Source organism: Pleurodeles waltl, chromosome 9, assembly GCF_031143425.1.
Source record: "Pleurodeles waltl isolate 20211129_DDA chromosome 9, aPleWal1.hap1.20221129, whole genome shotgun sequence".
In the NCBI taxonomy this organism is placed as follows: Eukaryota; Metazoa; Chordata; class Amphibia; order Caudata; family Salamandridae; genus Pleurodeles; species Pleurodeles waltl.
In genome coordinates, this window is record NC_090448.1 from 1,085,833,336 (window position 1) to 1,086,831,249 (window position 997,914).

At 46.0% G+C, this 997,914-nt stretch overlaps 1 protein-coding gene and 1 long non-coding RNA gene across 5 annotated transcripts; one reads left to right on the top strand and one right to left on the bottom strand.

The window, feature by feature from the left end:
* Positions 1 to 167,003: 167,003 nt before the first annotated feature.
* MGA (MAX dimerization protein MGA) lies at positions 167,004 to 949,202 on the top strand. 4 transcript variants are annotated; one of them, XM_069208766.1, is made up of 25 exons: positions 167,004 to 167,183; positions 220,911 to 222,055; positions 283,977 to 284,913; positions 316,310 to 316,397; positions 331,990 to 332,085; positions 396,896 to 397,012; positions 407,377 to 407,481; positions 461,386 to 462,020; positions 503,716 to 504,076; positions 522,334 to 522,533; positions 566,550 to 566,702; positions 601,979 to 602,048; positions 627,286 to 627,785; positions 699,233 to 699,503; positions 714,495 to 715,184; positions 728,053 to 728,355; positions 767,590 to 769,205; positions 800,245 to 800,366; positions 803,286 to 803,322; positions 820,533 to 820,712; positions 855,961 to 856,072; positions 884,489 to 884,728; positions 923,528 to 923,707; positions 936,489 to 936,632; positions 946,603 to 949,202. In XM_069208766.1, the coding sequence occupies exons 2-25, from the start codon at positions 220,959 to 220,961 to the stop codon at positions 947,832 to 947,834; spliced, it is 9,486 nt and encodes a 3,161-aa protein (XP_069064867.1). In that variant the 5' UTR covers positions 167,004 to 167,183; positions 220,911 to 220,958; the 3' UTR covers positions 947,835 to 949,202. The 4 variants fall into 4 exon arrangements, with proteins under 4 accessions (XP_069064867.1, XP_069064866.1, XP_069064864.1 ...); XM_069208763.1 differs by having other exon boundaries at positions 167,108 to 167,187; XM_069208764.1 differs by lacking the exon at positions 167,004 to 167,183 and adding an exon at positions 218,019 to 218,307.
* Positions 820,462 to 973,549, bottom strand: LOC138260350 (uncharacterized). The gene is made up of 3 exons (XR_011198840.1): positions 973,511 to 973,549; positions 958,046 to 958,081; positions 820,462 to 820,543 (listed from the first exon to the last, which is right to left on the bottom strand). It is a non-coding gene; the product is annotated as an uncharacterized lncRNA (long non-coding RNA).
* Between the last annotated feature and the right edge of the window lie 24,365 nt (positions 973,550 to 997,914).

The following is a 997,914-nucleotide window of genomic DNA, read 5'->3' on the forward strand; positions in this document are numbered from 1 at the left end:
GGGTGTAGAAAGGGAGTTGCAACACACTAATGCATTCCTGGAGGGCATTCATTCTGGTCAGGCTGCCCATCATCGAACCCTGCAATCTCTGGCCTCAGCACTGATGGCAGCCATTGTCCCTGTCTCTAGCCTCCCCCCTCCAACTTCCTCCACCCAGACCCAATCCCCTGTACCTCTGCCTATCCCAAGCACACCATCAGACCAGCCTGCACACATGTCAACACACAAGGGAAGTCCAGGCAAACATGCACCACACATCCCACAGGCACTCACCCAAGCATCACCCACATACAGACACAGCAACATCCACTGCCTCCACTGAGTCGCCCTCCTCGTCGTCTCCCTCCTCCCTCCCAGTGTCGTCTACACTCTCACCTGCATGCACTACCACTACAGCCACTAGGACTCGCACCAGCACACCCACCACCACACCCCGCTCACCTGCACTCACCACCCCCACTACCATTTACACGTCCCCTGTGTCCTCTCCCAGTGTGTCTGTGACGCCACCTCCCAAAGTACACAAACGCGGGCACACACACACCCAACATCCATCCACCTCACGACAGCCTCCAGAACATGCACCTGCACCCAAATCATCAAAAGTTACACCTCCTACAACCACCTCCTCTTCCTCCACTCCCAGACCCCCTCCAGCTACCCGTACCAGTGTTCCTAAGAAACTTTTCCTGAGCAACGTTGACCTCTTTCCCACCACCGCCCCCTCCAATTCATAGGTCCCGTACTAGCACCTCAGCCAAAACATATCCGGTACCAGTGGTGCCTGTTAGAGGTATGTGGAGTGCACCGGGCACCAGGGCAGCCAGTGTGACACGGAGCCAAAGCACAGCCAGCCCCCCCCCCCCTGTGAAGCACCAGAAGTTGGACAGTGCCTGACGGGATAGGGGAAAGACTCCAGCCGGCAAAGCCGCTCACAAGGGTCCCGGGGGGAGTGTCGAGTCAGCTGTGACTCCTCCCAAGGTGGGAAAGGGGCAGAAGAAAGCGCCAAAGCCTGGGAAGAGCAGCACAGCGGGGAAGGCCGCCATCATCCCCGCAGCCCAGGAGGCCACCGCCAGCCCAATCGCCAGTGGCCAGGAGGCCACCGCCAGAGCCAGTGCCCAGGAGGGCATCCCATCGTCACTGGTCAGGAGACCACCGCCAGAGTCAGCGCCCAGGAGGGCAGTCCCATCGTCAGTGGCCAGGAGGCCATCGCCAGAGTCAGTGCCCAGGAGGGCCCCAGCAGCCACAGCCCCGCTGGGCAATGAGGGACCGCCATGGCAAACACTGCTGCACAGGTCAGAGACAGGCAAAGTCAAGCACCGCTGAACAGGGCAAGCACAGCTGAACAGGGCAAAGACCGCCATGGCAAGCACCGCTGAACAGGTCAGAAACTGCAAAGTTCAGCACCGCTGAACAGGGCAAAGACCGCCATGGCAAGCACCACTGAACAGGGCAAGCACCGCTGAACAGGGCAAAGACCGCCATGACAAGCACCGCTGAACAGGGCAAGCACCGCTGAATAGGGCAAGCACCGCCAACTCAAGCACCGCTAGGCCATGTGCGGCTGGGGCAGTGACGGAACTGGGACCGTCACGGGGAGAGTGATGCACTCTGGGCACCAGTCGCCCTCCAGAACCAGTGGAGAACAGCATCCACTACCTCAATCCTTAACAGGATGAAGCACTCTGGGCACCAGTCCCCCTCCAGAACCAGTGGAGACATCCATCCACTACCTCTGTCCTACACAGGATGAAGCACTCTGGGCACCAGCCCCCCTCCAGAACCAGTGGAGACATCCATCCACTACCTCTGTCCTACACAGGATGAAGCACTCTGGGCACCAGTCCCCCTCCAGAACCAGTGGAGACATCCATCCACTACCTCAGTCCTTAACAGGATGAAGCACTCTGGGCACCAGTCCCCCTCCAGAACCAGTGGAGACTGTTATCCACTTGAGAGACTGTGGCTTTGCACTCCCCAGGATGGTACAGTGGGCAACCCACCCACTGCAGAGACTTGAGAGACTGTGGCTTTGCACTCCCCAGGATGGTACAGTGGGCAACCCACCCACTGCAGAGACTTGAGAGACTGTGGCTTTGCACTCCCCAGGATGGAACAGTGGGCAAACCACCCACTGTAGAGACTTGAGAGACTGTGGCTTTGCACTCCCCAGGATGGTACAGTGGGCAACCCACCCACTGCAGAGACTTGAGAGACTGTTGCTTTGCACTCCCCATGATGGTACAGTGGGCAACCCACCCACTGCAGAGACTTGAGAGACTGTTGCTTTGCATTCCCCAGGATGGAACAGTGGGCAAATCACCCACTGTAGAGACTTGAGAGACTGTGGCTTTGCACTCCCCAGGATAAAGCAGTGGGCAAACCACCCACTGTAGAAACGTGAGAGACTGTGGCTTTGACCTCCCCAGGATTTTAAAGTGGGCAACTCACCCACTGCAGAGACTTGAGAGACTGTGGCTTTGCACTCCCCAGGATGGTACAATGGGCAACCCACCCACTGCAGAGACTTGAGAGACTGTGGCTTTGCACTCGCCAGGATACATCAATGGGCATGGATCCCCCTCGTGGATCTGGCGTGGTGCTGTCATCCGGCTGAGGTGCCCCCCCTTCCCTTCCCCCCGAGGTGCCTGCTGTATTTCGATCTGATGCCCCTGCAGTGTTCTCTCCGTTTTGCTCACGTATCTTGTGTGGGCCTCGCCCATGCATTTTGGGCCCAGTGGTCCACGGACATTGAATGGTGCATACCTGCACTACTAATCGTGATGTAAAATTTGTTGAATGTGTATATATATCTGTATATATTAGCTTACTGTATTTTGATACATTACAATGGTTGCACTCATTTCGTTTTGTCTTTTCTTTCTTCCAGGGGGTGTTGGGGTTGTTACTGTTATGTTTGGATATGCATTGGTGTGTGTGTTGTGGTGGGTGAGGGTCGGGTGGGGGTGGGGGTGTTCCGTGTGTGTGTCCCTGACTTTTGCCTCCCCCATCCCCTATGTCGAAGGTGCAGTACTCACCGTTGTCTTCAGTGCCGGCGTTGATGATGATCGTACAGAAGCAGGAAGACTATCGCAGGGAGTATTTGGAGTTCCTGCTCCATGGTGCCCTCCTTCCTCGTGGAGTGTGTAGAGCTGAGCGTTTTCCCATTGAAATGGCTGTTTCCGCTGTGTTTTTATCCACGGTGAATCCGCCCCGGAAAAGGTGGCGGATTGGTAGGTTGTGATACTGTAGGCGGTACTTTGTCTCCCGCCTGTCTGTTGGCGGTGACTGCCGCGCTGCTTGTCTGTACCGCCGTGGCGGTCGGAGTGTTAAAGTGGCTGTCATTGTTGGCGGTTTCCGCCACTGTCATAATTCCCTTTTTTTCCCTCCGGCCTGTTTGCGGTCTTACCGCCGCTTTAACACCATCCGCCAGGGTTGTAATGACCCCCTTTATCTTTTTGATTTTACAGAGAGACCTTAACTCTGACATGCTAAGATGTAGGTAAGGGGTGAGGTTGAGTTCCATCACATTCTCTTCTGTAGTAGACATTTTGTTTCTAAAAGCTGGAATACTTTTTAAGAATCTAAAACTATCTCTAGAACTTAATTCAAACTTTTACAAAACTTTTAAACTCTAAAAGAAATGCTAACAGGGACTAACACAAGGCACTAGCAGGACTTTTAAAAATTTTAGAAAAATAACTCAAATTTCAAAAATCAGTTTCTAATGACAATTTTTGGAATTTAGTTGTGCGATCAGGTATTGGCTGAGTAGTCCAGCAAATGCAAAGACTTGTACCCCACAGCTGATCCACCAATGTAGGAAGTTGGCTCTGTATGTACTATTTCAAAGTAAGAAATAGCATGCACAGAGTCCAAGGGTTCCCCTTAGAGGTAAGATGGTGGCAAAAAGAGATAATTCTAATGCTCTATTTTGTGGTAGTGTGATCGAGCAGTAGGCTTATCAAAGGGTAGTGTTAAGCATTTGTTGTACACACACAGGCAATAAATGAGGAACACACACTCAAAGACAATTCCAGGCCAATAGGTTTTTATATAGAAAAATATATTTTCTTAGTTTATTTTAAGAACCACAAGTTCAAGATTTACAATCAATACTTCAAATGAAAGGAACTTCACTCAGGTATCATAGGAACTTTGAATCAGCAAAATAGCCAAAGGCAAGCCCGTCTGCACCCGTCCCCGCCTGGCCCGTGCCCAGCGCCACGACCCCTGGTCCTCAGCACTCCCAAACCCCGCTGCACCGCTACGACCCCACCACCCTCCACGCCCTCAACCCAGGGCGCTCCAGCACCTGCTTCCAAGCTAACCCGAAACATACCCATGGACCTTTCGCATGTCACACCTGCAAACGTATCTTCCACCACAAAACTACCACGACCACCAGCCCACGCGCCATCAACCACCTCAAATGCATCCTGGTCAACGCTCGATCCGTCCACAAGCACGCCGTTGAACTCTGGGACCTCCTGGACTCCACAGCACCAGATGTCGCCTTCATCACGGAGACCTGGATGAACGCCTCTTTGGCCCCCGACATCGCCATAGCCATCCCCGAAGGCTACAAGATTTCCAGGAAAGACCGCTCCAACCAAGTAGGAGGAGGAATCGCCATCGTCTTCAAAGACTCCATCAGCATCACCACCTCCACCGAAGACACCCCCCTCGCCGCCGAGCACCTGCACTTCCAGATCCGCACTGACCCCAGGATCACCCTCAGAGGATCACTCATCTACCGCCCCCCCGGACCGCGCGCCCTCTTCAGCGACTCCATCACCGACTTCATCTCCCCCGCACGCCCTCGCCTCGCCAGACTACATCCTCCTCGGCGACCTCAACTTCCATCTAGAACAGAACAACGACCCCAACACCACCGCCCTGCTCGACAACCTCGCCAACCTCGGCCTCAAGCAACTGGTGAACACCCCCACCCACATCGCCGGACACATGCTTGACCCCATCTTCTCCGCCAGCAAACACGTTTCCTTCAGCCACGCCTCCGCTCTACACTGGACCGACCACAGGTGTGTCCACTTCACCTTCCGATGCGAGACCCGCCACCTCCGCACTCAACCCATCGCTCGTCGACAGTGGAACAAAATCCCCGAAGAACAGCTTTTCTCCACGCTCATCGACAACCAACCTACCTTCACCGCCGACCCCAACGACGCAGCCCTCAGCCTCACGAACTGGATCACCAACTGCGCAGACAACCTTGCTCCCCTCAGACGCCTTCCAAGACAGGCCAACACCAAAAAACCTCTCTGGTTCTCTGACACCCTTAAGGAATCAAAGAAAACCTGTCGCGCCCTCGAGAAAGCCTGGCGTAAGGACCACACCGCTGACAACATGACCTCCCTCAAGAACGCTACCTGCGAACACCACCACCTGATCCGCGCAGCCAAAAGGAATTTCTTCACTGATAGACTGGACAAAAACAGCCACAACAGCAGAGAACTCTTCAGCATCGTAAAAGAGTTCTCCAACCCCAACACCAACGCCAATGCCATCACGCCCTCACAAGACCTGTGCAACTCCCTCGCCACCTTCTTCCATCGTAAGATTACCGACCTACACTACAGCTTCGGACACCAGACCCAGCCAACCAACACTGAACCCACACCCCCAGCCATCACCCTCAACGCCTGGACCCACATCAACACAGAAGAAACCAAAACCACCATGAACTCAATCCACTCGGACGCCCCCTCGGACCCCTGCCCACACTTCATCTTCAATAAAGCCGACGACATCATCGCCCGCACCTCCAGACCATCATCAACTCCTCTTTTTCGTCTGCTACCTTCCCAGAAAGCTGGAAACACGCCGAAGTCAACGCCCTACTAAAGAAACCTACGGCTGACCCAAGCGACCTGAAGAACTTCCGCCCCATCTCGCTCCTCCCCTTCCCTGCCAAAGTCATAGAGAAGACCGTCAACAAGCAGCTTACCAACTTCCTTGAAGACAACAACCTTCTCGACCCCTCACAATCCGGATTCCGAGCCAACCACAGCACTGAAACCGCCCTCATCTCAGTCACAGACGACATCAGCACCCTGATGGACAATGGTGAAACAGTCGCCCTCATCCTCCTCGACCTCTCGGCTGCCTTCGACACCGTCTGTCACCGCACCCTAATAACCCACCTCCGCTCCACCGGGATCCAAGGCCAGGCCCTGGACTGGATCACCTCCTTCCTCTCCAACCGCTCTCAAAGAGTCTACCTCCCACCTTTTCGCTCAGACCCCACCGAGATCATCTGCGGCGTCCCTCAAGGCTCCTCGCTCAGCCCGACACTCTTCAATGTCTACATGAGCCCCCTCGCCGACATCGTATGCAAGCACAGCATCATCATCACCTCCTACGCTGACGACACTCAACTTATACTCTCCCTCACAAAGGACCCCACCAGCGCAAAGACCAACCTGCAAGATGGTATGAAGGACGTCGCAGACTGGATGAGGCTCAGCCGTCTGAAACTGAACTCAGACAAAACGGAAGTCCTCATCCTCGGCAACACCCCGACCGCCTGGGACGACTCCTGGTGGCCCACGGCCCTTGGCACCGCACCGACCCCCTCAGACCACGCTCGCAACCTCGGCTTCATCTTGGACCCTCTTCTCACCATGACCAAGCAAGTCAACGCCGTGTCCTCCTCCTGCTTCCTCACCCTCTGCATGCTCCGTAAGATCTTCCGCTGGATCCCCGCTGACACCAGAAAGACCGTGACCCACGCCCTCGTCACTAGCCGCCTGGACTACGGCAACACCCTTTATGCTAGGACCACCGCAAAACTCCAGAAACGTCTGCAACGTATTCAAAACGCCTCCGCCCGCCTCATCCTCGACATACCCCGCAACAGCCACATCTCCGCCCACCTGAGACAGCTGCATTGGCTTCCTGTCAGCAAAAGGATCACCTTCCGACTTCTCACCCACGCACACAAAGCCCTCCACAACAAGGGACCAGAATACCTCAACCGACGCCTCAGCTTCTACGCCCCCACCCGTCTTCTCCGCTCCACCAGCCTCGCTCTCGCCGCCGTCCCCCGCATCCGCCGCTCCACAGCGGGTGGGAGGTCCTTCTCCTACCTGGCGGCCAAGACTTGGAACACCCTCCCCACCACCCAGGACCACCCAGGACCACTCCATATTCCGGAGACTCCTCAAGACCTGGCTCTTTGAGCAGCAGTAAACCCCTTCCCCCTAGCGCCTTGAGGCCCGCACGGGTGAGTAGTGCGCTTTATAAATGTTAATGATTTGATTTGATTTGATTTTGGTAAAAATGGCAATAAGCTATTTTAAAACTAGACACAGTGCAAATTTCAACAGTTCCTGGGGGAGGTAATTATTTGTTAGTTTTGCAGGTAAGTAAACCACCTACAGGGTTCAAAGTTGGGTCCAAAGTAGTCCACCGTTGGGGGATCAGGACAACCCCAAAGTTACCACACCAGCAGCTCAGGGCCAGTCAGGTGCAGATTTCAAAGTGGTTCCCAAAACGCATACGCTTCAATGGAGAAGGGGGTGCCCCGGTTCCAGTCTGCCAGCAGGTAAGTACCCGCAACTTCGGAGGGCAGACCAGGGGGGTTTTGTAGGGCATCGGGGGGGACACAAGTCAGCACAGAAAGTACACCCTCAGCGGCACGGGGGCGGCCGGGTGCAGAGTGCAATCAGGCGTCAGGTTTACAATAGGTTTCAATGGGAGACCCAGGGGTCTCTTCAGCGAAGCAGGCAGGCAAGGGGGGGGCTCCTCGGTGTAGCCACCACCTGGGCAAGGGAGAGGGCCACCTGGGGGTCGCTCCTGCACTGGAGGTCGGATCCTTCAGGTCCTGGGGGCTGTGGGTGCAGTGTCTTTACCAGGCGTTGGGTTCTTGGAAGCAGGCAGTCGCTGTCAGGGGGAGACTCGGGATTCCCTCTGCAGGCGTCACTGTGGTGGATCGGGGGGGGTCAACTCTGGCTACCCACAGGATCGCAGTCGCCGGGGAGTCCTCCCTGTAGTGTTGTTCCTCCGCACGTCGAGACGGGGGCGTCGGGTGCAGAGTGGAAAGTCTCACGCTTCCAGCAAAAAACGTGGAGTCCTTTTAAAGTTGTTTCTTTGTTGCAAGTTTTGGTTTCTTTGGAACAGGGCCAATGTCCTCTGCAGTTCTTGGTCCTTTTAGATGCAGGGTAGTCCTCTGAGGCTTCAGAGGTCGCTGGACCCTGGGTGATGCGTCGCTGTTGCAGTTTTTCTCGAAGTGGGGAGACAGGCCGGTAGGGCTGGGGCCAAAGCAGTTGGTGTCTCCGTCTTCTCTGCAGGGCTTCATGTCAGCAGTCCTTCGTCATCTTCAGGTTGCAGGAATCTGTTTTCCTAGGTTCTGGGGCCCCTAAATACTCAATTTAGGGGTGTGTTTAGGTCTGTGGGGTTAGTAGCCAATGGATACTAGCCCTGAAGGTGGCTACACCCTCTTTGTGCCTCCTCCCTGAGGAGAGGGGGGCACATCCCTAATCCTATTGGGGGAATCCTCCATCTGCAAGATGGAGGATTTCTAAAAGTCAGAGTCACCTCAGCTCAGGACACCTTAGAGTTTGTCCTGACTGGCCAGTAACTCCTCCTTGTTTTTCTCATTATCTCCTCCGTCCTTGCCGCCAAAAGTGGGGCTGTGGCCGGAGGGGGCGGGCTTCTCCACTAGCTGGGATGCCCTGTGGCACTGTAACAAAGGGGGTGAGCCTTTGAGGCTCACCACCAGGTGTTACAGTTCCTGCAGAGGGAGGTGAGAAGCACCTCCACCCACTACAGGCTTTGTTACTAGCCACAGAGTGACAAAGGCACTCTCCCCATGTGGCCAGCAACATGTCTGGTGTGTGGCAGGCTGGCAAAACTAGTCAGTCCACACTGGAAGTCGGGTAGGTTTTCAGGGGGCATATCTAAGATGCCCTCTGGGGTGTATTTCACAATAAAATGTACACTGGCATCAGTGTGCATTTATTGTGCTGAGAAGTTTGATACCAAACTTCCCAGTTTTCTGCGTAGCCATTATGGTGCTGTGGAGCTCGTGTATGACAGACTCCCAGACCATATACTCTTATGGCTACCCTGCACTTACAATGTCTAAGGTTTTACTTAGACACTGTAGGGGCATAGTGCTCATGCACTTATGCCCTCACCTATGGTATAGTCCACCCTGCCTTAGGGCTGTAAGGCCTGCTAGAGGGGTGACTTATCTATGCCATGGGCAGTGTGAGGTTGGCATGGCACCCTGAGGGGAGTGCCATGTCGACTTAGTCATTCTTCTCCCCACCAGCACACACAAGCTGGTAAGCAGTGTGTCTGTGCTGAGTGAGGGGTCCCCAGGGTGGCATAAGACATGCTGTAGCCCATCAGGGCCCTTGGTACCAGGGGTACCAGTTACAAGGGACTTACCTAGATGCCAGGGTGTGCCAATTGTGGAGACAAAGGTACAGTTTAGGGAAAGAACACTGGTGCTGTGGCCTGGTTAGCAGGCCTCAGCACACTTTAAAATCATAACTTGGCATCAGCAAAGGCAAAAAGTCAAGGGGTAACCATGCCAAGGAGGCATTTCCTTACACAACCCCCTCCCCAAACGAAAGAGGATGAGACTAACCTTTCCCAAGAGAGTCTTCATTTTCTAAGTGGAAGAACCTGGAAAAGCCATCTGCATTGGCATGGGCATTCCCAGGTTTGTGTTCCACTATAAAGTCCATTTCCTTCAGGAAGATGGACCACCTCAACAGTTTTGGATTTTCACCTTTCATTTGCATTAGCCATCTGAGAGTTCTGTGGTCAGATGGAACTACAAAGTGAGTACCAAAGAGGTATGGTCTCAGCTTCTTCAGGGACCAAACCACAGCAAAGCCCTCCCTCTCAATGGCACTCCAACGCTGCTCCCTGGGGAGTAACCTCTTGCTCATGAAAGCAACAGGCTGGTCAAGGCCATCATCATTTTCTTAGGACAAAACTGCCCCTATCCCATGTTCAGAGGCATCAGTCTGCACCATGAACTGCTTGGAGTAATCTGGAGCTTTTAGAACTGGTGCTGTGCACATAGCTTGTTTCAGGGTGTCAAAGGCCTGTTGGCATTCTACAGTCCAGTTTACCTTCTTGGGCATTTTCTTGGAGGTAAGGTCTGTGAGGGGTGTCACTATTAATCCATATCCCTTCACAAACCTCCTGTAGTACCCAGTCAAGCCAAGGAATGCCTTGACTTGAGTCTGGGTTTTTGGAGCTACCCAGCCCAGAATAGTCTGGATCTTGGGTTGGAGTGGCTGAACTTGGCCTCCACCTACAAGGTGTCCCAAGTAAACCACAGTTCCCTGCCCTATCTTACATTTGGATGCCTTGATAGAGAGGCCTGCTGCTTGCAGGGCCTTCAAAACCTTCTTCAGGTGGACCAGGTGATCCTGCCAGCTGGAGCTAAAGACAGCAATATCGTCAAGATAAGCTGCACTAAAGGACTCCAAGCCAGCAAGGACTTGATTCACCAACCTTTGGAAGGTGGCAGGGGCATTCTTTAAACCAAAGGGCATAACAGTAAACTGATAGTGCCCATCAGGTGTGGAGAATGCTGTCTTTTCCTTTGCTCCTGGTGTCATTTTGATTTGCCAGTACCCTGCTGCCAAGTCAAAGGTACTTAAGTATCTGGCAGCACCTAGTTTGTCAATTAATTAATCTGCCCTTGGAATGGGATGGGCATCTGTCTTGGTGACAGAATTAAGTCCTCTGTAGTCCACACAAAACCTCATCTCTCTCTTTCCATCCTTGGTGTGAGGTTTGGGGACTAGGACCACTGGGCTAGCCCAGGGGATGTCAGAGTGCTCAATGACTCCCAATTCCAGCATCTTGTGGACTTCCACGTTGATGCTTTCCTTAACTTGGTCAGGCTGTCTGAAAATGTTGTTCTTGACAGGCATGCTGTCTCCTGTGTCCACATCATGGCTACACAGGTGTGTCTGACCAGGGGTTAGGGAAAAGAGCTCAGCAAACTGTTGTAAGACTTTCCTACAGTCAGATTGCTGTTGGTCAGAGAGGGTGTCTGAATAGATCACTCCATCTACTGAGCCACCTTTAGGGTCTGTGGAGAGGAGATCAGGGAGAGGTTCACTCTCAGCTTCCTGGTCCTCATCTGTTACCATCAACAGATTCACATCTGTCCTGTCATGAAAGAGTTTAAGGCGGTTCACATGGATAACCGTTTTGGGGGTCCTGCTAGTGCCTAGGTCTACCAGGTAGGGGACCTGACTCTTTCTTTCTAGCACTGGGAAAGGGCCACTCCATCTGTCCTGAAGTGCCCTGGGAGCCACAGGCTCCAGAACCCAGACTTTCTGCTCTGGCTGAAACCATAGCAGCCTTTTGGTCATACCACATCTTCTGGAGTTGTTGGCTGGCCTCACGGTTTTGGCTTGCCTTTTCCATGTACTCTGCCATCCTGGAACGTAGGCCTAGTACATAGTCCACAATATCTTGTTTAGGCTCATGAAGAGGTCTATCCCAGCCTTCTTTTACAAGAGCTAGTGGTCCGCTGACAGGATGGCCAAACAGAAGTTCAAAGGGGGAAAACCCTACTCCCTTCAGAGGCACCTCTCTGTAGGCGAAAAGCAGACATGGCAAGAGGACATCCCATCTCCTTTTGAGCTTTTCAGGGAGCCCCATGATCATGCCTTTCAATGGCTTGTTAAATCTTTTATAAAGACCATTGGTTTGTGGATGGTATGGTGTGGTGAATTTGTAAGTCACCCCACACTCATTCCACATATGCTTCAGGTATGCTGACATGAAATTGGTACCCCTGTCAGACACCACCTCCTTCGGAAATCCCACTCTGGTAAAGATACCAATGAGTGCTTTAGCTACTGCAGGGGCAGTAGTGGACCTAAGGGGAATTGCTTCAGGGTACCTAGTGGCATGATCCACTACCACTAGGATATACTGGTTCCCTGAGGCTGTGGGAGGTTCAAGTGGACCCACTATGTCCACACCCACTCTTTCAAAGGGGACCCCCACCACTGGAAGTGGAATGAGGGGGGCCTTTGGGTGTCCACCTGTCTTACCACTGGCTTGACAGGTGGCACAGGGGACACAAAACTCCTTTACTTTCTGGGACATGTTGGGCCAATAGAAATGGTTAACTAACCTTTCCCAAGTCTTGGTTTGTCCCAAATGCCCAGCAAGTGGAATATCATGAGCTAAGGTTAAAATGAACTTCCTAAACTCCTGAGGCACTAGCACTCTCCTAGTGGCACCAGGTTTGGGATCTCTTGACTCAGTGTAGAGGAGTCCATCTTCCCAATAGACTCTGTGTTCCAGTGATTTTTCCTTTGGTCTCTTCAGCAGCTTGCTGCCTAAGGCCTTCAAGAGAGGGGCATGTTTCTTGCCCCTTACACAACTGTTCCCTTTTGGGTCCCCCTGGGCCTAACAGTTCAACCTGATAAGGTTCTAACTCCATAGGCTCAGTTCCCTCAGAGGGCAGAACTTGTTCCTGGCAAGAGAGGTTCCCTTTCTTTTGTTGTGTTGAAGCTGGTTCCCCAGTCTTCTTTCCTTTCCTCTTGGAGGGTTGGGCCATTTTTCCATGCTCCAACACCACTTTTTCACCCTGAGCCTTGCACTCTGCCCTTGTCTTGACACACACCAGTTCAGGGATACCCAGCATGTCTGCATGGGTTTTGAGTTCTACCTCAGCCCATGCTGAGGACTCCAGGTCATTTCCAAGCAAACAGTCTACAGGGATATTTGAGGAGACCACCACCTGTTTCAGGCCATTGACCCCTCCCCACTCTAAAGTTACCACAGCCATGGGATGTACTTTAGTCTGATTGTCAGCGTTGGTGACTGGATAAGTTTGTCCAGCCAGGTATTGACCAGGGGAAACCAGTTTCTCTGTCACCATGGTGACACTGACACCTGTATCCCTCAGGCCTTCTACACTAATCCCATTAATTAAGAGTTGCTGCCTGTATTTTTGCATATTTTTGCAGTCTTTGTGACCTCTTTCTTTTGGTCACCCCCTGTGGAAGTCTTGGTCACCCTAGTCTTGACCCAATGGTCCGCCTTCTTTCCCAATTCTTGGGGAGAAATTGGTCCTAGGTCTACCAGATGCTGATGCAGTTTATCATTGAAACAATTACTTAACAGGTGTTCTTTCACAAATAAATTGTACAGCCCATCATAATCATTTACAACACTGCCATGAATCCAACCATCCAGTGTTTTGACTGAGAAGTCAACAAAATCAACCCAGGTCTGGCTCGAGGATTTTTGAGCTCCCCTGAACCTAATCCTGTACTCCTCAGTTGAGAATCCAAAGCCCTCAATCAGGGTAGCCTTCATGAGGTCATAGGATTCTGCATCTTTTCCAGAGAGTGTGAGGAGTCTATCCCTACACTTTCCAGTGAACATTTCTCAAAGGAGAGCACCCCAGTGAGATTTGTTTACTTTTCTGGTTGCACAAGCCCTCTCAAAAGCTGTGAACCACTTGGTGATGTCATCGCCATCTTCATCTTTAGTTACAATCCCTTTAGGGATTTTTAGCATGTCAGGAGAATCTCTGACCCTATTTATGTTGCTGCCACCATTGATGGGACCTAAGCCCATCTCTTGTCTTTCCTTTCCATGGCTAGGATCTGTCTTTCCAAAGCCAACCTTTTGGCCAACCTGGCTAGCAGGAGGTCATCTACATTGAGGCTTTCCTCAATGCTTCCAGAGTTGCTGGACTCTCCTGTGAGAGAAGCAGCATCTCTGAATATCACATTTGGAGTCAGGGTTGGAAGAACCCTGGTCTCCCTGTCTAGGGTTGGAGGTGGGAGTTCCTCCTACTCACTAGTGTCCCCCTCTGTGAAGGCATCATCAGAGGGGTTGTTTTTAGCAAACTCTGCCAAGAGCTCCTAGAGCTGTACTTTGGTAGGGTTTGAACCAGTCTTTGTCTTTTTAATTTTACAGAGAGTCCTTAACTCTGACATCCTAAGATGCAGGTAAGGGGTGAGGTTGAGTTCCATCACATTCTCTTCTGTAGTAGACATTTTGTTTCTAAAAGTTGGAATACTTTTTAAGAATCTAAAACTATCTCTAGAACTTAATTCAAACTTTTACAAAACTTTTAAACTCTAAAAGAAATGCTATCAGGGACTAACACAAGGCCCTAGCAGGACTTTTAAAAATTTAGAAAAATAACTCAAATTTCAAAAATCAGTCTCTAATGACAATTTGTGGAATTTAGTCATGTGATCAGGTATTGGCTGAGTAGTCAGCGGTGGGGTACAAAGTCTTGTACCCCACCGCTGATCCACCAATGTAGGAAGTTGGCTCTGTATGTACTATTTCAAAGTAAGAAATAGCATGCACAGAGTCCAAGGGTTCCCCTTAGAGGTAAGATAATGGCAAAAAGAGATAATTCTAATGCTCTATTTTGTAGTAGTGTGGTCGTGCAGTAGGCTTATCAGAGGGTAGTGTTAAGCATTTGTTGTACACACACAGGCAATAAATGAGGAACACACACTCAAAGACAATTCCAGGCCAATAGGTTTTTATATAGAAAAATATATTTTCTTAGTTTATTTTAAGAACCACAGGTTCAGGATTTACAATCAATACTTCAAATGAAAGATACTTCACTCAGGTATCATAGGAACTTTGAATCAGCAAAATAGCATGTACAGTTTTGGCAAAAATGGCAATAAGCTATTTTAAAACTAGACACTGCAAATTTCAACAGTTCCTGGGGGAGGTAAGTATTTGTTAGTTTTGCAGGTAAGTAAACCACCTACAGGGTTCAAAGTTGGGTCCAAAGTAGCCCACCGTTGGGGGTTCAGGGCAACCCCAAAGTTACCACACCAGCAGCTCAGGGCCGGTCAAGTGCAGAGGTCAAAGTGGTGGCCAAAACGCATAGGCTTCAATGGAGAAGGGGGTGCCCCGGTTCCAGTCTGCCAGCAGGTAAGTACCCACGACTTCGGAAGGCAGACCAGGGGTTTTTTGTAGGGCACCGGGGGGGGGACACAAGTTAGCATAGAAAGTACACCCTCAGCGGCACGGGGCGGCCAGGTGCAGAGTTCAAACAGGCGTCGGGTTTGCAATAGGTTTCAATGGGAGACCCAGGGGTCTCTTCAGCGAAGCAGGCAGGCAAGGGGGGGGCTCCTCGGGGTAGCCACCACCTGGGAAAGGGAGAGGGCCAACTGGGGGTCGCTCCTGCACTGGAGGTCGGATCCTTCAGGTCCTGGGGGCTGCGGGTGCAGTGTCTTTACCAGGCGTTGGGTTCTTGGAAGCAGGCAGTCGCGGTCAGGGGGAGCCTCGGGATTCCCTCTGCAGGCGTCGCTGTGGGGGCTCAGGGGCTCAACTCTGGCTACTCACGGGCTCGCAGTCCCCGGGGAGTCCTCCCTGTAGTGTTGTTTCTCCGCAGGTCGAGCCGGGGGCGTCGGGTGCAGAGTGGAAAGTCTCACGCTTCCGGCGGGAAACGTGGAGTCCTTTTAAAGTTGTTTCTTTGTTGCAAGTTTTGGTTTCTTTGGAACAGGGCCGCTGTCCTCAGGAGTCCTTGGTCCTTTTAGATGAAAGGTAGTCCTCTGAGGCTTCAGAGGTAGCTGGACCCTGGGGGATGCGTCGCTGTTGCAGTTTTTCTCAAAGTAGGGAGACAGGCCGGTAGGACTGGGGCCAAAGCAGTTGGTGTCTCCGTCTTCTCTGCAGGGCTTCAGGTCAGCAGTCCCTCTTCGTCTTCAGGTTGCAGGAATGTGTTGTCCTAGGTTCTGGGGGCCCCTAAATACTCAATTTAGGGGTGTGTTTAGGTCTAGGGGGTTAGTAGCCAATGGCTACTAGCCATGAGGGTGGCTACACCCTCTTTGTGCCTCCTCCCTGAGGGGAGGGGGGCACATCCCTAATCCTATTGGGGGAATCCTCCATCTGCAAGATGGAGGATTTCTAAAAGTCAGAGTCACCTCAGCTCAGGACACCTTAGGGGTTGTCCTGACTGGCCAGTGACTCCTCCTTGTTTTTCTCATTATCTCCTCCGGCCTTGCCGCCAAAAGTGGGGCTGTGGCCGGAGGGGGCGGGCATCTCCACTAGCTGGGGAGCCCTGTGGCGCTGTAACAAAGGGGGTGAGCCTTTGAGGCTCACCGCCAGGTGTTACAGTTCCTGCAGGGGGAGGTGAGAAGCACCTCCACCCAGTACAGGCTTTGTTACTAGCCACAGAGTGACAAAGGCACTCTCCCCATGTGGCCAGCAACATGTCTGGTGTGTGGCAGGCTGGCAAAACTAGTCAGCCCACACTGGAAGTCGGGTATGTTTTCAGGGGGCATCTCTAAGATGCCCTCTGGGGTGTATTTCACAATAAAATGTACACTGGCATCAGTGTGCATTTATTGTGCTGAGAAGTTTGATACCAAACTTCCCAGTTTTCAGTGTAGCCATTATGGTGCTGTGGAGTTCGTGTATGACAGACTCCCAGACCATATACTCTTATGGCTACCCTGCACTTACAATGTTTAAGGTTTTGCTTAGACACTGTAGGGGCATAGTGCTCATGCACTTATGCCCTCACCTATGGTATAGTGCACCCTGCCTTAGGGCTGTAAGGCCTGCTAGAGGGGTGACTTATCTATGCCATGGGCAGTGTGAGGTTGGCATGGCACCCTGAGGGGAGTGCCATGTCGACTTAGTCATTTTGCTCCCCACCAGCATACACAAGCTGGTAAGCAGTGTGTCTGTGCTGAGTGAGGGGTCCCCAGGGTGGCATAAGACATGCTGCAGTCCTTAGAGACCTTCCCTGACATCAGGGCCCTTGGTACCAGGGGTACCAGTTACAAGGGACTTACCTGGATGCCAGGGTGTGCCAACTGTGGGAACAAAGGTACCATTTTAGGGAAAGAACACTGGTGCAGGGGCCTGGTTAGCAGGCCTCAGCGCACTTTCAAATCATAACTTGGGATCAGTAAAGGCAAAAAGTCAGGGGGTAACCATGCCAAGGAGGCATTTCCTTACAACGGTGTTAACGGAAATTCAATATAAATCACAAACATTCCAGCAATGTCTGAAATGGGTACAACAAACGTGCCTTTTCCTCGAGAAATCTACTTTTTCGTATTATTTATTCAACATGAACTCGGCAATTTATCTGTTAACGCGTATATACTTTTATTGCTCTAATCCCTTTCCATGATCCTAATTTTTCGACTCCTAACTGTGCCCTATTGGGTTTTGGAACTCTGATTTCTGTTTCCCCACTCAGATCTCCGTAGCAGGTGCATAAATCACTGAACAATATTCCAGTCTGATTCATCATGCACTCCAACTCTGACACACTGTTCGGCTGCACACGCTTACTACCGCAAAATGAGAAGGGCTTCACTTTTTAAAACACATTTTTAGGTTTTTTTAACGTCCTGCAGTGCATAGATAAACAAGGGGAAATTCTGGATGCACACTTAGGATTCTCTGTTTACAAAGTCATCACATCGAGAACCATTAAATGGCGTATTAACAGCTGTTGTTTACAAATCTTAGACAAGCCAGAGCTGTGTTATGAAGTGCCGTATTAAGAAGAAGAGGTATTAGTTAATCAGCCCGATCTAGTCCGTATTTTATAGCCACTTAAGAATTCCTTCAAATGTGTTTCATTGCAAATCGAAGGCATTTCATATTTTTATGATATACGCCATATTTCCCATGGTCTTCAGTCCACGAAAATTTTAAGTAGCAATGCTATCCCATTTGCAACTAGTGTAAAATGGTGAGCGATTAAAAGGATTACAATATTGCAGTGAGTGGACAGAGTCCTGTTAGGACACCAATAACTGAAGTCTTGCTGGAACTACCCTGCGGCTGTTGGAATGTACAATATTTCTCTCCCGGTGCGAATCATGGCGATGAAGCAAGAATCCTATTATTGATAGCGCTGTACGGAGCTCTTAATCACATGTACATGCACATATTAGTGATATATTTAAGTACAATGTAGTATGTACTGACAGGCTATAATTCACTCTTAACTTTTAACATAGGCTCTTCTGCTGTCATCTCCGCCAGCAGTGGCATGGCAACAGTACCATCGCCCTAGTGTCAGCAAGGAGAATTGATGCCACTATACTTTGGTTAGTTAGTGCAAATTGCTGTAATTGGGAAGCAAAGAGCTCCTCTCTCCCTTTGTGGCACTACACTTGCTGCACTAGCCATAGCCGCACCCCTGAGTGCTATTGTTTCATTCCTCATTTTCCTCTTTTTTATCACACTGACTAACAAGCACATGTAAATACGTATGCTTCGCTTAAAAACTGTTTGATAAAGTAACTTAATAAAGTAATTTCAAATTACAGTATGTTTACCGTTTTTCTATAAATGTACACATATAATAAAATTCACACATTTGTACTAAGACAAAGACAGATTACCCATTTTGGGGTTTGTTGTTTATGAACTGCACTGTACCAAAAAAGGTATATTACCTAAAAAAACACAAGAAAAGGAAGGCTGTTTCCAACTGGACTACGCTTGTGGATTTAATCCTAAACCAAGTTCTTGTCAATGTTGCGGGAATCAAAGAAACAATCAAAAAATGCCTTGGTTGCATTGCGTCATAATCTCAAAAGAAGTGACCACTGCTGGAACCTATGTGAATTGAGACAACCAGAGATTAAGTTGAAATGGACAGATTTATCGGTTTGTGGGTAAACCTTTCCAAGCAATCTTAATAAGGGAGTACAGGTTGCAGTTTGATAACCGTTAGTATGCAGAATGGGCTCAAAGGTGCCCGAAGCACAATCACAAGCAAGGTGAGAGTCTTTCTGCCTTCTGACAAACCACAAAACTAAGAATAAACACTCACATGTATCTGACCAAGGACTGCAGTGCCATGCAAGTGATCTATATTGAAGTGCGGTCACATACATCCATTCACTCAGAAGACATTAAGGCCCTCATTACAACATTGGTGGTAAATGCCGCTAACCGCCGTGCCGACGCCACCAACATACCGTGTCCACGGCGGAAATCCGCTACGGGTATTATGACCCACACTGAGAAATCCTCCACAATACAGACACCCACACAAGTGCGCCACACCAAAGGTCAGTGATAAATTGGCGGAACCAAAACCCACAGCGTCACGCCAACAGGAATATGCCCACACTATGACAACCCACGAATCAACGCAGCGGTCATTCAAACGTGGTAACCCAATGGCGGTACACACTGCTGTGCTCAAAATACATACACACTTACAAAACACAACAACATTGGACAATTCAAAATACACACACCTGACACACATACACACATACACACACCACACCCACACACTCACAACACTATAAAACACACACCCACATTACCCACAACCCCTTACAGCGAACATTTTTGAAGAAGCAGAGAGAGCGAAAAGAAAAGACAACACCAGCATCCAGAGGCACACAACACCATCCACGCACAAAACACCACACACCCAAAAACATCACCTCACACATCACATCTAACATCACCTCACACATCACTCACACCACATCATGGCACCTCAAAGACACCCCAGGTTTTCTGAGGAGGAGCTCAGGGTCATGGTGGAGGAAATCATCTGGGTAGAGCCACAGCTATTCGGATCACAGGTGCAGCAGACATCCATTGCAAGAAAAATGGAGCTATGGCGGAGAATTGTCAACAGGGTCAATGCAGTGGGACAGCATCCAAGAACACGGGATGACATCAGGAAGAGGTGGAACGACCCACACGAGGAAGGTACGTTCCGTGGTATCCAGACACCAGGTAGCCGTACAGAGGACTGGCAGTGGACCCCCACCTCCTCCCCCACAAGTAACAACATGGCAGGAGCATGTCTTGGCAATTATGCATCCTAGGGCCTCGCAGGAGTAGCAGGAGGACTGGACTCTGGTAAGTCATATCTTTACTATTATATCCCCCCCACCCTACCTGCATGCCATCACTAACTCCTACCCTCACCCCCAACACTCCAACACCTCTCATATACCCCACCATCACAACCCACCCATCCCAATGCCAAGCCCTGCATGCAACAACAAAGCATGGACACCCATCACAGACCTGCATGGACACCCATCACCAAAGCATGTCCAAGAGAGAGACTCACCCAGGGCACACAATCACCACTCACACAAGGGCCAAGGCGATAGTGCAATCACAATCATAGAGGAAAACACACCCATTGCACAAGATGGCACACACAGATATAATAACAACTCATTTACACCCCAACAGGACCCCTACCCAATGACACCGGACAGGAGGTGCCAGCCATATCAAGTCCCCCCACAGAAGAGGCCCACAGTGATGACAGCAGCTCTGCACGCCTGGATCAAGATGACCAGCCCGGCCCATCAGGGACCTCTGGACAGTCGGTTCCCCTGCCACAGTCCCAAGCCACCACAGAACCTCTCCTCTCAGGAAACACCACCACAGTACCCACCCAGAGGGCCCATGCCACTGTCCCCAGGACACGTCAATCAGCAGTGTGTCCACCACTACAGGGACCCCAGGCAAACCACTAACCCAAGACAATCAGGGATCTGGGGTCAGTGGCAGTGGGCACACGGTTCAGGGGACAGAGGCACAGGACAACAGGGAAGCTGGGAGGCCTGCTGTGCGACAGGGGGAGGACAGGCCAAGGGAACCCACTCTCCACTAGGCACTCTCCAGCATCATGGGCGCATACCACCATTCCCAGGAGACCATGGGCACAGTACTGGTCAAGTTTCAGGAGACCCAGCGGCTGCAGGAGGGACACTACATGGGGATCAGGGAGGACTTGAAGTCCACTAACACCACCCTGGTCACCATTGCAGGGGTGCTGGAAGACATGGCCAACACCATGAGGGAGACAGTGGCATACCACCGGGACTCTGACACTAGCCCAACCGATGAACAGTCTTCCACGTCTGCTGGCGCTAGTGGACAGGAGGCCCCGCCACAGGACCAACAGGCCACTAGCACCCCACCCCCCCTGCAGAAGGAAAACCACCCTGCAAACGGTCCCTGCGATCCAGGCAGAAGACAGAGAACAATGCCAAGACCCCCTCCAGGAAATAAGACTCTCCTGAATATCACCCTCCTGTCCCACTCTGTCACCTTGTCCATCCTTGAACTGGCATTGCTCCCCTTTCTATGCCCCATTGGACAATGCACCTGTGATACCAGGAGACTGGACTCTACTACGGACCTTCCTCCACCATCACCCCAGCCCCTTCCACACACTCCTATACACATTAGCCCATAAATAAACACCCTTGAATCACAAACCAATCTGGAGTCAGTATGTTCTTTCACAATTGTATAATTACAACATCATCGACTAATATCAATGTAAATGTTAATTTGCTCATACCATTGTATGACAGTTGTTGGGCAGCAGTAAATATAGCAGAAGGCAGAATGAGGTACCCAGATCTGTGAAATGGAAAGCTAAAGTGAACTGTCAGTGTCCATAGACAGAGGTTAAGAGGCTGACTTATACAACGTCCTACAGTAGTCAGATATGAGAGGAGCAGTGCTAGTCTCTTACCTGTGTGTCACTGGAGGTACTGCATGATGATGTTAGTTTGGTTGTCAATATCTTCTTCCTCTGCCTCCCTTCCTCGCTGTCCACAGGCTCCACAATGCTGTTCAGCATGGCCCAAAAACATTGGCAAAGCTAGTAGGTCCCAAAGGCGAGACCTATTGACTTAGCCAATGCTTGTTATATTACATGTTCTTGGCCTTTCTGTGAAAAGCGGTGTGTTTGTGATGTGCCCTAACAGCGGATCCTGTTAACTGTATAATTTTTAGGTCATGCTAATATCTTGTGCCATCAAAAAGAAGTACAGAGTTTGGTCTTTGGACCTGTTGCCTTCAGCATTGCCTTTCATTTGTGTTCCATGGTTTGCAATTGAGTTCCTGACATTGTGAATTTGGGGCTCACCTATGGGGGAGAGGGAGAGTTCATGAGATAGGACATAATCCAGTTGTCATTATTTGTTTTCTTTGTCCCCCTGCTCTTCCATCTTTCCCCTTTCTTGGGGTCCACTTTGGCCCCATGTTGTCTTATGAGCTGTGCTACTTGAGGCAGTGGCCTAACTGCTTTAAATAACCTGCTATTATATATGAGCTACCCTGGGGACGTGGCAGTGAATATAAGTAGAGCACCTCTTCTTGATGTTGTTTTCCATTTGCCGTTGTGTAATAAACAGGTTTAAACCTAACAAAGGACAAAAATGAGGGAAAAGTGTGAATAGTTATTCAGTGCCTGATGCTCTCCACAACAACAGCTACCCAGCTCCCATCAGCAAGAACAGCCACCAAGCAGGCTAGCTGGTACACTGAAGACCTCAGAACCAGTGGCGTAACATAAGCCCCCATAGTGTGAGGGAGCCCCAAGCTCCAGGGGGCCCCTCAGCAAAAGTAGTAAGCGGTGGGCCATGGAGGGGGGCCCCCTTCATGTACTTTGCATGGCCCCCCCTAAGTTTCGTTCCACCACTACTCAGTACCACTAAACAACACTGTAAACAACTGGAAAGGAGAAGGCACACCAGTAAGCATATGAACGAGACCTCCTTCAAGATAACCCTCAACCTCTACCACAGAAGGTTGAGAGAATCAAAGAAAAAGGCATTAGCCTCAAGCAGTGAATCAAGCTCCAATAACAGCAAATAACTCTTCAACATTGTCAAACAATTCTCCAAGCTCTCAGCTGCAACAAACAACATTATCCCCAACAGGAACTCTGTGACAACTTTGTAAACTTCTTCAATGACAAGATCGCCAACATCTACATAAATTTCAAACCCCAGCCCAGAGCCACTGATTTCTTCAAGCAACACAACAACCCCACTATTACAACAGACATCCAACTAACCAAATGCCGCCAGCTCGACACACAGGACACCACCTCCATCATGAACTTGGTCCACTCAGGGACCCCATCCGACCCATACCCTCACCACATCTTCAGCCTAGGCGAAGCCAGAATCAGTCATGTACTCACCACTTTGTTCAACACCTCCAGAGCATCCAAGAACAGACATCCAAAAACTTTGAACTGATACACTCCCAGGACAGATATGCTGAGGTTAACAGTGCACACAATGATGACATTTCAATTGTTAACTTGTCTAACTATGTTCTATCCAGTGAGCAAATAAAAATATTAAGCAAAGGTCTTGGATTTTGTTTGGCTAGTCATTGCAATATGGCCCAAGTACAGACTGATCTGTACAAATTTTCAAGGCAACTGAAGTTGAAAAAGTATTTTGCAGAAAAAGACAAGTATGTATATCAAGGAGGATTAGAGACATCACCTAGTACATATACTATAAAAGACATTGAGGATATTCAAGTTCTACTCTCACTCAGAAATATGGACAATGAGACTGGGGATACATCACAAGTCTTAAGTGATTTAAATATTAGACAGGATTTGTCACTGAACAGTGGGTTCAACCCGAAATCTATTTTCACACCTTTGTTGGCTAGTGATAACACCATAGACACCTTTCAAAGGTTGGTTGTGGAGGATTTGAACAAACTTGAAAAAAGATCGATGAGGGTAGATCACATATCTCCTTTAGCATAAGCAAGAATGAAAAAATGGCCTTAAAAAATCTGAGTGATAACCGGGACATAATAATAAAGGAAGCAGACAAGGGAGGAAATATAGTCATTCTCAATAGATTAGACTATATTAATGAAATCAACCGACAACTGACCGACAAAACATCATATATAGAACTGAAGGCCAATCCCTTGTCCAGAATTGTACAGGACTTAGAGACATTACTACACAACTGGTTAGAACAATGCTTAATTTCTGATGCAGAATATAAATACATCTTCAATGCGTATCCCAAGGCACCATGCATATACATACTTCCTAAAATCCATAAACACAAGACAGCACCACCAGGAAGACCTATCATATCAGGTTTAGATTTGCTCACTGAGACATTATCAAAGTACATTGACAGCTTTCTACAACCATTTGTCAAGAATCTCCCTTCATACCTGCAAGACACACGTGATGTTCTGGCAAAACTAGAAGACATCGCATGGTCTACAGAAATAACTTGGGTATCCTTGGATGTTAGCTCCCTCTATACCTGTATACCGAAGAATAGGGGCCTGGAAGCTATTTGTCATTTTTTGGCAAATAGATCGGCCTCTTATTTGGAACACATTAACATGATAGTAGACATGATTCGGTTCATACTTGAAAATAATGTGTTCTTTCATGAAGGTAAATGGTATAGGCAGGCACAGGGGGTGGCGATGGGCTCACGCTTCTCGCCCTCTTATGCAAACCTACACATGGGACTTTTCGAAAAAGTACATCTGTGGTTAAACGGTCCTTCTGATTTGACGGAGCATATATTCTTTTGGGGAAGGTACATTGATGATGCACTCATGATCTGGACTGGTGACGAACCACAATTGGTTAAACTTATTCATCATATCAACAACAATGATTTCAATATCAAACTGACATATGAACACAGTAAAGATCGGATCAATTTCCTAGATCTGGAAATATTTGTAGAGAACAACCGCGTACATTCTAATTTACATCGGAAATCGACTGCTTGCAATGCCTTGCTACATGCCAACAGTTCCCACCCTCCTACACAAATCAATGCCATTCCTTTCGGGGAAATGGTTTGAATAAAGAGGAATTGTAGCAACAACAGCCTCTGTGAGGTAGAATTGAACAAACGAGAAAATAGATTTATTCAGAGAGGCTACTCTAGACAAATCTTGAAGAGTGCAAGAAAAAAACTGAACAAGCTGTCAAGATCATCACTTTTGATAAATAGGGGAAAAAAGAATACCATATCCAAAAGATCGATATCATTCTGCACCTCTTTTAGTCAATACAGCCAATACATTTATAAGATTTTGCTTAAACACTGGAATGTACTACATACCGATAACACTTTGAAACATATGTTATCCACCAAGCCTCAAATGGTACATAAAAAAGGTACCACCATTAAAGATCTAGTATGTAAGAGTTTTTTACCACCACTTAAGGACAAATCATTAACCTGGTTACCTGAAAAACCTAGGGGCTTCTTTAATTGCAGCAGATGTAACATATGCCATTTGGCGTTATACAAGACTTTTACTTTTCACTTCAATGGCAGTAAAATATATAAGATCCAAGATTTTATTAACTACAATACTAGATATGTGGTTTATGTTTTGATATGTGAATGTACCAAGATTTATGTAGGGAGTACTATCCGACCCTTAAAGGAGAGGATCCAAGAACATGTTCGGGCCTTGAGAAATAATGATGCATTTTCTCCAGTAGTACGTCATGTGATAAAGAAACATTCTACAATGGAGATCCCTATGTTAAAGTATATGGGCTTCAGCCAGACAAGAGCACATCCGAGAGGGGGTAATTGTGAGCTAGAACTTAGAAGAAATGAGTCAAAATGGATACTAAGATTGAAAAGTATACAACTGGGCATGAATTTAGATCATGAAATGCACTATTTTTTATGACTCTACATGTTCCGACAGAAAGTTATGTCATTAAGAAATGTCAATGCTCTCTAATGGTACTCAATGTTGTCATTACGCTAGTGGAGCAAGAATTGAGGAAATTAATCACATGATGAAGCATGGTTCACTAATGGTTTGCATGATACGTGGTCACACTCACCAATTAATACACCAGTAACATAACTGCCCCAGGTACTAACTGCATCTCACACTAAGTCCACTGGTAGTAAGACAATATTGGTAGGACCTACAAAACAACGTTCCTAGATAAAGTCCAAGATAATAAACTAAGCATGAACATTCAAGCATTCTCAGTCATCGATTATAGTGGTATACCTTTCGGACATACCCGGTGGTGGCTTGGACAACTGAGGACATTAATTAATGAATCAGGGAGAGGGTGATGCCATAACCGATTTTGGCAGAGTTTATATCGTGTCATATCTAGTAGTAGGCTCACACATACTAGTTTTGGCTCTTTTAATCTGGCAGATAACCATTTTAAGATGGTGCTCTAAATAATAAATATGACTCTGTAAAAAAATTGTGTTTGGATATGGTCTAATAATCTGTCATCCATTTAAAATTAGATTGATTGCATTTTTGCAAATAGGATGGGTTGTTCTTCGGAAATTTGGAGCCAAGTGCATCTCTGAATACACTGCGGGTTCCCGCAAGATGGCGCCCAGAATCGCACATAACTTGTACGTACAAACGCGGGTGCGAGTTCCAATATTAGATTGTTTTTTGATAACAACGTGCACATCAAACGGTGTTATTGACGGAAAGACTTAGACCACTTTGGGACGCTATGTAGTGATAATTGGACCGTGTTACTTTGGTTGTTCTTTATAACCGGTACTACCGATTGAGACAATGTGTAATTTAAAGATGGCGATTAACGTCACAGCCACGTTGAGACAGCATTTCGGGGGAATTACGAAATAGGAAATAAGTATCAAATGATGAGCCCTACTTCTCTTTTCCCTTTGTTTACAAACTATATTAGTGGGAATTTGGAGGCAGTTGGTTTCGCGGTGTGGACACGGAAAGACGCTTTTCTACGATGGGGTGGCCGTTAATAAGGTAGGAGTTTAACATACAGCGGTCAAAGGGATATGAGGTTTCTCAGCATGGACGTGTCCATGGAACATTAGACATGTCGGCTAATTTGGATCGCGTAGGTATTTGGAATTAGTGGGGACTTTCTCATCATGTTACTTTTTTTCTTTTATGGCAATGCAGTAACAATGCTGCTGCAAATGTTATCAAACCTTTCCATTTCTAAATTTGTTACAGACTAAACAGTGACTGGATTTCTGAGCAATCTCTAGAAATTGCAGGTCATTATTGCCATGCCAATTAAATGCACTCCACTCGGAATCTTTCCACTGGAGAGAAATGAGCACAGGTTGGTTGAACTTCTATGTGGACTTTCTTAGTCAAGCATTGTGGGTGTTTTGATTAGATATGGGACATTGCCTCTGTTATTGTACAGATGTACAGTGCCCCTGCACCCCACTGGACAACTATAGCGTGAACAGCTCATATCAAACACAAGAGGACGAGGTACAGAATTTTATAATACCTTCCCCTCACTGGGGTGGCAACAAAAATACGATCACAGATGACACTAGTGACTATTTTGACTCTCCGACCACTCAGATACTTTTTCTTTTTCACTCCCTTTGGTGATATAACTAGTACTAACCTGCATGGAATGAATATGTGTGTTGTTTATGTGTATGATAACTAAAATTGTACAGAATTTCTCCTGAATGACAATATTAGAGATACTACTGGGTTAGTTATTGTAGGCTGGTTTCCACATGTCTTTAGGTTACACAGATTTCATGGGATGTCTGTGAGACTTTGGTGTAGTGGTTCTTTGTTCACAATGTTTATAGCTTTTAGAATCTGACACACTTGTGGTGATTTTTATGAAGTTTTGTCTGATAATATGTCTTCAGAGTATTATAGACAATAGTTGTAATACTAATGGGATATTAAGTTGCATTAAGGGTTTTTATAATTTGTTTTGTCAGCCTTGAGAAAGTCGCTTACAGGGACGAAACACGTGTCGGCTGAATCTGGTTCGGAATTTGCAGTCGATTTTTTCGTATTGGATATTAAGAACCTGCATTGCCTCAAGTCAATATATTGGACAGTATACACCCGTGCCACGGACTAACTGGACCTGGGTGCTCTGACTTTGAGTCTTTGGAGATCAATTGTCTTTCACTTAATTAGATGAGTTGTGTCAAATTTGTATTATCTATGTTTGTAATTTAACAGTGTTATGTTATTCATGTTTTTTTGTGTTGTAGTTATAATTATTAGTTTTATTTGTATGTACACATGTGTGTTATATGGGTACTTTCTTTTGTATTAAATGTAAAATTTGAACAGTGTAGTCTTGGAGCCATTACACATAAGTGTTATTTACTTGAATTATACTACAGGTATTTATAGAAGCTTTAATAGAACTAAAGGATCCAGGGATTCAACTAGTATTTGAAGTAAACAATTTTTAGTGTGCTCCATTCTCTTTTTTTCATTATTGTTCAACACCTCAACTGCCACCGCCACCTTTCCTGAGGACTAGAAACACGCACAAGTCAACGCCCTACTAAATAAACCATCGGCAGGCCGTGGCAAACTCAACAAATATTAACAATCTCCCTGCTCCATTCCCAACCAAAGTATTATAAAAAGCCATCAACCAACTCTCCTCACATCTGGAAAGTGACCACCTACTGGACTCCTCACAATCCAGATTCCACAGCAACCACAGCGTAGAGACAGCCCTCATTACGGCTACCGACAACATCAGAGCCCTATTTGAAGGAGGACAGACTGCGGCTTTGATCCTCCTAGACCTCTCGGTAACCTCTGATACGATCTCTCAACACACACTCATCACATGGCTTCACAACATGGGCATCCAAGGAGCCACTCTCAGATGGATTGCCTCTTTCCTCACCAGAAGAATGCAAAAAGTCTGCCTTCCACACTTCACCTCTGAAACCAAGGAAATCATCTGTGTAATACCAAAGGGTCCTCATTCTGCCCCCACCCTCTTCCACAATTATATGACACCTCTGGTCAGCATCATCAAGACCCACGGACTCAACATCACATCCTATGCCTACAACACACAACTTATACTCTCCTTCTCCGAAGACACCACCAACACCAAGGCCAACTTCCACAACTGCATGACAGACTTCGCCAACTGGATGAAGGAGAACTGCCTGAAGCTCAACCCGGATAAGACAGAGGTCCTGATCTGCAGAAGCAAAAGTTCCCTGTGGGATGCATCCTAGTGGCCCTCAGAACTCTGGCCTACTCCTACCCTTCTGACCAAACTAGGAACCTAGGTATCATTCTGGACAACAAGCTAACCATGATAACTCAGGTCAACTTCACCTCCTCCTCCTGCTTCTTCATCATTCATATGCTTCGTAAGATATTCAAATGCCCAAAGCTCAAGTCGCACCATCATCCAAGCCCTCATCTCCAGCCGACTGGACTATAGCAAAGAGCTACACACAGGTAACACAGAACACCTCCTCCTTTGACTACAGACCATGCAGAAAGAAGCAGCCAGGCTCATCCTGGATCTCCCTATACGAACCCACATCACCCCCTACCTCAGAGAACTTCACTGACTCCCTGTACAGAAAAGATGCCAGTTCAAGCCCCTGGCCCACGCATACAAGGCCCTACACAACTGTGGGCATGCCTGAACTTCCATCAGTCCACCAGATACCTCTGCTCCCTTTTCGCCAACCCTCTTCCCCTGCATTCGATGTAACAGATGCAGAGTTTGCTCCTTCTACTACCTAGCAGTAAAGACATGGAACGAGCTACCCTTTCATCTCCGGACCTCCCCATCTCTTCCAGAGTTCTGAAAGTCCCTGAAGACCTAGGTATTTGGCTAATCAACTGGACCCTGCCAGTGCCTGGATACCCTCATAGGTGACCAGTAGCACTCTACAAGTCTGCTGATTGATTGTCAATTTATACACAATAGTTTAAACAAGCAATGCCAATAGCTCTTGCCGATGTGAGATCTATTGGCTTTGTCAATGTTTTTTAGCTATGTTGCACAGCAATGCGACTGCTGTACAACAAAACTGAAAGTAAAGGAAAAAATGCTATGACATGGCCAGCGCTGACCATGTCATAGCGTTCTTATTTTTTCACTTTCAGCCATGCCGCGATGCTAGCGATGCTGTACAACATGACTAAAACACTGACAAAGCCAATAGATCTCGAAATGGCAAGACCTACTTCCTGTGCCAATATGTGTTGGTTTTGTGGAGGCAGACATGAATAGGAGCGATCCAAATGTAGAATATGTATCCAGCAGCAAAACAGAGCATCTGTCTTTGTAATTGTTTGGCTCCCGGGCATGGTAAGGCAAAATGAAAAAAAGGAATAATGATACAATATGCTGTGCAAGAATTGGTTCAATTTGTATGTTTTGTCTATACACGTTTTAAATCCATTCACATACACGCTCTCAATGAGCAGCTACACAGAGTCCCATTTCCGGCATACGACTTCCTTGAACTACTGAGAAATTAAGTTTATTTAAGGATGTGTGCGGTCAGGTGACAGGTGCGAATGATGTGGGCAAGCCTATTTCATATTCTAATAAAACTTAAATACAGCACTGCTTGCCTGCCTCTTTCTGTGCTCAACGTGGGTCTCCTAGTGGTCATTGGAGGAATCGCTTTACACGCAGCACCAGTAAGTAAACCCTTTTCATGGTGGTCTTTGTAGTAAACTCTTTGAAGTAAAACAACAAGGATAATCTTCAGGAAAGATTTATTGAAACGCCTCATCCAAACACCCCAACAGTTTCAACTGTCACCCTTGGAATTACTTGACCAGGACTCATCTTAACATTCCAGAAGGGTATCACTAGTCACAGGAATTCCAAGAGCTTGCAGGATACCACCGTCGTCCATCATTAGCAAACACATCATCGAGGTCCTATCACTGTCATATTCTGCTGATAAAAAAGACTTATTTGAGTAGTCACATTTTTTTCGTTGCTGCATCTTGCGGTCAATCACTGCCATTAAACGTGCACTGCCCCATATTACTGCATGCATGCGTAATAAACTTAGCACAATTACAAGTTGATATTTTTATGAAAATACAAGCAACTGTGCCCGCAGTGAATTCTATCCATCTGTTATATGGAAAACAAGGCAAATGTAGGCAGGCTATACCATATTCCAAGACTGAAAATATTTCATCTCTCCATCAACCCTTTGCATCCTGATGCATTCCCTTGACAACCCTCCTGCACCCCTCCCACCTACCACTACAGAGAACCCAGGAACTGAGTCTGGAATAGAACAGTGGTACACCATAAACCTCTACAGAACTGTTCTCGTCCTAGACCATCAATGCTTTGTTAGGTTCGCAGCAGTGACGGGGTGTGCAGCGCTAGGCAGGAGTGTAGTTTCAACTGGTGCAGCAGATGCAGTGGCACCAGGGCATGAGGATCCACTGAATCCTAATTATTGATGTATTTCCCAGTTCAACCAGCAGCCAGATGGGAAGTTTCCTTCCTTCATACATGCCAACATTTTAGAACAGGAAAGCAGGAGATGAAAAAAAAATAATCAGGAAAATGTATTTTCCCCATTCACTTCTATTGAAGAAGAGGTAATTTCAGAGGTGACACAATCAAAACGAAGCCATTTTTGGCTTAAGAAATCGTGAGTCTCCTGCCTGAATTGGGTCTATTGGCATGTATGTTCCTTGTTCTAAGGGCCATGACACACTGGCTACGTCACTGATGCTAGGTGCTCCAATGGGTCTGCAGCACTGCTGTGTGTAGTGTTAGGTCAGCACGCGTTGCCGAGCAAACTAGTGTTACGCTAGGGGTACTGTTTCCAGGCTCAGGTTAAAGTTGGTGGACAGTATTACATTATGAGTAAACCTTAAGAAACCGTATGAGGTGAGACTGAGTTCACAATGGAAAACGTTTGATATCAAAAAGGAGAACAGCTGAAAAGTACTCCAGCAGAGCATCATGGACCACCAAAGAGTAACCAAAGGAGTGGCTGTTCCCCATCTGCAAGACCATTAAGATCAATAGAATTGACACTGATTTTCTAGAATGCAACAGATTGGTCTGGAAAAGGCCCAGAGTCTTAGAGATTACTTGTATTTGTGGTTAGTGCTCCAGGGCGGTTCATGGAAAGCATTGCTATACAAAGAGTAGATCGGGTGTCAAATATCGGATCTCCGACCTTGACTTGGAAATAACATTTATTTCCTTTGTATGTACAAATTTGTGAAACTTAACTGGACAAGGCCAACTCACCTCTAAGGAGGGAGGGGAAGGGCACTAGAGTTCTAGTGTCTGTTTGCTCATTAGGAGCACAAAATAGAAACCACAAGGACCTTGTGATGAGACCTTAGGTCATAGGAAAGGTTGCACTTCCTTTTTCTTCTCTTTCCAGGCATTTGGGTGGGCTGATGCTGGAGGGTCAAACACCGCCCTAACACCCTTCACCGGCCTGAAAGCAATCAGAACTCTTGAGGGGGGATCCATGCGTTGGTGGCAACTTATACCCTCACCTTTGCTCTTGACAGTGACTGCTACTGTTTCTTGCACATCAGACAGTGTACTGTCTGCAGGGAGGTACAAACCACCATTGGGGCCACTCAGGAACCTGGAAAGTAAATGCCCGAGCAGAACCGGTAACCCCGGTCTCCTGTGGCTCAAACACCCCCTTTAGCAGTCAAAAACACTAACAGCAAGTGTGGGAACAATGGCTATATCATTGTTGACCCTGAATGTCAGAAGCATGAAGGATCAGGTTAGATGGGTAGGTACATTATGCTTCCAGACCACCCTGAACCTAGACATCTGCTTTCTGCAGCAATTTAGGATTCCATACTCCAGTCAGACAGCCAATTAAAGTGGCAATGGATGCACAGTCTATCGTTCTGGTTCGGAGGAAACAAGAGCAAGTCATCAGGAGTTGCCATTCTGACCAAGGGAAAGCATTTCACAACCGAGAAGGTTACAGAGAAGGTCAACGGCGGAGTGCTGGTCGTGGATGGCTCATGGTCTGGCGAGCAAGTAAGGCTAATCTGTGTGTATGCCCCGCTGGAGAGGAATGAACAGCTCAAGATGTTCCAAGTCCTTAGACTGCAGCTCGTGACCTCTAGGACCATTCTGATAGGTGGTGATTTCAAGTGCACGATAGAGGAGGGTGGAGGCACTGGGTCAGACTCTGTAAAGATGGGTGTGACATCTAGGCTGTTGGCCGAGATGGTAGGTGAGGCATACCTGCAGAACGTCATCAGGGGCATTAGGTGAATGCCAGGAATTTTTCCTGGATTTGTCCTGATGGTTCCTTGCCTTTCGCAGATTGACTTCCTTTTCACTTTTCCCAATGGTGAAGTCTGGGCGAAGCTCCATGATTGCCGTCCACTTCTCTGATCACGGAGCAGTCTGTTTTGAGGGGGATCTTACAGGAAAGTTCTCCGCTGGCCCCAGTTCCTGGAAGCTCAACTGCTCCCTGCTGGAAAACAAGGAGTTAGTGACAAACTTCAAAGTCACGTATGTAAAGGGAAGGGACATGAAGGATAAGTTACTTACCTGTAAATCCTAGTTCTCTTCCAGGGGTATCCTCATCAAAGTCATAAACATTGAATATTCCCGCCCTTGTGCGGGGACCCCGGAGCATATATAAAATATATACACATTATACATGTGTAACAAACAGTCATGCAGGCTATCATGTTAAAAACAGGCTAAAATGCTTTATTTCTATGAAGTTTTTTTTTTTTTTTGTTTTAAATACTACAATAGAGCATAAATAAGTACCCAAGCTCCTAAAACTAGGCTTGGGGAAGTAAGAAGTAGCAAACTCTAGTGAAAAAATAGAGAAAACTGCATTGAAAAACAATGAAGCATTCTTAGCCAATAGGCTGCATGCAGGTTAACACAGGAGAACCATAAAAACTTTGGCACTGTGCCTTTAAGACCCTGAGCACCTCCAGTATCCCACCATGCCTCAGGGGTGAAGGAAAGGTGACAGTTGGTTCACAGTTAGGTCAGTTCTTTTTACGGTGACAATTTGTATAATTGAATCAAAATACTGTCTGTCCTGCACTTCCAGTAGACGTGTGTCCGGGGAGGAGGGTGGGTTGTTTATGACTTTGATGAGGATACCCCTGGAAGAGAACTAGGATTTACAGGTAAGTAACTTATCCTTCTCTTCCAGGGGATCCTCATCAATAGTCATAAACATTGAATAGATTAGCAAGCCCATCCCTAAACCCAGCGGACTGTCCGATAGAAGTGCAGGAATAGACATGACTTACGCAAATAAATTCCTTAGAGAGGCCTGCCCCACTTGGGCATCCGCTCTTGCATCTGAGTCTAAACAATAATGTCTTGTAAAAGTATGTACAGACTTCCATGTAGCAGCCTTACAAATCTCAGATATAGGAACATTGTTCAGGAGAGCAGCTGTAGCCGCTTTTCCCCTTGTGGAATGCGCTCTAGGCCGGGCTAGCAATTGTTTATTAGCTAGCTGGTAAGTATTAACAATACAAGAGACTATCCATCTTGATATTGTTCGCTTAGATGCTGCTTCTCCTGTCCTTAAATGACCATAGTTCACAAACAAGCGGTTAGAATTTCTAATCGATTTTGTCTTGTCCAGATAAAATTTCAGCACTCTTTTCAAGTCTAATGAGTGCAATGCTTTCTCAGCCGGAGTTTCCGGATCGGGAAAGAACGTCGGTAAAGTTATGGTCTGATTAATATGGAATTCTGACACCACCTTCGGAAGGAAAGATGGGTGAGTTCGCAGAACTACTCTATTGTCATGAAAAACCGTGTACGGTTCTTTTGCAGACAAGGCCTGGATCTCACTGACCCTCCTCGCTGAAGTAATGGCCACCAGAAAAGCCGTTTTCCACGTAAGGTGTTGTAAGGAAGCCTTATGGATAGGCTCGAAAGGAGGGCCCATAAGTTTTGCTAGGACTATGTTCAATTCCCACGGAGGAGAAGGCCTCCGAATTGGCGGAAAAACTTTCTTCAAACCTTCTAAGAAATCCTTGACTACAGGTTTCGTAAAGAAGGATTCCTGAGAAGGTGACTTGCGATAGGCAGTAATAGCAGACAAATGTACCTTAATAGATGATACCTGCAGACCGGAATTCGCTAGGTGAAGCAAATAGGACAGTATGACGTCCTCCTGCGCCCGTATGGGATTATGGCCTTGCTGACAGCACCATATGTAGAATCTCTTCCACTTAAAAGCGTAGGAACGCCGCGTGGAAGGCCGTTTGGACTCTTTCAAAATGTTCATGCACTCCTGCGAGAGTCCTAGGTGCCCATACTGCAGGAATTCAGGAGCCATGCTGTTAAGCTCAGAGAGGGTAGGTTGGGATGCAGAATCCTGCCCTCCATTCTGCTCAGAAGATCCGGTCTGCACGGCAACCTCCTGTGAGGTTTTTCCGACAGGTTGAGGAGATCCGTGTACCAGAATTGCCGAGGCCATTGTGGCGCTATAAGAATCATTCTGGTCCTGGATCCGTAAAGTTTGCCGATCACTGCCGGAATGAGGGGAATCGGAGGAAAAGCGTAAAGAAATGTCCCTGACCAGTCGATCAACAGGGCATTCCCTCGAGATCCTGGACGGTAGAACCTGGATGCGAAGTCTGGGCATTTCCTGTTTACATCGTCTGCGAAGAGGTCCAGTTGAGGCCGACCCCATTGCGCGAAGATGTATTCTGCGACTTCGTCGTGCAGGACCCAATCGTGAACGTCCTCCAGGTGTCTGCTTAGAAAGTCTGCTTCTACGTTCTGCTGACCTGGCAGGTGAACTGCTGTGATTGACATTCCTCTGGCCAGGAGCCAATGCCATATCGCTTGGGACTCTCGTGAAAGGGGTAGGGATCTCGTTCCCCCTTGTTTGTTCAAGTAATACATCGTGGTTGTATTGTCCGTCTGTATCAATAGAGTTTTCCCCTGAATTAGCGGTGTGAAAGACTTGAGAGCCAGATGGACCGCTCTGAGTTCTAGCAGATTGATGTGGTACTGCTTCTCCTTGTCTGACCACAGACCCTGCGCTTGAAAAGGACCCAGATGAGCCCCCCATCCCTGAAGAGACGCATCCGTTACCAGAGTGTCGGATGGAAGTACCTGGTGAAACGGAGCGCCCACTGATAGGTGAGGTCTGTGCATCCACCATCTCAATGACTGCAGTGCTACCTCCGGTAGCTGCATTGTGTCTTCCCAGCGACCTGTTCTTTGGCTCCAATTGGCCTCCAATGCCTCTTGGAGGGGTCTCATGTGGAGTCTGGCATTTGGGACAATAAAGATGCACGATGCCATGGAGCCCAGTAGTGATGTCACTTGACGTGCCGTAGGTGCGCTGGCTCTCAACAGGTCCTGGCACTTCATGTTTATTGAGGACAGTCGTTCCTCCGAAGGATACACTTTTTGTAGTTTTGTGTTTATGATAGCTCCTAGGTAGTGAAGACTCTGCGTTGGAGTCAAGGTTGACTTCTGGTAATTGACCTGAAGACCTAGAGCTTCGCAAACTCCTAGTACAATGTCCCGATGGCTTCTCGCCTGCTCCGGAGAAGAAGCCTTTAGTAGCCAGTCGTCTAGGTATGGATATATGTATATCCTTTGTCTTCGTAGATGCGCTGCCACCACTGCCATACATTTCGAGAAAACTCTTGGAGCAGATTTCAGGCCAAAGGGTAGAACCCTGAACTGGTAATGCTGTAACGCTACTCGAAAGCGCAGGAATTTTCGATGCTTTGGAGCTATTGGGATGTGGAAATACGCATCCTGCAGGTCGATGGAGCACATCCAGTCTCCCTGATGCAGTTGAGGGAAAATTTGATGAAGCGCTAGCATTCTGAACTTCTGTTTTCTTATGTATTTGTTCAGCAGTCTTAGATCCAGGATTGGCCTGAAAACTCCCTGTTGACCCTTCTTTGTTACTAGAAAGTAACGGGAGTAGACCCCCTTTCCTCTGTGGGCAGGTGGAACCCTTTCTATGGCATTCTTTCTTAGGAGGGCGAGAGCCTCCTTGCGTAGCAAGGTGAGATGAGCCGGATTGTGTTTGGTTGGTGGCAAGTGTGGTGGAGGCTGCTTGAAAAGAAGAGAATAGCCATGTTCGACAATATTGAGCACCCATTTGTCTCTTGTGATAGAGTGCCACTCGTGAAGATGAGCAATAATACTTCCCCCCACCGGAGTGGTGTACAGTGTCGAGGGAAGCGAGACTTCATTGTTTAGTGGGTGCTTTTGGAGTGGACTGTTGAGGTCTGCTTGACCCTCGCTCCCTTGTGTTTCTTCGCTGAAACAGAGGGCGCCCCTGTCGTTGCTGAGACCTTTGCGACCAATGAGGGGTTTGAACCCTCTGTTGGAAAGGGCGTCTATCGTACGGTCTGTACCTCCGCCTGAAATCTTTCCTTCTTTCGAGGCCTACCGCCTTCATGGTATCCACCTCGGTCTTCATGCGGGCCATCTCTTCGTCTGCATGGGCACCGAATAGAGAATTCCCGGCAAATGGGAGATTCAGGATACGTTGTTGTGCCTCCTGTTTCAAGCCAGTGAGCCTCAGCCAGGAAGATCTCCTCGCACAGATACCATGTGCGTACCCATGAGCCGCCAAATCCGCCCCATCCGCTGCCGCGCTGATAACTTGGTTAGATACCAGGCATCCTTCCTGTAGAATCTCTTGGAAATCTTGCCTGTCTTCTCTGGGCAGTTTTTCCGTAAATCTACTGAGGGAATCCCACAGAGAACGATCGTACCTGCCCAGGAGCGCAGACGCACTAGAGACCTTCATTGCTGAAGCCGCTGTCCCGCACATCTTTCTTCCCAGAGAGTCTAAATGCCTGCTCTCTTTATCCGGGGGTACTGTGGATGAAGATGCCACCGAGTGGGTCTTTCGGGCCGCAGCTATGATCACTGAGTCAGGTGGCGGATCCTTCCTAAGGAATAAAGGGTCTTGCTCTGGAGCCTTGTACTTTTTAAGAATCCGAGCCGGGGCAGACTTAAGCGAGGCTGGGGCCAGAAAAGTGTCCATGGTCGGCTGCAACAAACCAGGCACTAGAGGCAGCAACTTTTTCGACGCTGACCTCTGTTGTAGTGTCTCAAATATGATTGATGAGGAGGTAGATGGTTCTGGAACCTCTATATTGAGTTTCTGTGCTCCTCTTAGTAACACCTCGTTGAAAGTGTTTATGTCATCCACTGGTGAGACTCTAGCAGGTGGTGAATCTGTAAGAGTAGGTGAGTAACGCCTGACAGAAGAACTTGATGAAGACCAAGAGGGCGATCTTCTTGAGCGCGACCTGGATCTCCGTTGAGAGCGAGATCTGCTGCGGGACGCTGTAGCCGAGCGCCTAGTCCTCGCGGTCGGCTGTCGAGGAGCTGAACGAGCCCGTTCTGCCCCGGCTGTCGGCGATGGCGTTCTTGGCGGGGAGGCAGTGGGTGAATACATTCGCGAATATTGCGAATCTGGGGAGGCCGCTGGTCTGTTGAGGCTCTCCAGCCATCTCGGAGATAGGTTGATGGGCGAGACATGCCCAGGAGATGCTCTTGACCGAGAAGAGTCGCTCTGTATGGAGACCACTGGAGACTGAACCTTGTCTGGCGAGGGGCGATGTTCTGCTCCCTGTTGGACAGGTAAGACCTGCTTCGACGTCGATGTCTGTTTCGACGTCGAAGGACGCCCAGTCGGTTGGTCCTGCCTCGACGTTGATTGCCTCGACGTTGAGTGCCTTGACGTCGAACGGCGTTCCTTGGACCTCGACCTGCTCGCCGTCGTGTGCCTCGACGTGGAGCGATGGGAGGTTGACGGCGGATGTTTGCCGTGCCGTCGTGGAGATCTCGACGTCGTGTGTCCTGACGTCGGGGGGCGCACAGCCTTTGACGGCGACCGGGCATGCCGGCGGTGGCTCGACGTCGATCGGCGGGCTGCCGTCGACGGAGACCTGCCCCTGCTCTGATGTTCCCTCGACGCCGTTCCCTTCGACGTCGGGTGCGTCGCCGTCGACGGCGATCTATGCCGGTGGGACGGTGGTAGCGACGACGTCGACGGTGAACAAGCAGGTATTTTCCTACCTGTCGACGTCGACCGGGCCATTCTCTCCTGAGAATGGCCTTCTGGATGCCTGGGGAGCGAGGAGGACGATGTTCTTTTCCTCTCCTGAAGCCCATGAAGTCGGATCTTCTCTATGTCTTTTAGAGTCCTCCTAGACATGTTCTTACAGTACTGACAAGTGTCAGGGCAGTGACTCTGAGGCAGGCACACTATGCACAGAGAGTGGGGATCTGACTGGGCCTTCTTCTTCCCACAAGCAGGGCATTTGACAAAAAGAGAAGGCATTTTTCTGTCAGAAAAAACCTTCCCAGCTCAGACAAAGATGTTATTTGTCGAGTGAAAAATGAAAAACGCTTTTTTAAAGAATTTTTCTGAGGAAAACTCAGAAAAACTGAGAGCTCAATGCTCCAGGATCCTCTCAGAAGGAGCCGGAAAAAAGAACTGACCTAACTGTGAACCAACTGTCACCTTTCCTTCACCCCTGAGGCATGGTGGGATACTGGAGGTGCTCAGGGTCTTAAAGGCACAGTGCCAAAGTTTTTATGGTTCTCCTGTGTTAACCTGCATGCAGCCTATTGGCTAAGAATGCTTCATTGTTTTTCAATGCAGTTTTCTCTATTTTTTCACTAGAGTTTGCTACTTCTTACTTCCCCAAGCCTAGTTTTAGGAGCTTGGGTACTTATTTATGCTCTATTGTAGTATTTAAAAAAAAAAAAAAAAAAAACTTCATAGAAATAAAGCATTTTAGCCTGTTTTTAACATGATAGCCTGCATGACTGTTTGTTACACATGTATAATGTGTATATATTTTATATATGCTCCGGGGTCCCCGCACAAGGGCGGGAATATTCAATGTTTATGACTATTGATGAGGATCCCCTGGAAGAGAAAGACCTCTTTCACTCGACTGGCGAGTGGTGGGAATGGGTAAAGGTCAAGTTCCAGAGGTTCTTCCAGGATGCAAGAAGAGCTGATGCACAGGATAAGAAGAGTGAGTTCAGGAGGCTGCAGAGCAAACTGCAGTAACTGTCCAAACTCAAGATCAGGGGATGGGATATGGGAGATGACCTGGGTGCAACTCTAAATGGGTTTGCAGAGTACTTCAAGAAAAAAATCCAGGAAAATCATCTTCCGGACCAGACCCAAGAATCTTGAGAAAGATGATAAATGCAACTCGTTCTCCTTTAGAAAACCTCACTCAGCCCATTCCCCATTGGTGGACCTTCAGGACTCGAAAATCCTCCAAAGTGGGAAAGAGCAAGTCATGAGAGTCATGACCGACCTTTACGGTGAGCTTTACTCACTGAAGCTGTAAGAGGAAGCCCATGCAGATAGTGTCCTAGAGGGCATCTCAAAGACACTGAGTTCAGAAGAGAAAGAGGGCCTGAATGTACCGTTTAATCCTGCACTTGGCCACTTTGACCTCCAAGAGAGGCAAGACGATGGGCGGTGACTGTGGGACCTGATCTGCCCAGACTTGCTGGGCCTTTACAAGGAAATGGTAGTCAAGGGCAATATGCCCCAATCCCTCCATGAATGCATAATAACGCTTTAGTATAAGCAGAAGAGAGAGACAGATGATCTTAAGAATTGGAGACCAATCTTGCTTCTTAATGTGGACTAAAAAATCCTAGCGAAGTTAATGGCCTACTGTCTGAAGAAGATAATAGCAAAGATAGTTCACCCTGACCAGTCCTGCAGGATACTGGGCTGACAGCTCCCGGACCATCTGGTTTGGGACAAGATTGAGAACGTCAAGACATGAAGAGTTCACGTAGCCTTGGTCAGTCTACACCAGGAGAAAGCGCTCACCTCAAGGCACTTGGACTATGCAACTTTATTGCGTCATGATGACCACAATGTATAGCGATATCTCTAGTCCAGTATTGGTTAACGAGCACACAACCAACCCCTTTCCTGTCCTATTAGGTGTTAGGCAGGGCTATCCCCTCTTCTGGACATTTGTTTTATAGCCTTCCTCACTGAACACAGCAGACAGACCAGGAACATCAGAGACATAACAGTACCATGCAGCAACGGGAAGGGTAAATTGAAATGCTCTCTCTACATGGACAATATCCCTGTCTTCTGTGCGAAAGGAATTGGAAAAGACATGCATTGAGTTTGGAAAGGCATCATGAGCCAAGATCAACAGTGACAAGTCGGAAATGCTGCTTTTTGGCAACAGGACCCCTACCTGAGACCCACTGCCATTTCCTATCAAGCAGGATTTCATGAATATCCTTGAAGTCTGGCAAGGTGGGAACGGTGCAGCAGAGAAGACATGGGACAAGCTACTGGGGAGGGCCAAACAGAAGCTGGAACTCTGGAGCCTTCGTAAGCTGACCATCAAATGGAAGACTTTGGCCCTGCGGAACAAGACCTTGCTAGTGCTGCAATGTGGTCAGTGCAACCTCGAACGGCCAAGGCTGTCACAAGAATGAGATTCTACTTCATCTGTAACTCCAACAAGGACAGAGTGAAGAGGGAAGTGATGTTCAAGACCCATGACAAGGGTGGCAAAGGAGTGCAGACATTGTCACTATCTTCAGGGGAATTTTTGTGTGCCAATGTGTGAAGAGCACCCTGAGGAGTGAAGACAAAGGTAACACCGGCTAGATGACTGCAGGCTTCTTTCTGTTACCAAAGTGGAGGCGCCACTGGGCTACTGGGCAGAGTGGGTGAGCGTCACCCCCTACGGCTGGGATAACCAGTGGTTCTACAAAGAAATGGAGAGGTTTGTCAAGGAGATTGGTCTGAAGGTTGCTGCCACAAACCAGTGGACTATGGAGATTGTCCAGCAACATATCCATGCAAGAGACATCAATGAACAAATAGGCACCTTTCCTCTGCAACAGCTGACCATATGTGGAAGAACACTGCCTCCAAATGCTTGACCAACCAGCACAAGGACATCACCTGGCTAGCCATCCAAGGAGGTCTGCTAGTGTGAGCCTTCATGCACGCAAGAGTTCTCAGCTGTTTCAGGTCCTGCCCGAGAGGATGCATCGCAGACGAGATGTCTTAACACCTCTTCTGGGAATGCGCATATACCCATGACCTTCTGAGGGCAGTAAGCACGGGACTTGGGGCCCTGATACCCATGACAGGCGTAACCGCAAACTGTATGTATTGTTTGTGTCTATGGACGCACCCAATCAGAGACATCCAGAAGTGCTGGAGGCTCCTATGCTGTTTTAAAGATGATCCCCAGCCTCCTGAGTGACTACATGGTAATCGATGGATTGGATGAAGATAGTAATGAACATGTCTGAGGATTCAAGGGGATCCCCCTGCCCTGCTGTGGGGGCGGAAGGGTGCTCGGAGGGATTGTAACCCTGTTTTCTTTTTCTCTCTTTACTCCAGGAAACATGCAGTGATCGGGCAGAGGAGCAGAAAGCTGAAAGCAGGTGAAGTAAATGCACTTTTTGACTAACATGACTTTTTCCCTTTACAGATAAAAGATCAAAGTGCTAGCGTGTACACATGTTGTAAAGTTTGTGACCTACAACTTACGAGTAAGAGATTTTTGTGAAATGTGACAATTGTATGCATCTGAACTGAAAACAAATTCCAGAAAAAAAACAAAAAAAAAACTGCAAGATGCTGCATCAGGGCATCATAAGCAATGTCAACCACATTCACTGAATGTTGTGATGGAGCTAAGTTGCTGCACATCACAACTGTGCTGTTAGGTGACCACCACAGGGATGTGCACAAGTCTATTTTATATACTAATGTTTCTGGAAATTAAATGCAGCACTCCACACCTGCCTCAGTGCTCAGCATGGGTCAACACCGGTCACTGAAGGAAGCGATCTGCACTGAGTATCAGTGAGCAAACTCTTTTCATGATGGGCTTCCATCATTAGCACAAACGAACGAGTTACTTACCTTCGGTAACGACTTTTCTGGTGGATACATTAGCTACCTGTGGATTCCTCACCTGATGAATACTCCCATGGCGCCAGCATCCGACGGAAATCCTCTTACCAGTCTCTGCACGTCGACGAGGACGTCACTCTAGCCCACGCGACGCCGTCTGACGTCATACAGGCAATAAGAAGTCCTCGCCGACGTGCCGATGACAGTACCAACATTTTTTACGTGCATGAGAATAATAATAATAACCCAATGCAATGAAAGAGCAAAGCAACATCTCTTAATATTGTAAATCACACAACATTGCAATAAAATAGCTGTAGATTTAATATAACCTTTTTCTTTTTTTTTTTTTTTTTTTTTAAACAAATAAATATATTTATACATACGAATCATGTATATACCCAATATATATATAGATTTATATATAAATATACACATATATACAAATATCATACATGCAAAATGTATTGCAACTTTGAAGACCAAAAGGAGCACACTCAAGGATTGCTTGGAGAGACCAAAAAGGCAACGGGGAGGCGGGTGGGACCGTGAGGAATCCACAGGTAGCTAATGTATCCACCAGAAAAGTCGTTACCGAAGGTAAGTAACTCGTTCTTCTGATGGATACAACTACCTGTGGATTCCTCACCTGATGAATAGAGTCCCAAAGCAGTACCACGCCCGGCGGTGGGTGCCTAAATGGTCAAACCAAGAAATCCTGCAGCACTGACCGTGCAAAATGACCGTCCCTTCTGACCTCAGAGTCCAAACAGTAATATTTCACAAAAGTGTGAAGGGACGACCAAGTTGCGGCCTTGCAGATGTCAACCACAGGAACACCCCTGGCCAAGGCCGAAGAGGCCGACTTAGCTCTGGTGGAGTGAGCTCTAATGCCCTCAGGCGGATCCTTCTTTGCCAAAGAGTAACAGATTTTAATGCAAAGAACAACCCACCTGGAGAGTGTTCTCTTGTGGACTGCCTTTCCTCTCCTCTTGCCCACGTATCCGACAAACAGCTGATCCTCCAGCCTGATATCCTTCATTCTGTCGATATAGAAGCTCAACGCCCTTTTTGGGTCCAGGCGATGTAGTCTTTCTTCCTCCTTTGAAGGATGAGGCGGAGGATAAAACGTGGACAAAGTGATTGTCTGAGCCAAATGGAAGGGTGAAACAACCTTCGGAAGGAAAGCAGCCTTGGTCCTCAACACCACCTTATCCCCATAAAACGTTATATAAGGGGGTTTAACCGATAAGGCCTGCAACTCACTCACTCTCCTTGCAGATGTTATAGCTACCAGGAATACTGTTTTAATAACCAAATACCTTAAGGGGCAAGAATGCATAGGCTCAAAAGGGGACCCCATAAGGAAAGTCAGGACCAAAGACAAATCCCATTGAGGCATAACGAATGGTTTTGGAGGATATTGATTCAGAAGACCTTTCAAGAATCTGAGAACAATAGGGGATTTAAATAACGATGGTTGGTCTGGAAGACAAATGAAGGCTGACAAGGCCGACAAATAACCCTTAATGGTAGCTACTGCACAACCTTTCTGCGCTAGAGACAGTGCAAAAGACAAAACATGTGACAGATGAGCATGTAAGGGATCAATCTGTCTCTCTCCACACCACATAACAAAATTAGACCACCTATTAGCGTAGATAGATTTAGTGGAGTGTCGCCTGGCCGCTAAGATAACATCCACTACATCAGGTGGGAGAGAGAAGGAACTCAGGTTGCCCCGTTCAATCTCCAAGCATGTAGGTGCAGACTCTGGAGGTTGGGGTGTAAAACCTGCCCCTGCGACTGCGAGAGGAGGTCTGCCCTGAGAGGGAGACGGAGCGGAGGGCACAGTGAGAGTTGGAGAAGGTCGGAGTACCATACCCTCCTTGGCCAATCCGGAGCTATTAAGATGACTTGGGCCCGGTCTTGGCGTATTTTCCTCAACACTCGAGGAATCAAGGGTATGGGGGGAAACGCGTAAAGCAACTGGTCGCACCAGGTTATCTGAAACGCGTCCCCCAACGCTCCCTGCATCGGATACTGGAGGCTGCAGAATAACGGGCAATGCGCGTTCTCCCGAGTGGCAAACAGATCTATCCGAGGAAACCCCCACATCTGGAAGATTAAACAGACTTGATCTGGATGGAGACGCCACTCGTGGTCTGCCGAGAATTGGCGACTGAGACTGTCCGCACGTACATTCAAGACCCCGGCCAGATGATTTGCCACCAAGCAAATCTGATGGTCCTTTGCCCAGGACCATAGCCGAAGAGCTTCTCTGCAGAGAAGGTACGACCCTACTCCTCCCTGTTTGTTTATGTACCACATCGTGGTAGTATTGTCCGTCAGGACCTGTACCGACTGACCACGAAGGGATGGGAGGAAGGCCTTGAGAGCCAAACGTACAGCCCGTAACTCCAACAGATTGATATGAAACACCTGTTCCTCTGGAGACCAAAGCCCTTTGATCTCCAGATCCACCAGATGAGCTCCCCATCCTAGGGTGGAGGCATCCGTTATTACCGTGGCCACTGGTGGCGACTGCGCGAACGGCTTCCCCTGTGAAAGATTGTTGCCCGCAATCCACCACTTCAATTCCACAGCAGCATCTCTGGAGATCTTGACAGTACCTTCTAAATCTCCCTTGTGTTGAGACCACTGCCTTCGGAGGCACCACTGAAGAGCCCTCATGTGCCAGCGAGCATGCGTGACCAACAGAATGCAGGAGGCGAACAGACCGAGCAGACGAAGGACCTTGAGGACTGGAACTACCGCTCCATTTCGAAACATTGGAACCAATTCCTGAATATCTTGAATCCGCTGAGGCGGAGGAAAGGCTCGACTCAATGTTGTATCCAGTACTGCCCCTATGAACAGGAGGCGCTGAGAGGGCTCCAGGTGAGATTTGGGCACGTTCACCGAAAAGCCCAGGTCGAACAACAACTGGGTTGTTGACTGCAGATGATGCGACACAAGCTCCGGGGACTTGGCTTTGATCAACCAGTCGTCCAAGTAAGGGAATACTGCTATCCCCTTCCTTCTGAGCTCCGCCGCAACCACTGACATCACCTTTGTGAAGACTCGAGGTGCTGAAGTAAGACCAAACGGGAGGACCGCAAACTGATAGTGCTGCGACCCTACCACAAACCGGAGATACTTCCTGTGCGACTTGAGTATCGGGATATGAAAGTAAGCATCCTGCAAGTCGACAGACACCATCCAATCTTCCTTGTTCAACGCCAAAAGCACCTGTGCTAGGGTCAGCATCTTGAACTTTTCCTGTTTGAGGAACCAATTCAAGATCCTCAGATCCAGGATTGGTCTCAACTGACCATCCTTTTTGGGAATCAGGAAGTATCTTGAGTAACAACCTCGACCCTTTTCCTGCTCTGGGACCAACTCTACCGCGCCCTTTGAAAGGAGGACTTGAACCTCCTGTTCTAGCAACAGGAGGTGTTCTTCTGAACAATAAGATGGGCGGGGCGGGATGAGGTGCGGGAACTCCCGAAAGGGAAGGGCGTAGCCTTTTCCCACAATGCCGAGAACCCAAGTGTCCGTTGTGATAGACTTCCACTTGTGGAGAAAACGCTGTAATCTGCCCCCTACAGGAGAGGAGTGAGTGGGAAACGGTGGAAGCCTAAGGCTGCTTCCCCTGCTGCACCCCTCCAGAGGACGAGGAAGAGGCAGAGTGCTGTTGAGAGGCTCCTCTGGTACGGACCCCACCCCTCCCCCTCCCTCTAAATGACCTATAGGGGAGGGAAGAGGCGGGTTGCTGGAACCTCCCCCGAAAGGAAGAGGAATAAGAGCCACGCCCAAATCCCCGAAACCTCCTGAAAATTCTAGAAGAGGCAGAGGAAGAAGGAGCTTGCAGTCCTAACGATTTGGCTGTGGCTCTGCTCTCCTTAAATCGTTCCAAGGCTGAATCTGCCTTGGCTCCAAACAGTCTGTCCCCATCAAACGGGAGGTCCAGCAGGGTCGACTGCACATCCGCAGAGAACCCTGAGTTTCGGAGCCAGGCCTGTCTTCTTGCCACCACAGCCGTGCCCATCGCCCTGGCCACCGAGTCGGTCGTGTCCAGCCCAGACTGGATAATCTGGGTCGCGGCAGCCTGGGCGTCCGAGACCACATCCAAAAGACCCTGGGGAAGCTCCGTGAATGAAGACGAAATATCATCCATCAGCGCATGGATGTACCTCCCCAGAATGCACGTGGCGTTGGTGGCCTTCAACGCCAAACTGCATGACGAAAATATTTTCTTGGACTGCGCATCCAGTTTCTTGGAGTCTCTGTCTCCAGGCACCGTCGGGAAGGAACCAGGCGCTGACTTTGAGGAACAGGAGGCTTGCACCACCAAGCTCTCCGGCGTAGGGTGTCTAGAGAGAAAGCCAGGGTCAGATGGTGCAGCTCGATACCTCCTGGCCACAGCCCTATGAACGGCCGAGGAAGACACCGGCTTCTTCCACACCTCCAACACCGGATCCAGCAAAGCCTCATTAAATGGCAAGAGAGGCTCAGCTGCAGCAGAGGCCGGATGCAATACCTCTGTCAGCAAATTCTGCTTTGCCTCTGCCACCGGCAAAGGCAGGTCCAAAAAGCTCGCTGCCTTCCTCACCACAGCATGAAAGGAAGCAGCCTCCTCCGTATATTCCCCTGGAGATGAAAGGTCCCACTCAGGGGAAGTGTCCAGCCCACTGGCTGTATCCAGACCATGCAGTCCGTCTCCAGAGTCCTCAATCTCTCCCTCCTCTAGGACTCGCTGGTACTCTTGCTCTTCTAAAAGACGGAGAGCACGCCTCCTCGAATGAAGTCTCTCCTCGATACGCGGAGTCGACATGGCCTCCGCCGACGTCGAAGAACGGCGCCGATCTCCAGAAGCATCTGACGCCGCGTCCGGCGCCACAGGCAGCTTCGGCGCCGAGGCAGGAGCCGGAGGACGAGGTCTTGGAGCCGATGGACCAACCGGAGTCACAGGGCAAAATCCTGACTTCGACGGAGGGGCAACCTCCGGGGCCGAAACATCCGAAGCCACCGGAGCGGCCACCGACGCCGGCACCGGCGCCGAGCCCACATTCCCAAAAGGGAGAAAGGGCATAAAGGGTGCCGGCCGAAGAGGCGCAGGATCACCCAACGAAAAGGCCAAGGGCCCCGAAGGACCAGCCGGAGCAGCTCCTGGAGCCATCTGCTGAAAGATGGTATACATCGCATTAAGAAACGCGGTACTATCGGCTCCAGGAGTGGGAAAAGCCGGATACTGGGGTGCCTGGATCGAGGGCGACCCCGACGCCGGCCTCGACGTCTGCGACGCCGGAGAAAACACAAGAGGCTGCACCACCTCAATCACTGACGCCTGACCAGGTGAAGTCGGTGACGCCGGAGAGGGCAACGGCGTCGATGGATGCGGCGTGACCGTGGGGCTGACCTCCCAAGTCCTCCGACGCCGAGCCGAAGGTGACCTCGAACGAGACTCCTTGCTGGAGTGACGTCGTGAGTCTCTACGGCGCCGGGAGTCTCGATGACGCCGGTGAGACCTTGGCGAAGAAGACTTCTTATGATGTTTCTCCTTCTTCTTTGACTTTGCCATAAATAACTTGGCCTCGCGCTCTTTGAGGGCCTTCGGATTCATGTGTTGACATGAATCGCAAGTCGAGACGTCGTGGTCGGAGCTCAAACACCATAGACAGTCGGAGTGAGGATCTGTAACTGACATCTTGCCCCCACACTCTCGACAGGGCTTGAAACCCGACTTCCTCTGAGACATTGTTACCGCAGAGAAGACTACGCAGCAGACAATACACTGTAACCACGAAGGTAACAGTAACTCCCTCGAAGATAACCGTTTCGAATGCACGGAAAAAAGGGAACTGTCATCGGCACGTCGGCGAGGACTTCTTATTGCCTGTATGACGTCAGACGGCGTCGCGTGGGCTAGAGTGACGTCCTCGTCGACGTGCAGAGACTGGTAAGAGGATTTCCGTCGGATGCTGGCGCCATGGGAGTATTCATCAGGTGAGGAATCCACAGGTAGTTGTATCCATCAGAAGTCATTGAGGTTCAATCACAGTCATATTCTGCTGAATAAAAAGGACTCTTTTGGGTAGTCACTTTTTTCTCTTTGCGGGTGCTTAAAAGTGCTGATTCCAAAGACATTTAAAGCATGACGGTGCGTGAATCCAAAGAACTGAACTCAAAATCGTCTCAAAGCCATTTGAAGCAAGTGAGTTGGGTAAAATGAAACCAGATGCCACTGACCAATAAAAGCAAGAGAAAGAATAGTGACTATTCAGGATACCAATGGTAAGTAATGGCTGGGCTCTAAGCCCTGTTTTGGATTTTTTTTAAAGAACAAGAGACTCACAAGAAACAGTGCATCAAGCTCTGTCAGGCAAGACCAGAAAAGAGGGTTTGAGGCACTCTAGGTAAATGACAAAAACACTATTACTGATTATAATTTGTTTAACTCCTCTGACAATTATTTAAAAGTTAAATCAAATTGTTGTTTATGCAATATCATTGATATACACTCAAATTACCACAATTAATTACTAAACATGAATCTCATTACAAATACAATTGTGTGTATATATATATATATATATATATATATATATATGTATATATATATATATATATATATGTATATATATATATATATATGTATATAAAAAAAGTTCAGAACAAAGATTGCTCGATGCACTCCAGGAAAGTTCATACAATTTTTTTTCAATATTGGTTCATCACATTCACCGCCACCGACACGTTTCGACTACCAAGTCCTGCTCACAGTTAGTGAGTGCGTTTTTTATGTCTCCTATTTATATTATCCCACAAGTGCTATTAGTACAAAAACAATTTACATCAGAGATTCGATTTGCGATTTGCATGCATTGTGGGTATACACAGGTGTTATAAAGCACGGCATAGTACAATATTAGACAATACACCTAACTGCCATTGGTGAGTGAAGGCGTATGCAAGAACATTATCTCACATTGTTTCAAAGTACTGAAAATATTAGATACTTTATTGAATTGAAATGAAGGAGAGAGTAGCGAGACGCATGCAGAGAGCAGAAGCTCTATTTAATAAAGAAACAATCACAACAGAGAGTGAGAAAAATAAATCTATTGGGAGTAATGGAGGAGAGAATCTAAAACAATTATATATCCAATTGGAATGGCTGTTGAGAGAAATAACAAAGAGCTGGGAGAACATTGAAATATATAGAAGATACTGAATCAGAAATGTTGGAAGAACGGGGGGCAATAGTATGGAATGTTCTAAAAACATGATGTACACTATTATAAAATACGCTAAAAAAGACATTGAAGAGATTCAAGAGAGAAAGAGGAGAAGATTTTGTCATTTATACAAGAAGAGGAAAGCAATAAATTAAGGAATGAAATGGAGGCAAATCTGGATAAACATGAAAATAAGTGCAGGAACGAAAACAAAAAGTTTAAAAGAGATGAGATAAACTATAACACAGGCAGGATTCTCACATTTGCAAAGAGATTTGATATTTTAAAGCAACAGTTTAAAATTGGTCAAATTGTGATGGAGGAATCTCCTAACACATCATTAAGTGGATCTGAAACAGATGTGAGCGAGGGTGAAGGGTGAGCTGCGCCAATTAGGATAACAACGTTTTTAGACAAAATTAACCCCTTCGGTGCCATGCCTTTTCCCCCTCCTGTGCCAGGCCTTTTTTTGGCTATTTGGGGCAGTTCGAGCTTAGGCCCTCATAACTTTTTGTCCACATAGGCCAGCCAAGCCAAATTTGCGTCCTTTTTTTCCAACATCCTAGGAATTCTAGAGGCACCCAGACTTTGTGGGTTCCCCTGAAGGAGGCCAAGAAATTAGCCAAAATACAGTGAAAATTTCGTTTTTTTCAAACAAATGGGACAAAGTGGCTGTGGAAGAAGGATTGTGTTTTTTTCCCTGAAAATGGCATCAACTAAGGGTTTGCGGTGCTAAAATCACCAGCTTCCCGGCTTTCAGGAACAGGCAGACTTGAATCAGAAAACCCAATTGTTCAACACAAATTTGGCATTTTACTGGGACATACCCATTTTTACGATTGTTTGTACTTTCAGCCTCCTTCCAGTCAGTGACAGAAATGGGCATGAAACCAATGCTGGATCCCAGAAACCTAAACATTTCTGGAAAGTAGACAACATTCTGAATTCAGCAAGGGGTAATTTGTGTAGATCCAACAAGGGTTTCCTACTGAAAATTACAACTGAAAAAAAATATATTGAAATTGAGGTAAAAAAACAGCAATTTTTCTCTACGTTTTACTCTGTAACTTTTTCCTGCAATGTCAGATTTTTAAAAGGGCTTGTAGGTTCATCAAGAACCCTAGGTACCCAGAGCCAATAAATGAGCTGCACCCTGCAGTGCGTTTTCATTCTATACCGGGTATACAGCAATTTATTTGCTAAAATATAAAGAGTGAAAAATAGCTATCAAGAAAACCTTTGTATTTCCAAAATGGGCACAAGATAAGGTGTTGAGGAGCAGTGGTTATTTGCACATCTCTGAATTCCGGGGTGACCATAATAGCATGTGAATTACAGGGCATTTCTCAAATAGACGTCTTTTTTAAACACTCTCTTATATTTGGAAGGAAAAAATGTAGAGAAAGGCAAGGGGCAATAACACTTGTTTTGCTATTCTATGTTCCCCCAAGTCTCCTGATAAAAATGATACCTCACTTGTGTGGGTAGGCCTAGCGCCCGCGACAGGAAGTGCCTCAAAACACAACGTGGGCATATCACATTTTTTGACAGAAAACAGAGGTGTTTTTTGCAAAGTGCCTACCTGTAGATTTTGGCCTCTAGCTCAGCCGGCACCTAGGGAAACCTACCAAGCCTGTGCATTTGTGAAAGCTAGAGACCTAGGGGAATCCAAGATAGGGTGACTTGTGGGGCTCTGACCAGGTTCTGTTACCCAGAATCTTTTGCAAACCTCAAAATTTGGCTAAAAAAACATGTTTTCCTCACATTTCGGTGACAGAAAGTTCTGGAATCTGAGAGGAGCCACAAATTTCCTTCCGCCCAGCCTTCCCCCAAGTCTCCCGATACAAATGATACCTCACTTGTGTGGGTAGGCCTAGCGCCCGCGATAGGAAATGCCCCAAAACACAACTTAGATAGACACACCACAATTTTTGACAGTAAACAAAGGTTTTTTTTGTAAAGTGCCTACCTGTAGATTTTGGGCTCTAGCTCAGCCGGCACCTAGGGAAACCTACCAAACCTGTGCATTTTATAAAACTAGAGACCTAGGGGAATTCAAGATGGGGTGACTTGTGGGGCTTTGACCAGGTTCTGTTACCCAGAATCCTTTGCAAACCTCAAAATTTGGCTAAAAAAACACATTTTCCTCACATTTAGGTGACAGAAAGTTCTGGAATCTGAGAGGAGCCACAAATGTCCTTCCACCCAGCGTTCCCCCAAGTCTCCCAATAAAAATGATACCTCACTTGTGTGGGTAGGCCTAGCGCCACCGACAGGAAATGCCCCAGAACACAACGTGGACAGATCACATTTTTTTTAAGAAAACAGAGGTGTTTTTTGCAAAGTGCCTACCTGTAGATTTTGGCCTCTAGCTCAGCCGGCACCTAGAGAAACTTACCAAACCTGTGCATTTTTGAAAACTAGAGACCTAGGGGAATCCAAGATGGGGTGACTTGTGGGGCTCTGACCAGGTTCTATTACCCAGAATCCTTTGCAAACCTCACAATTTGGCTAAAAAACATGTTTTCCTCACATTTCGGTGACAGAAAGTTCTGGAATCTGAGAGGAGCCACAAATTTCCTTCCACCCAGTGTTCCCCCAAGTCTCCCGATAAAAATGATATCTCACTTGTGTGGGTAGGCCTAGCGACAGCGACAGGAAATGCCCCAGTACACCACGTGGACACATCACAATTTTTGACAGTAAACAAAGGTTTTTTTTGTAAAGTGCCTACCTGTAGATTTTGGGCTCTAGCTCAGCCGGCACCTAGGGAAACCTACCAAACCTGTGCATTTTATAAAACTAGAGACCTAGGGGAATTCAAGATGGGGTGACTTGTGGGGCTTTGACCAGGTTCTGTTACCCAGAATCCTTTGCAAACCTCAAAATTTGGCTAAAAAAACACATTTTCCTCACATTTAGGTGACAGAAAGTTCTGGAATCTGAGAGGAGCCACAAATGTCCTTCCACCCAGCGTTCCCCCAAGTCTCCCAATAAAAATGATACCTCACTTGTGTGGGTAGGCCTAGCGCCACCGACAGGAAATGCCCCAGAACACAACGTGGACAGATCACATTTTTTTTAAGAAAACAGAGGTGTTTTTTGCAAAGTGCCTACCTGTAGATTTTGGCCTCTAGCTCAGCCGGCACCTAGAGAAACTTACCAAACCTGTGCATTTTTGAAAACTAGAGACCTAGGGGAATCCAAGATGGGGTGACTTGTGGGGCTCTGACCAGGTTCTATTACCCAGAATCCTTTGCAAACCTCACAATTTGGCTAAAAAACATGTTTTCCTCACATTTCGGTGACAGAAAGTTCTGGAATCTGAGAGGAGCCACAAATTTCCTTCCACCCAGTGTTCCCCCAAGTCTCCCGATAAAAATGATATCTCACTTGTGTGGGTAGGCCTAGCGACAGCGACAGGAAATGCCCCAGTACACCACGTGGACACATCACAATTTTTGACAGAAAACAGAGGTGTTTTTTGCAAAGTGCCTACCTGTAGATTTTGGCCTCTAGCTCAGCTGGAACCTAGGGAAACCTACCAAACCTGTGCATTTTTGAAAACTAGAGACCTAGGGGAATCCAAGATGAGGTGACTTGTGGGGCTTTGACCAGGTTCTGTTACCCAGAAAGCTTTGCAAACCTCAAAATTTGGCTAAAAAAACAAATTTTCCTCATATTTCGATGACAGAAAGTTCTGGAATCTGAGAGGAGCCACAAATTTCCTTCCACCCAGCGTTCCCCCCAGTCTCCCGATAAAAATGATACCTCACTTGTGTGGGTAGGCCTAGCGCCCGTGACAGGAAATGCCCCAAAACACAACGTGGACACATCACATTTTTTGACAGAAAACAGAGGTGTTTTTTGCAAAGTGCCTACCTGTAGATTTTGACCTCTAGCTCAGCTGGCACCTAGGGAAACCTACCAAACGAACGAGTTACTTACCTTCGGTAACGACTTTTCTGGTGGATACATTAGCTACCTGTGGATTCCTCACCTAATGAATACTCCCATGGCGCCAGCATTCGACGGAAATCTTCTTACTAGTCTCTGCACGTCGACGAGGACGTCACTCTAGCCCATGCGACGCCGTCTGACGTCATACAGGCAATAAGAGGTCCTCGACGACGTGCGGACGTCAGTACCAATCATTTTTTTACGTGCATGAGAACAACCAGGCAATGCAATGAAAGAGCAAGGCAACATCCCATTACATTGTAAAAATACACAACATTGCATGAATAACTGTAAATCTTTTTTATATATATATATATAACTCTCTCTTTTTAAAAAAATATATATATACACATCAAGTATATACACAAAGATATATACATATATACATATATAAATATATTATACACAACATCTATTGCACCCTCGAAGACCAAGAGGAGCGCACTCAAGGATTACTTGGTAAGACCAGAAAGGCAACGGGGAGGCGGGTGGGACCGTGAGGAATCCACAGGTAGCTAATGTATCCACCAGAAAAGTCGTTACCGAAGGTAAGTAACTCGTTCTTCTGATGGATACAACTACCTGTGGATTCCTCACCTAATGAATAGAGTCCCAAAGCAGTGCCACTCCCGGCGGTGGGTGCCGAAATGGTCAAACCAAGAAATCCTGCAGCACTGACCGTGCAAAATGGCCGTCCCTTCTAACCTCAGAATCCAAACAGTAATGTTTTGCAAAAGTGTGAAGGGACGACCAAGTTGCGGCCTTGCAGATGTCGACCACAGGAACACCTCTGGCCAAGGCCGAAGTGGCCGACTTAGCTCTGGTGGAATGAGCTCTAATGCCCTCAGGAGGATCCTTCTTTGCCAAAGAGTAACAGATTTGAATGCAAAGAACAACCCACCTGGATAGTGTTCTCTTGTGGACTGCCTTTCCTCTCCTCTTGCCCACGTATCCAATAAACAGCTGATCCTCCAGCCTGAAATCCTTTATTCTATCAATAAAGAAGCTCAACGCCCTCTTTGGGTCCAGACGGTGCAGTCTTTCTTCCTCTTTGGAAGGATGAGGCGGAGGATAGAACGTGGACAAAGTAATTGCCTGAGCCAAATGGAAGGGTGAAACAACCTTCGGGAGGAAAGCAGCCTTGGTCCTCAACACCACCTTATCCCCATAAAAAGTTGTATAAGGGGGCTTTACTGATAAGGCCTGCAACTCACTCACTCTCCTTGCTGATGTTATAGCTATCAGGAAGACTGTTTTTAAAACCAAATACCTTAAGGGGCAAGAATGCATAGGTTCAAAAGGGGACCCCATAAGGAAAGTCAGGACCAAGGACAAATCCCATTGCGGCATAACGAATGGCTTTGGAGGATATTTATTTAGAAGACCTTTCAAGAATCTGATAACAATAGGGGATTTAAATAAAGATGGTTGGTCTGGAAGACATATGAAGGCTGACAAGGCCGATAAATAACCCTTAATGGTAGCCACTGCACAACCTTTCTGCGCTAGAGACAGAGCAAAAGACAAAACGTCCGATAGATGAGCATGCAAAGGATCAATCTGCCTCTCTCCACACCACGCAACAAATTTAGACCATCTATTAGCGTAGATAGATTTAGTGGAGTGTCGCCTGGCCGCTAATATAACATCCACTACCTCAGGTGGGAGAGAGAAGGAACTCAGGTTGCCCCGTTCAATCTCCAGGCATGTAGGTGCAGACCCTGGAGGTTGGGGTGTAGAACCTGCCCCTGCGACTGCGAGAGGAGGTCTGCCCTGAAAGGGAGACGGAGCGGAGGGCACATTGAGAGTTGGAGAAGGTCGGAGTACCATACCCTCCTTGGCCAATCCGGAGCTATTAGGATGACTAGAGCCCGGTCCTGGCGAATCTTCCTCAATACTCGAGGAATCAAGGGTATGGGAGGAAACGCGTAAAGCAACTGGCCGCACCAGGTTATTTGAAACGCGTCCCCCAACGCTCCCTGCACCGGATACTGGAGGCTGCAGAATAACGGACAATGCGCGTTCTCTCGAGTGGCAAACAGATCTACCCGAGGAAACCCCCACCTCTGGAAGATTAAACGGACTTGATCTGGATGGAGACGCCACTCGTGGTCTGCCGAGAATTGGCGACTGAGACTGTCCGCACGCACGTTCAAGACTCCGGCCAGATGGTTTGCTATCAAGCAAATCTGATGGTCCTTTGCCCAGGACCATAGTCGAAGAGCTTCTCTGCAGAGAAGGTACGACCCCACTCCTCCCTGCTTGTTTATGTACCACATCGTGGTAGTATTGTCCGTTAGGACCTGTACCGACTGACCACGAAGGGAAGGGAGGAAGGCCTTGAGAGCCAGACGTACAGCCCGTAACTCTAACAGATTGATGTGAAACATCTGTTCCTCTGGAGGCCAAAGACCTTTGATCTCCAGATCCCCCAGATGAGCTCCCCACCCTAGAGTGGAAGCATCCGTTATGACTGTGGCCACTGGTGGCGACTGCTGGAACGGCTTTCCTTGTGAAAGAGTGTTGCTTGCAATCCACCACTTCAAATCCACAGCAGCATCTCTGGAGATCTTGACAGTACTCTCTAGATCCCCTTTGTGTTGAGACCACTGCCTTCGGAGGCACCACTGAAGAGCCCTCATGTGCCAGCGAGCATGCGTGACCAACAGAATGCAGGAGGCAAACAGACCGAGCAGACGAAGGACCTTGAGGACTGGAACTACTGCTCCATTTCGAAACATTGGAACCAAATCCTGAATATCTTGAATCCGCTGAGGCGGAGGAAAGGCCCGACCCAATGTTGTATCCAGTACTGCCCCTATGAACAGGAGGCGCTGAGAGGGCTCTAAGTGAGATTTGGGCTCGTTCACCGAAAAACCCAGGTCGAACAACAACTGGGTTGTTGACTGCAGATGATGCGACACAAGCTCCGGGGACTTGGCTTTGATCAACCAGTCGTCCAAGTAAGGGAATACTGCTATCCCCTTCCTTCTGAGCTCTGCCGCAACCACCGACATCACCTTCGTGAAGACTCGAGGTGCTGAAGTAAGACCAAACGGAAGGACCGCAAACTGATAGTGCTGCGATCCCACCACAAACCGGAGATACTTCCTGTGTGACTTGAGTATCGGAATATGAAAGTAAGCATCCTGCAAGTCGACAGACACCATCCAGTCTTCCTTGTTCAACGCCAAGAGCACCTGTGCCAGGGTCAGCATCTTGAACTTTTCCTGCTTGAGGAACCAATTCAAGATCCTCAGGTCCAGGATTGGTCTCAAACGACCATCCTTCTTGGGAATCAGGAAATACCTTGAGTAACATCCTCGACCCCTTTCCTGCTCTGGGACCAACTCCACCGCGCCCTTTGAAAGGAGGGCTTGTACCTCCTGTTCTAGCAACCGGAGGTGTTCTTCTGAACAATAAGGACGGGGCGGGATGAGGGGAGGGAACTCCCGAAAGGGAAGGGTGTAGCCTTTTCCCACAATACTGAGAACCCAAGTGTCCGTTGTAACAGTCTTCCATTTGGTGAGAAAATGCTGTAATCTTCCCCCTACAGGAGAGGAGTGAGTGGGAAATGGTGGAAGCCTAAGGCTGCTTCCCCTGCTGCACCCCGCCAGAGGATGAGGAAGAGGCAGAGTGCTGCTGAGAGGCTCCTCTGGTGCGGACCCTACCTCTCCCCCTAAAAGATCTATAGGGATGGGAAGAGGCAGGTTGCTGATATCTTCCCCGAAAGGAAGAGGAGGAAGAGCCACGCCCAAATCCACGAAACCTCCTGAAAAATCTGGAAGAGGCCGTGGAAGAAGGAGCTTGGAGCCCTAACGACTTAGCCGTGGCCCTGCTTTCCTTAAAACGTTCCAAGGCCGAATCAGCCTTGGCTCCAAACAGTTTGTCCCCATCAAACGGGAGATCCAACAATGTGGACTGTACATCCGCAGAAAAGCCAGAGTTACGGAGCCAGGCCTGTCTCCTTGCCACCACAGTTGTGCCCATTGCTCTGGCTACCGAGTCGGTGGTATCCAGTCCCGTCTGGATAATCTGGGTCGCAGCAGCCTGGGCATTTGAAACAAGATCCAAAAGACCCTGGGGAAGCTCTGTAAATGATGAAGAAATGTCATCCATCAGAGCATGAATATACCTCCCCAGGATACAGGTTGCATTGGTGGCTTTTAACGCCAGACTGCAGGACGAAAAAATCTTCTTCGAGTGCGCCTCTAGTTTCTTAGAATCTCTGTCCCCAGGCACCGTCGGGAAAGAACCAGGCGCTGACCTGGATGAACAGGAGGCCTGCACCACCAAGCTCTCCGGCGTAGGGTGCCTAGACAGAAAACCAGGGTCAGTCGGAGCCGCCCGATACCTCCTGGCCACGGCTCTGTGAACTGCTGGGGAAGATGCCGGCCTCTTCCACACCTCTAACACCGGATCCAGCAGAGCGTCATTAAATGGCAAAAGAGGCTCCGCCGCAGCTGAGGCCGGATGTAGCACCTCTGTTAAAAGGTTTTGTTTAGCCTCCACCACCGGCAAAGGCAGGTCCAAAAAACTAGCTGCCTTCCATACCACTGCATGAAAGGAAGCAGCCTCCTCAGTGTATTCTCCCGGGGACGAAAGATCCCACTCAGGGGAAGTGTCCAGCCCACTGGCCGACTCCAGACCACGCAGCCCATCACCCGAGTCCTCTAGCTCTCCTTCCTCCAGGGCTCGTTGGTACTCCTGCTCCTCTAATACACGGAGAGCACGTCTCCTCGAATGAAGTCGTTGTTCAATACGCGGAGTCGACAATGCCTCCGCTGAAGTCGAAGATCGGCGCCGATCTTCAGAAGCCACCGACGCCGCGACTGGCGCCACAGGTAACTTCGGCGCCGACGAAAGAGGAGCTGAAGCAGATGGACTCACCGGAGTCACAGGCCGAAATCCCGACGTCGACGGGATGGAAATCCCCGGGGCCAATCCTTCTGAAGCCACCGGAGCGGCCACCGGCGCCGACACTGGCGCCGAGCCCACGTTCCCAAAAGGGAGAAAGGGCATAAAGGGTGCCGGCCGAAGAGGCGCAGGATCACCCAATGAAAAGGCCAAAGGCCCAGCCGGAGCACCCCCTGGAGCCATCTGTTGGAAAGATGGCATACATCGCATTCAAGAATGCGGAACTATCGGCTCCAGGGGTGGGAAAAGCCGGATACTGGGGTGCCTGTCTCGGAGGCGACCCCGACGCCAGCCTCGACGTCTGCAACACCGGAGAAAACACCTGAGGCTCCAAAACCTCAATCACCGACGCCTGTCCAGGTGAAGTTGGAGGCGCCGGAGAGGGCAACGGCGTCGAAGGATGCGGCGTAACCGTGGGACTGATCTCCCATGTCCTTCGGCGCCGATCCGAAGACCTGGAACGAGTCTCCTTCGAATGACGCCGAGATTCTCTACGGCGCCGGGAGTCTCGATGACGCCGATGTCTTGGAGAAGAAGACTTCTTGTGATGCTTCTCCTTCGATTTCGCCATAAACAGCTTCGCCTCACGTTCTTTGAGGGCCTTTGGATTCATGTGCTGGCATGAATCACAAGTCGAGACGTCATGGTCGGAGCTCAAACACCAAAGGCAATCGGAATGAGGATCCGTCACCGACATCTTGCCTCCACACTCACGACAAGGCTTGAATCCAGACTTTCTCTGCGACATTATTACCACAGCGAAAGACTACGCAGCAAAAATACACTGTAACCACAAAAGTAACAGTTGCTCCCTCGAAGATAACCGTTTCGAATGCACGGAAAAAAGGGAACTGACGTCCGCACGTCGTCGAGGACCTCTTATTGCCTGTATGACGTCAGACGGCGTCGCGTGGGCTAGAGTGACGTCCTCGTCGACGTGCAGAGACTAGTAAGAAGATTTCCGTCGAATGCTGGCGCCATGGGAGTATTCATTAGGTGAGGAATCCACAGGTAGTTGTATCCATCAGAAATAGATATTTCATTAAGTTTACGGAAGTCAATACAAAACCTGACGGACCCGTCAGGTTTCGGTACCAGGACTACTGAGGAGCACCAAGGGCTGTTAGAGGGTTCCACCACTCCCAGGGCTAACATTTTCTGTATCTCGTCTTCTATGATCTGCTTCCTTGCCTCAGGAATACGGTAGGGTCGCAATCTGACTATTTTACCTGGGGTTGTTCGTATTTTATGACAGATTAAGGAGGTTTTTCCGGGCGTCTCAGCAAAGACATGTTGAAACTGACTCAATAGGAAATATAACTGCTCTTTCTCTGAACTTGTCAACAAACTATTGACAGAGGGCATTTTCTCAATATTTTTCTTGTCCTTAGGGAAGAACTCTATGTTCAATTCCTTACTGGGATATAAAAACCGACCCATCTCTACTGAGTTGTCTACGTCCTCTGCAACTTCCCATTTCTTTAAGAGATTCACATGATAAATCTGTTTTTTTTTAGGATTGGCATTTAGTTCTATGAGATAAGTGACAGGGGAGATTGCTCGAATAACCCGATATGGACCCTGCCATCTCGCGAGAAGTTTATGCTCAGACGTGGGACGCATTATTAATACTTGGTCGTCTGGGTGAAAAGTCCGCAACTTACTCCCTCTGTCATAATAATGTTTTTGTATCTCTTGGGGCTGTTCCATATTTTGTCGTACCTCTTCCCATAGCCCTTGTAAATGGGACTTCAAGTTGTGGACATATTCCAACAACGGCCTTCCTGCTCCCTCAGCTTCCTCCTCCCATGTTTCTACAGCCATATCTAAAAGGGAACGGGGTTGCCGTCCGAACACTAGTTCGAATGGGCTATGTCCCGTTGAGGCCTGTTCATGGGTTCTGATAGCGTACAGCACTAAGGGTAATTTTTGATCCCAGTCTCTGCCTGAGTCCTTGACTATTTTCTTTAATAGTGTTTTGATGGTTCGATTGTAGCGCTCCACCAATCCATCCGTCTGTGGATGATAAACTGAGGTTTTTATTTGGGAAATTCCCAATACCCTACATACTTGTTTCATGAGATTCGACATGAATGGGGTCCCTTGGTCAGTGAGTATCTCTCGGGGGAACCCTATTCGAGCGAACACCGTTATCATTGCTTGTGCAACTGTTTTTGTTGTCATACTTGTCAGCGGGACGGCTTCGGGGTACCGGGTAGCATAGTCTACGATAACCAATATATAGGTATGACCTTTAGAGGAAGGTACTAAGGGCCCAATTAAATCCATCCCCACCCTGCTGAATGGAATGTCTATGATGGGAAGGGGCAGAAGGGGCGCTCTCTTGGGCCTACCTGGTTCTGTAAGCTGACACCTGGGACATTGGGAGCAATATCTCCTAATGTGTGCAAAAACTCCTGGCCAATAGAATCGTCTGAGGAGATACTCCTCAGTTTTTTCTCTCCCAAAATGTCCCCCCCCTGGTTGGTTGTGTGCTAGAGTAAGGACTTGGTTCCTATAGGGTTCAGGTACTATTAACTGATGTTTGCGTTCCCCTGCTCGGGTAGTGGTAACCCTATAGAGGAGGTTTCTTTTAACCAGGAAGTAGGGACCCACCTCATCAGTTTCTTCGGTTTTTGCAGAGCTCCAGGCCTGAGTAAGGGTAGGGTCTTCTCTCCGTTGGTGATGGAAACTTATGGGTGCTTCATGCATCTCTGCTATAAGTCCTTGGGATTGCTCCTGCTCTTTATGAGTCCGGAACTGTACTCTCTCATCCCGCTTTTCTCGGCGGGAAAGTTTTCTGCGGGTCAGAGGACATTCAATGGGGCTTCCCGAAAAAGGAGCCTCAACCCACCACTCCTGGGGAGCTTTTGGATTTCGAATATGATCCAAGAGCTCGTGGAAATGGTCATAGTCGGTACCAACGATACATTCCTCAATGAGTTGGGACATAACTCCCATAGGAAGCAAATCCCTGTAGTCTCCCCACTCTAATTCGACTACTTTCAGGGGGTATTGCTCTTTATCGCCATGAATACAGCAAATATTGACCCACTGACTGGTTTCCCGATCTATAGGGCCTATTAAGTCTTCGCGAACAACGGATTGGCTGCAACCCGAATCGATGAGAGCACATAAGGACCGTCCATTAATTTTTAGGGTTTGCTTAAATTTAATGTCTCCCCCTCCTGTACAAAGTACTCGCCGTCTGGTCACTCCTATCTCCATCGGTTCGCCTCCTTCTATTTTCCGGGGACATATGCGAGCTATATGACCCCACTCTCCGCAGTTAAAACATTGTGATCCCTGTAGGGGAGGACCTTCTCCGAGTCTTCGGGAACCGGGTCTTCTAGAGGAAATCTCGGTGAGGGTTTGGGGTTGGGTATAACGGGTTTTATGTTGGGTCTGGACTGTATACCTCTCACATCGGTGGACCGATGGTATGCACAGGCTAAGTCAACGGCCATGTCTGTATCTACCTTTGGGTGTTGTCTTATCCAGTTTTTTGTCGGAGTAGGTAAAGAGTCCAAGTATTGCTCGAGGACAATTGTCTGTATGACCTCCTCCCGGCTGTTCCCGATAGGTCCCAACCATTTCAGGGCTAAATCTTTAACACGGAAGTAAAAGGTTCGGGGGTCCTCATTTTGTCCCCACTTCACTTTACGGAATTTCACTCGATAGTACTCTGTATCGTGTCCCACCCGTTCTAGTATGCTGTTCTTTATGTCTTTGTAGGGGGTTGTTCCCTCGGAATTCGCTGCTTGATACGCGGCTTGCAAGAGTCCGGTGAGCAATGGCGCGATGTATTGTCCCCATCTTTCTTCCGGCCATTGGGCAGAAGAAGCCACTCTTTCAAAGTTAGCAAAGAAGGAGTCCGGGTCTTCTCCCTCCTGATATTTTTGTAACACCGAACTGGGGACATTTGGGTGGACTTTGCTGGCGGCTATTGTCTCTGTTAATTTTTTCATTGCCGATTCATGTACCAGTTGGTTGTTCGCTAGTATAGTGGCTTGACTTTTCAAGGCAGACTGTAAGGCCTCCCTGTCTTCTTTCGCCTCTCGTTGGTGGGCTTCCCATACCAACTGCAAGTGGCGCTGGCCTTCCGCCAGTTGTTTAATCATGTCCTCTAGGGAGGGACTTTCACTCATTGTTTATACCGTTCGGTAGCCTTGGGCCTTTTTTAGATCCCACTTCTGACACCACTGTGGCAGGCGGAACGGTATAAAAGAAACGGAGAAAGGTTATGGTGATCAGGTAAGTGGTTTATTTAAGAGTTTGGCTTTTAATTTTTTCTTTCCTTCTGTTTACAGGGTTTTAGGGTCTCTGGACGGCTTCTTCTAATCTTCTCATTAGGTCTTATTCTTCTTTCTTCTTTGTCTCTTAGGTTGGTGGCTCCTCTGTCTCCCGTATAGCTCCAGCGGGGTTTTACCGGGAAAAGAAGGAAAACGCTAAGGTAAGTGGGGAATTCCGTCTGGGTTTGGGTTTTTTAAAACTAAAGGGGAAGGGGAGAAGGGGTGGGGTTGTGCTGGTAGCGTGTTGGGGCAACGTAAACAATAGCCTTAAGGTGCACGTGTTATGTGATTCCCTTGTGCCTATGTACGTGCTCTCCAATGTCCCTTCCCAGCCCTCCCTCACTCTTTTCCAGGTCCCTTCCCCAGTGCCCTCTTAAGCTGTGTATTCCCTCTTGTGTCCCACAAAGACCGTACCTTAGCAAGCTACGACCCTCCTGGGTCGTGGCCGGCTCCTGGGCGTTCTGTCAGCTGATCTCCTCCCTCGACAGTCTCCTTTTCCTCTGATTCGTCCTTGGTCAGGGTTTCGGCTCCGCTCGTCAGTTCCTCTGTTCGGGTTCCAGTTTTCGGCCTCTCTCCTCTCGCTCCTTCTCCTTCCCCGATATCGCGGCCACTCCCCTTTTTCACCGCCGTGGCCCGGAAGCCCTCTTGTGTTTCCCCGGCAACCAGGCAACGCTGTCCTCGGTCCGGGAGCGTTCCCACGGAAACGTGGGAACGCGGAAGTGACGTGTCGGGACTACCCGACACGTCGGTGTCCGCCAGTGCCGAGGATGTGTTCGGGTCTGCCCGATCACACTCCTGTTCTAACAACAGGAGAAGGTCTTCTGAACAAAAGGAAAGACGGGGAGGGAAGGGAGAAGGAATCTCCCAAAAGGGAAGGGCATATCTTTTCCTCGCAACACTGATGACCCAGGAGTCTGCTGTGATCGACTCCCACATGGGAAGAAAAAGAGACAACCTTCCCCATACAGGAGATACATGGGATGCAATGGTTAGAGGACTAGGGTTGCTTCCCCTGTTGCACCACCCCTGAGGAAGAGGAAGAGGCAGGGTGTTGCTGTTGGGTGGCCCCTTTAGTGCGGACTCTACCCCGCCCCCTGAAAGATCTGTAAGGGAGACTTGAGTGCTGCTGGCCTGTCTGCTGCGATCTTCCACGAAAGGACGCCCCTCGTCCAAACACCCTAAAACGTCTAAATGACCTAAAAGGGGTCGAAGCAGCTTGCAGGCCCAAGGACTTCGCCGTTGCCCTACACTCTTTGAAGCACTCCAACGCAGAGTCAGCCTTAGTGCCAAATAACTTATCGCCATCAAAGGGTAAGTCTAACAGAGTGGGTTGGACATCTGAAGAGAACTCAGACGTACATAACCAAGCATGACGTCTGGTAGCCATGGATGTTCCCATGGCTCTAGCAACTGAATCCGTGGTGTCCAGTCCTGATTGTATGACTTGTGTCGCTGCAGCCTTGGCATCCGTAACGAGTCCTTCCAAGTCCTGGGGCATATCAGGCAACGCAGCTTTAGCTGCATCCATAACAGCATGAATGTATCTACCCAGGATACACGTGGCATTTGCTGACTTAAGCGCCATGCTGCAGGACAAGAAAACCTTCTTTTCAGATTGCTCCATCCTTTTGGACTCCCTATCAGATGGCACACCAGGGAAGGAGCCAGGAGCTGACGGCGATGAATAAGACGCCTGTACCACCAGACTCTCCGGAGAAGGGTGTTTCGAAACGAACCCAGGGTCCCCTGGAGCTGATCTATATCTTCTGGCCACCGACCTATTCACCGCTGATGAAGAAACAGGCTTTCTCCATACCTCGACAATGGGATCCATGAGAGCTTCATTAAAAGGCAGCAATGGATCCGCAACAGCAGTGGCAGGATGTAGCACCTCCGTTAGGATATTTGTCTTGACCTGGGCAACAGGAAGCAGGAGATCTAAGAAATCAGCAGCCTTTCTTATCACAGAATGAAACGAGGCTGCCTCCTCAGTAAACTCCCCTGGTGAGGCTAAATCCCATTCCGGGGAAGTATCCAGCCCACTGGCAGTGTCTAACCCCTGAAAATCACCCAGGGGCTCCACAATCTCCCCTTCCTCAAGGAGCTGGATCCATTGGCGCCGTGGACAGCCGATCTCTACCAACCGACGCCATCCGGCTTCGGTACGAATCCAGCTGGATAGACTCCGGCGTCGAAGGCCTTTCCACTGATGTTGACGGCTGCACAGCCGGCACTGGCGCAGGACTAGCGTCCCCTGCCGGACAGAATGGCATGAACGGCGTCGGTCTATAAGGAGCCAGAGTGCCTAAATTAAATGCCAAGGGACCAGTGGGGCCAGCCAGCGCACCACCTCCCGGTGCCATGCTCTGAAACATGGCAAACATGTCATTAAGGAATGTCGCTGGATCCAATCCCGAAGTAGGGAAGACAGGATAGTCCTGTGGAGCCGGATCCTGGAATTGGCTTCACGCTCCTTAAGAGCCTTGGGATTCATTTTCTGGATGTCGTGGTTCGAGCTTAGACACCAGAGGCAGTCATTATGCGGATCAGTAACTGACATCCGACCTCCGCATTCTCTGCAAGGCTTGAACACTGACTTCTTCGGAGCAGACATTTCCGAAAACACAAAGTATCCCTTTCAACAGCAATCGACACAAGAGCTGGAGAAATAACCGTTATTGAAGGCACGGGAAAAAGGGAACTGACGTCAGCACGCCAGCGGGGACCTCTTATTACCACAATGACGTCAGACAGAGCCGCGTGGAGTCGGGCAATTGTGACGTCCTCGCCGACGTGCAGAGCCGGAAAGAAGTTTCCGTCGAATGCTGCTCATTGGGAGAATTCATTAGGTGAGAAAGCCACAGGTAGTTGTATCCATCAGAAATGTATGAATTGAGTGGAAGTATGTTTTCTATATTCATGAATTACTAGGATTCCAGAGATTAACAAAGTATTGCGACCAGTGGAATAATTCTTCATTACATGCATATATTATTTTTTCCTAAAATTGTTTTGGTTAGTATTGGATTTCATTAATTGCTTTAAGAATCATAATAGTATTGCTGTAAAACATGTTTTGATTAACCAAAATATTTATGCTTATGGCCGTGAGGGTGCACCACTTCAACTTGACAAAGGCTACAGGTTAGCAAAACACATCATTCCTTTTTTTTGCACAAATAAACTGGTGTGCATAAATTCAGTGTGCCACCTTCCTTTTTCCCCACAGGGATTTGGATTTGTTCTGATTAATGATAGAGGCCGCAATCCATTGCTGGTACCTATATCGATAAGCGGGGACAGCAGTGTACTTGGGGCATTTTGGAACTGATGTACATATCCATAGAAAAAGCATTTTTTCACTTGCCTATATCTTTGGCGCCATTTGACAAATCTTCACTAAATTTTCCAAAAAAGTGTGCCAGTGAGTCTTTCTCTACATGGAAAGTTTCAGGGTGATCCGGCAAGTGGGGGCCGAGAAGAAGGGGGGGTCAAAAAAGGTGTGTTTCCCATGTTAATTCTCATAGGAGTTGTGAACACAACTACAGACCGAACTGCTGGACAGAATTACACCACATTTGGCAGAAAGTTAGCTTTTGGTCTGAAAATTACGCTTTTTGGTGTAAATCCGTTAAGTAGTTTGGGAGACATTAAAGGAAATCCAAACTTGTATCTGGGCGGAGCCTAAGCACAGATCTCAAGGTGAGATCTGATTTGCTGTCAGCACTTTAACCAGGAAGTGCTGGCAACAATCTTGGGAACAATATACATTATAACACCCATTGAAATGCATTGTAGTAACATAAAACATAACATAACATGCATATTTGTAAAGCGCACGTTCACCCGCAGGCATCTTGGCGCTGAATAACAGATGTTTATTGTTACCCAACTCAATGGTACTCATTTTATCGACCTCAGAATTTTGGATGAAAGGCTGAGTGAACCTGCCAGGATTTGAACCTGTGACCATGAGGTCAAACACAGGCCCCTACAGCGGACGCATTAGTCCACTAAGCCACCAGACCCGGCAGGTTATCAGGGTGATAAAGAGGAGAACGTATAAAGGGTGATAACAAATTTTAGTTAAAATATAAATCATTTGTTCATGGTACCATACTAATTTTAGGAATTGTGGTGTGCTCTAAGGTGATTTTACCCTGCTGGGATTTTATGAATCATGCCTGAGAGAAACCTGTTTTCTCATGATTTTTCCATAGAGGTGATGAAAGATGCTCCAGAAGTTAAAATGAGAGCATATTTTCTGTAAATTCACACTATCTTCCTCAGCCATATGAGAATAAAGTCTGACATTCTCAGTAAAACGTACTTTTCAATAGGAGCAGGCTGTCAGTTGGTTCCCTTTTGCAATACTGCAGCCCCCGAGAGTGTTCTAAAGAACAACTAGAGAGCTAACAGTCTTACTGATGACAAAAGTGTGGCACCCTGAAACCATCATGATTGAGTCAAGCCGGTAAAATGTAAAACATTTAATTTAGGAAGGGACAAAATGGAGGCAGTTCATTTTGTTATAGAAATTATGGTTAGTGCTGTAGGGGAAACAGCCTTTACAACGAAGGCTGAAACCTGCATGCCATTACCACACAGGCTGAACCACGCATGCAACATTACTACGGATTCCATTACCATGCATGCCTTTACAAAGAAGAAAAAAGGTTAACCTTTAACCTTTGTTTTTCAGTGAATATATACGTATTCACTGAAAAAACAAAGGTTACAGGGACATTATAGTTAGGCTCACATTTGAAATGTACATAACCATAGAAATTCAGGTATAATAGTTATATACATATTCACTGCAAAAACAGGTTTCAGGGACATTATAGTTAGGCTCAGATTTCACACACATAAAACCATAGAAATTCAGCTGTTATATTTACCAGAGCTAACTATGACTTACGCCCTGGCACGAACGGCTTATGACCTCACATATTACATCACTCATGACATGGTCAGTGACATCACTGATGACATTTCAAGGTGTGAGAAGTAGCGCCCTTCGCTACCTGGCCTCCTTGATGTGAAAGAGGTGTGCTGTTGCCTGGGATGCAGATTGAAGATGTCTGGTGGGTTGGTAGAAAATGAGGTACACTGGACCAGTGTTGTGAAGCGCTTTGTAGGCATGGGTAAGTAGTATGAACTTACATCTTTCCTGGACTGGGAGCCAGTGGACACTGTTGAGGTGTGGCGAGATGTGGTTATTTCGTAAGATGTATAGTCTGGCCATGGCATTCTTGGTGGCTTGGAGCTCACATGGAACACGGGCTGAGATTCCAAAGTAGAGGGTGTTACCGTAGTTAAGTCGACTTGTGATAGGAGCCTGGGTGACTGTTCGTCTGGTGGGATTCACTTGAAAATCTTGTTTAGCAATCTTCTACGGTGACCTGTATCTGAGGGCATTGGCAGCCTAAAAAGCAACTGAATGCATGGGTGGTGCTTATATGGCACTCCACTTGTCAGTTCCAGAGTGGAACAACGTCGGCAAAGAACAACACAAACCCACCTATTGGTGTGAAGGAGTACTGCTTTAAAAGTTTCCGGGTCCAGTCTGATGCCTGGGGAATTTTCACAAGGTGAAGAATCGTGGTTAGACAGAGTATCCGCCAGAAAGATTGTTATCAAAGGTAAGTAACCTGATGTTTAAGATGACAAGGATGCTTTCCATTTCTCATGTAAGTTAATATCCAAAGTGCAAAAAAATGCTTATTCTCTTTTAAAGGTGTAGCTATCAAATTATTTCCACAATTAAATCCCTTACAATACATTTTTGTATTCTGCTCCAACACATGCTTCCAAGTGAAAACTATCTTAAATGTTTTCTCAAGGCCTGGTGTTAGAAATGGGGTTTCTATTTGGCAGTGGTTTACACAATGTCCAAGAAGGGACCCTCACTCTAGTCAAGGTAAGGGAGTCACACAGCTAAGAAAACTCCTGCTCACCCCTTTGGTAGCTTGGCACGAGCAGTTGGGCTTATCTCTGGGGCACGTGTTTGTACACACACACACACACACACACACAGTAACAAAGTGAAAACACCACAAAAGTACTCCACACTAGTTTAGAACAATAGCCAATAATTATCTGAGTTAAACAAGACCAAAACGACAAAAATTCGAAATACACACGCAAAGATATCAATTTTAAAAATATTAAAAGTGTCTTAATCCAGAGGAATAAATGGTTGTCTCTATTTATCACACAGTACCTGGGATACGTCAAAAACAAAGATGATGCGGGCCCCAGAGGAGATGAGGCACCGGAAAACAAAGCGATGCACCGGTTCCTTACTACACAGGGGAGGTGATGCGTCAGTTCCTTACTGACAGGGGAGGTGTTGCGTTGATTTTCTCCTCACAGGAGAAGCCATGTGTCAGTTCCTTACTGGCAGTGGTGTGATGCGTTGGTTCTCTCCCCGCAGGAGAGATGATGCGTTGGGTTCCAGTCACACAGCCTCGGTTCCTTGCTGCAGCGTGGGGTTGATGCAAAAATGACGCCCAGGGAGGATGTGTTGTAAAATCCAGGCCCACGGGGATGATATAGCAGCAATGGAACAGGTGTTGCATTGGTCCTACAGGTGCTTTATTGATCCTTCCACCGCAAGGCAAGCAATGCGTCAATTCTTCTGCTGCAAGCCCAGCAATGCGTGGATTTTCAGCCGCTGCGATCCAATGCGTGTACTTTCTTCCTCAGGACACAAGCTTCGACTTCCAAGGGCCCAGGCACCGGATTTAGGAGTCCAGGCACTGACAGATGAAGTCTTTGATGTCCCTGAGACTTCTTAACAGAAGGCAAGCTCAGTTCAAGCCCTAAGATAACCTTGGAAAGCAAAATGTAGAAAGCAAAGTCCAATCCTTTCACTCCCAAGACTGAGGCAGCAAGCAGCAGGCCATCGGAACAAAGCAACAGGCACAGTGGAAGTTCCTCCTTCAGCATCCAGTTCTTCTTCCTGGCAGAATGTCCTCAGACCAAAAGTGTTCTGAAGTTGTGGTCTCAGAGGCCCAATACTTATACTCAATGCTGCCTTTAAAGTAGACAAACTTCAAAGGAAAGTCTTTGTAGTGCACAAGACGCTGCCTTTCCTGCCCTGGCCCCAGACACACTCCAAGGGGATGGAGACTGCTTTGTGTAAGGACAGGCACAGCCCTATTCAGGTGCAAGTATCAGCTCCTCCGTCCACTTTAGCCCAGTAAGACCCATCAGGATATACAGGGCACACCTCAGCTCTCTTTGTGTGACTGCCTGGAGTGAATTCACAAACAGCCCAACTGTCATCCTGATCCAGACATGTATTACTCAGCCAGCCAGAGGCAATGAATGGTTAAACAAGAAAATGCCCACTTTCTAAAAGTTGCATTTTCAAACTTATAACTTAAAAACCAACTTCAGTAAAGAATTAATTTTTAGATTGTGAGTCCAGAAATCCCAAACTCTATACCTCTATCTGCTCCCAATGGGAAATTACACTCAAACGATATTTCAAGGCAATCCCCATGTCAACCTATGGAGAGAAAGGCCTTGCGGTGGTGATGTCCAAATGTAGTAGTAGTATTTCGCTATCAGGACATGTGAAACACACCAGTACATGTCCTACCTTCTAAATACAGTGCACCCTGCCCATAGAGCCGTCTTAGGCTTACTTTAAGGGTTACTTACATGTAGTAAAAGGGAAGGTTTGGGCCTGGCAAGTGGGTGCACTTACCAGGTCAAAATGGCAGTTTAAAACTGCACACACAAACACTGCAGTGGCAGGTCTGAGACAAGTTTACAGGGCTACTCGGGTGAGTGGCACAATCAGCGCTGCAGGCCAGCTAGTAGCAATTGATTTACAGGCCCTGGGCACACATGGTGCACTATACTGGGGACTTACTGGTAAATCATATATGCCCATCATGGATAAACCAATCGCCAATACCATTTACGCAGAGAGCACCTGCACTTTAGCACTGATCAGCAGTGGTAAAGTGCCCAGAGTCCTAAAGCCAAAAGAAACAGGTCAGAAAAGATAAGAGGAAGAAAGTAAAAGGTTCGGAGATAAACCTGCAAAAAGAGACAGGTCCAATACCTGATGATATGGTCTTTGCTGCAAAAAATGCCTAGCTCGGACAGTCTGAACCACAAGAAAACTTTACTTAATAACTCAAAATGGCCACCAAAATTCTCAACCATTGTGAGTACAGTAGATTCATGTGACATGTGATGCATAGTGTGTTCTCTGAGACAGAAAGCATTTCTCCAAGCGGCACCAACATTCAAGGAGAACTGCCAGCCTTTCCTTCCCCACATTTAACTTAGCAGCAAAGTATTGTGCTTGTGCCAAGGTGATAGATCATGACAGAGGGAGATCTAAATCTTCGCCCCGGGGGCGTGGCCAAGATGGCGGTGGACTAGGTGGTGCTTTACACTCTTCTGCCACCCAGGCTTTTAATCGCAACGTTTAGCGGTGCTCCGAGTCCATGACTGACATCAGCTTCACCAGCCCCGAGTGTGGATACAGCTCATAAGCAGCGGGGATGTCCCTGTAGGAGTACGGCACCTTGGGCCAGATGTAGGAAAGCTTTAGCGACTCGCAAACGGTGAAAAACGCCCTTTGCGAGTCGCTAAAGCCCATCTAGTATGTCGGAACCGACTCGCAAAATGCATTTCAGAGTCGCAAATAGGAAGGGGTGTTCCCTTCCTATTTGCGAGTCGCACTGGTACGCAATTCCATTTGCGACTGCGAAAATCGCCGTTTGCGAGGCGCAAAAGCCTCTTTGCTATTCAGAAATGCATATTACGAGTCGGGACCGACTCGCAATATGCATTTCAGAATCGCAAATAGGAAGGGGTGTTCCCTTCCTATTAGCGATTCGGAGTGGAATGCAATTCCATTTGCGACCGCATATGCGGTCGCAAATGGAGTCGCAGTTACCATCCACTTGAAGTGGATGGTAACCCACTCGCAAATTGGAAGGGGTCCCCATGGGACCTGTAGGAAAGTACCATCTTGCCTGGCATGTTACCCCCATTTTTCACTGTATATATGTTGTTTTAGTTGTATGTGTCACTGGGACCCTGGTAACCCAGGGCCCCAGTGCTCATAAGTGTGCCTGAATGTGTTACCTGTGTAGTGACTAACTGTCTCACTGAGGCTCTGCTAATCAGAACCTCAGTGGTTATGCTCTCTCATTTCTTTCCAAATTGTCACTAACAGGCTAGTGACCATTTTTACCAATTTACATTGGCTTACTGGAACACCCTTATAATTCCCTAGTATATGGTACTGAGGTACCCAGGGTATTGGGGTTCCAGGAGATCCCTATGGGCTGCAGCATTTCTTTTGCCACCCATAGGGAGCTCTGACAATTCTTACACAGGCCTGCCACTGCAGCCTGAGTGAAATAACGTCCACGTTATTTCACAGCCATTTTACACTGCACTTAAGTAACTTATAAGTCACCTATATGTCTAACCTTTACCTGGTAAAGTTTAGGTGCAAAGTTACTTAGTGTGAGGGCACCCTGGCACTAGCCAAGGTGCCCCCACATTGTTCAGAGCCAATTCCCTGAACTTTGTGAGTGCGGGGACACCATTACACGCGTGCACTACATATAGGTCACTACCTATATGTAGCTTCACAATGGTAACTCCGAATATGGCCATGTAACATGTCTATGATCATGGAATTGCCCCCTCTATGCCATCCTGGCATAGTTGGCACAATCCCATGATCCCAGTGGTCTGTAGCACAGACCCTGGTACTGCCAAACTGCCCTTCCTGGGGTTTCACTACAGCTGCTGCCAACCCCTCAGACAGGCATCTGCCCTCCTGGGGTCCAGCCAGGCCTGGCCCAGGATGGCAGAACAAAGAACTTCCTCTGAGAGAGGGTGTGACACCCTCTCCCTTTGGAAAATGGTGTGAAGGCAGGGGAGGAGTAGCCTCCCCCAGCCTCTGGAAATGCTTTCTTGGGCACAGATGTGCCCAATTCTGCATAAGCCAGTCTACACCGGTTCAGGGACCCCTTAGCCCCTGCTCTGGCGCAAAACTGGACAAAGGAAAGGGGAGTGACCACTCCCCTGACCTGCACCTCCCCTGGGAGGTGTCCAGAGCTCCTCCAGTGTGCTCCAGACCTCTGCCATCTTGGAAACAGAGGTGCTGCTGGCACACTGGACTGCTCTGAGTGGCCAGTGCCACCAGGTGACGTCAGAGACTCCTGCTGATAGGCTCCTTCAGGTGTTAGTAGCCTATCCTCTCTCCTAGGTAGCCAAACCCTCTTTTCTGGCTATTTAGGGTCTCTGTCTCTGGGGAAACTTTAGATAACGAATGCAAGAGCTCATCCGAGTTCCTCTGCATCTCTCTCTTCACCTTCTGATAAGGAATCGACTGCTGACCGCGCTGGAAGCCTGCAAACCTGCAACATAGTAGCAAAGACGACTACTGCAACTCTGTAACGCTGATCCTGCCGCCTTCTCGACTGTTTTCCTGCTTGTGCATGCTGTGGGGGTAGTCTGCCTCCTCTCTGCACCAGAAGCTCCGAAGAAATCTCCTGTGGGTCGACGGAATCTTCCCCCTGCAACCGCAGGCACCAAAAAGCTGCATTACCTGTCCCTTGGGTCTCCTCTCAGCACGACGAGCGAGGTCCCTCGAATCCAGCGACTCTGTCCAAGTGACCCCCACAGTCCAGTGACTCTTCAGCCCAAGTTTGGTGGAGGTAAGTCCTTGCCTCACCTCGCTGGGCTGCATTGCTGGGAACCGCGACTTTGCAGCTACTCCAGCCCCTGTGCACTTCCGGCGGAAATCCTTTGTGCACAGCCAAGCCTGGGTCCACGGCACTCTAACCTGCATTGCACGACTTTCTAAGTTGGTCTCCGGCGACGTGGGACTCCTTTGTGCAACTTCGGCGAGCACCGTTTCACGCATCCTCGTAGTGCCTGTTTCTGGCACTTCTCCGGGTGCTACCTGCTTCAGTGAGGGCTCTTTGTCTTGCTCGACGTCCCCTCTCTCTTCAGGTCCAATTTGCGACCTCCTGGTCCCTCCTGGGCCCCAGCAGCGTCCAAAAACACCAAACGCACGATTTGCGACTAGCAAGGCTTGTTGGCATCCTTCCGGCGGGAAAACACTTCTGCACGACTCTCCAAGGCGAGAGGGATCCGTCCACCAAAGGGGAAGTCTCTAGCCCTTTTCGTTCCTGCAGAAACCTCAGCTTCTTCTGTCCAGTAGAAGCTTCTTTGCACCCGCAGCTGGCATTTCCTGGGCATCTGCCCATCTCCGACTTGCTTGTGACTTTTGGACTTGGTCCCCTTGTTCCACAGGTACCCTAGATTGGAAATCCACAGTTGTTGCATTGCTGGTTTGTGTCTTTCCTGCATTATTCCTCTAACACGACTTCTTTGTCTTTTGGGGAACTTTAGTGCACTTTGCACTCACTTTTCAGGGTCTTGGGAGGGTTATTTTTCTAACTCTCACTATTTTCTAATAGTCCCAGCGACCCTCTACAAGGTCACATAGGTTTGGGGTCCATTCATGGTTCGCATTCCACTTTTGGAGTATATGGTTTGTGTTGCCCCTATCCCTATGTTTCCCCATTGCATCCTATTGTAACTATACATTGTTTGCACTGTTTTCTAAGACTATACTGCATATTTTTGCTATTGTGTATATATATCTTGTGTATATTTCCTATCCTCTCACTGAGGGTACACTCTAAGATACTTTGGCATATTGTCATAAAAATAAAGTACCTTTATTTTTAGTATAACTGTGTATTGTGTTTTCTTATGATATTGTGCATATGACACTAGGTGGTACTGTAGTAGCTTCACACGTCTCCTAGTTCAGCCTAAGCTGCTCTGCTAAGCTACCATTATCTATCAGCCTAAGCTGCTAGACACCCTATACACTAATAAGGGATAACTGGGCCTGGTGCAAGGTGCAAGTACCCCTTGGTACTCACTACAAGCCAGTCCAGCCTCCTACAGGACCCCTTCCACTTTGTGAATGGACCCACAAATATTTTTTCAGGGCAGGGAGTGGTCCAAGGGACCACTCCCTGCCCTGAAAAAATACCGAAACTAAAGGTTTCGTTTTTTTTTTTAAGTGCAGCTCGTTTTCCTTTAAGGAAAACGGGCTACACTTAAAAAAAAAAAAAAACTGCTTTATTGAAAGCAGTCACGAACATGGAGGTCTGCTGACGAAAGCAGGCCTCCATGTTTGCGAGTGCCTAGACTCGCTATGGGGCCGCAATTAGCGACCCACCTCATGAATATTAATGAGGTGGGTCATTGCGACCCCATAGCGAGTCGCAGTCGGTGTCTGAGACACCGTACTGCATTCCAATTTGCGAGTTGCAAATTGCGAGTCGCAGGGACTCGCAATTTGCAAGTCGCAAATTAGCATTTTGCTACATCTGGCCCCCAGTCTCTAACTTGCAGACCCTTTTGCAGCTTGAAACAGAGGGGACCTCAGATTCTAGCCAGGCCCGGGTGACCCAGGCATCCCTAGCCTCCCTTTTTGACTCGCTAAATATCGATATCCAAGACCTTGAAAAGGATCTCCCCAGGACTGTGAAATCTACGACACGACTTGTCCTCTGTGGGAAAGCGTGTCTCCATCCTGATGGATAATAATACCATGAGAGGTGAGGAAGTGGAAATGCTGATCCAAGAGATCATCAGTCTTCACAAACAACACAACGGCCTCAGAGCCCAAGTGGAAGACCCCAAAAATAGGTCACGCTGCAACATCATTAACCTTAGAGGGGTCCCCATTGGCATGGAGGACGCAGACATCCGGGGATACAACCAGGCTCTATTCCGCTCTATCCTGGAATGGGAGAAAAATGCTTACGGCTGGATAGAGTACACCGGGTAGGTTCGACCCTTGGGCCCCAACACCAAAGCACTGGATATCCTAGCCTGTGTGCACGGAATCCAAATCAAAAAAGACATTCTAAGGAAAGCCTGAGCCAAATAACCTATCAGCTTCTGCTGTAACACCATCGGACTTTTTCAAGATATTTCACTTCTCATCCTTCAGCACTTTAGGGAGTTTAAACCAATCACTGACTTTCTGCGCTCAAAGGAGGTGTTCTACGGTTGGGGGCACCTCTTCAGACTGGTCAGGATCAGCTCTACCAACTCAAAACACTCAAGATTGCCGGCCATGTTCTCGACCTGTCAGATAAACCATATGTGGACTTTATTACCACCGTCAATGCGGAGGTAACATCAAACACATTTTACAGATCTCAGAAAGAAGCTCTTCACCTCTTTATCAATGCCAATAAGGTGTTTGATGGAGTCCATTGGCCCTACCTGTTCGAGACCCTGGGGCGCATCGGTTTTGGTGATAAATTCCGTAGATGGGTCCATTGTATCTACAGTGCTTCTAGGGCATCAGTGAGAGTTAACTGGGTGTTGTCCCAGCTCTTTCCCTATGCAAAGGGGAACACAACAGGGATGCTTCCACTCCCCCCTCCTTTTCGCCTTATACATGGAACCCCGAGCCCAAAGGATACGGTCCAACCCAGCCATCTTGGGAATACAGTTAGGCGGAGACCACCATCTCATCAGCCTCTATGCCAGCGACATGATTCTAGCCATCACTGACCCAATGTCATCTCTCTCTGCCCTTGTGAGGGAACCCCAAACTTCTGTGAATATATCCGGTCTTAAAGTAAACATGCAAAAGTCCCAGATCTTAAACCTCTCTGTAACGCCACCTCATGAAGCTCATCTCCGCTCACTGTTTCCTTTTGAATGGGTGAAAGATTATATACCCTAACCTGGGATCAAAGTAGCACTCTCATCCTAAAATCATTACACTCAACTATGCCACACTTAATACACAAATATTAGCTGACCTAAACACTTGGTGCAGCCTTTGCCTTCAATGGCTGGGCAGAATAGTGGCTATTAAAATGACAATCAAGCTACACGTTCTTTACCTCTTTCAGGCCTTTCCACTGACTCCACCGAAACATCCCTTGTGGTCCCTGCAATTAGAACTCAACAAGCTTATCTGGGATGGGAAGAAACCCTGCCTTCACAAACACCTACTATGTTGTCTGACGAAGGAAGATGGACTCGCAGTGCCCTTTCTAAAGCACTACTACCAGACGAATCAGCTCTGCTTTCTAATAGAGTGGAGCTGACCGCTTTCTGAGAACACTGGTGCTTTATGGACCAGACCATCGCAGGCTCTCATATATGGAAAAAAAAACGGCTCCCCGTAAGCACTAGGCTTAGGGTCTATATTCCTGGGCGATGACTAGTTCAGTCTTCTGAGTATGGGATGCTGCAGCGACCAAAGCTGACTTGATCTCTTTTCTGTCCCCTATGACGCCAACCCTATCTAACCCGGATTTCACTCTGGGGATGCAACAAGACAGGTTTCAGTGCTGGCAGGAGGGTGGGTGCAAACGCATGGGATGTCTGTTTGATCTCCAAGGGATTATTTAATTTGAACACCTAAAATCTGATTATGGCCTGGAAGAAGCAGAAAATATCCAATACTTCAAGGTACAACACTGTGTGATGCAGCTCTCTACTAAGCAACTTGCAGGGAGGCCCCTTATGCCCCTCAAAAAATGGGTACTCCGTAAACAATAGGACAAGCGACTCATTACTAAGCTTTACACCATGCTGGGTAAGGGGTTATTACCTACCACAACTGCAGGACACACTAGATGAGAAGCTGAACTTGGAGGGCTCTTTCTGACATTTGGTGGGAAGACATCTATTAGAGTCTGGCACACGGAACACAACATGGCAAGCACCAAAATGGCATACAAAATAATGTTAAACTGGTACCGGACCCCAGTACTGCTCCAGGCATGAAACCCTGAAAGCTTGAAAGAGTGCTAGAGGGATTGCGGGAGTACAGGAACCTTGCTACATCTAAGTCACTGTCCGAAACTAGGCCACTACTGAGAACATATACTAAATGACACAGATCGTTCCTCTAACACCACAGTCCTGAGGTTCCGGGCTTACACCATTTTGGGGCGTCCTAATACCCTGACATACCCGCATTGCTCTACAAGAGTGAAACATATAACCTAAACACTGGGGGCAGCCCACCAGGTTATTCTCTCCCTATAGGCCACCAATAGGATCCCTGACTACACCGCTTGGCTTGACAAATTATGGTTCATATTGGGAATAAAAAACTATCCCAACCTGTTGATCAACAGGGCGACTCTTACCCTGACATGTGGGCACCATTCATTCATATACTCTCATTCCAATTCAACAAATTAACCTACCCGGCCTACCATAAACTGCTCTGCCTGCTCCCAGTAACCGTGCCCACTGATAGTTCAGCCGCAACCTAATACTGCAGGCTAATACATACTCCTAAATATCCACCACTTGCCTTGACATGCTTCCACCATATACCACTTAGATATATCTTATGAAGGAATTTGGGGGGAGGGAGGTTGTTTGTTTTGGTTACTAGTGCTCAACTTTCTCAAAATTGCCCCATGCAACACTGCTGGCCCCAGGGTTGTGGGCGGACAGTTGTGTTAAATGAGATCTGAATGTTGTAATTGACGCTGCCAGGCTCCTGGGTTGTAGGCGATCAGCTGTGTATGTTTACGAATTGGTGTGGCTTTGGAACAGAATTGATCCGTAAATCTTCCTCATACTTTTACGTTTTTATTGGTGAATTGGGCCCTATGCTGGGGAGGCCCAATCTGTATACATATCTAGCATTAGACATCACTACAATTTAAAAAATGTTAATTTTGCTGCTATTAGTGGCATGCAACATAGAGGTCAAAATTAAAATCTCAGGGAAAAAAATAATTTCATTCCAAGATAAAGTCAAAGACTGGACACTCAGAAAGTCTACAGAGTCCCTTTCATGACTGCCCAAGAATAAGACAACTTCTCCCACTAATCACTGTGCCACCCTGATCAGAACAGTTTAAGTAAAAGGTGTTAAATGTGTCCCTAAGAGGGTTCCAAATAGGGGGAAAACACAACAAAGGGTAAAATATGTCCTTGGAAATCTTATAGCTCTTGATTGAAGATCAGTTAACCAGCAAGGCACCAAAAGTCTCCTCACATTAAAAAGGTAAAAGTAACAAAGCATAATATCTAGAAGATGAATCCAGAAGATCCAAACAGCTCAAAGCAAAATTAAGGGACAAGAATAGTAGCAAAAAAAGTCAAGACCGTATGAAAAATAAGGGAATTAATACATTGCAAAGCATCTTTCTCTTGTAATTGCCTCCTTACAAATACTTCAAACAGGTAAAGACATCCTATGGACAGAGCTTCATATTGGAAATGCTATTTAAAAGGTTTGTCCATGCCCATATTCTGGAACTCATGCAATCTGCATCATGCAGAATTCTGCAGTGCCACTATCAGCCTTTACGTTCTCCACTCCAAGTAGGTAATGGAACTCATCTAGGGTCTGAGCATGAGTGCAGAGACGCCATAACAATCCAAATGGCAAAGATTCCCAGCCATAAGCTGACGGGCATCATATAAAGTACTGTCAGGTATTAAGTTGAACTTTCCTTCTTTCTCTGAATGTGAAACGTCTGTGGTAAGCTCATTCTGCGCAACTCGATTCATTGCACAATCCTCCAGCTGTTGAAGGTCCTGCGGCGGTCGGTGTTAAAGCGGCGGTAAGACCACCAACAGGCCGGCGGTAAAAAAAATGGAATCACGACCATGGCGGAAACCGCCAATATAGACAGCCACTTTAACACTCCGACCGCCACGGCGGTAGAAACAAACACTGCGGCGGTGACCGCCAACAGACAAGCGGAAGACAATGTACCGCCCACACTATTATGAGAGGCCAATCTGCCACCTTTTCTGGGGCGGAACCAACGCGAACAAAAACACAGCGGAAACAGGACTTGGAAGGGAAAACACTCACCTCTCCAAACCCCACGAGGAACCAGGACGCCATGGAGCCAGAACTCCAAATACTCCCTGCGATGGTATTCCTGCTCCTCTACCAGGAGCACGAAAGACAGTGGCGACAACCACAGTAAGTACTGCACCTACAACACAGGGGAGGGAAAAGAGAGTGACACACACACGCAACACGCAACACCCCCACCCTCGCCCACAACAACATACACACAAATACATGCTGCAACATTACATTTACACCCCCTTCAAGAACGCAAGGACAAAAGGAAATGAGTTGAACGATTGTAATAAATAAAAATCCATTAGTCAAAACTTTAAATACAGTATATACAATTATGTACACCAACTACACAAGTTCGGATAGCGCACCAATTACAGACCGTGGACCACTGGGCCCAAAATGCATGGGCGAGGCCCACACTCGATATCAGACTTCAAACGGAGAGAACACTGCAGGGGCATCAGATCGAAATGAAACAGGCACCTCAGGGGGAAGGAAAGAGGAGGCACCTCAGCCGGATGAGTGCACGACGCCACTGCTCCACGAGGGGGCTCCATGCCCACTGCTTTATCCTGGGGAGGGCAAAGCCACAGTCTCACAAGTCTCTCAAGTGGGTGGGTTGCCCACTGCTGTATCCTGGGGAGTGCAAAGCCACAGTCTCTCAAGTCTTTACAGTGGGTGGTTTGCACACTGCTTTATCCTGGGGAGTGCAAAGCCACAGTCTCACAAGTCTTTACAGTGGGTGGGTTGCCCACTGCTGTATCCTGGGGAGTGCAAAGCCACAGTCTCACAAGTCTTTACAGTGGGTGGGTTGCCCACTGCTTTATCCTGGGGAGTGCAAAGCCACAGTCTCACAAGTCTTTACAGTGGGTGGTTTGCCCACTGCTGTATCCTGGGGAGTGCAAAGCCACAGTCTCACAAGTCTCTCAAGTGGGTGGGTTGCCCACTGCTTTATCCTGGGGAGTGCAAAGCCACAGTCTTACAAGTCTTTACAGTGGGTGGGTTGCCCACTGCTTTATCCTGGGGAGTGCAAAGCCACAGTCTCACAAGTCTCTTAAGTTGATGGGTTGCCCACTGCTGTATCCTGGGGAGTGCAAAGCCACAGTCTCTCAAGTCTTTACAGTGGGTGGGTTGCCCACTGCTTTATCCTGGGGAGTGCAAAGCCACAGTCTCACAAGTCTTTACAGTGGGTGGGTTGCCCACTGCTTTATCCTGGGGAGTGCAAAGCCACAGTCTCACAAGTCTCTCAAGTGGGTGGGTTGCCCACTGCTTTATCCTGGGTAGTGCAAAGCCACAGTCTCTCAAGTGGATAACAGTCTCCACTGGTTCTGGAGGGGGCTTTGTGCCCAGAGTGCTTCATCCTGCCAAGGACTGAGGTAGTTGATGTGATACTCCACTGGTTCTGGAGGGGGCTTTGTGCCCAGAGTGCTTCATCCTGCAAAGGACTGAGGTAGTTGATGTAATACTCCACTGGTTCTGGAGGGGGCTTTGTGCCCAGAGTGCTTCATGTAGTGGATGTGATACTCCACAGGTTCTGGAGGGGGCTTTGTGCTCAGAGTGCTTCATCCTGCCAAGGACTGAGGTAGTGGATGTGATACTCCACTGACGGTGGTGCAGCATGCAAGCTGCCCAGGCTCCTAGAACTGACCACCAGCCTCGTACGATTGACCACTGGGGATGGCAGCCATGTCTGCGGTGGTGCCACTGGCTCAGGATGTCGCAGGCTGCTGGAGGCGGTGTCAGTGGCATCGGTGCTGGAGGCGGGCTCACTGGCATCGGTGCTTGCGGCGGACTCTGTGGCATCGGTGCTGGCGGCGGGCTCTGTGGCATCGGTGCTGGCGGCGGGCTCTGTGGCATTGGTGCTGGTGACGGTCTTTGTGGCGGCGGTGCTGGTCTATGTGGCGGCGGTGCTGGTGGCGGGCTCAGTGACTGCGGTGCTGGTGGCGGGCTCAGTGACTGCGGTGCTGGTGGCGGTGCTGGTGGCGGTCTTGTCCGCCGTGCAGGTTGGCGTCGACGTGGACCTGCCCTTGATTTTCTGGCCCTTCCCCACCTTGGATGGTGGCGCAGCTGTCTTGCCACTATCCACTTTTGTTTTGCCTGAGCCCTTGATGGCAGGTGTTTTCGCCTTCTCCCTTTGGGATGTGGGCAACTTTTTTACTTTTGGAGGTGGCGGAATGTCCTTGCCCTCGCTCTGTGGAACACTGGCAGCCCTCATGCTTGGCGCACTCCAAAAGCCCGCAGTTGCTGGCACCACTGTGCCCGGTGATGTGGTGGCTGAGGTGCTGGGTTGGGACCTGGAAAGGCGGGCTCTAGGGGACGGACGGGGGGAGGTGTAGGGAAGAGGTCAATATTAGACAGGAAAAGCTTTTTAGAAACACTGGGACGGGCAGATGGAGGGGGTTTCGGAGTGGAGGAAGAGGTAGTGGTTGTAGGAGGTGTACGTTTGCTGACTTTGGGTGAAGGTGCATGGGTTGGAGGCTGTTGTGAGGTGGATGGCTGTTGGGTGGGTGTGTGGCTGCGTTTGTATACTTTGGGAGGAGGGCTCACAGACACACTGGTAGAGGACACGGGATGTGTGAATGGTAGTGGGGGTGGTGAGTGCACATGAGCGGTGTGTGGTGATGGGCGTGCTGGTGATGGAGGTAGTGGCTGAAGACGTAGTGCATGCAGGTGTGAGTGGGGACGAGACAGGGAGAGAGGAGGGAGACGTGGAGGAGGGGGACACAGTGGAGGCAGTGGATGTTGGTATGTGTGCATGGGTATGATGCTTGTGTGAGTGCCTGTGGGATGTGTGGTGCTTATGTTTGCCAGAGCCACCCTTGTGTGTTGAGGTGTGTGCATGCTGGTCTGATGGTGTGCTTGGGATAGGCTGAGGTACAGGGGATTGGGTCTGGGTGGAGGAGGTTGGAGGGGGGAGGCTGGACACAGGGACAATGGCTGCCATCAGTGCTGAGGCCAGAGCCTGAAATGCTCTCTGTTGGGCTGCCTGGCCAGAATGAATGCCCTCCAGGTATGCATTTGTTTGTTGCAACTGCCTCTCTACACCCTGGATGGCATTCAGAATGGTAGACTGCCCAACAGTGAGGGATCTCAGGAGGTCAATAGCCTTCTCACTAAGGGCAGCAGGGCTGACTGGGGCAGGGCCTGAGGAGCCTGGGGCAAAGGAGATGCCCACCCTCCTGGGTGAGCGGCCACAGGACACACGCTGAGGGGCTGCTGGGAGGGTGGTGCTGGTAGGGGGGGTGGCGGCTGTACCTGTTGATGCAGGGGGCACAGAGGGGCCCGCCACCGCAAGGTAAGCTCCCATCAGAGGAAGAGTCGCTGTCGCTGATGTCACTTCCGGTCCCGCCGTGGAGCTCCCCTCGCCCTCCGTCCCACTGGTGGCTCCAGACTCCGTTGTCTCGCCCTCCAGGGCCTAGTGGGATGCAGCTCCCTCCTGCTCCGGTGCCACTGCTCCTCTGCCTGATGATGCTAATGCATACAAGAACAGGTAGACCACAAAAAGGGGGGGGGGGAAGACAGAAGAAAGACATGTTCAGTGCATGCAATACCACTACCGTTGTCGGACACTACAGACACAGCTGCCCTCTACACAACGCCATGCACTTAGAGTTCCCTAGTTGATCACAGGGACAAGGGGTACAAGGCCTATGCCCTATTGCTGCACACATGGAAGTCACAGGAGCCTGACTAGGTGTAGGTAGCTCTTACCACTGGTGGGGTTGGGGTGCCACATAGCCTGCCTCACGAAGGGACCTTACCTACAAAACTCACCCTGGCCTAGGGGAACCCACAGCCCACCTCCCCCACCCAGACACCTCTTAATGCGTGCAGAGTCAGATGGATGTGACTGTACTCACCCCCTTGTGGCTGCTGTGATGCCCTCTAGGGCCCATCCAACTCCGGATAGGTCACTGCCAGGATCCGGAACATCAGGGGGGCATGTTGCGACGGGCACCCCTCCCACGTTGGGAGGCCATCCCCAGCTGGGCCTCCGCCGTCTTCTTGCCCCAGCAGCGAATGTCCTCCCATCTTTTACGGCAGTGGGTGCTCTGTCTGTGGTGGACCCCCAGGGTCCGGACGTCCTTGGCGATGGCACGCAAAATATCCTTCTGGTGGGCGCTGACCTAGAGGAATAGTACAGGGGAAAAAGGAAATTCTTTAACCGTCCGGACCGTCACAGTCATTGACCCATGCTCCCACCCTTGCCCTGACGCACATACACTCACCGTCCGCTCATGCAGGCCTCAGTCCCCCCCGCATGCTCACAGTGAACTCACCTGTTTGTCTGGAGGACCGTAGAGTAGCGTGTACTGGGGAAGGACCCCTTCCACCTACTTCTCCAACTCCTCCGAAGTGAAGGCAGGGGCCCTTTCCCCAGACACATGAGCCATCGTCGCTTCCAGACTGAGGTCACAGCAGCACTTGCAGTGTAGGTCCTCTCCTGTCGAAGGTCAGGTATCAAGTGAGTGAACAGACAGAAAATGGTGGTCACGTCCGCGGCGGTGCGTACCGCCACCGCCGGCGTACATCGTCATTGGGTCCTCGAACCTATAGGGTCCAATGTGAACCAATGCAGGATTGCGCCACGGTCTTCGAAAGCCTACCGCGACGGTGTACAACGCCAGCGCAGTTAACTCATATCCCCTTGTCCCACCTTACAGGTCAGACAGCCGCCATTTAAGGGGGCCACATGGCATACATTTTAAATGCGTCACACCTATCTAGGCCTTGCATACACACAGTGACAGGCACATTGCAGATTGACAAATGTGTGCAATAAACAGTTTTTTAATACCTCAGTGTTGGCTGACTCTCTGCTCGCTGTTCTCGTCCATAGGGCACGTCCGCTGGGGCAGGTGAGGAGATGGCAGCATCCCCCGGTGTACAGACCGCTGGTGGACCTGTCGACAATGGAAGAGAGACACGTAATAGTCACCTACAGACTTGATTGTGCAACAATCCATGAACTGTGTGCCCAGTTGGTGCCAGACCTGATGTCAGCTACCGCCATCCCACAGGAATCCCCCCTCTAGTGCAGGTCCTGTCAGTACTCCATTTCCTGGCAAGTGGGTCTTTTCAAACTACATTGGCCATTGCATCAGGGATGTCCCAGCCTATGTTCTCAAACGTGTTGTCCAGAGTGTTGTCTGCCCTGCTGAAACACATGTGCAGCTACATCGTTTTCCCTCAGGTGGAGGATTTGCCCACAGTGAAAGGTGACTTCTATGCCCTGGGACATATCCCCAACATCATAGGTGCCATTGATGGGGGGGGTTGTAAAATGGGCAGGGGTGATGGTGGAGGATTGTCCATGGCAGAGTCCAGTCTATGTGTTTCACAGGTGCATTGTCCAAAGGGGCATAGGAAGTGGAGCAAGGGCAATTGATGGATGGACAGGGTGACGAAGTGGGACAGAAGGATGACATTCAGGGTGGTCTCATTTCCTGGCCGGGGTCTTGACATTGTTCTCTGTCTTTGTCCTGGATCTCAGGAACCGTTTGCGGGGTGGTTCTCCATCTGCAGGGGGTGGGGTGCTGGTGTCGTGGTCTTGTGGCGGTGCCTCCTGTCCACTAGCGCCGTCAGAGGTGGTGGGCTGTTCATCATCCAGGCTAGTGTCAGGGGCCCCTTGTTGAGCCACAGTGTCCCTCCTGGTGTTCACAAGGTCCTTCAGCACCCCTACAATGGTGACCAGGGTGGTGTTGATGGACTTAAGTTCCTCCCTGATCACCAAATACTGTTCCTCCTGCAGCCGCTGGGTCTCCTGAAGCTTAGCCAGTATTGTTGCCATCGTCTCCTGGGAATGATGGTACGCTCCCATGATGTTTGAGAGGGCCTCGTGGAGAGTGGGTTCCCTTGGTCTGCCCTCCCCCTGTCGCACAGCTGTCCTCCCAGTTCCCCTGTTATCCTGAGCCTCTGTCCCCTGAACCGTGTGCCCACTGCCACTGCCCCTGGTCCAATTCTCCTGCTACTCCCGCGAGGCCCTCAGAATGCAGTATAGCCAAGACCTGCTCCTCCCATGTTGTTAATTGCGGGGGAGGAGGTGGGGGTCCGCTGCCAGTCCTCTGAACTGCAATCTGGTGTCTTGAGACCACGGAATGCACCTTCCCCCATAGGTCATTCCACCTCTTCCTGATGTCATCCCGTGTTCTTGGGCGCTGTCCCACTGCGTTGACCCTGTCTACGATTCTGCGCCATAGTACCATATTCCTAGCTATGGAGGTGTGCTGCACCTGTGATCCGAATAGCTGTGGCTCTACCCGGACGATTTCCTCCACCATGACCCTGAGCTCCTCCTCAGAGAACCTGGGGTGTCTTTGCGGTGCCATGGTGTGGTGTGGGTGATGTGTAGGGTGGTGTGTGTTGTGATGTGTGAAGGGATGTGTTTGTGTGTGTTGTCTGAGGTGCGTGGATGTTGTGTGAGTGATGATGTTGTGTGCCTGTGGATGCTAGTACTGTTGATGGTGGTGTCTCTCTCTGTGCTTCTTTCTCAATTTTTGTCGTAGGGGTTTGTGGGTGATGTGGGTGTGTGTTTTATATTGGATTGGGTGTGTGGGAGTAGTGTGTGTATGTGTATCAGGTGTGTGTATTTTGAAGTGTTCAATGTGGTTGTGTTTTGTAAATGTGTGTGTATTTTGAGCGCGGCGGTGTGTACCGCAAATGGAATACCGTGGTTGAAAGACCGCTGCGTGGATTCGTGGGTCGTGATAGTGTGGGCGTATTCCTGTTGGCGTGCCAGTGTCAGTTTTGTTATCGCCAGTTTATCACTGACCTTTGGTGTGGCGGACTTGTGTGGGTGTCTGGATTTTGGCGGATTCCGGCATGTGGGTCGTAATAGCTGTAGCGGAATTCCGCCGCCGCAGCGGTGTGTTGGCGGTCTTCTGCACCATGGTAAGCGGCATTTACCGCCAATGTTGTAATGAGGGCCAGAGTCTTGGAATCATATACAAGCAGGTAGGGCTTTGGTATCACATTTCAAGGGATCCAGCCCCAGAGATGGGATTCAAGGGAGTATCTAATTCTCTGAAAAATCCTCCCAACACATCAATTGCCTTAACGCTTCTAGCCAGACCATTGCTATCATGAGCCCTACCCAGCTGGTCATCTCATTGTATCATCCTGCTTCAGATGGACATCACTTCAACAATATGCCATATTAACAAGTTGGGGTGGAGGACCAGCTCAAGAATCTGACAGCCCTGGCTAAGGATCTCTGGAACTACTGCAAGGTCTGGAATGTGGTGTTTAACCTAAACTAGCTCATATCCCAATTGGATTGCCTTTCCCCAGAACCGTCTCTTCCTGTTAACTTTCATCCAGGGAATATGAAAACTCATTAGGACTATGATAACAGAGGTTCTCTCTCTTATCCTTGAGGTGAAGATTGAATGAAGATGCAAATAGAGTTTCTTTACATATAAGAGAGAGGCACTTTGCAAATAATGCCAATAATGTAATCAGTCAATTTAATCCTTTTTGTTTTTCCTAAGGCCTGGTCTTATGGATTTCTGTACACAAACACCATCCAAACATCTTTCTAAAAAAAAATCACATCGCAAGCACAGCCATCGTGGTTTAATTCCAAGGAAAACTGAACTTCCCCAGGGCTGTTAAAATACAATGATAACACTACATTAAAATCAAGAACATTATTTCCACATTTATAGACATCCTGTAAATCCTAAAAGGTGACGTTAGATATACATGCTTCCATAAAATGTTCTACATCACTATTACCTAATACAAATCTATTTGCCATATACCAAAACTGTGAAACATCTCACTTTGTCGTCTAATAGATTACTCAACATAGCAGTATAAGAGAGAGGAGGAATTTGAAATGTTCTCCTAATATTTACTTTTCAGCCAACATGCAGCATATTAAAACTAAGGCATCATAAACCCTACAACACAGTAATAACCAAGTGCGTAACAGAACACATACAATAAATCCTATCTAACTCTGGTCTCAATATTCATTATTGACACCACAGTCAATATACCTCCATGAAAGTTGTAGTATTCAAATAACTAATTAAGTTTTTATATATTTTTTTTAATTTTCAACTAGAATATAATAAAAAAAAATTAAAATACATGTTTATTCCTATGTCCAAAAATGAAAAACTTCTGTTTAACATAGTAACACTTACTTTAATTGTTAGTGTTTCTTGTATATCCCCTAAATTGGTTATTCCCATAACTCAAAATATGTATTTCAATGTGATGGGCACGTATCCCAAAGATGTGCCAAAGAAATGTATTTAGAGATTGCCAAGTGTTGTGCATAAGGCTTTAGGAAGACAGCCACGATCATCAAGCTCTAGTTACACCATCTGATGATGCTAACTAGTTTTCCAATACTGTCATGCAATACAAACGGTGCCTGATATTGGCACAAGGGCATGAAAACGTGTTACATTAGCACCAGATTGCATTATTCGAGATCATATTCATCAGATGTATTTTTTGTAGGCATGGGGAGATTAATGCCTTCATTATGACTTCAGCGGACAGAAAAGCCCGTCCACGAAGTTCTGATGGGGAGGTTGCCGCCATTGTGGCTGCCTCCTCGCTGGGGCCATTACGAGTTTCCTATTGGTGTCAGCAGGCGGAAACTCAGTTTTCGCCCACTGGCCCAGCAGGAAACGGCCTACAGCATCGTCGCTGGCTTGTAATAGAGCCGCCAGCAATGCTGTAGTGCGTATAGTGCACCATCACCTGACACAATCTTCACTGACTGTTAAGCAGACAGTGAATATTGCGACATGGCTGGCCAGGGGGGCCCCTGCACTGCCCATGCCAAATGCATGGGCAGTGCTAGGGCCCCCCTAGGGCACCCAGCACCCTTGTCTCCACCAGCCTTTTCATATCAGGTACCGCCATAAAACCACTGGTGGAGAAGTGGGTCGTAGTCCCCGGGGCAGCACTGCTTGCAGTGCTGCTCTGGCGGATTAGGACAGACAGCACTACCAGACTGTCGTGGAGCCGAAAACTGGCGGTCTGACCGCGACCCTGGTGGTCATTAGACTGCCAGGGTCCTAATAAGGCCCTAAGTGATTTGCCCGGGAACACAGGATGTTGAGCCAATTAAGGGACTCAAACCTGGTTCCCCAATTCAAAGTTGGTTGCACTGACCGTTAAGCTACATTTCCACTATCCATAATGTGAACATATATATTTATAAACTATTAATTGTATAGTATGAAATAATGGCAGACTAAATTATGTAGTGAGACATTTACAATTTATGAGCTGGTAGAGAGCAGTAAAGCGCCTAAGCTGGTTATTTCAAGATGGCTCGATATTGTAACTCCATTTGGACAGCAATGCGAGCACAGCTGGCTTAGCACAATTTGAAAAGAATTGAAATTATTAGGACAACTGGAGGAATAAAATAAAAGTCAAATGAGCTACAATGTTGAATGTGATATACACAAGCTTGTTATAAACACTCTGTATATAATAAAATGTATATAGTTGGTAGGAAGTTTTTTTTAATAACTGTGAATCAATTGGACATAGTTTTTTGTGTATAAATCATAAAAATGGGAATTGATTTTGGTATTTTAGGCTATGACTCAAATCTGATGAATGGACTAATTTAAATAACATTAGTGGGGGATATAATAAATGAAATTCATTAAATTGTATGCATTTGCAGATCTATTTAGTTACACAATTTGGAAAACTACTGCATCAATTATATGATCTATTATCCTGATCAAGGCATAAAATTGGATATTGCTGAAACTATGAGATCATAATCTATATTTAAGACATTGACTGAAAGATGAAGAACTCTTGGAAATAAGTATTATGGAACCTCTGGCAGGTTAAATGAAGAACCACAGTATTCTGTAGAGATGCCCCCCTCGTCAAGCATCATTAAGACATATTGAGGGCATGAGAGTTTGCTTGGAAATACATTTTTATCTGGTGTAAGGGTAGATATTTTGATATAGATTTGTCTAAGTATTTTTGAATTTTGATTTAAATTATTTGGATATCAAGTACTTAACTGAATACATCAAGTGTGTGATTAACCATGGGTCATATCATATATATTGTATTTGACCAGGCCAATGTACTTTAACTTGATTTAAGCCAACCCCATACATAACTATTTTATCTCCTTTCCACTAATAACAGTGTGATCCTACAACTTATTTTTGAGGCCAGGGAGGTTAATTAGCCATCTGAGTACGGTTTCCCGGTTATACTCAGATTCCCGCATTTCCTATGACTGTGCAGCACCTGGTGACCATTTATAGCTGGTCATGGCTCTACAATACCCTCGCATCTTATATTTATTTCTCTGATCAGTACTGTAGCCCAGCTATAAACATCTTCCTTGCTTCTACTTCTTCTCCTACTTTCTGGGCCTGCAAATTGAACTATTCCTTCACCAGGACTTTATCAAACCATCACACAAAACCGTATAGGCATGTGTGTATGTATGTTTGTGTATATACATATATATGTGTATGTTATTCTATGCTTAACATGTTCATATGTCATTGCATAGCTCCTAGATAAGTTGCTCTATTACATACTTATGAATCCCTGCTCTCATTTGTATATCACCCTGATCAAATGTTTTATTATCATAAGCATTTCACTATTCAAAATTGAGGAAAGATAAATAAATGTTTGACAAGTGCACTTATTAATTAACTTCAAATATCACAAATCTTGAAAGTCCTTGTTTACACAATACTACTTTTCTTCTCATGTTATTGTACACATTAGTATATTCCTTGGACATATATTCCCTTACTATTTATTTACATATCTATTTATTTATTACTCTAGTCCTACTGTATTATAGAAAAATTAAATACAAATAAATAAAATGAAATCTATAAATGAAATTCAAATTATAAATGAGTTAAAGTAAAAAATAAAATAATAATGAATAAATTAAATAACAATTAGTATAAAAATGATTCAAAAACAAATTATATATACATAAAATTATAATAAATAAAAATATAAATGTACTCTCTTGTAAGCTTTACTCTATCTCCCATCACCCTATGTCATGTCTCTATCAATCTATCCTCCATCCCCACTCTGACTCATCCCAAACCCATTCTACTTCTTTCATCTCAAAATTAACCCCGCCTAAGCTCTTCCCTCCTCTTCAACATCTAGCTCACCCCAAAACTCAGTTTACTACCATGCTCTCCCAAACAACCCTACTAAATTCTCCCTCATTTATCTCACCTTTGACTCATCCAAAAAACCTCCTGCTACTATGATCTCCCTAACCCTTTCCACAGACTCTTCCCTCCTCCCTCTCTCCTTTACTCATCCCAAGCCTCATCCTATTACTATGCACTCCCAGTTAACACTTCTGGATTCTTCCCTCCTCTATCCCTCCCTTACTCTAGCCACTTCAACTAACAAACTCACATACCCTCTGCTCAAATTAACTCATAATACTAAAACTGTACTCATATTTCCCTATACTAATCCACCACTAATTCCTTGTGAGCTCCGAAGTAGCGTGCTACTCACCGAAAAGCGCTTCAACGCCTCATCTGGGGTAGTAAGTGCTATATAAATACTATTACAATTACTATTACAATTCTGCCTTCTGCAACATGGCTATCATCCTTTCTCCTCATGGTTGTGCCACCTTTGTGGGCTATGGATCAGGTAATTTCTTATACTCCCTTTTAACATTCTATTGACAGTCACTGCTGGTAGTTTCAAACTGTACAATCTATGCCAAATCTACCCCATACCTAAGGGAAAGTTCAAAACCTCCAACTGCAAGCACCATGTGTCTAACCTCTTCGAAGGGAGAGCACTCCTAGGAAGGGGCTGGGCACCATGGGGCCTTGTACAGTTTACACTGTTCCACTAACCTTTGAAGTCACATAAGTGGAGAAAGTAAACTGTTTGTTCCATGCACGTTTTATCCCTTTGGTTTCTTGGATGTGCCTTGTCCGTTGAATGGATATATCAGGTTACCATACTGAAGTAGGCGAGGAGAGCGCAGTGAGATTGCATATGTATTTATTGTGAATAAAAAAAGTTAAATATACCACGGTCCCCAAGTGCGACCGGGCACGGCTGCCAGACACGCCACCGTCGAAGCCCGTTTGAAACGCGCCCCGTCTGCCGCCTAGTAAAAGCACGGAAACTTGGTCGCAAGGCAGCTATGCCACTCGCGAGTACCAGGTACAACATTGAGGTTTTTTTTTTTTTTTTTTTTTGCTGTACCATCACAACCCCCCCAAAAAAACAAAAAAAATATACAAATACTAACAACTTTTTATAAAGCCTATAGATAATCATTATCGTTGACACCGTTTTCATAGTAATTACACATTGCCTTATTGACACAGTTTCCAGGGCAATTTTCATACTCTATTACTCCTGCGCACAACCGGACCCTCACCACCACTTACATTCAAGTCCGACTGTTTCACCAAACCACCCCCACTTTCGTTCGGGTGCGATTGCTTCACCAAATCACGCCTGCTCACACCCTGAGGATCCCATTTCCCTTTCAGTTTGACCACCTTGGATTTGTTCCACCACTTATTGCCCTGAACCCTTACAGGATTGCCCAAAACCAGTTCGACCCTAACCGGTTCAGAAAATTTGGCATTACCTGTCTTAACAAAAGTAGGCAGTTTTACAGCTACCCAATCACCTTCTGCAATAGGTGACTCTTTAGCCCCTTTCTTACTGTGAAAGTATCTCTTTTGTGTAGCCTGCTTGTTTTCCACATTAGCCTTGATAAAGTCAGTCCGATCTCCCACCAGCATTTGTTCGAAAAACTTGGACATGCACCCTGGTTTGATTTGAGTATTAGGCTTTCTCCCTTTCAAAGCTTCAAAAGGAGATACCCCCATGGTGGAATGAGGAGTTGTTCCGTAAAACCAAAGCATTGCCTGAACCGACGCCTGCACATCACACCCACTCTTCAATGCCCACCTGATACAGTCTCCCAAAACACGGATGAATCTCTCCACCAAACCATTTGTTTGGGTTGATAAAGTGAACACCTCAAATGTTTAACTGCACCTTGCTTCAAAAATGCTTTGAACTCCTCAGACACAAATTGAACACCATTATCCGAAATGACTTCCTCCGGAAACCCCTCATTCATAAACACTTCCCTTAAGAAAGTCACAAGAGCCTTAGCATTTGGCTCCTGTACAAATTTGACATAAGGCTATTTCGAGAAATAGTCAACCACTACGTATGCATACCGTAGCTTGCAATTGAGCGAGTAAAAAGGTCCTACCATATCGACACCCAATTTGCACCAGGGACCTCCAGGACAACCAATAGGCATAAGGGGTGGTGTCATAGGTTTCAAACTCTTGTCGGAGTTGGAACAAACGGCACAATTCCTTACTAATTGTTCGATTTCACTGTCCATGCATAGCCACCAAAAGCTGTCTCTTACTCGTCTTTTGGTCAAAGTGGCCCCCAAATGACCTTCATGCGCCTTCTTCAGTAATGAACTCCTTAACACCTCCAGCGGAATGAGTTTATCATTCCTCAAGAGAATGCCCTCCTCAATTGTTAGCTCACCTGAAACTTTCCAAATTGGCTGAACCGCCACCGTCAAATCCCTCTCATATGGCCAGCCCTCAACTATAAACCTCATTACCGTGCACAGGTCATTGTCCTCAGCCAACTCTCCTTCCACTCTGACTCAGAACACACGCACACCTGATCAACCTAAACAGCTGCAATCATACAACATTCATCGCCCACAATTTCATCAGACGCCGGGCTAATCTGACTGGGAAATCTCGAAAGATAATCAGCTCTTACATTCCTTCCCCGGGTATATGCATGACTTCAAAATCATATTGCATCAACCTCGCTACTAATCTAGAAATCCTGGGTGTACCTGTTTTGTCGTTGGTCCCCTTCAAGATTGAAACTAGGGTCTTATGATCTGTTTTCAATACAAAATGCCTCCCCAACACGTAACTTCAGAATTTTTCAATGGCCCAAACACAGGCCAGCAGCTCTTTTTCGATGACCGAATAATGCTCTTCTGGTGTTCTTAATACTCTAGACGCAAAACCAATGTTGTTTTCAACACTTTCAATCATTTAAGTCAACACCGCCCCCAGTCCAACATTGCTATCATCAACCGTTAGACAGCATTGGAATCGTTGATCATACAGTTTCAGCACTTTGGCTTGAGTCAACTGGATTTTAATATCCTCAAACGCTTTTTCACATTCTGAACCCCACTCAAAACTGGTCTTATCTTTCAATAAATTGGACAAGACTCTCACCCGACTAGCATACTCCGGTATAAACCGAGAGTTAAACTCACACATACCTAAAAATGCTTTCACACCAGCCTTGTCGGTGGGCGGGGGAGCTGCTTTGATAGCATCAATCAAACCGGGTTTTGGGCTAAACCCCTCCTGACTTATCACATGACCCAAGTACTCAACCGACGACTTCATGAACTGGCACTTTTCTCTCCTAAGAACAATGCCACGAGCCATGAATTTCTGCAACACTTGTCTTAGAATCTTGTTATGCACCTGCTGATCAGGCGCGTGAATTAGTACGTCGTCCTGAAAGACCACCACATTGAAAATCCCCTTTAACAGTGTACAAATAATTCTTTGAAACACCGAGGCTGCAGATGCCAGCCCAAACGGCATGCAGCAGAATTGGAAAACACCAAAAGGCGCGACGAATGCTGTTAAGTACCTGGACTCTGGATCAAGTTCCAACTGATGATACGCACTAGCCAAATATAACTTTGTAAAGATCTTCGCACCTTTAATGGTAGACAACATTTCATTAATATTAGGTAGGGGATGTGAGTCCACCCATATTTCTCTGTTGAGTGCTCTCAAGTCCACGCAAATTCTCAATTCCCCATTCTTTTTCCCAGCTACTACTAATGGAGAAAGCCACAAAGAGGATTCAATAGGTTCTATAATCCCTTACTTCTGTAAACTTTCCAGTTCTTTCTCCAAATCTTCTCTCATGCTAAAGGGCACAGACCTCATTTTATGTTTGACTGGGGCAGAATTCACTTTTATTTTATGTTTAAAACCTTTAAAATTCCCCAATTCACCTGAAAAAACTTTAGGGAATTCATTGAGAAGGCCTTCAATCTCCTCCGTTTCTCTAAGCACTGCAACCTGTTCAGAAGTACCTGGCCGCAACACCATTCCAAACAGGCCCTGATGGAACCAACCTAAAATGTTCAACCCTCTTGCCCCTACATAGATCGTCCCATGCATGCGTCTGCCCTTTAACTCAAGAATGTCGTCAAAAAAACCTTGAAGTTCAATCTTCCTCCCTTCATAGGACACTGGAGCCCTGTCTGGCGGCTCAAGGGCACGCTCTCCCCAATTCTGCTTGAACAAGTCTAGGGTAATCATGGTGATCCTAGCCCCTGAGTCTACCAGCAAACGCAATGACTTGTCTCCAACTCTTATGCACACATACAGATCCACACAATTATCTGGATCACCAGACTTAACCGCTCCATCATCAATGAACTAAAACCATATCCTGAACCTCTCCCATGAGGTGCTCTACCGCTTCTTCATTCGCTTCCATCACCGTAATGACAGACTCTCGTTTTTCACCTTGACACACTTTGGCAAAATGCCTAACCTTGCCACAGCTCCTGCATTGGACATTCAATGGTGGGCAACTCCTAAATCCTTTTTGATGCATCATATTACCACATATAAAACAAACATTTCTTTGTTTGAAAAAAACATTGGAATTGGCAAGCTTATTGTTTTTCTGTCCACTTGATTTGACCACAGTCCTTTTATCATCTTTATTAATGACAGCGTTAACTCTGCTAGTTGTCGCCATTTCTATTTCCGTGGAGGACTTGATAGAAGATTCATCATTATCGTTTCCACCAACGTTGGATTGTCCAGCGACAACAATTTCTGTCTGATAGATTTATCTGTCTCTTGACAAATAAATTGGTCTCTGATGAGTTGATCACCCAGCGCTCCAAACTGATATCCCGCAGCCAGAAGGCGCAACGCTGAAATATAAGTGTCTACATCTTCACTGGAGCGTTGTTCTCTTTTAAAAAACTTGTGCCTAGCCACCACCAAGCTGGGAGGTGCATCAAATCTGTTGCTCATTTTCTTCACCGCAATCTCATACTCATCCATTTCACCATCATCTACTTGTAAGTCTGGTAGGTGCTTGAAAATAGCTCTCCCTTTGAAGCCAATGGAATGGAGAAGAAGTCATTTTTTCCGTTCTGGCCTGTACCGTGCTGCTCCTATCGCCCCTAAATACGTTTCAAAAGCATCATACCATTGCCTCCAACTTATAGGTGGTTCACCAGGGCTCTCTAGAAATGGCGGTGGAGGCAGAACCGATTGCATGATGCAACCCCACAAAGAGGAAAAAAACAAAAAATATATTATTGACACACAAACGTATTTAGGACAAATAAAAACAAAAATCTCTAAAACAGAAAACAAAAATGTAGCATTCTTTCTCTTTATAACTTTCGTTTGTTCACCAAAAATATCTGTAGACCAATGAGTCTTAAATGCTTCCCAGCAGGTTGCACAGTTAGATGAATAGTGCCTTAAATCTGTTCTTCGTTGTCTGTCCGCATACACTGGGAAATCTAGAGTTTTGTCCGTAAAGTGGTTGCAGAACTAGAGAATTGAAAACCTGCAGAGCAGTTCCATACCTCGGTTTTTGTGTAGCCCTTCGATCTCCTTTGCTTGCGATGAGGTGATATTTTACATCCGGTGGAAGTAACACCGGAGATCAACACCACACCCCTGAGGTGCTGTGACAGGATTTTCCAAATGTGACTGGAAACGCCTGTCGTGCCTTGTGCAGGACGAGATAATCGTCGATCCTGCCTCCAACGAAGAGGACGCTGCAGGAGATGTCGTCTTCAGCCGCTTCTGGGCTGCTGCGTGGGCCTGCTGCGCTTGGAGACCATGATCCTCGTAGCCAGAATGAAGTAGGCGATGAGAGCGTGGTGAGATTGCATATGTATTTATTGTGAATAAAAAAAGTTAAATATGCCACGGTCTCCAAGCGCGACCGGGCACGGCTGCCAGACACGCAACTGTCGAAGTCTGCTTGAAACGTGCCCTGTCTGCCGCCTAGTAACAGCACGGAAACCTTGACACGAGGCAGCTACGCTACTCGCGAGTACCAGGTACAACACATACCATTATGAGTATGTTGATTGATTAGGTGCCCACTAGTCCTGTTCACAACACAATTTTTATCATTGGTATTGAGACGCATTTTACTCATTCCTTCAACACCAGTGAGCACAATCATATACAAACAGAGCTAGAAGCTCTACACTTTCTGTTCCTTTTCCCCAAGACTCAGGATGCCTATATCTTATTTGGCCCAACCGAACCCCGGGAAGATGGTATGATGGGAGCTTGATTTTCCGAAACAAGAGCTGCTGAGATGGGAATGTTCCCATGAATGGTGATACAGATATGCACTCTTGCCCCAGGGAGAACAGCTTAGGTTAGTTTGTATCTTGATATTTCTGGCCCAGCACACGATCATCTTGTGTGCATGTGAGGCCTAGGCTGTGTAACTGACAATGAGACCCAGGGCCCGGAGGGGCGCCCCAAACACACTCTCTAGTTTCTAGTTAAAATAGGATTATCACCATATCTAAGTTCACATACACCAAGCAACGGTGGCACCATCCGTTTTTTGTGATTGATAATGCTAAAAAGATATTTTTCCTATTAGGTATGGGTGTCGCGCCTACAGGTTCAACTCAAAGACTCAGCTTAACGCCCATACCCTGTGCTGACATCTCCTTGTGCATGTCATGTTCATGTTGTATGTATAACTACTGGTAGCAGGACACCAAGCTTATTGTGAGTGTATGGTCACAGAGCTCAATGGGATCCATTTCGGATACCCGTGGTAAAAATAAAAGAAAATGAATCTGGGGGTTGTGGTATAGCCTCACCAGACAGTGATAGTGTATTGTTCACATTCCAGAATGGAAGGCAGGGTACCAGCCTTAGAAATTGAAGTGTTTGACGATGCAGAAGGGGCTGTTTTAGAAACGCAGCAGTGGGCTTCATGTTGCAGGTATTGGTCGGTGGGAGGGAGGTCTCTTGCATTGTACAGAAGGAATCTTCTAAGCAGGACTTACCCTCTTGTTTCAAGCCACAGTGCTACATGATAAGGCTGATAACAGCAAGGCACAGAGCATTCACACTTCATTGTGTTTATGTTTTGAGTGCTCCAGTTTGGAGATAGAATTGTAACTGCTGGTTGTGAGAGCTATGACCTTATACAAAGACTGCCTCTGCTATGCCGGAGGAGAAGGTACATTTGAAAGGGAACCGCTTCAAAATGTTTCTAAAATAACAACAGTGGGATCAACATCCTCTATCTGGAAAACACACTATCCTACCTTATTCCAGATCCAATTTTCCATGACCAAGTGAGGCAGTGCTCTCAAGAGTACTCCAAGAACTACTTAAATGCAGGGCTGGTGTCCTTTCTAGCCAGTCTCCAAGAGATGAGGGGACATCACCTGAAGTCTCTGCCATTTTTCTGGAAGGCTAGTGGGTCTGACTGGTGCCTAGAGGCATTTTGCCTGCTGACAGATGGGAAGGAATGCCTGAAGAGGAGAAGCCAGCCATTGTGCCCATGTGGGACAGCCTAGAAGAGCCAAATTAATCCACGGAAAATAACTAGCGCTGACCTGAGTCTTAAGAGTGCGTCTCCAGTCCACTTGCAAGTTTTCTGACCAAGCTTGGTATGCCTGCAGCGGTAAGATCTTGAGAGCATTATCATCAGAGTGACTGCAACACTGCTGACTTTTGCTAACTCTGCTAGAGGGCCTGCAACCGCCAATGGTGGTGACCTCCTTGGGCTTGGACCACCTTGGTCTATGCTGCTGTTTTGCCAAAGATTCCACATTCTAACAGCAGGAGAAGGAGGCAGGGCAGCCCGTATGTGCCACTGCTTTGTGTACACACCAGGAAAAAGGGGTGGGACTGTCTGCTTGTGGAGAAAGCAAGGGAGAGAATAGCCTCGGAAAGAGAGAAGCTCAGGAGTGCAGCAGAAAAGGCTGTATTCGGAAAGGCAATTTTCCCAAGCTCTGTAGAAGAATGCAGAGAATATAAAAGAGCTTTTGCAAATGTTTGTAAAAGGCACACGTTTTGCACTGGTTTGTGAGATTTCCAGTTTGCTTGGATTGCACAAATCTTGAATGATATTCCTAAATCAGCTGCTCTAATGAATCACTTATCATTTGAAGAGATGGTTGTCACTGGAAGAATGCCTGTGGCTGATATGAATTATGGGTGAATGAAGGAAGCTCTGATCAGATGGGTTAGGAAGAAGCTAGCTCAATACCTTCAGTTCAGGGAAAGCAAGAGAGTAGTGGTATTCCATTTGAGACCTGGATCCTTGGTGTGTTGTATGACTGGAATGAGTGGGTGAAAGGGATGGAACAGTGGGATTATCATGCCCTTAACTAATTGATGGTGAAGGAGTGACTAGGAGAGGAGTGCTCTAACCCACTTAAGCAATACCAGTCTGATTTGACCGAGAGGAATCCAGAGAAGCTTGCGGTGTTGACTGACAAGTGATTAGATGACAGGGCTAATAAGGGGATGGGACCACACATTTCTAAGCAAAGGGGAGGGAGAGAAGTACTTAGTTTGAAACTTGAGAGGAAGGGCCAAAGTAATTCCAGAACACCCAGGACTAGACACAGGCCAAAACAGAATTAGATGCCTAGTTTGAAGCAAAAGGAAAAGTGAGGGAAGCAAGTGTGCTCTGCGTGAAGTGTGGTGACTTTTTGCAGGTGCCACAAGGAGGGGCTTTATAAGAGAAACTACATAGTGAAAGATTGTGTACCCACCACTCCTATGATCAACAATGTGTTACCTGTGGGAGCAGGGAACTGAGAGGACCCAATTGCACTGAACCAAGTAGCTGTGGACATTTGAGAGAGGAATCCTGATGCCCTGTAGGACATTCACCCATCAGGGAAGATTCTAAGAAAGTACAGGCTATGATGCCCATCACCCCTGCTCAAGGAGGATGAAGTCCCTTGTAGGAAAATGGCTCCTTGTTGCAGTTACCCCCCCCCCCCCACGTTTTGCCTGATATTGATGTTTACTTGACTGAGAGCTAACCAGGCCCAAGCACAAGTGTTCTTTCACTACAAATGTTCCATTGTTTCCACAAATGGCACACCCCTGGCACACAGATAAGTCCTTTGTAAAAGGTAGCAGTGGTATCAAGGGCCCTGTGACCAGGGAAGGTCCTTAAGGGCTGCAGCATGTGTTGTGCCACCCTACGTGACCCCTCATATAACAAATGCACACTGCCATTGCAGATTGTGTGTGTTGGTGGGGAGAAAAGGGCAAAGTCGACATGGTACCCCCTCAGGGTGAGTCACCCCACTAGCAGGCCTAAAAGCCCTAAGGCAGGGTGCACTATACCACAGGTGAGGGCATAGTTGCTTGAGCCATATGCCCCTACAGTGTCTAAGTCCATTCTTAGACACTGTAAATACAGTGTAGCCATATTAAGTTTATGGTCTGGGAGTCTGTCAAAACAAACTCCACAGTTCCATAATGGCTACACTGAACACTGAGAAGTTTGGTATCAAACTTCTCAGAATAATAAACCCACACTGATACCAGATCTGGATTTATTTAAAAAATGCACACAGAGGGCATCTTAGAGATGCCCCCTGTATTTTACCCAATCCTTCAGTGCAGGACAGACTGGTCTGTGCCAGCCTGCCACTGAGAGACGAGTTTCTGACCCCGGGGGTGAGAGCCTTTGTGCTCTTTTGGGCCAGAAACAGAGCCTGCACTGGGTAGAGGTGCTCCCCCCCCTGCAGGAACTGTAACACCTAGCAGTGAGCCTCAAAGGCTCAGGCATGTGTTACAATGCCCCAGGGCACTCCAGCTAGTGGAGATGCCCGCCCCCCAGACACAGACCCCACTTTTGGTGGCAAGTTCGGGGAGATAATGAGAAAAACAAGGAGTCACCCCTGAGCCAGGTCCACCCCGAAGGTGACTAGAGCTGGTGTGACCCCTTCCTTGGAAAATTCTCCAACTTGTTTTGGAGGATTTAGCCCAGTAGGGATAGGGACGTGCTCCCCTCCCAAAAGGGGGGAAGCACGTGGAGGGTGTAGCCACCCTCAAGGACAGTAGCCATTGGCTACTACCCTGTGACACTAACACACCCCTAAATTCAGTATTTAGGGGCGACCCTGAACCCAGGATTTTAGACTTCTGCCGACTTACAAAGAAGAATGACTGCCTAGCTGAAAAACCCCACAGAGAAGAAGGAAGGCGACAACTGCTTTGGCCCCAGAACTACCGGCCTGTCTCCAACTTTAGAGAACCTGCACCAGCGACGTATCCTATTGGCCAAGCAACCTCTACCGACTCAGAGGACTGCCCTGCACCTAAGAAGGATCAATAATTCCCATGGACAGCGGACCTGTCCAACCAAGAAAGAAGAAACCATCTTTAAAGGGACTCACTCCAGAAGCATGAGTCCCCACCACTCTGCACCCGACGCCCCTGGCTCGTGTCCAGAGAAACCAATGACCCAGAGAAGATCCCCCGGCGACTCTGACGATGTGTCCACCCTGGGCTGACCTCTCTGCACCCCTACGACGACGCCTGCAGAGGGAATCCCGAGGACCCTCCTGAGCGCCACTGCCTGGGATGAAGATATCCGACACCTGGAGAAGCACTGCACCCGCAGCCCCCAGGCCTGTGAGAAACCGGCCACAGGTGCAGAAGTGACCAGCAGGCGGCCCTCAACCTTGCCCAGATGGTGGCTGAACCGAGAAGCACCCCTGTGCCCTGCCTGCAACGTCTGAGTGAACCCTGGGTCCCTCCATTGAATCCTATTGCAAACCTGATGCCCTGTTTGCCCACTGCACCAGGCCGCCCCTGTGCCATTGAAGGAGTGTTTTGTGTGCCAACCTGGGACCCCCCAGTGCTCTACTAAACACCCCTGGTCTGCCCCCAAGGGCGAGGGTGCTTACCTGTCAGCAGACCGGAACAGGAGCACCCCATCTCCATAGGCACCCATGTTATTTTGGCTCCTCTTTGACCTCTGCACCTGACCGGCCCTGTGTTGCTGGTGCTGGGTGTTTGGGGTTGACTTGAATCCCCAACGGTGGGCTACCTATGCCCCGGAGACTGAACTTGTAAGTGCTTTACTTACCATATTAACCAAACTGTACTTACCTCCCCAGAAACTGTTGAATTTTGCACAGAGTCCACTTTTAAAATAGCTTATTGCCATTTTATGAAAAACTGTGTATATTACTGTTTTGGTTCAAAGTTCTAAGTATATCTATTCTAATTACCTTACATTTAATGTACTCACCTGCAATTTGCATCCTGTGGTTCTAAAAATAAATTAAGAAAATAATATTTTTCTATATAAAAATCTATTGGCCTGGGGTTAAGTCATGGAGTGTGTGTTCTCATTTATTGCTTGAGTGTGTACAACAAATTCTTAACACTACCCTCTGATAAGCCTAACTGCTTGACCACATTACCACAAACAGAGCATTAGTATTATCTATTATTGCCTCTATCAAGCCTCCTGGGGAACCCCTGGACTCTGTGCACACTATGGGCCTGATTACAACTTTGGAGGAGGTGTTAATCCGTCCCAAAAGTGACGGTAAAGTGACGGATATACCACCAGCCGTATTACGAGTTCCATAGGATATTATGGACTCGTAATACGGCTGGTGGTATATCCGTCACTTTACCGTCACTTTTGGGACGGATTAACACCTCCTCCAAAGTTGTAATCAGGCCCTATATCTCATTTTGATATAGTATATACAGAGCCAGCTTCCTACACCCCTCAATAGGACCATGTGAGTATGGGTTACCGCCAGAGTTGCAAGGTTTGTTAGCAGCTCGAAAATCTACCTTGCAGCACATCCACCAGTTACAAGTTGACTGCCTTATGTTTGTGAAACTTCAGAAGGTAGTCCATAAACAAGTCAGCAAGGGAGTGATTAAAAAGCATTATGTTGACTTGGCTAGTGGAAGCTATTAAAACAAGTACCTAAATTCAGACCCAGAGGCTAGGAGGAGGTGAGTGTCTCCTCTAATGAACAGGAATTTCCAATTACCAGTAGATTATGAAGTTCAGTTAGCAGCATTCTTGAGCATCAAAAGACCGAGGACCAGTTGGATCCTTTGTTTTACTGGCAGGAATAAACAGGATCTGTTCAACTTGAGTGGTAAGAAGATATATGAGACCACAGTGCTATTGGTGATCTTTAGGCAGGTGGCCATTGACATAGTTGGGCCGCTTAGCCCACCACCACCCTAGCATCTAAAATAAAAGTACATCTTAGTTGTGGTGGATCAGCCATCAAAGACATAGGGACGGCACCTCTGTGTAGTGCAACAACTAAGGTAGTTACGAAGGCTCTCTTAAGAGATCTTTTCACAAGTTGGATTTCCGAAGATAGTGATCTCTGACAGAGAAACAAGTTTCATCTCCTCTTATATAAGAGACATGCTAGGAAAGTTGTGTGACCACTTCTCCGCTGTATGTCCCCTGCAGAGTACTGATTTGGTGAAGCCCTTTAACAGGCGCCATAAGAACATGGTAAGAACTCTACCAGAACAACAGGTTACTTAACTTTTGTAACGCATTATCTAGTAGAGATCTAGCAGCAGATTCCTTACCTTTAGAATTTCCTGGTGTAAGCTTGGAATCTGGAACTTTTGCAGAGTGATACCCTTGTGCGTGCCATAGGGTGGCGTAGTTCGGATCCACGTGGCGTCGTTGGAGCCGTCTGTGACGTCACAGTCGCCTATAAAGGAACCACCCAGGCGTGTGTACGTCAGATCTTTTTCCACAAACTTATACGCCAGAAGGCCAGAGCAATGGAAAGATCTAACAGTTTGTCTGTGCCAAGAAATTAGGGCCCTGAAAGGGACAATCCGCAGAGCAGGAGGCATGGGTGGGTGTAAGGAATCTGCAGCAAGATAGAGTCTCTACCAGATAATGCATTTCCGAAGGTTAATAATTTGTTCATCTGATAGAGACTTCTAGCTGCAGAGTCCTTACCTTTAGAATAGATACCAAAGCCATAACCTCCTGGCGGTGGGCTGTTGACAGATCTTCTCACAATAAAAAGTCTTGCAGGACTGAACAGGAAAAGTGCCTGTCTCTGGCACCTGACTGTCCAGACAGTAATGTCTTGCAAACGTGTGCAAGGACGCCCACGTCGCTGCCTGACAGATATCCAGGACTGGAACACCTTGTGCTAACGCAGTGGTAGCAGCCCTGCCCGTGGTTTAATGAGCTCTCAAGCCTTCAGGAGGCTGTGTCTTGGCCAGAGCGTGACAGATCTTAATGCAGAAAATGACCCAGCGCGAATTGGTTTGCTTCTGCACTGCCCGACCTTTCTGTGCTCTCACGTACCCCACAAAGAGTTGGCCATCTACCCAGAATTATTTTGTGCGTTTGAGGTGAAAGACAATGCTCTTTTTGGGTCCAGCCGGTGGAGTCGTTCTTATTCTTTAGAGAGATGCGGTAGAGCAAACAAGGTGGGCAGGGTGATGTTCTGACCTAGGTGAAATGGGGTCACCACCTTGGGGAGGAAAGAGGCGCAAGTTCTAATTACTACCTTGTTCGGGAACATGATGAGGTACGGCAGCTTAGATGAGAGATCTTCCATCTCACTTACCCTCGTGGCAGATGTTATTGCCACTAAGAAGGCTGTCTTGATGGTGAGCAGCCGGGGGGAACAGTTATGTAAGGGCTCAAAGGGAGCACACATGAGAAATGTGAGGACCATATTTAAGTCCCATTGGGGCAAAACAAAGGGCATAGGAGGATAGCCCTCTGAGAAATTTATGTACAATAGGTCATTTGAATAATGAAGGCTGATCAGGCAGCCGAAGGAACGTCGATAATGTAGAAAGATACCCTTTGAGAGTGCCCAAAGCAGATCCCTGCTGGGCAAGGGACAAGACAAAGAGACAAATGTCAGAGAGAGAAGCAGAAAGATGATCAATAGATCTTTCTGTACTATAATATAAAAAGCATTTCCAATGGCAGGCATTTACCGTCTTGGTTGGAGGGACACCTGGCTGCCAGAATAACCTTACAGACTTCAGGAGAGAGGTTGAAGCCTCTCAATATCCATGCATGAAGGTGCAGAGTTGACAGGTTCGAGTGGAGAACCTTCACCTGCTGCTGCAACAGAAGATCTTCCTGAAGGGGCAGCCTTATCGGAGGATTGATGCACATTTTCAGAAGCTCAGGATACCAAACTCTCCCTGCCCAGTCCAAAGCCACCAGCATCAGCTGTTCTTCTGAGGGAGGCATTGGGGGAGGAAAAGACTGGAAGGAGAGGGAATAGCCCTTCTGTATGATCTGCAAGAGCCATTTGTCTAATGTTAAGGACCGCCAGTGAGGGAGATGAAATTGAATCTTCCCTCCAACTGGACGTACTTGTCTTGCAGAATCATACTAGGAGGGCTTGAACGCTGTGGAGGTGGCGGGGGCTGGGTGGTGGACAACTTCTGGCCAGACCTTCTGGGTCTGAAGGCACCTTGACCTCGTCCCCACACAGGATGCTGACCTCGTGGAGGATGGTGGCTGGTCTGTGGATGAAGTGGTACCCCACCCCTTCCGAAGCCTCTAAAGGGGCGGTGGACAGACTGTTGGTGAGGGGTCGCCGAGAGGCCCAAGGACTTGGCCATAGTCTTGGAGTCATTGAAGCACTCCAGTGCAGAGTCTGCCTTTTCCCCAAAAAGGCGGATGCCGTAGAAGGACATGTCCATAAGATTTGCCTGGAAATCCCCGAAAAGCCAGAGGTACGTAGCCAGGAGTGGCATCGAAGGGTCACTGTAGAGGAAATCTCCCTGCCCAGTAAGTCCGTCATGTTCAAACCACACGTGATGGCAAACTTGGCTGCACCTCTCCCAGCTTTTTCTGCCTGTGAAAGAGTGGCTTGCACGTCCTCCATGACTTGAGGCAACATCTGTGCCACTGTATCAATAGCCCAATAGGCTTGAGGTGTTTACCCACCTCAGTGCCATTGTGGAGGAAGAAAATATCTCTTGGTCCAGCCTCTTGGATCCCCCATTCCGGAGGGTGGACGGGACAGTACCATGGGAAGTGGGGGCCTGGACCATAAAGCTCTTTGGTGTGTTGTGTGAGGAAGCTAAGGTCGCCCGCAGTTGGGCCATGGCAGGGGCAAATTGTCCTTTTTACAGGCTCCCCGTGCTGGGCTGGTACCACATTCCCAGCAGGACATCAGTGAGGGCCTCATTAAAGGGCAACATTGGTTCCGATGACGAAGTCCCCGGCTGAAGCACCCCTGTCAAGATGTTAGTCTTGACCTGCACTGAGGGAAGCCCAAGGTCCAGGACCTCAGCTGCCCTTGTACCACCATTGCATATGATGCACCTTCCTCCGAAGCCACTGTAGGAGGTGAGAGCATGCTAGTATCTGGAGGTGTCCAGTCCACTGGCCTCACTAGCTCTTCATACCAGTCAATAGGCTGTAAATGGCACGCTAGACGGTCCTGATACCTCTCCCCCTCCTCACCAGAGCCTGGCTGTTCGTAAAAATGCTCAGGCAATGATCCGGCACCTGTGGGCGCAATTGGTGCCAGAATCAGCGCTGTGCAATGCCGTTCCAGCTCCGGTTCATTGGTTATTACAACAGGGCTCGCGCCACAGGTGGGCGCTGGTGGCGCCAGTAGTGTTGACTTCGGAAGTGACGCAGAAGGAGGTCGACTGTGTAGGCCCAGCGTTGTTCCCGATCTGATATTGGATCCAACAGACTCCACTGGCGCTGCGGCCACCAGCATGGAACCTAATGGGGCATCTGCGGACCCGGTGGGCCAGTCCATTCAAATATGAGACGCATGGCCCCGTAAAACTCTATGAGCTGAGCGGGGGTCGCTCCGGCTCCCGGAAAGGCTCGGAGTCTGCCCTGGCAACGGTTCCGTGGAACTGTGCCTGGAACGTCGACGTCCCCAACTCGTCTCGTCAGCTGATGGACGAGGTGAAGTCGAAGTTCGAGTAGACTTCTTCTTATTTTGTGCCGCTTCCCGAGTGCCCAGAGGACCTCGAATGGGATAGGACTTAGGGCTTCTGGAGCGGTCCCACAACCTAGTCTCGACCAGGACAGTAACCACCAAGGAGTCACGCCAGCCGACGTCGACTGCTGTGCCGTCCTGAGCTTCACAGTCCGCGCCCTCACAGCTTTCGGAGCAAAGGCCCGGAAGTCCGAGCACGACTTCGAGTCGTGGTCTCGGTTTAGGCACCAGAGACATACCTGGTGGAGGTGTGTCACTGACATGGTGCAGTGGCAGGTGCCACACGGCTTGAAGCCTGTCTTCCTAGAAGCTATTCCTGCACAGACGCAAAAAAGTCTTGACAAAAAAGGTCAAAAAAGACCTGTCAAAAACAGACAGAAGGTAGTTTGATTCCGGATCTGCACTTTAACCGGCAGGGAAGGAAAAGAACTGACGTACGCAGGCCTGGGTGGTGCCTTTATAGGAGAATGTGGCGTCACAGACGGCTCCAACGCCACCGAAATCACTCAGATCCGAACGACGGCACCCAACTGCACGCGCAAGGGTATTGCTCTGCAATAGTTCCGGATTCCAAGCTGATGCCAGGAAATTCTAAAGGTGATGAATCTACAGCTAGAAGTCTCTTCCAGATAATCTCAAGCAGAAGTGAGATCTTCTCTTGCCATTTTATATTATGTGTATTTGTAAAGCGCACTATCACCAGCAAGGGTACCTGCTTGTTCACTGTTATACCTGGCATCTTTTGGCATGTTTCCCTTGTTTTTTTGCCTACTGACCTCCTGTTTGTATGGTATGCTGGTCTCTGTTTTTGCTGGTTTATTGTTTCTGTGCACTTTACCACTGCTGATCAGTTTCTAAAGTGCAAGCGCTCCCTATGTAAGTTGTATTGGTGATTGGTTTATCCATGAATGGCATATCAGATTTACTAATAAGTCCCTAGTAAAGAGTACTATGTACGCCTGCAGCACTGTTTGTGCCACCCACATGAGTAGCCCTGTAAACATTTCTCAGAACTGCCACTGCAGTGTCTGTCTATGCAGTCTTGCACTACCAATTCGACCTGGCAAGTGTACCCACTTGCCAGGCCCAAACATTCCCTTTTACTACATGTAAGGCACCCCAAAGGAAGGCCCTTGGGCAGGGTGCAGTGTATGTTAAAGGTAGGACATGTACTGATGTGTTTTATATGTCCTGATAGTGAAATACTGCCAAATTCAGTTTTCACTGTTGCAAGGCCTATCTCTCTCATAGGTCAACATTTAGGACTGTCTTTAAATATATTTTGAGTGCAGTTGCCCATTGGGAGCAGATAGAGATTTGGAGTTTGGGCTCTCTGAACTCACTATTTAAAAATACACCTTTTGGTAAAGTTGGTTTTTAGATTGTCAGTTTGAAAATGGCACTTTTAGAAAGTAGGCATTTTCTTGCTTAAAAACCATTCTGTGCCTCTGCCTGCTTGTGTATTCCACATCTGTGTCAGACTGGCACTTGGGCTGTTGCGAATTCTCTCTAGACAGTGACACAAAGGGAGCTGGGGTGTAGCCTGCATATCCTGATGAGTCTCCTGGGCTAGAGTGGGGAGGGAGAAGCTGACTCCTCCACCTGAAAGGCCTCTGCCTGTCTTCACGCAATACAGTTTCCGACCCCCTGGAGTGTGTCTGGAGCCTGGCCTGGGTAAGGCAGGATCTTGTCAACAACAGAGACTTTCCTTTGAAGTTTGCCTACTTCAAAGCTAGAAAAGGGTGTATGTAGCAGAACCAAAACCCCAGACTTTTAGAACTCTTCTGGATCAAAAGGAACTTCTGCCAAGGAGAAGAGCTGAAGGATGAGTACTGCCTCTTTGTAGTGTGTGCTTTGCTGGGTTGGCCTGCAGTTGCTGCTTCTGCCTTAAAGAGGACAAAGATTGGACTTTGCTGTGTATCCTGCTTGTGAAGCTTCTCTAAGGTCTTGAAGTAGAGCTTGTCTCCTGTTGGAAGTCTCATGGATATCAAAGACTTCAGCTTTATCTGCCTACAGCACTGGGTACTGTGTGTTTTGTGTGACGCCATCACCGAGCCGCTGCTCGCACCTGTAACCTGTGGGCCTACCACTCCGCATCGCCTTGCTCACACAGCAGGCTTGGCAGCCCCAATGACGCCGCTCCACACTGACATCCACGCCGCTGCCTGCACCGTGACCTGGAGCCACCGCACGTCACACCACCCCACAGCCCTAGTCTCACTGATGCCGCAGGACACCATCACCGAGCCACTGCCTGCATGTGACCTGTGGGCACCACATGTCGCATCGTCCCGCTTCGCACCACAGCCCCAATGCCATCAACGGCAGCGCTCCTTACTTTGTCAACAGCCTGGAGTTCAATCTGCAACACATGTGACATCAAGGGCCCGACGACCCCGGCACCGACCTCCGTAGCCAACGCCACACGCCGGATCTCATTGTGAGGATCAAAACGTCCTACATTACCAAGGTACTATTTGCAGGTCTTCCCGACACCACTGCTGGCTTGTGACGACGCGGCTGGCCTGACTGTTGGATTTGTTGCTCACGACGCCGGGAAAGCCCCAGACAGAACTATTTACTTCAATGAACTGTATTTTTAAGTCAATTCTTGCATAATGTATATCTCTATTACTGTGTGTTGGATTTTTCTCATTTTGGTCTGGTTTTACATAGATAAATATTTACTATTTTTCTAAAAATGGTATGGTGTCCTTTTGTAGTGTTTTCACTGTGTTACTGTGTGTTATGTGCAAATGCTTTACACACTGCTTCTGAGATAAGCCTGACTGCTCCTGCCAAGCTACCAAGTGGGTGAGCAGGCATTATCTGAGCTGGATATCTCTCTTATCCTGAATAGAGTGAGAGTCCCTAATTAGACAGGGTGCAAACCGACTGCCAACTATAGACCCCATTTCTAACATTCACCTGCAGAGAAAGACCACAAAGGTGAGTGGAGTTAAGTCCATATAAAAAACTGTTTCAGCATCTAATTTGTGGTCCACTCGTCCTAGTTGTAGAGGGCTGGAAAGAAACTCCTGAATCATCCATGCAGGATGTGACTGACTGTGATTGGCCTCAGGAAGCTGATAATGCAGTACAAGGTTCAGACAAATAAAAATATGTGGGCTAACCAAGAGCTGGAGGAGCAGTATGGCTAGAAACAATGCTGACTGGCTACTAGGAGTCAGAAGGTGTTGGTGGTGAAGCAAATTTGTCCCTGAGCTTTGGAGGATATGAGGTGTGGGCATAGAAGCTAGTGCAGGTTTCTAATGAGAACTGCCTGGCAGACACTAGTGCCCTAGAGGATCCCAGGAAGGCTATCTATGTGAATCAACTGAAGACATACCTCTGGAGTGACATTACATTGAACATATTGGCTACGTCAGAGGAGGCTGAAGACAGTTAGCCTCTCCTGTCCTGATGCACAATGATGAGGAGGATGGCTTTGTGGAAGGGGTGAAACTTGCCCTTAACCTGATGTCAGACTTTGTTCGGGGGACTACAGGATATGCAGGGGCCACTAGGCCTAAACTGTTGGTGTTTGTGTTATCTGCCTTGGATAACTTAGAGACCGTTCTACTATGGTTCTGAAAATTGGGCCAAGTACAAATCCTTAAGCATTTGACTCTCAGTAGTAGTAGCAGGCAGTCACTGCCTTCTCAGGGAGGTAACGTGCTAAAGCTCAGAACTCAACAAGCATCTAGAAGCACAACAACTGATTGTCCAACTCAGTTCTTTACTTTATAACAATACTCTATTACACAAAAAATACCAGGGCTCGAAAAATCCACTCGGCCACTCGCATTGGCCAGTCTTATTTGATCAGGTCGAGCTATTTTTAATACTTACTTGTCCCTTCTGGCGAGTTGACACTGAACAGGTGTTCTGTTCAGTTGAAAAGTGGAGGGGCAAAAAAAGATGCCTTTAAATCTTGTTCTTATGTCACATTTGCCCTGCGGTCACAGACAGAGGTCAATGGTCAGTTTTTCTTACAATTAATTTTCCTTCTGACTGCAGAGTTCCAGGACTTTGTTAGGTGAACTGTGTGACCTGCTGCTTAGAATGTAAAATAAAAGTATATGGGGTGCCAGGTTTTTCCTAACACACAACATTTAAATAACTAAGTCAACTATGCAAACATTTCAAAATATATTTCAGTAGTTGTGAAAGCACTTCTTTTATATTTCTGTGTGATGAAAAAATATTTTAGTAGGGTGAAAACAAATCAGAATACTTTACATGTTGCTGTGCAAAGGATATATTTTCTGAAACCCAATTTTCACAGATTATTAATACACTATATAGTTTTATCGGTAAAGCTGTAGTTAGCGGACAGGTTTTTTTATATTTCTTGGAAAGTTACTGTGTGTAGAAGACAATATGTTACCACATCATGCTTTAGTAATATATTTATTAAAATTGAGTGTTTAAACAAAATGACAAACATTCCTGCCCTGATGGCAATGTTGTTAGTAAACTAAAAGAAGTCCTAGGTTATGTGGGCTAGACCTCATGGGTATTTGAGCTAGATTCTTGTGATGCATGGAGCAAGCTTTAGTCTACTTAATCAAACAAAAGAGATTTTTTTGTATTGCAGAAATGCTACGCTCACGTATTTGAACGTACAATCATATGTGAGAATTCAAGATAAAGGCGACTGTGACCGGGTCCCGTGTGGAAGGAATACTCAAACGCGCTGTTCCGGTGTACAAGTGTTTTATTAGATTAAGGTGATATTTGGTGAGTTACGGTGCAGGTATGTTTTAAGGTTTTCTTCTTTGGGCGGTGGGCGAACTGGCGGTTTCTGTGGTGCTAGTTTTTTCACTTGTCTTTCTCTTTTGTTTCCTTGGCGTACAGGTGTCCCCGGGAAGTACATGTGGAGAGAACAGAGGAAATATGCTAAGTGGTCAGGTCGCTTTTGGATTTTGATTTTTCTTTTATCTTTTCTATTCTCTTCCTGTCTTTCTCTTTCTGACCAAGGTCTATTTTATATCTGTCTCTCTTCTGTTTTCTGCCTCTTCTATGCGCTGTCCTGGAATGGTCCTTGTGGTCTTCTTATAGTGCTTAGTGTCTCTTTCCCTTCTCTTTGTGCCTCTGCGATTTTAGGTGCAGTGCCTTTAAAGTGCAATTGTCTAAACAAAAGTGCTTTATGGTGCTCAATTGGTGGTGTGTCGGTTTTCTTTCCCCTCCCCCTCTTTCCTCCTTTCCGTGCCCGTTTTGTTCCTTTTTCCAGTTATTCCCTTCCTTCCTCCCCCTCCTTTTCCCCCATACAGTTCTCTCTCACTCTCTCTCTCTCTCGTTTTCTCACAGGTATGTGATCCCACGCATCTGGAGTTGCCACGCTTCTCCAGAAGCGTGGCGGGCGGTAGCGTTTCGTCCTCCCGGTTGCGTGTCTCAGCGGAACCCGTCAGATGCCTCCGGTTGGTTTTTCGAGTAGCAGTTGGGAGTCACTGTGTCCCGGGTCTCGAGGCGCCACCACTCTCCCTCTCCTTCGTCCTGCGGATGAGCGATTCCTTCTCCTCTTGTGGTCGAGGTTCTTCCTCCTCCTCCCGTGGTCGTTCGTTCGTTTCCTTCAAACCGTTGACACCCACGAGTGCTGCCAGTGGCAGTTTTGACCTCTCAGCGGCCCGCCATTCATGACCATCCCACCAAGCACGGGACGGGAGGTGGGTCAGACAACGAGCACCAGGGGCAGAGTCAGCACAGGTCCTGGATGTGTGCGGGCGATCGCAATCCAGCCCGTCACACACACTCCCCCTAGAGAGTGGCCTGTCGAGACACTGAGAGGCAGGATACCGGGACAGAAAATCCGCAGTCACCATTTGGCTACCCGGGAGATGCTGGATCTGAAACGAAAAAGGTTGTAAGGAAAGGAACCAGCGCAGAACACGGGAATTGGTGTCCTTATTGAGGGCGAACCAGGTGAGAGGAGCATGATCGGTAACCAGGGTAAATGTTCTGCCAGACAGATAATACCTAAGTGATTCAATAGCCCACTTAGGGGGTCATTTTGACCCTGGCGGTCCGAGACCGCCAGGGCTAAAATGACGGAAGCACCGCCAACAGGCTGGCGGTGCTTCCTGCCCTATTACGACCACCGCGGTCGCACCGCCGGGGCGAGCGGTTTCCTGCCGTTTTAGCCCCAGCGGTGATAATCCGCCAGGGCAGCGCTGCAAGCAGCGCTGCCCTGGGGATTATGACACCCCTACCGCCAGCCTGTTTCTGGCGGTTTGCACCGCCAGGAAGAGGCTGGCGGTAAGGGGTGTCCTGGGGCCCCTGCACTGCCCATGCCACTGGCATGGGCAGTGCAGGGGCCCCCTAACAGGGCCTTGGCCAGCTTTTCACTGTCTGCACAGCAGACAGTGAAAAGCGCGACGGGTGCAACTGCACCCGTCGCACGGCCGCAACACCGCCGGCTCCATTAGGAGCCGGCTCCTATGTTGCGGCCTCATCCCCGCCGGGCCGGCGGGCACAAACTTGGTTTGCGCCCGCCGACCCAGTGGGGATGTCGTAATGGGGGCCGCAGGAGTGCGGCCGCACTGCGGTTACGGTTTGGCGGGCGGCGGTAGCCGCCCACCAAGGTCGTAATGACCCCCTTAATGGCCAAACACTCCTTCTCTATAGCTGGATAATGCCGTTCACGCGGAAGAAGTTTCCGGCTGATGTACAAAAGGGGGTGAAGAGAGCCATCTTCCTGCGGTTGCGATAGCACCGCCCCAAGGCCCACCTCAGAGGCATCGGTCAATAGTACAAAGGGTTTAGCTAAATCAGGACAACAGAGGACTGGTGCAGAAGTGAGAGCGGTCTTGAGTTTGTCAAAGCTACATAACTCAGAGACTGAAGGAGGACCAAGAGTATTGTGACACGTGTTTCGCAACAAGTTAGAAAGGGGTTCAGCGATCGTGGAAAAATGGGGAATAAAGCGTCTGTAATAGCCAACAAGACCCAAAAATGCCCTGATATCTTTTTTCTTTTTAGGATAGGACATCTGGGAAATAGCCTTGAGTTTCTCTACTTGGGGCCTAATCTTACCACCTCCTACAATGTAGCCCAGATATTTAATACTAGTTTGTCCAAGCCGACATTTTTCTGGATTGGCAGTTAACTGAGCTTTCCTAAGGGCACCTAAAACGGCCTCTAGGTGGGATATATGGTCCGCCCATGTTTTGCTATAGATAATGATGTCATCAAGATAGGCCGCTGCATACTGCCTGTATGGTTGTAAAATTTAATCCATGAGTCTTTGGAAGGTGGCAGGGGCCCCGTGCAGCCCAAACGGTAGGACAGTGAAGTGGTACAAGCCCGAAGGGGTGGCAAAGGCTGTTTTTTCTTTATCCTCCTCCCTCAAGGGTATTTGCCAATAACCCTTCGTGAGATCTAGCGTGGTTACATATCTGGCTTGACCCAATCTTTCAACCAGCTCGTCAATTCTAGGCATGGGATAGGCATCAAAGTATGTTAAATTATTGACAGCCCTATAATCAACACAAAATCGGGTGCTGCCGTCGGGCTTGGGAACTAATACGACCGGTGAGCACCAAGGGCTGGTTGAGGGCTCTATAATACCGGCTGCTAACATGGCTTGGACTTCATTTTCTATAATTTTCTGTTTGGCTTCGGGGATACGGTAAGGTCTCTGTCGGGATACCGTATTTTCTTTGAGGCGAATGGGATGCTCGATTAAGGAGGTTCTTCCCGGATATTTAGAAAACACATCTTGGTTTTGGATCACCAGGTGATGTAACTGGCTTAGGTACGGCCGTGTAAGGTTGGGATTGATCCAGGGTTTTCCTGGGTTGGATACATTGTGGTGTGAAAGTATCGGATAAGGGATGTCCTCATTTACATCAGAGGTGACATAATGGATGGCTTGTCCACCAGTGGGTTCTACCCATTTCTTAAGAAGGTTGATATGGTATATCTGTTCTCTTCCGCCACTTTGGGGCATGGCTAACCTATAAGTGGTGGGGTTTATTTGGGCAATTACTTCAAAGGGACCCTGCCATCGAGCCAATAATTTGTTTTCAGTGCTAGGGAGTAAGACCAATGCTTTATCTCCTACAGTTAATGTCCGATTAGCACTGTGGGTGTCATATATTTGCTTTTGCTTGCGCTGGGCTTCACGCAAAGCAGTGTGGGCTTCTTCCCATACTGTATGGAGGTTTTCTAGCAAATCTCGGGTGTAGGTTAACAAATCTTTGATCTCTTCTTCGGTGTCTTCCCACTGTTCTGATAACATATCTAGCAACGTACGAGGCTGTCGGCCGAACAACATTTCAAAAGGGCTATGACTTAAAGAGGATTGCATGTGGGTACGGATAGCGTATAGAACCAGAGGAAGTTTCTTCTCCCAATCCTTACCCGCCTCAGATACACTTTTCCGTAAGAGAGACTTAATGGTTTTGTTGTATCTTTCCATTAGTCCGTCTGTTTGGGGGTGGTATACTGAAGTACGGATTTGTTTCACCCCTAGCAATCGACAAACTTCAGTCATCAGTCTGGACATAAAAGGAGTCCCCTGATCCGTTAATATTTCATTCGGGAATCTCACCCTCGAGGAAAAAACTCTATCATTGCCTGGGCAACCGCTTTCGTATGCATACTGGGGAGGGCAATGGCTTCTGGATACCGCGTGGCATAATCCACTAATACTAATACATATTGTCTACCGCGGGTAGAAGGGGTGAGAGGACCAATGATATCCATTCCAACTCCAGTAAAGGGAATATCGATAACTGGGAGTGGTTGTAAGGGAGCGGGTCTTGTATTAGAGGGATTGTATAGCTGGCATTTGGTACATTCGGAGCAATGTCTACGAATCTCTCCATAAACCCCTGGCCAATAGAACCGTCTAGGTATGGCTTCCTCCGTTTTCTCTCTTCCTAGGTGTCCTTCCCCGTTATCCCCATGTGCTAACTGTAACACCTGTTGGCGGTGGCTTCTGGGGACCACTAATTGCAGGTAATTTCCACTTGAGTTGGTGGGTTTCCTATATAATAGATTATTTTGTATCAGGAATCTGGGACCTACCCCTTGTGCTGCCTGTTGCCATGCATGTTTCAACGTAGGGTCTTCATTCTGACTCCGTCGGAAGTCCCCTGTGACCGTGCAAACTTTTCCAGCGTTTATAAGTTTATCTGGGGAGGAGTTATTCTGCCCATAAGAACACCGTTGCTCCCTTTTTTGTCTCCTAATGAGGGTATTTCGTACGGGTTTGAGCTCCTCTATAACCACTCCACTGGGCGCCTCTTTCCACCAGTCCCTAAACAAGTGCTCTTGTCCAGCCTTCTCTAATAAAGAAGGAAAACCCTCATAGTCGGTCCCTAGTATAATGTCTTCCTCTAATTTAGAGAGTACCCCGACCTGTAAATTCTCAGTTTGGTCCCTCCATCTCAACCATATAGTGGCAAGGGGGTAGTATCGTCGATCACTGTGTGCACAGGCGATGAGGACTTGAGTTTCTGTATCTTCCTGGTCTGGTAGTACTAGATTCCCCCTTATAACACTCTGGCTGCAACCTGAATCAATTAGAGCTATTCTTTCTTTACCATTGACAATGATGGGGAGGGTATATTTGGGTTTTTCACCTCCAGTCCAAAATACTCTCCCTTTTGTCAGACCTATCTCCATGGTTTCTTCTGCATCTTTTCTTTGAGGGCAATACCTGGCAATGTGGCCCCATTCAGAGCAGTTGTAACATTGAGGACCTGTGCCGGGGTATCCGGAAGCGACCGGGCCCATAGGTTGAGCACGGTCAGGGCCATGGATCGACAGTGGTCGATGTGTGACAGTTCCAGATACACCTGGTCAGATAGGAGGGGGAGGAGCTCTTCTTCTGGTAGCACTGAAGTCCGAACCCCTATGATAAGCACAGGCTAGATCCACAGCCGTTTCATTAGTGAGACCGGGATGTTGCCGTACCCAGTTGCGAGTAGTAGATGGTAAGGCATCCAGGTATTGCTCTAAGACTATAATATCAAACATTTCTTCCCTGGATTTTTCTGAGGGATGTAACCATCTGCCAGCTGCGTGTTGAACTCTGTAGTATAAAGTGCAGGGGTTCTCCTGGTGCTGCCATTTCGTTTGTCTGAATCTGGTGTGGTAGCTTTCACTATCTAAGCCCACTCTTTCTAAAATGGTTTTCTTGATTTCTCTATAAGGAAGAGTCCCACACGGATTAATCGCTTGGTAAGCAGACTGCAGGTGACCAGTGAGAAGAGGGGCGATATACTGGCCCCATTTATCCTCGGGCCAATTAGCTGTGCTGGCTACCCTCTCAAAGTTTGTGAAGAATGAGTTGGGATCTTCCTGCTCCTGATAACGCTGCAACACTCTGCTCAGTACATTAGGGTGTACTTTAGTACGGGCGATAGTGTCGGTAAGTTTTCCCAATGCGGTTTCATGCACCAGCTGGTTGTTGGCCATAATCGTGGCCTGACTTTTAAGAGCAGTTTGTAATGCCTCCCGCTCCTCTTTAGCTTCTTTCATTTGTTGTTCCCATATCAACTGTAGATGGCGTTGTCCTTCAGCTAATTGAGCAATTACATCGGCCATGGTTGCCTTTTCTTCCATGGTGAGGATTCTACAGAAATTCCACTTCTGACACCACTTATGACCGGGTCCCGTGTGGAAGAAATACTCAAACGTGCTGTTCCGGTGTACCAGTGTTTTATTAGATTAAGGTGATATTTGGTGAGTTACGGTGCAGGTATGTTTTAAGGTTTTCTTCTTTGGGCGGTGGGCGAACTGGCGGTTTCTGTGGTGGTAGTTTTTTCACTCGTCTTTCTCTTTTGTTTCCTTGGCGTACAGGTGTCCCCGGGAAGTACATGTGGAGAGAACAGAGGAAATATGGTAAGTGGTCAGGTCGCTTTTGGATTTTGATCTTTCTTTTATCTTTTCAATTCTCTTCCTGTCTTTCTCTTTCTGACCAAGGTCTATTTTATATCTGTCTCTCTTTGGTTTTCTGCCTCTTCTATGTGCTGTCCTGGAATGGTCCTTGTGGTATTCTTATAGTGCTTAGTGTCTCTTTCCCTTCTCTTTGTGCCTCTGCGATTTTAGGTGCAGGGCCTTTAAAGTGCAATGGTCTAAACAAAAATGCTTTATGGTGCTCAATTGGTGGTGTGTCAGTTTTTTTCCCCTCCCCCTCTTTCCTCCTTTCCGTGCCCGTTTTGTTCCTTTTTCCCGTTATTCCCTTCCTTCCTTCCCCTCCTTTTTCCCCATACAGTTCTCTCTCACTCTCTCTCGTTTTCTCACAGGTATGTGATCCCACGCACCTGGAGTTGCCACTCTTCTCCAGAAGTGTGGCGGGCGGTAGCGTTTCGTCCTCCCGGTTACCTGTCTCAGCGGAACCCGTCAGATGCCTTCAGTTGGTTTTTCGAGTAGCAGTTGGGAGTCACTGTGTCCCTGGTCTCGAGGCGCCACCACTCTCCCTCTCCTTCGTCCTGCGGATGAGCGATTTCCTTCTCCTCTTGTGGTCGGGGTTCTTCTTCCTCCTCCTGTGGTCGTTTGTTCATTTCCTTCAAACCATTGACACCCGCGAGTGCTGCCAGTGGCGGTTTTGACCTCTCAGCGGCCTGCCATTCATGACCATCCCACCAATCACGGGACGGGAGGCGGGTCAGACAACGAGCACCAGGGGCAGAGTCAGCACAAGTCCTGGATGTGTGCGGGCGATCGCAATCCAGCCCGTCACAGCGACTCTGTAAACTATTTGCCTAGGATCACAAAATTTGAGACCCGTTTACAGGTCAAGTACATTACAGTTAGGTCGGGTAGATTATTAAAGTTACTCGACCTGTAGGTCTAGTAAAATTTTTATGATTTTTCGAGCCCTGCATAATAAACATGTCACAATTAAGTGAACTGAGTTCTGAGACTACTGTACCTCAATCAGCTATTCACTCCTTCTGTAAACTAGGCTGTTTTCTCCTCTGGGTAAGAATGTCTCAATTAGCATGAATTAAGGTTCAGGAGTAGATTAGCCTCCGCCCCCCCCAAGTATGTTTAGTGTGCTCAGTTTATCACGGTTCTCATTAGTCTTTTGTATCTCACTTTGATGCAGGTCTCTGAAGTGCATAGCTGAGGCCTGCAGTCACTCTTTAACAATGTGTAGTCTTCTTACAAGTTTGGGAGAAAGTGTGCTTCCCAATCAGATAGGAATGCTTTAGCTTTGGTAAGGCCATAGTGTGGGGTGGCAACAGGAGCCGATGCTGAAGGCTGTTATGACAGGAATTTCAAGGAGCCTTAAGTCATGGTGGCTCCACAGCGCGGGTCTGGTCACGCTTGGCATCTTGTCCGCTGCTGGGTATTGGCTGTGGTGTGCAAGTGGGCAGTACCAGTCTCTGGACCACAGTAGCAAGATATGAGCCGCAGGTACACTTCTTGGTCCTTGGACATGGGATGAGCAATGCTTTCACTTCTCTGGTCACGGCGGCATCAGATGAGCTGAGGCTGCACTTCTTGATCACAGTGGCACAAACAGCTGTGATTTCTGACCACTACCCGTACAGTGTGATGCCCACCAACACTTTGGGCATGCAGACTGCTCTTTCCGCCTTTCCTCTGACATCACCAGTACCAGGGTCTTGCTGCTTATGGCTCTTCCTAGACAGTTACACCTCCTGCGGGGTTGGCAGTCTCTTTCCCACTCTCTGCAGGCAAATTGACTTCTAGGCACCTTATTTCAGATGAACAGCTCTCTCCATCAAGGCAAGGCGTCAGGTGTTGTACCCCCCTCAGGAAGTTGGGATTCTGGCAGACACAGCTCTGGTTGCACAGCAGTCCCCTAGGTATTCTGTGTAACACTCAATCCCCTTGGTCATAGAGAACTTGGAACTGTAACAGTAGTTCCCACTTTTATAAAGTACAAATAGACAAGAGTTATGGATCCACTGCCTGCACTTCCTGAACTGGTTATGGTTGTTTATGTTTCAAGTATGCTTTCCAAGCTGCTCCCCAAGCACACTTTTAATGTTGAGTGATGTTCCTCACAGCAGGGTAGTCTTCAGCCGGTGACACCCACATGAGAGGCACAAAGGGGAATGAGCATTCTGTACTTGGTTGTCATTGGGCACCTTGCAGTTACCATCTCTGGTTGCACAGCAGTCCTCCAAGTATTCCTTGGTCATAAAGAACTTGGAACTGGAACAACAAGTGAATCAGTGGCTCCAACTTTTGTAAAGTAAAAACAGATAAGAGATATGGATCCACTATCTGTACTTTTCAGAACTGGTTTATGGTGGTTTTCCTTTCAAGTGTCCTTCCAAGGCTGCTCTCGAGGCACACCTTGAATGTTAAAGTGATGTGCTCACAGCAGGGTACTTTTCAGTACTCAGAACACCCACAGTAGAGGCACAAAGATTAGTGTGAGGCTAGGGTCAAAATCAAAATCTCTTTTCCCACTGACCACATGGTTGACACCTGTCTGTGTGCATGACATAGACACAGGAGACAGTTTGCCAGCTTGCAAAAAAACATATGTCAGACCAGGACAAGGAGTGATTCAAAACAGATCCCGCTAAAATTTTGAAACTGGGACGATTTAGAATTCCATTGGTCCATAGGCTAGCCCAGCACTATTGGCTCCTAAGCAAGGGCCAAATGCCTGCTGGAGGTCTCTCAATGAAGTGGACAAGACATATACAATCAGATTACTAAGATTATAAACTAGAGAACAGGATGGGTGTTGTAAGCTTCTTGAGCATGGGAATTATTGCCCCTGTTGCATAACTGTTCAGTTCTGAGTCTCTAGTCCTACACTACATCCCTGAAAAGCTATCGATACATCAGCTTTGCTATCCTGAGAATCAACTGCAGAAAGGGTTACTTGGTGCCTAGTTTGCGGCGCCATAGTATATCAGACTCCAGGACATCAGAGGTAGAAGGCCTCAACCTCTATGTCTGAGGCCAATAGCCTCTGCTTGTCCCATTTCTCCAACAGAAACATGCAAACTCCCACTACTTAGCAGCTTGTTTTGGGACTCGCTTAGCACTCAATTATGATCCCTCAGCCATCTGCAGATTTTGCAAAGACATGAATGGATTGGCTTTGCGGTATATTACACCATCCAACTGGCTGTCATCAGCCTACATCTAGTATGACTCAGTTACCCTCTCTAGCTGGAACTTATTTCTACTAGTAGGTGAACAGGGCAGTCTTGCTGGGCACCACAGCTCAGTTGTCTGGATCAGGAGGATACAGTTAAGAAGTGTATAATGAATTAAATGTTAATGGTTGAATGTGTAATCAAGGACTGTGCTTTGTTACAGAGCTTGACGGGGTTCAATATACTCCAACTGGCTTAAAAAAATGCAGACTTCATTCAATTCCCATATATACATAGAATTTAACAAAAGGTTATTTAGCTTGTGCACTATTATGTGAGGACAGTGATTGTGAACTTCACACTGCACAAAACGTTTTGTTTGAAAACAGAAGCAAACATGCAAACCTGTCATCTGTGCAGTCAATGGGGGTGACATACAATAACAATTTATAGGATTAATTTGAGTTTCTTACAGTAGCAGATCAGAGCAAATGGTATTATTCTGCATAATGTTAATGAAAAGGGAAGATTGGTAGGGAAAGGAGATTTTTCTCCTTCAATTTAAAATCCATGATCAACCAAGGCACTTTAATGATTCTTTCTAAGATCCTAAATTAACTACATAGTCAGATAGAGGATTTATATTAATTTGTATTTGTGGGAATTGATTTGGGAAATATTTACTATACCTTTATAAATATCGCTCAATTGTTGTTAGAAAGTTTAATGTTCGGAGACTGCGGGTCAGATAAAGGCGATTCTTCTACTTAAGTGCAAAGCATAAAACCGAATTGTGGGAGGCATGAATAGTAAAATACACACAAGAGGAACGCAGTACAGACCCAGGACTGACGTTCATTCTTCTAAGCTGCTCCCACTGATACGAGTAGACCATGCATACATTCTGAAAAGGTGGCAAGCACAGATCTAGAACATTATGCACTCTGCTACAAAGGGTGAGTGCACATTTCAAACCAAACAGCTGTATATCTTCACATATTACTCCACTTGAATAAAGCGCCATTCGGCCAAAAACAATGATCCTCCTCACAATTTACACGCGAGGGTAAGGGGCTGCGTCGGACTAGCGAGGATGATCTTATCTTCTGATGCTCTAGTCATCTCCCCGCAACGTGGGACCTGGAATTGAACTTCAATCGAGTTTTGGGCTGAGCACCCCCTCGACGGCTGAACCCTGTGTCAATGAAGGACTTTCGATCCGCGATATCCTTTCAACGCACTCAGTCAGACACAAGGCGGGGCCGACAAGCTCGAGGTCTGCGATCACGCGACAGCCCTCGCATCAGCCAATCACGTGGCCGCCCAGACAGCCACGCGAGAGGATTCGTGAGCTAGAGGAGGGCGCGTGGGACACCTGCGCAAACGGTTTACGCTCGAGACGAAATTCCAGAAGAGGAAACGACGTTTTCTGCAGGAACATTCGAGGAGTATGTGAGTCCGTGCAGCATTCTAACGAATGGTCGGCGCCAGTGCCTAACTTTTCACATCTGCTGTGATGCGCTCGTCTACCGCGCTGCGGTACTCTTTAGCAGATCAGAAAATATCAAAATAATAGTCAATAATGTAATGTGGTAACGGCCTTCCAAGGCTAAGTTGACCACGCACCTCGGTACTTGTACTTCCATTTTTCCAATTCGAAGTGAACCATGTTTGGTTATTGTCACATGACGCCTAACTAGCCAGTGATGGTTCCCGCCACTCGCTCAAGATGGTTAAACCTCGCTGGTTCTCCTTTATAAGTCACTATCGATAAAGAGTATTGGCGGACAATTTTCCCCTGCTCCTCCCATACCAATGTATTAATTTATGCTCTTAGTTTTCGTATTCTTCGGGTTAATAAAATGGCCGCGGAAAGCCGACGCGCGATGGTTGCGGAGACGTCACTTGAATCGGGAGAGCGTGATTGTCACGTGATTGTCAAGGCAAAGCTGAGCGCGCGGATGCCGCCTGCTGCACGCACCCTTTTGGCATTCGCATATCAGATGCCCGCATTGTTTGGTGACCTAAACAGTAGTGCCACCAAAGGTTATTTTATTAAGTGGTAAGCAAAAGTCTCCTTTCACCTATGGGAGTCTCTCTTAACCACGTGTTAGCGTTTGGGAATGGTAAATGGTGGGATTATAAAACAAAAAAAACTAAAAGCGAATATCATGGTCGTCTAATTCTCTCTAGCTAAATAATCTAATTAATTATATCCTGTAGAACAGGTGGGTTATAATAATGTGTTTTTTCCTTTCTGTTGTCTGTTGGAGGGGCTGAAAAGGCAAGTGGACATGTTACTGTATGTGTTATGATTATATCCTTTTTCGCATGACATCGTCGGACCTTGATCGTCCGTCTAGTTTGCCAGGATATTGTATTGTATTGTAATAGTATTTATATAGCGCTTACTATCCCTGACGAGGCGTCAAAGTGCTTTTCGCCAAGTAGCACGCTACTCTGGGACCCAACAAGAAATAGTGATGGATTAGTATCCGGAAATATGAGTACAGTTTTAGTATTATTATGAGTTAATTTGAGCCGCGGATATGGGAGTTTGTTAGGTAGATTGACTGGAGAAATGGAGGGGTGGAGGAGGAAATAATCCAGAAGTGTTAATTGGGAGTATATGGTAAAAGGATTTAGGCTTGGGATCAGTAAAGGAGGATGGAGGCGGGAAGAGTCCGTGGAAGGGGTTAGGGAGATCATAGTAGCAGGGTGAGATAAATGAGGGCAAATTTAGTAGGGTTGTTTGGGAGGTCATGGTAGTAAAGAACAAGTTACTTACCTTCGGCAACGCTTTTTCTGGTGGATACACTAGCTACCTGTGGATTCCTCACCTTATGAATTCGTCCCTGCGTCAGCATCCGACGGAAAGTCTTCTTCCTAGCTGTCCACGTCGACGAGGACATCATAATGGCACGGCTCCACGTGACTCCGTCTGACGTCAACGTGCCAATAAGAGGTCCTCGTCGGCATACTGACGTCAGTTTCACCTCATTTTTTTCGTGCCTTTGCGGCGAACAGGTGAGAACCGACCCATCAAAAACCATAAAATTATATATATATATATATATATACAAACACAAAAACCTTGTCCATTGAACCCATATATTTACATAGTTACCTTAAATACATGTATATACAAATATATATAGAAACATTTTTCCAAGTACTGCAAGATAACCGTGAAATCAGGCAGGCAACGGGGAGGCGGGAGGGACCGTGAGGAATCCACAGGTAGCTAGTGTATCCACCAGAAAAAGCGTTACTGAAGGTAAGTAACTTGTTCTTCTGATGGATACAACTACCTGTGGATTCCTCACCTTATGAATAGAGTCCCAAGCAGTACCGCACTCGGTGGTGGGTGCCCGCCTGATTACACCAAGAAATCTTGCAGTACCGAACGAGCAAAATGACTGTCCCTCCTCACTTCAGAGTCTAGACAATAATGTTTTACGAAGGTATGGAGGGACGCCCAAGTTGCCGCTTTGCATATATCTACTAACGGAACTCCTCTCGCTAGGGTCGAGGATGCAGACTTAGCCCTAGTAGAATGGGCCCTGATACCTTCAGGAGGGACTTTTTTCGCCAGAGAGTAACAAATCTTAATACACAAGATGACCCACCTGGAGAGTGTTCGTTTCTGGACCGCTCTGCCCTTTCGCTGTCCAACATACCCAACGAACAATTGATCATCCAGGCGAAAGTCTTTAGTCCTCTCCAGGTAGAAACTCGGCGCCCTCTTAGGGTCCAACCTATGGAGCCTCTCTTCATCTTTAGAAGGGTGAGGAGGAGGGTAGAACGAGGGTAGGGTAATAGACTGCCCTATATGAAAAGGTGTGACAACTTTCGGCAGAAAAGCAGCCCTGGTTTTCAGTACCACTTTATCAGGGAAAAACATGGTAAATGGGGGTTTAACGGAAAGGGCTTGAAGCTCCCCAACTATCCTAGCAGATGTGATTGCAATTAAGAAAACAGTCTTTAAGACCAAATATCTCAACGGACATGAATGCATGGGCTCGAAAGGCGAACCCATCAAGAACGTCAATACAAGATTCAAGTCCCACTGAGGCATGTGAAAGGGCGTAGGAGGAAACTTATTCACTAAACCTTTAAGAAACCTATTTACAATTGGAGACTTAACCAAAGAAGGGTGGTCCGGAAGGCAAAGAAACGACGACAGAGCCGCCAAATAGCCCTTAACCGTAGCTACCGTACAGCCTTTCCTTGCCAAACTAAGAGCAAACAAAAGAATATCTGAAAGGTGGGCCTTCAAGGGATCTTTTTGATTCTCTCCACACCAAACCACAAATTTTGCCCACCTGCTGGCATAAATGGATTTAGTGGAGTGTCACCTGGATGTTAGAATAACATCCACTACATCCGGTGGGAGAGAAAACGAACTCAGGTTGCCCCGTTCAATCTCCAGGCATGAAGGTGCAGGCTCTGGAGGTGGGGGTGTAGAACCTGCCCCTGCGACTGTGAGAGGAGGTCTGCCCTGAGCGGGAGACAGAGCGGAGGGCACTGAGAGAGTTGAAGCAGGTCTGTATACCAAACCCTTCTCGGCCAGTCCGGAGCCACCAAGATGACTTGGGCCCGGTCTTAACGAACCTTCCTCAGAACCCGAGGAATCAAGGGTATGGGGGGAAACGTGTAAAGCAACTGGCCGCTCCAGGACATCTGAAACGCATCCCCCATTGCTCCTTGCAACGGATACGGGAGGCTGCAGAACAACGGGCAATGCGCGTTCTCCCGAGTGGCGAATAAATCCACCTGAGGAGTACCCCACATCCCGAAGATGTTGAGGACCAGGTCTGGATGGAGACGCCACTCGTGATCTATTGAGAAGTGACGACTGAGACCGTCCGCATGTACATTCAGAACTCCGTCCAAATGATTCGCTATCAAGCAAATCTGATGGTCCTGAGCCCAGGACCAGAGCCGCAGAGCTTCTCTGCAGAGAAGGTACGACCCTACTCCTCCCTGCTTGTTTATATACCACATCGCGGTAGTGTTGTCTGTCAGGACCTGAACTGACTGACCGCGAAGGGAAGGGAGAAAGGCCTTGAGCGCCAAACGTACTGCCCGGAATTCCAACAGATTGATATGCAACATCTGTTCCGCTGGAGACCAATAACCCTTGATCTCCAGGTCCCCCAGATGAGCTCCCCACCCTAGAGTGTAAGCATCCGATATCACTGTGGCCACCAGAGGTGGCAGTGAAAACGGTTTTCCTTGGGAAAGGTTGCCGTCCTCTGCCAATCAATGAAGATCCGCTTCAGCGTCCTTGGAGATCTTTATTGAATCCCTTAGATCTCCTTTGTGCTGGAACCACTGCCTGCGGAGGCACCACTGAAGGGCCCTCATATGCCAGCGAGCGTGAGTGACCAACAGAATGCAAGAAGCAAACAGACCTAGCAGGCGTAAGACCTTGAGGACTGGAACTACCGCTCAATTCTGAAATATTGGAATCAGCGCCTGAATGTCCCGAACCCGCTGAGGCCGGGGGTAGGCCCGAAACATTGTTGTGTCCTGTACTGCCCCTATGAACAGGAGGCGTTGAGAGGGCTCCAGGTGAGATTTGGGCACATTTACAGAAAAACTCAGATCGAACAACAACTGGGTTGTCATTTGCAGATGAGACAACACAAGCTCTGGAGACTTGGCTTTGATTAACCAATCGTCCAGGTAGGGAAAAACCGCTACTTCCCTCCTTCTGAGATGTGCTGCAACAACTGACATCACCTTCGTGAAAACCCGAGGTGCTGAAGTAAGTCCAAACAGAAGGACCGCAAACTGGTAGTGTTGCGTTCCGACCTCAAACCGGAGATACTTCCTGTGCGACTTGATTATCGGAACATGAAAGTACGCCTCCTGCAAGTCGACAGACACCATCCAGTCTCCTTCGTTCAAGGCCAATAGTACCTGCGCTAGGGTCAGCATTTTGAATTTTTCCTGCTTGAGGAACAAATTCAAAATCCTCAAGTCTAGGATCGGCCGTAAACGACCGTCCACTTTGGGAATCAGGAAATATCTTGCATAACACCCCTGACCCCTTTCCTGCAACGGCACCAACTCTATAGCGCCCTTTGCCAACATGGTGACAACCTCCTGTTGCAACAACAGAAGATGGTCTTCTGAACAAAAGGAGGGACGGGGAGGAAAGGGAGGAGGGAACTCCTGAAAGGGGAGAGCATAGCCTTTTTCCACAATACTTAACACCCACAAGTCTGTTGTAATTGACTTCCATTTTTGCAGAAAAAGACTCAATCTTCCCCCTACAGGAGAAGTATGGATGATAAAGTGGGTAAAACTAGGGCTGCTTCTGTTGTCCACCAGAGGAGGATGAAGAAGATGAGAGCTGCTGGGCTGGACCCCTAGCTCTACCACTACCCCGCCCTCTAAAGGCACGATAGGGGGGATTGGCAGGTTGCTGGGCGTAAGACTGCGACCTCCGAAAGGCAGAGCCTCCAGTGAACCCCCAAAACCTGCGAAAAGGTCAATAAGGCGTTGTAGCAGAGGTCTGTAAGCCCAGGGACTTAGCTATCGCCCGACAGTCCTTAAACCGTTCAAGGGCAGAGTCCGCCTTGTCCCCAAACAACTTTTCCCCATCAAATGGAAGATCCATTAAGGTGGATTGAACATCTGAAGAAAATCCAGAGGACCTTAACCAGGCATGCCTCCTAGTAGCCACAGATGTTCCCATGGCCCTGGCTATGGAATCCGAGGTATCCAGGCCAGATTGTATAATCTGCTGTGCAGCAGCCTGCGCATCCATAAAGAGGGATCCAAACGATTTCTGCATCTCCTGTTGCAGTTCCTTTGCCATTTCTTTAGCGGAGTCCATAAGGGCGTGGACGTATCTGCCCAGCATGCAGGTAGAATTAGTAGCCTTAAGCGCCATACTACAAGATGAAAAGATCTTCTTTGAAGACTGCTCCATCCTCTTGGACTCCCTATCAGTTGGGACTCCAGGGAATGTCCCAGGAGCAGACTTCGCAGAACATGACGCCTGGACTACTAAACTTTCCGGAGTTGGATGTCGTGATAGAAAAACTGGATCTCCTGGTGCACCCCTATGCCTCCTCGCCTCTGCCCTGTTCACAGCAGGAGTTGTTACTGGCTTCTTCCGTAAGTCCAAAATAGGCTCAGTTAAAGCCTCATTGAAAGGCAGCAAAGGGTCAACACTGGACGAAGAGGGATGTAGTACCTCTGTGAGCAGGTTAGTTTTCACCTCCGCCACTGACAAAGGCAAATCCAGGTACTCAGCTGCCTTCCTCACCACTGTATGGAAGGAAGCGGCCTCTTCAGTAAACTCCCCCAGAGACACAATGTCCCACTCCGGGGAACTATCCAGACCACTTGCAGTGGCAAGACCCTGGAACTCATCTGAAGGCTCAATCTTGCCTTCCTCCAGCTGTCTATATTCCTCCGCTTCCAAAAGTCTCAATGCCTTTCTCCGAGATCGAAGATGTCTCTAGGACCGGCGTCGATAAAGGGTCCATCGACGCCGACAACTTCGAATCCTGAAATGGTCCCGGAAGAGATGGATGACTCCTAGACTCACCCGACGCCGGCGCCGACACAGAGTCGAACGATGACCTTCTCGGAGTTGGTTGGCAGGAAGGTGATGGAGCCGGTCTGGATGGGGACATCAACGACGTCGGATGGCGCGGAGAAGGAGTCGGTTGACGTGAAGGAGGATCCACCGTCACAAGTGGAGGACTCCTGCCAGGGGATACCCTCGGCGCCGAAGCGCCAGTCTCTGAAGGGCAGAAGGGCATGAATGGAGCCGCCTTGTACGGCGCCGGCGAGCCCAAATTAAACGCCAATGGCCCCGTGGGACCCGCCGGTGCACCAGCAGGGGCCATGGATTGGAACACGGCATACATTGCATTAAAAAATGCAGCCGGATCCGTCCCTGGAGCCGGGAAAGCCGGGTACTGTTGAGCAGATGTCTGCTGTACATCAGGCTCCCTCGACGCCGGTGAAAACTGAGGGCTACGATGAACGACCTCAAAAACAGATGGCGCCGGCGACAACTCTGGACTCTCAGGCTGAGGCGTGACAGTAGGACTCATCTCCCATGTCTTCTGGCGTTGAGAAGATCGAGACCTCGACCTCGATCCGCTCCGAACGGCATCGAGAGTCATGACGGCGCCGAGAGTCATGATGACGCCTCTTCTTATGCCTTTTGGGAGAAGCATGGGAGGAATCCTTTTTATGGCCCTTCTTCTTCGCTTTTGGCAAGAAGAGCTTCGCCTCACGCTCCTTCAGAGCTTTTGGATTCATGCTCTGGCACGAAGAGCATCCTTCTACATCATGCTCCGAACTAAGGCACCAAATACAGTCCGAATGGGGGTCGGCCACTGACATCAGACCCCCGCATTCTCTACACGGCTTGAAACCGGACTTTTTTGGAGGCGACATTGTAACCACCAAAAAGCGCTACAGTTATCAACGAGCCAGGAAGAAAAACCGTTGGCGTCGAAGGCACAGAAAAAAGGAAAACTGACATCAGTACGCCGACGAGGACCTCTTATTGGCACGTTGACGTCAGACGGAGTCACGTGGAGCCGTGCCATTATGACGTCCTCGTCGACGTGGACAGCTCGGAAGAAGACTTTCCGTCGGATGCTGGCGCAAGGACGAATTCATAAGGTGAGGAATCCGCAGGTAGTTGTATCCATCAGAAGTGAGGTTTGGTGAGTTAGATGTGGAACCGGAGGGAAGAGCTTAGGCAGAGTTATTTAGGAGATGAAAGTAGTAGAATGGATTTGGGATGAGTCAGAGTGCGAATGGAGGATAGATTGATAGAGACATGACATATGATGATGGGTAGATAAGTGTGATATAAGATGGGAGCAGGGATTCATAGATATCTAGTATATAACAACCCACCCAGGAGCTATGCAATGACCCACAAACATGCCAAGCACAGAATATATATGTAGTGCTCTCAAGGCAGGGGAGATGTGTGCTTGTGCTTGAGATATGATTGATCCTTGGGGGACCCCTGCTTTTGTGAGGTAGGTTTTGGACGAGAATGGGGGTGAGTAGATGATATTAGATCTTTTTTGAAGATAGGAAGTAATCCAGTCGAAAGCAGTCCCTTTTATGCCGGCTTCGTTGAGTCTTTGAATTAGGGTGTCATGGTCAACCGTATCAAAGGCAGCCGAGAGGTCCAAGAGAAGTAGTGCAGCAACTCCATTGCGGTCGACTGTGTTTTTAAGATAATCCCAGATTGCTATAAGTGCCGATTCAGTGCCTCTTCCTGGGCGGAATCCAGTTTGTAAGTCTGAAAGTATAGAATTGTCTTCAATGAATTGTGACATCTGGGCGAATGCTGCTCTTTCTAACAGTTTGACCAGGAAAGGTCCATTTGTGATTGGTCTGTAGTTGTTGGGGTCCTGCGGGTCTAGGTTTGCTTTCTTTAATAACGGTTGTATGTATGCCTTTTTCAGGTCGGCAGGAAAAGTTCCTGTAGCTAAAAAGCTGTTGATGATTCTTCTTACAGGTGTGGCAGCAGAAGTAGATAAAATAATGTTCTTGAAGATTTGTGACGGACAAGGGTCAGAAGGGCAACCAGAAGGCCTGCTTGCTTTGACCAAATCCATAAATTCACCCTGGGATATTTGTTGGAAGGACTGTAGAGGCTGGGTTGGTTTATTTTAAGAGGGTATTTTAGGAAAGGGGTTGGTGCCTTGGTTGTGTAATAAGTTGCCAGTTTGTTTGTGAAATCTTGAGTAGTGGGATGACTTCCTTCCATGCATGTAGGTTTTCGAAATTCATTGAGAATTTAATACAATTCCTTGGTTGTAGATTTAGCATTTTAAATTCTGTCTGAGTAGTACCTTTTTTTTTTTGCTTTTTTATATTCTGTTAAGTTTGTGTAGCTGCAGTTTGTCTTGACTATTTTTTGTTTTGAGCCAGGTCCGCTGCAACTTTCTTATTTGTTGCTTTATCTTTGTAAGTTCTGTGTGTCTCCAAGGTGTTGGTTTTCTTTTGTCGTGTTTAGTTTTTCTGAGTGGTATTAGGATATCAAACGCTTCCTGTAGCCACTCAAAGTTTTGGAACAGAATTAATTGTATCTAGATCTGTGTTGGCTGTTAGTTGTGTTTCTAAGTTATCCAAATTCAGTTTGCTCCATGGTCGATAGGTGCATGTATGTAAGTAGTTGTGGGGTGTGTTGATTTGTGGAGTTTTATGTCGGAAAGTTATCAAATGATGGTCAGACAATGTGATTGACGTGATGCTATGAACGGTAACTAGTTTAGGCTTAGCAAAAATGACATCTAGGATGAGTCCAGCGATGTGTGTGGGATTGTGTACCATCTGATGTAGGTTCAATGTGACTAGGCCAGTGGTGATAGCTTTTGGATGGGGCATATTGGGTTTGTCAAACCAAATGTTTAGCTCACCAAGAATGCATAGGTTGGAGTATAGTGTAATAAGGTTTGAGACTGTATCTAGAAAAGTATCTGGAAATGTCGAGTTGTTAGGTGGAGGTCTGTAAAGGAGGAGAAAGTAACTGGAGGAAGTTTGAGTAGGGTGGCATCTGGTGAGGAGGCCTTCACAACCTTGTATGGAAATGTTGTCTGTTTTATTGCCTGTTTGAATATAATAGCTAGTCCACCTCCTCTCTTGTCTATACGGTTTTGTGTGATGGTTTGAAAGCCCGGAGGATGGGCTTCGTGCATCACTGGGGCCATGTCATCTCCCAACCAAGATTCTGTTATGAATAGTAAGTCAAGTTGTGTGTCTGTGAGCAGGTCGTAAATGTGGTGCTTGTTTTTTTAGAGTGATCGCGCATTTATGATCTGGCAGTTTAGAAAAGGTGTGTTAGTGGCAGTGTTGTTTTGCTTAGGAGAAGGGTAAGCAGTATAATTTGAGCTTGAAGCAGGAGTGTTGTTAGTTGTGATAACTGTGTAAGGCTTACAATAGTCTTGCTTTTCAATATAGTGTTCCTCTTCCAGCAGGTTAAGGAGTCATTGTGTTGGGTCTGTGTGTGTGGGTGATGGACTTGGTGGCTGAGAGAGACATGAAGAGTGTACTGTTTTTAGTAGGGTAGTCTTATTATGTGACAGACTAGGGGATGCGAGGTTGTTAAGAGTGGCATGTTGTTTATTTTGTTTGCGTCTGTTTAGTGTGGATGGAGTATGGGTTGGGGTGGTGGAGGAGCATGTGGATCATGATGGAAGGCTCTAAATTGTGCAATGGAGGGGAGGCGAGTGAATGAAAGTTGCTGGGTTGGGGTGCTTGTGGTAGGTGTTTGTGAAGAGTGAGAAAGTAGGGATAAAGATAGGACGGGACTTTTATTCTTTGTGTAGTCCTGAGGATGGGAGTGGGTGTGACGATAAGTATAATGAAAGTTTGTGTTAATTTGATGTGCTGATGTGTGAAGAGAATCATTTCACAAGGTCAGCTCCGCTTTATTATTCAATATTTCACGGCACAAGTGTTTTTAAGGAGGTTCACAAATGAAAACTAAACACTTCATCAATGGCTTTGGCGTGCAGCTGTGCTCAAGCTGGCGACCAATCTCCCAGTCATGTCAGGCCAGCCCCTCTGCAAGCACTATGGTGTGTTCCAAATACCTATTTTAATTATCGAAACATCTCCAGAGCCTGCCTGAAAGGGAAAGTAGCGAATATCTGGACAAGGAGTCAAGGCGTTATTTGAAAGGTCTGGCACAGCACAGTCCCCCAGCGCAACTCCTAGGGCAGTTAGGCCCAACTTTGTTACTTTTGCAGACTTATTTGATGAAGTACCCTTTCTGCACCTTCAAACTTGAAACATGCAATGCCATAAAAGGTGAATTGAGTTTATTCATTTACTATGACACGAGCCAAAAAATAGTGCAAATCATGTGCTTCCTTTTGAACAGGACCGTTCATAAGTTGGATGTCTTCATTTAGAGTTGCCAATGTTTTTTCCCCTTTTTAAAGAGCAAAACAAGTTACATTTCGTTTCCTAATTTTTCGCCAAATAAAAACATTTTCTGTACTATGGACAGCTCATTTTTGCACCATCCTGCATCAAACAGACAGCACAAGTGCCGTAGTGCAGCTGCCCTGCAGGGCTACATTAAAGAAAATTGCTACAAGTGCCGTTATCCTTTCCTGGGACTTCTTTTGCCAGCCAACTGCTTCACCAGAATTTGGAAAGGAGCTAAATTCCCAGCGAATCACTATGCCATAGACCATTTGAAGCAACAGAGAGTGTCAGTAGACTCTGGGTGTGCATATAAAATTCTTATAATGAGGAGATTGGTCTCTTACCACATTCAGGCTTTAAAAGTGCCAACTACATTTCCAGATTTCAGCCTTGGGCCAATTGGCAATGAGGAAGGTTGAGGTTCGCAGGAATATCCCTTGAGGCTCCCCAAGAGTGTAGGGGGGAGAAGGAAGGGATGTCAGCTTATTATGGGCATCTTTAACGGATGACCAGGAGAGTTTCCTGTAACTTCTGTCTTGGAGAAGGCTCTCAGGCATATACCTATGTAACACTCCCTGGCTCAACTTGAGCAAGGGCATAATCACTCTGGAAAGGAGTTTACAGCCTTTTACCAATTGGCCTAGAAGAATGTTGAGGTTCACAGGTTAACGTCCCTTAAGGGCCCCCGAGAATGTAGGAAGGAGAAAGGAAGGGGCGCCAGCTTATTATGGACCCCCTTAATGGATGATCAATAGAGAGCCTAGCAGTTTCTGTCTGGCAAAAGGCTCTCAAGAATGCACTTATTTAAACACCCCTTGGCTCAGCCTGAGTGAGCGCATGGGCACTCTGGAATGTCCAGTGGACTCTTTTATATATTACAAGTGTTGGTATATGAATGTGTGTATATGTGGATGTATATATATATATACATATATATATAGGTATGTATTTATAGGTATGTATTTGTATATGTGCATATGTGTGTAATATAGATATATATATATATATATATGTGTGTGTGTGCTATAACAGGCACTCTTTAGAAGAAGGTTTGTATTAATGAAGGATTCCATCGCTGTTCTTTTTTGCACTAGGTCAAGTCAGATACCTTTCTTAACTTCGTGTTTGTTGACTTCAAGCACTGTCAATGACTTTGAATAGGTGTGTGGTAAACTTTTGCAATACAGCAAGTGTAATTTGGTAACTGCAGTGTCATGCTCCTACCATGTGACAGACTTTCCTTCCAAAACATTGTACGGTCAGAGTGACCAGTTGCTCAAAGTACTTCAGATGGATGGTGGTTCCCTGTCTCATTTATTCTGTTCATGACAACATGTTATCCTTTATCCTGCCCCTCGATGGGCTATATGGTGTGAAGGAATTCAAAACGATATTGCTATCCTATTAATTAGGAAGAATTGGGGGGGGGGGCACCAAAAGGAGGCTATTATGAATGGTGAGTTCCACGGGTGTCACATTGCAAAACCCTGCAGATATGTCAGGCAGCATCCCCCTGCCCCCATATAAGTCAACACCACAGGCAGGCTGCTCACCAAATAACTTTCCACCCTTCCTTAATATTGTATGGCAATAACCCAGATAGACAGAAAGGATTAGTTACTTACCTGTAAATCCTAGTTCTCTTCCAGGGGTATCCTCATCAAAGTCATAAACATTGAATATTCCCGCCCTTGTGCGGGGACCCCGGAGCATATATATATAAAATACATACATATTATCATGTGTAAAACAGCAATGCAGGCTATAATCATAAATAGGCTAAAATGCTTTATTTCTATGCAAGTTTTTTTTTTTTTTTTTTTTTATATTATATTATAAAATCACCATAGATCATAAATATCTACCTAAGCCCCAAAAACTGGACTTAGGGAAGTAAACAGCAGTAAATAGCAGAGAAAAATAGAAAAAAACCACATTGAAAAACAATGAAGCATTCTTAGCCAATAGGCTGCATGCAGGTTAACACAGGAGAACCATAAAAACTTTGTCACCGTGCCTTTAAGACCCTGAGCACCTCCAGTATCCCACCATGCCTCAGGGGTGAAGGGAAGGTGACAGTTGGTTCACAGTTAGGTCAGTACTTTTTTACGGTGACAATCTGTGTAACTGATCAGAAAGATAATCTGTCCTGCACTTCTAGGAGACTTAAGTCCGGGGAGGAGGGTGGGTTGTTTATGACTTTGATGAGGATACCCCTGGAAGAGAACTAGGATTTACAGGTAAGTAACTAATCCTTCTCTTCCAGGGGATCCTCATCAATAGTCATAAACATTGAATAGATTAGCAAGCCCATCCCTAAACTCTGCGGACTGTCCGAAAAAAGTGCAGGAAAGAATACGTATTCATGCAAATAGATTTCTAAGAGAGGCCTGCCCCACCTGGGCATCCGCTCTTGCATCCGAGTCTAAACAGTAATGCTTAGTAAAGGTGTGCACAGACTTCCATGTAGCAGCCTTACAAATCTCGGAAATTGGTACATTGTTAAGGAGGGCAGCAGTAGCCGCTTTTCCCCTTGTGGAATGCGCTTTTGGCCTAGCCAGTAATTGCTTATTAGCCAGTTGGTAAGTGTTAACAATACAAGACACAATCCATCTTGATATAGTTCGTTTAGACGCTGCCTCCCCTGTTCTTAAATGACCATAATTCAGAAACAAATGGTTAGAATGTCTAATCGGTTTTGTTTTGTCCAAATAGAATTTCAGCACTCTTTTTAAGTCTAAAGAATGCAATGCTTTCTCAGCCGGAGTCTCCGGATTGGGAAAGAAAATCGGTAAAGATATAGTCTGATTGATATGGAATTCTGACACCACCTTCGGAAGGAAAGATGGGTGAGTTCGCAGAACCACTCTATTATCGTGAAAAACCGTGTACGGTTCTCTACAAGACAGAGCCTGAATTTCGCTGACCCTCCTCGCTGAAGTAATGGCCACCAAAAAAGCCGTCTTCCACGTAAGGTGCTGTAAAGAGGCCTTGTGGATAGGTTCAAAGGGAGGGCCCATAAGTTTTGACAGGACTACATTCAGTTCCCATGGAGGAGAAGGTCTCCGAATGGGAGGAAAAACCTTTTTCAAGCCTTCTAAAAAATCCTTGACTACAGGTATCGTAAAGAAGGATTCCTGAGAAGGCGACTTACGATACGCTGTAATTGCAGATAAATGAACCTTAATAGAAGATACCTGCAGACCAGACTTCGCCAGATGAAGTAAATAGGATAGTATGACGTCCTCCTGAGCTCGTATGGGATTTATACCTTGTTGAGAGCACCAGATGTAAAATCTCTTCCACTTAAAAGCGTAAGAACGCCGCGTGGAAGGTCGTTTTGACTCTTTCAAGATGCTCATGCACTCCTGTGAGAGCCCTAGGTGCCCATACTGTAGGAATTCAGGAGCCATGCTGTCAAGCTCAGAGAGGGAAGGTTGGGATGTAGGATTCTGCCTTCCATCCTGCTCAGGAGATCCGGTCTGCACGGCAACCTCCTGTGAGGTCTTTCCGATAAGTTGAGTAGGTCCGTGTACCAGAATTGGCGGGGCCATTGTGGCGCTATCAGAATCATTCTGGTTCTGGATTTGTAAAATTTGTTGATTACTGCCGGTATGAGGGGAATCGGTGGAAAGGCGTAGAGAAATGTCCCTGACCAGTTGATCAACAGGGCATTCCCTTGAGATCCCGGACGGCAGAACCTGGACGCGAAGTCTGGGCATTTTTTGTTTGTTTCGTCTGCAAAGAGATCCAACTGAGGTCGACCCCATTGACCGAAGATGTCCTCGACGACTTCGTCGTGTAGCACCCAGTCGTGCGCGTCTTCCAGATGTCTGCTCAGGAAATCTGCCTCTACGTTTTGCTGACCTGGCAGGTGTACCGCTGTGATAGACATTCCCCTGGCCAGGAGCCAATGCCATATCGTTTGGGATTCTCGAGACAGAGGTAGTGATCTTGTTCCCCCCTGTTTGTTCAGGTAATACATTGTGGTTGTATTGTCTGTCTGAACTAGGATAGATTTCCCCTGAACCAATGGAGAGAAAGATTTGAGAGCCAGATGGACTGCTCTGAGTTCCAGTAGATTTATGTGATAGTTCTTTTCCTTGTCGGACCACAGACCCTGAGCTTGGAAGGAACCCAGATGAGCACCCCAACCCTGAAGAGACGCATCCGTCACCAGAGTGTCGACTGGAATTGTCTGGTGAAACGGAGAACCTATCGACAGGTGAGGTCTGTGCATCCACCATTGTAGTGATTGAAAAGCCACTGTTGGTAGTCGAACTCTGTCCTCCCAGTGACCAGTCTTTTGGCTCCAATTGTTCTCTAATGCCTCCTGAAGGGGCCTCATGCGTAGCCTGGCATTCGGGACAATGAAGATGCATGAAGCCATGGAGCCCAGAAGCGATGTCACCTGACGAGCTGTAGGTGCATCGGCTGTTAATAGATGTTGACACTTCCTGTGGATTGATAAAAGTCGTTCCTCCGAAGGATACACTCTTTGGAGCTCTGTGTTTAGTATCGCTCCCAGGAAGCGGAGGTTTTGTGTTGGAATCAAGGTTGACTTGTCGTGGTTGATTTGAAGACCTAGAGACTCGAAAGTTCTTAGAACGATATCTCGATGTTTTCTCGCCTGATCCGGAGATGAGGCCTTCACTAGCCAGTCGTCCAGGTAGGGATAGACGAATATTTTTTGTCTTCGAAGGTGTGCCGCTACCACTGCTACACATTTTGAAAAGACTCGGGGTGCAGACTTCAGGCCGAATGGAAGGACTCTGAATTGGTAGTGCTGTGACGCTATCTGGAAACGTAAAAATTTCCGATGTTTGGTTGCTATTGGGATGTGAAAATATGCATCCTGTAGATCGATGGAGCACATCCAGTCTCCCTGATGCAGTTGCGGGACAATCTGGTGAAGGGCTAGCATCCTGAACTTTTGTTTTCTTATGTACTTGTTCAGGAGCCGTAAGTCCAGAATTGGTCTGAAGAGGCCCTGTTGACCTTTTTTCGCCACCAGAAAGTAACGGGAGTACACCCCTTTTCCTTTTTGTGCCGGAGGAACCTTTTCTACAGCTTTCTTTTGTAGGAGTGCGAGAACTTCCTTGCGTAGCAGGCTGAGATGAGAAGGAAAACACCTTGCTGGCGGCAAGTGTGGAGGAGGTTTTTTGAAAAGAAGAGAATAGCCATGTTCGACAATATTGAGCACCCATTTGTCTTTTGTGATTGAGTGCCACTCGCGAAGATGATGCGTAACACTTCCCCCCACCGGAGTGGTGCACAGTGCTGAGGGAAGCAATGCCTCATTGCTTTGATGGCGTCTTTGCTGTAGACTGTTGAGGTCTACTTGACCCTCTGTCTCTTGTGGGTCTACGTGCCTGAAACAGGGGACGTCCCTGTCGTTGTTGTGGCCTTTGAGACCAGTGAGGGGTTTGAACCCTCTGCTGGAATGGTCGTCTGTCATACGGCCTGTACCTCCGCCTGAAGTCTTTTTTACGTTCCAGGCCCACTGCCCTCATCGTGTCGACTTCCGTTTTCATTCGGGCCATCTCTTCATCCGCGTGGGTACCGAACAACGAACTCCCGCTGAATGGGAGGTTCAAAATGCGCTGCTGTGCTTCCTGCTTCAGACCCGTGAGCCGTAGCCAGGAAGACCTCCTAGCGCAGATTCCGTGCGCATACCCATGCGCAGCCAAATCCGCCCCGTCCGCCGCCGCGCTGATGACCTGGTTAGATACTAGGCCCCCTTCCTGCAAGATTTCCTGGAAGTCCTGTCTATCTTCCCTGGGCAACTTTTCTGTAAATCTGTGGAGTGAGTCCCACAGAGAGCGGTCATATCTGCCCAGAAGTGCTGAGGCGCTGGAGACCTTCATAGCAGATGCCGCCGTACCGCACATCTTTCTCCCCAGAGAGTCTAGGTGTCTGCTCTCCTTATCCGGGGGGACTGTGGAAGATGATGCCACAGAGTGTGTTTTTCTGGCTGCGGCTAAGATCACAGAGTCCGGTGGCGGATCCTTCCGCAGGAATAAAGGATCTTGTTCCGGAGCTTTGTATTTCTTTTGAATCCTAGCAGGGGCAGACTTGAGAGTGGCTGGAGACAGAAAAGTGTCCATAGTCGGTTGCAGCAAACCCGGTACTAGTGGCAGCAGTTTTCTCGAGACTGATCTGTGTTGTAGGGTCTCAAAGATAACTGAGGATGAGGTGGCCGGTTCTGGTACCTCAATATTTAGCTTCTGCGCTCCCCTTAGAAGAACCTCATTAAAAGTGGTGATATCATCCACCGGGGAAATCCTAGCAGGTGGAGAATCTGTGAGTGTGGGGGAGTAGCGCCCCACAGACGATCCTGAAGAAGACCAAGAAGGTGATCTTCTGCGTGGTGTTCGTGACCTGGTTCTCCTTCGGGAACGGGACCTGCTCCGAGAGGCTGTAGCGGAGTGTGCAGGTCTTGTGGTCGGCTGACGAGAAGCAGAACGAGCCCGTCCTGCTCTAGCTGTAGGCGATGGCGTTCTCGGTAATGAGGCAGTAGGAGAATACATCCTCGAGTATTGTGAATCCGGGGATGCTGTGATGGGAGAAACATGCCCCGATGCTCTGGAATGGGATGATGCACTCCTTATAGAGACCACCGGTGAGGGAGCTTTGTCCGCTGGCTCCACTGCCTGTGACACCGCTGAAGGTTGTGTCGACGTCGATTGTATCCTCGACGTCGAAGGTTGCGCTGGCTGGTCTGCTCTCGACGTCGAATGTCCTGACGTCGGAGGTCTTGCCGTCGAGCGTCTTGACGCCGATCGCCTATCACGGGACCTGGACCTACTCGCCGTCGTGTGTCTCGACGTTGAGTGGCGAGTGGTCGACGGCGGATGTTCATGCCGTCGAGGTGTTTTTGGTGTCGTGTCCTTCGACGCCAAGGGGTGAGACGTTCTCAACGGCGAACGGGAGCGCCGGAGATGACTCGACGCCGAACGGCGGCCTGCCGTCGACGGAGATGTACCCCTGTGTCCATGCTTCGACGTTTTGTCCCTCGACGTCGGTCTGGTCGCCGTCGACGGCGATCTATGCCGGTGAGACGGTGGTGCCGATGACGTCGATGGAGAACAAACAGGTACAATCCTACCTGTCGACGTCGAACGGGCCATTCCTTCTGCTGTAGGTCTGGGAAGTGAAGAGGATGTTGACTTTTTCCTCTCCTGAAGCCCATGTAGCCTGATCTTCTCTCTGTCTTTGAGAGTCCTCCTTGACATGTTCTTACAATACTTGCAGGTGTCAGGACAGTGACTCTGTGGCAGGCAGACAATACACAGAGAGTGTGGGTCTGACTGGGCTTTCTTCTTCCCACAAGAGGGACATTTTACAAAAAGAGAAGGCATTTTTCTGTCAGAAAAAACCTTCCTAGCTCAGACAAAGATATTACTTGTCGAGTGAAAAGTGAAAAACGCTTTTTTTAAAGAATTTTTCTGAGGAAAACTCAGAAAAACTGAGAGCTCAATGCTCCAGGATCCTCTCAGAAGAAGCCGGAAAAAAGAACTGACCTAACTGTGAACCAACTGTCACCTTCCCTTCACCCCTGAGGCATGGTGGGATACTGGAGGTGCTCAGGGTCTTAAAGGCACGGTGCCAAAGTTTTTATGGTTCTCCTGTGTTAACCTGCATGCAGCCTATTGGCTAAGAATGCTTCATTGTTTTTCAATGTGGTTTTTTTCTATTTTTCTCTGCTATTTACTGCTGTTTACTTCCCTAAGTCCAGTTTTTGGGGCTTAGGTAGATATTTATGATCTATGGTGATTTTATAATATAATATAAAAAAAATAAATAAAAAAAACTTGCATAGAAATAAAGCATTTTAGCCTATTTATGATTATAGCCTGCATTGCTGTTTTACACATGATAATATGTATGTATTTTATATATATATGCTCCGGGGTCCCCGCACAAGGGCGGGAATATTCAATGTTTATGACTATTGATGAGGATCCCCTGGAAGAGAAGGGGGGTCAGTAAAGGAAAAACAGGCTTCAAAGGGCACTATGTGCACCTTAACATAAAGTGGATACAATGGATGCACATCAGTAATGACTTGTATTCTGTCTCTATCAGTTTTTTCCATTTAGTCACATGGCTTACGCCAGTGCTTGGATCCTCGGGAGTGCAAGGTCAACATGCTCAGCACCTGTTTATCAGACAGGCATGTTATCAGGAGAATCTTAGTTGAAGCTTCGAGGAGAATGCCACTTTGGGCTGAAAGGTGTCTGGGCTTGGTTTTTGTGGAAACCCATGTCAGCCTGAAGGATAGTCTGGAGGCGGGACTGATCGTCTGAAGAGCCTGAATGAATTGGATTAATTAGGCATCTTGACCAAGCAACAGTTGCTAAAACACAGGTTGTAAAAGTTGGTTTAGTGTGGTGCCTCCAGGTAAGTTGTTCTTCACATAGATAGGGCGACAAGCGGTCCATGAAGAAATCGGTGTAACTTGTTATGTTTGACATTGTTTACAATATACAGCAACATACAGGAATGTGGGAGAGGGCGGCTGGTCGGGAAACCATCCAGGCCTGTGGCGAAGGAGGAGTCATGTTTGGCCATAAAAACAGGGAGACAACCTTGGCTTCAAGGATAGAAGTGCAGGCGAATTCAGGATGGAATCAGTTTTTAAGCCTTTAACTGAAGCCAGGGCAGGGGTCTGCGGTCTTTAGTGAAAGGCTGAGGACGTCCGCTACCGCGATTGTCCATAGCTGACCAGGGTACTCCATTACATGGCCCTGGGGATACTGGGGGATGGTGAGCTGCGCCAGCGGAACAAGATATGGCCCGGTTGACAAGGCCCATCTCCCAATGGGTGCCAGCGGGAGTCCCATTTATTGGGTTCCTCTGGCATGGTTGCTTGGGGGACCAGCTGTCATGCTGGCCCAAGCTCCCTCTGTCTTGAGGGGACAAGTGAGTTCACCTTGTAAAGGACAGCTTATTGAGGGACCAGCAGGGTTTCATCCTGGGTCCAAGTCAATGCGATCAGTCAATGCCACAAGGGGCCTGGGTAGTGGTCAACCATGATTCCTCATGTATTTGGTATTTGCTAAAAGTGTTCATATATTAGTATTGAATATTTGTTAGGAATTTCATGTATTAGTTATGTACATGTGATAACTACAATGCTATTCTGTACATAATGTACCTTAACATGAGAAAAGAAAATTTGTTGTGTTTATGAGATGTAATAAATACGACCGGAGAATGTTTTATTCTCTAACGCTCAAACATTCAAAAGGTGATGTGAGGAATGCTTGCAGTTTGTCTACCCACTGGCAATGGCTCGGGGTACATTCCAGCTCATTGTTATTTTGCTCACCATGCCACCTCAGTTGACGGCAGCTTTAATATCCATGCAACAGTATAGATTAACAGTATCCTCCATCGATTTACAGTCCAAGATCCACTAGGCTAGAGTCCATAGCTGAGTGACTTTCTCTAAATCTACCATGTTCTATCAGGATAATGTTATGTTCTTCTATCCAGTCATTCAACGGCTGAAATGCAATCGTAGAAGAATTTAGCCCAGATAATATTAAAACTGATTAGTCTATATTTTTTTGGCGCAGGCCTGATTAATCTATACTTTTATTAAAAGCCAGATTACCTCTTTAGAAGGCTACTTTGATCACAGCACTCTTCTAAGAGGCAGGAAAGTTGCCTGCTTTTGAAATTTATGTGAAAAGAGGATATGAGAGTCAGCTACCATTCAATATTGTGTTTTATTATTACTGCTGGAATAGTGTCTGTGTCATTTGCTCTAATGAGATTTAATTTCTTGACAGTGTTTTCCATTGTGGTAATGGAGAAAAGATTGACTAATAAGTAATTTCTAAGATATATATATATATACTGATTGACTGTAATCCAATATGTTATCAAAGGTCATCCAAATAACTTGCCCAGTCCTCTTCAGAAACCATGTTTAGTAAAAAATAATAGGTGCCTATCAATAGAAGCATTTTCTAACAAGGTTACAAACTGTATTTGAGTTTTTGCAAGTATAGAGCAACCATTAGTTCACAACATTTATGGAGAGAAATGTTCTTTGTATCTAGTGAAAACTGCTCATATAAGCTGTGTTAGGAAATGTAATCCTGTTTTAATGTCACTCTCTTTTTTTTCCATTTGGTCTCAGCTTATTTTTTGTTAACTGACAAGCTCAGTCAAACCAATTATTCACAGAGGAGGATTTTAAATGGGTTACAATGTGGAGACGAGTATCCCTATTAAGCAATCAATCATAGCATTTGTAAAGCGCAGCACTATCACCCGTAAGGGTATCTGGGCGCTGAGGTTGCTATGTCTCAGTCGAAAAGCCACGTCTTGAGTCTCCTTCTGAAGTCCACCAGGGAGGGTGCTGTTCAGATGTGGAGAGGCAGGCTGTTCCAGGACTTGGCTGCTGTGTAGGAGAAGAAGCAGCCTCTGCTGCAGCTGCAATATATGCAGGTGTGTGTGTATGCAAGGTTTAATAAGACAGAGATTAGCTGTCCTGCTGGGACGTAGAAGCGCAGTCTGTGGTTGATGTAGGACAGTCCTAGGTCGTGGAGAGCCCTGTATACGAGTGGGAGGATTTTGAATTGACATCTCTTCTGGACAGGGAGTCATTGGAGGTTCCTGAGGTGTGGGGTGATGCTTCAGCAATTGGGGAGGTTGAGGATGAGTCTGGTTGCGGTGTTCTGTAGAGTCTGGAGTCTTAAGTATCTGAGAGGACACTCTCACATAGAGAGCATTGCCATAGTCGGGGCGGCTGGTGACCAGGGAGTGCTTGACTATCTTTCTGGTGTCTGTAGGGATCCATTTGAAAATTTGGTGGAGCATACGAAGGACAAAGAAGCAGGCGGAGGCAACTGAGTTTACCTGTCAGTTGACTAATCATTGGCAGTCTAGGATGAGGCAGAGGTTTCGTGCATGGCCAGATGGAGAGGACGTTGGTTCAAGTTCTGCTGGCCACCAGCTGTGGTTCCATACGGAGGTGTTCTTCCTGAAGATCGGGACTTCTGTTTTTGTTGGTATTCAGTTTGAGGCAGCTGTTTTTTATCCATGTTGGTACGTTGGTGTAGGAATTTGACTCTGTATATACTATCTCAAAGCGAGAGAGAGTGTGCGCAGAGTCCAAGGGCTCCCCCCCAGAGGCCGACAGTGGCAAAATCAGACAACACCAATGCTCCACTCTGTGGCAACACGGCCGAGCAGCAGGCCCACCAGAGGGCAGTGCCAAGCACCCATTGCACACACACAGGCAACACACGAGGAACACACGCTCAAGGAGTTAACTCAGGGCCAATAGGTTTTACATAGAAAAATATCCTTCCCCAATCCATTCCAGAAACACAAGAATCAAGAACTGAGGTCAGCACATAAAATGCAAGGTACTTCACACAGGTAAGTATAGAACCCTGATCCAAAACAGTAGTACACGCAGTCCTAGCCAAAATGGCAACAACCAATTCTAAAAGTGGACACTGCAAAAATCAACAGTTCCTACGGGAGGAAAGTTTGGCTAGGTTTCTCAGGCAAGCAAAGCACCCGCACAGTCAGTCCCCCAGGCACAGGCATCCCACCGCTAGGGGCCCAAGGCAACCTCAAAGCCACTGCACCAGCAACACAGGGCCAGCCAGGTGCAGAGGTCAAAGGAGGGCCCAAAACACACAGGCACGCATGGAGAACAGGGGCGCCCCGGCTCCAGTCCGCCAGCAGGCAAGCACCCGCGTCCCCGGGGAGCAGACCAGGGGGGCCCTAAAGAGCACCGGGGACACACACACACAAGCACATAAAACACACTCCCAGCGACCTTCATAAATTCATACATGGGACTTGGGCCTACTTCCAAGTCATCCTCTAAAACTTGTAGGATTTGTGTTATCGTTTTGGAATCATTTTATAATTCATTGCCTTCTTCCAGTATCGCAGTATATGTGGATGCCGTAGCAAATTGGTGTTTCTTTAAGTTTTTCATACGTCTCCATCATTTTTGGAAAGCTAGTCTGTTGCAATATTTCAAGTTGAACTTTGGGGTCTTGTTTATGGAATGTTTCTATTGTTATAGCGAAGAGTCATATATTTACTGAATCCTTCCAAGAAAAAAAAATTCTGTTCATTTTCTGCTATGCAGAAGGGCATGGTATCGCACATCATCAAAGTCACGATTGCATGCTTTCTTCAAACACGACCCGTTATGCTCCCTTTCTTGCATTAGAATAGTGTATTTATACACACAGGTTGGGAACAACCAACATGCATATCATAGTCTGGAAGGATAGATACATGATATTCCTGTCTGGAATGCATAATTGCAGATCCCGTTTCTGATCCCCCAGTGTTAGTAGTCAACTTCAATGTCCTAAGTGTCATCTCCAGGTGAGGATTTGTCACTTTCCTCCTTATTTCTGTATCCAAGACAAGTACCCAGTTCTTAAGGAACACTTTGTCATCCTGAAGTCCCATGACACTATCAGTTCGCATGGGTCATATTTCCTTAGGAAACTAGTATTAACAAGTACTGCCTCCCTGAGACATGGAGAAGCTTTTAAAACCACAAATCTTTGCTCCCCACGGCAAAATCATTATGCTTAAGTTGGAGAAAGAAAAGGTAAAGCAGTCACTCATGGTTCAGAGCGAAAACCAATTGGATCAAGAAATCAATCTGGGATATATGCACAACTATCGATAAACACAGTTTCCAAAAATATGATTTTAAACATGGTACATCTTACCAGAGTATTGAAGCCTGCAAACCACCCAGAAATCAAGATCATTCCCTCCCTTCTATTGAGGCTGGCTCATTTTTGTTACTTTCTTGCTCAGAATATTCCTCCCTATCAAGGGCCAACCCAGCACATGTTTTTTTATCTACAGTTTCAGCACGCAATAGAATTTTTGGTTAGGTTAGAGTCGCGTTTCAGCAAACAAGGCAGGTGTTGTGTTGAAATTAAGGAATAGTTGAGTTAATCTTATCTATACCCACATTCATGTCAGTGTGACAAGTTTGCAACCCACTTTTCAGTGCTTTAAAAACGGATTCATAAGTTGGTATAGCAACTTTGCACTTGGATCTCTCAAAGCTTGGGTGCCTATCTGCTTTTGCACATTTGAATCAACAAATGCTTTGTTGTTTGTGACAGGCATGATGAGGTCTTTTCTCACCCGAGCTGAAACATGAGTAAATTATATTAATCCTGCTATTTACTGAGCAGGCCTTTCTGCTCTGGGAGCCCAGGGATAGTCTGGTTGAGAGTTTTAGTTCATTACTTGCTAGACTTCGTTATTGCTTGGCTGTTTATATTCCTGCTTTGTCTTCTTTGCCCTGACTCTTGTTAGTCCCTGATAGAAGGTATATCACTAAAAGAAGTTTTGAACTTGTGGTGGTACTGGATGAACAATTTGGGCATGTTTGTTGTTTCAGCTTCTGTTGCAGACCTAAATATCAAGAAACACAATATTGACAGAACCTGTTTAGTCTGAGCTCTCAAAAGAAAAGTATGTCTCAACGTCCTTAAAGTCTTTGAAGTCCTGTGGTTTGCAGGTGGCAACAAATGTATCAATCTCAAGCTCAACTAGGAGTGAAGATGGCAACTATTTTGTTTCTTAGAACAACTTTGTACAAAGAAACAAGTGTTGACCATTCTGTAGTAAATTGGCTAGGAGCTGCTATAGGGTGACCTGGTGTGGGGGAGGTTGAAGTGTGATCACTCAGGTGAATAACAAGGTTCTGCACACTATCCATTTGAACTTTGGAGTCATATCTGGGCTCACACCTGTCAAATATCTACATAATACGCTTTTGAGAGTAAAAGATGAAAAATACCCCATTTTAAGGCAATGTGTGGCATGTCAGATGCCAACCACACATAAAGAGTTGACACAAACTTCCTTTTTCCCAGATACCGCTCTACCTCTCCAAAACCCTCTTGTATGGCCCACCCCCGGACATTTACCCTCTCAAACACACATCTTCCCCTCTACACGTGTAAACCGTGAGTCGTACACCATGCTTAATTGGCTTGTAGAATATTAATGCTATGTAATTCATAAATACAAGAAGTATAATGACTTGTCTACAAAAGTTGTGCAGCACCCATTCTACTGGATTCCGGATGTAATGGGTAAGGAATGCTGGTCTGTATATATATATATATATATATGTGTGTGTGTGTGTGTGGTGGGGAATGGTGGTAGGGGTGAAAATGCCTGTGCTGGAGGTGTGTTGTGAGCAGCAGTGGAGATGGCAGACAGAGAGGCTGAGTGGGTCCTGTGGATCGGTGTTTGCCAAACCACATAGCTGCATGACAGAGCAGAGAGAAAAGCTTCTACTTGTGTATGCACAGCCTAGCACTGAATGTGGGAGAGGAGAGAATGGCCTTATTTTTCCAATCCTAGGCTGGCAGGAGGAGTATGTCTTCAATGTGGTAGCCTAACCTGCAGTACGTAGATTTTTTTCGCTTTCAGATGACAGATTGTAACTAAGGCTCAGACTACGAACAGTTGTGGGACAGGTAATAGGGAATTAGGGCAAAATTCTTAGACAGAACACTAATTAATGCTTTGAACATATGCTCAGCCAAGGAACACTGAGACATACACAGGAGCTACATCTCAGAAGGTCTATGAAATAAGGAATGGACAGGAGTTAAACGTTTACATAATAGAGCATGACCTGCAGAGTATGTGCCAACATTAAAGCAGAGACTGATTAGTATGAAACACAATAATACATGCCAGATATAGAAGCTCACAGAGACAGAGCACTGATTAATCTGGACAGAATAAAGTAAGATTTATGATGCCAGTCACAGACTGCAGAATTGAGTGGATATGGCTCTGAGCAGAGATATCAGTGGGAGCCACTTTGAAATTACACTACAGTTTGTGGCGGGGGTGATGTGGAGATAGCCTGGCAGGAATGCTGGTCTGGGCCTAATGGCTCACTGCATTAAAAGAACCAGGCAAAAAACAAGGTTCAAGATTACTTACAGCAGCTTTCCCTTACTATCAGCATGCCATCTGGGTAGCTTAGATACTCTCACCAGTTAATATTGCCATGACTCCCAAAAGAGCACAAAAGCTGACTGATGATGAGCTTAATGCCTGTCTTGTGGACTTTAACAAAGAACCCATTAAGACACTAGTGGCTGGACTCAATCAGCTTCTCCCAGACATTATTAAAGAGATTTCAGATATTGAGAAAAACATGTGAAACCATTCACACATGTATAGATGCACTGAATCATTGGGGCAGCCGATGATTGACAATGAGCAACGTGCCACAGTATGTTGTTGCTGGAAGCACAGACAATGCATTTGTTTGACAAATGTAAAGCCTTGGAATACGGGAAGCTGCCTTTACAACGTGGCCAGAACCACGCAATACTATTACCACGCATCCTTTAGAACAAATGCATCTTTACCAAAAATGTCTTAACAATAAAAACGTTATCACAAATATGCTTTTACCACACATTTCTTTATAACTAAAGTGTATGTATTTCGCAGGTAAGCATATTTTTTTAATATATATATATATATATATACTGTATATATACATATATATATATATATACACGCACACATTTGTGTATATGCATACATATGTGTGTATATATAAATATAATAGTGTTTGTGGTGGGTAAGAGTTTTTGAGTGGCAGGGGTATTTTTGGGGTTTAGGGTGGGTAGGGGTTTTTGGGTGGCAATGGCATTTTAGGATTTAGGGTAGGTATGGGTTTTTGAGTGGTAAGGGTATTTTAGGGTGGTTGTGGGTTTTTGGGTGGCGAGTATTTTTAGGGTGGGTATGGGTTTTTGGGCGGCAAGGTCCTTTTTAGGGTTTAGGGTGGGTAAGGGTTTTTGGGTGTCAAGGGTTATGTTTGGGTATGTTAAGGTTTTTTGGGTGTCAAGGTTATTTGAAGGGTTTAGGGTGGTTGGGTTTTTTGGTGGCAAGGGTATTTGAAGGGTTTAGGGTGGGTGTGGGTTATTTTCAGATGGCAAGGGTATATTTAGGGTGGGTATGGGTTTAAGGGTTGTAGGTTACGAAGGTAGGATCTATATATATTTATATATGCACACACATGTATGCATGTTATATATATATATAATGTGGATATATGATTAAATATACACACAAATGTGTGTGTGTGTATTTATATAAATATATATATATATATATATTACGGTGGGCGGAACTTGCAGAGTTTGACTTCGCGGATTTACCAAAAAACTCTGTGGGATTCCATAGAGCTCGACAAGGGTCGGAATTCCGGTCTGCCGACCGCCGTACACCTTTTGTTATATTTGCCCTATTGTCCTCTCTCAGTTTGGAGGTTTTATTGTGCCCAGAATGAAGCTTAGGCATGTTATTAACTCAAGGCTGTAGGAAAGTAGCCTCTTTCTAGCCTTGTTACCCCCACTTTTGGCCTATTTGTGAGTATTTGTCAGGGTGTTTTCACTGTCTCACTGGGATCCTGCTAGCCAGGGCCCAGTGCTCATAGTGAAAACCTTATGTTGTAAGTGTGGTTGTTATGTGTCACTGGGATCCTGCTAGCCAGGACCCCAGTGCTCATAAGGTTGTGGCCTATATGTGTTCCCTGTGTGATGCCTAACTGTCTCACTGAGGCTCTGCTAACCAGAACCTCAGTGGTTATGCTCTCTCTGCTTTCCAAATTTGTAACTAACAGCCTAGTGACTAAATTTACCAATTCACATTGGCATACTGGTACCCCCAAATAATTCCCTTGTATATGGTACTGAGGTACCCAGGGTATTGGGGCTCCAGGAGATCCCTATGGGCTGCAGCATTTCTTTTGCCACCCATAGGGAGCTCTGACAATTCTTACACAGGCCTGCCACTGCAGCCTGCGTGAAATAACGTCCACGTTATTTCAGAGCCATTTACCACTGCACATAAGTAACTTATAAGTCACCTATATGTCTAACCTTCACCTGGTGAAGGTTGGGTGCAAAGTTAGTTAGTGTGTGGGCACCCTGGCACTAGCCAAGGTGCCCCCACATCGTTCAGGGCAAATTCCCCGGACTTTGTGAGTGCGGGGACACCATTACACGCGTGCACTTTACATAGGTCACTACCTATGTATAGCATCACAATGGTAACTCCGAACATGGCCATGTAACATGTCTAAGATCATGGAATTCTCACCCCAATACCATTCTGGTGTTGGGGGGACAATTCCATGATCCCCCGGGTCTCTAGCACAGAACCCGGGTGCTGCCAAACTGCCTTTCAGGGTTTGCACTGCAGCTGCTGCTGCTGCAACCCCTCTGACAGGTTTCTGCCCCCCTGGGGTCTGGGCAGCCCCAGCCCAGGAAGGCAGAACAAAGGATTTCCTCTGAGAGAGGGTGTGACACCCTCTCCCTTTGAATATAGGTGTGATGGGCTGGGGAACAGTAGCCTCCCCCAGCCTCCGGAAATGCTTTGATGGACACAGATGGTGCCCATCTCTGCATAAGCCAGTCTACACCGGTTCAGGGATCCCCCAGCCCTGCTCTGGCGCGAAACTGGACAAAGGAAAGGGGAGTGACCACTCCCCTGACCAGTACTTCCCAGGGGAGGTGCCCAGAGCTCCTCCAGTGTGTCCCAGACCTCTGCCATCTTGAAAACAGAGGTGTTTGGGGCACACTGGACTGCTCTGAGTGGCCAGTGCCAGCAGGTGACATCAGAGGCTCCTTCTGATAGGCTCTTACCTCTCTTGGTAGCCAATCCTCCTTCCTTGGTAGCCAAACCTCCTTTTCTGTCTATTTAGGGTCTCTGCTTTGGGTAATTCTTCAGATAACGAATGCAAAAGCTCACCAGAGTTGCTCTGCATCTCCCTCTTCACCTTCTACCAAAGGATTGACCGCTGACTGCTCAGGACCCCTGCAAAACCGCAACAAAGTAGCCAGACGACTACCAGCAACATTGTAGTGCCTCATCCTGCTGGCTTTCTCAACTGTTTCCAGGTGGTGCATGCTCTGGGGGTAGCCTGCCTTCAACCTGCACCAGGAGCTCTGAAGAAATCTCCTGTGGGTCGACGGAATCTTCCCCCTGCTAACGCAGGCACCAAAAGACTGCAAAACTGGTCCTCTGGGTCACCTCTCATCCTGACGAGCGTGGTCCCTGGAACTCAGCAACTCTGTCCAAGTGACTCCCACAGTCCAGTGACTCTTCAGTCCAAGTTTGGTAGAGGTAAGTCCTTGCCTCCCCATGCTAGACTGCATTGCTGGGTACCGCATGATTTGCAGCTGCTCCGGCTCCTGTGCACTCTTCCAGGATTTCCTTCGTGCACAGCCAAGCCTGGGTCCCCGGCACTCCTTCCTGCAGTGCACAACCTTCTGAGTTGTCCTCCAGCGTTGTGGGACTCCCTTTTGTGAGTTCGCGTGGACTCCGGTTCACTCTCATTCCAAGTGCCTGTTCAGGTACTTTTGCGGGTGCTGCCTGCTTCGGTGAGGGCTCCCTGAGTTGCTGGGCACCCCCTCTGTCTCCTCCTCCAAATGGTGACATCCTGGTCCCTCCTGGGACACAGCAGCACCCAAAAACCTCTACGGCGACCCTTGCAGCTAGCAAGGCTTGTTTGCGGTCTTTCTGCGTGGGAACACCTCTGCAAGCTTCATCGTGATGTGGGACATCCGTCTTCCAAAGGAGAAGTTCCTAGTCCTCTTCTTTCTTGCAGAACTCCAAGCTTCTTCCAACAGGTGGCAGCTTCCTTGCACCCTCAGCTGGCATTTCCTGGACTCCTGCCCACTCTCGACACTATGGCGACTATTGGACTTGGTCCCCTTGTCTTACAGGTACTCATTTACGGAAATCCACTGTTGTTGCATTGCTGGTGTTTGTTCTTCCTGCAGAATCCCCCTATCACGACTTCTGTGCTCTCTGGGGGTAGTAGGTGCACTTTACACCTACCTTTCAGGGTGGGCTATTTTTCTAACCGTCTCTGTTTTCTTACAGTCCCAGCGACCCTCTAAAAGCTCACATAGGTTTGGGGTCCATTTGTGGTTCGCATTCCACTTTTGGAGTATATGGCTTGTGTTGCCCCTATACCTATGTGCTTCTATTGCAATCTATTGTAATTCTACACTGTTTGCATAATTTTTCTTGCTATTACTTACCTAATTTTGGTTTGTGTACATATATCTTGTGTATATAACTTATCCTCATACTGAGGGTACTCACTGAGATACTTTTGGCATATTGTCATAAAAATAAAGTACCTTTATTTTTAGTAACTCTGTGTATTGTGTTTTCTTATGATATTGTGCATATGACACCAGTGGTATAGTAGGAGCTTTACAAGTCTCCTAGTTCAGCCTAAGCTGCTTTGCCATAGCTACCTTCTATCAGCCTAAGCTGCTAGAAACACCTCTTCTACACTAATAAGGGGTAACTGTGTCGAAGTAAGCCTCAGCAAGGCCTACTAGTGCAAGGGGTTTGCCCTTCTCTGCACAAAGTCCTCAGACCATGTAGGAAGAAGTTGGCACAGAAACTGAAATAAAAGACAAAGTTTATTAAACCTCATGAGGTGGTACTACAGTTCAAACAGCACCCTTCAGTAATGTTTGATGTAGCACACTGAACTAAGAGAGCATGGTCCTTTTATACCCTCGCAGGGGCTAAAAGAAGGTGGTAGTTTGGGCTGGACTGTTCCCATGAGGAACAGGGTCAAGACTGATTTGCATATGGCTGGGTCCAAACTGGGGTGGCACGGTGAGCAAAAGAACGATGGATTAAACCCAGATCTGTGACTGGGGTGGGTGTTTGCATTGTTCAGCACTCCGTCCATCATCCTTTTGTGTTGCTAAAGTTGCCCTAAGTGGGAAGGGTATGCCCAGACGTGGGTCCCTTGCTCACTGTGCCACTGGATTCAAGCTAGCCTGGCTGATGAAAGGTGATACCCTGAAACCGGTCCCAGGATGCTTGTTTCTGGTCCAGGGAGGACCTGGCCTGGCAGTTTGGGCTGGACTGTTCCCATGAGGAACAGGGTCAAGACTGATTTGCATATGGCTCGGTCCAAACTGGGGTGGCACGTTGAACAAAAGAACGATGGATTAAACCCAGATCTGTGACTGCGGGTGAGTGTTTGCATTGTTCAGCACTCCGTCCATCATCCTTTTGTGTTGCTAAAGTTGCCCTAAGTGGGAAGGGTATGCCCAGACGTGGGTCCCTTGCTCACTGTGCCACTGGATTCAAGCTAGCCTGGCTGATGAAGGGTGATACCCTGAAACCGGTCCCAGGATGCTTGTTTCTGGTCCAGGGAGGACCTGGCCTGGCAGTTTGGGCTGGACTGTTCCCATGAGGAACAGGGTCAAGACTGATTTGCATATGGCTGGGTCCAAACGAACGAGTTACTTACCTTCGGTAACGACTTTTCTGGTGGATACATTAGCTACCTGTGGATTCCTCACCTCATGAATACTCCCATGGCGCCAGCATTCGACGGAAATCTTCTTACTAGTCTCTGCACGTCGACGAGGACGTCACTGTCGCCCACGCGACGCCGTCTGACGTCATACAGGCAATAAGAGGTCCTCGACGACGTGCGGACGTCAGTACCAATCATTTTTTACGTGCATGAGAACAACCAGGCAATGCAATGAAAGAGCAAGGCAACATCCATTATATTGTAAAAATACACCACATTGTATGAATAACTGTAAATCTTTTTATGTACATATATATATATATATATATATAAAACTCTCTCTTTTAAAATATATACACACACCAAGTATATACACAAAGATATATACATATATACATATATATATATAAATATATTATATATACATCTATTGCACCCTCAAAGACCAAGAGGAGCGCACTCAAGGATTACTTGGTAAGACCAGAAAGGCAACGGGGAGGCGGGTGGGACCGTGAGGAATCCACAGGTAGCTAATGTATCCACCAGAAAAGTCGTTACCGAAGGTAAGTAACTCGTTCTTCTGATGGATACAACTACCTGTGGATTCCTCACCTCATGAATAGAGTCCCAAAGCAGTACCACGCCCGGCGGTGGGTGCCTAAATGGTCAAACCAAGAAATCCTGCAGCACTGACCGTGCAAAATGGCCGTCCCTTCTAACCTCAGAATCCAAACAGTAATGTTTTGCAAAAGTGTGAAGGGACGACCAAGTTGCGGCCTTGCAGATGTCGACCACAGGAACACCTCTGGCCAAGGCCGAAGTGGCCGACTTAGCTCTGGTGGAATGAGCTCTAATGCCCTCAGGAGGCTCCTTCTTTGCCAAAGAGTAACATATTTTAATGCAAAGAACAACCCACCTGGATAGTGTTCTCTTGTGGACTGCCTTTCCTCTCCTCTTGCCCACGTATCCAATAAACAGCTGATCCTCCAGCCTGAAATCCTTTGTTCTATCGATAAAGAAGCTCAACGCTCTCTTTGGGTCCAGACGGTGCAGTCTTTCTTCCTCTTTGGAAGGATGAGGCGGAGGATAGAACGTGGACAAAGTAATTGCCTGAGCCAAATGGAAGGGTGAAACAACCTTCGGGAGGAAAGCAGCCTTGGTCCTCAACACCACCTTATCCCCATAAAAAGTTGTATAAGGGGGTTTTACTGATAAGGCCTGCAACTCACTCACTCTCCTTGCTGATGTTATAGCTATCAGGAAGACTGTTTTTAAAACCAAATACCTCAAGGGGCAAGAATGCATAGGTTCAAAAGGGGACCCCATAAGGAAAGTCAGGACCAAGGACAAATCCCATTGCGGCATAACGAATGGCTTTGGAGGATATTGATTTAGAAGACCTTTCAAGAATCTGATAACAATAGGGGATTTAAATAAAGATGGTTGGTCTGGAAGACATAAGAAGGCTGACAAGGCCGATAAATAACCTTTAATGGTAGCCACTGCACAACCTTTCTGCGCCAGAGATAGAGCAAAAGACAAAACGTCCGATAGATGAGCATGCAAAGGATCAATCTGCCCCTCTCCACACCACGCAACAAATTTAGACCACCTATTAGCGTAGATAGATTTAGTGGAGTGTCGCCTGGCCGCTAATATAACATCCACTACCTCAGGCGGGAGAGAGAAGGAACTCAGGTTGCCCCGTTCAATCTCCAGGCATGTAGGTGCAGACTCTGGAGGTTGGGGTGTAGAACCTGCCCCTGCGACTGCGAGAGGAGGTCTGCCCTGAAAGGGAGATGGAGCGGCGGGCACATTGAGAGTTGGAGAAGGTCGGAGTACCACACCCTCCTTGGCCAATCCGGAGCTATTAAGATTACTAGAGCCCGGTCTTGGCGAATCTTCCTCAATACTCGAGGAATCAAGGGTATGGGAGGAAACGCGTAAAGCAACTGGCCGCACCAGGTCATTTGAAACGCGTCCCCCAACGCTTCCTGCATCGGATACTGAAGGCTGCAGAACAACGGACAATGCGCGTTCTCTCGAGTGGCGAACAGATCTACCCGAGGAAACCCCCACCTCTGGAAGATCAAACGGACTTGATCTGGATGGAGACGCCACTCGTGGTCTGCCGAGAAGTGGCGACTGAGACTGTCCGCACGCACGTTCAAAACTCCGGCCAGATGGTTTGCTATCAAGCAAATCCGATGGTCCTTTGCCCAGGACCATAGTCGAAGAGCTTCTCTGCAGAGAAGGTACGACCCCACTCCTCCCTGCTTGTTTATGTACCACATCGTGGTAGTATTGTCCGTTAGGACCTGTACCGACTGACCACGAAGGGAAGGGAGGAAGGCCTTGAGAGCCAGACGTACAGCCCGTAATTCTAACAGATTGATGTGAAAAATCTGTTCCTCTAGAGACCAAAGACCTTTGATCTCCAGATCCCCCAGATGAGCTCCCCACCCTAGAGTGGAAGCATCCGTTATGACTGTGGCCACTGGTGGTGACTGCTGGAACGGCTTTCCTTGCGAAAGATTGTTGCTTACAATCCACCACTTCAAATCCACAGCAGCATCTCTGGAGATCTTGACAGTACCCTCTAGATCCCCTCTGTGTTGAGACCACTGCCTTCGGAGGCACCACTGAAGAGCCCTCATGTGCCAGCGAGCATGCGTGACCAACAGAATGCAGGAGGCAAAAAGACCGAGCAGACGAAGGACCTTGAGGACTGGAACTACCGCTCCATTTCGAAACATTGGAACCAAATCCTGAATATCTTGAATCCGCTGAGGCGGAGGAAAGGCCCGACCCAATGTTGTATCCAGTACTGCCCCTATGAACAGGAGGCGCTGAGAGGGCTCTAGGTGAGATTTGGGCTCGTTCACCGAAAAACCCAGGTCGAACAACAACTGGGTTGTTGACTGCAGATGACGCAACACAAGCTCCGGGGACTTGGCTTTCATCAACCAGTCGTCCAAGTAAGGGAATACTGCTATCCCCTTCCTTCTGAGCTCTGCCGCAACCACCGACATCACCTTCGTGAAGACTCGAGGTGCTGAAGTAAGACCAAACGGAAGGACCGCAAACTGATAATGTTGCGATCCCACCACAAACCGGAGATACTTCCTGTGTGACTTGAGTATCGGGATATGAAAGTAAGCATCCTGCAAGTCGACAGACACCATCCAGTCTTCCATGTTCAACGCCAAAAGCACCTGTGCTAGGGTCAGCATCTTGAACTTTTCCTGCTTGAGGAACCAATTCAAGATCCTCAGGTCCAGAATTGGTCTCAAACGACCATCCTTCTTGGGAATCAGGAAATACCTTGAGTAAACTCCTTGACCCCTTTCCTGCTCCGGGACCAACTCCACCGCGCCCTTTAAAAGGAGGACTTCTACCTCCTGTTCTAGCAACAGGAGGTGTTCTTGTGAACAATACGAAGGGCGGGGCGGGATGAGGGGCGGAAACTCCCGAAAAGGAAGGGTGTAGCCTTTTCCCACAACACTGAGAACCCAATTGTCCGACGTAACAGTCTCCCATTTGGTGAGAAAATGCTGTAATCTTCCCCCTACAGGAGAGGCGTGAGTTGGAAATGGTGGAAGCCTAAGGCTGCTTCCCCTGCTGCACCCCGCCAGAGGATGAGGAAGAGGCAGAGTGCTGCTGAGAGGCTCCTCTGGTGCGGACCCTACCTCTCCCCCTGAAAGATCTATAGGGATGGGAAGAGGCAGGTTGCTGATATCTTCCCCGAAAGGAAGAGGAGGAAGAGCCACGCCCAAATCCACGAAACCTCCTGAAGAATCTGGAAGAGGCCGTGGAAGAAGGAGCTTGGAGCCCTAACGACTTAGCCGTGGCCCTGCTTTCCTTAAAACGTTCCAAGGCCGAATCAGCCTTAGCCCCAAACAGTTTGTCCCCATCAAACGGGAGATCCAACAATGTGGACTGTACATCAGCCGAAAAGCCCGAGTTACGGAGCCAGGCCTGTCTCCTTGCCACCACAGTTGTGCCCATTGCTCTGGCTACCGAGTCGGTGGTATCCAGTCCCGTCTGGATAATTTGGGTCGCAGCAGCCTAGGCATTTGAGACAAGATCCAAAAGACCCTGGGGAAGCTCTGTAAACGAAGAGGAGATGTCATCCATCAGAGCATGAATATACCTCCCCAGGATACAGGTTGCATTGGTGGCTTTTAACGCCAGACTGCAGGACGAAAAAATCTTCTTCGACTGCGCCTCTAGCTTCTTTGAATCTCTGTCCCCAGGCACCGTCGGAAAAGAACCAGGCGCTGACTTGGACGAACAGGAGGCCTGCACCACCAAGCTCTCCGGCGTAGGGTGCCTGGACAGAAAACCAGGGTCAGTTGGAGCCGCCCGATACCTCCTGGCCGCGGCTCTGTGAACTGCTGGGGAAGATGCCGGCCTCTTCCACACCTCTAAAACCGGATCCAGCAGAGCGTCATTAAAAGGTAACAGAGGCTCCGCCGCGGCTGAGGCCGGATGTAACACCTCTGTCAAAAGGTTTTGTTTCGCCTCCACTACCGGCAAAGGCAGGTCCAAAAAACTAGCTGCCTTCCGTACCACTGCATGAAAGGAAGCAGCCTCCTCAGTATATTCCCCCGGGGACGAAAGGTCCCACTCAGGGGAAGTGTCCAGCCCACTGGCCGACTCCAGTCCACGCAGCCCATCACCCGAGTCCTCTAGCTCTCCTTCCTCTAGGGCTCGTTGGTACTCCTGCTCTTCTAGTACCCGGAGAGCACGTCTCCTTGAATGCAGTCGTTGCTCAATCCGCGGAGTCGACAATGCCTCCGCCGAAGTCGGAGATCGGCGCCGATCTTCCGAAGCCACCGACGCCGCATCCGGCGCCACAGGTAACTTCGGCGCCGACTGAAGAGCAGTTGAAACGGATGGGCCCACCGGAGTCACAGGCCGAAATCTCGACGTCGACGGGATGGAAATCCCTGGGGCCAATCCTTCCGAAGCCACCGGAGCGGCCACCGGCGCCGACACTGGCGCCGAGCCCACGTTCCCAAACGGGAGAAAAGGCATAAAGGGTGCCGGCCGAAGAGGCGCAGGATCACCCAAAGAAAAGGCCAAAGGCCCAGCCGGAGCACCCCCTGGAGCCATCTGTTGGAAGATGGCATACATCGCATTCAAGAATGCGGAACTATCGGCTCCAGGGGTGGGAAAAGCCGGATACTGGGGTGCCTGTCTCGGAGGCGACCCCGACGCCGGCCTCGGCGTCTGCGCCGGAGAAAACACTTGAGGCTCCAATACCTCAATCACCGACGCCTGTCCAGGTGAAGTTGGAGACGCCGGAGAAGGCAACGGCGTCGAAGGATGCGGCGTAACCGTGGGGCTGACTTCCCATGTTCTTCGGCGCCGATCCGGAGACCTGGAACGAGCCTCCCTTGAATGACGCTGAGATTCTCTACGGCGCCGGGAGTCTCGATGACGCCGATGTCTTGGAGAAGACTTCTTGTGATGCTTCTCCTTTGACTTGGCCATAAACAGCTTCGCCTCACGTTCTTTAAGAGCCTTTGGATTCATGTGCTGACATGAATCACAAGTCGAGACGTCGTGGTCGGAGCTCAAACACCAAAGGCAATCGGAATGAGGATCCGTCACCGACATCTTGCCTCCACACTCACGACAAGGCTTAAATCCAGACTTTCTCTGCGACATTATTTCCACAGCGAAAGACTACGCAGCAAGATATACACTGTAACCGCAAGAGTAACAGTTGCTCCCTCGAAGATAACCGTTTCGAATGCACGGAAAAAAGGGAACTGACGTCCGCACGTCGTCGAGGACCTCTTATTGCCTGTATGACGTCAGATGGCGTCGCGTGGGCGACAGTGACGTCCTCGTCGACGTGCAGAGACTAGTAAGAAGATTTCCGTCGAATGCTGGCGCCATGGGAGTATTCATGAGGTGAGGAATCCACAGGTAGTTGTATCCATCAGAATGGGGTGGCACGGTAAGCAAAAGAACGATGGATTAAACCCAGATCTGTGACTGGGGGTGAGTGTTTGCATTGTTCAGCACTCCGTCCATCATCCTTTTGTGTTGCTAAAGTTGCCCTAAGTGGGAAGGGTATGCCCAGACGTGGGTCCCTGGCTCACTGTGCCACTGGATTCAAGCTAGCCTGGCTGATGAAGGGTGAAACCCTGAAACCGGTATCAGGATGCTTGTTTCTGGTCCAGGGAGGACCTGGCCTGGCAGTTTGAGCTGGACTGTTCCCATGAGGAACAGGGTCAAGACTGATTTGCATATGGCTGGGTCCAAACTGGGGTGGCACGGTGAGCAAAAGAACGATGGATTAAACCCAGATCTGTGACTGGGGGTGAGTGTTTGCATTGTCAGCACTCCGTCCATTATCCTTTTGTGTTGCTAAGTACTTGTAACTACTTACCACTTTGTCATTGTGTACTTTTCATAAGAGAATAATATACAAAACAGTTCAGCGTATGTACACCTAACCAAAAAGTTTTGCTTTTCTCCTCTTAAACTTTTTACAAAGTTCTGAAAAGTTTTCTAAAACTTCTAAAAGGTTTCAAAAGTTAGAAAAAGTGTTTTCTCTGTTCTTTAAAAGGTTCTGAAACTTTTTGTTCCTTCTCACTGTCTCTAAACCTCCTGTTATCATGTCTGTGGTAGATTCTACTCTTAAAATGGTCAATACAACTTATGACGATTTGAATTACAAGAGCCTAAGAAGTCTCTGCTTAGATAGAGGTTTAGTGATAGGAAAGAACCCTACAAAAGAGTTTCTATTTAACATGCTTATTTTAAATGATGAGTCCCAAGCAGGCACATCAGATGAGAGGTTAATAGAAGGTTCCCATTCTGACTCAGGGGAGCACCTTGAGGAGGGTGCTGAACAGGATCTGCCCCCTAGCAGAACACCTAGTAATGTTGGTAGTAATAGAGGTTCCCATCACAGTAGGGAAGTCTTTATTTCTAGAGGCCAAGTTGCTAGGGTCCAGTCAGTTAGGGACAGATCCCCCTCTGTTGTTTCAAATTTGTCATCTGTGTCTAAGCATTCCCAACCCACCCACCCTGAGGATACCTTGTTAGAAAGGGAACTCAAGAAGTTGAGGGTTGAAGAGAGCAGACTGAAGATTAAACAGCAACAGCTGGCCTTAGATAGGGAATCCCTAGACCTGGAGAAGGAAAGACAGAGATTGGGGTTTGGACCCTATGGTGGCAGCAGCAGTATTCCTGATAGTAATCCTGTTAGACAGCATGATTCCAGGAATCTGCACAAGATAGTCCCCCCCCCTTACAAGGAGGGGGATGACATCAACAAGTGGTTTGCTGCACTTGAGAGGGCCTGTATGGTAAGGGGGGGTCCCTCAAAGGCAGTGGCTGCTATTTTGTGGCTATCTTTCACTGGAAAGGGTTGGGATAGGCTCTTTACTGTTAGAGAAAGTGAAGCTAACAATTTTGCAGTTTTGAAAGATGCACTCTTGGATGGATTTGGCTTAACCACTGAACAATACAAGATTAAGTTCAGAGACACCAGAAAAGAGTCCTCTCAAGACTGGACAGACTTTGTGGACTGTTCAGTGAAGGCCTTGGAGGGGTGGTTACATGGCAGTAAAGTATCTGACTATGAACGCCTATATAATCTTATTCTGAAAGAGCATATTCTGAATAACTGTATGTCTGACTTGTTACACCAATATCTTGTGGACTCAGATCTGACCTCTCCCCAAGAATTGGGAAAGAAGGCAGACAAATGGGTCAGAACAAGAGTGAACAGAAAAGTTCATACAGGAGGTGACAAGGATGGCAAGAAGAAAGATGGTGAGAAATCTCAGGATGAGCATGGGGATAAGGGTAAAACCAAAGATCCTTCTTCAAATCCTAAACACTCTTCAGGGGGTGGGGATAAATCAAATTCTTCCTCTTCTTCACAACATACACACATTAAAAAGCCTTGGTGCTATGTGTGTAAAAATAAAGGCCATTGGCAAGGGGATAAGTCCTGTCCAGGTAAACCCCCTGAGCCAACCACCACTAATACATCAAACTCTAGTGCCCCTAGCAGTAGTGGTAATAGTGGTGGGACTGCTGGCAACAGTCAAAGTAAGGGTGTAGTTGGGTTCACTTATGGGTCCATCATAGAAACTGGGGTAGTCAGTCCCAAAACAGTTTCTGTCACACCTAGTGGCATTGGCCTTGCCACACTGGCTGCTTGTCCCCTTACAATGGATAAGTACAGGCAGACAGTTTCAATAAATGGTGTTGAGGCCCAGGCCTACAGGGACACAGGTGCCAGTATCACTTTGGTGACTAAAAACCTAGTGTCTCCTGAACAACACATCATTGGACAACAGTACAAGATTATTGATGTCCATAACTCCACTAAGTTTCTTCCCTTAGCTATAGTTCAGCTTAGTTGGGGTGGAGTTACTGGCCCTAAGCAGGTGGTAGTATCACCTAGCTTACCTGTAGACTGTCTCTTAGGTAATGACCTAGAGACCTCAGGTTGGGCTGAGGTAGACTTTAATACCCATGCAGCCATGCTGGGTATCCCTGAGGAATTGCTTCCTCTCATTTCAGCTGAAATGAAAAAGCAAAGGAGAGGAACAGGCCTGAAAACTCAGGATCCTTCTCCAACAACAGGTAAAAAGGGCATCACAGTATCCCCTACCCACCCAGCCATCCAGGATACCATTCCTGTGGTAGGAGAAACCTCTCCTGAGGTGGCACCTGTACCAAGGGAACCATCAGCTGGCACAGCTGAACTCCCTGAGGTAAAAGTACCTCTCTGTGGGATAACTAATATTGGTGAGGAAAAGAGCACCATTTTAGTTAACATGGAGCATCCCTCCAACCCTCCCAGAGAAACTTTAGTGCAGAAACCCTGCACTGCCTCAAAACACTTAGGACAACAGCCCTGCCCTAGTGTGGAGATCATAGGACAGCAGCCCTGCCCTGCTCCAACTCAAGAGAAACAGCATCCCTGTTCTCTCTTACAGCCTTATGGAAAATGTTTTTGCCCAGCTATGGCTTTACTGAGACAGCATCCCTGTCTGGCATTCTCATCACTTGAAATAGGTCCAGTGGACAATTCCTACTGCTCTAAACTAAAACTTACTGATAGGAACTCTGAGAATATATCTTCACATTGTTGGCTAGCTAAAAAACTTCAAACAGCGTGGTTTACATCCCCACAGGGAAGTAACCAGATAGTGGATGATAAAGGGAGTAACCAGTCTATTGCAGAGCTACTCTCCACTTGTCACCACTTAGACAATAAATACTCAACTGGCCAAAGTTAGCCTTATTGTCCTTCGTTTGGGGGGGGGGGGGGTTGTGTTGGTAAAGTAGCCTCATTCTAGCCTTGTTACCCCCACTTTTGGCCTGTTTGTGAGTATATGTCAGGGTGTTTTCACTGTCTCACTGGGATCCTGCTAGCCAGGGCCCAGTGCTCATAGTGAAAACCCTATGTTGTAAGTGTGGTTGTTATGTGTCACTGGCATCCTGCTAGCCAGGACCCCAGTGCTCATAAGGTTGTGGCCTATATGTGTTTGCTGTGTGATGCCTAACTGTCTCACTGAGGCTCAGATAACCAGAACCTCAGTGATTATGCTATCTCTGCTTTCCAAATTTGTCACTAACAGGCTAGTGACTAAATTTACCAATTCACATTGGCATACTGGTACCCCCCATATAATTCCCTTGTATATGGTACTGAGGTACCCAGGGTATTGGGGTTCTAGGAGATCCCTATGGGCAGCAGCATTTCTTTTGCCACCCATAGGGAGCTCTGACACGTCTTACACAGGCCTGCCACTGCAGTCTGCGTGAAATAACGTCCATGTTATTTCACAGCCATTTACCACTGCACATAAGTAACTTTTAAGACACCTATATGTCTAACCTTCACCTGGTGAAGGTTGGGTGCAAAGTTACTTAGTGTGTGGGCACCCTGGCACTAGCCAAGGTGCCCCCAAATCGTTCAGGGCAAATTCCCAGGACTTTGTGAGTGCGGGGACACCATTACACGCGTGCACTATACATAGGTCACTACCTATGTATAGCGTCACAATGGTAACTCTGAACATGGCCATGTAACATGTCTAAGATCATGGAATTGTCACCCCAATACCATTCTAGCACAGAACCCGGGTACTGCCAAACTGCCTTTTCAGGGTTTACACTGCAGCTGCTGCCAACCCCTCAGACAGGTTTCTGCCCCCCTGGGGTCTGGGCAGCCCCAGCCCAGGAAGGCAGAACAAAGGATTTCCTCTGAGACACCCTCTCCCTTTGGAAATAGGTGTGATGGGCTGGGGAGGAGTAGCCTCCCCCAGCCTCTGGAAATGCTTTGATGGGCACAGATGGTGCCCATCTCTGCATAAGCCAGTCTACACCGGTTCAGGGATCCACCCAGCCCTGCTCTGGCGCGAAACTGGACAAAGGAAAGGGGAGTGACCACTCCCCTGACCAGTACCTCCCAGGGGAGGTGCCCAGAGCTCCAGTGTGTCCCAGACCTCTGCCATCTTGAAAACAGAGGTGTTGAGGGCACACTGGACTGCTCTGAGTGGCCAGTGCCAGCAAGTGATGTCAGAGGCTCCTTCTGATAGGCTGTTACCTCTCCTGGTAGCCAATTCTCCTTCCTTGGTAGCCAAACCTCCTTTTCTGGCTATTTAGGGTCTCTGCTTTGGGGAATTCTTCATATAACGAATGCAAGAGCTCACCAGAGTTCCTCTGCATCTCCCTCTTCACCTTCTACCAAAGGATCGACCGCTGACTGCTCAGGACGCCTGCAAAACCGCAACAAAGTAGCCAGACGACTACCAGCAACATTGTAGTGCCTCATCCTGCCGGCTTTCTCGACTGTTTCCAGGTGGTGCATGCTCTGGGGGTAGCCTGCCTTCACCCTGCACCAGGAGCGCTGAAGAAATCTCCTGTGGGTCGACGGAATCTTCCCCCTGCTAACGCAGGCACCAAAAGACTGCAACACTCGTCCTCTGGGTCCCCTCTCATCCTGACGAGCGTAGTCCCTGGAACTCAGCAACTCTGTCCAAGTGACTCCCACAGTCCAGTGACTCTTCAGTCCAAGTTTGGTGGAGGTAAGTCCTTGCCTCCCCACGCTAGACTGCATTGCTGGGTACCGTGTGATTTGCAGCTGCTCCGGCTCCTGTGCACTCTTCCAGGATTTCCTTCGTGCACAGCCAAGCCTGGGTCCCTGGCACTCCTTCCTGCAGTGCACAACCTTCTGAGTTGTCCTCCAGCGTCGTGGGACTCCCTTTTGTGACTTCGCGTGGACTCCGGTTCACTTTCCTTCCAAGTGCCTGTTCAGGTACTTTTGCGGGTGCTGCCTGCTTCGGTGAGGGCTCCCTGAGTTGCTAGGCGCCCCCTCTGTCTTCTCCTCCTCCAAATGGCAACATCCTGGTCCCTCCTGGGCCACAGCAGCACCCAAAAACCTCTACCGCGACCCTTGCAGCTAGCAAGGCTTGTTTGCGGTCTTTCTGCGTGGGAACACCTCTACAAGCTTCATCGTGACGTGGGACATCCGTCTTCCAAAAGAGAAGTTCCTAGTCCTCTTCTTTCTTGCAGAACTCCAAGCTTCTTCCAACAGGTGGCAGCTTCCTTGCACCCTCAGCTGGCATTTCCTGGGCTCCTGCCCACTCTCGACACTATGGCGACTATTGGACTTGGTCCCCTTGTCTTACAGGTACTCAGGTCCGGAAATCCACTGTTGTTGCATTGCTGGTGTTTGTTCTTCCTGCAGAATCCCCCTATCACGACTTCTGTGCTCTCTGAGGTTAGTAGGTGCACTTTACACCTACCTTTCAGGGTCTTGGGGTGGGCTATTTTTCTAACCTTCACTGTTTTCTTACAGTCCCAGTGACCCTCTACAAGCTCACATAGGTTTGGGGTCCATTTGTGGTTCGCATTCCACTTTTGGAGTACATGGTTTGTGTTGCCCCTATACCTATGTGCTTCTGTTGCAATCTATTGTAATTCTACACTGTTTGCATTACTTTTCTTGCTATTACTTACCTAATTTTGGTTTGTGTACATATATCTTGTGTATATAACTTATCCTCATACTGAGGGTACTCACTGAGATACTTTTGGCATATTGTCATAACAATAAAGTACCTTTATTTTTAGTAACTCTGTGTATTGTGTTTTCTTATATTGTGCATATGACACCAGTGGTATAGTAGGAGCTTTACATGTCTCCTCCTTCAGCCTAAGCTGCTAGAAACACCTCTTCTACACTAATAAGGGATAACTGAACCTGGCACAAGGTGTAAGTACCTCTGGTACCCACTACAAGCCAGGCCAGCCTCCTACAAAGGCCACATGTATCCTGCTTGTGGAGGTTGTTAGACAAGCATTGGTGCTGTCTTTATGGACCTGTTTTTGCATACATATACATTATATATAGAACCATATTTTCTGAAGAATTATTCCAAATGTCTTTGCAAAGACATTCATGGATTGGCTTTGCGGTATATTGCACCATCCAACTGGAGCCTACATCTAGTATGACTCAGTTTCCCTCTCTAGCTGCAACTTATATCTACTAACTAGTGGGTGAACAGTGAAGTCTTGCTGAGCACCACAGCTCAGTTGTCTGGATCAGGAGGATACAGTTAAGAAGTGTATAATGAATTAAATGTTAATGGTTGAATGTGTAATCAAGGACTGTGGTTTGTTACAGAGCTTGACGGGGTTCAATATACTCCAACTGGCTTAAAAAAGTGCAGACTTCATTCATTTTCCATATATACATAGTATTTAACAAAAGGTTCTTTAGCTTGTGCACTATTATTTGAAGACAGTGATTGTGAACTTCACACTGCCCAACACGTTTTGTTTGAAAACAGAAGCAAACATGCAAACCTGTCATCTGGCTGTCAATGGGGGTGACGTACAATAACAATTTATAGGATTAATTTGAGTTTCTTATAGTAGCAGATCAGAGCAAAAGGTATTATTCTGCATAATGTTAATGAAAAGAAAAGGGAAGATTGGTAGGGAAAGGAGATTTTTCTCCTTCAATTTAAAAGCCTTGATCAACCAAGGCACTTTAATGATTATTTACTAAGATCCTAAATTAACTATACATAGTAAGATAGAGGATTTATGTTAATTTATATTTGGGGGCAATGGATTTGGGAAATATTCACTATAACTTTATAAATATCGCTCAATTGTTAGAACGTTCAATGATCGGAGACTGCGGGTCAGATAAAGGCGATTGGTCTACTTAAGTGCAAAGCATAAAACCGAATTGTGGGAGGCATGAATAGTAAAATACACCGAAAAAGTAACGAAATTTTCGGTCCCCGCATCTGCTTTCGCAGTACAGACCCAGGACTGACGTTCATTCTTCTAAGCTGCTCCCACTGATACGAGTAGACCATGCATAAATTCTGAAAAAGGTGGTAAGCACACATCTAGTACATTATGCACTCTGCTACAAAGGGTGAGTCCACATTTCAAACCAAACAGCTGTATATCTTCAACATATTACTCCACTTGAATAAAACGCCAATCGCCCAAAAACAATGATCCTCCTCACAATTTGCACGCGAGGGTAAGGGGCTGCGTCGGCTAGCCAGGAAGATCTTATCTTCTGATGCTTTAGTTATCTCCCCGCAACATGGGACTGGAATTGAACTTCAATCGAGTTTTGGGCTGAGCACCCCCTCGACGGCTGAACCCTATGTCAACGAAGGACTTTCGATCCGCGATATCCTTTCAACGCACTCAGTCAGACACAAGGCGGGGCCGACAAGCTCGAGGTCTGCGATCACGCGACAGCCCTCGCATCAGCCAATCACGTGGCCGCCCAGACAGCCACGCGAGGGGATTCGTGAGCTAGAGGAGGGCGCGTGGGACACCTGCGCAAACGGTTTACGCTCGAGACGAAATTCGAGAAGAGGAAACGACGTTTTCTGCAGGAACATTCGAGGAGTATGTGAGTCCGTTCTAACGAATGGTCGGCGCCAGTGCCTAACTTTTCACATCTGCGGTGATGCGCTCGTCTACCGCGCTGCGGTACTCTTTAGCAGATCAGAAAATGTCAAAATAATAGTCAATAATGTAATGTGGTAACGGGCTTCCAAGGCTAAGTTGACCACGCACCTCGGCATTTGTACTTCCATTTTTCCAATTCGAAGTGAACCATGTGTAAACTATTTGGTTATTGTCACATGACGCCTAACTAGCCAATGATGGTTCCCTCCACTCGCTCATGATGGTTGAACATCGCTGATTCTCCTTTATAAGTCACTATCGATAAAGAGTATTGGCGGACAATTTTTCCTTGCTCCTCCCATACCAATGTATTCGTGTTAATAAAATGGCAGCGGAAAGCCGACGCGCGATGTCTGGTTGCGGAGACGTCACTTGAATCGGTAGAGCGTGATTGTCACGTGATTGTCACGGCAAAGCTGAGCGCGCGGATGCCGCCTGCTGCCCGCACCCTTTTGGCATATCAGATGCCCGCATTGTTTGGTGACCTAAACAGTAGTGCCACCAAAGGTTATTTTATTAAGTGGTAAGCCAAAGTCTCCTTTCACTTGTGGGAGTCTCTCTTTACCACGTGTTAGCGTTTGGGAATGGTAAATGGTGAGATTATATAAAAAAAAAAACTAAAAGCGAAGATCATGGTCGTCTAAGTCTCTCCGGCTAAATAATCTAATTAATTATATCCTGTAGAACAGATGGTTTATAATAATGTGGCTTTTCCTTCCCGTGGTCTGTTGGAGGGGCTGTAAAGGCAAGTGGACATGTTACTGTATGTGTTATGATTATATCCTTTTCGCACGACATCGTCGGACCTTGATGGTCCGTCTAGTTTGCCAGGATATAATTCTAGACCTTCATAAATTCATACATGGGACTTGGGCCTACTTCCAAGTCATGCTCTAAAACTTGTAGGATTTGTGTTACCCTTTTGGGATCATTTTATAATTCATTGCCTTCTTCCAGTACCTCAGTATATGTGGAGGCCGTAGCAAATTGGTGTTTCTTTAAGTTTTTCATACGTCTCCATCATTTTTGGAAAGCTAGTCTGTTGCAATATTTCAAGTTGAACTTTGGGGTCTTGTTTATGGAATGTTTCTATTGTTACAGCGAAGAATCATATATTTACTGAATCCTTCCAAGAAATATCCCCACCTATTTGTTCAGTGGTCAACATCACTATGCCTTTAATTTTCTGTTCATTTTCTGCTGTGCAGAAGGGCATGGTATCGCACGTCATCAAAGTCATGATTGCATGCTTTCTTCAAACACGACCCGTTATGGTCCCTTTCTTGCATTAGAATAGTGTATTTATACACACAGGTTGGGAACAACCGACATGCTTATCATAGTCTGGAAGGATAGATACATGATATTCCTGTCTGGAATGCATCATTGCAGATCCCGTTTCTGATCCCCCAGTGTTAGTATTCAACTTCAATGTCCTAAGTGTCATCTCCAGGTGAGTATTTGTCACTTTCCTCCTTATTTCTGTATCCAAGACAGGTACCCATTTCTTAAGGAACACTTTGTCATCCTGAAGTCCAATGACACTATCAGTTCGCATGGGTCACATTTACTTAGGAAACTAGTATTATCAAGTACTGCCTCCCTGAGACATGGAGAAGCTTTTAAAACCACACATCTTTGCTCCCCATGGCAGAAATCAATATGCTTAAGTTGGAGAAAGAAAAGGGAAAGCAGTCACTAATGGTTCAGAGCGAAAACCAATTGGATCAAGAAATCAATCGGGGATATATGCACAACTATCGATAAACACAGTTTCCAAAAACATGATTCTAAACATCGTACATCTTACCAGAGTATTGAAGCCTGCAAACCACCCAGAAATCAAGATCATTCCCTCCCTTCTATTGAGGCTGGCTCATTTTTGTTACTTTCTTGCTCAGAATATTCCTCACTATCAAGGGCCAACCCAGCACATGTTTTTTTATCTACAGTTCAGCATGCAGTATAATTTTTGGCTAGGTTAGAGTCACGTTTCAGCAAACAAGGAAGGTGTTGTGTTGAAATTAAGGTATAGTTGAGTTAATCTTATCTATACCCACATTCATGTCAGAGTGACAAGTTTGCAACCCACTTTTCAGTGCTTTAAAAACGGATTCATAAGTTGGTATAGCAACTTTGCACTTGGATGTCTCAAAGCTTGGATGCCTATCTGCTTTTGCACATTTGAATCAACAAATGCTTTGTTGTTTGTGCCAGGCATGATGAGGTCTTTTCTCACCCGAGCTGAAACATGAGTAAATTATATTAATCCTGCTATTTACTGAGCAGGCCTTTCTGCTCTGGGAGCCCAGGGATAGTCTTGTTCAGAGTTTTAGTTCATTACTTGCTAGACTTCGTTATTGCTTGGCTGTTTATATTCCTGCTTTGTCTTCTTTGCCCTGACTCTTGCTAAACCCAGGTAGAAGGTCTATCACTTAAATAAGTTTTAAACTTGTGGTGGGACAGGATGAACAATTTGGGCATGTTTGTTGTTTCAGCTTCTGTTGCAGACCTAGATATCAAGAAACACAATATTGACAGAACCTGTTTAGTCTGAGCCCTCAAAAGTAAAGTATGTCTCAACGTCCTTATAGTCTTTGAAATCCTGTGGTTTGCAGGTGGCAACAAATGTATCAATCTCAAGCCTAACTGGGAGTGAAGATGGCAACTATTTTGTTTCTTAGAACAACATTATACAAAGAAACAAGTATTAACCATTCTGTAGTAAATTGGCTAGGAGCTGCTAGATGGTTACCTGGTGTGGGGGAGGTTAAAGTGTGATCACTCAGGCGAATAACAAGGTTCTGCACACTATCCATTTGAACTTTGGAGTCATATCTGGGCTCACACCTGATCTACATAATACGCTTTTGAGAGTAAAAGAAGAAAAATACCCCATTTTAAGGCAATATGTGGCATGTCAGATGCCGACCACACATAAAGAGTTGACACAAACTTCCTTTTTCCCAGATGCCGCTCTACCACTCCAAAACCCTCTTGTATGGCCCACCCCCGGACATTTACCCTCTCAAACACACAGCTTCCCCTCTACATGTGTAAACCGTGAGTCGTACACCATGCTTAATTGGCTTGTAGAGTATTAATGCTATGTAATTCATAAATACAAGAAGTATAATGACTTGTCTACAAAAGTTGTGCAGCACCCATTCTACTGGATTTTGGATTTAATGGGTGAGGAATGCTGGTCTGTATATATGTGTGTGTGGTGGGGAATGGGGGTAGGGGTAGGGGTGAAAATGCCTGTGCTGGAGGTGTGTTGTGAGCAGCAGTGGACATGGCGGACGGAGAGGCTGAGTGGGTCCTGTGGATCGATGTTTGCCAAACCACATAGATGCATGACAGAGCAGAGAGAAAATCTAGCACTTGTGTTATGAGAGCATGGCCTTATTTTTCCAATCCTAGGCTGGCAGGAGGAGTATGTCTTCAATGTGGTAGCCTAACCTGCAGTACATAGATTTTTTTCGCTTTCAGATGACAGAACGTAACTAAGGCTCAGACTACGAGCAGTTGTGGGACAGGTAGTAGGGAATTAGGGCAAAATTCTTACACAGAACAGTAATTAGTGCTTTGAACATATGCTCAGCCAAAGAACACTGAGACATGCACAGGAGCTACATCTCAGAAGGTCTATGGAATAAGGAATGGATGGGAGTTAAACGTTTACATTACAGAACATGACCTGCAGAGTATGTGCCAACATTAAAGCAGAGACTGATTAGTATGAAACACAATAATACATGCCAGATATGGAAGCTCACAGAGACAGAGCACTGATTAATTGGGACAGAATAAAGTAAGATTTATGATACCATTCACAGACTGCAGAATTGAGTGGATATGGCTCTGAGCGGAGATGTCACTGGGAGCCACTTTGAAATTACACTACAGTTTGTGGCGGGGGTGATGTGGAGATAGCCTGGCAGAAATGCTGGTCTGGGCCTCATGACTCACTGCATTAAAAGAACCAGGCAAAAAACAAGGTTCAAGATTACTTACAGCAGCTTTCCCTTACTATCAGCATGCCATCTGGGTAGCTTAGGTACTCTCACCAGTTAATATTGCTATGACTCCCAAAAGAGCACAAAAGCTGACTGACGATGAGCTTAATGCCTGTCTGGTGGACTTTAACAAAGAACCCATTAAGACACTAGTGGCTGGACTCAATCAGCTTCTCCCAGACATTATTAAAGAGATTTCAGATATTGAGAAAAACACGTGAAACCGTTCACACATGTATAGATGCACTGAATCATTGGGGCAGCCCATGATTGACAATGAGCAACGTGCCACAGTATGTTGTTGCTGGAAGCACAGACAATGCATTTGTTTGACAAATGTGAAGCCTTGGAATACGGTAAGCCGCCTTTACAACGTGGCCAGAACCACGCAATACTGTTACCACGCATCCATTAGAACGAATGCATCTTTACCACAGATGTCTTAACAATAAAAACTTTATCGCAAATATGCTTTTACCCACATTTCTTTATAACTAAAGTGTAAGTATTTCGCAGGTAAGTATATATATATATATATATATATATATATATATATACACATACACACACACACACACATTTGTGTATGTGCATACATATGTGTGTATATATAAATATATTAGTGTTTGTGGTGGGTAAGAGTTTTTGAGTGGCAGGGGTATTTTTGTGGTTTAGTGTGGGTAGGGGTTTTTGGGTGGCAATGACATTTTAGGATTTAGGGTAGGTATGGGTTTTTGAGTGGTAAGGGTATTTTAGGGTGGTTGTGGGTTTTTGGGTGGTGAGTATTTTTAGGATGGGTATGGGTTTTTGGGTGGCAAGGTCATTTTTAGGGTTTAGGGTGGGTAAGGGTTTTTGGGTTTCAAGGGTATGTTTGGGTATGTTAAGGTTTTTTGGGTGTCAAGGTTATTTGAAGGGTTTAGGGTGGTTGGGTTTTTTGGTGGCATGGGTATTTGAAGGGTTTAGGGTGGGTGTGGTTTTCTTCGGGTGGCAAGGGTATATTTAGGGTGGGTATGGGTTTAAGGGTTGTGGGTTAAGAAGGTAGGATCTATATATATTTAAATATGCACACACATGTATGCATGTTATAGATATATATAATGTTTATATATGTATAAATATACACACAAATGTTATGTGTGTATGCGTGTATATATATATATATATAAATATATTACTGTGGGCGGAACTTGCAGAATTTGACTTCGTGGAGTTACCAAAAAACTCTGTGGGATTCCACCGAGCTCGACAAGGATCGGAATTCCGGTCTGCCGACCGCCGTAAACCATTTGTTATATTTAGCCTATTGTCCTCTCTGAGTTTGGAGGTTTTATTGTGCCCAGAATGAAGCTTAGGCATGTTATTAACTCAAGGCCACATGTATACTGCTCGTGGAGGTTGTTAGACAAGCATTGGTGCTGTCTTTATGGACCTGTTTTTGCATACATATACATTATATATAGAACCATATTTTCTGAAGAATTATACCAAATGCATTTGCTTGCAAAAATGTTAGCAGACTACAGTAAAATAAAGACACCGCCCAAAATGATTACTTAGAGCGGTGATTTTGCCATTTTATTAACCTTTAATTGTGTTCGGTAGCCTGTGGGCATGTTGACACAAAGACCTACTGACTGAAACTAACCTAAACTTCACAAAGAAACAGTGCCATTGTATTCATTCAATTCCCGACTGAATTGAAGAATAGAATGCCTCCTACCTGCTCCACCATTTCCATTGTGATTAATGCTGCAAATTTCTCTGAAACGTTTTTTTCCCACTGAAATCCGTGTTCTAGTGGTACACCCTTAACAGGTGTCACTTGTCCTGTAATAACGCCAGGTACGGCCAGAGCTAGGTGAACACCCGGGTTATTGCATCCAGTCATATTGGAGGAAACGTATTGAAGCTATGGGGGGCAAGCGTGATGACCTTGAGTTGGTTGCGCACTGCAAACTCTTATCTTGGGATTTGGTGTAAGATTTCTCCATATTCATTAGCCTGTAACACAGCAGATGATTGGATTGGTGAAATGCTGCCCCGTTGTTCACTGGTTGCGGGGGCCCAGGAAGTGCACATGATGTGGCTCTGCACAGAAAGAATTTGCCCGCCAGTCTCCCGTATCCTGGTTGGTGGCAGGTCTCTGGAGTGGAATAAGTGGTTTTGCCTGGCAGTTTCACAGTGGCCCACAAGCATGCTGACATGATTTCCTGTTGCCTCATGCAGTGATGCAGTCATCACCTCATAGCATGTCAGTCATGATGCTTGTTTTGTTAATCAACACCAATTAGTGTGATGTTGTGCATGTAAAGTAACTCAGCACCTGACAAACTGAAGGCTCGGCTGAAGAAAGAATGCCTCGCAAGGCAGCATTTTCTTCAGAGGGGCCCACAGAATTGCTGTTCATTCGGCAATGTAATTGCAGTGCAGTGTTTCCAAGCTGCATCTCAGTAACTGCAGAATAGGATAAAAGGGGAAGTGTGGGTTAAGGAACAGGAAATGCTCTTTGCTATTAAATCATCAAGCTTGAGCAATGGCAATGCAAATTTTACCTGTTTTTTCATTGCGAAGCTTAAGGAAAATCATGTCTTTTTAGCGGTGGGCGGTAAACTCCATCATGCAGCGGATGGTGGAATATTTGCTAACCCTCGCTCTCCAAATGGAGTGTGGAGTGGAAAAACTCAGCAAACTCCGACGATGTAGCGGAGTATGCCGCCCACCCTTAATATATATAGGGTTCATACTTGTAAAAGTTTTACCACACATGCCCCTGCATACATTGCTTTACAATAGATAAGTATTGTACAGGTAAGCAAATACCCGTATATGTAAAAATACTTACATATTGGGTTTTGCTTACCTGTAAAATACTTATATATGGGGTTTTGCTTACCTGTAAAATACTTATATTTTCCTGTAAAGGCGTATGCGTGGTAACATTTTTCGTTGTAATGGATGTGTTGAAAAGGCATTTGTGGTAATGCCATGCATGATTCCGTCATACGACCTTGAAGAACAGATCTCAAAGAGACTATTTAAGGATCTCAAAGGAGGCAGTAAAAATACCCCTATTCTTCAGTGAGTGCGAGATCTCTTTTAAGTCCTCAATGAAAATTCATTGTTGGGTATAGAAATGAAAGGGCTCACAGATTTGGGAAACGCCCAAGTAAATCAGTCAAAAGGCTTAAAGATGTACTTATTAAAATATCCTCCTATGTGCTTATGGAAACATGTAGAAAAGAGGATAATGGTCACAATAATTTTCTCTATCTGAATAGCAATGTGGCTGTATATCATGACCAATAAGCAGCTGAGATGAAGTCCATTCCCCCCCATGCATTTTAATCTCCACTAGCACAAACCTTGGTAGCAATGGCTTTACCTGAAAGAGCTACAGTTCCAGATAGGTGGTAAAGAAGTCACTATCGTCGCTGCAGAGGAAAGAAATGCTAAAGCTGAAATGAAGAAGTCTTTAATTAATGGAAGAGTCAGTCATGGGGACTCTCCAGTACCATTTATGCTTCTCACGCCGCAGCTTTGGAGTCGCTGTGCGTTAGCATAGAAAATCTGCTTGAACTTGATAGTGAATAACAATGATCCCAACAAAAATGTATTTTAAAACACAAAGGACCTTGAGAAATGCAGCTCTATCAGGAAGATTTCAGACTGCATGCCAGTTATTAACAACAGTTGTTTGGTGTCCTTCCTTTCTCACAGTGTCTGGTTACACTTTAAACAAACCATTATTCACTGACTTTAAAAAGACAATGGGGAGTTTGTAGTATTTATAACTAATCTCTTGAGAACATCTGTGCAGCTTACTTACCGGCTCCTAGGCCCTGGTGACAGTTAACAAAACCAAGTGAGAGATAAATGCTTTACTTTAGTGAGCAGGAATGGAAGTATTCTGCAGTCAAAGCTTTTCCTTAGACACACAGTTCACCTAACCTTTCCATGAACCCAGCTGCACACAGCTAAACTAGATAAACATGTTTGTCCCAGTAATAAGTTAATGTAAAGGATACAGAAGAGAGTGGAAAAAAAGGAGAATCTCAATCCTCTCTTTGAATGTCCATTTTACATGGGCATACACTCTGACTCTATCTGCATAATTTTATGCTGACCGGGGTTTATCTGGGACACCATAGCTTTACTCACAGTAACACGGGGCTTAAGGCAACATGATGAGTAACAGGCGGGTAATATATTTATGAGAATACATACTGTTACCAGTATTGCCAAGCAAATAAATAGTCCTTTCAATAAACATGAATCCAAGGACCCAAAGAGGAGCCCAAATCATCCCAGAAAGTTCTTTTGGTTGCGTTGTGCGCTTGATGTCCAATATCATGCAGATTTTCCAATGCTTAATACACCCTTGATCCATTATCTCGAATGTAAAGGCAACAATCTGTTTTAATCATTCTACAGACTCCACCCTCCTGAGCTAATATCATGTCTAAAACCAACCCGTTTTGTAGAACCACTTTCCTCATAGCAGCCATTTCTATCATTCGGTTTCCCAGTGCTGCTGAGGTTTCATTTATATTTGCCTCATGCAATCTCCCCAATTGCCTTATTTGTCCTGAATTAAGGGCTACTCTCAGTATCAGTATTATCCCTTTTCCTATGTCTCTGGCCTCTTGAGCTGCTGTACCCGCCTGGCCTAATTTTCTCTTCCCCCAAGTATGGAATTGGGGTTTACCAATGTGTGTGTTCTTAAGTGTTTTTTGTTGTTGTGTTGTATGGTAGGGAGTACCCATCCTGTGTAACTCGAGCCTCACCAATCCTTTGGCAACTAAGTGTATGCTCTTTCCCCACATTTCAAATATGCTTTTTTATCAGTTACATGAGATAGCCTAATGAAGATGTTTCTTAGTTAAAGTACTGTTCACATTCTTCTTCTCTTCTTTAGTCCACTAAAAAGATTAATTCTGCCATAATCCAAGAGGCACCTGGACAGGAGGGGCTGTACTATTCCATATTAAGGCCCTCATTATGAACATCGTGGCGTTGCGTTGCAGTCTTCTGTTGACCGCCAGCACTGATCTCAGTGGTCTTTACCGCTGAGATCATAATGAGGGCCTAAATCCAGAAATTAGGTACAATGTGTTATATTTATTATTTAGGGTTCTTTTTCCTTATTTCCTGACATAGCCATTTTATACAGTGAGAAGGTATAGCAACCTATTATATTCTGATCATTTTATTGTGGATGGTCTAATTCTTATCTGCTCTGTCCCAAAAGTAAGGGTCTTAAAAAAAGACCAAAATGCACAACGTGCTGTATTAGGCATATGTAACAAATGGGGATCCTTTTTCACCTCAGCAGGCATTTGCATACATATCCATTTATTTCTTTATGGTATGCATTCATCATGTGTATCAAATGTATTAGTACAAATCTATCACCAGGGCAAAAATTGTTACAAATGTAACTTCCTGTTTACCAGTGGAGTCATTATTTCACATATCACAATTGCAAAATAAAATAACACCAAACAGAGCAGAACAACAGTAAGCATAACAAGAGAAGGGAAACTGAAATGTAATAGTTTCTTTTTGAACTCCCTTGTATGTCTCTGTATAATTGTATATCATTGTCTTCAATACTGTTTGTTGGTTTGTTTTTTATTTTTCACCTACAATTAAGTCACCATGCTTCATTTTAGCACAGCTAGAGTTCAAGAATCCTCTTTCACCCCAAAGCCTACCAGAATCATGCGTAACCCCAAAAGCATATTGGCATTCAGTGTATATGTTCTTTATCAAGTCTGCACTTAATTCACATGCTCTGGTGAGGGCTATTATTTCTGCCACTTTGGCTGACATTTGTGGTATTAGTCTTGTCTCTACTAATATTTGCAATGCAGTTATAGCATAAGGTTCTCTAGTTTCTCCTGTGGGGAGTTTAAAACATGACCCATAAATCTGCACCTCTTTCAGTACAAGCTTTGTCTGACATATCAATTTTGCCTTTAGTTTGTTATTCTGTCACCAAAATAAAATCATGCAAGTCTGCCATTTGATCTTCCACAGGCAAAGGCATCTGTTTGGCTGGGTTTAAAGAAGTATAACGATGTAAAGTAATATTGTCAGCCAACAATGGAATCAGTTTGTAGCTAGTCAGTCTTGCATTAGTTAAATGCTACATATGTTTTTTTATTCTGCAGTGTAGTAACAGAATGAGGAACATATACATTCAATGTATTTCCCAAAACCAAACATTCATTTTGTTCTTCCAAAACTGCAGTTGCTGCCCTCAGACATTGGGGAAGTGCTGTGGCTACGGAGTTTAACATTGCAGACAGATATGCACAAGATCTCTTAAGACCCCCCATGTTTCTGTGTGAGTACTGCAAGGGTTTGCCCTTCCTGCTTGTGTAAAAAGGTGGAACTCTTAATGTAATCTGGAATCCTCAATGTCGGAGGTTCATGGAGACCCTTTTCAAGAGTATGAAAACTTTCCTGATGTATCTGAATCCAGGGTCCGTTACATCCTTGTGCATCAAGTCTTATAACAGTTTGGAATGAGGGAAAAATGGTAACCACTGCCTGCAATTCCCTGCCATTCCTAGCAATGAAGATACTTTGGGGGTCATTCTGGGCCACCGACCACGGGAGCACCGCCAACAGGCTGGCGGTGCTCCCACGAGCATTCTGACCGCGGTGGTTCAGCCGCGGTCAGAAGCGGCAAGTCGGCGGGCTCCCGCCGACTTACCGCTGCTCGGGGGAATCCTTCATGGCGGCGGAGCGCGCTCCGCCGCCATGAGGATTCTGACCCCCCCTACCGCCATCCTGTTCATGGCGGGAAAGCCGCCATGAACAGGATGGCGGTAGGGGGGGTCGCGGGGCCCCTGGGGGCCCCTGCCGTGCCCATGCCAATGCCATGCCATGCCCGTAAGAGGGCCCCGCAAAGTATTTCAGTGTCTGCCTTGCAGACACTGAAATACGCGACGGGTGCCACTGCACCCGTCGCACCTTCCCACTCCGCCGGCTCGATTACGAGCCGGCATCCTCGTGGGAAGGGAGTTTTTCCCTGGGCTTGCGGGCGGTCTTTTGGAGACCGCCCGCCAGCCCAGGGAAAAACTCATAATACCCTCCGCGGTCTTCTGACCGCGGAGCGGTATAATGGGGGCGGAATTCTGGCGGGCAGCCTCCGCCGCCCGCCAGAATCAGAATCACCCCCTTTATGTTGTGTTGTTGGAGCAGGGTGTTGCATTATTGCACGATTATGGTTTGGTGATATTCTCCTCTCCTCTTTAGAAATCACTTGGAGTCTACAAAACTGTTATTTCTTTGGGGATGCCTTGTGACCTTGAGATGCTAAGAAGTTAAGCAAATTTACAGTGGCCCACGTACACTGTTCTTCCATATCAGCTGCTATAAGAAGATCGTCTAAATATTGGATAGATGCCACCCCAGATTCCAAAGCATGTTGAAGAAGGTCTGCCTTGATTATTTGTAAATATATGGAAGGAGATTCTGTATACCCTTGAGGACTCCATGTCCAGAAAAAATTGCGTCTCCTGAAGGCAAAGGAAAATAAAAATGTACTATCTGGGTGTAGGGGAAGGGAGAAGAATGCATTTGTCAAATCCATGACTGAAAAATAAGTGGCTTAAGGGGTTCTGATGGTAAGAATCGTAGTGGGGTTTGGCTCCACAGTAAATCTGGGCTGTACTATCTTGTTAATCTTACAGATGTCTTGCACGAGATGCCACTCAGGCTTTGAGGGGTCCTTACTCCGTTTGTGCAAAGGGAGAATTGGGGAATTACAAACACTCCTCTTTGTTTCCACCAGGACTCCCTTCTTAAGCAGTGCTGATATTATTTCCTGCACACCCATCTCTCCCTCCCATGAAATATGGTATGGTGGAGCTCGGTGTAGTACAACATTTTCTTCAAAATAACCTCAATAGGCTCAACAGTCAGTGTTGTTCTCACATCGGTTTTGATTAAATGCCAGACATCCACTGTTACATTGTTTCGCACAGTAGCAGATAAATAATCCATAACACCATGATGTACACACGTTTGTTTGATATATAAATGGATATTCATCACTTTAGTAAAAGAAAACACTATCAAGTGTACATTTTATGACAGCATTCATCTTTTTCAGTAAATCAAGATCCAACAAATAAAAGGTATTTTTGTCAGAAACAGCAAAAGAGTGATTGTCCGTGGTTGGACCAATGATAAATGTCACTGTTTGACTAATAGGGCCTGTAATGGCAACATTTGAAAATGGAGGTGTTGGTCATCCCGAGAGGGGTAAATGGGGAACAGTATTAGCTGATACTGTGGAGCAAGTGGCACCAGTATATGAGGAACCTAACATCTTTACCATAAACCTCTCCTTGAACATAGGGACCCTTCTGGTCAGCTGACAATCCAGGCCCCATTACTCCTGTTTCCCCTCTGGGGCACCCCTATGCTTCAAAGTAATCTTCACTATAAGTGTCTTAGGCCATCATTTGATGTGTGGTCTGCTGTTGTCAATGGTCAAAATAGTTCCTGTTTATTTAACCCGATGGAGGCCCTGAACAGGAAGCGGGGAATGAATTGGATTGATGTTATAGTGGGAGGTTCATACAAGATTGGGAATTATTGGAGTTAAAGGGGCATTCATTTTTCCAGTGTACATTAGCACCACACATATGACATCCTTGCTCTGACTGCGGGTGGGAGGGGGTCCCCCTGCACTTCTTCTTCATCCCCTGAAGCCTCTACCTCTCTGGGTCTGTGTACTGCTCTATCCCTTATTAGTGGGTTTAAACTGCTGTAACTGTTAAACCAACTTGGTTTTAGTATCTCTTTGTTGCTTCTCTTGTTGGTCCCTCATTTGTTGCTGGAACTCACAGCAATACTGTGCATTAGCCAATATCTTATCAAGTGATTCCACTGACCAGCAAGGAATAACTTCTGGAGGTGTTTCAGTCATTGGGTAATGGTGGCAAACAAGATACAGCGGACTGTAATCCTTGTACAAATGCATTCATTAGGGCAGAAGTAGAACCAAGATCATCCCATTTTGGGCTTTAAAAGCCTATCTCATTGTCTCATAATAGCACTGAGCAGATTCAGCCTTTTTTGAACTACCTGAAATATTTGATTCCAGTCAGTATGTTTACGAGGTACCAATTAATTGAGGCTTTCTAGATCTCTTTGTGCCAAGTCCAAAGTGTCATAGGAAGGCAACTATTGTCATCTGTTTGGCTCTTCCTTTGGTCTCTGCACTTTTGAGCAGTTTTAACCTTAGCTCACATTTCTGAAGGTATAATTATGGAAAACATAATATCAAGGTCTTTCCAGGTCAGATTTAATCATTTCAGTACCTGTTCTACCTTCAAATACCATGTGCCAGGGCTCTCTGGTAAATTAGGAAAATCTTTAGTAAAAGTCTAAAACTCCATCTTGGTCTGTGGGGTATGAACATAATGAAACTTCTCAGTTACTGTTCCTGGGACTTCCCTCATAGGAAGAACCATAGGGGTACTGTCAGGCTCTAAAACTATTAGTGGACAAATTGCTTTTGTAGAAGTCCCATCCCTAGACAGTGAGTTGTCTGTAACTATCTAAGCTGTACCATGCTCGATTTTGCATCTTCAGTCTATTTTCATTTTGTTGTCTTTTATCTTCCTTTTATCTCTTGTTCCCATTTGTCCGCTTGATCCCTCCATTCCTGTATCTTTGGGTACCATTCATCACATCTAACCAACTCCAAGCGTCTTCCCTGTCCCATTCTCCTTTACCCAGGTCCATGCATTCATTCACATGGTGGTACTAATCGCATTTTTATCACTAAAGTGCCGCTGAGTGAAGAAAAGAGCATCAGTATGTGTTTGATATCCCAAATCTTCCATCTTTTACACCACCTCATTCACTGCTCTTTCCTCCAATACAAGTAGTACTGAATCATCTCTACTTCGCAGAAAATGTCAGGTTAACTCCCTCCATCTCTAAATCTCTTGGGGTGTCGTTCTTTGACCTATACTACTTGCTTATTTCCAGATCCTACCTTTACCTTTCTTCCTTTTGACAACGTTCTCTGTCCCTTCATCATCTGCCTTAGTCTCACTGTAGAGAGGAGACCTTCTATCCAAAAGTCTCTCTATTATTACATCTGCCTCCTCCTCCTGTTGTGATGCCAAAGGTTGTGCCACAGAAGCCTTAATTTCTGCCAAAGCGTCTTCACCTCAGTATTCCTTACTCTTCTGCATGCTCTTGGCCTGTCTTAATTCCTGTAACTCCTGCTTCAGTGTATTAAGTAATGTGCCCTTCACCTGTTTGGCACACTTCAGTTGTCTCCCATTTATTCAAACAATCAAACTGTACCAATCTAATCTAATCTTCTTTTCCAATCTTTTTTCACTATGCAGTGTCTTAAATACTGTATTTTAGCTAAGTCATTGGTTCTATCCTAGGAGAATTGCAAATAAATATTGTCCTTAATAGAGTCATGCTATTGAATAAAAAATAAACTGTTGCTGGAGAAACCTTTGACATTATTTCATGGGCTGGAGAGCCTTCGAGTGGCGAAGGCTGACTCTGGTACAGCCTATTACATTTGCAAAATGTTTGGATCATTATTAAAATTGACTGTAGGCACTCCAAAAATATCCTAACAAACCCTGGGAACTTCAAATAGCCCCCGGAGGAGGGCCCATCCTCCTGAATTGAGGAAGAACCAGCTTCCCCGGGGAAACCAAAATCCTTTTGCTCCCTTTATCAATGCTTCTCTGTCTCCTTTATCTTGTTTGCCTCCATTACCCAATGACTGACTTCTCAAATATTCTTTGCGGTGAAGTATGGGTCACTCACCTTGCGTCAAGGTCACATAGCTGGTCCCCCACATATGCTGAATCAAGAAACCAGTTGTTGAGGTGCGCACTTTGAGATACATTGGCGTACACGCTGGCCCTGTCACTTCAGTACTGAGAACTGACTGGAATGTCCTTTGTTTATCCCCATATGGGCCAATTGTTAAAGCTGAAATGAAGAAGTTATTAAATAACGGAGAAGAAGTCATGGGTAATCTCCAGTATTATTTATTCGGCTTCACGCTGCGGCAGTGGAGTCTCTGAATTTTTGCACAGAGAGTCTGCTTAATGTTACAAATTACTCAGCTTATATACATTTGTAGTCACTTAGGAAATAGTGAAAAACAGATCTCAACAGAATTATCATAAAACACAAAGGTCCTTGAGAAATGCAGCTGTAGCAGGAAGATTTCAGACAGCTTGCCACTTATTGTTAACAATTATTTATTGGTTCCCTTCCTTTCTCACAGTGTCAGGGTATGTTTTAAACAAACCGTTATTCACTGACTTTGACACAGCGGGGGGTTTGTAGTATTAATAAGTAATTCTATGAGAACATTTGTGGTCCTGGTGACCGTTTACAAAACCAAGTGAGAGATAAATATTCTTTCCTTAATTGATCTTTAAATGGGAAAAAAAAAACATTCTACAGTCAAAGCTTTTCCATAAGCACATACTTCAACTAACTTTTCCCTGAACCCAGCTGCACTTAGCTAAACATGTTTGCCCTGGATATATGTACAGGATACAGAAATAGAAAAAAAATATTAAAAGGATGGTCTCTCAAAAGGACATATTGAAATTGATAGAGAAGAAGAGAGTGCTGAAGAAACATGCGTCATACAAGAAGAGGCCCCCAGAGCTCCTGGAAAGTGGCCAGGAAGAAGGGAGCAAAGGAGAGGCCTTTATGTGGTTTGTTGAGGTTTAGTGAGCAAAGAAGGCACTGGAGTTCAGGCAGGATGTTAATATAGGATTTCTGAGGTTCACTGAAGTCTTTGTTTTGATTAGCACCACCTTGTTCTGATTGTATGTCACTTTTTGTTGTGCATATAAGTTCCCACTTGCAGAGATCATAGAAGTTTTGCATTCACTCTACTCACTTATGCAGATGATTAAATTTTCCAGGACTTTGCCAAGAAGGCCTCATAGCTGAAACTCTGTCTTTCTGCAGTGATGAATTTGATGAGCCTTAATTGCTTAAATTTCAGTGGGGATAAGACAGAGGTGATGATAGTGAGGAACCGACAAAGGATCTGGTCCACCGCTTGGTGGCCTGACTCATTGAATGCTTTCCTTCACCTCAAGCGAAAAATGTAGGAGTTTGGATGGACCAACATCTCACTTTTGACCACCAAGTCATGGCTTTTTCAGCCAGGTGTTTCCGAACTTTTAAGATGTTTGAAGAAAAGATTACAGTTTCTACCCTCCACAGCCCAGAAAATCGTTGTTAAGGCCATGATAATGTCCTGCATAGACCACAACAACGTACTTTACCTTGGCCTCTCCCATAAGTTCTTAAAGCCTACAGGTGATCCAAAACTCATCAGCTTGCCTGCTGATAAATATTCCCAGACACCCGTGTGTCACTACAGGTCTTAGCAACATTGGCTGCTAGTTAGTAAGCAATTACAATTTAAAGCCATGTGTTATGTTTACAGGGCCTTTTCTAACATTGACCCTTGTTACCTTCACAGTTTGATAAGGCCCTAAATTCTGTCATAAACTCTTTGTTCATCTGACTTTTTTTTTTGGGCCGTGATTCCACAGATCAACAAAGCGAGATAAGGGGACGATCCTTCAGATATCTTGCCCCTAAAATCTGGAACAGTTTGCCTCTTAAATTATGGTGGAGCCTATCAGAAGGGGTCTTTAGAAGATATGTCAAAACATGGAACTTCTAAATTCGCCATCCTGTCTGGAAGTAGCCCTCGAAGGGACGGAATGTTAGTGCTGGGACGCCTCTTATGAAGCAGCCATGCACTTTACAAATCCCATAAGCACAAACAAAAACATCATGATAAAAGAATGCTGCTCTGTGCCATGTTTTGAAGCTACAATCATTAGAATATAGTGCAATATTCGGGTCTGGCCAAGTGAAGGAGAGGAGTGAGTTGGGAGCAACTTACATATTAATCTTGCTGTAGATATATAAGGAGTCCAAGGTGTAGTAATTGGAACTTCAAATGCCATTGACCCTGATGCCAGATTTGGGAGTCTTGTGGGAATGTTTCTGACACGTTTAAGTTATGCTTCTGACATTTTTAATATCGTTTTGCAGTGGTTCTTTCAAGACTGTCAGGTCGACTGATTGGATTGTGGACAAAAAAGTCAGGGCTTGCCTTTGATATGAGACATATATAAAAACCTAGTTGACTGGAGACCACGGTGTTCGTTTTCAGGGTAGACAGAAGGATTGCCACCTGGCTAGCCCTAAGGAAACCGGTTCTTGTAGAAATGATATAATTTACCCTCAAATCACCACAGAAATCTTTCTGCAGGTGGACCCAGTAACTACACTCACTCAGTAAAATGTGGGGTGATTTGAACACATTTTCCAAGATGGCTGTTAGCTCCTGGCCCGCACTGACAAAAATGGACAGTAGTGAGTAGAGGGCATCACAAAGCATCACACTTCAGAGGTTCAGCGTCTCTAAATTCAAGGAACGTTAGCCAGTCAAATGAGCTAAATGCTGGCAAGACATAAATTATAAGCTCTGTTGTAATAAAGAAAATGCACTTGACCGTACATGAACAGCTTGTCTATCTTATACAAATTATAGCTTCCACCATGAGCAAGCAGACCGGAATAACCATATGGATTAACAAACAGAAGAACCCAGGTAGTAGTTGAGACATAGGTAGATCCCTTGGGCAGGAATGTTATAATCATATTTGATATCCAGTGGAGGAAGCTCGTGCTATCTAATGTATACAAGCAGATCCGAACTTGTTGGCATTCCTTACACATCTGTCTGAATTTGTGGAAGGAGGAATAATTCTGGGCAATGACTTCAAAATAGTGTGGGAAGGCAAACTAGGCAGGATCAGGAATTTGCATGAGAATGTCAAGGCCAGGGGAGATAGCAACAGATTAAAAATGAGATGCCTAACCTGGAGTTGATGGACAACTGTAAGAAATGTCATGGCAACAAAAGGAAATAAATACACTTTTTCTTGTATGGTCACAGAACACACACAAAAATACTTAAATGTTTGTGACAGTGCGAGCTAGAGGAGGTACATATTGGGCTTTAATAGTCATGGATCAGGCATATATAAGGCATTAAAAATAAGGGCTGTGGTTCCTTTTGATATAGAGAGGCTCTTAACCCTTTGGAAACATACTGAAAGTGGGTGCAGTGTGAAACACAAAGCAAAAGCTTTGCTACAGAAGATAGCGAGTAAAATCAATGTCTTGAAAATACAAAAGACAGAGTTTCTAGCTGTCAGGCTTTAAAAATAGGCAACAATTGAGCTCAAATTTAAGAAATTAAGGCTCATAAATGGAAATTGGTATACGCAGAAAAAGTGTAATCACGTTTACATAGCACTACAAGAAATGAAACAGCAAAGGGCCAGAGTACAGGAAAGGCGTCTCAGAGTACTAGCATAATGTTTGACTGCCCACCACTCAAGATGGGCTGCAGGATCTGAATACCTCCATTGAGGAGGCTGAAGTGAAAGCTGCAATCAAGGGGCTGAGTTTATTTATGCCGCAGGCCTAGAATGGCTTATTTTCTTAACGAGTTACATCACAATAAAACCATTAAACCGTTACTAGTTGTCAGGCTGTTAATTTGTCCCCAGTTAGACCAGCGACCATAAGGAAAAAGGATGAAACGTGCAGAACAGAACAAACTGTACTCATTCCCTCATCCCCCAATCGAACCATATGTTCAAGACGTGTATACCTGAATCTTACAGCCCCCACATTTTTATAGGCTCATGTGTTGGTGGGCAGATGCAATGCATATATGGGAAATAATACGTTAAAAATATTGCCATATTTCCTGCCTCAAATCTTGGCAGATTTATTCAACGCTTTTAAGAAGGGTACTGGAGCTATAGTGTCCATAACAGAAGCCAATGGAAGAGTAAAACAGAAACCCCGGGAAGACCTCCAAACACTGAGCCTCTTCTGCCCAACACATTGATAACTACAGGTGCCTAATTGCTTACAAAATTCCGACCATTTGTGTACATAAATTGCTCTCCTCAGGATAGATATGAGCAGTTTTGGTTTGTGCTGGGTGCAGGAGATACTAAAACCCAGTCTTATAATTGAAAAGGTACAAAGGAAATACATGCCTGCACAAGTATGGCTATTAGGTGCAGAGAAAGAATTTGACAGGTTGAGTTGTGTGTTTACACCTATACTGTTGCACAGGATGGGGATTGACATAATAACATTGAAAAATTGGATATTGGTGAATTACTTAGTCCTAAATCCATGATACTGTGAAATGTGGAAAAAATTGATGTGTTCCAGCTTGAAAGTGGTAGAAAGTCAGGGGTCCACACATTCTTTTTTTTTGTTATTTTTATTTGTATTTTGATTGATACGGATGTAAAAATAAGAGCATTTTACAATATATCAGGCAAATCGCCCCTAAACAATAGGTAAAACATTATAACCAATAACCCATACTATTAACATTCATCCACCTCCCCCCACCATCACCGTCCTCTGACACCCCGATAGCAGCCTGCATGCCCCAGAGCAAATTAACAGACAAAACATAGTCAGTGGCATCAATACATCCCACAGCAAATTAGTGACAGCTCTCTCTGCCCTCTTGGCTCTGACTGGCGCTCTGCCCCCGCAGCTCCAGGGAGTAGTGTCACATCCATCCTCCCCACACTTCATGAACTTTTTGGGGGCTCCCCCTGTTTGCATCTGTGACTTTTTCTGCGACCAGCCACATATTCATGCCCCCTTTTCACTCCCTGATCACTAGGCTGTCACTTAACCCCAATATCGGACTATGGGCCAGATGTATCAAGAATGCCTTTTGCGAGTCGGAAATAGCGATTTTTAAGAAATCGCTATTTCTGATTCGCAAAATGCAATGTATCACATTTGCTATTCGGTAATAGCGATTTCTTAAAAATCGCAAATGTTATTACCGTATCGCAAATTGCGAAACCGGCCCCATTCGCACTTATGGGCCTGTAGGCCCATATTTGCGAATTTTTTGCATTTCCAAAATTGCGATTTCTTAACTGGAAATCGCAATTTTGGAAATGCAAAACCCCAGGGTGCTGGGGGCCTAAAGCCCTCTCTGCTGCACCCCAACATTTTTGGGGGGGACATGTGAGGTGAACACATGCCAAAAGGGCACGTATGCTTTACATGTACAATTTAAAAATGCATTTTAAATGCATTTTTACATTTTGCACATGGTTACCACCATGTTCAACTTGGTGCTAATTAGCGATTCCTAAATGCCAAAATCGCATTTAGGAATGGCTTCATACATGTGCTAAGAAATCGCAAATAAGGAATCCTTATTTGCGATTTCTAATTTAGAGAGTCGCAATTTGCGACTCTCTAAACAGGGTCGCAATTTTAAGGAATCACTATTTTAGCGATTCCTTAAAATTGCATTCGGAATGTATTTCATACATTCTGAACTGGCTTTTTGGATTCGCAAAACGGGCATTCGCACCGTTTGCGAATGCAAAAAACCTTGATACATCTGGCCCTATATCCCTCTTGGTCACTACTAGCCCTAGGCCACAAAACAACAACTTAGCCCTCAGCAGGTCAACATTGTTGGGATCCCCAAAAGAATAAATTTAGGGTCCGATGGAATTGATTTCGTAAGAACTTTGAGCACCACTACCCAACAGGCCTGGATCAATGGGCAACTCCAAATAGTGTGAAAAAAGAAACCCTATCTCTCATGACATCTCAAACAGTGTGAGTCTTGTGCCTACCCCGTTGCATTCAGTTTCTGCCTATTATAATGCACCCTGTGGAGGACTTTGAATTGTATTAAGCTTTGTGTCGGTTTCATTGCAAACTCCCTCTGGAGCATCTGAGCCGCCTCCCAGTCTACATCCTCCAGGTCTCCCAGGTCTTCGATCCATTTTCCATTGTAGTTAAAGTAGAGTATCAGGCATGTTATTTTTGAGGGTTTTGTAAGTGAAGGAATTCACACCCTTCTCCAATTCCTCTATCAGCAGACGGCCTTCCAGCTGGGCAAATTCTGGTACTCCCTCCCCGGGTATCGTCGGCATGTGTAGCATGCAATACCTGTGCATATTTCGAAAATTGATTGCCATTCATACCATATTCACACTGTAATGAGGAAAAGGGCATTAAACATCCCCACCACCTCTCAACCCTCCCTTCCGTCCAGCATTTCTCCAACCTTAAAGATCCTGAGAAGATCCCAGGCCTCAGTCCCCCCAATAGATTTCCTAGCTCAGGGAGCCATGTCCCTTCCTATAAGGGTTCGCCCATGGCACTTGAGCGGCTTGTAGAAGACACTGCGACCCCTTTCCCCAATAGAGATAATGTAGGCAGGACTTCACCCATTGCGCCCTTTCGAGCCGAAAGGTTGAATGGTTCCCTGTGGCAAACAACCAGTCATTGACATTGATCAGATGGGCTGTCCAATAAATAAGCCTCTAGGTCCGGGAGGGCCAGATCGCTATTGTAGGGGGTTGCGCTGTAGAGTTTTCAGGGCAATTCTGAGGTGTTTCCCATCCCACAGGTTGCCGTCCAATTTAGTAAAGACCTCCGGAGGGATCTGATAGAATGTGTTCTGCAACTCATATAACCGCTTTGGAAGCGAGATCATCTTGAACATAGCTACGCGACCCATAAGTGTGAGGGGCAGTCTTCTCTACCTCTCCATCTCTTCCTAGCATGTTCTCGCCACCCGCCCCAAGTTGCACGCCAAGCATTGATCCTGCCGCAGAGTCATGAAGATACCAAGGTATGTAAAGCCTTCCTCTGCTCGGATCAGGTGACGAGGGAGCAGGGACTTGTCAACCCCTTCCTATGTAAGGTGTAGCACTGACTTGCCCCAGTTTATACAATAGCCAGAATTGCTGCCAAGTGAAATATGAGAGGAAGGGACATGGATGGCTATGTTAGGTTTAGAAGGATATTGTTTGCCTCGAGTGAAACGTTCCCTTCGTCTCCGACCTTCGAAACCCACAGACTTCAGGGTGGCTCTAAACAATACAGGCCAGTGATTCTATGGTAAGGGCAAACAAGAGGGAGGGCAGGGGGCGACCCTGTCTTGTAACCATGCAGATGGGTAAGTCAGGTGGTAATTTTCTATTGACTCGGACTTTCACCACTGGTGTTTGGTAGAGCAGCTTCACCCATTTTCGATATTGAGGAATGTAGGAGGCTGGCTCCGTTTATGGAGTACACCTATGGGGTAGCACCCTATACTCGGTCCCACCAACCCTTAGTTGTAGATAGTGTTTAGGTGTCCAGATAGCAAGCGCTCTATAGGGGTAGCTGTGGTGAGCAGCTAAAGCTTTATCTAGGAGGCGTGTAAAGCACTTGCAATACCACAATAGTCAGTCAGTAACTGTACACAGGAAAGAACCACAGGTGTTGCAGAAATAAAGGTTTCTTTATTACAACACTAAAGACTATACTAATGTTGGTATATCTCCACTTGGAGATATCTATACACAAAATATACACTTAGAAACAATCAGAAATATCATAGAAATACATGGGGACCCATGGGGGGACCAAACCATATACTAAGAAAGTGGTATAACAATGGAAGTGCCCAACCAAGGTAAGTGTGTTAGGATCCCAGGGGCTGGGGGAGTGAGAAAATACCAGAGATAAGTAACTGTAATCAAAAAGGCGCTTGGGTGCAGAGTTGTTATCGAGCCTGGTGTCCCGTAGGCTAACACAGGACCGTATTGGTTGGATTTTTATTGATTCAGGAACCTTCCCAGTGGACCCTGAAGAAACCAGTTGGCACAGAAAAGGTTGGAGAATGCCCCCACCCGAGGATACCCAGGAGACTGGAGTACCTACACCAGGGAGCCTAGGTGCACAGGGATGAAGTGACACCAGAAACCCTCATTGGAGTCAATGGAAGCCTCGGTTGTCCACCTGCTGTCGCAACCTGTAGACCTGGTTGGTGGAACTCAAAGGTGGATTCCGAACTAGATGAACCTGAAAAAGAAGGGGACAGTGTCCAGACCACTCCGAGATATCCAGGCGGTGCAGGTAGGCAATGCCCACCCTATTGGAGGTGAAGTTCCTGCAGGACGGTGAAGGAAGAAGTCCAGCTTTGGAGTCTAGGAGGATGCTGGAGATCCTTGGAGTCACCCAGAAGCTGTCCCAAGTCGGTCTTCGGAGTGCAGGAGGGTCAGTGACCAGCAGGGTCTCCAACAAGCCTTGATAAATGCAAGGTAAGTTGTAGGTTTTTGAGGACCAACAAGGTCCTAGTGACTCGACCTTTGGAAGAGTCAGGGCAGGCCTTCAGCAGGAAGTAAAGCCAGCTGGAGTCAATGGAGCCCCTACAAGTTACCCACTGGCAGCAGGCACATGGTGTCAAAGGGTGACCTCAACAGCACAACAAAACGGGAGTCCCACGTCGCAGGAGTTGCAGAATGGAAGCTGATCTTGGCAGAGTGCTTCGAGGCTGGGGCTTCTTGGAGCCTGAAGATCTCCTTGGAGAAAGAGCAAACAAGCGTTGGCAAGAGCAACAGTCTGGGTGCACAGGGGTTCCGTTCCAGTGGCTGCAGCAGGTGTCCCCAGTCTCCCAAGTAGATCAGAAGACAAGGGGGACCCAAAGAAGACTACTGAACCACCACCTATGTTGCAGAGCCTTTCGATGTCCGTGGGACAGCAGGATCCACCAGCCGGTCGTCATTGTCTTGAAGTGCCTGCAGATGCAGGTGAGTGACTCCTTCACTACAAGGGATATCTCTTCTTGCTTCTTGGATGCAGAGTCCTTGTGACGTGGAGGATGCACAGCTACGGATGTTGCAGAAATCTTGCAGGAGAAACAAAGTTGCACTGAGAGCCCACCGAACTGGATACGGTCTTGTTTCAGTTCCAAAGCAGACCAGCAGCCGTTCTGGAGACCAGGAGCAGACGAGTCTTGCAGAGTTCCTGGTGTAGAGTCTTGCTCCATGAATCTGATGACCCACCCTTGGGGAAGCCCTTTAAATAACCCTAAAATGAGGTTGGTCACTCTCTGCGGTGACCTACCTATCAGAGGGGGTCAAGGACGTAATCTGCCTGGCCTAACCAGTCAGATGCTCCCAGGGGCCTCTGCCTACTTTGTTTCCAGGATGGCAGAATCAACCGGCCACCTGGCAGAGCTCTGTGGTGAGGAGAGGGGGATGATGCACTGTGTGGGCCCGCACTCTCCTCAAGGCTGTCCCTGCTCCTGCTCTCTTGGTGCTTGAACTACCCACTGATCACCTTGCAGCATGGGTACTCCTTTGCAACATTCTCAGGGGCCAGAGGGCTGTCACTGATGCAGTCACTAATGCACTGGCTTCCTTCAGCCAGCGACCAAAATGTTGGAGGAGCCCAAGTCGCCCAGTCGCACTATCCACACTTCTCCCTAAGTTGACCCAAAAGGAGAGCATTCCTGTATCTCCACTCCTCGTTCTCTCAGTCCATCGGGTCCAAAGCAGCGCTACCCTCCCTCCAAGCAGCTAGTAATGGTCAGACCAACTTCTGCACTGCTTAGTGTTCAGTGCACCTACAGCAGTCATTGCAGTTCGGCTTGCTTATGACACCGCCATCGCTACCATCCAGTTCCCACTGCCACCTCCATTCACAGAGCACTGCACACCGCTCCAAGAATGCCTTATCCACCTTGGCCGTGTTTGATACTGCTCGTGCCACACCACCCTTCTGCATTGTGCTCTGCCTAATACTCTGCAAAAAAGGATGGGTGGTCCAGTAGCTGGCAAGCTGGGAGACAGGTATGGGAGGCCCGCTCACCATCAGCAGCATGGCACCATCTTTATGAAACTCAAGAGGCCTTTGAAGCCTTTTTCTGGTTCTCGGGCTGGTAGTCAATCAGAGGCTGAGGAGGAGAATGCGAAACAAAGAGTTGTGACTCGAAGTCCTTAGAGCGAGGAGTTGCTTCTGGCTGATGCTTCTGTTACCCTATTAAAATCAGTATTCCAGGGAGATATGGCTGGACAAGCTGGAAGACAAAGTGATTCCAGTGTTTCTGCCTCACTCACCGTTGGTCAGGTGGAGGAGCTTCTGTTGCAGATGTTTTGATGATGGCACTTTAGATCCGCACTGGTCAGAGGAAGAGCTGTTATAGGACCCAGAAGGAGTACAGCTCAAAACTGACAAGCAAAGAACTTTGAAATCCACCTGAACAGTGCTCAGAACCTTGAAATTTGGGATGAAGGACCTGGACAGTGCTATTCAGCAGGCACATACGTTTTTGTTTATGGAGGTCGAGGGTCTCAATATCCACAGGCTATTCTGCTATATGTAGGCAATGCCATCCTACATCAGCTTATCCACCATGCCGCCTGCCTAGTGCCCCATTTAGGGCACCTGGCATTGAATTCTTCATAAAGTCTGAGTTCGCCAAGAAACAGTGGCCCATAGATGGCAGTTACGTGAGCCTATTCCAAATGTACAGGGGACTGGGGCAACTGTGTTTTTGCTTGAACCTGCTATATTGAAGATTAGCTATCAGGGTAGGAATCATTTTTGTAGTAAAGTGGCCTAGGCTAAGTGCTTGATGGATCAGTGGTCAAAGACAACCCCATTGAGAGGGGATGGTATGATCAGTAAAGAGCCAGTCTGAGCGAATTTTGCGTTTGTATTTATTGTGGCTCACTGGATGGGCTGGGGGGATCCCATCATATCAACAGCTGATGCTATTGGTGAATGGGACGGGGGAAGGCATACTGATCATCCAAAGCCAAAATATGTTTGGATTGGTGGGAGGTTGCTCTGAAAATCCTGGTTTCTCTTGAGAACCCACGATAGGCAAGGTAGTGGTTGGGTTGGTGGGCGAGTTAATTAGGGAGGAGGGTGGGGACTGCACTGCTCAGGAAATGTTGGTGATGGCTTTGTCATGTTCTTTCTTTTAGTGATGGACTGGGGTGTAGCAGAAAGAAAAAAATAGAAAGTATCACATACGAGCAAATTGTTCAGTGTCATGCAGAATGTGGTGCTTATAATGTTTAATAATGACGTGTAGTAGTGATAGTCGGGCTCTGCATTCACTTAGTTGGAATATTAATAGTTTAAGAATGGCTGCCAAGTGTCAACATGTGGAGGAGGAACTCCTGCTACTTAAAACATCTGCTTTGCCTCCAAGAAACTTGCGTATCTCTGAAATAGATTACAATTCTGACTCTTCAGGGCTACAGTCTACTGGCAGTTACAGGTGGGGATGATTCTTGGCGGGGTGGCTCTACTAGCCAGGGATCAAGGGTTGGAAGGCGTATAAGTTTAAGTCGGACCAACTTGGCATATGGGTCATTGTTGACGTAGCAAGGGATCATTTTCGATTGAGGCTCTGAAGTGTATGCACCCATTAAAGATTATCCTTTTCTTTTTAATTTTCTACTAGCTGATCTGAGTCAATGGCATTGCTCGGCATTCCCCTGCTTGTTATCTGCACCAATTTTAATTGATCATTAGTTCTACAAATTGGAACCACATCTGGCTTATTGGCCGAAGTGCACATGAAAAAAATGTCAAGCAGCTCTGAGAAAGCTTATTCAATCTCATGCACTTACTGATGTGTGGCAGGCCAGTCGTGGGTAGACACTTGGCTTTACATCCTACTCGGCATCACCTAAGGCCCTATCTAGGATTGATCTTTGCAAGCTGCACTATCGTTCCCTTTCTTTCAATTAAATTAAACCTGCATATTATTTCTGACCATAATCCTCTTTCTTTGCTCATATCATTAAGCTCTAATACGGTTACTGCCTTTCCTTCAGGATGATCCTTTGAACGTAAATTGTTGTTGGAAGAGCAATACTTGACACGTATGACGACCACACCGAAGATTATTTTTCACAAACCCAAAATTCGGCCTCTCCTACAATAGTATGGGACACAATGAAAGCAGTTGTCAATAGCCAGACCCACAGCTACACCATTCAACGCGATAAAAGGAATAGAGCCATGACACAGCAGGCCTGTGAGTATCGTCTGTTTTTGGAATTACAGTATTCTACAAAATTGGTTGGTGGCTTTCGTTGGGACTCTGAAAAAAGTTTGGAGCAACTCATTGTTACTCTAATGAGATTACAGAAGGAGGTCTGCATTAGGGTTTATAAGCGATGGCGTACAAAACAGGCTTTTTGTTTCGAGAACAGCAAAGAGGTGGGAGGTCTCCTTTCTTTTCAAATGAGAGATAAACAATCTAAGAATGTGATTACCAGCATTCGTGAATCACCATGCCGGGTGCGGTGTGGCCCTGCTGCTATCATATCTGTCTTTTGGTAATTCTATGCAGCACTCTATTATGAAGAGAGACCCTCATCGTTAGAAACTATTGTTGAGTATATGGAGGCGATAAGCCTTCTTTCTTTAATGTCCATTCAAAACCAGATATTAAGCGTCCTCTATTACACATACAGAAATCAGAAAAGCATTGACTGAATTGGCCTCAGATAAAGCATTGGGCAGGATTCCATTCCTCTTACATTTTATAAAACGTTTGCTGATATTCTTGTCCCTAGATTTGAAGCGCTGGTTATGTCTCCAGCTTTCTCACAATCGATACCTGCGTCTTGGGGAAGGCATATATCACGATCTTTTTAAAGAAGGGCAACGACCCACTGAATTGCGGGTCGCATCGCCCTATATCTTTATTGAACAAAGACACTAAAATTTACACTTGTGTCTTGGCTAATCACTTATCCTATGTCATCAGTATATTAGTTGATGACAAGTAGCACAGGTTCATGCCAGGATGAGATACTACAGCTCATGTTATTACAATTTCTGTTCTGGACTTTGCAGAAACCAAAGGGAAGCCCACAGGACTGGTTTCACTTGACACCGAGAAGGCATTTGATAGGTTGGCATGTTTTTTTTTTGGGATGGTCTTGGCTAAAATGGAGCTGGGACAAATGCGTATATGTGTGCGGTTAAAATTCTTTATACTTTTTAATCCACCTGTATTGTCAGCATGGGCTAATGTCAGACAGCATTATGCTTCAGCAGGGTACCTGGCAGGGTATCCCCTTCCCTTTCTATTATTTGCACTACTCTTGGATCCTTTTATCCAGAGACTGAAGCTTCTGGATACTGTACCTCCACTGTGCTTGAAACAGTTTATGGGAAAGGTTATGGTTTATGCTGATGATATTGTCAGCTTGTCATCATATACCACTTAAGCAGTTACCGGTTTTGAGTCTACTGCCGCTGATTTTGGTACAGTCTCTGGTTATAAACTAAATATCGGTAAAACCCAAATTATAACCAGAACCAGCTCCACCGTCGGCCCTGGAGTTTACTGCCATGGAAGGAAGCTACTTATTTTGGTGTTTGTATTTCTCCAAGCTCAGAGAGTGTGGTTGAGCGAAATTATGTGCATCTATACCACAAATCTACGATACTCGTTTGTAAATGGGATAAGCTTTGGCTAGGGCCGATTGGCCACTGTAAACTATTAAAATGGTCATTTTGCCTCTGTTTTTGTACCTCTTTCATCCAATACCATTATATTACCATAAGAATTTTTTTAAAGGGTTGAGCCTAACTGGCAAGGATTGATTTGGGGGTACAAAAAAAACCCACTACGCCATATGGTATTTGCAGCTTTCTTGTGATATGAACAGCATGGCACTTCTGTCATTGTGGCTGTATTTCCTTTTTTCATTTGGATTTCGACTCTTGGCAGTCAAGGGGAAGGTCAAATCACAGTTATCTTCCATATTTCCGGAATACCAGGGGTTCAGATATGCATCACCAGCAATGCTGGGTTTGATTGACATTAGATGTACCAAGTTTGAGACGCTGGTGGTCTATCACAAGGTTTAGGACCCACTTAGGACACACTGCAGTATTTCTGTTTTCAATCAGTTCACTTCCCTGGAGTGCTACTGTAACTTACCATTGTCATTGCAAGAAGGCTATTTACAGTTCTGGCACCATATTGATAATAACTGAGCCAACTAATCTCTAATGGTATATTTTGCTCTTTCAAGACACTTCAGGGCCTACATGGCACACATCGGCAGGGTTTTTTTTTTTAAAGATATCTTCCGCTCTCTGGGATTTTGTCGCCCACTTGCCAGCTCTGGATATTGCTATGTACCCTAATCCATTTTTGAAGCAGTTCTATCGTCTGCCTAAACTTTAATCTGTTAGTATTTTGTATAACACTCTCACCTCCTCTGGGTCCACTACACAACACTTACAACAGCCAGCATTGAGGTGGATGAAGAATTTAGGCTTCCCCGAGACTGAAAGGGATTCCGGGCTAGTGTTCAGCTGGTTCAGGGCTCACTCAATGTGTCTCAATTGAAAGCTAATTTTTTAAAGCCATTATTCGATGTATACTACACCCCTGATTGTTCAAAATGGGCATTCGACCATCTTCCACTGTTTTAGGTTTTAGACACCAGGGACAGACGCTGTATTTTTATCACATGTCCTTCCTTCTCTTCATTTTGGGCTTCAGTATTTTATAGGCTAAGTAATCTCTGACAGGGGGAAGAATTTATAATGATTCCAATCTTATCAGGCCTGGTTATTCAACCTCCATTCCACATAATCTGGCATGGATTTATTTTTACGCGGTCACAGTGGCTAGATTGTGGATCTTTATGGCATGGCTGCAGTGTGAACCCCCCTGATCCTAGGGCCTGCTGGCTTGAGTTTATCTTTGTCTGTAGTTTGGTATTCATTATTATTCATTGAAATCCCAAAAGACATAAATTGAAAAAACTGGGGGCTCCAGTAAGGGAAGGGTTTGCTCTCAGTATGCCTGACTACCTTTCTGAGACCTTAAATAACTTAGATATTGTATAATCTTTAGATGGTTGTTATATGACATTGTCCTTCATTTGGTATGTACTTAAATATGATTTTGGTTTATATTCCAATGTAATTTTATTACATTTTGCGCTTACTGTATATTCTTTTGATAACTTTTCAATTAAAAACAGGAAGATTTCCATCTTCAGCAAGTTCAGCCTCTGGTGGTTGAATGACACCCAAGCTTATGTGCTCTTTAAATTTTGAACTACAGCAAATATGTCTTCTAGATATAAAACTTAAATATACAGCTGTGTATCACCCTCATGAAAATGGTAGGCGAGGTTCAAGTGTGTTAGGATTGTGGTCAGAGGATCCATGTACAGGTTTAATAAAAAATTGGAGATAGTATGGATCCTTGAGGTACCCCTTAGACAATGAGAGCCCAATTTAATAGGGTCCTATTCAGTTTACTTTTTTGAGTCCAATTGTAGAGATATAAGGGAAATCACCTATGGACTGCACAATTTAGCCTCATTCTCTCCTTGACAGTGTTTAAAATGATTTTGTGACTGAATGGAATGCTGCAGATAAGTCAAGGAGTTTGAATAGGCAAAAATCTCTTCTGTCCATAGTGCTATCCACGATCTGTAAAACGTTGTTTCTGTACTCCAGCCAGGTGTCAAACCTGATTAAAAATGTTCTAGTTGAGCTGAAACGCGGCTTTCCAGAACTTGCAGTAGGAAAAGGAGATTAGTCGCCGGTTGGAAGCTTCAAGTAATCTAGGTCAGCTCCTGTTCTGTTTTTCAAGAGTGGGGTAACTGGTCCTGTATTCAGAAAGTTCGGAGTTCTCCTTGATCAACGGCATGTGGCTAGTCCGTATTTAGCTATTGTCTTGATTTCATTTACTTCTCTGAAGTTGTTCCAGGTTGCATTTTTCTCTGGGGTAAAAAAGAGAGTTTGGCTGTCTGCTGAGTTTTTTGCTGCATCAGATTGATCTTTTAATCTTCTCTGCAGGGCAATCATCTCCTGATATCTTTCCATTGATGTATTGGTGCCAGATTTAGTTGTTGACCGCTTAGTTATTGGTGTGAAGTAGTTTTCTGGGGAAGCTTCTCATTTGGTCTTATTTTACCTCAAAGATGTTGCTTTTATACCTTCTCCTTTCATTACAAAGTAAAGGCAGACTCTGGTTGAGGAATTTTGTCTCCACATTTTTTCCACTAATCTGAGATGTCTTCTCCCTTTGTTTAGATCCTTATCTTATCATTGAGAGACATTGCTTTTTTGCCTCATACTTTCAGAGATGCCATTTCACTCACTACAACAAACCCTTCACCAGTAAAATGGATGATCAAGTTGTTTGCTGATTACACCTTGTTCGGGGGTTGAAGTGGTGACACAGTTCTGGAAGGAAGCTCATTGATGTATATTTGTCTTGTGTCTCAGCTCTGTAGTTTTGTTCTTCAAATGTGGCCTTTGATAAGAGCTCATTCTGTGGTGAGCTGGCAAAGGATGAGATAGTGGTCGGGACAGTTGACTGGGAGGATGGAGTCAATCAATAGGATCCCTTCTTATGCAGTCAGAAGATAAAGAGGTGATACTTTTAAATGGGTCAGACTTGTACAGAGTTGTGTCATATCATTGTTACTTAAAAAGGAATTCATTTGGGCTACCCGAGAGTTCATAGGAATATCCCAGTGTAAGCCCCTTATGAAAATGTCATTGTTATACATGAGGGCTTGTTTGGCGATTAATTGCATCATTAAATCAAAACTGGTTGTCTCCTGGGGGGTGGTTTATATAAAAAAAAAAATAAAAAAAAAAAAAAAAAAGGATTGTGAAGGGGTTTGATTCTGCAATATGGCGATCAGCTTCAAGGAATTCGAATGCTGAGTAATTCTCAACTTTGAAACATGTGAGTTCGGTGTAGTTTTTGTGCATTACTGTGACTCCCCTCTTCTGGAATGGTTCCCTTGATCTAGTTTTTTTTATCACAAAGTTAGAAGGGACCCGAATGTCGGTCAGAGGAGCAAATGAGTAATTTAGCTAGGTCTCTATGAGGAATTATATGTCATTTCTGTAAGTTTGGATAGCCTCTGAATCTCTATACTGTGTTTCGCAGTACGATGGTGGTTATATAACATGCACCTCATGTTGGTTTTTATAGACACCATGGTTTGTACAGAGGGAATTGATAGCGAAATTAGATTGTTGAGGTTTGATATTTTTCGGGACCTAGATGTGTAGGTGTCCTGAGATAGGTGAGCCATATTAGTTAAGTTGTAAGCTTTCAGTGGAAAATCAGTGACTTATTCTGAGCAATAAGTGTGAGCTCTTTTTTTGGGTAGTGTTCTTTGTTGTTCTTGGGGATTGATGCTCAGGGTGGCTGTGTATTTTATTCTTGGGACAGGGCGACATGAGATGGGTAAGGAGCTTTTCAGTTTTTGTTTGATCTTGCGAGGATTGTGGATTAAAAATTTTAAGATAGGGATGTAAGCTAGTTTAGTCCCGATGTTAAGGATAGATGAATGTAGATGAACTGTATCATGATAGAAACACTAAGGGGGTCATTACAACATTGGCGGTAAAAGGCGCTTACCGCCGTGCAGAAGACCGCCAACACACCGCCGCGACGGCGGGATTCCGCCACAGCTATTATGACCCACATCTCGGAATCCGCTGAAATTCAGACACCCACACAAGTCCGCCACAACAAAGGTCAGTGTTAAACTGGTGAAAACAAAACCTCCACCTCCACGCCAACAGAAACACGCCCATGCTATTATGACCCACGAATCCACGCAGCGGTCTTTCAGCCGCGGTATTCCATTGGCGGTACACACCGCCGCGCTCAAAATACACATACATATCCAAAACACCGCCACATTGGACAATTCGAAATACACACACCTGATACACATACACACACCACTCCCACACACCCAACACAATATAAAACACACACCCACATCACCCACAAACCCCTACGACCAAAAAATAGAGACGAAGGCCAGAGAGAGAGCACAGAATAGACAACCCCACCACACAGAGGCACACAACACCCTCACCCACACAACATCCACGCAAAAAACACCACACACCACTATACATCACCACACTCATCAACACATACACCACCCCACACATCACCTACACCACCCCATGTCACGCCAAAGACACCCCCGGTTTTCCGAGGAGGAGCTCAGGGTCATGGTGGAGGCAATCCTACGGGTAGAGCCACAGCTATTTGGCTCACAGGTGCAGCACACATCCATAGCCAGGAAGATGAAGCTATGGCGCAGAATCGCCGACAGGGTCAACGCTGTGGGACAGCATCCAAGAAATCGGGAGGACATCAGGAAGAGGTGGAACGACCTACGGGGGAAGGTGCGTTCAGCGGTCTCCAGGCACAACATCGCGGTTCAGCGGACTGGCGGCGGACCACCACCTCCTCCCCCACAACTAACAACATGGGAGGAGCAAGTCTTGACCATCATGCATCCAGAGGGCCTCGGAGGAGTCGGTGGAGGAATGGACACTGGTAAGTAAAATCTTAACTATCAGATCCCCCACCCTACCTGCATGCCATCACACCCCCCCCACCCTCACACCATCCCCTATCACTCCAACTCCTCACTAATGTACTAATAACACAAACCACACATCCCAACACCAAGCCCTGCATGACATAACAAAGTATGGACACCCATCACCAAAGCATGCTCACTGCACATACCCAGTACACCCCCCCAACCATCATCACACAAGCCCCCCCACAGGAATGCTTGCACTGGTGTACACAGTGAGCCACCCATTGCACACCATGACACACACACATGCAATAATCATGCACTTATGCCCCTGCAGGATCACGAAGGACCGTCACCACACCAGAGGGTCCAGACAACTCCACTCCTCCCACAGAAGAGGCCCACAGTGACGATAGCAGCTCTGCCCTACTGGATCCTGATGACCAGCCCGGACCATCGTGGGCCTCGGGACAGTCGGTTCCCCTTGCACAGGCACAGCCCAACACTGACCTTCCACCCTCTGGTAACACCAGCACAGCACCCACCCAGCGGGCCCATACCTCCCTACCCAGGACACGTCAATCAGCTGTGTGTCCACCACTACAGGGAACCCAGGATAACCCACCACCCCAACAACAACAGGGACCTGGGGGCAGTGGTAGTGGGCACACGGTCCAGGGGACGGAGGCACTGGAACACAGGGGAACGGGGAGGGCTGCTGTGCGACAGGGGGCGGACAGGCCAAGGGAACCCACTCTCCACGAGGCCCTATCCTCCATCATGGGAGCATACCACCACTCCCAGGAGACGATGGCTCTGGTCCTGGCCAAGTTTCAGGACACCCAGCGCCTGCAGGAGGAACAGTATTTGGGGTTCAGGGAGGAGCTCAGGACCATCAGCTCCGCCCTGGGCACCATTGTAGGGGTGCTGAAGGACATACAGCAGACCTTGAGGGACATTGTGGCACTCCAAGGGGCCCCTGACACTAGCATGGACGATGAACTGCCCACCACCTCCGCTGGCGCTAGTGGACAGGACGCCCCACCACAGGACCAGCACCCCACCCCCTGCAGACGGACAACCACCACGCAAGCAGTCACTGAGATCCAGGAACAGGACAGAGCAAGATGGCAAGACCCCCGCCAGGAAATGAGACCACCCTGATTGTCCTCCCACTGTCCCACATTGTTACCCTGTCCATACTTTAACTGCCCCAGCTCCACTTCCTTTGCCCATATGGCCAGTGCACCTGTGTGACCAATGGACTGGACTCTGCCATGGACATTCCTCCACCGTCCCCCATCACCATAGTACAACACACCTCCATTTTTTAGCACTTCAATAAACACCCTTGAACCACAAAAAAATCTGGAGTCAGTCTGTGATTTGGTAATATGTATTATCAATGACAGTGTCAAAATGTGTTTCTAGTTGTAAAGCCAACATACCTATGCCCCACATCACAAGTCCTTGAAGGATGCAAGCAGATAACACACGTTGGGAACCACACCTGTGAAACCGTAATGGAAAGGTACAACTCAATTACCAAATAATGCAATGAAATTTCACACAGGATAGAGGAAGACGTGTGGCAGTGAATGTAATGTTAAAAATGAAAATGTTCTCACCTGTGTGTCACTGGAAATATTGCTGTATGACTGACTCCCTGTTGTCGTTGTCTTCTTCTTCAGCTTCCTCCTCATCACTGTCCACAGGCTCCACAGCTGCCACAACACCGTCATCTGGACCATCCTCCTGCAGAAAAGGCACCTGGCGTTGCAAAGCAAGATTGTGAAGCATCGAGCAGGCGATGATGATATGGCACACCTTCTTCGGTGAGTAGAATAGGGAACCACCTGTCATATGGAGGCACCTGAACCTGGCCTTCAGGAGGCCAAAGGTGCGTTCGATCACCCTCCTAGTCCGCCCATGGGCCTCACTGTAGCGTTCCTCTGCCCTGGTCCTGGGATTCCTCACTGGGGTCAGTAGCCAGGACAGGTTGGGGTAACCAGAGTCCCCTAATAGCCACAAACTGTGCCTCTGGAGTTGACCCATCATATAAGGGACGCTGCTATTCCGCAGATGTAGGCGTCATGCACTGAGCCAGGGAACATAGCATTTACCTGGGAGATGTACTGGTCTGCCAAACATACCATCTGTACATTCATGGAATGATAACTCTTCCGGTTCCTGTACACCTGTTCACTCCTGTGGGGGGGGGGACCAGAGCCACATGGGTCCCATCAATGGCACCTATGATGTTGGGGATATGTCCAAGGGCATAGAAGTCACCTTTCACTGTAGCCAAATCCTCCACCTCAGGGAAAATGATGTATCTCCTTACGTGTTTCAGCAGGGCAGCCAACACTCTGGACAACACGTTGGAAAACATAGGCTGGGACATCCCTGATGCCATGGCCACTGTTGTCTGAAAAGACCCACTTGCAAGGAAATGGAGCACTGACAGCACCTGAACGTCCAGGGGGATTCCTGTGGGATGGCGGATTGGTGACATCAGGTCAGGCTCCAACTGGGCACATAGTTCCTGGATAGTGGCACGGTCAAACCTGTAGGTGATGATTAAATGTTGCTCCTCCATTGTCAACAGGTCCACCAGCGGTCGGTACACTTGAAGATTCCGCCATCTTCTCAATTGTCCCTGCTGACGGTGCCTAGGAAGGACAACAGCGACCACTGAGTCAACAAATTTCCAGGTATGTACCCACAGATACACAGAACACGACACCAAACACAAAACCATTTCTGTATGTGTGTTGAGTGTAGGCCTAGCTATGTGTGATGCAGAAATAAATGAAGCCATGTGGGCCCCTGAAATGGCGGCTGCCTGACCTCTAAACTGGGACAATGGGATGTGAGGTATCTGCGCTGGCGTTGCACACCGTCGCGGTAGGCGGTGGTAGACCGCGGCGCAATGCAGCATTGGTTAACATTGGACCCTATGGGTCCCAGGAGCCAATGAACTAGTGCGCCGGCGTTGATGATACGCACTGCCGTGGACGTCACCGCCATTTTCCAACTATTCAATCACTCGATACCTGACCTTCGACAGGAGAGGACCTACACTGCAAGTGCTGCTGTGACCTCGGTCTGGAAGCGACGATGGCTGCTGCGTCTGGGGAAAGGGCCCCTGCCTTCACTGCTCAGGAGTTGGAGAAACTAGTAGACGGGGTCCTCCCCCAGTACACGCTACTCTATGGTCCTCCAGACCAACAGGTAAGTACACAGGGAGCACGTTGTATGGGCTAGGCCTGGGTGGAGAGGGCTGGTTGTAAGAGGGAAGGGGGCAGAGTTCAGGGAACATGAATGCATGTGAATGCCAGTGCCACATGGCAAGGGTAGGGAGGGGGGACACTTACATCGACGGTGCAGTTGGTAATGACTTCTCTTCTTCCCTTGTGCATGTCATGTAGGTCAGCGCTCACCAGAAGGAGGACATTTGGCGTGCCATCGCCAAGGAAGTCCGGACCCTGGGGGCCCACCAGAGACGGGGCACCCACTGCCGTAATAATGGGAGGACATTTGCCGCTGTAGCAAGAAGACAGCGGAGGCTCAGCTGGGGATGGCCTCGCACCATGACCCCCCTGATGTTCCGGATCCTGGCAGTGGCCTACCCTGAGTTGGATGGGCGCTTGAGGGCATCACAGCAGACACAAGGGGGTGAGTACACTCTCATTCTGGGGACTTTGCGCGCAGTTGAGGGGTCTAGGTGTGGGAGGAGGGCTGTGGGTTTCCCTAGGCCAGGGCGACTTCCATAGGCTAGGCCCCTCCATAATGCAGGCCATGGGCCACTACACCCCACCGCAGGAGAGTGCCAAGTACAGGTATAGATGCCCCTGTGGCATCCATGTGTGCAGATGGCCACCATAGCCATGTAGTCCAGATCCCAGGAATTGCATCTGTAGAGGGCAGGAGCACGGCGTAGTGCATGGGGCTGCTGTGTCTGTATTGTCCGCCAACGGTAGCGGTATGCCATGCACTCAACCTGTCTTTCTTCTGTCGATTCCCCCCCCCCCCCCTTTTCTGCTCTCCCTGTTCTTTTGTGCATTAGCATCATCAGGCGGAGGTACAGTGGCACCGGAGCACGAGGGAGCTGCATCCCTCATGGCCATGGAGGGCCACACAACGGACTCAGAATGCACCAGTGGGACTGAGGGCGAGGGGAGCTTCACATCAGCCACCGGATCACCAACCAGCGACACGGACTCGTCCGCCGATGGGAGCTCCCTTGTGGTGGCGGCACCGTCTGTGCCCCCCACTTCTACAGGTACAGCCGCCACCTCCACGACCAGCAGCCCCTCAGCCTTCGCCCCGTGCCCGCTCACCCAGGAGGGTGGGCATCACCTTCGCCCCAGGCACCTCAGGCCCTGCCCCAGTCACCCCTGCTGCCCTCAGTGAGGAGGCCATTGACCTCCTCAGGTCACTCACTGTTGGGCAGTCTACCATTGTGAATGCCATCCAGGGTGTAGAAAGGCAGTTGCAACATGGTAATGCATTCCTGGAGGGCATTCATTCTGGTCAGGCTGCCCTTCAGCGAACCCTGCAATCTCTGGCCTCAGCACTGATGGCAGCCATTGCCCCTGTGTCTAGCCTCCCCCCTCCATCTCCCTCCACCCAGACCCAATCCCCTGTACCCCAGCCCATCCCAAGCACACCATCAGACCAGCATGCACACACCTCAACACACAAAAGTGGCTCTGGCAAACATAGGCATCACACATCCCACAGGCACTCACACAAGCATCACCCACATACAGACACAGCAACATCCACTGCCTCCACTGTGTCCCCCTCCTCATCGTCTCCCTCCTCCCTCCCAGTGTCGTCTACACTCTCACCTGCATGCACTACATCTACAGGCACTAGGACTCGCACCAGAACACCCAGCACCACACCCCGCTCACCTGCACTCACCACCCCACTACCATTTACACGTCCCCTGTGTCCTCTCCCAGTGTGTCTGTGACGCCCCCTCCCAAAGTACACAAACGCGGGCACCCACACACCCAACATTCATCCACCTCACGACAGCCTCCAGTACCTGCACCCAAAACACCTAAAGTGACACCTCCTACAACCACCTCCTCTTCCTCCACTCCCAGACCCCCTCCAGCTACCCATCCCAGTGTTCGTCAGAAACTGTCCCTCTGTAAAGTTGACCTTTTTGACCCCCCCCTCCACTTCATCAGTCCCGTCGTAGCGCCTCAGCCAAAAAGCCTCCAGTACCAGTGGTGCGTGTTCAAGGTGTGTGGAGTGCACTGGCCACCAGGGCAGGCAGTGTGACACGGAGCCAAGGCACTGCCAGTTCACCCCCTGTAAAGGCTCTGAAGTTGGAAAGTGGCCGACGGGACCGGCTGAAGACTCCTGGAGGTAAAACTACTCACAGGGGTCCCAGGGGGATTTCAGAGTCAGCTGTGACTCCTCCAAAGGTGGGGAAGGGCCAGAAGAAGTCTGCACAGCCTGGTGTGACCATCACGGCGGAGAAGGGCGGCATCCTTCCCGGCGGCCGGGACGCCCCCGCCAGCACCGTCGTCACTGGTCAGGAGACCACCGCCAGAGTCATTGCCCAGGAGGGCCCAAGTATCGTCGCTGGTCAGGAGACCACCGCCAGAGTCGTTGCCCAGGAGGGCCCAAGTATCGTCACTGGTCAGGAGACCACCGCCAAAGTCATTGCCCAGGAGGGCACAAGTATCGTCACTGGTCAGGAGACCACCGCCAGAGACATTGCCCAGGAGGGCACAAGTATCGTCACTGGTCAGGAGACCACCGCCAGAGTCATTGCCCAGGAGGGCCCCGGCAGCCACAGCCCCGCAGGGCAATGAGGGACCGTCATGCCACACACCAATGCACAGGTCAGAGCCCACCATGGCAAAGCACCGCTGAACAGTCCAGAGCCCGCCATGGCAAAGCACCACTGAACAGTCCAGAGCCCGCCATGGCAAAGCACCACTGAATAGTCCAGAGACCGCCATGGCGAATCACCGCTGAACAGGGCATGCACTGCTGATCAGGGCAAGCACCGCTGAAATGTCCAGAGCCCGCCATGGCAAAGCACCGCTGAACAGTCCAGAGACCGCCATGGCGAATCACCGCTGAACAGGGCATGCACCGCTGAACAGGGCAAGCACCGCTGAAAAGTCCATAGCCCGCCATGGCAAAGCACCGCTGAACAGTCCAGAGACCGCCATGACGAATCACCGCTGAACAGGGCAAGCACCGCAGAAGAAGGAAAAAGACCGCCACATCAGGCATCGTTATCCCATGTGCAGCTGGGACTGTGACGGGACAGGAACAGTCACGGGGAGACTAATCGAGTCGGGGCACCAGTCACCCTCCAGAACCAGTGGAGACTGTTATCCACTTGAGAGACTGTGGCTTTGCACTCCCCAGGATGGTACAGTGGGCAACCCACCCACTGTAGAGACTTGTGAGACTGTGGCTTTGCACTCGCCAGGATGGAACAGTGGGCAACCCACCCACTGTAGAGACTTGTGAGACTGTGGCTTTGCACTCCCCAGGATACATCAATGGGCATGGAGCCCCGTCGTGGATGTGGCGTGGTGCTGTAATCCTGCTGAGGTGCCCCCCCCCCCTTCCCTTCCCCCTGAGGTGCTAGTTGTTTTTTCTCTGATGCCCCGGCAGTGTTCTCTCCGTTTGTGGACAGGTATCTTGTGTGGGCCCCGCCCATGCATTTTTGGCCTAGTGGTGCACAGACATTAAGATGTGCGTATCTGCACTACTTCTCGTACTGTATATACCTTTGTATGAGTTTATATCTATCTGTATATATTTGACACATGTACTTTGATACATTACAATGTTTGAACTGATTTTGTTTTGTGTTTGCATTCTTCCGGGGGGGTTGTGGGTTGTTACTGTGATGTTTGTAAATGCATTGGTGTGTGTGTTGTAATATGCAAGGGTGGGGGTGTTGCTTGTGTGTGTTCCTGACTTTTGCCTCTCCCCTCCCCTATGTCGTAGGTGCAGTACTCACTGTTGTCTTCGCCGGCACTGGACTTCGTAGATGAGTAGGAAGAGAAGGGCAGGTAGGATTTGTAATTCCGGCTCCCTGGTGTCCTCCTTCCTCGTGGGATGTGGTAAGGTGAGCGTTTTCCCATTGCAGAAACTGTTTCTGCCATGTTTTTATCCACGGTGAATCCGCCCCGGAAAAGGTGACGGATTGGTGTGTTGTAATACTGTGGGCGGTACATTGTCTTCCGCCTGTCTGTTGGCGGTGACCGCTGCGCTGCTTGTCTGTACCGCCGTGGCGGTCGGAGTGTTAAAGTGGCTGTCTATGTTGGTGGTTTCCGCCACAATCATAATTCCCTTTTTTTTTACCGCCGGCCTGTTTGCGGTATTACCGCACCTTTAACACCGTCCGCCAGGGTTGTAATGACCCCCTAAGTTGCATGGGGGCTGAGGGGTGGGTATTAACAGGGTCTAGTAGTCCTTTTTTATTGTACTGGATTACTGTATTGTACTGGTGTGATTGTGTTGATGATAGGTTAGGTTTTTGACACAGTTAGTTAAACATGAGTGACCGAAGAGCCCGGAAGGATGACCATTCCAATTTTTGCTGTCTTGAGTTCTGGGCAGGCAACGGGTGATTGTTGATAAATGCATGTAGATGTACATATCTTATAACAAATCATTACTAGAATATTGTGGATGAGGGAGGGGTGTGCTACATTGCTTATTAGGGGTATGTGTTAGAATCCTGGAGGAAGAGGTTTACGGGGGAAGAAGAGCCAGTTACAGCATTGTGGGCGCTAGAGTGTATCTGATGTGTTATGGCAGAGTTCAACGAACTGGGCAAATATCAGGCAGAGAGGTAATTCGGCTAGGGAAGATGACACTAGTTTGTGTACCTGGGGGAGGAATTAAGGAATTTGGAGGGGAATCCCTTGGTGTGGATTGGGTTAGTGGTGCTTGTCAAGAGTTCTTTGTAGTGGCGAATGGGATGTTGAACATTCCCATGTTGGTGTCCAAGACTTGGAACGTAATATTGCTATTACTGAAAATGGACATTGACACTTCAGCTTTGAAGTTGAAGTTAGAAGCTATACAGGATTTTGATGGAGCTTGTCACGCACATATGACTGATGAAGAGGTCTTTCCAACAGGTGAGAGAAGAAAATCAGATTTGTCTTCAAGCACCTTTTTTTCGTACAAAAATATTGGCAGGGGATACTGTTTCAGGAATTTATTTTATTAGTCTGTGTGTGTGTGGGGGGGGGTTATTCGTGATATTATTTGAGAGATTGGGGTAGACAGTCTTGAAGGAATTTTAGCCCTTTTTGTAGACTGTTGATTAGGGTGGACATGTTTGAAGTTGCCATCTTCTAGGGAGTGAGGATGTAATTGGAAGGTTTGGCAGATGTAAGTGCCCCTGAGGGGGAATATAGGGTCAGCCATGTTCGGGCCCGTGGTTAGCAAAGGGAACAATTGTAGACCTCCCAGGGTTTTGCAGCGAGTTGGGAGTGGGCTAGTAAAGTTTGTAGATGCCATTTGAAAAGTAAGATGCAGATATACGTTTGCTAGCCTGCGAAATGTATGTTCTCAGATAAATATCAGTAAATACTCTACACATATCCACTGAAGGTACTAACATTATCAGGAGCTGGGAGGCTTCACAAGTGACATCACTACTATGGATATATAGACTGTGAGGCCGTGAGAAAGGAAAGAGTTTTGAATTTGGTGCTTAAAGCCAGCCAAGGCAGGCATGGTTTTACTTTCTCTTCAATGTGGGTGATTTAAAATGAGGGTCAAGGTGGCAGCCCCAATGACAGGGTGGAAAGTCTCTCTTCAGTTTTAATTTTCAAGGGCATGATGAATAGGATTCCCTTCAGTTTTAAATATCCATTTTGAATACACCCACTGTTATTTTGCCAATTGAGATTGATTTCACCATGATGGGAGTCTCTCTTCAGTTTCCATTATATTTAGATAATGGCACTTGGAATACAATTGGAGAAAACGACCACCGCTTGTTGCTTGTGTTTGCTAAGGACTGTGCCTTTTGTGAATGGCAAAAAGTGAGATCCTCAGGGAAAATGGCTAAGAGAGTGGAGGAAATTATATTTTTCTTGGATGAACAGAATATTTGTGCTTAAAGTGATATCCTTCTCCAGCAGGTTATTGCAAAATTCTCTCAAGGTACATTGCTCAATCAATAGAACACTGTGTGAACGCTTTAACATGCTTTTATAAGATGCAATAAGGTTTGTGTTAAAAAAGTGATATCCTATTCCAACTCTTATTCAAACTCTGTGGCTATTCAGAAGCAGGAACTAACAGTCTTTCAAAGCAGGACCCATAAAATTATCTGGGGAGGTGAGCAGCTGGAAATTGTGAAAAGTCCAGATGAGCAGACCCATTAAAATATTACTTAATTACTTAAATGTACTCCGTTTACATTTATTGAGTGAGTGGACCCGTATGGAATTAAAAAGAAAAAAAAAGGATCCACATGGATCATAAAGTCACTATATGTGTGCTCTTTGGAATATCTGATTGTGTGCAGACATGATAGTGCTCGGAAAACTGTGTTAGCTAGGTCACAGGCTTTGCATACTTTCTCTGGCAATGTAGCAACTGCTATGAGGTTGTAGAGAGGTAGTTGGCATCTATAGATTAAAATCCTGTAATGTTAGTAAAGGCATAATCTCGCCCCCATAAAATAATCAGTGTAAAGACATCTGGACAAAAGTGGCTGTATGACTTGCAATAGGAAGCGGCTTTAGACAGAAAAAACTGAGCAAAGCAATGGGATAGATTATGAGATGACATATTATGATGTACAATTAATTGCAAAACATCAAAAGTCACTCTAATGTGACTTTTTCAATTTCATCCCCCTTGAAAAGGCTGCAGAAAATGTTTCCAAAACAGACAAAATATTGGAGATGTAATGCAAATGGCTTATTTTTACAAATGTGATAAGTTCAGTGGTCTAATTAACCATTATGAGGACCGAGTTTGAGTGCTAACAAAAGAAATGGCAGATTATGCTATAACAGTTGGAAACAGGAGTTATCATATTGCGGTTGAAAGATGCCAAGTGCCAGGACGTGACTAGCATAAATAATTGATTGCTATATCACCACTTTTCAGGATTGGCCAAATCTCCAATTAGATAAGACTGGAAGAAGTAAACGATCCAACTACACTGGTTTCATAAACTTTGATAAAACCTGTTGCTGGAGAAGCTAACCCATAACATCAGTATGAAGAAAAACAGAAATGTGACATTGTTTTTCTTATGGCTTTCTTTATCATACAAGAAGCAATATTTTACTGACTTGCCCACCAAAACGAAATGCTATATACCTGGACTGGGCTAGGTTATAAACCAGAAATGTGACATTGTTTTTCTAATTGCTTTTCTTTATTGTACAATAAGTGATATTGTACTGACTTTCCCACCAAAACTAAATGCTAAATACCTGGACTGGGCTAAATACCTTGACTAGGGCTGGGTTTGCTGTTGACTCCACCAGAAGCTGACAAAGACATCCGAGAGGCCTTACATGTTGTATTTTGTGACCTCATCTGAGGGATAGTTGGAAGGATTGCACAACTACAATTTCATAACCAAAGCAATCCACACATTGACACAAGTTCCTGAGTGCCTACCAAGTGGCTAGGTCACTCCTCTGTTAAATGAACTGGATGCAGACCACAGAGGCCTTAGTAACTTTAGCAGGGTATCAAAACGTATTTTATTTCAGATGTCAAAGAAAGCTGCATTGAAAAGGAGTTGAAAAGCGCCATTGTGGAATACTGCTTAATCGATTTAATCCTTTTAGGATTCAGAACCTGCTTCAACATAGGAGATTGCGACCGACAAACAAACAATGTTGTAGTATGCATAGTGGGCAGTAGCAAATCCTGCCTCCTAACAGCTGTATTCAGCATTGTCAATCATGAGATACACTTCTTAGATGGTTCTATTCTTGCCTCAGTATCTGAATGCAGCATGTCAAACTCTCCAACTCCTTGACTCTCCAAGAAGGAATCCCTCAGGGCTCCATTCTATCCCCAACATTGTTGAGCATATTTAGAACTTCTCTCATACCTCCGGAGACAGTTCAGTGTTTCTTTTTAGATATACACTGTTGACATTCATGTATTCCTTAATGTCTCTTCTCCGGAGGACACAGAGATTCTAGAAACGAAAACAAGGATACTTCCAAAAATAGGTGTCTATACAGCACTTCATTCTAAATCCCAAGACAACTGAGTACCTACTGTTGTCACCACCGTACAGCACTGTGCAAACCTGGATTAAAGCAATAAATCGGCATAGCTAGAAATCATCCATTGGCAAAAACAAGAGAGAATCTAGGTTTTACCCTAAACAAACTTGAACTTGCACACACACTAACACTTTAACCAAGGGTGTCCAACATCAAATCAGACTAATGATGAATCAACTCTGTCAACCCTACAAAAGACTTTAAAACAGTTGTCCAGACACTGGTACTCTTAAGACAAAATTATGGAAACTCCCTACCAACCTTGTCCAAAATCCATCTGGTGCCATTAAAAGCCATACTTCGTGGAGCAACTCATGTAATATTTGGTACCAGATGATCAGACTGCATCAATCCAATACTGTTTGCCACAGAATGGCTTACCATTGATGTCAGAACCATATCTAAGCTGGCCCCTATTGTTCATAAGGTCATTCATGGGAATATTATCAACCCCTTTACCCGAAAACTAGTCATCTGAAGTGGCTAATGCACACTCCGAAGTGGGAAATCTCTTCCTCTGGAACACCCTTCTTTTCAAATTAAAACACTGTGAAGCTGCTCTTTTCTGCAAATGCCACTGGAATATGGAACTCTGTCTATCCAGCTGCAAGTATTAATATTTGCTAACTTTATGAAAAGTCTCAAGGAACTACTTTTCCACAAGCATTTCCAATTACAGAAAGAGTTACCTCTACAGATACTTAAAGACCCAGGATCGGGCAGTCAAATTATCCCTTTAGTGGGAATAAGGTAGACCTCTGCCCTGCATTCTTATCTCTACAAAATTGAGTTTATCTCTAAATCCATATTGTTGCGAAGAAACCAAGCTAAATCCAACACCCCTTCTCTGCTTCTCATCTTGTACCTTGGGGATGCTCCCATTTTTATAATGTATTTTAGAAATAGTGTAAGACCAGCATCTACTTGAGTTAAACACACACTTGCCAATCTTTATCTCGCTTGCAGTATTTTGACAGCATCTTGGCATAACATAATCTGAATCATTCGTATTTGATTAAGACAGTATCTTGGATACACAGAGCAACTGCACCCATGAAACTATCTTCCTCTGTCCAGTGCCTATTTCTTTCTAATGCAGCTGCATTCCAGCTGACTATTCACAGCTTTCATTGCAAGGAGAGTGATTCATCACACCCTCTCACCCAGGTGGTTATAACTCTTTAGCAAGCCATTAACAAGTTTAACAGATTGAATTATCTTCATTATGTGCAAACTTAAGTGATCACAAATGATTGAAGTCTGCATCCTTAAACTGGCAGGAGGCTGCTTTTAGCATTTTCTTTGGCAGAGTAGACCTCAAGTGTGGCCTACTTTCATGCAGCTTCACTCCCTTCTCTCTAATACTTTTCCTGTTGAACCCCAATGATTTTATTGAGCTTGCCAAGAAATAAATTAAATGATATGTTTCTGTCTCTAGACTCTGCATCGTCTATCATTATATGAATTTGATTTTTCAAACAATGCGAAGAGGGCAGTGTCTTATGAGCATAAGGTCCTCAAGTGAGTGTCGTTAAATTCTTCTTTAGAAATACATGATTTATTTACTAGTATATGTTTTGTATTAATCTTAACAGAATTACATTACTTTGTGTGAGTTGCCCCATTCATTTTTATTATTAATACACTGTTGGCATCATGTTGTTCAGTGCTTCTTTTTAATGCCATTGAAAGTCCCTCTATTTACTCAGTATTTCAGATCTTTACTTTGTTATTTTGGAACAGTATAGTTGATTAAATTAGCTTTGTTAATATCCATCCTATGAAATGCAAATATCGTGGAAAACTCCTAGAGCTGTAACTAGTTGTGTAAGCTATCTATTTTTCCTGGGCCTTGGGGTTAGGTAGTGAGTTTTCTTTGTTATCCTGCTCTTCAGGCCTAACTGTTGTTTTCTTCTTTTATATATTTTACTTTAAATATATTATTCATCCCCCAGGAATGAATCCACCTTTGTCATATCTGAGTCAGTTTTCTGTCACTGTTTAATGCTGAATAAATGTCAGCTTATTCCATCGTAACTGTGGTCTATTTTCAAGTGCTGGATGTTGTTCGGCATTTGTTAGGAATAATTTGTGCACAGCATTATCTGTGTTTTCACGTTCAAACAATATTGTTATATAATTTAGGACCTAAGAGTCCTAAATTATTTTTGTTCCCTACTCCCGTTATAACTTTCTGCTTTGTACAAGAATTGTCTTTATATGTGCTTCACCAATTCTGCTCCTTGTTGTAGTTCTTTCAGCTCTTCCTTTATTCCTGTTTGTGCAGAGAACATCTTGCCTACATTGTGATGTGTTGCAAGAGCCCATAATTCTTTTTAAAATATCCAGTATGTGTTTGTTATCCAATACAGTTTATTTCATTTAATTTAAAATCAATAATGATAATAGACCAAGAGATTCCAATAACGGATAGTGATGTATTTTTGCCCATTGTTTGCTTACGTCTAGTTCAGATGTTTTTCTAACTGCCTTCCTACCAATCTGTGGTAGAGGATGAGATCTTAATGCCTGCTACTTCTAGTGTTGGATATAGTCATTTCAGGACAAGGGCATATTTGATTTGCTTAGAATTGTTGTTGACTTTTGCCTCTATATTCAACTTTAGCTTGAATCAAATGACTTTCTCGGCTGTGAGATAGTGTAAAATCTTGTTGTACCACCAGTAGTTCATCCTTTAATTGGGTGAACATAACACTCAATCGGTACCACACATTTTCATTTATTTATTTTTTACCTCAGCCGTCATCAGTTTGGTGTTCTAGTTCAAGTCCAGTGCTTCATCATTAATGGATGTGAAACAGTGCTGTGAACTAATACTGCTCATATCCATTTTGCTACCCATTTTACTAGGGAACGTATTTTTGCTCCTTTGCCTTTGGTGGTGTTTGAACACTTTGAGATTGACTTCTAGACCCAGCAGTGGCAGTGAAAGGTTGACATGGCCCTAGTACAAGCTAGGCTATAGGCCCCAGACTGCTTTTTATGTAGTGAAATACATCAGTTATCAGGATTCAGGGCCGTTCACCCTGGTGCTGCTGCATTGGTAGCACAATGGATAGCTACGCCCTTGCCTCTTAGTGGTAGCAGGAACAGTAGTTGATTCTGTTTATTAACCTGTATTTTCTACATTAATATTTGGTGTCACTAACTATTCCTGGCTGCTCAAAAATCATTGTTTCGCATTTTCCCATACTGATCTTCATAATTGCTTCTCAGTTCATAGCCTGTGAGTTGATCAATGTTATCATTTATTACTTCCGGTGTAATTATATGTTGCTTTTTATTGATGTGCTTTCCTTGATTAACATATTGTGTGGTTACATTTTTCTCATAGAATTTTTAAAGGGGGATGTTCCAGCTAACACATTTTTAAGGCATTGAATTGCCACAAAACAATATCCCAGCATTGTCCAGTTATTTTATCTTATTTTATTTTTAGCTCCGGCATTAGTCAAAACCTTTCAGTTTTGCTAAAGCCATATGTATTATATACTGAGAGAAGTTTTCAGCCAACCATCTTCATTCATTGGTGCAATGTGTTATTCACATTTTTCTTCTGCCCAATACAGCTTGGGCTAGGAGGACAGCATACTTGAGGCACTGGCTAACTTCACTGTGAGTAATAGCATTCTAATCTTTCACATTGAGCACCTACACATACAAAGTAGCGACCTTCAGTGCCAGAGATTACAGTGGCAATGTGGGCATTTTGAGACCAAAGAGTTGTTTTCTAAAGCAATGTCCTATTTAATCTATTGGCAAGGGACATGCAGCTTCCACAGCAATATTGTTTAAAAAGATAAATGAATAAATAAACATTGGCAAAGCCAAAAGTATGGCAGCGTACATCAGCCCTATTGGCTTTGCCAAGTTCCCCATGAAATGTCTGTCACATTTTTCTAAGTTTAAAAGTTGAAAATGAACACCTGACAGCAGCCGACGTTATTCCTTCTTGCTATTCTCTGATACATGTTAAGGCATTTTACTTGGTTACTTTATCTGTGCCCCACTTGAAATGTGTCAGAGAAAAGGTAGGAGGCTGAAAGATGGTGGCTACCAAATGTTAACTTTCAGCTGTTAGACGTTTAATATCCCACGATGCCTGCTGTCCAGTTTGACCTGTCGGTGACATGATTATCAAGCTGATGCATTGTCACACTGTACATATTATTTAAATTGGTCATACAGCGTGGATGGATAATCAAATAGTTGCCTGCGTGGATGTTACAATTCCCAAGCAGTTCCTCGGCTCTTCTTTGTCACTCTATCAAAGCCTCGTGTAGCTTTCATTTATAGTATTCTTACTATCAATGCATTGATTTAGGCAGTACAGTTTTTTTTAGTCTTGCCTGATTAAAGGCATTTGGTGTCTTCAGCACATCCAAACTCTGTAACGAGAGCTTTACTCCTCCTTTATTTTTAGCTTAGCAACCCAATATAATAACCATAAGCAAAGAAACAGAGTACGTTTCCCATGATTTTTTAAAAAGCTAGTAATCCAGTCCACCACTGGACGTGATCCATCATATATGCAGACATCATCAAGGAAAGTCACTTCCTCTTTCTTCGCTGGTAAGCAGCCACATAAGTGCCTTTCCTTGATTGTCTATTATTATTTGTAGTATTGCATTAATTGTATCGTATTACAGGTTGTGCTGCTCATTTGATAATTAGAGTAAGTTACATGCAGGCATGCTGCAGCCCCTCCACATCTCCCTCTCCTCCCCAGCTCCGGGCGTGCTCGCTCTGTTTCACCAAGGTGCGCGCTGGTGAGGAATGCAGCCTGCTGCTTTCGGAACTGTGTTGAAGCTTCAGACCTTCTCGTCTGGGTTGGAGCTCCCTGTTCCTCAGACTGGATCCCAGTGGCAAAGGTAGCTTAGTACACACACACACTCTTCTCTACTGCAGCTGTGCTTTCTGCTTTTAGTCAAGTCAGACAAGCAGCGCTGCCCTGACAGGCTCTCAGGGAACCTGTCAGTCTGGCCTGGGTGGCCTTTATGACGTGGCGACAGCGAGTGACAAGTTTTGTTATCAACTGTTGCTATGTCATAGAAGTTAGTTATGAGACTTAGAAACTGAAATAAAACAGAGACTTGCTGTGAAAGCCATACATACCAAGAAAATAATAAACTAGGTTTTATAAAGGGGTTGTATCATCCATGTATTATAATAACCTAAGAATGAACTTGGTGGTGTGGGTGCTGCACTCTACTCTATCGACTTATGTTTTATATATTTTTTAATAGAACGTTAAAAAAATAGGTTTCTGTTGTTCTATTCGTATGTCTTAATTCACAATCAACAAAATTGCGTTCAATTTTTCTGTGCTATTTACACGTCGTATGTAGACGGCTGAACAAGATTTCGATAGACTGCGAATGTACTTAGAAGCTATACGGATAGGCACTTGCTGCTTTTGTGAACGAGGTTTACAGTGCTTGGATGAAATATCGGGATTGGAGGGGGTGGGTTTAAGCGGGCTCGAGGAAGCCTGTCTTTAAGTTCCATTTATCTATGTAACGCTAGTGTTGCCTTTGTTTTGCGGTCTTGTGCTATAAAGCGTAATTTGTTCAAAATTAGTCATCTGCGTTTATATTGAAGAAATTTGCGAAATGAATTGCGGTTCTGCGTTGTACTCTTTTTCTCTCAGTAGCTCGGAATGGGGTATTTTCGGTAGCTTTGCACAGCTGAGTTTAGGTGTTTCGGGGGCAGAGGCGCGCAGGTTAATGAGAATTGTCCGTGGCCAGGTCAAGCGCTTCAGGCCAGCAGAGTGCAGTGCGCCCCTTGCACACCGAGATGCTCCTCTTCCAGTGGCGCTGCGACCTAGCTACAGAGGACCACTGCTGAGCACGCGATCGAAAAACTGAACGCGCCAGAGGCCTCGGCCAGTCTCGTGTCCCTCTAACGGCACCGTGTTCCGGACGAAGGATTGGTGTTTCCCAAAGCGTTCCTGACAGTTGTTCGATTTGATAATAAAAAAAATAACTCGTAGTCACCATCCAGTCCAGCGGCTCGGGGTCAGCCACGCCGGACCCCTACCGTATACTCCCCGGGCGGAATAGCACGTGACTCGCGGGTTCGGCCCACACACGGGTGGGCGGAACTTTGCGGCGGCGGCGGCGTCACCTGAGTGCCGCGACTCTGCCGCGCCTGCGCGGGTGACGTAGGGCCCTATGCGCACGCATATTTTTCTCGGCTCCTCGGCACACTCTCCACCCTGAGAGCGGAAGGCGGAAACCGCCGAAGCGCGAGGGCGAGCGTGGCAAGATTCCACGCACGACATGAGCTCCACCTTTGCACCACGGAGCGCCAGCGGCGTCTTGTCTGTATCATTCGCTGGGATGAACAGCGTCCCGTATGCGGGCCGCGTGCGCGGACTTCACGCCTCCCAGCTCTCCGCGACGGAAGAGGCGTGAACGGGAAGTCGCAGGGCGCTTAGAGCCCAAGGCACGCGGTGAGGCTGCAAGCGCCGACGACCTACGTGTCAGTGTTTGCGCGCTTACTGTAGGTGCCACCTGGGGACCGTCATGTGTGAGGGCGTGTAGGCGTCCAACAAACGACGGACCAAGTCCTAGAAAACTGCTTGGAGCCTTGTGTGACCTTTACTACCAAGAAGACCCTTGGTAGTAAATGATAGGAGCACGCGTGGACTCCCAGGTGTTGGTGGCAGTGCACCTCCCAGTATGTTAGACCAGCGTTTGCCCATCTCTTTATTAACATTCATCCCAACCAAAGCAACATTATTTTATGCTCTTCCATATGGTTCAAGTGTAGGTTTGCCACCTTTCGCAGAGGAAGATCCTGGTCAATTGTTCACGTTTCAAAAGTTCTGAAAATGCGTGGACATGATACTTGAGTAGAACGTTTTATAAAAACATTTGTTTTATATTTAACATGGCTCCTTTCCATGTTTGTTTACTTTGATTATCCACCAGGAATGGTTAAGACCGCTCTAGAACACATTTAAAGTTTGTTGTTATTATATTTATTGTTTAGCTTATGTACTGATGGAGAAAAAATACTAACTTGGTTTCCCTATTTTTGTACAGGCCGGCACAAAGGGTAAAAAAAAAAAAAAAAAAAAAACACAGTCGGCAACCCTAGCCAAGAGCTTATGGGTTGAAAGATATTTAACTGCAAAGAGAACCTGATGACAGTGTCTACTATTAGGAGTGAAACCATGGTCTGCGAACTAGACCATTGCAGTTTGAAGGAATAGAAAGTAAGGACTTGTAATTATGATGAAGTGTACCATTGCTAACGCAGGGGTGTGGAATCACTGTTGCCCAAAAGACATTGGGGTCACAGACAGATATTATGGTCACTTTATTCACAGGAAATGTAGGCCAAAGCCCCTGCCTCCACAAATCTTTGGCAGCTAAAAGTACCACGTTGTGGACCTGTAGAAGAGTATTGTCAGCCTCAAATGCGAGGTTTGTATCCACGTGTGCTGCTTGAAGCTTGTGTAAATTATATGGCTTAATAATGGGAAGCATTTGTTATTAGGGCGAGCATTCATATGGAATTTAGTGAGTTGTGAGCTTAACTTTCATTACTGACAGCAGTTCCAGGGTAAAAATATGTAAGCATGTTCACAATATGTAACAATTTGAAGCTCTCTCCAATGCTTTCAGAATGGTCATTCGTTATATGGCATCCTGTCTTTACACTCTATACCCACATCTCTGAAGATTCCTTCCGCCACTAATAAAGTGAAGATTTATCCTCCCATCTATCAGTTTCCATAGAGTTGCAAATATACTGTTCATGCCGGATATTTTGAAGTGGCACTTTTCAATTTACGGAAATACTTGGAGGCAGAATATTCAAATATGTTTACATTCCTGCCCAAACTATGAAGCAAAGATATATCCTTTGGCTGCAGTCAATGATTGTTTTCCATCAACAGAGGCAAGCCAGCCTTTCTAAGTTCTTTTATACCTTTCAGTGGTCTAAATTTCTCTGCAAAATAATACCTTGCATATTTAAGTGCCCTGTGGATTGGCTGTGTTAAACATGTGTTGGACCCTGAGTTGCAGATGTCTTGCTCATTGAGAAGAGAAGAGTTTGATTTACCTACTAGTTCTGAAGTTGCCCTTAAAACTGCATTAATACTTCACAGCAGTACGTGGGTAGGACAGAGATGGCAATGAGCCGATGTTTTACGTTCTGTAAACTTGACACTTCTTTTAGTAAAAGGTGATCCCACCTCCAATTTTGCTCCGATTTTTGGGCCCTGCTCTTTTTGTAGGCCAGTCAAGAACAGGGAATGGATACATGTATGGACTAATGAGCTGCTCCGATAATAACCATACATATGATGTTGCTCTTTCCCTTCACCACAAGGTCCCCAGTAATCTTAGCAGGAATGTTTTCCCTTATCTTTCTTGTTTCTAGAATTAATCATAATTTCCTCGTCAACATTTTCTCTCGAGGTGGATCTCTGTGTTTTGCCAAGACTAGTTTATTGCCTTTCTCTGTAAGAAGCACTGTTAGGTTGCCTGATGCAGATTGCTAGTCGTTGAGTTTCAAAACCTTGTTGGTATTTGGATAAATGCCATGATCCGTATCTATCTGCCTCACTGTTTCATTCATTCCAAAGGTGGCAATTAGCGGTATGTGGATTTCAAAATCACATTTGTTGCAACATCATCTGCCTTGAGATGTTCCTACTGTTGTAAATGAGCATCTTGCAAGGACAGAATCTTGTTTCACTGTTCTCTTTGGCTGTCATGGAGACGAGACCTTTGGGATTAGCAGAGGTCCATTATACCAATAGAGGAAGGTCCAGTTATTACACACAGACTCAGTCACATATGAATATCCTCACTTATGCTGAATCCACATTTACTATTTGTGTTGATGTTTGCGTTGTACTTGTATGTCTTAAGAGAATCACTCAGAACGAAGCCTTGAAAACTGAATTGGGCCCAACATGATAATGGTTGGGTTATTGGGAAATTTCTTCTAAACCTCGAGATTCTAGAATTGAAATAACAAGTTGGGGTGGCTTATTTTATATTTTCTTCGTTAATAGGTTTACTTCTTTCATTGCAGAATGTTGAAGATCAAGGGGGCTGCAAATGCAGCTTGTTTACAAGTAATATGACTGAGAAAAAGCCTGTGGCCACCATGGAAAAATCACAGACTATGTTGGGAAAAAAAGACAACGCTCCATCTGGAGCATCAGCTGCACTTTTTGTCCTCCTTCAACAACCACAGGGAAATGACAAATCAGGACCAGGGATCTTAGGGTCCGATCAAGATGCGGGTTCCAGTTCTACTGATGCACCAGCCATTACATCGGTCCCATCTGCCCCTAAATCCAAGGCCTGCCTTGCAGCCGACTGTAAAATTGGAGACATTACTGTTGTCCTGGATAACAACACTATGTGGAATGAATTCTATCGCCGTAGCACAGAGATGATTCTCACTAAACAGGGTAGACGTATGTTTCCATACTGTCGATACTGGATCACTGGCTTGGACCCAAATTTAAAGTACATACTTGTCATGGATATTGTCCCTGTGGATAATCAAAGATATAAGTGGAATGGTCGCTGGTGGGAGCCTAGTGGGAAAGCGGAACCTCATGTTTTGGGAAGAGTATTCATTCACCCAGAATCTCCCTCTACTGGCCAATATTGGATGCATCAACCAGTCTCCTTTTATAAGCTTAAGCTTACCAACAATTATCTTGATCAGGAAGGTCACATAATTCTTCATTCAATGCACCGATATCTGCCACGGCTTCATTTGGTGCCAGCAGACCGAGCGACTGAAGTTATCCAGCTAAATGGTCCTGATGTTCACACCTTTACTTTTCCTCAGACAGAGTTCTTTGCTGTTACAGCCTACCAAAATATTCAAATTACACAGCTTAAGATAGACTACAACCCTTTTGCTAAAGGGTTCCGGGAAGATGCACTTGTTACAAAACCATTCAAGGATGTACTTGCCAGAGTGAGGTCAGACTTGGAAGTTGCAAGTGATTCCACTTTATCTAGTACTCATCGACAAGTGGAAAATCACGGCACAAACAGCTTGAAGAAGGATGAGGGTTCCTTGGTTGGTTCTCATGAGAAGTTGGATAGTGACATTGAGAAAAACTCCTTTAATGCTGAGCGAGATTTCTTGACTTTGATAAATACAGGTGTTGCAGTTGAAGATGTGAAAAGGTTGAAGCAAGAGAATTTGGACAGGTAAGCAACATGTTTAATTGTGACATTTTAACGTGATGAAACTACAGATAAAGAAAATTTGCAAGGGTACAAATTTAAACTGTTTGTGCATGTAGAGTTTTAAGTGGTACACTTTTTTTTCCTTATCAATAGTTTATTTAAACGTTTGTTCTCATTTATTTTTATATATGTATATATACATATATATGTTTATGTGTGTATAATCAACTGTTTGAGAATAAATGAGGACTGAGATGGATACATGTTAGTTATTAATTTGTAACTTTAAAGAAAAAAAGGTGGAAGAGTTTTGAGAGTTCATTAATCACCTTGCAGGTTATAATCACAGCCTAGAAAGAAATTTTGTAGCAGTGACAATTAAGTAAACTCACATAAAAGTTAAAATCACTGAACTTTTTTGCAATTCCCGGGTCTCTGGTCTGTAACTTTTGTCGCACGTTTTCTGTGGTATTTATTTTAACTTGAAACTCTAGTCTGTCTCAGTTGCCCAAATGTTACAATTTTTTGAGTGACTTTATTTGTAACAGGGATAATAACAGCAATGATTCAGGCCTTTAATCAACTCTCAGGTGGGCTAGGTGTGATAAGCTTTGAATATATGGTCAAAATGCCCAACTCTACAGCGGCCAGTCCATTTGGGCTGAGGGGCCACGTACCCCCTACCTTTTTTTTCTGACGTGAAGTGTATCTGTCAGGCTGAACAAAAATCAGCCTGACAGATACTCTTCTGGTTCAGGTCAGGCAGCCAGGAGTTAGACATGTGCTAAATGCGCATACCCCTTGCTGCCTGAGCTGAACTTTGCTGGGCTGAAGAAGTCACAGCCCTGTGGTCGTGACCTCTGCAGCCTAGGAAAGGCACCTCCAGGCCACTCCCATCATGATTAGGGGAAATGCCACTAATAGCTCCGGACCTGGACGCTTTAGTTTTAAGCCCTGAAGCGCCCAGAGCCCAGTGTCAATCAGTGATACCTCTTCACTTAGTGTGGGAGTGTCAGCAGTCTCACTGACCCCATCCCACTCTGACGAGTTGGGACTGCTGCTTTTCCTCATTGTCTGACCTTAGGCTAGCCAATGAAGGAAGGCAGCAGTCCCAACCCTTCTGGGTCCTCTGAGGCTTCCGTGTCAGAGCTGCTGAGGTAAGTTTAACATTTTTTTTAAATGTTTTGTGCGTGTATGAATGTGAGTATTCGTTAGTGAGTGTTGTGAATGGGTGTGTGAGTGCATGTGTGAATGAATGGGTGTGAGTGTGGTGCATGTGTGCGTTGTAACCTACCACCTCCCCCACTCCCTCCCTCTTAAAATTACCGATGGCCATTGGCCCAACTATAACCAAGTTCATACACCAGATGTCATATTTTGATTCCACTGTTCTTCCTGTGCAGCCCTCCACTTACGCCACTATTCTGAACTGACCATTTATTGATTAAGTTGTCCTTCAGTCTGCCATCTCATTCAAGTAGGTTGGGATCTATCTCGGAAGCGCTTTCTTTCATGAAAAATGAAATGCTTGATATGGGTGATGCTAGTGATCTCTTCAAATCAAACAAACTCTTACTCACTCTCCTGTCGGCCCTACCTCAGGCTATTAACTAACTGCCTTCAGCGTTGATGACATCCTCAAGCGGCACCAAACCACAAATTATCTAGTTCACTCTGGAATGTCGAGCTTAAAGCCTGAAAGTTAGAAAACAAGCAGCATTAGATAAAATAGTGTGCAAGAAATTGTCACATGGGCTCTCATTATCCTAATGAGGCTGCTGGATTTGGGCGGTAGCATCACTGAATTGTGGGGAGCTGAGTCCAGTCCCATACCATGCAACAAATGTTGGGCTAGTCCATATCTGGCCAGCTAGCAGCGCCTCAGATCTCATCCTTTTCTCTCAGTTACATTAGTCTCACACATGCAAAGACAAACAAAAGCAGAAAATTGTATAATAGGATTTATTGAATCAGCTGTGTCTTAGATAAAGTGGCATGAAATGCAATAATTAGAATAATGAAACATAATAGAAGCAAAATTGTGACAAGAAAAGTGACACAGGAAAAGTCCCACCATACTGTCACTATGTGTAATATGTGCAATTCCTACTTAAGCTATGTTAGAGCACAGCATGATAAGCCCTATTCCACCCTTCAGGATTTTCCCCTGGAAAGACATCATCTCCCATACCTGAGCAAGGAAGCCTTTTGTCTAAAGAGAAACCATCCCCATGTAGGTCAGGGAACCGGTAGTCTCAGCAAGCAGCTGTAGCAAAGTCAATCAGCATGCGGTTGTGATCATCTGGCTGGAATCTCCATGTAACGTGCACGGAACAGAGAGGTGTTTTTATAATAAAACAACTGATGTTCTGAGAAAAAATCCTGGTTAGGGACATGTGTGTTTCTGTGAATGTTAGAGACGCAGTTTACCTCTTGTGCCAGCAACCATATCTTGCTGCAGCCTTGAGGAAAGCACAAAGTGAAAAGAATGTCTTGGTAAAAAATGCAATGCTTTCCTAGGCGAAAGAACAGCTAGATAAAGAAAATAACAACTGTGGCCGATTCTGAAATAATAAAATCAAGAAGAGTAAAATGTTACTGGGCTAAAAGGTACAAGCAGCAGGCCTAGTTGCTAAGGCAATCACGGAATGAAAGCTCATACCTTTTGATCCTCCTCTGATAACCATTTCAGAGCTCTCACTGGTGAGTATAAGTAAACTTGCCGTATCTCAGTTCAATAATCCATGCCCTGTAATTGCCTTTTAAAGGCTTTTTCCCAGTCATTGAATACATTGTTGCTGACGGGGCAGATGCAAAAACAACTGAAAGGAGTGTGGATCGTTTTATTTTAAAAATTCGAGTTGTACTTGACTGGTCACATAACTCAGTGTCGTACTTGTAACATCATAGCTTCCAAAACGTCTGTCAAATCTTATTCTTTCAGTCATAGACCTGATTTCCCTCTCCCCCCCGCCAACTTGACTAATGTTTCTATGTGTTTTTGTTGGGCTCGTGACTCTTTTTTTTTTTGTTTTTTTTTTTCCCCTGTTTTTTTGTTCCTTTCATGTGCTCCTAACCTCAAGATGCCTCGGTGAATATATGCTTAATTATTATTATTAATATATATATATATATATATATATATATGTATGTATATATGTATATATATATATATAGAAGACATAGGCTCTAGATTTTTTTAAAGAAAATGTTTACATTTTGTTATGGAATAAGTGGTGGGCATTCACCAATTTTCTTAGGGTTACTGAACTATCCAAAGCAGACAGGGCACCCAGATTGTACATGTTACAAATAATCTTTTTAACACAATCCCTTTGTTTTGTGTCCCTTAGCTTTGTCTTCTGAACGCTACGGCTCCTGGTTGCTGAAATGGCAATCTTCTACAGCTCTTTGTTTAAAATCATTCTAGTGTATCCCAATAATGTAGATTTTCCTAGTAAATTTTGAAGGAAAGTCTTAATTGTATTAAAGACACAGAGGTGACTATTATGCTTCTCTAATCTAGCAATTTTAATATAGCAGCAACCAAGGAAAACTAAAAACTACAGCTCCCCAAAGACCAGAAACCAAGTAGCCAGTGGGAGTAAACAGAAGATATCAAACAATAAAACAACAGTATGCATTATATATTGTCCATTGACTGTGAACAGCTCCTCTGTTCTTAAGTGAGAAGTCATTAATATTGTGAAAATAAAGGAAAAATGGGAAATATAATAAAACATGCAGCAGAGAAAGTCAGCATTTCTTTGCAAATGTCCACGAAAAGTAATCCCACATGAGACTGGGGACATCGGCGTTGAGTGGTCTAAATGATGCTGAATGAGGAAAACCAAACTGGTTCGCTGGATTAGAGATTCCATGATTAAGAGGCGGATGGTAATGCTGGAGCAGCTGGAGAAAAAGAAGGGTAAAACATGACGTTTGTATAATACGAGGTGAGGCAATACTCCCCTCCCTGTCTTTAATAAAATTAAGACTTTTCTTCATTATTAACTATGAAAATGTACATTTTGTTGCAAGACCTGGGGCTCATATTATGCTTGTTTAAAGCAAATCAGTAGGCAACCAAAGAAGTTGTGTGTACTTGTTTACAATAGAAAGTACGAATCACATTATTGTTAGACCAGTCAGCCGATCTCAGAATGTCCTCCATGCAGGAGCCAGCCCAGAAGCCTTTGGAAGCCATAGCACCCCTGGAAGTATGAGCTCCAAAAATGGAAGCATCAGTACCTTCAAGGGACATAACCCACCTGACCCAACAAGCTAGAGTAGGAGAAGAAACCCAATGATATGGTTTATGAAAGATATGAGAAGTTGGGAGTGAGGGGGGACGTTCTGAGGTCAGCATTTTGAGTTCATTAACTTTGAGGCATTGCACAACATAAATGTTGGGTTGATCTGAAAAATATGGATAAAAACAGAGGTTAGGTTAAGGTTAGTCCTTGTCCTTTTGCGAACATAAAAGAAAACCCCTGTAGGAGTGAATTGACGTGAAGTAATGTCCAGAGCTTTGACGTAAGAAATACGTTTTTATAGATATAAGACAAAACATTGTGAGTTTGGCAGATAACATTTTTAGTGGCAGGTCAACATAGTCAGGCCAAGAAATTAACAACTTTAAAACAACGTTCACATTTCATAGTTTACTATATTTTGGAGTAGGAAGATTGCAAACCTTTACTCCCTTTACTAGACGACAGATAAGAGGATGTTCTCCCACTGGTTTGCCATTGGTGAAGGGATGATTCATGGAGATAGCTGATCTCTGCAGGTTTATGGCATAATAAAACTTACCTGAGCTATCCTTAATTAACAATCAATGTTATATCCACTGAAAAGGGATCAACAGATTTTCCCATTCCCCAACTTGTCCAAAGAGACCAGACTGACTTGTAAGATTTCGTAGTAGCTGGAGCCCACGACTTATCGATAAACCTTGCAGCTTCAGTCAAACTTACAGTGCAAGGCTGTGAGTTCCTGATATTTTCCAAGCTGAAAGTGTGAGAGTTCTGCCTAGGACCAGATTGTGAGGACGACTGAGTGAGTTCAGAAGAAGATTTTGAAAATTTGGGATGAGAACTCGGTAATCTACTGTAAATTCCAGAAGAGGAAGAAACCAGACCTGAGATTGCCAAAACGGCACTACTAGGACTAAGGAAGCTGATTGCCGTCTGGTTTGAGCTAGGACCCTGTTGATAATGAGAACCGTGGGAAATGCATAATTTGTGAATTGGGTCCAGTCTTGAGAGAAGGCATCTGTCGCCATAGTTAATGGATATGGATGTCTCCTGAAAAATCGGGGAAGATGGGCATTGAGTCTGGAAGCAAATAAATCTATATGGAAAGGACATCATATGTGAGAAAGAGAGTTGAAAACTGATTTATGAATTCTCCAGTCCCTTGAGTCTCATAAGTGGCGGTAGTGCAGTCTGCTATGGTTTTGAGATTTCCTGGCAAGTATTCTGCTCGTACTGATATCTTGTTGAGAAGGCAATACTCCTAAAACCTTTTGCCAATTCTGCTAAAGGCTTTGATCTGGTACCTCCTAGGTGATTTATGTATTGGACCGCTGAAACATTGTCCATGTGAAGAAATATGGAACATTGCACTCAGTTCTTTGCCAGGCTTTTTATTACAAAGGAGCCCACAAGCATCTCTAAACAAGTATTATGCAGTTTGGACTCCTGAAGACTATCTTCCTCCAGTCGATATTGAACCACATCTGGTGCTCCATCCTTTCTGTCTTGCATTTGATTCTATTGCAAGGTCTGGGGCTGATACAAATATAGTACTGCTGTTCCAAGCATCTAAATGGTCTATCCACCATTGGAGCTCTAACTGAGCTTCTGGGTCTAAAGAAATTATATCTGAGTAAGCTAGTCCTTTACGTAAATGACATACATTTTTAGGCTTTGGAGTGCTCGATAGTGAAGAGGGCCTGGAAAGATTGAATGTATGGAAGATGATAAAGACCGACTATTCTTGTGAGAGATCTCTGGGAAATGCAAGAACTTTGAAGAGTTTGAAGACTCTCTGACTTTCTGGCTTTGACCTTTGTTGAAGGAAGGTTTCATGTGTGGTGCTTTAAAAGTTGATTAGGAAACCTGTACATTCGTATTTGATTGGATGGAGTCAGAATCAACTTTTCTTTGTTGATAAGAAATCTCAAATCTGAAAGAAGGGAACAAGTGATTAGTAGATGTTCCTGTAGGGACAGACTGTTTTGACACATAAAGAGAATGTTGTATAGATAACTAGACCTGTGGAAGGCAACCACTCATTTCATGATCTTTGTAAAGCACCATGATGCTGAAGAGAGACCAAACTGAAGGGAGGAAAAGTGTTAAGTAAAAGGTGACCATTGAAACTGGTGTAATTTTCAGGAGTTGTGGTGTATAAGAATTGTTATGTATGTGTAGGAAGTTGGCTATGTATGCACTATTTCAAAGTAAGGAATAGTATGCACAGAGTCCAAGGGTTCCCCTTAGAGGTAAGATAGTGGCAAAAAGAGATAATACTAATGCTCTATTTTGTGGTATTGTGGTCGAGCAGTAGGCTTATCAAAGGAGTAGTGTTAAGCATTTGTTGTACATACACACAGGCAATAAATGAGGAACACACACTCAGAGACAAATCCAGGCCAATAGGTTTTGTTATAGAAAAATATCTTTTCTTAGTTTATTTTAAGAACCACAGGTTCAAATTCTACATGTAATATCTCATTTGAAAGGTATTGCAGGTAAGTACTTTAGGAACTTTGAATAATCACAATAGCATATATACTTTTTACATAAAACATATATAGCTATTTCAAAAGTGGACACAGTGCAATTTTCAACAGTTCCTGGGGGAGGTAAAGTAATGTTAGTTCTTGCAGGTAAGTAAACCACCTACGGGGTTCAAATTGGGGTCCAAGGTAGTCCACCGTTGGGGGTTCAGAGCAACCCCAAAGTCACCACACCAGCAGCTCAGGGCCGGTCAGGTGCAGAGTTCAAAGTGGTGCCCAAAACACATAGGCTTCAATGGAGAAGGGGGTGCCCCGGTTCCAGTCTGCCAGCAGGTAAGTACCCGCGTCTTCGGAGGGCAGACCAGGGGGGTTTTGTAGGGCACCGGGGGGGACACAAGTCCACACAGAAAGTACACCCTCGGCAACGCGGGGGCGGCCGGGTGCAGTGTGCAAACAAGCGTCGGGTTTGTAATAGGAATGAATGGGAGACCAAGGGGTCTCTTCAGCGGTGCAGGCAGGCAAGGGGGGGGCTCCTCGGGGTAGCCACCACCTGGGCAAGGGAGAGGGCCTCCTGGAGGTCACTCCTGCACTGGAGTTCCGATCCTTCAGGTGCTGGGGGCTGCGGGTGCAGGGTCTTTTCCAGCCGTCTGGATTTTAGAGTCAGGCAGTCGGTCGCTGTGGGGGCTCAGGGGGCACAACTTTGGTTACTCACAGTCTTGGAGTTGCCTGGGGGTCCTCCCTGTAGCGTCGTTTCTTCACCAGTCGAGTCGGGGGTCACCGGGTGCAGTGTTGCAAGTCTCACGCTTCTTGCGGGGATTGCAGGGGTCTTTAAATCTGCTCCTCTGGAAACAAAGTTGCAGTCTTTGTTGAACAGTGCGCTGTCCTCTGGAGTTTCTTGGTATTTTGGAAGCAATGCAGTCCTCTGAGGATTCAGAGGTCGCTGGTCCTTGGGAAAGCGTCGCTGGAGCAGTTTTATTCAGAAGGAGGGAGACAGGCAGGTAGGTAGGGATGGGGCCAAAGCAGTTGGTGTCCTCTTCTTCTCTGCAGGGGTTTTTCAGCTCAGCAGTCCTCTTCTTCGTAAGTTGCAGGAATCTAAATTCTTAGGTTCAGGGAAGCCCTTAAATACTAAATATTAGGGCGTTTAGGTCTGGGGGATTAGTAGCCAATGGCTACTAGCCCTGAGGGTGGGTACACCCTCTTTGTGCCTCCTCCCAAGGGGAGGGGGTCACATTCCTATCCCTATTGGGGGAATCCTCCATCTGCAAGATGGAGGATTTCTAAAAGTTAGAGTCACTTCAGCTCAGGACACCTTAGGGGCTGTCCTGACTGGCCAGTGACTCCTCCTTGTTATTCTCATTATTTCCTCCGGCCTTGCCGCCAAAAGTGGGGCCGTGGCCGGAGGGGGCGGGCAACTCCACTAGCTGGAGTGCCCTGCGGTGCTGGAAGAAAGGGGGTGAGCCTTTGAGGCTCACCGCCAGGTGTTACAGCTCCTGCCTGGGGGAGGTGATCGCATCTCCACCCAGTGCAGGCTTTGTTACTGGCCACAGAGTGACAAAGGCACTCTCCCCATGTGGCCAGCAACATGTCTCGAGTGTGTCAGGCTGCTAGAACCAGTCAGCCTACACGGGTAGTTGGTTAAGGTTTCAGGGGGCACCTCTAAGGTGCCCTCTGGGGTGTATTTTACAATAAAATGTACACTGGCATCAGTGTGCATTTATTGTGCTGAGAAGTTTGATACCAAACTTCCCAGTTTTCAGTGTAGCCACTATGGTGCTGTGGAGTTCGTGTTTGACAGACTCCCAGACCATATACTCTTATGGCTACCCTGCACTTACAATGTCTAAGGTTTGGCTTAGACACTGTAGGGGCACAGTGCTCATGCACTGGTGCCCTCACCTATGGTATAGTGCACCCTGCCTTAGGGCTGTAAGGCTTACTAGAGGGGTGACTTATCTATACTACATAGGCAGTGTGAGGTTGGCATGGCACCATGAGGGGAGTGCCATGTCGACTTACTCGTTTTGTCCTCACCAGCACACACAAGCTGGCAAGCAGTGTGTCTGTGCTGAGTTAGGGGTCCCCAGGGTGGCATAAGATATACTGCAGCCCTTAGAGACCTTCCCTGGCATCAGGGCCCTTGGTACCAGGGGTACCAGTTACAAGGGACTTACCTGGATGCCAGGGTGTGCCAATTGTGGAATCAAAAGTACAGGTTAGGGAAAGAACACTGGTGCTGGGGCCTGGTTAGCCGGCCTCAGCACACTTTCAATTCAAAACATAGCATCAGCAAAGGCAAAAAGTCAGGGGGTAACCATGCCAACGAGGCATTTCCTTACAGTATGCATCCTGCAGATCTAGCCTGACCATCCAATTGTTGACGAGAGTCTCTGAGATGAAGGATTCTCTCCATTTTAAAGTGACGGTCCACCACAAATTGATTGAAAAGTTCAAGATAGATGACAGGTCTCATCTTGTTTTTTCTTCTTTTGAACTAGAAAAATGGAAATGAAGAAACCTGAGGGATCAGGAAGACAATGTTGGATGGCCCGTTTTTGAAGTAATGATTACATTTCCTGAAATATTAGATAGGACGTATCAACGGAAAACTTTATATGATGCAGAAACTTTTTTGAAAAGGCTTTTCATAAAGCTCCATAGCATAACCTTGAACCTTTTTAATATCCAAGGATCTGACGTTATACTTTGCCATTTTGTGAGGAAATGTAAAAGACGACCACCCACAGGAAGAAAAGGAAGTAGTAGAACTTACCTGGTTAAGCAGTGTCTTGAGTTTTTCTGCTCTCTGCCTCTGAAACCTCTGGCTGTATGCGGATAGAATTGTGGTTTAAAGTTTTGGTACTACTTGTTGTTGTAGGACCCTTTGTAGCCTTGGTTTCCGTAATTACGACTGGTAAAGCAGTTCCTTCCACTACCGGCCCATGCACAATCCCATTGGGTGAAGGTTTTCTTTAAAGATGGTTGAGTTTTGTCAATTGACATGAAGGTAATAATGTACTTGCTCAGTTCTTTGTAAAAGAGTCCCCAAAGAGTAAACCCTCAGCTTTGGAACCTGGGTACATAGGAGTGAGGCTTTCAAGTTTTTGATCAAGTTTTAGTGGTAGACCTTTCCTTTGTTCATGAGTTACTGCTGAATTTGCATTACCCAGAACGCGAAATGTTCTTTTTATCCAAAGGGATAGTTCTTATGGATCTAACGTCTAATTATCTGGTTTGGCCACTTCAGCCATGTCAAAAATGCGAGTGAGGGGTACCACGATATCCAATAGTTTGTCTTGATATGTGGACCAGGCTTTATCCGCCCCTTTTTCTAGGGTCCTTTCCAGATTTTGTGAAAAAGGTAAATAAAGTAGGGTCTTTGTAGGTGTGGAGGAAATGTTAGATGGCAGAAGGGGTCTTGGGCATTTAGATTTTAGTTTTGCCCTGGTATGCTTCTCTTAAAGGTGATCCTAACCTAGAGAATCTGCTACATGATCCAGAAGGATGCATTCCGTAGAATTTGGGTGATATAAAAGAGTAGGATTGAACATGGGCATTCCCTCAGCATCAGAAATATAATTTTTGGTAGTGAGTCTATGGATTTTATTTTCGATTATTATATATATATATTTTGATAGGAAGCGAATATTCAATAACAATAGGAATATCCTGATCATCATCTGTATCATTATTGCCCAAACCGTCATCAGTGTCCAAAATATGATACATAACTGTTTTAGTTGGTTACCTCATTAGTATGTAATGGTTTTGCTTTGCACTAAGACAGTGACTTCCTGGACCCCTCCTTGATAAGAGGCCTGGGAGGAGCAATATCCTCATCCTTGTGTGAGGGAACCTCACTGTTTCCAAGTGCATTATGTTTTGTGGGAATAGACTGCACCTTCTTAGATAATTTGGATGAAGTTGGTAACTGACTCTTTCTGCCCCCCCCGCAGAGTGGGCCATACATGTTTTATTCATCACAGAATTCTCAATATTTTTTGGGCGTTTTATTGATAGTCTGAAACAGCTTGCTCCACTGATGAATGTATAAAAACATTTGAGTTCTTAAAGGATTCCCCTACATCATCGTTATTTTCTGAAATTGGAGGACTATCAATTTCCATTATAAATTATCTCTAAATGTGTAGCAGAAAGAAAAAACAGGAATTTAGGGGTTAATAGAAAAAATGGGTGTGTAATGTGTAATAAATGATGGGCCCTCCCAGGAGGCATGGATAAGGTAGAAGCTGCTGTTACTGAGTGAAGCAGAAGGAGAAAGGCTGCACCCGTGGGGAGTGGCTTCAGACCTTGAGAACGTGCTACTACACTTGGTCTGGAATTCAGTTGAAAAGTGGAGGGGCAATAAAAGATGCCTTTAAATCTTGTTCTTATGTCACATTTGCTCTGTGTTCACAGACAAAGGTCAAAAGTCAGTTTTTCTTACAAATAATTTTCCTTCTGACTGCAGAGTTCCAGGACTTTGGAAGGTGAACTATGTGACCTGCTGCTTAGAATATAAAATGAAATAGGGTGTCAGGTTTTTCGTAACATGCAACATTTACATGGCTAAGTCAACTGTGCAAACATTTCAAAATATAATTCGCTAGTTGTAAAAGCCCTTTTTTATATTTCTGTGTGATGAAAAAATATGATGGGATGAACACAAATCAGAATACTTTACATGTTGATGTGCAAAGGATATGTTTTCTGAAACCCAATTTTCATACATTGTTAATACACTATATAGTTTTATCAGTAAAGCTGCAAGTTAGTGGAGAGGTGTTTGGACATTTCTTGAAAAGTTACTGTGTGTAGATAACAATATACCACATCATAGTTTAGTAATATATTTATTGAAATTGAGTGTTTAAACTGAGAAATACTAATGCCCTGATAGGTTATGTGGGCTAGACCTCATGGGTATTTGGGCTAGATTCTTATGATGCATGCAGCATTGTAATATCATTTCAGTTGGCCTGCCTAGCCCTAAACCCCCCCTTTGGGTCAATTATATGGTTACACTGCATAACTTTTTCCATTTGTTTTTTTTATGGGGTTATGCTCTTTAGGAGCTAACAATACATTTACATGACCATTTCCTTACAAATGATATTTTTGTTATAGTGCCCTCTTGGGGCTGTTTTGAGCATTACAGTCTAATGCCAAAAGTTTATTTCTAATAAAGGTTTACATGATAATTTAAGATGTTTTAATATTCTCTCCTTATTACAATTATGACCATGATTCAGGCCAACTCAACATCCTTATTACACCATGACTGTTTGAACACTCGATATGTTTCTGGTGACCCTTCTTGTTTCTCCTCTGTGGCTGTCTGGTATCTTTTTTTCGGGGGAATTTTGGTAGCCAGCCTTCCAGCAACTCTGATGGTTGGGTGGTGAAAGTGGTTTTCTTATGGAATTAGCATGGCAGATTTAAATTATGATGCTAAATGGCAACACTCATTTTTTTTTGTTGCAGATAGAGGATGAGGCAAATAGAAGTGCTTTAGTTATATGCAAGGCCACTGAAACTGTATGACAGGAAAAGATGAAATTATGAGGCAGGTTTGACCAATTTATGTGGCAAGTAAAGTTCAGTTATAAATTTGCAATGCCAGTAGCTCTAACACAAGCAAATGCGAGACCTATTACATTGCAAATGCTTGTTTTACAGTTGTAGGCTTGATGCATGCTACAATTTTTCAGTGTCTTCAGGTATTGTGTTATATGTGGCTTTTTATTTTGTTTCAGAACAAAAGAAATGAAACACTTATTGAACTTCTTTGTCCTAGCACTAATTTAAAGGTAAACTTAAAATAAACTTGGACATGTCTCACTAGAATGTCAGCAGTACAAGACCTACTGATAATCAAAGAAGGGAAGGGTAGCAGTATATACAAGGCATGGGCGCAGTAACATGGTTTGGAGCCTTTTTTAGGGTCGAGCCTGCGCTAGCATGCGTATCGCTTTGCGAGATGCTGTAGTAGTTAGAAAAGTGCTCAGAGCCCCGTCCATGTCACGTCAGTGTCTTTCATTGGTTCGTGGTCTTGCATTTTAAAATATGCTTGCTTTCATTAGTGGAAGGCATGCATATGTCATGCCTTTTCCGGTGGTTAGCCCTCCTCGAGCGCAGCGACAAAGTACTGAAAACCTACGAGGCTTGCTGTTTTCCGTCCGGTTTGTGGACTACTTTTTCTCTTTTTTTCGCAGCGAAATCTCGCTTGGCAGAAGTCAAGCGCTTTGCATGACATTGACCCTGTTACATAGTTAATTGCACTTTTGCCAGTTATCTAGATAATTGCACTTTTGCCGTTAGGTTTCACTACGAGTGAACTGTAGCAGCACAATTGCGCTCTTTTTTCCATTTAATGAGGCAAGAAAAGTCCGGTTGAGAGTTTACAACTGCTAATATCTCTAAGTCGGAGAAATGCGAGACCCGTTGCATTGCAAATGCTTATTTTTCTTTCCTTTTGGGTTGGTGCTCTGCCTTGTTAAGAGACAAAAAGGACAAAGCCATTGAACTCAAAACTCCTAAAATACTCAAGTTAAAACACTGCTTCTTTTCATTTCACCCCCCCCCCCCTCAGATTCCCCATAAATAAATAGTAGAGAAACATCTTTAATGCTTTAATTAACTCGTGCATGTGGAGGCATGCATGAAACATTTTTATTTTCAAGCAGAGTATCTTTTGGCAAGTCATTGATGGTTCAGGTTTACCAATACTTAAAATTTAAGAATATGTTCATACTAGACGAATTGGGAATAAAATGAGCTGAAATTGCTAGCGAGCTTTGGAAACTGTGAAAAGCTTGATGTGATTTTGGATATCATCTGTATACAAGTGAGCAATGCTGTGTTGGGCATTTATGATATTATAACACGCCCTGTATGATTTGAGGAGTATTAGCCTTTAGGAACTCTTCATTCGGATGGAGTTATTATTATATATTTTTTTTTTGACAGCCAACTATCTAGATTCACAAGTTGTGCCTCATGGAAGCTGGTAAATCTGCGAAATATTCTAGTAGGCTACAAGAAGTGAAGGGATGTCAATATTGTTCCTCATGTCTGATAATGTGAGAAAGATTCTGTGCTAGTAGGCTGTCCGTTCAAGGCATGTCCAGGCACAATGTATATATTCAGCATTTCCTTGGATGCACAGACTGCAGTCTGAGTCCACTTCCAGCCAAAGGATTATAATTTCGTTAGGTTGCAACATACCCTCTGCAGAGATATGTAATGAGATAGCCTATTTCTGCTTTTCAATGAGATGTTTTTATTCTATGAGCAGAATTATCACTGCTGTGCATTGGATGGTATCCTCTCCAAATTTGCATTCTGTGGACCTCTGGAAGTCTTCATATGCACTGCTATATGTATATTACAGAGGTGACGCTGCTTTAATTACGGTTGAGTCCATTGTAAAGACATTTTTGTTCTCTTTATAACTTGGGCGTTGTAAACCGAACCAGCATGACATTTTCTAAAAACAAAAGTTCATCCAATTTGGGTTTCTATGGCAAGTTTTATTAAGGTCCCTCGAGCGGGCCCCTTAAAATAGAATTAATCGATTGTACTATATATATATATATATATATATATATTATTTGCTCCACTTTCTTTCTGGTATTCTCTGTTTTTACGTCTTGCAGCCAAGAACTTTTGATTTTATAAAAAAAATTGTGTATAGCATAGCTACATATAGGGCCTTTTAACTAGTCCTGTTCAGGCATTGTTTTGTTGTGGTATTCATATTTTTTGTCTGCCTACTAAAGCATACAGCATCGGCTAACCTTACTGTGAGTGATGGAGTTCTGCCCTTAAGACCAAAAGTAAAATACTTTGCTTTTAAACATTTTTTTTATGCTGGCAAAGGACTGGAAGCGCTCTCAGAAAAAGGTTTTACATAATCAATGACCGCACAAAACGGGCATTGAAAAAGCAAAAAGGCTATGCCTATTGTTTCATCTTGTGTGAATCATCTTTGAACAAATTACTCTTGCTGGCATTGATAGCATTTTGGCGGTGATTTTAGAGGAAGCCGTTTGGATAAGGGATTGCCATAATTTTCATTCTGGTAAGAATCTCAATAGCAGTCATTGCCATGGGTTCTTGGCATAACTATTTGTTTAAAAAAACCTGGATTGATACTAAGTTTTGTGTGGGTGTGCAGGAGTTAATTAAATATTAAATTGGAATCCTTCTATTTCCCTGCTTTCTTTAACATGGTTACCTGTAATTAGGCTTAGAGACGCTTCCTTTTTTGGTCAGATGGGCTTGGGACATGTCATTCATCTAAAGAATGCCTAAGGGACAACTGACCAAGGCCCGTGATGAATATTGTTCTGATGGTCATTGCGACATCTGTCCAAGACTAGACTTTGCCTACTACCTCCTGCTCTTGGTCCAGATGGTTGTTTCTGGATTTTTACATCCTCAGTTAATGATGCAACTTAGACAAGTCTGGACTTCACACAAACACTGACATTTTGGGTAACACATATCCTTATTGCTTATGTTACATCTATTAGTAGGTTTTTATAGTGTACCTGATTTAGGGGAAAAACTCGCCCAAACATGATTTCTACAATTTAATGTTTGCCCTTTCATGTAGTTCACTCCATTATTAAGGGTTTCAGTCGGTCTTGTGCACAAAAAAAGTTTGCCTCTTATCTACCTGACCTTGTGAGCTAAGCAACGAAGTTGCATGTATTGCTGCCCCATTATTTTAGATGGTTGCTCACACTAGAAGAGCATTGTTACTGTCTAAAGAACAACACAACTGCATGGTATGAGTATCATCTGCTGCAGTCATCGTTGCCCTACTACTCTGCAGTCCGAGTGCTAGCACCAGATAGGATCCAAATTCGAACCACTCCTCCGTATGTAACACATTATATTAACACTCCCATGGGCTTGTTTAGGTAAGGCCTTGGTATCATAGTTTTGTAATCATTGTATTCCACACCCATCATTAAAACAAACAGTTTATAGCGGTGTGGAAATGGACCATTCACTAAAATAAGCTATAACTTGGCAATTACAAGATAGGGCATGACCTTTACTCAATAAATATAAACTTGCACGTTCTCTTTGCTTGTCACAAGGGACACTTATTTTGTTTACTCTTTTAAGAAAATACCTTTCTAGTGGCAAACCTTCTTGGTTTTGGCTTCCAAGAATTGGATGAACTTCCCTTCAAGATCAAATTGATAAACTCTCACTTCTTTTATAGGAAAAACTCAAAAAACGTACCTCTTCTCATCCTAATTTCCTTTCACATTCTCCTCTCTTAGAGACCAGCACTGGGAGACCTTTGAGTAAAAGTAGTGCTTAACCAGTAACTCAGAGTTAACATCTGACATTTCATTGCACATAATCAAAGTGGCTCTTTTTGCAAAAAAACAATTAGTTAAGAACCAGTTGCAGTACACAATGCCCATAAAGCCCATATGGCAAGAGTCCCAGTGGTATTATAAGCTCCTCGCCCAAATTCATGTTAAAGTTGTTTTGGAACAACCTGTTAAAACATATTTGTGACTTGGCCTTTTTCCTAAGATGCTTGGATTGTGAATGGTTTGTGATGAATGTCAAGTAATGTTGATGAGAAGGTTGAGCAGGTGTCAAAATGAAATTGTCTCTCATGCCGTTCAATAGTATAAGCTCCAAAGCTGTGTTGCCGAATGCACCTGTTCTTGTCCATGCCTTTTTTCTTTTAAATATTTTTTTATTATCATTTGCAAGAGTTTTTACAGATTACATTGTACATCATTCCAGGGAAGCAGTCAGAAATATAGTATTTGTAGCTGTTAAATTGACAGTAATAAATTACATTTTACATCATGCATATAGAATTGCGTAGACAAAGTGATACAAGTTTTATAAGTCTGTGAGTCTATGCGTATCAAGCTTACATGGTATAAAACGTTTGATCATCCTGTTCTTTCGTTTATTTATTTTACATTTTTAACTTTAATTTTTAACTTTAACTGTTATCTTAACTTGGCATCACTATTCTGTAGGGGGTCATTGACAGCTGCACAATAATTAATGACTTTATCTAATTGTACCTCTTGGGGCTATATAGCATATGTTTATTTTGGGGCTCCTATAATGTCGTTCCGATCGGTTGTTCATGCTTTGGTAATATTATGGTACTTGGGGGGACATCTTGGTTTCAGGTTTTCATTATACCCTGCCCTTGCCATTAAGCATAGACATTACTGTATAGTGATCTGAATCCCTTCTGTTCTACATATTGTTACAAAGTTATCTAATAATTCATCCCATTCCTCAGCCAAGGGGTAACTTCTCAATCCCCTACTCTCTTCTCTTTTAAGGGCTATACTTTCTGCCTTTCCCCAGTCCATCACCTCTGTACACCATTGCGTCACTTGGGGGGCCGCCTTGGCTTTCCAGCGCTTAGTTAGTAGGCGTTTCGCCAGGATGAGTGCTAAGTTTGTTAGACGTAAAAGTGCTTTTCCTTTCCTCGGGTGTGGGAGTAATCCTAGCACACAAGCTTCCATAGTCTGGCATATAGTGTTCCCTGCTATTTTCTCCAGTATTGTTTTCACCCCATTCCAGTATTGTGCAATGGTAGGGTGGCTCCAAAGCATGTGCATTAACTCTGCCTCCTCGGCGCCACATCTAGGGCATCTTGATGGTGTTTCGGGGTACAACAGACGTAGTTTGTGTGGTGTTAGGTATGCCCTATGCAGTATGGCATACTGTACAAATTTGAATCTAGTGTTGCGTGGTATTTGACTAGGATATTTTATTATTGCCTCCCAGTCATCTTCAGATAGCTCTTTGCCAATGTCTGTCTCCCATTTAGTTTTTAGTTGTGTCAGGGGTAATGGCAAATGACTCCTTAGCCCGCGATAGAGACATTTAATTAGGTGTTTTCCATGCCCTATTGTGTATATAACACTCACAAGCTCATGTGTAGGGGGTTCTATACCGTCTTGGGTCCAGTATTTCTTAATATAGTGTAGTATGGTGGCACGCAGAAGGAACCGCGACAAAGTCAGGTTGTGCTCATGTGTGAAGTCTGTGTGCACTAGTAAGTGATGATCTTTAAACAGTGATCCAACCGTCTCTATGCCCTCTTGTTACCATTTTTGTATTTGACGTTGAGTCAGTGCGCCTGTATTTACTGGTAGTCCTAATAGTGGAATGTTGGGGGAGTACGGGATTGTTTTAGTTGTGTATTTGCGTGATAGTTTCCAGTATTGTAAGGCTACTCGTAGTAAAAGTGGTATTTTCTTTGGAGTTTGAGAGCCGGGTCATAGCAAGGAGTGTATGCTACCTTTATCCAACATTGTTTGGGTGTACTCTATTTCTTGCAGGTTTCGTCCGGCCAACAAATATGCTAGCCACTGTAATTGGCTTGCTACACAGTAGGCTTTTAAAGTCTGGTGCACCCATGCCTCCCTGACCCACCGGCATCCGCAGTTTAGTTAGTCCAATACGGCGTCTTCCCCCTCCCCAGATTAGTTCAAGTAACATCGAGTTGAGTGCCTTGAAATATATCTCTAGAAATCTCACTGGTAAATTCATAAAGTAATATAGCAAGCGGGGCAACATCAACATCTTGGCCAGAGCTAGTCTACCTGCAATTGATATTAGTAGAGATGTCCAAAACTGGATCTGCGAACTGAGTGAAGCCATCGCTTTTTGTAGGTTGCCTTCTACGAGATCAGTTGGAGTACAATAAATTTGTATACCGGGGTATCGAAATGTGTTCGTAGCCATTTGTTATTATCACCGAATGGCACTGTGCTTCTCGGGTCTGGACCAGAAAGGGAAAACGCTATTGACTTTTCGAAGTTTATGGCTAGCCCTGATAGTGGTGTAAATTTTTGAAATATTTGTGCCATGGAGTCCAGGGTTTGCCCCAGATCTTTTACGTATAAAATTATGTCAGCATATAGTGATATTGTGTGTTTTGTTCTAGGCGTGTCTTTTCCCCAGTCTATGCTACCTTGTCGTAGTTGGTGGGCTAATGGCTCTATTGCCAGGACAAACAGTAAGGGGGAGAATGGGCAACCTTGCCTGGTACCTCTGTGTACGTGGTAGGCATCCGAGCTGTTCTGCCCTGTGCGTGCCCTTGCTGTCGGCAGAGTATATAACAGCTGAACCCAGCATGTGTAGTCGTGCGGGATTCCGAACTTCTCCAGTACTTTTAACATATATTCCCAACTCTGGGAATCGAATGCCTGCCTAAGGTCTAGTGAGAGGCAAACCCACGTGTGGGTATCGTCCCCTGGCAGCATCCATCACATGGTACAGTCGGCGGATGTTTAGGGAAGTGTTTCGGGACGGAACGAATCCGCACTGATCTGTGTGTATTAGGCTATCAATAAAATTAAGTAGTCTTTGCGCTAATATTTTTGCCAGTATTTTATATTCTGTATTTAGTAAAGACGGGTCTATAGGATGAAATGGCTGTAGTGGCTTTTCCCGGTTTTAATAGTGAGGAAACTATTGCTTGTTTGGTTGTATCTGGGAGAGCTCCATGTTGTAATGAGGCATAGTATAATTTTTCTAACTGTGGGGCAAGTTGTGAGCAGTATAGGGAGTAAAATTCAGTCCGTCCGAACCTGGTGTTTTGTTCCGTGCCATGTTTTTAATATTCTCCCGTATCTCGCCTTGTGTTAACAGCGCGCTCAATTGTAGTTTGGCCTCTTCGGTGAGTGTTGGTAGTGTAATGTCAACTAGAAAGGAGTCGATCTCGGCTTGATTTATTACTGGGGGGGGGCTGAGTACAGTGTTGTGTAATAGTCGCGGAATGCTGCGTTTATCCCCAGCTGCGTGGTTATTTTGTCCAGTTGTGGTGTGATAATGTGGAGAATGGGGGTGGGGGAGGGCTCTACTTTTATTAGGCGTGCCAGTAGTGTTCCTGCTTTGTCCCCTTCACTATGAGTGCGTTCTCTATATGTAGCATAGTCTATTTTTCGTAGTATTTCAATGAGTTCTGTATGTTCGGCCCTTGCTTCCTGTAGTTGTTGAGTTTAGGAGGGTTGTAGTATTGTTTCTTTTTCTAGTGCGTGTAGTTTGTTCTCTACCTGCACTAGCTCCCTAGTTAATACTTTACGCACTCCTGATGTTGCTCCCATCACTGCTCCTCTTATTGCCATCTTGAATGCTTCCCATTCTAGCAGTGTGGAGGATGTTGAGCCGGTGTTATCGCCCAAAAAATTTGTGATCCTTTTGGGATATTTCATCTTTTAGAATAACATCTTCTAATATTGATGGTTGTAGACGCCATGTGGGGATCGGTGTAGACTGTCGGCCCCATAATAGTGTAATCTCCAAGGGATTATGGTCCGATAATGTTTTCCCCAGGTATGTGACCTGTGATATGTGATGCAGTACATGCAACGCGGTCAAGTCTCATGTGCACTTAGTGCGGGTGTGAGTAAAAGGAGTACTCTCTCATACCCACGTTTCTAGCTTGCCAAATATCTGTTAGTGACCAACCCTGTAGCCAATTGCGCAATGCGTCTGCCTGTCGCTGTGCGCTAGTACCTGCCCGGGTAGTGTCTAGTACTGCGTTAAAGTCTCCGCCTATTATCTATGAAATGTGTGCCCACTTTAGTAGCACTTTCGATAAGCGTTCCAAGAAGGCGTCTTGGGCAGTATTTTGGGCGTATATACTCCCCAATATTATGGGTTTTCCATCTAGATTGCCTATGATCAGTGTATAGCGGCCTTCATCATCTATTTTAGTCTGTAGGACTTCAAAGGGTACCCCAGCCCGTATCCATACCACGCTCCTCTTGCGAACGAAGGGTATGATGTATGTAGGAGTTGTCCTCACCATTTTTTACGGAGTTTTGCCGCCTCGTGGGTAGTGAGTGAGTCTTGTAAGTAGGCTATGTGTATTTTCCGGCGATTTAATTGAGCCAGTATTCTGTGTCGTTTTTGGATAGACCCCATTCCCCGCACATTCCAAGTGACAATATTATATTCACGTAACAAAGCCATACTGAGGTATTGATATAATCAACACTTTTGCAGCCAATGTTAGCTCTTGCCCCTCTTGCTGTAGTATGCATGACATATGAGGTGATGCTGACCCTATAAACCTGCTAGTAACATTTCTTATTGAACTGAATACTAAGCGAAGCCTAAACTGGCTTTGCCAAACTGTTGTGCAATACAAAACCATTATAATTGAGACTAACTGAGAACCATATAAAGAGCCTTCATACTGGGGTTATATCAGCTGTACAGTCAGTAGTTCACGCCCGTGGCCCACGGGTTACTTTATATATAGCTAGAATCGCGGTACTCAACCGCCCGGGCCAGCCATATGGGAGGGGAGAAGCGGACTCCACAGAGGATGGGTGCATAGCGCTTGCTGAGGTAGTGCGTTTTCCTTTTAGAGGTCTCGGGCTGACTGTGGTGTGACAGCGGGGAACAGCGCCAAGCTTCCCTCCGAATTAGATGCCGCTGTACTGTCTATGGATGAGAGAGCTCTATGTGGGGAGGAGTCTTCCCTGTAATGAATATGCCGACTGTAATGTATCGGTCCGGCCTTCCAGAACGTGCAACAGCGTCGGGCCAGTCTTTTTTCGAGCTGACTGCGTCTTGCCGCGCCTGTCTTTGCATGACTGATGAGTCTGCCTCGGGGGAAGGGCGGCACTATGCTCTCCAGACCCAGAGTGAGGGAAGGTCACATCCAGAGTCTGGTGTTTCGAAGAAATGTGTTTTCTGATTAAATGTAACACGCAGCCTGGCCGGGAATAAAAGTGCATATGTTATCCCTTCAGCTCGTAGTCTCTTTTTCACTACTTGGAAGGAGTCTTTGACCATTAATGTGTAGTCAGGATATAGAGAGATTTAGGCATTGTCTACAGTGATGGGGTCTAGATTTCTCACTGCTTGTAGTATAGTGTCATGGTCTCTGTAGTTTAGTATCCGGGCTATCAATGGGCGTGCTGTTGCTCCCGGTGGGGGTCTCCTCCCTGGTATGCGGTGCGCTCTTTCCACTGCAAAGTGCGCTGATAGTCTGTCCGCCATTATTTGTTTTAGCCAGTCTTCTAAATATTGCGTGGGATTTCTTCCCTCTTTTCCTTCCGGGATACCAATTATGCGAACGTTATTGCGCCGGGACCGCCCCTCCGCATCTTCGACTCGTTCCTGCAGGGCCTTTACTTGTTGGATGTGTTCTATGGCATTTTTGTTTTCTTTGTGGGTCGGAGAATCTCGGCGACATTAGATTCAGTTTGTTTCATTCTGTCCGATAATTTTTTCTGGTCATCTTTCAGGATGTTTAACTGAGTGGTAATGGAACCTAGTTTTTTTCTCTATCGCTTGCCGTGAATCTTTGATTTATTGAAAAATAACATCTAGCTTGTCCATTTGACTGGGTGGCGTTGTCTGCACTGAATCTTCGGGGGTTGGCATCTCCATGCCTTCGGAGTGTTTGCCTTTTGTTCGGCCCATTATTATGATTCTCTGTGGTGATTGTTGCGCAGAGGGATGGTCTGGACTCTAGACAGGCACCGGTCAATAACACTGTTCTGCCCAAGTCAGGATCCAGGGCCTTCCTATCTCCAAACGACGCAGTTCTCCCTCCCGGGTCCAAATGGTATTTGAGCGTTCTATGGAAATCTCAGTTTCGGCACCGTAGCACTCAGCAAGCACCAGTCTTTTCCAGCAAGTTCTCCCTCATAGGGGGGGCCAACGGGGTCCACAAACGCAGTTCCAATACCTCCCCACAAGACAGGTCGTTGATAGCCACGCAGTATCTTCTCTGCTACTCAGGGGACGCCGCTGTGCCTTCGCAGTCCAGGGTACACTGCGGGTGCAGCCTGTCTCGGGATTGTCTTTCCTCCTATCACCCTCTAGGTCGTGCCCTCCGCGATCCCTCTACGGAGGATACTGGGGAGGGGTGCGGGGGGGGGGAGGGGGATTAGTCCAGGCGCGCCGCACCGGCCCGGCTCTCATTTTCAGCTCCAACTCTGGCCGTGCCCCCCCACTCACCGCAGCGCGACTCGGCCAGCCGCCGTCTCAGTTTTTTTTTTGCCCGCCGCGTCACAGGCCCCGGCCTTCGGTGGAGTCCAGCGGCACATCTCCGCATTCAACGGAGCGCGCAGACAGCTTTCCGGAGGTGCCTCCTCTCCCTCGTGTAACGAATGGTCCGTTTTTATTGTGCAGCCCAGCTTTGGCACAAATTTAATTGTTTAGGCGGGCCCGAGACGGGAGCCCCGCGACTAGACGACCGCCATCTTAGGCAGTTCGTCCATGCCTTCTTTGATGTGTTTGGTTCTGTTAGTTTCTTGGGGCCAATTTCCAGAACATTTCACATTTCCAACTTTATCTTGGGGATGCAGTAATAGTTCCTCTGGTGAGCACACAGAATATATCCTGATATATTTAGTCAGAACCTAGAGACCTTTATGTTTTCAGGTGGAATTTACAGCTGCAAAAAAAGTCTATGGTGAGCAGTTTGGAGAAAAGGTGGGAGTACTGGTATTCTCTCACCGAAATGCAACCCTGAATGTACACTTAAACAGGTTATTCTAAAAAAGGTTGTGATAAGTGCATTTAGGATCTTGCAGTGGCCTAAATATCAGTGTATTTTTAGGAGATGTAGGGGAAAATGTTTCTTCAGTGTACACCGTGTTTTGCACGTAGAGTAGTAAAAGGGAAGGAAATGTGTTAAATGTTTTATATATGAGATGTACAGATTTTTTGACCACGGACGGTGAGCAAGACTGCCCAAGGTTGGGTACAAACCAGGCTTAGCAAGCAAAAATGGTTTCACCATCAAGTGGGCTAAGGTGGACAAGGTGAACTTCCTTCCCGGTGTTCTTAACAGTAGGCAGGCAGAGGTGGTTGTATGCCTGGATCTGGAGGCAGAGTCATCGCAAATTATGGCTACTTTATTGGATATTTTGGCAAGCATAAAACAAGCCCTGGCTTTAGAAATCCTCTCCACAAACTTGCTTGCCCTGGCAGAGTTGCACTTGGCCTTGCGCACTAACCCGAGAGAGGGAAACACTAATGCAAGAGGTCAGTATACAAAGAGATAGAGACCTCATTAAAGGGCAGTATACAAAAGGGCACAGGTGGGTAGGATAAAGGAAGCAAAGAAGAGTGCATGGGAGGCTATTAGGACAGCTAGCGTGGACATAAAAGGTGTTAAATGTCCTGTATTTCATGGAAACCACTGACACCACTACAGATGTAGACATCCAGGACTCAAGATGGATTGAACACTTTCCCAGGTATACTGGAGCAACTTAGGCATCACTGAAGCAGACGCCTCAACCAAACCAGACGGAGATTCTACCCCTTTAGTCTATGACCTAGTAGAGGTGCACAGGGCTCTAGGGGAATGTGGAAGTGAAAAGACACCTGGCCCTGATGGGGCACCTGTTGACGTTTTCTTAGGCTGTCAGGCTGTGTGGGGCTCAATGTTTTTAATTGTATTTTGAGGGTTGGCCCTCTAACTACGTGGAAAAAGTCAATCATAGTCCATATTGCTAAAAAGGGGGAGAAGTCCCACCCGTACGAATTAGACCCATAATCCTACAGCATTCTGCTGCTAAAGTAATGAGTCGGATCCTGCTGCACAGATTGGAGGATTGGGCAGGTGCAAATAATAGCCTAGCAGACACCCCATATGGTTTCAAGAAGTGGTTAGGCACCATTGACCAATACCGTTAGCTGAGTATGGTATTAGGCAAGTATGTTTTCACTAAGAAGGGTTCTTGCTTCTTGGCATTTATGGACTTCAAGGCTGCGTTTGTTTGTTTCTCACACTCAAAACTTTGGGTAGTTATGTCTAGATGGCCATAGAGGATGGCATTATCACCCTTAGCTGTACTCTTAAGGCGAGCTCATGTGTGCGGTCTATGGTACGAAGCGTCAAGGTACAGAAATATTTAAGATTAAACACAGAGTTATGCCAAGAGTACTTTCTTGTCCCCTTCCTTTTTTCATTGTATACTTGTATGGAAATGGCTCCCTGTTGCTGTTACCCCCCCACTTTTTGCCTGATACTGATGCTGACTTGACTGAGAAGTGTGCTGGGACCCTGCTAACCAGGCCCCAGCACCAGTGTTCTTTCACCTAAAATGTACCATTGTTTCCACAGTTGGCACACCCCTGGCACACAGATAAGTCCCTTGTAAAAGGTACCAGTGGAACCAAGGGCCCTGTGACCAGGGAAGGTACCTAAGGGCTGTAGCATATGTTGTGCCACTCTAAGGGACCCCTCACCTAACTCATGCACACTGCCATTGTAGATTGTGTGTGTTGGTAAGGAGAAAAAGGCAAAGTCGACATGGCATCCCCCTCAGGGTGCCATGCACACAAAATACTGCCTGTGGCATAGGTAAGTCACCCCTCTAGCAGGCCTTACAGCCCTAAGGCAGGGTGCACTATACCACAGGTGAGGGCATAGCTGCATGAGCAATATGCCCCTACAGTGGCTAAGTCTATTCTTAGACATTGTAAGTACAGTGTGGCCATATTAAGTATATGGTCTGGGAGTTTGTCAAAAACACACTCCACAGTTCCATAATGGCTACACGGAATACTGGGAAGTTTGGTATCAAACTTCTCAGAATAATAAACCCACACTGATGCCAGTGTTGGATTTATAAAAAAAATGCACACAGAGGGCATCTCTAAGATGCCCCCTGTATTTTACCCAATCCTTCAGTGCAGGACTGACTGGTCTGTGCCAGCCTGCTGCTGAGAGACGAGTTTCTGACCCCCTGGGGTGAGAGCCTTTGTGCTCCCTGAGGCCAGAAACCAAAGCCTGCACTGGGTGGAGATGCTTAGCACCTCCCCACTGCAGGAACTGTAACACCTAGCAGTGAGCCTCAAAGGCTCAAGCTTCGTGTTACAATGCCCCAGGGCACTCCAGCTAGTGGAGATGCCCTCCCCCTGGACACAGCCCCCACTTTTGGCAGCAAGTCCAGAGGAGATAATGAGAAAAACAAGGAGTCACCCACCAGTCAGGACAGCCCCTAAGGTACCCTGAGCTGAGGTGACCCCTGCCTTTAGAAATCCTCCATCTTGATTTTGGAGGATTCCCCCAATAGGATTAGGGATGTGCCCCCCTCCCCTCAGGGCGGAGGCACAAAAAGGTTGTAGCCACCCTCTAGGACAGTAGCCATTGGCTACTGCCCTCCCAGACCTAAGCACACCCCTAAAATCTAGTATTTAGGGGCACCCAAGAACCCAGGAAAGCAGATTCCTGCAACCTGAAGAAACAAGGAGGACTGCTGACCTACAAGCCTGCAGAGAAGGAGGAAGACGACAACCGCTTTGTCCCCAGCCCTACCGGCCTGTCTCAAGCTTCGAAAACTGCTACAGCGACGCATCTGACAGGTACCAGTGACCTCTGAAGCTTCGGAGGACTGCCCTGGACTAAAGGACCAAGAAACACCCATGAACAGCGGCCCTGTTCAAAACCAGCTACTTCTTTGCAACAAAGAAGCAACTTTCAAAGACTGCACGTTTCCCACCGGAAGCGTGAGACTTCACACTCTGCACCCGACGCCCCCGGCTCGAGATCCAGAGAACAAACACCTCAGGGAGGACTCCCCGGCGACTGCGAGCCCGTGAGTAACCAGAGACGACCCCTTGAGCCTCCACAGGGACGCCTGCAGAGAGAATCCAGAGGCTCCCCCTGACCGCGACTGCCTGTAACAAGGGACCCGACGCCTGGAACCAACACTGCACCCGCAGCCCCCAGGGCCTGAAGGAACCGAACCTCAGCGCAGGAGTGACTCCCCAGGCGACCCTCTGCCTTGCCCAGGTGGTGGCTGTCCCGAGAAGCCCCCCCTGTGCCTGCCTGCACCGCTAGAGTGACCCCCGGGTCCCTCCATTGAAACCTACCTGAAACCTGACGCCTGCTTTGCACACTGCACCCGATCGCACCTGTGCCACTGAGTGTGTTTTGTGTGCCTACTTGTCATTCCCTCCCCCCCCCCCCCCCCCCCCCCCCCAGTGCTCTACAAAAAACCCCTGGTCTGCTCCCCGAGGACGCAGATACTTACCTGCTGGCAGACTGGAACCGGAGCACCCCTGTTCTCCATAGGCGCCTATGTGTTTTGGGTACCTCTTTGACCTCTGCACCTGACCGGCCCTGAGCTGCTGGTGTGGTAACTTTGGGGTTGCCTTGAACCCCCAACGATGGGCTGCCTATGCACCAGAACTGAGACTTGTAAGTGTTTTACTTACCTCCTAATCTAACCTTTACTTACCTCCCCCAGGAACTGTTGATGTTTGCAGTGTCCACTTTGAAAATTGTTTATTGCCATTTTTACAAAGACCGTATGTGATATTGCTTTCATTCAAAGTTCCTAAAGTATCTAAGTGAAGTACCTTACATTTAAAGTATTAACTGTAAATCTTGAACCTGTGGTTCTTAAAATAAACTAAGAAAATATATTTTTCAATATAAAAACCTTTTGGCCTGGAATTGTCTTTGAGTGTGTGTTCCTCATTTATTGCCTGTGTGTGTACAACAAATGCTTAACACTACCCTCTGATAAGCCTACTGCTCAACCACACTACCCAAAATAGAGCATTAGAATTATCTGCTTTTGCCACTCTTACCTCTGCGGGGAACCCTTGGACTCTGTGCACACTATTTCTTACTCTGAAATAATTTATGCAGAGCCAACTTCCTACAATACTGATAGTTGAATCGGCTCTTAAAGGAAGAGCCAAGGATACTCCTTCGTTGGAAGACGTCCTCTCCCAATACTCCTCCATGCAGATGACGCAGTATTAGGGACGAGAACTGGACGGGCATTGCACAGGCTAATTGAGGATTATACCACCTTCATGCAGGAGCTAGATGTACAGGCTAATGAAAGCAAAACCTTTACCATGATATGTGGGAGCAGACCAAAGCAGCATCCAGCATTAATGAGTTTGTGGGGTGAGGCTCCCTCTTTTTCCTACCTGGGCATTCTCTTGGACACCAAATATTCATGGAAGGTGATGGTGTCTAATAGAGTGGCAATGCTGGAAAAGGCAATTTGGGGCTTGCACAGTTTTAGTAAAAATATTGGTTCCTAACCTGTGCGAGAACTCTTGACTATTTAGCAAAGTCTGTGTCAATAACTACATATGAGGCAGGCATATGGTGCATAGCCGATATTAGTGGGATTCAGCTAGTCGAGAATGCTTTCCTTAAAACACTTCTAACAGTCCCGCATAGCTGTCCAAATGCTATCTGCCAGAATGAGTTAGGAATCCCCTATATCACCGACAAAATAAAATTAGCCCCACTCCTGCCCTAGCACTAGATCTGGTCTCGGGAGAATGCACTTTTATACCGATTGGTGCTAGAGGATTGCCTGAAACTACATGCAGCTCTCTACATACCCTAGTTTGCATTTGTTAAATTGACTTTGGAGGAAATTGGGCTTTATTTATTTACCTCCCCATTCTCATGTCTGGGCTGAAGTAAGACTAAGCTGAAGCAGACTTTTAAAATAAATTTGCAGTAACCTCTGATAACTTAGGTAGAATTGCAGACTTGCGTGAGGCAACACTATCAGCCTTCTAGAACCAGCAACATTGCTTTGTTCTTAGTAGATTCCATTTTAACTACTTACCTCTTGTAGTGGGTTATCACCAAACTGGCATTCTCTGAATGAATGAGCTAGGTCCATGTGATGGAATATCCAGTCAGTGTAATTTGCACAATGTGTTGTCCTGCTCGTTTTATGAGGCTCCCAGGAAAAACCTTATTTTACCACTTCTTACATTTTTTAAGTTCAGACAGTGCAGACCTGCAAGACCTGCTGTTCCTGAAAGAACTTGATGGCCCTCTGGTTTGTTACTCTATGGCGCTCTTCATATGGCAGTGTTTAAAGCTAAGGAGATGTGCATTATTTTGATGGGAGGCTTCATGGCACTGCAGCTGTACTTTCAATGCATGACACTTTACTGAAATATTTAGCACTTTGTTGTAAAGTTTTTTCCGGTTCTCAATAATTTAGGTGCAATATTCTCATTGAGATAGGTCTCAATAATATAGGTGCAATATTCTGGTGCAATTGTATTTTTAATGCACAACACTCTATTGAACTGTTTAGCACTTAATTGTAAAGTCTTTCCTGTTATTGCGGGTTCAATAACAAAGACAGGTGTAATATTCAGCAGGGCAGAATGATAGTAATATATGACTCGAAATTTTAATACAGGGTGTTAGATGAAATAAAGCTTTCAGTTAATTATTGTAGTTTACAGGGAGTGCAGAATTATTAGGCAAATGAGTATTTTGACCACATCATCCTCTTTATGCATGTTGTCTTACTCCAAGCTGTATAGGCTCGAAAGCCTACTACCAATTAAGCATATTAGGTGATGTGCATCTCTGTAATGAGAAGGGGTGTGGTCTAATGACATCAACACCCTATATCAGGTGTGCATAATTATTAGGCAACTTCCTTTCCTTTGGCAAAATGGGTCAAAAGAAGGACTTGACAGGCTCAGAAAAGTCAAAAATAGTGAGATATCTTGCAGAGGGATGCAGCACTCTTAAAATTGCAAAGCTTCTGAAGCGTGATCATCGAACAATCAAGCGTTTCATTCAAAATAGTCAACAGGGTCGCAAGAAGCGTGTGGAAAAACCAAGGTGCAAAATAACTGCCCATGAACTGAGAAAAGTCAAGCGTGCAGCTGCCACTATGCCACTTGCCACCAGTTTGGCCATATTTCAGAGCTGCAACATCACTGGAGTGCCCAAAAGCACAAGGTGTGCAATACTCAGAGACATGGCCAAGGTAAGAAAGGCTGAAAGACGACCACCACTGAACAAGACACACAAGCTGAAACGTCAAGACTGGGCCAAGAAATATCTCAAGACTGATTTTTCTAAGGTTTTATGGACTGATGAAATGAGAGTGAGTCTTGATGGGCCAGATGGATGGGCCCGTGGCTGGATTGGTAAAGGGCAGAGAGCTCCAGTCCGACTCAGACGCCAGCAAGGTGGAGGTGGAGTACTGGTTTGGGCTTGTATCATCAAAGATGAGCTTGTGGGGCCTTTTCGGGTTGAGGATGGAGTCAAGCTCAACTCCCAGTCCTACTGCCAGTTCCTGGAAGACACCTTCTTCAAGCAGTGGTACAGGAAGAAGTCTGCATCCTTCAAGAAAAACATGATTTTCATGCAGGACAATGCTCCATCACACGCGTCCAAGTACTCCACAGCGTGGCCTGCAAGAAAGGGTATAAAAGAAGGAAATCTAATGACATGGCCTCCTTGTTCACCTGATCTGAACCCCATTGAGAACCTGTGGTCCATCATCAAATGTGAGATTTACAAGGAGGGAAAACAGTACACCTCTCTGAACAGTGTCTGGGAGGCTGTGGTTGCTGCTGCACGCAATGTTGATGGTGAACAGATCAAAACACTGACAGAATCCATGGATGGCAGGCTTTTGAGTGTCCTTGCAAAGAAAGGTGGCTATATTGGTCACTGATTTGTTTTTGTTTTGTTTTTGAATGTCAGAAATGTATATTTGTGAATGTTGAGATGTTATATTGGTTTCACTGGTAATAATTAATAATTGAAATGGGTATATATTTTTTTTTGTTAAGTTGCCTAATAATTATGCACAGTAATAGTCACCTGCACACACAGATATCCCCCTAACATAGCTAAAACTAAAAACAAACTAAAAACTACTTCCAAAAATATTCAGCTTTGATATTAATTAGTTTTTTGGGTTCATTGAGAACATGGTTGTTGTTCAATAATAAAATTAATCCTCAAAAAAACAACTTGCCTAATAATTCTGCACTCCCTGTATATCTGTAATTTATGGGGATAGGGCACCTGATGACGTGAATGTATCACAGTGTAAGATTGCTTTTTTATCTGTGCTTTTATGCTATGGAAGCGTAGCAAAAAAAGTTTTATTGACTTGACTACGGGCACTGCATGTATGACGTTAAAGAAGCTTATATCCGGAAAACTAAGATTTTCATAGATTTCTGTCTGTACTCCAAGGGATCCTAGCCTGCAGCTGTTAACATTTAAACAAATTGTGAACATTACGAGTAGACTACTAGAGTCGATGTCCAGTAAGCACGATTGTTTACTATATACACACTCAGTGGTGCGAAGCTGCAATCTGTAGCTTGAGGGTTACGTCTTTAGTTTTGCGGAACACAAGGGGTTCTTATGCAGAGTTCACCATTATTAAATAGTATCAATATGTGCAGTATGTACGAAATGTGGTAGGCACGGAAGGACACACTGGTCTGTGCCTGATAGGTTCAGACACAATGTTTAGGGGCTTTTGAGGTACGTTTATTAGAATTTAGATTCTCAACGCGAAGGTTGGAGTGAGTAGCATCATTTCATCCACTAAAGTCCTCATTGCTTTGAACTGTTGAGCTGTATTTGGAGTAGATAGGCTTTTGGTGGTTTCATTGAGTTCTAATAAAGGCTGCCCGAGGAAATCAGTGGGAAGGAAATACAACAGCCTTTGGTACTGCTGAAAATCAGACCTCAGATGATTCTTGAGAAAGTGATGTTAAAGTATGCCATTGTGCAACTTATCACAACCAGGGCACTTTTTACAATCAGCCCTCCAATTATTAAAGGCACCATGTGACAATTATACTGTCAAGTCACGAATCTTGTTCTTTCACACCCTGTACTCTTCTAGCCATGTCAAATTATTTTTTTCACTATGCCCCGCCCAGTATCCTTGCCCTTCGGACCTGCCCGCCACTTCTGCACTCCTTTTCCTCAATCTGGGTGCCTATTCTGGCCACAAGCACCTTCTTCAGCACAACTTCATCCATGCCTTGTTACCACACTATGCACCTTCATCCACGCACTCTGAGCCATGGTCTGCACAACATCAGCCGTTTCCATTTTTAGGGTCGAGCTCGTAAGCCCTCTGGAACCTGTTGTAATTTCTCTGTGGGCTCTTAACCCCACCCATTCTTGCTATTCATTCTTTGTTGTGCTTGTCTTAAATGCTTCATTTTTATTAGTGCATTTCGTGAAATGTCCCTCCTTTTGTGTGCTGAGCTCCCTCCCCTGGCGTATTAACTAAATGAACATTCCAGAACATTTTTGTTGGCCACCACACTAGGTCACGCTTCCTCCTGTTACAGCGTGTGATTGCCCCTCCTCCGGTTTCAGTTAGCGTTTCATCACAGCCAGGATCCTTTCTAGATATTCAGGTTGGGAGCTAAAAACTCTCACGAGCGTGGTGGCAGTGATGCTTTGAATCGGCTTGCTTCTGTTAACTGTTTTACACTTAATTTTCAATGTATGTGGCAAGAAAAGTCCAGTTAGGAATTTACAACGCCAGTTGCTCTAACTCGAGCAAATGCGAGACCCATTCCATTGCAAATGCTTGTTGAACTTGCAGAGGTGTGGGAGAAAAGTGCATCAGAGGAGAAACTGGTCACAAAAGGAGGAAAAGAGGCTGGGGGTGTGTGGGATGCACATATTGCAAGAAACCAGCATTTGGTTTGTTACTATTTCTGTGTATCATAGCATCTGGAGGGTGCAGGCCTTTTATGACTGAGTCTACGCAGAGAAGTGATTAGAGGAGCACTGCATGGGTTGTTCAAGTATGGTAAATACCGGAATGGAGAAAGAACATGACGTGGAAAACTACCAGTAATAAAAGTAGAAGTGCAAGGCTGAATGAAGAGCACACTGAAGCGCAGGACAGTTCCCATCATTCTTCTTCATTATAGCAGATGTTGAATTGCCAGCTTACTCAGTATCTACCCTCTCTCCTCTGTGGCTTTGTTTTGGCATTACATTAATAAACTTAAGTTAAACATCTTTGTCAGACATATACGCCAGATTTCGACTATGCATCAAAACATTGTTCATGTATACCCACGTTTTTAGGGTCGGGCGCAAAGCACACTGTACCTGATGTAATCTCTTTGGGCTTGTAATCGCACCATGTCACTACCATCAGTTTGGTTGGTTTGTGGGCTTGCCTTCCAGAATTCGCTTGATTTCATTAGTGAAAGGCAAGCATACGTCATGCCTTTTCCGGTGTTTAGCCCTCCTCAAGCGCACTGACCAACTACTGAAAACATACAAGGCTTGATATTTTCCGTATTGTTTCTGGACTACTTTTTCTATTTATTTCACAGCGTGATCTCGCTGGGAAGTAGTCAAGCGCTTTGCAACATTGACCCTGTTGCATGGACATTTGCACTTTTGCCAGTTACGCAGATAATTGCACTTTTGCTGATACGTTTCACTGCAAGCAAACTTCTGTTTCCTTTTGTGTGTCTGCTTTGTGCTATTGGTGGTCATCGCTTATGTGTAACTCTTACTTTCTGATGGATACAACTACCTGTGGATTCCTCACCTAATGATTCCTCACCTAATGAATACTCCCATGGCGCCAGCATTCGATGGAAATCTTCTTCCTAGTCTCTGCACGTCGACGAGGACGTCACTCTAGCCCACGCGACGCCGTCTGACGTCATACAGGCAATAAGAGGTCCTCGACGACGTGCCGACGTCAGTTCCCTTTTTTCCGTGCATTCGAAACGGTTATCTTCGAGGGAGCAACTGTTACTTTTGTGGTTACAGTGTATTTTTTGCTGCGTAGTCCTTCTCTGCAGTAATAATGTTGCAGAGAAAGTCGGGTTTCAAGCTTTGTCGAGAGTTTGGGGGCAAGATGTCCGTTACAGATCCTCACTCCGACTGCCTTTGGTGTTTGAGCTCCGACCACGACGTCTCAACTTGCGATTCATGCCAGCACATGAATCCGAAGGCCATCAAGGAACGTGAGGCTAAGTTGTTTATGGCAAAGTCGAAGAAAGAAAAGCATCACAAGAAGTCTTCTTCGCCAAGGCATCGGCGTCATCGAGACTCCCGGCGCCGTAAAGATTCACGGCGCCATTAAAGCAAGGAGACTCGTTCCAGGTCGCCTTCGGATCGGCACCGGAGGACTTGGGAGGTCAGTCCCACGGTCACGCCGCATCCGTCGACGCCGTTGCCCTCTCCGGCGTCACCGACTTCACCTGGGCAGGCGTCGGTGATTGAGGTGATGCAGCCTCTTGTGTTGTCTCCGGCGTCGCAGACGTCTAGGCCGGCGTCGGGGTCGCCTTCGATACAGGCACCCCAGTATCCGGCTTTTCCCACCCCTGGAGCCGATAGTACCGCATTCCTAAATGCGATTTATACCATCTTCCAACAGATGGCTCCAGGGGGTGCTCCGGCTGGTCCTTTGGCCTTTTCATTGGGTGATCCTGCGCCTCTACGGCCGGCACCCTTTATGCCCTTTCTCCCTTTTGGGAACGTGGGCTCGGTGCCGGTGGCCGCTCCGGTGGCTTCAGAGGGGTTGGCCCCGGAGATTTCCATCCCGTCGACGTCGGGATTTCGTCCTGTGACTCCGGTGGGTCCATCTGCTACAAGTTCTCTTCGTCCTGCTCTTTCATCGGCGTCGAAGTTGCCTGTGGCGCCGGACGCGGCGTCGGTTGCTTCTGGGGATCGGCGCCGATCTTTGACTTCGGCGGAGGCCATGTCGACTCCCCGTATCGAGCAGAGGCTACATTCGAGGAGACGGGCTCTTCGTCTATTGGAAGAGCAGGAGTACCAACGAGTCCTGGAGGAAGGAGAACTGGAGGACTCTGGTGATGGACTGCATGGTCTGGATACAGCCAGTGGGCTGGACACTTCCCCTGAGTGGGATCTTTCGTCTCCAGGGGAATATACGGAGGAGGCGGCTTCCTTTCACGCTGTAGTACGGAAGGCAGCTAACTTTCTGGACCTGCCTTTGCCGGTGGCAGAGGCGAAGCAGAATCTTCTAACGGAGGTGCTACATCTGGCCTCTGCTGCAGCGGAGCCTCTCTTGCCGTTTAATGAGGCTTTGCTTGATCCGGTGCTAGAGGTGTGGAAGAGGCCAGTATCTTCCTCAGCGGTTCATAGGGCTGTGGCCAGGAGGTATCGAGCTGCGCCATCTGACCCTGGCTTTCTTTCTAGACACCCTACACCGGAGAGCTTGGTGGTGCAAGCCTCCTGTTCATCAAAATCAGCGCCTGGATCTTTCCCGACAGTGCGTGGAGACAGGGACTCGAAAAAGCTGGATGCGCAGTCCAAGAAAATGTTTTCATCCTGCAGTCTGGCGTTGAAGGCCACCAACGCAACTTGCGTTCTGGGGAGATACATCCATGCTCTTATGGATGACATTTCGTCATCATTTACGGAGCTTCCCCAGGGTCTTTTGGATGTTGTTTCGGACGCCCAGGCTGCCGCGACCCAGATTATTCAGTCTGGGCTGGACACGACCGACTCGGTGGCTAGGGCAATTGGCACGGCTGTGGTGGCAAGGAGACAGGCCTGGCTCCGTAATTCGGGGTTTTCTGCGGATGTGCAGTCAACCCTATTGGACCTCCCGTTTGATGGGGACAAACTGTTTGGGGCCAAGGCAGATTCGGCCTTTGAGCGATTTAAGGAGAGCAGGGCCACAGCCAAATCGTCAGGGCTCCAAGCTCCTTCTTCCTCTGCCTCTTCCAGATTTTTCAGGAGGTTTCGTGGATTTGGGCGTGGCTCTTCCTCCTCTTCCTTTCGGGGGAGATTCCAGCAACCTGCCTCTTCCCATCCCTATAGATCTTTTAGAGGGAGAGGTAGGGCCCGCACCAGAGGAGCCTCTCAGCAGCACTCTGCCTCTTCCTCGTCCTCTGGAGGGGTGCAGCAGGGAAAGCAGCCTTAGGCTTCCACCATTTCCCACTCACTCCTCTCCTGTAGGGGGAAGATTACGGCATTTTCTCTCCGCAAGTGGAAGACTATTACAACAGACACTTGGTTCTCAGTATTGTGGGAAAAGGCTACACCCTTCCCTTTCGGGAGTTCCCGCCCCCCATCCCGCCTCGCCCATCTTATTGTTCAGAAGAAGACCTCTTGTTGTTAGAACAGGAGGTACAAGTCCTCCTTTCAAAGGGTGCGGTGGAGTTGGTCCCAGAGCAGGAAAGGGGTCGAGGTTGTTACTCAAGGTATTTCCTGATTCCCAAGAAGGATGGTCGGTTGAGACCAATCCTGGATCTGAGGATCTTGAATTGGTTTCTCAAACAGGAAAAGTTCAAGATGCTGACCCTAGCTCAGGTGCTTTTGGCGTTGAACAAGGAAGATTGGATGCTGTCTGTCGACTTGCAGGATGCTTACTTTCATATCCCGATACTCAAGTCACACAGGAAGTATCTCCGGTTTGTGGTAGGATCGCAGCACTATCAGTTTGCGGTCCTTCCGTTTGGTCTTACTTCAGCACCTCGAGTCTTCACGAAGGTGATGTCGGTGGTTGCGGCATAGCTCAGAAGGAAGGGGATAGCAGTATTCCCTTACTTGGACGACTGGTTGATCAAAGCCAAGTCTCCGGAGCTTGTGTTGCATCATCTGCAGTCAACGACTCAGTTGTTGTTCGACCTGGGCTTTTCGGTGAACGAGCCCAAATCTCACCTGGAGCCCTCTCAGCGCCTCCTGTTCATAGGGGCAGTACTGGATACAACATCGAGTCGAGCCTTTCCTCTGCCTCAGCGGATTCAAGATATTCAGGAATTGGTTCCAATGTTTCGAAGTGGAGCGGTAGTTCCAGTCCTCAAGGTCCTTCGTCTGCTCGGTCTGTTTGCCTCCTGCATTCTGTTGGTCACGCATGCTCGCTGGCGCATGAGGGCTCTTCAGTGGTGCCTCCGAAGGCAGTGGTCTCAACACAAAGGAGATCTAGAAGGTGCTGTCAAGATCTCCAGAGATGCTGCTGTGGACTTGAAGTGGTGGATTGCGAGCAACAATCTTTCACAAGGAAAGCAGTTCGCGCAGTCGCCACCAGTGGCCACGGTCATAACGGATGCTTCCACTCTAGGGTGGGGAGCTCATCTGGGGCATCTGGAGATCAAAGGCCTTTGGTCTCCAGAGGAACAGATGTTTCATATCAATCTGTTAGAGTTACGGGCTGTACGTCTGGCTCTCAAGGCCTTCCTCCCTTCCCTTCGTGGTCAGTCGGTACAGGTCCTGACGGACAATACTACCACGATGTGGTACATAAACAAACAGGGAGGAGTAGGGTCGTACCTTCTCTGCAGAGAAGCTCTTCGACTATGGTCCTGGGCAAAGGACCATCAGATTTGCTTGGTAGCAAATCATTTGGCCGGGGTCTTGAATGTACGTGCGGACGGTCTCAGTCGCCAGTTCTCGGCAGACCACGAGTGGCGTCTCCATCCAGATCAAGCCCGTTTGATCTTCCAAAGGTGGGGGTTTCCTCGGGTAGATCTGTTTGCCACTCTGGAGAACGCGCATTGTCCGTTATTCTGCAGCCTCCAGTATCCGATGCAGGGAGCGTTGGGGGACGCGTTTCAAATAACCTGGTGCGGCCAGTTGCTTTACGCGTTTCCTCCCATACCCTTGATTCCTCGAGTATTGAGGAAGATTCGCCAAGACCGGGCGCTAGTCATCTTAATAGCTCCGGATTGGCCAAGGAGGGTGTGGTACTCCGACCTTCTCCAACTCTCAATGTGCCCTCCGCTCCGTCTCCCTTTCAGGGCAGACCTCCTCTCGCAGTCGCAGGGGCAGGTTTTACACCCCAACCTCCAGAGTCTGCACCTACATGCCTGGAGATTGAATGGGGCAACCTGAGTTCCTTCTCTCTTCCGCCTGATGTAGTGGATGTTATATTAGCGGCCAGGCGACACTCCACTAAATCTATCTACGCTAATGGGTGGTCTAAATTTGTTGCGTGGTGTGGAGAGAGGCAGATTGATCCCTTACATGCTCATCTATCGGACGTTTTGTCTTTTGCTCTGTCTCAAGTGCAGAAAGGTTGTGCAGTGGCTACCATTAAGGGTTATTTGTCGGCCTTGTCAGCCTTCATTTGTCTTCCAGACCAACCATCGTTATTTAAATCCCCTATTGTTATCAGATTCTTGAAAGGTCTTCTAAATAAATATCCTCCAAAACCATTCGTTATGCCGCAATGGGATTTGTCCTTGGTCCTGACTTTCCTTATGGGGTCCCCTTTTGAGCCTATGCATTCTTGCCCCTTAAGGTATTTGGTTATAAAAACAGTTTTCCTGGTAGCTATAACATCTGCAAGGAGAGTGAGTGAGTTGCAGGCCTTATCGGTAAAGCCCCCTTATACAACTTTTTATGGGGATAAGGTGGTGTTGAGGACCAAGGCTGCTTTCCTCTCGAAGGTTGTTTCACCGTTCCATTTGGCTCAGACAATTACTTTGTCCACGTTCTATCCTCCGCCTCATCCTTCTAAAGAGGAAGAAAGACTGCACCGTCTGGACCAAAAGAGGGCGTTGAGCTTCTTTATTGATAGAACAAAGGATTTCAGGCTGGAGGATCAGCTGTTCATCGGGTACGTGGGCAAGAGGAGAGGAAAGGCAGTCCACAAGAGAACACTCTCCAGGTGGGTTGTTCTTTGCATTAAAATCTGTTACTCTTTGGCAAAGAAGGATCCTCCTGAGGGCATTAGAGTTCATTCCACCAGAGCTAAGTCGGCCACTTCGGCCTTGGCCAGAGGTGTTCCTGTGGTCGACACCTGCAAGGCCGCAACTTGGTCGTCCCTTCACACTTTTGCGAAACATTACTGTTTGGACTCTGAGGTCAGAAGGGACGGCCATTTTGCACGGTCAGTGCTGCAGGATTTCTTGGTTTGACCATTTAGGCACCCACCACCGGGCGTGGTACTGCTTTGGGACTCTATTCATTAGGTGAGGAATCCACAGGTAGTTGTATCCATCAGAAGAACGAGTTACTTACCTTCGGTAACGACTTTTCTGGTGGATACATTAGCTACCTGTGGATTCCTCACGGTTCCACCCGCCTCCCCATTGCCTTTCTGGTCTTACCAAGTAATCCTTGAGTGCGCTCCTCTTGGTCTTCAAGGTTGCAATAGATGTTGTATATATGGATACGTGTGTATATTTATCTGTATATATATATGTATATATCTTTGTGTATATACATGATTTGCATATATTTGTTCGTTTAAAAAAAAAAAAAAGAGTTATATTAAATTTACAGCTATTCATTGCAATATTGTGTATTTTACAAGGTTATGGGATGTTGCCTTGCTCTTTCATTGCATTGGGTTGTTCTCATGCACGTAAAAAATGTTGGTACTGACGTCGGCACGTCGTTGAGGACCTCTTATTGCCTGTATGACGTCAGACGGCGTTGCGTGGGCTAGAGTGACGTCCTCGTCGACGTGCAGAGACTAGGAAGAAGATTTCCGTCGAATGCTGTCGCCATGGGAGTATTCATTAGGTGAGGAATCATTAGGTGAGGAATCCACAGGTAGCTAATGTATCCACCAGAAAAGTCGTTACCGAAGGTAAGTAACTCGTTCTTTCGGTTTATGTGGCAAGAAAAGTCGGGTTAGTTAGTGAAACTGGTTTACTTTTCATTTTCAATTTATGTGGCAGGACAAGTAGGCCCAACCCTAACCCCTGCAGCGCAGATTGTTTGGCAGCCACTTTCCAGTCATACAGTATAGATTTTTGCTAGAAGATAAGCCTCTAATTTAAACAAGGTTTGTAACATTACGTTTAAGTTATATATGTGTTTCAATACTGCACCGCCTTTGTTATTATGGTGAGCTCTCTAAGGACTCCCTGATAATGCGCAAATACTTGCATAAGCAAGGAAATACGTTTTCAGATTGCTTTAGAAATAAAATGTACACGAAAACAAAAAAATACATTTTGCAACTTCAGATACTATTTCTCTGAAGCATCATTTAGTAAAACATGTTTGATGTACCCTGATATTTGCAAAAAAGATTACTAGAGAATAATTGTAATTCTGTTATTTGCACACATGAAAATTAATTAGGAAACTCATTCTTGAAATAAAGAATATTTACGACTATCAGAGTAGATGCTGGACTGGGAACCATACTCATAGCAAACATTTGTGAGCTCATTTTTGCTATATACACATGCATGTGTTTAGGTTCCAAAATGTTTCCAGCCTTTCTAGTGTGGTAAGAAATTGGAAATGAGTTGAGAATGCTTAAACATGTTAATTTGTGGGTATTCGGATTTTTCGATTTTTCCAGTGGATTCCACTCCTCAAATTACCGCTTCCTGCCTACTTCCAGCCCCTTTTTGGAGAATTATGGAACGGTGGGAAGGTCAGACCCTTGCTAGAATAATCATCATGATACTATGTAACCTTGATATATAACCACAGAGGCTATTATCTGTGATCTGATGAAATGAGAATGGGTGTCGTAATTTGTCACCTCACTGTATGGCACCAAAATGAACATGTAGGGTTTTTTCACAGGACAAGTAGATATTTATTTAAATTCCACACCCCTGAGGTGCACCACAAAGATGTGCACATTTTGTTATCATTTGTGACTTTGCTTAGTACTTTTCATAACACATTTATGAGCCAATACCCTGTTCTTTTTGTACAATCTCTACTGCATTAACCCTTTTAAATGCCATTTATACTCTGTTTTTGTATGTCTCTTCTACAAACTACTTCTAGCTTTCTTTTTGTCAGAGAAATGTTGAGGACAGTACCAATCCTTTGAGTGGGCTTTTCGGTCAGCCTGTTGATTACCATTATTTGACTTTGTCATTCATTTACTTATTCATTCAGTGGTTTTCGATTCTCTTCCTATGTTTAACCCTCCCAAGGAGCATAGCTTCTTTGCCATCCTTTTAATTTGTTGATTTGTAGTTTCCTGTAAATAAGACCTGGAAGGATACTTGTTTAATTTCAGCAATCCACACACTGCAGCTCATGTGTTTTCTTGCTCCTCCCTCGTGTGTGAGCATCCTGCAAATATCTGCCCTCAGTGTTCTATCCATGTTGTTCCCTGACCAAGTTCGTCCCATTTCCTATCTTCCTTTTTTTGGAGAGTCCAGCACCTCCGATTTACTACTGGGTGCGGTGCCTCCTTTTTTTTAATGCACTTTGCGCAGAACAGCATTTGCAAAAAGCATTGATAAAGCTAAAAGGTTTGCCTGTGTTTGTTAATAATGTTTCCAAATCTAGATCCTTACCGTTAGACATTAGATAATTTAATTGGCCTAATTTTGGAGAAGGACCTTGAATAGCGACCAGTACTATTGAGTTCCTCTGCTGGCACATTTAATGGCAGTTTGCGCTCAACATTCTTATCATTGCTTTTTCATTGCGGATTTCAAGGCCATTTTTTCTAGTCTTTAACCAAGAAATTCATCAGTCTATGGTACCTTCACCGTAGCCGTTTAGTGTTTTCCTTCTATGTCTCAGATTTTGCCAATAACTTGCAGTTGGTAATCTGAGTCGGGCATGTGCTGTCCCGACCTCGACGGTGGACTGCACATTCACTCACTTTCATAAATACCCAGGGCTATGCCTGTGGATTACTTGTTTGTTCTATAGAAGGACTCGATTGCTACAGACTACCAATATCAAGGGATATGCCAGTACAAAAATATCTCAGTCCTCTTCTTGATGATATGCTGGTGCATTTCTTGAAGAAAAGAGGAGTATAATAAAGGCACATTCTTTCCCATTGAAACTCCATATGTCCTTTGTACAGTTTTCTTCTGATGTTTCTTTCGCTCTTTGACTTACTTCAGTTTTTTCACTGTGTCGCATCTCTTCTAGTTTTTTTTCTTGGTGTGTTTTGGTAACGTTTTGCTTCTCTTAAAAGTGATAATTCCAAAGCGCATTCAGTGCACACTCGAACAACAACATCAATGTCTTTCAAATCTTTACAAAACATTTAAGGCTTGGTGGGGAGATGCTGGCCATAGCATGTGATTTAAAAAAAAAACTGATGTCGTCTCTCTGGCTGAAATAATGACTTATTATGTGAAATAAGCAGGTTGGTTATTTTTCTAAGATCTAACGAAATTTATTGCAACCTATATGCTTATGTGACTTCACAATAAACTGATGTTCCCTGCAAACAGTGTAGTTGGGGAGTGTATTAGACTTTAATACGTGATCTTTTTGATATAATAATTTATTCAGTTGTATTTTTCTTTATTCAGTGGAGGCTAAAACATATGCAAGTATTGGCAAAGCCGATAGGATTGGTTATTTTATAAGTCAAAAGACAGTCACTGTCTTGCGAGTTTTAGTTGTGTGAGTGGATAAAAGCGGGTCATTATCAAGTTGCATGGATTGGGGAATGCACCGATGAATGAGTTGGTGATTGACTGGGTACACACACAGTGCAGGAATGGTTCAGTGAGTGAATTAATGATTTGAGTGAGTGAAAGGATCAAAGATCGAGTGCATGGATTGATGCAGATTGACACCAGTCTTTGGAGGCCTGAGGCCTCATGTAGCAGTCATAGAGGATGTTCACATATCACTCATTAAGTCTTGGGGTGTGAAATTTGTAATTTCTTATTGCATAATAACGCAAACTTTTGGAAACATTCAAATTACATGAAATGGATATCTGGCATTCGAGCTATGTTTTAGGGCAAAATGCGCCCATGTGTCCATTTTGGATGTGAAAATGCGTTCAACGCTAAAAAAAAAAAAAAACACATGAATGCATGTTCTACAAATAACAGGCGCTCCCCTTCTGGTTATGTGCAATATTCTCATTCTCCCGTAAAAGGATTTTTCTCCTATCTTTAATTTCACAAACAGACGGAATGGCATAATTTATGGAATTTTGCAAAAGTGGGGAAACGTAACACCTAATTGCCTAATTCTTTGTAAAAAAAAACAACAACAAAAACAGTTTTTTAAATTAACCTAAATAGTAGTTTTAACTTTACCAAACCGTAGTGCAAAGAACCAAGTGTGTGAAATAATTGACTTTAAAATGCTGAATTGCTGTCTTCCAGCATCTCATTGGTTCACATTATACCAATGACTTTTAATTACCTTCAGATTATCTTATTTTATGTGGTTACTTTACACAAACGATGGGCATCACTTATGCCACTCAACAGCTGCAAATGTAATTGTGAATCCCAAACCGTGTCAAATTTATTGTCTAATGATGGCCCTTGGGCATGAAAGTACTGCTGCATCTTACATACAACACTGCATTAGATAAGTGAATGGAATACATTTCATATTGTGCTTGCTTTTTTAAGCAGTTTATCAAAAACCTTATAATTAAATGTTTGTTGAAGATTATAGAGTACGAGTTCAGAAATTTAGGTGAAATATTTATATGAACATTCACAGTGGGGTTTCAATATTTGAAAGGCCAAGTAGAAAAGCAGTGTTTACTGACCACGTTTAGGCATCAAGGATACCTCCTGCTTATATTAGGAAGAAAAACACCTTTCTTAAGGAGGTGGATTTTCAAGGATATTTTTTTGACCTGTAGAAAAACATTTCAGGAAAATTAAATGAAACCCATTAGACAACAGCATCTCAATTGAACTAGCAGAGCACAGTCTACCCACAAAGAAAACCTAGATGAGCATGCTATAAAGTCCTCTATGGTTGATGCTGAGAAGTCGAAGCACCACATGGTAGGCCCAACCTTTCTATTTGTATTGTCTTACTTGTGTGGGGTTTTATTGGTTAATATATGATAAACCTATTGAGCTAAAAGACTTATTTATCCACCTGTATGTATTTTTAAAGTTTTATTTTAAAATTTTATGAAACAGTGAGTAGCCCCCCCGTGATTTCAGGTTGACAAACACCACAGAGTAGTATGCTTGCACATAGTAGCATATTGTGGTTTTAAATATGTCCTGCTTTCCTCTTTAGCAACAGGATGGTCTCTTTTAAGGGCTGATTTCTATACCAATATCTTTTTGCCACAAAACTGAAATCAGATGAGTCTGCTTTTAGTAGTCTGGATACCGAAATCAGATAAACGCCCATGCAACAATTAAAATGTATCTCCTCAACGTTCATGTAATTCATACATCCAAAGGCCCTCAGAATTCCATGCTAGAGATGAATTGTGGTACACTCGAACTCGTCTCTGACCATGGTTCCTATGAAGAAGCATTTGTGTTCAGTCCGTCGAAACAGCCCATCTGTCATTTCCCTCCCACAGACTTGGCTGCACAGTACACACATGCTTACTGCTGAACCTCATACAGTTTCACTCACCTACTTACTGAAAGTGCTGTAAGCTTTCCTGAAATAGCAGGGTACTGGTCTCTGTTCACCATATATGTGAAATTGCTAGCATTAAATGAGACAGACAACCATAGAGCCGGGAGTGAGATATCATTCTGGATCTTGGTTTCACTTTAATGCCTATTGCATGTCTAAATACCTTTGGCTATAACATCCTTAGAGATCCTAGTGGACTAACCTGGAAAACCCTCCCGCGTAAGGGTCATTATTGGAGTTGACGGTTGGTGGGGTGTCTACCTTTGCGGGAACCTATATGTTAGAAAGGTGAAATTTGGGTCAGGGTGATAAAAGTGAATTCTAAAGCTCCTCTTGTTCCATAAGCAATTCCAATACTATGCATGTACTGTTATCCAAGTCTGAAATGGCCAATAAACTAAGTATTTAATTACATTCTTGCATGAGTGATCCTTCAAGAAGCCAGCGTTGTTGGGAGCAGGGCAGCACCACACGCTGCTTACAAATCCAAATTTGACTCCTTGCAGCTAATAAAGTAATCTTGGCACTCTGCGGGGAAACTTGCAGTGAAGATGTTTATTGACAAAGGACTTTCATTGTGTTTCGCTTTTACCACGACATTGTTTGTCAGAAACACATGCAACATATACTTGTTTGTCGAGATCATGATGAGAATAAACTTAATCTGCTTTTTACATGTAATATGAGTAAAACTCAGTTGGATTTCCTGGGTGTTAGAATTCTGGTACAACATTCTACGCTGGTAACAATGGTTGTTTAGGAAATCCACATCAGGGAATAGCACAATGCCAAAAGCTTTCATTCTGTAGCCCTGAAACAGAGTATCCCATACGGAGAATTAAGGACGAGGCACATTTGCAGCACCCGGTCCCAATTTGAAATCTCACAAAAGGAGATGATAGCTAGGCTACAAACTAGAGGGTATTCTGAAACAACCTTACCCGTAGCCAAATCAAGAGTCCAAAGACATGAGGGTAGAAATCCTCGTTGGATCCATCAAAAAGGAGGTTGATAAAATAATGAAGGGAGCCAACACTGTAAGGTTTATTACATCATACAATTATAGACATCCATAGCTTAGGAGAGCATTAGTCAAGTACTGGTATTCAATTAAAAATGACCCAGTATTTGGAAGGGATCATCACTTGTAGACCACAGATTACTTTCAAGAAAGCCAGGTCCGTGAGAGATTACTTGGTGAGAAGTGAAGTGACTGCTAGGAAGCACACAAACTTAAAGCTATGCCAGGTTTTCACAGATGCCTCATCTAAGGTGTGTGAGAACAGTAGAAACATGACAGAGATTTAGGCATCTTTCGGTAGAACAATTAGGATAAGGAAGTCTTTGAACTGCAAAATTGAATTTGCAGTTTCTTTTATCCTGCCCCTGCCCAAAGATGTAAATTGGGAATGCGATTCTCCTGGTGCACAAGCGCATACTTCAACATCTTAGAGCAATACAAAACAATGATGATACTTATCCAGTTGCTTGAATGATAGAATTATTTCACCAGTCAATGCATATTGTAACTGATTTATACATGTAATAATACGTTTGATATTTATCGAGCCACATTTATTGATGACCCCGCCTTTAGTATTGGAGTTTTTGTCTGTTTTCTCTGTTGACTAAAATTAACACTATTGAGTTTGTTTATATGTTGCATGTGTTTCTGAAAAACAATGTTGTGACAAAGGCGCAGAGCACTCTGAAACGTGTTGACAGTCCTTTGCCAATAAACACCCCCCATGGGACGAAAAATTGCCCTTTTTTTAATATAGTTAGTTATCTCAAGTAACTAACTCGTGCTCTAAGGTACCTATATCTTGCGTCCCGCTATGCACTTTTTTTTTGTCAGCATTTTTACTGCAAATATTGTATTGATATTATCAATAATGTTATCAACGATGTCATGAGTGCCGTAATTTGTGTGGTAATTAGCAGTGCATGGCAAAAGGCGCAATTTATAGTTACCTTAAGGCCAAGTTATGGTTACTTGAGATAATTCTAACTGTAACAGGTGAACTTCAATGGTTTTGTATGTTGAAAATGTGATCATAACTATAACATCCCTATAACCTTCATTTTTTTTTAACTGAATTTCTCTGGGTTTTTCTATTCTATTTTCTAACTATATTCCTCTGATGTTTTTTTTTTTTTTTTTTTCAGTGAATTTCTTTTTAAAAACATTTTTTGACATAAATTAATTTTCATTACTATACTTTAATCCAACCACCGCCACACATGGCCTTCGGCCGTGCGCAGTGGTGTTGGCTGCAGGGTGTGGTCTGCAGCCAGAGCCCGTGGCCAGCCCCCTAACCACCCAACCTCATGCTGCGCACAGCCTTTGGCCATGGGCAGTGGGAGTTGGCCACAGGTTTGCACGGCACCCATTCCCTAGCTGATTTTGGCCCCAGGGATCTTGTCCCCCTGTGGCCCGACCTTCTAAAATTAATTTTTTTGGTGGGAAGGGGGGGGGGAGGAGGATCATGCGGCCCCTCTATCCTGACCGATTTCGACCCTGCGGACCCAGGGAAATGACACAGACATGCATGCAATTGAACCCTCAACCTTCAGTGTACAGGTCTGAGACCTTAACCACTACACCAAAAGTGGTTCCTTAGCATGTGGTGTCCAGACTTAGCTATGACATTGAACCCAAAGATTTTGAGTGGAAAAATACTTAAATGTTGCAGCACTAGGAATGAGTAACAGTCAGAACACTGAAAAATAAACAATCACACTGTCATGAGATACAATGATTTGAACTTTCAGCCTACTGAGTGACATTCCAAGGACTTTACCATTAGGCCAGAAGTGACCATTGTCTGCTGTCCATCAAAACATAACTAAAACATTCTTACCAAACATCTTGCTAGTCTGACTATGAAGTCATTGTATCGAGAGACCATTGAAATACCAATTTCTTTCTCCCTTGCCCATCCCATTATGGGATGTAAGAGAGAGTGACAGTGTGGTGGGGGAGCCTCAAAGCCCCCACAATCCCAGCCGGCTTCCCACGTCCTGCTGAGCCGGCATTGCTCCCACAAGCAGGAAGCTGTTTTAAATAGTAGCTCCCTGCTTGCGGGAGCAATATTTTCATCTGTTTCATTGCACCCATATTTATATGCAGGGAAACAGATGAATACTCAAGAGGCAAACAGCTGTGTCCTGGGGGGTGGGCACCCTGGAACATAGCAGGAACTGGACCTGGGGTGTGGGGGACCCCAGATCCATTATTGGCTTTTCAAGGGGGGCTGCTTGGCCCCGCCAACGTTTCATTTAGCCCCTGGGAGGTGGTGGTCCCCGGGGGTCCAAAACAGACTCCGTATCTTATTTAAATTTAGCCCCAGGGAGGTGGTGGTGCCTGGGGCTGCGACCCACCCCCTGCATTTCTTTATATATTCTACTCTGGGAAAGTGGGAGGCCATGCGGCCCGACCTTTATATACTTGTTAGCCCTGGGAAGTTGGTGGTCCCTGGGGCTTTGGGGGAAGAGGGGGCACATCCCCTGCATTTAACTAGATATAAAACCCAGGGAGGTGCCTCCCAGGGGCCTCATTTAAACACGTGTTTTATATCTTTATATTAAAAAAAATTTCAATTTTCATAGTATCTGCCACAACTCCTGCTGACATATTTAAAAAAAATTTTTTTTGCTCTTGTAAAGAGTTCCCTACTCTGGCCCATTTTCTTTTTTTCTTTTTTTAATCTTTCTTTTTGGGACACTGCTGAAGCAGAGTCCCAACATTGCTACCAACAATTCCTTGTTGAAGTGTTGGCAGCAAATCAGATCTCAGCAGGAGGGTTTGCGGAGCCTTCGCGCCCCTATATCTACAAACTTGTTTTTTCTTCAATTTCTCAAAAACTGCTAAACGGATTTACACCGAATAACAAAAATGGCGCTTTCTGGACCAAGAGCTACCTTTCTGCCAGATTTGGTGTCATTCCGTTCTGTGGTTCGGGCGGTGTTCCTGCTCAAAACCCCCATGGAAAAATGCATGGGGATAAAGCATTCTGGGATCGCCCCTTTTTATAGGCCCTTGCTTGACAGATCTCCCAAAACTTTCCAGACAGCAGCTGAAGTGAGAGTTGTATTTGTTCGGAAAAGTTCGTGAAGATTCATCCAATGGCGCCAAAGTTATTTTTTGTTTGCTAATAACTCTGTCGCAGTTTTACAAATCTTACCAAGCTTTCCAAAAAAAAGTTCATCCACCTCTTTTCCTTTCTGGAAAGTATCAAGGTGATCCGTCAAGCGAGAGATGGAAAAAAGGGGGCTGTCAAAACAGGAAATCCCCATGTAATTTCTATAGACCTTTTTGGGAAGCATTATGGCAGAAACTATTGAATGGAATTACCCCAAATTTGGCATTAGCTAGATCTTAGTACAGAAGCCTGCACTTTGCCACTTGGTGTAAATCCCTTCAGTAGTTTTGAAGATATTAAGCTCCAAAAATATTTGTTAATCTGGATGTTTGGGTTCGAGGGACTCTGGCGAGAGTCCCTCCAACCCAATTTTAAAAAATAGAGCCTTCTGATTGGCCCAGGAGCTTATAATTTTTTTTAGCTTAAGCCATCTTGCTTCTGTGAGAGCACAGGTTTGATTGGCTGTCTGCAACAAAAGGAAAAACATTGGTAGCACCCCTTACAGGACCTCAAGAATTTGTTCCTCGTCCTGAGGTTAGGTGAAAGAAATAACAGAAGAGTCATGTTGGGAAAACCTACTGGACTCCTGATAGACTTTAGTGATTCCTGCGAGATCTAGATATTGGCGAAGGGGTTGCTCCATCACAACTGTGACAGGTATCCGGTTCACCAAAATCGAAATCCCATAATATCCTATGGGACTTAGATTTCGGCAGTCAGGATAGCCGTCACCGTTTTGACGGAGCAACCCCTCCACCAACATCTAAATACCGCCCTGATTTACCAAATAAAACACCCATCGTTTTTTACATTTCTTTATTAATTGGGGAGGCGGGGGAGATGCGGACCCTCTTTCTGAGCCAGAAATGGGCTTCAGGGACTCATCCCCATGGCCAAATTAATGAAAAGGGGGAAGAGCGCATGGACCCCCTCCCCGAGTCTTAGAAGGCCCTGGGGACCCCAGTCCCAGGGACTGTCTCTTAAACTGTGTTATGGGGAGCCGACCGCTAGGACACATTAGTTCTCTCAAAGGGGATTTCCATGTGTCATGCATCTGGCCATTCATCAACAAGGTCAAGACACTCCCACCACTGATCGTGACAAAGATCAAGATCGCGTTCCTACCGAAGGTACCACGGAGATTCCTCATCGTCTACCAGAGGCTATTTACGCACACTATCAGACTTACCTCAAACTCTTATCTCACCAGTGAACGATATCAACACCTTTCAGGAAGTTCTAGTTCGAATAGCAGCAAAACTTATGGCTGTTCGAACTCCATCCACTTCAGTCATATTCGAGACTCTCCAGCAGCACACATACCTTTGCTACCACTAGTGCCAGGTCTTCTGGAACCCGCAATGGAAGTCTTCCTTACGTCAGATGCGACTAAGTCTGCACCTTCCAGACTACAAACAAAGTATCGTCCTCCGGAACAAGACCCTTTATTTCTTTGTTACTCAACTTTTTGTTTCAGATTTTCCACTCCACCGCCAAGGTTAGCCACTTCTTATCTCGACCTTCTAAAAGCGGAAGTCACCATCTTGCTGGAAAAGAAAGTGGTAGAACCTGTTCCCCTCAACCAGCGGTGAAAAGACATTTACTCAAGGTACTTCCTCATCCCAGAAAAGGACAAATAAGAGTTCAGACCCATTCTAGTCCTAAAGGTTGCTAACAAATGGATCAGAAAGGAAAAGTTCAGGATGCTGGCCTTACACCAGATATATCTGCAGATTGACCAGGGGGACTGGCCTTGCTCAGTCGACCTACATGATGTGTACTTTCATATCCCCATCGCGAAAAAGCACAGACCTCAAAAAATCATAAAAATGTTACTAGACCTGCAGATTGAGTAGCTTGAATAATCTACCTGACTTAACTATAAAACGGGTCTCAAATTGTGTGATCCTAGGCAAATATTGTATTTTACAGTCAGTCGCCTTTTTCTTAATTTTCAGATATGAGTGCACCTTCAAGTCTGGGAGTTCAGCATTTCTGCTGTAAAATAATCCTCTTTTGTTTGATTCAATACACTAAATGTTTGCTCCATGTATAATAAATCTAGCCCACATATGTGGTACACATGATCCATGCATGACTTGCCTCTGAGTTTACTATTAGCTTTGCCATCAGGGTAGGAGTTTTTCTCAGTTTATATTTAAACACTCACTTTAAAAAACATATATTACTTAAGCATGATGTAGTAGCGCACTGTCATTTGCAGACAGTAAGTTTCCAAGAAATGTCCAAAAACCTTGCCACTAACGTGCAGCTTAACTAATAAAACTATATAGTGTCTTAACAATAATCTGTGAAAATTGGGGTTCAGAAAACATTTGTCAATTGCACATCACCAAGAAAAGTGTTCTGACTTTTTTTCATCCTAATAAAATATTTTTTTCATCACACAGAAGTACAAAAAATGGTCTTTTGCAACTACTGAAATATGTTTTCAATTGTTTGTAAAGTTGATTCAGTTATATAAATGTTGTGTGTTAGGAAAAACCTGATGCCAAAAGCCTTTCGTTTCACATAGGTCAGACAGTTCAGCTTACAAAATCCTTTTCCACTTGCTAGAAGGGTCCGAGTGAAATCGAAAATAAAACTAATAAAATAAAACTCATCATAGCGAATGGTAGATTTTTCTAGCCCTGAAGCATCAGAAGTTTTGAATTTGTTGTAGCACAACAACACTTCCAATACGCTGTCCTACCGTTTGGTCTCTAGTCAACACCCAGAACTTTCTCCAAGTGCATGCCTGTGGGGGCAGTACATCTTCAGAGGCACCGGATCTTTGTCTACCCATATCTGGACGACTGACTAATCAAGAAATCCACCTTTCCAGAAGCCCAGCTGCACAAATGGACATGCAATCTCCTTTATCGGCCAGGGCTTCATGACGACTTTCTCAAGTCCACGACAACACCAGTCCAGAAGTTGCACTACCTAGAAGCTACAGTAGACATGCTGCAGGGAAAAGTGTTTCCTTCGGAGGAATGACTCTTATTTAGTCTCCAGAATTGTTGTGCGCTCAAAACTATGCATCGCCCAACAGTGCGCACAGTCTCCTCACTTCTAGGCTCCATGGCTACCTGCATCTTTCTGACTCAAAACGCTCGCCTCCACACGTGTCCTGTCCAGTGCCTGGAGAACCAATGGAATCAACTGTAGGGAAACTGGGAAGATAGGATCATTCTATCCACCCACTCAATCAGATCCCTAAGTTGGTGGTGCTCCAACCAATCTCTTACCAGGGATACCATTTTGTCCACAGGCTCCATGACAGACCATCGTGATGGATGCCTCCCTCTTCTGATGGGGAGCTCATATGAATCACCTACAAATACAAGGCCTCTCGTCTCAGAGGGAGATGTCATACCACAATCTCCTTGAGCTCCGTGTGGTGCACCTAGCTCTGAAGGCGTTTCTCCCGTCGTTCAACACTGACACCCTGCTTGTCCAGACAGACAGTAGAACCACCATGTACTACCTGAACAAGCAGGTGGGAACTAAATCCAGAGTCTTGTCTCAGGAGGCCCAGACGATATGTCACTGGCTCCTTGCCAGGAATTTGAAGATGCTCGCAACTTACCTTCCAGGTGTTCAGAATGTCCAACCGGATGCTCTCTGCAGGGTTCTCGGCGAGAACCACAAGTGTGTACTGAACAAAGGCATCATTCAAGATATCTTCCGTTTGTGGGGCACACCTTCTATCGACCTCTTTGCTACAGTGGAAAACAGAAAATGCCTTGGCTTTGTTACACCTGGCTAAATCTGGTCTGCAATTCTCTTCTATTAAAGTCCATCTGGCAGCTCTGACTGCATACAGAAAAAGTCCTTCGCAAACCTCTTTCTTTAGGATAGCAGTCAAAAAAGATTTCCTAGAGGGGTTAAAGGTTTTTCCTCCAGTTAAGCATCCTTCTCTGCCATGGGAGCTTAATGTGGTCCTTTCACGCCCCATGCAACAACCATTTGAGTCCATAGACAAGGCATCTCTCCAACACCTCACTTACAAAACTGCTTTCCTTGTGGCAATTAAATCAACATCCAGGGTTAACGAGATTCAGGCTCTCTGTGCTCACGAACCTTACACAGTATTCCACTCCTCCAAAGTAGTGATACGATCACATCCTAAATTCCTGCCCAAGGTTCTCTCGGCTTTCATGTTAACCTGTCGATTTCCTTGCCAACTTTCTTTCAAAGCCCATCGACTGTAGCTGAGTGGGCTCTCCACTCTCTATGTTTAAAGAGGGTTTTAAAATTCTACTTAGATAAAACCAAATCTATTTGAAAATCTCAACAATTGTTAATATTGGGCCAGCTTGCTCCGGTCTGGCCACCTCCAATCAATCAATCTCTAGGGGGATTGTCTCCTGTGTTCTATTTTGTTACCAACTAGCTAACAAAACCCTAGCTGACAGACCAAGAGCACTCTCTACAAGAGGCAAGTCTGCCACAACTGCCTTGATGAAGAATGTTCCCTTAGTAGATATCTACAGTGCTGTGACCTGGAGGTCTGTCCACACGTTCGCTAAGCATTACTGTATTGACTCTGTTTCGAGGACAAATGCTCAAGTAGGACAGGCTTCTCTTTGGCATCTCTTTGCTTGATAGCGCATTTCATTATTGTCATGTCTACTCCCCCTCTGACTATGGGATGGGCTTTGCTATTCTATTCTATGCTTATGATTATACATGGAAATCCCCTAAGAGAAAAGGAATCGTTTCTTACCTGTAACTCCAGTTCTCTCGTAGGGGTATTTCCATGATAGTCGTAAGCAACCCTCCTTCCTCCCCAGTGGAGTAGACAAAATAATGTTCGATGGCATGTTTAGCTGCAGATACACATGCTGTGCACATCCCACCATCTGGTGTTGGGCTCAGAGTGTTACAAGTTGTTTTTCTTCGAAGAAGTCTTTTCGAGTCACGAGACCGAGGGACTCCTCCCATTTCGACTCCATTGCGCATGGGCGTCGACTCCATCTTAGATTGTTTTTTTTCCGCCATCGGGTTCGGACGTGTTCCTTTTCGCTCCGTGTTTCGGGTCAGAAAGTTAGTTAGAATCTCGGAACAATCGTCAGTATTGTTTGCGTTCGGTATCGGGTTAGTCACAACAGATCGACACCGACTTTTGAAGAGCTCCGGTGGCCCTTTGGGGTTTTTTCGATTCCCCCGTCGGGGCCTGGTCGGCCCGGCCACGTGTCTCTTCAAGGCTGATGGAACAGACCCCATTCCGCTTCTGCCCAAAATGCCATAACAAGTATACATATACAGATCAGCATCTGGTCTGTAACTTGTGTTTGTCGCCGGAACACAAGGAAGATACTTGTGAAGCCTGTCGAGCGTTTCGGTCCAGGAAGACACTAAGAGACCGAAGAGCAAGGAGACTGCAAATGGCGTCGGCGCCGACAGGACAAGAGCTTTTCGAAGAGGAGGAAGAAACCTTCTCCATCCATGAATCGGACTCGGATGAGATCGACCCAGAGGAAACGCCGAAAACCGTGAGTAAGACGTCGAAACACAAAGCTCACGAAAAAACCACTAAAGCCCAGGGGATGCCACCGCCAACAGGCCATGGCTTAACCCGAAAAATAGGTGACCGATCATCGGCACCGAAAAAGGGCACGCTGGGGGCGAAGTCATCCGACTCCAGTCGAGATACCGCCACACAGCAATCTCGGGCTCGAGATAGTGGCTCCGAGCAGGTTCGGCACCGAGATAGCAGCACCGAAAGGGGTCGACACCGAGAGACCACGATGCCGAAAGTAAAGAAGGTTTCGTCGGAACCGAAAAAACCAGCCGAAAAGGTTTCGATACCGAAACATCCGGCCTCGGAACCGAAAACAAGTTCCTACACTGAGGAACAAGGACTGTCCACACAAATGAAGACACATAGAATTGGACAGGAATTAGAAACAATAGAGCCAGACTATACACAAAGAAGGCTCCATATCTAAAAAGAAACAGGGAAGATCAGTAGTCTCCCTCCGATTAAAATGAAACGCAAGCTTGCCTTTCAAGAAAAAGACAAGCAGCCACAGGCAAAGGTGGCTAAACAAGTAACCCTGTCACCATCTCCACAATGCTCTCCGCAACCATCACCGGTAGCCGCTCCACCAATGATGCAATCCCCAACTCATACAGGAATGAGTCAAGATGACCCTGACGCATGGGACCTTTATGACGCACCAGTGTCAGATAATAGTCCTGAATGTTATCCAGCTAGACCGTCGCCACCAGAGGATAGTACAGCCTACGCACAGGTGGTGTCGAGAGCAGCGGCATTTCATAATGTCAGCCTGCATGCTGAGCCCATAGAAGACGACTTTCTTTTTAACACACTGTCGTCCACACACAGCCACTATCAAAGTCTTCCTATGCTACCCGGAATGCTAAAACACTCCAAACAAGTGTTTGAAGAGCCTGTAAAAGGAAGGGCCATTACTCCAAGAGTGGAGAAAAAATATAAACCGCCACCAACAGACCCCGTGTACATCACACAACAGCTAACACCGGACTCAGTTGTAGTAGGGGCAGCGTGCAAAAGAGCGAACTCACATACTTCAGGAGATGCACCACCTCCAGATAAAGAAAGTAGAAAATTCGACGCAGCAGGCAAAAGGGTGGCGGCACAGGCAGCAAACCAGTGGCGTATTGCCAATTCACAGGCTTTGTTGGCCAATACGATAGGGCCCATTGGGACAAAATGCAACACTTTATAGAACATTTGCCCAAGGAGTTCCAAAAGAGAGCGCAGCAGGTAGTAGAAGAAGGACAAAGTATCTCCAACAATCAGATACTATCAGCAATGGATGCTGCAGACACAGCTGCTAGAACTGTCAACACAGCAGTAACAATAAGGAGACATGCATGGCTGCGTACATCAGGATTTAAACCAGAAATACAGCAAGCTGTGCTGAATATGCCATTCAACGGAGAGCAGTTGTTTGGGCCGGAGGTGGACACTGCGATCGAAAAACTTAAAAAAAGACACTGACACGGCCAAAGCCATGGGCGCACTCTACTCCCCACAGGGCAGAGGCAAATTTCGAAAAACACAGTTTAGAGGGGGGTTTCGAGGACAAAACACAGAACCCACAACCTCACAAACAAGACCCACTTACCAGAGCCAGTATCAGCGGGGAAGTTTTCGGGGACAATATAGAGGGGGACAATTCCAAAAGAATAGAGTAAAGTTCCAAAGTCCCAAAACTCCTCAAAACAAGCAGTGACTTCCAAGTCACACATTCCCAACACATAACATTTGTGGGGGGGAGACTAACCAAATTTTACAAACATTGGGAAGAAATAACAACAGACACTTTGATCCTAGCAATTATCCAGCATGGTTTTTGCATAGAATTTCTCAAATTCCCTCCAAATGTCCCACCGAAAACACACAATATGTCAAAACAACATATAGATCTCCTAGGACTAGAGGTTCAGGCATTGCTACTAAAAGAAGCAATAGAATTAGTACCAAAACACCAGAAAGGAACAGGAGTTTACTCTCTGTACTTTGTCATACCCAAAAAAGACAAAACTGTGAGACCTATATTAGATCTCCGAACATTAAATACCTACATCAAATCAGATCACTTTCACATGGTGACACTACAAGACGTAATCCCACTACTCAAACAACAAGACTACATGACAACACTAGACCTAAAGGATGCATATTTCCATATACCGATACATCCTTCACACAGAAAGTACTTAAGGTTTGTATTCCAAGGGATACATTACCAATTTAAAGTGTTGCCATTCGGAATAACAACTGCGCCAAGAGTTTTTACAAAGTGCCTGGCAGTCCTGGCTGCACATATCAGAAGGCAGCAAATACATGTGTTCCTGTACCTAGACGATTGGTTAATCAAAACCAACACGCTAGAAAAGTGTTCACAACACACAAAGTATGTCATAGAAACCCTCCACAAACTAGGTTTCTCAATCAACTACACAAAGTCACACCTTATACCGTGTCAAACACAGCAATACTTAGGGGCGACAATCAACACAGCAAAAGGGATTGCCACTCCAAGTCCACAAAGGGTTCAGGCATTTCACAATGTAATACAGGCCATGTATCCAAAACAAAAAATACAAGTCAAAAAGGTGATGAAACTCCTAGGCATGATGTCCTCATGCATAGCCATTGTCCCAAACGCAAGATTGCACATGCGGCCCTTACAACAGTGCCTAGCATCATAGTGGTCACAGGCACAGGGTCAACTTCTAGATCTGGTGTTGGTAGACCGCCAAACATACACCTCGCTTCAATGGTGGAACAGTATAAATTTAAACAAAGGGCAGCCTTTCCAAGACCCAGTGCCACAATATGTAATAACGACAGATGCCTCCATGATAGGGTGGGAAGCACACCTCAATCAATACAGCATCCAAGGACAATGGGACACTCACCAAAAACAGTTTCACATAAATCACTTAGAACTATTGGCAGTATTTCTAGCGCTGAAAGCATTTCAACCCATAATAAGCCACAAACACATTCTTGTGAAGACAGACAACATGACAACGATGTATTGCCTAAACAAACAGGGAGGGACACACTCAACACAGTTGTGTCTCCTGGCACAGAGAATATGGCATTGGGCGATTCACAACCACATTCGTCTAATAGCCCAATTTATTCCAGGAATTCAGAATCAGTTAGCAGACAATCTCTCTCGGGATCACCAACCGATCCACTAATGGGAGATTCACCCCCAAATACTGAATACTTACTTCCAGAGTTGGGGAACACCACAAATAGATCTATTTGCAACAAAGGAAAACGCAAAATGCCAAAACTTCGCATCCAGGTACCCACAAGATCAGTCTCAGGGCAATGCGTTATGGATGAGCTGGTCAGGGATATTTGCTTACGCTTTTCCCCCTCTCCCACTCCTTCCATATCTAGTAAACAAGTTGAGTCAAAACAAACTCAAACTCATACTAATAGCGCCAACATGGGCAAGACAACCTTGGTACACAACACTACTAGACCTCTCAGTAGTGCCTCATGTCAAACTACCAAACATACCAGATCTGTTAACGCAACACAAACAACAGATCAGACACCCAAATCCAGCATCGCTGAATCTAGCAATCTGGCTCCTGAAGTCCTAGAGTTCAGACACTTAGACCTTACACATGAATGAATGGAGGTCATAAAACAAGCTAGGAAACCTACCACTAGACATTGCTATGCAAATAAGTGGAAAAGGTTTGTTTATTACTGCCATAATAATCAAATTCAACCCTTACACGCATCTGCCAAAGACATCGTAGGATACTTACTACATTTGCAAAAGTCAAAGCTAGCTTTTTCTTCCATTAAGTTACATCTTACAGCAATTTCAGCTTACCTGCAAATTACGCACTCAACTTCTCTATTTAGGATACCAGTCATAAAAGCATTTATGGAAGGCCTAAAGAGAATTATACCACCAAGAACACCACCAGTTCCTTCATGGAACCTCAACATTGTCTTAACACGACTCATGGGTCCACCTTTTGAGCCCATGCACTCTTGTGAAATGCAATACTTAACATGGAAAGTTGCATTTTTTATTGCCATCACATCTTTAAGAAGAGTTAGTGAGATTCAAGCATTTACCATACAAGAACTATTTATTCAAATACTCAAGCATAAAATAGTTCTACGGACAAATCCTAAATTTTTACCAAAAGTCATATCACCGTTCCACTTAAATCGAACAGTAGAATTACCAGTGTTCTTCCCACAGCCAGACTCTGTAGCTGAAAGAGCACTACATACATTAGACATCAAAAGAGCGTTAATGTACTACATTGACAGAACAAAACTAATTCGGAAAACAAAACAATTATTGCTTTCTAAAAACCTCATACAGGAAATCCAATTTCTAAATAAGGCATTGCTAGATGGATAGTTAAGTGCATTCAAACCTGTTATCTTAAAGCAAAAAGAGAACTGCCTATTACACCAAAGGCACACTCAACTAGAAAAAAGTGCTACCATGGCCTTTCTAGGAAATATTCCAATGACCGAAATATGTAAGGCAGCTACATGGTCTACTCCTCATACATTTACCAAACACTACTGTGTAAATGTACTAACGGCACAACAAGCCACAGTAGGCCAAGCAGTACTACGAACATTGTTTCAAACAACTCCTACAGGCTGAACCACCGCTTTTGGGGAGATAACTGCTTACTAGTCTATGCACAGCATGTGTATCTGCAGCTACACATGCCATTGAACGGAAAATGTCACTTACCCAGTGTACATCTGTTCGTGGCATTAGTCGCTGCAGATTCACATGCGCCCACCCGGGAGCCTGTAGCCGTTTAGAAGTTGATCTTGAACACCTGTATATTTGTAAATATATTACTTTAAACTACATTATGTACATTACTCCATTGCATGGGCACTATTACTAGCATACACAACTCCTACCTCACCCTCTGCGGGAGAAAACAATCTAAGATGGAGTCGACACCCATGCGCAATGGAGTCGAAATGGGAGGAGTTCCTCGGTCTCGTCACTCGAAAAGACTTCTTCGAAGAAAAACAACTTGTAACACTCCGAGCCCATCACCAGATGGCGGGATGTGCACAGCATGTGAATCTGCAGCGACTAATGCCACGAACAGATGTACACTGGGTAAGTGACACTTTCCATATATATATATATATATATATATATATATATATATATATATATATATATATATATATATATATATATATATATATATATATATTCCATTTGCATGGACATCTCTTTTCTTTATACTCTATCACTCCTACCTTACCCTCTGCGGGAGAACAATCCAACATGGAGTCGATCCCCATGTGCAATGGAGCCGAAGAGGAGGAGTCACTCGTCCCGTGACTCGAAAACACTTCTTCGAAGAAAAACAACTTGTAACACTCCGAGCCCAACACTAGATGGCAGACGTATGCACAGCATGTGAATCTGCAGCGGAACATGCAACGAACAGATGTACACTGGCTAAGTGACATTTTCCATATATATATTATACCAAATCCTTTTGTTCAAGGAAAACCGGAGACGCAATCGTGCTGCAGTGTATTTATTGAACCTTGTTCACAGGAAACTGTTTCCTGTGAACAAGGTTCAATAAATATACAGCAGCACAATGGCGTCCCGGCTTTTCCTTGAACAAAAGGAATTGGTATAATATATTAGGAGTTTCCGGAATCTGATATATATATATATATATATATGACGATACCCTTTCAGGCATAGCGTGCCTTATAATATATATGTATGTGTGTGTGTATGTATATATATATATATATCAAGAATCTCCCATGTAATTCCCAGGCTTAGTTTTACTTACTGTGGAGCACCCTGCTAGAAAAACAGACATTTGAGGGAACACATTGAGAGTGTCTGTGGTGTTGTAGGGTGCTCCATAAAAAGGAGATGCTCTCCACCTAAACCTGGGAACTACCCAGATGTTTTCTCCTTCCTTTTTGCATAAACATATATATATTTCATATTCCAATTAGCTTTGGCTGCAGACTACTGTTCAATGCACCAATGGAGAAACGGCTCTAGGTGTGGTTCATGCGATTTTATTTATTTTCTTAATTATGAGTGCGTGACTGTAGTTGATGCTTGTCCTCCCTGTCTTTTCACATGGACTATAGTCCTCCATGTGCAAAACAGCATTGCAGATGGGGTTCAGTGAAATCGCCATCTTAGATTAACTGAGCAGTACAGCCAATATGTGCGGAATGTGTATTTACAGAACATCCTCTCCACTTTCTTTTTGTGCATTCTGCACGGACAAGTTCCCACTATTCAAATTATCAGTGTTCTTTGCAACATCATTCCCCTGCTTCTCCCTCGCAGTTGTTTCAAAATCCAACCAGTTGTCCTGGTAATCTGGTGGTTGGTGTTCATTTATCAGAATACATCTACAGCTCCTGAATATGATCAAGTGAACAATATTAACTACATCTTTTTATATAAGCTCTTAAAAGGTCTAACTGTTGAAATCAACTATTTTTATAATTTCTGTTTTATTCATTTTGTCTAAAATGTGCAGATTCCCCCTTCACAATCTACGTAAATTCAAGTTCCAAAGATTTCCATTTCTTTCAGGCTATGTGAAGTACATGTGTGAGCATTCCCACCACATTCTCTGTAAGGTACCAGTTCCACAGATTCATATTTAATTAAACTTGTAATGTTCAAATGTAGAGATTTCCATTTCACAGTCTCATGTCAATTTTCATAAACTAGACTACAGCGAGCCAAACTCGATCTCATGTTGTCAGTACCTTACTACTATACTTTTGTTATACCAAATTGGGCTTGTATTTATCGCTGTTCAGCTTATTTATCCTTAGTACCTATAAGCACTCTAAATATGTATGCATCAATGTTCGAGAGATTCTGAAAGTGCTGTAAGTTTTAACTCCCTCCTTCGCAAGGCACTGCTAATTACCCCTCATATTAAATAACTGATGACACCTTCTATGTCATCATTGATAATATCACTGCTACAATAGCAGTGAAATTATTGATGAGAAAACTGTGCATGGCAGGGGGGCAAGTTATCGTTACCTTAGAGTACTAATTAAAGTTACGTGAGATAACTAGAACTAATGAATTTCTGCGTGTTTTGTGTTTCATTTTAAAACATAATTTGTCATTGAAATGTCCCCTTAACTATAACGTCCTTTTAACCTTTGGTTTGTTAAGTGAATATATGTGTGTATGTACACACACACACATACATACATATAGATTTCTATCTAAAAGTGAATACCTGGCACCCTTCCACTCTCGACTCACTTCCTTCAGTAGCCTTTTTCTTCACCAAAATAAGATGCTGTGTCCGGGGTCCTTGCACTTTTCACACTTCCCAATTCGTTTTTCCTGCCTCTCCTAGCCTTGGTCACTGTTTTGCCCTTTCTCTGCTACTGTAAACATAGAGCTTGGTCTCCTATCAATTGATTGGCAGTACAGATCTTTAGAAACACACTAGTCCACCACTTCCTTCTGGTCTGCAGGAAACCAAGGGAAGCAATAAGATTGTGGGCCTTCGTCATAATATTCGCTGTCTCCTTCAGGTCAGTGAGCCCTTGATGAACGCTGTAACTCGTTTCGCCCCAAACACTGCTTCAGAACCCTATTTTTCACTGCTCTGATTTAAAAGCCAAAAGACAGGATTTACATCTTACATTGTTGATAAAGGATGGCTATGTAAGCTGTACACAACGTGCACAGTAAGAACGTTTCCATTTTCTAATAGCAGTTGAGTAATAATTTTACAATCTTTCTGTGATGATAAAATTAGAAAAAGTTTATCTTTCGTGCATAGCTGCTTTTATTATACAAAATGTTTCTTGAAGGGGATCTTTCCCCTATCACTTGTGTCTTACAGTTTTGTTTATTTCTGTGTCTGTAAATCAGTTCTATTTTAGTGTAGAGGCTCTCTTCTTTCTCGAGGTCCGTCTTGTGTTTGCAGTAACATATTTATCAGAACACCCTAATTAGTTATTGCTGAACTGCTGTATCTTGTTTATATTTTAATTCCATACTTCCACAGTATAACCAAGTCACGCACTGTTTTCTGTGAATGGACTATTGATGCATTGGTATTGCTGTCCACAGGAATGTTTTCATCGTAAGCCTTGCTGGCCTCTCACTGTTTCCATATATGTTCCCAGTTTGTTTGAGTTGTCATTGATTCTGGATGTAATGATTAGTCTCCTATCCCTATATTTACATTAGCTGTCCATTACTTCAGACTCAAAGTTGGACACCTTTTACCTGATAGTTATGTGACTATTGGAAGTGATGTTCAGTGTGTGAGTTTAGCCTTGCAGCCCTAGATCTGATTAAACCGGATGATGTGCCTCTTTTACTCCAAGTAAGCATATTCAGACAACAGGGGTATCACTGTAAAATACAGATTTGATAAATGGTTGTTTTGACCACTGTGTCCCACAGTTGTTTCTTATGTTTTTGTCTGCAGCACTCAGTCCAGCGGGGTTGTTAACTGCACTCGTACAACATCACCGCTTGAATCAAGTGGACCAACTGATGTGGTAATCAAAGAAGAGCTAGTGGATGACTATGACTATGATAAAACTTCGGGCACAGTTGGGGTTGTTGTGAAGGAGGAGAATTCAGAGGAAGAATATACAGATGAGTATTCCAATAGTGATGAGAGCTATCCCATATTAGAAAGACAGCTAATGAAACAGTCTGCAATGGACAGAGCATCTCGTAAAGGACCCTGCAAAAGGACCCTAAAAAGTTCATCTGAGGTATCCAAAGCTAAAATATTAAAATTGGAATGTGGGAAGATGCCCGTCATGGATGTGGAAACGTGTAATAATAAAACAGATGTATCAAAGGCAGTATCACTGGAAGAGGACATTGTTTTGACTGGGAAAGAAGACAAATTGCTTGACAAAGAAACACATTTGTCTGCCTCTGTAGAAGAGAGTTTAATCTCAAGTATCAACTCCAGTGAATCAAAAGGATCAGAAAGTATAGAACATAAAGCAAAATCAAAACGCTCCATGCCCACTAAGGCAGTAGGAAATAATAGTGAATCCTCCCGAGACTTTGGCAAGCCTGAAACACCCATCCTTTTTCCTAGGGACTCAGCAGATAGCCCACTCTTGGCCAAGGTTACAAAAAAAAGGAAATCTACTCCTACTCTAAAATATCAAGAATCCCTAGACTGTGCAGTAGATGAACTCACCCCACCAGTGTCCCCAGTTAAAAGAGGAAGGCCTCGAAAAACAAAATTTAACAAAGTTGGCCGCCAACCAAAGAAAAGTTTTGGAAAACACTTGGACCAAATCCAGGAAGCCATTCCGGCAAAGAATAGTGCATTCTCAAATGCAAATCTAGATCTCGAAGACGTGGATGGAGTACTGTTTGTTTCTTTTGTATCAAAGGTAGGTCTTTTTTCATTAAGCCTCCCCCCCCCCTGCTTTTTTTTAAATGGAAAGTGCACGCACAGTTTAGGTCACATTTCTTTTATTTGTGGTTGGTGTTTTGTTAGGTCACCTAGAAACCACAAATGTTATTTACTTTAGTAAATGTTTTGACTTGCTGATTTCCGTTTTCCTTGAAAGAAAACATTTTAGGTAACACGAACTCTTTAATTGTTTAAAAGAAGAAAAAGTCAGTAATGTCAAGATTTTTGCATCTGGAAGTTTATTCCTTAACCTCTTAGCTGCCGGGCTCCTCCCCCCCCCCCAGTGCTGAGCCCTTTTGTGGCTATTTGGGGTAATTCGCGCTTAGGCCTTCATAACATTTTGTCCACATAAGCTATCCATGCCTAATTTGCGTCCTTTTTTTCCAACATCCTAGGGATTCTAAAGGTACCCAGAGTTTGTGGTTTCCCCTGGAGGAGACCAAGAAATTAGCCAAAATAGAGCAAAAATGACGTTTTAAAAAAAATAATTGGGAAAAAAAGGCTGCAGAAGAAGGCTTGTGGTTTTTTCCCCTGAAAATGGCATCAACAAAGGGTTTGCGGTGCTAAAATCACCAGCTTCCCAGCTTTCAGGAAAAGGCAGACTTGAATCAGAAAACCAAATTTTTCAACACAATTTTGGCATTTTTCTGAGACATACCACATTTTTACGATTTTTTGTGCTTTCAGCCTCCTTCCAGTTAGTGACAGAAATGGGTGTGAAACCAATGCTGGATCCCGAAAAGCTCAATATTTTTGAAAAATAAACCAAATTCTGAATTCAGCAAAGGTTCATTTGTGTAGATCCTACAAGGTTTTCCTACAGTTGAAATAAAAAAATATTGAAATTGAGCTGAAAACAACAGCCATTTTTCTTTATGTTTTACTCTAGTTTTTTCCTGCGATGTCAGATTTTTTAAAGCAATATACCGTTATGTCTTCTGGACTCTTTCTAGTTGCGGGGATGTATAGGGCTTGTAGGTTCATCAAGAACTCTAGGTACCCAGAGCCAATAAATGACCTGCACCCTGCAGTGGGTTTTCATTCTATGCCGGGTATACAGCAATTCATTTGCTAAAATATAAAGAGTAAAAAATAGCTATCAAGAAAACCTTAGTATTTCCAAAATGGGCACAAGATAAGGTGTTGAGAAGCAGTGGTTATTTGCACATCTCTGAATTCCGGGGTGCCCATACTAGCATGTGAATTACAGGGCTTTCTCAAATAGACCTCGTTTTTACACACACCCTTATATTTGGAAGGAAAAAATGTAGAGAATGACAAGGGGCAATAACACTTGTTTTGCTATTCTATGTTCCCCCAAGCCTCCCGATAAAAATGATACCTCACTTGTGTGGGTAGGCCTAGTGCCCGCAACAGGATATGCCCCAAAACACAACGTGGACACATCACAGAAAACAGCTGTTTTTTTGCAAAGTGCCTACCTGTAGATTTTGCCCTCTAGCTCAGCCGGCACCTAGGGAAACCTACCAAACCTGTGCATTTCTGAAAACTAGAGACCTAGGGGAATCCAAGATGGGGTGACTTGTGTGGCTCTGACCACGTTCTGTTACCCAGAATCCTTTGCAAACCTCAAAATTTGGCTAAAAAAACACATGTTCCTCACATTTCTGTGGCAGAAAGTTCTGGAATCTGAGAGGAGCCACAAATTTCCTTCCACCCAGCGTTCCCCCCAAGTCTCCCGATAAAAATGATACCTCACTTGTGTGGGTAGGCCTAGCGCCCGCGACAGGAAACGCCCCAAAGCGCAACGTGGATACATCCAATTTTTTGAAAGAAAACAGAGGTGTTTTTTGCAAAGTGCCTACCTGTAGATTTTGGTCTATAGCTCAGCCGGCACCTAGGGAAACCTACCGAACCTGTGCATTTCTGAAAACTAAAGACCTAGGGGAATCCAAGATGGGGGTGACTTGTGGGGCTCGGTCCAGGTTCTGTTACCCAGAATCCTTTGCAAACCTCAGAATTTGGCTAAAAAAAACACATGTTCCTCACATTTCTGTGGCAGAAAGTTCTGGAATCTGAGAGGAGCCAAAAATTTCCTTCCACCCAGCGTTCCCCCAAGTCTCCCGATACAAATGATACCTCACTTGTGTGGGTAGGCCTAGCGGCCGCGACAGGAGACGCCCCAAAACACAACATGGACACATCACATTTTTGCATTGAAAACAGTGCCTACCTGTAGATTTTGGCCTCTAGCTCAGCCGGCACCTAGGGAAACCTAGCAAACCTGTGCATTTTTGAAAACTAGAGACCTAGGGGAATCCAAGATGGGGTGACTTGCGGGGCTCTGACCAGGTTCTGTTACCCAGAATCCTTTGCAAACCACAAATTTTGGCTAAACAAATGCATTTTCTACACATTTCGGTGACAGAAAGTTCTGGAATCTGAGAGGAGCCACAAATTTCCTTCCACCCAGCGTTCCCCCAAGTCTCCCGATAAAAATGATACCTCACTTGTGTGGGTGGGCCAGGTGCCTGCAACAGAATAAGGCCCACAACTTGTAGAGATAGAGGGGATAGCACCGCGAGTTTATAAGGACATATTCGTTTATACATCTTTAGACTGACTCTGCTTTGGGGACCCACATAAGTGAGGTGTCATTTTACTTAGGAGACTGAGGGGAACACTGGGGAGTAGGAATTATGTGCTGGAGTGGTGATCCTACGAAGAAAAGCCAGGAAAATATGCTTTTTTAAGCAAATTTTGAGGTTTACAGAGGAATCTGGGTAAGAAAATGTTGGGGGATCCACGCAAGGCACACCTCCCTGGACTCCTTGGCGTGTCTAGTTTAAAAAAATGTCTGGGTTTGGTAGGTTTCCCTAGATGAAGGCCGCACCCAGGACCAAAAACATAGGTGCCCCTCCCCCCCAAACACAGGTAGTTTTGTAATATATCATTTTGATGTGTCCACGTACGTCCGTGATGTGCCAAACACAAAAATTGGGAAAAGAAACACACTTAGGTTATGTGAAAAAGACCCCTCACCCACCGACCAAGTTGGTGGCATGCTTCATCATCGGGGTCCCACCTGAGGCACCTAGCGTGTCACAGGTGTGCTGCGACGCCGGATTACAGCGGAGCAGGTTTTGTCATTTTTACCACACATACTGGTTGGATTTGGCACGAGGGTGAGTGATGGTTCAGTGGATCAAATTTTACTAACAAGAGCTTTCACAAAAATGAAATGCACTGTTAATAACTGAAAGGCAAAAAACTGAACCAATGACTCACAGCTCGTGAGCTGTGAAGCCGCGACAAGGCACCAACCGCTTTACAGTCCATTCACACAACTTTCATACATGACACACACAAGACCATTCACACCGCCAGCCACGGGCCCAGCACATTACAACACTCACATCGACAGACAGCGCCACTCAAGAGCCCATCACTTACATACGCCCACATGCCTGATACAACAATCACACCAGCTGATGGGAGTGTGTGGACTGGTGTTTGGCTGGCAGTGTGTTGCAGTAGCCAACAGCAAGTCAATATGTACACTCTCAGCCAAGCCCCACTCCACACACAATGGCATCATTTTTTTTTTTTTTTTTAAACAGAGGAACCCCTAACTAAGTAGAAAAAATTACAAAACTACAAACACAAAAACTCTAGTACATGACAGAAATGCTAACCATGAAACTGAACACATGAAAATACAAAACAGACATGAGTTTACACTCATGGTTGTTCCCAGAAATTCTTCTGGGTGTGGTAATTCTTAAAATAACCACCCACACACAGCCCAGGCTTTGAAGGACAATCTGGGCAGTACATTCGAGTCTCCCTCCGGATACCTCTTCGAAAACACACTCTACATTTCTTAGCTGGAAAGTCTTTTTTGGGTGTGGGAGGAATGTGCTCAGCAAAGTGGCGATCTTTCAATCTAGCCACATCCTCCACCACTGCTTCTCTAGGAACTCTGGTCTGTTCCACCACAATAAGGCTCTCTATCACTGACTCCTGAAATTTCACAAATGTCATCTTTGACTCTGGAGACCTATCCCTAAACACAATAAAAGCATTGAAGGTTGCTAAGTGGAAGAGGTGAATTGCTAACTTCTTATACCAAACGTAAGACTTACGAATAGCAGTATAAGGTTCCAACCTCTGGTCAACTCTATCTACACCTCCCATGTGCTTATTATAATCTATAATGCACACAGGTTTGCGCACTTCAGCAACCTGGCCCCAAACAGTCACGGGGGAAGTACTCTCATCATGGATGGTACTTAGCATGTAGACATCCCTCTTGTCTGAAAATTTCAAAGCTAGCAGCTCCTCATTCCGCAAGGCACAGCACTGTCCCCTCTCAAGTTTTTTACAGACAAGCTCCCTTGGATAGCCTTTCCGGTTAGAACGGATTGTGCCACAAGCAACTGTGTCCACTCTAAACAATTCCTTGAACAACTGCACACCAGTGTAAAAGTTATCTACATACAAATGGTGACCTTTGTTGAACAGTCGTCTACCAAGATCCCACACAATTTTCTCAGTAACTCCAAAAGTGGGAGGACAACCAGGGGGGTCAATATTGGAATCCCTACCAGTGTACACACGGAAACTATACACATATCCTGTCCTACTTTCAGACAGCATATACAATTTAATTCCATATCGTGCCCTTTTGCTAGGAATGTACTGCCTAAAAACCAAACGACCCTTGAAGAGGATCAAAGACTCATCCACACTTATCTCTTTGCCTGGAACATAGACCTCCGAAAACCGATCTACAAAATGATCAAGGACAGGCCTAATCTTAAAAAGACGGTCAGAATCTGGGTGATCTCGTGGCAAGGCTAATGCATTGTCAACAAAATGCAGCATCCTAAGAAGAAGCAAATACCGATTACGACTCATGGTCGCAGGAAATATAGCTGTTGCCATCAAGGGACTAGTAGACCAATAAGAAGCCAGTGACTGCTTCCTTATCAACCCCATCAAAAAAGTCAAACCCAAAAACTTTATCTCCTCCAAATTTGTGGGAATCCACTGGGCAGCTCTAGAGTGTGGCCTAAGTCTAGCAGCGTTGTCCCTCAAATGCTGCTCTGCATACAAATTAGTCTGCTCAACAATCTCTTCCAAAAACATATCATCCATGAATAACTCAAAGAAATTGATAGGCAAAAAGTTCTCTGTATTGGCGTTACACCCCGGGAGACCAGTAAAGGCAGGCAACTCTTGCTGCTCCATGTTTGGGGCAACCCAGACATCAGGTCTTATAACGGGAAACCTTTCAGCCCCAGGTTGCTGCACTATTGGCACATCAGTGTCCTCCTCTAAAACAGGCCCTTCATCTGCACTGAGTGTGGCTTCATCATCAGAAGATTCCCCTCCAACAGAAACATCACTGCCAGAATCTCGGACTTCCTCCTCTGCCTCAGATGCAGAGTCCGTCTCATAATCATGATCAGACTGTGACTCAAAAAGCACACCAACCACCTGCTTGAGCGGTCATCCTGCGGCTAGCCATGATCTCTCCTGCTAAAATTAACTGGACAAATTCACCACCAACAACCAGCACTGTGTAAGACAAGTAACAAAGTGTAGCTTTGTTAGTAAGTGTTATAAACTCAAAAACTATACCGCTCACTTGCCTGAAAAAGCTTGATTCACCAGCAACTACTCTGAACAGACACAGCAATCGCCAATGATATCCCACTAAAAAGAAAGAAAGAAAGGCAAATTAGAAATAAGACAAACAATTGTGCACAAATCTAAGGACAATTTTACACACAATCCTGCATTTAGTACACCCCCTACAAACATGTCATTCATGCATGGCAACACTACTCCTTTAGAGTAAATTGTTTTTACTTACCTAAAACATGCAACTGTGCAAACTGCAGGTCAACCACCACCAAAACCGCAAGGAGCCACAGCAAATAAAGCAAAAGCTTTGAACTAGAGCAAAAAGGAGGAAAACATTTTTTTATCACAAATGCAAATACTTCATCAATTGACAAACACCCCACCATCAAACATTTAGAAATTGGTGCCTAAGTGGATTCTGCCATAGGGGCAGATGGGCCTACTAAAACAATAGGCCTGTCTGCCCCAAGGAGGCCAGAAAATACCTTTAGTAGTGTGTCCCCATGGAGAGCGACCCTTGCCAAAGGGGACAGCCCTCAAACAAAAAAAAACAAAAAAAACACACACAACACTATCCCTGGTGCCTAAGTGGCTTCTGCCCCCCTTGGGGGCAGATGGACCTAAAAAAATAGGCCGATCTGCCCCCAAGGGGTGCAGAAAAGGCCAACAGTTCTATGCCCTCTTGGGGGAGGGGGGGCACCCCTTGCCCAAGGGGGCACCCCCCCCCACATAAATACACAAATAAATAAATATCCCTGGTTATCCAGTGTTTTCTGCCCCCCTTGGGGGCTGATCTGCCTAAAAAGTAGGCCAATCTTCCCCCAGGGGGGCAGAAATGGCCGTAAATAATTGCCCCCTAAAGGGGAGCGACCTTTGCCCAAGGGGCCGCTCCCCGCAAGCTAGAAACTCACACAAAGTAAAAGAAATAAAAATCCCTGGTGTCTAGTGGGCATTCCTGCTGCGCAGCAGGAATGCTCAAAGAGACACCGGGTGAAAGGAAAAGTCTTTCCTTTCCCCCTGTGCCTCTTTGGCCCAAACCCCCCACCCACCGGGAAGAGGAACCCACCTCTTCTCCTCTCGCCGCACAGGAAGCAAATGGCTTCCTGTGCGGCGAGAACCCCATAATGAAGTCAGCGCGCGATCGCGCGCTGACGTCATTATGGGTGGTGGGGGGGTTGGGGGTGGAAGGGGAAGGGCTTCCCCTTCCATCCCTGACTTTGGGGGGGTGGGGGGAAGCACACAGAGGGAGCGAGAGCGCTCCCTCTGGGCTGTGTGCCGAGGACATAATGGTTACGTCCTCGGCACAGCAGCACTGTGCCGCAGGACGTAACCATTACGTCTGCGGCACAGAACGGGTTAATGACAGCCATCTGTAGAGCAGTCAGAATTTTTTCTGCGGGTGCAGAGCATTGTTCTGCATTGGAATATAAATGTGATTTATATGCTATGTGAACTGTCGCCCTGATTAACGGTGACTTAGGTGAACCCAATGGCATCAGCAATTATTCTGATGACCAAATTTTGCTTCTAGCATATCTTGCTTCAGTCCTTTAAGGATGTGCATGGGTTCAACTGTCCAGTGTCTGTTTGAGAAATCTGGGCGAATTAAATCATATAGTGGCTTGATGCGTTGTGCATATTCTGGAATGTAAGTTCTGCCACAGTTAAAGTAACCAAGTAAAGACTGTAGTTTAGTGATAGTGTTTGGTGGTTGGAGTTGAGCACATTTTTCTAAAAAGTGGGGGGCTACACTCTTGCCCTCTTTTGATATGCAAGGTTGTTTTGGATTTTTTTTATGCACTATGTTGTTAATTAGTGCGGTGTTGTGTGAATTTTGTATTGCTGGCACATAGGGAAACCTACCAAACCTGTACATTTTTGAAAACTAGAGACCTAGGGGAATCCAAGATGGGGTGACTCGCGGGGCTCTGACCAGGTTCTGTTACCCAGAATCCTTTGCAAACCTCAAAAAGTGGCTAAAAAAACAAGTGTTCGATGGCATCTGTCGCTGTAGATACACATGGTCTGCATAGCTCGCCATCTGGTGTTGGGTCGGAGTGTCACAAGTTGTTTTTCTTCGAAGAAGTGTTTTCGAGTCACTGGACCGAGTGACTCCTCCTTCTGTGCTCATTGCGCATGGGCGTCGACTCCATCTTCGATTGTTTTCTTTCCGCCATCGGGTTCGGACGTGTTCCTGTCGCTCCGAGTTTCGGAACGGAAAGATAGCTGAAAACGGAAGATTTTCGACGGTATCGTTGCGATCCGGTTCGAGATAAACACATACGACAACGCATTGAACATCGAAGCGCTTCGGTGCCCTTCGGGGTAGATTTCGGCACACCGTCGGGGCCTAGTCGGCCCGACCGCGTGGAGAACAACGCCGATGGAACGGACCCCGTTTCGATTCTGCCCTGAATGCCACAACAAATATCCATATACGGACCAACACTCGGTCTGTAACCTGTGCCTGTCACCCGAGCACAGCGAAGAATCCTGTGAGGCCTGTCGGGCGTTCCGGTCCCGAAAAACTCTGCGCGACCGTCGAGCGAGAAGACTGCAGATGGCGTCCACGCCAAAGGAGCATCGACAGTTCGAGACAGAAGAGGAACAGGAGGAATCCTTTTCCATCCAGGATTCAGACTCCGACGAACTCGACAATACAAAAACTGTGAGTAAGACGTCGAGATCAGAAATTAAAAAAGGCAAAAAGGCCCAGGGGACGCCACTGCCAACCGGCCATGGCTCAACCCAAATTCACGGTGACCAACAATCGGCACCGAAAAAGGCCCATTCAGTGTCGAGATCGTCCGACTCCGGTCGAGACACCGGCACGCAGCCTCCTCGGGACCGAGAGAGTGCTAAAGAGAAGCATCGACACCGAGAGTTCGGTGTCGACACGGATCGACGCCGAGACAGTGGCGCCGAAGACCATAGAGGCCAAGATTTTTCGGCACAAAAGAAGAGGAAGGTTACCTCGGAGCCGAAAAAACAAACAACAGGGTTTTCGGAGCCGAAAAAAGCACCAACAGACCCAGTTTCAGGCTCCTATACTGAAGAACTTTCTATGTCTTCACAAATGAAAAGACACAGATTCGAACAGGAACTGCAACCCACTGAAGTGGATCACACGCAAAAGCGTATCTTTATTCAGCAGGGGACAGGGAAGATCAGTACCCTTCCACCTGTCAAAAGAAAGAGAACACTTCAGTTTGTAGCACGAGAGGCTCCTCAGCAACAAACAGCAAAGACGGTAACACCTCCTCCCTCGCCTCCACCTGTAACTCCGGCTTCGCCAACTTACACCCCGTCACATTCGCCAGCTCACACCGCCATGAGCCACGACGACCAAGATCAAGACGCGTGGGACTTGTACGATGCACCAGTGTCTGATAACAGCCCAGACACATACCCAACTAGGCCATCACCACCTGAGGACAGCACAGCCTATTCACAAGTGGTGGCTAGAGCAGCTCAGTTCCATAATGTGGAACTACACTCTGAACAAGTAGAGGATGACTTTTTATTTAACACCCTCTCCTCCACCCACAGCTCCTACCAAAGCCTGCCTATGCTCCCAGGCATGCTACGCCATGCAAAGGAGATCTTCAAGGAGCCAGTTAAAAGTAGGGCAGTAACGCCTAGAGTGGACAAAAAGTATAAGGCGCCTCCTACGGACCCTGTATTCATCACCTCTCAGCTGCCACCAGATTCTGTGGTGGTAGGGGCTGCCAGAAAACGGGCAAATTCACACACTTCTGGGGATGCACCTCCCCCAGATAAAGAAAGCAGAAAGTTCGATGCAGCCGGGAAGAGGGTCGCTGTCCAGGCAGCAAACCAGTGGCGCATCGCAAACTCACAAGCGCTGCTAGCGCGATACGACAGAGCCCACTGGGATGAGATGCAGCATCTCATTGAACATCTCCCAAAAGATCTACAAAAAAGAGCAAAACAGGTTGTTGAAGAGGGGCAAAACATTTCCAACAATCAAATACGCTCCTCTATGGATGCAGCAGACACAGCCGCAAGGACCATTAATACGTCGGTTACCATCCGTAGGCACGCATGGCTCAGAACGTCTGGATTCAAGCCAGAAATTCAGCAGGCAGTACTTAACATGCCAGTAAACGAAAAACTTCTGTTCGGTCCGGAGGTCGACACAGCCATAGAAAAGCTCAAAAAGGACACTGACACTGCCAAGGCCATGGGCGCACTCTACTCCCCGCAGAGCAGAGGATCTTATACCACCTTCCGCAAAACACCTTTTAGAGGAGGGTTTCGGGGTCAGGCCACACAAGCCAGTACCTCACAGTCCGCACCGTCCACCTACCAGGGACAGTACAGGGGAGGCTTTCGGGGCCAGTATAGAGGAGGGCAATTCCCTAGGAATAGAGGAAGATTTCAAAGCCCCAAAACCACTACCAACAAGCAGTGACTCACACGTCACTCACCCCCCCCCCACACAACACCAGTGGGGGGAAGGATAGGTCAATATTACGAAGCATGGGAGGAAATAACTACAGACACATGGGTCCTAGCAATTATCCAACATGGTTATTGCATAGAATTCCTGCAATTCCCTCCAGACATACCACCAAAATCACAAAATTTATCAAAACACCATTCACAGCTTCTAGAGATAGAAGTTCAAGCACTACTGCAAAAAAATGCAATAGAATTAGTACCAAGCACACAAATAAACACAGGAGTTTATTCACTGTACTTCTTGATACCAAAAAAGGACAAAACACTGAGACCAATTCTAGACCTCAGAGTAGTAAACACATTCATCAAATCAGACCACTTTCACATGGTCACACTACAAGAAGTGTTACCATTGCTCAAAAAACACAACTACATGACAACCCTAGACCTCAAGGACGCATATTTCCATATACCAATACATCAATCACACAGAAAATATTTAAGGTTTGTATTCAAAGGAATACATTACCAATTCAAAGTATTGCCTTTCGGTTTAACAACCGCTCCAAGGGTATTCACAAAATGCCTAGCAGTAGTCGCTGCACACATCAGAAGGCAGCAAATACATGTATTCCCGTATATAGACGACTGGCTAATCAAAACCAGTTCGCTCACACAATGCTCAAACCACACAAATCAAGTCATACAAACCCTCTACAAACTAGGGTTCACCGTCAACTTTGCAAAATCCAACATTCAGCCAAGCAAAGTACAGCAATATCTAGGAGCCATAATAGACACGACAAAAGGAGTAGCAACGCCAACTCCACAAAGAATTCACAATTTCAACAGAGTCATTCAACACATGTCTCCAAATCAAACAATACAAGCAAGAACAATACTACAGCTCCTAGGCATGATGTCATCATGCATAGCCATTGTCCCAAACGCAAGACTGCACATGAGGCCCTTAAAACAGTGCCTAGCCTCACAGTGGTCTCAAGCACAGGGTCACCTTCTAGATCTGGTGTTAATAGACCGCCAAACTTACCTCTCGCTTCTATGGTGGAACAGTATAAATTTAAACAAAGGGCGGCCTTTCCAAGACCCAGTGCCACAGTGCGTAATAACAACAGATGCTTCCATGACAGGGTGGGGAGCACATCTCAATCAACACAACATAAGAGGACAATGGAACATACATCAAACAAAACTGCATATAAATCATCTAGAATTATTAGCAGTTTTTCAAGCACTAAAAGCTTTCCAACCAATCATAACCCACAAATACATCCTTGTCAAAACAGACAACATGACAACGATGTATTATCTAAACAAACAAGGAGGAACACATTCAACGCAGTTAAGCTTATTAGCTCAAAACATATGGAAGTGGGCAATCCACCATCAAATTCGCCTCATAGCACAGTTTATTCCAGGGATCCAGAATCAACTGGCAGACAATCTCTCTCGAGATCGCCAGCAAGTCCACGAATGGGAAATCCACCCACAAATTCTGAACACCTACTTCACACTCTGGGAAACACCTCAAATAGACTTATTTGCAACAAAAGAGAACGCAAAATGCCAAAACTTCGCGTCCAGATACCCACACAAGCAATCCCAAGGCAATGCCCTATGGATGAACTGGTCAGGAATATTTGCTTACGCTTTTCCTCCTCTCCCTCTCCTCCCTTATCTAGTAAACAAATTGAGTCAAAACAAACTCAAACTCATTTTAATAGCACCAACGTGGGCAAGACAACCCTGGTACACAACACTGCTAGATCTTTCTGTAGTACCCCACATCAAACTGCCGAACAAACCAGATCTGTTAACGCAACACAACCAACAGATCAGACACCCAGATCCAGCATCGCTGAATCTAGCAATCTGGCTCCTGAAATCCTAGAATTCGGACACTTACAACTTAGCCAAGAGTGTATGGAGGTCATAAAGCAGGCCAGAAGGCCATCCACTAGACACTGCTACGCAAGTAAGTGGAAAAGATTTGTTTGTTACTGCCATCATAATCAGATACAACCACTAGACGCAACTCCGAAACATATAGTAAATTACTTGCTCCATTTACAAAAAGCAAAGCTAGCCTTCTCTTCTATTAAAATACACCTTGCAGCAATATCTGCATACCTGCAGACTACCTATTCAACTTCCTTGTATAGGATACCAGTCATCAAAGCATTCATAGAAGGTCTTAAAAGAATTATACCGCCAAGAACACCACCTGTTCCTTCATGGAACCTAAACGTGGTCCTAACAAGACTCATGGGCCCACCTTTCGAACCCATGCACTCTTGCGGAATACAATTCCTAACCTGGAAAGTTGCCTTTCTCATCGCCATTACATCTCTGAGAAGAGTAAGTGAAATTCAAGCGTTCACAACACAGGAACCTTTTATACAAATACATAAAAATAAGGTCGTCCTACGACCTAATTCAACATTTTTACCAAAAGTTATTTCACCGTTCCATCTAAATCAAACGGTAGAACTACCAGTTTTTTTCCCACAGCCAGATTCTGTGGCTGAAAGAGCACTACATACATTAAATGTCAAAAGAGCATTAATGTACTACATTGACAGAACAAAGAACATCAGAAAGACTAAACAGCTATTTATTGCATTCCAAAAACCTCATGCAGGTAACCCAATATCAAAACAAGGTATAGCCAGATGGATTGTTAAATGCATCCAAATCTGCTACCTTAAAGCAAAAAGACAACTGCCCATTACTCCCAGGGCACATTCAACAAGGAAAAAAGGTGCTTCAATGGCCTTTTTAGGAAACATCCCAATGCATGAAATATGTAAGGCAGCCACATGGTCTACGCCTCACACATTCACCAAACACTACTGTATAGATGTGCTATCCGCACAACAAGCTGCAGTAGGTCAAGCTGTATTAAGAACTCTATTTCAGACAACTTCTACTCCTACAGGCTAAACCACTGCTTATGGGGAAATAACTGCTTACTAGTCTATGCAGACCATGTGTATCTACAGCGACAGATGCCATCGAACTGAAAATGTCACTTACCCAGTGTACATCTGTTCGTGGCATCAGTCGCTGAGATTCACATGGGCCCACCCACCTCCCCGGAAGCCTGTAGCAGTTCAGAAGTTACCTTCAATTTTGTACATTTGTATATATATTATTTAAACCTTTAATAGGTACATACTTACACATTTCATTGCGCGGGCACTATTACTATAGTACAACTCCTACCTCACCCTCTGCGGGGAAAACAATCGAAGATGGAGTCGACGCCCATGCGCAATGAGCACAGAAGGAGGAGTCACTCGGTCCAGTGACTCGAAAACACTTCTTCGAAGAAAAACAACTTGTAACACTCCGACCCAACACCAGATGGCGAGCTATGCAGACCATGTGAATCTCAGCGACTGATGCCACGAACAGATGTACACTGGGTAAGTGACATTTTCATTTCCTCACATTTCGGTGACAGAAAGTTCTGGAATCTGAGAGGAGCCTCAAATTTCCTTCCACCCAGCGTCCCCCCAAGTCTCCCGATAAAAATGATACCTCACTTGTGTGGGTAGGCCTAGTGCCCGCGACAGGAAATGCCCCAAAACACAACGTGGACACATCACAGAAAACAGAGCTGTTTTTTGCAAAGTGCCTACCTGTAGATTTTGGCCTCTAGCTCAGCCGGAACCTAGGGAAACCTACCAAACCTGTACATTTTTGAAAACTAGAGACCTAGGGGAATCCAAGATGGGGTGACTCGCGGGGCTCTGACCAGGTTCTGTTACCCAGAATCCTTTGCAAACCTCAAAAAGTGGCTAAAAAAACAAGTTTTCCTCACATTTCGGTGACAGAAAGTTCTGGAATCTGAGAGGAGCCTCAAATTTCCTTCCACCCAGCGTCCCCCCAAGTCTCCCGATAAAAATGATACCTCACTTGTGTGGGTAGGCCTAGCGCCCGCGACAGGAAATGCCCCAAAACACAACGTGGACACATCACAGAAAACAGAGCTGTTTTTTGCAAAGTGCCTACCTGTAGATTTTGGCCTCTAGCTCAGCCGGCACCTAGGGAAACCTACCAAACCTGTGCATTTCTGAAAACTAGAGACTTAGGGGAATCCAAGGAGGGGTGACTTGCGGGGCTCGGACCAGGTTCTGTTACCCAGAATCCTTTGCAAACCTCAAAAAGTGGCTAAAAAAACAAGTTTTCCTCACATTTCGGTGACAGAAAGTTCTGGAATCTGAGAGGAGCCACAAATTTCCTTCCACCCAGCGTTCCCCCAAGCCTCCCGATAAAAATGATACCTCACTTGTGTGGTTAGGCCTGGTGCCTGCGACAGGAATAGATCACACAACGGTCAATGTTGTTCCTTACGTGAGGCAGCTGTTGACCCTGGGGTGATCCATTCCTGACACAGACACTAGGTGTAGGCACTCAAGTGGGGTAGTGTTTTTATCAGGACAGGTGAGGAGTCACTGGGTGGTAGGAATGTTGTGGATCCCAGCATATTCCTGTAGTTTGTGTGACAGAAATGCGAGAAAAATTGAGTTTTTTTTCAACATTTCAGCTTTGCAGGGTATTCTGGGTAAGAAAACTTTGGGGAAGCCACACAAGTCACACCTCTGTGGACTCCCCCGAATGTCTAGTTTCCAGAAATGTTTGGGTTTAGTGTGTTTCTCTATATGGCCGCCGAATCCAGGACCAAAAACACAGGTGCCTGCCTTACAAAACCAGTTTGTTTTGCCATGGATAATTTTGATGTCTCCACAATATGATTTGGGTGGTGGAATTTGGGGCTGAACTAAATTGGGGAGCTCCCAAGAGAGCACTCTCTCTCTGCTTGCCGCCGCATTCACCTGCTCTCTGGGTTGGCCTAACCCACTATTACCCAGTTGCACAAACAGCTTGCGAAGGGACAGCAGGACTGTCCTCATCACCTCCCTCATAATGTACTGGAAGAGGAGTTATCGAATGGGACTCCTCTGACTGAAAAATCACTCCCAGAGTCTGCGCCATTGTCCTATCCCTCAGATGCTGTCTCAGTATCTGATGTCTCAGTCTCTGATCCTATGTCAGAGCGGTCCTCTATAACCCGAGTGCAGGCAGCAGTCATCCATCAAGATGCCATCTCTGCTATTGGCTAAACTGTTGCTCTAAAACACTAGCCTACGTAGACAGTCACAAAATCGATGGTGTGTGAGATACGTGCAACAGTAGAGGCCACCTTACCTGCGCTTCTTCCCTCAATCAGCACGTACTTTCAAGACACTCAAAAAACACCTTGTCACATACCATTCGTCACAGTCTTTAGCACCTCCTGCGCCCAGTCCAACAATCATTATTGGTGCTCCCACTCCCTCCTCCTCGGATTCCCTCATTACCACCCAGCAAAAGTGCCCTTCATCTCTCCATAGACTTTGCTAATGTACTCAGCTATTTACATAAAATACAGATTTGCTCTTTGCAGTAGGCATATAAACCTTCTGCGCTTCTTTATGGCACTAAAACTTCCACTAGACAAGTCGGACCCTTTTCCCCCCAGGGAAACCACACACATATTGACAAAAGTGATATATATATGACAGCCAATCACATGAAACTCAACTCAAGCAAAACCGACATAATCCTCTTTGGCCCACACAAAAACACCTGGGACCCCTCATGGTGGCCCACCACGCTAGGCCCTGCACCCACCCCCGCCAACCACGCACGCAACCTCAGCATCATCCTAGACTCCTCCCTCTCGATGACCCAACAAATCAACGCTCTCACCTCCTCATGCTTCAACACACTCCGTATACTGAAAAACATTCAAATGGATCCCCACAGAGACCAGAAAAACTGTCACGCACACATCAGCAGCAGGCTTGATTACGGAAACGCCCTCTACGCCGGCACCACTCTAAAACTCAAGCGCAAACTACACGCATCTAGAACTCAGCAGCACGACTCATCCTCGACCTCCGCCGACACGAACACATCTCTCCACACCTCAAATCCCTCCACTGGCTCCCCATTGACAAAAGGATCACCTTCAAGATCCTCATCCTCGCACACAAATCACTCCACAACACAGGCCCTGCCTACCTCAACGAGAGTCACCTTCCACACCCCCACACGAAACGTCCGCTCAGCTGACCTCTCTCTCGCCTCTGTCCCCCGCATCAAACACACCACCACCGGGGGCAGATCCTTCTCCTACCTTGCACCCAAAACCTGGAACGCCCTCACAACCCACCTTCGCAAGACCCAAAACCTACTTCTTTTCAGGAAGGGCCTCAAAACCTGGCTTTTCGAACAGTGAAACTCCCAGCCCCTTTCCCCCCCCCCACCCCCCCCCCCCCCCCCCCCCCCCCCCCAAAGCGCCTTGAGACCCTCACAGGTGAGTAGAACACTTTATAAATCTCTTTGGTATATATAGATCTACCTCTATATATCTATAGATATATCCATGTACATAGATATGTCTATCTACATAGATATAAATATAGGTTCGATGGCATATGTTGCTGCAGATACACATGTTTAGCACAGTCCGCTGCCTGGTGTTGTGCTCGGAGTATTACAAGTTGTTTTTCTTCGAAGAAGTCTTTTTTGGTCACAGGACCGAAGGACTCCTCCTTCTTCGGCTCCATTGCGCATGGGCGTCGACTCCATCTTAGATTGTTTTTTTCCACTGTCGGGTTCGGACGTATTCCTTTTCGCTCCGTGTTTCGGTTCGGAAAGTTAGTCAGAATCTCGGAAGAAAGCGTCGGTATTGTTCCGTTCGGTATCGGGATAGTTAGGTACATCGACACCGATCATCGGAAGACTTTGGGGTAGTTTCGATCCCCCATCGGGGCCTGGTCGGCCCGACCGCGTGCGACATCGAAGCCGATGGAACGGACCCCGTTTCGTTTCTGCCCAAAATGTCACAGTAAGTATCCTTATACAGATCAGCACTTGGTCTGTAACTTGTGCTTGTCCCCCGAGCACAAGGAGGATACCTGTGAGGCCTGTCGAGCCTTCCGGTCCAGAAAAACACTCCGGGACCGAAGAGCCAGGCGTCTTCAAATGGCTTCTACGCCGACAAAACAACGTTTCGACGAGGAAGAGGAAACATTCTCGGTTCCGGAATCAGAATCCGGAGACTCCGACGTCGAAGAACAGCTACAAACAGTGAGTAAGACGTCGAAAACAACACATAAGAAGATTGACAAGGCCCAGGGGACGCCACTGCCAACAGGCCATGGCTCGACCCATAAAACCGGCGAGCCGTCGAAGGCGCCGAAAAAGGGCACGCCCATAGCGAAGACACCCGACTCCGGTCGAGGGACCGCCATGGAGCAACCTCGGAGCCGAGATAGCGGCGCCGAGAGGCAAAAGCAAGATGCCGGCACCGAAAAACATCGGTATCGAGACACACTGCCGAAAGCCACAAAAATCCTGTCGGCGCCGAAGCCGAAAAAAGATGTCTCGGCGCCGAAAAGTTCCACACCTTCATCCTACACAGAGGAACAAGGAATAAGTGGCCAGATGCACAGATTTGGACAAGAGCTCCAAAGTGTAGAATCGGACTACACACAAAAGAGACTGTACATCCAGCAAGACACAGGGAAGATATCAACCCTTCCCCAAATAATGAGGAAAAGAAGGATCGGACTTCCAAAGGATGACGCACAACCACAAGCCAAAGTGGTTAAAAAAGTCACGCCTCCGCCCTCTCCACCACAGGCATCGCCGGCACAAACACCGCCACAAATGCACTCACCAGCGCAAACTACAATAAGTCATGACGATCAGGATCAAGACGCTTGGGACCTGTATGACACCCCAGTGCCGGACAATGATCCCGATTCATACCCCACAAAGCCGTCACCGCCAGAGGACAGTACTTCATACTCGCAACTGGTGGCTAGGGCAGCAGAATTCCACAATGTCCAACTGCATTCCGATCCTATAGAGGATGATTTTTTATTTAACACCCTCTCGGCTACACACAGCCAATATCAATGTCTCCCAATGCTACCAGGGATGTTACGGCACGCAAAACACATTTTTGAAGAGCCCGTAAAATCAAGAGCCATCACCCCAAGGGTGGATAAGAAATACAAACCACCACCCACAGACCCAGTGTTTATTACTTCGCAGTTACCACCTGACTCCGTGGTAGTAGGGGCAGCTCGCAAGAGAGCAAATTCCCATACATCTGGCGACGCCCCACCTCCGGACAAAGAAAGCCGAAAATTTGATGCGGCAGGAAAGAGTAGCATCACAGGCAGCCAACCAGTGGCGCATCGCAAATTCACAAGCGTTGCTGGCCAGATATGACCGCGCACACTGGGACGAGATGCAACTTCTCGTAGACCATCTTCCCCAGGAATACCAAAAAAGGGCGCAGCAAATAGTTGAAGAGGGACAAACGATCTCAAACAATCAAATCCGCTCTTCACTGGACGCAGCCGATACTGCAGCAAGAACAGTCAACACTGCTGTCACCATAAGGAGACACGCTTGGCTACGCACTTCAGGCTTCAAACCTGAAATCCAGCAGGCTGTCCTTAATATGCCCTTCAACGAGAAACAACTTTTTGGCCCTGAAGTGGACACAGCCATTGAAAAACTTAAAAAGGACACAGACACAGCCAAAGCCATGGGCGCACTCTGCTCCCTGCAGAGCAGAGGCTCTTTTAGAAAAACTCCATTTAGAGGGGGGTTTCGTGGCCAACCCACAGACACCACCAGCCAACAAACAAGAACCACACCATATCAGGGTTCATTCCAAAGGGGAGGTTTCAGGGGATATAGAGGGGGTCAATTCCCAAGGAGTAGGTGAAGATTCCAAACTCCAAAAACACCTCCACCTAAACAGTGACTTTCAAGTCACACAACCCCTTCACTCAACACCAGTGGGGGGAAGACTAAGCCAATTCTACCAATCTTGGCAACAGATTACAACAGACAATTGGGTATTAGCAATAATCCAACATGGCTATTGCATAGAATTCCACACATTCCCACCAAACATCCCTCCAAAAACACGCAAAATGTCACCACAACATTTAGAACTTTTAGGACTAGAAGTTCAAGCACTACTGCAAAAGGATGCAATAGAGCTAGTACCAGTACAACAAAAAAACACAGGAGTTTACTCCCTGTACTTTCTAATTCCAAAAAAAGACAAAACATTAAGACCAATATTAGATCTCAGGACACTAAATACCTACATCATATCAGACCACTTCCACATGGTCACACTACAAGACATCATTCCACTGCTCAAACAGCAAGATTACATGACCACATTAGACCTAAAAGATGCGTACTTTCATATACCGATACACCCTTCTCACAGAAAGTACCTAAGGTTCGTATTCAAAGGAATACATTACCAATTCAAGGTGTTGCCATTCGGAATAACAACTGCACCAAGAGTGTTCACAAAATGTCTAGCAGTAGTAGCAGCACATATCAGAAGACAACAGATACACGTGTTTCCCTACCTGGACGATTGGCTAATCAAGACCAATACAGTAAAGAAGTGCACAAACGACACCACATATGTCATACAAACCCTTCACAAACTGGGTTTCTCCATCAACTATACAAAATCACACCTCGAACCGTGTCAGACACAACAATATCTAGGAGCAACCATCAACACATCAAAAGGAATTGCCACTCCAAGTCCACAAAGAGTGCAAGCATTCCACAAAGTAATAAGTGCTATGTTTCCAAACCAAAAAATACAAGCAAAATTGGTGCTAAAACTTCTAGGCATGATGTCATCATGCATAGCCATTGTCCCAAACGCAAGACTACACATGCGACCCTTACAACAGTGCCTAGCATCACAATGGTCACAGGCACAGGGTCAACTTCAAGATCTGGTGTTGGTAGACCGCCAAACATACCTCTCGCTTCTATGGTGGAACAGCAACAATTTAAACAAAGGGCGGACATTTCAGGACCCAGTGCCTCAATACGTTATAACAACAGATGCTTCCATGACAGGGTGGGGAGCACACCTCAATCACCACAGCATTCAAGGACAATGGGATGTACACCAAACAAAATTTCATATCAATTACCTAGAACTGTTAGCAGTATTTCTAGCGTTAAAAGCCTTTCAACCCATAATAACACACAAATACATTCTTGTCAAAACAGACAACATGACAACAATGTATTATTTAAACAAACAAGGAGGAACACACTCAACACAATTGTGCCTCCTAACACAAAAAATATGGCAGTGGGCGATTCACAACAACATTCGCCTAATAGCACAATTTATTCCAGGGATCCAAAACCAACTAGCAGACAACCTTTCGCGAGACCACCAACAAGTCCACGAATGGGAAATTCACCCCCAAATTCTGAACAAATACTTTCAAATTTGGGGAACACCCCAGATAGATTTGTTTGCAACAAAAGAAAACGCAAAATGCCAAAACTTCGCATCCAGGTACCCACACCGCGAATCACAAGGCAATGCTCTATGGATGAGTTGGTCAGGGATATTTGCATACGCTTTTCCCCCTCTCCCTCTCCTTCCATATCTAGTAAACAAGTTGAGTGAAAACCAACTCAAACTCATACTAATAGCACCCACATGGGCAAGACAACCTTGGTACACAACTCTACTAGACCTTTCACTAGTACCGCATGTCAAACTACCCAACAGACCAGATCTGTTAACACAACACAAACAACAGATCAGGCATCCAAACCCAGCATCATTGAATCTAGCAATTTGGCTCCTGAAATCCTAGAATTCGGACACTTAGACCTCACACAAGAATGTATGGAGGTCATAAAACAAGCTAGAAAAGCTTCCACTAGACACTGCTATGCATCTAAGTGGAAAAGATTTGTTTGCTACTGCCATACCAATCAAATCCAACCATTGCATGCCTCTACAAAGGACATAGTGGGATACTTACTACATTTGCAAAAAGCAAACCTCGCTTTTTCATCTATAAAAATACACCTCGCAGCAATATCTGCTTACCTACAAACTACTCATTCATCGTCTCTATTTAGAATACCAGTTATTAAAGCATTCATGGAAGGGCTAAAAAGAATTATACCACCAAGAACACCACCAGTTCCTTCATGGAACCTTAACATCGTCTTAACAAGACTCATGGGTCCACCTTTTGAACCCATGCATTCCTGTGAAATGCAATATCTAACGTGGAAAGTCGCATTTCTCATTGCAATCACATCCCTCAGAAGAGTAAGTGAAATACAGGCATTTACCATACAAGAACCATTTATTCAAATACACAAAAATAAAATAGTTCTAAGAACAAATCCAAAATTTCTACCAAAAGTCATCTCACCATTCCATTTAAATCAAACAGTAGAATTACCAGTGTTCTTCCCACAGCCAGATTCCGTGGCTGAAAGGGCACTACATACATTAGACATCAAAAGAGCACTAATGTACTACATTGACAGAACAAAGCTAATCAGGAAAACAAAACAACTGTTCATAGCTTTTCAAAAACCACACATAGGAAATCCAATCTCTAAACAAGGCATTGCTAGATGGATAGTCAGATGTATTCAAACATGCTATCTTAAAGCCAAGAGAGAATTGCCTATTACACCAAAGGCACACTCAACCAGAAAGAAAGGTGCTACAATGGCCTTTCTAGGAAACATTCCTATGAGCGAAATATGTAAGGCTGCAACCTGGTCTACGCCTCATACATTTACTAAACACTACTGTGTAGACGTACTAAATGCACAACAAGCTACAGTGGGCCAAGCTGTACTAAGACATTATTCCAAACTACTTCAACTCCTACAGGCTAAACCACCGCTTTTAGGGGAGGTAACTGCTTTATAGTCTATGCTAAACATGTGTATCTGCAGCAACATATGCCATCGAACTGAAAATGTCACTTACCCAGTGTACATCTGTTCGTGGCATTAGTCGCTGCAGATTCACATGTGCCCTCCCGCCTCCCCGGGAAGCCTGTAGCCGTTTAGAAGTAAATCTTAAATCTTAAACATTTGTACATTTGTAAATAATTATTATAAACCTTTTATGTACATACGTATTCACTCCATTGCATGGGCACTATTTATAGCAAACAACTCCATCCTCACCCTCTGCGGGGAAAACAATCTAAGATGGAGTCGACGCCCATGCGCAATGGAGCCGAAGAAGGAGGAGTCCTTCGGTCCCGTGACCAAAAAAGACTTCTTCGAAGAAAAACAACTTGTAATACTCCGAGCCCAACACCAGGCAGCGGACTGTGCTAAACATGTGAATCTGCAGCGACTAATGCCACGAACAGATGTACACTGGGTAAGTGACATTTTCAATCTATATATAGATCTATTTTTTTTAGTTGTTGTATGGTTTCCTTGGGGGCCAAAATGGCCCCCAGGGAAACCCTACAACATCTAAAAAAAAAAATTGCCCCCACAGGGGGTCACCCTGCCCACGGGCGACCCCCTGTCATTTTATTTATTTTTTATTTTTATTTTTTTGAAAAAAAAACAATCCCCCCCCCCCCCAGGGGGCACCTACCTTTTAAAAAAAATTAATTATGCCCCCGGGGGGGGGGCCGCCCCCCCAAAGTGAAATCCCTGGCGTCTAGTGGTGTTTCCTGGCCCCCGATCGCAGCTGTGCTGCGATCGGGGGCCAGGAAACACTTTGAGATGGCCTCGTAAGAAAGGGGAGAGTCTCCCCTTTCTTACGAGGCCTTTTCAAAGTGTTTCCTGGCCCCCCGATCGCAGCACAGCTGCGATCGGGGGGCCAGGAAACCTGAAAGTGTTTCCTGGCCCCCGATCGCAGCACAGCTGCGACCGGGGGCCAGGAAACACTTTCAGGAAGGCCTCGTAAGAAAGGGGAGTGTCTCCCCTTTCTTACAAGGCCTTCCTGAAAGTGTTTCCTGGCCCCCGATCGCAGCTGTGCTGCGATCGGGGGCCAGGAAACACTTTCAGGAAGGCCTTGTAAGAAAGGGGAGACACTCCCCTTTCTTACGAGGCCTTCCCGAACGTGGGAAAGGCCGTTTTCCCCATCAAAGCAGGAAGCGGCCGCAAGGCTGCTTCCTGCTTTGATGGGGAAAACACCTTTGCAACGGCGCGCTGACGTCACAAAGGGGCGGGTGGGGGGGCGGGGGGAGACACGGAAGCTTCCGTGTCTCCCGGGGGGGGGGGTTTAAAAAAATAAATAAATCCTCGGGTGCGACGCACCCGAGGATTTATTGATACCCTTCCTGGTGTCGGCCACTGGTCGTGACCCGCACCAGGGAGGGTGTGTGGGCGTCGGCCAGTGGCCGACGCCCGCAACGAAGAGGTTATGCTCCTGTCACCCATAAGTGAGAGGGGGACATGATATGCCTACCTATGTACATCACTTGATTATGACGATGATAATGATTCCTTCACAGAGTGGCACTGATAATGAACAATTAAAACATTTCTCTAACTATAAACATGGCAGCCATTTTTAAATGGGCTACAACAGCACAAGCTAAGTAGGTGGCTGGCGCGCAGGCCTGCAAGCCTGCAAGCCAGAAGGTAAAGCTAACCTCCTGAATCACAATAAAACTAACAGGATTCACTACACCATCGACAACTCACCGATCAGGAATAGCAGCTACATCTGGAGGGACTCTTTCCCAAATGGGGGAAAACGTGACTTGATCTTTTCACCAGTCCTGAGTAGGTGCAGTGTCCGAACTTATGCGCGTTGAAGTCTCCTAGGAGGCTTTCGCTCTAAGATGCTTTCTGCTTTTCCGCTGATATCTCTGCTTTCCAGAGTTCCAAAGAAGTTCAGGACAGACTAGTCCCAAGTTATCATAGTGGCCCCAGAGTGGGCATGGAGAGCGTGGTATCCAGAACTCCTAGGCATACGCATATGCCTTCTGATCAAGCTGTCTCTTCAGGAGGATCGCCTGTTGCATCAGCAGGACTGGGTCCTGCATCCAAACATGGGCATTTTCCACCTCCATCCTTGGAGATTGAGCAGCGGTATTTGATCACTTTTTGTCTTTTTCCTGAAGCTGTTGATGTCATCTTGACAGCCAGGCATCCCTCAGCTAAATCTGTATACACCACCTGTTGTGTCTGGCTTGTACGCTAGCTAGCACAGTGACCAACTTCATGCTAAACTGTTTACAGTGTTTTTCTTCGTGTTGTCACTAGCCCAGCAATTACTTTCATCGGGCCCTCTTAAAGTATATGTTCGATGGCATCTGTCGCTGTAGATACGCATGTTTTGCAATAGCTCGCCATCTGGTGTTGGGCCGGAGTGTTACAAGTTGTTTTTCTTCGAAGAAGTCTTTCGAGTCACGGGACCGAGTGACTCCTCCTTTTGTGTCCATTGCGCATGGGCGTCGACTCTATCCTCGATTGTTTTTTTTCCGCCATCGGGTTCGGACGTGTTCCTGTCGCTCCGAGTTTCGGAACGGAAAGATAGCTAAATTCGGAAGATTTTCGTCGGTATTGTTGCGTTGACCGACCGTCGGCACCGAAAAAGGCCCAAACAGTGCCGAGACAGTCCGACTCCGGTCGAGACACCGGTACGCAGCCTTCTCGGGACCGAGAAAGTGCTGGAGACAAGCATCGACACCGAGATAGCGGTGTAGACACGGCTCGACGCCGAGACAGCGGCACCGACGAAGATCGACGCCGAGAGGTTTCGGCGCCGAAAAAAAGAAAAGTCAGCTCGGAGCCGAAAAAAGATGCAGACAGGGTTTCGGTGCCAAAACAACCTGCAACCGACCCAGTTTCAGGCTCTTATACAGAGGAGCATTCACTAACCTCCCAAATGCGAAAGCATAGGTTCGAGGAAGAGCTGCAATCTACCGATGTAGACCATACGCAAAAGCGTATCTTCATACAGGAGGGAACAGGGAAAATAAGCACCCTTCCCCCTATTAGAAGAAAGAGAAGACTGGAGTTCCAAACTGAACAAACACCACAAACAAAGGTGGTGAAAAAGGTTACTCCACCACCCTCTCCTCCACCTGTAATTCACGTCTCACCAGCACAAACTCCATCACATTCCCCAGCTCACACCACCATGAGCCAGGGTGACCAGGATCAGGACGCATGGGACTTATACGACGCCCCAGTGTCAGATAACAGCCCGGAGGCATACCCTACGAAGCCATCTCCACCAGAAGACAGCACTGCGTATTCTCAAGTGGTGGCTAGAGCAGCACAATTTCACAATGTAAGCCTCCACTCAGAACAGGTCGAGGATGACTTTTTATTCAACACACTCTCCTCCACCCACAGCTCCTACCAAAGCCTGCCTATGCTCCCTGGTATGCTCCGGCACGCAAAAGAAATTTTTAAGGAGCCGGTCAAAAGTAGGGCAATCACACCAAGAGTGGAAAAAAAGTATAAGGCGCCCCCTACAGACCCTGTTTTCATCACTGCACAGCTGCCACCAGATTCCGTCGTTGTAGGAGCAGCTAGGAAAAGGGCCAACTCCCACACATCTGGGGATGCACCACCCCCGGATAAGGAAAGCCGCAAGTTCGATGCAGCTGGAAAGAGAGTCGCAGCACAGGCTGCAAACCAGTGGCGCATCGCCAACTCTCAAGCACTACTTGCGCGCTATGACAGAGCCCATTGGGATGAGATGCAACACCTCATTGAACATCTACCCAAAGACCTACAAAAAAGGGCAAAGCAAGTGGTTGAGGAAGGTCAAAACATTTCAAACAACCAGATACGCTCCTCCATGGACGCAGCAGACACAGCTGCAAGGACAATTAATACATCCGTGACCATCAGAAGGCATGCATGGCTACGAACGTCTGGGTTTAAACCAGAGATACAGCAGGCAGTTCTCAATATGCCTTTCAATGAAAAAGAACTGTTCGGTCCAGAAGTGGACACAGCGATAGAAAAACTTAAAAAGGACACGGACACTGCTAAAGCAATGGGCGCACTCTACTCCTCGCAGAGCAGAGGAAACTACGGCACCTTCCGCAAGACACCCTTTAGAGGGGGGTTTCGGGGTCAGGCCACACAAGCCAGCACCTCACAGGCAACACCGTCCAGTTACCAGGGACAGTACAGGGGAGGCTTTCGGGGCCAATACAGAGGAGGGCAATTCCCTAGGAATAGGGGAAAATTTCAAAGCCCCAAAACCCCTGCAACTAAGCAGTGACTCACATGTCACTCATCCCCTCCACACAACACCAGTGGGGGGAAGAATAGGTCATTATTACAAAGCATGGCAGGAAATCACTACAGACACTTGGGTTCTAGCAATTATCCAACATGGTTATTGCATAGAATTTCTACAATTCCCTCCAAACATACCACCAAGAGCACAAAATTTATCACAACATCATTCCGAGCTCCTGGAGACAGAAGTTCAAGCACTATTGCAAAAGAATGCAATCGAATTAGTACCAAACACACAAATAAACACAGGAGTTTATTCACTGTACTTCTTAATACCAAAGAAGGACAAGACGCTAAGACCAATCCTAGACCTCAGGATAGTAAACACATACATCAAATCAGACCACTTTCACATGGTCACACTACAAGAAGTGCTACCATTGCTCAAACTACACGACTACATGACAACCTTAGACCTCAAAGACGCGTATTTCCATATACCAATACATCCATCGCACAGGAAATACCCAAGGTTTGTATTCAAAGGAATACATTACCAATTCAAAGTATTGCCTTTCGGTTTAACAACAGCACCAAGAGTCTTTACAAAATGTCTAGCAGTAGTCGCTGCACACATCAGAAGGCAGCAAATACATGTATTCCCGTATCTAGACGACTGGCTAATCAAGACCCATTCGTTATCAAAGTGCTCACACCACACAAATCAAATCATACAAACCCTCTACAAACTGGGGTTCACCGTCAACTTCGCAAAATCAAACATCCTGCCGTGCAAAGTACAACAGTACCTAGGAGCCATAATAAACACAACAAAAGGAGTAGCCACTCCAAGTCCACAAAGAATTCAAAACTTCAACATCATACAACGCATGTATCCAACACAAAAGATACAAGCAAAGATGATATTACAACTCCTAGGCATGATGTCTTCATGCATAGCCATTGTCCTGAACGCAAGACTGCACATGAGGCCCTTACAACAGTGCCTAGCATCACAATGTTCACAAGCACAGGGTCACCTTCTAGATCTGGTGTTAATAGACCGCCAAACTTACCTCTCGCTTCTATGGTGGGACAATATAAATTTAAACAAAGGGCGGCCTTTCCAAGACCCAGTGCCACAATACGTAATAACAGATGCTTCCATGACAGGGTGGGGAGCACACCTCGATCAACACAGCATACAAGGACAATGGAACGTACATCAAACAAAACTGCATATAAATCACCTAGAACTGCTAGCAGTTTTTCAAGCACTAAAGGCTTTCCAACCAATAATAGTTCACAAATACATTCTCGTCAAAACAGACAACATGACAACAATGTATTATCTAAACAAGCAAGGGGAGACACACTCAACGCAGTTGAGCCGGTTGGCACAAAAGATATGGCATTGGGCAATTCACAACCAAATTCGCCTAATAGCACAGTTTATCCCAGGGATTCAGAATCAACTCGCAGACAATCTCTCTCGAGATCACCAACAGGTCCACGAATGGGAAATTCACCCCCAAACTCTGAACACTTACTTCAAGCTCTGGGGAACACCTCAGATAGACTTGTTTGCGACAAAAGAGAACGCAAAATGCCAAAACTTCGCATCCAGATACCCACACAGGCAGTCCCAGGGCAATGCCCTATGGATGAACTGGTCAGGGATATTTGCCTACGCTTTTCCTCCTCCTCCTCTCCCTCTCCTTCCTTATCTGGTAAACAAACTCAGTCAAAACAAACTCAAACTCATATTAATAGCACCAACTTGGGCAAGGCAACCCTGGTACACAACGCTGCTAGACCTATCAGTAGTACCACACATCAAACTGCCCAACAGACCGGATCTGTTAACTCAACACAACCAACAGATCAGGCACCCAGATCCAGCATCGCTGAATCTAGCAATCTGGCTCCTGAAATCCTAGAATTCGGACACTTACAACTTACACAAGAGTGTATGGAAGTCATAAAGCAAGCTAGAAGGCCATCCACCAGGCACTGCTATGCATGTAAATGGAAGAGGTTTGTTTGCTACTGCCATATTAATCAAATCCAACCATTACACGGAACTCCAAAAGATGTAGTGGGTTACTTGCTTCACTTACAAAAATCTAACCTAGCTTTCTCTTCCATTAAAATACACCTTGCAGCAATATCTGCATACCTGCAGACTACCTATTCAACTTCCCTTTATAGGATACCAGTCATTAAAGCATTCATGGAGGGCCTTAAAAGAATTATTCCACCAAGAACACCACCTGTTCCTTTATGGAACCTAAATGTTGTCCTAACTAGACTTATGGGTCCACCTTTTGAACCCATGCACTCCTGCGAAATACAGTTCCTAACCTGGAAGGTTGCATTCCTCATCGCCATTACTTCCCTAAGAAGAGTAAGCGAGATTCAGGCGTTTACAATACAAGAACCTTTTATACAACTACACAAGAATAAGGACTAATCCTAAATTTTTACCAAAGGTTATTTCACCGTTCCATCTAAATCAAACAGTGGAACTTCCAGTGTTCTTCCCACAGCCAGATTCCGTAGCTGAGAGGGCACTACATACATTAGATGTCAAAAGAGCATTAATGTATTACATTGACAGAACTAAAAACATCAGAAAGACTAAACAACTATTTATTGCATTCCAAAAACCTCATGCAGGAAACCCAATATCAAAACAAGGTATAGCCAGATGGATAGTTAAATGCATCCAAATCTGCTACCTTAAAGCTAAACGACAGCTGCCCATTACACCAAGGGAACACTCAACCAGAAAGAAAGGTGCTACCATGGCCTTTCTAGGAAACATCCCAATGCAAGAAATATGTAAGGCAGCCACATGGTCTACGCCTCACACATTCACCAAGCACTACTGTGTAGACGTGTTATCCGCACAACAAGCCACAGTAGGGCAAGCCGTATTAAGAACATTGTTTCAGACTACTTCCACTCCTACAGGCTGAGCCACCGCTTTTGGGGAGATAACTGCTTACTAGTCTATGCAAAACATGCGTATCTACAGCGACAGATGCCATCGAACTGAAAATGTCACTTACCCAGTGTACATCTGTTCGTGGCATCAGTCGCTGTAGATTCGCATGTGCCCACCCGCCTCCCCGGGAGCCTGTAGCAGTTCGGAAGTTACCTTCAACTATTTGTATATATATCATTTCAACCTTATATAGGTACATACTTAGTCACTCCATTGCATGGGCACTATTACTACAATACAACTCCTACCTCACCCTCTGCGGGGAAAAACAATCGAGGATAGAGTCGACGCCCATGCGCAATGGACACAAAAGGAGGAGTCACTCGGTCCCGTGACTCGAAAGACTTCTTCGAAGAAAAACAACTTGTAACACTCCGGCCCAACACCAGATGGCGAGCGATTGCAAAACATGCGAATCTACAGCGACTGATGCCACGAAAAGATGTACACTGGGTAAGTGACATTTTCATTCTGGCCCTTTCTCCCACAGGTGTCCTTCTCGGTCACTTACCTCAAAACAGCATTTCCCATTGCCATATCAATGGCACAATGGTTGGGCGATCAACAAGCCCTCTCCACCAACCCACCTTTCACTGCCTTCTACGCAGAAAAGCTAATTCAATGGACTCAAGCCTCCTTCTTCTAAGGTAGTGACTTCATTTCATGTTGCACTGTACAGTGAACATCACCATTCCGGCATTCTTTGCTCCACCTCAGTCCTCCAAGGAGGAGGAGAGAATCCATTGATTAGATGCGAAAAGGGCAATTTTTTAAAAGTGTAGATTATATTAGAGAACGGTGCGTGGATGATCAATCCTTCATTGGATTCGCTGGAGCAAAAAAAAAAAATGGCAAGGCTGTGCAATATTTGACCATCTTTTGCTGGGTCGTGCTCTGCATTATCTGTCATGCATTGGCCAAAAAAGCAACCCCCAGAGGGCTTACGGGCTCACTCTTCTGGCGCCAAGGCTGCTATTACTGCGTTGGCAGTTGGGGTGCCTGTCCTTGACATTTGCCAGGCTGTGATGTGGATATCCCTCCATATGTTCACAAAGTACTGTTATCTAGACAATTGGGCTTGTCGAGAAGAGAACGTTAGCCTTTTGGTCCTACTTGACTTTTCGATTTTATCTGTTCAATAGGTGTGGAATCTGCAGTTAGAAGTCTCCTAGCAGAACCTGTTATTTACCTTCAGTAACACTGTTTCTGGTAGAGACTATTGTTTAGCTGCAGATTCCTCACCAACCCTCCCTACCTTTCGATTCTGTGAACTGGGCTGTACTCATTTAAAATGGTCACAATTAGAGATTTGGGCACTAGTAACTATAAATCTGAAGTTTATATTCTACATCTCTGGGCACACAGTTTAGAAAGCATCTGCTGTCCACACGCATGGGTGGCACCTACATTGGTCCCGCGGGTCACTTCAGGAGCGATCTGGTATAGGCACAAAGCTGTTTGTCGCCAGATGTCGGCATGCAGGACTACTACTTATGATTTTCTGGATCCAGTCTGACACATGGAAAGTGTTCAAAAAGTAAGGAATCTGTGGTTAGATAGTCTCTACCAGAAATAGCGTTACTTAAGACGAGTAATTTGTTGATTTTGCTTCTCTCTGGCAATAGAAATAATCTCCAGCACAGGGCCTGATGCCAAGAGTGTTGCTCTCCACCCTGTTACTTTTCCTACTTTTTTCCCTGCCTGCTTTCGGCCCCTTTGGAATGGCAGGTTAGTAGTTACTGTCCACTCTCTAAAGGAAGGGCAGAATAACTGTTTGGGTACAAGTAATTTCATCAGGTGGGGTAAAGGGGGGGGGTGTTGGGGTATACACTGGATGCCTCAATGGGACTGGGCCCCCCCCCCTTTTTTTACACGGCTATTTTTTTTTTTAGTTTTTCTTTTTTCTTTTTAAGAATTGAGATTACACATTTTCACAAGCTCTTTGATCTTAGTATTTATGTAAAATGTTTTTGTGCTCTCATTTCATTCATAATAGTGACATGTCTTCTATACTGTGGTATCTTATTTTAGTGTTTGTCTGAGTTAGCCTGTTTGTAAACTTTGCACCGTGTTAGACTACATTATACACACCTCCGAATTTAGAACATAGGAGCACTATGTGCATTTCTCTCATATGACAGATATTGAATTGCACAGCCATTCTAATGTGTGTTTAGGTTGACCTTCTTAAATCCGATTTCCAAGAACCTTAAGTTTTTTTCTTTTCAAGGAAGCTCTTGACATACACACAGTGGACGTACCAGTGGTAGGAAAAGGACTTCAAAGCGCTCTGATGTCCTCAGCGTTTGAAAAAACAGGTATTTCTACAATATTATTTAATTAGAGAGGTGATAGAATTGCAATAGAAGGCAAACCCGTAGAATTGACCTTATTGCTATTGACTCGTATATGCTTAATCTCACCTTGGCATTAAATAGTAAAATATTTGCATTATTTAAGTGCCCAGTATTGATAATTTGGCATCTTATGATTTCTCCAAATAAACAGTGAATTAAAGAGATAAGGGGTAAAACTGGTGAACATGAAATAGATCTCATAAATTGTTGGGCTCAGAACATAATAACTTGTTTTTCTTTAAAACAAAATCTTTCATTTTCAAGGTGACTTGTGATACCGTCCCTGAAATTCACAATGCACAAGGACACACGGTGCACCTCAGATAGTTTTCTTTTCCACCATCAGTTTATATGTGTCCTCAAGACAATGTTCGTCTGTGTGTGAAAATCATAATACTTTGATGCCGAAAGATTGGAGTGTGAGGAACTATAAATTTTTGAAAAAGATGCCAACAGAGACTGTGTCAATGCTGAAAAAATCCCGAAGGTTTTATGAGAATAACTCTCTTCTGTACTGGGGGAGGACATGAAGTACCACTGTAAAATCTGTCCATCCTGTAATTCCCTTGGTTGAACCAACATGGCATAGGCAAGAGTCTTGAGTCCACTTAGGCAGCTATTGCAGTCAAAAGGGAAACGCCCTGAAGGCCGACTCCGGAACAACGAAGTCGTGGGCAACGAAAGCGGAACTACGCTTTCCTTAACCACGACTTCGTTGTTTTGTGCCTTAACCACACATGTGCTGAACAACGCACATGCGTGGTTAAGGCACAAACAAGGGAGTCGGCTGAGGACGACGATGCAATGAGTCAGGTAAGGGGGGGAGTTTTAGGGGGGGGGTGGGGGGTTGGGGTATTTTTCGTTTTAGGGGTGGGGAGTCGGGGTTTTAGGGGCGGGGTGGGGTGTCGGGTATTTTTTGCTTTAGGGGCGGGGTGGGGGGTTGGGGTTTTAGGGGTGGGGTATCTTTCGTTTTAGGGGCGGGGTGGGGGGGTTTGGGTTTCAGTTTTACGGGCGGGGTGGTGGGTCGGGTATTTTTTGTTTTAGGGGCAGGGGGTTGGGGTGCGGGTGTTGGGGTTTTAGTTTTAGGGGCGGGGTATTTTTCGTTTTAGGGGCGGGGGTTGTGGGTTGGGTCAGGTAAGAGGGGCGGGGGTGGGAGGTCGGGTATTTTTAATTTTAGGGGCGGGGGGTTGGGGTTTTAGTTTTAGGGGCAGGGGTGGGGGGGTCAGGCAAGGTAAGAGGGGTGGGGGGTCAAGTCCAATTGACACCGTAAAGTGTCTTTGGTGCCGGAAGCACCTCTGATCTGTCAGCCCTGACCTCCATGTTATAAGGGTACTCTAAAACTCCTAAACGAAACAAGATTAAAGCTCGGCTCCCTTTAATTCCCATTACACTAGCACCTCCTTCAGAAGATTGTGAACAGCCTGATACTAAACGATGCACAGTGTACATTAGGGCTCTAAACTGGGCACATACTAGCACAACCCTCCTTCCTCTACTGAAGATGCACCAAGGAAAAAAGAAGCTAACATCTGAGGAGTAAGTTTCAGAGGAATTATGGGCGTAGCTCATTCCAGAGAAGAACAAACCCAGCACTGTGTTGCACACCCCTCCTCCATGTTTGTCAGCACACATTCATGCAGTTTCAGGGGGAGACCAAGACCCACACAAATGACCAGAAAATCAGGATATAGACAACCCAGATTACCAGTTTTACATATGATAAAATTATAGGGTAGATCCTAATGTTGACAGTGCGTAGAGCTATATCCTCTAAATGCCTCACTGTAATATGACACCTTGGGCTATCACTACATCATTGCCATAGCAACATCACCTTATAAAGTGGCCATGCTCTAAAGCCAACTTTTAAGGACCCTTTTAAATCTAGGGTGCTCACCCCCAGGGTTCAAAAAAATATTGAGCTGTCCTGTAGAAATTGTTTTTTTTATTATGGGACATGTGCAGCCAGACTCTTGTAGTGCATGTAATTGAGCACTTATGCATGGCACTGGAGGTACATCTCCTTTAGGCAAGGAAAGCAAGAAAATTGATGCTGCATGTAATAAGTTACATTAGAAGGCCCCACACAATAGTGTATAGCTAACTCTGAGGCCCTCTCCGCCAGATGCAACAGGCTGCAGTGGAGTGAAATCGTGGAACCCTCCTTGACACCTACAAAAGACATAGCGACATTGTGGAGAAGGGAAAAGCGTTTCTAATACAAATAGTCAATATGCTTTACATGGAGTGGATATTGCCTTATGGCAAACTAACACCGTATCTTTCTCAGATGAGACGCCTGCTTAAGCCTATTGGTTTGTCCTGAGATTGAGAACATATGTGCGTTTAGGTTGATGAAATACTAGAAAAAATTAAAGAAGTACACAAACACAGCTGCAGTGACAAATCTTACCCTCTGCTCAGGAGATGCTTTCTATCATCACTCAATGATACTGCATCAAATTCCACACAACACCGCCAGATATAGACCTGCACTCATACAGAATGACTCCAGACTATCACATCCTTCTGTTAGACAAAGTCTAAGTGTTTGAAAAAGGACCCATTGGAATGCTGTAGGACAATCGGACAGTCAAAGGAGTAAACTTGCTGCACTTTCCTATTCCATTACAAAATAGAATTTTTCCAATTCTCTACATCAGAGCATCGAATTGGGTACATCTTCTCATTTGAAAATGATAAAACTCCAGGATGTGCTCCCCCTTCTCCAGCAAAGGTATTACATGGCAACCCTCAACATCAATGACGCAAATTTCCACATCCTTATCTATCCTGCTCACTGTCAGCATATTCGGCATCACACCTGTTACAAAGGTCTTTTCCAGTGTCTGCTGGTCGTTGCGGCACGTGTAAGGTATAGTGCCATGAAAGTTCTCCAATTTCGAGATAATCAACTGATGAAGGAGAAAGGCAGGCTTCAGTCCTTGCTTACACTCAGTAGACGCTTGTAATCCTTCATCAGCTAGGTCTGATCGTAAATGTGAAAAATCAAACCTCAGGCTATGTGAACGTTTCCAGGAAGAGCACTTAGTGAAGTCATAGCAAACCCTGTTCCGATCTGGTGAACACCAAGGCCTTCCACAGGCTACTTGCTCAGACTTTGCAACCTGTGACAATGAGGGTGAATTTCCTAGGAATTATGGCTCCTTGCATGACTTCTTTGCCGTATAGCAGGCTGCAAAAGTGCCTTCTTCAACAGTGTCTTTTGCAGACAGTGGTCACAAGTAACTCAAAGTTTGAGAGCTCTAGAATTGGTGGAGTTCAGTGTTCAGCACATCCTGAAATGGTGGTATACAAAGAACCTGTTACTGGGAAAATCGTTTCTTGAATCTCGGCCTGAAGTATGCATCAGTATTAATGCCTCCCTGAAGGATTGAGATGCTCCCATGTCACACCCTAGAGCCCAAGGTTGTTGGTCTAGGCAACAAGGTCTCCTCCACGTCCTTATCCTGCAGCTTCTAGATATGCAGTTAGCTCCCAGGATTACTTATCGCAGATTTGTCACAAAGTACTGCTAATTAACACAGACAACATGATGCCAGTAAATTATAAACCCAAATGGGCAAGGGGGGGGGGGATGCAATTGATGCACTTTTCACAGGTTGCACTACTGATATAGCATTGGGCTTATACATTTGTCAAGTCTTATCTACTGGGGCAATGTCTCTCATGGGTAGAGACACCAACTTTGCAGAACTCCTCAACAGAAGTCCTCAGCAAACACATGAATGAGAGACATGCACACAGGTGCCACAACACTACTTCTGCCATTGGGACACACCATCTGTTGACCCTTCACATACAATATTGCAAAATGGCAAAGCTGCGCGTCCAGTTACTTTCAACCACAGTCCATAGGCAGTGCCCTATTGATGAGCTGATCAGGAATATTTGCATATGTTTTCTCCTGCTAGCACTGATCCCTTATTTGATCAGAAAATGGAGCATGTACCTATGATACACATATTAATCACCCCCCAATGCTGGTTACTCTAAGGTCATTTGCTCCATCCACAAATTCACAGAATCTAGTAATTTGGCACCTTAATTCTTATACTTTAAATCTTTACAGCTTCCAGAGCAGTGCATACAAATGCTAAAACCAGCCTGAAAATAATTTATGTTCTGGTATGAACAACCAGCCCTTCCGAGCCAAAGTCATTGCACTTCCAAATGTCTGGTCTTGCCTACATTTCCATTAGCCTACATTTGGCTGCAGTTGCTGCTTGCCTCAAACAGCTAGTTCTCGTCTGTTTTTAAGATATGTCAGTATGGTATTTGTGGAAGAGCTAAAAAAATAATTCCCTCTAGGGTGCCACCTATTCCTTAATGGAACCTCAACATTGTCCTAACAAGATTATTATGGCCTCCATTTGAACCCCTAAGTTCTAGGCGTGTGTGGCTGCAGACACTCATACTTAGTATAATCCCACCATGTAGTGATGAGTTCAAATGTGTGCAAGTTGTCTTTTTTCAAATAAATTCTTTAGAGTCACGGGGCATAGTGAGTCCTCCTCTTGCTAGCAATGCGCATGATCATCGACTCCATTGTTAGATTGGTTTCTTCCACGTAGGGTTTAGATTGTTTTCTTCCATGTAGGTTTTGGACGTGTGCTCCTCCTGCTCAGTTTCATTGTTGGTTTTCCTTTGATACAGTCGGTATTGTTACTTCAGTATTGGAGCTTTCATAGATTCACAAGCTTGAATCATTCCCCGTCATCGAGATGGGAGTCCCCGGTACCTTAGAAAAGACAATATCCCCACAGACATAACAGCAATAACTTACAGCTCTACTTTTAGTAATCTATCCAAGTCCTTATGTAAAAAAGGACCAAAATGCAGCATTAACCAATCAGATAACCCCACCCTCTAGAACCCTCCTGAGAGAAGCTTCAGTACCTCAGATTTTCTGCTGCACGTTATGCTAGGGAGTCTCCTCTGAGCTCTGCTCATTTTGTTCCTTTTGAAGTAGATTTGCTACTACATCTGTTTTTTTTCTTTATTATTGAGTGTTTCTCATTCACACTTAAAATTTCTGGAGCCTGACGTTACCAGCATAATGTCTGACAGAGAGAGGAAAGGTCTCTTCAGAGCCTGCAATACCTGTGGAAAGAAAAGGCTCCAGTCTGAGGATCCACATAGAGACTATATATATTGCCTCTATCCTGAACATTCTGCTGCTGAATGCAAGGTATGTCATACCTTTTCCTCAAAAACTTTAAAGGAGAGAGGGAAAACTGCTTACATGGCTCCAAAAGCTTAAAACAAGGAAGAACCCTGTCTCAGATTCTGACAGCGAAGAATCTTCCTGGTCTTCTAAGAAATCCCGCAAGAGACAAAGATCACCTCACTCTGAAAAGGGTTCAGGACAACCCTCAAAAACTTTTTTAAAAGACCTCACAGGGGTCTGGTGAAGGCCGCAGTCTATCAACATCACCTCATGCACGGAAATCTTCCTCAAAGTCTAAACATCGGCCTTCAGCTTCAAAGGAGGTGTCTAAACCTTCTTCAGAGCCTTTCAAACCTCCACCGAAAGTTGTTACTACTTTCAGAAAGCCTTCTTCTGCCCCGGATGACAGACTGTCAATGACTACTCTACCGTCGACGAAGTCATCGTCGTCGACGAGAACATATACGGCGGCTGCATCAACGATGACAACGGCGACGGTTACCAGCCTCTTGACTGTTGCTTCCTGCTCATCGACGACGTCTACGTCGACGGTAACTAAACCCAGACCGTCGGCGTTGAAGATAAAGATGTCATTGACGTCGTCTGATTCCGACACCGACGACACTATTGTCCATACCGTCGACGACCAGGATTCCAATGACGATGGCATCGTTGGCAACCCCGTCAACGTCGACCATAGGCGGGACCTCGCAGATAGATACGACTTCGTCGACGGCACTGTCTTCAACACCGTCGACGAGGAGAAAAATTCAGGCCTTGACTGGAAAAGGGGATATAACTCCGCATGCCACATCCCCACGTAAGGTCACACCTTGACTTCCGGCCCATCTACTGGAGGAGGATTCTGATGGGCCATTTGGCACAGCCTGTAGTCCTTCCCAGCTCCTCGTTAAGTGTCAGGAAGCTGAAGAGTAATATTACCAGCAGTATTATTCTCCTCAAGGAGACCAACCAGGTTGGCCAGAGGATATGGTCTGTATGCCAAGTTCCCTTATCTCTGATCTGCAGCTTACGTTGTCAGACTACAAGAAAAGGTTTCCGTCGACACCACAGTCACAAACACCCCAGTACCAAAGCCTATGTTGTTGCCTAGATCAGCGAGTTGTACTCTGCAGAGAACCTTCATGCAGGTTACTGACTCCTCGGATGAGGAGAGGGAAGAAGGGGAGCTTCAGGACACGCATTCTGATTTGGACTACTATATATTGCCAACCCCTTCATCTCCATTGCATACTCCGGTGGACTAACCCCCAGCAGACATTCCATAATCTGCTTGAAAGAGCAGCAAAAAGATTTGCGCTGGCCATGCCATCTAAGCAGTTGGACTGCTTTCTATACAATTTCAAGGAGCCCTTTCAAAAGAGTATACGCCCCATACCCATAGTAGGTTACATCTGGGAGGAAGGCCTAAAGGTAATGAAAAACCCAGCTACTGTGACCGGGGTCTTACAAAGGTTAGACAAAAAGTATAAGGCTCCAGAAGACACTCCAACTTGTCTTATTGGTCACCCGAAGCCAGACTCGGTCATTACCCAGGCAGCGCAGAGGCGTTCAATTTCAGCACCCCCAGCCAAGGAAGGTAGAAGACTTGACAACATTGGGAAGCGTTTTTCCTCTATGTACGGGCTTATAGTGAGAGCAGCGACCTCGTTGGCTATTTTGGGCAGATACGACTGGCAACTATGGTCTGATATTGCTCCATATCTGGACCACCTTACAGAAGATTCTAAGGCGGAAGTGAAGAAACTCCTGTCGGAGGGGGAGCGCACCTCGGCTGAGGTTATCAATTGTGCAATGGATATTGCTACCATTGCTTTTCGACAGTTAGCAGGTGGGGAGGTGCTCCGACGGCAAGGATGGCTTAAGGCAACTTCCTTTAGACTGGAAAAACAAAATAAAATATAAGACCTCCTGTTTGATGGGGAGGCTCTTTTCAGCAAACACGTGGATGAAGCCTTGCAAGCGATAAAAACTGATACAGACACCACCAGATCATTGGGGATCCTACAATTCAAAAAATTGCCTTTTCGAGTCTCCAGCGGTCGAGGAGTCCCATCATATAGAGGGAGTTTTCAAAACTTTCACTATCCCTCCTATGCGACTCAGCAGTTCCGACCGCAAGCTTTCCTCCCCAGAATAAAACACTCTGCGGTTCTCGTAAGAATAGACAATATGACAACGATGCATTACTTGAACAAGTAGGTAGGAACGAAGTCTCTTCTATCTCGAGAATCTCAAAATATTTGGAATTGGACTATTCGAAACGGGATCAGTTTACGAGCAGACCACCTGCGAGGAAGGCAGATCGAGACAGCAGAGACCCTCAGCAGACTAACATCCTCCGGTCACGAATGGGAGCCGAAGCCAGAAATTCTCAACCAAGTTTTCAAGAGGTGGGGAAAGCCCAACCTGGATCTCGTCGCAACTCCGCAGAACACCAAATGCTGTTTTTATGCAAGTTGGGTTCACCATCCGGGCTTGTGGGGGAATGCCTTTTCAATAGCATGGTATGGAATATTTGCCTACGCTTTTCCGCCCATTCCCCTGATTTCAAGAGTGCTCCCAAAAATCAAGAGAACATTGCAGACTGATCCTGATAGCTCTGTATTGGCCTCGCCAGCATTGGTCTTCAGAGCTGCTCCTGTTCTCAGAGACAGACCGCATTCCCCTGACAGTCTCACCGCAGCTCCTGACAAGGAACAAGGGTCAAGTTTTGCATCGGGACCCCAAATCACTAAAGTTATCAGCTTGGTTCCTGAACACAATGAGTTTGCCCATTTAAACATTCACCCCGTATGTAGGAAAATACTTGCAAAGGCCAGAGCGGATAGCACAAACAAATCATACTCTCTGAAATGGAAAAGGTTTTGTTTATGGCGTCAGAAAGAACAGATTGATCCATTCTTGTCGCCGCCAGAGCAGATATTGCCCTATCTCCTCCATCTGGCGTCAATCGGGTTGGCTCATGCATCCATCAGAGTGCATTTAGCAGCTATATCTCGTTTCAGAAGTTCGCCGACATTGCCATCTTTATGGTCCTCTAGGTTGGTAAAACAGTTCCTAAAAGGACTCTTGAGTTTTTCCACCAGTAAGACCTCCTCCACCCTCCTGGCAGCTCAACACGGTTCTATCGCACCTTATGAGGCATCCATTTGAACCCATTCACAAAGCGGAATTGAAGTACTTATCGTGGAAAGTAGCTCTTCTGGTGGTCCTTACTTCCACTAGACGCATCAGCGAAATCCAGGCTCTAACCCTGCACAAGCTTTTCCTTCACTTTAGGCATGATAGAGTGATACTTCGTACAAACCCAAAATTTGTTCCAAAAGTTCCATCAGACTTTCATATTAACGAATCTTTGATCTTTAAGTCTTTTTTTCCAAATCCGTCATCTCCAGCAGAAAGGGCTCTTTGTTTGTTGGACATTCAAAGGAATATAAAATTTTATTTGGAGAGGACCGAGCATTTTCGCAAGACTACACAGTTATTTCTCGCTTATAGTGCCCTGCGAAGGGGCCAAGCCCTTTCGAAACAGAGTATAGCATGGTGGATAGTAGCTGCTATAAAGTTTTGTCACCAAGCAGCTGGTAAGCCTTTACATTCCTCAGTAAGGGCACATTCCACAAGATTTGTCTCAGCATAGATGGCAATGTTCACAGGTGTGCCCCTAAAACACATTTGCAGAGCGGCCTGGAGAAGTGCCCACACGTTTACAAGGCACTACTGTCTGGATGCCATACCTCAAGGAGATGTAGCGGTAGGGCAAGCGGTCCTGCGACATCTGTTCCAGTAACGGTAAGCTAACTTTTCCTCCCTCCATCCCTCTTTTCTTGTACGCACATTGCATATTAAAATTGTTGTGCCTTGTATGTGGACTTAGTTGTTTAAGTACATGAATGTTTCTGTTCATAAGTAACTGCATCTTTACAGGTTAGAATACTAAATTATTCCTTTTCGGTTAAAGCAGCTATCTGTTAACAATTCCAACAATTTATTATCAGTGAAGTGTGCTGCAAATACTGCTTTATAGTTTGATTCAAGCATGTGAATCTATGAAAGTTCCAATACTGGAGTAAGAAAATAAGTTACTTACCTTTAACTATAGTTCTCCAGTATTGGAATCTTTCATAGATTCACATGCGACCCACTCACCTTCCAGGGGAAGCTCACCTTATTACTTTCTCGACCAACTTTTACAATACGCACTAGTGCTTAGAAAATCTGAGGTACTGGAGCTTCTCTCAGGAGGGTTCTGGAGAGTGGGGATATCTGATTGGTTAATGCTGCAGTTTGGTCCTTCTTTACATAAGGACTTGGATAGATTACTAAAAGTAGGGCTGTAAGTTATTGCTGTTATGTCTTTGGGGACATTGTCTTTTCTACGGTACCGGGGATGCCCATCTCGACAACGGGGAATGATTTAAGCATTTGAATCTATGAAAGATTCCAATACTGAAGAACTATAGTTACAGGTAAGTAACTGATTTCCTTCTCGATCGTGGCTTAATCCCTATCTCCCAGTTATAACATCAACCTCAAATTCATCAGGGGATTCACATTTGGCCGCTGCCCTCTCTGGCCTTCAAGGTACAATTTCTCATCGACGTTCACTCCAAGAGATGTCCACTTGGTGATGGACTGGATGTCTTTTCGTTTTTGCCCGTCTTGCCACGCCAAGTTCCCACCCATGCCGACTTGTGCTTGGCCTCCAAACACAAGGAGACAACCTGGGAGGCATGTAAGCCTTTTTGATTGAAAAAGTCACTCTGAGATAGAAGAGCCATAAGACTCTAAATTTCTCGACGCAGTTCTGAAGACACTCCGGACCTCTTCATTTCGGAAGACCCAGAACCCGAAGTTGGAGACCAACCACCGCCCGCTGATGAAGGCAACCTTTCACCTGATGAGTGCTCGGGTTCCATATGGAAATGCATGACATCACTGAGTACTCACTAATGTGAGTACTGTACCACCTCCACATCCACCCCAACCACAGCAAACGTTGACAAACTCTACTACCCTCACACCAAAAAGTACAGACTGTTGTTGGGCCACCTCTGCCTTCGAGCCATGGTCACTGCCGACTGGCTGATTTGGACATACCCAGCCTCAGCACCAAAAAACCAGCACATTGTCTACCCCAAGCGTGGCACTTCAGCTGCATGCCGACCTTCAGTGCCGATTCGGAGCCGAAACGAAATTCCATCCTGGCGCTGAAAAAAAATCAGCTTTGCAACATACTGTTGACCAAACCTGCGTTGGAGCTGAAATCTCTGCCTGATGCTAAACACTCGGTGTAAACAGTGCAGTGGTGCTTGAGAAACTTCACCAGGAGGAGGAAAAATCATCTAATGATTCATCCAGATAAACAGATGTATCATCACCATGCCCTCTCATTTAGGAGCACATCCTGCAAAAAAAACAGCTGTCTTCTGAGGAGGATCTGCCCCCACCAATAAAGATGAAAAAGGAGGATAAGGCAACTAGCCCACTGGCACACCTGTTCACCACCATCAGAGCCTGCTGTGCACACCCCATCATCACAACTCTTACATAGTCATATTACTGAGTCACCTGAAGGTTCTCTACATTCCTACATGGGATGGTGGGGGATGCAGTCCTGTACTCAAACCCACCTCAGAACGACCCGTAAGACTCTTATGACGTACTACAACAGAAAAGTATTCCTACACCTGCCAGCTGGTCACAATATTGACCGTTTAATAATTCTTATTCCCTTATCATAAGTTTTTTTTATTTTTTATTTTTTTTACTGACCCTCACCCACTCTTAATAGTGTCATGCTTCATCATCGGGTCCACTTTGGCACCAGCAAGCCAAGGTGGGCTCGACCGACTTGCAAGAGCATTTAATGAAGATCCTACAGGGGTATAAAGGTAACCTTACTGGTCACTAAGGTATCCTTTTATTCGCAGTGCCAGTAGGTACGGTTAAAATAAAAAACCAGGGGGATCTTTAGGTACGTTATGGTCCTATAATCCTAATCTAAATAGATGTATTACGCATGTGTTGACATGTTTGAGCCACCCCTGCAACGGCCTAAGAGGTCCCGGGCTTTCTTTAGAACTGAAATGTAATGCTGTCCCCCCCGAATGGTAGTCAAACAAACATCATAAACAATATTCTGTGATATTGCATGCAAGGTAAGTTACCTTACCTCACCTGCCATTAAAAATGAAGCTCGTTTTGGATAACCATATTACTTCTCGACCCACAATTCCTCTCACTCCAGGCTCCCGCCGCCATTTGCGCAAAATTTCGTCAGGAGCCTGAAGTGAGGAATTGTAGGTATTAGCCGCAGCGCAGTCCCCTTGACGAATGTTTGACTACAGGGGCATGCTCCCTACTCCTCCGAAGAAGTAAGGTGGTTACCCAAAACGGGACCGCATACGTGCTTCATTTTTAATGACAGTTGTGTCCACTTGAATCTGGCCACCCCAAGGACGTTCCAGTCCGGAAGTGTGACACGCCTCCTACATAGCTAACTTTTCCACCTTTCCAGAAGCCAGATGGGCCCTGAGGCAGGGGGGTTGGCATCTTCCTCTAAGTAAGGGCAGTTCTGTGTATCAATGGCGTGGGCTTCTTTGAAGCACCTGCCTTGGAATGCAGGTCATCCTGTGGGGATGGGTGGGTAACACCCCAGCCCGGACAGGCTTTTGTTTCTGACCTCTCCAGAGCAGAGGCTGTCCCTCTGGGAGGTCAGATTCTTGTCTGTTGGTGGAAGGCTGGCCAGAACTGGTCAGTGAGCTTGCTAGCAGTTGGTAGGTTTTTCAGGGCGCCCCTAAAGTGCCCTATAGGTGCATGTATTAATAGATCCATCACTGTAATCATTGAGGGTTAATTATTACGAGATGTTTGATACCAAACATACCTAGGTTCAGAGAAGCCATCGTGTAGCTGGGTAACTTGTAGGAGCCGTGTCCAGCACATGTATTTAAAATGGCATCCCTGTACACTTACTATGTCTAAGAATCGAAATCGAAATACTAGGGTCATATTTGCTCATGTATATATGCCCTCACTTGTAATATAATGCATCCTGCCTTAGGGCTGATAGCCTACTGTAGGGGTGACTTACAGATATAATACGCAGTGTTTTATGGGTGTGTGCCATGTCGTTTTTTCAATTTTGGGAGTACCTTGTCATGCAGCCTGCAATGGCAGTCTGCATAAAGTTGGTGCTGGGTCTCTGAGTAGCACAAGTTGTGCTACAGCTCTGAGGGGCCCTCTTCAGTACCCATGCCCTAGGTACCAGAGGTACCATTACTAGGGACATAAGGGGGAAGCTGAGGATCAAGTGACCAGGTGTGTTGTTTTAGGGAAGGAACACTGGCATTGGGGACCTGGTTAGGAGGACCCCAGTGCATTTGAGTCAAACTTGCATCTAAAAACGAGGCAAAAAGTGGTGGGGGTACTGCAACCAGGATGCAGGTCCCTACACCGGCCCACCTATCCTTTCCATTCTGCGAAGTGATTTCTATGGACAGGGACTCCCTTTCAGTGCCCACATTTTGACGCATCAACGGTCAGTGGTCTTCATGGCTCTGCGCTTTTGGCATGGAAAGTCACGAAAAGAAACTGACATCAGCACGCTGGGGTGGGGCTTCTAAAGGACCCACAATGTCATATCCGGTGCGGATGATGCCAGCAGCGGATGCAGAGCCGATTGATGTCACCTAACGGCACACAGGGGTACTGGTTTAAGAAAAATCTCCAGATCCAAACTGACACTTGGGGGAAATTCCAAGGTAAGTATTATGCAACTAGATATTGTCTCTACCAGATAAATTGTTACCAAAGGTAAGTAACTTGTCCCAATGGTTAGGGAGTGCTCTCACTGGATCTCACAGTCCAAGGTCTTTGGACTCCTGATCAGAGACATCTTCATATCCATCACCAGACGTTTCTAGGTGTTAATCTAGCGCTCAAAGCCTCCTTTCCTCACCTGATTGGCAAGGTAGTCCTCATAAAGACAGACAACATGACTGCAATGTCTTATCTCCAAAACCATGGGCGCAGCAGATCCCCTCAGCTATCCCATCTAACCCAGAATATCTATAGGAGGGCTATCTCCGACAATATTCGTGTGTTAGCTGAGCACCTTCCTGGAGTGGACAACAACTTTGCAGATCTGCTCAGCAGGAGCAGTCAACCCTGTCCACAAGTTGGATCTCCACCCTCAGGTCCTCCTCCCATACTTCCAGCACTATGGTCAATCACAAATAGACCTCTTTGCCCCAGCAGAAAATGCAAAATACCAAAATTTGCCTCTAGGTTCCCACGCTCACAGTCCATGGGCAACACACTATGGATGAGTTGGCAAGGTCCTATTCACTTCAGCTTTTCCACCTCTCCCACTACTTCTGTTTGTGGTTTGCAATCTTGGGCAGACATCCCTCACCCTGATTCTTGTGGCTTCCACATGGGCCAGGAAACTGTGGGTCACCGCAATTATGAAACTCACAGTAGTTCCCTATGAGGTACTTCCGAACAGGCAGGACCTTCTCACGCAGAACCATTAAGAAATCAGACATCCGGACTCCCAAGTCCCTCAAGCTAGCAATCTGGCTCCTTAAGTCCTAGAGTTTGGTTATTTAAACCACAACCCTGTGTGGACATTGTTAAAGAAGCATGCAGGCCAACCACTTGTGTGGATTTGCCCACTATTGCCATTCCAAGCAAATTGATTCCTCGCAGCCCAATGTTCAGGATATTATGTTATCTTTTTCACTTGTACACCTGCAGTCTAGCCTTTACACCTATAAGATTATACCTAACAGCAGTAGCCGCATATCTGGAAGACAGACAATATATATATCATTATTTAGGATCCCAGTTGTTAAAGCCTTTTTAGAAAGTCTTAAATGGGTCATTCCTCCTAGGGTGCCACCAGCTCAAACTTGGAATCTTAATATTGTATTGACAAGATTAATGGGCCCTTCATTTGAACCCCTCCACTCCTGCCCCCTCCAATTCTTACGCTGGAAAGTATAATTTCTTGTGGTGCTTAGAAGAACCATTCTTCTAACTACATAAAGACAGGGTAGTATTACGTCACAGTCCTAAATTTCTTCCTAAGGTAGTATCTCAATTTCATCTCAACCCATTGAACTACTAGTATTTTTCCTGCAACCTGACTCAGTTGCAGAAAGGGCTCTATTCATCGTAGACATCTGAGTGCTCATGTACTGTATTGATAGAACTAAGATGTGTAGAAAGGGGTTTGAAGTCAGGAATTTGATTTCACTCTTCCAGAATTCTAATTATGATTCTGTTGGTTGATTGCTCTTTGTTTCATAAATAGTATTTGTGGTTGTGATTTGTTGAATGAGGTTATGTGTTTGGACAGTTAAGAAATGCTGAGGGCTAGTTGATCATATGTCTCAATATGTATAAAAAAAAAAAAAAAAAGAAAGACTATGTTAAGAGGATGTGCTTTTAGTTTTTACATTATTGCACTTCCCTTCATGTTCTAATCTTAAACATTCATTGACAAAGATAGCCCATCTCGCTTTGGCCATGTTTGCTGCTAGCCTTGGCCCTTCCAATGGTTGTAGATTAGTGGCACAAGTATTGGCCAAGCCAGTAGCCGGAAGGCCATCTCTGAACATTATTTTGAATCCTTTCAGATGGTCACCACTGTGTCTCTACAAAACATGGCTGCCACTATAAAACAGTATATCAGTAGTATTGTCTGTAGAAGGGAGTGATTTTTAAGCTGTTGTCTGCATTATGCGGCTAACTATGTGTAGTATCTAGAATTAGTGTATTCAAGTTTTGGTTACCATTCATGAGAAGAAAATTAATTAACCAAGAGGCAAGTGCAAAACTCTGCAGAATGGTTTGGAGCTGTCATTATTATTAGGAAACCCATACTTGGCAGTGTCCTTTAAATATTTTTTGTATTTTATGGGTCACTATGAAATATGGATTTTTATACCACTGGATTTTGTTCAGTAACATCACTCAAACATGTACTATATAATACCTAACTGATAACATTGTTATATAGTACTACATTGCGATTTAAAGGGTATAGTGAAGTCATAAACCATGAGGCCTTAGGCCGAGATAGCAATAGCTGACCACATTACTTATTGCTGATTATGTATTTTTATGTTTCATGATTTTTAATTAATGTTAGTACTATCTGGGAAATATTTCAGTGATGACCTATTTTCTGTGAAACATGAGCATGCATGGACTCACCACAAAGGCTTACTTATGCAGTCTGAAATGTCTACAATTTCAAAATCTGGTGTAATGGATAATGCTGGCTTTGTTTGTTTTTCACTGTTTTTGGTAATATTCTTGGAGCAGATGATGGAAGGAAAATCGTTCATTTGGAGAAACAGCTCTTGGAAGACCTAAAGTCCCTAAGACATAAACAGGTGATCCATCCTGCTCTGCAGGAAGGTAAGTTAAAATAAGTTTTAACTGATAATCAGTTGTTTTTTTATATTGCATTGAAGCCACTTATTGCTGCTGTACATCAATAAAACATTTTGTTTGGACTAATTATCCTGCATATGTGGTTTGGCTGGAAATAGTGTCTTGTTTATAAGAATTAAAAACATAAAACATGGGTGTAGTCAGAGTGATTCATGATGACCTCGAAACAAAACCTATGCTACATACTGTGGAAGCACCACCCTTTGATTGCTTTTCAGGCCATTTCCATTGGGAAGATAGTGAGGGTGCGAGATGTCTGGGTTGGGGGTAAAGGGATGACGACCAGTGCTACTACTGAGACATCAGATTTATATCTAGGGAGAAAGGGAATATGAGTTATAAACAAAACAAAGTGTCCTGGTCAGTTTGCACATACTCAACCTTCATGCAGTGTGTCTTGGGTCCTGTCATGGTGTGTTAAGCGAAGAATTTGCAAATATACTGTACATGCCAATTCGCGGAACTCATCCGAGAGATAGTGAATGCAGGGTCCCCATGTTTGTTGAACAATGGCAAGGCATGCATTGCTACTGCTGTCATCTTCTCTGTCCTAAGTAGGTTCAGTAGTTGTGAAGACAATCTGTGAAAGTTGAAATCATTTCCGAGCCCCACTGAGAAAGTAGGAGCTGCTTGGCAGCCCCCAATGCCAGTGGATAGCACAGCCTTTGGGAGATTTTAGAGGATAGGTTAGTGAGTTTGAGGTCCTGATAGGACATAACTGGGGAATCTAGGAATTTCTGTGTTGTATAGTTCGTCTACTAATATTTCCTGCCAAGAAGAGCTAATTTTAGGACGGTGCCATAGGATATGAGTAAGAGTGCCCGTCTGTCTGCATTGCCGCCAGAATGTGTCATCTCCACCCATGTTCCAGTGTGCTTTTCTTCCTGTAGTGTAATACCCGTAATGGGCTATTTTAAGGAGCATTTCTTTATTGGACGTACTTGTGCTGATGTCCAAGCACGATGAAGTATATTGTGCCACTCTGTCTGTGAAAGTGCGTTCACACTTCACCTCCCATCAATGTTGTGCAGTTGTTATAGGTAGTTGTGGTTTTGTGACAAGTAAAGCGTATATGTTGGAGAGGATGTGTTTGTTTGAAGCGTGGGTGAGAAGCCACTTCTCAAACCGAGTGAGGGGGGGGGTCTACTGGCATGAGGGCGGATCGATGACCGGGACACCCAGTGTCGGACAGCTATGTATTGCCAATGTGCCATTGAGGGGAGTCCGTAGACTGTCTGAAGCTGGGAGAATTCCATGAGGCCGTCAGTGTTGAAAAGATCTTTTATCCTTTTACAGTTAGTCCCTGCCAGGTACGGAAGAAGGCTGAGGCAGAGCAAGGGGACTGGGGGGGGGGAGGGGGGGGGGGGGAAGGTGATTCTGGGTTCCTTAGCATTGGTATCTGAGGGGAGATAGGAGTGGAGAGACCCTTCTGTGTTGCACCTTGTCCCACATCCCCATGGTGGTGCGTACTATAGGGGAACTGTATACTCCAGGCAAACCGTGTGCTTTCAGTAGCCATGGAACTTTACAGATGTATATACCAGCCACTGCTTGGCCAATAAAACACCAATGTTTTTCAGTACTTGTGCGGGACCTCTCCACCATGTAGCGCAGTTGTGCTGCATGGTAGTAACTCATTAATTGGGGGACTCCCAGGCATCCCTCCGCCTGAGGCAGAAAAGCCTGTACCATCCTTGCTTTCTTACTGTCCCAAAGGAACTCCCATGTAAGATTCTGCATTTTGACTAGTATCTAAGGGGGTGTTGGGAGCAGCAGTGTCTGCATGATGTATAACAGTAGGGAGGAGTGTCATCTTGAGCTCTGCCAATCGGCCCAACCAAGCAACCAAGAGAGTCCACCTCCGTTCCAGTTAGCCATATCGGATCGGGCAGTCGACATGAGCTCAGCATAGTTGTGTGCCGCCTGCAAGGGGGGTTTCCTTGCCATGCCACTCCTGTTTGCACCCAGCCATATGCAAATCAGTCTCTTAACCCTGTTCCCCTATTTCCCATGGGAACAGTCCAGCCTGAACTGCCAGGCCAGGTCCTCCCTTAACCAAAAACAAGCATCTTGGGACCGGTTTCAGTGTAACACCCTTTCTTTCAGTGTATTCCTAGATAAGCTCAACTTTGTGCATCAGAAGAGTTCTTGGTTTCAAGTTAAAGTATTACTTTTTGAGAGGGGAGAGAAGGAGAAGAAAAAGGTACAGAGAAGGGTGATAGCATGGGAAGGAAATGCAGTAATATCTGCCCCAGTTTTGGGTAATCAGCATTACAACAATCCAGGACGGGGTGACTTGTGGAGCGCTCACTGTGTTCTGTCACCCAAAATCCTTTGCAAACCTCAAAATCTGGCTAAAAAAACACTTTTTCCTCACATTTCGGTGCTACAGAGTTCTGGAATCTGAGGGGAGCTGCAGGCTTCCTTCCACCCAGCATTCCCCCACATCTCCTGGAAACAAATGGTACCTCCCTTGTGTGGGTAGGCCTAGTGCCCGCGACAGGGAAGGGTCTAAAACACAAAATGGACACATCAAAATTATCTATTTAAAAGCAACCTAGTTTTGCAAGGGGGACACCTAAGTTTTTGGTGCTCGGCTTGGCAGCCAACCAGGGAAACCTACCAAACCAAGACATTTCTGAAAATTAGACGCTAGAGGGAGTCAAGGGAGTTGTGACTGCTGTGGATCCCACAGTGTTTTCTTCTGCAAACCTCAAATTTAGCAAACAAATCATTTTTCTTTCTTCACATTTCTGTGTGGTATCACCACACCAGCAAAATTGTCCTACCACCCAGCGTTTCCCTCGGTCTCCTGATAAAAATGATACCTCACTTGCATACGTGGGCCAAGTGCCTGTGACAGGGAAGGGCCAAAAACATGTCAAGATTGAGGGGGAACCCAAGTGGGTCCAAAAGGGCAATTTAGGAGGTGGGGGGACGTTTTTAGGCTGACAAGTGGGGCAGATTTGTTTTCTGTATAACCGTAACAATGCTGGGTGAAAGGAAGTTTGTGGATTCCTGCAGATTCCAGAAGGTTCCATCACAAAAATGAAGGGAAATGCATGATTTCCAGCAAAGTTGGAGGTTTGCAGGGCATTGTGTGTAAGAAATGGTGCAGGGTGCATGTGAAGCACACCACCCTGGACTCACCCAGATGTCCCCCAGTGGGCAGAACAACTTTGTCCCCGTCTATTTGGGGTGGGGGTATGCCCCCCCACCCGCTTTAAAAAAAAAAAGAAAAAAACATTGTTCGCTGGTGTCTACTGGGCTTTCTGCCCCCCTTTTGGGGCAGATGCGCCTTACAAAAATAGGTTGATCTGCCCCCTGGGAGGCAGAAATAGCCATCAGTAATGTGCCCCTGTGGGGAGCTACCCTTGCCCAAGGGCCCCCCCACCCCACCCGAAACAAAAAACACACACATCGATCCCTGGTGCCTAAGTGGTTTGTGCCCCTGTTGGGGGCAGATTAGCCTAATAAAAATAGGCTGATCTGTCCAGGGGAGGGGGGGGAATGGCCAACAGTAGTGTCCCCCATGAAGAGCGACCCTTGCGCAATGGGCTGCCCATCCCCCCCAAACAAAACAGACACACAACGATCCCTGGGGCCCAGTGCTTTAAATGGGCCGGTACTCTCCGGTACTGAGTACCGGCACGTTTTTAGTTTGAGAGGGAGAGTACCGGCACATCTCGAGAAAAACGTAATACTTTTAATTGGAGAGTACCGGCACTTCTCAGAAACAAGCAGGTACTCTATTACAGAGTACCTGCACTTCTATTTTTCCATTTAAAGCACTGCTGGGGCCTAAGTGGTTTCTGCTACCCTGGGGCACATGGGCCTAATAAAATAGGCCGATCTGCCCCCTGGCAATGGCAGAAATAGGCATCAGCAGTGTGCCTCCATGGGGAATGACCCTTGCCCAAGGGACCGCACCTCCACACAAACACACACACAACAATACTTGGTACCTAAGTGGTTTCTGCCCCCCTTGACGGCAGATTGGCCTAATAAAAATAGGCTGCTCTGCCCCCAAGGGGAACAGAAATGGCCTAAAATAAAATGCTTCCCTTGTGAGCGACCCTTGCCTTAGGGGCTGCTCTCTGTATGTAAAATTTGTTTAAATAAATAAATCCCTGGTGTCTAGTAGTTTCTGCCTCCCCCTTCGGGGCAGATTTGCCTCATAAAAATGGCTGATCTGTCCCCAAGGGGGGCAGAAATGGCCTAAAATAAAATGCTCTCCTTGTGAGCGACCCTTGCCTTAGAGGCTGCTCTCTGTATGTAAAATTTGTTTAAATAAATAAATCCCTGCTGTCTAGTAGTTTCTGCCTCCCCCTTCGGGGCAGATTCGCCTCATAAAAATGGCCGATCTGTCCCCAAGGGGGGCAGAAATGACCTAAAACAACACCCCTCGTCATGCAGCGACCCATGCCTAATGGGCTGCTACTCTTCTGTAAAAGATAAAATAAAATAAAAATACTCCCTCGTTTCTAGCAGTTTCTGCCCCCAAGGGTGGCAGAAATGGCCTAAATTTTAATACCCCCTACCTGGGACCGCTGCCCTTATTTTATTGAAGAAAAAAACCCAAAAAAAACTCCATGATGTCTAGTGGGCATTGCCGCAGCACGCTCACTATGCTGCAGGAATGCTCAAAGAGACATGAAAGGAAAAGCCTTTTCTTTCATACCTCTCTGAATCCGTTCAAGTTTTGCTGCCTGTTACATTAGTATAGTGCTTTCCATACTACTAGTTGCTGAAATTGCACAGTGCATTTCCCTTTGATTGAGCTGAGCCACCAATAGGTGCCTCCCTTCTCTGCTCTCTTGCAATGTCATAACTTCAGTTTCACAAAAGGCACATTCAGAGACTGTAAACTGTACCACATTCAGGACTGTTTTGGCTGCTTCTAACTTGTGCTGCAGAATTAGAATTAGGATTTGTGCCCTGTAACTTAAACTGTCTGATTTCCTGCTCATTTTTTACTGTTGTTCTGCAACAGCTTTTTTAGATTTTGAAGAGTCTTTCATCAATTAACCCTTCAACATTCTATTCCTCACAGCCCACAATTTGTGTGGTGGCAAAAGAGCTAACATTTCTTTATATACAGTAATGTAGGTCCTTCGAGAGTTTTCTTTTCTTCCGATGACCTGTACTTTGTCACTTTCATATGCCGTAGTGCAGAAGATGTAGGTAATAAGTGCAAAGTCAGAGATAGGTGGATCAAAGCATAGTTGTAAGGAAATGCCTCCTTGGCATGGTTACCCCCGACTTTTTGCCTTTGCTGATGCTAAGTTTTGATTTGAAAGTGTGCTGAGGCCTGCTAACCAGTCCCCAGCACCAGTGTTCTTTCCCTAACCGGTACTTTTGTTTACATAATTGGCACACCCTGGCATCCAGGTAAGTCCCTTGTAACTGGTACCCATGGTACCAAGGGCCCTGATGCCAGGGAAGGTCTCTAAGGGATGCAGCATGTCTTATGCCACCCTGGGGACCCCTCACTCAGCACAGACACACTGCTTGCAAGCTTGTGTGTGCTGGTGAGGACAAAACGAGTAAGTCGACATGGCACTCCCCTCAGGGTGCCATGCCAACCTCACCCTGCCTATGCAGTATAGATAAGTCACCCCTCTAGCAGGCCTTACAGCCCTAAGGCAGGGTGCACTATACCATAGGTGAGGGCACCAGTGCATGAGCACTGTGCCCCTACAGTGTCTAAGCAAAACCTTAGACATTGTAAGTGCAGGGTAGCCATAAGAGTATATGGTCTGGGAGTCTGTCAAACACGAACTCCACAGCACCATAATGGCTACACTGAAAACTGGGAAGTTTGGTATCAAACTTCTCAGCACAATAAATGCACACTGATTCCAGTGTACATTTTATTGTAACATACACCCGAGAGGGCACCTTAGAGGTGCCCCCTGAAACCTTAACCAACTACCCGTGTAAGCTGACTGGTTCTAGGAGCCTGCCACACTCGAGACATGTTGCTGGCCACATGGAGAGAGTGCCTTTGTCACTCTGTGGCTAGTAACAAAGCCTTTACTGGAAGGCTCACCCCCTTTGTTACAGCACCACAGGACACTCCAGCTAGTGGAGTTGCCCGCCCCCCTCCTGCCACGGCCCCACTTTTGGCGGCAAGGCCGGAGGAGATAATGAGAATAACAAGGAGAGGTCACTGGCCAGTCAGGACAGCCCCTAAGGTGTCCTGAGCTGAGGTGACTCTAATTTTTTGAAATCCTCCATCTTGCAGATGAAGGATTCCCCCAATAGGGATAGGAATGTGACCCCCTCCCCTTGGGAGGAGGCACAAAGAGGGTGTACCCACCCTCCGGGCTAGTAGCTATTGGCTACTAACCCCCCAGACCTAAACACGCCCTTAAATTTAGTATTTAAGGGCTCCCCAGAACCTAGAAACTCAGATTCCTGCAACCTAAGAAGAAGAGGACTGCTGAGCTGAAAAACCCTGCAGAGAAGACGGAGACACCAACTGCTTTGGCCCCAGCTCTACCGGCCTGTCTCCCCCCCTTCTAAAGACACTGCTCCAGCGACGCTTTCCCCAGGGACCAGCAACCTCTGAATCCTCAGAGGACTGCCCTGCTCTAGAAGGACCAAGAACTCCCGAGGACAGCGGCCCTGTTCACCAAAGACTGCAACTTTGAAACAAAGAAGCAACTTTAAAACAACTTGCATTTCCCGCCGGAAGTGTGAGACTTGCTACTCTGCACCCGACGCCCCCGGCTCGACTTGTAGAGAACAATCACTTCAGGGAGGACTCCCCGGCGACTACGAGACCGTGAGTAGCCAGAGTTGCCCCCCCTGAGCCCCCACAGCGACGCCTGCAGAGGGAATCCCGAGGCTCCCCCTGACCGCGACTGCCTGTTCCTCAGATCCCGACGCCTGGTAAACACTCTGCACCCGCAGCCCCCAGGACCTGGAGGATCCGAACTCCAGTGCAGGAGTGACCCCCAGGCGGCCCTCTCCTATGCCCAGGTGGTGGCTACCCCGAGGAGCCCCCCCTTGCCTGCCTGCATCGCTGAAGAGACCCCTTGGTCTCCCATTGATTCCTATTACAAACCCGATGCTTGTTTGCACACTGCACCCGGCCGCCCCCGTGCTGCTGAGGGTGTACTTTCTGTGTGGACTTTTCCCCCCCCCTCCCCCCCCCCCTGTGCCCTACAAAACCCCCCTGGTCTGCCCTCCGAAGACGCGGGTACTTACCTGCTGGCAGACTGGAACCGGGACACCCCCTTCTCCATTGAAGCCTATGCGTTTTGGGCACCACTTTGACCTCTGCACCTGACCGGCCCTGAGCTGCTGGTGTGGTAACTTTGGGGTCGCTCTGAACCCCCAACGGTGGGCTACCTTGGACCCAAACTTGAACCCCGTAGGTGGTTTACTTACCTGCAAAAACTAACAAACTCTTACTCCCCCCAGGAACTGTTGAAAATTGCACTAAGTGTCTAGTTTTAAAATAGCTATATGTGATTTATGTGAAAAGTGTATATGCTAGTTTGCTACTTCAAAGTTCCTAAAGTACCTACCTGCAATACCTTTCATTTAAAGTATTACATGTAAAATTTGAACCTGTGGTTCTTAAAATAAACTAAGAAAATATATTTTTCTATACAAAAACCTATTGGCCTGGAATTGTCTTTGAGTGTGTGTTCCTCATTTATTGCCTGTGTGTGTACAACAAATGCTTAACACTACTCCTTTGATAAGCTTACTGCTCGACCACACTACCACAAAATAGAGCATTAGTATTATCTCTTTTTGCCACTATCTTACCTCTAAGGGGAACCCTTGGACTCTGTGCATACTATTCCTTACTTTGAAATAGTGCATACAGAGCCAACTTCCTACAATGGTCTTGCAGCCTCTGCTTCAAGAATACCACAACTTTGAACATCAGACACTACAGATCATTATAATAAATAAAATGCCAATTGTTTACTAATTTTGCCACGTGCGCAGATAGAAAGGTGAGGTCACAATCAGCTGCATGATCAGGCACCAAATATGCATCTCTGTAGGAAGCTGGCTTTTTATATAGTGGACCAAAATGAGGTTCACTGTGTAAAGAGTCCAAGCAATCTCCAGAGGTATCACAGAGGCACAAAATACATTCAAAATGCTCTTTGTTTGAGTAGTGTGGTCGGCAGGTGAAACATAAAAGTAGCATACAGGCAAAGGAGTTCTGTCTGGCATAGTTGGAGGATACACCAAACCTATTGAAACCATGGTATTCATAGTTCTCTTTTGCAGAGAAGTAGAGACCCCCAGTCCTACTCTTCTAAATCTAATGATGCAGTAAGCAGTTGATAAGGATGTCAACTGTGAGTAATTTCCTTACAGTAACATTTCTTGCAGCAGATTTGAGTTTCCAAGGGTACTACTTTGAGTCAGCTGTACGACTACTATCTACAGAGCTCACCAAGTTTCTCCTAAGCCTTGAAAATTCTGATGCGGATATGAGCATCTCCTGCAGCAGCATATTATCTGCATGTTTGTTTAGGAAATGTAACATTTCCTCCTGTTTTAATTCATGGGTAAAACAACTCACGTTGAGTGAGACAGTAGTTGAAAGTTTCTTTGGGACTTTATCATATTTTGTAATTCTACCATTCAGTCTTACTCTCAAAAAACGTGTGTGTCTCATCCTATGTAGCCCTGGTATGTGGCTAATTAGTTAGGGCAGTGGGATGTGTGAAAATAATTTTGAGTTAGCATTTAAAACTAGGTCTGGTACTAAGCGAAAAATGGGGTTGACCTCGTAGGCATCCCATGTGCCCGTTATAAGTCAGTATCTGTTTCTCAACAATAACTCAGGAATACTGAATACACATAGGTCACTCTGCAAGAAAGGTTATGCACAAAAATGTACAAGACTACTGTGAGTTATGTAAAGTGTGAGAGTAGCCTGGGCGTTTTGTGGGTGTCTGAGAAAGGGTGCTGCACCCTTATTCCGAGAGGGGGAGGAAATATGCGTAAGGTGTGGAAGGGAGGTTGTGGGAAAGGGAAATAAAAAGACAAGCTACTGCAAGAGACATGTAAGAGAAAAGGACATGTAACAAGAGTAGCCCTATTGTCTCAACCCATATATCAATCAATCAATCAATTATTTATAGAGTGCAGCTTGCTATCTGCGAGGGTATCCAGGCGCTTGAAGTAGGACTCATTGGAAATGCCAGGTTTTGAGCCCTTTCCTGAAAATGGTCTACTAGGGGGCAGTGACGAGGTGGAGGGGGAGTGTGTTCCAGGCCTTGGCGGGGAGAAAGAGCAACCTCTGTTGCGGCAGCGGCTAGTGCGAGGGATCTGTGCCAGGGCCTGATGTGCGGAGCAGAGGTTTCTGCTAGGGTGGTGGAAATTCAGGTGCTGGATGAGGTATGTGGATCCTTGTTCATGGAGGACTTTGTAGGCATCGGTGAGGAGCTTAACGTGGCACCTCTTTTGGAACGGGAGCCAGTGGAGGTCTTTTAGGTGGTGGGAGATGTGGGCTCTCTTGGGCAGATCGACAACCAATCTGGCAGCAGAGTTCTGTATTGTTTGAAGCCTTTTACATGAGTTTGGCGTTGGTGCCTGCATAGAGTGTGTTTGCCGTAATCGAGCTAGCTGGTAATGATAGCATGACTATCTTTCTTATGTTGATAGGGAGAAAGTTAAAAATCTTTCTGAGCATATGAAGTGTGTGGAAGCAGGCTAAGGTAAAGAATGGTACAAGCTTCTATGCCTATGTTGGAAGGAGATTGGTATAGTCTCCAGATTTGAGAGGATGTGAGGAGATTTAAGTGGGAGGTGTGAAAATAATTTTGAGTTGGCATTTAAAACTAGGTCTGGTACTAAGCGAAAAATGGGGTTGACCTCGTAGGCATCCCATGTGCCCGTTATAAGTCAGTATCTGTTTCTCAACAATAACTCAGGAATACTGAATACACATATGTCACTCTGCAAGAAATATATTTATCCTGCTGTACCTGTGCTGTGATAATTCAGTAATCAACTAGTAACTGTTTCAAACAGTACCTAAATGGTCAACAGTTCATTAGTTCAGTTACATCGCCTTTCCATTATGCTTGCATGTAGTCAGGTGCCCAACATTCTTGAATTATCAGTAATCTGTCAGTGTCCCCACTGGCATCCATTTGTATACTTGAGAAGGAACCTAGATTTGTCACTGTAATTTCTCCACAATTCTTTTAAGACTTGAGTGATAAAGGGAGCTGTCTCAATCCGGCCCAGTTTTGGAGGGCTGTGTCGAGTTTCTGGGCCAATAACTGTTGCATCTGTGTGAGAGACCTCCTTGACTATTTGTTCCAAGGCATCATGATAATTTAACAAATGCCCTGATTGACCACACTCGGATTGCACATTTACCTCTGAGTTGGTACTAAAATGGTACTAAAATAAGAGTTGTTTCCCGCAGACCAAATTTTATATTGAAATTGTGCAAGTGAGGGCGTAGTGCAAGAAAGTGTATGTTCCACAAGGAAAAATGGGTGGTCTAGTGCACCCCTTTAGGTCGTCTATTATACTGTGGCTCTGCACTGTTGCCACTTCTGCTGGCGACCTGGGTGGTTTTACAGGTGTGTAGGTCTGCTCTTGCGGCATATGGGATGGTACAGTAAGCTAACCGAACAGACTCGCCTTTGGATTTCCACGGCTCTGGCTCAGGTGACCAGTATCGAGGGCTTCCGGAAATTAAATCTCATCTGTATTTCTACTTTAAAGACTTGATGACAGGACTGGTTCTGAAATCTTTCAAAACCTTACAACAAGAATGTGAACTCTACCACAGCCAGTTCTACCGCTACCTACAACTTAGGCACTATTTGAGCCCCCACATCTCAGAACTGGTGGAATTCCCAGAAGTCAATTCCCTTGAGGCGAAGCTGTCTCATGGATGCTGTGGAGGTCCTTTGGGTGGCAGAGGTCTGCCGTGTGCTGATAAGACGTATGCCGGACTTGTTCGAGACTCTCCACGCCGCCTTGGTGTGGGACTTGGGCCCGCTCACAGACGAGGAGTGGGCAGAAACCAAAGCTGCCCATGACACTCTGCAATCTCATCCAAGCTTAGATTAGGGAAACTGAAATTCCTTCATAGGGTCTAATTTAGTAGACCGAGGCTGTGGAAAATGGGAGTCATTGCTTCTCCTGACCACCTCCGTTGTTTGGCAACCATAGACAACTTGCTGCACACAATCTGGAGCATCTGTAGAATAGTTTCATTCTGGAGACAGGAATAGTCACAAACTGACGTTGCTTTGGCTGAGGCTTACTTTGGCAAAATGAGATATTGCCATACATTGGAAAAAAAAGGCTCCCCCTTAATTATGGAATGGAGAAGGGCAATCGATTTCTGTATGAGCATTGAGACGTCCATATATGATGCTAGAGACTGCCCCCAAAAATACATTAAAATGTGGGGTTTATGGGGAAGTACCAGGACATCAGTTTCGTCCTTAGAGAAAATCATGCCGAGATAGTCGATGCTCAAGTACATACATATGAGGGTTAGCCACATATGGCCTTGTCAAGTTGCACAGATGTTAGACACTGCCTAGGGAACATACAGATAACACTGGGTATTGAATAGGGATGGCAGGGCTGAGGGTGCGGGGCAGAAGTTGTGTGACTCTGTTTCTGCTGTATTTGTTTTACTTTTGTTCCTAATGGTTACAGTCAGTGTAACTTGTAAAGAGAAACTCAATAAAAGGTGTTATTAAAAAAAGGATCTCTTATCGTTTTAGTTTTATTAGAGAACTTTGCTTAGAGGTGGGCCACATGACCCGAAAGATCAAAAAATCCTCTTCTGTTTTGCTGCCATCAAGAGTTTCTGCACATCCTGTTAACAAAGAAGGCTACAACTATAAGGTGTATTTGTCATCCTATCTCTGTCCTTGTGATCCTATCTGATGTTCCCTGTAAATCATGAGGCATTCAAAGAAAGTGATGCATGAGAAGTAACCGATCACTTGTGAAACTCGTGGTGTAATCTTTCTTGGACTTTTCTGGAACACAGTGCAATCAGAGATTGTATCGTTGGGCCCTGTCTTCTAAATGAGTCTTTTCTGTCTTTGCTGTATATGTTGGACCCCCATTGGAGATCTCTTCAACTTAGCCACTAGCATCTATCATCTATTTTCCAGCGCATCCTGGCTACAATTGATAGAGGAGAGGTTAATGGAAATGAATCAGGTTTCCATAGAGTAATCTGCAACAGTGGACTCTATTTTGGCTATAGATTGGCAAGTGGTCACAAGTTATTTGAAGATTGTTTTCTTTTCATCCAAAGATGGGGTGGAGTCTTGTTTAGTTGCAGTATTTATTACCGAAAGAACCTCTGTAAACAAGGGCTGTCTGACTGGCTGTGTGGATGACATTCTGCAGAAGAGCTGGATTTCTAAATCTCAGACATATATGTCTGTGAGGTCACCATGCCTGAGAATGAATATGAACTAGTTTTATGGCATTGTAGGAAGCAGAGTGAAAACTGGGGAATACTCATTCCAAAAGGGGCCCCACTGTAAGAACATGCATGGCACTCGATATCCTATTATCACTTTAAGGTCCGTCGTATAAAGTCCGCTATCTGAAATACAGGTACACAGCTTCACACCTTGCTTAGTGGTGCACAGGAACAGCACAGCCACCATGGGCTCTTAAGAGTGAAGCTTCGAAGCACCATGGACCCGACTATAAAAGATGGTGCCTCAACTCCATTCTAGTCACTCAAGTGGCACACCATTCGAGTGGGTGGGGCTGACAGATAAGAAACAGGCCTTCTTGCCAAGGTGTCTGCTTCCTGAACGAAATGCAAATGTGCACAGCTGGTAAATCTGCAAATGTAAAGGGGCTTTGAAACCTGTATTGGCTTTAATTGATGAAGTCACTTGAAGCTTTCTTACGGCAAATATATTTTCTTTTCGAGGGATGTTATAAGGTTTTCTTATCTGAGCTGTGGAGTCGGTGCTTTTAATGAATTGTTTTAAAAAATGTTTGCACTAGATATAATCTGTATGTTACTAAAATCTGTGCTTTAGAGGCACTTTTTATCTTTACCCTAAATTTATATGCGCATTTTGTGGTAGTCTATATTATGCTGTGTGTAATGCATGTTTAAAATAATGACTTACACATTCACAGGGCTTCCAGGGACCTCGGAACCTCATAGTATTAACAAGCATTGACAAAGCCAAATAGTGGCATGCAGTAGACTGACATACTGTAGATTGGACTGGTGTAGAGTGCATTAATGTAGAGTGTTGCAGGACATAGTGGTGAAGAATGAAGTGGCATTGAGTACAGTGGCATAGAATTCACCACTGTGCAATGCAGCTTCGTAGAATGCATAGGCATAGTTTAAAGTGGTGCATAGTAGAGTGCAGTGGTGCAAAATATAGTGGCAGAGAGTGCAGTGTTGTAGAGTGACAGTGCAGGGGTGCAAAGTGCAGAAGCGTAGACTGCAGAGTAGCCTCGTGATGGCCCCTTGTTCCCCTCAGTTTGCTTTTCACCCCTTTCGTGGCTAAGGAGGGGGCACTCAGCCACATCTGTTCCTATCCAGCCACCATGCTGCGCATGCTTGCCAGCCTCTTTGTGGCCGAGGACATTGGATCTAACCCCCACCTCCCCAACCCACTCTCCAAACTGCCTTCAAACCTTCCTAGTCTAAATCTTCCCCACAACCAGGGACCAGTCGGAGGTAGGATTTGCCATCACCTGCTCCGCTGGCAATCCATTACACCATTACATCAGAGATGGGTTTTGCAGATAATCTGAAGGAGCTACTCCCTCACCTTGGAGATTACCCAGTCATCCATGCCATCATCCTATGATCAGATGACGGAGGATTACTTGGCACTTCTCCGAGAGAAAGTTACTGCTCTTTGTCAAGAAAGCCATAGAGAGGGTTCCTGTGCACGAAGTAGGTTGTGACTGCTATTCCCACTACTTTCTGGTACCTAAAAAGGACAAGGGCCTCTGCCCTATCCTAGACCTTTGGTCCCTCAATCTCTTCCTCAGGAAGGGGAAGTTCAAAATGCTCACTGTGGCTCAGGTTCTTTCTGCCCTGGATCCAGGAGATTAGATGATAGCGATTTAGAGGATCTTATTTCCCTATTCCTGTCCTGCCTGCCCACAGATGTTACTTGTGGTTCATGGTAGGCCACAAGCACTTTCAGTTCATTGTGCTCCCCTTTGGCCATATCAACATCCCTCGGTGTTCACCAAGGTGATGGCGGTGGTCGCAGCTCATCTGCGCAGGTCAGGGGTTTCAGTCTTCCCCTACCTCGACGAATGGCTGTTGAAGGCGGGCTTGTCTCCCATCTCCAGTCTACGGCGGACTTCCTGCATTCGCTGGGTTCACTTTAAATGTGCCAAAGTCATGCCTGACTCCCTCTCAGATGCTCCCTTTCATCGGAGCTGTGCCGGACACAGTGCAGTTTCTGGCTTATCCTCCCGGGCGGCGAGGCCAGGATATTCAGGCTATGATACCGATGTCTTAACCTCTATCCTGGAATTGAGTGAGAACGACTGAGGCTGCTGGGACTCAAGGCCTTCTGCATCCTGCTGGTGACACATGCCAGATGGCATATGCAGGCTTTGCGATGGGACCTGAAGTTCCAGTGGGCGCAGCATCAGGGGAAGATCTCTGACATAGTCCAGATCATGGAGTGAGGTGCGTGAGATAGTGGTTTTTAACAAACTGCGATTGGGTCAGAGGCAGATCCCTCTCCCTTCCCCAAACACAGCTGACACTAGTGACAGATGTGTTGCTCCTGGGCTGGGGCATCCATCGGGTAGAAGCAGAGATGAGAGGCATCTGATCTCCAGCAGAGTCCGGACTCCACATGAACCTGTTGGAGCTTCGGGTGATTAGGCTAGCATTGAAAAAATGTCTTCCCTCTCTCGAGGGGAAGGTAGTGCAGGTGTTATCGGACAACAACACTGTCATGCGATACTGCAACAGGTGGGGTGGGGTGGGATTGTGGATCAGCTCTGCGCCCCTGGACACAGCTGGAACAACAGGGTATATCCCTTGTGGTTCAACAGCTGGCGCACTTTCTGAATGCTTGAGCAGACAAACTCAGCAGACAATGCTTAGTGATCACGAACCGCATCTCCATCTGAAGGTGGTGCAAGGTCTCTTACAGCAGTGGGGAGGGCCTTGGTTACATCTGTTCGCTTCCGCACAGAACATGCAGTGTCAGCAGTATTCCACATTGGAGTTTCCAAGGCAGCGATCGCTCTGGCATTCTTTTCGTCTTTAGTGGAACTCAAGCCTCCTGTACACCTTTCCGCCCATACCACCTCTGCCCAGAGGTATCAAGAACGACTAGGCCCAATTCATTCTTGTGGCTCTGGACTGGGCACAGAGAGTCTGGTATCCTGAGCTATAGAGCATGGCCATTGGTCCTCCAATCAGACTGCCCCTTAGAGAAGATCTTCTGTTGCAGCAGCAGGGGAGAGTTCTCCGCCCGAACCTATCCAGCCTCCGCCTTCTTTTGTGGAGATTGGGTGGCGACAGTTGACAGCTTTTGACTGTCTGCCTGAAGTCTGTGAAGTAATCTTGGCAGCCAGGCGTCCCTCCACCAAAATGGTATATGCCTGTTGTTGGAATAAATTTGTGGTATGCTTCAGAGACAAGTCTGTTGACCCCCCTCTCACTGAGGTCCTGTTGTTGATCCTTTCTCTGGCCCAGCAGGGCTCTGCCATGGGCACTCTAAAAGGTTATGTTCGATGGCATCTGTCGCTGTAGATACGCATGTTTTGCATAGCTCGCCATCTGGTGTTGGGCCGGAGTGTTACAAGTTGTTTTTCTTAGAAGAAGTCTTTCGAGTCACGGGACCGAGTGACTCCTCCTTTTGTCTCCATTGCGCATGGGCGTCGACTCCATCTTCGATTGTTTTTTTTCCGCCATCTGGTTCGGACGTGTTCCTGTCGCTCCGAGTTTCGGAACGGAAAGATAGCTAATTTCGGAAGATTTTCGTCGGTATTGTTGCGTTCGGGATCGGCGTAGTTCGATTCAACACCGCATCGAAGATCGAAGAGCTCCGGTGCCCTTCGGGGTAGTTTTTCGATCCCCCGTCGGGGCCTGGTCGGCCCGACCGCGTGCAGAAGAACGCCGATGGAACGGACCCCGTTCCGTTTCTGTCGCAAATGCCACAATAAATACCCCTATACAGACCAACACTTGGTCTGTAACCTGTGCCTGTCACCTGAGCACAGTGAAGACACTTGCGAGGCCTGTCGTGCGTTCCGGTCCCGAAAAACACTCAGAGACCGTCGAGCCAGAAGACTTCAGATGGCGTCCGCGCCGACAGCCCACCGGGAGTTCGAGGAACAAGAAGAGGAGGGAACCTTTTCGATCCAAGAATCGGACTCCGAAGGATTCGACGATACACTAACCGTGAGTAAGACGTCGAAAGCCACTCAGAAGAAGATTTACAAGGCCCAGGGGACGCCACTGCCACCAGGCCATGGCTCGACCCATAAATTCGGTGACCGACCGTCGGCACCGAAAAAGGCCCAAACAGTGCCGAGATCGTCCGACTCCGGTCGAGACACCGGCACGCAGCCTTCTCGGGACCGAGAAAGTGCTGGAGACAAGCATCGACACCGAGATACCGGTGTAGACACGGCTCGACGCCGAGACAGCTGCACCGAAGAAGATCGACGCCGAGAGGTTTCGGCCCCGAAAAAGAAAAAAGTCACCTCGGAGCCGAAAAAAGATGCAGACAGGGTTTCGGTGCCAAAACAAACTGCAACCGACCCAGTTTCAGGCTCTTATACAGAAGAGCACTCGCTAACCTCCCAAATGCAAAAGCATAGGTTTGAGGAAGAGCTACACTCAACTGATGTAGACCATACGCAAAAGCGTATTTTCATTCAGCAGGGGACAGGAAAAATAAGCACCCTTCCCCCTATTAGAAGAAAGAGAAGATTGGAGTTCCAAACTGAACAGACACCACAAACAAAAGTGGTGAAAAAAGTTACCCCACCACCCTCTCCTCCAGTGATTAACGTCTCACCAGCACAAACTCCATCACATTCCCCAGCTCACACCACCATGAGCCAGGGTGACCAAGATCAAGACGCATGGGACTTATACGACGCCCCAGTGTCAGATAACAGTCCGGAGGCATACCCTACGAAGCCATCTCCACCAGAGGACAGCACTGCGTATTCTCAAGTGGTGGCTAGAGCAGCACAATTTCACAATGTAAGCCTCCACTCAGAACAGGTCGAGGATGACTTTTTATTCAACACACTCTCCTCCACCCACAGCTCCTACCAAAGCCTGCCTATGCTCCCTGGTATGCTCCGGCACGCAAAATAAATCTTCAAGGAGCCGGTCAAAAGCAGGGCAATCACACCAAGAGTGGAAAAAAAGTACAAGGCGCCTCCTACAGACCCGGCTTTCATCACTACACAGCTGCCACCAGACTCTGTCGTTGTAGGAGCAGCTAGGAAAAGGGCCAACTCCCACACATCTGGAGATGCACCACCCCCAGATAAAGAAAGCCGCAAGTTCGATGCAGCTGGTAAGAGAGTCACAGCACAAGCTGCAAACCAGTGGCGCATCGCTAACTCCCAGGCACTACTTGCGCGCTATGACAGAGCCCATTGGGATGAGATGCAACATCTCATTGACCATCTGCCCAAGGACCTACAAAATAGGGCAAAACAAGTGGTTGAGGAGGGACAGACCATTTCCAACAATCAAATCCACTCCTCCATGGACGCGGCAGATACAGCTGCATGGACAATTAATACATCTGTAACTATCAGAAGGCATGCATGGCTCCGAACGTCTGGATTTAAACCAGAGATTCAGCAAGCAGTTCTCAATATGCCTTTTAATGAAAAAGAACTGTTCGGTCCAGAAGTGGACACAGTGATTGAGAAGCTCAAAAAAGACACTGACACTGCTAAAGCCATGGGCGCACTCTACTCCCCGCAGAGCAGAGGGAATTACAGCACATTCCGTAAAACACCCTTTAGAGGGGGGTTTCGGGGTCCGAGCACACAAGCCAGCACCTCACAGGCAACACAGTCCAGTTACCAGGGACAGTACAGAGGAGGTTTTCGGGGACAATATAGAGGAGGGCAATTCCCTAGGAATAGAGGAAAATTTCAAAGCCCCAAAACCCCTACTACTAAGCAGTGACTCACATGTCACTCATCCCCTCCACACAACACCAGTGGGGGGAAGAATAAGTCATTATTACAAAGCATGGGAGGAAATCACTACAGACACTTGGGTTCTAGCAATTATCCAACATGGTTATTGCATAGAATTTCTACAATTCCCTCCAAACATACCACCAAAAGCACAAAATTTGACAAAACATCATTCCAATCTCCTGGAGATAGAAGTGCAGGCACTATTGCAAAAGAATGCAATCAAATTAGTGCCAAACACACAAATAAACACAGGGGTTTACTCACTGTACTTTCTGATACCAAAGAAGGACAAAACGCTGAGACCAATCCTAGACCTCAGAATAGTGAACACATTCATCAAATCAGACCATTTTCACATGGTCACACTACAAGAAGTATTACCATTGCTAAAACTACACGACTACATGTCAACTTTAGACCTCAAGGACGCGTATTTCCATATACCAATACACCCATCGCACAGGAAATACCTAAGGTTTGTATTCAAAGGAATACATTACCAATTCAAGGTACTGCCTTTCGGATTAACAACCGCACCAAGAGTCTTTACCAAATGTCTAGCGGTAGTCGCTGCACACATCAGAAGGCAGCAAATACATGTGTTCCCATATCTAGACGACTGGCTAATCAAGGCCCATTCGTTAATAGAGTGCTCAAATCACACAAATCAGATCATACAAACCCTCTTCAAACTAGGGTTCACCGTCAACTTCACAAAATCCAACATTCTGCCGTGCAAGGTACAACAATACCTAGGAGCCATAATAGACACAACAAAAGGAGTAGCCACTCCAAGTCCCCAAAGAATTCAAAATTTCAACACCATCATACAACGCATGTATCCAACACAAAAGATACAAGCAAAGATGGTATTACAACTCTTAGGCATGATGTCTTCATGCATAGCCATTGTCCCAAACGCAAGACTGCACATGAGGCCCTTACAACAGTGCCTAGCGTCACAGTGGTCTCAAGCACAGGGTCATCTTCTAGATCTGGTGTTAATAGACCGCCAAACTTACCTCTCGCTTCTGTGGTGGAACAACATAAATTTAAACAAAGGGCGGCCTTTCCAAGACCCAGTGCCACAATACGTAATAACAACAGATGCTTCCATGACAGGGTGGGGCGCACACCTCGATCACCACAGCATACAAGGACAATGGAACGTACATCAAACAAGACTGCATATAAATCACCTAGAACTTCTAGCAGTTTTTCAAGCACTAAAAGCTTTCCAACCAATAATAGTTCACAAATACATTCTCGTCAAGACAGACAACATGAAAACAATGTATTATCTAAACAAGCAAGGGGGGACGCACTCCACGCAGTTAAGCCTGCTAGCACAAAAAATTTGGCGTTGGGCAATTCACAACCAAATTCGCCTAATAGCACAATTTATACCAGGGATCCAAAATCAACTCGCAGACAATCTCTCTCGAGATCACCAACAGGTCCACGAATGGGAAATTCACCCCCAAATTCTGAACACCTATTTCAAACTCTGGGGAACACCTCAAATAGACTTGTTTGCGACGAAGGAGAACGCAAAATGCCAAAACTTCGCATCCAGATACCCACACAAACAGTCCCAAGGCAATGCCCTATGGATGAACTGGTCAGGGATATTTGCTTACGCTTTTCCTCCTCTCCCTCTCCTTCCTTACCTGGTAAACAAACTCAGTCAAAACAAACTCAAACTCATATTAATAGCACCAACTTGGGCAAGGCAACCCTGGTACACAACGCTGCTAGACCTATCAGTAGTACCCCACATCAAATTGCCCAACAGGCCAGATCTGTTGACACAACACCACCAAAAGATCAGACACCCAGATCCAGCATCGCTGAATCTAGCAATCTGGCTCCTGAAATCTTAGAATTCGGGCACTTACAACTTACCCAAGAATGTATGGAAGTCATAAAGCAAGCCAGAAGGCCATCCACCAGGCACTGCTATGCAAGTAAATGGAAGAGGTTTGTTTGCTACTGTCATATTAATCAAATACAACCATTACACACAACTCCAGAACATGTAGTGGGCTACTTGCTTCACTTACAAAAATCTAACCTGGCTTTCTCTTCCATTAAAATACACCTTGCAGCAATATCTGCATACCTGCAGACTACCTATTCAACTTCCCTATATAAGATACCAGTCATTAAAGCATTCATGGAGGGCCTTAGGAGAATTATACCACCAAGAACACCACCTGTTCCTTCATGGAACCTAAATGTTGTCCTAACTAGACTTATGGGTCCACCTTTTGAACCCATGCACTCCTGCGAAATACAGTTCCTAACCTGGAAGGTTGCATTTCACATCGCCATTACTTCCCTAAGAAGAGTAAGCGAGATTCAGGCGTTTACAATACAAGAACCTTTTATACAACTACACAAAAATAAGGTCGTCCTAAGGACTAATCCCAAATTTTTGCCTAAGGTTATTTCACTGTTCCATCTAAATCAAACAGTGGAACTTCCAGTGTTCTTTCCACAGCCAGATACCGTAGCTGAAAGGGCACTACATACATTAGATGTCAAAAGAGCATTGATGTATTACATTGACAGAACAAAGAACATCAGAAAGACAAAACAACTATTTATTGCATTTCAAAAACCTCATGCAGGAAACCCAATATCAAAACAAGGTATAGCCAGATGGATAGTTAAATGCATCCAAATCTGCTACCTTAAAGCTAAACGACAGCTGCCCATTACACCAAGGGCACACTCAACCAGAAAGAAAGGTGCTACCATGGCCTTTCTAGGAAACATCCCAATGCAAGAAATATGTAAGGCAGCCACATGGTCTACGCCTCACACATTCACAAAGCACTACTGTGTAGACGTGTTATCCGCACAACAAGCCACAGTAGGTCAAGCCGTATTAAGAACATTATTTCAAACTACTTCCACTCCTACAGGCTGAGCCACCGCTTTTGGGGAGATAACTGCTTACTAGTCTATGCAAAACATGCGTATCTACAGCGACAGATGCCATCGAACTGAAAATGTCACTTACCCAGTGTACATCTGTTCGTGGCATCAGTCGCAGTAGATTCGCATGTGCCCACCCGCCTCCCCGGGAGCCTGTAGCAGTTCGGAAGTTACCTTCAACTATCTGTATATATATCATCTCAACCTTAAATAGGTACATACTTAGTCAATCCATTGCATGGGCACTATTACTACAATTCAACTCCTACCTCACCCTCTGCGGGGGAAAAACAATCGAAGATGGTGTCGACGCCCATGCGCAATGGAGACAAAAGGAGGAGTCACTCGGTCCCGTGACTCGAAAGACTTCTTCGAAGAAAAACAACTTGTAACACTCCGGCCCAACACCAGATGGCGAGCTATGCAAAACATGCGAATCTACTGCGACTGATGCCACGAACAGATGTACACTGGGTAAGTGACATTTTCATTATCTGCTGTCTCTGAGTTTTTGAGGTTACCTGAGCAACCTTCTTTAAGTCTCCTATTGTTAGTAGGTTCCTTAAGGGCCTTACCCGTATGTTTCCCCCATCCCCATTTATTATGCCACTGTGGGATTTGAATGTGGTTCTGGCATTCCTAATGTGCACTCCTTTTGAGGCTCTCCACAGGTGTCCTCTCAGGACTCCTACATTAAAAACAGCCCTCGTTCTAGTCATTACATCTGCCTGCAGGGTAAGTGAGCTGCAGGCTTTGATACCTAAGCCGCTTTATCTTTTTGTCTATCCTGAAAAAGTGGTGCTTCACACTAGGGGTTCCTTTTTGCTAAAAGTGGTCACATGCTGTCATGTAGGCCAAACCATCACCTTGCCTACTTTTTATGCACCCCCACATCCTCCTAAGGAAGAGGAGAGACTCCACCACCTGGACCCAAAAAGAGCATTGACGTTCTACCTTAATCGTACAGCAGAGTTCCACGTGGATGTTCAGCTCTTTGTCGGTTGTGGGTCGGGCAGCGCATGAGCGAACCATCTCCTGATGGGTCGTACTCTGCATTAAAATCTGCTCTGCACTGGCCAAGAAGCAACCATCTGATGTAGGGGAGTGTCATCTTTCTAGCATAATTACCCCCACTTTCTGTTGCCTGATGTCAGTGTGTTTAGATTGTAGTTCACTGGGATCCTGCTAATCAGGACCCCAGTGTTTGTACTCTCTCCTCTAAATATGGTTGCTAGTAAACTGTATACCCACAGTTGGCATACTAGTGCACCTATGCAAGTCCCTAGTATATAGTACCTAGGTACCCAGAGCATTGGTACACCATGGGTCCCCCATGGGCTGCAGCAGGTTTTGTGCGACCCATGGGAGCCCATTCAAAATGTGTCGGCAGGCTGCCACTACAGCCTGCGTGAAATGGTGCATGCACCCTTTCACCACTGAACCTGGTCACTGCACTATAAGTCACTCATCAGGGAAGGCCCTTCAGCCCAAGGGCAGAGTGCATGTCCCTAGGTGTGAAGGTACCCCTGCATGAGCAGAGTCCCCCTACAGACCCCAGGCCATTTTCTGGACTCTCAAGTGTTGGTATGTAGTGAACACTGGTCAACACGAGTGGTCCAGCTACATAATAGCTTCTCCGAACCTAGGCATGTTTGGTATGAAACATGTTGGAATCGTGCATCTACACCGATTCCAGTGTTAGTTGTATGATCCCTTGTACTCCAGAGGTTCCTTAGAGGATCCCCCAGTTCTGTCTGTGCAGCCTTACGGGGTCTGGGTGCCAGCCCGCACTACTGCTCACCCCAGAAATTGTTCTGTCCTCCTGCTGGTGAGACTGGCTCAGGCCAGAGAGGCAGAACAAAGGATTTCCTGCAAGGAAGAGGTGTGACCTCCTCCCCCTGTGTATTAGGTGTCTAAGGGCTGGAGTGGTCTCAGAGCCCCACTAGACTGCTTTGTATGGCACATTTGGTGACCTCCTTGCATAATACAGTTCAGGAGCCCTTTGTTCCCACTCTAGTGCAAAACTACACAAAGGACAAGGGAGTGACCACCCCTAGGGTGGTGCACAGAGCTCTGCCAGGTGGCCACTTGATTCTGCTATCTTGGAAACAAGACGGGTAGAGGCCCCTGCCAGCATCTGACATGTTAGGCCAGGCTAGTTTAGGATGATGTCCCGGACCCCCTTTGATAGAAAAGCTACTTTAGAGAGTGATTAATCCCTTTTTGTAGTTACTTAAGGACTCCCCCATGGGTGGGTCCTCAAAGACATCTGCTCCTGGCCTCTGGAACCGCTGCAGGTCTGCTTTGGAACCGAAACACAGCTGCTTCTGGTGGGGAGGCTCCCATTGCAACATTGTTTCTCCGGATCCTGCAAGAATTCTGCAACATCCAAGGTTGTGCATCCTTCAGGGTCACAAGAACTCAGTGTGCACCTTGGAGCACAAAGGAATGTCCCTTGAAGTGAACGAGTCAATTTTCTGCAACATAGGCACCTCAAGACAACGACGACAAGCTGGTGGGGTCTGCTGTTCCATGAACTTTGCTTCAAGTCTGTGGCTTCCTCTGTGTCCTGCTTGTCTTCTGTACATCTTGGGAGACTGTGGGCCCCAGTTCCTACCACTGGACTGGAACCCCTGTGTACCCCGACTGTTGCACTTGCCAAGGCTTGTTGACTCTTTCTCCAGGAGATCTTCATGCGCCGGCCTCCAGCACTCTGCAACTCGAAGATCAGCCCCTGTCCTGCAACTCGCGCGACGTGGGACTTATATGTTTTGTTGTGCTGGTGAGGCCTCCTTGTGACTCCCTGTATCCATCGCCTATGGGTCACTCGTTGGGGCTCCAACGACTTCTGCTGGCCTTCCTGCATGCTGAAGGCCAGCTTGACTCCCCTTCAAGAGTAGTCTCCTGGGCCTTGCTGGTCCCCAAAACTCTGCAAATACGTCTTGAGCTCCTGGTTATATTTCCCAGTGCTTGTTGGTGACCTGGCTGGTAACTGACCTTCCTACAATCCAGCGACTGTTGAGGGACAGCTGGTAGGTGACTCCTGGGATCTGCAGCTGGACTTCTTCTTTCATTGACTTGCAGGTACTTCGCCTTAAGGAGGGGGTGCATTGCCACCTGCACCACCTAGGCATCTCCAAGGGTGCTAGAATCTGTCCCCTTCCTTTTCAGGTCCTCTACGTCTGGAATCCGTCCTTGCAGCTGGATAATGAAAGGCTTCCACTGACTTCAGAGAGAGTCTCTTCTCTCTGCATCTGGGTCCCTGGTGTAGATACTCCTGTCTTCTGGGTATCCTGAGGTAGGGGCACTCTCCAACCTTTCTCTTGTCCACTTGGAAGGGTCCTAAATCACAAGGACTCCAACCACTACTCCCTGTGTTAGCCTATGGGACGACTGGGTGGGTAACCACCTTGCACCTGGTTTCTGGGGGCACTTACCATACTTACCTATGGTGTTTCTATCTACCCCTAACTAACTACCACACTTACCTTGGTTGGGCTCACTATGTCACATTTCACTTCCTTAGTATATGGTTTGGCCTTCCTACAGGGCCCTGTATATTTTATGGTATTTCTGTTGGTTATTTTGTATATATATTGTGTGTAGATATCTCCGAAGGGAGATACACCAATTCAAATCTAGTAGTAGTGCTGTAATAAAGTATCAATTATTTTTTCAACACTTGTGGTTCTTTCTTGTGAGTTACTTTCTGACTACTATGGTTTGTCAAGCAGGAGTGGCTCCTCAATGAGGGCGGAGGAGCATCACACCATACCACCCCCCAGCAGCAACCGCTGCAAAATCCTTTCACAAGGAAGGGACAAACTGTTTATTGCCCCTTCCTTGTGAAAGGGGCGCGCCATAGACTGTGACAAGCAGGGTGGTGTGCTCTGTGCACTCCCCTCAATGCGCATGTGTGTTTGGCTGGCCAAACACACATGCGTAGAGGGCTTTCTATTCCCCAGCAACACTGTTGCTGTGCTGGAGATAGCCTGCACAGGCTCCCAGTCTGCCTGGGAGCGCTGTGGCTGGGTGCTCCCAGCCAATCATGAGCAGCATCAGGATTGGCTGCAGGGCAGGCTGGGACCCTTTGCCTGCAAGAAGAGGTGAGGAGTAGTGCGGTTCCCCAGGCGGTGGCGGCTGGGGCCCAGGCATATATATTTTAAAAAATTTCTTAATATCCCCCGCCTCCCTAACATCGTGGGTCGCGATTGATGGCAGGTGCTTTACATTTCTTTTGAATATGCTTAAGGTGGTCGTCTCAGCTACACCTAGTGAGCTATTGCCATCTGGACATCTATTCACTATCACTAAGGGTTGCCTGGACTCATTATAGGGTGCCACACCATGGGTGTACACCATAAACTGAGCCAGCCTCCTACACCTGAATGTTTGTGTACTCATTCTACTAGAGCTACAGTTGTAGTAAGGAGTTGACCCTAGTGAAGATTGTAGTCTGCTACAAGGGTTTGGAAATCAAGTAACTCACGCGCCAAAAACAATTCCCCCAATTTTAAGATGCCTACAGCATGCCACCAACAGAGTTGCCCTGAGCGCAGCGTCCTGTACGAAGGCCTATCAAAAGTAGTGCAGGAGTGTGTGGTTTCTTTGTGTAATAAGTTTACAGGTTCTAGGAATGCAAGAGAAGGCTGTGCAGGATAACCCCGGGTGGTGTTAGGTAAAATGGTCAGTAGGAAACAATGAGTAGTTCAGTAAACCCTCCTTAAAGTTCTAAAGGCTAAACTCCATCTCATGCCAGGGGGTGACCAGATGGCCAGCGAGCCACCCATTGGAGCTGTGCAGCTAAATAATAGCATTCTAAGTCCGGAAGGGCTAATCCATGTGTCACAGGTAGCATTAGAGTGGAAAGAGCTACCCGACAGCACCCCCAGCAACGATATCAGATGTGGGGCGTGTCTGAAGAAGGAATGAGGGATAAGCAGGGGAAGGGTTGCAAAATAATACAATAATTGGGGAAGCACACGATCTTCACTAGTGCCACGTGGCCTATTACTGAAAGCGGAAGAGAAGATCAAAAAGGGGCTTGGAGGGACCATGCTGCTCTGCTCAGATTTCCCTTGTGCAGATCAGTGGGGAAATGGTAGATATTAATCCATAGGTATCGAAAGGTAACTGATTCCCAGTTCAATCTGAAGTCTGATTATATAATGAGAAAAATACTACCATATGTTAAAGAAACTCTAGTTACATTTTAAAGCCTTTCTTTTGTTCTTACATTTTGTTTGTGCAATTTACAATCCAAATATTTTGACGATTCTGCGTGTATTTTGACACTTAAGGATAAGCCAGGTCACTGATTTGGGCTTGGCTCAATTACAAAACAATTTAAAGACATTGACAGGGTGGGCAGTTGCCAAGTACAACCTTACAAGGGGTCTGGCCTCTGCTGTTCATTCACAAGCATGAACAGCAGATCATTGCACTAAAAGATTGTGCCAGGGTGGGTGGATGCTGCTTGTCTAACCACTTGATAATGCCTCCTCTGTATTACTCCTCTCTGCTGAGACATCTCCCAGGTATGCAATGCTATTCAATATTCTTGGTGGACCCATCTTGTCTGATTTTATTAATTGTCCAACCTTATTCTCCTCTTCCTTATTTATCCAGTTCTTAGCAGCAACCCTTTGTGTTGCTGTGGATCTTCCATCTCATCTCTATTTCATGCTTCCCTTTTATTTTCTTTGATTGGTAGATGGGCTCTCAGGTCTTGAGATAAATATAGAGTCCTGGACGTAGACTAGTGCACTGGGACCACAGAAAAGTTGTGGATACCTCACATCCTGACATTAGGTATAAGACTGTCTCCCACACCATCTGATCAACCTCATTAACATTTTTTAGGTTTAAAGTGCACTTGAGGCTGAAGTAAGCCAGATGTTTTTGTTCAACTTGTTTAAGCTTGCATAAGGTTACTGAGCTTAATGTTTCCCAAACTGTTTGCCTTTTGTTTTAAAATGTTCAGAAACATAATCCTAATGGTGCTGTTGCTTTCTCTCTAAGAAAGATTGGGTAGATTTGGGTATTGCTGATGGCCTTCAACCCATACTGAAGACCATAAATTCACTACTGAACAAGCGCGTAATGTGCCACCTGAATGTAGCAAACCAAGAGGCAATTAAAAAAAGACCATAGTAAATAAGTAGTGCTATGTAGAAGGTAGTGAATAAATACACGGATAACATAGTGGGGTTTCGCCTCTCCTTGGATGTGGCTTTAAAACTGATGTTTGTTCTTGAATTTTTGTCCTGGATTTTGACCGTTTGTTCTGAATTTTTTTACAGTCTTGTCCACAATTTGCTTCCATACCAGGTGGTCATCCTACATTGCCAAGGTCAATGTAGCTTGTCATACGCAGTGCAACTCAAACGATACTGAATCATTGTGAAGGATAGCTCGTACCTTCTGCGGCTGCCCTTTTTAATCCTCCACAGTCGGTTTCTCGTCTTTCAAGGAATGTGCATTAAGCCATCTTCGATTTCTCCCGCCAACAGGTGTCTAATCTCATACATATTTTTGGTCTGTGCACGCTACATGCTTCTGCCCCCTGTCTGCAGTTAGAGCCCAATTTCGTTAATTCCCCAGAACTGTATTTATTAAGGGTCACAGTAACAGCACCCCTGCAGAGCATCCAGAAAGAGCGGTCCTCCAACCCACAGTGTAATACCTTTAATTCGCAGGTAAGCAAGTCCCCTGATGTTTAATCCCGCATAGTAGGACTACATTGAAGGAGTTTAGTGATACTGAAAGTCTTACGCTTTTGCAAAAGTAGCAAGCTTCAAATAAAACAAAGTTTGTATAAATTGCGACTTTAATGATGTATTTTTGACTGAAATTATTTTTTGAAATTCTGCTTGTGCTTGCTATTTGTTTACTTATAGGACATTTTTGTTTTATTTCTTGTTTAACAATAGTTTTAGATAACTCGTTAACTATCCACAAGATAATGGAGCCTTGTTATTTGATTCTTCAAATGAGTGTTCGGTGACCTATGAAATTGAGCTTTGTGGTTCATCTTTTACTTGACATTGGCTTTAACCTCATTCCAATTTAATATTCTTAGCACACGTGAGTTAGGGTCAATACCCACGTTAAAACATATATTAAACATTTTCGGTCAAATTTAGCCATGCTTCTGGCGTTTTGCCTTTCTTCATTTTGTTATTGATACCAGAATAATCTGTTTTCAGGCAGCGGGTTAGTAGCAGTTTTGTACATTTTCCATAAGTGCATGCACACATACTTGGATTGCTCTTAAACATGGAACCTGTACTTCTATACAAATGCTTGTCTTGGCAAGATAAGGATGCACAATATCTATTTGATTATTTCGGCTTCAGTCATATGTATTGTTTTTCACACATCATTGATTTGCTACCTTGTGAAAAGAGGGGAGAGAAAAACATCTTGGCTATCTCCCATTGTGCTTGCTTGTAGAAAAGCATCCTTTTTGACGTGGTTAGCCTCCACTTTGTGCCTGGTTTCTGATCTGGCTTTGATTTTTAGTGCACTTGGTTCTTGCTAAATAGGTCCCTAGTGCCAGATCTCTTTCCCCAAAACTGCACAGTTGTTTTGCACAATTGGCAAAGTCTTTAGCTACCACTACAGGGAGTGCAGAATTATTAGGCAAGTTGTATTTTTGAGGATTAATTTTATTATTGAACAACAACCATGTTCTCAATGAACCCAAAAAACTCATTAATATCAAAACTGAATATTTTTGGAAGTAGTTTTTAGTTTGTTTTTAGTTTTAGCTATGTTAGGGGGATATCTGTGTGTGCAGGTGACTATCACTGTGCATAATTATTAGGCAACTTAACAAAAAAAAATATATACCCATTTCAATTATTTATCATTACCAGTGAAACCAATATAACATCTCAACATTCACAAATATACATTTCTGACATTCAAAAACAAAACAAAAACAAATCAGTGACCAATATAGCCACCTTTCTTTGCAAGGACACTCAAAAGCCTGCCATCCATGGATTCTGTCAGTGTTTTGATCTGTTCACCATCAACATTGCGTGCAGCAGCAACCACAGCCTCCCAGACACTGTTCAGAGAGGTGTACTGTTTTCCCTCCTTGTAAATCTCACATTTGATGATGGACCACAGGTTCTCAATGGGGTTCAGATCAGGTGAACAAGGAGGCCATGTCATTAGATTTCCTTCTTTTATACCCTTTCTTGCCAGCCACGCTGTGGAGTACTTGGACGCGTGTGATGGAGCATTGTCCTGCATGAAAATCTTGTTTTTCTTGAAGGATGCAGACTTCTTCCTGTACCACTGCTTGAAGAAGGTGTCTTCCAGGAACTGGCAGTAGGACTGGGAGTTGAGCTTGACTCCATCCTCAACCCGAAAAGGCCCCACAAGCTCATCTTTGATGATACCAGCCCAAACCAGTACTCCACCTCCACCTTGCTGGCGTCTGAGTCGGACTGGAGCTCTCTGCCCTTTACCAATCCAGCCACGGGCCCATCCATCTGGCCCATCAAGACTCACTCTCATTTCATCAGTCCATAAAACCTTAGAAAAATCAGTCTTGAGATATTTCTTGGCCCAGTCTTGACGTTTCAGCTTGTGTGTCTTGTTCAGTGGTGGTCGTCTTTCAGCCTTTCTTACCTTGGCCATGTCTCTGAGTATTGCACACCTTGTGCTTTTGGGCACTCCAGTGATGTTGCAGCTCTGAAATATGGCCAAACTGGTGGCAAGTGGCATCGTGGCAGCTGCACGCTTGACTTTTCTCAGTTCATGGGCAGTTATTTTGCACCTTGGTTTTTCCACACGCTTCTTGCGACCCTGTTGACTATTTTGAATGAAACGCTTGATTGTTCGATGCTCACGCTTCAGAAGCTTTGCAATTTTAAGAGTGCTGCATCCCTCTGCAAGATATCTCACTATTTTTGACTTTTCTGAGCCTGTCAAGTCCTTCTTTTGACCCATTTTGCCAAAGGAAAGGAAGTTGCCTAATAATTATGCACACCTGATATAGGGTGTTGATGTCATTAGACCACACCCCTTCTCATTACAGAGATGCACATCACCTAATATGCTTAATTGGTAGTAGGCTTTCGAGCCTATACAGCTTGGAGTAAGACAACATGCATAAAGAGGATGATGTGGTCAAAATACTAATTTGCCTAATAATTCTGCACTCCCTGTATAAGTCCCTAGTAAATAGTACCCTTGGTGAATGGGGTACTAAGGAGCTTCAAGAAATCCAGGAAGTCTGCCTGCCTTCTCAAAAGCATCTGACTCCCGTGAGCAGTTGACATGCCCAGCAACAAAGTATCTGACATGGAATATGCAGCCTGAAAACCCGACACTGAAGTGACCTCTGCACTGGACGACCTTGACCTGGTGAGAAGCCCACCAGCAGTGCCTACAGGGCTCCCCAACTCTCTTGAGCCTGAGTCCACCAGAGTGTCACCCCTCCTGGATTCATCCAAGTTGTCTGCAGCCCCTGCATGCAGGGCCCCTCTCCCACAGCCTGGTGGTGAGAGAAAACCAGACACCTGCAGCAACTACTGCACCCGTGACCCCTGACCCCAGCTGAGGTGGGTCATCTGTACTAAAGATGCCCCCCAGCGACTGAGAGCTCGAGTCCACCATAGGTCTCCCCCACGACACCTGCAGCATCAACTCACAGGACCCCCTGATCACGAGTGGTCCCAGACAAGAAAACCCAACACCAAAAGACACCCCAGCAACCGTTGCCCCTGGGTATGAAGAAGAGGCCTAAAGGTACACCTACGTTCCCGAGCGTCCCAAGTCTACTACGTACCTATTTGTTGTCCCTGACTGGCTTTCCAGCCAGAGCCTGCAGCCCGTTTGTCATGGGGTCAGTCTCCCATAGGAAACCATTGGGCACTCAACACCTTACTACACCTCTGCACTTGGCCACGCCAGTAACAACCAGTGTGACCTGTGGGTGTGGTTCTGATCAGTGCCCAGTACTTGAGATTGGCTTCGTAAGTCGTTGTTAATGACCTATGTTTTATGAACATTGTTTTTTTCACCATAGTGTAACATTGGGATAACTTTGAAACTTGCAGTGTATATTTTTGAAACTGCAATGTATTTCTGCTTGACAGTCTACTTACCTGATTACGTAGTTCTTGGGTTTAAAACATATATAAAATGAATGGTTATTTTTCTAAATTGATCTCGGATTTATTCTTTGAGTGTGCATCTTATTTAGTGCCTCTGAGTACAGCAAATCCTTAGCACAACCCTCCGATAAGCCTAATTGCTCGCCCACACTACAGTAAATGGGGCACTAGTCCTATTTACTTTAGTCTCTGCAATACCAATTGGGGATCCACTAGACTCTCTGAACGTTCTACTTCATTTAAGTGCACTATACAGAGAGCCTGCTTCCTACACCACTCATCTCATCCAGCAACTTTTCTCTCACTACAGGTCATTGGTAAGCTCTCTGTCCTAAACTCTGCACTTACCCCTTCCGTTGCTAAAACCTGGGAGCCCGAAATCTGTAGTAGGAAATGTTTTGCTGCAAGCTTCAAGTGTGATATTAGTTTTACTTTCCTCCAGTGTAATGGGTAGATCCCAGAAATAAACCACTGGGATCTCCTGGTAGCTGACACAGATATCTTTGATTGTCTCTAGAACTTTGCCCAGAAGTTCAGGATCTTTGGGCAGAACCTTAAGACTTTCCAATCAAACTGCATTCTTGCCAGCAGTGTTCTGTTCTATTTGTGTCTTATGCAGTTTGTTTGAACCTAGAGTACCATATGTATAAGATCTTGAGCAGAGTTTTCTTCCCCCGGTGCGGGTTGCAAAATTATCTGATCATATTACAATATCTTCCCACTTGGCCGTGTCCAGCTGGATTCCTAGCTTCTTTTCTCATACCCTGGGAAAGGGGAGTTTTTCTTTGGCTTCTTGCTTGATGAACAGTTGCTTAATGGTGGATAACAGCATTTTTTAACCCCTTCGCTGCCAGGCCTTTTCCCCTCCTGTGCCAAGCCTTTTTTTTTGGGCTATTTGGGGCAGTTCGTGCTTAGGCCCTCATAACTTTTTCTCCACATAAGCTACCCATGCCAAATTTGCGTCCTTTTTTTTCCAACATCCTAGGGATTCTAGAGGTACCCAGACTTTGTGGGTTCCCCTGAAGGAGACCAAGAAATTACCCAAAATACAGCTAACATTTCGTTTTTTTCAAACAAATGGGAAAAAAGGGATGCAGAAGAAGGCTTATGGTTTTTCCCTGAAAATGGCATCAACAAAGGGTTTACGGTGCTAAAATCACCATCTTCCCAGCTTTCAGGAACAGGCATACTTAAATCACAAAACCCCATTTCAACACAATTTTGGCATTTTACTGGGACATACCCCATTTTTACTATTTTTTGTGCTTTCAGGCTCCTTCCAGTTAGTGACAGAAATGGGTGTGAAACCAATGTTGGATCCCACAAACCTAAACATTTCTGAAAAGTAGACAAAATTCTGAATTCAGCAAGGGGTCATTGTGTAGATCCTACAAGGGTTTCCTACAGAAAATAACAGCTGAAATAAAAAAATATTGAAATTGAGGTGAAAAAAACAGCCATTTTTCTCCAGGTTTTACTCTGTAACTTTTTCCTGCAATGTCAGATTTCCAAAAGCAATATACTGTTACGTCTGCTGGACTCTTCCGGTTGCGGGGATATATTGGGCTTGTGGGTTCATCAAGAACTCTAGGTACCCAGAGCCAATAAAGGAGTTGCACCTTTCAACGGGTTTTCATTGTATACCGAGCACACAGCAATTAATTTTGCGAAATATAAAACGTGAGAAAACCTTTGTATTTCCAAAATGGGCACAAGATAAGGTGTTGAGAAGCAGTGGTTATTTGCACAGCTCTGAATTCCGGGGTTCCCATACTAGCATGTGAATTATAGGGCATTTCTCAAATAGACGTCTATTTTTACACACTGTCTTACATTTGGAAGGAAAAAATGTAGAGAAAGACAAGGGGCAATAACACTTGTTTTGCTACTCTGTGGTCCCCCAAGTCTCCCGCTAAAATTGGTACCTCACTTACGTGGGTAGGCCTAATGCTCGCAACAGGAAACGCAACATGGACACATCACATTTTTACACTGAAATCTGAAGTGTTTCTTGCAAAGTGCCTAGCTATAGATTTTGGCCTCTAGCTCAGCAGGCACCTAGGGAAACCTACCAAACCTGCACATTTTTTAAAACTAGACACCTAGGGGAATCCAAAATGGGGTGACTTGTGGGGCTCTCCCCAGGTTCTGTTACCCAGAATCCTTTGCAAACCTTAAAATTTGGCCAAGAAAACACTTTTTCCTCACATTTCGGTGACAGAATGTTCTGCAATCTGAGAGGAGCCTCAAATTTCCTTCCACCCAGCGTTCCCCCAAGTCTCCCGATAAAAATGGTACCTCACTTGTGAGGGTAGGCCTAGCGCCCGTGACAGGATATGCCCCAAAACACAACGTGGACACATCACATTTTCCCAAAGAAAACAGATCTTTTTTTTTTTTTTTTTGCAAAGTGCCTAGCTGTGGATTTTGGCCTCTAGCTCAGCCAGCACCTAGGAAAACCTACCAAACTTGTGCATTTTTGAAAACTAGACACCTAGGGGAATCCAATATGGGGTGACTTGTGGGGCTCTCCCTAGGTTCTGTTTCCCAGAATCCTTTGGAAACCTCATAATTTGGCCAAAAAAACACTTTTTCCTCACATTTCGGTGACAAAAAAGTTCTGGAATCTGAGAGGAGCCACAAATTTCTTTCCACCCAGCGTTCCCCCAAGTCTCCAGATAAAAATGGTACCTCACTTGTGTAGGTGGGCCAAGTGCTTGTGACAGGGAAGAGCCAACAACATGTCGAAATTGAGGGGGAACCAAAGCAGGTCCAAAAGGGCAGTTTGAAAAAAAATAACATTTTTAGGCTGACAAGTGCAGCAGAATTTTTATCAGTATAGATGAGACAATGCTGGATGGTAGGATTTTTGTGGATTCCGGCAGCTTCCGGAAGGTCCCATCACAAAAATGTGGGAAAAATGTGTGATTTCCAGCAAAGTTCGAGGTTTGCAGGGCATTGTGGGTAAGAAAATGGTGCGGGGTGCCTGTGAAGCACACCACCCTGGAATCACCCAGATGTTTAGTTTTCAGATGTGTCTAGGTCTCGTGGATTTTTCTACATGGCAGAGTCCCAAAGTCCACAAAGTGTAGCCCTCACCATTCCAAGTGGGATGATTTTGAGAGTTAGCCAAGCTGTCATGGCCCAAATGTAAAACGAAAACCTAAAATAATCAAATGTCCTCTTGCTTGCCGTGGGATAAGATGTTTTAGTGTGCGAGGGAGAGCTGAAATACTGTTACTCCCTTCAGTTGGGGTGGGGGCATAACCAGGCCCATACTGGTTGGTAGCCATCACCCCACTATTTTTTTTTTCTAAAATTCCCTGGCATCTAGTAGACTTTCTGCGTCCCCCCCCCCCCCCCCCCAGGGTGTGCATCAACTTTGTATGGCCATACCCCCACCCACCATACCCCCACCCTTTTATTTTGAAAATGCTTTTTTCTCTGGTGGGCTTTCTGTCCCCCTTGGGGACAGATGGTCCTTCCACAAATAAGCCAATCTGCCCCAAGGGGGCAGATATGGCCAACAGTAATGTGCCCCCATGGGTAGTGACCCTTGCCCAAGGGGAACAACCCTTGCCTAAAGGGTCATTTCCCTTGTGTGAAATTGACGCAAAAAAATAAAGATCCCTGGTGTATAGTGGTTTCTGCCCCCCTTGGGGGCAGATTGGCGTAGCAAAAATCCAAAGGGGGCAGAAATGGCCTAAATACAATTCCCCACCCTCCACCCGCCCAAGGGAAGCGACCCTTGCCTAAGGGGTCACTCCCCATCTGTAAAACAACAAAAAAAAAATCCCTGGTGCCTAGTGGTTTCTGCCCCCCTTGGGGGCAGATTGGCCTCATAAAAATAGGCCAATCTGCCCCCAAGGGGGGCAGAAATGGCCTAAATATAATTTGCCCCACAGGGTAGCGACCCTTGCCTAAGGGGTCGCTCCCCTTGCGCGAAATTCGCGTTTAAAAAAAACTCCCTGGTGTCTAGTGGTTTCTGCCCCCCTTGGGGGCAGATTGGCCTCATAAAAATAGGCCAAGAAATGGCCTAAATATAATTTGCCCCCTAGGGGAGCGACCCTTGCCTAAGGGGTCGCTCCCCACCTCTAAAAAGAAAAAAAAAACGATCCCTGGCGCCTAGAGGTTTCTGCCCCCACCCAATTTTATGGGGGTTCAGAAAAGGCCTTGAAAAAAAAAATGCCCCCCTGGGGAGCGACCCTTGCCCAAGGGGTCGCTCCCCTCATGCCAATTCCGTTATATAAAGAAATCCCTGGTGTCTAGTGGGCATTTAAAAAGCCAGATTGCTTTACGATACGGCTTTTGAAATGCTCTTAGAGACTTCAAAGGGAAGGAAATTCATTTCCTTCCCTATGAAGCCTCTCGGGCCCCCATCACATGATTGGAAGAGCAATGCAAAAGCATTTCTCTTGCGCGATGGAAGGGGACATCTGTGACGTCAAGGGGGTGGGAGGTTCGGGGGTGGAAGGGGAAGGGCTTCCCCTTCTATCACTGCCTTTGGGGGGGGTGGGAGGGAAGACCACAGAGGGAGCGCTAGCACTCACTCTGAGCTCTGTGCCCAGGACGTAATGGTTACGTCCTGGGCACACGAGCACTGTGCTGCAGGATGTAACCGTTACGTCCACGGCACAGAACCGGTTAATGTTTTCCTTTATTGGGTATTGCTGAGTTGGGGTCAGCCTCCTGGTCCCCGTCAAACTGAGCAAAGGGTGAATGACAGTGTTTTAACATTATTCCTCTAATCTGAAATCTGGTTTTGCTTGTAAAAAGGATTTCACTAATTCCCTTTAGGAACATACTCTTAATCATTTCACCTCTGCCTTTTTTTAACGTGTTGAAGCTTTTGATATGCCTGGTTAATAGGGACAAAAATGTTGTTAGCTTTTCCGACTGCCTCCTTGGTCCATGTCCTTGTTGCCTGTGAAATTCAGGAAGTGTAAAGTTGTGCCAGTGTGTAGCTGAGATTCCAGAATGTTGACTGGTAGCTTCACAACAATGTTAAGCAGTGAGATTGGGCCATAGAAGGTGCAATCTAAGGGCGATTTGTTTAATTTAAGAATGAGCTTAAGTTTCTAATATTGTCTTGGTTAGAGTCCCCATGTCCTTGATTCCCTTAAGGACCTCCATAAGCTTTCTCTGAAACAAAGTTCCAAAAGTTTTGTAGAAGTTTAAGAAGCCATCGGGCCCAGGTGATAAGCAGGGTTGAGTTTTTTTTTTTTCTTTTTTGGGAAAGAACTTCCCCTTTCATTATGTGTGCACCATTTTAATCCGTGGATTCTTGCGCAAGACTTTCTTCCTGTGGAGTGGTTTCTCTCTTGTAGAGCTAGGTGTGGAATTCTCAATATTTATTTTCTAGGCCTATCTTACATCACCTTCTGTTTTTTTTTTTAAAGTTCTATTACATAGCCTCCCTGCAGGCCACAACTCTTACCCCATCCTCCGAACCAGGAGCGATGGCTTCTGCAGCACTGCCGCTGGCTCTTCTTGACCCTCAGTAAAGAACCTGTCATAGGGAATATGTGCAGCAGCAGTCTTGAAGGAGAGTGTGAGAACAGGCACACCCCTAGTACTGCTTTCAGTACTCCGCCTCATTCACTGAACCTGGCCGAGGGAGTCACTGTTGGGGTTAGCATCTCCTATTCAGGTAAGATTTAATTGTCTTCCCTAACATTCCATATACTTGGGATCATGATGCTTTCTGGTTCAAATCGGACAAGAACATTTTTAGTTCAGCTTGATTTTACTGTATTTTACTAGAGAGAGTGCCTTTAACAACCAGCATATCCTGAGGCAGATTGGCTATAGACTATTAGAACATTCCACCCACTGCGGGTATATTGAATGATCTAAATTTAAAAGGGCAAAACAGAACAACAAACATTGGAATGTTTAGAGCAGAAAGCTTATTCCAGCCAGTATAAGCCCAGAGCCAATGCATTGCCTTCAATGGTGATCCCAGCATTCCAATGTTTTAATATGATATGCATTGCACATACATTCCACTGGTGATTCCCCTAATCACTCAGCAGTACTTGTCCACTTTGGGTTATCCCTCCCAAACATACATAGTTGGAAGTATGTTTAAAGTGTGAGCTACAAAGAAAGCATTTGATACTGTACATCAGGGCTGGAGTTATGCTTTTCTCATGTTGCTGCCTACCGCTGTTGCGTAAATTATGTTTTTGATTTGTAACAGTGTGTGGGAGATCGCATTGCATAACATTTCTATTTGGACTCTAAATCATTTCATGTATTGTTTGCTATCAGAGGTGCAGAGGATGTAGTCGGTTATTTGTTATATGATGAGTGGTGCGCAGGTCAGACAGCAGCCAGGCATTTAGAGTGCTTTGGAATTCAAGTTGAATGTGGACATATCTGAATCTTGCTGGTATATTCTTCCTGAATTTAGCAGTCTATACATTAAAGGTACTCTGATGCAAAACTTTCTGAATCTGGTAATGGTCAGGGCTGTTTGCCTATCTTGATATTGAGGGTGCACATTGAGCAGTCATGATGGGGGTATTTTTCCCGATCTGTTTCTTTCTGTACTGTTGTTGGAGCATGACTGTACACAGGTATACGCCACACCACAAAATGTGTTTAGGGATGTTTCCCCCGTCACTGCACACCCCTCCTGATATTGCTGAATCCTACGGTTGGAGATGATTTTTGGGTAAGTCTCATAGAGGGCTGATGGTATACTACACTTTAGTGTTTGGGCCCATGACCACTCACAGCAGGAAATGTGAGAAAGTAATGCGGAATATACATTTAAATGCTACTGAATGAGCTGATCACCAAACTATCCTGTACAGTGCTGGATGCATCAGTATCCCAAATGACCTATCACTTAAGCGGAGGGCAAGGCAGAAGAATGTCTCAAATGCCATAGCCTATGTAAATAAAAACAACCCTTCAGTCACATAGAACCTGCTGAACTACAGGAGGTGTACTTGATGGGTACTTCTCTTTTCCACAGAGAAGAGGGGCCATTTTAGAGACAGCTTGACAAAGAGTGGTGTCAACAAGTCAGTCAAGTAGAAACTCCCGACCTAAAGGAAAAATACTTATTTGAGTCCTCTCATGTTCTACAAGATGGGTGGGAATAGGTCTTACAGTAGAAAAGTAAAACCTCGTGTTGATCTAACCTTATTTAAAACTTGAAAAAAGTTCAAAATGCTATTTTGAGGAACGATTGAAAAATAATATTCATAATTGTAATAAGAACTGAAATAAAAGGAACCTTTGGCATGTGATCATTTGTCATGATGTCACTGTGAAAATGACGTAGACCATCTCTTACATGGTTTGTATACATAGAGCTTGAAAAAGAAAGTTATTTTGGCACCATGAGAGAAAAGGTTGCGATCTGATCCACCATGATTTCCCTGAGAAGTCATTGTCATGTGCCAGGTTGTCACAAATCATCCCTCCTCTTTTGGACGGAAACAGATTAGTCCGACAGTTGTCACATGGTGTGGGATTGTTCCCCACAATTTAGGTGATGCTTCTGCCCAAATCCAGCGGCCTCATTAGTATGAGAGCCAACGCGACATGGCGCTGCCAGCGTTTGGTTAGGCATTGATTTTTGGATCCTCCTGAGTATCTCTGTTGCGCTCCTTGCTAAAGGCACCTCCGTACTAAATACGGAGACGTCTGTGGTATTCAGGACTTCTTCCTCAGCTAAGTAGGTAGTACGTATCTGATACTGTAGGTTGTTCAAACTTGAACCTTAAAAGGATTATTCCCTATATGGTGTCCTTATCTCTGAAAAGGGATATCTACTATGGAGAACCCTCAACGGTTAGTAATTGCAGTAAACATATGACCTCTCCTAGCCTCTCAATCACTAGCTATTTACCTTACAGCACGGGGGGTCCTGTAACATTTGTAGTTGAGGCTCATCCAGCCTATAGAACAGAAACATTCTATTCGTGGGTCAACTTTCCAGCAGTCGATGGGAACACTAATACATTTCATCATTCCACACCTGCCAACATACCTGCACAATACTGAGCATATGGATACTTAGAGATACCTCTATCTTATCAAGACCGTAACTGGCTTGATGGTGCCCTTCCCTACACAATACTACACGTTAGGGCAGGTCCTTTAAGAAATGTTGGTCCTACCTGGCCTTTATTGGCCACATATACACATCATCCTGATGCAGCCACCTTGGCGATAGCTGAGGTTCACCACTTATATATAGACTGTTAGTACAGTTTGTAATTGTAGGAGGCTGGCCTGGCTTGTAGTGGGTACCAAGGGGTACTTACACTCTGTACCAGGTCCAGTTATCCCTTATTAGTGTAGAAGAGGTGTTTCTAGCAGCTTAGGCTGGTAGAAGGTAGCTATATCTGAGCAGCTTAGGCTGAACTAGGAGACATGCAAAGCTCCTACTATACCACTGGTGTCATATGCACAATATCATAAGAAAACACAATACACAGATATACTAAAAATAAAGGTACTTTATTTTTATGACAATATGCCAGAAGTATCTCAGTGAGTACCCTCAGTATGAGGATAGCAAATATACACAAGATATATGTACACAATACCAAAAATATGCAGTAATAGCAAAAGGAAGTAATGCAAGCAATGTATAGTCACAATAGATTGCAATAGGAGCACATAGGTACAGGGGAATGCGAATAACGTATGGACCCCAAACCTATGTGAGCTTGTAGAGGGTCGCTGGGACTGTAAGAAAACAGTGAGGGTTAGAAAAATAGCCCAGCCCAGGACCCTGAAAAGTAGGTGTAAAGTGCACCTATATTCCCCAGAGAGCACAGAAGTTGTGATAGGGGAATTCTGCAAGGAAGACCAACACCAGCAATGCAACCAAAGTGGATTTCCGGACGAGAGTACCTGTGGAACAAGGGGACCAAGTCCAAGAGTCGCGACAAAGTTGAGATTGGGCAGATGCCCAGGAAATGCCAGCTGAGGGTGCAAAGAAGCTGCCACCGGATTTTAGAAGCTGTGGATTCTGCAAGAACGAAGAGGACTAGGAACTTCCCCTTTGGAGGATGGATGTCCCACGTCGTGAAGGAGCTTGCAGAGGTGTTCCCACGCAGAAAGACCGCAAACAAGCCTTGCTAGCTGCAAGGGTCGCAGTTAGGGTTTTTGGATGCTGCTGTGGCCCAGGAGGGACGAGGATGTCGCCAATTGCGTGAGGAGACAGAGGGGGCGCCCAGCAAGACAGGGAGCCCTCACAGAAGCAGGCAGCACCCGCAGAAGTGCCGGAACAGGCACTACGAAGAGGAGTGAACCGGAGCTCACCCGAAGTCACAAAAGGAGATCCCACGACGCCGGAGGACAACTCAGGAGGTTGTGCACTGCAGGTTAGAGTGCCGGGGACCCAGGCTTGGCTGTGCACACAGGAAATCCTGGAAGAGTGCACAGGAGCCGGAGCAGCTGCAAATCACGCGGTACCCAGCAATGCAGTCTAGCATGGGGAGGCAAGGACTTACCTCCACCAAACTTGGACTGAAGAGTCACTGGACTGTCGGAGTCACTTGGACAGAGTTGCTGAGTTCCAGGGACCACGCTCGTCGTGATGAGAGGGGACCCAGAGGACCGGTGATGAAGTTCTTTTGGTGCCTGCGGTTGCAGGGGGAGGATTCCGTCGTCCCACAGGAGATTTCTTCGGAGCTTCTAGTGCAGAGAGGAGGCAGACTATCCCCACAGCATGCACCACCAGGAAAACAGTTGAGAAGGCGGCAGGATCAGTGATACAAGGTTGCAGTAGTCGTCTTTGCTACTTTGTTGCGGTTTTGCAGGCGTCCTGAGCCGTCAGCGGTCGATTCCTTGGCAGAAGGTGAAGAGAGAGATGCAGAGGTACTCTAATGAGCTCTTGCATTCGTTATCTAAAGAATTCCCCAAAGCAGAGACCCTAAATAGCCAGAAAAGGAGGTTTGGCTACCTAGGAAGGAGGATAGTCTAGCAACACAGGTAAGAGCCTATCAGAAGGAGTCTCTGACGTCACCTGCTGGCACTGGCCACTCAGAGCAGTCCAGTGTGCCAGCAGCACCTCTGTTTCCAAGATGGCAGAGGTCTGGAGCACACTGGAGGAGCTCTGGGCACCTCCCCTGGGAGGTGCAGGTCAGGGGAGTGGTCACTCCCCTTTCCTTTGTCCAGTTTCGTGCCAGAGCAGGGCTGGGGGATCCCTGAACCAGTGTAGACTGGCTTATGCAGAGATGGGCACCATCTGTGCCCATCAAAGCATTTCCAGAGGCTGGGGGAGGCTACTCCTCCCCAGCCCTGACACCTTTTTCCAAAGGGAGAGGGTGTAACACCCTCTCTCTGAGAAAGTCCTTTGTTCTGCCTTCCTGGGCCAAGCCTGGCTGAACCCCAGGAGGGCAGAAACCTGTCTGAGGGGTTGGCAGCAGCAGCAGCTGCAGTGAAACCCCGGGAAAGGTAGTTTGGCAGTACCCGGGTCTGTGCTAGAGACTCGGGGGATCATTGAATTGTCTCCCCAATGCCAGAATGGCATTGGGGTGACAATCCCATGATCTTAGACATGTTACATGGCCATGTTCGGAGTTACTATTGTGACGCTATACATAGGTAGTGACCTATGTATAGTGCACGGGTGTAATGGTGTCCCTGCACTCTCAAAGTCCGGGGAATTTGCCCTGAATGATGTGGGGGCACCTTGGCTAGTGCCAGGGTGCCCACACACTAAGTAATTTAGCACCCAACCTTTACCAGGTAAAGGTTAGACATATAGGTGACTTATAAGTTACTTAAGTGCAGTGGTAAATGGCTGTGAAATAATGTGGACGTTATTTCACTCAGGCTGCAGTGGCAGGCCTGTGTAAGAATGGTCAGAGCTCCCTATGGGTGGCAAAAGAAATGCTGCAGCCCCTAGGGATCTCCTGGAACCCCAATACCCTGGGTACCTCAGTACCATATACTAGAGAATTATAAGGGTGTTCCAGTATGCCAATGTGAATTGGTAAAATTGGTCACTAGCCTGTTAGTGACAATGTGGAAAGCAAAGAGAGAGCATAACCACTGAGGTTCTGGTTAGCAGAGCCTCAGTGATACAGTCATCACACAGGGAACACATACAGGGCACACTTATGAGCACTGGGGCCCTGGCTGGCAGGGTCCCAGTGACACATACACTAAAACAACATATATACAGTGAAATATGGGGGTAACATGCCAGGCAAGATGGTACTTCCCTACAGTAATGCTCCGATGCAACCACATGCAGTTACAGGTATTAACCCTGCGTCTGTACATTCGATCATGGGTAAAGTACCCACCAAATGGGAAGGGATTGGTTAACTCAAAAAATAAATGTGCTGGAAGCAGTCTTTCCTGGGACCTCAAGATAAATATAGAATTTGCAATATGTGCTTGCTATTTAGGATAGTTGGCACAGTAGATAACTGCAATACCTGGGGTATGGTATTTGCCACGCTATATACTACCGCACACAGTATCCCAACAGTTGCAAAAACAGATTCAAGATGAATGCATGGCTGCCCCGGCCCTGGATTAGGGGATTCAATTAATGGGAATTTTGCCACTGTATCTTCAATAATATTAAGCAACCTTAAAGGGGAAGCAGTAGCACTAGCAGTGCAAACGTGGCAGCGGGATGTTCCTGTACAGGATCAAGAACTTGAGCTGCCAAAGATTATTGCCTGCTCAAGGTCGAGATAGTTTGGGAGCCAGACCTATTAAACCACAATTACAGGGTAAATCCAATAAGGATTCTACCAAGCAGGCACCTGAGGGTTCTAAAAAACGCTGCAATAAACAAAAATAAACACTTAAAAAAGAAATGGGATAATCTCCGCATTCGGAGTCCCCTTCAAAACCGCTATAATCTTAGAAATAGAGGTAGTATATACAAACGCCTGATGGATATCAATATACTGATACATGCCAATCTCATGCCTTTCAGGACTCACTGGATAAACGCAGTGAGAGAGGTGGGCGGTCAGAACAGCAAACTGAGTGTGAAACTGAGAAAGGAGTCACAACTCTCGTCAGACGTTTCTGTTAAGAAAGAAGAAAAACTTCTCCAACAAAAACCTCAACTCAATAAGAAAAAAGTGGCAGCGATTTCTATACGAAATGCCACTCAGGATGAGAGCTTTACTGAAGAACAGGAAGTGGGCATCTGCCCTGCTAGACAGCGTGGCAGGGGGTCACAATAGTTTGTGGAATCTTCAAGCGCATCTGGAGGTGAAAGCAAGTAATGACTTTTTACAAGCCAAGACTGCAGACATGCACGTCTCCACATGCGATAGGGTGTACAAACTAAAAATATAATTAGAAGGAGACAATGAGCACAGAATAGACGCTATCTTTTTGGGATTGCGTAGTTACCATTTATGATATTTTATTGTCCAAAAAGGATTAGCCACCAGAATTTGTCCGTAATCTCCCATATCGGGAAGAGGTAAGAACCCTCTTTCTCGCCCCTTTTTCAGAGAGAGCTCGAGGCTGCTGGCACCATTGATTAAGGCATTGGCGCAGTCACCTGCGTTATATCACAACCATATATGTTGGGATAACGATTCTTCCTACCATATAATGCCAGTTAGATCCCAACCACAACCTCAACTCCAATATCCAATAAAGCATGGACGTAGAGCACCTGTGAGGGAAATACACACACAGCTAGAGTACCAGGGCGTAATTGAACCCTGTGCTCATGAACAACCATCTGCAAAACCAGACCATTTATATAGAATAGTCTTACACTACAAACATTTAAATAGCCGCACACAAACATTTGCCATTTGAAATGCACAGAGTACAGCACTTATTAACAATATAGTGCACAAAAAATACAAAACAACCTTGGATATTTCCAATGATTTTTTCTGACAAAACATAGTGCCTGAAAGTAGAGATTTAGCAAGTTTTAGTGCTTAAGGCTTATAGAAACATGACCATGAGGCATTGTCCTATGTAGATGACATCTACCTTCCAGACGAGGATCTCGTTCAACTTGTAAGACAGGTAAACTGCATTTTTGTGGGATTTGCCGAATTGGACTACAAATTTAATTGAAAAACAAAACAAAATAGCCTTCTTTACTGTCCTCTTTCTGGGATATGAACTGTCAGATGAAGGCAAGAGCCTAGTGCCCCAATTTTTAGAAAGATGCACTCAATTGCAACCACCCAACACTATCAAAAAGCTCCAGTCATTGTTGGGCTTTTTAAACTTTGGCAGAACCTACCTACATTCCTGATTATGCACAATGCATTAAACCATTGTACGACTTTTAAAGTAAATATTGGACAGTCGAACACACATGCACTCTCAGAGCATTGCAACAAGACATGCTTGCAGTTAAACACCTGCACACGAAAATAACAAAACAAATGTGGTCATCAGGGTAATTGCTGGTGCCATTAGTTTCACCTATGTAACGTTCAATGATGGTGATACCGTCCCTGTTGCATACAAATCACATTTGCATTCCACAGCTGACCAATGCTTTGCCCCCACTGAAAAAAAAATCTGACTGCTGTTCAGATGGCTGCCATTAAAGAGAGACCTCTGGCCCAGATGAAACGCATCATTATCATATCTCCGATCCCAGCCATTGAGGCTGTCACCAAAGTCAGCATTCCCAATGCCAAGGCACTACATCCATGTTGAATTCAATGGGCAATATCTTTGACGGTCACTGATGTTGATTGTTTTTGACCCAAAATTACAAACTCAAGAATTTCTCCAATATGAACTTGAATACCCAGCTCCAGCAATTACACTGCCTATTGAACAATATCTAACAATTATGTACATTGATGGCTCAGCCCAACCTGCAGTAGGCACTAAACCTTAATACTCAGCCGCCTGTGCGGTTGTGAGTGGTTATATGTAGGATGGTGAATTGCATCCAAAGCACACCTACACGTAAGCACACCTAGACCTTAAGGGACTGCACTGCACAATTAGCAGACCTCACAGCTCTGTTGATGGCACTGGAACACACAGATCCTGGACAATTAACACTAATCATTTGTGATTGTATTACTGTGTCCAGTCCTTCAATGAATACCTGCATTACTGGTTGCCTGAATGGGTTCAGAGATTCAAAAGGCAACACCATCAAACACAAACTACTGCAGGGGAAAGTAGCGTATCTTAAAGAAATGCTACTCAATGTCCATGTAGTTCATACATTGGGACATAAACGTGTTGGAATACACGTTACTGGCAATACTTTGGCTGATGAAGCGGCCAAGTCAGCAGGAGCTACTGCTTCTGTTGCTGCAATAACTCATTCATGGACGAGATTGGATGATGAAACACTGGCTGCTATGAAAACTTCGGCTGGAGTCAAGCCCATGCCAAAGGCATATCCTGCCAAATATTCCTACCGCATATCTATCCTCCATACTACCCTAGTAGCAATACCAGGATTCGGTGATTGTGTGATCCCCAACCAAGACCAAAAACCTGAGTTCATTAAAGCAGAGCGCATCAGAGAGTTGCTTCTGCCCATGCTAGTGTGGCGGCTACTACTTCACTGCTACAAGCACGTTATTGGTGGCCAGGTCTATACAAACAAACCAAGCAATATGTCCTTTGCTGCAACAGCTGTCAGCAAATAAAAGGGTCCACCATCAAATGCCCACCCCAGACAACCCTCTTTAATTTCCAACAAACCTCTACAATGTGTGTACCTGGATCATTTTGGTCCCCTGACACCTGATGGTGCATACAAATACATCTTAGTCCCTGTTGACTCATGCTCTGGATTTGTGTGGGTATGGCCACAACGCTTGGCTGACGCTCAAACTGTTATTAAAGATTTGTAGGACTTTATCAGCACAAATGCAGTTGCGGCTTTCTACTTGGACCAGGGCCCTGCTTTCGCCTCAAGGGCATTCAGAACCACCATGGCTTTGTTAGGGGTCTAACTGTATTATTCATCTCTGTATCATCCCGAGGGAAACTGTGTCTTGAAGCAAAGAAACCAGAACTTTTAAAGCAATCCTTAACAGCTGCAGCATTAGACATGGGTCGTAGTTGGCTTAATCACCTGTATGGAGTTCAGAGAGCACTTCATAATCTGCTCAGAAGGTCCCTGGGAGGGCGTACCCCATATGAATGCCTGTTCTGAACACAAATGTATGTTCCAGATCTTGATGGTCATGGCACGGAGGCGGCAGATAAATCTTTTGACATAAATGAACATGTCACTGTCTTGCAGGACTTACAACAGTTCTGAGACAACAGCACATCTGTCATTGACACCTGCTTGGGAATAAGGGATGCACCATTAACACCAACTGGCTGGATTCCAAAAGTTGGGCATCTAGTGCATGAAATGATTGCTGTGAGAAAGTAGTTTGGTCATTGCTATCGTGCACAGTTCCAGTTCTGGGAATACACAGCACTAGAACTGTTGATCTACCACTGCTGCCTGGTTCTAAAGAAGACCGCTTTGTCTCCATCAAGAACATCAAGCTACACCATATGGCCAATCCTGCACAGCAGACCTATAGGGCTCCTGTGTAGTACCCGACTCCCTCTCACTACAGTCCAGAATGATCCTCTTCATGTTTTGAGGAGCAATGCTGACACCTGTCAGAGCTTGGGTAGCGTAGAAAATGATCTTTCATTAGTCCCTTTAACCTATTCTGTGACAACGTCAACAATATTGAATGACTTTACTCAAATTCATCTCAAACGGATGGCATAGTCTACTATGAACCACCAAGGGATACTTCTGCTAGTTCTCCTCTTCCAAACATGGCTCCACTTTTTGCACAAACTGCTTCTGGATATTTTGTCAGTTACTCTTTTTCCGACTCACCTGCTCCTTCTGCAATAAGACTGTCAAGAGCACTTAAGCTGATAAATTGGCTCAAAATTAACTATTTCATTCTTATATGGAACTGTCTGTGACTCCTATTTAACTGTACTTGCCTTCCTTCTTTGGATTGGGTTTGTCATTGTCTTTTTCTTATTAAACATGTTCATTACTTTCCTGAACGCTCTATAGTCAAACTGGTGTATAAGGTCCTAGAACCACATTTTTCCTCCCATAAGGTCCACAGAGACTTGTTCCTAGTGAACATTTCAGCTATACCAATTCCTGATGGGATTGTTTGGGATAAAGTATCTTTTGATATATATGGCCCAACAGTGGTTATTCACATTCCATATGTATTTAAACTGTCAATAAATGATGTAATAACAGCTGGAGTTGTTGCTGCTGATTGGGATGCAAACACAGTTGATTGTATGTTATCTGAATTAGAATATTTTAAGGTATTTGAAATTGAAGATGTTTATCAATGAAAAAAATATTATGGAAATATGTTCTGTTATAGGTATTATGGACATTTATTACATTCACAAAACAAGTACCCCAAAGTATATTTTTTATTTATACTCAATGGGAACATTGTCCAACTCCCCTGATGGGGAGTTTGAAAACATACTCTGAAATTTTGCTTATTTTTCTGGGCACAATGTTAAAAATGCTGAGTCGTATTATTTTAAATTGTCAGAGAGTGCAATGCAACATATCTGATACTAAATTGATGTATTGTATGGGGAACTAAAAATGGGCAAATCAGGGGAAAGGAAGCTTTATTTAGAGCATGCCTGATACCTATTCAAATGATATTTTTAAATGAAGCTGTAAAACAGACAAGTTGGTTGGGTTTGGCAAAAATTAAGGATTTGAATGCATCTAGTATCCCTCCCCCCTAAATTTTTGAAATTGCAAAAATACATTAATGCAACTAAAGATCAGCTCGAAGGGTAGGTCTAGAATGGATCATTTAACACATCACTTTCATGTCCCGGCAGGTGGTATTTGTGGCCGGTGGACACAAATTGTTGTCATGCATGTTTTGTTAACTCCACAGGGGGTTTTAGAACAAATAGACCAGACCCTCGCTATGTATCATCGGAACATTTGGGTAAAGTAACAACATACTATGTAGGGAAATTATGCCAGCAATGGTTAAAAAGTTCCTCACTAGATGCTATTAAAGAACACCTCAGTCTCCTGTCTATTAATAGACTTGCATGATTTCCTGTTAGGGCCCAAAAGACAACGTGAAAAGCACTTCTTATATGCAGTTTATAATGAAATTTGGGAGCTTTCTCAACAAGAAGCTGCTGCCCGGTTAAGGCAAATAGATCAGTAAAACTTACAGAAAGCTTTGGCCGTTGTAGATAATGTGAATAACACCTTGTCCGATCGCATATACACTTTAAACAACACCGTTTCATCTGCAATAGACATTGTACAAAGTGACATAATGTTCAGAGTCAACTAAGGTCCATTATGCAGCTGGATTGGACACTACAGATACTGAAATCTGATCACATCCCCTATCAGCTCGAGGGATAGTTTTTCTGCATTTAATTTAACGCAACAGAAACCATGTCTAAAAAGGAAGCAACATATGTTGTGTTAAACATCGAGAAATTAGAAAAATTGCCTTTTACTGTGGCTGAAATACCATCTGAGGAATAGTTAATTCATGGGGTTATCAATCTGCCTATTTCATCACTGCAATTTACGTCCTGTTTGAAATACATTTCAGTCGGCAGATATGAATGGTTAGGAGCTAGTTACATTCATGAGGTGTAGGAGCTTCCCTTTTCGCACAAAGGTCTCAATGGCATGAAAAAGGTTTTTCTTAGCAGCAGTGAATGCAATACTTTTGTTAGCCATTCGATGGTTTGTAGGCAGCTGTCCTTGCACGGGTCATGTAATGCTTCAGCAGCAAATTTATCTTGCTATCTGAAGGGAGTTCCAGTCCCCTTGATTAGACGTGCGTTCCAGGCGTTCTCTACTGGAAGCTGTGTGCGTCTTAACAGTGAGAGCTGTTGTGGAATGCGAGCCGGAATTGGTTACATCATTTCGGTCTCCAAAATTGTCACCTGTTGCGGGAATGTCCTTTTTACCACAATACAGCAGACAAAAGTAGCAGGTATTTGGCCTCATATTGCTACTTCAAACGTGAATTTTGGCAAGTTGAGTAGACTAAAGGCTTTATTGTTTCAAAAACATGTGGTGCTGACATCTGCACGCAAGACCTATGCGCTCAAAGTGGCGATGTCATCTGCAGAAATACAGTCCCTTTTAAATACAAACTTTCCGAGACACTTTGGTGAGCACATGGGACTAATTTTTAATGCGTCTAGGACTACTAGAATTGTGCATTTCTTTAAGGCTGTTGGTTCTGGTTTCATTAACACCTTCTCTGTTTGGCTTAATACCTTCAGCCACACACTTGATGTTTAGAGTATTTTCTGAGGATTTCCGATTACTTTGGCTATAATAACTGGCATCTTTTTGTTTTGTATTTGCAATGGCTGTCCCATTGCAACAAGGAGGTCTGAAAGCGCTTCCACTGGCGCATCTGTGTCAACTCGCATGATACAGTATTTTGGAGCACCACTCCTGGAAGAACTGGAGTGCAACTGGTCTCTGTCAGTCAGACCGGTTTTGGATTGTGTGCAGCCTGTGTTTCGATGCCTCTGGTGCCTTTTTGAGTGTGCCCTGAAAGATTGGCTTTCTATGCAGCGCTTACTTTTATTGGACACTGATCTGTTGATGTTCTCGTTGAGGGCTCATTACCAGACATGCGCATTGAGGGTGTGTTTGCTACGGGAAGCCGTGTATGAGTTGCCCTTTGTGGATCATGCAGCTCTTGGCTCGACATCGGGCACAACACGGAATGCTGCTGCCTCAGCTGGAGCTCAGGCTTTAGAACATGAGTGCTCTTTGATTTCCCTTGGGACTGAATTGGTTACACTACCACCTGCCGAAGTGGAACATTTCCTTGATTCAGTTGTCCCGGCTGTAATTGGAGATTTTAAAAATTACATTAATTTTTGATTTTCGCTTCATTGACGACACTGCTAAACTTCTAAATTTACCCTTTTTTAACATTTCACATGCTCAAGTGTGTTTTAGCTTGTCACAATTGACGTTTATGTATATATGTTTTAAAGCATTTGTAAGGAAATGCCTCCTTGGCATGGTTGCCCCCTGACTTTTTGCCTTTGCTGATGCTATGTTTACAATTGAAAGTGTGCTGAGGCCTGCTAACCAGGCCCCAGCACCAGTGTTCTTTCCCTAACCTGTACTTTTGTATCCACCATTGGCAGACCCTGGCATCCAGATAAGTCCCTTGTAACTGGTACTTCTAGTACCAAGGGCCCTGATGCCAAGGAAGGTCTCTAAGGGATGCAGCATGTCTTATGCCACCCTGGAGACCTCTCACTCAGCACAGACACACTGCTTGCCAGCTTGTGTGTGCTAGTGAGGACAAAACGAGTAAGTCGACATGGCACTCCCCTCAGGGTGCCATGCCAGCCTCTCACTGCCTATGCAGTATAGGTAAGACACCCCTCTAGCAGGCCTTACAGCCCTAAGGCAGGGTGCACTATACCATAGGTGAGGGTACCAGTGCATGAGCATGGTACCCCTACAGTGTCTAAACAAAACCTTAGACATTGTAAGTGCAGGGTAGCCATAAGAGTATATGGTCTGGGAGTCTGTCAAACACGAACTCCACAGCACCATAATGGCTACACTGAAAACTGGGAAGTTTGGTATCAAACTTCTCAGCACAATAAATGCACACTGATGCCAGTGTACATTTTATTGTAAAATACACCACAGAGGGCACCTTAGAGGTGCCCCCTGAAACTTAACCGACTGTCTGTGTAGGCTGACTAGTTCCAGCAGCCTGCCACACCAGAGACATGTTGCTGGCCCCATGGGGAGAGTGCCTTTGTCACTCTGAGGCCAGTAACAAAGCCTGCACTGGGTGGAGATGCTAACACCTCCCCCAGGCAGGAGCTGTGACACCTGGCGGTGAGCCTCAAAGGCTCACCCCTTTGTCACAGCCCAGCAGGGCACTCCAGCTTAGTGGAGTTGCCCGCCCCCTCCGGCCACGGCCCCCACTTTTGGCGGCAAGGCTGGAGGGAACAAAGAAAGCAACAAGGAGGAGTCACTGGCCAGTCAGGACAGCCCCTAAGGTGTCCTGAGCTGAGGTGACTCTGACTTTTAGAAATCCTCCATCTTGCAGATGGAGGATTCCCCCAATAGGGTTAGGATTGTGACCCCCTCCCCTTGGGAGGAGGCACAAAGAGGGTGTACCCACCCTCAGGGCTAGTAGCCATTGGCTACTAACCCCCCAGACCTAAACACGCCCTTAAATTTAGTATTTAAGGGCTACCCTGAACCCTAGAAAATCAGATTCCTGCAACAAGAAGAAGGACTGCCCAGCTGAAAACCCCTGCAGCGGAAGACCAGAAGACGACAACTGCCTTGGCTCCAGAAACTCACCGGCCTGTCTCCTGCCTTCCAAAGATCCTGCTCCAGCGACGCCTTCCGAAGGGACCAGCGACCTCGACATCCTCTGAGGACTGCCCCTGCTTCGAAAAGACAAGAAACTCCCGAGGACAGCGGACCTGCTCCAAGAAAAGCTGCAACTTTGTTTCCAGCAACTTTAAAGATCCCTGCAAGCTCCCCGCAAGAAGCGTGAGACTTGCAACACTGCACCCGGCGACCCCGACTCGACTGGTGGCGATCCAACACCTCAGGAGGGACCCCAGGACTACTCTGATACTGTGAGTACCAAAACCTGTCCCCCCTGAGCCCCCACAGCGCCGCCTGCAGAGGGAATCCCGAGGCTTCCCCTGACCGCGACTCTTTTGAACCTCAAGTCCCGACACCTGGGAGAGACCCTGCACCCGCAGCCCCCAGGACCTGAAGGACCGGACTTTCACTGGAGAAGTGACCCCCAGGAGTCCCTCTCCCTTGCCCAAGTGGAGGTTTCCCCGAGGAATCCCCCCCTTGCCTGCCTGCAGCGCTGAAGAGATCCCGAGATCTCTCATAGACTAACATTGCGAACCCGACGCTTGTTTCTACACTGCACCCGGCCGCCCCCGCGCCGCTGAGGGTGAAATTTCTGTGTGGACTTGTGTCCCCCCCGGTGCCCTACAAAACCCCCCTGGTCTGCCCTCCGAAGACGCGGGTACTTACCTGCAAGCAGACCGGAACCGGGGCACCCCCTTCTCTCCATTCTAGCCTATGTGTTTTGGGCACCACTTTGGACTCTGCACCTGACCGGCCCTGAGCTGCTGGTGTGGTGACTTTGGGGTTGCTCTGAACCCCCAACGGTGGGCTACCTTGGACCAAGAACTGAGCCCTGTAAGTGTCTTACTTACCTGGTTAATCTAACAAATACTTACCTCCCCTAGGAACTGTGAAAATTGCACTAAGTGTCCACTTTTAAAACAGCTATTTGTCAATAACTTGAAAAGTATACATGCAATTTTGATGATTTGAAGTTCCTAAAGTACTTACCTGCAATACCTTTCGAATGAGATATTACATGTAGAATTTGAACCTGTGGTTCTTAAAATAAACTAAGAAAAGATATTTTTCTATATAAAAACCTATTGGCTGGATTTGTCTCTGAGTGTGTGTACCTCATTTATTGTCTTGTGTATGTACAACAAATGCTTAACACTACTCCTTGGATAAGCCTACTGCTCGACCACACTACCACAAAATAGAGCATTAGTATTATCTATTTTTACCACTATTTTACCTCTAAGGGGAACCCTTGGACTCTGTGCATGCTATTCCTTACTTTGAAATAGCACATACAGAGCCAACTTCCTACATTGGTGGATCAGCGGTGGGGTACAAGACTTTGCATTTGCTGGACTACTCAGCCAATACCTGATCACACGACAAATTCCAAAATTGTCATTAGAAATTGATTTTTGCAATTTGAAAAGTTTTCTAAATTCTTAAAAGACCTGCTAGGGCCTTGTGTTAGATCCTGTTTAGCATTTCTTTTTAGAGTTTAAAAGTTTGTAAAAGTTTGAATTAGATTCTAGAACCAGTTTTAGTTTCTTAAAAAGTATTCCAACTTTTAGAAGCATAATGTCTAGCACAGATGTGAATGTGGTGGAACTCGACACCACACCTTACCTCCATCTACAGATGAGAGAGCTAAGGTCACTCTGTAAACTAAAGAAAATAGCAATGGGCCCCAAACCTACCAAAGTACAGCTCCAGGAGCTTTTGGCAGAGTTTGAAAAGGCCAACCCCTCTGAGGATGGCAACTCAGAGGATGAAGATAGTGACTTGGAGGGAAATTCCCCCCCTCCAGTCCTACTTAGGGAGAGCAGGGCTTCTCAAGCCCTGACTCCACAAATAATAGTCAGAGATGCTGGTTCCCTCACAGGAGGGACCAACAACTCTGAAATCACTGAGGATAACTCCAGTGAAGAGGACATCCAGTTAGCCAGGATGGCCAAAAGATTGGCTTTGGAAAGACAGATCCTAGCCATAGAGAGGGAAAGACAAGAGATGGGCCTAGGACCCATCAATGGTGGCAGCAATATAAATAGGGTCAGAGATTCTCCTGACATGTTGAAAATCCCTAAAGGGATTGTAACTAAATATGAAGATGGTGATGACATCACCAAATGGTTCACAGCTTTTGAGAGGGCTTGTGTAACCAGAAAAGTGAACAGATCTCACTGGGGTGCTCTCCTTTGGGAAATGTTCACAGGAAAGTGTAGGGATAGACTCCTCACACTCTCTGGACAAGATGCAGAATCTTATGACCTCATGAAGGGTACCCTGATTGAGGGCTTTGGGTTCTCCACTGAGGAGTACAGGATTAGGTTCAGGGGGGCTCAAAAATCCTCGAGCCAGACCTGGGTTGACTTTGTTGACTACTCAGTGAAAACACTAGATGGTTGGATTCAAGGCAGTGGTGTAAGTAATTATGATGGGCTGTACAATTTATTTGTGAAAGAACACCTGTTAAGTAATTGCTTCAATGATAAACTGCATCAGCATCTGGTAGACCTAGGACCAATTTCTCCCCAAGAATTGGGAAAGAAGGCGGACCATTGGGTCAAGACAAGGGTGTCCAAGACTTCAACAGGGGGTGACCAAAAGAAAGGGGTCACAAAGACTCCCCAGCAGAAGGGTGATGAGACAACCAAAACTAAAAATAGTAAAGAGTCTTCTACAGGCCCCCAAAAACCTGCACAGGAGGGTGGGCCCAGAGCCTCTTCACAAAACAATGGGTACAAGGGTAAAAACTTTGATCCCAAAAAGGCCTGGTGTCATAGCTGTAAACAGCATGGACACCAAACTGGAGACAAGGCCTGTCCCAAGAAAGGTTCCACTCCAAACTCCCATCCAGGTAACACTGGTATGGCTAGTCTCCAAGTGGGATCAACAGTGTGCCCAGAGCAAATCAGGGTCCACACTGAAGCTACTCTAGTTTCTGAGGGTGGGGTGGATTTAGCCACACTAGCTGTCTGGCCGCCTAACATGCAAAAATACAGACAGCAACTCTTAATTAATGGGACTAGAATAGAGGGCCTGAGGGATACAGGTGCCAGTGTCACCATGGTGACAGAGAAACTGGTTTCCCCTGGCCAATACCTGACTGGAAAAACTTACACAGTCACCAACGCTGACAATCAGAGAAAAGTACATCCCATGGCAATGGTTACTTTAGAATGGGGAGGGGTCAATGGCCTGAAACAGGTGGTGGTCTCCTCAAATATCCCAGTGGACTGTCTGCTTGGAAATGACCTGGAGTCCTCAGCATGGGCTGAGGTAGAGCTAAAAACCCATGCAGCAATGCTGGGTATCCCTGAACTGGTGTGTGTGAAAACCAGAGCACAATGCAAGGCACAGGGTGAACAAGTAGAGCTGGAGTCTGGAAGAATGGCCCAGCCTACCAAGAGAAAAGGAAAGTCAGTTGGGAAACCAACTGCAACACAGCAAAAGAAAGGGAACCTCTCTTCTCAGGAAGAAGTTCTGCCCTCTGAGGGAACTGAGCCTTTGGAGCTTGAACCTTATCAGGTTGAGCTCTTAGGCCCAGGGGGACCCTCCAGGGAAGAGCTGTGTAAGGGACAAGAAACCTGTCCCTCTCTTGAAGGCCTTAGGCAGCAAGCTGCTGAAGAGTCCAAAGGCAAGAAAAATGGAACACATAGGGTCTATTGGGAAGATGGACTCCTGTACTCTGAGGCCAGAGACCCCAAACCTGGTGCCACTAGGAGAGTGGTAGTGCCTCAGCTGTTCAGGAAGTTCATCCTAACATTGGCCCATGACATTCCCCTTGCTGGACATTTGGGACAAACCAAGACGTGGGAGAGGTTAGTCAACCACTTCTACTGGCCCAATATGTCCAACATGGTTAAGGAGTTTTGCCTCTCCTGCCCCACCTGTCAAGCCAGTGGTAAGACAGGTGGGCATCCAAAGGCCCCCCTCATTCCACTTCCAGTGGTGGGGGTGCCCTTTGAAAGAGTGGGTGTGGACATAGTTGGTCCACTGGAACCTCCCACAGCCTCAGGAAATATGTATATCCTGGTAGTAGTGGATCATGCTACCAGGTATCCTGAAGCTATTCCCCTTAGGTCGACTACTGCCCCTGCAGTAGCCAAGGCCCTCATTGGTATCTTTACCAGAGTGGGTTTCCCTAAGGAGGTGGTGTCTGACAGAGGTACCAACTTCATGTCAGCATACCTAAAGCACATGTGGAATGAGTGTGGAGTGACTTATAAATTCACTACACCTTACCATCCACAAACTAATGGCTTAGTTGAGAGATTCAACAAGACATTAAAAGGCATGATCATGGGGCTCCCAGAAAAACTCAAAAGGAGATGGGATGTCCTCCTGCCATGTCTGCTTTTCGCTTACAGGGAGGTACCACAGAAGGGAGTAGGGTTCTCACCCTTTGAACTTCTGTTTGGTCATCCTGTAAGGGGACCACTTGCCCTTGTTAAAGAAGGCTGGGAGAGACCTCTCCATGAGCCTAAACAGGACATAGTGGACTATGTACTTGGCCTTCGCTCTAGAATGGCAGAGTACATGGAAAAGGCAACCAAAAACCTTGAGGCCAGCCAACAGCTCCAGAAGTTTTGGTATGACCAAAAGGCTGCACTGGTTGAGTTCCAACCAGGGCAGAAAGTCTGGGTTCTGGAGCCTGTGGCTCCCAGGGCACTCCAGGACAAATGGAGTGGCCCTTACCCAGTACTAGAGAGGAAGAGTCAGGTCACCTACTTGGTGGACCTGGGCACAAGCAGGAGCCCCAAGAGGGTGATCCATGTGAACCGCCTTAAGCTCTTCCATGACAGGGCTGATGTGAATCTGTTAATGGTAACAGATGAGGATCAGGAGGCAGAGAGTGAACCTCTCCCTGATCTTCTGTCATCAGACCCAAAAGATGGCACAGTAGATGGAGTGATCTACTCAGACACCCTCTCTGGCCAACAGCAGGCTGATTGTAGGAGAGTCCTACAACAGTTTCCTGAACTTTTCTCCCTAACCCCTGGTCAGACCCACCTGTGTACCCATGATGTGGACACAGGAGACAGCATGCCTGTCAAGAACAAAATCTTCAGACAGTCTGACCATGTTAAGGAAAGCATCAAGGTGGAAGTCCACAAGATGCTGGAATTGGGAGTGATTGAGCGCTCTGACAGCCCCTGGGCTAGCCCAGTGGTCTTAGTCCCCAAACCTCACACCACAGATGGAAAGAAAGAGATGAGGTTTTGTGTGGACTACAGAGGGCTCAATTCTGTCACCAAGACAGATGCTCATCCAATTCCAAGAGCTGATGAGCTCATTGATAAATTAGGTGCTGCCAAATTTCTAAGTACCTTTGACTTGACAGCAGGGTACTGGCAAATAAAAATGGCACCTGGAGCAAAAGAAAAGACAGCATTCTCCACACCTGATGGGCATTATCAGTTTACTGTTATGCCCTTTGGTTTAAAGAATGCCCCTGCCACCTTCCAAAGGTTGGTGAATCAAGTCCTTGCTGGCTTGGAGTCCTTTAGCACAGCTTATCTTGATGATATTGCTGTCTTTAGCTCCACCTGGCAGGATCACCTGGTCCACCTGAGGAAGGTTTTGAAGGCTCTGCAATCTGCAGGCCTCTCTATCAAGGCATCCAAATGCCAGATAGGGCAGGGAACTGTGGTTTACTTGGGACACCTTGTAGGTGGAGGCCAAGTTCAGCCACTCCAACCCAAGATCCAGACTATTCTGGACTGGGTAGCTCCAAAAACCCAGACTCAAGTCAGGGCATTCCTTGGCTTGACTGGGTACTACAGGAGGTTTGTGAAGGGATATGGATCCATTGTGACAGCCCTCACTGAACTCACCTCCAAGAAAATGCCCAAGAAAGTAAACTGGACTGTGGACTGCCAACAGGCCTTTGACACCCTGAAACAGGCAATGTGCACAGCACCAGTTCTCAAAGCTCCAGATTATTCTAAGCAGTTCATTGTGCAGACTGATGCCTCTGAACATGGGATAGGGGCAGTTTTGTCCCAAACAAATGATGATGGCCTTGACCAGCCTGTTGCTTTCATTAGCAGGAGGTTACTCCCCAGGGAGCAGCGTTGGAGTGCCATTGAGAGGGAGGCCTTTGCTGTGGTTTGGTCCCTGAAGAAGCTGAGACCATACCTCTTTGGGACTCACTTCCTAGTTCAAACTGACCACAGACCTCTCAAATGGCTGATGCAAATGAAAGGTGAAAATCCTAAACTGTTGAGGTGGTCCATCTCCCTACAGGGAATGGACTTTATAGTGGAACACAGACCTGGGACTGCCCATGCCAATGCAGATGGCCTTTCCAGGTTCTTCCACTTAGAAAATGAAGACTCTCTTGGGAAAGGTTAGTCTCATCCTCTTTCGTTTGGGGGGGGGTTGTGTAAGGAAATGCCTCCTTGGCATGGTTGCCCCCTGACTTTTTGCCTTTGCTGATGCTATGTTTACAATTGAAAGTGTGCTGAGGCCTGCTAACCAGGCCCCAGCACCAGTGTTCTTTCCCTAACCTGTACTTTTGTATCCACCATTGGCAGACCCTGGCATCCAGATAAGTCCCTTGTAACTGGTACTTCTAGTACCAAGGGCCCTGATGCCAAGGAAGGTCTCTAAGGGATGCAGCATGTCTTATGCCACCCTGGAGACCTCTCACTCAGCACAGACACACTGCTTGCCAGCTTGTGTGTGCTAGTGAGGACAAAACGAGTAAGTCGACATGGCACTCCCCTCAGGGTGCCATGCCAGCCTCTCACTGCCTATGCAGTATAGGTAAGACACCCCTCTAGCAGGCCTTACAGCCCTAAGGCAGGGTGCACTATACCATAGGTGAGGGTACCAGTGCATGAGCATGGTACCCCTACAGTGTCTAAACAAAACCTTAGACATTGTAAGTGCAGGGTAGCCATAAGAGTATATGGTCTGGGAGTCTGTCAAACACGAACTCCACAGCACCATAATGGCTACACTGAAAACTGGGAAGTTTGGTATCAAACTTCTCAGCACAATAAATGCACACTGATGCCAGTGTACATTTTATTGTAAAATACACCACAGAGGGCACCTTAGAGGTGCCCCCTGAAACTTAACCGACTGTCTGTGTAGGCTGACTAGTTCCAGCAGCCTGCCACACCAGAGACATGTTGCTGGCCCCATGGGGAGAGTGCCTTTGTCACTCTGAGGCCAGTAACAAAGCCTGCACTGGGTGGAGATGCTAACACCTCCCCCAGGCAGGAGCTGTGACACCTGGCGGTGAGCCTCAAAGGCTCACCCCTTTGTCACAGCCCAGCAGGGCACTCCAGCTTAGTGGAGTTGCCCGCCCCCTCCGGCCACGGCCCCCACTTTTGGCGGCAAGGCTGGAGGGAACAAAGAAAGCAACAAGGAGGAGTCACTGGCCAGTCAGGACAGCCCCTAAGGTGTCCTGAGCTGAGGTGACTCTGACTTTTAGAAATCCTCCATCTTGCAGATGGAGGATTCCCCCAATAGGGTTAGGATTGTGACCCCCTCCCCTTGGGAGGAGGCACAAAGAGGGTGTACCCACCCTCAGGGCTAGTAGCCATTGGCTACTAACCCCCCAGACCTAAACACGCCCTTAAATTTAGTATTTAAGGGCTACCCTGAACCCTAGAAAATCAGATTCCTGCAACAAGAAGAAGGACTGCCCAGCTGAAAACCCCTGCAGCGGAAGACCAGAAGACGACAACTGCCTTGGCTCCAGAAACTCACCGGCCTGTCTCCTGCCTTCCAAAGATCCTGCTCCAGCGACGCCTTCCGAAGGGACCAGCGACCTCGACATCCTCTGAGGACTGCCCCTGCTTCGAAAAGACAAGAAACTCCCGAGGACAGCGGACCTGCTCCAAGAAAAGCTGCAACTTTGTTTCCAGCAACTTTAAAGATCCCTGCAAGCTCCCCGCAAGAAGCGTGAGACTTGCAACACTGCACCCGGCGACCCCGACTCGACTGGTGGCGATCCAACACCTCAGGAGGGACCCCAGGACTACTCTGATACTGTGAGTACCAAAACCTGTCCCCCCTGAGCCCCCACAGCGCCGCCTGCAGAGGGAATCCCGAGGCTTCCCCTGACCGCGACTCTTTTGAACCTCAAGTCCCGACACCTGGGAGAGACCCTGCACCCGCAGCCCCCAGGACCTGAAGGACCGGACTTTCACTGGAGAAGTGACCCCCAGGAGTCCCTCTCCCTTGCCCAAGTGGAGGTTTCCCCGAGGAATCCCCCCCTTGCCTGCCTGCAGCGCTGAAGAGATCCCGAGATCTCTCATAGACTAACATTGCGAACCCGACGCTTGTTTCTACACTGCACCCGGCCGCCCCCGCGCCGCTGAGGGTGAAATTTCTGTGTGGACTTGTGTCCCCCCCGGTGCCCTACAAAACCCCCCTGGTCTGCCCTCCGAAGACGCGGGTACTTACCTGCAAGCAGACCGGAACCGGGGCACCCCCTTCTCTCCATTCTAGCCTATGTGTTTTGGGCACCACTTTGGACTCTGCACCTGACCGGCCCTGAGCTGCTGGTGTGGTGACTTTGGGGTTGCTCTGAACCCCCAACGGTGGGCTACCTTGGACCAAGAACTGAGCCCTGTAAGTGTCTTACTTACCTGGTTAATCTAACAAATACTTACCTCCCCTAGGAACTGTGAAAATTGCACTAAGTGTCCACTTTTAAAACAGCTATTTGTCAATAACTTGAAAAGTATACATGCAATTTTGATGATTTGAAGTTCCTAAAGTACTTACCTGCAATACCTTTCGAATGAGATATTACATGTAGAATTTGAACCTGTGGTTCTTAAAATAAACTAAGAAAAGATATTTTTCTATATAAAAACCTATTGGCTGGATTTGTCTCTGAGTGTGTGTACCTCATTTATTGTCTTGTGTATGTACAACAAATGCTTAACACTACTCCTTGGATAAGCCTACTGCTCGACCACACTACCACAAAATAGAGCATTAGTATTATCTATTTTTACCACTATTTTACCTCTAAGGGGAACCCTTGGACTCTGTGCATGCTATTCCTTACTTTGAAATAGCACATACAGAGCCAACTTCCTACAGCATTGCATTTTAGTTGCTTTTTAATTAGGAACTAGGTTGCTTTACCACTTCTGAACCGACAAGGGGAGGGTGTTGTAGAGCTATTTTAGAGATGTCTCTGGGCACGTTATTTTAGCACCGAGGCCTGCTGCTTGTGCCCTTTAGCTCAGTGACATTTTATTTTGCTTCATTTTATTATTTCAGGATCGGCCACATTCATGGTGGTGGTTTATTTTCTTTATCTAGTTGTTCTTTTGCCTAGGAAAGCATTACATTTCTTAGCACAACATTCTTTTCACTTTGTGCTTTCCTCAAGGCTGCAACGAGTTAGGATTGTCGGCACAAGTGATACACTGCATCTCTAACTTTCACAGAAACATACGGATCTTCATGTAGGAACATTTTCTCAGAACATCAGATGTTTTATTATAAAAACACTTCCCTGCCCCATGCAGGTTAGAGTGAGGTTCCAGCCAGATGACCATGACTACATGCTGTCTGACTTTGTTACAGCTGCTTGCTGAGATCACCGGTTACCTGGCCTACATGGGGATGGTGTCTCTATAGATAACAGGCACCTTCACCACTGTCATATTCAGGCCTGTAGGATGATGTCTTCCCAGGGGGTAATCCTGAAGGGCGGATTAGGGCTTATCCTGCTGTGCTCTAACATAGGTTAGGTAGGAATCACATATATCGTGCATAGTGACAGTGTGATGGGACTTTTCCTGTGTTTCACTTTCCTTGACACCATTTTGCTTCTAGTATGTTTCATCATTCTAATTATTGCATTTCATGCCATTCTATCTAGGATGCAGCTGATTCAATAAATCTTATTGAACCGTTTCCTGCCTCTGTCTTCGCATGTGTGAGACTAATGTAACTGTGAGAAAAGGATGAGATCTGATCCACAACAATTTCCCTGAGAAGTCATTGTCATGGGCCTGGTTTCCACAAATAATGCCTGCGTTTGGGCGGAGAGGAGGTGCTGGTAGCTGGCCCGAAACGGATTAGGCCGACAGTTGTCCCATGGTGTGGGATTGGACACATTTCCCCACAATTCAGGGGATGCTGCCGCCCAAATCCAACAGCCTCATTAGTATAGTGAGAGCCAACGCTAAATGATTAGGATGATAAAAAATGCAATTTAAATGTAAGTTTGTGTAAATGAATCATAGTAAAGGGAACACACCCACTAAATGTATTCGTAAAAGGAACGGATAGCTACTACTCAAAGAGAAAGGATGAGTAATCTTTATAATGTAATGCATCTAGCACCTTGCTTGATAAGGGGGGACCCTTTATTGATAAAATCTACGTTAACTCTGATTGCCAAATATTTGCTTTTACTTGAAATCCCATCTCTAAATCCCCTCTTCTTTTTCAGCTCCATGGATAAATCTGGCCAAGCATCAGCAGCTTTCCATGGTTTCCGACCTAGAAGCTATCCACAGGGACGTTCTCTTTAGTAGTGGGCTGAATTTTTAATACCACCGGCGGGATTCGAGTAATTTCGGAACTCCTCATTACTCATGTAACACAGAATTATTAACTAATTCTGCCACTGAAATTTAATCAGCACCATTTGATTTTAATAGGGCTGGAAGAGAGAACAGTCCCTCTATGTTTAAAAACCACTGCAGTTTAAACTTTAATCTGAAGTGATTTTTAGACTTAGAGAGACTGCTTGCTCTTCCAGCCCTACCACTGCAGTGCAGTGTATACCCCTGGGTGCCCTTACATAAGCAGGTAAGGACATAGAGAAGTACACACTGGAGTGAATTGCCCCCAGTTCCCTTACCTATTTATGTAAGGCACCGTGGCTTATGCACTGCACAGGAACGGGAAATCACCCAACTTCTCGACACATCACAATCTAGATTCCGTGAGAACCACTGCCTCAAGAACGTGCTAATCACTGCCACAGATGACATTCGATCTCTCCTCGACTGCGGAGAAAGCTTGGCCCTGATCCTCCTCGACCTCTCAGCTGCATTTGACACAGTCTCTCACCACACCCTCAGCTATAGGCTCCACACACTTGGCATACAGCAAATTCTCCTCAAACAGATCACCTCTTTTTTTCCCCTCAGGGTGCACACAGACCATCCGAGTGCCTTCCATCTCCTCTTCACCCAAGGAGATGACCTTTGGTGTACACCAAGAATCCTCCCTCAGCCCCACCCTGTTCAACATTTACATGACCCTCCTCGCAAACGTCATCAGATCCCACGGCCTCAACATAATCTCCTACGCTGACGACACTCAACTCATCTTCTCTTTCACTAAGGACCCAAACAGCGCTAAAACCAACTTCTGCAGCACCATGACAGATGTAACCAAATGGAGGAGGGACAGCTGCCTCAAGCCTAAATCCGACAAACAGAAGCATTTGTCTTCGGTAAGTACCCCTGCATATTGGACCACAGCTGGTGGCCAGCAGAACTCGGACCATCTGCCACACCAACAGACCACACTCGCAACCTCAGCATCATCCTGGACAGCCAGCTGACATTGAAACACCAAATCAAAGCAGTGCTTACACACCCTCTGCGTGCTCCACAGAATATTTAATTGGATCCCCATAAACACCAGAAAGAATATCACACAGGCCCTTGTCTTTAGCCGCCTAGACTACTGCAACGCTCTCTACACCGGACTCCTCCCAAACTCCTCAAGAGACTCCAGACCATAGTGAACACCGCAGCCAGACTCATCCTGGACCTCCCCAAACAGACTTGCATCACCCCCAACCTGAGACCTCCACTTATTCTCCATCCAGTAGAGATGTCAGTTCAAGATCCTCACACACACACCTATAAAGCACTACACAATCAAGGACCATCTTACATCAACCAATGATTGAACTTCCACCTGCCCTCTGCCTCATTCGCCTCGCACATGCCCCTCGCATCTATCGCAGCAGTAGCGGAGGCCACTCATTCTCCTTTATCGCTGCCAAGAACTGGAGCTCCCTAACCCTCCACTTTTGAACAACACCCTCTCTGGCAGAGTTCTGGAAAAGCTCAAGACCTGGCTTTTTGACTGAGTCTTGGCACCTAAGCACCCAGAGACCCGTAGGGGTGACAACACGTGCTCTACAACTACCAGCTGAGTGCACTGCATACCCCTTGGTGCCCTTACGTGTATAAGGGCAGTGATGAGTATGCAATGCACATTGCAGTGCCCACTTTGTTCCTTGGTGGAATTCCGCTGAATTGTAATAGAATTTCAAGGCCCCTTATCCTCTTCAAGATTTTGTCTTGATTTAAGCAAAAATGAAGAGATTCCCGGTAGTCGGCATCTGAGCTTAGTGGTCTGTGATAGACTTCATTTTGTCTTAATTCTGACTTTGAACAGGTCTCTGGAGAAATGGCACAATAATAATGTCCTCTAATGGTTGCCTCTTTAACAACAGAGGAAGTCAGGAAAGTGTCTGGTATAACTGTGTAAAAGTTTGAGTAAGTACCTAGAGCATGGATCTCCAACCTTTTCTGTATTACTTATGTTCAGTAAAAATCTTCTAAGTTAAGTAATAGTATTAGAGGTATAATTGTGATCACAGGCAAGATTACATTGGTGGTGACACCATTCAAGGCTGTCAGCAATGATCACCTGAACGCACCAGACAGGGTTACCAGTAGTAATGTAAAATGTGTCATGCCTCTACATAAGTCCTAGCCTGGTACCAATGTAACAAGACTCCCCAACGCCCCATTATTTATCGCTCAAATATTAACTTTATATATACTGTGAATTTGTAATACATATTTACGTGGTGAATGGTATATTGACACTGAAATATTTGTTTGTCCTTACCCAACTCAGTATGGAATGTTTGTATTGGAAATTCAACTGAAGTTCAATCATTTTTCCTCAGACACTGATTTAGATTTCCTGAAAATACACACCTTTACATCTAAAGAACATGCTTTTCAGTGTTGGTATATTGTTATTATTTGGCCAAGAAAAAGGTTCTAATTTGTTATTATGGTTTGCATACTGGAGAGCTGCTCAGGCTGCTCAGCTCACATAACCCTGACCTAGGATATTGTTTCTTCATTTAAACATATTGATTCTATTTACAGTTTTCTTTTCTCTTTTTTAGTGGGGTTAAAATTGGGTGTCGTAGACCCAACCATGAGCATTGACTTACGGTATTTGGGTGTGCAGCTGCCTCTTCCCTACTTCAGCACTTCTGGCCTAGAGGATGACAGTGTACCAGGTGAGTTTTAATTCATGCTGCTTCCTCAGCATTTATTTTGTTAAAAATAGAGTTCTTAGGACATAAGTTGTATTTAAAACGTCCCAACCATGACACACATAAGTGGTGCGAGCATCTAAGGTCCTCCTTTATACTCTTATGGAGAAAGAGGGCCAGATTGGTACTCAGTCATATTTCCAGGTGATTTGGAATGTGTCATGCTAATCTCAATGTGTTTACTCTCAATGTTTAGAGTGTTTATTATATAAGCATTCTTAGGTTATCTTTTGAATTTTTGTGAACATTAGTCAGATACTGTTTGACCATTAAAAAGAAAAAACATATTCTGTTTGCAAAGCCCTGTATCACTAGCAGTCACAAACAGTAACCATTCTAGAATGCTGCTTTGGTTGATGGCGTGGTCTTGGATTTTGACATCATTCACTGATATGTCTTTTAAGCCTTTCACTGTTTGAATGTTTGCACTCCTCTGTGCCACGTATTTTTGTTTTTAAATGCCATTTGGTTATTTAAGTGCATGCAAGTTTTTGGTCTCTTTGTGCACCGCTACATACTATGTTTTTATCTGAAACATTCAGGTCTGTGTATTGGTGTGAACCCCACATCAATATCTCATAGCTTTCTGAAGATACAATGAAAATGTGAAGATACTTTCACTTTTTAAACAGTTTGCTAAACATTTTTTTGAATTTTTCATAGAGACAAACATTTATCCTGAAACTATAGCCAGGGTAATGTTGCCCTGACTGTCAGAGGTCTGGAAATGCAATTTTTCAACATGAAACAATGGCAGTTAAAAAACATCAAGCAGAGTATTATCATCGCCAGCCCATTGATAGCCCAGTATTTATTAGTTAGCGTATAGCACTTATAATGGTTCCTGTTGATAACAGCATTATCAGAAAGCGGTGTCAAATGATGTCTAGCCAGGTTATAAAAGCAAAGCTTAGATAAAAGACAGAGAAGAAGTTCCTACACCGTTTCAAACTTTTTGGGACAGCCTGTGCCCCCACGAGAACTTCATTCATCAGTGCTCGGATTCTCAGCCCTCCCACTTCTTCTGGCCGTATTACAGCGCACCACCATAAATCTCCAATCACATATGCTTAACATGATACACTCCCTATAGTCCAGTGCTTGCTCTGTAATTGTGGCCAATCTCATCCCAGAATGGGTGTATTTTGAGGTATGTTTAAATTATTTGCCAATTGTCCACAACATGTCCACTTTCCTTCACACATAACCCTCTGTCAGCCCTGACAAATTAGAACCGTCCTGTTAGAGTTTAGTGTAACTAGTATCATATTTTGATCTGTACTAATCTAAACCAAGACCTTAATGCTTCCATTCAGAATCCTCCCTTGCTTTCAAATTTGCAGCCCTTCTTGATCTTACGTGGTCTAGCATGGACTTTATTAATCAGCATTCTATGAATCAGAGGAGTGTTTCTTTTTTTTAATAGTGCCTCACACAGAAGTTTATGTTCCAAAAGGCGACTTAGGGTAGTACTGTGTCCCTTATTACAGCCCTATAGCTTGTCCAGATTGTGGATATGTGAGAAGCTCAGAATTGACAAGCTCAATCCCTGGTTTTCCATTTCCTAAATAGCGATTTCTTAGAAAGAAATCGCTATTTTAGAAATGCAAAACTGGCTTATTGACTCAAATGCAATTTTTGTAGGAATCACTATTAGGAAATCGGTACCATGGTACAAAGCATTTCTCAAGTAGCGATTTCTATGCAGTCGCTTTTTAAGAAATGCAAAATTGCATTTTCGTACATCTGGCCCAAGGCTTCTTCATCGAAGTGTCCCATTGCTAAGACTCCACTCCAGTGAAAACGGTGCAAGTGGTAAAATTAATAGCATGATGTGAAAAAACTATTTTTTTCCTGTTTTCATAAGGAAGGTTTGATTGGGGGCGTGTCCATTTTTTAGAGGCAGGGAGTTCCAGAAGTTAGAATCCAGATATCTAAAGGAGCCACCTCCAAGTCTGACTTTTTTAAATTTAGGAACCACATCTAACCTGGCAGCAGATGATTGTTAATTTCTAGCTGGACCATTGGATTTGATCAGAGATTGAAGGTGCTGCGGACCAACATTTGATAAAGCGTTATAGCAATAACAAAGAGCTTCAAAGGCAATTCTCTGCTTATTAGGGAGCCAGTGCAGTTTATTCAGGCCAGTTCCTGTATGAGCAGATCTGGGAAGTTTCAGCAACAGACGTGCAGCAGAATTTTGAATGTGTTGAGGTCTGATGAGTTGCGATTGAAAAAGGACATGGTAAAGGGCAGTGCAGTAGTCTAACCTGGAGGTCGACCAAAACATGAAAAACTGTTATCTTGGCTGACATGATTAAAAATATCTCAAACCTTTTTCTGGCTAGAGAGTTTACTTGATTGTCAAATGGAAACTTGTGATCTAGCCAGATACCAAGATTTTTTACTTTTTGCTTTGGTAATGGTAGAGGACGCAGACTGGCAGGCCACCATACAGTGCACCAGATGTCAGGCTGATTACTCAGGGTCATCACCTCAGTCGTCTCAACATTTAACTTTAGGTAGTTGTTGTCCTTCCAAGTTGCTACTTCCAAAAGGCACAAACACAAATGGGAAGTGGTGTTACTATTTTGAGAAAGAGTGATGATCGACTGTGTATCGTCTGCATACAAAATGAGGGTAAAGTCAAAATGTTCAATAACATCAGCCAAAGGGCGGACGTAGATGTTAGAGAGTTGGGTTCAGGGAAGATCCCTGAGGCACTCCTTGACACGATGCAAGGGATTTTGAGTGAAATGGGTTTTGAGAAACCTGGAGGGTTCGACCTTGCAGTAAAGAGGCGAATCAGAGCATAGCCTCATTTCCAGTACCACCTTTCCGCATTCTTTTTAACAGAGTAATATGAGGTGCCATGTCAAAAACAGCACTGAGATCTACCATTATAACTGCACTGAATCACACAAATACAACTTGCAGCGCACTGTTTCAGTAACTAGCAACAAAGCACATGCGGTACTATAGGATGGACGAAAGCTCAACTGAGTACTGTGAAGCAGATCACTGGTTTCTAAAAAATAAAATAAAAAAAAGGAAAGTTTTTTTCACATGTTTCTTAGGGATCTTGGAGAAGAAAGGTAAAAGAGAAATTGGTCGACAACTCTCCGCTCTTTAAGGATCAAGCAGAGGTTTCTTTAATAATGGAATTACCGTTGCATGTTTTCTACTCTAGGGAACACAGCCGGAGGCTAAAGAGCGATTCCAAAGGTTGCTCAGAACAGGATAGGCCACTCTAGAACCAGCTGTAAAATAGGAGATACTGGATCTAAGGGAGGGCCAGATTTCATAGACGAACATAGCAAAGTCGTATAAACCATTTCTTTGTCATCGAATTTCAGGAGCCTAGAAGTGTCATCTGCAGAATTGAACCAAACACTCAAACGTGGAGAGTCTTGCTTTGGCAGGAAGTGAGACATAAATGTTTGTCTACTTTCGAAGATAAAAAGGAAGCAAAATCAATGCATCTTTCAACCGAGGGCGAGATGGTGGAAGAAACTGATGAGAGTAAGGCTAATCAGTTAACTATAGAGAAGATCTCTCTAGAGGTATAGGTGGCTGGATGTATTTTGGTTGCATAAAAAATCTGTACGTAATTGCTTAATAAAATGCTGGTAGTTTTTTAAGGCTGCTAGTCTACTTTGTGAAGTGGTTCATAAGATTTACGTCAAAGATGTTCAAGGTGTTTGCATTTCTGGTTCATTGCAGATGGATCTTTATTAAGCTTGCAGGCTGAGGGCCTTTGCCTACGAGAAACCTACTTCGTAAGGCAGGCAATCTGGTCTGTGGCCCCTCTGATCCACTTGTCCATTCTTTTTATTGGCCTTAAACACATTGCTATCTAGGATGGGGATGCTATTTTCAAGCGCTTGGCAAAAGCTTGCAGTGGTAAGTTTAGCCCCCAGACTCTTATCGACCAAACTGATATAGGGTCAGAGCCGCCAACACTTCTGAACTTTATCGAGGTGGGAATAGCAAAATGGTCAGACCAACTAAAGGAAAGTGGATTAAAGATAAGATTAGAAAATACTGGATCAAGAGTGTGTCCAGACCTATGTATGGGATCTTGTACTTGTTGAATAAGTTGCAGGCTCTCTGGGACCCCTAACTAAGTTTTTAATGCTGGGCAAAATGACCTACTAGTGTAAAGTTAGTGATGTAGTAGTAGAGGAGATGATAGTATCCGATAAAGAGGTTAGAGGAGTAGGCTATGCACATGGAGAGCGATAGTTCAATGCCCTTGACAGTGTAAAGTTTTCTTGTAAATGCCAGGAAAAAGAAAGATGCTTTGCAGCTGTCAATCGTTAGCTCAGGAAAAAATACAATGTAACCCCGTCAGAAAAATCACTGCGATCCCTCCTCCACTTTGGGCAACTCTATCCTGGATTGCAACTGAAAACAAACTGGAGTCCAGCAACTCCCCTCCCTGCTGGAAGGCTTACCTGGAACCAAATACAATACAACTAAATAAAAGGGGGAATGGTAACACATACAAGTATTAAAACAATGGGCAGCCCCTTCCAAGATGTATCCCAGAAATCAGTGGAGCCAGGCACCTTAGCAGAGCACTTGCTGCATAAAAAGAAATAAAAAGCTACAATTTAGCATCGTGAAGGCACTCCTCACAGGAGCACAATTGAGCGTGGATGCCCACTTCCATAACATTTTTTTTCCCAATACATGGTAAATCCAGTTAGTAACATACTGCTTCAGAGGCTTAACTTACATTGTATTCCCCTGGTCCCCCTGACTGTAGAGACACCCACTGAGTTTGAGAAGGGATCTAGACACCTAAATATGTGTTATTTTAAGTAAACATTTACCTTTTCTGTACTAACACACAATTTTGGTGAAAAAGGTATTTGGTCATTTTGACATTTTTCTGTCAAAATGATGTAATTTAATTCCTGTCCCTCACATTAGGGCCACCAACGCATATGAAATCCTGAATGTCAGTAGATGTCTGAGAGCACTATGGGGGTGGGACATTTACTGTTCATAGCAAAATCTATACCTTTCATCACAGAAATGTGAGGGAGTACTGTTTTCTTGAATAAAAATTTGACCAAAGTTTGATGTTAGCAGATCATGCTGGATATAAAAATTAGTGGCATCAATACAAGCCAAAGCTCTCCGGCCCAAGTACCGCAGTTATCCATGCTCCAAAAATCAGCCATTTCTTGTCCAACATGATAGGCACACCCACACTTAAGAGTTATGGTTGTAATTGAGAGAGATGTACAAATGCAGTACAGCATGACATTTGTTTCTTTCAATTTTGTCTTCCTGTTGTCAGTGTCTGAAAAACTTTATCAAACCACTTCTTCAGAATTAACCTCGTTTTATGAGTGATCCAGATATTTGAGTGGTTCAAGTGACATCCTATCCCTAAACGCAGATTTTGCAACATTAAAAAGAATAAATAGGTTTCAATCACTCCCAATTTGTGCTCTTTACAGTGATTGCATGGTTAGCACTCAATGGAAAAGAAACCATCATAAACCATGTTGGATATGGGAATTGTGCCTTTTGAACACTCTACATGCATTATAAAGTGAGACATTGCTTAGATTGTTTTTGGCTAAAAAAAAAACCCTAACCAATATCTGGCACAAGGACATATATCTCCATCAACTTGCTATGCTGCTCTTGGACATAGAGGCATTGTATGATGAAGGATCTGAGTAAAATTGAATCAGGAAGTGGACATTTTCAAAGACGGGACAAGGATCCATCATAGCCCCCCACCCCCGTTCTAATTCCTACCACCTGTCTTATTTGTTATGTTTGTGGTAGTGGGAGGGAATGGGCTGCTCCTTCCACCGTCTCTCCCACCTACCTCCCTCCCCACCTTCAGAAAAAGTGCATCAGTTCAGTGGGTGTAGTGACGAAGGAGCTGCCCTTGGCCTCTTTCGTTGCTCTGCCCACCTGTTGAGTTCTTAGAAGGTACTTGAAGGCCCAGACAATCTCTTCTAGGGCCTTCTAATATACATGTGATGTCAGTCATTATCTCAAAGGCTTATCAATGAGGAGTCCCAGAAGTTAGCTCTGGGTCGCCGGTGCCAAGAAAGGATCAGACCCTAAAGCTGACTTCCAGGCCATGAGGTCATATCGTACATGTAAGGAAATGCCTCCTTGGCATGGTTACCCCCTGACTTTTTGCCTTTGCTGATGCTAAGTTATGATTTGAAAGTTTGCTGGGACCCTGCTAACCATGCCCCAGCACCAGTGTTCTTTCCCTAAACTGTACCTTTGTCTCCACAATTGGCACAACCCTGGCACTCAGGTAAGTCCCTTGTAACTGGTACCAAGGGCCATGATGCCAGGGAAGGTCTCTAAGGGCTGCAGCATGTCTTATGCCACCCTGGGGACCCCTCACTCAGCACAGACACACTGCTTGCCAGCTTGTGTGTGCTATTGGGGAGAAAATGACTAAGTCGACATGACACTCCCCTCAGAGTGCCATGCCAATCTCACACTGCCTGTGGCATAGGTAAGTCACCCCTCTAGCAGGCCTTACAGCCCTAAGGCAAGGTGCACTATACCACAGGTGAGGGCATATGTGCATGAGCACTATGCCCCTACAGTGTCTAAGCAAAACCTCATCAAACAACAACAGAAAGGAGGGGCACGTGCGGGAGGTTTGGAGAACAAACTCCTGTTACTGTGTATATGACTCCCAATAGTAATCAAATCAAAAAGATATACATAGTTCCAAAAAGGTGTCTCTTTCAAAATTGTAGAAAAAGTGGATCACTTAAGCTTGATGTTTTCCCCGATGGAGCCCATCCTTTAGTATATGGAGGGTTCCTGTCAATCAGATATTCCCTATTATGGATCTCTAATTGTTTAAGGATTAGGTACGTGTCATGGTCCTGATGAATCCCACTAGATCATTTTTGACTGACTAGCGAGAAACATGTTGACCTATCATTCGAAGTAACGCAGGGGATCCTGTGTCTACTTACACTATACTCCCAATTGAGAGACTTAGGGGGTTATTACGACTTTCGAGGAGGTGTTAATCCGTCCCAAAAGTGACGGTAAAGTGACGGATATACCACCCGCCGTATTACGAGTCCATTATATCCTATGGAACTCGTAATACGGCTGGTGGCATATCCGTCACTTTACTGTCACTTTTGGGACGGATTAACACCTCCTCCAAAGTTGTAATAACCCCCTTAGTGATTATTATTTATAATTTCTGTTCTGCTTGGGAGTTTAGACTTCGTTTTATTATCTCCCCCTATACTGTTTTTAATCATGTCCGAGGTTTAATATCCCAATAAATTGCATTTTACCTCTAGTCATTTTTAAACTACCTCTATACCAATCCTAGATTAGTGTTTTCTTGACCGGTTGTTTATTATTTGCAAAAGATCTCTGGCAAAGAGCCCCCTCGTGGGGCCCGTCAGGCATTGCAGTGCCGGCCTGACGAAGAGCATAGCCCTATGATGAAGCATGTCACTGGAAAGTGAGTGAGGGCTCTTGCTTCAAACCAATTGGTTTTCCAGCAATCTGAATATAGAACAATAATTTTGAAAGAAACACCTTTTTGGAACTGTGTATTTCTTTTTGATTTCATAAGCAAAACCTTAGACATTGTAAGTGCAGGGTAGCCATGAGAGTATATGGTCTGGGAGTCTGTCAAACACGAACTCCACAGCACCATAATGGCTACACTGAAAACTGGGAAGTTTGGTATCAAACTTCTCAGCACAATAAATGCACACTGATGCCAGTGTGCACTTTATTGTAAAATACACCTAGAGGGCATCTTAGAGATGCCCCCTGAAAACATACCCGACTTCCAGTGTGGGCTGACTAGTTTTTGCCAGCCTGCCACACACCAGACATGTTGCTGGCCACATGGGGAAGAGTGCCTGTGTCACTCTGTGGCCAGGAACAAAGCCTGTACTGGGTGGAGGTGCTTCTCACCTCCCCCTGTAGGAACTGTAACACCTGGCGGCTCACCCCCTTTGTTACAGCGCCACAGGGCATCCCAGCTAGTGGAGATGCCCGTCCCTCTGGCCTCTGCCCCCTCTCTTGGCGGCAAGGCTGGAGGAGATAATGAGAAAAACAAGGAGTCGTCACTAGCCAGTCAGGACAGCCCCTAGGGTGTCCTGGGCTGAGGTGACTCTTATTTTTAGAAATCCTCCATCTTGTAGAAGGAGGATTCCCCCAATAGGATTAGGGATGTTTCCCCCTCCCCACAGGGAGGAGGCACAAAGAGGGTGTTGCAACCCTCAAGAACAGTAGCCATTGGCTACTGCCCTCCCAGACCTAAACACACCCCTAAATTCAGTATTTAGGGGCTCCCAGAACCGAGGAAGCTATATAAAGACGAAGAAGGACTGCTGACCTTAAGCCCTGCAGTGAAGACGGAGACGACAACTGATTTGGCCCCAGCCCCCCGGCCTATCTCCCTACTTTGAAGAAAACTGCAACAGTGACGCATCCATCAGGGTCCAGCGACCTCTGAAGCCTCAGAGGACTACCCTGCATCTAAAGGACCAAGAAGCTCCTGAGAACAGCAGCCCTGTTCAAGAAGCTGCAACTTTCTGCAACAAAGAAGCAACTTTAAAGACCACACATTTCCTGCCTGAAGCGTGAGACTTTCCAGTCTGCACCCGACGCCCCCGGCTCGACCTGTGGAAAACTAACACTGCAGGGAGGACTCCCCGGCGACTGCGAGCTCGTGAGTAGCCAGAGTTGACCCCCCCCCTGAGCTCCCCCTGAACGCGCATTCCTGTAACAAGGCCTGGAACCAGCACTGCACCTTCAGCCCCCAGGACCTGAAGGAACCGAACTCCAGTGCAGGAGCGACCCCCAGGCGACCCTCTGCCTAGCCTAGGTGGTGGCTACCCCGAGGAGCCCCCCCTGTGCCTGCCTGCATCGTTGAAGAGACCCCCAGGTCTCTCCATTGATTCCTATCTGAAACCTGACGCCTGTTTGCACTCTGCACCCGGACGCCCTGTGCCGCTGAGGGTGTACTTTCTGTGCCTGGTTGTGCCCCCCCCGGTGCCCTACAAAACCCCCCTGGTCTGCCCTCCGAGGACGCGGGTACTTACCTGCTGGCAGACTGGAAACGGGGCACCCCTATTTCCATTGAAGCCTATGTGTTTTGGGCACCACTTTGACCTCTGCACCTCACCTGCCCTGAGCTGCTGGTGTGGTAACTTTGGGGTTGCCTTTAACCCCCAACCGTGGGCTACCTTGGACCCAACTTTGAACCCTGTAAGTGTTTTACTTACCTGTGAACTCAACAATTAGTTACCTCCCCCAGGAACTGTTGATTTTTGTACTGGGTCCACTTTTAAAATAGCTTATTGCCATTTTTGTCACAACTGCACATGCTATTGTGATTATTCAAAGTTCCTAGAATACCTGAGTGAAATACCTTTCATTTAAAGTATTACTTGTAAATTTTGAACCTGTGGCTCTTAAAATAAACTAGGAAAATATATTTTTCTATATAAAAACCTATTAGCCTGGAGTAAATCTTTGAGTGTGTGTTCCTCATTTATTGCCTGTGTGTGTACAACAAATGCTGAACACTACCCTCCGATAAGCCTACTGCTCGACCACACTACCACAAAATAGCGCATTAGAATTATCTCTTTTTGCCACTGTCTTACCTCCAAGGGGAACCCTTGGACTCTGTGCACACTATTTCTTACTTTGAAATAGTATATACAGAGCCAACTTCCTACAGTACAAATTATGTTTTCCCCTTTATTATTGTGCCACTTGACACAAACCTAGTCAACAGATGGCAGAATAACTCGCAACCTGTGAATTTATTACAGATTCCTGGCTGCTAAACTATTATTTCAGGTAAATAGTTGATTTATATTTCATGCAGATAACTTTTCTTTCATCCTTTCTACACCCAATTTTGAGAAAGTATGTGCCTTTCTTTGCCTCTTATGCTAGACTATAACAGATCAAAATAACTGCTGTCATGATATTCTCATATTTCTCTTTTATGTCCTTTCTCTCAGTGTACCCTTAGGGTTTGTTGGTCCTTCTTGGTGTTAGGGTTTGTTCCTGGGAGGACCATTTGAGGAGCTGATTTTTGAGGGGAGGAATACCTCATTCCTAATATTAATTCTTCCTTTGAATGTTTCACTACACAGATTCTTTCTACACATATGTCTTTTTTGCTTCTTTCCCACTTGTAACTTCTAGAACCCCATTTTCTTGTATTGTCTCGATAGATTTGTTACTTCAATCAGATGATGATTACGTGCTGGTGATTGAAACTTCTTACGTTTAAGTGAATAACTTGATATTTCTTCTGCTCTTAGATCCTGGACAATCATTTATTTCTAGGACTGGAAAAACCACGGACTTCACAAAGATAAAGGGGTGGCGGGATAAGTTTTCAACAAATACCTCATCCAACAGTGAAGGTAACATATGAGAATATTTTAATGCTCAAGAATGTTTTATTGGCAGCATAATTTCAACACGTTCAGTAGTAAAATGCACACCTGAATCATATTAAAATTGTGCTTGTTTATAGGGATGTTAATAATGTAGTTTGCTTTGAAAGCTGCGCACCAGCTTTAATGTCTGTACAATTTGATATAGTGGCTAATGGTTACTAGCTGCCTCTGAAAGTCTTTTGTATGATTGCCCCTACAATGTTGTAGTCTTCAAAATAGCTTTCGGCTTAAAGCAGGAGCACCTAGAGAAAGAAGTTACTTATCTTTGGTATCACACTTTCTGGTGGAGGCTTTATCTAACTGCAGATTCTTCACCTGCAGAGAGACCAAAATGGATCTGGATGTTTTTCTACACAGAGCTCTGGTGAGTTGTCCCATTGCACTCCATGGCAGTTGCATCCACCTCTAGAAGGAATGACACAACGCCTTACAACCCCTAACCTTTGTACCCCCAGATGTGGAGTAACTGATGGATTGGGATATTGCCAGTGTGCAGTCTCTAGGTTGGAACCTTATAATCTGCCCAAAGGTCCCCTCCGTCAAACAGAAAAATGTGGGAGTGTAGGAAAATGGCTCCTTGTTGCAGTTACCGCCCCACTTTTTGCCTGATATTGATGCTGACTTGACTGAGAAGTGTGCTTGGATCCTGAAAACCAGTGCCCACCACTAGTGTTCTTTCACTAAAATTGTACCATTGTTTCCACAATTGGCACACCCCTAGCACACAGTTAAGTCCCTTGTAAAGGATACCAGTGGTACCAAGGGCCCTGTGACCATGGAAGGTCCCTAAGGGCTGCAGCATGTGTTGTGCCACCCTAAGGGACCCCTCACCTAACATATGCCCACTGCCATTGCAGATTGTGTGTGTTGGTGGGGAGAAAAAGGCAAAGTCGACATGGCATCCCCCTCAGGGTGCCATGCCCACAAAACACTGCCTGTGGCATAGGTAAGTCACCCCTCTAGCAGGCCTTAAATCCCTAAGGCAGGGTGCACTATACCACAGGTGAGGGCATAGCTGCATGAGCAATATGCCCCTCCAGTGTCTAAGTCCATTCTGAGACATTGTAAGTACAGTGTGGCCATATTAAGTATATGGTCTGGGAGTTTGTCAAAAACGAACTCCACAGTTCCATAATGGCTACACTGAACACTGGGAAGTTTGGTATCAAACATCTCAGAATAATAAACCCACACTGATGCCAGTGTTGGATTTATTAAACAAATGCACACAGAGGGCACCTTAGAAATGCCCCCTGTATTTTACCCAATCCTTTAGTGCAGGACTGACTGGTCTCTGCCAGCCTGCCACTGAGAGATGAGTTTCTGGCCCCCTGGGGTGAGAGCCTTTGTGCTGTCTGTGGCCAGAAAGAAAGCCTGCACTGGAGGAGGAGGTGCTTCACACCTCCCCCCTGCAGGAACGGTAACACCTGGCAGTGAGCCTTAAAGGCTCAGGCTTCGTGTTACAATGCCCCAGGGCACTCCAGCTAGTAGAGATGCCCACACCCCCCGGACACAGCTTCCACTTTTGGTGGCAAGCCCGGGGAGATAATGAGAAAAACAAGGAGGAGTCCCCCCAAACCCCCTCAGCCAGGTTCAACCCCCACGGTGACCAGAGCTGAAGTGACCCCCAACAACCCCACCCCCCCCCCCCCCCCACCCACACCCCCCAGAAAATCCTCCATCTTGGTTTGGAGGATTTAGTCCAATAGGGATGTACTCTCCTCCCCAAAGGGAGGAGGATGTAGCCACCCTCCGGGACAGTAGCCATTGACTACTGCCCTTTAGCCCTAACATACCCCTAAATGTAATATTTAGGGGCGACCCTGAACCCAGGAAATTAGATTCCTGACGACCTATCAAGAAGGACTGCTGACCTGAAAACCCCGCAGAGAAGAAGGAAGACAACAACTGCTTTAGCCCCAGCCCTACCCGCCTGTCTCCTGATTCAAAGAACCTACACCAGCGATGCATCCTGGGGGCCCAGCGACCTCTTCTGACTTAGAGGACTGCCCTGCAACTCCAAAGGACCAAGAAACTCCCATGGACAGCGGCTCTGTCCAAAGCAACAAGAAGAATCCATCTTTAAAGGGACTCTCACCTCAATCTAGAAGCGTGAGTCCCCACCACTCTGCACCTGACGCCACTGGCCCTTGTCCAGAGAAAACAACACCCCAGAGAGGACCCCAAGGTGACTCCAACGACGTGTCCACCCTGAGCCAACCTCCCTGCACCCTCACAACGACGCCTGCAGAGAGAATTCAGAGTACCCCTCTGACCGCGACTGCCCAGTAACAAAGAACCTGCTGCCTGGAAGAAGCACTGCACCCGCAGCCCCAAGGCCTGTGAAGAACCAACCACTGGTGCAGCAGTGACCAACAGGCGGCCCTCACCCTTGCCCAGTCGGCAGCTGGCCCGAGAATCCCCCCTGTGCCCTGCCTGCATTGTCAGAGTGACCACGGGTCCCTCTATTGATTTCAATACAAAACCCGATGCCTTGTTTGCACACTGCATCTGGCCGCCCCTGTGCCGCTGAGGGTGAATTTCGTATGCCTGCTTGGGACCACACCCAGTGCTCTACAAAACCTCCCTTCTCTGCTCCCTGAGGACGCAGGTACTTACGTTCTAGCAGACTGGAACCGGAGCACCCCTAGTCTCCATAGGTGCCTATGTTATTTGGGCCCCTCTTTGACCTCTGCACCTGTCCGGCCCTTTGTTGCTCGTACTGGGTGTTTGGGGTTGACTTGAACCCCCAACGGTGGGCGGCCTATGCCCCGGAAATGTAACTTGTAAGTGCTTTACTTACCGTATTAATCAACTTGTACTTACCTCCCCGAGGAACTGTTGAATTTTGCACTGTCCACTTTTAAAATAGCTTATTGCTATTTTATACCAAACTGTGTCCATTACTGTTTTGGTTCAAAGTCCTATCTATTCCTATGCAAAGTACCTTACATTTGCAAACCTGCAATTTGAATCTTGTGGTTCTAAAATAAATTAAGAAAATATTTTTCTATATAAAACCTATTGGCCTGGAGTTAAGTCATTGAGTGTGTGTTCTCATGTATTGCCTGTGTATGTACAACAAATGCTTAACACTACCCTCTGATAAGCCTAAGTGCTTGATCGCACTGCCACAAATAGAGCATTAGTATTATCTTTTATTGCCACTATCAATGTCTAAGGGGAACCCCTGGACTCCGTGCACACTCTCTCACTTTGAGATAGTATATACAGAGCCAGCTTCCTACAGGTAGGATGGAGGGGAATATGTGGTTAGAGTATCCAACAGAAAGAATGTTACTGAAATAACCTTTTCTTTTAATGGATAATTCTAACTACAGATTCCTCACCTTATGAATCAGTATGAAGGTGGTACCCTCACAAAGGTGTTGGGTTTGCAAAATGGACTTTACACCAGGAAGTCCTCTAGGATTAAATAGTTGACTTTCCCTCCTTGAGGGCCTAAAAATCACTAGAGTGGTGCCTGATGAAGAAATGTACAAAGGCTGTGTAGAAGCTTAGCAGATGTCCAGTAACAGAATATCTCTAGCCAGGGCAGTAGTTGTAGCTTTTGTCCCGGTAAAGCGTGCTTGAAGGGCCTCAGAAGGATAATTTTTGCTCAGAGCAGTGGTTCCCAACCTTTGACTTCTCTGGACCCCCACTTTATCATTACTGGAGCCTTGGGACCCCCTCCGCCCCCACCCCCGAATCTTTATTGGATTCCGGGGACACCCCTCCCCCCCCATAGTCATTACTGAAAGCTGGGTACCTAATCTTTTAATATTGTTTAATTTTTTCTAAGCAGTCATGGACCCCCTGAGAAGGGTTCGCGCACCCCCAAGGTTCCCTGGACCAAAGGTTTGGAACCATGGGCTCAGAGCATAGCACTGCTTATTTTAAAAGACATCTGGCTTGAAATGGTCAGTTTTTGAACTGCATCTCCTTTCCCTACACTGGTGAACCTGACAAAGAGTTGATTTCTCATCCAGAACTCCGAAGTCTTATCAAGGTAGAAATTAAGAAGCGTCTGGCAGAATTCTGCTGGGGTTAGCCTCTCCTGCTTCTTTTGAGGACATGGTGTATACAACCCAGTAAGAAACACGAGGGATAGTCCCTCTTGAAAAGGCAGCACTGGTTATTTCTGAAGCACCGGCTTGTCAATTAAAAATATATTATACAGTGGCTGACATCCATCGTTATTTTGCGCATCATGCCACCTCAGTTTGGACCCAGCGATATCCGAATCAGTCTGGACTCTGCTCCAGTGGGAATAGTCTAGCCTGATTTTCCAGGCCAAGCCCTCCCTGACCCAGAACACAAGCAACCTATGGCTGGTTTCACCCTGGTTAGGGCTCATCGGCCAGGTATGGCTTGGTTTAAGTGTGTGCACTGAACCCACATCTGGGAATACCTGTCCCATAGAAAAAAGTGATGGGTGAAATGCTTGAATTAATCTCAGCCACTGATAATTACTCTGGGCCGCATTTAGTCCATTGTTATTTTGCACACCATGCCACTTCAGTTTGGACCAGCTATATTGATCTTAGGCTTACTCAAGTATGGCTAATGAAACCGGCTTGAGACCATGAACAGGCCAGCCCCTCTGTTTATGGTTGACATCGTAGAACTTGGCTTCCTGCTCGCTGATGGCCTTCATATGCATCATGGGGTATTTATTAAAGGCCTTAGTATCGTGTTTGGTACTGGAGGACGAAGAACAGGCCTTGTGAGGGTCCATGATTGACATTTGTTTCTTACAGTTACGGTACAGCTTAAAACCCCTAATTTTAGTGGTAGATTTCCCGTTGTGCTGTCAAAACAATACATTTGGTTAAATTGGTGGATAAACTGAAAATATGAGAGCAGAGCTCTTGATCAACATCAAAGGGTGCGCAAAAAAAGGAACTGATCGTGTGCAGTGGTGGTGCCAATATGTCGCTTTGTTGTCACTTCTGGAGGGGGTGAAGGAGTCTGATAGCACTTTCTGCCTTTGCACAGAACCTATTATAGCAGTCTTTCCCAAACTGTGGATCACAAGATGATTTTTGGTGTCCGGTAATGTCTGAGCAATAAATAAAGATGCCTTTAAATTCTGTGGTTCGATGGCATCTGTCGCTGTAGATACACATGTTCTGCATAGCTCGCCATCTGGTGTTGGGTCGGAGTGTTACAAGTTGTTTTTCTTCGAAGAAGTCTTTCGAGTCACGGGACCGAGTGACTCCTCCTTCTGTCTCCATTGCGCATGGGCGTCGACTCCATCTTCGATTGTTTTCTTTCCGCCATCGGGTTCGGACGTGTTCCTGTCGCTCCGAGTTTCGGAACGGAAAGTTAGTAAATATCGGAAGATTTTCGTCGGTATTGTTGCGTTCGGGATCGGCGTAGTTAGATTCAACACCGCATCGAAGATCTACGCGCTCCGGTGCCCTTAGGGGTAGTTTTCGATCCCCCGTCGGGGCCTGGTCGGCCCGACCGCGTGTCGAACAACGCCGATGGAACGGACCCCGTTCCGTTTTTGTCCCAAATGCCACAACAAATACCCGTATACAGACCAACATTTGGTCTGTAACCTGTGCCTGTCACCTGAGCACAGTGAGGAGACTTGCGAGGCCTGTCGCGCGTTCCGGTCCCGAAAGACACTCCGTGACCGTCGAGCCAGGAGACTTCAGATGGCGTCCACGCCGACAGCGCACCGAGAGTTCGAGGAACGAGAGGAAGAAGAAACCTTTTCGATCCACGAATCGGACTCCGAGGAATTCGACGTTCAAAGAACCGTGAGTAAGACGTCGAAAACAACACATAAGAAAAGTGACAAGGCCCAGGGGACGCCACTGCCACCAGGCCATGGCTCCACCCATAAATTCGGTGACCGACCATCGGCACCGAAAAAGGCCCAAACAGTGCCGAGATCGTCCGACTCCGGTCGAGACACCGGCACGCAGCCTTCCCGGGATCGAGAAAGTGCTGGAGAAAAGCAACGACACCGAGATAGCGGTGTAGAAACGGCTCAACGCCGAGACAGCGGCACCGACGAAGATAGACGCCGAGAGGTTTCGACTCCAAAAAAGAAAAAAGCCACCTCGGAGCCGAAAAAACATACAGACAGGGTTTCGGTGCCGAAACAACCCGTAACCGACCCAGGTCCAGGCTCTTATACAGAGGAGCAATCACTGTCCTCTCAGATGCGAAAGCATAGGTTTGAGGAAGAGCTGCAATCCACCGAAGTGGACCATACGCAAAAACGTATTTTCATACAGCAGGGAACAGGAAAAATAAGCACCCTTCCCCCTATTAGGAGAAAAAGGAGACTGGAGTTTCAAACAGACCAGGCGCCACAAACAAAAATGGTGAAAAAGGTGACTCCGCCACCCTCTCCTCCACCTGTAATTAACGTCTCACCAGTACAAACTCCGTCACATTCCCCGGCTCACACCACCATGAGCCAAGGTGACCAGGATCAAGACGCTTGGGACTTATATGACGCCCCAGTGTCGGACAACAGTCCGGAGGCATATCCAACAAAGCCCTCACCACCAGAAGACAGCACAGCATATTCTCAGGTGGTGGCTAGAGCAGCACAATTCCACAACGTAAACCTCCACTCAGAACAAGTCGAGGATGACTTTTCATTCAACACCCTCTCCTCCACCCACAGCTCCTACCAAAGCCTGCCTATGCTGCCAGGTATGCTTCGGCACGCAAAGGAAATCTTCAAGGAGCCGGTCAAAAGTAGGGCAATAACGCCAAGGGTGGAAAAGAAATATAAGGCACCTCCTACAGACCCTGTTTTCATCACCACACAGCTGCCACCAGATTCCGTCGTAGTAGGAGCAGCTCGGAAAAGAGCCAACTCCCACACATCTGGGGATGCACCACCCCCAGATAAAGAGAGCCGCAAGTTCGATGCAGCTGGGAAAAGAGTCGCAGTACAAGCTGCAAACCAGTGGCGCATCGCTAACTCTCAAGCACTACTTGCGCGCTATGACAGAGCCCATTGGGATGAGATGCAACACCTAATCGAGCATCTACCCAAGGAACCACAAAAGAGGACAAAGCAGGTGGTTGAGGAAGGACAGAACATATCAAATAACCAGATACGATCCTCTATGGACGCAGCAGACACAGCTGCAAGAACAATTAATACATCTGTGACCATTAGAAGGCACGCATGGCTAAGAACGTCTGGGTTCAAACCAGAGATACAGCAGGCAGTGCTCAATATGCCATTCAACGAAAAACAACTGTTCGGACCAGAAGTGGACACGGCAATCGAAAAACTAAAAAAAGACACTGACACTGCTAAAGCCATGGGCGCACTCTACTCCCTGCAGAGCAGAGGAACCTACAGCACCTTCCGCAAGACACCCTTTAGAGGGGGGTTTCGGGGTCAAGCCACACAAGCCAGCACCTCGCAGGCAACACCGTCCAGCTACCAGGGACAGTACAGGGGAGGCTTTCGGGGCCAATACAGAGGAGGGCAATTCCCTAGGAATAGAGGAAAATTTCAAAGCCCCAAAACCCCTACAACCAAGCAGTGACTCAGATGTCACTCACCCCCTCCACACAACACCAGTGGGGGGAAGAATAGGTCATTATTACAAAGCATGGGAGGAAATAACTACAGACACTTGGGTCTTAGCAATTATCCAACATGGTTATTGCATAGAATTCCTAAAATTCCCTCCAAACATACCACCAAAAGCACAGAATTTATCAAAACAACATTCTGAACTTCTGGAAATAGAAGTTCACAAACTATTGCAAAAGAATGCAATCGAATTAGTACCAAACACACAAACAAACACAGGAGTCTATTCACTGTACTTCTTAATACCAAAAAAGGACAAAACACTGAGACCAATCCTAGACCTCAGAATACTAAACACGTACATCAAATCAGACCACTTTCACATGGTCACGCTACAAGAAGTGTTACCATTGCTAAAACTACAGGACTACATGACAACCTTAGACCTCAAAGACGCGTATTTCCATATACCAATACATCAATCGCACAGAAAATACCTACGGTTCGTATTCAAAGGAATACATTACCAATTCAAAGTATTGCCTTTTGGTTTAACAACCGCACCAAGAGTCTTTACAAAATGTCTAGCAGTAGTGGCTGCACACATCAGAAGGCAGCAAATACATGTATTCCCGTATCTAGACGACTGGGTAATCAAAGCCAATTCACTAACAAAGTGCTTACACCACACAAATCAAATCATACAAACCCTCTACAAACTAGGTTTCACCGTCAACTTTGCAAAATCCAACATTTTGCCGTGCAAAGTACAACAATACCTGGGAGCCATAATAGACACAACAAAAGGAGTAGCCACTCCAAGTCCACAAAGAATTCAAAATTTCAACAAGATCATACAACGCATGTATCCAACACAAACAATACAAGCAAAGATGATATTACAACTCCTAGGCATGATGTCCTCATGCATAGCCATTGTACCGAACGCAAAACTGCACATGAGGCCCTTACAACAGTGCCTAGCATCACAATGGTCACAAGCACAGGGTCAACTTCTAGATCTGGTGTTTATAGACCGCCAAACTTACCTCTCGCTTCTATGGTGGAACAGTATAAATTTAAACAAAGGGCGGCCTTTCCAAGACCCAGTGCCACAATACGTAATAACAACAGATGCTTCCATGACAGGGTGGGGAGCACACCTCGATCAACACAGCATACAAGGACAATGGAACGTACATCAAACAAAACTGCATATAAATCACCTAGAAATGCTAGCAGTTTTTCAAGCATTAAGGGCTTTCCAACCAACTATAACTCACAAATACATTCTTGTCAAAACAGACAACATGACAACAATGTATTATCTAAACAAGCAAGGGGGGGACACACAACGCAGTTGAGCCTGCTGGCACAAAAGATATGGCGATGGGCAATTCACAACCACATTCGCCTAATAGCACAGTTTATTCCAGGGATCCAGAATCAACTTGCAGACAATCTCTCTCGAGATCACCAACAGGTCCACGAATGGGAAATTCACCCCCAAATTCTAAACACTTACTTCAGACTCTGGGGAACACCTCAAATAGACTTGTTTGCAACAAAAGAGAACGCAAAATGCCAAAACTTCGCATCCAGATACCCACACAGGCAGTCCCAAGGCAATGCCCATGGATGAACTGGTCAGGGATATTTGCCTACGCTTTTTCTCCTCTCCCTCTCCTTCCTTATCTGGTAAACAAATTGAGTCAAAACAAACTCAAACTCATATTAATAGCACCAACTTGGGCAAGGCAACCCTGGTACACAACACTGCTAGACCTATCAGTAGTACCCCACATCAAATTGCCCAACAGGCCGGATCTGTTAACACAACACAACCAACAGATCAGACATCCAGATCAAGCATCGCTGAATCTAGCAATCTGGCTCCTGAAATCCTAGAATTCGGACACTTACAACTTACCCAAGAATGTATGGAAGTCATAAAGCAAGCCAGAAGGCCGTCCACTAGGCACTGCTATGCAAGTAAATGGAAGAGGTTTGTTTGCTACTGCCATCATAATCAGATCCAACCTTTACACGCAACTCCAAAGGATGTAGTGGGTTACTTGCTTCACTTACAAAAATCTAACCTAGCCTTCTCTTCCATTAAAATACACCTTGCAGCAATATCTGCATACCTGCAGACTACCTATTCAACTTCCCTATATAGGATACCAGTCATTAAAGCATACATGGAAGGCCTTAAAAGAATTATACCACCAAGAACACCACCTGTTCCTTCATGGAACTTAAATGTTGTCTTAACCAGACTCATGGGTCCACCTTTTGAACCCATGCACTCTTGCGAAATACAGTTCCTAACCTGGAAGGTTGCATTTCTCATCGCCATTACATCTCTAAGAAGAGTAAGCGAAATTCAGGCGTTTACAATACAAGAACCTTTTATACAACTACACAAAAATAAAGTCGTCCTAAGGACTAATCCTAAATTTTTACCAAAGGTTATTTCACCGTTCCACCTAAATCAAACAGTGGAACTACCAGTGTTCTTCCCACAGCCAGATTCCGTAGCTGAGAGGGCACTACATACATTAGATGTCAAAAGAGCACTAATGTACTACATTGACAGAACGAAAAACATCAGAAAGACTAAACAACTATTTATTGCATTCCAAAAACCTCATGCAGGGAACCCAATATCAAAACAAGGTATAGCCAGATGGATAGTTGAATGCATCCAAATCTGCTACCTTAAAGCAAAACGACAACTGCCCATTACACCAAGGGCACACTCAACCAGAAAAAAAGGTGCTACCATGGCCTTTCTAGGAAACATCCCAATGCAAGAAATATGTAAGGCAGCCACATGGTCTACGCCACACACGTTCACCAAGCACTACTGTGTAGACGTGCTATCCGCACAGCAAGCCACAGTAGGTCAAGCCGTGTTAAGAACATTATTTCAAACCACTTCCATTCCTACAGGCTGAGCCACCGCTTTTGGGGAGATAACTGCTTACTAGTCTATGCAGAACATGTGTATCTACAGCGACAGATGCCATCGAACTGAAAATGTCACTTACCCAGTGTACATCTGTTCGTGGCATCAGTCGCTGGAGATTCACATGTGCCCACCCGCCTCCCCGGGAGCCTGTAGCAGTTCGGAAGTTAGCTTCAACTTTGTACATTTGTATATATATTATTTTAACCTTAAATAGCTACATACTTAGTCACTCCATTGCATGGGCACTATTACTACAACACAACTCCTACCTCACCCTCTGCGGGGAAAACAATTGAAGATAGAGTCGACGCCCATGCGCAATGGAGACAGAAGGAGGAGTCCCTCGGTCCCGTGACTCGAAAGACTTCTTCGAAGAAAAACAACTTGTAACACTCCGACCCAACACCAGATGGCGAGCTATGCAGAACATGTGAATCTCCAGCGACTGATGCCACGAACAGATGTACACTGGGTAAGTGACATTTTCATTTACCTTTTCATATTTGCCGATGTTTCAAAGACAGAGGTCAAATGTCACAGTGTCTTCTGATAGATTGCTGCATATTGGTGTTTACTTGTCTTTTCTGGCTGCAAAGTGAGAGGAGTTTGGAAAGTGAAGTTCGATGGCATCTGTCGCTGTAGATACGCATGTTCTGCAATAGCTCGCCATCTGGTGTTGGGCCGGAGTGTTACAAGTTGTTTTTCTTCGAAGAAGTCTTTCGAGTCACGGGACCGAGTGACTCCTCCTTTTGTCTCCATTGCGCATGGGCGTCGACTCCATCTTCGATTGTTTTTTTTCCGCCATCGGGTTCGGACGTGTTCCTGTCGCTCCGAGTTTCGGAACAGAAAAAATAGTTAATTTCGGAAGATTTTCGTCGGTATTGTTGCGTTCGGGATCGGCGTACTTACATTCAACACCGCATCGAAGATCGAAGAGCTCCGGTGCCCTTCGGGGTAGTTTTTCAATCCTCCGTCGGGGCCTGGTCGGCCCGACCGCGTGCTGAGGAACGCCGATGGAACGGACCCCTTTCCGTTTCTGCCCCAAATGCCACAATAAATACCCCTACACAGACCAACACTTGGTCTGCAACCTGTGCCTGTCACCTGAGCACAGCGAAGACACCTGCGAGGCCTGTCGTGCGTTCCGGTCCCGAAAAACACTCCGAGACCGTCGAGCCAGAAGACTTCAAATGGCGTCCGCACCGACAGCCCGACGGGAGTTCAAGGAACAGGAAGAGGAAGGTACCTTCTCGATCCAAGACTCAGACTCCGAAGGATTCGACGATACACAAACCGTGAGTAAGACGTCGAAAACCATACAAAGAAACATTTACAAGGCCCAGGGGACGCCACTGCCACCAGGCCATGGCTCAACCCATAAAATCGGTGACCGACCGTCGGCACCGAAAAAGGCCCAAACGATGCCGAGATCGTCCGACTCCGGTCGAGACACCGGCACGCAGCCTTCTCGGGACCGAGAAAGTGCTGGAGACAAGCCTCGACACCGAGATGCCGGTGTGGACACGGCTCGACGCCGAGACAGCGGCACCGAAACAGATCGACGCCGAGAGGTTTCGGCCCCGAAAAGAAAAAAAGTCACCTCGGAGCCGAAAAAACACGCAGACAAAGTTTCCACGCCGAAACAAACTGCAAGCGACCCAGCTTCAGGCTCTTATACAGAAGAGCACTCGCTAACCTCCCAAATGCAGAAGCATAGGTTTGAGGAAGAGCTACAAGCAACTGATGCGGACCATACGCAAAAGCGTATCTTCATTCAGCAGGGGACAGGAAAAATAAGCACCCTTCCCCCCATTAGGAGAAAGAGAAGGTTGGAGTTCCAAACGGAACAAGCACCACAACCAAAAGTGGTGAAAAGAGTTACACCACCACCCTCTCCTCCGCCCGTGATTAACGTTTCACCAGCACAAACGCCATCACACTCCCCAGCTCACACCACCATGAGCCAGGGTGACCAAGACCAGGACGCATGGGACCTATACGACGCCCCAGTGTCAGATAACAGCCCAGAGGCATACCCTACAAAACCATCTCCACCAGAAGACAGCACCGCGTACTCTCAGGTGGTGGCTAGAGCAGCACAATTTCACAACGTAAGCCTCCACTCAGAACAGGTCGAGGATGATTTCTTGTTCAACACACTCTCCTCCACCCACAGCTCCTACCAAAGCCTGCCTATGCTCCCTGGTATGCTCCGGCACGCAAAAGACATATTTAAGGACCCGGTCAAAAGTAGGGCAATCACACCAAGGGTGGAAAAAAAGTATAAGCCGCCTCCTACGGACCCGGCTTTCATCACAACACAGCTGCCACCAGACTCTGTTGTTGTAGGAGCAGCTAGGAAAAGGGCCAACTCTCACACATCTGGAGATGCACCACCCCCAGATAAAGAAAGCCGCAAGTTTGATGCAGCTGGTAAACGAGTCGCAGCACAAGCTGCAAACCAGTGGCGCATCGCGAACTCCCAGGCACTACTTGCGCGCTATGACAGAGCCCACTGGGACGAGATGCAACATCTCATTGAACATCTGCCCAAAGACTTCCAAAATAGGGCAAAACAAGTGGTTGAGGAGGGACAGGCCATCTCCAACAACCAGATCCGCTCCTCCATGGACGCTGCAGATACAGCTGCACGGACAATTAATACATCTGTAACTATCAGAAGGCATGCATGGCTCCGAACGTCTGGATTTAAACCAGAGATTCAACAAGCAGTTCTCAATATGCCTTTTAATCAAAAAGAACTGTTCGGTCCAGAAGTGGACACAGCGATTGAGAAACTCAAAAAAGATACGGACACTGCCAAAGCCATGGGCGCACTCTACTCCCCGCAGAGCAGAGGGAATTACAGCTCATTCCGTAAAACGCCCTTTCGAGGGGGGTTTCGGGGTCAAAGCACACAAGCCAGCACCTCACAAGCCACACCGTCCAGTTACCAAGGACAGTATAGAGGAGGTTTTCGGGGACAATATAGAGGAGGGCAATTCCCTAGAAATAGAGGAAGATTCCAAAGCCCCAAAACCCCTACTACTAAACAGTGACTCACATGTCACTCACCCCCTCCACACAACACCAGTGGGGGGACGAATAGGTCATTATTACACAGCATGGGAGAAAATCACTACAGACACTTGGGTTCTAGCAATTATCCAACATGGTTACTGCATAGAATTTCTACAGTTCCCTCCAAACATACCACCAAAAGCACAAAATTTAACAACACACCATTCCAATCTCCTAGAGATAGAAGTGCAGGCACTATTGCAAAAGAATGCAATCGAATTAGTGCCAAACACACAAATAAACACAGGAGTTTACTCACTGTACTTTCTGATACCAAAGAAGGACAAAACACTGAGACCAATCCTAGACCTCAGAGTAGTCAACACTTTCATCAAATCAGACCACTTCCACATGGTCACACTACAAGAAGTATTGCCATTGCTAAAGCTGCACGACTACATGGCAACTTTAGACCTCAAGGATGCTTATTTCCATATACCAATACACCCATCGCACAGGAAATACCTAAGGTTTGTATTCAAAGGAATACATTACCAATTCAAGGTACTGCCTTTCGGATTAACAACCGCACCAAGAGTCTTTACCAAATGTCTAGCGGTAGTCGCTGCACACATCAGAAGGCAGCAAATACATGTGTTCCCATATCTAGACGACTGGCTAATCAAGGCCCATTCGTTAATAGAGTGCTCAAATCACACAAATCATATCATACAAACCCTCTTCAAACTAGGGTTCACCGTCAATTTCACAAAATCAAAAATTCTGCCACGCAAGGTACAACAATACCTGGGAGCCATAATAGACACATCAAAAGGAGTAGCCACTCCAAGTCCACAAAGAATTCAAAATTTCAACACCATCATACAACGCATGTATCCAACACAAAAAATACAAGCAAAGATGGTATTACAACTCCTAGGCATGATGTCATCATGCATAGCCATTGTCCCAAACGCAAGACTGCACATGAGGCCCTTACAACAATGCCTAGCATCACAGTGGTCTCAAGCACAGGGTCACCTTCTAGATCTGGTGTTAATAGACCGCCAAACTTACCTCTCGCTTCTGTGGTGGAACAACATAAATTTAAACAAGGGGCGGACTTTCCAAGACCCAGTGCCACAATACGTAATAACAACAGATGCTTCCATGACAGGGTGGGGAGCACACCTCGATCAACACAGCATACAAGGACAATGGAACGTACATCAAACAAAACTGCATATCAATCACCTAGAACTTCTTGCAGTTTTTCAAGCACTAAAAGCTTTCCAACCAATAATAGTTCACAAATACATTCTCGTCAAAACAGACAACATGACAACAATGTATTATCTAAACAAGCAGGGAGGGACGCACTCCACGCAGTTAAGCCTGTTAGCACAAAAAATTTGGCATTGGGCAATTCACAACCAAATTCGCCTAATTGCACAGTTTATACCAGGGATACAAAATCAACTCGCAGACAATCTCTCTCGAGATCACCAACAGGTCCACGAATGGGAAATTCACCCCCAAATACTGAACACTTATTTCAAACTCTGGGGAACACCTCAGATAGACTTGTTTGCGACAAGGGAGAACGCAAAATGCCAAAACTTCGCATCCAGATACCCACACAAACAATCCCAAGGCAATGCCCTATGGATGAACTGGTCAGGGATATTTGCTTACGCTTTTCCTCCTCTCCCTCTCCTTCCTTACCTGGTAAACAAACTCAGTCAAAGCAAACTCAAACTCATATTGATAGCACCAACTTGGGCAAGGCAACCCTGGTACACAACGCTGCTAGACCTATCAGTGGTACCCTGCATCAAATTGCCCAACAGGCCAGATCTGTTGACACAGCACAACCAAAAGATCAGACACCCGGATCCAGCATCGCTGAATCTAGCAATCTGGCTCCTGAAATCCTAGAATTCGGGCACTTACAACTTACCCAAGAATGTATGGAAGTCATAAAACAAGCAAGAAGGCCATCCACCAGGCACTGCTATGCAAGTAAATGGAAGAGGTTTGTTTGCTACTGCCATATTAATCAAATACAACCATTACACACAACTCCAGAACATGTAGTGGGTTACTTGCTTCACTTACAAAAATCTAACCTAGCTTTCTCTTCCATTAAGATTCACCTTGCAGCAATATCTGCATACCTGCAGACTACCTATTCAACTTCCCTATATAAAATACCAGTCATTAAAGCATTCATGGAGGGCCTTAGGAGAATTTTACCACCAAGAACACTACCTGTTCCTTCATGGAACCTAAATGTTGTCCTAACTAGACTTATGGGTCCACCTTTTGAACCCATGCACTCCTGCGACATACAGTTCCTAACCTGGAAGGTGGCATTTCTCATCGCCATTACTTCCCTGAGAAGAGTAAGCGAGATTCAGGCGTTTACTATACAGGAACCTTTTATACAACTACACAAAAATAAAGTCGTCCTAAGGACCAATCCTAAATTTTTGCCAAAGGTTATTTCACCGTTCCATCTAAATCAAACAGTGGAACTTCCGGTGTTCTTTCCACAGCCAGATACCGTAGCCGAAAGGGCACTACATACATTAGATGTCAAAAGAGCATTAATGTATTACATTGACAGAACAAAGAACATCAGAAAGACTAAACAACTCTTTATTGCATTTCAAAAACCTCATGCAGGAAACCCAATTTCAAAACAAGGTATAGCCAGATGGATAGTTAAATGCATCCAAATCTGCTACCTTAAAGCTAAACGACAGCTGCCCATTACACCAAAGGCACACTCAACCAGAAAGAAAGGTGCTACCATGGCCTTTCTAGGAAACATCCCAATGCAAGAAATATGTAAGGCAGCCACATGGTCTACGCCTCACACATTCACCAAGCACTACTGTGTAGACGTGTTATCCGCACAACAAGCCACAGTAGGTCAAGCTGTATTAAGGACATTATTTCAGACTACTTCCACTCCTACAGGCTGATCCACCGCTTTTGGGGAAATAACTGCTTACTAGTCTATTGCAGAACATGCGTATCTACAGCGACAGATGCCATCGAACTGAAAATGTCACTTACCCAGTGTACATCTGTTCGTGGCATCAGTCGCAGTAGATTCGCATGTGCCCACCCGCCTCCCCGGGAGCCTGTAGCAGTTTGGAAGTTACCTTCAATTATTTATATATGTATCATCTCAACCTTAAATAAGTGCATACTTAATCACTCCATTGCATGGGCACTATTACTACAATTCAACTCCTACCTCACCCTCTGCGGGGAAAAACAATCGAAGATGGAGTCGACGCCCATGCGCAATGGAGACAAAAGGAGGAGTCACTCGGTCCCGTGACTCGAAAGACTTCTTCGAAGAAAAACAACTTGTAACACTCCGGCCCAACACCAGATGGCGAGCTATTGCAGAACATGCGAATCTACTGCGACTGATGCCACGAACAGATGTACACTGGGTAAGTGACATTTTCATTATGTGACAATCTTGCTGGAGTACATGGAATGTGAATGGAAAAGCTGTAGGATGGCGTTTTTTGCAACATAGAACAAAATGTAAATACTTATAAACCAAACTGTATGCATTCAGCAGTTAGGAAAGCAACATTGAAGCACATATTTTTTTGTAATTCTAATTCTGAAATTTTTTGGAGTCAGATTTTAATAGGATCAAATCAAGGCAATTTACTTTGTGGTGCGCAAATGAGAAATATTCACAGAAACACGATTTCCTCACGTTATCATTTGTGTTCTGTATAGTGATATCCTGAAAACTCTGTCTGCAAAGTTAGTAGTCATTTCAGTTTAAAGTGTGTTGTCTTCTGTAAACAACAATGAATTACCACAGAAAGCTGTAGTTTAATAAAAGAATCACCGCTCCTCATGTCCAGTAAAGGTAGATGGGACGCGAATGTTTGTTCTAAAAAGTGGGTCATGGTTCTGAAAGGTTTGTGAGCCACTGTATTAAAGGACAGAATTTACGTATTCAAAAAACCTTCTATATATTTGATGGCATGTGTAGCTGCAGATACGCAGGCTGTGCATATCCCGCCATCCAGTGTTGGGCTTGGAGTGTTAGAAATTGTTTTTCTTAAAAGAAATATTTTTTAGAGTCACGGAATCAAGTGACTGCTCCTCTCGGTGATAGTGCTCATGGGCATCAGCTCCTTAGATAGATGTTTTCTTTCTGCCGTCGGGTTCGGTCGTGTTCCCTCTCGCTCCAAGACTTTCAATTCGGAAACTTTATATTTGCTTTCTTATACCGTCGGTATTGTTTTAGAACGCGTTTACATCTGCAGTCGATCCAATAGTACCGTCTGGATCAGGAGAACGCCCTTTCGGGCGCTTGCACCATTTAAGGGCCGGTTCGGGCCTACCACGCCTTTGCCTGATGGATCGGACTCCTTTCCGATTCTGTCCTCATTGCCACGCAACATTCCCTTATACAGACCAGCACTTGCTATGTAATCTTTGCCTTTCTCCTGAACATCGAGAGGAAGATTGTGAAGCTTGTTGTTTGTTTTGGTAAAAAAAGACAATGCGTGACCGAAGGGCAAGAAGACTTGATATGGTGTCAAAATATACAGGGTCTACCGTCACCTTAGAGAAGGAGCAGGCATAAACGTCTGTTTGGATCCAAGATTCCGACTCTGAACGAGGATCAGAAGACGACAGCTAGCCAATCACAGCGGCACAGCATGTGAGTACAGCTGCCCCTACACCCACTTTCAAAGAGTCGAGCAGTCCTTGGGTGCATCACTGCTTGAAAGCCTTGGTTTTACCCGAAAGAAAGTAGTTGGCGACCGGCCCTCGGGTTCGACACCGAAAAAAGGCCAAGTCACCCCATCAACAGGCCACGCCTGTTCGGTGCCGATGTCAAGGAAGAAAATAGGAAGCTCCACCTCCGAACCGAGCCAACGCCTACAATCTTCGGATCCGAAATTACTGTGTCCAGCTTTGGATCTGAAACCTCAGCTAATATCTTCGGGACTGAAACACCTCAGAACCGCTTCGGAGCAGAAAACATCCTTCTATACAGAAGAGACAGGATTTTCGAGCCGTCTGAAACATATACCCAAAACAGCCACTGAACAATCCACTAAGGGCACTAAAACATCAGAACATCAAATAGAGCAATCTGATATCCAACCAATTTTGGTGGTTATAGACAGTAAGCAGAGAACAATTCACATCCACAAAGAGTTGGTAAAATTATTGCTTCTCCACCTCCACTGACTAAAAGAAAGGTGGCATTTCAAGAGACTCTTGATACAGCACCGCCACCAGCAAAAACTTTTATTAAGCGAAAGGAGAAGCCATTACCTCTCCAGATTTCTCCACCACATTCGCCACAGCTTTCTTTCTCACCACCACCTACTACCGTCACCATCACACTCCCATACCTATTCACAGGGAGACACAGTGGACCCGTGGACATGTATGACTCTGACCCCATACCATCCATTGATCCTGATCTTTACCCTACAAAACCATCACCATCAGAGGATAGTACAGTTTACACCCAAGTTATATCTAGGCCGCTGCATACCATGGGGTCCAAAAGCATGGAGAACCTTAAGAGTTGGATTTCCTTTTTAATGCACTATCTTCTACCTCTGAACACTAACAGTGCTTTCCAATGCGTCCTGGTATGCTACGACACGCAGACAACATATTCAAAGAACCAGTCAAAGCTAGGGTTCTAACCCCAATAATTGATAAATATAAGCCTGCACCAACAGACCCTGTCTACATTACCCAGCAACTGCCACTGGTTTCTGTTGTGGTTAGTGCAGCCAGGAAACGGCCTAATAGTCCGTCTTCAGGGGATACTCCACCACCTGACAAAGTAGAAAATTTGATGCCGTGAGGAAAAGGGTAGCTACACAAGCAGCCAACCAATGGCGTATTGCTAATTCCCAGGCCCTGTTGGCAAGATATGACAGGGCACATTGGGATGAAATGCAAGAATTTTTGCAGTATCTACCCAAGGAACACCCAAAGAGGGTGCAGCAAATTGTAGAAGAGGGACAGGCTATTACGAATAACCAAATTAGATCTGTCCTAGACGCAGCTGACACTGCAGATAGAAGTATTATTTCTAGTGTTACAATCCGACGACATTGATGGCTAAGGTCCTCAGGTTTTAAAACTGAAATTCAGCAAGCAGTACTTAAAATGCCTTTCAATAAACAACATCTCTTCGGCCCAGAAGTAGATACTATTATTGAAAACCTCCGAAAGGATTCCGATACTGCAAAAGCTATGGGAGGCCTTTTTACCACACCTTTTCGGGGTTCCTTTCAGGAAACAACAGTTTAAGGGAGGCTTTAAATCCCAAACTGCAGAGGCTTCCACCTCCCATCCAAAACAGATGGAGCAGTATTATTCAAGGGGGTCATTTAGAGGCTCCTACAGAGGACAAAACTTCAGAGCCAGAGGAAAATGTACTTCCTCAAAGAGTGCTACAACGCCCACAAAACAATGACTTCCCAAACATCCCCCAATCCCACACGTCTCCTGTGGGAGGAAGACTGCAACAATTCCACTTTCACTGGCAAAACATCACCACAGATCAGTGGGTACTTTCAATTATCCGCAATGGTTATGGCCTAGAACTCATCTCTACTCCACCAAATAGTCCCCCTCGTTCTCACAAACTCTTTCCAGGTCACACTGTTCTATTAAAACAAGAGGCACTACTAAAATGGGCAATAGAAATGGTTCCCATCTCGCAGCAAGGGACAGGAGTATATTCAATATACTTCATTATACCAAAAAAGGAGGGTTCTCTCAGACCCATTCTGGATCTCAGGCCTCTAAATCTATATATCCTGTCAGAACATTTTCATTCCCCTACTACGAAAACACGATTACATGACTGCATTAGATCTGAAGGACGCCTACTTTCACATTCCCATACATCCAGCACACAGCAAGTACTTACGGTTTGTAATATCAGGCAGCCACTACCAATTCAAAGTACTACCCTTTTGCATAACAGCTCCAAGGGTTTTCACAAAATGTCTAGCTGCAGTAGAAGCTCACCTCAGAAGACAACACATACATGTCTTCCCTTATCTAGACGATTGGTTGATAAAATCCAGCACCATTCTTCAGTGTCAACAACACACTCAATACACAATAGATACCCTACACACATTAGGGTTAACAATCAATTATCAGAAATCTCATATTCAACCAGCACAGATTCAACCTTATATAGGTGCAATTCTCAATACTCAAACTGCATTAGCCCACCCAAAGCCACAGAGGATACAGGCTTTTCAATACATCATATAACAGATCCATGTGAATCAGACTTCCACAGTAAGATTCATCATGAAACTATTGGGAATGATGGCATCATGCATACAATAGTACCACATGCATGACTAAACATGAGACCACTGCAACAGTGTCTCGCACAACAATGGTCTCAAGCACAGGGTCAGTTACAGGATCTAGTGTTGTAAGACCACCAAACTTAAAATCTCTCCAATGGTGGAGTTACAACAACTTAACAAAAGGGCGGTCCTTTCGAAACCCAGTGCCACAGACCATAATCACAACAGTTGCGTCAATGACAGGTTGGGTAGCCCATCTCAACAATCCAACCATTGAAGGGGAATGGGACTAAACACAATCAACTTCCCACATAAACCACTTAGAATTATTAGCTGTATTCCTGGCCATCAAAGCATTCCAACCTCAGGTCATACACAAGACAGTCTTAATAAGAACAGACAACGTGGCATTATCTGAAAAAACAAGGGGGCACACATTCATCCCAATTGTCCCTTATAGCTCAAACAATATGGAAATGGGCAATTCACAATCGGATTCACTTACTAGCAGAATATCTCCCAGGGATACACAACCAGGTAGCAGACCTAAGCAGGACACAGCAACAAATACACAAGTTGGAAATTCTCCCACAGGTACTTCAATATTACTTTCAAATGTGGGGAACGCCAATCATAGACCTTTTTGCCACAAGCGAAAACGCAAAATGCCAAAAATTCGCATCCAGACACCCACACCTCGATCCAAGGGCAGTGCTCCATGGATCAATTGGTCAGGGATATTTGCTTATGCTTCCCCCACCTCCCACTAATTCTGTTTCTGGTCAACAAGACCTCCCTAACTATAATACTCATAGCTCCCACGTGGGCACGTCAACACTGGTACACCACACTATTGGATCAGTCTGTAGTATCTCATCACAAGGTTTCAAACAGACCAGACCTATTGACTCAAAACAAAGGTCAGATCAGGCATCCCTATCCTACTATGCTAAACATGGCGATTTGGCTCCTGAGGTCACAGAGTTTGGATAGCTACAGCTTGCATCAGAATGTAGGAACATTCTAAAAGAAGCAAGCAAACCTACAACCAGACAGTGCTATGCAGCTAAATGGAAACATTTTGTATATTATTGTCAACCCAAAAACATTGATCCATTTAAAGCATCAGTACACAGGATATTGTCTGTTATTTACTCATCTATTAAAATTCATTTAACAGCAATATCAGCTTACTTCCAAAACAGACAGCATACTTCTCTGTTTAGAATTCCTGTCATAAAAGCTTTTATGGAAGGCCTTAAAAGAGTTATTCCACCTAGCGCTCCACTAGCTCCTACCTGGAATCTTAACATCGTGCTCACAAAGCTTATGGGTCCACCATTTGAACCCATGCAATTTTGCACTCTTCAATTTCTCTCATGGAAGGTTGCTTTCCTTATTGCAATTACTTCCTTAAGGAGAGTTAGTGAAATTCCGGCATTCACCTTAGAAGTACCTTTCTTCCAAATTCCCAAACATAACTTAGTACTTAGGACAAACCCAAAATTCTTACCCGAAGTGTTTTCACCATTTCACATTAATCATCAGAGGAATTGTCAGTCTTCTTTTAACAGCCAGATTGGAAAAGAGCTCTCCGCACTCTTGATGTCAAAAGAGCCCTCATGTATTATAGAGATAGATCAAAACATTTCAGAAAATCTAAACAACGTTTTGTGTTTTTTCAGCAACCTCATAAGGGTAATCCTATCTCAAAACAGGGATTAGCTAGATGGATAGCAAAGTGTATTCAAACTTGCTATCTTAATGCTAAAAGACAGCTATTAGTAACTGCTAAAGCACATTCTACTAGAAAGAAAGGAGCTTCAATAGCATTCTTAGGAAATATACTAAAGGCAGACATATGCCTTTGCTTCAATTGCATTCTTAGGAAATCTACCAAAGCCAGACATATGCAAAGCAGCCACATGGTCCACACCACACACACATTTACTAAACACTACTGTGTGGATGTGTTAGCTCGCCAGCAAGCAAATGTTGGTCAAGCAGTGCTTAAATCACATTTTCAGGCAACTCCAACTCTTACAGGCTAACTACCGCGTACTTTAGGAGGAGACTGCTTTTCAGTCTATGCAATGCATGTGTATGTGCAGCTACACATGCCATTTTTATTTAAATAAGTATGTTCGATGGCATGTGTAGCTGCAGATACACATGCTGTGCATTATCCTGCCATCTAGTGTTGGGCTCGGAGTGTTACAAGTTGTTTTTCTTCGAATAAGTCTTTTTGAGTCACGAGACCGAGGGACTCCTCCCTTTCGGCTCCATTGCGCATGGGCGTCGACTCTATCTTAGATTGTTTTCTTTCCGCCATTGGGTTCGGACGTGTTCCTCTTCGATCCGTATTTCGGTTCGGAAAAGATAGTTTTCCATCGGAAAATTTGACGGTATTGTTTACACTCGGTATCGGGTTAGTGCTAGCACATCGACACTGAAGAAAGAAGAGCTCCGGCGGCCCTTCGGGGCTTCCACTCCTCGGCAGGGCCTGGTTGGCCCGACCGCGTCCATCTTCAAACCTCATGGACCGGACCCCCTTCCGCTTCTGCCCCAACTGCCACGCTAAGTATCCTTATACAGACCAACACTTGGTCTGTAATCTGTGTTTGTCCCCCGAACACAAAGAGGATACTTGCGAGGCCTGTCGGGCATTTCGATCCAAGAAAACACTCAGGGATCGAAGAGCAAAAAGACTCCAGAGCCAGACCATACCCAGAGGAGGCTGCGTATACAAAAAGACACTGGAAAGATCAGAACTCTTCCTCCAATAAAAATGAAGCGCAAGCTCGCATTCCAAGAGGTGGAAATGCAGCCAAAAGCGAAAGTGGCTAAAGAAAAGACACCACCATGGTTCTCGCCACAGCAATCACCAGCACATTCGCCACATCTGTCCCCGGTGGCGACACCCCCTATGATGCAGTCACCTACACACACAGGGATGAGCCAGGATGACCCGGATGCATGGGATTTGTATGGTGCACCGGTCTCGGACAATAGTCCTGATTGCCACCCGGCAAGGCCGTCACCACCTGAGGACAGTACTGCATACATGCAGGTGGTGTCAAGGGCAGCTACGTTCCATAATGTAGCATTGCATGCAGAGCCAATAGAGGACGACTTTTTGTTCAACACCCTGTCATCTACGCACAGCCAATACCAAAGCTTGCCAATGCTACCAGGCATGCTAAAACACGCCAAACAGGTGTTTCAGGACCCAATAAAAGGCAGAGCCATCACGCCTAGGGTGGAGAAGAAATATAAACCTCCCCCTACTGACCCTGTATATATCACACAACAGTTGACTCCTGATTCGGTGGTAGTAGGAGCAGCCCGGAAAAGGGCAAACTCCCAAAGGTCTGGAGACGCACCACCACCCGACAAAGAAAGTCGGAAATTCGATGCAGCAGGCAAGAGGGTGGCAGCACAAGCAGCCAATCAATGGCGAATTGCCAATTTGCAAGCTCTACTGGCAAGATACGACAGGGCACATTGGGATGAAATGCAACATCTCATTCAACACCTTCCCAAAGAGTTCCAGAAACGTGCCCAAGTTGTTGAGGAGGGCCAAACTATCTCCAACAACCAAATAAGATCGGCTATGGACTCAGCAGACATGGCGGCCAGGACAGTAAACACGGCGGTAACCATTCGGAGACACGCATGGCTACGAACATCCGGATTCAAGCCAGAAATTCAGCAGGCTGTGCTGAATATGCCTTTCAATGAACAAAAATTATTTGGGCCGGAGGTGGATACGGCTATAGAAAAACTGAAAAAAGACACGGACACGGCTAAAGCCATGGGCGCGCTCTACTCCCCACATAGCAGAGGCACCTTTAGGAAGACTCACTTTAGAGGGGGGTTTCGTGCTCAATCCACAGAGCCTTCCACCTCACAACCCAGACCTATATATCAGGGCCAATATCAGAGAGGAGGTTTTCAAGGACATTTTAGGGGTGGACAATTCCCTAAACCAAGGGGGAAATTCCAGAGCCCAAAAACCCCACAAACTAAACAGTGACTTCAATGTCACAAACCCCCACCACGCAACACCAGTGGGGGGGAGACTGACAGAATATTACCACAACTGGGAACACATAACTACGGACGCGTGGGTCCGAGCCATTATCCAACATGGTTATTGCATAGAATTCCTACACTTGCCACCAGATGTGCCTCCAACAGCAAACAATATGTCCAAACAACACTTAGACCTGTTACAACTAGAAGTCCAAGCATTGTTACAAAAAGAAGCAATAGAACTAGTACCCAACCATCAAAAAGGAACAGATGTATACTCCTTGTATTTCCTAATCCCAAAAAGACCCATATTAGACCTCAGAACACTGAATCTTTACATCAAATCAGATCACTTTCACATGGTGACACTTCAAGACGTGATTCCCTTGCTCAAACAACAGGACTACATGTCAACGTTAGATCTAAAGGATGCCTATTTCCACATATCCATACATCCTTCACGCAGGAAATACGTAAGGTTTGTAATACAAGGCGTGCATTACCAATTCAAAGTATTACCATTCGGCATACCAACAGCCCCAAGAGTATTCACAAAATGCCTTGCAGTAGTAGCCGCTCACATCAGGAGACAGCACATACACGTATTCCCTTACTTAGAAGATTGGTTAATAAAAACCAGCACTCAGCAACAGTGTCTTCTACACACAAAATAGGTCATAGAAACCCTACACAAACTAGGGTTCTCTCTAAACTACCAAAAATCACATCTACAACCGTGTAGTTTTAGGGGGAGTAAGAGTTAGTTAGTTTTTGCAGGTAAGTAAACCACCTACGGGGTTCAAGTTTGGGTCCAAGGTAGCCCACCGTTGGGGGTTCAGAGCAACCCCAAAGTTACCACACCAGCAGCTCAGGGCCGGCCAGGTGCAGAGGTCAAAGTGGTGCCCAAAACGCATAGGCTTCAATGGAGAAGGGGGTGCCCCGGTTCCAGTCTGCCAGCAGGTAAGTACCCGCGTCTTCGGAGGGCAGACCAGGGGGGTTTTGTAGGGCACCGGGGGGGGACACACAAGTCCACACAGAAAGTACACCCTCAGCGACACGGGGGCGGCCGGGTGCAGTGTGCAAACAAGCGTCGGGTTTTCAATTGAGATCAATGGGAGACCAAGGGGTCTCTTCAGCGATGCAGGCAGGCAAGGGGGGAGCTCCTCGGGGTAGCCACCACCTGGGCAAGGGAGAGGGCCACCTGGGGGTCGCTCCTGCACTGGAGGTCAGATCCTTCAGGTCCTGGGGGCTGCGGATGCAGTGCCTTTACCAGGTGTCGGGTCTTTGAAGCAGGCAGTCGCGGTCAGGGGGAGCCTCGGGATTCCCTCTGAAGGCGTCGCTGTGGGGGCTCAGGGGGGTCAACTCTGGCTACTCACGGTCTCGCAGTCGCCGGGTAGTCCTCCCTGAAGTGATTGTTCTCCACAAGTTGAGCCGGGGGCGTCGGGTGCAGAGTGTCAAGTCTCACGCTTCCGGTGGGAAACGCAAGTTGTTGCCAAGTTGCTTCTTTGTTTCAAAGTTGCAGTCTTTGGTGAACAGAGCCGCTGTCCTCAGGAGTTTTTGGTCCTTCTAGATGCAGGGCAGTCCTCTGAGGTTTCAGAGGTCGCTAGTACCTGGGGAGAGCGTCACTGGAGCAGTGTCTTTAGAAGTGGGGAGACAGGCCCGTAGAGCTGGGGCCAAAGCAGTTGGTGTCTCCGTCTTCTCTGCAGGGTTTTTCAGCTTAGCAGTCCTCTTCTTCTTAGGTTGAAGGAATCTGAGTTCCTAGGTTCTGGGGAGCCCTTAAATACTAAATTTAAGGGCGTGTTTAGGTCTGGGGGGTTAGTAGCCAATGGCTACTAGTCCTGAGGGTGGGTACACACTCTTTGTGCCTCCTCCCTGAGGGGAGGGGAGCACATCCCTAATCCTATTGGGAAAAAAGTTAGTCACCTCAGCTCAGGACACCTTAGGGGCTGTCCTGACTGGCCAGTGACGACTCCTTGTTTTTCTCATTATCTCCTCCGGCCTTGCCGCCAAAAGTGGGGCCGTGGCCGGAGGGGGCGGGCAACTCCACTACCTGGGGTGCTGTAACAAAGGGGGTGAGCCTTTGAGGCTCACCACCAGGTGTTACAGTTCCTGCAGGGGGAGGTGATAAGCATCTCCACCCAGTACAGGCTTTGTTACTAGCCATAGAGTGACAAAGGCACTCTCCCCATGTGGCCAGCAACATGTCTGGTGTGTGGCAGGCTGCTAGAACTAGTCAGCCTACACGGATAGTCGGTTAAGGTTTTCAGGGGGCACCTCTAAGGTGCCCTCTGGGGTGTATTTCACAATAAAATGTACACTGGCATCAGTGTGCATTTATTGTGCTGAGAAGTTTGATACCAAACTTCACAGTTTTCAGTGTAGCCATTATGGTGCTGTGGAGTTCGTGCATGACAGACTCCCAGACCATATACTCTTATGGCTACCCTGCACTTACAATGTCTAAGGTTTTGCTTAGACACTGTAGGGGCATAGTGCTCATGCACTTATGCCCTCACCTATGGTATAGTGCACCCTGCCTTAAGGCTGTAAGGCCTGCTAGAGGGGTGTCTTACCTATACTTCATAGGCAGTGTGGGGTTGGCATGGCACCCTGAGGGGAGTGCCATGTCGACTTAGTCTTTTTATCCCCACTCGCACACACAAGCTGGCAAGCAGTGTGTCTGTGCTGAGTGAGGGGTCCCCAGGTGGCATAAGATATGCTCCAGCCCTTAGAGACCTTCCCTGGCATCAGGGCCCTTGGTACCAGGGTTACCAGTTACAAGGGACTTACCTGGATGCCAGGGTGTGCCAATTGTGGAAGACAAAAGTGCAGGTTAGGGAAAGAACACTGGTGCTGGGGCCTGGTTAGCAGGCTTCAGCACCCTTTCAAATCAAAACTTAGCATCCACAAAGGCAAAAAGTCAGGGGGTAACCATGCCAAGGAGGCATTTCCTTACAATGGTGGAATCCTATAAATTTAAACCAAGACCAAGTATTACCTAAACAAACAAGGAGGGACACACTCCTCACAACTGTGCCTCTTAGCACAAAAGATTTTGCATTGGGAGATTCACAATCCCATTCGCCTAATAGCACAATACATACCAGGGATTCAAAACCATTTGGCAGACAATCTCAGTCGAGCTCACCAGCAAACACACGAATGGGAAATTCTTCCCCAGATACTACAAACTTACTTTCTACGCTGGGGAACACCAGAAATAGACCTCTTCGCAACAAAAGAAAACTCAAAATGCCAAGACTTCGCGTCTAGGTATCCACACCCTCAGTCCAAGGGCAATGCGTTATGGATGAGTTGGTCAGGGATATTTGCTTATGCTTTTCCCCCTCTCCCACTCCTTCCTTATCTGGTAAACAAATTGAGTCAAAACAGACTCAAGCTAATACTAATAGCACCAACCTGGGCTCGCCAACCATGGTACACAACACTACTAGACCTATCAGTAGTACCTCATGTCAAACTACCAAACAGACCAGATCTGTTAACTCAACACAAACAACAGATCAGACACCCGAATCCAGCATCGCTCAATCTAGCAATCTGGCTCCTGAAGTCTTAGAATTTTGACATTTAGACCTTACACAAGAATGTATGGAGGTCATTAAACAAGCTAGAAAACCGACTACAAGACATTGTTACGCAAACAAATGGAAAAGATTTGTTTATTACTGTCATAATAATCAAATTCAACCACTACATGCTTCCACAAAAAACATTGTAAGCTACTTATTACACTTACAAAAATCTAAACTAGCATTTTCTTCTAAAAAGAATCATACCCCCGAGAACACCACCAGTTCCCTCGTGGAACCTCAATATTGTATTAACACGACTCATGGGTCCACCATTTGAACCCATGCACTCTTGTGAGATGCAATACTTAACCTGGAAGGTAGCCTTCCTAATAGCTATCACATCTCTTAGAAGAGTAAGTGAAATACAGGCATTTACTATACAAGAACCCTTTATACAAATACATAAACATAAAGTGGTTCTCCGTACAAATCCCAAATTCTTACCAAAAGTTATATCACTGTTCCACCTAAACCAAACAGTGGAACTCCCAGTCTTTTTTCCACAACCAGACTAAGTAGCCGAAAGAGCCTTACATACATCAGACATTAAAAGAGCACTAATGTATCACATTGATAGAACAAAACAGTTTCGCAAAACAGTTGTTTGTAGCCTTCCAAAAACCTCATGCAGGAAATCCAATATCCAAACAAGGCATTGCCAGATGGATAGTGAAATCTATTCAGACCTGCTATATCAAAGCAAAAAGAGATCTACCTATTATGCCAAAAGCGCACTCCACTAGGAAGAAAGGCGCCACAATGGCCTTTCTGGGAAACATACTAATGACAGATATCTGTAAGGCAGCCACTTGGTCCACACCTCATACATTTACTAAGCATTACTGTGTAGATGTGTTAGCAACACAACAAGCCACAGTAGGACAGGCTGTACTAAGAACATTATTTCAGACAACTTCAACTCCTACAGGCTAACCACCGCTTTGGGGAGGATTACTGCTTTGTAGTCTATGCATAGCATGTGTATCTACAGCTACACATGCCACCGAACGGAAAATGTCACTTACCCAGTGTACATCTGTTGGGGGCATGTTCCGCTGCATATTCACATGCACTCTCCCTCCTCCCCGGGAGCTTGTAGCCGTTTAAGTTATAATTAAAATTTGTACATATGTATATAAACATTCCTTTATTTAAACGTTGTACATACATCTCTATTCCATTGCATGGACATCTTTCTATTCTCACTCTATCACTCCTACCTTACCCTCTGCGGGAAAACAATCTAAGATGGAGTCGATGCCCATGCGCAGTGGAGCCGAAAAGGAGGAGTCTCTCAGTCCTGTGACTCGAAAAGACTTCTTCGAAGAAAAACAACTTGTAACACTCCGAGCCCAACACTAGATGGCAGGACCTCTGCACAGCATGTGAATCTGCAGCGGAACATGCAACGAGCAGATGTACACTGGGTAAGTGACATTTTCCATATATATATATATATATATATATATATATATATATATATATATATATATATATATATATATATGTTCGATGGCATGTGTAGCTGCAGATACACATGCTGTGCATATCCATTCCGACATCTAGTGTTGGTCTCGGAGTGTTACAAGTTGTTTTTCTTCTGAGAAGTCTTTTCGGAGTCACAGGATGGAGTGACTCCTCTCAATTCCATTGCACATGGGCATCGACTCCATTGTTAGATTGTTTTCTTTCCGCCATCGGGTTCGGACGTGTTTCCTCTCGCTCCGAGATTTTGATACGGAAAACCTTTGAAAACCTTCCTTTTCGTCGGTATTGCTTCGATCGCGTTCTCCATCTAGCACCAAACCGGTGGTATCGTCAGAAACTTATTTTTGTTCGCCCTTTAGGGCGCGTGCTCCCATCTCGGGCATATTCGGCCCTACCCCATGGAAAGCCTGATAGATCAGACTCCATTCTGATTCTGTCCTCGGCCCCACGCAAAGTATACCTATACAGACCAGCACTTGGTTTGTAACTTGTGCCTTTCTCCAGACCATTGAGAGTCTTTTTTGAACAAATTGATCGACAGGCCTCACAGTTTTCCTCCAGAGATCACAGAGCCCGAAGATTTGAAATGGCGTTGAAAAGCAGTGAACATCTCAATGTCACTACAGAAGAGCAGGCGCAGACAGCAGTCTGCATCTGAGACACAGACTCCGAACAGGAATCCAAGGACGACAGACCCATCACAGCTGGCCAACATGTGAGTACGTCTGCCCCTACACCCGTGCACAAAAAACATTCTAAGGCCTTGGTTACACCACTGCCGGAAGGCCATGATTGGGCCCGAAAACAGACTGTCAGCGACTGTCCTTCGGGGTCGGCACCGAAAAAAAAAACTCCGTCAACTTCGGAGTCGAGTAAAACTATCAAAGGCTCCATTTCGGACTCCAGCAAAAAAAAAAAACAGCTTTGGAGTCGAAAATTCGTCAGTCTGCTTCGGAGCCGAGACCTTCCACATCATTTTCGGTACCGAAAAAACAAACTTTGGAACCTAAAAAAAACCTCATATACAGAGGAAGAAGGACTTTCACAAAAATTGAGAGAAACCCATAAAACCTCTGAGAAAGAGTCAGATATTGATCCCATTCCACAAATTATGGATGAGAGACAATGGAGGCTACACATCCATAAAGATACAGGAAGGATTGTTACTGCACCTCCTTTAAAAACAAATAGGAAGCTGGCTTTCCAAGAGAAACTGGACACTGTACAGCCACCAGCAAAGGTGCAAAAACAAAAGGAGAAGCCAATACCTCTTCGTACTTCTCCTCCTCATTCTCCCCAATTATCTATCTCACCTCACACCAGCCCTCCACCAATGCCTTGTCCAACACACTCATTTTATTCACAAGAAGATATAGCAGACCCATGGGATCTTTATGACCCTGATCCCATCCCAGATAATGACCCAGATACTTACCCATCAAAACCATCTCCACCAGAAGATACCACTGCATACAACCAGGTCATATCCTGGGCTGCAACTTACCATGGGGTAACCATGCATTCAGAGCCATTGGAAGATTTTTTATTTAATACACTATCTTCAACACATTCCAAATACCAGTGCCTCCCAATGTTACCAGGCATGGTAAAACACGCAGACCAAATTTTTAGCGAGCCTGTAAAGTTAGGATTAGCACACCTGGAATAGAGGAAAAATATACGCCTGCACCTTATAACCCAGGTTATATTATTCATCAGGTGCCTCCTGATTCAGTAGCAGTCAGTGCAGCATGAGAGGGCAAATAGCCAGTCTTCAGGAGATGCACCTTCTGATAAAGAGAGCAGAAAAGTTGACGCAGCGGGGAAAAGAGTTGCTTCACAGGCAGCAAATCAATGGAGAACTGCCAATTCTCAATCACTGCTAGCTCGCTGTGATAGGGCCCATTGGGATGGAATGCAGGATATTATACAGCATCTCCCAAAAGAACACTAAAAGAAGGCAAAACAAGTGGTAGAGGAAGGGCAAGCCATTAGTAATAATCAAATAAAATCTGCCCTTGATGCTGCTGATACAGCTGCAAGGAGCGTAAGCACAGCCATCACAATCAGAAGACACGCATGGCTACACGCCTCTGGTTTTAAACCAGAAATTCAACAGGCTGTACTTAACATGCCTTTTGATAAGAAACACCTTTTTGGCCCAGATGTGGACACTACATTTGAAAAACTGAGAAAGGAATCGGACACTGCGAAAGCAATGGGCGCTTTGCGCACCACAGCATATAGAGGTTAAATTCGCAGACCATAGTTTAGAGGAGGTTTTAAAGCACAATCCTCAGAGGGTTCTACCTTGCAAACAAAGCAACCTCATCAAACCCAGTATCAACGAGGTGGGTTTAGAGGAACATATAGAGGTCAATACTTTAGGAATAGAGGTAAATTCCAAACCTCTAAACAAACAACACAACCTAAACAGTGACTTCCTTCCCTCTCTTCCACTCCACACATCTCCTGTTTGGGGAAGACTATAGCAATTCCACTCTCATTGGCAAAATATCACCACAGACATCTGGGTATTATCAATTATCCGCAATGGCTATTGTCTAGAATTGATAAATACCCCTCCAAACATTCCACCAAGATATCACAAGTTGTCCCCAGAACATACAGTTCTGTTACAACAAGAGGTTCAATCTCTACTACTCAAGCAATAGAATTAGTACCACAGTCTCTACAAGGAACAGGAGTATAGTCATTATACTTCCTAATTCCAAAAAAAGATGGCACCCTCAGGCCCATATTAGACCTGAGGCCCCTCAATCTATACATCTTGTCAGAGCAATTTCACATAATAACTCTGCAAGATGCATATTTCCAGATACCCAGCTCACAGAAAGTACCTCAGGTTTGTCATAGCAGGAAAACACTGGCAGTTCAAAGTGTTGCCATTTGGCATACCAACAGCTCCAAGAGTGTTCACAAAGTGTCTAGCAGTAGTAGTGACATATTTAAGACAACACATCCATGTATTTCCATATCTAGATGATTGGCTAATAAAATCAAACAGTCTCACACAATGCTAAAAACATACTTGTTATGTGATAGAAACTCTGCACACTCTAGGGTTTTCTATAAACTACCAACAGTCACACCTTCAACCAGCACAAGTACAACCGTATCTAGGTGCTATCCTAAATACTCAACTAGCTCTAGTGTACCCAAACATACAAAGGATACAAGCTTTCCAAAATTTAATACCACTCATACAGCCAAATCAACAATACACTGTAAGATTTATCATGAAGATTTTAGGAATGATGGCATCTTGCATAGCAATAGTCCCACATGCAAAATTAAACATGAGGCCCTTACAACAGTGCCTTGCACAACAATGGTCACAAGCACACAGTCAACTTTAATATCTAGTGTTGATGGACCTCCAAACACATGTCCCTTCAATGGTGGAATCTCAGCAATTTAATAAAGGGGCGTTTGTTTCAAGACCCTGTGCCTCAGACCATAATTACAACAGATGCATCAATAATTGGTTGGGGAGCTCACCTAAACAATCAGACCATTCAAGGACAATGGGATGTCAAACAGAAACAGCTACACATATACCACTTAGAATTATTAGCTGTGTTCCTTGCCCTAAAAGCATTTCAACATGAGAATGTTCTCATAAAAACAGACAACATGACAACCATGTATTAGCTCAACAAACAGGGAGGGACACATTCATCTCCACTGTCCCTTCTAGCCCAAACAATTTGGAAATGGACAATCAAATTCATCAACTAGCACAATACATTCCAGGAATAGACAATCAATTGGCAGATCTCCTCAGCAGAAATCACCAACAGACACATGCATCGAAGATTCCCTCCCAAGTACTTCAAAAGTACTTTCAAAGGTGGGGAACACCAGGCATAGATCTATTCTCAACAAGTGAAAACACAAAATGCGATAACTTCGCATCCAGACACCCACATCCCCTATCCAAGGGCAATACTCTGTGGATCAATTGGTCAGGGATATTTGCTTACGCTTTTCCCCCTCTCCCACTCCTTCCATTTCTAGTCAACAATTTGCGTCCAACATCGCTCAACATGATACTCATAGCACCACCATGGGCACGTCAGCTTTGGTACACAACACTATTTAGACCTATCTTTAGTACCTCCCTCCAAACAGACCACATTGGTTAACACATAACAAAGGTCAAATGAGGCATCCAAACCCCAATGCTCTCAATCTAGCGATTTGGCTCCTGAAGTTAAGAATTTGGTTATTTAAATCTTCCATCTGAATGTATGGAAGTAATTAAACAAACATGAAAACCTACTACTAGACAGTGCTATGCAAACAAGTGGAAAATATTTTTCTACTATTGTCAATCTAAGACCATAGATCCACGCACAGCATCTATACAAGATACTGTATGCTATTTACATAATTTACAAAAATCAAATTTGGCTTTTTCCTCCATAGAACTACACCTTACTGCAGTATCTGCATACTTACAAACTATTCAACAAACTTCTCTATTGAGAGTTCCTTTCATCAAGCCTTCATGGAAGGATTAAAACCCATCATTCCACTCAGAAAACCACTTGTTCCATCATGGAATTTAAATATTGTGCTTACCAGACTCATGGGACCATCTTTCGAACCCATGCACTCTTGCCAAATTCAACTTTTAACATGGAAGGTAGCCTTCCTTGTTACTATTACTTCTTTAAGAAGAGTTAGTGAAATACAAGTATTCACTCTTGAAGAACCTTTTTTCCAAGTCAACAAACATAAGGTTGTACTAAGATCAAATCCAAAATTACTACCAAAAGTAGTATCTCCTTTTCACATCAATCAAACAGTGGAATTGCTAGTATTCTTTCCACGGCCAGATTCTGTGGCAGAAAGAGCTCTTCATACCCTAGATCTCAAAAGAGCTCTTATGTACTACATAAACAGAACTAAAGATTTTAGGAAAACAAAACAATTTTTTGTTGCTTTCCAACAACCACATACAGGCAATCCTATATCAAAACAAGGTACAGCAAGAGGGATTGTTAGATGTATACAAACATGTTATATCAAAGCAAAAAGAGAACTTTTGATCACTCCTAAAGCACATTCTACAAGAAAGAAGGGTGCAAGAATGGCTTTTTTAGGAAACATACAAATGGTTAATATATGTAAAGCAGCTACATGGTCAACACCTCATAGATTTACAAAACACGACTGTGTTGATGTTTTCTCACAGCAACAAGCCACTGTAGGCCAAGCTGTCTTAAAGACATTATTCCAAACAACTTCAACTCCTACAGGCTAGCCACCGCTTTTTGGGTGGACTAACTGCTTTGTAGTCTATGCATGGGATGTGTATCTGCAGCTACACATGCCATAGAACGGAAAGTGTCACTTATCCAGTGTACATCTGTTCATGGCATGTAGTGCTGCAGATTCACATGCACCCTCCCTCCTCCCCGGTAGTCTGTAGTCGTTTAAGTTACTAACATTTGTACACATGTATATACATGTACATTTGCATCTACATCTCTTTTCTTTTATATACTCTATCACTCCTGTCTTCACCCTCTGCGGGATAACAATCTAACAATGCAGTCGATGCCCATGCACAATGGAACACTCGATCCTGTGACTCCGAAAAGATTTCTTAGAAGTACAACAACTTGTAACACTCTGTCGGAATGGATATGCATAGCATGTGAATCTGCAGCACTACATGCCACGAACAGATGTACACTGGGAAAGTGACGTTTTCCATATACACACATTTCTTCACTCCATACTTCACCCTTCTACAGGGAAACAATCTAACAAAGGACTTTATGCCCATGGGCACTATCACTGAGAGGAGGAGTCACTCGATCTTGTGACCCGAAAAAGCTTCTTAGAAGAAAACCAACTTGTAACACTCTGAGCCTAACACTAGATGGCGGACTTAAGCAAAGTATGTGAATCTGCAGCACTACATGCCATGAACAGATGTCTACTGGTTTATTGGCATTTTCCATATATTACACACCGTTCATTTTGGTGAACTCACTGTTGCATTCAAACTTATTTTGCTAGACTCTGTGTTTTTAGATGTTCTTTTCAATTTGTTTCATTTTTGAGTGATTATCGTAAGAATTTCTGATTCCTCTTTTAATCTCACTGCTATGGAACCTTTCGTCATGGCTTATTCCAGTTGCTTATTTGCTGTATCAGATTATTAAAAGTATAAATGTTTTTTAAGTGTTGTCCCCATCTTTGCTGGTTCACATCTGGAGTTAGGAAAGTCCCATTTTCAAGAACTCCTTCTCTATACTTGTGATCCCTTTGCAACCAGTTATGAACTATAGGACCTAGTGTTCTGCCCCCTTGCAGGTCATATTACTTCCACCAGAGAGACAAAAGGAGGTCATCAATGGAATGGGCAAGATTTCCGTGGCAGCACCCGTCTACATTTAGGCAACCATTGTAGTGAAACTGAAGCCTAAATTTATGTTAAATAGGCTGAGAAGGTTCACCAAATGCCAGAAAGTTATACGCATCCTCTCAAAAAGACACTTGTCTTAATGGACCTGTAGAAGTTAATATAGCGTGGGCATCTTTTAACTTACCACTGTTGTAACAGAATTCCTTCTCAGCTTTGCCATATAGGGGTTAACTACAGTATTCCCCCCCACCCCACCCTCCCACACACACATTCACACTTTTGCCTGGTATCTAATGTGATTTCGACTTAAAATGCACTGGTTTCCTACTAAACAGGTGTCCAGTGTCCGATCTCTTTCCCTAATCTGTACAATTGTTTTCCCCAATTGGCAAATCCTTTAGCACCCCCTGTAAGTCCCTAGTAAATGTTACCCCTGGTACCTAGGGCCTGAGGTGCTAAAGAGGGTCTCTAGGGGCTGCAGCACAAATTGTCACCCTGAAGGACCCCTCACCACACACGTGGAAGGCTGCCATTACAGGCTGCGTTTATTGGTGCAGAAAAAAGTAAAAAGACGTCATGGCACACAGCCTGTGTTCCATGTCCCCTAATACTGCATGCAATATTTGTAAGTCACCCGTACAGCAGTCCGGACACTCCTATGGCAGGGTGCATTATATTACAAGAGCAGAGATGCCTCTCCTATTTCTTTGCATATTCTCAGACATAGTTATGGACCTGGGAAGCATTTTAAATGCATGTGCTGGACACTGGTCAATACGAGTTCTCCAGCTACATGATGGCTTCACTGAAGATAGTGATGTTTGGTATCAAACATCTTGTATTGATATCCCACATAGATTCCTGTGATGGATTTATCAATACATGCTCTCAAAGGTACCGTTAGAGGTGCCCCCTGAAAACCTGCCAGTCTCTGGTGTGCTTTCTTACTGGTTTCTGCCACCCGAGACTCACTTCTGTGCGCACCCCCCATCTAGAGCCCACTTGGCACCTTTGGAGGGCAGGAAAATGATGTAGTCAGGTGGGTTACTGCTAGCTGGACACGAAATTTCAGAGGTGGCCAGTTTTGTGATTGAATGCATAGGAATTGTGGGACAGGGGTGTAGGTAAGTGCCTCTTTTGGCATGGTTACTCCACTCCCCCGCTCCCTCCCCCCCCCCCAACACACACACACACACACACACACACACACACACACTCCACTCCCCCCCAACACACACACACACACTCCACTTCCCCCCCAACACACACACACTCCACTTCCCCCCCAACACACACACACTCTTACTTTATGATTTGTGATGATGCTAACTTGACTGAATGTGTGCTGGGATCTTGCTAACCAGGACCCAGTACCAGTGTACTTTCCCTAAACTGTACCATTGTTTCCACAGTTGGCACACAGCTAATTTCCTAGCACAATGTACCAGTGGTACCAAGGGCTCTGTGGCTAGGGAGGGTCCCTAAGGGCTGCAGGATGTCTTATGCCACCCTAAGGGACCCCTCACCAAACACATGCACACTGCAATTGCAGCTTGTGTGTGCTGGTGGGGAGAAAAATGTAAAGTTGGCATTTCATCCCTTTCTGGGTGCCATGCCTACCAGTCACTGTCTGTGGCATAGGTAAGTCACCCCTCTAGCAGGCCTTACAGCCCTAGGACAGGATGCACTACACCAGTGGTTCCCAACCTTTTGCCTTCTGTGGACCGCTACTTTATTGTTACTGGAGCCTGGGGTCCCCCATTGAATCTTTTTTGGAGTACGGGGACCCCTCCACTGAGCTATTATTGAAAGGCGGAGACCTAATCTGGTAATATTATTTAATTTTCTAAGCAGTCGCAGACCCCCTGAAGAGGCTTCACGGACCCCCAGGGGTCCCCAGACCACAGGTTGGGAACCACTGCACTACACCATAGGTGAGGGCATAACTGCAAGAGCAATATGCCTCCACAGTAGCCAAGTCAATTCTAGGACAATGTAAGTGCAGTGTGCCCATATTAAGTACATGGGCTGGGAGTTTGTCAGTACGAACTCCACAGCTCCATGGTGGCATCACTGAAGATTGGGAAGTTTGGTATCAAACTTCTTAGCACAATAAACCCACATTGATGCCAGTGTTGTATTTATTGTGTAATGCACACAGAGGGCCCCCTGTATTTAACCCAACCCCTTATTGTAAGGCTGACGGATCTGTGCTAGACTGCCACTAACAAGCAAGATTCCGGCCCCATGGGGTGAAAGTACAGGGAGTGCAGAATTATTAGGCAAATGAGTATTTTGACCACATCATCCTCTTTATGCATGTTGTCTTACTCCAAGCTGTATAGGCTCGAAAGCCTACTACCAATTAAGCATATTAGGTGATGTGCATCTCTGTAATGAGAAGGGGTGTGGTCTAATGACATCAACACCCTATATCAGGTGTGCATAATTATTAGGCAACTTCCTTTCCTTTGGCAAAATGGGTCAAAAGAAGGACTTGACAGGCTCAGAAAAGTCAAAAATAGTGAGATATCTTGCAGAGGGATGCAGCACTCTTAAAATTGCAAAGCTTCTGAAGCGTGATCATCGAACAATCAAGCGTTTCATTCAAAATAGTCAACAGGGTCGCAAGAAGCGTGTGGAAAAACCAAGGCGCAAAATAACTGCCCATGAACTGAGAAAAGTCAAGCGTGCAGCTGCCTGATGCCACTTGCCACCAGTTTGACCATATTTCAGAGCTGCAACATCACTGGAGTGCCCAAAAGCACAAGGTGTGCAATACTCAGAGACATGGCCAAGGTAAGAAAGGCTGAAAGACGACCACCACTGAACAAGACACACAAGCTGAAACGTCAAGACTGGGCCAAGAAATATCTCAAGACTGATTTTTCTAAGGTTTTATGGACTGATGAAATGAGAGTGAGTCTTGATGGGCCAGATGGATGGGCCCGTGGCTGGATTGGTAAAGGGCAGAGAGCTCCAGTCCGACTCAGACGCCAGCAAGGTGGAGGTGGAGTACTGGTTTGGGCTGGTATCATCAAAGATGAGCTTGTGGGGCCTTTTCGGGTTGAGGATGGGGTCAAGCTCAACTCCCAGTCCTACTGCCAGTTCCTGGAAGACACCTTCTTCAAGCAGTGGTACAGGAAGAAGTCTGCATCCTTCAAGAAAAACATGATTTTCATGCAGGACAATGCTCCATCACACGCGTCCAAGTACTCCACAGCGTGGCTGGCAAGAAAGGGTATAAAAGAAGGAGATCTAATGGCATGGCCTCCTTGTTCACCTGATCTGAACCCCATTGAGAACCTGTGGTCCATCATCAAATGTGAGATTTACAAGGAGGGAAAACAGTACACCTCTCTGAACAGTGTCTGGGAGGCTGTGGTTGCTGCTGCACGCAATGTTGATGGTGAACAGATCAAAACACTGACAGAATCCATGGATGGCAGGCTTTTGAGTGTCCTTGCAAAGAAAGGTGGCTATATTGGTCACTGATTTGTTTTTGTTTTGTTTTTGAATGTCAGAAATGTATATTTGTGAATGTTGAGATGTTATATTGGTTTCACTGGTAATAATAAATAATTGAAATGGGTATATATTTGTTTTTTGTTAAGTTGCCTAATAATTATGCACAGTAATAGTCACCTGCACACACAGATATCCCCCTAACATAGCTAAAACTAAAAACAAACTAAAAACTACTTCCAAAAATATTCAGCTTTGATATTAATGAGTTTTTTGGGTTCATTGAGAACATGGTTGTTGTTCAATAATAAAATTAATCCTCAAAAATACAACTTGCCTAATAATTCTGCACTCCCTGTATTTGTGCACTCTAGGGTCAGGAACAAAGCCTGCTGTAGGTGGAGGTGCTTTTCACATCCCCCCTGCAGGAACTGCAACACTTGGCAGTGAGACTCAAAGGCTTGGGCCTCCTGTTAGAGTGCCCCAGGGCCCTCCAGCTAGTGGAGATGCCCACCCCCGGACCAAGCCCCACTTTTGGTGGCACGTCTGGCGTGAACATTAGGAAAAACAAGGAGGAGTGACCACTGCAGCTGGGACCCCACCCCTAAGGTGTCTGGAGCTGAAATGACCCACCCCCTTGCAGAATCCTCCATCTTGCTTTGGAGGAGAGGAGCCAATAGCGATAGGAATGTGCCCTCGCCCTACTGGCCTGTTTACAGCTTCAAGAGTCCTGCTACAAAAAGGCAACACATCCTGCATAACCAGCTAGCACTATAAACCCCCAGAGGACTTCCTGCCCAGCAGAAGACCAAGAACTCCTGAGGACAGTGACCCTGTCCACAAGAAATATCGAACCGCCACAGATCTGCGAGCCATGTGCATTGTGCACCAGATGCCTACGGCCCACGTCTAGGTGGGCCACCGATCCTGAGAAGGTCCTAAGGTGATTCCAACCTTGAGTCCACCCTGGGTTGACCCCTCCTGGCCAACACGACGACGCCTGCTCCCTGAATTTGGAGGAACCCCCTGGCCGTGACCGGCTCCGACAAGGATTCCTGCCGCCCAAAGGAAACCCTGCACCTGCAGCCCCTTGGCCTTGGGGAATACAGCTAATGGTCCAGCAATGTCCAATGGGCGCCTCTTCTACTTGTCCAGCCTTTGGTTTACCGCAACCGACCCCCTTGGACCCATCCTGCAGCATCTTTCTGACCCCTGGGGTTCCCCCGTTGAAAAGCATTGGGCTCCCGGCACTCTGTTTGCTCCCTGTACCTGGTTGCTCTTGTGCCACTGAGGGTGTGTTTGGTGCCTCCCCCCCAAGGTCTGTGCCCTGAAAATGCAGGTACTTACCTGTATCTTCTTTCTTTCTGAGGGCCCCCAGTCCTCAGAGTTCCATTGAAAACCCAACACCAAATTTGACTTCTGCACCCGACCTGCCCTGTGTTGCTGGTGGTGCACTTTTAGGGTCAACTTGAATCCTGACGTGTAGACATCCTAACCCCCGAAGACTGGGATCATAAATCGAGTACTTACCTGTAAGCTGTGCAAACACTTGTCCTCCCCTAGGACTGCATTGGTTTGTATACGAAATTGTACTGTCTACTTTTGAAATTGGAAAGTGTTACTTACCTGTAAACTGTTTTATCTGCAAAACCTAAACAAAGTGCATTTGTTATACAAGCTTCATACAAACTGACAACTGTACTTACCTGCAACAAAGATCCTTTTGGTTCTAGAACTAACATAACAAAATATATTTTTGCTATAAAACATTGGCATTGAGTATGTGCCTCATTTCTTGTCTGTGCATACAACAAATGATTAGCACTACTCTCTGATAAGCCTAACTGCTCGACCACATTACCAAAGAAGAGAGCACTAGTATTATCTACTTTAGCTTCTTTTAAGCCTTTGGGGATCCCCTGGACTCTGTGCACACTATACCTCATTTTGGTATAGTATATACAGAGCCAGATTCCTACAAGGGTTATGCTCACTTCTCTGAGGAAGTGGTCATATAGGGGGCATAGTGGCCCCAAGGGTGAGTAGCCCATTGGCTACTACCCTAAATGCCCCAAAAATCGGTATTTAGGGGAGCCCCTTGCACCAGAGAAGTAGATCCTGAGGCTCTTATGAGACCAAGGACACAAAAGAGCCACAAAAGCAGAAGAGGAGACCTGTTACCAACACTGCCGGCTTGTCTGCGTCCCTCTTCAAAATCTGCACTAAAGTCTACTTGTCCTGCAGCTCTGACTCCAGAAATCTTGTGGGACTTCTTGCCTTCAATAAAGACTCAAGACCCACCCATGAACAGCAGACCTGTTCTCCAGAAATCTCCAAAAGATGGGACTCTAAAGCCTCTGGAACCACCAAAACCTGACACCTGAAGTCACCACTGCACCTGCTGTCTCCGGCCCAAGTTGAAGTGGCCCACCGGTGCTAACAAGGTTCCCCAGCCCTCCAGAATCCAAGTCCATTGTGGATTCACCCCTCCTGGACTCCTCGACAACGCCTTTAGCCTCTCCACACATCCCACCTCGACTGGAACCGCTCTGGTAAAGAAAACCTAACACCTGTGGACACTTCTGCACCCGTTGCCCCTGTGCCGTTGAGAAGAGGACCAAGAGCATTTTGAGGCCTGAGCCCCAGTGTTGGTTCAGCCCGACAGTGCTCTTGGGCTCCTGGCAAGAGCCTGCCGCCCCTTTTCACAATGACTGATGATCTTCCTTGGAACACATTGGGCATCAACGCTGTTTTGCACTCTGCACCCAGCCGCTCTTTTGCTTCTCAGGGTATACTGCTGGTGCTGTCTTGGACCCTGCCCACTACTCACCCCAGCCATTGGGCATTGGCTTTTTTAGTAGCTTTACTCTACCTGTTTTCAGAACATATTTTTCCTCCAATGGAATATCATGGCAGAACTCAGAAATTGCACGGTGTCCACTTTCTAAAGTGAAAATTCCTATTTAAAAACGTACTTACCTGAACGATTTTTCTCTGATGCCCAAACATATATAAAGATACTTGCTATTTTTATAATTTGGTGTGGATCTCCTTTGAGTTGGGTGTCTCATTTATTGACACGTGTGCCTTTTTGTAGGTGTCTTGCACTCCTGTGTTAAGCCTAAGGCTGCTCGACCACACTAACCCTACATAGAGCACTTTGGGATTACATAGCAAGCCCTGTTCACTCACTGGGGAGCCGCTGGACCCTTTACACTGTATTCACCTATCACATACAGAACCAGCTTCCTACATTGGTGATGCAGCGGTCGTGATACAAGACTTGACATCTACTGTACCAATTGGTTAATAAGTGATTCCCAAGAGGAACCAACACATTGGGGGTTATTCCAACTTTGGAGGAGGTGGTAATCCGTCCCAAATGTGGCGGATTTACCACCAGCCGTATTACGAGTTCCATAGGATATAATGGACTCGTAATACGGCTGGTGGTATATCCGTCACTTTACCGTCACTTTTGGGACGGATTACCACTTCCTCCAAAGTTGGAATAACCCCCATTGTCTTTAGCTAAATATTTCTTCCAGTTTTGGACTTTCTTCTAAATTATTTTAAATAGCTATAGAGCAGTAGTTAACTTTGTTTTGCAAAACTTTTTAGAATTTAAAAAAGTAACGTAAGTTAGGTGTTTTAGAAAAGTACTTTGCAATTTTCTGCAAGTCCTTTAAAAATTACCCAACTACTTTAAACGCAGTGTCTGAGCAAGGGCCCTCTCCGGAAGCAAGCTAGCACCCTATCAGCACCTTCAGGTACCCCAACTTATTGAGCTCTGTAAAGCATGGAAACTTGCCACAGGGCCTAGGCCCACAAAAGCCCATCTGCAGCAGTTGCTAGTGCAGAATGATAAGGCCTTAGCAAGTAGAAATCTCCCCACTGGGGAAGAGGAGGATTACACAAGGTGGATAAAGTCGAAGATGACTTTTATCTCTACCCCCTCAGACAATTCCTCCACTGAAAACACTTGTAGTAGTGTCTCAGAAAATATAGATACTGAAGATGCAGGTCTTCAGAAGCAAAGAGGATAGCATTAGAGGCTAAACTCAAAGCTAAAGCAAAGAGCTGAGATGGATCTAGGACCCAACTCTGGTGGCAGCTAAATCATAACTAGGGAGGACATTTGTGACCTTAAAATCCCCAAAGGGATTGTCCCAAAATACTTTGAAGTTGATATCACAAAATGGTTCCTAGTTTTTGAGAGAGCCTGTAAAGGCGGGAAGGTCCCCCAGAAGTACTGGGGCTCTCTCGTTTGGAACTGTTCTCTGGCAAATGCAAGATAGAGTCCTGACATTGAATGAGGCAGATGTTGAGTCCTGTGAACTCATGAAGGACACCCTGATTGAGGGTTTTGGGCTTACCACTGAAGAATACAAGATCAGCGCGAGGGAGACTCGAAAGCTCAGACTCAGACCTAGGTAGATTTTGCAGACGTTTCAGTGAAAGCACTAGGTGGCAGGCTAAATGGTAACAATGTGAATGATTATGGATGGCTTTATAATTTAATTATGAAAGAACATCTGTTATGTAATTGTGTTAAAGAGAAGATGCATCAGTACCTGGTACACCTAGGTCCACTTTCTCCTCAAGAGTTGGGGAAGATGGCAGACCAACGGGTGACCAAAACTACCACAATTGGGGAGGGGCAAAGGGTGGGGTGGGGGAGGGGGGGGGAGAGAAGGTCAGGAGGGGGAGAGACAATAAGAAAGAGGCCAAAAAGCCCTCCCAGGGGAAAGATGGTGACAAATCAAAGGATAAAAACAAAGGCCCTCATTACAACCCTGGCAGTAGGTGATAAAGTGGCAGTAACACCGCCAGCAGGCTGGCGGTAATTAGTGCCAAATTATGACCATGGCGGAAAGAGCTCAGATAGACAGCCACTTTACCACACCGACCGCCAGGGCAGAAACAGCCACCATGCCGGTATCCACCTACAGCCAGATGGAAGACAATGTTCCGCCCACCGTATTATGACAGCCCAATTCGCCACCTTTTCCGGGGCGGTACCAACGACATCAAAAGCCTGGCGGAAACACCGGAGGGAAGGGAAAGGACTCACCATTGGAAACACAGGGAACAACCACACCGCCATGGAGCCCGAGCTGCAAATATTTCCAATGATCTTTTACGTCCTGCTCCACCACGAACAACAATGCCGGGCGAAGACGACCACAGTGAGTACAGCCGCCTAGCACACGGGGGGTTCAATATTTACATTAAACACTTTAAATGCAAGATACTTCACTTAGATACTTTAGGAACTCTGAATAAAAGCAATATCATATACAGTCTTTGTAAAAATGGCAATAAGCTATTTTCAAAGTGAACACAGTGCAAAAATCAACAGTTCCTGGGGGAGGTAAGTAAAGGTTATATTAGGAGGTAAGTAAAACACTTACAAGTCCCAGTTCTGGGGCATACGCAGCCCACAGTTGAGGGTTCAAGGCAACCCCAAAGTTACCCCACCAGCAGCTTAGGGCCGGTCAGGTGCAGAGGTCAAAGAGGTGCCCAAAACACATGGGCGCCTATGGAGAACAGGGGTGCTCCGGTTCCAGTCTGTCAGCAGGTAAGTACCTGTGTCTTTGGGGGGCAGACCAGGGGGGTTTTGTAGAGCACTGTGGGGGACACAAGTAGGCACACAAAACACACCCTCAGTGGCACAGGGGCGGACGGGTTCAGTGTGCAAAGCAGGCATCGGGTTTTAGATAGGAAACAATGGAGGGACCCGGGGGTGTCTCTAGCGGTGCAGGCAGGCACGGTGGGGGCTTCTCGGGACAGCCACCACCTGGGCTAGGCATAGGGTCGCCTGGGGGTCACTCCTGTGCTGAAGTTAAGTTCCTTCAGGTCCTGGGGGCTGCGGGTGCAGTGTTGGTTCCAGGTGTCGGGTCCCTTGTTACAAGCAGTCGCGGTCAGGGTGAGCCTCTGGATTCTCTCTGCAGGCGTCACTGTGGGGCCTCAGTGGGGTCGTCTCTGGTTACTCACGGGCACGCAGTCGCCGGGGAGTCCTCCCCGAGGAGTTGGTTCTCTGAATCTCGACCCCGGGGCGCCGGGTGCAGAGTGAGAAGTCTCACGCTTCCGGCGGTAAATGTGCAGTCTTGGAAAGTTGCTTCTTTGTTGCAAAGAAGTAGCTGGTTTTGAACAGGGCCGCTGTTCACAGGAGTTTCTTGGTCCTTTAGTCCAGGGCAGACCTCTGAGGCTTCAGAGGTAGCTGGTCCCTGTAGGATGTGTCGCTGGTTGCAGGTTTTCAAAGTTGGAGACAGGCCGGTAGGGCTGGGGCCAAAGCAGTTGTCATCTTCCTCCTCTCTGCAGGCTTGTAGGTCACCAGTCCTTCTTGTTTCTTCAGGTTGCGGGAATCTGATTTCCTGGTATCTGGGGTGCCCCTAAATACTGAATTTAGGGGTATTTTAGGTCTGGGAGGGCAGTAGCCAATGGCTACTGTCCTTGAGGGTGGCTACACCCTCTTTGTGCCTCCTCCCTGAGGGGAGTGGGGCACATCCCTATTCCTATTGGGGGAATCCTCCAAAATCAAGATGGCAGGGGTCACCTAAGCTCAGGACACCTTAGGGGCTGTCCTGACTGGTGGGTGGTGACTCCTTGTTTTTCTCATTATCTCCCCTGAACTTGCCGCCAAAAGGGGGGGCTGTGTCCAGGGGGCGGGCATCTCCACTAGCTGGAGTGCCCTGGGGCATTGTAACACGAAGCCTGAGCCTTTGAGGCTCACTGCTAGGTGTTACAGTTCCTGCAGGGGGGAGGTGTGAAACACCTGCACCCAGAGCAGGCTTTTGTTTCTGTCCTCCGAGAGCACAAAGGCCCTCACCACATGGGGTCAGAAACTCGTCTCTCAGCAGCAGGCTGGCACAGACCAGTCAGTCCTGCACTGAACAATTGGGTAAAATACAGATGGCATGTCTAAGATTCTCTGTGTGTGCATTTTTTAATAAATCCAACACGGGCATCAGTGTGGGTTTATTATTCTGAGAAGTTTGATACCAAACTTCCCAGTATCCAGTGTAGCCATTATGGAGCTGTGGAGTTCGTTTTAGACAAACTCCCAGACCATATACTTAATATGGCCACAACTGTACTTACCATGTCTAAGAATAGACTTAGACACTGCAGGGGCATATTGCTCATGCAGCTATGCCCTCACCTGTGGTATAGTGCACCCTGCCTTAGGGCTGTAAGGCCTGCTAGAGGGGTGGCTTACCTATGCCACAGGCAGTATTTTTTGTGCATGGCATCCTGAGGGGGATGCCATGTGGACTTTGCCTTTTTCTCCCTACCAACACACACAGGGGGGTCATTCCGACCCTGGCGGTCCATGACTGCCAGGGCCGGGGACCGCGGAAGCACCGCCAACAGGCTGGCGGTGCTTCCTGGGCCATTCTGACCGCGGCGGTAAAGCCGCGGTCAGAAAAGGGCAACCGGCGGTTTCCCGCCGGTTTACCCCTGGCCCAGGGAATCCTCAAGCAGCGCCGCCATGGGGATTCCGACCCCCTTCCCGCCATCCTGTTCCTGGCGGATTTTACCGCCAGGAACAGGATGGCGGGAACGGGTGTCGTGGGGCCCCTGGGGGCCCCTGCACTGCCCATGCCACTGGCATGCTTTGCAGACACTGAAAACACTGTCACACTGAGACACTGAAAATCGCCACTGCACCTGTCGCACCCATACAACTCCGCCGGCTCCATTTGGAGCCGGCTTCATTGTTGAGGGGGGTTTCCCGCTGGGCCGGCGGGCGGCCTTCTGGCGGTCGCCCGCCAGCCCAGCGGGAAAGCCAGAATGGCCGCCGCGGTCTTGTGACCGCGGTGCGGTCATTCGGCGGTTCCCTCCAGGGTCAGAATGACCCCCACAATCTGCAATGGCAGTGTGCATGTGTTAGGTCACAGGGCCCTTGGTACCACGGTACCTTTTACAAGGGACTTATCTGTGTGCCAGGGGTGTGCCAATTGTGGAAACAATGGTACATTTTAGGTGAGAGAACACTGGTGCTGTGTCCTGGTTAGCAGGGTCCCTGCACACTTCTCAGTCAATTCAGTATCAGTATCAGGCAAAAAGTGGGGGGTAACTGCAACAGGGAGCCATTTCCTTACAATTATGGATTATATAAACGAGTGGTGATCCATAACAAAAGACAAATTGGTGCTAAATATTGTCGAATATGGGTATTCTCTACGTTTCAAGTCACCTCCTCCGCTGGTGCAACCAACAAAAACAGATTGTCATCACCAGCCTCTCCTGCAGGAAGAGGTTCTCATTCTGCTACAAAAAATAACTATAGAGAAAGTTCCACCTTCCCAAAGAGGAAAAGGGTTGTACTCCCACTATTTCCTGGTACAGATGAAAGATCCAGACAGAACTTTCAGACCTATTTTGGATCTGAGACATCTCAACAAGTAAATTTGAAAAGAAAAATTCTGAATGCTGGCCCTTTACCAAATCTTTCCCCGACTGCATCAGGGGGACTGGATGTGTTCCATAGATCTACAGGATGCATATTTTCACATTCTAGTGGCAGTGAAACACAGCAAATTCCTTCGCTTTGTAGTTGCATCCCAAAATTACCAATACAGGGTACTACACTTTGGGCTATAATCAGCCCCTCGAACATTTTCCAAATGTGTAGCAGCACAGTTGAGAAAGAAAAGGATTTTTATTTACCCATACCTTGACGATTGGTTACTGAAAGGCAGCGCTTCAGTCCAAACCTTGCAATACCTAAAAATCATTCTGGATACCATCAAATCCCCAGGTCTTCGAATAAATCTACAGAAGTCCATACAGACTCCAACCCAGAGGCTTCACTACATGGGAGCTACACTGGACACAAACCTCGAAAAAGTGTTTCCTTTGCAGGAGAGACTATTATCAATAGCTCAGAAGTGTCACAACATACTCCATGCTCGACGGCCAACGGCCAGACAAATAGCATCACTCCTGGGTTCCATGGCCTCCTGTATTTTCGTTGTACCGAATGCCAGGTTACACATGAGACCTCTTCCAAGAGAACCTGGAGGATCAGTGGAGCTAGTTTGCAAACAAATGTGAAGAAAAAATAACTTTCACTGGTGGCAAATAAGTCTCTACAATGGTGGACTCACAGACATCAGTGGTTGGTAGGGGTCCCTTTTCAACAAAGCATTCCTACCCAGACGCTGGTAACGGATGCATCGCTTCAGGGCTGGGGTTGCTCATATGGGCTCTCTACAAGCCCAAGGACTGTGGTCAGACAAATAGTAGCAATATCACATCAATCTGCTGGAACTGAGGGCGGTGCATCTAGCCCTCAAGTCTTTTCACCCTTCCATCAAGGGCAACTCCATCTTAGTCCAGACAGACAAGACAACCACAATGTACTATTTGAACAAACAGGGGGGCACTTGATCTCACCCTCTATCTCGAGAGTCACAAACCATTTGGCATTGGCTGTTAGCGAGAAGCCTCACAATCACAGCAGTTCACCTTCCGTAAGACCAGAACATGCAAGCGGATGCCCTCAGCTGCGGTTTTTCAGACTTGCACGATTGGGTGCTGCACAACGACATCGTAGAAGACATTTTCCAACTATGGGGGTATCCTCAGTTAGACCTGTTTGCCGACGAAAACAGCAAAAAATGCTGAGACTTCACACCCAGGTTATACCGACTAGGGACGCGGGGGAACGCCCTGTTGATACATTGGTCAGAGACATTTCTCTACACCTTTCCTCCCATTCCTCTAATTCCCACAGTGATCAACAAATTCTTTAGGGCCAAAAGCAGGATGATAATATTAGCTCCAGAATGGCCCCCTCACTGGTGGTACGCGGATCTCCTCCATTTATCAGAAAAGCCTCACAAGAGGCTGCCGTGCAGACCCGATCTTCTCCACAAATTAGAGGGGTAAGTTTTGCATCCCAACCTCGCTGAGCTTGACAGCATGGTTCCTGAATACCTGCAGTATGGCCATCTAGGCCTCTCACAGGAATGCATGAATATTCTAAAGGAGTCCAAAAGACCCTCGACACAACGCTCTTATGCATTTAAGTGAAAGAGATTCTACATGTGGTGTGCCCAGAATGATTTCAATCCAGTCCTGGGTCAGGAGGAGGTTAGTCTACCCTTCCACCTTCACCTTGCGAAGTCAGGACTGCAGTTTTCCTCGATTAAGGTACATTTGTCCCCCATTACAGCTTATTGTAAATCTCCGTCACAAAAGTCATTCTTTACTATGCCAGTGGTTAAGGATTTCGTAGAGGGCTTGAAAAAAGTGTTTCCACCAATTCGTACACCTTCCCCTCCGTGGGAATTGAACGTGGTCTTGTCTAGACTCATGGGCCCTCCTTTTGAGCCCATACACAAAGCCTCTTTGCAACATCTTACATGGAAGACAGCTTTTCTTGTTGCGATTACTTCAGCCAGAAGAGTCAGCGAAATTCAGGCTCTGTGTTCAAAAGAACCCTATACAGTGTTTCATGATAACAGGGTGGTTTTACAGACCCGTCCTGAGTTCTTACCTAAGGTGGTTTCTGACTTTCATATTAATCAGACCATATTGCGTCCAACATTCTTCACAAAACCATCTACACCAGCAGAGAGAACTTTGCACTTTCTAGACTTGTAGAGAGTGTTAAAATTTCACTCGATAAGACTAAAGACATCAGACAATCTGATCAATTATTCATAAACTAAGGCCACATGAGAATGGGCAGGGCGGCTGCAAAACAGACTATTTCTAGGAAGATAGTCTCATGTATTCTGAATGCGTACCATTCGGCCCTTCTCAGCAGGGTACCCATCTCTGAAATTTGCAAGGCTGCAACATGGAGCTTGGTACATACTTTTACAAGGCATTACTGTCTAGATTCAGACGCTAAGACAGACACTAAAGTAGGTCAGGCTTCATTAAGAAATTTATTTAACTTAGACAAGTAGACTGCTTGTGCTTCTACCTCTCTGTCCGCAGGGGAATGTGATGCGCTTGGTAATCTATTCAGTGTTTGACTATTGATGAGGATCCCCTGGAAGAGAAGGATAAGTTACTTACCTGTAAATCATAGTTATCTTCCAGGGGTATCCTCATCAAAGTCATAAACAACCCACCCTCCCCCCAGGACGTAATTCTGGAGGTACAGCAGTCTCCATTTTTCTAACCTATTTTCTTTTTATAACCGCACAAAAAGTACTGACCTAACTGTAACCCAACCTCACTCTCATGGCATGGCATGGCGGAGATACTGGAGGTGCTCAGGGACTTAAAGGCGCGGTACAAGTTTTTTGGTTCTGCTATGTTAATTTGGATGCAGCCTATTGGCTAATAATGCCCCTCTTTTTTCAATGCAGTTTTTTCTTTCTACATGAAATTGTTCACACTTTCTATGCTCTCTTCTTTGATTGCGGAAAGAGTTTACCTCTAATTGAGGAGTTTAATTAAAGAAAAACTTCACAAAAAATACATTTTTAGCATGTTTGTCAACATAGACTGCATTATTGCTTACACATGTATATAATATATGTGTACTAACATTCTCTGCACAATTATTACTTTTGCATATACTTTTGATACATATACATGTGTGTTTACATATGCTCTGGGGTCTCTGCACGTGAGCAGGAATATTTAGTGTTGATGACTTTGATGAGGATATCCCTGGAAGAGAACTAGGATTGAAAGGTAAGTAATTTATCCTTGTCAGGCACTATTGCAGCAGAATAGGAAGTGGTCAAGAAATGGACAATGTCGTGCTGGATCATCCTTCATATCAAGACCTGTCATGCTCTTGCCAAGAAGGAGCAATCTGAGGGGATCGGAGCTTACTTCACCAGAACAGAGTCATAGTTTTGTGTCCTTACAAGAGTTGTACCTGTTTGTTGGTGTCATTCTACACATTTGCGAAGCATTGCAGCCTGGATCCTGATGTGTGTAGGGATGGACAGTTTTTGGTATCTGTGATGCAAGATTTCCTCATCTAATACATTAATCAGCACTTTGTAAGATATTGCATGAACATGCTGGTAGAAGTATCCATCAGAAGACAAAGTTGCTTGCTTTCAGTAATGATCTTTCTGGTGAATAATCGGTCTACCTGTAGATTCCTCACGGATCCCACCAGCTTTTCCTTTTGATGGATATATTACAACGAAAAGATTAACAAGGTTCTAATTAGAGTTGGCACTGCACTAATTTTAATCGATGTTGCACCAACTCCTTGCCTTGAAGGCTTGGGGAAAAAAAAGATAGAAACACGTTTTTGTGCTTGGAAGGGCACTATATGGCGTTGGTGACATCGCCCGATTTCACTTTTGGTGTCAGTAAGATGGCAGTGCCCTCCTGCTGATGAGTTAGAGCTTTGAAGTTTCCGGAACCAATTTGATTATGAATTCTCAGGCGGAGAGAATATCCATCGGAAAGATAGTTATTGAAGGAAAGTAACCTTTTCTTATAAGTTTGCAACAGCATGTATTGGCTTGCACGCTTATCAAGTACATATAAGGACAATTGGTGTGCTACCTATAAAACAGGCTAAATGTATCATTTTACAAAGTAGCTATTGTAAAACCTCTTTGAGGGTTCTTGACAAGCTTTTATGGTAGCCTGGGGAGAATAATGCAACTAATAGGGTCTTCAGCAACTTTTTGGGACTAAAACATTGTTCTCTTTCACTTTCTGAGGTCCCCTGCTAACCTAACTGTTACATTCATGTACTCAGCATCATCTGATGCGGGAAGACCCTATTTGTAGCAATAAAATCTAAAATCATTGCATCAAATTAGTGAATTTGAATAGAGATTCAAACTTAGATATCTGCAAGAAGTGTAAGGTGCTACATTCTTATCCAGGCTTCTTGATGGAGGTGACTTCACCATTTCATATGAATCTATCTGCTGAGAGGCAAGCATTCTTCACTGACCGGTAAAAATGTCAGATATGTTCACACTCACTTGCCTGTTGGTTGGTTGTGGATTACGTCAAGTTTTCCCATAATTTCTTCTTTTGCTGTAAATATAGTTTGAAGTTAAGTGGTACATATAAATATGAGAGAATACACCATAACCCTCCCCATGGGTTCAGAACATTGAAGTGTGAGGTGTGTTAACCACATCCAGGCAGAGCCATTTAAGCTATTTGAGAGGTAAAATTTGCAAGATGGATTGTTGATGTGTATAGGTTTGTTTTGCATTGATATAAGGATCACTTCAAGGTCCAACATAGGTACACTGCCCTAGTAAAAAAGTGAACTTTATGGCTTTCCTCTGTTATATTCCAATAGCTGACATGCGGAGCAGCTACATGAGCATTTGTTCATACATTTACAAAGCCTTACTTTGTAGATGTACACACACCGAAAAGTCACTTTTGAGTTGATGCATGACATGCGATCTACTTTGGAGGTCCCAATGTATCTGCACAGTATGGGAATTACATTGTCCCAGTCGAACATAGCTCAGAATACATTAAAAGCAGGATGTGTGACCATTTCTATACATTGGTGGAAATTGCCATGTAATCCACAGCACACAAGTTGCAAATAGAACATATTAATTATCTTTAACGATTTGTAGCTTTGTGCTCTGTATATTTACATGCTACCCTATTTCCCCTTGATGCACGAATATGATAGAGGAATTATTTATATGACATTCAGGTGGTAACTAGCACAAAAATAAAATCCAATGAGGGGGACGGATGCGTAGTTTGAGGTGGAGTCTTTGTGGGTTTCAGAAGACCTGATCACAAGCCATTTGATGCACAAGTAAGTAGAAAAATAAGTAGTAATGTTCTTAATGCAACTCTAGATGGGTGTAGAGTGCACAACCTGTGAAATTAAAACACTACAAGCCCCAAACTGATTTTTACTTCTAAGCAAGATTTTGATTAAATCTTAGAGCTGCTTGCAACATAAGTAATTAGCTGCGTGCTTTGTAATATTTAGATGCAAACCCTATTTCATACTGTTGGTATGTATATAACATTTTAGTATGTGCAATTTATTTCTTTGATAGGTGGTGTGTCTGGGGCCCCTATGAAAAACCGATCAGCATTTTGCAGTGACAAACTAGATGAGTACCTTGAAAATGAAGCAAAGTTGATGGAAAGTGATTTAGATCTTCCTCCTGATGTTGCCCCACCAATAAATTACCAGCTTCCAACGAAGAGCACTAGCTATGTTCGAACACTTGACAGTGTCCTAAAAAAACAATCAGCTTCTTTCCCATTTGGCACTGAAAAAACACTTTCTTCGCCACCTGTCAGGAAGAAGGTGAGAGGACGCAGCAAGTCTACATCATCCAGCACAAAGGGAAAGCGTGTATATAGACGCATACTGCCCTCTACTGGAAGAGTAAAAGAGAAATTCAACTTGCAGAGTGTGCTCACAAAGGCCTCCTCTAATCCCCCTGGAAATATGATACACAGGTTTTTGCTGCCAGCTCTTGATGAGAACATGTTACCCAAACAAATCAATCTTGCTCAGGCTCAACAACAGCAGCAGCAGAATTCTGCCCGTTTCCCCGGAGTATCCAAATCATATTTGAAACTGATCGACCTTGAGGAATGTGCTGTATGGGATGGAAAACCTCGCACTTTCATCACCGAGGAGCGGGCAGATATATCACTGGCTACTTTACTAACAGCTCAGGTAAGTCACAGGCCATCATCATACATTATTTCTAATTTCCATAATGCAATTGACAAATGCATATGTTTGCCAGCATGCAAGTCTCCACTTATTGGTATGCTATTAAATCTTTATCTGGTGTTTGAGAGGATCATAAATACATTCATTCATTTGAAAATATTTGTCAGTGTTTGTCTCTTCACATTTGATTTTTCCACTGTATACTCCGTCTTGCAGTTTCTTCTTCTTGAGGTATCTTCAGTTAGCATACCAGAACTTGAATTTTCTCCACTAGTTTACCCACTGGCACTAGGTGTGACTGTTCTAGTTGACCTCAACCCTGGGAAATGCAATCTAGCTTACAAAGCCTGTAAGGAAATGCCTCCTTGGCATGGTTACCCACTGACGTTTTGCCTTTGCTGATGCTAAGTTATGATTTGAAAGTGTGCTGGGACGCTGCTAACCAGGCCCCAGCACCAGTGTTATTTCCCTAAACTGTACCTTTGTCTCCACAATTGGATCAACCCTGGCACCTAGGTAAGTCCCTTGTAACTGGTACCCCTGGTACCAAGGGCCCTGAAGGGGACCAAACCACAGCAAAGGCCTCCCTCTCAATGCCACTCCAACGCTGCTCCCTGGGGAGTAACCTCCTTCTAATGAAAGCAACAGGGTGGTCAAGGCCATCATCATTTGTTTGGGACAAAACTGCCCCTATCCCATGCTCAGAGGCATCAGTCTGCACAATGAACTGCTTGGAGTAATCTGGAACTTTGAGAACTGGTGCTGTGCACATAGCTTGTTTCAGGCTGTGAATGGCCTGTTTGCATTCTATTGTCCAGTTTACCTTCTTGGGCATTTTATTAGAGGTAAGCTTTGTGAGGGGTGTCACTATGGATCGATATCCCTTCACAAACCTCCTGTAGTAACCATTCAAGCCAAGGAATGCCCTGACTTAAGTCTGGGTTTTTGGAGCTACCCAGTCCAGAGTAGTCTGGATCTTGGGTTGGAGTGGCTGAACTTGGCCTCCAACTACAAGGTGTCCCAAGTAAACCACAGTACCCTGCCCTATCTGACATTTGGATGCCTTGACAGAGAGGCCTGCTGCTTGCAGGGCCTGCAAACCCTTCTTCAGGTGGACCAGGTGATCCTGCCAGCTGGAGCTAAAGACAGCAATATCATCAAAATAAGCTGCACTAAAGGACTCCAAGCCAGCAAGGACTTGATTCACCAACCTTTGGAAGGTGGCAGGGGCATTCTTTAAGCCAAAGGGCATCACAGTAAAGTGATAGTGTCCTTTAGGTGAGGAGAATGCTGTCTTTTCTTTTGCTCCTGGGGCCATTTTGTTTTGCCAGTACCCTGCTGTCAAGTCAAAGGTACTCAAGTATTTGGCAGCACCTAGTTTGTCAATAAACTCATCTGCCCTTGGAATGGGATGGGCATCTGTCTTGGTGACAGAATTAAGTCCGCTGTAGTCCACACAAAACCTCATCTCTCTCTTGCCATCTTTGGTGTGAGGTTTGGGGACTAAGACCACTGGGCTAGCCCAGGGTCTGCTCAATGACTCCCAATTCCAGCATCTTGTGGACTTCCACTTCGATGCTTTCCTTAACTTGGTCAGACTGTCTAAAAAATGTGTTTTTGACAGGCATGCTGTCTCCTGTGTCCACATCATGGGTACACAGGTGTGTCTGACCATGGGTTAGGGAAAAGAGCTCAGCAAACTGTTGTAAGACTTTCCTACAGTCAGATTGCTGTTGGCCAGGGAGGGTGTCTGAATAGATCACTCCATCAACTGAACCATCTTTAGGGTCAGTGGAGAGGAGATCAGGGAGAGGTGCACTCTGAGATTCCTGGTCCTCATCTGTAACCATTAACAGGTTTACATCTGTACTGTCATGAAAGAGTTTGAGGTGGTTCACATGGATCACCCTTTTGGGGGTCGTGCTAGTGCCACCAGGTAGGTGACCTGACTCTTTCTCTCTAGCACTGGGTAAGGGGCACTCCATCTGTCCTGAAGTGCCCTGGGAGCCATAGGCTCCAGAACCCAGACTTTCTGCCCTGGCTGAAACTCAACCATAGCAGCCTTTTGGTCATACCACATCTTCTGGAGTTGTTGGCTGGCCTTAAGGTTTTTACTTGCCTTTTCCATGTACTCTGCCATCCTGGAACGTAGGCCTAGTACATAGTCCACTATATCTTGTTTAGGCTCATGAAGAGGTCTCTCCCAGCCTTCTTTTTACAAGAGCTAGTGGTCCCCTGACAGGATGGCCAAACAGAAGTTCAAAGGGGGAAAACCCTACTCCCTTCTGAGGCACCTCTCTGTAGGCGAAAAGCAGACATGGCAAGAGGACATCCCATCTCCTTTTGAGCTTTTCAGGGAGCCCCATGATCATGCCCTTCAATGTCTTGTTGAATCTTTCCAGAAGACCATTGGTTTGTGGATGGTATGGTGTGGTGAATTTGTAAGTCACCCCACACTCATTCCACATATGCTTCATGTATGCTGACATGAAGTTGGTACCCCTGTCAGACACCACCTCCTTAGGAAATCCTACTCTGGTAAAGATACCAATGAGTGGTTTAGCTACTGCAGGGGCAGTAGTGGACCTAAGGGGAATTGCTTCAGGGTATCTAGTAAGTAGCATGATCCACTACTACTAGTATGTACTGGTTCCTGAGACTGTGGGAGGTTCAAGTGGACCCACTATGTCCACACCCACTCTTTCAAAGGGGACCCCCACCACTGGAAGTGGAATGAGGGGGCCTTTGGATGGCCACCTGTCTTACCACTGGCTTGAAAGGTGGCACAGGAGGCACAAAACTCCTTTACTTTCTGGGACATGTTGGGCCAATGCAGTGGTTGACTAACCTCTCCCAAGTCTTGGTTTGTCCCAAATGCCCAGCAAGTGGAGTATCATGGGCTAAAGTCAGGATGAACTCTCTAAACTCCTGAGGCACTACCACTCTCCTAGTGGCACTAGGTTTGTGATCTCTTGCCTCAGTGCAAAGGAGTCCATCTTCCCAATAGAGCCTATGTGTTCCATTGATTTTTCCTTTGGTCTCTTCAGCAGCTTGCTGCCTAAGGCCTTTAAGAGATTGACAAGTTTCTTGCCCCTTACACAGCTGTTCCCTTGTGGGTCACCCTGGGCCTAAGAGTTCAACCTGATAAGGTTCCAACTCCATGGGCTCAGTTTCCTCAGAGGGCAGAACTTCTTCCTGGGAAGAGAGGTTCTTTTTCTTTTGCTGTGTTGAAGCTGGTTCCCCAGTCTTCTTTCATTTTCTCTTGGAGGTTTCTCACCCTGAGCCTTGCACTGTGCCCTTGTCTTGACACACACCAGTTCAGGGATACCCAGCATGGCTGCATGGGTTTTGAGTTCTACCTCAGCCCATGCTGAGGACTCCGGGTCATTTCCAAGCAAACAGTCTACTGGGATAGAAGAGGAGACTACCACCTGTTCCAGGCAAGCGACTCCTCCCCATTCTAAAGCTACCATAGCCATGGGATGTACTTTAGTCTGATTGTCAGCGTTGGTGACTGGATAAGTTTGTCCAGTCAGGTATTGTCCTGGGGAAACCAGTTTGTCTGTCACCATTGTGACACTGGCACCTGTATCCCTCAGGGCTTCTACATTAGTCCCATTAATTAAGAGTTGCCGCCTGTATTTTTGCATATTAGGGGGCCAGGCAGCCAGTGTGGCTAAATCCACCCCACCCTCAGAAACTAACGAAGCTTCAGTGTGAACCCTGATTTGCTCTGGGCACACTGTTGATCCCACCTGAAGACTGGCTATTCCAGTGCTAACTGGAGTAGTAGTAGAAGTGGAGCCTTTCTTGGGAGAGGCCTTGTCTCCAGTTTGGTGTCCCTGCTGATTATAGCTACGACACCAGGCCTTTTTGGGATGAAAGTTTTTACCCTTGTACCCAAAATTGGATTGTGAAGAGGCTTTGGACCCTCCCTCTTGAGCAGGTTTTTGGGGCCCTGTAGAAGATTCTTTACTTTTTCCCTTGGAATTCTCAACACTCTTCCCCTGGGGAGGCTTTGTGACCCCTTTCTTTTGGTCACCCCCTTTGGAAGTCTTGGTCACCCTTGTCTTGACCCAGTGGTCTGCTTTCTTTCCCAGTTCTTGGGGAGAAATTGGACCTAGGTCTACCAGATGCTGATGCAGTTTTATCATTGAAACAATTACTTAAAAGATGTTCTTTCATAAACAAGTCATACAGCCCATCATTTACACCACTGCCATTAATCCAACCATCTAGTGTTTTGACTGTGAAGTCAACAAAATCAACCCAGGTCTTGCTCGAGGATTTTTTAGCCCCTCTGAACCTACTCCTGTACTCCTCAGTTGAGAATCCAATGCCCTCAATCAGGGTAGCCTACATGAGGTCATAGGATTCTACATCTTTTCCAGAGAGTGTGAGGAGTCTATCCCTACACTTTCCAGTGAACATTTCCCAAAGGAGAGCAACCCAGTGATATTTGTTTACTTTTCTGGTTGCACAAGCCCTCTCAAAAGCTGTGAACCATTTGGTGATGTCATCACCATCTTCATATTTTGTTACAATCCCTTTAGGGATTTTTAGCATGTCAGGAGTATCTTTGACCCTATTTAAGTTGCTGCCACCATTGATGGGAGATAAGCCCATCTCTTGTCTTTCCCTTTCTATGGCTAGGAGCTGTCTCTCCAAAGCCAATCTTTTGGCCATCCTGGCTTACAGGAGGTCCTCTTCATTGAGGCTGCCCTCAATGCTTCCAGAGTTGCTGGACTCCCCTGTGGGAGATTCAGCATCTCTGACTATCACTTGTGGAATCAGAGTTGAAGGAACCCTGATCTCCCTAACTAGGACTGGAGGGGGAAAGTTCTCCTCCACATCACTAGCTTCCCCCTCTGTAAGGGCCTCTTCAGAGGGGTTGTCTCTAGCAAACTCAGCCAAGAGCTCCTGGAGCTGTACTTTTGTAGGAGTTGAACCAGTTTTAAGTTTCTTGATTCTGCAGAGAGTCCTTAGCTCTGACATCTTAAGATGCAGGTAAGGTGTGAGGTTGAGCTCCACCACTGTCTCTTCTGCAGCAGACATTATTTCTCTAAAAGTTGGGATAGTTTTTAAGAATCTAAAACTATCTCTAGAACTTAATCCAAACTTTTACAAAACTTTTAAACTCTAAAAGAAATGCTAACAGGGACTAACACAAGGCCCTAGCAGGACTTTTAATAATTTAGAAAAATAGCTCAAATTTAAAAAAACAGTTTCTAATAACAATTTTTAGAATTTAGTCGTGTGATCAGGTATTGGCTGAGTAGTCCAGCAAATGCAAAGTCTTGTACCCCATCGCTGATCCACCAATGTAGGAAGTTGGCTCTGTATGTGCTATTTCAAAGTAAGAAATAGCATGCACAGGATCCAAGGGTTCCCCTTAGAGGTAAGATAGTGGCAAAAAGAGATAATTCTAATGCTCTATTTTGTGGTAGTGTGGTCGAGCAGTAGACCTATCAGAGGGAAGTGTTAACCATTTGTTGTACACACACAGGCAGTAAATGAGGGACACACACTCAAAGACAATTCCAGGCCAATAGGTTTTTATATAAAAAAATATATTTTCTTAGTTTATTTTAAGAACCACAGGTTCAAGATTTACAAACAATAAGGGTTCAAAGTTGGATCCAAGGTAGCCCACCGTTGGGGGTTCAAGGCAACCCCAAAGTTACCACACCAGCAGCTCAGGGCCGGTCAGGGGCAGAGGTCAAAGTGGTGCCCAAAGCACATAGGCTTCAATGGAAATAGGGGTGCCCCGGTTCCAGTCTGCCAGCAGGTAAGTACCCGCGACTTCGGAGAGCAGACCGGGGGGGCGCACAGAAAGTACACCCTCAGCGGGACAGGGGCAGCCGGGTGCAGAGTGCAAACAGGCGTCGGGTTTTCAATGGGGAGACCCGGGGGTCTCTTCAACGATGCAGGCAGGCACAGGAGGGGGGGGGGGGGCTCCTCAGGGTAGCCAGCACCTGGGCTAGGCATAGGGTCGTCTGGGGGTCGCTCCTGCACTGGAGTTCGGTTCTTTCAGATCCTGGGGGCTGCGGGTGCAGTGTGGTTTCCAGGCGTCGGGTTCCTTGAAGCAGGCATTCGCGGTCAGTGGGAGCCTCTGGATTTCCTCTGCAGGCGTCGCTGTGGGAGCTCAGGGGGGGTCAACTCTGGCTACTCACGGGCTCGCAGTCGCCGGGGAGTCCTCCCTGTAGAGTTAGTTTTCCGCAGGTCGAGCCGGGGGCGTCTGGTGCAGAGTGGAAAGTCTCACGCTTCCGGCGGGAAACGTGTGGTCTTTAAAAGTTGCTTCTTTGTTTAAAAAAAGTTGCAGTTTCTTCAACAGGGCCGCTGTTCTCTGGAGCTTCTTGGTCCTTTAGATGCAGGGTAGTCCTCAGAGGCTTAAGAGGTCACTGGACCCTGTTGGATGCGTCACTGTTGCAGTTTTCTTAGAAGTAGGGAGACAGGCGGGTGGGGCTGGGGCCAAATCAGTTGTCGTCTCCGTCTTCACTACAGGGCTTCAGGTCAGCAGTCCTTCTTCTTTAGGTTGCAGGAATCTATCTTCCTCGGTTCTGGGAGCTCCTAAATACTCAATTTAGGGTTGTGTTTAGGTCTGGGAGGGCAGTAGCCAATGGCTACTGGCCCCGAGGGTGGCTACACCCTCTGTGCCTCCTCCCTGTGGGGAGGGGGACCCATCCCTAATCCTATTGGGGGAATCCTCCATCTGTAAGATGGAGGATTTCTAAAAGTAAGTCACCTCAGCTCAGGACACCTTAGGGGCTGTCCTGTCTGGGGGGTGACTCCTTGTTTTCCTCATTATCTCCTCCAGCCTTGCCGCCAAAAGTGGGGGCAGTGGCCGGAGGGGCGGCCATCTCCACTAGCTGGGATGCCCTGTGGCGCTGTAACAAAGGGAGTGAGCCTTTGAGGCTCACCGCCAGGTGTTACAGTTCCTGCAGGGGGAGGTGAGAAGCACCTCCACCCAGTAGAGGCTTTGTTCCTGGCCACAGAGAGACAAAAGCACTCTCCCCATGTGGCCAGCAACATGTCTGGTGTGTGGCAGGCTGGCAAAACTAGTCAGCCCACACTGGAAGTCGGGTATGTTTTGAGGGGGCTTCTCTAAGATGCCCTCTGGGTGTATTTCACAATAAAGTGCACACTGGCATCAGTGTGCATTTATTGTGCTGAGAAGTTTGATACCAAACTTCCCAGTTTTCAGTGTAGCCATTATGGTGCTGTGGAGTTCGTGTATGACAGACTCCCAGACCATATACTCTTATGGGTACCCTGCACTTACAATGTCTAAGGTATTGCTTAGACACTGTAGGGGCATAGTGCTCATGCACCTATGCCTTCACCCGAGGTATAGTGCACCCTGCCTTAGGGCTGTAAGGCCTGCTAGAGGGGTGACTTATCTATGCCATAGGCAGTGTGGGGTTGGCATGGCATTCTGAGGGGAGTGCCATGTCGACTTAGTCATTTTCTCCCCACCATCACACACAAGCTGGCAAGCAGTGTGTATGTGCTGAGTGAGTGGTCCCCAGGGTGGCATAAGACATACTGCAGCCCTTAGAGACCTTCCCTGTCATCAGGGCACTTTGTATCGGGGTACCAGCTACAAGGGACTTACCTGGGTGCCAGGGTTGTGCCAATTGTGGAGACAAAGGTACAGTTTAGGGAAAGAACACTGGTGCTGGGGCCTGGTTAGCAGGTCCCAGCACACTTTCAAATCATAACTTGGCATCAGGAAAGGCAAAAAGTCAGGGGGTAACCATGCCAAGGAGGCATTTCCTTACACAGCACTTTACAACACTTGCATCAACAGACAGCGCCAGTCAAGGGCCCATCACTTTCATACGCCCACATGCCTGATACAGCAATCACACCAGGTGATGAGTGTGTGGACTGGCGTTTGGCTGGCACCGCTAGCCAAGAGCCACCCCAAGCACATCGCCAGCCAAGAGCCACACCACCTATACCGCCAGCCTAGCGCCACCCCACGCACACCGCCAGCCAAGGGCCACCCCACGCACACCGCCAGCCAAGCGCCACACCACCCACACCGCCAGCCAAGCGCCACCCCACGCACACTGCCAGCCAAGCGCCACACCACCTATACCGCCAGCCAAGCGCCACCCCAAGCACACCGCCAGCCAAGCGCCACTCCACGCACACCTTCAGCCAAGCGCCACCCCACGCACACCGCCAGCCAAGCGCCACCCCACGCACACCGCCAGCCAAGCGCCACCCCACGCACACCGCCAGCCAAGCGCCACCCCATGCACACCGCCTGCCAAGCGCCACACCACGCACACCGCCATCACTTTTTTGTTTGTTTCTAAAGAACATAGAAACCACTAACTAATTATAAAATAAGTACAAAACTACAAACACAAAAGTTCTAACTAAATACATGACAGTAATGCCAACCATGAAACTGAACATATGAAAATTTAAAACAGGCAGTTTACGCTCACGCTAGTTCCCAAACCTTTTTCCTAGTGCGGTAACTTCTAAAACAGCCGGGCACACACAGCCCATGCTTTGAAGGGCATTCGGGGCAGTACATCCGGCTCTCCCTCCGGATTGATCTCCGGGCACATACTCTACATTTCTTTGTGGGCAAGTCTTTTTTGGGAGTGGGAGGAATGTGATCTGGAAAGTGGCGATCTTTCAATCTAGCCACTTCCTCCACCACTTCTACTCTAGGAACTCTTGCCCGTTCCACCACAATAAAGCTCTCTATCACTGACTCCTGAAATTTAACAAATGTCATCCTTGACTCAGATGAACAATCCTTGAACACAATAAAAGCATTAAAAGTTGCAAAATGAAATAAATGTAGGGCCAACTTTTTATACCACACGTAAGAGTTATGAAGAGCAGTGTAAGGTTCCAACCTCTTATCTACTCTATCAACACCACCCATGTGCCTATTGTAGTCCAAAATGCACGCAGGTTTTCGCACTTCCGCAACCTGACCCCAAACAGTCACAGGGGAAGTACTCTCATCATGGATGGTAGATAGCATGTACACATCCCTCCTGTCTGAAAATTTCAGAGCTAGCAGCTCATTATTCCGCAAGGCACTCCACTGTCCCCTCTCAAGTTTTTTTTACAGACAAGCTCCCTTGGATAGCCTTTCTGGTTACAACGGATTGTGGCACAAGCAACAGTGTCCACTCTAAACAACTCCTTGAACAACTGCACTCCAGTGTAGAAATGATCTACGTACAAATGGTGACCTTTGTTAAACAATCGTCTACCAAGTTCCCACTAAATTGTTTCGCTAACTCCAAAAGTGGCAGGACAACTAGGAGGGTCGATACTGGTATCCCTACCAGTGTAGACCCGGAAATTATACACATATCCTGTACTGCTTTCTGACAGCATATATAATTTAATCCCATCCCGTGCCCTCTTACTAGAATTTACTGCTTAAAAACTAAATGCCCCTTGAAAAGGACCAAAGACTCGTCCACACTTATCTCTTTGCCTGGAACATAGACCTCTGAAAACCGATCTACAAAATGATCAAGGACAGGCCTAATCTTAAAAAGACGGTCACAATCAGGGTGTTCTCGTGGCAAGGCTAAAGCATTGTCTACAAAATGCAGCATACGAAGAAGAAGCAAATAGCGATTACGTGTCATTGTTGCAGGAAATATAGCCGTTGCCATCAAGGGACTAGTGAGCCAATAAGAAGCCAGTGACGGCTTCCTGATCAACCCCATCAAAAAAGTAAAACCTAAAAACTTTTTCATCTCTTCCAGATATGTGGCAACCCACTGAGTAGCTCTAGACTGAGGCCTAAGTCTGGCAGCGTTGTCCCTCAAATATTGCTCTGCATACAAATTAGTCTGCTCCACAATCTCTTCCAAAAATACAATGTCCATAAACAAGTGAAAGAAATGGACAGGCAAAAAGTTTTCCGTATTGACTCTACACCCTGGGAGACCAGTAAATGCAGGTAACTGTGGCTGCTCCATGTTTGGGGCAATCCAGGTGTCAGGTCTTCTAATGGGAAACCCTTCTGCCCCAGGCTGCTGCACTCTTGGCACAACAATGTCCTCCTCTAAAACAGGCCCTTCATCTGCACTGAGTAGCTTCCTCATCAGAAGAATACTCTCTGACAGAAAACTCACTGCCAGAATCTCTCACTTCCTCCTCTGCCTCAGATGCAGAGTCAGTCTCGTAATCATGGTCTGAAGACGACACAAAGAGCATGCCAACAACCTGCTGAGCGGTCACTCTGTGGCTAGCCATGAACCTCACTAACAACAAATAGATTGCCAACAACAACTAGCACTAAAATAAGTAATAAACAAAGTGTAGCTTTATCACAAAGAGTTATGTACTAAAAAACTATACCACTCACTTGCCTGAACAAGCTACTCACCAGCAACTACTCTGCACAGACACAGCAATCACCAGTGATATCCCACAAAAAAGCAAAAAGCAAATTAGACATATGACAACACAAATATCATTGTGCTCAAGTCTAAGGACAATTTTACACACAATACTGCATTTAGTACACCACCTACAAACATGTCATTCATGCATGTCAACAATACTCCTTTGGAGTAAATTGCTTTCACTTACCTAAAACATGCAACTATGTAAACCGCAGGACAACTACTGCCAAAACCGCAAGGATCCACAGCAAAGGAAGCAAAAGCTTTGAACTAGAACAAAAAGAAGAAATAAACTGTTATAATCACAAATACAAATACTTCACCAGTTGACAAACACCCCGCCACCAAGAACTTAGAAATTGTCCCTGGTGCCTAAGTGGCTTCTCCCCCACTAGGAGCCAGATGGGCCTAAAAAAAATAGGCTGATCTGCCTCCAAGGTGGGCAGAAATGGCCATCACTAATGTGCCCCCTTTGGGGGTGACCCTTGCCAAAGGTGCCGCCCACCCCCCCACACAACACACACACACACAGGATCCCTGGTGCCTAAGTGGATTCTGCCCCACTTGGGGAGCAGAATCCCCCCAATTTGGTGTAGATCTGAATCTCTGGCCTGAGCCCACAGCCTTGACATCAGCACCAACAAAGCTCCTGAAGCTTAAGACTACGGCACCAAAATCCTCTGAGCCGGAAATCTGGGAAACCAGAGACTCAGGCCAGGCCTCCACCAGCCCCTCTCTGGTCAAGCCTATAGTAGAGAAAATGGACGTTGGACAGCGCAAGTTCCAGATCCTAAAGGACACTTGTCGGATCATTGCCATACCTTCCTCTCCTGTGCTCTCCAAAAGGGATCTGGATGTTCCTGTCCCTTCCAAAAAGTAGACAAAGGGCAATGCTAGTAGCCAACCTCAACCTCCTCCACCCCTTTCTTCACCTCCACCTCCTTCTTCTCCTCAATCTCCATGATCACCCATAGAAGAGAATGACACTTGTCAGGGGTCACCACAGTCCTACTCTTCGGGGTTTAGAGTGTCCTCCTGACAACCCAGACCCATGGGATGCTTCCGACCCTGATCTCATCCCCTCAAAAGACACTGTTATTTACCTTGCACTCCCTTCACCACCAGAAGACATTGGGGGTCGTTATGACCCTGGTGGTCACCAAACCAACCGCCGACACCACCAGGCTGCCACTAGCCTGAGCCTGGCTGTTGTTACGAGTCCCCATCCGCCAGCCTGTCCATGGCAGTGGGCTGGGGGAACGGAAGGGGAGTTTCAGTCCACCCATGTGGTATGATGACAGGATGACTCTGTCATAATGGGGGGCCATTATTTCTTACCAAAAGGTAATCCCTAGCTTAGCCATCTTTTACCATGTATACCTCCATAAGGACCCCATTGAGCAAGATTTATTTTTCAACACCCTTTCCTCTATGCATAGAGATACGCAATACCTTCTCATCCTCCCTGGTATGCTTAAGCATGCAGAGGCTATCTTTAAGAAACCTGTACGTTTCTGTATAATCACTCTGGGTGGTCAAGAAATACAAGGAGGCCGTCTCTGACCAGATTTACCAGGGCACATGTACCACCCAAATCCATAGTGGCAGCAACTACCTTTAAACAGGCTAGCATCCAGGACAACGTGGATTTTCCACCCTCAGAAAAGGAGAACAATAGGATTGATGCCACAGGGAAGCGGGGGACAGCTCAGACAGCAAACCATTGCCACATAGCCGATTCTCACACCCTTTTGGCCTGGTGTGATCTGACCCTTTGGGATGAGATGGAGGAGTTACTACAGTATCTCCCCGAGAAGCAGCATCAATGGGAATAACAGATTGTCTTGGAGGATCAAACCATCACCAGTAATTCTATCTGATTCGCACTTGATGCAGCAGACACTGCAGCATGAGGAATAAATACCAGCGTCCTTCTAAAAAGACATGCTTGGCTTTGGTGCTCCGGCTTTAAACTTGAGGTCCAGCAGGTAGTTCTGAACATGCCTTTTGATAAGGCGCACCTGTTTTGGCCACAGGTAAATACCACACTATAAAATTTAAAGGAGGACACCGGCATCACTAAGGCCAATGGTGCCCTCCAAACTACAACACAGAGGAATTTCGTATGTCACCATGAGTACAGGGGACATACAAATCCTCCACACCTGAGGCTTTTACATCACACACCAGACAACCTCAGTCTTCCTACACTAGAGACTTCTACAGGGGGTCCAATAGTAGGGAGAGATGGAAGAGCACTGCTACACATGGATCCTCCTCCACTGCCAAGCAGTGACTACCTACACCAGTGGTTCCAAATCTTTTGACTTCTGAGGACCCCCATTGGATCATTGGTGGAAGCCCGGGACCCCCAAGCAATTTGTACAATTTAAATTTCAAACATTAAAACAGTGATTAGCAAAAATTACACAAACAAGCAAACACCAAATACTCAAATTACTAAAGATATAATTATTTTATATTGAAAAAATATGCAAAAATCTTTTTTTTTATAGTCAACTTTATTTCTTTAAAAAGTGGCATAACAAAGACAGTGAGATCATATTTGTCAAGTCAGTAAAAACATGCAAATACACATGATGATAATCACATTCCTCCCCAAAATACCAATCATTTTTCTCAGAAGGGCAAACAGTGGTAGGCCCGCCATTTACCCCAACTTTTTTCATGTTTCCGAAGTCATCCCCTAAGTTCGTATATCGTTTTTTGCAGTTGGGAGCACCAGTCGATCCCCACTCGCCATTTCAATAGCGTTGGTGCTGCAGGATTTCTCCATAGTTGAGCAATGTTTCTTTGAGCAGCTAAGCATGCAACCCCCCACTAAGGTGTGATATGCCGTTGGTCCACCCAATTCCTCCAGAAGCCCAAGACCGCCACCCTAACATTCAGCTCAATCGGACGCTCTAAGACCCCAGAGAGTCCCGCCCCACTGCCTCCCATAAGAAGCGCTCCACTGGGCACTCCCAGGCCACATGCAGAAGGTGTACCTCCAGATGATCACACCTCACACACCCAGAAGGCTTCCTCGGACACTTGGACAGCAGGGGCGATGGGGATATATACGTCATATGGAAGTAATTGATTTGTATCATCCGTAAGCGTACGGAAATTGCCAGTTCCTTAGGTGCAAGGGAGGCTTCCCTCCAGTCATCCTCATCTAGTTCACCCACCCAGGTTGTCCACTTGTCTCGTAATGTGGCTGGACGTCAGGGGCATTAGTAAACAGCAAGCGATATAGCTGGGTAATGGCTCCCTTTCCTAGGGAGCCCATAAGCAGTTTAGCTTCAAGAGGGCTATGGTCTGGCAGGGATAACGCAGGCTGCAGGTGAGTGCGAAGGGCATGGCGCAGCTGGAGGAAGTAGAGAAATTGTGTGTTGGCTAGGGCATATTGATCCTTCAACTGCGGGTCTCTGTCATATATGTCCCCCAGGTAGGTAATCCCAATGGCGTCCCAATGCCTGAATCCCTCCAAATTAGTCAACTGTCGCAGCCATGTGTCACGCGATAGAGGTATCAGTTTGGTAAGGCGTGATCCCAACCTGTCAGACGCAGGGCCTCCCTCCAACACCGATCTGCCACCTGTCAGTCAGGGGCAGTCTGAGAGATTGGGCTGCCATACAATAGACCCAGTAGGCCATAATATCCCAGGTGGTGGAGTTCCAACCAATAAGCAGGGTCGACCTACCAGCCGGTACTAATTGGGCAGCCAGAGAATATATGTAGATGCCTTGTCTCCCCAATCCACCTTCATAAGGAGATTTCAGTACGGAACAGAATGCCACTCTGTGATGCCCTCCTGCCCATATAAAGGAGGTGAGTTTGGAAGTAAGGGACCGAAGGCAAGAGCGGGGTACCGTATATGGGAAGTTTGCCAGCACATGTAAATACAGAGGGAGGCTGAGTAATTTGAAGAGGGCATTTCGACCCAGTGGATTAAGTGCAGGCTACGCCAGCAGTCCAAGTTCTGATCCAAGGCCTAGGAGAGGAGCTGAAAGTTGAGCTGCCAGGCCAAATCCAGGAATAGGGAGAGGCAAATTCCCAAATATATGAAAGTATTTCGCCTCACTGGGATGTCTGGGCACCAGATACACCCCCACATTTGCCTGCCCCATCTCCAGGCACCTCCACCAGCAATGATTTCCTGGGGTTGAGTCTCAGAACTGAGGCCTCACCGTAGAGGGCTGTGGTGGTGCATCTTGATAACTTAACTTTTTAATGTTTAGGAAAGTTAAATCCTCGGGTCAGATTCTACTTTCCCAAGCGATTTCTGTTTTTATTTTTCTAGGCACATAAGATCTGAGTAAGCTTTTTCACATAAATATGTGGTGGGAAAAGGCAGTAAAACAATAAGGGCCTCTCATCTCTTCAATAACCTTTCTGTCATGTGTAAATTCTTTGTTTTATAGCACCTCTCATACCAGTGTAGGGTGTTCAAGCACTTTACAGGGGACTACAAGGTGTAAGATTCACATATCATCTGCACTAGTAGGCATTTTCTAAGAGTGCTTGGTCTGGAGAAGTAGAAGCTCAGGATTCAGAACACAGCACTGTGGTTAGCATTGAGTTGGAAAATAAGAATGTATTCCTATGCAAGCAAACCTTTTTTAGCAGCATAAGGAAAATGAAAGACTGGGAAAGAATAACTTTCTAATTTGTGTCATGCAGTTTGCATGCAGCTCTTTAATGGGTGTTCAAGCCCTTTACAGGGGACTACAAGGTGTAAGATTCACATATCATCTGCACTAGTAGGCATTTTCTAAGAGTGCTTGGTCTGGAGAAGTGCAAGCTCAGGATTCAGAACACAGCACTGTGGTTAGCATTGAGTTGGAAAATAAGAATATATTCCTATGCAAGCAAACCTTTTTTAGCAGCATAAGGAAAATGAAAGACTGGGAAAGAATAACTTTCTAATTTGTGCCATGCAGTTTGCATGCAGCTATTTAATGGTAGTTCATAGCTCACTGCCTAGATTACGATTGTAACTTATGAACTGCACAGTAACAAAAGAATCTCTGTGACAAAAGCAGTAACCCACTGTGCTATGCACATAAAATACTGTGCTTTGCATGATACATGTTCTTTGCAACAGGCACATTAACCATCAGCGCTACCTTTGAGTCAAAACTGCCACTAGACAAAACTCACATCTCTCTCCAGCAGGTACATTAACCACTAGAGTTATTGTGACGCATTTATTTTTGCCTGAAAGCTACTGTATGTACAAGGAACTTTGCAGTGTTCTTAAAACTGCAGCACAAAGGAAGTAATATAAAAACACACACATGTTTGTCAGAGGCGCCAGCTGAAGAAGTGCCTTCCTCCCTGCCGAAGCCTGCAGACCTCCTGGGAATGTCACGGACCCATGGGAATCCACGTACCACAGGTTGGGAACCGCTGACCTACACCTTTCCCCCCCAATCATCCAACACCTGTCTGGTGAAGACTCCAACTTTTCCACACCATGTGGGTCACCATCACCATGGGTCCTTGCCATTATCCAACAAGGCTATTGTCTGGAGCTCATTACCACACCTCCAAATATTCCCCCTTAGGCTTGCAAGCTATCATAAGAACATTTAACCCTTCTAAAACAAGAGGGCCAAACCCTTCTTCTTAAGGGGGCCATAGAACCTGTTCCCACAGAACATTAAGGCTCAGGAGTATACTCCCTATATTTCCTAATTTCCCAAAAGGACAAGTCCTTCAGACCAATACAGGACCTTTATCCTCTAAACAAATACATTCTATTAGAACATTTTCACATGGTCACTGTTCAGGATGCCATTGTACTCGAAGTGCCTACTTGATCCCGAGACTGTGTGAAATGCTGCTGAGCTGGAGGTCTATGCTGAAGATGGCTTCGTCTTGGCTATTTTCGGTGCCGGAAGGCGGGGAATCGGATTGTAACTTTCGGATCCGACCATGGCCCGAAGGCAGTGGTGAACCAACGACTTGTTTGAGGTGTGCTGCATTACATGATTCTTTTGCCTAAGAAAACAGCAACTCCTCCCAGTAGCTATAGTGCCATGGTGCACCTAGGAGTACCCATAAAAGGTGCTGTGTATGAGATATGCATGAATTTGCTTTGAAAATACTATAATAACAGACACTGTGACACAGATTTGCTAAAAAATAATCCAAGTGTTTCGACTCTGAAAAATAAATCTTCCACATCCGCTTCGGGCCGACATCTTCCACTCGACATAAGGCTTCAACTGTGAAATCTTGAGAACCGATGATGCAGGCTTCCAAAGAATCCGCTCATTCCTCAGAGGCAGCTTTACCAGTGGAGCAAATTCTTGAAATAATGGGCTCCCGTCAGCACCAACTCCACATTTAAAAGGGAACAGGGAAAATAATTGCTTCTCTCCCTGTCTCAATAAAGAGGAGACTAGCTTTTCAAGAGACCTTGGACACTTCTCCCCCTCCTAAAAAGTTCTCTAAGGACAAGGCTCCAGTTCACCCTCAGCCTTCTCCACCTCAGTCTCCTATAATTCCTTCTACTCCTTCACCACCTTCACAATCCCCTCCACCTATTTTTGAGCCACATTTTTTCCACAAGGTTTACCACCACCTCAGGGAGATGATTTAGGAGACATTCCAGAAGATCTTGACCCATGGGATTCCTGCAATCCAGATCCCATATTACCGAATGACCCTAATTTATACTCTGCATGCCCTTCACCTCCAGAAGATGCAACTTCATACCAGCAGGTCATCACATGGGCAGCTGCATATTACAATATACAAATGCACATTGACCCTTTTGAAGAGGATTTTCTCTCCGATACACTGACTACCACCCATAAAGAAAGTCAGTTTTTGCCTATGTTACTAGGTATTCGTAGACAAGCCACAGACATTTTTAAAGAACTTGTTAGGTCAAGAGTTGTTAACCCAAAGGTCGATTTAAAAAAAAACAAAAAAAAAACAGGCCCTATATTTTTTAAATCACAAATACATCCTGACTTTATAGTTGTCAGCACAGCATGGAAACATGCTAACAGCTAATCAATGGGAGATGTTCCTCCCCCTGATAAAGAAAGCAAAAAACTAGATGCAGCAAGGAAAAGAGTGGCTAAACATGCTGCCAATCATTAGTGTATTGCCAATTCGGAGGTGCTTTTGGCACGTTACAATATGGCCCACTGAGATGAGATGGAGGATGTTCTCCAGTACCTCTCTAAAGAGCATCGCAAAAGTGGACAGGAAATAGTTTCTGAAGGCCAAACTACTTCAGATAACTCGATTATGTGTGCCACTGATGCAGCTGATACCGCAGCACGTGGTATTAAAACCAGTATTATTATTATTATTAGAAGGCATGTTTGGCTTAGGTGATCAGGCTTCGAGCCAGAAATTCAGCAGGCAGTTCTCAACACGCCTTTTGACAGGGAACACTTGTTTGGTCAAGAGGTTGACACCATAATAGAAAAGCTCAAAAAGGATTCTGAAACCCCAAAGGCTATGGGGGCCCTACTCACCACGCCACAACAGGGTAGTTTTTGTCATCCACAATTCAGGGGAGCCTTCAAATCCTAATCTACTGAGCCTTCATCCTCCCAAACCAAGCAAGGCAGGTATTACTATAATAGAGTTTCCTTCCGAGGTTTCTACAGAGTTGCAAATAATAAAAATAGAGGAAAAGCATCCACCACTAGAGGGTCTGCCTCCAACACACACCAGTGACTACTTACACCTTTCGCCAGCTCACACCTTTCCATCTGTGGAAATACCTCTGCATTTTTATCCCCAGTGGTCCAAGATCACCACAGGTCAGTGGGTTCTATCAATTATCCAGCATGGTTACTGGTTAGAACTCATATCCACTCCACCAAATATTCCCCTTTTTTGTGGGGCGGGGGGTGGGGTAGGGGGGCATGTTCTCCTCAATTGTCCCTTCATGCTCAGACGATTTGTAAATGGGCAATTCACCACTGCATTCACTTAGACTGGCAGAATATCTTCCAGGAATAGACCACCAGTTTGCAGACCTCCTCAGAAGGATGTAGCAACAAGTCCATGAATGGGAACTTCACCGACACTTTCAAAGGTGGGGAACACCACAGATAGACCTCTTCGCCACCGCAGAAAATTCAAAATGCCAAACCTTTGCGTCCAGATACCCACACCCTCAGTCAAAGGGCAATGCTCTATGGATGAATTTGTCAGGGATATTTGCTTATGTGTTTACGCCTCTCCCACTCATTCCGTCCTTAGTTCGCAAAATGAGACAAATATTACTCACTATGATACTTCTAGCAGCCACATGGGCATGTGAACCTTGGTTCATAACACTGTTGGATCTGTCTGTAGTTCCTCACGAGAAACTCCCCAACAGGCCGGACCGTCTCGCTCAAAAACAAGGTCAAATCAGACATCCAGACCCCAAAACACTCAATCTTGCGATATGGCTCCTGATGTCATAGAGTTTGGTTATTTGAATCTTCTCTACGGATGTATGGAAATTCTTAGGGAGGCACTTAAACCTACAACTAGACAGTGTTATGCTAAAAAATTTAACTATTCTGTCTGCTACTGTCAACTTAAACACATTAATCCACTCAAAGCCTCAGTTCAAGACATTATCTACTACATTTACAAAAGGCAAACTTGGCATGCTCATCTGTTGAACTTCATTTAGGAGCTATAGCTCCTTACTTCCAAAATAGACAAAATATCTCTTTATTCACGATTCTAGTTATCAAAGCCTTCATGGAATGCCTCAAAAGTGTCATTCCACCCGGGGTTCCCCCACTCCCATCATGGAATCTTAATGTTGTACATACTAGACTCATGGGTCCGCTTTTTGAGCCCATGCACTCCTGTTCTTTACAGTTTATTTAATGGAAAGTAGCCTTTTTATTAGCTGTCGCTTATCTGAGACATGTAAGTGAAATACAGGCTCTAACTTTAGAAGAACCATTCTTTCAGTTACACAAATATAGGGTAGTTCTTAGGACAAACCATAAATTCCTTCCAAAATTAGTTTCACCATTTCACATTAATCAATCAGTTGACTTGAATGTCTTGTTTTCCCCACAGCTAGACTCAGTTGGAGAGACCTCTTCACACACTAGTTGTTAAAAGGGCTCTTGTATTACATTGATAGGACTAAAAAATTTAGGAAATCTAAACAGCTTCTTGTAGCATTTTCCATGCCTCATAAAGCCAATCAAATTTAAAAAACTGGCATATCCAGATAGATAGTCAAGTGTATTCAAACTTGCTATCTTAAAGCCAAAAGGCTGTTACCTAGAACTCCCAGAGCACATTCCACAAGGAAAAAGGGTGCTTTATGGCTTTTTAAGGTAATATTCCAATAGCAGACATTCATAAGTCTGCTACTTGGTCTACATCACATACAATTACTACACACTATTGTGTAGACGTTTTAGAACTGCAACAAGCTAATGTTGGCCAAGTGGTGCTCCAACACTTTTTCAAACTTCTCCAGCTCCTACAGGCTAGCCACTGCTTACTTGGAAGGGACTGCTTTCCAGGCTATGTAAAGCATGTTTGTTTACAGCCACACGTGCCATCCAACGGAAAATGTTACTTACAAAGTAGACATCTGTTCGTGGCATGTAGTGCTGTAGATTCACATATGCCGTCCCTTCTCCCCGGAAGCCTGTGGTCGTTGTAGTGGCATTATAATATAAATATTGTGCATATGTATATACACTACATGGGCTTCTCTTTTCCTTACTTTATATATATACATATATGTTCGATGGCATGTGTAGCTGCAGATACACATGCTGTGCCCATTCCGCCATCTGGTGTTGGGCTCGGAGTGTTACAAGTTGTTTTTCTTCGAAGAAGTCTTTTCGAGTCACGAGACCGAGGGACTCCTCCCATTTCGACTCCATTGCGCATGGGCGTCGACTCCATCTTAGATTGTTTTTTTTTCCGCCATAGGGTTCGGACGTGTTCCTTTTCGCTCCATGTTTCGGGTCGGAAAGTTATTTAGAATCTCGGAAAAATCGTCGGTATTGTTTGCGATTGGTATCGGGTTAGTTACAACAGATCGACACCGACTTTGGAAGAGCTCCGGTGGCCCTTCGGGTTTTTTTTCGATCCCCGTCGGGGCCTGGTCGGCCCGGCCACGTGTCTCTTCAAGGCTGATGGAACGGACCCCATTCCGCTTCTGTCCAAAATGTCATAACAAGTATCCATATACATATCAGCATCTGGTCTGTAACTTGTGTCTGTCTCCAGAGCACAAGGAGGATACCTGTGAAGCCTGTCGAGTGTTTCGGTCCAGAAAAACATTAAGAGACCGAAGAGCGAGAAGACTGCAGATGGCGTTAGCGCCGACAGGACAAGGGCGTTTCGAAGAGGAAGAAGAAACCTTCTCCATCCATGAATCGATCTCGGACGACCTCGAGCCCGAAGAAACGCCAAAAACCGTGAGTAAGACGTCGAAGCATAAAACTCACGAGAAAACAACAAAAGCCTAGGGAACGCCACCGCCGACAGGCCATGGCTTAACCCGAAAAATAGGTGACCGCTCGACGGCACCGAAAAAGGGCATGCATGTGGCGAAGTCATCCGACTCCGGTCGAGATACCGCCACACAACAATCTCGGGCCCGAGACAGCGGCACCGAAAAAGGGCATGCATGTGGCAAAGTCATCCGACTCTGGTCGAGATACCGCCACACAACAATCTCGGGCCCGAGACAGCGGATCCGAGCAGATTCGGCACCGAGACAGTGGCACCGAAATGGTTCGGCACAGAGACACCACAACGCCGAAAATGAAGAAGGTTTCCTCGGAGCCCAAAAAGGCGACCGAGAAAGTTATGATTCCGAAACATCCAGCCTCGGAACCGAAAACAGGTTTCTACACAGAGGAACATGGATTGTCCTCCCAGATGCAAGGACATAAGTTCGGGGAAAAACTTAAATCAGTTGAGCCAGACTACACTCAAAGAAGGCTCCACATTCAAAAAGACACAGGGAAGATAAGCACTCTTCCCCCAATTAAAATGAAAAGAAAACTTGCCTTTCAAGAAAAGGACAAGCAGCCACAGGCAAAGGTGGCAAGACAAACAACGCCCCCACCATCTACACCACCGTCAATGCGTACATCACCGGTAGCCACTCCACCACTGATGCAGTCCCCGACTCGTACTGCAATGAGTCAAGATGATCCTGATGCATGGGACCTTTATGATGCTCCTGTGTCAGATAACAGCCCAGACTGTTACCCCACGAGGCCGTCGCCACCTGAAGACAGTACATCCTACACGCAGGTGGTCTCAAGGGCAGCTGCCTTTCATAACGTCACCCTGCATTCAGAACCAATTGAGGATGACTTTTTATTTAATTCACTCTCCTCCACTCATAGCCAATACCAAAGCTTACCTATGCTCCCGGGAATGCTAAAGCATTCCAAACAAATATTTCAGGATCCTGTAAAAGGCAGAGCCATAACTCCAAGGGTGGAGAAGAAGTACAAGCCACCGGCAACAGACCCTGTTTATATTACGCAGCAATTAACACCAGACTCTGTGGTTGTTGGGGCAGCTCGCAAGAGAGCAAACTCTCATACCTCAGGAGATGCACCACCTCCAGACAAGGAGAGTCGCAAATTCGATGCTGCGGGAAAAAGAGTTGCAGCACAAGCAGCAAACCAATGGCGTATTGCCAATTCACAAGCACTTTTGGCAAGATACAATAGAGCTCATTGGGACGAAATGCAGCATTTCATAGAACACTTACCCAAAGAGTTCCAAAAAAGGGCTCAACAAGTGGTAGAAGAAGGACAAAGTATCTCCAATAATCAGATATGATCAGCAGTGGATGCAGCGGATACGGCTGCATGGACAGTAAATACTGCAATAACTATGAGACACGCATGGTTGCGTACGTCAGGATTCAAGCCGGAAATACAACAAGCTGTGCTGAATATGCCCTTTAATGAACAGCAGTTGTTTGGGCCGGAAGTCGACACTGCAATTGAAAAATTCAAGAAAGATACTGATAAAAAAAAAGCCATGGGCGTACTCTACTCCCCACAAAGCAGAGGCACATTTCGCAAAACACAATTTAGGGGAGGGTTTCGAGGTCAACCTACAGAGGCCACAACCTCACAAGCGAAGCCCACTTATCAAAGCCAATATCAGCGGGGTAGTTTTCGGGGGCAATATAGAGGGGGACAATTCCAAAAAAATAGAGGGAAGTTCCAAAGCCCCAAAACCCCTCAAAACAAGCAGTGACTTCCAAGTCACACATCCCCAACACATAACACCTTTGGGGGGGAGACTAAGCCAATTTTACAAACAATGGGAGGAGATAACCACAGACACCTGGGTACTGGCAATTATCCAGCATGGTTATTGCATAGAATTTCTCAAATTCCCTCCAAACGTCCCACTGAAAACACACAATATGTCAAAGCAACATATAGATCTTCTAGGACTAGAAGTTCAAGCATTGCTACTAAAAGAAGCAATAGAATTAGTACCAAAACACCAGAAAGGAACAGGAGTTTACTCTCTGTACTTTCTCATACCCAAAAAAGACAAGAGTCTGAGACCTATATTAGATCTCCGAACATTAAATACCTACATCAAATCAGATCACTTTCACATGGTGACATTACAAGACGTAATCCCACTGCTCAAACAACAAGACTACATGACAACACTAGACCTAAAGGACGCATATTTCCATATACCGATACATCCTTCACACAGAAAGTACTTAAGGTTTGTATTCCAAGGGATACATTGCCAATTCAAGGTATTGCCATTCGGAATAACAACTGCGCCAAGAGTCTTTACAAAGTGCCTAGCAGTTGTAGCTGCACATATCAGAAGGCAGCAGATACATGTGTTCCCGTACCTAGACGATTGGTTAATCAAAACCAACACGCTAAAAAAGTGTTCACAACACACAAAGTATGTCATAGAAACCCTCCACAAACTAGGTTTCTCAATCAACTACACGAAGTCACACTTTCTGCCGTGTCAAACACAGCAATACTTAGGGGTGACAATCAACACAGTAAAAGGGATTGCCACTCCAAGTCCACAAAGGGTTCAGGCATTTCACAATGTAATACAGGCCATGTGTTCAAAACAAAAAATACAAGTCAAAATTGTGTTAAAACTCCTAGGCATGATGTCCTCATGCATAGCCATTGTCCCAAACGCAAGGTTGCACATGCGGCCCTTACAACAGTGCCTAGCATCACAGTGGTCACAGGCACAGGGTCAACTTCAAGATCTGGTGTTGGTAGACCGCCAAACATACACCTCGCTTCAATGGTGGAACAGTATAAATTTAAACCAAGGGCGGCCTTTCCAAGACCCAGTGCCACAATATGTAATAACAACAGATGCCTCCATGATAGGGTGGGGAGCACACCTCAATCAATACAGCATCCAAGGACCATCGGACACTCACCAAAAACAGTTTCACATAAATCACTTAGAACTATTGGCAGTATTTCTAGCGCTCAAAGCATTTTAACCCATAATAAGCCACAAACACATTCTTGTCAAGACAGACAACATGACAACGATGTATTACCTAAACAAACAGGGAGGGACACACTCAACACAGTTGTGTCTCCTGGCACAGAAAATATGGCATTGGGCGATTCACAACCACATTCGTCTAATAGCTCAATTTATTCCAGGGATTCAGAATCAGTTAGCAGACAATCTCTCTCGGGATCACCAACAGATCCACGAATGGGAGATTCACCCCCAAATACTGAATACTTACTTCCAGAGTTGGGGAACACCACAAATAGATCTATTTGCAACAAAAGAAAACGCAAAATGCCAAAACTTCGCATCCAGGTACCCACAAGATCAGTCTCAGGGCAATGCGTTATGGATGAGCTGGTCAGGGATATTTGCTTACGCTTTTACCCCTCTCCCACTCCTTCCATATCTAGTAAACAACTCAAACTCATACTAATAGCGCCAACATGGGCAAGACAACCTTGGTACACAACACTACTAGACCTCTCAGTAGTGCCTCATGTCAAACTACCAAACAGACCAGATCTGTTAACGCAACACAAACAACAGATCAGACACCCAAATCCAGCATCGCTGAATCTAGCAATCTGGCTCCTGAAGTCCTAGAGTTCGGACACTTAAACCTTACACATGAATGTATGGAAGTCATAAAACAAGCTAGGAAACCTACCACTAGACATTGCTATGCAAATAAGTGGAAAAGATTTGTTTATTACTGCCATAATAATCAAATTCAACCCTTACACGCATCTGCCACAGACATCGTAGGATACTTACTACATTTGCAAAAGTCAAAGCTAGCTTTTTCTACCATTAAGATACATCTTACAGCAATTTCAGCTTACCTGCAAATTACGCACTCAACTTCTCTATTTAGGATACCAGTCATAAAAGCATTTATGGAAGGTCTAAAGAGAATTATACCACCAAGAACACCACCAGTTCCTTCATGGAACCTCAACATTGTCTTAACACGACTCATGGGTCCACCTTTTGAGCCCATGCACTCTTGTGAAATGCAATACTTAACATGGAAAGTTGCATTTTTAATTGCCATCACATCTTTAAGAAGAGTAAGTGAGATTCAAGCATTTACCATACAAGAACCATTTATTCAAATACACAAGCATAAAGTAGTTCTACGGACAAATCCTACATTTTTACCAAAAGTCATATCACCGTTCCACTTAAATCAAACAGTAGAATTACCAGTGTTCTTCCCACAGCCAGACTCTGTAGCTGAAAGAGCACTACATACATTAGACATCAAAAGAGCGTTAATCTACTACATTGACAGAACAAAACTAATTCGAAAAACAAAGCAACTATTTATTGCTTTCCAAAAACCTCATACAGGAAATCCAATTTCTAAACAAGGCATTGCTAGATGGATAGTGAAGTGCATTCAAACCTGTTATCTTAAAGCAAAAAGAGAACTGCCTATTACACCAAAGGCACACTCAACTAGAAAGAAAGGTGCTACCATGGCCTTTCTAGGAAACATTCCAATGACCGAAATATGTAAGGCAGCTACATGGTCTATGCCTCATACATTTACCAAACACTACTGTGTAGATGTACTAACGGCACAACAAGCCACAGTAGGCCAAGCGGTACTACGAACATTGTTTCAAACAACTTCAACTCCTACAGGCTGAACCACCGCTTTTGGGGAGATAACTGCTTACTAGTTATGCACAGCATGTGTATCTGCAGCTACACATGCCATCGAACGGAAAATGTCACTTACCCAGTGTACATCTGTTCGTGGCATTAGTCGCTGCAGATTCACATGCGCCCACCCGCCTCCCCGGGAGCCTGTAGCCGTTTAGAAGTTGATCTTGAACATCTGTATATTTGTAAATATATTACTTTACACTACATTATGTACATTACTCCATTGCATGGGCACTATTACTAGCATACACAACTCCTACCTCACCCTCTGCGGGAGAAAACAATCTAAGATGGAGTCGACGCCCATGCGCAATGGAGTCGAAATGGGAGGAGTCCCTCGGTCTCGTGACTCGAAAAGACTTCTTCGAAGAAAAACAACTTGTAATACTCCGAGCCCAACACCAGATGGCGGGATGTGCACAGCATGTGAATCTGCAGCGACTAATGCCACGAACAGATGTACACTGGGTAAGTGATATTTTCCATATGTTCGATGGCATGTGTAGCTGCAGATACACATGCTGTGCATTATCCTGCCATCTAGTGTTGGGCTCGGAGTGTTACAAGTTGTTTTTCATCGAAGAAGTCTTTTCGAGTCACGAGATCGAGGGACTCCTACCCTTTTCGGCTCCATTGCGCATGGGCGTCGACTCCATCTTAGATTGTTTGTTTTCTTTCTGCCATCGGGTTCGGACGTGTTCCTCTTCGCTCCGTGTTTCGGTTCGGAAAAGTTAGATAACTATCAGAAAATTTGTCGGTATTGTTTGCGCTCGGTATCGGTTTATTAAGAGCACATCGACACCGAAGAAAAGAAGAGCTCCGGTAGCCCTTCGGGGCGTCCATTCCCCGGCGGGGCCTGGTCGGCCCGACCGCGTGCGTCTTCAAGGCTCATGGAACGGACCCAATTCCGCTTCTGCCCCGAATGCCACGCAAAGTATCCTTATACAGACCAGCATTTGGTCTGTAATTTGTGTTTGTCCCCCGAACACAGAGGATACCTGCGAGGCCTGTCGGGCATTTCGGTCGAAGAAAACGCTACGGGACCGGAGAGCTCGAAGGCTTCAAATGGTGTCGACGCCGGCTGGACACCCCGACGTCGAAGAAGAGAAGACATTCTCCATTCCTGATTCGGACTCGGATGAGCCCGAGAGTGAGCAGCCGGCGAGGCAACAAACAGTGAGCACAACAGCCCCAGCCAAAACTCGCACAAAAATAATAAAAGCCCAGGGGACGCCACCGCCGACAAGCCATGGCTGAACCCGTAAGCACGGTGACCAAGCATCGGCACCGAAAAAGGGCTCACACATGCCGAAGACATCTGACTCCGGTCGAGATGCCGGCACAGAGTATACTCAGCACCGAGATACCGGCTCTGACCAAACTCGGCACTGAGATATCGGCACCCCTAAACCGAAAAAGGTGGCTTCGGAGCTGAAAAAGACTGCTGAAAAGGTTTTGGTGCCGAAACATCCAGCCTCTGAGCCGCAACAAAGCTCCTATACCGAAGAACAAGGCCTTTCATCACAACTACAAGGCCATAAGTTTGGACAAGAACTAGAGATGGGAGAGCCAGACTATACACAGAGAAGGCTCCATATACAGAAGGACACAGGGAAAATAAGAACTCTTCCCCCAATTAAAATGAAACGGAAACTCGCTTTCCAGGAAACTGAAAAACAGCCAAAAGCAAAGGTGGCTAAAGAAAAAACTTCACCACGTTTTTCACCACAGCACTCACCGCAACTGTCCCCAATTGCAACACCCCCAATGATGCAATCACCAACGCACACAGGGATGAGCCAAGATGACCCAGATGCATGGGATCTATACGATGCACCAGTATCTGATAATAGTCCGGATTTCTACCCGGCAAGACCATCACCACCAGAATACAGTACTGCTTACATGCAGGTGGTTTCCAGAGCAGCTACTTTTCACAACGTAGCACTGCATTCTGAACCTATAGAGGATGACTTCTTATTCAATACCCTCTCATCAACACATAGCCAATACCAAAGTCTGCCTATGTTACCAGGCATGTTAAAACACGCGAAACAGGTGTTCCATGACCAAGTCAAAGGCAGAGCCATCACACCTAGGATGGAGAAGTACAAACCTCCCCCTACGGACCCTGTGTATATCACGCAACAACTAACACCTGACTCGGTGGTAGTAGGGGCAGCCCGGAAAAGGGCAAACTCACAGACTTCTAAGGATCCACCGCCACCCGACAAAGAAAGTCGAAAGTTCGATGCATCAGGGAAAAGGGTTGCAGCACAAGCAGCCAATCAATGGCGAATTGCCAATTCACAGGCTTTATTGGCAAGATATTATAGGGCTCATTGGGATGAATGCAACATTTCATTGAACATCTTCCCAAAGAGTTTCAGAAGTGTGCACAACAGGTGGTGGAGGAGGGCCAAAGTATCTCCAACAACCAAATAAGATGGGCTATGGATGCAGCGGACACAGCCGCCAGAACAGTAAACACGGCGGCCACCATTCGGAGACACGCATGGTTACGCACCTCCGGATTTAAGCCAGAGATCCAGCAGGCTGTGCTGAATATGCCTTTTAATGGACAACAGTTGTTTGGGCCGGAGGTGGATACAGCTACAGAAAAGCTAAAGAAAGACACGGACACAGCCAAAGCCATGGGCGCGCTCTACTCCCCACAGAGCAGAGGCACCTTTAGGAAGCCACACTTTAGAGGGGGGTTTCAGGCCCAAAGCACAGAACCTTCAACCTCACAGGCCAGACCCACATACCAGGGCCAATACCAAAGAGGAGGCTTTCGGGGACAATATAGGGGTGGACAGTTCCCTAAAACAAGAGGGAAATTCCAAAGCCCAAAAACCCCACAAACTAAACAGTGACTCCAATGTCACAAATCCCCAACACATAACACCAGTGGGGGGGGGGGAGACTCACAGATTATTACAAAAATTGGGAAGACATCACTACGGACTCATGGGTACTAGCCATTATCCAACATGGTTATTGCATAGAATTCCTACAATTACCACCAAATGTGCCTCCAAAAACACACAACATGTCCAAACAGCACTTGGATCTATTACAACTAGAAATCCAAGCGTTGTTACAAAAAGAAGCAATAGAACTAGTACCCAACCATCAGAAAGGACCAGGTGTTTACTCCCTGTATTTTCTAATACCAAAAAAGGACAAAATACTGAGACCCATCTTAGATCCCAGAACACTAAGGGGGTCATTACGACCCTGGCGGCGGGCGGTAAGGTGGTGATAACACCGCCAACAGGCTGGCGGTGTTCTGCCAGCAATTATGACCGTGGCGCTATAGCACCGCTGCCCTGGGGATTATGAGTCCCCGACCGCCAGCCTGTCCGTGGCGGTAAACACCGCCATGGAACGGCTGGCAGTAAGGGGACTTGGGGTGCCCCTGGGGGCCCCTGCACTGCCCATGCACTTGGCATGGGCAGTGCAGGGGCCCCCAGGGATAGCCCCGTCGCGCATTTCACTGCCCGAATTTCGGGCAGTGAAATGCGCGACGGGTGCTACTTCACCCGCTGCACATCAGCATTGCCGCCGGCTCTATTACGAGCCGGCAGCAATGTTGATGTGACATTTCTGCTGGGCCAGCGGAAATGTCATAATAGGGAGCCAGGAATACCGCCGGCAATGGCGGTATTCTGTCTCCCGCAGCCTCACCGCCGAGGTTGTAATGACCCCCAAAATCTTTACATCAAATCAGATCACTTTCACATGGTGACACTTCAAGACGTGATTCCATTGCTCAATCAACAAGAGTACATGTCAACATTAGATCTCAAGGATGCTTACTTCCATATACCCATACATCCTTCCCACAGGAAATACTTAAGGTTTGTAATCCAAGGAGTACATTACCAATTCAAAGTGTTACCATTCGGGGATAACAACAGCACCAAGAGTATTTACAAAATGCCTTGCGGTAGTAGCTGCACATATCAGAAGAAAGCACATACACGTATTCCCGTACCTAGACGATTGGTTAATAAAAACCAGCACTCAGAAACAATGTCTTCAACACACAAAATACGTCATAGAAACCCTACACAAGCTAGGGTTCTCAATAAACTACCTAAAATCACACTTAGAACTGTGTCAAATACAACAATACTTAGGAGCAACAATCAACACAGAAAAAGGGATTGCCACTCCAAGTCCACAAAGGGTACAAACATTCCAAAACGTAATCTAAACATGCACCCAAACCAACAGTATCAAGTAAGGTTTGTGATGAAACTTCTAGGCATGATGTCTTCATGCATAGCCATTGTCCCAAACACAAGATTACACATGCGGCCCTTAAAACAGTGTCTAGCAACACAATGGACTCAAGCACAGGGTCAACTTCAAGATCTAGTGTTGATAGACCGCCAAACACACTCCTCGCTTCAATGGTGGAATCCTATAAATTTAAACCAAGGGCGGCCATTCCAAGACCCAGTGCTTCAATACGTGATCACAACAGATGCTTCCATGATAGGGTGGGGAGCACACCTCAACCAGCACAGCATCCAGGGACAATGGAACACTCAACAAAGCCAGCTTCATATAAATCAACTAGAACTACTAGCAGTGTTTCTAGTATTGAAAGCATTTCAACCGTTAATAGCCCACAAACACATTCTTGTCAAAGCAGACAACATGACAACAATGTATTACCTAAACAAACAGGGAGGGACACACTCATGCACAGTACATCCCAGGAATTCAAAACCAGTTGGCAGACAATCTCAGTCGAGATCACCAACAGATCCACGAATGGGAAATTCATCCCCAGATACTGCAAACTTACTTTCAAAACTGGGGAACACCGCAAATAGACCTATTCGCAAAACAAAATCAAACGCAAAATGCCAAAACTTCGCGTCCAGGTACCCACACCCTCACTACAAGGGCAATGCATTATGGATGAGTTGGTCAGGGATATTTGCTTACGCTTTTCCCCCTCTCCCACTCCTTCCATATCTAGTAAACAAATTGAGTCAAAACAAACTCAAACTAATACTAGTAGCACCAACTTGGGCTCGCCAACCATGGTACACAACACTACTAGATCTGTCAGTAGTACCTCATATCAAACTACCAAACAGACCAGATCTGTTAACTCATCACAAACAACAGATCAGACACCCGAATCGAGCATCGCTCAATCTAGCAATCTGGTTCCTGAAGTCTTCGAATTTGGACATTTAGACCTTACACAAGAATGTATGGAGGTCATTAAACAAGCTAGGAAACCTACTACAAGACATTGCTACGCAAATAAATGGTAAAGATTTGTTTATTACTGTCATAATAATCAAATTCAACCACTACATGCGTCCACAAAAAACATTGTAAGCCACTTGTTACACTTACAAAAATCTAAGCTAGCTTTTTCGTCCATTAAAATACATCTCACAGCAATTTCTGCCTATCTGCAAATTACACATTCAACATCACTCTTTAGAATCCCAGTCATAAAAGCATTTATGGAGGGTCTAAAAAGAATCATACCCCCAAGAACACCACCAGTTCCCTCATGGAACCTCAATATTGTATTAACACGACTCATGGGTCCACCATTTGAACCCATGCACTCTTGTGAGATGCAATACTTAACATGGAAAGTAGCCTTTCTAATAGCTATCACATCTCTTAGAAGAGTAAGTGAAATACAAGCATTTACCATACAAGAACTTTTTATACAAATACACATACATAAAGTGGTTCTACGCACAAATCCCACATTTTTACCAAAAGTTATATCACTGTTCCACCTAAATCAAACTGTGGAACTCCCACTATTTTTTTCACAACCAGACTCTGTAGCTGAAAGGGCATTACATACATTAGACATCAAAAGAGCACTAATGTATTACATTGATAGAACCAAACAATTTAGCAAAACAAAACAATTGGTTGTAGCTTTTCAAAAACCTCATGCAGGAAATCCAATATCCAAACAAGGCATTGCCAGATGGATAGTTAAGTGTATTCAAACTGCTATGTAAAAGCAAAGAGAGACCTGCCTATTACACCGAAGGCACACTCCACTAGAGAGAAAGGCGCCACAATGGCCTTTCTAGGAAATATACCCATGACAGAAATCTGTAAGGCAGCCACATGGTCTACGCCTCATACATTCACAAAACATTACTGTGTGGATGTGTTAACAACACAACAAGCCACAGTAGGACAGGCAGTATTACGGACATTATTTCAAACAACTTCAACTTCTACAGGCTAAACCTCTGCTTTTGGGGAGATAACTGCTTACTAGTCTATGCACAGCATGTGTATCTGCAGCTACACATGCCATCGAACGGAAAATGTCACTTACCCAGTGTACATCTGTTCGTGGCATGAGACGCTGCAGATTCACATGTAACCTCCCGCCTCCCTGGGAGCCTGTAGCCGTTATAAGTTGATAAAAATTATATGTATATATATTATATATATGTTGATAAAACTTGTACATTTGTAAATATATATCACTTTTTGACACATTATGTACATACATACTTACTCCATTGCATGGGCACTATTACTATATACACAACTCCTACCTCACCCTCTGCGGGGAAAACAATCTAAGATGGAGTCGACGCCCATGCGCAATGGAGCTGAAAAGGGGAGGAGCCCCTCGATCTCGTGACTCGCAAAGACTTCTTCGAAGAAAAACAACTTGTAACACTCCGAGCCCAACGCTAGATGGCAGGATAATGCACAGCATGTGAATCTGCAGCTTCTCATGCCACGAACAGATGTACACTGGGTAAGTGACATTTTCCATATATAACAAAGGACTCAATGCCCATGCGCAGTATCACGGAGAGGAGGAGTCACTTTATCTCGGGACTCATTAAGATTCTTGGGGGGAAAAAAAACAACTTTGAGCACTCCGAGGCCAATACTAGACGGCGGACTAATGGAAAGCATGTGAATCTACAGCACTACATGCCACGAACAGATGTCTCCTTGGTTAGTAACATTTTCCTTCCAAACCGGGCATAGCCAGATGGATAGTGAAGTGCATACAAACTTGCTGTACTAAGACCTTTGTCTGTTTCTCCTAGAGCACACACTACTAGCAAAAAGGCAGCTACTATGGCCTTCCTTGGAAAGATTCACGTAGCTTACATTTGCAAGGCAGCTACATGGTCTACAACACACACCTTTGCAAAACACTACTGTTTGGCTGTTTTAGCATGCCAGCAAGCCAGTGTAGACGAGGTAGTGCTACGTACACAGTCAGCTGCAACTCCCAAAGGCAAGCAACCGTTTATATGGAGGGACTTATTTAAAGGTAAGCAGAGCATGTGTACCTACACCCACACATACCATCAAAAGGATTATGTTACTTACCCTGTAAGCATCGGTTTGTGGCACGTAGTGCTGTAGATTCACAAGCAACAACCCACCTCCCAGGACACCTGTGGCCGTTACAGTTACATTATACCTGTATATATTTCTATATATTTATTTACACCTTGCAAAGACATGTCTTTCCCTACTCATTCCTTCCACTCATTTCTCACCCTCTTGTGGGAAAACTGTCTAACAAAGGAGGCGATACCCATGCACATTATCACCGAGAGGAGTAGTTACTCGATCTCGTGACTCAAAACACTTCTTCGAAGAAAAACACGTTGCACCACTCTGGACCCAACACTAGATGGCAGAAGTATGCAATGCATGTGAATCTACAGCACTACATGCCATGAACAGATGTCTACAGGTTAAGTAACATAGGGCCATATGTACGAACACATTTTCCCATTACACAGAATGGGAAAAACCCTTTGATACATCTGGCCCATAATCCTTTCCTGGGTCCTCACAAGGAAAGGTCAAAGCCATTGACCACTTTTTGAGGCCACCGTACTCCTACACAGAGGAGCTTTCCCCACAATAATAAATCCCCACATCCTTGGTATCATGAGCATAACACACAAGCTCTCCGGCCTCATCCATAAAATCAGAAAAACACTACATAAAAAAGGTCAGCTTCTAAGAACCGGTACCACCCAGAACAAGTCTGGTGCCGATCCTGCTCAAAATTAAGGCATACACACAGGGGTGGCTAGTCACTTTTAAGAGCTTTGCCCAGTGCAGTTGCCCCTTTTAGAACTGTGACACTAGAGGATGTTATAGCCTCATTCCCTACTGAGTTGATTACAATGACTGTGCCACTAACTAATTTAGACAACCCATTTTTACAACACTATCCTTCAACATCAGTCCTTGATACAGGCTTCAGCAATGTCTGCCTAGACCTCCTATTTGGAGTCGAGAAGTGTTGTGATTGACTCTGGTCTATTTGAGTTGTGCAGTTCCACTTATTCCCTGCCCTCAAATTGAATAACGTCAGAAAAACATTTGCATTCCCCTTGGATTATGAAGCTACTGTAAGAAACGCTGGATCGCTTCACGATTTTTCTGTGCTCATTCAGACAAACAATCTGGTGTTTCGGAAATGTTAAATAAGTCAAGTTAACGATGATGATAGCAGTGCTGACAACTTACTGCCTCAGAAAAGCGCTGCTTTGGGTCTGCATTTTGACACTCAAAATCCTGGTGGATTTAATGGATCCCTGCTCTATCTAGTTGTTATCAAGAAGAGATAGTTTAACTTGGCACACTTTTAAAGAAAGCAGCACAAGCTTTTGATTTACTGCTTTCGTTCAAGACCAGATCCAGAATTTGCATCATATTAGGGAGGTTGGTGTTCTCATCCACTTTTGACCTTCAATTAGGCCGTTATGGACACAATAACTTTAGTATGTGTCAAATTGCAGTTAATACCTTTGTAAAAAAAAAAAAAAAGTGACAAGGTATAAGGCTACTCTGAGTGACTGTAAGTTGCTTTATGCACTCTGCCCAAAATCATGTAGTGTAAGGAGCAGCACAAAAATGAAACACAGCTTTTGACATATGTGAAATGTTTGATTTGATAACTGCATGTTACCATTGCATATGCGACTGTTCTTACAGCTAGGGAAAGAGTATATGGATGACTCAAAACAAAAGATGACACGGTCCTGTTTTTAAATATATTTTTATTGGTTTGAAATATTAACAGGACATATAAATGGCATTGTACTTATATTGCAATTCAGCAAACATGCTGCACACAGTGAACAGATACATGCAATGCAACAAACACTTGCAAAATAATCTGTGTCAAAACAAAATTTGCTAACAAGGCAGGCCAAGAAAACGCTGTTACAAACTTTACAAATTGTTCAATCACACTGCACAAGGATAGGATAATGTGAACCCTGCTCCTCTTCAAGCACAATAGCGACTAAGTCAATGGGATTAGCCCTTTTGGGATGCGCAGGGCTATACTCTGGGCCACCTTTATGCATTATTGTACAGGCCATATGGATAAACTCTAGTAGGGCAAATGACAGGCCTGCAACAGCATGCTGGTCTAATGTCATCTGTGGTGTTGTCTATAAAATCCTAACAGTTGGGTCATAGCGTGTGTTGCTGTAGATACACATGCTTAGCATACTCCTGCCTTATGGTGTTGGGCTCTGATTTGTTTTTGCTAGTTTCTTTTTGTTCGAAAAAGTCTATCAAGTCATGGGCTATGGTGTAACTCCTCCTCTTGTTGTGCATTGTGCACAGGCACAAACTCAATAGTAGATTTTTTTTTTATATGCCATCGGGTTCGGACTTGCACAGAGTCAGTTCAAGCTTTTAAAACAATATTTGTTGGGCCCTTTCGGTGACCTTTTGATCCTTGAGCATCAGTTTCCACTTTGTGTTGGTTGTCCAGTGAGTCAGAGGATAAGAAAATGGGGGACGTTACACAGCACTGTGGACTGGACCACCCATCAAGACAGCATCCAGGACCATGAGTATGCCTTTGGCATCTGCAGCCCTTATCTCCAAGCCAGGGCCCCGGAAAAGACCCAGGATGAGGTAGAACGATGCTCCCATGGGAGTTGGGATCCCTAAGCAAGGATGCAGAGACAAGGCAGGTCATGAGACTCCTCTGCCCTCGGACACTGGCACAGAATTTGAGAACCGAGCGAGCAAGCCTCCCACCAACAGCTGGCATAGACTCACCCTGCGCCTATCAAGCCCAAGTTATTCCATCATTGGTCCATTCAAAAGCAGACACCAAACAGCCCTTGGGCACCAATGCAGAAAAGCTTGTCAATGCTGGAAACTTACCTGGTGCCAAAACACACCTCGTTGCAAAAGACAATCCTTTGAAGCCTACAGAGATCAAGGCATCTATTCTTTAAAGACTCCAACAGGAACTGAATACCATTCAAAAACAGGACACTATGAGTCATATCCTATGAATCACCGAAACCCAAGATTAGATGACAGGAGTATGCTAAGCATGTGACTCTAATGCACTATACAGTATGAACCGATGCTTACAGGGTAACATTTTCCTTCTTTAGGCCAAAGTGTATAATTCTGAACTTACATATCCTTGAATGTCAATAATTGCTTCTTCCCCTTGATTCCAGTGACATGTTCTGCTTGCCAGTAGCTTTTGGTCAGATCAGAAGTACTGATGTACTTTTCGGCACTTCATGTCAGCAAGGAACATTGTGTGTATGTGAGTTTTTAACCATATTGAGGTCCTGAGTTGTCCAGGCAGAAGAGCAGGTCTGCGGACCCTTGTTTGGCGTCTGCAGAAATGGTGTGATGCTTGGGCTGTGGAACCCATAAGCATTCCATTGTCCAGTATCTTGGTTACATTTTCTCCAATGCGTACTTAGTTCTTGTCCAACATTCTGCAGGTTTTTCCTTTCACAGGCATGATTGTGTCTCAGTTGATGTTGTGCAACGAGGTAAGTCACTACAGAGTTGCAAAACAAACAAGCATTTGGAATGCAATGGGTCTTGCATTTGTTCGAGTTACAGCAATAAGTGTTGTAAATTCCTAACTAGACTTTTCTTGCCACATACATTGAAAATGAAAAGTAAAACAGTTGACAGAAGCAAGTCAATTCAAAGCGCCACTGCTGCTTTGAGCGTGAGAGTTATTGGCTCTCTGTGTTAATGTCTAGAAAGGATCGCAGTTGGGATGAAAGGCAAAACTAAGCAGGGGCCATCACACATTGTAACAGAAGGAAGCGTGACGTCGTGTGATGGCCAACAAAAATATTCACTCAGTGAAATCGCCTGGGAGGAAACTCAGCACACAAAGGAGAGACATTTCACAAAATGCACCAATAAAAATGAAGCATTTAAACAAGCACAACAAAGAATGAGTAGCAATAGTGGGTGTGGTTAAAAGCCCACAAAGAGATTACAACAGGCCAGAGCGTTTGTGCGCTCGACCCTAAAAATGGGTTCTGCTGTCATTCTTCAGTTCATGTAGACAAGGTTCACTCCCTCCACTGTGAAGCTCTATTTTTTGTGTCGCTTATAGACAGCTTTTATGTTTACCACATATGGGTCATATCCAAAGCATAAGGTGGGATTTGATTCTGCTCATTGCTTACCATTGGTAGGCTTTCTTTTCACTTTCATTTGCTTTATTCTTATTTAGTGGATCTTATCTGTTGTTTGTTCCTCTCCTAGAGCCTAGCTTCTTTACCATCCTTTTGATTGGATAACTGGTATCCTTCCACTGCTCACAATCAGGTTTTTTTTTTCATTCAGCAATCCATGAGACTGCTCTCTCCCTCATGTTGCCCCACTTAAATGCACAATCCTGCTCCATGTTATCCCTTGCTCCCACTCAGCCCCAGCTTCTCCATTGCTTCCCTAAACTTTAAAAAAAAAAAAAAATCCTCAGCCATTTCCTCAAACTCCACAGTTAGCGTCAAGCCTGCTTTCTGTTGCCCCCTCCACATTGACTTCTTCACCTACTCACCGACCCCTTCAACCTCCAAAAACATTTTTTATTCAGTGTTCTCTGGGTACTACAGCTGTATTTTTCTCCTGGGCAGCTTCATTAGGAATAAGGTGGTCATTACAACCTCAGCGGTTGTAGGAAGTTGGCTCTGTATGCATTATTTCAAAGTAAGGAATAGTATGCACAGAGTCCAAGGGTTCCCCTTAGAGGTAAGATAGTGGCAAAAAGAGATAATACTAATGCTCTATTTTGTGGTAGTGTGGTCGAGCAATAGGCTTATCCAAGGAGTAGTGTTAAGCATTTGTTGTACATACACATAGACAATAAATGAGGTATACACACTCAGAGACAAATCCAGCCAATAGGTTTTTATATAGAAAAATATCTTTTCTTAGTTTATTTTAAGAACCACATGTTCAAATTCTACATGTAATATCTCATTCGAAAGGTATTGCAGGTAAGTACTTTAGGAACTTCAAATCATCAAAATTGCATGTATACTTTTCAAGTTATTCACAGATAGCTGTTTTAAAAGTGGACACTTTGTGCAATTTTCACAGTTCCTAGGGGAGGTAAGTATTTGTTAGGATAACCAGGTAAGTAAGACACTTACAGGGCTTAGTTCTTGGTCCAAGGTAGCCCACCGTTGGGGGTTCAGAGCAACCCCAAAGTCACCACACCAGCAGCTCAGGGCCGGTCAGGTGCAGAGTTCAAAGTGGTGCCCAAAACACATAGGCTAGAATGGAGAGAAGGGGGTGCCCCGGTTCCGGTCTGCTTGCAGGTAAGTACCCGCGTCTTCGGAGGGCAGACCAGGGGGGTGTTGTAGGGCACCGGGGGGGACACAAGCCCACACAGAAATTTCACCCTCAGCAGCGCGGGGGCGGCCGGGTGCAGTGTAGAAACAAGCGTCGGGTTTGTAATGGAAGTCAATGGGAGATCTAGGGATCTCTTCAGCGCTGCAGGCAGGCAAGGGGGGGGTTCCTCGGGGAAACCTCCACTTGGTCAAGGGAGAGGGACTCCTGGGGGTCACTCCTCCAGTGAAAGTCCGGTCCTTCAGGTCCTGGGGGCTGCGGGTGCAGGGTCTCTCCCAGGTGTCGGGACTTAGGATTCAAAGAGTCGCGGTCAGGGGAAGCCTCGGGATTCCCTCTGCAGGCGGCGCTGTGGGGGCTCAGGGGGGACAGGTTTTTGTACTCACAGTCTTAGAGTAGTCCTGGGGTCCCTCCTGAGGTGTTGGATCGCCACCAGCCGAGTCGGGGTCGCCGGGTGCAGTGTTGCAAGTCTCACGCTTCTTGCAGGGAGTTTGCAGGGTTCTTTAAAGCTGCTGGAAACAAAGTTGCAGCTTTTCTTGGAGCAGGTCCGCTGTCCTCGGGAGTTTCTTGTCTTTTCGAAGCAGGGGCAGTCCTCAGAGGATGTCGAGGTCGCTGGTCCCTTTGGAAGGCGTCGCTGGAGCAGGATCTTTGGAAGGCAGGAGACAGGCCGGTGAGTTTCTGGAGCCAAGGCAGTTGTCGTCTTCTGGTCTTCCTCTGCAGGGGTTTTTCAGCTAGGCAGTCCTTCTTCTTGTAGTTTCAGGAATCTGATTTTCTAGGGTTCAGGGTAGCCCTTAAATACTAAATTTAAGGGCGTTTTTAGGTCTGGGGGGTTAGTAGCCAATGGCTACTAGCCCTGAGGGTGGGTACACCCTCTTTGTGCCTCCTCCCAAGGGGAGGGGGTCACAATCCTAACCCTATTGGGGGAATCCTCCATCTGCAAGATGGAGGATTTCTAAAAGTTAGAGTCACTTCAGCTCAGGACACCTTAGGGGCTGTCCTGACTGGCCAGTGACTCCTCCTTGTTGCTTTCTTTGTTCCCTCCAGCCTTGCCGCCAAAAGTGGGGGCCGTGGCCGGAGGGGGCGGGCACCTCCACTAAGCTGGAGTGCCCTGCTGGGCTGTGACAAAGGGGTGAGCCTTTGAGGCTCACCGCCAGGTGTCACAGCTCCTGCCTGGGGGAGGTGTTAGCATCTCCACCCAGTGCAGGCTTTGTTACTGGCCTCAGAGTGACAAAGGCACTCTCCCCATGGGGCCAGCAACATGTCTCTAGTGTGGCAGGCTGCTGGAACCAGTCAGCCTACACAGATAGTTGGTTAAGTTTCAGGGGGCACCTCTAAGGTGCCCTCTGGGGTGTATTTTACAATAAAATGTACACTGGCATCAGTGTGCATTTATTGTGCTGAGAAGTTTGATACCAAACTTCCCAGTTTTCAGTGTAGCCATTATGGTGCTGTGGAGTTCGTGTTTGACAGACTCCCAGACCATATACTCTTATGGCTACCCTGCACTTACAATGTCTAAGGTTTTGTTTAGACACTGTAGGGGTACCATGCTCATGCATTGGTACCCTCACCTATGGTATAGTGCACCCTGCCTTAGGGCTGTAAGGCCTGCTAGAGGGGTGTCTTACCTATACTGCATAGGCAGTGAGAGGCTGGCATGGCACCCTGAGGGGAGTGCCATGTCGACTTACTCGTTTCGTTCTCACTAGCACACACAAGCTGGCAAGCAGTGTGTCTGTGCTGAGTGAGAGGTCTCCAGGGTGGCATAAGACATGCTGCAGCCCTTAGAGACCTTCCTTGGCATCAGGGCCCTTGGTACTAGAAGTACCAGTTACAAGGGACTTATCTGGATGCCAGGGTCTGCCAATTGTGGATACAAAAGTACAGGTTAGGGAAAGAACACTGGTGCTGGGGCCTGGTTAGCAGGCCTCAGCACACTTTCAATTGTAAACATAGCATCAGCAAAGGCAAAAAGTCAGGGGGCAACCATGCCAAGGAGGCATTTCCTTACAGCGGTCTTTTTGCAAGACCGCTGAGGGACTGCCGTGCTGAAGACCGCCAGTGCAGGCGGTTTTCCGCTCGGCGAATTACGACTGCTGGCAGTCCTCTGTCCTTTTCCGGACGGAGAGCCGCCAGCAGCCATACTGGCAGGCGGGGAAGTGGAGGTTGCTCCACCTCCACTGCCACGTCAACAGAACACCACCCACCGAATCACGTTCCGTGATTCGGCTTGGTGGTGTTCTGTTGACGGGGTGCTGGTGGCGGAGCAGCCCCCATGGATCCCACCCCCTCCCGGAGGATCAACGGACCAGGTAAGTTGATCGTCCGTTAGGGGAGGGGATGGAGTGGGGGGGGCAGGGGGGGAGTGTTGTTTGCGTGAATGGAGGTGTGCGTGTGAGTATGTTGGGGGGGTGAGTGCGTGTATGCATGCAGGGTGTGTGTTGTGTTTGGAAATGTGTGCGTGACTGTATGTCTGAATGGATGTGTGCATGTATGTCTGTATGTGGGGGGTGCGTGTATGACTGTGTGTGGCTGGCATGTTTGGTGAAATGTGTGCGGGTATGTGTGTTGGTGGTTAATGCATGCGTGTACGGTGTGTGTCTGGGTTGCGATGTTGGGGGTAGGGGTGGGAGGGAGGTCCTGCCACCTTTGGGGGGTGACAGGGGGGTGGGGGGAGGACGCGGGGGTGTGGGTGGAGGGTGGCGGACACACCTATCAGTGCCAGGGAAGGAATTCCCTGGCACTGATAGTGCTTACTGCCATGGATTTCATGGCGGTCAGCCAGGTCGTGATACCGCCGGCGGTCTTGTGATGGCCACTGGGCTGGAGACCCAAGTCTCCAGCTCAGCGGTCGTCTCCGCCCTGGCAGTCGGATCGGAGAAGTGGCGGATGACCATGGTGGTAACTGCCATGGTCATAATTCCATTTTTTTTTACCGCCAGCCTGTTGGCGGTAAGACCGCCACTTAACCGCCAGGGTCGTAATGAGGGCTCATGTTTAAATTAACTATTTTTAATTCACCCTACAATGTACCCACCAAGTTGGAACAGTAAATAATAAATAAAATGATGGTTCATGTCATACCGTGTAATGTATGTATATTTATAAGTCCTCATGCAGTGATGCATTATATCATGATGCATATGCATGTGTTTAAGATATTGTGCTGGTTTTTGTTTGTTTGTTTGAGCATTGGTGAAGCAAATCTGTCTTAAAGACGAAACCTGCTGACTTAGCCAATGATGGTTTCAAATGTTTCCTCAGATATTTTTCAGTTTTCTTCATAAGTATTACTTTTCTACATTTCTGTATTTGATTGTCTCAGAATTCAAAATGATTCTTACTCCTTTAGTAATTAAGCCGAGATTTTGATGTGGGTTGTTGTGACTAATTTGGTTTTAATAGGTTTGCTTCTTTTATTTATTCAATTTTAGGTGTCTCTAAAAAGTAAACCTGTCCACAAAATAATCAGGCGACGAGCACCTGCTTGCAATAATGAATTTTGTAGACTTGGATGCATTTGTGCGAGCATTTCCCAGGAGAGGCGCGAACCCACACATTGCAGACGACCAGAGTGCATGTTTGGCTGTACCTGCCTAAAGAGAAAGATGATGTTAGTGAGAGGTGGACCCAAGGACACCACCACAATTAAAAAAGAAGACGATGACAGCCTGCTCTCGGAATCATTTGGGGAGGGTCCACAGCTCCCTCACAAGGAAGAAGAGCTTGAAAGCGAAGAGGACGAAAATTATATTTGCGGAAGCCATCAGTTGAAAAAAGTGAAACTAGAGTATAGTGAGTATTGCATTTGCTTAATTTTAAGGCTATAAAATAAGAGTTACAACTATTTCAACCACATAAAAGCAACAATCCTGAATAATGTAAAATAAAATACGAAAAATTTAAAGTGAGTTTTTTTTTTCAATCTCTCAACACGTTTTCACATGCATCATCAGTTTTCCATATTGTGAAAAATTGGGTTACAGTTTTTTTTTGTTTTTTGGTGGGGGGTGGAGGGGGTGACGGGGGGGGGGGGGTTGAAACCCTTCTCAAGCAGCAACCACAATTCTTGTCCGGGTGAAACACAAGGAAATCCCAAATTAACCTGGTGCTTAACCCTTTGGTAGCTTGGTACAGAAGCAGTCTGGCTTAACTTAGAGGCAATGTATACAGTATATATGCAGCACAGAAACAGTAATAAAGTAAAAACAGCACAAGAAAATCCCACTCACCACTTTAGAAGAATAGAGTAACATTCTGTAAATGTTTTAAACCAAAACGACAAAATTCCAATCAGTCAAGCCAGAGATATACAGTTTTAAAGATTTAGGTAAAACTAGTGCCTAAAAAGGACCTGGTCTGGCAGTTTGGGCTGGACTGTTCCCATGGGGAACAGGGTCAAGACTGATTTGCATATGGCTGGGTCCAAACTGGATTTGAATGGTGAGCAAAAAAATTGATGGATTAAACCCAGATCTGTGACTGGGGTGAATGTTTGATTTGTTCTGCATTACGCCCATCAACTGTTTTTTTTGCGTTTGTCGCCACAAGTGGGAAGGGTATGCCCAGATGTGGGTCCCGTGCTCACTATGCCACCAGATTCAAGCTAGCCTGGTTGAAGAGGGGTGATACCCCAAAAACGGAGAGGGGTGATACCCCGAAAACGGTTCCAGGATTCTTGTTTCTGGTCCTGGAGGACCTGGTCTGGCACTTCAGGCTGGACTGTTTCCATGGGAAACAGGGTCAAGACTGATTTGCACATGGTTGGGTCCAAACTGGAATGGCATGGTGAGCAAAAAAAACTGATGGTTTAAACCCAGATCTGTGACTGGGGGTGAATGTTTGATTTGTTCTGCATTCTGTCAATCAACTGTTCTTTCAGCATGTATTATGCCACCCTAAGGGACTGGTTGAGAGAAGAACGGTTAAGTCAACATGGCATCAGTTTCTGGGTGCCATGCCTACCAACCACTGCCTATGGCATAGGTAAGACACCCCTCTAGCAGGCCTTACAGCCCTAAGGCAGGGTGCACTATACCACAGGTGAGGGCATAGCTGCAGGAGCCATTCTTAGACATTGCAAGTGCAGTGTGGCCATGTTGAGTACATGGGCTAGGAGTGTGTTATTATGAATTCCACAGCTCCATGATGGCTGTACTGAAGACAGGAAGTTTGGTATCAAATTTCTCAGCTCAATAAACCCACACTGATGCCAGTGTTGGATTTATTTAAAAATGCACACAGAGGGGTTCATAGAAAGCCCCCTGTATTTTATCTAACCCTTTAGTGTAAGGCTGACAGGTCTGTGCCAGCCTGCCACAAATAGACAAGTTTCTGACCCCAGGGGTTGAGATAATAAGGCCCTCAAAACTACAAAAACAAAACAACAAGAAACTCTCAAGCAAGTGTCAGTTTATGTGCACCACACCCCTCTTTCTCTGGCACCTGCCACGCTTCCCTCAAGTGGGTGCCCAGCCAGCGCAACTTCGCCTGCGAACCAGGGCCCCCACTCAGCGCCTCACTCAGCGGTGGCACTCGCAAGCTGGGGGTCAGCTAGCTCTTCGGTGTGCAGCTCACAGTTCGGTCTTACGGCCCCCTCTGCCTCCTTCACCCCAGAATTGAGTTTGCCGGCTCCAGGAGAGGAGGAGTGGTAAAAATCTTTTCAGGGCTTGTAGACAGGGCGCTGGAGGATGAATATGTGTGGGGTGGCAATTCACACGCCTTCCCGGGGCCGTACCTCTGCCTCTGGCCATTGACGCCGGCGAGCCCCAGACACAGCGATGAGCGTGGGCAAGATAGGCAGCTCAAGCTCTGGACCCCGCTCACCTTCTGTTTGCCTCTCTTCTCATCGGCCGCTCTCCCGCCAGAGAGCTCAACCCTGGCAGCACGGCCGCGGTCTTCATGGGCAAACTGAAGCTGTAATGTGGCCAGTGCAGAAATGGTATCCAGGAACAACGCGCAGCCACCAGCAACCGGACTGCCAACACTAGTGCACCTTCTCTCTGGTGAAATTTCTGCGAAGCCGGAGTAGGCAGCCCCCTGACCACTTGTGTGTGTGTGTGTGGGGGTATCAAGTTCATGTGTGATTCTGCTGTCTTCGCATTGTATTTACGTCCTGGTGTGAGGATGTATACATATTAGGGAGAGATTCATATACACACAAAGTACGTTATTTGGTTTTAATAAATGGGGCATATGTCCTTTTTTAATAGGTGGCTCTTCTTTCAAAAATGGTTATCCAGTCCTGATAAAGACCCGATTTTGAGGCTTTGTTTGGCCCTCTTCCACTCACTTTTTGCTAGGTCGAAACATCAACATTCTTCTTAGCCTGGATTGTTATTTGGTTCTTCAGAAGTGACATCTATGAAATATACAATTACTTCTGTTTTGATGTGACCATACTTATGTTAGAAAATAAGTACATACGAACAGGCTCTGTTGTAAATGATATAGGTGGTCATTACAACCTCTGCGGTCTTTTTACAAGACCACCGAGGGACCGCCGTGCGGAAGACCGCCAGTAGTGGTGGTCTACCGTTCAGTGTATTATGACTGTTGGCTTCTCTCCGTCCTTTTTCCGACGGAGAGCCACTAACAGCCATACTGGTGGGCGGCGGGGAATTGGAGGTTGCTCCACTGTAAGGAAATGCCTCCTTGGCATGGTTGCCCCCTGACTTTTTGCCTTTGCTGATGCTATGTTTACAATTGAAAGTGTGCTGAGGCCTGCTAACCAGGCCCCAGCACCAGTGTTCTTTCCCTAACCTGTACTTTTGTATCCACAATTGGCAGACCCTGGCATCCAGATAAGTCCCTTGTAACTGGTACTTCTAGTACCAAGGGCCCTGATGCCAAGGAAGGTCTCTAAGGGCTGCAGCATGTCTTATGCCACCCTGGAGACCTCTCACTCAGCACAGACACACTGCTTGCCAGCTTGTGTGTGCTAGTGAGAACGAAACGAGTAAGTCGACATGGCACTCCCCTCAGGGTGCCATGCCAGCCTCTCACTGCCTATGCAAGTATAGGTCAGTCACCCCTCTAGCAGGCCTTACAGCCCTAAGGCAGGGTGCACTATACCATAGGTGAGGGTACCAGTGCATGAGCATGGTACCCCTACAGTGTCTAAACAAAACCTTAGACATTGTAAGTGCAGGGTAGCCATAAGAGTATATGGTCTGGGAGTTTGTCAAACACGAACTCCACAGCACCATAATGGCTACACTGAAAACTGGGAAGTTTGGTATCAAACTTCTCAGCACAATAAATGCACACTGATGCCAGTGTACATTTTATTGCAAAATACACCCCAGAGGGCACCTTAGAGGTGCCCCCTGAAACTTAACCGACTGTCTGTGTAGGCTGACTAGTTCCAGCAGCCTGCCACACTAGAGACATGTTGCTGGCCCCATGGGGAGAGTGCCTTTGTCACTCTGAGGCCAGTAACAAAGCCTGCACTGGGTGGAGATGCTAACACCTCCCCCAGGCAGGAACTGTAACACCTGGCGGTGAGCCTCAAAGGCTCACCCCTTTGTCACAGCCCAGCAGGGCACTCCAGCTTAGTGGAGTTGCCCGCCCCTTCCGGCCACGGCCCCCACTTTTGGCGGCAAGGCTGGAGGGAACAAAGAAAGCAACAAGGAGGAGTCACTGGCCAGTCAGGACAGCCCCTAAGGTTTCCTGAGCTGAGGTGACTCTAACTTTTAGAAATCCTCCATCTTGCAGATGGAGGATTCCCCCAATAGGGTTAGGATTGTGACCCCCTCCCCTTGGGAGGAGGCACAAAGAGGGTGTACCCACCCTCAGGGCTAGTAGCCATTGGCTACTAACCCCCCAGACCTAAACACGCCCTTAAATTTAGTATTTAAGGGCTACCCTGAACCCTAGAAAATTAGATTCCTGTAACAACAAGAAGAAGGACTGCCCAGCTGAAAACCCCTGCAGAGGAAGACCAGAAGACAACAACTGCCTTGGCTCCAGAAACTCACCGGCCTGTCTCCTGCCTTCCAAAGAACTCTGCTCCAGCGACGCCTTCCGAAGGGACCAGCGACCTCTGAATCCTCTGAGGACTGCCCTGCTTCGACGACGACAAGAAACTCCCGAGGACAGCGGACCTGCTCCAAAAAGACTGCAACTTTGTTTCAAGAAGTAGCTTTAAAGAACCCTGCAATCTCCCCGCAAGAAGCGTGAGACTTGCAACACTGCACCCGGCGACCCCAACTCGGCTGGTGGAGAACCAACACCTCAGGGAGCACCCCCGGACTACTCTACGACTGTGAGTACCAAAACCTGTCCCCCCTGAGCCCCCACAGCGCCGCCTGCAGAGGGAATCCCGAGGCTTCCCCTGACCGCGACTCTCTGAAACCTAAGTCCCGACGCCTGGAAAAGACCCTGCACCCGCAGCCCCCAGGACCTGAAGGACCGGACTTTCACTGCAGAAGTGACCCCCAGGAGTCCCTCTCCCTTGCCCAAGTGGAGGTTTCCCCGAGGAAGCCCCCCCTTGCCTGCCTGCAGCGCTGAAGAGATCCCTTGATCTCTCATTGACTTACATTGCGAACCCGACGCTTGTTCTAACACTGCACCCGGCCGCCCCCGCGCCGCTGAGGGTGAAATTTCTGTGTGGGCTTGTGTCCCCCCCCGGTGCCCTACAAAACCCCCCTGGTCTGCCCTCCGAAGACGCGGGTACTTACCTGCAAGCAGACCGGAACCGGGGCACCCCCTTCTCTCCATTGAAGCCTATGCTTTTTGGGCACCACTTTGAACTCTGCACCTGACCGGCCCTGAGCTGCTGGTGTGGTGACTTTGGGGTTGCTCTGAACCCCCAACGGTGGGCTACCTTGGACCAAGAACTGAACCCTGTAAGTGTCGTACTTACCTGGTAAAACTAACAAAAACTTACCTCCCCCAGGAACTGTGAAAATTGCACTGTCCACTTTTGAAGTAGCTATTTGTGAATAACTTGAAAAGTATACATGCAATTGAAATGATTCAAAGTTCCTAATGTACTTACCTGCAATACCTTTCAAACAAGATATTACATGTTAAATTTGAACCTGTGGTTCTTAAAATAAACTAAGAAAAGATATTTTTCTATACAAAACCTATTGGCTGGATTTGTCTCTGAGTGTGTGTACCTCATTTATTGTCTATGTGTATGTACAACAAATGCTTAACACTACTCCTTGGATAAGCCTACTGCTCGACCACACTACCACAAAATAGAGCATTAGTATTATCTATTTTTACCACTATTTTACCTCTAAGGGGAACCCTTGGACTCTGTGCATGCTATTCCTTACTTTGAAATAGCACATACAGAGCCAACTTCCTACATTGGTGGATCAGCGGTGGGGTACAAGACTTTGCATTTGCTGGACTACTCAGCCAATACCTGATCACACGACAAATTCCAAAATTGTCATTCGAAATTGATTTTTGCAATTTGAAAAAGTTTTCTAAATTCTTTAAAGTCCTGCTAGGGCCTTGTGTTAGTCCCTGTTAGCATTTCTTTTAGATTTTAAAAGTTTGGTAAAAGTTTGAATTAGAACCTAGAACTAGTTTTAGATTCTTAAAAAGTATTCCAACTTTTAGAAGCATAATGTCCAGTACAGATGTGAATGTGGTGGAACTCGACACCACATCTTACCTCCATCTTAAGATGAGGGAGCTAAGGTCACTCTGTAAAATAAAGAAAATAACAATGGGCCCCAGACCTTCCAAACTACAGGTCCAGGAGCTGTTGGCAGAGTTTGCAAAGGCCAACCCCTCTGAGGATGGCAACACAGAGGATGAAGATAGTGACTTGGAGGAAAATTCCCCCCTACCAGTCCTATTTAGGGAGAACAGGGTCTCTCAAACCCTGACTCCAAAAATAGTAGTCAGAAATGCTGGCTCCCTCACAGGAGGGTCCAGCCTCTCTGAAATCACTGAAGGTAACTCCAGTGAAGAGGACATCCAGTTAGCCAGGATGGCCAAAAGATTGGCTTTGGAAAAACAGATCCTAGCCATAGAAAGGGAAAGACAAGAGATGGGCCTAGGACCCATCAATGGTGACAGCAACATAAATAGGGTCAGAGATTCTCCTGACATGTTGAAAATCCCTAAAGGGATTGTAACTAAATATGAAGATGGTGATGACATCACCAAATGGTTCTCAGCTTTTGAGAGGGCTTGTGTAACCAGAAAAGTGAACAGATCTCACTGGGGTGCTCTCCTTTGGGAAATGTTCACAGGAAAGTGTAGGGATAGACTCCTCACACTCTCTGGAAAAGATGCAGAATCTTATGACCTCATGAAGGGTACCCTGATTGAGGGCTTTGGATTCTCCACTGAGGAGTATAGGATTAGAATCAGGGGGGCTCAAAAATCCTCGAGCCAGACCTGGGTTGACTTTGTAGACTACTCAGTAAAAACACTAGATGGTTGGATTCAAGGCAGTGGTGTAAGTAATTATGATGGGCTGTACAATTTATTTGTGAAAGAACACCTGTTAAGTAATTGTTTCAATGATAAACTGCATCAGCATCTGGTAGACCTAGGACCAATTTCTCCCCAAGAATTGGGAAAGAAGGCGGACCATTGGGTCAAGACTAGGGTGTCTAAAACTTCCACAGGGGGTGACCAAAAGAAAGGGGTCACAAAACCTCCCCAGGGGAAAGGTGGTGAGACAGCCAAAAATAAAAATAGTAAAGAGTCTTCTACAGACCCCCAAAAACCTGCACAGGAGGGTGGGCCCAGAGCCTCTTCACAAAACAATCCTGGGTACAAGGGTAAAAACTTTGATCCCAAAAAGGCCTGGTGTCGTAGCTGTAATCAGCCTGGACACCAAACTGGAGACAAGGCCTGTCCCAAGAAAGGTTCCACTCCAAACTCCAATCCAGGTAACACTGGAATGGCTAGTCTCCAAGTGGGATCAACAGTGTGCCCAGAGCAAATCAGGGTCCACACTGAAGCTACTCTAGTCTCTGAGGGTGGGGTGGATTTAGCCACACTAGCTGCCTGGCCGCCTAACATGCAAAAATACAGGCAGCAGCTCTTTATTAATGGGACAAGTGTAGAGGGCCTGAGGGATACAGGTGCCAGTGTCACCATGGTGACAGAGAAACTGGTTTCCCCTGGCCAATACCTGACTGGAAAAACTTATACAGTCACCAATGCTGACAATCAGACTAAAGCACATCCCATGGCAATGGTAACTTTAGAATGGGGAGGGGTCAATGGCCTGAAACAGGTGGTGGTCTCCTCAAACATCCCAGTAGACTGTCTGCTTGGAAATGACCTGGAGTCCTCAGCATGGGCTGAGGTAGAACTAAAAACCCATGCAGCCATGCTGGGTATCCCTGAACTGGTGTGTGTAAAAACAAGAGCACAATGCAAGGCACAGGGTGAAAAAGTAGAGCTGGAGTCTGGAAGAATGGCCCAGCCTACCAAGAGAAAAGGAAAGTCAGTTGGGAAACCAACTGCAACACAGTCAGAAAAAGAGAACCTCTCTTCTCAGGAAGAAGTTCTGCCCTCTGAGGGAACTGAGCCTTTGGAGCTTGAACCTTATCAGGTTGAGCTCTTAGGCCCAGGGGGACCCTCAAGGGAGGAGCTGTGTAAGGGACAAGAAACCTGTCCCTCTCTTGAAGGCCTTAGGCAGCAAGCTGCTGAAGAGTCCAAGGGCAAGAAAAATGGAACTCATAGGGTCTATTGGGAAGATGGACTCCTGTACACTGAGGCCAGAGACCCCAAACCTGGTGCCACTAGGAGAGTGGTAGTGCCTCAGTCGTTCAGAGAGTTTATTCTGACCTTAGCCCATGATATTCCCCTTGCTGGGCATTTGGGACAAACCAAGACGTGGGAGAGGTTGGTCAACCACTTCTACTGGCCCAATATGTCCCAAAAGGTTAAGGAGTTTTGCCTCTCCTGCCCCACCTGTCAATCCAGTGGTAAGACAGGTGGGCACCCAAAGGCCCCCCTCATTCCACTTCCAGTGGTGGGGGTCCCCTTTGAAAGAGTGGGTGTGGACATAGTTGGTCCACTGGAACCTCCCACAGCCTCAGGAAATATGTACATCCTAGTAGTAGTGGATCATGCTACTAGGTATCCTGAAGCTATTCCCCTTAGGTCGACTACTGCCCCTGCAGTAGCCAAGGCCCTCATTGGTATCTTTACCAGAGTGGGTTTCCCTAAGGAGGTGGTGTCTGACAGAGGTACCAACTTCATGTCAGCATACCTAAAACACATGTGGAATGAGTGTGGAGTGACTTACAAATTCACTACACCATACCATCCACAAACTAATGGCTTAGTTGAGAGATTCAACAAGACATTAAAAGGCATGATCATGGGGCTCCCAGAAAAACTCAAAAGGAGATGGGATGTCCTCTTGCCATGTCTGCTTTTTGCTTACAGGGAGGTGCCACAGAAGGGAGTAGGATTCTCACCCTTTGAACTTCTGTTTGGTCACCCTGTAAGGGGACCACTTGCTCTTGTTAAAGAAGGCTGGGCGAGACCTCTTCATGAGCCTAAACAAGACATAGTGGACTATGTACTTGGCCTTCGCTCTAGAATGGCAGAGTACATGGAAAAGGCAACCAAAAACCTTGAGGCCAGCCAACAGCTCCAGAAGTTTTGGTATGACCAAAAGGCTGCACTGGTTAAGTTCCAACCAGGGCAGAAAGTCTGGGTTCTGGAGCCTGTGGCTCCCAGGGCACTCCAGGACAAATGGAGTGGCCCTTACCCAGTGCTAGAAAGGAAGAGTCAGGTCACCTACCTGGTGGACCTGGGCACAAGCAGGAGCCCCAAGAGGGTGATCCATGTGAACCGCCTGAAGCTCTTCCATGACAGGGCTGATGTGAATCTGTTGATGGTAACAGATGAGGATCAGGAGGCAGAGAGTGAACCTCTCCCTGATCTTCTGTCATCAGACCCAGAAGATGGCTCAGTAGATGGAGTGATCTACTCAGACACCCTCTCTGGCCAACAGCAAGCTGATTGTAGGAGAGTCCTACAACAGTTTCCTGAACTCTTCTCCTTAACCCCTGGTCAGACACACCTGTGTACCCATGATGTGGACACAGGAGACAGCATGCCTGTCAAAAACAAAATTTTTAGACAGTCTGACCATGTTAAGGAAAGCATCAAGGTGGAAGTCCACAAGATGCTGGAATTGGGAGTAATTGAGCGCTCTGACAGCCCCTGGGCTAGCCCAGTGGTCTTAGTCCCCAAACCTCACACCAAAGATGGAAAGAAAGAGATGAGGTTTTGTGTGGACTACAGAGGGCTCAATTCTGTCACCAAGACAGATGCTCATCCAATTCCTAGAGCTGATGAGCTCATAGACAAATTAGGTGCTGCCAAATTCTTAAGTACCTTTGACTTAACAGCAGGGTACTGTCAAATAAAAATGGCACCTGGAGCAAAAGAGAAAACAGCATTCTCCACACCTGATGGGCATTATCAGTTTACTGTTATGCCCTTTGGTTTAAAGAATGCCCCTGCCACCTTCCAAAGGTTGGTGAATCAAGTCCTTGCTGGTTTGGAGTCCTTTAGCACAGCTTATCTTGATGATATTGCTGTCTTTAGCTCCACCTGGCAGGATCACCTGGTCCACCTGAAGAAGGTTTTGAAGGCTCTGCAATCTGCAGGCCTCTCTATCAAGGCATCCAAATGCCAGATAGGGCAGGGAACTGTGGTTTACTTGGGCCACCTTGTAGGTGGAGGCCAAGTTCAGCCACTCCAACCCAAGATCCAGACTATTCTGGACTGGGTAGCTCCAAAAACCCAGACTCAAGTCAGGGCATTCCTTGGCTTGACTGGGTATTACAGGAGGTTTGTGAAGGGATATGGATCCATTGTGACAGCCCTCACTGAACTCACCTCCAAGAAAATGCCCAAGAAAGTGAACTGGACTGTGGAATGCCAACAGGCCTTTGACACCCTGAAACAGGCAATGTGCTCAGCACCAGTTCTAAAAGCTCCAGATTATTCTAAGCAGTTCATTGTGCAGACAGATGCCTCTGAACATGGGATAGGGGCAGTTTTGTCCCAAACAAATGATGATGGCCTTGACCAGCCTGTTGCTTTCATTAGCAGGAGGTTACTCCCCAGGGAGCAGCGTTGGAGTGCCATTGAGAGGGAGGCCTTTTACTGTGGTTTGGTTCCTGAAGAAGTTGAGACCATACCTCTTTGGGACTCACTTCCTAGTTCAAACTGACCACAGACCTCTCAAATGGCTGATGCAAATGAAAGGTGAAAATCCTAAACTGTTGAGGTGGTCCATCTCCCTACAGGGAATGGACTTTATAGTGGAACACAGACCTGGGACTGCCCATGCCAATGCAGATGGCCTTTCCAGGTTCTTCCACTTAGAAAATGAAGACTCTCTTGGGAAAGGTTAGTCTCATCCTCTTTCGTTTGGGGGGGGGGGTTGTGTAAGGAAATGCCTCCTTGGCATGGTTGCCCCCTGACTTTTTGCCTTTGCTGATGCTATGTTTACAATTGAAAGTGTGCTGAGGCCTGCTAACCAGGCCCCAGCACCAGTGTTCTTTCCCTAACCTGTACTTTTGTATCCACAATTGGCAGACCCTGGCATCCAGATAAGTCCCTTGTAACTGGTACTTCTAGTACCAAGGGCCCTGATGCCAAGGAAGGTCTCTAAGGGCTGCAGCATGTCTTATGCCACCCTGGAGACCTCTCACTCAGCACAGACACACTGCTTGCCAGCTTGTGTGTGCTAGTGAGAACAAAACGAGTAAGTCGACATGGCACTCCCCTCAGGGTGCCATGCCAGCCTCTCACTGCCTATGCAAGTATAGGTCAGTCACCCCTCTAGCAGGCCTTACAGCCCTAAGGCAGGGTGCACTATACCATAGGTGAGGGTACCAGTGCATGAGCATGATACCCCTACAGTGTATAAACAAAACCTTAGACATTGTAAGTGCAGGGTAGCCATAAGAGTATATGGTCTGGGAGTTTGTCAAACACGAACTCCACAGCACCATAATGGCTACACTGAAAACTGGGAAGTTTGGTATCAAACTTCTCAGCACAATAAATGCACACTGATGCCTGTGTACATTTTATTGCAAAATACACCCCAGAGGGCACCTTAGAGGTGCCCCCTGAAACTTAACCGACTGTCTGTGTAGGCTGACTAGTTCCAGCAGCCTGCCACACTAGAGACATGTTGCTGGCCCCATGGGGAGAGTGCCTTTGTCACTCTGAGGCCAGTAACAAAGCCTGCACTGGGTGGAGATGCTAACACCTCCCCCAGGCAGGAACTGTAACACCTGGCGGTGAGCCTCAAAGGCTCACCCCTTTGTCACAGCCCAGCAGGGCACTCCAGCTTAGTGGAGTTGCCCGCCCCTTCCGGCCACGGCCCCCACTTTTGGCGGCAAGGCTGGAGGGAACAAAGAAAGCAACAAGGAGGAGTCACTGGCCAGTCAGGACAGCCCCTAAGGTGTCCTGAGCTGAGGTGACTCTAACTTTTAGAAATCCTCCATCTTGCAGATGGAGGATTCCCCCAATAGGGTTAGGATTGTGACCCCCTCCCCTTGGGAGGAGGCACAAAGAGGGTGTACCCACCCTCAGGGCTAGTAGCCATTGGCTACTAACCCCCCAGACCTAAACACGCCCTTAAATTTAGTATTTAAGGGCTACCCTGAACCCTAGAAAATTAGATTCCTGCAACAACAAGAAGAAGGACTGCCCAGCTGAAAACCCCTGCAGAGGAAGACCAGAAGACAACAACTGCCTTGGCTCCAGAAACTCACCGGCCTGTCTCCTGCCTTCCAAAGAACTCTGCTCCAGCGACGCCTTCCGAAGGGACCAGCGACCTCTGAATCCTCTGAGGACTGCCCTGCTTCGACGACGACAAGAAACTCCCGAGGACAGCGGACCTGCTCCAAAAAGACTGCAACTTTGTTTCAAGAAGTAGCTTTAAAGAACCCTGCAATCTCCTCGCAAGAAGCGTGAGACTTGCAACACTGCACCCGGCGACCCCGACTCGGCTGGTGGAGAACCAACACCTCAGGGAGGACCCCCGGACTACTCTACGACTGTGAGTACCAAAACCTGTCCCCCCTGAGCCCCCACAGCGCCGCCTGCAGAGGGAATCCCGAGGCTTCCCCTGACCGCGACTCTCTGAAACCTAAGTCCCGACGCCTGGAAAAGACCCTGCACCCGCAGCCCCCAGGACCTGAAGGACCGGACTTTCACTGCAGAAGTGACCCCCAGGAGTCCCTCTCCCTTGCCCAAGTGGAGGTTTCCCAGAGGAAGCCCCCCCTTGCCTGCCTGCAGCGCTGAAGAGATCCCTTGATCTCTCATTGACTTACATTGCGAACCCGATGCTTGTTCTAACACTGCACCCGGCCGCCCCCGCGCCGCTGAGGGTGAAATTTCTGTGTGGGCTTGTGTCCCCCCCCGGTGCCCTACAAAACCCCCCTGGTCTGCCCTCCGAAGACGCGGGTACTTACCTGCAAGCAGACCGGAACCGGGGCACCCCCTTCTCTCCATTGAAGCCTATGCGTTTTGGGCACCACTTTGAACTCTGCACCTGACCGGCCCTGAGCTGCTGGTGTGGTGACTTTGGGGTTGCTCTGAACCCCCAACGGTGGGCTACCTTGGACCAAGAACTGAACCCTGTAAGTGTCGTACTTACCTGGTAAAACTAACAAAAACTTACCTCCCCCAGGAACTGTGAAAATTGCACTGTGTCCACTTTTGAAGTAGCTATTTGTGAATAACTTGAAAAGTATACATGCAATTGAAATGATTCAAAGTTCCTAATGTACTTACCTGCAATACCTTTCAAACAAGATATTACATGTTAAATTTGAACCTGTGGTTCTTAAAATAAACTAAGAAAAGATATTTTTCTATACAAAACCTATTGGCTGGATTTGTCTCTGAGTGTGTGTACCTCATTTATTGTCTATGTGTATGTACAACAAATGCTTAACACTACTCCTTGGATAAGCCTACTGCTCGACCACACTACCACAAAATAGAGCATTAGTATTATCTATTTTTACCACTATTTTACCTCTAAGGGGAACCCTTGGACTCTGTGCATGCTATTCCTTACTTTGAAATAGCACATACAGAGCCAACTTCCTACATCCACCTTCACCGCCACGCCAATAGAACACCGCCCACCGAATCACGTCCTGTGATTCGGCGTGGCAGTGTTCTGTTGGCGGTGTGGTCAGTGGAGCAGCCCCCATGGCTCCCCTCCCAGAGGATCGACGGAACAGGTAAGTCGATCGTCCGTTAGGGGTGCGGGGTGGGGGTGGGGGGGGTGTTGTGTGTTGTGTGGGTGCATGGGGGTGTGCATTTGTGTATGTTGAGGGGGTGTGTGAGTGCGTGTATGCTTGCGGGGGTGTTGCGTGTTTTGGGAATGGGTGCGTGTATGTCTGTGGGTATGTCTGTATGGATGTGTGCGTGTATGTTTGTATGTGGGTGTGCGTGTCTGACTGTGTGGATGTAGGCATGTATGTCCGTGTGCGTGTGTGTGTTGGTGGTGTCTGCGTGCGTGTTGTGTGTGTGTGAGTTCTGTGATGTTGGGGGTCGGGTGGGGAGGGGGCCCTGCCACCTTTGGGGGGTGGCAGGGGTGGTGGGGGGTGTAGGGGAGGGAGTCGGGGTGGGGCGTGGATAAAGATCCCTATCAGTGCCAGGGAAGGAATTCCCTGGCACTGATAGTGCTTACCGCCATGGATTTCATTGCGGTTCCAACTGCAGGAAATCCACGGCGGTAAGCCGGGTCAAAATACCGCCGGTCTCCAGCCCGGCGGGCGGAACGGAGAACTGGCGGATGACCATGGCAGTAACCGCCATGGTCATAATACAAAAAAAAAGACCGCCAGCCTGTTGGCGGTCTTACCGCCGCTTCTCCGCCTTCCGCCAGGGTCCTAATGACCCCCATAATCTTTGTGTAATAGACTTAATTTTCCTTCTTAAAATCTTTTTGCACAAGCACTTTTTTCTTGAGTACCCCTTTATGGTTTTTTTTTTTGGAGCAACAATATATGTATAGGAAGCGCCTATGTTTGGTGTTTTTTCAAAATATACAAAAAATTGATATATTCAGTATGTCTTTTGTGTGCGTTGATATAATTGACAATAATATGAAAATTCTTTCCCATGTTGTTAGAAAGAGTATTAATTCCCATCCCTAACTGTTGATTGGTGGTTTTGGAAAGAAGTGTATTTGGGATACTTTGAGTTATTCGTACTTTATCCATTGATTTTTCCGATTGGACCATTGTTGTTAAGGACCCTAAGCTTCAAGCATAAAGTTTAGCTCTACATGAAATGAATTCAAAACTCCCCCCACTGGCCCCCATCCTCCACCACACCCAGTAACATGTCTTTTTATAATGTTTTGTACAGTAGAAACGCACAAATTCGTATCATGACATTACATAAATGGGCTGTACTAAAATGTTACTTTCCATACCAATCAGACTAATAGTATGTGTAACACACTAACCCTTACCTAGAACTAATTGATTATGACTGGTTATATGGCTACACAATTTAGTTGTAGTGAGGAAAGAAGCATAAAATGAAATGTTGCACAATGAGATGCTTCTATTCATTCATAAGAAAGGACAGTGCTTCCTTTGCTTTAGTGATTAGACAACGATGGAAGCACTTTGTAAATCTTTGACCGACAAAGTCCTTCAGTAGAAGTCAAAGCTAGTGCTCCTACTGATGTTTTACAGCCATGACGCAGGCTTCCTCTGAGCCCTTACTGTACAATTTGACACCTTAATGTGCACCTGGTGACGCTGATTTGTTTGTCACAACATCCTACTTTAGAGAGTCTGATTGTCTGGACTTCCACCAGAAAGGTGACATCACCCCACCCCAAATATTCTAGACAACCCTCCCGTACAGGGAGTCAAAAAGAATTGAGGCATTGGGGAAACAAATGTTCTTGTCAGCCAGCTTAGCCTTAAGGTCGTTCGGTGCCATTTGCTTACTTGGACAATATATGCACGCCCTCCAGAACATGGTCAGTGAGAGTTTGCTGGAGGCCATTGAGGAGTTTAGGGCCTACTTGACTCAAACCATTCAGGATGTAGTCAGATAAGTCATTCAGTCTGACCTGAATTCCATTGATTGCTTGGGGTGAGCATTCAGCACTGGTGCGCTAATACCAAATATAGGTGAGATCTGTGGGGACATGCTGGCATCACTTTGAAGGATCGCGCCTGTTTTGTGAGAAAGCTTTAAGAAGAGCCAGGCAATGGAGCGTTCTATTATATGTCAGATTAATTGTGGTATGTAATAGAATGTACTAATGCATTTTATGTGTATTGATGCACTCTATACAGAATATTGACAAACATAGATATAACACAATTTAATAAATGCATGAAAAATATAGTTTAGTCAGAAATCAATTGTCTGATTAAATCTAGGCCTCAAGCACTACAGGTTTAGTGAGAAAGTGTGTTATCTGTTTTTTCTTTCTCAGCAAGGAGTTGCAGTGGGCACCATTGAGGATTATTTGTCTACCTTTCAGTCTTTTTGCTATTACTAGACCAGCCTTCCTTGTTTAAATCACCTGTTTTCTTATGGTTTGTTAGAGATTTTCCCTCCCAAATAGCTTTTGATGTCACATTGTGACTTTAATTTGGTCTTCACTTTTCTCCTGTGTACTCCCTTATAGCTGATGCACAGCTGTTAGTTGATTCACTCTGAAGACTGTCTTCTTCTATCACTTCCATTTGCAGTATGAGTGAGCTCTAGCCCTGCCTACGTTTGTTTTTTCCAGATAAACTGGCCCTGATTTCCAGGGCAGCCTTCTTTATGAACGTTGTGACTTCTCTACACATTGGGCAGAACATCACCCTCCCAATTGTATTTGCTCCGCCTCGCCCTCAAAGGAGGAGGGACCTCATTGATTTTACCCCAGATGAGCTTTAAGCTTTTACTTCTATTGTACCAGGGACCATCATGTGGGAAATCAACTTTTTGTGGGGTTCCCTGGGGCAAAGAAATGGAAGGCAGTGCAGAAACAGTAAATAGTCCTTTGTATTAAGAGCTGTTAGACATTTTCTAAAAGAAAACCCTCCTTAAGAAATGAGAGTCCATTCCACCAGGTGTCAAAGCTGCTTTCACTGCTTTGGCGCTCAGGGTGCCTGTCCCTGATATCTATCCAACTGCCGCATGGGCATTGTTGCACATATTCGCAGAGCACTGCTACCTGGACAACCGGGTCTGACTGGAACAGCATTTCGCCTGTTTGGGGTGAGCCACTCCATAGACCCTCCACTAGAGAAGATTCTGGTTTCGTATCTATTCTAAAATTGAGGAATCTGCGGTTACACTCATCTGTCAGAAAAACATATTACCTGCCTTTATAATGCTTTTTCTGGTGCATCGTCTAACTGCAGATTTCCTAACCTCCCTCCTGCTTCTTTGCTTTGTAGAGTGGTTTCTCTTTTACCATTTAAAAAGGTCCCTAATTAGAGATCTGCATGAAGGTACTTCCAATTGTTTTCTACTCTGCATCCAAGGGCGTGAAGGGAGCCAAGAAAGAAACTGATGACGTGCAGGGATGAAGCTCGTATGTAGCTCTTCTTTGTCATATCGGATTGAAAAGCGGAGCTACACAGTGCCAACCATGGGTGCATAGTAGCACTGCTGTGGGAGATTCTGGATCCAGTCTGGCACCTGTGAATATTCTAAAGGTGAGCAATTCGTGGTTAGAAAGACTATCCACTAAAGAGAGTGTAAATAATTTGTTCTTCTGGGTCATCCCTCTTCAGGACACAAACTGATGCTGAAATACATCCTATCAAGTTGGGTTGAATTTTTAAAGACCGTCATATTTGAGGACAATACTATATTATATCAATACCCACAACAGTGGCAACCTTGTTAGCAACAAATGCCACCTAAAGGTAGTAATGGCTAGTATCTGTCTGCTGTAGTAGGGAAAAACCCTTCTCAGTCAAGCAATAATGCTCTCACTTCCTCTGCTTTTTGTGCCACTGTGGTGAGGTTGTGGGGTGTGCCCATATCACTAGTCATCGCTCACTGGCACCACTAGTGTGCTATGCTAAATAGCTATGCCTTACATTTCAAGATGCCTGACTGACTTTCCACTAAGGAGGCAGCCCAGTTCAAGCAAAAACAAAGACTCTTCTGCTAAAATAGGCAAACCCGCAGTTACATTGAAACTTTAAAGAGACTCTTTCTCGATCAAGAGACTGCAGACATATGGATAAAACTGTTAGCATTCCATTACACCGATCTCCAGTTAAATCAGGGGAATTGGCTTTACTCCGTCATTCAGCAAAATTCCTCTTGATACATTTCCATTCACAGAAAACTTAAGAACGTTTCTGTGTTTGGTGAAAGGAAAATGCCACCATCAATACTATGTTTTGCCTTTTGAATTCATATAGGCTTCATTCAGTTTGTAACAACGGAACATGGTGGTGTGTGCAGCTCACCTGAGAAAGAAAAATATGTGATATTCCTGTATATTGATGATTGATTAAACCTATTTATTTCAAGAAGTCAGAAACTGGCACAATGGAGAAGGGCGATCTACTTGCTTGTAGTTGTAATTCCCCATTGTGGTAATTGTTATAAACATACCACCCTCCTCAGAAAATCATTTATAGTGATCAAAATGTACAGAAACAGCTGCTGGTGTAGGGGATGATGGAATAAGGGAGATGCTATCTCCCTCAAAGATGCAGTGCCGAGTTTCAGCTCCACAGACCTGCTGCCTCTTTATTTCTGTTCCCTCATGTTCTTTATTTTTTTCTCCTTTTAATAAGTTAACTTAAAACAGTTCAAAATGATGTAGACCAATTGTAATTTTGAATTATTCAGAATTGTTAAAAAGAAGTATCAGATGAATTTCAGCAGTAGCTTTCAGATAGTCTGTAATGGATTACTCCATATAGAAACGCCTATTAAGAGATAACATTTTTTATAATGAAAAGCTGAGGCATCACAATATTGCATAATCAATCTAACAATCGTTCTTTCTACTTGTAAGAAAATGTCAAGTGTACTTTGTGGTGTCATCAGCCTGTCTCTTTTCCCTATAGCGATATGTGACACCGAGCCTGAGGAGCCTGTCAGAAAATGTTTTTCAATTTGGGAAAAAGGAGAAAATGATGAAGATCCAGAACCGATTTACATTCCAAAACCATCTGTCAATGAACATGCACACTCTGGTGCACTAGAATACACATCATCTAGCAGAAGTAAACCTGGACGTATTTACACCCCAAAACCGAATCCTGTGGTAAGAAAAAAAGAATGATTATTTTTGTTCATTAAGGAGTTCACCAGTGTTCAGTTAACACTATGTTTAGAAACTGTGGTAATGGCTTCTGTAAGCCACCAGGCTGTTTGTATGTAGTTATAGAAATACTCCTTAGTCGTTTTCAAAAACCTCCTCTCTATTGTTATTACAATAGTTCACTTTTCACATCTTCACCTGGTCTGTCTAATTTTCTGTTTACTGTGAGGATGCCACTAATAACTATTAATATATAGGTGGACTACTTATAGGTTGCTTCCAAATTGAATGCAAGCAGAGTTCATACAAATTAACTATTATGTGGTTGATTATACATAGCATTGCATGTCATAACAGCTAGCACTTGGATGGGCAAACCTCTATTTCTTATGGTGTTTAGTGTACAATGAGTAAAAGTGCAAAGGAGACCAAAAACCGGCATTGCAGAAGCAAGGAAAACACAGGAGAAGGGAATCGCCATGATTTATGAGGGACAACGCCTCAAATTGGTCATGGTGGTCCTCCTCTCCCTCCGTAGTGGTAACTAATAGAATATAACACTCTGCTTGTCTGCAGGTATGATTGATATCAAGGCCTTGTATTTAGGTGCATTTGTTTTAGAAGAAGTTATTTAATCAAAGACAGGATGCAAGGGTTTAAGTTTGTGCATTAAGGGAAAATCAAATTTAAGAAGCCGCATGATTATTACTGTTTTCTGTGTAAAGTATTTTTAACATGCAACCTATGTGAAGCAGCTTTCTGGTGAAACAGACAGAAGAGAGTCCCGAAGTCATCTTCTCTGAAGGCTTTGACATTGAAGATGAAGTCTAGTTCCTCTAGCCATAGCGCAACATGCCCAGGCCTTGAGCCAAAGACCAGATTGACTCCATGATACCACAAGGTCAGACTCAAGCAACAAAATGGCCATCGACAGAGACAACGCATAGCTCCTGTAGAAGTCAGTCATCGAGCCTGACATAGACTAAACCTTCAGGTTTTGCTCCTCTGACCTAGATGCCTTGGCCTCAGAGGACCAGCTCAACACCTGTAAAGATCCAGTGCAAAGGCACTGTGCTGCGCTTCAACGCCGCCAAGCCTAAATTGCTACCTACAATTCCTTCACATCCTGTATCTCAGCCGGCTCTGAAGCACCCCTTGAAGTCTGACACCACCGAGGGGTCGATGTTAGAGAAGATATCAGAAGTTCAGGACTCAAAGTAAAAACTTTCATCTGCCAGGACACAGGCAAAATTCTAGCCAAATTTCTGTCTCTAAGACTCATCTGGATTCTAAAAAAAATGCCACCTGAACTTCAAGAATTCGACCCTACCAGGGCACCATCTCCCACAAGGGGCAGAAATTCTGCGATTAACCCTATTGTGTTCCCACTGTTAAAACCCACATCTGCTTAGTTTAGTTTAGTTTAATGGATTGGTAGAGCGCATGGCTACCCAGAGGCTTCCCAGCGCTAAGGAGGAAAATCAGACTCCACCAAGATCTATGCTGTGAACAAGAATGTCTTCAGCGTCTTCCGAAATGGAAATTCCAATTTTTCCTGCTGGAGATCCAGAGAGAGCGAATTCCAGAGATACGCAGCTTTAACTAAGAAAGAACTGTCTCCCCAAGTTACTTTATTAAAACGAGTGTAGGAAGTTGGCTCTGTATTTACTATTTCAAAGTAAGATATAGTGTGCACAGAGTCCAAGGGTTCCCCTTAGAGGTAAGTTATGTGCAAAATTTGATAATTCTTCTAATGCTCTACTTTGTGGTAGTGTGGTCGAGCAGTAGGCTTATCAGAGGGTAGTGTTAAGCATTTGTTGTATACACACAAGCAATAAATGAGGAACACACACTCAAAGACTTAACTCCAGGCCAAATGTTTTTATATAGAAAAATATATGTTCGATGGCATCTGTCGCTGTAGATACACATGTTCTGCATAGCTCGCCATCTGGTGTTGGGTCGGAGTGTTACAAGTTGTTTTTCTTCGAAGAAGTCTTTCGAGTCACGGGACCGAGTGACTCCTCCTTCTGTCTCCATTGCGCATGGGCGTCGACTCCATCTTCGATTGTTTTCTTTCCGCCATCGGGTTCGGACGTGTTCCTGTCGCTCCGAGTTTCGGAACGGAAAGTTAGTTAATATTGGAAGATTTTCGTCGGTATTGTTGCGTTCGGGATCGGCGTAGTTAGAGTCAACACCGCATCGAAGATCGACGCGCTCCGGTGCCCTTCGGGGTAGTTTTCGATCCCCCGTCGGGGCCTGGTCGGCCCGACCGCGTGTCGAACAACGTCGATGGAACGGACCCCGTTCCGTTTTTGTCCCAAATGCCACAACAAATACCCGTATACAGACCAACATTTGGTCTGTAACCTGTGCCTGTCGCCTGAGCACAGTGAAGAGACTTGCGAGGCCTGTCGTGCGTTCCGGTCCCGAAAGACACTCCGTGACCGTCGAGCCAGGAGACTTCAGATGGCGTCCACGCCAACAGCGCACCGAGAGTTCGAGGAACAAGAGGAAGAAGAAACCTTTTCGATCCACGAATCGGACTCCGAGGAATTCGACGATCAAAGAACCGTGAGTAAGACGTCGAAAACAACACAGAAGAAAAGTGACAAGGCCCAGGGGACGCCACTGCCACCAGGCCATGGCTCCACCCATAAATTCGGTGACCGACCATCGGCACCGAAAAAGGCCAAAACAGTGCCTAGATCGTCCGACTCCGGTCGAGACACCGGCACGCAGCCTTCTCGGGATCGAGAAAGTGTTGGAGAAAAGCAACGACACCGAGATAGCGGTGTAGAAGCGGCTCGATGCCGAGACAGCGGCACCGACGAAGATCGACGCTGAGAGGTTTCGACGCCAAAAAAGAAAAAAGGCACCTCGGAGCCGAAAAGAGATACAGACAGGGTTTCGGTGCCGAAACAACCCGTAACCGACCCAGGTCCAGGCTCTTATACAGAGGAACAATCACTGTCCTCTCAGATGCGAAAGCATAGGTTTGAGGAAGAGCTGCAATCCACCGAAGTGGACCATACGCAAAAACGTATTTTCATACAGCAGGGAACGGGAAGAATAAGCACCCTTCCCCCTATTAGGAGAAAAAGGAGACTGGAGTTTCAAACAGACCAGGCGCCACAAACAAAAATGGTGAAAAAGGTGACTCCGCCACCCTCTCCTCAACCTGTAATTAACGTCTCACCAGCGCAAACTCCGTCACATTCCCCGGCTCACACCACCATGAGCCAAGGTGACCAGGATCAAGACGCTTGGGACTTATATGACGCCCCAGTGTCGGACAACAGTCCGGAGGCATATCCAACAAAGCCCTCACCACCAGAAGACAGCTCAGCATACTCTCAAGTGGTGGCTAGAGCAGCACAATTCCACAATGTAAACCTCCACTCAGAACAAGTCGAGGATGACTTTTTATTCAACACCCTCTCCTCCACCCACAGCTCCTACCAAAGCCTGCCTATGCTGCCAGGTATGCTTCGGCACGCAAAGGAAATCTTCAAGGAGCCGGTCAAAAGTAGGGCAATAACGCCAAGGGTGGAAAAGAAGTATAAGGCACCTCCTACAGACCCTGTTTTCATCACCACACAGCTGCCACCAGATTCCGTCGTAGTAGGAGCAGCTCGGAAAAGAGCCAACTCCCACACATCTGGGGATGCACCACCCCCAGATAAAGAGAGCCGCAAGTTCGATGCAGCTGGGAAAAGAGTCGCAGTACAAGCTGCAAACCAGTGGCGCATCGCTAACTCTCAAGCACTACTTGCGCGCTATGACAGAGCCCATTGGGATGAGATGCAACACCTCATCGAGCATCTTCCCAAGGAACTACAAAAGAGGGCAAAGCAGGTGGTTGAGGAAGGGCAGAACATATCAAATAACCAGATACGATCTTCTATGGACGAAGCAGACACAGCTGCAAGAACAATTAATACATCTGTGTCCATTAGAAGGCACGCATGGCTAAGAACGTCTGGGTTCAAACCAGAGATACAGCAGGCAGTGCTCAATATGCCATTCAACGAAAAACAACTGTTCGGACCAGAAGTGGACACGGCAATCGAAAAACTTAAAAAAGACACTGACACTGCTAAAGCCATGGGCGCACTCTACTCCCCGCAGAGCAGAGGAACCTACAGCACCTTCCGCAAGACACCCTTTAGAGGGGGGTTTCGGGGTCAGGCCACACAAGCCAGCACCTCGCAGGCAACACCGTCCAGCTACCAGGGACAGTACAGGGGAGGCTCTCGGGGCCAATACAGAGGAGGGCAATTCCCTAGGAATAGAGGAAAATTTCAAAGCCCCAAAACCCCTACAACCAAGCAGTGACTCAGATGTCACTCACCCCCTCCACACAACACCAGTGGGGGGAAGAATAGGTCATTATTACAAAGCATGGGAGGAAATAACTACAGACACTTGGGTCTTAGCAATTATCCAACATGGTTATTGCATAGAATTCCTACAATTCCCTCCAAACATACCACCAAAAGCACAGAATTTATCAAAACAACATTCCGAACTTCTGGAAATAGAAGTTCAAGCACTATTGCAAAAGAATGCAATCGAATTAGTACCAAACACACAAACAAACACAGGAGTCTATTCACTGTACTTCTTAATACCAAAAAAGGACAAAACACTGACACCAATCCTAGACCTCAGAATACTAAACGCCTACATCAAATCAGACCACTTTCACATGGTCACGCTACAAGAAGTGTTACCATTGCTAAAACTACAGGACTACATGACAACCTTAGACCTCAAAGACGCGTATTTCCATATACCAATACATCCGTCGCACAGGAAATACCTACGGTTCGTATTCAAAGGAATACATTACCAATTCAAAGTATTGCCTTTTGGTTTAACAACCGCACCAAGAGTCTTTACAAAATGTCTAGCAGTAGTGGCTGCACACATCAGAAGGCAGCAAATACATGTATTCCCGTATCTAGACGACTGGCTAATCAAAACCAATTCACTAACAAAGTGCTTACAACACACAAATCAAATCATACAAACCCTCTACAAACTAGGTTTCACCGTCAACTTTGCAAAATCCAACATTTTGCCGTGCAAAGTACAACAATACCTGGGAGCCATAATAGACACAACAAAAGGAGTAGCCACTCCAAGTCCACAAAGAATTCAAAATTTCAACAAGATCATACAACGCATGTATCCAACACAAACAATACAAGCAAAGATGATATTACAACTCCTAGGCATGATGTCTTCCTGCATAGCCATTGTCCCGAACGCAAGACTACACATGAGACCCTTACAACAGTGCCTAGCATCACAATGGTCACAAGCACAGGGTCACCTTCTAGATCTGGTGTTAATAGACCGCCAAACTTACCTCTCGCTTCTATGGTGGAACAGTATAAATTTAAACAAAGGGCGGCCATTCCAAGACCCAGTGCCACAATGCGTAATAACAACAGATGCTTCCATGACAGGGTGGGGAGCACACCTCGATCAACACAGCATACAAGGACAATGGAACGTACATCAAACAAAACTGCATATAAATCACCTAGAAATGCTAGCAGTTTTTCAAGTATTAAGGGCTTTCCAACCAATTCTAACTCACAAATACATTCTTGTCAAAACAGACAACATGAAAACAATGTATTATCTAAACAAACAGGGGGGGACACACTCAACGCAGTTGAGCCTTCTAGCACAGAAGATATGGCGATGGGCAATTCACAACCACATTCGCCTAATAGCACAGTTTATTCCAGGGATCCAGAATCAACTTGCAGACAATCTCTCTCGAGATCACCAACAGGTCCACGAATGGGAAATTCACCCCCAAATTCTAAACACTTACTTCAGACTCTGGGGAACACCTCAAATAGACTTGTTTGCAACAAGAGAGAACGCAAAATGCCAAAACTTCGCATCCAGATACCCACACAGGCAGTCCCAAGGCAATGCCCTATGGATGAACTGGTCAGGGATATTTGCCTACGCTTTTCCTCCTCTCCCTCTCCTTCCTTATCTGGTAAACAAATTGAGTCAAAACAAACTCAAACTCATTTTAATAGCACCAACTTGGGCAAGGCAACCCTGGTACACAACACTGCTAGACCTATCAGTAGTACCCCACATCAAATTGCCCAACAGGCCGGATCTGTTAACACAACACAACCAACAGATCAGACATCCAGATCCAGTATCGCTGAATCTAGCAATCTGGCTCCTGAAATCCTAGAATTCGGACACTTACAACTTACCCAAGAATGTATGGACGTCATAAAGCAAGCCAGAAGGCCGTCCACTAGGCACTGCTATGCAAGTAAATGGAAGAGGTTTGTCTGCTACTGCCATCATAATCAGATCCAACCTTTACACGCAACTCCAAAGGACGTAGTGGGTTACTTGCTTCACTTACAAAAATCTAACCTAGCCTTCTCTTCCATTAAAATACACCTTGCGGCAATATCTGCATACCTGCAGACTACCTATTCAACTTCCCTATATAGGATACCAGTCATTAAAGCATTCATGGAAGGCCTTAAAAGAATTATACCACCAAGAACACCACCTGTTCCTTCATGGAACTTAAATGTTGTCTTAACAAGACTCATGGGTCCACCTTTTGAACCCATGCACTCTTGCGAAATACAGTTCCTAACCTGGAAGGTTGCATTTCTCATCGCCATTACATCTCTAAGAAGAGTAAGCGAAATTCAGGCGTTTACAATACAAGAACCTTTTATACAACTACACAAAAATAAAGTCGTCCTAAGGACTAATCCTAAATTTTTACCAAAGGTTGTTTCACCATTCCACCTAAATCAAACAGTGGAACTACCAGTGTTCTTCCCACAGCCAGATTCCGTAGCTGAGAGGGCACTACATACATTAGATGTCAAAAGAGCATTAATGTACTACATTGACAGAACGAAAAACATCAGAAAGACTAAACAACTATTTATTGCATTCCAAAAACCTCATGCAGGGAACCCAATATCAAAACAAGGTATAGCCAGATGGATAGTTAAATGCATCCAAATCTGCTACCTTAAAGCAAAACGACAACTGCCCATTACACCAAGGGCACACTCAACCAGAAAAAAAGGTGCTACCATGGCCTTTCTAGGAAACATCCCAATGCAAGAAATATGTAAGGCAGCCACATGGTCTACGCCACACACGTTCACCAAGCACTACTGTGTAGACGTGTTATCCGCACAGCAAGCCACAGTAGGTCAAGCCGTGTTAAGAACCTTATTTCAAACTACTTCCACTCCTACAGGCTGAGCCACCGCTTTTGGGGAGATAACTGCTTACTAGTCTATGCACAACATGTGTATCTACAGCGACAGATGCCATCGAACTGAAAATGTCACTTACCCAGTGTACATCTGTTCGTGGCATTAGTCGCTGGAGATTCACATGTGCCCACCCACCTCCCCGGGAGCCTGTAGCAGTTTGGAAGTTAGCTTCAACTTTGTACATTTGTATATATATTATTTTAACCTTTAATAGGTACATACTTAGTCACTCCATTGCATGGGCACTATTACTACAACACAACTCCTACCTCACCCTCTGCGGGGAAAACAATCGAAGATGGAGTCGACGCCTATGCGCAATGGAGACAGAAGGAGGAGTCACTCGGTCCCGTGACTCGAAAGACTTCTTCGAAGAAAAACAACCTGTAACACTCCGACCCAACACCAGATGGCGAGCTATGCAGAACATGTGAATCTCCAGCGACTGATGCCACGAACAGATGTACACTGGGTAAGTGACATTTTCATTTCTTAGTTTATTTTAAGAACCACAGGTTCAAGATTTGGAGTAAACACTTTAAATGCAAGGTACTTCACTTAGGTACTTTAGGAACTTTGAATAAAAGCAATATCATATACAGTCTTTCTAAAAATGGCAATAAGCTATTTTTAAAGTGGACACTGTGCAAAAATCAACAGTTCCTGGGGGAGGTAAGTAAAGGTTAGGTTGTGAGGTAAGTAAAACACTTACAAGTCTCAGTCCTGGGGAATAGGCAGCCCACCGTTGGGGGTTCAAGGCAACCTCAAAGTTACCACACCAGCAGCTCAGGGCTGGTCAGGTGCAGAGTTCAAAAAGGTGCCCAAAACACATAGGTGCCTATGGAGAACAGGGGTGCTCCGGTTCCAGTCTGCCAGCAGGTAAGTACCTGCGTCTTCGGGGTGGGGCAGACCAGGGGGTTTGTAGAGCACGGGGGGACACAAGTAGGCACACAAAACACACCCTCAGCGGCACAGGGGCGGCCGGGTGCAGTGTGCAAAGCAGGCGTCGAATTTAGTATTGATTTAAATGGAGGGACCCGGGGATCACTCTAGCGGTGCAGGCAGGCACAGGGGGGGCTTCTCGGGACAGCCACTACCTGGGAGAGGCAGAGGGTCGCCTGGGGATCAGTCCTGCACTGAAGTTCGGTTCCTTCAGGTCCTTGTGGCTGCGTCGGGTGCAGTGTTGGTTCCAGGCATCGGGTCCCTTGTTACTGGCAGTCGCGGTCAGGGGGAGCCTCTGGATTCTCTCTGCAGGCGTCGCTGTGGGGGTTCAGGGGGCTCGTCTCTGGCTACTCGCGGGCTCGCAGTCACCGGGGAGTCCTCTCTGTGGTGTTTGTTCACTGGATCTCGAGCTGGGGGCGTCTGGTGCAGAGGGTGAACTCTCACGCTTCCGGCAGGAAACGTGCAGTCTTTGGAAGTTGCTTCTTTGTTGCAAAGAAGTATCTGGTTCTGAGCAGGGCCGCTTCTCACTGGAGTTTCTTGGTCCTTTAGTCCAGGGCAGTCCTCTGAGGTTTCAGAGGACGCTGGTCCCTGTCGGATGCGTCGCTGGTTTTCGAAGTTGGAGGCAGGCCAGTAGGGCTGGGGCCAAGGCAGTTTGCGTCGTCCGTCTTCCCTGCAGGCTTGTAGGTCAGCAGTCCTTCTTGTTTCTTCAGGTTGCAGAAATCTAGTGTTCGATGGCATCTGTCGCTGTAGATACACATGTTGTGCATAGCCCGCCATCTGGTGTTGGGTCGGAGTGTTACAAGTTGTTTTTCTTCGAAGAAGTCTTTCGAGTCACGGGACCGAGTGACTCCTCCTTTTGTCTCCATTGCGCATGGGCGTCGACTCCATCTTCGATTGTTTTCTTTCCGCCATCGGGTTCGGACGTGTTCCTGTCGCTCCGAGTTTCGGAACGGAAAGTTAGCTAACTATCGGAAGATTACATCGGCTTAGATAGAATCGACACCGCATCGAAGTTTGAAGAGCTCCGGTGCCCTTCGGGGTAGCTTTCGATCCCCCGTCGGGGCCTGGTCGGCCCGACCGCGTGTCAGACAACGCAGTTGGAACGGACCCCGTTTCGTTTCTGTCCCAAATGCCACAACAAATACCCGTATTCAGACCAACATTTGGTCTGTAACCTGTGCCTGTCGCCTGAGCACAGTGAAGAGACTTGCGAGGCCTGTCGTGCGTTCCGGTCCCGAAAGACACTCCGTGACCGTCGAGCCAGAAGACTTCAGATGGCGTCCACGCTGACAGCACACCGAGAGTTCGAGGAACAAGAGGAGGAAGAAGCCTTCTCGATCCACGAATCGGACTCCGAGGAATTCGACGATCAAAGAACTGTGAGTAAGACGTCGAAGGCAACATACAAGAAAAGTGACAAGGCCCAGGGGACGCCACTGCCACCAGGCCATGGCTCGACCCATAAATTCGGTGACCGACCGTCGGCACCGAAAAAGGCCGAAACAGTGCCGAGATCGTCCGACTCCGGTCGAGACACCGGCACGCAGCCTGCTCGGGACCGAGACAGTGCTGCTGAAAAGGATCGACGCCGAGATAGCGGTGCCGAAACGGCTCGACGCCGAGACAGTGGCACCGAGGAAGATCGACGCCGAGAGGTTTCGACTCCAAAAAAGAAAAAAGTCACCTCGGAGCCGAAAAAGAGTACAGACAGGGTTTCGGTGCCAAAACGAGCCGCAACCGACCCAGTTACCGGTTCCTATTCAGAGGAGCAATCACTGTCCTCTCAGATGCGAAAGCATAGATTTGAGGAAGTGTTGCAATCCACCGAAGTGGAGCATACGCAGAAACGTATTTTCATACAGGAAGGAACAGGGAAAATAAGCACCCTTCCCCCAATTAGGAGAAAAAGGAGACTGGAGTTTCAAACAGACCAAGCACCACAAACAAAAATGGTGAAAAAGTTAACTCCGCCACCCTCTCCTCCACCTGTAACTAACGTTTCACCAGCACAAACTCCATCACATTTCCCGGCTCACACCACCGCGAGCCAAGGTGACCAGGACCAAGACGCTTGGGACTTATACGACGCCCCAGTCCAGAGGCGTATCCCACAAAGCCCTCACCACCAGAAGACAGCACGGCTTATTCACAAGTGGTGGCTAGAGCGGCAGAGTTCCACAACGTAAACCTCCACTCAGAACCAGTCGAGGATGACTTCTTATTCAACACCCTCTCCTCCACCCACAGCTCCTACCAAAGCTTGCCTATGCTCCCAGGAATGCTTCGGCACGCAAAGGAAATCTTCAAGGAGCCGGTCAAGAGTAGGGCAATAACACCAAGGGTGGAAAAGAAATATAAAGCGCCTCCCACAGACCCTGTTTTCATCACCACACAGCTGCCACCAGATTCCGTCGTAGTAGGAGCAGCTCGCAAGAGAGCCAACACCCACACATCTGGGGATGCACCACCCCCAGATAAAGAGAGCCGCAAGTTCGATGCAGCCGGAAAGAGAGTCGCAGTACAGGCTGCAAACCAGTGGCGCATCGCTAACTCCCAAGCACTACTTGCGCGCTATGACAGAGCCCATTGGGACGAGATGCAACACCTCATTGAGCATCTACCCAAGGAACTGCAAAAGAGGGCGAAGCAGGTGGTTGAGGAAGGACAGAACATATCTAATAATCAGATACGCTCCTCTATGGACGCAGCGGACACAGCTGCGAGAACAATTAACACATCTGTGACTATAAGAAGGCACGCATGGCTACGAACGTCTGGTTTTAAACCAGAGATACAGCAGGCAGTGCTCAATATGCCATTCAATAAAAAACAACTGTTCGGACCAGAGGTGGACACGGCAATTGAGAAACTGAGAAAGGACACTGACACTGCTAAAGCCATGGGCGCACTCTACTCCCCGCAGAGCAGAGGCACTTACAGCACCTTCCTCAAGACAACCTTTAGAGGGGGGTTTCGGGGTCAGGCCACACAAGCCAGCACCTCACAGACAACACCGTCCAGCTACCAGGGACAGTACCAGAGGGGAGGCTTTCGGGGCCAATACAGAGGACAATTCCCTAGGAATAGGGGAAAATTTCAAAGCCCCAAAACCCCTACAACCAAGCAGTGACTCACATGTCACTCATCCCCTCCACACAACACCAGTGGGGGGAAGAATAGGTCAGTATTACCAAGCATGGGAGGAAATAACTACAGACACTTGGGTCTTAGCAATTACCCAACATGGTTATTGCATAGAATTTCTACAAATCCCTCCAAACATACCACCAAAAGCACAGAATTGATCAAAACAACATTCAGACCTTCTGGAAACAAAAGTTCAAGCATTATTGCAAAAGAACGCAATAGAACTAGTACCAGAAACACAAATAAACACAGGAGTATTTCACTGTACTTCCTAATACCAAAAAAGGACAAAACACTGAGACCAATCCTAGACCTCAGAACACTAAACACCTACATCAAATCAGAACACTTTCACATGGTCACGCTACAAGAGGTGTTACCATTGCTAAAGCAACAGGACTACATGACAACCTTAGATCTCAAAGACGCGTATTTCCACATACCAATACATCAGTCGCACAGGAAATACCTCAGGTTTGTATTCAAAGGAATACATTACCAATTCAAAGTATTGCCGTTTGGTTTAACAACCGCGCCAAGAGTCTTTACAAAATGTCTAGCAGTAGTGGCTGCACACATCAGAAGGCAGCAAATACACGTATTCCCGTATCTAGACGACTGGCTAATCAAGACCAACTCACTGACAAGGTGCTCACACCACACAAATCAGGTCATACAAAACCTCTACAAACTCGGTTTCACCATCAACTATGCAAAATCACACATTCTGCTGTGCAAAGTACAACAATACCTAGGAGCCATAATAGACACAACAAAAGGATTAGCCACTCCAAGTCCACAGAGAATTCAAAATTTCAACAAGATCATACAACGCATGTACCCAACACAGAGAATACAAGCAAAAATGATATTACAACTCCTAGGCATGATGTCCTCATGCATAGCCATTGTCCCGAACGCAAGACTGCACATGAGGCCCTTACAACAGTGCCTAGCATCGCAATGGTCACAAGCACAGGGGTCACCTTCTAGATCTAGTGTTGATAGACCGCCAAACATACCTCTCGCTTCTATGGTGGAACAGTATAAATTTAAACAAAGGGCGGCCTTTCCAAGACCCAGTGCCACAATACGTAATAACGACAGATGCTTCCATGACGGGGTGGGGAGCACACCTTGATCAACACAGCATACAAGGACAATGGGACGTACATCAAACAAAACTGCACATAAATCACCTGGAACTGCTAGCAGTTTTTCAAGCACTAAAAGTATTCCAACCAATCATAACTCACAAGTACATTCTTGTCAAAACAGACAACATGACAACAATGTATTATCTAAACAAACAGGGGGGACACACTCACCGCAGCTGAGCCTTCTAGCACAAAAGATATGGCGCTGGGCAATTCACAACCACGTTCGCCTAATAGCACAGTTTATTCCAGGGATCCAGAATCAACTTGCAGACAATCTCTCTCGAGATCACCAACAGGTCCACGAATGGGAAATTCACCCCCAAATTCTAAACACTTACTTCAAACTTTGGGGAACACCTCAAATAGACTTATTTGCAACAAAGGAGAACGCAAAATGCCAAAACTTCGCATCCAGATACCCACACAGGCAGTCTCAAGGCAATGCCCTATGGATGAACTGGTCAGGGATATTTGCGTACGCTTTTCCCCCTCTCCCTCTCCTTCCATATCTAGTAAACAAATTGAGTCAAAACAAACTCAAACTCATACTGATAGCACCAACATGGGCAAGGCAACCTTGGTACACAACACTGCTAGACCTATTAGTAGTACCCCACGTCAAGTTGCCCAACAGGCCAGATCTGTTAACACAACACAAACAACAGATCAGGCATCCAAACCCAGCATCGCTGAATCTAGCAATCTGGCTCCTGAAATCCTAGAATTCGGACACTTAAACCTCACACAAGAATGTATGGAAGTCATAAAGCAAGCTAGAAGACCATCCACTAGACACTGCTATGCAAGCAAATGGAAAAGGTTTGTTTGCTACTGCCATCAGAATCAAATTCAACCATTACACGCATCTCCAAAGGATGTAGTGGGCTACTTACTACACTTACAAAAATCGAACCTGGCCTTCTCTTCCATTAAAATACACCTCGCAGCAATATCTGCATACCTGCAGATTACCCATTCAACTTCACTATTTAGGATACCTGTCATTAAAGCGTTTATGGAAGGCCTCAAAATAATTATACCACCAAGGACACCACCCGTTCCTTCATGGAACCTCAACATCGTCTTAACAAGACTCATGGGTCCACCCTTTGAACCTATGCATTCTTGCGAAATACAATTCCTAACCTGGAAAGTTGCATTTCTCATCGCCATCACATCTCTATGAAGAGTAAGTGAAATTCAGGCGTTTACAATACAAGAACCTTTTATCCAACTACACAAAAATAAGGTAGTCCTAAGGACTAATCCTAAATTTTTACCGAAGGTTATTTCACCATTCCACCTAAATCAAACGGTAGAACTACCAGTATTCTTCCCACAGCCAGATTCCGTAGCTGAGAGGGCACTACATACATTAGATGTCAAAAGAGCATTAATGTACTACATTGACAGAACAAAGAACAGCAGAAAAACTAAGCAGCTATTTATTGCATTCCAAAAACCTCATGCAGGAAACCCAATATCAAAACAAGGTATAGCCAGATGGATAGTTAAGTGCATCCAAATCTGCTACCTTAAAGCAAAACGACAGCTGCCCATTACACCAAAGGCACACTCAACCAGAAAGAAAGGTGCCACCATGGCCTTTCTAGGAAATATTCCAATGCACGAAATATGTAAGGCAGCCACATGGTCTACGCCTCACACGTTCACCAAGCACTACTGTGTAGACGTGCTATCCGCACAACAAGCCACAGTAGGTCAAGCTGTGTTAAGAACCTTATTTCAAACTACTTCCACTCCTACAGGCTGAGCCACCGCTTTTGGGGAGATAACTGCTTACTAGTCTATGCACAACATGTGTATCTACAGCGACAGATGCCATCGAACTGAAAATGTCACTTACCCAGTGTACATCTGTTCGTGGCATCAGTCGCTGAAGATTCACATGTGCCCACCCGCCTCCCCGGGAGCCTGTAGCAGTTCGGAAGTTAGCTTAAGCTTTGTACATTTGTAAATATATTATTTAAACCTTAAATAGGTACATACTTAGTCACTCCATTGCATGGGCACTATTACTACAACACAACTCCTACCTCACCCTCTGCGGGGAAAACAATCGAAGATGGAGTCGACGTCCATGCGCAATGGAGACAAAAGGAGGAGTCACTCGGTCCCGTGACTCGAAAGACTTCTTCGAAGAAAAACAACTTGTAACACTCCGACCCAACACCAGATGGCGGGCTATGCACAACATGTGAATCTTCAGCGACTGATGCCACGAACAGATGTACACTGGGTAAGTGACATTTTCATTCCTAGGTTCTGGGGTGCCCCTAAATACTGAGTTTAGGGGTGTGTTTGGGTCTGGGAGGGCAGTAGGCAATGGCTACTGTCCTTGAGGGTGGCTACACCCTCTTTGTGCCTCCTCCCTGTGGGGAGGGGAGCACATCCCTAATCCTATTGGGAGAATCCTCCAAACTCAAGATGGAGGATTTCTAAAGGCAGAGGACACCTCAGCTCAGGACACCTTAGGGGCTGTCCTGACTGGTGGGTGACTCCTCCTTGTTTTTCTCATTATCTCCTCCAGCCTTGCCGCCAAAAGTGGGGGCAGTGGCCGGAGGGGCGTGCATCTCCACTAGCTGGGATGCCCTGGGGCTCCTTTGAGGCTCACCACCTGGTGTTACAGTTCCTGCAGGGGGAGGTGAGAAGCACCTCTACCCAGTACAGGCTTTGTTCCTGGCCACAGAGTGACAAAGGCACTCTCCCCATGTGGCCAGCAACATGTCTGGTGTGTGGCAGGCTGGCAGAAACTGGTCAGCCTACACTAGAAGTCGGATTGGTATTCAGGGGGCATCTCTAAGATGCCCTCTGGGAGTATGTTACAATAAATTGCACACTGGCATCAGTGTGCATTTATTGTGCTGAGATGTTTGATACTAAACTTCCCAGATTTCAGTGTAGCCATTATGGAACTGCGGAGTTTGTGTTTGACAAACTCCCAGACCATATACCCTTATGGCTACCCTGCACTTACAATGTCTAAGGTTTTACTTAGACACTGTAGGGGCATAGTGCTCATGCACATATGCCGTCACCTGTGGTATAGTGCACCCTGCCTTAGGGCTGTAAGGCCTCGTTACCTATGCCATAGGCAGTGTGAGTTTGGAGTGCCATGTCGACTTAGTCATTTTCTCCCCACCAGCACACACAAGCTGTGAGGCAGTGTGCATGTGCTGAGTGAGGGGTCCCCAGGGTTTTATAAGGCATGCTGCAGCCCTTAGAGACCTTCCCTGGCCTCAGGGCCCTTGGTACCAGGGGTACCAGTTACAAGGGACTTATCTGAGTGCCAGGGCTGTGCCAATTGTGGAAGCAAAAGTACAGTTTAGGGAAAGAACACTGGTGCTGGGGCCTGGTTAGCAGGTTCCCAGCACACTTTCAATCAAAACTTAGTATCAGCAAAGGTAAAACTTTAGGGGGTAACCATGCCAAGGAGGCATTTCCTTACAACAAGGTATGGTCACCAAAGAGGCAGATTAAGATCTAAGTGACCTCTGAGGGACGTAGAGCATGATACTCCTCCTAAGGAACATGGGACCATCATATGAAGAGCTTTGTGTGTCATGCAGATAGCCTTGAAGTTAATCCGTTGCTTAATTGGACGCCAGTGAAGAGAAGCCAGTGCTGGTTTAGCCGCCAGCTGTCTAGGTGTGTTCATAAGGAGGCGTGGAGCGGCATTCTGCACATCCTGCAGTCTCTTTATTACATAGTTAGGGGAGCTGAGAAAAAGAGAATTGCGTAGTCTAGGCGAGACAAGATCAAAGCTTGAATGATAAGCCTTCTGGCAATGAAAGGAAGAATATCAAGAATTTTCCTCAGGGATCTCAGTACGCCGAAACAAGATGCATCAAGTTTTTTAGCTTGACAGTCCATCCTAAGGCGCGAATCTAGCCAGAAACCCAAACTTTTTATATTTTCCTTAGGTGAAGGAAAAATTTTAAGATCTTCAAGAGCCAAAGAAGGAGAATTGAGAAGTGTTTGGTTTCCAACTATCATTATTTCAGATTTCTCATTGTTCAATTTTAACTTAGAGATAGCCATCCATCTAGCAATGTCCGCAAGACATAAAGATAAATTGGATTGAGAAGTGTTGCTGGTATTATAGAGAGATACTACCAGGTGGGAGTCGTCTGCATATGACACCAAGGAAAGACCATTGGGTTCTCCAATTTTAGCTATAGGAAGCATGTAGACATTAAAAAGAGTGGGACTCCACGAAGAGCCCTGAGGGACCTCGCAAGTGAGAGGGAGCGTGTTGGAGAGGTACGTCCGATCCAAAACATGGAAGGTTATACCTTTCAAGAAGGAGGAGCACCATCTTAACGTTGTACCCTCCATACAGTTGAGAGTTTTTGAAGTAATATATCATGGTCCACCGTGTCAAAAGCAGCACTGAGATCAAGTAAAATTATGGCTGCAAGTCTGCCTGAGTCCAGTAGTTTCAGTGTCTTCGACAACTGCTAGCAGAGTGACTGTACTATGCTTTGGTCTGAATCCCATTTGTGAAGGATGGAGAAGCTTTTGATCTTCAAGGAAGCCTGATGATTGCTAATTAACATGTTTTTCAATTATTTTTGATACAATAGGAAAGAGAGCAATTGGCCTATAGTTGGAGAGGAGAGCATTTATTAGAGGTTTAACAACTGCAAGTTTCAGGGGTTGTTGCACAAGACCAGAGGTTAAGATATGGTTCAAAATATCGTTTAAGATGGGTAAAATTATCGTTGAGACAGAGGATAGGACATGCGGGGGCAGGATCAAAAAGGGATCCAGATTTTATGGTACACAGATAGTTGATGACTAATTCTTCAGTTGTAGGTTGAAAGGAAGCAAAGGTAACTCTGGGCAGTTGAGAGTTGTTACCTTGAAAGCTCTCTATATTTTGGGAGTGGTTAGGTGGAAAAGTTAGATAAATATCAACAATTTTCTTTTGAAAAAAATGTGCCACCACCACTGATCTGCTGAGTCGAACAAGGAATCAACACTGGCGTCTGCCTAGTTAGTTGATGCTTTCTTTGTAACTGCCTGATCCGCCGTATGTCAGGGAGAGGTATACATTTATCCTCAAACAGGGGAGATACTTGCTCTTCCCTCACAGTAAGGGCCTGGGTTGGCTTATCTTCAAAAAATGAAGCTTATCTTTGTTGAGGCTATATCAGAGTAAATTAGAATGTTCCTCATGCCTTTAAAAACAAAAGCAGCCATTAGACACCATTCCTACACCCCCAAGTGCAGTGACCAGCACATTTGCCTACTTCTCAGCCACCTCCTCACACTGACTGTCACTGCAAGCATGAGATACTTCCTTATGAGCCCCACATTCAACACATTCTAACTGCAAATGGAGATCACACACAGGAGTCCTATCTTTAGAGCCATATACAGTGAAAGCTTAACTGCTGATGACAACATGACATACCACACTGTCATCCAGATGGTGACAGATCAGCACAAGGTGAAGCTGCATGTGATAGAGGAGGAAGACTATTTGCTAGTAGAAACACTCGAAGACAAAGATTAGTTTATTACTTGCCCATGTGGAAGCTCATGACCAAAATATTGCAGCTGAAAATTGCAAAGACCAGGTAAAAACCAGGTTTGTAACACTGAGTGTTGAAAATAAGTATACATTTGCACAGAAGGACTCCTTATACATCAGACATTAGCTTTATCATGCAGCTGTGCAGTTTAGCTGTTTTGAAGAAGCAGTGTGAGAAGCTGGAGATTTGAATATCGGTCATTGTGTAACTTTGACAACACAGGAATCTTAGAGGTGGCATCACTCTTGACACTGGCATCACTGTCTGGATGGGAAGGTTAGCACTAGTGGCATTGTGAGGAGAAGGGAAGCTTGGTGTTGCTGTTGAACTCTGTTATGGTGTTGTATGAGTAGATTGGTTATAGTACCACTAGGATCTGGCAACCTTGGTGCTTAAGACATAAAGACTGGAAATGATGGGTGAATGGGAAGATTTTGAGGGCTGGGAAGACACTGGTGATACGAAATAATGATAGCAAAATACAAGGAACATAGAGCTACAAGCGAAAGAAGTATTCAGAGGAGAATGCGAAGATTAAATGGAAAGTGGTGAGCAAATGAAAGGTTGTGGAGAGCTACAGGAAAGAAAGTAAGAGTTGAGCATAGATAAAAGTAGAATGGGATAGTAGATGAGAGCAAAAGAGACTGAAAGGAGAGTAAAAAGTGAAATTTAGTGATATAGAGAGGAAGCAAGAAATCGGAGTGTGAAGTTATACAATGAAGGATTGAAAGGTAGAGGATGATGGACAAGAAAGAAATATGAGCCTAAAGATTCAGGAGTGAAGGGAGGAAGGAAGAATAAAGATAAAAGGTAACTCAACAGCGATAGAGCTAGAGAAGCAGGAGAGTAATGGGGGCAGAGAAGTAGAGCTAGAAAGGGGGGAAAGAAACTGTTGATTGTTACTTAAAAAATAAAAGAGGGAATGTTGTAAAGGCAGTGTAAAATGGGACATCACTGGAGACAAGACTGAGTGACGATATAGAGAGATACTGATGTCAGTTTGGGAAAAGTGAAATGTGAGAAGTGGTGAAATGCAGGGGATGACAACAAGAGAGCACGATAGCTTGGAGTCCACAGAAGGAGAGTCAGCCCCCACAGGCGACCCACTGGACGGGAACCAGGAGTCCCAGAGGAGCCCACGCAGCACAACTGGAGAAGGGTCCCACGTCGCAGGACAACCACGCAGAGGGCTGTGCATCGCATAAAGGTTTGCTGGGGGCTGGGACTGCACGGAGCCTGATGATCCCTTGGATGAGATGCAAACAAGCTTTGGTATCTGCAAGAGACTCAGTGCACGGAGGTACTGTCCTGCGTGGGAAGGTAAGGGTTTACCTCCTCCAAAGTTGGACAGCTGACAGAGAGGACCAAGAGGACTACTCCGGACCACAACCTGTGATGCAGGATCCACGCAGCTCAGGATGAGAGGACATCCACGCAGATGGTCGTTGTTGCAGTTGGTGCCTGTGGATGCAGGGGAGTGACTTCTTCACTCCAAGGGAGATTACTTCTTCCTTCTCGTGCAGACTGAAGACTTGCCACCCTCAGAGGATGCACAGTCGGGGAAATGTTGCAAAAGCCGGAAGGAGCCGTGGAAACAAAGGTGCAAGCGGAGCCTTTGTCGTGGATCCAGATTGTTAGTTCCTGGAGGGTCGAGTCGAAGTTCTAGACGTTGAAACAGAAGTTGCAGAGGAGTCCTGCTGGAATCTTGCAAGCCTAATCTGAGGAGCTACCCAAGAGAGTGACCCTAAATAGCCCTGAAAGGGGGATTGGTCACCTAGCCAGGTGACCACCTATCAGGAGAGGACCCTGATGTCACCTGTCTGACCTGGCCACTCAGATGCTCCGAGCGGTCCCTGCCAACCTTTGATTCAAGCTGGCAAAAAGCGGGGACCCTCTGGAGGACCTCTTGGCACCACCCCTAGGGTGGTGATAGACAGGGGAGTGGTCACTCCCCTTTCCATTGTCCATTTTTGCGCCAGAGCAGGGAGTGGGGGTCCCTGAACCGGTGTAGACTGGTTTGTGCACGGAGGGCACCAAATGTGCCCCTCAAAGCATACCAGTGGCACGGGGAGGCTACCCCTCCAAGTCATGTAACACCTATTTCCAAAGGGAGAGGGTGTTACCCCCCTCTCCCAAAAAAAACCCTTTGTTCTGCCTTCCTGGGCTTGAGCTGTTAAAGCAGCAGGAGGACAGACACCGGTCTTGGGGGTATGGTGGGTGGGGAGGTGGCAACAGCTTGGGCTGCCCGGAAAACCCCAGAAGGCTGGTATGAGCAATGCTGGGAGGCCTCTAATGAGCCCCCAGAGTAAATGGAATCATACTTCCAATACTGGCAACAGTATTGGGGTATGATTCTCACATGTTTGATACCAAACATGCCTAGGTTCGAGTTACCATTATGTAGCTGAACAAAGGTGGTGACCTATATCCAGTACACACATAAAATGGCGTCCCCGCGCTCATGAAGTCCAGGAAAACGGGACCGGAGTTCGTTAGGGCACCTCTGCTAGTGCAGAAGGGCCCTCACACACAGGTACTTGCACTCTGCCCTCTGGACTAGGAGGCCCTGCCATAGGGGTGACTTACAGTGACCTCGTGCAGTTACCTGTAGTGAAAAGGGTGCATGGACCCTTTCATGTAGGCTGCAAGGGCAGGACTGCAGAAAATTTTGCATGAGCTCCCCATAAAACCCCTGTGTACCTCGGTACCATATACTAGAGACTTACATGGGGCCACTGGTATCCCAAATGTGGGATGTAAGTAACAAAGGCCCTCATTTTGACAACAGCGGTAAAAAACGCCTACCACCGCGGCTACCATCCGTCCACCATAATATGACCACAGCCGGATTTCTGCCACAAGGAGGGTGGAAATCCAGCTGTGGCCATACTGGCGGATGGCGGTAAGGTGGCACTGCTACCAGCAACAGCACCACTCCAGTAGACCACTGCCAGCTGTACTATGCGAAATAATACAGCCTGGCGGTGTTCTGCTGGCGGGCGCTGTTGGTGGTAGCAGCGCCCCATCCCGTCCCCTGCTTGAAGACCCCCTGGATCCAGGTAAATCGGGCCTCCGACAGCAAAGGGGGGTAGGGGGTGTTGTGGGGGTGTGTGCATGTATGTGTGTGTGTGCGTGAATGCGAATAAGTGTTTAGTGTTGTGTGAGTGCGTGTATGTATGGAAAAATGAATGGGTGTCTGCATGTATGTTTTGATGTGTGTGCAGATGTGTGTGAATGGATAAATGCATGTGTGGATGAGTTTGTGTCTGTGTGTGTGAATGGGGGGGCGTGGATGTAGGTAGATGGGTATTTTGGAGAAGTTGGGGGAAGGGGGTCCTCACTGATAGGGCCTAGCGCCATGGTTTTCTTGGTGTTATGAAAACCATGGCGATAGGCAGTTTCATTACACCACCGGCAGCACAATGTCGGTTATCTCCAGCCCTGCGGCTGCTACCGCCATGGCAGTCAGAGTGGCACATTGGTGGATTGGCTTCAGCCAACTTGCCAGTATCATAATGTGGCGCTGAGTACTGCCAGCCTGTTGGCGGTACTACTCCCACTTTAGCTCTGACCGCCGGGGTCATAATGACCCCCAAAGTTACCAGGTTAGAAGGGAGAGAGCATAATCACTGGGGTCCTGGTTAGCAAGATCCCAGTGAACACAATCAAACACACTGACAGCAGGCAAAAAATGGGGGTAACCATGCCAAGAAAGAGGGAACTGTCCTACAGTAGGCATACAGGAAGTGTGGGCAACAGTATTTAAAAGTGAATGTGTGTGTGAGAAAGGAGGCAGCATGAAAGAGACATGAGTAAAGAAGATGGAAATAATTATAGGGATGAGATGCAGTGGGAAATGGACACATCAGTGAAGAACATAAAGGGAAGGAAAGAGGGAAATGTGGAAGGTAGCGCTGGGTGGAGGAAAAGCAATAGGAAGGGACTGAAGATGTGCAAAGGATGTGTCGATGGGGGGTGAAGTGGTACGTGGAAGCAGGAAACATTGCAGCTGATCCCCTAAGACTGGGTTTGAGGGGTCCACTGCATCCCAGTTATGACTGTTTTGTACTACCTAATCAGGGTGATGGGGATCCATTTCTTTACTTGCATTAGGGTCCATAGCACTTCTGCTGTGCAACTGGGATGAAAGAAATGGCATGAGGAACTGCAGTACAAGCAGATGGTAAAAGAAGTTTCATACAAATGGACTACAAGACCAGCATATTTGAAGGCACTTTAGAACCACCACTTTCTGGCCTGAAATAAAAGTTTGCGGACACCATATTATAGGATCGTACACCTGAGGAGGACCTCCATTAAACATCCATTTTCGATCTGAAGGTCGAAACACATTGAGGTTTAACCTTAAGTGGTTACATTAAAGGCCAAAATAATTCAATTCTTTTGTAGCCTTACACAAGTCTGCACCCATTTGTTAGCATAAGGCAGATTACCCTGGGTGGAGCAACAAATAGATATATAGTTGTATAGGAATTTAATGATGTCAATATTGAAGCCTTTGCAAAGGTTCGTATTGTTGTTTTAAAGAACTGTTGTTTTCTAACATTATTACAACATACATTAAATGAATAGGAATTAGTAGTGGGATGCACACTTGGCAGAAAGTATTTTTTTTTAAAATACTTACTTTACATATTGTGTTCAATAAAGGGAGATGAAGTGGGGTATGTATACTCTGTTTCAGAGAAAATGTATGTAGGAAACCTGCTCTCTATATAGTGCACTAAAATGAAGTACACTGTGCAGAAAGTGCAATGGATTCACAATTGGCCTTGGAGAGGCAAAAGTAGATGGGAATAATGCTCTGTTTGTGGTAGTGTGGGCGAGCAGTTAAGCTTATCAGAGGGTAGTGCTAAGCATTTGTTGCACTCACAGAGGCAAATAGTGAGACACACACTCAAAGAATAAATCCAAGACCAATTTAGAAATATGACATTTCTTTTTACATATGTTTCAAACTCAAGAACTTCGTAATTGGGTAAATAGATTTTCAAGCATAAATACTTGCAGTTTCAAAAATCAACACTTCATGCAATTCAGTCCAGCACTGTTAACCAATGGAAGGAAAACAAGAATACAATTTTGCAGGTAAGTACACAACTTATATATCCAGTCTTTGGGGTTTTAGATCCAACACCATGCAAGGTTGAAATCATTACCAAGAGTGCACCCACAGCAGCAGAGGGGCGCTGGGTGCAGACGTCAAAGTCGGAGTTGGGTGCCTAATGTTAACCAATAGAGACTTGGGTGAATGAAGATGCGTTGCTCATGGGTTAGTAAAACTGTGTCAGGGGTCGATCTCCTGGGGTTGAGGTAAGTACAAAGGGGGCTACAAGGCAACACCCATCTTACACCCTTAGCCGCACAGGGGCAGGTGGATGCAGAGTGCTAACACAGCGTAGAGCACCCATTGTCGGGGGAAATCAGTTTTGGAAAAACACTGCAGTCTTGGGCCAGGAGGCAGAATGAAGAAAATCCCCAGCTGCATAGGAAAGCTCTGATGCCAGGAGCTCTGGGTGCAGGGGTGTCCTTTGGTGTCGGGAACAGCTTACCAGGCAGGTCGCGGTTAGGGGGAGTCTTCGATTTGAGGCTTCTGGCTGTGAGACAGAGTCCAGGAGGGGTGGCTCATGGTGGACATGGACTCAAAATCGCTAGGGAACCTTCCCAGGACCGGTGGGCCACTTGGACTCAGGCCGTGGGCATCGGGTGCAGAGGTGGGTCCAGAGGCGGTTTTGCAGTTCCTCAGGACAAAGTTTTTTTCTTTTGAAGTTGGTTTGTTTTGAACAGGTAAACTGTTCTCGGGAGATCTTGATCTTTGTCAAAGGCCGCATTCCCCGCAAAGCTTTGGAGGTCGCTGGGCTGCAGGACATGTCGTCTGTTGGAGCAGGATCATTGAGAGTTGCAGACAGGCCGGTGGGGCTGGGGTCAAGTCAGTTGGTATCTACAGTCGTCTCTGCTGGTGCGACTCTGTAGTGTCCGCCCCTTCTTAATTCATCAGGAATCTGAGTTCTAGGGTTCAGGGGTGATGCCTAAATACTGAATTTAGGGGAGTTGCAGGGAGCGCTAGGTGGTAACCAATGGACTACCACCTTTAGGTTGACTACAACCTCCTTATGACCACTGACTTTAGGAAGTGGGCATAACCCTAACTCTAGTGGCCTGATTCCTTCCAAATAAGATGGAGGAATTTAAAAGTAGTGTCCACTTCAACTCGTCTACCTTCGGTGTGGGACTGGCATGAAGTGGGCACTCCTAATTTAACTAATTTTCCTGCCTGTGCTGCCACCAAAAGTGGTGTCAGGACCAGAGGGTTGGTCATCACTATTTGGAGAGACCTCAGCCGCATTACAAAGACGGCAAGGCCTTTGAAGTTCCCTGCCCTGGAATGTCCATCCCGCCTGGGAGAGGAGGTAACTAACACCTCTGCCCAGAGCAGGCCTTTGTTCTGAGCCCTCAAGAACATTGGCTCTCACCTGAGGAGGCCAGAACTCTTTCTAAGCTGGCTGCACTTGTTTTGACCAGGCTAGGAGTTTGTAGGTTTTCAGGGGGCACCTCTAAGGTGCCCTCTGAGTGCATGTACTAATACACCCATCACTGGTTTCAGTGAGGGTTTTTTAATACGAGATGTTTGATGCCAAGCATCCCTATCTTCAGTGGAACCATCATGTAGCAGGGGCATTCGCAATGACCAGTGTCCAGCACATGCATTTAAAATGGCTTCCATGTTCACTTACTATGTCTGACAATTGCCAAAGACATAGCAGGGGCATATCTGCTCATGCAGGTATGCCCTCACATGTAAAATAATGCACCCTGCCTTTAGAGCTGGAAGGCCTGATATAGGGATGACTTACATATATTGCATGCAGTGTAAAGGAGACAGGGCACATAGGCTGTGTGCCATGTCATGTTTTCATTTTAGTTCTGCTCAAGACACGCAGCCTGTGAAAATAGCACTGTGTGCACTTAGTGAGAGGGTCCCTGAGGGCAGCACAATTTGTGCTATAGTCCTCAAGGGGGGGGCTTCCTTTAGTATCCCATGCCCTAGGTACCAGGGTTACCATTTACTCCGGACTTACAATGGTAGCTAAAGGTTTGCCAAATGGGACAAACAACTGTGCAGTTTTGGGGGAAAGATCTGCCACTGGGGACCTGTTTAGCAGGGACCCAGTGTACTTTCAGTCACAATTGCACCAGAAAGCAGGCAAAAAATTGGGGCTGAGGGGTGACCATGGCAAAAGAGGCACTTCCCTGCAATATGGAATCATTGTTGTAAAAGGGTCAAACCCTGTAACTGTCTCTTTGCTTTCAGGCTTCCAATTCCAACATCGCTGGTAAGTACACTGGTCATATACTGGTGCAGGACGTTGTAGAACATTTTTCTGCTCATTCTGTTGATTTGTTTGACCTTTTTCTAGAGTTTGGAAGAGATAAATACTCTACATTCAGATCTCCACTTTGGTGGGAGCTTGATGTGCTTTCTAGGCGTGTGGCTCCTCTGTTTGTGCCAATGCATAGGTTTGAACTTAACTTCATGACATCCTACAAATTTTTTTTTAAAACATTCATGCCCTATTAGCGTATTCAGTTATGGTTTATTATTCATATGAAATTTTGCTCTGGGAATGGTGACTAGAAATTGAATATTCCCTTTACAGGCAGTCAAGTACTATCATAAATACAGAGGGTCTGATTCACAAAGATAGATTTGGTGGTAAAGATACGTTTACAATGGGCGTTTACCCTATTTCTAATTTGCTGGATACTTCCAATCCCAGATACCTCCCCTGCAGAGTATCCCTAGGTGCAAGGCTGCATCTCGAAAATGTAAAACCTCATTGCTCTGGAATCCCGGTAGGTGGCATTGTGCAACTTTGTTCTTCCTCAGAAGTCACAAATGGCTCATAATATTAGTGCCACCACTCTACACTGACACCTGTTGCACACCTTTGTATGCACATCCGGCTGGCTCCTAACTTACCTAAAAATGGTGCACTTTTTCATTGTGCAAGAGAATTATGTCCCCTCGTAAAAACTAAAAAAATGTAAGTTTTGTAAGGACTATCAAAAACATATGTCTATTACAGAGGCCCACAAGGTGTGCCTCTGGTGTTTAAGCCTGTGTTGCCACTCCAAAGTTGTGCGAGGAGTATGTCCTTAAAAATACGAGAGCAATCTCTGAATGTGAAAATTTACATTACAGGAACACAAAGAGAAGGAACGGAAGTCCTGCTCCCATAAATTCACAATAAAACTGCTCACCTGTAATCAGGCGTTGCAGCACACCTGAGATGCACTAGGCTCCTTGGGTGGGAACCCAATGATAAAGCATGTCACCAACTAGATTGGTGTGTGAGGGTTCTTTTAAAAAAAAACAAGAAAAAAAAAAAACTTAAGGGTTTTACACTTGACACATGAGTGAAATGTATTTGTGAAGCTATATTGGAATGGTAGCTAGCTGGTTTTTATTTGTTATGTGTATCCATCATATAAACAAGTTATTTATTTTTGGTAGCGTTCTTTATGGTGGATGCTCTATCTTATCAGATTCCTTACTGCTCTTCCAGCTCCCAATTCTGATCAGTGGTCTCTTTTCCTATCAAAAAAGGTCATAATTTAGCATTCTGCACACTACTACATCTGATTTTCGTTGTGTTGCACGCCCAGGGGCACGAACAGGATCCAGAAAGACACTGACATAAGCACACAGGGGTGATAACTTTTATGCAGCTCTGTTCGTCACTTCTGCAGCAGAATGAAATATCACAGAGCCACTCAACGCCACCCACCAGCGTGTGGGGGAACTGCTGTTTTAAAGCTTCTGGATCCTGTCTGGTGCCAGGGGATACTGTGAAGGTGAAGAACGTGGAGCTAGATAAGAGGATCCACAGGCAGCGCTTTGCCGAACTTAGGTATTTTGTTTTTTGTGTGCCTATCAGACATTTACAAGGTATTCATGCCAGGCATAAGCTCTTGCACACACTTGTGAAGATCAGAAAAAGGTGGGAATACAGGTTTCTCAAAAGGGAAACATATGTCCAATGGCATGTGTGGCTGTAGATACAGATGCTTTGCATTATCCTGCCATCTAGTGTTGGGTCCAGAGTGTTACAAGTTGTTTTTCTTTGAAGAAGATGTTTTTCACGTCACAGGATCGTGTGACTCCTTCCTCTCAGTGATACTGCACATGGGCATCAATTCATTTGTTACATTGTTTTCTCTCCGCCGTCGGGTCCGGACATGTAGCTCTTTGCTCAGTCTTCGAATTGCTCCTGTCCGAGACTTTCCCTCCATCTTTTCTATTCAATGGTATTATGCATTCGATCGGGTTTTATGTCTTTCATATCGACCATTCTGACTTTTCGGTTCCAGTTTTTTGGACTGTACGCCTATTGGAGCGGAGGCCTGTTGGGCTGTTAGAACCTGAAACCTTTGGCACCAGAGAGAATGTAAGCCTGATGGAACGGACACCGTTTTGGTTCGGCCCTTGGTGCCATTCCATGTATCCTTACACTGATCTTTATCAGGTGTGTAATTTATGCCTCTCGCCATACCAAGAGGCTGTCTGTGAGGCGTGTTGATCGATCCGGTCCAGGAAGATCCTCCGAGACTGATGAGCTTGTAGGCTAGAGATGGCGTGCAGATCTCCAGTAGACCACCCAGATATTTTCAGGGAAGAACATAATGCAGGAGGAGCCCCCACCAGGAAGCTGTCTCCATCCATGATTCAGATTCAGACGTACAATGTGACGTTGAGATCCAAGAACTGACTTTGGCACAAACCGTGAGTAGAATGTCCCCACCTCTTTCCACAAAAACTCCAAAAAGACTGCATACATAGGTCACCGGATCACCACTGCATTCAAGCCATGGTCGGTCCCGAATAGACATTTTGGATGCCCCGCCTTTCGGCTCAGCACTGAAAGCTGTGAAGACTGTGGCTGCATCTTCAGCACCGACTTCTACAACTTTGACAGTCCACCACCAAGCACTCAGCACCGAACACATCAGTTTCGAGCCGGCAGTCTTTGGATCAGAGTTAAAAAGATCAGACTGAAATGTTTGATGCAGAAAACAAAGGAACAAATTCCTTTAGAGCATTTGGACACAAGCCACTCCACCACCTCGCCTTCTAATATTCAGCCCATATTAGAGGCAATGGACTCTAGACAGTGCAAGATATATTTGTTCAAGAAGGCAAAGGGTGAATTGTATCTTCCCTACAGTTTCCTTTAAAAGGAAGCTAACCTTTCCGGAGGCAACTGGACAACTCACCACCTAAACTCCCTAAAGAAAAGTCTGTTTCCACAGACAGGCTTGTTCGTCAGCCACCTCCTCCTTCCGGTCCTCCTCCTCCTACTTTGCCTCCACCTATTTCTCCTCCCCCTCATTCTGCCACTTTTCTAACTGAGGGAAACCACACTCCACAATGATCACCATTATTGGAGGAACACTATTTAGAGGACATAAACCAGATCAGGACTCCTCTGATTCTTATGATCTAGACCCAGTTATTAATTCTGATCTAGACCTTCCCTGCCAGAGGATACCACCAGCTACTAACAAGTCATTGCTGGGCGGCTGCATAACATAATGTACCTTTACATAAGAATTCTATTGAACAGGATTTTCTATATGACACACTTACCACCACACACGGGGACACCCAGTATCTCCCTATGCTCTTAGGTGTGATGCAGCATGCAAACGGCATTTTCCAAGAACCTGTCCATTCAAGAATATTAATGTCCAGGTTGGATAAATGATACAAGCCAGCGCCTTCTGATCCTTGATTTATCAGATCACAAGTTCCACCAGACTCTACAGTGGCTACTACTGCCAGGAAAAGGGCTAAAATCCAGGCCACTGGAGACTCTTCCCCCACCTGACAGAATAAAAAGGTTGATGCGGAAGGCCACAAAGTGGCATTGCAAGCCACTAATCATTGTGGGATAGCCAATTCTCAAGCCCTACTCTCTAGATATGATAGAGCTCTGAGGGATGAAATGGAGGATCTCCTCCAGTATCTCCCAGAGGAGCATCTCAAACGTGGCCAACAAATTGTCTCAGAGGGGCAAACCATTGCCGTCAAATATGTGTGCCGGATGCTGCAGGTACCGCAGCACGAGGCATAAACACAAGTGTCCTAATCAGAAGACATGCATGGCTTAGGTACTCTTGTTTTAAGCCAGAAGTACAAGCAAGCAGTTTTAAATATGCCCTTCAATCAAGAACATCTCTTTGGTCCACAAGTTGATTCCACCTTGGAAAAACTAAAAAAGGACATGGACACTGCAAAGACCATGGGAGCTCTTCAGTAACAGGCACAAAGAGGATTTTCTCATCGCCCACTCTAAAGATGGGGTTAAAAATCAATAACTTCATCAGAGCCTTCCACCTCTCTAAACAAACATGCCCCAGGTTCTTATACCAGAGGCTGCTCCAAAGGAGCATTCTTAGGCAGGGGCAAAAACAACACTTTTCGGGGCTCAGGCTCTACAACAAAACACTAACTACCTAAACATACCCAACTTCCATATAACACCAATTGGGGGGCGTCTTCAGGACTTCTAAACTAAATGGAAACAAATAACATCAGACCAGTGGGTCCTCTCCATTATCCAACATGATTATTGCATGAAGTACTCAATCTTTTGGCTTTGCCTAAGCTTTTTCACAGATTATATTTCGTAACAAAGAATACCAAAAAATGCTTCTTTGCTGATGCAACAACAAAACATTTCCGCAAATTATCAGCTTGCAAATTGTTGGCATACTAATCCTTTTTTTTTTTTAAAGAATTGCCCTTGAAATTATTAGCTCATATAGAGCAGAGAATCCTATTTAATATCCCAATTTCCTTAGACATCACACAGTGTGTGATATTGTGCAATTTGGATTATTTCTGAGCATCACTTCTGGTATCTTCCAGTAACGGCACTCTTGAAAGCAGAAGAAACACTAGTATTGAAAGATAAATTGAAACTGGACACATTTTTTAAAAAAATTGTGAGAAATAAACTAGAAGACTGTAGCAATGTGCCAACCTTTCAGACAAGGAAGCAAAATACTGTCTTTACCTGGCTTCAAATTAAAATATTAATGCATAAATCTGATGTCAGCGCTCCCACGTTGCTCAGTACAAAAATAAGTTTGTAAGGCTCTTATAACTTCACAGATAATCAGTTGCTCACATGGAGTCCCCGTTTCAAAACAGTGATGTCTCTGTCGGCTTCCAGAGCTTGGGCGAAAGAGCATGAAAATCGGCTACTAAAACAGTGGCAGCATTATTCAGTTGTAATGAGGTTTTCACAATAACCTTTTGTGTGGATACCTGTACTTAACACGCAATTGAGGGATCAGCTAGCCAGGAACATCAGTCTTATGTCTGTTTCGTTTGGCTGCATAGAACCATGTGCTTGTCTACTACAGATATCTGGTACTGGACCTAGTCTGACACATTACCTGTTTGCTTGCTGTGGGGATTCCTGATCCTGCAGCATTATTTCTCTTATAGGAGCTACCATTAAAACGTTCATTTTCATCTTTTTGAGTTCAGCCACTGCATTCGTTTTTAATAAACTCAAATGCATAAAGATGACGAGTTCTGACTGCTTTAGTGCAGCACATCGCATTGATGTTTCTTGCCAGAGGTTGTTTGTTGGGAGTGGGGCAGGCAATATTGAGAATGGTAGGCAACACAGAGGTCAGAAGTGGGAGGAATGGGGGGGGGGGCGGGTGGCAGGGTGAGACATTTCAGTGGGGAAAGCAACATACAAGGAATAGAGGAGGATAACATACATTCTCATTGACTGTTGAACTAAAAAGTTGTTCCCTAAAAGGGAGCAGTGTAAGGAAAGAAGCCAGCCAATCCAAGAGATAGTCGAGGAGCTATGGTGCATTGAAAGTAAAAACTCAAGATAGACAAGCTGAGACAAGGAAATCCATTGAATAAGATAAGAAGCAAGCTAATGTGTGACAGTAGCGAACCACTGATAAGCAATGGCTGTAAGTCCTTGTAAGCTCTTGCTGAACCCACCATAAGTCTTTTGCAGCCATAGTGCAGGACCTAAAAAAGAGTGTTCTGGCATGGGATAGCTGCAGTTAAACAGAAGTTCATGCTGACTACAAGTGCCTATATTACGATGGAAGTTCACACCACCATGGATTAGCTGCACTTTCACTGAAGCATTTGTAGTGTCATGAGACAAAGTGGACTAGGAGGACCCTTCCGTTTTTAGGCGGACTCATCAGAGGAACTATGTAACTTGCTGGTAGATGATGAGGTGTGATTATGAATGTTTATGATGTAATCGGAGTTCAGCTTGTGATCATATACTGAGGAATAAAGACGTCTGATGCAGAGCTCTGTGTGTGGCAAGGTTCTTTGCATGCTTCCGGGCTGGGAAGGACACTACAGCACGCTGTAACAGGGAGTACCCAACAGAAACATTCACTGAGCGCAAAATCCTGTATTTTGATGGAAGCAGTCCTCTGTCGGATGTACCTGCACTTCAACTGAAGCTTACACTGACAGCAAGCGCCTACACTTCAGTCGAGGAATTTACCAACACTGTATACTTGAACTTTAATGGAAGCATCATTGATAGGTAGGTTTTGGACTTCACTGGATGTGCATGCTACACTTAAGTGAAAACTTTTGCTGATGGGAAGCCACTGTGCTTTGACGAATGCACACAGTTACAGGAGGTACCATTATATTGATACAAGTAGAAGTGTCTACATTTTATTGGAAGGACACACTGACTAGGAATTGTTGCACTTCATTTGATGTATAATTGACACGGAATACTGGTGTTTTGATTAAAGCAATTCTGGCAGGGTGGAGCAGCTGTACATACTGCCAGCAAGTGATCTAATTTCAAATAGAACACAGAGTGAACTGTGGTATAAACAAATTAAACAGGGAACAGATGCACTTCAAATGAGGCAGACAATTGCAGGATACATACTCAGTTCAAGGGGAGTACACATTGGCAAGGGAGTTCCTGTAATTCGAGGCAAGTACAAGTTACAGGAAGTGGCTGCAGTTCAAACGAAGCACACGTTGACAGCAAGTGCCGGTATTTCAACTGGTGCTCACAGTCATAAGACATACCTGCACTTCAACAGGAGTACATAAAAAGGAGTGCCGGCACTTTAAAGGAAAGCCACAGATAGTTACTGAACCCTTTTCCGCCTCATTCAGCTTTTTTGGCCACCACATCAAACAAAGAAATAAAATTCTGAAAAAATGTATCCTGGAACAATTTAAGAAGAGTTCTGAAATCAGAAATATTATGTTCGATGGCATGTGTGGTTGTCGATACACATGCTCTGCATACTCCTGCCATCTAGTGTTGGGTATGGAGTGTTGCAGTTTTTTTTGTTTATTTTAAAGAAACACTTTAGAATCAGGGGATCGAGTGACTCCTCCTTCTCGGTAATACTGTGCATGAGCATAGACTCCTTTTTAAGATTGTTTTGTCTCCGCTGTCGGGTTCAGAAGTGTATATCTTTGCTGCATCTTCTACACACTCCAGTTTGAAACTTACCTTTCATCTTTTATTAATTCTACAGTATTATTTTCTCGATCATGATTTCCAACCTTTGCTTTCCTTCTTTTTAATCATCAGGTCGAGTACCGACCGAGTACCTTGCAGGGCGACCTTGCACTTTTTCGGGCCTACCTTCACACGGGCCAGAGGAGAATGCTGAGCTGCTTCTTTTCTGTCCACAGTGCCATTCGAAATTCCCCCACACTGACCATCAGGCATATACCACTCCCCCGATCACCAAGAAGCTACCTACGATGCCTGCAAGTCCTTCAGATCAAACAAGACCCTTCGGGACTGAAGAGCTTGTACGTTGGAGATGGCGCACAAGTCTCTAGAAGACACCCTGGACATGTTTCAGGAGGAGCACGCACAGGAGGGGCCGAACAAAACCAGGCTTTTTCTCCATTTAAGCCCCCGACATTAGTCGGATATTGAGAGCCACGAGGTGACATCAGCACAGCCCGTTTGTACTGTGACTTCTCCTGTCCACCCTGACTATTAAAAAGCCCTTTACAGAAGTTGCCAGACCGCCACTGCCACAAGGCCATGCCTGATTTCGGAAAACTACTTCGGCTGCCCTGCCCTTCGGTTTGGTTCCCAAACCAGCCAAGACCACAATATTTTCTTCAGCATCGACCTGCAGCTTTTCAGTCCAAGCTATTTCCAGCAAACCTCCGGCACCGAGCATCTCTGCTCTGAGCCGACCAGCCTCAAATGCTGCTTCGGTACTGACAAAGGGTCACCAACTGAAACCATTGGTGCCGAAAACAAGGCAGCCAATACTTCGGAGCACATGGACTCGTGTCAGTCCTCCATTACGCCATCCAATTGAGCCTATATTGAAAATGTTGGACACTAAGCAGCGCCACCTCCATATCTAGGAAGGTACAGGACCTGTTATTGCTTCCTCCCCTGTCATGTTCAAAAGGAAATTATCCTTTGGACACTTCTCCACCTCCAAAAAAAGGCCTCTAAGGACCAGGCTTCCACTACTTTGCCTTAGCCCTTTCCTCCTTCTCCTCCTGAACCACCTTCCTCACCACCTCCAATCGCTGTTTCTCCTCCACCTCCTTCCCCTCCTTGCTCTCCTGCCTCTCCTACTGCATGAGACCTCAAACCTCAGAGCTCACCTATATTTATAGGGGAAGATTTGGGTGAAACACATCATGACCCAGACCCTTGGGATTCATATGAACCCGATCCCATTATAAATATGGACCCAGATTTGTACCCTGCAAGACCCTCACTAGAGTGGGCAAAAAATATAAACCTGCTCCCTCTGATCCAGGGGCGACATCAACATTTGAATACACAATGGTTACACATAACATTGGACCAATGGGTCCTTTCCATTATCCAACATGGTTTTTGTCTGGAGCTCACTAACACACCTCCAAACATTCCCCCTCGTTCTGACAGGTTATCTTACAAACATCTCACCCTTCTCAAACTGGAGGTACAGTTCCTGCTTCTGAAAGGCGCCATAGAGCCTGTTCCATTACAATACCAGGGAAAAGGAGTATACTCCCTATACTTTCTCATCCCCAAAAAGGATGGATCTCTCAGGTCTATTTTGAATGTCAGACCATTAAACCACTACATTCTCTCAGAACACTTTAACATGGTTACTCTTCAAGATGTTATTCCCCTTCAACAAGGTGAGCTTATGACCGCCCTAGACCTAAACGACGACTACTTACATATCCCCATCCATCCTGCACACCAAAAATACCTAAGATTCGTGGTTGTAGACAAATATTACCAATACAAAGTCCTGCCTACAGTCACTACTGCTCCCGGAGTCTTCACAAAGTGCTTAGTAGTAGTCTCCCCACATCTCAAATGGCAAAACATACACTTGTTTCCTTATCTAGAAGACTGGCGCATCAAAGCCAGCCCACTACTGCAATGGCAATATCACACTCGGATGACAGTGGACCTGCTGAACTCTCTTGGATTTACAATCAACTTTGTGAAATCCCAGCTACAACCTCTTCAGATACAGCCCTATCTAGGAGCTATTCTCAATGCAGAGTTGGGGCTAACATACCCCAACCCGGCCTGAGTTCAGATTTTTCAGACTCTTCTTCCCTAGTTTCAGGACAATCAAACATACACAGTCAGGACTATCATGCACCTCTTGGGGATGACGGCATCCTGCATTGATATCATTCCCTGTGCCAGACTCCACATGTGTCCCCTACAGCAGTGTCTCAGTCACATGGCCATCTAGAGGGTCTAGTGTAGTTAGACCCCTTTATCACAGCTCTCTGTAATGGTGGCACACCAACAATCTGTTGAAAAGACGGCCTCTTCTGGACCCTGTGCCTCAGCTCATTCTGGCTGCAGATGCATCACTGACAGGTTGGGGTGCTCATCTTCAAAACAGTGCGGGGACTCTGGGATCTCAGTCCATGCACATCAGTTATCTGGAGTTTAAGGCAGTGTTTCTAGCCCTGAGATCTTTTCTTCTCACCTATCGCTCAAGATTGTCTTAGTCCGCACTGACAACATGACAGCTATGTATTATCTATAGAAACAGGTGGAACACTGTCATTCCAGTTGTCACAACTTGCTCAGACAATATGGAAGTGGGCTCTTCACCACCATATTCACTCAGTGGCAGAGTAGCTCCAGGAACAGACAACGACTTTGCAGACCTACTCAGCAGATGCATCAACTAGCCCACGAACTCCACCCACAAGTCCTTCAAAAATATTTCAGATAGTGGGGAACTCCTCAAATTGACCTTTTCGCCACAGCAGAAAATTGAAAATGACGAAGCTTCACATCCAGGTACCCACACCCTCTATCCAAGAGCAATGCTCTATGGATGAACTGGTCAAGGATATTTGCTTACGTTTGTCTGCCTCTCCCACTCATTACATTTCTGGTTCAGAAAACCATACAGACATCACCATGATCCTTGTAGCTCCCATTTGGGCATGTCACCCATGGTTTACTACACTCCTGGACTCCTCACTGTTTCACCACAAGAAGCTCTTTAACAGGTCGGACCTTCTCACACTGGATCAAGGACAGATCAGAGACCCAGACCTCATGTCACTCAACAATGCGATATGGCTCCTAAAGTCACAGTGTAGTTATCTAGAATTGCCTCAGGAATGTATGGACATTCTCAGAGAAGCTTGTAAACCTACAACCAGAGCATGTTATGCAGCAAAATGGAAACATTTTGTGTGCTACTGCCAAACCAAACAAATTAACCCCATTAACCCCTCAGGTGCCTGGCCTTTTTTTGGTATTTGCAGGAGTTCATGCTTAGGCGCTCATAACCTTTTGTCCACATAAGATACCCATGCCAAATTTGCGTTCTTTTTTTCCAACATCCTAGGGATTCTAGAGGTACCCAGAGTTTGTGGGTTCCCCTGGAGGAGACCAAGAAATAAGCCAAAATACAGCATAAATGTTGTTTTTTAAGAAACAAAATGGGGGTTGGGGGGAGGGGCTGCAGAAGAAGGCTTGTGGTTTTTTCCCTGAAAAATGGCATCAACAAAGGGTTTGAGGTGCTAAAATCACCATCTTCCCAGCTTTCAGGAACAGGCAAACTTGAATCAGAAAACCCAATTTTTCAGCACAATTTTGGCATTTTACTGGGACATACCCCATTTTTACTATATTTTGTGCTTTCAGCCTCCTTCCAGTTAGTGACAGAAATTGGTGTGAAACCAATACTGGATCCCGGAAAGCTAAACATTTTTGGAAAGTAGACAAAATTCTGAATTCAGTAAGGGGTCATTTGTGTAGATCCTTCAAAGTTTTCCTATAGTAAATAACAGCTGAAATAAAAGAATATTGAAATTGAGGTGAAAAAACAAAAACATTTCTCCAAGTTTTACTCTGTAACTTTTTCCTGCAATGTCAGATTTTTGAAAGCAATATACCGTTCCGTCTGCTGGACTCTTCTGGTTGCGGGGATATATAGGGCTTGTAGGTTCATCAAGAACATTGGGTACCCAGAGCCAGTAAATGAGCTGCACCCGTGCAATGGGGTTTCATTGTATACTGGGAATACAGCAATTCATATGGTGAAATAAAAAGAGTGAAAAGTAGGTGTCAAGGAAACCTTTGTATTTCCAAAATGGGAACAAGATAAGATGTTGAGAAGCAGTGGTTATTTGCATCTAAATTCCAGGGTCCCCATATTAGCATGTGAATTACAGTGCATTTCTCAAATAGACGTCCTTTTTACACACTGTCTTACATTTGGAAGGAAAAAATGTAGAGAAAGACAAAAGGCAATAACACGTGTTCTTCTATTCTGTGTTTCCCCAAGTCTCCCGATAAAAAATGGTACCTCACTTGTGTGGGTAGGCCTAGAGCCTGCGAAAAGAAACACATGGACACATCACATTTTTGCATTGAAATCTGTCGTGTTTTTTTGGAAAGTGCCTAGCTGTGGATTTTGGCCTCTAGCTCAGCCGGCACCTAGGGAAACCTACCAAACCTGTGCATTGTTTTAAACTCACTTGTGTGTAGGCCTACAAAAGGTCCCACAAAAGGAAATGCCCCAAAACATTAGGTGGACACATCAAAATTATCAAATACAAAACTACCTGTTTTTGCAAAGGGGTGAGGGGCATCTGCGTTTTGGGTCCTGGGATCGGCAGCCATATAGGGAAACCTACCAAACCCAATCATTTCTGAAAAATAGACACAAGGAGGAGTCCAGGGAGGTGTGACTTGCGAGGATCCCCCAGTGTTTTCTTCCCAGAACCCTCAGCAAGCCTCAAATTTAGCTAAAAAGTCACATTTTCCCACATTTCTGTGTGGGATCACCTCACAGGACACATTTCCTACCACCCAATGTTCCCCTCAGTCTCCTGGTAAAAATGATACCTCACTTGTGTAGGTGGGCCAAATGCCTGTGGCAGGGAAGAGCCAAAAACATGTTGAAATTGAGGGGAAACCAAAGTGGGTCCTTAAGGGCAGTTTGAAAAAACACATTTTTAGGCTGCCAAGTGGGGCAGAATTATTTTATCGGTACAGATGCGACAATGCTTGGTGGTTGGAGTTTTGTGGAGTCCAGCAGATTTCCGGAAGGTTCCATCACAAAAATGTGGGGGAAAATGTGTGATTTCCAGCAAAGTTGGAGGTTTGCAGGGCATTGTGGGTAAGAAAATGGTGCAGAGTGCATGTGAAGCACACCACCCTGGACTCACCCACATGTTTAGTTTTCAGATGTCTAGGTCTTGGGGATTATTCTATATGGCAGCGTCCCAAAGTCCAAAACGTGCAGCCCTCATCATTCCAAGTGGGACGATTTTGAGAGTTAAACAAGCTCTCATAGCCCAAATGTAAAACCAAAACCCAAAATAAACAAATGTCCTCTTGTTAGCCGTGGGATAAAATGTTTTAGTGGGGAGAGCTGAAAGACTGTTACCCCTTCAGCTGCGGTGGGGGCATAATCATGCCCATACCGGTTGGTAGCCACCACCTCACTATTTTTTTTTTATTCCCTGTCATCTTGTAGGTTTTCTGCAGATCCCACTGACTTAATTTATAGCCGAAAGGACACACAAAATAAAACTCCTTGGTGTCTAGTGGGCATTTCTGCTGCCCGATTGCAGCGCTGCCTGATCATTTCCCCCTTCCATCCCTGCGGGGGGAAGGGGGGGGCGATCTTGATAGCTGGAGAAACAGCTTTTACGGTGGTAGATTTGTAAAAACGCAGGATAGCCCCAGATCTGTGGTGAAGAAGTGCAGTACTCTTATCAACCTGGGCCTCCCATTGCATATCACAATAGTGATTCTTACCCCCAAGTAATCAATAGAATTTTTTTTACTTAAGGGAACCTCGTAATAGAGATAGTGCATCTTCTGGTGGGGCCCCTGCTAAAGATCATAAATTTGGTTTTGCTGGAATTGAGCTCCAATCCATAGTCTTCACAAAAAGCACTAATCCTATCCACCAGAACCTGGAGACCCATAGGGGTTTTGGAGATCAAAAGTGAATCATCAGCAAATAATAGGATCAGAATTTTTTGATCATTCAAAAAAGGGGCATCATTTTAGCAGGCAAACACAACTTGCACCACTTCATTAATGAACAAAGAAAAAAGATTAGGCGCAAGGACACAACCCTGGCGCACCCCCGCCGAATGTCTATTCGATAAGTAAGTTCACCCCGATTGCCCCATCCCACTTGTGCATAGGTGTTCTCGTTCATCCTTTGTATTAGATGTACTAAGTTCTCCGGGGTACCAATTTTATACAAAACTTCCCATAACTTCCCTCTAGGGACCAGGTCAAAGGCAGATCTCAAATCCACAAAGGCAACATACAAGTTTTGTTTTGCTAGAATGACATATTTCTAGAACAAAAGGGAGAGCCTGAAAACCTGGCCCATTGTACTAATCCTGGAACAAAAACCAGCCTGAAGTGGGGATAATACCTACGTTGTCCTGAACCCATTCCATAAGCCTGTCTAGACTTGCTTAGCAAACAATTTTGCAGATTGTCGATGAGACTGATTGGTCTGTAGTTAACGGGTAAACCCACATCACCCTTTTTATATATGGGAATTATGTCTGCCCCGTGCCATGTTTCAGGGATAGGACCACCTACTGCTATAGCATTTGATAATGTATTTATATACCACGTCCAAATGACGGGTTCAGATTTTAAACAAGTCCCCCGGTATCTTGTCGGGACCGGGTGCCTTAGCTGGTCTTGATGAGTTGATGGCAGCTGTAGTTTCAGCCATTGAAAAAACAACGTCCTCTGCAGAGCCATCAGCAGATATTCTACAGTCATCGACCCCATAGCACAAATCGTCCTGGGATGAAGTCGTAAGGTCCTGTTGTACAGGTAAGGCATAAAGCTCGGAGAAGTGGGCCACTCATCTTTCGGGCTGGATATGCATACTAATAGTATCATTGCCCCCTCTATGTCTACTAGCCAACAACCTCAAAAAAGACCCGTTATCTTGGTTCTTAATTGCATCCTGCATCCTCTGCCAAGTAACATGTTCCAAATCTTTCTTGGCTGGTTCGAAGGCCTTATTGTACCTGAGTCTAGCATTTCTGATCACCCCCTGAGAATGCCTTTCAAAGGCAGATTTTAGATTACGCTTCGCATAAATACAGTCCTTATTAAACCATTCCCTTGATTGGGTATTATCGGAGGAGTGCCTAGAAATGATTTCCTTATAGAAAATGCCCTGTAGGGTACTTGCCATTTCTGCATTAATTCTCAAGATTGGAATGTTACCGGCCTCTTGATTATCAAAACCGGAGAAAAGTTTTAAAAAAGGATGAGTAGATTTCCTTGACCAAGTATGGATTTGACATTACTTTTGGCCAACTAAAACGAGTTTGTCTATGATTCAGAAGGGGACTCGGAACATCAGTGGTCTCAGAGTTCTGAACTCTCCTAAACGCGTGACTAGTTAAAATAAGGCATAGAGGGTTGTGATCACTGTCATGACTTCTACCTTCATATCTAGGGTGCTGGTTCAAAGCCTAATATCCACCAGGAAGTAGTCGATGGTGCTGGAAGAAAGCCCTTGCTTGAAGGTGGAGGCTTGATTTGAATCAGATCTGGTGCAGCCATTGCATGCTCTTAGTCCAAATCTAAGGCAGAGGGAAGTCATCTGTGAAGCAGCACATGAACCAATACAGTTAGCGTTCTCTTTCAGTTGAGGAATACCCCAAAGTTCATCCTCCTCAATTGTCAGATTGCTATTAAGGTTATTAGGTTCAAAAGTGCAGTTAGTGTCTCCTGCAACCACCCCAAAAACTGATGGATGCAGGTGCTCCATATATTCAGCTAACTGGGCAAGTACTTTGGAATCTACACCTCGAGAAACAGACCTTGCGTACACATTGATTATAATCAATTTGAAACCAGGTTGGAATGTAAGTTGGACACCCAATAGGTCATACTAATTAAAACATAGTGCTGAATGATCACATTTTAGTTTCTTGTTCAACAAAATCATAAGACCCCCTTTCGATCTGCCAAAACCCCCAGATGCAGGTTGGGCCGCAGAGAAATATGTTGTGAACCCATCTAAATAGATCAACTCTTCAGCCCAGGTTTCCTGAAACAAGCATATATCCTACTTATTGATGAAACTAACCCACTCCCTGTCTCCCAACTTTTTCCCATCCCTGGCACATTACATGACATAATGGTGAGTTCTGGACACAGGGTCTCAATCCTGGCTCTAGAATGTGAGACAGTCTTCAAATTACCGATCTACTCTTCCTGACTGAGGACATTCAACGAACTCCATACATGGAGTAAATCTCTTCATAGGAGAAGGTGTTAATATCTGGACTGCAGGAGGAGGGTGAAAATCCACCTCTAAAGCTAATGGAGGCATCTGTGGTCTTTTCTTAAAGAGGTCGGCTATCTTCTTATGGGAGATGGTGTCAAGGCTTGAGGGGGGAGGAATGGAGGGGCTCCTCAGCATGGCCTCCACCTCCTCAAACAACGTGTCGATAGCTTTGAATCGATTGCTGCTGGTATTGGAACGGCCATCCACTTTCCCACTTAGCCGTTTCTTATGCTTCTTTATACCAGAATGGGGCACGGGAATATCAGCTGTCTTCCGTTTCCCCAAGGCTTAGACAAAATAATGGGAGGTATTGAGAAGAAAGAGGGAGGAGTAAAAAAAAATGCCTGGAAAGTGCCGTTGATCACCTTACCTAGGACGCTAGCACCCTGGAACTTGGAAGGTTGGCCCAGCTCAGGCTCGAGCAGGCGATGACGGGCGAAGACAGGCCCGTCCCGGTCTTTGACCTTTGACCGGGCACGTGGCCAGGCGCGTCACGCGCAGCGAGGCCCCTGAAGTAGGGATGGAGATGCAGAGAATGCTGGGGGGTGTGCTCCCTTCTTTCCCCCAGCAACAGTGTCAGGTGTCCGGAGAGCGCTTGTCCCGCGCAGCGAGGCTCGAGGCCCCTGAAGTAGGGCCAGAGATGCAGAGAATGCTGGGGGGGTGTGGTCCCTTCTTTCCCCCAGCAACAGTGTCAGGTGTCCGTAGAGCACGCAATGCAAAGCATTTGTTGTACGCAAAGTCAAGAAATTAGGCACACTCTCAGTGACTAACGCTAAGCCAATTGTTTTATATAGCTAAAATATATTTAAAAATATTTTGTTACTTTATTTCTTGAACCAGAAAGTCTTTGTTGCAGGTAAATACAGTTGCCAATAGGTATCAAGAATATGTATCAAATGTACTTTGTTTGTTTTTTGCAGATAAAGCAGTGTGCAAGTAAGTAACACTTTTCTATTTAGGAAGTTGAAGTGCAATTTTTCATAGGAGTCAGTAGACTCGGGGAAGGGGTGGGATGTTAGCATGGTTAACAGGTAAGTATAAGACTTACAATTCCAGTCTTCAGGGGTTAGGATGTCGACAGGTCAAAGTTTAGGGTAACCCCAAAAGTGCACCTCCAGCAACACGGGCCGGCTGGGTGCAGAGGTCCAAGTTGGCATTGGCTTAACAATGGATTCCTATGAGGACTGGGGATGCTCGGTAGAAAGCAGTTTGCAGGAAAGTACCCACGGTTCCAGGACACATGCCTGGGGGGCTGTAGGTCAGCGGGAGGTCACAAAAGATGCTGCAGGCTGAGTTGAGAGGGTTGGTTCTGGGAAACCAAAGGCTGGACAGGCTAGAGAAGGTGCTCGCTGGATGTTGCTGGACCTTCGATCAGATTTCCCAAGGCCAGGGGACTGCTAGTGCAGGGTCTCCTTGGGTGATGAGTATCTTAGTCAGAGCCTGTCTCGATCAGGGGGGTCCACCGGATTCAGGCTGCAGGCGTCATTGTATTGGCCAGGAGGGGTCAACCCTGGGTGGACTCAAGGTCGAAATCACGTGGGGACCTTCTCTGGACCACCTGGACTTGGGCCCTGGGCGTCCGGTGTAGAGTGGGCAGGGTTTGCAGTTCTGGAGTCCTGTTGGAGGGTTTCTTCTGGAAAGGTCTGCTGTCCTCGGGTGTTCTTGGTCCTCTACTGCGCAGGCAGTCCCCTGGGGGTTTGTAGAGGTCGCTGGTCCTGCAGGATGCGTCGCCTTCTTGGAGCAGGGGTATTTGAAGCTGCAGACAGGCCGGTAATGCTAGGACCAAGTCATTTGTCGTCTGGAGTCTTCACTGCTGAGGTCGGCCTGGCAGGACTTCTTTTTTTTTTTTCCTTCTTGAGGTTGCCTCTAAACACTAGATACATCTCTGCTGGTGCGGCTCTTCAGTCCTCCTTGTTAGGTCGTCAGGAAACTGAAGAGCAAAGTTCAGGGGTGTCCCGAAATACTAGATTTAGGGGCAAGACAGTGGTCAGAGGGCAGTAGCCAATGGCTACTGTCCCTGAGGGTGGCTACTCCCTTTCTGTGTCCACTCTCTTTGGGGAGGGGGGGGCACATTCCTAACCCTATTGGTCCATATCCCCCAATGCAGGATGGAGGATTCTACAAGGAGGGGGGTCACTTCAGCTCTGGACACCTTAGGGGTGGTCCTAGCTGCAGTAGTCACTCCTCTCTGTTTTCCCTAATTTTCCCGACGGACCTGCTGCCTAAAGTGAGGCTTAGTCAGGGGTACTGTAACAGGAGGCCGAGCCCAATAGTGGCACAAGAATGATAGCTCTCCTTCGGTTGCACAATAGGGACTAGCACATAAAAGAAAGGTCTGCTGGATAGCACAGCAAGGATGGTTTCCTCTGTGTGGACACCCAAAACAACAGGGCAACCCATCAGGGTTGTGCAACCCATCAACTGTATCTACTAACATTCTCCTGTCCGATGTACTTGCGCTCTATATGATGCACAGCCTCACACCTTGGTACAGAGGTGAGCATACAGTGTCAGGCATAGAATTTGTACCGGAAGCCTATGCTTCCAGTACAATTTCCTATACCTAGTTACACTGCAGAGGATCACTTGTGCTAGATGCTTGCTGTGTACTTCAACACTCATGGAATGTGTATTTATTTAGCAAAATTAAAACATTTCTACATTAAAGCCTGCTTCAAGGGGGAATTTGTTAAAATTTGATGCAACCGGTCTAGCTATCTTATAGATCAGTCTTTGCTTCAAAACCTGATCTAACAACCCCTTGAAAGAAGTACAAAACACTCTATACACTGAAAAAAGACACCCTGTTAGCCCAAAATAAATGTGGCACTCCAGAGTAAATAGTAGTGCACCTCTTTACATCATTTAGCGATTGCACAAAGGGCTTCAGTTTTACAAGCATACCAATCCAAATCTTGAGGTGACCTCAAACTGCCATAAAATCTTAAATAGTATAGCAATTGGCTTTTATTTTATTGCAACATAAATGTTCTGTCCCCTGCTTCTCTTTGTGACTAATAGGTGCGTGATGAGGACAAAGATCCAGTCTACTTGTACTTTGAAAATATGATGACTTGTGCTCGAGTTCGAGCATACGAGCGCAAAACTAAAGAGCGCATGAAGAAGGAGATGTTGGACCAGTGTACATGTGGCTCCAGTCAGTGTATATCAACGGTAAGGCTAATTCATTAAGCCCTCCACTGTTTGGCATAACGTTTGTCCAACATGTAATCCTGTACAGATACCACTTGTAGTTCTAACCATCCATTCGTCAGACATCTGAATTATTGAAATTCTTTTATCGATGTGAACCCTAAGCACATACCATACATTAACAGACATTGGCAAAGCCAAAAGGTCTGGCGCTGCCTACGTTTAACTTTGTCGTTGTTGTGGTTTATGAATTCTTTTTGTAACGGTGTACAAGGGGACTAGTTTTTTTTGTTTTGTTTAAGCGCACATAGTACAAGAGCAGAATGGAGGGGTAAGCTAGTGGCTCAAGTTGGTTGACCCTTTGCCTCTTGCTGTATGCTATGGTGGACTGAACAAAAATGTGACTAAATCAACAAGAAATACATGGGCGCTATTAGTATTTATATGTTCGATGCCATGTGTAGCTGCAGTTACACATGCTATGCATATCCATTCTGACATCTAGTGTTGGTCTCGGAGTGTTACAAGTTGTTTTTCCTCGAAGAAGTCTTTTGGAGTCACGGGATCGAGTGACTCCTCCTCTCGGTTCCATTGCGCATGGTCATCAACTCCATTGTTAGATTGTTTTCTTTCAGCCGTTGGGTTCAGACGTGTTTCCTCTCGCTCCGAGATTTTATGCGGAAAACTTTAGAAAACCTTCCCTTTCATCGGTATTGTGTCGATCGCGTTCTCCATCTAGCATCGAACCGGTAGTACCGTCAGAAAATCACTTTGTTCGCCGTTCTGGGCACGCGCCCAACTCTGGCCTATTCAGGCTGACCACGTGGAGAGCCTGATGGATGGGACTCCATTCCGATTCTGTCCTTGATGCCACGCGAAATTACCATACACATACCAACACCTGGTATGTAACCTGTGTCTCTCTCCCGATCACTGAGAAGAGGATTGTGAAGCCTGTCGATCGTTCTGATCCAAGAAGACACTAGGTGACCGGAGAGCCAGGAGAATGGAAATGGCGTCAAAGAGAGCAGAGTATATCAAAACCCTTGAGGAAGAACATGTGCAGACGGCAGTTTCCATTCAGGACACCAACTCTGAAGAAGACTCAGAGGTAGATAGCCAACTCATCATGGCTGGTCAGCACGCAAACACAACTGCCCCTACGCCCACTCCTAACAAATCATCGAAGGACTTGAGTGCACCACTGCCAGAGAGCCAGGGTTTGACCCGCAAGAAAATACTCGGTGACCGACCTTTGGGTTTGGTGCTGAAAAAGGGCACACCTACTTCAATACCGGAGTCGAGCAAATCCACCAAAACCTCAACGTCCTACCTCAGTGTAGAAACAACAGGGTGTGTTTTCTGGTCCAAAAACATTGCAAACTTCAGAGCCAAAAAAGTATTCTTACACAGAAGAACAAGGACTTCCGAGCCACCTAAAGCAGAGCTCCAAGCCATATGATGATCAGTCCTCTAAATTATCAAAACTATCAGAATAAATTTCTCAGGACACTGACATTCAACCTATTCTGGAAATCATGGATGAAAGACAATCAAGGATCCATAGCCATAAAGTGACTGGGAGAATCATTACTGCACCTTCTCAAAGACAAAAAGAAGGTTGGCTTTTCAGGAACATCGCAATACTGCTTCACCACCAGCAAATATTTTTAAACGGAAGGAGAAGCCAGTACCTTTGCATACTTCTCCCCCATATTCACCACAACATTCTTCTTTACCACCACTCATTAGCCCACCACCATTGCCTTTATCAACTCACTCACAGACTTATTCTCACGGTGATATGGTTGATCCTTGGGATCTGTATGATCCAGGTCCCATACCAGCTAATGACCCAGACCTATATCCTTCAAAACCTTCCCCACCAGAGGATAAAACTGCATACAGGCATGTCATCTCTAGGGCAGCTGTGTACCACGGGTTACTCATGCACAGTGAGCCTTTAGGAGAAGATTTCTTTTTTAATACCTTATCCTCCACGCACTCAGGTTACCAGTGCCTCCTAATGCTACCTGGCATGATCAAGCATGCAGATGAGATATTTAAGGAGCCTGTTAAAGCTAGGGTTTTAACACCATGCATATATAAGAAATATAAGCGTGCACCTACAAATCCTGCTTACATTACACATCAGGTACCACCATACTCAGTGGTTGTCAGTGCCGCCATAAAAAGGGCCCATAGTCAGTCGTCAGGGGATACCCCTCCCCTGACAAAGGAAGTAGGAAGTTTGATGCTGCTGGTAAGAGGGCAGCTACACAGGCAGCTAACCAACGGCGCATTGCAAATTCACAAGCCTTGCTAGCAAGGTGTGATAGAGCTCACTGGGATGAGATGCAGGAGCTGTTACAACACCTGCCAAAAGAACATCAGAAAAAGGCTCAACAAATTGTTGAAGAAGGTCAGGCAATAAGTAATAACCAGATAAGGTCTGCCCTTGATGCTGTAGATACAGCAGCTAGAAGTGTGAATACTGCTGTAACCATATGCAGACAAGTATAGTTACGTTATTCTGGATTCAAACCAGAAATACAGCAGGCAGTACTGAATATGCCTTTTGATAAGAAACACCTGTTTGGTCCTGAGGTTGACACCACAATAGAAAAACTCAGGAAAGACTCAGACACTGCTACAGCAATGGTAACCCTATACACAACACCTTACAGAGGCTCCTTTCGTAAGGAGCAATTTAGAGGAGGATTCAAGCCCCAATCTACAGAGGCTTCTACCTCATAGACTAAACTAGGTCAGCAACAGTACTAGAGAGGGGGATTTAGAGGCTCTTATGGAGGCCAACACTTCAGAGCCAGAGGCAAATTCCAGGCCTTAATAAATGTCACTACCCCATCAAAACAGTGACTTCATAAGCATGCCACAACCCCACACATCTCCTCTGGGGGGCAGACTGCAGCAATTCCACTCCCAATGGCAAAACATCACCACAGATCAAATGGGTACTTTCAACTATCCGCAGTGGTTATTGTCTAGAATTGATTTCTACCCCTCCACATATTCCTCCTCATGATTACAGGTTGTCCCCAGAACACAACGTTCTATTACAGGAAGAAGTACAATCGCTACTGCTAAAAGAGGCAATAGAATGAATTTCAAAATCTCAACACGGAACAGGGGTATACTCCCTATACTTCCTCATTCCCAAAAAGGATGGCATTCTCAGACCCATTCTATAGCTCAGCCCACTAAATCTATATATATATATATATATCCTGTCAGAACACTTTCACATGGTAACTCTGCAGGACGTCATTCCACTACTACAAAAACAAGATTACATGACTGCATTAGATCTCAAAGGTGTTTATTTCCATATACCCATCCATCCAGCTCACAGAAAATACCTGGGGAAAACAGTACCAATTTAAAGTTCTGCCATTCGGCAGAACAACAGCTCCAAGAGTATTCACAAAATGTCTAGCTGTAGTAGCACCTTACCTAAGAAGACAACACATACATGTCTTTCCTTCTCTAGATGACTGGCTAATAAAATCAAGCAATTTTATACAATGTCAACAACACACTCGATACAGAATAGAAACCCTACATACATTAGGGTTCACTCTCAATTACCAAAAATCCAATCTTCAGCCAGCACAGGTGCAACCTTACCTACGAGCTATTCTCAATACATAAAAAGCCTTAGCCTATACAAATACACAAAGGATAGAAGCTTTCCAAAATCTCATACCACAAATGCAGCCAAATCAACAACACACTGTAAGACTAATCATGAAAATCTTAGGAATGATAGCATCCTGCATAGCAATAGTTACGTATACAAGACTGAACATGAGGACACTACAACAGTGCCTCTCACAGCAATGGTCTCAAGCACAGGGTCAGTTGCAAGATCTAGTGTTGTTGGACCGCCAAACACACAAGTCCCTTCAATGATGGAACCTCAGCAATTTAATGAAGGGGCGGTTATTTCAAGACCCTGTGCCACAGACCACAATAACGACAGATGCATCAATGATAGGTTGGAGAGCTCATCTCAACAACCTTACCATTCAAGGGGAATGGGATTCAAAACAGCGAAACCTTCACATAAACCATTTAGAATTATTAGCTGTGTTCCTTGCCCTAAAAGCGTTTCAACCCCTTCTCAAACACAAGATTGTGCTGATAAAAACAAACAATATGACACCCATGTATTACCTGAAGAAACAAAGCGGGACACGTTCATCTGAACTGTCCCTTCTAGCCCAAACTATATGGAAATGGGCAATTCACAATCACATTAATCCATTAGCAGAATACATTCCAGGAATACACAATCAGCTAGCGGATCTTCTAAGCAGCACTCACCAACAGACGCACAAATGGGAGATTCACTTTCAGGTACTTTCAAAAGTGGGGAACACCAGAAATAGACCTATTCGCAACAAGGGATAACGCAAAATGCCAAAACTTTGCCTCCAAACACCCACACCTTCTGTCCAAGGGCAATGCTCTATGGATCAACTGGTCAGGGATATTTGCTTACGCTTTTCCCCCTGTCCCTTTAATTCCATTTCTGGTCAACAAACTGCGTCACACCTCTCTCACCATGATACTCATGGCTTCCACGTGGGCACGACAGCATTGGTACACAACACTCCTAGATCTGTCAGTAGTACCCCGTCGCAAACTTTGAAACAGACCAGATCTGTTAACACAGAACAAATGTCAAATTAGGCATCCCAATCCCAGTGTTCTCAATTTAGCGATTTGGCTCCTGAAGTTATAGAATTTGGATATTTACACCGTCCATTAGAATGTATTGGAAGTTCTAAAACAAGCACGCAAACCTACAGCTAGGCAATGCTATGCTAATAAGTGGAAACGTTTTGTTTACTACTGTCAGCCCAGAAATATAGACCAACTTAAAGCATCAATTCAAGATATTGCATGCTACCTGCTTCATTTAGGAAAAGCAAATTTAGCTTTTTTCATCTATTAAAATTAATCTTACTGCTATATTAGCATAATTACAAACTTTACAGCATATTTCTCTCTTCATAGTCCCTTTCATAAATGCCTTTATGGTAGGACTTAAGCGTATTTTTCCACCAAGAACCCCACCAGTTCCTGCATGGAATCTCAATATTGTACTGGCAAGATGAATGGGACCACCATTCGATACCATGCATTCATGTGATATTCAAGTTATCACTTGGAAAGTTGCTTTCTCAGTAGCAATTACTTCATTAAGAACAGTTAGTGAAATACAAGCATTCACTCTGGAGGAACCATTTTTCCAAGTACACAAACATAAGGTAGTACTTAGGGCAAATCCCGAATTTTAGCCAAAAGTAGTTTCTCCTTTTCACATTAACCAAACAGTGGAATTACCAGTCTTTTTCCCACAGCCACGCTCAGCTGCTGAAAGAGATTTTCATACTCTTGACCTTATAAGAGCTCTAATGTACTATGTTGATAAACAAAAGAGTTTAGGAAAACTAAACAGCTTTTTGTAGCTTTTCAACAGCCACATAAATGAAATCCTATCTCTAAACAAGGATTAGCTAGATGGATCGTAAAAAGCATCCAAACATGCTACATTAAAGCAAACAGACAATTTTTAATAACCCCTGAAGCAAATTTCACCAGGAACAAAGGTGCTTTCATGGCTTTTCTAGGTAACATACCAATGGCAGACATATTCAAGGCTGCCACATGGTCCACTCCACATATATTTACAAAGCATTACTGTGTGGATGTATTTTCAAAGCAGCAGGCCAATGTTGGTCAAGCTGTACTTAAAACTTTATTTCAAACTACTTCAACTTCTCAGGCTAGCCACCGCTGTTTTGGGAGAAGGACTGCTTTTTAGTCTATGCCTAGCATGTGTATCTGCAGCTACACATTTGAATGGAAAGTGTCACATATCCAGTATACATCTGTTCGTGGCATGTGGTGCTGCAGATTCACATGCACCCTCCCTCCTCTCCAGAAGCCTGTAGTCGTTGCAGTTCTTATTTGTACATATGTATATTATATATATATATATGTTCGGTGGCATGTGTAGCTGCAGATACACATGCTGTGCACATCCCGCCATCTGGTGTTGGGCTCGGAGTGTTACAAGTTGTTTTTCTTCGAAGAAGTCTTTTCGAGTCACGAGATCGAGGGACTCCTCCCATTTCGGCTCCATTGCGCATGGGCGTCGACTCCATCTTAGATTGTTTTTTTTCCGCCATCGGGTTCGGACGTGTTCCTTTTCGCTCCGTGTTTCGGGTCGGAAAGTTAGTTAGAATCTCGGAAAAATTGTCGGTATTGTTTGCGTTATTTATCGGGTTAGTTATAACAGATCGACACCGACTTTTGAAGAGCTCCAGTGGCCTTTCGGGTTTTTTTCCGATCCCCCCCGTCGGGGCCTGGTCGGCCCGGCCACGTGTCTCTTCAAGGCTGATGGAACGGACCCCATTCCGCTTCTGCCCAAAATGCCATAACAAGTATCCATATACATATCAGCATCTGGTCTGTAACTTGTGTCTGTCTCCAGAGCACAAGGAGGATACCCGTGAAGCCTGTCGAGCATTTTGGTCGAGGAAGACATTAAGAGACCGAAGAGCAAGAAGACTGCAGATGGCGTCGGCGCCGACAGGACAAGGGCGTTTCGAGGAGGAAGAAGAAAGCTTCTCCATCCATGAATCGGACTCGGACGAGCTCGATCCCGAAGAAACGCCGAAAACCGTGAGTAAGACATCGAAACATAAAACTCACGAGAAGACAACAAAAGCCCAGGGGACGCCACCGCCAACAGGCCATGGCTTAACTCGAAAGATAGGTGACCGATCATTGGCACCGAAAAAGGGCATGCATGTGGCGAAGTCATCCGACTCCGGTCGAGATACCGCCACACAGCAATCTCGGGCCCGAGACACCGGCCCGAACAGATTCGGCACCGAGACAGTGGCACCGAAATGGTTCGACACCGAGAAACCACGACGCCGAAAATAAAGAAGGGTGCCTCGGAGCCCAAAAAGGCGACCGAAAAGATTTCGATTCCGAAACATCCAGCATCGGAACCGAAAACAGGTTCCTACACAGAGGAACAGGGATTGTCCTCCCAGATGCAAGGACATAAGTTCGGAGAGGAACTTCAATCTGTTGAGCCAGACTACACTCAAAGAAGGCTCCACATTCAAAAAGACACAGCGAAGATAAGCACTCTTCCCCCAATTAAGATGAAAAGAAGACTTGCCTTTCAAGAAAAGGACAAGCAGCCACAGGCAAAGGTGGCAAGACAAACAACTCCACCACCATCTCCACCACCATCAATGCACACATCACCGGTAGCCACTCCACCACTGATGCAATCTCCGACTCATACTGCAATGAGTCAAGATGATCCTGATGCATGGGACCTTTATGATGCTCCTGTATCAGATAACAGCCCAGACTGTTACCCTACAAGGCCGTCGCCACCTGAAGACAGTACATCCTACACGCAGGTGGTCTCAAGGGCAGCTGCGTTTCATAACGTCACCTTGCATTTAGAACCAATTGAGGATGAATTTTTATTTAATACACTCTCCTCCACTCATAGCCAATACCAAAGCTTACCTATGCTCCCAGGAATGCTAAAACATTCAAAACAAATATTTCAGGAGCCTGTTAAAGGCAGAGCCATAACTCCAAGGGTGGAAAAAAAGTATAAGCCGCCACCAACAGACCCTGTTTATATTTCGCAGCAATTAACACCAGATTCTGTGGTTGTTGGGGCAGCTCGCAAGAGAGCAAACTCTCATACCTCGGGAGATGCACCACCTCCAGACAAGGAGAGTCGCAAATTCGATGCTGCGGGTAAAAGAGTTGCAGCACAAGCAGCAAACCAATGGCGTATTGCCAATTCACAAGCACTTTTGGCAAGATACGATAGAGCTCATTGGGACGAAATGCAGCATTTCATAGAACACTTACACAAAGAGTTCCAGAAAAGGGCACAACAAGTGGTAGAAGAAGGACAAAGTATCTCCAATAATCAGATACAGTCATCAATGGACGCAGCAGATACAGCTGCAAGGACAGTTAATACTACAATAACAATAAGGAGACACGCATGGTTGCGTACGTCAGGATTCAAGCCGGAAATACAACAAGCCGTGCTGAATATGCCCTTTAATGAACAGCAGTTGTTTGGGCCAGAAGTCGACACTGCTATTGAAAAACTCAAAAAAAGATACTGATAACGCAAAAGCCATGGGCGCACTCTACTCCCCACAAAGCAGAGGCACATTTCGCAAAACACCATTTAGGGGAGGGTTTCGAGGTCAACCTACAGAGGCCACAACCTCACAAGCAAGGCCCACTTATCAAAGCCAATACCAGCGGGGAAGTTTTCGGAGGCAATATAGAGGGGCACAATTCCCCAAAAATAGAGGGAAGTTCCAAAGCCCCAAAACCCCTCAAAACAAACAGTGACTTCCAAGTCACACATCCCCAACACATAACACCTGTAGGGGGGAGACTAAGACAATTTTACAAACATTGGGAGGAGATAACAACAGACACTTGGGTACTGGCAATTATCCAGCATGGTTATTGCATAGAATTTCTCAAATTCCCTCCAAACGTGCCACCGAAAACACACAATATGTCAAAACAACATATAGATCTTCTAGGACTAGAAGTTCAGGCATTACTACTAAAAGAAGCAATAGAATTAGTACCAGAACACCAGAAAGGAACAGGAGTTTACTCTCTGTACTTTCTCATACCCAAAAAAGACAAGACTCTGAGACCTATATTAGATCTCCGAACATTAAATACCTACATCAGATCAGATCACTTTCACATGGTGACATTACAGGACGTAATCCCACTACTCAAACAACAAGACTACATGACAACACTAGACCTAAAGGATGCATATTTCCATATACCGATACATCCTTCACACAGAAAGTACTTAAGGTTTGTATTCCAAGGAACACATTACCAATTCAAGGTGTTGCCATTCGGAATAACAACTGCGCCAAGAGTTTTTACAAAGTGCCTAGCAGTTGTAGCTGCACATATCAGAAGGCAGCAAATACATGTGTTCCCGTACCTAGACGATTGGTTAATCAAAACCAACACTCTAGAAAGGTGTTCACAACACACAAAGTATGTCATAGAAACCCTACACAAACTAGGTTTCTCAATCAACTACACAAAGTCACACCTTCTGCCGTGTCAAACACAGCAATACTTAGGGGCGACAATCAACACAGCAAAAGGGATTGCGACTCCAAGTCCACAAAGGGTTCAGGCATTTCACAATGTAATACAAGTCAAAAAGGTGATGAAACTCCTAGGCATGATGTCCTCATGCATAGCCATTGTCCCAAACGCAAGGTTGCACATGCGGCCCTTACAACAGTGCCTAGCATCACAGTGGTCACAGGCACAGGGTCAAATTCTAGATCTGGTGTTGATAGACCGCCAAACATACACCTCGCTTCAATGGTGGAACAGTATAAATTTAAACCAAGGGCGGCCTTTCCAAGACCCAGTGCCACAATACGTAATAACAACAGATGCCTCCATGATAGTGTGGGGAGCACACCTCAATCAATACAGCATCCAAGGACAATGGGACACTCACCAAAAACAGTTTCACATAAATCACTTAGAACTATTGGCAGTATTTCTAGCGCTGAAAGCATTTCAACCCATAATAAGCTACAAACACATTCTTGTCAAAACAGACAACATGACAACGATGTATTACCTAAACAAACAGGGAGGGACACACTCAACACAGTTGTGTCTCCTGGCACAGAAAATATGGCATTGGGCGATTCACAACCACATTCGCCTAATAGCACAATTTATTCCAGGAATTCAGAACCAGCTAGCGGACTATCTTTCTCGGGATCACCAACAGATCCACGAATGGGAGATTCATCCCCAAATACTGAATACTTACTTCCAGACTTGGGGAACACCACAAATAGATCTATTTGCAACAAAGGAAAACGCAAAATGCCAAAACTTCGCATCCAGGTACCCACAAGATCAGTCTCAGGGCAATGCGTTATGGATGAGTTGGTCAGGGATATTTGCTTATGCTTTTCCCCCTCTCCCACTCCTTCCATATCTAGTAAACAAGCTGAGTCAAAACAAACTCAAACTCATACTAATAGCACCGACATGGGCAAGGCAGCCTTGGTACACAACACTACTAGACCTCTCAGTAGTGCCTCATGTCAAACTACCAACATACCAGATCTGTTAACGCAACACAAACAACAGATCAGACACCCAAATCCAGCATCGCTGAATCTAGCAATCTGGCTCCTGAAGTCCTAGAGTTCGGACATTTAGACCTTACACAGGAATGTATGGAGGTCATAAAACAAGCTAGGAAACCTACCACTAGACATTGCTATGCAAATAAGTGGAAAAGATTTGTCTATTACTGCCACAATATTCAAATTCAACCCTTACACGCATCTGCCAAAGACATCGTAGGATACTTACTACATTTGCAAAAATCAAAGCTAGCTTTTTCTTCCATTAAAATACATCTTACAGCAATTGCAGCTTACCTGCAAATTACGCACTCAACTTCTCTATTTAGAATACCAGTCAAAAAAGCATTTATGGAAGGTCTAAACAGAATTATACTACCAAGAACACCACCAGTTCCTTCATGGAACCTCAACATTGTCTTAACATGACTCATGGGTCCACCTTTTGAGCCCATGCACTCTTGTGAAATGCAATACTTAACATGGAAAGTTGCATTTTTAATTGCCTTCACATCTTTAAGAAGAGTAAGAGAGATTCAAGCATTTACCATACAAGAACCATTTATTCAGATACACAAGCATAAAGTAGTTCTACGAACAAATCCTAAATTTTTACCAAAAGTCATATCACCGTTCCACTTAAATCAAACAGTAGAATTACCAGTGTTCTTCCCACAGCCAGACTCTGTAGCTGAAAGAGCACTACATACACTGGACATCAAAAGAGCGTTAATGTACTACATTGACAGAACACAACTAATTTGCAAAACAAAACAATTATTTATTGCTTTCCAAAAACCTCATACAGGAAATCCAATTTCTAAGCAAGGCATTGCTAGATGGATAGTTAAGTGCATTCAAACCTGTTATCTTAAAGCTAAAAGAGAACTGCCTATTACACCAAAGGCACACTCAACTAGAAAGAAAGGAGCTACCATGGCCTTTCTAGGAAATATTCCAATGACAGAAATATGTAAGGCAGCTACATGGTCTACGCCTCATACATTTACCAAATACTACTGTGTAGACGTGCTAACAACACAGCAAGCCACAGTAGGCCAAGCAGTACTACGAACATTGTTTCAGACAACTTCAACTCCTACAGGCTGAACCACCGCTTTTGGGGAGACTATATATTCCCATGTGTTGTTGCATAGGTGTTATTTTATTTTTCTCCTATATGAGTCTGCGTTATAGATGTTCCCAGAGATGTTGTCATCCTCTCGCAGTTTTATTCAGACAAGTGTTGTTTCGATACCTATTGTGGATGTTGTTGTCTCCGTCATATTTGTTTTACAGTATTGTTCAATGTTGTCTCCATCACAGATGGGTTCTTGAGTTCTATCCTTTTATCCCTGCTTTAGAGTACAGATTGGGCTAAAATAATGGTCCCCTATGGTGAAGAGCTATAGCTCACTAATGTTGACGTTTGACTTGGGACCCCATGTACTGGCTGAACATGGGTTTGGTTTTGACTTGGAAGCAAGTAGTTTCTATGTTCCTGGTGTACGTTGTCTTTTAACACATTTTTGTCCCTCTTCCATGGTAATACTCTCTCATGGTTTTCCATGCCTTTATGACTTAATTTGTCTTTGGTCCTTCCCACAGTTCGTATGGTGTGGTGTATGTCCTTAGCTACATACCTGTAAGCGTTGCTTTTCTCTTTTTCTAGACCAGTTTGTTCTAGTCAGTGACTTTAGTAAGGTCAGTCGTGATCTATATTGAAATCTACTGTGCTTCCCCAAAAGCAACCCCCTGAGGGCGAGGAAACCTCCTGAGGGCTTGTATGCTCATTCTACTAGAGCAGGATCTTAGACCACTGCTTTAGAAAGGCACGCCTGTTCTGCTGGCCATCGGGTCTTGCACTAGTTCCTTGTCTGAAATTGGTCTGCAGACCCTCCTTAGAGGATGTTATTGCTTTGGTATCTTAATTCGAAGGTAAGCAATCTGCAGCTAGGTGAGTCTTTCAGATGAACAAGTTATTTTATCTTCGGTAAATCCTTATCTGGTAGAGACAGGATCTAGCTGCAAATTCCTTACTGACCCTTCCATCCTCCTTGTTCTGCAGACAGATTTCTACGGCTAAGGGTACTCTTTTCAGGACCCTAGTTTGTACACTCCAGTGTCAGTGTACTTTATGGCTTCAAGCTCCTGGCGTGGAAAGTTGTGAAAAAGTAACAGACGTCTATGCACCAAATGGTGACTACAATGTCACTTCCAGTGTGGACTACTAAGATAACTTCACAACGCTACTTTCTGTGTATTACGATATCATCATTGGTGGTGTGTGTTGAGCACCTATGGTGTTATCACCTTATACCAGGTCAAGGTATCCCCTATTAGAGAAGTGTAGGCAGTGTCTAGGAAGCCAGGGCTCTCTAGAGGTAGCTGTGGAGGAGCAGCCAAGACTTATCTCGGAGTCATGCAAAGCTTATGCAAAACAATTATAGTCACACAGCTCTTACACACATGAAAGAACCACTCAGAGTTACAAAAATAAGTGTACTTTATTGTAGTAACACAAATACTAAAATGCTGTATAGGCAATCCCCCAACTGGAGGTAACTAAACACACTATCATATACACATTAGCAATCAGTAAATAGTATAGAAAACAATAGGTATTCAGGAAAGCAATAGCATATAGTGAGGGCCCTAGGGAAGGGCCAAACTACTTAATATGAAAGTGGAATGTGAAAGGCAGTCCCCCACCCAAGGAAGTGGAATCAGTAGAGGGGAGCTGGAGGAACTAGGAACCCAAAGAGGTGATTACCAGAGTGACCCCCACCGACCAGGGTAACAGAGGTAAGTAGCTGGCTTTCCCCAAAACCAACAGGAGGACTTTGGAAAAGGATTTGTGAGACCCAACCAAGACTGGAAGAACTCAAAGGTTGGATCATGACAGAAGAGGATCTGCAAAGGAAGGGGACGAAGTCCAGTTTTAATTGGCGTGTCCGGCTGTGGCAGGAGCCACTACCCACCCTTCTGTGGATGCAGGACCAGGTCAATGGACGAAGAAGGTAAACAGTGCAGCACAGGAGCTGAAAGGGAGTCTTAGAAGTAATGCAAGTGATGCCCCACGTCGGCAGTCATGATGCAGTCGGTCAGTGGTGCTGGAAAACCAACAAGCCTTGGAAAATGTAAGCGTCTGAGCAATAGGTTTTGCAAGGCTGGAGAGGATCAGCGAGGTGCAGGGGACTCAACCCAAGGAGGGGAATCCCGGCTCACCCTCAGCAGCTGGGAGAGTCACATGAAGAGGAGGCAGCCCCCACAGGCAACCCACTGGCAGCAGGCACAGGAGTTGCAGTGAGACCCACTCAGCATACCTGAAGAGTCCCATGTCGCTGGAGCAGCAGGCAGGAGACTGTGATTTGCTGGGGACCGGCTACACGGAATCTGAAGATCCCTTGGAGGAGGAACAAACAAGCCTTGGTAGCTACAAGAGTCGTAGTGCACAGGGGTACTGTCCTGCAAGGAGAGGCAATGGCTTGCCGTCTCCCAAGTTGGACAGCTGGTAGAGAGTACTAAGTGGACCACTCCAGACCACGACCTGTGATGCAGGATCCACTCAGCTCCGGAGGAGAGCAAATCTACGCAGCTGGTCGTCGTTGCAGTTGGTGCCTGCGGATGCAGGGGAGTGACTACTTCAGTCCAATGGAGATTCCTTCTTACTTTTTGTGCAGGTTGAAGACTCGTCACCCTCAGAGAATGCTCAGCCGGGGAAATGTTGCAGTTTCTGGAAGGAGCCAGAGAAACAATGTTACAGAGCGGAGTCATCGCTGAAGTTGCGGATTGTCTATTCCTGGAGGGTCCAGTTGCAGTCCCACTGGCCAAAAGATTAAGTAAACTATGTAGAGGAGTACTGCTGGAATTTTGCATGTCGAATCTGAGGACCAACCCAAGAGGGAGAACCTAAATAGCCCAGGAAGGGGGATTGGTCACCTATCAGGGTAACACCTATCAGGAGGAGGCTGTGACGTCACCTACCTGACCTGGCCCCTCAGATGCCCCCAGGGGCCTCTGAGCACCTTTGATTCAAGATGGCAATATCAAGTGGCCACCTACAGCAACTCTGGGCACCACTCCTAGGTTGGTGATGGACAGGGGATGTTTACTCTCCTTTCCTTTGTCTATTTTCGCTCCAGAGCAGGGATTGGTGGTCCCTGGACTGGTGCTAACCGGTTTATGCAAGGAGGGCACCAAATGTGACCTTCAAAGCATACCGTTGATTAGGGGAGGCTACCCCTCCCAAGCCATGTAACTCCAGTTTCCAAGGGAGAGGTTTTTACCTTTCTTTCCCTAAGGACATCCTTTGTTCTGCCTTCCTCTGCTTAGCTCATCAAGCAGCAGGAGCACAGAAAAGGGGTGGCAGCAGGGCGGGCTGCCCAGAAATCCCCAGAAGGCTGGTAGAAGCAATGCTGGGGGACCTCTAAGGAGCCCCTAGAGTGTATTGAATCATACAACCAGTACTGGCAAAGTATTGGGGGATGATTCTAAGATGTTTGATACCAAACATGCCCAGGTTTGGAGTTGCCATCATGTAGCTGGGCACAGGTAGTGAGTGACCTGTGTCCAGTACACAGGTAAAATGGCTTCCCCGCACTTCCAGTGTAATGGAGTTGGAGGTGCACCTCTGCTTATTCAAGGGTGCTCTCACACACAGGTACCTGCACCCTGCCCTCTGGGCTAGTATGTTTTACCATAGAGGTGACTTAGGGTGACCTGTGGTGAAAGGGTGCATGCACCTTTTCACGCAGGCTGCAATTGGAGACCTGCAGACACATTTTTCATGGGCTCTCATGGGTGGCACAATGCATGCTGCAGCTCATATGGAACCCTTGGTGCCCCAATGCCCTGGGTACCTAAGTACCATAGACTGGGTGTAGGAAGTTGGCTCTGTATATACTATTTCAAAGTAAGAAATAGTGTGCACAGAGTCCAAGGGTTCCCCTTCGAGGTAAGATAGTGGCAAAAGTAGATACTTCTAATGCTCTGTTTTGTGGTAGTGTGGTTGAGCAGTAGCCTTATCAGAGGGTAGTGTTAAGCATTTGTTGTACACACACAGGCAATAAATAAGGAACACACACTCAAAGACTTACTCCGGGCCAATAGGTTTTTTATATTGAAAAATATATTTTCTTAGTTTATTTTAAGAACCACAGGTTCAAGATTTACAGTTAATACTTTAAATGTAAGGTACTTCACTTAGATACTTTAGGAACTTTGAATGAAAACAATATCATGTACAGTCTTTGTAAAAATGGCAATAAGCTATTTTCAAAGTGGACACTTAGTGCAAAAATCAACAGTTCCTGGTTGAGGTAAGTAAAGTTTTGAAGGTAAGTAAGATACTTACAAATCTCAGTCCTGGGGCATAGGCACTCCACCATTGGGGGTTCAAAGCAACCCCAAAGTTACCACACGGTAGCTCAGGGCAGGTCAGGTGCAGAGGTCAAAGAGGTGCCCAAAACACATAGGCGCCTATGGAGAACAGGGGTGCTACGGTTCCAGTCTGCCAACAGGTAAGTACCTGCGTCCTCAGCGGCAGACCAGAGGGGTTTTGTATAGCACCGGGGGGGACACTAGAAGGCACACAAAGTACTCCCTCAGCGGTGCAGTGAGCAAAGCAGGCGTCTGGTTTCAGGTAAGGATCAATCGAGGGACCCAGGGGTCACTCTAGCGATGCAGGCAGGCACAGGGGGGCTTCTTGGGACAGCCACCACCTGGGCTAGGCAGAGGGTCACCTGGGGGTCGCTCCTGCATTGAAGTTCGGTTTCTTCAGGTCCTGGGGGCTGCGGGTGCAGTGTTGGTTCCAGGCGTCGGGTCCCTTGTTACAGGCAGTCGCGGTCAGGGGGAGCCTCTGGTTTCTTTTTGCAGGTGTAGCTGTGGGGGCCAGGGGGGTCGTCTGGTTACTCACGGGCTCGCAGTTGCCGGGGAGTCCTCCCTGAGGTGTTTGTTTACTGCAGGTCGAGCCGGGTGGCAGATGCAGAGTGTGATGTCTCACGCTTCCAGCGGGAAATGTGCAGTCTTTGAAAGTTGCTTCTATGTTACAAAGAAGTAGCTGGTTTTGAACAGGGCCGCTGTTCACAGGAGTAATCCTATTGGGGGAATCCTCCAAACTCAAGATGGAGGATTTCTCAAAGCAGGGGTCACCTCAGCTCAGGGCACCTTAGGGGTTGTCCTGACTGGTGGGTGACTCCTCCTTGTTTTTCTCATTATCTCCTCCATCCTTGCCGCCAAAAGTGGGCGCAGTGGACGGAGGGGCGGGCATCTTCACTAGCTGGGATGCCCTGGGGCGCTGTAACAAAAGGGGTAAGCCTTTGAGGCTCACCGCCAGGTGTTACAGTTCCTGAAGGGGGAGTTGAGAAGCACCTCCACCCAGTACAGGCTTTGTTCCAGGCCACAGAGTGACAAAGGCACTCTCCCCATGTGGCCAGCAGCATATCTGGTGTGTGGCAGGCTGGCAGGAACTGGTCAGCCTACACTAGAAGTTGGGTATGTTTTCAGGGGGAATCTCTAAGATGCCCTCTGGTGTATTTTACAATAAAGTGCACACTGACATCAGTGTGCATTTATTGTGCTGGGAAGTTTGATACCAAACTTCACAGTTTTCAGTATATCCATTATGGAACTGTGGGGTTGGTGTTTGACAAGCTCCCAGACCATATACTCTTATGGCTACCCTGCACTTACAATGTCTAAGGTTTTGCTTAGACACTGTAGGGGCATAGTGCTAATGCACATATGCCCTCGCCTGTGGTATGGTGCACCCTGCCTTAGGGCTGTAAGGCCTGCTAGAGGGGTGACTTACCTATGGCACAGGCAGTGTGAGGTTGGCATGGCACTCTGGGGGAGTGCCATGTCGACTTAGTCATTTTCTCCCCACCAGCACACACAAGCTGTGAGGCAGTGTGCATGCGCTGAGTGAGGGGTCCCTAGGGTGGCATAAGACATGCTGCAGCCCTTGGAGACCTTCCCTGGCATCAGGGCCCTTGGTACCAAGGGTACCAGTTACAAGGGACTTACCTGAGTGCCAGGGTTGTGCCAATTGTGAGGACAATGGTACAGTTTAGGGAAAGAACACTGGTGCTGGGGCCTGGTTAGCAGGGTCCCAGCACACTTTCAAATCATAACTTAGCATCAGCAAAGGCAAAAAGTTAGGGGGTAACCATGCCAAGGAGGCATTTCCTCACACCGGAGACTTATAAGGAGGCAACAGTATGCCAATTGTGGGGTGTTCAAAGCAACCAAATTTAGAGGGAGAGACCAAAGTCACTGGGGGTCCTGGTCATCAGGATCCAATCACAACACACTGACAGCTGACAAAAAGTGGGGGTAACCGTACCAAACGGAGGGTACTTTCCTACATTGACTCAAAAGAGGCCTCTTTTTGGCACATTGTTTCCATAGTCAGTTTTTATAAGTGGTTCTGCATTTTTGGCCCGGAAAACAGTCATGGAAGAAACTGAGATTTGCATGTCGGTTAAGGGATTATGCGGACTCACTACATAATCACACCATGCTCTCTCCCAATGTGCAGAGGTACTGCTGGAAAAAAATGTCTGGGTCCAATCTTATGTCTGAGGGGAATTCTAAGGAAAATAATCTGCAGATACATACCGTCTCTACCAGGTAAGGCGTTACCGATGGTAAGTAACTTGTTCTTTACTTCTCAGCCAGTACTGAATTCAATTACATCATTTTTTTTCATTGACACCGAGTAGGCAAGCCAGCAAATTTAGAAATAGGATGCCAGGAGTTGAATCTCTGTTGGAATGCTACTGCTCGAATAGCCAGGTCTTGAGGTGTTTCCTGAAGGTCAGCAGGTCCTGGATCTGTCGCAGGTGGATGGGGAGGGAGTTCCGGGTCTTGGCGGCGAGGTGAGAGAACGATCTGCCGCCGGCTGTAGTTCTGCCGATGCGAGGAACGGTAGCGAGGGCGAGGTTGGCAGAGCGGAGTTGGTAGTTGGGAGCGTAGAAGGTGAGACGCTTGTTGAGGTAAGCAGGGCCGACGCTGTGGAGTGCTTTGTGAGTGTGGGTGAGGAGCTTGAAGGTGATCCTCTTGTTGATGGGGAGCCAGTGTATATCTCTCAGGTGGGCTGAGATGCGGTTACGGCGTGGGATGTCGAGGATGAGGCATGTGGAGGCGTTTTGAATACGTTGTAGTTTTTTTCCGGAGCTTGGCCGTGGATCCCGTGTAGAGAGCATTGCCGTAGTTTAGTCTGCTGCTAACGGGGGCCTGGGTGACAGTCCTTCTAGTTTCGGTGGGGGTCCACCTGAAGATCTTGCGGAGCATGCGGAGGGTGTTGAAGCAGGAAGATGAGACGGCGTTGACTTTTTGGGTCATGGTGAGCGATGGGTCCAGGATGAAACCTAGGTTGTGTGCATGGTTGGTGGGTGTCCGTGCGGTTCCTAGGGTGGCCGGCCACCAGGAGTCGTCCCAGGCGGATTGGTTGGAGCCGAGGATGAGGATCTCTGTCTTGTCTGAGTTCAGTTTCAGACGGCTGTTGTCCATCCAGCTGGCAATGACCTTTATTCCGTCTTGGAAGTTGATTTTGGCGGCGGCGGAGACCTTGGTGAGTGGGAGGATCAGCTGGGTATCGTCAGCGTAGGAGATGATGTTGAGGTTGTGTGATCAGATTATTTTGGCGAGCGTTGCCATACAGATGTTGAAATGGGTCGGGCTGAGTGAGGATCCTTGGGGAACGCCGCAGATGGTCTCGGTGGCTCCAGAGAGGAAGGGAGGCAGGCGGACTCTCTGGGTTCTGCCGGAGAGGAAGGAGGTGATCTAGTCCAGGGCTTTGTGGCGGATCCCTGTGTCGTGGAGGCGTGTGCGAAGGGTGTGGTGGCAGACGGTGTCGAAGGCAGCAGAGAGGTCTAGGAGGATGAGGGTTGCGGTTTCGCATCTGTTTCGCATGGTCCTGATATCGTCGGTTGCGACAATGAGGACGGTCTCGGTGCTGTGTTTGCTACGGAAGCCAGATTGAGAAGTGTCCAGCGTATTGTCGTCTTCAAGGAAGTGGGTCAGTTGGCCATTGACGATCTTCTCGATGACCTTCACCGGGGAGGGGAGGATGGAGATGGGTCGCTAGTTCCTGAGCTCTCTTGGGTCTGCTTTGGGTTTCTTTAGCAGGGAGTTGACTTCAGCATGCTTCCAGCTTTCTGGGAAGGTGGTGGTCTTGAAGGAGCTGTTAATTATAATTCGGAGTTGGGGGCGATGATGGAGCTTGCTCTGTTGAAGACATGGTGGGGGCAGGGGTTGGAGGGTGAACCGGAGTGGATGGAGCTCATGGTTTTGATGGTATCCTCGTCAGATGTGGGTCTAGGAGAGTAGTAAGTTGGTGTGGCTGGGGTCCGGTGAGTTGGGGTTTGTGGTGACTGCGGTTGTCGGGGGTTGGGGTGTTGAAGCTGTTGTGGATGTCCGTGATCTTGCGGTGAAAGAAGGAGGAGAGGGAGTCGCAGAGGTTTTGCGAAGGAGCAGGACCGGGGGTTGGCGAGTTCCTTAACGATGTTGAAGAGCTCTTTGCTGTCGTGAGCGTTGTTGTCGATGCGTTCCTTGTAGAATCATCTCTTGGTGGTCTGTATGAGCTGGTGGTGCTTGCGGATGACCTTCTTGAAGGCGGTGTGGTTGCTCTCTGGTTGTTAGTGGTGCCACTTCTTCTTGAGCTTTCAGCACTCCCGTTTGGAGGCCTGGAGGTCGGTGGTGAACCAGATGGCCTTAGTGCTGGTGTGGTTGTTGGAGGGCTTCTTGATTGGGGCGATGGTGTTGGCTCATTTGTCTATCCATTGTCTGAGTTTGAGGGCGGCTGTGTTGCAGCTGGCGGTGGTGGGTGGTGGAGCTCAGGCGAGTGTGGAAATCAGTTGGTCTTCAGTAACCTTGTTCCAGCTGCGGCAGGGGATCTGTTGAGGGTGGTGGTGTGTGTAGGTTTTTTGAAGGTGAAGTGGACGCAACGGTAGTCGGTCCAGTGGAGTTCGGTGGTGTGGCTGAAGGTAACTTGGCTGCTGGCAGAGAAGACGGGTTTGAGAGTGTGGCCAGCAGAATGGGTGTTGCGACGAGTTGTTTGAGACCGAAGTTGGCGAGGTTGTTGAGCAGGCTGTCGTTGGCGTTATCGAGGTGAAAATTCAGGTCGCCGAGGGGGATTTAGTCTGTAGAAGCGAGGGCGTGAGTGCTGGTTATGTCGACAGTGGAGTAACTGAACTGTGGCTTGGGGGGGCAGTCTGTAGACTAGAGTTCCTCTGAGGGTGGTGTTGGCGTTAGTGTTCGGTGGTGTTGAGGGCATCTTCGGTGCTGGTCGAGATTCTGACGGTGTTCTTGTGAACTATGGAGATTGCTCCTCCTAGTCGATTGGTGCGATCTCTGCGGGTGATCTTATAGCTGTCCGGGATGGCTATGACGATGTCGGGTTCCGAGGAGGGCGTCATCCAGGTTTCGGTTAAGAAGGCGACATCTGGGGATGATGAGATGAGAAGGTCCCAAAGTTCGACGGCGTGTTTGTGGACGGAGCGGGTGTTGTGGAGGTTGCAACTGAGGTTGTGTTTGGTTCTGGCTGGAGGTTCGGTGGCTCGGGGGATGGTGAAGCTGCATCTCCGGCAGGAGAAGGGTCCGTGGGTGAGCTTCGGGGTGGCCTGGAAGCAGGTGGCTGAACGGCCGGTGTTGAGGGCGTTGGCACTGTAGCAGTGTCGGGTGGCGTGGGGATCACGGGCCTGGCGCTGGGCCTGGTCCAGGCGCGGATGGGCGCAGACAGGTGTGCCTCTGGTGTGGCCGTGCAGCGGCCGCCATTAAGAAGGGGAGGTGGGAGGGAGGAGCAGCTGGGAGGCAGGAGCGGTGGGCAAATGTGCGCGCGAGCGGGGCGGGGACGCAGCAGCAGGTTTTGGGAAAATTGCGAAAGCTGGGGAATTCAAGGAACGGAAAAAAGAGGTGAAAAACGGCTAAAAGACTGTAAGAAAAAGGGGAGAAAGGCACAAAAAGAGACAAAAAAGTGGTGAAAAATACATGATACACAGGACAAGAGAGACACACAATACTTACGTCACCACTAGACACCAGGGATGAGGTTCAGGCGGGAGCCTGCGGGTGGTGGAGGGCCTCGAACTCGCAGCGAAGGCGGGGTAGAGGGCACGGGCGCAGTCAGGTGGAGCTGCGGGGCATGTGCAGCGAATCACGACCTTAAAACAGGTCAGGGGTCACATCAATTTAGGAACGCCTTCCAGATTGTATTAGTGTACAGAAGGAAGGACGGTACAGACATATGGAAATGTAGCTCTTTAATTATTTTAAACTTTGATAGATAGCCATACCTAAGGCAATTCCAGGGGTAGTTCCTCTTTGTCAGCCATTACATCTTCTCAATTCCCATTGTCTCCATAGCTCTTATAGTTGGTTTACTCCTCAGGAAAAACAAACCAGTATCAATACTAGTGGGTTTGGGAGATGTTTAATGTTCTCTGTCACCTCACAGCTGTGCCACTGTAAATTAGGAAGATTACAGAGCACCAATGTTTTTCTACTTCTCTTTTCCATCCTTTGGTGCTTGGTGATTTATATAGCGACTGCCGTTGCATCCATCTGTGTGTAACAGAGTTTTAATTACTTGCCTCAAGCCAGGATTTCCTGATTAAACTATGGCAGAGGGAAACTCAAATCAGTGTGACTCCTGGGTCTGAATGCGGTGAGATTTGGATGTGCCCAGTCAAGCTTGTTTCCATCACTCTCAGCCCTCTGTCTGTCCTTCACTGCAGCTTCTCGCAGACTCTTGATTCATCTGTCTCTTCTCTGTCCTCTCCAACTCTCTACACGCCATGCCTGAGAATGCAAACTCTTTTCTCCTTTACATTCCAAGTGAATCCTGGCCTCAGTGTCCCAGCAGCATGTCATTTCCGAGATAAAGACTTCAATCTGCTCACAGTTCAAACTAATGCCTCTTTGTGCAGTTATATATTTGTAAGTGGATCTTCTTTTGGAATTGGTCTCTAGACTTCCAGTTGTATAAACCCATCTCTTCTGTGCTGTTGGCAAACACCTGAATTCTTTGCAGGGAGAAGTACTTGCAGAGAAACAGAAATTCAAAGAGTTCCCAGCAAGAATTGTAGTGCAAGACTATAAAATGACGTTGCCCATCGTGTTAATGTTATAGAATTTCTAGAGCCTAATGCAACAGAACTATATCTTGGCCCTAACAGGTTCAAATTCCTACTAGAATAATTTTCATCTTAAATGCTCTTTTTACTTTACTGTGTTATTATATCTGAATGTATGACGCACAGCCTTCGAGATTAAGCCTTGAGAGCTTCACAACTTCTGCACAGTTTACTGCCACAGAGAGCATTTTGGTTAGCTAATTGAAGTGCAGTAATATTGATGACTGTACTACTAGTTGTGAAACAAGGTACCCAAAAGGTTGTACCCAGTAACCCTGGGCTGCCACAGGGCCTCAAGTAAAGAACTATTCCTTCACACCAGAGGGTTCTTGAAAGAAAGCACAGAAACATTCAACGTCTTTGTGTGTTTGTTACTGTCTAGAGGATCGGGCAGGGGAGGCTTAACAGCCCTTGATGTGCTTTTAAATATTGCCATAGTGAAGAATAAAAGGTGAATACAGGACAGGCTTTTCTAGCATTAAAATCATATGATTTTCATGGATATCCACAAATAACATTTATTATCCAGTATTGGATCTTTCATAAATTCACATGCTTGAATCATCCCCGTCGTCGAAGTGGGAGTCCCACGGTACATAAAATAGCAATAATTAACAAATACATTTTTTTTGCCATAGGCTATAATGGAGACAGCAATTGCTCATATAGCCTATCCATGTCCTTTTGTGAAAGGACCCAAACCTGCCTGTTGTCCAATCAGGCACCAGCACCCTCTAGAACCTTCTCCAGAGAAGCTCCATTCCTCAGATTTTCTACCGCACGTCGTGTGAAGGGAGTCTCCCTGAGCTCTGCTCTGTTTTTCTTCTACTTCAGATTATTTTCTCTCAAAACAATTGAAAATATGTCTGATTCTTCTAGAAAAGGCCTTTTCCGCCCTTGCAAGATTTGTGGAAAGAAAAGGCTCCATGTGGATGACCCACATAAAGACTGCTTGTATTGTCTCTACCCACAACACCAGGTTAAGGACTGCAAGATATGTTGCACCTTCTCCGCAAAGACCCTCAGAGATCGTGAGGGTAGGCTCCTGACATGGTTACAGGCTAAATCCTGTACTTCAGGTGAGGAGAGTGGGTCAGAGAGGCCACATAAAAGGTCCAAACCTGAGGATCTGGGCCACACAGAACAATCTAGGAAGAGGCAGAAATTACACCATGGGAAGGGCTTACAGACTTCAGTCTTCTCTGAGCCTTCCTCTCCTCTTCAGAATAAGGAGTCCTACTGTCTCTCTCCTTCTCCAGAGCCTTCTACGTCTGGAAAAGTGACTCTATAAATCAGATCGACGACGACACCACCGTCGACGACCGTGACGACGACGGTACTAACAACTACCGTCTCCACTACATCGTCGACGAGACCGTTGTCAGTGTCGACTACTCTAACATCGACGGTAAGGGCTCCCATCCCGTCCAATCAAACCTCCGTCGCCAAGTACGCCATTGACGACAAGTACATCGTCGATTCTAACACCGTCGACGACTGCCCTGTCGACTATAACGTCAACGACGCCAAGGTCATCGGCTGTTCCACAGTCGACGGGGACACCGTCAAAGAAGTCGTCGACGACGAAGACACCACCGTCAACGCTACTGTTGACGACACTACCATCGACGAGACCACCGTCGACGAGACCATCGTCGAGGGAAAAATCAGTACCGCCCACGGCTCCTTCAACTTTTACGCCATCGACGACTGCACTGGTGCCTATTAGGCAGATAGAGGCAACTCCTACCTCTTCCAGGTCTCCAGATCTCCGAGCCATGGTCAGGATCACATCTCTGCCCACACCAGACGTTTATCCAATAGACACATCTCCAAGTAAAGTGTCAACTTTAGTACCCAGTCATCTTCTTGACTGGGAGGAGTCTGATAAAGGTCCATTCGGAGATGCACACAGCCCCTCACAGCTCCACGTCAAGTATCAAGAGGAAGATGACGAGGAGGAGTATGACCAGTACCAACCATACTACTCTCATCAGGAACACTTTTACCAACCAAGAGAGCCTCAGCATAGAGACTCTATACAGATGCCTTCCTCCTTAATCCAGGATTTACAATCTATGCTACAGGATTATAGGAGAAGGTTCCCACTGGCAGCAGAAGATCAGCCACCAGCGCCAGTTTCTCCGGTGACACTAATCAATGTCCCTCCTCCTCCAGCTACTCCAAGAATAACATCCCACTCGGTGTTAGCTGCACCCCCTAGAGATGAAGGTTCCACTTCAGGGGAAGAAGAAGAAGAAGAGGAAGGAGAAATTTCTACCCCGCAACATCCTACTGAGGAATGGGATGATTACTTAGCCCCCACTCCTTCTCCACCACCTCCTCGCCCCTCTGATTCTCCACCCGAGGACATAGGTGGTTTCCATAATCTTATGGCCTGAGCTGCTGTACGCTTTCACCTTCCAGCATCTGTCTCCCAGTCGGAATGTTTCCTACATGATTTTAAGGAGCAATCACGGAAGTCTGTACGGTCCATTCCGATTATTGATTTCATATGGAGCTAAGGTACAAAGATTATGCGCAACCCAGCTACAGTTCCACCAGTCCTGCAAAAACTAGACAAGAAATACAAGGCAACCCAAGACTCTCCGGCATGTCTTGCTGGCCATCCAAAGCCTGACTCAGTTATCTCACAGGCTGCTCAAAGGCGCTCCAAAAACCCATTGATGCCTATCTCTACTCCTCCAGACAAAGAAGGACAGAGATTGGATAATATAGGCAAAAGATTCTCCTCCATGTCATCAATCACTGTCAGAGCAGAAAATTATTTGGCAATTCTAGGTCGTTATGACCGCCAAATTTGGTCGGACATGCAACCTTTCTTGGACCTCGTCCCTGAAAGTAAGGAAGCAGAGGCACAGAAGATCCTCCAAGAGGGTGAGCGTACGTCAGAAGAAATAATCGACTGCGCTCTTGATATTGCCTTTACTGGTTTTCGTCAACTAGCAGGTGCCGCTGTCCTACGCCGCCAAGGTTGGCTCAAAGCCACATCTTTCAGGCCGTAAGTGCAATCCCGGATCCTAGACATGCCTTACAATGGCGAATCTCTATTTGGCAAGCACGTAGATGACGCACTCCAAGCCATCAAGACTGACACGGACACTGCCAAGTCCCTGGGTACCCTGCAATACCGCAAACAGCCCTTTCGGGGTGCTAGAGGAAGAGGTTTCACCTCATTTCGAGGTTCCTTCCACAGGCAATACCAACAATCCCAGTATAGGCCTTCCTACCATCAACAGTACAGACAATCATCTACTGCTTCCTATACCAGACAAGGAGGTAAACGAAGACAAGCTTCACAATCCAGAGATCAACCCAGAAAACAATGATCTTCTACAGGCACCGGCTATGCTCCCCCAATGCCCGCACCATCAGCAAATAGGAGCAAATATTTCCAACTACATCCAAGAGTAGAAGAAAAAACCATCAGACAGATGGGTGCTGGATATAGTGACAAGAGGTCATACCCTGGAATTCATACAAAAGCCACCGCATCATCCACCAACATCAAGCAGATCTCTTCGTCTGCTTCAAAGGGAGGTATTCAGCATGCTTGCCAAAGGAGCTATAGAGGCAGTTCCAGTACAACAACGAGGTCTCGGAATCTACTCCCGTTTTTTCCTCATAAGGAAGAAGTCAGGGGAATGGCGTCCTATACGAGACCTCAGGAAACAACAAGTTCCTTCGGAAGCAATCTTTCCGGATGATCACACTATCGGATATCCTGCACCTCCTCAATCCTGGAGATTTTATGACAACTCTAGATCTCCAGGACACCTACTTCCACATACCAATACACCGAAAACATTGCAAATACCTCCGCTTTATGGTAGCCGGTGCCCATTATCAGTTCAAAGTCCTACCATTTGCTCTCAGATCAGCTCCAAGAGTCTTCACGAAATGCCTTGCCCCAGTCGCAGGTTTCCTCCGAAGCAAGGGTTTCCAGGTGTTCCTATACCTGGACTACTGGCTCATAAAAGCTCCGTCATCTCTACTAGCTTCCAAAGCGACAAACGCCTGCTTAAAACTATTCCACAGTTTGGGTCTAACAGTGAACCTACAGAAGTCAGTCGTGCTTCCCTCATGCAGAATAGTTTTCCTGGGCGCAGAATTAGACACTATCCAAAACAAGGCATATCTCACTCCAGCAAGGCAGCAGAAACTAACCCTCTTGGCTGTCAGAATCTCCACAAAAGAGTTTGTTTCAGTACGACTGTTCAAGTCGCTCCTGGGCATGATTTCCTCAGCCATAGTCCTAGTACGGCTAGCATAACTCAAAATGAGGCCGCTGCAAGAAGAACTGCAACTTCAATGGACCCAGTCGCAAGGATCCTTCGACGACTTGATAACTATCACACCGAAAATTCGGCAGGCGTTGAAATGGTGGTCTCACACCAACCACCCCTCCCAAGGTCTTACTTTTCCAGCACCAATAACAGACTTTGTCATCACCACAGACGCCTCCTTGGAGGGATGGGGAGGCCATTTGCAGGAAATGCGCATTCAGGGCCGATGGTCCAAGCTCCAAAAAGAAATGCACATAAACCTGTTAGAGCTGAAAGCGATCCATCTCACGCTCAAGGCTTTTCTGCCACGCATCGCAGGATCCTCCGTGTTAGTCAGAACAGACAACACAACAAGTATGTTTTACATCAACAAGCAGGGAGGAACAAGATCCCTCTCCCTCTCAAGAGAAGCTCAGTCTCTTTGGGACTGGCTCACACTGAACAACGTCCGCCTCAGGGTGGAGCACCTGCCTGGGGTCAACAACGCCCTAGCGGACTCTCTCAGCAGGACGGACGACAACTGCCACGAGTGGGAACTCAACCAGAACATACTCGACGGCATCTTCCAACGATGGGGTCGGCCAATCCTAGACTTGTTTGCCACCAACCTGAACGCCAAATGCCAGTTTTACGCCAGTTGATACCCACTCCCGGGATCGTGGGGAAATGCTCTTTTGATGAGATGGTCCGGGATCTTTGCATACGCTTTTCCCCCCATCCCACTGATTCCTAGGCTCCTCAGGAAAATGAAGTCCGAATGCTGCAGGATCATTCTTATAGCCCCCAAATGGCCCAGACAGTACTGGTACCCGGAGCTCCTACTCCGGTCCGTGGCCAATCCAGTCCGCCTTCCTTGCAACCACAATCTTCTAACGAAGAATCAGGGTCTCATCCTACATCCCGACTCAGCTTCACTACAATTGCATGCTTGGCTCCTGAGTACAGAGAGTTTCACGATATGAACATCGATCAGGAATGTAGACTTATATTATCTAGGGCACGAGCAGAGAGCACAAATAAGACGTACAAACTCAAATGGAAGAGATTTTGTGTTTGGTGCTCTCACAACAATTTTCACCCATTTCAAATTAACCCTGAGCAAATTCTTTCTTACCTGCTCTCTCTCTCCAAAGCTGGTCTTTGCCATGCATCAGTCAAGATTCACCTAGCAGCTATAGCCTCATACAGACGATCATCTGACATGCCATCTATTGGCTCATCCAGAATCATTAAGCAGTATATGAAAGGGCTTTTCCGTACGTTTCCCCCGGTGCGGCTACCTACGCCAGAGTGGCTCCTTAATATTGTCCTTTCCCAGCTCATGAATTCTCCTTTCGAGCCCATTCATAGGGCAGAACTCAAGTACATCACTTGGAAAGTGGCAACCTTGCTCGCTCTCACCTCTACTAGGAGAGTCAGTGATATATAGGCGTTCACTACTAAAGAACCCTTTTTAGTTTTCTCTGAAGACTTCGTTATGCTCAGAACCAACCCCAAATACATTCCCAAGGTACCATCTTCGTTCCATCTCAATGAACCTGTAATTCTACGAACCTTTTTTCCAAATCCTATTCCGATCGCAGAGAAAACTCTACACTCTTTGGACATCAAACGATGCCTCAAATGTTATCTACAAAGTACCAAGCAAATCAGAAAATCAGACCAACTCCTAGTATCTTATTCTCTTGGACGACAGGGAACAGGAGTAACCAAGGCCACTATAGCCCGATGGATTTCCTTGACAATCCAATTCTGTCACACCAAGGCAGGAAGACCACTGACTAGGCGCCCAAGAGCCCACTCCAAGAGAGCAGTCTCCACATCGGCTGCTTTGTTTCAAGGTATTGCCCTTGATAAGATATGCCAAGCTGCGACATGGAAAACTACGCACTCCTTTACGCAGCACTATTGTTTGGAGTCATCACAAAGAACTGACTCTCTAGTAGGACAAGCTGTTCTACGCCATCTTTTTCATTAAGGTGAGACCTTTTCCTGAGTTATATAGAAATGGTTTGAGATGCAAATAACTGTGATTTCTATTATACTTCTGCATATAGATATATGTATGTGTATGTGTGTATATATATATATGTTCGATGGCATGTGTAGCTGCAGATACACATGCTGTGCACATCCCGCCATCTGGTGTTGGGCTCGGAGTGTTACAAGTTGTTTTTCTTCGAAGAAGTCTTTTCGAGTTACGAGACCGAGGGACTCCTCCCATTTCGACTCCATTGCGCATGGGCGTCGACTCCATCTTAGATTGTTTTTTTTCCGCCATCGGGTTCGGACGTGTTCCTTTTCGCTCCGTGTTTCGGGTCGGAAAGTTAGTTAGAATCTCGGAAAAAACGTCGGTATTGTTTGCGTTCGGTATCGGGTTAGTTACAACAGATCGACACCGAATTTAGAAGAGTTCCGGTGGCCCTTTGGGGTTTTTTCGATCCCCCGTCGGGGCCTGGTCGGCCCGGCCATGTGTGAATTCAAGGCTGATGGAACGGACCCCATTCCGCTTCTGTCCAAAATGCCATAACAAGTATCCGTATACGGATCAGCATCTGGTCTGTAACTTGTGCTTGTCCCCAGAGCACAAGGAAGATACTTGTGAGGCCTGTCGAGCGTTTCGGTCCAGAAAGACGTTAAGAGACCGAAGAGCCAGAAGACTGTAGATGGCGTCGACGCCGACAGAACAAGAGCGTTTCGAGGAGGAAGAGGAAGCTTTCTCTATCCAAGAGTCGGACTCGGAAGAGCTCGAGGCCGAAGAAATGCCGAAAACCGTGAGTAAGACTTCGAAACATAAGACTCACGAGAAGTCAACAAAAGCCCAGGGGACGCCACCGCCAACAGGTCATGGCTTAACCCAAACAAGCGGTGACCGAGCCAAGGCACCGAAAAAGGGCACGCTGGTGTCGAAGTCATCCGACTCCGGTCGAGATACCGCCACACAGCAATCTCGGACCCGAGACATCGGCTCTGAGAATTTTCGGCACCGTCACAGCGGCACCGAACAAATTCGGCATCGAGACACCACCACGCAGAAAATTACAAAGGTTTCTTCGGAGCCTAAAAAGACCTCCGAAAAAGTTTCGGTTCCGAAACATCCAGCCTCGGAGCCGAAAACAGGTTCCTATACAGAGGAACAAGGATTGGCCTCCCAAATGAAAAAACATAGATTTGGAGAGGAACTTCAAGCTGTAGAGCCAGACTATACTCAAAGGAGGCTCCACATTCATCAAGACACAGGGAAGATAACCACTCTTCCTCCAATTAAGATAAAAAGAAAACTTGCCTTTCATGAAAAGGACAAGGAGCCACAGGCAAAGGTGGCAAAGAAAACAACTCCACCACCTTCTCCACCACCATCAGTGCACACATCACCAGTAGCAACTCCTCCACTGATGCACTCCCCGACTCATACTGCCATGAGTCAAGATGATCCCGATGCATGGGACCTTTACGATGCTCCAGTATCGGACAACAGCCCAGACTCGTACCCTACCAGGCCGTCCCCTCCTGAGGACAGTACATCTTACACACAGGTGATCGCAAGGGCAGCTGCTTTCCATAACGTAACCTTGCATTCAGAACCAATTGAGGATGACTTCTTGTTTAACATGCTAACCTCCACTCATAGCCAGTACCAGACTACCTATGCTCCCAGGAATGCTAAAACATTCAAAACAAATCTTTCAAGATCCTGTTAAAGGCCGAGCCATAACTCCAAGAGTGGAGAAAAAATACAAGCCACCACCAACAGATCCTGTTTATATTACAACGCAGTTAACTCCAGACTCAGTAGTTGTCGGGGCAGCTTGTAAGAGAGCAAACTCTCATACCTCGGGAGACGCACCACCTCCAGACAAAGAGAGTCGCAAATTTGATGCTGCGGGCAAAAGGGTTGCAGCACAAGCAGCAAACCAATGGCGCATTGCCAATTCACAAGCGCTTTTGGCAAGATATGACAGAGCGCACTGGGATGAGATGCAACATTTGATAGAACACTTACCCAAGGAGTTCCAAAAAAGAGCACAACAAGTGGTGGAAGAAGCACAAAGTATCTCTAATAATCAGATACGGTCTTCAATGGATGCAGCAGATACGGCTGCAAGGACAGTAAATACTGCAATAACAATAAGAAGGCACACATGGCTCCGCACGTCAGGTTTCAAGCCAGAAATTCAACAAGCCTTGCTAAATATGCCATTTAATGAACAGCAGTTGTTTGGGCCGGAAGTCGACACTGCTATTGAGAAACTCAAGAAGGACACTGATACGGGAAAAGCCATGGGCGCACTCTACTCCCCGCAGAGCAGAGACACCTTTCGCAAAACACCTTTTAGGGGAGGGTTCGAGGACAACCTACAGAAACCACAACATCACAAACAAGGCCCACTTACCAAAGCCAATATCAGCGGGGACGTTTTCGGGGGCAATATAGAGGGGGACAATTCCAAAGAGGTAGAGGAAAATTCCAAAGCCCCAAAAGTCCTCAAAATAAGCAGTGACTCACAAGTCACCCATCCCCATCACATAACACCTGTGGGGGGGAAGATTAAGCCAATTTTACAAACATTGGGAGGAGATAACAACAGATACTTGGGTACTAGCAATTATCCAGTATGGTTATTGCATAGAATTTCGAGAATTCCCTCCCAACAGTCCCACCGAAAACACACAGTATGTCGAAACAACATATAAATCTTCTAGGATTAGAAGTTCAAGCATTGCTCCAAAAAGAGGCAATAGAATTAGTACCAAAACAAGAACTAAACACAGGAGTTTACTCACTGTACTTTCTAATACCCAAAAAAGACAAAACTCTAAGACCTATACTAGATCTCAGAATATTAAATACATACATCAAATCAGACCACTTTCACATGGTTACATTAGAAGAAGTAATCCCACTGCTCAAACAACAAGACTACATGACAACACTAGACCTAAAGGCCTGGCAGTAGTAGCTGCACATATCAGAAGGCAGCAAATACATGTGTTCCCGTACCTAGACGATTGGTTAATCAAAACCAACACGCTAAGACGGTGTTCACAACACACAAGATATGTCATAGAAATCCTCCACAAACTAGGTTTCTCAATCAACTACACAAAGTCACACCTTCTGCCGTGTCAAACACTGCAATACTTAGGAGCGACAATCAACACAGCAAAAGGGATTGCCACTCCAAGTCCACAAAGAGTTCACACATTTCACAATGTAATACAGACCATGTATCCAAAACAAAAGATACAAGTCAAACTGGTGATGAAACTACTAGGCATGATGGCTTCATGCATAGCCATTGTCACAAACGCAAGGTTGCACATGCGGCCCTTACAACAGTGCCTAGCATCACAATGGTCACAAGCACAGGGTCAGCTTCTAGAGCTGGTGTTGATAGACCGCCAAACATACATCTCGCTTCAATGGTGGAACAGTATAAATTTAAACCAAGGGCGGCCTTTCCAAGACCCAGTGCCACAATACGTAATAACAGATGCTTCCATGATAGGGTGGGGAGCACACCTCAATCAACACAGCATCCAAGGACAATGGGACATACAGCAAAGACAGTTTCACATAAATCACTTAGAACTGTTAGCGGTATTTCTAGCACTCAAAGCATTTCAACCCATAATAAGCCACAAACACATTCTTGTCAAAACAGACAACATGACAACAATGTATTACCTAAACAAACAGGGAGGGACACACTTGACACAGTTGTGTCTCCTAACACAGAAAATATGGCATTGGGCGATTCACAACCACATTCGCCTACTAGCACAATTTATTCCAGGAATTCAGAACCAGTTAGCAGACAATCTCTCTCGGGATCACCAACAGATCCACGAATGGGAGATTCACCCCCAAATACTAAACACTTACTTCCAAATTTGGGGAACACCACAAATAGATCTATTTGCAACAAAGGAAAACTCAAAATGCCAAAACTTCGCATCCAGGTACCCACAAGATCAGTCTCAGGGCAATGCGTTATGGATGAGCTGGTCAGGGATATTTGCTTACTCTTTTCCCCCTCTCCCACTCCTTCCATATCTAGTAAACAAATTGAGTCAAAACAAACTCAAACTAATAGCACCGACATGGGCAAGACAACCTTGGTACACAACACTACTAGACCTCTCAGTAGTACCTCATGTCAAACTACCAAACAGACCAGATCTGTTAACACAACACAAACAACGGATCAGACATCCAAATCCAGCATCGCTGAATCTAGCAATTTGGCTCCTGAAATCCTAGAATTCGGACACTTAGACCTCACACAAGAATGTATGGAGGTCATAAGACAAGCTAGGAAACCTACCACTAGACACTGCAATGCAAATAAGTGGAAAAGATTTGTTTATTACTGCCATAATAATCAAATTCAACCCTTACACGCATCTGCCAAAGATATAGTAGGATACTTACTACAATTGCAAAAGTCAAAGCTAGCTTTCTCTTCAATAAAGATACATCTTACCGCAATTTCAGCTTACCTGCAAATTACGCACTCAACTTCATTATTTAGGATACCAGTCATAAAAGCATTTATGGAAGGCCTAAAGAGAATTATACCACCAAGAACACCACCAGTTCCTTCATGGAACCTCAACATTGTCTTAACACGACTCATGGGTCCACCTTTTGAGCCCATGCACTCTTGTGAAATGCAATACTTAACATGGAAAGTTGCATTTTTGATTGCCATCACATCTCTAAGAAGAGTGAGTGAAATTCAAGCATTTACCATACAAGAACCATTTATTCAAATACACAAGCATAAAGTAGTTCTACGGACAAATCCAAAGTTTTACCAAAAGTGATCTCACCGTTCCACTTGAATCAAACGGTAGAATTACCAGTGTTCTTCCCACAGCCAGATTCTGTAGCTGAAAGAGCACTGCATACATTAGACATCAAAAGAGTGCTAATGTACTACATTGACAGAACAAAACTAATTCGAAAAACAAAACAACTATTTATTGCTTTCCAAAAACCTCATACAGGGAATCCAATTTCTAAACAAGGCATTGCTAGATGGATAGTTAAGTGTATTCAAACCTGCTATCTTAAAGCAAAGAGAGAGCTGCCTATTACACCAAAGGCACACTCAACCAGAAAGAAAGGTGCTACCATGGCCTTTCTAGGAAATATTCCAATGAACGAAATATGTAAGGCAGCAACATGGTCTACGCCTCATACATTTACCAAACACTACTGTGTCGTTGTGTTAACTGCACAACAGGCCACAGTAGGTCAAGCTGTACTACGAACATTATTTCAAACAACTTCAACTCCTACAGGCTAAACCACCGCTTTTGGGGAGATAACTGCTTACTAGTCTATGCACAGCATGTGTATCTGCAGCTACACATGCCATCGAACGGAAAATGTCACTTACCCAGTGTACATCTGTTCGTGGCATTAGTCGCTGCAGATTCACATGCGCCCACCCGCCTCCCCAGGAGCCTGTAGCCGTTTAGAAGTTGATCTTGAACATTTGTAAATTTGTAAATATATTACTTTAAACTTCATTATGTACATACGTATTCACTCCATTGCATGGGCACTATTACTAGCATACACAACTCCTACCTCACCCTCTGCGGGGAAAACAATCTAAGATGGAGTCGACGCCCATGCGCAATGGAGTCGAAATGGGAGGAGTCCCTCGGTCTCGTGACTCGAAAAGACTTCTTTGAAGAAAAACAACTTGTAACACTCCGAGCCCAACACCAGATGGCGGGATGTGCACAGCATGTGAATCTCCAGCGACTAATGCCACGAACAGATGTACACTGGGTAAGTGACATTTTCCATATATATATATATCTGTATATCGGCATTTACAATATGAATGTTTCAGTATATGTGTACATGTACTTAGAAGTATCTATATTCCTTTGAAGCTCACTATGAAAAATGTATGAGTTAACTATTTATATTGGAGATAGAGGGTCTTCATGCTCACACCCTCCATCCACGTTGGATATAATGTTTTATCAACAGTACTGCTGACTATTCAGATTCAAGCATGTGAATTTATGAAAGACCCAATACTGGATAAGAAAACAAGTTACTTACCTGTAACTACAGTTATCCAGTATTGGTATCTTTCATAAATTCACATGCGACCCACCCTCCTCCCCTTTGATGCTCGCATTTCCTCTCAGTTTATATTTGTTCACTCTCGTGCTGGAAAATCTGAGGAATGGAGCTTCTCTGGAGAAGGTTCTAGAGGGTGCTGGTGCCTGATTGGACAACAGGCAGATTTGGGTCCTTTCACAAAAGGACGTGGATAGGCTATATGAGCAATTGCTGTCTCCATTATAGCCTATGGCAAAAAAAATGTATTTGTTAATTATTGCTATTTTATATACCGTGGGACTCCCACTTCGATGACTGGGATGATTCAAGCATGTGAATTTATGAAAGATACCAATACTGGATAACTGTAGTTAAAGGTAAGTAACTTGTTTTCTTGCTGTTAATTGTTTTTTTGAGATAATATATTTGTTTTGGTCAGCATTTAAAAGTTTTGTTTTCTTGTACTATTTTATCTTTCCTTTTGTATTTTCGCTAGGAGCATTATACTCAACATCAGCAAAAAGGTGCAGTAAGCAGGATGGAGAAAGTAAAGGGTAACTCAACAGGTTAGTAAGAAATTACGTTAGTGGTTGCAACTTGTTTTTGAATGGTGTAATGTATACAGAAAAACTTTAATTTTTTTAAAGTAATGTATGAACTTGTTCTCCCTCATTGCATTGTCTGCAACTTCCCATTTACAACTTTCTTTTTAAATTGAAGTCTAAATGTTAGACTGTCTTAGTGATGTCACAGACTATGTACCTTGTAGCCAACAACATAAATAACTATTCTGAGTCTTGAGATGTATTCTGAACACTTCTCCCTTTTCAAAGCTTTTTTTGTGAACTTAGTTTCGAGGTTGCAAGAGTTTGGTTATTTTCAGACATTCTGTATTCTAGATTCATTCTCTCACCATCTTCTCTCTTCAGAGATGAGTTCTAAAACATGCAGAGAATTTAATTTTCTTCTGAAATCCTGGTTGGAGGAACCTTTAAGGATTCTGCTAAAGGATGATGGCTGTTAGTGACAGTCATGACTTACACAAGTGTGTATGCAGTTTGGGATGCAGATGTTTAGATCTCTGAGGTGTGAAAACACCATGTTTTTTAACTTCAGATCTCAAGAATCAGAAAACAGAAAGTAAGAGATGATTTTCCTTGAAGAACAAAGCAAGCATCCCTGCTTCTTTCTCTAGATTCACTAAAGAAGAGGAAGGGAGTTCTGCAGACCCATGTGCCCAGATGACTGCATAACAGCTGCTGCTCCCGCCGGCCAGACTAGTATCCATTAATAAACTGTCTCTAAGGAGTGATGAATACTTGTGAGTCCCCTGTGAATTGGTCCCTTGGCACAGTCTGTCCTTTGCACGCAGTTGTGACCCAGTACACGTACATGTCTGCAGGTCAAGGCCTTCACTTGGAATTCTCAGAGTTTGGTCAGAGTTTGAAGGTTGCATTTGCTTTGTTTACCTTGCTGCTAGTTGCTAAGAGCTACTGATGCCAGATTCTGTCAGGCTGAGACTGCTCCGATTAAGCTGAATTTCTAGTTTGGCCAATGTGTGTGGCCCTGTTCTACTGTTGGTGGGCTGCTTTAGCCACTGTGGTAGCTAGATGAAGTGGCCTAGGAGGCTTTCATCTTTGATAATGCCCACACTTGCTACAAAGTTCTACACAGGCAAACAAGGCTGTTATATGTTTTTACCCAAGGGTATTGGAGAACTAGGTTGACTGTCACTTTAGTATGATCTTCTTCTAAACGGACCTTTAAGTCTACTCACGATTGGGTCTCTGCCACCTCAGTGCATCCGGATGTACTGTGCATGCCCACAGCTCTGCACCTCTTATCTGTCAAGTCGGAGTTTATGCAGGTGCTAGATTGCATTTAAGACCCTCTGCGCCCATAGATGCTGTGGGGCGGCCTGATTCAGTGCAGGTTTCATTCTCTTTAACAGTTGATTCTGTTGGGAAATACATTGTTGAAGAATATGGCATAGAGCTTCCCTGCTGATACTGCATCTCTCTCATTCTGGTAGCTATTGTATCTAGTTTTTAGAGTAGTGCTGTGGATGAGGCCCTAAATACAAAATTTGATGTACTACTAACTTGAACTCAACTTTGCTTATTTGAACATGCTGCTCCTTCAGCGTTAAAACTGAATCTGATGTCTCCACTTCTGGACTGCTTCCTGCTCGATCTTATTTCTGGCCGGCACTTGGACAGATTACACAGCATAATAGGTTATTGTGAACAAAGGCATGTGTAGAGAGCCTCTAGACCTTCAAAATCAAATGGAGAGAGGATGTAAGTGGTCAGCTTAATAAGCTTCATCTGTCCTCAGACATGGGGCATGAGAGCCCTCCTGCTTGACATGAAATACAGCATATCAACTTTTGATGAGAAAAGGGACAGTCTGATGGACCACACGAAAGAGCATTTAGAAAAACAAGTGTCTATCCTTGATATGTGTGAGCGTGCTGTTTGACATACGTAGGAAAATGGCTCCCTGTTGCAGTTACCCCCCACTTTTTGCCTGATATTGATGCTGACTTGACTGAGAAGTGTGCTGGGACCCTGATAACCAGGCCCCAGCACCAGTGTTCTTTCACTAAAAATGTACCATTGTTCCACAATTGGCACATCCCTGGCACACAGATAAGCCCTTTGTAAAAGGTACCAGTAGTACCAAGGGCCCTGTGACCAGGGAAGGTCCCTAAGGGCTGCAGCATATGTTGTGCCACCCTAAGGGACCCCTTACCTAACACATGCACACTGCCATTGCAGATTGTGTATGTTGGAGGGCAGAAAAAGGCAAAGTCGACATGGCATCCCCCTCCGGATGCCATGTACACAAAATACTGCCTGTGGCATAGGTAAGGCACCCCTCTAGCAGGCCTTACAGCCCTAAGGCAGGGTGCACTATACCACAGGTGAGGGCATAGCTGCATGAGCAATATGCCCCTACATTGTCTAAGTCTATTCATATACACTGTAAGTACAGTTGTGGCCATATTAAGTATATGGTCTGGGAGTTTGTCAAAAACGAACTCCACACCTCCATAATGGCTACACTGAATACTGGAAAGTTTGGTATCAAACTTCTCAGAATAATAAACCCACACTGATGCCAGTTTTGGATTTATTAAAAAATGCACACAGAGGGTGTAAGGAAATGCCTCCTTGGCATGGTTACCCCCTGACTTTTTGCCTTTGCTGATGCTATGTTTTGAATTGAAAGTGTGCTGAGGCCTGCTAACCAGGCCCCAGCACCAGTGTTCTTTCCCTAACCTGTACTTTTGTGTTCACAATTGGCACACCCTGGCATCCAGGTAAGTCCCTTGTAACTGGTACCAAGGGCCCTGATGCCAGGGAAGGTATCTAAGGGCTGCATCATATCTTATGCCACCCTGGGGACCCCTCACTCAGTACAGACACACTGCTTGCCAGCTTGTGTGTGCTGGTGAGGACAAAACGAGTAAGTCGACATGGCACTCCCCTCAGGGTGCCATGCCAACCTCACAGTGCCTATGCAGTATAGATAAGTCACCCGTCTAGCAGGCCTTACAGCCCTAAGGCAGGGTGCACTATACCATGGGTGAGGGCACCAGTGCACGAGCACTGTGCCCCTACAGTGTCTAAGCCAAACCTTAGACATTGTAAGTGCAGGGTAGCCATAAGAGTATATGGTCTGGGAGTCTGTCAAACACGAACTCCACAGCACCATAATGGCTACACTGAAAACTGGGAATTTTGGTATCAAACTTCTCGGCAAAATAAATGCACACTGATGCCAGTGTACATTCTATTGTAAAATACACCCCAGAGGGCACCTTAGAGGTGCCCCCTGAAACCTTAACCAACTACCTGTGTAGGCTGACTGGTTTTAGCAGCCTGCCACACTCGAGACATGTTGCTGGCCACATGGGGAGAGTGCCTTTGTCACTCTGTGGCTAGTAACAAAGCCTGCACTGGGTGGAGATGCTATCACCTCCCCCAGGCAGGAGCTGTAACACCTGGCGGTGAGCCTCAAAGGCTCACCCCCTTTGTTCCAGCACCACAGGGCATTCCAGCTAGTGGAGTTGCCTGCCCCCTCCGGCCACGGCCCCACTTTTGGTGGCAAGGCCGGAGGAGATAATGAGAAAAACAAGGAGGAGTCACTGACCAGTCAGGACAGCCCCTAAGGCAACCTGAGCTGAAGTGACTCTGACTTTGAGGAATCCTCCATCTTGCAGATGGAGGATCCCCCCAATAGGGATAGGAATGTGACCACCTCCCCTTGGGAGGAGGCACAAAGAGGGTGTAGCCACCCTCGGGGCTAGTAGCCATTGGCTACTGCCCTCCCTGACCTAAACACACCCCTAAATTCTGTATTTAGGGGCTCCCCAGAACCTAGGAACTCAGATTCCTGCAACCTAAGAAGAAGAGGACTGCTGAGCTGAAAAACCCTGCAGAGAAGACGGAGACACCAACTGCCTTGGCCCCAGCTCTACCGGCATGTCTCCCCACCTTCGGAAGAAAACTGCTCCAGCTACGCTTTCCCCAGGACCAGCAACCTCTGAATCCTCAGAGGACTGCCCTGCTCTAAAAGGAACAAGAAACTCCCGAGAACAGCGGCCCTGTTCACCCAACGCTGCAACTTTGTTTCCAAAGGAGCAACTTTAAAACGACTGCGGTTCCCGCTAGAAGCGTGAGACTTGCAACCCTGCACCCGGCGACCCCGACTCGACTGGTGGAGAAACAACGCTACAGGGAGGACTCCCCGGCGGCTCCGAGACTGTGAGTAACCAAAGTTGTCCCCCCTGAGCCCCCACAGCGACACCTGCAGAGGGAATCCCGAGGGTCCCCCTGACCGCGACTGCCTGACTCTCAGATCACGACGCCTGGAAAAGACCCTGCACCCGCAGCCCCCAGGACCTGAAGGATCGGAACTCCAGTGCAGGAGTGACCCCCAGGAGGCCCTCTCCCTTGCCCAGGTGGTGGCTACCCCGAGGAGCCCCGCCTTGCCTGCCTGCATCGCTGAAGAGACCCCTTGGTCTCCCATTGATTCCTATTACAAACCCAACGCTTGTTTGCACACTGCACCCGGCCGCCCCCGCGCTGCTGAGGGTGTACTTTCTGTGTGGAGATGTGTCCCCCCCGGTGCCCTACAAAACCCCCCTGGTCTGCCCTCCGAAGACGCGGGTACTTACCTGCTGGCAGACTGGAACCGGGGCACCCCCTTCTCCATTGAAGCCTATGCGTTTTGGGCACCACTTTGAACTCTGCACCTGACCGGCCCTGAGCTGCTGGTGTGGTAACTTTGGGGTTGCTCTGAACCCCCAACGGTGGGCTACCTTGGAACCAAATCTGAACCCCGTAGGTGGTTTACTTACCTGCAAGAACTAACAATAACTTACCTCCCCCTAGGAACTGTGAAAATTGCAGTGTGTCTAGTTTTAAAATAGCTATATGTGTTTTATTTGAAAAGTATATATGCTATTGTGATTATTCAAAGTTCCTAAAGTACTTACCTGCAATACCTTTCATGCAAAGTATTACATGTAGAATTTGAACCTGTGGTTCTTAAAATAAACTAGGAAAAGATATTTTTCTATACAAAAACCTATTGGCCTGGAATTGTTTCTGAGTGTGTGTTCCTCATTTATTGCCTGTGTGTATGTACAACAAATGCTTAGCACTACTCCTTTGATAAGCCTACTGCTCGACCACACTACCACAAAATAGAGCATTAGTATTATCTCTTTTTGCCACTATCTTACCTCTAAGGGGAACCCTTGGACTCTGTGCATACTATTCCTTACTTTGAAATAGTGCATACAGAGCCAACTTCCTACAGAGGGTATCTTAGAAGATGCCCCCTGTATTTTATCCAATTGTTCAGTGCAGGACTGACTGGTCAGTGCCAGCCTGCCTTGTGACCCCTGCCTTTAGAAATCCTCCATCTTGGTTTTGGAGGATTCCCCTAATAGGATTAGGGATTTGCCCACTCCCCACAGGGAGGAGGCACAAAGAGGGTGTAGCCACCCCCAGGGCTAGTAGCCATTGGCTACTATCCTCCCAGACCTAAACACACCCCTAAATTGAGTATTTAGGGGCTCCCTGAACCGAGGAAGATAGATTCCTGCAACCTGAAGACGAAGGACTGCTAACCTGAAGCCCTGCATAGAAGACGGAGACACCAACTGCTTTGGCCCCAGCCCTTCCGGCCTGTCTTCCCACTTTAACAAAAACTGCAACAGCAATGCGTCCTCCAGGGTCCAGCGACCTCTGAAGCCTCAGAGGACTACCCTGCATCTAAAAGGACCAAGAAACTCCTGAGGACAGCGGCCCTGTTCCACAAAGACTGCAACTTTGCAACAAAGAAGCAACTTTTAAAGACCACACGTTTCCCGCCGGAAACGTGAGACTTTCCATTCTGCACCCGACGCCCCCGGCTCGACCTGCGGAAAACTAACTCTACAGGGAGGACTCCCCGGCGACTGCGAGCCCGTGAGTAGCCAGAGTTGACCCCCCTGAACCACCACAGCGACGCCTGCAGAGGGAATCCAGAGGCTCCCCCTGACCGCGACTGTCTCTTCAAGGAACCCGACGCCTGGTAAAGACATTGCACCTGCAACCCCCAGGACCTGAAGGAACCGAACTCCAGTGCAGGAGCGACCCCCAGGCGGCCTTCTTCCTAGCCCAGGTGGTGGCTACCCCGAGGAGCCCCCCGTTTGCCTGCCTGCATCGTTGAAGAGACCCCCCCCGGGTCTCCCCATTGAATCCTATTGCTAACCAGACACCTGTTTGCACTCTGCACCCGGGCGCCCCTGTGCCGCTGAGGGTGTAATTTCTGTGCCTGGTCTTCCGCCACCCTCTGCCCCCCCCCCGGTGTGCCCTCCAAAATCTCGGGTACTTACCTGCTGGCAGACTGGAACCGGGCGCCCCTATGTCCATTGAAGCCTATGTGTTTTGGGCACCACTTTGACCTTTGCACCTGACCGGCCCTGAGCTGCTGGTGTGGTAACTTTGGGGGTTGCCTTGAATCCCCAACGGTGGGCTACCTTGGTTACCTGTGAACCTAACAAATACTTACCTCCCCCAGGAACTGTTGATTTTAGCACCGTGTCCACTTTTAAAATAGCTTATTGACATTTTTACCAAAACTGTACATGCTATTGTGATTATTCAAAGTTCCTAAGATACCTGAGTGAAATACCTTTCATTCAAAGTATTGTTTGTAAATCTTGAACCTGTGGTTCTTAGAATAAACTAAGAAAATATATTTTTCTATATAAAAACCTATTTGCCTGGAATTGTCTTTGAGTGTGTTCCTCCCCCACTCTTACACAACAGACAGGCACCCTGAACACAAAGAAGCCTGTAACTTAGCTCCTTCCCTTGTAGATGGAGAGCTAAAGGTGTGGTTTTGGGCACTGACAGCTGTCAGTGGCCTCTGCTGGGTGTTAGCCTTTATGGCTGCACTATCCTTGGCATGGTGGCCTGACCCCATGCCAAATAGCAAGTTAGGTCCCCTGACCCTGTTGGTCATGGTGGGTGTAGGAAGTTGGCTCTGTATATACTATTTCAAAGTAAGAAATAGTGTGCACAGAGTCCAAGGGTTCCCCTCAGAGGTAAGATAGTGGCAAAAAGAGATAATTCTAATTCTCTATTTTGTGGTAGTGTGGTCGAGCAGTAGGCTTATCAGAGGGTAGTGTTAAGCATTTGTTGTACACACATGGGCAATAAATGAGGAACACACTCAAAGACAATTCCAGGCAAATAGGTTTTTATATAGAAAAATATATTTTCTTAGTTTATTTTAAGAACCACAGGTTCAAGATTTACAGACAATACTTTCAATGAAAGGTATTTCACTCCGGTATCTTAGGAATTTTGAATTATCACAATACCATGTACAGTTTTGGCAATAAGCTATTTTCAAAGTGGACACAGTGCAAAAATCAACAGTTCCTGGGGGAGGTAAGTAATTGTTAAGTTCACAGGTAACTAAACCACTTACAGGGTTCAAAGTTGGGTCCAACGTAGCCCACCGTTGGGGGTTTAAGGCAACCCCAAAGTTACCACACCTGCAGCTCAGAGCCGGTCAGGTGCAGAGGTCAAAGTGGTGCCCAAAACACATAGGCTTCAATGGAAATAGGGGTGCACCGGTTCCAGTCTGCCAGCAGGTAAGTACCCGCGACTTCGGAAGGCAGACCAGGGGGGTTTTGTAGGGCACCTGGGGGGGGGGGGGGGGGGGGGCACAAGCAGGCACAGAAAGTACACCCTCAGCAGCACAGGGGCGGCCGGGTGCAGAGTGCAAACAGGCGTCGGGTTTTCAATAGGAATAAATGGTGAGACCCGGGGGTCTCTTCAGCGATGCAGGCACACTGGGGGCTCCTCGGGGTAGCCACCCCCTGGGCTAGGCAGAGGGTTGCCTGGGGGCCGCTCCTGCACTGGAGTTCGGTTCCTTCAGGTCCTGGGGGCTTCGGGTGCAGTGGGTTTCCCAGGCGTCGGGTTCCTTGAAGCAGGCAGTCGCGGTCAGGGGGAACCTCTGGATTTCCTCTGCAGGCGTCGCTGTGGAGGCTCAGGGGGGGTCAACTCTGGCTAATCACGTGCTCGCAGTCGCCGGGGAGTCCTCCCTGTAGAGTTAGTTTTCCGCAGGTCGAGCTGGGGGCGTCAGGTGCAGAGTGGAAAGTCTCACGCTTCCGGCGGGAAATGTGTGGTCTTTAAAATTGCTTCTTTGTTGCAAAGTTGCAGGTTTGTTGAACAGGGCCGCTGTTCTTGGGAGCTTCTTGGTCCTTTTAGATGCAAGGTAGTCCTCTGAGGCTTCAGAGGTTGCTGGACCCTGTGGGATGCATCGCTGTTGCAGTTTTTCTCGAAGTGGGGAGACAAGCCGGTAGGGCTGGGGCCAAAGCAGTTGTCGTCTCCGTCATCTCTGCATGGCTTCAGGTCAGCAGTCCTCCTTCTTCTTAGGTTGCAGGAATCTATCTTTCTCAGTTCTGGGAGCCCCTAAATACTCAATTTAGGAGGGTGTTTAGGTCTGGGAGGATAGTAGCCAATGGCTACTAGCCCTGACGGTGGCTACACCCTACTAGTGCCTCCTCCCTGTGGGGAGTGGGGGCACATCCCTAATCCTATTCGGGGAATCCTCCATCTGCAAGATGGAGGATTTCTAAAAGTCAGAGTCCCCTCAGCTCAGGACACCTTAGGGACTTTCCTGACTGGGGAGTGACTCCTCCTTGTTTTTCTCATTATCTCCTCCAGCCTTGCCGCCAAAAGTGGGGGCAGTGGCCGGAGGGGCGGGCATCTCCACGTGCTTGGATGCCATGTGGCGCTGTAACAAAGTGGGTGAGCCTTTGAGGCTCACCACCAGGTGCTATAGTTCCTGCAGGGGGAGGTGAGAAGCACCTCCACCCAGTACAGGCTTTGTTACTGGCCACAGAGTGACAAAGGCACTCTCCCCATGTGGCCAGCAACATGTCTTGTGTGTGGCTGGCTGGCAAAGACTAGTCAGCCCACACTGGAAGTCGGGTATGTTTTCAGGGGGCATCTCTAAGATGCCCTCTGGGTGTATTTTTACAATAAAGTGCACACTGGCATCAGTGTGCATTTATTGTGCTGAGAAGTTTGATACCAAACTTCACAGTTTTCAGTGTAGCCATTATGGTGCTGTGGAGTTCGTGTTTGACAGACTCCCGGACCATATACTCTTATGGCTACCCTGCACTTACAATATCTAAGGTTTTGCTTAGACACTCTAGGGGCATATTGCTCAGGCACCTATGCCCTCACCTGTGGTATAGTGCACCCTGCCTTAGGGCTGTATAGCCTGCTAGAGGGGTGACTTACCTATGCCACAGGCAGTGTGAGGTTGGCATGGCACCCTGAGGGGAGTGCCATGTCGACTTAGTCATTTTCTCCCCACCAGCACACACAAGCTGGCAAGCAGTGTGTCTGTGCTGAGTGAGGGGTCCCTAGGGTGGCATAAGACATGCTGCAGCCCTTAGAGACCTTCCCTGGCATCAGGGCCCTTGGTACCAGGGGTACCAGTTACAAGGGACTTACCTGGGTGCCAGGGTTGTGCCAATTGTGGAGACAAAGGTACAGTTTAGGAAAAGAGCACTGGTGCTGGGGCCTGGTTAGCAGGCCTCAGCACACTTTCAAGTCATAACTTAGCATCAGCAAAGGCAAAAAGTCAGGGGGTAACCATGCCAAGGAGGCATTTCCTTAGAGTGATACAAGGGATCCTTGGGATCTATACGATCCAGATCCTATTCCTGACAATGAGCCTGATTTATACCCTTCCAAACCTTCTCCTCCAGAGGACACTACTGCATACACGCAGGGTGTTTCCAGGGCAGCAGCACACCATGGTGTGCTTATGCACACTGAACCCCTAGAAGAGGAGGTTCTGTTTAACACTCTATCCTCCGCCCACTCAAGATATCAATGCCTTCCTGTACTTCCTGGCATGATTAATCATGCTGATCAAATATTTAGTGAGCCTGTCAAAGCTAGAGTAATTACTCCACGCATTAATAAAAAAGTATAAACCTGCTCCTACAGACCCTGATTATATTACACACCAAGATCCTCCAGACTCTGTGGTATTAAGTGCGACTAGAAAAAGGGCTAATAGTCACTCATCAGGCGATGCTCCTCCCGATGATAAGGAGAGTAGGAAATTCGATGCTGCTGGCAAGAGAGTGGCCACACAGGCCGCCAACTAATGGTGAATTGGAACTCGCAAGTTTTGCTAGTGAGATACAATAGAGCCCACTGGGACGAGATGCAGGAACTCCTACAGCACCTCCCAAAGGAACACCAAAAAAAAGTCATAGCAAATTGTAGAGGATGGTCAGACCATAAGCAATAATCAGATACGGTCTGCCCTTACTGCTGCAGACAGCTAGAAGTGTCAATACTGCCATTACTATACGTAGCCATTCATGGCTATGTTTTTCTGGTTTAAACCAGAAATCCAGCAGGCAGTGCCCAGCATGCCTTTTAATAAGAAGCATTTGTTTGGCCCTGAAGTCAATACGGCCATAGAAAAAAGCAATGGGAACAATTACACAACAACCTATAGAGGTTCCTTTCGCAGACAACCGTTCAGAGAAGGATTCAAGCCATAATCCATTGAGGCTTCTACCTCCCAGGCAAAGCAAGGGCTACAGCAGCAGCAATACTAGAGAGGGGGATTTAGAGTGTCTTACAGAGGTGAATACTTTGGAAACAGAGGCAAGTTCCAAACTTCAAGACAAACCACAACCCCATCCAAACAGTGACTTATTTGCCATCCCTCAACCCCAAACATCTCCTGTGGGGGGAAGACTGCAGCAATTCCACTCCCATCGGCAAAACATCACCACAGACCATTGGGCATTGTCAATTATCCGCAATGGCTATCGGCTAGAATTGATTTCTACCCTCCAAATATTCCTCCACGTTACCACAAGCTGCCCTAGAACACAATGTTCTATTACAGCAAGAAGTACAATCGCTACTACTAAAACAAGCAATAGAATTGGTCCCACATTCTCAACAAGGAACAGGAGTATATTCACTATACTTCCTCATTCCCAAAAAGGATGGCACTCTCAGGCCCATCCTTAGCCTATCCAAATACACAAAGGATAGAAGCTTTCCAAAATCTCATACCCCAAATACAGCCAAATCAACAATACACTGTAAGATTTATCATGAAAATCTTAGGGATGATGGCATCCTGCATAGCAATAGTACCACATGCAAGACTGAACTTGAGGACACTACAACAGTGCCTTTCACAGCAGTAGTCTCAAGCACAGGGTCAATTGCAAGATCTAGTGTTGTTGGACCGCCAAACACACAAGTCCCTTCAGTGGTGGAATCTCAGCAATTTAATGAAGGTGTGGTAATTTCAAGACCTTGTGCCTAAGACCACAATAAGGACAGATGCATCAATGATAGGTTGGGGAGCTCATCTCACCAACTTTACCATTCAAGGGTAATGGGATTCAAAATAGCGAAACTTTCACATAAACCATTTAGAATTATTAGCTGTGTTCCTTGCCCTAAAAGCGTTTAAACCCCTTCTAAAACACAAGATTGTGCTGATAAAAACAAACAATATGCCAACCATGTAGTACCTGAAGAAATAAGGCGGGACACATTCATCTCAACTGTCCCTTCTATCCCAAGCTATATGGAAATGGGCAATTCACAATCACATGAATCTATTAGCAGAATACATTCCAGGAATACACAATCAGCTAGCGGATCTCCGAAGCAGGACCCATCAACAGACGCAAGAATGGGAGATTCACTTTCAGGTACTTTCAAAAGTGGGGAACACCAGAAATAGACCTATTCGCAACATGCAAAAATGCAAAATGCCAAAACTTTGCATCCAGACACCCACATCCTCTATCCAAGGGCAATGGTCTATGAATCAACGGGTCAGGGTTATTTGCTTATGCTTTTCCCCCTCTCCCACACCTTCCCTTTTTGGTCAGCAAACTACGTCAGACCTCTCTCACCATGATACTCATAGCCCCAACGTGGGCACTACAACCTTGGCACAAGACACTCCTAGACCTGTCAGTAGTACCTCACTCCAAACTTCCAAACAGACCCGATTTGTTAACACAAAACAAAGGACAAATCAGGCATCCAAACCCCAGTGCTCTCAACTTAGCGATTTGGCTCCTGAAGTCATAGAATTTGGATACTTAAAACTTCTGTTAGAATGCATGGAAGTGCTGAAGCAAGCATGTAAACTTATAACTAGGCAATGCTATGCTAACAAATGGAAAAGATTTGTTTATTACTGTCAATCTAAAAATACTGATCCACTTACAGCATCAATACAAGATATTGAATGCTATCTACTTAATTTGCTGAAATCAAATCTAGGTTTCTCATCCATTAAAATCCATCTTACTGCAATATCAGCATATTTGCAGACTATTCAACACACCTCTCTCTTTAGAGTTTGTTATAAAAGCCTTCATGGAAGGATTAAAACATATTATTCCCCCAGAACACCACCTGTTCCTTCCTGGAATCTAAATATTGTATTCACCAGACTCATGGGCCCACCTTTTGAACCCATGCATTCTTGTGAGATTCAATTTTTAACATGGAAGGTCGCCTTCCTAGTAGCCATTACTTCATTGCGAAGAGTTAGTGAAATACAAGCATTCACTCTTGAAGAACCTTTGTTCCAAGTACACAAACATAAAGTTGTACTTAAAACAAATCTCAAATTTCTGCCAAGAGTGGTACCACCTTTTCACATAAACCAAACAGTGGAATTGCCAGTCTTCCTTCCACAGCCAGACTCAATTGCAGAAAGAGCCCTTCATACGCTTGACCTCAAAAGAGCTCTAATGTACTATGAAGATAGAACCAAAGAATTTAGAAAAACAAACCAACTTTTTGTTGCCTTTCAACAACCAGATAAAGGTAATCCTATCTCTAAGCAAGGATTAGCAAGATGGATTGTTAAATGCATACAAACATATTACATTAAGGCAAAAAGACAAGTTTTGATCATGCCTAGAGCACATTCCACTAGAAAGAAAGTTGCACCTATGGCATTCTTAAGAAACATACCAATGGCAGACATATGTAAAGCTGCCACATGGTCTACTCCTCATAAATTTACATAACATTATTCTGTAGATGTATTTTCAAAGCAACAGGCCAGTGTTGGTCAGGCTGTCTTAAGAACATTATTTCAAATAACTTCAACTCCTACAGGCTAGCCACTGCAATTTTGGGGAGAGTAACTGCTTTGTAGTCTATGCATAGCATATGTATCTTTAGCTACACATGCGATCGAACGGAAATGTCACTTACCCCAGTGTACATCTCTTCGTGGCATGTAGTGCTAGTGCTGCAGATTCATATGCATCCTCCCTTGAAGCCTGTAGTCCTTGCATTTTCATTATTTGTACATATGTATATACATTTACATTAGCGTGGACATCTACTTTTACTTACTATTTTTATAGAACATTTATATTCTTACACTCTATCGCTCCTTTCCACACCCTTTTGCTGGAAAACAATCTAACAATGGAGTCTATGCCCATGAGCAGTATGACCGAGAGGAGGAGGATTCACTTGATCCTGTGACTTCAAAAAGACTTCTTCGAAGAAAAACAACTTGTAACACTCCGAGTCCAACACTAGATTGCGGAATAATGCATAGGATGCGAATCTGCAGCACTACATGCCACGAGCAGATGTACACTGGGTAAGTGACATTTTTCATGTGGATATATATATATATATATATATGTTCAATGGCATGTGTAGCTGCAGATACACATGCTGTGCATTATCCTGCCATCTAGTGTTGGGCTCGGAGTGTTACAAGTTGTTTTTCTTCGAAGAAGTCTTTTCGGGTCACGAGATCGACGGACTCCTCCCCTTTCGGCTCCATTGCGCATGGGCGTCAACTCCATCTTAGATTGTTTTCTTTCCGCCATAGGGTTCGGACGTGTTCCTCTTCGCTCTGTGTTTCGGTTCGGAAAGTTAGTTAAATCTCAGAAAATTTAACGGTATTGTTTGCGTTCGGTATCGGGTTAGTAATAGCAGATCGACACTGAATAAAAGAAGAGCTCCGGTAGCCCTTCGGGGCTTCCATTGTCCGGCGGGGCCTGGTCGGCCCGACCATGTGAGTCTTCAAGGCTCATGGAACGGACCCCCTTCCGCTTCTGCCCCGAATGCCACAATAAGTATCCTTATACAGACCAGCATTTGGTCTGTAATTTGTGTTTGTCCCCCGAACACAAAGAGGATACCTGCGAGGCCTGTCGGGCATTTCGGTAGAAGAAAACGCTACGGGACCGGAGAGCTCAAAGGCTTCAAATGGCGTCGACGCCGTCAGGACACCACGACGTCAAAGAAGAGAAGACTTTCTCTATTCCTGATTCGGACTCGGACGAGGCCGAAAGTGAGCAGCCGGCGAAAACCGGGAGTAAAACTGCCCCGGCCAAAACTCACACAAAAATAATGAAAGCCCAGGGGACGCCACCGCCGGCAGGCCATGGCTTAACCCGTAAACACGGTGACCAACCATCAGCACCGAAAAAGGGCACACACGTGTCGAAGACATCCGACTCCGGTCGAGATACTGGCTGTGACCTAACTCAACACCGAGATACCGGCTCCGACCAAAGTCGGCACCGAGAAATCGGCACCCCGAAACCGAAAAAGGTGGCTTCGGAGCCGAAAAAGGCTGCGGAAAAAGTTTTGGTGCCGAAACACCCAGCCTCGGAGCCGAAACAGAACTCCTATTCCGAAGAACAAGGCCTTTGATCACAACTACAAGGCCATAAAATTGTACAAGAATTAGAGATGGGAGAGCCAGACTATACACAAAGAAGGCTCCATATTCAGAAGGACACAGGGAAAATAAGAACTCTTCCCCCTATTAAAATGAAACGGAAACTCGCTTTCCAAGAAACAGAAAAACAGCCAAAAGCAAAAGTGGCTAAAGAAAAAACTCCACCACGTTTTTCGCCACAGCCATCGCCACAGCACTCACCGCAACTGTCCCCGATTGCAACACCCCCAATGATGCAATCTCCAACGCACACAGGGATGAGCCAGGATGACCCAGATGCATGGGATCTATATGATGCACCAGTATCTGACAATAGTCCGGATTGCTACCCGGCAAGACCATCACCACCAGAAGACAGTACTGCTTACATGCAGGTGGTGTCCAGAGCAGCTACTTTTCACAATGTAGCACTGCATGCTGAACCTATTGAGGATGACTTTTTATTCAATACTCTGTCATCAACACATAGCCAATACCAGAGTTTGCCGATGTTACCAGGGATGTTAAAACACGCAAAACAAGTGTTTCAAGACCCCGTCAAAGGCAGAGCCATCACACCTAGGGTGGAGAAGAAGTACAAACCTCCCCCTACAGACCCGGTGTACATCACTCAACAACTAACACCTGACTCAGTGGTAGTAGGCGCAGCACGGAAAAGAGCAAACTCACAGACTTCTGGGGATGCACCACCACCCGACAAAGAAAGTCGAAAGTTTGATGCAGCGGGGAAAAGGGTTGCAGCACAGGCAGCCAATCAATGGCGCATTGCCAATTCACAGGCTTTATTGGCAAGATATGAGAGGGCTCATTGGGACGAAATGCAGCATTTTATTGAACATCTTCCCAAAGAGTTTCCAAAACGTGCACAGCAATTGGTGGAGGAGGGCCAAAGTATCTCCAACAACCAGATACGATCGGCCATGGACGCAGCGGACACAGCCGCCAGAACAGTAAACACAGCGGTCACTATTCGGAGACACGCATGGCTACGCACCTCCGGATTTAAGCCAGAGATCCAGCAGGCTGTGCTTAATATGCCTTTTAATAGACAACAGTTGTCTGGGCCGGAGGTGGACACAGCTATAGAGAAGCTAAAGAAGGACACTGACATGGCCAAAGCCATGGGCGCGCTCTACTCACCACACAGCAGAGGCACCTTTAGGAAGCCACACTTTAGAGGGGGGTTTCGAGCCCAAAGCACAGAACCTTCAACCTCACAGGCCAGACCCACATACCAGGGCCAGTACCAAAGAGGAGGCTTTCGGGGACAATATAGAGGTGGACAGTTCCCTAAAACATGAGGGAAATTCCAAAGCCAAAAAAACCCACAAACTAAACAGTGACTTCAATGTCACAAATCCCCAACACATAACACCAGTGGTGGGGAGACTCGCAGATTATTACAAAAATTGGGAAGAAATAACTACAGACTCGTCGGTCCTAGCCATTATCCAACATGGTTATTGCATAGAATTCCTACAATTACCACCAAATGTGCCTCCAAAAGCACACAACATGTCCAAACAGCACTTGGATCTATTACAACTAGAAGTCCAAGCGTGGTTACAGAAAGAGGCAATAGAACTGATACCCAACCGTCAGAAAGGAACAGGTGTTTATTCCCTGTATTTTCTAATACCAAAAAAGGACAAAACACTGAGACCCATCTTAGATCTCAGAACACTAAATCTTTACATCAAATCAGATCACTTTCACATGGTAACACTTCAAGAAGTGATTCCCTTGCTCAAACAACAAGACTACATGTCAACATTAGACCTCAAGGATGCTTACTTCCATATACCCATACATCCTTCACACAGGAAATACTTAAGGTTTGTCATCCAAGGAGTACATTACCAATTCAAAGTGTTACATTCGGGATAACAACAGCACCAAGGGTATTTACAAAATGCCTTGCAGTAGTAGCCGCACATATCAGAAGACAGCACATACACGTCTTCCCGTATCTAGACGATTGGTTAATAAAAGCCAACACACAAAATTTGTCATAGAAACCCTTCACAAACTAGGGTTCTCAATAAACTATCTAAAATCACACTTACAACCGTGTCAAATACAACAATACTTAGGAGCAACAATCAACACAAAAAAAGGGATTGCCACTCCAAGTCCACAAAGGGTACAAGCATTCCAAAATGTAATACAAAGCATGCACCCAAACCAACTGTATCAAGTAAAGTTAGTGATAAAACTTCTAGGCATGATATCTTCATGCATAGCCATTGTCCCAAACGCAAGATTACACATGCGGCCCTTACAGCAGTGCCTAGCAACACAATGGACACAAGCACAGGGTCAACTTCAAGATCTAGTGTTGATAGACCGCCAAACACACACCTCGCTTCAATGGTGGAATCCTATAAATTTAAACCAAGGGCGGCCTTTCCAAGACCCAGTGCCTCAATACGTGATCACCACAGATGCTTCCATGGTAGGGTGGGGAGCACACCTCAACCAACACAGCATCCAGGGACAATGGGACACTCAGCAAAAACAACTTCATATAAATCAGTTAGAACTACTAGCAGTGTTTCTAGCATTGAAAGCATTTCAACCGTTAATAGCCCACAAACACATTCTTGTCAAAACAGACGACATGACAATAATGTATTACCTAAACAAACAGGGAGGGACACACTCATCACAGCTGTGTCTCTTAGCACAAAAGATTTGGCATTGGGCGGTTTACAGTCACATTCGCCTAATAGCGCAATACATCCCAGGAATTCAGAACCAGTTGGCTGACAATCTCAGTCGAGATCCCCAACAGATCCACGAATGGGAACTTCATCCCCAGATACTGCAAACCTTCTTCCAAAACTGGGGAACACCGCAAATAGACCTGTTCACAACAAAAGAAAACGCAAAATGCCAAAACTTCGCATCCAGGTACCCACACCCTTTGTCTAAGGGCAATGCGTTTATGGGTGAGTTGGTCAGGGATATTTGCTTACGCTTTTCCCCCTCTACCACTCCTTCCGTATCTAGTAAACAAATTGAGTCAAAACAAACTCAAACTAATACTAGTAGCACCAACTTGGGCACGCCAACCATGGTACACACCACTACTAGACCTGTCAGTAGTACCTCATATCAAGCTACCAAACAGACCAGATATGTTAACTCAACACAAACAACAGATCAGACATCCGAATCCAACATCGCTCAATCTAGCAATCTGGCTCCTGAAGTCTTAGAATTTGGACATCTAGACCTTACAGAAGAATGTATGGAGGCCATTAAACAGGCTAGGAAACCTACTACAAGACATTGCTACACAAATAAATGGAAACAATTTGTTTATTACTGTCATAATAATCAAATTCAACCATTACACGCGTCCACGAAAAACATTGTAAGCTACTTACTACACTTACAAAAAGTCTAAGTTAGCCTTTTCATCCATTAAAATACATCTCACAGCAATTTCTGCCTATCTACAAATTACACATTCAACATCACTCTTAGAATCCCAGTCATAAAAGCATTTATGGAGGGTCTAAAAAGAATCATTCCCCCAAGAACACCACCAGTTCCTTCGTGGAACCTCAATATTTTATTAACACGACTCATGGGTCCATCATTTGAACCCATGCACTCTTGTGAAATGCAATACTTAACATGGAAAGTAGCCTTCTTAATAGCTATCACATCTCTTAAAAGAGTAAGTGAAATACAAGCATTTACCATACAGGAACCCTTTATACAAATACACAAACATAAAGTGGTTCCTCGCAGAAATCCAATTTTTTTACCAAAAGTTATATCACTGTTCCACTTAAATCAAACAGTGGAACTCCCAGTATTTTTTCCAAAACCAGACTCAGTAGCTGAAAGAGCATTACATACATTAGACATAAAGAGAGCACTAATGTATTACATTGACAGAACCAAACAATTTCGCAAAACAAAACAATTGTTTGTAGCTTTTCAAAAACCTCATGCAGGAAATCCAATATCCAAACAAGGCATTGCCAGATGGATAGTCAAGTGTATTCAAACCTGTTATATTAAAGCAAGGAGAGAACTGCCTATTACACCAAAGGCACACTCCACTAGAAAGAAAGGCGCCACCATGGCCTTTCTAGGAAATATACCAATGACAGAAATCTGTAAGGCAGCCACATGGTCTACGCCTCATACATTCACTAAACATTACTGTGTGGATGTGTTAACAACACAACAAGCCACATAGGACAGGCAGTATTAAGAACATTATTTCAAACAACTTCAACTCCTACAGGCTAAACCACCGCTTTTGGGGAGATAACTGCTTACTAGTCTATGCACAGCATGCGTATCTGCAGCTACACATGCCATTGAACGGAAAATGTCACTTACCCATTGTACATCGGTTCGTGGCATGAGACGCTGCAGATTCACATGCGCCCTCCCACCTCCCCGGAGCCTGTAGCCGTTATAAGTTGAGAAAAATAAACTTGTAAATTTGTAAATATATAAATCACTTTTATACACATTATGTACATACATACTCCATTGCATGGGCACTATTACTATATACACAACTCCTACCTCACCCTCTGCGGGGAAAACAATCTAAGATGGAGTTGACGCCCATGCGCAATGGAGCCGAAAGGGGAGGAGTCCCTCGTTCTCGTGACTCGAAAAGACTTCTTCGAAGAAAAAAACTTGTAACACTCCGAGCCCAACACTAGATGGCAGGATAATGCACAGCATGTGAATCTGCAGCGTCTCATGCCATGAACAGATGTACACTGGGTAAGTGACATTTTCCATATATATTCGATGGCATGTGTAGCTGCAGATACATGTTATGCATATCTCTTCCAACATCTAGTGTTGGGCTCGGAGTCTTCCATCAAGTCTGCAGTGGTGCTTAGCTGCTGGAAACAGGCCAAATCATTTTGGCAAACTTCAGACCAATTTCCTTGCTACTGGCGTTTGCAAAGATACTGGAGAGGTTGATCAATTGCCAACTGTCTGGTTATTTAGAACAATTCCAGTTACTGCATCCTTCTCAGTCTGGCTTCTGCCCTGGCTTAAGCACTGAATCCACCTTGGTGGAGGTCACGGATACCATTAAGCTGCCGGTAAATCAGTGGAAACTGGTGGTGGTGCTACTCTTCGATCGATTCACAGCTTTTGATCATTATCTAGCAGCAACTAGTAAGTATTGCTGTTGCAGAGCCGCTTTAATTTGGTTTCTATTGTTTTTGTCTGGTCGAAGCTAATCTTTTTTGATAAACCTAAACGTTTCGGATCCTAAGCCTCTAGGACTTGGTGTCCCTCATGGCTCTGCTCTGAGTCCAACATTGTTTAATATACATATGACACCTTTGGCTGTACTTGTAGACTCCTTCGGTGTACTAATTGTGTCCTACGTCGATGACACTCAGATTCTCCTTACTTTTCATAAAAAACTTACCTAGTGTCTTTTGTAAATTCAAGGCCTGATAACAGCGGTATTTCAGTAGATGTACTTCAACAACCGACAGTGCACTGCAAGCAAAATAGAAATTGTGCTATTTGTCCTACCATCTCCCACTTGGGATGGTGAATGCTGGCCTAGCTTTGTCCGCCACTGCCTGCTCTAGCTACCATCACAAGTAATTTGGGGGTGAAGTTTAGCAGTTCAGCCTCTTTTTGTCCATAGGTTGCTGGAGTTGTAGAGTCCTGTTTAGGATTTTTAAAATATCTGAAGAAATGTGTTTATCTGCTTGCATTGCAGCATCAGAAAATGGTGAAAGAGGCCCTTATCAGCTCTCTGCTTGACAATGTCAACTCTTTCTATTGGGGTCTTCCAGCTTATCAACTTGGGAGACTCCAGCTGGTACTGAATGCTGCGGCACAGCTTCTGGTGAAACTCCCAGAAGTGATCACATTCGTCCCCATTTGAAGAAGCTGCACTGGTTACTATCAAGGAGCAAGTTTGATTCAAGTGGCTTCTAAAGGCGCACAGAGCTTTCTATCAAACTGGTCCGCAGTAGTTGGCAAACCGAATTTTCTGATGGATACAACTACCTGTGGATTCCTCACCTAATGAATACTCCCATGGCGGCAGCATTAGACGGAAATCTTCTTCCTAGCTTCTGCACGTCGACGAGGACGTCACATTAGCCCACGCGACGCCGTCTGACGTCATACAGGCAATAAATAAGAGGTCCTCGCCGACGTCAGTTCCATTTTTTCCATGCATTCGAAACTGTTATCTTCGAGGGAGCTACTGTTGCTTTCGAAGTTAGTGTATTTTTCTGCTACTTGATTTTTTCTCTGTGGTTATTATGTCTCAGAGGAAGTCGGGTTTCAAGCCCTGTCGGGAGTGTGGGGTCAAGATGTCTGTTACTGACCCTCATTCCGACTGTTTATGGTGCTTAAGCTCCGACCACGACTTCGCAACATGTGATTCATGCCAACACATGAATCCGAAAGCCCTAAAAGAACGAGAGGCTAAACTCTTCATGGCGAAGTCAAAAAGGAAGGAGAAGAAGCATCATAGGAAGTCTTCCTCGCCGAGGTCTCATCGGCGTCATCGAGACTCCCGGCGCCGTAGGGAATCACGGCACCATTCTAGCAAGGAGTCTCGTTCGAGGTCGCCTTCGGCTCGGCGTCGAAAGACTTGGGAGGTCAGTCCCACGGTCACACCACATCCGTCGACGCCGTTGCCTTCTCTGGCTTCGCCGACTTCGCCTGGGCAGACTTCTTCAGTGGTGGAAGTGACGCAGCCTCAGGTGTTCTCTCCGGCGTCACAGACGTCGAGGCTGGCGTCGGGGTCGCCTTCGATCCAGGCACCCCAGTTTCCGGCTTTTCCTGCCCCTGGAGCCGATAATACTGCATTTTTTAATGCAATGTATACCATCTTTCAGCAGATGGCTCCAGGCGGTGCTTTAGCTGGTCCTTCGGGCCGTTGGCTTTCACCTTAGGTGCTCCGGCGCCGCTACGCCCGGGACCCTTTATGCCCTTTCTCCCTTTAGGGAATGTGGGCTCGGCGCCGGTGTCGGCTCCGGTGTCCGCTCCGGCGGCTCCAGAGATTTCGGCCCCGGAGGTTTCCATCCCGTCGACTTCGGGGTTTCGACCAGTGACTCCGACAGGACCATCGGAAACTCCAAGACGCGCCTCTCTTCGTCCGGCTCCTGCCTCGGCGTCGAAGTTGCCTGTGGCGCCGGACATGGCGTCGGATAGATCCGGAGATCGGCGCCGATCCTCGACTTCGGGGTAGGGCCCGCACCAGGGGAGCCTCAAGTATTGAGGAAAATTCGCCAAGACCGGGCTCTAGTAATCTTAATAGCTCCGGATTGGCCAAGGAGGGTGTGGTATTCCGATCTTCTCCAACTCTCACTGTGCCCTCCGCTCCGTCTCCCTCTCAGGGCAGACCTCCTCTCGCAGTCGCAGGGGCAGGTTTTACACCCCAACCTCCAGAGTCTGCACCTTCATGCCTGTAGATTGAGCGGGGCAACCTGAGTTCCTTCTCTCTCCCGCCTGATGTAGTGGATGTTATCTTAGCGGCCAGGCGACACTCCACTAAAACTATCTATGCTAATAGGTGGTCTAAATTTGTGGGATGGTGTGGAGAGAGACAGATTGATCCCTTACGTGCTCATTTGTCAGATGTTTTCTCTTTTGCTTTGTCTCTAGCGCAGAAAGGTTGTGCAGTGGCTACTTTTAAAGGTTACTTGTCTGCCTTGTCAGCCTTCATTTGTCTTCCAGACCAACCATCGCTATTTAAATCTCCTATTGTTCTTATATTCTTGAAGGGTCTTCTAAATAAATATCCTCCAAAACCATTCGTTATGCCTCAATGGGATTTGTCCTTGGTCCTGACTTTCCTTATGGGGTCCCCTTTTGAGCCTATGCATTCTTGCCCCTTAAGGTACTTAGTTATTAAAACAGTTTTCCTGGGGCCATAACATCTGCAAGGAGAGTGAGTGAGTTGCAGGCTTTATCAGTAAAACCCCCTTATACAACTTTTTATAGGGATAAGGTGGTGTTGAGGACCAAGGCTGCTTTCCTTCCGGAGGTTGTTTCACCCTTCCATTTGGCCCATACAATCACTTTGTCCACGTTCTATCCTCCGCCTCATCCTTCAAAGGAGGAAGAGAGACTACATCGCTTGGACCCAAAGAGGGCGTTAAGCTTCTACATTGACAGAACAAAGGATTTCAGGCTGGAGGACCAGCTGTTTATCGGATACGTGGGCAAGAGGAGAGGAAAGGCAGTCCATAAGAGAACACTCTCCAGGTGGGTTGTTCTTTGCATTAAAATCTGTTACTCTTTAGGAAAGAAGGATCCTCCTGATGGTATTAGAGCTCATTCCACCAGGGCTAGGTCGGCCATTTCGGCCTTGGCTAGGGGTGTTCCTGTGGTCGACATCTGCAAGGCCGCAACTTGGTCTTCCCTTCACACTTTTGCGAAGCACTACTGCTTGGACTCTGAGGTCAGAAGGGACGGCCATTTTGCACGGTCAGTGCTGCAGGATTTCTTGGTTTGACCATTTAGGCACCCACCACCGGGCGTGGTACTGCTTTGGGACTCTTCATTAGGTGAGGAATCCACAGGTAGTTGTATCCATCAGAAGAACGAGTTACTTACCTTCGGTAACGATTTTTCTGGTGGATACATTAGCTACCTGTGGATTCCTCACGGTCCCACCCGCCTCCCTGTTGCCTTTTTGGTCTTACCAAGTAATCCTTGAGTGTGCTCCTCTTGGTCTTTAGGACTGCTATAGATTTTGTATATATGGATACTTGTATATATATATTTCTTTGTGTATATAAAGAGAGTTATATTAAATCTATAGCCATTTTATTGCAATGTTGTGTACTTTACAATGTTATGAGATGTTGCCTTGATCTTTCATTGCATTGGGTTATTGTTCTCATGCACGTAAAAAATGTTGGTACTGACGTCGGCACGTCGGCGAGGACCTTTTATTGCCTGTATGACGTCAGACGGCGTCGCGTGGGCTAATGTGACGTCCTCGTCGACGTGCAGAAGCTAGGAAGAAGATTTCCGTTGAATGCTGGCGCCATGGGAGTATTCATTAGGTGAGGAATCCACAGGTAGCTAATGTATCCACCAGAAAAGTCGTTACCGAAGGTAAGTAACTCGTTCATCTCTTAACAGCCGACAAGAACCCTTTGTTCATCTGATGCTCTGATGGCAGTGTTTCCTCAAATAAAAAGGCAGAGATGGGTTGGTACCGCCTTCTCCTATTTGGCCGCCAGGGACTGGAATGCATTTCCTTATTTTCTTCGGCCTACGAAGGATGTACTTTCATTTAAACATAATATTAAGACTTGGCTTTGTAAATTGGCCTGTCAATAGTTGTGTCAGTACGATAGCAAATCTTGTAGCTCCAGAACACTAATTGATTGATTGACTGTTTGTCCCAAGATCCAATTCATTATGGCTGCCCTCTCATGCTGTTCTAATGATCTTATCCAAACCACTATGTATTTCTTCACTTCCAGGGAACCTTGTTTAATTTCCAAAGCAGTTGCAGATATATATATGCATGGCTGATCTTTACCTTGTGCATTATAACGCTTCAAGGTTTTTTTTGATAGTGTGCTTCTTGCCCTTAACCTTCATTTTTTTGCCATTGTGATGTTTGCCCATTCTTCTGGATTCTTCAACTAATCTGAATTTCCTTCTGCAGTAGTGTTACTTCTTACTGTATCCTAGGTGATGCTTCTTGCCTGTCCCAGGATGGGTTGGCAATTTCTTTGAGCTACTGTTGTATGCTGATGCCTATAGCAGCTACTTGGAGAAAATGGTTTACTGTCAAATCAAAGACCACCAGGTTTAAGTAATGGCTGTTGCTTCCAGCACTTGTTAACCATCAAATCCAATACCGCTAGGTTTAAGGGATGGCTGTTGCTCCCAGTGCTTGAGAGTTGATTTAGAATTCACTAAATAATTGTTGTCCTGTTGTTACTGTTCTGATATAGAGTTATAAGAAGGCATTGTAAGGTGGGGATATGATGTTGTCTCCACTTGTCACAGACGTATACAGTGTCTTCTATTTGTCTGATTTGGCATTGTAATGGAGACCTGTTTAGATTATTGTGGGTTGAGTCATACGGAAAATGTAGTGAATGTTTGACATGGCCCAGTGTGTGGAGTAACGAGGATTTTATGTGATTTAATTTTTTCAGTTGTGGTTTTTTTCAATTTTTGTTTTTATTATTTATTTTAGAAAATGGAAGTTTGTTGTCTTACATGCTGCTCCCTTTTCCTTGCATGTGTGAGCTAGTGCATGCTGTACATAAGGGCTGAACATGTACATTACCATCCTCCACGTGGGTATCTCCCTGCCAGTCTCAACACACTGGCAATTATGGGTTCTGCCACCTTTTTTCTTAACTGAAATATATTTCCTTCTCTTATTGCTAGGTATTTGTATGTTGTATATTTAAGAAACCCTTTCATCTACAAGAATTAGCTTTTTCCTATCAGATTCTGTTTTGTTACTTTTCACAGACAAAAGCTGGAGGCTGGCCCACAGTAAGACTAATATTTCTACCTCACGTGTTCATAAAATCACCTCTGGTGGGCCTACTAAGCTCATAGAGATCATATCGGACTGCAACTGGGAAGAGGATCGCAACACCATCTTGAACATCCTATCTCAGCAAATCAAAAGTAATATGCCACGCTCTCTGAAGGTGGGGAACTTTATTGTTGAACTGGCATCAGAGAGCAAGAACCGTGATGAAAAACAGCCTCCATTTGTCTCATCGAGGGTGAAAATATCAATGCCGTCATATCAGGAGAAGGATGAGGAAGATGAAATGTCTGAACTCGAGAATTCAGATATCAAAGCTGAAACTGCAGAATTTCCTCATGACGAGACTTCAGACATTCTTCCAAAAAAGTCTCCTGGTTGTAAAGGGCTACCTTTTTACTCTGGGCTATCTCCTGCTGGCAGGTTGGTTGCCAATATGCATGCACCTGATTCAAATGCATCCGGGCTGATTCAGGTGAGTTCATGTTTTTCCTGAATGTCAGCCCTTCTCCCATTTAATGTAACTGCATTGGGCTTAATTTTTTGAAAATGTATAATTTTATCATTCATCATTGGTTTTTAGGGACTAGATTGGACTAGCTTTTTCTGTTGCTGAACATGCAAATTGATTTTAAATACTAAGGAATGCTTTTCTTTGTTTCTTTGAACTTGCACTATTTACTGTGAATGATTACATTCATGATTATTTAGTTCGATCAGACTGCTTCATCCCATCAGATTTTCTTAGATTAAAAAAAAAGAGGATTCCCAAATAAATTTTTCAAAAATGTATCTTAAAAACGTTTCTAATACACCAACAGAGCTTTGAGACATTCGCACATTTGCTACAGATTAGTACACTGATATAATACATCTCCATTAGCACCACCAGCACAGACCTGGCAACCACATCAGAATACAGGACTCCTGTATGTAAACTGCCAAGGCAAGAATCTATTCAAGCAGTACAATTTCCCTTTATGCTTGGCAGTGCCAGGATCCTGGACAGAATCATTATTCCTCTTGAATCCAGCAAGGTAACCATTATAGGCACCCGGTATATTACTAGGTACTTGAGCAGGGCGAGAGAGACTCCAGTTGTGTTCCTCCAACATGCGGGATATCACAGTATATTTACCTGATCTTCTACAGCTGAAGACGGTGCATCTTTACAGTAGCTCTATTTCCAACCCTACATGATTGGATTTGGTGACAGAGTTTAGAAAGCAAAACAACTTTGGGATCGAATAATAGCTGCTACAAACTTGTTTAGGATAGTTCTTCATAAGCAAAAAGAAAACTATGCAGTACATAAAAGTCATACAGAAAATCACTTGCCTATTGTCTGCACCTGCCAAAAAACTTTTACAAGAGAGTATAAACAGTTGATTCTCTCTTTCAAGGCCAACTTCATTCAAGAGCAAATTCACACTGCCTCCAGCACCACTAGAAACGTTCAATTGTGTGTGTGTGTGTGTGTGTGTGTGTGTGTGTGTGTGCATATATATATATATATATGTTCGATGGCATGTGTAGCTGCAGATACACATGCTGTGCATATCCCGCCATCTAGTGTTGGGCTCGGAGTGTTACAAGTTGTTATTCTTCGAAGAAGTCTTTTCGAGTCACAAGATCAAGGGACTCCTCCCCTTTCGGCTCCATTGCGCATGGGCGTCGACTCCATCTTAGATTGTTTTCTTTCCTCCATCAGGTTCGGACGTGTTCCTCTTCGCTCCGTGTTTCGGTTCGGAAAGTTAGTTAAAATCTCGGAAAATTTGACAGTATTGTTTACGTTCGTTATCGGGTAAGTTAACGCAGATCGACACCGAATTTTGAAGAGCCCGACCGCGTGCGTCTTCAAGGCTAATGGAACGGACCCCATTCTGCTTCTGCCCCGAATGCCACAACAAGTATCTTACACAGATCAGCATCTGGTCTGTAATTTGTGTTTGTCTCCCGAACACAAAGAGGATACCTGCGAGGCCTGTCCAGCGTTTCGGTCGAGGAAAACGCTAAGAGACCGGAGAGCAAGAAGACTTCAAATGGCGTCGTCAGGACACCAAGACTTGGAGGAAGAAGAAACCTTCTCCATCGCGGATTCGGACTCGGGCGAGGCCGAAACCGAACAGACGCCGAAAACCGTGAGTAAAACACCCCTGGCCAAAACTCACAGAAAATACATTAAAGCCCAGGAGACGCCACCGCCAGCAGGCCATGGCTTAACCCGAAAATTAGGTGACCGGCCATCGGCACCGAAAAAGGGCACACAGGTGTCGAAGTCATCCGACTCCGGTCGAGATACCGGCACAGAACAGGCTCGACACCGAGACACCGGGTCAGAGCAATCTCGACATCGAGAAACCGGCACCGAAAAAGATCGGCACCGAGATACCGGAACACCGAAAGCCAAAAAAGTGTCTTCGGAGCCGAAAAAGACGGTTGAAAAAGTTTCGATACCGAAACATCCGGCTTCGGAGCCGAAACCAAGTTCCTACACTGAGGAGCAGAGACTGTCCTCACAAATGCAAGGACACAAATTTGGGCAGGAGCTAGAAGCTGGGGAGCCAGATTACACACAGAGAAGGCTCCACATTCAAAAAAAGACAGGGAAAATCAGAACTCTCCCTCCAATCCGAATGAAAAGGAAACTTGCTTTCCAAGAGAAAGACAAACAGCCACAAGCAAAGGTGGCAAGACAAGTAACTCCACCACCATCACCACATCGCTCACCACAACCATCACCAATGGCCACTCCACCAATGATGCAGTCCCCAACGCATACAGGGATGAGCCAACATGATCCTGACGCATGGGATCTTTATGATGCGCCTGTATCAGATAACAGTCCCGACTGCTACCCAGCGAGACCATCACCACCTGAGGACAGTACTGCTTACACACAGGTGGTGTCCAGAGCAGCCGCATTTCACAATGTCACCCTGCACGCAGAACCAATTGAAGATGACTTTTTGTTTAATACTCTGTCGTCCACACATAGTCAGTTCCAGAGTCTTCCTATGTTACCGGGAATGTTGAAACACTCCAGACAAGTATTTCAAGAGCCTGTGAAAGGCAGGGCCATCACTCCAAGGGTGAAGAAAAAGTACAAACCACCACCAACAGACCCTGTGTACATCACGCAGCAATTAACACCGGACTCAGTGGTAGTAGGTGCAGCTCGCAAAAGGGCGAACTCACACACCTCTGGAGATGCACCACCACCCGACAAGGAAAGTCGCAAGTTCAACGCAGCGGGGAAAAGGGTTGCGGCACAAGCACCCAACCAATGGCGTATTGCCAATTCACAGGCCTTGCTATCAAGATACCATAGAGCTCATTGGGACATAATGCAACACTTCATAGAGCATCTACCCAAAGAGTTCCAAAAGCGTGCTCAACAAGTGGTGGAAGAAGGCCAGAGTATCTCTAATAACCAGATACAGTCGGCAATGGATGCAGCAGACACAGCTGCAAGAACTGTAAATACAGCGGTCACCATACGGAGTCACGCTTGGCTACGCACCTCAGGATTCAAGCCAGAAATTCAACAGGCGGTGCTGAATATACCTTTTAACGGACAGCAGTTGTTTGGGCCAGAAGTGGACACTGCTATCGAGAAACTTAAAAAGGACACAGATACGGCCAAGGCCATGGGCGCACTCTACTCCCCACAGGGCAGAGGCACATTTCGAAAAACACAGTTTAGAGGGGGGTTTCGGGGACAGAGCACAGAAGCCTCAACCTCACAAACAAGGCCCACATACCAGAGCCAGTATCAGAGGGGAAGTTTTCTGGGACAATACAGAGGGGGACAGTTCCATAAAACTAGAGGAAAGTCCCAAGACCCCGCAAAATAAACAGTGACTTTAGTGTCACAAATCCCCAACACATAACACCAGTGGGGGGAGACAATTTTTACCAAAACTGGGAGGAAATAACAGACACGTGAGTCCTAGCCATTATCCAACATGGTTATTGCATAGAATTCCTACAATTCCCTCCAAATGTGCCACCGAAAACACACATGTCCAAACACATGGATCTATTACAGCTGGAGGTCCAAGCGTTGTTGCAAAAAGATGTAATAGAACTAGTACCAAATCATCAGAAAGGGACGGGTGTTTACTCCCTGTACTTTCTCATACCCAAAAAAGACAAAACTCTAAGACCCATCTTAGATCTCAGAACCTTAAATCTTTACATCAAATCAGATCACTTTCACATGGTGACACTGCTAGACGTGATCCCATTGCTCAAACAACAAGACTACATGACAACATTAGACCTCAAGGATGCGTATTTCCATATACCCATACATCCTTCCCACAGAAAATACTTAAGGTTTGTAATCCAAGGGGGTACATTACCAGTTCAAAGTTTTGCCATTCGGAATAACAACAGCGCCAAGAGTTTTTACAAAATGCCTTGCTGTAGTGGCAGCCCATATCAGAAGACAGCAAATACATGTGTTCCTGTATCTAGACGATTGGTTAATCAAAACCAATACGCAAGAACGGTGTTCACAACACACAAAGTACGTTATAGAAACCCTTCACAAGCTAGGGTTCTCACACAACTACAAAAAATCACACCTACAGCCGTGTCAAATACAACAGTACTTAGGAGCAACAATCAACACAAAAAAAGGGATTGCCACTCCAAGTCCACAAAGGGTACAAGCATTCCAAAACGTAATACAGGCCATGCACCCAAACCAAAGGTCCCAGGTAAAATTAGTAATGAAACTACTAGGCATGATGTCCTCATGCATAGCCATTGTCCCAAACGCAAGATTACACATGCGGCCCTTACAACAGTGACTAGCATCACAATGGTCACAAGCACAGGGTCAACTTCAAGATCTAGTGTTGATAGACCGCCAAACATACACCTCGCTTCAATGGTGGAATACTATAAATTTAAACAAAGGGTGGCCTTTCCAAGACCCAGTGCCTCAATACGTGATCACAACGGATGCTTCCATGGTAGTGTGGGAAGCACACCTCAACCAACACAGCATCCAAGGACAATGGGACACTCAGCAGAGACAGCTTCATATAAATCAAGTAGAACTACTAGCAGTATTTCTAGCGTTGAAAGCATTTCAACCACTAATAACCCACAAACACATTCTTGTCAAAACAGACAACATGACAACAATGTATTATCTGAACAAACAGGGAGGGACACACTCGACACAATTGTGTCTCTTAGCCCAAAGGATATGGCATTGGGCGATTCACAACCACATTCGCCTAATAGCGCAGTTCATACCAGGAATTCAAAATCAGCTAGCCGACAATCTCTCTCGGGATCACCAACAGATCCACGAATGGGAAATTCATCCCCAAATACTAAAAACTTAATTCCAAAGATGGGGAACACCGCAAATAGACCTATTTGCAACAAAAGAAAACGCAAAATGCCAAAACTTCGCATCCAGGTACCCACATGATCACTCTCAAGGCAATGCCTTATGGATGAGTTGGTCAGGGATATTTGCATACGCTTTTCCCCCTCTCCCACTCCTTCCGTATCTAGTAAACAAATTGAGTCAAAACAAACTCAAACTTATACTTACAGCACCAACTTGGGCACGACAACCTTGGTACACAAAACTACTAGACCTGTCAGTAGTGCCTCATATCAAACTGCCAAACAGACCAGATCTGTTAACTCAACACAAACAACAGATCAGACACCCGAATCCAGCATCGCTCAATCTAGCAATATGGCTCCTGAGATCTTAGAATTCGGACACCTGGACCTTACACAAGAATGCATGGAGGTCATAAAAAAAGCTAGGAAACCAACCACAAGACATTGCTACGCAAATAAGTGGAAAAGATTTGTTTATTACTGCCATAATAATCAAATTCAACCATTACACGCATCTGCTAAAAACATCGAATGCTACCTACTACACTTACAAAAGTCCAAGTTAGCTTTTTCATCCATTACAGGGAGTGCAGAATTATTAGGCAAATGAGTATTTTGACCACATCATCCTCTTTATGCATGTTGTCTTACTCCAAGCTGTATAGGCTCGAAAGCCTACTACCAATTAAGCATATTAGGTGATGTGCATCTCTGTAATGAGAAGGGGTGTGGTCTAATGACATCAACACCCTATATCAGGTGTGCATAATTATTAGGCAACTTCCTTTCCTTTGGTAAAATGGGTCAAAAGAAGGACTTGACAGGCTCAGAAAAGTCAAAAATAGTGAGATATCTTGCAGAGGGATGCAGCACTCTTAAAATTGCAAAGCTTCTGAAGCGTGATCATCGAACAATCAAGCGTTTCATTCAAAATAGTCAACAGGGTCGCAAGAAGCGTGTGGAAAAACCAAGGCGCAAAATAACTGCCCATGAACTGAGAAAAGTCAAGCGTGCAGCTGCCACGATGCCACTTGCCACCAGTTTGGCCATATTTCAGAGCTGCAACATCACTGGAGTGCCCAAAAGCACAAGGTGTGCAATACTCAGAGACATGGCCAAGGTAAGAAAGGCTGAAAGACGACCACCACTGAACAAGACACACAAGCTGAAACGTCAAGACTGGACCAAGAAATATCTCAAGACTGATTTTTCTAAGGTTTTATGGACTGATGAAATGAGAGTGAGTCTTGATGGGCCAGATAGATGGGCCCGTGGCTGGATTGGTAAAGGGCAGAGAGCTCCAGTCCGACTCAGACGCCAGCAAGGTGGAGGTGGAGTACTGGTTTGGGCTGGTATCATCAAAGATGAGCTTGTGGGGCCTTTTCGGGTTGAGGATGGAGTCAAGCTCAACTCCCAGTCCTACTGCCAGTTCCTGGAAGACACCTTCTTCAAGCAGTGGTACAGGAAGAAGTCTGCATCCTTCAAGAAAAACATGATTTTCATGCAGGACAATGCTCCATCACACGCGTCCAAGTACTCCACAGCGTGGCTGGCAAGAAAGGGTATAAAAGAAGGAAATCTAATGACATGGCCTCCTTGTTCACCTGATCTGAACCCCATTGAGAACCTGTGGTCCATCATCAAATGTGAGATTTACAAGGAGGGAAAACAGTACACCTCTCTGAACAGTGTCTGGGAGGCTGTGGTTGCTGCTGCACGCAATGTTGATGGTGAACAGATCAAAACACTGACAGAATCCATGGATGGCAGGCTTTTGAGTGTCCTTGCAAAGAAAGGTGGCTATATTGGTCACTGATTTGTTTTTGTTTTGTTTTTGAATGTCAGAAATGTATATTTGTGAATGTTGAGATGTTATATTGGTTTCACTGGTAATAATAAATAATTGAAATGGGTATATATTTGTTTTTTGTTAAGTTGCCTAATAATTATGCACACCTGATATAGGGTGTTGATGTCATTAGACCACACCCCTTCTCATTACAGAGATGCACATCACCTAATATGCTTAATTGGTAGTAGGCTTTCGAGCCTATACAGCTTGGAGTAAGACAACATGCATAAAGAGGATGATGTGGTCAAAATACTCATTTGCCTAATAATTCTGCACTCCCTGTAAAATACATCTGACTGCAATTTCGGCTTATCTGCAAATTACGCATTCAACTTCATTATTCAGAATCCCAGTCATAAAAGCATTTATGGAGGGTCTGAAAAGGATTATCCCACCAAGAACACCACCAGTTCCTTCGTGGGACCTCAACATCGTATTAACACGACTCATGGGTCCACCATTTGAACCCATGCACTCATGTGAGATACAGTACTTAACATGGAAAGTAGCCTTTCTAATAGCTATCACATCTCTCAGAAGAGTAAGTGAAATACAAGCATTTACCATACAAGAACCCTTTATACAAATACACAAACATAAAGTAGTTCTACGCACAAATCCAAAATTCTTACCTAAAGTCATTTCACCGTTCCACTTAAATCAAACAGTGGAACTCCCAGTGTTCTTTCCAGAACCTCATACAGAGAATCCAATATCCAAACAAGGCATTGCCAGATGGATAGTTAAATGTATTCAAACCTGTTATATAAAAGCAAATAGAGAACTGCCTATTTACACCAAAGGCACACTCCACTAGAAAGAAAGGTGCCACCATGGCTTTTCTAGGAAACATACCAATAACTGAAATCTGTAAGGCAGCCACATGGTCTACGCCTCATACATTTACCAAGCATTACTGCGTGGATGTGTTAACAACACAACAAGCCACAGTAGGACAAGCAGTATTAAGAACATTATATCAAACAACTTCAACCCCTACAGGCTAAACCACCGCTTTTGGGGAGATAACTGCTTACTAGTCTATGCACAGCATGTGTATCTGCAGCTACACATGCCATCGAACGGAAAATGTCACTTACCCAGTGTACATCTGTTTGTGGCATGAGACGCTGCAGATTCACATGCGCCCTCCCACCTCCCCGGGAGCCTGTAGCCGTTCGAAGTTAACAAAAAAAAAAAAAAAATTGAACTTGTACATTTGTAAATCTGTAAATATATCACTGTTAGTCACATTATGTACATACATACTTACTCCATTGCATGGGCACTATTACTATATACACAACTCCTACATCACCCTCTGCGGGGAAAACAATCTAAGATGGAGTCGACGCCCATGCGCAATGGAGCCGAAAGGGGAAGAGTCCCTCGATCTCGTGACTCGAAAAGACTTCTTCGAAGAAAAACAACTTGTAACACTCCGAGCCCAACACTAGATGGCGGGATATGCACAGCATGTGAATCTGCAGCGTCTCATGCCACAAACAGATATACACTGGGTAAGTGACATTTTCCATATATATATATATATATATATATATATATATATATATATATATATGTTCGATGGCATGTGTAGCTGCAGATATACATGCTGTGCATTAGTCTGCCATCTAGTGTTGGGCTCGGAGTGTTACATGTTGTTTTTCTTTGAAGAAGTCTTTTTTGAGTCACGGGATCGAGTGACTCCTCCTCTTTGGTTCCATTGCACATAAGCATCGACTCCATTGTTAGATTGTTTTCTTTCTGCCGTCTGGGTCTGACATGTTTCCTATCGCTCCGTGATTTTGATTCGGAAAACTTAGCAAAACTTTATTTTCGTTGGTATTGTATCGATCGGGTTAATATTCTTCCATCGACACAGCTGTACCGTCGGGGAAAAAACTATGTTCGCCCTTCAGGGCGCGTGCGCCCAACTTGGGCCTGTTCGGGCCAACCACGTGGAGAGCCTCACGGATCGGACTCCATTCCGATTCTGCCCTAGGTGCCACGCGAAGTAACCATGTACAGACCAACATCTGGTTTGCAACATCTGCCTTTCTCCAGACCATCGGGAGGAAAACTGCGAGGCTTGTCGATCCTTCCGATCGAAAAAGACTTTAAGAGACAGAAGAGCAAGAAGGCTCGAAATGGCTTAGAAGAGTGGAGAACATTTCGACGTAGAGGAAGAACTACTGCAGACAGCGGTCTCAGTCCGAGATTCGGAGTCGGAGCAGGAATCTAAGAAAGACAGACCCATCACAGCCGGCCAGCATGTGAGTACGTCTGTCCCTGCACCCTCTCAAAAGAAAAAACAAAAGGTCTTGGGTACGCCACTGCCGGAAGCCCATGGCTCTGCCCGAAAAAAGACTGTTGGTGACCGACCATCCACTTCGGCACTGAAAAAGGCCACCCCGCTGAAAACCTCGGAGTCGACAAAAAGCTCAGTTTCAGACTCCAGTAAACACCAAATTTCAGAATCAAAAATAAGAAAAACTGTTTCGGAGCCAAGACCTTCCTCAACCTTTCCTATCCCAAAAAAACACACCTCGGAACCGAAAAAGCCGGCATATACAGAGGCACCCGGACTTTCTAAGAGACCTAAAGAAAGCCACAAAACCTCTGAGGAGGAGTCAGAAATAGAACCAATACTTAATTATGGATGAGAGGCAATCCAGGATCCACATCCATAAAGAAACAGGGTGAATTGTCACAGCACCTCCTTTAAAAACAAAGAGGAAGCTAGCATTTCAGGAGGAATTGGACACTATTCAGCCCCCAGCTAAAGTGCCAAAGCAGAAAGAGAAGCCAGCAACTCCTCAGTCCTCTCCTCCTCATTCTCCGCACCTGCCTACCTCTCTTCACACCAGCCCTACACCAATTAATTCGCCAACTCATTCATATGATTCACAACAGGACACTGTTGATCCATGGGATCTTTATGACCCTGATCCCATCCCAAGCAATGATCCAGACAGCTATCCCTCTAAACCATCCCCACATGAGGATACTACTGTATATAACCAGGTCATAGCTAGGGCTGCAGCCTATCATGGGGTTACAATGCCTACAGAACTACCAGAAGAGGATTTTTTTTATTCAACACATTATCCTCAACTCATTCTAGGTACCAATGCCTCCCTATACTCCAAGACATGGTAAAACATGCAGATCAGATTTTTAATGAGCCGGTGAAAGCACGCATTATAACACCTAGAATATAAAACAACTACAAACCTGCACCTTCTGACCCTGATTATATCACCCATCAGGTACCACCTGATTCTATTGTGGTTGGTGCTGCCAGGAAGAGAGCAAGTAGTCAGTCCTCAGGAGATGCAACCCCACCTGATAAAGCAGGAAATTTGATCCTGCGGGGAAAAGGGTTGCGTCCCAAGCGGCAAACCAATGGAGGATAGCAAACTCACAGGCGTTACTAGCTCGTTATGATAGAGCCCACTGGGATGAGATATGAAATATAATACAACATTGTAGGAAGTTGGCTCTGTATGTACTATTTCAAAGTAAGAAACAGCATGCACAGAGTCCAAGGGTTCCCTTTGAGGTAAGATAGTGGCAAAAAGAGATAATTCTAATGCTCTATTTTGTGGTAGTGTGGTCGAGCAGTAGGCTTATCAGAGGGTAGTGTTAAGCATTTGTTGTACACACACAGGCAATAAATGAGGAACATACACTCAAAGACAATTCCAGGCCAATAGGTTTTTGTATAGAAAAATATATTTTCTTAGTTTATTTTAAGAACCACAGGTTCAAGATTTACAAGCAATACTTCAAATGAAAGGTATTTCACTTAGGTAACTTAGGAACTTTGAATCAGAAAAATAGCATGTACAGTTTTCACAAAAATGGCAATAAGCTATTTTAAAACGAGACACATTGCAATTTTCAACAGTTCCTGGGGGGGGTAAGTGTTTGTTAGTTTTGCAGGTAAGTAAACCACCTACAGGGTTCAAAGTTGGGTCCAAGGTAGCCCACCGTTGGGGGTTCAGGGCAACCCCAAAGTTACCACACCAGCAGCTCAGGGCCGGTCAGGTGCAGAGGTCAAAGTGGTGCCCAAAACGCATAGGCTTCAATGGAGAAGGGGGCGCCCCGGTTCCAGTCTGCCAGCAGGTAAGTACCCGTGTCTTTTGAGGGCAGACAAGGGGGGTTTTGTAGGGCACTGGGGGGACACAAGTCAGCACAAAAAGTACACCCTCAGCGGCACGGGGGCGGCCGGGTGCAGAGTGCAAACAGGCGTCGGGCTTGCAATGGAGTTCAATGGGAGACCCAGGGGTCTCTTCAGCAAAGCAGGCAGGCGGGGGGGGGGGGGGGCTCCTCAGGGTAGCCACCACCTGGGCAAGGGAGAGGGCCACCTGGGGGTCGCTTCTGCACTGGAGGTCGGATCCTTCAGGTCCTGGGGGCTGCGGGTGCAGTGTCTTTACCAGGTGTCGGGTTCTTTGAAGCAGGCAGTCTCGGTCAGGGGGAGCCTCTGGATTCCCTCTGCAGGTGTGGCTGGGGGGGTTCAGGGGGGTCAACTCTGGCGACTCACAGGGTCGCAGTCGCCGGGGAGTCCTCCCTGTAGTGTTGTTTCTCCGCAGGTCGAGCCGGGGGCATCGGGTGCAGAGTGAAATTCTCACGCTTTCGGCGGGAAACGTGCAGTCCATTAAAGTTTGTTTCTTTGTTGCAAAGATGTTTCTTCTTTGGAGCAGAGCCGCTGTCCTCTGGAGTTCTTGGTCCTTTTAGATGCAGGGTAGTCCTCTGAGGCTTCAGAGGTCGCTGGACCCTGTGGAACGCGTCGCTGTTGCAGTTTTTCTCAAAGTGGGGAGACAGGCCGGTAGGGCTGAGGCCAAAACAGTTGGTGTCTCTGCTCTGCAGGGCTTCAGGTCAGCAGTCCTTCTTCGTCTTCAGGTTGCAGGAATCTATCTTCCTCGGTTCTGGGGGCCCCTAAATACTCAATTTAGGGGTGTGTTTAGGTCTGGGAGGATAGTAGCCAATGGCTAATAGCCCTGAGGGTGGCTACACCCTCTTTGTGCCTCCTCCCGGTGGGGAGGGGGTCACATCCCTAATCCTATTGGGGGAATCCTCCATCTGCAAGATGGAGGATTTCTAAAAGTCAGAGTCACCTCAGCTCAGGACACCTTAGGGGTTGTCCTGACTGGCCAGTGACTCCTCCTTGTTTTTTTCATTATCTCCTCCGGTCTTGCCGCCAAAAGTGGGGCAGTGGCCGGAGGGGGCGGGCATCTCCACTAGCTGGAATGCCCTGGGGCGCTGTAACAAAGGGGGTGAGCCTTTGAGGCTCACCGCCAGGTGTTACAGTTCCTGCAGGGGGAGGTGAGAAGCACCTCCACCCAGTACAGGCTTTGTTACTAGCCACAGCGTGACAAAGGCACTCTCCCCATGTGGCCAGCAACATGTCTGGTGTGTGGCAGGCTGGCAAAATTAGTCAGCCCACACTGGAAGTAGGGTATGTTTTGAGGGGGCATCTCCAAGATGCCCTCTGGGGTGTATTTCACAATAAAATGTACACTGGCATCAGTGTGCATTTATTGTGCTGAGAAGTTTGATACCAAACTTCCCAGTTTTCAGTGTAGCCATTATGGTGCTGTGGAGTTCGTGTATGACAGACTCCCAGACCATATACTCTTATGGCTATCCTGCACTTACACTGTCTAAGGTTTTGCTTAGACACTGTAGGGGCATGGTGCTCATGCACCTATGCCCTCACCTATGGTATAGTGCACCCTGCCTTAGTGCTGTAAGGCCTGCTGGAGGGGTGACTTACCTATGCCATAGGCAGTGTGAGGTTGGCATGGCACTCTGAGGGGAGTGCTATGTCGACTTAGTCATTTTCTCCCCACCAGCACACACAAGCTGGAAAGCAGTGTGTCTGTGCTGAGTGAGGGGTCCCCAGGGTGGCATAAGACATGCTGCAGCCCTTAGAGACCTTCCCTGGCATCAGGGCTCTTGGTACCAGGGGTACCAGTTACAAGGGACTTACCTGGATGCCAGGGTGTGCCAATTGGAGAAACAAAGGTACAGGTTTAGGGAAAGAACACTGGTGCTGGGGTCTGGTTAGCAGGCCTCAGCACACTTTCAATTCATAACTTGGCATCAGCAAAGGCAAAAAGTCAGGGGGTAACCATGCCAAGGAGGCATTTCCTTACAGGGCAAGACTAACATTTTACCACAAACATTGGTCAGACATAACCACAGACACATGGGTCCTATCAATTATCCAACATGGTTACTGTATAGAATTCACACATTTCCCTCCAGATATTCCCCCAGGAGCGCACAAACTGTCCGTGCAACATCTAGACATGTTACAAATAGAGGTGCAAGCACTATTAACAAAACAAGTCATAGAACTAGTACCTCACCAACAAAAAGGAACAGGGTTTTATTCCCTATATTTCCTTATTCCCAAAAGGACAAAACACTAAGACCAATTTTCGATCTCAGAACTCTAAACCTTTTCATCAAATCAGAACACTTCCACATGGTCTCACTACAAGATGTAGTCCCCTTACTAAAACACGGAGAATACATATCAACACTGGATCTAAAAGATGCGTATTTCCATATACCCATCCATCCATCTCAAAGAAAAGACCTCAGGGTTGTCATACAGGGCAAACGTTACCAATTCAAGGTATTGCCCATCGGGTTAACAACAGCACCCAGAGTATTTACAAAATGCCTCGCTGTAGTGGCAGCTCATATATGGAGACTTCACATGCACGAATTCCCATATCTCAATGATTGGCTAATAAAAGCCAACACTCAACATTGGTGTCAAAAATCACACACAGTATGTAATAGATACCCTACACAGACTAGGGTTCTCTATAAATTACCAAAAATCTCACTTAGAACCATCCCCACTGCAACAATACTTGGGAGCAACACTCAACACACAAAGAGCAATTGCCACTCCAAGCCCACAACGAGTTCAATCATTCCAAACCATGGTATCAAACATAGAACCAAATCAGCACTACACAGTCAGATTTGACATGAAACTCCTAGGCATGATGGAATCATGCATCGCAGTTGTCCCAAACGCGTGGCTACACATGCGGCTCTTACAGCAGTTCCTTCCAAAACAATGGACGCAGGCACAGGGTCAACTCCAAGATCTAGTGTTGATTGACCACCAAACACACTATTTGCTTCAATGGTGGAGCCCTGTAAATTTAAACAAAGGGCGGCCTTTTCAAGACCCTGTGCCTCACGCCATTCTCACAACAGATGCGTCAATGATTGGGTGAGGAGCACACTTCAACAATCACAATATACAAGGGCAATGGGACAGTCAACAAAGTCAACTACACATAAATCACTTAGAACTGCTAGCGGTCTTCCTAGCACTAAAAGCTTTTCATCCTCTTCTAGTTCACAAACACATTCTTGTCAAAACAGACAATATGACAACAATGTACTACCTAAACAAACAGGGGGGAACACACATCACAACTATGCCTCGTAGCACAAAAGATTTGGCATTGGGCAATTCACAACAACATTCGCCTAATAGCGCAATATATTCCAGGCATTCACAATCAATTAGCCGACAATCTCAGATGAGATCACCATCAAACTCATGAGTGGGAAATAAATCCCCAGATACTAAAAGAATACTTTCATCATTGGGGACACCAGACATAGATCTGTTCGCAACAAAACAAAACGCAAAATGCCAAAAGTTTGCATCCAGGTACCCACACCCTCAGTCCAAGGGCACTGCTCTATGGATCAATTGGTCAGGGATATTTGCTTATGCTTTTCCCCTCTCCCACTCATTCCTTTACTAGTCAACAGAGTCAAAACAAACTCAAACTAATACTCGTAGCACCAGCGTGGGCACGCCAGCCGTGGTACACCACACTGTTGGACCTCTCAGTAGTACCTCACATCAAACTCCCAAACAGACCAGATCTGTTAACACAACACAAACAACAGATCAGACACCCCAATCCAGCAACGCTCAACAAAGCACTCTAGCTCCTGAAGTCTTAGAGTTTGGCTATCTAAATCTTCCAAATGAGTGTATGGAAGGTATTAAACAGGCAAGAAAACCTACCACAAGGCATTGCTATGCTAATAAATGGAAAAAATTTGTTTTCTACTGCCAAGCTAACCAAATCACACCGTTAGATGCCTCCATACAAGACATTGTGAGTTATTTACTACACCTACAAAAAGCAAATCTCGCTTTTTCTTCCACCAAAATTCATCTCACTGCATTCTCTGTTTACTTGCAGATTAAACACACAACATCACTATTTAGAATACCAGTTATTAAAGCCTTTATGGAAGGACTAAAAAGGATCATACCTCCAAGAACCCCACCGGTACCCTTGTGGAATCTTAATATTGTACTTAAACAACTCATGGGTCCACATTTTGAACCCATGCATTCTTGCCAAATCCAATTCTTAACTTGGAAGGTAGCATTTCTAATAGCCATCACTTCACTACGAAGAGTTAGCGAAATACAGGCGTTCACTATCGAAGAACCCTTTATACAAGTACACAAACATAAAGTGGTTCTCCGCACAAATCCAAATTTCTGCCAAAAGTCATCTCAGCGTTTCATTTAAACCAAACTGTGGAGCTCCCAGTCTTCTTTCCACAGCCAGACTCAGTAGCAGAAAGAGCACTGCATATATTAGACATAAAAAGAGCACTAATGTACAATATAGACAGAACAAAAACATTTCTTAAACTAAGCAGTTGTTCGTCGCTTTCCAAAAATCCCATGCTGGTAATCCTATATCCAAACAAGGTATAGCCAGATGGATAGTTAAATGCTTACAAACTTGTTACCGAAAAGCTAAAAGAGAGCTACTAATTACACCAAAGGCACACTCCACTAGGAAGAAAGGGACAACAATGGCCTTTCTAGGTAACATACCAATGACAGAGATTTGTAAGGCAGCCACTTGGTCTACACCTCATACGTTTACCAAACACTACTGTGTAGATGCGTTAGCAACACAAAAAGCCACAATAGGACAGGCTGTACTAAGAAATTTTTTTCAAACAACTTGAACAGGCTGACCACCGCTTTTGGGAGGATTACTGCTTTGTAGTCTATGCACAGCATGTGTATCTGCAGCTACACATGCCATTGAACGGAAAATGTCACTTACCCAGTGTACATCTGATCGTGGCATGTTCCGCTGCCGAGTCCTATGCGCCCTCCCGCCTCCCCGGGAGCCTGTAGCCGTTTAGGTTGGAATTAGAAATTGTATATATGTAAATAAACAGTTCGATGGCATCTGTCGCTGTAGATACGCATGTTTTGCAATAGCTCGCCATCTGGTGTTGGGCCGGAGTGTTACAAGTTGTTTTTCTTCGAAGAAGTCTTTCGAGTCACGGGACCGAGTGACTCCTCCTTTTGTCTCCATTGCGCATGGGCGTCGACTCCATCTTCGATTGTTTTTTTTTCCGCCATCGGGTTCGGACGTGTTCCTGTCGCTCCGAGTTTCGGAACGGAGAATTAGCTAATTTCGGAAGATTTTCGACGGTATTGTCCCGTTCGGGATCGGCGTACTTAGATTCAACACCGCATCGAAGATCGAAGAGCTCCGGTGCCCTTCGGGGTAGTTTTTCGATCCCCCGTCGGGGCCTGGTCGGCCCGACCGCGTGCTGAAGAACGCCGATGGAACGGACCCCGTTCCGTTTCTGCCCCAAATGCCACAATAAATACCCCTATACAGACCAACACTTGGTCTGTAACCTGAGCCTGTCACCTGAGCACAGTGAAGACACCTGTGAGGCCTGTCGTGCGTTCCGGTCCCGAAAGACACTCCGAGACCGTCGAGCCAGAAGACTTCAGATGGCGTCCGCGCCGACAGCCCACCGAGAGTTCGAGGAGCAGGAAGAGGAAGGTACCTTCTCGATCCAAGAATCGGACTCCGAAGGATTCAACGATACACAAACCGTGAGTAAGACGTCGAAAACCACACAAAGGAAGATTTACAAGGCCCAGGGGACGCCACTGCCATCAGGCCATGGCTCCACCCATAAATTCGGTGACCGACCGTCGGCACCAAAAAAGGCCCAAACAGTGCCGAGATCGTCCGACTCCGGTTGAGACACCGGCACGCAGCCTTCTCGGGACCGAGAAAGTGCTGGAGACAAGCCTCGACACCGAGATGCCGGTGTGGACACGGCTCGACGCCGAGACAGCGGCACCGAAGAAGATCGACGCCGAGAGGTTTCGGCCCCGAAAAAGAAAAAAGTCACCTCGGAGCCGAAAAAACACGCAGACAGGGTTTCGGTGCCGAAACAAACTGCAAGCGACCCAGCTTCAGGCTCTTATACAGAAGAGCACTCGCTAACCTCCCAAATGCAAAAGCATAGGTTTGAGGAAGAGCTACAATCAACTGATGTGGACCATACGCAAAAGCGTATCTTCATACAGCAGGGGACAGGAAAAATAAGCACCCTTCCCCCCATTAGAAGAAAGAGAAGGTTGGAGTTCCAAACTGAACAGACACCACAACCAAAAGTGGTGAAAAGAGTTACCCCACCACCCTCTCCTCCGCCCGTGATTAACGTCTCACCAGCACGAACTCCATCACACTCCCCAGCTCACACCACCATAAGCCAGGGTGACCAAGATCAAGACGCATGGGACCTATACGACGCCCCAGTGTCAGATAACAGTCCGGAGGCATACCCTACGAAGCCATCTCCACCAGAAGACAGCACCGCGTATTCTCAAGTGGTGGCTAGAGCAGCACAATTTCACAACGTAAGCCTCCACTCAGAACAGGTCGAGGATGATTTTTTATTCAACACACTCTCCTCCACCCACAGCTCATACCAAAGCCTGCCTATGCTCCCTGGTATGCTCCGGCACGCGAAAGAAATCTTTAAGGAGCCGGTCAAAAGTAGGGCAATCACACCAAGGGTGGAAAAAAAGTATAAGGCGCCTCCTACAGACCCGGTTTTCATCACTACACAGCTGCCACCAGACTCTGTCGTCGTAGGAGCAGCTAGGAAAAGGGCCAACTCTCACACATCTGGAGATGCACCACCCCCAGATAAAGAAAGCCGCAAGTTCGATGCAGCTGGTAAGAGTCGCAGCACAAGCTGCAAACCAGTGGCGCATCGCGAACTCCCAGGCACTACTTGCGCGCTATGACAGAGCCCACTGGGACGAGATGCAACATCTCATTGAACATCTGCCCAAGGACTTACAAAATAGGGCAAAACAAGTGGTTGAGGAGGGACAGACCATTTCCAACAACCAGATCCGCTCCTCCATGGACGCTGCAGATACAGCTGCACGGACAATTAATACATCTGTAACTATCAGAAAGCATGCATGGCTCCGAACGTCTGGATTTAAACCAGAGATTCAACAAGCAGTTCTCAATATGCCTTTTAATGAAAAAGAACTGTTCGGTCCAGAAGTGGACACAGCGATTGAGAAACTCAAAAAAGATACGGACACTGCCAAAGCCATGGGCGCACTCTACTCCCCGCAGAGCAGAGGGAATTACAGCACATTCCGTAAAACACCCTTTCGAGGGGGGTTTCGGGGTCAGAGCACACAAGCCAGCACCTCACAAGCAACACCGTCCAGTTACCAGGGACAGTATAGAGGAGGTTTTCGGGGACAATATAGAGGAGGGCAATTCCCTAGAAATAGAGGAAGATTTCAGAGCCCCAAAACCCCTACTACTAAACAGTGACTCACATGTCACTCACCCCCTCCACACAACACCAGTGGGGGGAAGAATAAGTCATTATTACAAAGCATGGGAGGAAATCACTACAGACACTTGGGTTCTAGCAATTATCCAACATGGTTATTGCATAGAATTTCTACAATTCCCTCCAAACATACCACCAAAAGCACAAAATTTGACAACACACCATTCCAATCTCCTGGAGATAGAAGTGCAGGCACTATTGCAAAAGAATGCAATCGAATTAGTGCCAAACACACAAATAAACACAGGAGTTTACTCACTGTACTTTCTGATACCAAAGAAGGACAAAACGCTGAGACCAATCCTAGACCTCAGAGTAGTGAACACTTTCATCAAATCAGACCACTTTCACATGGTCACACTACAAGAAGTATTGCCATTGCTAAAACTACACGACTACATGGCAACTTTAGACCTCAAGGATGCTTATTTCCATATACCAATACACCCATCGCACAGGAAATACCTAAGGTTTGTATTCAAGGGAATACATTACCAATTCAAGGTACTGCCTTTCGGATTAACAACCGCACCAAGAGTCTTTACCAAATGTCTAGCGGTAGTCGCTGCACACATAAGAAGGCAGCAAATACATGTGTTCCCATATCTAGACGACTGGCTAATCAAGGCCCATTCGTTAATACAGTGCTCAAATCACACAAATCATATCATACAAACCCTCTTCAAACTAGGGTTCACCGTCAATTTCACAAAATCCAAAATTCTGCCGCGCAAGGTACAACAATACCTGGGAGCCATAATAGACACATCAAAAGGAGTAGCCACTCCAAGTCCACAAAGAATTCGAAATTTCAACACCATCATACAACGCATGTATCCAACACAAAGGATACACGCAAAGATGGTACTACAACTCCTAGGCATGATGTCTTCATGCATAGCCATTGTCCCAAACGCAAGACTGCACATGAGGCCCTTACAACAGTGCCTAGCATCACAATGGTCACAAGCACAGGGTCACCTTCTAGATCTGGTGTTAATAGACCGCCAAACTTACCTCTCGCTTCTGTGGTGGAACAACATAAATTTAAACAAAGGGCGGCCTTTCCAAGACCCAGTGCCACAATACGTAATAACAACAGATGCTTCCATGACAGGGTGGGGAGCACACCTCGATCAACACAGCATACAAGGACAATGGAACGTACATCAAATAACACTGCATATAAATCACCTAGAACTTCTAGCAGTTTTTCAAGCACTAAAAGCTTTCCAACCAATAATAGTTCACAAATACATTCTCGTCAAAACAGACAACATGACAACAATGTATTATCTAAACAAGCAAGGGGGGACGCACTCCACGCAGTTAAGCCTGCTAGCACAAAAGATTTGGCGTTGGGCAATTCACAACCAAATTCGCCTAATAGCACAATTTATACCAGGGATCCAAAATCAACTCGCAGACAATCTCTCTCGAGATCACCAACAGGTCCACGAATGGGAAATTCACCCCTAAATTCTGAACACTTATTTCAAACTCTGGGGAACACCTCAGATAGACTTGTTTGCGACAAGGGAGAACGCAAAATGCCAAAACTTCGCATCCAGATACCCACACAAACAGTCCCAAGGCAATGCCCTATGGATGAACTGGTCAGGGATATTTGCTTACGCTTTTCCTCCTCTCCCTCTCCTTCCTTACCTGGTAAACAAACTCAGTCAAAACAAACTCAAACTCATATTGATAGCACCAACTTGGGCAAGGCAACCCTGGTACACAACGCTGCTAGACCTATCAGTAGTACCCTGCATCAAATTGCCCAACAGGCCAGATCTGTTGACACAGCACAACCAAAAGATCAGACACCCAGATCCAGCATCGCTGAATCTAGCAATCTGGCTCCTGAAATCCTAGAATTCGGGCACTTACAACTTACCCAAGAATGTATGGAAGTCATAAAACAAGCCAGAAGGCCATCCACCAGGCACTGCTATGCAAGTAAATGGAAGAGGTTTGTTTGCTACTGCCATATTAATCAAATACAACCATTACACACAACTCCAGAACATGTAGTGGGTTACTTGCTTCACTTACAAAAATCTAACCTGGCTTTCTCTTCCATTAAAATACACCTTGCAGCAATATCTGCATACCTGCAGACTACCTATTCAACTTCCCTATATAAGATACCAGTCATTAAAGCATTCATGGAGGGCCTTAGGAGAATTATACCACCAAGAACACCACCTGTTCCTTCATGGAACCTAAATGTTGTCCTAACTAGACTTATGGGTCCACCTTTTGAACCCATGCACTCCTGCGACATACAGTTCCTAACCTGGAAGGTGGCATTTCTCATCGCCATTACTTCCCTAAGAAGAGTAAGCGAGATTCAGGCGTTTACAATACAGGAACCTTTTATACAACTACACAAGAATAAGGTCGTCCTAAGGACCAATCCTAAATTTTTGCCAAAGGTTATTTCACCGTTCCATCTAAATCAAACAGTGGAACTTCCAGTGTTCTTTCCACAGCCAGATACCGTAGCTGAAAGGGCACTACATACATTAGATGTCAAAAGAGCATTGATGTATTTCATTGACAGAACAAAAAACATCAGAAAGACTAAACAACTATTTATTGCATTTCAAAAACCTCATGCAGGAAACCCAATATCAAAACAAGGTATAGCCAGATGGATAGTTAAATGCATCCAAATCTGCTACCTTAAAGCTAAACAACAGCTGCCCATTACACCAAGGGCACACTCAACCAGAAAGAAAGGTGCTACCATGGCCTTTCTAGGAAACATCCCAATGCAAGAAATATGTAAGGCAGCCACATGGTCTACGCCTCACACATTCACCAAGCACTACTGTGTACACGTGTTATCCGCACAACAAGCCACAGTAGGTCAAGCCGTATTAAGAACATTATTTCAGACTACTTCCACTCCTACAGGCTGATCCACCGCTTTTGGGGAGATAACTGCTTACTAGTCTATGCAAAACATGCGTATCTACAGCGACAGATGCCATCGAACTGAAAATGTCACTTACCCAGTGTACATCTGTTCGTGGCATCAGTCGCAGTAGATTCGCATGTGCCCACCCGCCTCCCCGGGAGCCTGTAGCAGTTTGGAAGTTACCTTCAATTATTTATATATGTATCATCTCAACCTTAAATAGGTGCATACTTAGTCACTCCATTGCATGGGCACTATTACTACTATTCAACTCCTACCTCACCCTCTGCTGCGAAAAACAATCGAAGATGGAGTCGACGCCCATGCGCAATGGAGACAAAAGGAGGAGTCACTCGGTCCCGTGACTCGAAAGACTTCTTCGAAGAAAAACAACTTGTAACACTCCGGCCCAACACCAGATGGCGAGCTATTGCAAAACATGCGAATCTACTGCGACTGATGCCACAAACAGATGTACACTGGGAAAGTGACATTTTCATTCCTTTAGCACAAACTATTTACATACATATCTATTCCATTGCATGGACATCTTTACTATTCTCATTCTACCACTCTTACCTCACCCTATGTGGGAAAACAATCTAAGATGGAGTCGATGCCCATGCGCAATGGAGCCGAAATGGAGGAGTCACTCGGTCCCGTGACTCGAAAAGACTTCTTCGAAGAAAAATAACTTGTAACAATCCGAGCCCAACACTAGATGGCAGGAACAGTGCACAGCATGTGAATCTGCAGCGGAACAAGCCACGAACAGATGTACACTGAGTAAGTACATTTTCTATATATATATGTTTGATGGCATCTGTAGCTGCAGATACACATGCTGTGCACAGTCCGCCATCTGGTGTTGGGCTCGGAGTGTTACAAGTTGTTTTTCTTCGAAGAAGTCTTTTCGAGTCACGAGACCGAGGGACTCCTCCCATTTCGACTCCATTGCGCATGGGCGTCGACTCCATCTTAGATTGTTTTTTTTCCGCCATCGGGTTCGGACATGTTTCTTTTCGCTCCGTGTTTCGGGTCGGAAAGTCAGTTAGAATCTCGGAAAATATCGTCGGTATTGTTTGCGTTCGGTATCGGGTTAGTTAGAACAAATCGACACCGAATTTTGAAGAGCTCCGGTGGCCCTTCGTGGTTTTTTCGATCCCCCGTCGGGGCCTGGTCGGCCCGGCCACGTGCGACTTCAAGGCTGATGGAACGGACCCCATTCCGCTTATGCGCAAAATGCCATAACAAGTATCCGTATACGGATCAGCATCTGGTCTGTAACTTGTGCTTGTCCCCTGAGCACAAGGAGGATACTTGTGAAGCCTGTCGAGCGTTTCGGTCGAGGAAGATGCTGAGAGACCGAAGAGCCAGGAGACTACAAATGGCGTCCACGCCGACAGGTCAAGAACGTTTCGAGGAGGAAGAAGAAGCTTTCTCCATCCACGAGTCGGATTCTGAAGAACTCGACGCCGAAGAAACACCCCAAACCGTGAGTAAGACGTCGAAAATCAAGACTCACGAGAAGTCCACAAAAGCCCAGGGGACGCCACCGCCAACAGGCCATGGCTTAACCCGAAAACTAGGTGACTGATCCAAGGCACCGAAAAAGGGCATGCTGGTGTCGAAGTCATCCGACTCCGGTCGAGATACTGCCACACAGCAACCTCGGAGCCGAGACAGCGGCTCCGAGAAACTTCGGCACAGAGACAGCGGCACCGAAGAATTTCGGCACCAAGACACCACGCCGAAAACAAAGAAGGTTTCTTCGGAGCCTAAAAAGACTTCCGAAAAGGTTTCGGTTCCGAAACATCCAGCCTCGGAGCCGAAAACTAGTTCCTATACAGAGGAACAAGGATTAACCTCCCAATTACATAGATTTGGAGAGGAGCTTCAAGCTGTAAAGCCTGACTACACGCAAAGAAGGCTTCATATTCATGAGGACACAGGGAAGATAACCACTCTTCCCCCAATCAAAATAAAAAGGAAACTTGCCTTTCAACAAAAGGACAAGCAACCACAGGCAAAAGTGGCAAGGAAAACAACCCCACCCCCGTCTCCACCACCATCAATACATGCATCACCAGCAACAACTCCACCACTGGATGCACTCACCAGCTCATACTACAATGAGTCAGGATGATCCCGATGCATGGGACCTTTACGATGCTCCAGTGTCTGACAACAGCCCAGACTCCTATCCCACAAAACCGTCACCACCTGAGGACAGTACATCCTACACACAGGTGGTCGCAAGGGCAGCCGAATTTCACAACGTCACCTTACATTCTGAACCAATTGAGGATGACTTTCTGTTTAACACCCTATCCTCCACCCATAGCCAGTACCAAAGCCTTCCCATGCTCCCAGGAATGCTAAGACATTCAAAACAAATATTTCAGGATCCAGTTAAAGGCAGAGCCATAACTCCAAGGGTGGAGAAAAAGTACAAGCCACCGCCAACAGATCCAATCTATATTACAACACAACTAACACCAGACTGAGTAGTTGTCGGGGCAGCTCGTAAGAGAGCCAACTCTCATACCTCAGGAGACGCACCACCTCCAGACAAAGAGAGCCGCAAATTTGATGCTGCGGGAAAAAGGGTAGCAGCACAAGCAGCAAATCAATGGCGTATTGCCAATTCACAAGCACTTTTGGCAAGATACGACAGAGCTCATTGGGATGAAATGCAACATTTCATCGAACACTTACCCAAGGAGTTCCAAAAAAGAGCGCAACAGGTGGTAGAAGAGGGACAAAGTATCTCAAATAATCAGATACGGTCTTCGATGGATGCAGCAGATACAGCTGCAAGGACAATAAACACTGCAATCACGATACGAAGGCACGCATGGCTGCGCACTTCAGGGTTCAAGCCGGAAATCCAACAAGCTGTGCTCAATATGCCATTTAATGAACAGCAATTGTTTGGGCCGGAGGTAGACACTGCCATTGAGAAACTCAAAAAAGACACCGATACAGCCAAAGCCATGGGCGTACTCTACTCCCCGCAGAGCAGAGGCACATTTCGAAAAACACCTTTTAGGGGAGGGTTTCGAGGTCAACCCACAGAAACCACAACCTCACAAACAAGGCCTACTTACCAGGGTCAATATCAGAGGGGAGGTTTTCGGGGGCAATATAGAGGGGGCCAATTCCCAAGAAATCGAGGAAAATTCCAAGGCCCCAAAACTCCTCAAAATAAACAGTGACTCACAAGTCACACAACCCCATCACATAACACCTGTGGGGGGAAGACTAAGCCAATTTTACAAACTTTGGGAGGAAATAACAACAGACACTTGGGTCTTAGCAATTATCCAGCATGGTTATTGCATAGAATTTCTCCAATTCCCTCCAAACGTCCCACCGAAAACACACAATATGTCAAAACAACATATAGATCTTCTAGGACTAGAAGTTCAAGCATTGCTACAAAAGGACGCAATAGAATTAGTACCAAATCTACAAAAAAACACAGGAGTTTACTCACTGTACTTTCTAATACCCAAAAAGGACAAAACTCTGAGACCAATACTAGATCTCAGAACACTAAATACCTACATCAAATCAGACCACTTTCACATGGTCACGTTACAAGACGTAATCCCACTGCTCAAACAGCAAGATTACATGACAACATTAGACCTAAAAGATGCGTATTTCCATATACCAATACATCCTTCACACAGGAAATACCTAAGGTTCGTATTCCAAGGAATACATTACCAATTCAAAGTGTTGCCATTCGGAATAACAACTGCGCCAAGAGTTTTTACAAAATGCCTGGCAGTAGTAGCTGCAAATATCAGAAGGCAGCAAATACATGTGTTCCCGTACTTAGACGACTGGTTAATCAAAACCAACACGCTAAGACAGTGTTCACAGCACACAAAATATGTCATACAGACCCTTCACAGGCTAGGTTTCTCCATCAACTACGTGAAGTCACACCTTTTGCCGTGTCAAACACAGCAATACTTAGGAGCGACAATCAACACAGCAAAAGGGATTGCCACTCCAAGTCCACAAAGGGTTCAAACATTTCACAAGGTAATACAGGCCATGTATCCAACACAAAAGATACAAGTCAAAATGGTAATGAAACTCCTAGGCATGATGTCTTCATGCATAGCCATTGTCCCAAACGCAAGATTGCACATGCGGCCCTTACAACAGTGCCTAGCATCACAATGGTCACAAGCACAGGGTCAACTTCTAGATCTGGTGTTGATAGACCGCCAAACATACATCTCGCTTCTATGGTGGAACAGTACAAATTTAAACCGAGGGCGGCCTTTCCAAGACCCAGTGCCACAATACGTCATAGCGACGGATGCTTCCATGACAGGGTGGGGAGCACACCTCAATCAACACAGCATCCAAGGACAATGGGACATACATCAGAGGCAGTTTCACATAAATCGCTTAGAACTGTTAGCAGTATTTCTAGCGCTGAAAGCATTTCAACCCATAATAACCCAAAAATACATTCTTGTCAAAACAGACAACATGACAACAATGTATTATCTAAACAAACAAGGAGGGACACACTCGACACAGTTGTGCCTCCTAACACAAAAAATATGGCATTGGGCGATTCACAACCACATTCGCCTAATAGCACAATTTATTCCAGGGATTCAGAACCAGTTGGCAGACAATCTCTCTCGAGATCACCAACAAACCCACGAATGGGAAATTCACCCCCAAATACTAAACAATTACTTTCAAATTTGGGGAACACCTCAAATAGATCTATTTGCAACAAAGGAAAACTCAAAATGCCAAAACTTCGCATCCAGGTACCCACAAGATCAATCCCAAGGCAATGCTCTATGGATGAACTGGTCAGGGATATTTGCGTACGCTTTTCCCCCTCTCCCTCTCCTTCCATATCTAGTAAACAGGTTGAGTCAAAACAAACTCAAACTCATACTAATAGCACCAACATGGGCAAGACAACCTTGGTACACAACACTACTAGACCTTTCAGTAGTACCTCATGTCAAACTACCCAACAGACCAGATCTGTTAACACAACACAAACAACAGATCAGACATCCAAATACAGCATCGTTGAATCTAGCAATTTGGCTCCTGAAATCCTAGAATTCGGGCACTTAGACCTCACACAGGAATGTATGGAGGTCATAAAACAAGCTAGAAAACCTACCACTAGACACTGCTATGCAAATAAGTGGAAAAGATTTGTTTATTACTGCCATAATAATCAAATTCAACCTTTACACGCATCTGCAAAAGAAATAGTAGGATACTTACTACATTTGCAAAAATCTAACCTAGCTTTCTCTTCCATTAAAATACATCTTACGGCAATTTCCGCTTACCTACAAATTACGCACTCAATTTCATTGTTTAGCATACCAGTCATAAAGGCGTTTATGGAAGGCCTAAAGAGAATTATACCACCAAGAACACCACCAGTTCCTTCATGGAACCTCAACATTGTCCTAACACGACTCATGGGGGTCCACCTTTTGAGCCTATGCACTCTTGTGAAATGCAATACTTAACGTGGAAAGTTGCATTTTTAATTGCCATCACATCTCTAAGAAGAGTGAGTGAAATTCAAGCATTTACCATTCAAGAACCATTTATTCAAATACACAAAAATAAAGTTGTTCTACGGACCAATCCTAAATTTTTACCAAAAGTAATCTCACCGTTCCACTTAAATCAAACAGTAGAATTACCAGTGTTCTTCCCACAGCCAGATTCGGTAGCCGAAAGAGCACTACATACATTAGACATCAAAAGAGCACTAATGTACTACATTGACAGAACAAAACTAATTCGAAAGACAAAACAACTATTTATCGCCTTTCAAAAACCTCATACAGGAAATCCAATTTCAAAACAAGGCATTGCTAGATGGATAGTTAAGTGCATTCAAACCTGCTATCTTAAAGCTAAAAGAGAACTGCCTATTACACCAAAGGCACACTCAACCAGAAAGAAAGGTGCTACCATGGCCTTTCTAGGAAATATTCCAATGAACGAAATATGTAGGGCAGCAACATGGTCTACGCCTCATACATTTACCAAGCACTACTGTGTAGATGTGCTAACTGCACAACAAGCAACAGTAGGTCAAGCTGTATTAAGAACATTATTTCAAACTACTTCAACTCCTACAGGCTGAACCACCGCTTTTGGGGAGATAACTGCTTACTAGTCTATGCACAGCATGTGTATCTGCAGCTACACATGCCATCGAACGGAAAATGTCACTTACCCAGTGTACATCTGTTCGTGGCATTAGTCGCTGCAGATTCACATGCGCCCACCCGCCTCCCCGGGAGCCTGTAGCCGTTTAGAAGTAGATCTTAAACATTTGTACATTTGTAAATATATTACTTAAAACTTTATTATGTACATACGCATTCACTCCTTTGCATGGGCACTATTACTAGCATACACAACTCCTACCTCACCCTCTGCGGGCAAAACAATCTAAGATGGAGTCGACGCCCATGCGCAATGGAGTCGAAATGGGAGGAGTCCCTCGGTCTCGTGACTCGAAGTAAGTGACATTTTCCATATATATATATATATATATATATATATATGTTCGATGGCATGTGTAGCTGCAGATACACATGCTGTGCACAGTCCGCCGTCTGGTGTTGGGCTCGGAGTGTTACAAGTTGTTTTTCTTAGAAGAAGTCTTTTCAAGTCACGAGACCGAGGGACTCCTCCCCTTTCGGTTCCATTGCGCATGGGCGTCGACTCCATCTTAGATTGTTTTTTTTCCGCCATCGGGTTCGGACGTGTTCCTTTTCGCTCCGTGTTTCGGGTCGGAAAGTTAGTTAGAATCTCGGTAAAAATCGTCGATATTGTTTCGTTCGGTATCAAGTTAGTTAGAACAAATCGACACCGAATCTTGAAGAGCTCAGGTGGCCCTTCGGGGTATTTTCGATCCCCCATCGGGGCCTGGTCGGCCCGACCGCGTGCGACTTCAAGACTGATGGAACGGACCCCGTTCCGCTTCTGTCCTAAATGCCATAGCAAATATCCGTATACGGATCAGCATCTGGTCTGTAACTTGTGCCTGTCCCCGGAGCACAAGGAGGATACGTGTGAAGCCTGTCGAGCGTTTCGGTCGAGGAAGACGCTCAGAGACCGAAGAGCCAGAAGATTGCAAATGGCGTCCACGCCGACAGGACAACATCGGTTCGAGGACGAAGAGGAAGCGTTCTCCATCCACGAGTCGGATTCGGGGGAATCCGACGCCGAAGACATAACAACCGTGAGTAAGACGTCGAAAATTAGGACTCAAGAAAAGTCCACAAAAGCCCAGGGGACGCCACTGCCAACAGGCCATGGCTTAACCCAAAAACTAGGTGACCGAGCCAAGGCACCGAAAAAGGGCATGCTGGTGTCGAAGTCATCCGACTCCGGTCGTGATACCGCCACACAGCAACCTCGGAGCCGAGACACCGGCTCCGAGACAATTCGGCGCAGAGACAGCGGCACCGAAGATGTTCGGCACCGAGATACCACGCCGAAATCAAAGAAATCTTCTTCGGAGCCTAAAAAGCCTACCGAAACGGTTTCGGTACCGAAAAAAGCCTCGGAACCGAAAATTAGTTCCTATACAGAGGAAAGAGGACTAAACACCCAATTGCATAGATTTGGTGAAGAGCTTCAAACTGTAGAAACTGACTACACTCAAAGGAGGCTTCACATCCAGGAAGACACAGGGAAGATAACCACTCTTCCCCCAATCAAGATGAAAAGGAAACTTGTTTTCCAACAAGGGGACAAGCAACCACAAGCAAAGGTGGTAAAGAAAGTAACACCACCACCTTCTCCACCACAATCAACACATGCATCACCGGCGCAAACTCCACCACTAACGCACTCACCAGCTCATACCACAATGAGCCAGGATGATCCCGATGCATGGGACCTCTACGACACTCCAGTGTCTGACAATAGTCCAGACTCATATCCAACTAAACCGTCAAACCTATTGAGGATGATTTTCTGTTTAACACCCTGTCCTCCACCCATAGCCAGTATCAAAGCCTTCCCATGCTCCCAGGAATGCTGAGGCACTCAAAACAAATATTTCAGGAGCCAGTTAAAGGCAGAGCCATAACTCCAAGGGTGGAGAAAAAATATGAGGCACCTCCCACAGACCCAATATTTATTACAACACAACTAACACCGGACTCAGTAGTTGTGGGGGCAGCTCGTAAAAGAGCCAACTCTCATACATCAGGCGACGCACCACCTCCAGACAAGGAGAGCCGCAAATTTGATGCAGCGGGAAAAAGAGTTGCAGCACAAGCAGCAAATCAGTGGCGTATCGCCAACTCGCAAGCACTCTTGGCAAGATACGACAGGGCTCATTGGGATGAAATGCAACATCTCATCGAACACCTTCCCAAGGAGTTACAACAAAGAGCGCAACAAGTGGTGGAAGAGGGACAAAGTATCTCGAACAATCAGATACGGTCTTCCATGGATGCAGCCGATACAGCTGCATGGACAATAAACACTGCAGTCACAATACGGAGGCACGCTTGGCTGCGCACTTCTGGGTTCAAACCCGAAATCCAACAGGCTGTGCTCAATATGCCGTTTAATGAACAGCAATTGTTTGGGCCGGAGGTAGACACTGCCATTGAAAAACTAAAAAAGGACACCGATGGGGAGATAACTGCTTACTAGTCTATGCACGGCATGTGTATCTGCAGCTACACATGCCATCGAACGGAAAATGTCACTTACCCAATGTACATCTGTTTGTGGCATGAGTCGCTGCAGATTCACATGCGCCCACCCGCCTCCCCGGGAGCCTGTAGCCGTTTAGAAGTAGAACTTAAACAATTGTACATTTGTAAATATATTACTTTAACCTTTATTATGTACATACGTATTCATTCCATTGCATGGGCACTATGACTAACATACCCAACTCCTACCTCACCCTCTGCGGGGAAAACAATCTTAGATGGAGTCGACGCCCATGCGCAATGGAACCGAAAGGGGAGGCGTCCCTCGGTCTCGTGACTCGAAAAGACTTCTTCGAAGAAAAACAACTTGTAACACTCCGAGCCCAACACCAGACGGCGGACTGTGCACAGCATGTGAATCTGCAGCGACTCATGCCACGAACAGATGTACACTGGGTAAGTGACATTTTATATATATATATATATATATATATATATATATATATATATATATATATATATATATATATATATATATTCAATGGCATGTGTAGCTGCAGATACATGCTATGCATATCTCTTCCAACATCTAGTGTTGGTCTTGCAGTCTTACAAGTTGTTTTTCTATGAAGAAGTTTTTTCTGAGTCACAGGATCGAGTGACTCTTCCTCTCGGTTACAGTGCGCATGGGCATCGACTCCATTTTTAGATTGTTTTCTTTCCGCTGTCGGGTTTGGACATGTTTCCTCTCGCGCCAAGATTTCGAATCGGAAACCTTAGAAAACTCAGATAATCGTTGGTATTGTTTCGATCGCGTTCCAGCTAGACTCGAACCAATAGTACTGTCGGAATATCGATTTCACCCTTCTGGGCGCGCATGTCTGACTCTGGCCTGTTCGGGCCTACCGCGTGGAAGCCTGATGGATCGGACTCCATTTCGATTCTGCCCTTGGTGCCACGCGAAGTTTCCCTATACAGAACAACACCTGGTTTGTAATCTGTGTCTTTCTCCAGAACACCAAGAAGAAGGTTGCGAGGCCTGTCAATCATTTCTAACCAAGAAGACCTTACGGGATTGGAGAGCCAGAAGGTTAAAGATGGCGTCAAGAAGTACAGAGCATCTCGACGTCATGGAAGAAGAACAGGCACAGACAGCAGTCTCAATCGGAGACACCGACTCTGAGCAAGAATCTGAAGAATATAGGCCTATCACTGCTGACCAGCATTTGAGTGCGTCTGCCGCTACGCCCACATACAAAAAACCACGGAAGGACTTGGGTACACCACTTTTTCGACCCGAAAAAAAGACTGTCGTCGACCAACTTTAGAGTTCGGCGCCGAAAAAAGGCCACTCCTCCATCCACTTCGGAGTCGAGCAAATCAGTAAAAAATTCTGCTTTGGACTACAGTACGTGACCTCACTCCTCTGAGTCGAAGCTTCGACTCCCTGTTTCGGAGCCGAAACAGCCAACTCCATTTTCGGGACCGAAAAAGATCCAAACTTCGGAACCCAAGAAAACTTCTTATACAGAGGAACAAGGACTTTCGAGCCACTTCAAACAAAGTTCCAAGCCAATGCAAGAATCTTACAGGCCTTCTGATGTGGACACTGAGATTCAGCCCATACTGGAGGTTATGGATGAGAGACAATCCAGAATCCATATACACAGAGAGACTAGCGGAATTGTTACTGCACCTCCTTTGAAAACAAAAAGAAAGCTGGCTTTTCAAGAGGAATTAGACTCTGCTCAACCACCAGCAAAGGTCTTCAAGCAAAAGGAGAAGCCAGTACCTGTCCCTACTTCTCCTCATTCACCACAGCTTTCTTTTTCTCCTCCACACCATTGGCTTCACCAAGGCACTCACAGTACTCTTATGGGAATACAGTGGATCCTTGGGATCTATATGACCCTGATCCTATTCCAGATAATGATCCTGACTTAAACCCCTCCAAGCCTTCTCCCCCAGAGGACACCACTGCAAACACGCAGGTAGTTTCCAGGGCAGCTTCTTATCATGGGGTTGCTTATGCATACTGTAGGAAGTTGGCTTTGTAAATACTATCTCAAAGTAAGAGATAGTGTGCACAGAGTCCAAGGGTTCCCCTTAGAGGTAAGATAGTGCCAAAATTAGATAAATCTGATGCTCTATTTTGTGGTCGTGTGGTCAAGCAGTAGGCTTATCAGAGGGTAGTGTTAAGCATTTGTTGTACACACAGGCAATAAATGAGGAACACACACTCAAAGACTTTACTCCAGGCCAATAGTTTTTATATGGAAACATATATTTTCTTAATTTATTTTTAGAACCACAAGTTCAAGATTTGAAGTAAATACATAAAATGCAAGGTACTCCACACAGGTAAGTTAGGAACTTTGAATTAGAGCAATAACATAAAGAGTTTTTGTTAAAATGGCAATAAGCTATTTTAAAAGTAGACAGTGCAAAAATCAACAGTTCCTGGGGGAGACAAGTATTGGTTAGATTGTGAGGTAAGTAAGACACTTACAAGTCTCAGTTCCTGGGCATAGGCAGCCCACCATTGGTGCTCAAAACACACAGGCGCCTATGAAGAATAGGGGTGCTCCGGTTCCAGTCTGCCAGCAGGTAAGTACCCGCATCCTCGGGGGGCAGACCAGGGGGGTTTTGTAGAGCACTGGGGGGAAACAAGTAGGCACACAAAACACACCCTCAGCGGCACAGGGGCGGCCTGGTGTAGTGTGCAAAGCAGGCGCAGGTTTTGTATTGGTTTCAATGGAGGGACCCGGGGATCACTCTAGCGGTGCAGGCAGGGCACAGGGGGGCTTCTCGGGCCAGCTACCACCTGGATAGGCATAGGGTCGCCTGGAGGTCACTCCTGCATTGAAGTTCGGTTCGTTCTGGTCCTGGGGGCTGCGGGTGCAGTGCTTGGGCCAGACGATGGGTCCCTTGTTACAGGCTCTGGATTCTCTCTGCAGGCATCGCTGTGGAGGTCCAGGGGGGTCGTCTCAGGCTACTCATGGGGTCGCAGTCGCCGGGGAGTCCTCCCTGTGGTGTTGGCTACACCCACTTTGGACCTCCTCCCTGAGGACTGAGGAGAGGGGGCACATCCCTAATCCTATTGGGGGAATCCTCCAAAACTAAGATGGAGGATTTCGAAAGGCAGTGGTCACCTCAGCTCAGGGCAGCTTAGGGGCTGTCCTGACTGTTGGGTGAATCCTCCTTGTTTTCCTAATTATCTCCTCCAGCCTTGCCGCCAAAAGTGGGGGCAGTGGCCAGAGGGGTGGGCATCTCCACTAGCTGGGATGCCTGTGGCGCTGTAACAAAAGGGGTGAGCCTTTGAGGCCCACCGCCAGGTGTTACAGTTCCTGCAGGGGGAGGTGTGAAGCACCTCCACCCAGTACAGGCTTTGTTCCTGGCCACAGAGTGACAAAGGCACTCTCTCCATGTGGCCAGCAACTCGTCTGGTTGTGGCAGGCTGGCAGAAACTGGTCAGCCTAACACTAGAGTTCGGATTGGGATTCAAGGGGCATCTCTAAGATGCCCTCTGGGTGCATTTTACAATAATTTCCACACTGGCATCAGTGTGCATTTATTGAGCTGAGAAGTTTGATACCAAACTTCCCAGATTTCAGTGTAGCAATTATGGAACTGTGGAGTTCGTGTTTGACAAACTCCCAGACCATATACTCTTATGGCTACCCTGCACTTAGTGTCTAGGTTTTGCTTAGACACTGTAGGGGCATAGTGCTCATGCACATATGCCCTCACCTGTGGTATAGTGCACCCTGCCTTAGGGCTGTGAGGCCTGCTACAGGGGTGACTTACCTATGCCACAGGCAGTGTGAGGTTGGCATGGCACCCTAAGGGGAGTGCCATGTCGACTTAGTCATTGTCTTCCCACCAGCACACACACGCTGTGAGGCAGTGTGCATGTGCTGAGTGAGGGGTATAAGGCATGCTGCAGCCCTTAGAAACCTTCCCTGGCATCAGGGCCCTAGGGACCAGGGGTACCAGTTACAAGGGACTTATCTGAGTGCCAGGGCTGTACCAATTGTGGAAGCAAATGTACAGTTTAAGGAAAGAACACTGGTGTTAGGGCCTGGTTAGCAGGGTCCCAGGACACTTTCAGTCAAAACTTAGCATCAGCAAAGGCAAAAAGTTAGGCGTTAACAATGCCAAGGAGGTATTTCCTTACATAGCCCACTCACAACCCCCCCAACGAAAGAGGATGAGACAGACCTTTCCCAAGAGAGTCTTAATTTTCTAAGTGGAAGAACCTGGAAAGGCCATCAGCATTGGCATGGGCAGCCCTGGTCTGTGTTCCACTACAAAGTCCATTCCCTTTAGGGATATGGACCACCTCAACAGTTTAGGGTTTTCTCCTTTCATTTGTATTAGCCATCTGAGAGGTATGTGGTCAGTTTGAACTATGAAGTGAGTACTAAAAAGGGACGGTCTCAGCTTCTTCAGGGACCAGACCACAGCAAAGGCCTCCCTCTCAATGGCACTCTAACGCTGCTCCCTGGGGAGTAACCTCCTGCTAATAAAAGCAACAGGCTGGTCAAGGCCATCATCATTTGTTTGGAACAGGACTACTACTATCCCATGTTCTGAGGCATCTGTCTACACAACGAGCTGCTTAGAGTAATCTGGAGCTTTCAAAACTGGTGCTGTACACATTGCTTGCTTCAGGGTGTCAAAGGCCTTTTGACAGTCCACGGTCCAGTTAACTTTCTTGGGTATTTTCTTGGAGTTAAGTTCTGTGAGGGGTGTCACTATTGATCCATATATCTTCACAAACCTCCTATAGTATCCAGTCAAGCCAAGGAATGCCCTGACTTGTCTGGGTTTTTGGAGCTACCCAGTCCAGAATAGTCTGGATCTTGGGTTGGAGTGGCTGAACTTCGCCTCCACCTACAAGACGACCCAAGTAAACCACAGTACCCTGCCCTATCTGACATTTAGCTGCCTTGATAGAGAGGCCTGCTGCTTGTAGGGCCTGCAAAACCTTTTTCAGGTGGACCAAGTGATCCTGCCAGCTGGAGCTAAAGACCGCAATATCATCAAGATAAGCTGCAGTAAAGGACTCCCAGCCAGCAAGGACTTGATTCACCAACCTTTGGAAGGCGGCAGGGGCATTCTTTAAGCCAAAGGGCATCACAGTAAACTGGTAGTGCCTATCAGGTGTAGAGAATGCTGTTTTCTCTTTTGCTCCTGGTGCCATTCTTATTTACCAGTACCCTGCTGTTAAGTCAAAGGTACTTAAGTATTTGGCAGCACCCAATTTGTCAATCAGCTCATCTGCCCTTGGAATGGGGTTAGCATCTGTCTTGGTGACAGAATTAAGTCCTCTGTAGTCCACACAGAACCTCATCTCTCTCTTGCCATCTTTTGTGTGAGGTTTGGGGACCAAGACCACTGGGCTAGCCCAGGGACTGTCAGAGTGCTCAATCACTCCCAACTCCAGTATCTTGTGGACTTCCACTTTGATGCTTTCCTTAACTTGGTTAGACTGTCTGAATATTTTGTTTTTGACAGGCATGCTGTTTCCTGTGTCCACATCATGGGTACACAGGTGTGTCTGACCAGGGGTTAGGGAAAAGAGCTCAGCAAACTGCTGGAGGACTTGCCTGCAATCAGCCTGCTGTTGGCCAGAGAGGGTGTCTGAATAGATCACTCCATCTACTGTGTCATCTTTAGGGACAGTAGAGAGGAGATCAGGGAGAGGTTCACTCTCAGCTTCCTGGTCCTCATCTATAACCATTAACATGTTTACATCTGCCCTATCATGGAAGAGTTTAAGGCGGTTAACATGGATCACCCTCTTGGGGCTCCTGCTAATGCCTAGGTCCACCAGGTAGGTGACCTGACTCTTCTTTGCTAGCACTGGGTAAGGGCCACTCCATTTGTCCTGAAGTGCCCTGGGAGCCACATGCTCCAGAACCCAGACTTTCTGCCCTGGCTGAAACTCAACCATAGCAGCCTTTTGGTCATACCACATCTTCTTGAGTTGTTGGCTGGCCTCGAGTTTTTTGCTTGCCTTTTCCATGTACTCTGCCATCCTTGAACGTAGGCCTAGTACATAGTCCACCACATCTTGTTTAGGCTCATGGAGACGTCTCTCCCAGCCTTCTTTTACAAGAGCTAGTGGTCCCTAACAGGATGGCCAAACAGAAGTTCAAAGGGGAAACCTCTACTCCCTTCTGAGGCACCTCCCTGTAGGCGAAAAGCAGGCATGGCAAGAGGACATCCCATCTCCTTTTGAGTTTTTCAGGGAACCCATGATCGTGGTCTTCAATGTCTTGTTAAATCTCTCAACAAGACCATTGGTTTGTGGATGATATGGTGTGGTGAATTTGTAAGTCACCTCACATTCATTCCACATGTGATTTAGGTAAGCTGACATGAAGTTGGTACCTCTGTCAGAAACTACCTCCCTAGGAATTCCCATTCTGGTAAAAATACCAATGAGTGCTTTGGCTACTGCAGAGGCAGTAGTGGACCTAAGGGAATTGCCTCAGGGTACCTAGTAGCACGATCCACTACTACTAGGATATACTGATTTCCTGATGCTGTGGGAGGTTCAAGAGGACCCACTATATCCACTCTCACTCTTTCAAAGGGGACCCCCAGCACTGTAATTGGAATGAGGGGGCCTTTGGATGGCCATCTCTCTTACCACTGGCTTGACAGGTGACACAGGAGGTACAAAACTCCTTTACCTTCTGGGACATATTGGGTCAGTAGAAATAGTTGACTAACCTCTCCCATGTCTTGGTTTGTCCCAAATGCCCAGCAAGGGGAATGTCATGGGCTAAGGTCAGAATGAACTCCCTACAATCCTGAGGCACTACCACTCTCCTAGTGGCACCAGGTTTGGGATCTCTTGCCTCAGTGTAAAGGAATCCATCGTCCCAATAGACCCTGTGTGTTCCACTGACCATTCCTTTTTCTTGTTCAGCTGCTTGCTGTCTTAAACCTTCAAGAGAGGGACATGTTTCTTGCCCCTTGCACAGCTGTTCCCTTGAGGGTCCCCCTGGGCCCAAGAGTTCAACCTGGTAAGGTTCCAGCTCCATGGGCTCAGTTCCCTCAGGGGATAGAACTTCTTCCTGAGAAGAGAGGTTCTCTTTTTGTTGTTGTGTTGCAGCTGGTTTCCCAGTTGTCTTTCCTTTTCTCTTGGTAGGCTGGGCCCTTTTTCCAGACTCCAGCTCTACTTTTTCACCCTGAGCCCTGCACTGTGCCCTTGTCTTGACACACACCAGTTCAGGGATACCCAGCATGGCTGCATGGATTTTGAGTTCTACCTCAGCCCATGCTGAGGACTCCAGATCATTTCCAAGCACACATTCTACTGGTATAGCAGAAGAGACTACCACCTGTTTCAGGCCAGTGACCCCTCCCAATTCTTAAGATACCATTGCCATGGGATGTACTTTAGTCTGATTGTGAGCATTGGTGACTGAATAAGGTTGTCCGGTCAGGTAATGTCCTGGGGAAACCAGTTTGTCTGTCACCATAGTGACACTGGCACCTGTATCCCTCAAGGCTTCTACTCTAGTCCCATTAATTAAGAACTGCTGCCTGTATTTTTGCATGTTAGGCGGCCAGGCAGCAAGTGTGGCTAGGTCCACCCCATCCTCTGAAACTAATGTAGCTTCAATGTGAACCCTGATTTGCTCTGGGCACACTGTTGATCCCACCTGGAGACTGGCTATTTCAGTGCTAACTGGAGTAGTAGTTGTTGTTGAACCTTTCTTGGGACAGGCCTTGTCTCCAGTTTGGTGTTCATGCTGACTACAGCTGCGACACCAGGCTTTTTTGGGATCAAAGTTTTTACCCTTGTACCCAATTGAGGATTGTGATGAGGCTTTGGACCCACCCTCCTGTGCAGGTTTTTGGAGCCCTGTAGAAGACTTTTTACTTTTACCCTTGGATGTCTCAACACTCTTCCCCTGGGGAGGCTTTGTGACCCCTTTCTTTTGGTCGCCCCCTGTGGAAGTCTTGGCCACCCTTGTCTTGACCCAGCGGTCTGCCTTCTTTCCCAATTCTTGGGGGGAAATTGGACCTAGGTCTACCAGATGCTGATGCAGTTTATAATTGAAACAATTACTTTAAAGATGCTCTTTGATAAACAAGTTATACAGCCCATCATAATAATTTACACCACTGCCACTAATCCAACCATCTAGTGTTTTGACTGAGAAGTCAACAAAATCAACCCAGGTCTGGCTCGAGGATTTTTGAGCCCCCTGAACCTAATCCTGTACTCCTCAGTTGAGAATCCAAAGCCCTCAATCAGGGTAGCCTTCATGAGGTCATAGGATTCTGCATCTTTTCCAGAGAGTGTGAGTAGTCTATCCCTTCAGTTTCCAGTGAACATTTCCCAAAGGAGAGCACCCCAGTGAGTTTTCTTTACTTTTCTGGTCGCACAAGCCCTCTCAAAAGCTGTGAACCACTTGGTGATATCATCACCATCTTCATATTTTCTTACAATCCCTTTGGGGATTTTTAGCGTGTCAGTATTTTCTCTAACCCTATTTAGGTTGGTGCCACCATTGATGGGAGCTAAACCCATCTCTTGTCTTTCCCTCTCTATGGCTAGGAGCTGTCTCTCCAAAGCCAATCTTTTGGCCATCCTGGCTAACAGGAGATCATCTTCTTTGAGGCTACCCTCAATGCTTCCAGAGTTACCGGTCTTCCCTGTGGAAGAACCAGTGTCTCTGACTATCACTTGTGGAGTCAGGGTTTGAGGGACCCTGGCCTCCCTAACTAGGACAGGAGGGAGGGAATCATCCTCCTGGTCACTAGCTTCCGCCTCTGTAGGGTTATCCTCAGAGGGGTGGTGTTTTGCAAACTCTGCCAAAAGCTCCAGAATCTTACCTTTGGTAGGGTTTGACCCAGTCTTTATATTTTTTAGTTTACTGAGTGTCCTTAACTCTGACATCCCTAGATGCAGGTAAAGGGTGAGGTTGAGTTCCACCACCATCGCTTCTGTGCTAGACATTATTTTTCTAAAAGTTGGGATACGTTTTACGAATCTAAAACTATTTCTAGAACTTAAATCCAAACTTTTACAAACTTTTAAACTCTAAAAGAAATGCTAACAGGGACTTACACAAGGCCCTAGCAGGGCTTTTAAAAATTTAGAAAAATAGCTTGACTTGCAAAAATCAGTTTCTAATGACAGTTTTTGTAATTTAGTCGTGTGATCAGGTATTGTCTGAGTAGTCCAGCAAATGCAAAGTCTTTGACCCCACCGCTGATCCACCAATGTAGGAAGTTGACTCTATATATACTGTAAGGAAATGCCTCCTTGGCATGGTTACCCCCTGACTTTTTGCCTTTGCTGATGCCAAGTTATGATTTCAAAGTGTGCTGGGACCCTACTAACCAGGCCCCAGCACCAGTGTTCTTTCCCTAAACTGTACCTTTGTCTCCACAATTGGCACAACCCTGGCACCCAGGTAAGTCCCTTGTAACTGCTACCCCTGGTACCAAGGGCCCTGATGCCAGGGAAGGTATATAAGGGCTGCAGCATGTCTTATGCCACCCTGGGGAGCCCTCACTCAGCACATGCACACTGCTAGCCAGCTTGTGTGTGCTGGTGGGGAGAAAATTACTAAGTCGACATGGCACTCCCCTCAGAGTGCCATTCCAACCTCACACTGCCTGTGGTATAGGTAAGTCACCCCTCTAGCAGGCCTTACAGCCCTAAGGCAGGGTGCACTATACCACAGGTGAGGGCATAGGTGCATGAGCACTATGCCCCTACAGTGTCTAAGCAAAACCTTAGACATTGTAAGTGCAGGGTAGCCATAAGGGTATATGGTCTGGGAGTCTGTCATACACAAACTCCTCAGCACCATAATGGCTACACTGAAAACTGTGAAGTTTGGTATCAAACTTCTCAGCACAATAAATGCACACTGATGCCAGTGTACATTTTATTGTAAAAATACACCCAAAGGGCATCTTAGAGATGCCCCCTGAAAACATACGCGACTCGAGTGTGGGCTGACTAGTTTTTGCAAGCCTGCCACACACCAGACATGTTGCTGGTCACATGGGGAGAGTGCCTTTGTCACTCTGTGACCAGGAACAACGCCTGTAGTGGGTGGAGGTGCTTCTCACCTCCCCCTGCAGGAAATGTAACACCCCCTTTGTTACAGCGCCACAGGGGCTAGTGGAGATGGCCGCCCCTCCGGCCACTGCCCCCACTTTTGGCGGCAAGGCTGGAGGAGATAATGAGAAAAACAAGGAGGAGTCACTGGCCAGTCAGGGCAGACCCTAAGGTGTCCTCAGCTGAGGTGACTCTTACTTTTAGAAATTAGGGATATGCCCCCCTCCCCACAAGGAGGAGGCACAAAGAGGGTGTAGCCACCCTCAAGGACAGTAGCCATTGGCTACCTACTGCCCTCCCAGACCTAAACACTCCCCTAAATTCAGTATTTAGGGGCTCCCAGAACCGAGGAAGATAGATTCCTGCAACCTAAAGAAGAAGAAGGACTGCTGACCTGAAGCCCTGCAGTGAAGGAGACAACAACTGATTTGGCCCGAGCCCCACTGGCCTGTCTCCCTACTTCGAAGAAAACTGAACCAGCGACGCATCCAACAGGGTCCAGTGACCTCTGAAGCCTCAGAGGACTACCCTGCATCTAAAGGAACAAGAAACTCCAGAGAACAGCTGCCCTGTTCAAGAAACTGCAACTCTTTGCAACAAAGAAGCAACTTTTAAAGACCACACGTTTCCCGCCGGAAGCGTGAGATTTTCCACTCTGCACCCGACGCTCCCGGCTCGACCTGCTGAGAAACAACACTACATGGAGGACTCCCCGGCGACTGCGAGCCCGTGAGTAGCCAGAGTTGACCCCACTGACCCCCCCCCCCCCCCAGTGACGCCTGCAGAGGAAATCCAGAGGGTCCCCCTGACTGCGACTGCCTGCTTCAAGGAACCCAACGCCTGGAAACCACGCGGGGAGCCCTTGGACTCTGTGCACACTATTTCTTACTTTGAAATAGTATATACAGAGCCAACTTCCTACATATACTATTTCAAATTAAGAAATTGTGAGCACAGAGTCCAGGGGTTCTCCTTAGAGGTAAGATAGTGGCAAAATTAGATAATTCTAATGCTCTATTTTGTGGTAGTGTGGTCGAGCAGTAGGCTTATCAGAGGGTAGTGTTAAGCATTTGTTATACACACACAGGCAATAAATGAGGAACACACACTCAAAGACTTACTCCAGGCCAATAGGTCTTTATATAGAAATATATATTTTCTTAGTTTATTTTAAGAACCACAGGTTCAAGATTTGAAGTAATCACATTAAATGCAAGGAACTTCACTTAGGTAACTTAAGAGCTTTGTATAAAAGCAATGTTATATACAGTCTTTGTAAAAATGGCGATAAGCTATTTTCAAAGAGGACACTGCAAAAATCAACAGTTCCTGGGAAAGGTAAGTAGAGATTAGTTTGAGGTAAGTAAAACACAAGTCTCAGTTCTGGGACATAGGCAGCCCACTGTTGGGGGTTCAAGGCAACCCCAAAGTTACCACACCAGCAGCTCAGGGCCAGTCAGGTGCAGAGGTCAAAAAGGTGCCCAAAACACATAGGCGCCTATGGAGAACAAGAGTGCTCCGTTTCCAGTCTGCCAGCAGGTAAGTACCTGCGTCCTCGGGGGCAGACAAGGTTTTTTTTTTTTAGAGCACTTGGGTGGACACAAGTAGGCACACAAAACACACCCTCAGCGGCACACGGGTGCAGTGTGCAAAGCAGGTGTCGGGTTTCAGATAGGAATCAATGGAGGGACCCGGGGGTCACTCTATCGGTGCAGGCAGGCACAGGGGGGGCTTCTCGGGATAGCCACCACCTGGGCTAGGCAGAGGGTCGCCTGGAGGTCACTCCTGCACTGAGGTTCGATTCCTTCAGGTCCTGGGGGCTGCGGGTGCAGTGCTGGTTCCAGGTTTCGGGTCCCTTGTTACAGGCAGTCGCGGTCAGGGTGTCCTTTGGATTCTCTCTGCAGGCGTAGCTGTTGGGGTTCAGGGTAGTCGTCTTTGGCTACTCACTGACTCGCAGTCGCCGGGGAATCCTCCCTGTGGTATTTGTTCTCTAGATCTCGAGCCGGGGGCGTCTGGTGCAGAGTGTGAAGTCTCACGCTTCCGGCGGGAAACGTGCTGTAAAGAAATGGCTCCCTGTTGCAGTTACCCCCCACTTTTTGCCTGATACTGATGCTGACTTGACTGAGAAGTGTGCTGGGACCCTGCTAACCAGGCCCCAGCCCCAGTGTTCCTTCACCTAAAATGTACCATTGTATCCACAATTGGCAGACCCTGGCATCCAGATAAGTCCCTTGTAACTGGTACTTCTAGTACCAAGGGCCCTGATGCCAAGGAAGGTCTCTAAGGGCTGCAGCATGTCTTATGCCACCCTGGAGACCTCTCACTCAGCACAGACACACTGCTTGCCAGCTTGTGTGTGCTAGTGAGGACAAAACGAGTAAGTCGACATGGCACTCCCCTCAGGGTGCCATGCCAGCCTCTCACTGCCTATGCCGTATAGGTAAGACACCCCTCTAGCAGGCCTTACAGCCCTAAGGCAGGGTGCACTATACCATAGGTGAGGGTACCAGTGCATGAGCATGGTACCCCTACAGTGTCTAAACAAAACCTTAGACATTGTAAGTGCAGGGTAGCCATAAGAGTATATGGTCTGGGAGTCTGTCAAACACGAACTCCACAGCACCATAATGGCTACACTGAAAACTGGGAAGTTTGGTATCAAACTTCTCAGCACAATAAATGCACACTGATGCCAGTGTACATTTTATTGCAAAATACACCCCAGAGGGCACCTTAGAGGTGCCCCCTGAAACTTAACCGACTGTCTGTGTAGGCTGACTAGTTCCAGCAGCCTGCCACACCAGAGACATGTTGCTGGCCCCATGGGGAGAGTGCCTTTGTCACTCTGAGGCCAGTAACAAAGCCTGCACTGGGTGGAGATGCTAACACCTCCCCCAGGCAGGAGCTGTGACACCTGGCGGTGAGCCTCAAAGGCTCACCCCTTTGTCACAGCCCAGCAGGGCACTCCAGCTTAGTGGAGTTGCCCGCCCCCTCCGGCCACGGCCCCCACTTTTGGCGGCAAGGCTGGAGGGAACAAAGAAAGCAACAAGGAGGAGTCACTGGCCAGTCAGGACAGCCCCTAAGGTGTCCTGAGCTGAGGTGACTCTAACTTTTAGAAATCCTCCATCTTGCAGATGGAGGATTCCCCCAATAGGGTTAGGATTGTGACCCCCTCCCCTTGGGAGGAGGCACAAAGAGGGTGTACCCACCCTCAGGGCTAGTAGCCATTGGCTACTAACCCCCCAGACCTAAACACGCCCTTAAATTTAGTATTTAAGGGCTACCCTGAACCCTAGAAAATGAGATTCCTGCAACTACAAGAAGAAGGACTGCCTAGCTGAAAACCCCTGCAGAGGAAGACCAGAAGACGACAACTGCCTTGGCTCCAGAAACTCACCGGCCTGTCTCCTGCCTTCCAAAGATCCTGCTCCAGCGACGCCTTCCAAAGGGACCAGCGACCTCGACACCCTCTGAGGACTGCCCCTGCTTCGAAAAGACAAGAAACTCCCGAGGACAGCGGACCTGCTCCAAGAAAGGCTGCAACTTTGTTTCCAGCAGCCTTGAAAGAACCCTGCAAGCTCCCCGCAAGAAGCGTGAGACTTGCAACACTGCACCCGGCGACCCCGACTCGGCTGGTGGAGATCCAACACCTCAGGAGGGACCCCAGGACTACTCTAAGACTGTGAGTACCAAAACCTGTCCCCCCTGAGCCCCCACAGCGCCGCCTGCAGAGGGAATCCCGAGGCTTCCCCTGACCGCGACGCTTTGAATCCTAAGTCCCGACGCCTGGGAGAGACCCTGCACCCGCAGCCCCCAGGACCTGAAGGACCGGACTTTCACTGGAGAAGTGACCCCCAGGAGTCCCTCTCCCTTGCCCAAGTGGAGGTTTCCCCGAGGAACCCCCCCCTTGCCTGCCTGCAGCGCTGAAGAGATCCCGAGATCTCTCATAGACTAACATTGCGAACCCGACGCTTGTTTCTACACTGCACCCGGCCGCCCCCGCGCCGCTGAGGGTGAAATTTCTGTGTGGGCTTGTGTCCCCCCCGGTGCCCTACAAAACCCCCCTGGTCTGCCCTCCGAAGACGCGGGTACTTACCTGCAAGCAGACCGGAACCGGGGCACCCCCTTCTCTCCATTCTAGCCTATGTGTTTTGGGCACCACTTTGAACTCTGCACCTGACCGGCCCTGAGCTGCTGGTGTGGTGACTTTGGGGTTGCTCTGAACCCCCAACGGTGGGCTACCTTGGACCAAGAACTGAACCCTGTAAGTGTCTTACTTACCTGGTAAAACTAACAAAAACTTACCTCCCCCAGGAACTGTGAAAATTGCACTAAGTGTCCACTTTTAAAGTAGCTATTTGTCAATAACTTGAAAAGTATACATGCAATTGAAATGATTCAAAGTTCCTAATGTACTTACCTGCAATACCTTTCAAACAAGATATTACATGTTAAATTTGAACCTGTGGTTCTTAAAATAAACTAAGAAAAGATATTTTTCTATAACAAAACCTATTGGCTGGATTTGTCTGAGTGTGTGTACCTCATTTATTGTCTGTGTATGTACAACAAATGCTTAACACTACTCCTTGGATAAGCCTACTGCTCGACCACACTACCACAAAATAGAGCATTAGTATTATCTATTTTTACCACTATTTTACCTCTAAGGGGAACCCTTGGACTCTGTGCATGCTATTCCTTACTTTGAAATAGCACATACAGAGCCAACTTCCTACACATGCAGTCTTTGAAAGTTGCTTCTTTGTTTCAAAGAAGTAGCTGGTTTTAAGCAGGGCTGCCGCTCATGGGAGTTTCTTGGTCCTTTGGTTCAGGGCAGTCCTCTGAGGCTTCAGAGGTTGCTGGTCCCTGTCGGATGCGTCGCTGGTTGCAGATTTTCGAAGTTGGAGACAGGCCGGTAGGGCTGGGGCCAAAGCAGTTGTCATCATCCGTCTTGTCTGCAGGCTTGTAGGTCAGAGGTCCTTCTTGTTTCTTCAGGTTGCAGGAATCTGATTTCCTAGGATCTGGGGTGCCCCTAAATACTAAATTTAGGGTTGTGTGTTAGGTCTGGGAGAGCAGTAGCCAATGGCTACTGTCCTTGAGGGTGGCTACACCCTTTTGCCACCTCCCTGAGGGGAGGGGGGGGGGGCATCCCTAATCCTATTGGGGGAATCCTCCAAAACTAAGATGGAGGATTTCTAAAGGCAGGGGTCACCTCAGCTCAGGACACCTTAGGGGGCTGTTCCTGGCCACAAAGTGACAAAGGCACTCTCCCCATGTGGCCAGCAACATGTCTGTAGTGTGGCAGGCTGGCAAAACTAGTCAGCCCACACTGGAAGTCGGGTATGTTTTCAGGGGGCATCTCTAAGATGCCCTCTGGGATGTATTTCACAATAAAATGTACACTGGCATCAGTGTGCATTTATTGTGCTGAGATGTTTGATACCAAACTTCCCAGTTTTCAGTGAAGCCATTATGGTGCTGTGGAGTTCATGTATGGCAGACTCCCAGACCATATACTCTTATGGCTACCCTGCACTTACAATGTCTAAGGCTTTGCTTAGACACTGTAGGGGCATAGTGCTTATGCACCTATGCCCTCACCTATGGTATAGTGCACCCTGCCTTAGGGCTGTAAGGACTGCTAGAGGGGTGACTTATCTATGCCATGGGCAGTGTGAGGTTGGCATGGCACCCTTAGGGGAGTGCCATGTCGACTTAATCATTTCCTCCCCACCAGCACACACAAGCTGGCAAGCAGTGTGTCTGTGCTGAGTGAGGGGTCCCCAGGGTGGCATAAGACATGCTACAGCCCTTAGAGACCTTCCCTGGCATCAGGGCCCTTGGTACCAGGGGTACCAGTTACAAGGGACTTACCTGGATGCCAGGGTGTGCCAATTGTGGAAACAAAGGTACAGTTTTAGGGAAAGAACACTGGTGCTGGGGCCTGGTTAGCAGGCCACAGCACACTTTCAAATCATAACTTGGCATCAGCAGAGGCAAAAGGTCAGGGGGTAACCATGCCAAGGAGGCATTTCCTTACACACACACTTTTCCAAACTGCAACACTCATCAGGTTAGCCACCGCTTTTGGAAGGCACTGCTGTACTGTCTATGCAAAGCATGTGTATCTACAACCACACATGCGATCAAACGGAAAATGTTGCTTACCCAGTAAGCATCTGTTTGTGCCACGTAGTGCTGTAGATTCACATGCACCCTACCTTCTCCCATCCCCTTACTCCCCCCAGACACCTGTGGCCATTGCAGTTCCTTCACATTGTCATTTGCATGAACTTCTCTTTACTTACAATTGCATCACACTCCATTCACATCTGCCTTCAGGAAAACAATCTAACAATGAAGTTTATGCCCATGCGCATTATCACCAAGAGGATGAGTCACTCTACCGTGTGACTCAAAAGACTTCTTTCATTAAAAAATAACTTGCACTCTTCCGGACCCAACACTAGATGGCAGGAGTATGCAAAGCATATATATTCACAGCCACACATGCCATCGAATGGAAAATGTTGCTTACCTAGTAAGCATCTGTTTGTGCCATGTAGTGCTCTAGATTCACATGCACCCTCACCTCCCCCCCAGACACCTGTTGATTTAGCAAATAAGAGGCTTTGTGTATGGTCAAACGATTAGTATATGAGGTCCAAGCAACTTTTTTATTTGTAACATGATAAGACCACATAATGCGTACGTTTTATTAGCTGCCCCTGCCAGCAGTAAAGGCTGTTACTGAGCCTCCTCATAATTATGACCTGAGCTGCAGGCAAAGGCCCAGGAGCTGTTTCTTACCCAATAGATAAGGTAACAGAATCCTCCATTACTCCAGTATTGTAACTTTCATAGATCCACATGCTTGAATCCTTCCCCGTCGTCGAGATGGGAGCCCCCGGTACATCAAAACAGCTATACATACAGGCTACTGCAATGAAAAACGTCCTAACGCTTTCACTTTCGTAGCCCATCCTTATCATTATGAGCAAAAGGACCAAAGCAATGCCCAGCCGATCAGGCTTTCCCATTCTCTAGAACCCTCCTGAGAGGAGCTCCCTTCCCTCAGATTTTCTACCGCACGTCGTGCTAGGGAGTCTCCATTGAGCTCTGCTCAGTCAACACTTCAGAGAAGTTCATTTTTGCTATTGTTCCTTAGAAAAAGGATCTCCTACAAGCAAGTAAGGTGTCTTCTTCTTACTTTACTTCAGGGAACTCTATTTTGAGGAGAATTCACCATGTCTGATAAGGAAAAGAAAAGCCTTTTCAGAGCCTGAAAGACCTGTGGGTAGAAAAGGCTCCACTTTGAGGACCCACACAGGGACTGTATTTATTGCCTCTACCCTGACCATGTAGCCAAAAACTGCAAAGTTTGCAGGACCTTTTTTTAACAAAACCCTCAAAGACAGGGAGGGTAGGCTACTAATTTGGCTCCAGAAGTTGAAGTCCAGATCTAATCCAGCGTCTGGTTCTGACAGTGAGGAATCTACAACTTCCTCCAGAAAACCATAGAAAAGAGGCAGATCTCCTCAACCCCACTCAGAAGATCTTCCAAAAAAGACTCACAAGAAGACCAAACGGGTGTTCTCTAAAGCTGGAAGTCCTTCCAGTTCTCCTCACAGGAGTTCTGATTCTTCTAAAAGGCACTCTAAAGAAAGATCTGTCTCCTCAGAACGCAGCAAAGGAGCCTTTTCTGAGCCTCCAACGCCACCTCCTGTGGTGAAACATGTCGTTCGATGGCATCTGTCGCTGTAGATACACATGGTATGCATGAGCTCGCCATCTGGTGTTGGGTCGGAGTGTTACAAGTTGTTTTTCTTCGAAGAAGTGTTTTCGAGTCACGGGGCCGAGTGACTCCTCCTTCTGTGCTCATTGCGCATGGGCGTCGACTCCATCTTCGATTGTTTTCTTTCCGCCATCGGGTTCGGACGTGTTCCTGTCGCTCCGAGTTTCGGAACGGAAAGATAGCTGAAAAGGGAAGATTTTCGACGGTATCGTTGCGATCCGGTTAGAGATAGACACATACGACGACGCGTTGAACATCGAAGCGCTTCGGTGCCCTTCGGGGTAGATTTCGGCACCCCGTCGGGGCCTAGTCGGCCCGACCGCGTGGAGAACAACGCCGATGGAACGGACCCCGTTTCGATTCTGCCCCGAATGCCACAACAAATATCCTTATACGGACCTACACTCGGTCTGTAACCTGTGCCTGTCACCCGAGCACAGCGAAGAATCCTGTGAGGCCTGTCGGGCGTTCCGGTCCCGAAAAACTCTGCGCGACCGTCGAGCGAGAAGACTGCAGATGGCGTCCACGCCAAAAGAGCGTCGACAGTTCGAGAGAGAAGAGGAACAGGAGGAATCCTTTTCCATCCAGGATTCAGACTCCGACGAGCTAAACTCTACAAAAACTGTGAGTAAGACGTCGAGATCAGACCTTAAAAAAGGAAAGAAGGCCCAGGGGACGCCACTGCCAACCGGCCATGGCTCCACCCAAATTCTCGGTGACCAACAATCGGCACCGAAAAAGGCCCATTCAGTGTCGAGATCGTCCGACTCCGGTCGAGACACCGGCACGCAGCCTCCTCGGGACCGAGAGAGTGCTAAACAGAAGCATCGACACCGAGAGTTCGGTGTCGACACGGATCGACGCCGAGACAGTGGCGCCGAAGACTATAGAGGCCAAGAATTTTCGGCACAGAAAAAGAGGAAGGTTACCTCGGAGCCGAAAAAACAATCGACAGGGTTTTCGGAGCCGAAAAAAGCGACATCAGACCCTGTTTCTGGCTCCTATACTGAAGAGCATTCTATGTCTTCTCAAATGAAGAAACATAGATTTGAACAAGAACTGCAATCCACTGACGTGGATCACACGCAAAAGCGTATCTTTATTCAGCAGGGGACTGGGAAGATCAGTACCCTTCCACCTGTCAAACGAAAGAGAACGCTTCAGTTTACTTCTCAGCAACAAACAGCACAAAAGGTAACACCTCCTCCCTCACCTCCACCTGTAACTCCGGCTTCGCCAACTTACACCCCGTCACATTCGCCAGCTCACACCGCCATGAGCCACGATGACCAAGATCAGGATGCGTGGGACTTGTACGACGCACCAGTGTCTGATAACAGCCCAGACACATACCCAACTAGGCCATCACCACCGGAAGACAGCACAGCCTACTCACAAGTGGTGGCTAGAGCAGCACTATTCCATAATGTGGAACTCCACTCGGAACAAGTAGAGGATGATTTTTTATTTAACACCCTCTCTTCAACCCACAGCTCCTACCAAAGCCTGCCGATGCTCCCAGGCATGCTACGCCATGCAAAGGACATTTTCAAGGAGCCAGTTAAAAGTAGGGCAGTGACGCCTAGGGTGGACAAAAAGTATAAGGCGCCTCCTACGGACCCTGTATTCATCACCTCTCAGCTGCCACCAGATTCTGTGGTGGTAGGGGCTGCCAGAAAACGGGCAAATTCACACACTTCTGGGGATGCACCTCCCCCAGATAAAGAAAGTAGGAAGTTCGATGCAGCCGGGAAGAGGGTTGCTGTCCAAGCAGCAAACCAGTGGCGCATCGCAAATTCACAAGCGCTGCTAGCGCGATACGACAGAGCCCACTGGGATGAGATGCAGCATCTCATTGAACATCTCCCAAAAGATCTGCAAAAAAGAGCAAAACAGGTTGTTGAGGAGGGTCAAAACATTTCCAACAATCAAATACGCTCCTCCATGGATGCAGCAGACACGGCCGCAAGGACCATTAATACGTCGGTTACCATCCGTAGGCACGCATGGCTCAGAACGTCTGGATTCAAGCCAGAAATTCAGCAGGCAGTGCTTAACATGCCAGTAAACGAAAAACTTCTGTTCGGTCCGGAGGTCGACACAGCCATAGAAAAGCTCAAGAAGGACACTGACACTGCCAAGGCCATGGGCGCACTCTACTCCCCGCAGAGCAGAGGATCTTATAACACCTTCCGCAAAACACCTTTTAGAGGAGGGTTTCGGGGTCAGGCCACACAAGCTAGCACCTCACAGTCCGCACCGCCCACCTACCAGGGACAGTACAGGGGAGGTTTTCGGGGCCAGTATAGAGGGGGGCAATTCCCTAGGAATAGGGGAAGATTTCAAAGCCCCAAAACCACTACCAACAAGCAGTGACTCACATGTCACACACCCCTCCCACACAACACCAGTGGGGGGGAGGATACGTCAATATTACGAAGCATGGGACAAAATCACTACAGACACATGGGTCCTAGCAATTATCCAGCATGGTTATTGCATAGAATTCCTGCAATTCCCTCCAGACATACCACCAAAATCACAAAATTTATCAAAATACCATTCACAGCTTCTAGAGATAGAAGTTCAAGCACTACTGCAAAAAAATGCAATAGAATTAGTACCAAGCACACAAATAAACACAGGAGTTTATTCACTGTACTTCTTGATACCAAAAAAGGACGAAACACTGAGACCAATTCTAGACCTCAGAGTAGTAAACACATTCATCAAATCAGACCACTTTCACATGGTCACACTACAAGAAGTGTTACCATTGCTCAAAAAACACAACTACATGACAACCCTAGACCTCAAGGACGCATATTTCCATATACCAATACATCAATCACACAGGAAATATCTAAGGTTTGTATTCAAAGGAATACATTACCAATTCAAAGTATTGCCTTTTGGTTTAACAACCGCTCCAAGAGTATTCACAAAATGCCTAGCAGTAGTCGCTGCACACATCAGAAGGCAGCAAATACATGTGTTCCCGTATCTAGACGACTGGCTAATCAAAACCAGTTCGCTCACACAATGCTCAAACCACACAAATCAAGTCATACAAACCCTCTACAAACTAGGGTTCACCGTCAACTTTGCAAAATCAAACATTCTGCCAAGCAAAGTACAGCAATATCTAGGAGCCATAATAGACACGACAAAAGGAGTAGCAACGCCAACTCCACAAAGGATCCACAATTTCAACAGGGTCATTCAACACATGTCTCCAAACCAAACAATACAAGCAAGAACAATACTACAGCTCCTAGGCATGATGTCCTCATGCATAGCCATTGTCCCAAACGCAAGACTGCACATGAGGCCCTTACAACAGTGCCTAGCCTCACAGTGGTCTCAAGCACAGGGTCACCTTCTAGATCTGGTGTTGCTAGACCGCCAAACTTACCTCTCGCTTCTATGGTGGAACAGTATAAATTTAAACATAGGGCGGCCTTTCCAAGACCCAGTGCCAGAGTACGTAATAACAACAGATGCTTCCATGACAGGGTGGGGAGCACATCTCAATCAACACAACATAAGAGGACAATGGAACATACATCAAACAAAACTGCATATAAATCATCTAGAATTATTAGCAGTTTTTCAAGCACTAAAAGCTTTCCAACCAATCATAACCCACAAATACATCCTTGTCAAAACAGACAACATGACAACGATGTATTATCTAAACAAACAAGGAGGAACACATTCAACGCAGTTAAGCTTGTTAGCTCAAAAAATATGGAAGTGGGCAATCCACCATCAGATTGGTCTAATAGCACAGTTTATTCCGGGGATCCAGAATCAGCTGGCAGACAATCTCTCTCGAGATCACCAGCAAGTCCACGAATGGGAAATCCACCCACAGATTCTGAACACCTACTTCACACTCTGGGGAACACCACAAATAGACTTATTTGCAACAAAAGAGAACGCAAAATGCCAAAACTTCGCGTCCAGATACCCACACAAGCAATCCCAAGGCAATGCCCTATGGATGAACTGGTCAGGAATATTTGCTTACGCTTTTCCTCCTCTCCCTCTCCTTCCTTACCTAGTAAACAAATTGAGTCAAAACAAACTCAAACTCATTTTAATAGCACCAACTTGGGCAAGACAACCCTGGTACACAACACTGCTAGATCTGTCTGTAGTACCACACATCAAACTGCCCAACAAACCAGATCTGTTAACGCAACACAACCAACAGATCAGACACCCGGACCCAGCATCGCTGAATCTAGCAATCTGGCTCCTGAAATCCTAGAATTCGGACACTTACAACTTAGCCAAGAGTGTATGGAAGTCATAAAGCAGGCCAGAAAGCCGTCCACTAGACACTGCTACGCAAGTAAGTGGAAAAGATTTGTTTGGTACTGCCATCATAATCAGATACAACCGCTAGATGCAACTCCAAAACATATAGTAAATTACTTGCTCCATTTACAAAAAGCAAAGCTAGCCTTCTCTTCTATTAAAATACACCTTGCAGCAATATCTGCATACCTGCAAACTACATATTCAACTTCCTTGTATAGGATACCAGTTATCAAAGCATTTATAGAAGGGCTTAAAAGAATTATACCACCAAGAACACCACCTGTTCCTTCATGGAACCTAAACGTGGTTCTAACAAGACTCATGGGCCCACCTTTCGAACCCATGCACTCTTGCGGAATACAATTCCTAACCTGGAAAGTTGCCTTTCTCATCGCCATTACATCTCTAAGAAGAGTAAGTGAAATTCAAGCGTTCACAACACAAGAGCCTTTTATACAAATACATAAAAATAAGGTCGTCCTACGACCTAATCCAAAATTTTTACCAAAAGTTATTTCACCATTCCATCTAAATCAAACGGTAGAACTACCAGTATTTTTCCCACAGCCAGATTCTGTGGCTGAAAGAGCACTACATACATTAGATGTCAAAAGAGCATTAATGTACTACATTGACAGAACAAAGAACATCAGAAAAACTAAACAGCTATTTATTGCATTCCAAAAACCTCATGCAGGTAACCCAATATCAAAACAAGGTATAGCCAGATGGATAGTTAAATGCATCCAAATCTGCTACCTTAAAGCAAAAAGACAACTGCCCATTACTCCCAGGGCACATTCAACAAGGAAAAAAGGTGCTTCAATGGCCTTTTTAGGAAACATCCCAATGCAGGAAATATGTAAGGCAGCCACTTGGTCTACGCCTCACACATTCACCAAACACTACTGTATAGATGTGCTATCCGCACAACAAGCTACAGTAGGTCAAGCTGTATTAAGAACTCTATTTCAGACAACTTCTACTCCTACAGGCTAAACCACCGCTTAGGGGGAACTAACTGCTTACTAGTCTATGCATACCATGTGTATCTACAGCGACAGATGCCATCGAACTGAAAATGTCACTTACCCAGTGTACATCTGTTCGTGGCATCAGTCGCTGAGATTCACATGGACCCACCCACCTCCCCGGAAGCCTGTAGCAGTTCAGAAGTTACCTTCAATTTTGTACATTTGTATATATATTACTTAATCCTTTAATAGGTACATACTTACATTTTTCATTGCGCGGGCACTATTACTATAGTACAACTCCTACCTCACCCTCTGCGGGGAAAACAATCGAAGATGGAGTCGACACCCATGCGCAATGAGCACAGAAGGAGGAGTCACTCGGCCCCGTGACTCGAAAACACTTCTTCGAAGAAAAACAACTTGTAACACTCCGACCCAACACCAGATGGCGAGCTCATGCATACCATGTGAATCTCAGCGACTGATGCCACGAACAGATGTACACTGGGTAAGTGACATTTTCATTTAAGAGGCCAGCCGAAAAATCAACGACGTCGATGAGAGCACCGTTGACGCGATGTCTAACGGTGTCTGTACAGCTTTGTCGTTAACTGCTACAACTTCTACAGACTCTACGGCGTTGTCTTCCTCATCGACGATCGTTTCGACGTCCCGTTGACGGCATTCATAGTTGCCTCGCCCATTGCCTCTCCTTCATCGATGCTACAGCCGGTGAGACAGTCGACGTTGACTCTGCCGTCGTCGTTTTCCTCGCCGACAAGAGTTTCTCCAGTGATGTCTCTGTCAACGAGCCCATCGGTGCTCCCGTCAACGATGCCTTTGGCGATGCTGATACCATCGACGATGCCGTTGGTGATTCTGACGAGTGTGCCAGCTTCGTCCCCGTCAAAGATGCCATCCGTGTTGCCGTTGAAAATGCCCTCGACGATACCATCGACGAGGGTTAAAGTGCATAAGAAGTCTGCTTTCCTTTCACCGTTGGTGACATCTTCAAGTAGGGTTTCAGCCTTGGAACCTACGCATTTACTGGAACAAGAGGACTCGGATGATGAGGGACCTTTCGGGGTTGCGCATAGCCCATCAGAACTACACGTCAAGTGCCAGGATCTAGAGGAAGACACCCAGCATGATCCGCACTCTTGCTACCCGCAGGCACACCAGTATCCTTATCAGGAGCAGATGGTTTCTTTGCCAGGATCACTCATAGCTGATCTACAACTCATGCTGGATGACTTCAGAAGGTGAATTCCACCAGCTGGCTTGGAAGTTCAGGAGCCTTCTGTTGTGCTCTCTATGCCTTCTACTCCGGTCCATCCAGGAATCCAACCATCTCATGTACTGCCACAGACACCAATTTCCATCCCTACGCAGGGTTTGTCCTCTTCTGATGATGATGACAGAGAAGAGGGAGAATTACCGGATGCAATAACAGAATGGGATGACTATCAAATTCCTACTCCGTCCTCGCCCTCTCCGGTTCCTGTAGATTCCGCTCCTGGTGACATCGGCGGTTTCCACAACCTGCTCGAAAGAGCCGCTAAAAGGTTTGAGTTGCCCATGCCCACGAAGCAGATGGACTGCTTTTTGTATGATTTTAAGGAGCCATTTCAGAAGAGTGTTAAATCTGCCGATTGTGGACTATATCTGGAATGAAGGTATTAAAGTTATGAAGAACCCGGCCACAGTCACCCCGGTTCTACCTCACCTTGACAAAAAGTATAAGGCACCTGAAGACTCTCCGGCCTGCCTCACGGGCCATCCCAGACCCGACTCAGTTATTGCTCAGGCGGCACAACGCAGATCTAGGAACCCTTCAGCACCAATCTCTGCCCCACCGGACAAGGAGGGTAGGAAATTAGACAATATAGGAAAATGCTTTTCCTTAATAGCTTCGCTTATTATAAGGGCTTCTAACTCTCTGGCTATCATAGGCAGATACAATAGGCAGCTATGGGCTGACATTGGGCCCTATTTGGATCATCTGCCTGAAGACTCTAAATTATAAGCCAGGAAAGTCTTGCAGGAAGGGGAGCGGTCTTCTGCAGAAATCATAGACTGTGCTATGGACATCGCCACCACGGCTTTCCGTCAGATGGCAGGTTCTGCAGTTCAGAAGGCAGGGTGGGTTTCGAGCGACTTCATTTGGACCAGAGGTCCAAAACAAAATCCTTGACCTCCCTTTTGATGGTGAAGCCCTTTTCGTGAAGCACATTGATGATGCGCTTCAGTCAATCAAGACAGACCCTGACACGGCCAGGTGCCTTGGCACCCTGCAGTTTCAAAGACAGCCTTTCCGAGGAGCTAGAGGCCGAGGCTACTCATCGTATAGACCAGGCTTTCACCAGTATAGATACCCTTCTGTCTCTGTGACATCCCATTCCTTTTGTCCTCAGTTCCAACAGAGAATGCCTCAACAGGCAGCTTATTTGAGATCTTCCCAGAGAGGAAAGGCCGGAAGACAACCAAAAGACACAGGCCGTAGACAATGACTTGCTATCGTCTCCGACTACGAACCTTCCCTTGTGCTCAGGACTAGGGGTAAGGATTTCCCTATACTTCCACAATTGGCAGAAGATAACCTCAGACCAATGGGTCCTAAATCTCATCAAGTTTGGCCATACCCTGGAGTTCTTGCACTACCCTCCTATGAAGCCTTCCCTTCCTCGAAAGGTGAAGCACTTGCATCTGCTCAAGCAGGAGGTCGAGTCCATGCTTCTCAAGGGAGCTATAGAAAGGGTTCCACATCAGGAGAGAGGAAAGGGTTACTACTCCCGATTCTTCTTAGTCCGAAAGAAGCAGAAAAGTTGGCGTCCAATTCTAGACCTCAGGGATCTCAACACTTATCTCAAAAAACAATCATTCCGTATGATCACCCTATCAGACATTCTGTCCCTTCTAAATTCTGGGGATTTCATGGCCACCCTCGATTTGCAGGATGCATATTTCCATATCCCTATTCATCCCTACCACAGAAGTTATCTCAGATTTGCAGTAGCTGGAGACCATTTCCAGTTCAAAGTCTTGCCCTTTGGCCTGAAATCGGCCCACAGAATCTTCACCAAGTGCTTGTCTCCAGTGGCAGCTTTCCTCAGAAGACAGAACCATCAAGTCTTTCCGTACCTGGACGATTGGCTGGTCAAAGCCAGATCCAGATCTCAGGCGCAGAAGTCCACGAGAGCTTGTATCAAGCTGTTCACGAGCCTGGGCCTAACGGTCAATCGCGAAAAGTCAGCATGCCAGCCCTTAAAGAGAATAACTTTTCTAGGGGCAGTACTGGACACTTCCACCAACAATGCAGCCCCTACAGAGGACAGACGGAGGAAGCTCATCTCCCTCGCGAAGCGTTTACAAAAAAGAAAGTACGTTTCAGTTCGCCTCTTCAAGTCCCTGTTAGGGATGATGTTCTCCTGCATTCCTCTGGTGCCTTTCTGTCATCTAAGAATGAGACCCTTACAATAGCAGTTTGATCTTCAATGGACACAATCTATGGGGTCTTTCGACGATATCATCAGGATTACAAAGCCCATGATACCCTCTCTAGCTTGGTGGACTCAGGAGTCTCACTTAGCAAAGGGGCTTTCTTTTCTTCCTCAACAAGCACCTTGGGTGATAACTACAGACGCTTTTCTCGAGGGATGGGGTGCTTTCCTCCAGCACCTACAAGTCAGATCAAAATGGAAGCCACATCAGAATGTCTTTCACATCAATTACCTCGAATTGAAGGCTGTTCGACTAGCGCTTTGCGTTTTTCTCCCGAAAATAAGAGGTTCCTCAGTTCTCATCCGGACGGACAACACAACGACAATGCGTTATATCAACAAGCAGGGAGGAACCAGGTCTCTGCGCTTATCGAGAGAATCTCATCGCATTTGGGAATGGTCTATCAGCCACAAAGTAAACCTTCGAGCGGAACATGTCCCAGGCGTACAGAACATCATTGCGGATTCCCTGAGCAGATCACGGTCGTCCAGCCATGAATGGGAATTGGACCAAGGAGTCTTGAATCAAGTCTTCGCCGAATGGGGAAAACCGAGTCTGGCTCTCTTCGCCACCCCGCAGAATGCGAAATGCCATTTCTTCGCAAGTTGGGATCCACATCGGGGCTCTTGGGGGAATGCGTTTTCCATGGCATGGTCAGGAATTTATGCCTACGCTTTTCCTCCCATTCCCCTGATTCCAAGAGTTCTGGCAAAGATAAAGATCGAACACTGCAAGCTTCTTCTGATTGCTCCAACATGGCCTCGTCAGTTTTGGTATACGGAGCTCCTTCACCTCTCGCAGAGCCGCAGCATCCCTCTACCAGTTATGCCCTCCCTGCTTATGATGAACGAGGGCCAAGTTCTCCACCCGGATCTGGCTTCACTTCACTTTACAGCCTGGCTCCTGAACACCATGAGTTTGTACATCTAGATACACCTTCGGATTGCAGAGCCAATCTTGCCAGAGCTGTAGCTGAGAGTACCAACAAATGTTATCGTCTAAAGTGGAAGAGATTTTGCTCTTGGTGTGCTCAGGTTCAAGTGCATCCCTTTTCTTCATCACCGCAGCAGATACTACCTCATCTTCTGCTCCTGGCCAGATCGGGTTTGACGATTTCTTCGATTAAGGTCCACCTGGCAGCGATTTCCCGTTATAGGCGTACGGAGAACGTGCCTCCTCTGTGGTCAGCAAGAGTCATAAAACTGTTTCTTAAGGGTCTATTCAGGTCCTTCCCTCCGGTACGGCCTCCACCTCCTTCATGTCATCTTAATTTGGTCTTATCTCAATTAATGAAACCACCGTTTGAGCCAATCCACAAGGCGGACCTGAAGTTCCTATCCTGGAAAGTCTCTCTTCTTCTCCCTCTTACCTCAGCTAGAAGAGCAAGCGAAGTACAGGCATTCACTATCCAGGATCCTTTCTTACAATTCAAAACGGATAGAGTAATTCTGCGAACAAATCCAAAATTCATATCTAAGGTCCCGTCCGATTTTCATATAAACCAACTGGTGATACTGAAAACATACTTTCCTACTCCATAAACGCCAGCAGAGCAGGCTCTACATTCTCTGGATGTTTTACCTGGACAGAACTAAACAGTTTAGGCAGTCTGATCAACTTTTCGTGGCTTTCAGTGCTCCACGTAAGGGGCGAGCTTTATCTAAGCAAGGAGTTGCGAGGTGGATAGCCTCTGCTATTAACTATCGTCATACAGCAGCAGGTAAACTTTTGCAGAATCCAGCGCGTGCACATTCTCCACGACAAATGTCTGCATCCATGGCACTTTTTGCAGGAGTGCCCATTCAGGACATCTGCAGGGTAGCCACGTGGAACTCTGTGCATACTTTCGCAAGGCATTACTGTTTGGCGGAAACTCAGCAAGGTGAAATGGCGGTGGGACAAGCGGTGTTGCAACATCTTTTCCAGTAACGGTGAGCTGTTGTAAGTTCTTTATTCCTTTTTTTTTCCCCGCCAGCCCAGTTTAATTTGCGCACATTGCATAGGTTTGTTTCTTCCTTTACGGCTCTCATATTCGTTCTTTTACCTGTTTAAGGTAACGTTCTATTATCTTATTTATTTTTTACCTAATATGCCATTCCTTCCTACGTAATCTTTTCTTTAAAGATTTTGCTGATATATGTATGTTCCAAGGTGTATAGATATAGTGCATATGCATACACATATATATATGTTAGATGGCATGTGTAGCTGCAGATACAAATGCTATGCACAGGTCCTGCCATCTAGTGTTGGGCTCGGAGTGTTACAAGTTGTTTTTTATCGCAGAATTGTTTTGGAGTCACGGGATCGAGTGACTCCTCTTCGGCTCCATTGCGCATGGGCATCGACTCCATCTTAGATTGTTTTCTTTCCGCCAATGGGTTCGGATGTTTTTCTTTTCGCTCCAGTAGTTCGAGTCGGAAAAGACCTACAAACTCTCTAATTCGTCGGTATTGTTTCGATCGCGTATCATCCATCATCGACACTTCGGTACCGGCGGATCCAACTTCTTTAGGCACCCTTCGGGGCACCCGCGCCCAACTCGAGCCTGGTCGAGCCGACCAAAGCCTCGTCAAAGCCTCATGGACCAGACCCTGTTTTGCTTCTGCCCTCTGTGCCACGCCAAGTTCCCATATACAGACCAACATCTCGTCTGTAACCTTTGTCTATCTCCAGACCATCGAGAGGATACTTGTGAGGCCTGCAGATCCTTCTGCTCGAAGAAGACTCTACGAGACAGAAGGTTGGAAATGGCATCGAGAAGCACCGAACGTCTCGACGTGGAGGAAGAGGAGATTATGCACACCGCAGTCTCCGTTCGGGGGTCCGACTCCGAGCACCGGTCACGGCAGTACAGCACGTGAGTACGCCTGCCCCTGTCCAATCCAAGCTCAAACACAAGGCCAGGGAACGCCACTGCCGGAAGGCCATGGCTCCACCCGCAAAAAGACTTCCGGTGACCAAGCAACAACTTCGGCACCGAAAAAGGCCATGCCACCGAAGCCTTCGGACTCGAGCTGAAGCACAGGCTCTGAAATAGGCAAACACCGACCCATTGAGTCGAAGCCTCGAAAATCCCTGGCGGAGCCAAGGCCAACTACCACTCCGGGCCTTTCGATCCCGAGAAAACCGGCTTCGAAGCCGAAAAGACCCATATACACAGAGGAGCATGGACTTCAGAAACAACTTAAAGAAAGCCATAGATTTTTAGAGGAACTCACGCAAATGGAGGAATTTGACTAAAGGCAGGCCAAAATTCATATTTATAAAGACACTGGCAAGATCGTAACTGCACCTCCTCTTAAAACAAAGAGGAAGCTAGCCTTTCAAGGACAATTGGACACTGATCAGCCACCAGCTAAAGTGCCAAAACCCAAATAAAAAACTCTGCCTCCTCAATTCTCACCTCATCAGTCTCCTCCTCATTCTCCTCACCTGACTGTTTCTCCACCTACTACCCCTACTGCACAATCTCCAGTACACTCTGCAGCTTCACACCAAGATAATGTCGACCCATGGGATCTCTACGATGATCCCATTTCTGATAACAGTCCAGGCTGCTATCCTTCTAAACCATCGGCACCAGAAGATAGCCCTTCATACACTCAGGTTCTAGCTAGGGCAACGTCATACCACAACGTAGCCATGCACACAGAACCTCTTAAGGATGATTTTCTCTTTAATACGTTATCTTCCACTCATACTACCTACCAGTCCCTTCCCATGCTTCCAGGCATGTTAAAACATGCACATCAAATTTTTCAAGAACCAGTTAAGGCCAGAGTCATCACTCCTAGATTAGAAAAGAAATATAAGCCGCCTCCTTCTGATCCGGCATTCATTACCCAGCAGCTACCTCCCGATTCCGTAGTTGTCAGTGCGGCAAGGAAAAGGGCTAACTCCCAGTCGTCTGGTGATGCACCGCCACCAGACAAAGAAAGCAGAACATTCGATGCTGCTGGTAAAAGAGTGGCATCGCAAGCAGCTAATCAGTGGAGAATAGCCAACTCCCAAGCACTACTGGCTAGGTACGATAGGGCTCACTGGGACAAGATGAAAGATATCATCCAACATCTCCCAAAAGATCAACAAAAAAGAGCTCAGCAAATAGTCGAGGAAGGGCAGGCTATTACAAATAACCAAATTAGGTCAGCTCTAGACTCAGCAGACACAGCAGCAAGGACAATCAATACTGCTGTCACCATTCGGAGATACGCATGGCTTCGGTCGTCAGGTTTTAAACCAGAAATCCAGCAGGCTGTCCGTAGCATGCCATTTAATGAGAAACAGCTTTTTGGCACTCAGGTTGAAAAAAATGAAAAGGGACTCTGACACTGCTAAAGCCATGGGTGCTCTTTATTCTACACAGCACAGAGGTTCATTTCAAAAGCCTCAATACAGGGGTGGTTTTAGAGCCCAATCATCTGAGGCATCCTCCTTACAATCAAAACTGTCTTACCAGCCTCAGTACCAACGAGGTGGGTTTAGAAGAACTTAGACGGGCCAATTCCCCAGAGGTAGGGGAAAATATCAGCCAACAAAGCAAACCTCACACACAAAACAGTGACTTGCTCCACATCTTCCCTCACCACAATTCGCCTGTGGGAGGAAGACTGCAAAGGTTCCACAAACACTGGTTACCCATTACAACAGACAACTGGTTATTATCCATTATCCACAACGGTTATTGCGTAGAATTCGCACAAATTCCTCCAGATATACCTCCAAAACCACACAAACTCTCCTCCCAACACATTTCCAGGTTGCAAACAGAAGTACAGTCACTGTTACTCAAACAAGCCATAGAGCTTGTACCACAACATCAAATAGTAACAGGGGTTTACTCCCTGTACTTCCTTATTCCCAAACAAGATGGAACATTGAGACCAATACTAGATCTCAGAACCCTCAATCTTTACATACTATCAGAACACTTTCACATGGTAACACTACAGGATGTAGTCCCACTGTTACAACACCCAAGATTTTATGGCAACATTAGACCTCAAAGATGCGTATTTTCACATACCATCCATCCAGCGCACAGAAAATATCTCAGGTTTGTAATACGATGAAAACATTACCAGTTCAAAGTGTTACCCTTCGGGATAACAACAGCTCCCAGAGTATTTACAAGATGCCTTGCCGTAGTGGCAGCCTACCTAAGAAGGCAACATATCCATGTCTTCTCATATCTCGACAACTAGCTAATAAAATCCAACAGCCAGACAGTGTCAAAACCATACACATTATGCAATACAAACACTATACACTCTAGGGTTCTCAATAAACTACCAGAAATCGCACTTACAACCAGGGCAAATTCAGCAGTATTTAGGAGCCACACTAAATACGCAAACAGCACGTGCAAGAACAAGTCCACAAAGGATACAATCATTCCACAATATATTAGCACAAATTCAGTCAAACCAACAGTACACAGTCAAGTGTGTCATGAAACTGTTGGGCATGATGGCATCATGCATCACCATTGTCCCAAATGCAAGACTTAACATGTGGCCCTTACAACAGTGCCTTGCAAAAACAATGGTCACAGGCACATGGTCAACTTCAAGATCTAGTGTTGTTAGACCGCCAAACACACATATGGTGGAATTCCACAAATTTAAATAAAGGGCGGCCATTTCAAGACCCTGTGCCTCAAGCCACACTTAAAACAGATGCATCAATGAATGGATGGGGAGCACACCTCAACAATCACAACATTCATGGACAATGGGACAACAATCAAAACAACTTCACATAAATCACCTAGAATTGCTAGCCGTATTCCTAGCACTCAAAGCCTTTCAACCTCTTCTCGTTCACAAACACATTCTCATCAAGACAGACAACATGACTACAATGTGTTACCTAAACAAGAAAGGAGGGACCCACTCATCGCAACTGTCCCTTCTAGCACAAAAGATTTGGCACTGGGCAATACACTACAACATTCACCCTGTAGCACAATACATTCCAGGTATACACAATCAATTAGCAGATGTTCTCAGCCGAGATCATCAACAAACACAAGAGGGGGAAATTCATCCCCAAGTACTTCAAACATACTTTCATCACTGGGGAACACCAGACATAGACCTATTTGCCACCAGCGAAAACGCAAAATGCCAAAACTTCGCATCCACATTCCCACACCCTCTATCCAAGGGCAATGCTCTATGGATCAACTGGTCAGGGATATTTGCTTACGCATTCCACCCCCTCCCGCTCATTCCATTACTAGTCAACAAACTGCATCAAAACAGACTAAAACTCATAGCACCAACGTGGGCACGTCAACCATGGTACACAACATTATTAGACCTGTCAGTAGTACCACACATAAAACTGCCAACAGACCAGATCTGTTATCACAAAACAAACAGCTGATCAGGCATCCAAATCCAGCGATACTCAATCTAGCGATTTGGGTCCTGAAGTCTTAGAGTTTGGATATCTACATCTTCCAACCAAACGTGTGGAAGTAATTAAACAAGCGAGAAAACACACTACCAGGCAGTGCTATGTAAACAAGTGGAAAAGGTTTGTGTTTTACTGTCAATCCAAACCAATTGCCCCTCTTTCCGCATCGCTACAAGACATTGTACGGTACTTACTTCATCTGCAAAAGGCAAATTTGGCTTTTTCATCCATCAAAACACATCTCACTGCTATTTCAGCGTATTTGCAAAATATACAACACACTTTATCTATTTAGAGTCCCTGTTATCAAAGCCTTCATGGAAGGGCTAAAACGTATCATACCACCAAGAACACCCCCAGTGCCTTCATGGAATCTAAATATTGTACTCACACGACTCATGGGTCCACCATTTGAACCCATGCATTCGTGTCAGATTCAATACCTAACGTGGAAAGTAGCATTCCTCGTTACAATCACTTCATTAAGAAGAGTTAGTGAAATACAAGCTTTCACTATTGAGCAACCCTTCATACAAGTACCCAAACATAAAGTTGTACTTCGTACAAACCTAAAATTCCTACCTAAGGTGATTTCACCATTTCATATCAATCAAACAGTGGAACTTCCAGTCTTCTTCCCACAGCCAGACTCAGTAGTAGAAAGAGCACTGCACACATTAGACATTGGAAGAGCTGTAGTGTATTACATTGACAGAACTAAATCATTTAGTAAAACTAACCAGTTATTTGTGGCGTTCCAAAAACCACATACTGGAAATCCAATCTCAAAGCAAGGACTAGCTAGATGTATAGTAAAATGCATCCAAATGTGTTACCTAAAGGCAAAAAAGGCAGCTATTAGTAACACCAAAAGCACATTCCACCAGACAAAAAGGAGCAACAATGGCCTTTTTAGGAAATATACCAATGACAGAAATCTGTAAAGCAGCCACTTGGTCAACACCCCATACATTTACCAAGCATTACTGTGTAGATGTGTTAGCAACACAACAAGCAACAGTAGGACAGGCTGTACTAAGAACACTATTTCAAACAACTTCAACTCCTACAGGCTGACCTCCGCTTATGGGAGGAAAACTGCTTTGTAGTCTGTGCATAGCATGTGTATCTGCAGCTACACATGCCATCGAACAGAATGTCACTTACCCAGTGTACATCTGTTTGTGGCATGTTCCGCTGCAGATTCACATGCGCCCACAGGCCTCCCCGGGAGCCTGTAGCCGTTAAAGTTAAAACAAGCATTTGTACATATGTATATATATTTTTATTCCATTAGCATGGACATCTCTTTTCTTTATCACTTCTACCTTACCCTCTGCGGGAAAACAATCTAAGATGGAGTTGATGCCCAAGCGCAATAGAGCTGAAGAGGAGGATTCACTCGATCCTGTGACTCAAAAACACTTCTTCGAAGAAAAACAACTTGTAACACTCCGAGCCCAACACTAGATGGCAGGACCTATGCATACCATGTGAATCTGCAGCGGAACATGCCACGAACAGGTGTACACTGGGTAAGTGACATTATTATCCATATATGTGTATGCATGTATCAATAAGTATACATATGGATTAATGTTAGACAATGTGCTTCATTACTGCTTGCTATTCTGATTCAAGCATGTGAATCTATGAAAGTTCCAATACTGGAGTAAGAATAAGTTACTTACTTGTAACTGTAGGTTCGATGGCATATGTTGCTGCAGATACACATGTTGAGCACAGTCCGCTGCCTGGTGTTGGGCTCGGAGTATTACAAGTTGTTTTTCTTCGAAGAAGTCTTTTTTTGGTCACGGGACCGAAGGACTCCTCCCTCTTCGGCTCCATTGCGCATGGGCGTCGACTCCATCTTAGATTGTTTTTTTCCGCTGTCGGGTTCGGACGTGTTCCTTTTCGCTCCGTGTTTCGGTTCGGAAAGTTAGTCAGAATCTCGGAAGAAAGCGTCGGTATTGTTCCGTTCGGTATCGGGATAGTTAGGTACATCGACACCGATCATCGGAAGACTTTGGGGTAGCTTCGATCCCCCATCGGGGCCTGGTCGGCCCGACCGCGTGTGACGCCGAAGCCGATGGAACGGACCCCGTTCCGTTTCTGCCCAAAATGTCACAGTAAGTATCCTTATACAGATCAGCACTTGGTCTGTAACTTGTGCTTGTCCCCCGAGCACAAGGAGGATACCTGTGAGGCCTGTCGAGCCTTCCGGTCCAGAAAAACACTCCGGGACCGAAGAGCCAGACGTCTACAAATGGCGTCCACGCCGACAAAACAACGTTTCGACGACGAAGAGGAAACATTCTCGGTTCCGGACTCAGAATCCGGAGACTCCGACGTCGAAGAACAACAAACAGTGAGTAAGACGTCGAAAATAAAGACCATCGAAAAAACAGAAGCCCAGGGGACGCCACTGCCAACAGGCCATGGCTCGACCCATAAAACCGGCGACCCGTCGAAGGCGCCGAAAAAGGGCACGCCCATAGCGAAGACACCCGACTCCGGTCGAGGGACCGCCATGGAGCAACCTCGGAGCCGAGATAGCGGCTCCGAGAAGCAAAAACAAGATGCCGGCACCGAAAAACATTGGCACCGAGACACACTGCCGAAAGCCACAAAAATTCAGTCGGTACCGAAGCCGAAAAAAGATTCTCTCTCGGCGCCGAAAAGTTCCACACCTCCTTCCTACACAGAGGAACAAGGAATAAGTGGCCAGATGCACAGATTTGGACAAGAGCTCCAAAGTGTAGAATCAGACTACACACAAAAGAGACTGTACATCCAACAAGACACAGGGAAGATATCAACCCTTCCCCCAATAATGAGAAAAAGAAGGATCGGATTTCTCAAGGATGACACACAACCACAAGCCAAAGTGGTTAAAAAAGTCACGCCTCCGCCCTCTCCACCACAACAGGCATCGCCGGCACAAACTCCGCCACAAATGCACTCACCAGCGCAAACTACAATAAGTCAAAATAATCAGGATCAAGACGCTTGGGACTTATACGACACCCCAGTGCCGGACAATGATCCCGATTCATACCCCACAAAGCCGTCACCGCCAGAGGACAGTACCTCATACTCGCAACTGGTGGCTAGGGCAGCAGAATTCCACAATGTCCAACTGCATTCCGATCCTATAGAGGATGATTTTTTATTTAACACCCTCTCGGCTACACATAGCCAATATCAATGTCTCCCAATGCTACCAGGGATGTTACGGCACGCAAAACAAATTTTTGAAGAGCCCGTAAAATCAAGAGCCATCACCCCAAGGGTGGATAAGAAATATAAACCACCACCCACAGACCCAGTGTTTATTACTTCGCAGTTACCACCTGACTCCGTAGTAGTAGGGGCAGCTCGCAAAAGAGCAAATTCCCATACATCTGGCGACGCCCCACCTCCGGACAAAGAAAGCCGAAAATTTGATGCGGCAGGAAAGAGTCGCATCACAGGCAGCCAACCAATGGCGCATCGCAAATTCTCAAGCGCTGCTAGCCCGATATGACCGCGCACACTGGGATGAGATGCAACTTCTCATAGACCATCTTCCCCAGGAATACCAAAAAAGGGCGCAGCAAATAGTTGAAGAGGGACAAACGATCTCGAACAATCAAATCCGCTCTTCAATGGACGCAGCCGATACTGCAGCAAGAACAGTCAACACTGCTGTCACCATAAGGAGACACGCATGGCTCCGCACTTCAGGGTTCAAACCTGAAATCCAGCAGGCTGTCCTTAATATGCCCTTCAACGAAAAACAACTTTTTGGCCTTGAAGTGGACACAGCCATTGAAAAACTTAAAAAGGACACAGACACAGCCAAAGCCATGGGCGCACTCTACTCCCCGCAGAGCAGAGGCTCTTTTAGAAAAACTCCATTTAGAGGGGGGTTTCGTGGCCAACCCACAGACACCACCAGCCAACAAACAAGAACCACACCCTATCAGGGTTCATTCCAAAGGGGAGGTTTCAGGGGATATAGAGGGGGTCAATTCCCAAGGAGTAGGGGAAAATTCCAAACTCCAAAAACACCTCCACCTAAACAGTGACTTTCAAGTCACACAACCCCTTCACTCAACACCAGTGGGGGGAAGACTAAGCCAATTCTACCAATCTTGGCAGCAGATTACAACAGACAATTGGGTACTAGCAATAATCCAACATGGCTATTGCATAGAATTCCACAAATTCCCACCAAACATCCCTCCAAAAACACGCAAAATGTCACTACAACATTTAGAACTTTTAGGACTAGAAGTTCAAGCACTACTGCAAAAGGATGCAATAGAATTAGTACCAGTACAACAAAAAAAAACACAGGAGTTTACTCCCTGTACTTTCTAATTCCAAAAAAAGACAAAACATTAAGACCAATATTAGATCTCAGGACACTAAATACCTACATCATATCGGACCACTTTCACATGGTCACACTACAAGACATCATTCCACTGCTCAAACAGCAAGATTACATGACCACATTAGACCTAAAAGATGCGTACTTTCAAATACCGATACATCCTTCTCACAGAAAGTACCTAAGGTTCGTATTCAAAGGAATACATTACCAATTCAAGGTGTTGCCATTCGGAATAACAACTGCACCAAGAGTATTCACAAAATGTCTAGCAGTAGTAGCAGCACATATCAGGAGACAACAAATACATGTGTTTCCTTACCTAGACGATTGGCTAATCAAGACCAACACAGTAAGAAAGTGCACAAACAACACCACATATGTCATACAAACCCTTCACAAACTGGGTTTCTCCATCAACTATACAAAGTCACACCTCGAACCGTGTCAGACACAACAATATCTAGGGGCAACCATCAACACATCAAAAGGAATTGCCACTCCAAGTCCACAAAGAGTTCAAGCATTCCACAAGGTAATAAGTGCTATGTTTCCAAACCAAAAGATACAAGCAAAATTTGTGCTAAAACTTCTAGGCATGATGTCATCATGCATAGCCATTGTCCCAAACGCAAGACTACACATGCGACCCTTACAACAGTGCCTAGCATCACAATGGTCACAAGCACAGGGTCAACTTCTAGATCTGGTGTTGGTAGACCGCCAAACATACCTCTCGCTTCTATGGTGGAACAGCAACAATTTAAACAAAGGGCGGACATTTGAGGACCCAGTGCCTCAATACGTTATAACAACAGATGCTTCCATGACAGGGTGGGGAGCACACCTCAATCACCACAGCATTCAAGGACAATGGGACGTACACCAAACAAAATTTCATATAAATTACCTAGAACTGTTAGCAGTATTTCTAGCGTTAAAAGCCTTTCAACCCATAATAACACACAAATACATTCTTGTCAAAACAGACAACATGACAACAATGTATTATTTAAACAAACAAGGAGGAACACACTCAACACAATTGTGTCTCCTAACACAAAAAATATGGCAGTGGCCGATTCACAACCACATTCGCCTAATAGCACAATTTATTCCAGGGATCCAAAACCAACTAGCAGACAACCTTTCGCGAGATCACCAACAAGTCCACGAATGGGAAATTCACCCCCAAGTTCTGAACAATTACTTTCAAATTTGGGGAACACCCCAGATAGATTTGTTCGCAACAAAAGAAAACGCAAAATGCCAAAACTTCGCATCCAGGTACCCACACCGCGAATCACAAGGCAATGCTCTATGGATGAGTTGGTCAGGGATATTTGCATACGCTTTTCCCCCTCTCCCTCTCCTTCCATATCTAGTAAACAAATTGAGTCAAAACCAACTCAAACTCATACTGATAGCACCCACATGGGCAAGACAACCTGGTATACAACTCTACTAGACCTTTCACTAGTACCGCATGTCAAACTACCCAACAGACCAGATCTGTTAACACAACACAAACAACAGATCAGGCATCCAAACCCAGCATCATTGAATCTAGCAATTTGGCTCCTGAAATCCTAGAATTCGGACACTTAGACCTCACACAAGAATGTATGGAGGTCATAAAACAAGCTAGAAAAGCTTCCACTAGACACTGCTATGCATCTAAGTGGAAAAGATTTGTTTGCTACTGCCATACCAATCAAATCCAACCATTGCATGCCTCTACAAAGGACATAGTGGGATACTTACTACATTTGCAAAAAGCAACCCTCGCTTTTTCATCTATAAAAATACACCTCGCAGCAATATCTGCTTACCTACAAACTACTCATTCATCGTCTCTATTTAGAATACCAGTTATTAAAGCATTCATGGAAGGGCTAAAAAGAATTATACCACCAAGAACACCACCAGTTCCTTCATGGAACCTTAACATCGTCTTAACAAGACTCATGGGTCCACCTTTTGAACCCATGCATTCCTGTGAAATGCAATATTTAACGTGGAAAGTCGCATTTCTCATTGCAATCACATCCCTCAGAAGAGTCAGTGAAATACAGGCATTTACCATACAAGAACCATTTATTCAAATACACAAAAATAAAATAGTTCTAAGAACAAATCCAAAATTTCTACCAAAAGTAATCTCACCATTCCATTTAAATCAAACAGTAGAATTACCAGTGTTCTTCCCACAGCCAGATTCCGTGGCTGAAAGGGCACTACATACATTAGACATCAAAAGAGCACTAATGTACTACATTGACAGAACAAAGTTAATCAGGAAAACAAAACAACTGTTCATAGCTTTTCAAAAACCACACATAGGAAATCCAATCTCTAAACAAGGCATTGCTAGATGGATAGTCAGATGTATTCAAACATGCTATCTTAAAGCCAAGAGAGAATTGCCTATTACACCAAAGGCACACTCAACCAGAAAGAAAGGTGCTACAATGGCCTTTCTAGGAAACATTCCTATGAGCGAAATATGTAAGGCTGCAACCTGGTCTACGCCTCATACATTTACTAAACACTACTGTGTAGATGTACTAAATGCACAACAAGCTACAGTGGGCCAAGCTGTACTAAGAACATTATTCCAAACTACTTCAACTCCTACAGGCTAAACCACCGCTTTTAGGGGAGGTAACTGCTTTATAGGCTATGCTCAACATGTGTATCTGCAGCAACATATGCCATCGAACTGAAAATGTCACTTACCCAGTGTACATCTGTTCGTGGCATTAGTCGCTGCAGATTCACATGTGCCCTCCCGCCTCCCCGGGAAGCCTGTAGCCGTTTAGAAGTAAATCTTAAATCTTAAACATTTGTACATTTGTAAATAATTATTATAAACTTTTTATGTACATACGTATTCACTCCATTGCATGGGCACTATTTATAGCAAACAACTCCAGCCTCACCCTCTGCGGGGAAAACAATCTAAGATGGAGTCGACGCCCATGCGCAATGGAGCCGAAGAGGGAGGAGTCCTTCGGTCCTGTGACCAAAAAAGACTTCTTCGAAGAAAAACAACTTGTAATACTCCGAGCCCAACACCAGGCAGCGGACTGTGCTCAACATGTGAATCTGCAGCGACTAATGCCACGAGCAGATGTACACTGGGTAAGTGACATTTTCATTCTCCAGTATTGGAATCTTTCATAGATTCACATGCGATCCTCCCCTGGGTAGCTCACCTTTTCCTGTCTTCTTCATATACTCTTACACTCGTTCTTGAGAAAATCTGAGGGAAGGGAGCTCCTCTCAGGAGGGTTCTAGAGGGAGGGGAAGCCTGATTGGCTGGGCCTTGCCTCTGTCTCTTTTTGCTCTTAATGATAAGGATTGGCTACTAAAGGGAAAGCCTTATGCCTTTTTTCATTGCAGTAGCCTGTCTGTATAGCTGTTTTGATGTACCGGGGGTTCCCATCTCGACAACGGGGAAGGATTCAAGCATGTGAATCTATGAAAGATTCCAATACTGGAGAACTACAGTTACAGGTAGGTAACTTATTTGCTTCTCCTGCGGCGCCACTTGTTTTGGAAAACACTGCTTTAGAATCAGATTTCTATGATTTTAATGATATGCATACGTTATCAGATTCTCAGTGTAAAAACCTGTGCAATAGCATCAGTTGTGGTAACGTTTTTAATAATTATAGGTTGTTCAAAGTTTTTTTTTTCTATAATGAGGCAAATATGATTGAACGTCATTAAATATGACCATTCTTGTAATTTAATGTAGTTTTTCATCTTGTTTATTGAGACCCATTCTTATTTTTGCAGGTTAATGGAAAAAGCTACCCACAGGCTAAACTATTGTTGGGACAGATGGGAGCCTTGCATCCAGCCAACAGACTGGCTGCCTATATTACAGGCAGACTGCGCCCTACTGTTTTGGACCTGTCCACTCTCAGCACTGTAATTTCTAAAGTGTCATCAAGCTCAAAAACTTCCACACCTTTGACAACAGTAACCACACCAACCACCAAACCAACAGTGACCTTCACTTCTTCCTCCAACACTGAAAGTAATCCTCCAACTCTCACCTTTACAGGTTTGAAACATACTTAAGCATTTCTTAAACAACTAAGTGTACTGACAGAATTTTGACATAAAATACGTTATGCATATTTTTCCACTCATTGCACCAGAGTTGTGTCTTTGTGTCATGTATTTTAACATTAGTAGGTGCCTCAAGTTCATTCTTGTTGACATGAACGCATACTTTGTTTTCAATGCTTTGTTGTGGCTTGTCTGCACAGGTGTATTAGTTGGTTTTGTTGACACAACCATTTAGCATCAACAATTGTGAAATGCAAGATGTAAGTAAATGCCTCCTTGGCATGGTTACCCCCTGACTTTTTGCCTTTGCTGATGCCAAGTAATGATTTGAAAGTGTGCTGGGACCCTGCTAACCAGGCCCCAGCACCAGTGTTCTTTCCCTAAACTGTACCTTTGTCTCCACAATTGGCACAACCCTGGCACCCAGGTAAGTCCCTTGTAACTGGTACCCCTGGTACCAAGGGCCCTGATGCCAGGGAAGGTCTCTAAGGGCTGCAGCATGTCTTATGCCACCCTGGGGACCCCTCACTCAGCACATACACACTGCTTGCCAGCTTGTGTGTGCTGGTGGGGAGAAAATGACTAAAATCGACATGACACTCCCCTCAGAGTGCCATGCCAACCTCACACTGCCTGTGGCATAGGTAAGTCACCCCTCTAGCAGGCCTTACAGCCTTAAGGCAGGGTGCACTATACCACAGGTGAGGGCATATGTGCATGAGCACTATGCCCCTACAGTGTCTAAGCAAATCCTTAGACATTGTACATGCAAGGTAGCCATAAGAGTATATGGTCTGGGAGTCTGTCAAACACGAACTCCACAGCACCATAATGGCTCCACTGAAAAGTGGGAAGTTTGGTATCAAACTTCTCAGCACAATAAATACACACTGATGCCAGTGTGCACTTTATTGTAAAAATACACCCAGAGGGCATCTTAGAGATGCCCCCTGAAAACATACCCGACTTCCAGTGTGGGCTGACTAGTTTCTGCCAGCCTGCCACACACCAGACATGTTGCTGGCCACATGGGGAGAGTGCCTTTGTCACTCTGTGGCCAGGAACAAAGCCTGTAGTGGGTGGAGTACATAATGAGAAAAACAAGGAGTCACCCCCCAGTCAGGACAGCCCTTAAGGTGACCTGAGCTGAGGTGACTCTTACTTTTAGAAATCCTCCATCTTGTTGAAGGAGGATTTCCCCAATAGGATTAGGGATGTGCCCCCCGCCCCACAAGGAGGAGGCACAAAGAGGGTGTAGCCACTTGCTACTGCCCTCCCAGACCTAAACACCCCCCTAAATTCAGTATTTAGGGGCTCCCAGAACCGAGGAAGATAGATTCCTGCAACCTCAAGAAGAAGAAGGACTGCTGACCTGAAGCCCTGCAGTGAAGACGGAGACGACAACTGATTTCGCCCCAGCCCCACCGGCTTGTCTCCCTACTTCGAAGAAAACTGCAACAGCGACGCATCCAACAGGGTCCAGCGACCTCTGAAGCCTCAGAGGACTACCCTGCATCTAAAGGACCAAGAAACTCCAGAGAACAGCAACCCTGTTCAAGAAACTGCAAGTCTTTGCAACAAAGAAGCAACTTTTAAAGACCACACGTTTCCCGCCGGGAGGATGAGACTTTCCACTCTGCACCTGACGCCCCCAGGATCTGAAGGAACCGAACTCCAGTGCAGGAGCGACCCCCAGGCGACCCCTCTGCCTAGCCCAGGTGGTGGCTACCCCGAGGAGCCCCCGTGCCTGCCTGCATCGTTGAAGAGACCCGCGGGTATCCCCATTGATTCCTATCAGAAACCTGACGCCTGTTTGCACTCTGCACCTAGCCGCTGAGGGTGTACTTTCTGTGCCTGCTTGTGTCCCCCCCCGGTGACCTACAAAACCCCCCCTGGTCTGCCCTCCGAAGACGCGGGTACCTACCTGCTGACAGACTGGAACTGGGGCACCCCTATTTCCATTGAAGCCTATGTGTTTTGGGCACCACTTTGACCTCTGCACCTGACCAGCCCTGAGCTGCTGGTGTGGTAACTTTGGGGTTTCCTTGAACCCCCAGTGGTTGGCTACCCTGGACCCAACTTTGAACCCTGTAAGTGTTTTACTTACCTGTGAATTTAACATTTACTTACCTCCCCCAGGAACTGTTGATTTTTGCACTGTGTCCACTTTTAAATAACTTATTGCCATTTTTGTCAGAACTGTACATGCTATTGTGATGATTCAAAGTTTCTAGAATACCTGAGTAAAATACCTTTCATTTGAAGTATTACTTGTAAATCTTCAACCTGTGGTTCTTAAAATAAAATAAGAAAATATATGTTCGATGGCATCTGTCGCTGTAGATACACATGTTCTGCATAGCTCGCCATCTGGTGTTGGGTCGGAGTGTTACAAGTTGTTTTTCTTCGAAGAAGTCTTTCGAGTCACGGGACCGAGTGACTCCTCCTTCTGTCTCCATTGCGCATGGGCGTCGACTCCATCTTCGATTGTTTTCTTTCCGCCATCGGGTTCGGACGTGTTCCTGTCGCTCCGAGTTTCGGAACGGAAAGTTAGTAAATATCGGAAGATTTTCGTCGGTATTGTTGCGTTCGGGATCGGCGTAGTTAGATTCAACACCGCATCGAAGATCGACGCGCTCCGGTGCCCTTCGGGGTAGTTTTCGATCCCCCGTCGGGGCCTGGTCGGCCCGACCGCGTGTTGAACAACGCCGATGGAACGGACCCCGTTCCGTTTTTGTCCCAAATGCCACAACAAATACCTGTATACAGACCAACATTTGGTCTGTAACCTGTGCCTGTCACCTGAGCACAGTGAGGAGACTTGCGAGGCCTGTCGCGCGTTCCGGTCCCGAAAGACACTCCGTGACTGTCGAGCCAGGAGACTTCAGATGGCGTCCACGCCGACAGCGCACTGAGAGTTCGAGGAACAAGAGGAAGAAGAAACCTTTTCGATCCACGAATCGGACTCCGAGGAATTCGACGATCAAAGAACCGTGAGTAAGACGTCGAAAACAACACATAAGAAAAGTGACAAGGCCCAAGGGACGCCACTGCCACCAGGCCATGGCTCCACCCATAAATTCGGTGACCGACCATCGGCACCGAAAAAGGCCCAAACAGTGCCGAGATCGTCCGACTCCGGTCGAGACACCGGCACGCAGCCTTCCCGGGGTCGAGAAAGTGCTGGAGAAAAGCAACGACACCGAGATAGCGGTGTAGAAACGGCTCAACGCCGAGACAGCGGCACCGACGAAGATCGACGCCGAGAGGTTTCGACTCCAAAAAAGAAAAAAGCCACCTCGGAGCCGAAAAAACATACAGACAGGGTTTTGGTGCCGAAACAACCCGTAACCGACCCAGGTCCAGGCTCTTATACAGAGGAGCAATCACTGTCCTCTCAGATGCGAAAGCATAGGTTTGAGGAAGAGCTGCAATCCACCGAAGTGGACCATACGCAAAAACGTATTTTCATACAGCAGGGAACAGGAAAAATAAGCACCCTTCCCCCTATTAGGAGAAAAAGGAGACTGGAGTTTCAAACAGACCAGGCGCCACAAACAAAAATGGTGAAAAAGGTGACTCCGCCACCCTCTCCTCCACCTGTAATTAACGTCTCACCAGCACAAACTCCGTCACATTCCCCGGCTCACACCACCATGAGCCAAGGTGACCAGGATCAAGACGCTTGGGACTTATGACGCCCCAGTGTCGGACAACAGTCCGGAGGCATATCCAACAAAGCCCTCACCACCAGAAGACAGCACAGCATATTCTCAAGTGGTGGCTAGAGCAGCACAATTCCACAACGTAAACCTCCACTCAGAACAAGTCGAGGATGACTTTTCATTCAACACCCTCTCCTCCACCCACAGCTCCTACCAAAGCCTGCCTATGCTGCCAGGTATGCTTCGGCACGCAAAGGAAATCTTCAAGGAGCCGGTCAAAAGTAGGGCAATAACGCCAAGGGTGGAAAAGAAATATAAGGCACCTCCTACAGACCCTGTTTTCATCACCACACAGCTGCCACCAGATTCCGTCGTAGTAGGAGCAGCTCGGAAAAGAGCCAACTCCCACACATCTGGGGATGCACCACCCCCAGATAAAGAGAGCCGCAAGTTCGATGCAGCTGGGAAAAGAGTCGCAGTACAAGCTGCAAACCAGTGGCGCATCGCTAACTCTCAAGCACTACTTGCGCGCTATGACAGAGCCCATTGGGATGAGATGCAACACCTCATCGAGCATCTACCCAAGGAACTACAAAAGAGGACAAAGCAGGTGGTTGAGGAAGGACAGAACATATCAAATAACCAGATACGATCCTCTATGGACGCAGCAGACACAGCTGCAAGAACAATTAATACATCTGTGACCATTAGAAGGCACGCATGGCTAAGAACGTCTGGGTTCAAACCAGAGATACAGCAGGCAGTGCTCAATATGCCATTCAACGAAAAACAACTGTTCGGACCAGAAGTGGACACGGCAATCGAAAAACTAAAAAAAGACACTGACACTGCTAAAGCCATGGGCGCACTCTACTCCCCGCAGAGCAGAGGAACCTACAGCACCTTCCGCAAGACACCCTTTAGAGGGGGGTTACGGGGTCAGGCCACACAAGCCAGCACCTCGCGGGCAACACCGTCCAGCTACCAGGGACAGTACAGGGGAGGCTTTCGGAGCCAATACAGAGGAGGGCAATTCCCTAGGAATAGAGGAAAATTTCAAAGCCCCAAAACCCCTACAACCAAGCAGTGACTCAGATGTCACTCACCCCCTCCACACAACACCAGTGGGGGGAAGAATAGGTCATTATTACAAAGCATGGGAGGAAATAACTACAGACACTTGGGTCTTAGCAATTATCCAACATGGTTATTGCATAGAATTCCTACAATTCCCTCCAAACATACCACCAAAAGCACAGAATTTATCAAAACAACATTCCGAACTTCTGCAAATAGAAGTTCAAGCACTATTGCAAAAGAATGCAATCGAATTAGTACCAAACACACAAACAAACACAGGAGTCTATTCACTGTACTTCTTAATACCAAAAAAGGACAAAACACTGAGACCAATCCTAGACCTCAGAATACTAAACACCTACATCAAATCAGACCACTTTCACATGGTCACGCTACAAGAAGTGTTACCATTGCTAAAACTACAGGACTACATGACAACCTTAGACCTCAAAGACGCATATTTCCATATACCAATACATCAATCGCACAGAAAATACCTACGGTTCGTATTCAAAGGAATACAATACCAATTCAAAGTATTGCCTTTTGGTTTAACAACCGCACCAAGAGTCTTTACAAAATGTCTAGCAGTAGTGGCTGCACACATCAGAAGGCAGCAAATACATGTATTCCCGTATCTAGACGACTGGCTAATCAAAACCAATTCACTAACAAAGTGCTTACACCACACAAATCAAATCATACAAACCCTCTACAAACTAGGTTTCACCGTCAACTTTGCAAAATCCAACATTTTGCCGTGCAAAGTACAACAATACCTGGGAGCCATAATAGACACAACAAAAGGAGTAGCCACTCCAAGTCCACAAAGAATTCAAAATTTCAACAAGATCATACAACGCATGTATCCAACACAAACAATACAAGCAAAGATGATATTACAACTCCTAGGCATGATGTCTTCATGCATAGCCATTGTCCCGAACGCAAGACTGCACATGAGGCCCTTACAACAGTGCCTAGCATCACAATGGTCACAAGCACAGGGTCACCTTCTAGATCTGGTGTTGATAGACCGCCAAACTTACCTCTCGCTTCTGTGGTGGAACAGTATAAATTTAAACAAAGGGCGGCCTTTCCAAGACCCAGTGCCACAATACGTGATAACTACAGATGCTTCCATGACAGGGTGGGGAGCACACCTCGATCAACACAGCATACAAGGACAATGGAACGTACATCAAACAAAACTGCATATAAATCACCTAGAAATGCTAGCAGTTTTTCAAGCATTAAGGGCTTTCCAACCAATTATAACTCACAAATACATTCTTGTCAAAACAGACAACATGACAACAATGTATTATCTAAACAAACAGGGGGGGACACACTCAACGCAGTTGAGCCTTCTAGCACAGAAGATATGGCGATGGGCAATTCACAACCACATTCGCCTAATAGCACAGTTTATTCCAGGGATCCAGAATCAACTTGCAGACAATCTCTCTCGAGATCACCAACAGGTCCACGAATGGGAAATTCACCCCCAAATTCTAAACACTTACTTCAGACTCTGGGGAACACCTCAAATAGACTTGTTTGCAACAAGAGAGAACGCAAAATGCCAAAACTTCGCATCCAGATACCCACACAGGCAGTCCCAAGGCAATGCCCTATGGATGAACTGGTCAGGGATATTTGCCTACGCTTTTCCTCCTCTCCCTCTCCTTCCTTATCTGGTAAACAAATTGAGTCAAAACAAACTCAAACTCATATTAATAGCACCAACTTGGGCAAGGCAACCCTGGTACACAACACTGCTAGACCTATCAGTAGTACCCCACATCAAATTGCCCAACAGGCCGGATCTGTTAACACAACACAACCAACAGATCAGACATCCAGATCCAGTATCGCTGAATCTAGCAATCTGGCTCCTGAAATCCTAGAATTCGGACACTTACAACTTACCCAAGAATGTATGGAAGTCATAAAGCAAGCCAGAAGGCCGTCCTCTAGGCACTGCTATGCAAGTAAATGGAAGAGGTTTGTTTGCTACTGCCATCATAATCAGATCCAACCTTTACACGCAACTCCAAAGGATGTAGTGGGTTACTTGCTTCACTTACAAAAATCTAACCTAGCCTTCTCTTCCATTAAAATACACCTTGCAGCAATATCTGCATACCTGCAGACTACCTATTCAACTTCCCTATATAGGATACCAGTCATTAAAGCATTCATGGAAGGCCTTAAAAGAATTATACCACCAAGAACACCACCTGTTCCTTCATGGAACTTAAATGTTGTCTTAACAAGACTCATGGGTCCAAATACAGTTCCTAACCTGGAAGGTTGCATTTCTCATCGCCATTACATCTCTAAGAAGAGTAAGCGAAATTTAGGCGTTTACAATACAAGAACCTTTTATACAACTACACAAAAATAAAGTCGTCCTAAGGACTAATCCTAAATTTTTACCAAAGGTTATTTCACCGTTCCACCTAAATCAAACAGTGGAACTACCAGTGTTCTTCCCACAGCCAGATTCCGTAGCTGAGAGGGCACTACATACATTAGATGTCAAAAGAGCATTAATGTACTACATTGACAGAACGAAAAACATCAGAAAGACTAAACAACTATTTATTGCATTCCAAAAACCTCATGCAGGAAACCCAATATCAAAACAAGGTATAGCCAGATGGATAGTTAAATGCATCCAAATCTGCTACCTTAAAGCGAAACGACAACTGCCCATTACACCAAGGGCACACTCAACCAGAAAAAAAGGTGCTACCATGGCCTTTCTAGGAAACATCCCAATGCAAGAAATATGTAAGGCAGCCACATGGTCTACGCCACACACGTTCACCAAGCACTACTGTGTAGACGTGCTATCCGCACAGCAAGCCACAGTAGGTCAAGCCGTGTTAAGAACATTATTTCAAACCACTTCCATTCCTACAGGCTGAGCCACCGCTTTTGGGGAGATAACTGCTTACTAGTCTATGCAGAACATGTGTATCTACAGCGACAGATGCCATCGAACTGAAAATGTCACTTACCCAGTGTACATCTGTTCGTGGCATCAGTCGCTGGAGATTCACATGTGCCCACCCACCTCCCCGGGAGCCTGTAGCAGTTCGGAAGTTAGCTTCAACTTTGTACATTTGTATATATACTATTTTAACCTTAAATAGGTACATACTTAGTCACTCCATTGCATGGGCACTATTACTACAACACAACTCCTACCTCACCCTCTGCGGGGAAAACAATCGAAGATGGAGTCGACGCCCATGCGCAATGGAGACAGAAGGAGGAGTCACTCGGTCCCGTGACTCGAAAGACTTCTTCGAAGAAAAACAACTTGTAACACTCCGACCCAACACCAGATGGCGAGCTATGCAGAACATGTGAATCTCCAGCGACTGATGCCACAAACAGATGTACACTGGGTAAGTGACATTTTCATTTTCTATATAAAAACCTATTGGCCTGGAATCATTCTTTGAGTGTGTGTTCCTCATTTATTGCCTGTGTGTCCAACAAATGCTTAACACTACCCTCTGATAAGCCTACTGCTCGACCACACTACCACAAAATAGGACTCTGTGCACGCTATTTCTTACTTTGAAATAGTATATACAGAGCCAACTTCCTACACTTGCATTCTGGGAGTTGCAGTTTTAGGTTTGGTTCAGTTCAATTGAACTCGTTGGGCAGATGCACAAGAAATCAGTTTGAAAGTCTAGCACTAGATAAGGTCTTCACTGGTGACTCAGTGTAATTTGGACATCTTAATATACGGCAAGTGTGGACGTTTGACAGGGAAGGAGGTAGTAAAATGATGTAAAAGTAGGTTTACAAATGGTTCTTAAAACAAACTACCACTACTGAGGAAAAGGCAAAACCACAGCTGTGAATTAGTTGGGCTTTCCTGGAATGTGCCAGTCTGTTAACTAGAATTGTGTATCACATGAAAATTAAAATGTCTCTCAATGCTATATGTGCAGAGGCAGACTGCAGCGTGATGTTTGAAAGGTGTATTAAATGTTTCATTTTTCTACGTGAACTTGTGGATGTGTGGAGAAAGCCTCACGGTGTTTTTCTTCTGAGTTCCCCTTTCATTCCACTGTATACAAGGCCTTCATCCATTCAGAAAGGCTACTACTTTCCAGGAAATCCTGAGCATTATCCCTGCGCATTACCCCTGCGCACAAGTAGGCGGAGTCGAATGGTTCTGCGTAGGCGTCATCTATGTCAAAAGTGACATGCTAAATACCTATATAGGCACCACCCCAGTGTGCAGGCTTTAGTTCCTTTTTTCCTTTTTTTCTACACCAACAGCATGAATCTAGAAGAGCTACTTGTGTCATTTTATGACCGCTTTTTACGACATTTGATTGAGTTTTTCTGCACATTCTTTGCCCAGGGACGTCCCCTAAAAAACCTGCGAGTTGGACAGGCCAGAAAAGTAATGGTCAGTCCCCAGGAACTACAAGCAAAGCAGCTGGGAATCCGGCACAGACATTTGTCTGTGGGAAGCACCACTTTTGGGCCTGTCCAAACTGCTTCACTTTGTGTCCGAAAGCGATATGGGAGGGGACGGTGAAGCTTTTGCTGCTTGACATTGGGTGACTCTGTCTGCTCCAGGTCCTGGTCATGTGGAAGATCCTGGGCCCGATTTTTGAAATCATTTCCATCGGCCATCGTTGCAGTCGTCGTCTGGTAATCTCCACAGATATAAGAAGGCTAAGAAGTTGAAGCACTCTTTGACTTCTGCACGCTGGTCCAAGTCAACATATGAGGTGCAGGGTTGATGCCACAAGTGGAGGTTCTGCTCCTGCACTGCACCTCCAGAGCCTGAGTCTGGGCCAGGAAGCAAGCCCCCGAGGGCTTGCAAGATCATTCCACCCAAGCCAAACTGTTCTCCACAGACTCATAGGTGAGCTTCCTGTTTTTCCTTACAGTATAAGTCAAGAGATTTTGACAGCCCTTACAGCCACTGGCAGCACTCTTCTACAATAACCCAAAAAACGATTTTCAAAACAAATGTTCTGCTCTGGGTAACAGGGAAGAAGAGCAACATTTTGATAGAGAAACAATAGCAATGAAAAATAAGGCTTTGTGGCACAACCCCGAAAGTGCCACGGGACAGCCATGCCTCTGCTAGTGCACTTACAGCACGTACTTCCTTTCACTTCCCATATGAGGACGCATGATTTTTTTAATGTATTTTTTTTAATTTTCAAAAAACAACTGAGTATGGTTCACAATAAGAGCTTGATATAAGAGTGTTCAACATAAGTGCCAAGTGAGCTGAGAAACAGATGCCATATTAAACAGATCTGGGTTACATATGTTTCTGCATTTTGTTATACATATTTGCACTAATGGTGTTTAAATAAATAATAATAAAATAAAAAACAAGGGGGCAATAATGCTGTAAGAAATCCATATTACATTGCAAGGAAAGGAAAAGGTGAATAATTATTTGCAATTATAAATGTTGCTGAAAGTTAAAGAAATGAGAGCTTCCCAAATCAATGTGAATTTACATAGTGTCCCACTCAGTCAATACCACTGATTTCCTTTGACGGAAACAAAATGTAAATTTTTGACTTATGCCCACCTATACAGTTCTGACTTCAGTTATGCATTACAGGAATGAGGATGCATGTTGTGATTCGAAAACATCACCTTATTAAAGATATGTACTCACAGGAAACAGCTGACATTTCCCATCACGGTAGCTCTCGCTTGCCATACTTGGAATTGAAGGACGCCCACTTATCTATGACTCAGAGCCCGACACGTGGGCCTAAGCAACTGCTTCGATTTGAACCTCAAAACAATATTGAAAAAAAAACCTGCCATGACTACACATCAAAAACATTCAGAGATGAGGAAATGTTTTATTTAAATCACAAACAAGTGTTGTAACATCAAAACTTAAATATTTATGGGAAGTTTGATGCTTTTCTATATTCTGATTTTAAGTCGAAAAGATGAAACAATATGCTAGGCTTAGCATACCACTTAGTATTTTGTTTTCTCATAATGCATGCTCTTTTTGTTTTCACTTCAGTAGACACCACCCATTGACCATACTATATTCAGTGTGCTCTACTTCTGCTACACTTAAATTTTAACCCCACTTTCAAATTCCTTTACTTTCACTGAATGTTTTACATTTTACTTCTTTATTTATATATACTTCTTTAATCTGCTGATCTTATTTAACTTTCTAAACTGTTGTTGACCCCACTATCTAGCCATCAGGGATGCCAAGTGGTGCATGTGTCACTGCTGTAGATTCTTCAGCTTAAGAGAAAGACACACAATGAAAGCATACAAAAAATGTTTTAACACAAACATGTGTATGTCTATGCGGGAAGGTGTGCTTAAGCATCCTGATGCAGATAAAGTATGCTGCAATAGACCATTTGTTTTGATATACCACGGTGATTCCCTCAGTTGTCTGGATACTGGCTTTTCATTACAGGCCCCTGCTACATCGACAACAGTCTGGTTGTGTTACAACCATAAGATTGGAGTCCCCGAGGGTAGAATCACAGTTGCCATTTAGACCACCAGTAGAGGCAGACCTGTGCAGTCAGTAAATTTTAATTGTGGGCTCGCTCACTGTTGACGGATTGGAGCCCTGACCAGCTTTGGACAGGTCCCTTTTTAGACATCTACCTTAAATATCTTGTCAATGTAGTCTAAGCTAATAGCTCTGAGAGGGTGTCAGCAAGAGTTCACATTTGAGAGTTAACCAATGTGCACGAAAGTACCTTCTTTTTGGCATGGTTACCCCCACTTTTTGCCTGCTGTCCATGTTTTGACTGTGTTCACTGGGATCCTGCTAACCAGGACCCCAGTAACTGTGCTCTCTCCCTCTAAATTTGGTGGCTTAGGACTTTGCACACCCCACAATTGGCATACTGGCGCCCCCATATAAATCCCTAGTATTTGTTACTTGGGTACCCAGGGCATTGGGGCCCCATGGGCTGCATTATGTATTGTGTGCCACCCATGGGAGCCCATGCAAAATGCATGCTGGCCTGCTATTGCAGTCTTTGTGAAAAGGTTCATGCTCCCTTTCACTACAGGTCACTGCACCAGGTCACTATAAGTCCCCCCTATTATAGGCCCTCCTAGCCCAGAGGGCAGGGTGGAGGTACCTGTTTGGCAGGGCATTACACTGAACTTCATGAGTGCAGGGAAGCCATTTTCACCTGTGTCCAGCTACATAATGATAACTCCGAACTTTGGCATGTTTGGTATCAAACATGTCAGAATCATACCCTAATACTGTGGCCAGTATTGGTTGGATGTATGAATCCATGCACTCTGGGGGCTCCTTAGAGGACCCCCTGGATTGCTCCTACTAGTTTTCTGGGTGCTGCTGCCACCCCTCAGAGAGGTTTCTGCCCTCTTGCTGCTTGACCTTCTCAGGCAGAACAAAGGATTTCCTGTGAGAGAGGGAGGTAACACTCTCCCTTGGAAATAGTTGTTACATGGCTTGGACAGGGTAGCCTCCCCAAGCCACTGATATGCTTTGAAGGGCACATTTGGTGTCCTTGCATAAATCGTTTTTCACCAGTCCAGGGACCCCCAGTCCCTGCTCTGGCGCTAAACTGGACAATGGAAAGGGGGGTGACCACTCCCCTGTCCAGGTGGTGCCCAGAGCTCCTCCAGGTGGCCACTTGATTCTGCCATCTTGAATTCTAGGTGGGCCTAGGCCCCTGGTAGCATCTGAGTGGCCGGGTCAGGCAAGTGATGCCACAGACCCCTCCTGATAAGTGGTCACCCTGATAGGTGACCAATGCCCCTTCCTGGGCTATTTAGGGTTCCCTTCTTGGGTGGGTCCTCAGATATGATGTGCAAGATTCCAGCAGGACTCCTCTGCATAGTTTACTTCATGCTCTGGCCACTGGGACTGCAACTGTACCCTCCAGGAACCGACAATCTGCAACAACAGCGATGACTCCACTGTGCAACATTGTTTCTCTGGCTCATTCCAGCAACTGCAACATTTCCCCGGCTGTGCATCCTCTGAGGGAGACGAGTCTTCAGTCTGCACAAAAGGTAAGAAGGAATCTCCCTTGGAGTGAAGGAGTCACTGCCTAGCATCCACAGGCAACAACGACTGGCTGCATGGATCTTCTCTCCTCCGGAGCTGCATGCATCCTGCATCACAGGTGGTGGTCCTGAGTGGTCCCTCTGGTCCTCTCTACGAGCTTTCCAACTTGGGAGAGGGTAAGCCCCCTGCCTCTCCTTGCAGGACAGTACCCCTGTGCACTGCAAATCTTGCAGCTACCAAGGCTTGTTTGTTCCTCCTCCAAGGGATCTTCAGGCTCCGTATAGCCCCGGCCCCCAGCACTCCTTCCTGCAAAGCACAGTCTCCTGCCTGCTTCTCCAGCAATGTGGGACTCCTCTTCAGGTGTGCTGAGTGGGCCTCACTGTGACTCCTGTACCTTCTGCCAGTGCGTTACCTGTGATGGTTGACTCCTTCTCTTGTCACTCGCCCAGCTGATGAGGGTCACCCTGGACTTCCCTCCTTGGGTCGAGTCCCCTGATCCTTGCTGGTCTCCTTCAGCCTTGCAAACCTTCTTCTCCGTCTCTTGCATTTGCGCAGGCTTGATAGTGGTTTCCAGCACTACTAACCAACTGCATCTCGACCGCCAACTAGGGACATCACTTGCATCACTTCTGGGATTCCTCTTCGGCTTCTGTGCTGCACTGCTGACCTTCGTCCACCTGGTCTTGCATCCACAGAAGGGTGGGTAGTGGCTCCTGCCACAACTGGACACTTCATCACAAACTGGATTTGGTCCCTTTCCTTTGCAGGTCCTCTTCTGTCAGGATCCACCTTTTGGTTCTTCCAGTCTTGTCTGGGTCTACTCTTGCACAATCCTTTTCCAAAGTCCTTCTGTTGGGTTTGGGGAAAGCCAGGTACATAACCTCTGCTCTCCTGGTCGGTGGAGGTCACTCTGGTATTCTCCTCTTGGGGGTTCCTAGTTTCTCCAGTTCCCGCCTGCTGATTCCACTTTCTTGGTCCTAGGGCCCTCACTATTTGCTATTGCTTTTACCAATGCCTATTGCTTTATATGCTATTTACTGATTGTTAATGTGTATATAATAGTGTGCTTACTTACCTCCCGTTGGGGTATTGCCTATACAGTATTTTAGTATTTGTGTTACTACAATAAAGTACCTATATATTTGTAACACTATGTGGTTCTTTCTGTGTGTAAGTGCTGTGTGACTATAGTGGTATTGCATAAGCTTTACATGTCTCTTATACAAGTCTTGGCTGCTACATCTAAAGAGCCCTGACTTCCTCGACACTACCTACACTTCATTAATAGGGGATACCTGGACCTGGTATAAGGTGATAATACCATAGGTGCCCACCATATACCAGGCCAGCTTCCTACACAGTGTTCAGAGTAAACCAGTATTGAGGCACCATCCAACTTCAAGTGGGCTTCCAACGTCAACTTGATAATTGCAACTGTAAAAAATGTGAAAATAGTTGTTGCAAACTGGGGTGTCAAGTACTAAAGTAGAGGAGGTACCATCTCCCTCCTTCCAAGTAATACTTTGCTGCTATATTCCCCTTTGGGCCAGAAAAGTTCCAAGAAAAACTGAAATAAATACCCCAATAAAGGCTTAGCATGGAAGTCTGTAAGAATTCTCATTTTCCAGAGAGCACAATCTTTCACAAGGACATGAAAACACCCCTATATTAAAAAAAATAATAATAATCCAACTATTTCTTTTATTTTTTTATTTATTTTTTTATACAGAAAACCAGCCTCTGCAGACTGGGAAATAGAGAGCAAGAAATTGTCCCTCCAAAACATTTTTAACACTTATATTAAGCTGAAAACGAAGTCAGTGATGACATCCTCACTGTTGACCAGTGTGCAATTTTTATACCAATGTCAATTTTTGGGGGATTTTGTCAATTTCTTTGTGGATTTTGTCAATGTCTTTGTGTTTTTTTAAAATGTTTTCTGAAATAAAAAATTCTGCTCATATGTATTTGTTCACTGTTAGAGAATAGTATTTCTTCTCTAAGAATCATTCCAGTGCAACGTCTTAAAACAGACATATTCGGTATGTTTATTAATGTTATTATGCTTGTGCAGTAATATCAGTATTTTGTGATATATATTCCCATTGATGTATATGTTTTTATCAAACCTCTTAATGAAGAATAAAATACACTGTTGACTTGAAGATGTTCTTTTCCCCAGCGGCCCGACCTTCTCCTGGTGGTATGTTCACACAGTTTGTGGTGAATAAAGCAGGATCGCTGCAGCAGAAGATCCCTGTTGTCGGCACCGCGCAACCAGTTTCAGGCACTCAGAAATTCAGTGTCAGTCCAACGTCATATGTTGTTGTTACTCCTGTGGCCACTTCCCGATCATGCCAAGTTTTCACTACTACTCCAACGACTAGAATATCAACTTTGCCTACTCCTTCATCAACACTTTCGGCACCAGTCTTTACAGCTGCTACTCTTATTTCCAAAGTTAATACAAATGAAGTGGTGTCTCCTACAACTACCCCTGCTAAGAACTCCACAATCACACTTGTCTCTCCTCCCAAACTACAATCTGCTGCTGGATTTGGCGTCACATTAACATCACAGACAATAAATACAACTTCCCCTACAACAGTATCGTCTGCTACTGTGACCACGACCAAAGCAACTGTGAAATTTCCCACCACTCCAGTAACACCTTTAACTCCCCTTTCCTTTGCCAGAACAATAGTAAACACATCAGCCATTCCTTTCCCAGTGACCACAACTACTTCTGCTTCTTTGGCGGCCACAACAAAAGCCACATCCTTTGTGTCCACATCATCTTCCACTTCAGGTTCTACTATCAATTCTGTGCCTATTTTGCTGTCTGGAATAAATTCCCTCAGCCAAAAACCAGGTAAACATTGAAAACTACAGTTTTATTTTTTCTTCTAGCTGAATTATTGGTATTTCTGCCATTTTAGTAAATTGTAATAAAAAAAAAGGCCAGATTGAACACGAACATGTTGATCACACCCTAAGTCTCTTGAATATATCTTTGTGCACAACATTTTTAAAATTCCTTGTTTAAGTATAGCTATGTTTCAAACCAAATAATTATCCTTGTTGAGCCTGTGGACATGCCAACTTCCCAGGTTGATGTTTAGTTATGTGCTATACACCTCATGCCTCTGAACACTTATATGTTATATGCTTGAATCCTGAAAAGCTTCTCTTGGGGCCTGATTTACAGTTCGACAGATGGGCTACTCACAACAGTGATGAATTTCCTGCCTGCCGAAATATAAATCCGATGGGAAATAATGGGATTTATATTTCAGTGGACGGGATCTCCGTCACCATTGTGACAGAGTAACTCGTCTGGCGAAATCTAAATCGGGCCCATTGTGTTTATCTGCCATTTACAAAGCGATTTCCAGTGAGTTGAGTAGAAACTAGAGACAATTCTCCTTGTTGTGTGCACTGTAGAAAAGTTTTATTATTATAATTATAAATTCACGGGGATAATCTGATAGTTTTTTTTTTGTTGTCTTGATTAATAGAGGGAGAGCTTTATGTAGTAAAGATTTGTCCTTTATAAAATTATTTCACTAAACAATGTATTTGCATTATAAGAAGGTCATATCCTCTTCCATCTAGCTTTGGGGTCCGAATATTACAAGTTGTTTACTTCAGGAGTTTGTTTCAATTTTGAGAATGACTACTTATCTCATACTGCACAGTAATCAGCAAGGAGACTCCACCTTAGATTAATTTTTTTCTGCCACTGGGTTTGGAGCGAAAGCATTGTGCTCTATCTTCCAAGTTGCGCTTCCGCTTGGCACACTGGGTTTCAAGAATTGCAACAAAGAAGAGAAGGGTTGCAGTAGGAACAGCTACTTATTGGTGAATAGCCAATTTAGTGGCTCTCCTATCTGAGTATGACTGAACACACTGGCAGGAAATTAAGGAGCTCCCTAAGCACCTTCTAGAGCAGTTTTGGAAGAGAGGGAGGAGATCTTGTCTGAGTGCAAGGCCATTTTCACAGACAGTATCTGTTGTGCATTAAATGCCACATAGCCTCCAACGCAGTCAACACCACACAATAAAAGCTCCTTAATAGGAAACAACAAGGAGATGGGTAAGGGAGGCACTAGCAAGAGAGCTACTTCATCCATGCAGTGACTTGCCCACCTTAAACCCCCACTTCCCCACTCCCTTGTCTGTCTCTGATACCACAATCGTCTCAGGTGGAGGGTCACTGGGAAGATCTATTGATGGTACAGGCCAAAGCGCTCACTCTCTGCAGTGGTGGAACATCACCAATCTCGTGCAGAACAGCCCTTTGTAGACATAATCCCACAGTTTACCCACAACAGACTCCTTTCTCATCAGATGAGGCATACATCTCAACCAGTAGATAGTCCAGGAAATTGTCCCTCAGCATCAGGATCATCTATTACTGGGGGTGAGTGTTTGACAATGTTCAGCATTCCGTCCATCACTTGTTGTTTTTGCTTTGTCGCCCTAAGTGGGAAGGGTATGCCCAGACGTGGGTCCCGTGCTTCCCATGCCACTGGATTCAAGCTAGCCTGGCTGATGAAGGGGGGAAACCCCGAAACCGGTCCCAGGATGCTTGTTTCCGGTCCAGTGAGGACCTGGCTTGGCAGTTCGGTCTGGACTGTTCCCATGAGGAACAGGGTCAAGACTGATTTGCATATGGCTGGGTCCAAACTGGGGTGGCATGGTGAGCAAAAGAACAATGGATTAAACCCAGATCTATGACTGGGGGTGAGTGTTTGACAATGTTCAGCATTCCGTCCATCACTTGTTGTTTTTACCATTCAGCTAGCCCTCAAAGCCTTCCTGCATGCCATTCGGTGCTTGGTAGTTCTGATCAGGCAGACAACATGACTGCTATATGTTACATGTAGAAGCAAAGTGGCACATAATCCCCCTTCTCTCTCCTGCCTAGCAAAGATGGTCTGGTCCTGGGCACTCCGCCACAACATTCACCTCATGGCGGAGCATCTCCTGTGAGTGAACACTGACTTTGCAGGACCTGCTCAGAAGGACCTGTCAACAAGTCACAGAGTGAAAACTCCTTCCCTAGGGCCTCTGTACATACTTCAGCTTTGGGGCACCCTGCAGCTAGAACTGTTTGCTACCTCTGGAAAACTTAAAAGGCTGTAGGAGCACTACACATATTAGATGTCAAAAGGTTCCTACATTGACAGGACCAAATCGTTCCATAATTGAGACCTGTTGTTTTCTTTGCAAACCTTCATGACTATTTGTCCATCTACAGATCCGGCATAGACAGGTGGATTGTCAAGTGCTTTCAGGCTTGTTACCACAAGGCACAATGGGTTCTACACATCATACGTATGGTGCACTCCACCTGCAGGAAGGGGACTTATAAGGCCTTACTAGGCAATGCTCCATTCATGGATATCCTTAAAGCAGCCGCCGGGTAAGCCCCGTACACCTTTACCAATAACTATTCAGTGGACACCCTAGCATGCCAACAGGCCCCAGTTGGCCTCTTCAGAAATCTGCATTATCCACATGCTACCAACTGCCACCAGTAGGGTATTGCTATACAGTCTATTCTAATCATGTGTTTCTAAACATTTCTAAAATCCCCAAAGTAATTGTCCTCAAGTATGAGAAGGGTGATGTCGGCACCAAGTGGTTCACAGCCTTTGAGAGGGCCTGAAGAACCAGAAGACTGAAAAAGTCTCACTGGGGAGCTCTCCTTTGGGAACTGTTCACTGGTAAGTGTAGGGATAGGTTCCTCAGACACAGTAGTGCAGATGCTGAATCCTATGACCACATGAGGGCTTTGGATTCACCACTGAGTACAGAATTAGGTGCGGGGGCTCACAAAACTTTGAGCCAGTCCTGGGTTGATTTTGTAGACTACACAGTAAAAACACTAAATGGTTGGTTAACCGGAAGTGACGTTGTAGGAAGTTGGCTCTGTATATATTATTTCAAAGTAAGAAATAGTGTGCACAGAGTCCAACGGTTCCCCTTAGAGGTAAGATTGTGGCAAAAGTAGATAATTCTAATGCTCTATTTTGTGGCAGCGTAGTCGAGCAGTAGGCTTATCAGAGGGTAGTGTTAAGCATTTGTTGAACACACACAGGCAGTAAATGAGGAACACACACCAAAGACTTACTCCAGGCCAATAGGTTTTTATATAGAAAAATATATTTTCCTAGTTTATTTTTAGAACCACAAGTTCAAGATTTGAAGTAAATACATAAAATGCAAGGTACTCCACACAGGTAAGTTAGGAACTTTGAATTACAGCAATATCATATATAGACTTAGTTAAAATAGCACTAAGCTATTTTAAAAGTGGACACTGCAAAAATCAACAGTTCCTGGGGGAGGTAAGTAATGGTTAGATTGTGAGGTAAGTAGAACACTTACAAGTCTCAGTTCCTGGGCATAGGCAGCCCAAGTTCCTGGGGGAGGCAAGTAATGGTTAGATTGTGAGGTAAGTAGAACACTTACAAGTCTCAGTTCCTGGGCATAGGCAGCCCAAGTTCCTGGGGGAGGCAAGTAATGGTTAGATTGTGAGGTAAGTAGAACACACAAGTCTCAGTTCCTGGGCATAGGCAGCCCACCGTTGGGGGTTCAAGGCAACCCCAAAGTTACCACACCAGCAGCTCAGGGCCGGTCAGGTGCAGAGGTCAAAGAGGTGCCCAAAACACTTAGGCGCCTATGGAGAACAGGGGTGCTCCGGTTCCAGTTTGCCAGCAGGTAAGTACCCGTATCCTCAAGGGGCAGACTGGGGGGGGGGGGGGGTTTGTAGAGCACTGGGGGTACACAAGTAGGCACACAAAACACACCCTCAGCGGCACAGGGGTGGCCGGGTGCAGTGTGCAAAGCAGGCATCGGGTTTTAGAATGGAAACAATGGAGAGACCTGGGGGTCACTCTAGCGGTGCAGACAGGCACGTGGGGGCTTCTCGGGACAGCCACCACCTGGGCTAGGCAGATGGTCGCCTGGGGGTCACTCTGGCACTGAGGTTCGGTTCCTTCAGGTCCTGGGGGCTGCGGGTGCAGTGCTTGGTCCAGGCGTCAGGTCCCTTGTTACAGGCAGTCGCGGTCAGGGGGAGCCTCTGGAGTCTCTCTGCAGGCATCACTGTGGTGGTCCAGGGGTGTCGTCTCGGGCTACTCACGGGGTCGCAGTTGCCGGGGAGTCCTCCCTGTGGTGTTTGTTCCCTGGATCTCGAGCCGGGGGCGTCGGGTGCAGAGTGTGAAGTCTCACGCTTCCGGTGGGAAGAGTGAGTTTTTTGCAAGTTGCTTCTTTGTTGCAAAGATGTAGCCTTATGTTGAGCAGAGCCGCTGCTCACAGGAGTTTCTTGGTCCTGGGGATCAGGGCAGTCCTCTGAGGCTTCAGAGGTCACTGGTCCCTGTCGGATGCGTCGCTGGTTGCAGGTTTTCAACTCAGGAGATGGGCCGGTAGGGCTGGGGCCAAAGCAGTTGTCGTCTTCCGTCTACTCTGCAGGGCTTGTAGGTCAGCAGTCCTCCTTGTTTTTTCAGATTTCAGGAATCTGATTTCCTGGGTTCTGGGGTGGCCCTAAATACTAAATTTAGAGGTGTGTTTAGGTCCGGGAGGGCACTAGCCAATGGCTACTGTCCTGGAGGGTGGCTACACCCTCTTTGTGCCTCCTCCCTGTGGGGAGGGGGGCACATCCCTAATTCTATTGGGGGAATCCTCCAAAACTAAGATGGAGGATTTCTAAAGGCAGGGGTCACCTCAGCTCAGGGCACCTTAGGGGCTGTCCTGACTGGTGGGTGACTCCTCCTTGTTTTCCTAATTATCTCCTCCAGCCTTGCCGCCAAAAGTGGGGGCAGTGGCCGGAGGGGTGGGCATCTCCACTAGCTGGGATGCCCTAGGGCGCTGTAACAAAGGGGGTGAGCCTTTGAGGCTCACCGCCAGGTGTTATAGTTCCTGCAGGGGGAGGTGTGAAGCACCTCCACCCAGTACAGGCTTTGTTCCTGGCCACAGAGTGACAAAGGCACACTCCCCTGTGGCCAGTCGGATTGGTATTCAGGGGGCATCTCTAAGATGTCCTCTGGGTGCATGTTACAATAAATTGCACACTGCTATCAGTGTGCATTTATTGTGCTGAGGGATTTTATACCAAACTTCCCAGATTTCAGTGTAGCCATTATGGAACTGTGGAGTTCGTGTTTGACAAACTCCCAGACCATATACTCTCATGGCTACCCTGCACTTATAATGTCTAAAGTTTTGCTTAGATACTGTAGGTGCATAGTGCTCATGCACATATGCCCTTACCTGTGGTAAAGTGCACCCTGCCTTAGGGCTGTAAAGCCTGCTAGAGGGGTGACTTACCTATGCCACAGGCAGTGTGAGGGGATATGGATCAATAGTGACACCCGTCACAGAACTTACCTCCAATAAAATGCCCAAGAAAGTGAACTGGACCGTGGACTGTCAAAAGTCCTTTGACACCCTGAAGCAAGCAATGTGTACAGCACCATTTTTGAAAGCTCCAGATTACTCTTAGCAGTCAATTCTGCAGACAGATCTCTCTGAACATGGGATAGGAGCAGTTCTGTCCCAGACAAATGATGATGGCCTTGACCAGCCTGTTGCTTTTATTAGCAGGAGGTTACTCCCCAGGGAGCAACTTTGGAGTGCCATTGAGAGGAAGGCCTTTACTGTGGTCTGGTCCCTGCAGAAGTTAAGACCATACCTTTTTGGAAATCACTTCATAGTTCAAACTGACCACAGACCTCTCAGATGGCTAATGCCAATGAAAGGAGAAAACCCTAAACTGTTGAGGTGGTCCATATCCCTACAGGGCATGTACTTTGTAGTGGAACACAGACCTGTGACTACCCATGCCAATGATGATGGCCTTTCCAGGTTCTTCCACTTAGAAAATGAAGACTTTCTTGGGAAAGGTTAGTCTCATCCTCTTTCATTTGGGGGGTGTTAAGGAAATGCCTCCTTGGCATGGTTACCCCCTGACTTTTTGTCTTTGCTGATGCTAAGTATTGATTGAAAGTGTGCTGGGACCCTGCTAACCAGGCCCCAGCACCAGTGTTCTTTCCCTAAACTGTACCTTTGTCTCCACAATTGGCACAGCTCTGGCACTCAGATAAGTCCCTTGTAACTGGTACCAAGGGCCCTGATGCCAGGGAAGGTCTCTAAGGGCTGCAGCATGTCTTATGCCACCCTAGGGACCCCTCACTCAGCACATGCACACTGCCTCTCAGCTTGTGTGTGCTGGTGGGGAGAAAAAGACTAAGGGCCTGATTACAACTTTGGAGGAGGTGTTAATCCGTCCCAAAAGTGACGGTAAAGTGACGGATATACCACCAGCCGTATTACGAGTTCCATAGGATATAATGGACTCGTAATACGGCTGGTGGTATATCCGTCACTTTACCGTCACTTTTGGGACGGATTAACACCTCCTCCAAAGTTGTAATCAGGCCCTAAGTCGGGCCAGATGTATGAAACTTTTTTGTATTCGCAAAAGGTGCGAATCGCAAAAATCCGCCGTTTGCGAATGCAAAAACGTGGTCTGCGATGCCTGAAAGGCATTCGCAGACCAAAAATAAGAAATCGCAAAGATTGCGATTTTTTTTTTTTTTTGCGTTGCGACCTGGTTTTGCAAGTCGCATTTTGCGATTCGGAATTTCCAGTAGGAAATTGCGAGGTGCAAAATGCGATTCGCAAAATCCAAGTCGCAATTCAATGCACCAAAAAATCGCAAATTGCGATTTTTCGCAGAATGGCATTTTGCACATGCAAAATACCACTAAGTGAAACCAGGTGGTAACCCGGTGCAACCTATATAAAGAGGCCTAGAATGCCTCAGACTCTTTTCCACAATGGCTGCACTCTACGTAATGGCGAGGCGGATGAGGATCTTGGCAGGTTTGAGGAGAGGGAGGAGACAGGAGCGCATTTTCAGAGTGCGCATTACGCTTTTTGACCAGACTGAGGATGAAATATTTGAGAGGTATAGGTTGAACTTAGCCATGATACTTGATCTGATAGCTGAGCTACCACCCATACTGCAGCACAGAACACATAGGACTCACAGTATGCCCACCCATGTGCAGGTATTATGCTCCCTACACCTACTTGCCTAAGGAAGCTATCAAGGGGTCATAGCAAGCAGCTGCAGGGGTCTCACAGAGTACCCTCTCTAGATTTTTCAATGCATTTATTAAAGCCATGCTGAGCAGGATACACCAGTACATCAGATTCCCCCACACCACACAGGAAATACAGCAGACAAAAATAGATTTTTACCAGATAGCACAGTTCCCCCATGTCCTAGGTGCCATAGATGGGACACATGTTGCAATCTGTCCACCATCAGCCACAGAGTATGTGTACCGCAACCGTAAATACCAACATTCAATGAACATACAGCCGATATGCAATGCCTCCTACATCATAACTTATCTCGTGGCCAGGTACCCAGGGAGCACCCATGATTCATACATCTTTCGCAGTAGCGGCATTCACACAAGACTGCTAGCTGGGGAGTTTGGAGAAGGATATCTACTAGGTATTGTCCCTCTGTACACTGGCGCATTGATGGCGTGCTGATGTCAGCTGGGTCAGTTACACAATATACCCTCTGTCCCTTCCAGGAGATAGTGCCTACGCAGTGCGCACCTACATGCTGACGCCCTACCTAAATCCTACTACACCTGCTGAACGGAGATGCAATGCAGCACACAGGGCGACCCACAACGTGGTGGAGCGCACCTTTGGCCTGCTGAAGAGTCGCTTCCGGTGCCTCCGCAAAAGTGGAGGGTCACTACAGTACAGCCCAGAGACGACATGTAGAATAGTGGCTACTTGTGCAATCTTGCACAATATAGCTACCACCAGGGGCATACCTGTGGAAATAGCGGAGCCAGACTCAGATGAAGATGATGATCCCATACCACCCCTGCAGCCAGCAGACAGGACCAGTGCAGCAGAGGTAAGGCAAAGGCGTGCTGACATCACACACAACCATTTCAGATGTAAGTATGTAAACACAAATGCACTGACAAATGTACCTGTAGTGAGTAAATGTATTACCTTAAAGTCAGGTAATGTTAGTCCAACGAATACCAACAAAAGTAAGTTAAAAAAAAACAATAGCAGTTCACAGTATAGCACGATTCCTTCATAGTGTACTCATTACCCCTCTGGCCACTACAGTCACTTCTTACGGCCACGCACGCCCCTCGAGTGCCCAGTTGCCTCACTGGCTCCTCGATTGTCTGCCTCTGTGGCAGTGCTGTGCCTAGCACTGCACCATCTGGTGTGTATTGTGGGCACAGCTAGGCTGCTGAGGCTGGATGTGTCCTCCGTGTCCCCCAGTCCAAGCTCGCTAGGTGTGGCTGACCTGTTTCCCATGATATTGTCAATCACATTTGTGATTTGGACTAGTCCGTGAGCCACATCCCTACTGTTGTGTGCTGCCTCCACCTGTGCAGCCACTGCACGATGTGAAATTTGGGAGGTGGAATTAGCCAGCCTAGTCACAGAGCGACAAAATCCCCCAAACATGCTCATGAAGCGTCGCTCCTGCCTGCGGTGGCTCACCCTGTCATGGCGCAGCTCTTGACATAGTTCCCTCACAGCAGAAGTGAGCTCCCTTGTGTCCTGCGATGCCTGGACCTGTCCCTCATGCAGCTGTTCAATGTTTGCATTCAGGCACTCCAGCTGGCGATGCAGCCCCCCATGTTGGCATTCTGTTGCTGCATCTGTTTTTGTAATGCAGTGATCTTTTTACCCTGCAGGCGCTGCTGCTGCAACATAGCCGATTCCAGGCCACCAAAGAAGGAGCTTCCCTCACCTGCCTCATAGGCCTGGGCACCTGCATTTGTAGCGATCCTGCGGGGGTGCTGTGGTCTTCTGCGAACTGGACTCCTGCATCTGGGTGCATCTGCCAGTTGGGGATAGTGTATGTGGGCCTTCCTGCTGCTCATCGGAGTCCTGACTGAGTTCTGGCAGTGCCCTGGCCCTGTGTCGGAGTGGCGCAATGTTCAGAGACCCACTCGTATTGGAGTCTGAAGCAGGATGGGTGTCAGTCTCCCCTAAACTGGCACATGCTGTGGCTGCTGGGCCTGGCCCAACTGCAACGACAATGTGCAGCATGTCAGTTATGTTTGTTACAATTACGGTCACACAGTGGTAATAAAGGTACAGGTACTTCTCGTCTCTGTGCTGTGGGTGTTGTGTTCTTCTGGGTGTCGCTCTACTTAATTACATTGTATGTGCTACTTTCAGCTCTGGGCTGTGGGCTGCAACTCCCATAAGGCATTGTTGTGCTGCTTCTAAGATGTAGAATGGACTACTTTTCACAATGTTTTACATTACTTGCTAATTCCTAAGGGGCTTTTGTGCATACACATATGGGGTTACAATTCAATATTCTACTTACCTTTGCTGGTACTTGGTGTGCCGGAGGTGTCAATCTCAGTGACCCCACTGACTGCTTCAGGGAAGAGTGTGGACTCCACTAGGTCCTCTATCGGGGTGGAGGCTGACTCTGTGGGTGGGCCGCCTCCTGTGCTCCTGGCCTCCTGCAGTCGTCTTGACACCCTCTCCTTGGCACAGGACCGCAGGTCGTACCATCTCTTCTTAGTTTATACTACTGAGCGCTGTGCCACTCCAACAGCGCAGATCTTTGTTTGTATGTCTGCCCAGAGTCTCCTTTTCTCACTCTCAGGCACCTGGAATGAGCTTTTGCTAAAAAGCCGGTCATGGCTCCTGACCACCTCCTCTGTCAGCACCTCCAGCTCTTGCTCGCTAAATTTAAGCTTACGCTTTCTTTCTCCCTTCTCCTTTCCTTAGGCAGAGGTGTCCGTGGTTGTTCTGGTGTGCTGCCTCCTTCAGAGTGTTGCTCAGTGTGGCTGGGCTGACTCTCTCTGAGTGCTGGTTTGGGTGTGGCACCTGAAACTGCCTGGGATGACTCACTTCCTGCTTGTGATGTCATCAGGCTCCTTCAGGTGTGCTTTCTCGTAATTTCTCGCAATTTGCGATTTAAAATTACTGAATCACAATTTACGAAAATGCAAATTGCGATTCGGTAAATGGGCCTCGCAAACCACAAATAGCGATTTTTAAGAAATCGCTAATTCCGAATCGCAATTATGATACATGGCCTATTGCGACTCGGAAATAGCGATTTCTTAAAAATCACTATTTGCGATTCGCAAAGCCATTTCTTCATACATCTGGCCCTAAGTCGACATTGCACTCCCCTCAGAATGCCATGCCAACCTCACACTGCCTGTTGCATAGGTAAGTCACCCCTCTAGCAGGCCTTACAGCCCTAAGGCAGGGTGCACTGTACCACAAGTGAGGGCATATGTGCATGAGCACTATGCCCAACAGTGTCTAAGCAAAACCTTAGACATTGTAAGTGCAGGGTAGCCATAAGAGTATATGGTCTGGGAGTTTGTCAAACACAAACTCCACAGTTCCCATAATAGCTGTACTGAAAACTGGGAAGTTTGAAATCAAACTTCTCAGCACAATAAATGCACACTGATGTCAGTGTGCAATTTATTGTTACATACACCCAGAGGACATCTGAGATCCCCCCTGAGTACCATCCTGACTACTAGTGTAGGCTGACCAGTTTCTGCCAGCCTGCCACACACCAGACATGTTGCTGGCACATGAGGAGAGTGCCTTTGTCACTCTGTGGCCAGGAACAAAGCCTGTACTGGGTGGGGGTGCTTCTCACCTCCCCCTGCAGGAACTGTAATACCTGGCGGTGAGCCTCAAAGGCTCACCCCTTTTGTTACAGCGCCCCAGGGCATGCCAGCTAGTGGAGATGCCCACCCCTCCGGCCACTGCCCCACTTTTGGCAGCAAGGCTGGAGGAGATAATGAGAAAAACAAGGAGGAATCACCCACCAGTCAGGACATCTTGAGATTGGCGTATTCCCCCAATAGGATTAGGGATGTGCCCCCCCTCCCCATAGGGAGGAGGTAAAAGAGGGTGTAGCCACCCTCAAGGACAGTATCCATTGGCTTGTGCCCTCCCAGACCTAAACACACCCCTAAATCTAGTATTTAGGGGCACCCCAGAACGTAGGAAATCAGATTCCTGCAACCTGAAGAAACAAGAAGGACTGCTGACCTACAAGCCTGCAGAGGAGACAGACGACGGCAACTGCTTTGGTCCCAGCCCTACCGGCCTGTCTCCTACTTAGAAAACAAGCAACCAGCGATGCATCCGACAGGGACCAGCGACCTCTGAAGCCTCAGAGGGCTGCCCTGGACTAAAGGACCAAGAAACTCCAGTGAACAGCGGCCCTGTTCAAAACCAGCTACTTCTTTGCAACAAAGAAGCAACTTCCAAAGGCTGCAGGTTTCCCGCCGAAAGCGTGAGACTTCAAGCTCTGCCTAGCCCAGGTGGTGGCTGTCCCAAGAAGCCCCCCCTGTGCCTGCCTGCACCGCTAGTGTGACCCCCGGGTCCCTCCATTGTTTCCTACCTGAAACCCGACTTCTGCTTTGCACACTGCACCCGGCCGCCCCTGTGCCGCTGAGGGTGTTTTGTGTGCCTACTTGTGTCCCAACCCCAGTGCTCTACAACCCCCCCTGGTCTGCCCCTGAGGACGCAGGTACTTACCTGCTGGCAAACTGGAACGGGAACACCCCTGTTCTCCATAGGCGCCTATGTGTTTTGGACACCTCTTTGACCTCTGCACCTGACCGGCTCTGAGCTGCTGGTGTGGTAACTTTGGGGTTGCCTTGAACCCACAATGGTGGGCTGCCTATGCCCCATAACTGAGACTTGTAAGTGTTTTACTTACATCCTAATCTATCCATTACTTACCTCCCCAGGAACTGTTGATTTTTTTGCTGTGTCCACTTTGAAAATAGCTTATTGCCATTTTTACAAAGACTGTATGTGATATTGCTTTTATTCAAAGTTCCTAAAGTATCTAAGTGAAGTACCTTTGCATTTAAAGTGTTTACTGCAAATCCTGAGCCTGTGGTTCCTAAAATAAACTAAGAAAATATATTTTTCTATATAAAAACCTATTGGCCTGGAGTAAGTCTTTGAGTGTGTGTTCCTCATTTATTGCCTGTGTGTGTACAACAAATGCTTAACACTACCCTCTGATAAGCGTAGTGCTCGACCACACTACCACAAAATAGAGCATTAGAATTATCTACTTTTGCCCCTATCTTACCTCTAAGGGGAACCCTTGGACTCTGCACACTATTTCTTACTTTGAAATAGTATATACAGAGCCAACTTCCTACACTCTTAAACTGCAATGTTTACTAGCCCTCACAATTTTTCGTCAAGCTTTGATGCTAAGCTTAGTCAGGTTGTACCCACTTTTAGGTGAAATATCACATATAACTATATAAGAGTTACTGATTTTGACATGCCAGGAGAAAAATACACTCGGACGTAAGAAAAGTATTATTTTGTACTGAGGTGAGTAACCTGTTCTGGACACCGAGTAATAGTGACAGAATTACAGGGGCATTCAGCTCATGGGTACAGTTAACGTTTAAGCAGGGATTATCCCACTCCTCTTATTACCTGAAGACAAGTGTCATCACTGTTATAGCATTGTAAAAGCTACACTCTTAAATGTATTAGTTGTAGTAGTAGGGACAGTTTCGTTACTTAAGTTATTTGTTTGAAAATTATGGTCATTCCGTTGTTCTCCTCTCATGGTCAGGGTTCATTAATTTTTCTTGCTCTACTGCTATATTCCTGATTATTTCTTTATCTTGCAGTTGCTGGTTCTCAAGCTAGTGTTGCAATTTCCAGCACTCCAGTATTGTCTCCAGGAACTGAAAAGCGTATTGGACCCCGTCTCCTCCTGATCCCTGTTCCTGCTGCCTCTCCATCTGTACGTCCAGCCCGAAATGTGCAGCTTGCTCAGGGACAGAAAATGGTCTTGCAGCCCTTTAGGAATCCGGGAGGGGTAAACTTATTCAGGCACCCAAATGGACAGATTGTCCAGCTTGTGCCATTACAGCAACTGCGTGCTGCTGGTTCCCAACCTAAAGCTCAGCCCTTAATGTTACGCAATCCAGGTAAGTTTTTCTTAGTTCAGAATAATTGTATTTTTCACGAAAGTGTGTTCAGGTGGATGGGGCTATTTTGTTTTACATAGGTTTCATATTTTTACCCTTTCTAATTATTTTTCAGTGCCTCACACTAAATTCTTCACTAAGCATACCTTTATTCTGTATACATAATTTACAGGTTAGTTTATTTGATAGATGTTATGTATATTAATGGTTAGTCATTTACATAGTGCTGTGAGACAGAGATATTATTTTTCAAATAAGAAAACAAACTGTTCCTTCCCTTGCTGTGTCTGTTTGTATTAGTTGACTATGAAAATATTCACAAAGTTTTTTCTCTTTCCATCTCTCCAAGTGCATTGAAAAATAACTCTAATTACTACAATTCTCAGAATGTGTTCTTATTGCTACTATATATTTTCTAAAGGTTTTTTATGTGTACAACTATGCAAGGGCATTAGACTGAATTCAGAAAAGTTACAACTCTGTTTGCAGTTGATACAGCATCAAAGTAACAGACTTAAATTCTTGAATGGGGGGACCATTGATAGTTTCTCTGGGAACGTTCCATCGCATTGATTTTAAGCTTGTGTATGCTATCATGTACTTGAATCAGCCAGTCACAAAAAGTACTGGCCAGCTCGAAGTGCAAGTCCTGTTCTATATATTAAAACACGTACACTCAGAAGTATTTATCTTGAGTCCCTTTGATAGAGGGAGCTCGGTAATCATACCCATGTCACTTACATAGAACAAAAGTGATGAATGCCAGATGATGACTGGAGTGGTGCATAAATTCCTACTTTCTTCTCTTTCTGAGTCTTAGAGACCCAGAATTTCTATAGCTGCTCAGAAGTTGTCCTGGTTTTCCCTAAATTTGATTTCAAGACCTTCCAAGTGTCAGATGACCTCCATGCATGCATTTGGTGTCATTCATACGAGTTCTGTCAGAATATGCCCTCATTCGCAATGGTACTATACAGAAGTTTTACGTACAATTCTGAAAAGGCCATAAGGCTCCATTCTGTGAGTTATTTATACCTAAACTAGCTAGTCAGGTAGGTGTGCCCCCTTCAGACTAGTACCACCCCCTAAGGTGGGCTACTGCAAGGAGGACAAGATTTTTCAGAAGTAGCCATCTTTGAGTTGACAGACAGGGTTATGCCCACTGTCCACAGGAAGTGGTCATATAGGTGGCATAGAGACCCCGAGGGCAGTAGCCCATTGTTTACTTCTCTACACACCGCTAGCACCACTAAATTTAGTTTTTAGTGGAGCCCCTGGTACCAGAGAAGCAGATAACGATGCCCTTAGAAGACCAAGAACACTGAAGTGCATTGAAAGCAGAAGAGGAGAAAACAAGCAGCTGACCTTGTACCAACCCCACCGGCCTGTCTTCATCCATCGTCGAAATGTGCACCAAAGTTGACTCGTCCTGCAGCTGTGACTCCTGAAACCCAGGAGGGTTGCCTGTCTTCAAACAAGAATCAGACCTCCCGTGAACAGCGGACCTGTTCTCCATCAATCTCCCGAGAAGGGACTCTGAAGCGCCAAAGCCTGACATCTGAAGTCATCACTGTACCCACTGTTTTGACCCAAGTTGAAGTGGACAACCGGTGCCAACATGGTTCCCCAGCCCTCCAGAGTCTTGAGTCCTTTGTGGTTTCACCCCTCCTGGACTCCCTTACAATGCCTGCTGCCTCTGCAATCTGCCTCCCTCTACCACGACCACTACGTTAACGAAAGCCTGACACCTAAAGACATCTCTGCACCCGTATCCCCTGAGCTGTCGTAAAGAGGACCAAAGGTGTCTACCTGTGCCCCTGTATAGTAAGGCCTGAGTCCTGCTGTTGGTTCAGCCCAACTGGCATCCTGGTGAAAGCCTGCACCCTCTTTTCTGCAGTGAACGATCTCCATTGAAACACATTGGGCACCCAATGCTGTTTTGCACCCGGCCGGCCTGTGCCTCTGGTGGTACACTGCTGGTGCCGCCTTGGACTTTGCCCACTACTCACCTTAACTACTGGAGATTAGTCTTGGAAGTTGCTATACTCCACCTGTTTGCAGAACATGTTTTTCCTCCCATAGGATAACACTGCAGAACTCAGAAATAGCACTGTGTCCACTTTTTAAAGTGAAAAGAATTCCTATTTAAAAACGTACTTATCTGAATGATTTTTCTATGATGCCTAAACATATATAAAGATACTTGCTACTTTTATACATTGGTGTGGATTGCTGTAGGAAGCTGGCTCAATATAGAGTGCACTAAAGTGAAGTACACTATGCAGAGAGTCCAGTGGACCCCCAATTAGTATTGCTGAGGCAAAGGTAGATGGTATAATGCTGTATTTGTGGTAGAGTGGGCGAACAGTTAGGCTTATCAGAGGGTAGTGCTAAACATCTGTTGTACTCAAGAGGCAATAATTGAGACACGCACTCAAAGAATAAATCAGAGACCAATTTAGAAAAATAATTATTTTTATATGTGTTTCACAACCAAGAACTTCGTAAGCAGATAAGTAGTATTTCAAGCATAAATACTTTGCAGTTTCAAAAATCAGCACTTAGTGCAATTTTTCTGTTCAGCAATGTTAACCCACGGGAGGAAAACAAGAATGCAGTTTCTTACAAATCTAGTCTTCTGGGTTTTAGGCTAACACCAGGCAAGGTTCAAATCAGTACCAAGAGTGCTCCTACAGCGGCACAGGGGTGGCTGGGTGCAAGTCACCTTGTTAGAGTGCTCACATGCTTAAACTCACAACTTGGTGTCAGTGGTGTCCACGGAAGCGTCTCGTTGACATCAGTGTTAGAGATTTTCTGGATCACATTTGTCAAAGTGATTCCTATTCATGCAACCCACTTTACAGCTCTGTATTACATATAGAAACAGCGAGACATGCATCAGCAGCAACTGTTGCAGCCAGCACAAGTAGTTTGGCTTTGGGCAGTACACCATAAGTGTCCTTGCGGGCAGAAAATCTCTCTGGGGTGAAAAACAGCTTTGAAGACTTCAGAAAGAGCCATTAGCAAACCTGATTTGTAGATCACTCCAAAGGTACTCTGTCAGTACTTCCTACGTCGAGGCACTCCCAACAGCCTGCCTGTTCTCCACTCATGAAAACGCAAAATGCCAATGCTTTACGTCCAGGTAACCTTATCCACTGTCTCTGGGCATGCTCTATTGATCAGTGAAGAAAGCTTGCTCTCTATATGGGGCACCTGTTCCCTGCTAAAGCCCTGGAGAATGCCATCAAGCTCCAATTCACCGAACTCCTGGAAAGAAACAACATAATGGACTCGTCCAAATCTGGCTTCAGAGCCAACAAGAGCACCAAGACAGCTCTGATTGCGGCAACAGACAACATCCACACCCTGCTCGACAGAGGAGAATTGGCCACCCTGATCCTGCTCGACCACTCAGCAGCTTTTGACACTGTCTCCTACCACACACTAATCTATCGACTACGCCAGATAGGAATCATAGACGATGTGCTCAGATGGATGGCATTGTTCCTCACAGGACATACCCAGAGAGACCGCCTCCTCCCCCTTTCACCTCACAAGCCAAGCATACCATCTGTGACATCCCCCATGGCTCTTCCGTCAGCTCAATCCTCTTCAGCATCTACATGACACCATTCGAAGACATTGTCCGATCGCACAACATGGACATCATCTCCTATGCCGACGACACACAGCTCATCCTCTCGCTCTCAGCACACCCCACCTTGACAAAGACTTACAGAACTGTATGAAAAACGTATCAGCCTGGATGAGGGACAGCTGCCTGAAGCTCAGCATGATAAAGACTGAAGTTCTGATGTTTGGAAGACACATTGCCCTCTGGAATTACTCCTTGTGGCCATCAGAACTCTGGCCCACTCCCCACACCAAAAGACCACACCCCAACCTCGGCATCATCCACGACAGTCAACTGTCCAAGAAAAGTCACATTAACGCAGTCTCCTCAGCCTGCTTGCACACGCTCCACACGTACTGCAAAGTTTTTAAATGGCTCACTGTCTACACCAGGAAAACAGTGACGCAGGTCCTCATCACCAGTGCAGACACCAGATTGGTCCTTAACCAGTCCAAGCAAACCCACCTCACCCAACACTTGAAGGACCTCCACTGGCTCCCGTTCCAGATGAGATGCAGTTTTTAACTCTACCTAGTCGCCAAAGCCTGGAACGTCCACTGCACCTCACCCTCAGTGTTACACTTCTGTAAAGGGCTGAAGACCTGGCTCTTCGACTAATTCCTGCAGCAAGCACCTGGATACCCTTGCCGGTGACAAGCCACACTCTACAAGTGCGACCTCATTGGTTGATTCGTTGTGGCCATCACTTCTCTTTGCAAAGTGAGGGAGTTTCTGTAATTGTCAGTGGAAAAAAATCCTTATTTAAGTTCATAAGTGTAGGAAAGTGCCCTCTTTCTGGGCATGGTTACCCCCATTTTCTGACTGTGTCAGTGTGTTTGACTGTGATCCTGCTATTCGGGACCCCAATGACTATGCTCTCTCCTCTAAATTTGGTTGCTACTAACCTTTTCTCCCCACGATTGGTATACTACTGCCCCCATCTAAGTCTCTAGTATATGGTACCTAGGTACCCAGGGTATTGGGGTTTTCAGGGGATCCCTATGGGCTGCAGCAGTTATTCTGCCACCCATAGCGAGGCCATGCAAAGGGTTCTGCAGGCCTGCCACACTCTGCTTGAACCGGGTGCACGCACCCGTGTTCACTGCAGGTCACTGTAAGTCATCCCTATGGCCGGCCTTCTCAGCCCAGAGGGCAAGGTGCAGGTACCTGTGTGTGAGGGCACCCCTGCACTAGCAGAGGTGCCCCCACGAACTCCAGACCCATTTTACTGGACTTTGTGAGTGCGGGGATGCCATTTTATAGGACATAGGCTACTCTCCGGGTGCCCAGCTGCTGCCACCCCTCAGACATGTTTCTGCACTCCTGCTGCTTGATCTGATCAAGCCCAGGAAGGCAGAACAAAGGATTTCCTTTGGGAGAGGGAGGTAATACCCTCTCCCTTTGGAAATAGTTGTGACTAGCTTGGGAGGGGTAGCCTCCGCAAGCCACTGGTTTGCTTTGAAGGGCACATTTGGTGCCCTCCATGCTTAAACCAGTGCACACCAGTTCAGGGACCCCCAGTCCCTGCTCTGGCGCGAAACTGAACAATGGAAAGGGTGGTGACCACTTCCCTGTCCATCACCACCCCAGGTGTGGTGCCCAGAGCTCCTCCAGAGGATCCCTGGGTTATGCCATCTTGATTCCAAGGTTGGCAGGGATCTCTGGGAGCATCTGAGTGGCCAGGCCAGGCAGGTGGCGTCAGAGGCACCCGACTTACTTACCTAGGTGGGGGCCCTGTGTTCGCATTCCATTTTCTTAGTATATGGTTTGGGTTTCCCCTAGGGCCACTATTGCTTATTGCTATTGTACACTGTTTTCTAACCTTTTTATGCCTCTCACTGTTTATTAGTGTGTATATATAGTGTATTTACTCACCTCCTATTGGAGGGTTGCTCTCTAGTATTTTCTGACACTGTGTTCCAAAAATAAAGTACCTTTATTTTTGTACAACCAAGTGTTTTCTTCCTTGTGTGTAAGTACTGTGTGATTGTAGTGGTATTGTATGAGCTTTGCATGTCTCCTGGATAAGCCTTGGCTGCTCATCCACAGCTACCTCTAGATAGCCTGGCTTCTAGACACTGCCTACACCTCACTGAGGGAGGATACCTGGACCTGGTATAAGGTGTAAGTACCGTAGGTACCCAACACACACCAGGCTAGCTTCCTACATTGGTGGTGCAGTGGTGGGATAAACACTTGCCGCTCTTTCAGTTGGTGCTTTCTGCAAGAAAGACCATTTACTAGTTACGTTTACACTTATACCTAGTAGCAGCTTTTAGTCTCTTAACGTTTGGGTAAGAGAGGGGTCTGGCAGAGCCTCTACTCCGAACTTCTCCTAAAAGAGACTAGAACTTCGGGAGGTTAGGCACACCCTACACCACTCTAACATGTCTTCAGTGCCTAGCACATCTCAGAAAATGGATTCTCCCTATGAGGATCTCACCTTTCAGGAACTGAGGGAAGTGTGCAAGAGTAGGACCTGAAGACAGGGAGGACTCCTAATAATACTCTGCTTCTTGACCTGCTCCTCCAGGATGACTAGGAACAAGCTGGTAGCCAGGAGGAGGAAGAAGAGTCTTGCATGTCTCCTAGATAAGCCTTGGTTGCTCATACACAGCTACCTCTTGAGAGCCTGGCTTCTAGACACTGCATACACTTCACTGAGAGGGGATACCTGGACCTGGACCTGGTATAAGGTGTAAGTACCATAGGTACTCACCACACACCATGCCAGCTTCCTGCAGTAAGGACCAAGAGCCTAGTTTCTTTCCAAACCTCATCTGTCCTTTTCATATAACTTCTCTTATGATTTACCTTCATGTTTTCTGTAGCCTCAGTAGGTAGCAGAAAAGGCTTTACACACTTTAGATGTTAAGAGATGTTAGGAGAGCTTAAGTGTACTTTGTTAACCCATTGTTGCATTGTCTCAGCCGCACCTTGGCAACCCATTCAACAAATGTGCCACTATAGCCTTTAAAGGCAGTATCCCTTTAGCAGACAATTGCAAATAGGCTATGTTGGTTTGTATGTACATGTCCACTAAAGATTATGGTATGATTATATTTAACCATGCCACAACAAGTAGCACAAACTGTCATCTGCAAAAACAAGCTCACTCTGCTCGCAAGCCAAACCCATAGGGAATGGGTGGGTGCCTTCTGATAGAGACTTTTAGCTGCAGATTTCTCACTTTTTTAATATCCTCAGACGTCAGTCTGGATCCAGAAACCTTTCAGTAGTACCTGTGTGTGCTGGAAGGTGGCCCCTTGCTGCTTCACACTGATTCTGTTCTGCTCGGGAAATTACCTGGGGGCATTTATAGACGCCACACCTACATGGTGACGTAAGTTCCTTTTTTCCACACCACCAGATATCGATCTGGAGCTCCCTTCTTCTCTTTAAAACCTGCACCTCAAAATTTTCAGTGTCCAAAGAATGCCACCCCCTTTTCCCCTACACTAAAGGCTTCTACGCCTGTCGGTACTATTGCAACGAGATCCCCACCAGGTATGCTTGTGGTGAATGGGCTTGAGCAACGTCACCAAGGCCTGCACTCGACTGCACTTCAATGAACCCTAAGCTATCAGGGAACACGAGGTAAAACTACAATGTCAGACAAAAGAAAATTCCACTTTAGGCCCACTCCAAGTCGCAGTCCACATCCGGAGTATGTCCCCGATCTCGTTATTTGAGTCGTCAGAGAAACACAAGAAGTCGAAGTGGGATTCCTCTCCCTGGCATCACTCGCATTCACCTAAGCAGGCGCAGGGTGACACCCTTCTTCTTGATCTTGCTCCTCAAAGCTTAATACACAACTTGTGCCAGCACAACCCATGTTTCCAGGTCTAAACACCACACCACATCAGATTGAAGGGTTCCAAGTGGCCATGCTCCAGCTCATTGGATCCATCCTTACTTCCATTGGCATGCCTTCGGGCCCTAAGGAGCCACAAGGCCCTCCATCTGGAATACTGCCATTGGGTTCGTCCATTGTGCCAGTTGGACCCTCTTTGCTCCACTTCTGACCCGAGACCTTTACTGATTCTCGGTTCCTCAACTCCATCTTCTACATAGAGCCAGTCCAACCTCTACCAACATCACGCCCAATCAGACAGGCGCCACGTCCTCTTTAGATGTTCTTCTTAATTCTCAAGGGAGGCAGACCAATTTGTACTCCCTTTTTGGCACTGATTCAGACAACTATGTCCAGAGAGATGAGTTTGCTCAGCCCAGTACATATGCTTTTGTTATGCATAGGGCTACTGAAGTCCTTGACAAGGAGGTCAAAACTAATGGTTCGGTGGCATGTGTAGCTGCAGATACACATGCTGTGCATAGTCCGCCGTCTGGTGTTGGGCTCGGAGTGTTACAAGTTGTTTTTCTTCGAAGAAGTCTTTTCGAGTCACGAGACCGAGGGACTCCTCCCACCTCGGTTCCATTGCGCATGGGCGTCGACTCCATCTTAGATTGTTTTCTTTCCGCCGTCGGGTTCGGACGTGTTCCTTTTCGCTCCGTGTTTCGGGTCGGAAAGTTAGTCAGAATCTCGGAAACTTCATCGGTATTGTTTCGTTCGGTATCTGGGTAGTTAGAACCAATCGACACCGAATCTTGAAGAGCTTCGGGAGCCCTTCGGGGTAATTTCGAACATCCGTCGGGGCCTGGTTGGCCTGACCACGTGCAACATAGAGACTGATGGAACAGACCCCGTTCCGATTCTGTCCTAAATGCCACAATAAATATCCTTATACAGACCAACATTTGGTCTGTAACTTGTGCCTGTCCCCCGAGCACAAGGAGGAGACGTGTGAGGCCTGTCGCGCGTTTCGGTCGAGATAAACGCTCAGAGACCGAAGAGCCAGAAGGTTGCAGATGGCGTCCACGCCGACAGGACAACAACGGTTCGAGGAAGAGGAAGAAGAAACTTTCTCCATCCACGAGTCGGATTCCGAAGAATTCGACGTCGAAGAGCAACCAACCGTGAGTAAAACGTCGAAACAAAGATCACACGACAAAACAGACAAAGCCCAGGGGACGCCACTGCCAACAGGCCATGGCTTAACCCATAAAGTAGGTGACCGTCCATCGGCACCGAAAAAGGGCGAGCTGGTGCCGAAGTCGTCCGACTCAGGTCGAGCCACAGGCACGCAGCAATCTCGGGACCGAGAGAGTGGTGCAGAAAAGGGTCGACACAGAGATAGCTGCACCGAAGCTGCTCAGCACAGAGACAGCGGCACCGAAACTGCTCGGCACAGAGACAGCGGCACCGAAGATGGTCGGCACCGAGAGGGCACGACACCGAAAAAAAGAAAGATCTCTTCGGAGCCGAAAAAAACTACAGACACGTTTTCGGTGCCAAAACACCCGGCAACCGAACCGAAAACCAGTTCCTACTCAGAGGAACAATCACTGTCCTCCCAACTAAAAAGACACAGATTTGAGGAGGAATTACAAACAACAGAAGTAGATCACACGCAAAAGCGGATCTTTATCCAAAGGGGTTACAGGGAAGATCAGCACTCTTCCCCCAATCACAAGGAAAAGGAAACTTGACTTCCAGCACCAAGACAAGACACCACAAGCAACGGTGGTAAAGAAGGTAACTCCTCCACCCTCTCCACCACCGTCAACTCATGTATCACCGGCACAGACTCCACCACAATCACCAGCTCATACCACCATGAGCCAAGATGATCAGGATGCATGGGACCTCTATGACGCTCCAGTATCGGACAATAGCCCAGAGTCGTACCCAACTAAACCCTCACCACCTGAGGACAGTACAGCATATGCACAGGTGGTAGCTAGGGCAGCCCAATTTCATAATGTATCGCTACATTCGGAGCCTATCGAGGATGACTTCCTCTTTAACACCCTGTCCTCCACCCATAGCCATTATCAAAGCCTTCCTATGCTCCCGGGAATGCTAAGGCATGCTAAACAGATTTTTAAGGAGCCAGTTAAAAGCAGAGCAATAACTCCAAGGGTGGAGAAAAAATACAAGGCACCGCCCACAGACCCTGCTTTTATTACATCAGAACTGACACCAGATTCAGTAGTCGTAGGAGCAGCTCGTAAAAGAGCCAACTCGCAGACATCAGGCGACGCACCACCTCCGGACAAGGAGAGCCGCAAGTTTGATGCAGCTGGGAAAAGGGTTGCAGCACAAGCTGCAAATCAGTGGCGCATCGCCAACTCGCAAGCACTCCTAGCGCGATACGACAGGGCCCATTGGGACGAGATGCAGCATTTCATCGAGCACCTCCCCAAAGAATTCCAGAAACGAGCGCAACAAGTGGTTGAAGAGGGACAAAATATCTCCAACAACCAGATACGTTCTTCTATGGATGCAGCAGATACAGCTGCAAGAACAATAAATACTGCTGTGACGATAAGGAGGCACGCATGGCTGCGCACATCTGGCTTCAAACCTGAGATACAACAGGAAGTGCTCAATATGCCGTTTAATGAACAGCAATTGTTTGGGCCAGAAGTGGACACTGCAATTGAAAAATTAAAGAAGGACACCGACACAGCCAAAGCCATGGGCGCACTCTATTCCCCGCAGGGCAGAGGCACATTTGGCACATTTCGTAAAACAACTTTTAGGGGAGGGTTTCGAGGTCAACCCACAGAAACCAGCACCTCACAAACAAGACCACCAACATACCAGGGACAATATCAAAGGGGAGGTTTTCGGGGACAATACAGAGGGGGCCAATTCCCAAGAAACCGGGGAAAATTTCAAGGTCCCAAAACCCCTCAAAATAAACAGTGACTCACAAGTCACACAACCCCTTCACACAACACCAGTGGGGGGAAGACTAAGCCAGTTCTACACATCTTGGGAGGAAATAACAACAGACACTTGGGTCTTAGCAATTATCCAACATGGTTATTGCATAGAATTTCTACAACTCCCTCCAAACGTCCCACCGAAAACACACAACATGTCCAAACAGCATATAGACTAGGACTAGAAGTTCAGGCATTGCTGCAAAAGGACGCAATAGAACTCGTACCACGTCATCAAAAGAACACAGGAGTTTACTCACTGTACTTTCTAATACCAAAAAAAGACAAAACTCTAAGACCAATACTAGATCTCAGAACACTAAACGCCTACATCAAATCAGACCACTTTCACATGGTCACATTACAAGACGTAATCCCACTGCTCAAGCAGCAGGACTACATGACAACTTTAGATCTAAAAGATGCGTATTTCCATATACCGATACATCCTTCGCACAGGAAATACCTAAGGTTCGTATTCAAAGGAATACATTACCAGTTCAAAGTGTTGCCATTCGGAATAACAACTGCGCCAAGAGTCTTTACAAAATGCCTGGCAGTAGTAGCTGCACATATCAGAAGGCAGCAAATACATGTGTTCCCATACCTAGACGATTGGTTAATCAAAACCAATACGCTAAAACGGTGTTCACAACACACAAAATATGTCATAGAAACCCTACACAACCTAGGTTTCTCAATCAACTACGCAAAGTCACACCTGCAGCCGTGTCAAACACAGCAATACTTAGGAGCAACAATCAACACAGCAAAAGGGATTGCTACTCCAAGTCCACAAAGAGTACAAACATTTCACAATGTAATACAAACCTTGTCTCCGAAACAAAGAGTACAAGTCAAAATAATACTGAAACTACTAGGCATGATGTCTTCATGCATAGCCATTGTCCCAAACGCAAGATTGCACATGCGGCCCTTACAACAGTGCCTAGCATCACAGTGGTCACAGGGTCAACTTCTAGATCTGGTGTTGGTAGACCGCCAAACATACATCTCGCTTCTATGGTGGAACAGTACAAATTTAAACAAAGGGCGGCCTTTCTAAGACCCAGTGCCAACATACGTTATAACAAAGGATGCTTCCATGACAGGGTGGGGAGCACACCTCAATCAACACAGCATCCAAGGACAATGGGACATACATCAAAGAAGTTTTCACATAAATCACCTAGAACTGTTAGCAGTATTTCTAGCGTTGAAAGCATTCCAACCCATGATAACCCACAAATACATTCTTGTCAAAACAGACAACATGACGACAATGTATTATTTGAACAAACGGGGGGACACACTCGACACAGTTGTGTCTCCTAACACAAAAGATATGGCATTGGGCAATTCACAACCATATTCGCCTAATAGCACAATTTATCCCAGGGATCCAGAACCAACTAGCAGACAATCTCTCTCGGGATCACCAACAAATCCACGAATGGGAAATTCACCCCAAAATACTGAACACTTACTTTCAAATTTGGGGAACACCTCAAATAGATCTCTTTGCAACAAAAGAAAACGCAAAATGCCAAAACTTCACATCCAGGTACCCACACAAGTACTCCCAAGGCAATGCTCTATGGATGAATTGGTCAGGGATATTTGCGCACGCTTTTCCCCCTCTCCCTCTCCTTCCATATCTAGTAAACAGATTGAGTCAAAACAAACTCAAACTCATACTAATAGCACCAACATGGGCAAGACAACCTTGGTATACCACACTACTAGACCTGTCAGTAGTACCTCATGTCAAACTACCCAACAGACCAGATCTGTTAACACAACACAAACAACAGATCAGGCATCCAAACCCAGCATCGCTGAATCTAGCAATTTGGCTCCTGAAATCCTAGAATTTGGACACTTAGACCTCACACAAGAATGTATGGAGGTCATAAAACAAGCTAGAAAACCTTCCACTAGACACTGCTATGCAAGTAAATGGAAAAGATTTGTTTATTACTGCCATAATGAGCAAATTCATCCGTTGCATGCGTCTCCAAAAGATGTAGTAGGATATTTACTACATTTGCAAAAATCCAATCTAGCTTTCGCTTCCATAAAGATACATCTCGCCGCAATATCTGCTTACCTGCAGATTACTCATTCAACTTCCCTGTTTAGAATACCTGTCATTAAAGCGTTTATGGAAGGCCTAAAGAGAATTATACCACCAAGAACACCACCTGTTCCTTCATGGAACCTCAACATTGTCTTAACAAGGCTCATGGGTCCCCCTTTCGAACCCATGCATTCTTGTGAAATGCAATACTTAACGTGGAAAGTTGCATTTGTCATTTCCATCACATCTCTAAGAAGAGTAAGTGAAATACAGGCGTTTACCATACAAGAACCATTTATTCAAATACACAAGAATAAAGTAGTTCTAAGAACAAATCCAAAATTCTTACCAAAGGTTATCTCACCATTCCACTTAAATCAAACAGTAGAATTACCAGTGTTCTTCCCACAGCCAGATTCAGTAGCTGAAAGAGCACTACATACATTAGACATCAAAAGAGCACTAATGTACTACATTGACAGAACAAAAGTAATTAGAAAGACAAAACAACTATTTATTGCCTTTCAAAAACCTCATACAGGAAATCCAATTTCAAGGTATTGCCAGATGGATAGTTAGGTGCATCCAAACCTGCTATCTTAAAGCAAAGAGAGCGCTGCCTATTACACCAAAGGCACACTCAACCAGAAAAAAAGGTGCTACTATGGCCCAATGAACGAAATATGTAAGGCAGCAACATGGTCTACGCCTCATACATTTACTAAACACTACTGTGTAGATGTGTTATCTGCACAACAAGCCACAGTAGGACAAGCCGTACTAAGAACTTTATTTCAAACTACTTCCACTCCTACAGGCTGAACCACCGCTTTTGGGGAGATAACTGCTTACTAGTCTATGCACAGCATGTGTATCTGCAGCTACACATGCCACCGAACGGAAAATGTCACTTACCCAGTGTACATCTGTTCGTGGCATTAGTCGCTGCAGATTCACATGCGCCCACCCGCCTCCCCGGGAGCCTGTAGCCGTTTGGAAGTATATCCTCAACATTTGTAAATATATTACTTTAAACCTCATTTGGTACATACGTATTCATTCCATTGCATGGGCACTATTACTAGCATACACAACTCCTACCTCACCCTCTGCGGGGAAAACAATCTAAGATGGAGTTGACGCCGATGCGCAATGGAACCGAGGTGGGAGGAGTCCCTCGGTCTTGTGACTCGAAAAGACTTCTTCGAAGAAAAACAACTTGTAACACTCCGAGCCCAACACCAGACGGCGGACTATGCACAGCATGTGAATCTGCAGCGACTAATGCCACGAACAGATGTACACTGGGTAAGTGACATTTTCCTTCTGACTGAGGTCGTCAACCTTGACAGGCTCCTGATAAGCCTCTCCTTCCTTTTAACAAGGCTTTGCCAGACACTTTTAGGGACTTGGGCCAAACTTTGCGCTGGCTCCCTGTCAGCCAACAGATTGCTTTGCGCCATCGTCCTGCTCTGGGCGGCACTGCTTTTCTCTTTCAGCATCCTTCACCAGACACCCTTGTTGGTCAGGACTTCACAAGGTTTCTAATCTGCACATGTTGCCCTATACTCCTCCTGACAGGGAATCTAAATGTGTGAAAACATTTGACAAGAGGGTCTTTTCTTCCACCAGATTAGCTCTTCACTCTGTCACAGGACATTCAAACTATGAACCCAGTCTTTTAGACTCTATCCTGGATTTCATTGAGGTCGACTCTGATGCTGCTGGGACTGATGGCCTCCTGCACCCTGCTGGTCGAGCATGCCAGGTGGCCTATGCGAGCTCTGCATTGCAGTCTGATGTCATAGTGGGCCTAACATTAAAGGGATCTCCCCGACCATACTCAGATTTCAGAGAAGGCTACAAAAGATCTGCAGTCTTGTTGCTGGGCCACAATTGGGTCAGCAGTAGACCCTCTCCTTGCCCCGCCAAGAGCTGACCGTGGTGACAGATGCATTGCTTCTGGATTTAGATTTCCATTTGAGAGAGGTGGAGATTAGAGGCCACTGGTCTCTGGCGGAGTCCTGGCTCCAAATCAGTCTTTTGAAGCTAAAGGCCATCTGCTTGGCACTGAAAGCCTTACTGCCAACCATCAAGGGGAGGCTGGGACAGGTACTCACAGACAACACCACCATGTGATACTGCAGTAAACAGGGAGGGGTGGGGGGGTCACATACTGTATGCCATTAAGCCTTGCTCCTCAGGAAATGGTTGGACCACCCAGGGATTTTCCTTGTGGTGAACCACCTGGCAGGTTTTTTGAATTTAGCAGATCACGAATGTGAGTTACACCAGGAGGTGGCGCCAGGTCTCTTCTATGAATGGGAAGAACCTTGGCTTGATTTGTTTGCCACTGCTGATAACATGTAATGTTTCCAAGGCATCTCTTGCTTTGAGCTGCGTTGCACCTCGAGTGGAACTCAGGACTCCTGTATACCTTTCTGCAGATACCACTCCATGCCCTGATTTCTCAAGAAGATCAGTGGAGATTATAGTATCCAGAACTTCTTGGCTTGAGCATAAACCCCTCCGATCAGGCTGCTGTTGCAACAAGACATAGTTCTGCACTCGGGCATTCGCATTCTACACCTTCATATTTGGAGATTGACCATCGACAGCTGAAGACCTTTGACCTTTCTCCAGAGGTGGCTTATGTCATCTTGGCAGGCAGACATACCTCGCCAAAAACTGTATACGCATGTCACTGGGACACATTAGTGGCTTGGTGTGGCTCTCGCCAGATTAACCCCCTCCAGTCCACATTGTAGGACATTCTGTTGTTTGTTCTGTTTCCTGTCCAGCAAAGATTTGCTTTGGGCACAGTTAAGAGTAGCTTTTGGCCTTTTTGACCTTCTAACATTTGCCAGATCAGCCCTCATGGTTTAAATCATCGGTTGTGATGCTGTTTTTGAAATGGCTACAACATATGTTTCGTCCTCTCCTTTTATAATCCACCTAATGGAACATTAATCTTCTTTGAACATATTTGATCTACGGTCCCATTCGATCTGCTGCACAGCTATTCCTTGTGGCTCCTTACTGTCAAGACTGTGTTCTTGTCGCCATCACCTCAGCACGGCGAGCGAGTGAGCTCCATGCTCTTTGTATTAATCCACTTTACACTGCCTTTATCTCAGACAAACTGCTTCTGCATTTGTGGGCCTCTTTCCTGCCAAAAGTTGTGCTGCTATTCCATGTCACTCAAACTATCACCCTGCAGACTCTATCCTCCACCTCACTATCACTTGTACCCCAAGAGAGCACTAAGCTTTTACATAGATCGTACCAAAAAACATCAGATAGACAATCAGCTTTGTAAGGTTGCCTAGAGCCAGAAAGCACAAGGAAGTGCAGAAGAGAACCATCTCCAGCTGGATCGTGCTCTGTAAAAAGTTCTGCTACGGATTGGCTGAAATGCAGCCTCTAGAAGGACTGCTTTCTCATTCGACCATGGCTAAAGATGCTACCACTGTGTTAGCATGCGGAGTCTCTGTTCTAGCTACATGCGCATCCCTCCATACGTTCATAAAACACTATTGTCTGGACTGTCAGATGGGCCAAGAGGACTTTCTGGTTTGAGTCCTCTCACAGACCCACCTCCAACTAGGTACTGGTTTGATGTCTATTCAAAAGTTGAGGAATCTGCAGTGAGATGTCTCTATCAGAAGAAAAAGTTGCTGTTCTGTGATTGGACTGTATCCTTCAAAAAGATCCCAAGTCTTTGTAATTGCACAGTGTCTCCCAATTTTATTTTGGGGCTCTGCGTCTGGGTGCACAAACTGCCTTGAAAGCAAATAGCGCCTACACAGGCCCCAGACATTATTTCAGGAGTGGAATGGGGTTAGTACGAAGCCGCAAGGCAACACCTCCCAGGTCACAGAGGTACTGCTGGAAACTCTCCATATCCAGTCTGACGCCTGATGGAGAATCAAAATGTGAGGAATCTGTAGCTAGATAGACTACCAGAAAGAGCATTATAAAAGATTAGCAACTTGTTTGTTTAGACTGCAAAACGTGATCTACAGCTACATTTGCTACAAACATTTAATGTTTCTTATCTTTAATGGTTTCTTTACAGCTGTAATGCTTAAGATTCACACATGCCATACCGGCCTCTCTGGATGCAAGTTTCAGTAATGTGTGATAATTCACTTTTATCTTGACTAGGCAAAGTTCATAGACACTATAATACTTCACTTAATCTGCTTCTACATTGATCAATAAGGAGAAACACAGTCTAAGTTATAGACTTATAAGCCAAGCCCAACACCTAACTGGCAGGAGAGTGTAAAGCTTGGAATGAACAGCATTGCAAGCTCAACCCGATTACTACAGGCCCGTAACGTTTTCCTTCAGTTAAAATTAAGCCATGTAAGCTGTTATACCAAAACATTTTTCAACTATACATTTTCATAAAAATATCTCAGCAGACTTGTATAGAAATTGATGCTAATTATTCTTAAAAATATGACAGTTTGTTCTTTTTAGCAGTTGCGATATCAGGAAGGTATGGGCTCACGTATTTGCTGTGTATAATTGTGATGCCTTCACAGGAAAACAAAATATGATCCTGATTCTCCAGTTGTGAGCCATGAATGCATCCATGAATGCTGTATAGGCTCCTAGCCCTTGGTACCCCAGCCATCTCTCTCAAACATTTTGTCGAAAAAAAATGTAACCTCTGCATAACCATTTGGTAATGCAAAGGATGTTGAAGATGGTCATACAGGCCAGAATTGTGTTGGTGAGAACAGAGACTTATAAATTGTTTCACTATATAAAGCGTGCACAGTATTCCATGTGTTAAATTTGTATTCCATAATAACTCTGAGACTAATCCCAGAGTGATTAATGTCATGTTCCTTAATTTAGTATTCTATTTTCATTAACATTGGGGGCATTTTTACTTGAATCTCAATTTTAATCTGTGACTTCCTTCCTGTATTATTATTATTATTTTTCAAATTGCCCTTTTTATGGGGAGCCTCCAGTACTCCTTTCCTTCTGTGTACCTTTTCCCTTTATCCTATTCAAAATCCTAGTTTTAAAGAACTCTTCCTTAATTTTGTTGTTTTATTTGTAATTGTAATTAATGTACAAAGCTTTCACCCCCTTATTATTTTTATTTTTAAATCTAACCCCTACTTTAACTTTATATCCAATTTAAATAGATCTGTTAAGCGCGGCTAATCACCCCTGAAGGTTTCCGTGTGCTAGAGGTACTGCTGCCAGGGCTCATTCAAATAACCAGATCTTGAGTCCTTTTGTGAATTTCATCAGGGAGTATGAGGTCCATATGTGGAGTGAGAGGGCATTTCTGGGCTTTGTAGCGAGGTGGGAGAAGGAGCACCCTCCACTGTTGCTGCAGTGAATGCAGGGGGTTTGGGCGAGGAAGAGGAATACGGAGTGCAAGTGTCTGAACGGGAGGTGGAAATTCACTCATTGGTTGATGTATGCAGGTCCTAGCTTGTGGAGGGCTTTGAAGGTATGGATCAGCATCTTGAAGTGGAATCTCTTCTGAATGGGGAGTCAGTGGAGCGTCTTGAGGCTGGGGTGATGTGGGTCTGCCTGTGGAGGTCAAGCATGAGTCTGGCTGCTGAGTTCGGTATCGTCTGTAGTCTCTTGAGGAGTTGTGTGTGTTGCCCTAGTCCAGTCGGCTGGTGACCAGGGCTCTAGTGACGGTGCATCTGGTGTCAATGGGGAGCCACTTGAAGATTTTGCAGAGGGTGAGCAAGCAAGAAGGTTAAACTGCGTTGGTCTGTTTTTTCATGGTCAGCTTATTGTCCAGGATCATGCCATGGTTGCAGGCATGGCTGGTCCGAGTAGGTGAGGGTCCTAGTTCGGAATGCTGTTGTGCAGCATTCCATGGGGAGGTGGTTCTGAAGATCAGCATTTCCATCTTCTCTGTGTTAAGCTGTAGACAGTTTGGTCTCATGCAGTTGGCGATGTTCCTCATGCACCGGCTGAAGTTTGTCAGTGTGGTGGCAGGGCCTTCTGATAGTGAGAGGATGAGCTGGGTATCATCGGCATATGATATGATGTTTAGTCCATGCAATCTTACGACGTTTGCCAAGTGAGTCATGTAGGTATTAAACAGGGTGGTGCTGAGAGATGAACCTTGAAGGACGACGCAGATGTTGTTCTTGGCTCCAAGGTGAAGGGCGGAGGGCAGATTCTCTGGGTTCTATCTTTGAGGAAGGAGGAAATCCATTTGAGGACTTTTTCTCTGATTCCGATGTTGTGCAGCCTTTTGATCAGTATGTGATGTGATACTGTATTGAATACTGCTGAGACGGCAAGCAGGCTCAGGGCTGCCGTATATCTTTGGTCGAGCGATCTGATGTCATTGTTGGCTACCAGTAAGGCAATTTTGGTGCTGTGGTTGGTGTGGAATCCTGATTCGGAGGTGTGCAGAAGATCGTGGTTCTCAAGGTGTTCTGTGAGATGGTGGTTGATGGCCTTCACGCGAACTTGTGAAGAGGAGCCGTGAGATGGGGCAGTAAGTTTGTTGGGGTTGGCACATGGTTTCTTGAGTAGGGGCTTGACTTCTGCATGTTTACATTCTTCTGGGAAAGTGGTCTTAATGATCGATGCGTTGAAGATGGTGATGAGCCCCCGCTGATCTCTTGCTCCCAAGGTCGAAAATGTGGGGAGGGCATGGGTCCGTGAGTGCTCATGAGCGGACGGATTTCATGATGGTAGTGGTGTCCTGTGTGGTGACCCAGTCCAATGTGGTGAGCAGGTGGTTGTGTTCCTCATTTGTGGGGTCAAAATGGCTAAGGAAGTCAGTGGGTTGGGGTTCGAAGATTCTGTATACGGTGGAGATGTTGTTGTGGAAGAAGTCCACCAGGGAGTTGCAGAGTTTTTGGGAAGGAGCGATGATGTTTTCAGTGGCCATTTGACTGAAGAACTCTATCGATGCTGAAGAGTTCCTTGCTGTGGTTGGAGCTTCTTTCCGACTTTTTCAGGAGTTGGTGGTATTGGTTTAGGGTAGTTTCTAAAGTGGTACGGTCCATGGGCTGTCTGCTGGTGCGCCATTTACTTTCAAGTTGTTTGCAGGTACGCTTTGAGGTTCTAAGATCGGACATGTACCAGCTGACATGCTTGGAAGATCTTTTGAACTTCGTGGGTTAGTATGGGGTGACCATGTTGGCACAGTCTGTGATACAGGTGAAAAAGTTATTAACTGCCTGTTCTAGTTTTTTGCGGTATGAGGGCAGGAGGTGTTGAGGACGTTCGTCCATTGGCTCTCTGAGATCTTGTGTGATGTACTGGGTAGTTTGTGGGTGGTGATGGGTACGCCCATAAGGGTGGAAATGGACATTGGCGTGTCCGGTCCAGTTGAGCTCGGTGACATGGCTGTATTTGGTTCTGTCCCTGGCAGAGAAGATCGGGTTGAGTGCGTGTCCTGCGATGTGGATGGGGTCGGTGACTATTTGGGTGAGGCCGATATTGTTCGTCCTTTTGAGGAGTTTGACTGTGTTGGTGGTGTTGGGGTTGTCAAGGTGAAAATTGAGGTCACTGTGGAAAATGTAGTTTTTGAAGTCTACAGTGAGCGGAATGATGAAGTTGGGGATGGTTTCACAGTGGTGGCAAGGTCCTGGTTGTCTGTAGGCGAGGGTGCCTCTGATGGTGGTTTTGCTATTGGGTCAGATTTGGAAGTTGAGGCGTTCCATGATCTGGGTGACGTCGACTGCGGTGGTGGTGATGTGGATGCTTTCTTTGTGAATAATGGCAATTCCACCTCTGCTTGTTGATTCTGTCTCAGTGAGCGATCTTTTAGCTGTCTGTCGGGGCATTGGCAATGTCTGGTGCGGAAGCAGGGTCGAGCCAGGTCTTGGTGAGAAAAATGGCATTGGGGTGAGGGAGGTGATGGCGTCCCAGATTTCAGTGGCGTTGGCAGAGTGATCATGCATTGAGCAGGAGGCAGTGGAGGTTGTCTGGGGTGGTTGAGGTCGGTGTTGTGGTGGTTTATGTGAGAGCTGGAGCTTTGGTGCTGCAGGAGAAGAGGCAGTGCCAGCAGGTGAAAGATCCGTGTGGGGGGGGGGGGGGGGGGGGGGGGTTTACGGCAGCAGTTGTTGAAGAGCCGTGGGCTTTGAGTTCGGCAGCAGTGTATCATCGGGTGGCGGTTGGGCCAGGGCTCCTGACGCTGGGCGTAGTCCAGGCGCAGATGGGCTTGCCTTCGGCACACTGGCTGTGTGTCAGCGGTGCATCCTCCATAAGTAGTCCTGGGAGGTGGAAGGGCCTAGCAGGAGGCACAGGGTGGGAATCAGAGGCAGTGGGAGCGGCAGACAGAAACAATACAATAACAGAAGACAATCTGAAAATAGGGAACAATTACAAAATGACTACACTCAAACGAAATGTGAAATACACCTATACAAATTGTAAACACCCAAACGAAATGTAAAAATAAAATAAAAAAAAGTTTACTCTTTCATTTAGGCTTACCATTTTCACTTCAGTCTCCCCTACCTTTCCAGTGGTATTGTTTCTATGAGTTAATTGATGACAGTTTTTGATTATGGGGAAAATTAACACTAAACAGATGTCACTTTGTATTGGAAGGAGTTGCAAAAACAAATTTATTGTATATTCTGCAAAGAAGCAGGAAATTACAGTTGTAACCGCTTGCAGGGGACAGTATTTTTTAATTATTTTTTCAAGATTGAGGAGGCAGAAATTAGGAGAACTCCAAGAAAGGATAATGGCTGAGTAGATGGAAGGGGGACCACATAGCATGCAGGCCACAAATTTGACACTCAACTAGTGGCAATGTCGCTCATTAAAAAAAAGTACTATTTGCTAAATTCAGATGCTTTTTCAGTACTAAAGGAATATTTTTACTTGAACGACAAGTATGCCCTCTGAATATGCATAACATTTCTATAGGGAAAATTCTACTGCAATCTAAGCTGTGCAGATACTACTTAGATTCCTAGTAATTCTAATTTTAGAACAGCAACGAATCATAATAATTTCATCATAGAGCAGTGTTGAAAGCTGTTAAAAAATGTCACCATTATTTGTGAAGCATCTTGGGTAGTCTAACAACTATCCATCACTAGTACCCTCCACTCTCACAATCTCTTTAAACTGTGGTGCCTGTCAAACTGGGGCATGGGGGCATGCAGTTATCTTAATGAGGGCGTGAGTCAGTACCTCCGAATTGCATCTGAGTCCCATAACTTTGAAATATATGCACAGGTTTCACTGATGTATGTGTTTCTTTTAATCTCATTCTTCTCATTGTGTTTTTTTGGCTTATTTATAAAGGAAGTGGTGTTTGTATTGCTCGTTTCTGAAGGCTCATTATTAGAGATATATCAGTAGAACCTCAGCGAGGAAGAAAAGGCAGAGTGTGAGAATGAAGCATTGTCCCCTGAAAGCATATTCCAGTACTTTTGTAGATATCAGCAGACTTTTCCTGTAATCCCACATACATTGTCATTTTTTGATTTTTGAAACTCTGGATGGTGTTTGAAGGGGAATGGTTCTTTGAAGGGGGTGTATGTGTTGTTTTTGCTTTTTTAACTGGGTGATCTGTAGGGTGCTTTGCAGCCCCGTCAAGTTTGCCAACTGCATAAATTAATTGATGAAGCAGGATTTGTAAAGCGCGACTGACCTCCCTCGAGGGTATCCAAGCCCTCGCAGGTCTGCGCGGTTCTTTAGAATAGCCAGGTTTTGTGGGCTCTGCGGAATTCTAGATGAGATGATGGTCCTGAGATGTGTGGGGAGGCTGTTACAGGTTTGTGCTGCTATGTGGGAGAAGGCACACCCTCCACTTGTGCTCCGGTGGATGCATGGAGTGTGGGCAAGCGATAGGGAGGCGAAGCGTAGTCTTTTTAACGTTTAGTGGAAATTCAGGTGGTGGTTAATGTAAGCGGGTCCTTGGTTGGGTAGAGCTTTGTGTGTGTGGGTCAGCAGATTGAATATGAATCTCTTCTGCATGGAGAGCCAATGGAGTTGTCTTGGGAAAGATCAAGGATGAGTCTGGCTGCAGCGTTCTTTATGGTCTAAAATCTTTGTAGGAGTTGCAAGGCCATGCCTATGTAGTGGGTGTTGCTGTAGTCTAGTCGGCTGGTGATGAGGGCCAGTGTCACAGTGCATCTTGTGTGACGGGGTAGCCACTTGGAAATCTTATGTAGCAGGTGCAGAGTGAAGAAGCAGGCGGAAGAGATGGTGTTAATCTGCGATTCCACTGTTGTCAGTGATGATTCAGAGGTTTCTGGCATGTTCGTAGGGAATGGATGTGGGTCCTAGTTCTGTTGGCCACCAGGAGTGTTTCCATGTGTTGCTTGCTCTTGTCAATCTTGTCTGCTTAGCTGCAGGTAGTTTTCTTCCATCAAGTTGGCGGCACTTGTTTTGCATTTATGGACTTTGGTTTTGATGGTGGTGGGGTCATTGGTGAGCGAGAGGATGAGTTGTGTCGTCTGTGTAGGAGATTATGTTGAGGTTGTGGGATCTGACAATTTTGGCTAACGGGGTCATATATGCGTTCAAATCGTTAAAATCGTGGGGCTGAGGGATGTTCCTGGGGGTCCCAACAGGTGATATCTTGGTTTGGAGGGGGACAGAGGTAGATGAATCCTTTAGGTTCTTCTGGTAAGGAAGGAGGTGATCCATCCGAGTCCATCCCCTTGGATGCTGATGTGGTGCAGTCTTCTGATCTGTGTGTGGTGCGATACAGTATCAATGGCTGCCGAGAGGTCGAGGAGAATCAGAGCCACTGTTTCTTCTCCTTCAAGAAGGGTACGTATGTCTGTGGCTGCGGTCAGGGTGGTCTTGGTGCTGTGATTGCTGCAGAAGCCGGATTGGGAGATGGAGAGTAGCTGGTTGTGCTCCAGGTAGGTCATGAGTTGCTTGTTAATAGTTTTATTCCAGTACCTTAGCTTCAAAAGGGAGCAGGGAGATTAGCCCGTAGTTTTTGAGCACGCTGGGGCCTGCAGTGGGTTTTTTGAGAAATGTTTTGACTCTGGCATGTTTCCAAGCATCGGGGAAGGATGCAGTAGTGATGGAGGTGTTGAGTAGAGTGATGAGTTCCTGTCTGATCCTGTGGTTTCCGAGATTGAAGATGTGGTGCTGGAAGGGGTCTATAGGGCTCCCCAGTGGATGGACTCCATGGGGTAGATGGTGTCCACAGTTGTAGGTTGGGGTTCCAAGTTCCTGTATATGTTTGCAATCTTGTTGTGAAAGAACTCAGCAAAGGTGTCTCAGAGCTCCTGTGAGGGTGTGATGTTTTCTCCAGCTGCCAAGTTGTAGATTTCCTTAACAATGCCATAGAGTTCCTTGGTGGTGTTGCTGCTGGTTTCGATACGTGTGCCTAGTGGGGTTTGGATGTCTTCGACTTGTCAGTGCGGGTGCTGGAGATGTTGAAGTGGATGTCGGACTGATCAGTGCATGTGAGTTCGGAAACATGGCTGTTGGAGGTGAAGATTGGGTGCAGCTTGTGTCCTGACCTGTGCATAGTGTCGTGGACGCTCAGGGTTAATCCATGGCAGCTCATACTGTTGAGGAAGTGTGTAGTGTTGTTGTCGTTGGGGTTGTCACTGTGGAATTTAAGGTCGCTGAGGAAGATGTAGTCATTAGATTCTTAGGCTAGGGGCACAATAAAGTCTGCAAAGGTGTTGCAGAAGCTTGCGCATAGTCCTGGGGTCAGTATGCTAGGGAACCTCTGATGTTAGTCTTGTTGTCTGTGCAGAGCTTGAGGTTGCGGTGCTCCTTGGGGGTGGTAGTGTTGTCGGTAGAGATGGTGCACTGTATGGCATACATGATCAGTGGTTTAGCAAGCAAGGAAAGCAACCCTCACCACTACACTTCCCTCACCCAGAAACTGTTTGTAATTTAAATGAAAAACACCAATAATTGGAGTTTAATGTTTTCTTGAGGCATCCTGGCCTGTGCCACTACACCTGCTGCACTATACATATCTGAACCTTTTTTTAACTTCGCTAAAGTTTTTTTTGCATTATGGGACTATAAAGTCAGTGTGAGAAGGTTGATGGACAACCAGAACTGAAGCCAGCTAGTTGTACATGAACCTGGTAAGCTTAAAGTCTGTGTTTGTACAAAAGGGGCATATGCTGTGACCTTAAAGGAGGTGAATGTTAGCATTACATTTTTACATGTCCTACTTTTAAAAGCGTGCAGCCTACATAGGAGTGACTTTTTAATATTTAAAAGGAAGGTTTCTACCTGTCAAAAGGGTTTATTTTGACACACTGCAGTGCATGTTTTGCACTGTTAGATTCAGGCTACAGTGGTAGGTCTGACACTATATGTGCACTAACGCTATAGTGGATGGCACAATAAGTGCTGCACTCCACTAGTGAAATTTAACCTCCATACCCTTGGATGCATTTTTTATCATATACTAGGGAATTTTAAATATACTGTAGGAAGTTGGCTCTGTATGTGCTATTTCAAAGTAAGGAATAGCATGCACAGAGTCCAAGGGTTCCCCTTAGAGGTAAGATAGTGGCAAAAGGAGATAATACTAATGCTCTATTTTGTGGTAGTGTGGTCGAGCAGTAGGCTTATCCAAGGAGTAGTGTTAAGCATTTGTTGTACATACACACAGGCAATAAATGAGGAACACACACTCAGAGACAAATCCAGGCCAATAGGTTTTGTTATAGAAAAATATATTTTCTTAGTTTATTTTAAGAACCACAGGTTCAAATTCTACATGTAATATCTCATTTGAAAGGTATTGCAGGTAAGTACTTTTGGAACTTTGAATAATTACAGTAGCATATATACTTTTCACATAAAACACAATAAGCTGTTATAAAAGTGGAGGTAAGTTATTGTTAGGTTTAACAGGTAAGTAAATCACTTACTAGTCTCAGGTTTGGGTCCAAGGTAGCCCACCGTTGGGCGTTCAGAGCAACCCCAAAGTTACCACACCAGCAGCTCAGGGCCGGTCAGGTGCAGAGGTCAAAGAGGTGCCCAAAACACATAGGCTTCAATGGAGAGAAGGGGGTGCCCCGGTTCCAGTCTGCCAGCAGGTAAGTAACCCGCGTCTTCGGAGGGCGGACCAGGGGGGTTTTGTAGGGCACCGGGGGGGACACAAGTCAGCACAAAAAGTACACCCTCAGCAGCGCGGGGGCGGCCGGGTGCAGTGTGCAAACACGCGTCGGGTTTTCTGTAGAGTTCAATGGGAGACCAAGGAGTCTCTTCAGCGGTGCAGGCAGGCAAGGGGGGGCTCCTCGGGGTAGCCACCACCTGGGCAAAGGAGAGGGCCTCCTGGGGGTCACTCCTGCACAGAAGTTCCGTTCCTTCAGGTGCTGGGGCCTGCGGGTGCAGGGTCTTTTCCAGCCGTCGGGACTTTGAGGTCAGGCAGTCGCGGTCAGGGGGAGCCTGGGGATTCCCTCTGCAGGCGTCGCTGTGGGGGCTCAGGGGGGACAACTTTGGTTACTCACGGTCTCGGAGTCACCGGAGGGTCCTCCCTGAGGTGTTGGTTCTCCACCAGTCGAGTCGGGGTCGCCGGGTGCAGTGTTGCAAGTCTCACGCTTCTTGCGGGGAGTTGCAGGGGTCTTTAAATCTGCTCCTTTGAAACAAAGTTGCAGTCTTTTGGAGCAGGGCCGCTGTCCTCTGGAGTTCCTTGTGTTTCTTGAAGCAGGGCAGTCCTCTGAGGATTCAGAGGTCGCTGGTCCTTTGGAAAGCGTCGCTGGAGCAGGGTTCTTTGGAAGGCAGGAGACAGGCCGGTAGGACTGGGGCCAAAGCAGTTGGTGTCTTCTGTTCTTCCTCTGCAGGGGTTTTTCAGCTCAGCAGTCTTCTTCTTCTTGTAGGTTTCAGGAATCTAAATTCTTAGGTTCAGGGGAGCCCTTAAATACTAAATTTAAGGGCGTGTTTAGGTCTGGGGGTTAGTAGCCAATGGCTACTAGCCCTGAGGGTGGGTACACCCTCTTTGTGCCTCCTCCCAAGGGGAGGGGGTCACATCCCTAATCCTATTGGGGAATCCTCCATCTGCAAGATGGAGGATTTCTAAAAGTTAGAGTCACTTCAGCTCAGGACACCTTAGGGGCTGTCCTGACTGGCCAGTGACTCCTCCTTGTTATTCTCATTATTTCCTCCGGCCTTGCCGCCAAAAGTGGGGGCCGTGGCCGGAGGGGGCGGGCAACTCCACTAGCTGGAGTGTCCTGCGGTGCTGGAACAAAGGGGTGAGCCTTTGAGGCTCACCGCCAGGTGTTACAGCTCCTGCCTGGGGGAGGTGTTAGCATCTCCACCCAGTGCAGGCTTTGTTCCTGGCCTCAGAGTGACAAAGGCACTCTCCCCATGGGGCCAGCAACATGTCTCGGTTGTGGCAGCCTGCTGGAACCAGTCAGCCTACACAGATAGTCGGTTAAGGTTTCAGGGGGCACCTCTAAGGTGCCCTCTGGGGTGTATTTCACAATAAAATGTACACTGGCATCAGTGTGCATTTATTGTGCTGAGAAGTTTGATACCAAACTTCCCAGTTTTCAGTGTAGCCATTATGGTGCTGTGGAGTCCGTGTTTGACAGACTCCCAGACCATATACTCTTATGGCTACCCTGCACTTACAATGTCTAAGGTTTGGCTTAGACACTGTAGGGGCACAGTGCTCATGCACTGGTGCCCTCACCTATGGTATAGTGCACCCTGCCTTAGGGCTGTAAGGCCTACTAGAGGGGTGACTTATCTATACTGCATAGGCAGTGTGAGGTTGGCATGGCACCCTGAGGGGAGTGCCAGGTCGACTTACTCGTTTTGTTCTCACCAGCACACACAAGCTGGCAAGCAGTGTGTCTGTGCTGAGTGAGGGCTCCCCAGGGTGGCATAAGATATGCTGCAGCCCTTAGAGACCTTCCCTGGCATCAGGGCCCTTGGTACCAGGGGTACCAGTTACAAGGGACTTACCTGGATGCCAGGGTGTGCCAATTGTGGAATCAAAAGTACAGGTTAGAGAAAGAACACTGGTGCTGGGGCCTGGTTAGCAGGCCTCCGCACACTTTCAATTCAAAACATAGCATCAGCAAAGGCAAAAAGTCAGGGGGTAACCATGCCAAGGAGGCATTTCCTTACATATACCAATTAAGGAGTATGCCAATTTGCCCATGTTAAAGGAGGTTTGGGGTGGGTATGGGGCAGAGAAAACACACTTTACAAATGGTTAACAGGGGTGAAGTGCCCGGAGTTCTAAAGCTAGCAAAAATACAGTAGTCAACAAAAGACAAACAAATCTAGGGTGACCAGGCAAAAATTGCAGGTTTCCTACAGTGCTACTGTCTTTAATAAAAGAGGCCCGTGGTGAGGTGTACTTCTGAGCAGTATATTGTAACAAGATTTTTAGCATTGGTGTTTTTATCTTCCCACAATCTTCACAAATCTATATGGATGATTGCATACTCCTACTTCTAGTGTTGGTATTGTATATTACAAATTGTTGTTCTTCGAAGAAGTTTTGAGTCATGGGATACTGTGTGACAACTCTAGTCCACAGTGCTCATTGGCACAGTGTTTTCTTTTTTTCCCCATTTGGTTCCGATGTGTTCAGTAAATGCTCTGAGATCAAAAGGTTTTTCTTCCCTTTCTCTGGGCCAGCCCATAAAACTGTCTTTGTGTGTGCTTGGCCAATTCCTCGTTTGACCATAAATGATTGAGTTAAAGCAAAGGAAGACCACGTAGGATACTAATGACTCAGTTGAGTCATTCTCGCGCTCCAGTAAAACGGATCAGAGAATATGGGCAGGTACAGAGTGATGGAATCAACTCTGTTCTGTTTTACCTACATTGCAGTGCGAAGTGCACTTGAGCTGATCACCACAGCGTCTACAACAATTGTTTCTCTCCCAATCACAGCTAGACCTCCTGCATTTCCTGTATTGCCTTTAGTGGCAAACAGACTCTTAAGGTCAAAAGAGAAAAATGTTGGGCACGCCTATCTATGCAGCAGTAGTCATTGCCTGAGACGGCAGGTATGTTCGGCAGACAAGGCCCCCCTTTGAATGTCGAGACAGAGTGCTAGGGCCTAGCATCATCACATCAGCTGTTGCCCAATACTCAACCCTTATCTTTAAGCGCTTTGGAGGGTTCTGTGTTGATGCCTGTGATGCCGATAACAAAGACAACACAAGTGGCCACTTCAGCCTCTAGTACTACCTCAGCGCCTCAACCACCTAAGTGCTCTAGCACTGCTTCCAAGTGAATCAGGCATTCAGACCCAAACACTGCAAAAAAGAAAGCCATGGCATCCGGTGCAAGACTGTCTTTGGGCTCGGGTCGACACTGAAAAAACAGGTTCCCAAGGAGTCACACACCCCACCTTGACAACCTTGCCATTGAATTTGATTTTCTGCTTTTGGTGTTGAAGGCCCAGTACTAGATCATCAACGCAGAGATCAGAGGGATCAAAAGCACCCATTGTTGAAAGAGTTGCAGAAGAACTAAATGGTAGATATGAGTCTTTTTATCCATGAAGTGACTGGAAAGATTTCTGATTTCAAAGGAAAGTTTTTAATAATTTACATCTGATCCCAAAGAAACAGAAGCTCACCTTCGAGGAAGAATTAGCCTTTGAGGAAGAACTAGCTTCGAGGAATCTCAGAACTCAACGTCGTAAGAGACACTTGGACAAGGCTACAAGACCTTCTCCACTGCATTCTGCATTACCTGCATTCTGCATCCAGGCACTCAACTCCACCACCCCCACTGTTTCCACCATGCTAAGATTTTCCACCCCCTCAATCAGTGTCTCCAAAGGCATTAGTTAACCTCCCTCTCAGACAGGAAGTTATTATGGGGAGGGAAGCCCATATGATCAACCTGCTGGGACAGGAAGTAGGGATGACCAGTGGGATGACTATGTTTGCCCACAAGATTAACTGTACCTCAAGCCTTATCAAACCAAGCCATCACCCCCTAATGTTAACTACTGTATATCACACAGTTATTTAGAGAGCAGTTCGTCATCATAAGGTTGAGGTGCACATCATTGAAAATGATAATGACTTTTAGTAGAAATCCTTTCTCAAAGACTGGACGCACAGTTACTTTCTATCAATGCTGAAGACGACTCTAGCAAACCTTAATTATCCTGTCAGAGCAAAGATGGTTCTGCAGCAGTATTGAGGTAGTTCAGGTCCCACTGATGTGTTCTACATTAAAGGGCAAGCCCCTCTAGCTCCCTTGTGGTACATACCATGAGGAAGCAGCTGTCAACTCAAGCAACAGGAAGCGCTCCTTCAGATAAATAGAGTAAGTTTTTTAATGCTGCTGTCAAAATATTTGCAGTAGGGGCAATGACCCAGTGTCAGATCACAAGCTCTGTAGGTTTGCTGTAAAGATACGACAGGTATAATTGAGATGTATTGAAGGTCCTTATGCAACACTTTCCTGAGCCTAAAGAACAAGGGGTGATAAACTAGTCACGGAGGAACAACATTTCAAATGCGAATATCTGGTGTGCCCTAGAGGCGGCAGACACTTTCCTGCAGTCTCAGATTTTAAACTAGAGGTCAGCAGCGCCTTCTTAACATGCCGTACAATAGGGAGCCTCTCTTTGACCCTCAAGTGGATAAGATGTTGGAGAAGATCAAGAAAGCCAGACATCCCCAAGTCCAGAGGTGCACTGCAATCGTCAACACCAAAGGGCTCCTTTCAAAGGCACCAGGCTAAAGGTGGGAGTAAGACAACACCCCATGTCAGGCACAATTCTACCAGTGCCAGCAGCAAGATATTCCTAAGTACTAAGGAGGCAAGTGTTACTCTCGAGAAGTCTGTAGAGTGACTAACACTAAGGGGAATGAAAGAGGCTGCCCTGACAAAGGAGCGCCTCTGCTCCAAAGCCCTGCCTCTCCATCCTCCTCGATTATCCAACACCCATCAGCAGTAGAATAAGAGATTTCCACCATTGCCGGATGTAAATCAGTTCAGATCCATGGATTATAAAAGTCACCATCAGAGCTACTGTCTTGATTTCTATACCGCCCCACCCAGCATACCAGTGCGCCATCACGCCCTCAATCAAGACCACCTCATTCTCTTACAAGAAGAGGTCACAGTCCCCCCTCTGAAAGGGTTCAATAGAGCCTCTTCCCCTGCATTAATGCAGAGATTGGGTCTACTCACTATATTGTCTCAACATCTCCTTCCTCCCCATACTAGACCTGAGGCCACTCAGTAGGTACATCCTGTCAGTTCATTTTCAACAACTCATTACAGATGACTTTGCAGGATGACATTCTACTCTTATGTCATAGGAACTTCATACCTGTGTTAGATCTCACATTCCTATCCACCCTGCTTATCACATGTACCTAGGGTTTGTAGTAAGTGGATAGCATTACCAGTTAACCGTACTAACCTTTGGGTCACCACAGGCCCAAGGATCTTCACAAAGTGTTTGACAGTGGTGGCAACTCATCTACACAAAGTAGGGACATTTACATGTTCCCATTGCTCGATGACTGGTTAAGTGCAGCAGCAGGCAGCAATTTCTAGCACGCACTCGGACACCTTTAAACATCCTCCACAGCCTCGGTTTCACAGTAAATGTAAAAAAGTTCCATCCCTAACCTCAACAGATCCAGCACTTCATGGGTACGATTCTAAGTGCTGGCATGGGAAAGGCATATCCCAATCATCAGAGGATGATGCAATTGCAACAGCTGCAGCGTCCTTCAGTGGGAAGAGCTAGTGTTGATAAAGGTCAGCACTCAGGTGCAGTCTGCAGTGGTGGAACAGCCTGTTGTTAGACAGCCCTTTTGTAGCCCCTCTGTCGTAGGTGACCATTACTACTAATGCAGCACTCTTGGGGCTTGGCAAACATCTTGGTATTATGAGTGTTTAAAGCATCCGGACCCCCCCTGCATCAGGGGAGACACGTCAACTATCTGGAGGTGATGGTCATTTTTATGGACCCTGAAGCTTTCTACTCCATGATCTAAGGTGGTACTTGTACTCAGGGGTCCCATGACAGAGATATACCAAAGCAGAAATAGGTTGGTAGAGGGAGGGGGGGATGTCACACACTCCTACTTTCAGCACCAGCTAAGCAGATTTAGCATTGGGCAGTGCATCACAACATACATTTTCTGGTGGAACATCTCCAAAGGTTGTGGTCCTCTTTAGCATAATGCATCAACAAGCCCACAAGTGGGAGCTCCACACGCAAATACTCCACCAGTACTTTTGCTTGTGGAGGACACCACCCATCAACTGGTTTGCCACCTCAGGAAAGAGAATGTTCCAGAGCTTTGACTCCAGGCACTCAGTCTAGGGACAATACACTTGATGAACTAGACAGGGATATTTGCCTCCTGTGGTCCACCTCCCCCACTCATTCCATATCTGATCAGGAAAATGAGGCAGGTCTCTGCAATCATCACTCTGTGGCCCCAGCTTGGTTTGACAATTCTGGTACTCCGTGGTGTTGCAGATGTTCATCAGCCCACAGAAGAAACTGCCGGTCTGGTCAGACATTCTCACTCAGCATTCCAGCCAAATCAAGCACCTACAGCTGAAACAGCTCAATTTTGCCATCTGGCACCTGAGGTCTTACAATTTGGATAGTTACACCAAACAGAGGAGGACTTTGGTATCTTGCTTGTGGCACATGGGCCTACTACTCGGGCATGCTATGCAGGCAAGTGGAAAAGATTTGTCTTTCTGCATTTACAAGCAGTTAGATCCTCTTAAGATAACAGTCCAGAGCATCATTTCATATCTACATCATCGTCATAAGGCAGAGGTGACCTACATCCGTACACCTTCATTTAGCTGCCAAACATGAACTCCTCTCTTTTTTAAATTCTTGGGGCAAAGGTCTTCATGGAAAGCCCCCCCCCCCCTTTCCAATACACATCCCAGTACCTGCCTAGAACGTTGATATAGTTCTCATAGGGCTTATTGGGCTTCCATTTGAACCACTTCACTCATGTGTCTTGCATTTCCTTTTCACTCAGACACATCAATGAACTGAATGCTCTAACAATGCTAGAGTCATTCATACACAGGATCCAAAGAATTAAGTGGTCCTGAGGGTCACACCAAGTTTTTACCTAAGCTACCACCGTTTTATGTCAGTGAAGCAATTGAGCTGCCTGTGTTCTTTTCGGGGCTTGATTCTGTGGCAGAAAGAGCATATCGCACCTTAGATGTAAAATGGGTGCGCTAATCTATTGATAGGACTGAACCTCTTTGAAAGATCAATCACATTTTTGTGTTCTTGGCTAAACCCTATAAAAGCTGTATTTTTAAAGCAGGTGTTGAAAGGTGGATTGTTAATTGTCTTCAAACTTGTTATGGCATGCTCTAGTGTGTACTTCCCATACCTGCTAGGGGACACTCAACACGTAAGGAAGTAGTAATTGTGGCTTTCTTGGGTAACATCCCATTTGTAGATATTTGCAAAGCTGATATTTGGTAAAGACCACAGACGTTCATGAAACAGTACTACATGGATAAATTAGCTCGTGAACAAGCTATGGTTGGCCAGACTGTGTTAAGATCTTTGTTTTAGATGTCTGCATCATCTGCCCATTAACTCCCACAAGCAAGAAACAAGTGTTCGAGGCATGCGTATATGTGGCTGTAAATACATGTGCTCTGCATACTCCTGCCATATAATGTTGGGTATGGATGTGTGCATATTGTTTTTCTTTGAAGAAAGTCTTTCAAGTCCAGAGGTACAGTGACTCCTCCTCTTTGGTGATACTGCCCATGGCTATCTACTCCATTGTTAGGTTCGGACGTGTGTACTACCTCTCCGATTCGGGACTGTTGTTGGTTCTCTTTTTTGGTTCTATCCTCTTGCCGTCGGTATTATTATTGATCGTGTTTTCTTCTCTTGTGTGTTGAACCACACCGACTGTCGACACGGATTAGTCTTGGCTTGTTGAGGCCTGCCCCTTTGGGGCCTCCCATCTTTGTCTCTAGATCCGTCTTCCAAACGAAGCCCTCCCAGTGATAGAACAAACACCCTTTCTATTCTGCCTGCATTGCCATGCAAAATACCCCAGAACCAACTCAGACTAGGTTTGTAACCTGTGTCTCTCCCTAAAACACAAGGAGGCTAACTGTGAAGCCTGTTGAGCTTTTGCTCTTCGAGCACACCACCTCAAAATGCAGCAAAGATCTGCCTACGGCACTCCCAACCTCTTCGAACAACAGGATGTTCAAACAGGAGCTCCACCCAGCGGGATCAGTAGCTGAAGAAGATGATCTTTCTGTCGAGGCCAGCTTGTAATCAGGTCCTGAGTTGGAATTTGCAGTCACCAACATATCGATACAAACTGTCGCAGTGAGTACGTTACTCCTTGCCCCTCAGCCTCAAGTCGAATCTACTAAGTCTCATGCCTCATCAACACGAGGTCCTCGGACCACCACTACCTATAGGCCATGATTAGCACCGAGAATCCAGTTTGGGCACCCTGCCCTCGGTCACAGCGCTGCAGCACCTCAAGAAGCCAAAAGCTTTGGTGGTAACAACCTCTACGGCCACCACTCCCTCCAGGTCCACAAACTCTCGACAGTTTCGGTGCCAACACAAAATTGGATTGGAACTAAAATCATCGAAGTCAGTGCCAACAAAACCTGTTGAAACACCTGTGGAACCCATTTGCCACAATCTGAAATAAAGACTGGACTCCAAGCAAAAACAGATCCAGATTCAGCCAAAACAGGAAGGATATGAGTGAAACCACAACCTTCTCAGCCACCACCTTCCAAGAGGCATCTAATTTCAGGAGGCCTTAGACGTACCCATCCCATCCAAAAAATAAGCTGGCCAAAGCCACCAGCTCTTTGCTTCTAGCACTGCCTTCTCCACCACCATTGCCACCTGCCTACACCACTTATACCAGGCATGCCTCATTCACCACACTCTGATATAAAGAAAATAGACCTCTCCCATCAGGGCTCCCCTGCAAATGACAGTGCCCCCCCCTCTCCTCCCCTCCTCCCAAACCTTGGAGATGATTCTTTTTATGTTCCTCTAGACACTGTCCCCTGGGATTCACACAACATAGATCCACCAGGGGATACAGACCTAGACCTGTACCCAGCACGCCCATCACCTCCTAATGACTCAACCGCTTATAGCGAGGCAGCTAGTATTTATGGGGTACAACTGCACAAAGAACCTCCGGAAGAGGATTTCTTATTTGAGACGTTCTTCAGCTGATGGAGGCACACAGTATTTCCCCATGTTTAAAGTCATGCTCTGCTATACGGAAGACATCTTTATGGGCTCTTAGGGTGAGCATTATCACTCTCATGTTCAAAAATATAAAGCCTTTCCCTCAGATCCAGTATACATACGAAGGAAGTATCATCTGACTACTATAGGATGTTGGCTCTATATATACTATTTCAAAGTAAGAAATAGTGTGCACAGAGTCCAAGGGTTCCCCTTAGAGGTAAGATAGTGGCAAAAGTAGATAATTCTAATGCTCTATTTTGTGGTAGTGTGGTCAAGCAGTAGGCCTATCAGAGGGTAGGGTTAAGCATTTGGTGTACACACACAGGCAATAAATGAGAACACACACTCAGACTTAACTCCAGGCCAATAGGTTTTTATATAGAAAAATATTTTCTTAAATTATTTTAGAACCACAAGATTCAGAATTAAAGCAAGTACATAAATTGTAAGGTACTTGGCATAGGTAACTATGGAACTTTGAAGTAAAACAGTAATGTACACAGTTTTGGCAAAAATGGCAATATGCTACTTTAAAAGTGTACACTGTGCAAAATTCAGCAGTTCCTGGGGGAGGTACGTACAAGTTAGTTTAGCAGGTAAGTAAAGCACTCACAAGTTCAGTCTCCGGGGCATAGGCAGCCCACCGTTGGGGGGTTCAAGTCAACCCCAAACACTCAGCACCAGCAACAGAGGGCTGGTCAGGTGCAGAGGTCAGAGGCAAACAAATAACATAGGCGCCTATGGAGACTAGGGGTGCTCCGGTTCCAGTCTACTAGCAGGTAAGTACCTATGTCCTCGGGGAGCAGACCGGGGGGTGTTTATAAAGCACTGGTGGGGGGGTTCACAAACAGGCACACAAAATACACCCCAGCGGCACAGGGGCAGCCGGGTGCAGCGTGTAAAGTAGGTGTCAGTTTTGAATAGAAATCAATGGAGGGACCCGGGGGTCACTGTGGCGATGTAGGCAGGGCACAGGGGGTCTTCTCGGGCCAGCCACCGACTGGGCAAAGGTGAGGGCCCCATGCCGTTCACTTCTGCACCAGTAGTTGGTTCCTCTCGGGCCTGGTCGCTGCGGGTGCAGTGCTTCTTCCAGGCGTTGGGTTCTTTGTTACCAGGCAGTCACGGTCAGGGGGAGCCTCCGGATTCTCTCTGCATGCGTCGCCTTGGGGGTGCAGGGAGGTCAACTTAGGGTGGCCACATGGTGGGAGTCGTCTGGGGCTCCTCGCTGCAGTGTACACAAGCTGGGAGCATCGGGTGCAGGGTGTTTGGGACTCACACTTCAGGGGTGAGGCTGGAGTCCCTTTAAAGTTGGTTTCTTCTTTGTTGCTTGAGAGCCACTGTCCACGGGAGTTTCTTGGTCCTTTGGGTTGCAGTGCGGTCCTCTGAGTCGGCAGAGGTCGCTAGTCCCGCTGGATGTGTCGCTATTGCCGGTTCTTTGAGTCTGGAGACAGGTCGGTAGGGCTGGGGCAAAGTCAGTTGTTGTCTCTGCGGGGCTTTCAGGTCAGCAGTCCTTCTTTCGGTCGTCAGGAAATCTGTTCAGTATCACCCCTAAATACTAAATGTAGGGGTGTGTTTAGGGCTGGAGGGCAGTAGCCAATTGCTACTGTCCCTGAGGGTGGCTACACCCTCATTGTGCCTCCTCCCTTTGGGGAAGGGGGCACATCCCTAACCCTATTGGGGGAAATCCTCCAATGCAAGATGGAGTATTTTCTAAAGGGGGGATCACCTCAGCTCAGGATACCTTAGGGGCTGTCCTGGCTGGAGGGTGACTCCTCCTTGTTTTTCTCATTATCTCCTCCGGACTTGCTGCCAAAAGTGGGCGCTGTGTCCCGGGGTCGGGGGGGCGGGCATCCCCACTAGCTGGGATGACCTGGGGCGCTGTAACAAAAGGGGTGAGCCTTTGAGGCTCACCGCCAGGTGTTAAAGTTCCTGCAGGGGACGATGAAAAGCACCTCCACCCAATACAGGCTTTGTTCCTGGCCACAGATTGACAAAGGCACTCTCCCCATCTGGCGAGAAACTTCGTCTGGTTGTGGCAGGCTGGCAGAAACTGGTCAGCCTAGCACTAGGAGTGGGACTGGTATTCAGGGGGCATCTCTAAGATGCCCTCTGGGTGCATTTTACAATAAATCCCACACTGGCATCAGCGTGCATTCATTGTTCTGAGGAGTTTGATACCAAACTTCCCAGATTTTAGTGTAGCCATTATGGAACTGTGGAGTTCATGTTTGACAAACTCCCATACCATATACTCTTTATGGCTACCCTGCACTTACCATGTCTAAGATTTGGCTTAGACACTGTAGGGGCATAGTGCTCAGGCAGCTGTGGTATAGTGCACCCTGCCTTAGGGCTTTAAGGCCTGCTAGTGGGGTGACTTACCTATGCCACAGGCAGTGGGTTGTGAGCATAGCACCCTGAGAGGAGTGCCATATTGACTGTCATTTTCTTCCCACCAGCACACACAAGCTGTGAGGCAGTGTGCATGTCCTGAGTGAGGGTGGCATAATACATGCTGCAGCCCTTAGAGACCTTCCCTGGCCACAGTGCCCTTGGTACCAGGGATACCATTTACAAGGGTCTTATCTGTGTGCCAGGGCTGTGTCAATTGTGGAGACAAAGGTACCAATTTAGGGAAAGAACACTGGTGCTGGGGCCTGGTTAGCAGGGTCCCAGCACACTTTCAATCATAACTAGCAGCAAGAAAAGACTAAAGGTTAGGGGGTAACCATGCCAACAGTGGCATTTTCCTACAAAGACATTGCCTGCTACCTGCTTCACTTAGAAAAGACTGGGCTTGCATTCACATCTGTGCGATTATTCACTGCAATGGCTACTTATCTCCCAAATAGGCAACATTTTTCTTTGTTCAAAGTACCAGTGATTAAAGGCTTCATGGAGGGACTCAAGTTATTCCACCACGGGTTGCATCCGCACCTTCATGGAACCTCAGTGTTGTTCTCACAAGATTCATGTGCCCCTCATTTGAACTCCTATACTCATGCCCCCTTCAATTCCTTTCTTGGAAGGTGACATTATTAGTTGCCATCACTTCACTTAGACTTGTTAGTGAGCTCCAGGCCTTAACCTTGGAAGAAACTTTCTTCCAGCTACATAGAGACAGGGTGGTTCTCTGCACCAACCCTAAATTTCTCACTAAAGTGCTTTCCAAACTTCACCTCAACCAATCCATTGAATTGCCATTTTTTTCCCACAACCAGATTCTGTTGCAGAAAGAGCTCTTCATACATTAGATGTTAAAAGAGCCCTTATGTTCTATGTTTCAGAAAAATTAAACACATTGTTATAGCTTTTTCACCTCCACATAAAGGCAACCCTGTACCCAAATCGGGGATAGCCAGATGGATAGTAAAATGCAGTCAAGCTTGTTATGCTAAGGCCAAAACACCTTTCCTGCCAGAGCACATACTACTCGAAAAGGGAACATCCATGGCTTTTCCAGGAAACATTCCCATAGCTGACATATGTAAGGCAGCTACATGTTCCACACCACATACCTTCACCAAACATTGTGTGGATGTTTTAGCGTGCCAAAAAAAACAACATAGGTCAGGCAGTGTTACGTACTCTTTTTCAAACAGCAGCAACACCCACAGGTTAGCCTCCGCTTCTGAGGGGGCTGCTTTACAGTCTATGAAGAGCATGTGTATCTACTTCCACACAGGCCTCAATGGAATATATCACTTATACTGTTAGCATCTGTTCTTGGCATGTAGCGCTGTAGATTCACATGCGCCCACCCTCCTTGCCAGACACCTGTGGCAGTTGAAGTTTATTCTATTCTATTTAACATGGACATCTCATGACTTGAACTTAATCTAAACTCTGTTCCCACCCTCCTGTGGGAAAACAGTCTAACAATGGAGTCGATGCCCATGTGCAGTATCATTGAGATGATAGCTTGTGACTCAAAAGTCTTTCTTTGAAGAAAAACGGCCTGCACGCATTCGGGCCTATGCTAGATGGCAGGAGTATGCAGAGCATGTGAAACTACAGTACTACGTGACACAAACAGATGCTTGTGGAGTAAGGAACATATTCCTTACATTTGATGTAAAGCATGCATTCATAGCCTGTGATGCTGTAGATTCCCATGCCATCATCGTCCTCCACAGAAGCAGACAATGAGAATATTTTGTCGCTCATTATACATCTGTTAAACTAATAATGCACACAGCACATACCTGGACTCCATTTTCAACATTCCAGTCTTGTGTGTAAAAAAAACAAAAATCTAAGGGCGGAGTCAGTGCTCGAGTGCATTGTTAATTGAAGGCGGAGTCTAATAGTATCCTGTAAACCCAAGCATCTTCGAAGAAAAACAAATTTTAATTTCCGAGTCTCAACACTAGATTGCAGGAGTATGCAAAACGTGCACTTGAAGCTACTAACATATGCTTACAGAGTAAGTAACATTTTCCTTATGATTCACTGTGCTTGATTGATGAAATGTAAATTCCAGATTTGAAAATTGGATTACAATAATTAATGCCATTTAGAAATTTTGTTTTAATATTATTGCCTTTCTACTCTCTTCAGGTTCGGTCATGGGGATCCAGTTACCCTTAACCAACAAGATCCCCGATACTAGTAAACAACTTCCAGCGTCCACATCACCCTTTGTATTATCTTCTCCTGTTGTCAGTACTAAGGTGGCAAGTGTGGTGTCATCGACAGATAATGCCATTTCTAATTCAGCAGCATCTGTCTCCTCCGTACCTAGTTTTGTGTCCCAGGCGGGCACACTTACTTTGAGAATCTCCCCACCTACATCGAGTAGTATTGCACCAGGACAGTCAAGCGCAAATTCTAAAATCATAACCTATAGTTCAGCTGGTCAACCTATGGGCTCAGCGAGTCTTGTACCCCTTCAATCTGGAAGTTTTGCCTTGCTGCAGCTCCCTGGTCAAAAACCTGTTCCAAGTTCAATTCTGAACCATGCTGCATCTTTGCAGTTACTGAAAGATACTAAGACTGCCAATCAAAAGGAACAGCAAGATCTTAATGGGCAACCAGATTCGAAGACCTCTCCTTCAGAAGAGGAAGCAGCCACAGTGGGGGAGAAAATGCTTCTTGAGAGTGAATGTGAGTCTGATGAGAAACAAGTAGCGTCTGTTACAAATTTAGCAGAGAATTTGCAAACGGGCCTTCCTGATGCATCTGTTCACAAAATAAACGACAAATCTCAGTGTGGGACATTGGATAATGCAACAGACCACAAGCTCAGACTTTCAAAAAACATTGTAGAGACTGACATCAGAGAACAAGAGAGTCCATATCCCAAAGAAATAAATGAATTTAAAGAGCAAAAAGTCGGTCTAGACTCTTACAATGAAGAACAGGTGGAGAATTCAAGTTTTTCTGACTCCGAGTGTGCTGTACAACACAGTAGTTTTAGTGCAGACTGCAGTACTGTTGTGTCCAAGAATTGTGCAGATGCAGGAGATCCTGTTGAGTTAGCGAACACTAGAGAGCAAAACAGAAAGGAGTCCAACAATGATAAAGAGAACATAGCCTCTGCAACGTCTTTATGTCCGACCAACAACGAAGCTAATAATCAGATAGACAAACCAAATGAGCCAGTGCACAGTGATGGGAATGGAAATACTACTAAACAGTATGGCAATGCAGAAGATTGTTTTTCACAACTAGGGGACCATGAGAATCATGTTAACACTGAGCAGACATGTTGTCAGGAGCAGATGGAAAATAAACTGGAACCTACTTCAAAGAAAGTTGAGTCTGAGATCAGTGAGGATCATGTCACAGATAATCTTGCAACAGGAACTTCTTATGTTGCAGAAACAAAATCTCAGCTTGGGTCAAAGCAGGGATTCAATAACATCTTGGAAGAAAACAGAGGTTCTGATGAGGGTTTTGCATTGAGCAGAAATGTAAAAAGTAGTCCTTCTTTGGTGTCGGAGCACATAAGCAATATAAAGAAAGAAACGAGCATCAGTCTTGAAGAATATGGTGAAAGTTCCTCCCAGCCATGTGTCACAGATATCAAAACAGAGCCTGGTCAGTTGAAGAAAACGTTAGTCCTTATAAACATTGACAAGGAGGAATTTAAAGAGGAAGATGATAAAAGTGATGATTCTGCTGATGATCTAATGGCGGATGGCTCAAGTGAAGAAGAAGTGAATGTGGATGTGGTTTGTATTTACTGTTTTATTTTTTCACCTAGAGTTTGTCGTTTAAAATGTCTTAAATACATTAGAAAAATCGAACTACTAAAAACAGCACTGTTTCTTTAAACAAAGGCTATTGCAGATCAGATATATAAGAGATCAATAAGAAGATGAATTTACTACATAAATTGTGAACATGGCTGTTGGAGTTGTTTGAAAAAAAAGAACAGCTTAATGGAGTAAGAAATCCACAAGGATCTCTCATACCTAAGAGCACCTTGAGAGGGGCTGTGTGACTCTCCTTGGTGTATTTGGAATGTCATTTGGAATGTCATGCAATGGTAACAAGGAGAGGGCACGTCAGTAAAGCTGTGTGTAGGGAAATGGCTCCCTGTTGCAGTTATCCCCTACGTTTTGCCTGATAGTGATGCTGACTTGACTAAGAAGTGTAGTGGGATCCTGCTAACCAGGCCCCAGCATCAGTGTTCTTTCACTAAATATTTACCATTGTTTCCACAGTTGGCACACCCCTGGCACACAGATAAGTTCCTTGTAAAAGGTACCAGTGGTACCAAGGGCCCTGTGACCAAGGAAGGGCTGCAGCATGTGTTGTGCCACCCTAAGGGACCCCTCACCTAACACATGAACACTGCCATTGCAGATTGTGTGTGTTGGTGGGGAGAGAAAGCAAAGTCGACATGGCATCCCCCTCAGGATGCCATGCACAAAAAATACTGCCTGTGGCATAGGTAAGTCACCCCTCTAGCAGGCCTTAAAACCCTAACGCAGGGTGCCCTATACCACAGGCGAGGGCATAGCTGCATGAGCAATATGACCCTACAGTGTCTAAGTCTATTCTTAGACATTGTAAGTACAGTGTGGCCATTTTGAATATATGGTCTGAGAGTTTGTTGAAACAAACTCCTCAGTTCCATAATGGCTACACTGAACACTGGGAAGTTTGGTATCAAACTTCTCAGAATAATAAACCCACACTGATGCTAGTGCTGGATTTATTACAAAATGCACACAGAGGGCATCTTAGAGATGCCCCCTGTATTTTACCCAATCCTTCAGTGCAGGACTGACTGGTCTGTGCCAGCCTGCCACTGAGACGAGGTTCTGACCCCATGGGGTGAAAGCCTTAGTGCTCTCTGAGGCCAGAAACCAAAGCCTGCAGCCCCCACGTTTGGTGGCAAGTCCGGAGGAGATAATGAGAAAAGCAAGGAGGAGTCACCCTCCAGCCAGGACAGCCCCTAAGGTGTCCTGAGCTGAGGTGACCCCTGCCTTAGGTAAATCCTCCATCTTGTTTTGGAGGATTCCCCCCAATTGGATTAAGGATGTGCCACTCTCCCCACAGGGAGGAGGCACAAAGAGATTGTAGCCATCCTCCAGGACAGTAGCCATTGGCTACTGCCTCCCAGACCTAAACACACCCCTAAATGTAGTATTTAGGGACGACCCTGAACCCAGGAAATCAGATTGCTGCAACCTGAAGAAAGAAGGAGAACTGCTGACCTGAAAGCCCCACAGAGATGATGGAGACGACAACGGACTTGGCCCCAGCCCTACCGGCCTGTCTCCAGACTCAAAGGACCTGCACAGCAACGCATCCAGCGGGACCAGCGACCTCTGAGGACTCAGAGGACTACCCTGCACCTAGAGGGCCAAGAACCTCCTGAGAACAGCGGCTCTGTTTAAAATCAGCAACAAGAACCCAACTTTAAAGAGACTCTCGCCTCACTCCGGAAGCGTGAGTCTTCACACTCTGCACCCGGCGCCCCCGGCTCGAGGTCAGGAGAACCAACACCGCAGAGAGGATCCCCAGGCGACTCCAACGACATGAACACCCTGTCGACCTCCCTGCAGCCTCACAGCGACACCTGCAGAGACGATCCAAAGGCTCCCCATGACCTTGACTGCCTGGTAACAGAGGAACCTGACGCTTAGACCAAGCACTGCACCTGCAGCCCCCAGGACCGAGAGGAACCACCTACCAGTGCAGGAGTGACCAGCAGGCGGTCCTCATCCTAGCCCAGTCGTTGGCTGGCCCGAGAATCCCCCCGTGCCCTGCCTGCATCGCCAGAGTGACCCCCAGGTCCCTCCATTGCTTTCAACGCCAAACCCGACACCTACTTTGCGCACTGCACCCGGCCACCCCTGTGGGTGTATTTTGTGTGCCTGTGTGTGTCCCGCCCAGTGCTCTGCAAAACCCCCCTGGTCTGCTCCCAGAGGATGCAGGTACTTACCTGCTAACAGACAGGAACCGGAGCACCCCTGTTCTCCATAGGCACCTATGTTATTTGGGCCCTCCTTTGACTTATGCACCTGACTGGCCCTGTGTTGCTGGTGCTGTGGGTTTGGGGTTGCCTTGAACCCATATTGGTGGGCTGCCTATCCCCAGGAGACTGAACTTGTAAGTGCGTTACTTACCTGAGAAACTAACTATTATTTACCTCCCCCAGGAACTGTTGATTTTTGCAATGTCCACTTTTAAAATAGCTTATTGCCATTTTTGCCAAAACTGTGTGTTCGATGGCATCTGTCGCTGTAGATACGCATGTTTTGCATAGCTCGCCATCTGGTGTTGGGTCGGAGTGTTACAAGTTGTTTTTCTTCGAAGAAGTCTTTCGAGTCACGGGACCCAGTGACTCCTCCTTTTGTCTCCATTGCGCATGGGCGTCGACTCCATCTTCGATTGTTTTTCCCCGCAGAGGGTGAGGTAGGAGTTGTATTGTAGTAATAGTGGCCATGCAATGGAGTGACTAAGTATGTACCTATTTAAGGTTAAAATAATATATATACAAATAGTTGACGGTACCAATACATTCTTCTTCGTGCCCTTCTACTCCCCAGATTGCCCCCTCCCTGTAGCAGAACTGGTTATTCCATCCTACCCTTGAGCCCCGCCTCTCTGAAGCAAATTAGTTCTCCCCTTTAATCCAATCAACCCAACCCAAAGCCGCTTACTCTTGAGGGTCCCTTATGTTGTGTATTTTGTTTCTCCACATTACTCTCAAGGTAGCAGGAAATTTCATTTGCCGGGTAGCACCTAGTGACTTGAGCTCCTGCATAAACTTCCCTAGCTCCCATTGTCGATCTTGGGTTGCCCTGGTGATATCCGAGCTTATAGTGAAAGACCAGTCCTCATGCTTAAAGCCCCTGATTTTAAGAGCTTCTGTGAGGATCTGCTCTTTTACTAAATATGAACCAAAGATAATCAGGATCCTCCTAGGCCTATCTCTGTTGGGATTTCTCCTAAAGAGGTCTCGGTGGACTCTCTGTATTTCTAAATCGAGATTAATTGAAGCTACCATAGGGATATGCTTTTTAATTAAAGTTATTACAAAGTCCTTAATTTTGTCACCTTCCACTCCTTCTGGAATATTCAAAAGCCTAAGGTTATTCCGCCTACAATAATTTTCTAGGGATTCCAGCTTTTCTCTCAGTTCTTTCTTGTTCGCTTTAAAGCTTGCACTTCATGCTTATTAGTTTCCACCTCTACCTATAATGCTGTAAGGGAGGTTTCCATAGCTCCTAGTCTCTCTGTTAGGCAAGCAATCTTTGTGTCAAGACTATCACAGACCCCCCCTGGATTTTAGCTTGGTTCGATTCCGATGTTACAAACTTCTCTCTAATTTCTTCTAACAATGAGCGAAATATGATGTCGGTGGCTTGTAGTGCTCTGCACGTTGCCTATCTCGTGATAATACAGGAATCACCCCAGTCGCCCCGAATTCTGCCTCGTAAGCAACAGGGTTCTGTGATAGGTCTAGCAGTATTGAGGCTGTTTCTGATGCTGATGCTCTCAATGTCGTCGGAGACCTATGGCGTTTGTGAGCAGGTCTGGCAGCTGCTCTAGAGGACACAGCGAGAGCCCTGGTAGAAGACTGACCTTCTCCTCGCTCTGTGGGTGGCAGATTGCCCTCTTCTTCTCCTGTCCTCTCTTGCCTGAAGCCGAATTTTCTCCCTGTCGCGAAGAGTTCTTCTGGAGAAAGTTTTACAAATGTCACAGGCATCAGGTTTGAGACTTGATGGCAGGCAAATAATGCAGACATGGTGTGGGTCTGTTTTGGCCTTTTTCCTGCCACAGCTAGGGCACTTGTCAAAAAGAGAAGGCATTCTAAAGACAGAAAAACTTTACATTTCTGTCAGAATTTGACTGGAAAGGTTAGAAAATGTTCACTCTAGATGAAAAACGTCGAGTGAAATTGAAATCCAAAGGATTTTAATTGAATTTTCTGTCAAAAAAGGCTTTGTAAGGTAGAGCTCAATGCTTCAGGGTCCTGTCAGAAGGAGCCGGAAAAAAGAACTGAGGCAACTGCCTTTTGCTGTGCATGATGGGATACAGGAAGACTTTCCTTTCTTAAAGGCACAGCTCTATTTACATCCTGTATATTGGCAGCCTATGGGCTACACTGCCCTGCATTGTTTTATTCTCATTTTGAGGTTTAAATAAAGTGTAAGAATATATTTTTATTACATTTCTAGAATAAATGTATGTTTAAAGATGTATTTATACTACAGCTGTCTTTCTTTTCAACCTCAAGAATAAACAATTTGACCTGTGTAGCAGTTCACATAGGCTGCACAGTTTTATTCTTAAGTGGTTTTAACAGGCCTTTTTCAAGAAAGGCTGGCATCTACACTTAAGAATACATTACAGAACAGTGCTCTGGGGTCCCCGCAGGCGCACGGAACTATTCAGTGCTTATGACTATCATGGAAATACCCCTACGAGAGAACTGGAATTACAGGTAAGAAACCATTCCTTTCTATACATCTGTCAAACATACCTCATAGGCCTAAGATGTCTTCAAGAAAACTCCACTGTTTTACTTGTGTTGAGGGCCTGAACAAACGTCTTTAGTCCGATTAGCCCTGTTGTAATTCTCTTATGCCGCCCCCCCCCCCCCCCCCCCACTTCCTGTGAATGAATGGTTATTTCAGAGTTTTCTTTAAAAAAAAAAAAGAATCGAAGCAGAAATATCTCATTGCACAGGTCCTTATTTCCTTGTGGTAACCTTAGTGATGAATGCTTTGGATTGTACATTTCTCATCTTCAAATTTGGCCCTCTCCGTTAGAGCATAAAGGCCATTGGTGACATTGTTTTCCTTTTTCGCTCTGCTATTTTTACACCACCTACAAGCTCACCAGTGTGGGCTCCTTTAAGAAGGAATTCACCCACTTGCTATTGTTATTATTTAAACACACTAGTGCAAAGTAGAGAAAGTTAAATGAAAATTGCCAAGAAAGCATAAAAAGTTAATTTGTATTTGTTTTGTTTCAATTTCATACCAGTTTGACACTAACTTTACTTGCAGTCATTTAATCACATTTTGCCTCCTTGGTTCATTGTTTCTTCTGGAAGAGCTGAGATTCAAACACATACAAGTATAAATTCATGCAGAGATATAATTATAAATACAAGTAGAACCTTTCTTGATGTTAAATGATCAAATAAGTCGAGATCTTGATCATCCCTAATCAATATCCAAGTTATACTTCCATGACATTATTTCAGTAGTACCTTTTGCTGTTTGCTGCATTACATCAAAGCACCAGCAAAATTGCTTTCAAGGTGAGTGTAGAGACCAGATTTGCAAACTACATTTTGTAGTACGGAAAGTAGTATTACGATTGTACTATTTACTTGCTGCAAAATGAAATTCACAAACCTTCCAGTATAAATATTCGCCTCTATCTTTTCTAGGGGGAGATCCTCATACCTTTAAGTTTGCTACCTAGTAGTAATTGTGGGAGGACTATGGGAAGTGGGTGGAAAAGTTGAATATTTACTACTTAATGGGAGGGGTTTAAGGAGGAGCTAAGGGAGTGATAGACACCCACCCACATAAAATGTGTAAGCCCTTTGCTGTTCACAAGCTTCACTTCTAAGGTTACTGCAGCTAAAAAGGACTCATGACAACATGTGGTACTGCAACACCCTTCCCATAGAAAATTATAAGAGCAGGGACTTAAGATAGAACACCATGGGAAATAATGTTAAAATAATGTATTTTGACTTTTTAAAAATATATATAATTGTATTTAATGTTTCACACATTATGTACAAATAAAAGGGATTATTTTATGGTAAAACATGTTGATACCTTTTGTCTTAATTTAAAAATAAATGTAATATATTTGAAACTTTTTGTAATTTTAATTTTTAAATACATAAGTAAATATAAACATTTTACTGTTTTTTAAAATAATTAAAATGAATTTACTCATCAATATTACATTGATTAAATTCTAAATTAAGATGCAGTGCTGTAGTATTTTTGTATTTTGCTTAACATTTAAAATGAGAAAATATACACAGTAAAATAAATGTTAAATTAAATTACATTAATATTTAGCATAAAATGTTTACTTCTTTTTTTAAAGTTAAATAACCTTTTAAAATGTGTCCTATACAAAGCAATAGAAAGATCTCTGCCCACCCTGGGATATCTCTGCCTACACATGAAAAGTTAGTAGTAGTAAATTTACACTAATAGCTTAATTTTTAATAAAATATCTAAATTTAAATATTGAATGAATTTTTTAAAGAGTTATTATGTTCTTATGCTGTATTAAAAAAATGACAAAGATGTTTAAAAAAATATTTTCTGGTTGATATTTCTAACCTCAGAATCTTCACCTTGTAAACACCTCCTGGGGGCAAGCAGGATCTATGGAATTTTCTCAATAATTCTGTTGAGCCTTTGGTAGGAGGCGTCATGAGACTCAGTCTTGGGTCTGTGCCGCCCCAGAAGTGACTTCAGGGCTCCCACATAGCCATCACATCTGCATGCTGTTTTCGGTTCTCTGTCCCTTCTGATGTGGATCTGGAGCTTGTTCCCTTGAATTCTGCGGTGCCGGGAGTCTCGATGACGCCGATGCCTTGGCGAAGAAGACTTCTTATGATGTTTTTCTTTCTTCAACTTCACCATAAACAACTTCGCCTCACGTTCCTTGAGGGCCTTTGGATTCATGTGCTGGCATGAATCGCAAGTCGAGACGTCGTGGTCGGAGCTTAAACACCAAAGGCAGTCGGAGTGAGGATCCGTAACTGACATCTTGCCCCCACACTCACGACAAGGCTTAAAACCGGACTTTCTCTGCGACATTATTACTGCAGCGAAGGTCTACGCAGCGAAAAATACACTGTAACCACGAAAGTAACAGTTGCTCCCTCGAAGATAACCGTTTCGAATGCACGGAAAAAAGGGAACTGACGTCGGCACGTCGTCGAAGACCTCTTATTGCCTGTATGACGTCAGACGGCGTCGCATGGGCTAGAGTGACGTCCTCGTCGACGTGCAGAGACTAGGAAGAAGATTTCCGTCGAATGCTGGCGCCATGGGAGTATTCATTAGGTGAGGAATCCACAGGTAGTTGTATCCATCAGAAAGACTCTTTCAAAACACTTTTTCACGTGTACAAGGGGCATCTCCCTTTTGAAAACAACAGGTTTCAAGCTGGTTAATGACATGAACAGATGCCAGCGACAAAGTCCCACAAGGTCTCTCTGGGGTCTGGGCTCCAAACACAATTCAAAGTCATGTGATAAGTGTGAGAAAATGAACCCGAAGGTCATTTGAAACTGCAAAGCAAAACTCTACATCCCAGAACACTGTCAAGATGAGACAAGCCCGGTCGCGGTTTAAGTCCTGTTCATCATTTAAGTCCAGAAAGCCTAAAAGACACCAAAAGTTTAAACCTGGCTTCCCTTCGTCCTGCCACTCCCACCGTGAGGAGTCGCGCGATGCCCTGGGTACCCAGTCTCCGTTCTTTGAAGCAACTCCCAACCTTATGCCAGTGCGCCTCAACCTCCCTTTGTCAATTCTACAGTAGCTCTGCAAATCGAAGAAGACCATGGACATCAAATTCTGTACCCTACCAAATCCCTCTGGATCGCCTTTTGGGCCCTAATGATCTGAGGTGACCTCCAGTCTGTTTATGTCCTCGACAAAGACCGTGCCACTCGACCCTGCCTCTTGTTCAGCCCCAATTCCAGGCAATTCGAGACATTGCGCTAACCCCTTATGGTGCTACAACTGACACTGCAGTCTGAGCATCGACACCAGAGGGGAAGCCTATACTCCTTTTGGACTTATAAGACACACCCACTGCCAAGGTCTTAACCACTTCGACCTGGCCTCTACTCTGATCCCAAGACATTACAACACCAATATGATGGCCCTGATGACAAGAACGATGACAAATGTCAAGTCTGTGATGAGGAAAATCTGTTTTTGGACTTCAAGGACACCAGTGGACTACACACATCCCCTGACATTGTTCTAAATTCATCTACCCCTGCAACAGCTACAGAGTATTTTGCCTCCTCTGCCTCTGTTATAAGAAGAGCAACAGAGGTCTTAACTTACATTAGCCACTACTGAAGTGAAAATTAATGTGCCCTACAGAGGTCCTTCATCTAGGACAGACATGTCAGAAACCTCCACAAGTCAACTTAACACAAATGCGTTTTCAACCATCCCTCAAGACAGAGCCAAAACGCATGGAAGCATTTGCTGAAAGAATGTAGCACTCCTTTGGGTTGGCACTGCCTAGCAGTTTCCCCAGTGATTTTTCCCTCTCTGTGGCTTTGGAGGGGGGATTCCAACAGCGACAGAAGCATGCTAGGCGGGGAAATTAATCAAATGTTGCCTTGCAGGTCACAAATGGTAGCTACGGTTGTATGTGGTGCAAGGCAGATAACCCTTAGTTCTTCTCTGCAGTCTTAAGTGCACATTCAGTGTTCACAAAGTGATGGCGGTGTGGTCACTGCCTATCAGCAAAGGTTAGAAATACCAGTTGTTCCATAGCTTGACAACTGGCTCCTGAAGGCAGGGTTGCCTCAAACAGTCGTAACCCACCCCCAGACTACAGCTAACCAGTTGATTTAATTTGCTGTTTCCATCAACGTGCCAACTGCACACCTGACTCCTTTGCAGATACTTCCTTTCAGTGGAGACATTCTGGGCATGGAGCTTTTTCACGCCTTTCCTCCACCTCAGTGAGTCCAGCACATTAGTGCTATGACCCAGATGATTTAAACTTTGACCTGGGTCTCAATGAGACTGGCTGTGAAACTTCTTGGCCTCCTGCATTCTACTTGTTAGCCATGCCAGGTGACACATGCAGGCTCAGTGGGATCCGATGTCTCAATGAGCTCTGCACTAAGGAAGCTTTCTGGATTCCATACAGGTGTCTGAAGACAGTGCAAAAGATTTGCAGTGGGGACTTCTAGACAGTTGGACTGGTGGCAGATTTCTCCTACCCCATCTACAGCTGAAGCTTCTGACAAATTAATTGTTTCTGGGTTGATGAGGTTGTCTGGGAGAGCTGGAGATCAGAGGACTCTGGAGCTGCAGCTAAATGCTTGGCAACATAAGTGTTCCTCCCCGTCAGTCAAGGGGGAACGGCTCTCAGATAACACTACTGCCATTTGCCACTGCAACAATGCGGGTAGAGTAGGGTTGCGGGTCCTTTGCCAGGAGGCTTTGTGCCTTTGATGGTGGCTCAATCATCATCGCATCTCCTTGATTGTACGGCATCTGGGAGGATCATTAAATGCCATTGCGGTCAAAATCATCCACTGTTGCCTTGCAGTTCACAAAAGGCACCTACCATCGGAGGTGGTACAAGACGTCTTCCATCAATGTGGAGAACCATGGCTGTATCTTTTTTGCCTCCGCAATAAATGCAGAATGTCGAAACAAACTTCTTTCAGAGAGAGGACTCTAAGTTTGGCGTATTCTCAACATGTTTTTGAGGCCCACTTCTAGACACTGATGCTTCAGGAAAACCTACCCGCACTTTGACAAGCATTTGTTGTGCTTTGTCCACAGACACTTGCCTTTGAGGGTAAGGCCCTCTTCGGAGGACCCACCGTAAGCAGCACCATAAAAGCACAAAGACAGAGGCAAAAGCCCTATCCCTAATGCGCCACCTTCACCACCTTATCCTCTTCTTTTGTCAGTATCTCTATCACCACCATGCTCATGTACACCACCTCATTCATCATCATGCTTACATACACCACCACCTCCATTAGAGTCTCAATTAACCTTTTCAGACCCAGCTGACCCATGTGATCAGCCGTTAGACTCACAGCCCATGGACAACCCCTGCAATGATTAAATCTTCAAGCCTTCAGGCAACCTCGACTTTGAACATTACCCAGTCTTGGCGTACCTTTTGGACGATGCCAGCACCTACCGTGAGCACCATGGCTTTCCACAGAATTGACATGAACGTCATACAGGATGAAAAATACATCCTTGTGGAAATGCTCTCCAAATGAGAGTGTACAATATTGTTCCTGTCCATCCTCAAATGCATATAAATCTGCCCCAGCAACATTGAGTGGCCAGGCAAGGTTTGGATGGCGACACCTAGGGTTGAGGAAAAATACAAGCCCTCACCTAACAAACCAGTTACATCAGAAGCCAGGTTCCCTTGACTCGTTGGTGTTTCACACCACCCATAGAAGAGGCTCTATTATTGGTGAAGTTCCACTGTTCAGTAAAGAGAGTATGATCATCAGTACTGCAACGAAAATGGTAGCAGTAGGGGTAGCCTCCCACTGGTGCATAGACAATTTAGCTGGGCTTCTCTCTAGATATGATACATCACAGTGGGTAGAAATGTAAGAATTGGTCAAACATCTCACAAAGGTGGGGGAGGAAATAGTTTCAGGGGGCTAAACTATCTCTAACGTGAATTATTTGTTGTGCTCTCAATACTACGGATAGAGTGGCATTAACACCTGTGCCCTCAGTTAACACGCTTGACTCTACATGTCCGGATTCAAACCAGAGATCTCACATTGTCGTCTCAACCTCCTGTTCATTGCGGAGCATCTCATTAGCCCACGGGTTTACAAAAATCTTGAACATTAAAAAATGACTCTGAGATTGCAAAATTAATGGGTGCCGTACAAACTTCATGTGCTAGGAATTCCTTTCAGAAATAAACACCTCGGAGAGGAGCCATGCCCACTTTACCCCATTATTAGAGTCCTGTCAACAAGTGCAACAGAACTTATATCAGAAGGGACGGGTGGCTACACTAGGGATGCATATAGGGCAAAAAAAACAAACAAAGAAATGGCACATGGTAGCGGGAGAATAAAACTTTTTCTCTCTCGCTGGGAAGAAATCCTAACATATCAGTTTAATTTAGCAGTGGTCCTCCACAGCTATTGCCTACAATGTCTCACAACCTCTCCCAATTTCCTACCATCCAGACGTCCTCGGTAGAGACCCTCTCTTCCTCCTCGAGGTTGAGCTCCTAGTGCTTCTCCAGAAAAGTACAAAAGAGAGAATCCTTCCACACCAGAAGGGATAAGGCATCTACTTCTCTGTACTTTCTCATCACCAAAATGGACAGATTCCACAAGTCTCTCTATAAATAACATCCTGTGTGAACATTTTCCCATGACTACTCTACGGGACAGCAGCCATGTGTTCCATCACATGGTTATATAATGGCATTGCACGTCAAGACTCCTCTCTCGCAGGCTAGGAGAGTGGGGGGGGGGACCAAACATATCTCAATGATAACATGAATGTTTGAGGGCTGTGGACCCCTCATAAAAAAGGCCACAATATCAATTACCTAGAACTGCCAGGCATACAATTAGCCATAAAAGCCTTCTTCCAGAACATTCGAGTGAAGGTAATTCTCATCAAGATGAAAAACACCACTGTCAGATTTTACCTACAGAAACAGGTAGCACCCTTTCTCCCCAGCTTTTAGCTCTAGCTCATTGGATTTGGAATTGGGTGATCTGCTACGACATACAGCTCGTAGCGGGACACCTTCCAGAAGTTCTCTCCTATATGCAAAGGAGGAAACGCTTAAACCTATCCAGGAGTCTAGTAGTCAAGGGTTTCATTAGAGGGTCTTGGATCCCAGAAACACTTCTGCCCCTGTGGGGAACCTTAACTTAGCCCACATTAGCTTATGGGGTCACCTTTCTAACCTTTACACTCATAGCCCCTCCAGTTCCTTTCATGTAAGGTAGCTTTCCTTTTGGCCATTACTTCGATCAAACATGTTAGCGCACTGCAAGCACTCAACTTTCCAAGAACGCCTCATTTAGGTTCACAAAGAGTGAAATGTTTTCAGAACTAATCTTAACTTTCTCACCAAGGTAGTCTCAACCTTCCACCTTAACCAAACTATAGCTCTCCCAGTCTTCTTTCTGCAGAAAGAGCTGCACATATGCCAAATATCAAAAGAGCTCTAGTGTGCTACCTCAACAGGACCCAGCCATTTCATAAGTCTGATCAGCTCTTTGGTGCCTTTTGAAGCCTCACAGATGGTATCCCATCTCCAAGTCTGGCATAGCAAAATGGATAGTAAAGTGCATCCAAACCTACTGCAACAAAGAGTCCTACATGCTTCCCCTCTGGAACACTTAACATTTAGTGAGGCAGCCATGGCTTCCTTAGGCATCATATCAGTAGCTGGCCTTTGCAAAGCGGCCAGCTGGTCCACTACTCACCAAGAATTGTTGTATGGATCCTGGCCTCCAACAGGCTATGACTGGTCAGACTTTAAGGGTTTTATTCATGCTTTAGACGCATGCTACTGCATGTGTATCTACAGCCACATATTCTTCGAACAAAAAGTGTTACTTACCCTGTAAGCATCTGTTCATAGCGTGTAGTTAGGTATATTCACAGTACTCTCCGTCCTCTTCCAAGGCCTGTGTTGATAGCAAATCTTTCCTATTAACTGGTTAACACTGCACAATATGCATAGTGCACAATGTTGCCCTTATCTGATACTCAATACATATTCTCACCCGCTATGCAGAAAACAGTCTAACATATGGAGTACGTGAACATGCACATTCCCTTCTAAGAATGGCTCGAAAGATTTGAAGAAAAATATCTTGCAAATGTCTGAGCTCCACACTAGATAGCAGTTGGAAGATGCAGAGAATGTGAATCTATAGCACTACACACTACAAACAGATGCTTAAATGTTTTATAATTTGAATTTTAAAAAATCATTTGTGAGGACCGCAGTTTAAGTAAAAATCATTTAGGGTTGGTATTAGAATAGCAGGATTTAGTATAATCATGATTTGATTTCCTAGAGGGTGATTTAATTGTGATCAATCCTTCTAACTTCCGATTCCTAACCTTTACAATATCCCCATCCCTGTATCTGGAGAATTCTTCAGCAGTGGTACAACATCCTGTAGGTGGCCCTGTGTAGCTCTGTAGTGATTGTGTTTCCCCAGAAATTATGGAGAAGAGCTGCGTACAAGTGCCATTCCAATGTGCTGACGTCAACTTATTTTCTTTCTGTGCTCTCTAATGCAAAGCCAGAGCTCCAGTCTCAACTTGGTTAAAATAATTTTTAAAACTTGTTGCGTTGTGGATGAGAACGATGCCCCAACCAGAAACGTCAGGCTTCTATCTATGTTGAAAATGCAGGAAGCAGATGTTGATCACGAACCCACATGTGGTATATCTGTGGGGCTTGGATTCCGGCCGTGACTCTGATTCATGAGAATACGTGTACCCTCATGCTCCCCAATGTGATTCAGGACAGAGTTTAAACTTTATGCCACCAAATGCAAGAAGAAGTTGAAGATTAGGTCACGCTGCAGCTTACATGCTCAATCGAAGTTTTAACAACATCATCAAAGTAGTAGTTAAAAAGAGTGCTTTTTATGTGGTGTACCGTACAGGACTAGCTTCTCCTTTACTCTCATGTTGAATAATTAGGGCACATGCATAATTTCTCCTTGGCAGAGCTCTTCTGTCTAGCTTTATGTTGCTTATAAACCTCAATATCAAGTTTTTCTTTATTGTGTCCAGTTTGTTTCAGATGGTGTTCACCTATGGTCCCTACAGGATAGAGAGGTATCTCAAGATATGTTTTGCTGAACAAATGGGCTGATGCTGTTGTTGTATACCCCTGTTCAAAGAGTATAATGAGCAACTATGCAGCTTTCATTCTGTGGTTGCGGTAGCAAGACAGTAAACACAATTTTAGCTGGAGGAAAACTATTTTTGACAATGATATTGTTTACCAAAATCTGTTCAGTAAGTAGCAGCAAATATGAAAACAAAATGATACATCAATGACACTTAGAGGGATTTACTTATGCTCTCCTGTTCAACCTCTCCAGACTGCTGAAGTGATGGGCATAGAGCCCCCACCATCCCGAACTATCCCTCTCCCTCCCCCCAAGTAGGAGATTATACTGCATTTGCCCACTCGCCCATCATTTCCCAACCCCCCAAACTAGGAGAATTTACTATTTGCCCACTCAGCTCATTGCTTTGTATGCAGTCGTTTGCTAGTAGTATTTATGGTTCCTTGGGGAAATCCTGTCACTTTGTCTCTGAGGTATCACTGCTTCCATTAGACATACTGCAGCAGGTATGATTTACAAGAAAGGCACACCATCAACGCTTCTAGCACTGCAGGCCAAAACCCTTCCAGCCACTTCAAAGGTGCCAGGCTGTTTCGGTTTCTTCTGCTGAACCCAGATGGGAATTCTTTTTTTAATTGCCTCTCTGTCCTTTAATTCCAGCTTTTCTCATCAAGCCCTTTACTTTGTGCCACTCTTCTCAGTCTTAAGTAGGCTATCACAGAATAAAATTGAGACTGTTTTTTGGTGCTTCGCTGTTCTCTTGTTTAATCTTTGCACCAAGCCTGTAGAATCCTTATAGTTTGATTTGGCAGGCTCTATGTTTTTTCTCATATATTCTGCTGCATTCTATGAAATAGCTTTATTAGTCTGGTAACTATGTGATCCATCCTCCATGTATGACAGCAGCCAAGCTACACCAACAATTGTGTTCATCTGTGTATATGCTCCTATCCAAGCTGTTCTCAAACTGTAGTCCAAGATAATTGAGGATGTGATAATAAGTCTCCCACAGAACTGCATCATTTTTGTAAGGTTTGCTGATGCACGTACAACAAACATTGAATCCCACTAAGATTAGTCCTGCTTTTTTAGGTTGCAGCCTACCAGACAGTTGTGCTGTCTTGTTCGCTGAAGACATCTTGGGGACTTTCAGAAAGTTGACCTAGGAATGCATTCTGCCCATCGCTTGCAATTGGCTTTGTGGTTTGTAACACGCATTTTCTTCCTTCCCATTTGCTGGCTGTATTTGTTTTAGGTTCTCCAGCTTCAGTTTGTCCCCGCCCGATGAGAAAGCCATGTTCACTGAATACTTCCACAAACTCCTTTTCTGTCAACAGGCCTTTAAATCTTGTTCTTATCTGTCACACTTGCTGGGCATTCAAAGACCGAGGTCAAATGTCAAGCTGTGTTTTCGTGGGAGCCTGGTTATTTTGCTTTGCTTTCTCTTGACTTCAAAGAGACAGCCTTTATAGGAAAAAGGAATGCAGCCTTTCTCCATGGATCCTGTTTGTACCCTTTTTTAAATTTTATTTTAGACATAGCCATCTCAAAAGGTATCATTTTCTTCATCTGCACAAAACATTTGCAATTTTTTTGCAAAATTCTTCTTCTTTGAGTCTATTTAATTTGTGAAACAACCTTTTTAGTAACAAAGTACAAAACAGCATTTTAGTCTCAGTGTCAGCTTAACATGTGGTGATCTTGGGCATTTACACTGTTTATGGCCCATTCACTGTCAAGCACATGACAAGATCTTTTCACAGAAAAGATCCAGCCACATTGTAACACAGTGTACCAATACTTGGTTTTCACTTTGATGTGTAAAGCATATGTTTTATTTATGACATCTGTGGCAGCTCATTTTGGAGAGTTGGATAAGTTTAAAGGCACTTTTTGTGAACGTTTTTGTGTTTGCTTGCCCACAAAATAATTATGTGTTCCGTCTGCAACTGTCTTTTTCAGAAAACATACTTTACTAGAAATAAACGTCTTCATGCTACCTTGAAGGCACTAGGGCCATGGTTTAGATGGTGCAGCAGGTGCAGTGACACAGGGCCCACCAAGCACCAATTATTGCTATATGTAGCCACTGAACAAGCAGTCCCAAGCGCAGTTACCTTGCAGGCACTAGGAGCCATGATTTAGATGGTGCAGTGGTACAGGTGTCTAAAGCTCTAGGAAGCCCACTGAGCACCAATTATTGCTGTATGTTACTACTGAAGAAGCAGTCCCAAGTGCAGTACTTTGCAGGCACCAGGGACTACGATTTGGATAGTGCAGGAGGTGCAGTGGCACATGGGCAAAAAGCTCTAGGAAACCCACCAAGACCAGCTATTGCTATATGTTACAAATGAACAAGCGGTCACAAGTGCAGTTACCTTGCATGCACTGGGCCCATGATTTGGATGGTGCAGTGGCACAGGGGCTAAAAGCTCTAGGAAACCCGCCAAGCACCAATTATTGATATATGTTACTACTGAACAAGCGGTCACAGGCATAGTTACCTTACAGGCAGTAGGGCTACAATTTAGATGGTGCAGCAGGTGCAGTGACACATGGGCCAAAAGCTGTAGGAATCCCACTGAACACTGATTATTGTTATGTATTACCACTAGGAATGCGGTCGAAGCGCAGTTACCTTGCAGGTGATAGGGCCATGAATTGGATGGTGCTGCAAGTACAGTGGCAGAGGGGCCAAAAGCTCTAGGAAACGCACTGAACATAGATTTTTGGTATATGTTACCACAGAATAGGCAGTCACAAGCGCAGTTAACTTGCAGGCACTAGGGGCCAAGATTTGAATGGTGCAGTGTCACAGGTGCCAAAAGTTCTAGGAAACCCACTGAGCACCAGTTATTGCTATATTTTACTACTGAATAGGCAGTCACAAGCGCAGTTACCTTGCAGGCTCTAGAGGACATGATTGGAATGGTGCAGCAGTTCAGTGGCACAGGGGCCAAAAGCTCTAGGATACCCACTGAGCACAAATTATTGCTATATGTTACAACTAAAGGAGCAGTCAAGAGTGTTTTTGTATTATTTTGTAACCATTGCACCCTAGTAATACATAGTCTAAAGCATCACCGTAATAAAAGCTGTAACCCATTGGACTTTTCTGCCTGCCTGCAACTTATATTACATTCAGTGCATTTATATGACACATTTTGAAAGTTATTTGTATGATCCTAAAATGCTTCTGAATCTCAACAAAGTTACACCTTGGCATTGGCATTCTCCATTCTATAACATTAGCACTTCAGCTGTTGCAATCACTATATAAATACTTAAAACTTACCATATGACATTCCATACCAAGCATTGGAAAAGTCAATTGGTCTCGCCTATGCGATAACTGTTGGCTTTGTCAATGTTTTTCTAGCCATATTATACAGCCGTGTTGGCTTCTGTGCTGCATAACTGAAACTAAGAAAAAGTGGAATAACGCACACTATCCTGGATGTCATACAGCTTTTTTACATTACTTTCAACCATTTGCAACATAGCGAGAAAAGAAAATAGCAAAACCAATAAATCTCACATAGGCACGACCTATGGGCTTTGCCAGTGCTTGTTTTTTGTAAGTTCATTCACTGTAAAACATTGTTCCCATCTCACAGCATCCAGCCAACTCCATTGTACACAACTCTGCAGAACTTCTTTCCAAGTGTCTCTTCTTTTGGCCAACCTCTTAACCCCTCCATGCAAGAACTGCATTATTCTTGTTTCTTACTCTAATTAACCCTGGTAAATCACATCACATGGGTATTGCCAGTCCATGTTGCTGCCCCATTTCTCCAGTTGGTCAGGAATTACTTAATCTCTATCTCTTTGTTCCAAAACCTTTCTGATTCACTGATTAGTTCTTGATCTTACTATATAGCGTAAAGATGAGCCTCTCTTTCTCAAACTCAAGAAAGTAGCTCTAGAGTAGAGGTTTCTGTTGTGCCCAATCACTAGAGGCAGTATACTTACACCTACTGTATCTTAAAATGTTGTCTTTGATACCCAGGAATTAAAAATGGTGAGAAAATGGTGGTCTTTCGCTACAGACAGTTACCTGGTAGACCTTTTAGGGCATGATGCATATAATTACTGGATTTGCCGATTAGGTTAGAAGAAACAGGAATTGGCTTTGTTTTTGAAGACCAGTTAAACAACGGCTGAGCACAAACTAAGGTGCAGGACATAATCCATTTCTTACACTCTAGAAATGAGATTGATAGTCCAACTCTAGACGTCAAACAGAGCAGCAGAACAGTAAATGGATGTCTATACACCACGTTAAGAAATAATTCTTACCTATTTAGACAGCCTTACCTGTCCCCGCCCATCTGGAGTAATCTGTGTTAGTAAAACATGCATTTCTTAGCACTCAGAGGCACCAAAAACAGACTTGGGCTTAAGCACTAAAGCAGTAAAATCCAGATAATTGGGTTTGGCTAATAAAAAGAAGGCGTGGCCACTACAGAAAGGGTTTCTCAAGGTGAAAAGACAGAATATTTGCACTGAGCTAGGTTCTAGCTCCATTGCAGATGGTTAGGGTGTTATTTTAGAAAGTGAATTAACCAATCGCTGTAAAGTTGTAAATCACCTGTGGATTAGTCAAATTTTTTCACAAGTGAAATTGGTATCTTACCTTGCATGCAACGGACCCCTCCAATATTATTGTGTTTTTTAAATCTGGTTTATCTTAATCTTTAGAATGTGGATAGACCTAAAAGGCAACCCCCCCCCTACACACACACAGCATGAAACCTTCCACTACAGACCAAGATATTTTTCAAAAAGTAGCTGTGTTTAACTCCTCCTAAATAATCACCCTCCTTCATGCCCTTTCTACCATCTGAAGCGTGCCCAACTTCCCTTACGTACTTTTGACAGCTAATTCCCCTTTTCGCCTTAGTTTGGTATTCATGCACCATGGTAGTAGCATCATTGAAATACTGTTCAGTTCCATCTGTTAGACCTCTCTATTATTCACCCCTCTTATTAATAGGCAATTTCAATTTGGACATACGCAAGCACCATCAAACCAGATGCTGAAAATCCTCACTCAAACCAACTGACCCTCAATGTGCTCATCTGGTCTCTCAGTTCTATTAATATTGCCTTTTTTTCACCTACTCTGCAGTGTTAACTCCCTCCTCCTTCCCACCATACTAGCATAACTTCACCAACTTAGCATATAAAATTGTTGTTAACTGCGTTATGTGTAACTTCTCAAGTATCGGAAAGAAGCACTGCAACCTTTTCAAGGCTCTTTCCCTCCTACTGTCCGATTCCAACTATTTTCCACACAGCAGACACTGTCTTGTTCCCTTAGACCTCCACTGCAGAGTGTTCTTTGTACTAAATATAACGTTCAATGGCATCTGTCGCTGTAGATACACATGTTCTGCATAGCTCGCCATCTGGTGTTGGGTCGGAGTGTTACAAGTTGTTTTTCTTCGAAGAAGTCTTTCGAGTCACGGGACAGAGTGACTCCTCCTTCTGTCTCCATTGCACATGGGCGTCGACTCCATCTTCGATTGTTTTTTTTCCGCCATCGGGTTCGGACGTGTTCCTGTCGCTCCGAGTTTCGGAACGGAAAGTTAGTAAATATCGGAAGATTTTCATTGGTATTGTTGCGTTCGGGATCGGCGTAGTTAGATTCAACACCGCATCGAAGATCGATGCGCTCCGGTGCCCTTCGGGGTAGTTTTCGATCCCCCGTCGGGGCCTGGTCGGCCCGACCACGTGTAGAACAACGCCGATGGAACGGACCCCGTTCCGTTTTTGTCCCAAATGCCACAACAAATACCCGTATACAGACCAACATTTGGTCTGTAACCTGTGCCTGTCACCTGAGCACAGTGAGGAGACTTGCGAGGCCTGTCGCGCGTTGCGGTCCCGAAAGACACTCCGTGACCGTCGAGCCAGGAGACTTCAGATGGCGTCCACGCCGACAGCGCACCGAGAGTTCGAGGAACAAGAGGAAGAAGAAACCTTTTCGATCCACGAATCGGACTCCGACGAATTCGACGATCAAAGAACCGTGAGTAAGACGTCGAAAACAACACATAAGAAAAGTGACAAGGCCCAGGGGACGCCACTGCCACCAGGCCATGGCTCCACCCATAAATTCGGTGACCGACCATCGGCACCGAAAAAGGCCCAAACAGTGCTGAGATCGTCTGACTCCGGTCGAGACACCGGCACGCAGCCTTCTCGGGATCGAGAAAGTGCTGGAGAAAAGCAACGACACCGAGATAGCGGTGTGGAAACGGCTCGACGCCGAGAGAGCGGCACCGACGAAGATCGACGCCGAGAGGTTTCGACTCCAAAAAAGAAAAAAGCCACCTCGGAGCCGAAAAAAGATACAGACACGGTTTCGGTGCCGAAACAACCCGTAACCGACCCAGGTCCAGGCTCTTATACAGAGGAGCAATCACTGTCCTCTCAGATGCGAAAGCATAGGTTTGAGGAAGAGCTGCAATCCACCGAAGTGGACCATACGCAAAAACGTATTTTCATACAGCAGGGAACAGGAAAAATAAGCACCCTTCCCCCTATTAGGAGAAAAAGGAGACTGGAGTTTCAAACAGACCAGGCGCCACAAACAAAAAGGGTGAAAAAGGTGACTCCGCCACCCTCTCCTCCACCTGTAATTAACGTCTCACCAGCACAAACTCCGTCACATTCCCCGGCTCACACCACCATGAGTCAAGGTGACCAGGATCAAGACGCTTGGGACTTATATGACGCCCCAGTGTCGGACAACGGTCCGGAGGCATATCCAACAAAGCCCTCACCACCAGAAGACAGCACAGCATATTCTCAAGTGGTGGCTAGAGCAGCACAATTCCACAACGTAAACCTCCACTCAGAACAAGTCGAGGATGACTTTTTATTCAACACCCTCTCCTCCACCCACAGCTCCTACCAAAGCCTGCCTATGCTGCCAGGTATGCTTCGGCACGCAAAGGAAATCTTCAAGGAGCCGGTCAAAAGTAGGGCAATAACGCCAAGGGTGGAAAAGAAATATAAGGCACCTCCTACAGACCCTGTTTTCATCACCACACAGCTGCCACCAGATTCCGTCGTAGTAGGAGCAGCTCGGAAAAGAGCCAACTCCCACACATCTGGGGATGCACCACCCCCAGATAAAGAGAGCCGCAAGTTCGATGCAGCTGGGAAAAGAGTCGCAGTACAAGCTGCAAACCAGTGGCGCATCGCTAACTCTCAAGCACTACTTGCGCGCTATGACAGAGCCCATTTGGATGAGATGCAACACCTCATCGAGCATCTACCCAAGGAACTACAAAAGAGGGCAAAGCAGGTGGTAGAGGAAGGACAGAACATATCAAATAACCAGATACGATCCTCTATGGACGCAGCAGACACAGCTGCAAGAACAATTAATACATCTGTGACCATTAGAAGGCACACATGGCTAAGAACGTCTGGGTTCAAACCAGAGATACAGCAGGCAGTGCTCAATATGCCATTCAACGAAAAACAACTGTTCGGACCAGAAGTGGACACGCAATCGAAAAACAAAAAAAAGACACTGACACTGCTAAAGCCATGGGCGCACTCTACTCCCCGCAGAGCAGAGGAACCTACAGCACCTTCCGCAAGACACCCTTTAGAGGGGGGTTTCGGGGTCAGGCCACACAAGCCAGCACCTCGCAGGCAACACCGTCCAGCTACCAGGGACAGTACAGGGGAGGCTTTCGGGGCCAATACAGAGGAGGGCAATTCCCTAGGAATAGAGGAAAATTTCAAAGCCCCAAAACCCCTACAACCAAGCAGTGACTCAGATGTCACTCACCCCCTCCACACAACACCAGTGGGGGGAAGAATAGGTCATTACTACAAAGCATGGGAGGAAATAACTACAGACACTTGGGTCTTAGCAATTATCCAACATGGTTATTGCATAGAATTCCTAAAATTCCCTCCAAACATACCACCAAAAGCACAGAACTTATCAAAACAACATTCCGAACTTCTGGAAATAGAAGTTCAAGCACTATTGCAAAAGAATGCAATCGAATTAGTACCAAACACACAAACAAACACAGGAGTCTATTCACTGTACTTCTTAATACCAAAAAAGGACAAAACACTGAGACCAATCCTAGACCTCAGAATACTAAACACCTACATCAAATCAGACCACTTTCACATGGTCACGCTACAAGAAGTGTTACCATTGCTAAAACTACAGGACTACATGACAACCTTAGACCTCAAAGACGCGTATTTCCATATACCAATACATCAATCGCACAGAAAATACCTACGGTTCGTATTCAAAGGAATACATTACCAATTCAAAGTATTGCCTTTTGGTTTAACAACCGCACCAAGAGTCTTTACAAAATGTCTAGCAGTAGTGGCTGCACACATCAGAAGGCAGCAAATACATGTATTCCCGTATCTAGACGACTGGCTAATCAAAGCCAATTCACTAACAAAGTGCTTACACCACACAAATCAAATCATACAAACCCTCTACAAACTAGGTTTCACCGTCAACTTTGCAAAATCCAACATTTTGCCGTGCAAAGTACAACAATACCTGGGAGCCATAATAGACACAACAAAAGGAGTAGCCACTCCAAGTCCACAAAGAATTCAAAATTTCAACAAGATCATACAACGCATGTATCCAACACAAACAATACAAGCAAAGATGATATTACAACTCCTAGGCATGATGTCCTCATGCATAGCCATTGTCCCGAACGCAAAACTGCACATGAGGCCCTTACAACAGTGCCTAGCATCACAATGGTCACAAGCACAGGGTCACCTTCTAGATCTGGTGTTGATAGACCGCCAAACTTACCTCTCGCTTCTATGGTGGAACAGTATAAATTTAAACAAAGGGCGGCCTTTCCAAGACCCAGTGCCACAATACGTAATAACAACAGATGCTTTCATGACAGGGTGGGGAGCACACCTCGATCAACACAGCATACAAGGACAATGGAACGTACATCAAACAAAACTGCATATAAATCACCTAGAAATGCTAGCAGTTTTTCAAGCATTAAGGGCTTTCCAACCAATTATAACTCACAAATACATTCTTGTCAAAACAGACAACATGACAACAATGTATTATATAAACAAACAAGGGGTGACACACTCAACGCAGTTGAGCCTGCTGGCACAAAAGATATGGCGATGGGCAATTCACAACCACATTCGCCTAATAGCACAGTTTATTCCAGGGATCCAGAATCAACTTGCAGACAATCTCTCTCGAGATCACCAACAGGTCCACGAATGGGAAATTCACCCCCAAATTCTAAACACTTACTTCAGACTCTGGGGAACACCTCAAATAGACTTGTTTGCAACAAAAGAGAACGCAAAATGCCAAAACTTCGCATCCAGATACCCACACAGGCAGTCCCAAGGCAATGCCCTATGGATGAACTGGTCAGGGATATTTGCCTACGCTTTTCCTCCTCTCCCTCTCCTTAATTATCTGGTAAACAAATTGAGTCAAAACAAACTCAAACTCATATTAATAGCACCAACTTGGGCAAGGCAACCCTGGTACACAACACTGCTAGACCTATCAGTAGTACCCCACATCAAATTGCCCAACAGGCCGGATCTGTTAACACAACACAACCAACAGATCAGACATCCAGATCCAGCATCGCTGAATCTAGCAATCGCGCTCCTGAAATCCTAGAATTCGGACACTTACAACTTACCCAAGAATGTATGGAAGTCATAAAGCAAGCCAGAAGGCCGTCCACTAGGCACTGCTATGCAAGTAAATGGAAGAGGTTTGTTTGCTACTGCCATCATAATCAGATCCAACCTTTACACGCAACTCCAAAGGATGTAGTGGGTTACTTGCTTCACTTTCAAAAATCTAACCTAGCCTTCTCTTCCATTAAAATACACCTTGCAGCAATATCTGCATACCTGCAGACTACCTATTCAACTTCCCTATATAGGATACCAGTCATTAAAGCATTCATGGAAGGCCTTAAAAGAATTATACCACCAAGAACACCACCTGTTCCTTCATGGAACTTAAATGTTGTCTTAACAAGACTCATGGGTCCACCTTTTGAACCCATGCACTCTTGCGAAATACAGTTCCTAACCTGTAAGGTTGCATTTCTCATCGCCATTACATCTCTAAGAAGAGTAAGCGAAATTCAGGCGTTTACAATACAAGAACCTTTTATACAACTACACAAAAATAAAGTCGTCCTAAGGACTAATCCTAAATTTTTACCAAAGGTTATTTCACCGTTCCACCTAAATCAAACAGTGGAACTACCAGTGTTGTTTCCACAGCCAGATTCCGTAGCTGAGAGTGCACTACATACATTAGATGTCAAAAGAGCATTAATGTACTACATTGACAGAACGAAAAACAACAGAAAGACTAAACAACAATTTATTGCATTCCAAAAACCTCATGCAGGAAACCCAATATCAAAACAAGGTATACCCAGATGGATAGTTAAATGCATCCAAATCTGCTACCTTAAAGCAAAACGACAACTGCCCATTACACCAAGGGCACACTCAACCAGAAAAAAAGGTGCTACCATGGCCTTTCTAGGAAACAAACCCAATGCAAGAAATATGTAAGGCAGCCACATGGTCTACGCCACACACGTTCACCAAGCACTACTGTGTAGACGTGCTATCCGCACAGCAAGCCACAGTAGGTCAAGCCGTGTTAAGAACATTATTTCAAACCAGTTCCGTTCCTACAGGCTGAGCCACCTCTTTTGGGGAGATAACTGCTTACTAGTCTATGCAGAACATGTGTATCTACAGCGACAGATGCCATCGAACTGAAAATGTCACTTACCCAGTGTACATCTGTTCGTGGCATCAGTCGCTGGAGATTCACATGTGCCCACCCGCCTCCCCGGGAGCCTGTAGCAGTTCGGAAGTTAGCTTCAACTTTGTACATTTGTATATATATTATTTTAACCTTAAATAGGTACATACTTAGTCACTCCATTGCATGGGCACTATTACTACAACACAACTCCTACCTCACCCTCTGCGGGGAAAACAATCGAAGATGGAGTCAACGCCCATGCGCAATGGAGACAGAAGGAGGAGTCACTCGGTCCCGTGACTCGAAAGACTTCTTCGAAGAAAAACAACTTGTAACACTCCGACCCAACACCAGATGGCGAGCTATGCAGAACATGTGAATCTCCAGCGACTGATGCCACGAACAGATGTACACTGGGTAAGTGACATTTTCATTCCCTACTGTGGCTTTTCTACACGTTCTCCTGTTCCTACCAAATTTTTTTACTTGTAGACTCATTATCAAATTGCTTGCTTCTCTTAACCACTCTCTGGGATGAACACAGAACAATTCAACCTCTAAGAAGTAGACTACTGACCTGATTCTTCTAAAACGAATACAAAGCTTTTGACTTCTGCCTGGGTGCTTGTCTCTTATCAAGCGCTCAATAACTGCAGTTGCGCATCTGCTTTACTAGCTTTCGCTGTCAAGGGCCTTCTCTCCTCAGTCCATGGACTAGCTACAACTAGTTATTAAAATCCGTTTTTCCCTGAACTTGTCTGTAAACCAACCAAGTTGTTGTTTTTGCCATCAGAAAGCATCCAGGTCAACAGGACTAAAGGAAGCTCTTTATGTGATATGTGAATACTGTGTAAAGGGTCCAAGGGTTCCCCATTAAGTGGACAAGGCTTACTATGCAATCCCAGAGTGCTCTGTTTAAGGGTAGTGTGGTCGAGTAGCCTTAATCTTAAAACAGAGGAGTGCAAGACATCTACAAAAACACACTATATTTAGTAAATGTGAGACACGACTCAAAAGGAGGTCCACGTCAATTTATAAAAATAGCAGGTATCTTTATATGTGTTTAGGCATTGGAGATAAACCATTCAGGTAAGTACGTTTTTAAATAAGAATCTTTTAATTTTAAAAAGGTTGAGTGCAATTTCCGAGCTCTGCAATGTTATCCTATGGGAGGAAAAACAAGTTCTGCCAACAGGTAGAGTATAGCGACTTACAAGACCAGTCTCCTGTGGTTAAGGTGAGTAGTGGGCAGGGTCCAAGGCAGCACCAACAGTACACCCTCAGTGACACAGGGGTGGCTGGGTACAAAGTGCAAAAAGGAGCTGGGTGTCCAATGTGTTCCTGTAGAGATCAGCGACTGTGAAAAGAGGTTGCAGGCTAGGACTAGGCATCCAGTTTGGGTGAGCCACCTAATGGGCTCAGATCTTGCAATGCTCAGGGACGTAGGAATACCAGTGGTCCTCATTTCCTCTGTCCTGGGTGTCCGGATGCAGAGGGTTCTTGGACCGTTGGGTGTCTGTCACCGATGGCGGTTGCCGTAGAGAGGGACCCACTGATAAGGCCGCAGGCATGGATGGGGGTCGAGTATGGGTGTATCAACAAGTGGGCTCAAGTCTCACGAGCCTGAGGGATGCAGAGACACCTATGGTCCTCTTCTCTTAGGTCCGGGTACAGAGGTGCAGTGGATATCTGGGTTGGCATCCCCAGAGGCTGTTGTGGTTGAAGTGGGGCCTGCACAGAGACTGTAGGTGCTGAAATGAAGGTCGCAGTGGGGAAACCCACAATTGACTTTGTCTCTGGAGAGGCTGGGAACCAGATTGGCACCGTTGGCCTACTTCAACGTGTATTAGGAGGTTTGGGTGCAGCGATGCTGTCTGGCGGTGGTTTTGGCAGCCCAGAGTCCTCTTCAGCAGTTCTGTGGTGCCTGCAGGGATGCAGGGGAGCAGGTCCTCTACTCCAGAGGAATTCCTTGTGCTGGGAGGGAAGGCTGGCAGTCTTCCCGGGATTTTGGAAGTTTCAGCAGCTTTAGGACAAGGTGTCTTTCTTGCATATGTCGAAGTCCGCAGGCTGGCAGGGTTGGTGCTGAGTCTGTTACGGAGCTTCAGTTCGTGCCTTTTGTGTCTGTGGAGTGTTGTTCTTCAGGTCAGCAGGGATTTGCTTCTCTGGTGCCAGGGGCTCCCATAAATACAGAATTGAGGGGCATTAGGGGCATGCGTAGGGTAGTAGCTAATGGGCTACTGACCCTTGGGGTCACTAGGGCCCCTATATGACCATTTCCTGTGGGAAGTGGGCATAGCCCTGTCCCAGAATTCATAGGTATGCCATCTCCAAGCTGAAAACTCATGTCCACCTCGCAGTAGCCTCCCATAGGGGTGGTACTAGCCTGGAGGTGGCGCACCTACCTGGCTAGCTAATTTTCCCACCTGTCCAGGTGCCAGATGGGCTCTGGTCAGGGGGGCTGACTCCCTTTCCTTTGGAGGGGGATCCAGATTTGGATTTCAAAGGCAGCAGCCCTTTGAGGGTTGCCACCTTAGCGAGGCTAATTAGCAGGTCATCCCGTAGAAGGGGGTGTTAAACCCTGTTCCCAAGCAGGCCTTTGTTCTGGGCCTCCTAAGAGCAGAGGGCTCTCACCCTAGGGGTCCAGAATGGGTTCTTGGGTGGCAGGCTGGCAGAAACTGGTCAGCGAGCACACCAGAGGCTGGAAGGTTTTAGGGGGCACCTCTAATGTGCCCTCTAGGTGCCTGTATTGGTAAATTCAACACTGGCATCAGTGTGGGTTCACTAATACAGGATGTTTAGTATCAAACATCCCTCTCTTCAGTGAAGCCATCATGTAGCTGGGGAACTTGTATTGATCAGTGTCCAGCACATGCATTTAAAATGGCTTCCCTGGTCACTGACTTTGTCTTAGAATTGATAAAGACATAGCAAGGGCATATCTGCTCTTGCAATATAATGCACCCTACCTTAGGGTTGTAAGGCCTGCTGAGGGGTGACTTACATATAATGCATGCATTGGTAGGGGACATGACACAGGCTTGTGCCATGTTGTGTTTTCACTTTTGTCTGCACCAAGGCATGGAGCTTGTAATGACAGCCTGTCATGTGCTTGGTGAGGGATCCCTTAGGGTGGCACAGCCCTTAGAGGACCCTCTTTAGTACCTCAGGCCCTAGGTATCAGGGGGACTATTTACTAGGGACTTGCGGAGGGTGCTAAAGATTTTGCCAGTTAGGGAATGTAGGAAGCTGCTCTCTATATAGTGCAATACAATGAAGTACACTGTGCAGAGAGTCCAGTGAATCCTCAGTTGGTTTTGCAGAGGCAAAAGTAGATAGGACTAGTGCTGTATTGGTGGTAGTGTGGATGAGCAGTTAGACATATCAGAGGGTAGTGCTAAGCAGTTATTGTACTCAGAGGAAATAAATGACACACAAAGAATAAATCCGAGATCAATTTAGAGAAATATTTTTTTTATATATATGTTTCAAGCCCAAGAACCTTGTCATCAGGTAAGTGGGCTTTTAAGTTTAATTAATTTGCTGTTTCGGAATTAGACAGTGCAATATTCGGAGTTCTCTCAATGTTATCCTATGGAGAAAGACCAATCTTCACAAAATACAGGGTTAACAACAACGACTTACGAAGCCAATCTCAGGGAGTTACTTATGAGGCTTAGCACAGGGGGCAAAGGTAAGTACTGAGCACAGTTCTGAACCACACCAACAGGTCACAGCAGGCAGCACTGGGGTGGCCAGGTGCAGTAAGGCGTTGGGGACCAATGGTTCTCTGTGGAAATTGGACCTTGTGACAAACAGGCTGCAGGCTCTGGTTAGGAAACCAGTCAGGGACAAGAAGCAGTTAGGTAACAGACTTCAAGCGCTCAGGGATGTAGGTGCACCTTTGGTCTTCTTCTCCAGGGCCAACGGATGCAGGGATGTCCTTAGACATTGGGTTTTGTCACCTGGAGCACTCGCGGTCAGGGGGTCCTGCATGTTGAGGCTGCAGGCATCATCAGGGAGTCTAGGAGGGGTGGACTCGAGCTCTTAGGAGCCAGAGGGATGTCGTAGGCACCAGTGACTCACCACAGACAGGGTCAGAGCGACGGGTGCAGAGGTCGCTGGAGGTATCAGGTTTCCTTTCACCACAAGGCAGTGGGAGAGGGAGCCTGTGTGCAGAGGCTGCAGGTGTCTGAGGTGAGTCTGAGATGGGTGAGACCACATAGGTCTCGGTCTCTGGGTAGCTGGGGAACCGCATTGACACCGTTGGTTGGCTTCACCCTGGTCGTGGACTTCGGATGCAGTGGTCACTACAGGTGTGTCAGGTCTGAGGTTACAGTAGCTGCTGAGTATTTTCCTTGCAGTTTCTTGATGCAGAGCAAGTCCGCTGACTTGAGCTTTTATTGAAGGCAGGACAAGTTGGCTTCTTGGGCAGAGTCCTTTGAGGTCAGCAGGCAATCCGGCATGGTCCGCTGCTTCTTCTTTCCCTCTTTTGCGGGTGCAACTCTTCTTTGTCCTTGGCTTCTTGGGTCGTCAGGATCTGAGTTCTAGGTTTCAGGGGTGCCACCTAAAATTAGGGGTGTTACACGGGGTGCCAGACAGTAGTCAATGGCTGCCCACCTTTAGGGTGACTACACCCTTTCTGTCACCACTTCATCTGGGAAGTGGGCATAACCCTAACCTTAGTGGCCTAATTCCTTCCAAACAAGATGGAAGAATTTAAAAAGTAGTGTCCACTTCAGCTGTCTCACTTTAGGGGTGGGACTGGCTTGAACTGGGCACACCTCCTAATCTGCCTAATTTTCCTGCCTGTGCTGCCACCAAAAGGGAGATCGGGGGGGGGGGGTCATCTGCGCCATCTGGAGAGACCCTGGATGCATTAGAAAGGAGGCTAAGCCTTTGAACATTCCCGCCCTGGAATATCCATCCTGCCTGGGTGAGGTGGTAACAACTATGCCCAGTGCAGGCTTTTGTCTCGGGCCATCAAGATCACTGGCTTGCACCTTGGGGGGCCAGAAATGCATCTGTGGTTGCCGAACTGGTCGGGACCAGGCAGGCATTACACTAGTAGCTGGTAGATTTTCAGAGGGGGTTTTCACACATAGACCTATTCACAACAAATGAAAACACAAAATGCCCAAACTTCGCCTCCAGTTTTCCTTACCGTCAATCCAAAGGCAATGCCCCATGGATGAACTGATCAGGGATATTTGTATGCGCTTTTCCCCCCTCTTTCTTTTTTCCCATTTCTGGTTCGTTCGCTCAGGCAAACATCCCTCACACAGATACTAGTGGCTCACACATGGGCAGATCAGCTGCCCTCCTAGAACTACCTGTAGTTCCTCACAAGAAGCTTCCCCTCAACCCGGACTTTCTCACTCCGAAACATGGTCAAATCCCAAGAAATTAAACCTTGTGATATGGCTTGAAGACATAGAATTTCGATACCTTACCCATCCTCAAAAATGCATGGATATTCTTAAAGAGGCACGAAAGGCCACCATTAGAGAATGCTATGCAACAAAATGGAAATGTTTTGTCTGATAATGCCTGTCAAAACTATTTGATCCTTTCAAAGTTACAGAGCAGGACAGAGGTCTTCAAACTGGGGGGCCTCAAGTGATTCCGGGGGGGGGGGGGGGGTGCCGGACTCTGGCCAGAAGAAGCATTATACAGATAACAGGCCTTTGTTTTAAGCAGAAGCATTTTATTGCATTTTTTAAAAGGTAATAGTACTTAACTGCAATGTTTAAATTGGTTTAGACATATTTAAACATTGCCATCTTTATAAAAATAATTGTGAAAAATTCTTGGGGGTGGGGGGGCAATGATTCTAATTTTTCAACCTCAGGAGGCATTAAAAAGTTTGGAGACCACTGGTGCAGGACATTCATACTCCATTCTCACCCGTCTGCGAGTAAACAATCAGTTGAGTTGACGCCCTTGCGTATTACCAGCAAGAGGAGGAGTCACTACACCTTGTGATTCAAAAGACTTTTCAAAGAAAAACAACTTGCATTCTTCCGGACCCAACAGTAGATGGCAGAAGTATGCAGAGCATGTGAATCTACAATACTACCTGCCCCAAACAGATGCTTACTGGGTAAGTAACATTTTCCTTCCTGTTCTTAAAGTATCTCATTTCTACAAAAACTGCATTCTTAACCATTCCTTTACATTTGGTCTCTAGTTCTCTGTAGTCCATTCTGGTAAAGGGTTAGCTGTATCTCAATTTTGTCTCACAGTGTAGCCTTTAAACTGTGTATTGTCTGCAAGCTCAGCTTGACAAAGATAGTTTCACGCTTCTAATGTATATTTTTAATATCTTCTGCCTGTGCATTAGAATGAATTTGTGAAAGTTGATGAGGAACATGTGGACATTGAAACTGTGGAGGAACTTTCTGAGACGTTTAATATCGCACGCCTAAAGGCAAAAGCTGCCTACATTGGATCTTCCAGACAACAGTAAGAATCTGTTTTTTCATGAGTCCATAGCACTGTTCATAGGGTTAGGTTATTGTTTCGATATAAAATGGTAGAAGAGCTAAGTATATTTTTGGTGTCTCAAAAAGCAAATCTCTCTTGCTTCTTTTTTGCAAAGCATTTGTTGGCTTAAAGGAAAGGCTACTGTCACTTCCAATGTTCATGCTGTCCAAATGCCTGAATAGGCTGTGCCAGACACATCTTACATAAATAACACAGCAGTAACAACCAGTGTGCCTATTCAGTCTGGCCAGGTTTGTTTGATTGTGGGCACTGTATAATAAATCGTGTGATGTGAAGGTCATGGTTTTGCGGTACTGAGGCACCGTATGTGGAATGATTGGCCAACCAGTTTTAGAGCCCTGACCTTCTGAAAATCATTGAACATATCTGGCCTACATTGAAGAAAATTGCTGCCCTTAGTAAATCCAGTATTGTTTTGATATTACTTTAGAGAGAGTTTGGGTTTCCTACCTCATACTTTGCTTCACCTTTTCATTCAGGTTTTGAGAATCTTCGACACCTTTTGGCATTTTTGGATGTTAGTTTGTCTTCAGATTTTATCAGCTCTTATTTGCTGAGATAAACTTATTTATAGAATTTCCCCTCAAAATCTCTCTCCTTTACCTTTTGTCAAGCACTGCTCCATAGGCAAGTTAGCAGAGCTGGAACAAAATACTCTATATATTTTATCTATCTCCCTGACATACTGTTGCTGAGCGATCTTAGACGTCCAAGACATTTAGCATAGTTGAAAGAAAACATTCTAACATACCTGCTGTGTCCTTCCATGCTAAGAGCTTCGACATTAAAGAGTGTCTTAAGTGGCCTTCTAGTGTACTTTCTGAAGGGATTTCTGACCTCCATTAATGCTATAGGCTAGGCACTTAATCTACAAGCTGCTTGATGACAAAGCATTGACAAAAACATTTAGGCATGAAAGCTGTCAGGCGTATCACCTTCAAGTATGTTCACATCATCAAATCGTTAGTCATTGAGTTATGTTATGTTACTGAGCTGCTCTTAGTCCATGGGAATCTGTTGTGTAAGAAGAGGTTCTTTCCATAGCATAATTCTCTTAAGAGGTATACATCTGAGAAGTCAGAACTTCCGAACAAAAATCAAATTCCTGACATGCATCCTCTAAGCCCCCAATTCCCTGGGGGATACATTTAAGAGAAGGATGCCACTTTATAATCCCCACCCAATTAGCTTCTCCAGCCTGAGTTAGAGTTTTCTAGAAACACAGAGGTTGGTTTTGTAGACACCCCTGGCACCTAGTACTTAGTCAGTTTGCCAACCTGAACCAGAAAACCAGTTGTACTGTAACCGTTCCACAACCCACTAAGCAATATTTAAACGGGATGTATTTCAGGTAACAATCAGTTCCATGAGTCATTACATAGTTAGTGAAACCCCAAACCCTCTCATTAAAGAATTAAACACTCAAATACACAAGGGATTAATTTTAAATATTTATTTGAAGCCAAATCCTAGGATTGTGCACATGATCTGAATTGTAACCAAAATGAAGGTAAATATAATGCCAGCTGTAGCGTACACTGAAAACATAAATAAGAACTACTCTAATATAGTTACTGTGATAACTCTAAAGCAATCCTAACCTCATTCTGCTGCTAAGCAGAAATAAAAACCTCATTCCACTTTCAGAGATTGTACACACCTGAATGTTTGAACAGTAGATCAAATGTTTAGTGCTGCCTCAAGGTCTGCTGTTCTTGTCCCACAAGGCCAGCTGCACTGAGAAGCCAGCAAGCTAAAACGAAATGCCTCTCGTCTATGTAGTCTTTAGTTGGGTTTGGAGATATGATTCTGTACAGCCTGCCAAAGTGTCTCCAGACATGAAGATTCTCCTCTACCCTTCACTCTCTGACATTGACCCTTATGCCATCATCTCATTGTTAGAAACTCTTAGCAAAATCAATTAATAGAAAGTGGCCTGATGCCCTTTCAGTTTTCATTTTAAGGAATTGCTTTCTTTTTTAAATAACAATAAACAAGACACGTTGACAACCTTCAAGAAATGCTTAGAATCAATAACTAATGTAAAATGAAGCATTCTGCATTCAGATTAAATACTGCAGATTGATTCATGGAAGCTTGATTATCACATTACAGAGCATAATAATATAAACTAAATGTACGTCGGATTACTCCACTCGTTTGGCATTCAAATAATCCTACATATTCACTTTTTGATTGATTGACTGTTGCATTAAACACAAGCACAGGAATGATCAAAATAAAAAAGACATACTATTCATAGCAATGCAAGATTTACACAGTTGTATTGAGCAGCAATTTAGGACATGGTTCACAAATTGTTGTAGATTAGTTTAATTGCAACAAGTATTCTCTATGGACTTCTTTGTGGGTATATATCCAGGTGCCCACAAAGGAGTCCATAGAGCATGTTGATAAGTTGGTGTAGGGCTTTTATTTATCTTTTACCACCAATCCAGAAATATTACATGATCAGGAGGAGGCAAAAAAAAAATCACGCTGATGGTCCTGATAACACTCCCTGTGCATGACAGACTTGTTATTCCCTTTTGATTGAGATGTCCATTGCACATATTTCGGAAACACCAGGTCTGTCACAGCCAGTTGACTGTAAGCACGACAGCCGCACAAGTCAAACCCATGCCCTGGACTTAGCAGCCAGAGTCTTACAGTCCAATTTTGTGGACATTTACAACATTGACAAAAAGCACAGTATTATGTATGGAAGAATCCGCTGCGACAAAAGACTCTAGGATTTAAGATCATAAGCCTCATTCTTAGGCTGTTCGATTTTCATGGGCTGTTGCTTGCCAGAGATTTGACACCTGCTATGTTCAACTAAGTTATATTTGTATGTCGGCTTCTTTTGTTTTCCAGATGCAACTTCCATAACCTGTTGGCAGACAAGGACAAGGTAAGTGTTGACTTTTAGTTTTCTCAAACAGTTTGAGTTTTTGTATTATTTACTAAAATGCAGTACCATGTTGGCCATACATTTTCAAGACTTATTGTACCCCTCCTTGAAGAAAAAAGAAACCATAAAAAACATACTAAATCCTAGAGAGAACCTCCCTGCATCCTTCCCTTCTCTTACCAAAGGTATTCTAAATTTATATGTCATGGCCTTCTAGAGAAATAACATAGACCAACCTTCAAATTTACAGCTCTGAGCTGACTTAAACTTTTATATTAGGTGTCAGTTGGATGTTTTTGTATGCTGGTATAAATTGTGTTTTATTGAGCAGAGCATATTTTAAGTGCTGCCACTAATGCTGCATTTGTAATTAGGCATTATATTTGTTATATTTCTGTTCTCATTAAAGATTGACCTCTTAATAGAAAGTGAACTGCAGTGACTTTCCACCTACAGTTGTATACAGACTGACATCTTAATAGAAATTTAACTGCTAGTCACCACCTACAGTTGTATAGCTTAGAATCTAATAGTTGCGCAAAATCATCTTCATTTTTCTATTCACTCGACGCTGTATTTCTATTTTTTCTTTCACTTGTGTATTCATTTGTGTAGAGATTCATGCTATTGAAACAATGCTGCAAAGCACTCACAGATCACAAAAAGCCAGTAAAGCTGTTATAGAGCTTTACAAGGAAGATGGAGGTGAGAGAAGAAGAGCAAGTTAGACAGAGGAGAGCAGAAGAGTTTACAAAGCTGATTGTGAAGGGTCATTTCTTTAGATGCTTTTTTTTTTTTTTTACTGTAAATCTGATTTCAGAAATTGGCTCCCCAACACTGAAAATGAGTCCCCCAAGTTTGCGTTGATTATGGAGCTTGAAGCTAGTTCTCAGTTTTCCGATCTTAAATGTCTTTTTGTAAAGTATTATGCTTTATTGGTTGTGTTGCTGTCCTGCATTTCAGAATCTGCACACGCATATGTATGTAATCCTACCATGGGTAGCCTGTGATGTGAAGTTCTTTGAGGAATGTTGTGGTAGTCCTTGATTTTGGCTCCAAAGATAGTGTGCTTTTTACATTTTTTGTAGATGGTTGATAGTTGTGTAGGTCTACAGAGGCATTGAAGTCCAAGATATATACTTTTCATGTAAGTGACTCCCCTAGATATGCTTCATCCTACGCTATATATGTACTTGGGCGGAAGGCACCATATGTGCACCAGAGGGTGTGTGCATGTAAAGGTGTGTAAGGAAATGCCTTCCTTGGCATAGTTACCCCCTAACTATTTGCCTTTTGTTGATGCCAGTTATGACTAAAAGTGTGCTGGGACCCTGATAACCAGGCCCCAGCACCAGTGTTCTTTCCCTAAACTGTACCTTTGTTCCCACAATTGGCAAAGCCTTGGCACACAGATAAGTCCCTTGTAAATGGTACCCCTGGTACCAAGGGCCCTGTGGCCAGGGAAGGTCTCTAAGGGCTGCAGCATGTATTATGCCACCCTGGGGACCCCTCACTCAGCACATGCACACTGCCTTACAGCTTGTGTGTGCTGGTGGGGAGAAAATGACTAAGTTGACATGGCACTCCCCTTCAGGATGCCATGCCCACCACTCTGGTCTGTGGCATAGGTAAGTAACCCCTCTAGCAGGCCTTACAGTCCTACGTCAGGGTGCACTATACCACAGGTGAGGGCATATGTGCATGAGCACTATGCCCCTACAGTGTCTAAGCAAAACCCCAGACATTGTAAGTGCAGGTTAGCCATAAAGAGTATATCGTCTGGGAGTCCACAGATCCATAATGGCTACACTGAAATCTGGGAAGTTTGGTATCAAACTTCTCAGCACAATAAATGCACACTGATGCCAGTGTGGGATTTATTGTAAAATACACTCAAAGGGCATCTTAGAGATGCCCCCTGAATACCAGTCCGACTCCTAGTGATAGGCTGACCAGTTTCTGCCAGCCTGCCACAACCAGACGAGTTTCTGGCCACATGGGGTGAGTGCCTTTGTCACTATGTGTCCTGGAACAAAGCCTATACTGGAGGGGCTTCTCACCTCCCCCTGCAGGAACTGTAACACCTGGCGGTGAGCCTCAAAGGCTTATGCCTTTTGTTACAGCACCCCAGGTCATCCCAGCTAGTGGAGATGCCCTCCCCTCCAGCCACTGCCCCCACTTTTGGCGGCAAGACTGGAGGAGATTATGAAAAAAACAAGGAGTCACCTACCAGTCAGGACAGCCCCTAAGGTGCCCTGAGCTGAGGTGAGCCCTGCCATTAGAAATCCTCCATCTTGAGTTTGGAGGATTCTCCCAATAGGAATAGGGATGTGCCCCCCTCCCCTCTGTGAGGAGGCACAACAAGGGTGTAGCCACCATCCAGGACAGTAGCCATTGGCTACTGCCCCCCTGACATAAACACACCCCTAAATTTAGTATTTAGGGGTGACCCTAAACCCAGGAAATCAGATTCCTGCAACCTACAACAAGAATGACTGCTGACCTGAAAGCCCCGCAGAGACGACTGAGATGACAACTGACTTGGCCCCAGCCCTACGGCCTGTCTCCAGACTCAAAGAACCTGCAAAGCGACCCATCCAACAGAGACCAGCGACCTCTGAGGACTCCGAGGACTGCCCTGAACCCGAAGGACCAAGAAACTCCCAAAATCAGCAGCACTGTTCAAACCCTGCAACAACATTGCAACAAAGAAACAACTTTCAAAGAACTCTTACTTCCCGGCGAAAGTGTGAGTCTTCACACTCTGCACCCGACGCCCCCGGTGCGAGTTCAGGAGAATCAACACTGCAGAGAGGACTCCCAGGCGACTACGACGACGTGGGTACCCTGAGTCAAACCCCCCTGCACCCCCATAGCGATGCCTGCAGAGAGGATCCAGAGGCTCCCCCTGACCGCGACTGCCTGTTAACAAGGAACCCGACACCTGGACCGAGCACTGCACCTGCAACCCCCAGGACTGACAGGAACCACCCACCAGTGCAGGAGTGACCAGCAGGCGACCCTCATCCTAGCCCAGTCGGTGGCTTGCCCGAGAAGCCACCATGTGCCCTGCCTGCATCGCCTAAGTGACCCCCCGGGTCCCTCCATTGCTTTCAATAGCAGCCCGACGCCTACTTTGTCCACTGCACCCTGTCGCCCCTGTGCCGCTGATGGTGTGTTTTGTGGGCTTGTGTGTGTTCCCCCCCATTGCTCTACAAAACCCCCCTGGTCTGCTCCCCGAGGACGCAGGTACTTGCCTGTAAGCAGACTAGGACCGGAGCACCCTGTTCTTCATAGGTGCCTATGCGTTTTGGGCCCTCGTTTAACCTCTGCACCTGACCGGCCCAGTGTTGCTGGTGCTGTGGCTTTGGGGTTGCCTTGAACCCCCAACGGTGGGCTGTCTGTGCCTAAGAGACTGGCTGTGTAAGTGCTTTACTTACCTGTGAAACTTAACCAAACTTACCTCCCCCCAGATCTGTTGATTTTTGCACTGTGTCCATTTTAAAAATAGCTTATTGACATTTTAACCTAAACTGTGTGTACTACTGTTTTAAATCAAAGTTCTAAACTTACCTGTGTGAAGTACCTTCCATGTTATGTACTTACCTCAAATCTTGAATCTGGTGTTCTAAAATAAATTAAGAAAATATATTTTTCTATAGAAAAACTATTGGCTTGGAGTTAAGTCTTTGAGTGTGTGTTCCTCATTTATTGCCTGTGTGTGTACAACAAATGCTACTCTCTGATTATCCTACTGCTCGAACACACTACCACAAAATAGAGCATTAGCATTATCTAATTTTGCCACTATCAACCTCAAAGGGGAACCCTTGGACTCTGTGCACACTATCTCTCACTTTGAAATAGTATATACAGAGCCAACTTCTTACAGGTGTGCAGTGCCTAACGAAGCATCCCTTCTTGCAACGGTATTCTACCTGCTACTTGTACAGTACATATGTAGTTAACAATATGCACTGCCCATACGTGTTAGGTTACATCTGACTGACAACTCAGGTTATGTCTAGAGTACAGTAGAAAACATTGTGCTAGGGGATGGACCCAAATACAGGTACAAGAGCTCTCCTTTAGGAACCTGCCTTGTCATCCTCACTCGTGCATCTTCTTCAGGTTTTCTAGATACTGGTATTTCTGTCTCAAGGGAAATGCACTGGTGGCTGTTTGTGCAGTAACCATTGCAGTCCAGCACTCACTCCTGAACTCGCCACCAAGTTGTTTTCATTTTAGTGAACTATCTTAACTAGGTTCGGGCTCTGGGTTTCCCAGCCAATCCCTGCTGAGAAAGCAGTAATGGGCTTCTGGCCAGTAACAGACCATCACTCATTTCCCACATTGATGGGATTTGTTCCTGACTGTAGGATTGACTTTGTACACTGTGTGTCTCAGCTCATTTCTATATACATTTTCTAAAACTCAAAGGAGTCTTTCATAATCTGTACATTTTCCTCATTATACTAAAGAGACTCAATTTGAAGTCCTCGTGAGCAAATCTGTTCAAATTACATAAACAATAAAGGGTAAGTTAGCTGAAGCCATTCATGCAGAGAAGGTGTTCATCTATGGCTTTCGGCAGTAGACAGAGGTGCAGTGAGAGAACCACAAATGGGAGCTGGACAACCTATTTGGAATCTAAATCTTTGCTTTATGGAGAACACTGGATTGTTCTGCAGCATCTTACAATATAACGTTTGCAACTTTTTTTGCTTGATTCATCATTCTTGAGGGGGCATCCTATGAGATGCGTTAATGAATGTTCACATTTGATTATGCAACATCCCCCACCCCTTTCCCTTTAGTGCCACATCTTTTCAAGAAGACCATGCAACATTCTGCCACAGTACGATACATCACCTCAAATTGGCTCCATGTATCTGAAACTACTACAACTCACTTGAAGCTTCCCTGGCACATTATCTTGCAGCCACCCTCCTCACAGCAATCTTGCGATTCTGTGGTTCACCCCCATTATGTGGAAGCGCTAAGCTTGCAGGTTTGCATCTCTGTGCAAATGCTATTGTATTTCAGCAAATGAAGATTTTTTTCTGCTTGCCTTTTTTTTTTTTTTTTTTTTTTTTTTTAAGAAGGACATACATTCTCATAATTTGTTGATACACTTTCTTTGGCAACTAAAAGCCTTAATGTGTCTACTGTCGCAGATTAGCTGCCATTGGGGCATTCCCTCACCATTTTAATTAAGGGTTCCATTTTTATTTGCCTCCATGGTTTTCAACATTTAAAGCAATCTGGTTAAGTCTCACCCCCTTGTGGTGCTGCGCTTCTATTGACTTTGCTTTTGGGCTCGCTGTGTGAGCAGCTGCATTCTTGTGAATTGTGCTTTCTAACTGTATAAGAAAATGGCCCCTCTCAGTAGAGAACTAAACAATAACTTGTTAAGGGAGGGTGTTGCCCCAACAAATTGACGGATGCTTTGGTCATTTCTCTCCTTCATAAGTTGGACCTAAATGCAACCAATCTCAAAACCTATTGCTTGATTGCTGCTGTTCACATTTGTAAGGTTCTTTGCATCCAAAAAGGGGAAAGCTGTTAAGAAAAGAACCATTTCCAGATGGATAGGCATGAGTGTCAACATCTGTTACTGAATTGCCGAGAAACAATCTCCTGAATACCTGCGTGCTTATTCCACCTAAGCAAAGGCTGCTTCCACCACAATTGCATGCAGGATGCCTGTAGTGGGCATCTGCTAGGCTGTCTGGACAGCCGGGTCAGTGAAATAAGCATTTTGTCCACACTGTCCTGGTCATCATTACACATGCCTGCTACCTGCAGAGGTACCTCTTTGGTATCTATCCACATGGTGAGGAATACACAGTTAGAAGTATCCATCAGAAGAAAAAGTTACTTACCTTAGGTAATTCTCTGTTTGAGGCATATTTGGCTGTAGATACACATGCTCTGCATACTCTTGCCATCTAGTGTTGGGTCTGGAGGTGTGCAACTTTTTCTTCAAATAAGCCTTTCAAGTCACAAGCTAGAGTGAATTCTTTTGGGAATAATGCGCATGAGCATCAACTCCATTGTTAGATTGTTTTCTCTCCACTGTCTTGTATGTCTGTGGCTACACTCCGTTTTTGACTCCCTCACAGTTAGATCTTTGGTTCCACATCCATTTCTTTTCAACAGTATTGTTTCAAATTGTGTTTTCCATCTGCGCATCGGCGTAACCCCTCAACCGCTTGATCCCCTTCAAACGCGGCTCCTATGGGGCACCGCCTTTCGTGCCCACCTCTCACCCCATCAGTTTCACCAATGCACGACTGGTGATGGAATGGATGCCTTTCAGGTACTGTCTGCGTTGCAGCAGCAAGTCCCCCTGCACTGACCAACACTTGGTTTGCAACTAACGCTTGTCCCCCGAGCATAGCGAAGCGGACTACAACGTGTGCAAGTCATTCTGCTCAAAGAAAACCCTTCGGGATCATCAAGCATGTCACCCAAGATGTCATACAGAGCAGGCAACGACATTCCTGACAAATTTGGGGAGGAGCATGCCCAGGAGCAGCCATCGATCAAACAAGAAGGGGTCTTCTCCATCAACGAAAGATCCGGCTCCAAGCTTTATGTTGACTTTTCAAAGGAAGACATTACACTAGCTTAGCACTCCGTGAGTATGACACCCCCCTGCACCTGTCCTTTGGACCAGTCCATCCAGAAAACATTCAAAAGCAGAGGCCCCCGGTCCACCACTGCTGTCTAGCTATGTGTAGGAAGCTGGCTCTCTATATGGTGTCCTAAAAAGAAGTACTCCGTGCAGAGAGTCCAGTGGATCCCCAGTTGGTTTGTGTAAGGAAATGGCTCCCTGTTGCAGTTACCCCCCACTTTTTGCCTGATACTGATGCTGACTTAACTGAGAAGTGTGTTGGGACCCTGCTAACCTGGCCCCAGCACCAGTGTTCTTTCAACTAAAATGTACCATTGTTTCCACAATTGGCACACCCCTGGCACACAGATAAGACCCTTGTAAAAGGTACCTGTGGTACCAAGGGCCCTGTGACCAGGGAAGGTCCCTAAGGGCTGCAGCATATGTTGTGCCACCCTAAGGGACCCCTCAGCTAACACATACACACTGCCATTGCAGATTGTGTGTGTTGGTGGGGAGAAAAAGGCAAAGTCGACATTTCATCCCCCTCGGGATGCCATGCACACAAAATACTGCCTGTGGCATAGGTAAGTCACCCCTCTAGCAGGCCTTACAGCCCTAAGGCAGGGTGCACTATACCACAGGTGAGGGCATAGCTGCATGAGCAATATGCCCCTAGAGTGTCTATTCTTAGGCATTGTAAGTACAGTTGTGGCCATATTAAGTATATGGTCTGAGAGTTTGTCAAAAACGAACTCCACAACTCCATAATGGCTACACTGAATACTGGGAAGTTTGGTATCAAACTTCTCAGAATAATAAACCCACACTGATGCCAGTGTTGGATTTATTAACAATGCACACAGAGGGCATCTTAGAGATGCCCCCTGTATTTTGCCCAATTGTTCAGTGCAGGACTGACTGGTCTGTGCCAGCCTGCTGCTGAGACACGAGTTTCTGACCCCATGTGGTGAGAGCCTTTGTGCTCTCTGAGGCCAGAAACAAAGCCTGCAGTGGGTGGAGATGCTTAACACCTCCCACCTGCAGGAACTGTAACACCTAGCAGTGAGCCTCAAAGGCTCAAGCTTCGTGTTACAATGCCCAAGGGCACTCCAGCTAGTGGAGATGCCCACCCCCTGGACACAGCCCCTACTTTTGGCAGCAAGTCCAGGGGAGATAATGAGAAAAACAAGGAGTCACCACCCACCTGTCAGGACAGCCCCCAAGGTGTCCTGAGCTGAGGTGGTGACCCCTGCCTTTAGAAATCCTCCATCTTGATTTTGGAGGATTCCCCCAATAGGATTAGGGTTGTGCCCCCCTCAAGGACAGTAGCCATTGGCTACTGCCCTCCCAGACCTAAACACACCCCTAAATTCAGTATTTAGGGGCTCCCCAGAACCTAGGAAAGTAGATTCCTGCAACCTAAAGAAGAAGAAGGACTGCTGACCTGAAGCCCTGCAGTGAGACAGAGACGACAACTGATTTGTCCCAGCCCCACTGGCCTGTCTCCCTACTTCGAAGAAACCTTCAACAGCAACGCATCCAGCAGGGTCCAGCGACCTCTGAAGCCTCAGAGGACTACCCTGCATCTAAACGACCAAGAAGCTCCCGAGAACAGCGGCCCTGTTCAAGAAACTTCAACTTTCTGCAACAAAGAAGCAACTTTTAAAGACCACACGTTTCCCGCCGGAAACCCCTGGCACCCCTGTTCTCCATTGAAGCCTATGTGTTTTGGGCACCTCTTTGACCTCTGCACCTGACCGGCCCTGAGCTGCTGGTGTGGTAACTTTGGGGTTGCCTTGAACCACCAGTGGTGGGCTACCTTGGACCCAACTTTGAACCCTGTAAGTGTTTTACTTACCTCCCCCAGGTAAGAGATAATTCTAATGCTCTATTTTGTGGTAGTGTGGTCGAACAGTAGGCTTATCAGAGGGTAGTGTTAAGCATTTGTTGTACACACACAGGCAATAAATGAGGAACACAAACTCAAAGACAAATTCCAGGCCAGTAGGTTTTTATATAGAAAAATAGCTTTTCTTAGTTTATTTTAAGAACCACAAGTTCAAGATTTACAAACAATACTTTAAATGAAAGGTATTTCACTCAGGTATCATAGGAACTTTGAATAATCACAATAGCATGTACAGTTTCGGCACAAATGGCAATAAGCTATTTTAAAAGTGGACACATTGCAAAAATCAACAGTTCCTGGGGGAGGTAAGTAAATGTTAAGTTCACAGGTAAGTAAAATACTTACAGGGTTCAAAGTTGGGTCCGAGGTAGCCCACCGTTAAGGGTTCAAGGCAACCCCAAAGTTACCACACCAGCAGCTCAGGGCTGGTCAGGTACAGAGGTCAATGTGGTGCCAAAACACATAGGCTTCAATGGAAATAGGGGTGCCCCGGTTCCAGTCTGCCAGCAGGTAAGTACCCGTGACTTCGGAGGGCAGACCAGGGGGTTTTTGTAGGGCACCGGGGGGGGACACAAGCAGGCACAGAAAGTACACCCTCAGCGGCACTGGGGCGGCCGGGTGCAGAGTGCAAACAGGCGTCGGGTTTTCAATAGGAATCAATGGGTGGACCCGGGGGTCTCTTCAACAATGCAGGCAGGCAAAGAGGGGGCTCCTCGGGGTACCCACCACCTGGGCTAGAAAGAGGGTCGTCTGGGGGTCGCTCCTGCACTGGAGTTTGGTTCCTTCAGGTCCTGGGGGCTGCAGTGTGTTTTCCAGGCGTCGAGTTCTTTGAAGCAGGCAGTCACGGTCAGGGGGAGCCTCTGGATTTCCTCTGCAGACGTCGCTGTGGTGGCTTAGGGGGGGTCAACTCTGGCTACTCACGGGCTCGTAGTCGCCGGGGAGTCCTCCCTGTAGTGTTGGTTCTCCGCAGGTCGGGTGCAGAGTGGAAAGTCTCACGCTTCCGGCGGGAAACGTGTGGTCTTCAAAAGTTGCTTCTTTGTTGCAAAGTTGCAGTTTTGGTGAACAGGGCCGCTGTTCTCAGGAGCTTCTTGGTCCTTTTAGATGCAGGGTAGTCCTCTGAGGCTTCAGATGTCGCTGGACCCTGGGGGATGCGTCGCTGTTGCAGTTTTTCTTGAAGTGGGGAGACAGGCCGTTAGGGTTGGGGCCAAAGCAGTTGATGTCTCCGTCTTCTCTGCAGGGCTTCAGGTCAGCAGTCCTTCTTCGTCTTCAGGTTGCAGGAATCTATTTTCCTAGGTTCTGGGGTGCCCCTAAATACTGAATTTAGGGGTGTGTTTAGGACTGGGAGGGCAGTAGCCAATGGCTACCTGCCTTGAGGGTGGCTACACCCTCTTTGTGCCTCTTCCCTGAGGGGAAGAGGGCACATCCCTAATCCTATTGGGGGAATCCTCCTTCTACAAGATGGAGGATTTCTAAAAGTAAGAGTCACCTCAGCTCAGGACACCTTAGGGGTTGTCCTGACTGGCCAGTGACTCCTCCTTGTTTTTCTCATTATCTCCTCCAGCCTTGCCGCCAAAAGTGGAGGCAGTGGCTGGAGGGGCGGGCATCTCCACTAGCTGGGATACCCTGTGGCGCTGTAACAAAGGGGGTGAGCCTTTGAGGCTCACCACCAGGTGTTACAGTTCCTGCAGGGGGAGGTGTGAAGCACCTCCACCCAGTACAGGCTTTGTTACTGGCCACAGAGAGACAAAGGCACTCTCCCCATGTGGCCAGCAGCATGTCTGTTGTGTGGCAGGCTGGCAAAAACTAGTCAGCCCACACTGGAAGTCGGGTATGTTTTCAGGGGGCATCTCTAAGATGCCTTTTCTGTGTATTTCACAATAAAATGTACACTGGCATCAGTGTGCATTTATTGTGTTGAGAAGTTTGATACCAAACTTCCCAGTTTTCAGTGTAGCCATTATGGTGCTGTGGAGTTAGTGCATGACAGACTCCCAGACCATATACTCTTATGGCTACCCTGCACTTACAATGTCTAAGGTTTTGCTTAGACACTGTAGGGGCATAGTGCTCATGCACCTATGCCCTCACCTGTGGTATAGTCACCTTGCCTTAGGGCTGGAAGGGCTGCTAGAGGGGTGAATTATCTATGCCATAGGCAGTGTGAGGTTGGCATGGCACCCTTAGGGGAGTGCCATGTCGACTTAGTCATTTTCTCCCCACCAGCACACACAAGCTGGCAAGCAGTGTGCATGTGCCTGGTGAGGGGTCCCCAGGGTGGCATAAGACATGCTGCTGCCCTTAGAGACCTTCCCTGGCATCAGGGCCCTGGGTGCCAGGGTGTGCCAATTGTGGAGACAAAGGTACAGTTTAGGGAAAGAACACTGGTGCTGGTGCTGGGGCTTGGTTAGCTGGCCTCAGCACACTTTCAAATCATAACTTGGCATCAGCAAAGGCAAAAAGTCCGGGGGTAACCATGCCAAGGAGGCATTTCCTTAGAAGGACATAGTAATTAATGTTTTGTTCTGTGACAAAGAACTGTGGGCGCACTGAAGGGAGAGAGGGACTTAAACCCCCCCAGAGACACTCGCAGCAGAGGCCTCTTGTCACCTAGAGAGCACCTGGAGGCGAGATATCAATGAGCCCTTTAGACCGCAGAATGCGCTGAAGGGGGAGAGGGACTTCAACCCCCAGAAACTCACATGGCAGAGGCCGCTTGTCACCTGTAGAGCTTCTGGAGATGGGATATCAGCAAGCCTTTCGACCGCGGCGTGGGACACGCTAAAGGAGGAGAGGAACTTCAACCCCCAGAGACTCTCGCAGCAGAGGCCGCTCGTCTCCTGGAGAGCGCGTGGACGTGCAGTATCAGCAAGCCCTTTTGACTGTGGCGCGGACCGTGCTGAAGGGGGAGAGGGACTTCAGACCCCAGAGACTCTCGCTGCAGAGGCCGCTTGTCACCTTGAGAGCACTTGGAGACGCGATATCAAGCAGCCATTTTGGCCATGGCGCGAGACACATGAAGAGGGAGAGGGACTTCAACCTCCAAAGACTCTTACAGCAGAGGGGCTTGTCACCTGGAAAACGCCTGGAGACGCGATATCAACAAGCCCTTCCGAGCGTGGGACACACTTAAGGGGGAGAGAGACTTCAACCCCTGGAGACTCTTGTGGCAGAGGCCTCTTGTCACCTGGAAAGAGCTTGAAGGCGTGATACCAACAAGCCCTTTTGACCGTGGCGTGGGACACGCTGGAGGGGGAGAGGGACTTAAATCCCAGAAACTCTCATGACAGAGGCCGCTTGTCACCAGCGGAGCGCCTGGAGCTGCATTATCAACGAGCCCTTTCGACCGTGGTGCAAAAAGGGTGCATGCCTGGCTGGACAAGGCTACGCTGGGCCAACCCTCTTGGGTGGGTGTTATTTTGTCCTGCTGATTATAGAGGTAAAAAGGTTCTTGTCTCGAGTTTCCTGGACCCTGTAAGTGTTCCTTTATTTTGTGTTTTGTTTTGTGACATTTCAGCATGGCAAAGATTAAATCACGTAAACGTAATTCCCCAGGGTCCTGGTTTTAGCTATATACTGAATGCGTATGCGCGATTCATGCCAGGAAAGTGTGATTCGGCAGTTCTAAGCATGCAAGATAATTTAGTTGGAACCTGTAAACAGGATGTCAAAGTAATAGTTGCCGGTGATTTAACACATCTTTTGAGCCCTCTTCTGCACATAATTTGGTAATTGTGAAGGAGGACAAGCTCTGAGGGGTTCCAAGAGTGGTAGGGAGACCGCAGAGTTACTACTGTAACACTACTTTGGAATAAGCTTCTCTAGCGGATGCGCATAGTTTGCGCGCCTATAACGTGAGAACCCGATGTGATCAAAATGGATAGTTTGCTTTCAAAAGAGGTTGCCAGAAAAGTGTTATTGATTATGTTCTGGTGGATGTTTGACTCTGGCCAGACCTTATGAATTGGAGATTGTAAGTGCTACTGTCAGCGATCATAACCCTCTGTGTCCCTGCTATTCAGGTGCACAGTTCTTGAGGTCAACTTGTTTGGATCTGACTGTACTACCTGAACCAATTGTGTCCAACAGTTATCGTAGAGTCACGTGGTCTAGAGTCAGGGCAAATCAGGAATTGCATGCTGAAATCTATCAACGTTTTTGATAGGCTTTGAGGACATTTTTCTGGATCCTGACTTATTGTTAGGTACCATGCAAATCTTTTTGCTAAGCTTTTTGCTAAGTTAGAAGCTATTTTTTAGTGACAGCCAGGGCAAACAATGAAAGGCAAGGAAAGGCCCTAGGTTGTTCAGTAAAGAGTGCAAGCGGGATAAATTAGTGTTGAGAAAAGCTGTCAGGAAGGGTAAACGAGAAGATAATTAGATGTGCTTGCCCCAGATATAAAACTGAACTCAAAGCTGCAAAAAAACAAAAAACAGGATGAGGACACCTGCTGCAGTAGCTTAAAGCAAAGAATACCTGTATTTTCTGGTCGTTGATTGCGACTGGGACTAGAGGCCATGGGAACCCAAGATGTTTTCATATTTCACCAGACCAGTGGGAGGGTCATTTTGGCGATTTATATGCCAAGGGTAGCACTCGTGAGAAACGCCAGGCCCAGTGGCAGGAGGAGGTAGAGACGAATACTAACTGTTCAATTCTAGGTTGCGGCCCCTGTGAACCATCTGTTTTTTTTTAGCATGGATGACATCCTTACAGCAATAGATAGCCTGAAACCCTTAAAAGCCCCTGACCTGGATGGCATGCCGGGGGACTTATACAAGTCCGAACCCCAACTATGGGCTTGGTATGTGAACACCCTCTCTAATATTATAGTTAATGGGTGCAAGATGCAGGACACCTGGAGAGGGACTGACAGTTTTAAAAAAGGGGGATGCTGGATGCCCTGGTAATTACGGTCCCAGTTGTTTATTGGACAATGTCCAAAAAATGTTTGTGAGGCAGGTATTAAACAGATTGCTAACTTGGGCATCTCGTGTGGATATAATCTTCCCTCGCCAGGCGGGGGTTCGGACCAAAATCATTACCAGGTGTTTGTTTTCTCTCCTACACTGGAAGCAGGTCAGTTTGTGTCGACAGAAGCTATATGTAGCTTTTGTCGACCTTTGAGCTGCTTTTGACTTGATTTTTTGAGATAATATATGGATTGTGTTGAGGAATATTGGAGCCCCTAGTGATCTTGTGAATATTTTGCATCAGGTTACATCATGAAAATTATACTCAAGTGCAGTGAAGGGAGCAGGGGAAATTGCCATCGAGAAACCCCATTAGCCTTGGATTGCACCAGGGCTGCGTACTGGCCCCCACTCTATTTTCTCTCTATGTAAATGATGAAACCGAGTCTTTGAGGGAGTGTGTTAATGACTCGTCCACTTTGAATGGGGAAAAAATCCTGATTCTTCTTTGTGCGGATGACTCGCTGTTAATTTCTAAATCACCTAATGGTCTCCAAAATTTACTACGTTTTTGGCATTCTGTGAGGACAGGGGCTTAGAGATAAATTGTTCAAAAACTAAATACATGGTCCTTGGTAAGAACTCCTTTAGAATTAATTGTGTTAAGGTGGGCAGTGAAAAACTTGACAAGGTGTTGTGCTTGATTATTTGGGAGTCACCCTGCCAGATAAGTTTAAGTGGGTTTCCCAAATTGTAAAGAGTTCACTCATGCTGGCGCATAGGGCCACTACTATTTTACGCTTCTTTACAGCAACTTTCACTTGATCAATTTCACCTGCTCTTGAGGCTTATCACTCCAAGGCCTTAAATGCTGCCACTCATGGAGCTGAAATTTGGGGGTACACAAACACATACATGCTAGCAGTGAATGAAAACAATTTCATTGACGCCCTAGCAGCCGTCCCTGCCAGTACACCACTTATCCCCCTGCGCTGTGATCTAGGTATTAATGGGGTGTCAGACCTTGCTCAGTTGAAACCTCTCCTCTGATTGGGTGCGACCCCTGAACTGAATGTTTATAGAGACTGTCTAAGGGATTTAATAAAACTTGACCATGCTGTTAAAGTACTTTGTTTGAGGCTTGTATATGCCTGGTTCAAGAAATTGAAGATACTGGCACTTTGGGGCAATCCTGAGCGAATCCACAACGCGGACAGACATGTTGTATAGTCGGTGTACTGCTATTACTCTTAGGAACACCAATATTCTAGGATTCAATTGGGTCACTTAACCAAAAGGTTTTTAGAGGTTAAAACTGCTCAGTTATTTGATTATTTCCTGGACACTGTATCCCCCCTTTGGCCAAGAGCCTTTATATGCGATTTATATATGGGTGCCTGCCACTGAACACCTCTTGTAGTGCATGATCTGAGGGGTGTGTATCTGCCTTATGCCCTGTATGTATCGGCTCCTGAGTCAATAAACCATATCATTATTCCTTGTTCAGGCTATCGCGGAGCAAGATGCAGCTGGCTCTGACCTGTCTGTCTATCTCTAGGGGTCAAGGATTATCAGGTGGTGCTGCGTTTATTCAGGACAAATACTGCAGATCCAATTGTGTATTCACTAAGTCACTTCCTTTTCTGTGTTAGGCATAGCAAGCCAAATTCTTAGGTAAGAATTTATTGACTAACTAAACGTTTGTGGCCAACACTTGACTTACAAGGGGGGATTATGACAAGGAAATTTGATGGCTTAGTTATGTTGCTACTAGAAAAGGGATACCTTTATCTCTAAGACCAACAAGGAACAGTTCGTTTTAACAGATCTTATTGTTTTAATGATTTAGCTGCATTGTATTTATAGGCATTTGACACTTCCATCAGGCTTGATCCTGGGTGTAAGGTTCTATAGGAACTGCTGTGGAATATGTGATCTGATTTTAACAGCTTGTAATAGTTTGTAACCCTTGCACTAATATGATAAGCAATGGTATTACTAAGAGCCAACATTTTAGGAAAAAATGCCTCTCCTTGGGGAAACAGTTTGTATTGATGTATTTAAAGTGCATTATGCCTATCCCGTGCTTTAGTTATATAATTGAACATTAGGAGCCAAATTGTGTAAATTGCTTAATGACTGGTATAGGGCTTCTTTTAAGGTATGTTATCCCATATTTACCGATTTGATTGATTGCTTTTTGTACTATAGGATATCGTAATGATTTGTTTATGTGCTTTTATGGTTGTTTGCACCGAATAAAGATTCATGTTAATATTAATAATAAAGTGGTATTTGATGTAGCTCTGGCTCCTGAAAAAATAGTGTAGTTATTGCAACATCATGACTCCAGCGTTTCTTTTCAGAGACATGGGAAGGGTAAAAAACGAGTCTTAATAAATTAAAATCATATGGTGAAATTCTGCTTAGCTTCTATCTAAAGTTGGAGACTTATCATAGGCCATAATATTTTTTTCGTTCCTTAAATACCATGTTGTGAGGACGCTAAAATAGATAAGCTACGTTATGTCTGTAACAATTAGAGGAATGTATTAGCTAAAATTATGTTAACCCTTAAATGTTCTTATAGAATTAAACAACTGTTCTATTTAGAGAAAAGCCTGAGTTGACCAATAAAGAATAGCTTCAAAACAGTGCTTCAAAAAGTGTTGCTAGTGACTTTGAGTATTATCAGGAAATTGAACTAGCCCTCCAGAATTTAATATAAGGAAGGAAAGTATGTTTGTAATTGTACATAAACATGAAAACAAAATGTTGAGCAGGGTCGTTTATGTTTAATGGGCTTGCATTCCAAATGGGTAATACGGTTAATGACTTAAATCCATAGATTCCAGATGATGGTAATGAAATAGAGAATGTTTTAGAGAACCGGAATTGTTTTAGAGTTTGTGATCTGGAAGTTGAACTTGACAATTAATGTATATTGTGAAAAATGGATTCATAGAGGACAGGGGCGGGCGCACGTTACATCCTGAAGCACCATCAAGACAGCTGCTCGTTTACAATGCAAATCTGGTTGTCACCTGACCTGGTACAAATTAACCTTAGGCATTGAAGGGAACAGCTGCTGCATTAGCCTTTAGAATAGGCGATTCTTCATAACTGGACAAACTATGCTTAACTGTGGGTTGGCAGTTTGTGTAAAATGTGTTTTGTGAATGCCTTTGATATTTGCTCAGCTCATAATTTTTGACCTGCTTGCAATGTATGCTTGTGTTTTTCAAAATCTTTCCTGGGTACGTCGCTACAGAAGCAGCTTTATGCTACCAAGTCATTCAGGGGAAATTGAAAAGATTGCTGTTGGGCACAAACTGACATTTTATTGTGTTATAAAGCTAGAATGCTTATACTCCTTGTTCTGTATTTCATAACCTCTGACATTATGCATTTCTGCAAATGCTGCAGCATATTGATTTTTCAGTTATCTGATATAAATAGTGCCTTGATTCCTGTGTAGGGCCAACGTTCACAAGTGATATGTGATGGGTTCCACCCAAAGGAAACATCTCAATGCTCGGAATGTCTCTCGGTGTAACCTATACTTTTAATAAAGGTTTAACATTTAGATCCCTTAATAACAGTTGAGATATGGTAGTGTGTTAGACTACTTTAATTTTATTGAAAAAGAAAATACAGTTAATAGTCAAAACATGTTTCACAAACAATTGTCATTTCATACCTTGTCGCTGGTATCCCTGTGAAGTTTTTAAAAATGTTTTTGTTAATCTCCATAACTCTCACAAAACAGAAAGTTTCCAACTGGAAGAAAAAAACAGGCAGTGAAGCAAATCCGTTCAAATATTATCGCGAGACACACACTGCAAATGAGCGCCGGCGTCGCCTTGAGATGAGGACTCTATTTGAAAATCTGCAGAAGATGCTTGGACTCAACCTTCCAAAGGTTTCCAAGTCCTTCATTTTAACTCAGGTTAGTAACTTTGTGTGCTACGCCTTTTCCCTGTGCCCCAATGTAGTCCAGTGATCAAGAAATCCTAGGAGACTGGTAAGGAGCCCCAGACTTTCTGGGAAATCATATTTGTTAAAAAGTGTTTGTACTGCTACGCGTACCTGTTAACTGTAGGCTCCCTGTGTTTCAGCCAGCTAAGCTGCTGCTTTTTTTAATCCATGACTGTTTTTCCTTCCTAGTTTGTGGCAAAAGACTGCATAAAGCCAAGACATCCAATTCTTGCATCACCAACTGACCTCATACAGATTGCAATATCTCATCAACCAACACAAAACCCCACATACCACACCTATACACATCTACAACAGTAAGACACCTTGAGTCTCACACCAAACACTACTCTGTCAATTCCCACTAACACAACCTTCCATCGCCCACACAACACAAAACCACATTATACATTACTTTCAGCCATCCAGATACACACTCCCTGTTCATACAAACCAACATCACTGTCCTCTATTTGCTCCTGCCAGACCCCCTTATATCATGACGATACCTAAACCCAGCCCTCCAACACACCATCTACAAAGACCCTCCCCGCTCTTCACCAATTAAACACAACCATACAATCCTTACACCCCACTCCACCACACATTACCTCTTCCAGTGATCAAAACTAACACAGACACCCCTGACCCACATCAATCCCCTCTTACACACCTCATACACTCTTCTGCAAAACACATCAACACCCCCTGTAATATTCTAATACCGCTCACCAGCACTATCTTGCATACAAATCATTCACAGAAAACCACTTCTTCAATATCTCCTCTCCCTATTCCACAAAAACAAAACGGACCACACACATCAGCACATCAAAATAACACACTTTCATAATGTTTTCCGTCACACCTCCCCTCATGACTACACAAATAATACAAATCCTGCTCAATCTTTACTCCTACATTCACATTCTCACTCTTCACAAACATCTACCACAAGCACCCCAATACAGCAACATTCATTCACCCACCTCTCATCCATTGCACAATTTAGAACCTTACATTATGAACCACATGCTCCTCGACCACCCCTAACACATACTCCGTCCTCACTAAACAGATGCAAACAAAATAAACAACATGCCACTCTTAACAACTTTGCATCCCCTTGTCTATTACACAATAAGGCTACTCTACAAAAAAAACTACACTCACCGTGTCACTCTCACCCAAATCCACCACCACCACATGTAGACCCAACAAAATGCCCCCTAAGCCTGCTGGAAGAGGAACACTATATTGAAAAACAGGACTATTGTGACCCTCACAGTTATCACAACTAACAACACACCTCCTACAAACTCAAAATATACTGCTCACCCTTCTCCAAAGCAGCACCACTACAAACGCATATTTTCTAAACGGCCTGCTCATAAATGCTCGATCAAAAAACAAGCACCACATCTACGACCTGCTCACAGACACACAACCTGACTTACTATTCGTAACTGAATCATGGTTGAGAGATGCCCTGGCCCCAGTGTTGCATGAAGCTGTTTCTCCTGACTGTCAGACCATCACACAAAACCATATAGGCAAGAGAGGAGGTGGACTAGCTATTATATTCAAACAAGCAATAAATCTATGTAAAACAGACATTTCCATACATTGTTGCGAGGTCCTCCTCACCAAATGCAACCCTACACCAACTTCCTCCTGTAACTTTCTCCTCCTTTACAGATCTCCACCTAACAACTTAAAATTCCCAGACACCACTTTTCTATATAAAGTCTCAAACCTATGCATTCTTGGGGACCTAAACATTTGGTTTCACAAACCCAATATGCCCCATCCAAAAACTATTACCACTGGCCTAGTCACATTGAACCTACATCTGATTGTACACAATCCCACACACATCGCTGGACACATCCTAGATGTAATTTTTGCAAGCCTGAACTAGTTACCGTTCAAAGCCTCACACCACTCACATGGTCAGACCACCATTTCATTACTTTCCAACATAAAAGACCACAAATCAACACACCCCATAGCAACTTACATACACTCATCTATTGACCATAGAGCAAACTCAATTTTGAAGACTTAGAAACACAACTAACCGCCCAACACAGATCTAAATACAATTAATTATGTTTCAAAACATTGAGTGGCTACAGGAAGCTTTTGCTATCCTAATACCATTCAGAAAAACTAAACAGAACAAAAGAAAATCAACACCTTGGAGAAACACAGAACTTAAAACGATAAAGCAATAATCAGGAGATTGCAACGGACCTGGCTCAAAACAAACCACATTCAAGACAAACTTCAGCTACACAAACTTAATAGAATATACAAATCATCAATCAAAACAGCTTAAAAAAAGGTACTACTTAGACAGAATTCTAAATGCTAAATTCAACTAAAGAATTTTATAAAATTCTCACTGAATTTCAAAAACCTAAATGCATGGAAAGAAGTCATCCCCACTACTCAAGATTTCACAAACAAACTGGCAACTCATTACACAACGAAGGCAGACACATTGGACTCCTACTTGAAAAAACAAGAAAACCATCAGCACCAATCCCTTTCTTAAAAATACCCCCAAGAGTAAACCAACCCAGCCTCTGCACTCCTTTAAACAAATATCACAAGGTGAATTTATGGATTTTGTCAAAGCAAGCAGGCCTTTTGAGTGAGCTTCTGACCCTTGCCCACCACATATCTTATCTACTTCTGCTGCCACACCTGTAAGAAGAATCATCAATAACTCTTTAACTACAGGAACTTTTCCTGAAGTCCTGAAAAAGACATACATGCATCCGTTATTAAAGAAAACAAACCTAGACCCACAGGACCCCAACAACAGAACAATCACAAATGTACCTTTCCTGGGCAAACTGATAAAAAGAGCAGCATTCTCCCAGATGTCACAATTCATTGAAGACAATTCCATACTTTCAGACTACCAAACTGGATTCCGCCGAGGAAGAGGCACTGAATCGGCACTCATAGCAATCTGGGATGATCTTAAAAACACAGTCAACCGCAATGGAGTTGCTGCACCACTTCTGTTGGACGTCTCAGCTGCCTTTGACACTGTTTAAAATTGACACCCTAATTCAAAGACTCCATGAAACTGGCATAGGACGGACTGCTCTCAACTGGAATACATCCTGCCTTTAAAACAGAACTAATATTATCTATTCTTTACCCTTCTCGTCCAAACCCTACCTCACTAAAGCAGGGGTCCCCCAAGGATCAATCATCTCACCTCTACTTTTCAACATCTACATGATGTCATTACCAGAATCGATCAATGATTTTCAACTCACATGCTACCACATGCAGATGACACACAAATACTACTTAAATTGGAATGCCCCAAAGACATTGAAAACTCACAAATCTTCAGTTGCCTCAGAGCCGTTGATCTGTGGGTGATTTGGAGCCATCTCTAACTGAATGCTTCCAAAACAAATGCTCACATGTGGCGACTGGAAAAAGTATAATCCACTGTGCACCTGGCCTGATGATCTTGGACCACCTCCTCAAGTATCCAAGGAAGTTAAAAACCTTGGAACTACCACTGACTCTAAGTTAAAAATGAATGCCCAAGTGGACAAATTATCACAATCGACCTTCATCACCTTGAAGACTCTGCGATGCATGATCCCCCAACTCGGATTTCCACAAAAAGCTGCAGGCTACTATCCAAACTGGATTATGCTAATGGCATCTAAGTTGGATCATCTCTATAATGAAAAAACTACAACGTATTCAGAGCTTAGCTACCAGGCTACTATTACATGTGAAGCCACAAGCCCACACCTCCCCAGCCTTGAGAGCACTACACTGGTTACCCATTGCCAGAAGATTCACCTTCAAGCTGCTTTGTATCCCCCACAAAGCTATACATGGAACATGACCGCTTTTCTTCAGAAACAAAATAACCGTTCAAGCAGTCAAACTGTGGAATTTATTACCCCAAAATATAAGATCCACGGATAACTATCTTGCCTTCAGAAGACTACTCAAGAGTTGGCTCTTTCCTTCATAACCACCATATTCAAACAACAGTGGACTTGCATAAGCCTGTGTTGATAAATATGTATACTCTGATTATGTGTATATTCTAGATATGTATAGTTATCCAGTATTGGATCTTTCATAAATTCACATTCTTGAATCATCCCCGTCGTCGAAGTGGGAGTCCCACGGTACATGAAAAGCAATAATGAACAAACATTTTTTTCCTATGGGCTATAATGGCAACCCATATCACTCATATAGCCTAAGTCCTTTTGTGAAAGGACCCAAACCTGGCTGCTGGCCAATCAGGCACCAGCACCCTCTAGAACCCCCTCCAGAAAAGCTCTCTTTCTCAGATTTTCTACCGCACGTCGTGTGAAGGGAGTCTCCCTGAGCTCTGCTCAGTTTTCTACTTCTTCAGAAGTGTTTTCTCTCAAACTTCTTAAGGATGTCAGATTCTTCTAAAAAAAAAAAAAGGCTGTTTCCGCCCTTGCAAGACCTGTGGCAAGAAAAGACTCCATGTGGATGATCCACATAAAGACTGCTTATACTGCCTCTACCCAGAACACCAGGTGAAAGACTCCAAGATATGCCGTACTGTCTCTACAAACCCCCTCAGGGACCGTGAGGGTAGACTCTTTACATGGCTACAGGCAAAGTACTGTACTTCAGGTGAGGAGAGTGAGTCAGAAAGGCCACACAAAAGATCCAAATCTGAGGACCTGGGCCAGGCGAAAAGATCCAGAAAGCGGCAAAAAATGCATCATAAGGAAGGTGCAAAAGGCTTACAGGGCTCAATTTAATCTGAGCCATCCTCTTCTCGACGAAAGGAGTTGTCTCACCGTTCTCCTTCGTCTGAGCCTTATACCTCTAGAAAGGTATCCATCAAAATCAAGTCGACGACGACACCACCATCGAAGACAGTGACAACGACGACGGTGTTCTAATCTACCGTCTCCACCACTTCGTTGACAAGACCGTTGTGGTGACGACTACGTCGACGTCTGTGGTAAAGGCTCCTATTTCTTCTATTAAACCACCGTCGACGAAGCCTCCTTAAAAAACTGCATCGCTGAAGTCAACGTTGACACCTTCTTCGAGAACATAGTCGTTGATGACATCATCTACGAAAGCCCCGTTGACTGCTACACCACTGACGAGAGCTCTGTCGGCTGCATCACTGTCGACAAGACCACAGTCGACGAGACAGTCATTTATGGAAAGATCATCTGCTATGGCGGTGCCATTGACACCATCGACAATGCCAGTGGTGGCTGGAGTCAGATGGAGGCTATTCCTACTTCTTCTGGGTCTCCTGATCTTCAAGCCACTGTTAAAATCACACCATTGTCCAGATCGACTATCTATCCTACAGATACTTCACCAAGTAAGGTGTCAACCTTATTACCTAGTCATCTGCTGGACTAGGAGGAATCAGATGAGGGTCCATTTGGGGATGTGCACAGCCCATCTCAGTTGCATGTCAAATACCAGGTAGAGGACGATGATGATGAGTATGATCAATATCGGCCTTATTACTCTCATCAAGGGCGCTATTATCAACCGCCACCTCAACCAAGAGACTGTCCAGATGCCTGCCTCCTTGATCCAGGACTTAGTCAATGTTGCAAGATTATAGGAGGAGGTTCCCAGCTACAGGAGAGGATCAACCGCCACCTCCAACTTCTCCTGTTACGCCAAGGAGCGTACCTCCACCTCCAGCTACTCCTAGGATGACTCCTCATTCTGTGTTAGCTGCTCCCACTGGAGATGACGTTTCAATATCTGGGGAAGAGGAGGAAGGTGAAATATAGACGCCACAGCATCCTACTGAGGAATGGGAGGACTACCTAGCCCCCACTCCTTCTCCACCACCTCCTCGCCCTTCAGATTCTCCACCAGAGGATATAGGTGGTTTTCACAATTTAATGGATAGGGCGGCCACACGTTCCACCTGCCAACATCTGTCTTGCAGTCTGAATGCTTCCTCCATGATTTTAAAGAGCAAGTAAGGAAGACTGTAAGGGCCATCCCTATCGTTGACTTCATATGGAGCGAAGGTATCAAGATCATGCACAACCCGGCAACAGTTCCACCAGTGCCACAAAAACTCTACAAGGAAATATAAAGCAACTCAGGACTCTCTGGCATGTTTGACTGGCCATCCGAAGCCAGACTCTGTTGTCTCTCAAGCGGCTCAAAGGAGTCGCAAGAACCCGTCAGCGTCTATATCCACTCCTCCGGATAGAGAAGGAAGGAGATCAGATAACGTGGGCAAGAGATTCTCGTCCATGTCAGCCATAACTGTTCGGGCAGCAAATTCCTTAGCGATTTTGCGTCAATATGATCGACAAATGTGGTCGGATATGCAAGCTTTCATGGACCTCATCCCGGGAAGGAAGCAAGCAGTGGCACGGAAGATCCTCCAAGAAGGAGAGCGTACGTCTGAAGAGATAATTGACTGCGCCCTAGATATAGCCTCCACCGGCTTTCGTCAACTGGCTGGTGCTGCGGTATTACGCCACCAGGGTTGGCTAAAAGCCACATCTTTCAGACCGGAGGTGCAGTCCAGTATTCTTGACATGCCGTATGATGGAGCACACATGTAGACAACGAATTGCAGGCCATCAAGGCTGATACAGATAACTGCTAAGTCCCTAGGTACTTTGCAGTACCGGAAACAGCCCTTTTAGGGTGCAAGAGGAAGGGGATTTACCTCATTTCGAGGGTCCTATCACAGGCAGTAGCAGCAGCCCCAATATAGACCAACCTATCAGCAGCAGTATAGACAACCATCCACTGCCTCATACGCCAGTCAGGGAGGAAGGAGAAAACAGGGTTCCCAAACCCGGGATCAACCTAGAAAACAATGATCATTATCAGGCACCAGCTATCTTTCCCCACTGTTTACAGAATCACCAAGTGGGAGCGAACATCTCCAATTACATCCAGATTTGGAAAAGCATAACATCAGACAAATGGGTGCTGGATATAGTGGCACAAGGTCATACCTTGGAATTGATACAAAAACCACTGCACCATCCACCAGGAACATCCAAACCGTTCCATCTTCGCTTGCTTCAGCAGGTGGTGTTCCTGATGTATGCCAAGGGAGCGATAAAAGAGGTTCCGGTTCAGCAAATAGGACTTGAGTTCTATTCCTGGTTCTTTCTAATAAAGAAGAGGTCAGGGGAATGGAGACCGATCCTAGATCTCAGGAAGCTCAACAAGTTCCTTTGGAAGCAATCCTTTCGGATGATCACGCTGGCGGATATCCTGCACCTTTTGAATCCTGGAGACTTTGATAACAGTGGATCTCCAGGATGCTTATTTCCACATACCGATTCATCAAAAACATTGCAAGTATCTCCGCTTTACTGTGCCCATTATCAATTCAAAGTTCTTCCATTCGATCTGAAGTCAGCTCCACAAATTTTCACAAAATGTCTTGCACCATTCACAGGTTTTCTCCACAACAGGGGTTTTCAGGTGTTTCCATACCTGGACGACTGGCTCATAAAAGCTCCTTCATCACAACTAGCTTCCAAGGCTACAAATACCTGCCTAGAATTATTTCGCAGTTTGGGACTAGCAATAAACTTCCAGAAGTCAGTCATCCTTCCCTCAAGCAGGATAGTCTTCTTGGGTGCAGAACTCAACACCATTGAAAACAAGGCATACCTCACCCCAGCATGGCAGCAGAAACTAACCAACTTGGCTGTCAGTATTTCCAGACAAAAGTCAGTTTCAGTACGACTGTTCAAGATGCTCCTAGGCATGATTTCCTCAGCGATCGTCTTCGTTCATCTAGCAAGGTTGAGAATGAGACCTTTGCAAGAGGAGTTACAGCTTCAATTGACCCAGTCGCAAGGATCCTTCGACGACTCAATAAGTGTTACACCAAGAATGCTGCAGGCTTTGTAATGGTGGTCTCAGGTCAACCATCTCTCTCAAGGGCTCACCTTTTTAACGCCAATAACAGATTTTAGCATCACGACAGAGGCTTCCTTGGAAGGCTGGGGAGGCTATTTACAGGACATGCGCATTCAGGGAAGATGGTCATATGCGCAGAAAGGAATGCACATAAATCTGTTGGAATTAAAGGCGCTCCATCTCATGCTCAAGGCGTTTCTTCCACTCATTGCAGGGTCATCAGTGTTTGTCCGGACGGTCAACACAACAAGCATGTTTTATGTCAATAAGCAGAGAGGAACAGGATCCCTCTCCCACTCAAGGGAAGCTCAGTCTCTTTGGGACTGGCTCACACTGCACAATATTCGCCTCAGGGTGGACCACCTGCCAGGTGTCAACAACGTCCTGGCGGACTCTCTCAGCAGGACGGACGACAACTGCCACAAGTGGCAACTCAACCAGAAGGTACTGGATGGCATCTTCCAATGCTGGGGACAACCGACCATAGATTTCTTTGCCACCAATCAGAGCACCAAATGCCAATTCTACGCCAGTCGATATCCACTCCTGGGGTCATGGGGAAATGCTCTTTCGATGAGATGGTCTAGGATCTTTGCGTACGCTCCCTTCTCTCCATTTCCCCCCCCCCCCCCCATTGATCCCCAGACCCCTGAGGAAGATGAAGTCGGAGGGCTGCAGGATCATACTCATAGCGCCCAGGTGGCGCAGGCAGTATTGGTACACGGAGCTCCTACTCATGTCCATGGCCAATCCCATGCGCCTTCCCTGCATCCACGACCTTCTCATGAAGACTCATGGTCAAATTCTTCATCCGGATCCAACATCTCTGCAATTGCACGCTTGGCTCCTGAGTTCAGAGAGTTCCAGGGTATGAACATTGACCAAGAATGCAGACGGATTTTATCTAGGGCACGAGCGGACAGTACAAATAAGACGTAAAGCTCAAATGGAAGAGATTTTGTGTCTGGTGCTCTCAGAACAAGTTCCATCCTTTACAGATTAAGCTGGAGCAAATTCTCTTGTATCTTCTGACCCTCTCAAAGCTGGTTTATGCCATGCATCAGTTAAGATCCATTTGGCAGCTGTAGTCTCCTATAGACGCTCTGCTGATATTCCCTCACTCGGCTCATCCAGGATTATTAAACAGTTCATGAAAGGCCTCTTCCGCACTTTCCCTCCGGTGCGTCCACCTCCGCCAGAGCGGCATCTGAATGTAGTCCTGCCCCAGCTAATGAAAGCTCCGGTCAAACCCATTCACAGGGCGGAACTCAAGTAAATCACATGGAAAGTGGCAACTCTGCTTGCTCTTACTTTCACCAGGAGAGTCCGCGATATACAGGCCTTTACTACTAAGGAACCTTTTCTGTTTTTTTCAGATGACTTTTTCCTGCTCAGGACTAACCCAAGGTACATTCCTAAAGTGCCATTGTCATTTCACCTGAATGAGCCTGTATTACTGCAAACTTTTTTCCCAAATCCATCGACAATCACAGAAAAGACTCTAAAGTACAAAGCAGATAAGGAAGACAGATCAGCTGTTGGTATCTTATGCTCATGGACGGCAAGGGGCAGGGGACACTAAGGCCACAATAGCCAAGTGGATTGCTTCTGCAATTCGGTTTTGACACACGAAAGCAGGATAACTGTTGACTAAGCACCCGAGAGAGCACTTCACGAGAGCAGTCTACACATCGGCGGCTCTGTTCCAGGGCATTGCTCTGGATAAAATATGTCAGGCTGCGACGTGGAAGACTACGCACTCCTTAACGCAGCACTACTGTTTGGAGTCGTCACAAAGAACTGACTCTCTAGTTGGACAGGCTGTCTTAGGTCATCTCTTTTGCTAAGGTGAGATCTTTCCTTTATTATGTAGAGACAATTCTATATCCAATAGTCTATAGTTGCTATGCAATATGGTTGACATACTGTTATATATGTGATGTATATATGTGTGTGTGTATGTATATATATATATATATTCGATGGCATGTGTAGCTGCAGATACACATGCTGTGCACTGTTCCTGCCATCTAGTGTTGGGCTCGGAGTGTTACAAGTTGTTTTTCTTTGAAGAAGTATTTTCGAGTCACGGGACCGAGTGACTCCTCCCTTTCGGCTCCATTGCGCATGGGCATCGATTCCATCTTAGATTGTTTTCTTTCCGCCATCTAGTTCGGACGTGTTCCTCTTCGCTCCGTGATTCGAATCGGAAAAGTAAAAAAAACATCGAAAATCCGTCAGTATTGTTGCGTTCGGGACCGGTTTCCTATAAGATACATCGTACCGACGAGACAACCGCTTCAGCGGCCCTTCGGGGCTTCCACACTCAGCCGAGGCCTGGACGGCCCGACCACACCAGTCGTCGAAGCCTCATGGACCGGACCCCCTTCCGTTTCTGTCCGACGTGCCACGCCAAGTATCCTTATACAGTCCAGCATCGGGTCTGTAATCTGTGTTTGTCACCGGAGCACAGATAGGATACCTGTGAGGCATGCAAGGCTTTTCGGTCGAAAAAGACCCTGAGAGGTCGGCGGGCGAGGCGCTTACAGATGGCATCGAAATCGACACAACACCTCGACGTCGAAGAGGAAGAGATGGCTATCTCTATCCAGGGTTCGGAATCGGACTACTCCGACTGCCGACAGAGGGCCAAAAAGTGAGTACGCCTGCCCCGACCCAACCCCAAACTCAGTCAAAAAAACAGAAGGCCTCAGGAACGCCACTGCCTGAAGGCCATGGCTCGACCCACAAAAAAGTGGTGACCAAGTAACATCTTCGGCACCGAAAAAGGCCAAGTTCGTGCCAAAGTCTTCCGACTCGAGTCGAGAAACCGGCATCTAAAAATGTCGACATCGACTGGTCGAAACCAATAAGCCTCGAAAGAGCCTTTCGGAGCCAAGACCAACCGTGAACATGGGAATATCGGTGCCAAAAAAGCCGGCTTCGGAGCCGAAAAAGACTTCTTACACAGAAGAACATGGGCTCTCCAAACAACTTAAAGAGAGGCACAGGTTTCAGGAGCTGGATGTGGAGGAATTTGATCAAAGTCAACCAAGATTACACATCCAGAAGGATACTGAAAAATTCAAACTATCCCTCCTCTCAAATTTAAAAGGAAATTGCCTTTCCACACAGAGACTGAAACTGATCAGCCAAGGGCAAAGGTGGCTAGAGAAGCGTCACCAATTCCACATTTCTCACCAGCAATATCGCCACCGCATTCGCCACAAAGGACAAGGTCACCATTTGGCACCCCAACTGCACAGTCACCCACACATACTGTGCAAACACAGGACGACGCAGATCCCTGGGACCCACCAGTTTCAGACAACAGTCCTGAGTGCTATCCCTCAAAGCCATCTCCTCCAGAGGATAGCACCTCCTATACACAAGTACTAGCCAGGGTTGCAACATCCCATTCTGTCACTATGCACTCTGAACCATTGGAGGATGATTTTCTTTTCAATACCCTGGCGTCCACGCATGCGTCATATCAAAGCCTGCCTATGCTACCAGGCATGCTTAAGCATGCACAACAAGTCTTTCAAGAGCCGGTCAAGGGAAGGGCCATCACACCGCGGGTGGAGAAAAAATATAAACCACCTCCATCGGACCCTGTGTTCATTACACAGCAGCTCCCTCCGGACTCTGTAGTAGTGGAGCCGCAAGAAAGCGGGCGAATTTGCAATCATCAGGAGATGCACCACCTCCTGATAAAGAAAGCCGCAAATTTGACGCAGCAGGGAAAAGAGAGGCCTCGCAAGCTGCCAACCAATGGAGTATCGCCAACTCACAGGCCCTCCTTGCCCGTTACGACCAAGCCCATTGGGACGAAATGCATGATATCATTCAGCATTTACCAAAAGAATACCAAAAACGGGCTCAACAGGTGGTTGAAGAAGGACAGGCCATCTCCAACAACCAGATCTGTCCCGCACTGGACTCTGCCAATACAGCAGCAAGAACTGTAAACACAGCAGTTACCATCAGGAGGCATACATGGCTACGAAGTTCAGGTTTCAAACCTGAAATACAGCAAGCAATGTTAAACATGCCGTTCAACCAGCAGCAACTATTTGGGCCGGAGGTGGACACCGCCATTGAAAAAATGAAAAAGGGCACAGACACGGCCAAAGCCATGGGCGCGCTCTACTTTTCACAGTATAGGGGGACATTTAGGAAGCCACAATTTAGGGGAGGGTTTAGATAGCAACCCTCAGAGCCATCCACTTCCCAAACAAACCCACCTACCAGTCATAATACCAGAGAGAGGGGGTTTTGTGGTTCATTCAGGGGACAATTCCCAAGAGCAAGGGGAAAATATCAGCCTGTCAAGCAGACCCCCGGTAACAAACAGTGACTTCAATGTCACACTTCCCCAACACACATCACCAGTTGGGGTAAGATTTACAAAATACCTCAAGCATTGGTCAGACATAACCACGGACACATGGGGACAATTATACAACATGATTACTGCATAGAGTTCACACATTTCCCTCCAGATGTTCCCCCAAGAACGCACAAACTGTCAGCACAACATCTAGACCTGCTACAAATAGAGGTGCAAGCACTATTAACAAAACAAGCCATAGAACTAGTACCTCACCATCAAAAAGGAACAGGGATTTACTCCTTATATTTCCTTATTCCCCAAAAAGACAAAACACGAAGACCAATTTTAGATCTCAGTACATTAAACCTCTTCATCAAATCAGATCATTTCCACATGGTCACACTACAAGACGTAGTTCCCTTGCTAAAACAGGGAGAATACATGGCAACACTGGATTTAAAGGATACGTATTTCCACATACCCATCCATCCATCTCACAGGAAATACCTCAGATTTGTCATACAGGGCAAACATTACCAATTTAAAGTATTGCGCTTCGGGATAACCACAGCGCCCAGAGTATTTACAAAATGCCTAGCTGTAGTAGCAGCTCATATAAGGAGGCATCACATGCACGTATTCCCATATCTCGACGATTGGCTAATAAAAACACTCAACACCGGTGTCAAAGTCACACGCAATATGTAATAGATACTCTACACAAACTAGGGTTTTCTATAAATTACCAAAAATCTCACTTGCTACCATCTCAAATACAACAATATTTGGGAGCCACACTCAACAAAAAGAGCAATTGCCACTCCAAGCCCACAAAGAGTTCAATCGTTTCAAACTATAGTGTCAAGCATACAACCAAACCAACAGTACACAGTTAGGTACATGATGAAACTACTAGGCATGATGTCCTCATGCATCGCTATTGTCCCAAACGCACGGCTACACATGCAGCCCTTACAACAGTGCCTAGCAAAACAATGGACGCAGGCACAGGGTCAACTTCGGGATCTAGTGTTGATAGACCGCCAAACACACTCTTCGCTTCAATGGTGGAACCCTGTAAATGTAAACAAAGGGCGGCCATTTCAAGACCCAGTGCCTCACGCCATTATTACAACAGATGCTTCCATGATTGGGTGGGGAGCACACCTCAACAATCGCAATATACAAGGTCAATGGGACAATCAACAAAAACTACACATAAATCACTTAGAATTACTAGCGGTCTCCCTAGCACTAAAGGCTTTTCAACCCCTTCTAATCCACAAAAACATTCTTGTCAAAACAGACAATATGACAACAATGTACTATCTAAACAAACGGGGGGGACACACGTCACAACTATTCCTCCTAGCACAAAAGATTTGGCATTGGGCAATTCACAACAACATTCTTCTGATAGCACAATATATACCTGGCATTCACAATCAGTTAGCCGACAATCTCAGTCGCGATCACCAGCAAACTCATGAGTGGGAAATACAGCCCCAGATTCTACAAAGTTACTTCCACCGCTGGGGGACACCAGACATAGATCTGTTTGCAACAAAACAAAACGCAAGATGCCAAAACTTTGCATCCAGGTACCCACACCCTCAGTCCAAGGGCAATGCTCTATGGATCAATTGGTCAGGGATATTTGCTTACGCTTTTCCCCCTCTCCCACTCATCCCTTTCCTAGTCAACAAACTGAGTCAAAACAACCTCAAACTAATACTCATAGCACCAACCTGGGCTCGCCAACCGTGGTACACCACACTGTTGGACTTCTCAGTAGTACCCCACATCAAACTCCCAAACAGACCAGTCCTGTTAACACAACACAAACAACAGATCAGACACCCCAATCCAGCATCGCTCAGCCTAGCAATCTGGCTCCTGAAGTCTTAATAATTCGGACATCTAAACCTTACACAAGAGCGTATGAGGTCATTAACCCCTTTGCTGCCAGGCCTTTTCCCCCTCCTGTGCCGAGCCTTTTTTTGGCTATTTGGTGCAGTTTGCGCTTAGGCCCTCATAACTTTTTGTCCACATAAGCTACCCACGCCAAATTTGCATCCTTTTTTTCCAACATCCTAGGGATTCTACAGGTACCCATACTTTGTGGGTTCCCCCAGAAGGAGGCTAAGAAATTAGCAGTGAAAATTTAGTTTTTTTCAAATAAATGGGAAAAAGGGGCGGCAGAAGAAGGCTTGTGGTTTTTTCTCTGAAAATGGCATCAACAAAGGGTTTGCGGTGCTAAAATCACCAGCTTCCCAGCTTTCAGGAACAGGCAGACTTGAATCAGAAAACCCAATTTTTCAACACAATTTTGGCATTTTACTGGGACATACCCCATTTTTACGATTGTTTTGTGCTTTCAGCCTCCTTCCAGTCAGTGACAGAAATGGGCATGAAAGCAATGCTGGATCCCAGAAACCGCAACATTTCTGAAAAGTAGACAAAATTCTGAATTCAGCAAGGAGTAATTTGTGTAGATCCTACAAGGGTTTCCTACAGAAAATAACAACTGAAAAAGAAAAATATTGAGGTGAAAAAAACATCAATTTGTCTCTACGTTTTACTCTGTAACTTTTTCTTGCAATGTCAGATTTTCGAAAGCAATATACCGTTACGTCTGCTGGACTCCTCTGGTTGCGCGGATATATAGGGCTTGTAGGTTCATCAAGAACCCTAGGTACCCAGAGCCAATAAATGAGCTGCACCCTGCAGTGCGTTTTCATTGTATAGTGGGTATACAGCAATTCATTTGCTGAAATATAAAGAGTGAAAAATAGCTATCAAGAAAACCTTTGTATTTCCAAAAAGGGCACAGGATAAGGTGTTGAGGAGCAGTGGTTATTTGCACATCTCTGTACCATACTAGCATGTGAATTACAGGGCATTTCTCAAATAGATGTCTTTTTTACTAACTCTCTTATATTTGGAAGGAAAACAGGTAGAAAAAGACAAGGGGCAATAACACTTGTTTTGCTCATCTATGTTCCCCCAAGTCTCCCGATAAAAATGATACCTCACTTGTGTGGGTAGGCCTAGCGCCCGCGACAGGAAACACCTCAAAACACAACGTGGACACATCACATTTTTTCATAGAAAACAGTGCCTAACTGTAGATTTTGGCCTCCAGCTCAGCCAGCACCTGGGGAAACCTAGCAAACCAGCGTATTTTGAAAAATAGAAACCCAGGGGAATCCAAGATGGGGTGACGTGTGGGGCTCTGACCAGGTTCTGTTACCCAGAATCCTTTGCAAACCTCAAAATTTGGCTTAAACACATTTTCCTCACATTTCGGTGACAGAAAGTTCTGGAATCTGAGAGGAGCCACAAATTTCCTTCCACCCAGCTTTCCCCCAAGTCTCCCAATAAATATTATACCTCACTTGTGTGGGTAGGCCTAGTGCCCGCGACAGGAAATGGCCCAAAACACAACGTGGACACATCAAATATTTTCATAGAAAACAGTGCCTACGTGTGGATTTTGGCCTCTAGCTCAGCCGGCCCCAGGGGGGGGGCAGAAATGGACTAAAATAAATTTTTTAGGGGAGCGACCCTTGCCTAATGGGTCGCTCCCCATCTCTAAAAAAAAAACAAACAAACAAAAAAAAAAACACAAAAAAACAATTTGCCCTGGCGCCTAGAGGTTTCTGCCCCCGTGGGGGCAGATCGGCCTAATAAAAATAGGCTGATCTGCCCCCATAAGGGGCAGAAATGGCCTAAAATAAATTTGCCCCCCAGGGGAACGACCCTTGCCTAAGGGGTCGCTCCCCTTACGTGAAAAACAAACAAACAAAAAAAACTCCCTGGTGTCTAGTGGTTTCTGCCCCCCTTGGGGGCAGATTGGCCTCATAAAAATAGCCAAAAGGGGGGCAGAAATGGCCTATATATAATTTGCCCCCTAGGGGAGCGACCCTTGCCTAAAAATTATCCCTGGTGCCTAGAGGTTTCTGCCCCCAGGGGAGGCAGAAAAGGCCTTAAAAAAAAAAAAAAGAGAAAAAATATCTACTAAAACCACACCACTGAACCCAGGGAAATCAGCAGTAGTAATCATCAGAGAAAAAAGATAAAAAACTACATTTAAAAACACTAGAGCATTCTTAGCCAATAGGCTGCATGCAGGTTAACACAGGCGAACCATAAAAACTTTGGCACCGTGCCTTTAAGGCCCTGAGCACCTCCAGTATCCCACCATGCCTCAGGGGTGAAGGAGAGGTGACAGTTGGTTCACAGTTAGGTCGTACTTTTTTGCGTTGACAAGCTGTGTAGCCGATTCGAAAGATAGTGTGTCCTGCACTTCTAGGAGACGTGCGTCCGGGGAGGAGGGTGGGTTGTTTATGACTTTGATGAGGATACCCCTGGAAGAGAGCTAGGATTTACAGGTAAGTAACTTATCCTTCTCTTCCAGGGGATCCTCATCAATAGTCATAAACATTGAATAGATTAGCAAGCCCATCCCTTGACTCTGCGGACTGTCTAATAGAAGTGCAGGAATAGATATGTATCATGCAAACAAATTTCTTAGAGAGGCTTGCCCCACTAGGGCGTCTGCTCTTGCATCTGAGTCCAAACAGTAATGTCTAGTAAATGTATGTACAGACTTCCATGTAGCAGCCTTACAAATTTCAGATATTGGAACATTATTAAGGAGGGCAGCAGTAGCCGCTTTTCCTCTTGTGGAATGCGCTTTAGGTCTAGCAAGTAGTTGTTTGTTAGCCAACTGGTATGCATTAACAATACAAGAAACTATCCATCTTGATATGGTTCGTTTAGATGCTGCCTCTCCTGTTCTCAAATGACCAAAATTTAGAAACAAGTGGTTGGAATGTCTAATCAACTTTTTTTTATCCAAATAAAATTTTAGCACTCTTTTCAGATCTAGGGAGTGCAACGCTTTCTCTGCCGGAGTCTCCGGATTGGGGAAGAAAGTTGGTAGAGAAATAGTCTGATTGATGTGAAATTCTGACACCACCTTCGGTAGGAATGATGGGTGAGTTCGTAGAACTACTCTATTGTCGTGAAAGACTGTGTACGGTTCTTTGGAGGACAAAGCCTGAATTTCACTGACCCTCCTTGCGGAAGTAATGGCTACCAAAAAAGCCGTCTTCCACGTAAGGTGTTGCAAAGAGGCTTTGTGTATAGGTTCGAAAGGAGGGCCCATAAGTTTTGACAGTACTATGTTCAGCTCCCATGGAGGAAAGGGTTTCCGAATGGGCGGAAAAACTTTTTTCAAACCTTCTAAGAAATCCTTGACTACTGGTTTCGTAAAGAAGAATTCCTGAAAAGGTGATTTACGATAGGCTGTAATGGCAGATAAATGTACCTTAATAGATGATACCTGCAGACCGGATTTTGCCAGATGGAGTAAGTAAGACAGTATGACCTCCTCCTGAGCCCGTATGGGATTCTGACCTTGCTGACAGCACCATATGTAGAACCTCTTCCACTTAAATGCGTAAGAACGCCGCGTGGAAGGTCGTCTGGACTCCTTCAAGATGTTCATGCACTCCTGCGAGAGCCCTAGGTGCCGACCCCATTGAGCGAAGATGTCTTCGACGACTTCGCAGTGTAGGACCCAATCGTGGGCGTCCTCTAGGTGACTGCTCAGGAAATCTGCTTCCACATTTTGTTGACCTGGTAGGTGAACCGCTGTAAGCGACATTCCTCTGGCCAGGAGCCAATGCCAGATTGTTTGGGACTCCCGAGATAGGGGTAGGGATCTCGTTCCCCCTTGTCTGTTCAAATAATACATTGTGGTTGTATTGTCCGTTTGTATTAGGAGAGATTTCCCCTGAATCGATGGAGCAAAAGACTTGAGAGCCAGATGGACCGCTCTGAGCTCCAGCAGATTGATGTGGTACTTCCTTTCGTTGTCGGACCACAGGCCCTGAGCTTGAAGGGGACCTAGATGAGCCCCCCCCATCCCTGAAGAGACGCATCCGTTACCAGAGTGTCGGATGGAATTACCTGGTGAAACGGAGCCCCTACTGACAGGTGAGGTCTGTGCATCCACCATTGCAATGACTGACGTGCTGCTATCGGCAGCCGCACTCTGTCCCAGCGACCTGTCCTTTGGCTCCAGTTGTTTTCCAGCGCCTCTTGGAGGGGCTTCATATGTAGCCTGGCATTCGGGACAATGAAAATGCATGATGCCATGGAGCCCAGCAGAGATGTCACCTGACGGGCTGTAGGTGCGTCGGATTTTAACAGGTCTTGACACTTTTTCTTTATTGATAATAGTCGTTCCTCCGAAGGATACACTCTTTGGAGCTCTGTGTTTAGTATTGCTCCCAGGTAGTGGAGGTTCTGCGTTGGAATCAAGGTGGACTTTTCGTAGTTGACTTGAAGACCTAGAGACTCGAAAACCTTGAGCACAATGTCCTTATGGGTTCTCGCCTGCTCTGGAGAGGAGGCTTTCAGTAGCCAGTCGTCCAGGTATGGGTAAATGAAGATTTTTTTTTTCGTAGATGTGCCGCTACCACTGCCACGCATTTTGAGAAAACGCGGGGGCAGATTTCAGGCCGAATGGTAGCACCTTGAACTGATAGTGCTGTGAGGCTATCTGGAAGGGCAGGAATGATGCTTGGGAACTATCGGGATGTGAAAGTATGCATCCTGCAGGTCGATGGAGCACATCCAGTCTCCCTGGTGTAGCTGAGGGAAGATCTGGTGAAGAGCCAGAATCCTGAACTTTTGCTTTCTTATGTACTTGTTCAGAAGCCGTAAGTCCAGAATTGGTCTAAAAGCGCCCTCTCGGCCTTTTTTCGCCACCAGAAAATAACGGGAGTAAACCCCCTTCCGTCTGGGCGCGAGTGGAACTTTTTCTGTTGCCTTCTTTCGTAAAAGGGCAAGAGCCTCTTTGCGCAATATGCTGACGTGAGACGGATTGCATTTGGCTGGTGGCAAGTGCGGTGGAGGTTGCCGGAAAAGGAGAGAGTAGCCATTCTCGACAATGTTGAGCACCCATTTCTCTTATGTGATAGAACGCCACTCGTGAATAAAGTCTGTGATACTTCCCCCACCGGAGTGGTGCACAGTGTTAAGGGAAGCGAGTCCTCATTGTTTGGCCGGCGCTTTGGGTGTGGACTGTTGTGGTCTACTTAACCCTCGTTCCCTCGTGGCATTACAAGACTGAAAAAGCGGGCGTCCTTGCCTCTGCTGTGGCCTCTGGGACCAGTGAGGGGTTTGAACCGTCTGCTGGAAAGGGCGCCTGTCATAAGGCCTATACCTTCGCCTGAAGTCCTTCTTCCTCTCCAGGCCTACTGCCCTCATGGTGTCCACTTCCGTCTTCATGCGTGCCATTTCTTTGTCCGTATGGGTACCAAACAGCGAGTTCCCGTTGAACAGAAGATTTAGGATGCTCTGTTGTGCTCCCTGTTTTAATCCAGTCAGTCTCAACCAGGAAGACCTTCTTGCACAGATCCCATGTGCGTACCCATGTGCAGCTAAGTCTGCCCCATCTGCCGCTGCGCTGATGACCTGGTTGGAGACCAGACATCCCTCTTGAAGGATCTCTTGGAGGTCCTGCCTGTCCTCTCTAGGTAATTTATCTGTGAACCTGTTCAGAGTCCCACAGTGAACGGTCAGATCTGCCTAGAAGTGCAGACGCGCTGGAGACCTTCATCATAGATGCCGCCGTGCCGCACATTTTTCTCCCCAGAGAGTCTAGATGTCTGCTCTCTTTGTCCGGTGGAACCGTGGAGGATGATGCCACTGAGTGAGTTTTTCGGGCTGCGGCCAGTATGACTGAGTCTGAAGACGGATCCGTTCTGAGAAATAAAGGATCTTGCTCAGGCGCCTTATATTTTTTCAAAATCCTAGCAGGAGCCGATTTGAGGGTGGCTGGCGCTAAAAAGGTGTCCATGGTTGGCTGCAACAGACCAGGCACTAGCGGCAGTAGCTTTTTCGAAACCGCTCTATGCTGTAGAGTCTCAAAAATGACTGATGAGGAGGTTGATGGTTCTGGAACCTCTATGTTTAGCTTCTGTGCTCCCCTGAGAAGCACCTCATTAAAAGTAGTGATGTCGTCTACCGGTGAAACCCTAGCTGGTGGAGAATCTGCTAAGGTGGGGGAGTATCGTCTGACGGATGACCCTGACGATGACCAATAGGGCGACCTTCTGTGTCTTGATCGTGACCTAGATCGTCGCTGGGAACGTGACCTGCTGCGAGACGCTGTAGCAGAGCGCCCAAGCCTCGTGGTCGGCTGGTGAGAAGCAGAACGAGCCCGCGCTGTCGGTGATGGTGTTCTCGGGAGAGAGGCAGTAGGAGAGTACATCCTTGAGTACTGCGAATCCGGGGAGGCCGTTGGTCTGTTAAGGCTCTCCAACCATCCTGGTGACAAATTGATGGGTGAGACATGCCCGGACGATGCCGCTCTCGACCGAGATGAGCCACTTCTTATGGAGACCACTGGAGATGGAGTGATCTTATCTGCTGACGGAAGCCGATGTTCTGCTCCCTGCAAGACAGGTAAAACCTACGTCGACAGCCGTAATGACGTCGAAGGGAGCGCCGCCGGTTGTTCCTGTCTCGGCATTGAGTGTCTTGACGTTGAACGGCGATCTCTGGACTGCGACCTGCTCACCGTCGTGTGCCTCGACGTCGAGCGATGGGCGGCCGACGGCGGATGTCCTCGCTCTCGCCGCTGGGGCGATTTCGACGTCGTCTCTCTTGACGTCGAGGGGTGCGAGGCCTTCGGCGGTGAATGGGCATGCCGGTGATGGCTCGACGTCAATCGGCGGGTTGCCGTCGACTTTGATATGCCCCTGCGATGGCCATGTTCTCTCGACGCCGTATCCTTCGACGTCGGTCGGGTCGCCGTCGACGGCGATCTATGGCGGTGAGATGGTGGCAGCGACGACGTCGACGGGGAACAAACAGGTATCTTCCTACCTGCTGACGTCGATCTAGCCTGTCTCTCCTGAGAGTGGCTTTTTGGCTGCCTGGGAAGCGAAGAGGATGATGTTTTCTGCCTCTCGTGAAGCTCATGAATCCTGATCTTTTCCCTGTCCTTCAGAGTCCTCTTTGACATGTTCTTTGCAAGTGTCAGGGCAGTGACTCTGAGGCAAGCACACAATACAGAGAGTGTGTGGATCTGACTGGAACTTCTTCTTCCCACAGGAAGGGCATTTCACAAAAAGTGATGGCATTTGTCTGTCAGGGAAAAACTTCCAAACTCAGACAATGATGTTAGATGTCGAGTAAAGTAGGAAAAAACGCTGTTCTAAAGTATTTTTCTGAGAAAAAAACTCAGAAAAACTGAGAGCTCAATGCTCCAGGATCCTCTCAGAAGAAGCCGGAAAAAAGAACTGACCTAACTGTGAACCAACTGTCACCTCTCCTTCACCCCTGAGGCATGGTGGGATACTGGAGATGCTCAGGGTCTTAAAGGCACGGTGCTAAAGTTTTTATGGTTTTCCTGTGTTAACCTGCATGCAGCCTATTGGCTAAGAATGTTCTAGTGTTTTTCAATGTAGTTTTTTATCTTTTTTCTCTGATGATTACTACTGCTGATTTCCCTGGGTTCAGTGGTGTGGTTTTAGTAGATATTTTTTCTCTTATTGTAATTTTGAGAACATTTAAAAAAAAAAAAAGAAAACTCCATAGAAATAAAGCATTTTACCCTGTTTGATTATAGTCTGCATTGCTGTTTTACCCATGTATATATGAGTTTAGTATGAAAATTTGTCTACTAAAAATGCTATATATATTTTTCGTGCATATTTCATACTTTATATATGTGTATTTTATATATGCTCCGGGGTCCCCGCACAAGGGCGGGAATATTCAATGTTTATGACTTGATGAGGATCCCCTGGAAGAGAACCCCACAGAGTGAGCGCTAGCGCTCCCTCTGGGCTGGGTGCCCAGGACATAATGGTTACGTCCTGGGCACAGCAGCACTGTGCCGCAGGACGTAACCATTACGTCCTCGGCACAGAAGGGGTTAAACAAGCTAGAAAACCTACAACAAGACATTGTTACGCAAACAAATGGAAAAGATTTGTTTGCTACTGCCACACTAATCACATTCAACCACTACATGCCTCTACAAAGGACATTGTAAGCTACTTATTACACTTAAAAAAGTCTAATCTAGCATTCTCTTCCATTAAAATACATCTCACTGCAATATCTGCCTATCTGCAGATTACGCATACAACATCGCTTTTTAGAATCCCAGTCATTAAAGCATTTATGGAGGGACTAAAAAGAAACATACCCCCAAGGACACCACCAGTACCTTTGTGGAACCTTAATATTGTATTAATACGACTCATGGGACCACCATTCGAACCCATGCACTCTTGTGAAATGCAATATTTGACTTGGAAAGTAGCCTTTCTAATAGCTATCACATCACTTAGAAGAGTAAGTGAAATACAAGCATTTACTATTCAAGAACCCTTTATACAAATACATAAACATAAAGTGGTTCTCCGTACACATCCCAAGTTCTTACCAAAGGTCATATCACCATTCCACCTAAACCAAACTGTGGAACTCCCAGTCTTCTTTCCGCAACCAGACTCAATAGCCGAAAGAGCCTTACATGCATTAGACATAAAAAGAGTACTAATGTGTTACATTGACAGAACAAAACTGTTACCTAAAACGAAGCAATTGTTTATAGCCTTCCAAAAACCTCATGCAGGTAATCATATATCCAAACAAGGCATCGCCAGAAGGATAGTTAAATATATTCAAACTTGCTATATTAAAGCAAAAAGAGATTTACCTATTACACCAAGAGCACATTCCACTAGGAAGAAAGGCGCCACAGTGGCTTTTCTTGGGAATATACCTATGACAGAAATTTGCAAGGCAGCCACCTGGTCTACGCCTCATACATTCACTAAGCATTACTGTGTAGATGTGTTAGCAACACAACAAGCCACAGCAGGACAGGCTGTATTAAGAACATTATTTCAGACAACTTCAACTCCTACAGGCTAAACACCAGCTTTTTGGGAGATTACTGCTAATTAGTCTATGCACAGCATATGTATCTGCAGCTACACATGCCACCGAACGGAAAATGTCACTTACCCAGTGTACATCTGTTCATGGCATGAGACGCTGCAGATTCACATGTGCCCTCCCCGGGAGCCTGTAGCCGTTATTAGTTAAATGAAAATTGTAAATTTGTAAATAAATATTATTTTGATACACATTATGTACATACATACCTACTCCATTGCATGGGCACATCTAGTATACTCACAACTCCTACCTCACCCTCTGTGGGGAAAACAATCTAAGATGGAGTCAACGCCCATGCGCAATGGAGCTGAAAGGGAGGAGTCCCTCGGTCTCATGCCACGAACAGATGTACACTGGGTAAGTGACATTATATATATATATATATATATATATGTGTTCGATGACATGTGTAGTTGCAGATACACATGCTTTGCACATCCCGCCATCTTGTGTTGGGCTCGGAGTGTTACAAGTTGTTTTTCTCCTGCAGAAGTCTTTCGAGTCACGAGATCGAGGGACACCTCCCCTCTCGGCTCCATTGCGCATGGGCGTCGACTCCATCTTAGATTGTTTTTTTTTCCGCCATCGTGTTCGGATGTGTTCCTTTTCACTCCGTGTTTCGGTTCGGAAAGTTAGTTAGAATCTCGGAAAATTCGAAGGTATTGTTTGCGTTCGGTATCGGGTTAGTTACTACAGATCGACACCGACTTTTGAAGAGCTCCGATGGCCCTTCGGGGTTTTTTCGATCCCCCATCGGGGCCTGGCCGGCCCGGCCATGTGTCTCTTCAAGGCTGATGGAACGGACCCCATTCCGCTTCTGCCCAAAATGTCACAACAAGTATCCATATACAGATCAGCACCTGGTCTGTAACTTGTGTTTGTCTCCAGAACACAAAGAAGATACTTGTGAAGCCTGTCGAGCGTTTCAGTCGAGGAAGACATTAAGAGACCGAAGAGCGAGAAGACTGCAAATGGCGTCGGCGCCGACAGGACAAAGGCATTTGGAGGAGGAAGAGTAAACCTTCTCCATCCAGGAGTCGGACTCGGACGAGCTCGATCCCGAAGAAACGCCTAAAACCGTGAGTAAGACGTCGAAACATAAAACTCACGAGAAGACCACGAAAGCCCAGGGGACGCCACCGCCAACAGGCCATGGCTTAACCCGTAAAATAGGTGAACGATCATCTGCACCAAAAAAGGGCACGCTTGTGTCGAAGTCATCCGACTCCGGTCGAGATACCGGCACATAGCAATCTCTAGCCCGAGACAGCGGCTCCGAGCAAGTTCGGCACCGAGACAGCGGCACCGAAATGGGTCGGCACCGAGAGACCACGAGGCCGAAAATAAAGAAAGTGTCGTCGGAGCCGAAAAAGGCTACCGAAAAGGTTTCCATTCCGAAACATCCAGCCTCGGAACCGAAATCGGGTTCCTACACAGAGGAACAGGGATTGTCCTCCCAAATGCAAGGACATAAGTTCGGACAAGAACTAGAATCAATGGAGCCAGACTACACTCAAAGGAGGCTCCACATTCAAAAGGACACAGGGAAGATAAGCACTCTTCCCCCAATTAAAATGAAAAGAAGACTTGCCTTTCAAGAAAAGTACAAGCAGCCACAGGCAAAGGTGGCAAGACAGACAACTCCGCCACCATCTCCACCACCATCAATGCACACATCACCGGTAGTCACTCCACCACTGATGCAATCCCCAACACATACTGCAATGAGTCAGGACGATCCTGACGCATGGGACCTTTATGATGCGCCAGTATCGGATAACAGCCCAGACTATTACCCAGGGAGACCGTCCCCACCTGAGGACAGTACATCCTACACGCAGGTGGTGTCAAGGGCAGCAGCTTTTCATAATGTCACCTTGCATGCAGAACCGATTGAGGATGACTTTTTGTTTAATTCACTATCCTCCACTCATAGCCAATACCAGAGCTTACCTATGCTACCTGGAATACTAAAACACTCCAAACAGGTGTTTCAGGAGCCTGTGAAGGGCAGGGCCATAACTCCAAGGGTGGAGAAAAAGTACAAGCCACCGCCTACAGACCCTGTGTATATCACACAGCAATTAACACCAGACTCTGTGGTAGTAGGGGCAGCTCGCAAGAGAGCAAACTCTCACACCTCGGGAGACTCACCACCTCCAGTCAAGGAGAGTCGCAAATTTGACGCTGCAGGGAAAAGGGTTGCAGCACAAGCAGCAAACCAATGGCGCATTGCCAACTCACAAGCACTTCTGGCAAGATATGATAGGGCTCATTGGGACGAAATGCAGCATTTCATAGAACACTTACCCAAAGAGTTCCAGAAAAGGGCACAACAAGTGGTGGAGGAAGGACAAAGTATCTCAAATAATCAGATACGATCAGCAACGGATGCAGCAGATACAGCTGCAAGGACAGTAAATACTGCAGTAACAATGAGACACGCATGGTTGCGTACGTCAGGATTCAAGCCGGAAATACAACAAGCTGTGCTGAATATGCCTTTTAATGGACAGCAGTTGTTTGGGCCGGAGGTGGGCACTGCTATAGAAAAACGTAAAAAAGACACTGATACGGCCAAAGCCATGGGCGCACTCTACTCCCCACAGAGCAGAGGCACATTTCGCAAAACACAGTTTAGAGGGGGGTTTCGAGGATAAGCTACAGAACCCACAACCTCACAAACAAGGCCCACTTATCAAAGTCAATATCAGCGGGGAAGTTTTCGGGGGCAATATAGAGGGGGACAATTCCAAAAGAACAGAGGGAAGTTCCAAAGCCCCAAAACTCCTCAAAACAAGCAGTGACTTCCAAGTCACAAATCCACAACACATAACACCTGTGGTGGGGGAGACTAAGCAATTTTTACAAACATTGGGAGGAGATAACAACAGACAATTGGGTACTGGCAATTATCCAGCATGGTTATTGCATAGAATTTCCCAGATTCCCTCCAAACATTCCACCAAAAACACACAATATGTCAAAACAACACATGGATCTTCTAGGACTAGAGGTCCAGGCATTGCTACAAAAAGGAGCAATAGAATTAGTACCAATTCAACAGAAAGGAACAGGAGATTACTCTCTGTACTTTATCATACCCAAAAAGGACAAAACACTCAGACCTATATTAGATCTCAGAACATTAAATACCTACATCAAATCAGACCACTTTCACATGGTGACATTACAAGACGTAATCCCACTGCTCAAACAACAAGACTACATGACAACACTAGACATAAAGGATGCATATTTCCATATACCAATACATCCTTCACACAGAAAGTACCTAAGATTTGTATTCCAAGGGGTACATTACCAATTCAAGGTGTTGCCATTCGGAATAACAACTGCGCCAAGAGTTTTTACAAAATGCTTGGCAGTAGTAGCTGCGCATATCAGAAGGCAGCAAATACATGTGTTCCCGTACCTAGACGATTGGTTAATCAAAACCAACACACTAGAACGGTGTTTACAACACACAAAGTACGTGATAGAAACCCTACACAAACTAGGTTTCTCAATCAACTACACAAAGTCACACCTTCAGCCGTGTCAGACACAGCAATACTTAGGGGCAACAATCGACACAGCAAAAGCGATTGCCACTCCAAGTCCACAAAGAGTACAAGCATTTCACAATGTAATACAGGTCATGTATCCAAACCAAAGAATACAAGTCAAAATAGTAATGAAACTCCTAGGCATGATGTCCTCATGCATAGCCATTGTCCCAAACGCAAGATTTCACATGCGTCCCTTACAACAGTGCCTAGCATCAAAATGGTCACAGGCACAGGGTCAACTTCTAGATCTAGTGTTGATAGACCGCCAAACATACACCTCACCTCAATGGTGGAACAATATAAATTTAAACCAAGGGCGGCCTTTTCAAGACCCAGTGCCTCAATACGTAATAACTACAGATGCCTCCATGATAGGGTGGGGAGCACACCTCAATCAACACAGCATTCAGGGACAATGGGACTCTCGGCAAAACAGTTTCACATAAATCACTTAGAACTATTGGCAGTATTTCTAGCGTTAAAAGCATTTCAACCAATAATGAGCCAGAAACACATTCTTGTCAAAACAGACAACATGACAACAATGTATTACCTAAACAAACAGGGAGGAACACACTCAACACAGTTGTGTCTCCTGCACAGAAAATATGGCATTGGGCGATACACAACCACATTCGCCTAATAGCACAGTTCATTCCAGGGATTCAGAATTAATTAGCAGACAATCTCTCTCGGGATCACCAACAGATCCACGAATGGGAGATTCACCCCCAAGTACTACACACTTACTTCCAAAATTGGGGAACACCACAAATAGACCTGTTTGCAACAAAAGAAAACGCAAAATGCCGAAACTTCGCATCCAGGTACCCACAAGATCAGTCTCTGGGCAATGCGTTATGGATGAGTTGGTCAGGGATATTTGCATACGCTTTTCCCCCTCTCCCACTCCTTCCGTATCTAGTAAACAAGTTGAGTCAAAACAAACTCAAGCTCATACTCATAGCAGCAACTTGGGCAAGACAACCTTGGTACACAGCACTACTAGACCTCTCAGTAGTGCTTCGTATCAAACTACCAAACAGACCAGATCTGTTAACTCAACACAATCAGCAGATCAGACACGCCAATCCAGCATCGCTGAATCTAGCAATTTGGCTCCTGAAGTCTTAGAATTCGGACACTTAGACCTTACAAAGGAATGTGTGGAAGTCATAAAACAAGCTAGAAAACCAACCACTAGACATTGCTATGCAAATAAGTGGAAAAGGTTTGTTTATTATTGCCATAATAATCAAATTCAACCATTACACGCATCTGCTAAAGACATCGTAAGCTACTTGCTACATTTGCAAAAGTCAAAACTAGCTTTTTCGTCCATTAAGATACATCTTACTGCAATTTAAGCTTACCTGCAAATTACCCACTCAACTTCACTGTTTAGGATACCAGTCATAAAAGCCTTTATGGAAGGCCTAAAAAGAATTATACCACCAAGAACACCACCAGTTCCTTCATGGAACCTCAACATTGTCTTAACACGACTCATGGGGCCACCTTTTGAGCCCATTCACTCACGTGAAATGCAATATTTAACATGGAAAGTTGCATTTCTAATTGCCATCACATCTCTAAGAAGAGTCCGTGAAATCCAAGCATTTACCATACAAGAACCATTTATTCAAATACACAAGCATAAAGTAGTTCTACGGACAAATCCCAATTTTTTACCAAAAGTCATATCACCGTTCCACTTGAATCAGACAGTAGAACTACCAGTGTTCTTCCCACAGCCAGATTCTGTAGCTGAGAGAGCACTACATACATTAGACATCAAAAGAGCGTTAATGTACTACATTGACAGAACAAAACAAATTCGGAAAACAAAACAATTATTTGTTGCTTTCCAAAAACCTCATACAGGAAATGCAATTTCCAAACAAGGCATTGCTAGATGGATAGTTGAATGTATTCAAACCTGTTATCTCAAAGCAAAAAGAGAACTGCCTATTAAACTGAGGGCACACTCAACTAGAAAGAAAGGTGCTACCATGGCCTTTCTAGGAAACATTCCAATGACTGAAATATGTAAGTCAGCCACATGGTCTACGCCTCATACGTTTACCAAGCACTACTGCGTGGATGTGTTAACAGCACAACAAGCCACAGTAGGACAAGCAGTACTACGAACTTTGTTTCAAACAACTTCAACTCCTACAGGCTGAACCACCGTTTTTGGGGAGATAACTGCTTACTAGTCTATGCAAAGCATGTGTATCTACAGCTACACATGCCATCGAACTGAAAATGTCACTTACCCAGTGTACATCTGTTCGTGGCATAAGACCCTGCAGATTCACATGCGCCCACCCGCCTCCCCGGGAGCCTGTAGCCGTTTCAAAGTTGATCTTGAACATTTGTAAATTTGTAAATATATCACTTTAAACTACATTATGTACATACATGTTTACTCCATTGCATGGGCACTATTACTATGATACACAACTCCTACCTCACCCTCTGCGGGGAAAACAATCTAAGATGGAGTCGACGCCCATGCGCAATGGAGCCGAAAGGGGAGGAGTCCCTCGATCTCGTGACTCGAAAGACTTCTTCGAAGAAAAACAACTTGTAACACTCCGAGCCCAACACTAGATGGCGGGTTGTGCAAAGCATGTGAATCTGCAACGTCTCATGCCACGAACAGATGTACACTGGGTAAGTGACAATTCCCATATATATATATATATATGTTCGATGGCATGTGTAGCTGCAGATACACATGCTGTGCACATCCCGCCATCTGGTGTTGGGCTCGGAGTGTTACAAGTTGTTTTTCTTTGAAGAAGTCTTTTCGAGTCACGAGACCGAGGGACTCCTCCCATTTCGGCTCCATTGCGCATGGGCGTCGACTCCATCTTAGATTGTTTTTTTCCGCCATCGGGTTCGGACGTGTTCCTTTTCGCTCCGTGTTTCGGGTCGGAAAGTTAGTTAGAATCTCGGAAAAATCGTCGGTATTGTTTGTGTTCGGTATCGGGTTAGTTACAACAGATCAACACCGACTTTGGAAGAGCTCCGGTGGTCCTTCGGGTTTTTTTTCGATCCCCCGTCGGGGCCTGGTCGGCCCGGCCACGTGTCTCTTCAAGGCTGATGGAACGGACCCCATTCCGCTTCTGCCCAAAATGCCATAACAAGTATCCATATACAGATCAGCATCTGGTCTGTAACTTGTGTTTGTCGCCGGAACACAAGGAAGATACTTGTGAAGCCTGTCGAGCGTTTCGGTCCAGGAAGACACTAAGAGACCGAAGAGCAAGGAGACTGCAAATGGCGTCGGCGCCGACAGGACAAGAGCGTTTCGAGGAGGAGGAAGAAACATTCTCCATCCAGGAATCGGACTCGGATGAGATTGATGACGAAGAAACGCCGAAAACCGTGAGTAAGACATCGAAACACAAAACTCACAAAAAAACCACTAAAGCCTAGGGGACGCCACCACCAACAGGCCATGGCTTAACCCGAAAAATAGTACCGATCATCGGCACCGAAAAAGGGCACGCTGGTGGCGAAGTCATCCGACTCCGGTCGAGATACCGCCACACAGCAATCTCGGGCCCGAGATAGTGGCTCCGAGCAGGTTCAGCACCGAGATAGCGGCACCGAAATGGGTCGGCACCGAGAGACCACGACGCCGAAATTAAAGAAGGTTTCGTCGGAACCGAAAAAAGCAGCCAAAAAGGTTTCGATAACGAAACATCCGGCCTCGGAACCGAAAACAAGTTCCTACACTGAGGAACAAGGACTGTCCACACAAATGAAGACACATAGATTTGGACAGGAATTGGAAACAATAGAGCCAGACTATACACAAAGAAGGCTCCATATCCAAAAAGAAACAGGGAAGATCAGTACTCTCCATCCGATTAAAATGAAACGCAAACTTGCCTTCCAAGAAAAGGACAAGCAGCCACAGGCAAAGGTGGCTAAACAAGTAACCCCGCCACCATCTCCACAATGCTCTCCGCAACCATCACCGGTAGCCACTCCACCAATGATGCAATCCCCAACTCATACAGGAATGAGTCAAGATGACCCTGACGCATGGGACCTTTATGACGCACCGGTGTCAGATAATAGTCCTGAATGTTATCCAGCTAGATTGTCGCCACCAGAAGATAGTACAGCCTACGCACAGGTGGTGTCGAGAGCAGCGGCATTTCATAATGTCAGCCTGCATGCTGAACCCATTGAACACGACTTTCTTTTTAACACACTGTCGTCCACACACAGCCAGTATCAAAGTCTTCCTATGCTACCCGGAATGCTAAAACACTCCAAACAAGTGTTTGAAGAGCCTGTAAAAGGAAGGGCCATTACTCCAAGAGTGGAGAAAAAAAATAAACCGCCACCAACAGACCCCGTGTACATCACACAACAGCTAACACCCGACTCAGTTGTAGTAGGGGCAGCGCGCAAAAGAGCGAACTCACATAGTTCAGGAGATGCACCACCTCCAGATAAAGAAAGTCGAAAATTCGACGCAGCAGACAAGAGGGTGGCGGCACAGGCAGCAAACCAGTGGTGTATTGCCAATTCACAGGCTTTGTTGGCCAGATACGATAGGGCCCATTGGGACGAAATGCAACACTTTATAGAACATTTGCCCAACGAGTTCCAAAAGAGAGCGCAGCAAGTAGTAGAAGAAGGACAGATTATCTCCAACAATCAGATACGGTCAGCAATGGATGCTGCAGACACAGCTGCTAGAACTGTCATCACAGCAGTAACAATAAGGAGACATGCATGGCTGCGTACATCAGGATTTAAACCAGAAATACAGCAAGCTGTGCTGAATATGCCATTCAACGGACAGCAGTTGTTTGGGCCGGAGGTGGACACTGCGATCGAAAAACTTAAGAAAGACACTGACACGGCCAAAGCCATGGGCGCACTATCAGCTGGGAAGTTTTCGGGGACAATATAGAGGGGGACAATTCCAAAAGAATAGAGGGAAGTTCCAAAGTCCCCAAACTCCTCAAAACAAGCAGTGACTTCCAAGTCACAAATCCCCAACACATAACATCTGTGGGGGGGAGACTAACCAAGTTTTACAAACATTGGGAGGAAATAACAACAGACACTTGGGTCCTAGCAATTATCCAGCATGGTTATTGCATAGAATTTCTCAAATTCCCTCCAAACGTCCCACCGAAAAAACACAATATGTCAAAACAACATATATATCTTCTAGGACTAGAAGTTCAGGCATTGCTACAAAAAGAAGCAATTGAATTAGTACCAAACCAACAGAAAGGGCCAGAGTTTACTCTCTGTACTTTCTCATACCCAAAAAAGACAAGAGTCTGAGACCTATACTAGATCTCAGAACATTAAATACATACATCAAATCAGATCACTTTCACATGGTGACATTACAGGACGTAATTCCACTGCTCAAACAACAAGACTACATGACAACACTAGACCTAAAGGATGCTTATTTCCATATACTGATACATCCTTCACACAGAAAGTACCTACGGTTTGTATTCCAAGGGGTACATTACCAGTTCAAGGTGTTGCCATTCGGAATAACAACTGCGCCAAGAGTTTTTACAAAATGCCTGGCAGTAGTAGCTGCACATATCAGAAGGCAGCAAATACATGTGTTCCCGTACCTAGACGATTGGTTAATCTAAACCAACACGCTAAAACGGTGTTCACAACACACGAAGTACATCATAGAAATCCTCCACAATCTAGGTTTCTCAATCAACTACACAAAGTCACACCTTCTGCCGTGTCAAACACAGCAATACTTAGGGGCCACAATCAACACAGCAGAAGGGATTGCCACTCCAAGCCCACAAAGGGTTCAAGCATTTCACAATGTAATAAAGACCATGTATCCAAAACAAAAGATACAAGTCAAAATGGTGATGAAACTACTAGGCATGATGTCCTCATGCATAGCCATTGTCCCAAACGCAAGATTGCACATGCGGCCCTTACAACAGTGCCTAGCATCACAATGGTCACAAGCACAGGGTCAACTTCTAGATCTGGTGTTGATAGACCGCCAAACATACACCTCTCTTCAATGGTGGAACAGTATAAATTTAAACCAAGGGCGGCCTTTCCAAGACCCAGTGCCACAATATGTAATAACAACAGATGCCTCCATTAGATTAAGAGTACTGCTGGCTATTCAGATTCAAGCATGTGAATTTATGAAAGATTCAATACTGGATAAGAAAACAAGTTACTTACCTGTAACTACAGTTATCCAGTATTGGTATCTTTCATAAATTCATATGCGACCCACCCTCCTCCCCTTAGACTCTCTCATTTCCTCTCAGGTCATGGTTTTCACTCTTGTGCTAGAAAATCTGAGGGAAAGAGCTTCTCTAGAGAGTGTTCTAGAGGGTGCTGGTGCCTGATTGGCCAGCAGCCAGGTTTGGGTCCTTTCGCAAAAGGACATAGATAAGCTAAATGAGTGGTTTTGGTTGCCATTATAGCCTATAGGAAAAACAGTTTTTGTTTGTTCATTATTGCTTTTCACCCACTTCGACAACAGGGATGATTCAAGCATGTGAATTTGTGAAAGATACCAATACTGGATAACTGTAGTTACAGGTAAGTAACTTGTTTTCTTCTTTAAGAAATATGTATCGTTACTATTACATAATAATAAATTATACACATACTATTTAAGCCTGTTTAACAAATGTATTGTTTAAAAAATATATATATATATATCAATTTTACACTCTTAGAAGCTTTACTATGTCTCCTCATCACCCTGTGTCTCTATCAATCTATTTTCCATCCCCACTCTGACTCTTTCCAGACCCATTCTACTATTTTTGTCTCCAAAATAACCCTGCCTAAGCTCTTTCCTCCTCTACTGCGTTTAGCTCATCCCAAACCTCAAATTACTACCATGATCTCCCAAACAACCCTACTAAATTCTCCCTCATTTATCTCACCTTTGACTCATCCAAAACCCCTCCTGCTCCTATGATCTCCCTAACCCTTTCCACACTCTTCCCTCCTCCATCTCTCCTTTACTCATCCCAAGCCTCATCCTATTACTATAAACTCCCAATTAACACTTCTGGATTCTTCCCTCCTCTATCACTCTAGTCAGTCCAACTAACAAACTCACATATCCTCTGCTCAGATTAACTCATTATAATACTAATATTATACTCCTATTTCCCTATAGTAATCTACCACTAATTCCTCTTGGGTTTCAGAGTAGCGTGCTACTCACCGAAAAGCGCTTTAATGTCTCATCAGGGGTAGTAAGCGCTGTATAATAATACAATTACAAATTAGATTCCAATGAAGAACAAGCAAATCTCTGTAGCTAGGTTTGATTGTTAGCCTAGCCTTCATGCAAATACAGCTGATGACTGTGTTTTTTTTCATTTAAGCATTTTCTGATATTCGCCTCACAGCTTATTTCTTGCCATTTTCCATTGAACTTAACAGTCAGGCGTGTTGATTGAAAATGATATGCTTTTCTGTTTGTCATCTGGGCTTTATCTTGACAAGGACTTACCTGACATGTTTGCTTCAGCGACTGGAACATTTGTGCGACAGTCCACAAACACACACTTCTTTAGGATTGGAGAGTCCTAGATCATTTGAAAAAAGGCACTTGTTGTCTTTCGTAGATTACATATTTAGAATGTGAATCCATGATAATTCATAACAGTAGTTTCTATGTGAAGCTTCTGCTGCTTTGGGTTTAACAAAATTCCACACAGTGGAACAAAAGGTGGCAGACAGTTGAAGAAATAGCCAGTTGGCAGCCAAGAAAGTAGTTGCTGTAAACTGTTCTTAGTAGGGCTTGTTGAAGAAAAAGTGGGGCCCCTGACTTGTTCGCTTGGAGTCTTTGTAGGCATGTTTAGTCACCTTGCAGTTTAATAACCACTTCCTTTTGGTGATTGACTCTCCATGCATAGCAGATTATAGCAGTGAAAGCTTTCTTCAGGGGATTGTGGGGTTTAGAAACTCATATTCAGCAGGGCTCGGTAAATAACGCTCAACAGACTGGATTGCAAGTCAGTGCTTGCTCTAACTTCAGAGTGTAATAGTACTCAAAGGGTAATAACACTGGAAGAGACTGGAATAATACTAAGGTAGAATAATCAATAAACCAATCATTTACATTCTCACTATGGCTCAACACCTTTTTCCTTTAGCTCTAGTTGATGAAATATAATAATTACACCCTTTTGAATTATTTTCTGTTTCAAATAGAGCCCTTGAATTACAGGTGACTAAGCCACCATCAAAATTATCATTAAAATAACTTTACTACCAGCAATCATAACGCTTACTTGCCTAAAACTAAGCCAACAGTGAAATATTAATTGGTGAAAGAGTCTTGCCTTCATTTTTCCTTCCTTTAGGCTTATGAAGAAATCCAGGGGTTAACAGACCAAGCAGACAAGCTCATAGGACAGAAGAATTTGCTAACTCGCAAACAGGATATCTTGATACACAAGGTGTCAGCCCTCTCAGGTGAGTAAACTTTTGACACGAGCGTGAGTGTTCTGAAGATATTTTATAAGGTGATCCAAAGGCATTTGAGCATGTGTATGTGTTGCAAAGTGATCTATTTTTCTTTTTTGTGGGGGGGGGGGGGTTAAACCCCACAGTTTTTCATTTCTGGTAATCAACTGCTAGTAATCTTTAACTCCAACAGTGGGACACTACTGTTCACTCACGATGTAAAAACGTGTTGAAATTGGATTAAAACCTGATTGGCACATATAACTTTCCTATAAGGCCATACTGTAGGGTGCAGAAATACACGCATGGCAAATAAAATTACATGCCACTTGTGGACTGGAGCATGTATTGTGGCATCCTTTATAGTGGTACTAAAAACATAGTCCCTCCCCCCTAACCCCACCCAACCACCACGCTAAGTAAACCGTGCTTGCCCTGTGGCCCTATGAACGGGCTTCTGACATTCAATGTATCAAGCTTCAGGATAAGAGCTGCTTTGCTTTTGCATGAAAATTCTGTACATCCTCCTCTGGGTCTTCTAGTTATAATGTCAAACACTGCCTATCTGAGTTGGTTTCCTATCTGGCTTTCCTGTAGAAAATGTTTGGCCCACGGTATGGATATCTTTTTGCAGCAACTCACTGAGCTATGTTGTTCAAACCTCTCATGTGCTCCTTGTTTAGTTTTCCCTATATAAAGTTTATTGCATGGGTACACCATTCAACAGACTAAGGGGGTGATTCCAAGCTTGGCGGGCAGCGGGAGCCGCCCGCCAAGCGGGAACCGCCAGAAGACCGTACCGCGGTCAAAAGACTGCGGCGGTCATTCTGGCTTTCCCGCTGGGCGGGCGACCACCAAAAGGCCGCCCGCCCAGCGGGAAACCCACAGCAACGATGAAGCCGGCTCCGAATGGAGCCGGCGGAGTTGCTTTTGTGCGACTGGTGCAGTTGCACCCATTGCGATTTCCAGTGTCTGCTATGCAGACACTGGAAATCAATGTGGGGCCCTGTTAGGGGGCCCCACGACACCCGTTCCCGCCAGCCTGGTTCTGGCGGTCAAAACCGCCAGAACCAGGCTGGCGGGAAGGGGGTCAGAATCCCCATGGCGGCGCTGCCTGCAGCGCCGCCATGGGGGATTCTGCAGGCCAGGGGAAAGCCGGCGGAAAACCGCTGGTTTCCCTTTTCTGACCGCAGCTTTACCGCCGCGGTCAGAATGGGCCTGGATGCACCGCCAGCCTGTTGGCGGTGCATCCGCGGTCCCCTACCCTGGTGGTCTCGGACCGCCAGGGTAGGAATGACCCCCTAAGTTCTTGGTTTTAAAAATACAGGATATTCTAAGTGCTACTCTATTGATATTGTAAGACAACTCAGTCTTCAATTGTTTCTTTGGAATTCAAGCTATTCCCATGTTTTGGTTTCCATGCATTGGCTGCAGGTTCCATATTTCTCTGAGATCTTTTACTGTGAGGAGTTTGGTTCTATGTAAACCCTCACTATTGAATTCTTAGGAATGTGATTCTTTTTGAGTGTTAACAATGGATGTTCCAATGTCCACATCATAGTTGACAGAATGTGCCGATTCTGGGTTATGACTCGCTTAAAGTAGTGAGTGCACAACAAAATGCAGTGAGGAATGCAATTTTTTAAAAAGACTCTTCTCTTCACACGATTTTTATTTAACAAAAATGTCCCTTGGTGTGAACTATGGCCTTTTGCAGGAGCTCAACACCTTTTTGGGGTATTCTTGCGCAATACCTTCTGCTCCTGGCTTCTGGTCTTCCTTGGAACCAAGTTTGTTTCTGGTGGGAAGGCTCCCATTGCAGCATTGTTTCCTCTGATCCTGCAAGAATTTCGCAACATCCAAGGTTGTGCATCGTCCAGGGTCACAAAGACTCTGTTTGCACATTGAAGCACGAAGGAATCTCCCTTGGAGTGAAGGAGTCACTCCCCTGCGTCCGCAGGCACCTCAAGACAACATTGACTGGTTTGCTGGGATCTGCTGTCCACGGACGTCTGAAGATCCTGCTTCACAGGTGGTGAGTCTTTGGCCTCCTCTGGGGCCTGCTTGTCTTCTACTCAACTCAACTGGGGAGACTGTGGGCCCCTGCTCCTGCCACTGGACCGGAACCCATGTGCACCGTGACTGTTGCACTTGCCAAGGCTTGTTGGCTTTTCCTCCGGGAGATCTTCAGGCACCAAGAAGCCCCAGCACTCTGCAACGCGAAGATCAGCCCCTTTCTAGAAACTCCTGGGATGTGGGACTTCTGTTTTGTTGTGCTGGTGAGGCCTCCTTGTGACTCCCTGTGTCTGTCGCCTGTGGGTTACTCGTGGGGGATCCATCAACTTCTGTTGGCCTTCCTGCGTGCTGAGGGCCAGCACTGACTCCCCTTCCTAGGTTGAGTCTCCTGGACCTTGCTGGTCCCAAAAACTTTGCAAACTCGTCTGCAGCTCCTGTTTTCTTTTGCCAGTGCTTGTTGGTGACCTGGCTTGTCACTGACCCTCCTGCAATCGGGCGACCGTCGAGGGACAGCTCGTAGACGGCTCTTGGGATCTTCTCAAGCTCCTGTACCCTGCAGCTGGACTTTTTCCACCGACTTGCAGGAACTTCACCTTCAGGAGGGGAGGCATTGCCACCTGCAGTACCTGGGCATCTCCAAGGGTACTGGACTCTGTCCCCTTCCTTTACAGGTCCCCCACGTCCGGAATCCATCCATGGGTTCCACCGGCCTGGTCAACGGGTTGTGACAATAGTATGACAATCCAAGGCATCCACTTATTTGAGAGAGAAGCCCTTCTCCCATCTTCATCCGGGTCCCTAGAGTATGTACTCTTGTCTTCTTGATAACCCGGGATAGGGGCGCTATCCGTCCATCCTCTTGTCTGCTGGTTTCCTCGGGGTCCACTGGGAAAGGTCCTCAATTCCACAAACTCCAAACACTACTCTCTGTGTTAGCCTATGGGACAGCAGGGTGGTTAACTACCTCACACCTGGTTGATGGGGACACTTCGTGTACTTACCTCTGGTGTTTCTATCTGCCCTCAGCCTCTTGCTAACTGCCACACTTACCTTGGTTTGGGTCACTATTTCACATTCCACTTTTTTAGTATATGGTTTGGCCCTCCCATAGGACCCTGTGTATTTTATGCTATTTCTGAGGTTATTTTGTGTATAGTGTGTGTATACATCTCCAAAGGGAGATATGCCAATGCTAATCTAGTAGCAGTATTGTAATAAAGTATCCTTTATTTTTGCAGCACTTGTGTGGCTCTTTCTTGTGAGCGAGTATTGTCTGATTACTGTGGTGTTGCACGTGCTTTACATTCCTGCTGGATAAGTGTAGGAAGTTGGCTCTGTATGCACGATTTCAAAGTAAGGAATAGTATGCACAGAGTCCAAGGGTTCCCCTTAGAGGTAAGATAGTGGCAAAAAGAGATAATACTAATGCTCTATTTTGTGGTAGTGTGGTCGAGCAGTAGGCTTATCAAAGGAGTAGTGTTAAGCATTTGTTGTACATACACACAGGCAATAAATGAGGAACACACACTCAGAGACAATTCCAGGCCAATAAGTTTTTGTATAGAAAAATATATTTTCTTAGTTTATTTTAAGAACCACAGGTTCAAATTCTACATGTACTATCTCATTTGAAAGGTATTGCATGTAAGTACTTTAGGAACTTTGAATAATCACAATAGCATATATACTTTTTACATAAAACACATATAGCTATTTTAAAAGTGGACACTTAGTGCAATTTTCACAGTTCCTGGGGGAGGTAAGTTATTGTTAATTCTTGCAGGTAAGTAAACCACCTACAGGGTTCAAATTGGGGTCCAAGGTTGCCCACCGTTGGGGGTTTAGAGCAACCCCAAAGTTACCACACCAGCAGCTCAGGGCCGGTCAGGTGCAGAGTTCAAAGTGGTGCCCAACACGCATAGGCTTCAATGGAAGCCCTGGTTCCAGTCTGCCAGCAGGTAAGTACCCGCGTCTTCGGAGGGCAGACCAGGGGGGTTTTGTAGGGCACCGGGGGGACACACACGTCAGCACAGAAAGTACACCCTCAGCAGCACGGGGGCGGCCGGGTGCAGTGTGCAAACACGCGTCGGGTTTTCAATAGGTTTCAATGAGAGACCAAGGGGTCTCTTCAGCGATGCAGGCAGGGGGGGTGCTCCTCGGGGTAGCCACCACCTGGGCAAGGGAGAGGGCCTCCTGGGGGTCACTCCTGCACGGGAGTTCCGATCCTTCAGGTCCTGGGGGCTGCGGGTGCAGGGTATTTTCCAGGCGTCGGGGTTGGAGACTCAGACAGTCGCGGTCAGGGGGAGCCTCGGGATTCCCTCTGCAGGCATCGCTGTGGGGGCTCAGGGGGGATAACTTTGGTTACTCACAGTCTTGGAGTTGCCTGGGGGTCCTCCCTGTAGCGTTGTTTCTTCACCAGTCGAGCCGGGGTCGCCGGGTGCAGTGTTGCAAGTCTCACGCTTCTTGCGGGGATTGCAGGGGTCTTTAAATCTGCTCCTCTGGAAACAAAGTTGCAGTCTTTGTTGAACAGGGCCGCTGTTCTCGGGAGTTTCTTGGTCTTTTGGAAGCAGGGCAGTCCTCTGAGGATTCAGAGGTCGCTGGTCCTGGGTAAAGCGTCGCTGGAGCAGTTTTCTTCCAAAGGAGGGAGACAGGCCGGTAGGGCTGGGGCCAAAGCAGTTGGTGTCTTCTTCTTCTCTGCAGGGTTTTTCAGCTCAGCAGTCCTCTTCTTCTTTAAGTTGCAGGAATCTAAATTCTTAGGTTCAGGGGAGCCCTTAAATACTAAATTTAAGGGCGTGTTTAGGTCTGGGGGGTTAGTAGCCAATGGCTACTAGCCCTGAGGGTGGGTACACCCTCTTTGTGCCTCCTCCCAAGGGGAGGGGGTCACATTCCTATCCCTATTGGGGGAATCCTCCATCTGCAAGATGGAGGATTTCTAAAAGTTAGAGTCATCTCAGCTCAGGACACCTTAGGGGCTGTCCTGACTGGCTAGTGACTCCTCCTTGTTTTTCTCATTATCTCTCCTGGACTTGCCGCCAAAAGTGGGGGCTGTGTCCAGGGGGCGGGCATCTCCACTAGCTGGAGTGCCCTGGGGCATTGTAACACGAAGCTTGAGCCTTTGAAGCTCACTGCTAGGTGTTACAGTTCCTGCAGGGGGGAGGTGTGAAGCACCTCCACCCAGAGCAGGCTTTGTTTCTGTCCTCAGAGAGCACAAAGGCTCTCACCGCATAGGGTCAGAAACTCGTCTCTCAGCAGCAGGCTGGCACAGACCTGTCAGTCCTGCACTGAACAATTGGGTAAAATACAGGGGGCATCTCTAAGATGCCCTCTGTGTGCATTTTTTAATAAATCCAACACTGGCATTAGTGTGGGTTTATTATTCTGAGAAGTTTGGTACCAAACTTCCCAGTATTCAGTGTAGCCATTATGGAGCTGTGGAGTTTGTTTTTGACAGACTCCCAGACCATATTCTCTTATGGCTACCCTGCACTTACAATGTCTAAGGTTTTGCTTAGACACTGTAGGGGCATAGTGCTCATGCACATATGCCCTCACCTGTGGTATAGTGCACCCTGCCATAGGGCTGTAAGGCCTGCTAGAGGGGTGACTTACCTATGCCACAGGCAGTGTGAGGTTGGCATGGCACTCTTAGGGGAGTGCCATGTCGACTTAGTCATTTTCTCCCCACCAGCACACACAAGCTGTAAGGCAGTGTGCATGTGGTGAGTGAGGGTCCCCAGGGTGGCATAAGACATGCTGCAGCCCTCAATGACCTTCCCTGGTATCAGGTCCCTTGGTACCAGGGGTACCATTTACAAGGGACTTATCTGGGTGCCAGGGTTGTGCCAATTGTGGTAACAAAGGTACAGTTTAGGGAAAGAAAACTGGTGCTGGGGCCTGGTTAGCAGGGTCCCGGCACACTTTCAATCATAACTGGCATCATCAAAAGGCAAACTGCCTTTACTTACCTGTGAAACTAACAAATACTTACAACCCCCTCCCCCCCCCCCCTGTACATGCTATTGTGATGATTCAAAGTCCTAAGATACCTTAGTGAAATACCTTTCATTTAAAGTATTGTTTGTAAATCTTGAACCTGTGGTTCTTAAAATAAACTAAGAAAATATATTTTTCTATATAAAAACCTATTGGCCTGGAATTGTCTTTGAGTGTGTGTTCCTCATTTATTGCCTGTGTGTGTACAACAAATGCTTAACACTACCCTCTGATAGGCCTACTGCTCAACCACACTACCACAAAATAGAGCATTAGAATTATCTCTTTTTGCCACTATCTTACCTCTAAGGGGAACCCTTGGACTCTGTGCATGCTATTTCTCACTTTGAAATAGTACATACAGAGCCAACTTCCTACATTCACCCTCAAGTACTTAAAAAATACTTTCATGAGTGGGGAACACCAGGCAAAGATTTGTTCGCCACCAGCAAAAACGCAAAATGCCAAAACTACGCAACCAGATCCCCACATCCCCTATCCAAGGGCAATGGTCTATGGATCAATTGGTCAGGTATATTTGCTTATGCTTTTCCCCTCTCCCACTCATTCAATTTCTAGTCAACAAATTGCATCAAAACACGCTCAATCTGATACTCAGCGCCAACATGGGGAACGTCAGCCGTGGTACACAACACTACTAAACCTGTCAGTAGTACCACACTCCAAACTCCCAAACAGACCAGATCTGATGACACAAAACAAAGGGCAGATCAGGCACCCAAATCCCAAAACACTCAATCTAGCGACTTGGCTCCTGAGATCATAGAATTTGGGCATTTACAACTACCAACTGAATGTATGGAAGTAATTAAGCAAGCAAGAAAACCCACTAACAGACAGTGTTATGCCAACAAATGGAAAATATTTGTATATTACTGTCAATCTAAACAAATGGCCCCTCTTTCAGCATCAATACAAAATATTGTATGCTATTTACTTCATTTACAAAAATCAAATTTAGTATTCTCTTCCATAAAAATACATCTCACTGCAATTTCTGCATATTTGCAAAATATACAGCACAGCTCTTTATTTACAGTACCTGTTATCAAAGCCTTAATGGAAGGTTTAAAACGCATCATCCCACCCAGAGCACCTCCAGTTCCTTCGTGGAATTTAAACATAGTGCTTACGCGACTTATGTGCCCACCATTTGAACCTATGCACTCATGTCATTTGCAATTCTTAACATGGAAGGTTGCCTTCCTAGTTGCAATTACGTCATTGCGAAGAGTTAGTGCAATTCAAGCTTTCACTATTGAAGAACCGTTCATACAAGTACATAAACATAAAATTGTACTACAAATTAACCCTAAATTTCTTCCTAAAGTAGTATCACCTTTTCATATCAATCAAACAGTGGAACTACCAGTCTTCTTCCCACAGCCAGATTCTGTGGCAGAAAGAGCTCTACATACTTTAGACATTAAAAGAGCTCTAATGTACTACATACATAGAACAAACCCATTCAGGAAAACTAAACAGCTATTTGTAGCTTTTCAAAAACCTCATACTGGTAACCCCATTTCAAAACAAGGTTTAGCAGGATGGATACTAAAATGCATTCAAACATGTTACCTTAAAGCTAAAAGACAACTCTTAGTTGCACCTAAAGCACATTCCACAAGGAAAAAAGGTGCTTCAATGGCCTTCTTAGGAAATATACCAATGGCTGAAATATGTAAAGCAGCTACTTGGTCAACACCACACATATTTACTAAACATTATTGTGTAGATGTTTTAGCAGCACAGCAAGCCACAGTAGGTCAAGCTGTACTAAGAACATTATTTCAACTTCAGCTCCTACAGGCTAACCACTGCTTTTATGGGAGGAATAACTGCTTTCTAGTCTATGCATAAAATGTGTATCTGCAGCTACACATGTCATCGAACTGAAAATGTCACTTACCCAGTGTACATCTGTTCGTGGCATGTGGTGCTGCAGATTCACATGCATCCTCCCCAGAACCATGTAGTCATTGCAGTTTTTTCTTATTTGTACATATGTATATACATTTATATTTGCATGGACATCTATTTTACTTACTATTTTTATAGCACATTTACATTCCTACACTCTGTCACTCCTTCCTACACCCTTTTGCGGGAAAACAATCTAACAATGGAGTTGATGTCCATGCGCAGTATGACCGAGAGGAGGAGTCACTCGATGCTGTGACTCCGAAAAGACTTCTTCGAAGAAAAACAGCTTGTAACACTCCTGGCCCAACACTAGATGGCGGAAGCAATGCATAGCATATGAATCTGCAGCACTTCATGCCACGAACAGATGTACACTGGGTAATTTACATTTTCCATATATATATATATATATATATGTTCGATGGCATGTGTAGCTGCAGATACACATGCTGTGCACGTCCCGCCATCTGGTGTTGGGCTCGGAGTGTTACAAGTTGTTTTTCTTCGAAGAAGTCTTTTCGAGTCACGAGATCGAGGGACTCCTCCCATTTCGGCTCCATTGCTCATGGGCGTCGACTCCATCTTAGATTGTTTTTTTTCCGCCATCGGGTTCGGACGTGTTCCTTTTCGCTCCGTGTTTCGGGTCGGAAAGTTTGTTAGAATCTCGGAAAAATCGTCGGTATTGTTTGCGTTCGGTATCGGGTTAGTTACAACAGATCGACACCGACTTTTGAAGAGCTCCGGTGGCCCTTTGGGGTTTTTTCGATTCTCCGTCGGGGCCTGGTCGGCCCGGCCACTTGTCTCTTCAAGGCTGATAGAACGGACCCCATTCCGCTTCTGCCCAAAATGTCATAGCAAGTATCCGTATACAGATCAGCATCTGGTCTGTAACTTGCGTCTGTCTCCAGAGCACAAGGAGGATACCTGTGAAGCCTGTTGAGCGTTTCGGTTGAGGAAGACATTAAGAGACCGAAGAGCAAGAAGACTGCAGATGGCGCCGACAGGACAAGGGCGTTTCGAGGAGGAAGAAGAAACCTTCTCTATCCAGGAATCGGACTCAGACGAGCTCGGTCCCGAAGAAACGCCGAAAACCGTGAGTAAGACGTTGAAACATCAAACTCACGAGAAGACAACAAAAGCCCAGGGGACGCCACCACCAACAGGCCATGGCTTAACCCAAAAAATAGGTGACCGATCATCTGCACCGAAAAAGGGCACGCCTGTGGCGAAGTCATCCGACTCCGGTCGAGATACCGCCACACAGCAATCTCGGGCCCGAGACAGCGGCTCAGAGCAGATTCGGCACCAAGATAGTGGCACCGAAATGGGTCGGCACCGAGACACCACGACGCCGAAAATAAAGAAGGTTTCCTCGGAGCCCAAAAAGGCAACCGAAAAGGTTTCGATTCCGAAACATCCAGCCTCGGAACCGAAAACAGGTTCCTACACAGAGGAACAGGGATTGTCCTCCCAGATGCAAAAACATACGTTCGGAGAAGAACTTGAATCAGTAGAGCCAGACTACACTCAAAGAAGGCTCCACATTCAAAAGGACACAGGGAAGAGAAGTACCCCAATTAAGATGAAAAGAAGACTTGCCCTTCAAGAAAAGGACAAGCAGCCACAGGCAAAGGTGGCAAGACAAACAACTCCACCACCATCTCCACCACCATCAGTGAACACATCACCGGTAGCCACTCCACCACTGATGCAATCCCCAACTCATACTGCAATGAGTCAAGATGATCCCGACGCATGGGACCTTTATGATGCTCCTGTATCAGATAACAGCCCAGACTGTTATCCTGCGAGGCCGTCGCCACCTGAAGACAGTACATCCTACACGCAGGTGGTCTCAAGGGCAGCTGCTTTTCATAACGTCACCTTGCATGCAGAACCAATTGAGGATGACTTTTTGTTTAATACACTATCCTCCACTCATAGCCAATACCAAAGCTTACCTATGCTCCCGGGAATGCTAAAACATTCCAAACAAATATTTCAGGATCCTGTAAAAGGCAGAGCCATAACTCCAAGGGTGGAGAAGAAGTACAAGCCACCGCCAACAGACCCTGTTTATATTACGCAGCAATTAACACCAGACTCTGTGGTTGTCGGGGCAGCTTGCAAGAGAGCAAACTCTCATACCTCGGGAGACGCACCACCTCCAGACAAGGAGAGTCGCAAATTTGATGCTGCGGGTAAAAGTGTTGCAGCACAAGCAGCAAACCAATGGCGCATTGCCAACTCACAAGCACTTTTGGCAAGATACGATGGAGCTCATTGGGACGAAATGCAGCATTTCATAGAACACTTACCCAAAGAGTTCCAGAAAAGGGCACAACAAGTGGTGGAAGAAGGACAAAGTATCTCCAATAATCAGATACGGTCAGCAATGGATGCAGCAGATACGGCTGCAAGGACAGTAAATACTGCAATAACGATAAGGAGACACGCATGGTTGCGTACGTCAGGATTCAAGCCGGAAATACAACAAGCTGTGCTGAATATGCCCTTTAATGAACAGCAGTTGTTTGGGCCGGAAGTCTACACTGCTATTGAGAAACTCAAAAAAGATACTGATACGGCAAAAGCCATGGGCGCACTCTACTCCCCACAGAGCAGAGGCACATTTCGCAAAACACAATTTAGGGGAGGGTTTCGAGGTCAACTTCCAGAGGCCACAACCTCACAAGCAAGGCCCACTTATCAAAGCCAATATCAGCGGGGACGTTTTCGGGGGCAATATAGAGGGGGACAATTCCAAAAGAATAGAGGAAAGTTCCAAAGCCCCAAAACTCCACAAAACAAGCAGTGACTTCCAAGTCACACATCCCCAACACATAACACCTGTGTGGGGGAGACTAAGCAAATTTTACAAACATTGGGAGGAGATAACAACAGACACTTGGGTACTGGCAATTATCCAGCATGGTTATTGCATAGAATTTCTCAAATTCCCTCCAAACGTCCCACCGAAAACACACAATATGTCAAAACAACATATAGATCTTCTAGGACTAGAAGTTCAGGCATTGCTACAGAAAGAAGCAATAGAATTAGTACCAAACCAACAGAAAGGAACAGGAGTTTACTCTCTGTACTTTCTCATACCCAAAAAAGACAAGAGTCTGAGACCTATATTAGATCTCAGAACATTAAATACCTACATCAAATCAGATCACTTTCACATGGTGACATTACAGGACGTAATCCCACTGCTCAAACAACATGACTACATGACAACACTAGACCTAAAGGATGCATATTTCCATATACCGATACATCCTTCACACAGAAAGTACTTAAGGTTTGTATTCCAAGGGGTACATTACCAATTCAAGGTGTTGCCATTCGGAATAACAACTGCGCCAAGAGTTTTTACAAAATGCCTGGCAGTCGTAGCTGCACATATCAGAAGGCAGCAAATACATGTGTTCCCGTACCTAGACGATTGGTTAATCAAAACCAACACGCTAGAACGGTGTTCACAACACACAAAGTATGTCATAGAAACCCTCCACAAACTAGGTTTCACAATCAACTACACAAAGTCACACCTTCTGCAGTGTCAAACACAGCAATACTTAGGTGCGTCAATCAACACAGCAAAAGGGATTGCCACTCCAAGCCCACAAAGGGTTCAGGCATTTCACAATGTAATACAGGCCATGTATCCAAAACAAAAAATACAAGTCAAAATGGTGATGAAACTCCTAGGCATGATGTCATCGTGCATAGCCATTGTCCCAAACGCAAGGTTGCACATGCGGCCCTTACAACAGTGCCTAGCATCACAATGCTCACAGGCACAGGGTCAACTTCTAGATCTGGTGTTGGTAGACCGCCAAACATACACCTCGCTTCAATGGTGGAACAGTATAAATTTAAACCAAGGGCGGCCTTTCCAAGACCCAGTGCCACAATATGTAATAACGACAGATGCCTCCATGATAGGGTGGGGAGCACACCTCAATCAACACAGCATCCAATGACAATGGGACACTCAGCAAAAACAGTTTCACATAAATCACTTAGAACTATTGGCAGTATTTCTAGCGCTGAAAGCATTTCAACCCATAATAAGCCACAAACACATTCTTGTCAAAACAGACAACATGACAACGATGTATTACCTAAACAAACAGGGAGGGACACACTCAACACAGTTGTGTCTCCTGGCACAGAGAATATGGCATTGGGCGATTCACAACCACATTCGCCTAATAGCACAATTTATTCCAGGAATTCAGAATCAGTTAGCAGACAATCTCTCTCGGGATCACCAACAGATCCACGAATGGGAGATTCACCCCCAAATACTGAACACTTACTTCCAGAATTGGGGAACACCACAAATAGATCTATTTGCAACAAAGGAAAATGCAAAATGCCGAAACTTCGCATCCAGGTACCCACAAGATCAGTCTCAGGGCAATGCGTTATGGATGAGTTGGTCAGGGATATTTGCTTACGCTTTTCCCCCCTCTCCCACTCCTTCCATATCTGGTAAACAAGTTGAGTCAAAACAAACTCAGACTCATACTAATAGCGCCAACATGGGCAAGACAACCTTGGTACACAACACTACTAGACCTCTCAGTAGTGCCTCATGTCAAACTACCAAACAGACCAGATCTGTTAACGCAACACAAACAACAGATCAGACATCCAAATCCAGCATCGCTGAATCTAGCAATTTGGCTCCTGAAGTCCTAGAGTTCGGACACTTAGACCTTACACAGGAATGTATTGAGGTCATAAAACAAGCTAGGAAACCTACCACTAGACATTGCTATGCAAATAAGTGGAAAAGATTTATTTATTACTGCCATAATAATCAAATTCAACCCTTACACGCATCTGCCAAATACATCGTAAGATACTTACTACATTTGCAAAAGTCAAAGCTAGCTTTTTCTTCCATTAAGATACACCTTACTGCAATTTCAGCTTACCTGCAAATTACGCACTCAATTTCACTATTTAGGATACCAGTCATAAAAGCGTTTATGGAAGGCCTAAAAAGAATTATACCACCAAGAACACCACCAGTTCCTTCATGGAACCTCAACATTGTCTTAACACGACTCATGGGGCCACCTTTTGAACCCATGCACTCATGTGAAATGCAATATTTAACATGGAAAGTTGCATTTCTAATTGCCATCACATCTCTAAGAAGAGTCCGTGAAATCCAAGCATTTACCATACAAGAACCATTTATTCAAATACACAAGCATAAAGTAGTTCTACGGACAAATCTTACATTTTTACCAAAAGTCATATCACCGTTCCACTTGAATCAAACAGTAGAATTACCAGTGTTCTTCCCACAGCCAGATTCTGTAGCTGAAAGAGAACTACATACATTAGACATCAAAAGAGCGTTAATGCACTACATTGACAGAACAAAACTAATTCGAAAAACAAAACAATTATTTATTGCTTTCCAAAAACCTCATACAGGAAATCCAATTTCTAAACAAGGCATTGCTAGATGGATAGTTAAGTGCATTCAAACCTGTTATCTTAAAGCAAAAAGAGAACTGCCTATTACTCCAAAGGCACACTCAACTAGAAAGAAAGGTGCTACCATGGCCTTTCTAGGAAATATTCCAATGACTGAAATATGTAAGGCAGCTACATGGTCTACGCCTCATACATTTACCAAACACTACTGTGTAGATGTGTTAACGGCACAACAAGCCACAGTAGGTCAAGCAGTACTACGAACATTGTTTCAAACAACTTCAACTCCTACAGGCTGAACCACCGCTTTTGGGGAGATAACTGCTTACTAGTCTATGCACAGCATGTGTATCTGCAGCTACACATGCCATCGAACGGAAAATGTCACTTATCCAGTGCACATCTGTTCGTGGCATTAGTCGCTGCAGATTGACATGCGCCCACCCGCCTCCCCGGGAGCCTGTAGCCGTTTAGAAGTTGATCTTGAACATTTGTAAATTTGTAAATATATTACTTTAAACTACATTATGTACATACGTATTCACTCCATTGCATGGGCACTATTACTAGCATACACAACTCCTACCTCACCCTCTGTGGGGAAAACAATCTAAGATGGAGTCGACGCCCATGCGCAATGGAGCCGAAATGGGAGGAGTCCCTCGATCTCGTGGCTCGAAAAGACTTCTTCGAAGAAAAACAACTTGTAACACTCCGAGCCCAACACCAGATGGCGGGATGTGCACAGCATGTGAATCTGCAGCGACTAATGCCACGAACAGATGTACACTGGGTAAGTGACATTTTCCATATATATATACACACACACACACTCTCTCTCTCTCTCTCTCTCTTTTCTTTCATTTCGCAAAGAATAATTTGCCCCAGTTGATATTATCACCACATTAGAAACTGTGTGGAAGCAGATTTGCGAGACAGTTTTAGAGTGGTACATTAAGTGGGGATTACACAAATATAATTCACACACTACATGTATTAGGCACAAGAATATTAAGTGATTTGTCCAGAATCATATAATGCTGAGCCTAGTGCCAAGGTCGTGATTCGAAACCTGGTATCCAGTTTACAATGTCGACAGCTATGTGTACTAAGCCACATTGTTTCCAAACCAACGGATCTACCAAATTTAATTTAACTTTATAAGGTCTCAGATAATACTGATACGGAAGCAAAGGGTGTTTCCAACGGGAAGTTGTATTTGAGACCTTACAACAAAGGGTCACATTGAGACCGCTTCTCCCAGTTGCCTGGAATCCGAGATGGACTATGCTGAAGCAATTATGGCTGGCATTCTATGATTCTTAAAGAAGTACTGTGCTCTGCTGGATCAGGCTCATAAGGTCATGGATGCCTGCTGTGAGCTTGAGTGCTCACCTAGGAGGTGAGATGATGGTATTAAGCCTTTGGACAGATCAGTGACTGTGTATAAATGTGCTCAAAGGTGTGTAGTCTTACAGGCTCTGAAGGCCTATCCCTCATCCATTTAAAAGAGAGCATCCAGATGCTGCCAGACAACACTACTATAGTTTGATGTATCTGTAAGCATGCAGTGTGGGTTTTGGACTTATTGGGAGACAATTCACCTGTTGGCCTGGGTACAGCAAGGGGGAGTGCTCCCAGTAGTGAATTGTCTTTCATGTTCTCACTGAGTATTCTCTTTCTGGAGGACCAGGAGCTACACCCGTGGTAAAGGAGCGGGATAATTTCCAGATTTGGCTTTTCATTTTCTGGATATCTTCATCAGACCCTGAAATAGGAATTGTCCTCAGCTCAATCAGTGCAGACCACTGGTGCAGGTTTGTGCTGTTGTGTGCGTCGAAATACACAATTCTTCTACATTTCACCTGTCTAGTGTCTTGAGGTTTCCATTGTCACTTGCAGAACATGGAGTGACAGTAAAAAGACGTGTGGATCTCTGTCTACATTTGTTTCTTCCTGACCAACCTTACCTGTTTGAATCTTTCACTAGTGGTGCCTTTTTTAAGGGTATTTTCTTTTTGCTTTCCCACTCAGTTTATTGTTCTTCAATTGGATTTGAAGCTTGCTTTGACTATTTTTATGGTATCTCAATGCACAGTTGCCAGGTTTGTCATTTTCCAAAAGAAAGAAAATATTCTGCTGGTGTCGATAATATCTGCTTGCAAAGTCTGAGAAGCTCAGGCCCTCTTTTTGTTTGTCCATCAGTTTTCTACCCAGATAAGTTGGTCCTTTGCACCTGCCAATCTTTATTACATAAGGTGGTTTAGTCACTTCATATGGGTAAGACCCGCCATCTTTCTTCTCTGATCCTTATCCACCCAAGGAGGAGGAACAGTGTGATAGGCTGGACCCCAGACATGCTTTATCGTGCTCTATTGCCCACAAAGGACAGGTTAAAGTTCATGAAAAGCTTTTTGTGAAATTTGCTGGAGCCGAAAAGGGCATGTTGGTGACCAAACTGTCACTGATATGCCAGTTTGTCTGGGATCATCCTGTGCATCAAGATCTTCTAAACCCTGCGAAAGAAAAGATCCTCAGGAGGCCATTTCTCTTCCCAGGTGCATTACCTGCCGGGCATGTTTTGTCATCACTGCATACTTTTGCAAAGCACAGAAAGTTACAGAAAAAGTCTCAGGTCTCACAAAGGGAATGAAGTGTTAATTGATGAGCGCTGCCATCAGTGTCCACAATGAGTACCAGAAATTCTGAGATTAGTATTTCATTACTGGAGGTTAAGTTACTTTTATCCAGTTTGGATGGGCTAGAGGGCAGCCAAAAGTTGTTGTGTGCCATCAGATCCTACAAGCTACACTAGTTCCAACTTAGATGTGATATTTAGAATCTGTGTTCTCCCTGGACCTGCTGCTAAATGAAGTGGAAGTGAGGAGCAAGGCAGTGCAGCCCACATCTGGGATTAGAAGCCGGAGGAGTATTGGAGCAGTGCAACTGATGTGGGATTAAAGCTACAAGGACAGAATGTCAGATCCATGTGGTGCTGGAGCAATAGGCCCGGGTGAACGTGATTGGCAGATGGGAGGCCAAGTTAGAAGAGATCCTGCTAATGGGTGTGCAGTAGTGTGCCTTTGAGCAGAGACAAAGCAGACTTGAAGGTAGTGTGCCAGCCTTCTTCCGTCTCACATTCAGGAGAAAAGACTTCTTGAGAGTTGGACAGACAGCAGACCTAGAGGTTGTTGGAAGAGGAAACTACTCAAAGAACGGGAGAACCACTCCTGGTCACAAGATGGCACCAAATTGAAGATTAGATGCCTTGATGAGGGTTAACCTTATGGAAAAGACAGAGGTTACACTGAGAGGAAAAAATAGAAGTAATATAACAATAGGTCACCAACTCCTTGTATAGAGCAAACAGAGCCTATTACCTACCCTAAGGTCTCTCTCACCGGACACCGTTCATGGAGAAATGGGAAGCCCAGGGCTGGCACAGAGCCAAAGGCTGTATGAGAAGGGGTATGCATGACTGGTGGCCAAAGACAGGGTATAGAAAAGTACTACTTAAGAATGACAGAGGCCACTAACCGTGGTGCCAGGCTGCAGCATGCAGGTGATTGAGCAGAAGGCAACAAGACAAAGTTAGCTTAAAGACGGTTTGCTGCGGCCACTGGGGTCGACCAAGAAGATAGGTAGTTGCTTGCGGGAATTGCCCTAAGTGTTAAAGTGGAAAGGATGAGCAAAGAAAAAGGTACCAGACTTTCACAACTCAACAAATTGACAAACACATGTCTAAGGCCAGCGGAGAAAAGAAACACCAACATCAGTTGGAACAGCTGATGCAGAGAGCCCTGCCGTAGCCATCTTCAATGCAAATCTTGTTGTTGACTTCCAGGGAAGCATTGAAAAACAGAATGGTTGCAAATGCTGGAGGTCATTTTGCTTCAGACAGACTTGAGGAAAGTGCCAGATTAAGCACTGGAAACACTAAAGATAGCCGGTCTGCTTAAAGCAGAGGTGCAGGAACTGCTAGTGAAGGTGAAAACTCTCTGTACTCTCATCTTATTGCTGGAAAAAAGAACAGAAAAGAAGTAATAGCATCAGGTTTATAGGATTCCCAGAGAAAGCAGAGGGTTGCTCTGCGATAGGTTTGTGGTTGGGGGAGGTCAGCAGTGAGCCCTTGTTTGCATCGGCAACCCGTTAGACATGGCAGTCACATCGATATTGAGGCAATCATGCAATTGAGAAAAGCCTACAAATTGTCTTGAAATCAAGAGTATTGGAATAGGGAGCTCCTAAAGTGCATATGACTGAACAGATCTGTCAGAGGCTACCCTAATGAGAAGAAGACTCCTGGCAGAATCACTCCAAATATAAACCAGAACGTCGGTTCACAGAATGCTGATGAATATTATAGATGATATTGGTGACCTCAGGGAAGAGTAGGAGATGGACGTAGGCCAGTTCATAAATACAGATTGAGTGATGGCCTGTATGCATCCCAGGAAGGTTTCTGTTGAAGCAAGTCTGAGGCGTATTAACCTCAGTGATCCTGCATAGGGTACATTTCAACAGATGTGGCATGTGCAAGATTGGACTAGCAAAAGATGTTTGTTGTGTGAAATTCAAACAGGAAGAGGGTGTCTTTAAACACTGTAAGGAAATGCCTCCTTGGCATGGTTACCCCCTAACTTTTTACCTTTGCTGATGCTAAGTTATGATTTGAAAGTGTGCTTGGGACCCTGCTAACCAGGCCCCAGCACCAGTGTTCTTTCCGTAAACTGTACCTTTGTCTCCACAATTGGCACAACCCTGGCAGTCAGGTAAGTCCCTTGTAACTTGTACCCCTGGTACCAAGGGCCCTGATGCCAGGGAAGGCCTCTAAGGGCTGCAGCATGTTAGGGACCCCTCACTCAGCACATGCACACTGCTTCACAGCTTGTGTGTGCTGGTGGGGAGAAAATGACTAAGTCGACATGGCACTCCCCTCAGAGTGCCATGCCAACCTCACACTGCCTGTGGCATAGGTAAGTCACCCCTATAGCAGGCCTTACAGCCCTAAGGCAGGGTGCACTGTACCACAGGTGAGGGCATATGTGCATGAGCACTATGCCCCTACAGTGTCTAAGCAGACCTTAGACATTGCAAGTGCAGGGTAGCCATAAGAGTATATGGTCTGGGAGTTTGTCAAACACGAACTCCACAGTTCCATAATGGCTATACTGAAAACTGGGACATTTGGTATCAAACCTCTCAGCACAATAAATGCACACTGATGGCAGTGTGCAATTTATTGTAACATACACCCAGAGGGCATCTTAGAGATGCCCCCTGAATACCTACCCGACTTCTAGTGTAGGCTGACCAGTTTCTGCTAGCCTGCCACAAACCAGACATGTTGCTGGCCACATGGGGAGAGTGCCTTTGTCACTCTGTGGCCAGGAACAAAGCCTATACTGGGTGGAGGTGATTCTCACCTGCCTCTGCAAGAACTGTATCACCTGGCGGTGAGCCTCAAAGGCTCCCCCCTTTTGTTACAGCGCCCCAGGGCATCCCAGCTAGTAGAGATGTCCGCCCCTCCGGCCACTGTCCCCACTTTTGGCAGCAAGGCTGGAGGAGATCATTAGAAAAACAAGGAGGAGTCACCCACCAGTCAGGACAACCCCTAAGGTGCCCTGAGCTGAGGTGACCCCTGCCTTGAGAAATCCTCCATCTTGAGTTTGGTGGATTCCCCCAATAGGATTAGGGATGTGCCCCCCTCCCCACAGGGAGCCACCGTCAAGGACAGTAGCCATTGGCTACTGTCCCCCCAGACCTAAACACTCCCCTAAATTAAGTATTTAGGGGCTCCCCAGATCCCAGGAAATCAGATTCCTGCAACCTGAAGAAACAAGGAGGACTGCTGACCTACAAGCCTGCAGAGAAGGAGGAAGACAACAACTGCTTTGGCCCCAGCCCTACCGGCCTGTCTCCAACTTCGAAAACCTGCAACCAGCGACGCATCCGACCGGGACCAGCGACCTCTGAAGCCTCACTGCCCTGAACTAAAGGACCAAGAAACTCCTGCGAACAGCGGCCCTGTTCAAAACCAGCTACTTCTTTGCAACAAAGAAGCAACTTCCAAAGATTGCACATTTCCTGCCGGAAGCGTGAGACTTCACACTCTGCACCCGATGCCCGCGGCTCGAGATCCAGAGAACAAACACCTCAGGGAGGACTCCCCGGTGACTGCGAGCCCGTGAGTAGCCAGAGATGACCCCCCCCGAGCCCCAACAGCGACGCCTACAGAGAGAATCCAGAGGCTCCCCCTGACCGCGACTGCCTGTGACAAGGGACCCGACGCCTGGGACCAACACTGCACCCGCAGCCCCCAGGACCTGAAGGAAACCGAACTTTAATGCAGGAGTGACCCCCAGGCGACCCTCTACCTTGCCCAGGTGGTGTCTGTCCCAAGAAGCCCCCCCCTGTGCCTGCCTGCACCGCTAGAGTGACCCCCGGGTCCCTCCATTGTTTCCTACCTGAAACCCAACGCCTGCTTTGCACACTGCACCCGGCCGCCCCTGTGCCACTGAGGGTGTGTTTTGTGTGCCTACTTGCCCCCCCCCCCCCCCAGTGCTCTACAAAATCCCCCTGGTCTGCCCCCCAAGGACGCAGGTACTTACCTGCTGGCAGACTGGAACCGGAGCACCCCTGTTCTCCATAGGCACTTATGTGTTTTGGGCACCTCTTTGACCTCTGCACCTGACCGACCCTTCGCTGCTGGTGTGGTAACTTTGGGGTTGCCTTGAACCCCCAACGGTGGGCTGCCTATGCCCCAGAACTGAGACTTGTAAGTGTTTTACCTACCTCCTAATCTTTACTTACCTCCCCCAGGAACTGTTGATTTTTGCACTGTGTCCACTTTGAAAATAGCTTATTGCCATTTTTACAAAGATTGTACATGATATTGTTTGCATTCAAAGTTCCTTAACTATCTAAGTGAAGTACCTTACATTTAATGTGTTTGATGTAAATCTTGAACCTGTGGTTCTTAAAATAAACTAAGAAAATATATTTTTCAATATAAAAACCTATTGGCCTGGAGTAAGTCTTTGAATGTGTGTTCCTCATTTATTGCCTGTGTGTGTACAACAAATGCTTAACACTACCCTCTGATAAGCCTACTGCTCGACCACACTACCACAAAATAGAGCATTAGAATTATCTACTTTTGCCACTATCTTACCTCTAAGGGGAACCCTTGGACTCTGTGCACACTATTTCTTACTTCTTGAAATAGTATGTTCGATGGCATGTGTAGCTGCAGATACACATGCTGTGCACTGTTCCTGCCATCTTTTGTTGGGCTCGGAGTGTTAAAAGTTGTTTTTCTTCGAAGAAGTCTTTTCGAGTCACGGGACCAAGTGACTCCTCCCTTTCGGCTCCATTGCGCATGGGCATCGACTCCATCTTAGATTGTTTTCTTTCCGCCATCGGGTTCGGACGTGTTCCTCTTCTCTTCGTAATTCGGATCGGGAAAATTTAGAAAAACATCGAAATCCGTCGGTATTGTTGCGTTCGGGACCGGTTTAATATAGATACATCGGCACCAACGAGACAACCGCTTCGGCGGCCCTTTGGGGCTTCCGCGCTCAACCGAGGCCTAGTCGGCCCAACCACACCCGTCGTCGAAGACTCATGGACCGGACCCCCTTCCGTTTCTGTCCAACGTGACACGCCAAGTATCCTTATACAGACCAGCATCGGGTCTGTAATCTGTGTTTGTCGACAGAACACAGAGAGGATACCTGTGAGGCCTACAAGGCTTTTCGGTCCAAGAAGACCTTAAGAGATCGACGAGCAAGGCGTTTGCAAATGGCATCGAAGTCGACACAACACCTCGACATCAAGGAGGAAGAGGTGGCTATCTCGATCCAGGGATCGGAATCGGATGACTCCGACGGAGACCGGCCACCGACGGCAGGACAAGAAGTGAGTACACCTGCCCAGCCCCAGCCCCAGCCCCAAAGTCAGGTGAAAAAACAGAAGGCCTCGGGGACGCCACTGCCGGAAGGCCATGGCTCGACCCACAAGAAAAGCTGTGACCAAATAACATCTTCGACACCGAAAAAGGCCAAGATCGCGCCGAAGTCTTCTGACTCGGGTTGAGAAACCGGCATCGAAAAGAGTCGACATTGATTGGTCGAATCGAGTAAGCCTCGAAAGAGCCTCTCGGAGCAGAGACCGACCGTATCCATGGGTGTTTCGGTACCGAAAAAAACTGCTTCAGAACCGAAAAAGACTTCATACACAGAAGAACATGGGCTCTCCCAACAATTCAAACCATCCCTCCGCTCAAGTTTAAAAGAAAATTGGCTTTTCATGCAGAAACTGAGCAGCCAAGAGCAAAGGTGGTTAGAGAAAGGTCACCAATCCCACATTTCTCGCCACAAATGTCGCCACCTCACTCGCCACAACGGACAAGGTCACCAGTTGACACAACAACGGCACAGTCACCCACACATACTGTGCAGACGCAGGACGATGCAGACCCCTGGGACCTATACGACCCACCAGTTTCAGACAACAGTCCTGAGTGTTATCCTTCAAAGCCTTCTCCTCCAGAGGATAACACATCCTACACACAAGTACTGGCTAGAGCAGCGACATTCCATAATGTCACTATGCACTCAGAACCAGTGGAGGATGACTTTCTTCTTAATACACTGGCATCCACACATGCTTCATATCAAAGCCTGCCAATGTTACCAGGCATGCTTAAGCATGCACAACAGAGCTTTCAGGAACCGGTCAAGGGAAGGGCCATTACACCGAGGGTAGAGAAAAAATATAAACCTCCCCCGTCAGACCCTGTGTTTATTCACACAGCAGCTCTCTCCGGACTCTGTTGTAGTGGGAGCCGCAAGAAAGCGGGCAAATTCTCAATCGTCAGGGGATGCGCCACCCCATGATAAAGAAAGCCGTAAATTTGACGCAGCAGGAAAAAGAGTGGCGTCGCAAGCGCCCAACCAGTGGCGTATCGCTAATTCACAGGCCCTACTCGCCTGTTACGACAGAGCACATTGGGACGAAATGCAGGATATTATTCAGCATTTGCCAAAAGAGCATCAAAAACGGGCTCAACAGGTGGTGGAGGAGTGACAGGCCATCTCCAACAACCAAATCCGTTCTGCACTGGACTCTGCCGATACAGCAGCACGAACTGTCAATACAGCAGTTACCATCAGGAGGCATGCATGGCTACGCAGTTCTGGTTTTAAGCCAGAAATACAGCAGGCGGTATTAAATATGCCGTTCAACCAACAGCAACTATTTGGGCCGGAGGTGGACACTGCGATAGAAAAAATGAAAAAGGACACAGACACGGCCAAGGCCATGGGCGCGCCCTACTCTTCCCAGTATAGGGGAACATTTAGGAAGCCACAGTTCAGGGGAGGGTTTAGACAGCAACCTTCAGAGCCATCCACCTCCCAAACAAAACCCACTTACCAGTGTCAGTACCAGAGAGGGGGGTTTCGTGGTTCATACAGGGGACAGTACCCAAAAGCAAGAGGAAAATTTCAGCCTGCCAAGCAGACCCCTAGTAACAAGCAGTGACTTCAATGTCACACTTCCCCAACACACATCACAAGTGGGAGGAAGGTTAACAAAATACCACAAAAACTGGTCAGACATTACCACGGACACATGGGTTCTATCAATTATCCAACATGGTTACTGCATAGAGTTCACACATTTCCCTCCAGATGTTCCCCCAAGGACGCACAAACTATCAGCACAACATCTAGACCTACTACAAATAGAGGTGCAAGCACTATTAACAAAACAAGCAATAGAACTAGTACCACACCATCAAAAAAGAACATGGGTTTACTCGCTATATTTCCTTATTCCCAAAAAAGACAAAACACTAAGACCGATTCTAGATCTCAGGACGTTAAACCTCTTCATCAAATCAGATCATTTCCACATGGTCACACTACAAGACGTAGTTCCCTTGCTAAAACAGGGAGAATACATGGCAACACTGGATATAAAGGATGCGTATTTCCACATACCCATTCATCCATCTCACAGGAAATACCTCAGATTTGTAATACAGGGCAACCATTACCAATTCAAAGTATTGCCCTTCGGGATAACAGCAGCACCCAGAGTATTCACAAAATGCTTAGCTGAAGTAGCAGCTCATATAAGGAGACATCACATGCACGTATTCCCATATCTAGACGATTGGCTAATTAAAGCCAACACTCAACACCGGTGTCAAAGTCACACGCAATATGTAATAGAGACTCTACACAAACTAGGGTTTTCTATAAATTACCAAAAATCTCACTTGCAACCATCCCAAATACAACAATACTTGGGAGCCACACTCAACACACAAAAAGTAATTGCCACTCCAAGTCCACAAAGAGTTCAATCATTTCAAAATATAGTGTCAAGCATACAACCAAACCAACAGTACACAGTCAGGTTTGTAATGAAACTACTGGGCATGATGTCCTCATGCATCGCTATTGTCCTAAGCGCACGGCTACACATGCAGCCCTTACAACAGTGCCTAGCAAAACAATGGACGCAGGCACAGGGTCAACTTCAAGATCTAGTGTTGATAGACCGCCAAACACACTCTTCGCTTCAATGGTGGAACCCTGTAAATGTAAACAAAGGGCGGCCATTTCAAGACCCAGTGCCTCACGCCATTTTGACAACAGACGCTTCCATGATTGGGTGGGGAGCACACTTCAACAATCACAGTATACAAGGTCAGTGGGACAATCAACAAAAACAACTTCACATAAATCTCTTAGAACTACTAGCAGTCTTTCTAGCACTAAAAGATTTTCAACCCCTTCTAGTCCACAAACACATTCTTGTCAAAACAGACAATATGACAACAATGTACTATCTAAACAAACAGGGGGGGGGGACCCAATTGTCACAACTGTGCCTCCTAGCACAAAAAATTTGGCATTGGGCAATTCACAACAACATTCGCCTGATAGCACAATATATACCAGGCATTCACAATCAGTTAGCCGACAATCTCAGTCGAGATCACCAGCAAACTCAAGAGTGGGAAATACATCCCCAGATTCTACAAGATTACTTCTACCGCTGGGGGACACCAGACATAGATCTGTTTGCAACAAAACAAAACGCAAAATGCCAAAACTTCGCATCCAGGTACCCACACCCTCAGTCCAAGGGCAATGCTCTATGGATCAGTTGGTCAGGGATATTTGCTTATGCTTTTCCCCCTCTCCCTCTCATTCCTTTCCTAGTCAACAAACTGAGTCAAAAAAACTCAAACTAATACTTATAGCACCAGCGTGGGCTCGCCAACCGTGGTACACCACACTGTTGGACTTCTCAGTAGTACCTCACATCAAACTCCCAAACAGACCAGATCTGTTAACACAACACAAACAACAGATCAGACAGCCCAGTCCAGCATCGCTCAACCTAGCAATCTGGCTCCTGAAGTCTAAACCTTTCAAATGAGTGTATGGAAGTCATTAAACCGGCAAGAAAACCAAAAACAAGGCATTGTTATGCTAATATGGAAAAGGTTTGTTTTCTACTGCCAAGCAAACCAAATCACGTCGTTAGAGGCCTCCATACAAAACATTGTGAGTTACTTACTACACCTACAAAAAGCAAATCTCGCCTTTTCTTCCATAAAAATTCATCTCATCGCAATCTCTGCTTACCTGCAGATTAAACATACAAAATCACTTTTTAGAATCCCAGTTATTAAAGCCTTTATGGAAGGACCAAAAAGGATCATACCTCTAAGAATCCCACCAGTACCGTCGTGGAATCTTAATATTGTACGTACACAACTCATGGGCCCACCTTTTGAACCCCATGCATTCTTGCCAAATCCAATTCTTAACTTGGAAGGTAGCTTTTCTAATAGCCATCACTTCACTACGAAGAGTTAGCGAAATACAGGCATTTACTATAGAAGAACCCTTTTTACAAATACACAAACATAAGGTGGTTCTCCGCACAAATCCAAAATTTTTACCAAAAGTCATTTCACAGTTTCATCTAAACCAAACAGTAGAGCTCCCAGTCTTCTTCCCTCAACCAGACTCGGTAGCAGAAAAAGAGCACAGCATACAGTAGACATTAAAAGAGCGCTAATGTATTACATATACAGAACAAAATCATTTTGTAAAACTAAGCAATTGTTCATTGCTTTCCAAAAACCCCATGCTGGTAACCCTATATGCAAACAGGGCATAGGCAGATGGATAGTGAAATGCATTCAGATCTGTTACCTCAAAGCTAAAAGGGACTTACCCTTTACACCAAGGGTACACTCCACTAGAAAGAAAGGAACAACAATGGCCTTTTTAGGTAATATATCAATGACAGAGATTTGTAAAGCAGCCACTTGGTCTACACCTCATACCTTTACTAAACATTAGTGTGTAGATGTGTTAGCAACACAACAAGCCACAGTAGGACAGGCTGTATTAAGAACATTATTTCAAACAACTTCAACTCCTACAGGCTGACAACCGCTTTCGGGAGGATTACTGCTTTGTAGTCTATGCACAGCATGTGTATCTGCAGCTACACATGCCATAGAACGGAAAATGTCACTTACCCAGTGTACATCTGTTCGTGGCATGTTGCGCTGCAGATTCACATGCAACCTCCCGGGGAGCCTGTAGCCGTTTAAGTTGCATTAAGATTGTATATATGTAAATAAATATTCCTTTACTACAAATTATGTACATACATATCTATTCCATTGCATGGACATCTTTAGTATCCTAATTCTACCACTCCTACCTCACCCTATGCTGGGAAAACAATCTAAGATGGAGTCGATGCCCATGCGCAGTGGAGCCGAAAGGGAGGAGTCACTCGGTCCCGTGACTCGAAAAGAATTCTTTGAAGAAAAACAACTTGTAACACTCCGAGCCCAACACTAGATGGCAGAAACAGTGCACAGCATGTGAATCTGCAGCGCAACGTGCCACGAACAGATGTACACTGGGTACGTGGCATTTTCCATACAGAGCCAACTTCCTACACACACACATACTGTGTCACTGTTGTATCATAAAGGCATTCTGGACAGAGGTCAAAACTTACAGTCTGTAATACTGGAGGTTGAGGTGTTAGTAACACTGCAGTATAGTTTTTGGGCAGCACAGATGATATGGACATACCCAAAAGAAAGCTCTTTTTGAGACATAAGGGTTGACATATGGAGTGTAGCATGCTACTGGGGCAGTACACTATCCGGCAAGAGAAAAGTGGTGTATGTGCATGGATCAGGGCTTGAGCGGAAAGGGTGTTTTATGAAGGCAGGGACTGGCAATAAAATGCAGAAGATTTGAGGCCCATGCATGAAATACTTTGAGCTTGAGTAAGGAGGCAGACCATGGATGAAATACTTTGAGCTGGAATAAGAAGGGAGGGATTACGTTCTAGGGTCGCTGGGACCCGATCCGAACATGAAAGGATTTTGAGGTGGGGAACGTGTCAAAGGAAACATGGGTTCGACTAGATGCCCAGCTGTCTATTCTCCTTACTGTCAGTGTCCTCCCTCACCTCCCCGTGTGAATTTTTAAATATGCTAGTATTATGCTGAATTGTGTAAGAGCTGTTTTAAGGGACATCTGATTGGCTGATTTATGTTCACGTTGAAGACTGACATTTCCTTACAAAAAACAATTACATTCTTCTTAATTAAAAATATATATATTTGTATCAAACCTTCCTGAATCCTGTGTAACCCTGGTGGGATATCCTCCTTATAGAACTTAAGTCAGGAGCGCCTTATGCTGTCTTCCTCTCAGTAGAGGGGCTTGGTCCTCTCCTTGAAGGCAGGTTAGAACAGCAGTGGTGCTCCATAGCCTAGGGCCTGTCCTTTCCTTCAGGGAAGGTAGCAAACGGAAATATTTATATCCAGCGAACATTCCCACAACCATGCTTTGCAAAGTCCCCTTTAAGTCCATATGAATTAAAAAGTCCTTTACCCATAGGGACACTTTGGGGGGATTTGCAGGAATGTAGAACCAACGAGAATAGAAGCTGGCCCTACATTTGGAATTGTATTCTGTCTTTTTCCAGTAGCAGATACAGTTGAGGCTCTTCACAGTCATTTAAAGGTAGTTTCTTTAGTGCATTCTATACTCCTTGAGCTGTGGTTCCCTTGTTCACTAGACCTGTTAGCACGACTTGGGGTTTGGGGGATGTAGGATGGCGGTGTTGGAAGGGAAAGATTGCATTAATTGTAACTGCTTTTTATAAACAGATTCATGATTCTGCCCTTGACAGCGAGTTTACAAGCTGGAAAGCCCAAAATGTCCCCTGGCCAAACCGTTTTCAAATTGCTGATGTAAAGTTTGGTGTTAGGCCAAAATCCGTTGCATGTTGACCCATGAGCTGGTCATAGAGAGGAGCCTAAATGTACCAGACAAGAAAATTTTGATTTCTTATCAAGCTGCCATCTTTAGAGGTGGATTTTTAAATATAATACGCAGTTAAACTCTTGCAGACTTTTATCTTTATTGTTAGACCTACCAAGTTGACATAGCTCTGCTCAACAGAGGAAGGGTTTGCTGCATATTGTTCCTGTTAACACTTTCTTACATGTTCTCAGCATATGTTCAGCCAGCTGCCACATTTTATGTTCAATTAAAACAAATTTAGTAAACAGTACCTTGTGATATAGTTAATTGAATGTGAAACCATTTCTCTGCAATTACCTAGCATTGTACTTGAGATATGTGTAGTGTATTTTAAAAAGTAAATTCCCAATTTGAACTTAAAGCATACACTACTCGGATGTTTTTTGTAGTATGATGCTGTCACTATAGATGTTAATACTACATTTGTGTTGCTTTTTTTGTTGTTTTTTTTTTTTTTTACTTCCCTTGCATATAAATATTTCATAAAATGCAGTGGAATACATTGACACTCCAGCATTGAAAGTGTTAAGATATCCTCAAATTACTACTGAATCTGAGTGGTATGTGAATTTTGTGGTTTAAATCTTTCTCTGTCATCATCCAGGAAAAACGGAGGAAGTGGTTCTGAAGAAGCTCGAGTATATCTATGCCAAACAGAAGGCCTTGGATGCCCAGAGGAAAAAAAGGCAAAAGGGAGAGGAAGAGCTTGCTCAGCAACTGCGGCCTAGCAGGTTGCTAAAGCAAGAGTTATCTTTAGAGTCTTTGAAGCATGTGGAACAGTTGACTTTGTCCAACCACAACCGACTGAAACCTTTGATACTTGCCAGAAAACAACAGCAAGTGGGTAAGTCTATTAATGGTTGTTATTTATTGTTCCTAAACACTGCATTAACTTGTTTTCATTACTTATACATAGTATAACGTGTCAGTCAGCTTTGAACTGAATTTGAAGTGTTTCATCTGAAGACTTTTTTGTGATTACGTATCCACTTAAAAAATGTGAAAGTCCTGTATAAAGAAATACGGAATGCAATACCTCTTTCAGAAATTTAATGCAAATTGTAGCTCTTCCAAAGGGCACAATTTATATGTAATATTATACAATCATCCGGAGGTGTTTGGAGTATTACATAAACAATTCAAGACACTTGAAACAATGGTGCTAAGCAAGCTCTGTCAGCAAATCTTTAAGCTACTTTTCAGAAGCTTACCCTAGACGGAGAGAGAGGTATTTGTGTATATTTAATAAAAAATGATAGTGTACATGATATTAGATAAAATGTGAGAATCAGTCTGTGCATTTTGTAACCAAAACTCCTTCCATTCAATCAGTCAGGGATTTGTGGACCACGGACTATTCACCCGTGATGGTCTCAAGGCGCTAGGGGAGGAGGTGGGAGGGGGGCTGCTGGGGATCAGTCGAAGAGCCAAGTCTTGAAGTTCCTCCTGAACTGAGACAGGTTGGGAGATTGCCTTGAGGTGGATAGGGAGGGTGTTCCAGATCTTGGTGGCGATGTGGGAGAAGGATCTTCCTCTGGCTGTGGTTTTCCGGATGCGGGGGACCTTGGCGAGGGCCTGGTCGTCAGGGCGGATTTGTGTGGCAGGAGTGTAGGAGAGTCTGTGGTTGAGGTGGGCTGTTTTGTTGTCGTGTAGGGTCTTGTAGGTGTGGGTCAGGAGCTTGAAGGTGATTCTCTTGTCGATAAGCAGCCAGTGTAGGTCTCTTAGGAATGTGGCTGTGTCATGGGGCTTTCTTGATGAGATGGGCGGAGGTGTTCTGGGTGTGTTGTAGTCTTTTCCAGGTCTTGGCAGTGGTTCTGGCATAGAGAGCATTGCCGTAGTTGAGGCAGCTGCTGATAAGGGCCTGGGTGACTGTCCTTCAGGCTTCAGTGGGGATCCACTTGTAGATTTTTCGAAGCATGCACAGGATGTGGAAGCAACCCGATGAGACTGCGCTCACCTGTCGGTCCAATGAGAGCGATGAGTCTAAGATGACGCAGAAGTTGCGGGTGTGGTAGGTGGGGGTGGATGGGTTTCCGAGGGCAGTGGGCCACCATGATTTGTTCCAGGCGGAGGGTGTGGAGCCAAGGATGAGGACTTCTGTTATGTCCGAGTTCAGTTTGAGGCAACTATCTTTCATCCAGGCGGCGACTGCTTTCATTCCTTTGTGGAAATTGTTTTTGGCGGTGGTCGGGTTGTTGGTGAGGGAGACTATCAGATGGGTGTCGTCAGCATAGGAGACGATGTTGAGTGCGTGGCTTCTGATGATGGCGACTAGTGGAGTCATGTAGAGGTTGAAGAGGGTGGCACTCAGCGAGGATCGTTGGGGGATGCCGCAGCTGATCTTGCTGGCTTCCGAGGGAAACCAAAACATCCAATACCTAAGACATTTACTTGATGGTACAGTGGCTTATTTTGATGTTATTGTTAAATCCCTCAAACATAGCAGTGTTAAATCTAGTTTTAAGAAGGCCTTTGATGAAGTGAACTGAAAATATATAGAGACCTTTTAAGTTGTTTGCTATTGGGGTGCAAGAATGCTTGATGGTTAAAGCACAATAAGTTGCTATTTTGATATGATAAAGGCTCTATTTTGTAACATTTGCTGAAAAGCCTTAAGTAGTATTCCATTAGCATGATACAGCTTCGACAGCTCGTCTGTGATTTTGTAACCCAGACTGATTTCTGCAGTGTTTCTTTCCAAATCCATCCTCTTCTTCAAATAGATTTTTTCACACCTTCAAAGTTAAAAGATCAAGAAGAAATTCATTGTTGTTGTTAATGATTGTGCTGTACACTGAGACTTAGTAGTGCCTGGCCAGTGCGAAAAGGATACCTTTATGCCTTCCTTTATCACAAGATATTTATAGTTAAAGCAGTAGCTGCTGCTGCGCATATAAAAGTGTCCCCAGTACTGAAGTGTAAAGAATTCTGGATAGTTATTAAACAGGAGATTGTCAAGCTTTCCATGTGTGCACACGTCAAATAGTGTGTGTCTTTCATTAGTGAAGAGAAATAAGGAAGTTCAGTAAATGTAAAAGGCATTTTAACTTCCAGCATAGAATGACAGACCCATATACAAGATGGGCAACTGAGATGACCCCCGTAAATACAGGTCGATCAATCTGATCGACAGTCTGCAAAAAACGTATTTGTTGTCAAATTCTGGGGAAGCTTGTCGAGTGAGTGCCAGAAAACAATATACTCTCCCATTTCCAAGCTGGTTTCCAACAGACTATAAGTACTATGGACCAAATCTTTTGTTTGTGCACACACTACTTGAAGTCAGTGATAAAAGAGAAGGGCCATTTATTTGTTCTTTTTGCATACCTGAAATCGGCCTTTGATTCAATCCCGAAATATAAGCTATGGTCGGCTGTGGGAAGCTTGGGGTACTTGATAGGATCCTATCAATTATTGTGGGATTGCATGAGGAAAACTACGCCTGGGTCAGATGTGGCAGGAAAGACGAACTGATGAGTCCAGTCCGAATCCAGAAGGCAGTACAGCAGGGCTATGTTCTAGCCCCTACTCTCTTCTCGTACATAAATAATCTAGTGAACTACTTAGATGCCCCGGGCAATGAAGCACCTAAAATTTGAGCAACAAAAGTCCTGACCTTGTTTTTCACGGACAATACTTTACTTATCTCAAAGACCCCCCTTCAGGTTTTCAAATCCTGGTGGACTTTTTTTGACAATTTTGTGACGATACGGGGTTTGGAACTAAGGGCCAGATGTACGAACCATTTTCCATGGCGCAAACTGCGAAAATCGCAGTTTGCGTCATGCAAAACGGCTATCGCGATGCACATTCCCATTTTGCGAGACGGTATCGACTCGCAAAATGGGAATGCAACTCGCAAATAGGAAGGGGTGTTCCCTTCCTATTTGCGACTCGCACTGCTATGCAGAATTGCTTTGTGACCGCGAAAGCAGTCGCAAAGCAATTTGCAGTTAGCACCCACTTGAAGTGGGTGCTAACTCATTTGCAAAAGGGAAGTGGTCCCCATGGGACCCCTTCCCCTTTGTGAATGTCACACAAAATGTTTTTTCAGAGCAGGCAGTGGTCCAATGGACCACTGGACCACTGCCTGCTCTGAAAAAACGAAACCAAAAGGTTTCATTTTTTATTTTGTATTGCAATTCCTTTAAGGAAAACGGGCTGCAATACAAAAAAAAAACTGCTTTATTGAAAAAGCAGTCACAGACATGGAGGTCTGCTGTCTCCAGCAGGCCACCATCCCTGTGAGTGCAGGGAATCGCAAGGGGGTCGCATATTGTGACCCACCTCATTAATATTAATGAGGTGGGTCTTTGCGATTCGCAGAAGGTGTCTGAGAGACCATTCTGCAAACGAATTTGCGAATCGGAAATTGCGAGTCGCACCGACTCGCAATTTCCGATTCGTATCTTGCTACATCTGGCCCTGAATATCTTAAAAACAAGTTTGTTGTTTGACCCTTATCGATCTAGGAGGTGTAACATCAGGGCTCACAATGATATACTACAACAAGTACAGGATTTTGAATACCTGGGGTTCAGGCTCTCTAATAAGTTAATATGGCACTCCTACTTAGATAGGAGGAATCTCAAGTTACAGCAAGAGTTGAGGGCAATTCTTATGATAATCGGCAAGACTAAAACAAGATCACTTTCTCCAACAGTGAAGATCTAGAACGTTAAAGCCAATTGTAAGGAAATGCCTCCTTGGCATGGTTACCCCCTAACTTTTTGCCTTTGCTGATGCTAAGTTATGATTTGAAAGTGTGCTGGGACCCTGCTAACCAGGCCCCAGCACTAGTGTTCTTTCCCTAAACTGTACCTTTGTCTCCACAATTGGCACAACCCTGGCACCCAGGTAAGTCCCTTGTAACTTGTACCCCTGGTACCAAGGGCCCTGATGCCAGGGAAGGTCTCTAAGCGCTGCAGCATGTCTTATGCCACCCTGGGGACCCCTCACTCAGTACATGCACACTGCCTCACAGCTTGTGTGTGCTTGTGGGGAGAAAATGACTAAGTCGACATGGCACTCCCCTCAGAGTGCCATGCTAACCTCACACTGCCTGTGGCATAGGTAAGTCACCCCTCTAGCAGGCCTTACAGCCCTAAGGCAGGGTGCACTATACCACAGGTGAGGGCATATGTGCATGAACACTATGCCCCTACAGTGTCTAAGCAAAACCTTAGACATTGTAAGTGCAGGGTAGCCATAAGAGTATATGGTCTGGGAGTTTGTCAAACACGAACTCCACAGTTCCATAAAGGCTACACTGAAAACTGGGAAGTTTGGTATCAAACTTCTCAGCACAATAAATGCACACTGATGTTAGTGTGCAATTTATTGTAACATATACCCAGAGGGCATCTTAGAGATGCCCCCTGAATACCTACCCGACTTCTAGTGTAGGCTGACCAGTTTCTGCCAGCCTGCCACACACCAGACATGTTGCTGGCCACATGGGGAGAGTGCCTTTGTCACTCTGTGGCCAGGAACAAAGCCTGTACTGAGTGGAGGTGCTTCTCACCTCCCCTGCAGCAACTGTAACACTGGCGGTGAGCCTCAAAGGCTCACCTCTTTTGTTACAGCGCCCCAGGGCATCCCAGCTAGTGGAGATGCCCGCCCCTCCGGCCACTGCCCCCACTTTTGGCAGCAAGGCTGGAGGAGATAATGAGAAAAACAAGGAGGAGTCACCCACCAGTCAGGACAGCCCCTAAGGTGTCCTGAGCTGAGGTGACCCCTGCCTTTAGAAATCCTCCATCTTGAGTTTGGAGGATTCCCCCAATAGGATTAGGGATGTGCCCCCCTCCCCAGAGGGAGGAGGCACAGAGAGGGTGTAGCCACCCTCATGGACAGTAGCCATTGGCTACTGCCCTCCCATACCTAAACACACCCCTAAATTCAGTATTTAGGGGCTCCCCAGATCCCAGGAAATCAGATTCCTGCAACCCGAAGAAACAAGGACTACTGAACTACCAGCCTGCAGAGAAGGAGGAAGACGACTTTGGCCCCAGCCCTACCGGCCTGTCTCCAACTTAAAAAACCTGCAACCAGCTACGCATCCGACGGGGGACCAGCGACCTCTGAAGCCTCAGAGGACTGCCCTGGACTAAAGGACCAAGAAACTCCCGTGAGCAGCGGCCCTGCTCAAAACCAGCTACTTCTTTGCAACAAAGAAGCAACTTTCAAAGACTGCACGTTTCCCGCCGGAAGCGTGAGACTTCACACTCTGCACCAGACGCCCCTGGCACGAGATCCAGAGAACAAAGACCTCAGGGAGGACTCCCCGGAGACAGCGAGCCCATGAGTAACCAGAGACGACCCACCTGAACCCCCACAGCAATGCCTGCAGAGAGAATCCAGAGGCTCCCACTGACCACGACTGCCTATAACAAAGGACCCGACGCCTGGAACCAACACTGCACCCCCAGCACCTGAAGGTACCGTACCTCAGCGCAGGAGTGACCCCTAGGTGACCCGCTGCCTTGCCCAGGTGGTGGCTGTCCAGAGAAGACCCCCCCCCTTGCCCGCCTGTACTGCTAGAGTGACCCCCGTGTCCCTCCATTGTTTTCTACCTGAAAGCCGACGCCTGCTTTGCACACTGCACCCGGCCGCCCCTGTGCCGCTGAGGGTGTGTTTTGTGTGCCTACATGTGTCCACCCCAGTGGTCTACAAAACCCCCCTGGTCTGCCCCCCGAGGACGCAGGTACTTACCTGCTGGCAGACTGGAACCGGAGCACCCCTGTTCTCCATAGGCGCCTATGTGTTTTGGGCACCTCTTTGACCTCTGCACCTGACCGGCCCTGTGCTGCTGGTGTGGTAACTTTGAGGTTGCCTTGAACCCCCAATGCTGGTCTGCCTATGCCCCAGAACTGAGACTTGTAAGTGTTTTCCTTACCTCCTAATCTAACCTTTACTTACCTCCCCCCAGGAACTGTTGATTTTTGCAGTGTCCACTTTGAAAATAGCTTATTGCCATTTTTACAAAAACTGTATATGATGATGCTTTTATTCAAAGTTCCTAAAGTATCTAAGTGAAGTACCTTACGTTTAAAGTGTTTAATGTAAATCTTGAACCTGTGGTTCTTAAAATAACTAAGAAAATATATGTTTCTATATAAAAACCTATTGGCCTGGAGTAAGTCTTAGAGTGTGTGTTCTTCATTTATTGCCTGTGTGTGTGTGTGTGTGTGTACAACAAGTGCTTAACGCTACCCGCTGATAAGCCTACTGCTCGACCACGCTACCACAAAATAGAGCATTAGAATTATCTACTTTTGCCACTATCTTACCTCTAAGGGGAACCCTTGGACTCTGTGCACACTATTTCTTACTTTGAAATAGTATATACAGAGCCAACTTCCTACACCAAGGGCTCAGCTCTATATGGCGAGGAGTCATGGAGAAACAAAACAGTGGAAAGTCTTTCTTAAGTAGAAAATAAATACTACTGAGTCTACTCCTAAGCACTCCTCGTCTTCTACAGCAAATAGATGTAGGTATATTTCAGCTCACCCTAGTTTGCAAAAAACTGGCCCCTACTTTAATGGCATAAATTGTGGTTGACGGAAGAACTGACACCTTATAGAACCCCTCTTGTAGACCTTGTGTCCCAACACCTTTAGGAAGGACCCTAGGCTAAGATATATTAAGGAAATGCTTGTTAAATTAGATCTGCCTGTTCTTCGGGATACACCAGAGGCTCCCTCTATCTCAAGGACTACGCTAAAAGGAAAATTGAAACTCTATCTCTGGGAAGAGATCATCAGGAAAAGTATTCAGGGGAGCTGTATAGATGGGCTTTTAGATTTTAAAATTGGTCCTGTGTTTGAATTTGTTTGACAAGATTACATCTCCTCTAGCAACGTAGCTATGTTTTATGATTCAGATATGGCACACTACTAATTAATAGTTTCTGCATGCGATGGGTTTCAAACTATTGCATCAGCATTTTTTGTCCATCATGCAAGTTTGAAGAGGAATCTTTACCCCATTTTTTCTTGATCTATCAAGCTTATGATCTTGCTTGCAAGAAATGAATAAAACTTGTGTGTCTTCTGCTGGGTGTGAGAACAGTATACTATGCATTGAGAATAATTAGATCGGACACAGGCAGAAAGATTTATACCAGTGTCGCCAACTTCCTAATCATTGCATGGCTAACCCATAAAAGGTCTATAGCTCGGCTGTAACTTTAGCACTTTCTAAGTAGAATGGTCACTCTTCAGCCCCTACTGGAATTGCTTTTGCACAGGACAGTGCTATAACATCCCAAAATGCTGCATGTGTGTTTTTGCTGGCTGTAGGATATAGATTTCCATTCGCACATAGTCTAGCCTTTTCTTAGCACTTTATTGGATTTGCTGTTTGTACAGTCTTGTATCACCTCATTGCGAAATGCTGCAGGTGTCTCTCTCTCTCGTGGTTGTATGACATTGATAGCCATTTTCACCTGTACCCTGTAATCACTAACTGAAAGAATCCTGTTTCATTATTGTGCATTTTAGCGTCACGCTATACCGTGCTTGTTTAATTCCAATGTAGCAGTCGTAATGCACTGCTTCTTTATGTATGTGTACGTATTTGTCTGATTTTATCATTTTAAAGTATTAATCTTGTGTATTTTCTGGTGCTGCAAGTTGCTGCTATCCACAGTATTGACACTATTAGTTGTTGTGATTCTAATGATTTAAGTTGATGTATTGTTTAAGGTTTTTAAGGATTTTTTTTAAATCAAAAAGAAACTTTTTTTGTCTGGCCTTTCTTTATCACAAGATATTTAGTCATAGGTGAAGCTACTGCTGTGCGTATAAAAATGTCCCCATTAGTGAAATGTAAAGAATTCTAGATAATTATTGAACAGTAGATTGTCAAACTTTAGATTGTGTGCATGTGTATGTCAAATAGTGTGTGTCTTTCATTAGTGAAGGGAAATAGGGACGCTCAGTGAATGCAAAAAGCATTTTAACCCCCAGCATAGAAAGACAGACCCTGGCAACCCTGTCTTCCTCCAGATATTACACAAAGAAGGGAGATCGGTCACTATCTCTCAAACAGTCTTAAAGTGGTCAGCATTAATCTTAGTCCCTCCAAGTCAACCAATTCAAAGTCTTCATGAGCTGAGGAATGACCGAGAATATGAGACTGAAAAGTGAGTCCCTTAGGCCAATAGAAAGTTCCTTAACCTGTCTGAAAACATGCCTTGTTGCAAGCAAAAGCTAAAAAAAAAATTAGAATATTGCATTCTCAACCAAATTATATTCAGCAGTGTTTTAACTTATGTTAGAAAACCCTCCGATCGTAAACCTACATTGCTGCAAAAAACTTGGTGGTGGCTTGGATTCACTCTAACGTTGGCCCATGTGTAATAAATCGTGGGATATTCAAGCTCTTTAAAATAATCAATAAAGATGCTGCTGCATCGCAGGATCTTCATTGATAGTCATAAACGTTAGAATAATTCCCTGCTGCATGTGTGGACCCACAAGCACTTTTCAGTGTACAATGAAATGCTATACAGGTTGCCAGTGTTCTTCTTTCCTTACTATAAATGGCACCCAGTGATATCCTATCTGAGGCTATTTTTTGTGTGAAAATAAACTGATGATTAAAGAGGAGTTTTAAGTGCAGCACCTAATGAACAAGAAACTGTTCATATGTCTATACTGAAGACTCCAAGGGCTTCTCTTACTCGTGGTGCACTCTATTGACATTTGCCTCACAGAGCCAGTTCTTTTTTCCGGCTTTGTGAGTATGCCCTTATTTTTTGACTAAAAATAAGTAACAAATCTTTGACATTTTACTTTACTCAACAGCTATTGAGTGAAGTGAGTTTGTTTTTGGGTTTCTGACAGATTTTCATGTCGGAAATACCTTCTCTTTATGATTCATGCCCCCAGGGGTGTGGAATTTATTCAAATATCTACTTGTCCAGGGGACAGGTTGCTTTTCAAATCTACTTGTCCTGTAAAAAGATCTACTTGTCCCTTTGGTGCCATGTAGTGTGGCGCCAAATTATGGCAGCAATCTCATTATGTAAGAGCTCTGATAATAGCCTCTCTGATTATGCCAGGGCTACTACCACAGTAGGGCTTGAACACTTGCAGTTTCAATCCCTACTGTAGCAACTTCCTTATTTTGCCACCTTTCTGCAGATCTGCATACTGGGGCTGGAGGAAGCAGTAAGCAATAGTTCCAGGGCTGGAATGCCTTTGAGTCTGCAAACCTACTAACCTGCATGTTTTAAAGATTTTCACCAGCTTCTCTCTAATATTTTCCCATAATAAGAAAGGTTGGACATTTACTCCTGACAATGGCAGAATTAGAACTTCTTCCAGAGTTGGCCCTTGGGGACCTCTTCCCTTTTGCGAAAGTGTTAGCACCCATTTGAAATGGGTGCAAACTGTAATTGGTTTGCGCCCGCGTTCGCAAAACAATCCTACATTGCACTGCGAGTCGCAATTAGGAAGGGAACACCCCTTCCTAATAGCGAGTCGCAAACCCGTTTTGCGATTCGGTAACCAAGTTACCGAATCGCAAAACTGGGTTTGTGCATCGCAATGTGCTTTTTGCACGTTGCAAACAGCGAAAGTCGCTGTTTGCGACATGCAAAAAGCTACCTACATGTGGGTCTTGGTCCCTAATTAGGTCTGGTGTTAACAAAGACATTTTGTTTTTATTAAACTTCTATTTCTCTCTCTTTCGGCTGTCTTTACTGTGACGGATCGCATTCTGCTCTTCCACAAGGAGTATATTGGCACACAAAGTAGTTTTGTCCAGTGTCAGGAACTACAGTGGCAATCAGTGACGTAACGAAACTGGAGGGTGTCCCTTTGCAAAGAACATGGAGGAGCCCCCTCTCCAGACTCACTCAGGGCAGGTGCTGTGCTGAAGGGGCCCCCTGGAGGGCGGCTGCGGGGCCTTTGTTATGCCACTGGTGGAAACGTGTGCTTTTAGAGTTCAAAAACGTTTTGGTATTTTTTTTGCCAGTGTTTGTTACAATGTTGAGGGCCTGGTAGCTCCCACAACAATAAAGTGTTACAGAAGCCATGTCAAAACAAGACACGCATTGATGAAACTAAAAGACTTATAAAAATATGTCAGATCAGTTGGCTTTGTCAGTGTTTGTTTATTTTCACGCTTCCCATAATCGTGTTGAAAATGGTTACACTGATTTTCCATTAGAAATATTTTTGGGAAATACTAGCACGCATCAAAACATTTTACTAAATGACACTTCATTTGCATCTAATCAGAGAGCATTCTGGGAGCATTATACTTAGCCTCATAGCCTAAACTTTTCAAACATGTGTATACACATTTATTTATTTATTTTTGTACTGGAACCAACGTCAGTAGTGAAGTGTGACCTTAAAACATTTATTTACAGCACTCACCCTAATAATGAAGGCTTTCAAATAATGAACCATAAATACAAGTTCGAACAGCATTATCTTTTGGAAACACATTACCTCAACTGCAGAGAGTTCCACTCTCTGTAAACAGGCAGCCAGAGGGTTTGTGCTGCAGAGGGTTGGGCCTACTTGTCCCAAGGACAAAGTAAACATAAAAACTTGTTGCCCTTGACCCCAAACAAGATGTCCCGGGCGTCGGGCATAGGAATTCCACATCCCTGTGCCCCTCCTGTGGAAGTCAAAAGGCTCTCTGGCCAACACAAGGTCTGCGTGGTGTATCTGCCTGTCTCCCACTTAGTCAAAGACTCTGACATGTGCCATAAAATGTCCAAAAGGACTTTGAAGTATAAAGCAGGCATCCAGCTTAGAGAAATTATGCAGGACATGAGTGGAAGAAGAAAGAAATAAGAGAAGGCTGCAGAAATGATCCTCTCATGTTTTCTCTTAAAGACAGGCTACTCTTGAGAGGGACTTCCACAGAGAGATATCCAATGAACAGGCATAGACAGGAAAACGTCAGCTACATCATTCTCTGTCATTTCGAGATCGGTGTCTAAAGCACTGATGTCAGTGGCATTGACCACAATATGCTGTCCATCAGATGCGAGTTCGACATCTACTTCTCAGTATAAAGAACAGTCACTGCTGATGTCGAAGACTGCCCACCATCTACTCTTGAAACCTAATCACAGTTGGAACTAGACAAAGCTATAGGTGATATCAAAGCCAATGTTGATACAGACATCAATAGGCTTCCCATTGCTGACGTCGAGGACACATCGTCAATCAACATCCTACCTTCTGACCTTGAACAAGAGATGCCTTGGTACTCTTTCAAAGCACCTGTCAACGTGGGACTGAAATGGTCACTTATGCCTACAATGTTAATACATATGACAGATACTCTGTCACCATCAATTTTCTAATTGCACTCAACATAGTCACTCCATTCTCCACATCCGCCTTTACCCTATCAGGTGTGTCCCCTGACATGACTCCAAATTTTCAATGTTATGATTGACTCCGAAAAAAAGAGTGATTGTGTCGGCCTCCTCAACCTGCACATCATTTATCTACAGATCCACATCTGCTACCTAGCAGACAAATGAGTCCATCCATCCTTTGAGGCTCCACTTCAAGTTCCCTTGTAACCATTACAGCTGTCGCCTTCCAGAATTATGTTGAGACAAATATCGATATCGTCACTGTGTAAAAGAAGGCGGATTTCAACATCATCCTGCAGGTTTCCAACTTCTTCTCACTGAACACCAGCCTGGAGCAAGTGGCACAAACCACCTCCCAGATGTAGATCACCCTTTTCAAATCCAGATGATACCTGCCCATCTTATATACCAACCTTACCAGCTACATCTCCTTCTAGTGTCTTTCTGATCAATGACATTACAACGTTTTACAAGTTTTTAACTGAGGGAGTAGTTAAACTAAACATTCCTCTGGAGGCTCCACAACCAAAGATTTATATAATTTTAGAAAACTTACAGCTGCTGCCAGCTTAAAACCCGTACTACTATTAGTGCTGGGGCTCCTTGGCAGAAAAAAGTTCCTTACGCCTGCCACTTTTAAAAGCAGCCATGCCCACAATTTTTAAAAAAATCTATAAAATTCCTTAACAGGATACAGACTTCTTAAAAACTGAAACCCAACCCACATTTGATTATAGTAAACTCAGTGAGATGTAGACCCATTTCACCTCTGGAAACAACATCTGCAGCAGACCGAGAAGGCTAGCTTCTGGATGCTATTGATAGAAAAGTGACAAATGGCTGCTAGTGCTTGAAAATACAAGTGCAACAGCTGTTCTAGCAGGGTACCATAGGGAGATATGTGATACCATGAGAACGTTGAATAATAATCTGGCACAGCATCGTCAACAAGAAATATTGCAGTAAAACACTCTGGTCTCAACCAGATTATAAGCGCAGCAGTTGACTGCAGAGTTGGCAGCTACAGGATACTGTCAAGGAGATTTCATCTGTCAATCCCCCTACTAGCTTGATGCCTGAGGCACAGTTGAAAATTATGAACCTCCTGTTTTCAGGGTCCGCCTAGTGTAAACTGTCCACAGGGATGATATGTTGAAGATGAAAAATGAGGTGTAAACTTTAACGGCAGTGAGCCTTGAAGAAAGAAAAAAATTCAAGCGGCAGTTCAAAGCAATAGATCAGAGGTAGTGTCAACTGAGGTTCAGTTCCCTCGCTGGCTTTTTCCATCCTAACAGCAACAGTACCCTTGGCAAAATCTTTGCACATCCATTCCTCATAATATACTTCAATGACCCCAAACCACCACCCTCTCTATTTTCCACACCAGTGGGTTGATGGGTGTCCTTGCATTTGACAGAGTGGACTTCAATCACAAGAGACAAATGGATACTTTCTATGTTTCTGATCGGGATTTCTAGACACAAATATCTCACCTTTTGAATATTCCCCAGGCATCAGACTTGATCCGGAAACTTTTCAGCATTACCTCTACACGTCCGTAGGCAGCTTCTTGTGGATCTGCACCAATGCAGTACCACTCCGGAAATGACATGCAGAACCTATATAGGGGCCATCCTGCTCACTAACAGTTCTTTTCTTTCCACGCTGCCAGATACGGATCTGGAGTGTTCTCTCATCTCTCAGAGAGGCCAAATTTCCGACAGTGTGCAAGGGATATCATCTCCTAAAAATACAGGTTTTAAGCCCTGTAGGGGACAGTCATAAGCAATGTGTGGCAGAACCCCATCAGATGTCCCTGTGGTATCTGGGGCTGGGTAACACTCCAAAAGCAAAAAGGACAGATGATGAACGGAATGCTGAACAATGCAAGCATTCACCGCCGGTCACAGAGAGCTGAGTTTAATCCATAGGTTTTTTTTGCCCACCACACCACCCCAATTTGGACCCAGCCATATGCAAATCGGTCTTGACCCTGCTTCCCATGGGAATGGTCCAGCCTGAACTGCCAGGCCAGGTCCTCCCTGGACCGGAAACAAACATCCTGGGACCAGTTTCGAGGTATCACCCCTCATCAGCCAGGCTAGTTTGAATCCAGTGGCGCAGTGAGTATGGAACACACCACTTGGCATACCCTTCCCACTTAGTGCGACAAAAGCAAAAAGAACAAATAATGGTCACTCCAAGGCCTGCAATGATTATGCACCAGTGAACCTGAAGGTCATCTGGGACTACGGGGCAAAACATTACATCATCAGTCATAAGAAGACACCTCAACGAGACTGCTGCAAGTCGCAGTACTATGGTTTTTCCTCTTCCCATTCGTGCTCCAGGAGTTTCTGAAGCCACTTGCTAGGCTGGTCTTTGTTATGATCCAAATCATCTGGTAAGCTTAAAAAAAAATAACAATAATCAAATCAGGACTCTGCTCCCCACTCTCACTCAGTGCTATGGATCTCCATCTCGCTCTCGGGAGTCAGCCGACTTTTGACCCAATCCCACCACTAGTTGTGGCCCAATCAGAATTTCCAACGTCATTCCACACCAGATCGAAGAGTTCCGCACAGCCATCTTCACATCCTTGCCGACTCCTTTTTGCAAGCCTTTGAGCGCCAAGTAGCCGAGAGGCCTTCCATTTCAAGTACCACCAGAGGGCACCATGGTCCAAGCAGGTCACTGGAACTTCAACAATGGTAGTGAATTCATTGATGCCAGTGGATGATTTACCCACAGTACAGTCAGATGGTGCTGGTACAACCCTGCCAGATGCTGTGCCGAACAACAGTTGAGGCACTGCTTTATCTGCTTGTTATGCCACCTCCCCAGAGAAGGCAACTTTCTCTAAATTCAGTTTTTGGCGCGGACTTGGATAATGGGGGTCATGAATTTGTTCAGCCCTATCAAGACGCCAGTTGGTATGACGACTTGCAGAAGGCTAGTGGTCTCAATACTTACCCTGAAACTGGCTTCTCCCACCCCATGGACCAGTCATTGAGGAATTCACCATGGCGTAGAGTGGCTGAAGTCTTTGCCCCACCAGCTTCCTATATTGGAATTCAAGACTAATGTAGTAACAGAAGTTCTCCTGCACGGTCAAACATCTTCTGAGCCTCTTCTGACAGTTAATGAGGTACTAAAAGACATCCTATTGAGGGCCTGGACCATTGCTTTCTCTGGTGCACCAGCAAACCACCAAATTGCACTACGCCATTACCCTGCCCCAGATGATGATGCATTTTTATCTCCTTAGCCCTTCCCCAAAAGTTTGGTGGTACAAGTGTCTGCAAGTACAACTCACCCTAACATGTTACTAATTGCTCCTCCTGTTTGTCAAAACATGTTTAAACCTTTGGCAAACAAATATTTTCATCCACCAGCTTGATACTCAGGTCAGTGGATGTCAGCTGCCTGCTATAGCTCTGTTCGCAGTCCACCCTTGGGACTAGGTGTATAAGCCTCCCAAGTGTTCCGAAGATCTCCAGCCTGCCCTTGCCCAGGCTATTCAGGACAGGTGAGGTGCTTCCAAGTTCACAATTCGTTGTGGTTTGGACACCACCTATTCTATCCAGTGAGCCATCGGTACCAGTGTTGACATTCATGACCAGCCTGACTGCGGTCCACAAGTTTTTAAATGTAATATCTAGTCATCCTGATGGTAATGCCGTTTGATGGGACTCACTTGTTTGGGAATAAGGCAGAGCCACATCATGCTCCCTGGGCTTATCTGCCCCACTTTGCCAGGCACATGAAACCTACTACTCCTTTTGTAGTTTTGGCAGAGGTACCTCATACTCCATCCAGTCCAACTCCAGCATGACACCCAGCAGTTTTGTGGCAGTGGCCTTGGTGTCCACTGCACTCGTGGGTCAATGAGTCTCCCAGTCCACCACCCCCACCCGAGTTCCACCAGCAAAAGCACTTTAACATGCCCTTAGTAGAGCATAGCTACCCAGTGGGAGGCAGGATCCAATAATACTTGCCGAGTTGACAGGTCATAACATCAGACAGATGGGTCCTTCAAATTGTTTGGAAAGGCTATCCCTTTCCTTTCTGCGCCGCTGCACTTTAAACCGTCTTGGCTTCGACTGACCATCTTTCAGTAGGAAATGCAAGGCCTTTTGGCTAAAGGCGCTATCAAGAGGGTGCCTGCACCAGAAGTATGACATGGTATTTATTCCCTCAACTTCCTGGGGCCCTAAAGGAACGATGGCCCCTGGCCTGTTTTATACCTGCGACCTCTCAGTGCCTTACTCCGGAAGGAAAAATTCAAAATGCTTATCCTGGCCCAGGTCTTGTCTGCCTTAGATCCTGGAGACTGGATGGTAGCAGTGGGCCTGTAGGGTGCCTTTTCTATATACCTAGCCTGCTGGCCCACTGGTTCCTAGTGGGAAAGGAGCATTATCAGTTTGCTGTGCTTCCTTTTGATTACCATTGCCCCTTGAGTGTTCAATAAAGTGATTGCCGTGGTGGAATTACGTATTCAGAGGTCAGGGGTGCCAGTCTTCCCTACTTTAATGACTGGCTGTTGAAGGCTGGCTTGCTCTAGTCACACCTGTCTCCTTCTCAAACACTCCACGTCATCACAGCCATTCTGGACATGGTTCAGTTTCATGCCTTTCCACCAGGGAAGAGGTTCCAGGACATTAGGACTATGATTCCAGTCTTTCAGTCTCAGTCCTGGATTTCAATGAGGTCGGCCCTGAGGCTACTGGGACTGATGGCCTCCTGCATCCTGCTTGTTGAGCATTCCAGGTGACACATGCAGGCTCTGCAGTGGGACCTGAAGATTTATTAGGCCCAATATCAAGCAGAACTCTCCGACCATTATCAGATTTCGGAGGAGACTGCAAAAGATCTGCAGTGGTGATTACTGGACCACGATTGGGTCAGCAGCAGACCTCTCTCCCTTCCCCACCCATAGCTGGCACTGATTAACAATGCGTAATTTCTGGTTTGGGATGGCCATCTGGGATAGGTGGAGATCAGAAGCCTCTGGTCTCTGGCAGAATCCTGGTTCCACATCCACCTTTTGAAGCTGAGGGCCATCTGTTTAGTGTTGAAAGCCTTTCTTACATTCATCAAGGCGAGGCTGGTTCAGGTGCTCACAGACAACACCTCCACCAAGTAGTGTCAATGTCTCTATGCCAGGAGGCCTTGTGCCTCTGAATTGGTTAGGCCACCAAGGAATTTTACTGGTGGTTAACTGGGTGGCAGGGCATATGAGCTCAGCGTTCGGCACCTAGCTGATCACAAGTTGAAGTTACGCCCGAAGGTGATGCGGGATCTCTTTTACAAATGTGGAGAAACATGGCTTGATCTCATCGTCTCCGAGAGCACGTGATGTCAGCATTTCTGCGCGTTGGTGTTTCCAAGGCACCACTCGCTCTGAAACGTGTTTCGCCTCAAGTGGAATTCAGGAAGCCTGTATGCCTTTTCACCGATAGCACTTGAAGTTCTCAAAAAGATCAAGGCCAACCAGGCCCAGGTCATCCTGGTGGTCCTAGATTGGGCACAGAAGGTATGGTATCCAGAACCCCTGAGCTTGAACATCTGCCCTCCAGTCAGGCTGGCCATTTAAGAGGACCCCACCTATCAGAGTAGCAGGGAATGGTTCTGCACTCAGGCCTTCACAATCTTCACCTTCATGCATGGAGGGTGAGCAGTGACAGCTAAACACCTTTGACCTTCATCTGGCTGTAGTTGATGTCATCTTGGCAGCCAGTTGTCCCTCAGATAAAACTGTGTATGCCTGATGTTACAACAAATTTGTGTCTTAGTGCAGTATTCAGCAGATTGGCATCTTTGTTCAAGTCTCCTTTATGAGATTTTTGGTGGGATTACATTTGTTATCTCCCTTTCCCTTCGTCATGCCAACCATAATTTAGCCCTCACCCTTCTAATATGCACTCCATTTAAGCCGCTTTACATCTGTCCCTTGCAGTTCCTCGCCCTCAAGATAATGTTCCTTGTCTCCATAACATTTACACAGCACATGAGCTTCAAGCTCTGAGTCAACCCACCATACACCACCTTCTTCCCCAAAAAAGGGCTCTGCTGACTGGAATCCTTTCTATTAAAAGTTGTGATGCAGTTCCACACCAGTCAAATTATCACCCTGCCAGCATTTTATGCTCTGCCTCACCACTCTTTGTCACTTGACCTCCAAGAGAGTGCTGAGCTTCTACATAGATCATACCAAAGACCACTGGGTGGGCGATCAGCTCTTTGTGGGGTTTGCGCAAGCAAACAAGTCAAGGCTATGCAGAAGAGATTCATCTCTGGCTGTACCGTGCTCTGCATTAATATCAGCTAAGCATTGGATAAAAAACAACCTTGAAAAGGACCGTGTGCACCTTCTACCAGGGCCAAAGCTGCCACTGCTACATTAGCATGCAGAGCCTCTGTCTTAGACATTTGACAGGCACCTACGTGGGCTTTCCTGCATACGTACACAAAGCACTATTGTCTGGACAGTCCAGCCTGCAAGAATGGCATTTTGTTCACTTGGTTCTATGGGACTTTCTAGTTTTAGTTCATTCACAGCCCACCTCCAGTTAGTTACTGTTCGGTATCTATTCAAATGGTGAGGACTCTGTGGCTAAAAATCTTTATCAGAATAAAAAGGTTCGATGGCATCTGTCGCTGTAGATACACATGGTATGCATGAGCTCGCCATCTGGTGTTGGGTCGGAGTGTTACAAGTTGTTTTTCTTCGAAGAAGTGTTTTCGAGTCACGGGACCGAGTGACTCCTCCTTCTGTGCTCATTGCGCATGGGCGTCGACTCCATCTTCGATTGTTTTCTTTCCGCCATCGGGTTCGGACGTGTTCCTGTCGCTCCGGGTTTCGGAACGGAAAGATAGCTGAAAACGGAAGATTTTCGACGGTATCGTTGCGATCCGGTTCGAGATAGACACATACGACGACGCGTGGAACATCGAAGCGCTTCGGTGCCCTTCGGGGTAGATTTCGGCACCCCGTCGGGGCCTAGTCGGCCCGACCGCGTGGAGAACAACGCCGATGGAACGGACCCCGTTTCGATTCTGCCCCGAATGCCACAACAAGTATCCTTATACGGACCTACACTCGGTCTGTAACCTGTGCCTGTCACCCGAGCACAGCGAAGAATCCTGTGAGGCCTGTCGGGCGTTCCGGTCCCGAAAAACTCTGCGCGACCGTCGAGCGAGGAGACTGCAGATGGCGTCCACGCCAAAAGAACGTCGACAGATCGAGACAGAAGAGGAACAGGAGGAATCCTTTTCCATCCAGGATTCAGACTCCGACGAGCTAGACTCTACAAAAACTGTGAGTAAGACGTCGAGATCAGAACTTAAAAAAGGAAAGAAGGCCCAGGGGACGCCACTGCCAACCGGCCATGGCTCCACCCAAATTCTCGGTGACCAACAATCGGCACCGAAAAAGGCCCATTCAGTGTCGAGATCGTCCGACTTCGGTCGAGACACCGGCACGCAGCCTCCTCGGGACCGAGAGAGTGCTAAACAGAAGCATCGACACCGAGAGTTCGGTGTCGACACGGATCGACGCCGAGACAGTGGCGCCGAAGACCATAGAGGCCAAGAATTTTCGGCACAGAAAAAGAGGAAGGTTACCTCGGAGCCGAAAAAACAATCAACAGGGTTTTCGGAGCCGAAAAAAGCGACATCAGACCCTGTTTCAGGCTCCTATACTGAAGAGCATTCTATGTCTTCACAAATGAAGAAACATAGATTTGAACAAGAACTGCAATCCACTGACGTGGATCACACGCAAAAGCGTATCTTTATTCAGCAGGGGACTGGGAAGATCAGTACCCTTCCACCTGTCAAACGAAAGAGAACGCTTCAGTTTACTCCTCAGCAACAAACAGCACAAAAGGTAACACCTCCTCCCTCGCCTCCACCTGTGACTCCGGCTTCGCCAACTTACACCCCGTCACATTCGCCAGCTCACACCGCCATGAGCCACGATGACCAAGATCAGGATGCGTGGGACTTGTACGACGCACCAGTGTCTGATAACAGCCCAGACACATACCCAACTAGGCCATCACCACCGGAAGACAGCACAGCCTACTCACAAGTGGTGGCCAGAGCAGCACTATTCCATAATGTGGAACTACACTCGGAACAAGTAGAGGATGATTTTTTATTTAACACCCTCTCTTCAACCCACAGCTCCTACCAAAGCCTGCCGATGCTCCCAGGCATGCTACGCCATGCAAAGGACATTTTCAAGGAGCCAGTTAAAAGTAGGGCAGTGACGCCTAGGGTGGACAAAAAGTATAAGGCGCCTCCTACGGACCCTGTATTCATCACCTCTCAGCTGCCACCAGATTCTGTGGTGGTAGGGGCTGCCAGAAAACTGGCAAATTCACACACTTCTGGGGATGCACCTCCCCCAGATAAAGAAAGCAGGAAGTTTGATGCAGCCGGGAAGAGGGTTGCTGTCCAAGCAGCAAACCAGTGGCGCATCGCAAATTCACAAGCGCTGCTTGCGCGATACGACAGAGCCCACTGGGATGAGATGCAGCATCTCATTGAACATCTCCCAAAAGATCTGCAAAAAAGAGCAAAACAGGTTGTTGAGGAGGGTCAAAACATTTCCAACAATCAAATACGCTCCTCCATGGACGCAGCAGACACAGCCGCAAGGACCATTAATACGTCGGTTACCATCCGTAGGCACGCATGGCTCAGAACGTCTGGATTCAAGCCAGAAATTCAGCAGGCAGTGCTTAACATGCCAGTCAACGAAAAACTTCTGTTCGGTCCGGAGGTCGACACAGCCATAGAAAAGCTCAAGAAGGACACTGACACTGCCAAAGCCATGGGCGCACTCTACTCCCCGCAGAGCAGAGGATCTTATAACACCTTCCGCAAAACACCTTTTAGAGGAGGGTTTCGGGGTCAGGCCACACAAGCTAGCACCTCACAGTCCGCACCGCCCACCTACCAGGGACAGTACAGGGGAGGTTTTCGGGGCCAGTATAGAGGGGGGCAATTCCCTAGGAATAGAGGAAGATTTCAAAGCCCCAAAACCACTACCAACAAGCAGTGACTCACACGTCACTCACCCCTCCCACACAACACCAGTGGGGGGGAGGATACGTCAATATTACGAAGCATGGGACAAAATAACTACAGACACATGGGTCCTAGCAATTATCCAACATGGTTATTGCATAGAATTCCTGCAATTCCCCCCAGACATACCACCAAAATCACAAAATTTATCAAAATACCATTCACAGCTTCTAGAGATAGAAGTTCAAGCACTACTGCGAAAAAATGCAATAGAATTAGTACCAAGCACACAAATAAACACAGGAGTTTATTCGCTGTACTTCTTGATACCAAAAAAGGACGAAACACTGAGACCAATTCTAGACCTCAGAGTAGTAAACACATTCATCAAATCAGACCACTTTCACATGGTCACACTACAAGAAGTGTTACCATTGCTCAAAAAACACAACTACATGACAACCCTAGACCTCAAGGACGCATATTTCCATATACCAATACATCAATCTCACAGGAAATATCTAAGGTTTGTATTCAAAGGAATACATTACCAATTCAAAGTATTGCCTTTTGGTTTAACAACCGCTCCAAGAGTATTCACAAAATGCCTAGCAGTAGTCGCTGCACACATCAGAAGGCAGCAAATACATGTGTTCCCGTATCTAGACGACTGGCTAATCAAAACCAGTTCGCTCACACAATGCTCAAACCACACAAGTCAAGTCATACAAACCCTCTACAAACTAGGGTTCACCGTCAACTTTGCAAAATCAAACATTCTGCCAAGCAAAGTACAGCAATATCTAGGAGCCATAATAGACACGACGAAAGGAGTAGCAACGCCAACTCCACAAAGGATCCACAATTTCAACAGAGTCATTCAACACATGTCTCCAAACCAAACAATACAAGCAAGGACAATACTACAGCTCCTAGGCATGATGTCCTCATGCATAGCCATTGTCCCAAACGCAAGACTGCACATGAGGCCCTTACAACAGTGCCTAGCCTCACAGTGGTCTCAAGCACAGGGTCACCTTCTAGATCTGGTGTTGCTAGACCGCCAAACTTACCTCTCGCTTCTATGGTGGAACAGTATAAATTTAAACATAGGGCGGCCTTTCCAAGACCCAGTGCCACAGTACGTAATAACAACAGATCCTTCCATGACAGGGTGGGGAGCACATCTCAATCAACACAGCATAAGAGGACAATGGAACATACATCAAACAAAACTGCATATAAATCATCTAGAATTATTAGCAGTTTTTCAAGCACTAAAAGCTTTCCAACCAATCATAACCCACAAATACATCCTTGTCAAAACAGACAACATGACAACGATGTATTATCTAAACAAACAAGGAGGAACACATTCAACGCAGTTAAGCTTGTTAGCTCAAAAAATATGGAAGTGGGCAATCCACCATCAAATTGGTCTAATAGCACAGTTTATTCCGGGGATCCAGAATCAGCTGGCAGACAATCTCTCTCGAGATCACCAGCAAGTCCACGAATGGGAAATCCACCCACAGATTCTGAACACCTACTTCACACTCTGGGGAACACCACAAATAGACTTATTTGCAACAAAAGAGAACGCAAAATGCCAAAACTTCGCGTCCAGATACCCACACAAGCAATCCCAAGGCAATGCCCTATGGATGAACTGGTCAGGAATATTTGCTTACGCTTTTCCTCCTCTCCCTCTCCTTCCTTACCTAGTAAACAAATTGAGTCAAAACAAACTCAAACTCATTTTAATAGCACCAACGTGGGCAAGACAACCCTGGTACACAACACTGCTAGATCTGTCTGTAGTACCACACATCAAACTGCCCAACAAACCAGATCTGTTGACGCAACACAACCAACAGATCAGACACCCGGACCCAGCATCGCTGAATCTAGCAATCTGGCTCCTGAAATCCTAGAATTCGGACACTTACAACTTAGCCAAGAGTGTATGGAAGTCATAAAGCAGGCCAGAAGGCCATCCACTAGACACTGCTACGCAAGTAAGTGGAAAAGATTTGTTTGGTACTGCCATCATAATCAGATACAACCACTACACGCAACTCCAAAACATATAGTAAATTACTTGCTCCATTTACAAAAAGCAAAGCTAGCCTTCTCTTCTATTAAAATACACCTTGCAGCAATATCTGCATACCTGCAAACTACCTATTCAACTTCCTTGTATAGGATACCAGTTATCAAAGCATTCATAGAAGGGCTTAAAAGAATTATACCACCAAGAACACCACCTGTTCCTTCATGGAACCTAAACGTGGTTCTAACAAGACTCATGGGCCCACCTTTCGAACCCATGCACTCTTGCGGTATACAATTCCTAACCTGGAAAGTTGCCTTTCTCATCGCCATTACATCTCTAAGAAGAGTAAGTGAAATTCAAGCGTTCACAACACAAGAGCCTTTTATACAAATACATAAAAATAAGGTCGTCCTACGACCTAATCCAAAATTTTTACCAAAAGTTATTTCACCATTCCATCTAAATCAAACGGTAGAACTACCAGTTTTTTTCCCACAACCAGATTCTGTGGCTGAAAGAGCACTACATACATTAGATGTCAAAAGAGCATTAATGTACTACATTGACAGAACGAACAACATCAGAAAAACTAAACAGCTATTTATTGCATTCCAAAAACCTCATGCAGGTAACCCAATATCAAAACAAGGTATAGCCAGATGGATAGTTAAATGCATCCAAATCTGCTACCTTAAAGCAAAAAGACAACTGCCCATTACTCCCAGGGCACATTCAACAAGGAAAAAAGGTGCTTCAATGGCCTTTTTAGGAAACATCCCAATGCAGGAAATATGTAAGGCAGCCACTTGGTCTCCGCCTCACACATTCACCAAACACTACTGTATAGATGTGCTATCCGCACAACAAGCTACAGTAGGTCAAGCTGCATTAAGAACTCTATTTCAGACAACTTCTACTCCTACAGGCTAAACCACCGCTTATGGGGAACTAACTGCTTACTAGTCTATGCATACCATGTGTATCTACAGCGACAGATGCCATCGAACTGAAAATGTCACTTACCCAGTGTACATCTGTTCGTGGCATCAGTCGCTGAGATTCACATGGACCCACCCACCTCCCCGGAAGCCTGTAGCAGTTCAGAAGTTACCTTCAATTTTGTACATTTGTATATATATTACTTAATCCTTTAATAGGTACATACTTACATTTTTCATTGCGCGGGCACTATTACTATAGTTCAACTCCTACCTCACCCTCTGCGGGGAAAACAATCGAAGATGGAGTCGACGCCCATGCGCAATGAGCACAGAAGGAGGAGTCACTCGGTCGCGTGACTCGAAAACACTTCTTCGAAGAAAAACAACTTGTAACACTCCGACCCAACACCAGATGGCGAGCTCATGCATACCATGTGAATCTCAGCGACTGATGCCACGAACAGATGTACACTGGGTAAGTGACATTTTCATTACTTAACATTTGTCAGTGCTCTTCCTTGTAGAGACTATCTAGCCACAGATTCCTCAGTGGCGCTCCCATTCTCCCCGTTCTGTGAGTAGACTCTACCCTTTAATAAGATCCCAACTCTAGGAATCAGTACACTGCTCACACCAATTTGTTTATGGGTCTCTGTGTCAGAGGGCGTGGACAGTCTCAAAAGCAACTGACAGCACGCGGTAATGGCACCTATATAGATGGCAAGATAAAATCTCTACTAGAAAGAGCGTTACCAAAGGTAAGTAATTTGTTCTTTGAGGCTATTCCACCACCAGTTCCACAAAAACCATCATCAAAACATCAGTAACCCATTATAAAACAAGCATTTGCAAAACAAAGGGTCTCGCGTTTACTCGAGTTGGAGCTATCAGCATTATAAACTCCTAACAGGACTTTTCTTGCCACATAAATTGAAAATGTAAAGTAAAACAGTTTTGCATACCTAACCGGACTTTTCTTGCCATATAAACTGAAAAGTAAAAGTTTCACGTAAGCGAGCCGACAGCCGCCATCAGCTCAAAGCAGACACACAAAGGGAAATAAAAGTTTGCTTGCAGTGAAACCTATCGGCGAAAGTGCAATTATCCTTGTAACCTGTAAACAGTACAATTGCAATTACCTATCTAACAGGATCGATGTCATGCAAAGCGCTCGACTACTGCCCAGCGAAATTGCGCTGCAAAATAAAGAGAGAAAGTAGTCCAGAAACCAGACAAAAAACATAGAGCCTCGTGTGTTTTCAGGAGTTGGTCGGTGCCCTCGAGGAGAGCTAAACACAGGAAAAGGCATGACGTATGCATGCCTTACACTAATAAAGCAAGCCGATTTTAAAATGCAAGCCCACAAACCTTTGAATGTGACCCACATGACATGGGCGTGGTTAGAAGCCCAAGGAGAGATTACAACAGGGGATGTAGCGCTTTGCGCTTGCCCCTACAAAGAAACCTCAATCCTTTTAAAAACCTTCCAATTAGCAGGGGCTAATCGTTTATTCCAGGTATTTTCTGGTACAGAAAAAAAAGGCCCCTAGGATGAATACAGACCAGTATTAGATATACGGTTCACCAAGAAACTTATCAGAAAATAAACATTTCGGCTCCTCATCTCATCTATGGCACATGGAAAGAATGTGGCTATAGGTTTGCACAATGCATATCTTTACATTCCAATGTCAAAGCCTCTCAGACTATCACTACACCATCCTTCATTTCAGCCTCAAATCCGCTTCTTGCATGTCCTTAAAATGTATAGCGGTAGTAGCAGCCCACCTTCGAAGGAATCTGTTTCATCAGCGCTTACTTGGACCTCTGGTAACTAAAAGCTCGTAGTCAAGAAATAATGAAGCAGGATTTTGTGACAACTCCTGTATACACTAGGTCAGTGGTTCCCAAACTGTGGTCCGCGGACCCCCAGGGGTCGGTGACACATTCCCAGGGGGTCCGCAGGCCTGGGCTGGGATGAAGGCAATTCTCCAGCTGGGGCCTCTGACAAACACGTGCGTGCGTGTTTTCATATTTATTACTTCCTTTGTTAAGCAGTTTTAAACGCACTGCAAAGCTCCTTGTACTGCAAAAATAAAAGCTTCAAGCTTACTCAAGTGATTAATGTATCTGCTGGAGAGAGATGGGAGTTTTGTGCAGTGGCAGTTTTGATTCAGAGGTAGCGCAGATGGTTAAAATGCCTGCTGCAAAGAATGTGAATCATGCAAAGAACAGTTTTATGTGCATGGCACAGTGGGTTACTGCTTTTGTCAAAGAGATTATTTTGTTACTGTACAGTTCATAATCGTAATCTAGCACAGTGAGCTGTGAACTGCCATTAAAGAGCTGCATGCAGACCGCATGGCACAAATGAGAAAGTTGTTTTTTTCCTAGTCTTTCATTTTCCATATGCTGCTAAAAAAGGTTTGCTTGTGTAGAAATACATTCTTATTGCTAACGTCATCGCTAATCACTGTGCTGTGTTCTGAATCCTACGTTTGTGCTTCTCTGGACCAAGCACTCTTAGAAAATGCCTAACAGTGTGGTTGACATGTGAATCCTACACCTTGTAATCCCCTGTAAAGTGCCCTGCTACCCTACAGTGGTATGAGAGGTGCTATAAAACAAATCAAGTACATGTGACAGAGAGGCTAGGGAGAGATCAGAGGCCCTTATGGTTTACTTCCTTTCTCCTTCACTTATTTATGTGAAAAAGCTTTCTCAGATCTTGCATACCTAAAAAATAAAAACCGAAATCGCTCCGGAAATGTAGAATCTGACCTGAGGATTCACCTTTCCTAAATAAAACCAAACATTGAAAAGGTAGTTGTTGAGATGCACCGCCAACCTTCCCAATAAAATGTTTCAGTTTTTGCATATTTTTTCAATATAAAATAATTTTTCTTTAGTAATTAGAGTATTTGTTTGGTGTGTACTTGTTATATCTTTTGCAAATTACTGTTTTAATGTTTGAAAATTAAATCGTACAAATTGCTGGGGGTCCCCAGCTTCCAGTAATAATTCATTGGGGGTCCTCAGGAATCAAAAGGTTGGGAACCACTGCACTTGGTCTGCAGATCAGCGATCAAAAATCCACCTCAGCACCTGTGCAAAGACTGTCTTATTTGGGGAACATTGTTGGTCACCATGAAAAAGTGTTTCCTAGGAAAGAGAGAGACTTCATCCCAACCCAAAAGCATGTCAGATCGGTTCTTCTAGGTGGTATGGCATCCTGTATCTAGATTGTCCCAGATGTAGGGGTGCACATGAGAACTCCGCAGCAATGCCTAGAAGGCAAATTGTGTCAACAGAGAAACAATTGGGAAAACAAATTGATCCTAGGATCTCCTGCAAAACAAACCCTGGCATAGTGGTGTAGAAATCAAAACTTAATGAAAAGAATCCCCTTTCAGAAGGAGCTACAGTTGCAGATAGTGATGGATACTTCCCTGTAGGATGGGGAGCTCACTTCCAGCATCTTACAGTGCAAAAATAGTGGACAATCAAAGAATCCTTTTTGTCATGTAAACTACCCGGAACTGAGAATGATCCAATGGACCTCAAGGCTTTTCTACCGTCCCTGGAAAATCAATCAATGTTTAAACAGACAATAAGACCACCTTGGACTACTTGAAAAGCCAGAGGCTCCAGATCGAGAACGCTTTACACGGAAGCTCAAAGAATATGGCACTGGGCCCTGCCAAGGGAACTGATGCTTACAGCGGTCATATTCCAGGAGCAGTGAACCAGCATGCAAACAATATTACCAAGAGTCTCACTAGTGTGCTCTAGACAACAAAATCTTGAGTGAAGAATGGGGGGGGGGACACCTTCTACAGACCTCTTCGCCAGGGCCCGGGCCTATTTTATACCCGTGCACTCTCAGTGCCTTCCTCCCAAAGGAAAAATTCAAAATGCTTATCCTGGCCCAGGTCTTGGCTGCCTTAGATCCTGGAGACTGGATGATAGTGATGGGCCTGCAGAGTGTCTTTTTGTATATACCTGTCCTGCTGACCCACTGCTGTTACCTTTGGTTCCTAGTGAGACAGGAGCATTATCCGTTTGAAACAGAAAATGCAGATGCTATGAATTCAGGCTACCAGAACCGAGGCCTCTAGGAAATTTTCTTTTGATCAGTTGGCCAAGGCCATTTCTTTACCTTTTTCCTCTGATTTCTTTAATCTCCTGAGTATTACTTAAATTGCAGCAATATCTAGTGAAAATTATATATAACTATTATACTATAACAAACGCCCCCGCCATGCACAGTTTTTTCATCAAAACGTTTACTGTAAATATTACATTGATATTATCAATTATGTTATCAAAGATGTCATCAAAGATGTCATGAGTGCCGTAATTTGTGAGTTAATTAGCAGTGCATGGCAAGGGCACGAGTTATAGTTACTTGAGGTAACTTTAACTATAACTGGTGAATTTCTACTGTTTTGTATGTTTTAAGATGTGATCCTAACTATAACCTCCCTATAACCTTTGGGTTTTTAAGTGAATTTCTGTTTTTTTAAATTCTATTTCCTAACTATAACGTCCCTGTAACTTTTGATCTTTGGAATTTCTGTTTTGTAACATAGACATTTTAATTAATATATGTTAATCCAACCACCATTGCACATAGCCTGTCCTCTGGCCAGGCCCTGAGGCCAACTCCCTATAAGCACCCCAACCTTGCACGTCCTTCACCCATGCGCAGCGGAGGTTGCCAGTAAGACCTGGCTTGCAGCCAGACTCTGCAACCAACACCACCCAAACCCACGCTGTGCACAGACCTTTTGCCGAGCTCAGCTGGAGTTAGCCGCAGCCTCTCTGGGTGTTAGAATAGGTGTGAGAGGGCATATCTGGGGGTGAGAGTGGCTGTTAGATTGTCTAGGGGTGAGAGTGCGTACATCAGTGTTAAAATATGTGCGTTAGTGTGTTCGTGGGTCTGTGAGTGGCTGCATGAGGGTGTCAGTGGGTGTATGAGTGGGTGTGTGAGTGTCTGAGTGGGTCTGTGAGTGAGTGGGTGCACGGGTGTCTGAGCTCGTAAGTGTCTTAAGTGGGTGTGTGAGTGGGACAAATTAATTGGAAGAGACCGAAAGAAAGGGAGAGAGAAAGTGTAGGAAAATGGCTCCCTGTTGCAGTTACCAAACCCGCCACCCCACACACACACACACACTTTTTGCCTGACATTGATGCTGACTTGACGGAGAAATGTGCTGGGACCCTGCTAACCATGCCCCAGCACCAGTGTTCTTTCACTTAAAAATGTACCATTGTTCCACAATTGGCACATCCCTGGTACACAGATAAGTCCCTTGTAAAAGGTACCAGTGGTACCAAGGGCCCTGTGACCAAGGAAGGTCCCTAAGGGCTGCAGCATGTGCTGTGCCACCCTAAGGGACCCCTCACCTAAAACATGCACACTGCCATTGCAGATTGTGTGTGTTGGTGGGGAGAAAAAGGCAACGTCGACATTGCATCCCCCTCAGGATGCCGTGCCCACAAAATACTGCCTGTGGTAAGTCACCCCTCTAGCAGGCCTTACAGCCCTAAGGCAGGATGCACTTATACCACAGGTGAGGGCATAAATGCATGAGCAATATGCCCCTACAGTGTCTAAGTCTATTCTTAGACATTGTAAGTACAGTGTGGCCATATTAAGTATATGGACTGGAATGGCTACACTGAATACTGGTATCAGACTTCTCAGAATAATAAACCCACACCGATGCCAGTGCTGGATTTATTACAAAATGCACACAGAGGGTATCTTAGAAGATGCCCCCTATAATTTACCCAATCCTTCAGTCAGCCTGCCACTGAGATGAGTTTCTGCCCCCCTGAGTGAGAGCATTTGTGCTCTCTGAGGACAGAAACAAAGCCTGCACTTGGTGGAGGTGCTTCTCACCTCCCCCTACAGGAACTGTAACACCTGGCAGTTTGCCTCAAGGCTCATGCCTTTTGTTACAGCTCACAAGGGCCTTTGAGCTAGTGGTAGTACTTTTGGCAGCAAGGCTGGAGGAGATAATGAGAAAAACAAGGAGGAGTCACCCACCAGTCAGGACAGCCCCTAAGGTGTCCTGAGCTGAGGTGACCCCTGCCTTTAGAAATCCTCTATCTTGAGATTGGAGGATTCCCCCAATAGGATTAGGGATGTGCCCACCTCCACTCAGGCACAAAGAGGGTGTAGCGACCCTCCAGGACAGTACCCATTGGCTACTGCCCTCCTGACCTAAACACACCCCTAAATCTAGTATTTAGGGGCGACCCAGGAAATCAGATTCCTGCAACCTGAAACAAGAAGGACTGCTGACCTGAAAGCCCTGCAGAGACAACTGCTTTGATCCCAGCCCTACCGTCCTGTCCCAGGCTCCCCTGCGGTCCCTGCTTTTTTTTTTTCTTTTCATTTTTTTATATTTTATTTCAAAGCCTTTTACAGGATATGTGGTATTGCGAGGGAGTCCTCAAGGGCTCCCCCCATGGTCCCTACTTTTTTAAAACTATTATTATTTATTTATTTTTAAAGCCCTTACGAGCTACCTGGCACTGCGGGGGAAGCCCTAAGGCTTCCCTCGCAGTGCCAGTGCTTCAGCAAGCACAGAGCATCTTTGACAGCAGCTCCCTGGTTGCGAAGCATTTAATCTCTGTCCCCCTGCACGTGTGCAGGGAACAGAGATGAAAGCTTCAGATTTTGACAGCAAGGCATGCTTTGAAGGTCCTGCTGTGGCTTGGCTGCAGCGCTGCCCCCCTGGACGGATCACCCGCAAACTTTCCAGGCATCAGCTGACGGGACTGGCACATATTTTTTAGAAAGTTTAGTAAAGATTAGTCAAGTGGCGCCAAAGATATAGACAGGTAAAAAAAACGATTTTCATATACAAACTAGGTCCTGACTATAACTACCTAGTTATAACGTTACAGGAACGTTTTAATTAGGAAATATAATTTTTTTTTTAAACATAGAAATTCACTTTACAAAACCAAAGGTTACAGGGACATTATAGTTAGGCTCATATTTTAAATGTACAAAACCATAGAATTCATCTGCTATAGTTAGTTATTATTGAGGTAACTATAACTAATGCCCCCGTAATGCAGTTTTCTCCTCCATCACTTTACTCCAAATATTACATTGATCTTATCAATAATATTATTATAGGTGTTATGATTGGTGTGATTTATGAAGTAATTAGCAGTGCACAGCAAGGACCAGACTGTGTGTGGTGGGGGTTGGCAGGGCCTGCAGCCAACCACCTGTAACCGCACCAAGCCCACGCGGCCTTCAACCTTGCGCTGCAAGGATTGGCCACAAGGTCTGCCTGCGGCCTACCCCACTGTACTCTTAAAGTGCTCCTTTGTTTGGTGGATATGCGATCATATTCCTATTCATATTCATCAAGAACAGGTCTCCAAAATCTGTGAGAAACGCGTTCAGGAGGTCCTTTTAGTAAGCAGTCCATCATCCTTGGAAAAAGGATAACATGATCTCTGGTCACAGCAATAGATGACAAGAAAGACCCCACTCGTCACAGTCACTACGTGAGGATATTGTGCTAAAAAAAAGCAAGGATGCAAACACCTATTTCAAAGTTTACAGGTAACTTTTCACAGTAGGAGTGCAGAGAAAACACACTTGCTCTGCCTTGGTCATGCGCACAAAATTAGGATCATTAGTACTCTACAGAAGTAGAGCTTCAAATTGGGCACCTGCTTTGTAAATGCTCCCCATTGAGGTTTCTTTTCTGTGAAATGAGTATCGTTCCAGAATGGATTCTGCCCTCTATATTTATCCAAGAAGAGGCCAGCGTTTTCTGCAGAATGCTTACCGAACTGGATTACTCTCTAGTGGATAATCATTAAGTGCCATCTTGTTGGGTAAATGTATAGTGCATCTCCTACACTACTTACTTTGCCAATGTGATTTTTCCTTGAGCGACTCTATCAGATAAATTTACAAGGAGGAATTGCAGAGAAAACACTTGGATGATTTGTATTTTAAAGCAGCAAGTGCTTCTTTCGGTCATGGTGATGTAAGGGACTGTGGGGGAGCCTCCTCCCATACAATTGATTTGTAGCACTGGGGAAGTGGTGGTTCGGGGGTGGAGGGAGTCCGCAGGCCTCCCCCTCACATTATTCAGAGTTGTGCTGGGGAAGTGGTGGTCCCCGGGGCTTCTGAAAATGTCCTAGAAGGCAGGGGCCCATGTGCCCCCTCCTTTTTTATTAGAGAGTGCAAATGCCCCCAGGACCTGGCCCACCTGGGGGCAAAATGAATTTAGAGCGCAGGAGACCCAACTTAACCCCAAAAAAAATCCAGCCTTGGATTTTGCCGAGAATATTTTTTTTAAATATGCTTTTTAGCCTTGGTGGCAAGGTTAGTCGGTTAGGGGAAAAATCTGAGAGCCCAGCCGTGGATTTTCCTGACAGTTTAAAAAAAAATATATGCTTTTCAGCATTGGTGACCAAGGCTAGTATGTTAGGGTATTCCTACCCTAAGCCCTTGGGCCTTGGTTCAAGCAGAGTCCCAAAATGGCTGCCAACACTTCCTGGTTGAAGTGTTGGCAGCCAATCAGATCTCAGCAGGAGATCTCTGAGATACACAGCACTAGGTATCTGTTTTTCTTTTCCCTTTAACATCTCAAACTACGGAGCGGATTTACACCAAATTTAAAAACAAAGTGTGATCTCTAGACCTAAAGCTACAGTTCTGCCCGATTTGGCGTAATTCCATCGAGCTGTTCGGGCTGTAGTCGTGTTCACAATCCTTATAGAAATTAAAATTGAAACCACACTTTTTTGAAACCCTCAATCACACCCCCCCCCCCCCCCCCCCCCCCAACCTCCCTCCTCTTTTTTCCTCAGCGCCCGCTTGACGAATCACCCCAAAACTTTCCATGCACAACAAGACCCTTGGGCACACTTCTTTTAGAAAGTTTCCTGAAGATTCGTTAAACAGGAACAAAGATACAGCCATGTCAAAAAAACTCTTTTGTGTGTGTTTTATTTTATTGATTTTTTGTTTGAGGCAACCTGAGAGAAGGCTAACTTATGATCATTATTATCTATGGCCAAAACACCAACAGTCCAAAACTCATGGACCTGCTCTGGTCAAATCCACTTTTTACTCCTGGGTACTTGATACAGATTCCTGCTTTGACCACTCGTTGTTTAGATGCGATCTGTGAGGCAGGATAACCAATGCTGAAATATATGTTCGCACCTTCTCAGACCTGGAGGTTTCTGACAGAAGCCCCGGTAGACCGCAGTGTTTAAAGAGGTGAAACAAGAATCTGTGCCTAGCCCTGGTATGTGTTGGAGGCATTCATAGCATATCTAATTGGCAAGTGTATTGCCAAGTAATTTGAAGTACTAAAATTGATTATAACTACTGAAACTTTATTAGAGAAAGGTATTTGTGACGAGTGGTGAAGTACTCCCGGGTTTACAACTTTGAGACACTAGGAGTCCCGAATAAACTATTATTGAAATACAGAGATGAAGCAGATTTAGAGGTCAAATATATCCATACATTTGTGTTCCCCAGACAATATGAAGAAGGCGACCTGCAGGGCCGAATGCTTGCCAAGCTAGTGGGATCTTATGGGGCCTCGGATGAACTACTTGAAAAAAGTGAGGATAACTGGGGCACGACAAAAAAACAGTGTGTATCCTGAATTAATTCACTGGATATTATACCCTTATTTCACTCATCTGTACATGTTTGGAATTGATGCCTTTCTAGAATGTTTTTTTATTTTTTTTACTGAATGTCACTCTCCAGTAGCCAGAGATGCCAGAGATCCACTAATGCAATCTATGACCCTTGAAGAAATAAAGGATGCAATAGCATCCTTAAAGGGAGGTGAAGCTCCAGGTAATGACGGCCTGACTACTGAGTTTTATAAAACAAACATCGCCCAGTTTGCTCCTCGCATTCTGGGTATGTTTGCGAAGGCGTAGTAGCTCAGAGTTCTCCGAAAATAATGCACTACAGGTAGGGGGAGGGGGTGAGGACTCTCTTCCTGTTCATTATACCAACGGCTTTCGCTTGTAAACACTGACACAAAAATACAAGCCAAGGTCACTGCCACTAGGTTCCTGTAGTATTTGTCAAGTATGTTTTTCCCTGATCAAGTTAGGTTTATACCCAGTTGATCCACGGTGTAGAACAAAAGGACAACATTTGCAATCCCATAGTAGATCGGTCCTGGCGTATCTGCAGTGGCCATGTTTTGGCACACAAAAAACGTTGAACTCCGTTAAATGACCAATTATGATCACCACAATTAAAGTAATTGGTGTTTTATTGGGGAGAAATGATATCCCTATTAAAAATTGCACTGCCTGCATACGTAAAAGTAAATGATACATTGATAGCATTACGTTAAGTGACCTTTGAAAATATATGTTAGCAAGGAATACTTTGCTTATCGATAATAGTTGTGCAGCCTGGGACGTTTTGTACATTAACATACTTGCATTCTAGTAGTTGGGTTTGGGAAAGCATCCCGTTTACTTAAGTGGTTTTGGAGCCACTGTGACTCATGATGGTAAGTGCCAGAAGCCTGGAATATCTCAGAAATGAGACACACTTTTCTGATTCCGTTTTCCCTGACATCACAAGCAGGTGATAGTAAAAAAATGTGATCGCCCTCCTCTTCACCACAGAAGTGACAAGCTGGCATGTGGATCTAGAATATATTACACCTGCAGACATCAATTCAAAAGTTATATGTTATGCAAATCAAATCCTGCCTCAATGGGAAGCTAACGTTTCTGCGAGGAGCTTGTCACTTTATCGTGTCTCCAAATACATATTAAGGTGATCATAAAATTTAATGTTCAGCGGACATTGATAGCTCAAGATGCTAAAAGAAAGTTCAGTGTAAAGTAGCAGAATTTCCAGCATGAATGTACGGTGACTCGGTTGCACTGGAAATATTTACCCAATCAGTAAGAGATAATCTTTCAGTTAAAGTCATCCATAAATTACCTGAGCAACTGGGGTTTCAACAGAAACTAATCTTAAATGTATTTCAGAGAATACAGTATTCTCTGAGCTTTGAGTAAAATACCAGGGGGCATGTTTACAAAAGCATTTTTGTATCACAAGTAGTACTACATGAGTACCCTTTTTTGTATTTTTGCCTGCCTTTCTCAATCAGCCCAAAACAGCGAACTACCTATTAGTAAAAGTGCAGAGAAGGCACAGTCCTTTTTGTTTGTACTAATTCCATATGAATAATCTAGTTTCCAATGTTTCACCAATTTGCGAAGGGGTGTACAAGTCTGCAAGACTACTTTAGGAGTACTACTTGGCATACTCTTAATATCTGTGGATAGGCTCCCTATTGTTCTCTTACTTTTAAGTAATTCAGCTATAGTCCTAAATTGTGCACTGTTCCTTCATACATTATTCTGCTGTGGACATTTCAGCACTGGGTCACTAGGTAATGAATATGCATGTACCACCAGTCACACCTATTCCTTTTCTTTGTGGAATACTGTTAATTCCTTCTATCTGTATATTTTACAGGCAGAAAAATAGGGATGTGCATGTGTTTGTGTTGACAAAATGCCCTTCATTTCCCTTTATAATGGTCCTTCGGTCTACTTCTTGTCCGGGCCATTTGGTCTTCTTATCAACTGTCTCTTAAATTCCTGCCTCTTCCTTTGGCTTCCCTCTCTTCTGTCCCCCGGATTCCCAATACTGTGTGCATTTGATTTCTCCTGCCACTCTGTTTTTTGTGCTTTTGGTCTCAATTGCAACTGTCTTTGATCAGCGTTGCCTTTGTGCTTTTTTCCTCCCTCATTTTACTTGCATCTCCTTTTAATTTTATGTTTTGAGCTGTCTCTGTCCTTTGATCTCTTTCTGTTGTATCACAGTGCATTAAGTACATTTATAAAACTTACAACACACCCACATGGTCTCTTGGTGCTAAATGAGGCAACTGAGGAGGAAGGCCAACTCGTCGCAGTAATAGCTCAATGAGTAGGGTTTTAGACTTTTGTATATGGAAACAAGAAGAGGTATCTGTTTGATTTCTAATGAAACCATGGAGCAAGAATGGAAATTGATTATTCGCAAAGTATGGTATTCCTCGATCTGCTGAATGGGCAGAACCATGATTGGTGTCTCCTGGGTTTACAGTATGTATCAGGGGTGTGGAATTTATTCAAATATCTACTTGTCCAGGGGACAGGTTGCTTTTCAAATCTACTTGTCCTGTAAAAAGATCTACTTGTCCCTTTGGTGCCATGTAGTGTGGCGCCAAATTATGGCAGCAATCTCATTATGTAAGAGCTCTGATAATAGCCTCTCTGATTATGCCAGGGCTACTACCACAGTAGGGCTTGAACACTTGCAGTTTCAATCCCTACTGTAGCAACTTCCTTATTTTGCCACCTTTCTGCAGATCTGCATACTGGGGCTGGAGGAAGCAGTAAGCAATAGTTCCAGGGCTGGAATGCCTTTGAGTCTGCAAACCTACTAACCTGCATGTTTTAAAGATTTTCACCAGCTTCTCTCTAATATTTTCCCATAATAAGAAAGGTTGGACATTTACTCCTGACAATGGCAGAATTAGAACTTCTTCCAGAGTTGGCCCTTGGGGACCTCTTCCCTTTTGCGAAAGTGTTAGCACCCATTTGAAATGGGTGCAAACTGTAATTGGTTTGCGCCCGCAAAAAAATCCTACATTGCACTGCGAGTCGCAATTAGTAGCGAATCGCAAAACTGGGTTTGTGCATCGCAATGTGCTTTTTGCACGTTGCAAACAGCGAAAGTCGCTGTTTGCGACATGCAAAAAGCTACCTACATGTGGGTCTTGGTCCCTAATTAGGTCTGGTGTTAACAAAGACATTTTGTTTTTATTAAACTTCTATTTCTCTCTCGGCTGTCTTTACTGTGACGGATCGCATTCTGCTCTTCCACAAGGAGTATATTGGCACACAAAGTAGTTTTGTCCAGTGTCAGGAACTACAGTGGCAATCAGTGACGTAACGAAACTGAAGGGTGTCCCTTTGCAAAGAACATGGAGGAGCCCCCTCTCCAGACTCACTCAGGGCAGGTGCTGTGCTGAAGGGGCCCCGTGGAGGGCGGCTGCGGGGCCTTTGTTATGCCACTGGTGGAAACGTGTGCTTTTAGAGTTCAAAAACGTTTTTTTTTTTTTTTTGCCAGTGTTTGTTACAATGTTGAGGGCCTGGTAGCTCCCACAACAATAAAGTGTTACAGAAGCCATGTCAAAACAAGACACGCATTGATGAAACTAAAAGACTTATAAAAATATGTCAGATCAGTTGGCTTTGTCAGTGTTTGTTTATTTTCACGCTTCCCATAATCGTGTTGAAAATGGTTACACTGATTTTCCATTAGAAATATTTTTGGGAAATACTAGCATGCATCAAAACATTTTACTAAATGACACTTCATTTGCATCTAATCAGAGAGCATTCTGGGAGCATTATACTTAGCCTCATAGCCTAAACTTTTCAAACATGTGTATACACATTTATTTATTTATTTTTGTACTGGAACCAACGTCAGTAGTGAAGTGTGACCTTAAAACATTTATTTACAGCACTCACCCTAATAATGAAGGCTTTCAAATAATGAACCATAAATACAAGTTCGAACAGCATTATCTTTTGGAAACACATTACCTCAACTGCAGAGAGTTCCACTCTCTGTAAACAGGCAACCAGAGGGTTTGTGCTGCAGAGGGTTGGGCCTACTTGTCCCAAGGACAAAGTAAACATAAAAACTTGTTGCCCTTGACCCCAAACAAGATGTCCCGGGCGTCGGGCGATAGGAATTCCACATCCCTGCAATGTATTAGGCTTCCTTTCAGAGTGTCATGGAAAAAGTAGGAGGTAGTGGGCCTAGCTGTGGTGGTTGAGGCTTTTCGCTCTCGATGTCCCAGGACCCAGTCTGCTATAGGTCCTGCGTTAGTGGGCCAAGTACCCCCTCAGCACTTGACTTTCAGTGGTAGCATAGGTCGAACAGTCCAAGGATTTTTTTGTGAATGGGGAAGCTGATACAGGGGTGTGAACATGTGCTCACAGCTGAAGGTACGTTCAACAGTCACAATAGATGATTGTCTAGTCAAATACCTACTTTTATGACTAAAGAAATATTTAGAAACACACAAGGTAAAATATAACAAACACAAACAATACACACAGCCCCCGTGATGTCAGGGCATTAGTGTTCAATAGGCAGGTCCCCGACTCGTCCTCATCTCTCGCCAGCAGTGGTTATTCCTCATTCACTATATGCAACATTCAGTTTGGCCCCACTAGTAGGCCAGGTCTCTGTAGTCCCACTCAAATTCCACTAAAAGTCAAAAGGTTTCCAGCACCTGAAGCTCTATATAGCAGAACGAGTTGTACCAGGGTTTTCCAGCCCTGTAATCAGTTATATCCGCTGCACAGCTCTACATACTGAATTGATGTAGGCTAAGAGTGAGTTAAGCATGCAGATTCATAACTTTACACAAGTGAAAAAGCCAGCTCACTTCTACTGATCACTATGCTAACACCGCGCTCGTGCTGCTTAACTCTTGGCAAAGACAGTAGCCTTCCACCACTGAGGATAGATAGAGCTTTAGCCACCCTTCCCGGTCCAGCAGGCCCGCAGTCTGTGAGACAGGTCTATATCATGGCGCACACACATCTGTGTTTGCCCATGACCGCTAAAATCAGCACCAGGGATCCAGACATCATTGCAGCTGGGGCACTATAAGGGCAGGTGTACATATCTGTCACCATGCAAGGGACTCTGTTCCATCCCAACAGTATAGATATTTATTGTTGAAAGAAAAGTTTACAAACCAGTCTGGCTTGTGGGAGATATTCATAAGGAGAGGAATTTATTGGAAGATATAGTATACACCAGAAATAACTGTACAGAAGGTATATTTTTAGTGCATGAAATCTGGAGTTGTACTTTAATGACGTTTTCTGAGGTTATGTGGTGCTCGTATCACTGTATTTTAATTAGTGCCACAGTTAACTGTTCCTTGAGTCTTTGTTATATTTTAATGTTATTGCAACTACTTCTATACATGGATTATTTGTGCTGAATTTCAGGTATAAGGCAAATATCCAATTAATGATTTGTCATCGTGAGGATCGAAATAATAATGGTTTAAAACGTATCCTTGTTATGATGTCCTCACCACATTCTTAATTAAAATTAACCAGAATGCTGAGTAAATGATTTTCCAAATATTTTTCTCTTCTCTTTATGTGCAACAGTGGAGCCTATGACATCCCCAATACATTTAACTGGTGCCAGATTGATGATGACCCCTCAAGGACAAGTCCTCTCTCTTAAAAATCCACTTATGTCTGGACAGGCAACGTCACATCCTTCCAGTGTATTTCAAGATGATTTGACTTCCCAAGTGAGCTGCAACACTTTGACAGCACAGCAAGGTTAGATTTCTTTATTACATATCCAAACTAACAGATGAAAGGGTGCAATGATCGAAATACAAGTGAATTTTTACTCCCCACTCTGTGATGTATGTTCAATCTTACTTATAAATGCAGAGAACAAAATACATTTAAGTCATAAGCAAAGTAGATACTGCCGTACACAAACAAATCCTGAAAATGATTAACTAATGCCCCTCCAACTACGTACTCCAAGTGATATGCGCTGCCACCTTCACCCACCTCCCCCTATCAGAGTTTTTAAAAATATTTTTAATTTTTTTTCCTACCTTGGCTCTTCCTCCTTACCTGTACCTGTTGACGAGATGGGGAGATTTAAGCATTCACAATTAAGGAATCATTCCTCTGTTTTTCAGAAGGCAAATTCACTTAACAAAGTAACCCAAATTTCATGACGAAAGTGCTTTCGGACTCTCATCTGAATAAACCAGTATTACTTAGTTCATTCTGATGGATACTTCAAGTTGCAAATTCCACACCCTTAGAATAGCCACATGCACCACCTTTGCCCCAGAGAAGTTAAACAGAAGTGCACCTGTGTGCTGGCAGTTGGCATTGGGCGGCTCTGTGTTTACTCTGTCTTGACCCAAGACCAGCATAGCAGAGCTGCATATAAGCACCATCTCTGCATGCTGATGCCGTTTTCTATGCCTTCTGACATGAATCTGGAGCTTTGCTTCAACACTCCAGTTTGCAAAACTATTAGACAGTGTGCCATGGAACTATGTCCACTACAGAAATGGCATACTTCAAGTAGTGCAGACTGCAGAAAACAGATGTTGGGCATAGACCCAGCTTGTTTGTGTCTGGTCTCCAGTCATGACTCTAAGTTATGCAACTAGCTTGCCTTCATGCACCCCATGGCAATTGGAGACCAGGAAGCTAAGGTACTGCTCAAAGTTGCAGTACCAGCTCTGTGGTCGCTCTGACGAGCGATCCACTTCCCGCTTAAAGTCTTTGACGAAGTCAAAATAGGAGCACAAAAAAATGAAGTTTGATTCAACCAAATAATCCACTCTTGCATGAAACAGAAGACACAAGGGTACCAAAATGAACACTGCACCCCTTTGAAGTCCCAAGTTCCAGACAGATTCCTCAGCTGGTTCAGAGGCCTGTCATCAACCCGAAGCAGTACTGCAAATTTTTAGGGCGATTCCGGGTCTCTCTGTTGCACCTTTAGACCCCATGTAGCTGCAGTGGCAACTAGTGAAATTATTCGAGGCAGGCCATCGCCATATGCTGTCTGTCCCCCTTGAGATCCGTTACTGGGCCCGTACCTACTCTGGTACAGTCTTTACCTCTGTCACCAACATGGTTGGCAGTTAACGGCTCCACTAGCGCTGTTGGCTGGAGCTGGACACATGTCAAGCAACAAGATTGCAAAAGGATAATCTATTGATTTTTTGCCTGACTGTAACCCAACAACTACCCTGATGCACCTACCAGCAGAGGATTCTAAACTGACGTAGCCCTTTTTACATTACTGCTAGCAATCCTGCACTGAAGTGCTCATGGCTGGTATTCTTGCACAGGGCGGCTACTTATGTACTCTTGTCTGAAGCTTACAGGACTGATAATTTTGGTAGCTCAGAATTATTCTGGTTGAACAAAAGTAACTCATTAGCCAAAAGTTTAGAGACCCCTTCTTTAGAGAAAAAGTGAATTTGGCGCTAAAAAGATTTAAAGCAGTTGAGCCTCTACATTGTCTTTGGGGTTATTGACAAGAGCGAGGCAACTTTCTAATCAATTCAGAAAATTCAGGGGATATTCCAGAGGGCTAGCATACAGGCAATCCACACAGGGCAGCATGGTCAGCAGTTCTCCAGTCCATCCTCTTCTGCTGCAGTGGCTACCAAGTAGCTTAAGCTTGTCCTCAGTGGCTCATTTCAGGCTGATCGGAGGTAGGATTTAACATTTCCTGAAGCAGGTGTTAGTTCATTCAAGGAAAGAGACTGTGTTTTGAGGTCTCATCAGGTATCAGGTAAGTAATTAAGCACAAGACTGTTTGAGTAGACTGCTCAAAAATAATAATTTTTAGTTACAGTTCCAAAAATTGCTTGAGAAAAAAGCAACATAGGCCAACATGTGTTTCACGACACACGTCGCTTCTTCAGGGCCAAATTTTTTAACAGTGTTAAATTTTCCATTGAAGCGCTCAAGTGGTGGAGCAATATACCAGGGTGGTACCGAGTAGTAGAATATCACAGATGACAAAAGAAATTACAGACAGAATAATTCATATGCATAAGCTTGTATGGTGAGATACTAATCAGAAGATGCAGATGCCAGAAAAGTGTTATTTAACCAAATGGAGACGGCATGATGCCCACTGACTTCGCCCTACAAGCTTCTGCAGTGTACTAAGACAGTCTTGTGATTATTATATATATATATTTTTTTTTTAATCTCCAGTGGGTTTTGCGGTATTGAGCCTTCAACCTTTGAGTTCTGTGTGTCATACCTTCTTAAGAGCTTCATTGTCCCTCAATTTGTTTAGTAGCTTAAGAGTTAATTTAAAGTGACTACACCCTAACATTCATTTCCTCTCCAACTTGTCTTGCTCCCAGAACAGAATGACTTTCCGAGGACTGCTTGGCAGTCTCATGCAGAGGGTGCAAGCAAATGTGTACCAACCTCCAGGAAAGGTGTAAGAGATGGTGTTGGGGGCCTAAGGCCAATCTTGGAAATTGGCCCATTGAGTTCCTTTCTAAGGAAGGGCAGATTCAAAATGATCACGCCTGCTCAGGTCCAGGATGCTAGATGGTATCCCTGGACTCGCAGGCCGCTTATTTCTATATACTTTACCTGCATTCCTACATGTGTTATTTGCAGTTCAAGGTGGTGCAGGAACACTTTCAGTTTGCCGTACTCCCCTTCAGTCTTACCTCAGTCCCTCCATTGTTAGCAAAAGTGATGGTGGTGGTCGCAGCCCTCTTCAGAGATTGGGAGTACTTCATGTATACCTGTATCTTGATGACTGGCTACTGAAGGCGAGCTCACTACTGTCAGTCGTGGACCACCTAACGGCCAAACTCTTGATATTGTTCGGTTTCACCATCAACTAGTTGAAATCCCAGTAGAGCCCTACACAAGGACTTCCATACACTTGGGCAGTTCTGAACACCCAACTGGGTTTGTACTAGTTGATCCATGTACTGTGCAATTTTCCCAAACAGTCTTTATGTCAGCTCACTTAATTTAGTTTTCTTGTCCAATAGATTGATTGAGCATCATCCTTCGTGTACATCCATCCATGCGCCCTCCAGTGCATTTTGAGCCATTGGCCATTTAATGAGGAGGAGTTGTCAGGCACGTCAAGTTTGTAATCAAACAGCTAAAAATAAATTATACACCAGAACCTACATTTTGCTGCATAATGTGGCATGCATATTTTTTTTATAATAAACTTTTTTTAAATTATTTTTTTTAGAAGAGTGTCATAACAGACAGTGAGCACGTATCTTCCAATTCAGTAAAGGCATGCCGCACATATAATAGCACAATCCACCCCACAATATTAGTCATATCACATCATTCAGATGGGCAACCCCTGATAAGCCTGCCATTTCCCCCAGATTTTCCCATATTTCCGCAGGCATGCCTTTGGTTCATAAATTGGCTTATCAATTGGGAGCAGCAGTCAACCTCTGCCCTCCATTTAGGTAACGTTGAAGCCATAGGATTTCTCCACAGTTGAGCAATGCCTCTTTTACCCACCAGGCATGCAACCCCCGCAAAGGTTCGGTGTACCCTCGGTTCCCCCTAGCTCCTCTTGAACCCCCAGGAGCACCACCTTAGCTGTCAGCTCAATCGGACGCTCTAAGACCCTAGAGATCTCCCGCCCCACTGCCTCCCAGAAGGGGCATACCCCGGGCACTCAAAGCCAACATGCAACTGGTGTGCCTCCAAGTGACTACATCATACACAACCAACAGGGCCTGTCATGCACATGCGCTGCAGGCGCGATGGGTATATGTACATCAACTATGGAAATAGTTGATTTGTACCATCCGCAGGCGTGCAGATATTTCCTTGGGGCAAGGTAGGCTTCCCTCCAGTCGTCCTCATCCAGTTCACCTATCCAGGCCGTCCAAGTGTCTCATAGTGTAGCTAGGCAGTCAGGGGCATTAGTTAGCTACAAGCAATATATCTGGGTAACAGCTCCCTTTCCTAGGCCACCCATCAGCAGTTTAGCTTTAAGATGGCTGTGTCCACTTTTAAAATAGCTTATTGACATTTTTGCCAAGACTGTACATAATATTGTGATTGTTCAAGGTTCCTAGAGTTCCTAAGTGAAATACCTTTCATTTAAAGTATTACTTGTAAATCTTGAACCTGCGGTTCTTAAAATAAACTAAGAAAATATATTTTTCTATATAAAAACCTATTGGCCTGGAGTAAGTCTTTGACTGTGTGTTCCTCATTTATTGCCTGTGTATATACAACAAATGCTTAACACTACCCTCTGATAAGCCTACTGCTCGACCACACTACCACAAAATGGAGCATTAGAATTATCTCTTTTTGCCACTATCTTACCTCTAAGGGGAACCCTTGGACTCTGTGCACACTATTTCTTACTTTGAAATCGTATATACAGAGCCAACTTCCTACACTGTGTTTTAGCCTTCTTTTCAGTAGTCTAAAAACACAGGTTGCAATTTCTTGTTTAGTTATTCACAGGCTATAATATGGCCTGCCCCAGGCCTGATGGTATACGGACCCATGTGATATGAGTCTTATCTGTTGTATTGTAGAAGTCATTTGCCGATTCCTTTACATTCAGAGATACATGGCAAGTTCTATTAATTGGAAAGACAAAACTAGTCCAACACAGACACGCAGACTTGGATTGGGTTGTTCACTCGATGAGATTGGGTTTCCAGAGAGATGGTTAAACCTGTTCATAATTCATAACCAACCCGGACAGAGGCAACTGTTATCACAGAGGGTATGTGGTCCAGAATACCTGCAAGGGATGTAAATATAACCAGGATATAGTCACTCACGGGGCCCAGGTAATTACTATTGAGGGTTGTAAATACTACTGGGATATCAATACACACAAGGCTAAAGTTATGACTATGGATACCACATTGTATCTTGCACTTGAATTACCATTAGGTGACTTCTTCAACGTACATGCATTTCTTTCTCTGAACAATTTTTTAACATTTTGATTAACAGGTATACAGAAGCCGCAACCCCAAAAGAACTTATATAATTAAAGGCCAGTGTCTATTGTCACATCACGAATGCTTGACTTGAGAGTTCATATAGGAGATATAAAGCAGGCAGTACACATGAGAAAACTTATAAATCGGGCCCTTAGTCATTTTAGAAACTGCATATATCTTGGAGGTAAGCATACTCCCTCACAATGGCGTTGAAGTATTCACAATGGCACGGAGCATGCTTAACGTCAATATAATGGTCCACCTGCCCAATTTAGATGGGGGCGGCCCGTAGATATGATCACAGCGGCCACTACTCCATCTCCGACATGATTAAACCCCCCAGATATCCCTGTGGAGTAAGGGCCGTTGGAGGTAGACCTGTAAGTCTGCCCGCCTGACTTCGATGGGCAGAATTAGAGGACATTTCACTGCCCAACAAAGCCAAGAAAAGCCTGGTGGTAAGGGCTGTAAAAACTGCTAAATGCTCCCCTCCCATGGCGAGGGGAACATTGTCTTTTTTATTTTCAAAAAGGAAATCTTGCTTCAACATGTTGAGGGTTGACTGAGCCCTGTACCAAACAGAAAATTGCATTGACAGGAATCGCCGTCACAGTAATTACTCTGTCGCTCTGGCAGAACAACAAGCTGCCCGCCAGGAAATAAATCTGGCCTTCAGAGAGAGAGAAAATATGCTTGCTAAAATATGCATTCACCTGTCTTAAGGTGTGCATAGCAATTTTTGGAACTCTAAGCGTATCAGGTGAGGATGATGCCTGTTTAAAAAATATGCATGTCACATATATGCAAAGATTCTGGCAACCTGACTGGCTTGTACAATGTCCTATCTAGTACACCCTGATCAATGTGGATTCTTGCCTGGCAGAAGCACAAGACACTGCATGGTATGCACTAGCTGGTATGCCCTGTGGCGCTGTAACCAGGTGTTACAGTTCCTGCAGGGGGAGGGGAGAAGCACCTTGTATGTTACAATAAATTGCAGACTGGCATCAGTGTGCATTTATTGTGCTGAGAAGTTTGATACCAAACTTCCCAGTTTTCAGTGTAGCCATTATGGTGCTGTGGAATTCGTGTTTGACAGACTCCCAGACCATATACTTTTATGGCTACCCTGCACTTACAATGTCTAAGGGTTTGCTTAGACACTGTAGGGGCACAGTGCTCATGCACCTATGCCCTCACCTGTGGTATAGTGCACCCTGCCTTAGGGCTGTAAGGCCTGCTAGAGGGGTGACTTACCCATGCCACAGGCAGTGTGAGGTTGGCATGGCACTCTGAGGGGAGTGCCATGTCGACTTAGTCATTTTCTCCCCACCAGAACACACAAGCTGTGAAGCAGTGTGCATGTGCTGAGTGAGCGGTCCCTAGGGTGGCATAAGACATGCTGCAGCCCTTAGAGACCTTCCCTGGCATCAGGGCTCTTGGTACCAGGGGTACCAGTTACAAGGGACTTACCTGAGTTCCAGGGTTGTGCCAATTGTGGAGACATAGATACAGTTTAGGGAAAGAACACTGGTGCTGGGGCCTGGTTAGCAGGGTCCCAGCACACTTTAAAATCACAACTTAGCATCAGCAAAGGCAATTAATCAGGGGGTAACCATGCCAAGGAGGCATTTCCTTACACACAGTTAAACTCACTGCTGATAAAATGCCATTCTTCCAATATGGTGAATCCAGGACATTCAGGAAATTATCCTGATATTTCAGATCAGTCCCGGATCTCAGTGAGGATAGCTCTGAGGGTTCTTGGCCTCGTATAGCCTCCTTATCCACAGTGCTACTGGGCTCAGCATCCATGCTGATTCTGTTCGTCCTAATGAGGATGGCTCAGCAACTGGTGATTGTCATATGCCAATCTAATCCTTAACAGGCTGCACTCCCTTCCCCACCCATAGCTCACAGTTGACAGATGTATTGCTGTTGTATTGGGGTGTGGAGATAAACATCTAGGGCGGCATTTAATTCATCTGGAGCATCAGGTGATACGATTGTCCCTCAAAGCTTTCTTGCCATCCATTAAAGGGAGGCCGGTACTGTTTCCCACAGACAGCACTACTGACGCGGGGGGGGGGGGGGTCTGGCTAGATCTTTTAGTCGGCACATCTAGGTGTGCAGAGTAAGTAATTTTTGTGTACTGGGTTTCCTCACAGCACTCGTCCAGACACATTCCAACTGAAATAAAGAAGGGTGTATGCCTTCCCATCGATATTTATCATTTTTCAGGTTCTGAAGATCAGCGAAGGCCTTGCCAATTCATAGTAATTGCCACGGATTGGACCAGGAGAGTATGGTACCAAGTGCTTCTGAACCTGAACATTTGCCCTCTTATCAGGCTTTCACTTTATAAGCATATTCTGCCTCAGCAGCAGGGAAGGGGCCTGTATCTAAATCTCTGCAGCTCATACCTCCATGCGTCTAGAATAAATGGCAGCCATTAAGTGCATTTGAATTGCTGACTGAGGTCATGGATTGATGGATGTTATCCTTGCTGATAGACACACGTGCACAAAGTCAGTCTATGCTGGGCCCTGGGACACATTTGTTTGCGGGTATGGTGTCTTAGACACTGAGCCCTTTAAGGCAGACCTTTTGATGTTGTTAATTTGTTTTCTGCTTACCCCAGGAATGGCTTGCAATGGGCTCAGTAAAAGGTTATGTCTCTGCCCTTTTGCGATTTCTATGTATACTGGATCAACTGTCTTTTTTTTAAGTCACCAGTTGTGATGCCTTTCATTAAAGGTTTCACACATATCTCCTTTCAAACCATTTGTTATGCCCTTTGAGATCTCAACCTGGTCTCAGCATTCCTTATGTGAATGCCTTTCAAGCTCATGCACAGTTGCTACTTTTTTTTTATTTTTTTTTATCTGTTTATTGATCATAACATTCACACAACAGTACATTGGCTGTTAATAATTTTGCGATCTGTTTGCTTACATATATAAACTTGCACAGCATTATTACACAATGAGTTGTCAAAAAAGAAGGGGGAAGAAGAGCAAGAAAAGCAAGCATAAAGCGAAATGGTAGGGAGAGAAAGGAAACATTCAACTTAAAACTGTGCAATAACTAATTGCTAAATAAAGATGCAGCTAAACGCTATTAATGTCATTGCTAGTATTGGCTATCCCCGACAGAAGGTGGGGGAATGGAGAGGGAGGAGTACAGCTAATGTGTATGAATAAAACGGAGGTCACAATTGGGGTGTGGATTATGTTTTGCGGGGTGTGATGGGGTACAGAACAAGATTGATATTAAGCGAACTGGGTATGGATTGCATGAAGGCTTAACTGCAGAAAAAGTATCCTGATGTGTTACGTTGTTGAATTAAGGGGAGGGATAAGGATATTAATAATGAAAATGAATGCACAGCTGCTACTTAAGGCTCTTCTGCCTTCCTACTATCAAGCAGGCACATTGTGTGAGTTGCAGGCGCTGTTGGTACAGAAGCTCTACACTACCTTCTTTGAGGACAAGTTGGTGTTGAGGACTCAGGCGACTTTCAACGCTAGGGTCACCATGCACTTCCATGTTAGCAAATCGGTTGCCTTACCGCATTCTTCGCACTCTCTCAACCTCAACAAAGGAGAGGTTCCGTTGCCTCAATCCAAAGAGGGCATTGAGCTTTTACATAGGCGTAAAATAGTCTTAGGATTTAATGCTGCATGACGTAAGTACAAATGCAGCCACGGTCACCCGGTGAGGAGCCAAAATCACAAGGTGGCAGGCAAGGCGAACTAGAACCCACTTCAGAGAGTGGATTTCCAGCCCGTCTTTTGAGGCTGCAAACAGGCAATATCCATTACGAGTGTGAAAACACCCCACAACATCAACGGGAGCCTCATCAACCATGTGTTCTTGTTTTTTTGTGGTGGCAGGTGTAGGTCGATGGGGGCAGGGGAACGGGGTCAGAAGGCTCCCTCAGGAATTTCTCAGCATAAAGCCCCATGCCCTCCAAAGCCACACCCTCTCCTCACACAGCCAATTTTGTTCTCAAGTGTGCAGGTCTGCATATGTTCACAAAGCACTACTGCCTTGACAATTGACAAACAGTTTCAACAAAGTTGCTTTGCTTGCATGGTTCTACAGGACATATAAATGTGAGGAATCTTGGTTAGAAGTACCTGCCAGAGGACAAATTACTTACCTTCAGTAACTCTCTTTTTGGTGGATACTTTAACAGATTTCTCACCACCTCCTCATTCCGTGGAGTGAACTTTTAGGCTTGTGAAAAGGTTTCAAGTTCGATTTCATGCAATTACACTATTCCAGTTTGGCAGGGATGAAATGCTTCTCAAGGTGTGTTTTTTCATGGCCAACCCAGTTGCCGTCCTGTAAGAGGATACCTAAAGCTCTCATTACTATGATTGACTTTAGAGAATTAAATATCTTGCCATTGTGCTGAATAGAGTTAATTTTCCATCTCAGACAATCGTTTTTTCTTGTAACAAAGAAAGTTAAGATTTATTGTGATAAATGGCTGAAAGATCTGACATAGCCAAGTCTGGTGGCTCAGTGGACTAATGTTAGTCTAGAACCTATCTTTGACCTCATTGCCACAAGTAGGTTTCACTAAGACTTTCATCGTTCAAAGGTTGATAAAATGACTACCAATGAGTAGGGTAACAATACAACACATGGTTTTGTACCAAGGCACCGAAAAAGGTGATATTTTGCTTTACAGATACATCTGTTTTGTTCCTGTGTTTTGAAAAATCATGCCAGAACTTCCTGGAGGTGTGCATTTTTTCAGACTAATATTTTGGGATTTAATTAAGACACTTTCTGCTTTATTTTTCCAGTTATTCTCAGTACTTAGTGTAGGATGCTGGCCTGGTTTGTAGTGGGTACACCAGGTCCAGTTATCCCTTATTAGTGAAATGTAGTAGTGTTCTAGCAGCTTAGGCTGATAGAGGTAGCTATAGCAGAGCAGCTTAGGCTGAACTAGGAGACATGCAAAGCTCCTGCAATACCACTTATAGTTACACAGTACTTATACACAAGTAAAGACAATACTCCATAAACCATATACTAAGAAAGTGGAATGTGAATCACGAATTCCCCCCCTAGACAAGTGTAGTGTGTAGAGAATCACTGAGAGTAAGAATACAGCAAAGGTAAGTAAAATACCCCACCCAGGAGCCCAGAAAAGCAGGAGTAAAGTACTGCAAGTTTCCTTAGGACACATTACAAGTCGTGATTAGAGTTATTGCAAAGAACCAAGCAAGACTGCAAACAACAAATGGTGGATTCCTGGACCAAGTACAGAAGTTGAAAGAAGTTCCAGGAAGGACAGGAGCCTCTGCCAACCCAGAAGATGGTGCAAAAGAAGAGCCCCGGTTGGACAAAGACTGCAGAAATGCACCCAAGGAAGATGTCAGCGGGTTCCTGCGTGATGCACTGGATGTCCCACGAAGAGAAGTTGGATGCAGGCGAGTTTTGCCGCTGTATTCCTCCAACAAGCCTTGGTTCTGGCAAAGTTGCGTTTTGCGTCAAGTTGGCGCTATCTGGACCCAAGAGGGACCTGGGGGCCTCAACTCTGTGTGAGGCGGAAGAGGGGGCTCTCAGCACTTTAGAGAGCCCTCAGAACACCAGATAGCACCCACAGGAGTCCCAGGACACGGGGACAAAGGAGGTGCATAATGCAGTTGGTGCAGCACTAAAAAGGAAGGTCCCACGCCACCGGAGATCAACTCAGCAAGTTGAGCGTCGCAGGATAGAGTGCTGGGGACCTGGGCCAGGCTGTGCACGAAGGAATTTTGCAAATAGTCCACAGAGGCCTCAGGAGGTGAAGAAGACGCAGTGCACAGGGGTACTGTAGTTCTCGGGGAAGGCAAGGTCTTACCTCCTCCAAATTGGGACAGCAGGACCTCAGGACAGTCTGTGTCGAAGGGGTGCACCCTCTGTGTTCCAAGGAGTACGCTCATCGCCAGGGGAGGAGTACAAGGGAACCAGTCGTCGTCTTAGAAGGTGCCTGCTTGAGCAGGGGACTGACTCCGTCACTCCGTGGGAGACTTCTTCAGTCCTTCTGGTGCAGGGTGAAGACAGGGAGTCCCCAGAGCATGCACACCGTGGAAACTGTTGCAGTTGCTGGCTGGAGCTGAAGTTGCAGAGGAAAAGTAGCCTTTCTGGATACTTTGTTGCTGTTACAGCGGTTCCTGGTGCAGTCTGCGGTTGATCCGAGGTCAGAGGATGAAGTAGTAGTTGCAGAGGATTCCTGCTGGAAACTTGCAAGTAGAATCTGAAGAGAACCCACAGGAGAGACCCTAAATAGCCCTGAGAGGGGGATAGGCTACCTAATCAGGTATGGACCTATCAGGAGGGGTCTCTAAAGTCACCTGCTGGCCCTGGCCACTCAAAGGCCTCCAGAGTGTCCCCACACCTTGCAAAGCAAGATGGCTGAAGTCTGGGACACATTGGAAGAGCTCTGGGCACCAACCCTAGGGTGGTGATGGACAGGGGAGTGGTCACTCCCTTTTCCTTTGTCCAGTTTCACGCCAGAGCTGGGACAAGGGGTCCCTGAACCGGTGTAGACTGGCTTATGCAAGGAGGGCACCATCTGTGCCCTTCAAAGCATTTCCAAAGGCCGGGGAGGCTACCCCTCCCCATCCCATGACACCTATTTCCAAGGGGAGAGGGTGTAATACCCTGCTCCCAAAGGAAATGCTTTGTTCTGCCTTCCAGGGACTGAGCTGCTCAGACCCCAGGAGGGCAGAACCCTTTCTGTGAGGTGGCAGCCGCTGTAGCTGCATTGCAAGCCTCAGAGACTGGTTTGACAGTACTGGGGATCCATGGTGGAGCCCCCAGGATGCATTGCATTTGCTCCCCAATACCAGATTTGGAATGGGGGGACAATTCCATGCTCTTAGACACCTTACATGGCCATATTCGGGGTTACCATTGTGAAGCTACATACAGGTATTGACCTATATGTAGTGCACGCGTGTAATGGTGTCCTCGCACTCAAAGTTCCGGGATTTGGCCCTGAACTATGTGGGGGCACCTTTGCTAGTGCAAGGGTGCCCTCACACTTAGTAACTTTGCACCTAGCCTTCATTAAATGAAGGTTAGACATATAGGTGACTTATACGTCACTTAAGTGCAGTGAAAATGGCTGTGAAATAATGTGTGCACTATTTCTCGCAGGCTGCAGTGGCAGTCTTGTGAAATGGTTTGTCTGAGCACCTTATGGGTGGTGAAAGAAATGCTGCAGCCCATAAGGATCTCCTGGAACCCCAATGCCCTGGGTACCAAGTACCATACACTAGGGACTTATAAGGGGAGGTCCAGCGTGCCAATTGAAATTGGTGGTGAAGTCACTAGCCTATAGTGACAAATTTAAAAGCAGAGCACTGAGGTTTTGATTAGCAGAGCCTCAGTGACATAGTTAAGCACTATACACACATATACATTGGGACATAAACTGTGAGCACTGGGGTCCTGCCCAGCAGGATCCCAGTGAGACGGGCAAAAACATACAGACATACAGGTAAAAATGGGGGTAACATGCCAAGAAAGATGGTACTTTCCTACACTTAGGAATCTGTTTTCTCTTTTTTGTGAAGGTATCACGTCCATGGTGATCCAGCTTCCAGGATCTTCAGTGCCTATCCAGTTGAAGGGTATAATCACCAATCCAGTTACACTGTCAACTACTACCGTATCTACTATTGCCCCAACCATGCCAAGAGCTGCACAACTCCCAACTGGTAGGTTTTATTGGTATTTTTCTCTTCCTTAATGCATCCATTCTGTTGGTATGATGTTGTTTATTTATTTTGGGTGTATGCGATAAACCAGTGGCGGCTCCTCCGCTATGGCAGAGGAGCATCATCACGCCAGCAGCAACCGCTGCAAATCCTTTAACAACAAAAGGATAATAAACTAAGTTTATTATCATTTCGTCTTTAAAGGGGTGGGGCATTGGAGATAATAGGGACAAGGGGAGTGCCCCGTGCACTCCCTTCAGTGCACGTTTGTTTGGCCAGCTGTCTGCGGCTGGCCAAACACACATGCCCACTGTGCTTTCTCCAGCCCGGCACTGTGCTGCCGGGCTGGAGAAAGCAGGCACAGACTCCCAGTCTGCCTGTTGAGGAGGAGGATTTGCAGCGCACAGGTAAGTTTTTTTTTTTTCTTTTTTATTAATTTATTTTTTATTATTAAAATTTCTGCCACCCCCTGCGTGCGCCCCCCACCACTTTTAGCTCCCACAAGCCACAACTGAGATAAACTACCCTCTGCTGTATATTTATGATAATGATATTGCAAGTCATTGAGGAGTTCCACTACCATATAGAGAAACAAGGCCAAAGACAGAGTTCCTTTATAATTTGATGGAACTCTGAGGTGGCTTGCAGTTCCATTATCATGTACAGCATAGGATACATTATTCTTTTTAATACATGATCACACCTTCACCTTTCCCATAAACCATGTATGTCCTTAGACCGTAGCTCTTTCATATGAAAGAGAGAGCATGTTTGCAAACAAGAATAATACCAATAGAATTTCTAGTGAAAAATACACATAAAAAAACATACATATTTGTTGCAAAAATGTATTAGACTCTGTTTAATACCAGTCAATTTTTCAAAAAGGAAATGTGCAGTATAAGTATGAAGAAAGGAGTGCAGAAAATAAACATATATCTCCTTTCTGCTTATCACATTCCAGCTAGATAAAAGTCGGAAGAAAAGCAACATTTGTTTTGTTCCTTAAACAGCTGCTTTAATTATTCTCCATAACCTGACCTGCCTTTTCCTTCGGCTGCTGGATCTGGTAGCAGGCATTTTCTTAAGAACTCGGCTGTAAAAAGTTATTAGAGTTGAGTTCTGACATAATTTCTTTATAATAGGTGACTGAGTACACCACAAGTCGCTTATTATATTGGGATAAAGTGCACCCTGCTGTACATTATAAGGATATTAGAAGTCACTGAGGAGTTCCGGGCCAAGTTCCTTTATAAAGTTACAGAATTCCAAGGTGTCTTGGAGCGATATCCTTATGTACATCACGGGGTGCTTTACTCCTTATAATTTATGGACACACCATCACTTTGCCCACTGACCACTTAACTCCTTGGTGCATAGTTCTTTCATATGAAAGAGACAACTTCTTTGCAAATATAAAGAATACAAATGTAATCTCCAGTGCAAAATTATACATATCAAAAATTTGTTGGATAATTGTTGCAGAAAGATTATACCCAAGGTTTTTTTTTTTTTTTTTTTTTTAAAGGCTTAGTAGAAACATGCTGAAATATTTGAACTTTTCTCTAATTACTTATGTTTTGTGAAAAAGTAAACATGTTGCTATGAATATATCTTTTTCTTCATGTCAATGTCCAGCTCAAAAAACTGTGCAGAAAAAGGCAAAGCAGCATTTTGTTTTTCATTTGTTAAACAGCTGCTTTAATTTTGCTCTGTGACCTAACCTGCCTTTCCTTCGACTGCTGGCTCTGGCAGCAGGCACTTAATTTACTACGGTTGGAGGCTGACGTCATTTCTTTATAATCTGTGACTAGGTGCATCACAAGTCACAGATTATAAAGAAATTAGCGATTGTTTTTACGCAGGGATTGCGGAATCCCATGTATTATAAAGAAATAGAAGACAGATTTTATACATTGATTGCAGAACCCCGTGTATTATAATGAAATAGAGACAAGTTTTGAAATACAGGGACTGCAGAATCCCATGTATGATATATTTTTTGCTTTGCAACGCAACCAACTCCTAACTGCAATCTGCAGATATTGATTGTCATCTCTGTCGATCCTGTTTCTCAGAAGGCAGGCTAGAAAAGAGAAAGGAGGATAAACCTATACTGCTTCAGTTCCTCTCCTTTAATCTTACACAGGGAGCAAGTTGGCATTCCTCATCCAGAAATAGTAGCTCAATAGGCTATTGCCATTTAAAGTTGTTAAGCCATGTATTACAGAGAAAATCTGATGGCGAGCAGAGAATAGCGTTATGTAATTTGTATTTTAATTACTTCAGGATTAACTTCTTGTTCCTCTTAAGGCCCATCCTCTTAATACAGTGAATGTATTGTTCATCGTCGGCGGTCTGTCAGGAGCTAGTGCCAGAGTGGGGATCACCCACAATCAGGCCACCCCAGCTATCACCCCTACCTCTCCGCCCCCAGCCCCGCACACATATTCAGCCTCTTGCACGACAAATCTCTTCTCTGTGCCTCGCAGAGAAGTTGTGCATTAATTTGTTTTTCAAGCAGTTTTTCCTTTTCAGTGCAGCCTGCAGGATTCCCTGTCTCATTTCTTGGGATCATCCTTGGCACTTCTGTATCTTAAGGTTTTCAGGGCAATCTGCTTTCTGCAGTTTACTTTGTACTGCTCATAGATTTACCCTGTTGTTGCGGTTTCACGTGAGGTGAAAAGTAGCTTCTCTGTACTTGGTTTAGGCGGAGTCCCCTAATCTCTCTCACGCTCTGGGGCAGAAAATAAGCAGTAAACAGTGTTTTAACTAAAGAACATCAGAGCTTTTGTTTTCTAGGTCCTGTCCCCTTAAATTTATTACTTTAGGACATTCTGTGTTGGCCTCAGTGCCCATCTTTTTGTCTCTTTGTTAACAAGAAGTTGCACGTTTCAATTCAGTTCTTCAGCTTTGGATACATAATGTGCTGTACATAACTCTCAAAATCTGCTCGATTCTAAATTCAGCTTGAAGGGCTGTAACCCTTTTATCTGATAGAGACTTCTAGTTGCAGATTCCTTACCTTAGAATTTTCCCACTGGCGTCAGACTGGATCCGGAGATTTTTCTTCGCGCAATACCCTTGCACGTCAGTAGGTGGGCGTCTTGGATGCCGTGATGACGTCGGGAGTAGTATATAGACACCTCCCTCGTGCAGTGATGTGAGTTCTTTTCTTTCCGCGCCACGCGCTGATCCGCAGAAGAGCTACCCTGGCTATTTTTTGGCAGAATTCGTCCGTTTTGTCTAGTTTTTATCTGTGCGACTTTGGTGCGTCGAGGATGTCCCAGAAGACCAGGTTCAAGCCATGCGAGGACTGTCATCGGACGATGTTGGTGACGGATCCTCATTGGGTTTGTCTGTGGTGTCTCAAGCGCGACCATGACCCAAAGTCGTGCTCCGAGTGCCAGGCCATGCACCTGAAGCCTTTGAGGGAGCGGTCCCTAAAGCTAATGGCAGCCCGGCACTCAACTCTGCGTAGGTCTCGTGATCGGTCGCTGAGTCATCACCATTCGTCTTCTTCTAAATCTTCGGGTCAAGGTAAGAAAAAGAAGTCAAAAAAGTCCCATCGCTCTCTCACTGCGCCCCGTCGCTCGGCCGACGTGACGCAGGTAGAGCGTCCACGCACTAGGCCTCCGTCCTCAGAGCCTGCGTCTGGGTTGGCTCTGCTCTTCCCTGAGTTTCCCAGACCCAACTTAGAGTGTTATGAGGCCATGCGGCTCATATTTGTGCGGTCTGACCCCGATACGGTGCCTTTGGGCCCAAGGGGTTTGGCTGAGGGGCCTTCGGGTTCCGCACCGATGGCTTTGGCTCCAGCCACCGAGGTCACTTCCGGATCCGTGGGCGGATCTGGTGCCAGGTCGAATATCAACGCTCCCGACATCGGTGTTGCCCACTATCAACATCAACCCGATTCTTATCCCCGACGACTCAGGGTCGGAGCAGCATCAGCCGACGCCACCTTCGGCTTCGGTGGGGCTTATTCGCCCCTTGTCGGATTCGGACCCTTTTTTCATGGGTATGAATATGGGGAGGAGTTGGAGGGGTCCCTGGACCCTTATGAATGCCAGGATGACCCTGCTATGAACTGGGCTCAGGAATTGGGCCAAGACAGTGGTCTGGAAACTTCTCCTGACGCAGGCATGCTGTCTCCTACCGTGGCTACGGCGGAGGGAGCAACTTATGGTATGGTGGTCAGTAGGGCAGCTGAGGTCCTTGGTCTTGAGCTTCCCACTGTTGAGGTCAGGTCTAATCTCCTCACGGAGGTGCTTCAGAACCCCTTTTGCCTTTTAATAAAGCCCTCACCGATGTCCTTTTGGGTTCATGGTCCAAACCAAACACAGGGGCTCCTGTGAATAGGACTATCGCACCCCACCATCAGCCCACTCCGAATGACCCTAAATTCCTGTCCCAACACCCCACGCCTGAGAGTCTTGTTATCCAGGCTTCCTCTTCTTCAGACGCATTCCCTTCCGCATCCCCGGATAGGGAATCCAAAAGGCTGGAACCGTTTGGCAAGAAGTTGTTTTCTTCTTCCAGTCTCACGCTGCGGTCTGTGAACACTGCATGCCTTTTGGGCCGCTATACCCACTCTTTGTGGGAAATGGTTGCGCAAGTCCTGCCGCAGATACCGGAGGAGGCCCGTGCAATCGTCTCCCAAGCTGTGAACGATGGGAGAGATGCGGCAAAGTTCACAATCTGTTCTGGGCTCGACACAACCGACTGGCTGGGCAGATCAGTTGCTAAAATGGTGGCCTTGCGACGCCACTCCTGGTTACGTACTTCTGGGTTTTCGGGGGATGTCCAACAGTCACTCATGGACATGCCCTTTGATAGCTCCCGTCTCTTCGGAGATAAAGCAGACTCGGCTTTGGAGAGATTCAAGGATTCCGGGGCTACGGCTCGGTTCCTTATTTTTCCTTGGCCCCTCGCCCACTAAAGTCTGCTTTTCGCCCCTTTTGTGGCCACGGAAGGGACTCCCTGTCGTGTCCTCCACACAGCCACCGTGCCTCGCACGCTGGTCAGCCTATGCGTGGCTGAGGACGCGGACTCCCACGTGGCCGTGGGACAGGGACCCAGAGGTCTGTCCAGTCTATCTCTGCCCCCGCTGCAGCCCCCAAACCCTTCTAGTCCGTCCCCTCACTCCCGTCCAGTTGTTGGCAGGATTCGCCATCACCTGCCCCACTGGGAACATATCACCACAGACAGGTGGGTTTTGCAGATAGTTCGAAAGGGTTACTCCCTCCCTTTCAATTCTGTCCCACCATGCATGCCACCATCCTTCAATCACCTTCCAGAGGATCATTTGGCGCTTCTCCGCCAGGAAGTCACAGCTCTCTTGGCCAAGGGAGCTATAGAAAAGGTCCCTGTGCCAGAAGTAGGTTATGGTTTTTATTCCCACTATTTTCTGATACCAAAGAAGGACTAGGGCTTACATCCTATCCTAGACCTTCGGGACCTAAACTACTTCCTCAAGAAGGAGAAATTCAAAATGCTCACCCTGGCTCAGGTTCTGTCTGCCTTGGACCCAGAAGACTGGATGGTAGCGTTGGAATTGCAGGACGCTTATTTCCACATCCCCATCCTGCCTGTCCACAGACGTTACCTATGATTCGTGGTAGGTCATGAGCACTTTCAGTTTACCATGCTCCCCTTCTGCCTTACCAGCGCCCCTCGGGTGTTCACGAAAGTGATAGTGGTAGCTGCAGCTCATCTGCACAGGTTAGGGGTTTCAGTCTTCCCCTACCTCGATGACTGGCTGTTGAAGGCGGACTCGCCCCAGAAACTCATCTCCCACCTTCAGACTACGGTGCACCTCCTGCACACGTTGGGGTTCACTATAAACGTGCCGAAGTCCCACCTGACCCCCTCTCAGTTGCTCCCTTACATTGGAGTGGTACTGGACACAGTGCACTTTCGGGCTTATCCTCCTGAAAAATGAGTCCAAGACATTCAGGCTATGATTCCGATCTTTCGGCCTCAGTCTTGGGTTTCGGTGAGACTGATGCTGAGGCTGCTGTGCCTCATGGCCTCCTGCATCCTGCTAGTAACACATGCCAAATGGCATATGCGGGCTCTGCAGTGGGACCTGAAGTTCCAGTGGGCGCAGCATCAGGGGATTCTCTCCGACCTGGTCCAGATCTCGGTGGTGACTGCGAAAGACCTGCAGTGGTGGCTTTCGAATCTGAATTGGGGCCACAGCAGATCCCTCTCCCTTTCCCAACCAGATCTCTCTATAGTGACAGATATGTCACTTCTGGGTTGGGGTGGCTGTAAGGAAATGCCTCCTTGGCATGGTTACCCCCTGACTTTTTGCCTTTGCTGATGCCAAGTTATGATTTGAAAGTGTGCTGAGGCCTGCTAACCAGGCCCAGCACCAGTGTTCTTTCCCTAAAACTGTACCTTTGTCTCCACAATTGGCACACCCTGGCATCCAGGTAAGTCCCTTGTAACTGGTACCCCTGGTACCAAGGGCCCTGATGCCAGGGAAGGTCTCTAAGGGCTGCAGCATGTCTTATGCCACCCTGGGGACCCCTCACTCAGCACAGACACACTGCTTGCCAGCTTGTGTGTGCTGGTGGGGAGAAAATGACTAAGTCGACATGGCACTCCCCTCAGGGTGCCATGCCAACCTCACACTGCCTATGGCATAGATAAGTCACCCCTCTAGCAGGCCTTACAGCCCTAAGTCAGGGTGCACTATACCACAGGTGAGGGCATAGGTGCATGAGCAGTATGCCCCTACAGTGTCTTAAGCAAAACCTTAGACATTGTAAGTGCAGGGTAGCCATAAGAGTATATGGTCTGGGAGTCTGTCATACACGAACTCCACAGCACCACAATGGCTACACTGAAAACTGGGAAGTTTGGTATCAAACTTCTCAGCACAATAAATGCACACTGATGCCAGTTTACATTTTATTTTGAAATACACCCAGAGGGCATCTTAGAGATGCCCCCTGAAAACATACCCGACTTCCAGTGTGGGCTGACCAGTTTCTGCCAGCCTGCCACACACCAGACATGTTGCTGGCCACATGGGGAGAGTGCCTTTGTCACTCTGTGGCCAGGAACAATGCCTGTATTGGGTGGAGATGCTTCTCACCTCCCCCTGCAGGAACTGTAACACCTGGCGGTGAGCCTCAAAGGCTCACCCCTTTTGTTACAGCCCCCCAGGGCAACCCAGCTAGTGGAGATGCACGCCCCTCCGGCCACTGCCCCCACTTTTGGCGGCAAGGCTGGAGTAGATAATGAGAAAAACAAGGAGAAGTCACCCACCAGTCAGGACAGCCTCTAAGGTGTCCTGAGCTGAGGGGACCCCTGCCTTTAGAAATCCTCCCTCTTAGTTTTGGAGGATTCCCCCAAAAGGATTAGGGCTGTGCCCCCCTCCCCACTGGGAGGAGGCACAAAGAGGGTGTAGCCACCCTCAAGGACAATAGCCATTGGCTACTGCCCCCCAGACCTAAACACACCCCTAAATTGAGTATTTAGGGTCGACCCTGAACCCAGGAAATCAGATTCCTGCAACCTGAAGAAACAAGGACTGCTGACCTACAAGCCTGCAGAGAAGACGGACGACGACAACTGCTTTGACCCCAGCCCTACCGGCCTGTCTCCAACTTCGAAAACCTGCAACCAGCGATGCATCCGACAGGGACCAGCAACCTCTGAAGCCTCAGAGGACTGCGCTGGACTAAAGGACCAAGAAACTCCCGTGAGCAGCGGCTCTGCTCAAAACCAGCAACTTCTTTGCAACAAAGAAGCAACTTCCAAAGACTTCACGTTTCCCGCCGGAAATTTGAGACTTCACACTCTGCACCCGCCGCCCCAGGCTCGAGATCCAGAGAACAAACACCACAGGGGAGACTCCCTGGCGACCCTCTGCCTAACACAGGTGGTGGCTCCTCCTCCCTGCACCGCTAGAGTGACCCCCGGGTCCCTCCATTGATTCCTATCTGAAACCCGACACCTGCTTTGCACACTGCACCCGGCCGCCCCTGTGCCGCTGAGGGTGTGTTTTGTGTGCCTACTTGTGTCCCCCCCAGGTTCTCTACAAAACCCGCTCGATAGGTTCTTTGCATCAAAATGTGCTATGCTTTGGCCAAGAAGCAACCTCCTGAAGGCTTGCATGCTCATTCCACCAGAGCAACTGCTGCTTTCACTGCGTTAGCACAAGGAGTTCCTGTCCTGGATATCTGCCAGGCGGCTACATGGGCGTCCCTACACACGTTTGCTAAGCACTACTGCCTGGACAGTCAGGTCCATCTAGACAACTATTTTGGTAGTTTGGTCCTACAGGACTTTCTAGTATGATCTTGGTTCGCAGCCCACCAACGAGGATGGCATTGCTTGGGTATCTATTCTAAGGTAAGGAATCTGCAACTAGAAGTCTCTATCAGATGTACAAGTTACTTACCTTCGGTATCTAAATATCTGGTAGAGACGTATTCTAGTTGCAGATTCTTTACCACCCACCCATCCTCCCTGCTTGCAAACTGATTTCTAGGTACAGGGATTCCCCCTTTCAGGTCCTTAGCTCTGGCGCACCAATCTCAGTGTTCCTAGCGCCTCTGCGTTTTGGCGTGGAAAGTTGTTAAAAGAAACTGACGTCACTGCGTGAGAGTGTCATCTATATACTACTCCCGACGTCATCACGGCGACCACGACGCCCACGGAGTCGACCGATGCCACCTACCGATGTGCAACGGTATTGCTCGAAGAAAAATCTCCAGATCCAGTCTGACGACTGGGGGAAAATTCTAAGGTAAGGAATCTGCAACTAGATGTCTCTACCAGATATTTTGTTACCGAAGGTAATTAACTTGTACGTTTAGACGGATTTTTCTTTGGCATGGATGTGTAATATTTTAGCATCCAACAACCTTGCAGTGCAGTGTGAAAAGAATACCTGTGTTATTTAAAAGGTTATCTGTGATATTCTATCATAGTTTGCCTTCACCAGTTTTCATCGATGATTTAAGTATTAGAGCAATGATTGAACTCTGGAGCTGTTCGACTCAGATCGAAAGTAATGCTGATTTTCTTAATGGAACTAGTGATCTTATGGTGTTGGCTCAATCGCGTTCGCTGAGCGAATTCCTAAGTTAGTGACCATTTTATTAAAAACAAAAGGTAGCAGCAGACTCCATTTTTAGTATTGTTTTTACATTGTTTTTAAAATCCAGATTAATCAGTGTCTTAGTACTGAGGTATTTTTAAGGTACCAGATGAAGGCTTATACACTGATAATAAGAATAACCTCTGGTATGAATACCTTCAAATCCGATATCAGCTGAAATATTTACAAACACATTGGAAGATCTTGTTTTGATTGAGATCTCCGTTGCATTAGGATTCTGTTGTGAATCGACTGTCCATAACAAACTGGAAAAGGCCATGCTTGAGTAAGGGGCAGGAAATGATGGCGGATTGATAGTAGTAAAGTGTTATGAGCTTTGGGATTCTAATAAATGCCAGACATTTGTGAATTCAAATATTCAGGTACTGTCACATCAAGTAAATGGGAATATTATGACTAATGAAGTTAAAGATTACTACTAACAAAAACATCATGTTCAGATATAACATAGTTGTTATCCATTGTCAATTACGAAAGATACTAAATGAGTATGATAAATGTGTAATTTCATTCAAATGCCCTCCGGTTTCTGTAGGGAATATGTATGTTTGTAAGCTGTGAACAGGAAGAGTGACATGGATATCGCTTTCAGAGACCATAGTATAATGCATTATTTGCTTAAATTCATCTTTATGTGGAGCATTTGCTTCTTTTCTTATCTCTTACATTAATGTGTTTATAGTGAAGGCACTAGATATGTCATAACTACTAAACCACTCCTAGTTGTTAATTATTGATAGGCTGGCTGGTATGCGAACCACGACTGAGGGTGATATTATGTATGTACTTGTAGTGACTAGTAACTGATGGCCTTTTTCCATTGTGTTACAGAAAATGATGCTTTGTTCATGATGCCGAAGATTGTGAATGTAACATCTCTAGCAAATGAACCAGGAGTAAGCTTAAAGTTAAGAATCGATAAAACTCCTGCCTCTGCAAGCACTATTGTCAAGGCTGCCGACAAAACCCTTAGACATGAAGCTAACATTGACGAAAACACGCTTGGAAAATTAGCTCCTGTTCCAGGAAGGGGTGTCATGGAGCGTTGTGAAATGGGAAGCTCTAGCAGTGGGACACAGGTTGCCATCATTGACAGAGATCTCATTTCTAAGCAAGTATTGAATCTTGAAAGTACAAATAAAGCACCAGTAAATAGATTACCTGAAATAACAAGTCTTGCAGCCTTACATGGAGAAAGGAAAGTGGAAAGTGAGCAGTTAACAATAAAAGATTCCCCATTTCTCAAACTGCTTAGCAAAGACGCAAAAGACTTGATGGATGTTGAGCTACAGCGTGGGGCCTCATCTGCAGAAGAAATTGCCCTCCATGCAACTGAGCTAATGAGTGGCATTGATGAACACGATGATACAGATGAAACGCTTACATCGCTCCTGAATGAAATTGCCTTTCTCAACCAACAATTGAATAATGATACTCCTAATTTATCAGATAGTCCAAAATTTTCTCTGGGAGACACAGTAGCAGGAGGAAACGAAATAGCTGCTGGGGATGCACCTTCTGTTCAGTTTAGCAGCTTACGAGAATTACTCGATGAAAAGGAAACTAGAAGTTCTGAAAGCCCGCTTCTGCTCCAGCTCGAACAAAGTGACTTTCATACTGGTGTAAAACAGCCAGGAGAGCCTTCATCAGGGGACACTTTAAATGCACCTGGCGTTCATAAGAGTGAATCATCACAGCTCAGTATCAAAGATCGGAGCGTAAGTTCACATTTCATAGCAGATACTGCAAATGCATCGCCACCACCAATCCTGCAAAAGAAGTCAAAACAAGAAGTGGGCAGCACAGATAATGTGTGGCGGCCTATGCCAAAATTGGCACCTCTTGGACTAAAAGTATCTCACTTGCCAGCAGACCAAGAAGGTCAAGCCAACAAGGTAATGCCACCTTTGGCTCCAGTAACTACTAAATTAGGGCCTCCTTGGGCAAAAACTGCCGTTCCCGCAGCCAAACGGGGTCAGATTAATAAGGCTATGCCTGTACTGTCGTCGGTGGTTGCAAAACAGAATGATAGTGCCTTGCCTTCAACTATTACGGATAAGTGAAAGAGATGATTTTCTTGTACTGGAAAAGTATATGCTGGGCATATGGATTGGTCATATTTGTGCTCTGGGCTCGCACTTCTCTCCAGCTGCTCCCAAAGGCTGGGCAGTACAAACGTCGTAAAACTATGCCCAGTGCTATGCCTCATGAATGGCAGGTTTCTCTGTAGAAAATCAGTGGTAATAAAATCTAATCATGTTCCATTTTGTACATATTGAGGGCAGTTTACCTTGGAATTGGGTTCCAGACCAGTCAGTATTCAGTGATATAGAGTATTACGTGGTAATTATACCCAGGCTGCTGAGCAGTTCATTTGCAATTCTTGGCCCATTTTGTTGAGGCAGTGTAATCACACAATAACTCTATTAAAATAAGCCTAGGCTGAAACAGGAATATTTATTACCTGTAGTTGTGTAATGCCCGGTAAGTTTAGGAGAGTTACTTTGCAAAAGAGACCAGTTGTGATATGTGTGGTATGATTTTATCGGGGGCATCGAAAGCCACTATGTAAAATGAAATTTGAAGCTTGCATGTTAATGAATATTGCACTGCAATACTTTTTCACCCTCAAAACATGAAATCATAGTAATGAAATATGTAACTAGAGTGTGAGAAACCAATGAAAGCAAAAACACACTTGATTACAGATTTTAAATGAGCTGTTTAACAAAATGGATTTTTTGTAGATGTTATGCTTCCACTGATTGTTTTCATGTGTCTCTATGATGACAAGTGTTATATAGGTCAGAGTGTATGAAAGACCGCACTGGATCAATGGGCAGTCTGTAAACAATATCTATTTTTCTGTATATAAATGTAAGGTAACATATAACCACACGTTCATTACAAAGTATGGATTGGGCCCAACTGTGAAAGCACAGTGGCTTTATCTAGGACTGTCCCTACCAGACATGCAGCTAAACAGTGAAAACCTCAATACCTGGTAATCCTAACATGTATTTTTAGAACACCCCCAGCCTCCCTAATGTAATGGCTTGTACATATACTTCTCACACTAACCATGTTTGAAGAAAATGCTCACAGATTGTAAAGATATTTATATTTTTTGAATCCTTTTGTACACATATTTTGTTTTGCTAATATCCTTTAGTGTTGGTATTCAACATCATTGGAAGAGTACTTAGTGATTGTGTAAATTATAATTTTCTACCTTACTCAGATGTTTTGGAGTGACATGTCAGATGCTCCTAACGTGTGAATTGCTGCTTTGAACATGGTACATTTCTTCTAATAGAAAATTATCATTTGTCCTCTTGTTTAATTTTGGTTTTGAACCTGAGGACACCTCACTGTTCTGAAATAAAATCACACTTGTGAAGCTGACGAACTTGAATAAAATTTATTTTACATATATGTTTCTCTTACTTTAATGATCATTTAAAAATGCTAAAGACTGGCTGAACCACTTGCCTGTAAGACTTCTCACTCCGATTTTCAACCACTTTCTACTGCCTCGGTCTGTGTGCAGCAGATTAGAGATGTCTGGGAGCTAACCATGCTCAGTTCTAAACCAAAAATTCCATCATAATTCGTTTTCATTTTATAGATTTTAAGCATGCACATTTACTTATTTATGGTATTTAACAAAGTACTGCAGAATCTGGAATGCCCCACCATGTAGGCAGCATTGTCACGAGTACATTTCCTACCATCAAGTTTATAAGCACATGAGTAGCCAAGGAGAAAAATACAAGAGATCTAAGTAGTCACTGCTGATAGAGGCTCCTTTGCTTCTGAACCTAAGAAAAGGATAGATGGCCCATTCCCTAAAGGCAATTGGAACATTTGTGTCACTTGATCTGGTGCCCCAGACTTTCAACACTACCAATCCTGAGTAGTCTGCAGGATATCGAGGTCATATAGAATATGTCAAGAATCTGTGACCAGTGACTTTTGTGTATTTTCTAGGCCAGTCATAGACAGAAATCTTTGGTTTAGACTGCAGCAGCACCATAAGTATCATTGACTAGACTCACACTCATTGTACATTGCAGATTTCAGGATCCCAAAAGCACTAGGTCTCAGGCTTGCACTGTTTGCCTGCTAAAAGCATGCAAAGGCAGAGCTAAATGTTCTACGTAGTGGTTTCCGGTCCTGACTCCGGCAGCATACAGAGAAAAGCTTTGTCTTGGGCTTCAGCACTGACACAGAACCTTGGATGTTGAAGAGGCATTTGATGACTACCAGCAACAGTTTTGGAGCATTTCTTTTTGTGGATTCACATGCTGTGCAATTATTCAGTAGTGTGATCTGAAATCGTGACTTTCGTCATCCACCACAATTTGGTGGTAAGTCCATCCCCTGTGTGGCTTCGGACGTGAACCCCGGACGTTCCAGTATATGGTCGCCATCTTCAGATTCCTTTTTCTGCCATTGGATCTGGAAGCACGATGGAGGACCTACGAAGATTTTCTTCAGTCATTCGAATACACCAAGGGCCATATTTATACTTTTTGACGCAAAACTGCGCTAACGCAGTTTTGCGTCAAAAAATTAGCGCCGGCTAACGCCATTGTGAAGCACCATGCGGGCGCCGTATTTAATCAATGACGTTAGCCGGCGTTAGCCGCCGGCGCTGCCTGGTGTGCGTGGAAAAAAACGACGTACACCAGGCAGCGCCGGCGTAGGGGAATATGGAGCTTGGGCGCCAAAAAATGGGGCAAGTCAGGCTGAGGCAAATTTTTCGCCTCGACCCGATTTGCGCCATTTTTTTCAACTCCCAACCCCCATAGAAATGACTCCTGTCTTAGCAAAGACAGGAGTCATGCCCCCTTGCCCAATGGCCATGCCCAGGGGACTTCTGTCCCCTGGGCATGGCCATTGGGCATAGTGGCATGTAGGGGGGCACAAATCAGGCCCCCCTATGCCACAAAAAAAAAAAAAAAAACTTACCGGAACTTACCTTAATGTCCCTGGGATGGGTCCCTCCAGCCTTGGGTGTCCTCCTGGGGTGGGCAAGGGTGACAGGGGGTGTCCCTGGGGGCATGGGAGGGCACCTCTTGGCTCCTTCCGAGCCCACAGGTCCCTTAACGCCTGCCTTATCCAGGTGCTAAAAAACGGCGCAAAAGCGGCCGTATGTCATTTTTTTGACCCGCCCACTCCCAGGCGTGAATTTTGCCCGGGAGTGTAAATACGGCGCACATGCCTCGGAGTCAATTTTTAAGACTGGAATGCCTACCTTGCATATCATTAACGCAAAGTAGGTGTCCACGCTAAAAAATGACGCAAACTCTATGGACTTTGGCGCTAGACGCGTCTAACGCCAAAGTATAAATATGGAGTTAGTTTTGCGTCGGAATTGCGTCAAAAAAAACGACGCAATTCCGGCGCAAACAGAGTATAAATATGCCCCTAAGTTTTTTTCCTTTTCCCACAGAGAAACACCAAAGAGTGCTGGTAAGAACAACACTCGATGGCTGGAGAAGGGGAGCCTTCCCGACCCTGGCAGGGGATCCCCCTTGAACACCACATGGATGGAGTGTGCAGAGGCATGGAGAACACCCCATTTAAATTTTGTCCCAACTGCCATCACAAGTTTACACAGAGGGTCCCCCACAAGGTGTTCAACTTGTGTATCCTGTAAGACTGTCAGTGCTGAGGACTGCGAGGCCTGCGCAGAATTTGTCCTAGAAACCTTAAAGGCAAGACTTAAACGACTGGCCCAGCATGACATGGCCAACGCCCAAAGGATGCAGGAATCCCAGAAATAACTATTTATCTCAGGTAAAGATGAGGGAAACGTCAAGGAAGCCAAACCAATCTAGGGCGGGGAGTCAGACACCGAAGAGGGCATCAACGATGCCGAGAGGATTGTGGCTGTGAGGAGAGCAGCAAGAGATGCCAAGAAGACCAAGTGGCAAAAGGTAAACATTGCTGAAAGGCGCACATGCTCTAGATCTTCGAAAGCTACCTCTGTGTCAGTGTTGAAATACTTGAGGACCGAAAGTCGGCACAAGCACACACAACTGCACGGGTCCCAACCAAAGTACACCGATGGGTATAAACGTTTGAGTTACCCCTCTACACCAGCGAGTGCAAAAGAAGGGACAAAGGACAGAGAGCTGAAAAACAAAGAACCGGTGACCTCAGCGAGACCACTTTGACTGCCAAAACTGAACAATCGCCCTAGATCAAACAAAAAAATTACGGTTTCTAAGCAGAGATGGAAGCCTTCCTGTAGTGGAAGGAGTTCTTGAAAGCATTCTCCATCCCTCCAATACCCTCTGAGTCAAGGGAAAGGGGCGACAACAGACCAGGCATTGAGGCGCTCTTGACACCGGAACCAGAGGAAGAGGAATAAGAAGACCTCTCTGACTACAAACAGGACGGATCCTCTACGCTTCAAGAGCAGTGACAGTTCAGTGCTTGTCAGGATCCCAACGCCGACTACCCCAAAGAAGGTGCTGACAACTATCCCTAGAGGCCCTCACCTCGGAACAAAATGTCCATGTATAATGGACTTATCAAGAGTGTGGCAGACACACATGGGTTTTAGCTCGAGGAAGAGAGGAAAGACTCATGCTTCCTCCTTGAAACAGTAATGGCATATCCCTATCTGCCTATGCTTCCCAGCATCTCGGACCTAGGGTAAGAAAGTAATGACCATAGCCAAGGCTGTTCCACCTTGATTGGAGAAAAAATAAAAGCACTCCACACAAGATTCCCAGCACATTAAGGGTAATGTACCAGCAGATTCCCTCAGAGTGGCGACATCCAGGAAAACAAACAATGCACCCACATTAACTGGGCCACCACCAAAAAAAAGAGAGCTATGGAATGGATCTGGTGGGAAGGAAGATGGAAAGGGCAGCTGCTGCTCAATGGAGAATTGTAAATTTGAACACACTTCTCAACCTCTGTGCCCACCAATAATGAGAGGAGATGGAAGGCCTCATGCAACACCTTCTGAAGACGTGTAAAAAGAGGGCCAAGGCAGTGATCCAGGACAGCAAGGACATCGGCCAAATCCTTCTTCAAGTCGGCATTGGACGCAGCAGACACTGCCAGCAGACAGATGTGCACAGGTACCACCCTCCGGAAGCATACATGCCCAAGAGTATCTGGATTTAAGGCAGAGGTGCATGCATCATGTCTTTCACTGGGGAAGCCCTCTTCGGAACTGCTGTCGACAGGGGGATACAGCAGATAAAGAAGGACAAGCCTGCCTGCTTTGAAGTTCAGAGGATCCTTCAGTAGAGAAGGAATGCCTAGAAGGAATGCCTAGCAGGATGCCAGCAGGCAGGAGAGGATTCTCACCAGCCCCACAACAGCAAAAACAGCAAGGCTTCAACCAACAAACCACACACCAGCCCCGCAACAACAGTGGCAGCACCCAGCAAGAAAGCCCTTTTGTGGAAAACCAAGAGGTAGAAGTTAGCTCACAAGAGGGAAGAGCCAGGCAAACAAGCGACTCGCCGTGCCCTCAACCCAACCACAGAACCCCAATGGGAGTGTGAGGAGATAATTGGACGAGCAATCATCTTAGACAACTGGTTTTTAAACCTAAGGCATGGTTACTTCAAAGAACTCAGTGAGACATCACCACCTGTGCCCCTAAAGAAAAGACCATTAAGGGAACAAACACTCATACAGTTGCAGGCAGGAGAGCAAAGATCTTATCAAATTGTGAACCACAGAAAGAGTCCCCCGAAGGGAGCATGAAAGAGGTATCTACTTGACTTACTTTATAGTGCCAAAACAAGACTTAACACTGAGACCAGTACTAGACCTTAGATACCAAAACAGTTTCATATGAACACAGTACTTCAAGATGTCAACCCTACAAGAAGTGATCCCACTTCTAAGGAAGGGAGATTACATGGTCACCATAGATGTATTAATCACCTGCCTACACATAGCAATGAACCAAAGACACAAATAGTACCTCTGATTTGTCGTAGACAAGGTGCACTGCCAGTTCAGAGTGCTACCCTTTGGTATAAAGTCAGCACAGAGGGTGTTCACAAAATGCCTAGCAGCAGCAACTGCACATCTGAGAAGAGGGAAAACATGTCTACCCATACCTAAACGACTGGCTAGTGAATGCAAATGTGCCACCAACACATATAAACTCTCATTGCTGTGCTACAAATGCTTGGCTTCACCTTAAAGCACAAAAAATCTTCCCGCACCAGGAACGTATCAAACCAGGGTCAGTGGAAGTCCCACAGTGGAACTCCCATTGACCTTGGTTTTATCCGGGGCAAAAGGCCCAGCCACACAAGTGGAGCAGCATTTTTATCAGTACACATAGGGTAATGCTGGGTGGAAGGAATTTAGTGGATTTCTCCTGATTCAAGAATTTTCCATCGCAGAAATGTAAGGCAAATGCATGTTTAAAGGCACATTGTGGGTAAGAAAACCTTGTGGGATTCATACAAGGCACACCACCCTGGAATCTCCTGGCTGCCTAGTTTTCAAAAATGTCTGCGGTTCATAGGTCTGCATCGGTGGCACCATAGCATGGGCCAAAATACCACAGCTATCTCTATTGCTTATCTCTCGCTGTAGATTTTAGGACTTTATGTAGTGGTCTCTCAAACTACCCACACAAATGTGGTACCATTTTTATCAGGAGACTTGTGGGAACTCAGGGTGGCAGGAAATATGTGGCTTCCCACAGATTCCAGAACTTTCTATCACAGAAATATGAGCAAAATCTGTTGGCAAGGGATTCTTGGTAAAAACATCTGGTGAGAGCTACGCAAGTCACCCTATCCTGGATTTTCCTAGGTGTCTTGTTTTAAAAAATGTGCAGGTTTGCTAGGTTTACATGGGTGCTGGCTGAAGTAGGACCAAAAATATACAGCTACCCACACATTGCCCAAAAAAAAGTCAGTTGTAAATAAAAAAATATAAGTGTCTATGTTGCATTTTGAGCCCTTTCCTTTATTGTCATTGGTACTAGGTCTACGCACAGAAGTAAGGTACCATTTGTATTTAGAGACTTGAGGGTGCAAGGAAGTATGTAGCGCCTTGCTGATTCCAGAACTTTCCCTCACAGAAATGTGAGGAAAAGTTCTTTTTTTAGGCAAAGTTTGAGGTTTGCAGCCCAATGGGGAGTAAGAATACTTCATCAGATCAACAAAAAGCATGCCACCCAGTTGTCCAGTTCTCAGAAATGTGCAGGACTATAAATGTTTCTTCTGAGTCTATTCACAACTAAATCACAAATTCATACCAGTTGGTTTTGGCACTACTAAGTAGTAATAGGGACAAAGTGTCAACATTATTAATAGTATCTGACTATTGAACCCATCACTTAGTGTTAATGAGTCGCAAAGGCACCAACCACTTTACGGTATATTCACACACCTTTTGCGCATGCCACACAGTGCCATTCATACCACTTGCCGTGGACCCAACACACAACTCGCGTCAACAAACTGCCACCATTCAGGGGCCCATCACATTCATACGCCAGCTGAACTAAAACAGTAAATCACTCCCACTCATCAACTTATTTTAGAAATACACCTCTTGTAAACCTATTCACATATTTCCCCCAGCTAACAGCCACACATTCTGCATTCCGCAAGGCGCCAGTCAGACATTCTGCCAGCCTCACATTCCACCAGGTACACTTTTCTCCAGCCAATAGCTAAACATTCAGCCAGATGACAACCACATAATCACCACTGTATACCTACTCCCAACTGTGGTTGGGTTTGTGCCTTGAGCAGCTTCACTTCTACCATGAACATCTGCTTCTAACTACACAAGACCACTAGGAAAGCAAATCTAGATTACGGTTTGACTTCCTGACCAAGTCCATCTCATCTACTGTAATACTGTAAGGGTATCAGGTGTAACTTTATTAAAGCCTCACCATGAAATCATGATTAGGCTCAGACTTTTTTTTTCATGTGCCATCAGCACACTAAACCCATCTCCTTCCAGTGTGAGCAAGTCAGTTGGGGGGTTGTCTGAGGGTGCATTTTTGGTCCATTCCTCTGACAGTGTCAGCAAATCTACCTTTGAGAACAGCTAAATATTCTGAGGTAAACTAGACTAAGGGCCTGATATAGATTTCAGCAGACGTGGTTACTCCGTCACAACTGCTGTAAGCAGGCGTTAAAAGTGCCGGAAAAAATGTACACACAGAAATATCTTAGATTTTTTGCACCATTTTTTCGGCCCCCCCTAAATGGGGGAACACCTCCTTTACATACATTATGCCTTGCGCAGGCATAATGTAGCTCAAAGGGTTACAAAGTGGCGCAATGCATGCATTGCACCACTTTGTAAATATGGTGCGGGGATTTGGCCTCGTTGGGCCTCATTAGCATTAAAAAAAAATGTGACGAATGTGGGGCAAGGAGGCACAAAGGGCTCTTAAAAATGCCCCTCACGCCCTGATTTAAGAGTGGTTTTCTTGCACCCCTTAGCTGCCCCCCTAATTCCACCATGTGTGCACCATATCTAAGATACGGCGCACCATGGCGGTAGTTAACGTCAAAATATTTGACGTTAATCCTGCTAGGCCCATTGAGGCTCATTGTAATCTATGGTGTGCCTCCTTTTAATGCCTGCTGCCTGCCGAAAAGTTTTCTTTGTGTCATTTTTTCAGCCCCCCTGGCATACATTATGCCTGGTGCAGGTATAATGTAGGGCAAAGGGTTAAAACATGGAGCAATGCATGCTTAAATTTGTCATGGCGTTTTTGGCCACGTTGGGCCACATAAGCATAAAAAAGAAAATAGTGCTAATTTGGCGCAAGGAGGTGCTAGGAGCTCTTGAATCAGCCCCTAAGGACCTTAGGGTTTGGTGAACAGGGTACTTAGTCAAAACATGGGGCACACTAAAATGCACTTGTTATACAGTGGACAGAACTTCCACCACATTTTCGGTATGCAGATGAAGGTGGCAAGCAGACAAAAGCAAGGCCAATGTATGCCTCTTTACTGGAGTCAGTAAGAGCATGGTGGTTCAAATCCAATTTAGAAAAAAAAAAAGTCTTCGATTAAAGTTCTTTCAGAAGTAGATGCACTAATTTCCAAGTCCGCACAGCTATTCATTTAATGGCCTGTGAAAGATTATGCATCCATGACCAGTCATTTGGGTCAGATAGACAGCACAGGTGAAAAAGGAAAACAAATTGGCGCTCACTCATAAATCTACATGTGTAAATAGTACACAAGTATACGGTACACACAGTGCTCAGAGGTAGGGTGTTCACCCACGCTGTGTGCCGTTCTGACGTCACGGGTGAGGGCTGATGCGGAAGCGACTCTTCTTCAGCCCCCACTGATACCACCATGTGGGGAAGCCTCTGGTCAGAGAACCCAGGCTTCCCCCAAGAATCCCAGGAGAACAACTCGTTAATGTCCTCCACACGGCGGAGATAGTGCGGAGGACATCAACAGGTTGTCCTCTGCATCTAAAGGGTTAACAGATTTAAAAAGTGAGACTGCTTATCACAGTGGTTATAAGAAATTATTAAAAACCTTAGAGGGTCATTTACCTACTCTTTATTGAATATTATGACATTGTAGTGGTGATCAGCCCTGCCAACAGCATAGTACCTTGCAAAACCTTTAAAACTTTGACTGCCACCATATTGTAGCCATGCTTTCTAGGCATCTGAAACGTGATACTTCATGCTTACCACTTCCTTTATGCACTCTTTGCCTGACTGCATGAAGGGGGTGCTGCTGATGTGTAAACATTTAAAGCTGCCAAATGTACTCGTGGCATATGTCGCACTTCAAGTCATTCATGAGTTTTTAACAGACATTGCATTTTATTCTGGGACTCAAAATTTTGCTGGTCACATTTTAAGTATGGGATCAAAAACCCCAGCAGTAAAGTGCAGCTTGGTAAAAAGACAGGATTAGCTAACTGTGTCCTACATAACAATTGGACAATTTGTAGCTCTGATATGTGTTGGTAAGTGGAAAGTCTTCTGTCATGCTTTCACCACTATCCCGTGTACATGGCAACATGAATCTTTTCACAAGTACCTATCACTATACCTTTCATTGAATGTTCAAAGCCTGGGTATTTTAGTAGCTGGCCCGTTACCAGCACTGGCTTGTTAGAAAAGGGGGGTTGATAAATCAAAGGGTTTTTACCTATTGTATGTCTGTGGGATAATGTGATAGTGCATATTGGACAACTTTCTTACGAGCCAGCCACTTCACCAGTCAGTGAAAGAATAAAATAAAATAATTGGATCAGACCCAAAACCTACTTCTGAGACCTGAATCTTTAATCCAAGCACAAAAATCTGTAAGAAACAAAAGCAAGAAGAAACAACATTTTAGTGTCATTCCTAAAAAACAAAACTCAAGCAGAATAATCTTAGACTAGTCTTTCTTGCTGCTGCCTTGTACGACAAAGTTATAATTATTAGCCCCTCCAATATAGAACAAACATGACTTATTTGCTCTCTTTCATATTTATACTGATTGGGGTTGCTTCCCTTTCTTTGGGGTTTTATCAATTACTATAAGTTTAAACCTAAACCATGATATCCTAAACAACAATACACCTCCCAGGAAAACCGAGCACAGAAGCAGACAGACCAAACAGGCAAGAAAACACCTCCCAAGTTCGGAGACAAGAGGTACTGGATCCGTATTCAAACACTGGGGCACCCCAGTCATAGACCTGTTCAAAAGCCTAGAAAACGTATCCTGATTTCCGCACCACCAAACCAACCCAAAGGGAATGCCCTGTTGATAGACTGGTCAGGGAGATTCACATACGCCTTTCCACTGATTCCTCATGATCCCAAGTGTATTGGACAAGGCCCAACAGTTAAGAAAATCATTCTTACTCATCACTCCACGGTGGGTGAGACAGACATGGTACTTGAATTCCCTATAGATGTCTAGAGGGCATATCATACCCATAAGAGCAACACAGGACCTGCTAGCAATGCAAGATGGGAGAGTATGCCACCCACACAAGTGATATGCAGCCAAGTGGGTCAGATACATTCACTGGTGCAGGGAAAGCTAGAAACAAGGGTAGAGCACAGTACGATGCTAACATACCTCACCCAACTACTAGACAACGGCCTGATTACCTACCTGTCATTAAAGATTCATTTGGCCACAATAGTCACATACACTAGGGAAACAACAAAGAACAGCTTCTTCACACTAATAGTGATGAAAAGATTCCGGGAAGCGTGAAAGGGTGGCACCACGAAGATAGGCATCAATACTATTGTGGAACTTGAATGTAGTACTCACAGGTGATGATGACAGAACCGTTTGATCCCATGCTTAAAGCAAAAGTGAGGTTCCTAATTCTAAAAACTGCCTTCTTAGTAGTGATCACATCGCTTTGAGGGCTAGCGAGCTACAAGTGCTCATCAATCATAGAACCATACCTACAAATTCACGAGGTCATACTAAGAACAAATCTGTAGTTTCTACCAAAGGTAATATTAAAATTCCACATCAACAAGAGCATCCAACTACTGGCCTTGTTCCAAGAACCAAAGTCACAAGCCGAAAGGACACTGCATAGCCTGGACGTGCAAAGAGCACTCGTACTACCTACAAGAGACAAAGGCATTAAAGAAGGGGGTGGAGCCAAGATGGCGCTGGGGATGGACGCTTAGTGAGGAAGCTCCGGTCTCCCCGAATCCTGAGTGGATATCCGCTTGCCTCCAAGTCTGGGCCACGGGGAGAGCAGCGAAACCCCCAGGTAGATGGATGCACACCGTGGTGCGCTGGGTGAGGCCCCTGGTCCGCCGACCAGATCGCATCGCAGAGGGCATGGGGGGGACCCCCGGGCGGTGAATACTGGGGGTCTCACGATGTAGGTGATAAAGGCCTGGAGGCCTACCAAAAAGAACATGACGCCTGGGATGGGGTGCTGAGAGGCCCCACACAATTTACCTGTCTATGGGCCCCTCCTTGCACCCCAGCCCCTTCCCCGCCCACTCAGAATCTGACAATCCTTATAACAGTGACCCTGCTGTGGCAGAGGTCCTGGGTGGCTGGCCCTTTGTGAAGGGCATTTTATAACGCAAACGAAGGGTGGGAGACAGCGGTTGTGGATGGAGCCCTTGCATCGCCAGCGGGATCGCGCAGGGGAGGTCCTGTGCAACTCCTCTTGAGAGTGGGGAGTGGCCTGGGGACTGGTGTCTACTAGCGGATTCCAGCATTTTTGTGTCAGGGGGAGAGATAGCCCCATACAACTGTAACCTGGTTTTCTTGCTTCAGGCTCCCCGTCACTCCTACATTGGACCGGCCTGCACCTCCTCTGGGAGACGCCTGGGAGAGCGCATTGACTGCAGAGGTGCCTGGATGGTCTGGTGTCCTGGGGCCCGGGGTGTCAATGGTGAGTTACCCCTGTGAGGGATGTATATTCCTCCCCACCCTCGTGTGCATGGACCCTCCCTTCATCTTGGTGGACTGCAAGCTGCCTACTGCTGGTGCGGATGGGGGTTGTGGCTTGAGAGGGCCTCGCCGCGGGACATCCCTTGGTGTCTCTGGGAGTGACCATGTGTGTGGAGGAGACAGGATGACGAGAGTTAAAAGATCCCAAGCTGCCCAAGCAGGGCCATATGGACCACTACACTAAGGTGATGATCCTTCCGTCGTCGGCCCCGGAGCCCCCGGTGGTGCCAGACGATGCTGCTCTTCTGTCTAGAGTCCTAGAATCAAAATTGGCTAGCTCAGGTGTGGACACTGAGTCAGAAACTGAGTCTCCTCATCCTTTGGTGGAGGCAATTAGCCGCTTAGAAACTGAGGAAGAGGCCCCCCCCCCCAGCGGAGGTGATAAGACTGTGGAGGCAATACCTTAATATGAGGCCGGAGGAAAATGACTGGTTCCTTCGGCTTCCCCCCGCACCTGGAGAGGATGAGGAATTTGTATTGAAGTACTCTCATATCTAAAGAAACGTGGTTTGTTGCTAGGTTGACAGTTTTGAACTGAAGGGAGGGGGGCTACAGACCTCAACTCCTGCTGAGACGGTACTTGTGGTTTCGTACTGACAGGGTTGCTGGGGGTGGAAGTGCTACTCGTTTTGAAGAAGTTGGTTTTTTTGTGTTGCTGTTTAGAGTAAGAAATTTGCAGACACAGACATATAGCAGGTCTCCTCTGGTGGGATGTCTGGCTCAGGGCACCCCATGGGCTCTTGTGGGGGCAGCAGGGCGTGCTCTCACATACTTTTACCGTCCTCTGAATAATTATGGCCTCTATGGGTGATCCAGGTTTTCCCAGGGTAGATCCACAGGCCTTTCTGTTTCATCCTGGAATGTCAATGGATTGGGGGACAAGGTAAAGTGTGGGTTGGTTTCCCAATATGTAAAGAGGCTAGATCCGGATGTAGTGCTCCTGCAGGAGACACATCTCAAAGGCATGAAGTGTGAATTCTTGGGTAGAGGGCCCTATGTTACATTGGCACAAATAGGTTTTAACTGGCTCAAAGAGGGGGGGGAGGGGCGGGGGGTGATTGTGATCCGTAAGTCCCCTTCCTTCCGACCCATAAGGCATTGGAAGGATCCGACAGGTAGATATGTGGGGGTACAGGGGTCATGGGGGGGACAAAAGCTACTGCTCCTGAGTGCTTATGCTCCGCCAAGCTTCAGTACCTTACTCGAGAAATTGGAAGATTTTATTAAAGGCAGAGGCTTCGCTCCATGTGATAGGGGGTGATTTTAATGATGTGATGGTGACGGCAGTGGATGGATCTGAAGTGACCAAGAATCCACCCCCCCCCACACACACACACCCGTTACATCACTTTGTGACATCCCTTGGACTGTCTGACCTGTGGCGGTGGGCCCGCCCCGCCGAAAGAAAGTACTCCTACTTCTCCAGAGGGGATGCAAAGATCGAGACTGGGTGCCTGGGACTTGCAGGACTGAGAGACTTGCAGGACTGAGGGTGGACACTGAACTCTATTTCCATGCAAATGGGGAGAAAATATGACAGACAGCTTTTGGCTCTGGAAGAGGCTCTGGGACGGGTTCTGTCACCCCCACCCCCACTGCTCTTCACCAGTTGGAGCTTGCAAGGGCTCAATATAGAGATGCAGCAGAGCAGAAGGCTAGAGCCCAGTTGCATTGTGCCCAATACTGCTATACAAGATGGGGGATAAAGCAGGGAAGCTCCTGGCTTGGCTGGGAAAGAAGGAAACGGAAGCCAGGTGGATAGATGAGATAGTGGCCATGGAGGATGAACAGGTGACCTCTAATAAAGGAATAGCGGAGGCTTTTGCCTGATATTACCAGGAGTTATATGCGGCACACCCTTTACAGGATGTCAGCAGGATTATGGGATATTTGCAGGGCCTCAATGTCCCAGTCTTGGATATAGAAGCTCTGGAGATGTTAGAAGGAGATATCACCCTGAAAGAAATCAAAATGGCTATCACAAAGCTGTGCTCAGGGAAGGTCCCGGGTTCCCAGCGGAGTTATTTAAAAGGTTTAGCAATATTTTGGCTCCTTAGCTGTTGGACATGTTCCTGGAGGCCAGACGTCAAGGAGCCCTCCCTCCAGACCTGAGACAGGCAGAAACTGGTAATTCACAAGGTAGGGAGGCCTAAAACTTTCTGCTCGTCCTATAGACCTATTTCCCTCCTTAATGTAGGGGTGAAAGTTCTAGCCATGGTGTTAGTGATGCGCCTACATAGAGTCAACACACCCTTGGTCCATAGAGATCAATCGGGCTTTATGCCGGGGCGCTCCACAAGGTATAATCTACGACGTACACATAACTGGAAACGTCCTTTTTTGCAGCACCCAGATCCACACGTTTCTGGCCCTTGATGCCGAAAAAGCTTTAGATACTGTGCATTGGCCCTTCCTCGAAGGTACTCTGGAGAGATGTAGCATCGGTTCTAGATACTGAGAATGGGTTAGGCTGCTTTACTGCAGCCCAGTGGCTGCGGTAAGGGTGAATGGAACCCTTTCATCGGAGTTCACCATAGCGAGGGGGACCAGGCAAGGGTGTTCCCTGTCCCCGCTGTTGTTTGCCCTCACAATAGAATCGTTGGCATGTCAGATTCGGGCACATCCAGAGTTAAGTGGGTTTAAACTGAAAGAGGGGGAGATAGAAGAGGAGTGCATTTCATTGTACGCAGATGATATACTTCCATATGTGGCAACGCCCTTTGAGACACTTCCAAGACTTTTTCAAGTGCTTGCAGAATATCGGAGCTAATCCGGCTACCAGATTAACTGGGAAAAATCTGTGCTCTATGCCACACAGGTGTATGCGGTGATTCATCCCCTCCCAAGCCGTCTGCAGTACTCGAGGGAGGGGTTTAAATATCTGGGAATAAATATAACACACAAGGCAGATATTTGTTACACCCGTAACCTGGGGACAGTGATAAGAACCTGTCAAGCGGACATGGAGTGCTCGGGAGGCCTCCCACCCACCCTGATGGGACAGGTGGCCATATTTAAAATGATTCCTTTCCTGAAGCTATTGTATGTTTTGCAAAATACGTACTATCGAATCCCGCTAAATTATTTTCAGTCTCTGGCAAGAGATATGAGGCTCTTTTTATGGGAAAAGAAGCATCCCCGCATTGCTCTTAAAACGCTGCAGCGGAATCAATATAGCGGGGGACTGTCTCTGCTGGACTTGGAGGCATACTATTGGGCGGCCCACATGATTAACATCAATGAGTCGATATATGCACCAGGAGATCATTCTACTTTCTAGTTGGAGAGATTTCAGTGGGAGGGGAAATCATGTCTCCAGTACTTATATGGAGGTGGGAGATGTAGGCAGTTGGCTCTGTATATACTATTTCAAAGTAAGAAATAGTGTGCACAGAGTCCAAGGGTTCCCCTTAGAGGTAAGATAGTGGCAAAAAGAGATCATTCTAATTCTCTATTTTGTGGTAGTGTGGTCGAGCAGTAGGCTTATCAGAGGGTCGTATTAAGCATTTGTTGTACACACACAGGCAATAAATGAGGAACACACACTCAAAGACTTACTCCAGGCCAATAGGTTTTTATATAGAAACATATATTTTCTTAGTTTATTTTAAGAACCACAGGTTCAAGATTTACAAGTAATACTTCAAATGAAAGGTATTTCACTTAGGTACTTTAGGAACTTTGAATAATCACAATAGCATGTACAGTTTTGGCAAAAATGGCAATAAGCTATTATAAAAGTGGACACAGTGCAAAAATCAACAGTTCCTGGGGGAGGTAAGTAGAGGTTAAGTTCACAGGTAAGTAAAACACTTACATGGTTCAAAGTTGGGCCCAAGGTAGCCCATCGTTGGGGGTTCAAGGCAACCCCAAAGTTACCACACCAGCAGCTCAGGGCCGGTCAGGTACAGCGGTCAAAGAGGTGCCCAAAACACGTAGGCTTCAATGGAGAACAGGGGTGCCCCGGTTCCAGTCTGCCAGCAGGTAAGTACCCGTGTCCTCGGGGGGCAGACCAGGGGGGTTTTGTAGGGCAGCGGGGGGACACAAGCAGGCACAGAAAGTACACCCTCAGCGCCACACGGCGGCCGGGTGCAGAGTGCAAATAGGCGTCGGGTTTTGTATAGAAAGCAATGGAGAGACCCGGGGGTCTCTTCAACGATGCAGGCAGGCACATGGGGGGCTCCTCGGGGTACCCACCACCTGGGCTAGGCAGAGGGTCACCTGGGGGTCGCTCCTGCACTGGAGTTTGGTTCCTTCAGGTCCTGGGGGCTGCGGGTGCAGTGTTGGTTCCAGGCGTCAGGTCCCTTGTTACAGGCAGTCGCAGTCAGGAGGAGCCTCTGGATTCCCTCTGCAGGCGTCGCTGTGGGGGCTCAGGGGAGTCGTATCTGGCTACTCACAGGCTCACAGTCGCCGGGGAGTCCTCCCTGTAGTGTTGGTTTTCCGCAGGTCGAGCCGGGGGCGTCGGCTGCAGAGTGGAAAGTCTCACGCTTCCAGCGGGAAACGTGAAGTCTTCAAAGTCGTTTCTTTGTTGCAAGAAACTTGCAGATTGTTGAACAGGGCCGCTGTTCACAGGAGTTTCTTTTAATCCTTGGTTGCAGGGCAGTCCTCTGAGGCTTCAGAGGTCGCTGGTCCCTGTTGGATGCAGCGCTGTTGCAGTTTTCTTCGAAGTTGAGAGACAGGCCGGTAGGACTGGGGCCAAAGCAGTTGTCGTCTCCGTCTTCACTGCAGGGCTTCAGGTGAGCAGTCCTTCTGGTTAAGGTTGCAGGAATCTAGTTTCCTCGGTTCTGGGGGCCCCTAAATACTGAATTTAGTGGTGTGTTTAGGTCTGGGAGGGCAGTAGCCAATGGCTACTGTCCTTGAGGGTGGCTACACCCTCTTTGTGCCTCCTCCCTGTGGTGAGGGGGCACATCCCTAATCCCATTGGGGGAATCCTCTATCCACAAGATGGAGGATTTGTAAAAGTAAGGGTCACCAGCTCAGGACACCTTAGGGACTGTCCTAACTGGCGGGTGGCTGCTCCTTGTTTTCCTCATTATCTCCTCCAGCCTTGCCGCCAAAAGTGGGGGCAGTGGCCGGAGGGGCAGGCATCTCCACTAGCTGGGATGCCCTGGGGCACTGTAACAAAAGGGGTGAGCCTTTGAGGCTCACCGCCAGGTGTTAAAGTTCCTGCAGGGGGAGGTGAGAAGCACCTCCACCCAGTACAGGCTTTGTTCCTGGCCACAGAGTGACAAAGGCACTCTCCCCATGTGGCCAGCAACATGTCTGGTGTGTGGCAGGCTGGCAGAAACTAGTCAGCCTAGACTGGAAGTCAGGTATGTTTTCAGGGGGCATCTCTAAGATGCCCTCTGGGTGTATTTTACAATAAATTGCACACTGGCATTAGTGTGCATTTATTGTACTGAGAAGTTTGATACTAAACTTCCCAGTTTTCAGTGTAGCCATTATGGTGCTGTTGAGTTTGTGTTTGACAAACTCCCAGACCATATACTCTTATGGCTACCCACAATGTCTAAGGATTTGCTTAGACACTGTAGGGGCATAGTGCTCATGCACCTATGCCCTCACCTGTGGTATAGTGCACCCTGCCTTAGGGCTGTAAGGCCTGCTAGAGGGGTGACTTACCTATGCCACAGGCAGTGTGAGGTTGGCATGGCACTCTGAGGGGAGTGCCATGTTGACTTAGGTGGTCATTCTGACCCTGGCGGTCTTTGACCGCCAGGGCGGAGGACCGCGGGAGCACCGCCGACAGGCCGGCGGTGCTCCAATGGGGATTCCGACCGCGGCGGTAAAGCCGTGGTCGGACCGGCACCACTGGCGGGCTCCCGCCAGTGTACCGCCGCCCCATTGAATCCTCCACGGCGGCGCAGCTTGCTGCACCGCCGCGGGGATTCCGACCCCCCCTACCGCCATCCAGATCCCGGCGGTCGGACCGCCGGGATCCGGATGGCGGTAGGGGGGGTCGCGGGGCCCCTGGGGGCCCCTGCAGTGCCCATGCCACTGGCATGGGCATTGCAGGGGCCCCCGTAAGAGGGCCCCTACATGTATTTCACTGTCTGCTGCGCAGACAGTGAAATACGCGACGGGTGCAACTGCACCCGTCGCACAGCTTCCACTCCGCCGGCTCGATTCCGAGCCGGCTTCATCGTGGAAGCCTCTTTCCCGCTGGGCTGGCGGGCGGTCTGAAGGCGACCGCCCGCCAGCCCAGCGGGAAAGTCAGAATGACCGCCGCGGTCTTTCGACCGCGGAACGGTAATCTGACGGCGGGACTTTGGCGGGCGGCCTCCGCCGCCCGCCAAGGTCAGAATGAGGGCCTTAGTCATTTTTCTCCCCACCAGCACACACAAGCCGTGAAGCAGTGTGCATGTGCTGAGTGAGGGGTCCCTAGGGTGGCATAAGACATGCTGCAGCCCTTAGAGACCTTCCCTGGCATCAGTTACAAGGGACTTACCTAGGTGCCAGGGTTGTGCCAATTGTGGAGACAAAGGTACAGGTTAGGGAAAGAACACTGGTGCTGGGGCCTGGTTAGCAGGGTCCCAGCACACTCTCAAGTCGTAATTTAGCATCAGCAAAGGCAAAAAGTCAGGGGGTAACCATGCCAAGGAGGCATTTCCTTACAGGAGAGAAGCGCCTACTACCGGCCACCGAGGCGACTATTGGGGCATGGACTAATTAAGTATTGAGATGGCTGCGCAGGCCTACTAGGGCGATGCCCTTGTGGGAGGGAAGTTGGTTGTCAGAAATTAGTAAGTTGACAGGCTTTGAGGTCTGAGACCGTATCAGAATCTCCAAGATTGGGGATGTGATGGAAGGGGAGACCTCATGTCCTACGAGTCACTCCGTGACACCTATAAGCTCAGTGCAACGCAATTGTTTCAATATATGCAATTGAGGCATGCCTGGAGGGTGGACAACCTTTCGGGTGAGACCATACTTGAATATGCCCCACTAGAAGGCAGATTGTTGACGCAGTATCTAGACACCAAGGCCGTGTCCACTGGGGAAACATCACTTACAAAGCAGTAAATGCAACGAAATGCATTTACCACAATGCCTTTACAACACATTTGCATTTACCTCGCATGGCTTTACCACGCATGCCTTTACCACAAATATACCTTTACCACACATGCATTTACAACAAATTTCGTTGTAAAGGCATGAATGGTAAATGGTATGTGTGGTAAAGGTTTTAAAGGTTAGTACAGGTAAGTATTAAGAGGGTTGAGTGTCATATATATGTTCGATGGCATGTGTAGCTGCAGATACACATGCTATGCATATTCTGCCATCTAGTGTTGGGCTCAGAGTGTTACAAGTTGTTTTTCTTCGAAGAAGTATTTTCGAGTCATGGGATTGAGTGAATCCTCTTCTTCGGCTCCATTGAGCATGGGCATCGACTCCATGTTGGATTGTTTTCTTTCCGCCATCGGGTTCGGATGTGTTTCTTTTCGCTCCGATAGTTCGAGTCGGAAAAGTTCTATAACTCGTGAATTCTCGTCGGTATTGTTTCAATCGTGAATCATCGACACTTCGGTACCGTCGGGTCAAACATCTTTACTCGCCCTTTGGGGCGCCCGCGCCCAACTCGAGCCTGGTCGGGCCGACCGCGTGGAAGCCTCTTGGCCCGGACCCCATTCCGCTTTTGTCCTCAGTGCCATGCCAAATTTCCATATACAGACCAACATCTCGTCTGTAATCTCTGTCTCTCCCCAGACCATCGAGAGGAAAATTGCGAGGCCTGCAGATCCTTCCATTCAAAGAAAACTCTCCAAAACCGAAGAGCACGAAGACTGGAGATGGTGTCGAAGAGCATTGAACGTCTCGACGTCGAGGAAGAGGAGATTATGCACACTGCAGTCTCCGTTCAAGGGTCCAACTCCGAGCAGGAGTTCGAGGAGGACAGACCGGTCACGGCAGGACACCACATGAGTACGCCTGCCCCTGTCCCAGCCAAGCCCAAACATAAGGCCTTGGGAACGCCACTGCCGGAAGGCCTTGGCTCGACCCGCAAAAAGACCTTCGGTGACCAAGCAACAACTTTGGCACTGAAAAAATCCACGCCACCGAAGCCTTCGGACTCGAGCAGAAGCACTGGCTCCGAAACTAGCAGACATCGAACCTTCGAGTCGAAACCTAGAAAATCGCTTTCGGAGCCGAGGCCATCATCCACCCCCAACGTTTCGATCCTGAAAAAAACAGCTTCGGAGCTGAAACGGCCAGTTTATACGGAGGAACATGGACTTTCGAAAGTACTTAAAGAAAGCCATAGATTTTCAGAGGAACACACAGAAATGGAGGACATAGATGAAAGGCAAGCCAGAATTCACATTCACAAGGACAATGTCAAGATCATACCTGCACCTCCTCTGAAGCCTAAGAGGAAGCTGGCCTTTCAGGAACATTTGGACACTGCTCAGCCACCAGCTAAAGTGCCAAGGACTAAACAAAAATCTCCACCTCCACAATTTTCTCCTCTTCAGTCTCCTCACCTGCTTGTCTCTCCACCTGCTACTCCCACACCTGTACAGTCTCCTGTACATTCGTTTGATTCACAACAAGACAATGTGGATCCACGGCATCTCTATGATCCAGATCCTATTCCTAATAACAGCCCAGACTGCTATCCCTCCAAACCATCACTACCAGAGGATAGCACCAGATATACTAAGGTTTTAGCTAGGGCGGCATCCTACCACAATGTCGCCATGCACACTGAGCCCTTAGAGGATGATTTTCTCTTTAACACATTATCCTCCACACACACTACCTACCAGTCCCTTCCCATGCTTCCAGGCATGTTAAAGCATGCACACCAGATATTTCAAGAGCCAGTCAAAGCCAGGATCATTACTCCCAGAGTGGAGAAAAAGTACAAACCACCTCCCTCTGATCCAGCATTCATTACACAACAACTGCCTCCTGATTCTGTAGTTGTAAGCGCGGCCAGAAAGAGATACAACTCAGTCATCTAGGGATGCACCACCACCAGACAAGGAGAGCAGAATATTTGATGCTGCCGGCAAAAGGGTAGCATCGCAGGCAGCCAACCAATGGAGAATAGCCAACTCCCAAGCACTATTGGCTAGCTATGATAGGGCCCATTGGGACGAGATGAAGGATATCATACAACATCTCCCCAAAGACCAACAAAAAAGGGCACAACCAACAGTTGAGGAAGGGCAGGCTATTACCAATAACCAAATTAGATCAGCCCTAGATTCTGCAGACACAGCAGCTAGAATAATTAATACTGCTGTTACTATAGGGAGACACGCATGGCTTAGGTCTTCAGGGTTTAAGCCTGAAATTCAACAGGCAGTCCTTAATATACTGTTTAATCAAAAACAGTTTTTTGGCCCTGAAGTAGATACGGCTATTGAGAAAATTAAAAAAGACTCAGACATCGCTAAAGCCATGGGGGCTTTGTATACGACACAATATAGGGGATACTTTTGGAAACCTCAATACAGAGGTGCTTTTAGAGCACAAACACCTGAGGCATCCACCTCACAATCAAAGTCAACCTACCAACCTCAATACCAACGAGGTGGGTTTAAAGGTAATTACAGAGGCCAATTCCCCAGAGGCAGGGGAAAATATCAATCAACAAAACAAGCCTCACAGCAGGCAAAACAGTGACTTACTCCATCTCTTCCCAACTCACACCTCACCTGTGGGGGGGAAGACTGCAAAGGTTCCACAACAATTGGCTACCCATTACAACAGACAACTGGGTATTATTATCTATTATCCTCAATGGTTATTGCATAGAATTGGCCCAAATTCCCCCAAATATACCTCCAAAACCACTCAATCTCTCCTCCCAACATATCTCAATGTTGCAAGAAGAAGTAAAAATCGCTATTACTCAAACAAGCGATAGAGCTTGTACCACAAGATCAGATAGCAACAGGGGTTTACTCACTGTACTTCCTTATTCCAAAAATAAGACGGAACCTTAAGACCAATCTTAGATCTCAGAACTCTCAATCTTTACATCCTGTCAGAACACTTTCACAATGTAACACTACAGGAGGTGGTCCCACTGCTACAGCAGCAAGATTTCATGGCAACATTAGACCTCAAGGATGTGTATTTTCATATACTGATCCATCCAGCGCACAGAAAATATCTCAGGTTTGTAATTCAGGGAAAACATTATCAGTTCAAGGTGTTACCCTTCGGGAGAACAACAGCTCCCAGAGTATTTCAAAATGTTTGGCAGTAGTAGCTGCCTACCTAAGAAGACAACACATTCATGTCTTCCCATATCTCAACGATTGGCTAATAAAACCAAACAGTCATACACAGTGTCAAAACCATACACATTATGTAATACAAACCCTACACACCCTAGGGTTTTCCATAAACTACCAAAAATCCCACCTACAACCTGCACAAATTCAACAGTATTTAGGAGCTACACTACGTCTCATATTTATACTTTTTGAGGCAAACCGGCACCGGCGCTGGTTTGCGTCAAACATTTTACAGCCGGCTAACGCCATTCCTATGCGCCATGCGGGCGCCTAATTTAAGGAATGACGTTAGCCGGCGCTGCAGATTGGTCAGAGTAAAATACAATGACTCAAATCAGGCAGCGCCGGCGTAGGGGAAAATGGGGGTTGTGCGTCAAAAAATGGTGCAAGTCAGTTTTGAGGCAAAAATCATGCCTCAAACCGGACTTGTGCCATTTTATGACGCACAACCCCCACTGAAATGACTCCTGCCTTAGCAAAGACAGGAGTCATGCCCCCTTGCCCAATGGCCATGCCCAGGGGGCTTCTGTCCCCTGGTCATGGTCATTGGGCACAGTGGCATGTAGGGGCGCCCAAATTAGGCCCCCCTATGCCACTTAAAAAAAATACAAAAAAAACTTACCTCAACTTACCTGGGATGGGTCTCCCCCATTCATGGGTGTCCTCCAGGGTTGGGCGAGGGTGGCAGGGGCTGTCCCTGGGGGCAGGGAAGAGCACCTCTGGACCCCTTCCTTGGTCAGAGACCATGGAAGTGAGCCCACACGTCCCTTAACGCCTGCCCTAACCCAGGCGTTAAAAGACGGCGCATATCAGGCTGTGCGCTGTTTTTTTAAGGCCTGCCCTCTCCTGTGCGTCAAAATGACGCAGGCGTATAAATAAGGCGCACAGGCCTTAAAGTCATTTTTTGGCCGGGAACGCCTCCCTTGCATGTCATTAACGCAAGGCAGTTTCCCGCATCCAAAAAATGACTCGCACAGAGGAATTTTGACTTCCGCGGGCTCAGGCGTCAAAGTTTAAATATGGTGCACGGTTTGCGCCGAATGTGCGTCAAAATCTTTGACGCACATTCGGCGCAAACAGAGTATAAATATGCCCCTGAATACACAAACAGCACTTGCAAGTCCACAAAGAGTGCAAGCGTTCTACACAATGTATTAGCACAAATTCAGCCAGGCCAACAGTACATGGTCAAATTCGTAATGAAACTGTTGGGCATGATGTCATCGTGCATCACTATTGTCCCAAATGCAAGATTAAACATGTGGCCTTTACAACAGTGCCTTGCACAGCAATGGTCGCAGGCACAGTGTCAAGTTCACGATCTAGTGTTGATAGACCGCCAAACACGCATATCACTCCAGTGGTGGAATTCCACAAATCTAAACAAAGGGCGGCCTTTTCGAGACCCTGTGCCTCAGACCATACTTACAACAGATGATTGGATGGGGGGCACACCTCAACAATCACAACATTCAAGGGCAGTGGGACACCAAACACAATTTCACATAAATCGCCTAGAATTTCTAGCTGTATTCCTAGCATCTCAGAGCTTTTCAGCCTCTTCTCACGCACAAGAACATCCTTTTCAAAACAGGCAACATGACAACAATATATTACCTAAACAAACAAGGATGGACCCATTCATCTCAACTGTCCCTCCTAACCCAAAAGATTTGGCATTGGGCAATCCACAACAACATTCATCTGGTAGCACAATACATTCCAAGAATACACAACCAATTGGCAGATGTTCTCAGCTGAGATTATCAACAAACACACGAGTGGGAAATTCATCCCCAAGTGCTTCAGACATACTTTCACCACTGGGGAACGCCAGGCATAGAGCTATTCGTCACCAGCGAAAAGGCAAAATGCCAGAACTTCGCATCCAGTTACCCACATCCTCTATCCAAGGGCAATGCTCTATGGATGAATTGGTCAGGGATATTTGCTTACGCTTTTTCCCCCTCTCCCGCCCATTCCATTTCTAGTCAACAAACTGCATCAAAACAAACTCAAACCCATACTTATAGCACCAACGTGGGCACGTCAACCCTGGTACACAACACTGTTAGATCTGTCAGTGGTACCACATATCAAACTCCCCAACAGACCAGATCTGTTAACGCACAACAAACAAGTGATCAGGCACCCAGATCCCAAAATACTCAATCTAGCGATTTGGCTCCTGAAGTCATAGAGTTTGGATATCTACAACTACCAACTGAATGTATGGAAGTAATGAAACAGGCAAGAAAACCCACTACCAGGCAGTGTTATGCAAACAAATGGAAAAGGTTTGTGTATTACTGTCAATCTAAACAAATTGCCCCTCTTTCAGCATCAATACAAGACATTGTAACTTATTTGCTTCATTTACAAAAAGCAAATTTAGCCTTTTCGTCCATTAAAATACATCTCACTGCAATCTCTGCGTATTTGCAAAATATACAACACAGCTCTTTATTTAGAGTCCCCGTTATAAAAGCCTTCATGGAAGGATTAAAACGCATCATTCCACCTAGAACACCTCCAGTGCCTTCGTGGAATCTAAACATAGTGCTCACACGACTCATGGGTCCACCATTTGAACCTATGCATTCATGTCAGATTCAATACCTAACATGGAAAGTTGCCTTTCTAGTTGCAATTACTTCATTAAGAACAGTTAGTGAAATTCAAGCTTTCACTATTCAAGAACCGTTCATACAAGTACATAAACATAAAGTTGTACTTCGAACAAACCCAAAATTTCTCCCAAAAGTTATATCACTGTTTCATATCAAACAAACAGTGGAACTACCAGTCTTCTTCCCACAGCCAGACTCTGTAGCAGAAAGAGCCCTGCATACATTAGATATTAAAAGAGCTCTAATGTATTACATAGATAGAACTAAATCATTTAGGAAAACCAAACAATTATTTGTGGCGTTTGAAAAACCACATACTGGTAACGCTATTTCCAAGCAAGGGCTAGCTAGATGGATAGTAAAATGCATCCAAATTTCTTTTCTTTATGCTCTATCACTCCTACCTTACCTTCTGCAGGAAAACAATCTAACATGGAGTCGATGCCCATGCACAATGGAGCCTAAGAGGAGTCACCACTCGATCCTGTAACTCAAAAATACTTCTTTGAAGAAAAACAACTTGTAACACTCCGAGCCCAACACTAGATGGCAGAATATGCATAGTGTAGGAAGTTGGCTCTGTATGTACTATTTCAAAGTAAGAAATAGCATGCACAGAGTCCAAGGGTTCCCCTTAGAGGTAAGATAGTGGCAAAAAGAGATAATTCTAATGCTCTATTTTGTGGTAGTGCGGTCGAGCAGTAGGCTTATCAGAGGGTAGTGATAAGCATTTGTTGTACACACACAGGCAATAAATGAGGAACACACACTCAAAGACAATTCCAGGCCAATAGGTTTTTGTATAGAAAAATATATTTTCTTAGTTTATTTTAAGAACCACAGGTTCAAGATTTACAAGTAATACTTAAATGAAAGGTATTTCACTTAGGTAACTTAGGAACTTTGAATCAGCAAAATAGCATGTACAGTTTTCACAAAAATGGCAATAAGCTATTTTAAAACTAGACAGTGCAATTTTCAACAGTTCCTGGGGGAGGTAAGTATTAGTTAGTTTTGTAGGTAAGTAAACCACCTACTGGGTTCAAAGTTGGATCCAAGGTAGCCCACCGTTGGGGGTTCAGAGCAACCCCAAAGTTACCACACCAGCAGCTCAGGGCCGGTCAGGTGCAGAGGTCAAAGTGGTGCCAAAAACGCATAGGCTTCAATGGAGAAGGGGGTGCCCCGGTTCCAGTCTGCCAGCAGGTAGGTACCCGCGTCTTCGGAGGGCAGACCAGGGGGGTTTTGTAGGGCACCGGGGGGGACACAAGTCAGCACAAAAAGTACACCCTCAGCGGCACGGGGGCGGCCGGGTGCAGAGTGCAAACAGGCGTCAGGTTTGCAATGGAGTTCAATGGGAGACCCAGGGGTCTCTTCAGCGAAGCAGGCCGGCAAGGGGCGGGGCTCCTTGGGGTAGCCACCACCTGGGCAAGGGAGAGGGCCACCTGGGGGTCGCTCCTGCACTGGAGGTCGGATCCTTCAGGTCCTGGGGGCTGCTGGTGCAGTGTCTTTACCAGGCGTCGGGTTCTTTGAAGCAGGCAGTCGCGGTCAGGGGGAGCCTCTGGATTCCCTCTACAGTTGTCGCTGGGGGGGGCTAAGGGGGGGGTCAACTCTGGCTACTCACATGGTCGTAGTCGCCGGGGAGTCCTCCCTGTAGTGTTGGTTCTCCACAGGTCGAGCCGGGGGCATCGGGTGCAGAGTGGAAAGTCTCACGCTTCCAGCGGGAAACGTGCAGTCCTTTAAAGTTTGTTTCTTTTTTGGAGCAGAGCCGCTGTCCTCAGGAGTTCTTGGTCTTTTTAGATGCAGGGTAGTCCTCTGAGGCTTCAGAGGTCGCTGGACCCTGTGGAACGCGTCGCTGTTGCAGTTTTTCTTGAAGTGGGGAGACAGGCCGGTAGGGCTGGGGCCAAAGCAGTTGGTGTTTCCGTCTTCTCTGCAGGGCTTTCAGGTCAGCAGTCCTTCTTTGTCTTCAGGTTGCAAGAATCTATCTTGCTAGGTTCTGGGAGCCCCTAAATACTCAATTTAGGGGGGTGTTTAGGTCTGGGGGGTTAGTAGCCAATGGCTACTAGCCCTGAGGGTGGCTACACCCTCTTTGTGCCTCCTCCCTGAGGGGAGGGGGGCACATCCCTAATCCTATTGGGGGAATCCTCCATCTACAAGATGGAGGATTTCTAAAAGTCAGAGTCACCTCAGCTCAGGACACCTTAGGGGTTGTCCTGACTGGCTAGTGACTCCTCCTTGTTTTTCTCATTATCTCCTCCGGCCTTGCCGCCAAAAGTGGGGCCGTGGCTGGAGGGGGCGGGCATCTCCAATAGCTGGAATGCCCTGGGGTGCTGTAACAAAGGGGGTGAGCCTTTGAGGCTCACCGCCAGGTGTTACAGTTCCTGCAGGGGGAGGTGAGAAGCACCTCCACCCAGTACAGGCTTTGTTACCAGCCACCGAGTGACAAAGGCACTCTCCCCATGTGGCCAGCAACATGTCTGGTGTGTGGCAGGCTGGTAAAACTAGTCAGCCCACACTGGAAGTCGGGTATGTTTTCAGGGGGCATCTCTAAGATGCCCTCTGGGGTGTATTTCACAATAAAATGTACACTGGCATCAGTGTGCATTTATTGTGCTGAGAAGTTTGATACCAAACTTCCCAGTTTTCAGTGTAGCCATTATGGTGCTGTGGAGTTCGTGTATGACAGACTCCCAGACCATATACTCTTATGGCTACCCTGCACTTACAATGTCTAAGGTTTTGCTTAGACACTGTAGGGGCATAGTGCTCATGCACCTATGCCCTCACCTATGGTATAGTGCACCCTGCCTTAGGGCTGTAAGGCCTGCTAGAGGGGGAACTTATCTATGCCATAGGCAGTGTGAGGTTGGCATGGCACCCTGAGGAGAGTGCCATGTCGACTTAGTCATTTTCTCCCCACCAGCACACACAAGCTGGCAAGAAGTGTGTATGTGCTGAGTGAGGGGTCCCCAGGGTGGCATAAGACATGCTGCAGCCCTTAGAGACCTTCCCTGGCATCAGGGCCCTTGGTACCAGGGGTACCAGTTACAAGGGACTTACCTGGATGCCAGGGTGTGCCAATTGTGGAAACAAAGGTACAGGTTAGGGAAAGAACACTGGTGCTGGGGCCTGGTTAGCAGGCCTCAGCACACTTTCAAATCATAACTTGGCATCAGCAAAGGCAAAAAGTCAGGGGGTAACCATGCCAAGGAGGCATTTCCTTACACAAAGCATGTGAATCTGCAGCGGAACATGCCATGAATAGATGTACACTGGGTAAGTGACATTTTTCATATATATATATATATATATATATATATATATATATATATATATATATATATATGTATATTACTGATTCTCTTGGTTTATGATAAAGAGAAAACCACACTCTGAGGTTGTACCATTATTCTCCTTCACTTTAATATGCGAGCTCAACAAAAATCAAACAAACAAAGTCAGGACTCCCCTGACACGTTTCGGTCTCACCAGACCTTGTTCACAGGAACTTCCTGTGCATTCTTCTGGCGCTTTAAATATGCAAACCAAAAACCACAAAAGCACAAACAAAAGACCAATTTCAATCGCGCTTGTTTACATCTCAAAGGCCATAGCATCATATATTACTGTAGGCAAACTCTGCTGAATAATATATAAATTGTATAGATTTTGCACGGATCTCTCTACTTTTTCTTTTATGCCCATGCAATGAATTCTGGTAAATGTAGTTATCAATGTTATATATTACAGCAGATTAATTCATCTAAATCTCAAGTGATTACTTAAACTCAAGTGTTGAATAGATAATATTAGTGTTTGATGATGTCAATATTTATATCTAATTTAAAAATTCTAACCATTCAAAATTGAATCTTTACTCTACACTTGAACATTAGTGTGTCTATGCTTGTGAAGTTTGTTAATGAATTTGAAAGCGCCCATATGAATGCCACACAAAATAAATAAGAATGAATGAAAAAAGAGAGACAAGGCCAAATGGCCATAAAGAGGTAACTGCCTCCTAGCTTATTAATCCCAAAGGGTATAGCAAACAATATATATCATTTTCATTGTCTTTATAAGTGTACAAATAGCTCTTCATCCTGATTAAGACCAAGCGGAGTTAAAGAACGAATGTCTAATATGTGTCTTGATTCCAACTGACGTAGCTTCTTTTCTCTATCTCCCCCCCCCCCGTTCTTGTTTTGGTACTTGGTCAATTACAAAATATTTCATTAGTTCCCATTTACTGCTGTGTTTCTGTTTCATATGCCTTGCAGTAGCATAACTCCTATCTAGGTTGATAGTTGCTCGAATGTGTTCTAAAATTTGCTTTTTCGTCTCACAAATCGTGCTGCCAATATATTTTAGACCACAGGGACATTCAATCACATACACTGTAAAACGGCTTTTGCAGGTTAAGTGTTTTCGAATTACTCTCACATTTCCAGTATTCGTCAAATATTCTTGCTGATTGTTCCCGATTTTACATGCTTTACAATCACTACATTTCCAGAACCCCGGCTTTTGTAGCCAGTTTTGTTTTTTAATATTCTGGAAGTGACTGTGTGTTAATTTATCACTTAGATTGGATTCTCTTCTAAATGTCATTTGAGGATATTGTCCCATGATTTCTCTTACTACAGTGTCCATTAATAAAATTGGCCAATGATTCTCCAAAAATTTTAGAACTTGTGTAGCACTTTGTGAGTACGTGGTTATGAATCGCAACTGTTGCTGTTTGTCATGTTTTAGAGGATGATTCACATTCTGGATTCATTGTTCTCTAGATAGTTTGTTTAAGCGTTGCTTAGCCTAAAATAGACATTTGTTGGAATATTGTCTAGCTACAAATCTGTCTTCAGACAGTTTAAGAAGTTTGTCACATTCCACGGGTTCTGAGCAGATTTTCTTTATTCGCAAAAATTCATCATAAGGAATATTCCACTTGGTTTTTGGGGGGTGAAAACTTTTTGCATGTAATATTGAATTCGTAGCTGTCACTTTTCTATGTAATGTTGTCTGAATTAAACCCTCTTTTATATAGATTTTTGTATCTAAAAATGTAACCTGTGTAGCACAGATTTCATAAGTAAAATTCAAATTGGCTATGTTGGTGTTCCAAATCCTGAAATATGCGTCAAACTCTTGTTCTGTACCATCCCAAATGAGAAATAAGTTATCAATAAATCTAAGCCAAGTCACCACCTTTTGCTGATGTATTTCATTTTCTTCTGCCAATGCAATATATATATGCATATTCGATGGCATGTGTAGCTGCAGATGCACATGCTATGCATTGCTTCCACCATCTAGTGTTGGGCTCGGAGTGTTATAGGTTGTTTTTCTTCGAAGAAGTCTTTTCGGAGTCACAGGATCGAGTGACGCCTCCTCTCAGTCATACTGTGCATGGGCATTGACTCCATACATTCCTCCACGTTATCAGAGGTTGTCCCCAGAATACAATATTCTATTACAAGAAGAAGTACTTTCGCTACTACTAAAAGAGGCAATAGAATTTGTCCCAATATCTCTACAAGGAACAGGGGTATACTCTTTATACTTCATCATTCCCAAAAAGGATGGCACTCTCAGACCCATTCTAGATCTCAGACCACTAAATCTATACTGTAAGGAAATGCCTCCTTGGCATGGTTACCCCCTGAGTTTTTGCCTTTGCTGATGCCAAGTTATGATTTGAAAGTGTGCTGAGGCCTGCTAACCAGGCCCCAGCACCAGTGTTCTTTCCCTAACCTGTACCTTTGTTTCCACAATTGGCACACCCTGGCATCCAGGTAAGTCCCTTGTAACTGGTACCCCTGGTACCAAGGGCCCTGATGGCAGGGAAGGTCTCTAAGGGCTGCAGCATGTCTTATGTCACCCTAGGGACCCCTCACTCAGCACAGACACACTTCTTGCCAGCTTGTGTGTTCCGGGTGGGGAGAAAATGACTAAGTCGACATGGCACTCCCCTCAGGGTGCCATGCCAACCTCACACTGCCTGTGGCATAGGTAAGTCACCACTCTAGCAGGCCTTACAGCCCTAAGGCAGGGTGCAATATACCACAGGTGAGGGCATAGGTGCATGAGCACTATGCCCCTACAGTGTCTAAGCAAAACCTTAGACATTGCAAGTGCAGGGTAGCCATAACAGTATATGATCTGGGAGTCTGTCAAACACGAACTCCACAGCACCATAATGGCTACACTGAAAACTGTGAAGTTTGGTATCAAACTTCTCAGCACAATAAATGTACACTGATGCCAGTGTGCACTTTATTGTAAAAATACACCCAGAGGGCATCTTAGAGATTCCCCCTGAAAACATACCCGACTTCCAGTGTGGGCTGACTAGTTTTTGCCAGCCTGCCACACACCAGAAATGTTGCTGGCCACATAGATAGAGTGCCTTTGTCACTCTGTGGCCAGGAGCAAAGCCTGTACTGGGTGGAGGTGCTTCTCACCTCCCTCTGCAGGAACTGTAACACCTGGTGTGAGCCTCAAAGGCTCTCACCCCCTTTGTTACAGCGCCACAGGGCATCTCAGCTAGTGGAGATGCCCGCCCCTCTGGCGACTGCCCCCTCTTTTTGGCGGCAAGGCTGGAGGAGATAATGAGAAAAACAAGGAGGAGTCACTCCCCAGTCAGGACAGCCCCTAAGGTGTCCTGAGCTGAGGTGACTCTGACCTTTAGAAATCCTCCATCTTGAGGATGGAGAATTTCCCCAATAGGATTAGGGATGTGCCCCCCTCCCCACAGGGAGGAGGCACAAAGAGGGTGTAGCCACCCTCAGGGCTAGTAGCCATTGGCAACTATCCTCCCAGACCTAAACACACCCCTAAATTGAGTATTTAGGGGCTCCCAGAACCGAGGACGATAGATTCCTGCAACCTGAAGACGAAGAAGGACTGCTGACCTGAAGCCCTGCAGAGAAGACGGAGACAACAACTGCTTTGGCCCCAGCCCTACCGGCCTGTCTCCCCACTTCAAGAAAAACTGCAACAGCGACGCATCCCCTAGGGTCCAGCGACCTCTGAAGCCTCAGAGGACTACCCTGCATCTAAAAGGACCAAGAAGCTCCCGAGAACAAACCTGCAACTTTGCAACAAAGAAGCAACTTTTAAAGACCACACGTTTCCCGCCGGAAGCGTGAGACTTTCCACTCTGCACCCGACGCCCTCGGCTCGACCTGCGGAAAACTAACTCTACAGGGAGGAATCTCCAGCGACTGCGAGCCCGTGAGTAGCCAGAGTTGACCCCCCTGAGCCCCAACAGCGACACCTGCAGAGGAAATCCAGAGGCTCCCCCTGACCGCGATTGCCTGCTTCAAGGAACCCGACGCCTGGAAACCACACCACACTGCACCCGCAGCCCCCAGGACCTGAAGGAACCGAACTCCAGTGCAGGAGAGGCCCCCAGGCGGCCCTCTGCCTAGCCCAGGTGGTGGCTACCCCGAGGAGCCCCCCCTGTGCCTGCCTGCATGTCTCCCCATTGAATCCTATTGAAAACCCAACACCTGTTTGCACTCTGCACCTGGCCGCCCCAGTGCCGCTGAGGGTGTACTTTCTGTGCCTGCTTGTGTTCCCCCCGGTGCCCTACAAAACCCCCCTGGTCTGCCCTCTGAAGTCGCGGGTACTTACCTGCTGGCAGACTGGAACCGGGGCACCCCTATTTCCATTTAAGCCTATGTGTTTTGGGCACCACTTTGACCTCTGCACCTGACCGGCCCTGAGCTGCTGGTGTGGTAACTTTGGGGTTGCCTTGAACCCCCAACGGTGGGCTACCTTGGACCCAACTTTGAACCCTGTAAGTGTTTTACTTACCTGTGAACTTAACATTTACTTACCTCCCCCAGGAACTGTTGATTTTTGCACTGTGTCCACTTTTAAAATAGCTTAAAATAAACTAAGAAAAGATATTTTTCTATTGGCCTGGAATTGTCTTTGAGTGTGTGTTCCTCATTTATTGCCTGTGTGTGTGTACAACAAATGCTTAACACTACCCTCTGATAAGCCTAATGCTCGACCACACTACCACAAAATAGAGCATTAGAATTATCTCTTTTTGCCACTATCTTACCTCTAAGGGGAACCCTTGGACTCTGTGCACACTATTTCTTACTTTGAAATAGTATATACAGAGCCAACTTCCTACATTGGTGGATCAGCGGGGGGGAACAAGACTTTGCATTTGCTGGACTACTCAGCCAATACCTGATCACATGACTAAATTCCAAAAATTGTCATTAGAAACTGATTTTTGAAATTTGAGCTATTTTACTAAATTTTTAAAAGTCCTGCTAGGGCCTTGTATTAGTCCCTGTTAGCATTTTTTTTTAGAGTTTAAATGTTTTGTAAAAGTTTGGATTAAGTTCTAGAGATAGTTTTAGATTCTTAAAAAGTATCCCAACTTTTAGAAACATAATGTCTGCTGCAGAAGAGACAGTGGTGGAGCTCAACCTCACACCTTACCTGCATCTTAGGATGTTAGAGCTAAGGACTCTCTGCAGAATCAAGAAACTTAAAAGTGGTTCAAACCCTACCAAAGTACAGCTCCAGGAGCTCTTGGCAGAGTTTGCTAGAGACAACCCCTCTGAAGATGTCCTTAAAGAGGATGATGCTAGTGAAGTGGGGGACAATTTCCCCCCTCCACTCCTAGTTAGGGAGAACAGGGCTCCTCCAACCCTGACTCCACAAGTGATAGTCAGAGATGTTGCTTCTCTAAAAGGAGAGTCCAATAGCTCTGGAAGCATTGAGGGCAGCCTCAATGAAGATGACCTCCTGCTAGCCAGGATGGCCAAAAGATTGGCTTTGGAGAGACAGCTCCTAGCCATAGAAAGGGAAAGACGAGAGATGGGCTTAGCTCCCATCAATGGTGGCAGCAATTTAAATAGGGTCAGAGGTACTCCTGACATGCTAAAAATTCCCAAAGGGATTGTAACTAAATATGAAGATGGTGATGACATCACCAAATGGTTCACAGCTTTTGAAAGGGCTTGTGCAACCAGAAAAGTAAACAAATCTCACTGGGTTGCTCTCCTTTGGGAAATGTTCACTGGAAAGTGTAGGGATAGACTCCTCACACTCTCTGGAAAAGATGCAGAATCCTATGACCTCATGAAGGCCACCCTAATTGAGGGCTTTGGATTCTCAACTGAGGAGTACAGGATTAGGTACAGGGGGGGCCTCAAAAATCCTCGAGCCAGACCTGGGTTGATTTTGTTGACTTCTCAGTCAAAACACTGGATGGTTGGATTAATGGCAGTGGTGTAAATGATTATGATGGGCTGTACAATCTGTTTATGACAGAGCACCTTTTAAGTAATTGTTTAATTGATAAACTGCATCAGCATCTGGTAGACCTAGGTCCAATTTCTCTCCAAGAATTGGGAAAGAAGGCAGACCATTGGGTCAAGACTAGGGTGACCAAGACTTTCACAGGGGGTGACCAAAAGAAAGGGATCACAAAGACTCCCCAGGGGAAGAGTGTTGAGACATCCAAGGGTAAAAGTAAAGAATCTTCTACAGGGCCCCAAAAACCTGCTCAGGAGGGAGGGTCCAAAGCCTCTTCACAATCCAATTTTGGGTACAAGTGTAAAAACTTTGATCCCAAAAAGGGCTGGTGTCGTAGCTGTAATCAGCAGGGACACCAAACTGGAGACAAGGCCTGTCCCAAGAAAGGATCCACTTCTACTACTACTCCAGTTAGCACTGGAATAGCCAGTCTCCAGGTGGGATCAACAGTGTGCCCAGAGCAAATCAGGGTTCACACTGAAGCTACATTAGTTTCTCAGGGTGGGTGGACTTAGCCACACTTGCTGCCTGGCCCCCGAATATGCAAAATACAGGCAGCAACTCTTGATTAATGGGACTAGTGTAGAAGGCCTGAGGGATACAGGTGCCAGTGTCACAATGGTGACAGACAAACTGGTTTCCCCAGGGCAATACCTGACTGGACAAACTTATCCAGTCACCAACGTTGACAATCAGACTAAAGTACATCCCATGGCTATGGTAACTTTAGAATGGGGAGGGGTCACTGGCCTGAAACAGGTGGTAGTCTCCTCTAATATCCCAGTAGACTGTTTGCTTGGAAATGACCTGGAGTCCTCAGCATGGGCTGAGGTAGAACTCAAAACCCATGCAGCCATGCTGGGTATCCCTGAACTGGTGTGTGTCAAGACAAGGGCACAGTGCAATGCTCAGGGTGAAAAAGTGGTGTTGGAGCCTGGAATAATGTCCCAACCCTCCAAGAGAAAAGGAAAGAAGACTGGGGAACCAGCTTCAACACAGCAAAAGAAAACGAACCTCTCTTCCCAGGAAGAAGTTCTGCCCTCTGAGGGAACTGAGCCCATGGAGTTGGAACCTTATCAGGTTGAACTCTTAGGCCCAGGGGGACCCACAAAGGAACAGTTGTGTAAGGGGCAAGAAACCTGCCCCTCTCTTGAAGGCCTTAGGCAGCAAGCTGCTGAAGAGACCAAAGGAAAAATCAGTAAAACACATAGGGTCTATTGGGAAGATGGACTCCTTTACACTGATGCAAGAGATCCCAAAACTGGTGCCACTAGGAGAGTGGTAGTGCCTCAGGAGTGTAGAGAGTTCATCCTGACCTTAGCCCATTATATTCCACTTGCTGGGCATTTGGGACAAACCAAGACTTGGGAGAGGTTAGTCAACCATTTCTATTGGCCCAACATGTCCCAGAAAGTAAAGGAGTTTTGTGCCTCCTGTGCCACCTGTCAAGCCAGTGGTAAGACAGGTGGCCACCCAAAGGCACCCCTCATTCCACTTCCAGTGGTGGGGGTCCCCTTTGAAAGAGTGGGAGTGGACATAGTGGGTCCACTTGAACCTCCCACAGCCTCAGGGAACCAGTATATCCTAGTAGTAGTGGATCATGCTACTAGGTACCCTGAAGCAATTCCCATTAGGTCCACTACTGCCCCTGCATTAGCCAAAGCACTCATTGGTATCTTTACCAGAGTGGGATTTCCTAAGGAGGTGGTGTCTGACAGGGGTACCAACTTCATGTCAGCTTACCTAAAACACATGTGGAATGAGTGTGGGGTGACTTACAAATTCACCACACCATACCATTCACAAACCAATGGTCTTGTGGAAAGATTCAACAAGACATTGAAGGGCATGATCATGGGGCTCCCTGAAAAGCTCAAAAGGAGATGGGATGTCCTCTTGCCATGTCTGCTTTTCACCTACAGAGAGGTGCCTCAGAAGGGAGTAGGGTTTTCCCCCTTTGAACTTCTGTCTGGCCATCCTGCAAGGGGGCCACTAGCTCTTGTTAAGGAAGGCTGGGAGAGACCTCTCCATGAGCCTAAGCAAGATATAGTGGACTATGTACTAGGCCTACGTTCCAGGATGGCAGAGTACATGGAAAAGGCAAGTAAAAACCTTGAGGCCAGCCAACAACTCCAGAAGATGTGGTATGACCAAAAGGCTGCTATGGTTGAGTTTCAGCCAGGGCAGAAAGTCTAGGTTCTGGAGCCTGTGGCTCCCAGGGCACTTCAGGACAGATGGAGTGGCCCTTACCCAGTGCTAGAGAGAAAGAGTCAGGTCACCTACCTGGTAGACATGGCACTAGCAGGACCCCCAAAAGGGAGATCCATATGAACCGCCTCAAACTCTTTCATGACAGGGCAGATGTAAACCTGTTAATGGTTACAGATGAGGACCAGGAAGCTGAGAGTGAACCTCTCCCTGATCTCCTCTCCACTGACCCTAAAGATGGCTCAGTAGATGGAGTGATCTATTCAGACACCCTCTCTGGCCAACAGCAAGCTGACTGTAGGAAAGTCTTACAACAGTTTGCTGAGCTCTTTTCCCTAACCCCTGGTCAGACACACCTGTGTACCCATGATGTGGACACAGGAGACAGCATGCCTGCCAAGAACAACATTTTCAGACAGTCTGACCAAGTTAAGGAAAGCATCAAGGTGGAAGTCCACAAGATGCTGGAATTGGGAGTCATTGAGCACTCTGACAGACCCTGGGCTAGCCCAGTGGTCTTAGTCCCCAAACCTCACACAAAGAATGGTAAGATAGAGATTAAGTTTTGTGTGGACTACAGAGGACTTAACTCTGTCACCAAGACAGATGAGCTAATTGATAAATTGGGTGCTGCCAGATACTTGAGTACCTTTGACTTGACAGCAGGGTACTGGCAAATAAAAATGGCACCAGGAGCAAAAGAAAAGACAGCATTCTCCACACCTGATGGGCACTATCAGTTTACTGTAATGCCCTTTGGCTTAAAGAATGCCCCTGACATCTTCCAAAGGTTGGTGAATCAAGTCCTTGCTGGCTTGGGGTCCTTTAGTGCAGCTTAACTTGATGATATTGCTGTCTTTAGCTCCAGCTGGCAGGATCACCTGGTCCTCCTGAAGAAGGTTTTGCAGGCCCTGCAAGCAGCAGGCCTCTCTATCAAGGCATCCAAATGTCAGATAGGGTAGGGAACTGTGGTTTACTTGGGACACCTTGTAGGTGGAGGCCAAGTTCAGCCACTCAAACCCAAGATCCAGACTATTCTGGACTGGGTAGCTCTAAAAACCCAGACTCAAGTCCGGGCATTCCTTGGCTTGACTGGTTACTATATGAGGTTTGTGAAGGGATATGTATCCATAATGACACCCCTCACAGAACTCACCTCTAAGAAAATGCCCAAGAAAGTAAACTGGACTATAGAATGCCAACAGGCCTTTGACACCCTGAAACAAGCTATGTGCACAGCACCAGTTCTCAAAGCTCCAGATTACTCCAATCAGTTAATTGTGCAGACTGATGCCTCTGAACATGGAATAGGGGCAGTTTTGTCCCAAACAAATGATGATGGCCTTGACCAGCCTGTTGCTTTCATTAGCAGGAGGTTACTCCCCAGGGAGCAGCGTTGGAGTGCCATTGAGAGGGAGGCCTTTGCTGTGGTTTGGTCCCTGAAGAAGCTGAGACCATACCTCTTTGGTACTCACTTTGTAGTTCAAGCTGACCACAGACCTCTCATATGGCTAATGCAAATGAAAGGTGAAAATCCAAAACTGTTGAGGTGGTCCATCTCCCTACATGGAATGGACTTTATAGTGGAACACAGACCTGGGACTGCCCATGCCAATGCAGATGGCCTTTCCAGGTTCTTCCACTTAGAAAATGAAGACTCTCTTGGGAAAGGTTAGTCTCATCTTCTTTCGTTTGGGGGAGGTTGTGTAAGGAAGTGCCTCCTTGGCATGGTTACCCCCTTACTTTTTGCCTTTGCTGATGCCAAGTTATGATTTGAAAGTGTGCTGAGGCCTGCTAACCAGGCCCCAGCACCAGTGTTCTTTCCCTAACCTGTACCTTTGTCTCCGAAATTGGCACAACCCTGGCACCCAGGTAAGTCCCTTGTAACTTGTACCAGTGGTACCAAGGGCCCTGATGCCAGGGAAGGTCTCTAATGGCTGCAGCATGTCTTATGCCACCCTAGGGACCCCTCACTCAGCACAGACACACTGCTTGCCAGCTTGTGTGTGCTGGTGGGGAGAAAATGACTAAGTCGACATGGCGCTCCCCTCAGGGTGCCATGCTAACCTCACACTGCCTGTGGCATAGGTAAGTCACCCCTCTAGCAGGCCTTACCGCTCTAAGGCAGGGTGCACTATACCACAGGTGAGGGCATAGGTGCATGAGCACTATACCCCTACAGTGTCTAAGCAAAACCTTAGACATTGTAAGTGCAGGGTAGCCATAAGAGTATATGGTCTGGGAGTCTGTCAAACACTAACTCCACAGCACCATAATGGCTACACTGAAAACTGTGAAGTTTGGTATCAAACTTCTCAGCACAATAAATGCACACTAATGCCAGTGTGCACTTTATTGTAAAAATACACCCAGAGGGCATCTTAGAGATGCCCCCTGAAAACATACCCGACTTCCAGTGTGGGCTGACTAGTTTTTGCCAGCCTGCCACACACCAGACATGTTGCTGGCCACATAGGGAGAGTGCCTTTGTCACTCTGTGGCCAGGAACAAAGCCTGTACTGGGTGGAGGTGCTTCTCACCTCCCCCTGCAGGAACTGTAACACCTGGCGGTGAGCCTCAAAGGCTCACCCCCTTTGTTACAGCGCCACAGGGCATCCCAGCTAGTAGAGATGCCCGCCCCTCCGGCCACTGCCCCCACTTTTTGGCGGCAAGGCTGGAGGAGATAATGAGAAAAACAAGGAGGAGTCACTCCCCAGTCAGGACAGCCCCTAAGGTGTCCTGAGCTGAGGTGACTCTGACTTTTAGAAATCCTCCATCTTGCAGATGGTGGATTCCCCCAATAGGATTAGGGATGTGCCCCCTCCCCATAGGGAGGAGGCACAAAGAGGGTGTAGCCACCCTCAGGACTAGTAGCCATTGGCTACTATCCTCCCAGACCTAAACACACCCCTAAATTGAGTATTTAGGGGCTCCCAGAACCGAGGAAGATAGATTCCTACAACCTGAGGACAAAGCAGGACTGCTGACCTGAAGCCCTGCAGAGAAGACTGAGACAACAACTGCTTTGGCCCCAGCCCTACCGGCCTGTCTCCCCACTTCAAGAAAAACTGCAACAGTGACGCATCCCCCAGGGTCCAGCGACCTCTGAAGCCTCAGAGGACTACCCTGCATCTAAAAGGACCAAGAAGCTCCCGAGAACAGCGGCCCTGTTCAACAAACCTGCAACTTTGCAACAAAGAAGCAACTTTTAAAGACCACACATTTCCCACCGGAAGCGTGAGACTTTCCACTCTGCACCCGACGCCCCCAGCTCGACCTGCGGAAAACTAACTCTACAGGGAGGACTCCCCGGCGACTGTGAGCCCATGAGTAGCCAGAGTTGACCCCCCTGAGCCCCCACAGCGACGCCTGCAGAGGAAATCCAGAGGCTCCCCCTGACCGCGACTGCCTGCTTCAAGGAACCCGATGCCTGGAAACCACACTGCACCCGCAGCCCCCAGGACCTGAAGAAACCGAACTCCAGTGCAGGAGCGGCCCCCAGGCGACCCTCTGCCTAGCCCAGGATGGTGGCTACCCCGAGGAGCCTCCCCTGTGCCTGCCTGCATCGTTGAAGAGACCCCCGGGTCTCCCCATTGAATCCTATTGAAAACCTGACGCCTGTTTGCGCTCTGCACCCGGCCACCCCAGTGCCGCTGAGGGTGTACTTTCTGTACCTGCTTGTGTCCCCTTCGGTGCCCTAGAAAACCCCCCTGGTCTGCCCTCCGAAGTCACAGGTAGTTACCTGCTGGCAAACTGGAACCGGGGCACCCCTATTTCCATTGCAGCCTTTGTGTTTTGGGAACCATTTTGACCTCTGCACCTGACCGGCCCTGAGCTGCTGGTGTGGTAACTTTGGGGTTGCCTTGAACCCCCAACAGTGGGCTACATTGGACCCAACTTTGAACCCTGTAAGTGTTTTACTTACCTGTGAACTTAACATTTACTTACCTCCCCCAGAAACTGTTGATTTTTGCACTGTGTCCACTTTTAAAATAGCTTATTGTCATTTTTGCCAAAACTGTACATGCTATTGTGATTATTCAAAGTTCCTAAGATACCTGAGTGAAATACCTTTCATTTAAAGTATTGTTTGTAAATCTTGAACCTGTGGTTCTTAAAATAAACTAAGAAAATATATTTTTCTATATAAAAACCTATTGGCCTGGAATTGTCTTTGAGTGTGTGTTCCTCATTTATTGCCTGTGTGTGTACAACAAATGCTTAACACTACCCTCTGATAAGCCTACTGCTCGACCACACTACCACAAAATAGAGCATTAGAATTATCTCTTTTTGCCACTATCTTACCTCTAAGGGGAACCCTTGGACTCTGTGCACACTATTTCTTACTTTGAAATAGTATATACAGAGCTAACTTCCTACATATATATACTGTCAGAACCCTTTCACATGGTAACTCCGCAGGACGTCATTCCACTACTACAAAAAAACGATTACATGACTGCATTAGACCTCAAAGATGCGTATTTCCATATACCCATCCGTCCAGCTCACAGAAAATACCTAAGGTTTGTGATAGCAGGAAAACATTACCAATTCAAAGTTCTGCCATTCGGCATAACAACATCTCCACAAGTATTCACAAAATATCTAGCGGTAGTAGCAGCTTACCTAAGAAGACAGCACATACATGTCTTTCCTTTTCTAGACGATTGGCTAATAAAATCAAGCAATTTTATACAATGTCAACAACACACTCAATACACAATAGAAACCCTGCATACATTAGGGTTCACTCTCACCTACCAAAAATCCCATCTTCAGCCAGCACAGGTGCAACCTTACCTAGGTGCTGTTCTCAATACGCAAAAAGCCTTAGCCTATCCAAATTCACAAAGAATACAAGCTTTCCAAAATATCATAGCACAAATGCAGCCAAATCAACAATACAATTTAAGATTCATCATGAAACTATTGGGAATGATGGCATCCCGCATAGCAATAGTACCGCATGCAAGACTAAACATGAGAACACTACAACAGTGCCTCTCACAGCAATGGTCTCAAGCACAGGGTCAATTGCAAGATCTAGTTTTGTTAGACCGCCAAACGCACAGGCCCCTTCAATGATGGAATCTCAGCAATTTAATGAAGGGGCAGTCATTTCAAGATCCTGTGCCTCAGACCACAATAACAACAGATACATCGATGATAGGTTGGGGAGCTCATCTCAACAACCTTACCATTCAAGGGGAATGGGATTCAAAACAACTAAATTATCACATAAACCATTTAGAATTATTAGCTGTGTTCCTTGCCCTAGAAGCGTTTCAGCCGCTTCTCAAACACAAGACTGTCTTGATAAAAACAGACAATATGACGACCATGTATTATCTAAAGAAACAAGGCTGGACACATTAATCTCAACAATATGGAAATGGGCAATTCACAATCAAATTCACCTACTAGCAGAATACATCCCAGGAATACACAATTAGCTTGCGGATCTCCTGAGCAGAACACACCAACAGATACAAGAATGGGAAATTCACTCTCAAGTACTTCATCAGTACTTTCAAAAGTGAGGGACACCAGAAATAGACCTATTCGCAACAAGCGAAAATGCAAAATGCCAATACTTCACATCCAGACACCCACACCCTCTGTCCAAGGGCAATGCTCCATGGATCAACTGGTCATGAATATTTGCTTACGCTTTTCCCCCTCTCCCACTACTTCCATTTCTGGTCAACAAACTGCGTCAGACTTCTCTCACCATGATACTCATAGCCCCAACGTGGGCACGAAAACATTGGTACACAACACTCCTAGACCTGTCAGTTTTACCTCACTACAAATTTCAAACAGACCAGATTTGTTAACACAAACAAAACAAAGGACAAATCAGACATCCAAATCCCAGTGCTCTCAACTTAGCGATTTGGCTCCTGAAGTCATAGAATTTGTATACTTACAACTTTCATTAGAAGGCATGGAAGTACTCAAAAAAGCACACAAGGCTACAACTAGACAATGCTATGCTAACAAATGGAACAGATGAATAAGTTACTTACCTTCGGTAACGCTTTTTCTGGTGGATACATTAACTACCTGTGGATTCCTCACCTAAAGAATTCTCCCCTCGCTCCAGCTTCAACGGAAATTTCTTCTAGCTCTGCACGTCGACGATGACGTCACAATTGCCCGACTCCACGCGACGCCGTATGACGTCATCTAGGCAATAAGAAGCCCTTGTCGACGTGCAGACATCAGTTATCACCATTTTTTACGTGCCTTAGAGGCGAACAGGTGAACATTGACCTTGAAGAGAACATAATCACATTAAAAGAAGTGAAAACGCAACATTTATTATAATAAAAATATTAAGAAACTAACAGCAATACTGTTCCATATGAAACCAAATATGGCAGTCAAATTCAATCATGGGTACTTGAATTATCAAAACCAGAGAAAGAAATCGCTATATACATGCTATAACTATATAAATAAAGCAGGTATATATATATATATATATATATATATATATATATATATATATATATATATATATATATATATATCATTGTCACCTCCTGCTCCGTAAGGGGCCACAGACCCTGCAGGGCGGCCTGGGTTACTGGGGCGAAGCATCCCACAGAAAATATCTCCCAAACACGAAAAGCCCAGGCACCAGTCCATGTTAAAATCCTGCAGGGTCTGTGGCCCCTTACGGAGCAGGAGGTGACAATGATAGTTTTATGAAAGGGGCCCGACCCGCTCACCTTCATGTAAACAAGGCATTTATCCGAGAAATACCGTGAGGAATCCACAGGTAGTTAATGTATCCACCAGAAAAAGCGTTACCGAAGGTAAGTAACTTATTCTTCTGATGGATACACTTACCTGTGGATTCCTCACCTAAAGAATAGAGTCCCAAAGCAGTACTACCTCCGGAGGTGGGTGCCTGAATGGTCAAACCAAGAAATCCTGCAGCACCGAGCGAGCAAAATGGCCATCCCTCCTAACCTCAGAATCCAAACAAAACTGTTTGACAAAAGTATGGAGGGATGCCCAAGTTGCCGCCTTGCAGATGTCAACCACAGGAACACCCCTAGCTAAAGCCGAAGAAGCAGCCTTAGCTCTGGTGGAATGAGCACGAAGCCCCACAGGTGGTTCTTTCTTAGCTAAGGAATAACAAAGCTTGATACAGAGAATGACCCACCTGGATAGCGTTCTCTTGTGGACGGCTCTGCCTTTCCTCTTCCCCACGTATCCAACAAAGAGCTGATCATCTTGCCTGAACTCCCTCGTCCTGTGGACAAAGAAGCTCAATGCTCTTCGTGGATCCAGTCGGTGGAGCCTCTCTTCCTCCTTGGATGGATGAGACGGAGGGTAAAAGGAAGAGAGAGTAATAGACTGCCCCAAGGGAAAGGGTGTAACAACCTTCGGGAGGAAAGCCACCTTGGTCCTTAACACCGCTTTGTCTCTAAAGAAGGAAAGGTATGGAGACTCTACACTAAGAGCCTGAAGCTCACTGACTCTTCTCGCCGATGTTATGGTCACCAGAAATACAGTCTTAAGAACCAGCAAACGCCAAGCACAAGAATGCATTGGTTCAAATGGCAATCCCATTAGGAATGTTAATACCAAGTTAAGGTCCCACTGTGTCATAACAAACGGTGTTGGCGGAAACCTATTAGTGAGACCCTTAACAAACCTCAAAACAAGTGGAGATTTAAACAAGGAAGGTTGATCTGGGAGGCACAGAAAAGCCGACAGTGCTGATAAATAGCCCTTAACTGTGGCAACTGCACAACCCTTCTGTGCCAAGGAAAGAGCAAATAATAATATATTAGATAAGCGAGCCTTTAAGGGATCAATTCGGTTCCCTCCACACCAATGTACAAATATAGCCCACCTATTTGCATAGATCTATTTGGTGGAGTGTTGCCTGGCTGATAAAATAACATCCACCACTTCCGGTGGGAAAGAAAAAGCACTCAGATTGCCCCTTTCAATCTCCAGACATGAAGGTGCAGACTCTGGAGGTGGGGGTGTAAAATCTGCCCCTGCGACTGCAATAGGAGGCCCACCCTGTAAGGGAGACGGAGCGGAGGGCACAGAGAGATTTGGAGAAGGTCTGTGTACCACACCCTTTTTGGCCAATCTGGGGCTATTAAGATGGCTTGGGCCCGGTCTTGGCGGATCTTCCTCAGAACTCGAGGAATCAGGGGTTTGGGAGGAAACGCGTAAAGCAACTGACCCTTCCAGGACATCTGAAACGCGTCCCCCAAAGCTCCTTGCACCGGATACTGGAGGCTGCAAAACAGCGGGCACTGCGCGTTCTCCTGAGTAGCAAACAGATCTATCTGCGGACACCTCCACATCTGGAAGATGTAAAGAACCAGATCCAGATGAAGACGCCACTCGTGGTCGACCAAGCTGCGTCGACTGAGAACATCCGCACCTACATTCAGAACGCCGGCTAAATGATTTTCTACCAAGCAAATCTTGTGGTCCTGAAGCCAAGACCAGAGTCGAAGGGCTTCTCTGCAAAGAAGATACAACCCCACTCCTCCCTGCTTGTTTATATACCACATTGCGGTAGTGTTGTCCGTCAGGACCTGGACTGACTGACCGCGAATGGAAGGGAGAAAGGCCTTGAGAGCCAGACGTACTGCCCGCAATTCCAACAGATTGATGTGAAACCTCTGTTCCACTGGAGACCAAAGGCCTTTGACCTCCAGGTCCCCCAGATGAGCTCCCCACCCTAGAGAGGAAGCATCCGTTACAACTGTGGCCACCGGCGGAGGCAGCGAGAACGGCCTTCCTTGCGACAGGTTGCCGATCGCAGCCCACCACTGAAGATCCACCGCAGTGTCTCTGGAGATCGTGATCGAATCCTCGAGATCCCCTTTGTGCTGAAACCACTGCCTGCGGACGCACCACTGAAGAGCCCTCATGTGCCAGCGTGCATGAGTGACCAGCAGTATGCAAGAAGCAAACAGACCGAGCAGACGAAGGACCTTGAGGACTGGAACTACCGCTCCATTTCGAAGCATCGGAATCAACGCCTGAATGTCCTGAACCCGCTGGGGTGGAGGAAAGACCCGATTCAATGTTGTGTCCAGTACTGCCCCTATGAACAGGAGGCGTTGAGAGGGCTCCAGGTGAGATTTGGGCACACTGATTGAAAAACCCAGGTCGAACAACAACTGAGTTGTTGACTGCAGGTAACGCCGCACGAGTTCTGGAGTCTTGGCTTTGATCAACCAATCGTCCAGATAGGGAAACACCGCTATCCCTCTTCTTCTGAGCTCTCCCGCTACCACCGCCATCACCTTTGTGAAGACTCGAGGTGCTGAAGTAAGACCAAACGGGAGGACCGCAAACTGATAATGCTGCGACCCCACCACAAACCGGAGATACTTCCTGTGCGATTTGAGGATCGGAATATGGAAGTACGCATCCTGCAAATCTACAGATACCATCCAATCTCCTTTGTTCAACGCCAAAAGAACCTGTGAAAGGGTCAGCATTTTGAACTTTTCCTGCCTGAGGAACCAATTCAAAATCCTCAAGTCCAGAATTGGTCTCAATCGACCATCCTTTTTGGGGATCAGGAAGTATCTTGAATAACAGCCCTGACCCCTCTACTGCTCCGGAACCAACTCCACTGCGCCTTTTAACAATAGGGAAAACACCTTCTGTTGCAGTAACAGAAGATGGTCTTCCGAACAGAAGGATGGGCAGGGAGTGAAGGGAGGAGGGAACTCCCGAAAGGGAAGAGCGTACCCCTTCTTCACAATGTCGATGACCCAAGAGTCTAATGTTATAAACTCCCACATTGGAAGAAATTGGACAAGTCTCCCCCCTACCGGAGACATGTGAACAGGGAGTGGTGGAGGACTAAGGCTGCTTTCCCTGCTGCACCCCTCCTGAGGAAGAGGCAGAGTGCTGCTGGGTGGTTCCTCTTGTACGTACTCTGCCCCTGCCCCTGAAGGATCTGTAAGGCAGGGAGCCTGCAGATTGTTGTGGTGCCTGGAACCTGCCACGAAAGGAGGAGCCACGTCCAAAACCCCTAAACTTCCTATATGACCTAAAGGAAGAGGAAGTGGCTGCCTGAAGTACCAACGACCTCGCTGTGGCCCTGCTCTTTTTGAAACATTCAAGAGCAGAATCTGCTTTTGTCCCAAAGAGTTTTTCCCCGTCAAAAGGCAGGTCCAGAAGAGTTGCTTGTACATCCGAGGAGAAGCCTGATGAACGCAGCCAAGCCTGATGCCGCGACACTATGGATGTACACATAGCCCTTGCCACAGAGTCTGAGGTGTCCAACCCAGACTGAATCACCTGGGTCGCTGCCGCCTGAGCGTCCGTTAACAAATGCAACACCTCTTGTGGCAAGTCAGGATGACCTTTCGCTTCCTCCATAAGGGCATGAATGTAACGCCCCAAAATGCAAGTTACATTGGTCGACTTCAAGGCCATACTGCATGAAGAAAAGGCCTTCTTTGCTGCGTGGTCCATTTTCTTAGACTCCCTGTCCGCAGGGGTCCCGGGGAACGAACCAGGGGCTGACCGGGAGGAGCACGATGCCTGAACAACCAAACTCTCCGGAGTTGGATGTTTGGAGAGGAAGTCCGGGTCACCTGGAGCCGCACAATAGCGCCTCGCTACCGCCCTGTTGACAGCTGTAGAAGTCACTGGCTTTCTCCAAATGTCCTTGATGGGGTCCAGGAGAGCCTCATTGATGGGCAAGAGAGGCTCCGCCACTACTGAAGCCGGATGCAGCACTTCAGTCAAAAGGTTCCTTTTCACCTCAGCAGCCGGACGAGGAAGATCTAAAAAGTCTGCAGCCTTCCTTATTACTGCATGAAAAGATGCAGCCTCTTCGGTATACTCCCCAGGGGAAGCCAAATCCCATTCAGGGCAAGTGACAATGCCACTTGCCGTGTCCAGGCCCTGAAAATCACCTGAAGGCTCCAACATTTCACCTTCCTCCAGATGCTGTCTGCTATATTCCTCCTCCTCCAGGAAGTGTAAAGCTAATCTTCTGGACCGGAGCCTGGATTCGAGTTCCGGCGTCGATAAGGCGTCAGCCGACGCCGAAGATCTTCGCCGACGCCGCTCTTCGGATCCATCCGACGCGGGACCCTCCGGCGCCACAGGCAACTTGAGTGTGGACTGGATCCGTGGAGAATCCGCCGGAGTAGCAGATGTTGTAGGCGTCACAGGTCTCCTGGGCGACGCCAAGGGCATCGGCGCCGCAGCGGCTCCAGAAGGCAGAAACGGCATGAAGGGTGTCGGCTTGTAAGGAGCCGGAGCACCCAAATTAAAAGCCAAAGGGCCTGACGGACCCGCATGCCCTCCACCAGGCGCCATGGTGGAAAAGATATTGAACATAGCATTTAAAAATGCAGCAGGATCCGTACCCGGCGCCGGGAAAGCTGAATATGCCTGCGGAGTCGGCGCCGGCATAGAAGCCGATGATGGACCACGCATCTCCTGCCCTGGAGAAGCCGCCGGTTCTTGAAGAGGCTCGACTTCAAACACCGACAAAGGTGAAGTCGGAGAAGCCGGAGTCGTAGGAGGCGGAGGAGTGATGGTCCAGCTAATCTCCCATGTCAGACGGCACCGAGCTGATGGAGATCTGGATCTGGACCGACCTATACTCGATCGGCGCCGAGAGTCGTGACGACGCCGAGAGTCTCCATGGCGACGATGAGTCTTCGAAGATTTCGAAGAAGACTCTCTATGATGCCGCCTTTCCTTCCTCTTCTTGGAACGGGATAGGAATAATTTAGCCTCTCTCTCTTTAAGCGCCTTAGGGTTCATGCGCTGGCAGGAGCCGCATGATTCGACCTCATGGTCGGAGCTAAGGCACCATAAACAATTTTCATGGGGGTCAGTGACCGACATCCGACCACCACACTGGTTATAAGGTTTAAAACCAGATTTTCTTGGCTGCGACATAGTAACAACAGATGCGCAACTGTAGCTCCCAGTTAGCCTCGAAGAAAAAACGTTATTCGAAGGCACGGAATAAAGGGAACTGACGTCTGCACGTCGACGAGGGCTTCTTATTGCCTATATGACGTCATACGGCGTCGAATGGAGTTGGGCAATTGTGACGTCATCGTCGATGTGCAGAGCTAGAAGAAATTTCCGTTGAAGCTGGCGCGAGGGGAGAATTCTTTAGGTGAGGAATCCACAGGTAGGTGTATCCATCAGAACTGTTTATCACTGTCAATCTAAAAATACTGACCCACTTATAGCATCAATACAAGATATTGTAGGCTACCTACTTCATTTACAGAAATCAAATTTAGCTTTCTCATCTATTAAAATTCACCCTACTGCCATACCAGCATACTTGCAGACTGTACAACATGCCTCATTCTTTAGAGTCCCAGTTATAAAATCCTTCATGGAAGGATTAAAACGTATTATTCCACCCAGAACACCGCCTGTTCCTCCTTGGAATCTCAATATTGTACTCACAAGATTAATGGGCCCACCTTTAGAACCCATGCATTCATGTGATATTCAATTCTTAACCTGGAAAGTTGCTTTCCTAGTAGCTATTACTTCATTACGTAGAGTTGGTGAAATACAAACATTCACTCTTGAAGAACCTTTTTTCCAAGTACGCAAACATAAAGTTGTACTTAGAACCAATCCAAAATTTCTGCCAAAGGTGGTATCACCTTTTTCAAATACACCAAACAGTGGAATTACGAGTCTTCTTCCCACAGCCAGATTCAATTGCAGAAAGATGCCTTCACACTCTTGATCTTAAAAGAGCTCTGATGTACTATGTGGACAGAACAAAAGAATTCAGAAACACAAAGCGGCTTTTCATTGCTTTTCAACAACCACATAAAGGGAATCCTATCTCTAAACAAGGATTAGCAAGATGGATTGTTAGATGTATACAAACATGTTACATCAAGGCAAAAAGACAACTTTTAATCACACCTAAAGCACACTGAACTACCAAAAAAGGTGCATCTATGGCATTTTTAGGAAACATACCAATGGCAGACATATGCAAAGCTGCTACATGGTCTACACCACATACATTTACAAAGCATTACTGTGTAGATGTATTTTCAAAGCAACAGGCCAATGTTGGTCAAGCTGTCTTAAGAACATTATTTCAAACAACTCCAACTCCTACAGGCTAGCCTCCGCATTTCTTGGGGGGAGTTACTGCTTTTTAGTCTATGCATAGCATGTGTATCTGCAGCTACACATGCCATCAAACGGAAAATGTCACTTACCCAGTGTACATCTGTTTGTGGCATGTAGTGCTGCAGATTGACATGCACCCTCCCTCCTCCCCAGAAGCCTGTA

What these genes read in the sequence shown, in the direction of transcription:
- MGA (XM_069208766.1), top strand. Translation starts at nt 220,959, where the DNA reads ATGACTGAGAAAAAGCCTGTGGCCACCATGGAAAAATCACAGACTATG. An exon ending in CTCAGCGTTTGAAAAAACAG is followed by an intron (nt 316,398 to 331,989) that starts GTATTTCTACAA and finishes TTCTTGGAGCAG; the next exon opens with ATGATGGAAGGAAAATCGTT. An exon ending in TCCAACTCTCACCTTTACAG is followed by an intron (nt 699,504 to 714,494) that starts GTTTGAAACATA and finishes TCTTTTCCCCAG; the next exon opens with CGGCCCGACCTTCTCCTGGT.